At 33.3% G+C, this 1,107,255-nt stretch overlaps 32 protein-coding genes, 7 long non-coding RNA genes, 2 other non-coding genes and 2 pseudogenes across 118 annotated transcripts in view; 24 read left to right on the forward strand and 19 right to left on the reverse strand.

Annotated features, from left to right (window-relative positions):
- The window catches only part of LOC148609148 (uncharacterized), a 9,403-nt gene extending 6,674 nt beyond the window's left edge, over positions 1-2,729 (reverse strand). Inside the window, exons 1-2 of the long non-coding RNA XR_015914726.1 lie at positions 2,566-2,729; positions 915-1,003 (exon numbers count right to left, since the gene is read on the reverse strand). This is a non-coding gene — a long non-coding RNA (uncharacterized LOC148609148). The remainder of the gene's footprint in view (positions 1-914; positions 1,004-2,565) is intronic.
- A 15,049-nt stretch (positions 2,730-17,778) lies between these two features.
- LOC148609149 (uncharacterized) lies at positions 17,779-96,789 on the reverse strand. 6 transcript variants are annotated; one of them, XM_088542924.1, is made up of 29 exons: positions 96,434-96,789; positions 92,827-92,910; positions 87,910-88,066; positions 86,953-87,027; positions 85,023-85,244; positions 84,498-84,573; positions 83,091-83,198; positions 80,589-80,832; positions 79,850-80,133; positions 79,575-79,604; positions 78,000-78,049; positions 76,699-77,647; positions 76,207-76,370; positions 75,663-75,954; positions 73,989-74,018; positions 50,563-50,828; positions 48,000-48,099; positions 46,171-46,283; positions 45,546-45,657; positions 44,824-44,960; positions 44,391-44,480; positions 43,385-43,564; positions 42,909-43,037; positions 41,882-41,953; positions 39,239-39,256; positions 33,878-33,964; positions 31,225-31,362; positions 26,814-27,010; positions 17,779-21,482 (listed from the first exon to the last, which is right to left on the reverse strand). In XM_088542924.1, the coding sequence occupies exons 1-28, from the start codon at positions 96,586-96,588 to the stop codon at positions 26,831-26,833; spliced, it is 4,542 nt and encodes a 1,513-aa protein (XP_088399050.1). In that variant the 5' UTR covers positions 96,589-96,789; the 3' UTR covers positions 17,779-21,482; positions 26,814-26,830. The 6 variants fall into 6 exon arrangements, with proteins under 6 accessions (XP_088399050.1, XP_088399052.1, XP_088399054.1 ...); XM_088542926.1 differs by lacking the exon at positions 48,000-48,099 and adding an exon at positions 50,031-50,115; XM_088542928.1 differs by lacking the exon at positions 79,575-79,604.
- Positions 86,408-91,000, forward strand: LOC148609150 (uncharacterized). 2 transcript variants are annotated; one of them, XR_015914819.1, is made up of 2 exons: positions 86,408-86,492; positions 89,951-91,000. It is a non-coding gene; the product is annotated as an uncharacterized LOC148609150 (long non-coding RNA). The 2 variants fall into 2 exon arrangements; XR_015914820.1 differs by lacking the exon at positions 86,408-86,492 and adding an exon at positions 87,587-87,625.
- A 49-nt stretch (positions 96,790-96,838) lies between the features above and the next one.
- LOC148609151 (lysoplasmalogenase TMEM86A-like) lies at positions 96,839-101,766 on the forward strand. The gene is made up of 2 exons (XM_088542931.1): positions 96,839-96,941; positions 98,507-101,766. The coding sequence occupies exons 1-2, from the start codon at positions 96,921-96,923 to the stop codon at positions 99,230-99,232; spliced, it is 747 nt and encodes a 248-aa protein (XP_088399057.1). The 5' UTR covers positions 96,839-96,920; the 3' UTR covers positions 99,233-101,766.
- Positions 101,767-109,164: 7,398 nt separating this feature from the next.
- Positions 109,165-127,522, forward strand: LOC148609152 (protein XRP2-like). 2 transcript variants are annotated; one of them, XM_088542933.1, is made up of 9 exons: positions 109,165-109,303; positions 116,119-116,239; positions 117,445-117,536; positions 118,931-119,103; positions 120,062-120,165; positions 121,414-121,542; positions 123,452-123,532; positions 123,826-123,925; positions 124,302-127,522. In XM_088542933.1, exons 1-9 carry the CDS (start codon positions 109,206-109,208, stop codon positions 124,475-124,477), a joined length of 1,074 nt encoding a protein of 357 aa, XP_088399059.1. In that variant the 5' UTR covers positions 109,165-109,205; the 3' UTR covers positions 124,478-127,522. The 2 variants fall into 2 exon arrangements, with proteins under 2 accessions (XP_088399059.1, XP_088399060.1); XM_088542934.1 differs by lacking the exon at positions 109,165-109,303 and adding an exon at positions 113,640-114,440.
- An 85-nt stretch (positions 127,523-127,607) lies between these two features.
- On the forward strand, positions 127,608-130,718 carry LOC148609153 (uncharacterized). The gene has a single exon (XM_088542932.1). It carries the CDS (start codon positions 128,489-128,491, stop codon positions 130,019-130,021), a length of 1,533 nt encoding a protein of 510 aa, XP_088399058.1. The 5' UTR covers positions 127,608-128,488; the 3' UTR covers positions 130,022-130,718.
- A 2,414-nt stretch (positions 130,719-133,132) lies between these two features.
- LOC148609154 (hydroxylysine kinase-like) lies at positions 133,133-148,615 on the forward strand. The gene is made up of 5 exons (XM_088596292.1): positions 133,133-133,501; positions 144,611-144,715; positions 144,925-145,052; positions 145,139-145,313; positions 146,640-148,615. The coding sequence occupies exons 1-5, from the start codon at positions 133,249-133,251 to the stop codon at positions 147,092-147,094; spliced, it is 1,116 nt and encodes a 371-aa protein (XP_088452418.1). The 5' UTR covers positions 133,133-133,248; the 3' UTR covers positions 147,095-148,615.
- Positions 148,616-149,484: 869 nt separating this feature from the next.
- LOC148609155 (potassium voltage-gated channel subfamily A member 1-like) lies at positions 149,485-219,887 on the reverse strand. 4 transcript variants are annotated; one of them, XR_015924804.1, is made up of 6 exons: positions 219,613-219,887; positions 189,427-189,851; positions 184,766-186,164; positions 184,154-184,267; positions 172,314-172,460; positions 149,485-158,768 (listed from the first exon to the last, which is right to left on the reverse strand). XR_015924804.1 is itself a non-coding variant. In XM_088596289.1 (5 exons), the coding sequence occupies exons 1-4, from the start codon at positions 219,661-219,663 to the stop codon at positions 184,187-184,189; spliced, it is 1,956 nt and encodes a 651-aa protein (XP_088452415.1). In that variant the 5' UTR covers positions 219,664-219,885; the 3' UTR covers positions 149,485-158,768; positions 184,154-184,186. The 4 variants fall into 4 exon arrangements, 3 of the variants coding, with proteins under 3 accessions (XP_088452415.1, XP_088452416.1, XP_088452417.1); XM_088596289.1 differs by lacking the exon at positions 172,314-172,460 and having other exon boundaries at positions 219,613-219,885; XM_088596290.1 differs by lacking the exons at positions 172,314-172,460; positions 219,613-219,887 and adding an exon at positions 213,777-215,644.
- LOC148609156 (U1 small nuclear ribonucleoprotein 70 kDa-like) lies at positions 187,129-242,373 on the forward strand. The gene is made up of 10 exons (XM_088596293.1): positions 187,129-187,485; positions 191,841-191,903; positions 192,788-192,842; positions 198,126-198,190; positions 217,296-217,358; positions 228,400-228,481; positions 230,664-230,765; positions 239,926-239,998; positions 240,309-240,502; positions 240,858-242,373. The coding sequence occupies exons 1-10, from the start codon at positions 187,342-187,344 to the stop codon at positions 241,127-241,129; spliced, it is 1,113 nt and encodes a 370-aa protein (XP_088452419.1). The 5' UTR covers positions 187,129-187,341; the 3' UTR covers positions 241,130-242,373.
- A 17,669-nt stretch (positions 242,374-260,042) lies between these two features.
- Positions 260,043-261,743, forward strand: LOC148609157 (uncharacterized). The gene has a single exon (XM_088541227.1). The coding sequence runs from the start codon at positions 260,043-260,045 to the stop codon at positions 261,741-261,743; it is 1,701 nt and encodes a 566-aa protein (XP_088397353.1).
- Positions 261,744-288,942: 27,199 nt separating this feature from the next.
- LOC148609158 (homeobox protein vent1-like) lies at positions 288,943-289,788 on the forward strand. Its single transcript, XM_088541228.1, has one exon. It carries the CDS (start codon positions 288,943-288,945, stop codon positions 289,786-289,788), a length of 846 nt encoding a protein of 281 aa, XP_088397354.1.
- Positions 289,789-292,872: 3,084 nt separating this feature from the next.
- On the reverse strand, positions 292,873-309,288 carry LOC148609159 (ropporin-1-like protein). 3 transcript variants are annotated; one of them, XM_088595667.1, is made up of 7 exons: positions 308,860-308,931; positions 307,556-307,619; positions 303,297-303,445; positions 302,979-303,102; positions 301,546-301,707; positions 297,075-297,250; positions 292,873-293,419 (listed from the first exon to the last, which is right to left on the reverse strand). In XM_088595667.1, the coding sequence occupies exons 2-7, from the start codon at positions 307,556-307,558 to the stop codon at positions 293,350-293,352; spliced, it is 684 nt and encodes a 227-aa protein (XP_088451793.1). In that variant the 5' UTR covers positions 307,559-307,619; positions 308,860-308,931; the 3' UTR covers positions 292,873-293,349. The 3 variants fall into 3 exon arrangements, with proteins under 3 accessions (XP_088451793.1, XP_088451795.1, XP_088451794.1); XM_088595669.1 differs by lacking the exons at positions 307,556-307,619; positions 308,860-308,931 and adding an exon at positions 309,179-309,288; XM_088595668.1 differs by lacking the exon at positions 307,556-307,619 and having other exon boundaries at positions 308,860-309,011.
- On the forward strand, positions 309,181-356,842 carry LOC148609160 (uncharacterized). The gene is made up of 21 exons (XM_088595670.1): positions 309,181-309,320; positions 314,874-314,918; positions 316,775-316,919; positions 318,621-318,721; positions 320,563-320,583; positions 323,421-323,447; positions 324,743-324,810; positions 325,979-326,130; positions 327,432-327,535; positions 327,918-327,928; positions 333,054-333,186; positions 335,252-335,363; positions 343,652-343,749; positions 345,291-345,407; positions 347,321-347,386; positions 348,614-348,777; positions 351,403-351,514; positions 351,839-351,898; positions 352,169-352,267; positions 352,826-352,906; positions 356,195-356,842. The coding sequence occupies exons 2-21, from the start codon at positions 314,874-314,876 to the stop codon at positions 356,303-356,305; spliced, it is 1,827 nt and encodes a 608-aa protein (XP_088451796.1). The 5' UTR covers positions 309,181-309,320; the 3' UTR covers positions 356,306-356,842.
- Positions 340,047-341,488, forward strand: LOC148609161 (uncharacterized). Its single transcript, XM_088541132.1, has 2 exons — positions 340,047-340,607; positions 341,226-341,488. Exons 1-2 carry the CDS (start codon positions 340,142-340,144, stop codon positions 341,486-341,488), a joined length of 729 nt encoding a protein of 242 aa, XP_088397258.1. The 5' UTR covers positions 340,047-340,141.
- Positions 353,705-814,830, forward strand: LOC148609162 (uncharacterized). Of its 3 annotated transcripts, none has more exons than XM_088595665.1 (3): positions 353,705-353,724; positions 813,017-813,192; positions 813,791-814,830. In XM_088595665.1, the coding sequence occupies exons 2-3, from the start codon at positions 813,032-813,034 to the stop codon at positions 814,797-814,799; spliced, it is 1,170 nt and encodes a 389-aa protein (XP_088451791.1). In that variant the 5' UTR covers positions 353,705-353,724; positions 813,017-813,031; the 3' UTR covers positions 814,800-814,830. The 3 variants fall into 3 exon arrangements, with proteins under 3 accessions (XP_088451791.1, XP_088451789.1, XP_088451790.1); XM_088595663.1 differs by lacking the exon at positions 353,705-353,724 and adding an exon at positions 808,844-808,950; XM_088595664.1 differs by lacking the exon at positions 353,705-353,724 and adding an exon at positions 809,078-809,282.
- LOC148609163 (lactadherin-like) lies at positions 403,077-425,936 on the reverse strand. Of its 2 annotated transcripts, XM_088596287.1 has the most exons (11): positions 425,524-425,732; positions 416,719-416,924; positions 412,790-412,912; positions 411,922-412,060; positions 410,712-410,852; positions 409,030-409,202; positions 407,277-407,360; positions 406,170-406,314; positions 404,998-405,045; positions 404,093-404,341; positions 403,220-403,639 (listed from the first exon to the last, which is right to left on the reverse strand). In XM_088596287.1, exons 1-11 carry the CDS (start codon positions 425,585-425,587, stop codon positions 403,368-403,370), a joined length of 1,644 nt encoding a protein of 547 aa, XP_088452413.1. In that variant the 5' UTR covers positions 425,588-425,732; the 3' UTR covers positions 403,220-403,367. The 2 variants fall into 2 exon arrangements, with proteins under 2 accessions (XP_088452414.1, XP_088452413.1); XM_088596288.1 differs by lacking the exon at positions 407,277-407,360 and having other exon boundaries at positions 403,077-403,639; positions 425,524-425,936.
- LOC148609164 (uncharacterized) lies at positions 526,972-565,600 on the reverse strand. Its single transcript, XM_088540779.1, has 12 exons — positions 565,238-565,600; positions 542,631-542,873; positions 540,527-540,649; positions 539,044-539,163; positions 538,166-538,213; positions 537,751-537,810; positions 536,654-536,869; positions 536,118-536,168; positions 535,178-535,417; positions 533,817-533,846; positions 533,067-533,552; positions 526,972-529,488 (listed from the first exon to the last, which is right to left on the reverse strand). Exons 1-12 carry the CDS (start codon positions 565,314-565,316, stop codon positions 528,800-528,802), a joined length of 2,385 nt encoding a protein of 794 aa, XP_088396905.1. The 5' UTR covers positions 565,317-565,600; the 3' UTR covers positions 526,972-528,799.
- Positions 571,585-571,723, forward strand: LOC148609165 (U4 spliceosomal RNA). Its single transcript, XR_015914849.1, has one exon. It is a non-coding gene; the product is annotated as a U4 spliceosomal RNA (small nuclear RNA).
- Positions 573,285-574,939, forward strand: LOC148609166 (uncharacterized). Of its 2 annotated transcripts, XM_088541329.1 has the most exons (3): positions 573,285-573,420; positions 573,698-573,793; positions 574,083-574,939. In XM_088541329.1, exon 3 carries the CDS (start codon positions 574,106-574,108, stop codon positions 574,808-574,810), a length of 705 nt encoding a protein of 234 aa, XP_088397455.1. In that variant the 5' UTR covers positions 573,285-573,420; positions 573,698-573,793; positions 574,083-574,105; the 3' UTR covers positions 574,811-574,939. The 2 variants fall into 2 exon arrangements, with proteins under 2 accessions (XP_088397455.1, XP_088397456.1); XM_088541330.1 differs by lacking the exon at positions 573,698-573,793 and having other exon boundaries at positions 573,310-573,420.
- LOC148609167 (uncharacterized) lies at positions 584,116-588,486 on the forward strand. Of its 2 annotated transcripts, none has more exons than XM_088541447.1 (2): positions 584,116-584,361; positions 587,116-588,486. In XM_088541447.1, exon 2 carries the CDS (start codon positions 587,127-587,129, stop codon positions 588,120-588,122), a length of 996 nt encoding a protein of 331 aa, XP_088397573.1. In that variant the 5' UTR covers positions 584,116-584,361; positions 587,116-587,126; the 3' UTR covers positions 588,123-588,486. The 2 variants fall into 2 exon arrangements, with proteins under 2 accessions (XP_088397573.1, XP_088397572.1); XM_088541446.1 differs by having other exon boundaries at positions 584,120-584,407.
- LOC148609168 (protein CFDP2-like) lies at positions 592,471-594,525 on the forward strand. The gene is made up of 3 exons (XM_088541230.1): positions 592,471-593,361; positions 593,701-593,832; positions 594,262-594,525. Exons 1-3 carry the CDS (start codon positions 592,471-592,473, stop codon positions 594,523-594,525), a joined length of 1,287 nt encoding a protein of 428 aa, XP_088397356.1.
- LOC148609169 (uncharacterized) lies at positions 605,633-672,809 on the reverse strand. Of its 9 annotated transcripts, XM_088595756.1 has the most exons (10): positions 672,724-672,809; positions 671,009-671,088; positions 623,200-623,725; positions 619,883-619,919; positions 609,944-610,416; positions 609,453-609,654; positions 609,039-609,209; positions 608,721-608,826; positions 608,356-608,504; positions 605,633-608,113 (listed from the first exon to the last, which is right to left on the reverse strand). In XM_088595756.1, the coding sequence occupies exons 3-10, from the start codon at positions 623,719-623,721 to the stop codon at positions 607,857-607,859; spliced, it is 1,917 nt and encodes a 638-aa protein (XP_088451882.1). In that variant the 5' UTR covers positions 623,722-623,725; positions 671,009-671,088; positions 672,724-672,809; the 3' UTR covers positions 605,633-607,856. The 9 variants fall into 9 exon arrangements, with proteins under 9 accessions (XP_088451882.1, XP_088451881.1, XP_088451884.1 ...); XM_088595755.1 differs by lacking the exon at positions 671,009-671,088; XM_088595758.1 differs by lacking the exons at positions 671,009-671,088; positions 672,724-672,809 and adding an exon at positions 669,596-669,786.
- LOC148609170 (uncharacterized) lies at positions 714,531-719,175 on the reverse strand. The gene is made up of 2 exons (XR_015924704.1): positions 719,112-719,175; positions 714,531-718,055 (listed from the first exon to the last, which is right to left on the reverse strand). It is a non-coding gene; the product is annotated as an uncharacterized LOC148609170 (long non-coding RNA).
- On the reverse strand, positions 729,018-733,219 carry LOC148609171 (uncharacterized). Its single transcript, XR_015924772.1, has 3 exons — positions 733,178-733,219; positions 730,893-731,152; positions 729,018-729,076 (listed from the first exon to the last, which is right to left on the reverse strand). It is a non-coding gene; the product is annotated as an uncharacterized LOC148609171 (long non-coding RNA).
- Positions 740,283-770,391, forward strand: LOC148609172 (branched-chain-amino-acid aminotransferase, cytosolic-like). Its single transcript, XM_088595662.1, has 11 exons — positions 740,283-740,415; positions 747,220-747,303; positions 748,031-748,231; positions 750,046-750,156; positions 751,358-751,477; positions 752,205-752,365; positions 754,140-754,282; positions 755,687-755,772; positions 764,313-764,381; positions 764,744-764,890; positions 766,290-770,391. The coding sequence occupies exons 1-11, from the start codon at positions 740,398-740,400 to the stop codon at positions 766,329-766,331; spliced, it is 1,182 nt and encodes a 393-aa protein (XP_088451788.1). The 5' UTR covers positions 740,283-740,397; the 3' UTR covers positions 766,332-770,391.
- Positions 774,440-808,796, reverse strand: LOC148609173 (uncharacterized). Its single transcript, XM_088541251.1, has 9 exons — positions 808,553-808,796; positions 805,288-805,382; positions 804,389-804,570; positions 799,811-801,088; positions 798,655-798,805; positions 794,510-794,651; positions 790,584-791,402; positions 777,078-777,755; positions 774,440-776,933 (listed from the first exon to the last, which is right to left on the reverse strand). Exons 3-9 carry the CDS (start codon positions 804,532-804,534, stop codon positions 776,833-776,835), a joined length of 3,315 nt encoding a protein of 1,104 aa, XP_088397377.1. The 5' UTR covers positions 804,535-804,570; positions 805,288-805,382; positions 808,553-808,796; the 3' UTR covers positions 774,440-776,832.
- Positions 814,831-825,018: 10,188 nt separating the features above from the next.
- LOC148609174 (uncharacterized) lies at positions 825,019-831,258 on the forward strand. Its single transcript, XM_088540490.1, has 6 exons — positions 825,019-825,168; positions 827,666-827,738; positions 828,051-828,132; positions 829,856-829,952; positions 830,394-830,541; positions 831,131-831,258. Exons 1-6 carry the CDS (start codon positions 825,094-825,096, stop codon positions 831,136-831,138), a joined length of 483 nt encoding a protein of 160 aa, XP_088396616.1. The 5' UTR covers positions 825,019-825,093; the 3' UTR covers positions 831,139-831,258.
- A 3,023-nt stretch (positions 831,259-834,281) lies between these two features.
- Positions 834,282-857,318, reverse strand: LOC148609175 (E3 ubiquitin-protein ligase rfwd3.S-like). The gene is made up of 14 exons (XM_088540489.1): positions 857,223-857,318; positions 854,577-854,718; positions 854,090-854,170; positions 849,633-850,091; positions 849,335-849,420; positions 848,818-848,920; positions 846,342-846,514; positions 844,934-845,048; positions 844,442-844,543; positions 843,579-843,742; positions 838,322-838,525; positions 837,710-837,801; positions 836,454-836,734; positions 834,282-835,752 (listed from the first exon to the last, which is right to left on the reverse strand). Exons 2-14 carry the CDS (start codon positions 854,691-854,693, stop codon positions 835,600-835,602), a joined length of 2,130 nt encoding a protein of 709 aa, XP_088396615.1. The 5' UTR covers positions 854,694-854,718; positions 857,223-857,318; the 3' UTR covers positions 834,282-835,599.
- LOC148609176 (uncharacterized) lies at positions 840,594-841,178 on the forward strand. Its single transcript, XM_088541133.1, has one exon. It carries the CDS (start codon positions 840,594-840,596, stop codon positions 841,176-841,178), a length of 585 nt encoding a protein of 194 aa, XP_088397259.1.
- Positions 853,629-853,715, forward strand: Trnastop-uca (transfer RNA opal suppressor (anticodon UCA)). The gene has a single exon. It is a non-coding gene; the product is annotated as a tRNA-Sec (tRNA).
- A 1,704-nt stretch (positions 857,319-859,022) lies between the features above and the next one.
- LOC148609178 (uncharacterized) lies at positions 859,023-860,739 on the forward strand. Its single transcript, XR_015914563.1, has 3 exons — positions 859,023-859,826; positions 860,291-860,442; positions 860,556-860,739. It is a non-coding gene; the product is annotated as an uncharacterized LOC148609178 (long non-coding RNA).
- A 357-nt stretch (positions 860,740-861,096) lies between these two features.
- On the forward strand, positions 861,097-873,381 carry LOC148609179 (TBC1 domain family member 7-like). Of its 2 annotated transcripts, none has more exons than XM_088541074.1 (7): positions 861,097-861,232; positions 865,489-865,745; positions 866,704-866,888; positions 868,726-868,863; positions 869,654-869,799; positions 872,384-872,513; positions 873,065-873,381. In XM_088541074.1, the coding sequence occupies exons 2-7, from the start codon at positions 865,559-865,561 to the stop codon at positions 873,185-873,187; spliced, it is 909 nt and encodes a 302-aa protein (XP_088397200.1). In that variant the 5' UTR covers positions 861,097-861,232; positions 865,489-865,558; the 3' UTR covers positions 873,188-873,381. The 2 variants fall into 2 exon arrangements, with proteins under 2 accessions (XP_088397200.1, XP_088397201.1); XM_088541075.1 differs by having other exon boundaries at positions 861,144-861,228.
- Positions 873,382-876,307: 2,926 nt separating this feature from the next.
- LOC148609180 (uncharacterized) lies at positions 876,308-964,942 on the reverse strand. 49 transcript variants are annotated; one of them, XM_088540391.1, is made up of 45 exons: positions 964,840-964,942; positions 964,310-964,399; positions 962,138-962,192; positions 941,187-941,318; positions 930,869-930,939; positions 930,081-930,154; positions 929,622-929,704; positions 923,915-923,997; positions 923,341-923,474; positions 922,974-923,106; positions 921,640-921,761; positions 921,154-921,274; positions 920,772-920,909; positions 920,114-920,224; positions 919,569-919,738; positions 918,450-918,609; positions 917,174-917,275; positions 916,380-916,505; positions 915,687-915,737; positions 914,790-914,926; positions 914,103-914,166; positions 911,986-912,030; positions 911,622-911,666; positions 910,961-911,059; positions 909,209-909,262; positions 908,853-908,882; positions 908,177-908,272; positions 906,072-906,176; positions 904,300-904,344; positions 903,686-903,755; positions 901,638-901,787; positions 900,882-900,923; positions 899,420-899,527; positions 897,167-897,226; positions 895,581-895,732; positions 894,934-894,987; positions 893,146-893,224; positions 891,170-891,385; positions 888,298-888,366; positions 887,387-887,455; positions 884,892-885,090; positions 883,647-883,725; positions 882,133-882,795; positions 880,870-880,942; positions 876,308-877,597 (listed from the first exon to the last, which is right to left on the reverse strand). In XM_088540391.1, the coding sequence occupies exons 2-45, from the start codon at positions 964,367-964,369 to the stop codon at positions 877,464-877,466; spliced, it is 4,863 nt and encodes a 1,620-aa protein (XP_088396517.1). In that variant the 5' UTR covers positions 964,370-964,399; positions 964,840-964,942; the 3' UTR covers positions 876,308-877,463. The 49 variants fall into 49 exon arrangements, with proteins under 49 accessions (XP_088396517.1, XP_088396516.1, XP_088396518.1 ...); XM_088540406.1 differs by lacking the exons at positions 941,187-941,318; positions 962,138-962,192; positions 964,310-964,399; positions 964,840-964,942 and adding exons at positions 878,797-878,817; positions 879,492-879,517; positions 931,674-931,718; positions 934,785-935,837 and having other exon boundaries at positions 877,422-877,597; XM_088540390.1 differs by lacking the exon at positions 964,840-964,942 and having other exon boundaries at positions 964,310-964,634.
- On the forward strand, positions 964,921-982,031 carry LOC148609181 (uncharacterized). 2 transcript variants are annotated; one of them, XR_015914428.1, is made up of 4 exons: positions 964,921-965,055; positions 968,806-968,909; positions 971,851-972,762; positions 982,017-982,031. It is a non-coding gene; the product is annotated as an uncharacterized LOC148609181 (long non-coding RNA). The 2 variants fall into 2 exon arrangements; XR_015914429.1 differs by lacking the exon at positions 964,921-965,055 and adding an exon at positions 965,826-965,850.
- On the forward strand, positions 976,673-978,789 carry LOC148609182 (uncharacterized; annotated as a pseudogene).
- Positions 980,481-1,010,222, reverse strand: LOC148609183 (WD repeat-containing protein 76-like). Its single transcript, XM_088540441.1, has 14 exons — positions 1,009,985-1,010,222; positions 1,007,846-1,008,037; positions 1,006,533-1,006,613; positions 1,005,010-1,005,083; positions 1,004,350-1,004,467; positions 997,115-997,263; positions 996,555-996,708; positions 993,705-993,869; positions 990,055-990,176; positions 989,086-989,187; positions 986,729-986,881; positions 985,008-985,058; positions 982,905-983,007; positions 980,481-982,255 (listed from the first exon to the last, which is right to left on the reverse strand). The coding sequence occupies exons 1-14, from the start codon at positions 1,010,066-1,010,068 to the stop codon at positions 982,103-982,105; spliced, it is 1,701 nt and encodes a 566-aa protein (XP_088396567.1). The 5' UTR covers positions 1,010,069-1,010,222; the 3' UTR covers positions 980,481-982,102.
- Positions 1,010,223-1,018,259: 8,037 nt separating this feature from the next.
- On the reverse strand, positions 1,018,260-1,028,430 carry LOC148609184 (uncharacterized). Its single transcript, XR_015914567.1, has 2 exons — positions 1,028,021-1,028,430; positions 1,018,260-1,021,977 (listed from the first exon to the last, which is right to left on the reverse strand). It is a non-coding gene; the product is annotated as an uncharacterized LOC148609184 (long non-coding RNA).
- Positions 1,026,377-1,028,027, reverse strand: LOC148609185 (uncharacterized). The gene has a single exon (XM_088541272.1). It carries the CDS (start codon positions 1,027,750-1,027,752, stop codon positions 1,026,781-1,026,783), a length of 972 nt encoding a protein of 323 aa, XP_088397398.1. The 5' UTR covers positions 1,027,753-1,028,027; the 3' UTR covers positions 1,026,377-1,026,780.
- Positions 1,028,431-1,031,496: 3,066 nt separating the features above from the next.
- On the forward strand, positions 1,031,497-1,034,605 carry LOC148609186 (uncharacterized; annotated as a pseudogene).
- A 4,807-nt stretch (positions 1,034,606-1,039,412) lies between these two features.
- LOC148609187 (uncharacterized) lies at positions 1,039,413-1,041,029 on the reverse strand. Of its 2 annotated transcripts, XM_088540775.1 has the most exons (3): positions 1,040,457-1,041,029; positions 1,039,991-1,040,160; positions 1,039,413-1,039,703 (listed from the first exon to the last, which is right to left on the reverse strand). In XM_088540775.1, exons 1-3 carry the CDS (start codon positions 1,040,506-1,040,508, stop codon positions 1,039,557-1,039,559), a joined length of 369 nt encoding a protein of 122 aa, XP_088396901.1. In that variant the 5' UTR covers positions 1,040,509-1,041,029; the 3' UTR covers positions 1,039,413-1,039,556. The 2 variants fall into 2 exon arrangements, with proteins under 2 accessions (XP_088396901.1, XP_088396900.1); XM_088540774.1 differs by having other exon boundaries at positions 1,039,991-1,040,539.
- Positions 1,041,030-1,045,337: 4,308 nt separating this feature from the next.
- On the reverse strand, positions 1,045,338-1,059,453 carry LOC148609188 (uncharacterized). 2 transcript variants are annotated; one of them, XM_088541362.1, is made up of 3 exons: positions 1,059,304-1,059,453; positions 1,048,547-1,048,714; positions 1,045,338-1,046,476 (listed from the first exon to the last, which is right to left on the reverse strand). In XM_088541362.1, exon 3 carries the CDS (start codon positions 1,046,426-1,046,428, stop codon positions 1,045,364-1,045,366), a length of 1,065 nt encoding a protein of 354 aa, XP_088397488.1. In that variant the 5' UTR covers positions 1,046,429-1,046,476; positions 1,048,547-1,048,714; positions 1,059,304-1,059,453; the 3' UTR covers positions 1,045,338-1,045,363. The 2 variants fall into 2 exon arrangements, with proteins under 2 accessions (XP_088397488.1, XP_088397487.1); XM_088541361.1 differs by lacking the exon at positions 1,048,547-1,048,714 and having other exon boundaries at positions 1,059,304-1,059,450.
- LOC148609189 (uncharacterized) lies at positions 1,052,695-1,057,195 on the reverse strand. The gene is made up of 3 exons (XM_088541680.1): positions 1,057,070-1,057,195; positions 1,056,569-1,056,639; positions 1,052,695-1,056,146 (listed from the first exon to the last, which is right to left on the reverse strand). The coding sequence occupies exon 3, from the start codon at positions 1,055,753-1,055,755 to the stop codon at positions 1,055,081-1,055,083; it is 675 nt and encodes a 224-aa protein (XP_088397806.1). The 5' UTR covers positions 1,055,756-1,056,146; positions 1,056,569-1,056,639; positions 1,057,070-1,057,195; the 3' UTR covers positions 1,052,695-1,055,080.
- A 23,846-nt stretch (positions 1,059,454-1,083,299) lies between the features above and the next one.
- On the reverse strand, positions 1,083,300-1,084,157 carry LOC148609190 (uncharacterized). The gene has a single exon (XM_088541255.1). The coding sequence runs from the start codon at positions 1,084,155-1,084,157 to the stop codon at positions 1,083,300-1,083,302; it is 858 nt and encodes a 285-aa protein (XP_088397381.1).
- Positions 1,084,158-1,107,255: the final 23,098 nt, after the last annotated feature.

Consider the following 1,107,255-nt stretch of genomic DNA (forward strand, 5'->3'; position numbering starts at 1 on the left):
AGTCTTAGCTACCATTTTATTTGTGTTCTTGATTTTCCATGCATGGCACAATCATATTGGTTCAATTTAGATTTTATACAATTTCAAACACCCTTAGTTAATCCCGATTTTGATAAAACTGTGTGTTAGAGGGCAAAAACCACAACGGCCATATGGCCACGAGAGCAAGTCAATCGTATGATGAAATCCTTGGACGTTCATGACAATAAAAATTTCTTTCATACAACCAGCTAAGAGATGGTGAGCCACTTCAAACATGCTAATTAAATGATATAAAATATAATGTAAAACAGTTTTAAAAGATGAAGAAATAATATTTGACTAGCAATAAATGAATCGTTTAAAATATATCAGTGGGTTCCATGATTTTATTTATCTCTAACCTGTAAAAATATATCTCCTGCAGTGGATTGTTTAAGTGTCAATACGAGTATTAAAGTTTTCTGTCCTTGCCATCTTTCCTCTTATGCAAAACACGCAAAACCCATGACATTTTTCTAACAACTATTTAATCATTTATACTTAGACAACTTTGAAGAACTCCTTAAAAATGAGGTCTTAAAAAATCTCACAATTATGATAAAAAAAATATCTCCAGGAAGGTTTTTTTTGCGGGACGCACTAAGACAAGATTATATAGATTATACCTAAACAATGATAAGATGTTTTGTTTGTTTCTTAGGGTTTAACGTCCGAGCAGCAATATTTCAGCTATATTCAGACGATGAACATGAAATGGATGATAAAATGAGCATGAAATGATGATGAAATGAAAAAAGGGATGGGACACAAGGATAATGGGGTCGACAAATTTTGATTACCACTGGAAATAGGGAGAGGTGGGTAGGGTCGGGCAATTTAGGCTCCACATGAAATTACTATTTGTTACAACGAGTGATGACACTTGTACTTACCCTACCGGTGCATTTGACCCATGATTTATAAATCTGTCTACGCGCTTCCATTTTTAATGTGTTTGATGTTTCTGCCTCTAGTTTTTTTCCTACAATATAATGTTAACTGGAATCCATGGTTGCCATTGATTTTACTTTTAGTAAAAAAGCTAAATGAAACACATACTAAATATATTATTAAAAACTTCGAAAAAAAAGTTCCACATTCAAAACAAAATAGTCAACTCAAAACAAATACTTCCAGATTCATTTATGAACAGCGTTAATTAAACAAAAAATGATCTTTAGTAAGGAAGCTCATTAATTCATTAAGGTTTACAATGTATTTGAGTTTCTGTACATGCCATCATTTCCAATACATATTCTGATTTTCTAACATCATTAGATGTATGAACTAGTTTACTGCTTGGTAAACATTAATGCTGTGGACCTCACAAAACGCATGATAACATAATTTGTCACTAAATTTTAAGAAAGGGCAAATGAAGGGACATCGGTCTATCATGATGCCCTCCTGGGCAAGTATAATCATTAACACCAACAAAGTACCATATGGTTGGTGTAAAATGATGACCCCCGTCCCGACCTTAGCACCTGACGTTAAAATTATGGCAAAATAGTTTTTTATGTCTTATTTTCATAATTTATTATATGGCCATAATGTGTGGTATACAACATGTCACTTTATATATCTCGATTGTCGGATAAGGAAAATGTCAGAATAACAAATTGACCGAGAACATGTACATTATTCTTCTTTAAGGTGTTGCTTTGTACACCTGGTAACATAAACAAAAATATCACTTTGTGACAATAATGTCTTTTTTGTTATATTATATTTACAAGTTATAAATGCAAAATGTAGACAATTGCAAACTTATTTCGCTCATGATATGAACAAGCCTTTAATACTATTTGGCAAATTAAGAAAAAAGTTATGGCATTTATATTTGACATGGGACATATGAGGGTAGATTTACGACCACACATAATAAAAGTTTGATTTATTACACTGTAATGTAATATACAGTGGAAGTATGACTTCAAGAGTGAAACCTACAATCAGTACGAAAAACTCTCTCAATTTGATTTACAATTAAACATAATAAAGAAAATAAAGAAAAGTACTTTTAATCCAGAACTCAGTAGTTTATTTGCCAAGTTCAAGATCAATGTTAATGTAATTTAGGTAGATCAAACCTATTACACAAAGCATTTTTTATGTCATCTTGCACAATCATACAGAAGTGTGTATTTTAAATGAGCAAATATTGTTTAATTTGATGTAAAAGTGCCCTTCAATTGTTTGGCATAAAACTATATATTTAAAAATTACAAACATATACTCTAAAAAGCCTCTTTTAAGGAGGAGAAAGTTGGCGGGAAAATGATCTATAGAGTTTGATGACCTATGGTTTTTGTATTAAAATTTTACAGTACTTTTGAATTCGTTAATAGTCAACTTTGGGAAAAATATATTTACTAAAGATATTAGGTATAATGTACCCTAACTGACATTATACACTTCTCTAGAACTTGATATTGACGATTAGACTGCTAAGACAAGATTAGCTGCCGATAGTTTAAATTCGGACAAATATAAATGCCATTTTGGTAATGATTAGCCACTTTCAAATGTAATTGATCTGACCTTCAGAAAATAGCACGGCCGATGTCTTGGTACCAGTACCGCATTGCATATCCCTCAGCGGGTGTACTTCAAAACAAGGAAGGTATAAAAATGAAGTGTGTTTTCTTTTTGCGTCTTTACAAACTAGTGTTTTGTCAAAAGATATGAATAATGACTTGTAAAAAAGGGCACGCATAACACTCAAGATGACAAACTTTTTATTAAGAAAATTATAAAACAAAAAAGTTCCACAGAAAATGTTATGTTTGATGTGTGCAAAACGAAAGTGAAAGTAGAAGAAATGGCTATTTATAGCTTATATTTAAGACTACTTTTACTGTCTAATCTTCGTGCACTCAACCTACTTTTTTGCGGGAAATGAATTTTTCACTTGTCCTTAGAAATGCTACATAAGTGAAAGTTTTATTGAATCAATTTACATTTTTCTTAAATCCTAAAGAAGTTTATGGGGATATCAATGAGATACTGAGACCAAGTTAACTCTCACACTCCCGTAGTACCAGAATTCCCTCCTGGATTTAGGATCGTAAATGTGTGCGTTTTGTTTTTTATATTGGTTGTTTTTGTTGTTTTATGGTCTACGATTTATGTTGATATATTCCCGGCGATGCCTTGTCAAAGGATTTCCCTTCGTCTACCACTTGACATTTTCTGAGGAACTCGTTTCTAGAAAAGCAGAGGATATTTACCATACCGATGCACCGGTTCCATGCTCCCAGGTTTTTAGTGGATTACGAGTTGCTCATTTGTTTTTGTTGCTTTGTAAGTATTATTTTGGTTGTTTTATGTTGTTTGGTGTTGTGTGTCTGTTTATCCATGTCTGATCTTTGTCCCTGGATTACATTCTTTTGATTTCCGCTAGAATCTTGATTCCTTTGAATTTCCTTTGATTATTTCCTTTGATTATCCTTTGTACGTTTTGGTAGTATTACTTCTTCTGTTCAACGGAGTTAGATTGAAGTGTTTGTCACTGTAGAAGTTGACAGTATTTAATTTTAAACATGATTATTAACATGAAAAAAAAACTGTAGATTATACTTGAAAAGACGCAAGGCGACCTTTGTCAAATCTAAATTTTGGTTTTCACTATGTATAATTGGAGCACAAACGTTAAGACATATGTTTCTTTTTTCATCAGGAAAAGACTCTCACTCAATTCATAAATTCTATGCACTCCAAACATTTTTTTCAAATTTTTATATCCTCATAAGAACAATCGTCCAATTAATTAGTTAGAAGCTGAATTTATTTCATCAGTCGATGCTGTTTTGTTGATATGATAAAAGTTTAAAGGTTTCTTATAATTGCGATACAGAGTTTGTCTCAGCCAACTTACTGCATTATCGTCTTTTGTCTCTGTTCTGATTTTTGTTTAAAACAAAGTATGCATATCCTACTGATGCTCCTGATCCAGTCTATTCAGGTTTTGATGTCGTTGTTTCGTATGTTGTCCATCGTAACTTAATTATCGTATTTCGCCTTTTATGGCATTTGTACAAAATAATTTCATGCACACACTACCGGTGCATGTAGTCCATTTTACAAGTCTTTGGTCGTTGTTTGATGATTTACATTTTTTTGTGTGTGTTTTGATATCTTTATTTTGTATGCTGTCTGTGCCAACTTAAGTAAAAGGTTTCTGTTTCATTACGTCTTCGTTTTCTCTTTATGGTACTTCACCTTACTTTTTCAAGTTGATGTATCCTTTGTTTTCCATAATTTTGTTTAGAATTGAACTTTGTGTATGTGTATTCTAAGCAATATATTAAAAATTAAGTTGATTTCAATTCGACATGAGTTCTTAAGATATGTATATCCACAGTAATATAGTAGACTGAAATACTCCTGAAAAGTTTAATAGATGATAAATGATTGCAAGCCGTTTATTCTTATTTTAATCAACCTAATTCTTGATGAGAATAGGACGATATTTATGGTTGATTCTCCTACTCGGACTATGATGACATATTATAACTTTTGTGAATAGCATTCGTTATGTAACAAAGCACCTGTATTCCTGTTTTGTTTTCTTGAAAGAGTGTAAATTTTCAATCCAAAGACATTTTGTCAGATGGAATCAAATGCTTATGTGAAAAATGAAATACCCAGGCCACAACCCACCAAAAGAGAAAACCAGTGCTTTAATATAAATAAATCTTGTATAGCGGGTGTCGCAAAAACTTGAAATCATGACAATAGAGAGACAACTCGGAGGCATCAAACTTCCAGTTCATAGCCAAATTGTGAAAATTGTAATGTACATACACAACATGTTTAACTAACAGAGTAAAATACCATACATAAAACTACATATAAAAACAAGGACTGAACATACCCATGAGTTGGAAGTTTATTTGACAGTACCATTGTTCTACAAAGATAGTCCGTGTTCATAACGGCAGTTTTGTGAAATTATACTCCAAGAAGATAATATGGGTATACTGTCATAAAGAAAGGAAATATTTATAATTTGAAAGTAAAAATCATCACGTTTGTCATACAAACTTCGGTTTTAAACGTCAAGCCATCATGAGTTTATAAATAAAAATTTAGGTATGAAGCAGAGGTAATATCAGTTGTCTCTTCAAATCATCAAATGCAAGTATTGTTTTTAAAGTAGTAGTATTAAAAGATGATACTAGTAAACATCATATATATAACGGAAACTGAAATTGTAGGATTGGACCACTCGATTATATTCCCTGTAGTAGCCCACAAACTAAGAAAATTAGCCTCATGTAATTGAAAAACAGACCGAGCAAGAATGATGCACAATCTATTCCTCTAAACATTCCAATGATGTCCTCCAAATTCCACAAAAAATGATTTAAAATTTATGTATTGTCCAAATGTGATAGATAATAATATAAAGTAACATTTAATATATTTTGTATGTTGCCTCTCTGTTCCTCTACATTTGTGTTTAAAGTCTTTAAACATAAGTATATGCAAAAAAAAACATTTAACTTGAAACTGATTTTTTAGGTGATAGTGTATTATTGGCGACCCATTTGTTACTTATCTAAGAATGGTAATCCATGTAGGAATCATCACGAACTGAGTAAAGAAGAATGTACTGCATAGGACATTTATTGACTTTGTTGTACATTGCCGCGCAGATTTAACTCGTATCGATAAATATTAAATATAGGAAATAATCACCTTTAATGACAAATAAGACCTTTAGAAGGTTTATAAGTAAGGCGTAGAACAGTTCTTATAAAACGCTTTATCTAAACATTACTCAAAGCGCTGTACATAAAATACATTTTGATAACATTCATTACAATAGAAAAAAAACAGAAGAAATATACAAATATAAAAATTCAATAAAAGAGAAAAGTATAATCAAGTCAAAAATTAAGTCACATATATCAATATTGAAAGTGAAAGCATTAACATAAGGAAGAACAATATAAATAAGATGAATAGAATTATAAATACATTACCAAAAAATCACGATTTAAAGAAAATTAAATAAAAATTGAAAAAAAAATCCCGGTCTTCATATCATCATTATATTTTTGTCGAGCATTACCATTTAAGTAGAATTTTCCAAATCTACAAATGACATTTTGATTAAACTTGGGTTAGTCAATGTTTTTGACTTTAGAGAAGATGGTGCGAGTGCGCTTTGCTTCCCACGTGTTGAATTATCTTACATGACCATACAGTGCACACTGAAGATGTTTGCATCCATACATAAACAACGCTTTACCAACTTAACGTCTATGTTCTCGGAATGTACTTTATAAACAAAATGAGAAATTGTGTTTGTTTACATGGTTCTCTTTTCAGCTGTTAAAGTGTTTTTAAATGTGTCTTTCTTGGTGCCAGAATTGTGGTATATCCCCAAAACATACCCACTTTCTTACATGGATGCATATATATTTAGTTTTCAACAATTCCCAACCAGCTCCTGTGAGAATTTTACGAAATTATTTTTACGTTACTTAAGGATTGTTTTTAATTTTGGACCAGGTTATGAGAAATAACCAACTTTAGGACTGCTTACGTTTCATGAACTAGGAAACGATTTATGACCAAGCGTAAACTTCCCTAAAGTATATTTTAATTTCTAATCGATTAAAGTAAAAATAACTGTCCCTTTTTCAACGCCTTATTATGTTTAGAATTATTTGAATTACGGACTGCGGACCGATTGACGTTAATGACGCCACATTACCAAATTAGTTGATAAAAAACTGATCTTGCCCTGATGTGAAATAAACATTCACATTAAATTATATACTGTCAAATGACTTTATCATGTCTACCAACAATGCAGCTAAACTGTGCATATAACAAATAATTGCTAGAAAAAAAACAATGTCTAGGTTTTTTGGAAAAATTATTTTTTGATGAAGACAGCGCGAATGTCTATTACGCAATAAGCAGTTTGTTTCTAGGAAATATAACGAGAATAGGTATGGTGTATATGTCAAAGAGACAACAACCCCAACTCGATGAAAATGACAGCCCAAAGCCAAGCAATGATCGTTAATGGAGCTGGCACAAAAACATCATTATAGACAGGTGCAGCCAGTGAGTTGACCATACATACTCAAATAACATAAAATAAATTATAGGTGAAAACGAAATAAGACATACAGATCCAAGAGTTAGGACAGGCGCAAAAATGCGACGGGGTTACAGTACTTTTGCGTGATCACAACCATCCACCTTTAAAATCAATCTAGCCATTGTGGAAAATATTACAACGGAAATAAAGAAACTGAATATAACTTACACAAATGTACTAACTAAGAACTAACTCCAGACCAGTTTAACCCTACAAAAAGTTATGTCCCCATCATATGTAAGTATATTGAGCTTATTTGTTCAAATCCCTGGTGACTTTTAAAACAATACCACTGTTTTCTTTTACATTATTATGGTACCATCTATTGAAAGATACCTTGTCATACATTTTTTGATTGCATGTTTGACTTATAAATATCTTATTTTGGTGGAAGTGATGCAGTAGTATATTGATGAGTTATTTCTATCTTAAAATACTACAAAAGAACGATTGAAGAGGCCTGGTTAAGCATCTCTTATCTTGGGAATCTGTTTTTTTCTATTTTTTTTCTAAAATGTGCTTTTTCTTTTTAAAAGATTTCATATCAATAGGGGTGATATAATTGTTACAAAAATTTCTAGATGTAGACACTCTGTAGACATGATGGGTTAGGATGGCGGACATTTTCACATGTTCATAGTGCTTACATTTACTATTTGTTTCTTTTTGGAAAGGCATTAGGATCAGAAGAGATTGTTTCGTAAAGAGATGATATTGCGTTTTATGGTGAATGTATCTTTGAAGAGTTTTTTATTTGAAAGGCGGTCTCACTTTTGATCAGAGGAACTGCTTTTGTGATTGCTAACACTTCGTTCTACAGAGTTTTGGAAATGTGATCTAATCGTGGAATTGTAAGGGGCGAGTTTTGTGCATGGTGATGGTATAATTAAACAAAAGGTACTCATGTTCTTACTGTCAACTGGATTACACTGTTTATCGGCAGTGCTATGTTGTATTAATAACTATCGGGTAAACAGTTTGTTCAGACAACACACCTTCTAATTAGAACTTTAAACTCCTGAATGGCCTGTTACGTTTCTATTACTATTACATAACAGAAAACACCTATTGACCAAAATACATTACTCTACAACAGTGACTAAGTACCCTTATCAACTGAAGTTATGCTAAAATTTGTCTCTCTTAGATAGAGTATAAAGGAGAACTGTTTTTTGACCAAAAATCTTTTAATTTTCTTTATTTTTTAAGTATGAAAACTTGAAAACCATTCCAGAATCAATTTTATAAGCCGACTCTATATACAACATTGGAAAACTAATTTCCAATGTTTAGGATGTCGTAAATCGTGAAAGGAATACATGACCATTTTACAGCTCCATATCTGCATTCAGGTCAGCCATTACTTGACAATAATGCCTATGTATACATCATATCTAACCAAATGAACTTGGAATCCAATCTGTTGCAGAGCAATGCGTGTGATCTGCGCACAGATTTTGTAAATCTCATTGTAATAACATAATTTTTTGATATTATTCATATTAAGATTTCAATATACATTTTTCTACATTGACGGCGTGTGTGGTTAATCTAGGTATAATAACGAATTTTACTCCATATTGGGTATGATGATGTTATATTAATGTATTCGTCCTTAGTTTGAAGCACCATGGGAATGGTATCCTTGTTCCAAACACTATTATAATTAAATCAAGATTACAAACAAGACTAAGAATAAGCGATTGTGGTTTTTGGTAGGAAATTATTCCTGGTTTTGAAGTCATATAAGCTGAAAATTGTTGCCAAATCGTTTTGTCCTTGTTGTCGGGTTCAATTAAAACTTTGCATAGTTCTGAGTCACCGAGTAAGTCTAAATTGTCCAGTAAGATTGTATAGCATACTGTGTAAAATATTTGTTTAAGTTTCGTCCCTGTCAATGATGATCAGACATCTGTTTGATTAAAACCTGCTACTTCTGTATTTCTTGAGGGGGGTGTTGTGATCAAAAAGAAAATAGTACATAAACTTACACTCTAATATTAATCAGGCTGTTTGGGAATTTAAGGGTGGGGAACTTTTTTAAAAACTTTTCATTATCTTATACCACTGGTACGAATGAAAATTTTTTGAATAATCCCCGTGTTATTTATTTTGTTATTTTATTAATGTTAAAGACAGAAAGTGTCTGAAATATTCAAACCTTCCATATATTTTTAGAATGGCGAAGTAAATAACTTACGCAAATTTTTTTCTCCGCCATTGTCGTGCAAAAAGTGAAGGAAAGAATAATTACATTGTGGGTGGTAAAATAGTATTGACGTTAGCAATTTTACATTTTTTAAAGAAACATCTTTAATTCATTCTTAACACACTGATTATCTCGCAAAATCATTTCTAAACACGACTAAAATATGCAAATAACAAACTCTATCACTTCTCATTCTATAAAGATCGAATTAAAACGCGCTTCCAAATGATAGAACTGTAATAAAAAACGAGTACCAGATTTCGTAAATATGGCCCTGGCTAAATAAAGACTTTTCATATGTGGTTTTTGGTGCATATTTCTTTTATGAAGTGTAGCAGAAAATCAAGGCGGCATATTTGTAGCTTTTCCTAATCTTGTACAAAATACTTAATAGAAAGGTTGTAACTTGTATGGATGTTTTTCTTTCTTTCTCTCAGGTACGACCTTTCGCTTTTTTTCTGTTTTCCTATTTAATTCCTGAAGAAATAAAACAATTAAATTGTTCAAAGTGATGTGTGTTCTTCACTTGCAGAATAAATTACCTTTCATATTATTAAGTGGAATGTCGTCTTAAAAATATGTTGTTTTAAATTGTTCTTAATATTAGATTGAATTGGTACAAAAATAGAATTCGTTTAATTATTTTCAATCGAATAATTCGTATCTAACTATTTTATTCTCTTTTATATACATTTATTTTTTATATTACCCTTTTACAGAAAACTTATTTGTTGTTGAAGGTGAATTTCCATGGATTGCTCTTTAACCGAATTTTCTTGTTTTCTTTTGTTTTTTCCTGCAGTTTTGTTGGTAGTTTTATTTGTATTATTTGTTCTCACTTTTCATGTGTTCTATTTGTTTCATAAATTTCAAAGTTGCACTTATTTTTTTTCATTGTGATATAAGGTTATGATAATATTCAAGTATACATTAGTCCTATAACAAGATTTCTATCCTCAAATTGAAAGAAAATTAATTCAAATTTGAAATCTTCTTAATTTGACTTGCTTCAACTAAATAGCATCTTTCCTGCGTATAATATAGCACCGAATGAGATATGCAAATGACACCATGTAATTGACTGGTACAGAGTAAAGAAGATTAGTTAGACAATTATTGAATTATGCAATTTAATACATAGTAATTATAGCATAGAATAAATGCAAAATCATTCTTTCAAATTTATACAAAAATAAATAGATTAAAATTTCAACGTCGCTTGCTCTTATTTTATACAAGATTACTTTCGGATTATTATTATTTTCCAGAAAATAAATAGTAAATATGGCAATGTTGAAGATTCAATTCGGAAGAAAAAAATTATTGAAGCGACAAAAGCATTGAAATCATGATGATCTTAATTCCTGAGAAAAATGAAAAATTATCTGATTAACAATAAGAATTAATTTTATTTATCACCTTGTTTTTGAAAATCTTTAATGTGAAATTCACAAGAACTTGAAACTTGCCGACAATTTTAATCTGTTTATTATCCTGAGGCATGTTACTTCAGAACAACTTTACATTATCCATAGAGTCTGGAGTAAGAAAACATACAAAAAAGAAGACACGCGTGTCGAGGATTTTAAGTCTTTTAAGAGCGACAAGGAAGACCTCGGTGACAAACAGGAAATCCCTTGGCATTTCCTGCCACAATTTCTGGTAACAGATTTGTTAAACAGACAGAACTTCAAAAATGTTGTTGTAAGGAGTTATGTTTGTGATCACAATGACTTTCTGCTGGTTATAAAATGTATTTTAATGACGACTCATGAATTGTTTTAGTTATAACGAGAATTAACAACTCTTAAACTGTACACCAAGCAGCACAAAATATACAAGACTGGCGGATGGTGTATATCTATAAAATAAAAAATTTCAAAATAACTCTTTTACCAAGGCTAAACAAGTTTTATGGCTCGTTTGCCATCTGCAAGTGGTGCCAGAACATGTCCAATGATTTTTGTCCTTTAAATCGTTACAGAATCCTGTTTCTTTATGTATAAGCTCGTGTCTCTTCTTGGCGATGTCTTTATCCGAAAATTTGGCATACTATTCTTGTTTTCATTTGTGATGATCATTAATTATGTGAGGACAGGGAAGTAAATCTGACCAGATTAAAAGGTCTTACTGCCGTTAGTGTTGTTTTTATCATATGAGCCAATTACATTGAAATATTTCTAGTGATACTAATATGATTAAAATAGATATTCTGTGTAAAGCAAAATGAAAAATAATTTTTAAAACTATTTCAACCGAAATATCATGATTAGATTTTGTCACTTTTTGAGCTGGATGGTTTCACGAAATAAAAGATTTTTTTTAGAGCCATGAAATTACTATTACTGGTTTTCATTTCAAAAACACCAAGTCGAAGGTCCAACGATTAAAGACAGAGTGATATCGCTACAACCTTACATGAATTCTTTTATTATTACAATCATAAACGTCTTAGCATATATAGTGTATCTCTATCACGAAACCGTTTAAATATGATTTACAAGACAGAAGCAACCAGTTGGGTGTATCAAAAAGAGGGAATTAATGCTTATTCTTCTAGTCCATGGAGTCAAAAGTTAAACAAAAAAAATTATTTTAATTTTAAGTGGTTATTTTCAGAAACAAATATGTGTGTTCTGTGTTAGTCTGTTCGTTATTTATTTATTTATTTTTATTTTTATTTTTATTTTCATTCATTTATTTATTTATTTTTGCTTTTTTTATTTTTCATCTACATTCTTTCACATTCGTTGTTAACTATTATAGGTGCACTGAACAATGCCACTTTCCTCGCACAATATGTATAAACTACATTTTGGCTCTTGGTTTTGTTTTTGTCTAGCTTGTATGTAATAAAATGTATCGATAATCCAAATATTATTTTGAATCGTTATCTAGGGTAAAATCTTGACTATGAACCATTGTTGAACAATTTTCAATTGAACTGTTGAATGGTTTATGCTTAACATCAAAGTTACCAAAACAGTCCACATGACCATGACCATGAAATGTGAGGTCAGCTAAATGATATTTTTTAACTTTCAAAATAAAGAACAATTTCATAATAGAGGTTTCTGTGACTTTTGAGAACCTACAAAGCTTTGTTAGCTTTGGACCAGGTGGGTTGATTCTTGTAAATTCACAAAAGAATGAAAAAAACAGCCATACTAGTTTCTGAAAGAAAAAACCAATCCTTATCAGGAAGGATTAAGGCTTGAGGCTATCTGGATATTTTTGTGTGTATATTTTCGATTTTCCAGCTTTGAATCATCTTTATATATATAACTCGTACCGCTGTGATATCTATGGAAACACCGGCTGCTCAAAGTCCAGTGCCCTAGACCACTCGGCCAGCTAGACTATATAAAATACAGCTTTCGCTGGCCGGGGCATTCCTCCTCGTAGGATTAATCTAGGGCTGTAACTTAGTACACGATGTATGGTAGTACGGAACAGTTCTAGGGCGGTGGACTGTGCTGGCGATGTTGCCATAGATGTCACAGCGGTACGAGTTCGAGTACCGTGGAGAGAACGACCAGAAATTTGCTTCGCAAAATTAATAGTGTAGTCACTGTCAATTTTCAACCGCAAAAGACAAAAATGGGTACGACACTGAAAAGCAAATTGTCAATTCTTCATTTCTAATTATGCTTTTATTAACATGTTTCTTTAAAAAAACATGAAAACACCTCTCAACAGGAAATTAAATTCTTAAATATTATCATGAAGTGTGTGTCACTGAGAATGACATTCGTGTATTGGCCACCCCGATTCCTTCTAGTGCGTAAGCGATGTAACAGCCCACAGTCCCTTACAAATATTCGTTACTGTGACCTCAGCTAGAGTCCAAAATGCTGTTGCCATGTGTTTACAAACAGGCAAAAATAAAAAGGATATAATATTTTTCTACAAATGTTACTGCATTTGTGGGTAATTTACTGATCTAAGTAATGATCTATAAATTCAGATGGACGGAGTATCTTTTAATTTCCCTAGAATAGTACTTTGCCAAAGTAACTTAAATAAATATGTTCAAAAGCAACCATGTTTGCAAGGATGAGGATTTGACAGTGGCGATCTTAGCCCTCGATGATATATTTAGGAAAACTACACTTTTTATATGTTTTGTGGTTTAGCTTAGAATTGTTGCAAACGCTGACTCCTGTTCACTTCTTGATATCATCCACTGATCAGTTAATATATTTTTTTAATCATTGAATTGATGCATAGGCAAGAACGTTGTTTTTCGGGGCACAATTAAGAATAAAAGATTTAGATAACCTTAATCATGTAAGAACTTGGAAAAGGAAAACACATTAGACTTTTATGATGTAAGAGTAATCAAGGGAACCAAGGTTATAGCGGTAATCAAAAGACTGTAATCCAGGGACAAAGACCAGACATGGAAACAGACGTACACAAAGAATATAAAGTAACTAAAATCATACATACAAAGTAATAAAAGCAAATGAGCAACTTGGAACTTTACAATCGAATAAGAACAATCCCACAGGCTACTTTGAATAAAAGAACAATTATAACAACTGTAAAAAAAATGTCAAAAATTTATTTTACAAATTTATACTGTTGAAATTGGAAATATGTCTTTTTAATATCTTGTGGTAAATTATGCTTGTTTCAACGGACTCCTGTTTAGTGTAAAATAGTAAAAGAAAATTACTTGAAGCTACCTTTACTGTATTCAAAAGTAATCAAGGGAACCAAGATTCGAGCATGAATCAAAAGAATAAATTCCACGCATAGAGACAAGACAGGGAAACAAAAATAACCAAAATAATACGTACAAGAAAGTAAGCAAATGAGCAGTCCTGACTCTACTTAAAACTGGGAGCATGGACCAAGTACACCAGTAGGATAAGCTTCATTTGCTTTACTAGAAACACCATCCGAGTTGCTCATAAAATTTCACGTCTAGGGTAGATGAATTAGAAAAGGAAAACTATGACACGGTGAACGAATCGGTTTTCAGATGGATACACAATAACGATGAGTTCATGACTTCTGTAGTGGTGACTTTATTTTGTAGCAACATTACCAGAATCATTAATTGGGATTTTTTCAGTATCGAAAATTGGAAGTACATCGGTAACTCAAATCCACATTATTAAACGCAATTTCCAAGTTGCCACCATATTGTTAAAGGCAATCTCCAAGTTGCCAAATTTCATTATCCAGCCTGGACCCCATGGGGGTCCTGTTACTTCTGCATTGACAGGTATTGTTTATATCAATAATAAAATAATGTGAAAAATAGCCATATTTAAAAGGTAAATAAGAGCTAATAGTATGAATTGGTTATATCATCACGTCGTGTTTATGCGACTCACAATATCTTCTAAAAAACTCAAAGGAAAATAGTTACATCAGAAGCATAAATTTCTTTGAAAGTTTCGGTATTGATTTCTGAAATATGATTTGCAAAACAATTTTCTTTGCTTTGGACACGTAGTAAAGATTTGGGATTGATGTATTAATAAATCTAATACTACATGTATTTTATCTCCCTCTCTACTGTTTTACACAATATTGATTATGACAAAACACCACAAAGAAGGAACCGTTTTTGGATTTATTTTTTTATTTTTATCTTTTAATTCATTTTGGGGAAATTGGATTCAATATCATATACAAGTGAGTAAACTGAAATCCACATGATAAATTCTCTGTCGATGTCTGGATAGTAGATAAATTCTCTGTCGATGTCTGGATAGTAGATAAACAATCCATTCAAAGTCTAAATCAAAACCTTTATTTGTTTTCATGAGCGAATTATCCATGAAAAATAATTTTATGTCATTTGTAATGTTTCAATAAAAGATAATATACAACATACACAAACATTTCGAACAGATCAAAACGTATATTTCCATTTTCTAAAACCATACCTTATAAAAAAATTATTGATGAATCGGTCGAAATAAGGAAATTACGATCATGGTGTGATGTTTTTTCTGAGGTAAAATGAGCAGTTTGTTTAAGTCTTCATAAATGTGTATTTTTAAATTAGTTAGTTTTAAATAAGGGATATGCCAAGTAGGAACCTCGCTAATGTTGGTAAAAGATAATTAGGTTTGTCCAATATCCCCAGGAGTTGTTTAATGGAAGTAGTTTTTCCTAATTGTTTGTGTGTGTGTGTGTGTGTGTTTATTTGCCTATAATCAGTATAACTATTGTTTCGACGGTACGCTGGTTCTTATTTCAATATATTTATCATATGCAAAAAATGAACATGGGGTATCCATATAAGATTTTTCTGAAAGCAAAAATTTAGTATCCAAAAGAGTCCTTTCAAAGCAAATATTTGGTAATTATAATAGTTCTTTTATAGCAAGACCAGTTCTATCGAGGCACTTTTATTATTTAGAAGAGCTCTTTCCAAACAAGGTAAGTTCTCTCATAAAGCACAAGTAAGATGTTCAGAAAAAAATCCACTGAAGCAAACATTCAGTATTTAAAATAAATCTCTTAAACCAAAAATATGATTTGAAATCGTTTTAATGTAACTATCGTCAGAAACTACAATCTTTCAATTCCAACCTTAAAATTATTTCTCTTTTAAAATCTCTTGGTTTTGACAATGACCGATTAAGAGATTAAGGAAGATAACGGCCACAAGACATGCTGACTTTTGGTCATTTCCTGTTCCAGTTCTTAATTTCTACCAATTGAATAACTATAATTTAAATAATTTGAATAAATGTTTATTATTAACCGTATCAGATTGCTTTGGCGTTGTTTTCTGATGGTTAAACCACAGCACGCGCGTGTCCGATCGTGTCCCGTGTGCAATTCCAAATTTTTTAATCAAAATCAGACTTGTTTTTCGATGGTTGTTATCTGCCACACGTGCGAAGCAGACGACTTTATTTATTCGTTGATTAAATCTCGCGAGGAGTAATGAATAAGAATAAAGAAGTTCCATAAGTTACAAGTTTAATGATATTAAATTGAGAAATTTGTTAATATTGCACGGGGCACGTATCATCTCTGTAAATATTTTGGATGAATAAAAGGGGGTATGTTAAAGCAGATTAAGACTTGTTCACTTCACATCTGTCCTCTCTTTTTCTTTTAATTGAGGCAAAACAGCTGTTTTTGTTTCATACAATGAACTATTCAATTGGCCTTGTATTCAATTTTAAGCAGTATTTTTTCTTGTATGAAGATACTTTTTAAAGAAAATCCAACGCAGTATACAGCCGAGTCTTGTTCATACGGATCAACAGTTTACAATTGAAAATTTTAACAAAAACAAAATATTAAATTATCAATCAAAGTGGTTAATTTTTTTTACAAAGGATTCTCATCCCGGTCGTTAATTGAAAACGGCTATAGAAAGTATACGGGCTTTCTTTAATCATTTCTCAGTGTAAAATCTTCTCCCAAAATATCGCATTGAACAGAGATCTTTGTATAAACAAACCTCTACTTCGACATGTAAATATATGTATCTTAATTCGTGTGTGTGAATTCTGCTGCCTATTGCTAATCTCTCGATTTTTTTCTTTCACTATTGCACTTTCATTGTTCTCAATTCGTTGATCATTTACTATGAAGACGATTTTAGGGAGAAAGTAAAGCAATCCAAGATTTTGATGGGAGTGAAATGTGGTCTAAATTTTAAACAAAAGCAAACATTAGTGATACACTAAAGCGAACAATAGGCCAGCGAATGCGTCAAAATTATCAGGAAGTCAACGTCCTTTACATTTTATGAGTATTATCATGAAAGCAATTCAGTAACAAATTATCTGTATTTACTTAAGCAATATTATGCGATATTTTATTATAGAAAATACTATTTCAATTATTATACTATTCTTTTATAAGATCGTAGGATAATTTCGAAATTCCCACCTTCTCAATTTTTCAGTAACTTTTATTCCCACTATATACTCGCAGATATGTATTACCATGCCGTCCGTGCGAGACCCGAAAGGGTAGTTAAGGACGTTAAAAACCCTTCCAGTACTTACTTAAAGGTGTGTTTACACTTGTTGAAGACCTTTTGGTGATCTCTGAAAGTATTTACTATTTTGTTTGTATTTACTAAAAGCAGAGGACGCTTACCCTACCGTGCACCTGGTCCATGCTCCCAGTTTTTAGTGGAGTCCGAGTTGCTCATTTGCTTTTGTTACTTTGTATGTATGAGTTTAGTTACTTTCTGTTCTTTGTTGTGTATGTCTGCTTTCCATGTCTGGTCTTTGTCCCTGCATTACATTCTTTTGACTACCGCTATAACCTTGGTTCCCTTGACTACTCTTTATTTTAGGTTATAGGCATTTATTACGTTTCACAATATCTGTTCTTTTATTATTAGCTACTAGCAAGAATATATATCTATAAAGTGTATTTCTAAAGGGGTACAAATCTAGACAGTGTATGAACACATACAAACTCATGATTATTCTATAATTTATTTTTCATTAATCAGCAATGCATTGCACACAATTTATTTTCAATAAAATGATTAATGGCAAATAAAATTGAGTACGCTATAGGGTTTTGGATGGAAACAAAAATAAAACTACTTCCGAAGTATTTAAAAAAGCTGCAAGTGAGACACATTTAAGCTGGGAAATTTTTCTAAGTCAATTAAATAATTATTTGTACTTTTTACAAGAGTGTCTATAAAAAAATAGCCATTTATGAAGTAAGCATACTAAATCATACTGCTTCTGATAGTATTAATATGAAACGGGATATAAACCATGTGACCATGTTCATTAGTATGGGGTGGGGGGGGGGGGGGGACTTGAGTAACTACTACCTTTCAGGATACACAGAGTGAAAGAACAAATTACTGAGTAACTATTGCATCAGGATGAAAAAAGTCTGGAAATTATAGAGGATCTAAATTAAAACAAGAACAAAGAAGAAAAAAAACACTCAATAATACAAAAAAGTGTAGTAGTGAAAAATGCAAAAAATTAATTTGATTTGACCTGGTTGTTATTTAGGGATTTGTTATAAATGAACAGGAATATATATCAGAATCAGAAATGATAATTCCAAAAGTTTTGTGGCAAAAAATAAATGTCATCTTATGATTAGTCGTGGTAATTTAAAGTACCAGTAATGACTAATATTATTCCTTTGATACTAAGAACAACACCACCAGCACATAAAAAATAAACCTTTAGTTTTCAGTATGTATATATTTCTGAGAAGAGAACTCTTAAGGTCATTTGTAGAATGCACACTAAAATATAAAACACAAAGTTAAAGAACATTATACATAGCACAGTTCCTATAAATGCACAATTTGTAGGTTTTGCCTTTAAAGCAACTATTTTGATGAAATACAAATACAGAAGCTGTATAAGCTTCACAGATGTGAACTGATCCCTCTTAAAATAATGATGACATCTGACTCTCAAACAAGTCCATAAAGTCAAGACTGCACCACATTAAAAAAAACTAAGTCCAATAATGATATTGCTCAACCCCTATGCTGTAAAAAGCAAAATAAATACATAGCAACATATAATATTGTAGAATTTCTGGTTTAAGTATGAGCAATGATTTATGTTAAGTGTTCTACTGGTAACATTCTGACTCCAGATGGAAACATTAATACCAATACTATAGGAAGGTCATTAATCTATACACCACTAAGTCTCCTGAGTAATGGAAGAAACAAGTCATGAAAGCCACAAATTCTGTAGAAATAATTCTGATGTCCTGCTCATTAACTTCAGAACCATAATTATAATCATTAAAATGGCAGATATTTATAAGTTCAAATAATGTTAGTCATACATTACAAAAAAATATAAGTTTCCACAAAAACCTAAATCTGATGTGATGAACAAACAAACACTAAATCTTATATTAAGGGTAGAAAGCTTGATAATTTCACTTGAATAGGACACAATTCTAATGGCAGCCAAAAAAAGTTTTCTCTTTCTATATAAAAATCAGAATTCTACACCTTACCATACTGCTATATATTGTGACTGGTTATTGCACTAGCTATAGACTGGTAAGCCATAGGTAGATTTTGGTAAGGAGATCATGATGAATAATGACTATTTATAGATCCCAGTCTTCTCCTATGAACTTTGATGTGATAAGAATGGAGATAAAATATAGCATACAAAAATAATAATATCTATTATTAAAATCAGTCACATGGAAACTATGACAATTTTAAGTAAACAAAAATAAAAATTAAGTATCACTAGAAGCCTAATTTGCATACAGCCTTTATAGTTTTCAATACAGAAGTGACTTTGATTGGTTTTATGCAAAAAAATGTGAATGTAGTTAATACTGAAATCTGGGAAACTTTACAATTTTCTCCTATAAAGTTATAATATCAACACATAACTAACAATAATTTGATCTTTTTTTATGAAAATGTGTTGACATCTAAGAAAAAGTTTACATCCATTTATGTGGTTATATTGCTGCAGTTTTTTTTAACAAAAATGCATGAAAATTGCCCCAGGTTTCAGTCTTAAACAAAGGAATTGTTTTCTGGATAGGAATGTTAACTATAATGACATTATAAATAAACAGTTCTATATAATACAGAAGCACCATCAAATATACACAAAATAACAGGGTGGTCAAACAACAAATCATCAAAAAGTAACAGAATATAACAGAAAAGGATTCAAAAGAGAGTCTACAGATTTACTGTTCAGATCATTGATTTCTTGGTTATACTTTGGTAACCAACTGGTAAGGTTTTGTTAAAACATAAGCATTGTTCTTGGTGAACAATTAACAAGTATATCAGTTTAACTGCTGAATTCTTCAATTAAGTACTCAGTCCCATCATAAAACACACTAATATATTAACAAGACTATGTACACAGTTAACTGTACATTAACAATTAACAGTTCTAACATATAACAATCAGTTTCACATCACAGTCTAGTTTGACATGGGCATAACAGAATATTCTGAAAAACAATTTACCTAATAAGAAGTTTTCCATGACATAACAATAGCCTCATTCAAATTAGACTAGCCTCGGACCAATAACTCAAACAATATGGAAAACCTTAATCATACCTTTGTTGACTAACTACCCATAATCCATAGGCCAATATGATGTATTGGACGGCTAAATCCCCTATTGGCCCACTTTTGTATTTTGTATTGTATTGGCAGTTTTGATCATATTTGGGCTAATATTATAAATTAGGTCAAAAATATTTCACCATTACCACTTTACTTGTCATCTTGAGAGGTTTAATAAAACTTTGGTTGAAGGTGAGTAAATAACGTTGAAAAAGGAGAGAATCTTCACTGTATGTATCTATAGAATACAAATATGATCAGACAGACAGATGTAAAAAAAAAAAAAAACACTGTGATGTAAAACTGAGCTAATCTCTGATTAACAATATAACATTGTGATCTATTGCACAAATTGTAATTCTAATCAATCTAATAACAAAATTTACATGACTATTTATAGACATGACACAATCAATCCCATACTGAATATCTATATAGTCTGTAACCTAAAGCCTAATTTGACACACCAAAAAAGAGTCCAATATTTTAAGTACTAGTACTTTCAAATAGAAATGGTATGATTTATCTCAAGTCTAGTTTCTATTAGAATGTATTACCAACCAATGCCTAACCAGGGATTCTTATCAAAATCTGCAGAAGACTAAAATAAAATGAATTGTTTTTTTCTTCTCTATCTTAAACAAAAGCAATGTTGCCACACTTATGACAACAGACAAAATAAAAAATCAGACCAGTTATTTTCTACATTGAGATCAAAAAAGGGGAACCTGAATGACAACAAATTTTATTCAGATCAAAGGGAAAGTTTAAGAATAACTGCGGCTGAAATGTCATATATAGTATGCACAAACCTGTCTACTCATTTAAATATTACATTGATTCATTTTACTAGTTACTTAAATACAGTAAGAAATCCAACCATTGTTTTGACCATATGCAGCACTTTACACTTGCATTAAAGTTGATAAGTCTCACACAGCACTTTGCATTTATAAATTTCAGCATTGCTATAATCTATTTTCTTATAATTTGGTTGTGTTGATCTTGGTCCTAAGCAACATATCACAGACTCTTAGAACTGAACATCAGTGGCATCCATCAAATTCTCTCTGAAAAATACATCTTGTATGACTACTTATGAAATGTACTACAAAGATAAAAATAAAATGATCATTAGAAGCAAATCTGGACACTAAATAAAATTTAATGCCATCAGCCAATGCTATACCCCTCCCCTCTTAGTTCATCTTAAAACTATTTGTCACAGGAGCCCCCCACGTCATTTGTTAGTAGTGATTTTTTTAGTAAATCAAATGTGTCTAAGACACTAATGATGCCCCCCGCTGGCAATTTACCAACATGTTTATTTTTGTATGAAGACATGTTTTGCAGATTCAGAAAGGTTATGTACTGTTGGTTGATGCAATAAATATTTGGTATGTAAGGCTAAGCACTGCAAAAATACTTGGAATGAGAAAAAGAGGGCTGATGGACAGACTGGCGGACACATAAAAAATGTTAATACCCCACATAACAAATCCCTAACTTTGTTGCTTGGGGTATATTAATGACAAAAATTATGAAGTCCAACTACCACCTAGTTCCGTAATATTAAAAAATCAGGATCCGACGACCTTGCACACAACCATTATGTGCAGAAACATCCTGCAAAAAATATTTTAGATGAAGTTCAAAAACTACAGGAGGAGATAGCCGGACAAGCCATATAGCCCTACTTCTGATGAAATGACTAAGTCTAATTATCAGCAATTTCCATAATATTTCACGAAAATTAAAATCCTTTGGCGCTGCACAACTTAATCATGTGTAGAAATATTCTGAAAAATATTTTAGATGTAGTTCAAAAACTGTGCAAGGAGATACCCAGACAAGCTATGATCATGTGTAATCCGGACAGATGAACGGATGGACAGGAGCAAATTAATATGCCCTCCATCTGTTTGTCGCTGAGGCATAAAAAATTAAAGAGTGCTGTCAGATAGACCAAAGGGGAAATCATCTCAGCTTTTATGACCAAAGTACCATAACTTGGAAAAGTAAAATGTCAAATTTATAAAAGTTGAAAAGGTGCTTACAAAAACTAACTAAAAACTTCACTTAAAATTAAGCTAAGTTTCTTGAATATTGCTGAAAACATTATTTGAAGTACAGTAAAAAAAACAGGAAATTCCATCATTTCAGAATGAGTTAAGTCAAATATGTAAAGTTGAAATTTATAAAAAAATTTAAGGGAATTTGCATCAATTGATATGCAATTAACCAGTTTAATGAAAGTTATTGGAAGTATTTTTGACTTATTATGCCTAAGAATTGTGTTAACAACAGATGAACTGACTGCCAGAGTTATACCAAAACATGAACATATAAAAATAATCAGGTACCAGAACCAACAGTCAAAGCAAAATGTACTAAAACCTTCAGACTCCTATCCCAATGGTTGGTCTTAAGTGTCTGGATAGCATAATATGTTCATACATCTGCACAATGAAAACTGATTTGTTCAACGTGTCATACTTTTCCTTTCCTCTTGCATCTACCCCGGACTTGACTTTTATTAGCAACTCTGTAGGTGTTTCTAGAAAAGCAGAGGACACTTACCCTACCAGTGCATCTGGTCCATGCTCCCAGTTTTCAGTGAAGTCTGAGTTGCTCATCTACTTCTGTTACTCTGTATGTATTATTTTAGTTACTTTATGTTCTTTGATGTGATTGTCTGTTTTCCATGCCTGGTCTTTGTCCCTGGATTACATTCTTTTGATTTCCGCTAGAATCTTGGTTCCCTTGATTACTCTTTCATTTTTTAGTTTATATAATTAAAATATGATCAATGACCATTTTGACTTTAAGTACTAGCAGCCTCATCACAAAACTAATCTAATACCAGTAACATCATGTAATTTCTCTTTTATTTAGAACTAACATGTTAAAGATATTGATTCCATTAAGAAATAATCTGGTTTCTGATGAAAATGAAGTAAAAAGTGACAACAGTCTGTCACTGTTAAAAAAAGAATACAACTGACTTAAGTTACCAGTAGAAAACAAGAAAATTTAGATGGATTTTATATCATCTTATCTTTGACCAACTAAACATAACCCAGACTGATATTACAATGTGTATGACCAATAAAAACATCCTTTACATATTCAATAACCCTTATAATTAACTGTCTCATCCTTGTTTACTGATCTGGTTTGTTTAATCTCATCAGTGACTGTTACTCTTTATGTTTCACCAACAGACCATGTGTAAAACAACTGACCATCAGATTGGTGTACCGATTTACTCGATTAAATGTCAGAGTAAAACTGATTGATCAGTAGATAACAGACCCAACACAGATGCTCAATTTTTCTGTAGAGGATGGTTAACAAACACTGAAGTAGAAACAAATTACCTATTGTGGCATCATTCAAACCCCAAACTCAAACATCTAAACCTTTGGCACCATATTTGTAAATCAGCAATTTTATAAAAAAAAAAAATTTTAAAGCCTTAACATATTTTTTTTAAAAAGAGCAACAGAGCCAACTTGATAAAAACTACCGATGTCAAACCCTGAAGAGTTAGGACAATTATGGAAACAACCATCACCAATGATATAGCTCCTTATTTGAATTGAGATTAAATGTTTCACAGATCACAATGAAAGTAGTCAAATAATTTCAAAATTTGCATTTAACGGAAAAAAATGCTTTTTCTGACTCCTTCCTGGTCCTTCATTCCAGAAAGATAAGGGCCATGATCCTTTAAATCCCCCCAACTTTCATTTTGTGGTAAGAATACTTACACTCTAACAGTCGTTCCGATACTATGTAAATGCAGTTTTAACCAAAAATCATTCCACGCCTGGTTTTGTGGCATGGAAACTTATGATACAATTTCATAGTGATCCATACACTAATGTCATCATTAAATTTTTGTTTACATTTGACGCTATTTCTATTCCTAAACAAATAGGATTACTAGTATTACCAAAAACATCAATCAAAATTTCATACTGTGGTATGTAACCTAAAATTTCAATTCCATAGAAATTCATACAAGAAAATACTTCTTTTTTGCCTTTTTCATTCCCTAATTCTTAATCTATTAAAACCAAACAACCCAAAATCCCAGTTTGACCTACATGCTATAGAACATTGTGATGAGATGTCAAAGAAATCCATTATTTACTAAAACAATAATATTAGTTATGCGCCCTACTGGTGCACCTGGTCCATGCTCCCAGTTTATAGTGGAGTCCGAGTTGCTCATTTGCTTTTGTTACTTTGTATGTATGATTTTAGTTACTTTATGTTCTTTGTTGTGTATGTCTGTTTACCATGTCTGGTCTTTGTCCCCGGATTACATTCTTTTGACTACTGCTATAACCTTGGTTCCCTCGATTACTCTTTTACTCTTGAGTTATAGAATCTTTTTTTTTTTCAAGAAAAGCTTGTTGTTGGCCCTTTTTGGTCCCTATTTCAAAACAGTTACCATCAAAATCAAGAACTAAAAAAAATCAGAAAAGCTAGCATATCAGTTTTTGAACTTAAATTGATCTGGAATATTGTTAGTTTTATAGTATATCAAAAAGCTCAGGGCACAACATTGGGTCATTCAGGTTCAAACAATTACACAAAAACATGGTGGCTAAGGTAAATATAGCCAAACAACAATATCCCATTATTCTGAATTGCACATATTTTTACATCAGTATAATAATAACAAATTAAAATTAGACAAATCATCGTCCAGAAACCATTTTAAGACGAATGGTAAAAATAAGGACAGATAGACAATGCTTAAATCATTAAGCACCACGTCAAAAGGCAAAAAAATAAAAATTACAAAACAACACTCATTCATAAATATGATATAGAATACATGGAACACGTGATGTTTTTGAAAAACAACCTTGATCGGTCAAATTTCATTGAAGAAATGTCTGCTTTGTTGCTCTCCCATAGAGATATGACATTTCCAACAAGCCTATGATTAATATTATTGCATTATTATATAAACACTGTGTATTATTATGGACAAGAATGCATTTAGTAACATACAAGATCTTCAACATGATATGTTGCTTGCGTGACTGCACCCTCTGTTCCTTCTCGGGTCAAAAACAATTATTTTAAAAGCGCTGATACCATGCATCATGCACAATGCACATGTAGTGCATTAATCGATCGGTTCTGTTGGGTCAAAATAATTACAAACTTATCACCAATAACCTCTGTATACCATGTGCAGAGTATGAAGAAACAATCAAACACTTTATGTGAAATATGATACCTTGAAGCTCTACAGCTAAAAAGTATTGCTGAATATTATGCAAGATGGGTAATTAATTTGATGGATAATTATAAGTACTGACCTAATCCCCGCCCCAAGGGGTGCAACTTTCCACGCCTACCATGGTTCCACAACAATATAACTTATTTAAGATTGACATGTTTTCAGTAAATGTGTGTTTTGCGCAAATATTGCGTTCAGGGTCAAAACAATTTATTTCATATATGTGAACCGTGCATTGAGAGAATAGTATTAAGTTGCAACTCATAGTTCTATAATGTTGTAAACTATGCCTTTTTGAATTAATTTGATATAATTCATCTGTGTTAAAGTTTGGAGCTTCTGAATGGCGGCTTTGTTTACGAATCAACAAATTTTACATAGCGTCATTGCATATGATGACCTACATAACGCAATTGAATTGTATTCATTGTCTGATTTCTATACATTTTATGCAATCAATTTTCTTTACGAGATAGGTAAAAATAATAGTGAACAATATTATAGGGTCAAAGTTCAACAACATTAGTTTTATAAAATGGCTTCTGACAATCAGTGTATGGGGGTCAAATTAAAATGTTTAATAACTGATTTCAATATTTAACAAGACAACAAAATCATTTTTTAATCATAAAATACATTAATACCTATCAATTTCATCATGTACAACCAATGTCATTATAGGAACTATTTATGTTTTTACTCCTGTTGTTGATTATACTATCTGTAAACAGTAATTAACATTAGAGCTTACTACACTTGGATACGTTTATGTAATTCAAGTAATTATATGCTGTAGTTCTTTGAAGTTGTTTATTTGAGGAAGCAGTCTAAGGGGAACAACTCCAGTGGTCATAAATTTGTCAACAGTGAATGCATGCATAATCCGTTTTATTACAAATAGGTTTGAAATAACAGAAATCTAAATTAGAAAATTGGCTGTCAGAACTAAGCTAACACAATTATCTGACAATAAATATCTAATATATAAAAAAGACTTTACATTACCAGCAACTTTTTAACTTTTTCATTGCAACCCACCAAACAATAATTGTCTTCTTATCTTATACAATAACTCTAATGGCCAGCTAAAAACAAGAAAGTCCTCCATTATTGAAGTACTGCTGAGTAAACCTACCTCCATCTTGAGATTGATCATGCTGTGTTTAGAGAGGTTTTAGATGATGATTTACTCTGTGAGGAGTCATCAACATCACTCTGACTCAATGTCCTTTCAAACTCTCTGGCTTCTTCGGCAGATTTTTCTTTCTGTGCCATTTGGTATGCTACCTCAAAAGCTTCACCAAGAGTCATAATAATTTCTCTTGCTAAATCCTAAAAAAGAAAACAAACAATTTGTGGATCATGGACATTATTGGTGATTTACAGATAATTATTTTATTGTACTGTAAATTTGAGAATTATATAGCAAAACATGAAAACGTAAACCAATATTCTGGAATTGTTTTTAAATTTGTGGGCAGAAAATTTGAAGTGCATTTCACCAAATTTTAAAGGAAACAATGCTGTTTTACCATTCTTCGCTATGAAGTGTATAGTGATGTTTTGAATGCATATCAACAATTAAAAAAAATGCAGCAACATTTGTTGGTCACTATTACTGTTAGATCTGCCAGTTTCTTACATAGATCTGTATTTAACTTATGATACTATATTTTGGAACTAACATTTTGGTCATTGATTCTTCAAGCTACTTATAGCATAACATAAATTCAATGTATATCTTTTGTTATCTTCATAAAAATGTTTTGTTTTCTTGTTTATTCATATTTAATAAAATGACCTTTTTTATTTTAAAGTCCTTAGAAAACATTTATAAGAATAATACACAATTAAAATGTAACCATTTCCCAGCTGTATAATTTCAAACCAGATATTAAGAACCTTAGTGCACCATATGCATTGATTGTTTCTATAACATCTCAATAAATCTGTGACAACAATAGTCGGGTAGGGCCACTAAGCTTAAGTGTGCCCTGTGGGGTGTACATCAAACGAAAAAGATGTTCCTCACAAATAATACAGCAATACAGAAGAATGTTCAGAAGCCATTAAATTGGATTGAACAACGATGACAGGGTGTCATAATGGAATTATTAATGTCTAAGTAATGGCCAGTTAGTCAAGTACAATAATAAGGTGCTGACTCTGTTAGTATCTCAACTTCAAAGGGGAGATCAAAAGTCCCTCGCCACATGGGGTTCTTGGACTGGTCTGCGGTGTTCCGGATCATTTTAATGGAACAGAGTACAAATAAATGTAATCCCTTTGGATTAGTGGTCTTGTAAATAAAAGATGTTAATACCCAATTTTATATCATGGTTTGTAATTATGTAATGGAGAAAATAAATAAAAGAAGAATTTTCTGAAACACCAGGAGAGATTTAATCCTTTATTTCAGATTTGACTGCATTACAGCCAAGCGACTGCATAGCTACTTTAATGCTGCCATATTTAGTAATTAGAGGGAAATCCTATTTTACCATTCAATATACAACATAGAATTAATAAGGAAATGCCAGGAATGAAAATATCAAGGGATTCATTGACAAAAGACTGATAAAAGTTTTTTTTTTACTTTTTGCTTTGCATTGAAATTGAAATATGCTTAATAAATAACTCTTATTTTCATTTATACAGACTTTTAGTAAAGTCTTGGATTCAGAATGTTTATTTTATTTGAAAAATACAACTAACGCACAATTTCCTGAAGAGAAATTATTACAATGTCTTAAATCAATAAAAAGTCGTGGCTAGCCAATATTTTTTAAATTAAGATGTGTACCACAAATACAGTGTCAGCACCAAGTGGCGTACACATTACCCTAGAATTAAACCTATTTACAGTACGTCAGTCAGGACAAATCTATACAATGGTAACATTACTGGACATCTGACACCTGTTATTATCTCCTGTCTACTGAAAACTTGATTACAGGGGGAGATTAAAATGGTCCAGTTATCGTTTAATGTTAGTAGTTAATATTAATAGTCCATCATTACGGTAAATCCATTGAAAATCAATGTGCAGTATTATATTGTCCTTAAAAACACACTTTCTTTTTTATGATGTATCTTATTATTAAGACAAAAGATTTATTATATATTAATTTGTAATGTGTAATTTTTAATTTTTTATTGTTTATATTTTGTTAAAAGAATCTAAGTTTTGAAATGGCTTTATAGCGAAATACAAAACTAAACACAATAAAAAGGGAATTTATAGGAAAATTACACAAAATGTACATTTTTTTCAAATGTAAAAAAAAACATTTTCATATCCTTCAATAAGTTAAAAACATTATTTTCATTAGTCTCAATTTTATTTTTTTTTTACTTCATTTAAAGAAAAAAAAGATTTTTCAGTTCAATCTTGGCAGAATACCATTTTTTGTTTTAAAAACTTCATCCAAACATTAAAACAAGTATACTAAGAAGATAGGTGAGGGGTGTGAAGCAGGATAGGTCAGGACTTAAAGTTATCCAGTACATCAATACTGAGGTCACATAAACATGTTTACATGGTCACATGATCTTGTTTACTCATGTTCATTCATAACTTTATACAAAAGAGTTCCGAAGATTGACAAAGTCATTAAGAGTTCCACACAGTCTATTATTGTTATATGACAAAGCATTAGAAGATAAATCATGATTGTATTATCATTACTGGAGCCTTGTTTGCATTTGATAGCAAAAAAATTTGAAACAACCACCCGCATTTGATTGAATATAATAACCGTCAGACCCCATCAAATTACTTAAACCGTTGTTAAGCTTCCAATAATTTTCAAAATGACTTAACTTTTTAATTAGCTTGTTGTCATTAAACAGGGGAAAAAAGTTCTTTTTGGCTGTATAACAATTTCTGTCATAATTAGTGCCAGTTCAATTGCCTAAAGTTTTTTTTTTTTAAATAAATTTTTTAAAAAATTTTCAATATATTATTCAAAATTCATATTAGATAGTTTTTAGATTGAAAACAACCAATTATAAAGCATACATAAAATCATTAAAGTAAACAACTTCAGAAAGACAAACAATTTAAAAAGCAAAAAAAAACAAAGCAGACATAATTCTCTCTTATTTGTTAAGTTTTTATTCTATGGTTCTAGTTCTAATTTAATTATATGTAGTGATCACAGGAAAAATCCCATACATCAAAACTTTAAACTGATAATATGACTGAACAGATCTACAGGAAAGTTAGCAGATTTTTTAACATGAGAATGGAGACTTCCATTATTTTTTTGACAGGTATCGTAAGCCAGGAAGACAGATGGGGATAAAATCTGCAAATCAACTAGACAGATGTAAGATCGTCACTAAGTTCCACCCTTACCTAATGATCGGTAAAATTAATTGGACAAACTAAAATATTTTGGTAAATCGGGCGAAAGCAGTGAAATCATGCGTTGGTCAAAAGAGGAATGCAAGATAATAAAATTACCGATCTACGAATCATTGAAACATCACTTGATGAAATTCTTGTTATGATGACAATAGCAATAATTAATTTCTTGTTTGTAGAATTGCTAGTACTTCAGAAAACCCTGGTTTTTTGGCCTAATGATGTATAATATAACTGTGTGATTCCTGTCAAGGAGTTCACCCAGGGTTGTTTCTGCTTCACTGAGTTTAGAAATGAATGGACAATCAATTAGCGACATGAATAGTGCTTGTTAGTGATCTAATTATAAAGTGACTTTGTGTCTGAACAGTAACAAACAAATGTTCATACACATACTGTCACAATATTTATTTGTGAATGCTTCTAGAAATTTCCTCTTCAAATGTTTTAAGTAACTTAATCAATTTTATGTTGATAAATTTTGTAGAATGAAATTCATTATTTCTATATTGTCTTTATTTATTTTCTGTCTCTACCCGTTTGTAAAGTCTATGCAGACAAGCAAAATACGTCATTTTTCAACTTTTTGCTAGGTACAAGTACACAAATGAAGCAGAAGGTAAACTATAAGCATCTCTTTATACAAATACATCATGATTTAAAATAATGAAAAATGTGAAACCAATGAAGTGTTTATCCTTTATACATCAGTCATTATACTTTAAACATAGTTACTGAAGTTCCATGTATTGTGTGTGTCCAGTTGTATCTGTTTTCTATATTGAATGTAAGCATGACAATAAATTTTCCCCAACTCTAAATGAATAAATTAATAGTATATTATTTCTGTCTATGAAGATTTACCTCAATTACATTGTGCAGAGTCAATAACCAGTGAAAAGGTTATTTTCAAGTATGCAGCATGGGCATTCAGTTATTTTCAAAAGACAAAAATATAACATAATTATCATTCCTTACAATTTAATATTGGTATCAAAATTTAACGAGCAGATCATTAAAAAAGTGTTAATGAAGTCACGGTCACAAAAAAAAATATTTTGTCCATGAAATGACAGATGGAATACCTTACCCAATCAGATGTATGTTACTTCCAAAACTATCATTGTATGTAGATTTCACTTGAATCGTATAACGAGAATAGGTATTGTATACTTACAGCAGTTCTGACACTAAACACATGACAGTAATGTTTCCCTGTCTCGTTGTCTCTTGTAATGTAGGCAAAAAAGTTCATACTCTCTGCATCCTGACAGGCACAAAAAATATTCACTATCTCATGATCACAGATTTCCTTCTGAAAGTAGAAAAAGAGAGAAAAGTATTATAAAAGAAAGTTTGAAGAATAATGCAATACTGGATGCAGCTTGATAAGACCACAAAAGTTGAGCTCTGAATAGTTGGAACATCTTAATCAGTTTGTGGTTAGACACAGCAGAGATTTCTGGCAGAGTGAATGTGATATCATATAAAACCGGAGACCTATTAGGTCACCTAAAGAACACTGGAGATTAGGTCTGGGGCATGGGAAAATGTGATATCAGATAAAACCAGAGACCTATAAGGTTTGAAGATTAGGTTTCTGGCTGAGTGAATGAGATCATAGACAACAAAAAACACCTTTAGTTATGGAAATGGTTGTGAGCGAAGTCAAACGTATTTATAAACTAAGAATTCCAAAGCATAAAATCTACTTTAAGAAATGTAGTAAGATAAAAAATTAAAAATGGATATAGATTAAACCAATCCTTAGAGTAAGATACTTTTAAAATTAACAATAATAAATGCTTAACAGGGCCCAACTTGATACAACCCCAGAGGTCAAACTTCAAATTTTGATTCTGATTAGATATTTGACAAAGAATAAGAATTTGACCAGAATTAAAGTGGTCACGTTTTGGCCATTTTTTTTCTAAGTGGTTCCAATTAAAACCTCAAAAATCAATTCAACCCTTGCTTTGGGAGCATGACACTTGTGGTACAATTTCAAAGATATCCATTCCCTTTTACTCAAGTTATTATCCAGAAATAAAAAAAATACTTGATTCTGATCCCTTAATCCCCCTTTATTCTTACTAAGCTCAAGTCACAACCCAAAAAATTAATCCCAGTCTTCCTTTTCTGTTATGGCACCTTGAAGTAAAATTTATATGAGATCCTTCCACATAATCCAAATAAAATTAATAGCAGATTCTCACCCCCTTCAGCCCCTAAAAAATTGGCAAGAATTTCAAAATCAGGATTTTTCACGTCAGTTTCTAGTAATGAGATACTATAACACACAAATCTTTCATTTCTTGATGACTTAAACCATGTTTTTTCTCTTAAACTCATGTGGCAATGGATTTAGCACATATCTATACTTCAAATAGCTAAAATTAGGCTAGCAAATATCTGGAAAGATATAAAAAAAAAAAATAATAAAATCCTCCCACCCATCCTATAATTTTTGTGAAGGTTGGATGTTAATCTACCATTTAAGTTTACATAGCCTGATACTCAAGTTAATGTCTAGACATGAAAAAAATGCTGGTTTTAGGCCCTTTTTGGCTCTTAATTCTAAAAAGGTTCATCTTGACTCCAAAAATCACTCTCAACTTATGGCACCTTGTAATGCAATTCAAAGTGATCAATTCATTATTGTTAAATTATTGAAGGGACATCAGAAAAATCCATGTTTCTGGTTCCCCTTTTTGAATGGCCCCTAATTTCTAAAATGTTAAATTCTTAATCCCAAATATCCATACCAATCTGACAATTGTGGTATAAAATATTATTGAACAATATCATAGACATTTCTACATGGGTAACAAAGTTAACATTCTATAGAATATTTGATTCTGGCCCCTAATTCTTAAACAGTTGGGGCCATAGCCCACAAAATCAATACCAACCCTCCTTTTGTGGATTGGAACCTTGTTATGAAATTTTAAAAACATCAACCAGCTCATCTTTCAAGTCATCACAGAAAAACCAACTAAACAGAACAGATATTGATTTAGATGTGCAATTACCTATCAGAACAATGACATAGGCCTCAGATAACTCATCAGGACAGATACTGACATAAGCCTGAGAAAACCCATCAGGACAGATACTGACATAGGTGTGAGATAGCCAATCAAGACAGATACTGACATAAGTGTCAGATAACCCATCAGGACAGACACTAACATAGGTGTGAGATAACCTGACATAAGTGTGTAATAACCCATCAGAACAGATACTGACATAAGTGTGTAATAACCCATCAGGACAGATACTGACAAAGGCCCAAGATAACCCATCAGGACAAATACTAACAAAGGCCTAAAATAATCCATCAGCACAGATACTGAAATAAGTGTGTGATAACCCCTCAGGACAGATACTGACATAAGTGTGTGATAACCCATTAGGACAAACACTGACATAAGCCTGAGATAACCCATCAGGACAGACACTGACATAGATCTGAGATAACCCCTCAGGACAGATACTGACATAAGTGTGTGATAATCCATCAGGACTGACATTGATATAGATGTGTGATAACAAATCATGTCAAATATCAACATATGTGTGTGATAACCAATCAGGTCAAATACTGACATAAATGTGTAGTAACCCATCAGGTTATACAGACATGTGCGTAATAACCCATCATGTCAGATATTGACTTATGTATGTGATAATCCATCAAGTCAAATTGACATATGTGTGAGATAACAATCAGGAGAGATACTACTATAGATGTATGGCCCATCACTGGTCAGACAGTGTGATATTAGTATGGGAAAATCCATTATCTTGTAGTATATTAGTCAGCTAACCTTTGACCTGGCATCAATGAACTTGACCCCTCGATAAGATATTGACAACATTATGGTAGGTATCTTTGCTATGGCATCAGCTGATTTCTAGAAGAAAAAAAAAACAATTTGGTTTTTACTATCATAAATATCACAAACTTATACATTATATCAATGTTTAACTTAGATATTGTAGTTTTTATTTTCCAAGATATCTTAACATGATCAATAATGACAAGTATGTGGACTGTTCAGTAAAACATTATGTAGTGGTTAACATCATTACAACACTAAAAAAACTTCATAAAATAGGGTATAGAGAGCAATATAGCTGGACTGTAACTAAACCACAGAATCTCATTTGGTCTCTGATCGTTTAAGGCAATATAAATGACCTCAGACCACATTAACCTCAAAATAATCCTAAATATATAAATGAAAACAAATGATTGTTAAACTCAGTCTTGGTTACAGTTAAATGTAATAGAATTATTTCTAGGAAAGCATCACTATTATTTAGTGTAATTATTATAAAGTTTTTGTCGTTAGATTTGTGCAGAATCCTATAGAAATGACTTTAAGAATCATTCTTTTCATCAGAATGATTAATGGGAACCATAAAGAATACAATATCATTAGCCCTATCTGAAATCCAATGATCTTTGATTTATATCCTTATATATCTTTATCATAAACGCTCCAATGACTCTTAAAATGAATACAGAAGTCATTACAGTTTCCAAATTAATTTTTCCGTAGAACATGTCGGAAATGAGGTACTTTGAAAAGAAAGAAATCAAAGTTGACGAACAAGGAAGCGTATGCACTATCTTTATCTTTCGTCACTTAACTTGTACAATGCAACTTTCATTAAAGAAGACCCAATATTAATTTCCCATATTAAGCTAAAAATTCAGATATAATGTGTAAGGCGTAATACTTCCACGACTCTGAGCTAACAGTAGTAATCGAAAATACATTCATCACCTTTTGAATTTCCGCCAGAAAACAACAATATCAATATATCAGTTGAACTCTTGCCATTTCTGATCAACGCTACTGATGCAATTTTACTCAAGACATGAACTTCAAAATGGTCAAAAACAAAAATGAAGAAATATAAAATATGAAGATGGATGCCCTGATCTGAATTAATACACTTATGCTTCATTTAACATTTTAACAGGCGATGTGATTATCGATGGTTGCCCATTGACCAGCATGCTTGTGTGTCAATCATAGTTTTAATCCTATTGTTTGGAAAGAAGAGTATCCATCTATCAAAGTAATAACAAATACAATCATTTCATAAATGAAATTCTCTACAGGAGAAACAAGTTAAATAAAAGAAATGTAATACATTGAACAGCCCCATGTCAAAGATTCAAAGAGGCATCTGACATCATGGTTCCATCAATACAACATGAAACTGTTTTTTTTTTTTTAAGAAATATCTTAAAATGCTTTGAAACTTTAAAATGTGCATCAACTGGACTTCCATCATAACTTAGTCCTTAAAATCAACAAATTATCTGCATCCAGAATATTAATAAGTCAACTTGGATGAATTTACAAGTGGAACCCTATTTGATCACCTAGCTGGTACTTGTAAGATTCAGTCCTAGTTTTAATGAAATATGTCTATCTAAACTGTCAGTTTTTCAGTACTGTTCCTGTCCCTAGGACTAAATACTGTGGTCTTTTCTCAGTATTATTCCAGTTCCCATGAGTAAATACTGTTGTCTTTTCTCAGTACTGTTCCAGTCCTCATGAGTAAATACTTCGGTCTTTTCTCAGTACCATTCTAGTCCCCATAAGTAAATACGGTAGTCTTTTCTCGGTACTGTCTTTTATCAGTACTGTTCTAGTCCCCAGGACTAAATACTGTTGTCTTTTCTCAGTACTGTTTCAGTCCCCATGAATAATGTGGTCTTTTCTCAGTACTGTTCCAGTCTCCATGAATACTGTGGTCTTTTCTCTGTACTGTTCCAGTTCCCATGAGAAAATATTGTGGTCTTTTCTCAGTACTGTTCCAGTCCTCATGAGAAAATACTGTGGTCTTTTTTCGGTACCATTCTAGTCCCCAGGATTAAATACTGTGGTCTTTTCTCAGTAATGTTCCAGTCCCCATAAGTAAATACTGTTGTCTTTTCTCAGTACCGTTCCAGTCCCAAGGACTAAATACTGTGGTCCTTTCTCAGTACTGATCCAGACCCAAGATTTAAATACAGTGGTCTAACTCCAGTTGATCTCTAGAAGGTCAAGTCTAGAGGTCAAAGATTATTTTCAGAAACTACACAGTTAACATACTAGCACTCTATGCATCAAATGTTCAAGAAAGTATACAAAAAATATTCCTTCAAAAATCTTAAATGGTTAATTAATGTTTTATAGAGAACTTAGGAGTGTATTGAAGTCTGCCTCTATAGCAAAAAGGAAATATATATCTTTTGTTTACAATTCTACAAAAAGGTCCATGTAAGGTAAGCGTAACACAGATACCAAATTTGAAGTGTGTAAAAAGCAATAAAGAAATTGAACCCATAACATGATGTATTACTCAAATAATTTAGAAGAAGAAAATTTAATTTTCATTGTGCGGGTCATCTATAACAGTAGTCGAAAAGTAATGACACTGATTTCTGTAAACTCGTAGGTATGCTCAATTGAGTTAAGTAAGGTTGAGCGAATCTTGCCGAGAAAAACTAGGATTCATTAATTCTATACAATATGATTCTCTGTGCTTCTTCTAATAATGTCAGTTTCCCCCGATTCAACATCAATCAATGTGGTCGAAATCGACATCTTTTGATTTCACATTTCTAAACAACTACTGCAAACACTTTGTAAAGGTCATTTAATGGTGACTTGTATACGGCAAGGCAGACTTATTCAAAAACAGGAAAAATTAATGATGAACTTTTCAGTAGATATTAATTCAAGCCATTCATATAAACTTCAAAGTGCCTAACATTTATTTTGGATGGCGAACATCAAATATGATGAGAATTATAGAAACGCTGGCAAGAATAGGAAATAATTAAGGCGATTAATTGAATCATCTCGCCACAATTTGATGCCTCTGTAATATAGATGGCGCTTACTTCCAGTCCAATAGACATTAGATTTGCCATATGAAATGATGTTAGGTATTGGTTTGTCAGTTGGGGAACAAATCCGGAAAAATTGTCCATGACAGCATGAGATGAGAGTAATCATGAATTGCCCAAGAAGATATACGTTTGTTTAATGTAGACAACCAATGTGACTTGGTTCACGTCTGAGAAGCTTATCAATTGTAAACTATTACTGACTAAAGCAAGGATCAGGGAAGCTGAATGATCAACTACGCCTCATATACTTTACAAGATGGTCAATTCAGTATTCAATTGATCAAAGTAATATAGGCTAATTGACGCTGCATCATAGAATTTAATTTCAAATTGTAATGAGTTTAATCATTTGAAATTAGCATCAGATTTTAAGTATGTACTAAAAGAACTAATCAATTTACACCAAATAAGTTTAAGAAAATTTAGCATGAATGAATAAATTTGAAAGATTAATTTGTTTAGCTGACATATGAATAGTTTTGGATAATTGACGCTTAAAACACACACCAAAAACATCATCTAAAATAAATCAATATAAAAAATTAATCCAATCCTAGTTATAAGTACTTTATCCTATCAAACCAAATTACCAACATAACTATCAATACAATACCATCTTGTCCCAATTAAATATCTTTTTACCCCCTATGAACTTACTGGGTCTCTATAATATATGATCACAATAAACCCATTTTTAAGAGAGCAATTATAGACTATTTTGGCAATAATGGTGCAATATAAAACACTAATAAAAGTTCATCTGGCAAATTACAAAAACCTTACAAAAATTTTAAAGCTTGAAAATTTGACTAAATTTTCTTTGTAAATTGGATTGTTATCTTCCTGATAATGCAGCACATGAACAGATTCCTTAGATCAACTTAAAATGAACTGACATCTTCTAAATATACTGAACATCAATCTGACTCTATAACCTTGACCTTCAAATGTAAATTTCAAATCATTTAATAAACATGTTAATCAATTCCTGATGGAATCCCATTTTTCCTGCTGGATTCCTGTTTTAATAAGAAAAATAACTCATAGAGTATGTATGCCTAAGTTTTAATCTCAATCTCATAAATTAAAACTCTCACAGGAAATTTTAACTAGCTGAAAAAAATTAAATGAAGTCAGTTTTGATACAAGCAAGCTTGTTTGTTAAATGTCAAATACAAGATCTGTAAGTAACATTTTTATATAAATCCTATACATTTTATCTTGTAGAATATAAAATATCATGAAGTACAGACAATTTCAACATTAAAACCATAGTAACTTAAGAAAGAGGAATATTTTTTCCTATTATTACTAGTACCTAAAATTCAAGTATTACTTCCTACTCATGATATGAAATTTTACTAAAAGATCAATGGAACCAATAAATATTAAGTGAAGGGCATATCTTTATTCAATTAATAAAAAACCTGCTTTTAATAGCATTTAAAGAAGTCTATGCAATGAAAGAAACAACTTTAATTCACTGTCAAAAGAGAGATAACTCTTATCAATAAATATTTCAGGGTACAATACAAGCAAATACAAAAATACTTTAATCAGAACTATTGTACTGAAACTTCTAATGCACCATCATTGACTAATCTATTTTCTATCAATGGATTGCTGTATGATTACTTATATTGACAAATTCCAGTACCTAAGTTCCAGAGTACTGGTAATGTATTCTCTGATAAGACAACTGTCATTCATAACCACAGTTCAGGATTAGATTTGACCTAAATGTGCTGACTTTTTTCACATAAATGATACATCTTGAATAATAAATACAAAACTCCTTCATGACTGAAATTCTTATCTCCTAACATTTGAAGTAACCAATAATGTGGCAATTAAAATATATTACAGTTCTGACCATTCTATCAGTTTTACACTGTACTTTTTCATGCAATGTTAACAATAGAACGTTTGGTCTGAAATGAACAGAAAAGCATTGAGGCGAGGATATATAAGAATTTGTCAAAAGCTTAATAAGATAAAAGAGATGTTAGTAGAAACATCAAAAGAGAAGGCTTCAATTTATATAAAATAAATTCAGTGTACGCTTTGTATAATGCTTTCAGGAGTTTCCATCATGCACCTGCAAGAAAAGCACTACACAGAAAGACCATTCTGGAGGACACAGACACGATCTGAAAAATTTATCATATCATTTTACATTCTAAGTAATTAATTACTGGGTATGCAAAGAAAAATTATCAGCTAATTAAAGCAATTATGTAATGAATGTACAGTAGCAGAGAATATTTACCAATCGTGGACTGTGTGCCTAAATACCCAACAAAGAGAATCATATATTTATCTAATTCTATCATACAAAAAACAATTGCCAAATAGCAGTATTATTGAGCACTAACATAAGAGCTTTCCTGGGTTTCCTGGCTCCAAGTCTGAAACTTGTACTTTTTCTTGATAAGTCAGTGAGTCAAAGATCTTAAAGCAATATAAATATATCATAAAAACCAATACTATCATACACCCAATCTCCTTTTATTGTAGGTTGGATTGATTTAAGGTTGGAGACTTTCATTAATTGTTGAGGCAAAAAAAAAGGAATTGTCTCCCTTTGACGACATGACTGATGGAAGCGGTAAATGATTTTCATATAGTCCATACCAGGTAACTAAGTTCAAAGGAACATAATTTAATTGTAATAAAATTTAAAGGGATCAATATTTCCTGATGATATCACAACTACATACTGTTTCCTCACTACATAATAAAGTTTTGGGAAATTCTGTTCAGTAGTTCGAGAGCAGTTGTGATGACAAAAAGAAGACATCAGTCCGACAGACTGAGACATGTCAAAAACATTAAACCCTGTGAAAACTTGGTTGTGTGGTGTTATATATCTCAACAGGACATTGTGTACTATGAACTACTTTCCTGTAGAGATAGATAGCATTCTTATTTAATACCACATAACCAAGTTTGTACTCTTAACACTAACAGATAAAACATAATAATAATTATATAAACACGTCCTTTTAACATTGGAAACTTACAATATAAATTTGAACCTAGAATTAGATCAACAGAGTTTATACTGTTTATTACATACAATGAATTATTCATCTTTTCAAAAAATTTTAAAACTAAACAGTGTTCTAAGGGAAATTATTCACTTTTTACACTGAAGAAAAAAATTGTGGGATAAATTGACTAATACTTAATACAGTATAATAACTTGACTTACACTGCATACAATGATATACAGTTATTACCTAATTTATCTATGAGATATAATAAAGAATGGAAATGGGGAATATGTCAAAGAGACAACCAGTTGACTAGGAATAGGAAATTGACCGCTCCATGTTTACGAATTGGCAGACAAGAGTCACATCTACGTTTTTACACATGAGTTTTTTGTGTGTAAATTCCAATTCAATGAAGCGCTTAAAAAAAGTTCAAACAATCAAAAGGCTTAGATAAAGGTCATTATGGGGTCAGTGCAATAGACTCCTCAAGGAGACTATTGCACCGTGTAATAGTTCATCGACAGTGCAATAGATCGTCCTGTCCTGAATAAATTTTGAAAATAGAGAGAAATGTGTGTATATTAAATAAACAATATAAAACCTTATAATTAGGTAATAAAATAAATTGACTAATACTTAACACAATGTAAGTTAATACCAGTTATATAGTAAAATATTGAATTATGAATTTTACAAGTCTTTAACCTTCTACTTCTTTTAAGATTTGTTTTACATTGAAGTATAGTCAAGATCTAACTGTGTTTAATTCCATCCACTGCCCACTTTAAATAAATTCATAAGCAATAGCTCATGACCTGTTAATAGACCTTTTTTCATATTCCTGACTTTGACATAATTTTTTTTTTAATTTTGAGCAAAGGGAAGTAACTCTCCAACCTGACAGACAGGTTTACTGTCCAATTGGAGAAATGGACAGTAGTAGACTTCAAATTCCAATATGTGACTTATTGAAGCTTCAGTAAGTACTTGGATACTTTTAAATAATTTATTTCAAAGCACTTACCTACTTACAGAAGTGAAAATAGTCTAAGTTTCAAAGAAAAAAACAGTTCTTCCTTTCCCCAATGAGACCGCCAATCAGAATGTTGTGTGTTGGTGGATTACGTGAAAAACTTGCTAGAATGGCTTACATTACGAAAGTATAAAAGACAACTGTTGATTCTTACATGTTTAAAAAAGGAATAATTGGAATTGCTCAACTCCATGTAACAAGATTAAAAATTACTTAACTTCCACCTGAAATTATTTCCTTCTAAACTGAATATTGACTGCAATTCTATTGAAATGAATGTTCAATACATCAAGTTTATTATATCTATTGAGTTCAGCCAACAAGATGTATAAAAAAGACAATGTTTTCCCACAAATAAACAAATCTAACACTGTCAAATGCTTGTTTTAAACAAAAGACTGATTTACACCAAATGAGCTTTTCTTACAAAGTAAATACAACATTTTAGGAGGGGTGGACAATAAAAAGAATTATAAGACTACAGAGTTGTTGACATCTTATACCAAATGATGGGGAAGTAAACAACTGCATGCAGATAACAGATAAACATTGTGTGATTTGACAAACCTCATTTTTCCTCACAAATTTATTCTGTTAGTAAACAAACAAAAACATATGAATTGTTAAAAACTATTAACAACTGCTGTCATTAAGTAACTTACCTTAATTTTTCTATTTAGATTGTTTCTGATATTGGCAGTGGCAAGTATCAATTAAGTTAATAATTATTTATCCATTTTCTTGCTGAAAATTCCAACAAATAAGCAGATTCTGATTGTACCAAGTTCACTTTACAATGAAAACTAAATGTGTTTTTTTCCAATTGGATAAAACACTCTGCATTCCTTTGTGACATGCTCATACATGTAGGTGAACTGACCTTTAGTTTAGCAATGCCCTCTATAGTAGATTCTGTACCTGTCAGCTGTCTAACTAAAGTGGACCCCAGATACTACAATAATAGACAATAATACTTCAGTTCTATTTCATTTCAGGTTGTCATAAAATTAGAAATCACTGTGTGCATTTATTTCTGAAGTTTAAGAGTATGCCATATTTTTGTTTTTGATTTTTGCCATTATAGAAAAACATTTCTAAATCTTAATGGTACAAGTTCAGATTTATTCACAATATTCACATTAACAACTTCTGCTTTCACAGTATACAACCTCTTTTTCATGAATTTTTACTGTAAAATAACACTCAAAAACTGAGCTTGACAAAATTTACTTAAATTAACTGATACAATAAAAAAGAACTGCCAAAGTAGAAATGAACTGTACATCTGTGATACAGAATATCTAATGTAAATAAAATGCTCTGCAGGGTGCAGGTTGACACAACTACACAGATCAAACTTGAAGCAGTTGGGGCAAGTATGGACACACTATTTTAACTTAATACAGACCTGAATTTTTATTCAAATTTAATACTTGATACAGGACAAGAATTTGACCAAAACTAATATGGCCTGTTTTGGCCCCTTATCTTTAAATGTTACCTAAAAATCAATTAGTTTTCCTTTTGGTGGTATGGCATCATGAAGTACACTTTATAAGACAAGTCATTGTCTGGACATAAAGAAAATGCTTGTCTCTGGCCCTTAATTCTTAAACATTCAAGTCACAACTCCAAAAATCAACCACAGCCATTCTCCGATGGTATAACACCTTGTACTATACAAAGCTCTAAACATGTATACTCAAGTTATTGTCTAAACACCAAATGTCTATAAAACAGACAGCATATACAACTGCAATTTTTTTTGTGTGTGTGGGGGGGAGGGTTATAAAAATTGGTTAAATTGTGCAACATTCTAAACAACTCATTTCAGAGACTAATTAGAAGTCACCATCCCTTTAATTTATAAATTTATACACTGATCTGACTATGTCTATATAATATACCTGTGCAGTGTAGTTACAGCATCCTTTAATCAACATCTCAGGACGGTGTCGCCACTGTCTGACTTGTGTCATAGTATTAGCCTGGTGTGGAGGTCGTATGTGTATTGATGTGTCCTTTATACTTTTTCCCTACAACAATTATACAGAATAACATTAAATTGTTCTATAAGGATTGGTAATTATGCTTCATATTTCTTGGAACAGCTTTGTGCCAAATATACAACTTATAAGCTTAAGCTGCTTTTCAAAAGTTATCATGAAAAAGCAGATATAAAAGATGAAAACAAAAATAGTACTCCCCTATCAGAGATGGAGTGTGTTACTAGTACTTGAAAATCATTTCTTGGAAATGCTTATTAGCATGGAGCTTAATTTCCATTCTACATCAAATCAGCTTGATTTAAGGAGAATTAAACAAAAAAAGAAATGCATCCTTTAAAATTCTAAAGTCAATAATGATTGTGCTATAACCATACCTGTACATTATTATGGAAGACATCATCATCACTATTCTCAACTGAAGGAGTCTCTGGCTTGGAAGAGGATTTAACATCCTCCTCCGAGTTTGAAGGTAATGGCTTGACCTTGGTGTAGTCTTTAAACAAGTTTATATCAGTCAATGGAGATTTGTGGTCTTCAACTTTACTTTTCTTTTTCTACAACACACAACAATTCTAATAATTACCTGAACAACTGATATGAATTATAGCATGGTTAAAAGAAAACTGAAGGGTTGGGTACCTAGCTTAAGCAAATTGACTTAGGTTATCTCCCTTCCTACAATAAAAATCTAATTCCAGATAAGAATTAAGGTGCCAATTGTACAACTGGAACAAATACTTGCAAGTGTATACATGTACTTGAATTCTCTGATTTTTTTGCCATTTAAGACTATTGTATTTTTTGTGAAATTCTGAATAATTTATCGTTATTGAGCAACATTGTCCATTTTGTATATTCTGGTATTTTAGCCACACACCTAACTACTTCAATGGGGTACCCCAATACACTAAAAGCATGCATGTAAATTACAAATGGCACAATCTATTGTCAGTTGACAGTATTGATCCGCCTTAAATGTTGATTTCATATCATAAAAATAATTTTTTTTTTTTATTTCACTTATAACTGTTTATGCTGCAACATTAACTGCTTCACAGTTTATTCACCGTAAACCGACTCAAAAGTCATTCATATCTTATACACTAACCAGCAATTATAACAATCCTTAAACAATAATTTTTATTGTACAATATACTAAATAAGTTATTGGATATAATGAAAAGTGTAATCTACAGATTTGGAAGTTTTACACAAGAATTACTGCCAAATTAGCGGCCTATTGGATCCTGTATAAAAACTCATCTTCCAACCAAAAACAAACAATTTCATATTGTTTCTATCAGGATCTATAACGTCAATATCTCAGAGACAATTTCTGATGACAATCCAGTGACATAACTAGTGACTAATTATTCCTACCAGGGAAGAAAACTGTCTGTCTGGTGGAGATCTGTCTCCTAATGAGGCCAATATTCTTTTTCTGTGTCCTAAAGAGGATATGTCTAATACCTGGAAAATATCATATACATATACATGTACAAATGTAGTATAATTATTACCTTAGTGGCAACAGAGCATATCTTTTATGTACCAGTCATTTAGAATTTTATCTTCTCAATATTGTGAAAATTAAGTGTCAACATGCAAGGTTTTAAAATTATCTAATATCAAACCCTTTCATATCACATTTTAAGCATACTTAACCATTATAATACAATACAACCAAGTTATTGGTTAGGTTTGGTTATTTGGAAACTAACCTGTTTTTTTTTCATTACATATCTTTGATTTAATGAAACAAATAGGAAATAACGAATCCTGAATCAGCGATTTTGATCTATCCAATACTTACTGTACTAAGTTCTAATTCCCAGAGTTGAAGGACTCTCTCCATTGTATTGTATTTGTGTGAGATGAATTTATCAAGGTAATGAGGTAAATGTATGCTTTCTAACCAGACTCGAACAGACTCTGGTGGGCTGTTGGCACCTGTAACGAGATAACGTCAGGTAAATGTTTACTTTTGTACCAGACTCTGGACTGTTGGCACCTCTAATGCGATAATGTCAGGTAAATGCATTTTACATCATAAAGAGAATATACCCCTTTCAAGTAGATTTACATCATGTTAAACCTTTAAATTGGATAATTTCCCCTTGCAATGACCTGCTGTTAATCAAATCTTCTTTCATTAACATGTATATATGATGCCTTACATTTATAAAAGGTTTGATTGAAACCTGTTTGGTGTGGGAGAAATTGTGCTTAGAAGATTTAGTATTTAAAATCCTACAGTTACGTTATTTCTCTTTCCAGGTTTTGGCCAATGATGAACTCCCTTCATGCATGTCTAATGTCTACTCTTTCTATAAAATAGCTGTGCTTAGAAACTATCTATTTCTACAGGCTGACAGACAAAAAGACATGATGATTCCTATATTCATTCCTTCCTGGCTTGGTTTTCAGGAGGTGTAAAAAAAACTGTTGAGTGTTTTCAGGCCATTGTTAGCTTCAACTCTACCAAACTGTGTCACAAAATCGTCCTCCTAAAAATAAATTTAGTTGGTGACTTACTTATGGGTATGATCTGTGTTAGTGTCTTGGCATGGTCTAGAATCTTCTTCCTATGTTCAGCTGTTGTGATACCTATGGACTGTAGGTCCTGATCTTCCATTATTTTTTCACCCTTTGAAAACAAAAATACATTTGTTTACTTATTTATTTATTTCAGCAAAAATTACCTAATGAGATGAATACTAATCTTCAGCAATCACAGACCTGATTAAAATTAAATTAAAAAACAAGATGTGTTGGCAGGACACTAATGCCCCTGCCTACAGTACAGGTTCTCAAATTTCAATGAAAAATATTCCACCAAAATTTTACAAAATAGAAGAGAACTTAACTGCAATCTGTAACTCATCAAAATTTACCTGCATAAAAATCTCAAAAGTTTGTGATCAGTAAACAAGAGGAAGCTCTTCATGAAAAATCATTATGTTTAGTGGGAGCTGAAAATTGGTCATTCTTAACCAATTTAAGGCTTGTTATACATGTGACAGCAAACTGCTGAGTATTACAGTGTCCAGAAAAATATTAATGTTGTTGATACTGTCATATCAAGTTTATCTATGATAGTGCACACATGCTGTCTATGGCTATAAATTTATTTTAATACTATCTATGAATGAAAACCTACCAAAAATTCTGTGTCATCAAATCCATTGGCATACAAGGTACTTTCATACTGCCCTAACCCAAGGGACTCTAACCATTCGCCAACACTATGAACACTAATGCTGTTCTTTGTACCTGTAATGTATACAAACCTATTTATCTATTCTGTAAAGTTATGGTAATACCTGTACATTCTATATTATTTAAGTTTGAATAACAGAGGCCAGTATATATCGTATTGTTTCAGAGATAAAAAAAAAAAACCAAAATCCAGCCTTTTTTAACTTATGCAGCATCTTATTGAGTAAAATTACTTATTGACAGAGCTACCCTGGGTATAATTTCCCCAATCTAATGTTCCACAACACAGTTGACATTAAAATATAAGGACATTTCTGTCTTTACTTTGCCACATCAGAGATAAAATTTAATGTCAATTAAGGTGCAATGAAGAATTCAGAGGCCTTATAAAAAAAATATATCACAAAGATAACTTTTGATATTTTTCACACATCTGTGTAACTCTGATTGAGTATATAATCCGATGTGAAATCTTTAAAGTTTTCATTTCTCTCCCATTCTGAGAGACTTTGCCTACACCCTTCTAGTTACGTAATAACCAGACTAGAATATCTAATGTGTTTTATCAACATCACCACATCATACAAACTGCTTATGCAATTTAATTATTTCAAAATATGATCTATGATTTCATAAATTTCTTTGACAAATGCTTGTCTCTAATTTAATAATACTTTGCCAATAGAACATCTGTTGAATAAATTCCAGTTACACAATGTCTGGCATTCAAAAGTATCCATAATAGGATTTCAATCAAGAAAACAAATCCTTGCTTATTAATTCTATGGAGGTCATTATAACTACCGGTAATCTATTACATGTTTGACCACTTTATCAATTAAGACAAATTAGTCTAATATTTATATCCCAAGTCTGACAGCAAAAGACAATGGTGTTTATAGAAGATTATTTCATACTATTACATGGTACACTTCATCCCTGAGTATCTACACAATGATACTTCTTATCATTAAACACTTGTATGGCATTAGTTCTTCCTTAACAATACATTATTAACAAATTGTATTCTGTAGGTTACTTCATAAAGATACCATTATCATGTCTTGTTTCAATTATGATTTCTCTTGACTTGGATATGATCTTAAACAGGATTTGTTCTGAGTGACACAACATACAGATGTAGAACACTGCACTCTCATACATTACAGCATTTTTACAGGGTTTCCCTCTCCACAAGATAAAAATATTTGGTGCAATACTTTTTTTTTTAAATCAGCAATCTGTACATTTTTCATATGATCTAGTTTACAGATATTTCTTTATCATCACATGACAATAAATGTAAAATAATTTGAAACAGAAAATTTTCTTTAAATTACAGACACTATGATAGACAGCCATTAGGTTGTTATTCAATGTTCTTACTCGGATTTACATGTAATTTTTACATTTTAAACATAAAGAAGTCAGCTTAAGCAAAAGCAAAGCTAAAATAAGATTATAAAGATTGATCATGATACTGATAAATCATAAATCACAAAAATATCACAAATAACAAAGAATTAACATAAGAATCACAACAATGAGGCAGTATATTGAGTTTGACTTTAAAATAACGATTGCTGAAGTTTTTATAACAGTCATACCATTAACAAAAGGAAATATAGTCAAAAGATAGAGCGGCGTCTCATAAAGAGAAAAAAACAAAGGTTTCTTATCAAATATAAAACTTCAAAATATGATTAACTAAAACTAACAGATATTTCATACTACATGTACATGCAGAGAGACGATGTGACATTCATTTACCTGTACTTGTAAGATGTTTAGTGAATAAGGCCTCAAACTTTTCAACGAAGACCGACTCTCGGTCAATTCCCGCCCCAAATGATGCCATTATATCCTCAATCTAGAGAAGAAGGTCAAAACATCATTCCAGGTGCATGCATTTGGAGAAAATCTACCAACTCATTCAAAACTACATATTTTTCATACCAAAATTTTCAGAGATTAACATGAATCACAGTGTAGTCACTATAAATAAAACTTTCTTATATTGCTTTTGTTTTCTTCCTTATCAATTAGTTTGACTATCACTTGCATTCTAATCTCTGAAATTTTAAAATCTTCACTTATCAAAAAATCTTGTACTCAAATCATTTTTTACCATGGATTACATTCAACTCATATCTTAAATACAAAGATAACTTTTCTATGATGTTAATCTTTCTAAACATGAGACACTGGTTGGGATATTTTTCTTGAACAGATAAAAGTTAAGACTACTAATCACCAATGCTTGTCACTTTAGGTCTAATTTGGTGAATCTCGAATTTACAAATGAAAGCAATTCTTTTAGCTGACTTACTTTTTGATCTAAAGCTGAGTCTGAATCCATTTTTACGATTTTTTTAACAAGATTTTCTGTGAATTTAAAACATACGGATGATCATGCTATAAATACAAGCAGAAGACAACAGGACATTATACTATATGTGTATAGATACACTTCAGTGAAGTGTTGATTTCCTGATTAAGAACATTATCTTATTTACACATTTTTTCTTAATCAAAATCCTATCGTTTATAACAGAAGAAAATGTAATATAAATCAATGGTGGGTAATTATATCGTAACTTTGTCTTCTACTTATATAGGCATGCTTGTAAAAAATGTCTGTTCTGCTCATTCCTTCCAAAAATAGGGGGGATTAAGCAATGAAAATAATCACTTAAAATCTTTATGGGAAATATAATAAAAGGTAATTACCATTACTATTCATTCGGTACATGTGTTTTAAGTACATGGACAAACTTTGGATGAAAATGAACAGAAACAAACATATTTCTTTTTATTATTTTATCTATTGAGGTGAAGATTAATGATAGTAGTCAGATTTCTACTGCAAGAGAAGCATACATGTATCTGTTATATCTGATATGTAAACAAAATATGGTGATACATGTACAATTTTTACACTATACTGCATAATTATGTTATTGATTTCAATAAGAAATCTTATAAATGTGAAATGCAGTGGCAATCCAGAAGGCACATACATATTATTTTGTCTACAAGCATTGCTTCAGATGTGAAAGTGTTTTCTCTCATGACTTGATTTGAATATGGCACTTTTTCAATTTTGGTAATTTGCAACAGTTAGCTGTACTTTCATGCACAAGTATACCACTGAAAAAAAAGAGAAAATGATTTTCCCACATGCTGGTCCTTCAGAAAAGCCATCATCTGAACTGATAGTTTCCCATCTATTTATATGTCATGACAAACATAGGTTTGTATGCAATCTAAGGTTAACAAATTACAGTTCCTGGATCTATTACTCAATAAAATCACCTAAATATTATAAGAAAGAATATTTCCTTCTCATTAATTTTCTGTCTAGAGACCTACTGCTGGCTTCCACTAAAACATAATTAAGTCTAGACAAGAATGGAATTGCCATACTATACCTAAACAATGATACCTGGTTATAGAGTATGCCAACTAAAGAACATTTTTCTGTAAATTTAGTGCAGCATTTAATTGTGTATGAAATGTTGACATGCAAATCCAATTAGCAAATTTGAAGGAAACAATTTTCTTAGCCTGCAGGTGTATGGATGGCTAATTGTTTCAGGTAGCAGACATCAAAATATATGCTTGTATTAAACATCAGATAGATGGGAACCTTGTTCAAGATGGAAAGTTTTTCTTCAAGCAGAAATTCAAGCAAGCAGATTGAAAGACAGGCAACATCACTCCACAATTAACAGAAGGCACCATGCCAACTTTAGGGGTCAAGGTCATTTCATGGTCATTTCTGGCAGGCAATGCTAGTACCTTCTAAAAGGTTGCCTAACTCTGCATCTGAAATACTTTCATCATGTGAAAGTTTGCCACCAAAACTGGATACAATATCTGCTATCTGTAAGAACATTGGTAATAATATATCAATGCTGTTGATACTAGTGGGAGTCTGATAAACAACAGCTGTCAAATTGTATTCTTTAACTGACGTCTTATTCAAATGGTAAAGAACTACTCCTTTAGATTTTATTCACCTCTTATCAGATAGAGTGTTTCTGATATTATCCTAATAAAAAAGCCTTTGTACTTATGCTGTTTTACTTTTCAAAATGTTGGCATTTTTTTTTTCTCTCAAGTCTTCAACAATGCTCATATACATACATTGAGCAGCTCCTTTTTACCTGAAATCATTTATTTTAGGCTTTTTTGCTTAACTCTTAAAAATAAATTTATTAATTTTGTTTATATAATTATTCACTTTTGATATTTCATACGAAGAAAGAATTTTATAAAAATCTAATTGACCAAAGATTAAAATATTGTACAACTAATTGTAATGCTATACCTGGTTCCATTCACATTCGTCATCAAATGACCCATCTTCTTTCATCCCAGATTTCATTTCCTTATAGGCCAAACGATCTATCATTAGTTCTTTGTCATGGTTACCACCTTCTTCTCTCTCCATTACAGGTTCAAAGGTCATGCTGCCTGTAACTAATGGCAATGACGTCCTTTTACCCTGTGGTCTGCCATGAGGCACAGCCACATTCTCATAAATTTGTGAGACGACTCTTCTTGGTCCACCAATTACTGATCCTCGCAAAAGGCCTGGAAAGAAAAAAAAATATGCAGAATGAATAACATACAATTAACGTCCAGAAAACATGGAGTTAATGAGATAAAGTTTGATGTCAAGATTACAAACATTGAAAACAGAATAATAAATTTGATCAAAGTTAATGAGTATAATCATTAATCATAGGTGGAGTATTTTCCTGATTTAACTAAATATTAATCATTCTAAGGTACTGGGATACAAAATTATTCAAAGAGAAATTGTGGACTTAACAGCTACAGCTGAAAACACTTAATAATTTCTGGTTTTGCTAGCTAGCATTCAAATTAAAATCCCTGCCATTTCAAATCACTCCATATAGAGAATGATTCGTAAATGACAACATATAGCAACACAATGTAATTGTCACATATATGTACTCCATCAATTGTATTATTATTTTACTTGAAATGTAAGAAAAAAAAGTTGGAATTGAGTTGGACTAATATCATACACTGATAGGATATTACATCAAGGTATGAGGACTATCAACACCAACCATATATAACACAGTGTTAATGGACTTACTTCTTGTAGACACTTTTCTTTTTATCATAATATTGAGGTTTTATGTTGTAAATTACAGATATCTCATAGAAAACATTTAAGGGAAAAGTATTCATGACCATAAATTGATTTACAGCATTTATAGGACCAATTATTATCTAACTTATATAAAATCTACTACATGTTCTGACAATGTTTACCTTTAACATCAAACAACATAAAGTATTTTAATTCTAGGATTTAGGTATTAATGAGGAACAACATGTAAGAACACTTCACATCCACAATTTAATTTTTAAAAGAAAGTAGACAGAAAGAGCTATTTGTTTCATCTAAGTGTAGACTAAATAAACCTGCATTAATTAATTCCTATTTCCACTTTGGCAGATTCTCCCACCTCCAGATTCCAGAAAAAAGATCATAACCCATTAACACTGGGGGAAAAGTTCTTTACTCTGTCAGAATCTGTTTATTTTAGTTTCTACTTATGTAAAGCACATTTCCCCTGTAGTTTTAGCACTGATACAGAAATCATGTCTGAGTGAGTTTTTTTCTCAAGCTTTTTTTCTGCAAAAGACATTATTTATATAATAGTTTTCTGATAGAATTCTGACACATATTGATTCCCTGGGTATTGGATCAGAACAGGATCATTGGTATTCTTTACATTTTTCTTGAAATCATGTTGACAGATATTTTTCTATCTCTCTTTAATACATGACAAGATATTCAGAAATATCTATCAATACATTGAGAGTGTTTGTGAAGTCATAAGAGTCTTCTTTAGAGTTTTGTATGAAAATGACATCATGCGACAACAGTGTGTAGTTGCACTATTAGCTTTTTTGCAAACTATAGTTGTTCAATAAGGAAATGTATATAAAATGATTAAAAAACCAATAATTGGATAACTGATAAAAAGAATAATTGGATAACTGATAAATATTTACTTTCAGATTAGATACGTACATTATAATACAAAATATACAGACACATGCTCAGGCTTGTTGAGATATTCCATATATATTTTTCCTAAAGAGCAGATTGAGCATTTACTAGAGATATAGATAGGCAGCAATTTCTGTTCTGAGCAAAATAATCCCCTAATGATACCTAAGTACAAAATGATCAAACATTTTACTCTTACTATGAGAAAGGTACCATCTTTAAAGTAAGACAAGAAGTCTTATTGAAGTCAGTACTGTTGTACTAAATAAAATTTGTGCCCTGTTGTCCTGTGTCCTGTAGTTGTATGTTTGCTAACTTTGATTGAATAAAACTTATTTGTTTAAATAGCTGAGGCAATGTGACCAAATACATAATTGTATTGGATTCAGTTACCAGTAAAAGACTGGTAAATGGAGCTATAACTAAACAGATGAACAGAAATATATATATATGGATGGGAAGCAGGCCATTAAACTCTGCTGTGGGAAATAAAAAATGTAACATTTCAAATCTATGAGGATATAGCCATTCTACATTATTACCTCTACAAATGACAAGTTAATAGCTTTCCAAGACTCTCAGAAGAACTTGAAGTTATTCTAATACACTTAAATAAATGCCCTGAATCCATACTGATTCTTTTACTTCCATTTTATTAGTAAGGTGCTGATTCTGACTGAAGCAGATGGGCAATAAAATAACAAGATGTAAATTGAAATTCTCTTCTTAAAATTAAATAATGGATTCTAAAAGATATGTTTTAAGCTAATGATTATGACCTATTGCACTATAACTGAGAATACCAGACTTACACAAGGTAATGACAAAATCACCAACTGATAGGCAAACTCTAGTCATTGGTCAAAAGGTATAGCCAAAGGAACAAACCAACTGATAGGCAAACTCTAGTCATTGGTCAAAAGGTATAGCCAAAGGAACAAACCAACTGATGGGCAAACTCTAGTCATTGGTCAAAAGATATAGCCAAAGGAACAAACCAACTGATAGGCAAACTCTAGGCAATGGTCAAAAGGTACAGCCAAGAGAACAAACCAACTGATAGGCAAACTCTAGGCATTGTAAAAAGGTATAGCCAAAAGAACAAACCAACTGATAGGCAAACTCCGGGCAATGGTCAAAAGGTATAGCCAAAGGAACAAACCAACTGATAGGCAAACTCTAGGCAATAGTCAAAAGGTATAACCAAAAGAACTGAAGTTCATATAACAAATGACAAGTCAAAAACCTGTAAGTTAGAAACAACCACTATGGTCCTGGACTTTGTACAGGCATTTCTGATCAAAATGAGTGGGTTTCCATCTGAGAATACTTTGAAGTCAGGAAGATATGACTAGTGAGAGGAATATTCTGATGTTACAAATATAAATGGAGCAACTTTAAAAATTAATATTTGTCAAAAAGCTTGGGATTAAATGCTGTTTCATTTAAATTACATCATATTTTGTTGTATTTTAAATGATCAAAATGGAACTGAATTGGTTCCAGTTTCAAATTCTTGTCTTCTCATTTACAAATTCAGACAAATTGTGACTGCAAGAATTTCAGTTGGACTGACATCTTGACAAAAAGCTCAGTCAAAATAATAGTACAGTTTTTTTTTTTATAGATCATGTTATCACTGTTGGTTTTGCAGATCTTTCATGTCTGTTAGTCTGAACAATGGAGGTCAATGCAGGTCTTAAATGGGTCATTCCAAACTGGGACCTATTTTTTATTATGTTTTCCAGTTAATTGTAGTTTTATTCTTCAATTTCAAGGTCAATGCAGGTCTTTACAGAATCATGGAAAGTTATGTTTTCCAGTTTTAAATATCTCTTTTCTTACATCAAAAAAGATTCCTTTTTAAAATCAAATTTCTTTTAAATCAATTAGAGTTCAAATGTCAAATTTTAGAATCTTCCATGTTCATATCCAAAACATTTGGTACTTCTTGTCCTAATAAGGCTTGCTGTAGACAATATAAAGAAAGATATGGAAAGACATTGATTAACATGAGTTAGAGATTTCTTAAGTTGTACCCATCACAATATTCTGTTGACACCAAAGCCAAAGAGCAATTACATCACTACAAATCAAAATACTACCCTGGAACATCAATCAACAGAAACCAATGATCAATGTGCTGAGATAGCATCTACCTAGTTTTATCTAGGATGAATGATGATGAACATGAAAAGTGATTAGTGCTGGGAAAAAATAGCTTGTAGGACAAAACTTATTTCTGTTACAGAAGTATGAGAAGCATCTTCAGTCTATGTACAGTATGCTTATCTACTTACAACAACTTGTCTTCTGTTTATAGAGCTGATGTACAACTGAACATATTGTTTATAGAAACACCATGCACATGTTCAATAAATCAATCTTTACCATAAGTATATCCAATTTAAATTTTCTTCCAATTTGAAAAGAATATATTCCAGAGAACTGCTTCAGTAAACACCTGGTAAAGCTGAAGAGTATATATGGAGAATTTCTTCTTCACAGAATGTCCACCCACACAATTTGGCACTCAATAAGGGTAAACACTGGTGAAATACAACTATTGCAATAAGACAATGCTATTAAATCTACTTATTGACTGATTGATTGATTGATTGATTGATAGTTTGAATGATTGATAGATAGATGACCTTGATCATTACTTGTATTTCAGATAAAAGTTTATCATTATCTGGAAGCTTTGAAAGAGCTGACCTCCTAAAATAGGTAAATCAAAAACAATCAATTTTTTTATTATCATATCTTAATTGCAAAATTGAAAACCTCTGTACTCAGCAGAAATTCACAAAATTAGAAACTGTTCAGTCTTTTATGAGTTCAAAAACCACTTCAAACAGTCAAATATGCTTGTTTGCTAATCAAAAACAACACTGCGATAAATATAGTCAGTCACAATTTTTGACACCACTCAATAAATATATATATATAACTACCATACAAATAAAACATGGTCAAGTACACCTTTCTGCAACCACAACAATACAGGTAAAATACAGTTAATCACAGCACTTTGCTAATTCTAAATTTAGGGGAGAATTGGTCAAGAGCAGCATTAGGGATCTTCACAGTATGGGCTAATTACTATCAAGCACATCAGTTTTACTACAAAATAGGTTAAATTCAGCAATGTACAGCTCTTTGCCACTTTATAGTACAATTCTGTCAAGTACATCTATGCTACTCCCCAATTAAGGTAAAATAGGAACAAAATTATTACATCTAACAGATTTTACAATGACATTTTCTTACACTTACTGCATTCAATGCTTTTTTGTCATTCTAGTTAACTTCCAATCACTTGCTGATGGAGAAAATAACTATTAACTAATATATTTCCTCTCGTCAGGCAAACAAATGTTTACTGTAACATTTACTCTTGTCAGGCAAAACAAATGTTAACTAATACATTTCCTCTCATCAGCCAAAACAAATATTATCTAATACATTTCCTCTTGTCAGGCAAAACAAATATTTACTGATAATTTCCTCTTGTCAGGCAAAACAAATGTTAACTGACACATTTACTTTTGTCAAGCAAAACAAATGTTATCTGTAACATTTACTTTTGACAGGCAAAACAAATGTTGTCTGATACATTTGCTCTCGTCAGGCAAAACAAATGTTATCTGATACATTTCCTCCTGTAAGGCAAAACAAATGTTAACTACTACATTTCCTCTTGTCAGGCAAAACAAATATTTACTGATAATTTCCTCATCAGGCAAAACAAATGTTAACTGATGCATTTACTTTTTTCAGGCAAAACAAATATTATCTGTAACATTTACTCTTGTCAAACAAAACAAATATTAACTGATGATTTCCTCTCGTCAGGCAAAACAAGTATTTACTGATAATTTCCTATTGTCAGGCAAAATAAATGTTAACTGATACATTTCCTCTCGTCAGGCAAAACAAATATTTACTGATAATTTCCTCTTGTCAAGCAAAACAAATATTTACTGATAATTTCCACTTGTCAGGCAAAACAAATGTTAACCGATATATTACTGTAACATTTACTTTGGTCAAGCAAAACGAATTTACTATTGACATTTGCCCTTCTTATTTTAAATATTTCAAGGCTTTATTACAGATTATTAACCCTTTTCTAGTCTAATTTACTTAAGCTCTTAATCTTCAATTTGTTTTTAAGACCTTGTTTCTAAAAATGGCCCTACTTTTAAACATATTCAGACATCACTCAAACCTGAGTTTGATACTGATAGTAAAACCAGTTTCAGTCAGGGACCAAAACATGATACTTTTTATGATTACATTTAAATAATTAAGTCCATCCATCTTTCTGGGGTAAACTACTGGAGCTTATCAAAGTCAGAAACATTTATTTTTGATGTAGTATTTATACAATGATGATGAACAACTGTAATAAATACATTATCTGTTTTATGAATAAGATCCCAGAAGAATTGCTATCTAAATTACTTTTTTTTCTGCTTTTAGATGCTGGGCTAATAGGCTGCATTATAGAATGAATTTCCCATTATAACAGGCATTTTCTATTTAAATTTAAAATCCTATAAGTCTGATAGGGAGCAATCAATGATGCCTGATCAATGCATACCTAGTGGTAAAATTATTTTGTTCATGTGAGATGTAATACAATTGAAGATTTATTATTCACAGGATACAATCTTTTGTCCTTTTCCTGGTTCAATAAACCACAAATTAAAAACTAGATGTCACATGTTGGTGAAAACAGTATCAGACTGTAAAAGATGGAGATGGAACTATATACATGTACAACACTGCATGGGTCAAGGACTACATCAATCCCAGAAAACCAGGAACAAGAATAACTATGTAGATGTCAGTATGATATATATCTGGTTATCAATTATCTACCTATTGACATGGTCATTATGACAGGTAATTATCACAGGTTATTTAATTAATCAATAATTAATAATATCCTGATTATCGGACAGATTATCTAAACATCTACAGGGCAACATGTTAGCGAGGTGTGACAAAAAAATCAATGCATCAGAACAAAATTCAAAACCTGAACTATAACTTGCCATGGTAAAGTGATGTACCAAACATCAAATGAATATCTGCATAGAGTGAAAAAATGACTTATTAACAACAATACAAAACAGTACATGTTTCAGTACTTTATGACATACACATGAGGCAAATTCTTCCAACAATGGTCTGTCAACTTTATACCACTTAGCATGAGATAAGCTCTTCCAAAAATGGTCTCTCTCCTTCACATACATGTACTTAACATTTGATAAATTCTCCAGACAAGGCCCCTTTTCATATACCATTTTGCAAGACAAACTGCTGTCTACTTGAACACCACCTTACATGCACAGACTCACTTTAAGTCAATATAGCTATTTTCACTAAAAATATGAAATAATAAGATAACGATTGATATGAAAATGTATGTATATTTACCATGTAAATACATAGTAATCCACTTACAAACTTATACCTCTAAACTTTTTACATTTTTAAATCTTTAAAATCAACACAATGTTAGTTTTCTATTAACACGTTTATTTATCTGATGTTATTTTGTAGTTAATTCTTCAGCTTTGTAGAGAATGTGGTTTAATTGAAAAGCACATTAGTTCTTCAGCTTTGTAGAGAGTGTGGTTTAATTGAAAAGCACATTAGTTCTTTAGCTTGGTAGAGAGTGTGGTTTAATTGAAGTTCTTCAGCTTTGTAGGAAGTGTGGTTTAATCGAAGTCCTTTAGCTTGGTAGAGAGTGTGATTTAATTGAAGTTCTTCAGCTTTGTAGGGAGTGTGGTTTAATCGAAGTCCTTTAGCTTGGTAGAGAGTGTGGTTTAATTGAAGTTCTTCAGCTTAGTAGAGAGTGTGGTTTAATTGAAGTTCTTCAGCTTTGTAGGAGAGTGGTTTAATTGAAAAGCACATTATTGAGTAGCACTAGCAATTTTAGGGTTAAAACTAATATGTTGTACACGTAGATTAAACTTACGGGAAAGTAAGGTTATAACTCAAAAATAATGTGTCGCATATAGTTGACCTAGTTCATAGGAAGAAACGAAAAGAGTCTTCTTCACGGTACTCGCTGAAACTGCACAGATTTCAATTTAATCCTATGAAGTTTTTTCAAGTTTCTGCACTGACAAAAAATTACATAACACTAAACAACAGATGTTTGGTGAACAGGAAGTTTTTTTTCCCGTGATGTTGATGGCATTACCACATAAAGTACAACACTTCACACTTAAGATGCACACAAATATCAAATTATTCCAATGGAAGATACAAAATTTTAGTTGACAAACTAATTTTGGTACAGAATATGCTTTACCAAAACTTAAAAGCCAAATGTCTGAAGCTTGAGGCATCAATATACCTAAAAATGCCTAATGCTAAACACCTAAAGATGGAGGCATAATAAAACTTGTGAAATCTTTTAAGGTTTGGACATGATTATGGCTGCAGCCGTAATGAAAAAAAGTTTAAGAAATAGCTGATCCAAGTAGTCTTATCAGTTTTGGGTGACATGAAGACAAAATTAAGAAGAGATTTTATTCACCTTTATGACTATGCTCTATAGTTCAGACTACAGTGTAATTCAATTATGAATAAATAAGAGGTCTGTCTCAATGCACAAATTTTTCTTTCATGCTAATTTTGTTTAACATATTAAGCCTACGTAAATCATTTTTCTTTACCATGTTATTTTACTATCATCAGTTCCAATCTATCATAAACACCCTTTATTATTTACAAATTGGAATTTCAATTTAGTAGTTATACAAGTTGATGATTACCAAAATAAAATTCAATTCCAGAATCCATTAAGACATTTTTCCATTTATATTTTGAGCAGCATATAACAATATACAAAGATTACTAATCCCTGGTATGAATAGGAGAAAAATCCTACTACCATCTTTAATTTGCAGTCTTGCTATGTCCTGTATCATGCTAAAGAATCTATACAAGTTTAGTAAAAGTGATGTAGGCAAAGTTAACTCCCCTCATCTCATTTCACTGTGACAGCCTAAAACCTTCACTATTTGTACCATTATTAAAGTAATCCAAGACAAAAGCTTAAATTATTCACTGTTTGCAAAAGTAAGATAAACAGAATAAACAAACCTACCTGTATCAATGAATACTTAGTTGTTCTTACCCTTCCTTCATAGAGTGTACAACTAAAACAATAAAGATAACAGACCAAAACAAGTTAAACAGTTACTAAACAGAAGATATTTAGCCAGCTAAAACAAACCTGGTCAAAATAACACTCAGCTGTATCCTGACTATGACAGGAAGGAACAATTTAATGTTTTTTATTTTCCTTAATTGTTTCATTTTATATGATTTCTATGAAAATCTCTTGTATCATCAATAAATTGTTTTTTTTTTTTTTATTACAAGGCAAATAAAATCTGTGCTTACGAATTTCAGAAACTTTCTACTTTCCATGGGAAAGTTATTCAACCTGACAAATACAACATTCCTAAGGCCAGATCTAACTTGTCACTGGTAATTAATAAGGTAGTTCTACAATCCTATAAAAAAAAATTAACTAGAAAATTGTGAGCAATGCTCACTAACATGATACCCCCACTTCCCCATTTGATAACATGCACCTTTTTCACTACAGAAGTTTTATACCCCTGCTTGCAAAATGGGGGTATAATGATAAGGGTGCCTGTCTGTCCATCCTTCAGTCCTTCCTACCTTCCTTCCATTTCACTGGGGAGAGACATCCTTTTTCTGATTCTCCTCCAATACCATTGAATGGAATTGAATGAAACGTTTATCTTTATAACATGTTCCCATTGTGAACCTGTAATTTCTTGTTTTTTGTTTGTTGGGGTTTAACGTCCGAGATACCTGTAATTTCAGATTTTGAACAAAATCAATATGGAGATCAAAGAGTAATCAAGGGGACCAAGGTTATAGCGGTAATCAAAAGAATGTATTCCAGGGACAAAGACCAGACATGGAAAACAGACATACACAACAAAGAACATAAAGTAACTAAAATCATACATACAAAGTAACAAAAGTAAATGAGCAACTCGGACTCCACTAAAAACTGGGAGCATGGACCAGGTGCACCGGTAGGGTAAGCTTCCTCTGCTTTTCTAGAAACACCCGCCGAGTTGCTCATAAAAAGTCAAGTCTGGGGTAGACAAACGAGGAAAGGAAAACTATGACCCATTGAATAAATCAGTTTTCAAGGAGCTGATGGATATACCCTAACAATCCTTGAGTTCATGATGACGACCATAAAACTTCTAAAAGAAACCCTTTGTCATTGATAACAGTTATTATACACCTTACTTTAGATTTGTAACAATAAATTTAATTATTACAGTTAAAGTTAGAAGATTTTATGCAAAATAAATTTAATCCCCATTCAAACTTATAACAACAGCTAGAGTCCTTCAATTCATGACTTTGTAAAACTTCCAAAAAACCCTTTACACTAAGGAATATAACTAGCCAGCTTACTGGAAGTTATACAGCTTCCGTTACACTTTAATAGGTTATTTATATCTACTGTTTCATCTGAATCCTTTTAACTAGATTCTCTTCACTAACAATAGCAGATTTTAATTGTGCATGTTAAAAGATTTACTGCTCACAGGAAACCTTTGAAGTATATGTATTTGTTCATCACTCTAACTTCATAACATTAAAACATATCATAGTACTTAATCCTATTTACCTGTCTGAGGTAAGAAAATACAGGTATGGTACAATAATATAAACCCACCGTTAGTCCATGTGGTGAACCACATAGTATGAATCAAAACATGATGAATATACGTCCACAAACTGGACCTTTAACCACTAGCTTAAATCCTCAAATTGAATAGTAGACACAGGCTAATTTCAATTCATTGGCATTTCACTATGGGCAGTTATGGATTTACGGTAATTTCACTCTAGGACTTTCTTCCGCCAAAACTTCACGATAAGAATATGAATCTGCTATCAACAAGTTACACACACTCATTTAATCTCGACAATCTTCAGCACTAGTGATCAAATTTTGGTTACCATATTCAATTGTTCCAATTATTTATCCTTTTATTTATCTTAATTCTAAAAAGACTATAAAAAGTTTCAATATACTCAGACTTCCATCATTACCCTTTTACAACATGATCTGGATTTCATGCATACTATAAGAAAACGGTGTAACTAGGATTGGCTATTTTAAAATATTCAACATAAACATTTAGGTCATTTTATGCATGTTTCATGTTTAACAAAAATAAATTACAAAATTTTAGGAACAGTATCACTGTAATGCAAAGTGCAAATTCTAATTTGCATCAAACAGGCTGTTTGCATGTATTATGCAAATTATAGTTTTGAAAAATATAACACATTTCATGATATAACACAAGTCTCTACATTGGACCAATTCAAAAACCACAACTGTTCACAAAAATTCAATGCACAGTCCTTTAGCAATATAGTCAGAAGATTATAGGCTTCAATTTGTTCAAGGCATTCAACCATAAGACAAAGAATGGTTACACAAATACAAAAGATTCATTTCAATTAGTTCTATAGAGCTTCTACTGAAAAATAAAAACTTCCTACCATTAGGAACAGTCAAAACATTAAGATGAATTTTGCCAATTATTTAAATGTACCTAATCTGCACTTAAATTGTCGCTTTAACAAACTCAAGGCAATAAACAGACAATCAAGCAAGAATTACACTACCATTAAAATCCAACTACCTTTAAAGTCAACTAATAATGTAAATATTACTACTGACAAAGTGACAAAAAAATTTAATCCATCAAAATTAATAATCAGCTAGAATAATATTAAAATCAATCTATTATGGAGAGTGGCTTGAAGTGGGGTATTGTATTACTGTGTTATTGCCATCCACAGAGGAATACTAAAACCAATTATTTTCATTTACTTGCAGCTTTGTAGACTTATTTTTACTCACTTCATTAAATTAGTTCAATTGGCTCTTTCCAATGCATACTAATGAATGTTAAGGTAGAGTTTCCTGTCCATATCAAGTTAAGAACTAACACTCTAAACATGTATGAAATATAAGGAAGTTACTAGTACTACACAACGTTTTTTTTAATATCATGTTTCCAAAAACAATCTTTCCACAAAAATACATGTACAATCAACAAATACATGTAAGTCTCAGTGCCACAAACTTCCTTATACAGAATAATATAAAAAGTGTGCTGTATTTCAGAACAAGAATATCTCATCAATTGAACAAATCCTGCTTTGAATTAGTCTCCAAAAGACTGAGCAGGATTTCTAGTGAAGCAACAAGCATGTAAGTAGAGGTGTGACCCTACTTAGTGAAATTATTCTGACCCGTAACCAACCAGTCATCATGTTATCTCCTGTCTTATGCTTTTAGCATTTATGGTTTCCTCTACACACATGCTTACACATCTTCTCTGGACCCTTAGAGGCCTTTCGACATCCCTCCCCACCTCAGTCTTTCACTTGCCACTTACTCAGCCCTCTGCCATGTGTCCAATCCATTTACATTTCTTTCTTTCTCTACCACTCCTCTCCAAGAATTTCTGGGTTTTCCAGTCTTACTCTCAGGCTTCTTCCCCTGAGATGTCTGCCATGTCATTACTACCTTGATGATACTACAAATTCTCTACAAAGCATCTCAATCTCCACACTCTGATTGTAGTGGGTGGTGGAGGGGTCTTAGTGAAGTTATACAGGCATTTTCAATGGCCAATGAACATGTTGAATTTAAGAATCCTGCATAAGCAATTGGGATGGAATACATCAAGTTACTTTTCATCCTTCTTGGTTGCTCTCCATAGTTCTGCAATATGACATAAATGCAACCAAAAAATTTCCAATTTATATAATGAAGAAGAATGAGTCGAGTTGAGTTGCCAATGAGTCGAGCTGTCCCAGAATTGCCAATGAGTCGAGTTGTCCCAGAATTGCCAATGAGTCGAGTTGTCCCACTCCAATCAATTAAGAAATGACAATTCTCTTCATACATTAAATCACATTACTGACAAGTTTTCTTTCTACAGCACCCTGTTTACACTTGACATCTGTACATAACAATGAAGGAACATTGTCAATGAACTGACAAGAGACATACTAAAACTACCATTACTTTTTAGACTGGAGACAGATATTTTTTTTTCAAACAAATTGCCAGTCTCAATTTTTGCTTCAAGAATGTGCATTGAAAATACATTTCTTTAGATCTGAGTGTCTTTTTCAGGGTGACAGATACATGTACTTAGTGCTGAAGTGGGTATAATCTAAAGCAGTGAGTTAGAATATCATGTTGAAGTGGAGGAACTAAGGTTATCATTAGTAGTACAGGAACATCAGTGGTGGTTTGGGATTCCATAAAATGAACCCATGTAGTTCATTTTTTTTTTTTAAATTACTAGAAAGTGCATTATGTGATAAAAAGGCCCAACTTTCCAATCAACTCCATTTATATGTCTCATTTTCAGTCACCAAACAATCTTACTGACAGACAGAAGGACAAAACATGACAAAGATCACCTAAAAGACAACTTCTATAAATGACAAGGTTTACCGCATGAGACTACTTTCTAACTGCTTACATTGAATCTGTCAGTCATGTCATGATTCTCCTACACTTACTGACAGATAGACAGATCATGTTAGACATAGCTCCTCTTAATAGCTCTTATAGCAGCCTCAAAACTACACAAATCCAGCTAATTTGACACATAATAACTCAGGAATGTCAATATTTCACCACATAGAATTCTCTAGCAATTAACTGAAAGACAGGAGTACTGGTAGTGTCAATGACATAACTTAATGTAGTTGTAATTATAGTAGTGCCAATTGCAGAATTTTTGCTACATGTATCTATAAATTCTGTACTTATAGGACAAACTATGAAATAAAATAAATATCAAATTAATCATATAGAATACTTGTATGGAATTATAAAAAGCATGGTATAAACAGAATTACAGCAGTTTTGAAATAGAGAAAGAAAAAATATCAGTGAGCCTGATAGGAAGATTAGTAATGTTCTGTCAAGATGTTCAAAACTTGCTTTATTCTGTTTATCAGGAACATCATGGTCGATCTGACAAAGTGTTGTCATCAAATTGCAGATATTTTTTTTATATCACAACAGTTGCCCGAGATATCAGGCAGTAAGAACAATTGAAAAAGATAAAAGTTGCATCAAAGCAATAGTATGATGTAAAGTTATATTTCATAGAAGATACAGCTAAATACCACCAAACTAAAGGGAAAAACTTTCAAGTATCATTTACTGAAATGTAGTTTGCTGAGGATGTCCCCACTTTGATCGTAAAGACTGATGGTACACAGTAATTAACTCCAGAACTTAACATTTAAAAGGAATGTTTTATAAGCTAAAAGGGTTAAACATGCTTTTATCTCGCAGATCAACAAAGGAAATGATCATTTTATTGATAATATATAGCATTACAGAAAAAGTTACTGTTACCAAAATAAATCATCATAATAAGAAACTTTAGATTTGCATGGTACCTTCTCAGAATTATAGTTTGGTGTAAAGTTTCAAATGTTCATATTCTACATACATCTGCAACAAGGTCCATCATAATGATAACCAAAAAATCCAAACTGCTACACAAGACCAATTGAAATTAATAAGTTCATATCCTGTTGACAAAAAAAAAATACAAAAGGTGATATTTTTATCATATCACAAGAGGAGAATAATGAAAAACAGGGTCAGATTAGATGTGCACAATGATTGTTTGGTGTTTAACATCTGCTGCTTAATATGGCTTATTTTGGAACAATCTAATTAGAATTAGACCTATCAATTGTTGCATGCAGTTACTGAATAGAATAAATGTTAGGTCTAATTTTAATTTAAATTAATTTTGGAACAACTGAACAAGAATTGTGGTGAAAGTTCCATAAGACCATATCTTAGTGAACATTGAATGAGAGACCATATCTTAGTGAACGTTGGATGAGAATCTTACCATCAAGACCATATCTTAGTGAACGTTGGATGAGAATCTTACCATCAAGACCATATCTTAGTGAACGTTGGATGAGAATCCATCAAGACCATATCTTAGTGAACGTTGGATGAGAGACCATATCTTAGTGAATGATGGATGAGAATATTCCCATCAAGACCATGTTTTAGTGAATGATGGATGAGGATATTTCCATCAAGACCATATCTTAGTGAACGTTGGATGAGAATCTTTCCATCAAGACCATATCTTAGTGAACGTTGGATGAGAGACCATATCTTAGTGAATGATGGATGAGAATATTCCCATCAAGACCATGTTTTAGTGAATGATGGATGAGGATATTCCCATCAAGACCATGTTTTAGTGAACGTTGGATGAGAATCTTTCCATCAAGACCATATCTTAGTGAACGTTGGATGAGAGACCATATCTTAGTGAATGATGGATGAGAATACTCCCATCAAGACCATGTTTTAGTGAATGATGGATGAGGATATTTCCATCAAGACCATATCTTAGTGAACGTTGGATGAGAGACCATATCTTAGTGAATGATGGATGAGAATATTCCCATCAAGACCATGTTTTAGTGAACGTTGGATGCGAATCTTTCCATCAAGACCATATCTTAGTGAACGTTGGATGAGAGACCATATCTTAGTGAATGATGGATGAGAATATTCCCATCAAGACCATGTTTTAGTGAATGATGGATGAGGATATTTCCATCAAGACCATACCTTAGTGAACGTTGGATGAGAATCTTTCCATCAAGACCATATCTTAGTGAACGTTGGATGAGAGACCATATCTTAGTGAACGTTAGATGAGAATGTTTCCATCAAGGCCATGTCATAGTGAACAATGGATGAGAATATTTCCATCAAGACCTTGTCATAGTGAACGATGGATGAGAATATTTCCATCAAGACCACATCTCAGTGAACGTTGGATGAAAGTCTACTGGGCATCAACCCAAGGCATATATGCATCATGGATGAACAGTTGAACTTTTGGACAGACAAAAAAAACATTATCATATACCCGCACATTACATTGGAAGGGAATCTGAATTCCAGTCCTCATACCTCAATTTACATATACTGTTCTAAATTAAAGCAATAAGAGTTCCAAGTTCACAAGATATTCTGTGTACTGCACATACATGTATATGCTTTAAAAGAAGTGGTTTTATCTTAGGATGAAATGCATTACACTAGGCTATGAATATTTCGGACACAAAGATTAAATGTTAATCCACTTCTTACAGAAATTGTACTCAGGTATAGTGCACAAAAATACTTGTTAAGTGAATTAAAAATGATTTAGCTCCTTCTTTTAACACACACACAGTGGGTTGAAGATAGCCATGCACCTTTATGCTTCAAAGAAAGTGCTCTAAATGGCATTAACAGGTGCTCAATCATTGATTAAATGGCAATCAAAATTAAATGAAGGGTATCCTATAACTTATTACACTTACCAAAACAGATGTATTACAATCCCAAGACAGAATTTTACACAAAATGTACAAATTACACTCAGGTGTTTGTAAGAAGTTTTAAGTCAACTTTTTAAATTGGAAGCGATTTAAATAGTACTAAAATAGTATTTCCAAGTAAGAAACAAATTAAATTCAATTCATCAATGTTCCTGACATAATCCAATAAAATTTCCCCTCCAATTCACATTTGATGACAGAAGCTAAAAATCTATGAAAATTATGAAACAATTTTCCTCTATTACAAACAGATTGGGAGATCAATATTTATATCTTAATACATCCAGGTGATTTCCATAAATACACAGGTGAGATAAATCTGAATGTACAACCCAGTTGTAAAGTTTCAACTAACTCCCTGCTCTCTTGTGGTAACATTCAATATCAGCTATTACAACCTTCTTTAAAACAGAAATTACATCACATTTATGAATGGATTTCATAGGCTATTAGTAGTAGAAATACTGTTACACATTTATTTCATGTCTTGGTGATGCCAGGCATTAAGATTCAAGTGGTGCGATAAATCCATACATGCTTTCACCACCATATTTTCTCCATCACATTTTTTTTCTAGGCTACCATTTTTGCACTGGCCAAGTCCAACTATCAAAGAATAAAATTAACTAGATTCAATGCACTCTATTTCTCAAATATTCCCTTTCAAATAAAGCTGGATGCCGAAGATGAGATATTGACTTTTCCTTCTGTAATAAGCTTAATCACCGAGTCTTTTGATCTCCGCAGGTGTTATAAAAATTTCACAGGTAACAGACAAGTAATACTACCAGTCTTCCTAGAGGTCACACTGTCACCTCTCATGTCAAAGATAAAAGACTGAAAAAAATCTTCACAACCAACAAGTTATCTGCAGATTTATCTATCACCCTTTTACTGTATCACCAACTATCATCCTTCAGCCATATAGTATCACTTATAATCAAATCCATAAAGTTTTCCTCTTTATAATTTTATCACTCTTTTTATCTCTGAATTTTTTGCCCTCAAATTTAACTGCAGGTACTTAATTATTATATATAATATTCCTAACGTCGAAAGTGTGTTCTGCAGTACTTAGTAAACACTTGATAATGATTCACAAATGCCATTTAATTATCTTCCTAGTTCTATGTCTTGAGGTAAAACTGCATTACTACAGGATGGGTGAACACTGTAAAACCACAAAGGTTTGCTAAAATATCTGAATAGAAAACTCATAGACTAACTTTGAAACTTCCATTGAGTAACACATGAAAAACACAAGTTCTTTGGAAATAAAATACTATCAATATCAAAAGGTCACATGCCAAAGGTCAAAACTAAGGTTATTGAGATTAGCTTTGCTAAGAGTTACTGATGAAAGCTTCACAACTTTAATGAAGTAAATCAATGTAAAAATCGGACTAATTAAGATTATTTTATCAGTAATTTGATAACAAGTGTGACTTTAAAGTCCATTATCTAATTTCTTATCAATTTAATACTAGCTCTGAAATCTCACACAATTAAAAGGGACATGCATTATCACTGTGGGGAGAACCTGTTTTACCATGGTTTTTACTTTCCCATAGGCAAATTTTGTTTTCATTCATAATACAAAGATCAAACATCTGATTTACACCAGATTGTTCAGCTTTAAAAAAAAAATAGGAAATTCTCAGGCTTTTAATTCAAATTTTGAAGAAATTAATAATTCTCTTGATCAATTAATAGTCAATAAAACTATGTTCAATTTCACTGTTGATTCAAACTAGCACAATTTGGCATTTTTTAACACAAACTGAAATTCGTTTTAAAACATAACGAAGTAGAATATGGTCTACTTAAGAAGAATATTAGAACTAAAGGCTGCCTTTCTATAAAATAGGTACCAATTCAAACATTATATATAAATAGATTAAAAGTGAAAACAAAATATTTTGCTTAAACTGTCAAAACTAAAGAAAAACATGACTTACGATTCTATCTTACACTGTAACTTGTCAGATCAATGGTCCATTATAACACTACAACCTTGGCCTTGTGTAGGTAATTTGTCTTTTTAAACACCCCCATTCACAAACCAAAAAGTTAACATAAGAAATAATCATTTTTAAATAGAAAGACCACAAGTCCTTATTAGCTCCAGGGGATGTATATTTCTGGGTCAAAGGTCAAACCATTTCTTGTTCGACATGATCAGACATACTGAACTAGGAAGATGTAGATCTAAGATGATGTCTTGAGTGAGTTTCTACATAAAATTAAGTATTTTTAATAAATAAATGCCTGTTAACATTTTAAATTTGTAACTTGACAATCTTTAACTATTTTTAAAAGTAGTCTTAATAATTTTTTTCATTGAAGGCCCAATCACAGTTCAGGTTGTTGTTTTTTCACTGCTCGATGCATGTAGGACAATTTTTGTCTCTAGGACAAATTTCCCAATTTCCTATTTCTTTTCTATAAAAAAAAACTACAAATTTTGATAGGTCAAGGGTATAAAAAGAAATGACTGATTCCATCATACCATCAACTCATTGAGTGGGTTATAAAATTCAAGCTAAAATGACCCTTCTTTGATCAAAATGATCAAATCAGACTAACTTGTTACGTATCTATACACACCTAAACAATAACCTGAATATCCAGAACTAGAGGATTCAAAACTTACAATATACTTACATCTGATAGAATAATCAAGAGAACCAAGGTTATAGTGGAAATCAATAGAATGTAATCCAGGGACAAAGACCAGACATGGAAAACAGACATACACAACAAAGAACACAAAGTAACTGAAGTCATACATAACTGAAGTCATACATAAAATGTAACAAAAGCAAATGAGCAACTTGGACTCCACCAAAAACTGGGAGCATGGACCAGGTACAACGGTAGGGTAAGCGTCCTCTGCTTTTCTAGAAACATCCGCCGAGTTGCTCATAAAAAGTCAAGTTCGGGGTAGACAAAAGAGGAACGGAAAACAATGGCACATTGAATAAATCAGTTTTCATGGCCCAGATGGGTCACCATAACAATCCTTGAGTTCATGATGACAACCATTAAACTTCTGTAGTATCATTCACTTCCATGGTAACTCCAATCAAAGTATGGAATTGTTTTACAATGAAAGTAGTTTTAAAAAGAAAAGTTAAAAGATTTTTGAAGTTCTGAGGCACCAGGTGATAACACCTGATACTGATATAGAACTTGTATTGTTTGCTCTGAAAGTTTTTCAGTTGGCACAATGGTTGTCTGACACTAACTTATCCATGAAATACCTTGGGTTTTTTTCATTACACCAAACATGTACTTTTTAAAGCTAATTATGAATAATATAGCATTCATTTGTAAAGGTGAAATAAAAATGGTGAAATGTTAAAACCTGAAATAATTATTCATATACAATAACATCACATATAATAGTTGTTTTTTTTATTTCAACCAAATTTTTGTAACTAACATTAGAATTCATTTTTGAAATAAGAATTTCATACAAGCTTTACATGAAGAAATTTCATTTCACTACAGGTATTATTTCCTTCAATTAAATATCCATTTCAACAAAACTTCAATCATTTCTTCAGAATAAGTAGTTAAACTTCAATATCTTCACACAGAAAATCAATTTATAATCACATCAATACCTACTGCAATCATTCTGATAAAATCAGCACCCATATGAAAATATACTGCACTTTCAATCACAATCTTGATTCTGTTTTTGATAAAGCATTTGTGATTCCAATCAAACTATTGAAATAGACAGGATGCATGCCATGGTGAGAGTGTATGACAAATGCTATTATTATGCACTGACTGACTTTGACAATTAAAAACAAACCTCTCACCATCAATAGTTGAATACCTCTAAGGAAGTAGTAAGAATATCAAAGCTTCAAATAAGAGAAAATCCATGGACACGACAAAACCAGGAAGACTAAATCAGACAAAGATAAAGTCACATAACACAAAGGAATTAAAACACAGAGAAACAAGCAGTACAAAAACACCAAAAGGATTGGAAATGGAGAGTATCAGGTCATTGTGACAACCATAGTATTTCTACAGGTATGACTCCAATCTAAGGACAATTAATCATGTCCTGGAACATTATATTTCAGCTACTGAACCTTATGTTGTATTGGTAGCAGTATTTAGTCATGTGTTTGAGTTGTAAAAACTAGAAAAACTGTGAGCAATGCTCCCTAAATTGATACCTCCTACTCCCTCATTATATAACATTCACTTTTTAAACTTCATTTTGTTTTGGATCAAAATCTAAAATAGGAGGTGTACAATGTGATAACGATTCTGTGAAAATTTTATTTCATTCAGTGGTAAAGGAGGAGTAATGGATAAGAGATAGGCTCCCTTGTTCCATATTATCAAATGACAAAGTCCATGTTTTGATGTGTGAAACCCCCAAATTGATTCAGATCAAAATCTAAAATAGAAGGTGCACAATTGGCACATGTAATAAAGATTCTGTAAAGGTTTCATTCAATTCCATTCAGTGGTGTAGGAGAAGTAACTGATAAGAGATGGAGGCCCCTTGTTTCTCATATTAACAAATGACCAAATCCATGTTTTGCTATGTGAAACCCCAAAAGTGATTTGGATCAAGATCTGAAATATAAGGTGCACAATAAGAATATGTGATAAAGATTCTGTGAAAGTTTCATTCAATTCCATTCAGTGGTGTGGGAGGAGTAACGTATAAGTGATAGGTCCCCTTTGTGTAATGGATAGACAGACAGACAACCCTATCATTATATACATTGTAAGTGGGGATAATAAAACTTCACAAGCTGGAGCAGCTGAAATGTTACTTTATAGGAAAGAAAAGTTGACAATGTTTTGCACCTGTCATAGAACTCAATTAAAACCCTGCCTCTTTATGAATCAATCTGTTCATATTTCAAGCTTTTTCGGACAGTTGTGATGAAAATAGGCACCTAACTTATGATTATTATTTGGCACAGCATAATTACAAAACATTATACCATAATAATCAGACCTCTTTGTAGTAGCCAAGTTCATATTCATATATTATAGACAGATACTGCAATTAACTCTTTATTTAAAAGACAATGGATGCAGACGGCTTCCTACAAAAACATCTTCTAATAAATTACATATTTACAGAAAAAATCATTTATCAATTTTAATTTGACACTAACTTTATTTAGATCCAATATATGAAATTATTACAATTCATCTTTTTCATTGCAGTTTACATTATCAGTACACATTTGGCCAAATCAATTAATAATGTTATCAGACATGCCAATAAATAATAATATCAAACCCAACCAATAAATGCTGATACCAGACATAAGACAGGTGTATCCTTTGGCATTTACAAGCAATTCAGACTAATAATTTCCATTTCACTTGAATTCAAATGTACTATCATTATTCGAACATCCATTTCAAGACCAAACTCATATCCAAAGAATTTTCTCAATCTTCTCCTAAAAATAAAAAGCCTGATAAATAATGGGAAAGGAAATCACAGGAAAAGCATGATTACATCACAATTTTTTGGTCAGAATCGTCAAGTGTTACGTTAATGTAACTCCATCAGCTTGGTAATGAACAGAACTTCTTGTTTTCAGTGCTTAAAGACCGATAACTCTAAAAACAACTAGAAACTAAAAAAAACTATGAGCAATGATCACTAACTTGATACGCACCCCAACTCCCCCACTTAATAATTAAAAGTTTCATTCAATTCAGTGATATAGGAGGTCTGTAACAGATAAGTGATGCCCCCCCCCCCACACCGTGTAACAGAAGGCATGAATATGCACGGAAGAATAGACACCCCCATCACTATATACCCTCCACTTAGCAAAACAGGGTACAATAGTAAGAGAAGCTCAAAAGGAGTTTCACCCACTTCAAAATGGAGTTAAATGTTAAATGTAATTCCCTGAAGTTTAATTATATTCCATTGTAGTCCCAAAAATAGCAATTATATTCTTTCATGCACATCTGCATGTCATGTCAAACATTCCTATAAAATTTCATCAAATCTGACGGAGGGTTAAGTAGTTTTATTATGTAAAACCTTCAAGGTGGATCATCTCCCTTTGTCACATTCCATTATCAAATCATAATTTAAGTTTGGTTTCTCATCAAATACCTCGGTTTCAAACACCTACCATTGCCCACTATTACCTGAAGTAGCCTGAAATCATGATTTTTGAGAACCTTCATTGTATCTTGAACACCTATACTTGTACTAAACAACAGTGTGTGGTGTGATTTCAGTCCAATCAATGGGAGATAAAAAACACAATCTTAGGGGTGGTCGAATGCACAGACCACAGAACCAAAGCAATATGTATTCCCTGAGACATTGAGTTATACACCTGTATTCCATGAGACATTGAGTTACATATCTGTATTCCTATTTTTGAATCTTTAATATTAATTCATCATTTGGAATATTAATATACAAAGACTTACCACATAAGTAACAGTTTTATCAAATAAAAACCTCTTAAACAATAACAAACCAAAACAATCATTATAAATACAACAACATTAAGAAAAAAACACAAAAATCTAAACATTTATATTATATACCATCAACCTTTTTAAAAAAAAATACCACTGTTAATCAAAAGTTAATAACACTGTCAACCAGAATGGGTATTAGACAGGGAACCATGCTTTACAACATCAAAATAACGTATTAAAATTGTCAACCAAAACAAAACCTGGCCAACAGAAAAATAACAATGATAAAAACTGGAATTATCATTAAATGGTCACGGACTATAACACTAAATACTCAAGAGGTCAATAAAATTGGAATATTATCAAGTTAAAATATTCATTTTAAACTTAGAGAAGATAAGTAAAAAACTTTTTTACTTTTAAAAGTCCTATCCCCCCCAAAAAAATTAACTATTATATATCTATCTTTATCAAATCTGATAATAACCTTATAACCTAATTTAATAAATATCTCCTGAAATAGATATGAATACATTTCAAAAAGATTTTATGGGTATAAAACTCCTTCATATCTTTTGTAAAATATCAATTTTACAAATGACTTCATGTGAACCTTTAATTGGATCAAATCTATGATTTTTTTTAATACCTTTTTTTCAAAAATTTGGAAGTGACCATTCCAATGAGAATTATTGACACAGAGACAAAACCAAATAGATATCACTTACAGCCAGAAGTTTCTCCATTACTCAAAGCAGCTTAAAGCAGGGATAAAACATCTGATTAAAAATAAGTAAAATTAAAGCAGTTATCTCCCTTTGTGTAGTTCAATGCTTACATTCCTTAAAATACACCAGGTAGTAGATCATTTGAGCAAAAGATGAAAAAGAAACTATATTTAAAGAAATATGTTTGTAAGGACCTAATATATTACCCCAAATGAAAATAACTAGTCAAAGATTACAAATTTAAGCAAAGATTCACAATTTTTTCCCATGTTTCATGTTTCGCAAACAAAATATAAATAAAATAATAACACCTGCCAAGCTGCTACGGTTTATAATGTACAAAAGAGAGCAATATAATGAAGAAATGTGCATTAGAAGTTATATCAGTGCTGTTGTATGAAAGCCACTCTTACACTACACAGAACAACTATTCTTGGAAATAGGAATGTAAACTTCAATATCAATTTAAAAACTTTAAGCTTTTGACAACACTATCTATAAAATATCATTACAATTTTTATAATGGTGTCTGGTTCATATGTCCCATGTCCAATTTTTCCCAACCAATTTGTCCCATATTTTTTCCAATTCATCCCAATTTTTGACAATTTGTCCCCTCTTACTTAACCTTGAATTTGAATCATTTTATTTTTTAAACATATGAAATAAAATGATTGATAAACTTGTATATGACACCTTGATAAGTTTCATAAAAGCATTAGCAATTAATTATTACAAGTGATCTTTACAAATACGTATAGAAAAGAAATACATTGGAGAGCTAGATGGTCTTTCATTAACTGAAGGCAGATAACTCACTTGTTTAACAAATGTATATTAATTTAAAAAAAAAATACTTACAGTACTTCTTTTATGCTTGGTTTTGTTTTATTTTTTGTTTTTATTACTAGCATGATGATCTTTTTATCAACTACTTTCTTTTCAGGATTGAATGTTGAATTACTCAGAATGAGAGGTCTATTATATGGATGCTATGAGTGTTTATATTGAACATGTGTTGAGTTGGTGTTACATTGATGTTGAATGCAATTTTCGTTTTACTCAGTACACAGTAGCACAGGTTTTTTTTTAAATGAGTGATTACAAGTGAGGGAGAAAGACAAGTAATATTACATGAGCATGCAAGTTACACTCACATAATTAAATGGGGTAGAAGTTGTTGCTTGTTTTAAAAAATGCAGTGTACAAAATGTGAACTTTCCTTTGTAAGAATAAAAAATCAAAATTTCTCATCTAGTTTATCTACTTTTGTACAAAACAAAAATCCAAAATATTTCCCATTTTTAAATTATAAATTGAAAAAGAACAAAAGCAAAACAAAAAAAAACAAAAATGTAGTCAAGACTTCAGGTCTGGTAAAGTAATACCCTTTAAAAATTAATCCAAAACAAAAGGTAAAATATAACCAAGAATAACACATGACAAACATCATATCCTGAAACAAAAACCATTTCTAAAAATATTGGACAAATTGACCTAGGACAAAATGGAATTCGGACAAATTGACCAAAATTGGGACCAATTGACCTGTATACTTTATAACCCATTGTACATATTTGTTCATGTTTTTTTTCATTATTTCTTTGTCCTGGTGTCACAACCCATAAAAACAAATTTGTACCAGAAAAGCAGCATAACATATCAAAAACCTACCTGCAAAAGGTTCTAGATCATCTCCAAGGAGGACTTCCTGACTACCACTAGTGCTAGCACGAGACTTTCTTCTGTAAATCACTTCCGTCTCTTCTTTTTGGTCCTTGTTCTCCATAGTATTTTCCTTTTCTACTGCTACCTTAGTTCCTCCGGCTTCAGGAGCACCAACCATTGGTGTTTTACTACAACATTGATTAGAATCATCTGATGATGGCTCAGATTCCTCAATAATTTTATCATCAGTTGCCAAATCCTCAGTGAATGTCTCTACTTCTCGAGAACTACGTTTGCACTGCAAGTAAACATTTTTTAGTTCAAGAACAAGTGAATTGTGCACCAATAATAAAGACATGTACAACAAATGATTAAGATAAATCTGTGAGCCCACTAGCCCCTGCATCCTGATGTCAATGTGATAAACCCAACATTAGAATTCAAAAACAATGCATCTTTCTTCATTAAGGAGAATAATGGGTTACAAAAAGTTCACAGCCATAAATTAAAGTTGAAGGATGGAATAAATAATAATTTATGATTGACTTACTGAGGAAACTAAGGCAATTTTCTGTTCTATTCCTTTCATTGCTGTTTGGGGTGATGGTGGTGGGAAGTCAGGTGTCGGTGGCTGGGGATAACCTGTAGGGGTGGTAGGAAACTCTTGGTCATTTAATCTCTTCTTGGCAAATTCTAGAGAATCTGGCTTTGATGCTGTAAAATATTCATTGGTGAAAATCTTAATAGAGTTTACTACTTCATATTCTTTGTGTCAAATTTTCAACAGCATATTATTGCAACAGAAACAAAGTTTATTACAACATCAAATCCATCAAAAAGAAATTAAAGGAAGGATGAATTATATGTATGAAAGATGTAAAACTACAGTTTTAGTTTATTAAACATCGAATAAAAAAGTGAAACATCTCGCTATAACTTCAACTATATATACAAACAATCAAAATACAGGGAGCTATGTGTGATAATATAATACTGGTAAAAAAAAAAAACAGTAAATGAAAAACTTTTGAGCAAGTCCTACTTCTGATATCTCCATCAGACTGTTTTCTCTCTGAGGTACCATTGGATAATCTCTTCTCATCAACAACCAGATCTTTAGATAGATCTCCTCTATCAGATTTAGGGGGCAGCTCTGGTACCTGGGGGTCAGAACGCCGACTTGATTTTACACGAGCTGGTGCCTTTGGAGTCTCACAATCAACTTGATCACTACTTTCAGATTCTGTGCGAGATTTTCTACTCCCAGTGGAGCTTTTTCTACTTATTTGACCACTATCACTAGACTTAGAATCTCTTTGACTACAATGGACTGGAATGTCATTTTCATTGTCCTTTTCACAAGGAATGCCTTTGTTTTGAGATTTTTCAGGAATGTTACTTTCACTTTGTAAAGAAGCTGGAATGCTACTGACACTTTTATCACATGATTTTGGAATGTTACAATTTGTAGAGCTATTAGGAATGCTTCTTCTTTTATCACAGTTAAGGGAACCACAATCTGTTGCAGACAAGTTTTCAGTTACTTTTGAATTCTGCATTACAGAGGCTACATTTGTATATGTATTATCAGCTTCCTCTGTACTGGTTCTAGAATGGGAGAAACCAGATGAAGTCCTACTTGAGATACTACTTTCAGATTTGGCAAGGTTTTGGTTTGAAGACTTTGAATCTCTGTAATCAGAAAATGGCACAGATGGACTAGCAGAATGTCTTTCAGCAGGCTCTCCAATGTTTGAATACATAGGGTCAGAAACTGGGTCACAAGACCCTGCATCAGAACTAGAGTCAAACTTTAAACCTGGGAATAAGTTTCCATATAAATCCTCTTCATCATTTTTCTTTGGCATATTAGACATGGTTTCATAATCCTCTTTATCTAAATCAACACTAGCTGTCTGACGAACCTGTAAAGGACTATGCTTCCTCATTGGAGCTGGGCTTTTCTTTCTTGGTGGCTTGGCTGGAGTTTTCTGAAAAAACATCAAATGTTAAAATAGTTCACATATTACATTTAAAAAAAATTACAATGACACAGTTGGTACATTAAAAAAATCACTGTCATGACAACATCACACTTTAATACTAAAACCATATTAAGTTGTGTATGATCCACCCCTTTTCCTAGATAATGAGTTAAGCAAGATAGGTAAGTGAATTATACACCAAAGTAGTATATATTTTGTTCCAGAGAAAAAACTTTTCCAAGTCCAGCCCCAAAACCCCAACCCCCAATGATCTATACTATGTAAAGCTATATCTTTTTAGCTGGACTGAGGTTAGATCCTCCCATCCCTCAATGATCAACACTATGTTGAGGTATACCTTTTTAGTTGCTGGACTGAGGTTAGATCCATTCTTCATCACTAGATATCCTTAAATATGGCAATAAAAAGATAAGTTACCTACATATATAAAAAAAAATCTGAAAGAAAGCATGTCTGTAAAACAGTTATAATGGAAAACTAAAAACTAAAAAACTTTAAGTACATTTTCATAAAAAAAAATAATAAAACATAAGTGATTATGGGCTATTGTACCAAGAATAAAGATAACAAGAAAAAATTCCCAACTGCTGATGTTTTTTTTTGGTCAATTTACAATTTAAATGATACCGCATATAAAGACAATGCAAAAATTCCAAGCAGAATAAAACTTACTCATTTGTGAATTAAAATAATTTGTCATAAATTTAATTCATGTAAGAACAAAGTGTATTGGAACATATTAATATTCAGTGCTGCTGGTATTTACATATCTTAACAGAATGGTATAATTTTGCAAACTTTCACAATTTAACAAGATTCACAAAGAATATTAATAAGATGGCTGTAAATAATGACCTACATTTGCTAAATGTGGGCCTACGTTATAAGTCCTAAGAACAAAAACAAGAGCCTAAACCAAACCTACTGTGTTAGCTTTTGATGGACTGTAAACATTATTAATTATTGTGCGAAAAACTGGAAACCCCCTTTTTTAATGAATAATAATTTCAATAACTCAAGATTAAAAAACTTGAATTTTTTAAACCGTTAACGAGAGCTTATCACTATACATTTTCTAAAAGTTTAATTGAATTTGTGCAAGCATTTTTTGAGTGACCGTGTGAAAATTTGTGAAACAGACTGACAAGGGTAAAACAATATGCCCCCCCCCCCCACAACTTTCAATTTCGGAAGAATAAACAGAAATGTCAAAGAACAGAAACAAATTATACATTTATTTCTCATCTTTCTAATTTAACACCAAACACCCTCAACAGAAACCAGATAGGCTGTGTTGTTCTCATTGTATATTTAAACATCAGATATTAATTGATGATTTTATCAATATATCAAAAACAAAGGCTAAGCAGGGAATAATACTATATCATTCCCTCAACTGGTAACTATAGCTTTTAATTAAGTTCCTTAGTTTTAGATATTACAATTACTGTATTTTATATTTTATTGAAAAATCAAACCTGTTTCTCTACTGGATATCACACATTTAAGGGATGTTATGTTACTTACCATTCGAACATGATGTACATAGCTACGTATACAAATGTTAGCCTTATAATTCTACATATATAATTGCCTTAGACTTAAAATACATCCAAATACCAGTTTTTGGTCATTTCTTCCAAGATATAATCTCAATATTGCTATTTGAAAAAGGTTTAAGTTAAAATTATTTTTATGAGGTCAAAAAGTTGTTTTATTTGTTATTTACCTTAACCAAAATCAAGACAAAACTGAATGGAACAAAACATGGACAGATAGTTTTAAAAATTTACTTTAGTTTAAAATAGTACTGATGTGGAAGTAATCAGAGGGTGAGGAAACAACAGGAAGAGATGACCATATTGTTTATATTTTGCAGATATATATAAAGCAAAGATTGCTGTTTAATCACCTATGTCATGAATGTTGGCATATAGATCCTCTGAAAGTTGTTTTTATAGTCAATTACAATAATGTTTAACAGAACCCATGAAACATTTTTTTTTACAAAAGATGAATAACATATTTAAAATAGAAATATTGACTTATATGATAAGAAAAATCAAACAAAATATGATATCATAACCAACACTAAATTCACTACAGTCCAGCACTTTTCAGATATTTAAGAGACATTTAACATAATTCTATAAAAATTAAAACTAATTTCATTTCACAAAATTTTACCATGTAAAGGTTCTGTAGATCCTCCATGACAAGGTGAAGGACTATCTAGTATCTCCTGGCTTTTAGCTCGAACTGGAGGCATATCTTCTACAACCATATCAGAACTTGATGATGTACTTTTTGGTGGGAGGAGGGGTATGTCATCAGTCTTTGGTGGGAGCGGTGGGATTGAATCAGTTTCTTTCTTTGGTAAACCTGGTGGAAATTCTCTATTTGGACTCTTTGGTGAATAGACAGACTTCCTAGGTGCAGGTTCGGGTGGTGATTGAGGAGCCTTCTCTACCCTAAATATGCATCCAATAAAAATACCTTGTATATCAGATAATTATGAAATAAAGGTTTAGTTGGCACTTTTTCTCTCTATTATGTACTGTAAACTGAAATAGTAGCTGATCTTCATAACTATCAAACAAAAATTATGATCATGCAAAGGAATATTTACAAGATTTTATGATTGAATAACAAAAATACAAATAAAATTAACCATAAATCAATATGCTACTTTGTGAAGATGTCAATAGTGAATTTCTAGTTTACAAGCAAAGAAAAATGTCATCAAAAAAAATTTAAGCCATTCTTTTGCATAAGAAATCTACATAAGGTCATAACTACTTCTTTCATGTAATATATACAATTATGTCATACATTTCTTTTTCTTAATTCAAAGTATTCAATTGTATTGATATCTTTTTGTTGTTTGATTTTATTTTACGACAAAAACATTGTGCATAAACTTTACCTATTTTTTATTTTACTTTTATCAGGTTTTGTGTATAATGCAGATTTTCTCTCTTCTTCCTGACCAGAGTCACCTACGGAAGGTCTTGGTTTTGGTTTCGGTTTAGATGGACTGCTTGCCTCATCAGAGTTATCTCCCTTGGCATCTTTACCCTCATTATCAACAGATGGAGCAGGTGGTGGGGCACTTTCCCGTACATTGAAGGATGTGTCATACACGTTGTCTTCTGACACCATACTATGATCTGTAAAATACATATGTCTGGTTTCACTTATGTGAATTCTGATCTTATTAATGAATAAATATGTTATTATATGTTCCAAAGTGTATCATTTTTTTTTTATTTCTAGTAATAAATTAAGTTGTTTAACTCTACTTTGTGCAACTATAAAGACAAACAACAAAAACTGTGAGTAAGTTAACTTGTTGATACCCACCAGAAAGAAAAAATACGAGAAACCCCATAAGTGATTTAAAGCATTCAGATGGAAAAACAAAATAAAAGGTGCACAATGGCATAAATTAATAAAATCCTACAAGTTAATGAACTGTTATTCCTTTTTATAGCTGATCAATGAACAAAAAGTGGATAGTTTGTTGAGAATATTGAGGGTATCCACTTTATCAGTTTTCGAAACATAATCATATGCTATGTTAAAACTGGTTAAGGGGGCTTCATGTGGTTGAGCAAAACATGAAAAGTTTAAGGATAATGGATGCCAAGTGATGGCATAAAGTGATTTAAATATGAACCAAAAGTTCATAAACCACTGAGACTTACTTTATACTTATAAAATCAACATTATACATTTGTTATAAGGGATGATTTTATGATAGGTATTAACAGTATCTATAACATCATATATACACTACTGTGGTCAATTCGGTAACATTTGACTAATAAATCTCATCTTCTTAGGCCAATTCAATGAAGACATATATTATACATTGAATGCAGAGTAATTGACTTTTCACTTAATAGACTTAAACTACATACAACAAGAATGGGTATGGTGCATATGTTAAAGAGACAACAACCATACATGAATGAAAATGTCAACTCAAGACCAACCATTCATCTTCAATGAATGACGAGGAAATCTTAACACCACATCATTATACACAGCCAAAGAGTTGCTCCATTGTACTCAAGTAACATAAAAATAAACTACAGGTGAAAACAAAACAAGTTATACAGAGGCCAGAAATTCCTGACTTGGGACAGGAGCAAAAAATGTGGCGAGGTTAAAGAACTTTGGCGTGATCACAACCCTCACCCTTTAAAATCTGGTCACTGTGAATTTAAACACACCTAATAAACTGTTATCACAGAGATATGTCTCGCCTGTTCAATATTGTCAATATAATGGTGCTTGTTAAATATTATTTTTTGTGTTGCTTTTATATTTTGCATAAAAATATGAAATCACAAAAGTATCATTTTTGTGTTACCATTACAAAATGGCTAGGCGACAGATGGATGAACACTCAACTAAAATTTTATGGAGGCCATCAGAAAATACCTCGCCACTTTGTGAGGCAAGGTATAAAAACTGGTCACATAATTACAACATGTTTGATGACTAAATGTATATAATATTATGAAATAGGAAAGGACTGAGGAATTGGAATATCTAACTTAATTTAATTTAAAGATGTGAAATATTTCAAGTGGAAAATTATTTTTAAAATAACATCATTATGAATGGCAAAAAAAATTTTTTTGCAGCTAGGGATTAATTTCGTTTTATTACATCACACTGAGAAAGTAAGGCTTTAAGTAAAGATGGAATTTCAAATAAAATGTCTACATGAACTATAAGAAACCTTAATGTTAAACTTTAACATTTAATTAAGTCAACAGACCATGACTGCGAGGGTATATATGTAAAATTGGCATGAATTTGTGATGCAATGATGGTAATGCATCTGTACACCAAATATCATTGACCTAGCATAAGGGTTCATGTTTAAATGAACTTGTCAGAAAACTCAGCATAAAGTTTGTGGATGCTGCCACCGCTGGAAAAGCAAAACGTAAGTCTCGCCTTTCATGATTTTCATCGCAGGCAAGACAAAAATCAGTTCAGAAAGATCAGAGTCCCTTGTTACAATGGAAATAAAGAAACTGAATAAAAATTACATAAATGTAAAAACTAAGGACTACTAGCAGTTAAGTGACATGCCAGCTCCAGACCAGTTTAAACCTACAAAAAGCTATGTCCCCTCACATTTACAAAAAAAGTTGTTCAAATATTTTTCTGAAGACATAAGTACAAAAACATATATCTGGTGTGCTCTTCTTCTTGCATTACTTCAAATTAAATTGAAATTAAAAATTTTGGCAAGATCTATCTTTGGATGTTTGATTTTGTCACATCTATCACAGGTGTCAAATAAATCCAAAATACAGGCCTGCTGAACAAACATATGTTTTTGCTGCTGCTCTGATTACAAAACAAATAAGATTTTATACCAGTTTCATGATATGGTTACTCTAACCTCTGATAAACTTAGCTATCTCAGCATATTTAGGTTGTGACTGGTCATTCTTTAGTATTATCTCCAGTGCTTTTCTACCACGGCTATCTAATGCATGGATGTCGATACCTGAAAAAATCAAACATCAATATTCAAGTCCTTCAATGATTTCCAATACGACTTAGCCTATAAGGAGTAATGCTATTTGTACTTGACTACTGCCTTTGCTGATGATGCTATTCAGATTGATGTCTCCACATATGGGATTATGCAAGATTTCCTAGAACATCTGCTCTACAATTTGTTAAGTATCCAAACAATCAATACCGAATTCCATATATCATTTCCAACAAAACAAATCTGTACAATTTATCTTTCAGACCATTAACACATGTAGGATGTCTCTGACACCCTGTCCGTGCCATACCTTTCCAAAAATGTTTACCTAAATAGGTAACTAGTTGATATATAAACTGAAAATACACCATAACAAAAACATAAGAGGCTAGCATCAGAGACATCATCTTTTTCTATGGTTTTACATGAAGGAAGCCTAATACTTATAGATATGGATCAATACCCAAAAATGCTCTGTTCAGTGATGTCTAGTTTATGGTAAACACATGTGTCCATTGAAACTTGAAATGAAAAATGTAACAGACCTTGAAAAAAATGTAATGGAATGAAAAGATTGTTATTCAATGTACATTAATTGGACAAGTCATATTAAACAAAAACTAGAAAAACTGTAAGCAATGCTCACTAACTTGATACCATTGGATTACATGCACCTTTTGACCTCCATTTTGATTTGAATCAAAATCTAAAACAGAGGTACATAATGGGAACATGTAATAAAGATTCTGTGAGTTTGAATAAATTCAATTCAGAAGTGTAGGAGGAGAAACAGATGAGAGATGGATCCCCAATGTCCCCATATTTATAATTGAAAAGTCAATGTTACAAATGCATGTGAAACCTCGAAGTTGATTCAGATTAAAATCTAAAACAGGTGGTTCACAATGAGAACATGTAATAAAGATTTTGTAAAAGTTTTTGGTAAATTTCCCATGTCCTCAAATTCATAAATGACAAAGTTCATGTTATGCTATATTTAACACCTAAATTATTTCATTTCAAAATCTAAAAAAGGAGAAGCACAATGGAAACATGGAATTAAGATTCAGTGAAAGTTTCATTAAATTCCATTAAGACGGGCCCCTCCTTCCATTACGTAAAAGAAGGACGGACGGAAGGAAAGGCACCCATATCACTATACATCCTCCCTTTGCAAGTTGGAGGGGAGTTAATTTTAGAGTATGGTAATAATATAAACAAAAACATAATTTCTGAACCAATTCATGAGTGCTCTACTGAATTTTGATGAAACAAAGTTAGAATATTGACATGTTTGATAGCTACTAATACCTTTCTCTACAAGAAGTTTGACAACATCTGTCTTGCAATACATGGCAGCAGTGTGTAGAGCAGTTCCAGCTACAGTCTAAAATCATAGAACCACATAATAACTATCATTTTATGGAAATAACTTTCTATTGAGGTGTTACTTAACAAAATTAAACTCAGAGTTTCTGTAAATTGAAGAGGAGGGAAAAGATATTTTCAACTTGTCTTGTGAATTGAACATGTCTGTTATTTTGGATTTGACAAATTAACAAAATGGGGCATAATATTTCATGCGTATACAAAGATTCAATAATTAAGTGCTCATCCTGATAAAACTATGTGCACTGAGTGTGTCAACTTAACTGGTAGGTTTGAATCAAACACTTAAGATAATCTCACAGCATTGCACATACATGCATTATATATAATATTTACAATGTCTACTATCCAAATACTAATAAATGGTTAGTCTGATAAATGCAATACTCAAATTCAACCTTAATTTTAAGACGAGAAATGAATGAATGATATTCAATTAATACAAACTTTTGTGTTAATGTCAAATCCTGCATCCAGTAGAATACTTATGATCTGTACGTGTCCACAGGCTGCAGCAAGATGTAAAGGTGAATGTGATGTCACTGTGTGCCTAACTAGGTCAGGTTGCTTAGTAACCAGCAATTGGACCACCTCATGTCGGCCATACTGTGCTGCTAGGTCAAGGGCAGATTCATCTTTTAAATTGCGAATTTTGGAGTCTGCATGGTTCTAAAAACAGAAATTGAGATAACAAAGATTCATGAGAGATTATTCTTCCTTATATTAATTTAATGCTGAAATACAATGCATATTTTCTATATATATATTTATATATACGTCTCAGAATGTGACGACTCTTTTCGTTACACAGTTCCATCAATTCAAATTGATACTGGGAAGACAATGTAAGCAAAGAAGGGTCTGAAAAAAATGTTAGAACTGTCCAATTTGCGAAGCAAATTTTTGGTCATTCAATACGCAGGACTTGAACCCATACCGCTGTGACAAATAATGATGCAATACTATTAAACAAGATATCGGTGAGCCACGGCTCACTAGTGATACTCCTGCTTTCAATCACAATATCAGTAACATGAACAAAGTCCTCGGTAAACAAGAAATTATTGTTGAATTTTTCGGAAAATGAATTCCACCATATGGCATAACTACAGAAAGAACCTTAAAATATCAAGCCACTGTGATCAATAGTTACTGAGAAAAATGCATCGAAAATTTAAACTCTCAAAAAAAAGTCCTCAGTAAACTGGAAATTGTTGCCCAATTTTTCCTAAAATCATAACCACCATATGGCATACCTACAGAAATGATGTGTTAAAATTTCAAACCACTGAGATGAGTAGTTGCTGAGAAAACTGTAACGGAAAAAAGTGTTACGGTAACAGGGACAAGAGTAAAAGAGTATACCCCCTATCCTTCAGAGCAGGGGTATACTAAATATAGAAGTCTAAGAAGATTTGTAAAACAGTATCAATGAAAAGACGTTTCAAGGTAATTGACAAATATTACGACCAAGATATGGCCTTCTTCAGTGTCAAATAACAAGTGAGTGTAGGATCCTAGGGATTAGTAATTATCAGTTTTTTTCAAAAGAATCGTAATAAAATTCTAGCAACCAAAATATTTTTCTAATCTATAGAAACCAATTCTGTAACACTATCATAGCACTAGATACAGACATGAAAGACAATCTGTAGCAATATTCTTGGTAATAGCTGTTTTTCCACCATGTTTTAGGGTCAACGACCTTACTATTAAGTTTTTAAAAGATATGCACATGTTTTTAAAAAAAAAAAATCATAATTGACTCTTTTATTAAAATACATTGATTTTTATCTTAAATGTTGACACATAATGAAAAGTATGTCCACAAAAGCAAATGTCAATATGTTCCATTGATTAATGTTGATAATATTGATAATGAAAACTCTACTTCACAACATTTACAAAAAATTACAGGTAAGGAAAAATTTATACAACATAAGGTTAAGTATATCAATAGTCCTGTTATATCAGTCTTACTTATTTTCCTTAATTTTGTTACAATCAAATACTGATACGGTTCCCACTGTACATGTACAATCATAATACCAATATGGTCTTGACTGTACACATAATTTCAAATATCTACTTGGACCCATCTGTACATGTAAAGCCAAAATATCAATATGATCTCCAATATACATGTACATTCAAAATATCAATATGGTCTTGAGTGTACACATAATGCTAAAATATCTACATGGTTTGATCTGTACATGTAATGCCAAAATATCAATATGATCTCCAATGTACATTTTCATTCAAAATACCCCTTTGCTATGGACTGTACACATAGTCAAAATAAATGTCTGGTCTAGGCTGTATAAGATTAGTCATGATATCTATATGGTCTGGAACACCTGTATTAAATGAATACCTTCAACAGAAGATCAACTACAACATTATATCCATACTGAGCAGCCATATGAAGTGCTGTGTCTCCTGAACTGTTCTGTAAAATAAAAGATAATACAATGTAACATTCCCGTTTCATGTTATCATGTGACCAGTAACAACATACTAATTGTGCTACAAAGTCTTTATAACATTCTTAAATCATGCTATTTTCTGTATCCAAAACTACAGCAATGATGGAACATTAACTGATACCCCACCAAGTACCGGGTAATGATGAAAAAAAAGGGATGGTAAAATGCTCAAATTGACCAAACTCAAAAACTATATTTTGGATTTTGCTGAAAATTACACCTAACATGTATTTCATATTACTAAACAACTGTGCAGAGTGACTGGGTATAAAAACTACAGTAGAAATCATTTTTTTTCCTTCTCAAAAAGGCACTTGAAAATTCAAAAGGCACCATATTTGTAATTAACAATACATATATTTGTAATATCAATAATTATTTACTGCGTTCTCATCAATGAAACATTCTGCATCATTAATTAGTCAACAAGTTTATCATTCTTTTAAGGACAACAAACTTTAAGTGTTATTAATCAACATGTATCTCTTATCAATGTAAAGATAACCAATATCAATGCCTTATCAAATAAATACAGGATTGTTTGGTATCAATGACGTACATGTAAATCAACATGTATCACCATCTTCTATTTACATATCCTCTGGTTAAGATCAGACAAACAGAAGTACAATAAACAAAGCATTACGATTGCACATTGATCTCATTAACTATACTTTCTCCATGGACTTCTCAAATTTCAAAAATATAAACACTTAAGCAATTAAAAGACAAAACTGACTGATTTGTTTAAACATAATGTTTCATAGTTAAGTATTATGTGGACCTCCTATATGTTAATTCTTTTCCCAATCAGAGTTATATCATACATATAAAAATCGCCATACCTGAATGTCAACTGTATTACTGGAAGACCCAAACAACAGAAATAACTGAGAGATTTCTGTAAATCCCTTCCATGCTGCCAGATGTAATGGTGTACATCCACTATTGTCTTTGGCATTTAATGTTACATCTAAATTCAGCAAGAATTCCACAGCTGCCCTGAAAATATGACAATTCCACTATAACTACTAATTTATCTTAGTTACAAGTATTAAAGATCAGCATTTAAACAAATCGGTCTGGTGGTGATTCAAGCATGTTATAACCCCTTCAAACTCACTTGTATTTCTCCTTCAGAAATTGTTAAAGACTTTATCAGGAGTTGCACTTTTGAGACAAAAAATTATAGAGATTGTGTATGCAGGTGGCACTTAGCAGGAGTAACCAGGTTTTTTTTTCAGTGATTTAAGTAGGAGATAACGTTATGGTTTTCTGAAAAATACAGAATGAGATCTTTATACAGAAAGGGCTTGACATGTAATTACTTAAAAAATACAGTGTATAATGACCAAAAAAAATGTTTGCTTGGTGGTTTTTTCTACACCATGAATCAAATCTACTACAGGCAGTGTCTAAATTTTAAATCGATTGTTACTATATATAATTAACAACAGATTTGTGTTCTTCCTGACGCCTGAATTTCATTTTTTTTTTCCTGAATGTGTCTCACTACTCAAACTAGAACTGCAGTCATTTAAAAGTTGTGAGTAAAGCTCAATTCGTGATACTCTCCGCTTCCCTCCCAAGAAACCAAATCGAATTTTAAGCATTCAGGTGGAAAAAGAAAACAGGAGATGCACAACAGTGTTACAAATTTACATTTTCACCAATTTTGTTGTTTTATGCAGATTTCCGTAAAACTAAAATTTGATATAGTCGTGAAAACATTATTTTTTAAAAAATCATCATCCAATTTACAATGCATATCACATTTTTGTCATTAACTTTAAAGTTATTTTTTTCAAGGGACTAACTATGACCCTTATTGTACATAGTCCTTTCTACCACTGAAACTTGAAATAAAATTTAACAGGCCAAGCAGCTACCTTCATAGGATTGTGTGCATGGTAGGGAATAATGTCCTTCTCCTCAAAATTCAAATTACATGTACATGTATTCATAAAACTTTTTATCTTTAGTGCAGGAAGTACATAAACCATATTATTGTTTTCAATACAGTATAGAAAACCCTACAAAATAGAGTGTAATAACCTAAACAAGGAAGAGCAGTATTTTATATCTACAGAAATTCTTAATATGATGGTAACTTGTGTTATTAATGATAAAACATATCAGATGCGGACTTAAATGGAAATACATGAAATCTTAATTTTTCACTTATTCTACCCCCAAAAATATTCTTGTCTTCTTTCGCTCCATCTTTAATTCTATATATGACTCTAAACCTAAATTCATGGTTCTTCCCCTACATATAGTCAAATGTACATGTAGTAGATAAAGGACTACAACAAATGAAAATTTGTACTATGGTTGACATTTAATGGTATTAAGCTCATAATAATACCTTCATACATTTCTACCCTGTTAATTTATTATAAATATGTTGTTAGTTATATAGAAATCTGTGTTTAGACACACATGAAAAATGATGATAATGAAAAACTCACACGTAAAGATTCCCAATTAATTACATTAGGTGTCATAATTTTGTCAGATAAAAACTTTTACAGAGATAAAACATCTCAAATTTGGTCATGCATCTACTTAAGGCAACGGTTATGCTAAAACCAATAATAACAAAAAGTTTCATATACTGGTAGATCGAAGTTCAAGTTGTTTTCGTAAAACTGCTTGATATCAACGGCTTTTAGGAAGTACATACTCAGTGTACATACTTAACCTAATTAGAACACAGAAATACACTGATTTCTCAGTATATCATGAACAGAATCATAGAATGTACACAACAATATACTGATCTTGATACATGTATGGTTATATCAATATCCATATTTAATTAATGTCAAGTCTTTTCTAGCTTGGAAGTTAATGTAATACATGTACATTGTACCTCCATTTTAGGGGCTTTCAATCAAATTACAAATGCTTCAGATGGTGCAGCATGACACTACTGCAGATATTAAGACCTGAACAGCAGAGACAAGTTTGGACACAACATTCAAGTCTGGGATGGGGATTAATCCAGCATTAGATTTTCACCTGAATGAAAGTGGACAGATATATTTGCCATTAGATGATTACCTATCATAGTAACAAGGATGTTGACATTCATACATAGTACTTTCTTACCATAGTAACAAGGAGTATATTGGATGTTGACACTTCATACATAGTACTTTCTTAGCATAGCAACAAGGAGTATATTGGATGTTGACATTTCATACATAGTACTTTCTTACCATAGTAACAAGGAGTATATTGGATGTTGACACTTCATACATAGTATTTTCTTACCATAGTAACAAGGAGTATATTGGATGTTGACACTTCATACATAGTACTTTCTTACAAATTTACTTATATTAATGTAAGTCTATCCTGACTTTCTTTCAAAATGCTTGTGATACAATTTTATTGAGATCTACACCTTTTTCCTTTAGTAACAGTATTTAAGCTGGAAAAATGAAAATTATGTGTTTAGTTTTGATCCCTGTTAAAGTCTTAGTACCTAAACCATTAGAATCATAATATTTGATTTCATGGAATGTTGTGATATAATTTCATGGCATGAAACATTGAGATATAATTTTATGGTATGGAACATTGTGATATAATTTTATGGTATGGAACACTGAGATATAATTTCATGGTATGGAACATTGAGATATAATTTTATGGTATGGAACATTGTGATATAATTTTATGGTATGGAACACTGTGATATAATTTAAAAGAGAACAAATATATATATATAGGACTACACAAATAGTTGTCCCGAAAGCAGAATAATGATTGCTCTTATTCTTATGTTATCATGTCATTATAAATTGAAACAATCTTCAATACAATGATACCTTTGCAATAAAATCTGCTAATAAGAAACTTTCAATTACAAATGTACATGTATGTACTGAACATTTGTTCCTATGAAATTTCTATTATTTGTGGACCCAACCTTTTTTCTGGTCCACAATGTATTGAAGTTTAACATTCCTAACATATACTAGTAGTACTTTTACTGGAAATAACCAAAACAGCCAGATAAGCTTCACGTCAACTGAAATGTCAGTACCCTTTTACAGTAGATAACATACATGTGCATACTGATATGACAATTAATCTAATCAAAGACAAAGTTTCTATGTCACTCCCCTAAAGTTTGTTCAACATCCCATGGAAGGCCATGTCAAGTGTCTTATAATAAAGATATTACAGCTTCATGTAATAACCAACCAATCTAACTACCAATGGAAATTGAAATTTAATAAGATTGATATCACAATATAACATGATTTTTATACAAATTTCGCACAAAATGCATCAGACAATTACATTTCCCAAAAGATTATTATGACTTAAAAAGTAAGCCAACGAAGATTAAATGAACTTGAAACAGAAATGTATCATGTGGCTGACAATATCTAATTTGTCTGGTCTAATTTTGTACACATTCATGATCTATATTGTCTGGTAATAGATGGTTTTACAGAAAACTGAGGTTAATTAACTATCAACAAATCTCTGCCATGAAGAATTGATTCCTCAAAACTCTACATCTGAGAGTTTTTATCCCTACATTTTGTATTTGTAAAACAAGGTATTGTTTGAATTTGGAATTATTTTGGAATTAAGGAAATGACTAAAAATAAATCTGTAATCCTAATCCTTACTAAGGGGGTAAGTCATGCCGGCAATGGGTAACGGGTAGGGTTAGTAGAAGAACATAAGTCAAGGAAACTTACTAACCCCCCTCAGTCATGACGGCAAGTTTTATACATGTAGATAATCTTTTTCACTTATTTTTTTCAGTCCAAAATAATTCCAAATTCAAATACTACCTTGCATGTAATGATTTTTAACCACTAATCAATTCCTATTCACCAGATATACAGCTTATACAAGGTACATGTAGAACAACTTTAAATCTATTCAAACTGTCAGTAACATCAGTGTTATAGTTAACATCCTATTACATGTACATGTATTTAGGATCCTATTCCAACAATACCAGTACTTATTCCTTTAAAGATTATATTTTCTTTTTAATTGGTTAGTTTGTTTCTGGTTTTTTTTATGAACATTTTTTACTTTTTATTTTCATTCACCATAAATCTGAACAATTTAATTTTATTTAAACCTAATGGTAAAAAAAGAAATTTTTTTCTTAGGTCACATTAATATCGAACAGGTCATTTTGTTTTTGTCAGTTTGATGTTGCTCTTGTTGTAATAAGCACTTATGAGTTTGCTTCATAGGTCCAATTCATTCATAAATGAAAGCATTTATACACAATGAAGTAACAGTACAATATGCTTTAGACAGTTGCTTGGTTTACCAAGGTTTAAATTCACAGATATGATGGGACTTTTAAACAGTGTCTGGTTTCTAGACAATTTGTTTGTATTATTCAGTTTTGAACTGGTTTCAATGTATTCTAATATAATAGTTACTTCAGCGTACTTATCAAAGTTTCTTTTCCCAAAAATACATTTTTTTTTGTTTTGACTGTGATATATGTGTATGTCACAATCTGTATGTGAGTTGGTTGACGTTTTCTTTTTCTATATATTATTAGGTTGATTTTCATCTTTCATGAATAGTTCACTTCATTCATTTTGGGGCCTTTGACAGACTGCTTTATGGTATGGGTTTTGCCCATCATTGAAGACCGTGTTGTGACCTGTAGAAGTTTTATAGTTCATTGCTTGGCTTTTGGTAGATGACTATCTCATTGGCAATCATACCACATCTCCTATCATATATATATAAAAGCTTACTTGTGTCCATTTAGTGTAGCTAAGTGAAGTGGAGTGTAGCCTTCTCTGTCCACACAGTTTATGTTAATAGAACCTTTCAGAAAACTGAAATAAAAATCAAATTACTACATAAGATTTTCATCTTTCTGTGTCATAGAACATAAGTACTATATTTGTATCATGGCTCTTCAAAACAAATATCTTTACTATCATTTTAGACTTAAAATTTTATTTACAAATATATACTTTCTCTACTTTTTGGTCAGTTATCATTCTAATCCATTTGCCTTTTCTTGGCTTTTTTTTAATGGTAAAATGTACATGTAAACTTTTTTTTGTAAAGTATTTGTTTTGGTTTCTGGTTGTGATGTACATGTACATTGTACATTTATGTGCAGTTTAAAAAAAAACTTCGCCAACGCCTTCTTTAAATTATTGCTTACAATGATTGCAATATAAATAGTAAATCTGAAGTTATCTAAACTATATGTATCAAACACTATAACCATATTTTGTTATATGTATAACCCATGTAAATTACCAACAAAATACATGTATACATGTGTAATATTGTGTGTGTTTCTGTAATAATTGAACCAATTTCTGCAAGTAATGGACAGATAAATAAATGGTCCCAAGTATCAACTAGATACAAAGTGACAATGATATATGAAATGCTTCACACCATTCAAACTCAACACAGCTTTGATTTTTTATCACAATTAGATAATTGACAGAGTAAAAAACTGACCAGAACCAAAGTGGTCACTTTGTGGCCCTTACTCCTAATTGGGTCCAGTCAAAACCTGCAAAATCAATCCCAAACTTTCTGTGGGGTTATGGCACCTTGTGATACAATTTCAAAGTGATCCATTCTCTTTTACTCAAGTTACCTTCAAGAAACCAGAACCAAAGTGCTAATAACACTGGCAGTTTTTTATTCTTGTGAAAACTGTAGCATGAACAATATTTCAAAGATTATATGATGCTGGTTATAAAAGAGGTATCAAATAATATAAGAGGCATTACATTTGGACTTTATTTTTGTGTAGTGTTCAGAAATAGCAGGAAAGATTCAGTGATGGACCACTGACATAAGGTACATTGTATTTTGATCCTAACAGATCAAAAACCCCCAAAAAGGTCTTGTTTCTGGCCCTTTTGTGGTCCTTAATATTACATGTACTTGGATTAAGTCACAAAACCAAAAATTAATACCAGTCTTCCTTTAGTGGTATGGCACCTTGAAGTAGAATTGATATGAGATCCATTCACATTTACTCATGTTATTATTCGGACATAAGGAAAATGCTTGTTTAAAGCCAATTTTTGGGTAGCTAATTCCTTAAAGTTCAACTTATACTCCAAAATAAATAACAGTCTTCCTTTGATGGTATTGCACCTTGTCATACAATATCAAAGAGATTCATTAATTAAAAGTCAGGTTAATGGCTGGACATCAGGAAAATACAAGTTTCTACCCCCTTTTTAGCCCACAATTTAAGAAAAGTTTAAGTCCTTATCCCCAAAATCAATACAAGTCTTACCATTGTGGTAGAATACCATAGACATTCCTATGCTTTTTGTTAGAATTACATTGTTTACTTCAATGAAATGCCTATTTAAGCCTATTGTGGCACCTAATTCTAGAATGGTTGGGGCCATAACCCCAAAGTCAATACCAACCTTCCTTTTGTGGTTTGGAACATTGTTATAAAATTTTATAAAGATCAACCAACTAATACTCAAATTAAATGTATGGCATCAAAAACCAAGTGTCTACAGACAATGACACAGACGACAGCAAAGACAGCACCATAATGGCGCCAATATATGACCACAAATTTTTGCAGCTGTATAAAAAGTAACCAATAATTAAATAAATAATAATGAAAAAAATGCTTAGCAGCATGCAGTTTGATATAACCACAAAGGTTGAACCCAGTTGGGCATGTATGGACATACATGTACCATTAAAGCTAGATACAGCTCATGATCTTGATTGCAATTAAATATTTCACATAGGAAAAAAATTTGATCAGATTCAAAGTGGTCACTTTTTGGCACCTTGTTCGTAAACATTTCAAGTCAAAACTCACAAAAGCAATCACCACAATCCTTTTGTGGTATGGCACCTTGTACTGGTTGTAGTAAAGTTAATGTCCAAATATCAGGAACAGTCTTGTTTTCGGCTTCTAATTCCTAAACAGTTCAAGTCACAACTCTCAAAATCTTTCCCATACTTCATTTTGTGATATGACACCTTATGCTACAAATTCAATGAGATCCATTCACATTTACCTGCTATTGTTCAGACTATATGAACTCTGGGTGTCAAAAGAATAAACTAGCAGCAGTGCTAAGCTTGTCGTAAAAGGCGACTAAAAGTGCTCAAAACCCTGGCCTGAGGGTTAGGGCACACCGCCCACAGAGCAACTGTGTTGTGTACCCCAGGTATGTTACATGCTGGGGCCGTCAGGCTTAAATACAGAAAACCTGAGCACAAACCATAGTGGTGCAAAGTGTTGGGAAAGACGCCACATTCCTTGCATGTTAAAGAACCCTTCTATTTTATTCTTTCAGAGTAGGAACTATTGGGCTCCGCCAAAGGAGGCTAAATTGCCCATCCCTACCCATCTCTCCCTTTTTCCAGTGACAATCAAAATTTGCTGACCCTATCATCCTTGTGTCCCATTACATTTTTCATTTCATCATCATTTCATGTTCAATTTATCATCCATTTCATGATTGCTGCTCAGGTGTTAAACCCCACCAATCAATCAATCAGACTACATGAAAATGCTTGTTTCTGGCATTTTTCAGCCCTCAATTCCTAATAGATTCAAGTCCCACCCTATAATCATTCCAAGTCTTCCTTTTATGGTATGACACCCTGTCGTATAATTCCATGCTCCAAGTTTTTAGTTGAGCCCGAGTTGCTCATTTGCTTTTGTTACTTTGTATGTATGATTTTAGTTACTTTATTTCTTTCTTGTGTATGTCTGTTTTCAATTTCTGGTCTTTGTCCCTGGATTTCGTTCTTTTGATTACTCTTTCACAGAGATCTTTACACTTACATTATAGTTATTGTTTGATATATCCATGGGCTACAATGATGACAACAGCATAACACAAAACTGCAAATTATTAACGGTCCTTTAATAAGTTAAAATATCATAAAGATTAAGGCATTAAATAATACATGGACACCAACAGCTGCAACTGGATTCAATCCAAAAGAAACATTAGACTATCAGTGTATGATACAGGAGTTTTCTAGAAAGTGGGGATTGAAATTAAGAAACATTAACCAAGCGTTATAGTGAAAATATTTTAATCAAACTGTTATTATTTGATCAATACACCAAAAGCTAATTTATTTGAAAAACAATTAACCAACTCGGCAACTGAACTGGTGAATGATCAGATGAAAATTCAGAGAATGTTTTTGATCACATAACACATGGTCCAAACAGATAGGGAAGCAAAATACGACTAACAACTTTAAGCTAAATGAAAACATCTTAGGGCCATGTATGATTTCAGACTCAGAGATTGAAAGATCTGTAACAGTAAACACAGAGCGTATATATACAGTAATATAGGTATATAGGATCCTGATCATCACCTGGGTATCAACTGGGCTGCAGTACTCTGTCTCCTTTTCGCAGTTAACTTTTCAATGGCTTCAACATTTCCAGTTTTAGCAGCTTCCAGCAAATCTTGATCCTTGTTTGTGATTACACCCTTCAATTTTCCTCCTATGTTGATGGGAAATGACATTTTGCTACATCTTTTTCCTCCACTTCCTGAATGTTACAGCAGCTCCATCTAGTTTCATTTTATTTTGTACATTTTCATTGGCTAGCATGAAAAAAAATAACGAATCACAATGCGTTTGTTTAAGAATATTACGGTCCGCAAGTCCATGACATAATATCAATTTCCATTAGACAGTTCTGATTTCGGTAACCAATCAAAATTGATATAACTGTACATTTTGACGTAAACATTAAATCTATTTTTAGTAATCAAATGTAAACAGGGAGAACGACAAAAACGCCTGGACTTGGTGAAGGACTTACATTTTTCGTTAGATACTGGAAATTTACGGGATGACAAAGCCCTTCGACGTTGTAAGTATTCTTTTCATATCAAAGATTAATATTTCCAACTACACTATTACAAAGTTTATGTATATGTTTCACTTGCTGGGAAAAAATGTATGTACTGTATTTTCACATTTTATACAGGTCATCCCAAAGAGAATAAAAAGAATTTGACGTCAGTGAAAATTAGTAGTGATTTAACTGCTTTGCAGTTCCTTCGATGGAAGAAAAAACATACAAAGGTTGACATTCCCAAATAAGCTATGACCTCTACATGAACGGATTCGGTTGAAATTAGTAAACAAAGGACGTACATTTTGTCCTGTTGATACTTTGCCAAGAAATGACGCAAAAAGACTGTTACTTAATATTTCAACATCTGTCTTACTTGGTTTGATTCAGCTTTCGTTGTAGGAATTCTTTGTTTTATATCAGAATTTAGGTGGGGTACGAATAGATCTATACGATGTTTATAAATTAACATGTGGCATAATTTTTCATAAGCATGTGACATACTTAAAAGTGATCACGTGACATGAAGTGTTTACCCCAAATATGATTACATGTACCACGTTTTTTGCAGTGACATCACCAAATATTCTTTGATAGTTGTTAGAGTTCATGAACCAGCTCAGTTTAAAGAAATGATACAGTAACTACATGCACAGTTATGTATATGCATACACGTATAAGTTCTGGACATCCGACACAATGAAAGTATACGTCTATATTGTATATACATGTACTTACAAGCTGTTTAAAAATAAACAAAATTCCTTCAATGTCAGTGAATAATATGTATGAGGATGACAAATCCACGCTCCATTGGCGTTCGCCACCAGAGTACTGCTGTATACTATATCAAACTTTGTAAAAGAGTAATCAAGAGAACCAAGATTCTAGCGGGAATCGAAAGAATGTCATTCAGGAAATGTATTACATAATGAAAAAATATAATAACGTACATGTATGCTAATGTCCCTTGATTATGGACTTAAATATTCATAAAGGTGAAATCCAGTAGCCATGATAAACAACATTATTAAGGCATATTTATAAAAATCAATATATACATTTGTATAAAGTGCAGATATAAAATTTTGAAAAATCGACTCATATATTTCTGTAACTCAAGCACACATAAGGTCAAACTTTTTTTCAACTACACTCCTAATCTGCAGCCTTTGTACATACAATGTATGTACATGCAGCTGTAAGCGATAATATAAAAGTAGTTGGAAGACACTATCGGTAATTAAGAACCTCCCTAACCGTCTTAAGACGTATTGTTTTTTTTCCTTGGTATTGAAGCATTTAGCATATCCCAAATAGATTGATTTGAAATTCAGGTTTTTTGGGGGGTTTCTTACAACTGATTGGATGCTTCAAACTCGAGTTGAGATTACGATTTCTCTCTCCCCTATGTGTGTGTGTGAATATATAGTGTGTAATTTCAATATAATCAGTGACTGTTATAGTCATGGTCGCAGATTTGTGTGACACGGAAGCTAAAACATGCTTATTTAGGCCTTCTGACCAATTTTAAAACTCACATTATAAACTAACTCTAAATTTCTGTTCTCTTTTTCCAGTTGAAGAGCATCGGGCCAAAATTGGTACCTTTCTTCAAGACGTGTGCCATTTTCTTCGTGTTGTATGGAGATGAGTCGAAGGCATATGGTATCATTTATTGTATTATCAAATGTTTGCCAGTGATTTCATTGATTCTGTTTGTTTTCCTGGATGGAATGAGTCTCTCGGAGTACTACAGATATTCCAGAAGAGTTTTGATTGGCCTTATCTTTTCCTGTGTTGGTGATATATTTCTCGTGTGGAAGGGAACGGGCATGAATTTCGAGATGGGACTTTTGATGTTTGCAGTCGCACACACGGAGTATGCGCGTGCTTTTGGTTGGAGACCATTGAATCCGTACGCTGGTGGGACTTTTGCGGTCCTGGGGTTATTCGTCTATTATTTCCTCAGTACAAACATCGAGGGGATAATGTCTTATCTAGTAGCCCTGTACATAACATTAATCTGCACCATGGCCTGGCGGGCCGTGGCTAGGGTACAATTCTTCGACGATTTGTGGACATGGAGTAAGCTCTGTGGGTGTTTTGGGTCCATTTTCTTCCTAATTTCCGATTTAACGATAGCTGTGGACAAGTTTTGTTTCCCAGTACCTTTTGCTCACCAAATTATTATGTTAACCTACTACGCAGCTCAGGTTGGTATCGCATTATCTGTCGTTGATAGCCAAGTGGACGAACTATTGAAGAAAACCAATCACCAAAACGGACAACTCCATCTAGAGTGAGAAATTGAAACACTTTCGTTTTTCAGGGCGTATATCAAATGTGAGTGTCGACACAGTTTGACCGTGGCTAATGTGTATTTTTGGTTCAAATAATTTATAGCAACCGTAAATGCAAAAACTTGCCAAAATAGCTGCATTAATAATCGATGTTGCACTTTCGTTATTAATCGTTTTAATCATGCACGTTATCAATGTTTTCTTCTCATATACTGGACGATGGATGAAGTGGTGATCGACGACGATCGAGTGACATGTACATGTATAGTTTTAAGGCAAGTGGAAGGATTATAAACTGTTAGACAAGATCGAAATTTGGTGTTAATTGTGCCACCGTGATTGTGTACTTGGATAATTAGCTAAATTGTAGGGTAGTAAACTTGTGCATTTTTAGATCACATTCTGTATAACTATAGGTACTTACTTGCTCTTGGTAGTTAATGTAAAATTACTGTTTTATCAGCTGTCTCAAAATTAGGAAAATTACTTCTTAATGTTACGTAATGTGGTTAACATCAGTTATGTGATGTGTCAGTGGGAGATATGTTGACATCATACCCTTGACAGAATAACATAATGTCTATATGTGGTTCGGTTTTGAAAGGGTTTGCTAACATTGAAAGTTTTTAAAAGCTATAAATCACGTGCCTGCCGTAAGTGTTTTCATGAGTGGAGAGAGTACAATTGATCTTGTTGTTTTAGTTAATTACATGGTTAGTGATTAAACAACAAGATACAAAAGCCAAAAATGCTTTATATTTTTTTTTTAATTTTTATCTATATTTTCGTATCAGTGTTGTGGGACTTAAACAACAACAAAAATGGGGGTGGGGTGGGTGTATCTTGTGCTTCAAATGCAGCTGTTTATTTTTAGTGTCTCTTATGGGGAATCTTAAATGTTTTTTTTCTTTTCTTGGACCTAGAACTATGAACTTAAAGGTTCACGTGACCCTAAAATCAACACATGATGGAATAATGTTATTTCTACAAATATCTGGATCTACAACACGTATTTCACCCTATAATTTACAGATCCACACGGGACTCTTTCATCACTTTTCATCCATGTACACATTGTAGTAGTATATTATGTTTGTCAATGCAATATCAATGCAATTTTTACTGTGATTAATACACAAACTGTACTTAGATATACTCCATTGAGCTTTGTGCATGTGCAACCATGTACAGAACTACTGAAAACTGTGAAAGTACTTTTAAAATGTTAGTTCGAAATTTTTTACATGCATTGATTTTTGTTATTTTTATATTTTTTTTATTTTTTGGTTTTTTTTTTGTTTTTTTTTTTTTTTTGTTTTTTTAAATATAAAAGGAAGTTGATTGTTAAAGAAGCCAGTTTTATTCCCTGATAATTTTGAAATTTAGCAAGCAATTACATGTTCATTATCAGTAAGAATTCTATAACAGAAAACAGACAATTTAAAAAAAAATGAATTATAGTATTGAAATATTTCATCTTTTGTGCTTATGAACTTAAAATTTGGTATGTATTTCTATTAAATCTTTGTAAGGATTCGAATCTTACAAATTCGTAAAAAAAAATGTTTGTAGATTCATAAGTGTTATCATGTACATATGATCATGGTCATCAGTCAGGTAGATATCATATGAATGGTGAAATAATTTTGTACCAACTTGTCCAGAAGTAATGTTTGCTAAACCTTTACTAGAGGAATGATTTGTAGTATCAGCATGGGCATTCATGTATAAAGTCATATGTTTTATTTTTTTGTGTTTTCATTATCAATTTCGTGGTTAATTATAGCTTCATTATTACCAATTTATCGACTTTACTCAGTTTGAAAACTCATTTGGTAAACCAAGAGTGTTTTATTTTAATTTTGTTCTTAAAAGCTTGTAAGCAAATGAATGTGACATTCCGTGTTTTAACCAGCTACCGCGGTATTGTTCCATTTCTGTATATATTTTCCGATATTGTTTTTTTTACGCATCTGCCTTACTAGACGGGACGTATTATGGTATACCGTTGTCCTGTTCGATCTTTCGTCTTTCCCATTGCCCAATAACTAAATTCTTTCATCAAGAATATGTATATAAACTTTGATGAATGGTTTCTTTTTCTTGTTATGAGCCCCCTTTTGATTTTTATAAATTCCGTTTTCGAGTTAAGGGAGGCGATTCCAGTTGTTTACATTAATATTGGTGTATTGTATATTTCTACTGTTGAAAGTCCCTTTAGATTTTGTAAATTTTACGCCTTCTTTGTATTAATGTGGTTATTTCCCTTTAGTCAATCCGTACCCTCCATATCGTGTATTTGGATCGTTGTAAATTGTGTGGCATGCATTTTGAGAGACAGTCTAATTGAATGGTGCTTTTGTTCATAAATATGCATTACAGTGTAAAGACGAACTGAAAGTGGACGGACGTATCATTCGCTGGTGAAGCTCTTTAGTTATTTTTTTTTTTGACAAAATTGTTAACGTTAGGATAGTATTCAGGGCCACATCGACTTCTCATTGTTAATGTTGATCAAATAAATCGTATCATTACCAGTTCTTATCAGTCAATTTTTCAATGCCTCGTGTTTTTATCAATTTAAATCGGAGATCAGAATTGATATCCTATAGATCTGTAAAGCCTGTCAGCATCTGCAATTATCTTACAAAACCGCAAAAAAATATTCCATTGGCATACACCGTGAAGGTTCGAATATAGATGGTTATGTCACCTTTATAGGTATTTAATATATCAAGTTTATTTCTAGTATGTTATTTGCACAAATAAACATAACCAATAAACAATTAATATTCTGATTAATTTAGTTTGAACGAACAACGCTCCAATTAAAAAATAGTTGACCTCAAACCTCTTATCAGTATTCCAGGCAGTTACCCGAATAAACCAGTTGTTCACTATCGATACCAGTATTCAAGTTGCCTACAATATACCTGTAGACGCATGATAAACCATCTGATGTTAAGCTGGGAATGAAAACCATTCGAGATTATAAATAGTCATCATAGAAAGTTAATAATAAAAAGGAATGGAAGAGCTTTCTTCAGATACTCCGTGCGGGTCCAAATCTTTACCAAAACGGCAGTGGTTCATATGAAGAAATATATACATGCATAAATAAAGGGGGTTTCGGGCTACATGTATATTATTTGCCGCCCTTTTTTTGTCAAATTTTGAATAAAAGGACAGCTCAACCCCCGAAACCACACTGATGTATCACCCACTGTATCAGATAGTTTATAAAAATGGAGCCTTTCTTTGCCCTAAACAAACGTTCTGTCATTTACGATTACAAAATCTCTCTGAACGAAAACAAAACCCGCCGGAGTTAAAAAAAAAAAAAACGGCCGCTAAGTTGAAAACAAATTGTTAACTCATCTTAAACCACAAGGGCTTGTTCCCACTATCAAATATGCAACCCCATTAGTATAAAACGTAGAGGATTGATTTTTTGGGGTAAATACTTGAATTTTTCAGAAATTAGTGTCAAAAAGGGGGGAGAAACATGCATTTTCCTGATGTCCAGACAGTAACTTGAGTATTAGTGAATTATCCCTTTTGAAATTGCATTGCAAGGTGCCACACCATAAAAGGATTTCTGGAATTGATTTTCAGGGTTGTGACTTGAGCCAAGTAAGAAAAATGGACCAGAAACAAGTTTTTTTCTGATTTCCTGACGATAGATTGTTTATTTCTGGTCTGATTTTGAAATTTTTGGGGTTTTTGATCCTTCAGGATAAAAAACCAAATGTCACCAGTTCGTGTCTGGAACTCCCCTACTATTTCTGAACTCCACACGAAAGATATAGTCAATATGTAATTCCTTTTAAGTCATCACTACAGAAGTTTTATGATCGTCACTATGAACTGGTGGATCGTTACGGTGTATCCATTTTGCACCATGAAAACTGTTTTGTTCAACGTGTCATTGTTTTCCTTTCCTCTTTTCTCTATCCGAATTTGACTTTTTATGAGCAACTCGGCGGGTGTTTCTAGAAAACAGAGGACGCTTACCCTACCGGTGCACCTGGTCCATGCTCCCGCCCCGTGCAAGTCTGGGTGTAAGAATAGGCCTGCCTGCAGCAGCGCTTAGCTTGTAAAAGGCGACTAAATAGTGTTCAGAAACCTAGCCGGGGGGTAGGCGCTTTGCCCACGGAGCAACTGGAACGTGTGCCTCAGGTGGTGGAATGGGGTACTGGCGTGTTATATGCTGGGGTTGTCAGGCTATAATACGGAAAACCTGACCGCAAACCATAGTGGTGCACCGTGTATATGTTCATTTTATCATCCATTTCATGTTTATCGTCTAAATATAGCTAAAATATTGCTTCTCGGACGTTAAACTCCAACAATCAATCAATCCATGCTCCCAGTTTTTAGTGGAGTCTGAGTTTTACTTTTACTTTTGTTACTTTGCATGTATTATTTTAGTTACATTCTTTTGACTTCCGCTAGAATCTTGTTTCCCTTCATTACTCTTTCAATATCTTTTATAACCAGTAAATATGTTTCTGATAATTGTTCAGCTCAGTAATATTCTATTAATTATTTCTGCAAAGTAAAATTGCGACGCAGTCTTCAATTTTTTGGTCTTGAAAAAAAAGTAATAAATTTACATATAGGGAATTTAGCTCTAGCAGTGATGTGTCGAGAAACATTAAATGTGTGAAGCATGTTTCATGTAACACACTTATCATTTAACATTAATATTTTATGAATTATAAGGAGTAAACCGAGAAAAATTTGCCGGAAAATTCAATTTGATAAAAGTGGCTAGTTTTGGAAAATCTTTAGTTCACGAAGGAAATTATTTACTCCAACTGATATTGGTTTTATTTAAGTATAATTACAGTGTAGGATAAATGCAGTTAAAATAGTTTTTGAAAGTAAATGCAAATTAACTTTTGAGTAGGTTTACAAATCTGGGAAAAAGAGTGATATTCAGGAAATAACACATGGCACCCAATTTCGATACAGTTATTTCAAACGCCACTAAGTTACCAGTTTTTGGCCAATCAGGAAACAGAATTGCGATCAGTTGACTTGCGTTTCCATGGAAGAGCGTCTTGAAGGCTAAAAACCACTAATTCCACTTCCCATAGGCTTCTGTGCTAATTTCACAATATTCAATGGCTTCTCTGGACTTAACTTTAACCTGCAAAGGACTATATATCAGCATGATTCTACATATGTAAGCTCACAATCCTCAGAATGGCATGTGGGGTTAGCAGACTTGCAGTGCAGTACTGGTCACCAGAAGTGAAGTGTCTATAAATAGCATGGGAAATCCCAGTGTTTTCACAAGATAGGGGTATATTTAGAAATCATTATGGAGATTAGGCTTCACATCACAAGAAGCAAAATGCACCTATAAAAAGGCATGAAAAGTGACCACTGCCAAATGTCCTAAATTTTGACCTTCTTTGATAGGACCAAATCACAACTTCCACATAAAATTACAGGATGAAAGAAAAACTTTGTAAATGTTATCAATGCCCTACATTTCTGCAGTTAATACTAAGCAATAAAGTTTATGACAGCGAAGAAAAAAAATCAGGAAGAAACACACTAAGAAAAAAAAGAACTATATTCGCATACAACGAAAAGTCAAGGGGAATTAATTGTGATCTCGTACCTGTATGATCACAGTTTTATTTCACTTCATGTAATCTCGGAAAGTCTGTTCATGCTTCTATTTTACTGGGATAGAACTCCAATGCTAACAGCACTTTGGTTTTTATTAGATTCATCATAAAAAATTTCAATATTTTGGATATCCCTCACGGTTTTCGGGTAATCAGGAACCGAAAGGTAACTTTCGTTTATTAATGATAACTTAAGTAAAACTTATTTTATCTTTCTAAAATTTTAACGCATTGTTCCTATGAAAATGTCAGAGCTAATAACAACACTTAGAGAACTGATTCTCATTTCAAAGAAAGCCAACCGAAGGATTTCAGCGACTTCTTGCGCTCGTTATTTCAGTACTTGACATTCGTATATTATTTGCATAATTGTAAATATTACTGCACCACCATATAATGCAGATAGGTGCTATAGAACTATTATCTCAAGCTTAATAGTCAAAATGTACCTCTTAAATAACATACACATGTGCTCTACGTGTGTTTCTTTTAGTTGTATGAGAACGGGAAGTTTACATTAAAAGATGAAATGGTCGGTTTAGCATTAAACTTTCTGTAATACGAAGGAATGTCTAGTCCTCTGATTCAGAGGTTACCAGTTGCTTAATCTGGCTCCTAATCTAGTTCCTAATCTGGTTTCCTGGACGATATAATAAGCGACCCCAAGATCGCTAAAAATATGATAGAAACTTGTGGAACGAATACATCACCCGCACTTGTTTAGATTGAAAAACATTCGGGTCATCACGGTTACGAAAGTTTGTTTGTTGGGGTTTAACGTCCGAGCAGCAATATTTCAGCCATATTCAGACAATGAAAATGAAATGGATGATAAAATGAACATGAAATGAATAAAAAAAAGGATGGGTCACAAGGATAATAGGGTCGACAAATTTTGATTGCCACTGGAAAAAGGGTGATGGGTAAGGTCGGGCAATTTAGCCTCCTGTGGCGGAGCGCAAAGGTATCTACTCCTATCGAATACCACAGCAGGGTTCTTTAACGTGCGAGGAACGTGGCATCTTTCCCAACACGGTGCACCACTATGGTTTGCGGTCAGGTTTTCCGTATTATAGCCTGACAACCCGAGCATGTTACACGCCAGGGGTACCCCATTCCACCACCTGGGGCACACATCCAAGTTGCTCTGTGGGCAGAGCGCCTAGCCCCCGGCTAGGTTTCTGAGCACTATTTAGTCGCCTTTTACGACAAGCTTAGCGCTGCTGCAGGCCTATTCTTTTAACACCCGGACCTGCACGGGGCCGGTTACGAAAGAGTAATTAAGGGAACCAAGATTCTAGCAGAAGTCATATGATTTTAGAGCATATCGCAGCTTCGCTTGTGTTCGTGAATTTCGGATGTTGAAAGCAAACCAAAGTCAGTGGCACAGAATATTTGACGACTAAGGACTTCGAAGACTTCAGTCTTTGATTTAAGAAGATATCTAGTGTCTATAGTGCTTGTGATTCATGCATTTCTTAATACCAAATATTTTTTATTGCAAATCCTTCTGTAGGCTCCCTAGGAACTGTATTAGGAAATATATGTGTCCACTGGAGATATTAAAACTCAAATACATTTTTGTCTTCAGTGGGCCTCATAGAAACTGTTTTCAAAAATAAAAGTGCAAATGAAAGTTATCCACTGGGGATATTAACACTTATATTTTGGTTATATTCTACTACAGAAAAACTTCCCGCCAGAATTTTTACACTATAACCAGTCAAAAATATTTCACGATAAGTAGCAGATCTAAGGACATAAACATAGGAAGAGTTGTTTTTAGGACCTAACAAATGTATTTATACAGTTCAGGCGCGTATCCAACAACTGGCGTACCGGGCATACCCCCCCCCCTTTAATCGGTAAGAAAAAAAAATTCACAATTTTCACACCATAATACTTTTTGCCTTGCTTTGCACGGCATTTAATTCAATTAACGCCCCCCCCCCCCCATAAACTCAAATCCTGGATCCGCCCCTGCAGTTTCATCAATTATCTGAAGATATGATGAATCGCCACCTGTCTGGCTTTTAGGCAGAACCTTAACACATTATAATTGTGGCGATAAGTCTTTGGCATAAACCTATTGCAGTACAAGTCTAGTGTATTTGACCATCATTCAGGATCAGGTAGATTCCGTATAAATGTAAATATTGTTACTGGTATATTTTTTCAGTGAGAGCGGAACACTTGATAAATGTAGTCGAAAGTAAGTCTTAGCTGATAAGATGTGCTAGTTGAAGATAAGATTCCTGGTTATCCCCTCAACGTGCGGGACTAGTTATTCGCCTAGAATGTTAGTTATGGATGGGTTCGAGCAGGCAATTTAAGTACTTCTCTGTCTGAGAATCAGGCAAAACATATATAAAGTGTGCACATGAAGGAAAAAATCGAGACGATTTTATTGAATTATCCGAGTATTTATACCTTATGACCTCCAGAAATAGTCACCAAAGTGTTTTTAATTTTTGCCTTTTTCAGATATTAATCGGTCAAATTTAGTTGAAATGCACTACGGAAAATGGCGGGACTATTGAATATTTTCACTATCATATATAAGCTGTAAAAAATATCTACGTCACTGATGCTTCTGGATAAATTTTAATAGTTTTTTGGTTCTTTTCTTGATGTATTGAATACATCTGAGGCAAAAACGACAAAATTGAGAAAAATGATGTGCCAACCATTGGCTGATTCTTAAAGAGAATGGTACTTAACACTGTATGAGTATGTTATCTTCACTGAACGCTGTGTTCGCAACGTTACCACTTTACCTGCCGATGATGCTGCAAGCTTTTTAGTAGAATTCGTAACATCTCGAGTTTTTTTCTTTTTTTTTTTTTTTTTGTTGTTGTTGTGTGGTTTCAACTGTGAGGATGAGCGTTTTTAATTTGAGATACTTCAAAGAGCTCTTTTTCGTTTTTCTTTGATTACCATTTCCTTTCCCAGTGTTCATCAACTGGTAATTTAACATTGTTATCTAAGAACTTTTATGGCAAGCCAAAGTGGACAAAAATAAGCATTTTCTAATATTAAAAAATGATTTTTTAATATTACAAATTCATTTTCTAATATTACAAATTGGATTTATTATTTTACAAAACACTTTTTTAATATTAAAAATTCAATTGAATTTCAAATATTAAAAAAAATATTTTTCTGTATCAGAAATTGATTTTCTAATATTAGAAAATGGCATTGTCGTATTCATGACGATTTTTTAATATAAGAAAAACATTTTGTAATATAAAAAATGTGACTGATTTTGTAATATTACAAATTCATTTTCTAATATTACAAATTCAATTTGTAATATTACAAAATGTATGATATTTATAACATTACTAAATCAGGAATTTGTAATATTAGAAAATGAATTTTTAATATTACAAATTGAACTCTAATATTAAAAAAAAATGATTTTGTAATATTAGAAAATCATTTTCTGATATTACAAAATATTGATTTTTTTCCACTTGTCTTGCCATAAACTTTGCTTGGTGGATATTCCATCAATTCGTATGCCATTTGCAGCTGTTCTGTAGCAGGAATCTAACTTGGATGACCAGACTGGGACTTAATAATACTAAGCGTTATTAATATAGTAACTGGTGATAGCTAGTGACGAAACTGTTCGACAAATTATGGTTGTCTGTAGTTGAATGAGTGTATTGATTTATGCAATGATGAGAGCGTATACGTGTACTGCTACAGTTGCGCATCTGTCAATTAATCCTACACGTAATGCTAGGTCCGCTGAAGGTGGCCAAACCTTGTTGGTGACAACTGGATAAATCAATCCCAACAATAAATAAAATATTGTTTTTTTGTTTTTGTTTTTTTTTTTGTTTTTGTTTTTTTTTTTTTTTATAAAATTCTCAAATTTCTTTTAAACAGGAAATGCATTAGTAATTATAAGCCCCTGCTTTCTTAATTCTGTCGTTTACTATCTCAAATCACAGCGGATTAAATTATTACATCATGATGATCTTAATTTGAGACGGGCGTTTACAGATATTATAAACGAGAAAATTGCGATTAGAAGTTCGTCTTTTTCACCAAAAGTGAGATAAACCAGGTGCATCTGAAAGGGTGCTTTTGCACTAACGAAGCTTCGTTCACGAACCCTTGATAAATAAACTTTCTGCCAGCTCGGTCTGGCAGAAAGTTTATTTATCAAGGGTTCGTGAACGAAGAAAAGCTGCTAAAAGGTGATAATAGTTATTTAATATAACTAAGAATAAATTGATTTACAGGTGTCGCTTTCATTTGCTGCGCACCTGTCATGCGTCGTTTAGCCCACTTCCTGTAAACCGGCAAGATATTTCATGTTGCAGAAAATGGGTTGTTTATTTTCAAAGCTTATGTTTTGGAGAAGACCAAGACATGAAGAACTACAAGAGGAACAACCTAAACAATATTCTTGGCAAGTTTCTCGCAATATCTTCAACTTGCTTTGAAGGAAAGAGAACATGACCTATAAAATCTCTTCATTGACATGGGTCTTCCCTTAAAAAAATTTCATACACTTACCGCATGCCCTTATGATCATTTAAAACTTAAAAGTTGTATATATCTTCATTTACTGTTAGGCATCTGCAGAGAGTTTTCTTCTTCCAAATACAAGAGAAGAAGGGTAAAAACCTTCAATAACCATGTTCATGTGCTCACGAGCTCTTGTGTTTAGAGATAATGTCAATGAACAGCTATTGTTCACGATGTTTCAGATTGGTCATGACTTACTTTATGAGTACACTTCAGGGTTTGAAATTTCTATTTGTCCTCTAGCCTGTGTCTAGTAAAATCACTTACGGTCCAGAATCCAGTTTCGGTATTTTATATTGATAATGTCTTATATATCTTTGCATATAATGGGCCTTAACTATTTCTTATATCTGAGTTTGAGCCAATAAAATATTTGTATTTGTATTATTTTTTCCTGTTCCCAGTTGGTCATGACATAGGACAAAATATGATCGATTATGGAGTATAATAAGTTTCACCTGCAACAAAGTTTTTTGAAAATATTCGATCTAGTGAAAATCATTCTCTCAGATGGATTTCTCTTGTCCACAGGACCAAATGTCCTATAAAAATGTTAGTTTAGACTTTCACATTCATTGAATTATGTATTTTTGTACTAACCAGCAGCATTGCAAATTCTTAGGGTTTGTAACATGTTTTTTGAGTCTATCTAATATGGTACCAAATACATTTTCATGAATATTGCTTATATTGTGTACATGTAAGTGATATGTAACACATATAATTTTAAAAAGCATTAGTAAATGATGCGCATACACATTCACTTCTCACTGTTCATCCCCACTTCTCCCTAGTGTCTCTCTGAAAGAGAAGTCACTTCTTCCTGAAGTAGCTTGAGCCCTGAACATTTTAAAATCAATTAGTGTTAAATAACAACCTCTGAAGTTGAAATCCATGTTTTTCATGGCATGGGTTGAAGAAACTTTTTTTAACATGTTCCAACGATAGTTCATTAACTAGCGTACATGCATGTAATTCATATGAATCCTGTGTTGGGAGCCAAAATTACACTGTCCCAGTTTGTGATAAAAAAAATTGAACTCCAAATTTTTGGTTTCTTTACATAGAAATGATGGCAGTTTTTGTTTTTTTAATTTATGAATGTCACTAATGCTTGAATTTCTTGTATATATGCATTATATAGTCTATATATTGTCTAAATATATACATGTATACATCCTCCAGTATATTTAGCAACATTCATATATGTTAGAGACATTTCAGCAGGTTCTTGGCCACAACATGGTAATAATTGACCACTACATTGGAAAGTGATTTTTAAAACACAATAAAAGGTGGAATCGATAACAGGAAATTACAAATTGGGGATTTTAAAAATCTAATTTTCACTTACAAAATATAAAGGTTAGGATAGGGGGTTAAAAATTATGCTAAGCAGGTTTCCAGAAACCCATTATTTTTGTTTAGGCCTCACTGAATACTTCAGAACTATCAGATTCATAATCATCAAGATGGCTTAATTGCAAACCTGAATACCTGTTCAGTGTAGGAAACAATTTTTTCCCCAACTTGCCAATCTGGCTAGTGGAATATTGATCTTGCTAGCCAAATAGAAAGTCAGCTTGTAAAATTTTTGTTTTTTGTTTTTGTCTGTACTATCATCTGTTTTCTCTTGGATTTGACGATCTTCTGCTTTTCTTTTTCTTTCTTCAACATCTTTTCATTTGTTTCTAAATTTATTAAAAACTTTTCCATTTTTTAATATTCCCTCCCATTGAAGTTTTTCGTGTACTTTACAGTAACAAAATAAGTACTCCATTTCTGAACTCAAAAATAAAATTTTATTTCAGCAGATTAATCATTATGAAACAAGAAAATGTTTATCATTTGCTTCTTGTTCATTTTTATTATGACAATAAACAGCTAATTTGCAAGGTGACAAATCTTAAATTACCAAGATAATTTCGTTGAATACTAATACGAGATTGGGACTGTCGCACAGGTTTTGGCACATCCCGTTTACCAGAAATTAAAATGGCAGATCGTAAACAATGCTTTACAAGTAAATAAATTGTGCATATCATGCCAAAATTCACTTGACATATTCAAGCTAAACTTCTTAAAATGTAGGGAACATATTTTTAATGTATGATGTTAAGGGATGTTTTACTAAATAACCTGTTGGCTGGTTAACTTTCCTTGGAAGTTACCAGTGACGGTCGCCAAATTGACGAGTGAAAGCTAATGAAAACTTGCCAAATCACATCTACTCGTATTTGGCAAACTGGCCAGTGGTGGTTTCCCACACTGCTGTTACAGGATAATTATTGCTAGGCTTTTTCCTTTTACTATATGTAGATGATTTTTCTCTTCGTCGAAATTTTACCTGGTGAGCTTCTTTGAACTAGAAGTTGAGATGATTTTTTTAATTTGAAGCAGAAATGATCTTTAAATTGTCTTGGAAGTGGAGGTTTGATTAGCAATGTGAAATGCAAATATTCTGTTGTACAGTATGCCATTTTCAGTTATTGCTTTCCCACTTACTTTTTTGTACAGTTGCTTAAACTATTTATTGGTTTAACTTTTAAAAAATGGAGGCTAAAATTTTAAGTGATTTTTTAACAAAAGAAAATGTTCGGTCTGGTTGAAGGCTGATTCAGATTTGTTTCAACAAGGTTTATCTTTTTTTTTCTCTGATGATCAAACTTCATTTGAAAAATCTTGTGTCTCAACTTTCATATTTTATTGCATATCTCCTGGTACATGCAAATTTTCAAAACTTTTTTTCTCAATTTGGGATTCTAATTCATTATTATTGTCTGCATGAATACAACAGGTAGGTTCATATACTTTTTAGGGTTTGAAATGGACCTAGGAAGTACATATGCAATCTCAAGCAATCTCACATATGTTGTTACAACAGATCCTGGATTGTTTATTGTATACTAGTGAACTTCAGTATTATAAATTCTCTGCAGAGGGTCAAAGCAGCCAACATGTGTAATGTATGTGGTGGTAGTACAAATAGTTTAATGTTGTTTCTTTTTCACCATTTAAAGCTGCATTAGCTGTCATTTTCGTAAATTTTTGTTTCTGTTGAAATATGCCTTAACTATTTCTACTAAATTGTACTTTTCCTGTAAAATTTCATTTGATATCCACACGTAAAATGCATTAAAGACATGAAAACAGTGTCTATCTATTTTCTTGCAAGACAAAAAATTGACCTAGATAAATTTGTATGCATGTGACTATTGGTGACCTTAATCCAAGCATGTGCTGTAAGGGTCACTTCTTTAATAACAGATCTGATTGCAAACAGGAATAGAAACATGTGACTTATGACCATCATGTAGTAACAATACTGGCTGGTTTGGCTTTCTTCATTGCTTCTAATGAACTATCCTCTTTAACTCTGAATACATTCTCTGGCAAGACAAGGTATGGTGGAATATGAGATAACTGAAATGGATTTTCTTAATATAATTGAATTTATAACTTTTTCTTTTTCTGCATGCTTAACGAATGAAGGTTTTTGGCTAGTTATGTTCTCTTTTTCACTACATTATCAATACAGGGTGTTTAATTAGGTAATTTTTCTTGGTTCATCAAAGTGCATTTTACATGCCATAACATCTTTTAAAATCATCCTTTGGGACAGAGGCCTTGCCCCTCAGGATAATTCAACTTTGATGTAGATTCTGCCTTTCATTATTCTTTATGTATTGCACTATAATATTTCTATGATATATCAATAAAATCTTATGGTGCTAGAGCTCTTGATTTTAATTCTCAAAGTTATGTAATGGAATAAAAAGGAAATAATGAAGTCTTCTCTACCAATTTATTTTGAGCCATTTATGACATTTTATTTGTGTGTCTCAATATGCCTTTATTGATTAACCCTATAAATAGAAATCATTTTATTTCCACTGTCAACAATGAAAACAAATTCCTAGTGAAAATAAGTGCTTTTGTAGATTGTGACTTAAGATAACACATTGATTCTACAAACTTTAATTCTAGACAATCCCTGCATGTGATATGGAAACAATATTTTGAACATTTTATAATTCAAGTTTTCCTATTAGTGAGAAAATTGCTAATGTTAATTGTCAAAAACAAGTGATTAGGAAGACATTGGTAATTAGGCAGTTTTCTATTCCAATCAATAATGATAGTTTATCATCAAATAGACATGGAAAAATGACGTAAATTTTAGTCAATAAGTTATCCATAATTAATCTACCAAGGTGTTACAAAGGGGAATTAATTCTTGTTGAAGTGTGCTGTGTTATCACTCAATCTTTCATCTCTAGAGGTTGATTCTATTTCTAATGTTGTTCTATAACTCAAAAATAGTTTTGTTTGGTGACATAAAGTTATATCAATATTCTTTTAATAGAAAGGACTTTGTAAATTTATCGATGTGTTTAAAATATTTCATAAATTGAAGAGCGGCTTTCAAATATTTGTCTCAGAGTTGAGCACAAATGTAGTTTTGCTGAGAGACAAGATTAACTTTAACTGCATGTGATTTAAGCTTTTACATGTACATTCATATAGATCTGTAAATTATGACGTATCATATTAAATTGTTATAAGAAATTAATAGAAAATGAGTTTCACATTTTAAACATTATCCTGACAGGTGTTTTGTGAGGGAATTGTAAAGAAATGGATTTGATTCAGAAACTGATAACATGAAACTAGAAGGGACTCTTACATTGGAAATGTGACAATCCAAACTGACAGCAGTAATTGGACTGTATTATTTGTGTTTTAGATTAGAAATTAACAAAAATGTATGAAAAAATCTGTTTGTGATACAAAGAGATTGTGTTATGGTATTTACTTCCCATAACTGTGCCTACATAGGAATAATTGTGTTCTTAAGGCTTTGGGTTTTCACAGTTTTGACCTCATGGTTTGTGACTTGTTGGTACTAGTTAGGTTATATATGTAGTTGTGAAAATTCAAATGGCAGACAATATGGTAACAGAGTGTCTTACTATTTATTCAAGGAAATGGAAATTTTATCATGCCAGAAAGAAAAGGTATAGTTGGTTAGCAATAATGATATGTGTGCCTATTTTTTTTTATATGTAAGTAAATCTATATTTCATTGCAACTTAATTATGGCTTAACCAGTCATTCATGATTTTGGAAATTTTGGTTTGGAAAACAATTTAGATGTTAATTTGAATTTGATATTTCATAAATTTTAGCAAGTAATAAATTGTTTCTGTAGAATTTAAATGAGTTTTGGGAATGAAGATATCCATGGCCAGTTTCAGCTGTTATAATCCACTTATTACCCTTAACATAAAGATACTTCTCCTATTGTGCTCGACATATTGTTTACAGGAAACACATCATGAAATTGAGTTTCAGTAATGGATGTAATCAAGTATCATCCATTAAATATTTTTTCTGCAACATCATCAATAAAGTCTTTGTTGTGTAACTGGTACTTTGTGTTCCAAGTCACAGAATATAAACATTGTCGTATAGCTTTAAATGAGGATATTTGATTTCAAATAGTAATTGGTTTCTGGGTTATGGAATGTTCTGAAAATTTGAAACTTAAAAGACTCAGTTACACATCAAGTAAAAGAGTAGGGTACTGACAAAGGTTTTATTTACATTTACAAAAGATTTGTTATAGAAAAGATTGTTAATCAGAATTGGGGAAAAGTGGAAAGATCTGGTGAATACTGCATGAAACTAAAAAAATGTTTTGCAAAAAAATATTAAAAGATAATACATGTACATTTATCTTGATTATTAAATGCAAGCAATCAAAGGCTATCAAATACAATATTGTACTGACAGTCTCCAAAATCAACTCCAGCTCGACATCCATAGCTGGTAAAATGCTTGGTGGGCTTGCAGAATATGGCTAACATGCCAATGATTGCTGTATAAGTTCATGGACATTATTTAGCTCAGGCTTGTTGTCAGAAATTTATATGGCAAAGACTGCTGACAGTTTCCAGAAATTAGGTGCTGTTCTGAGTGAATACATTCCAGCTGCAGCTGGACAAGCCACCATTAACAGTATCCTTGCATAACAATTTTTTTTTTTCAATCTTTTTCTGCTATTTTATTCATCCATATTCTTAACCAGAAGACTCCAGAACTAAAACATCAATGAAAACGGATAATGTTTAAGGAATTAGGAAGAATATTGAAAAGGAATATTTTTGTCTTATATTTTAACTGACAGAAGGGGCATTAAAGGCTCTTATTGGTCCAAAAATATTACTGAAAATTAATTGTGTTTATTGGGAATTTGGTGACTTGAAATTCATAACGACTGAGAAAATATAAGGACTTCAGCTGTGTGCATTAAAAGAAGAAAAGAATTGCTTAGGTTAAACAAAATTCAGAAATTCTGTTTGTTTTGTTCTTTATGGTAACTTTCCAGTATATTTTTGTCATTACAGCTAAGTTGATATTTTTTGCCCACAATCATAACCTGATGCCCATACCACCATTAAATAAAACTGTGATGTGGAATTACAGTGTACAAACATCAACTGTGACCCAATTATCCTGTTACCAATTGTTAGACAGTTATAATCTCCTTAATGCACATATTTTGGCATGTTGATTTTCTGTGATTCTATTGTGAAGACTTTATGGGACTATTAAATATTGTAAACATATTACACGTAAATGAAAGATTTAACTAAAAGCCTTTTACTGTTAATTGTTTTTTTTTATAAACAGGGATAAGAGAAGAGAAACACTACGTAAGGAAGACTTTATTATCCAAGACCAGAAAGATACCACACTTGGCAGAGTGCCAGGAACAGTCAACGGACAACAGTTCATTGTACAAAACTGTCAGGTTTGTAAGGATTTTCACAATATATAAAATGGATATGAATTGACTGTAATGTACAGATAATTGTTCCGTTAATCCATGTCTTAGCCTGATACATACATTGATTAGTGGAAACATTTGTCATTCTATGGTTCTGTCAAGAAGAGCAGGGCATTATTGTTGTATTTATAATACATTTTCTCCCTCTTATCAAATGGCAGAGCAAAATTAAGTTTGCATACATGATAATGACAGAGTGAACTAATCATTTTCATACACATGTCTTCAGATGGATGTATTGTGATATACTGTTTTCCATCCATCCAACCATCCCTCTTTCTGTCCACACATTGCATGATATCTCAAAAGTACTTTTTGTACAAAATTTGATGACATGGAAGGAAGCTTCCTTTTGTTTTCTTGGTTTCCTGACTTTTTACATCAGAGTTATAGGACTTGAATTAATAACAAAAAGGGGAAAGTTATATCATGTGCTTTAGGCCACACTCTCAAAACTTAAGACATGTTTTGTATATTATTGCTTGAATCATGGCTACTAATGAGTTCACATTTTAGAATGGCTTTAAATGACAGACCTCCATTTTACTTTTGTAACAAAGATGTTATCAATGCAAATAATTTTCCTAGAATAGGTCTGGAACCATTGATAGATGTTTATCTTTCATAGTACAGAGTTAGAAATAGTAGCATGCCTGCCAGCCTGACACTGGCTATTTTTTGGCTGGGCTGGCTAATTTTAGCAAAAATTTATATAGCCATATAATAAATATATTGAAAAATTGTATTCAGGACTGGCTAGAATTTAAATGAGTTTCCTAGTACAAAATTTTGGTTTTGAGATCTACATGGTCATGTAGGAATTAATCTGTTTGTGAGTCTCTCTATTGTGTCATGTTCAGTAGTTTTCATTGAAATTTGTGAATAGAAGTGCATGAATCGAGGTTCTTATTTGATCATTGCTAAGGGGGATAATCCATCATATTGGTTTTATACGGTGAAATTTAACGATTTATAGACATGTATATTTCTCACTTGCAATGATAATTCTTGTTGTTTTCAACATACATGGACCAGTTTGTTATACTGTCTAGAGTTATTACTTAGAGTGATTACATGAAATTTCTTTTGGGAGCAATATAGAATGAAGTATTTAATTATTAAGGCACTTTCTGTATATTTGTTTACATTATATGTTATATTTATTGTAGAACTGTAATATTTACATATTTGACCACTGTGCAGCAGTTAGCATTGATGATTGTTATGATTGTAACTTCTTCTTGGGGCCAATAAAATCCAGGTATAGTGTTATATTAAATGTAAATATTTTATCACTTTCAAAGGTCATTGTTTGTAACATTATATGTGTTATATAATACTGTATAATAAATAGAAGGTAATGACATACAGTAAGATCAATTTACAATGATCATACAATAATGCTATCATTGGATAAGACTTTTTTTTGTCTGAGATACTTTTTACTGACATTTTTCGACCTTAAAAATTTATCATACAAAATTTTGGTGTAATAAGTTGTTATGGTCATACATAACTTTGGATTGGTAGTAATGATGTAGAGAAGACAGTCAGATTTTATCATGCTTACCTGAAAACTGCTTCATGAGGAAGTCTTGGAATATGTACAATTGTCAGTGTTTAGAATTCTTGATTTTCTGTCTAATCCTTGTCTCCTAGTAGGATTGCTCGGGTTTTTTTTTCTTATTGGAAAAAATGTTCTCTCATACCCTGTTTTCTTGTGTTTCTCATTGACAAATAGTACCAAGTAAGCATGTTATTTACTGTTCCAATCCTTGTTCCTTTGTTTCCCTCCCACTTTAGATAACACATATAAAGTTACATACAATTAGTTCTTAGAATTAATCTGATTTCACTGTTCAGATTGGTATTTTTATTGTAAGTTATCTTCCAGCATTTTTATCATGTTTGTGAATTGCATATTTGTCGGCATTGTATTTTGTCTTATTTTTTTCAGTTTTTTTTGTGCATAACATCTTAAGTCTTTTAGTATGTTTATTTTATAATATGAGAACTGGAAGTTTTTTCTATCTTTCAGTGTGATTATCCGTGACTGTCAGAACTGTAAATTTGCTTTTTTCTTTCAGTCTCTTTATACATGACTGTGAGAACTGTAAATTTGTTTTATCTTTCAGTGTGTGTATCCGTGACTGTAAGTTTGTTTTATCTTTCAGTGTATTTATCCGTGACTGTAAGAACTATAAATTTGTTTCATCTTTCAGTGTGTTTATCCATGACTGTAAGAACTGTAAGTTTGTTTTGTCTTTCAGTGTATTTATCTGTGACTGTAAGAACTGTAAATTTGTTTCATCTTTCAGTGTATTTATTCGTGACTGTCAGAACTGTAAATTTGTTTCATCTTTCAGTGTGTTTATCCCTGACTGTCAGAACTGTAAAATTTGTTTCATCTTTCAGTGTGTTTATCCATGACTGTCAGAACTGTAAATTTGTTTTATCTTTCAGTGTGTTTACCCGTGACTGTAAAAACTGTAAATTTGTTTTATCTTTCAGTGTGTTTATCCCTGACTGTCAGAACTGTAAATTTGTTTCATCTTTCAGTGTGTTTATCCATGACTGTCAGAACTGTAAATTTGTTTTATCTTTCAGTGTGTTTACCCGTGACTGTAAAAACTGTAAATTTGTTTTATCTTTCAGTGTGTTTATTCGTGACTGTAAGAACTGTAAATTTGTTTTATCATGCCAACAGTTCAGGACTAGGGACTGTAGTAAGATAGATACATTCCTATGTTGTAACACACAGCCTATTATAGAAGCATCATCAGGCATGAGATTTGGTTGTTATCAATACCACTATCCTGAACTAGCAGGTATTATTATATCTTAAAGGTCAAATATTATCATTTAAATAGCAGATTTTATTATATACTTTAATGTCATACCATATCTACAGCAAGCAGGTATACTTTTCTTCTGAAGACAGGAAAAGTTCTTTATATGTCCGTCGAAATTTTTGAAGGATACTGTGAAAGTACTTTTATTCGTGGATACCAATTTTCGTGGATCAGTGAAGAAACACAAGTTCAAGGATTTTTGAATTCATGGTTTTGAAGTTTTCTGTATACACATCAGTGGGAATCTACTATTCATTGGGAGCCAAATTTCATGGTTTGACCTACCCACACCCCACGAACAATAGTACTTTCACAGTACATTGTATAGGTTTTTCCCCATGGTATATTGGAATCATTTTATCTGTGTTTGTCTGTCCAAATTTTATAGCAATTGATTTCAAATTTGATATGTAGCTTTATATAGATAGGGTATACATTGCAAGGTTACTGTCCTGTATCAATTTCCTGTTTCATGGTATTGCCATATAAGTGGGGGTTTACCTAGCACAATAAAATGTGTAACCTTATGGTGTCTATAAGATCTTTTATCTGATCATAGTTTTAGGTATGCATGGAACCTAAATACTTGATTGTACTAAAAAATGTATCACCTTACTGATTACTTACAGCCATGTACATCTTGATGATCTAATATAGGTTGTTCTGATAATTAATTCATAAAATGTCTACTTTGTATTTTTATATAGACAGGTATTGATGAAGAAGTTAGATTGTACTTTAGACAGTCCAGGCCCTTGATACTGATTGTGCTAGGTGCTAATATAATTAGCTATTTAAATGGTCTGGGGCGCAAAAAACTAAACTGGTATTTTGCTGAATATTTCACTCATGTGTCATGAGAAAAGGACTTGTTATCTATAATTAGATTCAGTCATTTGTCTTACATTTGATTTACAGTGTGTCTTCTTTTTAGAGCATTTTAAGGCTGCTGGTGTGACAGTATTTAACAACAACTGGGGTAACATCCATGATTTTACACAAGACCCTACAGAACAACACTACAGCAACTTACCTGAGGTATATCAACAATGGGAGACAACTCAAGGAATTAAATGTCACATAAGGGAAAATTGGAATAAATAAGTTATTTTATATAGCTTTTCAGGGATGATTTTTCCCACTTTTTAGTGGAATTCCGCTTATTGATATCCAGATTTTACCGTTATGATTCTTTTTTTTTACTGTTTATTTATTTCTGATTTTACCAACTTCTGCTTTGTTTGATGTCCTTGTAAAATCATCCCTGGTTTTGTTTAAAAAACATTCATTTTTAACAGGTAAATATTTTATATAAATGAAAGAGAGGTATCTTTAAACACTATTTTGTCATACTAACCGTGAACCTTGAAAAAAATTGCAAAGCTTTTATAACAGAAGTACAATTTTCTAACAGTTGGTATTTATATATTTTAACTATCAGGGATGATTTTTTTTTTTTCGCTTAATAGTAGAATTGTGCTATTTCAAATCCAAATTCAGATTCAAATTTCGCCCCGTGCAGGTCTGGGTGTCAAAAGAATAGGCCTGCAGCAGCGCTAAGCTTGCCGTAAAAGACAACTAAATAGTGCTCAGAAACCTAGCTAGGGGCTAGGTGCTCTGCCCACAGAGCAACTGGGATGTGTGCCCCAGGTGGTGGAATGGGGTACCCCTGGCGTATTACATGCTGGGGTTGTCAGGCTATAATACGGAAAACCTGACTGCAAACCATGGTGGTGCACCGTGTTGGGAAAGATGCCACATTCCTCGCACGTTAAAGAACCCTGCTGTGATGTTCGATAGGAGTAGGGACCTTTGCCCGACCCTACCCATCCCTTCCCTTTTATCTTGTGGCAATAAAAATTTTTCAACCCTATCATCCTTGTGTCCCATCCCTCTTTTCATTTCATCATCATCATCATTTCATGTTCATTTTATCACCCATTTCATGTTCATTGCCTGAGTATAGCTGAAATATTGCTGCTCGGGCGTTAAACCACAACAATCAATCAATCAAATTCAAATTTCAAATTTTACTGATATGTTAATTTTTTTTTTGCTGTATATTTACTTCCAATTTTACCAATTTCTGCTTTGTTTGTTGACCTCATAAAATCATCCCTGAACCACACTTCAATTATATTCCAAGTAGGGATGTGGTTTAGGAAAAGTGATATAATGCGTGTACAAAAATGTATATTTTAATCTGAATATATATATATATATATATATATATATATATATATATATATATATATATATATGTGTGTGTGTGTGTTTGTGTTGTAGGATGCAAAAGTTGAAGACTTTTTACCGATTCCCTTGGCAGAGGAATTCTCCAAGATAAATATATCAGTTGATGTAGATAAAAGTGTAGTCCCAAAAACACATGGAACTCGACGGAAACCTTCTGATGAGGTTTGTCTAGTGGAGATATTAGTGTTGTTGTGTCTTCATTTTGATGTTTTATGTCCATTTTACCTATTTAAGGGCATCTATTAATATTGTATATGAAAAACTGACAGTATGCTAATCTGTATTTTAAAATAGGTATTATCAATTTAGGGGTGTAACAATTTCTCTTCACCATGATCTGATACATGATTTTTGGCTGATGATCTGATTTGTATTGTTGTGATTTTTACAGATATGTTTTATTTGCATTATCTTAGTTACATTTCAACAAATTACAAACAAAATGACATAGTCAGTCTGTAGGTAACGACTAACCTTCATCACTAACATGCTCAATACAGCAGATAAATCGCTGTCATTACTCTATTGTTTACTTCCGGTTTAGTGAAATGAGGAATTGGATCGGAATTTTAAAAAAAGGCCAGGGTATTGATTCCTTTAAAAATTGTGATGCACTGGTGGATTGTTGCCCCTTATCATTGTAGGTGAATTTATATGTGTGTTTCACTCTACCACAATGTATTGATATGTTTACAATATTTGCTCAGTTTTTATGTTGTTGGTGTTTTTAGTAGCTTTCCACCTGAAAATTCAGCATGAATCATTCAGGTCACATATATTTTTTATGGAACATAGCTTGAGGCATTTTATTCATGGAATAGACAATGATTTTTTCATATGTAGCCTACAAATAAAAGTTAATTGATATAAAAATTATATTTAAACATGTTTGCAAACTCAGGCTATCTCCCTGAAAAAGAAGCTGATAGTGCATTCCATTGATTTTTTTCCCATCATTAGAAGAAAGATTACATAAAACGATTACAATACTCTCAAGCATTCTTAACTTGTTAATAATAAAATATATGTGATCTTTCAACCTACTTGGGCGGCTACTGAATACCATGAAAGTATTGAAATGTTAATTTGCTCTGCATTTATCTGTAAAAAACCTTAGGACTGTGTCCATAAGTGCATTTAATCTTCAAAAAAATTTCAACATTACAAATAGTAATTTAATCTTATAGTCTCTTTAATGTAAAAAAAAAATAAATTTGACTAGCATGTTGTACATACACAAGCATTTAATTTTTCAAGATTTTTCACACAAATTTCACATAAAATTTGGCTGTATCAAGTTTTCATGTAGAATTCTTGTGAACTTTTCAGATGTTCATGTTAAGTGAATTTCGCATGAAAATCACATTGATTTTATGTTAATTATGTGTGAAGCTTGATACACATATTTCACATGAACAAAATTTGCCTAGATATCAGCAGATTACTTGAAGACTGTTTCTAATTTTATATGAAATAACCTGGTTTGTATTTATAAAAACTGGCCCAAACTAGGTTATTGAATATAACCTTTTCAAAAATTAGAAACATTCCTTATAATTTAATTTCAAATGTCCAAACATTTAAAATTGATTTCTAATCGAAACGTTATTTTGTTTTGGATTGTTTGAATCGTTGAGTGTGGACCAATGAATGTTAATGCTGTCCTAGTACCAAGCCAGATTATACCAAATAACCTGGTTTGCTTGAAGTGAACTAACCAATCGAAAAGCTTGTTACAAATCAAATAACATTATTATCAAACAAAGCATGATACTCATTGTAGATATATTTCTGCTTTATTTGCATTGAAAGATACACAAGACAATTATTAATTAAACACTGAAGCTGTTCAATCTTCCCAAAACCAAACTAGCGAATATATACATATATGTGTGCATTTGACAGAACATGTTAAAAAAAAGAATCAACCAACAAAAATAATGAGTTAATGATACTACAAATGAATGTGACTATATATAATAATATCATTGTTTTATGTATTAACTGTATGTTTATGTTGACAATATTATAATTGCATTAAAGTTAAATGACTGATATTTTCATTTTTCAGTCAACTTTAGTTGTTTTCTTCAATGATGGTAGTTCAGAAGAAAGAGCTTTATCATTTGTCAATACCATGAGATCTAGCCATGTAAGTTAATCTCAGACACCTTAAGCTTCTTGAATTTTGCTTGAAGAAATCCTTTAAATCATTTCTTTTTTTACATAACAGCTCAAGAAAGAATGTAATTTATTACATGTAATTAACCAATGATAAATCCTTTTGTATATGCATAATTTATAGTGGTACAGATTCTTATATGTTTATTGACCCACTGGATCACTAATAGTCTGCATTTGATGATGCTTCATAAACTTCCTTTGTCCATTTTGCATTTGTGTAAATTGCATATTCATTCCTTAAACTTTTGATATATTTTCCAGCCTGAGTGTATATTAATTCAGACCAAAGAAGTGAAGTTAGAAGCTGATGAAGCTTCAAGGTTGTTCAATACACAGTCCTTTAATATTGTTGTCAACCAAGGTTTGTAATTATCTACTAAATATAAAGGGAACTAATTCAAGGACATATAATTGTTTTCACCTAGGCATAGATAACCCATGCTACACATTCTGGAGTCATATAATTATTTCTGTTTGAATACTGAAACTGAAATGAAAGGAATACATAACAAAGTTTCAATCATTGATACCCTAAAATTTAAGAAATTATCCATTGAAATTCAATTTGTAAATGAATGTTGTATTGAGAATGGGTTCTATTTTTCAGTCCATTAACATTTTCTTACACATACTTGCATAAAAAATTAAACAGTTAAGTATTATTTTAGCATTATTTAATTAACTGTCTTTTCCTTACATTGCCAAAAAAAATAACAAATCCTGTCATTATTTTACAGGACCAGTTATAGGTATGGAGTTTAATGGAGATGATTCTGTAGAAATATGCAAGGCAGCAGTAATGAACTTCATGCAGGGTTCAGCTGGACTTGTATTTGTCAGTCAGAGTCGAGCAGAGGCAGATAAACAGATAGAAGACTTCTATAACTTTGCAGATATGCAAATGGCTGTATGATAAACGTGACATAGTCTCTGTAATTCACTGGGCATATCAGTTTATTACTGTCTCAAATAGATTGTTGTAAATTCAGAAATTGTACTGATTCTTTAGGATTGCAATATTTTAATTTTAAAGCAAGTTGAAATTTTTTTATTTGATTTCCATTGCTTTTATAATGGACGTGGTACAAGTATTGTTATTATAATTCAGCCTCGGAATAACATCCTTATGAAACATTGTCATCATTTCTGAGTCTACGGTAATTTTATGCTTTTGTAATTTTATTTTTGTACTTGTCAGATATTTCTTGCAATTTTTTATGACACATGGAATTAATTTATGTCTAAGAATGAACCCTTAAACCAGTTTAGTCTACAGAAGGTTTTTCTGTAATCTTTTTCTCCTGAAATCTATTGATATTTTATATACAAACAATAGTACAATATGAGTTTTAATGGTATTGAAACAAATTGTACAAATATTCAAAGTTTCATAACTAGTGCTCATTGTAACAATCAGAAGCTGGTCCAATTTTTCATTGTAATGAACATGTCACAACAACTCCTTGAATATCAATTGTAAATCCATAAATCATACTACATAGGTAGGACATAATGAAAACTAATTCTAGATTGTCTACCTTTTAAAAGAAAAAAAAATAAATACTACGAACTAATTCTAGATTGTCCACCTTTTAAATGGAAAAAAATACTATTGGGGAAATACTTTGCTTTTTTTTCCAGGAGAATTTGGTTCATCAGTTTATATTTCTCCTTCCAACAGATTTGGATGAATAACTTTTAAAATCCTGCATTTGTTGTTGTGTTATATATGTAATTATTAGAGAAACCTATTTACATGAAAAACTTAAAAATATAAAATGAAATCTTTAAATCTCAAAGGTGTGAGGAACACAGACACACATAAATATCTATATCTATATATGTAGACAGATATAGGGTCTGAAAAATTCCCAACGATGTTAGAATTGTCAAATTTGCGATTTACATCTATGGCTACACCACCTGCACTATGTCCAGGGCCCTAGACCACTCGGCCAGCTAGGCTATATAAAAAATATAGCTTTCACTGGCTGGGTCATTCCTTGCCATAGATGTCACAGCGGTACGAGTTCGAGTCTCACGGAGGGAACAACTAAAAATTTGCATTGCAAATTTGACAGTTCTAACATCGTTGGGAATTTTTCAGACCTTTATACATATTTTATTGTGGACTTCAGAACTAGAAATCTCATGTATAGCTGTGCAAGCTTAAAACCCATGGGAGGGAATAGCTCAGGGGTGTTGTTTTTTTTCAGCATTGAAGATTGAATGAAGTTAGCATTTTGATTGTATGCCAGATTGATATTTGTTTTTTTGCAGCAAGAAATATGATAACGATATGTTTTATTAAAGCATCACATAGAATAGAATACATTATGTAAAATACTCAGCCATACGTGGCTTATGAGGTACTATAAACTTCTTAAAAATAAAACTTTGTAATATATAGATATTAAATCTAAATAAAATTCATCTAATTATAAAAAAAGATAAAAAGTTACTGTTAACCAGGCTTAAATATTATTGATTTTTTTTCAAAGAACAATTAAGTATGACACATTAAGAAAGAGAAAAAAGGAAACAAAAGATTAGTACAAGTAAAAAATAGTAATCTTATATCTAAAAATAAACATTTCGAGCAAGTTAGCATTATAAAAAAAAAAAATTAAAATTAAAAAAAATTTTAAGTGAAAAATAAATGAAGTTTTTCATGTTTCTTAACAATGCACATATGAAGAAGTTAATATAATTCTAATACTTGTACTGAATATGCAAATGACATGTCAAAGAAACTAAATTGAAGTACGTCAGAGATTATGAAAATTGAAAATAAATGTATACTTCTTGAAACGTACTAAATTTTGTACTACAGTTATCTTAATTCCAATCACTATGTCCATACTTTCTCATTTCATGTACTGTCAGATGTATTTATAGTGATATGAAATATTGATTTTGTTGTATTTATCTGTTACACAAATACTATTTCATCAATGTAAGTATGCTATATATAGAAAAGCAAATGTCAGTTTGGAAGTTCACATGTTCGCATAGTGTGAGTGTGTTTTTGTATGAACTCGGTTTACAATTCAGTGATTTTTTTCCAGTTTTCATTATCAAATTATGACATTCCTATAGAATTAAGTCATAGAAATTAGTTTAATTTTTTCTAAATTATCATCAGTTTGTTACTGAGGATTTTATTTCTGTTATTGTCAGGGCAATTAAGAGCTGACTTAAAGTTGTGTTTATACTTGTTGAAGATCTATTGGTGATTTCTGAAACTTTTTACTATTTTGTTTTAGGTTATACAGTGGTGCATTTGTTATGATTCACCTTATCTATTCTTTTTGTGTTTGGCAAAATTTAGTTTAGATTTAACTACATTTTTTACTGAAGAAAGTGATATATGTGTGTGCACAAATTTTTGTTCAGTATTGCAACATTAAACTTACTTGCATTCTGGTATAAAAAGTTTTAATTGACTCCATTCTAAATTAAAATACTTGGCTGATTATTTGCACAGTGTAATAGGTTGTATGTTAAATCATGTGACTTTTTTTGTAGTGAATGATATTTAATTATAGGAGATAGTTTCCATGGTGATGCAATGCTATAAACCATCTTTATATTTCTCCGTCCAGTCTCATTGTCAATCTGTTATTTGTAGATCTGAATTGTTGTGATACTGTGAAATTATCCTTGTTCTTTGGGAATCTATTTTTATGGTTTGGATGGGAATTTAAACAATAAATTAACATTCCCAACAGTATTATTTTATAAAGCTTACAAGGTCGTATGAAATCCATGAATTATACATTTCAATGAGGTAGTAAAACTTGATGAAACCATGAAAGTTGATAACCACTGGCTTGATACTTTCACAGATTTTTTTTATTGATAAATTTATTTTATTTATTTGTTGTAAGAAATAGTGTCTACAATTTAAAATTGTCAAACAAAGGAGCTATAATGAAATAAAATGTATTTCTCCAAACTCCTCTCTACTTAATTCAATGGCCATTTACCTTTTAAAGTCATACGAAAAAAAGGGAGGGTGGTAAAAAAAGAATTCTGTTTATAATACAATAATAATAATGAGTCATTTATGGCAGACATTGGAGTACAAAATTCAGTCATATTGGTTGACATAGTTTTGGGTCATTGACATTTTTCTAATCCACAACCAAAAACAAAGAGGAATAATGAATTCTTAAAATAGATGCATACCCTGACATTTTATCACTTCTTACAATATATATAGTTGGTATACAATATTACATATAAAAAAAAATCAGGATTAATGCAGTTGCATGATTTATGTCAAAACCTCAAGATAATTGAAATTAAAATCATTAAGCAGAGTTATGACCCTCATTAATGACTTATTAAAGCAGCATAGCAATGGAAGCACATTTATGTATATAGTCAATTACTTGTTCTTACTGATTAAGTCTGATATCCAAAAGTAAAATACATTTTTTTCTATTTCTACGAAAGATCAACATAAAAAATAATTTTATTTTGATATTAACTTGATGATCTAGTTACAAAAAATAGAATCGACAGGCAGGTAAACAAATAAAAATGTACTACAACAATTTATATTTCAGTTAGTGTGTGTTAAAACATCATTATTTAAATTCTTGATTAAACATTGCTTGATACAAAGGGTCATGATTAAATAAATAAGCACCTGGACAATTTGGTAATTAATTGATATTAATCTAAATTACTAAACATGTATTTGATCACCTTCTCAATTAAAAATAAGTCTTAATATGAGTCGATTGTTACAATAGGATTAAAATTAATGTCCTCAAACTGAGGAAGAGGCGTGTCAACATCACACTCAGGAGGCGTATAAATAACACACGATTCAATTTTAGGCATCAAACAAAGTTGCCTACTCAAATACAAAATATCTACTTAGTGCATTCAATACAGCTAATATAGTTTCACCATGGAAACGCTTGGTGGTCTAATAGACTTTCCCACCGTCAGCTTCCTTAGAGAAGAAACGTTGTCACCAGTGACGGGGGTATCAATCTTCAACTCAAGACTTCCAAATACGTATGGTACGTCTTGCATGCCAGTGTTGACTACAGAGAAAAAAACAACAAAGCAGATTGCATTTGACTCACAAAGAACATCCAACGCCACCATACCGAAAGAGTCCAAATTTGACATCGAGAGACTCAAGCAGAACCCAATGTTTGAAGATCTGACAAAGGTACTGGCTGAGGAATGTCTTCACATTCAAGTTCCCACTAATTTGATGAACATCAAGTGGGAGGCACAAGATCGAGCAACCGATGTCCATTCTGCACATTTGAACTTACAGAAAAGATTTCTGAAGTTTAGGGCAGACGTGAAGGCGATAACAGACGCACGTGCAATAGAGTGTAGATACAGCAAAGAAGTCAGCTCCTTGGAGGTCGCAAGATACCTAGAGACAAGTTCATGTCAGACACAGGGGCGGTCAAGGGTTGTTCATGAGAGGTTCGACCGCTGCAGATTACGACTTATCAACGATATCAACAAAGACCTAGACAAACTGGCAAACCAGGAGATTGAGAATGATTTAGAGCGGTCATCATCCAGTTCAAATGAGTCATACACATCAGCAGACGACACTGATATTCTAGAAAAGGCTATGGCAGCAGCAGAGGTTTTACCCCTAGACTTACACCTTCATCATCAAGTTATGCCTTCAGGGCACATCAGTGGTCTCCTGGAAAGCTTCGACCTACCAAGACATGGAGTTCCCACACAGATTTCTATAACACAGTCTACGGAAGACAGCAAGTTACAGAAACAGCCAAGATCATCTATGAAACGCAAATTTGAAGACCATCAACGACTGGAAGACGTGCAGCAACATAAGAAACAAAGATTGTGTCCTTCATCCAAAGGTCGGTTGATTTCAATAGAAGCCACTCAAATACTAACGAACTGGTATGAGAGTCATGTACAATATCCTTACCCAAACGACGAAGAAGTGGATGACCTGTGTTTAATGACTAGCTTGACAGTACAACAGGTGAAGAAATGGATGGCTAACAAACGAGTCCGCTGCTTCAACACATTGTCCATCACCGGTAACAAACATCCCATCAAACACAAACTCGGAGGAAAGAAGAAACAGACAGAAAACAACTATAAACAGCTCGGTAACAAACCAAGAGAGATTCTGAACACATGGTTCCAAGAACACACAGACAATCCCTATCCATCTGAAACAGAGAAGATGGTTCTAGCTAATGCTACAGGACTGACAGTGTCTCAGATCAAGTCGTGGTTTGCCAACAGACGGAGTAGGGCTAACAACAGAAGACGCCAGATTCCGAACTATTTCTTGGAAAAGTTTCCGGAGTACGCAACACATGTCCAGCTTATCCAAGCACACCGAGACAATTCAAGGAAAATTCGACCAACAATGAACATGAACAGTTTGCAGAGCTTCAGTGTGAACTGTAATAATTGCTTCTACTAATATCTGAGTGTAATTATTTCATGACTACGTAATAAATAGTGCTATTCTATAGAACACAAGTTTGTTTTATTATATTAATGCCTGCAACCAAGCAAAAAAACCAATGGCAGCTAGTCAGTCTCAGCCATCCCCTAAGTATAAACAGTGGGATTTTTAAAAAAAAAAAGAAAGACACTTTTTAAAGGGTCTATATCAAAAAGCAAAAAAGTTAATTCTCTGAATACATAAAAAACAAACTATACTAAACTGTTCATGTTGAATAGACTTTGAAAAGAAACACATACGAAAAAGACTAACTAACACTAGTTGGTATAGCAATATTTGTCTGTTAAAAAATAGGCAGGGGTGATTCATCATATCCTAAGATGATCGAAGAAACTGTTCAAATACATTTGTTACATCCTAAAAACAACTCTTACTGTGTTCATTTCCTTGGATCTGCAATGTATAGTGACATTTTTTAGAAGGATTCATGCGGGAAATTTTACGTGCTTTAAGAGGTTTTATAGACTTTTAAAATATAACACAATATTGGTCACAGAGCAAGGCAACAAAAACAATATAATCAATCCGACGATAACAATATACATGCACAAATTCAATGGAAAATATTTTCAGTTTGTCTAAGAAACATTATGACTTTGTCAATACTGTACTGTTACACAAAGATGAAAGTCCTTTCATTTTATCAACTGTAGGGCATCCTATATAAAATTAATTATGTCTTTTTCTAAACGATTTTTTTTTATCATTATCACATAAAAATAAATAATGATCCTCACCCCCTGTAATATTCACGTGACAGACATTACGAATTGTATCATTTATTGGAACATTTGCCTACCTCCCGGTTTATACTGGCATTTTCACACTGGTACATTTAAATCTGCAAAAGTATGCATTTTCACATTGGTACATTTAAATCTGCAAAAGTATTTCTATCAGGTATGTTCAGATTTAAAATATATTTTCTAGACATAAGCCGTTCTTAAAAGATGCATAAAATATCCCTCTAGTAGAGTCTTGTTTCATTTGAGATTTTATGTCATTATAACTGATTGAGAGTTTCCGATCCCACAAATAAGGGAAGCCTAAGTCCTCCAGTATCTTTTTTAGAAAATCTAACCATTCAAATGAATTTCTCTCGGACTTATGTAACCTCGATATTAACTGAAATTATAATCTAGACAGCTATTTGTGCCACTTTGAAGGATTCTAGACCAATACCACAGTATTTTTGTTTTTATCATTATTCCTAAAGGAAATATACCTGTTTCCCCATACACCATATAGTTTGGCATGCATTGTTGATCTGCTATTTAGAAATTTAATTTTTTCAGAAATTTTATATGCAGTTTTTCAACCAAATCCAATTTTTCATACCAAAGATCTCAGAACCATATAGCAGAGGTGAAACAATCACACAATCAAACAGCCGAAATTGTAAATTAATAGGAGTGTGTACATTTCGTACCTTATAATGCCCTTTGCGATTGTTCCACTAAATTCTTGATCGACATATTAAAGCTACATTAAATCGAATAGCCCTCATGTCCACATCTTGGTCGGTGAGTTGCACGTGCGACATGATAAAGGAGTAAACTAGAGGCTCAAGAGAGCCTGAATCGCTCACCTGGTTAACCATTTGCTTATTTGAAAAAAAAATTGAAGAATGAGACAAGTTAAGTTAAAATCAACCAAACTGTCAAATACAGGAAATGCTTTTAATAGAATTTTCATGACCTCAACCAGAATTTTACAAAAGGCAACAATTTTTGAATTATTTTCAAAAACCTGTCTTCCGACCCCATTTTTAGTATAGGCAGCCATATCTATTCATGGATTAAAAATCACAACAGTCATTTTCGGCACAACACACTAAAGAACTATTACGCTTATTTTCATTAAATGAACTTAAATGGTTAGATATAAGAAGATTTTCAAAGTCGTACAGGTGAACAAAAATCAACAAAAAATGTTTCAGGGACCGGAACTCCTACATCAGTCAATGAATGGTTTGGAAAATTTCTGCATAGGTCCTTGACATGATGCTGAAAAATATTACCCGTGCCAGAAATTTGCTAAAGGCAATGGTTTTTGAGTTATTTGCAAGAAACTGCATTCTCATCCCTATGTTCTATTTTTAGAAACGGCGGACATATTTTTTTCACAAATCAAAAATCCCAACGGTCATTTTGTTTATGAATCCTAAGAAACAAATATGCCAACTTTCATTGAATTCTGTGCGATGGTTTTTGAGGAGATGGTTTTCAGTTACACATGCAAAAAAATTTAAAAAAAAAACTGTTTCAGGGGCCGCAACTCCTCCATCAGTTGACGAATATTTTTTTTTTAATTTCAGCATAGGTACGTCACATGATGCTGAACAATATTACTCACCGCCAGAAATGTGCTAAAGGCAATGGTTTTGAGCTATTTGCAAAAAAACCAACTTCTGATCCCTATGTTATATTTTTAGTAATGGCAGCCATGTTTGTGCATGGATCAAAAATTCCAACTGTCATATTGTGCATAACACCCTAAGGAATAATCATGCCAAGTTTAAAACCTGTAGGTCTAGTAGTTTCAGAGGAGATCAGGCGCGGATCCAAGGACTGGCGTGCCGGGCGTACCCCCCCCCCCCCCCCCCAAAAAAAAAAAAAAAAAAATCGGTAAAAAAAAATGTTCACCACTAAAATTCTGGATCTGCTCCTGGAGATTTTGAAAATTGTCCACGACGACGGACGCCAAGTGATGGCATAAGCTCACTTGGCCTTTGGTAAGGTGAGCTAAAAATGATTTACAATGACATGCATCTTCCTCATCAATTTATAACATGAATTTTGCTGTTAGGTGGATAACTTTTTTTAGATCATTTTTATTAGTTTATACCACACATGGATTGTAAAAAAGGACAAGGTCTTATTGACAGGTTTTCACTATTGTTTCAGAATATTGACAATCCACATATATAAATTAGTATCAAACTGCATCTCTGTTACAAAGAACAAGAACGGTTATACTCAACAAGTTGAGATGGTAATATATAATTACTTGACTTAGTCATGTCAGGATATATAAAAACTTACCTACGATAGAAAAACAACTAGTATGTAGTATGTGTGGCACATGACGCACACGTGGTCGTTTAAAACACTTACAAACGAATGTAATCTGAGCTTTACTAATGTATGTAGAAAAGTGTTTTTGACTTGAAAACACGCCCTATGTCAGAGGCCGTGTTGACTCCTGGACAAGTCGTCCGTCCAGATATAGACGATGCTCAAGTTCGTGCCCTTGTGAGAGATCTATACGGACTCCACGTGCTAAGTTCCACAGAACTGAACAGCTATGACGATAGGAATTTTCACATCTATGCACAACAAATTAGTGAAAATCCTAATCTCAAGAGTGTTTCATCTTCAGGCTACGTGCTGAAAGTTCTCAACTCGTTGGATTCAAAGTTTGAAGCAGCAATAGGTATGTAAATCGTGTTTCGATTAACTTCATGTGAAAATATGACATGGCATTACAAGTATTTTTGTTTATATAATATATTATTAACTGATGACTTAAAATACAATGTAAATTGCCCCTTTAATACAACAGGAGGTTGTAGCAACCATAATTTATACAGGGCAATTGCCCTGTATTAATTCTGGCCCTGTATAAAAGTTAAACTTCTCCGCCATTATACTGAGCTGTATTTAAAGGTTTGTACAGATAACTCCTGTTATTTTAAGTCATCAGTTAATAAAGGGATCATAAAATGGTTATTTTCATATTTCGTATTGGGTTTCGACCACTTGTATTGGCCCTCGGCTTCGCCTCGGGCCATTACAAGTGATCTCAACCCAATACGACTGTACTTGGACATAATACAGGATTAATATGAAAATAACCATTTAATAACCCTATATTATTATATATATGGCAAGTCAAAGTGGACAAAAATGAGTATTTTCTGATATTAAACATTATTTTTAATATCACAAATTCATTTTCTAATATTACAAACTAGACTTCTTATATCACAAAACACTTCAATTGAATTTCTAATATTAAAAAACGATTTTTTAATATTAGAAATTGATTTTCTAATATTAGAAAATGCATTTGTTGTATTCAATTACGATTTTTTAATATTAGAAAATCATGTTGTAATATTAAAAAATGTGACTGATTTTGCAATATTGCAAAGTGATTTTCTAATATTACAAATTCATTTTCTAATATTACAAAATATTAATTTTTGTCCACTTTGGCTTGCCGTATATATACTAGTATAAGGAGAATGGATATGGTGAATCTGTCAACCCAACCTGGATGAAAAAAAATGACAGCTCAAGGCCATCAATGGGTCTTCAATGAACATCGAGGTAACCCTCTCACCACTGGACAGGCTGCAGATAGCCCCTTACCAATATTTTACAAAGGTACAGCGAAATAGTTGCGTCTATTATACTCCAGGAACATAAATTAAACTGAAAGTGAAAATATCCTGTCTTGGTACAGACGCAAAAAAAAATGCGGCAAGATTAAAGTACAAGTACTTTGGCATGATCACAACCCCCTTTTCAAAACTGGCCACCGTAGAAAGGAATTATTACACAGTAAGCAAATATCTAAAAATCAGTGCAAAAAGGTCTGATTCTTTTGTTCACACATAAATAAAGAAACTAATTATACGTTACACACATGCACAAACAAAGGACTACTAGCAGTTAACTGACATACCAGCTCCAAACCACTTTATACCTACATATATCCTCATCGCATGTAATTTCAATCCCAATGCTTCTCAAGTATATGAGTGGCGGATCATGTCATAACAGAGATATTTCTATCGGCTTGCTTTCAACAAGTATCGGCTTACTTTTCAAAAGTATCGGCTTACTTTCAACAAGTATCGGCTTACTTTTTAAAAAAAATATCGGCTTACTTTTGAAAAGTAAGCCGATAGAAATAACTTTATGCATAAAGTGAAAAGTATCGGCTTACTTTTGAAAAGTAAGCCGATACTTTTTTAAGTTTTGCAAATCTGTCAGCCAATCAAATCACCGTTTATATAGCATTTAAACCGTTCAAAAAAAGTAATGGATAAGAGCTTACTAAAATGTAATAATTTGTAATTCTGATTCGAGTCTGGTGCATACTTCGTTGACAACAGTAAATTTTGATTTCATTACATTCTTTTCGAAAGATGCTATTTGACTATGTTTTAACATCGATTTAAAACTTGTTAATCAATATAATTATACATACTAAGTATTGTACAAGCAGATTTGATATAAGCCAGTGGATCTCTTTTCACGACACACATGTGCGATTTGTGTACTACAACAGAATTTTTTTTCAAGTCAAATTGGGACACACACATACAAAAGTGACGGATTTAGAAACCTATTAAGACAGGGTTATAGTGATTGCTTAGTGCCCCCATTGGGTCCCAGGGGCGAAGCCACCAGAAGCATCTTTCAGATATAGAAGGGGTTTTCGTAGAAGAGACGAGGGATATATGCTTAAAATAGTCTTCATAACCTTTCTGCTGTCACTTTCTCGTTGTTTTAATCCAGAGAATGTACTAGTATATTAATGCAATATAAAGTTCCTGATTAATCAGATAGACCTTATGTCTGAGAATCCTCTCATGGTTAAACTTTAATAATAGACGGTGTATAAAATCGAGAAAAAAATGTACTAGCATTACCTTTATCTACGATGAGGCCGATCGCACCATTCTTAGAACTGATATCATAGTCAGTACAGCTTCCTTCGTTGGGGGAAGAATCAAAAGGTAACGACATGAAAATAACTATTCTAGAGTATAGGCAGGAAAAAACACACAAAAAAAAACACAAAAACAACAATAAAATACTACTAAATTTACTGAAATCTCGGTAAATACAGTTTAATAGGAGTGTACATATACATGGTACATATCAACAGGAATAGAAGTCTTCGGTCTTTCATTGAGCGGAAAATGGTTTCGTCAGTATATCAATGTCATTTCTTTGTACGAATGTTGAAGCAGGAAATATATATATACGCCGCATACATTGCCATGAACATAACTAATTGCGTTTTGCACGACAAAATATTGTTGATAACAGACTGTCAAGAGAATTTTCTAAATGAAATAAGAATTACATCATTCTTTCAAATTTTGGGAGCGTTTAGACTTTAATTTTTATAACGATTAGTGTTGTTTTTGTTTTGGTTTCTTCTTCATTTTATTTTTCGTTTGTCTTTGAGTCCTTTGTTGATCGGAATATACCTACGTCAATCGAATAAAGGAATGATAAACAGAGAAAAGATTTCTTAATCGTCCCTCATTTTTTGACGCACCTTTTCTTTTCTATATATATATTTGCAATGGTGAGGGAGAGCTTAGTTTCTACTTACACGTCCCGGTCCCGTCAGTACATTGTAAAATCTTAATCTTTTGAGTTTGGATCAGTTCGATAATTTAATGAATAAAAAATGTAGTCCATTTAGTTCAACTAATAGAAAGAAAGGGTTTTGTTATACCTTGGGATTTCATTTATCTCCTTAAGTTTATTCTCTTTTAAATATTCGGAATTTCTGATTTTCAAGTACATTTGCATTTAACATCTTATTGGATAGACGAATTACAGGAGGTCCCAAGTTTATTTTAACAGTTTCATATAAAACTGATCTTTGTTTTATTACATCTGTTGACACTTGAGCAGGGACTAAAATAAGATGCAGCTTTTATAAAAGGCGAGACTATAATTCGCCACGTTCGGAAACAAAACGAAAACTAGAATTAATTGTGTTGGACACCAACACAGATTCATATTGTCACAGGAGATCCTAAAATCAGTTTTTTACGGCTCCAGGAATTTGATTATTTGTTTTTTTTTTATATTTTCTTTAAAAAAAATTCTCGACCTGCTGCCGTCTTCAAAATTTTTAATTTTGCTGATCGGAAGCTCTTTAAAACCAAATATCAAGTCTCTACAATTTTCTCTCTCCATTTTTATGATTTTTAAAACGGCGGGCAGGTTTGAAATTTCAAAATGTTTTGGAAAATTTATATATGGTCCCTATTTCTGTGCCAAGTTTGGTTTTAATTCATTTAGCCGTTTCAGAGGAGTTCCGCGGACAAATGTAACAGATTATGCCAAGTAAAGTTAGAACAAAAACAACGTATTTCCCCGCTACGATGGTGTCATCCTGGTTTGCCCACTTTTAACTACTTGTATAAATAAACATAAGGGGTTATGTTGTTTTAACAATTAAAGTCTGTTTCTGAATTGTAGTATATATTTGCCTGTATTTTACCTGTAAAATCTTGTAAAAAATCCTATAATTTACTATTGAATGAAGTGAAATATAAACATTTTAATAATAAATCTTTTGCAGACTCTTTAGAAATATGCTCAATTTTAATTTGTAAAACTTATACAATTTTGATGAAATACCTTAAAAATCCTAAAGTAAGTATGATTTTGATGAAATATTTTTGAATATGTTCTTGTTTTTTTATGATCTATATAGTAGTGCTTCATATATTTTGTTTTTAACATATGTATCTTTAATTTTGTTTCCATAATATAAATATGCATTATATGTGCTATTATATGTCTGATATGCAATATATTAGTTAAGATTACTTTCAATGTTGTTTCAGTCAAAATCAATTGTTAAAATTATTTGTAATTGACTTCAAATGAATTAAATATTAAAGTATATAAAGATATGTTATTCATCTTTTTTTTAATATATATATTTATACATTAATAATAAACTATACAGTTAAACAAAAAATCCTCTATATACATGTGCAAAGAAACATACATATATAACACCTTTCTATTTAGAACAGACTATAATATTTTATGGTCAGTAAACCCTTTGTCTTTTTTGTTTATTTAACTAATTGGTAATTGGTATAATTAAATGTGGGCAAACCAGGATTCTCCCGCTACGATTAGGGAGATAATTAACCGTGTAGACCTATTGGTGTATTCAAAAAATATGTACCAAAATGCAGACATTTTAAAAAAATCATGCTTGAAACTTCTGAGACTCGTAAGTTACAAAAATGATGTACTATAAGACATTGAAAATATTAATAGAAAACAATAAGAACCTTTTACTGAAAGATATTTAAAATATTTAAAGAGAGCGATAATGAAACACATTGGAACTTATTCCAATACATAATCAAAAATGCATTTTGGTCTTTTGTAGTCTATAGCTAAATTAAGAAGTTACAAGAAATTCTTACAGAAATATAAAATGAAATGCAGCTAGATACACCGGCAGAGGTAGAATACTGCATGACAGACGGGGCAAATATGGACACACAATTCAAGCTGAATACATGCAGTTTGAATTTTTAAATAGTGTGAAGATATCACTCAATATTGTCCAGCATTGGAGCTATCTTGTAGGAAATCAATCTCTCAATTTTCATTAGATGGAGGTGCGTTCAACCAACCCGACTAGCCAAAAAATATGCTGAAGCATTTTTTGTATTTTGTGGGCACTTTTTGTATCTCGTAGAGGCAAAACTCCATTGTTTTTGTTTTTTTTTTATTCTTCTAACTTTTACTTTCTTCAAAACGGAGTACATTTGATCAGACAGCCAAATATATTAACTTTCAATTGCTTTCAATTGGTACCAAAAAGTTGCAGTTAAAATATGTACCCCTACCCCATCGAAAAATCGCCTTAATTGACATTTTTTTTCATTGATAAAACCCCAAGAGTATTTATGCTTCAGTAAATAATGGCTTATTTAGTATTTTCTGTTTAGTATTATCATAACTAATACTGCTGGGGTTCTTTTTATAACTTGTGTCGATTTTCAAAGTCAAAATTGATCAAAAATTGCAAAAATGGGATTTTCGATTTTTTAGACTATATGTAATCTTCTAGGTATTTCTTACACCAGAGACAATTATTATCATAAACACAAAATACGTATGTTGATTGCTTTACACGGCCTTTTAATTGACACGTCACAGCTTGTGTCTTTCCATAAGATTTTCTTGCTGCATGTAGATATCAATTGCGGGAGTTTTAATTGATACTTTGGCTTTAATTTCTTACAATAATATTATCGTTACAACTGTACTATATTAGACACTTACATACATGTATGCCATGGCGGCCGAGTACATGCAAAGTTCTTGGCTGGTATGTTTTAACCACTGATGCCAAGTTGCTCACAATTCCAGGCGGGTTCAACATAAAGAGAATTGTCACTAATCTACAGTTTATTACGATTATACATAAAATACATGTTACAGGATGAAAAGTCATTTTGACGTCAGAAAATTATGAAAAACTCACATATACGGGGCGCTCAATCAAATTATCATCTAAAAGTTCTCGAATTCCTTAATACGGATGGGATCCATATGGTACAGGGGAACAACACAACAGACATCAACAATCGAGTAATTCTCCATATAGCGATAACTTCCTGTTACACTATCGTCAACACATACAATCTACGACCTCGGACCACCGTCCGGCACCTCGGACCATTGTCCGGAACACGATAAATTCCTGTTAAGGCAAGTTATATTAACATCAATAATTCACAACAACCTCGGACCATTGTCCGGAACCTCGGAACATATTGTCCGGAGTACAAATACTTCCTGTTATGGCAAGTATACGTCAAAACGTCAAACAAACATCATCAACAACAACGAGTTAACTTCCAGTTACGGCAAGTTACAACTCTCAAAAATAATATTCCTCTTGCATCACTTGTCTCGAAAAACACATCCCTAAACCACATAAAAATAAATTCCAATCTTACATTCAGTCTGCAACCGTATATTCCTAAACATAAAATCTACAATCCTCCTCCTCTCTTTCTCCTTCTTATCTCCTTTTTGGCCACCCATCCCATTTTATTCCACTACTAAATTTCAATCTCCAATCTTTTTTTAAAACTGAAAATCAAAGCCCTTATATACTTTTCAACACCAATTTTACACCAACTATGCACCAACTATTTTAATTGTCCCCTCTCTCTCTCCTTCTTATCTCCTTTTTGGCCACCTATCCCATTTTATTCCACTACTAAATTTCAATCTCCAATCTTTTTTTTTAAAACTGAAAATCAAAGCCCTTATATACTTTTCAACACCAATTTTACACCAACTATGCACCAACTATTTTAATTATCATATCTTACATAACTGACCTAAATTAAGCACCAATTCAACACCAACTTAGCACCAATTTCCAATAAATCAAAACCTTTGACAACTACTTAAAACAACATCCTAAATGGGTAACATGATATTGTACTTCATCACCTTTCCTATAGTAAACCACTTAAAATCATAATAAAGATAAACTTCTGGATATAAGACACTAACGGTACAATGACTAAATCAAAATATGCTTACCTAGACATGCAACTAATTATCATGAAAATATACACCTCTACATGTACATCAGTGTTCAGTAGTATGTAATTACTTTTTCTTTCTCGAGTTCCGATATATCTTGATTCTCCAACATTAACATGTTCATATACTAAGTAGTTCGATATATTTTAATTTTATGCATTGTTTTCCTTCATATATTTGAAAAATTAAAGGCAAATCAAAGGGAATTGGCCATACTAACCAAACTTTAATTTGAAGTCAATTTATCATGAAGTTCGATAGTCTATTGCCGCTTTCAGTCTCACGGAAGTGGTAAAGCGGTAAGTTTCCTTGTTTTCTTTTTTAGTTCTGTTGAATTTTAAAATTCATGATCTCTAATAATATCATGAGAGATCTGCAGATAACCATAGTCAAAATCAGCTTTTATTGAAATTCTGTGGTTGGTTTCGATTATATTCTAATAAAAGAAAATAATATATGTATCTACTTCTAACGAGATTTGTAAAAAGCTTACCTTGAACGAAAAAAGTCCCTTCTAGTTGTAAAATGTTTTATATCAAAATAGATACTGAAACTAACCCATATATTTCTAAAGTGAATTGTAAAGATTGAAACGAATGTTAACCGTACAGAATGCGCTCTGATAAAAAAACAGTTTGATAATTGCAAATCGGGCACTGAACGTTCTTTGGCGTTCGTTGCAAACGTTCTCAAACGAAAAACAGCGAATAAGAGCGAATGCAAAATGAATCGAATGATAGACGAGCGTTTAACAAAATTGCAGTTCGTTCCCAGTTCGTTAACCAATTTAAGCACCTTAACGAACTTACATGAATGTTTATCGAACTTTACTACTTTTTAAGACTGTTTCAATATATGAATAAAAGAACACAACAATAAATCAAAATACTCATGTACTGAATAAATTTACATCCATTGTTTGAAATTTTACGCCCCAAATAATCGTCAAATTGTATAAATATGGGATAATAGGGAAGTACAGGGGTCGAATTCAAACGCATCTAAACACAAGATTATTGTTTTATATGTTTAATATTAAACTCTGATTTATTTTTAAATACATAATTCTGATTACAAAGGACATTACAAAAAAAAGCACACACACACACACACACACACACACACACACAAATTTATGATGCATGGTAACGGTGCGCCAATTTGTATGATATTCAGGTTCGATTTCGGTAAAACAGGAAACAGTTAATTGAGTGGTGATATGACCCTCCTCCCCCCCCCCATACACCCGGAACCTTTGGGTGCATAGACGCAAAAACCTGCTTTCTTTGCTGACACTTAAATCTACATGAATACAAAGTTCTTTTTGGTGGAAAATATGGAAATTTATAACAAAATGTTCAGGGTTGATATATTTCCTTAAGGTTTAGTAGAGTTTGGAATTTGTCTCACCACAAAAGAAATGACTGAGAATCAGCTGTTAGTCGATATCTATTCTATAACTTTCACAACCTTGTTATGAACTACGTTGGTGTCTAGTTAGTAACAATATTGCAGGTGATATCGATTCTAGATGGTGAGCATAAGGATATCTCACTACAGCCCAGTAAGAACTGGTTAAAAGTTCAGTTTTATCCTCGCAACAAAACGGAACTACAAGACCATCAGTTCTAATAAACATTTTAAACAAAGCGCCAAGTTTACCGCATATAAAAGGGAAATCAAGGAAGCCAGGATACGAACGGCGACGAAGAAACATCAACGAGGGGCAAAAAATGAAAGAAAAAAAATATCCGCTTCCGAAAGTTTTACAGGATTCTTTATTTTTTTCTTTTTTCTGATTTCCAAATAAATGTTGATATGGTTTTCCCTTTCCAAGAAAGCGTGTCACCACACTCCTTTTCAGGTGACTTTATCGCATCACAAAGTGTGTGGGAAAGTAAGGTTGTTTCATGCATGAACGTTAACCTCGAGTCTGATGCAAAATGTTTTTCCCCTTTACATTCTGACAGGATTCCAAGTGTATTTTCATGCTAAACACTGAAAGGACATTTATAAACATTTGTATTACAAATGTACTGATGAAAAAAGCACATGAATAAAGAAGTTTTTTTTCTCAAATTTTAATTCAATTTACTTATTTTGTTAACAATAATACTGTACTGATTTCATTCTTTCAACCATGTTTGAGAGTAATTTCTAAATATATAAGATAGGGTACACACTTTTTATTGCACATATAAAGGACATTAATTTTTTTTGTAATTTTAAAAGATAGGAAAAAGTTTTTTTAATGAGAATATGCATCGGACCCATCCCCACAGCCAATAAATATTGACAGTTCCTTTTTTTTTCTCTCTCTCTCAGTCAGATTCTCATTTCTTTATTTTTATTTGTGTTTGTTTTTTGTTTTGTTTTGTTTTGTTTTTGTTTTGTTTTTTTTTATATGTAATTTTCCCACCCAAACGAAGTATTTACTCATTTGTTATTTATATAAATCGATTGAATATCAACATGCGAATGAATATATTGAATTAAAATAAAGATAATTTTACTTCTTATCGGATGTAAGGAAAAACGGTGTTTATCCTGGACGAAGTACCACCATTTTGGATGGGAAAGCGTTTAGAGTCATTTGCAGTCGATGAAATGCACATAACACAACAGTCCGAATTTCCTCTGACCCTGCAACGCTCCTCTTTTTTATTTGGATATTGATATGTCGGGTTCAAAAAAGAGGAGGGTTGCAGTGTCAGAGGAAATTCGGACTAATAACATAAGTGTTCTCTCGAAGTGGGCAGGGTGCTGTAAATCTCACAAGAATCGCCCAACCTGGAAATTTGTATATGAAGTACATCTATTTACTTGCAATCGACTGATACCAAGTTTGAAAAAAAAAATCCTCTTACACAATGAACCGGTATATTTAAAAGGGGTCAGTCCCCTAACCGTCTTGATTGTTCCACCTGGCAATTGATATGCATTGTATCTACTTGCGTAACAGTATCTTCGTATTGCATGTATCAAATGAATTGCGTCCAAATAAAATTCACTTGACGGAAATGTTGACTAGGAATAATTCTCTGGATCAAGGGCACGTTATCAGGAAATATGTCGTTCAGTTATTGTATGATCATGTAAATCTTGCAAATTCTAGTGTTTTCCATTTTCATCACCCTCATGCACCACTTATTAAACCTTATCCAATAAATATGGTCACTAGATGGTTTTATTAGCCTTCAGTTAATCAACACACAATTATTTATAGATACACGTAGACAGTAATGTATATTGTAACAAGAGGCAAACATACATATTTTTATCCGAATATACAATACTAATTTATAAAACATGTAGATATATCATGACTGACTCACTACAATAATTAAATTGTAGAATTTACAAAACAAAATGTTTTGTCGAAGTTTTCTAAAAAAATAATTGAGTCTCCTTGAGGCTTAGCAACTAATAAAGTCTGCAGACTCAGAACTATACAAATATCGAAACTGGTAGATAACAAGGTATAGAAAGAAAAAACAGCAAAATAATCATTATGTAAGAATAAATAGACGATGAATCGAAAGTTCTTCGGTTCTCTCTCGAGGAAAACCATCCCTAAAATCACTGCAATACATTCAAAATTTTGAATTTCAGATGTCAACGAAAAAGCCATTTGTTCTTCATAACCTTTTTGATTTGATAATATTGAGAACTTTCCTCTTTAATCATATTATCTACTTAATTTGTCGGTTTGATACAGTAAAATAAGGTCATAGGGATGTTTCCTGGTTGCGGAACCAACTACTGAATTTAGACTTATGCAGAATCACTTTCCTATTAACTAATAACGACCTTTTTCATTGGTCAGTTTAATTATGACAGGAATGAAAAAAAGTATCGGCTTACTTTTCAAAAGTAAGCCGATACTTTTTTCTTTGTGCATAAAATTTTTCGATCGGCTTACTTTTCAAAACTAAGCCGGTACTTTTGAAAAGTAAGCCGATAGAAATATCCCTATGATGACACGAACCGCCACTGATACAAGTACCACGGTACATCATCAGGACATAACTAGTGTCATGCCGAATACTGCTTTTAAATATAGTGTGTTAGTTTCTATGTACAGACCTTATGACCCTATATAGTAGTATATGAAGCCTAACAATGTTGTGGTATATGTGTATATCTCCATTTCATTATTACAAGAAACAATATTATATTTCAGATGCCCAAACTGCCTTGATATGTCATTTGAACGATGTCGGGTTGCGTACACCAAAAGTCCTCAAAACAATAGACAACAGGATGAAATCATTAGAAACATTGAGAGGTAAAGCAAAATACATGTTCGCCTCACAGTTGTCAACAAAAGAAATGCTCATGGACAGATAGATAAATTGGGTTACTTTTCCAGCTAAAACCAATGACGCATAATTGTTTGTAAATGTTGAGTTTTGCTGAAGTTGTCGTAAATCTTTGCACGCTTCTTGTGTAAATTTTAAACTCAAATTTTTTTTTTTTCTCGTTTTTTTTCTATAGGCGGAGGAAGTTACTTACTGCGACTGTTAGAGTACCTTCCAGGTAGAATTTTAAAAGAACTTGCGTGTGATAAAGACATAGCATTTGAAACTGGGAGATTATCAGGACAGCTAAACAGATCTTGCCAGGTATGTTCATGTAGATGACATTTTTCTCTATCATTTGAATGCACATTTAAGAACACCAAAATATTGTATCTTTATATCCTTTGCAGAACTTCTACCACCCAGGGTTTGACAATTATAAACGCATCTGGAGTTTGACTGAAGTAACCAAATTAACAGATTTCCTGCCCTACATTGATGACCTTGAACAAAAGACTTTGATTCAGGATGTGATAGAATCGTTCTATACAAACGTCATGGAAAAGTATGACCAATTTAGCAAAGGTATAAAAGTCAAAGGGTTATTAAAGACAAATATGAAGAGTTCTTGATAGGTAAAATTTCCAACTTCGATAACACTACTAAATTATATATCTTTATAGCGAACTAAAAGCAGATGTTCAACCATCAATACTTAAAAATTCAGAATTTCAATAGCAGAAAAAATACCTCAAAGTTAAGCATCATAGCGACCATAATCTAGAAGTGGAACTTGGTAGATATAAAAATATACTCCGTGAGCAGAGACATTGCAACGTCTTGGACAACGAGGAATATTTCTTTTTCAATCGCCAAACTAATGATAGTTTAAGAGCTAACTCTCTAAATCAAATGTCTGATAAATGCCCAGACATTAACCAGTTTGACTCTTCCAATAAACATACCTTAAATGCAGATATGGATGTATTGTCCATTATTGTTGCTTTTATAAAGCTATCTTTGGAGTTGCGAAAATAAGATCCATATTGGTCAAAGAGTAATCAAGGGAACCAAGGTTCTAGCGATAATCAAAAGAATGTAATCCAGGGACAAAGACCAGACACGGAAAACAGACATACACAACAAAGAACATACAGTAACTAAAATCATACATACAAAGTAACAAAAGCAAATGAGCAACTCGGATTCCACTAAAAATTGGGAGCATGGACCAGGTGCATCGGTAGGGTAAGTGTCCTCTGCTTTTCTAGAAACACCCGCCGAGTTATTCATAAAAAGTCAAGTCCGGGGTAGACGAAAGAGGAAAGGAAAACTATGACACGTTGAACTGATTACTGTTCATGGCGGAGATGAATACACCGTAACGATCCATGAGTTCATGATGACGACCATAAAACTTCTGAAGTGATGACTTCAATCTTGTAGCAACATAACCCTGTTCCAGAAGCTTACTTGTTAGAAGTCTAGCGCGATATAAAAAATCTGCGTAGTTTCGGCAAGCTCTATGATTTAAGTGATATGAACACTACATACGCAGGTGCTGAAGGAATGTTACCACAGATGAAAGGAAAGTTGACTATTCCGAATGAAAAGGCATACGTGTTAATACTCTCCTTTATATGGCACATGTTGCGTTTTATATCCTGTAAACGGTATACTTTGCAATACATACATTTATATTTAAATTAACTGTTTCCATACTAATGAATTAATTCAATATATTGATTTTGTCGAATTGACTCACTGAAATCGGAAAAGCCAAACAGTTTTGATACTTTTGTCTAAGACGTAATAGATTTAAAATTAACATATTGAAGAGTCTTGAAAGAACCGTCATGATGCTTTTCGCAAGTTCCTCCAAGATTTAAATTTAGATAATATATTTTGTAGGCATTATCCATGGAGATTTAAACGAAGGAAACATCCTTCTTCAACAAAAGGATGATGGGAGGTATCACGTGACAACTGTTTTAGACTTTGGAGACTCGGCATACTCATGCCACGTGTTTGATATCGCAATATGTATGTCATATTTGATGCAACTGAGCAGTCAGCTAGACCCTATTCGTGTAAGTGGCTATACGCTAGCTGGATATCTGTCTGAATTCCACCTTCCACAGACGGATTTACGCGTTTTGATAGATTGCATTTGCGCAAGGTTTGCTCAAAGTTTGATAATTTGTGCTTACTCTGCAAAAATGAATCCCGAAAAAAGTGACAACTATTTAGCATCCTCTCCTGTAAAATGGAGACTTTTAAAAATGATCAGAAATATGTCCGACGAGGAGGTGACTGCAATTTGGAGAAAATGTCGTGAAGAATTCAATATTCAGATTTCCAAATAAATATTCCCAAACAACAACGCCAAGGAACGAAATACACCATCATTTGTTTGTATGCATGTTGCAATTTATTTAGATCTTGATCTTCGGTGACATCTTCTGCAAAAAAAAACCACATATTAAACACATGTAGTAATATTATTTCAGGGCCCCCTTTGATAGTATTAACAATATAAAAATACCAAATCATATATATTGCAAACAATTATTCTTTAATTTAAGATAAAACACAATCATCAAATCATCCTTATCGACGTTAACTTGTTACACCCCAGATTCAAGGTGGACAGAATATGGAGGACAGGATGTCCGTATGTCTGGGAATTATTATTATATAATGCAGTTGTGCATCTTTTAATCTATTTTTTGACATAAATGCTTTTCACGAAAAAAATATATGCTAATATAGACTTTTACCATTAACTTAACTAGTTAGTATAGAGTAGCCATTTTGTGTCTACAGCTCCTAAACCACATGATGGATTTCTATGAAACATTCAATAGTGTGCTTCTGCTTTTTGAATGATCGGAATGAGTTTGGTATTTCCAGGGGTATTCACATTATCGTAACACGGACTTTGCCATTGACTCAAAGATGATATTGGGGTATCCATTTTGAAGCCCAGACCCCTAAACTTGAACGTTCAGGGAATAATTCTTATTCTATGACATTGTGGTCCTGTTACGTTAATTGCATATTCAAATGAAAATTGCAGTTCCCATTAACGTGATGTGGACTTAATCATTGACATTGAGATCCCTTTCTACCCATAACACCTACTATAAACCACTGGAATGTTTTTTTTTTTTTGTTTTTTGTTTTTATGAAACTCGCAGGGAGTGATTATTCTGGGTTATTCCGTCATGTAACTGCTATTATGACTTTTGTTCCGAATGAATTTTGTGTTTCTATACGCGTATCACATGAACTATGCATTAACTCAGATGGTATGATGTATATTATGTATTTATGACACCTATTAAACCAGGGAATTAATCTTGCATGAACTTCCTGGGAATTGCTCCGCCTTCTGTTAAGATTTTTTATTTGAATGAATCATAATGAACTGTACTTTACCATAATCTCAAGTAGTTTTACTAGTTATTTTGCACATCTTCGATTGGAATATAAAATGTAGTTTGTCTATATATTTTCCTAAATAGGTTTATATTATATTTATATTAACAAGTTTAGAAAGGCGAGGGTATATTCTCTTGTGAGCTATACAATAATCTAATTAAGCCACTGTAACGCAGATGCTTAACTTTACCCTGTACGATTTTGAATGAGTTTAGTTCTTACTCCTTTTTTGCAAGATTGCAGCACAGGTTCCCCTATTTGTTTTGTAGATTCTGTCTTTTATTTTGAATTTGTTAAATGTAGTAATGGCTTGAAAGTCTAAATCATAACACTGGCTGTATATTCTCCTGTATGTACACAGCATATCTGTAATCTGAATATAACTATAATAATGTGAATAATATCTATATACTCTTAATGCAACCATAAAAGTGACTGAGTGACTTCGTATCTTATTACTATTAATGAATCATAACAGTGGGTACGTTTTGTCCTGAATGTAACCAGTATCTTTTCAATAATCTTGGCAGAGGTTGTCTTAATACTATCACAGTCGTGGCTAAATGACATGTATCTTTGTATGATGAAAATAAGACATTGGCTAAGATTTATCCTAAATATTTCGTCTTAAAACAGTCGTGGCTAAATGACATGTATCTTTGTATAATGATAATAAAACATCGGCTAAGATTTATCCTAAATATTTCGTCTTAAAAGAATCATTACAGTGTCAAGAATATAAACAGCATCCAAACCACAACAATGGCTGGGTGTGGTACTGGATGGTCATGGCATTCAGTCTTGAAGCTTTAGAATTTTGGATTTTTTTTAAATGTATTAATAGTATTTAACCCTAATAATCCAGTCGTTATATTACGTTCCCTACGATCACTCCATCTCGAGAGTGAAGTGAAACGGATACGGAGAGGGACTGGATTATTCGGCTTATAGTATATTAAATTAACCAAAATATGAATTGGAAACAGTTTTTTACAGTTACTTTTTAAAATCTGTTGTGTGTACAATATTGTATTGTTATAGATTTAACTGTGCCCCCTAATTTCTTCCTTATTGCGCCACCCCTTAATTTCTTCCTTAGTGTGCCATCCCTAATTTCTTCCTTAGAATGTTTGTTCTGTTTCTATACATTCTAGCTGTACATGTCTCCAAATGCATTTATAAAACAACTGTTCTGTATATGCAGTTCTCCTTTGCTTATATATTTCTCTATATTTATATTGATTTTCTAGAATTTGGTTTTCATATTTTGTCTGCTCTAGAGACCCACCTAAGGCCATAGACATGAGATAAGTGAAATAGTGATGTTTATTACAAGTCTTGGTTTTGTGCTTGCATTTCAAACAGTTAATTTAATGCAATAACAAATGAAAAAAAGGTCTCTCTACAACTTGATAATAATATAACAATACTATGTACAAAGAATGAGAGGCGATATCCCTGAATGTACTATGACAAGTAAAGAAAAGGATTAAAAACAGTGTCACACAACATTCCCATCAGATTTTGGTAAACAGTATAATGGTTGATACAAGGTGAAGGTCACCCTGACCTGGTAATTGGTAAAATATCGTGACAGTGTGCTTGCTTAATGCTGACTGTATAAAATATCAGTCAAAAGTACTCTTATAATCATGCCAGTAATCAATTAACATACTGCAAATATTAATTGGTTGATGAATATATAGAGAATCCAAGACAACAGAAATTTTGTTTTTTTTTTTTTAAATCAATTTTACATTCAGCCACAGTCATGGTTCATATTGAGACCTAACAGATACATTATCAGTTTTCAGTGATCTAAAATAATAATAGAATTGTTTTGTTTGAAATAACTGTAAAATTGCTGAACTTGAATCAAAGAAACTAATATTATGGCTGGTGTGTTTGATACACTAGTGCATACATTTTAAAATCAAATTGGCAATAGAGATGGTTTAGTCATGGATTATATGAATGATATAGCCATAGTTACATCACTGGGATGTACTACAAACATTGAGTTGTCATGTGACCTAAACAGTAATTACTAGTGTTCGTATTAGATTATATTGCGTGTTGTTCATACCTAGCTGCTAATGCCAATTACTACAAACTATTCAGTAAGAAATCCTTCTTAAACAAAATTTTACAATGAAAATATAGATGTATGGGCAAGTACTGGTACTTCTCAAAGGTCATTTTCTTTTTTTCATTACACTATGCAGGAGCATTTGCAAAAACAATTAGTTTAATGCTAAATTTACCTTAAATGTAAAAATGTATACAGAATACTTGCTGAAGTTATCGGTAAGCTGATGTTACTCTTCTGCTACTGTAGTATTTAGAGTAAAAAAAAGTTATATATTCAAATAATATTTACACTGCACTGTAATTTTCTAGATACAAAGTAAACAATTATGACTTCCATTCTATAACTGTAAATATTTACATATACCAGAAGTTCCCATAACATAGTGTACATAGTAAGTAAACATTTGCAAGTTGTACATGATGACATACAAAAGTGGAAATAATTGAACAGGATTGGACTGATTAAAACATAGAACTATACATGAAAAACAACAGAAACATTAAAAACAATAAAATCATAAATCATTGATTTACATCTATTACTGTATATCACATGAATATTCATAACATACCACATGAATAATCATAATTAGGTAAAATTGATTATAATATTCACATGAATTCTAAAATTCAAATCATTTATAACTACATGTAATCCTACAAAACCATTTATGCTCATGTATCGCACAAATATACCATACTGACTATAATGAAAATTTATATCATAGTTAATGTGTTCTACAAAGAAGGTTTGAAAAGCAATATCTTACGAGGTGAACTTTCTTCTACAATTGTAGGTACATCCTTGAAATAATTTGATTAGTATCCATGCCATGTTTCAATAGCCCTAAACAAGATACCAGGTAATAAACCAAAGTTATTTTCAGCGACGATGTAATATGTAAAGCTTACACAGTGAAGGCATAAAATTTGAGCTCAATATCACTTTGGTAAATAAACTCACATTGGGCTCGCACCATTAACTTCGAAAAAATACTTTAAAACAAGTAAGTATAATTTTGATTCCAGAGTAACCTCCCTTGCATTGCATGTTCAAGTGATTTATGAAGCTAAAAATGCTGATATTTTCAATGAAACCACTGAAAGATAAATACATAAGATTTGAATTGTCTCATTAATGATACAGGTAGTAGTTTTTATCACATGACAGCTTGCATCATCTCTATATAGCAGTATTAATTTAATTCAATGGGATGAACAGAAAAAAAATTATACCACAATATCTTTCTTATAAGTGTGTAATGAAATAAATAATACATGAATTACTTTACAAGATGATGGAATGATGGAAATAGGGACATTGGTTCTACAGTCAACCACTCCATGGAATTAGTATTCAGATGATGCCTGACATAATATTCTTTAGATTTTATTTAACAAAATGATACCTATTTTTGCATTCTTCATTGTTACTATTTCTAAGTTTTTATACATAATACACATACATGTATTAGATTGTTCCATTCAAGTTACAATGATAAACATCAATCTATTTTCAAATTTCAAACTTGGTATTTCCATTAATACTATTCAAACCAATTACTCAATATAATGCTCACATACAAAAGGAATTTCCTCTTTAATTATGAACCATTATGAAATGATGCCCATCTGTGCATAATTCTGATGAACAAAATGGTGATAAATGTTAAATGCCTCCTAATTTAATCATAAATGCCATAGTAAAATGATATTTCTGTTAAATATTATACCATTAGAATAGCAGATAAAGGCTACATAGGAAGATCATTGTGAACAATTACATTGTGTTTAAATGTCAAAAGTTGTCAAATTATGCACTATATTGTATAGCCTGAAACAAAGTCTGAGCAAGATGAGTAGGCTGCCCCAAGGGATGCTGGTTTGTTCACATAGAAAGTTCAGATAGTGTCTACCTTGCAGTGTTCTCTCATCTACAATACCCTGAAAGTTATATTGAATGGATTATGCTTTATAAGAACAAATGGTGTATATTGCCATTGGGAAATAAGTTTATCAACAACTGTAGAATATAAACCATACTATCCAGACAGATAACCCCATATTTCTTTCAAAACTCTGGTACAATCAATCATTTTATTTACAACATGTTATACATGTGCAAATAAAGTTAAGAGATAGACATGAGGCATTATTCCTTTGAAGGCAATGTTTAATTTACAATTATAGAAAGAAGGATGTTCCAAAGCAGATTGTTCAACAGAAACTGCCTTCACACATAATTCATGGCTTTGCCACCGACAAGAAATTTTGCACTTTGTGAGAAAACATAAACAAATGCACAATATGCAGTGAAATCTGTCATAACTTGTATTCAGCAATAACCTGTCTTAAAAGACTATGATAAAAATATCTTCTATATCAAATAAACCTTGTTTTAAAGACCACAATTTTGCACTCCCTTGGAACGTCACATAAAACAGAGTAATGAGTTGTCAAACAGTTATTGTTTTACTAAATCTGAAGGACCAAAATGAAACAAAATTCCATGACAGATCAGTTTGAATACAGTCAAGTAGTTAAAAGTAGATTAAAAATCTCATCAGAAATAATAAAAAAAAAAATAAAAATGTATAAATATGGTAGATTGTTAAAATCTCTTGAACACTAACATACATATATACACAAAAGGCCACACAATATTTTTTGATGTTCTGTGTTAATTGCTAAGACTGTCCTAATAGAATCAAACATCAACAGATTTCATTACAATATTATGAATCACTAGTCTTTTGACAATGTCAAGACATTATTAATTCTTTACTGCAATGAAATAAAATATTTATTTCCAAAAATCCCACAGAACAATGAAAAGACATTGGTTGGCCTTTCTGGATAACATTCATTAAAATTGAGTGATGATTATACAAAATAAAAAAAAAAAACAACAATGTAAACAGTAACAATAAAACAACTATAGATTTGAGATTCAATAGAAACACACCTCCTTAAATCACTCTGTTTGATAAAATTTTATATACAGTTAACAATTTAAGAAACAGTCAATAATTTCTGTTTTGATTATCTCCCCTTTCCATAAAGCCAATATAATTTTAACATCAAATTCTTGTAAAGAATAAAGCCTGACAATTTAATACCTTAATAGTTTATAGTATTATTTAATCACGAAGCTTCTGTGTCATTAGGGGAGAGATCTGAGTATTAAGCTAACCAAAAAAGTGGGTTTGTATGGACACATTATTTCGAGATTACAAATAGTAAAAACAAAACTAAATCTATATCTACAATACTGCATATTATGATTGAAAATAATAATAATAACAAAGAAAAAATGGGGGTAGAATGTAAAAGGAAAGCATAATATATTTGTAAAATAAAAACACACATGGATTTGTAATATCAGTCAGTTATGAGATTTTAAGTATGATATTTCTAGGTAGCTACATAAGCCTCCTCAGTTAGAAAAAAAAAAAAAAAAATTGCAATAAGATATTTTAAAACAAATGATAATAGTCCTTTTTCATGTTCCCAACTTTGACTTCATTTTAAAAAAAATGTAAGCAAAGGGAAGTAATTCTCCAACAGACTGGTAAACTGTACGATTGGAGCAATGGATTTCCAATATTTGACTTGTTGGGGCTGCAGAAAGTACTTAAATACTTTATAATAACTTATTTCAAACCATATGGGTACTTTCGGAAGTGAAAATAGGTTTAGTTTCAAAGAAAAGTGTCTACTGTTCTTCCTTTCCCCAGTGAGATCGTTAACAAGGATGTTGTGTGATGGTGGGTTACGTCCCTTTGAAAAACTTGCTAAAATTTGTAAATATGAAAAAGGACTATTCTGACATTCTGTAGAAAGCACAGGTTGTTATGTAACTGAGATTCTATACCTTAATACACCTTTATTGAGTAATAGTGTGCTTATTACAACTGTTCAAACATAGAAGTTAAAGGTATTGGCCTTACTATAATGCTGTTTGTGCTTAAAAAATCTAGTAATATCAAATACTGAAGCTACCTTAAAATTGCATGGACAATAACATGTTATCTCCCATGTAAAAATAAATCAAAAGTCATAAATAAAAAATAAAAGTAGAACACGAAAGAACAAAATCAACTGTTCATGAGTATGTAATGACTTCATTTTAAATTTACTACTTCAAAAAAGAAAAAAAAAAGAGAAAGATAGCAGTAATCTACAGGTCACTGGTTTGCCTATTTTATCAAGTCTAATTATAGTTCTCCTCATTATAGGAAATTTTAATGCCCATCAGCAGATTTAATAGGACCATTATTCTAAGTTTATAAATAAACAAATATAAAACTAAGCTTGATCAAATTTGCTTTTGTATATTCACAGATGATTTGGCTCATATGACTTCTGACCAAGTTAAAAACTCTGTCAATAGAAAGGATAGTTTCTTTCTAATCAATAAATATAATCAAAAGATGAACAAAAAAAACCATGTGTAATTCCCAACCAATCAATGGCAAGCCAAATGAGAAAAACTGCACCCAAATTACATGATGGTAGATCTATCTGCTGGGACATAAAACAGCATCCCATTATTGTCTTGTAAGTTTATATTTCATGGTCCTGACAGTTTAAATTTGTTGTTACACAGATTTTTGATTTCCTCATTTGAAGAACACAGATACAGTTGTATTTGTTTATAACTGGGGTGATCTAAGTTTAGATTCATTAATTCTAGAAACAGAAGTTTAGTTTACAGAAGTTTGACAAGTAAACAATTGATATATTAGTGTTAGAAATTTCCTTTGATTAGAGAAAATTATAAAATAGAAAGGGAGATCTGTTGTTTTCCCCAACCGTTCTACGATACTAAGTCAGCATTGTTCTCTGTACATCAAAATAATTCCATTTTCCAAACAAGGTCATTAAATGTAAAAAAAAAAGCAAAACAAAACAAAACAAAAACAAAAATCCTCCAAAACCAGCAGACCTTAGACTTTCATGAGTCTCAGACCTACAGTCTAACCTTGTGTGTGGTACAGAATTGCTTTCTTTCAACATTTTTTCTTTAACTGTGTATAAACAAATGAACATTCTTTTAATTCTGATTTTTTTTCTCAATGTAACTCATCAATGACTATTATAGTTTATTTAGATTGGCTTCATGTCTTACATTTATTCTTAACTTTGGAAAGTATTACAAATTTTCTTACATATTCTCCTTATAAAACATCAAAATTATGTAACATTTGCAATATTTATCAACTTCCTGTTAACAAATTCTGTTATTTAGAAAAATGAAATTTATTGATGTATGATATTTATCAATAAAAAAAAAATGAAATTAAAAATTCTGACACACTTCCAATGTGGAGTTCCCGCCCAACTTTCCTCACAGATGACGTCAAGCCTGAACTGAACAAAGGAAAGAAGACACACAATCATTTGATTTACCCTTCAAAGCAGCAGGGATTTATTACAATATTCTACTGTTTGATGCTAAATTAAGCAAATGTTATCTTCAATTCTAAAACAGAGATAAAAATCAGGATAAAAATAGATTAAACTTGAATTTTTTACGCACTTTAAAAGTTGATTTTACGCCTAGTAGTAAACGGTAAATCTCTAATGATATGTCTGCTACTTTTTGTATACTTTTCATTGTAACTGAACTTTCTAATTACTTAACAGGGAATTTCTGGCAAGAAAAAGGGTGGTTGACATGAACCTAAATGTCAGCAAGGCAGAATTTAGTGATAAAACCCTTATCATGCTTATTTCAATCAAATTTTATGAAGCTCAGGTGAAAAATTATCTATCTGCACAAATTTTATTAGTTGTATTCTGGCTGTGATCCACTGATATTCTGCTTTGATGCCATGAACATTTCAAAACAATCAGGAAATTCATAGTAATGCAAGCAGTCCACATGTTTAGTATGGTAAGTTCAAGGAATCAAACATACCAAAGGCAATTTGTTTACTTTAATGTTCATTTTTATCAGAGAAAATGTTAAAAATTATCTTCCTCTTTAGACTTTATGGTCAAGTATCAGTTTGGGATTCAAAAGACATATAATCTGAACATGCTCAACTTGTTCAAGACTTATACTGAATAATGGATTCCCTAAACGTTTGCCCAAAAAGACTTATAGACCCTGTTGTGCTTATTGTGAGATAGTTGATGAGCATGCATAGAGCATGTACAAAATACACTTCTGCAGGGAAAATTCTTTTGTTCTACTTAAGCCCTACATCATGGAAGTGTAAATTGAGCATGCTCATCAACTTACAACAAAAGGGTCTATATGTAAATTTTAAACAGAAAATAATTATTCCAAGTCAAAAATTTCAAAACTTAAAAAATATGTGCAGCATGAGAATGCCAAGAAAATGAAAAATTATAAAAAGTAAATATCTGAAATAAAAGAGTTATGTATCAAAGAAGCCTGGAATTTTTTATATGCAATTTAATGAATTATAAGTATTCATTTTTAACATTAGTTGAAGAAAAGATTATATTGTAATGAAAGAAAATATATAATGTTATCACTTGTTCCTTATCAACAAACAATAATTTTTGGACCTAAATTTTTGATATGATGTAAGTAAAGTAGACTTAACCTAAGCTGTCTCACAACCTGAGAAAATCTCATTTAAATCTGGTAATTATAGAAGATTAATAAAATGTACAAGAAAACAAAGCTAGACTTTTAAATAATACGTTAACTAACACATGAAACTAAATAAATAAACCTGATTAGGTCTTTTTGACCTAATTCTTTGGCACAAAATAAACAGAAAAAAAAGGAACTTAAATGATTGTCATTAATCACATCTATTAGTCTTCTAAAACTTTCTCAATCTATAATGAGGCTACTTCAGATGTAAATACAGAAACAAAAGAGATAATGTATGGAGTTATCTACCCTAATCCTAATTAGATATTTGGACAGGTGCAAAACATTACCACTTACAAAACTTAGGATTATAAATCTCCTTAATGGAAAATGACATTTATGTCTAAGAAAAGAAAAGTTATATTTAACAAACAGAAAGGCTTAATGAAAATCATTATACCTTACATAATAAAGGATTAATTCTATAGGATGAAATGTAACCATGTGACATAGATTAATTTGGTTATTTTTTGTTTTTAAAAATCACAAGAAAAGTTGGATAACCCCTAAATTCATGCCATCATTGAATATCCCTATTATTCACCTGTGAATAACCCATCAAAAATACAAGAGCAGGTTTTTAACCTATCTTTGCAAAATACCATGCATTTTTTGTGAGTCCCTTATTTGTTCAGTATAATAACACAATTACAGCACTCTAATTTGGTGAATATCCAAAATTGTCAACCTCACTAAGGTTATTTCCCTCGGGCTAAAGCCCTCATGGAAATAACCCTAGTTTGGGTTCACAATTTCGGATATTCACCTCCTCAGAGGGCCGTAATTGTATATTGTAGAATTGGGTAGTAAATAGTGATTCGTGCTTACACCACAATTATGTTAATATTTGTCTTCTGTAAAAACTTATTTCTTTTTGGGAAGCTACTTCAAAATTGTCCTGTGCAAAACACAAAGCAGGTGGTATAAATGTATTGACCATTTAGCTGGAAGGTGGTAGAAATGTAAAGACAAAGCATTTAGCTGGAATCAATTCAAAAAAAAATATTTAATTAAATGTTAAGATTTAGAATCTCGTGAATCAGTTAACTAGAGAATTAGTGTAAAAATGTAGATAGGTAATTGTTAGGCTCAAACATTAGGAACATGATATATTAAATCTACAAAAAGAACATTGTAGAATAGTAGTGTTTCTAAAACAAAAATATTAAAGTGAAAGACAAAGGTATATAAACTCACATGCATATAATTATTAAATCAAAAATGTGTATGATACACCACTTGAGATACTAGTTCATGAATGTTAAAATACCACAGGGATTTTTTGTATTACATGTATCAGCAAAAATTTAAAGAAAAAGAAAACAAATGCAGGCTTTTTCAGACAATAATGAGTATTTTATATTTAACAAAGAATGTTTTGTTGAAAAGGTTCTGTATATATAAATACAATCTTCTTGAGAGTCATTCTTTTAAGAAGTAGTAAATTTCAATTATTTTTCAGTATTTGCTTTTCACTGTTGAGAGGAACATGCATATACAGATTACTCCTTACTACAAAAATATTTTGAATGTCCTCTTCAACAACAATAGGTACATTTACATAGTACATTCATTCAATTTAGATCCATTTTGATCACAAATCATACTTTCAAAGGAAAGAAACTACAAACAAATATCACTAGCAGGGTAAACCAAACATGAACTACATATAAACTGGAAAATGGTTTGAGCAGTTTACATCACATCTAAATTTTGAAATTCTTGAATTTATTGTTCTTGTAACATTCTGTAGACTTTCTCTTCAATGAATCTGTGTCAACAATTCCTGTCTCTCTTCTTTGGGCTCATTGCATCGATAACCGTTTCTGTACTTCAATCATGTGAATTTTCTTGGAAGGCATGGATTTCTGTAGCAAAAAAAGTAACCATAAATTTCATAAATTATATGGGAAAAAAGCTATTCTCTAAAAAAGTAAATAGTTTACTTAAAATTTGTGGAAATAGAGCTTCACATGAAATTGAAAAGACTTAAAATAAAATGAAAGTGAGATTTAATCATGTGATTTACATGGAGCTTGATTCAGTTGAGTTTCATTACAAAATTTGTTTGCACAATCCAGTTTTGTGAAAATACTTTGCCTGTGTAATACCTGAACTTTAAAATCTAACTTTAGCTGGATTGTGTATGTGACTTATTTTTAACCTTTTTTGGTACTGTTACATGTATGTGTACTAGTACATGTACTTGCATCATCCAAGATCTAAATCTATGAATAATAAGGCCAGTTATTATGTTTATTTCACTGCCTGCCCAGCAATTGGTCAAACATGGATTTACATGTCAACTAGTCAGACTTATTCATCAGAGTGACGTCTTTGTAGAAGATCCATTTCTGACATTAAGACATTTACTTCTACCATTTTTAATGGATCAGTCTGACAAGAAAATCCACATTAGACAGATTGTTATGCAGGGAAGGGACACAATCTACTTCAATTCTGAAATTGTTGTAATTACCATTACAAGCAGTGAAGATATAGTAATTAAGACTACTTCAAAGTTACATTCTAGGAACAGTTCATCTAATTACTTCATTTTTCTAGGCAATTATATTTTCAGTAATGATTTAATTTGTTAAAATGTTTAATTTAGAGTCTACAAAGTTTGAATTGGTTTTTAAATATTGCATTACAGCTGTAATTGTGTTTAATTTGATGACAGATGGAAAATGAGCAGAGAGATATGTTTTATTTTTCTTGTACTGTTGTAAAACTTGTGGAATAATGAATTACACAATGCAGATTAGATGACATGAAGGTTCAACGATCTACAAAGTTCAAAAATACATAGAGATAGTAGATGTTACATTTCTAAAACAAAGTTATCAAGATAATGCCAACGTCTTAAAGTACTAAAAGTGCAGACAAACATCTCCTTTTCTGATGTCCTTTACTTTAATCTTTATTTTCAACTTTAAGATACACCTTGGGAAAGAAGCACCACTGGTGATACAAAACCCTACTGATTAAGCTAATACTTCTTAGTTCTATGAAATTATTATTTTTTATTACTAAATTACAACAAAAGGGTGAACATTGACCTACCAGTACTGAGAACAACAAAAATGTCAGCTTGCCAACTTATTTTTTTACCTAAACTTTCACAAAAGCTACCAACCTACCATATTGTCTGATTTATATCAATGCCATAGAAGAGGTTAAAATATTAATGCTAATGAGTTATTGAACATGCATCTGAAGTTAGAGTACATATTACTCTATAATTTCTGGTAAAACTTGACTTGTATTAGTACAATCACTTGTAGAAACAAAACAGTTCATCCATTCAATGAAGAAATCCCTTGACAAACTCATTTTCCTCTATAATAATGCCCTCTCTCCCCCCGACTAAGAGAATTCCACAATCCATATAAACTCATTTATCTCTAGATACAATTTGCGACTGTATATTTGACTCCTTTGACATTACAAAACCAGAAGCTCTATCTATATACTATATATACTGTATCAGCCTCATCAGTTCTATTTACTCTGCTAGATGATGGAAATTCAATGTGAAAGTAATGATTTATCGATTCTAGCATTGATGTTCAATATAGTGATAATAATTCTACACTCATAATATCAACTGATTGAAGACTTGTGTATGTTATCAAATATTATAGAATAATGTCTATTTAAATTTCATATCAGGCAAATAACCAGCCTTTTATTTTCAGTTACAATCCATTTTATGACAATAGCTATCAAAGGCCCAATAGTATTTTTTATATTTAATTTGTAAATTGGCTAAATAGTGTTTCAGAAAGGTTGGGTCATTCATTTAAGTCTATGTAATAATGTAAGTCAAGTTATTAATACAATCAATAATTAGTCAATCATAGTATTCCATGGTAAGTTTACAGTTCAAGAGGCAGTTTCTAGGTTATCCTCTTGCGAAGTTTTCCACTACCAAACAATCAAAATAATTATTCAACAATAGTTCACTCTCTCCATTCCAAGGCCCTTGTTGAGAAATCAAGGATTTAACAGAACTCACACTGATTTCAATGAAAATTATTCAATAGAAATGTACCAAACTGTAGTTCATCTAATATAAATTTTCAAAAAATATATGTTGTGCAATTTTAGAGCTAAAATTCAAGTTGAGCTGTGATGATAAGAAACACATTAGTTATACATAATTTGTCATATTATCTGCAAACTTAAAGACATCAGAATAATTTCTGTGTCTACATTGATGTTTCTAAGTACACAAAGTAATCTGTATCCTCTTGAGTTTGGAATTAAAGTGAACTCAGTAACAGAATTCTGCACTACAGAACAACATAGCACCTTATGAACTGTAGATGCACACCTTTTCTACATTCACTCAAAGCATTAAATAAAGATCATATAACAATAAACTTCATCCTACACCATTACATTTAGATTTAAATATTTGTTTACAATGTGAACTCTATCACTGACACCAGAAAATGAGAAATAATAAACTCCTATGAAGGCATACTTTCAAAACTACTGTGACATATCTTAGTAAAGTGAGAAGATCAAGGGATACATTGATTGTTGCAGCTTTTCAATGGCTATGTTCCAACTTCTTTGTAAATGATAACCTTTGACTTTTTTTTAAAAAATGAAACTGCATTTTTACAGCTTTATTCGATTTCATGGAAACTACATATACATGTTCAAAACAGTAACCTTGCTAAACCCAAACCTATGTACATTGTATGTCTAAAAAAAATAAGGGTTCTCCCAACTGACCATAATAGGGGGTTCATTCTGGTTATGATTCGATTTGAGCTCATTTTTCTACCTAATTAATAATACATAAAAAAGGGTAAAAAAAATTAAATGTAAGTTAAGAACTGATAATGACAGGAATTAGTTATATATGTAATTCTATAAGCTATTGTATTATGAATCTCTATTTAACATCAGCTTAAGACATAAATCAATAAAAAAATCTGTTTAAAACCTACTGAAGAATCAATACAAGATGTATATCAGATTAAGGACAATATAGTATCTTGTCACAGTATTACTACAATGTCATTATTCTGCCATGGTAAATTTAAAGAAATTATAATTTTGAAAGGGTTTTCTGTTTATTACTTTTTTCATGTTCCATTCTTGTCAATCAATTCTGTCTAAGATTTTTGGTGCCTTCTTACTATAATAGTCAGAAAAGATGTCTGGTGAGCTTTTCTGTATTATGTAAACACTGGCTTTCAATGAGAAAAGAAAACAATCTCAGTTCCTACAAGCCACAAATATAGCACATGACATAAATGTTAAGTATATCGTCTAAGCCATCATTTCTAGTAGATTGCTATTAACACATGAGATGTCTATGATTATAGAACCGAAAAAAAAAAACAAACAAACAAAAAACTGAAAATAACTAACAAGAAAACTAACTACAAAAATGATTACTGTAAACATACTAATTTTGGCGCTTTTCTAATTTCTGCTACTTTTTGTAGTGGACAAAAACCGCAAAAAATAATACCCACGAAACTGATTTTACCACTTTATAATGCTAAGCATTTGTTTTTTTTTAAATCATGAAAATTAATACCGGCAAATTTGTTCAACTGATCGACTTTGACAATGCTAGGAAAAAAAAAAAATTCAAGGCAGTAATTTTAATCTGTTGCATCTAAATTTTTGTTTCTCATTTCACCAAATCATGCATTGAAATAAATGGAGAGGGAACTGCTTATTTTGAGATTAACAGCTGGCTACATCTGGAACTTTTGAAAACCCAAAATGGATGGAACATATTGAAGAGCATAACTGATATACCCCACCCCTGTTAAGAAAATATGCAGATAACATAAACTAATATGTTGTCACAAAAAAAGACAAACAAAACCAACAAACAAAAAAAACAGGAACCTGCAAGGACAACAGAATAAATAAACTAAAGTAAACTGATCATACTGAATATAATAGTTTTCTGTATTCTGCGGATAAAAAAAAAGTTTCCAGTAAAAACATACAGCACAGTTAATTATACCTGACAAGAATAGAATTGACTACTGATTGATTGACAGCCATGTATATAATGAAGCTAATTAAGTTACGGAAATGACTGTCTCCCTGATTCTGTCAATTGTTTGTTGGGTCAGAGAATTAAGATTCTAAATACTTGCATCTAAATGATGGCATTTTGTCTTTGGTTCTGTAAATGAAGATACATGTACATGTAGTTCCATCCATTATTTGCTGAATAATGGCAGTGGACAAATGAAACTTTTTCACTTTTCAAACATTATGTTTTGATTATTGAGATGTTAAATTCTCCTTAATTTAGAAGTTTTCAAAATTTCTGTAAGTTCTCATGGACACTTTACAATCAAGTGAGAATTTGATAACTGACATCTCTACATTATGTATACAACAAGGACACTGTCAATATGTTGCATATGGAAAGATGTTATACAAACAATTCAGTTTCAGTTCATCAATATATGTATTAAGAAATTGTATTTTCCCTACAAAATGACTCATGTTTGTTTATTGCTGTTTTTTTTATGATAAACTTAGAACAAGGATAAGTGTTAAAACTTAATATAAACATATAGGCCTTGAAATAATGCCTTCTTTTTGACTATTTACATGAAGGCCATGTAAAACTGGTAATCGAAATTTGAGTCATTCTGAAAGATAACCATATTTCATGATTTTTTTTCAATTCAGCTATAATTCTATGTTTGAGTATGTAAAATTTAGACCGGCATGAATCTGGTCAATAGAGTCATACCAAGTGGTCTTTTAGTAAAAAATAAAGGAAATGAAAGTGAATTTCTTCTGCACCTATTCCTTCCTATGTCTTTCTAGCTATTGGTAATTTTTAATAAGTTGTTAGGTCTACAGTCTTAGACCAGTCCTTAGGGAACACTTCACACTAAAGGAGATAAATTTGGAAACACCATTTACTGCTTTGAGATTTCCAAACAATTTACTTGGCAGTCATGTTAATTGTCTGTTGCATCTGGCACCCATCTTCAAGATAATGAATACTTTCATATTTGTCTTTCCTTTAATAACTCTATACTAGTCTTCAAGGAGTCTGAATCATATATTAGAAATATCTTCATCTTTATGTGGATAATCTAAAATATGGTGGGTAGTGTTGGAAATAACAGGTAAAACAAATACAATTTTAATTATGAATAAGTTATCATGAAGCTATTGGGTCAGTCAATCACCTTTCAGTGACCCAGCTAAAGTTACAGCTGATTTTTATTCAATCAAATACCCCTAATGATACCCCCATACCCTGGTATATGATATATAAATGGAGTCTTCAATCTCAGTGTGGGAAACCACTGCTTGCCTGCTTGCCAAATATGAGTAGATGTGTAATTTGACAAGTTCTCATTAGCTTACACTTGTCAATTTGGCAATCGTCATTTGATTGGCGAGTTCCAATGTCTGTTTTCCATGTCTGGTCTTTGTCCCTGGATTACATTCTTTTGATTACCGCTATAACCTTGGTTCCCTTCAATACTCTTCCAAGGAATGTTAACCAGCCAACAGCTTATTTAGTTAAACACCCCTTAACATCATACATTAAAAATATGTTCCCTACATATTAAGAAGTTCAGCTTGAATATGTCAAGTGAATTTTGCACAATTTTATTGACTTGTAAAGCATTGTTTACGACCTGCCATTTTAATTTCCAGTAAACGGGATATGCCAAAACCTAAGCGACGGTCCCAATCTCGTATTGAACAAGAATGAACAAATGAACAAGAAGCAAATAATAAACGTTTCCTTGTTTCATAATAATGAATCTGTTGAAATATAATTTTATTTATAAATATGAGTTCAGAAATGGAGTACTTCAAGTACGTGAAAACTTCAACGGGAGGGAATATTCGAAAATGGAAAAGTTTTTGATAAATTTAGAAACAAATGAAAAGATAGTTGAAGAAAGAAAAAGAAAGGCAGAAGATAGTCAAATCCAAGAAAAAACAAAAATTGACTATAGTTGATTTCTATTTGGCTAGCAAGATCAATATTCCACTAGCCAGTATGGCAAGTTGGGAAAAAAAATGGTTTCCCACACTGCAATCTGGCAATTGTTGTGCCCTACAAAGTATGATGGTTAAGGCCTTGTAAAGGTAGTTTAACTGTAGATTTCAGGAAATGTTGGTCATTAATGTGTCTGAGTGTCATTATATTACTAAATACTAGTAGTTTGATTTTGAAGAATTATCACCATTAAGTTTCCATGGAATTTATTACTTTGTTGTCAGCCGTTCAGAGCTTACTTAAATGTGTGTTTACACTTAAAACCTTTTGTGATCTCTGAACATATTTACTATTTTGTATTTAGGTTATATGCTGGTGCATATTTTTTCAAAACCCGAAAATCAAAGGAAACAATAATATAAAGCTTAAGTCAAATTGTCAAGTGGGTGTTAAAAGTAGTTGCAGAGAAAACTTTTACAGAGAAAAGTGTGACAGACAGACAGACAGACAAGGGAAAAACAGAATATCCTCTCCATTGGAGATATATCTTCATAATATTCAAAATCAAACATAGTAAGTAGAGTAAATTTCAAAATTTTGCATAAATGCAACATAAATTTGAACTTGTTGGGTCCTTCACAAATTACTTCATGTCAGTAGGAAGTTGCTTCAAGTATAAAGACAAGCCAAAGAGAACCACTAAGACACATTCAATCCAAGTTTGACTATTAAATTGTGATAGTCAGCCCTTTACAACTAGTTTGGAAATTTTATGAAGTCTATATTTCACTTGATATTTTGAAGTTTTATTGAATTATAAACCAATAAAGTAAGGTAAAGGTGAAGGACAAAAATTCCAATTACTAACATGGATCTGGATGCCTAGAGATTAAAGAAGTTTCATGAAGATAGCTTAAGCCTATATGTCTATCAACCTAACCTAGATCTCAATTAATCGGTTGAATATTGAACATTTTATATCATTAGGTTTGAATCAACTTCTGTAACAATACCAGCTATTGTTAATTTGATTTTTGTAGTCAATTTCCATGAAACAAAGCTAAGTACTCTTTTAACCGATTTTCACAAATTGAAGCTTAACAAAATTTACATCTTAAAACAATTATCATGCCAGAAAGCTATCAAGCCACAATTAATCACAAACCTCTAAATCTTATAAATCGTCATGGCAACCAAGAAAGTAGTGTTGACAAATATGGATATGTTTTTGACAGGTTACTTAAAGCTGATCAATAGCCTTAAAGAGAGAAACAAATAACATTATGTTAAGCCTACTGTGTCATTACAAAGATTACAGAACATGATGTAAAAAGAGAAAAATTACTGCAAACATTAAGTCTGAATTGTACATGAAAACTTTCATTAAAAGATGTCTTACAGAGAAAAACTCTTTATCTGATAAAAGCAGTCAAATCCACCATAGAAAATCTGCATTTTTATATAAGTCAATGAGTACCATTTGTGCAGATAAAGTTAAGCAGCTTATGCAAAAGTTGCTTGGACAACACATAAATGTTGTTGCTCCTAAAATGTTTTATGTTTGTTATCATGACCTGATTGACCATTATAGAGTGTTTCCAGACCAGCTCTGTATGTAAGGACCTAAGATCTCCATCTACAATTGGTATTCTTCCTCCTTCACAGTTATTGACCTCAAAGAGCAGTAAGACAGGTGTCTAGCCAGAGGAACAATGTAAAACAGCTCACCTTTCCAGAACACCTGAGTCCCCCTTCCCCAGGTATTTAGTAGATAAAGTTGGGTAGTTTTTCAAATTTTGTGTTACATGTATCTTTAATAATTTTTAATAAATTTTTATAACATTTTAGACAACATATCACCCAAACCTGGATTAAAAAACTATATAGAAATCATCACACTAATATATCATTGCATACATTTGATAACTTAGAGTAAAATGAAACCTAAATTTTGCATGATGCCTATGAAACCTAAATTTTGCATGATGCCTTCATTGCAAATTTTAATTCTTGCAAATGACAGTCAAATCAAAGTTTAGACATAATGAACAAAACCAACTGAGTCGATATGAAGCCTCTACAACTGAGAGGACACACTGCTTTATTGGTATGTTTATACATGAACATCTCTATATCAAAAATTTTGTCTATAAAACAGATCAATAAGATGAACTAAACAAATAGATCTCCTTATGTTACGAGATCTTACAGAGGACTTTCATATTAAACCTCTTATCCCAAGGTATGTTTCTAGAATGATAATAGTATAGCTGATTCAACTTCTAGGACAATCACGATATTACAATAGCTTGTCGAACTGTCAGGAGAATATCAGATCATAGATAGAAAAATAATCTAAAATCAAGCAGCTAATGTCCCATCATTGATATCCTTGTCTGGAGATGTTTAAAGAATTTATGTAAAGTCTGGCCACAAGCAACAATAATTACAATAGGTTTACTTCCATGACTTTAAGCATGTACACAATCTATCAAAACAAAAACAGCTAGGTGACTTTGTATCCAATATACATGTATTTCCAATAAAAGATGTTTTTTTTTTTTTTTTTTATTTCTTTAAAAATCAAGTTCATCCAATTGAAATTTTATCAAAACTTCCTATTCATAAACATCAGCTTACAACAGGCTACCTTGCCATGTGAATTCCAGATCATTCCTTTCATCAAATAAAATGCTGAATTGCAGTTTGTGGTCAACCATTGAAATACATCATTAGTAATGTCAAAACTTTTTATTGGAAACAATTAGATTGGAAGTTTGCCAAATATGTCACACAGAATACACAAGTAGTAAGCAACATGTAATTCTGTAATCAGTAATAGTAACCTAACCCAGACAACAATTGATGGAGACCTGGGCATTTCAATTATCCTATTGTGGCATTAACACTTCTAATTTCAAATCATGTATCGATACTACTAATTATCAATTCCAATGTATAACACTGATACTGAAGTTCTTTACAACAAACTATGAAGCCAAAAACCTTCACAGAAGGTCATGGAAGGTCATGTAAAGCTCTCAAATCCTGACCCTTTGGAACACAATAGGATTCTTTTCCTTCTGTAGTTTTTTTTATATATCTACATGTAATTCATATCAATCAAGATGACAGTATTGTACATTTTGTATTTCAAATGAAGTTTATTTTCAGAATCTAAATAGCAGATACCAACTCCAATCATCTATTTACAACATATCAGACTCTTAAATGAGTTTTCTAAATGACTTAATTCTACATAACAGCAGGGCAAAACTTCTTTTCAAAAACGCCAGTTTCTCCTCCTAATCCATCTCCCCAAACAATTAAAAAACTCTCCCTCTCGAAAACATCTTCATCTTACTCCAAACTATCAATACAATTCATTATGAATGACTGTAATGTATAAAGCTACGTTTTTCGCCCAGAAAAAAAACCATAGAAAACAAGATTTCTAATTTACTCTGTTTTCAGTGCAGATTATGCACTTGATAAAAAGAAAGTATTGATTTAGATTGTAAGCAATGTTCCCCTGAGATTATACTGCCAAGACTTGGCTAAATGATGCTGAAGATGTTGAAAACATTTGCTGGAGCAATAAATAACTTAGTGATACTAAAGATCTGACTATATTCAAGGCAGCCTTAAGTAGCATTCATAGTAAAATGTCACAAGAAAACCTGGGCAAGAAATATTGAGGACAGGTAGCATGGAAAAATAAATCTGAAGTAGAGTAAGAATTTAAACCCAGAAAATACCAAAAAATTGGAAATCAAAATTATTGAATATATAATAAATATTGAATAGAAAGTGAAACTGGATACCAAAAATCAGATGAAAACAAAACATGCCAAGAGGAAAGCATTTACGAAGATCTGTGTGCAAAATCTAGAAAACTGGCCTTTAACAGTTAGTTTTCTTCTATTTACTGGTTGTCCCAATGTTAGATTAAGACAACCAACTTCTTATGTCCTTTTGTAACAGACTGCATGCAAGATTTAAAATGTTGCCAACATCAAACACAGATTTCTTCCTTGCTTGAATTATATAGCACACTGGCAAGAACTTACAATAATATTTTTATATAATTCAAAGTTCAATTACTTTCTACCAAGTGACTTGAAGGTAATTCCTTCAACTTTTATGTTTACTTGTACAGGTTAGATTGGTTAAATTTAAATTTTCATAATACTTAAGTTAGTATAAGATGTTTGGTTATCCAGGGAGAAATTATTTCATTAGAAGAATTAAATATAGGACAATCTAAGAATTATATTCAATCTCACTGATGGAATCTTCCTTTACGTCATCCCAAATCAGACTACCTTTGTCCAGGAAAATAAATTGATTTGTTTGAATTCATCAGATATAAGTCTGTTATAATATTTCAAAAATGTCTTTCTATAATCTTATGTCTAGTAGATCTGTGATTTTCTAGAACTACTGCTGCACCTCAAATTATGCATCACCTAAAAAGTTACTTAGTCTTACCATTAACAGGAAGAAGATAAGCGAGGAACCTTGAAAGGGGAGACATTGTACAATTTATTATGCAAAAATGATACATCAACTACATAAGCATTTTCTCAAATTGAAACTGAGAAATCTGCTAAAAAAATGTGTAATGGATGGACAGACTGACAAGTCCACATGGTGATTGCAATATGAGTGGGGGTTATAATAATGTATATCTGTTAGTTTGCTGGTCTTAATTAAACAAGAAAAGATTAAAAGAAATTTCCAATAACAATATTTCCAGGACTAAATAGGCTGAAAACCAAGTAAAAATACACTCTAAGACCTGAGAGACTAAGAACTTCCTATAAATCAAAGATATTTCAACTGTCACAAGCTGAAATTGAACAACTTAATGTGACAACAGATTTCAACTTAATACTGAATTAAAATTCTCATGTGTATTCATGTTATCTTTCTGCCTAGAAAGTAAGATTGATTTGGCTTGTTGAATTTGTTTACTAGCTTTTTTTCAATATCAAGATCTCCAAATGAAGGAGAAAAGATCAATACAATCCCTTTTCTTCCCCAGTAGCTTCATAGAAATGGGTATAAAATGTGAATTTCTGTCAGATTTCATATTGCAGGAGCTGATTTATCCCAAGGAACGTTAATATCCATAGCAGTTTAGTTAGTTGATTTAGGGTCTTGTACAAACTAATCAAGGATTTTAGTATTCAGGCAGTGTGATTCTCAAATAAATCATAGCCTTTCATTTCTGGCCACAATTACATTACTGAAACAGCTTATAATGCTACAAAACTGTGTCATCCAGAAACCATAGACTTCATTGTCATATTGGAAATCTTTCTCATTCCACTTTGAAGGTTGGTACTACATGTATTTATATCCAAGAATGTTAATGGTGATACAAGTAATTAATTTTCTTGAGTTAATTGGAACATGAGAAATCAATTCACCAGCTGTCTGTATATATCTGGTCAGTGAAGGTAACTCACTGTGCCAATAGAAATAGTTAGTATCAAAATTTTCAGGAGTTGAAGAGCAGAAACAGTCACTTGACATTATTATAAAACCAGTTTCAAAACATTTTTCAGCTGACCTGATATAGTTTGATTCCAGCTTAAATATTAATTTTTCTGGTTTTTGCTAGTCAGTACATGTAACTTACATGAACAAATGTACATGTACACTCCTTGAGACGTTCACGTTTCCCATTTTACCAATCATGCATCGTTTATCATGCGTTTACACATCGTTTTGCGTTCGTTTAAGCGCACGATAGAAGCGTTCGTTTATTTTTGTACTTTGATTATTTCCTTGATTTAACTGTTATTTTTATATTTTTTGCTGTTATTAATTCATATAATTTCATTAATTTTATTTTCTATTTTGTCTGTCTTCATTATATGTTAATATTTTTATTTTTCATCGTTTGTCTATCATGCATTTGAACGCTTGATATGAGTGTTCGTCTATCGTGCGTTTGAAGGCACGCTAGGAGCGTTCGTTCATTGTGCGTTTGTTTAAACCCACGATAGAAGCGTTCATTAATCGTGCGTTTGGTGAGCATTTAGTATGTGTTTGGGTCTCAAGGAGTGTAGTTGAGAATTAAAAATCTTTTATTTCCAAGAATTTTTTTTTATGCAAATAAAAATATGCCTGTTTATGATTGCATCATTATCAGAAGGTCTATCAGTCAGCTTTCCATTTTATATTTTAATATTTTCATTTTACTTATAGTGTATTATATCATCAAATTTTGAAAAGAAATGGTTTTCTAAATCAAACACTGAAATTTCTCATTTCTAAGCTTACTTTTTTACCATCTTAACAAAGTCTGGACATTTTTTAACAGTTTTTCTTTTTTTTTTTTTTTACATTTTACAGATATTTCATTTCAAGTTTTTACCATTACTCAATAAAATGGATTATATTTGCAGCTGAAAGTTGTGTTGGAATGGTGACAAACTTAACAGACATATACTTTTTGATTGGCCCAAAGAAAACATTTTTGACATTGCTTTCTTTCAGTTTATCCTTTTCTTATTATATTCAATTTAACTTCAACAAATATAAATAAATTATTAGTTTGTGGCTGGTAAAATTGAGTACAACCAAGGTAGCAATAAAGCAAGAGAATCAATGATCAAACAAATAGACTTTATACACTAAGGGATGTATCATTTCAAATTTGATCTGATTTTTGGGTAATCAAAATTAGAACTAAAAATAATACACTCAATAAATTTTGAATTTACAATAAGTACATAGATATTTGATGGTCTTCACAATAGATTTGAGCTCATTCTGAACGTCATACTGACAAAGAAATACAGTGTACCATGTATATAATAATAGTATTGTTGAACAAAAAATGAACCAAGAAAGTCATGGTGAAAATGGTTGGACCTTCTTACTGCAAAAATGGGACTTGAATCCAATTGGACAGGAAGCATTTTTAAAAATAAAAATATATCCTATAGGCAAGTATGTCAAAATTACTGCCATACAGTTTGAAAGGCAAATATGAACTGTTCATCATTGAAACTGCCTTTAAAATACAAAGAGCTACAAATATATTAAACAAGACACCTTAAATGTCTATGAGAATTAAGTAGTATAGATCTTTATTAAAAACAGTTGAGATATTGTTGAATTATTTATACTCTATGGATTCATTCATTGTTCATGCTAAAACAAGCATCCCTACTGCCTATTATCAAAGACAATTTACAGAGTTTATATCTCTCCAAGGATTATTCATTATCACTTATCCATCTATCATATACTTCAGGACCAGCCAAGTTAGGCAATAAATAGTGATAGCCTGGCCCAAAAGAACTCTATCAGGAAAAAACATATAAACTATAGTTCATTAATGATCAATAAATCTATAGTGTTCATGTTTCTATACTTAACAGCTTCCATGTATGCCAAAAAGAATTCTGTCAATGACACTTACCAGTGAAATTTAACATCAAGACATTTAGATACAGATCAGCTTAGAGAGTATCTCTAATAAGACAAGGCCTAGAGTGTTTTAGTAACACGGAAGTTACAGCACTTTTCATCTGTCTCTAGACATTAAACTGGCCATAACTGTTGTCATCTAAATGGAAAATCAAACTAATAGAAAAATCAGAACACTTTATGCAGAAAATTTTCACTAATGATTAAAGCACAACAACCCAACAATGGCTTATTAGGTAACACCAACTTTAAAATATGCACCCAAATCAACCTTTAATGAAATTTTTAACCAACCTAGTAAAATTAGATTGGTTAAAAATATCATTTTTAAATATACCAGTAATGTATGATTCTGAATGAAAAATTTATTTAAATTAACAATATTTAAAATAATCTTATTAAAACAAAATTGTGAACAAAAGTTTAAAATAAAAATGTGGATTTGGTTGGATGTGGGAAATTTTAAATTATTTATTAATATCCATTTGTCAAGATTGCACTATCTATTTCTAAAACAGCTGTACAATTTTTCTTCTTGAATTTGGAGAGTGCGAGTTGTACATATAAATAACAACAATTTAAGAGACATCTGTAAACATAGTATTTTGTGGCATTTTTGACAATTAAATGAAATATATAATTGGTGAGTTTATAAAATGATGAGTTCCAATATTACAGGAGCATAATAATGTGTACTTCTTGGTCTACTAATCTATATTGAAATACAGATAAAATTATGTACATAAAAACATGAAATTAATCCTTGTAAGCCATAAAATAATAAAAAAAAAAATTTATTAATTCTTGCTGAAACGAATTAATATTTGACAAGTATTTTGTACATACAAATGTAGAGTTTGTCTATATAGTTGTAAAGCATAAGAATCTACATAACAGTGGGGGAGGCAGCTTGCCAGTGACATGCAGATTTAATATCTTTAAAATAGAACTGACCATAGTAAAACAACATTCTTCTTAAGATCTTACCAAAAAATGACTGATGATAGAGAAGATTGGGATTATAACCAGTACATGATAGAAGTCTAACAGTATGTTACCCTTGTCTGTTTATCTTCATCCAAAGTTAATATTTCTATAGATATATTTATTATTTACACAGAGCACTTACTACTAATCATCACTGGATGATGCATAGAAAAAATGTTTTATAGAGAGATGTGTGTACGTAGGCATACTATAGTCTACCGCTGTATTCTGACAGCTTCATGACATGGCAATGATTAGTCAAGAGAAACTATTATGGCTATTTTTTTCCCTGCATTTTTGAAAGGCTTAGATTTTTTATACCTCTAGTATGATTGGTTGATCTCCTTTAATTAGACATAGTTGTACTGCCAGTTTCTTATAATGTGTTTGATTTTCTTGCTTGTATTGTAAGTTAAAACCAATGGCATGTGAATCAAAACATAGTTACCATATGAATTGATCATTCACATAAATTCATTTGGATGTACAACGTATATACGGTCAAAAACTTTTTACAGCTCTCCCAAGCTATAAACATGTAAATTCTGTCCTTAAGGTATATGTATTGCATTTCCATGCATATGCAAGTCTTAATAGTGCTTTATTTCAGTATTTGGGACCATGGCCACCCTATTTAGCAAATGTTTTACATATATCGTATAATGATGCATGAAAATAAGTTTCTGTCCGTGGAATGCTGAACAGCTGAATCAGATAATGAGACTTGATCAAATACATGTGATAATGCACTACATCTGCATCAGGAATATGGACAGCGTGTTGCAGTGGGCAGAAGGAATACATTAACTCTTGTCTTGGATGGAATGTTAAAGACCTCTGGTGATTTGTGACCTTGGTAACAAAACATTGAGTATTATAATAAAATGTTAAAACATGGGGTGTTATGTCATCTAATTTTTTTTCAAGATCAAGCTAGAATTTTTGTGTTAAAACCTGAGTATTCATTTTGCATCAGTAATTCTATCCTTTTTAATTAAGATGCAATATGAGTTTACATATACATGTACAAGCAGTACATCCCAGTTCCTGTGATCAATACAACACATGTTTGTGATGGTTTTTCTCCCAATTTGCTTTTACAGTCCTACAGGTACATTTTTTGTACAACAGAAATTGTATTTTACCATTTGTCATTAATTTTATTGATCGTAGTCTTATATTCAGTGCATGTAAGGACTGCAGTGGACAAAAGACAAATTACACCAACCATTTCAAACTACTTAAAACCAGTAAGTATACAACTTTATCAGACATTTGCTATCACATCAGCCTAACAGACATTCAGAACACTGCAAAATTCTTTCAAGACAACCACCCTGAATTTCAAAACATTTATACAGTGAAAACACTTAACTTCTGAAACAAACATTTGATAGGTAAGGTGTACGTTTAATTTGGCATGACAGCCAAAAAAGAAGCAAGATTCTACTGTACAGTATAAACAGACTTCTATACTTGTTTCACAGACACATATACACCATTAATTAACATAAGCAACATCTGTAATCAATTGTATAAAATAAGTCCTACTATACAAAATGCCTATTCTTCTATAATCGCATGCAGGAAACTTCTTATAGAGCTACTGCAAGTACCAAATGACCATGATGGTTACTATATAAAGACATTGAAGAAGATTCTGCCAAACATTCATGAGTTTCTCTCCACACTTAGATGGCATTCTACTCAGAATGGAGGTTATACTACACAATGATTGAAAACAGTTGAAATTTGTACTCTGAGAAAGAAAAGATCAGTAATAGTAAATAATAACTCCTGTCATGACTGTGGACAATAAATTTCTTGTTGACCTACACATAGAGATCAATGGTAAGGGAAAACTATTGACCAAACTTTACGACAAACATGATGACTTTTCATTCAAAATTGTCAACTTTCCTTTCATCTGTGGCAACATCCCTTCGGCTCCTGCACATGGAGTGTTCATATCACAACTCATACGTTATGCCAGAGCTTGCCGAAACTACACAGACTTTTTGTATCGCGCTAGAACTCTAACAAATAGGCTTCTGGAACAGGGTTATGTTGCTACAAGATTGAAGTCATCACTACAGAATTTTTATGGTCGTCATCATGAACTCGTGGATCGTTATGATGTATCCATCAGCATCTTGAAAACTGATTTATTCAACGGGTCATAGTTTACCTTTCCTCGTTTGTCTACCCCGGACTTGACTTTTTATGAGCAACTCGGCAGGTGTTTCTAGAAAAGTAGAGGACGCTTACCCTACCGGTGCACCTGGTCCATGCTCCTAGTTTTTAGTGGAGTCCGAGTTGCTCATTTACTTTTGTTACTTTGTATGTATGATTTTAGTTACTTTATGTTCTTTGTTGTGTGTGTGTTTTCCATGTCTGGTCTTTGTCGCTGGATTATATTCTTTTGATTACCGCTATAACCTTATAACCTTGGTTCCCTTGATTACTCTTTCAATTTCTTCAGGAGAAATGTAAATGGCAAATAACACGGACTTGTAATATGAAGTAGGTTTTCCGTTTATAAGCAAGCACAAATAGGTTCAATATATTCTTGAATTGTCATTTGTACCCTTACAAACAACTCCAGCAAATCTACATACCAAACTTCCCATAAAATTTCATGAATTCCCTGGAGCAATTAAAGAGTTGTGCTTAGGAGGGTTCAACATGTAAAAGTTAAATTATCTCCCTTTGGAGACCCTAAAAATGAACTACATTGCTTCATACTCATCTACATATAATGCCCAACCTTCCTATAAAATTTCATCAAAATCCCTGTAACACTTTAGGAGGAATTGTGCTCATAAAAAATGTGGACGAATGGACAGACAGACAGGGTGATTCCTGTATACCTCCCCCAACTTAATATGCTGGCGGTATAATGATGCAAACAACAGCCATGGATGAATTCTCAAAAGATTGCCTTTCTTATCTTAAGAGGCTCTAGAGAGCCTGAATTGCTCACCTGGTCCAAATTGCTCTTTTTAGCCTTCTAAAGTTGACTCTTGACCTTCCTGTACTACTGTCATTTACAATCATTTAATCAAGTTATCGACCTGGTTTTCATATCATAAAATAAATCTCTCCTTGTCATCTTTTTTACTCTGAACTGGTCAACAGATCTTTATGGAAATTTTGGCAAAGGTGGGTCTCACAATGCTGATCGATTTTACCCTCTCAGAATTTGTTTACAAGTCATTTCCAAAAAATCTTAACTTTGACCCCCTATGGTTTATTTTAGTAACATTGGCCATGTTTTTTACCAGATCAACAATTTCCAAATAGAGTTTGTTCAGAATATTGTAAGGTACATTTATCCCAAGTTTGGTTACAATCCATCCATTAGTTTAGGAGGAAAAGATTTTCAAAGTTGGATATACAAAAATTCTTGAAAAAATCCATTTAAGGAACAGGACCCATAAATCATTGATCCATGAAAGGATTTTTCGGAAAATTTTGGCGCATGTCCAATTCATCATGTTGAACAATTTTACTCCCTGCCAGATTTCAGCTAAACCTAACTGTTTTTGAGTTCTGTGCAAAATTCTGCAATTTGACCCCTATGGTCTATTTTTAGTAATGGTGGCCATGTTTTACACAAGATCAAAAATCCCCATAGATTGTTAAAGATGTACTACGAAACATTTATGCTGAGTTTTGTTTCAATCAATCCATTCATCCGTCAACAAGACTTTCTGAAAATTTTGGCATGGGTTCATCCCATCATGCTGAACAGTTTTATTCCCTTTTGAGTTACGTGCAAAATTCTACACTTTGACCCTGATGGTCTATTTTTAGCACTATTAGCCATGTTTTTCACAAGATCAAAAATTCCCACATGCAGGTTGTTAAAAATGTTCTACATAACATTCATACAAAGTTTTGTTTCAATCCATCACGTAGTTTCAGAGGAAAAGATTTTCAAAGTTTTTTGCTTGTATGAGAACAGTAAGTTTACATTAAAAGATAAAATGATTGGTTAGCACTGAACATTATCCAGTTTCCTAATCAGACATAGGGGCTCATTACAATTGACTATATAGGTTATATACATGATAGATATATATATATCATTGCCAGTTGCTTAGTCACCCTGTGCGGGTCAGGATGTCAAAAGAATAGGCCCACAGCAGTGCTAAGCTTGTTGTAGAAGGCAACAAAATAGTGCTCAGAACCCTGGCCAGGGACTAGGGCTCTCTGCCCACTGAGCAACTGGATTGTACCCAAGGTGGTGAAATGTGGTAGCCCTGGCTTGCTACATACTGGGGTTATTAGGCCATAATACAGAAAACCTGACCACAAACCATAGTGGTGCACCATGTTGGGAAAGATGCCATGTTCCTAACATGTTAAAGACTCCTGCTGTGGTATTCATTAGGAGTGGGAACCTTTAGGCTCCGGCCACAGGAGGCTAAATTGCCCAACCTTTGAACAACTTGACTTACCATGGGTAAGTGGCCTCCAAAAAATGACTTACCCAGACTTTAAATAAACTTACCCACATTGAAAGTAACATTTCAAAGACAAAATATGTGTCATATGATTTGGTAACAAGTGCAATCATTTCTAAGAAGCAGAGAATGTGATGTATTTTTACTGTCTGATTCTTATAAATACACTTACATAACAAGACAATAACAATTTTGATTCTTCATTAGACAGGGGCTCTACCTCTTTTGAAGATGTGAACCCAAAACTTTCATTTTGAATTTCCCACCATTCAAACATTTAGTATTGTATTTAAAAAACATTGCTGAGCATAACTATGATAAAAACTTGTAAGGGAACTTTTACATTTTTATGGCTTTTTACCCTTTAGTCACCTTTCTCGGACTCAGGTGCTTCCTCTCCCCTCAATACATTTCATATTTATTTGCAAACAAATATATAATGATGAAAGAAACTATCCATCTGTTCAAAATTACAAATTTTGAAATCCGTATTTTTCTTATTTTACTGTTTTCGGATCGAAAATTATTGTTTTCGCATCACGATTGCATTTGACTTCAATGGAAAAAATGATATATGTAATTACAAGGGCCGATAGGATCATGATAAATAAAAAAGCAAAACAAAACAATCATGTTTTCTAAAGAATAAAACTTAAATTCCGCTGAAATAAATTCCCACTGGTCAAGAAAGTAAGGACTTGTTTTCAACATACTGTACCCAAACTTTAAAATGACTTCCCCATGGGTCACCAAAGGCTCCCAAAGGACTTTTCCCCGACATGAAAACTCACTTACCCCAGGTAATGAGAATCCTAGAACACTGCTGTCCCATCCCATTTTTTATTTCATCATCATTTCATGTTCATTTTATCACCCATTTCATATTTATCGCCTGGATATAGTTGAAATATTGCTGCTCAGGCATTAAACCCCAACAATCAATCAAACAATCAACCACTTGTTTAATCTGATTCCTAATCTGGTTTCCTGGTCAATTTCATAAGTGACCCAAAGATCACCTAATATTTGAGAGAAAATTTGTGGAACAAAACATTATCCGTACTTCCTGGTAACCAGTTGTTTTGATTGAAAAACATTCGGGTCATCATGGTTATGGAAGAGTAATCATATCAAGGGAACTAAGATTCTAGCAGAAGTCAACCAATTTTAGAGCATACTGCATTCGTGCCATTTCGGATGTTGAAAGCAAGCCAAAATTAGTGGCATAGAATATTTGACGATTCACGACTTTTAGGTTTTTGTTTTAGCCAGCTAATGAAGTTAAAAAGAGTGAAACATAATTTTTCTGAATGAATATCATAACCATTTTAGGCAATTCAAATCTGGGAATCTGTGTCCATTTGGAATCATTCTTAAGTTAACTAATTTAAGAGGGCATCAGTGGCAATTTTTCAAAATCAGTTTCAGAGACAATTCTAGTCTGGTTGGAAACTTTAATATCCCTGCAATCCTGATTCCATATGCCAATACAATGAATCAATGAGAAGACCAGTATCACTTTCAAGCATATAATGACACCTTTACTAGTAACCTGATTATTGGAACATTTTAATGATATCTAGATACAAACTTCTAAAAATAGCTCTACCTTATTAATACTTGATGTCAAAATTGAAAATCTCATTTGCAGGTTTTGAAAAGATCATAAAATATTGACCAAACTGTGATTTTCAAAGGGAAGGGTAGTTTACATATCCTAACTGCTGTTACCATGGAGAAACAGGGACAGAATTCTTTATTTACTTACTTTCACTCAATTAATAAGTATGCAGGATTTATTAAAAAAAAATCACGAATCATCAATCTTGCTTCAGGGCAATAATACACGATTTGCGATCTGTACATTGTTCCCAAAATTTACTTCTGAATAAAGTTTGTTCATGTGTAAAATTTCCCAGAATAACAACTTCATCCGAGACCACAATTCTAAAAAGGTCTTATTGTCAAAACAGGGAAAAAGAGATAACAAACTCACTGATGAAAATCACATCAAGAAATGCAAATGTATTTATTACCATTATTAAATACCCTACCAACCAAAATTGGTCATATTATCTCTCATATAGTGGTTTCACAATGTGGTATATTATAACAATTATAATGTCATTGTTAAGCAGTTCTCATAAATACATAATATGGATTAGAAAAATACTTGTAGTGACTAGTTCTACATAATTTGCATTTTCCAGTTTTATTAAGCCCCAAAATATATCCAACAATTAGAACAGCTAAATCTGCAGATTACATAGTTCTCCAATGGTTTTGGCTAGTTTATCTGTTATAATCTCTATATGAGACCATTTAAACCTACATGGACATGATTCCATAGTTAAAGAATTGACCAGTAGCCAAATATATTACTGAACAAATACATAATCAATCCCTGGCATGAAGTAAGGGTCATAATACTACAATTCTAAGCCTCACAAAGCAATAACATACCATTTAATAATTCATTGCAAACACAATTACCTTTAGGTCAAGTAATTTACCAAATTGTGTACAGGCATGTATATTCAGGATATCTGGATTATTATCTTACAGATTTTTTTTTTTACTTCTTAACTCTTAAATTTAATTTTTAGCTACAATTTACATAGAACCAAATGGACTTTTAAAAAAGAACCTAATGGAATTTTACAATCTAAATAAGGAAAGTATATTTAAAACAATGTGATCAGATTACAGCCATTCTTTGGAGCTAAAAATTACATAACTCATAGTCCAAAAAGTCATTTCCTTTATACATACAAGTACAAGTATCACTCAATTTACTATAAGAAGGCAGTTGGGGTTTGTATATACATCATGTACCTAGAGTTTCCTTCCCTCATGATTTCAATGTACTCTAAACTAAATAAAAAGTCTTAAAACACTATATTTTCTGTATGCTTAAGATTTGGTACAGATCAATTCATAAACTTGGACAATGACGGATGTGGTCAGAATGGCATTTTTTTCCCTTAAAAACAAGAACTTGTAGCCATATGTCCTCCACCACTGCCAAAGGGGACAAAATCTTCTTTCCCACCAATACTTCATTTGCTGCAGGTGACAAGTAATGACAATCCAATAGTGTTTCCTACAGACGGTTTTAGGAATTTACCCAGGCACTCTGGCCCTTTTTAATGGTTTTATAAGTGTCCTGCCCTTTTCTGTCAATTTTCTATACAAAGATATCAATGCTCATGTGATATACACATGTACCTTCAAATTGACTCTAATGCTGGAGTGCTTTTATTTTTATCTGGATACTTTCAAAAGCAGCAAGGAACAATATCCAAGGATATGGTCTTCTTAAATTATTTTTAAAGTAGCACTCCAGCTAAGAATCATGCAAAATGTGATACATATTATTATTTTTGATATCTTGTTTAAAACGATTTAGTAAACAGAAATTAACATTTGGTTTTTCATATAACCCGTGCTCATAGGAGATAAAAATTGTATAAAATGCACTGTAGAATTCAAAAGTAAGGGAGATAACTCTGTAAACAACACTGAAATAAAATAGAATGTATTGGACTTTTAATGTTGATTATCACCTAAGAGCAGGCAGATTTGAATGAATAATTACACATTTCATAATATAGACCCATAAAACAACTTAATTACAAAAATAAAAATATGTAGCCTTTTTTGAGGTATGTAACATTTTTCAGATTTTGCATCATTCTTACAAAGACAGCTACTTAAGTTTTCATCAAGTTACATAATTTGTAGTAATAATACTAACACAATAATTTATGGATTTCTGTATTAAAAATAAATTTTAGCAGGAAAATGTTCTAATTTTCAGCATTTTGTGGACATATATATATGCTGACATAATTCAGAGTATCAGAATTACATATCCACACTTGTCACCTTCAGTGCTATAATCATGACAATGTATCTGTTCTGATGACACTATTTGATTTGATTGGTTGTATTGTCAACCATGTATGTAAGTCCGTTTGCATGCAACGATAATTATCAATAATATCTTGTTACCCATGAGTGCACTTTAGTAAATCATGGTTTATGGGAGACAATGTTGCAGGCAGGGGGTATAACAATTATTCTTTTAAACATTCACAATAATGGTTACTGGTAAATGGAATCTTAAATTGGTTTTTTGTTCCACAATCTACATAGACATTATTACCTTGAATTTAAAACTGCTGGAACACACTGAATATGTTTCATGGAAAAATGAATGAGATACATTATATATAAAAACATGAAAACTATATTTACTTTGCTTTCAAACTGTCACAGCATTGTTGTTTTCATATTTTTAATGAGGCAGGTCAAACCATGAATTAAATTATTCAAACAAATTTTTTTTTCACTGACATGATGCTTCCACAAACTAACTGAAACTGAAACTAAGGGAATTAAGTGCCTGTGAGATAACTATTCAAGATTTTATCAAATTACAAAAATTGAAGCCACAGTTTTAATGGAAGTAAGACAAAAAAGACTTTCAATACAGATTTCACCTGAAACTACACATACAAATGTACATGTAGACAATATACAACAGTCAAATTTTTAAGCGTTTGTTTGTTTGTTTTTGTTTTTGTTTTTCATTTCAAGGATCAAGAGTTAACAAGTCAAGAAATTTAAAATCTCATATATAAAGAAAATGAACATGATCAAAAGTTTGCCAATCCTACATGTACTGGTTTATATGAACATACATGTTAAAATGATGATCAGAGGTAGGCAATGGATGAAATGAATGCTTTTACATGTAAATTGTACATGTGTAGTAGAAAATGTCTGTTCAAACTGCAATGACAGATAAGGTCAAGTAGATCTACTTAATTTCTGTCTCATTTTATAACTGAGGTTAAACAAGTAAAACCCTGCATTTCAAAGTGGATTGTATTTACAAGAAATGATCCAAACTATTTCTCACAATTATTTAACTCATTCAATTCCACTAAACAAAGCTCATGAAAAATATTTAAATAAGGAGTTTAAAATCTGTTTGAAAATATATTTTGAACAGTACACAGAAGAAATGGAATACCTTGTATACACCAATACCCAAGTCTATTGTTCATCTTGAATAATTATATAGTTGGCTTTTAAAAATATTTAGACCAAATTTTCAAATTACACAACAAAACAAGTAATGTGTGGTACAAAATAATACTTAATACACTTTAGGTAGTCCAGTGGCATACATTATAAATTATTTCTTTTCCTTGCAATGGAAAGAAAAAATCATTAAAAATAAAAGGTTCCTTTGTTTCATTTCCATAATGCTTAGGGTAGTCATTAATCTTACACATATACATGTATTAGACTGAAACTAGAAGAATGTGTCTATAAGACACCTATTTCCCACAACCAAGGGTTGGAAATTCACTGAAAAATGTATATTGCTAGCCTTGAACACAAGTTTAGCATACACTAGTGTATTTTTTTCTATTAGAAATTTCAATTATATGGACAGCAGAAAAACTTACTTCTAATGTATAGTTCATTTGTTAAGTTTTGTATAGAGATGTATGATTACATGTAAATGTACATATAGTTACAAAATAAAATGCAGATTTAGTGTTCAAAATTTTTGGTTGTAAGATACAAGCAATTGTATTGCTTTATTTGATACGAATACAATAAATGTACAGTATACTTACACATGTTCATGTACATGTCAATGTGTGGATGCTCAGTCAGTATTCACTCAATGTTACACATGCACATGTGCCTTTGTAGGACTTAAGAAAGCCTAGCACTATTTTAGTAAAAAAGCTTTGGATATAAATTTGTATAAAAACATTAGTAATTTGTCTTCCATTTTGAAGTACAGAATAGTGTAGTTATTTGGACAAAAGAATATTTAAAAACAACCTTAAATCTTGTTCATTTCAAGTAAGGAAAAGACTATACCAGTAAATGTAAATAACTCTTAACAAGAGGCATAAAATAAAATTCTGTATATATATTCTGAGGCCATGTGAAAATGTTAACATGTAATAATAACTTCACACCAAAGATGCTAACATTCACTGAACATCAACAATGGTGCATTACAAATCATTACAGAGTGGTAGATTAGCATAACCAAAGGCAGGTGAAATTTAGCTGGAAAGAAGATGCACTTGTAATGTAAGCTCTGAGAACAGAAGTCAGAAAATTTCCAAAAATTTAGAGAACTGCAGTGCTGTATGTGTACATTTGTTGTATCAAACATGTTAGTGGTAAATTTCTCAAATAATAGTCATATGAAATTTTTACTAGAATTTTTGATAATGACTTCATTCAAGTTCCTGAAATAACAATGTAAAATTGATGCAATAAAAAAATGATGAATTTCTTATTATAATATCAATAGAGACAAAAAAGAGAAACATACCTTTTCATAGTACTAGGAACACTGCCTGGAACATCAATCATGTCTTTCTGAGGTTCTCTCTTTATTCTGTTCTTTTTGGTCACTTGGCTTGTTTTGATTCCCCTCCAGTAACCACTTAATAGAATGAAAGTTAATTTGGAACTGCATTAGTTACACAGAAGTAAATCCAGAATTATATAATTTAGCACAATATTTTTTTTTTCGAAACACATACTTCACCAAAATTAATATCCATTATTGAATAATTTTATATCCTGCATTTTTTATGTGTAACATTAATGTGTTTTCTGATGATTAGAGAACAAAGATTAAAGATGATCAGCTATCAGTTGTTATATCCATTTAGTATAGGTGTTCATCCCGAATGTCTAAAACAGGTGCTTTCATGAAAAGGTGCAAAAATGAAAGACGTCTTGGAGTTGAGAAATGACTTAAGTATCAAATTAATTAAATGCATCGAAGGAAAGTCTATCTGTCAAAAACATGGTAATAGTCCTCAATAACAAACAACTTAATATAAGAAGTAAAGTCATGAAAATTCTAACTTTATCTAAGTTTTTGTCAAACATCAGTTTCTATGCTAAGGTTGTCCATACTAGAAGGGTTGTTTACCTTGCTTGTGTGGTTCTCTTTTAATCTGTCATTATTAACTTTGATAAAACTACTTCCCTCCTCCATCTCCATAATGTTTTCAGAGCCGCTTGAAGCAATGGAACTTTTCTTACTATTTGAGTAATTAGGACAGCTTTGAACATGATGATAATTAGTTTTATCATCACTTTCAGCCTCTCTATGATAAAAGTAGTTGAAATTTGACACAATCACAGGCACAGGTAAAGCAATTGTCAATACACCAGCAATGGCACATAAGGAACCGACGAGTTTTCCCCAAACTCCAATCGGTCGCATGTCCCCATATCCAACGGTAGTCATGGTAACCACTGCCCACCAAAAGGCATCAGGTATACTGTGGAAATGTGTATGTTCTGCATCGGCTTCAGCAAAGTACACTGCACTAGAAAACAATATAACTCCAATAAATAGGAAGAATATGAGCAATCCAAGTTCTCGCATACTGGCCCTTAAAGTCTGTCCCAATATTTGTAGTCCCTTTGAATGTCTTGATAATTTAAATATCCTAAACACTCTCACTAACCTAATAACTCTTAGGATAGCGAGTGACATAGCCTGGTTGTTCGTTTTTCCTTCATCGGCTATGACAGTACCAAGAGTAATAAAATATGGAATGATCGCCACAATATCTATAAGATTCATCACATTTTTGAAGAATCCTAATTTTTCTGGACACGAGGCATATCTAACTAAAAGCTCGAAAGTAAACCATATAATACAGCAAGTCTCTATAATAAAGAATGGTTCATTAAACTGGGGAATATCATCTTCCTCAATTGCATGTGAGGAATTTTTTCCACTATCACTAGTATTGTTCAGATATCTATACTTTTTAAATTCTGGTAATGTTTCTAAGCAAAAGATCACAATTGACATTAATATAACAACCACTGAAAAAATTGCAATGAGTCTAGCTGATGTTGAACTTTCTGGATATTCAAACAACAACCAGACTCTTCTTTGGAATACATTTGTGGGTAATGGTTTTTCCTCCTCCTTGATAAATCCTTCATCTTCTCTATATTTTTGAATTGCCTCTTCCCCAAGTTCATAAAACTTGATTTCCTCTGAGAACACATCCAAAGGAACATTTACTGGCCTTCTAAGACGGCCACCACTTTGGTAATAGTACAAGACTGCATCAAAACTTGGTCGATTCCGGTCAAAGAAATATTCATTTCGGAGTGGGTCATAATATCTATTTCGTTTTTGAGGATTTCCCAGTAAAGTGTCTGGAAATTGATTTAAAGTTCTAAGTTGTGTTTCAAATCGCAGTCCACTGACATTGATAACAACTCTTTCGCTGCATTCATAGTCGCTTCCATTCATGTCACTGGGACCCATTCCATCGACATCCTCAGTTGGCTTAGGATATGACCTGGAATTTGTAAGACAGTCTTGAGTTGTACGTGTTACTGATATATGATTTGGACGTTGATAATTGTTACAATTAGGCCCACCATTACCCTGTTCTAAGCTCATCATTGCCACCTCCATCTTTGAAGGTATTTTACCCTTTACTTACACAACTCACCACCTGTGTTCATGAATCATGTCATGTTGTAGATGAATTAAATTTAAAATCCAGTAATTCAAATCACAAATTAATTTTCCGAATTAGTTGCTGTTTTATAATTTCCATTGTGTTCTCAAACAGTTGTTAAAGTAATTTTAATTTCTTGACCAAATGCCAAAGCCTTACTGTGCATAAACTTCAATGTGCAGTTCTAAGCGAAGTTGTCAAAAGAAAAAAAAACTGTGCATAGAATGCGATCGCGTATGCAAACGTCAGAATCATAAAACTCCCTTTGAAAGCAAATAATTGGCACCAATGTCAAAGCCTAATTTGTTTAACACACTTTTCAGAAAAGTACTAGTTTCTTTCCCAAGAACAATATCATCGTCTGCACAAAACATTCTCTGTCACAGTAATTTCCGGAATAATCACAATTTTACATGCATTTTTAGCTTGGTTGTTTTTACAAACATACTGCGCTGGGATCAATAAGTTAACAAACCATTTCTCATGCAAATTTTTCACCCTCTACTGCATAAAAGTTTCTGATCTTTACGAGTTGTTCTTACGTTGACATGAACCCATTGAATACAATAGAGTTGAGCTATAATCGATAAGCCAATCAAATATCCTGTTACAAACAGCTTTAGCTGCTAATGACAGGTGCTCGATGCAGCAAATGCTTAATTCACATATTTATTTATTCATAAGTTATTATTACTTAGTTTTCAATATTTCTTAACTTAACCTATGTTGCAGCACATTTTTAAATTTTGATTATAGAGAAAGAAAAGTTTTAAAAGTAAATATCGATTTACTGCGTGGATTGATTTTTACCTTATTCCTAACAGTACGTCATTACATGTTATAGTGAAGATCAACGTACCAAGAACGACTAACTTCACTAAAATTGGGGACGTGGTAAATACATGTGCTATGCGAAGCGGTGTGAGTGGTCATCCCAGAAAAGTGGAGATTTGTGACATATTTTATGGCATTTAGAACTGTCAACTAGTAATATTTGAAGAGAACAAACAAAATGACTGCATTCTTACCACCAAATTTATTGGCATTGTTCGCTGCAAGAGATCCTATTCAATACTTACCACCGGCAGACAAGCTTGGTTTTGAGAAGAAAAGATTAAGTTATGGTGGAGTTGCACAGTTTTTGAATGAATTTGAGGTAATTTTATTTGTTTCGTCCGATTGAGCATTCAGTGTAACATAGTATCAACCTACAGCATGGGAATATGGTATATCAAGATAGATAAAACTTACAAGGTTTCCAAAATGGCTGACACTAAAGTTGCCATTGTTTATGTTTTGAATTAAGAAAACACTGTTAATGTACATCCACTGTCTTGCTAAAGTCACATTCCATCACTATTGAAACAAATTCATTTCATTATAATGTCTTTGTAGTTCGTCACATTGTTGATTTAACTATACACTAGAATTTCGGAGAAGCTAATTTTTACAGTTGTAAAAATATTATTTAACAAAATAAGGAATATTGGATTTGCAAGTCCTTCAGATGGTTGTAGTGAGTATTCAGTCATGTGTATCGCTGATCCTTTCTCTTTCTCTGAATCAATTGGTTGAGCTTAGCCAGTTCATTATGAATAATTCACACATCAATGTGTTAACATAATTTAATCCATGACACACATTCATAGTGCTTTAGACTTTGTTTAGTAAATCTAGCTAAGTATCTGAAACCAGGATCTCGGATACAATTAAATCATTTGTGTCACCAATAGCAACAGAAATTTCTTACAATACCAAAAATAGATAAATTATCCAAACTGATTATCAGAGTTCATTTTCATTGCACAGACTGAGGGAAAATTCTTTCAATCAATGAATAGTCCTCCATGACTTAAATCAAGAGTAAAGCCACACGGATGATACAAAATAGTTAGTAATTGATTTCTCAAAAGCAGAATGATTTCATTCGTGTAATCCAATGCTAAAAATTTTACCTGTAGTTGACTGGTTTAAGCAAGATACTGGAAGCTTATTATGAAAATTCATTAAAATGGTTTGGTTATGTCCAATCTGTTATTGATATAGAAGAGAAACAGTAAACAAAGACGAAGGGATGAAACGAGGTATTGATTTGGAGAGTGTAGAGGGTGAAGAGCAAACATCAGCTAGTAATTATCTTGATACACAAAAACGTTCATCAGAATGGTAGAAGTAAACAATTTAATGGCATTGGTAGGCGCTAATCACTTTTGCTAAGAGGTATATACATTGTACACCGATGTATTAATACAGGTATTTTCCTTGCTAGGACAAATTGGATATTGATTTAAGGTTATTTTTAGTTCTTTTTTAAAGCAAACAAACATTAAAAGGGAGTGAATTCTGTCAACAGATTTTTTTAATACATGTACATGTATAAACAGACTAGAGAAATTCTGGTAAATTTTCTGGTTCCTCATAACATTTGGGCAGCTTGATCACTTAATGCTTTTATGTGAAGTAATTAATTTCTTTTTTCAAAATCGTAAATGATATACTACCACTGACTAACTAAGTAGTATGATACAAATAATTCACCACAGATTGAAATGCAAGAGTGGCACAAATAAAAAAATCAACCAATTTTCCATGTACTACCGTTATTGTCACTTTCTTTGTTAAAATTGCCAGTAAACTTCATTTTATTAGCATGATATTTAAAATTTCAGGATGGAGGTCCTTTGCCCTTAAACAGTCAGTGGTGATCCCTGACATGTCTTTACTAAGATTATCAAAACTGCAAAATAAATCCTAAATTGGTAATTAGAGCAATCACTTGCATGTTTGCACATGTACAAATACATGTATATTTTACAGATTCAGAATTGGCTAGTAAGTGTACATTTACATCTTCTAGGATTTTATATTAAAGTTTGCTTTTATTTCTTATTTAGCATGATGGTTGGTAGTTTGAAACTTCAGTTCTTGATAGCAAAAAAACCTTGCTTGGCAGGTACACTGTACAATGTACAGGTTCTTTGAATTTTTTCAGTCTTAAACTCCTTTTTGTTTGAAAGTAAATAGAAATAGACTATTTAGGTCTAAACAATTGGGTAAACATTTTCCTATTTCTGATTGTAGTTGTGATTAGACTTACTTGGTAATTTGTATTTTGTCGAGTAAAGGAACTGTGGTCTCATCTCTGTTATCCTGCCAGTCATCTTTATGACATGTATTTACTGGAACATTTACAATTTTTTTACTGGAAGGATCACATGTATTGATGTATTGGATGGTATCTTGGTATGGTGGTGGATTCGAATCGGGAGATGATATTGGTGGTGTTGTTATTTGGTCTTGCTGGTAGTTTTGCTCTTTGTGTTTGTCAGTATTTTTTTGCTGCATCTTGAAGATATTTGGAAGACATGTTGACTTTGTTTCTTCGACTGCACATGGACTTTTCGTTGAATCTGACACTGAGCTGGACCTTCCACTATTTGGGGCTGATTTACTACGTCGTATTCTCTTGGCAGCTTGTATTCGTTCTAGTCGTTGTGACTCTACAGCATCTAAGTCCTTAGGCTAAAATTTAAAAAAGAATAAACAATAAGAAGTCCACATAAGCCATGTAACATTTGTCATTTGATAGAAATCTTCAAAAAGCAATACTGTTACCTTCCCACCTTCTATACAAAATGTATGTGTGGGTCAAGAATAAAAAACAAATTATTGATTACTTGGAATTCGATTACTTGGAATTCAATAGCTTGGAAATTTATGAAGATGTCTGAGAGATACTTGTTTGTCTAATCAATTACATGATGAGACCTAGGTCTTTGTTGTTTTTCCTATAAACATCTTCTATCTAAGTATTAATATCTTTGAAGTGTCTGTATAAGGTCTTGTCTTTGTCAGCAACTTTAGCATTGCATATTTTTGTTCATGTTTCTTCTCTTTATCACTTGGGTTCATTGTTTTTATATCTAAAGAGATACTTTTGCATACGTGTGTCATGCAGAGAACTTAAAAAAAACTATAACATATGCACATGTACATGTAGATGAAATACAGCTGTGCATCAAGTTAATGTAATCAATGCCATAAAGTAATGAGTTAAATGATACTGTACATGTACATGTATGCAAACAATTCAGTAACATCTACTATTACATACATGTATTTTATTAGTTTTTTTGCTATAGGCCATACATGTATGTTTATATGCAATACCAATAATTTATTATGCATCATCTCTTGTAAATTATAGAGTCTATTATGCACCTACAGTGAGTACATGAATGTGTAATTTTTTTGTCCATGTTTCTTCTCTTGATCACTTGGGTTCATTGTTTTTATGTCTAAAGAGACACTTTTTGCATACGTGTGTCATGCAGAGAGCATAAAAAAAACTATAACATATGTGCTTGCCTTTATAGGTTTTTGAAATACGGATCCATGCTCCCAGTTTTTAGTGGAGTCCGAGTTGCTCATTTACTTTTGCTACTTTGTATGTATAATTTTAGTTACTTTATGTTCTTTTTTGTGTGTGTCTGTTTTCCATGTGTGGTCTTTGTCCCTGGATTACATTCATTTGATTACCGCTATGACCTTGGTTCCCTTGATTACTCTTTTATAATGTACATTGAAATTGTAAACATAGTTGATAGCTACAATGTAAGTACTTGCATACAGAAATGTGCATATAAAGAAAAAGGTGTTTGTTTATGTGAACTACAGTTCACACGTACAGGTTAATCCTTAAAACATCCTACCTTATAAACAGGTACTTTGTGCATGTCAAGTGTTTATGTGGCTATTTTATTGTCGTCTCATCATTGAAATATTAAATTATTACCATGTGACGTATATGAAAATTACACAAATAACCAAATATCTGGCCAATTTAGTCATACTAGCTATCAGAGGAGTACTTTTCTAGTGTCAAAAAACATTTGTGCATGAGTAATGAAATATAAAAGCTTTCTTACACAGTTTTCTATTGAAAAGATGTCTATTAAGTTATAACTACTTGAATTATATGGGTTTGTTAACAACAATGTACATGCACATTATAAGTTACCTTACGTTTTTAATTCTGAACTGAGGCCCTATTCAGTCACTATTGATCAAGATATTGGTTTACAGAAAAGAAGGGTATGATGATTTGGGTTTCACTCTATTAATTGGTTGTTTCATAAACTTCTTGGAATAGTAATATCATACAGTTGATGATGTGATAAGAACAAGTGATATGAAAAAAAGACTGATGTGGTTGGTTGTTGTGTGATAGTTTTGCACTGTCTATTAAATCTGATTGGTTGAAAACAAAGTTGTGATGTTTCTAACATTGTTCTCCTGTAACTGCTTGTGATATCACGAATGTGCTACATATGTATTGCCAGATTGTCTGCCATGGTTGATGTTAAATTGTCCAAAGGAATCATATGGAAAGGATTCTGTCAACGTCATAATAAACTCACCAAGTTTATCGTGTTAATATTTGCCAATGTTTAGCTTTCATTGTCAAATCTATAAAATTTTCTATCTTACTGAATATTTTGTATTTTACAGGATCCTAAAGACACCCCACCACCAACCAGAGTAGAAACCAAGGATGAAAGGAAAGAGAGAAAAGTAATTATTGAAGACCATCTTCATTTTTACATTAATACATGTAGACTTAGATGTATGTTTTGATTGAAAAATAATGAATGTCCCTATTGGTTTTATTCAAGTGGGCGTGCATTTAATTTTGACTTTTTTATATACAGATTCATATAACCCTTTTGAAACATGTACATTTTCTGTTATACATTGTACATGTACTTGTAAGAGAAATTATAGCATTAACCTACCAAATATGATCTTACAGATGTAGGTTAACTGAAATCAAAGTTATATTTTCCAAAGTTTTATTTTTCATTTCATCATTGTTTGGATGTAAACCTAATCTGAACCAAAGATTGACAGTCAGTATTTTAGGTATTTGTCAATGATATTAGTCTACATAGAGACTGGATCCTTTGGTTAGGATTCCAGGGAATAGCTATTAGATTAGTACACAACCTTATCTGAGTGAATTATTATGCTGAACTAGTAGATATATATTGATTTGTCGGGAAAAGGAAAAGAGAGATAGAAATTTTTAGGAGATAATTCTCTCTAAGTTAGACATGGGACCAAATGTATTGAGATTTAGAATAAACATATCTGCTCTAGCTTGAATCTGGATTGATTTTCAAGTTTGCCTATCAAATAAGTTAATTTATCGTTTGAACCTAACTGATTTTGATGATTGATGCTGTATTATATAATTTCATTAATCCTAAACAAACTGCTCATAGTTACTGGAAATTGAGAAATTTTGAGTGAATATATGCATGACAAATGTCCCAATATACATGGTATGAAAAATACAATTTTAAAAAAGATGATGTAATCACAGACTTACTGATTCCAAGGCAGAATAGACATAATACTTGTCATAATGCATGTACATGTATTCATTGTCTTTTCAGAGAAAAGAAAGAGCAGAACAGATAGCCTACAAATTAGAACAAGATTTGGCTCTGTGTAAGTAATGGTACACTTTGGTCAGCCAGTCAAATTGACACTCAAGTATTTTATGTATGTGTTGGGCTGCTTTCATACTGCAAAAAATGTCTGCCACATAGATGCAGATTCTTGAAGGGATACCAAGGGAGAGGGTTTTAGCAAATACTAGTTTACACTAATACTATAGTAGGTTTTTAGTTTTTATTCTTTATGAATTGTATTTCTAAATTTGCTAGTTCTAACTAATATGAGTTAGGCACAGCTTACAACTGAGCATCACACTTATAACATTTTTCTCATTGAAAAAAGGACTGGCTGTAATGGCGAGATAGGATAGGTAAAAGTTGTCCTATTTTTTTTATTTTATTTTTGTCCAATTGCATATTTTAATTTTAAACCAATTTAAAGGACCTGTCTGATACATATTCTGGTTTGACTGAAAGACTATCATTAGCCTCACATGTGAAGAATCTGCTTATTCTAGCTATAAAGAGAATCCTATTAGCCCCACCCTAGTCTATATATAAATGATCAGTTCTTACTGAATGTGTTAAAATGCCAAACACAGAACACTTACTTTTAATGTAATTGGGTGTTCAAATTTAAAAAAAAAAGTATTTATTTGAAACAGAATCAGATTAATTATGGATTACAAAAAAAATATTTTTTTACTGTGTACAGTTCTTTAACGGAAAATCAATTGATCATGTAATTGGCATAAAGCCCCAAAACAATACTATACACAACAGGTATCTTACCTGTGGCTCCACCTGAGCATTAGAAATGCCTCTCATCTTGTTATCAACTGTGTCCCTTACCCCTTGTCATCATACCATGTCAAAGATTGTTTCTACTCCATCATAATGTGAGGGAATTCATTAATTCCCATGTTTTCCCACCTAGCTTTTAATGAAACATTTATCTCGAAAAAGATGCTATAAACTGCAAACTTATTGATTAGGGGAGAAGCATTGGTCTGCAACTTCATTTTGCGTGATAGCGTCTTTATGCTTTTTAATAAGATTCCAACTGATCAAAGAATTATATAAATTCGCTAGTTTTATCCCTGCTTTGTTCATTTATAATTGCTAACCTGTTGTTAGAAATTCATTTAGAAGTCAGTAATTAAGCTTAAGGTTTTATTTGCTGGCAGTAATAGAAATTAACTTTTGGTTCAAAGCTCAGTTTGAATAGATGTATTGGTTCAAATGTTTCATTTAAATCTATGATATATAGATGATTCCAGTCCAATCTTTATATGTAATTTGCACTGTTTGCTTAAATTTTAAGTTTAAAGTAAACTGACTCTTTGAAATAAGGTTTCTGAATGTACTTACTCAAACCCAAAAGTGATTAAATTTTTAAGACAACTGTACAGATTAGGAAGCATTGAACAGAAATTTTAATTTTTTGTTTGATCAATATAAACAACCAAACTACTATGTATCTTAGTCAGACTTGTCCGGTTCACAGTAGTTAGCATACAAAGAAAAGTATAGCACACCAACACTTAATACACAGATTTTAGAAGTTATTTTTTCACCAAAGTGTTTTAGTAACAGTGTGGGGAAACCATTTTTTCCCCAACTTGCCATTCTGGCTAGTGGAAATTTGATCTTGCTAGCCAAATAGAAATTCAACTAGCCAAATTTTTTTGGTTTTTTTCTGTACTATCATCTGTTTGCTCTTGGATTTGACTGTCTTCTGCCTTTCTTTTTCTTTCTTTAACTATCTGATCATTTGTTTTTAAATTTATCAAAACTTTTCAATTTTCGAATATTCCCTCCAATTGAAGTTTTTCATGTACTTTACAGTAACAAAATGAGTACTCTATTTCTGAACTCGTATTTAGAAAAATAAAATTATATTTCTACAGATTCATCATCATGAAACTAGAAAATGTTTATCATTTGCTTCTTGTTCATTTTTATTTTGACAGTAAACAACTAATTTGCAAGGTAACAAATCTTAAATTACCAAGATAATTTTGTTTGAATACTAATACGAGATCGGGACCGTCGCATAGGTTTTGGCACATCCTGTTTACTGGAGATTAAAGTGGCAGATCGTAAACAATGCTTTACAAGTCAATAAAATTGTGCATATCATGCCAAAATTCACTTGACTTATTCAAGTTAAACTTCTTAAAATGTAGGGAACATATTTTTAATATGTGATGTAAAGGCATGTATTCCTAAATAACTTGTTGGCTTGTTAACTTTATTTGGAATTTGCCAATCAAATGATGGTCGCCAAATTGACGAGTGTAAGCTAATAAGAACTTGCGAAAATACACATCTACTCATATTTGGCGAGCTGGCAAGTGATGGTTTCCCACACTGTAGTAGGATGGTTGAAAATTAAGTTTATATAAAACTTGATAATGGATAAAAAGTTTATATTACTTGATAAAAAATATAACTTTATATAACTTGATAATGAATATATGTTTATATAATTTGATAATGAATTTAAGTTTATATAACTGGACAATGAATAATATGTACTGTAATTTGCTAGTTCCAAATTTTGACTGACAGTTTTTTGCACACTCTTCATACTTTCCAACATGAATATCCTAAAACCTGCATTGAATTATAGACAAGGGTCACCTACCATTTCCATGTTGAGCTATCCAAATGTGCATACAATGCATACCAGGATTTGAGGATTAAAGTATTTAAGTAGGAAACTACTTATATTAAGTTTGATACTTCTTATATAACTACATGTATGTAAATTATCATTCACTGAAAGATACTTTAAAACAGTGTGGAGATATAGGAAATTATTACTTAATACAAAGATGCATTCAAATGGCCTTTTTGTATATTGAAACCATTATTCCTTACAAGTAAAGCAATACATACCAAATGCATTTATAAAGTTTTTCTCGTACTTTTTGAAAGTTCAGAACAAAATGCTTTTTCACTAAAAGTGTTGAGTTATGAATTATGATTGTTCTTGTGTGAGTCAGATGAACTACAATTTAGTAAAGGCTTCATTTAATTGATTTCAAAAGGAAATGATATTAAAAATTCCTTAGTTAAAGGTTCATTTTGCTCATGTTTTAATTTCACAGTCTTTAATTAAAATCAGATCTAAGTAGACTTAATCAATCATTGTCAGACAAAACTCTTTAATTGAAGCCATTGTTGTTATATTATCTAATAGTTCATAGTTGTCTTATGTAATACTTCAAAGTCTGCATTAAATTTTGTAAATATCATGTTTTAATCTTGATTAGGAGTAATAATTAAATGTCCTCTTTTCATTGTATAGTATACATGTAGATAAGGATTGCACAATAATTTGGTAATGTTCACGCATTGTCTATAGAATTTCAAATGCATACTATTTTTAGTTTTGACCGATTTTCATCAATTTTATGTTACCTGTATGAGTTGACCAATTTATGCTGGAGATTGCTTCATCCAATTTTATTTTTTTGCATTTTTAATCAATGACATGGTAATGTGTGTTACATTCTTTAACCATTTAACTAATAACCAGTTCCAACTATACCCAGTAGTAATTTTAGGTTCTTAAAAAATCTTTATCGAAGATAATTTCTAGAAGTCATTAGAATCTGTGTTGCATCACTTAAAACTGATTGCTCACAAAAGTTAAAAGCATAAACAACATGATATGGACTAAACACCTAATATAGCATACAACAACCAAAGTCAGTTTTAGATACATGTATGAATGATAAAGTTTGTTATACTTCTAGCACATCACTAATTACCCCTCTTCTGATCTAACCATAGACTTATTGTCAAAATAATCGTAAAGTAAAAATAAAATTCCGTACCTACCCTATTTTTTCAATTGTGTGATAGGAAAGGCATATTTTTTTTTGCCTTAATAGAAAAAAAAACATGACATATTTTTTAAGTTTTCAACCATTGTCTAAGGAAGTTTTGTGAAATTCTTGCATGCAAAAATAAAAAGAAATATTGGAAGGCTATTGAATTGTACATCACAATAATACCTAGATATTTAACTGATATAGTTTTATTTCTTGGCTGTTATTTTTGTAGGCCAAGGAAAGAAGTTTTTTTCTTATTTATGTCGACAAAATCTGTTAATCATTAGACTTGGGTAGAAATTCATTTGCAAAGTTTATATGATAGGAAACTAATGGTTTGAAACTAAATTATAAGCTCCACAGTGGTACAGTATGTACATGTATTAGGCTATACTTACTTTCATTGTGTGAACCATTGCATATTATTTCTACACAGGCTTATATTTTTCACGTGTAAGTCATGTTAATCAAGCTTTACATGAAATGCACGCGAACTTCACATGAAATTTATTTAACATGAATTGCATATGAACTATTCATGTGAATTTCATGTGAAGGCTCGATTCACCTGAATTTTACATGTAAGTCTGTCACAAAGTTTATGTGCTCAAATCGGGTGAAAATCATGTGAAAAAATTCTGCCTGTTTAGTTGAAACCAAAATTAGTCTCCACATGATTAAAATAAGAGAATTTTTCATTCATCTGAAAACGGAACACTGAAAATTAGGATAATTTATTTTTATGTCTTTTCCTGTGCTTATTTCAAAACACGGCCCCAAACTTAGATTCAGAATTCAGTTTTTTGACTTTACAAAATCAAAGAAATGAAAACTCTTTCACATTTAATAATTGGAATCTTTCTTTCTTTGTTTTTTTTTCTGTTTTCTCTCATGAATATTTTGTTAATATATTATACACATTTCATACTACTCAAACAGTTTACTCTTAAAGAATTCCAAAAGCAAAACACAGATTCTTCCTGAAAATCAAAAAAATCTCTCAATCATTAACTGTTTTTGAAATTGAAGATAGTAGCTTTTAGCTCTATATTTTACGGAAGTATAGGGTCTTCTGCCCAGCTGTAGACCATCAAATTTACCCTTTGTATGAATTACATGCCAAACCTATTTTTAACCTTTGTTCTATAATGAGGACACTGAACTGATAATTACCTCTTAACCTGTGTTAAATCTAGAACATTTACAGTCCATGTAAAGAAGGATAACTGAGGTGAATTACAAAATTTTGCCAGAAAGGTATGCTGTCACCAGTATTAAATGACATACATCATACTTGTATACCATTCTTTGGTAACAGTAGGGGCAATATCCATACCATAGTAATACAGTCTATCCTGTATATTAAAGGATTCATTTTTGTAACAAATTCAAGATCAAATGTTTTACATGAATTTACTGCATCAAAAGATGTCTATACCTGTATTTAGATTTTATGACTTACAATGCTTAAGATTTTTGTTCTATTTTAGGGGATCCAAACACAAACCCAAGTGCAACCAGAGATCCATACAAGACTCTTTTTGTAGCCAGAGTTGTAAGTTATCACTATAGATACATTATACTACAGACTTTCTAGAAATGGCTGCATCAGGACATCAATATTTGCTATTAAAATTTTACTTTGATTCCTCCTTGGAATCACATATTTCTCATAGTTGAGGCATTTAAAAAATAAATTTACTTAACTTTTCTGTATGTACCCATTGTTTGGTTGTTTATGCAAAAATGGCATCCCTAATTTTAGGTCTTACATAGACCAATTTTAAAAACTAAGAAATAGGATAAATGTTGTTAAAAAATAGTATTCCTTCTAAATAAGTGAGAGTAATGGTATAGTTAATGACTGTTTAGCCATTGTAAAACAACATAGATTTTCATCACTATTTCTTGTCTGATAAAAGAGCTCTCAGAGTTACTGTTAAGATTTAATTCCACTTCTGTTTAAATAGTGGAGGTTAATTTCACTTGTAACCTTTGAGAACTCAGCATATTTGTTGTAAATATGTTATTTGCAATGTGCAAAGAGCAGGAAGTATTTGCAAAATTCATAGTACCAACTAAAGAATTTTCAAATAAGATAATCCAAAAAAGATTAGTTTTAATTTAAAAAAAAATGAAAATAACATCTGTACTGATTAAGAAAAAAAAATTACAATATCGTTGAAATCTGTAAGACCTGATTTACACAAGTTCTGATTGGGTTATTATTATTCTTTTTTTTGCTTTGTAGAATACTTACCATTCTGACAATTGAACCATCTGATAAATAAATGGTCTGAAACATTTTCTAGACTATTCATTCAAAACACTTGTTTTTATAGAACTAGACATACAGTATGTCAGAATTTTGGCCTTAGGGAAATAGCAAGATCAGGCATAATGTATACAATGAATAGCAGTCAGGGTTTTCTAGTAATATTGGCCTGAAATGACTAATAATTAAGGATTGTTTTTTATTCCAGTCAAAATTTAGATTTGTTCTTTCATTAAAGATTCATTTACCTTAGAATTCTTTGAATTATTGATTGCAGACCAATTGAAGTTGAGGAAGTAAAAGTAAAATAACATATCAAAAAGATTACTACAAATCACATTAAATTATTACGGGTATATTCAGTAATTGTACCCAATTAACTGGAATGTTTACAAATAAACCGAAACTGTTGAGTGCTGATGTACAAGTAAAGTTGTCTGCCCTTTGATCATATGGAAGTTAAATAGAAAGTAGTAATTTTGTAGTTATAGGTATAATAGTAATGATTTTTATTTTTTTTGAGGGATAGGTTAGTTTTTCAAGCAAAGTTACCAGCTCTGATCATTTTGAATTTAAAGAAGGACATTTTTTCTACTTTTTAATGGCCTTATTTTGACTAAAAGCCATGGCAACTAAATGGCACTCCTTCTAAACATCATGCAAAATGTCTTGTATTTCCACGTTTTGTTTAAAATAGAAATTAACATGTATCTTTTCATGTACCCTTGGTCTTGGGAGATATGATTCATATAGAATGTAATGTAGAATTATAAATTAAGGGTGACAACTCTGGACAAGGTTATGTTGCTACAAGATTGAAGTCAACACTACGGAAGTTTTATGGTCGTTATCATGAACTCGTGGATCGTTATGGTGTATCCATCAGCACCATGAGAACTGATTTATTCAACGGGTCATAGTTTTCCTTCCCTCGTTTGTCTACCCCGGACTTGACTTTTTTTTAGCAACTCGGCGGGTGTTTCTAGAAAAGCAGAGGACCGGTGCACCTGGTCCATGCTCCAAGTTTTTGGTGGAGTCCGAGTTCCTCATTTACTTTTGTTACTTTTTATGTATGATTTTAGTTACTTTGTGTTCTTTGTTGTGTGTGTCTGTTTTCCATGTCGGGTCTTTGTCCCTGGATTACATTCTTTTGATTACCGCTATAACCTTGGTTCCCTTGATTACTCTCTGAAAATGGCACTAAAATATAATATAAACTATTAGATTTTCTATGTGACTGGATTATGTCCTGAAGTCAGATTGGAATTAATAATTATACATTTCACCATATAGTCACGGGATGCAACTTAATAACAATGATCAAAAACTTTGTAGGGTTTTTTGGGGTGTATCACATATTACAGAATGATTCTTACAAAGCTTGCTACTTAATAATGTAATTAATATGTTCATACAGAAAACACAGTTCTTCATTAATGATTGAAATTTCATGGAAAGGTGTAGTTTATAAATATATAGAATCTCTGTAAGTCACATTTAGAGCATACATGTTCATATGGAGTTAAATTTTGTAGTGGTAGATTCTCAAACACATTAGGTTAATTCTTTTGTCTACCTGTTGGCAGCTTAGGCTTTTTTTTTTTTTTTTTTTGGAAAAGTCTGAAAACAACTGACATGAAACATTTATTTAAATTGTAAATGTTGATATGGTTCATGATGACAGACTTAGATTTTAAATTAGACTTGTTAAATGCTATCTTATGAAGCTTGTTCAACCACAGGAGAGTTGGACTTTTGTTCATAAAAAATTAAATTGATTTCTCATGTGAAAAAAAAAAACTTGTTTTGATTGTTTAAGCAGTATTTTGATATAGTTGGTAAATAATTGTTGATAAATACATTGGCAAACTCTGGGCAATAGTCAAAAAAGGGAAAGTTCATAAAACAAATGACAATATCAAGGCAAAAATAAGAATAATGGTCCTGACTTTGTAAGGTATTTCTGTTGTTACAGTATTTTCTAAATGAACTGAACAAGTATTGGATAACTCTACTTAGTTGAATTATTGTAATACTTCCTCATTTTCATTAACCATAAATAGTCAGTGGTCTAATTTTATAGGATATGTTAAATCAAAGAGCTGTCATTCCATTCTTGCCATGCTCAATTATTATAAACAAAAATCCACCCACAAAAAATAAGCACTGCGTGTGGCAATTCAAACTTGATAAATCCACTTGACAATATCTCTACTGACATTTTAGCAACCAGCGTCAAAAATGGCTTTTATCATTAGGGATGACACCAATGTCAATAGTAATAAGACTACAGATTTATTTTAATACCCAGAATTGAATTGCTTCTATGATAATTTGATTTTAACTGGGAACATTGGGGCAAAGTAAACATATTGAAAACTAAAGCCAATAGTAATCCCACTGTAACAATTAAAGACAATTCAATAGTATTGACTAACTACCAAGCTGTTCATTGGACCAGAGAAATGGAAATTTTGTGACTTAGTTGTCCTGTTAGTTGTATTTTATGTGATATATGCCATCTATTCTGTCTATGAGTTGTTGAAACACAATATTTTCAAATTATCATCAAGGCAGTATGTCACACTGCTTATCAGTTAGACTGGTTGGTTTGGTTTGATTTGGAATGGTTATTTTACTCTTGGTTGTAAAATGTTTCCAACTTTTTCTTTTATTGATTTTAGATAATTCACAGTCAGTTGTTCAATATATGAAAATTAATGCTGAAAAACTGACTATAGGCTCGTATTTTTTTTCAAATTCATATTATAACATTTAAATGTGTTTAACAGATGTTGTTATCTACCAATTAAAGTATCAATTTGTTTGTACATGAACTGACCAATTTTAAGCAAAACACAAAAAAAAAACAATAAAAAAAACAAATGAACATTTGAATGCCATTTTTGTCAATTATTTTGAAGGTGTTTGTGAAAATACATGTACTTGTATAATCTTGCACATGACAAATTTGAGCATCAGTTTGGAAGACTTAATTTTGCAAGCATTATATTATTTTTTCATTTTATTGCCCTAATCATAATTAAAATAGATTAGGATGCCAATATTCATTCAGAATATGTAAAAAGGACAAAACAGCTAACAAAAAGAAGCTGCCTTCAGACAAAAAATCTGTTCTACAAACACAGAATGGATATTTTTAGACCACAACAACAAAATTGAGAATTTGATAAAATTATAATGACTCTCAGACATGATTTTTTTCTGCTTTTGAGGAGAATTTCACTTTTCACAGATTACACGGTTTCTTTATTTACTGTATGGTTTTCATTTTTTTTTACTGTATGTTAACTTCTGATTTCACTCATTTCTGCTTTTATATTGGCTTCTTAAAATTTTGTCTGAATTTTACAATGTCAACAATTTTAATATGAGGTTTCTATCCACAGAACCAACACCTGACTGTTGTAGGGCAATATGGGAATGGATACCTTGAAGTATTCAATAGTTGTGTTTCAATGAATAAAGCTAAAGACATCACAACTCTCAGTAGCCACCTTGTAATAGGATTCAGGTCCTGAGCATACCACTCTTAATGTGGCGAAACTGGAAGACACATAAACCTATTACAAGGTGGCTACTGAGAGTGTTGTTAGTCTCTAAGTTTTATTCAATTCTTACTTGAATGAAATATTATAACGAGATGTCCATGGTACCATTCATCAGTCCATGCTTCTGAGTTTTCAATAATTAAGTAATAATGAGGAAGTAAGAACTAATACAAGGCAAATAATACATTCATGTTTGGTATCTAAAACTATCAGTCTATTAAAAACATTAAAACAGAACCCACATTATTCGATTTGAAGCACTATTAATTTGATAGTTTGATGATAAAAATCTGCTGGTTATACCCCTGGTGTGTCATGTAGACCTTTGAAATATATTCTAAATTTGTCTTGGGAGAAAGAATGATTTGTACACACTTAAAAGTGTAAATGTATTTATTTTGTATTTATTAATGTCTTTTCTGAAAGTGACTAATCAAATTTGACTCCTCAGCATTGTCTAACAAAGCACTTGTGAGACCTAAGTACATGTAAATTCTTAGCAAACCAATGGGACTTACATCCATGTAAATCTTATGCAGGCTTTGTGGAATGATGCCCAGATGAAACATTGTGCCTCATTTGTATTGATTCCATAGTAGAGCAAAGTCTACACTTTGTAATTCTACTGAAATGATCGATTCCAGTTCATGATGCTCTTCTTAAAAAGGGGCTTAAATTGGGTTCTCCATGTGTATTGATGTACATTTATTAGATGTATTTATTGTCCTGGAAAATTTTGGTTTTAATGCAAGACAAGACATACCATTGACAAAGCTTACCCTTACTGTAATTTGGGACAACACAGCATTGACAAAACTTTTCTTAACTTGGGACAACACTGCTTTAACACAGCTATCCTTAACTTGGCACAGCACTGCTTTGACAAAGCTGTCCTTGACTAGGGACAACACAGCACTGACAAAGCTATCCTTGACTTGGGAAAACACAGCATTAATGTAGCTATCCTAGCTTGGGACTACATGGCATTAACAAAGCTATCCTGACTTGGGACAACACAGCATTGACAAAGCTATCCTTGACTTGGGAAAACACAGCATTAATGTAGCTATCCTAGCTTGGGACTACATGGCATTAAGAAAGCTATCCTAACTTGGGACAACACAGCATTGACAAAGCTATCCTTGGCTAGGGACAACACAGCACTGACAAAGCTGTCCTTGACTAGGGACAACACAGCACTGACAAAGCTATCCTTGACTTGGGAAAACACAGCATTAATGTAGCTATCCTAGCTTGGAATTATACAGCATTAACAAAGCTATCCTAACTTGGGACAACACAACATTGACAGAACTGTCCTAACTTGGGACAACACAGCATTGACAAAGCTATCCTAACTTGGCATAACACGGCATTGACAAAACTGTCCTTGACTAGGGACAACACAGCACTGACAAAGCTGTCCTTGACTAGGGACAACACAGCACTGACAAAGCTATCCTTGACTTGGGAAAACACAGCATTAATGTAGCTATCCTAGCTTGGGACTACATGGCATTAACAAAACTATCCTAACTTGGGACAACACAGCAGTAACAAAGCTATCCTTGACTTGGGAAAACACAGCATTAATGTAGCTATCCTAGCTTGGGACTACATGGCATTAACAAAACTATCCTAACTTGGGATAACACAGCATTGACAAAGCTATTCTTGACTTGGGAAAACACAGCATTAATGTAGCTATCCTAGCTTGGGACTACACAGCATTAACAAAGCTATCCTAACTTGGGACAACACAGCATTGACGAAGCTATCCTAACTTGGCACAACACTGCATTGACAAAGCTATCCTTGACTTGGGACAACACAGCATTAATGTAGCTATCCTAGCTTGGGACTACATGGCATTAACAAAGCTATCCTAACTTGGGACAACACAGCATTGACAAAGCTATCCTTGACTTGAGACAACACAGCATTAATGTAGCTTTCCTGACTTAAGACAACACAGCATTAATGTAGCTATCCTAACTTGGGACAACACAACATTAACAAAGCTATCCTTGAGTTAGAATGAGGTAAATATTTGTTTTCATCACACTTTCAGTAAAATTTTTGCTTTATATTATCTAAAAAAAAACATGTTTCCCTTGATGGATGTTTCCCAACAAAAAATGGTAGTGGAAGGGTAGGATATGGTGTGAATATTTATGACTTGACATGGTCTATGAAATATTTGAACTCTTTGTATGGTTATTCCAAATCTCCTAAGCAAAGAGAATGAGGTAGTTTTGAAAAAGGTCAACATTTTCATTTTAATATGTGACAGTATTTTCACCTTACTGAATAATCCAGCTAAAATGAGTCTGAGCCTAGGCATTCCTTTCTAGTATTATAAAATCTTAATATGTTTTTCAGTTTAGTCATGCTTTCTTCTAATTCTTTGATCAATTAAATAATTCAACTGTTTTCATGTCAAAACAAGCTGTTTCAGTTTTATTCAGGACTGAACAGATTCAACAAGTTCATTTAAAGCCATCCATCTAAAATCAGACAAGTTACTCAATTCCTAATTCTATCATAATTTCTCTGTTCACAAAATTGGCCATGCATTGTTGAAGTGTTTAGTCCTTTAATGATAGATGAACTTGTCATAAATATCATACATTGCTGATTTTAATTATTTTTGCAGTGCAGTAGAGCGATTTTTAATAGGTAGATTGGTGTCCCAAATGCAGATTGCTATCGATTGATTCCTAGACAGTTTATGTATTGTTGCAGTCAGTTTATTGTCACTGAAGACTTCTCTTTACCTGTTGTATTAAAAAAATTGACGCCATGTGACAAATGTAATCCTTCTGTAATATATACTCATTGATTTCTTGATTTAGTACCAAAAAGGGTTTCAAATTTCAGTTATCAGTTATGAGCTATATAATTTCTGACAATTTTCCCTGACGAATCAATTGGCGCTAAATATAGTAGACGTTGTTTGTATAATCGATGCTGAAGGTTAATGCTCAATTGACTTAATATATTTGTCAACCTCTCTGTCTGCTTTGTCCAATGGTACAGTAAATTGTACATCCCAGATCACTCTGTTCCCTTTGTCTAATGGTACAGTAAATTGTTCATCCCAGATCACTCTGTCTACTGTTCTCTTGTTATCATGCTAACTACCTGTTAACCTTAGCCCTTTCTCAGGATAGTAGAATTTGGAATCAATTTTCCAGGATCTCTTGGTCAGCCTAACCTGAAGATAATTGCTTATTCTTTTTTTGTGTTGTTTGTGGCCATCGAAAATGAAGATTATCCTTAGTTAATGCTATTCTTGTCATTATGGCACACCTTAAGACCAATACACTAGAAAAGGGAACATATATGGTGAAATGCAACAAAGGCATCATATGACCCCTATAAAAATAGAAAATACTCATCAAGAGGTCTTCAATAAACATACCTTTGAGTAAGCTCTGAAAGGCCCTAACAACTAATCTAATAAAATCCACAGTAACAGAATACTTAATGGTGAAGCATAACTTTCAGAAATGGTTTGTTCTTCATATAAGCTGAAGTGGACCTTTTTGATACAATATCTAATCATTGTTCATTCTCCTAGTTTCAACTCCCCATAGCTACGTGTACTTCAGTATTTATAAATACATAATTTGAAAAGATGAAGTTTCATTGAAAGAACATATTTATTTGGTAGGAAGACTGAATTATTTTTGGAGTAGGCCTTGGGATATAAACTATTTTTTGCATCTTTTTTTTGCTATTGATAGTCCTAGTGAAGGAGAAAGGCTGTTATGTTAAAACCTGTCCATATGATAGTGTTACAAGTCTTATTTGTGATTTAATACAAATTCATGGACCTTTACTCTTTCACACCAAAGATTTCCCTGTACCACAGATTTTAAATTCAAACTTTATCTACAAAGTCGCCATAATTTTTCCAGATTGAAAAGTAGTGGGCTTTCAAAGATGGAAACAAAATTACTGAAAACTTGTGCCCCTATATGATACATTAAGAACCTTTATCAATTGTTGTTGTAGAGAAACTTAAAGTATACAATTGACTACATGTTACTTGTATATTGTTCATTAATTTTTGTCATTATTTTTAGCTCACCTGGCCATAGGCCAGGTGAGCTATTGCCATCACTCGGCTTCCAGCCTCATCATCAACATTAACAATATTTCAAACATCTTCTCCACTGAAAGTAATGATTTATTTTGATGAAACTTCGCATGATTGTTTCTTATGGTAACTTGCACAAAATGATAGTTTGGATATTAGTTACGCTAAAAACGTGGCTGCTGTTACAAAAAATAGAACACAGGGGTCAGACAGCAGTTTTTTCTCATATCTCCAAACCATTAGATATAGCCAAATTCTGACTGGGTAAAAGTGTTTAACATGATGAGATATATCTATGGTCAAATTTTTGTTTTAATGCGTTAAGCCATGTTGGAGTTATTGCCCTTTTTATACTTTTTTTTGGCCTTTTTTTTTTTTTTTTTTTTTTTTTTTTTTTTTTTTTTTTTTTTTTTTTTGTGTTTCTTTCAAAAATCTTCTCTGAAAACTACCTGACCAATTACAACCAAACTGAGTATGAATATTCCCTAAGGTATTCTTCATAGATCTGTTTTGGGGATCTTTTATCCTTGAAAAAACATGGCTGCTTTTACTAATAATGTAACAAAGATGTCAGTCAGAAGTTTTTCTTATACATCTCCAAAACTGTTTAGTTTAGCCAAATTTCTTCAATTTCTGGAATGATCCTTATTATTAGGCCTACAAAAGTCTGCAAGGGATCAAAGTTGTCGAATGACTCATTGTTAGAGTTACTGTCCTTGAAAGGTGAAAAATGATGTTTTTAGCAGTTTTCAGTCAATATTTTTAGTTGATGAAACAATCTTAATGATAAGTCCTATCAAAGTCTTCACCGAGTCAAAATTGTCAGACAACTCTTGTAGAGTTATTGCCCTTGAAAGGTGAACAATTAATAAGGTGAGCAATTCAGGCTCCAGGGAGCCTCTTGTTTGATAACAGATTAAATATTACTGTATTAAATTATCTAGAGTACATTTGCATTTAATATGAATTGTGTTTGGATTAAATCAGAAATGGAAAACAATAATTCTATCAAAATATTTACTTTTCATTTCAGTACAATGAATGTATTATTTTTTGCTGTTTCTTATTAAAAATATTGCTAAAACCATATTACTCTGGAAAAGACAGTGAAGTAGAAAGTAATTTTGAGGAAATATTTTCATGTCCACTCTAAGTTAATGCACAAAATTGAAGTCATCATAAAAACAATGCAGCAATCATCCACATAGACAATCTTAATAGTTATAATTCCTTGATCAAACTGGTTCCCTTTTCAAATACTCACCCGACATCCACCACTGGTACTAGAACCATAGCGGAACATATTGATGGTGGTATATTCCAAGTCAATAATAGTAAGATTGGATATGTATCCAAGAACAAGATATATAACTGAAGTAAGTAGTTTGAACTAAATCATGGTACAATATACATGTTAGTTAGTTCTACATCTCCTTTAGACTATAGCCAAATGATATACATATCTGTCACATTGAGTAAACTAGACTAGTTATCCTTCATGATGTATTCATAAAACATGTAACTTCATTTTACTACAAATTATCGTCCTGTCATTTCAAGCTTAGCTGGTAAAATCCAACAGTTTTTGATGGTTCAGTTTAAATGGTAGTGTTTTGACTTTAAAGAGTGATATGTTTTCACTTGCTTTGCCACGACTAGTTGTCTCAGCCCCTTGAGACCCATCTTTTCTATCCTTGCTTGCACTTTGTTTCTATCCAAGCATTATTTATAAATTATTTCCAATAGCTGTTACAGAATCTGTCTAAGGAAAACCATGTTTGTAGATTGCACACTGGGATTTGCCTTTGTCGATGTAACAATGTTAGATAGATAAATTTCAATTTCGAAAGAGACTCCATCAAGCCTGACCAACATGTTATTGAATTGACAAATCAGTTAGAATAACTAATAGATAACAACTTCACATGTTGGAAATTGTTATAATATTGTGAAAATGAGGTGATAAGCTGTTGAAATGCTACTAATTTCCTCTCTTTCCCTTGGACTATTTACACAATCTCTGTACCTATCTCCCTTTTTATGTCAACAATAGAAAATCTATATGTATAAACTTGTGTTGTGTATACTTTCTGGTAGTGTCCTTTTCATTAAGGAAATTGTATATGACAATGTCAGTCCACAAAAAGACTGGGAAATCAATCTGGCAGTATGTAGTAAATGGTTCATGTAAATAGACTGATGGATATCCTTATTCATATGTTGTCATTAGAGTATACCTTTAGATTTTAAATACAATTTATTGTTACTATGAAGTAGACATCTAATTCTATAAGCCATTTCAAAATGAATTAAACGCTGTCAGTTCTTGGTTCCTGAACCTTTCAAAACCTTTTACAATTACTCAATAATTTTTATGTCATTTTCATTTATATTTTGGTTTTGAAAATGAAATTTGCACTTCTGAATTCAAGTCATGTTTAAACAAGAGTTTAAAAGTGGATACATTTAATTTCAAAATTATTAATCTTATGTATTTAGTTTGTTTTTTTTTTAAAATAGAAATAGGTTAACATGGTTAAGAAGTAAAAGGTCAATTAAAATGGTTATAATGACTTATTACGGAATGGGGCAGGAACTTCTACAGTATTCCCAATGAGTTCTTTGGTAAACGCCAATTGAAATTTTAAATTCCTTGAGATAAAGATCACTGAAAAACTGCTCCGTCAGCAAATTTTCTTTCAAACAACTGACCGTGGTAATATTCTTTAAGACTGCATATACTTAATTTTGCAGATACTTAAATATTTTCACATTAAAATGTAATGTTTTAGTAGATACAGTGATTGGGATTCTACCAGTTGTTAGAATTCTTGATAGGGTTATGGTATCACCTGGCCATATTTTTATGGAACCTGGGGTTATGGTGTCACTTGGCCATATCTTTATGGAACCTGGGGTTATGGTATCACCTGGCCATATCTTTATGGAACCTGGGGTTATGGTATCACCTGGCCATATTTTTAATGAAGTTGGGGTTATGGTATCATCTGGCTATATCTTCATGGAACATTGAATAAGTGGTCATATAAAATGATCCCCAAACGGCAAGCATAAACTTAATAACTATATGAATAATTCATCTGTTCTTATTCAAATGACGTAGAATACTTTTTCCCGATGGAATCATGGGATAGCAGTGTTCCAGATCAGTTCAGGGAGTAATAAGTGTTTCATCTGGAATGACTTCACAGTTGTTTAATAATTCAAAGTTATAATTTATTTGGAACTTTACAGAGTCTTAATGACTTATTGATGGAAAGGTTTCAATTACGAACAGTGTGGCTTCTGATATAGAATAATATTCAGTTCTACATGTATTTAGCACTTATATAAATGGTTTTCAGTGGTGTATTGCTCTCATTGTTATAATTTTGACTTACAAGATTTTGGATCTCCTAAAGGTTTTCTTTCATTGTGATAATGTTTTATTTTATAATTTTTTTTACCCTTAACTAGGTTGAAATGACTGAGACAGAGAAACTACTTTTCATTAATATAGCTGATGAGTAACCAAATACTTCACTTAGAGACTAGAAATGGTTGGCAGAACACAAGTTAATTATATATGGTTTGATTCATCATGAATTTTAAGCCCATTGTCATATTGGAATTACTACCACCAATTATAAACAAAGATTTGACCAAAAGTGCACTATGCTCTTTTTCAACATTTATCGTTGAATATATAGAGAACTTTATAGAGAGTAAAGAGTTGCCTTGCTAAGACATATCTACTAAATAAGGCCAATAAGTTAATTTCTAAGGTGTCCTAAAGACATAACATATATTAAACTTTAGTGGAATAATGGGAAAAAAAATATATGGCATTTCGTGTTGAGCTTACTTTTGCCTATGGCAACCTTGTGGTATTTTTACATTGCTTTGACGTAGATAAATATAAAATTGGAATTTCTTATGGAAAAATAATTGTAAAGCAGAAGACCTAAGAGAATATTCAACATTATTTTCTTGCTTGAAAATGACAATTTTTATCGAAACATCTGCCACAATGTCTAAGGAGAAGTAACATTTTGTGGTATATCTATTTTTAGGATTTCTAATTTCTAATTTTGCACTTCTTTATAGTAGTACAAAAATATATACTTGTGATGATCTTTAATTATACTATTTAAACTTACAATCTATGAATTGTGGAATCATGAAACAATAATTAACTTTTTAGGTTAACAACAACCATTTAACACTTTTGAGAACTTTTTGATGGCATTTTTCTCTCAGTTTCTCTGAACAGTACATTAACATTTCAGATTGTTGTATGTAGTATTACCATTATCTTAATTTTCTTGTCCAGTTGCTTTCATTTTTGTAGACTCATTTGTATACTTAATGAATAATTTGAAAAATGCACCCTTCTAATTATTTGAGAAGTATTTGTTGTTGTTGACTGCAAGGCAATGAAATCCATTCAAATTTAGTATGTTAAGAATGGGCTGTGTAAATGTCACTGGATGTATTTTCATGCAAAAATAGTGTATCTTTTGGCTTATGTCTATAGATATTATTGGTGATTTCACTGGATACATTTGGTGACAAGAATATTCATGTTATGACAGTATTTCCTTATTTTATTCCTACTGTGTCATGATGTGAAGATCATCTCCATTTGACATCATAGTGTTCAAAGTATAGAAGAAAATTGAGGACTTTATAATGTAACTGAACTTTACTCCAATGGGAAATGTTTTCTTGATTGCTAGAATTGAATAGAACCACTTTTTGTCTGGCTTCATCAATATTAATTTGTTATTACATTCCATTACATATATCTAGACTGAATACAAATGTCCCATTTAGCTTCATCATTGATGTGTAGTCAATGTTACATACCATTGCATTCCATCTTTACATGATTTTAGAATGGGGTTATTTCCCCTGTATGTAATTTAAATAATAATTTTATAATTAAAAAGGTTTAAAACATTTGTTGAATTTTAAAGTGGAGATGTGACATATATAAGTAAGGCTGACTCCACCTTTATAAGGGATTCTGACAAACAAAACAGTTAGGAGACAGCAGGATAGTTACAGAGGGGCTAAATGAAGGATATGTAGTTTAGACAAACAGGTTTGTCCTAGTCTATTGTCAAATGCAAAATCTACAGTAAAACCAGTTTCTGAGAGACCTTCTCAGGGATAGCAAAATCAATTCATAGTTAATTGGTTATTTAAATACAGGTGGTCTTTGTGTACAGGCAAATTTTTCATATAATGAATTACATATGGATATGATATTCAGGCTTTTATTGCTGAAGACAGGTGGTGGCAAATACAGGTATGACAATATGCTACCCCTCTGAGTAGAGGAAAGAACACTGATGGGAAGTAAACCATCTTAGTTACAGTCATTCTTCATCCACATGTATTTGAGAAAGGATTCATTAAAACTCTGGCCAAAAATACAAGGCAATTGATTTAATCAATTATCTTGGGTTGCACAGTTTAAAGTGCTTATATGCAGCTCTTAATGTCTGTTCTTGCAAGCTGTTGTTTATAAGTAAAGAACAAAACAAAAGAAATACTACATCTCTGCTGATAATCCTACTGGCACTTCAGTACTTGAAAGTTATGATATTGGGATGTTTACATGGGGCATTCTGCTGAGGGTTAGAATGTTTATGTAGATGTCCAGACCAGCTGTTAACTGTAGGTGATGTATATAACAATGTAAATATCTCCAATATGTTTTAAGTTGCAATGATCAGGTGAAGATGTTTCTAGTAGGAAGAAATATGCAGGATTATTGTTTCCAAGTCTTGTCTTAAAGTTCTTCACCAGCAAGTTTTCTAGGATTTAGCACGAGTTAAAAAAAGGGCAGAATTTTGAAATACAAGTAGATCTCTTTACCTTCAGAGTCAAAACTATGTTTAATTGTTCGTTGCTTGGCATTTGGTCAATGATTATCTCATTGACAATCATACCCCATCTATTTTTATATTGAACCCTGTAGTTTTGTTTGATTGTATGCTGGGCTATACAAATATGTGAAATAAATATTGCTGAAGTTTTCAGTTGTAGTTTCCTATACTTTTGAAGTATGGTTCCACTTCATCTGGCAAACAACTCTATGGAACCAAACTATTGATGGCATCATTCAAAATTTCGAAGTGTTGCTTCAACTCTACATTGAAGCATTTCCTTTCCAAGATCTAAGTTGTGGTGGTTGTAGACAGTGTTCAGAGAGGTACATCCCCACCATCCTCTAAGTTGTGGTGGTTGTAAACAATGTTCATAGAGGTACATCCCCTCCAACCTCTAGTTTTTGGTTGTTGTAGACATTGTTCATTGAGGTACATCCCCTGTCACCTCTAAGTTGTGGTGGTTGTAAACAATGTTCATAGAGGTACATCCCCTCCACCTCTAGTTTTTGGTTGTTGTAGACATTGTTTATTGAGGTACATCCCCTGTCACCTCTAAGTTGCAGTGGTTGTAGACAATGTTCATAGAGGTACATCCCCTCCCACCTCTAAGTTGTAGTGGTTGTAGACAATGTTCATAGAGGTACTTCCCCTCCCACCTCTAAGTTGTAGTGGTTGTAGACAATGTTCATAGAGGTACATCCCCTCCCACCTCTAAGTTGTAGTGGTTGTAGAAAATGTTCATAGAGGTACATCCCCTCCCACCTCTAAGTTGTGGTGGTTGTAGACAATACTTACAGGTAGTAAATCAGTGTTCTCATTGGAAATTGAGTTAAGTTATTTGGTGGTAAATGCAAGTAGTCAGTTGTAGTTAAAGACTAGTGGAAATGCTTGATATTTTGCTGTGTGTTGATATTTGAAAAATAGTTGTTTAAAAAACTGTTGGCACCAATGGTCATGGTCTCCTTTAGTACCTTAGAACAAATTAGTGTTTTCTTGTGTTTTATATAAAAGTTTAGGCTTCTTTTGAAGTATTATACCAGTATTTGTGGTTCCAAAGTTAAAACTTCAAAATCAAGGAAACTCTGGAATCCAGTATCTCTTTCCTTTGTCTTCGACAATCAAAATGTCAAGCAATTAATTTCATATGGTCAGTTCAAAAATACTGCTACCTTATTTCATTATCAGTACTAAAGATATGTGCCCCAAACAAGATAACCAAGAAATTGATGCTGTGATTATAAAACAAGTAACAGAATATTGTGATTTACTACTAAGAAATTTAAACATACCCCTGATCCTGTTGAAAAAGAAAACATCTCGACAACCATGTATTAATGGTACAGCCTATATTAGTTGTGTATATCCCATGAAATACATGTGTTTCACTATTCACTTAAGAGGAAATTCTAAAATCAATTTGAAGTCTGTAACCTGTCGCTACTACCGATCACGTATTCAAATTTCTTCAAATTATATCGTTTGTAACATATTGTCCTCGTCTACTGCAAAATGACACCATATACCATGTAAATATTACAAACAGCTCATATTCAAATTGTCATTCTTTCCTATTAAGGATTAACATTATTTCAGTCTGTTTTCCATCATTATAAAATTTTTCGATTGATTGAAGCCATAAATTTCTCAGCTCAATATGTCCTATGTGATTTTGCTGTGTTGGTGAAGTAGCAATTAGAAGTCGTAGACTGTTATGTCTTTACACACATTATAAAGGCTTTTCAGCACATATAGTGTGTCTCCATAACAAGGTATATGACAAATGATGATGATATCCGTATTTAATTATAGCATTATTAAATCCAATGTTACAATCACGATACAGAGGATTTCCGTATGTTTTCACTGGAGACCTCAGTCAATAATCAATGGTTTGAAAATGTTTACAAAAAGGTAGCAAACCGCTTGTCAAGGTGCATAATAACACATCACAATCAAGAACTCTATTCTCATGGTATAATGAGATTTTTTTTTAATTGTATGACTTTGGATTAACACACTCCTAAACTCCTCAGAGACAGAGATACTTTTTAAAAGATCTTAATAGATAGCTGATTGTGAAGAGCCAGTCAATTAAGTACCCCTTATTTTGTGAAAGTTCTTATTCTGATGAAGTTATTTGATGAGTAAAGTGGTACAAGATTTATTGCCTTCAAGGAGGCCATCCAATAATCCTTATAAATGCATCAGTTTTCAGCTTGATTTAAGCTTTTTTGGCATCAATATTGTTCTGACTATATAGTGACGATGGTCCCAGCTTGTTGTATTTAGGGTGACAGATCGAAGCATTCATCCATAGTATGTCTGTTACCTGATTAATGTTGTCATAGGTTTTGGAGAGGCTTTTATTTTTTCTGTTCACTCATGAAAATCAGCTGAAAAAGACACTCTATCAATCCATATTTCAAGTCATTAGGGAACTTTACTGGGTTGAATCTTGATTTCAATAGTTTTATCATTCCATCAGATTAATATGAAATATAGCATTCCAGGTATGTTTTTAGAATCCAATTATAATTGCTGTCAGTCAGTCTCTGTCTGTGACAATTCAGCATATTCTCAGAGAAAAAGAATTGTGGCTTTAAAGTTTACCTCTTTCTCCATGAATTACATTTATGTTAGAAATTGAATACTATTTCATTCAAATCAGTGTCTTTTCTGAATGTGGCCTGGTCACTATAGTTCATTCCACATACAACACATTAAGACTATCAGTTTTGAATAGTCTGTCTTTTCTATTCTAATTATTGTCTTGAAATAATATGATCACGTAATAAAGCATGTGTACTGGTAAACTCTCCAGGTGCAAATTAAAATTCAGTTAAAAACTGTTGCAGGGTATCTCAACATTGAAGTCTTATCTTGTTCCAGCGGTGAAATGTTACATAGTGATCTGGTGCAGAACCAACCCTACTGTTTTCCTTAGATCACGATAATCTTGTTAACTATGAACAGAATCAGGGGATTAGATAATTACCTTCCTGGTCATCCATCTTATTTTTAGAACACAATGCTATTTATTTCTCTGGACAATTGGCCATTGTTTACCAACAGAGATTATTGACAATTCAAGTAATTAATTGGACTAGAAGTAAGTGATTCCTCAGATTACAAAGCAATGCAAATTACAGTTCTATTAGTAATATTGACCACTTGTTTGTCAATTCACTTACAGTACATCAAAGCTTTGATCTGGGTGTGAGTATGCTCCGACAAGCTGCTAGATGGCCATTAGGGAAATTGTAATGAAAACACGGCTGAAATATTAATGACCATTGACACAATAGTTTGTATAACTCTGTAGTATTGGTCTATACTAACTTGTATGTGTAGCCTCAGGAGTACAGAGTGACTAACTTGTTTGGAGTGTCAGTAAACATCCTCAAAGGATGTCATTCTCTCTATAATACAGATCTCTTAGGCATATTTTGTTGCTTAACTTTAACCACCGAGGAGATCAATTTTTGTTTTTCCTTTTTACCTATAACATGTTGTGGCATGAAAAAAAAAACCAATTTGTTACTCTTTCAGTCACACTTTATCTTCTACAAAATAACTATTTTCTGAAGATATTGTGAATGGGCTTGGAAAAGTTTGATTGTTTAGAAAGAAAAGGGTCGGTTAGTCGGTTCAAAAGCTCACAAGAGCTTATGTTTACCTGTTATAATGTCTTGCCGACTTAAAATAAAGCTTATTTGAATTTGGGATGTTAATTATTAAAATGGTTTTGTTTGGATTGGAAGTAGAATGAAGACTGATTATTGCTTTCTAATATCCTTACCAAAAAAGTGAGTCAGAGATGTAAATTGACCATTACTTAGAAAAGGAGATGACATTTAAACATTTCGTGAGTACACCCATTGCAGCTTCTGCACAAGTCCTAAGACACAAAATAATAAATACCAAACCAATACTGGCATCATTTAGATCACGAGATAATCGACTTAGAGCTTAATGGTAAAATTAAACCCTATAGACTTGTATAATGCAGTTAATGTGAAATTTATCCTGACTTTCTGATTTCAAATTGTTTTCTATGACAAGAACTGGTAATGTCAACTATAGGTTCGATATCTATATGAGGAAAACAACCAATGATTGTATCCATTTGATGCAAATCTTTGGTTGGTTTATGGCATGAAGCTGGGAAAGTGTCCATTAGGGACAGCTGATTTGTTCATTTTGTTTGCCTATTTGGTTAATTTTCCCACAATGGAAAATAGTAGGGGGCAGTTAATACAGATGTTGTGGCAAAGGGTTTCTGTATCCATGGTAAAAAAAATTATTTCCTGTTTAGAAAAAGTTATTCAATTTCAAAATTTTAAGTGTCTGGAAAAGGGCCATGGTATGAATAACCACATGAAAGGCCTAGGTCTCTTAAGTTGGAGAATTTTCCACTTGGACTTTGTACCATTCACACCTTTTCTAGTCAGAGTGTTCGTCTAAAGTGGGAGCAGGTTGGCAAATTCTCTGAAAATGTTACCAGCCTTTAAAATTTTCCTATTTTTTGTTCAATAGATTATTGAATTTTCCTCAATTTTTAAATTTGCCAAAAAATTACCAGACTAGCAGTCAGGTTAGTATTTTCAAATGGGACAAGTTTTTCAGTAACTTCTTTTATTAGAATAGATTTTGTGAATTTTAGTGCATGTACCAAGGAAGATAATTAAACATGTCAGCTGTTGACCATAAGATTTAGTCCCCAGTAGAAATGACCTAGTGTGTACTAATGTTTTGGGTCTTATGTCTTTAGCATTGTCCAGTATAAATATTTATATTTCTCTTTTCAGAACTTTGACAGCAGTGAATCCAAACTCAGGAGAGAATTTGAAGTATATGGACCTATCAGAAAAGTAAGTCAAAGTTTGTTTCCATAAATGAGATATGGAGTTAATTTATGGAGCCAAATGCTGCAACTAAAATTACTGAAGAATGCACTGTTGACAAAGCAAAAATTGAATTGTACTAATGTCACTTTCTCATATCAATAGATATGGAGATTTGAGGTACAAAATACGCTCTGAGACCAGAGTACTATAACTACATATACGATTGTAATGAATTCATCCGTGAAATTAGGGGGTCCAAAATGAAGCTACATTAAAATACCTTTTCTTTGGCATTATTTTGATATTGTCAAAAATTTGAGAGAGTAGACTCAATTTTTTTTTCAGTTGTTTGCATCTATCTTGATAATCCCCAATATGTACTGAAAATACCTGATTTCTTTGGAATTTGACAACTCAAATGTTGGCGCCACATTTGGCTGTTAATACCATCATGATTTAGTTAATTTGCATTTATTATTATATATATATACACACACACACACACACATACATACATACATACAATTTGCAGTTGTGGACAAAAGCAAAACAACCAGTCTTACTGTGATAGCTACCTCAAGAGAGGGTTTTTTTGGGATAGCAGAATCAAGAGAAGGCTTTTTGGGATAGCAGATTCAAGAGAGGGTTTTTTCGGATATCAAATTCAAGAGAGAGTTTTTGTGGAATTTTTTTTCTATTTTAAGTAGAAAATATTAAATATTTCAAGTGTATTTCTCAGTAGTATTGTAAAGTCATCTGCTCAGTATCTTTTATGGAAATTATGTTAGTGTTGTTCTACAAGTGCCAAGTTATACCCAGGTATATATAGCCTAACAACACAAAGTTATATGGGATTTGTTCCTAGCCAACCAACATCCAAGAACTGTACTAGTACTATAATAAACACTTGATACATTGGCAAAAAAACCTTATAGTTTGAGTTCAGTGAAAGATGGGGCCTAGGTGGGATATGACCCTGATAAAAACAGAAAGATTCTAAGTGGAGCTACAACAACAAAATGAATGATAATTTGAATCAGCAGAATCCCATAGTAAACAACATCTACTAATTTCTCCTTCTTCATTTTAGGTGTATACCTCTCACCCAAAAATGAACCTTCAGCTAACTTGTTTGTTTGTTGAATCTCTCCTGTCATCTAAAGTGATCACCTATCATACTGCTGTGTTGGCCCCCTTTTATTTAAAAATGATCCCGTTTTACTCTCAAGGGGGCCACTGGCAACCTTTTGCAATTTTCTGGAATGAACACTGATGTTTTACCCATTATTAGGTCTTGAAATATTAAGAACTTTCTTAACTAGAAATGATTTCTATATCCTGTGATCATTCTTATCAAGTCCAAGTATTTATATTGCCAGGACTGTTACTTGACCTAATAGCTGGAATTAACCTAGGACTTGTAATAACAAGATCTGCTTAAAAACTGACATGGAATGTACACTGTATATGTAGTTAGTGCCATCTGCATTAGATTTACAACTGAGGGGTCCCTTGTGGTGGATATAGTCTACAAATGTTATATATTATGGAGTATAAATGGTCAATTATTTAATTGCTTTATAGTGGTATAATTTACAGTCTAGTCTCAACATTGATAGAATGGACTAGCAATTAATATTTCCTATTCTGTTTCCAAGCAGCATGCTTGTAGCTTGTGCTTGTGCCAATAATCCCCAATTGATACCTCTACATGTAGATTAGCTGATTAGTGCATATACATGTATTTATTATTTACAGACACAATATAGAACATCTTAGTGTGCACGTAATTAGTTTAGTCTTACAGAACAGGTCATGCCAAAAAAAATGATTTTCATTTACATCAGGTTTCCTATTGTTGTGATAATTCTGAATATATCTCTATACTTAAATTCCACTGCTGTCTTCAATGAAACCCTATCATTGCAAACAGCTGACTTGGGGGATTACAGGTGGAAGTCTTGCATGTCCATGGACTGACTGGTTTCTTTTCTTTTCTTTTTTTATTTGGGGGGTTGGGTAGTCTTCTTAAGAATATTTTAGCTTTGTTGCAAACATTTGTAGTAGTAAAATTTGTATATATTGATAAAGGAAAATTATTCAGATTACTTGTGGAAGTTATAAGCATGCCTATTATCTGGTTGGCAGGTAGTTACTGGTATCTTAACGTAGTTGCATTCATATGAAAATGCCTCATTTTCAACATTTGGGTCAATCTAGCAGGATGTAGTGGGTAGTTTTTGGAGTGAGTTAGTGACAAAAATATAGATGTGCTTACCTCATCTCCTCCTGATCCCCAGAATAAAAATCCACCTAATCTATTGTACATAACTGTCACCAGACAGGCAACCAGAATACCTTCTCTAATTCATAACATGTTTGACAAGTAGAGATTCCTGTTTAATGCATCACACATTTTTGACTATTCCTCACCTAGTCAGTTAATTACTGAAGACTCTTTGACATTTAGAGAACAAAAAGAATCGCTTGTCATCTACTTTCTCCTATTCATTCTATCCAATTGAATACTTCAATAACTGTTGTAGTCAGTGTACTTTAACCAAATATCATTGTTACATGTATTAGTAGAGTGGGGTCAAGGTCATTGATAGATTTTACCTGTCAGGACTATGAAGCCATTTGCTAACTTGTTAGGAACACAGCACTGAAACTTTCACAGTGAAAAGAAAGCTTTTATAACTAATGATATTGACTGTCTCTGAAGCTAGTTTGTATCATATTACAGATTTCTGTTAGTACATAATTGGAGTTTTATTTGGTTTCCTTTAACTTTTTCTTCTTGTAATATGAGGCGGGCGTTATACTATTTTTCTCTTGTTGGTGGGTCTCGTGCATCTGTGACATTTTTTTTTTCATCACTGTTCTTTCAGCAACTTCTAACCACAGTGGCTTGAATGTTTAACACATTCTTCCTGTAGGTATGCCATATGGTAGAATTCAATTTGTTTTTAAATCAACAACAAATTCCTGTTAACAGAGGACTTTGTTTATTTTCCTTATATCGTGAGATCTTATGACTAGTTAGACATCCCTTACAGATATCTCGTTATAGCATTGTTATGAAAAATGTTTCAGTTTTTGGTAAATAAAACAGCTTCAAAGTATCCCGAATACTGCAGTAGTTACATGTACTTTTAGTATCAGTAAATTTACATGGCTGCACGAAGTATCTAGACAGACATAAAAGTTAACTGTATTAGACTAGGCTGACACTTAAAGGGTATCTTTAACAGTATCTTAGTTATCATTCTGCTGTCATTGTTCCAAGAGTTCGTTTGAAAATAAACAAATACATGTACTGGTGAGTGTTGACTATTTTGGCATCTTCATCAAGTTTAAAGTTCTGTTTTCTCCTAAAACCTGAAGTACATGTAATCACAAGTCTTTCATTATGAGTTTTTAAACAACATCATTGCTTTAGAAAACCACATACTTTAACAAAAAGCATTAACATCTGAGGCTGTAGCGTTCTTAGTCAGTCATTTGATGTTATTGTTGTCTTAGATTAGTGAATTATCCTTTGAAGTTCATTGATTTATGAGAAATCTTATACATTATACATTCTAATTTCTGACAGATATATTTTGAATTCTAGTGAAAACATATTCCTATCAAGATGCTTTCACACATTCATGTTTGCCATACTATGTTCCTTGAAATAAGATTAGCTATTTAAATTGGCATAAAACAGAAAAAAAATTGTCAGAGGATGTAACCCAGTTCTTCATAGTAGCATAGATGGTTTTTTGTTGGGCTGTCTAAAGGATATTCTGTTTACCTCTCCTTTAAAGTTCCCATCAGAGCTACATCTTTCCAACCATTTAGTGAAGAGATAAAATAGTGTATGATCCTTCTGTTGTTTGTGAGCACTTTAAACTCCTATATGCATAGTTGTTATTTGAATATCTGGTTTTTCAGGTTTTTAATGTTGTAGATCATAGGTCAAGTTTAGAGAACAAAATTCTTCACATACTACTACTCTTCTTTTGCTCTTGTTACTTTTAGGAAATTGTCAACCCTGTTTCTTTGTGTTTTTTTTTTTTATGGTATTTCGAAAGGTCTTGGACTGCATATAAGCTGTACGACTAAGTGATAAAAAGATCTGGCAATGAATTTTCAAAGAGGGCCTGCTAATGTATATGACCTATATAGTAATATTGTCTTGTAACCAGCCCCTGTGCATGGATCGGAAACTGGATTATGTTCAATGCTAACTGATCATTTCATGTAAACTTCCTGTTCTCAAGAAACACACGTAGAACACACATGTATGATACTAAAGAGGAACATTTTTATCTCGTATGTAGCTAGAACTATGACGTTATGGCGGTAAACACAGCGCAGATCTGCAGCATTATGTGGAGTATGAATATATAATAATGCAAATAATATGCAAGTATAAAGTACTGAAATTAGAGGTGCAAGAAAAAAGTCCAATATGACATAAATTCTAATAACAAACCAATGAAAAAAAAAAACAGTCAGCAAGGTCTGGTTTCCAAAAATGAAAGAAAGCTTGTTTTAGTTTAGAATAGCTGTACCATTGTCACAGATACGTATAGCAGCTACATCAAACTTTACCATGTTATGAATGGCAGCAACACCTGACTATACCATGTCACAAATGTCAGTTTTATCTTAATGTACCATGTCACAAATGGGAGCTATATCTGATTGTACCATGTCATGAATGGCAGCTTCATCTGACTGTACCATGTTATGAATGGCAGCAACATCTGACTATACCATGTCACAAATGTCAGTTTTATCTTAATGTACCATGTCACAAATGGCAGCTATATCTGATTGTACCATGTCATGAATGGCAGCTTCATCTGACTGTACCATGTTATGAATGGCAGCTTCATCTGACTGTACCATGTTATGAATGGCAGCTTCGTCTGACTGTACCATGTTATGAATGTCAGCAACATCTGACTATACCTTGTCACAAATGTCAGTTTTATCTTAATGTACCATGTCACAAATGGCAGCTATATCTGATTGTACCATGTCATGAATGGCAGCTTCATCTGACTGTACTATGTCATGAATGGCAGCTTCATCTGACTGTACCATGTTATGAATGGCAGCTTCATCTGACTGTACCCTGTTATGAATGGCAGCTTCATCTGACTGTACCATGTTATGAATGTCAGCAACATCTGACTATACCATGTCACAAATGTCAGTTTTATCTTAATGTACCATGTCACAAATGGCAGCTATATCTGATTGTACCATGTCATGAATGGCAGCTTCATCTGACTGTACTATGTCATGAATGGCAGCTTCATCTGACTGTACCATGTTATGAATGCCAGCTACATGTGACTGTACCACATCATGAATGACAGCTACATCTAACTGTACCATGTCATGAGTGGCAGCTACACAAAAATTCTATCTGACTACCATGTCACATTGGCAGCTATATCTGGCTGTATAATATCATGAATGGCAGCTACATCATACTGGAGATTTATTTGACTGTTCCATGTCACGAATGGAAGTTTGTTTAACTATATCATGTCACAAATGGCAGCTACCTTGCACTATACCATGACAGGAAAAACAAATTGGTTTTATGGTTCAATGTCACAAAGGCAGATATTTTTTTTACTGTTGAACACACAAACAGCAGCTACATGAATATGATATTACTAGTGTTGAATTAGTTCTGTGTTGTGAGAGCATTGTACTGGAATGTTTGATTTTAATACAAATATTATTTTAGTTTAGATCATTTGACATTGGTATCTAGCTGATTACCAACTTCTCAGCTATTGCAATGATAATATTTATATTCAAACAAGATAAGATAGAGAAATAGTTACTCTGTTTTATGATTTTCTTGACAGAATGGCCTTTATCAAGTTCTCTCTCTACCTTTTATAAACCTTACATCTTAGTCCATTGGTTTCCCATAAGTTATCTCAAGATTTTACCATTAAGCTTATAGCTTTGTCTTGTTTTTTGAAGCCAGTTTCAACAAAGTTTATTTTTGTGTTTGTTCAGCATGCTGTTTGACATAACTGGCAGTGTAGATTACTCACAAAACAATTAATTGTATGATATCTGTCTGTTTTTTTCCTGCGATGAAGACAGTCTCTGCTTACTTCATTGTGGAGGGGGATGAGGCCCTTTAAGGATAGCCGTAGATAATGGTAATCATTTCCATATTTCTGTATTGTAAGAAGAGATAATACTGAGTGATCTGTTTATTGAATCACCAAGACATGTCTTGGATCGTGGCCATACTTGTGCAGTCTGTTCTAAAATAATGTCTCATCTTTTCATACTTATCTGGTTTAGACATATCACTGTCAAAACAAGAATTATTATAAATCTATTATGATAAATACTTTCATAAGTCTAAATTCGCATCCTAATTTCTAATTAGTTTAAAGCTTTTATGGAAATATGTGCTACAATAGTACCTTCCCCAAAGTTCTTCGGAAAAAAAATGAAAATTTGTATTTTCATAGTACAGTGGTAAAATCAGTAGGAAAAAGTGATATGCTTATGGATGGAAATGGTATATGGCTCTTATAAAATGAATTGAAATGATATATGGCTATTAAAAGAAATGGAAATTCCATACTTTACCAGACTGGTAAGACCAATCCATATTTTAGGATATACTTGATGAGTGGATCAGAGGTGTTAAATTGTTCCCCTCCCTAACGATTATTCAGCAGTGATCCTTTGCCAAAATCTGTCATTAGTAAATATCATGGGTGAAATGGTCTGCAATGTGACCGATTTTGCTAAATTATACATGTACAAGTATATAAGTTTATCTTTCCTCTGTTATATGATTAAATACATTAAATCATTGAAGTAAATGCTAAAGCCATCTTAATATTCCCTAAACACAATATAACAACAATAATTTAAGTAACATGTGTTCTGTCTCATTCTAGTTGTTAACATTCAAGCTTCATTTAATTTTCATCATTATTTGCTACATGTAAAAATGCATTAAGAAACAAACAATAAATAACTGCTACTTCAATTGCAATTGGTGTGACTCCACACAGGTAGAACCTCACTGTCAGACTCCACACACATAGGTAGAACCTCACTGTCAGACTCCACACACATACGTAGAACCTCACTGTCACTCCACACACATAGGTAGAACTTCACTGTCAGACTCCACACAGGTAGAACCTCACTGTCAGACTCCACACACACAGGTAGAACCTCACTGTCAGACTCCACACACACTGGTAGAACTCACCGTCAGACTCCACACAGGTAGAACCTCACTGTCAGACTCCACATAGGTAGAACCTCATTCTCAGACTCCACACAGGTAGAACCTCACTCTCAGACTCCACACAGGTAGAACCTCACTGTCAGACTCCACACAGGTAGAACCTCACTGTCAGTCTGCATACAGGTAGAACCTTACTGTCAAGACTCCACACAGGTAGAACCTCACTGTCAGACTCCACACACACAGGTAGAACCTCTTAAGGCTACTATTGTTTTATGATTGGGTGAAGTATGAACTCTCAGACTCCACACACACACACACACAGGTTGAAACCTCTCGAGGCTACTATTGTTTTATGATTGGGTGAAGTTATGAACTGTTAGACTCCACACACACACACACACACAGGTAGAACCTCACGAGGCTACTATTGTTTTATGATTGGGTGAAGGTATGAACTGTCAGACTGCACACACACAGGTAGAACCTCTTGAGGCTACTATTGTTTTTGATTCTACTTAGCCACATGGCTGCAAGGTCATTTCCCATCATTGATACCTTAGTTGTTCTTAAAACATAGTAACATATTTGGAAAGTATAAACTAGATTCGTTTTATCATCAACACTAGTCTTTCAAGAATTTATTCTTGGGACCCTTAGCCATTTACTGACTTTATATTCCTTTGGCTCCAATGGTCATTGCCATCTACTGTTTATTCTCAATGAAGTCATGTGACAGAAATTTCAGGACACTTTTTTTTATTATTTTAATACTACAGATTTGCATATGAGAGAGACATCACACTCATTGCTCTTGTAGTACCTAATGTTTCCAGTGAATGGCATCTTTGTTGTGGTCTTATATTGTGTATTATCTGCACTGAGACAATTATACTGTAATTCCATAAGGGTAGGAATTGCCTTGTACTCAGTACTACATAATTTTCTGACATATTATTGTTCTGAACGAGATGAACTGTGTAATGGTAGATTAACTGTTTTTGTTCTCCACCACTGTGTATTGATTGTATTGTACATTTAATATGGAACCTGAGCTTTGAGTCAGTATACAAAATATCACTGCTAGAAAAAAAAAAGCAACATTTTAAATTAAAACAGATTAGCAAATATATAATTTTCCAGCAAGTAATTAGTGGAGATCGTTAACTACTGTAGATAGTAAAACAGATATTGTCATATGGGTTGTGGCTGTCTAGAAATTGTTTTGTTATAGTTTTAGAATTTTGAAATTGATTCCAGTAATTAATGTTTATCTAAACTTTATGAATAGTTTGACTATAATTACTGTTCAGGAAAGCATAACAGTTTGGTATAGTCCTTGTTACAGTTTATTTGATGTATATAACTGGCAAAAAACACTTGGCTTAGAAAGAGAAAATTTAGACACATATTGATACATATGAACCATGATATAGAAGTATTATGTCAACTTAATAATTAACTTTCATCAGAGGCAGTAGTTAGAACTCACATTAAATGTTGGTACTAACTTCAAGTTTTAACAGATGAATTATATTAATAGTCAGTACTGACTACAATCAAGGTTAATATTCATTAGTTTTGATGACCATGTAAACTATAGTTATGTTTCATCATGGAGTTCCATAAAAGATACAGGTTTTGATGCCCCTTGTGAAAGGCAATATATTACCAGTAATAATTCTTTTGAATACTCTAGAATCAATTCAATCCCCAAACACACCTGATGGACATGCAATTGATACAGATTGTTTATATAAAGAGAAAGACCACCTTTGCATTAAGTTTGGCTTTATGATAAATCATACCCACATAAACAAAAATAATTAATCTTTAATGCAAAATGTGCTTTTATAAAATGCTCAAGGCTATGCAAAGTTCGAAATCCTTGAAATATAAGTGGATAGCCATCAAGCAGAACTCTCCTATCTGAAGGAAGATCATAGCCAGATTTTATTGATTTTTACAGATAGCTTCCGATTGGCTCATGACATCACTAAGTCGGTTTGGTACTGATACAAGTACTGCAAGTAATATGTAAACAAAGAATATTCCGTAAATATTTCTACGATCATGTTTATTTAATCACCAAAACACAATGACCTGTCAAGCTTACGATTGCACGAATGATAAAAGAGAAATGTTCTAAAAGTTTTTTTATCAGCAACACAAACATTCTTCGGAAGTAGCCATAAGATTTTCCTTACAAATCCTAGTCATCTGGCTGCAAATCCCATTGTTCGTTGATGATGTCTGTCATTTGCTTATACATGTTGTGCCTCAATCTCTTCTATTTATTTTGGGTTGAAATTATAGGGAAAAGTTCCAAATTTTCGATTTTTTCGGACATCGTAATCAATTACATATACTTTCACTTTACAAACCGACTTCTTGATGTCACAGTTCAACCGATCATTGTGGCGCCCATATGCACGGGTAATTCAAATTTCCTAATTATAAATCTCGATTTATTAATTAAGAAAAGGAAATTAATTCGTTTCAATTTAATTTTCATGAATATTTGACTGATTAGTTTCGATATTTATGACTTGCATAATAACATGGTCTTCTCCTTTAAGAAATAATAAAAGTAGGGCTTGTGTAAGACAGACTCATCGAAATTTTTTTAAGCACATCTGACATTCGGTCAGACACAAGGTGATGACTTGTCTGACCGAACGACAATTTGTCTGACCGAAAAAACTCTGAACAATTTATCGACATGCTAACATTTTTGATGGGGGGTGGGAATCTCCAAGTACATTTTATTATCAAGCTGATTTTAAAACTACTGGGTATGGGCTCTTGAATTTGTTAATTTGTCACTATTATTCATTTTGGCTAGAGTGTATCTGATGAGTCTTCATAAACGAAACATGTGTACTTTGTTTTGAGTTCTTTGTATTATATATTGTTGATTTTTTAAATTTGAAATAAAGTATTGTTATTAAATTATAAAATCTATTCTCAATCTCTGGCATAAAACATAATCATTTCAAAATTCAACATTTCATCTTGATAGTCAAAACATTCACTGTCTTCATAATCATCATCATTGTCTTTGTCACAAAGGCTCTCCACAATGTTAAGTGTTGAGTTAACTTCAACTTGTACATTATCAATATCATTCTTTTCCTCATCAAGTATTTCAACATCTGCATCATTAGTCATTATAACATCAACAGTATTTTGTGTTTCATTTTCAGTTTCCAAATTGGTATTAGTAACAGGCTCTTTGGATTGATTTTGGGTTTCATTTACAGTTTCAAAATTGACAGTTTCCAAATTGGTATTATTCACAGGCCCTTTCAAATGAAAATTTGTTTTATCAGATGTTCAGTTATTAATCTTTATCAATTTCGATGTAAAAGAAATATACTTTATTATTTTTTTCATTATTATTTTGACAATATAATGACCGCATGTTTCACATGTAAACGAGTAGCAAGACAACGGAAGGGACGATATATCAAAGGACGAAATGACGTGTAGCGAATGAACCGGAAGTTACATATTATTGTTTACAATCAAATTGATTGACTATCTCGCTAGACTGTAGACTAATTCACGTAATTATTAAAATGTTCTAGTTTTATTATTCACAAAAACCACTTCAGTTTTGAGAAAATATTCTTTAACGTAAGAAAAAAACATCGGACACCTGGGCCGACAAGCAACGTGTATTTACCGGACAGGTCCGACGGTCCGGCAGGTTTCGATGGGTCTGGTAAGATAATAGAAATACATCTTAATTGTAAGTATAATGTTAAAAGATAACATAGAATGTATTGCAATGTAAGAATGTGCTTTTATTTGCAGATCTCAATGATCCATGACAATGTAAATATGAAACCAAGAGGATATGCCTTTATTGAATATGAACATGAACGTGACATGCATGGTGAGTCAGATAACTGTATGTAGTTAGTTCAGACTCAGACTCGAGTCCTTGCTCAGTAGGACTATGAGTCTGGGTATCTGACCAAGTTATGTCATGCAGAAATATAAATTGTTGGAGATAAGGACTCTCCTTCTTTATGTACCTTTTTATGGTGGTTCATACTGTTTTTGATTTATTGTTTTCAGTGAGTTTCCAGTTACAATTTCTTTATTCCTAAGATTTGAATATTATGTCATTTTTCAAGTGTTCTGAATAACTTCTTATATTGCAGCAAGATGTATTCTTATATGTTAAAATAGTGTATTGTTCTCTTCAAAGGGGGAAGATAACTCCTTTTTGACACACATAAATACTATTAAACTGGCATTAGTGAATTATTTTTTCTTGGTTTGTAGAAAAAGACTTTATTTGTTTTGTATCTTTATAATAAATGATGATTCTTTTCTTTCATTCATAATGGCTTTTTGTTTTCATCACATTGTATATTTTGAGCTAATTGTGGTGAATATTTTCAGCAATCCTTCTATGATCATTTGCAGTTTTTACACATTTATGTTTTCAAACACTATATGAACTTCTAGTATTGTTTTCCATCAATAAAAAGGATCTCATCAGTATTTCCCTTCTATAAGAAAATGTCCATTTTTGTTTACCTTTTTGTAACAAATTCCCAAAAATGAGTACTTAAGTTATTTGGTAAGTAAAAAATTTGGTATCGGTAAGTAAATTATGTATTTTTTAAAAGGGGGGAGGAAAATTGTTTTTGGCATTCTAACATTCTGTTCTTATTTCTTCCTTCAGATCAATGAGAACAAAATGGCCGCTGAGCCATCTTTGTTCAGAGTCGTGTGAATGTTTGAAATAATACCTGGCCAATATAGGTTTGTATGGAAGTGGTAAGACAATGATTTGTCCCCATACCATGCAAAAAGAAAAGAAAAATTAAACTAGAATTATTTTGTTCAGAGTGGCCTGCAGTCAATAAATTGAAGACTTTTTACACCTAAAGTCCAAATAACATAAAAAAAAATTGAATTAAAAAAAGAAAAGAAAAAGAGTTAGCTGGTTTCTAATTTAGTCCCAGTGCCCATGCTATTAGACACATTTTAATTTTGTCATCATATTTTTTTTTTCTTTTAATCAGAAGTTGATTTTTTGCTGAGATTTTCTCAACTATCTTTAAAATTTGGAGTGTCCTGTTAATTTTTTGTTTATTTTTGTTGTAAAATTTCATATTAAAAGTCAGGTAAGAAAATTGGGTTTAAATTTAAAAAAGTTCAGGTAAGAAATTGGGTTCAAATTGAAAAATTCAGGTAAGAAAAAAGGGTTTTCCCGGGTAAGTTAATAAATAGACATCGGAGAATGTCCGAGACTTAATGGCTCCAGTTCATGGATCCCCGGTCCAACATCGTCCATGCTGACTTTGTAAGTTTATTGTCAGTGATTTTGTGATTCAATTTTGTAGACATAAAAAAATGGAAATTAAATCTTTAGGAGAACTTGGTTTTGTCAAATTTAATTTTTGAAAAAATTCCCCGTTGGTAGGTATGGTTATTAGTCCCCAGTTAAATTTTAGGCCAGAAAAAAATTAAATTATCTTACAGTTAATTAAAATAATGAATAATTTGTTTTGCAGGTAAGTTTCAGGTGCTGATGATATGTATAACATTTTAGACATATGCACAATTAATTTTGTTTCATTTCCTCTTTTCTGTTATATAAGTATGTTATTATAATTTCATTTGGGCTTTTCCTGCGTAGACAAGCTTAACTATCTGAATCATTAGCATTTAACCTGGCATCCATTATGAAAATTTGGCATCTTGATGTTATTTTTACTGATGAAGTAATAGCAATAATAGAATTAATTGTGCGAAAATGTCCTGATTTTTTTCAGCATGCATCAAACTATGACCATTCTGTAGATACTTATGTCTGCACTAACTTATTTTATTACAAGTTTTGTCTGTAAGGGAACAAAAATCAATCCTTTATTGGACAGGAATATCTAACTATGTTTTGATATTAACTGACTGGATTGTATATTAAGCTGATCATATGGTTCGGCCAGCTTTATGACAAATATAGCTACGCAATGGTCAAAGTTTGCCCTTGGATATGACCAACATTACAATCTGACACCTAAATAATTCTTTTTTTCTTTCTTTTGTTTTGTATTTAGCTGCCTACAAGCATGCAGATGGTAAGAAAATAGATGGGAGACGTGTTTTGGTAGATGTTGAAAGAGGCCGGACTGTTAAAGGATGGCGACCCAGGCGTCTTGGTAAGAAATTTGTTCACAAAAAAATTTAACATTAGGACAAAGTGGATCAGTCTATAGTTGCATGCATATGAGAACCAGATGTTACCATAATTTAAAGAAAAAAATATCTTATTGAAAATATTAGTGATGCCCAGAAGTTGAGCTTAACCTACTATATGTTTGTAGATACAACCAGCTGATTTCAGTCTTTCTAGAATGTTAGGTAAATATTCCTACTGTAAAATGAATTGACAAGTGATTGTATACCAATTAAATTGTTTTCAAATAAAGTGGAACCAATAACTCTTGTTGCTTTCACCAGGAAAGTACACATAGACTCTTTGTATAAAATATTACAGAATTAGTAACAGCATTTCCTTGTCTTGTCAAAAATGTACTTTTCATGAATATATTGCTTTCTTCATTGCAACCATGTTGATCAATAGGACTCACGGAAGGAGGCGTCCTTTCTATGGATTTATTAACTCCCTTTGGAGACAGATTGTTGATGAAGTAATGATTCAGAAGAAAACACTTCTGAAGTTTTCTCCTGAAAGAATTGAGAGTTGACAGACAAATATTTCAAGTAGTTACCATTGACCTGATAACATGATAAGAATATTAAGGAATTGAAGTTATTGCAATATTGGGAAATAGTCTTCATTAAGAATGCATTAAGACTTTGCATTTTAGAGTCACATTAGATACATAAGCATTGAATTGCCCTATGTATGAAGTGGTTTTGATTTTTTATCAAACTAAGAGTTTAACTTCTTGAATTTTCTTGGTTAGTGTGATGTGAGTTCTGTTTGTGTTGTTTTCCTGTTTTTGTTGGAATTTTAATTCTCCAATCATTGTATATTCTGTCTTTAGTCCATTAACATCAAATGTACAGAATTTATTGGTTACCCTGTCACTAAACAACTACACAAATACCTGTAATTCAATAGTATAAAAGGGGGTGGGGGCAATGAAAGGATGTTAACAAGCAAGAATTTCAATCAACTGAAACTTGTCAAAACTGAGCCCCATATGGACTTGAAAATCTGATTGCCTCAGACTGGTGTTTTGGTTAAATACATTAAAACTCATATAAAGGCATTACAAAAACTGTTTAGTTTAGACAGGTTTTTGTTTTATTCAAAGATCAGTTTAGACAGGTATTTTGTATTATTCAAAGATCAGTTTAGACAAGTATTTTATATTATTTAAAGGTCAGTTTAGACAGGTATTTTGCATTATTCAAAGATCAGTTTAAACAGGTGTTTTGTATTATTCAAAGATCAATTTTGACAGGTATTTTGTATTATTCAAAGATCAGTTTAGACAAGTGTTTTGTATTATTCAAAGGTCAGTTTAGACAGGTATTTTGCATTATTCAAAGATCAGTTTCGACAAGTGTTTTGTATTATTCAATGGTCAGTTTAGACAGGTATTTTGCATTATTCAAAGATCAGTTTAAACAGGTATTTTGTATTATTCAAAGGTCAGTTTAGACTGGTATATTGTATTATTCAAAGTTCAGTTTAGACAGGTTTTTGTGTTATTCAAAGTTCAATTTAGACAGGTTTTTGTATTATTCAACATTCAGTTTAGACATTTTTTTTTATGTTATTCAACATTCAGTTTAGACTGGTATGATTGTAGATTCTGTTTAGTCTGTAAGTTCTATTTAATCTGCAGTGCAGTGTACAAAATTAGAACATCAAGGTATCTGCTGTAACATTGCAGTGTCTGCTGCATTCATATTAGCAATATAAGTTCTTTCTGTGTGCTATTTCTATGTGCAGGGGTATAACAACTTGATCTGAATCTAACAGCTATCTTGGTTTGTGTTCTCAACGGAATTGTCTTTGGTAAATGTCTACCAAAGTTGTCTTGACAGTAACAAACCTCTGTGATTAAGGAAGAATAGTAAAACAGAGAATTTATTGCTTCCAGCAGTTCATCAATTAACCCAATGAACTGAATTGTAATTTGTGTCTTGTTCAGTCAAATCGCTATAGCTTCTAAAGCTGACATCAATTTTCTATTCTGTAATTTTGAATTGCCGTACTATTAGGGGGACAGTGTGGGTGTCATTTGAAATGAGACAGTGGGGGAGTTATCTGTTCATTTAGCTGATTGCATTTGTTGTTTTAGTAGAATTACTTAATTGTTTGGGCTTATTTTGTTTTTATTGTATGGAATATTGATGTAGATGGATTGCTTCTATTTTTGTAAATAGACTTGTCACACATCTTACACCTACTTCCTTGCCCAACCTTAGTTGGTAATTCTATTTCCAATGAAAGTGTTTTATATATATATATATATATATATATATAAATCTATTAGTTTCTTCATTTATTTCCTTTTGACTAAGGTAATGAATTGTGTCTTAGAACACTTAAACACACAACATGTCAGAATGAGATGATGTAACAAGTTTATATATATATATATAGAGTACTCGCAGGCAGATTGATTCTGTTTAGTCTGGATACAAAAGTGGTTAAAGTGGCTACATGTATCACCTTAAAGATTTGATCAAATCTTTAAATTATCACTATTTCATGTTCAGTATAGTTTTTGAATTTGGAAAGTTTCAAATGGAAGGGTTGTTACATTCTTGTTTACATTTCTATTACAATTTTCTGTCTTCTCTTCAAGTCATTGTATCTACAACCTCTGAAACAATATGGTTCAGTGCTCAAGGTAACTAATTCTTCATCTTCTATGATATTTAAAAGGCAAATGTTAAATGTTATTGTTTCAATCTCCAAAATAAGCCATAAGACATGACATATACATGTAGCAACACACATATACCTTCCTTTGCCATACCAAAGATTTACCAAGAAAATTTTGTTTGAAATCAATGTACATGTATTAGAAGGAGGTTGCACAAAAGATATAAGATATACAGTAAAAAAAAGTACAACTGGACATTGTTTCTGTTACTAGGCCAACCACAACAAATACTTGTTTGATAGATTTCCAAAAGAGTAACATTAAAAAACATAATAGCTTACCACACGACACACTAGCATGGTGTTCCCACCACTTTATGTCCAGAAATTTGTCTCCAGATTTCTGAATTGTGAGACACAATACAAGTAATTCCGGCATGTTCCAGGGATATCAGACCTCTCCATCATAGAATGGGAAATTCCCAGGACTTCCTACTTGAGAGCTACAGTTTGATGAATTCCATTTTTCATGTGGGACATTTTGTCCATCATCAGAAGAATTAATTTAGCATCCTTACATCAGCCTTTTGATTTGTATTCATGAAAAGATGTAATATATATGATATTAGTCAATTTGCCATCGAATGTCCTTGCTTATTGCATTAAGATTTTTTGTACTGATATCTCCAGCAACAATTCTGTAGTTTTATTCCCTCTTTTGATCAGTGTCATAAAAAACTAGTGTTCAATCATGATACAAGTAAAAATGATGGAAAAATTGTGTTTGATATGTTGTGTTTGTCCCCTCATTATAAGGGGAGATTATTGTTCTGATAGACTAAGTCACAATTCACCAATTTTATTAATGCTTTCATCAGTGTTATTGAAACTCATGTTCAATCTTGATACATGTAGAAGATTTGGTACAGTATAAAGCCTTTCATTTAATGTAAGATTGATAACACTGCTGCACCAGAACACAACTTCCTGGCATCAGATATAGTCTGGTTGGTAAACGGATGAGCAGGTATTCTTTCAGCTTCAGTATGTTTTTTACACATTCACAATGGTACTATTGACAATTCTAAGAAATTATAGCTTTAAAATGTTCAGATATTACTTTTTGCTACTCTAGAATTGTCATCTTTCAAAAATTAATCCAAACAGTGAATGAATTTTTGAAATCATTTTCCTTATTGAACTAAAATCCTCAGCCGTAGTCCTTACTAGAATGTCATAGCAAGAGGGGAACAAACTAGAACCATTCTGTGATGACTCAACCTAAAATTTCTTTACTTTGTACTGTTATAGATACCAGTAAATTTAGAATTGAATCAGTTGCTGTGAAGCTTGCCAAAGTATCTAATTAGAAAGGAATTATTTAATTAAAAATATGATGAATTATTACAACAATAATTGTTGAAGTTGTAAAAGAACTTGTATCATCTTAGATATAGTTGGTATGGTGTTGGCACATCATTCTAATGTACAACATGTTAAACAGCAGTCTGTGTAGAATTAGACACTTATCATGTTCCCCAAAAGCAGAAAGTAGAAGGTTCTCAATTAAAAAAGCTGTTTTATATAGAAATCCTTAAAAGTTGTGCCCTTCCCAAAGCTAGGAGTTAGTATGGATGGGCTGTTCCATTATGGAGTTTGAATGGATTATCTAAGTCTGCTGTCAAAAATAAGCATAACCATAGGAAAATAAGCTGTAACCACTGATCTTGGCTGACTGAGTTTACTTCATTTCCTTGTGATATTGTAAACATATATGGCTTGCGCCTTGGAAAATGTGAAAACAAATATTTCACTATGTTTGTAAACGGTGCAGTGATAATTACAACTTTGTGTTAGTGGTTAAAGTTATTTCCTCTTATAAACATGATTTTTTTCTGCTTTTTAGGGGAATTGCGCTTTTCAAATCCGGATTTTAGTTACGATTCCTTTTTTCTGTATATTTACTTCCGGTTTTGCCAATTTCCACTTTGTTTGTAGACTTCGTAAAATCTTGTCTGCCCCTAATGATAAACCTATGTCTATGTTATGTCCAGTGTTATTGCCCTGTTAAAGATGAAACCTGTGTCTAACGTACATATTATCCTAAATTTTTTTTGCCCCTGTCATTTCCTACTTTGATGGAGGAGTGAAAAGCACTTTTTCAAACAGTTAAGTTTTCAAACTTCCACCTGCTGTGGTATTAGTATGGCTGGTAGATTACTAAGTTTCTTGCTTAAATGAAACCTAAGATGAAATATAATAACTCATTGATGAGTTAGGATGTCTGTTGTAATCTATAAATTTCACTTCACAACCAAACAAAATATTTCTGATTTTCAAATTCATTGGAATCAATTCTGTTGAAATACAAGTACTCCTTGAGTATTGTGTTGTGAGTTGACCTTTTACTAGAAGAACATATTGTAGATACATGTGAGTGTCTAAATATGGTATCTTGACGTAAATTACATGAGGAAATTGTAATCAGGGAACTACACTCTTGTTCTAATTCAGAGGGTGTTGATTATTCTGTACAAAACATAAGAAACAATAGTTTATCAATATTATATAATAATACCAAGCTTTATCTTCTGTGGGAAATTCATAACTTCTTCTTAAGCATCAAAGTTCCTTCATAAAGAGAACCCTAGGTCAACTTTTCAGTGAGCTATGACGTAAAAACAAAGGTATTCTTTGTAGTCTATGAATTTTTAATATGGTTGAAGTGCCTTCTGAAATTCTCTCAAGAATTGTATGTTATTGTGATGTTAGCCACTTCAATAGTGAATTTGTTTTTTTAACACAATGAATTCTATTCTTTGGTTATGTCTCATCAATGAAAGTCCTATTTCTTAAACTCTCCTGTCTGTGAAGAGATTTTCTAAAAGTTTTTAAAAATGCAGAATTTCAATTTTTATCATTTGAGATACTATAATAGTAACATAATCCTACATAAAAATGTATGTTTAAATTATTGTTTTTTTGAGGATAAATTAAAAAAAACTTTACTCCATGTTTTTTTTTTTTCATAATAGAAATCTTAGAAACCTGATTTAAAATATATAAACCTGTCTAAACCAAACTCTAGAGACAATTGTCTGCTTTATTCAGATTCAAAATACATTTAAACTGATAAGAAGGGAATTCATAAGTCTAAACAGGATTCAGTGAAGGTCTGAATACTGCTAGACACTGCAAGTTCTGATGCTTGAAATACCAAGTAATAGAAAAACAAATAAGAAATAACATCATAACTGATGAAGGATACCCTTATATCATTGTCATAGGAGACATACATCGTATGAAAGTTCTGATAATCCATTTATTGACAAGAGGAGATCTGATTTGATTATAGAAAATTGATAGAATGGGATATTGACTAACTAGATAAACCTACTAACAGGAATCTTTTGTTATCTCAGATAGGTTGCTTATTGAATTAGTTCTGACATAACCATGTTATCTTTAGGATTGGGTTAATTTGGTTCAGTATACTATGGATAGGGAAGTTTGCTAGGAAATGCTGAATACATGTAGGAAGTGCTCCACCCATCCTTCGCAGAGGTGGTGGTTTGTTTTTCTCTGGTCACAAAAAAAAAATGGGTTGATAATTCATGAGCAGAGAAAAGTATTCCTACAGACCATTTTGATTCAGGCAAGATTAACAAAGCCTAATGGAAGAGTATTTCCCTACAGACTTGAAGAATAACAAAGCCTAAGGAGTTAAACTAATTTATGAGGGTTGTACCTTTGAGGACACAATAGCCTCTACAATACATGTACATTCTTTCTTGTGTAGCAAACATAGAGTAAAGGTGGAGATATTATGAGGTAGAAATGAAGATGGAGTCCAAAGAGACTATTAAATTTTCATGGGTTTCTGTAGTTACAATATTTGGTACCTTTTGGCTCCTTACAATCTGCAAGTTCAACTCGCTTTTGACACTCTAGCTAAAAAATCAACTAGCCCTGTGTAGCAACTATTTTATCAGAGTTCAAAGCTAGCCCTCTCACAAGCCACTAGTTAAAACTTGAATTCTAAGATTCTCTTTGAAGATATACTTCTTTTTTTTTATTAGTACTTGTCCTTACATGTATATATATGATCAACATGTATTGTTTGTGTGTTGTTCACCAACCAATCTCCTTTCAGCTTCAGACATTGATTTCTTCCTACAACCAAAACAATTATTCTGTGTCAGGAGTAATGAATTCAGTTATTATATAATAACAAAAATCATGGTTGCCTATCTAGTACCATGAATTTTTCCTATACTTGTAGGAATTAGAGGGCTACATCCAATATGATTATTATATTAAATTGGTTTCTATGTCTCCTAACTAATATAAGTAATAGGTATTTGCTGGTTCACAGCCAAGGTGAAGGTTTATTATCCACATTCCTGGTGACATGTAGCTCTGTAGGTCTGTCAAGTTTCTTTGAATTTGTGTGAGGTTTGCACTTTTTTAAGTTGATCTGGTGACATTTTTCTTTGATCTTTCAAAATTTTACTAAATCTTACACATTTGGGTCCAAAAAGGTGGACAACCCAGATGTAGTTGGGACAGAAACTTCAGCAAAGGAAACCTTTGATGTAATGTCATTGCACTGTTTGAATACATAATAACAATAATTAATGGGTACTATAAACCAGCTTTTATAATGAAGCTACTCTTGTCAGTTATTTTTTTTCTCTCTCTCTAAATGCATTCTTCTTAGAGTATTTCCACAAGCCCAAATTCACAGGGGACAAACATTTGTCATCTCCTAAAACTGGAACAGATATATATTGCAGGTAATTTTGATTTTTTACAAATTATAATCCAACCCAATACTCCACTTACCAAATAATTATGTTTACTCTCCCCCATCCTGAAATTTTTTAACCAAATCAGTTTGTTGACTATGAAACTTAGTGCCCATAGCTGACTATTTGTCAATACTTGTGTGTGTGTTCATTTTCCAGTTATAATGTATCCATTATACTTTCTTATTTCTTTGATCAGATTTTGCCAGTCATCTTTTGTTTGTCTTAACATAATGTGTTTTAGGTGGGTAGCAGTTGGGCAGTACCACATGCTGACTCAGCCTGTTGGTTGTACTTGTACCAAGTTAATTTGAATCACATTGTTGTGGTCAATATTATACCCTGACTTAGCCTGTTGGTTGTTATTGTTCAGGGTATATTGGAATAACCATGTCTTGGGCAATGCCATACCCTGACTTAACCTATTGGTGGCACTTGCACCAGGTTTATTGGAATCACCATGTCTTGGGCAATACCATACCCTGACTTAGCCTGTTTGTGGTACTTGTACCAGGTGTATTGGAATCACCTTTTCTTTCCATGATTTCATCACATTATTCCATCTATTTGTCTGTCAGAATTTCATCTTTATCCTGGTTATGGCTTATCAAATTGATTTTTAATTTTGTATGTAGTTTCATGGTGATAGAGGCTTACATGGTAAGCAATGTTTATTGCTGTTTATCACTGAAATTTTTCAGTTGCGAAAGTCTGAGATTCCCCAGGATGGAAATTATATAAAATTTTGTTTCCAGCTTCGTCTGTGATTTGCTCATTGTAACCAATATTGCTTGCTATATCAGCTTATTATTTAGTGGTTTAGTGTATAGCACCTTAATGTGTACAGCTCAATTGTGGTTCACATGTTCAAAGTTAATGCAGCTTACTTCCCCCTTAAAGAAGACTTTAATGTAGAGAATTTCATGTTATATGATGAGTTGTGACGAAGGGTTTCTAAAGCTGTCATACTATTTATGTTTATAATGACATCTTATGTTGTTTTGTACCACTTGTCTCCATCCTATTGATTGGAACTGTTTGTGACAAATGTTTAAGTTTGTAAATATTATCGATTTTCTGTAAAATTCCAGTAATTTTGTCAAATCAGGAGTAATACTCCCACATGTTTTACTGTAAATAGCTAGACTTCATGGAAAGGTATTTGATGGCTTCCCAGACTGTCAGAGGGACATGTAATTTGCTAATATTTTTCAATAGAATGAGTTTCCCGTGGTGAAATGTCATTCATTTATTAAATAGAATAGTTTAATACAATAAAGAAAATTGATTATTGGAATAAACTGAAGAAGTTTTATTTGTATACGTGGCCTAGCTATACTTTATTTGTATGAATTGTCTCCCTTCATGTAATCATATCAAAATGACATTTGTCTTGAAATAATGATTTCACTGATTAGCCTCCTCTTCATGCCAATAGAATACTACCCTAACCTTACTGTTTCAAACTAAGTGACTACCTAGGGTTAAGAATATTGAAATCAGATTTATTTTCGACAGTTTTTGTTATTATATTCACATTGTTGGTTCTATGTTAGTTGTCAATACCAAGTTCAGCTTTTCAAATAATCCTATATACTGTTAATTCACTTGAAAAATTCTGAAATTTTATTTCTTTAACCAGCAAAATATGACAATGACACTCTTTTAAAAGGTAACAAAAATTTTTTCTTGTTATTTTAGGAGGAGGATTGGGTGGAACCAGGAAAGGGGGACCAGATGAAAATACACGATTCTCTGGGAGAGATGACTTCAGGTATGATAATCATAGACAGTACATTAAACCTAAGTTTTTTTTCTGTTTTAGAATAGGATGAAAAAGTACTACATGTAGCTTATGAGTTCAAATCCAGCAAAAAAGAATAATGGGGTAGTGCATATGAAGTTTATACTTACCTATTTTATTTTGATTGGTGAAAATCTTGATTTTTTTCCACAATGGCTAGTTTATGCTGAAACCCCTTCAAAACTAGTGTACAAAAACATTAGAGATGAAAAACTACCGATACACTTTCTTCATTAAAGATAACAGAAGTCTGTTAAACATTTTTAATTAAATTTTATAGGGAAAGAGGAGAACGTGATCGAAGGGATGAATCTCCTGCAAGGGGAGAAAGAGGAGAAAGGGACAGAGAACGTGACAGAGGGGGAGAAAGGGAGAGAGAAAGGGGAGATAGAGATAGAAGAAGGAGAAGTAGAAGTAGGGACAGGAAACGCAGTAGGAGTAGAGAAAGACCAAGGAGCAGAAGTAAAGATCGAGGTAGGACACTGAGATATGGTTCATTGTTTTATCTGAGCTACATTTACATAGATGCAATTAAATATGTATACAAAATGAGACTAACAATTATCTAGAGGTAGAAAATGTGGAAAGAAACAAAATCACTTTCAGAAAGATATTTAAATACATTTCAGCTGAAACCAAATATCACTTACTTAAAATGCTAATTATAGACAAACAAAAAATTATGATAACCAGAATGAATTTTAAATCAATATAAGGAAAATAATGAACATTTTGGGGGAGTGTAAGAGATGCAATCTGACCAGGGATATTTTGTATATCATGATATCAAAGGTAATTTTTTATCCAAATTATCCAAATATTATTTTAGATGAAGACAGGAAAAGAAGCAGGAGAAGCAGATCCAGAGATCGTGAGCGTAAGAGGAGTAGATCTAGAGATCGTAAAAGGAGTCGACGCAGTAGATCACGTGACCGCAGTAGGCGTAGTCGTTCACGTGATAGGAAGAATGAGGAAGGCGAGGAAGGACAGGAAGACTACGAGGATGTACAGGTCAAACAGGAGAAATTTGATCCTGGATATGAACAATTTGCAGAACAAAATGGTGATGGTGGTTACCAAGGCAACCCAGAAGATTATTGAGTTTAGTTGTATCATGATCATTGATTGTAGCATTTCCAATTCATGCTTGTGCTTCAGTATATAAGGATGAACATTACCCTAACTCAAGCATCTGATTAGTTTCCCTGTTCAAAAGATGTTATTGCTGAAAATATGTGTAATGAATCCTAAGTGAATCTTCAACTCTTCTCTGAATTCTTAAGAACTTCTTTTTTATCATTTTGTTAACATAGGTGCATTTTTTAGATGGAAATATTTATTAGAATTGAGATCAATTAGGTTTGTCACTATGTATTGTGAATCATGTGGTAGAATTGAAGCTTGTTATTCAACTTGTCATCAGTGAAGTTTTATAACAATTTGATGCTAGCCATGTAAATTGTGACAACAGAGACATCAATTCTGCAGCAGCTAATGCTGATTTATAGCTGACTTTTTCTTATTATGTTGTCAACTTTGGTATTTTTATCATGTTCAACATTGTCATAAATTTGATGATAAAGTGCTATAATTGTCACATTTGTATGATGCACCATAATTTAGATCCTGGATTCAGTTTTATTGATGTACTTTTACAAGTTATATAATTTGTCTTCATGTCATTGTGTCATTATTTTTGTCCCTAGATGGACTTGATTCCATTTGTTTCATTAGAAAGTATAAAACATTACTATTTGTAATGTCAGTGTTCTAATCTTAAGTGTAAAAACTTCCCAAAATTAATATCTGTATTTAGTACTATTGTTATATTTTTGTGTTTATATCTTCAAAAACAATTGGGTAGTTCAAATAACTTCTGTATAAATATCCTGTGTTTTTAATATAATCAAATTATGGCAGGTAATTCATTTTTGAAAATTAAAAGACAGAAGAACAAAAGTCTTGTAAAAAATAATGATTTTGTATGATGCATCAGATTAACTTCAAATATTTGTTATTGCAAAAAACATTAACCACTTTTGATGTCATTATGTATGCATATTGATTGATCTGCACTGCATTATAAAAGTGAATTATTTTCTACATTAAGTTGTAATTGGTGGATAATTGTGGAAAGAATGTCTGCTATGTGTGACAGATGAGAACATTGGTGACTTGTATCTATTTCATCGATTGTTTCCAAGTAACCAGAATACAGCAAGTTAGTTCCCTTGGTTTCAGTTATGGCATTGTTTACATCAACATCATTATTTTTAATTGTATTTAAAGTTGTGCTTAGGTTTATCCTCTTGTCAACTTGTTGTCAAATAAAATAATAATAGTTTTGTGTTTGTTGAACTTTGACCCTACTAGATACATTTGCACGAGGTATAGTTAAGGTGGATTGTTTTAAGGTATGCCTGTTTGTATTGCATTATACCAGAAACACTTCACTGTAATGGAAGCATGAGGTTTTTCCATAGTTAGTGACTGTTCATCCACACTTTCAAGGACAATGAGCCTCTACATGTGAATGTCCACAAATTTGGTGTGAGTCAATAACACCCAGAATCGTGACGGAAACGCTTTATTTACGCTAATAATGTGGATGTTGGAAGAAATGATACAAATATATACAAGGTAATACAATACAGTGAAAGTATCTGATGTAACAAATATCGAGGTCCATCAGAATTTAGACAAAATACCCATTAAACAAAGATGAAAGAATATTTTTATCAAATGTAACGAGAATAGGTATAGTGTTGATGTCAAAAAGACAACAACCCCCACCGGGATGAAAATGTCAGCACAAGCTTTTGGTCTGGCAATTTCTCCTTACATGTGAAACAGGTCCATTCACACTGGTCATTCTTTGTAGAAACTACAAATTTTTAGAAACATCCCATGGGTTAACACTGAAGTACTTTTTAACAAATGGGATATTTACATTTTCGTCCCAGATTTTATTACAAATTTTCGAAACATCTGACATCGTCTTTGGCACAAGTCATCATAACTTCTGTGACTTGTTCTGGGTCTGACCTACATATAATCCATCCATTTTTAAGCACGGGGGCTTGCTCTCACTGTCAAATATGCAGCCCGACAGTATATAACACGATTAGAAAACTCCTGTTTATTAAATGTGATCACCGTTCGCAGACATGAACAGTCGTACATTTGTGGATAAATTCGACAATATATCCGTTAAGAATCGGGCGTTTCCATGTTATTGACGCAAACCAGATGTGTGGACGATTACCCTGAAGAGGCTCCCCGTCCACGAATGCATGGACGAAGAGCCACTGCGTTTTCCATACAATTTCCATGAGGAACACCTGTACCAAGTCATGACCATGCCTTGATATTGCCATTTGGTATATGGACTTTTCCTTCATTTGGCTATTACCTAAATTTGACTGTCTGTTTGGTAATTTTTGTTAATTCCCTTAGTGTTAACCATGTGTATTGTATTCAAGGTCCCTTTTGTCAATTTATATTGTAAGGTATACATCTAAGCCCAGCTCTTGCAAAGGGGGACTTATCAATTTGTTTTTATCAATTTAGATCGAAGATCAGAATTGATATAGCAGTCACCAGAGCCTTTAAATTTGTAAAGCCTGTTAGCATCTGAAATTATCTTACACTACCGCAGAAAAATAATCCTACTGGCATACCCCACTGAGGTTCAAATGCAGATAATTAGGTACACTTTATAGGTATTTCTAATACATTATATTTAATTCTACGCTATTTACACCAATGAACAAAACCAATAAACAACTTTTACTGCGAACTTAATATTTAATTTGGTTTGTATTAACAACGATCCAGTTAAAAAAGTTACCTCTAACCTCAGCAGTACCTTTTTATACCTATGCACTTACCCGAAAAAAACAATCGTTGATTATATCATATTCAATATGTCGATATATTTGAGTAAGTTGCCTACAAATGCAATATTCTTAGACGCATAATAAACCATTTGATGTTTAGCCAGAAGTGAAAACCCATCGAGATTATAAATAGTCCTCGTTCGACCATGGAAATGAAAAAGTGCAATGCTGAGTGCCAAATTTTAGAACTGTCTCGATATATTTCATGCAGGGCCTGGCGGATCCATATATTTACAAAAAACTTTTAACAAAAGGGTAACGTAATCCCTGAAATCATCCTGATCTATCACCCACTGTATCGTGTACTTTAATAACGGTTATCGCCTAGTGACATTGGAAAGCCAAAAATGAAACTGCTAATAGACGATGGCATTGGAAAGTCGACAATGGATTTCTAAGGAAGGGTGTCAAGTCTGTGGTCTGGTGATATTGCTTTTTGTAATAATAATTCTATTTGGCTATTTGGCTATTTGGCCATGTGTTATAATGATAGAGTCGTCGGTGCTGCAGGGCCTTAAAAGTGCATTGCAGTGTTTCCTGCATAAGACATACTTGCTGAAATTTTATTCTAAGACTTTAACGTTTACGATAATGTACGTGTCTCTGGAATTAGGTGCCCAGAAACTGAGCTCTTTTACACAATACACAGATGTCTATGCGATAGCTTGTAGGATTTGAGCTATATAGCTTATCAACTAAGAAATGTAGCTAGTTGAGAGGGACATGTATCTAAGGACATGCTTTATTTAAATGATTGTGGCTTAAGTTTGAATGATTCGATAGACAGTCTTTTAAATTGAACTTTGACTTGAAAATTTAGAAATTAGGAAAGGCCAACTAGTAGTTTGTAGTTCAATTATGCAGTATGTTTGGTGTTTTGTGTTGTTAGTAACTCATATCTAGGTGTTCCATATAAACCAACATCGAACCTGAATATTTCGCAAACTGGCGCACTCTACGATGTATCGCAAACTTTGTTGTGTGTTTATTAAATGTCCTTCATAATCAGAATGGTGAATTTAAAAATTATTCATAGAGTTCATTATTGACTAACGGTCGAAAAAAAAAAACGAAAGTGCGCCAATACAGGCTTTAGCCGTCCAATGCGTCGTTTACCCGTCCAATACGGGATTTAGTCGTCCAATATGGCTTTTACCCGTCCAGTATATCATATTGATCTGGTAAAGACCAAAATTAGCCCAGGCCAATATGACGTATTGGACTATTTAGTCAATAAAGATACAACTGCGTAAGGTTTTCTATATTAGCTGAGTTATTGGTCCTCGGCTAGTCGTATTGGACGTTGTCTACACCTCAGTCCAATATGGCTAGCCTCGGACTATAACTAAGCCAATATGGAAAACCTTACATACACAATAATATTGTAATATCAACCATTTACAACAAGAAGCTTGTGTTTAGATAAATACCGTACTTTCCTTTTACCGCTGCTTTTATCCCATATTTTTGCAATTTGACGAACATTTTAGGCGTGAAAATTCAAACAATCGATATAAATTGATTAAGTACATGAGTACTTTGATTACCTTTTAGTTGGTTTTATTATGGAATTATCAGGAAAAAAGTTTCACAACTTGAGTGGAGTCCTCTCTGTAAGACGCAGACATAAATATACACATGCATAAATTGTTATAAAATAAAACACACACGATTTACACATGATATGAAGAAGCGAATAACAACAAAACAAAATAGGTGCAGTTCTTCCGAAACTATTTTTGATGAGATTTTGGAGGATGTACATTGGTGATGATGGTCATAGGATTTGATTATTTCTGAGAAATTTCATTTGTAAACAGACTTTTTCAAATTGTTCAAATAAAGTTTGTTGGTCAAAAAGGTAGCAGGTTGATTCCTCCCCTCTAATAATTATATTGCATAAATTTATGTATATAAAATTTAGTGTCATACACCGAAATTTGTTCTTTACTGACAATTTTATTTATTTCCTGAAACGAAAATGATATATTTGAAGAGTAACTGTACTCATAATTCATAACTTAGAAATATTCTTCAGTTTATTTAGCATGAATTTTAGCTGTTGATATTCGCAATATTTAAATTTTGACCACAATATAATGTGAGATTGAAGGAAACCAGCAATATCATCAGAATTATAATTGTTATAACATACAATCGGTACAAAAAAACAATCCCTTGTAAATACACTATATCTCATAAAACTGTCGTATCGTGTCATCGCCCACAGACTCTTTGGTTTACGTGTAACAACTTGAATATTAGTTGATCGGCCTTACTAAAAGTCCCATTCCATGAAAGAGGAATTCGGGGCAAAAAAAAAGGACAAATTTTTTTTTTATCATTTCTTCAAAATGGTGACAATATTTTTTTCCTGGAACTTGTTAACCAGGGTGAAGTTCTTATATGGCTTAAAGGGTTTTATTTTAATGAATATAGATTCTACATTTCGGTTTAAGTGTTTTACGAAGGTCTTAATTTTAAATGTTTTGCTGATAACCGATGTGTTAAACGTCTTGAAGTAATGTACAAAAAAGAAATTAATGTCTTTCTATATCATAGACTTTACTTTTTTCTCATCTATTTATAGACTATTAAAAATCAATGTGGTTTCTCGTAAAGTCAGTGAATTGACTACTGTTTCTTCAAATTTGACTTTAGTGTTCACAACACGAAACTATACTAGAACTCTTTTGGTCACAATGGAAGTGGGGGTTGGCTAACCATAAAACCTGGTTTAACCCAGCATTTCACTTTGAAATGCCTGTACATCGCCATGAACATAGTTTGTTCGACTTATTCTTGACTTCGACAGTTCATGTACTATTTGATATTTCCCTCTGATTCGGTAATGTTGTTACTACACTCAACAAATTGTAGGAATGCTGGATAAGAAAAATCTGTTTAAATGTATACTTAGTCTAGTTTAATTTACTATTTGGCTAAATTACTGGTTGAACTTTCTGTTTTTCATCCTTAGTTTTTTTTTTTTTTTTGTTTTGTTCTGACTTTCATTAAGGATTAAGGTAAAAGTAAAATCGGTGCTTGGATTCCAGCAATGCTAGATGCGGATGGAAAACTATTTTCTGACTTGCAATCCATGTAAGACTAGGTGTACACAAGTCCTTGTTTTAGTTTCTATAGTGTGGTCGCTATAGACCCTAAGTCTACTTAAGGAAAGTAGGAATTGATTTTGGATGAAGACAAAGTCAGATTTGAGTTGTGCCTCTTAGAACAAAATAACATCTTAGAGTTATTGGATCTTACTACGAGTAGGAAACAAGTACCGGAAATGAGATAATTCCACGTCTAATTCTCCCCAATACTTATTGATATATATTTCTTTGCAGAATGTGCTTTCTAAAAAAATGAAATCTGGGTAAACACTAAAACTCTAAATCCATATTATTCGTACACTTTAAGTTACTTATTTTGGTGTGAATTTTGAGCATTTATTATACGAATATCTAACTCCTTATGATATTTTGTTCATTGTAAACAGTTAGAAAAATTGAATGAGTCAATTCAAGATGGTAGGTTATAGGACCAAGCAGGCTCTCATCGACCTGCACTGAAATTTGCACTGGTGTGCGACTTAGCTCCTATCTGTGACTTAATGAACATTTTGTAATTTACTTCGAAAACAATATCTATGGATGCCTCGACTGAGCAGGATTGAACAATTGCCGACTTATCACGCTACTCCAATGGAGCATAAATCCTGGTCTTTGGAATTAAAAGTTTTCGACCAGCAGCTGTCTAGATGATGACTATTGGATCGAGAAACTATTTCCAAAACTAGGTAACAAATGGTTTCTATCACAGTTTTTATACGCAAAAATGACAATGCAAAGTGAAAACAGGAGGTTACATATGGGGCCGAAACAAGTTTTTCTCTTTATTTCTGGATGACAATTTGAGTAAAAGGAAATGGGTTGCTTTAAAATTGCATCACAGCATTTTTACAGGCAGATTTGGGATTGGTTTTGGAAGTTTTTACTGGAACTATTTAGGAATTGGAAGCCAAAAAGTAACCACTTCTATAAAGATAAAATTCTTATCCTGTTGCAAATTTCTGATTGTAATCACTTGCCTAAACTGTTCAATGTCGTATTAAGCTGCGCCCTGTGAAGTATTTTATTTATTTCTGCTAGAGTATATATACTTATTAGCTGACGTGACTCTTCCATTGATAGTGATGGTTGTTTTTAAAAACGATTTTCGAATTATCTCATAAAAATGCTTTACTCATAATGCATAACGTTGTTAATTTTTTTTTTTTGGCTTAGAAATTTGAGTTATTTTTGAGTGTTGCTTAATACATTAAAATCAACACTACTGTCGTGACTAGGACTAAACAACCGTGATATCAAGGACGGCTTTAGTTTGTACTTTTCATGTAATATAAAGTACAAATTGAAAATAAATTCATTAAATGGAGTATAATTTGATTTCTGAATGTTATAGATCTCATTTAACAACGAGATGCTGTGAGAATTACTTGTCAATATCTTAACGAAAGCATCATTTTTGTCGCAAATCGAATTGAATATCCACACGATATTGTTCGAGAACTTCTAAATAGATTTAGTAATTGAATGTTCTGCACTTTTGACACGGCTGTTGCTCAAAATTTACTTGTTTATTTCAGAAATATATTTTATATTTTACATATCAGAAATAAAAATATGCCTATTTTGCGATTAAAATGACTGCAACGTTGCCATGACAACATAACTCGAAAAGTGTGTCACGGGGTCAAAGTCAATACATTCGTGAAAAATGTATATAGGCTACAGCTTACTAAAGGCACGGATCCCAGGCTATAGCCTAGCTGGCCGACTGGTCTAGGGCGCTGGACTTTGTGCAGGTGGTGTTGCCATAGATGTCACAGCGGTACGAGTTCGAGTCCCACGGAGGGAACGACCAAAAATTTGCATCGCAAATTTGACAGTTCTAACATCGTTGGGAATTTTTCAGACCTTTCTATACGTTTATATATCTTCCTTGTATCAATTTGATCCGATGGAGCAGTGTAGCAAATAGAGTTGTCACATTCTGAGACGTTGTATAATATTGATTTGTTGTGACATGCATCATTAATTTGATCCTCTATCCTACATATTAACATCTAAATGAACTGTCCCGTACCACCATACATCGTGTACTAAGTTACAGCCCTAGATTAATCCTACGAGGAGGAATGACTCGGCCAGCGAAAGCTATATTTTTATATAGCCTAGCTGGCCGACTGGTCTATGGCGCTGGACTTTGTGCAGACGGTGTTGCCATAGATGTCACAGCAGTACGAGTTCGAGTCCCGCGGAGGGAACGACCAAAAATTTGCATCGCAAATTTGACAGTTCTAACATCGTTGGGAATTCTTCAGACCTTTTTATACGTTTATATATCTTCCCTTTATCAATTTGATCCGATGGAGCAGTGTAGCAAATAGAGTCGTCACATTCTGAGACGTTGTATATATATATATTACAATGAACCAAAGTTACATAATATAATTTTTTATTTTGTTTTGCTTTGTGTATCTTACAACAAAGCATTGATAGAACTCATGGTTTTCAAATTGTTTGAATTACTTATTCGTTAACATAATTTACACGGAGCTCCTTTAGATAAACCAATTACTTGTGCTTGCAGAAACATACAACCAATGAATACAATCAAACATGATTTTGTGGGGTTTTGAGTATTCACATTTATTTTTGATTCGACATTTTGTTCCAATGCTTTGTAACAAATACTGACGTTTTAAAGTCTGTTTCTGAGATATCGCAATTAGTTCTCTCCAAACAAACTAACTTGTAAGAGCCAAATACTTTAAGAAAAATTTCCAGTATTCAGGTTTATCCTGAACAATCAGATTTTGCATTTTGGGATTTTTTTTTTGTTATAACTTTAAAAAAAGATTTCATCAATTTCTCCATTGGTTAAATTATTTGAACAATATTGATTCAGTGTATTTTTATCTACTGTTTCTTCTACAAATACTATTTCCCGATTTTTTTCGGTCTATACACTTGAATTCGTTATTTTCTGGTAAAGATTTGGTTTTGTAACGAAACCATGACCTCGTCTATAAATTGATTGTATGTATGAAATAAATTTTATTTTGTGTGATTTACAACAAAAATGTCAAACACTTTCATGAAATACGTACTGTCACAAACATAACCTACGGGAGGGGTTCATTGATTCGTCACTGCCTGAAAGTCCATATCAGGCTTTAAATACCTGCCATTGTAGAGGTGATCATACCAGACTTTAAATACCTGCTATTGTGGATTTGACCATACCAGGCTTTAAATACCCGCCATTGTGGATGTGATCATATCATGCTTTAAATACCTGTCTTTGTGGAGGTAATCATATCAGGTTTTACATACCTGCCATTATGGAGAGGATCGATCATATCAGGTTTAAATACCTGTCATTGTGACCTATACCGGTACATGATCTCCTGGAATTGTCCAGACATTTCAATCAATTTTTAAGGGAGAATCCTTTATCCAGCATGCCTAAACTTAACTATTCTACAATATCAAGCATATAGTTCTACTTTTTACAGATCAAAACCGAAGTTTTCGGTATTTGACTGCTAATTGTCTGTACTATTCATGTCATACTTAACTATACTTATAATTTGGCAAACAAGCAGAATGCATCAAAGATTTGGTACTTTTCGTGGTTTTAGCTTAGTTTTGTTTAAAAAAAAAGCTTCAACTAATACCCGAATTGACTGCTCTGTTTAATTTTAGAACCACATAATTAAACCGGAGTCTGTCAAACTTTTACTGAAAAGCGATTGCCTTCTTCTGAATAGAAAAGGACACTTCCTTGTCATTTCAAACATTTTATCGATAGTAAATCAACAGGCTTATAATACTTGTCCTCTCGTAAAACATTTAAGATCGAATAAATTACATAATTTACCAAATTGTATCATAATCAAACTTGACACAAAATAAGATATCTTTAAGTCATTCAGAAAGATTTCATTGTTGTGGTCCATCAACGATTTATTCATTGTGTACAAAAGTTTATTTAATAAATGAAACTATGTACATGTATAAACATAAAACACTGGAGAAAATGGAAAATATAGAAAGTAAAATGATATTTAAAATCACTTATTTTAAAATAAAAAATGAAAATAAGAGAAAACTGTTATTGGTTTATACACAATGCATTATCAAATTAACATGAACAAAAAGACGTCAGAGGTCAAAGGGTGAACACACCATCAATGAAAAAACAATATTACAATATTTAATTACTTTAGCATTATCAATATAGGCCAGTATTGCTAGTGTAGTTTCTTAGTTATCTCCTGGAGAAAGGTCCATGTTTTCACTAAGTATAGTGCCTAATACCAAAATGCTCCCAAAATTTTGTAAGATTAAGAGATAGTTGTCATCGTTTTTAGATAAAATTGGGACAGACTCAGAAATAATACCACTTTCAGAGCTCTCAAACAGACGTGACATAAATAAATGGTGTTTTGAACCATTGACAATAAATAATGTTTAGTTTTCCTGGCCCGATGGGAAAATGCATTGGAGGCTTCTCCAGAATCTATTTGATGAATACGGACATGTAGTCGGACCCAGCTTTTAGTAATAAAAGTAGTGTAGTGCAATTTCAATGGACTTAAGAACCAGACCATATAAAATTTAGGCACTGCCTAATGTAGTGGTGATTCATCGTGTACAAAAACCGACCAAAACAAATGATGCTTTTTTGTTCTACATATGCTATACTTTTGAGTAACAATAGTCCTTTCTGTATATATATCTATACTTTTGAGAAAACTAAACCTGTATATTGATCTCCCACTAAAATCAACCAAATTAAACGGAATCAAGATCCATTGTTCTTGTAAAATACCAATTCATACATAATCTATATAAGTTTATCTCATAAGTGCAAGAACCAAATGACAAAGTCTGAGTTTGTAACCGTCACTAAGTTAGAAATAAAAGTGAACTTGGTGGGTTTTTACACGCACGAATCACCTCTTGTCTGATTTTTATAAAGACTGCTACTTAAAAGTGCTGGCCACTATTTATATCACCGTTTGAAGATTTATCAGTATTCTATTCTATATTTATTGATTGGCATATATGTTCTTTGTAATTAGCTTTTGTCACCCAATACTTCTATAATCTCTAATTAATCTGTTAATATTCTCCGTAAGTTATTCTTCAGTGTAGTCCAGGTGTTGATTTTATTGAATTTAAGCTCGAAGCGTTTTGAAATTGGATGATAAAAGCTGTGTTTTAGAAGAACTAGAATAGAAACGTAATGCAGGTCTAGCACCATATAAAACGTCGTTTTCACGGCTATGTAGATTCTGTATCACTGGAACATGACACACTATTTCGCACTTAATTATTACTTTCTTCTAATAACCAGTTTAAGAATGGTTACTTCAAGCACAAATATGAAGATTTTCAATTTTTAGAATGATGATATCTTTGTAATCCATATCCTTCCCCCCATGGAATCTTGCTTGACAAATTATCAGCATATGGAGTTTCCAAGCTTTCAGTATCCCTCCTTCATTCCTACTAAACTAATTGAACACAACAACTCAAAATTAACAGTATTCTCAGTAGCTGACATCCATAAGGGCTGCCACAAGGATCTATCCTTGACCCTCTTCTTTTCTATGTTTTTATCAACGATAATTGTTTACTTCATCAAACACGGCACACTTTATAATTACACAGATTACAACACTTTATCTTGCTGTTCATTTAATTATGATGCCTTAGTTTCCACTCTAGAAACTGAATCATTGGATTTGATTGAATGCCTTTGAATACTAGTAAATTAAATGCAGGCTAATTATAAAAAAAGTCCTAGTAGTTGGTAAATAGCATCAATGTATCAATATTCACTGCAAATTAATCCTGTGAAAATACTGTGAAACTACTGATTATAAATATAATTTTGATATTCATATTGGTATCTTCTGCAGGAAAGCATACATCTCAGAAGCTAAATATACCAAAACGTTTTGGTCCATTTTATAATAGACTTACAAGACTCACCATTTTTCATATTTCTATTCTTAGTAATTTTTATTTTTTGACCTTTGGCATGGCATTTCTGTACTTGTAAAATAAAAAAAAAAACTTGAAAAATTGCTGGAAAGAGTACTACATCCAAATAGCTTTTGTCTCCATATCTGTTTTTTGTTTGTTTTGTTTTGTTTTGTTTCGTTTTTTGTTTTTGTTTTTTTTTTTGTTTTTACTTCCAATTGGTGCTAACTTTGCACGAATTTTGATATTTTACTCTGTTTTATTATTTGTCATTTATGCTTGTGTATGATAATGTGTTTTATAAAGTAAAGTGCTCTAATTATTGTCCTATCTATTTTATTTTAATTTATTGTATTGTCTAGTACATGTACGTACGTGTGTTGTATGTTATATTACACTCTCTATGTTTTGCATGTCGTGTGTATTTGATATTTATGTTCATTCGGTTGAAAGCTCACTATAGCTTATATTGTTGTATCGAATCTTAATATTTTCTTTGTATTCGTAATCGATATTTGTGGGTTTATTCGAACAATTATATAAAAAAATACACCCCACTTTTAATTATAACGACTTATTTAATGTTAAAAAATGTATCACTACAAAAAATTGTTCTTCATATATTTTTACATTTGTTTTTATTAATTTCAGACATGTTTCGTTAATACAGCGAGCTGTGCTGACAGTAATTATTTGAAAGGATGTATGTATACTTGTTATTGCAAAGGAAAAGTTGTGCAAATAATGAAATCTTTAACCAAGAGGGTTTAATGTCAATTTGATAACCTCCTACATAGAGAGAAAATCGTTATTGAGATAATGGCAATGACCTGGCTTTCTCTCGGTTTATGATCGTTTTTGGGATAATGGCAATGACCTGGCTTTCTCTCGGTTTATAATCGTTATAGAGATAATGGCAATGACCTGGCTTTCTCTCGGTTTATAATCGCTATTGAGATAATGGCAATGACCTGGCTTTCTCTCGGTTTATAATCGCTATTGAGATAATGGCAATGACCTGGCTTTCTCTCGGTTTATAATCGCTATTGAGATAATGGCAATGACCTGGCTTTCTCTTGGTTTATGATCGCTATTGAGATAATGGCAATGACCTGGCTTTCTCTCGGTTTATAATCGCTATTGAGATAATGGCAATGACCTGGCTTTCTCTCGGTTTATAATCGTTATTGAGATAATGGCAATGACCTGGCTTTCTCTTGGTTTATTCATGTTTCTCCAACATTTTAATTTTTTCGCACCTCAGACTAAAAGACAGAGGATTAAAGGACCCATTAAAGGTGTGGTTCAAGATATTCAAACATAATCATTTTTACATTAGGTTGTTTAAATTGTTTATAACAAAGTTTTCCAAACTGTTTTAAGGAGTACCTTCATCTTTTTTTTTCATTTTTTTTTTCGTTAAAAGTGTCTAATCTTCTAGTTATATTTTTTTACAGAGGAAATATATAAAAAAAAATGATCGCTGTTGTGCTGTTATTCTTATTAGTATGTTTTTTTTTAACTTTATGAAATATTTTCTTACTTTACGTTTTACATTTCATTACAAAAACATCGCAGTAATTGCATATAACATTAGATAAAAAGAAACAATACAATATTAACAAAAAATAGGAAGCATTTTTAGAATTAAGCACAGCACGAAGTCAATTCAATTTCAAACAAATTATCACTGCCTAAGTTCCATATACGAGTACAAAATGATGCTTGTTCTACATAATCATGGATTGTCATTTGTAGATTTCGGTATTCCTCGTTGCTGGCATCGAATTTTTAATAGGTTGAAGAGTCGACCGTATGTCCATTCGCTCTTTCAAGAAAGAAGGGAGACAAGTGGGTACAATACGTCGTACAGCATATTAAACTGGTTTGGTGAAGTGTAGAAGGTTCTATCTCCATAAATAATGCCTACAGAAAAAAAATTCGGCGAGATTCCGTGTGGTAGAAAGTATAAGTATTTCCTATGTGTTGCCAACGTCATTTGCAAGTGTCTGTGTTTATTTGCTGTATTTCTTGATCTGACATATAGGATTTGTAGAATGAAAGCTGTTCGGCTATTATGTACTCGTGGCCGGGGTTAAAGTCTATGTCCTCTGTTGACCGTTGTTTGGCTCTAAAGTTCTTCTTTGTATTTGGTAGGTATTGGTATGGTTCCTTGGTTTTATTGAATTGGTTACTGCCTCGGCCTTTACTCTAGCCATGTTTGGTGCATATGGGCGTAGAGTCCCAAGTTAGATGAGTAAATTTGATGTTGCTGTTCAAAATGGAAAAATACATTTCTAATATCTTCTGTCGCCCTTTCTGGTCATATATCATCCTCCCAGGGTTTTAGTTCGCTCCATTTGAGGAGACCATACTTGTTTGTCTGAGGATAGAAGAACTAGCATTTGCTTATTTTTCCAGGAGAAGAAATGGTTACAGAAAACTGCATTACTTTTGTACATAACAATCATCATCATTTTCATTAAGTTAATTCTGTGCTAGAATATTTCTTTTGTCAAGAGAAAAAATATGATTGAGCCTTATCATAATTGGTGGTGTTTAAATCGTCGTTAATAACAAAATCTTTTTTTCGTTAAAAAATTGAGGATCTGTTGCAAAAGAGAACTGTCCGGGATCCCTGTCCATTGTACCAAAAACGTGAGATGAAATTTACAATGGATATTTATCACGGTAAATTGTTACGAAACAGTGTGTTTTTCGCACTCAGTTGTCGAACTATTTATAAAACTCAAATTCACGTGTTTCATTAATCAACTGTAGAAATTCGAAGCAGTATGGGTGTATCCGATATCGCTAAACTAAAGGATTACAGCAGTGTTACAGTCTTGAATAGAAGAACTCCTTGTACCAAACGAAGACATTCTATTGAAAGTGGAGAAATTGATAGATGTTTTCAAAATATGAGAAATTCGTTAAATACTCAAGACGGGCATCGAACGTCGAGGAAAGACGACTGTTACGAGGATTTGACGTTGTGGAAAAACTACTATGTCAGAGACCGATCGACAGGAGATGACTCACATAACAATGACCAAACATCGTGGAATAACTTCCATGACATAGGTCGAACGCCGAGGATAGACCTTCGCCACGAGAATCAGACATCGACGAAAGTTCACTTCTTCCACAGAAGAATTTCACTTGGTACACAGAAACACATACAGGTACCACTTCATCTTAAACATACATCTGCGTCATCCAAAAGACTGTTTATCGCTAAAGAATTGTACCCTCATCTCAAATTTCCAAATATTTGTGACCAAAAAAACCTACATACATGTACAAATGCTGATATAGAAGAAATAAAATCGGAAATACGCCGAGTCGAACACTTCATAAAAGCTAGAAGCAAACAATTTAAACTGAAGAACCATCTCAATCAATTATCGTTTCCAGAAAAGTCATATAAGGATGATAGAAGTGCCTTCGAACAACAGAGAAAATTGACTGTTGAAAGTTATCTTAAGCGTCGACGACGATCAGTACCCCTCGTGTAATGTGACATATCATTAAAACTGTCCTTATACTGACAATTTGTGCAGATATAAAATATGCTTGATTGAAGATCTCAAATTTAACAAATGTGGAAATGCTGCACAGGCAACACGAAAGGTTACGTATGTCCAAGTTAAAAATCAGTATACCTTCAATCATTGCTCACAAACCGAAAGAGCATGCTCAATTATTTATGTACCTATACATGGAAATGTGAAATCAATAAATGATACAATAACATGATTTTAGTATGCGTCACATTGTATCTAAGTATCATTACACATCAAAATTTTATACCACTACCTTCAAATAGTGGTAGTGACAAATAGATATCATACAAGACGTGCACTTAGCGATAAAACCTTGCTGTGTCCCGCAAGTCGTGTAAATAGCCATAAAAACTTGCTATATACATTTTCAAAGCTAACGGCAATATAGTTTTAATTTCTACCATTGGGTGTAAAAGGAAACTACGCAAAAAATAATTTTAATATGCATTTATAATCTATTACATAAAAGTGATATTAGAAACCTATGTTTTACTTATATTTCATGTCTAAGTCAACAGTCGTGATAAAAAGCGAACGTGGGGTAGATATTATTGCGAAAGTAACGTGGCTTTGAGGTGGGTCTGATGACATTAATTTAAAGTAACTCACAATATACAATATCAAGTTCACCATCTGACTTGTCAAACGACGGGTTCTAGTATTGTCGAAAAATTCCGTGTCCGTCCTTGTGAAAGCAAAGTTTGTGTTGGCCAATATGTTTAAAACAATAAATCTATACATCCACGATCCTTACATAGTGCAAATTACATGATATCTGTCCCCCAAAACTTTAGGAAGCACAAACAGACGTTCTATCTGATACTATCTTAGATTATATATTTCAAAAAGTACAGTTATATTGGCGTTTACGGTGACACTACATCCACTGTGACAACTAATGAAAACAAACCTAGGAACAAAGCTTAGAACCAACGAACAGCAATGTAGAGGACGTTGTCGTGATAAATGTACTCGACTCCAGGCATGATAGACCACTGTCCTTTAGCAGTAAATTTATCGATAATGGCCTCTACATACTCAACTATTGTGTTTATTGCAGAATGGAAAGCAGGCATTACCGTGTGGTCCCGGAGATGAAATTTTAAAAAAATCAAAAGAAATACATCTATAAGTATATTTATGAGCAATGACCTTATGTACTTGAACATGTACGGTTTACGAGGCGCCGAATGGGACTTGATCTTTTTGTAATCAAAATTATTTTTGTCACAAAAATCAATTTTGCGAAACACAATTCAATTTTGTGTCACAAAAGTCAATTCTGTGTTACAAAATTCAATACTGTGTCACAAAAATTCAATTTTGTGAAATAGAATTTAATTTTGTGAGACAAAATTCAATACTGTTTCACAAAATTCAATACTGTTTCACAAAATTCATTTCTGTGAGACAAAATTTAATTCTGTGAGACACTATTCAATTTTATGTTACAAAAGTCAATTTTGTATGCAAATTAGTTTACAGAATCCTTTGGATATGCAAAAGAATTAAAATTTTCAGCATCATGTACACGTGCATTACAAACTTAAAGCATTCACTGCAATACTGTGGATAAGGTACGATTGTGCACGGTTATAATAAAGCACTTAAGTGAAAGAAACATCGGATATCGTAATCGTATAACCCACTGTGTCACTTAATCTTGAATCTAAAGAAAAACATTTGAACATTTGTAAAAAAAGGGAAACGAAAGTTAGACACGTACTATGTCGGTTTTTTCATCTCACCCGACATGTTCCACTCAACCTAACTTCCTGTGTCATACATCAATAGAAGGAATGAAATAAGGAATCTATTTATATCTGGAAAAAAATCGTGAGGTATAGCGGAACAAAATAATCTTTAGCCGACATTGACAGATGAACAAATTTCACCGCACAACATATTTCTAATATGATTTTCTTGGTTAATCTGACGATTCATTTCTTTTACCAACAAAATTTGGGAAAAAATACATTAATACAAATTACCTTGCACAATTTTAACTAGTTTGGTTGCGATTAACAGGTCGGGCAAAAGCACTTTATAGTCGAGTTGAAAGATGTCAGGAAATGATCGCGTGATTCCCTGGGAAACTCCCAGAAAATCAAGAGTAGAAAAATCGTGTATTTTAAAACCTGTTTTATCAGACAAATCTCATAAAAAAACGTATCATAGCAATTTTACTAATTTCAAAACAGTTTTACTGCAAAATGTAAATTAAAAAATTTTTAATTTCACTTAAATCGACCTTAACCGTCCTGCGTTGCTCGAAGTAATCGGAAACCTGTACTATATCCACTTACAAACCTTCTTACAAAATCGTGATGAGAGAATTCATTTGCATTTCCAAATGATTGTGTAAACTAATTTGCATACAAAATAGACTTTTGTGAAAAATTCAATTTTGTCACACAAAATAGACTTTTGTCTCACAAAATTGAATTTTGTGACAAAGAATTGACTTTTGTGACACAAAATTGAAAATTTGTAGTATGTTATAAATTTTGTTAATTAGAATCCATTTTTGTTGAACAAAATTCACTTTCGTCAGTACAAAATTGAATTTTGAATATAAAACCACAAGAGTCCCATTCGGCGTCTTGTACTATTTTGGGGAATATCCGCTTAGTTGTGAATGCAGTATATGTTATGGATAGTAAATCCCAGCCCAAGATATGAAAGACGGTCGCAACTAACAGCCCTTTACTTAGTTTGCAGGCTACAAAGCGTTATGTACACAAGACTGAATTGGTTTTGTTTGTTTGTCTGTTTGTCTGTTTGTTTATACATATATATATATATATTTATTTATTTATTTATTTATTTATTTATTTATTTATTTTTTGGTTGTTGGTTTGGCTGTTTTTAAAAAAAAATGTTTTGTTTGTTTTTGTTTTTTTTTTTCATTCTTTTTTTTGGCACAGCCCTTTGAATTATGAATAATATGTACGCAATATTTTTATCGTTTCAATGGGTCAAAATTTTATCTTTTTATAGAACAATGTTGTAAACTATTACATTGTCTTTCTTATCAATTAATGTTCTTTCCTTTCATTTAACAAGCATGCATAAATGTAAATAAGGCCATTAATTGTACAATGATTGAGTTATTTGAAGAACGACTGTAGAATACTAACTATGTTGTCGTTAATTAAATGACTCTGTGATTGAGTCTGTTCTCTGTTGTTTAGTAATTATGTATTTGTTTAGCAGAAAATTCTTTGTCAACACAAGCTTCTATTATAATCTAATTTTGTATACTTAACAGGTATACCTTCTTCTATTGTACAATCGTATATTTGGCTCGAGATGTTATTTTAATAGAGAATCTATTGTTTCCTACTCATTTTAGAGTCAAGACATTTAAAGAAGAATAGTATAAAAGGAACAAAAACATAGTCAAAATCAAAAAGTTATTGTATGATAACAAATGTAAAAAGTAAAACATTAGAAATTATAAAGTAACATTGAAAAATTTACAATGGAGACTCCTTACAAAGGAAATTCGTCGCTCGATTTCGGATCACCTTCTGGAAGTTATGACAAGTGCGCACCTGATACCCCAGATATTCTGCAACTCATACCCCCTTCGTTGGTTATCCTTTCCGGCAACGGCAAAAAGGATGTGATTTCACCCATTGTGGCAGCTTCTGTATTTTCAACCAAATCAGAAAAAACAGAGGTTGCTCAAAGTGGCGTTAGTTCAAAGAGTTTTAAGAAAAAGAACACCAGACGGCGTCTCCTGAGTGATCCAATGACACGTCAAACTGATGAAATTGACATGTATTTACAGAGACTGCAGAATAATCCTATGTTTGGTGAACTATCCAAGATTCTTGCTGAAGAATGCCTTCACATGCAGACACCAACAAACTTGATCAATGTATCATGGGAACCTGCAACAAGGGAAATAACACGACAGTGCAATATCCATGTTGCTCACCTGAACCTCCAAAAGAGATTTCTTCAATTTCGGTCTCAGGATAATTTCCAAGCAGCAGCATTAGAAATCGAATCCAGGTACAGCAAAGAAGTCAGTAAACTTGAAATCAACAGATACATCGAATTAAGTCAGACACCTATAGATCAAGCAAATGTCGTTCATGAAAACTTCGACAAAAGCAGAATGTGGTTGATCAATGACGTCACAAAAAACCTGAAGAAACTTTCAGAAGTTGGTCCACAGAATCAAAGTTTAAGCAGTAGACACAGCTCACCAGAATCTGTATCATTCACCGTGGACAACCAATCAGACTCGGGTCTTTCTTCAGGTGACACATCTTTCGATTTCCAAGTGAAAATAGAACAACCAGAAGTAGATGTACTTGGTATGGCAATGGCGGCAGCTGATGTACTACCTGAAAACAACGATAGCAGCTTGAGTTTGCAGACTTCAAACACGCATATTGATGTACAGTGTCTCATCGATACATTTCCAATTCCTAGACAAGATGTTCACTACCAGCAACAAACAGAAAACACAATGACAGTGTCTGCACCAGAGCATAGATCAAGCATGAAGCGGAAATTTGAGATAAACGTGGATATTCCAGCACAAGCACATACAGAACCATCATCAAAAAAGCCCAGGACAGAGGTCAATCCGAGTAAACCAAGACAGATTACACCCGAAGCAACTAGGGTACTCACAGAATGGTACGACAACCACGTGCAGTACCCGTACCCAGCAGGAGATGATGTTGCCTACCTGGTAAACATGACTAAATTGTCGTCTGCTCAGGTAAAGAAATGGATGGCCAATAAGAGAGTACGGTGCTTCAATACATTATCAATCACAGGAAACAAACATCCGATAAAGAACAAACTTGGTGGTAAACGGAAAGCAATAGACAACAATGCAACGTATAAACAGCTGAGTGAGCTATCCAGAAAAGTTCTTAGTGATTGGTATGATTCCCATAGCAGCCATCCATACCCTACTGAAGCGGAGAAAGAAGAATTAGCAACAGACGCAGGGATTACTGTTACTCAAGTCAAGTCGTGGTTCGCCAACAGAAGAAGCCGAGAAGCTAATCGCCGCCGCCAGGTTCCGAACTACTTCCTGGAAAAATTTCCGGAATACAGTTCTCATGTCCGCATGGTACAAGTACACAGAGATCAGACAAGACGACGCCTAAGACCAGAACAAGCTCAGGGAAACTTCGAGAACATGTATTACTAACAGAACTAGTAACTACAGATTTATAAATATATAAATATAGTGCCAAAAATTATTGACATTCTCCATTGAATTACAATATAATTGAACTCGTTATTTATTGTACATAGTATTTATTATACAAATTAAACTAGTATTAAAAGCAATTGGATTTTTGTTTCACTTTTAATATAAAATAGGAGGTCATTCCATTATATTATATGTACAATTTAATAACTTGTACTACATAAAATTGTTGGTCTTACGGAATGTACGAATTAAGGGAATGGTCACGTGATACATCATATGCGATACATTTGGTCGTTTTGTTAGATATTTGTTGTATTGCCATAAGGGCCTTTAAATAACTGCTGTACTCAAAATTAATATGGAAGTTTTGCTCCGTATCCGCGACTCTTCGGTGTATTTTTAAGCAGTCGGTCATCTTTAAAAGTAACTTTAATTTCACATGCTGTTTAGTAAAACTGTCTGAATATTGAGTTGTAGTCACAAATCATTCTAGACATGGTTACGGAATCAACATATAAATATATATATATATAATAATTAACATTACTTATCCTTCCAATTAAGGAACCATCACATTACAATCAAGAAGATTTGTTCAAAATTGAAACCCAAATTAAAGGTCGTGTAGTCTTAAAACAATATGAGAAATCCATACATTCAAACAAACAATACACTCCAACGAAATGAAAGTTGTACGTCAGTGAGCTTAATGGTTTCGTAATTATAGCACCAATAACAATTCTTATGGTAATATTCTGATAAAAATGCATACTTTGTAAATTGGATCGCGCTGACTTTCTCGTGACAAACTAGGTAAAGACAATTTGACAGATCAGAAACCAGTAAATATATACAAAATAAGTAAATAAACGTACAGCTTTTAAGCTGTGCCCAGTCTGACCAATTTTGTCATATCTTCCTTAAATGAGTTTGTCTATAACGTTCAAATGGCACCTGAAACTCTATAGGTTGATATCTAGACATCTGTGTACCAATTATACTTCTTCAGTAAGTACTAGTTGTCATTCAGTCTTCCATTACCAATTAAGATTTTTTTTCGAACGACTAGTGTGGCCTTCGATACAGAAGTACAATATTTTTATTGAAAATTTTAATATGTTGTACACGTGTTTCAAGGAGCACAAGCAGCATTAAGATCGAAGATCTAAATAAACAAACAAATTGTATACCAGAAGTACTCAAATGAAAACTGTCCAATTAGGAGTCTATCACCAAGACCAATGTCCAATGTAAGTACTAAAGTCTCAGTATTTTAGAGATTTTAAAATTTGTAATATTACGAATTTTTATATATGATATAATTCGGGGTCAGACAAGTCTGATAATTGGGTTGGTAAATATCTCCAGCACTGACATCGACCCAGCAATTGTAAAACGCAAAAGTACCAGCTGTATTAATATTACAAACTTCGATATAACAGCGTAAATAATTTCATTTTACGGCACGTGAAGTTTGTAGTTACACTTTTAGAAGATATTTTAAACATTTTAATATTCAAATTTGTATACGGCAGATTCTAAACTCTACCAGATATGTGATAGAGAACATTGTTGAAGGGAAGTAAAATGGGGTATATGAAAGGATTTGATTTGACAACGATCTGAATGTCAGCTATGCAGAATAAAATTGTGTCACAAAAAAAACATGTAAAAGTGATATAGTCAAATGGAAAATGCACTTTTATCTAAACAAAATTAACAACATGGCTTAAATATTGTCTTGTGACGAGAAATTGTATAATCCTAAAGAAATATGACTTTTGTGTATTGTTCGTGAATAGTTTTTGACTCAGAAGAATTGTGGTTATGAACTGACAGAAGTATTTCAACTACACCACATTACAATCAGGTGCATTCTTATGGAATCAAGGAAACAACTAATATTCAATGATGTGATTTCTTTCTTACTTTATGTTTGTAATAAGAAAAAATATCAGTTCTCAATGTCACTGACTGATTAGTTATATATTGGTTTAGCGTCATATTTCACACAACCCTAAGAAGTCTCTTTAAATTAATACAGGAATTATCCCTGTTTACTAAATCAGTCTAAGAAATGTGAATTGTCATGTGGTTGTTGTCAATGATCTATCCGGTATAAACATATTGTATATCAACTATCTGATGGTCAAGATATATCTATGTCTCTGTGATCAATAGAATAAGGCATATAGAACAAATTTATGAGGATGAGCTTAGAGAGTTGGCTGCTATAAGTGCTGTCAAAACCTCGTCTGAAGGGGGGGGGGTAGATAGCTTTCTGTTATAGGTACTGTCGTAAACCTTCTGTCTGAAAGGGGACGTTAGATATCCTGCCGTTATGGGTACTGCTCTAACCCTATGTTTGAGAAGGGAGGGTAGATATCCTGCTGTTATAGGCACTGTTCTAACCATATGCATGAAAGGGAAGGTTAGATAGCTTTTTGTTATAAGCATTGTCCTAAACCTTCAGTCTGAGAGGGGAGGTTAGATAGCCTGCCGTTATAGGTACTGCTCTCTCTATGTCTGAGAAGGGAGGTTAGATAGCCTGCTGTTAGAGGTACTGTTCTAACCCTGTGTCTGAGAGGGGAGGTTAGATAGGTACTGTTCTAACCCTATGCCTGAGAAGAGAGGTTAGATAGCCTACTGTTATAGGTACAGTTCTAACCCTGTGTCTGAGAGGAGAGGATAGATAGCTTTATGTTATAGGCACAGTTCTAACCCTATGTCTAAAAGGGGAGGTTAGATAGGTGATGTTCTAACCCTATGTCTGAGAGGGGAGGTTGGATATCCTTCTGTTATAGGTACTGTTCTAACCCTATGTCTGAGAAGGGAGGTTAGATAGCTTTATGTTATAGGTACTGTTCTAACCCTATGTCTGAGCAGGGAGGTAAGATAGCCTGCTGGTATAGATGCTGTCATAATCTTTTTTTCTGATGATGAGGTCATATAGCCTGCTGTTATAAGTCACGAATCGTTCCAACCTTTTGTCTTATGGTGAGGTTAGGTAGTCGGCTGTTATAGGTACTGTCCGAACTTCATTTCTTATGGGGCAGAGGTTACAAAGTCCGCTGTTATAGGTACCGTCCATACCTCATGTCTGAGGGGGTAGACAACTTACTGTTTTGGGTACTGTTCTAACCCTATGTCTGAGAGGGGAGGTTAGGTATCCTTCTGTTATAGGTACTGTTCTAACCCTATGTCTGAGAGGGGAGGTTAGGTAGCCTGATGTTATATGTACTGTTCTAACCCTATGTCTCAGAGGGGGGGGGTTAGATAGTTTTATGTTATAGGTACTGTTCTAACCTGATGTCTAGGGGTGAGGTTAGATAGCCTGCTGTTATAGGTACTGTTCTAACCTGATGTCTAGGGATGAGGTTAGATAGCCACCTGCTGTTGTAGGTACTGTTCTAACCTGATGTCTAGCGGTGATGTTAGATAGCCTGCTGTTATAGGTACTGACCCATGTCTAGCGGTGAGGTTAGATAGCCTGCTGTTATATGTACTGTTCTAACCCTATGTCTGAGAAGGGAGGTTAGGTAGCCTGATGTTATAGGTACTGATCTAACCTATGTCTCAGAGGGGAGGTTAGATAGCTTAATGTTATAGGTACTGTTCTAACCTGATGTCTAGGGGTGAGGTTAGATAGTCGCCTGCTGTTATAGGTACTGTTCTAACCCTTTGTCTGAGCAGGGAGGTAAGATAGCCTGCTGGTATAGATGCTGTCATAATCTTTTTTTCTGATGATGAGGTCATATAGCCTGCTGTTATAAGTCACGAATCGTTCCAACCTTTTGTCTTATGGTGAGGTTAGGTAGTCGGCTGTTATAGGTACTGTCCGAACTTCATTTCTTATGGGGCAGAGGTTACAAAGTCCGCTGTTATAGGTACCGTCCATACCTCATGTCTGAGGAGGTAGACAACTTACTGTTTTGGGTACTGTTCTAACCCTATGTCTGAGAGGGGAGGTTAGGTATCCTGATGTTATATGTACTGTTCTAACCCTATGTCTCAGAGGGGGGGTTAGATAGCTTTATGTTATAGGTACTGTTCTAACCTGATGTCTAGGGGTGAGGTTAGATAGCCTGCTGTTATAGGTACTGTTCTAACCTGATGTCTAGGGATGAGGTTAGATAGCCACCTGCTGTTGTAGGTACTGTTCTAACCTGATGTCTAGCGGTGAGGTTAGATAGCCTGCTGTTATAGGTACTGACCCATGTCTAGCGGTGAGGTTAGATAGCCTGCTGTTATATGTACTGTTCTAACCCTATGTCTGAGAAGGGAGGTTAGGTAGCCTGATGTTATAGGTACTGATCTAACCCTATGTCTCAGAGGGGAGGTTAGATAGCTTTATGTTATAGGTACTGTTCTAACCTGATGTCTAGGGGTGAGGTTAGATAGTCGCCTGCTGTTATAGGCACCGTTCTAAAATGATGTCTAGCGGTGAGGTTAGATAGCCTGCTGTTACAGGTACTGACCCATGTCTAGGGGTGAGGTTAGATAGCCTGCAATATCAAACAGGAAGAGAAATGTCATTATGTTGTTGCTATTGGTAACCTGAAACTTCTAATAAAAATAACATACTATTTAATTGCATTTCAATTGAGGCCTGTTTTCTTTTTTACAACTGAAAATCAATTCGAACTCAAAATTCTCTTTTGTTCTGAAAAATATCAAAGTACTAATTTAAAGTACATTATCACGCCTTAAAGCAACTATTAAATCGGCTCAGTGCCCTGCAGACCAAGAGACCTGTAATTTCCTTCTTCTATATAATACAGAGCAATCACAAGCCATCCAATACTTCTTACTAGATAGACAAATCACCATCCTGTGTTCTCAGACAAAACCCAGACCATGCAGATTGTAAAGTTTACTAGACAGATGATAAAAACTAATTTCAGGAAATACGTAGAAGTGAGAAGTGAAACGGTTCAGATTCAGTAGAGATACAACATCGTTTAAAGAAAGTTTTGATAAACATCCATTAGTGACGTATTTAAAGGAACTTGCTTTTAGTACTTACATGCTGTAAACAATTACACTGATTTTAAATTGTTATTTCAATGTTAAAGGTCTTAAAATCAAGGCTTTAACAGGAACACGTCTGGCTTTTAATAATTTTCTTCGGCTTGAAATACAAAGAAGGGTAGCATCTATAATTTTTATTTGAACTAAAAATCCGTTAATAAATCAGGGAAATTAATAAGTTTTTTCATTAGGTCAATCGCCAGTAAGTGGCATTTATATTTTGCTTCAGTGTTTCAAATTATAACCCTGTAAAAATTAGACCTCGGTGAAAATTAGATCTCTGAGAAAATTATACTGCTGAGAAAATTATACCTCCGTGCCACCACATCTAAGAATAAATATTGTCTAAAACGACAACCAAAGAACGTGCCCCCTTAACCTCAAAATCCAAATAATTCGCTTGTTATTTTTTGGTGTGTTTAACTTTACCCAAACTTAAATTAAGATAGAGAAATATAATGTCAATCTCCGTTTTTTTATGTTTTACTATTCAATAGTATCATGAATATCAAAATGTAATGTAGTTTAATTATATCATCACTTGTGTGTGTGTTTTCCCTTATCTGGTGTAAGTCAGATACATAATTCGAATGATGTCCGTTGTGTATAATGCAATTAGGTGTCTGGAATAGGGTTATGTTGCTACAAGATTGAAGTCATCACTACAGAAGTTTTATGGTCGTCATGAACTCGTGGATCGTTACGATGTACCCATCTGCGTCATGAAAACTGATTTGTTGAAAGTGTCATAGTTTATCTTTCCTCTTTCGTCTACCATGGACTTGACTTTTTATGAGCAGCTCGGTGGGTGTTTCTTGAAAAGCAGAGGACGCTTACCCTACCGATGCACCAGGTCCATGCTCCCAGTTTTTAGTGGAGTCCGAATTGCTCATTTACTTTTGTTACTATATATTTATGCTTTTGGTTATTTTATGTTCTTTGTTGTTTATGTCACTTTTCATGTCTCGTCTTTGTCCCTGGATTACATCCTTTTGATTTCCGCTAGAATTTTGGGACTCTTGATAACCCTCCAAAAGAGTTTTGAGCATCGCCCTGCCAAGTTTGTTAGGTATACGCCTCATCCCCTTACCTGAATTGTATACCTGTGAGACCTGTAGATGGTTATAACAGAGACTCGGAAGACATGTTTCGTTCTTAAACAAGAAGCCCCTAGGAGCCTGAATCGCTCACCTGGTTATTTTTTGCCTTTCAAGGGCAATAATTCTAACAAGAAGTTGTCCGACTTTTGACTCCAAGAAGACTTTGGTAGGACTTATCATGAAGATCATTTCATCAATCGAAAGTTTCATTCTATCTACTATAGAATTCAAGATACTGATTGAAAACTGCAAAAACGTAATATTTTGCCTTTCAAGGGCAATAACTCTTATATGGAGTCGTCTGACAACTTTGATCCCTGGAGACTTTTGTAGGTCTCATAATAAGGATATTTCAGCAATTGAAAGATATTGGCCAAACCTAATGGTTTTGGAGATATATGCAAAAAAAAAACTACTGTACAACAATCTTCTATTTTTAAGTAAAGCGATCAAAAATCCAAACGGTCATTTTGTTAAGGATACCAAAAAAACAAACAAACAAACAAAAACAAAAATACCAACTTTTATTGAATTCCATATGGTAGTTTCTCATGAGAAGATTTTTGAAAGTAACATCAAAAACAGCAAAAATGTCCTAAAAGGGCAATAACTCCAACATGGGTCAACAGATTTTCACCAAAATTTGACCACAGATTAATCTCATCATGTTTAATACTTTTACTCCTGTCAGAATTTGGCTAAACCTAACAGTCGTGGAGATATATGCAAAAATCTGCTGTCTGACCTCTGTTCTATTTTTAGTAACGGCGGCCGTGTTTTTTAAACGATCAAAAATCCAAACGGTCATTTTGTTAAGGATACCCCGAAAAACAAAAATTACAACTTTCATTGAAAATTCTGTATAGTAGTTTCTGAGAAGAAGATTTTTTAAAAAATAATAAGTAAATAATAAAATAATAAGTAATAATAAGTAATAAAATCAAAAACAGCAAAAAACGTCCAAAAAGGGCAATAACTGCAACATGGGTCAACAGATTTTCACCAAAATTTGACCACAGATAGATCTCATCATGACGAATACTCTTATCTGAAGTCAGAATTTGGCTAAACCTAACGGTTTTGGAGATATATGCAAAAATCTGCTGTCTGACCCATATGTTCTATTTTTAGTAACAGTGGCCATTGTTTTTAACCGATCAAAAATCCAAACGGTCATTTTGTGCAGGATACTCCAAGGAACTCTAAGGATAAGTTTCATGCAAATTTATGCAGTAGTTTCAGAGGAGAAGATGTTTGAAGAAATTGTTAACGACGACGACGACGACGTACGCCAATCGATGGCAATAGGCCAGGTGAGCTAAAAACGAAGCCTTTTGTCTATTTTTCTAGCGACTGCTGATCTTGTCAATGGTGTACATTATAAAAAAATACATACATTGTGAGTTAAAATGATTGGAAAGATGATGCAGTTGGATATTTAACGCAATAATCCTAGTGTATCGGGTACAGAATATCTTTGACTATCTCTCTGTGAAGTATGTACTCCGAGAGAGTTTCCGATACCTTACAATGATGCAGGCGTCTGACGCGATTAGTTGTATTGAATATATAACTAACATAGTTGCATTAAATACGCTTCATTCATTCGTACAATGGAACTTGAATGAGAAAGCTATGTTCCTACTATGATGGTGCTATTGATTCCGGCGATGTAGGTTTTTTATGACATGCACAACATGTAGTTATTGAATAAGTTGAATTGCTGATGATTTTAATATCGAATTGTAACAGATACTGAACCAGCACTTGTCTTGTTCTTAAAACATCAAAAGTAATGATGGATAAAGTTAATTTGGTCTAATGTTAAATTGATCCTTTGATATTGGGATTTTATCAGAAAACATGGGCTTATAGTAATTTTTAATTCCCCCACAGGAAAATACTCTGGATTGCTATAAACCTTATTTCTTGGATGTCTTTAAAATCATGTTTAGTCATCTCATTACAGTCTTAACCCCATCGTTTTCGTCTAATCATAAGACATAAGAGAAAATATATAGGACTGTGGCAAAACTAATGAGGAAGAAAAAAATATTAACCGACTTACACAAACGTTAACGACGACTCCAGGAAACGACAGTTTAACCACAAGTCTATTTGATATACGTACTCAGAGCCTCGCGTTTTTTTTTCACATCATGGTATTTTTGTATTTTTTATTTTTATTTACAAGTTCTTCTTTTTTCAGTACAGTAAATTAATCGCAATACCATAAAGGTTTAGACACTCCTCTCCTACTTCTAAATGCAGATGGTCGAATAAACCCAAGAGGAAATTAGTCAATTCAGTGCTTAAAACAGAAGCAAGTTTCTTTATATTATCTGTAAGATAATCGCGTTGTCTGAATAGCTCTCATTGCTGACATTTTTGAAGTTAAGAATTGTAGGTAGTAAATCTTGTTCGTTTTTTGTAGATTGGTAAAATTTACGACATATCGTTGAAATGCACAAAGTACCACAAAGAAAATGACTATTAAATAAATTATTTTTCAAGTAGTAAGACAATGTTTTTTCTTTCTTTTTGTTTTTTTTTCCAATTTGGTCTTTTTATTTATCTGTTTTATATATCTACAGCGGGTAAAAATACATGGTATTGTTTGTATAAACCGCGATGATAAGTACGACAACAGACAGCGCATTTAAAAAAGAACCCATTCTATGGCCCAAACCATTTCATTTTTTGTATAGGGCTGGGATATTCATGATGATCAGATACTTTTTCGTCCAATATGAAGGAAAGATAACTCTTCCCGTGTAATTAATGCAAGAAATAATGTACGGGAAGTCTGTGTTTTACCATGTGTAATGTGTGGGCCATATTTTTTTCAACTCCAGTTATAAATTAATAATTTTGATAAAACGATTTTAATCGTTAAATCAATATAAAGTCTTATCAAGATATACGATATAGTCTATTTTACGGGTGTCTTCTAGCTATTCCAACATTTTAAAAATACATATTCTGGATATTCCTACATTACCAAGATGTTTATTTCTTTTAAATTTTGAACTGACAACAATTGTACAAGTATAAGAGTAGAAGATCTTCTATTCAATAATATGATTTTAAGTATTTCTTACTGGTATTGACATATTTTGTACATACTATAATGAAATGGTACTCAGCTTCAATAACATTTTCTTTTTGTCACATATATCACAAACGTAATCCGTAATATAATTCAGTCAAATTTTATTCACTATCAAGTGAGTTTTTCATGTATCAAGTACATTAAAATGGCAAAAAAGAAATAGACATTACTTGGAACTATAAAAACCAGACCAGGATTTTATTATACCCCAACTCAGTGGATAGTATACGGAAATCACCTTGTCTGTCCGTCCGTCTGTCCGAATTTTATTGCAATTATCTCGGCTACCAATAAATGGATTGATTTGAAGTTTGGTATGTGACTTACTGTAGATAGAACGTTAGGTGTAAGCGCTTTTGGTTCTATCCGATAACAACTTCCTGTACGAAAGGGTATGAAATAAGTAACTTCCGGTTTTTTTTTTTATAATTGCTTCAGATTGCTTATACAGGATAGTCTAGTCTGGTAAACCACAAATGCAAAACTGACGTGAACAGTGTTTTAAGCTAATTTTTAAACGCAGGGGATAGTTTACGTTCGTGTTGAAAAATCGATGAAGCCTCTCCTTGTAAACCTCTACACTTGCCGGTCGAATGAGATTAAAGCAACCGTACCCAAAACGGAAAATGTCCCCAAATACACATGAATACGTTGTTTTTTTTTTCTGAATAAGTCGGTTTCCGGTGGCCTACAAGATGATTATGATCGTCCATCTATGTACTGGATTCCTAAACTCCGCAAGAATCCATACAAACAACTCGAAACTTTTAACTTCTTTACTTACAGCAGTCAAAGAGGGTCCCCAGTCCTACCATAACACTTCTCATTCCCGTAGTGGTATTAATTCAATGTGGATCCTGTAAAATTCGAAAGATCTTCTGGAGACCCTCAATCCAAGATTATTATCAGAATATAATAGCATTAAAACCTATGATTTTTCAACACTTTATACTTCTATTCCCCATACTCAGTTAAAATTCAGACTCAAAAACACTATACATCGTTGTTTCTCCAAAAAAGATGGTACACCTAGATATAATCATATAGTTCTCGGAAGAGATTCCTCATACGTTGTAAAAATAATTCCAAATCATCTTCCAAATATACAGAAGATGTTTTCAAAATGGTGGAATTTTTTATCGACAACATATTTGTCCAGTGTGGTGGACGCGTTTTTCAACAAACGGTCGGCATTCCGATGGGAACAAATTGTGCTCTTCTACTTGCTGACCTATTCCTTCACCCTTATGAGGCCAACTTTGTAGCTAGTCTGATCCGAAAGAAAGAACATCGTTTCACTAGATCCTCTAATCTCAGTTTCCGTTATATATCACACTAGACGTCTTAAAATTTGGCTTCTTGAACGCGGTTATGTTGTTACAAGATTTAAGTCATCACTACAGAAGTTCATGTAGTCTGTTCCTTAGTGTATCATGCAGTACAAGCTAGCATTAATTTTCATGAAAAAAGCCATTTCTCTAAATTTAGATTACTGGAGATTTTTATGCCATGATCCAGCGAAATACCAACATCAATAAACATAAAATATTAAAACTTTCATTCAGATCTGACAATTTGTGACAAATTATTGCTAGCTTGCATTGCACTAGATATTTAGGCTACAGCATATTTGCATTTCCGAACAAACATCTGTTTCAGTAATTCTGTACATTTATTTTAAAATTAAATGTTTGCACTTCTGTTGTTAGCGCAAAATATGGCCGTAGTAACATGTTTTGTGAAGGAAGGAAACATGCATATATGTAGAATACTGTGTAAAGAATGCTGTGTAAAGAAGCATTAAGCAAACTTTCCATGAACATAATAATTGCATTCTTAACATCTTGACTAAAATTATCTTGACAAATAATGTCCTAGGTTTTGAATTTGGCAGCACTTAATAAATTATTCTGTCCAGAGTTGGACTTGAAAATAATCTGAAATAAAATTATACAATTGCTTTAAATTCATGTTTCCATGACAGCTTTGTCTTAACTTGAAAGCGACCTCTACATTATCTGCGTAGAGTATATTATATAATATACTTGTAAGTGTACTTTGAGTAGGATGGTTTGTCACGATAAAGAAAGTACATCTACTTCTATATAGCATCACAGATGTCTATTACCATTCTCCACATTACCAGAAAATGACCATAAAGTTTCTATTGTTACACTTACAAGTAGCCATGATTACTCAAAACAACGTTTGTCAATTATGAATCAGCACCAAAGTCTTTTAATATTGGTAAATAACAATCAACTTTTACAAACGTTTCTTAATTTGCATTATTTTTCTATTTTTGTCGACATGTAAAGACCGGTCTTCTCCCTAAACAATTCAGAAGTTTATATGTCAGACGAACAAGTTGAACAAGACCGATTTCTCTACCATATATAATGATCAGTTGTTCCATTTGAGTGAAGTGAAATTGCACTGCTGAAGAATTTGGCTATACGTACATAGACATGGCATATTTCTTGATCACAAATACTCTATTCGTTCTATTTTAGAGTACTTTTGTGTACAGAGCGAATCGCCAGCTATAGTAAATAAAAGTAAAAGAAGTACACAACCTAAATCTGAGGAAAATAAAGCTACACAATGTAAGTCCGGTGACAATCGATGTTAGAAGTAGAGCTACACAATGTAAGTCTGGTGACAATCGACCGTTAGAAGTAGAGCCACACAATGTAAGTCTGGTGACAATCGATCGTTAGAAGTAGAGCTACACAATGTAAGTCTGGTGACAATCGATCGTTAGGAATAGAGCTACACAATGTAAGTCTGGCGACAATCGATCGTTAGGAATAGAGCTACACAATGTAAGCTTGATGACAATCGATCGTTAGGAATAGAGCTACACAATGTAAGCCCGGTGACAATCGATCTTAGAAGTAGAGCTACACAATGTAAGTCTGTTGACAATCGATCGTTAGAAGTAGAGCTGCACAATGTAAGTCTGGTGACAATCGATCATTAGGAATAGAGCTACACAATGTAAGTCTGGTGACAATCGATCGTTAGAAGTAGAGCTACACATTGTAAGCCTGTTGACAATCGATCATTAGGAATAGAGCTACACAATGTAAGTCTGATGACAATCGATCATGAAGAATAGAATCTGGTGACAATCAGTTGTAAGGAAATAAGGTAAACAGTGCTGCTCTAATGACAATCGATCCTAAAGAACAGAGGAATACAATGCCAATCTAGTGACAAGCGATCTAAAAATTACATAAGTACTCGATGCCAATCTAGTGACAAGCGATCTAAAATAACAAAAGTACACAAGACCAATCTGGTGACAATCAACCTTTGAATATCACTTGAGTTTGTTTCGTAATAAAATTGACAACGCGCTAAGAATAATTCCCTTAACATGACAATAGTCCCATTTGTCTACAAAAAATATAAAAGTTGTCATGTGTAATTCACAATTTCCTCCAAGTCTTTCAAGGCTGAAATCTGAAATCTGGTGCCACTAATATCTTCAGCACTACTTCGACTATACATTTATTTAATCAGGATGGTAGACACGATTATCTACAGAATATTTTGAAATTCACATTCTGATGTGAAGCCTGATTGGTTTGAAGAATGTGGCACTATATGTGGGGAAATCAGCTCTATTTGTCACAAAATTTTGAGAAAGGATAGCAAACAGAAATGAAATGCTTCTCGTGTGGCAACTCGATACGACCACAGATGTCGAACCCTGAACATTTGGGTCATATATGGATACACCATTCAAGCTTGATATAGATCTGAAGTCTGATCGCAATTAAATATTTGACATATGAAAATGATTTGACCAGAATCAAAGTCGTCTCTTTACGGTCTCCATAAATGGTTCAAGTCACACCAATACCCACCAACCTCCAAACGCCGTCCCTTGATTGTATGGCACCTTCATGGAATAATTTTGAATTTAAAAAATCCATTCATTTATAGTCAAGCAAATGTACGGACTTAATGAAAATGCTTGTTTCCGGTCACATTTTAACTCCTGATTCTTAAACAGTTCAAGCCACAACCACTTAAACCAATCCCAGCCTTACTTTTGTGTTATTACATCTCATGGTACAGTTTCAAAAAGATCCATACACTTACACTCAAGCTATTGTTTTGGTCGGTCGAATAAAAAGTCTTTACAATGGCATTCCAATCTTTCATATGACATGTTTAAGAACTGTTCCACTCAGGGTTTTTTATTTACCTTATTGTGTATAAATTCATTCAAAAGTAATGTGTTTAAAAAGCATAGTTTTGTGTAATATAAAGTCCTCATGATTAAAATAAGGCTTCCAACAATTTTTTTCCAGAATTTATTTTCAACTTCACATGCAGACCCTTCAAACAATCTTCACTATTTGTCCATTTTCGCTACTATGAGATACTAACTATAAGAACTATTTTCAAAATGTTTGTCTCACATTCACACATAAATGTTTACGGTAGATAATACCAATTACATGGTGTATTCTTTTCAGTCGTCTCGCAAAATCATACAGACATTTGCCAATACAGATGTTTGTTCAGTCATTTTTTTACAGCAAATATACAATTAGCTGTTCCAGCATTCAAACAACAACAACAAAATAAATAAATAAATAAATAAATAAAAAATAAAGACATACATCCTGAATATTCAGGAATAAACTATACCATTCAAAATAAAAAAAACCCCTTTATATCAATTGTAATGTATTTCGAACCTTGGTATACCAAAACATGTATAAACCAAGCCATTGCTTTAAAGAGAGATTTGGTTTAGAAATGTTCACTGAACAAAATTATACTCATGTTTAATGTATATCGAGATAAAATTAAGAAGAAAAAAGCCAGTTCGAATGCACTAAAGAAAAGCAACTGCATTTGAAAAGGGTTTTATTTCGAAAAAAAATATTGTTTTCAAGACTTTTTTTCTCGAAGATTTATAAAATTCAATCGGACTCTTGTTTTAGGAACGTCTAGGGTGCGCTGGGATTAACAAGAACAGTCATGGAAATATAGTTGACAAACAGTGGACAGACAGAAGTGGAAATGTTCGTCCTATTCACACTGAGAGGGGTTAATGAATCGTTTCTACAAATTCATTACAGAGAAATGTTTTCAAGCAAATATTTTTTGAATTCCATTTTTCAAATAATTGCGCAAGGCCTTTCAATTATACATTTTAAGTCTTGGACTCGAAAAGAAGTCTGCAAACAGTTGTAATTTATCAATCATTCTAACGGGAAATCCGATACAGCTAAATACCAACACGCAATAAAATATCAACTATGGAATCAAACAAAATTAATTAATGTATTGAATAGAGGATTATGTTTTATAAGATCATTTCTGCTTTCTGTGCGAGCGCTCGTGGCAATTTTGCAGTTAGACTCGAAAATTTTTTATTTGATTTCTATTCACTTCAAATATCACGTTTTTACATCATCACATATAACACAGACTTATTACAAAGAGGCTGACATAAAACTTCATGGTTCTATTCTATTAAAAAAGTCATATCTATTGGAATAAGAATTTAGCATACTCGAGTTTGTTTACCTACATACCCCTGCTATTACCATATGCTCATCAGTGTCGTCGCTACAGGTGTTCCAACAATGCTAGAGATTTTCTGACAGTGTGGAGAAAGAGGTATTAAGAGGACAGCATTTCTAACTATTGCAGAGAAGGCCGACAATAAAAATACTCCATTATGTTTCTTTCAAATTTGAAAGTAAGTTACTTCAGAATTGTTTTGATTATCCCCATAAAATAAATATTTAAAAGTCGTAAGAGGAGATTCGAATTCCAACAATGAAGTGAGTAAAATTTACATCGCAAAACTTCAACTAAGAAATGATTTCAGGAGTTTAAGTGGATTCTAAAACTTTTTGTGTGGTGATCTGTCTAAAATGATAAATATGGACAATCCGAAGAATCGCAGATCATGTATATATAACTTGGACATTTGCTGTAAGTGAGCGAAGTTTCAAGGTTCGATGCTGTAACAGACTGCAATTCTAATGACGTGTATTTTTATTGTTAAAGAAAGAGTTAAGTAGTTTTCAATCTTCCAAAAAACTATCCAAGCTGAGGAAAAAAATCTTTAATATACTGCAATGAATTCAGAATAGGCCATATGATAGACGGTAGCAGTAAAAATTTTCCATTTTGTCTAGAAAAAGTATCCAAAATGATGGGAGTGTCTATTTTGCACGTATTCAGAAGAACTGAGCACAGTTACTAAATTTCTAACTGGGTTGTATGTGTTTTAATTCCAAGCTCTGTTATATGATTCACTGTTTCTCTAATCTGAAACACTAAACATTATAGCCTTGACATTGAATTTTATTGAATTTTGCCAACTTCTTATAAACTCATTAAAAAAATGCCTTCCTATTTAGGTGATTTGGGTCGTTTGAAATTTTAAGACAATAACATGGTTATAATTTAGTTCTGCTAGAGATGTGCAAACCAATGAAACTCTTCGATTAGCTTAATTCGGCTTATTAAGTAAAGTGTATAATGTTAATTATGACACAAGGTGCGCTTCGTAAAATCTTTCGTTTCTGAGTGCAAATTAGAAAACAAGACCGATAACGTATCCAAAAATCTTTATGATCATTTTGTATTTCATAGCATTATCAAACGTTTAAATGTATCATTTGATATTGAAAGAATTCAGTTGTTTGCCAACTACTCTAATATCTTAAGAAGTACATGTATGTGTGATCATAGTATCACATGTATTACTTGTGAAGGAATGGTGGTCTCTATAAATATTACTTGTGAAAGAATGGCGGTCTCTATAAAGATCTGTCGAATATAAACATATTAGGGCTCCGCGACAACGTGAAGCTTCCGTGATCCAATACATGAAGTATTTCGGGAACGCTTCTTGAGCCACCACTGTAGCTGTCGCACTTGTAAGGAATCTGTGGAATGTTTTTGTTCTACGAGTTCTTGACATATTTTTGCTTTAATTCTAAAATTTATGTAGTCGTCTTATAGAAAGTCGGAGTGGCGATGTACAACCTCTTGAGATGAAAGGCAATGACAGTTGTGTTAAATATGGTTCTTACTCAAGTGCATAGATATCCCATGACAATGGGTTTCAGCATAAAAGGAATGTTTAACAGGGTGCAGTTTGATACGATCGCAGGTTCTAACCCTGAACAGTTTGGGCAAGTATGGACCCACCATTCAAGCTACATGTATATACAGTGGTGAATCTGGGTTCCGCTGAAATATTTGTCTACAAGCTCAGAATTTTGCCTGAATCAAAGTGTTTTTTTCATTATCCATAAATGGTTCCAGTTACAACCCCCCGAAACCAATCCCAGCTTTCCTTGTGTGGTATGGCACCAGTACAATATTATAGAGAGTCGAGATAATTTTCGGATATCATGGAAATGCTTGTTTCTGGTCCTTTTTGGGTCTGTAAGTGACAACATTATAAACAATTCCAACCTTCCTTTTGTGGAATGGCACCTTGTTGCATAATTTCATGTACAAGTATAGCCAAGTTATTGTCCTGGTATCATGAACATACTTGCATTGGTCCTATTTGGTCCTTTAATCATTAAAGTTTCGCCTGACAACCCCAAAATCAATTCAAGCTTTCTTTTTTTCGTGTTATGGTACCTTGTGATATAATTTTATAAAGAAGAAACGATCTGTGCCTACGAACCAGAAATTGCTGATAGTATTGGTAAGATTAGTAGCGGATCAAGGGTCTCCTTTTGATGGAAATTTCGTGCCAAAAATAAATGAGCAAGAATGAACAGATAATAGCCTAGAACCAATGCACTTCTTTCCGAAATCCCTGAACCCGCCCCAAGAAGACTATTTATGACACAATGTGTTAAAGTTTTCCTTTGGTTTGTGACCATGAATGAATCACTAACAACTACGGGATGGTACGGTAATTTACAGACAACGGACTCACATCTCCATTACGGTTTATCGCTGTTGGTCCTTCCCTGTGCATGTGTATAATAGAAAAAATGCAAGAGTTTAATATAAGCCAACCCACTTTTTATTTCGTTTAAAGCAAAATACAAACTCAAGCCTGTGTTATTCCAATCTTGATTAGATTTATCAAGATAACGTAGCCACATTAAAACAACCATATCAATTCGTTCAGATTATGAATATTTCATAAGTAAGTTCAATATAAACTGTTTTACGTTTTACGTTGCATTTTCAGCAATATATGGTTACAGTGACAGTTTAGATAATAACCTCATGAGCTTTGTAAATGATATCTGTAAAATACTCCTACAATTTATACAACGTCAAAAATCATAGAACAATGTCTATTATATAACAGCTTACATTCTAGTAAGATACGACTATCTCTTGTGAAAGCAATAAATATTTTAAATCGCACAAAAATGATTTGTATGCGTTGGTGACTGACTAATTTTCATGCCCCATTTTTTCAGCTATGCAGGGCTATTTAGAAGCTAGCGTTCACATTAACAATCTAGTCGTGTTTACACTAAAATCTACAAAAAACTCTGTTTACATTATACCTTTAAAATGATTATTTTCTCAAGAATAGATGGAATTATAGCTTTGTATGACACCTTCAGGCTAAAGAATGAACATACTGTTCTCTCTATGTCAATTATAGTATGTTATTTTTAAGAGTGACATAAAGGGATTACAGATAGGCCCTTCTAATATTGCTCTATAGGAACAGGTATTGATATTTCGGAAACGCAGTAAATACCATTGCCATGGGAAAGATAGGCCGAAGAACACTTAGTCTTTATTTCTATTTTAGTTAAGCATTCATTGATGTTGGAATAAGTTTTGATTGACGGTACAAAGCACATCATGTAAACAGAACTGTTTAATTAAAGCAGACTTTCGAATTCCAATGAGTGTGATTTAATAAAAAGGAATAAGAGTTTCAAAGAGCAGTTATCTAAAGAAATCAGCTGTTTTAGATAATACGGAATACGGTATCAGTACAAATGCTTGAATTTCAAAACATGGAATCACTGTTTAGTCAGGTGTAGCTGAAAATCATAGAAACACAACCATCCAAAACCATTATATATGTGGACTCAAAATTGAATGAGATAATAAACACCATCGTCTGGAAGTTCGAAATATCTTAGAACAATTGGGTACGTCATAAAATATCAACGAGATAGCAATGAAAAGAAATATCAAGTTCCAGTTTGTAAAGGCAAAGACTATATGAAACAGTTTATTATAATTGATGTTCCAACCAGTTTTACTTACGCCATCGAATAAACTGCCACGGTGTGCATCCACTGATATATCTGCGCACGTGTATCTTCGGATATCTCCGTATGTACAACGCCGCCCTCGACTCGCTCCGGCAATCATCGTAACAATAAATTTTCCAAAATTTTCCAAGAATTTCACATTTGTATTCGAAAAAGTTTCACACATCAGAAAATCTAAGAAAACTTAATTCCATTGAAAGAAATTATGTTCCCTATTATATGTTAACACATCCAATTACATTTCTAGAATTAGAACAATTCCAATCACCTAAGAATTTACTTTTTAGCACTTATGGCAATTCATCATTCTCAATTAGTATTGACGGACGATGTTTTCAGCGATTAATTAACAATGCCTATAAACAAAGTAGAAAAAGATGTCAATTCTAAATATAACCCGTATTTAAAACTACACAGACAATGCTAGCAGTTTCTTCAATATTCAGAATGAACATTCCTGTAGCATTGTAAATTTATTCTGGGAATAAAATGACACCGTTTAGATTGACGTTGTATAATAAGAGCCATTACCGAGTGGTATACATGCTTGATAAAGTCACAGACAACATAACGGATTGATTTTTTTTCGGAATTGTCGTTTTTTGTAGAATGACTTGTTGAAAAGCAAAGGCCATTGAACCACAACAAACCCATTTCAAATCGGATGTCGATACATTGTATACATACTATTTTAAGTATCTGATTTACACTTGAATTGAAAACAAAAATTCCAATAATTTAATAAAAAGTCAATTAATTTGAATGATGAATCAACACGCAGCCCATTTCACTCAATAACAAGATGTTTAAATTTGACTTATGATTTTCTAAACCAATAAAACAAATAGTGCTGAGGTTTAAAGTTGTAGGATTACACCAACACCAATAAGCATGCATGAACAGAACGACCGTTATGGTACTAGTATCGTATTGCATATCCCTGAGCGGGTGTACGTCAAAACATGGATGCCATAAAAATATAGTGCATTTTCTTTTTGCCTCTCTACAAACTAATGTTTTGTCAAAAGACATGAACAATGACTTAAAAAATAGAGCAAACATCACACTGTAAGATGAAGAACTTTTTTAAAAGAAAATCTAACATAATATCATAAAAATGTTCCACTGAAAAGGTTGGTTTGGTGAGTGCAAAACGAAAGTGAAAGTAGGGAAAATGGCTATTTATAGTTCAAGACTACTTTTCTGTCCAATCTTCGTGGACTCACCCTATTTTCTTTGCGGGAAATTATTTTTTCACATGTCCTTAGAAATGCTACATAAGTGAAAGTTTTATTGAATCAATTTACATATTTTTTAAAAAATCCTAAAAATATGCACTTCACTATAGAAGTCTATGGGAAAATTAATACGATACTGAGACCTTATACCCATGAACTTATCTCAGTTATAACGATTGTGATAGTTATCGTTGCTATATCTTATTATCTTAAGATGAACAGTATTGTAGTAACAATATCAGTCTATATTTGTAGAACTATAGATGGCTAAAAAGTATTCTGACGAAAGTGACGAAATTTGTCGACGCGGAAGAAGACTATCGCGCAAGTGCAGAGACGCTGTTTTGTCTCTTCGTCCACCATAGGTATAGCCTAAAATCATATAACCAGTCTAATTAGCATATGTCTTTTTTGTCTTGCGTTATAATTGATTGGCCGGTGTCAACAGCCTTCGCGATCACACTTTTTACAACAGGGTGAATCCCATGTACATGTAACTATTGTAAACCAACAGGGCTACCATCGCTTCAAGAAAAGATAAAGAGCTAATTTAAGGCGTGAGAAGGTACGGTTTTGCCTTACTTAATTTTCGAGAAAAAAAAATGGTAGTCCCTATGTACTCATAAGTATTAATTGACAAGGTTCCATCAGTATCAGGTTGTCGGTTGGATGCCACCACTCTCCAAGATTTTCACATATTTTTGTGATTCGAATTATAAGAACTACTCTCTGTTATGAAAAAAAAAAAAACAACAAAAAAAACAAACAAAATAAAAAAAAAAAAACGTGTTTGATCTTAATACAGCAATGTTTGTTATATGCACTACTGAAATACTGTTATGATTGTTTTCCATCGAAACCTATTGTGTGGCTGATTCCGACGTTATCAAGTTCATGATTAAAACGGTTGATCTGTATTTATATGGTGAAAGCATTGTGAAGCATATTGGTTTTTATCAGGCAAGTTTATGTCAAAGTTAGTTCAATTGAAGATTGACATTTACTTCAAATACTCAGATTTTACACGATGCTCACCAGCTCAAATCCTTTCACGCATCAATACATTCTCTGAAATTTACAGCGATATTGTCAGTACACATAGCGGGAGCTAAGTTAAAAAACGAAAAAAAAAATGGAAAAAATGAAATGAAATGAAACAAAGTGTACATTCGTCAACAATAAAAAAAATATATGTATATATACTAAAAGATGAGTGTCATCATTTAAATAGGGATGTAAAAACTAGTGGATCTTTTAGATATCTGGCTTACGAAAGAGGCACTACTGCAGCTACGAATATACGTATAAAATGATCACTAAAATATGCGTAATCCTAGTGTAAATATGCTGTTACTCTAAAGCTACTAATGCTAAGTCGGTATACATTTATCCATTAAAGCCTGTGTTAAATATATTACAGGAGCAGGTGCATAATATATTATAGGGAGGTGTGCTGGCTGATCAAAGTGGGGGAGCGCCGAGCCTGGTTTCGCATTTACATTTCACAACAGAAATCGTTTGCGCAACATTGTTTAAACAAATATTTTACAGAAGTTCAAGATGTAAGTAGGAAATTCATGGTGTATGTCGGGATTCAACCATTTCTAGAGGCACTTTGAAAAATCTGGTTATTAATTAATTCCTGTCCATTAGTTCGTTTTATCTGGGTTTTTACGCTTAAACAGACGAGAATGAAGCTCTGTGGCCTAAATATTTAAGTAAATAACCCTTGTTTCTTTGAATTGCACGATATGTTGTACCAAGCACAGGGAAAATCAGTCACTCGAACTTAGAAAAAAAAAACACTAACTAACAAACAAACGGTCACTCTTTATACAAGCAACAATACTTTGTTTTGTAATACAGTGCAGTGTTTATCGTTGGGTAAATGTATCGTCCAAAACATTACAGATCTACACACCATCATTATTCATTAACATAATGCCCGATATTTGAAAGGAGTGTTCTTTATGTTGTCTCCATAGTATTATGAACTACACCGTTCATTAATTGACAGGCACTCTAAAAGGTTTAGCTGCTGTAAAAACCAGGTTCACGTGGCGTGGCATGGATATCCTCACTTTCATTGCTGATATAAATGTTCTCCCACGCGAAAGAACTTGACATATTCTCAGATGATAAAGCAAGAGGGCAATTTAGAAAGACAGAACATATCTATGAAACGCGAGATAGCATATCTGTGTGATTAGATACTTAAGTTTCGTTTTGACATTGTAATGAATGAACGTGCTAAAAGTACACACTAATAATATCTGCTAATATTGGCATCTAGTATCCATTTACCTTATTGCAACTGACTTTTAGTTACTGTCGAGACCTGCACATGTATCCTGTTATAAGTTACCTTCACGGTATATGTTATTATACGTATACATGTTCTTTAGTCGCTGTTATAAGACATCAACAATGTACCCTGTCGTAGTCGATTTCTAAAGTTACGGCACAGCGACATGTTCCCACTATCGAATATGCATCCAACGAGTATATTATTACGAACTAGTGGGCGGCATATTCGATAGTCAGAGCAAGCCCCTGTGGTTACGGTGCACCATTTCACAGAGCTTAATATGTAAGTCCCATTAGTTTCTTAAGGATTTACGTTTATATGTAAGTCTTACGAATGCTTTATAGCAATGCAGCAATATGCTACATAATGAATATCTGAAGCAAATCTGTCTATCAACTTGACAATTCTATACTGGAATAAGTTAAAAAAAAACATACCTTGGTCTCATATGAACTAGCCAATAACAAACCAGCTCAATACTTTCTTAATTTCAATATGGCGCTGTTTTATTGGACGTATACACCAAAGAGGAAATTGACAAGATTGGTACCTAGCATATAAGAACAGTCAAATTCATCAAACATATAGCCACAGTTTACATGAAGCAGGATGTGTTACTGGTATGGTTACAATTTTTTAGATTTATTTTAGAAACTATGCCCATTACATGATCACGGGAAACATCATTGACTAGTAATATTCTGCATCGTGGTTGAGAGGCTGGTACCACATTCGCACCACTTGACTGTTAACCCTTTAGAAAAAACAAGCAAGACAGACGCAAACAATATGGAAACTATGTCACAGCAACATGATAAAGAATCAGAGGAAAGGAACATGTAATCATTATTACAGACACACAAAATCATTACTGTTTTCTAAACAACTAATTCGAACAATCTGGAAGTACGGATGTGCGCACCATGACATTAAAAGCTGTCATAAGTGCGTTACTGTCGCTTATGCCTATGATGATTTACACCAAATCTCACTTGAATCACGCGATTTTTAAAATGTTTTAAAGTATTTCATTTGTTGCATGTAGGTTATAAATTTACAATGGAGTGAATTTACCTCAGGTTAAGACCTAATAAAACTAGTTTAACCCCACCGCAGATTTCATGCGCCTGTCCACAGCCAGAATATGTTGGTCACTAATATGTCTTTGTGTTACTTTTTAGTTTTATTTTGAAGAATTGTCATCGTTCTGTAACTGGATTTTTATCACTGTGTTGTTGTCAAGGCCTTTATGAGCTTACTTTAAAGTATTTTTAACACTTGTTAAAATCGTTTTGATGATCTCTGAAAGTATTTACTTTTTTGTATTAAGGCTATATGCTGGTAGATTCGTTACGTTTCACCATATCCGTTCTGTGTTTTCTTTCAATCATGTTAGCGATACTGAGACCGTTTTTTGTACTGATTCTTCTGTTACGCTGTACAGCTGCATCAACTTTACAGACTGATGTAAGATACCCACAAACGATGCAATTTTGCGTCCGTTGAATCAAAGTTAACTGCTTCTTTCTTTTTGTATGTCCTTTTGTATCAGAATTTGTCCAGGAACGTTAACTATTCCATTCACCGTCCGAGAAAGCGACGAGCAAACATTTTCCTGATGTCATTCAATAGGCTTACATAAAGAAGATTCCTTTTTAAATTAAGTTTTATCAAAAGTATAAGTTAACTAATCTCTAATCATGTTATATATTAGGTTTGTTTTGTTTGTTTGTTGGGGTTTAACGCCCGAGCGGCAATATTTCAGCTATATTCAGGCGATGAACATGAAGTGGATGATAAAATGAACATGAAATGATGATGAAATGAAAAATGGGATGGGACACAAGGACAATGGGTCGAGAAATTTTGATTGCCACTGGAAATTGGAAGAGGTGGGTAGGGTCGGGCAATTTAGCCTCCTATGGTTCCTACTCCAGGAGAATACCACAGTAGGGTTTTTTAACGTGTGAGGAACGTGGCATCTTTCCCAACACGGTGCACCACTATGCTTTGCGGTCAGGTTTTCTGGATTATAGCCTGACAACCCCAGCATGTAATACGCCAGGGGTACCCCATTCCACCACCTGGGGCACACAACCCAATTGCTCTGTGGACAAAGCGCCTTAGCCCCGGGCTAGGGTTCTGAGCACTATTTAGTCGCCTTTTACGACAAGCTTAGCGCTGTTGCAGGCATATTCTTCTGACACCCGGACCTGCACGGGTCTATATGTTAAGTAGTTGTGTTACCTATTGAGCAACCCGCACTCTACTAAAAACTGGGAGCATGGACCAAGGGCACCGTTAGGGTAACGTCCTATTCCAGAAACCTATTTGTAAAATGTTTAGCACGACAGTAGAAGAAGTTCGAGTTTCGACAAATTCTAATACAACGCATGAGTTTTGATATGAAACCTCCACACTCTGAAGGGACGAAACGAGAAGTCATCGCGTTTGCCGTATATTTGAATCACGAGTTTTCCTTTTCCATTGATCCCTTAGAGTAGGTAAAGAAGATTCATAGTGTCTGTTGAAAGTTCTGACGTCGAGAAGGTGTTGGTACCACTCAACGTAACGGCAAAATTAACGTTTTGGAAGGCTAGTTTAACATACTTATAGCACAGGGGTTTGCTCCCACTATCAAATATGTTGCCGTAGTATAGTTTGGCAGCATATTTGATAGTGGGAACAAGCCCCTGTGCTTTTAGCACGTATTTGTATCTTTCTTAGAGTATACTAATGCTTCAGGCTTTTGAGTCAGGATTTCAACAGAGCATGGGAAAATCATTGCCTTTCCTCGGTCTGCTTTGAATTCCGTTCAATTCGGAGAAATTTAAAGGTTATGGTAAGATTTCTTCTCTGTTCATCATTATAGGATGGTTGCAATCATTGGCCCCAAAGGTCTGTCTCGGCATAAGCTTGCATTACTAACACAGATATATATATATTGCGTGTAGAAACTCATTTTCGTTTCAGGAGGAGGAGAAATACAGAAAAAAAAATCTATCGCCTACTACTTCAATCTTAACATTGAATTGAGTTTTATATCTTCGTATTTTCAAATAGTGTGTGATTTGGTATGACGCCAGAAATGTTTAATATGGTTAAATATAGAATTCTAAAGATTATTAACTATCAATTTAATGGAAAAATTACCACAAAACTATCAGACGTTGAAATAATTGGTGATTCTCTGTTATTATTTCTAAAAGTAACCATCTCACACGAAGCTTGCGTCATGGAAGTATAGCAATTGCATTAAAAGGTTGAGAAACGTGTGTCCACCATTTAGAAACTTAACAACAGCAGAGATCGGTGATTGTAGTTTTATTTGGCCCCTAATGCCTTCTTTATTTCTATGGGGGAGGCACGTGGTTAAGGATCTTGATATCCATCACTCTCACTGGGTAGCCAGTGTGTGGTCTGACGAACCACGGGGACATGAAGTCATGAGTTAGGTCCATTAAATGGGCAAAATTGTACTAAAATGCTGTTTAAACTATTTTTTTTTTACATTTTACTATCCATAGCTATACACTAAAAAACCATGGATAGTAAAATGTAAAAAAAAATAATTTAAACAGCATTTTAGTATAATCTTTGTCCATTTAAGGGATCTAACTTATGACCTCAAGTCTCTGTGTATTTTCAGTGCGTAAAATCAGACAATTCACTTACAAAAGAAATAAAAGTCCGAAGGTAAAAACTGTGTTCAATCTTACAATAATTGAATCCAACGTCCCTTTTGTTTAGTTTACCTAATATAGTTACTAGTCGGACTGCATATATCTGGTAGTATATAAGAGCAAGCTTCGGCTGTGTCACGTTTCAACGATCTATTAAAATTAATTTCATTCTTAATAAGTACATGTTAAGTCATCTAATATATACACTTTTTTATGGATTTATAGTCTGAAATTCAGTTTTACTGTTTTTATCATGTATTATTCCATAAAAAAATAACATTAATTCTTGACAATAACAATTTTCAATATTAAACGAGAAATTTCAACGAGTTTCAAAACGCTAAATTAATAGCGATAAGATCATTTAAAACAAATTACTGGGAGTTAGTATTCCGTCTCATGCTGGTCAAAAATAGAACTTGGTGGAAAAAAACAAGATCCGATCATTTGGCACAGCTGGAGCTCCATAACATCACAGAAAGATAAATGTGTTTTATATTGATTTGAATAAAATTATTTTTTTAATTCATAGGCAACAAAATTAAATAGACTGAGGGTAATATCTGCTTAATTCCATCGCTCAACTACAGTGTAAGTTCAGATCTGTAATTTCGAAAATATCACATTTTGTGGATATCCATTTCATTGCAATTGACGATCACTTGCGAAGCCGCGATTTAGTTACTTTATTTGTAATAATGACAATTTATAGACTATTAAAGTAAAAATGCTCAAGTAGAAACTTCTATAAAAAGTAATTTATATGCCTTGAATTTTAACTGAGATATATAAGGCGAATGGATATGGTGATATGGTTTTAATTAGTAGCGATCCCAGTCAAATCCTGTTATCTGATATCTTAGTCTATAAAGTATCTACCAACAACTTAAGAAAAGAGGTTCGAATTAATAATTTTCTCATTTTGCCAACAGTTTGCATGAAATTAATATTCTTTCAACAAATAGGGGGTACATGTAATTCCAACCCGACTATTACCTCCCTGAACCGCCACTGAAATTTCTGAACAAACAGTAACACACACTAAAAAGGTTAACAAGATGTATGTTGTAGCGAAGCAACAGAAATTGACAACCTTAACTTTAATTAATAATACTAAGCTTGGGAGATCAATTTTAATGATAGTAGCTTAATGATGTGAACATTAATCGTCAAAAGGTAATCAGATCCGATTATATCCGACAATAAAACATAGTGGGCTAAACATAACTGATTGGTAATCAAAAGTGTTCAATTAGTGTCGCTCAATTTGTTAATGAGCCATTAAACGTGAGTTGATTATTTAATTCAATCAATCAAAATTGTTCAACACCGAAGCCAACGAGTGTATTTAGCACTTTTTGACTCGTGGTGAGTGTTTTTGGTCGTTGCTTTATAAATGGTAAATGATAGTGTCAGCTCATACTCAAAACTGTCACGAATCGAGCAAGAACCTTCAATATGACACTTGGAATTGTCCAGAAACCAGTGAAGTTGTCATTCAGCATTGCTAATCTGGCACAGAGTAGTTGCGTTGATGCTAATAAGAACGCCGACGCAGTAATTGTAAGCAGATATCGCATTACTGAAACTCAACAGCCTTGTGCGCCTATAAGGAAACAAGAACAACTCGCCAGAGTCTATCCACAAACAGAGGAAAATACTGTTACTCCAATTAAACTTCAAGCAAGGGTTCAGCCATTAACAAGCACACCGATACCATTCGGACAATCCAAAAGAAAACGTGCAGTGGACTCTATCTACTCTGAAGACAGCTCACAAGAATGTCCGTTTAATTCTCCTGGCAGCAGCATCGATGAAAATGACGAAAGACCAAGTAAAAAGTCCAGACCAATGTTTGAAAACCGACAGATAATTGAACTTGAGAGGTATTTCTTGAAACACAAGTATTTGCTAATCGAAGACCGTCCTGTGCTCGCCAAACGTCTCGGTCTCTCACAACAACAAATCAAGACATGGTTCCAGAACCGTCGTATGAAAGAGAAACGCCAAAACAAGACAGGACCCTCACGCTACTTGCAAAAGAAGAATGAGTTGTGTAATAGTGCACAATCAGCTCCCATTGACATATCGACAACAGCTTTAACAACAGTAGGCTTCCAGGCACCGGAGGAACCTCCAGTAAATGACTCTCACCAACAGTTCTTCATTAGTTCTAAGGCAGTGTTCGACCAGTTATCATACATGTATAACTACGGTGCTATGTCCCCAGTGTTGTTTCCTGGCCCGAGTAGTCAACCTTATAATGGACTATCACCACAGCCATCTGATTCCAACAGGATGTAAAGTGACTCTTAACCATTTTGTAAAGTGCATTGTTATTATTTATTAGTGTTGCTTTTTAATTTTTTTATGATATAAATGAAAAGTATAATATAATATTATTCTTGTTTTGTGAAAACATTGGCAAATTAAAGCACTGAGGCATTGATGAATCAGTTTGAAGGACCAAATACAAAAGACAAACAAAATCAGAAACCAACAAGAAAACAAGAAAATATCAAAACAACTAAAACAAAACAATGGACTCCACGTAACAAGGAAGAATAAAACTCGAAATGAAATTAGAGAAAAGGCACCGAGACCCGAAATGAAATCAAGGGAAATACCAGTATCAGTTTTAACGTTTACCATAAGAAAGTTGACTATGTACCGTCTCAAATTGAAATATGCAAATAACATCGAAAGAAATGATAATTCAAATTAAACACAGAAACCTTTCAGAATTCCGTTTCTACCATTTTTAAACTGTAAATTTTTGTTAATTAAAATTTAAAACAAAATTTATATCAAAATCGCTTGATAATTTAATTTTTATTACATTTAAGGCCCGTATTCAAGCAGATAAAGAACATTTCTCCAGAAAATGTCTAATACAATTACATTTCTCGATATTCTCAGAGATTCATACGAATATGCATTGTTAAACTAATATCACCCCATCCAATCCCTGTCTAAAACAAAGTCACTCTCAAAGGGCTGAAGACTCACCCAAGCACTTAGAATTCCAATAAACCCAACATAGCTATCTTTATCAAATTATTTATCTTGTTTATAGTTTCTTGTGTTCTCTCCTTGAACAACAAATAGAAGGTTATTCCGTTGTCAAATTGGATATTCGTTTTAAATGTCAAACATAATAAATGGCGGTCATCCGATTATCGTCTGCTGAAGCAGATTGGAGGGTAAATTGCCACCTTAATAAAATTCCAATCGCAAGTCAATCAAGAAAGCCAAAGTAGTTGTGATTTATACAGTATCACGCGAACCACCGAACGGCTGTCGATTTCTCTGGAAGTTTCTTTTGTTTCCATCACAGAAACTAAACTTGCTGTACAAGAATCTTGTGAATAGTTCATGGAATAGACAATTTGGCGACAGTCGATACCATAATAAGACAAAAGCTCCAAGTAATACAACAAAAGCATAAGAGCAGTTTGATATGACGTAATTTTTGTACTCAATCAGAAAGGAAGAAGAAAAAAAATTCATAGCGACACTAATTATTACACGAGAAACGGATACGTGTACTAGTCTACAAAAAACTAGAACAATGCTCAAACTTTAAATGTAGGAAAATTTCCTATCATTTCAAGACCAATAAGACAAATTATATAAATAATGACAAACATACTAAAAACTAAACAAAAACATTGCCCATTTAAAATTAACTCTTAAAAATCCAAAACAAACCAAAAAAAAAAAAAAAAAAACCCATCCCACTGAAACCTGACATCAGTTTTTTTTTCTCTCAAAATGTAATGCATCTAAATTTGCTCTCTTTGAAGTTCCACTATAAAAAAATGACATAACACAAGTTGGTGCCTTGAAGACCTAAAATGATTATTGACACTATGAAACCCAAAAAACATTGTAGAATAAAACTTAGCAGTATCTTTACATGGGATATTTCATTATACACCAGCCACCCACAGGGATATCTTATTATACACCACCCATCCACAGGGATATCTTATTATACACCACCCACCAACAATGGATACAGTATGGTCCTCTACCGAGTCATGCTTGCCAGTTTATGTTGACCGGTTCAGAAGATTTCTCCAATATGTCACACAATTTCTACATAAAAGTATCAAATATAGCTATGCTATTAGAATATAATGCCCTTAATGTCATTTTTAAGTGCCACTGTTCACTCTTGTCCAATACAACCAAAAAACCAGAGACTGGTATTTGTGATGATAAAATGGTCAATTAAAGTATAACAAGGATGTTTATGGGTCTGTAGGGTGATAGAATGAACAGTTGTAATTGGAAGCTTCATGACAAATGCTTTGTAATGACATCATTTTTCTCTTTAACTAGTCCAATAAGGAGGAACATTCTATCTAGAAGGATATGTTTTATTGTTAAATGACTGAGGTTGTTCTGATCAGTCATTCTTTGCTCTACACAAATAAGAAAGTACTCATCTGATGGGGAACGCTGCTAACTGAGTCTCATTATGTTATAATAAATATGTTTCTAGACAGTCAAACAGCATATCCAAGAATTTCCCAAAGACAAAGTATATACTGATGAAGATTCTCAAAATAAAGAGGTTATTCAAACTTATCATTGCATTAAGTTATCACAATTTATAAACAGAAAAAAAAAAGAAAATTACTGAGTTTTTAGTACGATTTGGGATTCCTTAATTATTTTAAACAAAGGGAAATTTTTTAGTTTTAAAATAGGAATCAAATATGCATGGATGAGATCAAAACAAGACTTAAATTAATGACACCTATTTTCCCAAAATTGCCTGTACATGCAGATCTTTAAGTTTTGAAAAAAAAGAAAAAAAAGAAGATAAAACTTGAATAAAGAGCTATGCAGAGTGCAGCATGTTGAATCCTGCTGTGGTCACACTATTAGTTTTTCACACACTTAAGCATAGGGATTTACAGTTTATTATAGTCACCACAACTAGTTTGGTATGAATATTGCACAAAATTTGAATTCAATTAAAGGTGAATGAAATTATGCTTTAAGGGTGTTATTAAAAAACCCCTTAACTAAAAAAGAGTAAATATTTTTTTAGGGTCTTATAGAAATGACTTAAGTCTGAGATTTTCTCAACCTTTATGTGACAATAGAATTCATAGACTTTAATCAAGCTACCATGCATTGAAGTTAAGAATATTCTCATAGTGCCAGGACCGTAGAGTTAAAAGAGATAACATTTGCCTGTTGGCAATATTGCTACAATTTGTATGTCTGAGTATCTTTTGTGTTTTCTGAGTCCTCATAGATCCAAAATTCAGCATTATAGCAAAAGAATGAATTGTGAGACAACTTAAATGGGTTAGAAGAAAATAGTTCAAGGAGATTTTTGATAAACAAATAAAATGAAAAAAAAAAAACCTCTGTAATATAATTTAATAGTAATCAGTCAATGCAGGAATAAAGTATTTACAAAGTTCATCAACATATAAAATAACAAATTTTCAAATTACAATGGCTTCACATTGCCACTGCTTACAGACATTGAAAACTAGCAATATTCTGAGGTTAACAAGTGATTAACTCTGCAAGTTTGAGTGGGAGAAAATGAAAAACAGGAAATTCTTTAACGTCTACCTTTAACAACTCCTGTGAAATTTCAACCAACAATGATATATATTTTTTTTTAAAAGAGAAGATCCAAACAAAAGTTTCAGCAGGAATTAAATCAAATGAAGCTCAAAATAACTGCTTATCTGTGCAGTATCAAGTCTTAACAATGTGTTTCATAAAAAGTCAGAAACTCTTTATCTTACAGGCAATCAGCACCAACATTCTGAGTTGGTAGTTGGTAAAAAAAGATTCATAACAAATTGTCAATAACATCCTTTACTATCATTATGCTGATAACTTCGGACACTCAGGACTGAGGAAATTTCTGGGCTGAACATATCCATCCTGTTTGTCTCTGAAATAGAAAAAAAAAAATAGTTTAACTATTTAAAAAATACAATAAAACAAAAACAAAAAAAGGTTTGCTACACATACCAATACTGGTGGCCTCAAAACTTAGGAAGTGTACCACAACTTTCATAAAGCTAGAGAGGTTTTGAATAAATAAAAATTCTCCCAATTTAATCCTATTTAATTTCATTAAAACAAAAGCAGCAAAGGCTTTAAGTCATCAAAAAACATCAAGATCCAAAATAAAAGGTGTGGTATTGGAATATGTAATATGAAGATTCTATGAAAGTTTCATCAAATTCCATTCAGTGGTGTAGGAGGAGTAAGAGATGGGTCCCCCTCTGTGAAACAGAAGAAAGGACAGACTCCTCTATTACCATATAGCCCCACTGGGTATAAACAAGAGGTTCCCAGAAGCCTGTATTGCTCACCTGATTAAATATTTGCTTTTCAATGGCAATAACTCTAGCAAGAAATTGTCCAACAATTTTGACTCCATGAAGACTTTGGTAGGACTTATCATGAGGATCATTTCATCAATCGAAAGTTTCGTTCTATCTATTATGATTTTCAAGATATTGACTGAAAACTGCAAAAAACGTAATTTTTTGCCTTTCAAGGGCAACTTTGATCCCTGGAGACATTTGTAGGCCTTATAATAAGAATCATTTCAGCAATTGAAAGTCTCATTCTATCTATCATAGTTTTCAAGATATAGGCTGAAAACTGTGAAAAAAAAAGTTATTTTTCACCTCTCAAGGGCAATAACCCTTAAATGGAGTCGTCTGACAACTTTGATCCCTGGAGACTTTTGTAGGCCTTATAATAAGGATATTTTAGCAATTGAAAGATATTGGTGAAACCTAACGATTTTGGAGATATATGCAAAAAACTACTGTACTAGATTCTTTACTATGTCCTATTTTTAGAAAGACGGCCATGTTTTTTAACCAATCATAAATCCAAAAACTCATTTTGTTAAGGATACCCTACAAAACAAAAATACCAACTTTCATTGAATTCTGTATTGTATCATGCTGAATACTTTTACCCTTTTGTCAGAATTTGGCTAAACCTAAAGGTTTTGGATATATATGCAAAAATCTGCTCTCTGACCCCTATGTTCTATTTTTAGTAACGGTGTCCATTTTTTTTTAACCGATCAAAAATCCAAAAGGTAATTATGTTAAGGATATCCTACAGAACAAAATTATCAACTTTCATTGAATTCTGTAAAGCAGTTTTTGAGAAGAAGATTTTTGAAAGTAATAACATCAAAAACAGAAAAAAACATCCAAAAAGGGCAATAACTCCAACATGGGTCAACAGATTTTCACCAAAATTTGACCACAGATAGATCTCATCATTTTGCGCAGGATACTCTACAAAACAGTCATTATAAGTTTCATGCAAATCTATGCAGTAGTTTCAGAGGAGAAGAAGTTTGAAGAAATGGTTAACGACGACGATGACAATGATGGACACCAAGTGATGGCACACTTGTATCACATTTATACCCCCACTTACATCAAAACAAAAAAGCAAAAGATGTGTGGAGAAAAGGTGTGTATAGTGAAACCTGGCAATGGAATGAATAAGGAGCCTTAGACACTACTATTACAGTTGTATAAATTTAGTCATTAGTAACTTATTGATAGTAGGAGTGTTACAATCAGATCAACATGTCCTAGATTCTTTACCAAATAAACTAGAAACTTCATATGGTTTATACTTCAAGAAATGTTCAAATTTATTGGACAGGTTCCATTCTGGTCAAAAAGATACACTGATGGACATGACAAAAAGCAAATATCCATCCTGATTTAAAGACCAATATTGCAGAAAATATGAAGAACATTTACAACAACTGCTGTAAGAGTTAAATCTATATCATAAGGCTTATCACGTTGCCATCACTTTAATAGCTGTATTCTAATATTAGGCAGTCAAACAAATTGAAGACATTTTATTTATGTGTTTTGGGTAACCAGGCCTGATAGAGAATATAAAATTGCAGGGCTTTGTCAATGGTATGTCAGGATCCCTCTCTTTCAATGCAATGGATTGATAGCTATAATTAAGAAACTTGTCATAAAAATAATTAAAAAATTGATTAAGGGAACAGAATGAAATAAAGATGGATCACATGTAAACACCATACTGCATGTTCAAAATATGTAGACTTCTCTGACAGCATGTTATTCTATTTGATTCATATTTTCACACATGTTGCTATTTTTGGTAAAAACAATTTTGAAAAATGAGTTCATCCCCAGATGAAATTCTAAATTAAAGTTAAGAGCAACAATAGAAACAATAAAAACTTGGAAGATATTAACCACTGAATGTCAAACATTTTGATAGTTCCCCTGTTCATCCCATATAAACTTTGTGTGTGTGTAGGCAGGGGGAGACATAACATATAGTAAAATTGAAAAATCCCACATTTCACTTATGATTTTGATTACAAAAGCATTTCTAAAGGTTTGGCACCTTCATACAAGTAAATCATCACTGCCTAACAACTTCTTGTCAAAATTAAGAAACAATAATTCATTTCATATACATAAATATACCCCTCCCATTCTCAAAACAAATACTCCTCCCAACTTCCTCTAAACAAATACCTCTTCCAACTTCCGAACTTTCTCTAAACAAATACTCCTCCCAACTTTCTCTAAACAAATACCCCTCCCAACTAAATACTTTAAAAAGAGTTGAAAATAGAAGACATATAACTACCAGTAGTCCTAGGTACAGTGTACTATTAAAGAGACCTTCATTACAGCATACATCTTTTGGCATACAAAATGTAACTTAGCAGTATTTTGTGATCCAAACAATATCTGAGTAATGACTCCTAATCAGACAATGACAAGGAATGGAAATGTATTCCTCAAATAAATCAGTACAATAAATTAATAAATCAATAAATTACTGGTACATATTTGAGTGAATGATAAGCTCAAGGAATTCTTGGTTATGGAAACAAAATTATGAACGTTCAGTTAAGAGCAATGTTCAATAAAAAGAACAGTTGGTTCTCAGAATTCAAGATATGAACAATATTCCAATTGAAACATTGAAATTTATTGAAATCTTAACATCAAAGCCAGGAGTAAATACCTTTATGACCTCAGGATTAAAAACCTTTGAACAATGATGACACCTTCATAACATAATATGTTTCATTAAAATTAAAGAAGTTTTGAATATCCCATACGGTAGCTGTTTTATGGTATGTGATAACACATCTCATACCCAAGGCCTTTAAGAAGAAGGGATATTAAAGGCACTTATAGGCTCAAATACAATTGAAAATTAATGATCAAGTATTGAAAGTGTTAAATGTGAATTTGGAGATTTGAATCCATAGCAATAAAGCAAACATAAGACGTTCATTAAAAGGACACATGAATTGCTTGAAGTTGACTAAAATTCAGATATTTGGTCCATTTTTACATTTTTTGTCATTTTCCCATCATATTTCTGGCAAGGAAATGCCACAAAACATTCATTTTCTTAATATTTATATATTTTACCATGTTTTGAACAATTTTTATGTAATTACAATAAAGTTGATATTTTAGGGCCACAGTCATAGCTTCATGCCCCTACACCTTTGCAAAAAAAGAAAACCTAAGAAGGTTAAAACTTACACATCATATTTAAGGTAGCTGAATACTTCATTAATCTGATGTTGAGATATTTCTCCATCTATTTGGGCGAGGTATGTGTAAATATCTTTGAATAATGGGAAAGGTATTCTGGCTGGTCCTCCATCAGGATCTGCTGTTAATATCTCACATACAGTTTTCATTGAATCTGTTATAGTCTGAAAATATAATACAACATTTCAAAATACTGAACTCATTTAAGAGTGATCAAGGGAACCAAGGTTATAGTGGTAATCAAAAGAATGTAATCCAGGGACAAAGACCAGACATGGAAAACAGACATACACAAAAAAGAACACTAAGTAACTAAAATCATACATACAAACCAACAAAAGCGAATGAGCAACTCAGACTCTACTAAAAACTGGGAGCATGGACCAGGCGCACTGGTAGGGTAAGCGTCCTCTGCTTTTCTAGAAACACTCACCAAGTTGCTCATAAAAAGTCAAGTCCAGGGTAGATGAAAGAGGAAAGGAAAACTACGACACACTGAATAAATCAGTTTTCATGGTGCAGATGGATACACCGTAACGATCCACGACCACATTCATGATGACGACCATAAAATTTCTGTAGTGATGACTTCAATCTTGTAGCAACATAACCGTGTTCCAGAAGCCTATTTGTTAGAATTCTAGCGCGATACAAAGTCTGTGTAGTTTCGGCAAGCTCTTGTATAACATATGAGTTGTGATATGAACATTCCATATGCAGTTCCTGAAGGGATGTTGCCACAGATGAAAGGAAAGTTTACAATTCTGAATGAAAAGTCATCATGTTGTCCTAAAGTTTGGTCAATAGTTTTCCTTTGCCATCCATTTCTAAGTGTAGGTCAAAATATGAGGCTGACTTCACAGTGTCTATAGTATTCTTTATCTCGAGTTCTTTGGGGTAGATGCGATGTATGAAATCCCCAAAATTAGGATTGTTTAAAAATAATATGTCATTTATATAGCGGAAACTGAGATTAAAGGATCTAGCTAAACGATATTCTCTCTTTCGGATCAGATCAGCTATAAAGTCAGCCTCATAAGAGTGAAGGAATAAGTCAGCAAGTAGAGATTAATAATTGATTTAGGTGTGAACTCCTATATAGTACATCCTAACTTCATGCAAATATATGTGCCATAAGGAAAGAATATAATATGATTTTTCTTCATGACTTGCAAAAGTATATAGTCTTCTAAAATTTTACTTTTAGTGGAAGATTATTCTTTTTTTAATATTCTTATAAAGGATTAAATTTCATTCATTCATTTCCTTAATCCTAGAGTTCATTGTAAACAGGGTGTTTTAGAGGAAGTACTACTTCTAGCAATCAACAAGTCAACTTAGAGAGGTTAGCTAAAATTGTCCCAAAAACTGATTACGGATACGCAAATTTACAGATACATCAGCCCAAAGTTCAACAAAGTTAAAGCACTTGGTCTACTTCCTCTGGCACACAGACTCTAGTTAGCATGTAATAACATCATCTAAATTCCAATATCTGACAAATAGCCTGTCACAATCATATAAAGATCATAATAGGAATTATTGTATGCCAAGGAGAGTCAGGAGAGTTCACAAGGTCATTACTATTGGGTGAAAACTGTCTCTTGTTAATAAGTACATCTCAAATGGCCAGAATGAAAAGTTTGTTTTCTTGTGTGATACATGTACAATTCAAACATTTTTTATCATTTAGACTAAATATGTATAGTTTTCTAATTATTAGTAACAAAACAACCGGTTCATCAACTTGAAATAGATTTTTGTCACCAGTAATTACATGATTTAAGTTTCTTCCAGTCTGCATTTAAAGATGGAATATTTCTGAGGTGGTATATTTGGCACCTTCTCTAAAAGTATGAAAATGTTAAAAAATGAAAATATTTATATGATAAAATAAATCTTATTATTATATAAATAGCATGAGTTAAATATAATTACTCATACAAAGAACGCATTAAGATTTAACTCGTGCTTGGAACAAGTTCCACACACTTGTTAAATCTAAGTCTCCTTTGGCACTCATGATAATATTTTGGTTACCACTCTTTCCAATTTATTATCCTATTAAGATCTAACAATACTGAGAGTGCAAGACAGAGGAATCTAAGACTTCTGTGATAGATACACTAATTCAAAATGTCCTGTTTGCAACTGAAATTATTTTTTAAATAAAAGTCTCATTGTGACAAATGTTGTAGTTTTATCTAGCCCATGGCTGCATTAAGACATTTTTATTGGCAAAAAAAGGAATATCCTGTCTAAAAGTGTGAGAAATTCACATACATCCTCAAACTTTACAATAAAGGAAATACTTCAGCAACCATTGAAATTTACTCAACACATGCAAACAGCGAAATCCTCAACACTTTGTTTTCTGAAGTTTCTATTTGTCATGAAAGAAAACTATAGCAAGGTGAAAAAAAAAACTTTTAGTACTGGTACGGCCCAGGTAACTTTCTTCACCTAACTTATTTACAAGTTTGTGTAATGTGATGTGTCAATAAAACAGAGTTAGTGATGACAGAATTCGATTTTATGTTACATAACACTGATCAGCATAATTCATTAAATACAGTGTCTAATCCAAAATACTAGTGATTCCTAAATTGTATTCCAACACCAGAACAACCCAAGATGTAATAATGTTTGATTGGAAAAGATTCGTGCACTGAAAAATCCTGTTGTACTTTTATGTCTTTCAATTTGTTACATTACTAATTCTTAATTATCTAGAACAATGTCACTGGAATCTTTTATTTGATAACTTTTTTGATGTGTCAACTGTTTTGATGTTATTTGAACATTTTTATAATTCTAATAGGAGTTTAATTTGAAACAAAACTGCAGTCATCTTATTCCAGGGTCATTTAAAATGACTCACAGAGACTTATTTCAGAATTGTTTTACGATGAGCTGGCCAATTATGTCACCTTATTTTAGTCTGTGAATTATTTTAATTCTAAAATGTCTAGTTTCTCCATGTTTATGAAAATATGCAGCCTTAATACATGGCATGAAATGGTAAGCACTGCAGAACAAAATTCTACTGTCACACTGGTAATATGTGATGAATTGGAAATAATAGTAAGACTGTCATATGTCCATGACATTGCCAATGGTCATATGTTTATTGCTCTTTTACCATGGCTCTGGTCTAAAGACCTTTAAAGCAGGACATATTAGAATTTGCAAATTAAAACCACATTACATAGTAAAATGGGTCTGAAAAGGGTTCATTATAACTCCAAAGTTTCTACTATAATTAAGAAATAGATCCATGCTAACATGCCTGAGCCCTGCAACTAAATCTGTCATGCTATCATCACATCAATTACCATCACAAACCATGGAAGGTGTAAAAACAACATTGTTTTGAGAACTCGTCAAGCCTTCTATAATTATTGATTTCCATGTATAGAAATAATATGTCAACTCTTGAGATTTTTAAAAAAGCATACGATGATAAATCATATAATGATTAATGTCCTTGCACAATAATATGATTGGAATTGCACAATGAGAAACAGTAATGGAGAGACTCTGTAATCATGGCAAGATAATTACACCATACATACTTAGCATACTGTCCAGTGCCAGGAACATGCAGTGGCATTTCTTTTTTATTCTATATCTAGATCAGAATTCAATGAGGTTTTGGTCTACATCAGCCATACTATCGGTATTTCTGTTATCGATGGGACATATGAGATATATACCCATTACATAAATTATGTGTATGTTTATATATCCGGTATACAACTACATGAATCATATTGCCACAGTTGGGAACACTTTTGTCACTATGTGATGGCTTAAGTAGTAACACGGGTGTATGCAACTGCTGAGATATGAAACATAGTTCTTTCTAAAAGAAGATGTAAAGTATAGCATACTTATTTCATATTACAAATAATTGAGGGAAGAGCTATTAAATATTGAAATAAAGTAGCCTATGGCATATGGGTTCCCCTTTTTTCTAACCCTGTGTCACTATAACATTACTTATATTACCCTACAGTCAGACATTTTGAGTTGTTTAATGTTCTGACAACATAAAGTTCTTTTTAAAATAAAACAAGACTTTCTTTAATAGTTATGATGGGGAAAATGTATGAAGCTAAGAAAGAATGAATGAAATGGTAAACAGATAAAATGTGTCATTTTAAGTGACACATTAAAGTATACCCAAAGACTTGTTTTTAAAATGCTTTGGACTCAATTAAAAGCATTCATGATAGACCCTTTTGTGGTAAGCTGATGAGCATGCTCAGTAAACACATCCTTGAGGTAGGACATAGGTAGAACAAAACAATTTTCCTCGCAGAAGTGCATATTGGTGAAGCTCTACGAATGCTCACTGACTATCCCACAGTTAAAACAAAAGGGTCTTTTCTAAGACCAGTTTATTTCTACAGATAGTTAAGTTTCAATGTCAAGGGGGATAAGCCAAATACATTACCTCTCCTAAAGCTGAAGCACACAATGCAAAAAATTTATTCCATTCAACATCTCCACCAAAACTACCAATTCTAACTAAATCATCAAACTGTTCTTTGGGTAATGCTAAATCTGTCCATTTTTCTTCAACCATATTAAGTGGAACGTGTTTCTTTGGACCAAGCTGAAATGTTTTAATACAACAAATGGTAGAGGTTTCCCTTATAAGTAATTAATTCATTTATTTCCCAATAAAATCAACCAAATCAAACTAAATCAAGAAAGATAACTCTTTCAAATTTCATGTACAATCTATATAAAGCTCAATAACCAAATGAAAAACTAAGACTGATAATGTGATCAGTTACAGTTTCTAAACAAGAAATAAAATTGAATTTGATGGGTTTTTGACATGCATGAATGGGTCATTCTCAAAAAATGTGCAATGCTGTTGTCCCTGTGTAGGCTGGTTGATGGAAATTATTTAAATTACAAAAATATTCTTCAACAATATATCAACATTTACATTTCTTAATGAGTATATGTATTCTTTGTATACTAAATCATGTTGTGATAGTTGTGAAAAATATAAGTTATGTGCTTTATGTAATGATGATTGTATATATTTGTTGGAAAATTTAGAAAAAATAAAAATTAAAAAAAAAAAAACAAATAAACTTTTGACGGATTTGTACTCTACTTATTGTGGAGATATTTTGGATGATAAATATTTGGAAACCGAAGCCAAAAAAACAAAATATAGAACCATTCGTTTCTGCAAATCATTTTTTTTAAACACCAACCCAGGAATTGCACATATTTTGAGAATGACCCGAATAACCATTTGTATGATTACTGCTACTTAAAAATCTTTCATATACAAAACATATAGAAGAGTGTATCAAGAGCTGACTGAGAAAAAGACAGAAGAACCAGTATAAAATGCAGTATAATTAAATTAGATAAAAAAGATGAGTAAATACTATTATAAAGAAGACTGAATTAAACCTGTAAATGGAGCACTCTCTTGTTTGTTGGGGTTTAAGGTCCGAGCAGCAATATTTCAGCTATATTCAGACGATGAACATGAAATGGATGATAAAATGAAAAAAGGGATGGGACACAAGGATAATGGGGTCAACAAATTTTGATTACCACTGGAAATAGGGAGAGGTGGGTAGGGTCGGGCAATTTAGCCTCCTATGGCGGAGCCCTATGGTTCCTACTCCAGGAGAATACCACAGTAGGGTTTTTTAACGTGCGAGGAACGTGGCATCTTTCCCAACACGGTGCACCACTATGGTTTGTGGTCAGGTTTTCTGTATTATAGCCTGACAACCCCAGCATGTAACACACCAGGGGTACCCCATTCCACCACCTGGGGCACACAACCCAGTTGCTCTGTTGGCAGAGCGCCCTAGCCCCCGGCTAAGGTTCTGAGCACTATTTAGTTACCTGTCTATTGAGTACTCTCAGTAAACCTGGAGTCAGTCCAGTATCTGTTTTCTGTGTTGCAACAGGCATTTCTAATCTTTCTTTAACTGGTGGAGTCTCTCCTTTTGACATAGCTCTGAAATATCTGTATACAAATACATAAATATTACTTGATATCATGGAGTAAATACAGGGTAAACACATTATTATCTTAAAACTCATGTTTGGAAGGAAACACAGATGGTCTACATACTTTTGTTGACAGTAGAATATATAATAAATCAAATATCAAATTTAAATCAAAGTTAGGGACACAATAACATCAAGCAGCCAACTTACGCTGCCGACCAAGCAAGGACATCTTTTGGTTGTGTTCTAATAGCAGCTTTGGTAAACTGTTTAAGGATGTCAGGTAGCTGTGGTGGAATGTTAATCTGCTGAGAGCAGTAGTAAGGTTCATCTGGGTTGGTAGGCATCTTTTGTGTGTTCTACAATGGAAAACAATGTCATATTAGAAAATGGAAATAGAAAGAACTTATATTTTGGCAATGTTACAAATGTGATTTAGGTACAGATTTTTAAAAATTGTCTGACAACACAGACCTAGAGTCTCAGAAATCAGGAGATTTTATTTGGTATTATAATACAATACAAAAAAAAGCAAGGTATTATACATGTAATATAATTTCAAATCATGTTTTAAAAGGAATTTCAATATGATAATATGTTTGAACAAACTTTGTATATGATGAACAACAAGCTTGAAAATGAAGGAAGATAAGAATAGCAGATCTGTTTATAATTTTTGATGTCAATACATAGTTTTCACAGTATTCTATGGATATGATCCGTAAAATCCTGAACTTACTGAAATTTTAATGAAGGTACTATAGAGATATTCACAGTCCGTATAGCGTAATTTGTAGTCAAAATCCGTAGAAAATATGGAAAATTTGTATCAGTAAACACTTCTGGAATAGGGAAACAGATCATTTAAGAAAAAGAAATCTAGTAATTTTAGTTGGTTTGTCATGTTATCACAATTCATTTGTATTCGACTGATTTTAAATGAAACAGTTATTGAAAATATTACATGTAAGTTGTTTCAGTAATTCCAGTGAAATCTGTTTTTGAAAAATCATAACCCTATTACGGTACTAATTCTCCAGTGCCAGACTTCCTGAAACAGCTGATAAGTGGTCAGTTATAGAGACTGATAGACTTGAAAGTTCTGCCTGGCTGAAAATATTTTGTAGGTGAACACTTCGCTTTCAGGACATTGTACACAATTTGTACTGGACATTGTACATCGAGTGTGATATCTGTCCAAACTTTTCATAACAAGGTTATTAATAAACGGATTCAAATATGCTTCATAGAAAACACTATAAATAACAACCAAACATCTAAATTTAAGTTTCAGGGAATGTTTCCAGGTCATTAAGTTTAACTCAGTGAATAAGCAGATATGTGAGGGTTAAGAAACTGTTAACAGAGAAAGGAAAATGGATGAGAAGTCCAAAATGATAAAAAGAAAAATAAAGATTTCATTAAAATACAGTGTACATTCCCCTCAATTAAATTTTTCAAGATGGAGAAAAAAGGGTTTCCAACAAGTGAATATTTTCACCATTATCAAGAGGATGAAATGAATCATGTGAAGAATGTTGAGAAATACAATGTTGAGTCAGCATGATTACCATTATAATCAGATTTATTGGTAATCTTCAAACAAGGTGATTCCTTTTTATCAAAAAGAAAATAGGAAGCATTTGTTATAAGCGAGCAGAGCTAGCTTGCTCTTAAATGTATAGAAATTTGAGAAACTTTTGTCAAAACAAAACACTACATTTCTACATATTGAAGATTTGATATGTAGTCAAAACAGCTGTTTAACAAAACATTTCAAAGACCCACAAGTTATTTGATCAGAACTCCTCGGTTGTGGTAAAACAATATATTCTTTGCCCGACCCAGAACTGTTTTACAGATAAATTTACAAATATTTGGAATATATTTTGCCCGCTCCCACAAGTGAAATTAATTTAATCAAGTTTTGCATAAATGGTAAATGACATGTTCTAGTTTTTAGTTAAAATGGAACCTACAAGTACTCAATGCCTTGCCTGTGCTTAAGGCAAATGCCTTCCTCATATTACAAATGGTTACATGTATATTATCAACTGGGTCCACTATACTTACGGCTAAAAAGTATCAATATCTGGTTAACAACTTCATTCAGTGGTTTAAAAAAACATCATGAATAACAGACAATTCAGACCAAAGATATTTTGGAATATAAACATAAGGACAATTCAAAACATACATGTATGTCAAGGAGATTTACATCATATTGTAAGGTTACTCACTTTTAAAATGTATAGAAATTCATAAAAAAATTCATCATTCTGACACTTGAGAAACTTTTGTCAAAGCAACACTACATCATGATCTACCGAAGCTTAAGAAATAGTAAACAAGAGGCTCCTAGGAGCCTGAATCCCTCACCTGGTTGAATTTTGCCTTTCAAAGGCAGTAAATTTAACAAGAAGTTGTCCAACAATTATGACTCAAGAAGACTTTGTAAGGATTTATCATAAGAATCATTTAAGTTTATCACAGTTTTCAAGATATTGGCTGAAAACTGTAAAAAAAAAAAACACGTCATTTTCCCCTTACAAGGAAAATTACTCTTACAAAGAGTTGTCTGACAACTTTTATACCCAAAGACTTTTGTAGTCCTGATAATAAGGATCATTTCAGCTATGAAAAAATTTGGCTAAACCAAACGGTTTTGGAAATATATGCAAAAAACTACTTCTGACCCCGATGTTCTATTTTTAGTAACAGTGGTCATATTTTTCATCAATTCTATGAAGGATACCTGAAGGAACATTCATACTAAGTTTGGTTCAAATTGGTCAAATAGTGTCAGAGGAGAAGATTTTTGAAAGAAATAACAATAAAAATAGCCAAAAAAAACATCAAAAAGGGCAATACAACATGCAACTCCAACATGGCTCAATGGATTGAAACTAAAATTTGATCAAAGGTAGATCTCATCATGCTAAACACTTTTACCCATGTCAGAATTAGGCTAAACCTAACAGTTTTGGAGATATCAGTGTTCTAGGATTTTTGGTCAACTTGACTTACCACAGGTAAGTGGCCTCCAAAAAATGACTTACCCAAACTTCAAATGAACTTACCCACATTGAAAGTTACATTTCAATGACAAAATATGTGTCATATGATTTGGTCACAAGTAATCATTTCTAAGAAGCAGAGAATGTGATGTATTTTTAATGTCTGATTCTTATAAATGAATACACTTAGATAACAAGGCAATAACAATTTTGATTCTTCATTAGAGGGGGTGGTGGTGGCTCTACCTCTTCTTGAGGATGTGACCCAAACTATGGGGATCCATTTTTATTTTGAATTTCCCACCATTTAAACATTGCTTGGCATAACTACAGTCAAACCTCGGTAGCTCAAACTCCAAGGGACCATTGTAATGTGTTTGAGTTATCGGGAGTTCAAGAAATTGAAGTTTGTATCTTTCCAGATTTTTTCCTAGCCTGTCCGAGTTCGACTTTATCGTCAGAAATTGCTTACTTCCCTATGAAGTTTTGTTAGTTTGTGGATCTTTTTCATTCTATTAGGAAGATTTTGTTGATTTGTGGACATTAAAAATGCTGTGTTCGCTATTAAAAACGTTCAGATTTAGAATTATTTGGTCAATAAATTGTTTTCATCCTATTTTCTTTGATGTTTTCATTATACATGTACCGATTTTGGAACACTCTCAAACTTCAATCAATACTATATTAACATCAAAACTGATTAGTGATGACTTAAATTCACCTGTAATTGACTAAAATGACACTGATTAATGATAGGGTTTCAGTTTTTCACACCTTTTATTACCCAAGCTGACGAAATGGCTGACTAGTTTGAGTTATTGAGGGTAATTCTCTAAGATTTATTACTGAATGGACCGACTAGTCAGTTCAAGTGTTCGAGAAATCCCAGTTTATTTATATTGATTATATAGGAGAAATTTTGGTTCTTTGAATTGTGTTTGAGAAATCCCAGGTATTCAAGCCATCTGAGTTTGAGCAAGGAAGTTCGACTATATGATAAAAACTTGCAATGGAACTTATACATTTTTAGGGCTTATTACCCTTTAGTCACACTCCTCAGACTCAGGTGCCCCCTCTCCCTTCTATACATTTCATATTTATATAATGATGAAAGAAACTATTCACCTGTTCAAAATTACAATTTTTGAAATCTGAATTTTACAGTTTTTGGATGGAAAATTATTGTTTTCGCATCTTGATTGTGTTTGACTTCAATGGAAGTAAAGAGATCTAATTACAAGCGCCAAGTGGATCATGATGAATAAAAATGCAAAAAACCAATCACATTTTCTAAACAATAAAACTTAAATTCTGCTGAAATAAATTCAGAAATAATAGCCACAGGCCAGGAAAGTAAGGGCTCGTTTTCAACATACCCAAACTTCAAAACTGACTTCCCCATGGGTAACCAAAGGCTCCCAAAGGACTTTCCCGACCTGAAAGCTCACTTACCATGGGTAACAGGAATCCTAGAACACTGGATATATGTGTAAAACTTCTGTCTGACCCCTAAGTTCTGTTTTTAGTAATGGCCACCATGTTTTTTCAAAAGATAAAAAAATACTCACATCAGTTCTATGAAGGATACCCCAAAGAACATTCATACCAAGTTTGGTTCCAATAGGTCAAGTTATGTCAGAGGAGAAGTGTAATGTAAAAACATAGGTCACTCAACTTTATTTTGAGATAATTGAGCCTTAATTAATGAACTATTTTGTAACATTTCATGTGGATTCTAAAGGGAATTTTCAATATTTCACTAACTTCAGAAAAATGGTAGATAAAATTTCTTATAACTTTATCTAAAGAACACTTGACTGACATTCTTTCATACTTTAAAGGAAAGTTGGGGATTCACCTAACTCTTTTTCTTGCATTAGAACATTTTCCCACCAATTAATTGAGTTATTGAAAAAAGCTTTTTTAAAAAGTAATGTTTTCAATTTTACCATTCAAACTTTCATGAAATAAAATCATTTGAAATAATTTAAAAATAAATCATTTTTACATCATTTCATACACTATTAGAAAATATATATGTCTATATGAATTTGCATGATAACAGTAAAGAATACTCCATGTAATAGGTTTAGAAATGATAAAAAAAATGCCTCCTACACAAAACATTTCAAAGACTTCAATAGCATTTGATCGAAATTACTCAGGATTTTCAAATAGAGACCAGGTTGAAGAAATCAATATAAAACCCTGCTTTTTATATGGAACCCAGAACTGTGTTACTGATAATTTTACAAATATCTGGAATGTCTGTAGTCTGCTCTAACTGATGAAATAATCCTATTCAAATACAACAAAAATAATGAAAGGCAAGAAGTCTTCTTCTAGAAAAGGGGAATTAGTACTTTTTGATTTGCTTGCACTTAAAGCTAATACCTTCCTAAGTTCCTTACATGATACATGTATATCACAACAGGGCTTAAAAAGGTGGTAATGGTATGAATTTATGTTTCTTCCGCCGTCAAGGAGCGTTCTCTCAGATTAAACCAACGTGACTTGAAACAGAAGAGAGAATAAAGTTGAGGGTCTTATTATATTTGTCATGAATATAGTCAGATCTAGTGATTTATTATACTCTCATACTCGTACTCCGTCCAGTCAGGCAGTATCAATTATCATGCGACATGACTGACACAGTAACAGACAAACATCATAATAATCAAATCTACTATGAATCATTAAACGAGGAGCTTTCTTTCCTTAAATGAACAAATAAAGAACATGCGTTATATACATACGTGACTTTAAACGAAAGAGAATATAAGGTGAGGGCCTAGTACTGCCGTTTACTTTCTACCGGATGTATTCAAATGTTGTTGATAGCAACGATTGCGCGAAAATTATATTTCCGGTCAAAAATCGTTATCGCATCTGCTCTTTTAAATTACAGTATTTAAGCTGGTTAATGGGACAAACTATTTGATAAAAAAAAAACCGCGATGGTTCCATGGTTCTGGATGGTTAAATTGCAATTATGTTATTCTCTTACTGTTTACACAACAACTAGTATAAAAAGGGACAGAAAATGCTAGTTTTCAAAAAAAACATCGCGCTTACATTGTAGCATGACTTTTCCGTCGTCTGCTGAGCATGTGCAGTCTGCAGATCTTCGTCGTCTGCTCACGAACATCCGTTACTTAGCTGTCACTTGGCGACTTGCAGATTTTGAAACCCTGAACATCAACAACAGATAAGAAAGGTAAACTATTTCTATGATACATAGTCAAGTCAAGTCAAGTAAACTTTATTTAAAGTCGATATATATCAAACAATAAACATAAGCTCTGTACTGACTGTAGAGCTTTTAAAATCGACATAAATCAGCACCATGAAAACTGATTTATTCAACGGGTCATAGTTTTCCTTTCCTCGTTTGTCTACCCCGGACTTGACTTTTTATGAGCAACTCGGCGGGTGTTTCTAGAAAATAAGAGGACACTTACCTTACCGGTGCACCTGGTCCATGCTCCCAGTTTTTAGTGGAGTAAGAGTTGCTCATTTACTTTTGTTACTCTGTATGTATGATTTTAGTTACTTTATATTCTTTGTTGTGTGTGTCTGTTTTCCATGTCTGGTCTTTGTCTCTGGAATACATTCTTTTGATTACCACTATAACCTTGGTTCCCTTGATTACTCTCTCATACATATTAACTGAAATCAACATGACATACAAATTACAAATTATAAATCGTCTGAATATAGCTGAAATATTGCTGCTCGGGCATTAAACCCCAACAAACAAACAAAACAAATTATAAATAACATTGAAGTAATCAAGCACATAAAAAGCACTATAATAAAAGCAATGCAGGCTAAAATTAAAAGCAGATTTTACTAGCAGCTGAAAGCATTAAAATTATCATGCCAGTAAGATTAAAATAATAAATTGAAAGATTTTAAGGAGATGATGTTGCATCTGTCAGTTGGGTAAGCCAAACTATTGGCAAAAGGAACAAGAATATCCCTTCCCCTCCCACTTATTTATCAAACTTTTAAATTGAGCAAGGCCCATGCCCCCTCTTAATTCATTTGGAAGTTGGTTCCACAGTTTAACTGCCCCATAGCTGACAGAGTGCAGGCCATACCTGGTTGTGTTTACTCTTGGTATGTTCACCAAGTTTGTATACCTAAAAGAGTAAGAACTTTCTTAAACAGTTATCATATCGTGTAAGTATACAGGAGTAAGTTTATTTTATATACATGTATAGCTAAAAATCTCAGTCGTCTAACTCTTAAAGATGGCATCATAGATTTTATGAACAACTCTTCATATGTACTTTAATCATCATTATAAATAAAGCGTAAAGCCCTTTCTTGAATCTTTTCTAACTTTTTTGTACAGCTTTCATTACAAAAATGTCATACTAATGGACAATAGTTGAAATTTGCCAGTATAAAATAATAATATATTGCAAGTTTACCAAATTTACTTAGATGATTTTCAATTCTTTTTAATACATTTAATTGTTGTGATGCCTTTTTACATATAATAGAGATATGGCTATTAAATTTTTTTTTGTTGGCTACCAAGTAATGCCAGTTCCGTTCACCAAATACTGGAAGTTTTATACACGTCAGTTTAACCCTTTGAGTGCCAAGGCTTTTCCTCGATTTTGCCAAGGAAAAATTTGAAGATTCAAATTCAACTGTCCTGCTGATGACGTTGACAATAACCTAACGTCTCCAGAAAGGGCACAACATCGGGGTGATTGAAGGTGGAAACTTGAACAAAAAGGGCATTGCAGATGGAATTAATCTCTGTAATGTTTTACGTATGCAGTTATGTTTTCCTGGTCAGAAAATACCTTCCGCTGTTACAAAATGTGCATGTGACAAAATTAATTTTCATAATCATATTTTCAGCTAACTTTTGAAATATTTGCGGTTTTATCAAAATATATACATTTATATTATGCATCGTTGATACTGTAAGTTTAGATAATAGTAAATTATTTTTTTGTTTGTTTGTTGCTTTAATTGTTATGAGTTTTGTTTTTACAAGTATTTCTTTTTTTTCCTCCATACGAAATACACGTGAAGCAGGCTTATTTAAATGGATTGCACAGAAGATAAAAAAAGAGAGAAGTTAATGAAATGTGAAAATTTGTTCAATACAAAACGACAAGTCGACAAAAGATCAAAACTTGCAAGAAATTAATTTTTTTTTTTTTTAATTTACCCTGTAAAGCATCCCACACATCATCACATTCAGACTTGTGACGTCAATTACATTATTGCAGAACAGTTGACTTGTTGAATGTGTAAACAACTGTTGCTTAGCCTATATATTGGCTCTTGGCAAAATACGGGAGTAGGAAAAGCCTATACAGTGAAACTGACCAGTCTAATTTTGTAAAACAAATAAATTGTGAAACTTGGTGGAAATATTGATTGTGGTTAGTAGAGCATTCGTACATGAATAGATGCAATACTTGTGAAGGTAAAGAGGTGTAAAAATGCATGCTTTAAGCTATACCAAAAGATTCAGGTCCTCACCGGATTGGGTTCTCTTCCCTGCACCAACTGGCTGTTTTTCAAAAATGCTAATTTTGCATGAACTTTAAGAATTAAAATCATGAACAAATGAGCTGAAAAAGATACATTTTTTGTTTTTTTTTTACAAAAATACCATGCCAACTTACTTTTTGTGGCAGTTTTTAAGTGCCTGATATTGTAGAAAAACTGTTTTTTGACAATTAATTTTGGGAAGGCACCTAGAATTTGTTATGAAAACCGATGTATATTTTTATAATGTTACATGTACCATGGATTCAGATTTTCATAACAAAATAGGAGATAATATCTATATTTTTTTTTATGGATCTCCATAATGTAGTTTTAAAAAATATATACTTTTTACAGGAAAAAATATTGAATTTGCTTGTTTTAGTGTCTCAATATAGCTTTATTTCCACAAATTGTCATGAAGTTATGCACAGTGACTTATCTATAGAGTGGAACCTTACACTAGTCAAAGAAACAATGTTGGATACAAAGGCTACGAGAACAGTAATAGTTATGAGGAAATACATCTCCGATCATTACAATATGGGAACTGCTTCTAAAATATATGTATCATTTAAAAATTCCTGACAATAATTGAATAAAGTCTCTGTTCCCTTGGATCCCATTACGATGTCACCTGATCTTATGCCTGCTGTCTCCAATTTTCCTTAATTGATATAATTGAAGAACTTATCTGGAATGGAAGTGAATGTGAAAGTCATCTTTTTGAACATCCCTCATATAATGAGAGTAGACCACGGCTCAATTCATAGAAAATGTGTTAAAATGCTGAAAAAACATGAAAAGAAATCAACCAACGATGAGGTTTTCCTATTATATATCTTTAATGATAAAATTTGTTTATAAATATACATTGATCTTCAGTAAAAAAAAATAAACAATGGAAAATATTTCTTTATTCACCCAATTCACCCGAAAATTAATTAAACCTCCCTGTGCCTTATGCAAACTAACAATTATGCTTTGATAGGTTTCTGTTGCAAAAGTCACCAGGGTTAGATACTAAAAGGTTTATGAGTAATAAAAAATATTAATCAAATGTGAATGGTTTAGTTACCAATATCAAGCCTGTAGCACACATCTGCAACAAACTTTTGACAAATGTTGAAAACAGTTTATATTTTTCACATGCAGATTATAGTTGACACACAACAATGATCTTTTGATATCTTACAATACACATTTACATAAAATCACTCACAGAGGCATGCTAGGTTGAAAAAATATTAATGTGAAAATTGTGTGTTAAAGTACTTAGGTGTGATCACAAAGCTCCTGCTTTTAAATCTTGCCACTAAAAAAAATATGACACTATTAAACACACCTAAAAATTAGCTCAAAAGGTCTGAATCCTTTGTTAAAACAGAAATAAAGGTACTGATTATATGTTACTGAAATACACAAATAGAGGACTACTAGCAGTTAACTGACATACCAGCTCTAGATCAGAAAAAACCTTGTCCTACAAAAATTTGTCCTTACCATATGTTAAATCAATCCCAATTTTTCCACGCGGGGATTAAAACCACAGTGCATCATAAGACTTACAATAAGGACACAACCCGTGTCATGCTGAAAATTGCTTTAAATATAGTGGGTTAGTTCCTACATGTATGTTAACACTAGGGGTGTAACAATACATTTTTTTCTCGAACACTACATATCGCGATATTGGATATGATTGACAATACATATTACAATACATTTTAAGGGATGTATGTCCTTCATGGGTGTTGCCATATTTTACAAAACAAAGCCACTTATGCATGACAGGAAATGGATTTTATTTGAAATAAAACATTTAGCCAAAATATTATTTTTTTTCCTCTTAGTCATGAAAAAAATTTTAGCAGTGACACTTGCAATAACAAATTGTTTAAAAATAACATCATATCGTTAGTATTGTATATGACCATGACTTACCGTGAACTGAAACTTGTCAAAAAACACTATGATTTCTGTACATACGGTGAATTGTTACCCCCTTTGTAAAGACTCAATGAGAGAAACATTGTTAATACCAAAAAATGCTATCTTTAACGATTTGACAACATGATAAAAACGATACCCCTTACAAATTAGCCCATTTAATGGTTGGTCTACTTATTGAGCAAGTAGAGCTGTATGTGCTTTGTGTAGAATATTACCATAAAATACAAGGTGGGAGATACCCACATGTTTTAATTTTTATAAATACATCTGTATTTGAGAATGAGTTCCTTGTATCAAAAAGAATTTTTGACCAAAAAAAAAATTGCTAATTTACTTTCAGTGGGAGATAATTGGTGGAAAAATTCTTTCAAAGGGGAAATAATTGGTGGGAAAATGTTCTGTAAAAATGTAATAGGAATTTTAGCGTTTTTAATATAACTAGAAAAAGAGTATGTTGACCGCCTATTTTCTTTTTTGAAAATGAAAGAATGTCAGTTAATGTTCTTTACATATATTTATACGATATTGTGTTAACCAATTTTTTTAAAGCTTGTGAAGTAGTGAAAATTTCCAACAGAATCCATTTAAAATGTGAAAAAATGCTTTTATTAAGGCTCTAATATTGAAATCAAGCTGGTGTCCTATGTTTTTTTAAATAAAAATTCAGAAGTACATGTATGTTCATTCAAGATAATTTTTGAGAAAAACTAGAATAATCTATCTACTAGAAATATTAGATATGATCTACCTTAAATTCCCAATTGTCTTTGTGAAAAAAAACCAACTAAATTTGCAGAATAGACAGTCACATAAACTTAACAGAACGAGGGTAACACTCAAGAGTGACACAGATTCTAATTCAGACACCAAAAGGAATCTGTTGAACTCTCATCAAAGGAGATTAGAAAAGTCTTCAAAAATGAAACTGAAATTTTATTGTGATTGTCGGGATGACGTCCTCGCAAAACAATAAATAGTGTAATTAACTTTTACTTGCCCCAGTTGTACATGTAGTTTGACTTGTCATAGGAAACCTTTAGTGTCAGACCCTGTTTTTGTTTTCTGTTTCTGGTACACTAATCTTTTGCACTTTCAGTGAATAACTCTTAAAATCTGCGTCAAGTATGGAACAGTGCTGCTTAATTCCAGCACTGATTCAGTTGTTGCAACTTCTCATTTTCATATGGGTAACATTTCCATTTTTTCAGTGTATCACTGTTACTATAAGACATATATGAAGCTACTTGAATGTGATTTTTACATGGATTTGTAATAAAATATTCTTATTTGGTAGATGAGTACTGCTCAGATGCAAAGAACACAGGAAAAGACTAGTACAGTATGTATGAAGAACAAGAACATATCCAACTAGTGATGGATAAACTACATGTAGTATTCCACTAGCTGGAGGTGGTACAAGTATGTTATATGGGAAATCTGCACAAAAATTCAGATCATGTACTTATGAGATAATGAAATATAATTCAACCAAAACAAAGTGTAGTAGTTAAAAAACTCATGCTTAAAAACTAACTAAGTACTTTCCATCTCTGTTTCCTTTTGCTTAGTGAGAAAGATCCTGGAGTGTTCTATAATTCCCATCTCTAGCTACATGTATCTGGGTTGAGTTTGAAGATCCTGGAGTGTGTTATTATTATCTTCTCTGGTCACTTTGGCAGAGTTAAATCTGCCAAAAGAGAAAACCCTAATCATAACTTTCCCCTGGATAGTTGTTTTGTATAAATTACACAATGCAAACCTTTTGTTTGGTAACCTGGAATCAGCTGTTGGAAAGCTGAACTCTACTTTTCACTTTCCCATGTGAACTGAAAGAAAAAGGAGCAGATATGGTGAAGAAATGTCACAATCAAATAATCTTAATAAAAATGGGAAATACAGAAATAATCAAAAAGTCTTCATTAAGTGTAAAGACACCATTAAGTAAGCTCTGAAAGGCCTTGTCAATAAAAATAATAAAATCCACGGAAACAGAATTATGACACTTCTATAAAATTAAGTAAAAAGTCAAATTACAACACAAAAACACATTATTCACCAACATCTTCTGATTGGACTGGCATATGTCTGTAGTGAGGTTCAACTAGTTATAAGGGATAAACTTTTTGAACATAATAGCTAGGTGCAAAATTAAAGAAACTTTGAAATGGCAAAAAAATGCCATACAACTCTACTGTAACATATCAAAGTTAAACTAATAGTGTGAGAGATGGTTGGACTTTATCTTGCATGCAACACATGAATTTTTGTCTTAGTTTATGCAGGGTTGTCTCAAAGTTTTTGGTCAGGGTGTTGAAAAGCATAAGTAGCAGGGGATTTTGAGGCTTAATACAATACAATCAATTGCAAAATTACCAAAGTAGTCGGGCTTTAGTATAAAAAGCTGGGTAAAATCCCCAGCTACCTGCCCTTAAATACAACCCTGCTATGTCATAGATTAAATTTTATAAATAAGACAATGTCTTTAGTTTCCATGCCATAACATAACACCAATGGCAATAAGATATTACACCATGTTTTGAAATTTTAATTTTAGTTACTTTATGTTCTTTGTTACGTTCGTCTGTTTTCGATGTCTGGTCTTTGTCCCTTGATTACATTCTTTTGATTTCTGCTGGAATCTTGGTTTACTTGATTACTCTTTAAAAAATAACTTTGCTTATGAACCTGAAAGAGGCTGTCCATGTACAAATCAGTCAGATCCTATGATATGGGTGGCAGAGGGTAAATTTTATCCCACATTTTTTTTTGTTTCGATGTAATGGATATGCCATTTATATGTCAAATAGTATAAAGTTTGTTTTAAATAGATAATGGATGGCTTAGAAAATGATATTAAAGTTCCCAAACAAAGCAACCAAATTTTGCTCAAATTAAAGTTATCGCCCTTTCTTCAATTAAATTCAATGCTTTTTATATAATTTATCTCTCTTTAATCATTGCAGTTAATCAAAGATCAACATTTAACTTTGAAGAAGGATTCATTTGTGATGTAAAATGAATGAAAAAAAAATTTTAAACAAAATTTGACATGTGCCACCCACTGCCTGGTTTTTGCATTGACTCTCTCTTAAAACTTGAATTCTACAGGTTTACTCTTATTGAGTTTCCATTGATAGCAATAGGAAATTTTTTTTAATGAATTTCTTTCTATAATGTTGCTTTTTTATATTACAGTGGTCTGCAATATTTCCAAATGAGACATTGACGGAGCAACAGTCAACACTGTTTGTTAAAAAGTTGGTAGCTGTAGCAGTATCAAATATTGCTTATTTGAGAGCAATTTTTCCAGAACATTCATTTGGAGACAGATGTCTTGAAGGTGCAATAGTGATGACTGGTTAATTGATACAACATTATGATATACCCCCACTTACCTTGTGTGTCCATCATTACATCTGTTAAAATTTCATTGTAATTATTCCAACTCACAACGGATAGATAGATTTTAAATTTAGAGGGTGGCTTTATATAGATGTGGCATACATTTTAGGTGATTCTGGATGCTCTCGGATATCAACTTCCTGTTTCCTTGGACTTTGCCATTTTTTTTTACGATCTGGAATGATATAGAAAATTCAATTGACTGATCTTAAAGTTTGTGGCTTTATAGATATATCATGCATTATAAATGATATTGGGGGCTCTATGGTATCAACTTCCTGTATGAATGGGGGTTATAGCCACAACAACACTTGCCACTTTATGTTATGCTTGATAAAGATATATTGGCACACCCACTCAATAATAAAAAAAAATTGTTATTAGTGCATTTAATGCTATATTTAAGGTTAATAATATCTATTACATTGCAGGCGTGGATCCATGGAAAGGCATGTACCCCTTTTAAAATGGGGAAATTTTTTTTGCATGTATCTAGATTTTTTTCTTTTTTTCAAATTGTACCACCAAAACTTCTGTTGCCTCACTTTACTTGGGCTTTAGATCTATTTACATCACTTTAACCTGAAATCCTGGATCAGCCCCTGCAATGAATATCTTCTTTTTGAACATCTTGCAAAATTTTTGTACTCCAAGAACAAAAATATTGAATATCATGTAGATATTTATTTTCAATTAATTTGAAAAAAAAACCTTGCCCTAAAATTTCCTGGAAAATCTTTTTAAGAAATAAAATTAGGGCTCTAGATTTCCAAAATTTAGTCTAGGAAAAGAAATATTTTTGTGAGTTTTTAGTGCCATCACTTGGCGTCCCTTGTCACTGTCATCGTTGTGCGTAACCGTCTTCAACAATTTTTTCTAAACTCTTCTCCTCTGACACTACTTGACCAATTGGAACCAAACTTGGTATGAATGTTCCTTGTGGTTCCCAGTATAGAACTGATATGGGAATTTTTAATCAGTCTAAAAACTTGGTCACCATTACTGAAAATAGCACATGGGTCAGACAATAGTTTTTTGTATATTTCTTTCAATTGCTGAAATAATCCTTATGATAAGTCCTACCAAAGTCTTCTTGAGTCAAAATTGTTGGACAACTCCTTGTTTATATTTATTGCCCTTGGATAACAAATTAAACCAGATGAGTGATTTAGGCTCCTGGGAGCCTTTTGTTTATATATTTTTTAATTTTTGTTTTGGAAAATGATTTTCACAGTCAATTTTCCTTTAATAGTATGAACTTGCTGCTGGTTTTGTAAGTTTTAGAGCACTGACCACTATGTATAAATGTGAATTTTTAAGAGTTTTTTTTTTAAATAGTAAGAAAAAATAGATACATGTAACCCTAAATTTTCTTTTTGGAATGCCAGATAAGTGATCTTTAACAAATTCATGAAAAGGACAGTTTTTCAATTGTTTAAAAAATATGGAAAGTTCCTTACCAAATAAATACTTGTGTAAAATCTTATAAAACTGCCAAAATTGGGGATCAATTATCTCAAAATAAAGTTCAGCTATATTTCACTGAATATTTGTTCCTGATTTTGCCAGTATCCACTTTGTTGATCTCATCAAATTAAGTCCAAATTTAAACATTTTCATGTATTTTTCTATTTGTCAGATCTGAATTTAAAGATTCTACGTGATGATAGCTCATGTCCAGGAGCTTGCCAAGTTATTAAATGGGTCAAAGGATGTTTTGATGCCATTGAAAAGAAATATGTAAGCTTCTCATTTTTTTTTTTTTTTATGCCCCCAATTAACAGTTGGGGGTATTTGGTAACCCTTGTCAGTCCACCCTGCATGTTTTTGCAGGAAAACTGAAAAATGTCTTCAACTAGGAGAAGGTTTTGTAATAGGTTATGTAGACAAAAATGTCAAAATTGTTATTTTTCAGACAGATTTAACAAAAATTTCTCCTTGTCATCAATATATAGGTTAGGCCCTGTGAGGACTACATTATATATATATCAAAAAGTCCATTGGGCTTATTAGCAAGAAAAAGTAAGTGCCAAATCCTGAATTATCTTCTTAGCAGCTCACTGAAAAGTTTTTCATTTACTGAGTTGCCAAAGTGTCAGTATAGTTAAGAGTTATATTTCTTGAAATATGAATAGTTAAAAATATGTTTTTTCTCGTTTAATTGGAGTTATCGTTCTTGGAATAGTAAAAAAGATTAGAAATTTAAATAAAGTTTGAGTTTCAGTTTTATCTGTGTGATGATTTGTAATTTAGCATGTGTCTAAGGATATGAAATACAACACAATGTGGTAGTGTATCATTTCATCAGATTCATATCCATTAGCTGCCCTATTTTTTGAAAGAGTAATCAAAGGAACCAAGGTCCTAGCGGAAATCAAAAGAAAGCAATCCAGAGACAAAGACCAAACATGAAAACAGACATACAAAACAAAGAACATTAAGTAACTAAAATTATACATACAAAGTAACAAAAACAAATGAGCAACTTGGACTCTGCTAAAAACTGGGAATATGGACCAGCATGAAACTATGATATTTCTTATTTTGTTGGCCATTATGACTTTTGTACTTAATTTTTGTTGCATTCATTCACTTCCCTGTTACTGTTAACATTTTGTAGAAATTATAATTCTAATCATGAGATTATTCATGCTTATAGCCATTTCTGATTGGTCGAGAACGTCATTGCCAGAAAGTTTATACATGTATGAACTTCACCAGATCGTTCATACATACATGACCGCAGTGAACTTGAAACCAATATAGCGGCCGTGTAGTTCGAAAGAGTGTGGCAACGAACTAAACGGCATAATACAGCCGTAAGAATAGTTTATTACATGCACTTTTTTAACATGATTTTTACTGGTCAAGTTTGTTTACAGAGAGTAATTTTCAGCTTGGGGGGGAAAAAAACTTAAAACTGAGTCTGACTGAACCCTTGAAAATACCTTCTTGTAATTTTCCTTCTTTCTTGTTGTATTTCCTTAATAATTATATTCCTGTTGAATTGAATTGTTTACATCTCATATATTTCAATGCTAACTAGCCGCCTTCACTTTTATTGTGCAGCGGATTATGTATAAATATTCATCCGCACTCCCATATGTGTGCAAAGGATTGTGTGTATTGAAGTGTAAACATAAACACAGTGTATCAATATAACCGACATAGGCTCCCAGAGGGTAACTTTGACTGTCGGATAGAATTATAAGGATTGAACATCTATTTTCTGTCGTTCATGCATGAATGGATCTCTCCACTCCCAAACATTACATGAACGGCCTTTGGCCATTGAGTTCAGGAGCTCCCAGATCTGTTCATACATGAATGAAGACTGAAAATAGCTGTTCAGTCCTATAATAAATGTTGCAGCTACTTTAAATGAAGTAAAAGATCAGAAAAAAACAGCAATGAGTGTACAGTATTAGGTCTGTATATTGAAAATCCAGCCATTGAACTAAGCATAATTTATATGGTAACACTCTGGTTACAGAATAATGTTACACATCTTTTTAATAGTACATGATGGCCTTATACATTATGCATGCAGCTTTCTAATATTTCCTTAAATATATTTTCAGTTGAGAATGTTGATTATTGGGGTAAGTATTATGAAGATAGTATCATACTGAGACTGAAGATCTTGTTAAGGAAAGCTATTGTCGTTTGTTAATACATATAACTACATATGAAAAATTATTTTACTTCCCATGTGTGTAAATTGAATATGTTGTGAAATCATTAATATTGATTTAAAAAAAAATTATTAAAAGCAGGATTCTCATTAGATCATACAGTGGGTAGAAGGAAAAAAAAAAAACAGGTGGCACTCCTGAGGGTTAAGAGCCAGAACCAAGCACTTCTGAACAATGCGGGTAAGACCAGGACAGTGTTCCTCCCCTGAAAAATTTTGATAATCTAGATTGCAGGAGGTGGCATCTGCTGTTCTGGGCATATTTTGACCTCTGATTCTTGTAAATTTACATGTACATATATTTAGAACCATAATTTAAAAAAATATATATATACTTTTTTCCGAGTTTTTCATATTAGAAAAGATTCAGCATGATTTTTCCAAATTAATTAGAGCCCCACTGTATGTGGCAAACACCCTATAGTAATCTGTCCATCTGCATTACATTCATCCATAATAAATTGTGTCTGGGTGTAACTTTATTGTCATTTTGGTGTTGGATTTTAATATTTTGCATGAGGGTAGATCAGCTCAAGTGTCACATACCTTGTTTGTTGACCTTTGACCTTGAACTTTGATCTCAAGTCAAATTAATGACTTCGCAGTACATATTTGTGTCCCTGCTGTAACTTGGTTGTCTTTGGTGTAGGCATTTGATATTTGGCATAAGGTAGATCACTTCAAGACAATGTGTTGATGAACTTTTACCTTAAGGTCAATTAAATGATTTTTTTGCATTCAACTTTTTTCGGGTTGCAATCGTTTTTGTCTTAGTGTATGCTTTTAGCATGAGGCACGAGGGAAGATCAGCTCATGATGATGTGTTGTGTACCATGGTCAGTGACCATGACCTTTAACTTTGATCTCAAATGTGTGATACATTGAATGTGTTGTGCATGGCTGATGAACAGAATTTTTACCACAGTGGGGACAACAAAGATGGATTCAGACTCAGTGATGGTATAGAGCGTAGGAAGGCACAAATGATATTTTCTGAACTACTGAAAATAGGGATAAAAATCAGTACACCCTTCCCCTACTCTGTATTGTTTCTTTGTATGCACCTTTTAGTTTAATCTCCCTCTTGCTTATTTCTGCTAACTGGCTTGTATTGCTTATTTACTCTCTTTTTAAATGCCATTTTGTAATACTTACAGTTGCTGATAAAATTCTGATTGCGACTATATTAAAAAAATTCTTTTCATAATCCTTGTTTTGAAATATTTTTTAACTTCATTCTTCAAATCATGTATGTATGTTGAAACATTTATAATGGAAATGGGGAATATGTCAAAGACACAACAGCTAGAGTATGACATTTACATTTTATGACCCTTGTCTTACTGTGAAAGTACTTAAATTCGTGGATACCAATTTTCGTGGATGAGGGAAGAAACACAAGTTTGTCAATTATTGAATTCATGGTTTTGAGGTTTTTCTGTATACACCTCAATGGAAATCTCCTTTTCATTCGGAACCTAAATTTTGTAGTTTTGCCTACCCACAAAAATCACAAAAACTGGTACCCCATGAACTATAGTAATTTAACGGTAATAAGTTGATGAAAATTCTACTTGGCCAAATTGAAATCTAGGAACGAACCTTGAAATATGAATAAAGTTTGGGTGTCCTATGTGCAAGTATAATTTAACTTGTACTTGTCCGAATGGTAGTGTCACTTGTCTTGGGCAATAGGACAACCTTTAATATCACATCCTAGGTTAAAAGAATGATGTAATAGCAATGTTGTCTAGTGGTTCTGAGCTACCATCATTTAATTCATAAGTTTTATCCCTAAAACACTTTGAATATAATCATTTTTAAGAACAATTAAATGTCTAGTAGAAAATAACAACAGAAGATAGTGATTTAGTTTAATTACACATACACAAGGCTGATCTGCATAACAATAAATGTCAGGATGACAGACTTCTGTCACAATGTTAAAGCAAAACTAGCCTCTGTTAAATGTGTAAATAGGCAGCAAAATTGCTAGTTGCCAGCACCTTATGAGAACCTTAGGTAGTACAATATGCTTAGGTCATTTCTGCAAATTTGGTCTCATTTTGTTGAAATAAAGCAGCTGTTTTGAAGCAGTTCACACAGAAATTTCTAGTGTTTTGTCATAAAAAGTTCATATTTTTGAAATCCTTGGTGTGTGGAGGTTCAAGTCATTTATAAGTAATTTAGTGATTATTGTTATAAAATCCAGTAGCCATGGTAACATATTGAAAAAATATTACTGAGTTTTAGTACAAATCATGGGTGCCTTTCCAAAACTAACAGCCAAATACTATTTTATAAAATATCTGGCACTTAGACACTACAACAGGATGAAAGCATGTGTGAAGTAGTTGGAAAAAGGGTTAAAATAATAAGACCCTTTTCAGTTGATTCTCTTGCAAATTTAGTTTCAAAAGTTAAGTGTGAAATAAGGTATTTTGAAAATCAGCCATCAGATGCTGAGGAGAGAACCTAATACGGCAGGGGATCAAAACGTTCCGGATACCCTTCTTCATTTAAATTACACCTGTTTACCATTACATATATTATATCTGTCTATGTATAAATGCTTAACTACATTTAAACAATATATCTACCAAATTTCAACTTTTTTTTTTAAGTTTTACAAAATTTGACAGGAGTAACTGTGTGCGAAACAGTGAGCCTTAATGTAACTCTATAGTGCACCCTTTGTTAAAGACATATGGGAATATATGTAAATTTACTATATATTGTTTTCAGATTTATGTTGATCCTGATGACCCTGATGTAAGTATTTATATGAATTATAGAAGTAATGATACATGTACTTAAAACATTAACTTGAACTAGAATGTATATAATTGAAAAGAAATGAAATCATCTAAATAAGGAAAAAGGATAAATTATGTCTTCTTAGTTTTCAACTTCATACACAATCAAATTCTTATCAAAATTATCGTGCAACTTATACTTAAAAAAACTAATATTGAACAAATCCAAGGCCTCAATCAATTGAACAATTAAAAAAAAAGTGTAGGAAAAAAACAAGATATTGTGCTAAGAATACCCCACTCAACCATTTAGGGTAAACTAGAAGTAAATAAAGAACCTCGAAAGGGGAGATCATGCAAAGACATACCAAAATATCTAAGCATTTGCTCTAGGAGAAGACCAACTACCATAGGTGATTATAGTATAAGTTGGGATAATAATAACAGAGAGAAATTAAATATAAAAAGAAAAATTAGAAAAGTGTTGCATATGTATTAACCACAGAAAAGTGGGACATTCCCTCTCAGAATTTTCTCAAAGGGGAGATTTGTGGAGGTTCTGTTATCCCAACACTTTTTATGTTTAGCAACAGCCAACAAACCTTATTTATACTTCAATCCAATTTCACTGCGACTTATGATGTCCCTCCCTCCCCTGAAAATTGACACACAATGTTTCCCAATATTACATTGATATATAAGTAGTTTTTTTATATAGGTTTGTTTTTGGTATGTGGCCTTGTTATGAAGAGTTGCAGATTAAGTTAGACTTTGGTTAGGGTTGAATGATGTTTTACAGGAATTATGGCCCTTGGACTAAGAAAATTTCAGTGAATATACAGTTTTCCGCACTTTTTATTGTAATGCTTTTACCAATTGATTTTTTAATGTAGTCTCACTATGAGAAGTTACAGATTAAGTTTGGTTACAGTTGAAGTTGTGGCCCTTGGACTTAGAAAATTTCACTGAATATAATAAAGTTTTCTGCACTTTTTTTGGGGGGTGGGAGGGGGGGACATTGGAACGCTGTTCTTTTATATTATGTTTAAAGGGTTTTTTACATGTCTTTAACCATTTTGAAGTAAATTTGGTCAACATTTTTTTAATTTTTGGTCCCAATATTTTTTGTGTTTTTTGGTTGGATTCCTTATGAAAATCCCTGCATTCAGCTTTCTCTGCATTTACTTGTTACAGCCTCTTTATATTTGTGTCATATTATTGGGTTTGGTATTAGACTTGGATAACAACAACACCTCTTTTAAAGCTGGATTATCAATAATGTACATCAACTTGCATATTTCCTCCTTTCAGACTGTCATTGAGTCCTATACATTTAAGTTCAACTATGCAAACAAGGAAGGAGGAATAGATATTTACAGGTAACAGTTGATCAAATACAGTAACTGCATTATCTTCTTAACAAGTTTCTGTTTCAAATCTGGATTTTACATTTACAATTTCTATTTACTGTATATTTACTACGAATTCTGCCAACTTGCTCTTCCAAATTTTAACATTATATCTGATTAAAAGGTAGCTTTAATTCCCTGTCGTACAAAGCGGCATTGTAATATGTGATACCCGCCAAAAAGTTTTGTGTCTGTCTGTCCATCCATCCTCTAATGGTTTCCAGATGATATCTTGAGAACAGGTCTTTGAATTTATTTGATACTTAAATATAAAAATAGGAGTTATGTTATGATTGCCAGTGAGACAGCCATCCACCAAATACCAAGCAACAAACAATCTTCTACAGGTCACCCTACGGTCTTCAATGATGGGTAAGACCCATACCTTAAAGAAAGCTGTAAAAAGCCCCACAAATGAAGTGAAACTATTCTTAAAGGACGAAAATTGACCAAGTCTATATAGAAAAAACTCAAAACAAATAACAATGAACATAATTAACAACCCAAACCACTAGATTACAGGTTTCTAGCTTGATCAGGCACATAAAGTTTATGGCAGGGTTGAACATGTTTGTGAGTGCTCAACCCTCCCACTAACCATGGACAGTGGTAGGAAAACACAATAAAATGAACATTAAAAATCTGTTGGATTTAGATTTAACTCTTTGCACAGTTTTTACCAGTAAATACTACATAAAATATAAGTTAAGTTCAGTTTTCAGCTAACTCAAAATTGAAGGTTCTGAGTCAAACCATTTTAAACATTTTACCTTCCCCATTAGTTCACCCATATATAGCTGTGTACTATTTATTGTGCCATTAATGCCTGATATTTTTTCCAAATATTTTGCCTTCTGGTTAAGAAGATCTGAAACTTAAGTAAGTAAAATTCTACAATTCTTAATTATATTGAACTTTTGGAAGTTAGATTAAGAGGTTTATTCCGAACTTTTAACCTTGTTATATTTGGATAGCAAGATAAGGGACAATTTATGCTTGTACATAAACTGCTTCATTTGTACAAAGTTGATTTTGTTAGAAGCTGAGAATAATCTTTTAAAAAAACACTACTTAATCATCTGTTTAGATAAAATTAAAATTTTTATTTGAATGATATTAAAGTTGTTGTTATTGACAGAAATGACAAGAAAATATCGAGTGCCTACTCGGCTGCTGAGACCAAAAAAGCTACTATCAGATTACTGAGAACTATTGTTGTCTTGACACAGACCCTTAAGTCATTACCTGATGATGTTATGATGACAATGAAGCTTCTCTATTATGATGACAGTAAGCTAGATAATTATTATAAAACATTTGATGAAAGGAAACAAAAGGCTCCCAAGGGCCTGAATCGCTCACCTTGTTCATTTTTCACCTTTTGAAGGCAATAACTCTAACAAGAAGTTGTCTAACATCTTTGATCTGATGCAGACTTTTGTAGGCCTTATTAAAAGAACCATTTTAGCAATTGGAAGAATTTGGCTAAGCCAAACGGTTTATGAGACACATGAGAAAAACTTCTGTGTAACCCCTATGTTCTTTTTTAGTAACAGCAGTCATGTTTTTCAACTAATCAAAAATCAACACATCAGATCTACATATATGCAGAATGCCCTAATAAACATTCATATCAAGTTTGGTTCCATTTGGTCTTGTAGTGTCAGAGGAGAAGTCTTTTGAAAGAAATAATATCATAAATAGGGGAAAAAAATGTCGAAAAGGGCAATAACTCCAACATGGCTTAACAGAATAACATAAAAATTTTACCGCTGATAGATCTCATCATGTTGAGAACTTTTACCTGATATTAAAATTGAGCTTAACCTAATAGCTTTGGAGATATATGCAAAAAAACTTCTGTCTGACCCGTATGTTGTATTTTAAGTAACAGATGCCTTATTTATTTACCTGTCAAAAATTTCCTCTTCAGTTATGTGTAGAATACATTCTTTCCAAGTTTAGTTTAGATTTGTTAAGTGGTTGCAGAGGAGAAGATTTTTTAAAGTAATAATGTTAGAAATAGTAAAAAAACATCAAAAAAGGGCAGTAAATCAACTATGGCTTAATAAATTTCCATGAAAATTTGACCACAAATAGATCTCGTCATTATGAACACTTTTACCTATGGGAAAAACTGACCCATATTTTCAATTTTTAGTATCATGTTATTTGACAGATCAAAAATTCCTCACATCAGTTTTATGCAGAATACCCTAAAGAATGTTCATAATAAGTTTGGTTCTAATTGGTCAAGCTATTCAGAGAAGAGTTTTGAAAAATTGTTAACGATGGCGGACACCAAGTGATTGCAATAGCTCAAATGGCCTTTGGTCAGGTGGGCTAAAAAGTGATGATTTATATTCTTTTATAGCCTTACAATGAATCCTATGTACATTTGCATTTAATTATGAATAATGATCAATTGAAGTTTTATTTTGTTTAATGAATCATTCAAGAAGCTGATATATTTTTGAAGTTTGAATGATAAAGGTTTTATAAATAGATAAATGCATATATACCTTTGAAGAGCAAAAACTTTTTTTACAGTGTTTAAGTTGTAACATGTATGTCAAATGTTTTTATTACAGTAACGCCAAGTGATTATGAACCTCCAGGATTTAAAGCAGCACAGACAGACAACTTCCATTTTGAAGAGGAACCAATGAACATTAAAGTTGGAGATGTTGCAACAGTAAGAAAATTGTATTAGCCAATTAGTAAAATGAAATTTTTGTTATTTAAAATTAACTTTTCTTTGTAGCAATTCTAATAACAATATTTGGACAAATATAGGAGTGTTGGTCCAGCATCAATAACACCTCAGGTTAAAATTTGCTATAAAGATAAGATTTCCTCCTGCTGAGTTCAGTAAATGTACTTCTTTTATTATGTCCTTATTTAACAATAAACTTTTATTGATCTTTTCAACTCCAGATTAAAACAATTATTTTTTTTCTTTGTGGTTATTAACAACTCAACCAGAGCAATTACAAATTTTATTATTGTATTTTCTTGTGTTGCTTTATCTGTAAAATTTATGGATAATTGATTCTTGTTTGCATATTCCTCCTTAGCAATTTCACACGTAAGTGACGAAAATTTCTTTTTTCTTTTTTTTTTTTAATTGTTTTAGCTGTTGATGTTAATATGTTTATGTTATCTGAACTTGAATCAATTGAGATGGGAAAAATTAGTATGTAAAAGAAAATAATGTTTTTGAGTGATAAAGCACAGCCAAACCTCACTTCCTGTCAAGCAGACTGATGTTTTAAACGGATAATTTCATTCTGATGACAGATTTATCATCCTTTAAATACTTTGAAAATATTCATTCTCATTTCCTTAAGAGGACATGGTGTAATGTTTCAAAGATGTATCATGAAGTGTTTCACTCCGGGGTCAATATTTCACGGGGGTCAAAATATCATGACACCGGTTCTTAACTGTGGCCCAAGTTAGGTAGAAAAAAATACTTGTGCTTCTGCTAACAGGCTTTAAAAGAGTTTTTGATTAGTTTGTTTTGAAGATACATTCATACTTTTCAAAAAAATCTTAGTGTTAGGCACAAAAAAATTATGGTTGGAAGGGTAAGTGGAAACACAGGTATTTTTTGTCCATGGCCCCAACATGGAAGGGTACATAGAAATATAAGTATCTGTGCATCTGGCTGTCACACTTGGCTCAATAGATTTTGTTATAATTTTGTAGGATTGTTAGTTACCATTTGTAGTCATTCATATGCTGTCATTTTGATTCAAAAAGTTTTACAGGAGTTATGGGACTTACTAAAATTAGTACATGTTACACTATAGGTATTCATTGAGAATGCAACTCCTCAGACACTGCTGCTCAAATTTAGTTCAAATTTTACAAGACTTAGTCATAATATATAGTTGATCAGATTGCACTGCAATTTCGATTTTACAAATTTTGTAGGAGTTACAGGGCTTTTGCACATTTTTGTTGCGGGGGACTAATATTGTTATGCATAAGAATTGTGTTTATGTCTATCAATTGTTGAATTGTTTTACAGTTAAACCTTGAAAGGTTACTATAGGCAGGGGTCTTTTATGCTGTTTTTATGGCATTTTTGAACAATTCTAAACAAAGTTTATTGATAACTTCTTCCACATTGCTTGCCTCTGTCTTTTCTGAGATCCTGGGGTATTGTTCTCATAGTCATATAACACCTCGAGTTTTCGTTTTCATAAATTTTGAATCTGTGTTTTCATGACACCAGTAATTCTGCAACTAGATTTGCCCTGTCTTAAAGTTTAATAGGTTCCACTTTTCAGTGAAGATCCAACAGTTTTTTTCTTCAGAGAAGTCATTTTTCGAAATAGATTTTCCTTATCAATTGTGTAAACTGTATTCACTCATGAATTAAGAATGGTTTTAACTCAATTTTTCAATTGGTTAATCTGAATATCATTCACTCCTTCAATAACTGTAAAAAAAAACGTCATAGTTGAGAATTGTATCATTAGCTGCTGTTAATCCTGTTTCATACAAAATCATCTCCTTTTGAACAAGATAGAAAAATGTCAACTTTCGATTTCGTCTTAGGACAGAGAAAGTCAATCTGTACAGGGATTTGTGTTTGGGGGTAACAAGTTTTACAGGTTGTCACTGTTGGTAAAATGCATGTGCAATTTCCTGGGAGGAATAAAAAAAGATCACTATAGGTAGGAAGTTGTTATAGGGAGGGCCGGGAGGGAGTCACTAGTACAGGTTTTTCTGTAGTCTTTAAAGCATCAATTCATTGTTTGAGAATTTTGAAGTTTTGGCAACACCCCCTGCTTGCTATTGATATTTCCTAGCCAGGTCACATATGTTTCAAACCAGTTTTGTGAGATAATTAAAATGGCGGTAGATTGGTAAATGTACTTTCACTTTCAGAAGAAAAAGGAAAAACTTTGTTTTCTGTACCAAATAAACAGCAAAGATCATAAAGAAATTATAGAGACATTTTTCTATGAATTTTTTTAGACAGAAAATGCCAATTAACCAAAGAATTTGCAGGCAAACTTTTGAAAGGGTAGAAAAAAATATTTACTTATTTACAAGGAGTCAGGAGCAGGAAAATTATATGTGGCTAGCCTCACTAGTGGGTGAAATTTTTAGCCTCTGAAAATTCATGAAAGAGAAGTGGTAATACACAAAATTGTTTCACATTTTTCTTGGCTACTATTAATAAAAGGTTGCTGATATTTTTTTTACAAAGCTTCATATGGGTACACTGTATTGTTTAATTTTTTTTACTCATATGACATTTACTTCCTTTTTTCTAGAGAAGAAAACTTTAAAAAGAGGATGATTTTCTTTATACACTCGGAATATACAAAATGTTTGTTTCATTTTTCTCAGCTACTAATATCACAGGTTACTGATATATTGTAGTAATCTTTCTATCAGGATGATATATCATTTGATACCTTTTTGTACTTTTTTTTTATGTCATTCATTTTGCCAAAAACATTAATCATACCCCATGCTACGAAGTTGCGAAGGATAGAATGTTTTTGACCCATCCGTCAGTCGGTTCGTCAAACCTTCTTCAGTTTTCCGGACTTTTTTCCTAAACACTTGCAGATATTGACATGACTTTAGTTATATAAATTCACCATAAGTTACAGGTCAAGTTTAGCTTTCGTTTCACTCTGATGATTTTTACAGAAATTACGGGCCTTGAACTTAAAAAATTCACAGAGATAACCGTTTTTCTGACTTTTTATGTTCTAAATGCTTGCAGATTATGACATGATTTCTGGCATTTAAGTTCACCATGATAAGTTACAGGTCAAGTGTACGTTTTGTTCCGCTATGATGATATTTACTTTGGATTAACAAAAACTCAAAGAAATCACAGTCTGGAGTTTGAAACTACCATTCTGAGTAATAGAAATTAGCTAGAAGATAAAGGTCTAAAACCTAAAAAAAAAATTCTTATTCCTCTTTTAATTGGGGTCCTTCTACATGTACTTCTCTTACAAACAAATTTACTTGAGTATCCAACATGGGGACTTGTGGGGTATGAGGGGGTATCACCAGTGAGCCATTGCTCACAGTTTACTTGTTCAACCATGCTAAAACAGCTCAAGGAGAACCATGATATTTTAAGAACCTACCTGAATGCCCCTGGCTAGTTATACAGTAATAATTAATAAATTAAATGTTGTATTAAGTAAACATTCTCTAATTTTACTGGTCACCAAAAAGGCAGACCTATAAAGGCTTAAAATGGCTCCAATATAAAGTTTCTTTCTACTGTCCTGATTGTGTGTGCATTTGAACTTCTGATCAACCAGCTTAGTTTATTTACAACTTAATTTTAAAATAACAAAGCTAAAATTGTGCTTTAACATCATAAAAATAAATAGGTTTTTTCAATTTATTGAAAAATTGATAAAAAAGCTATGGAAGGATGTTGAGGTTACTATTTTTTTCTAAAAACCAACATAAATCAAAGGATTTTCTAAGAATTTCAAATATTTCATAAGAAGTTAGTATGACATCATAATTATGAATTACAGGCATCTCGGCTCTCGGACCACTCGGCCCCTTGTTTCAGGGCTAATCAGACGGTGTTATAGGACCACTCGGACCATGTTACAGGACCATTAGGATCATGTTACAGGACAACCTCGGACCATGTTACAGGACCACTTGGACTGTGTTACTTTACCACTAAGTGAACTGGGTCGTATTTTGATGTGTGTGCATGTATAAATCATCTTTGACTGTAAAACCAGTTTACCTGGATGGAACTGGTTATTTTCTGATTGAAAAATTTACCTGTGTAACCCTTTGTCCGTATAGGTTTTTTTCATGTTTGTGGGGATTTATTTTTCTTGGTATTGTCTCACTCAGTGTGGATTTTCTCTTCTATTATATTGAGATCTTTTTTCATGCAATTTAGATATATAAAGTGGCAAATTATTTATATGGTTATTAAGATCAACAAATACTGCATAACATTCACATTATCAATAACATGTAAACAAAGTAACTAAAGCACTGAGTTCATTTGGAGCACATTAACATTCACATTTCAAAATATCTGCGTTTAAAACATTTTTATTTATATGTCATTAAAAAAATACAATAAACACATATCAAATATATTATTTTTTTTTATGAGTTCATGTAAAAAAAAAGTGAACTTTTTAACATTTTCTATATTACATAATTCAAAAATACGCTTTTATGCAAATATTACAAATAAATTTAATAAAAAAATGAAAATTAAAGACTTTGTAATGCAGATTTTTTGTTTAATGTTTTTTAAAATCTTGTATTTAAACAACGGTTAATTCATAGACAAGGATATCTATAGCATGGGCCTAGTTGTCTTTGTTTCATGGACTGGATCCCAAATACAATTTCCTTGCCTTGGCTGAATTGTAGTATCCAAACCATCCTTCAATATGGCCAAAGCACTCATTTAACATGGGCTGAGTTGTCTTATATGACAGTCGGAGTTGTCTTACATGAAGGTCCGAGTTGTCTTATATGATGGTCTGAGTCCCTGAATATACAGTTGGAGTGGTCCGGAGACATGGGCCGAATTGTCTGGTTTCCATAATTGTGTCAGCATCAAGTTTAGGAAAACTTTTTTTTTTCAGAAATGCAATTTAAATACTATTTGATCATGATAATCCTACATTTGAGGTGAAACACAATTCAGTTATTTTATGGAATTTTTGGCCTGATTTTGGCTGTTATGGCCTTTACCTCTTTGCACATTTTTTCATGCATAATATATCTTTGAATATCTGAATTTGGTTTAAACACTCACTTGGTATATGAAGCGAACCCTACAATGATAAAAGATGCTTTTGTTGCAGTTTACCTTCAGTATTTTAATTGTGAATCCTGTCTATTTGGAAAAAATAACATCACTTACTAGTATTACATTTCTGTTGAAAACTTGATGTACAATATAAGACCTAATATGCATTAAATACAAATGAATGATGTTCCCAGTGACATCTTGTAAGGTTATGAACTGACCCTCCATTGTGTTTATTTGTTTGTTTATTGAAATCACTAAGCAATGCAAACTGAAAATGAATGCAGCTACACAACTTTTAGCTTTGTGCCGCATTGCGCCGCTATCGCTTATGCTGTATTGTTTGACCCATCACTGCTGCTGCCGAAGTATAAACCCACCTTTATACTAATGCAACAAATTTTCTTGTCTTACACAGAATTAAAATGAGAATAAAGACAGATAAATCACAGTTTGAGATGAAGGATGATCAGGAAGAGATTGGAAAAGAAGATGTTCTTGAAACTACAACAGTTAACATTGAAGACAGTCATATGGCAGGAGAGAGTCAGGTAGTTACAAAGTAATTTTAACTATTAGAAGAAATGTTATCTAAAACAAGGTATATATGGCTTAACCCTTAAGCTGCTGTGCTATTTTCTATTGTTTTATTGTGTAATGCTGAATAAAATATTGAAAAATGACTAATTGTGCTCACTATGTTTGAATGGGCATATCTTTGTTATTATTGATCTGAGACCAATAAAAGTTCTATGTAAAAGTATTGTTGGATTCTTGAGTGTCATATTTTCACATTAGTTTGTTTCCTTCTGTAATTTTTACCTGTCCAGGTGCAAATAAATGTGAGATCATATAAGTTTTGATGATTTAATATTTGGAACAATTCCATAATCATAAAACTGCATTATAATTAAATACTTATAAACATAAAACTTCTGAAAACATGTTTCACACATTAAAAAGTTAAAAATCCCAGGTAAATATCAAGGTATGACACAGGTAGTCAAAAATTTGTTTACTATGAAAACATCAAAGAAATGCTGAAAAAAATTATCATCGACCCTCTTTTCCACGTATCAGTTTGTTTCTTGAGGAATGTTAGTTATAAGTCATCATCAGTAAACAAGTTTTAGAGAATCCAAAGGAGTTCCGTGTAGCACAAAGTCTTGGTTTGATTTTGTTTTTCCGGTAAACGTTACTGTCATTTTGCACTCATCCATTGCGGAGATTGTTGGGGAAATCCGTATCAGAATTCAGAGAAAAATCACGTAGGGATAAGTTGCAAAGTATATTTCGATTAAGATTCATCTTTTCTGGTCCCAAATTTTCGAATTTGGCATCATCAACTTTGCTATCATTGAAAAAGTGGGGACTTCATAATTGTTACTCAAATCGGCGGCTGCCATTTTGAGACATTTTTTATCAAATGTATTTACATTCGATTTTATTCTTGTAATTCATCAAAATATCCGAGAATCTCGAAAATACGCCAGATTTAGACCAATCACAGACTTGCCAACCTTTATGAATTTGGCGTAATTTTTAAGATTTTTTACCCCGAATTACGCTGGTACGCTTTTGGTATCCAAATTACGATTTGCACCAAAATTCCAGATTTTTTTCATTTCCGGTCCGACTTTGAACGGATAATTAGTTTTTAAAAATCTGAGTCATTTGAGAGCTCCTAAAATCAATGTCTTAAAACGTTTTAAAGATAGTGACTTTTCAAAAGTATGGCAGAAAAATGTGTTGTTGAAACTTTGAAATAAGTAAAGTGAATTAGACAAGAGAAATGTACATATGTACATTTATGAAAATGAATATAGTTTAAGTGTCAGAAAGACTACACGCCATCCTTGAGAAATATATAGTTAAATTAAAAATCTAGAGGTCTAGAAGTCATAAGGCTTTTATATACAAATAAGTAAATAACAATTCTTTAATTGCCACAGTTTTGCATCTTGAGTAGGTCTTGCTTATCTTACGGAATATATAGAGATGGAATTTTACCATAAATGATTTTTCTTTGGTCCAATGTTGAATTTTTTAGGCAAAAAAGGCATCCAGTGGGAAAGTATAGTTACGGTCCAAATCATCCTTAAATAGCCTAGCGTTCACCTCCATCGATATGGTTTTTTCAGCGGACCCCGACTGATTACTCTTTTTTATCAAATCGGGTTGGCAATCAAAACGTCTAATATAATTTATTTCCTTTATTACCGCTTCCAGAATTCCCTCCTTGTATAGGAACGAACATAAACAACTGATTTCTGAAAACGACAATTGTGGCACATAGCAGCTTAAGGTTAATTGCCTTGGCAGGGCCAAATGAGATGGATTCTTTCTCAATGATATCTAGTTAATCTTATGATATATCGCCAGGAGGACAAATTAAAAAAAGAAATTTTATGTATTATGTAACATAACAAAACATTTTGGGGCTTTATCTACAGTGTTGTACCGCTTAATTTCTGATTCTTGAATTTCTTCTGATGTGATCACAATATTGTTGATATTGTCCATTTGATTGACAGACTTGATGAAGACTGAATGTAATATGACATGTAACTATAAATGCTTTATTGGTATTATTGGAGTTTTCATTTCTATATATAGATTGTGAATGCGGAAGATGAAATGTACTGCAAAGATGATGAAATTATAGTCAACATGGATAAAAGGAAATCCCCTGAAGCCATTGTACCATCAGAAAGTCCAGAAATTCCAGGTTCCTTAAATAGTTTCTGTATATTCATTTAAAAGAAAAACAAGACTAGAAAGTCAGAATTATTGGTAAATAGAAATTCTGGCAATTTTACTATGTTAACCTGTGCTAGCATTATTTTCATGTAGAAAATGGCTTATTCTTGAGTCTTGAAAACTAGAACATAGAAGTCAGACAGTAGTTTTTCACATATATCTCCAAAACTGTAAGGTTTAGCTAAATTCTGACATGGGTTAAAGTGTTTACCATGATGAGATCTATCTTTGGTCAAATTTTCGTTTTAATCTGTTTGACCATGTTGTAGTTATTGCCCTTTTTCAATGTTTTTGGACTACTTTTAATGTTATTTTTTCAAAAATCTTCTCCAACACTACTTGACCAATTGGAACGAAACCTGGTATGAATGTTCCTTTTGGTATCCTGCATAGAACTGATGTGGGGATTTTTTATCTTTCAAAAAACATAGCTGCTTTATTAAAAATAAAACATATGGGTCAGACAAAAGTTTTTTATTCATATATCTCCAAAACTGTAAGGTTTAGTTAAAGTTTGACTGGGTTAAAGTGTTCACATGATGAGATCAATCTGCATTAAAATTTTTGTTTTAATGTGTTAAGCCATGTCAGAATTATTGTCCTTTATGGATGTTTTTCATTATTTTTAATGTCATTTCTTTCAAACATCTTCTCTGCAACAACCAGACCAATTAGAACTTGATATGAATGTTACTTAGAGTTTTGACTAGATCTGTTATGGGGATAATCGATCCATTGAAACCATGGCCACTGTTGCTAAAATAGAACAAAGGGGTCAGCCAGAAGATTTCTCGTATATTTCCAAAACAGTTTGTTTAGACAAATTCTTTCAATTACTGAAATGATCCTTATTGAAAGGCCTACAAAAGTTTACATGGATCAAAGTTGTCACACGACTCCTTGTAAGAGTCATTGTTCTTGAAAGGTGAAAAATTGATTTTTTTTTCACCGTTTTTAGCCAGTATCTTGTAAAATAGGTTAGAAAGAAAGAAACTTTCAATTGCTGAAATGATCCTTATGATATGTCCTTCCAAAGTGTTCTTGAGTCAAAATTGTTGGACAACTCCTGGTTAAACTTGTTGCTCCTGAAAGACAAAATTTAAACCAGATGAGTGATTCAGGCTCTTGAGAGCCTATTGTTTTTAGTGTATTTCTTTCTGATTTTTTGTTCCCCGACAAAAATGGAAATGTGGGGCATCCGTCTGTCTGCGTTTCCCGCACTTTTTTGTAATGCTCCACCAAATAAGTTTGTTTTTGGTATGTAGCCTTATTATACAGAGTTACAGGTTAAGTTCAACTTTGGTCAAGGTTGAATGATTTTTATGGAAGATATGGCCCTCGGACTCAGAACATTTCAGTGAATTTTCAGTTTTCCTCACTTTTTTATGCCCCCACGACAAACTGTCGGGGGACATATTAATTTACCCCTGTCCGTTCGTCTGTCGGTCTGTCGTGCCATCCAGATTACACATGATTATGGCTTGTCCAGCTATCTCCTCGTACAGTTTTTGAACTACATCTAAAATATTTTACAGGATATTTCTGTACATGATGAAGGTTTGCAGGGCCAAAGGATTTTGATTTTGATGAAATATTACGGAAATTGGTAATAGTTACACTTAATCATTTTACTCAGAAATAGGGCTATATGGCTTGTCTGGCTATCTCCTCGTACATTTTTTGAACTACATCTAAAATATTTTACAGGATATTTCTGTACATGATGAAGGTTTGCAGTGCCAAAGGGTTTTGATTTATGTGAAGTATTGAGGAAATTGGTGAAAGTTAGCAGGCCTTTCATTAAGAGTTGGTACCAGGTACTTTTACTCTTCTAAACTACTGAAGGTACCTCCAGAATTTTAAAATTTCATACATTTTTATTAAACACAATGATGAAAAGTACCTCCTACTAAACCAAAGGTACCTGCATTGCAAAAAAATAATGAAACCCCTGAGTTAGACTTGATTATTTTCGTCAAAAATAGGGCTACATGGCTTGTATGGCTACCTCTTTCTGTAATTTTTTAACTACATCTAAAATATTTTTTTTGCAGGATGTTTCTACACATAATGATGGTGTGCAAGGTCATAGGATCTTGATTTTCATGAAATATTACGGAACTGCATGATAGTTAGACTTTGTTATTTTTGTCTGAAATATATCTCAAGCAACAAAGTTAAGGATTTGTTATGGGGGGTATTAACATTTTTTAATATGTACATCGGTTCCATTTTTAGCTCACCTGCCAAAGGCCATGTGAGCTATTGCCATCACTTGGCATCTGGCGTTAACAGTTTTTCAAAACTCTTCTCTGACACCACTTGACCAATTGGAACCAAACTTGTTATGAATGTTCCTTGGGGTATCTGCATAGAACTGACGTGGGGATTTTTGATCCGTCGAAAAACATGGCCACCGTTATTAAAAATAGAACATAGGGGTCAGACAGTAGTATCTCCAAAACCGTTAGGTTTAGCTAAATTATTTCTGAGGCTGAAATGACCCTTATTATAAGGCCTTCAAAAGTTGTCAGGGATCAAAGTTGTCAGGTGACTCCTGTAAGAGTTATTGCCCTTGAAAGATGGAAAATGACAGTTTTTTTTTTTTGTTGTTTTTTTTTTTTACAGTTTTCAGCCAATATCTTTAAAACTATAAAAGAAAGAAACTTTCTATCACTGAAATGATCCTTATGATAGTCCTACCAAAGTCTTTTTGAGTCAAAATTGTTGGACAACTCCTTGTTAAATTTATTGCCCTTGAAAGTCAAACTTTAACAAGGTGAGCGATTTAGGCTCCTGGGGCCTCCTGTTCTAATCGCAACTAGTCTGACACTACCAAACAGAATTTCATGACACTATGTGGCCAGGATACAATATGTGGATATGTAAGGAATTTCTGATCCCCAAATTGATCCCCAGACCCAGGGATCGAATTTTACTGGAAATACTCGCTAAATGCGAGTGGAATTTCAATTTAGCGAGTTGAAGCTACATCATGCCAGCAAAATTTAGCAAGTGATTCTTTATTGCCAAGTTTCACTTTTGAGCATCATGATCATTAGAACGCTTGATGCGAGGATTATTTCTCCTACCTTAAAGCGTTTTACAGACCCAAGAAAATTAAACAACCTTGTAAGGTCAATATTTATTTATATATGCTGGCATGAGTCGACCAATTACGACTTTTTTTAGTAACGTAAACAAACGTAAACTGTCAGAAGTAGATTACACAAGCCAGTTGGACAATAATAACAACATTTGCATTAATCAAGCTGTCACTGCTTCTTTGAAGACTGTTAAAAAATGGGAGAAGGAATTTCAAATCCCAATCACCTACAAATGAACTGGAGACGTTGTCACTAAAATATGGTGCGAGATTTATACTAAATACTTGACAGACAGGTCATCATCGGTAGGTACAAAAAATTTATTTGACATAAAATGTACGATAAATACACTTTATGACAATATCTTTTACACCGACGTCTATTTTAAAATAGTAACAATATACTAGGAAGTAAATTTAATTCCAAAAATAGAATATTTTATTAAAAGCCACTATTTTTATTAAATTGCTTGCTAACAGTCGAGAATTTAGATAATGTTGGGATCATATGGAAATGATTTATGATATAATATAAGGCATTACACTCAAATTGGGGGATAATACATGTATGGAATTTTTCTGTACATACATGTACTAGGCTAGGGCTATTTTTCAGGGGGGGGGGGGGCTGGCTTGTTCAAATTTCTTTTATAAACACATAAAGTTACATGTAGATTGTAATGTAAGTGCATGTAAAATTTTTTTTGTAGCTGGTGACTAGACTGTCAAGAGAAAAGAAAGAATCCCTCGGATATCACGTGAAATCTTCTCCCCATGAACGTGCTGTTGCTGCTAAATTAGCCAAAGAATTAAAGGACCAAAATGAAAGTACACCACTAGAAAAAGGTTTTGAAAAGGCAGATGAAAAAACTTAGATCAAAATGGATAAACTATTTCGTACTGCTTATTACCTGGTAAAAAATGAGAGACCCTTTACAGACTTTAAAGATTTACTTCAGCTACAAAAATCTAATGGTTTAGAAATAGGTGAAACGTACATCACTGACAAAGCTGCAAATGACTATGCATGCATTATAGCAGATGTATACTTAATGATCTTAAAGAGCTATTGCACGGTTCAGATTACTTTAGCGTGTTCTGTGATGGGTCCAATTATAAAACTGAGACAGACAAAGAATTATGATAAAAATTCTTAAAAAACACTGTCCAAATATGTTATTTCTTAGTCTTGAGGAGCCACCCACAACAAAAGCTCCAGGTATACTAGCTGTCTTGGATAATGCTTTTACAAAATTCGACTGTCCAAATTGGAAAAATAAATTGATAGGCTTCTGTTCTAAAGGAGCATGTGTAAACATGGGTCATGTCCGAGGAGTTTCTACATTACTTATGCAACAGTCACCATGGATTATTAGTGTTTGGTGTCTTGCCAATCGTCTAGAACTAGCAGTCAAAGACACATTTAAATCAACTTATATGGACACTGTAATTGAAATTCTTACACTGTTTACTATTTATATAAATGCTCAGCAAAACAAAACAGAGAAGCACAAGAACTTACTGAGATCATGGATGACCATTTCCTGAAGCCTGCTAAGTGCAATGGAACACGATGGGTTGAACACAAATAACTAGCTGTTAGCAAGTTGTTACGTAATTGGTTCATAATTGTGTCACACATGAGCAATTATGCTGAAGATAATACAAATAGGGTAGAGGACAGAGCAAAAGCAAAAGGCATTATTCAAAAGTTTTGCCAATACAAGTTTGTATTTTACCTATGCTTTCTGAAGGTTATCTTGTCTGAAGTTAGCAGAATTAGTCTGACATTTCAACGTGATGATATAAACATATCAAGTGCACTTACCGTTTTGCAAGCCGCTAATGCTACTTTAAATGACATGATTAACAATCCAGGAGCTCAACTCCTACAATTTGACAATGATGTAAATGATAACAAGTTTCATGATTTCACACTGAAGAATCCAGTAGAAAGAGCATTCTTAAATGAACAATTGAGAAGGATCGTTTTTAGTATCATTGACTGTATTCAAACACGATTTGAAAACCTGCATACTGATGATTTATTCAGAGCATGCCATGTCTTTGACCATAAAAACTGGCCAGATCTTAATGCAGGTGATGGTAAGTCAGCAATGTTTTTCCCCTAATAGTAATTTTTGCTTTAATAATGTTCTCACCTCTCTTTGTATTTATTACCTGTCAGCATACATTTGTACATGTGTCAGTCTGACTCTGGATATTTTATGCCGTCCTCACTACTTGACATTATTTAAATCAATTTCAACATGAGAATCAGTGCATAGACTAGGTCCATAATTAAAGAAATTTAGAAAATATAAATGTGGTAATCCTTGGCAAGTTGCTGTTCATTAAAGACCCAACGGGACCATTGGCCACCTTGGACACCCCGGCTGCTGGTTTTTTTTTTTATCCTATGGGTACATGTGTAGTTGTATCTTGAACATTTCTAATACTTTTGCCACTCTTAATGACATTATTTTTAGGCAAGAAAAACAAATATAATTGCAGCTAATGGGCCCAAGATTGCTAGTATGCATGTTATGCAAAAATGTTGATAACTTAGTATACACATAATACATTGTAGGGAAGTTGTTTCTTTGGCCTTAACTGTCACTTCTCCCCAAATTTAAATTTGAAATTGTGCTACATGTATGTTTATATTTATAATTTTATTTTACTAATAAAAATGTGTATAAAGACTTTTGACCTCTTTTTCAGCACTTGCTCAGTATGGATTGGCTGAGATCCAGCAGGTTGTGGAACACTTTCGTCCATTGCTCCAAGGCTGTGACACAGTGGCTGCATTGAGGGAATGGGTAGACTTGAAGGCATACATATGTAGAAATAGACATTTTATGGATGTTCATCCTTTAGCTTTGTTTCAAAGGATTAGTGTTGAAGACTCAGATGAACAATTTTCAAAACATCCTAAAAATCATCCATTTGACATCTTGCTACCCTTTGTCAAATGCTGCATGTGAAAGGGGCTTTTCGACTATGAAAAGGATAAAAAATGATTGGAGGTGTAGACTGAACAATGAAACAATGAACATTTTAATGAGAATTGACATGAGTGGGAAGGCACTGGACAGTTTTAGCCAAGGCCATTTGTTACATGCTGGTGGTATAATGGACAGAAAACAAAGAGGCCAACTTCTGTACATTATGGCCCTAACCAATAGTAGTTTGTTGTATTCTAGCAGTTTAAATTGTTTAATAACATATTAAAAAATTTGGCAAGTGAAAATTTATTTTAGCAAGTAGAAAAAATCAGCACTTGCTTTTTTTAGCAAGTGATAAAAAATGGGAAAATCGATCCCTGAGACCGTGAGTAACACAAGTCTTGGAAGGATTTCTGAATCTGCTAACCATGTCTTCATACAAAAATAAACATGTTCCTAATTTGGCTAATCTAGCAAGCGGGGGGCATTCTTAGTGTCATACAGACACATTTGAAGATCACTATTAACAAATGAGGCGGGGCTCCTGTGATAAACAGGGCATCTAGTTTTTTGTAATGCTTTTACCAAATAGATTTTATCTTTTGTATGTAGTCTTACTATGAGAAGATTAAGTTCAACTATAGTTATTGTTGGATTACTTTCACAGAAGTTACAGCTCTTGGACTTAAAAAAATTTCAGTGAATTTTAAGTTTTCCACACTTTTTTTTGGTGATGCTTTTATCAATTGATTTTATCTTTTGTATGTAGTCTTACTATGAGAATTACAGATTAAGTTGACTTTGGTTATGGTTGAATGGTTTTTACAGAAGTTACGGCCCTTGGACTTAAAAAAATTTCAGTGAATTTTAAGTTTTCCACACTTTTTTTACACAGGGAGCATAGGAACACTGCTCTTTTATTTTCTTTGCTGTCCTAAATATTTCTTAGTATTTGCTGCAGACATGTAGGACAAGGATTAAAATTACAAGAGATATTTATTCATTCTGTAATTTTATGTGTAATTTGTAATTTGGTGCTATTGAGAAAGGTCAAAATTTAGGCCTTTTGGCAGTGGTCACTCTTCATGTCTACAGGGTCTCCAAAGCAAAGGTGTTAAAAATAAAAAATGATGATGAATTTTTATGAAACTTTCATAGGAATGCTAGGAATTCTATGCTAGAGAAGTTTTATTAAGTTTGAATAGGTGGAATTTTTTTTTTTATGTCAAAATGGGTTTGTTGAAGATGAAGTGTTCATGTACAGTGTATTACTTTGTGAACACTACTTAAAACCTGATCAAAAGACAATGATTTCCAATATTTTTTTTTGGCAAAACAAATGAGTTTCTTCAAAATATCTCTATTACTTATACTTTTTGTTATAGTTGTAGTAATCAACACTGAGTGAATGTGTTTTTTTTTAATTACGCTGTGAGCAAAGCAAAAACTGGCTAGCCGTCCAAGCTCTTCTGAAATGATAACCCAAGCTAAGACTACTCCAAATTCTTTTGATGTTATTCGGTGGCAATCAAAGGCCTTTAAATAGAAGCCAGACCCCCTTAAAACTTAGAAGACATTTTTGTATAATTTATTTCATGACAATAGAATGTAAATGAACATTGTTTCTTACACCTGAATTTTGGTGATCCTTCACAAATGACATTTTTTGACTGATTTACACAAATAAAAAATGAAAATTGTTACGCAAATGTATTTTTATTGAATATATATCAATATTTGAGGTATGATAAACTAAGTGTGGTGCCTAACAATCCTACAAAAGCTGTTCACCAGTTTCAGAAGAGTTGTGTGATGGGCATAATGATGGATGGAATAACATCTAAACTATGTATGTCACTCCATCATGTTGCAGCAGTTGACATCTAAGCACTGTTATTTTATGTGAGGAAAAGATAGTTTTACTAGTTATGTAAAAGTTATGTCATTAATTATAAGTTAATATGGAATAAGGTTTCCAACCATTGAACAAAGATTTCTACAATTTCATGGAAGAAACATTATCTTCTTCAGTAAAGTCTTTGTTTGATTTCTTTCCTCACTTTCAAAATTAAAATTTTATCATACTTGAATGCTGGCATGTTGAAAATCATATTTTACCATCTTGGTGGAAAAGTAATAAAGAAATCTTACCATGTGTAGGAGCATCTATATGTTATCACAGACCAGTGCTGTTTTTTACAGGGTCTGATGAAATGGCAGTAGACACAACTGGTTCACAAAGAAGTCAGGATACTGTCATTGGAGATTTGGGGGTTAGATGTCCTTGTGGTGTGAATGAGGTATTGAATTAATTATGGTAGTCAGACTCTCATGTTGATTTGACTAAGGAATTGACATTAACTTAAGAACATGAATAACAAACTAATTTGAGTACCCATAGAACCAAGATTTAAGGAGTAATTGTAACTTGTTCTGTGCACAAATTGATTCTCCAATCATTCTGAGCATGAGCAATTTTATTTGGTCATTTACAATAATTATCCTTTTTATTATATAAATTTTATCAATGAATAATTTCTATTTTCAAATAACTTACAAATTTTGTGATCTGCTGAATGACATTCCAAATCATTAGCCATTGTCAAATGAAGTTAATATCATAAGAGAAAAGTGTTGTGACGTTCTGAGACGGAAGTCTGAGAGTGATATTAAAGAATATATTTCATACATGAATTATGAAGATATATACAACCAGTTTAGGTAGTGTAAACATATTTTAAAAAACAATATCAAAACTACCAAAACATTCAAAAATTTTATTTCTCAGGAAAAAAATCATAACATGATATGCACAAAAAGTTTTGTAAAATAATTCTGATATGATGTTTTCCTCCTTGCCCATGTTGACAAAAAGACTACAGTGAATACATGAAAACTATTTTTCATTAGATTATGTTAAATTCTTTTATAAAAGCATTGTTGAAAAAAAAATGAATCAGATGGCACGTTTGCTTTGTAAACAAAGGAGGTCTCTAATAGCGTGAAACCCTGTTTGCACTTGTGCAATCATTGTAATAACAGTTCAATTTTCATGTATTCATTGATTGTAATAATTTACTAAAAATGAAAGCAACAAAGTAATACTTCTCAAGAAAAGCTCTATTCTATTACGACCTTAGAGTACTACATAAGAAAAGAAATGTCAGTGTTTTCAAAATATCAGTTTGCTGTATGATGCATGTTAAATGACTGTTTTGGCCACATTGATTTCAACCAAGCATTGAAGGACATGATCATGCTAGCAAATCAACATTGAAATGTCATTCACAAAGAATGAAATATGTTTCAGAGGACCATGATTTGTTAAAATTTTGTTAGATTAACATCAGTGATATAGAGCAGCATTTCCACCTTGATTAAATAACCTATATCTACGTCACATGATGTGACCGTCATGACACGATTCTGTTAGTTTGTTTATTTGTAAATTCTTTTCAATTTTTCTTTTCTAATTATAACTCTTACTTCCTTTTATAATTATATGCATGTCTATAAATATTGTTGAAAAGTTGAAAATTGTGCTTTTTTGTAAAAAATGATATGGAGAGGTAATTGGAAGGACCAAATATTTCCTTTTCCTAAGGAGCACCTCACTGACAAAATGACCATTTTGACATGTTAGAAAAGAAATAATTCCAGGATGCCAGGCTTGATGCTTATTTTAACATGGTAAGCACTATATCTGTCATTCGTTTTCTTTGAGTGTCAGCAAGGTGTAAAATCTGGCAAATTATAGTGCTTACCCATGTTAAATAAAATAAGTATCAAGCCCGGCATCCAGGAATTATTTCTTAAATAGAGTTTTATGTTATTATTACAGGATGATGGTTTGATGATTCTTTGTGCTGTATGTAAATATTGGCAGCATGGTATTTGTTTTCTTATCAAAGATGAAACTGAGGCTCCCGAAGCTCATTTCTGTGATATTTGTGCTGATGTAAGTTTACAAAAAATATGTCACAGCTGTTTGCTGTAGTAGTCATATAGTAACAACTGTCTGCAAAGCATTAGCATTTAAATTTCAGATAGTGCAGGGAGCAGAAAACACTTTCTGGTGTATATTTAAGTGAAGTTTTAAATAGTCATATATTAATTACAAAATGTATTTTGCGATGGACATATTCATTTAAAGCAAATTAAGAATATTGATTTAACTTGTTCCAATGTGATAATTGTAAGTTTTATTAATACAGAACCACCCGATAGTGATTTGCCTTAAGAGAGGTCATGGGTTCCATTTCTGGCTGAGTCACATTGAAGACTTTAAAACTTGGTAGTCACTGCTTCTCTGAAAACATTGCATAAAAGTAATAAAGTGACTACTGGTAGATAGCATGCCCACCTGCAGGAAATTGCTTTTGTGTGTTAGCACAATACAGTGCCTGAAATGGCCAGTAGCTTGCTTGCCAAATGCGACCAGTTTTGCAAAAGTGCGACTAAAAGTTCCCAAAAGACATGAAGTTGCTGGCCCAAAAAAAAGTGTTTGGGTGACCGCTCCCTCGTGCTAGAAAAAATTTTAAAAATCAACATCATTTCTTGTTTTTACTTTTTTACCACTTCCGTTGACAAAGGTAGATAACTTAGCCAAGTGATTAATTCGTTCCAGCGTGACTCAGACCATGTACAATACAATTCAACCAACAATGCTGTCCGACAAAGCGTAGATATATAACAGCCTTCATGATTGGTTAATAGAAGTACATTTGAGCAATACAAAGAGTAACAAATCGAATCAAAGGATGGCAGAGACAGCCCTGAAAGAGGGCTTGAACTTTTTAAAAAGGCAAGGAGGTGGAGATATCAACAAACCCTTAAAACTCTGAAGTTGGGGTGTATAGGGCTATGTGCAGGGAAGGGCTCATACAGTCATAGAAGAATAAAAAATTTGTCCTTCTTTGTGGTGTTCTTACTTCTAGGTTGTGTTTAGTGAGAATATTAAGTTGGTTCAAGTTCTTATTTGTTCCCTGTATTAATGCAATTTCCTTTGCGTGAATTGTCTTTGTAATTTGAATGATTATTTCTTAGTTCATTTTCCCAACTTTCAACCCCTACATACTACATTTTTTAGGGGGCAAGCACCATGCAATTTGGGTCAGTGGCTCAGAATTTTTACTGGGCCAAAAAAAATTTTGGAGCAACCTTTGGCTGGCCTTCATTTCAGGCACTGCAATAGAAGTCCATTTCACCATTTAGGGTATGGCATGCGACAGTAACAAATATTCGCTACACTTACTACAATTTACTATTGGAAACTAGAGTTTATGATTGCTAAACTCTATTTATCGACGAAAAACTGTGTTTTCAATGAAATTGATTATTGTCAGGCCGACTTAGTTATGATGAAGATGATTGGTTCATTATGATCTTGCTATAAAAAGAGAGGTATAGAATAGAACAGAATATTTTATTTTCCAAATTTAAACCATAGGGATGATATAAATCAAGTACAATGATTGATATAATTAAGATACACTTGTTTATACTTCAAAACTATCATTAGTGGAATTAAAGTTCTCAGAATCTTGCTTAACGATTGGATAAAACTTTCAGTTTTAATTGTGATTTATCAAACTAAAATTAATGAACGCTAATGAAAATACATAAAAAAAAGAGTAAAATTATCATTATCGATCATAAACTATAATTTGTGTGTGATAAACTAAGTTTAGCGGCCACTAACTATAGTTTACATGTGATAAACCCAGATTATTGAATTTTTGTTACTGTATATTCACTTCTTATTTCTATTGATTTATTGACCTTGTCCTGAAATGCATGAAATACCTGCCATACTACAGTCAAGCAATCAATCAATCAATCACATATTTAATTAGAGTGATTTAACTTTAGGTTAATGACCCAGAAAAACTGCCTACAGATCCTTACTTGACTGGGTTGTCGTCAGTTGCAGTGCAAGTACGTAATATTTGATTGTGGATTTAAGTTTTTTTTTAGAAAGAAAATGTGCTGAATGTACATGAATTTCTTATGGAGTGTATTTCCACACTCAGAGCTTTGTGGTTCACAAAATTTTTTATTATTCTTTTATTAGGGATCAATATCTATTCAATTTAAAAACTTGATTTTCAGATGGTAGTAGCAATCGCATGATCATTTTAATCTCTTTTCCATATTGTTTAGAATTGAACTCAGATTTGAATTAAATTTATTTCCCCTTTTTTTACATTTAAACAGGTGTTTGTTCTGTTCCTGGATGTGGTCATTGTTAAGTACATCATATTAGTCTCCTACACTGCTGAATGGAATTTTATTGACATTTTTACAAAATCTTTATTACATATTCCCATTGTGAGCCCCGTGCAGGTCCGGGTGTTAAAAGAATAGGCCTGCAGCAGCGCTAAGCTTGTCGTAAAAGGCGACTAAATAGTGCTCAGAAACCTAGCCGGGGGCTAGGCGCTCTGCCCACAGAGCAACTGGGATGTGTGCCCCAGGTGGTGGAATGGGGTACCCCTGGCGTGCTACATGCTGGGGTTGTGAGGCTATAATACGGAAAACCTGACCGCAAACCATAGTGGTGCACCGTGTTGGGAAAGTTGCCACGTTCCTCGCACGTTAAAGAACCCTGCTGTGGTATTCGATAGGAGTAGGAACCTTTGCGCTCTGCCACAGGAGGCTAAATTGCCCGACCTTACCCATCCCCCTTTTTCCAGTGGCAATCAAAATTTGTCGACCCTATTATCCTTGTGACCCATCCTTTTTTTTCATTTCATGTTCATTTTATCATCCATTTCATGTTCATTGTCTGAATATAGCTGAAATATTGCTGCTCGGACGTTAAACCCCAACAAACAAACATATTCCCATTGTGCGCATCCTGTTTAGATTGGAATCGGAAGATTTTTGAGGTTTCACATCAGTAAACATGGATTTTAACATTCCCTGACTTAGGGTTCCTATCTTTATCTGTAACTCATTCTACACAATTGATTGATGAAACCCTCACAGAATCTAATTTCAGTTTTATGATTGTGGACCCTCTTTTTTAAATTTTGATTCGAATCAATTTGGTGGTCAAAAGGTGTCTGGTATCAAATGAGGGAGTGGAGGTATCTATTAAGTGAGCATTAATCATTTTTTTAGTTTTAAATTATTTTTGTTAAACAAATGTATTGTAATTGGTAGGCTACCTGCCTCTGGAGAAGAGCTTTAGTTGCAGTTCCTGAAATGAACAGAGTTTTGGCACCAAACCTAGCAAAAAGACTTGGGGTAGAGGTTAATGTTGCACAAGGGCTCACTAACAGACTTGAAAAGGAAGGATTTATTAAGAGCAGTGGAAAGAACAAAAAGTAAGTTTAAGAAGATGTATGGAATGAATTCATTGATTGATAGAAAGAAATTATTATTTTCATCTCTCTTTCTCCATTCACATACTTCAGAAATGAACGTCAAACTGTCTGTAAACAAGTACTATCTTTAAAAAATGATAGCCGACATATATGCTCGCTTTGTTAATACCCAAATCTGATTAAGATTTTTTTGGTGAACTGTGTGTACTATTTTTCGTATTTCAATTATTGTATTGGTTCGAGTAAACCATTTCCAATTATTCAATATTGATCGAAAATATTCTGGGATACCAATGCCCCAACTGGAGCCTTAAATTTGACGGTTACTGTTACATTTGACCAATTAAATTCGAGGTTGTAGGCTCCATAGGTTAGGTTGCCATGGTTAAGTATCATGGATGTCACATGATGTCAAAGAGAACCCAATACAAACTGCGTCAGAAAAAGGATATGTATATGTACATATGGATTTGGACTGCAATGTTCAAGTTTTTGAGGGATTACTTGTGTATGCTTCTGTGTGGGCTTCTAGTTGCATACATGTAGATGAATCCTGGTCGTTTTGCCATGAAACCAGTTTGCCAACAGAGTCGTTTCGCCTACTTTCCTGTTCGCCTCAGGTCATTTAAAATTATAATACAGTAAGTCAATATAACAATTACCCATATAAATATCACATTACGTTAAGTGGACTTCAGTCATGTAAGTTTAGCCTCCAGTAGCACCTAATATGTGTAAAAAAATTTAACCTTTTTTTATTCTGTGGATATTTATGTGTTATTTAACATGTGGCACACGCCGGTCGTAGATCAATAATGATAAATAAATTAATTGCAGGTAGGAATGTTCTTATTGTTCATAAAATTACCTTGTTAAATAATCAACATGTGTTGTAGGTAAGGAATATGAATTTCTACACATTCCTTTCTTTTTTTTTTTTTTAGTAACTTTAACTCATATTATAACCAATAACAATGCATTTTTTTCATATTTAATTATTTAATTTTATTTTAGCAACAATTTATTCAAGAACACATTCGTATATTCATACATACATTCAAATTCTAAAATGAAAATAACAATTGCCTGTTGTTTAATCTATTTGCTTTATATCAATAAAATATTTGAAATGAAAATAATAAGAAATGCTATACAAATGAACTGAAAATTATAGGTAATTTAAGACATTTAAGACTTTTGGGAAGTAAGGAGTCAGATGTGCAAGCTTTTTTTTAGCAATACAGACGTGGGTGACGGTTACATTTGATTGGCAGTTATTTTTAGATCAGTCAAAATAGATGGTATAGTGGCATATGAAATTTGCTTTCTTGGAAAATTTTTGACCCACCCACCATCCCCTTCATCACCTTTGGGGCTACTCATACTTATGCAGGGGCTGGCATAATTTCAGGGAATTATTTTCCCCTCAATTCATTATACATCATAGTGTAGGTTTCCTTATGTTTTACAAATTTTAATGTTAGCGGATAAGGATAAGATGTTGGGCTCTACCACATCACTCAGAGTCGGAATCTTCCACTCTTCTAAGCTTGTTGGGCTCTACCACAAGTTTTCCCCTCTGTCGGATCTACCACAGAGCTATTCATCTATTTAAGCAAATCATTGGTTAATGTTGTCGGTTGTCATTATGTACATAGTATCACAGTCCTCTGTCAGATTTACCACAGAGTTAGGTTTAAGTCTCTCAGATTAATATATGTATTTGTAGTTCCAAGTTAAGTTTTAAGCACATGTAGGTTGGTATGCGTAGCCCCCATGAACATCACAAGACACTGCAAGCTGTGGAGGACGAACCTCTGTTGCATGAAATACATAAGTACACCGGCATATTTTTGGGGAATAATGAGAACTCTCCATATTATATTGTATTTATATACTGAAAGGACAACTTCATAGCACCAACCTGTGAAATGTGAATTTCTTTGATATTTCTAATTGCTTTTTCGGTCACATTTCCCGAAACTTTCAAGTAAGTTATTTTTTTTAATTTAATTTCTCAATATGTTTAATTACCGTTTAATTAGTATAACAAATGTTAATTTGATTAAATTTTTTAATCATGACAAATTAAAAACTATAACCTTCTTGATCTTAAAAAAAAACATCATTTTTATATTAAACAAACAACCAACCCATGCTTGTTTATTCAATTAATTTAATTGTGAAACTAATTAATTGCATGCAGAAACTTAATTATTTGGCATTTCGTTTTTTGGAAATACTGTCCTTTCCTCATTTTTACTTCTTGTTAAATAATCATTTTCTTTATGCATATGCATGTATAAGAGACAAAAATGGTATTGAAATGCATATGTTTTAATGAAAACCATAATAAACCCACTTGTTTTCTTTTTTTTTATATAATAAATCCACATGTATTATTTATTTATTTTCCTTTATTATATATTTTATATAAACCCCCATACACAGAAATCTTCATTGTTCAACACATTTTATATTGAGGCGAACAGGAATTTAGGCAGAACGACTCAGTAGAAGTCAACAAAAAGTAAAACTTATTTCTTTAAGATTTTACAGTGAAGGAGTGAATTCAAATTTACAAATTTTATAATTACATAAATATACATGTACTACAATTTTCAGATTAGGAAAGGTTGTAGACAAAGAAAGAGTTAAGATTGATGGCTTCAAGAAATACCTAGTTAGAAAGAAGATTGATAATTTTCATACTCCCTCTTCAGAAGATGTTGCTGTGGTAAATAATTGAACTGTACCCCGTTGCAATGATTAATGGTTTCTGCTGTGTGTGTCTTCCTTTTAACATTTTGAACATAATTTTTTCTAAGACCACTTATAATCTTATAATCAATCAAAAAGTTGTTTTTAGAATTTAGGCTTTTGGTAGTGGTATTAATTTTGTTATTGTTTAAGATGTGAAATTAGTAGAGTACTGATTAACTGGATCAAAGGGTTTTCTTTGTCTATTATAAATAATATATTTAAGCACATGTAGAAGCTTTTTACTTTCTATTGTGCAAATTTACATTTGAGTAACTGAAACATAATTGTATTTTTGTAGGAAAGCAAAAATGGTGACTTCAAGAAACCACATCCAAAAATTGAAGATGTTGACCAATCTGTATGTACCAACTGTTTCAAATTATTAATGAGCTCAAGTATTTCTAGTTGTTGTCTACCAGTGTTATCAACATTTTAAAAAGTGAAAAAAGATTAGATAAAACTGTTTGTTTCTCGCGCAAACTAAGTAAAGATATTTCTTCTTTTAAAAGTATAATTCTGGATAAAATACTAGGAAAATGTTTGTTGCGAAATATTTGAAAAGAATCTTCAGCAAAATTTCAATTGGTAACAAAAATGAACACTGATGGGATAGTTCTTGTCATTGTAGATTGAGAAGCTGGCTGCCTTGACAGAAGATATTGAGCTTTCTAGACCAAAGAAAAAAGGAAAACGAGGCAAGAAACAGAGGAGCAATAAAGACCGAGAAGTAATGCACTAATTAGAAGATTTTTTAATACGTTTAAGATGTATGAAAATACTCTGCTTTGTTTGAAGTTGGTGTAGGGTAGTAGACCTTATTATAACTTCTGTTTAAGTGTTATGGACCAATTCAGAAACTATGGAATTCTGCTGAGATTGTTTTTATTATTGATGTTCCTGATTTATCAAGACATATTTTAGGAGTATGCTGCTACTCCACATCTTTGTTTACAGGGACAGAATTTAAATTTCTGAATTGTTTTATATGAAGAGCTGACCCCTACCCCTTTTGGTGTGATGATTACATCTTTAAAAAAGTATATAAGTTTCTAGCCAAAAGACAAGAATTTGTAAATGGCAGAAAGCAGTGATTTCACTTTGCTATGAAATTATATAGCATGCTTATAAGCTTATCAAAATATCATGTGGTTATCATTTGTTGTTGCGAAGGAAAAAACTTTAATAAATTTTAAAAAAGTGGATGTGATGAATTTAACAGATAAAAAAAATCATTTAGGGAAAATCATTCTAACAAGTCTTAAAGAGTATGTGGTTATTTTTACAGATTGAAACAGAGACCCAGCCTGTGATAACAGAAAAAGAAGAAAAGAAAAGTAGAAAGAGAGCAATATCTAAGGTTGATGAGGTAAAGACATTTTCAAGTGCACTGGGATTTAGAAAAAATACTTTACTCAGATCAAGATATTGTTCTTAAAATTTTTTTCAGTCATTAAAATATTTGACAACATCATCTTTTAAAGATTTAACATTTGCAGACCAACCAAAGAAATAATGGTGCTGTTTTCAATTATTTTGTTGTAGCTAAAAAAAACTAAACAAAAAATTTGATGTGTGTTCCCAAAAAATGTGAAAATTGTGAAAATGCTATAACTATAGTACACTATACTCGGCGTCACATAAATAACATACTGTTAAAATTTGAATAAAAATATTTTCTACGACTTTATTGACACCTACCGTCGTTTAAATTGTCTTAAATGACTTGCTCATTCCTTTAGCGAAACGGCTTCTCCCTAAACAAGTCGCTTATTAGCTTAAATCATGCGTAACAAATCCTTACGGGAAAATCCCATATTAATATCCGCCATGTTGGTTTCTACGGGACGATTTGTTTACAAACAAAGTTCGTAAGTTCCCGTCGAACTCCGGTGACAATCGTCTGCTTGATCAACTTCTCGGTGTTGTACGTTGTTCGCGTAAAATAAATCCGAGATATCCGAAATAACGCTGAAATGCATTCTGGGTTCTTCAGTTTTTGGACAAACCATTTAAACGTAAACAACATCTCCTAGCAACCCGATCACTGTAAACATGGCCGACTTTTTACAATGTAAATATTGGCACCGAGAATTAAAATCTGACCGGAATTTAACGATTCAATGTGTAGGGAGAAGCTGAATGGCTAAACGAATGAGCAAGTCATTTAAGACAATTTAAACGACGGTAGGTGTCAATAAAGTCGTAGAAAATATTTTTATTCAAATTTTAACAGTATGTTATTTATGTGGCGCCGAGTATAGTGCTCTTTGAGCAAGTTTCTGTCTAGGTTTGTTTTTTTAGCCCGGTTGCATTTGTGCAGTGAATGTTGGGTGGGCGGGGAAACTTTTTGTAACATTTCTCTCAGCCACTAGATATTTGATATGCAATTCAGTATGGGGTTGCACTTGTGGGATGTGATTTCAGGTCTATTACATTTCTACTTCCTGTTCAACTTAAGGCTAACCAGACATTTCTGTCTTTGACCCATTTTTTGTTTGTACATTCCCTAAACCTTTCCATGCAACTTTTTTGACAGATCGATGATCACTGATGGATCGATAACTGATAACCGGTGATCAATCTAGTCAGAGATTTGTTATGAAAAATGACACATGACCCATGTATTTAAATTTGAGAATTTCCATTGGAATGAATCCAGTATAATACCATATTAAATTTGCCTTAGATTTAAGATATTAAATCAACATATTGTAATATTGTTGAAAATAAAATAAAAGTGAAATGCATGTAACTATTTGATGTTTAAATCTATTGCATTAAGTAAATATGTGTTAAAATTATCAGATGAAACAATCGAATCCATAAAATAAATTTACCCCTCATTGGTCATGTGATGCAATCACCGGTTTAACAGATCGATGACTGATCAGAAATTGATTGGTGATCGATGACTAATTACAAGTATAGTTGCACTGATCAGTTCAGATACTGTAGTTGTAATTTTTTTTTTAATATGACTGCAAAAAAGTTTGTGGAAGTTTTTTGGTATCATGCTGTTGTAGTCATTGTTGGCATCTGTTAACTCTTGTTAAAACTAATCCAATCTTTACAAAAGTTTTATACATTGTTTCTAGGGAAATGGAAGAGGACCATATAGTTTTTTATTAGGTTTTTGTCCCACTCCCTTTGAAAATAAATGGCTAAGAAGTGGAAAATGGCTGTTGCAGTTATAATTAATGGAAATAGTTTATTGTTAAATCCAATTTTGATGATTTTGTTGTCAATTTGTTCCTTCTGAAATTCTGTTTTATACTATACACTTATCTTTTATGTACATGGAGCTTTATAGTGGTATGAAATTGGGCCAGACCTCTAAAATCAACTTTTTAGTTTTTGGTCTGATTTTGAATTTTTTTTTAAAAGGTTCCTCATGAAAATCCCTGTATACATTTTTCAATCAGATTTTAGACATCTCTTATGGTTTTCAAGTCATAAGGAGCCAGAGTTGGCCACATACTTAAAAAAAATTTGGGGGATGAGTTCAAATTTGAATTTTTTTAAATTTGTTTCTTCATAAAAATCCCTGCCTGTGTCTTTCAATCAGATTTCAGATTTCCTTTATAGTTTTGGAGGTTTAAGGGCCAAAGTGGGCTACACCTTCAAAAAATCTGTGTTTTTTTTTTAATTTTTTTATTAATAGATTCCTTATGAAAATCCTTGCTTGTCTTATTTCAATCTGGTTTCAAATATCTCTTTGGGTTTTCAAGTTATGGGGTTTGAAGGCAAAAATTTTTGATGAGCACCCTTAAGGCAGAAGAACTTTTTATTTAGCTTTATTTTCATTTTGAATGTGCAATATTGTGTCCAAACAAGTTGTTTTATCCATAATGAACTGGAAGTCCCTATGTTAAAGTGTCAAAACTATCATTGTGTCCACATTTGTGAACAGCTTAACATGCTGCAGTCCTATTATGCTGTGCTACGAGAAGCTCTTTATTTTTATATTTCTTTTTTGTTGTATGGTTTATTCTGTGTGTGCTGTCATTTGGAGTTTCTAATAATCTTTTGTCCACAGATTTCTCCTCATTCTACCTTCGAATATTGCTAGTTCTCCTTCTAGACATAAAAAAATTGACCCACCAAACCACCCTAGTTAAAACACTGGTTAGTACACAATTGTATTATTTATGGCACAACCTATTAGAAATGGCATTAATGAATATGAGTAATGTTAGGTAATTATACAATTTACAATCACCTAGTCTGTCTATCAGTCTTTACCTTAGACTGTTCCATTAAAACATACGAGTTACCCATGGTAGGTGCTTTAATTCACCTCTATGGTAAGTTATTTTTCAGCATTTCGAGTAAGAATTCAAAGTATTTAAAGAATCTTAATTTGCTCCTATGGGTGGTTATCCAAATTTTAATGTGCCTTCCTGGGGTACCTCATATGTTTAAATGGAACAGCCTTTACACTTTTGTAGCAGAAACTGACAGGTAATTTTAACACTTCATTTTGTAAGCGTAAAAGACAGAGACAGTTCAGTGTAATCATAGATTTTTTTATGTCAGCCTGATAATGTCTTATTAAATGCATCAATTTCTTGCGTTTTAGTGCAGTCCATTTTAGGAGCATAATACAAATAGAAGTATGCTGTGAATGTTAATGCTTTTAATTGAAACATTTCAGTATGAGTTTGATTTGGCTGATAGTCAGATGGACAGCCAAGATTTCATGGAGGATAGAAGTTCATCAAAGAAAAAAAAAGCAAGTGTTGTGTCAAAGGCAATCATGGTTTAAATTCAGAACTTTGAAGTGGAATCTTCAACTATGACCATCCCAACTCTACAATTTTGAGTTGATATGCTTGATATAAATCAATTTTCCATGACAGATAAGATTGTGTCAAATTCTAATTTTCTTGATAAATGTTGGACATTCAAGATTAGTGGTCAGGAGCTATGTTTATGAATTAGAAATGTTCACAAATAGATTGCAGATTTTAGCATTGTACTAGTTACAATTGGACATATAGGTTGGGGTCTTAAATTATATCATGCTGTATGAAACTTGCTTCAGAAATCCAATCCATTATAAATCTTTGAATAAGTAATTTTTCGTCAAGAGAATTAAATTTAGGATATTTAGTTAGGTGTTCATGTAACAATCATTGTTGACAAGACTTGACTGTAGATTGGGTATTGAATACCTGAAAAAGGATTGTGATAGAATATTTTGTGAAGTATTTTCAAGTTGGTCATTTATTTAACCTGTGACTTTTTTATTTACTTCTGTTATTTCTGTTGAATACTTGTTAAAATAAAATGTTACCTTGCACATTGTAAATTTCTTTTGAATATCAACTCTGATGTAAATTTCCACCGTTTCATGTCTGGATTTTACTGCTTCCAACTCTTTTTTTTTACTGTATATACTTTGAAAATCCTTTTTCATGCAGTTAAATTGAAAAAAAAATTGGCTGTTTTATATAAAGGTTGATATAAACAGTAGTGTCTCCTATCATTGTATTTTTTCCCACTCTACAAACATTTCTATATTGTTCTCACATTGAGGCAGAACTCTCATATATTTTGGCCAAAATTCTTGGCTGTTGCTTCAGTAAATCACAATATGATTTAAAATATATTAACAAAGCTGTATTAACATAATATTTTTTACTCTGTGTAAGACCAATCTGTGTAATTGCAATCTATTTTAAATTAGTTTCTTAATTTACTTCTCTGTACTCTCCTATTACCTGTAATGTGTGTGTCTTGATGAAAGGATGCTACCTTGCATTTTCCTTTTTTGTCACAAAGAATGGAAGATACTTTAAAAAAACTCAAAAAAAGGAGGTACGTGTATTTTGCACTTATGCACAGCTGTTGAGGAATCATTCCAACTCTATCAGTCTGCTTATTGTTCCACTGTCCACCTATTTTCTAAGCACAATTAATTCTTTCTAAACTGCTTTACAGATTTTTTTTTTTATTAAATTTCATAGGAATATATTCATATACGAATACTTTGCCTAGGACAAAGAGAGTAAACTTGCTGTGTCAGTTGGGAGAAGCTGTAATCAATTTTGGTATAATACTGAATTTTTTTCTCTCCTTAAACATGTCAAATCTACCTGAATGTTGAAGAATACCTGCCACTTTGTGGCTTAAATTTATACGAGTAAATTCAACCCCATTGAAAAAATCATTATCATTCATAAAGCACTTGTAACTAAACTGCAAATATTTGTAAATCATTGGTTTATGTGTAAAAGCTTGGACCAAATTGTAACAATTCTCTTTGTACTCACAATTATTCTTAACAATATTGTAAACATTCGTGAATTGCTCCTATTCAATCACACTGAACTATTGTGGTAAATGCTAATGCATTAAAATGTGCTAGGCATCACATTCACTCTTAGTAAATCTTGCAGTGATTGTTCATTTTTAAGATTTGGTCATGCCTGATGGATTGACACTTTTGACACTGATGAACTAGTCACAATATTGTATAGCGATTTTTTTTGTAAATTTCTCAATTGATATGTTCCAGGTTTTTAGTTTAATAAGGGAATCTCATACTATTTTGATATGAAGATCCATTTACTTTGCTAAGATACCCTACAAAAAGTACCATCAGTGCCTAATTCTAATGCACAAGTTATTGCCGCTTTAGCTTTGAATTGATACATGTATTTCGTCCCAACACATGCCTCTTAGTTTAATACATGCACATGTAAACATGTACTATTTGGATGATATTTGCAGAAAAAAAATGTCATAATTTATCAATTTATTAAATCATTTATAGATGGAATGAGTAAGTTCTGAATGAACACTGGGGAGTCAATAGGACTCCAAACATTACTTAAGTCATGACGTTCACGTGTAAGCTTTTACATATGCAACTATACGACCTACAAAGAGGAATCCACGCTGGTAGACACTGTGACTACCTCGTGTGTGATAAGTACATCTTACTGAATTCATTGTGTAACTGTTAGATTTCATAGTATATCTACCCAATCTGAACCACGCGGAGTATTTTTTTTGTTCTAATATTTGATAAGTATCCAACATCTCTTTTTCTGAAGTAACAATTGAAGTTACTCCGGTTTCAACCTTTTCAACGGATAAGGATGTTGTGAATCATTTAAGACAGCATGACGCGTGCCGACGGAACATATGAAGACTTAATTAAAACCTTGCTTGATTTTTAACCATACTATTAGATATGTTTATGGGCTATAACATGCACTTCGTTCATTTGGATCTTTATGCAGAGCTTTCCTTATGTCATATTTATTGAGATCTTATCGCGTGGAAAATGCATAAATTTTGGCAGTTTTAGTCAAAAGATATCAAGCATGATTGGTCAGGATATTTTGACCTCGTAAGAGCAATCTCTCGTTACATTCACCCTGAAATACAAAAATTTGGGATCTGTATTTAATCACACTGTATTCATGTACTTATGTAAAAGTAGGTCTATACATTTTGTTTGACAAGTCCGTTTTCTTCCTACTCGTCCCTGCTTACTAAGCTATGTAGTCGAGTTATGAACAACTTCATATGATGTTAACGACCTTTGCATTGGATTGTATATATTAAACAATTTTCGCGAGATTTTGTAACTTTGATAGTTTTTATTTGACTGAAAGGAGTCGTAAATGAATGTAGGTTTTGGATGTATGACCACGAAAAGTAGAAATACTCGGTCTGTCCGGTGACGCATTGAGTGGTCAGAATGCTCGACCTTCCAAGTCCTCTTTGATTAGCTTTCCTTTTGTTGACGATGCATTGCTATCACAATGTTCCCTTTTAGGGAGCCATTCTGGTATGTACAAGGGTGCCTACTATATTTTTTTTCATTTTAAGTTGTGACCGTGATATTTAAAAAAAAAAGCTTCAACCTCTTGAAAACGCTACAAGTAAGACATCGAACATAGTCAACGACTACAAAAAGATTGTCCATCATAGTTTACTAAAGTTAATTAGTTTGAACCTGAAGTATTCAATAAATGCCAAAAATTTTAGATGCAAGATATTTCCTCACGACATTGGTCTAAGATCGCCGGAGATAATTTTGTGCTATTTACGGAGAGGTGAACTGATGATACTCAGATAATTAAAATGACATGACGGATTTATACAATTAGTTAAGTAGTATTGAAAAAGAGTGTTTACACGGTTTGAACAAGTTATTATGTCTTTTTAAGGAATATATTTTTTTAGACACAACGTTGAAATGGTCTGAAATACTCGAGATATTTTTCTCGGCTACTTCTGAAGTAAACAAGTAAAGATGGGTGTTTGCGTGAGAATAAATTCATTTGATGGATCACATATAACCTTGGCTTACTATTCTCAAAGTAACCAACCTACCCCTTGCGGCCTGTTAGGAACTATAAGCTTATTCATTCTGCACAGGGGCTTCCAAAAGTCTGTCGCCAAACAAATTGCCAGCTGCCATATTGCAGAAAATGGAGCCAACATTCAGGTCAGAAAAAAATTATTCCTTACTATGACAGGAGTCCACTGATGAGTTAGCTTTATCAATTCATCACTATAAACTTGTGACATACACCACATTTACTAAGGATATCCAAAATAATAATAATAAAAAAAAACATTCTCGAAGTGCCGAATTAACCCCATTGCAAAACTCCTTACTATTCACTCACGGCAGTGAAAGGTGTACTTAATAGTTTTAAAAAATCAGATGTTGGTTCTAAAAATTCCAAAAAGAACTAAAAAGTGTCTTTCTTCTAGCAGTCTTACCTTTTGTAATAGTATGCAAACGATTCTTAACATTATAAACCACACTTCCACAGGACAAGCTTAAGTCAGTCCTGTGTGATCTTGTTCACCAATGTCTCTATGCAAAACATTGGACCAGAAATTATGCTTATCTAGTTTTAGGTTGAGGAAAACTAGATGGAAAAACTACATTAATTCTAGCAAAACGTACGCTGAATCTGATGTTAGAATATCTGGTCGACAATATTTTTGTCGAATTCTGAGACCACTGAAATACCTATAGGAACAAATTGTGCATCATTTTGGTCAATCTGTTTCTGTATTCATATGAAGCCATATATTTTTATAAGGGTTACTGAAGAAAAATGAGTAGCCCAATCCTTCATTTTTAGTTTCCGTTTTATCTCTGTATATTAATATTTTCTAAGATTACTTACATTTGGTCTACCCAAATGAATTTGAAATTAAAGAGACAACAGATACGACTTCTGTATCGTTACTAATAATCCGTTCCTGTTGTGCCTGTGGTTTGTTTCTTGGGTGTTCTTTGGTTACTAATAATCCGTTCCTGTTGTGCCTGTGGTTTGTTTCTTGGGTGTTCTTTGGTGGACGAAAATGTCAAATTAGTTTCCAACTTTGAGGTATTTTCAGTCTTTGTTAATATTACCACTCCAGGAGTTGAACTTTTGGTGTCTCGAATTTATCTTCTATTTTGATGCCTCGGTATTTTCTGGCCAAGATTTGGTTAGTTAAAGTCTCTTGTTCAGTTCATATATCATATATTTCCGAATCGACTCAGAACAGGAGAAAGACTTCATAGATTTAGTTCGTGTGGTAGAGAAACGCTGCAAAGGGAGAATGGTTGAGTATAAACGGGTGCCTTGTATACAGAGAATGAGTTTGAAAGCCTTGTATTATTTCTCTACATACGGTATGTACAGTATTTTTTTTAAAGATTGATATCTTAATTGATATACAGGAAATATTAATTTCAGACATAGATTTTGAAAAATTATACGGAGCGTAGGGAGTCTTAAATCTAAATATATCTTCTATGTAGCAGCACGAAAACTTGCGTATTTTCCACTCTGCACCAACAATCTATACTGTAAAAGAAAGACTGACATTTTCAATTAATTCACCCTAACGACTTTGATTTCCTAGTTGTCAACTATCTTTTAAGTGATATTCCAGTAAACCCAGCGTATGAAGTTCTTGATTCTCAACTCATATGATTTGCTAAAATTGCGACCATTATATCGACTTACCAGACAGAGCTCAGCGAATGTCGCAAACACTACTTGGGCAATTAGGGGATGACCATTTGATTCTTAGTGGGATGGCTGGCAGTTTTTGGAAATAAATATTCTGGTCCTGAATAAATTTTTAGGCCTACACATCCCAGAAATTAATCAAATTTTCTTACCCTTGTTCAGATACACCATACAGTGAAATGAAAAAAATAACCCGGTGTAGAAGAAAGTAAATTTTCTGACCCGCAAAATTTCAAAAATAAAATACTCTGACCTCACAGAATCAAAAGATTGTCCCCAGAGCTAACTCAAATTTTCATTAAAATCAGCTGTATATTAAGTGAAACTCGCCTTCTACGCTTTTCCAGAAATTGCGACCATCACGTCGATTTCCTAGAAAGTTTATATGTTGCAATGTTTTCAATCTGAACATTGAGTTGGGTAATGTAGTATAACGTAGTATATAAGATTGATTCTTTGGGGGTTTGTTATAGCGTTAAACAACTTTTACTTGGTTACATATGATTAACATAGTGTAATTAGAAATCTGGACCACTGTAGTCCTCATACGTAGGTAAAGACAAGGTATTGAAACAATTTAATTTTAGTGACAAGTGTACTCTATATTGACATATCATAATTGACGTGAAACATTTAGAATAATGTTACAATACGTTTTGAAGCTCTTACGAAATACCAGACCACGGGACTTTGTTGTCAAGGTACCGGGTACTGCAAAGGCCCAAAATTCCTTAGTCTTTATTGTAGCTGATATCATTTAACTTGTCAAGTAAGGGCGTACCCCAGGAAAATATTCTACAATCCTAACTGATTTAAAAATTCGTAATGTAGAAATGTCTTCAGTAGTTACTAAAGGGGGTACAGTTTCATTTTGTTTCAGTTTATTAAGCGTTAGATTATTTATTGTCTATGTGGCACCTGAGGGTGCTAAATTTGACAACAGTTCGGGTCATTTTGATCAATTTTAAGATAGAAGTATCGGCATATGCTGATCTCACTGAGGTATGTAATGGGAATTCGTGCGATATCATCTAACAAGAATGATATATTATTTTGTGTATTTCTCGGACCAAAGTCTTTTAAATGTTGTCACAATGCCACTCAGTCTTGTAGACGGTTGAACAATGAATTTAGTACCCCTGACGATTTAATAGGTCAAGCTATCTTTGTCTTGTGACAGATTTATTAGTTTACAGCTAATTAATATTATTATCAATTAACCGTAATTAATTGGTTTTAATAAATTATTATCTTTTTTTTTTATTTTTACGAATTGGCCACTGTCAACAATATCTTATAAAAGTACAATAACTGTGCAGAACATGGTTGCTGTATGAACTCGAAAATTTTATGTCCAGCTCTAACTTTCTCTTCAAGTCCGGCCTTCGGATCGGGTTGGATTTATCTGATAAATTAATACCTGTCCAATATTCTTCCTAGAGTTGCCCTTCCTTTACTTGGAGTAGATAAAATGGCCCCAATCCAGTATCTCGACCAGTACATTTTACCTTCCTTACTTGAAAGCCATTTTTGGAACTCTATAAAATTGTGTCAAGCAAAAACATTTTTTAGATGTTACTTTTTTCTCCGTCGTATATTTTGACCAAAATTAGAGTCTTATCTAGTTGTATTTTTAACGTTTTTAAAAACCTTTCCCTTTGTTCTCAAACCTTTTGAGGCGTACACTTGAACGTGTTTACAAATATCTATTCTGTCAAAAATTATCATATCATCAGAACTGTCAGTTTTAGCTTTATTTCTGGCTATTTCCACCATAACGGTTTCTTAACATGCTGATCTCGTAGTAAAATCCTTAGTACAGTCACTTTGACACTCGTAAGAAGTGCGACTTCGAGATAATATAAGATAAATAACCATAGGTCACCAACCTTTATAACATTATGATAAAAGTAGATTACAATTCCATAAGTCTATCAGTTTTTATTTTTAGGGGAGTATAGAATGTAAGCACCATCTTAAAGCAGTACTACTCGATTAGCCTGTGTCAACTTGAGAGACACAATATAATTAGAGTTACCTATCAACCTTACAAACAAGATCTACCACACACCAAGAAGTTTATTTAATAATCCTTCTTTTTATCCGGATGATGAAATACAAGAGCAAAAGTATTCTCTCCATATACATGATAACTGTCCAAATTCCGACTTCACGCGATATTTTGAGTGATAAGCAGGAGTTATTTTGTAAAGTAATACCCTCACAAAAGGAATGGATACGAAATTTATGTACGAGAGGTTATCCTTTTGACAAAAATTTGCACCTATCTGATCTATTCTGAATAGTTTCATATGCCAAATGTAATCTTTTCATCTCTTTTTCAGACCCAAGGTAAACCTGCTTTAAATGAATACATACCTCTTTCGTCATGCAAAATTAAAAAAAAAATGATCATACGGGACAATTCGTTATGCTTGTTACGTATGTTAAATACATACACGAAAATCGTAAAGGCTATGAATGGTTATGTCAGTTGATGAGTGGACTTGTGCAATCTCAACTCAGACAGGAATAAATCCTGCAGATAAAACCGTGTAAACAATGTCGTAAATGTAGAAAATAGTACGTTTTGCAATGTAAATTTCAGCATCAAGCTTACAGTTAATATTAGATTTGAGTCAAATTAATTAAATAAACTAATGGAATGAACTTAGTATGATTTTTAAACTACAGTTACACATGCACTTTAAAAATCTCCATCTTATGTAAAATATTTGTGATTATTTCAATCCATGTGTCTGTGGTCTGTACCCAGTGGATAGTATGGGCCGGCTTTAGTCAGACTGAATTCGCCGCTAACAACCCTTTAAATCGTTTCAGTCACAACCTTTGATACTACAGACACTGTGAAGTAGCCTCATATCTTGACCTACACTTAGAAATCGATGGTAAAGGAAAACTATTGACCAAACTTTACGACAAACGTGATGACTTTTCATTCAGAATTGTCAATTTTCCTTACATCTGTGGCAACATCTATTCAGCACCTGCGTACGGAGTGTTCATATCACAACTCACACGTTATGCCAGAGCTTGCCGAAACTACGCAGACTTTTTGTATCACGCTAGAACTCCAACAAATAAGCTTCTGGAACAAATTTATGTTGCTACAAGATTGCTGTCATCACTACAGAGGTTTTATGGTCGTCATCATGAACTCGTGGATCGTTATGGTGTATCCATCTGCACCATGAAAACTGATCTATTCAACGGGTCATTGTTTTCCTTTCCTCGTTTGTCTACCCCGGAGTTGACTTTTTATGAGCAACTCGGCGGGTGTTCCTAGAAAAACAGAGGACGCTTACCCTACCGGTGCACCTGGTCCATGCTCCCAGTTTTTAGTGGAGTCCGAGTTTCTCATTTACTTTTGTTACTTTGTATGTATGATTTTAGTTACTTTATGTTCTTTGTTGTGTATGTTTGTTTCCCATGTGTGGTCTTTGTCCCTGGATTACATTCTTTTGTTTACCGCTATAACGTTGGTTCCTTTGATTACTCTTAAAAATATCCCAACCTTTCTTTGTGGTTATGGTACCTTATGGTTCAATTTCTAAGAGATCCATTCCTTTTTATCCATGCTTGTTTTGGCCTCTTTGTTGCACTTACCGTTACATGTACATGTTATGTATGTAGGTATTGTCCAGACATCATGAAAATGTTTGGGTTTTTTTGGCCCACAATCACAGTTTTGAATCACAATCCTAAAACTTGACCCAAGCCTTCCTTCTGTGGTATAATAAACTTTTGGTACAATTTTAAGTTATTGTCCCGACGTCATGAAAATGCTAGTTTCTGACCCCTATAATTCATTAGCGGTTCAAGTGAAAACCTCCCAAATTGATTCAATCCTTGCTTTGATGGTATGACACTTAATGGTTCAATTCAAAGAGATACATTTACAATTCAAGTCATGTTATTGTCTGGACATCAGGAAAATGCATGCATGTTTCCGGCCTTCTTTGGCTCCTCATTCCTAAATGGTTCAATTCTTAATCCTTTATATTAATCCCACGATAGAATATTGTGGAACAATATCATAGACGTTCGTATGCTTTTATTGAAGTTATATAGTTCAATTCTATGAAATGATTGTTTTTTTGTCCCCTTTTTGCCCCAATTCCACAATGTTCGGACCATAAGGCAGCAACCATTTAATTTTCATGCATGGGAGTATTTTTTTCTGAGACAACATCTTTCCCCCTTATGCGATTTTTTTTTTGGTGACAAGTATGTATGTTGACATTGCTGAAGACCAATATTTTTCACTCTCATATATCGTCAATATGTAGAAAGGTTATGTTTCACCTTCAGTATCTCTTGCCAAGATAGCAAACATTATATGTATTCCAAATTCAATGCAGAATGGAAGTCAGAGATTTAGTGGTTCCAGGCCAGTAATGACTATTTGAAATTAAATCATTTTGATGTGCATATATGTACATGTAATAGTATATTTTAATGACTTATTGTGATGAAAATTTATGAATTTTGAGGCTATTTTATGGACGTTTTTAAATCGCTAATATTGTTAGCGACTTCTTGCACTAGTAATTTCAGTACTTTATATTGGCAAATGCTTTGCATAAATATTTATTACCCCTCCACCTTATGCTGCAGATCTGTGCCGTGTTTACCGCCATAGCGTCATAGTTCTTACTTCATACGAGACAAAAATATACGTCTTAAAATATCATACACATGTGTTCTGTATGTGTTTCTTGCTTGTATGAGAACTTGCAGTTTACATGAAATGATCGGTTAGCATTGAACATTACAGTTTCTGATTCAGGCTCAGGGGCTTGTTATAAGACTATATAGGTCATATACATTGAAGGGCCCCTATTTCTATAAATGTTCATTGCCAGTTGTTTAATCTGGTTCCCTGGTCAACATCATAAGCGACCCAAATGTAGCTAAAATGTACCTCTTTTAAAAAAAAATATCATACACATGTCTTTGTATAAGAATGTGAACTTTACATTAAAGAGTAATCAAGGGTACCAAGGTTATAGCGGTAATCAAAAGAATGCAATCCAGGGACAAAGATCGAACATGGAAAACAAACACACACAACAAAGAACATAGAATAACTAAAATCATACATACAAAGTAACAAATCAAAATGAGCAACTCGGAATCCACTAAAAACTGGGAGCATGGACCAGATGCACCAGTAGGATAAGCGTCCTTTGCTTTTCTAGAAACACCCTTCGAGTTGCTCATTAAAAAAGTCAAGTCCGGGGTAGACGAAAGAGGAAAGGAAAACTATGACACGTTGAACAAATAAGTTTTCATGGCGCAGATGGATACACCGTAATGATCCACGAGTTCGTGATGACGGCCATAAAACTTTTGTAGTGATGACTTCAATCTTGTAGCAACATAACCCTGTTCCAGAAGCCTATTTGTTAGAATTCTAGCGCGATACAAAAAGTCTGGTCAATAGTTTTCCTTTACCATCGATTTCTAAGTGTAGGTCAAGATACAAGGCAGACTCTACAGTGTTTGTAGTATCCTTTATCTCAAGTTCTTTGGGGTAGATGCGATGTATCAAATCCCCAAAATTAGGATTGTTTAAAGATAATACGTCATCTATATAGCGGAAATTGAGATTAAAGGATCTAGCTAAACGATTTTCTTTCCTTCGGATCAGATCAGCTATAAAGTCAGCCTTATAAGAGTGAAGGAATAGGTCAGCAAGTAGAGGGGCACAATTTGTTCCCATTGGAATGCCGACCGTTTGTTGAAAAACGCGTTCACCACACTGGACAAATATGTTGTCAATTATGAATTCCAGCATTTTGTAAACATCTTCTGTATATTGGAAGATGATTTGTAATTATTTCTTACAAAGTATGAGGAATCTCTACCAAGAACTATACATTTGTATCTAGGTGTACCATCTTTTTTGGAAAAACAACGATGTATAATGTTTTTAAGTCGAGATTTTAACTGAATATGCGGAATAGAAGTATACAGTGTTGAAAAATCATAGGTTTTAATGCTATTATATTCTGATAATAGTCTTGAACTGATTGTCTCCAAAAGATCCTTCGAATTTTTCAGGATCCATATTGAATACCACTACGGGAGTAACAAGTGTTGTGGTAGAACTGCAAAACCTCTTTGACAGCTGTGAGTATAGAAGTTAAAAGTTTTGGAAGAGGTTTGGTGGTACATTTTGCAGGTCCAGCTATGTAACGTTGTTTGTATGGATTCTTGTGGAGTTTAGGAATTAAGTTCATAGACGGTAAATCACAGTCATCGTCTTTGGTAGAGAGATCAAAAGAGGATAGCACAGATTTATGGTTTTCCACAATTTCTTCTTTAGAGAGTGTGGTAGCAGTGTAGTTTTATCACTGCTATTATTTTCTACGTCTACCTCTGATAATAAACATTGGATGTAAAACGTTTTGCAGACAAAAACAATGTAGTTTTGGGATTTGTCATATATAGTAGACAATGTTTTGCTACATCAGGGTCATCCGTTTCAAAATTAAGGGCCTAACGGCCATTAAAAGATAGAATGATCGGTAAGTATTTAACATAAATTATGTAATATTACCCAGTTTTCGATATATATACATTTATCGTATGTCACAGCGGTACGAGTTCGAGTCCCGCGGAAGGGACGACCAAAAATTTGCTACATATATATATTTAGCCATTGCCAGTTGTCAAACCTGGTCCTAAGTAACCAGTTGCTTTGATTGAAATCATTGGGGTCATCACGGTTACAATAGAGTAATCATATCAAGGGAACCAAGATCGGAAGTTATCCGATTTGAGAGCATATCGCATTCGTACCATTTCGGATGTTGAAAGTAATCCAAAATCAGCAGCAGAGAATATTTGCCGATTAGCGACTTTGGAGACTTCAGTCTTTTATTTCAAATGCAATCATTTTGATGCGTATTTATGTTATAGCCACTATTACGTAAATATACATCAACTTGATTACATTGTGGTGTCATTTCTGTAGTAAACGTAGCGATAATAATGATGGCAATTTTAAATGAACGTTATTTTGATAAAGATATCTATGTTAATGCTATTATAAAATCATTAAATACTGCCAAGTGTTAGTCTATCAAAAGGGTCCACCACACTGGACAAATATGTTGTCGATAAAAAAAATTTCAGCATTTTGAAAACATCTTCTGTTGACTTGGAAGATGATTTCGAATTACTTTTTACAAAGTATGAGGAATCTCTACCAAGAACTACATATGAAGGACATCCTCATTTCGAGGATATGGATAAGCATTATTTACCGACCGGTACATCATTGAGTTATGTATGCCAATACTCAAGGTACTCGATAACGCATTTACTGATTGTTATATCTACACACGAAGTCAAAAATACCAAAGGATCAGGTACTCTATACTTCTAAGGTCTTTTGTGGACGTATAATCGTATTGCGCTGTAGCCCTCGTTGTTCTTGTTGTCTTGTTTTATTGTTCTTTTGTCAATTAATGAAAGATCAATATTTAGTGTTTAATTTAATAAAATTTACTTACTTATTCGTTGACATTCGTTCATTTTCGATAACTTGAATAAAACTTGTTAGATCTTTTTGAAATCATAACACAATGTCCTAGGGACATGTCGCAGAGCCCTATACACTGTAGTTTTTGGAGATTTTGACCTCACCCTTTTCATAAGGGTCTGAAAGGGGGATATGTGTTTTGGTAATTATACATGTAATTGTATTGAACTTAAATATTTAAAACGGTTGTTTTCATTATAAATGTAGCCGTAACTTGACCAAATTATATCATATTCAAGGATAGTTTATCAGAACATAGTTGGCAAAGGTCCGGGTGAAAGTGTTTAATTTTGCATTGTCACTATTGAGGATGTTAAACGTGATGTCAGGTAACAAGATAAAACACTATATATATTAAGTCGTATGCTTTATGGAAATGCTGAAAACATAAGGACCGTACCTCAAAGTCATGATAATCCTCGTCAGAACATGTATGAGTATGCAAAGCAGATTTGTTCGCGGTATGCTGATTCATTCTATGTGCTAAAGATATAGATGTTACACGATGCAAGAAGCAAAGAGATATATCTGATAAGTATCTGCTTTATAAGCATTATTTGTGTATGCTTTTGGCTTCTTCGATTATATTCGTGGTTTATAGAGCAGGCCATTTTTCTATGATATGTAATACCCCTTTTCCTATTTCAGAGCTATTTTCGGATATTTCTGTATAAAGAATTTGAAACAAACGTTCTCAAAATTTAAGGGTACGATTTTGTTCAGAGAAAATCTCATCTTGTACATAGTAATCAAGGGAACCAAGGTTATAGCGGTAATTAAAAGAATGTAATCAAGGGACAAAGACCAGACATGGAAAACAGACATACACAACAAAGAACATAAAGTAACTAAAATTTTACATACTAAGTAACAAAGCAAATGAGCAATTCGAAATGAAATAATAAGACTATGAAATAACATTTTTGTTGGTGTATTTTTTTTCGGTTTTCAATTTTGCATTGTCATTGTTAAAAACGAGTTATCAATGTGTCGGGGAAGAAGTTCAGCTTCATGGGTATAAGTGTCTTCATTGGGTAATTATATATATATTATAAACTTTGTGTAGAGACATGATACCTATGTCTGCATATGATTTCTACATATCTAGGATAGACACAGCAGAGTCTTCTTGTTTAGCTGACATCTTGTCAAGAAAAAAATATAATATGTCAGATTTTAAAAGTACAAAAACGGTGTTGACTATTTTAATAGTACGAAAACGGAGTTGGCTACTTAGTTCGACCGTCAGCATGTCATTTGGCTGTTCGGTGAGCATCAGTTGAGTCGTGTTTTTTTTTCATACAACCGTTTTCAAAGTAATCACGAGTAATCGTGCGTCCACCAATTTGTCGTGACCAGTTTTTTCCTGCAAATAAATATCCCGAACATTTGATATTTTGACAAAAGCTTTAATTCGGAATACTTTATTGCGGAATTTGATTTTAGACACGAGTGACATTAATTTCCAGTTTGTATTTTGACCATATGGTTTTAGGGAGGGGAGCGAGGTTATTCTTTATCATACATGATTGTTTAAAGTTTTTTCTAGTTGTTTTTGTTTTTACTTTTTTCCGGGCACGCACATAGAAATAAAAGTATATACAGAATATTAGGCAATTGGTTTTTGATACTTGCTTTTTATGGGTATCTTAGGTCGAGCCCGTTAGGGCGAGCCTAAGGATACTGTGAGAAAACCAGTATCAAAAAAAACAATTGCCTAATATTCTGTGTATCGGTAATTTATAGGTAACATTTTATTTTCGTTTTTTTATGTTAAAAATTACAAATATCAAAATTTTGATCTTTCAAGTGACCTATTTTGCCAGGATGAGCCAACATCATTCAAGTCTACTGCGACGTTGCGATTTTTCACGCATGCCCGGTTTTAAACTGACCTGTTATTTATTTATCGATATTTTGTTTAAAATCCCGTTGATCTTGCTATACTATAATTTTCAATCTCGCGCCAGTCTAGTGAGAATGAAAATTATCGTATAGCTGCACAACATACATGACGTCATCCGTCGAAAAATAGTCCCGAAAGGAAACTTGGAAGCGCTTATAAAACTTACATATTTAGGTTAGGAAAACTGAAAATAAAAGAGAATTTATACCTTACAATTTAGCAAAACAGCGATAAACAGATTATTTAATATTTTTTTAACTCGACGCCGCTTGAGAAACTCCCTCTCGTCGAAAAAAAATATTAAATAATCTAATATTATCAGGGCCAGTACGCTGTGATAAGCATTATCGATCTGTGTCCATCAAGGGAACTATTACAAATTACTGTTTAACGAACAATCCATACTCCAATCAGAACTGGGAGGGTAAGCGTCCTCTGTTTTTCTAAATCATTATATAGACACATTGAAATGTTAAATATCATGCCAATACAACGATACATTTCCTGGTTGTACTTCGTATTTTTTTCTTCTTGTAAAATGATACTTAATAAAACCCCCAGCCTTTTTAACAAATGTTTAAGTATGAATGTGCTTAAAATTAAAAATGTTTTTTATTAAAAATCATATTAAGAGTTGTCAGTACATGCAGTCTGACATGCAAGTCATATATAGCAAAACTAAAAATCGTTGGAGCTCACTTTTACGTGTACACAATGTCTATATATATATCAAAATAATGTAAAGTCCTTGAGATTTCATGTTACAGTAATGAGCAGGTAACTGGACTACCCCAACTCAACAGTCCTCAATGTCACCTGTTTTGCAACAAAATAGCTTGCCAGACAACCTCTAGCACTGCTGGAGTAATAAACAGACCATCCAATTAGGCCTAAAAATATGTTACGTTTCCGGTCACCCTACCGACCCTCTTTCGGACCCGCTACCCAAATGTTCTTATTTGTTATTTTGAAAAAAAAAAATAAAGTCTGCCGATTGTCTTTCAGAAGAAGTAGAAAATAAAGCCATATATAGATGTTTTTTTCTATCCAAGGTGGAAAAACAAAGAGAAATATTGGTTGTTTATATAAATTTAAATTCGATTGTAAACAGACATGCCGCAAGTGTGCTTTTGGTCGTGGATAATACCTTTTTGGGATTCGGCACTTGAATTCAATATCTCAAGCTCCGAATCCCAAAAGGACTAAGTCTATTAGTTTTTGCATATTTGGTTCATTGTATTCTAAGTCACTATGATTTATTCCATTTTAAAATTTTAAATAAAAATAAATCATTTTCTACCGACCCGACAACATTTTAGAATGATGGTCGGAAACATAATATTATTTTTTCGGCCCTGGAGATTTCTCATCAATTGACTGGCGTGGACCATTAAGTTGACTTACCTTTCTATGTTGCATGCATTTGGAAGGTTTTTTTTAATTAATTTAATGAACATGGTCACATGACAAATAATTTCCCCGAATACACCATGACCAACATTCACGGGTATGAGAATGCCCGGGGACTGTATACACCCTTCAATGCTTTACACCGTCCGTGAGAGACCCCAAATGTACCAAGGGCGTTAAGAAACCCCTCTGGCCGTTATGTATTACAAATATCACATATGACTGCAAAGCGGGTCTAACAGTATTGAGTATATGTTAGCACAAAAACGAAAATTAAACCAAGTATAGGAACAGTCAGCTGATGGTCGGCGTCATTCATATCGTGCAAATGATTGGCTAACAATGTTATACGAAAGATTTTTTAGGGATTTTAGTGGTTTATTTCCACAAAGACAGTTGAATTATCTGCTCAAAGCAACGATGTTCTAGCTTTATAATGCACAAAATGAAGGATGTAACGGATATACGGAAAGTGCTATCATTTTCAACTTTATTGTTATAGTGTTATATAATAAAAAAATTCATTTTATAATTTTGTTTCCTTCACCTTTTCGTCGTTGCTGTCTATATAACACTACCCTAATAAAACAAAATCTCATTTTTTAATGGAGATATCTTTCCATAAAAAAAGCACCTAGTACGTTTTGTCAAAAAAATACTTCTAAATGTTTTTGGCAACAGTCCTCTCGACTGACTTCCTTCAGTATTTCAAGTTTTGCATTGTCACTATTAAAAACTTTATGTCAAGGAACAAGTTATTTTAGTTGTCTTCATCGGTAAATAATTACATGTAAACCAATGACATTTCCATGATGGTATACATTATACATGACTTGTCATTTTAACAAGATTTCTTTCCGGGTTCTACAAGGTATTGTTTAACTTATTAACCCCGAAAAGAGAAGCTTACTGAGGCCATAGACAAAGAGCAGCTTACTGAGGCCATAGACAGAGAGCAGCTTACAGATGCCATAGACAAAGAGCACTGGTAATGTTTAATATTAATATCAATTTATAATATTCTTACACATCAATTTATACAAGAACAAAATAAGGGAATGAATGATCTTCATATTGCAACATATGGATATAAATAAAGTGACAGAAAATAAACCGAGAACAATATTATCTGAACCTACCTGATAACGATACATTTGTTGATACCTTGTATACATTTGAGAATCTTGAGTCTACTACTGATTTTCATATTTGAATCGAAATTTAGTTAAAAGCTGTGAATTTTTCATTTGTGACCTTTCTTTGTACAACAGTTGCAATTATCAAACTGAAAATAATCCTGTCTAAAGGGCCATCTACACAATAACACGGGTCACAAATGGAATTTTGAAACATTTTTACAATGGGCCTGCTGTTTATTTTATTATTGTTTTCAGTTCTGCATTGTCATCATTGCTCTGCAGGATACTGGGATGATTTACAGGAATAAACAATGTGGGCGAAACTAAGACATAGGTTATTTGCTACAATAAGAATAAATAACTATATATAACCCGCCTCTTTCTATTGTTTGGGAAGAATGTTCCTTTACTTGATACCGTTTTTCACTTTATTAGGTTAGGAATTCAAAGTGTTTTATATGAATGGGTTTGTCTTGTGACATGATTTAATGCTTAGTTACACCAGTAAAATAGAAGGAAATATTTCAGTTTTATGTTGTTCAGTAAACTTTTATTTTCAATTAATGGTCATCTGTGTCATGAGCTGTCACAGTCCTTTCTGGTTGTGACCTTTCAAAACTTTAATGCAATTACCAAAAGCAAAATATAAGTAGCACCAACTGGGTAGTAAAATACGGAATTCTATAGCGCTAAACAAATCTATACATTTGTGACATTTCATACATTGGTAACAAAACAGATATAGAAATGTTACTTAATAAAGGTAAGGTAGAACAAAATACTAATCCGAATCATTTCTTGTACAGAAATGCAAATATCCAAAAGTCAAAATATATGCAAAATGTTTTCAATAGAATAATAAAAGTTGTGAACAACCTACCATTTGAAAATGACACTATATATTATTCGATTTGTCGTTAAATTTGTACTGAATTTATTTTTTTACTCTTGTTTCCTATTATTCATAATTTACTTTGGAAGTTAGTTTCAAACATTTACCACCCATGTCAACGACTTAAAAATAAATGACCGCATATTCTCTTTGTAAACAAATTGTTAACACGAGCGCTCAAACCGTATTGGTTACTCCCAAATTACGCTTTGTCTTATTTAATACGATTTTTGTCGTGTCGTCTGCAATATTCTGATAAGATGTGCCAATATTCTTTTTTTTAAACAGAAGACCTAAAACGTTTTAAATATACCATAAAATGTTACGAATTAGAAAAATCTCAGTAGATGTATATCACCTCTACCTTTTTTTATATGATTGTAAGAAGCCGGGAAGACTGATCCTGAGTTTATGAAGTTTTAATCGATAGAAGTAATATTCTACAGAGGTCTGATAGGTTACATGCAAAGGAAAAAAATGGAGCACACATCATTTATTAACAATATTTTGTGGGTTCATTAAATTGTTTTTAATCACAATTGCAATGATGATGATGCGCTCAAAATAATCACGATATTCGCAGTGTATCACTGAACCAATTCTTATCAATGGCTGTTCAGTATGATGTTATTAATAATTGTTCTTTTACTCATTGTGTGCGTGTTTTCCCCCGTTTCGTTTCAGCTGGCGTAAGGATGTTGAATGCATTGTATTTTGAACAACTGCACTTTTTAAATGTTCCTTGTTAGATGTCATTTTGGTTTCAGCAGAATGATTATCAACCGTTTGTTTGAATTAGACACATTTGATAGTTAAGTTTTATATAGAGTATGTTTGATATAGAGAGCTTCAGAAGGTACCAATTTAATTGTCACACGATTTCCAACTGAGGCAATTTTTCTCACATTCCTATTGTGTAAAAATTACAGACTCCAGATTAGACGAACATAACATTTGGTCGTAAAATTCTTAAGGTTACTGACTAAATCAATCTGCTCGGGATATAAGACCTTTACAAACGATATTTATAACACAAAGGTCATAATTTTTATGCTTTATGCAAAATTTTACGAGCTATACGCTTTGACCGAGTGCAATGTTTGGTAATAGAAACGCATGAAGCCGATTATTTTAATAAATCATGACATAAAATTCCGCACAAAGCCGGATTATGAGCGCTTTTGAAATTTGAATTTTGAAATGATCTTAACTCACAATGATAGAGGATAAATTATAAGTTTAAAGGATATATGACAAATGTAATGTATTGTTGGGTAATAGATGATCCTGGGTTTACTGTAACCATATATTTTCTTCCCTGTAAAACAGCATGAATTACATCAACAGTCGCTGTTGGAATAACGTTTGATCTAAGCACTTTATTGTGAATTGTCCAAAACAGTTATCTCTATCATGTACTTTTCGGGTACACATTTGTAAACTAAGCCTATATGACGTATAGAAATGGAATCTAGGAAATTTGACAAAGCAAAATACTCAGCGGCGTTGTTAAATAGTCCTCGATTTAGAATTGAAAAGAAGATAAATTATTGCAACATAAAATCCACAAATTATATTCCTATTCAGTTGGTTTTACTGAAGAAGCTCGAAAAGCATAATGAATGGAAATAAATTACATACGGAACATAAATGACATTTCAGCTGAGTTTTTGAAGCGTTGGAGATCATGAACAGTCACCATCTATTTTGTTAAGCCGCTTAGAACATTGTTTGATAACTTAACTGAAGCTTTTAAGTGCTATTTCCGTTGTAGTAAAAGTGCCTTTGTATGACAGTGTTTTATTATTGACAACTATGATACATCCATATCTATAACTTGAAAGTCACAGAATATATGGCCAGAGTGATGTCCACTACATCACAGTTAACATATCATAAGTAACCAATATGTTCTGAGCTAGCTTTCAAGCGCGTTCTTTTAGTGGATATCTCATTTTGCCTATATAGTGAATGTTGAGGTAATCCATTTAAAGAAATGACTGTAGTATTGTGTATTTGAAATTGTCTGTTTCAGTTAATTTCTGACCTTACATTAAATGGGGATCGTTATAAACCTAGGTTAACCCGCCGTAGATTACACGCGCATATCCAGGGTCAGGAGATTTTGATCATTAATGTGTCTTTGTGTCATTATATTAATTTTTTTTTTGTTTGATTTGAAGAAATTTCATCATTCTTATTACTTTAGTTGTCTGGACCTTTCAGAGCTTACTTTAAGATGTGTTTACACCTTTTGTATTTACTATTTTGTATTTATGTTATATGGTGGTGCATTGTCTTCATCATATCCGTTCTTTTTTTATGATATCAACGATATCAATTACTTTAGAGTAAAGAGTTACCATGGTTACACCATATCCATAAATCTAAAATCAAAAGTAACCATGATTATATCCATATCGACAACTTACAATTCAGGATTGTCGGTTTCAAATATTCTGTCGAGCATATGTTTTATAGTAATTTATATGCACCGACTCTAAATAAAAAAAATACCTGACTATTTGACCGGAGGAGTAACCATTGTCGCATTGATGCCCATAACTTAAAAGTAACCATGGTTACATCGATTGTCATAATTTGAAAATCAAAAAAAAAAGGAGATATCAAATAAAGCCATACACTTATATCAAAGTAAAATAAGTATAAATAATCATGAATTATTTTTGTTTTTTCCTTAACGTTATTGTACATTAAAGTGACTTATGGTAAAAACATCAGCAACATCTAATACATAAGCATTGTTTGACAGCCATTGGAGTGCTTAAGATGTTTTGTGTTATATATTTGAATTTTAATATGATTTTGACTTAGTTGATGATTCACTGCTATGTTGTTATATTGTTGTTGTCTCGACCAACGGACTTCCTGTACTACGTGATCTGGTACGTAGTAATTCACCTTGGTTGTTCGTTGTAGGTTGTTATGTCTACCCCATCTTGGGTCATGTGCATTGAATTCATAAAATGATGGTGAATATTTCTGCAATTTATATTTAAAACCCCATTTGTAGGTATCTTTGGGCCAGAGAAGTTTTATTCAGTTTGTGCTGGTGAAATGTTTTTTTTTTAATCTGTTCAACTGTGTATATTGAAATACACTTGCAAATACAATTACTTCTTGGCGGCATACGTCATTTCCGGAATGCGTCACTTCCGACTGAACGATTTTGAGCCAATGATCGAATGGGTGTTTTAGAGCTTTTACATTCGATTAACAAATTTTTAATTGCAATTGCTATATTAATTACTTTCCTTTCGAAAACTTTAGAGTATGATATATGTTGTCCTTTAATTCTTAGTTGCTACTTATAACAAATAAATTAATAATTTTTTTTTTTGCGTCAGCATGCTGTATAAAACAATATTTCGTCTTTACTGACAGTCTTCTAATTCGACTATCGATAGTTGACTGTGATACACGCTTCAGAGCTGGTATTCATAATCTTGTAAAAGAAAGTCACCATACATAAGGAGAAGCATAAGTAATAAAAATAAACTAGTAATAAATTCCACATAAAGCTAGATTAAATCTGCTTTAAAAGTGATTTATGAAACTGAACGATTGTCGATAAATCTCATGTATATAAAGGATACAAAATTGTAAACTACAGTAGAGTAATGGATGGGTATAACAGTAACCATCTATTTTTTTTTTCACTTATAACACAGCATGATATGCTCTGGAAGTCACAGTCGGAACTTTGTCTGATCCAGTGACTCTTTGTAAAGGCTAGACCCTAATAATCCTTTTGTAACAGTTTTGATTGACATATAAACACACCCATTCGAAATGCTTGCTAAAAAAACAAAATCTATTCAAAGCTTCCCTTATTTGACATGAAACTAAAGACAACAACAACAACAACGACAAGTCGTATAAGTTTTGCTTTAAACGTATACTACTTCATCAACCTCTGAGGAAATAAAGTATCGGGACATATAAAGTTTAACTACTCGTAGCATTGTGTATAAATATGCTCCAGAACAAATCAATTCGTACATAACAGTTATACGTTGCCTTTTTCTGTAAATACCATTTCCCCCCTCAGACCGAGTCCTTAGGCCGTGTCCTCAGACTACGTACAAAAGTACTTATGGCCTTTTTTTGATTTGTTCAAAAAGGTAACAAACAAACTGCAAATTTGCTGATTTAATGGTTATAGATAAGGACTCTATAAAATGCATATTTTGCTTTTATTCTCCCGTAAATTCATTTCATCACAACAGCTGAATGTGCTACAAGATGACATACTATAATAAAACTCCTGCGCCAACATCGTGACCTAAAGAACTATATAGTCAGCGAACAGTTCACACCTACAGTGTGAAATCCCATACTCTAACATTCTTATTCAATTTATGGTGACCCCGTTGTCTTGAAAATCCACCCCAGCCAATAAAACAGTTGTATATATCATTCAAGGGCTTTTGTTGTGAGAGTAATTGATTTTTTTTCATTACACATATATTTACGAATTAGAATATAATCCTGACTGATGTATTTAAGGGAACATGATCCTAATATTGTAATTGACTCTTGCTTTGTACTGATGATGTATTTGAAATTTAAGTCAAAGACGAGTCAAATGAAGATAGAGTTGCGTGGAAGATGCCGTCATATTTTCTTGTTTTACTACAAATGTCTCCTGTCGATGCCAGATTTGGTTTGTTTTTAACAAAATCACGCATGAGAAATGGTCTTTCATGCACTTAACAATTCTCACTAGAATACTTATATTCCTTGTCGTATCCACTTTTCAAAACTGAAACGAGTCGGAAATATGAAACGGGACGTCACACATAACTAAGATGAGTAAAGTGGTTGTGAGTACATGCTCACAAATAATGCGAGAAAATGTGGTCTTGGTTATAATGCTTTGTATGGTTTTAACACAATTCAATCTGTATCTAAGCGTCTTTCGGTTTTATACAACTTTTACATACTTCATTGAACGCTGACCTTTGCAGTTTCTATTTCCTCTTTATATAAACGTATCAATTGCCTTAGAACAATATTTCGTATTGATGTACGAAATCTTTTCCACATATACAAAATATATTAACTACTTTCATATGTACTGATGTAAACTTGTGCTTTCAAGACCATATGTATATCACATTAGATATTCTGACCAAACCCAGAGGTCTTGTCTACAACGAAAAGTCAAAAGAGATGTAATAAAAAAACAGCCGGTTAATTAATGTCTGGCTTCTTGCACTAAAAATGGCTTGTGACACTGCAAATTTTACATGAAGTGTATTTACAAACCATAATTCTAACAAGACTGTGAGAATATGCAGTTGTTTACAAATTACTAGTATAATTTATGTTATCGTGTAATACTATATCATATCATACAAGACATATTCATGTTTATTTCATAACAAATACTGCAGTAAAAGAAAATAACGTTTAGAATTTCACGAGAAACACCACCCTACTGGCATCACAGTGTCAGCCGTAAAGGAGACAACATTCCAACACAAACACAGATACCTACAGCTTTGTTTCTCTATGCATGTCCTTGTCATCATGTATAACCATTTATCAATGAGCTTTTTGTCTCTCTTTTTTCACCATCTAGGTTATTTAGGTTTATATTTTACAGAAATCCTATCCATTACTTTGCAGCAATAAATTTTAAGACAATACCTGTATTACATTAAATGTTATGCATAGTTACGCAAGTAAAAAACTTAAAACAAAATGGTCAAACATAAAATAACAAGCAGTCAAATCAAGAACTTGTACAATCAAACATATACAATGATACAATCACATATAATACACTAAATTTGAGTATCCATGATTCTTGAAGGTATTGTCCATCTTCTATTTAGCCAGTTAAAGGAGGTACTGGATAGTGTAACCTTTTGGAAAAAGCAAAGCAAACACTTTTTTAATTCACCAATTTGGAATTTTAACTACTATCCGTTCAGTAATTGCTTACTATTTTCAACTTAGTTAATATCAATGAACCACCACGAACAATATGTATCTGTAGTGTTTAGCTGGTGTCGTAGATATTCTATGGAAAATACTTTATTCCCACACCTATCATTTCAGCTTTGATCATTTTCTTTTGTATTTCTTTCATTTGTTTACATATTTATAGTAAGCACAAATCGTCAGTAAACAATTTCTTCGTTTTGATCAGGGATTATTCCGGTGATTATCAGTATAGTTGACACTTTGATCAACAGAATTGTTTTTAAAATTACTCAGGGTTTAACCTTGAAAGAATTTAAAAGAAATCAAATTGATTTTGGCCCTATAATTCATGTTTCAATTTGACTATTGATGCTAAAAATTCAATTACACAAAACATTTATTTTTCGAGTTTGTTTACACATAAAATCATGCATTCCTTTGTACAGAGGTACATTTTTTACGCGAAAATTGAAAACAAGACAATTTTGTGTCAAATCAACCAATTGACATTCTTCTTTTAAGTATGATACATGATCCAAATTATAGGGTACAGACTTCAACTTCATATTAGGTGACGGTTTAAATCCGAGGATAAAAGGGTGCGAACCCAGTTTTATTTAATTTAGCTTAAAATGACCCCTTTGTCATTTGTCATCCCGAAATTGATATCATTACCGATCGAGTCAAACTTTAACGTTAGCCTTTCAGTAAATAGATGTGAAGAAATTTCACAATGCAGGACACTATATGTATTCTTTGTCAGCATAATGTCCATGCACCCTGGGGTAAACTTTTTTTGTGTTGAGGTTATGAAAGTCATGGAACTCTTTTGTTTAAAGGTTAAGCATTTAGATCAGATTTGCAATCTTAAAAGATGACAAAGTAAAATAGGAAAGATAATTATTTTCTCGAGTTTAAGCATTTGAATACCAAATTGTCTTCTACAGTTAAGAAACTTTTTTCAGATGACCAAAAACAAAAAAGCCCAAAATTCCCCGTCTAGTTTTTATCCCTGAATTATGTTCTTTTGATTTCCGCTAGAATCTTGACTTCTTTGATTACTCTCCCGAGCTATATATCGAAATTCGTGACCATGATTTTTCGAATGACATGACAAAACACATTTTACTTATAACTGTCTCATTCTTTATTTCTGGAATATGAATACTTTCAGATAGTCTACTAAATTTCTCTTAACATAAACGATATTAATTGAAGTGGCTTTATGATGAACATGCTGACACAGGAATACAAGCTATCACACGCTCTGTCTGTTCCAAATTATCATCTATAATATACATGGAAATTAAGATGTACGAAATATTTCAGGTAGAATTAAATTCCTGTCAAGATCACAATGTTTATTCAAATTGACGCAAGAACTTCCAATTAATATGTGGGATGCATTTTTTTTTATAGTTGGGGGTCATGTTACACAATTGTTACTGTGAAAGACGTTATGGTAGGTCATATAAAGAAAAGAGTTGTAATAACACACGGCAAAAGATAACAACTAATAAGTGAATAATCATTGATGGCAGAAAATATATGTACATTACCAACTCCACCCAGATATTACATAATCAAATTATTAGTGCAAATCGCAGACCTATTGTGATTTGAATTTAATCAGATACCTCTATCGTTCTTTAGGCATAAATAGCAAATACTCGATTGTGAAATTTAAAAAAAAGGTCTAGATATAGTTTTTAACCATGAACAATTCAGGTTTAGTTTCCTATTAAGTGTTCATTAAATGCAAAAGCATACTATGTAAAAATAAGATCGTTAACGCCTTAGATAATACAATACTCTTTAAGGTGTTGTTTATTTTCCTGTTATGTTGCCCTGACCCTCTCTGTTTAACATGCATGTAATAACTCCGAACGAATTCTAAATACCTAAAAACTTTTCCTTTTTGGCAAATCATTAGATTAGGGAGGTTAGATGTGAGCGTATTAGGTTAAATGTTTTATTGTTTTGGCTTAGATCTATTACGAAGTGATATCATGCAACATGCCGTCGTTCTACCTTTGTTTATGAAAAGCCCAGTTCACTGAATTTCGCTTTAAACTCTTCGAAACTTCAGTATATCTAAATAATCCACAGAGAAGCCTTCATTCTATACACGAGTCTCTCAGTACGTGCGAATAAGAATCAAAAGAAGGACTTTAAATAGTTATAAATACCTTAAAATGTAATGCTGTTTATATGCATTTATTCCAAATATGTACTTTAGTTTAATTTTAAAACCTTGTTTATAGGAATTTTAGCGATTTTCAAACGGATTTTATTATCTGTAGTACTACAACCGCGCATATCTTGGTTGCACGTTTGAGAAGCCATGGTAGTGGAGCCACATTGTTGGTATTATAAAGTTTAGATTTATGAGATCCGGAGCGTCACGTCCCGTTAAAGCCATAGACATAAAAATTCCCTTCGCAGTTTTGGGATTTTTTATTTCTTGTCGTTAAACTGCTCAGTAAATTTAGTCGAAACTTAAAATTCAAATTCGCATTTGTATTTAAAAGAAACGTTACAAGTCGGTGGGTGTGTCATCTAGGTGTTGGAAGTTTATCGAATTTCACATGATAAACACGGTGTGAACACGAAGATGTATCGAAGTGACACGTTGGCTCAGGATTTTTGAAAAACTTTTGTTTTTTATTTAATTGTCTCCAAAGTTATTAATTGCAATTATCTGACATTAATTTATTTTTAGCTGTTTTATAGTTTAACGAGTGGAAATGCCAGCATTCAACTAAATTTTTAAGCGAAAAACAAGTGATTTTAAAAGATGTTTGGTATTCTTCGTGAACAAGGATACGAAGAAAACAGAAAGTAAAGTTTTTCCTTCTCCGCCTTTTTTAATCATCTCTGGTATTAACACGTCTTCTCTTACTCTTGTTAGTACCTTTATTGATATATAAACGTAATAAATACCATTACAAGATTGATTAGATATTCAACTTAATAATGTAAGATCCTTGTCTTTTGATGGTATTGTAAGTGCCCTGGCTCCGTTCTACACTCGATTTACTCTTTATGTTAGTTTAAGCCAAACTTCATGTGATTCCCATCATGTCAATAAGCCTACGTGCATGATATTAACCATAAATTAAAAATTAAAAATAAGTTACCTTACAGTTATATTAATACCCTCAAACTAATAAAAAGAACAAAACATGTACTTTATTTGACTCTCGAACTCTGTAAATAGTCATTCATTGGTCTATGCATATACCCAATAAAAGGAATAATTAATTTAATGAAGATTTTATCTGAGGGAGTGGTTTCCTGCACTCGCTGCTTCATTTGTTTACGATTTAGAACAACAAAAACGGATTTTAATTACCTTGCATGTTCAATGCATTGCTCATTATGATAGCCTTTTAACACACGTGATAAGACAGAGCAGTAGATAATTTCTAGTGTTGGTATGCCCAGTTGCATCCTGATGTGAACTTCCTATTCAAGGTTAATGATGCACCAGTAAAGAACACCAACACGTCGCTGAAGTCTATCTTTTTATCAATGAATCAAGAAAATTGGTTTCTAAATGGTTTCTACTTTTTTTATCTGATCAGTAAGATCGGAGTCAAATCACGTGAAACACTGACATTCATTTTTGTTGTTGTTGATGTTTTTTTTTTTTTTTTTGGGGGGGGGAGGGGGGGTGGACGTGATGTTCACAGGTCCATGTTCTATTTATTAGCGATCACAATATCTTAGGAATGGCAATACGGCTTGCAGTATATGTGTAAAGATTTAAAATGACAAGGTATTCAGCCAGCCAAAATGATTTGTAAATTGCTTACCAATTAAGCAAATGAGTAATTAAATACAATGTTCAATGCAAAATGTCAACAAAAATGTGCATATTTGACATAGTTTGACATATGGACACGAACGTTGGTTTGGTATTGATGACAATGTCATTCTATATGGGTTAATCTGGTATTGATTGTCTTGTAACGGTATTATGAATGAATTAGGTAATCAATTTATGGCTTGAATTTATTTTTACAGACATAAAGCCTCCTATTTCATTTTTACACAAATGAAATTAATAAGACAAGTTAAATTAACTGTGTAACTTTTGTCTTATCGAATATTTAGTGTCAAAGAAAACCATTTTCATGGTTTACGATGACCAATTTCATGCATGCTTTCGTTTTTATCGTAAACCTTTGAGAAATCGACATTCACATACAGGGTATAGAATTTCACTCGGTAGAATGGAACTGATACTAACTATTTAGTAGAGATCTTACGTTTCAATGGCATGTACATTGAAACATAATACTTAACAGTTTTCTGTCTTAATCAATACATAAAATATCGACCAATCAATTCATATATTTCTTTTGTTACTTGTTCTTGATTATATTTTTATATGAAGCGCTATATTAAAAAAATTGCAATGTATTTAAGTGTGCCACATAACTTCAAGAATCTGTACAACAAATTAGAATAACATGCCTCCCAGCAAGCTCTTTACCGTATGAGGTCCGGCATTCTTGATTAAATAATGTTAGTCTTTGAGAAAGGGAGGAATATGACCGTACACTTTCCTCTTGTATATGAACTTGTACCACTACAATTTTCCTCATGTAACCTTGTCATCTTAATGGTTGTATTCTTGTTTATGCATACAGGTATCTCACATGTACATGTAACACCTTTTTGAATTTGTACAAGTTCGTGGTTATAATTTGTTTTATTATCTGTTGTCCACATTGCAATTTCATTATGTAGTTATTTTGTACCAGTTCTCATGTTTTTGTATAGTTATTTTACCCCATATACATATTAATTTAATCAAAAATGCATACAATAAAATATCATTTATAGAATCTCAAAATGTTCATACACTTTCCTTCCTTACTCAAAGACTGACATTAATTGATCAAGAATGTCTAACCACTGTCTTATCACAAGTGCTAATTATTGCACGAACACTTTTATTGATGTACATTACTTATAAGTATTGCACCGATCACAATTCCTATGTGTTCTTTCAAGTTCAAGAATTGAACTGAATTGTTTAATGCTAGCTGTTATAGTTAATGTACTTATATCCGTTTATTATAACAGGTATAAAAAATATTCTTATCTGCTGTTATAAGTTTATTGATACAGTCTGTCAGTGATTATGCCTTCACGACTCTAGTAACAGACTTATTAAAAATCAGACAAGGGGGTGATTCATACATGTCAAAAGCCCACCAAAGTTCCCTTTTTTATTCCTTGTTCAGAAGCAGCCACAGACCACATTGCTACTCTTAGTTTTTCATTTGATTGTTGCACTTTTGAGATAAATTTTTTATAGATTGTGTGCGAAATAAGCACTTTGCAAGAGTTTTTGTTCTTGATTTGGTTTGATTTGGTTGATGTTACTAGGATATGAATGTATGGTTTTCTCAAAAGTGCAGATCAAAATACAAAAAGGACTATCGTTAAATTAAAATACAGCATATGTAGAAAAAAAACATCATTTTCATGGTGGGTTTATATACACCACGAGTTACTTCTACTATAGTTTTTGGAATGGTACTTAAATTTATACACATGATTGTTCTACATACACCTCTCTTTACATTACCTATATATCCGCATTAAGTAAATTTTACCACTATTACGGGGGTTGTTTGTACAAATCCAGTTTGGTTATTTTTCACAGCTATCTTATCACAAACTCTGATAATACCGTCGCTTGTGTTTACTTTCACTTAAGGCATGAAGTGGACACTACTGATAACACTCAGTTTGGGTTAACAGGTGACGGCCGTGCGGCAAGGGTGTATCTTATCAACCCTTGTGTTCATAATTTACCATTAATTCCAATTATCTTTCTCGGGTTACTTTAACTTGAGGTAAACACAGATCAACTTTAGTGTCGAATAATTGAAGATTAATATCGCCTATCTATGTATAATTTCCATTTAATTATACGACTGGTCACTTAAGTAGCATTTCAAATTTATGATCACTAATGTCACCTACACGTATGTATTACTACACGTAAGAGTAAAAACAGGGAGTAGATAGGGCAAAAATGGAGATATAAGTCCTGTTATTATTTCATTCAAAATTCTCTAAGTAAAAACTTAAGATTAATGTGTTTAAATTGTAAAGCGAAAAGAGTTTTGTAACTTTGTAGCATTTAAACTAGAAAGGAAGAACTATCCTGTAAATGTAAGGATGTAAGGAAATATGACATGAATCCAACAGTTTAGAGAGTCCAAAATGTCTACAAAGATGATCATGAAGGAACTTATCAAGCTATTTGACGTAGCTATATCATTGAATGAGTTGTGTCAGCATGTGTGAGTTATGTGGTGACTTGTAGATGTATAATTGTTTGTTGCCTGGCATTTGGTGATGAGTGTATCATTGGCAATCATACCACATCTCCTATTCTTATATATAAAGATTTCCGAGAATGAACCTACAAAGCTATTAGTTGAATCATAGAATGAGTTATATCAGTAGACTATGTAAAGTTTTATGAATACACAAAATAACAATCTTTGAATGTATCTTTATTTTTTTAGCTTATGTTGTGTTTTAATTATCATATCATAGATACAAAAGCTTTAAAATGCTTAAAACATTTATTCATTGCTTACAAAAATAAAAGCTTTTAAGTACTCTGTATAGCTAAATGAAAGATACATACACAGTAAAAAGGCAACATATGTCTTTTATATGTTTTGAAAAAAACACCTGAAAAAAATGTTTCTCATGTGTTTTTCATATTTCAGAACAACCATGAAAAACATGTGAAAAAAACATATGTTTACGACTAACTAATTGATTCATGAAAAGTCATGTGGTGATTATATGTATTCCATAAATATGGTTTTCATATTATATTGGAAAACATTTGTTTCTACATTTCATAGACACAAAAATATTTACTTTTACTGTTATTTTGTATTTCCATATTAATTGGTCCTAAACATGTTTTAAAACACATGTATATCAATTATATTTCTAAGGAAACCTAGCTGTAACATGTTTTTTTTGTACTCATTTATTTTTTGTTTGCTTGTTTTGTTTCATATACGCCGGATATCAGTGTTACTGTTCTTAAATAAACCAATTTTAACCGGATATCAGTGTTACTGTTCCTAAATAAACCAGTTTTAGCCGGATATCAGTGTTACTGTTCTTAAATAAGCCAGTTTAACTAAGACAGTGTATGAAAAACGATGAAATTAATACTAAACATATACACATAGAATAATAACCTATATCAGACTGTAATCAGACTGACTTGAAGAAACAAACACCTTTCATAAAAAATATAGCACTGATAATAGGCATTTGACCTTTCTAATGTCTAAGTGGCCTTGTTTGGTCAAAATCCAATTTATGGAGTAGCATTCAAAACTTGACATCGCTGGTACATCATGACATTAACTAATATAATTGATATTATAACGTTTATGAATATATTAACAATGTCCCATATATTTCAGACCACTTTTGTATCTGAAGATTGTTTACCCACAAACTGTCAATTTCATGTTCTGATTCATCAATCAAGGATAAATTAAAATCAGATACCAACAAGATAACCAGGACAATATTACTTTTAAGAGACAAGAGGTAAATAGCCTCAATCTATTTCTCTCACTTCCAAAGTAAGACTGACATCAGATATCCCTTCCATAACGAATTTTAAATAGTGTTAGTGACTTCTGATAAAGAATAATTGATTGATTTTAAACAACACCTTATAGTTACTGGCGGTACATCCATACGAATATAGGAGAAATAAACAAGTCACGACGTTAAAGTATATGGGCTTTGGCCTTAAAAATCCCAGAGAATAAATATGGCGACGCCTCAAAGCCAGAATAATACGTTGGTGAAAAGGGAACAAACAGAAAACTGTTTCATACACAAACTATCGTATTATTTTGTATAGCTTGGAATTTATATATAACTGTATCGTGTACGAAGTTACAGCCCTAGATTAATCCTACGAGGAGGAATGACCCGGCCAGCGAAAGCTATATTTTTATAGCCTAGCTGGACGAGTGGTCTAGGGTGCTGGACTTTGTGCAGGCGGTGTTGCCATAGATGTTACAGCGGTACGAGTTCGAGTCCCGCGGAGGGAACGACCAAAAATTTGCATCGCAAATTTGACAGTTCTAACATCGTAACATCGTTGGGAATTTTCCAGACCTTGCTGAATGTGACCACTCTATTCGCTACACTGCTCCATCGGATCAAATTGATACAGGGAAGAAAATGTGAACTTATAGAAGGGTCTGAAACTTTCCAAACGATGTTAGAACTGTCAAATTTGCGTTGCAAATTTCTGGTCGTTCCCTCCGCGGGACTCGAACTCGTACCGTTGTGACATCTATGGCAACACCGCCTGCACAAAGTCCAGCGAACCTTGACCACTATAGTTTATATAGCCTAACTGGCCGATTGATATAGGACTCTTGACTTTGTGCAGGCGGTGTTGCTATATAGCCAAGCTGACCAAGTGATCTACGGCGATATAGCCTAGCTGGCCGAGTGGTCTATGGCGCTGGACGTTGACATATATATCTCTCTCTATATATATATAAAACAGATATATATATATATATAAAACAGAAAAATAAGAAATGATGTTCGTCATTTGGCCTAGCTAATTCATGTGGTCAACGAATAGTTCTTTGGTGACATATAATTCATGACTAATAATTTTTGATATTTGTTTTGTCCGTAAAAATGTTTTTATACTTGTCCCCTAAAAATCGGAAGGCACTTTTTTTTCACCCATAAATTATAAATTCTAACAATATGTCATTTAATGAGGGCCAGAAATATGTATTGCCGACCTAATGTTTTACACGTATAGCTATTGTTGTCATTGACAAATGTGTTAAAACACATGTTCTGGTTAATTTTGATGTTTTAAGGTGTGAGGTCGTCTCTTAAAGCTGACTGCTAAGACATAATTTATGACAAGAAGCTGTTCTCTGTGCCACAAATATGAAGGATGAGAAATCCAATTAGTATAGGAGGAAATAAGTCACTGGTATTAACAATGGGAAACAACATATTAAACACCTAAATTAACTCTTAATAAGATGTTTGTTTAGCTTTTTCTTAGTTTAATAAATTACAATGCTTTTCTGAAACTATGTTTTTTGTTTTCAGTGAACTAGAAAGGTTAATTCCAATGAGAGATTTAATTTATAATATATATCCTCATCAAAATCTGAGTACCTCTTTCAATTATGGTTGGGAACGTGAAATCAGTGCTGACCATGAAGTCCGAATACACAAATCTTAAAGATAATACAGTATTTTGGAAGTGAGTGTTCTTCACATAAATAAAAGATTTTTTGTCGGCATTTCGGCAATAATGACATAAAAAAATACGACAAACACGCCCAAACGTTCACTAACAACGGAAGGGAAAATGATAAAAGAGCCCACCACAACCATAAATCAACTTTGCCAGCAAGGTAGGTAACCTTTACTTGTTTTTTTTAGTGAGGTAAATATTTGAAAGAGTATCGTTATTAAAAATATGTGCCAAAATTATAGCACTAAGAATGAATAAAAACACGTTTCTTTAAATTATCTCTCCTCAATCTTATATTCGAATTCTGTATTATGTTAAAAGAAATAACCCAATCCACCATCATTTGGTAAAAATGTTTTTTTCCGTATGGTTTATATAGAAGGCATGTTTTGATACTAAATTTATTTAAATGTGTTTTATATGCAATATATTAGCAAACAATACCGAAGCGTCCGCAGTGGATAATTAAAAAACGTCAAAGATCCCAAAACATAGCCTAAACGTGAACACATGGAAAAAGACGGTCTATATAAACAATGTAGCGAACCGAATGAAATATATAGGCGTCACACAAAGAAACCGAAGATAAGGAAAACAAGGCGTCACACAAAGAAACCAAAGATAAGGAACATACATGAACATATATTGTAAGTTTTCCTTTGTACTAAAGGTCCAGAATTTTTTTTTGGTATGTAATCTGTTAAACTTGGTACTTTCTTTGTACTCTGTGTTAACAAATAAAATCATATACCAGCCTATGATTAGGATATGACCGATAAAGTCAACAAAACCAGAAATATTACTTTGACCATTGTTAACCTACCTTTGTGTACAACAAGATAAAGTTGATGAGCAACTTTCTAAAACATCATATCGAAAATTTAAATTGCAAGTTTATAGACGGAGAGGAAATGTCGAAATATCCCGCGTTTCCTCTGCCAAAATACTTAGAGTGTCACATGATCTGATAAGGTCATCCCGCCCAGTCATACATCACTCAGATTAACATTTACCTAGTACAGTAAGAATGGCTATCACATTCTGGAGAATATTTTCTATGTGGAAGATGATAGGGTTAACTTTGATATTCATAAACCTAATTGAAAGTTTTCTGAAGGGATTCCAACAGTGTCTATTTTCGATCATAATCTTGATTTGTTGGTGTATAATTAGGTCCATACAGAATCGAAGATTCAATGTTCTAGAATATATGAGCCATCTAGGTCTACTTGTATTGAATAAGAAATTGAGTATCTTGTATTCAATCAAAATGGTACACTGCCAAGTTTGAGTAAAAATTCGAAAAATTTTAATTGAGGTCAAAGGACCTGTTTTAAATTGACGGAGTTATCTTGTCAATACACATCAGATAGAGTAAATTGAAGGTTCCCTCATATTCTGAAGATGTAAGATTATATGCATAATTTGTACGTCATTTAACCGATTGTGCTGAAATCACCTAAATTACCTGTCGCTAACAACCTCGTCATTATGTACGTTTTCCATCAGTTACTGTTACGTCTTTACTCTGGTACTATGGATTGAGTCATTATAAAAATGTTTTAAAAGGAGAGAAATATTGCACATATTTTCATATGTTCACAAAATTGTATTAAAAGAGCTTAAAAAATCTTCGATTTGAACTTTGAAACACTTAGTATAGGAAGTTTCATTTGACTAAATGATGGTTGTCATTACTGTTACGACGAAACACAAAAAAGAAGGCTAGATATTCTTCCTCAGTTAATATATACAGCCTCCGATCAGAAACGGTTTTCAGACTCTTGTTTACAACGATATACAGCCTGTGATCAAAAACTATCAGTCTCTGATCCACAAGGAGTTACAATAGTATTTTTTATCATGAAAACCCACTGAAAGTCGTACGTCCAATCTAGTTGTAGCTTAAATCATGTGACATTCAAAAGAACCCAATAGGAAAGACAGGAAGTTAAATCAAGGGACATTACAAAGAAACTGTGTGAAATATCGAAAGTCACATTAAAAAGAAACCCGCAGAAAGATTGAAAGTCAAAACAGAATTTAAAAAGAAAACTCAAAAACGATCGGCCTTCAAATTAAAAAACATTAAAAAGAAACATAGGAAAGATCGCATGTCAAATAGGAGATTTAACCTATGAAAAATCGAAAGTCAATTCAGTAGACATGAAAAGGAAACTCAAGGAAGGATCGAAAGCCTAATCAGGAATTTAAAAAAACAGGAAAGATGGGAGATAAAAATCAAGAGACATTAAAATGGAATCCTCTGGCAAAACGCGGCAGTCAGATCAAGAGACCTTAGAACTGATTTTTTTATGGCAAAGTTCGGTAGTCAGATTAAGAGACATTGAGAGAAAAAAACGTCAAAAAGTCTGGTACAAAGTCGAGAGATTATTTTTAAAATCGAAAGCCAATTGTAAAGGCAGAGAAAAAGAAATAAATACACTCAAAAATAGAAAACGCAAGTAAAGTTGATTACTGAAATAACCAAGGATATCATCAAATAAGCGGTAATTAATGCCTTTTGTAAACGCCCTGCTATACGTGACAATTCCTTGAAACCTTTAACTGTTCATCTTTTCAGAAAATGATCCAGCAAAATCGAAAGACATTGATACCGGTTGTAATCCAGTGTCATGACGAAAATCGCCCTGTTTCGGTAAGAAAAGCCTGCTATGACAGATAGATGGTATATATTTCAATGCACTATGGTCTGACTTTTACTTTGATATACCCTACCATCTTGTCGAGTCTGATTTATTTACTCTTTTGACCACGTTGGTGTATATTACCAGTGATACAAGGGGCCTTAACTTGGTCGTTTAGTGCATTAGAGTAATTTCATATCTATACACGAGAACATTTAAACTACGTGTTATGTTTGTTGTTGTTAGTTACTGGAGAGAAATTGAACAGATGAGAAGAAAATGCTGGCTTACAAAATAAAAGGTCAAATTTCAACAATAGTATTGAAAGAAAGAAATTATTGCGAAGTAAAACAATAATTAAAAAACCAACATAACCATGTTCAATATAATGGTATTGACTTATAACAACTACAAAGTTTCAAAGATATCAGTCAAAAGTATATATCGATAAAAACTAGAAAAAAAACTGAAATCAAAGCTCAATTATCACCCCCCACCCCGCTCCACACCCCAGTTTTCTAATGGTATAAATATATATAAAAAAATTAGTCAAAAAGAAATTTATGTCACTTCAGTCTGAAATCGAATTCCACGATACAGCTTACATACATACAGCTTCTGTATAAGTAGATGCAGCAAAACTGTAAAAAAAAAAAAGGTTGCGCATGGACGAACAGGTAAACGAAACCATGATCAAAATGTAGCTCTTGCAAAGTGAGGCGCATAATAAAGATTTCGATACAAAGAAATTAAGCAAGAATGAGTCAAATTTTTCACTTATGTGCTTATCAAAATAACGATAAATTGTCTCTTAAGAACTATCACATGACTAAATGTAGTGTGCCATTCCTAAGAACAAAATATTTATGTTAATAAAAATAAGAATAATAGTATTATTTCCAATCAAAACTAACTTCAAGGACGTTTATTCTAAAAAGTTTGTTGAACTTTTTTAAAAGAATTATTTTGGTTCACATTGACAAATAAATGTACTTGTATTTTTAAGATAATTTACATATTTTAGTCGTGGGTATGTTTACCAACTATCATAAATTATACAAAGTACTTCAACAATTTACATAAATATTTTAGTCGAAATCTTCCTTTGCGCCTTTCTTGTATGTTAACTTGGTAAAGCCTCAGTGAACATGTTAATAAATCCCCGGAAGAAACAATTAGCCCGTATTTAGCAAGAAAAACAAAATGATTTTTAATTAAAAAAATATATTTATGAAGTAGTCTCTACAATTAACAGTAGTATTTATCATTCTATACATGCGGTATTTAGTTATATTAGGAATATAGTTATAGTATTGTTTCTTTTAAAACTGAATTTTAAAGGAATTAGTAATTGCTTGATATGATGATGGACTACCGCTGCAATTTCACACTAACTTTAAGTACCAGCGTAAGATTAAGATTTGCTAATTTTCTTTGACAATATTCTACTTGGTTGCATAATACCGGTACAAATATGTTCTCGTGTATCGATGAATTTGTATGTGTTGTTCTTAAACTTTGTTGCTCTGACCTTCGTATAACCTCTGCTGTTTTCATTGTCCGATGATCATGGCTATATTATGAATGATGAATACATGGATATTATATGGAATGGTATTGTCGTCTGAGATTCTATCTTTCACACATTACAATTTGATTGTAATGGTATTTTCTTATACACGACACTTTAATTCAAATTTAAAAAATACTAGTACTGAAATTTACCTAATATTTCATCACTTCTTAAGTGTACTTTTACTTCAGTTTGTAAAAATAAGAAATAATGTTTTGAAATGCCGATATTATGATTGAAAATACTGACCAAAATTAAATTTAAATACTCATTGCATGCGTTATAATGTAAGGATGTCTACGATTTTTTGTTATGCTAATAAAACAGGTATAGCCAAAGAAAGATACAACTGAAACAATGATATAACGAGGAAAGAGAAAATGTACACCTAGCTATTGTACCTTTGTAGTAGTTTGTTATTTGCCCGAAAGATAAATGTTTTATGTAATGTTTATAAAAAAGATCCTTTGTTGAAATGGGTCTTGAATGTGTTCATTCATAATTCATGCATGAATATAATTTGTCCCTTCTGCCTTCGGCCAATACTTTGAACCGGAATGCAAAAACAAATGTAACTTTGATAAAATCAATATAAGCAGCCATTTGGACGCTAGATATTCAATTATTTCATATAATTTCTCTCAACATAAATATATATGTAAGGAAACATTTCAGTTTCCTTTTGTTTTATTTTTAATTCCATAAAAAGTAACATCCTGCAGATACATTTGTATTTTCTATTAAATAATTTTGCCAACGTCTATATACATACTGAAAAGATTTTTCTCAACATATATAGTCTAAAGGAAAGTACTTCCCTGTAAACTTAATAGGTATCGAATCATAGAGTCGTGATGATAAAGCTAGAGTACTAACTGAAAATATACAAGAGTAATCAAGGTAACCAATGTTAAAGCGGTAACCAAAGAATGTAATCCAGGGACAAAGACCAGACATGGAAAACAGACATACACAACAAAGAACATAAAGCAACTAAAATCATACATACAAAGTAACAAAAGTAAATGAGCAACTCGGATTCCACTAAAAACTGGGAGCATGGACAGGTGCACCTGAGAAGAATTTAATACAGGGACAAAGACCAGACATGGATAACAGACATGCACAACAAAGAACATAAAGTAACTAAAATCATACAAAGTAACAAAAGCAAATGAGCAACTCGGACTCCACTAAAAACTGGGAGCATGGACCTGGTGTACCGGTAGGATAAGCGTCCTCTGCTTTTTTAGAAACACCCGCCAAGTTGCTAATAAAAAGTCAAGTCCAGGGTAGACGAAAGAGGAAAGGAAAACTATGACACGTTGAACAAATCAGTTTTCATGGCGCAGATGGATACACCGTAGCGATCCACGAGTTTATGATGACGACCATAAAACTTCTGTAGTGATGACTTCAATCTTGTAGCAACATAACCCTGTTCCAGAAGCCTATTTGTTAGAATTCTAGCGCGATACAAATACGTTTCTAACTTAAATCTATCCATAAGAGAAGAAATGTATTAATGAACAGAAAACATGTCTTGAACAGCAATTAAATATTCAGAAACAAGGGAAAGTTATGGTACCAGATATGGATACCACCAAAATCATGTACTCAGAGCAAGAAAAATTAGGACGGTACAAATATGTAGAGCAGCACGTCAGCCACTAAACGGCTTAGTTTGTTTTGGGTAATGAGGCTAACTCTACTAGACGCCATAACAAAATTTAATCATGAAAGCTATCAGATAATATATTCTAAAATGTCTCCGTGAACGTCAACCAAAATATACAAAAACTATAAGTAACGTCTAAAGGTCCAGTTTTAGCCGTGAGTATTTATACAGTAACCACATTTAAAACCTCCCATTGTCAATCAGACACGGTATCCAACTTGCATTTGCGTGGTAGTGCCAAAGTTATTTTCTATCAAATTCATTGTCATCTTATTGTTTGTACCTGGTGACTTATTGCATTATACATGTTGTGATGAAAGTTTTTATTCTTTCAATTTGACCTTGGTGTGTCAGTACCCATGTTATGTAAAACATATTTCATTGGATACTCATTAAGTTAATTGAAGTGTTATATCATACTGAAAGCAAATGTATCAAAATTGATACAACGTTCAGGTCAGCTTTTTCGTTTGTGAAGTAATATTTCAAATATTATTTTTAATTTGCATCGATATTAATTTCCAATCCCATTAGATTAGTGCATGATAATGTTGCTTTCTTTTTTAATTTAATTGGTAACATTAAGACCAAAAGTCTTAAAATGACTTTCTAAGTACATGTACATTGTTATCAACAAAATAACACTTTTTTTATTTTAAAAGGAATCTCTTGATTATGGATTAAGCCTTAGGAGACTGCAGTGAAAGAAAAATCATCAGAAGTTGAAGTCAAAGACTTTCTAAGAGACGATAGTACACATTCTAAATAATATCGATACAAATAAATAAATTCAAATCTATATGGAAGAACAGAAACTCTGCATCCTCCAACAGAGTCTACTGACTGTCTAAATAACTCCAGAAAATTTCTTTTATCACATATGAACAGCTGTATATAGTGTTGAAAAGTACCTAGAAAGACCACTTTTGAAAACTGTGAGTATTGGTTCATAAGATAATTAGTGATGTGAATACATAAATATATCGTGAAAATCTGATCGTGTTGGATTTTTATTGACAGACATATACCTCTATAATCGTCTAAATAGAAGTCAACAATCACTCTTACGGAGTGATGGATCGTTAAAAACGATGCGAAACTTAGCAATAAATTAAATAAACGTAAAAATATGTTTAACATAACCAGAAGATGGTAAAATTTACATTGAATATTTCGGATAACTGATATCCTTCTTCGGCATAAAACTCATAAAACCTTATGCGCATAAAACTTATAAAACTTAATGAGCATACAAGTCACAAAGTTCAAGATCAAAACAGATTCAGAAGCTGAATCACGTACCCTGTGGGTGATTGTACCCTTATCAAAGGCACACATAAGCAAATGATAAGGAGCCTGAATGAAAATAACAAAGGGGGTCTTTTTATCAGAATTAAAAATAAAAATTAACTGCACATGTGGAAAACAATTAAAAAAGGTGAAGATACAGTAGTACGGCATATTGATGTATAGCATGTAGTGCTGTACCACCCTTAGACCAAGACCTAAAAATGAATTATTTTTTCTTATTTATTCCATCTGGAGAAGTTGTTTGTAATTTCTTCATTGCTTTCCCGACAACACTCTTTTACATTTTGACCAGTTTTTATTTTGTTCTATGATCGTAACAACAATGTTGTGGAGATCCTCCTGGGTGTGTCCGGTGACCTAAGATGGCGACTTAGTGGGAGGTCTGGTTTACAGTTGCAGTCACTGCGATGACCATTCATACGTCTGTTGAAAGGTTGTTCTGTTTCGCGAACGTACTGCATACCACATGGGCACTGGAGAAGGTATATGGTATTTTCGGTTTTGCAAGTCACGTCGCTGAAAATGGCAAATTCCTTTCCAGTGCAGTAGCTTTTAAACGTTTTGGTGTGCAGAATGTGGGTACTCATATTTTATGAGTTTTATGCTGAAGAATGATATCAGTTATCCGAAATATTCAATGTAAATTTTACCATCTCCTGGTGATGTTAAACATATTTAGACGTTTATATAGCCTAGCTGGCCGAGTGGTCTAGGGCGCTGGACTTTGAGCAGGCGGTGTTGCCATAGATGTCACAGCGGTACGAGTTCGAGTCCCGCGGAGGGAACGACTAAAAATTTGCATCGCAAATTTGACACTTCTAACATCGTTGGGAATTTTTCAGACCTTTATATATATATATATATATATATATATATATATATATATATATATATATTACTGATGTAATGCATTTATGTATGCGTCGATGTAAAAAAGAAATTAAAAGAAATGCACATGCAACTATTACAACACATCAAAAATTCCCTCAATGATTCTTGTCTTAAACAATGAAAGTCTGTAGTTGAGGAAACAAATTTATAACTACAATTCAAGAAGAAAGGCCTTTGATTATTGCCAGGTTAGACCAATTTCCAAGGAAACCAAAAAAGACCAAGAAAAAAGACAGAAACTATGACACATAAAAACCGATAGAAAAAAAAACCTATAAAGGTATATGTCCTTTGAACCAACTGGATAATAGGAAGCATAGATATAATGTACAAAACTATTACTTTCCCTCTTGTTATACATTGTTTATGTGTTTTGTTGTTCATCTTTCGTTATTTAATAAATAAAATTTGTTTGGAAACAGTCGTTGTCCTCTTTATTCCACAAATCTCAGAAGCAAGCGGATTGGTTGCTATGGTTACAATGAATAATGTTTGAGGTTCAATAGCTTTACAAGGAGTACAACATAAACATATGATTTCTGACATCATTTTTTTAATTGGGATGAGTTAGCGCTGCAGTCAAGTTTATTAAAGAGTAATCAAGGGAACCAATGTTATAGCGGTAATCAAGAAATTGTAGGAAAAAATATCATTAAATAAATAATTCCTTCTTTATCTTGTTTAAAGCACTTGACTGTTTAATGTGTGTGTGTGGTCTTTCTTGTAGTTAATTTCCCATTCCTAGATGATGATATTCTTGAAACACTCTCCTTTGGTATTTGCATGTTTTGCTCGTATTTGTAATAAAATGTCAGATTTTAATGAACGCAATAATTTTTTCACAGAAAAGCTTTTACATTAGGGGTATCGATATTCCTTGTGTCTTGTTTTCACTAACAGAAATATTCGACCCCTAATTGCATTCCTATATGAAAACTTAGTAATTTTAGTATTACAGAACATCAAATCTTACCCATTCAGACGTTATTACTCCTAATCCAGCCCACTGTAGTCACCGATTATTTCTAACGCTCGTAGTTTTTTTTTTGTTTTTGGTATCGTTATTCTTAGATAAGTTCTGAGCTTCCAGTAACTGCAAGTGGATATCTCATGTTTTGCTGAATGTTGAGATATTCCATAAGAGGATGTATTTTAGCGTGTTTTTTTATTATTTCGGTTTCTGTTTACCTTACATTAAAGGGGATGATTAAGGCCTTATAGTTTAACCCCATTTCAGATTATTTCGTACGCCCGTCCACAGTCAGATGTTTATCATTTCAGATTTCGAACGCCACAGATGTTTATCATTAATTTATCTTTGTGTTATTATATTCCTTTTTATTTCAATTATAAATAATTGTTAATTGCGGATTTTAATAAGTTTGTTGCCGGGTCTTTAAGAGCTTTTACATCTGTTGAAGACCTTTTGAGGATCTTAAGTGTTAACTATTTTGTATGTAGGTTATAGGCTGGTGCGTTTGATACGTTCCACCATATTCGTTCTTTGTGAGTAGCTTATATTGTTAGCGACTTCTTGCACTCGTCATTTGAGTACTTTACATTCGCAGATCATTTGCATAATTATACACATATTACTAATCCACATTATGCTGCTGGTCGGTGCCGTGTTCATAGTTCTAGCTTCATACGAGATCAAACTGTACCTCTTAAAATATTATACACGTGTTCTACGCGTGTTTTTTTTTTCGATTCAGACACAGGGGCTCGTTACAATTAACTAAATAAGTCATATATACTATCAGGCCCCGATATATATATATAGAAAAGTCTGAAAAATTCCCAACGATGTTAGAACTGTCAAATTTGGGAAGCAAATTCCATCAGCGGGACCCGAACTCGTACCGCTGGGACATCTATGGCAAAACCGCAAGCACAAAGTCACTCGGCTAGCTAGGCTATAAAATATAGCTGGTTGGGTCATTCCTCCTCGAAGGATTAATCTAGGGTTGTAACTTAGTACACGATGTATGGTAGTACGGGACAGCTCTAGGTGTTGTTACTAGGTAGGATATAGGGTCAAATTAACGATACATATCACAACAAATCAATATTATACATACGTCTCAGAATGTGACGACTCTATTCATTACACTGCTCCATCGGATCAAATTGATACAGGGAAGATAATGTTTCTTCTCGTTTTGTGTTGTCCTTGCCTTCAATACGTCTTGTACTGTGAAAGTACTATTGTTCGTTGGGTACCAATTTTCGTAGTTTTCGTGGGTAGACTGAACCACGAAATTTGGTTTCCAATGAATAACAGATTCCCATTGATGTGTACACTGAAAACATTCAAACCACGAATTCAAGTATCCACGACTTTGTGTTTCTTCCCTAATCCACGAAAATTGGTATCCACGAATTAAAGTACTTTCACAGCATGTTTTCAATTGTGCATTTCACAAGAGATCGACATGCACATCAAAAGGATGGATTGTTTACTAAAATGTTTTTAAGCAAAGTTTGTACCAAGCCTTCATCAGACGAAATACAAAAACAAAAACAAACAATATAAACAAAAATCTAGAACAGGCAAAATTAAGTTTTGTATTGGAACATATATTTATATACTACATGTAACTCTGACGTCATAATTAACACCGTTGTATAAATAAGTAATCACCTAACAACTGCAAGATCTATTTTTGTACTAACTGGCGATCAATAGGAAAGAATGCTTTTTATGATTTTATAATTTTATTTTTTCAACAATTTAATAACTCTTGTGTAATAACATACAAAACAGAAAATAACATTGTTTTCACTATTTTGTCCGTTTGTTCACACTATAGGCTAATGCTGTTCAAGGACCAGAAACTGAGGGAAAACATTCCCATTTAGAAGGAAGTTGGTAAAATTGTTCAAAATTTCTAGAATGTTTTCTTTCTTGTCCAAAACAACATACCGGACAATTTGGATTTCGTTTTCTAAAACTTCTATTCTACCAAAACAAAATCAAAATTTTTTTTTTATATAGAAAGCAAATTTTAATACACTTTTTAACTTACAATAAACAGTTCTTTGGTCAGTTTGAAAACCAAGTATATGACAGCTTTTCTGTCATTGGATTTCGGAGATCACGAAATACTAATTTTGAAGAAATGCATTTGTTATTTATCATTTAAGTTGAAAGAAGAAAAATAAAAATAAATAAATATTTTGATCTCGTATCAAACATAATATCTTCTAGTTTAGTCAAAAGATGTATACTTGGGTGTGTTTTTTTCTTTTTTTAGAGGAGGTCGTTAGTAAGAAATAACAAAACAGCTACAAGTTACTTGGTATCAAATTGTTTTGACAACAAAATTGTGCTGTGTCTGTGTTGAAGGCGTTCAAACTCTTATTTTCAAGAGAACAGGTCTCATCTCTTTATAGCTGTGAACATTTTAAACCCTTATAAATTCAATATATGTTATTACATGTACATTTACTGACCAGTAATAAAATACACAATTATTGTCTTTGATGGAAATGTACAACTACAACTCTACATAACAGTAAGGCACATGAAAATAAATAGAATAATATCACTGAAAACGATATTACATGAAATATACAACCTGGATGCTATTGAGATTCATAAGTGTTACAATATACAAATCAGGGATGGTTTGTAATTATAGTGGAAAGATTAATATTGGTTTTAAAAATCAGTGCAGTGTCAAAATATAATTCCATTTGTTTGACCACACTCGGACAGCCCGTCACATACACCGATATGCCGCTTTCAGCCAAGGTTATATATGACCATACTGTATAATGTTACAATTTCAACTGATAGATCAGAACTGTAATACATGTATTTGTAATTATTTTAATGGTGGAGTAGCTTAGACATTGACAAATGCACAAAAACAATCAACCCCAATGAAGCAAACTCCATACAATTGTAGGATGTATAACTAGTTCTGGGGAAATATTACGATGATATTAATGGAGAAACATTGAAAACACTTCAACAAAACAATTTCTGTCAGAATTCTTTTCGTTCTCCGTTTTATTTCTAAAAGTTTAAACTACTGACAGAAGAATGTAGGACATAATTGATAGACGAAGAACAGATCAGAAGAAAAAGACACGATTACCAGAAACGAAAAAAAAAAAAAACAGTACATGACCAGGTTTTATAATCTCAAAATAGAGATTTTCCTAAAACCCTTCTTCAACTCAAATTTCGACCGATTAAATCACTTGAAATCGAAGAATTGAGGAAAATCTCAATTTGAGATATTTTTATGAAACACAGGCCAACATATCTATAGCCGGACAATTTGTATCAGACTTAACATTGACATCAATAATTCTACCCTGTATGAAAGACAGGTAAGTCGTTTTAATTCAAAATATTAAATTTTTTTTCGATTTTAAGTTTGAATCGTCTTAAAGAACATAAAATTTGAAACCGTAAACGGTTATTTTACCACATATATTTCTACATTTAGAAATGCAATTTGCATTCGTTTATATCACTCAACAAAGAAAACTATAGAAAGTCCTACTTAAAATTTGTTCAAGGTTGAACTTCGTTTTAATTTTTCACTCTAAAAAGAGGTACGCCAGAATGTATTTTAGTCGAATGTCTTATGAAAATGATTTTATCGACAGAAATTAAACTGCATTTGTATTTCAACAGTGGCTATTTCCCAAAGCATGTCTATAATGTCAATTGCTCCGAATTAAAATTACCCCTTAGTAACACAGTGGTTTACATAATGTAATGCAAGGCAGTGGATGCGGTATACCCTGTTTCACAAACAAATGGTACTTGTGGTAGGATCATTTGTTTTGGGGTTTTCAAATCTTAAATTTACTAATGAAGTGGAAGAAAATACAAACGGGCAAGAAAATGGGGAAAAGTATTTTGTCGACAATCCATTTCCTAGCAAAATCGTCTTTGCCTTTACAGGAAAGTTCTAATAATTGTCCATGTGACTTTATGCGGATATGTATGGTCGTTACACTAACCATACAACAAACAAATGGATAGCTCGACAGTCCTGTGCAATATAGTATTCATATTTAGTACGATATATAAATATTTATATACGTAGATGATGATTTCTATAACTTCCGTTACCCTTCACTTTCACAAAACTTTCAATCCATTATAAATATATATAATGTAGCTATAATGAACACAGTCTCACATGAAAAAATGTCTATTACATTAGTAATACATTATTATATGACCCTTAAGGGTCCATCTATTATGAACGTTTTCTCTTTTTTAGTCTTGAGCTAGAGATCCCTTTTCGTGTCTGTCTTGGAGGGTCCCAGCATCTATGTTCTGTGTTGACTATGTGAGGTAGTATACAAATCAACAAATGATATGGTTTGTATACATAAAGTATTATGATCAACAGTTGCGTCCCTTGATCACTATCGAAAATTGTATACATATCACATGATCCCCTCATTCGGAAGTACCTATTTTTAGAATGTCGTCAGTTCGACAAAAATATCACATATTCGTCATGAACAAAATGAACAAATTTGATGAGTATTGATCATGCGTAGACCATCACTTCACATAATACCGCACTAAACAATCTACTGTAAGTGTTCGAGGAACCCCATGCTTCAATCAACACATATCGACCTTTCTGCGGCCGCACACACTGAATATGTATTTTGTCAGCAAATAAAGCACCATTTATTTTTGTTACGTAACCACACATATTCCCGGTAACACTCGAATCATCCTCCCCTTTAGATTTGTCGTCTACGTATACGACAAGTCTGTCTAAATTGTTCAAGTGCTCTGAAGTTGCTGTATCTTCTGAAAAAAATGAAAAGCGTGCTAATTTATTTGTTATGTCCTTGCATCAACATATCAAAATATCAAAATAATTTTAGGGGTTATTCCTTTTGTTATAAGGAAGACAAAATGTTTTATTTTGGTGTTCCTACTTTGCAAACGTCGTTGAAATTTGTGCCATGTATACATATGCTACGACAGTAAGCCCATTATAAATATAATCTATAATTAAGATTTAAAAAAATCTAATTGAAAATTGAGAGAAAAACAACGATTTTCGAAACGTTAGGAAGAAAAACTCCAAAAAATAACTAATTACAGACTGCAACTAAACTCTACAAACGGCGATAAAAAACATCTTTTACTACATGAACAATTCGGACTCCAGTGTGAACATAACTATTCATTGCAAATTGCTAATGTGGCAAGACAAGGAAGTCCAGTGAATGTCTTTATCTATTTATGTTAACTTACTTTTTTTATCGAAACCTTGCCACGTATAGATGACTACACCCGATACATCCTGATTGTTTTCTAAATCTACAGTCCAGACGGGGTTATCTCCGTAGATATTGTCCAAAATAGTGCAACTGTGAAAATCTCTGTCGATTTGGCCATCAACAGCCTTGGATGCATGGCCTTGCGTTATCTTGTTTCTGATGTGTCGCTTGTAGTGCCGTTTACTGTTGATCCAGGCCTCTTTTTGGAATGCAAGGTTTTCAACTACAAGATTTTAAGTTTTCAGTTATCAATTTAAAAAATGGCAATTATTAAGAGTTCTTTGTTTCTTGTTACGCACTTTGACCTACATTTGTTTACCTCTGTTTTTGTTCAAATGTATTTAGATTTCAAGCAAGTTCATATGGTAAAGTAAAAAAAGTTTGGTCTTATATTATTCCAAAATGACTACTTTAAACTGCATTTCAAAAGACAAATTATCATTTTATGCAAAAAATGAACAGGATCGTAATGTTACATTAAACGTACACCAATATAAAATCGATGATGAAAAATATGTGTGTAATGTACAAGAACACGCTTATTTTCAAACATTTTTTTTAAAATTTAAAATAGAAATAAAAATAAACTGACTCGAAGTAATATGTGACTTTTTAGTGGTATTTAAGCTATTAAGGAGATAACATTTTCCAATTTCACATGCAGCTAAAAAACATCATAACAAAGAAGTCCTCTAAAACATCACAAGAAATTAAAAAAAAACCACATATTACAATAGTTCACATAAAATTTGGCTAATAATGATATCACATATCCGTCAACGAGATGAAGGCAATATTATATAACCCCCCCCCCCCCCAAAAAAAAAAAAGAAATCATTGGGAAGAAACAGATTCCTTAGATATTAGGCAAATACCTACCACAAGGAGTGTCATCGTTTACTCTCATGAAGTGATTCCCACATGAACCTAGAAAAGTAAACATATCGTTATATAGAAAATGATGGGATGGCTTTGGTTTCTATGGTTACAGTCTGTTAATAATTCAGTAATTTTCGTATTTATAATCATGACGGTTATATTTTGAAAAAAACCACGTGACATCCTGAAATCCAATATTCTAGCGAAATATCAGTTTATATCTAATTTGGTTAGTTTCACATTTAGGCCATGTTTAATAAGTGCCTACTAACACTGTGACATAATTCTAGTAATCAGAGGTTTTGTCTGAATATAGCTGAAATATTGCTGCTCGGATGTTAAACCCCAACAAACAAACAAAACAGTAATCAGAGGTTTATTTTTTTATTTCAAATATAAGAAATGTTAAAATTTTGCTAACGAAAAAATGTAATACATCTTCAAAAAATCAAACTAAAGACGAAATGTATTGAATCTTAGCAGATTATTCAACAGTTGTCAGTAATACACCAAAAGTTTTAGCCGCGGCTAATATTACTACTACTCATCTAGGCGTTAAATATTCAAATGTATAAAATGAAAGATGTACCACATTTAAAGGTCTCGTTGACTAACCACATGACAATAAATAGCTTACATGCGTGACAAGATTTAAAAGAAGACGAAATTTTATGTATTGGAACCTCGGCACTAATTGTAAAAATATTCTATACTTTAAATTTTAACTATATGCATCAGTTTAATTGTCCTTTTATCATCATATGGCTTGTCTAAGTTGTATTTTTCTGCAGTAAAAATGAAATAACTTTCTTTGCTTTAGAGAGGACACTGTACAAAAAATGTAAGATTTAGGTTGACAAAAAAGTCCACGTCCTCTTTTGAAAAATGAAATTTTATTTGAAGACACGGTAATAATCATATGCAAATACATGTTCAATATCCATAAAACTAAGTAAACACGGGAGTTAAACAATCGAAAACATGGGTGTATGCCAAATGATATACATGAAATTAAAGATGGTGAACAAAGACAGAAGGATTCCACTTTTGTTCTTAATGTTCACTATCCTCAAATTAAATGACAAGCCAATGCGACAAATAAACACGTGAAATTAAAAAAAAACTGCAAATAGAATTTGCAGGTAAAAAATAGTACACTGAAGATTCCCTACCTGTGTGTGGACATCCCAGTAGACCAACTCTCATAGAAATTTTCCCATGCCATTCCAGTGGATGGAACCGCACATATCTGGCTACGAAAGGTGAGTTAATGTAATGTGTACGGTCTGTATTTTTATCATTATTGCCACCAAAGAGCTGAAAATTGCCAATAATTCTCATGAATTATAAAGGTCGATAATATAAACAAATAGTAGTAATACATTAACAATATGGTGTGACATATTTGTGCATGTGATTTGTGTGCCCCAGTGTGTTTACCATGCAGTGTGTTAATGCCCAGTGCGGCATCATTAACACCATACTGAAAATCCCTGTGAGAGTGCAACATTCCGATGATCATTTGTTAATTTTCCAGTTAACGATAACAGACATGCAAGATAAATATTCATGCAATATATTAGACATTCAATCAATTAATAAGATTACCAACCAGAATTTCCCAATCATTTCTACCATTTCAGAACTTTCAAGCATTATGGGCAAACTCGTATTCGATCAAAATAGTTACATCAGCAATTTAACGTTGAAATTATCGTAATTACAATTACCCACAATGCTTTATTTTCTAAAAAGGTAGGTATTGTTAGTGGTTAGACATGTTAGTAGGTTGTGGTGCGTGTGCAAAGGATGCGTTCGCATGCGACAACATTTTGTAAAACAGAAATATTATCTTGATATTAAAATGAAAAAAAAAATATAATCACAACGCACATTTATCTATAACTTGTATTACTTATGTTCTCATTAGAATTATTCGAAAGCATTATTTATTTTTGCTAGATCCTACTGTTATCTGAATACATACTGATACATTGCGTAATATGGTAATTATATACGTGCAAAATCATTCTACGAATTTGATTCTCAACTTAACAATCATCAAATCACAACTTGATTATGCATCGACTGATTTATGTTACCAAAAAAGTCGTTTCCATATATATTTTAATGTCAGCATCATACCAGTGACTTATGAGTAAATTGAGACATCAAACTCGCAAGCTGCAAAATGGCGATCGGTTTTTCGCTCATAACAGAAAATATTGGAACAAATCTACAGTATAGAAAAGTTTGAACGCCACCGTATTATTCCTTACCAAGCCGTCTTCTGTGTAAATATCAGGAATTAATTGCGCAGAGGACGAGTTATATCGGGATGTCCATAACCATTGATTCAGAGGCTAAAAAACGAAGATTTGTCAGAAAAATCAACTCCAAATTACCATAAGAATCATAATAAGAAAAAGAAAGATAGACATATGCGAATTTATCTCTAGATTGGTCAAGAAAATTCTCTGAAATACGATAGCTAAGTGACAAGTGTTTTTTTTTCTATAAATACACATTACACTTGCATACAAGCGAAATAGGTGAACTCCTTCAGAGATTTTCAAGCCATCTAGTGATAAGTTCTCACAACAAAGATTTATTAACAATAATAAAATATAAAAGTCATTGTTAAAAAGTATGTTATTTTTGTTATTTCGCATGGAACGCTCCAGGACAAAGGAATACGCCTAACTCGAAGCCAAAACGCATAGTCGTTGCATCTTGCTCCACCAACCGGAAGTTGAAACGCTATTTCCTGTCGCCATTCGTCGTCGGAAGCACAAGCACACTTAGTTGATCTGTGGTTAAATATCACGTGATATACATACATATATGTTTGCTTGGTAAACAACGGTGAAATTTATTTAATGAAAAAGCCATGTATTTGACCATGTATGTGTCAACCATCAAGCGCATGTAACGTCGTATGTACAATTAATAAAGCGATTAAGGCCTATTAGTTTTATGTTGGTTATACACAAATGGTGTAAGCAATGTTACTTCGCATGTTACTTATTTGAAGCTGTGACACATTTTATACATCAGTAAGGCACATAGAGATTGGGTTCGGGACGTGTTGCTATGGGACCTATTCCACATTGTCTGGGGTAGAACTATCTAGATGTCTCTTTCTCAAGGCAAGACACGTTATTGACGAAAAGGTTATGCTATAATAGGGAAGAGAGGTGACTATTGGGGTTACACAAAGAAGGTTCCACTTCCAAACAGATGTACAGGTAATACATATTTGGACCGCTCCCATGACAAAATCACTCACAGCCAGGTTACAACAGAAATTAATTAAAATAACTCATTTTCACAACAAAGTTAAACATTCAATTTCAAATCAAACCACACCAAGTTTCTCAGACGTAAATTCCATTCAAGTTAAATGTTTTTGCAATTAGTTTTACACAATCACGGATGAAATACATGTATAACAAATCTATGTGTCATTATCTACCCCCAATTGGTAGATTTTATAGTCTTTCTCGCTTTTCGAGACTTAAAGCTGTATCATAAAGAACCATGGTAATTATGAAAAAACAAACGAACACACAAAAATTATTTCAAAGGTGTCACCGACATCCTGTCAGTAATGGAAGTAATATTTTTAGTTTATGCCGCATTCTTAAACTTGCAAAGTATATATATATTACTTTAAGAAACATTCAAACATTTTCTGGAAAAGGCGCTTGATATTTTTCAATGAAATCGAATGAAACATCGCAGCTTGATAATCTAGAGCAGCCTTGATTTCAATCTACAGCTAAGCTTCAGTCTCGTGATCATCACAAATGGCTATTGTGTTGAGTTACTTGGCTAAACTTAACAATGCACAAAGAAAGACTTTATAAAAATATTAGATACTGCTGAGAAAGATATTGTATAGTGATATGTACAAATGCAGATTTTCGTTTGTTGTAAGTACTCAATCTTTGTGCTTTGGTATGGTACCGTAATATTAGTACAACTAGGCTAGAGCGCGGTTAATATATATATATATATAAAGTTACTTACCCTTGGTTCAGCATGATGGGCATCTTTATACGTGTACCAGAAGTTAGTGTCGTTACTGTAAGATATCTTGAATCTGGTAACCCAGTGTTGTTTTTTACTGTCAGCTCTTCCTTTCGTTATGACCCCAGTTATAAGTGTGGGAGGTCCAACATCTATTTCGATCCATTGTTTATCTGTTAAGTAGCAGTTTACCATACAATTAGGGCAACAGCTGTATATTTCAAATGATAGATATGAAGTATGCATTCTTAAGGTTAAATATTAGAATAAACTGTTTCAAGTTAAGGGTTATCACCGATCATGAGACTTTAACTTGCTAAAAATTTATAAATCTTTCATGGCTTGAATTTGTTAGCATTTAGTATCAAACTTTGTATGATTTTGTCATAATGTTACCCAACATTTGCAGTTCACAGCTACTAATTCTTTCCATTATACCACAAACATTCAGACATATCGAGAACACTTGCATGACAATATCACCATTGCTCCCAAACTTTAGGCTTATTCTGTGCAAACAATCTGACCCTAATTATTTAAACTATGAAGTATTTGTATGAGAATTAAATTCAACCTCTATTTGTTGAAACATTTAGATGCAAATTTACAAATTTCAGTCAATTGAGAAAAAGGTATTTTCAAACGTAGAAAACGAATCTTTCGGAAACCCTCTAAAGCATTCCTACATTGTATCTATTGTAATAGTCTTTATTGCAAATTGTGGTGATTTAATTTACATGTTTGTTCAACTTTATTTGAAAATTAAAGAGTAAACATTGTATATGGGTCGAGGTATATAATTAACATCAAGGTCCATGTCCCAACCTTATAACACAAAGAAACGTCAAGATTAAAACAGACTGAATAACACATGATCATTAATACATGTATAATTCACTCTGTCACACGGTACAAAAGTACATGTATTTTTTGTGACTGGAGACCATGTTGAACATTTATTCCAGATAACTGTACTTGTAAACACGTGTTTCTTTTCTTTTCTTAGTGAAATAGCATTTTTACATGCTGTACATGTGCTAGTATGTTTCTCTTTAAATTGTACTAAACGGTAGTTCTTTCTTTCAAGTTCACAGGTTGTACCCAGTCAGTCTCGAAGCGAACGACTAGAACTTAATTTCACCGTTTCAAAAGATCACACTGGGAGATAACACTTTTATAAATGTCTTGTTTGGCTCATTCAGGTCTAACCTTTACATTTTTGCAAAAATTTGAAAGTCTCAAAAGGATGCATTTTATATAAAAGATGGTATTTAACGCTTCATAAATTATCAAATAAATACTGAATCCCATCAAATTATTATTCAAATATATGCAGATATGTGCAGGATTGGGAAATAAAATTGCAAACATGATCTGATAAAAATGATAAAAATGCATTTAGGAAATATGAGTGCATTACGTCTTATAAAGTAGGTACAAAATTTGCAAGAAAACAAATTTATTTCATTATAGCTACAGAATGACATATTTCCAACATTCGCGGTGTGATCTCTAGATCTAAAGAGATATTCACAGTATTAAACTAAAAGTCGTACAAATGGTCAACAAAACTGCTGATGATGCAAGTATAAGTCACTGCAAAATAAAGAAAATCAAGCCTTTCATCCGGCGTGTGGGATATTCTCTACATTTGATGTAATTGATGCATAATATAAACATACCGTTTTGTTTTTTGGCACACCAAGCCTTGTTGCTGAGGATGTTACCATCTTCAGGTTGGCAAGAACTTTTCCTTCTGTTTTTGGCCCATGTAGAAGCTCGAATCTTTCCGTAAGGTGGTAAGCCTATTTGCTCCTTGCATACTGCAATTTTAAAAGTACATGTACCAATAAGTGGTTGTACTTTAAAGACTTTGAAAAATCAGATCATTTCAGTTCTATATTTTCTTACTACTTATTATTTTTGTTTCGGGAGTTTTACTGTTTTCATTTAAACTATACCTTTTGTATGTCCTTAAAATTCTTATTCAATCAGACACTCAAATATCTAGGCATTTTAATAATGGTATAGAATTTTAACGATAACGCAATTTTATATACTTGTACATACACAATTCAATCTTCTTCAATGCATTTAATGTTAATAAATAAATATGTGTATAGGTAGAAGAGTTTGTGTAACCGAATTTCGGCGCTAAATATCATTTCTGTCAAATGACAGATGAAAAGTTATAAAATTTAATTAAACGGTAACTAAATCAGCTTATTTACACTTAATATGAGTATCTGTGATCATCTTCCAAATATTTTGTTTCAAAAATAAGTTTGTTTTGGGCATCTTAGCCAACAGGTGGTCATGATGTACCAAGATGAAAATTTTGCTTTGTCATATCGTTACCTATTGAAATCGTCCAAATATTCCAAAACATTTTTCTTGTGTACATACTTATGATTTTTATGTTAATGTAAACATTGTGCAAGGAGTGAAACCGTTTAATTAGGTACTAGATTTTTCGTCCTAGGTATTTAGAACGTATTATTGTTCAGACGTTTTGAGACTTAAAAATGTTTCGCGTAGGTGAATGTTCTAAAGAGTCCGGTTTCATGGTTCAGTTTTTGTATCGTTGGTAAAAAGTCAATATCAACAGGTGTTTCCTTAAAGAACAAGACAAAAAATGTAAAACTTCAAATTTTATTCTAAACTGTCTCAGATTTACGTAAAGGATTTGATAGTTTAAGTTCACGTTCTACGTTAGTTGATTACACTAAGTAGTTGAACCAAGCGTAAATCCACTTATATGAGTTTCATATAATGAAAACATTGTTTGTCTGCTTATTGACATATATTAAGGTAAAATACATGTGATATCTGTGTTTTAGAAGTTTTTCAAAGGTCGTTGAAACAACATTTACATTAAAACCTGATACTTACATTGACAACCAAGAACCTCAACTCTCATACTAGGATGTCGATGCCAGTGTACCGTGTGGAACTTAATGTACCGTGCTATAACAGGCCTGTCTAAATAAGTATGCTTGATCGAAAAGGCATCCGTATTGCCTTCAAAAACCTGAAACATGAATGATGGGCATGTTACGATCAAACTTAAATGATAAGAATACAGGAGATACTGTTAAAGGACAACAAAGATAACTGTGTTATAAATACAACTAAAATAACTACACTGTCTTAGATAAGGGAGATAATAATAAACGGTTAAAATGACCACATTCCAAGACTAAACTAATTATACCAAAATGAATAAAGCTCAATTCATTATTTCTTGACTATAACATGAACAAACTAGTATTTGTAGTAACTTAACCTGTTATTAGTTGTACAGACATTTCAAGCCAAGCGTTTTATAACAAGTATAAACGGTGGATATATGTTAACAAGTATAAACGGTCCTAAGTGGATATATGTTAATGATCGTTGGCCATATTATGTTTGTTGGCTTTTCATGTTTTATTACTGAAATTTCAATGTCATAATGACACTCAAACAATAAAACCGTGGGATGGTCAGAACTCTTGATTATAGTATCAAGCATATCATTTTTGTTACCCAGTTATACAAATGGATATTGTACCAGAATATTAATATTGTAATGACACTACACACAAACACAACCATATTTGCAACGGTACTTACTGATACAGAATTCTTGCAAAAAGTATAATGACAAATAATCACAACAGTTTTCAGTAAGCAAACTTCATAAATTGGATATCAACACATTATTATCATGTTAATTTCTGTCTGGAGAAGACTGAGGAAGATACATGTATGTTCTCACCTTGTGATTTTCGTACTGGTCGGTGACATACTGCTCATTGTAATCATCCATACTGTATGAAACTTTAAACGACGTCACCCATTCTTTTCCATCACCTCTCCCTTGTGTAATCACACCGGTAACCTGGAAATAAACGGAAATGTAATGAGCGACAGACAAGGTTAAAACCCAAGACCATTCGGAATCCCACTGCCCCTACCACTTTCTTCGTTTTGCACGACATAAAAGATTAACAAACTTAGTGGTTTAAACAAGTCATGAAAATGCCACATATTTGTTGCATCTTTTTTTTTTAAAATATATTGGCGTTTGCATTAATTAGTTCTGATGCAAGTGATATGGTACACGAAAATAAAAGATTCAGTTCTCGTTTCAGTAAATTAGTACTGATTGTAAGGTGTGATACAATGGTTCTCACAGTTAGTGTCAATATGTTTTGACATATAAGACTGTAATCTACGGTAATGGTTTAATAAACTACATTAGAAGGCCGTTAAAGATAGTTCCAATAGCCATTACAAATTGTAACTTGAGAGAACATTTTTTACCGTATTTTAAATATTTGTATGGTGGGTTTTCTTGTACACATATTATGTCAAATTTTGTACAAGCTTATTCCACTGTCACGACAAGGGATTTAGACGATATGAGTGTTATGAAAACACAGATAAAATCGTGTCACAATTTTTAAATTGCTGAAAAACCTTTGATATTAACTGCAATGTACAAAACATGTTAATCTCATTGAACATGACAACAATGCGTCTATGCTGTCAAACTTATATTTGATCAGTATATCACTTTTTGTGTTCCTTGATCGCGTTTTCCGATCTCTAATTTTCCAGTGTGTTAATCAAGGTATACAGACAATTGCTTAAACTGAACAGAAACCACCAAGTAATTTTCTATATAAGGCCGTTTTGTCAAAATTTCGACTCATTCGTAAAATTTTAAATCACAATCCATTCTGAAATTAAATTAAATTTCATTAGAATTTGTTGAGGCAAAAAAATGTCAATCGTTTAGGGAGCAGTACTTTTAATATTTCACAATCACGGTAACCCTTTTTTTTCCTGATAATTTAACTCCGAAAATCTTTAAAAATTCACTAATCGGTTTTAGTTTTGAGATGTGTTTTCTAAGTACTTGATACTCAAGTCATTTTTGGTTTTTATACCACATGGAATTCTCAAAAGTCTTCTTTAATTGTTACTGTCAATTTACTGAAAGCTTTTAGTCAGACAGTCTCCTGATATTATCACAAATACTCAGATTTTCTTCAATATGCCACACTTTAAATGTAAAAATCGCATAATAAGCCTTTTTGTACAGGTAAATTTATTGAATATTATGTAAGTAAATTCAATCAAGGTGATAGTAAAATAGTTCTGAGGATCTTTTGTGATTTAAAAATTTTCTTCTGACTACTTATCTTGTCTGTTCGGAATCACAAAGATGTTTATCAAGATAAAAAGGGATTAATCTCCCTTGGTTCAAGTCACTCTCCTACGTAGAGTTAAATCATGTCGGTTAGAAGTTACGTGCACAATGGCAAATTTTTAGTCCTGTGCAATTTTTGTTTACTTATGGAATTAAGTAAGGAATGTGTTCACTTCAACATTTATCAAAATCATAAAATGAAGCAAACATTTGAAAATATGTATATATACAGGCGTATTGTTGATCGTCGTGACGTTTAAAAGGACCCAAATGTAATAACGACGTTTACACACACAAAAAAAAGAGAAATTCAATTCTGTAAATTAAAACTATCTTGTCTTAAATAATATCAGGTGATACGTTAAGTTTTAAATGTCAGCAAAACGGCCTAAAAGGTTGATAGACGATTTAAATAACAAAAATCTTTTCTCTCGTTTCTATCTGCCAACAAATAATACCCTGGACCCTTTTGGCAAGGGATGAATTAAAAATATATTTTACTGCCCTAGGTAGTTTATTATAGGAGTAAATGATGAAGCAAAATAGGAAAGCTCAATACAAGAAAAACACGTCGCTTTCACCAGATTAACGTCGCTATTGTTATCTTAAGAACTGAGGTATGTTGAAGAGGGACAAATACGGGTGAGATATGCGGCAGATCCGGATTAAATTCGTACGTATGTATCCATGCTTCTTCATGCGTTCATATGGTGTAAAAAAAAACTGTTGTGTCATTGTAAGAAAAGAAAAAAAATGTATTTCCAAACCTTGCAATGGTGGAATGTAACACGGCCTATATAAGTAAAAAAACATTAAATTCAACAATTCAAAATTTTATTGAAAAGAAATATTTATCACATAATTGCTTATCTATATAGTTGATCAAAAGGAAGATCATGCAATATGCTTTAAGGTGAAAATACTTTCCTATCTAAGGGCTCAGTTAGAATACTTAGGTCACAAATAAATCACTTGCTTGAGGGGGTCTGTATGCATAATGATATAAAATCTCAGATGCTTCTCTTATTCAACTTGTGAAAAGGATGAATCAAATTAAAATCCTTAGCTATTATTACTGTGGTAATTTTAAAGTATATTTAAGGACGGGAAAACAAAATAGAACATTTTAAAAACTGATGTGTCATTGCTTGGGCTTAAAGATTGACTGATATCTTCATTTTACCATAAAAGAGATTAATTCCTCATTATCGTGGCTCTATTATAAACAAATCTAGATTCTTGAAGGAATACCTGATATACATAACCTCGTGTTGATTTTTTGAATATGTAAAATGTCGTACATAACCCCGACTTGCCCTATCTAGTATACGTCTATATACTGAGATGATCGTGTAAAACAACTTTTCACGTTCTTAAAACTCCAGTCATGTACTACATGTGCAACTGATATATTCAGGTCTATACTATAAATTTTAAATCATGTACTTAACATGTAGAGACAGTTTGTGTCGCTTTTGGCATCAAAACAGTGAAGGAGCTCTTGACACTCAGGGGCGCATCCAGGATTTTAGATTAGGGGTGCACAGTTAAAATTTCGCCGAACAGAGCGAGGCGAAAAAATTCTTGAAGTTATTTTTTTTTTTAATATTCTTCTAGAGTGGGTGCAGTGTAGATACACTTTGTAGTAAAATTAGCGAGAAATGAAAGCTTCAACATAAAACCGCCTAAATCTACCCCTGACAACCAATGCTTCGCAAATTTTAGGGGGTGCATGCCCGCCACGCCCTCGCTTGAATCCTCCCCTGACACTTTCTCATATCTTTCAAAACTCTTTTGCTGGCATCCCTGTCTTTCTGTCTTTCTTTGGTGATAAATTTTACATGTTGTCCAATTTGTAATATGTTGCAAATAATAGTTCAAAGATACGTCATTAAGCACTGTGCCACATCTTTCATCCACTACAATGGTCTTATCTCAACAAAGGTGTATAATGCTTTTTTTTTTCAGACTGGCAACAATCTATTGGAATGAAGTAATCATGATAATTTTGGCATTGGTTCGAAAAATATCAAATGCAAAATTTCATTAAAACCGATTGAATGGCTTTTGTTACCACTATAAAGTTTGAACACATAAAACTGTACCAATCATAGAGGTGATAAATTCTATCGAACTTATTCGACCTCTTAGAGGGCGTATATTCTCACCTTAAGATGTTGGTACATCCTAACTGTTACATTTGATGAATTATGTTGCAATTTAAAACTAGAAATTACTTTACTTTGTGTCGACCTTGGGTTCACGAATCTAATATATTCACATGGAAATCATAGGTGATATATAATGTTTGTTCCTAGGGGAGATAGGTTACCCTTTATTTCAATTTTTGGAGTAATTCAGACTTAAGCCCATGTTCGCACCTGCGATTCTCCTAATCTATTTGTCTTCTGTTATCAATTTTTGCTACTCATAACAATTTTTTTAATATAATAAATTAATTTTATGAAATACACAGATGTAGTACATACCCTCGCTGCAACTCCGAGATCGATCTTTAACCATTCTGATGACGATTTGTATTTCGAACACCATCCGTATTTGTTAGGCAGATATACACGGGCATACTTTTCGCTGCATTTCTTATCCCACGCCTTAGGATACGTGGATGATGCCGTTATCTGCCAGTCTTGGATAGCTCCTGTTATCATGCCCAGTGGGCCATTCGTCACACAAACTGAAAAATAATTTAAGAGTGATCACAATTCCGTTGATAGAAAGAAAACAAGCACCATAATTTTTAAGTCGCTAATATTGTTAACGACTTCTTACACTCGTAATTTCAGTACTTTACATTCGCATATGATTTGCATAATTATATATTACTACTCCACAATAAACTGCTGATCGGTGCCGTGTTTACCGCAATAGCTTCACAGTTCCAGCTTCATACGAGATCAAAATGTACCTCTTAAATATCATACTCTTGTGTTCTACGTGTGTTTTTTGCTTGTACATGTATGAGAATGGAAAATTTACATTAAAAGATAAAATGATCGGTCAGCATTCAACATTACCCAGTATCCGATTCAGATACAGGGGCTCGTTACAATTGACTATATAGGTCATATACATCATCAGGGCCCAATATACAAACGTCTCAGAATGTGACGACTCTATTCACTACACTGCTCCATCGGACCAAATTGATACAGGAAAGATATGTAAACGTATAGAAAGGTCTGAAAAATTCCCGACTATGTTAGAACTGTCAAATTTGCGATGCAAATTTTTGGTCGTTCCCTCCGCGGGACTCGACCTCGTACCGCTGTGCCATCTATGGCAACACCGCCTGCACAAAGTCAAGCTCCCTAGACCACACGGCCAGCTAGGCTATATAAAAATATAGCTTTCGCTGGCCGGGTCATTCCTTCTCGTAGGATTAATCTAGGGCTGTAACTTAGTACACGATGTATGGTAGTATAGTACGGGACAGTTCATTTAGATATAGATTTAGACATATATATATTATAGCGGAAGTCACCTGATTTTTGAGCACATCGCATTCATGTCATTTCGGATGTTGAAAGCAAGCCAAAGTCAGTGGCATAGAATATTTGTCGATAAGCGACTTTGATTTTGTTTTATTGCTTTTGATAGTCTTACATAATTAATTACCAAGAATAAATTTAATTTACATTCAAATGCTTAAAATTCAATAATTTTAATAAAATTAAAATCATAAGAATCATATTACATGTAATATCAAACCATAGAATGTCTGTCCATGAGGCAATGAGCTGTTTGTAGGTCAGCCCAAGTACATATCAATGTTTTCATTCTCATAAATCAGTAGAACACTAGAGCATAGTATCAAAGGTTTGTGGGTAGCCGCAAGTATCTTGTTAAAGCAAACGAAAGCTTACAAAAAACTCAAATGTTATGTTATCAACCTTTGATGAGAAATCTTCTTTAAAAGCAGGTTTTTTTAATTAAGTGTGTGTAAATGCCAAATAATTACGATCTTTTTGATACAAGTCTAATACCTCTTTCTTGATTTATCATTTATGTAATTGATTTTGACTGTGAACTTCATTTCATTAAGCTGTGACATTTATTAAGGATGTTGTAAGAGTCAATCTTACATTTAACAAGTTTCTTAATTTTATTTCAATATGAAAGTAGGGCACATCGGATATATAGCCTGACCTGCAAAAACAAAGTGAAATCAGCACATTTCCACTTGTTTTTTGGATAATAATAAATAAATAAATGACATGTTCTCCTTGTCGCGGCATGGGAGACTTTCTGGTCTTTCGTTTCGTACTGAACAAAATTAGGTTCATCCCATCAATGTGTTTTTTTTTTATCTTTAGCTTACACTATGTGACATTTATCTTGTTTGATAGAAACATTTTGTTTATTCCCCGTTTGAACTATATATAAGTGCATATGGTCATTTTGAAATTCTTTGGGCAGTTATTTCATACTTTGACCTTCAGGTAAGTTAGGGGTCAAAACATACTGAGAAAGCGAGACAAACGTGGTTAGTAAACAGTGGACTGTCATTATTGTCATGTGTAGTAATTTGATAACCAGTCTTTATGGTTTTCATATTGACCTACCTTAATTCACCATTTCAATGTAATGTATAACATATTTTTTTATTCAAATTTTGTTTTCTTTCCCTCTCGCTTTCTTTTATCTATGCACCTAATGCATTAAATTTGATTACAATTTGATGTATTTTGTTAGGCTAAATGACATCAAAGAGTTTAAAGGAGTCAGAAGTTTGTTTCGTTTTTTACATTGGCATTCCCTACATTAAAGTTTCGAAATACGTGTTTTGAATTCCTGTCGTTTTGATATCGAGAACTATAGTCCGGGTGCAAAGGTGGTCGATATGCACCCCAATGACAATTTAAACTGAACGATCGTAAACTGAATAAACAAGCTAAGAAAACAAAACACCGACATAAAGTCACAATTATTGAAAAGAAATTCCACTGTAAACCAAACGATTTTTAAAATCATATCAACAACGATTTTTTAACCTCGCCAAACAACCCCAGGTGAAAATGTTTAAAAAAGACTCGGTATAATAACAACTCTGGCCCTTTAATGTTTCTGTTACTTTATGCAGTGACATGAACACATGGTATATGTAAATCTTCAGTGTGAAGTTTAAAAAAGTATTTTGGTTTCATTTTCGAACCACGCCCATGATACTGGTTAGGTTTATAAGTGCAAACTGTGCACATAATTGTCAACTATAGTTTATATGTTAATTTTCACTTACGAAAATGAAATGATAAGGGCAGGGTTAAACAAGAAAGAAGCTTTATGCAGGAGAAGTTTATAATGTATAATTTATAGTCTCCGTTTTATATAAAATACACGTAAAATTTAGATGCAATAAGCAAACATCAGGTTGTTTACCTAGACAGATAGCTGTGGTTTATTACTTTCTATATAGATACATTTGCACTTCTTTTCCTTAATGTTAGCAAATTAAAATATATGTGAAAGAAAATAAAGCGAATAAAACCTCAAAAATGCAGTGCATTTTCCGGTGATTATTGAAAATTCAATGCTTTTCTGGAACATGATATTCCACACCTGACATAAGAAATTCGTTATTATCGTTTTTTCACCCCAGTTCAATGAAAATACTTCAAATTTCGTGGTTATTGAGGTATTTGGTCATAGTATGATATAAGATTGAAAAACACCCGTCTTTCCCGGAAAAAAAGAAATCGGAGCATAGCTGATTTATTTTTTTTAAGTACACTTATGATTTGTATATAACAAGAATTTGGAGATGCTTTGCACTCTGGTGACAACCCTTCAATCATATGGGAAGAGGAAACTGTTAGACTTTCTTCTAGTGTTAATGAACAAGTACTTCCCTCCTGCCTTTAAGGGTAAAAATTTCGACCGAATTAGAAGCCTCGAATTTGAAAACAATGCTAATTGCACGTCGACGAGTTTGAAAATGGTTATCAAAGAGCCGGTGTAAAAAGTTTATAAAAAAGCAGTAACCTCATTAAAGTCGATTTTAAAGACTAAATATGCAATATACTCTATTAAAACATCAGGCGTTATTCAAGAATAAACATTAGTGAGAAAAAAGTAATTGTTATCTACTTTCATTAATTACTGACAAAGTGCACCGATAACATATCCATCTGCTTATAATTTACAGTCCTATCTGTTTTGACTATTTATTTTCTTCAATTAATGAGTTAAAACACATTTTGTGATTCTTTACGACTTAATGTTCTTTGTGGTTTCTTGGCCTCCATCTTGTTCAATGAGATGATACATAGCACAAGAACCACACAAGATCATACTTTTGAAAATAAAAACATATTAAGGTTACGAGTGTCAGAATTCCTAAAACAACATGTTATATTAAGATTAAGCTTCAATCAGAGCGCTTTGTTTTAAGGTTGAGGTGAAGTTAACAACCATTAAAATAACAATGCATTGCCATACAGGCGGGAAGATCCAACAAACTTTCAATTTGTTCAAATAAAAAGATCTCGTAAAACACTTTGATATGATGCAATTCATTTTCTCTAGGAAACTTTTTTAAAACTATATTATCCATTTTTTTTAATTGAATCATCGTTTTATCAATTAATTTTTTTTTTATTTTTCTTGTAATTAAACACTTGTTATTTTTCAAGTGCCAAAACATTGTCTGTGGGTGTCCCGAAGCTTTTAACTGCTTATAAATGACTTTATCTTTTTGAAACAAACTTTTTTTGTCTACCATGGAAATTTGCCGATATCTGCAATTAAAAGCATATTTGTACCTAAGAATTTGCTTGTTTTTAGTAATGTATTTATCATCTATTTAACAATGTAAATCCAGAATTACGTGAACTCAAATTTAAAAATTTCGAATCAACCGAACGCCGATTTGAGCAAATTGTACGTTTATCATCATTTCAATTAAAGAATTTCGAACAAATTACATTATATAAAAAATGGTGTGTATATTTGACTTGCATAAATTCTTAAAAATAAAAATAAAGTTTAAGTAGTTGTAATTAATTCAAAATCCACTCAAAGATTACATCCATTTAAGTCAACGGGAAAGAAGTATTGCGTTGTCTAGCAAACACAAATACGCAAAGATTTCTATTCATGTTTGGCAAATGAATCTCAATTCCGTGCTTTGACTGTAAATATGCATCTTAGCAGCGAAAGGGGACCTATTTTCACTTCATTATATATATGTAAAGGCATATAGTTAAGCCATTTAAAAGTTATGTGGGAACAGTGAAATGCACGCAACTCAAGCATTACTTCATGTACAAAATCATACAATACTACATAGTATCTATGCATTTGTTACCAACGAGAGATATCGTATTTACAATTGAAAGAAATATTTCAAATTCACATGCAATTTTACATTATTTTGATAACCTGTATAACTAATGGATTGTAAAGCAGAAATAATCTGTGGAGCCCTTTTGTCTTAAGAAAGTTGTTATGTCGGTAAACATGTACTCGAAAACCCACGATTGGAAGGCATAATATAAGTTAAACAGCATCGGCAAACAGCTGAATTTGGGCTTATTTTGTTCATACATGTAACTACATTCATACGACATACCCCCTTTCTGTATTTTTCTCCAACAAGGCAAATCGGCTGAATTTTTAGACGAAGGACAAAAATGGGGCTATAAACAAGCAGTCCTGTAGTTAGCAATTAGTTCATTATAAACATAGAAGGTAATTTGAAGAATGAATGAACTAATGGGTACCTTAAATAAACGGACAAAGGTGTTTAATTTGTCCTATCTTATCAACCAGTGATATACCTCAACCTTTTTATTTCCTTTATCTCCAGAACGTCAATGAAAGTGCTAATTACATAGGCATGGGTGTCCCTACACATTTTACCTTTCCTCTCTATAGTCTGCTTGGCGTTGTCGACGTGTTTCAGGACACCTATAAGCTTCGGTCATTTTGTTTAATTAGTTTCTACTGCAAACCTATGACTCATTTTGGGACTTTTGCCATTTTAACCTCTCTAAAATGCGTAAATAATTGCCACTTATAGCAAAGTAAATTCCATAAGAAATGGACTAGATATTGGGTAAAGGTATATGCCAAAGTCACCACGACACAAAGTCAATCGATTTGTCTGAGGTCAGTTTGGCGGACTTTCTCACTGATAACGAAAAGTCCACAACGACCTCATGCGGGTGAATTTTGGCACAAAAAGCTAAAATCGATCTTATGTGATTGAATTTAATAGAGAAGTCGATACCAAAAAGTTTAAGATCCGGAACTATACAGTGAAATGTCATATACGGAAAACTTTGTAAAATTTCTGAATTTATGTATTAATGAATAATGTCATAAAGTTGTGTATTGTAGAATAAAGTTGGACTTAGTGACAATCATCACGTAATCGGAGTAGTTCGAGAGCTCCTTTTAGATTGTGATTAGTGGTCAACACTGCGTTCGCAGTAAAATCCACTTACATGTGTATCTTAACTCTTTAAAACAGATAAAAGAGTGTTTGAAGAACATCAAAAAGGACTAGTAGTATGAGTAGAAAATAAATGCTGTTAATTGTGTATATTACAACTCCAAGTCCACTTAAAAGTGGAAACAAAGACAACTCAAACTTGAGCGGTATTAGAACTATTTCTACCCAGGCAAAGTATCTCAACTTGCATACAAAATGTATTCGAGTCTTATGATTGCTAGTTTAATGAACCACATGTCAAATTCGACCTGCAATTTAAAGGTGAAGAACTTGGTCATATGCCCACCATCGTAGGTTCATACAACAAAAGAAACCCCTTTGAATCGACTTATTACGAGAATCACTTATATTTCTTCCATCAATCTCAATAAATAACAATAGAGAAAACAATAATCCAGCTTTATGTAACCGTAAGCCTTTACTATCATAGATAGGTGATTACACCGGAATGTGCGAAATTGCAAGTTTGATAACGAATGACAGGAAAGTTGCTGTGAGAAATTAGCGTAGAATTTTATGTTCTTGTCTACTGCCAAAAAATTTAGATTTGAGCTCGTAGCATTTGTCAGGACGAAACGAGTCGAGGTAATAACCTACAAGGGGAAATATTAGCTTTCTACTAAGTAACAAATTAGTACAATAATAAGGCCATTGATGTTGTCAGTTGGGCTTGATCCATCATTTTTATGCTTTACTAAACAATGTTTTCTAATTATTTCTCTGTGATAAGTTGATTGATGAATCGGCTTATGTGAGTTAGGTTTAGAAAGTTTTTTTAGGCAAATAGTACCATTACTTGTTTTTGAAGTGAACCATGAAAGTAACTTGGAAAAAACAATCAGGTATGATAGCTCGTCAAGATACACCAGGTAAGATTTTTGTAGGTTCAAATGGGAATTAAACGATGGTTGACTTTCAGATTCTAAAGAATATCTTTTAAAAAAAAATAATTGGTCGCCCTCCTCCAATACCGAGGAATAGAATACAGTGCATGGCTTGTTCAGTTTGAATTATAGAGTGTAGCGTTAACAGGCTTGATTCATTTCTTTTGTAGATATCTCAACTGTTTAAATTGTGCAAATCGTCCCCAACCGGACCGCCACTTTTTCCTGATTCACAGGGAACCTATAACATGTTTTCGTGTATTTAAACAAAAGATGCAGAATTTCAGTCTCTAGGTTGTGTATGTCAGATAGGTGCCTTTAATCAGATTTTTACCGCTTTTACCATGTCACGCGTATATTTCTGTGTGACCTTTTCCTGACTGAAAAAGTTTTCCATCGGAGTTTCCCTTAAATTTAAGAAATTGTGCATATGTGCCAATAACGTGATATGCAAAACGTATGTTACCGTGATAAACCACAGTCACACTTTCCCTTAAATCAAATGCACCGCAATAAAATCTGAAGCGTCTTCTCATTCTTATCCATTTTGTTTGTTTAAAATTTTATGCTGCACTGATTTACAGAATTTTATTACTTAGTTTCGTTTTAAGTAACCGTTCTCCTCTGTTTTTTTTTATACGTTCCTTGTAACACTTGATACTTTAAGTTTGGGAATATACGGAGAACTATTAGAATTTATGACTTGAATTTGAATCTTTGGGTTGATGTCTCATTTACATAAATTCTAATTCTATACGATAGTATGACTCGTAACCTTAAATTAAAATAATTAATTTTGACTGGTCTCTACCCAAGAATTAGGATATCAAACGTTAGTAACCCTATAATTACATTTCAAGTGTCAATAAGAAATCGATTAAAATACTGTGTCGCTATTAAAATCGCCCTAATATAACCAATCACTGGAAATAGCAAAGTAATCGTCCTAAACATTTTGCAAATGTTAAAATTTTAACAGCGTTATCGTGCCTCTATGTTGGAAACATAATAAATGTTGAGTATCTTCTCATCATGAATCCACTTGAGTCACTTCTAAAAGATAAATGTCTTTATTTCATACTTAACTGCAATATATTGCAGCAATTTTATCTTTAAGTCAACGAAAATTATGGAAAAAAGTTGCTAATATACTTTAATCACGACATTTTATAGATCTCTTTCACAACCTCTGCATTTTTACCTGTGTGGTTTCGCAAATTATTTTGACAGCAATTTTTCTCTTTTTCTGACAACATAATTTTCAAGTAAAATCTGTTAGCATTGTGTCACAATTAAATCACTGTCGCCGCTGGTCGAGGATTTAAGTGGGATAAAGTGCCCTTTTCCGTACAAATTCATAAATATGGTAACAACATCTAGGGTAGGAAAAATCTAATTGTTTCGAGAAATCTTTTGGGCCATCTACCTTTTTTAATTTAAAATATGTTCAGCTCAACCTGATTATAATTCAACTCTTTACGAACGAACTTCGTCCACAAATAAACCATTACAGATACTGCCTACTTCTAAAATATGTATCTGTTCCAACAAAAATAGTAAAAAAAAAGTATGGATTGAAAGATAAAAAATTCGAAGATTTTCATCTTAAAATATAGAACTTCAACAACTAGTGCAACCACCAAATTAACAGTTACGAATTTAATTAACCATTTAAATTATAAATAAACGAAATTACATAAATTTAAAATAAGTTACAATGAACAAATGCATAATATTATTTGCGTAAATAAATAACATACGTGTGGGTCTGTAACTCATGCGTTTTCAAATTATTTCTAAAAGTATCGCTGCAAAAACAAAAATCATGTTAAAATGAAAATTTCATTGCTACAAGTCGTGGAAGTATATTATACATTATTACATTTTATTGCATTTTATACATTTTAAAACATTTATTTAACATACTAAATACTCACCATTACAATAAATTAATCCAAAAAGGCAAATAAAAACAACAATTTTTAACCCGCTCCCAGACATTGTCAAATATTTCTCAAATCACAAATATTGTAATTGAATATATTACAAACGAAATCTGTATATCCTTCAGAAAAATTACAAGGTTAAATCGCTTGTCTATATCACATTTTTACGAAACTGACTGTGAATTTCCGTCTAATCCACTTACAACACTTATTTCAATCTTAATTGAATGATAAGTATATCACAAAACCAAAGAACAAAAATGTTATCCAATAAAATGTAATATATATCCTTTTGTTTTACTTGTTTACATCAAGTTTTCACATAATCACAAACATATAACTGTTATATTTTCTTCCGTGCACAATAGCCCGTTCGATACACTCTACAGCTTACTTCGGAATATTGTATTCAAATACCGCCTTAAATGAAACGTTTGTGGTTGGGTGAAAAAATTTGCTATCGGAGAAAAGTCTAAACTGATCCACGCGGTTCGACTAACACAGGTAAACTAAAAACTCCAAACTAGGTATACCGTATCACTAGCGCTTAATTATGCAAGGCTTTGACTAAACTCCATGTATAATTTTACCTGGCCTGTGACGTATTCTGATGGTTGAAATATTTTAAATTATTTATCATCGCATCTTTTAACATCTATACAATAAAAGGCGGGTCTATAGCATATCTGGTGATATATGGTATGTTTTGGTAGGTCTTTATCCTCTATGAGCAGCTGTCAATAATCATACGAAAATATTTAATGGTATTTATATGTACCACAAAAGATGTGAAAACATCGAATTTCAATGGCATACAAATTTCACTTATTTATTGTTTGTTCTGATTTCTGCACAAATATTGAGGGAGAGTAAATGAAGGCACTTCAGACAGTTATTTATATTATCTTATCCGCTCTGCGATTTTATGCAAAAATTACAATCAAAAGCAAAGACAATGTTTATAAAGATTGCATAACTATTGCATTTGTTCAAACTTATCAATGGTGCCAAGAATTAAAGCTTGTATGTAAAAGTTTATTTACAAGGTGATTTTGAATGAGCGCGATGATTTTGCTGAGCGAGCAATTATTTTAGTACCTGTGTATGTGTTTTACTATCATGCACCAGGGTCCGGTTTCATACAAAATTCTCAAACGGAGATTTTCCTCAAATCCTTGAGTTTTCCTCAAATCTTCAATTTCAGGCGATCTGATTGGTTGAAATTTAAGATGAGGAAGGACTTGAGGAAAATTTCAATTTTTTATTTTTTTTTTATGAAACCAGCCCCAACGCCACAAAGTTTTGAACTAACCTAAGTCTACTGTTATGAAAAGACAACAATTTCTGGTAATCTGAACGCAACAGTATAAGATACATGTACTATATCTATTACTTGTTTTACTCAGACTGATATCTATTTTAATAAAATTTCTTCCAAACGCAGAACTACGGATGACCGAAAGAATACATTCAACGACACTTTTTCAGACTGGTTCATATAAGTTTGCTTTGTTGTGAATGAGGCGAATGGCATAATCCTATCTTCAACAATGTGACCAGATTTTTCTTATTGCTGATGGAACACAAGCTTAGCTCTACAAAGACATATTAAGTAATTTAGTATATATTTATATACTTTAAAATGAAATGTTTCAATACTTCACTTTGATAAAGTTTCCATAGTCATTTTACTACAATATGATAGGGCCATTTTTAAGGGACATTTTAAACCCTGACTAAAGTATTCTCTTTCAACTCTACTTTTGTACTGTGAGGTAACATTTTCATTGACTACTAACAGTTTCAACATTTTCTATATCAAAACGATTGCCCAAAACGATTGCTTTTGTCGATTTTTTGACATCGCCTAAATGATCCATATTCTATAATTGAACGATTAGTGTCTTGGTTGCTGTTTATACCTGTAGTATCATCATGTGCACCCGCTAATAAAGTATCTCCCAATTTACACAAGTGCTACCAATGTAGACTTTTTGTCGAAAGTTTTCCATACCAGCTGAATACAAATGTAAAAAAAACAATCATAAAAACTAACATATGTCCAATTTGAAATGTGTTAAATGTCATTTGTTCACAGTTACATGTTTTTTTCTTACAACAAACGACCGAAACCTCTTTATTAACGGTTAAACAAATGATTAAAAGGTGGGAGATAACCACGTGGTTACACTTATCACCTGGATGGTGGTCATTTTTCAAATGAGAGAATACTTGTTTTTTGTAGTGACAGCTAACAAAGTTTGCCTTAGTTTTTGTACACATCAATGTTTAATGAATGACGATGATGTTTAACTGTGTATAGCTTAAAACATTAGTCTTTATTAATAACATGTAGCTGGAGCTGAATAACATTAATTGATCTCTCCAAAAATTTTGGGGTCGCCAACCACTTCAGCGAATACTCATTATGGCGGGTTAATCATCATTTCTCCTACCACCTTTTTATTTATCAGTTAAATCAGTTTTAGCAAAACTGATTTATTCAACAGGTCATAGTTTTCCTTTCCTCGTTTGTCTACCCCGGACTTGACTTTTTATGAGCAACTCGGCGGGTGTTTCTAGAAAAGCAGAGGACGCTTACCCTACCGGTGCACCTGGTCCTTGCTTCCAGTTTTTAGTGGAGTCCGAGTTGCTCATTTACTTTTGTTACTTTGTATGTATAATTTTAATTACTTTATGTTCTTTGTTGTGTATGTCTGTTTTCCATGTCTGGTCTTTGTCCCTGGATTACATTCTTTTGATTACCGCTATAACCTTGGTTCCCTTGATTACTCTTTGTCATCTTTAAGTTTTCTTTGTGTCTTTTTTGGTAGCCACACGTTATTAATTGTTCCAGACTTTATATTTCTATGTCTGTCTCATTCAATTTTATTTAGTGTCCTTTATTTCATTTTGATATGTAATAAAGCTGATTTCTTAAGCTACTAAATATAATTATACAACATGCGCATGAGCAATACGTTAAGTCCATGTCAAATTACGTCTTCAAATTAAATTAAAAGAAAACTACAATACTTAAGGGTTAAACTATTACTATAATATGTATATATTCTCGCAAAGTGTATCGGATGTGATGACAAAAGTTTTAAAGGTCTCCTTCAGTTTCCGCTATATATATAACGTATTATATTTAAGCAATACTAATTTTGGGGATTATACATCGCATCTACCCCAAAGAACTTGAGATAAAGGATACTACAGACACAGTGTCAGCCTCATATCTTGACCTACACTCAGAAATCGATGGTAAAGGAAAACTATTGACCAAACTTTACGACAAACGTGATGACTTTTCATTCAGAATTGTCAACTTTCCTTTCATCTGTGGCAATATCCCTTCAGCACCTGCGTATGGAGTGTTCAAATCACAACTCATACGTTATGCCAGAGCATGCCGAAACTACGCAGCCTTTTTGTATCACGCTAGAATTCAAATAAATAGGCTTCTGAAACAGGGTTATGTTGCTACAAGATTGAAGTCATCACTACAGAAGTTTTATGGGCGTCATCATGAACTCGTGGATCGTTACGGTGTATCCATCTGCGCCATGAAAACTGATTAGTTCAACGCGTCATAGTTTTCCTTCCCTCGTTTCGTCTACCCTGGACTTGACTTTTTTATGAGCAACTCGGCGGGTGTTTCTAGAAAAGCAAAGGACGCTTACCCTACTAGTGCACCTGGTCCATGCTCCCAGTTGTTAGTGGAGTCCGAGTTCCTCATTTGCTTTTGTTACTTTGTATGTATGATTTTAGTTACTTATGTTTTTTTTTTGTGTATGTTTGTTTTCCATGTCTGGTCTTTGTCCCTGGCTTACATTCTTTTGATTACCCTCATATAACCTTGGTTCCCTTGATTACTCTTTCGATATTAACACAATATACTAAACTTTATGTGATAGCATGGCCTAGGTGTTCCGATAGGGTTCTAGTTTTAAAACAGGAGACAGCCAAATCAAAATGGAAACCATATTGTAAAGAAGGACATCGACACACCATAACAACACGGTTTCATAATGAATACTCAGATGTATACACAACTGAAATCAAGAGAAACCACCGTTTGACTGCCAAAGAATATAATTGCCGATTACAGCTAAAGAAAATATCTGTGTCAGATAACAATGTCGTTTGGTGTAACTTCAGTATTTATCACTTGTTAACCCCATGGTTATGACATAATCTGTCGTTTTTGTTCCTACTAAATATCCATAATTATCAAAAAACTTACTCTTATTTTTCTTTTGTTCTTACTTGAAATTCAATAACTTCAAATGAAAGTGAAAATGTTATTCCAAAGTCCTATAGAACAGAGCTTGAAAATGTTTAACATAGTTGGAATTTATAATCTTTAAAAAAGGTTCATTGTCGACTAAATTCCTTTAGTGATATAATTTGTAACTCGTATATATAGTCACAACAAATACTTCAAACGACAAGACAAATACCTGCGACTTAACTAATCTTGAAATATTATTCCATTTAATAGTGCGAATTATGTAATATAAATCAAGTATTTACTGTAAATGACATGCAGTCCAGTTGCAGAGGCTCCCGAGGGAGTCCTTCTATTTTGACGACATTAGATTTCTTGACGACCCGCCATTTCTTAGAATCTTTTATAGAAGTAGTACATTCTAATATGCTCTATAAGACGACTTCTTCCTTCTCCTGCATTGTGAGATGCCGAATGACCTATGATATTGTTAAAACTAAATTGTGTGCTTATCCTTAGAAGAACCCAAACTTCAAATGCATGCCAAAGATTGGAATTTGATCTGTTCAATTAATCAAAGACGAAATTCAAAATCGTTTGCACTCCATCAAGAGGCGCACCCCCTAGTGAATATACAATGTCGCCAAAGTGAAGGACAGAATTGACAAATATGGTTGTAACTGAACTTCCCTCAGATTACATAACTAAGTACTCCTACACTATAACATGATTGTAAGTTGTGCAATATGTCATATGAAATCATGGTCATATGTTAAAAATGATGCTTGCATCGTAGTTCTTTAACTCGGTGACGTTGACAAACACTACTTATTGTTAGTCTTTAAGATGGTTGATGCAGAAGCAATGTGCACTTCATACTAGTGTTTGTTTTTTGTTTTTGTTTTCTCTTTCAGATCAATTTAGTGGAACTGATAAACTAGAAACTGATATACTAGAGCTAGTAATAATTGATTTGTTTGTATCGGTTCAAGCGACTTCACGAACTTGACTTAAGATTGGCCGGTGTGTCAATCATAACCATTCAGATATGACTAGAGCTACTCAGAAATTATTTTTGGAACAATAAAGGACGCTTACTCTACCGATGCACCTGGTCAATGTTCTCTGGTTTATTTGAGTTCGTGCTGTGTATTAGCTTATTTGTTAAACGTGTTTTTGTAGGTAATTTATTGCAAGTCTTCCACTGTTCTATTACCTAGGATTGGATTTTTTTTTTCAGGGCCTTTCAGAGCTTACTTTTGAAGGTTTGTTTTTTGAAAACCTTTTGGTGAAAGTATTTAGTTAGTGTATTTATTGCCTACATGTTCTTTTTCCATTGGTTTCTGAATGACACTTGTGTTTTGTTTACTGCGTGTTTTGATTGTTAATGTTTTATTGTGTTTTATTATTTCTGTTTGTTGTTTTGTCTCGTTTTTCTTCCCTGACTTCCGAGTTCAAGATATTGCATTACTTATGGTTGTCCTTGGATTCACTAAGTCGTCCATGAACAATTTTCCGGCATACAATTGAAATCAGTGTTACCCAGTTAATCGACAATGACTTGGTTAAAACATTGTGACTAATCTGGAATGACTTATTAAGTATGGCTTGCCTGAGGAAACTTGGGGTGAACGGCATAAGGAGACAAACTTATACGGTAAAGCTTATATAGAGTTCGGTTAAGAACCGCCTGTTGCGTGCAAGGACACATTCTTTTAAAATATGTTATTTTTCATGGCGAGACGGACATTTATTTACCAATTCTTTGGGGTCGGCGTATTACTACAGAAACTTGTGACTTAATTTATTTAGGTATGAGACAAATCCTTTTTGAGCAGATTCACACGATGCAGTGGCAAAACTAAATCAAATCTTGTCTCCAATATATATCACACTCCCTTTTTACAAAGGCCTTAGCAACATCGTGAATGTTATAGATATACAATCCACTGAATAGCACACTCTAGTCCCTAGAACTGCATAAGATAAATGACAAATATTATAAATTGTCAATAGTGTACCTGTATTTTATTCAATTTTTTTGTGACGTCACAAATGCGACATCAGTCAATTTTAACAAAATCGGTTCTCGAAACAATTTTCTTGCAGACAGTGTCACATAATCTTTCTATTTCAACCACAACAAGTACTTTTATTTGAAGGCAATATTTTCCCAAATTATATCCACTGTTCAAAGGCTATTTGATACAAAGAATGTTATAAAATTCCCATACAGTTTAAAGTGTGCATGAACTACTGCATTCTTTTGTTGTAAATTATTTTATTTACTTTTCAAACAACACTCCATCACAAGGAGCTATTATGGGAACACAAGTGATACTCCAGAAACTCGGGAGATACTTAGATGCAAACATATTTGATTTATCTTTTATGCCGTATTTACTTCACCTCAAACAGACTGAGTGGAAAGAAAATAGCCAATTCTGTTGGCAATAACACGGTTACTTCAAAATACTGTTCGTAAATAATTTTTTGTGTGTAAAGTATGGGCTTAGACGGTGTATATAGTCCATATTTTAGTTTTTTAAATCCTTTCTACGTGTATTTTGTGCAGTGTTGGTAGGTTGTTACTCATGGTGCGTTGTTGTATAAACTTTTGTCACATGGATGATCTACATGTCAGGGTACATCATTGATGAAGAAAAACCCTAAAAAAAACCAGTCTTCGATACTCCCGTACATTGGAAATGCAATCCACGGGTGTGACTATGGGTTCATTGTAAACATGTCCCCTTCTATTCATTCATCGTGAAGGAGGTTATCATACTGGGGGATGACCGTGAAATGGCACTTATCCGATATTCTTAAATAAGCAACTGAATGTGTCCAGTGTAACCATATCGTCACTTCGGTGACATACATTTGGAGCTTATACTATGTCACCTTGTACCAGTTCTTGTGAGATATGCCCGGGTTAATATGTTCTACCAAAACAGCAACCTGCTTTTTTTTCAATATAGGGACATCTTTCAGCTGTATATTTGAGTAGCATATTGATGAAAGAATGTGCGGTTAATCTTATTGCATATGACTCTCTGCTTGTAGATTGGCACAATTCTGTGACAATCACTATATTGTCTGATTCTGATACTACTCATTGAAAGCACAGTTACCTTGTTCGTACTTTACTGTACAGTAAACCGGAATTTACTCGCTAGTTTCCTGAACAACCTACCCACAAATAAAACTTTCATGTTCCTGTGTGCTATCAACAATTTCATTATACACCAAGTGCCGATTTTCAATAGCCTCCTCAAATGGAATTCGAATCACGTAATTTAGATTTACTTAGTGAGAAGTTCCTCTTCTTCAATTTGTATTTAATTTATGATTTGGAAATGTATACATATATATATAATTAATAATAATAGCATAGATGTATAATGACTGCACAAATGTAAAGATCTGCACGTTATATCATACTGGAGTGATATGTAAATGTTGGATATGCTTAATTAAGCCCAAATACACCTTGTTAATATATTATGTTTGATTGTTCAGCTAAGAATGTACAATGAGCGAAAGAAAACATGTATATTTTAACTGTTGATAATACACTCAGATGAAATCACAAGTATTTGAAATCACATAAAAGCCAATGTAAATTATTCTTACTTTATATGTGTATAACTGATGACTAAGTTCGTTTTATTACGGGTAAATATATATGATTATACGAACAGTTTTTGAACATGCAAATCCGGCTTTTACGGATTTAAATCTGTTGCTATGCCGTTCATAATAATTTGGTCAAAACTTTTAAGACTGAAATGAACATGGTGATTGAAGTTTCAACTACTTCTTCCATTCGAGTTTTTCAGGTCTTAAGTATCACCGGGATTTGTGATATGAGGAAATACCTTATTATTGATGAATCACCCGCGCTAAGGTGGGTCCCAAGCGGGGTCCCAGGAAAAAAAATCATCAGTTGATATAAGCACAAAACAGATACATAATTGACTTGATGAATTGAAGTTTTAGTGTTCCAACTACTTATCCACTGCGCCATCCATTTCACTGGCCTAACCCGTCATTGGTTTTGTAGGAGCTATAAATGCTTCTATTTATCTATTATTCCTGGGCGATAGACGGAGATGTCACTTACAAGCATTTAAAAGTAACTGACAATTGTTAAGACAAATATTTTCTTCTCTATATACCACTTATAAAGTGAAAAGTCAAACAGATTATGTTCGGAATTTTTACATACATTTTCGCTCTCATTTTTCCGGAGTGGAACTATGGCCATACCAGCAATGTTTCCAGTAGTTATTCTCAGCTGTAATTTGTCAAACTTATCTAAATCAGTCATGTCATTGTCAACAGACAAATCCTCTGGACATCACAAAGTTGTATTTAAATTAGATATAACCATCATTTCAGTATCAACGTTTGTTTGATCTATAAAATTTCATAATGAGTAAAGAGACTAAGCGCTTTGAGGCTTCTAGTGTTATCTCAGTGTTACAACACAGTTTATTATCGTGTGTATGTAAATTATTTAACAGTTTTAATAGGTATTATTGAAAATTTTGTAATTAAATATATACATTATTAAATGATTTGCGAACAAAAGCAGGAAATATGGCGTATAGAATTACTGATACAACTTAACATAGCACCTTGAAATCGTTCAATCCTTTAAAACTAAGAATAAATACAACAGCTAAAATGGTCTTACTGACAGAACTCAATCTGAATAAAAGTAGGCATATCCTGTTTTGACAAGGTCTTTGAGTGTTATAGAACTAACGACTAGTACACTAATTTAACTTCCGCCTTTAAACATTCAGCCCTGAATTAGTTTTTTTCCCAATTCACGAATTCGCCATCGCTCGAAATCTCCAGTTCAAACGACGGGGTGATGTATTTAAATGCTTTTTGATAGCTACCGTTGAGTTCTTAAGCTTGCCACATTTTGGTATCATGGCTCTGGCAAAGCCCTAGCAGTGAACATGGTAATAAACATCATTTGTATTAAAGCTGTCAATCTAATAAGAAAAGGTGAGTGTATCATTCACACGTATATAACAATATTCTGCCAAGTTTACCTGAACTATAATACCAGTTTCCGACACTTACAGAATGTCAATAGAGTATAAATTATATAGATAGTTTCACTATTTAGAAATGTTTTTAATGTAAACACGGCGATAGCATCACCTTGTACGAAAGTCCTGAACCTTACCAGTATGTTATTTTATCAACTTTATGCATTTGTTGAACTAACTATAGCTGGGCACAGTATCAAAATAGTTATTATCCTTCACGTTCTTCGGAGTCAGAACAGTCCTACTTTTAGGTCATTTTATTGGTCATTTTACTTTAAACGACACGGGACACAATCTACTTATTAAGCGCAAATGTAGAATGTAGTAAAATTCAGTTTGTCCATTTTGTGCACATTAGCTGGGAGAGGAACTGATTGGTCAGCTATTTCAAGCTCCCATTCATTGATAATAATGGCACTCGTACCATAAACATTCTCAATTGTTATTTTATTTTATGTTTGGTGATGATGGATGTACTTCATTTATGTTTAAAAATGTTATAAAGTTATTTTTTTCGTATTATTTAAATGTATCTGTTTTAATTCATATATGTAATATATTAGGCATAAAATATGTTTCATTTTGTTTTACTCATGGTACATGTATTCCATGTCTGAGTTTAACTAAATAAAATCTTGAAATCTTGTTAAAGCTGCACTAGCTCCTAAATTTGTTCAGTTTTGATTCTACTGAATTTTGCTGATTCAATGAAATATGTTTGTAGTAATGCGATTGAAGTAATATCGATAATACTTACAGAATATTGTGAAAACAACGTATCCTTTAATCAAAGAAGATCAATAGCTCTAATCTAATTATTATGTTTCGCCATTATTTCCGAAGATTGTCGACAGGTCATTCAGCTGGGTTAGAAATACTTTCACCTTTTCAAATAAATAATGACCATTACTGACAACATTTGTGCCATATTATATCACAATAGGCAAATAACAAAAAGATCCTTGCGTTATATTCCAACTTTTTTTTCAGGCTTGAGTCCGTCAAAGGACGGGGCCTTCCTTTCCGTTGATTAACCACTTTCGCTTTGCAATCAGATTTTTTTTAAGAATTAAGAATCAACCCTTACAGTACATGCGGGGATCAAGGTCACCAGAAGTTACATGCATACGAATTTTATCTGGATCGACTTTATGTTCTGCAAGACAATATATGTATCGACACCTATTTTTTGTATTTAATGCATTTTATTTGTGTATATCAAATGAAATTATACAGGAAAAATACAATTTAGTACAAATAATTCAAAGTTTAGGCATATTTCAGTATAAACAAAAATTTACGAAAATGACAGCTAAAGCAGCTTTAATAAGATGCTGAACATTAGAGGTTCTAACTGGAACAAAAAAAAAATTAAAAATTTTTTAATTAGTATTATGAACTGAAACAAGCGTGTTCAAAAGCTAATACACTTACAGAATTTATATAACATTGTCTAAATGTACAGATTTGTGCATTGTTTTAACGGTTTAACGTACAATTATAGTAAAGTAAGAATGATGTATGGGCGTAATTATAGCTGCATCTTTAGACACCTTTAGTGCATCAGAGCTCGTCACTTATATCTGTTATAACATGCAGATGTTGCAGAATCTACTGCTTGTGATATGCTTTTAAGTATTCATTTTAGAACATTAATGTAACACAGTATAGTAATTACAACAACCTAGTTTTTTTTGTCAAGCTTTAAAGAGTTGCTTCGATTTCTATTTATTTTTTTAAGACATGATACAGTGTAATTATATAAAAGTGAAATATTTTATACTGTAGGTAGTATGAATATTTTGATAATATATCTCATGTTTTTCTTTCTACATGTAATTGTACATGCAATGTCAGTATTATTTGACAATGGGTATGCGAAACGTTAAGATATGTCTTGTGTGACCACTCTCTTCACAGGTCAATACTTCCACAAAATGTTAAACTAGAACATATAGATAGGAGCGGATCCAGACACTTTGAAAAAGAGGGATTCCAGTCGGAGTTCTCCGGAAAAAAACGGGGTGCTAGGACATTTTTTGCTTTTTTTGAGTCAACTTTACACATTATTATGAATGATTTTTTTCAATAAAAAGGGGGGCAATCCCTTGCACCCCACACTGGATCCACTGAAGGGCGGACGAATAGACAGAAAATCTTATAGGACTGAGAAAAGTCTATATGTGCACAGCATTATACTGGTTAAAATATTTCAGTCAATATTATTACTTCCGTGTTAGAGTAGACATAGGACATAACGCACCTTTGGTGGCATTTGGTGGGATAGACCACATAAGTTAATTCTTAACAACAACAGCGTCAAAATAGATAAAGATATATAGAGCTACAGGTTCTGCCAGGTGAAAGCCCTGTAGGTATAGAGCCTAACAAGGTGTTGGCATGTATGACATAATACCATAGGCCCGTGTACGATAAAAATGATACAAATTTAAGAAGTAAAACAAACAAACATTCCAACATTGACCCAATACTGGTAGTGAAGCTTATCACAGATTGTAATTATTGTATTGATGACCTGTATAAAATGCCTTCATTGGAATATAGAAACGTAGGATAAGGTATGTTATTTCTAAACATTGCAGAATTCTTTAGAAATGTAACACCCTGGAATCTATGGGACTGATATGACCGTGTTGGTGTTACGCCATTCACTAGTCCATGTTTGGCTTTCGTTTTCTACTGTAGAGCGTGACTATCCTAATTTGAATGCTGATATCTTTACCGTCACGGATAAACACATACCAGATTTGTATTTGGCTCCATTCGATACTTAACTAGTATCGTTTATTTAACTATAAAAAATTAGTTTGGGAATCAACATAATATTGATATATACAGTTCGTAGCTAGCGACCTCCCATTGGGACCCCCTTGTGTATGAGACATGTACCCAAACAAGATGAAGGTCATTTTTATCAATGGCTTATTATTATCTTATAGTATTTATAAAAATCCGTCGCATCTGGATCTACTGAGAGTTTTACATATGTAAATTCTATTTCCTTTGATATATCTAAATTTTAATCTAGGGTTGTTGATAAAATTAATAAAATCAATTAATTTCACATTTGAAAGGATTTTGGAAGGTTCTTATTTAAAAATTCTCTATCACTTGACTAAGCATAAATTACCACCAAGAATGACATTTTAATCTGTATGCGGGGTTTATATCCCATATCTTTTGTGCTTGTGTCGAAGTAGAAGAGATTTCCGAGACCTGAATAAGATACTAGCTTAATTCAAGGGCCTAAAATATGTCATACAAAAACCCGAGGAGGTCTACATGTGTTGTAATGATATGGCAAATTCTATTTTTGGAATCAAGTAAATTTTTCCCACCAAAGAATCGTCTTTCAAAACGTGTTTTGATTCTTGGGCGGGAGTATTTGTTTTTACGTGCTATTTAAGAGATCTACCCCGATACACGTATTCCGTTATTTTCAGTACTATCGTCATCTAAAAGTACTTGTAACCGAAGACATCCTCTTACTCATATATAAACAACTTGTGGTTTCTTACTTTATAGAGTTGATAGGCATGTTATACATTTTAGGGATTTATTCGTCATTGCGATTTTTGAACGTTGAAACAAATTATATTGTTAAACCCAGGACATGTATGTCATAACGACATACTGATGCCCCTAAAAACGAAACAAACAAGCTTGTCTGATTCAGTCTTAACTCTTATGTACTAACTGCTGTATCTCCATAGTTTGATATTTGTTATTCTTAAATTAGTGTGTCAAATAATGTTATGTTCCCCAAAAAAATGAAAGTCATTTTGTTATTTTTAGATATTACCAATAATAAGTACCACCCACACAACCTAAAAATATTAATGATGATTTGAAATAAAGTAAATACCGATTTTAAAATATAATAAAATTAAAAAAAACTTGTTAGATCGTGTAAATATGAGTTTATTATGCTTAATATCGGGGGAGTCCCTAAAAATGAACTACCTATTGGTCAGTCCCTTGGAAAATAGCCGATTTATGTTTAAGTAATTAGCATTCTGGGTTCCGGGATGTGTGCATTGGCTACCCTCATAAAAAGATTATGATTTCGTTGTCAGTTTAAACGTGTTCTAAAAAGTTTATATTAAATGAATTTGTGGTAATTTTATATTTCATTTCTTCATTTTACTATTTTCTTTTACACTAATGTGTTGACACACGCAGTTGGTTCCTTGCGTCGAAGATTGCCCTCATGACCCTTTTCTAGCTCTGTAGTTAAATCATAGAAATAACTGCGAAGATTCCTTGACCTTGCCAAATCAAGGAGGATAAAGAAACTGTTATTCGGGAAGTAAAGTATAAATGTAAATCGAAACAAAAACGAAGAAAGGTACGAATTGACCTTTCAGGTGAAAAACTTGTCTGTAGACTAGGAGCATTTGAAACAACCTCTTTGTAATCATTTCATTTCATTTTCTCTGTGTCATGATTTCAACATGAAACGTCGTGAGTAAAAACTGCATTTATATAATTATAAACCTCCCACTTTTTCCAGCTTGAAAGAATTCAATTTCAGTGAAATCGGAACATAATAAAAGACAGTGATCAATGGTAGACTATGGAACTTCTAAAAAATTAAACGTTTAAGCAGTACCGTTCTGAATTTAGAACATTTCAAGCTAATAAGGATTGAAGGTGTGAATGTGGTCGATGTATGATCGTCAATACGTAAATTGGTACATATTGTTCTCTGTCAACATTGTCAATAATAACTATCAATTAATGACAATCACTTGTAAATTGAAGGGAGCAATTACTCAATTACTGTGAATTGGTTTACAACTGTAATAGCACCGATCGATGACTCGAGTGAACTATCGAAAATTAAAAGTATAGAACTGTATTACTGTAACGATCTCCAACTGAATATGATAGTCTGGAAGGTCTGCGAAATTCGTTTTCCTTGTTGGCATATATTCTTTGCCGTGTCAAGGCATTGTCATCGAAACGAGTTGCATTCAAATAAACGTCGTTTTCTGGTTTAGCTCCACCAATCTGGTGACTACAGGTAAAGATAATTAATCTAATACGCTCTTTTTTACACGTTGTGGTCAAAACCTACCGGGCAACTTGGTGACGATTTTATTAAACATAAAATATATAGATGATGTTTCTTTCACTGATGGTGATTATCTCGATCTACTCTATCCCGAAGAGCTCGTAATTGAAGAAACTACTCAACCTCGTATCTTTATATCGAAATGGACATTGGAGAAATTTTACGATAAGCGTGACGACTTAGATTTTCCTATTGCCAATTATTCATTTGTATGTAATAATTTTCAAACTACTCTAGAGTATGGAATTTTCACTTCACAGCTCATACTTGTTGTATGAAATTGTTGTCAGTATGCAGATTTTCTTGTCATAACTAAAACAGAAAATATTGGAACAAGGATGTGTAATCAAAAGAGTGATACCATCGTTTTGAAAGTTCAACGGTTGTTACCATGACTTAATGGATTGGTGTGGCTTTCTGTTTCAAGAATGGCCAATAAACTACACTATAATATATTGTCTTCCTTTTCACCGGATAAAACCTTCATCGGGCAGCACGACAGGTGTCTCGCAAGAAGAAAGAACTGCAAACCCTTCGAAATCACCAGTGTCCAGCAACGTTTTTGTCTTTTATGTCAGTTTATTGTCGTCGAAAGCTTTCTTTTTTATTTGCCTTTCATATTTATACGTTTGTGTATCAAATTAAACGGCGTGTAAAATTGTGTCAAAATTTGAAAAATAGACAGGTACAGAACAACGGACCATACACATTTTACGGAGTTTCACGATCTTAAAAAAGTGCAAGGATTTGTGTACGATGGGTTTACCAAGTTTGGCTTTTAAAACTCTAAAAGTAAAAGTAACTTTATTTTTACCGACTTGTCCAAGGCACTTTCTTTAATCAATCTCATTTCAATGTACTTAAACAACTTTATCTTTTCCTTTGCCTTAATGATCCTTCTAATTTGAGAGCATTCCGTATGCATTTATATGCTTTATTCTAAATGGTGTTATTTTTCATCTTAATTTCACCGGACGACATGCCTCATTTATATGTGATATATTCTGCAGTACTCTAAACAAAACTGATCATACGTTTAACATTTTATCACAGATAGATGAAGTAAAATATACATAAAACACATACTTCAAAGTAAAGCAATAGACAATATTATTATACAGTCTGTAGCCGATAATTAGGTTCCGTTTCTGTCTTTAAATGTTACAAAACATAAACAGATGTGCGAACAAAAAATATATGTGTATCAAATGTTGTTATTGCAATTTTTCATTAAAATTGATGCACAACTTAAGGAATATTTTTATCTTCAGTCATGCATGTTTATGATCGTATTAATCTTCTAGTGTGAAATTTTCTCATGCTCTTTGCCAATCTGGAGGGAGTGTAATAATGATACCTTTTCCCGCAAAAAAAATGCGGATAGATACATTTGGTTTTCTCTCGTTAATTTGAAATTGATATGAAATCATTTTGATGATATCACTTTCTATTGTACGCTTATATGTTCATGCTTTGACTTTACGAATTATGGAGTATACGTCAGTACTTGTTTTTGCTTGTATTGATAAATCACTTCTTTCAGGCTGTAAGAAATGGTTGAGAAAGAAGCAATTTATTTCTTATTTCAGTTCAATCAAGTAGTCGAAAGGTAGAGAGCTCCCTGATTTATCAGATGATACACCATCCACCTGCATTTTAAAATTATGTAGTAAAAACAAAACAATAAATTGAATTGTCAATACACAATTTAATCTTTTAAAGTATCACATCATGCTGTATAGAAGTTTTAGACTGTGTTCCTTCCTTTTGAACGTACCGCAGGATCAGTGTTTTTACAAGCACGAATTTAAGAAGTACGAATTAATTTTGAATTAAAAACTAGTTCTATCATATGTCCCGTTTTCACTTACGTGATGAAAGATGTGAGTTGTCAGCAATTGTACCAAGGTTTTTTGGTTAAGATGAATTGGAATGTTGTGAAATAGGGATACACAATTTTAATTCGGAAGTTCAATAACCATTTTTGGAAAAAAAGCTACTGCAGTGGTTCTGGCAGTTTATCATGATCACCCCTTCACCACTCATTCTGTATTTTAACCTATATTTCTTTCATTGACCGATAGAACAAATTTACATATTGGGTTAATTAATACACCACAAGATCATGCTTGTGTTGCTATTTTCTATGTCTGCTTTATTAGATGGTCAATATAATTTAAATAACTATTGACAATACAATAAAGATAAAATATTAATAATAATTATCCTGTATCAATTAAAACTGATTATCACGGAAGTTGACGATAATTATACCGAAATTGTGGTCCATCTGTTCCATCATTGTTAAACTGGGTTTTACGAGATAGAATGTGAAATTGGTCCATTTACTACCTCCGAACAGACACTGCGCCGATACAATACAACAGCAACAAAAATGAAGTGATAATACCTTCACGCCAATTCCGGTCACAAGCGTTACTACCTCAATTGCGATTAAAATTTGGTGACAAATTTTCCCCACGCGGGATTTATGTATCAGCACCTGCTTAGTAACACACAGGAGGCAATAACTGACTTATCCGCAAACTTAATTAGGTGACAATAAAGTACAGAGTCTTTAATTACAAGTGTTAGTATCCTCTGCGATTTTTCATCTTTCCGAAAATAATCTAACTTTTGCATACATAATTGATATTAGCGGTCATTAAGTCTCTTAGTTCGACTTATACAATCATCTAGATCTGTTCCAATCTTTTTTCCTTACGAATTGTAATTTTACAAACTTGAATTTTATCATGTTGTCTTTCCGTCTGTTCCTCTTTCTTAACCAGTCCAAATAAATTTAATTATAAATATGACGTTGATGAATTGCTGTTTGCATAGAATGTAAAAAAATAGTTATAGCATATGGTAAATATAAATGGGTTGTTATAGACATAACGGATTTCTTTTACTGAAAAATATCTAAATATATCTGATTTTTGTAGTACTAGTTATCAAAAGCATACCAGAGAGTATGTTTAAAGCATTTTTATTTTAGAACTATTTTGTCAACTCAAGTACTTTTTAAGTTCAATCAGATTAAACGAGTATACTTTGCCATAGTCTGAGGAAAATATGCACCATTTTTAAATCTCCTTTTTGTTTATTTTTGATAAATATTTGCATTGGTAAATACTAGCTAGACGTAAAATATTTTGATATAAATCAAGTCAAAATATTTAAAAGAGATTTAAGTGCGAATTAAACCATTACTGTTTTCACAACGTGCGACCAATTTCGTTTTAGAAAGCACAATGAAGTATATAAATATTTAAAAAATATTGGAAAATACAAAATGTAAACAATTTAGGAACTTCACGATTTTTCCACACCTGACATAAATATAAATAAGCTTGAATAAGTAAAGTTAACACGACTATTGAAACTATCAGGTTGTGTCAACATCGAAAAGCCTTTAACAAACTAGGAACAGAACTTACAACAGTGTGTGGTCATACCATAGAATTCTGTCATTCCGGTCATTACTACATTTGAATTTTAAGTTGATACTTATATCCCTTAAACGATATAATTAACACCACAGTTGCTTATGTAGATGGCACCATCATGACAACTACACAAGGAACAGTAATATTGCTTATAAGGCCTTGAGCCACAGGTAATGGCATTATAAATAATCAATTTCATGACGATATCATTTCGCAAGGGTAGTTAAGATAGTGCCCTATACATTATCATCTTTGTTGTCTATATATATATTGGAGAATCTGACGCGGGTATTATCATGTAATAACGTCCTAACATGATAAAAGCCCTCTTCACATTTTAACGCTCTCTAATGATTACAACGATACCCGAAATGAAGGTCAAAGAAGTTTAAAAAAATAAATAAATACAACGGCCATGTTAAAGATAAGCGTATTCTTCTCCTGTATGTACTAATGATATATAACTTGCAAAATATTATACGTGAGGATGCATCTATTACTCCAGCATACTTATACATGTATAACTGCGGTTAAATTAAGATAAATGGGTTCCTTTTTTGTAGTTCATTTCTATTTAATCAAAGACCACACATGAACCATCAAGACCAAGACTATATATGCAGCTGATTATAAACTTGTCTACAGCTTACTAATACATGTACGTGTACATTATAAATACAATTGTAAATGTTTCATTATATTTCACTGATTTGGCGTGAATAATTATAAATTAATATAATGAAGATTAACTCCATATGGTGGATGTAATGGTCAAAGTTCATATTTTTGTGCAGGCAAGATGAGATAAGGTGCAGGTAACGGACCGCCGTGCATACAGTGGCTTGCTCGCGTTTTACTGGGCGTCAGTAAAGCCCCAAATCCTCTACTTAAAACAAACAATAGAGAGACGTAATAGACCATCGACCCAAATACGTTTAAAAAAATCCTCCAAGAAATCTTTGGTATGCTATACACTTGTTAACAAAAAAAGAACGCATGAGCTTCGAACTGGGAACAATTTAAGAACCCAGTCCACCTGGTACATTCATACGAGACTCCAATGCTCTGTGGGAACAATCACGAAATTACTTTCTATATATTAAAAGCTATATAAACACGTTATTGTTTCTTCGATTAAATCGGTTAATATATTAGGTGCTAAACCAAATTTTCGTTGCCTCGGTGTTACTAACAAACATGGGTAGAGTTGTAGTATGCCATTTTACCTCAGTTTCTGGCTTGCTGTTGGACAATTTGATGCATGATCAAAGTATATCCCAATCAATGCAATGATACATACAAGTTTATCATATACACAACTGGGGACAGATATACATACAATGAAAACAAATAAGAACTTATAACTGGTGACATGGCTGTTACATGTATCCATGCCTGTCAAACCCGAAAATTACTTGCATTTATAATCCAGTCCTCGCTTACATGTATTCTAGTGTAGAGTGCAGCGTGTCATTGGCTTATGGAACTGTGTTAAATATTCATATGATGACGGGTTAACCCGCCCATTTCAAGCTAACCAGGAATACTATCTACATACAACTTTTATCAAGACCTTTACTGTCCCAAATTTCTCTCTGCTGTCACGATATTCAATATTACATAACTTTTCACAACCGAATGCGAAAAAAGCCATACCATGGTACTTAAAATGAAATATAATTAACACAGAAAGAAGAATGTTATATATTGATATATCATTGCTCATTGTTACCCTAACTTAACCACACTGTATTCTGATCATTTTTCGGCAAAACTGTTTTTTTCTGGTTTTGTAGATTATACGGTGATTTAAATATCATCATGGTGATCACATCTGTGTAAAATACAATTTAATGTCATTTCGACTCTGCATGTGTGGTAATTGTGGTAAATATTAACCTGCGCTCGTGCCAAAATGTGCGGAAAGAATCCAGAGGCGGAAAATACATTCCAGCATGCACTGAACAAAAATACAATCACACAATGTTATTATATAATTTTAATACATGGTACGAAAAGAAAAAAATAAAAGTGAAGTCGGTGCATATATTAAATTGTTCTATTTATTACATGATCAAATATTCATTTCTTTCGTTGTCAATATATAAGAAATAATTAAGTTTTATCAGTATTTTTCATTTGAAATTACGTTATACATTGTTATGTCATAGTTGATTGCACATTTGGACTGGCACACTAGAAATGTGGAAAGCAAAATAATATTACTAAGATATATTCATAAAAAGTACTTTATTGCGAAACTGAAAATTACATTTTATTCATTACTGGTGCCAGTTTTTATTGGCGTTCGGGTTTTGCTTGTTTACATTTGTACGCGTTATAGTGTGGTTTATATTGCGTTGTTGTTGTTGTTGTTGTTGTGTGTAACTATTTTCCCTCTCTAGTTTTTATCCTTGGAATATATTCTTTTGATTTCCGCTCCAATCTTGGTTCCTATTCTTTCTAGTACAGTACCTGTTAAACGTACTGTCACTTTTCTCCAACACCAAGTCATGCACTGCTAACTTCATCATTATATATTTGCCTTTTTTATTTCTGAGAATATTCACGTAACCTACATTGGTATTTTGAGGGCAAACTGAAAATGTTATCTAAGTGAAAATTGTTATGTCATTAAAAGGTTATGAATTCAGGTGTTGACTCCATAATCCAAAAAGTTGATTAACTTTCTAACAATGCAGTTGCTCTTCCCACTCAGTAATGTCAATCTGAGAAGATCCATGTTATGTGTGATGACACGTGATTATCCTAGTAACCGCGGGAATGACTATGCTCCAAGAAAAAACGTCTTTGTGATGTAGACCTTTGCACATCGACGTCATTGTGTGCTTTGTCAATTACAATATCAATATTTGTTTGACCTTACTTAATACTATTAAAATAGCTGAAATTCTTTACATTACACAAGGGTTTACATTACTAAAATATATTCTTATGGAACAAAACCCTGCAGTGAAAAAAAGTTCTTCAAATATAGTTAATTCAAAAGGTAGAATTATTACAATTCGAAGAGTACAATGTTCATACCAAATTGATGTGAATATGAGAAGACTTTTGAACTTCACGTTTACAAGTCGATTTTGTAAATTCGTGAGATAAATGAATAACCAAAACTCATCATAGCGGAATTAAAGTAGTATTTTATGTAGGTTTTATGATGTTGAATGGTTTGTCAAATATAAACAAATGAAATAAATTGAAGGTTACTGGGTGTATACATCTGTTTCGTTCTCAAGTCTCATACAAAACAGTCAAATATGGCATTGGTTGGTTGCACCTGAATTATATATCCTGCGGATTGGTAGCCATATTCTCATGGAGTCCAAACCGAGTCATGCTACAGCGAAAAATATCAATGTTATTTACTTGTTCACAAAATCCTTTCACTTCTTAATAACAAATGAACTGAAAGAGATGAGAACCACAGCAAAGTACATGTAAATTATGGTAAAGTTCGCTAATACATTATTTCATTATCACCACTGACAAATCAGTTTCCATTCAATCTCTATGCTGAATTATTTATATGGTGTATATTTAATCATCAAATGTCATAATATGTTTATAATCGCATTATAAACATTTTGAATAGAGCAGTTCTATATTTGTTTAGTGATACACGTATTTCGGTGAGCCGTTTGAAGATTAACAGTTTCCAAGCTTGTCAGGTATCATAGATTTCCAGCTTCTAATGATGGTTTTAGAAAACTCTAAATTATACGTTCTTGGATGCGGTTAAAATAAAGTCAAAACGGACGTTACGTATCAATTACAGGTATTTTTTTAATTCCTAAGACACATAATGTCAGTAAGGTCAATGATTTAGTGGTTAAATTAACACGCGATGCTTGGTTTGGTTGGTTTGTTGTCTTTATGGCGAAGATGTACACATTATTGGATGATATGATTCTACTCTCTCACAAAAATTCATACAGATTATGTGTTGGAAGCAAACTTGTTTGTAAACAACAAGAAACGGAACATACAAGTACAGAACATTACATGACAAAACAAAAACAAAATGTAAAAACAACTTAACCACAGGTACTGACCAGAACATTTTAAGGACATCTGAGGAACACGATTTAACAGACTAGTACATTTTATACATAGAATGAAACAACTTAAGTAATAATTGAAATTAGCAATACAGATGGGGTCACATGATAAACGACTTTCTGACGACATATTTCCTTACATAGATTGACAAACCATGGCTTGGCACACGACACTAATGAAATATACAACCGCATATTTAAAGGGGGTTTCCGCCATTCCTATCCTGACACCATTTCCACCAAAATGATAATGAGTAGGAAAAAACTAAGAGTAATTTGTCAAATTGTTAATTGGTTCACTTTCAGCGTACATTTATAGTCAATAAATATCGAATGTCTCATTGTAATTGTTATTAATGTTGCTCTGTGCTAAAGGTTCCGGAAATAAGGGCGTTATAACATTTACAGATCAACAGATAGGAAACGGCGTATCCTTCTCATAGGAGTTCCGTTGACAAGAAATACATATTTGGTTTCACATTTCATTCAAGTGCATATAGTTGACCAGTATTTCCAGATCGTTTCAATTTAGGAAATGAATAACTCATTGTTTTTGCTCACTTGTACATATGAAAATTAATGATATTGAAACCTAATTATATCAATAATGGTTTTGGCGGGTAAAGACGTTTTAAAACTATTTACTTATCTCCGTCAATATGATGATTTCAGCAGGTTTATGCTAGTAATTAATGTTACAAATGTGCAATAGGTGATATCTGATCATGTATATTAAGTAAAAGGGCGAGGTGATCATAGGAAATAATTATATCAATCGTCAACATGTGATTGTTTTTCAAGTTGAGCTCGTCCATTCATAAAATTGAAGGTTATTTTAGTCAAATACAAATATAAATTACGTGCAGATTCAGTGCAGAGAATCAAGGTTGAAACGCATTTGTATGCCGTAATGAACAAGTGTCTACATCTGTTATGACAGAAACATCAGTTTTTTGAAAGTCCCTTTCACATTACATTACATGCTATCATTAACCTGCTATGTACAAGCAATTCATGTTTTATACTGAAAAATAGCACAGTAGTTAAATATTGTTTGTTTTATTAAATTGATCAATGATTTTAATGCATATTGTTGATTATGCCATTCCTCAAATCAATTGTAGGAAAAATGCCCAGGGGACCTCATATTACATTATAAACGTTCAACAAACAAGATAAAAGCAAGAAACAACACGAAAGGCAGTGGTTTTCTTGATGATAAAATTTAGAGACGATACCAAGGATCAAGTAAGTCATAACATTTGAGTTACATGTAGCTACAAGTAACAAGTACAATGCCTGTTGGCAAAAGTACTACAAGTCTGGAGCACTGTACAACCATCAAACATGTAAAAGCCTTTTGAACCTCGATAGAAACTAAAGACTGTTTGTCCGCTTCTGATTAATATTGTATTTTAAGTCAAAAGAAAACACAAACATGACTAAACCCTAGAAATACACTTTGATATAAACGATAAAATTCAGTTTCATCTCTGAATTAGACAAATTTGTTACTGAATTATCACGCAGTTTTACGCAAATAAGCTGAAAATATGAAATAAGGTTAAGGTACTCGATAGCTCCGGTCCTAAAATTATGAAACATTTCTTTTCACAACAAAACAAATTAAGCAATTACAGAAAGTAAGTATAAGATAGATAAATGTCTTTTTTCGTCTTAGATTGATATAACAGCAATTTTTATTACATTCCAACATAAAATAATTGGCAACTCTTGGAAACAAAATCTGCAATGATGATGCTGGAACGCATTACCCCATTGACATAAACTATCAACTAATGAGGAAACAATTGATATACGAGTTATATGTGTAAGCATGAGTATGAAACTAGAGCAAAACAAAAATAACAGTCTGTCTGTCTCTTTGTCTGTTCGTGTTTTGTGTGTGTTCGATAATGCTCTAGTTATGTGAGCGTGATTAATTAAATTTTGGTTAAATTAACCTTAATCGAGATCAGAATTCTTTTTATCAAGAAAAGGCTCAAGATTAATGTTGTTTTACTCTTTATTTATGAAAATTAAGTGATCTGTTTTTTGTTTTGTTTTTTTGTTTTGTTTTTTTGTTTATTCTTTTCAAATTTCTGAATCGTCAGTTTGATAGTAAAAGAAACTACTTGTATTTGGAGTAGCTACAGTTTAAATCACTTCCGGATCACTTCCGGATCCGAATCCGATTCTTTAAACTTTGAAAGCTTTACAATTAACCTGTTAGGAGAGATTTATGTAAAAGATTAAACGATTTAGACTCACAAGAATTTTCTCTATATTCTAATCCTATATTATTTAACCGGGCCATCATAAGTCAAAATGCACAGAACATGTCTTACATGTAGTAAATATCCCGAGTTTATGTTCTGGGGTACTGTCAACACCGCCTTTGTGAACTTCTAAAATCCTCCCGTTTTGATTTTTATTATGACAAAAACGACCAGAATTATGGAAATATAATCCTCAAAACTATTAAGTAAGCTAACAAAGACACTTTTATGTCGACTTTTATTTAGGTCGTACGTGGTCAAGCATCATGGATTAGCTTAAAGCATTTACATTTAGATGGATATAGCATTTCATTCACTAAGCATTTCGTACTGCTTGTCTGACATGACATAGTCATTTCTTCACTTCGTTACCTTTCAGTATGGACAGTAGTTTCACATTATCAACGTCTTTATGCAAATATGCATAAAAAGTGCACACACGGTATTGTTTTATGCACATACATTATATTTTTGTGCACACCTTTAAATATATTTGCGCACATGATGTAGTTGTACTATATGACTGCAAAAACCTGATTATATCATGCACACAAAACAAACTGTGCGCACATTACGATACAGTGGCGGATTCAGGGGCAGGGATTGGCTATCCTCCTCTTTATTAAAAAAATTGTCATTTTCATGTGTAAGATCGACAAAAAATGGTAAATAATGTCCCCCCTCTTTTGGAACCCAGCTTGCACCCCTCCTTTTTAAGTGTCTGGGTTGGCCACTGCGATATGCTGTGAACACACAAAATACTTATCTATAAAGCGAGTAAGTTAAATGCATCTGATGCTGGTACTTAGTAAAAATAGAACCCGCGAAACAACTGAACAATTTCAAAAGCTGTAATAGAAATCTCTAAAGTGTTTCAAGTAATCGAAACATTACAGGACGATGCTGAATATACGTGTATCTTTAGTATGAACCTAATCATTGTCGAAACTAGGGAAATTGTGTGGACACATTGATATATAACTACGAACTCAAACTACTGTTCAGAGTCGTATCTAACATAAAATATGTCCAAAAAAGCACAGATGTGCATTTGCAAAATTTAGATGGGGTGTTGCTCTTTTAAAAATAGAAACTGGACTTTATGAAAACAAACCTGTATCTGAGCGCATTTGTTTTAATTGTAAAGATATTATCGAAGATGAAAAACATGCTTTAACTTTATGTCCATAATGTGCAGATCTTCGTAATTTATTATTTGAGGAAGCGTGTAAATATTACAAATTGTTATATACATTGTCGGATAACGATAAATTTATTTATATTTTTAATTGTGAAGAATTGGGTCAATTAGCTGCTAAAACCTGCTATAACATTTTATGTAGGAGGACTAGTTTATTATATAAATAGTCAACGTTTATAAATGTTCTGTATATTTCTTCTTGACGTTGCGTACGTTGTTGGTGTCACATTCGATTGAACCGGGGCTGGTTACGAAAACCGAAATATTGCTATTAGAATGTGGAGTTATCAAAGGCAATACAAATATTAAAATTAACGAAAATGGTTGTTGTTTTAGGATTACAATCATAAATCTTTGAAAGATGCCGTTAATTGTGGAGGAAAAGCATTATTCGATCACAAGAACGTCTATTTTCATATGTGGACGGGGAACATTAAGAAATGCTTGCCTCCCATTTCACCAATATATCTAAGTTGTTTCTTGACGTATTTTGATAAAACAAACTTTGTTGGAAAGAGCACTTTGTGCTGCAGACGATGTCGTATTTTTATGACGTAACGATAAGATCAAAGCGTATTAAAATATCACAAATATCTCCCCTTTGATGTGGACATTGTAAAAATGGACAGAATCCGTTTTGAAGACAAAATTAAGTTATGCGAACAGCTTTTTTTAATCGGGACTTTTATTAACTATATCGACAATTTATTACATAACCCCAATGGAAATATACATAAAATGTTCAATCAGTCTTTTTGTTAAAAGCCTTTTTGTCCGTATTTCAAATGTGTCACAAATCTTAATTTTTTTCGACGTTGGCCATTGGCTACTTTCTTGCTTACAGTTGTAAAACATAACAACGAATAGTATTTTTATCCAAGTATATTCACGCTTACAGAACTGTATAAATAATCAGAATATCATGTTTATTCTGAAAAATAATGAGTTTATTGTCTAATAGTAGATAAATACGCACGTATGTTGTGACGTCACGTTGTCTTCTTCCCGACGTTTTCTGCACGTTTCGTGATACCCAGTCTTTATCAAAAGATTTTTTCGTTAGCTTTGAGTGAACTAATGACTATGAAATTTTGAATTTTACATGTATATATGCTGCAGATAGTATATTCTAAAAATATGGTACTTGGTTGGACATGTATCTAAGTGCAGCATTTTGTCTGTGTCTAACCAAAATGTCACAACATCTAAAATTTGTATATTTTATTTATTCACGCGTACACCATGCGAAATTCGAACGAATTGTTCTAAAAGGCAAATGGTGTTGAGTCGATTTCTTTATATACTTAAAAATGTATTCATCCTCCTTTATGGTTTTATCATTTCAATTTTCTTTAGCTAAACAAATGGGTTATATATACATGTAAAACCGTGTCTAACAAAAATGTCTCAAAGCGCATTTTTGACATTTCCAAAGTAACGTTCTGTTTTGCGACGTAAAAACTCTTTTAACGTCAAGTTTAAAACAATAAAAAATATTGAAAAGTTACGTTACTAGATTAAATTATTACGACTGTGAACGTAATAAATAAAAGAAAACTACGATTTTAGTGAATCTGAGAAAATAATGATAAAAAATGTTTAAATGAAAACAGAAAAAAGAAAGCCCCCTTTTGCGCGCACTCCTGTCTGTTCATATGCAATGATGTCCTGGTGAAATCGAGATCAGCGTGCCTGCATCAAAGTATTTTGAAATGTGTAGACACGCGCTTGCACATTCGCTAGTGAAATATTGTAAAATCAACGTATTTTTAGATCGTCTAATTACCTCTTGACAATTATTTTAGCTTTAAGATATGATAAGCTGTACAAATACTGCAAAAATATTTTTGAATGTTTTTTTTTCCAATCGGACCAAAAATAAAACAAAAGAATGATTTATTCTGGTGTGGTCTCTTTGATCCTTTATAACTCGAAAACCGTAAGAGATGTGCAAAATCTGATTGAAAAATGCAGGCAGGGTTATTAATGAGGAATCCATTGAAGAATCCAATGAAATAAAATATTTCGAAATCGGACCAAAAAAAAAAAACAGCAAAGAGCAAAAAAAACTTTGACCCCCTATAACCTGAAAACGGTCCAAAACACATAAAATCTGCTGTGCATTTGTTTAGCCGAATAAAATAAAGAACACATTAAAAATAGAATATTTAAAATCGAAAAAGAAACTAATAAAATACGTATTTTTACCCTTCTTGGTCCCTTTTTCTAAAGCGGCAGGGGCAACAAAGTCCAAATTAAATAGGAATCTTCTTAGTTGTTTGTAAAATCATATCAACAGTTCAGAACAATTCGTCAACCACAACTAAAGTTATCGCACGGAAACGAAGTGTCCCTAAACCAAGACGACGACGACGCGGACGACGACTGCGCCATAACATTATACGACCGCAAGCGTTTTTCGTCGTATAATAAAAACGGGAAATTTCGCTCTCCAATTTTCTCAAAGAGGGAGATTTGCCAAGGTATTGTTTCCTCGAAATGTTAAGCAATGTTTTATGTTTAGCAACACACCTGATAAAATTCCGAAACGAGTACAATCATGTATTCGGAAATATCAACATGCATCTACATAAGAGATATAAAACCAAATAGAAAAGATTCACTTTATACGCTTTCACAATATGATTTCCCGGGGGTGGGGGGTAGGGGTGTGCTACTGACTCATTTGCTTGTAGGTTTGTTGGCTGTCTGTTTTACTGAGGGTGTTTTACTTTTCATTAGTCCATCACAAAATTTGTTTTCATAATTCCTAATATTTTTTCTCACGGGATGAAATTTGCTTCAAATCAATTTTAAATGGTTGATGCCAAACTATGTACCTACCATATCAGGATGTAAACTGATCATTTCAATTGACCAAAACGTACGAAAAATTAATATCGAATGGAATAATTAAATAATAAAATATATCGTGTGTGTTATTTTATGTAAAAAATTAAATAAGCACACTTCTTTTTACATGTAACAATTATAGAACGACGTACGTCGCAATACTAAAAAAGACGTCAAATTTCGCCGATTTCGACGTTACCAAAATGACACCAACACCGTACTTTACGTCCTAAGTATATTTTATTTTGCATGTGTAGACATATGAATATATCTTAATAGCCTCTCACAATTCTTAATAGATTGGCACTTGTATACTGCTTTTCATACTTTTATGTCTTTTATTGTTGACTTTTAAGCATAAGTATGTTCTATACATTATGGTATTTTATATGTTGTACAAGTGGTGAGACTTTAATAAAATATTGAATCTTGAATCTATAAAGTTGCAGATTTGAATGGTACACCAAAAGGAACGCTCATAAACAAAAACAACAGGTATCATTCATCAATTGGAAGCAAACGAAATGGTCATTGCTAAATGGGAACAATATTTTACCTATTGTATAAAGATAAACCGCTGATCCACACCGCTTTATAACATTTCTCCATGGCAAATATTAGGCAGTGTTCGATTATTTCGATTGTTAAACTAATTAGATTCAATTCAACACAGTTTCGTGTCCTTTTTTACATTACAAAACAAATATTTGTAATTAAGATTTTTTTTTCATTCTCATATTTTTGTTAACAGGGATCTTGACTATTCGATGAGAATAAGCTATTTATGGCAACTTCAGAGTTTGTTCTTAAAACTCACATTCTGTAATTGATTCATAATTAGCTCAAGTGTAATCTATACGTGGGAGAAATAGTTAGCATAAATAACTAGTCCCTTTTATATTTATATTTTGAAGAAGAGCAAATAGAAAGAAATGAGTATTTGTTTACTTTGATAATTGCTTTAATTTGCAATGTTTGTATTATGTTTTTTTTTCATTATTGTTTTCGTCTTGTACTTTACGAAAGACTATACTCACTCTGTTTTCTCATTTAAACCGACCTCCATATTAGGCATAACGAAGATTTTAAAAGTATTCTAGAAAATGATTGTTCGTGGTTGACTTATAAAGTTAAGTATTGACTTAAGACTGCATCAATGCTGGTGATTTTCACATTACAGAAGTACTGATAACCGATACGAACACTGCAGTAGTATTGGTGATTGTCACATTACAAAGACTGATAGCCGCCAAAACGCTGCAGCAATACTGATGACCGTCATTAAAACTGCAGCAGTAGTGACTGTCAGAAAGACTGCAGCAGAACTGATAACAGTCACAAAGATTGCAGCAGAACTGATAACCGTCACAAAGACTGCAGCAGTATTGATTACCGTCAGAGAGACATTGTCAAATCGAGGTTTATTCTTTACGACCAGTACAAGTGCTCTTCATTGCAGTATTGGATCATTAAGATGTTGTGTATATCAGTCTCACGATTGTTGAACACTGGTTATGACCAATACTGTTCACAGCTAAGTAAGTAATTTACAGTTCTTCGATCGCCATCACGGAATCGATGATCTAAAGTCTGCACCCATCTCCACCATGAGGACTGGATTATTTATAATATCTTTAGAGCACAGTAATTTACCGCAGAGATATGAAAAGTATAATCGACGGATGTGTTTAGAGAAGTAGAGGACGCTATTAACCATATCGATTTTTTGCTCTAAATGTCCTTAGAAGTCTGCTAATTATTTACTTTATTATGTTCCCTAACAAAGTTGGGGATCATATCGTTTTTACTTCTTTTTCATAATTCTTCTTTTATCTATCCTATCCTTCGTCTTGTCTGCGCAACTCCTCTGACACAAAAGTAGGGCACCACTTGTAATTTTGCAACGTCATATTAAGAAATCAATTTCAAAATGACCGCCTTTGAAACTTTTTAAAAAATCGTCTGAAAATATGAAAAAATCGTAAAAAGTTCATACTTGGTTTAAAAATAGGTCATTATAAGGGCTATCGATAGACTATATTGAAATTTAAAAAATGGCCGCCATTCTAAGATGGGCGCCGGTCAATTTTTTAAATAAAAAAATATGGAGGCGTTCATTGTGATGTCATGTGACAAGGGGGTTGGGGGAACCACCTGTTACGTTGTGCATAACAATTATATTTGGTTTCTTTTGTGTTTGAGATTCTCTGTCATTAAATAATTCATCGTCATTTGTCATTCGAGTTAATTTCTGCATGCACTATGTTGTTCACCAAGCAGGGTCTAGTTTTATTAGCAATTTGATTTGTTCTATTTTCAAACCAACTTAAATAGAAATCTACCGCTGCTGTATTGCCATTGTCATAACACCAAACAGTTGTTTTATCCAATACAACATACCGTTCTGTCGTGAATGGCAAAAACTGTCTTGTATTGGGGATGAAATTTCGCTCTTTCAATGAGATTTATAGAACATCTGCTTCAAGCCATCACCTCAGCTCTAAAATAGAAAGAATGATAATACCAGAAGCAAACGGAACATGCTTTAGTTATTATAAGAATGCATTATTTAATCACTGACATTTTCATACCCTGTTTTTATAAAATCTTGAATAATTATAACGTCTGATTTAAAAGATCACACCATAACACTACAAGCGGCGTGGGAGTGTTACACGAACGTTTGGTGAATGTTCTTTAAAGTGGAAACTGTTGTCATGTCGGATCTGTTACCCATGTAAAGCTAAAAAGCATAAATTATGTCAACTCGTCCCTGAAATCGTACACCTGTGGCGACGTGAAAAAGAAAAGGACCAGAGTACAAATACCTTCCATTGATTTTATCCTGCTAGTATTTTATTCCATTGGGCACGACACAGGCGAAAAGTTATCATTTATCGGACATGATTAGGCGACAATTAAGTAGCTGTCTTTGTAAGAATCATGCAAAATCTGAAAAATGTGATACACCCCCAAAAAGGCTACATATTTTTATTTTTGTAATTAAGTTGTTTTATGGGTCTACACTATGAAATGTGTAATTATTCATTCAAATCTGCCTGCTCTTAGGAGATAATAAACATTGAAAATCCAGTAGATTCTATTGTATTTGAGCGTCATTTACAGAGTTATCTCCCTTAATTTTGAAATCTACAGTGCATTCTATATAATTTTTATCTCCTAAGAGAACAGGTTATATGAAAAACCACATGTTATTTTCTGTTTACTATGACATTTCAAACAAAATATCAAAAATAAAAACATGTAGGCTTTTTACCCATGAATCACATTTTGCATGATTCTTATCTACTTAAGTGTTCAATTTATCGGCCACGACACAGTCTATCATGAATTATAGTTTCATCGGACACGCCACGGGCGATATGTATTTTTTTCATCGGACACGCCACGGGCGATAAGTATTTTTTCCATCGGGCACGACACGTGCGATAAGAAACTATTCCACAACGGTTGTCATTGCATTTGTCTTTTTTTGTGTTTACGTTATCAATGATATGCAGGGGACAATGATATTTTAAACCTAGTGGGTACTCCCGAAAAAAGACCACACGTGTACTTTGTGCTTTCCCGTTGAAGCCAATACAATGCAAAGCATTTCATTGATTGCAAAAAAGAAAGGAGTTCTTTGATCTTGAAGTTTTCTTTTGTGCATGGTAGGTACAAGAAGAAGAGTTAAATTTTATGCCTAATCTTATTTGAAAGTTTTCAAAAGATTGAAGAACATAAGCTGTTCTATTGTCTGTTTAAACATGCTTCGCTCATTTTATAGATTTTTCTGTCAAATTATGTATCAAAAGGAATTAATTTTCGACATTTTTATAAAAACCGATTGAAGTCAAATAGATTTTTAAAGATGTATAATGACCCTGATTGTAAAGGTTAACACGTGATATTACCAAATTATTCAAACAAACGTTTCCACAGCTGCTTCTCCTCAGGAACATTTGCCAGGACATTTGTTTGTTTCACGTGAAAGTTAAAGGTTCCCTTTTATCTTCTGAACGATAACAATAATAGTAGGTTTAATTTTTTTTAAGTAAAAGCGAGAGCACGATATAATTCTGGCTTGAATTTGGTATTTTAGTCGAGTTCGGACCAGCACTCACGTAAATGTTACTATAAAGAGCTACAGAAGTAAGAAAAATCAGAAAATTTTTAAATGATCTATGACCGTGATCCTTTAGATTGAAATAGAATAATACACAATAGAAAAATTTTATGGTATTATTTTATCTGGTATGTCTATAAAGATTGTTCTTGTCTGCATGTCTGGTATGTACTCAGCTACTACATTATTTTGTTCCCAGTAAACTTTGTAACATGTTTTTTAACCAAGATGACAACATGATTGTGATTGTCTTTATCTGTTTCTTTGTAATGGATATTTTTTTGTGATAAAATAAATGCTGATTGTATTGTATTACCGACCATATAAGTTTTATGGTACATGTTAAAAAAGATATTTAGTTATTTTTTCACAAAATAGTTAAAAAAAAAACGCAAGTACATGAAATTAACAAAACAACACACACACGCCCGCGCTCTCCCCCCCCCCCCACACACACACGCGCGCGCGCGCGCACACACACCGAGTCGTATGAATAATGTAACTCCATATTGCATCATTAAGGCTCATGGATTTTCTGGAATTGAATAATTTTGTTAGGCAACAAGTTAATTTTTGTAATAAAGTCGAGTGATATTCCGAAAATCACGATTTCGACGAACAAGACGTTAATTTGGCGTGGCTTAACGATAGGGAAGGTACAAACGAAGAGAAGTCCTTGGACATGACATGAATGACAATATTAGAGGAAATATTCGTGCAGCACAAAAGAAATATGATGATGGACCTATTTTGGATTTAATTACTTTATTGGTTTAGACTTAAGCTGAAACGCGTCTCTAGTTCATCTTTATGTAAGAACAGAATTCATTGAGAATATGCCTTTTCTAACTGATAGTGCAAGTGCTACCAGAAGTTTTCTGTCATATATTTTAGGAGGTAGAATAATGGTTAATTCCCTTCAGAATCAAAACTGAAATATCGAACCGTCCTACGCTTCCTGTATACAATGTATTTACAAGTATGTCGTTGAAAAGCAGAGGGCGTTATGATCAGTGACCAAAAAGGTAAGTTAAAACAACGTAAGACTACAAAGACAAATTGCGTTTTTGACAAAATTCCTGGAGGGGCTGTATGTATGACATTAAAAGACAAATAAACATAGAATTAACTTGATGTTAAACAAGGTATTTTTATTTACGATGCACACAATTAATAATCACGAAAATATGTAAATTTACACAAAAAAATATGTTAAAGAACAAAGGCCTGCAGGAAATGTGGTTTTGAAGCATGCTGAGTTTCTTTTTGAAGATTTATCACAAAAAGGTATCTTTAAAACATTTTTGTTATTTGCATTTTAATTTACTAGATAGAGACATGCTGGCTGTAAATGTGCGTAATCGAACAGTCCTTTAGAGTGACCTTAATTATTTATTCTAAAAACAAAGATGTCATGCCGTACATACTACTGTATATCGTGTGGTGCTGGTTGTTTATCTCTTATACAACCTCCTCTGCAGGTTATTTATTAGGACAATTTCTAACGAGAACTTTTATGAGACTCTCTAATGACGTGGGTCTTCTGTTTCCTTCTTGGTATACACTGGCATTTAAAACTTTGTGGTTTGTTTCTCATATTTGAAATTACAATATCAAAAATGAACATGTAGAGAGAACAGAAACCACGCTGCGTCTTTTATATGACATGGCCTTCCATAAGTGTTGAAGGGCGGTTGTGGTATGAGAAAAACAACATAACGAACACCACTGAATACAAAAAGAATCTTTATTAAGTACTAAATACATGATTAATTGATATAAATTGCACTACACGTACAAATCCATTTTACCCAAAGGGTGAAAATGAAATCAATGCATTGCAACATGTCAAAAAGGACAGCTTAAAATGGTCGATGTACTCTCATATAAATTACAAAAAGCATGGAATAACATGTCAGAAAATTTATAGCTGTTAAATTTATCTTTCTTTTCTTCCCATTAGCAATGTAAAGCGACATGATGAACATAAAACTTGATGGATAAAGCCATGTTTTATCATCTTAACAGTGATTTGTATTTATAGGGGAGGAGTGTGAGAAACATCACTTCACTATACTTACCACTTATGTACATATTTTGATGATAACAGTTAGTTTATTTGTTGTTATACGAATTTAGTTTAAAGTTGTCCTTGTTTAAATATTATTAGAAAATAGTTTGTGTTGATAAAACATGACATGTCAACATAAAATTAAAATGTGAAGATAAATACAAACGAAAACAAACAATAAACAAAAAGAAAATACGTTTTTCCGAGACCGAGCACCTTTATTTGAATTAGTGTTTTACCCCTTTTCTCTAGACATACTAAAGATTTTATATGTTCCATTGTGAGTGTCATCCTAGAAATAGTGTTTACCCAAGGTTTGATAGGTGATTATGTCATCTTTACCCAATGTTTGATAGGTGTTTATGTCATCTTTACCCAGTGTTTGATAGGTGTTTATGTCATCTTTACCCATGGTTTGATAGGTGTTTATGTCATCTTTACCCAGTGTATGATAGGTGTTTATGTCATCTTTACCCAGTGTTTGATAGGTGTGTATGTCATCTTTACCCAAGGTTTGATAGGTGGTTATGTCATCTTTACCCAGTGTTTGATAGGTGGTTATGTCATCTTTACCCAATGTTTGATAGGTGTTTATGTCATCGTTACCCATGTTTGATAGGTGTTTATGTCATCTTAACCCAATGTTTGATAGGTGTTTATGTCATCTTTACCCAATGTTTGATAGGTGTTTATGTCATCGTTACCCAGTGTTTGATAGGTGGTTATGTCATCGTTACCCAATGTTTGATAGGTGTTTATGTCATCTGTACCCAATGTTTGATAGGTGTTTATGTCATCTGTACCCAATGTTTGATAGGTGGTTATGTCATCTTTACCCAGTGTGTGATAGGTGTTTATGTCATCTTTACCCAATGCTTACCCTCCAATGTGATGTTAACACTGCAAGTGTCTTTGTTTTTTTTTCTTTTCTTAACGAATCACAATTTCTGAATTCAGATTCCTTTCGTTTCACCTCGCATTTCAGATTTGCACAAAGTCAGATAAAATGCCAAATCATAGTTGTTAGCCAAAGGAACAGAGACCCTATTCAAATGTAAATTCCCATAATTAACTATTCATACATCTGTAATAAACTGATTTTTATACTACGTTCTTCAGAAATCAAATTTTAAAATTTATACAAACAAGTGACAATTTATTCGCTTCCCGTTCGTGAATCCTTTGTACGTTGATCCACTTCAGGTTATTATTTACTATCTTTAAATAGTCATCGTGACATTGTTATTTTTTATTTACTTATTTCTTAACACACACACACACACACACACACACACACACACACATATATATATAGAAGGGTCTGAAAAATTAATGCAATTAATTGCAATGCAATTTTTTGGTCGTTTCCTCCGCGGGATTCGAATTCTATGGCAACACCGCCTGTACTAAGTCCAGCGCCCTAGACCACTAATATAATTATCCATTTAATTTATTACAAAATATAAAGAATTAATTTGAGGTATGATGATGAGTTTATCACTCAATATAGATTTCGAAGACAATCCTATTCTATACAAACCTTTTTAAGACATGTCCAACATTTTTTGTTCTTCAGTTCAGTTGCTATCTTTAAAGCAAAGTCTTCCCAATATATCAGCAAGTTGTTTCTAAACTAAAACTGTAATTATCAGTCAAAATGTTATTATGAAATGATACTCATCTACCCAGTGACACAACGTAAGGACACGCTTGAATTCACGAGGTTTTTATAGGGCAACCTATGATCATTAAGTGCCCCGCAAGTGAACTATAATTTTTACCTTATCATAGTCATCGTTCTTACTTGTCATTGACAAATGAAAATATTACAACTTTCATGTAACATTGACACTATTCTTGTCATTGACAACACTGATTGCATACTTGACACTGACTATTTCGAATTTATAACTTAACACTGACTACCTACTTGAACTTAACACTAATTGTATACTTGTCATCGACTACTTGAAATTTACAACATAACACTGACGGTATACTTGTCATTGACTACTGGGAATTTACAACTTAAAACTGACTGTATACTTGTCATTGACTACTGGGAATTTACGACTTAACACTGACTGTATAGTTGTCATTGCCTACTGGGTATTTATAGAAACTATAGTATTTATACTAACTACTGCGAACTTATAATACCGCGAATTTACAACTTATCACTATGTTAGTTATCGTTGTCATGACTACTGCGGTTCAGTTCAATTATAATAGTCAATGTTATGACTGTTTGTGAAAGAACATTCCCCTGTGGGAGGTCAAGAATGTTCTCGTTTATAAGACCTTGAAAGTATAGTCAAGAACGTGGCCTGTTGAAGTCACCAGGTGTTCCTTGTATCTACTATTTACTTGAACAACAAGTCTTATATTTCTCAAATAGTAGAAATTACAACATGTAACTTCGGGATATAAGGAGGAGCGATAAAACTCACTAAATTACTTTAATACCCAATTTGACACAAGACATAAATAAATATAGTTTTTTTTTATATTTTGATCTAGTGTCAAGCAATGATCTTTATACACGCCTGTACATTCACCCTTGTAGCATGTTTGTAAATAATTTGTGGTTAATATGATACTAAGAAGCCATACAAATAACAAATCGGTTGAATGGGGGAGGGCTAGGACCACATTTTGTGTGATGGACTTTTTTCAGTAATATTTCTGACCTGACTTTTTATTTTATTTCCTCTATATAGGTTGCCCTAGATTTTTTTTTCAAGTGGGATCTGGATTTTTTCTACCATTTGCATCCTGCCTTTTCTCTACCCAATTCTTCATCCTAGATTATTTTATCTATACATCATCGTCCTACCTTTTTTTATTTCAAATCCAAGCCCCTTATAAAAATCAAATGCTCCCTTAGAATACTTTTGAAGTTCGTCTTTTCTCTAGTGTTGCATCTACGAGAGGGCGACTAAAAGAAATTGATGGGATTGCATTTTTAAACCTATCACTTGAAGTCTGTCTTTGTAATGGAGGAAGAAGGACTGTTTCTTGTGTATATTTTTCATGTAATTTACATTTTATAACAATTGCCTTAACTAGTTATCATAAAACAATAACGTTTAACAAAACAAAACAATACAAAGACCTGAATGATCGGGAAAGAAAAATGGAACATAAATTGGATATTTTTCACTTTCAATTTGTTTTATTCCAGACACAACCGAAGCTGTAATCTGACCTTGACCTGCCTCAAGGAGATTTGTGATTGAAGTCAACATCCTTGGCATTCTATCAGTATCTCGCCGTGATATTACATACATTATTTAAAAGTTCTTAAATATCCATTCATGAAAATCATAAACACCAACCATTGTTTACATCATTTTGGTGATATCCCGGAGTAGAGAAAAATAATGAAATATAGAACTTCGGTATGGGAATCGGCAGAAATCGGGTCCATTTTCCACGTTTGTACGTCTTATGCATAAATCTTTAAAAAAAACGTCTTATGTATCAAAATGGGAGCATGGTGTTGAATTTAGTGAGACCTCTGAATAACTCTAAGCTTTGAATCTTTTGTTCCCAGTTCACATTGCAATTACGTGCCAGCGGCTAAACAATTGTTGCTGACTATCATATTGTTTCAGATTTCATATTAAAATGCATAAAATCAGTGGGTTGAGGGTATATAAAGTTTCAAGTCAGGTGAATTTGTTAAATAAATTTGACAAATGGATGTTTAGGATTACTACTTTGACATTGAGATTGCTCTCCGGTGACATTCTTTTGCAGCGAAATATTTTATTCTTTAGAAATGATATAATGTAGAGGAGTATCGATGAACGTTTTATAGAGTGACAAAATGCAGAGTCAAAATTCAAGGAACATTTCATTTGTTTATACAGGTCATCGTGAAACACACCTTTCTCAATATGATACGTGTGAACACCTACTGTTGAAGCGGTCGTTTTTTGTTTTTAAAGAACAACTTTTAGTTGATGTATAATTCTTTTTCATCTTTCATGTGTTAATGGTTAAGTTGGTTAAGCAACAATTGAAAATTCTCTTTCAGGTGGATCATGTTGGAAATCCACCGTGACCTTCAAGAACATTTCTTAAAAGTACACACATTACAGGAACTGTATTAAATTCTGGTAGTCATAAGTTAAAACCCGATTAAAACTCACCTACGAATGAACGTCAATTTGTAATTTTTGTGGTTTTAACTTTTCTTTGACAAGGGATATATTTAAAAATTGATCTCACTTCTGACAACATTAATACTTTCACTATTGTATTCTAAACGGAGTACAGTTTACTGTTTATGAAATTCGAACCATTAGCGCCGCCACCCATTTTGTCCTTTATTTTCTAAAGTACGAGTTCACGTGATCTTTTTTTTTGAAAGAAATCGTTTTTGTTTGCATTTCACTCTTTTAAAACGTAAGTAGGAAAGTTTAAGATAAAATCGCTGTCAAAATTACAGGCTACTCAAATATATAAACCACATTGCATGTACAACTCGACCTTTTTGTATGTCAATCAAATCAACGAATACATTTCATTTTTAGATCAGTATAAACGGAAGACGCCAAGTCGTGGAATGCGAAATTTGAAAGAAAAGTATGCACTCTTCCTATATAAAGAAAAGGTGGTCTACTTTTCACTATCGAGATCAAAATCAATTTACCATTAATGACAAAAATTAAACAAAGTAAAAAAAAATATAAAAAAGAACTTGCGAACGAAGGTTATTTGGAACTTACATCTTCAGAACTAACAGAAAAAGAAAAAAAACAAAAGCACAACAAAAACAAAATGGATCCAGATCAAGCGTTAATTAAGGTTACATACCACTAACCAATCAGCTAGTTCTACACAAGTGTTAGTGCACTTGTGTTATGTTACTGTGGAAAGAGTGCACATCAAATCTGCACAAGGGAGTTATATATTATTTATTTCTACATAAAATGGTCATTGTAACTTACTGAATTAAATATTTTTTTTGTGAATTCTGCATGAAGACCCCTTTTTGTGAAATGTAGGGAAATTTCCATTATATTTTAGGTCATTGTCTTCTAGGAGCCGATGTCGCACTGCAAGGTTATTTTTTTTTCAGGGCTATTAGTGCACACATGCAGCTTTTAGGTGATGTATAGTCTTCTTTAGCTTAAACTAAAAGGTAGCTCCATAACTCGTTGAAGTTCGTGAAATTAGCATTGGGGCCTAGGGGAAGAGACATTAATGGTTTGTAGCATTAAACAAGGTGATTTTAATTAACAGTTGCAGAATTCCAATTCGACAATGATAAGATAAAGATACATCACGTGCGCATTCAACTTCCGGTACGTCTGGTGTATCACTTCCATAAATCAAAAAAAGTTCTTATTAAATAGAAAGCCTTCACTTTTAAAAAGAGAACATACCGATGAAAACGAATAAACTGTGTACCTACTCTGGTCGGACATAACACAGAAAATAACAGAACGCTTTAGATATTCAAAAAATTACATACTGACCTATATGATCGTTACATGGACCGTGATAATAATAATTCTAGTGTGAATGGTGTGTACAATATTGGTCATAAAAACAAGAATAGTTAATAACGAAAAAACTAAGACATATAACTGGAAAAAAGCCCAATGAAAATTTCAAACAACGATTTCCCTACAAAAATACACACAATTTTATCTAGGAATCAAAAATTCTAGTCGATAGAATGGACCGTTAACACACTGTAGAACACGAGGTCAACACCCGAGGTTAATGTGATTTAAACCGGGTAACATTCTTTGATTCTGAAGGTGAAACATTTAACAAAGACTAAGGACACAATACCTTGCAATTTAAAATTTGTTAAATGAAAGGTAATTGAAAAGAGACCTATTTGTAAAATGTTTGCAAATGCTTCCGACTTTAAAACAAGGCTATCGAATTTCAGACCTCCCCAGCAAAATAAAACTGGGGAAAATATGTTTCCTCCTATTTGATAAAAATAAAAGGCATTAATTACGAAGTAGTAAATACTTTAGTTACAGATGATCTAGTTTTGTAGCATAACCCTCTGAAGTTCTAAATGGTAGTACATCATCTGTAAATACTTATTTATATTTTAAAAAATACTAGCATGAAACAATAAAACAAAAAATGGTCAACACTCTTATCACAAACAAAAATAATGTTGCTTTTCTTTATTTTTAAATTTCACTTTTTGAAAAAAAATACATAAAAATGTACGTATGTCTTAATAGTGAAAAGGCTAAATGGACGGTTCGGATGATGTTTGTAACGAACACACGTTTACAAGCAAGTTTATTTAAATTAGTACCAGTGGTCAAAGTTGACGTCACGTGATTCACATGACATGCAATATAGCGTAGGCGAGAAAGGCATGATTTATACGTCTGGAGAATCCTAATGCAGTAACCTTCAACAAGCAATATCATCTAAAAAAAGATAGAAGATGAGCTTTTCGCTAAAGCTAATAACCATACAATAAGATAACCCTTCATTGAGATGTCCTTAAATGACTTCCCCTATTGCAAAGACAACCTACAAATTTCAATGTTTCATGACAGGAGTTTTCTGGTATAAAAAGAAATCAACGCTTTGGTCGTAATATCACTTCAATAAGAATTCAAAATATTAAGATAAAATAAATTGATAAATTGTACAAGACTTACTTTGGCGCATAACAAAAGATAAAGTTGAGCCAACAATTTGATAATTATTTATTTATAATGCCTTAAAAGTGGAAACTATGTTTAATAACGTCGTCTATCCAAACAAAGTGTTGTGCCTTTTAGATTTAATAGTTTCCATATCACAAGAGACCGTAAACATAAAGCAACAAAAAGGTAGCATGTACCGATAGCTTAGTTCTTGTGATTGTTGCAAGTTGTAGAAAGGCACCGGAAGTAACAATAACTAGGTCATATTAAACCATGTTTAACACAAGGGGCAACAAAGTCGATATTTTTGACAAAAACAAAGGATTAGCTAAATGTAATGTCTTTTTTTGTTTGATTTTCGTTCGAATTTTGTTTTCTTTTTCTTGTGATTCTTTCTATTTCTGTTTTCTGAGTGTTTTTTTTTCTGTTTTCTCCTAGTCTGCTTGATTTTAGCTCTACGTGCATGTGTTTTGTTCTATTTGTTCCTTTATTCTGTTTCTATTTTCTTTGTCTGAAAGTACATTCATATTACAGGAATTAAATCCTGACAACTAGAAGCCAAAAACCAGATTAATTCAACAACCTACATCAACGAAATAGTGTTTTAATTTTCGTTGAGAAGTAACATATTAAAGTTATATCGAACCACATCAATACATTTATTAGTGATTTCTGTATATTTTTCTGTTTTCTTATTCTTTTATTTCTTTTTACTATTTATTTTTCTCCTTGTTTTTATTTCCCTTTTCTTTCTACGTCATTTTGTTTGTTTTTTCTCTGTTTCTGATCATTTTTCATTCTTTCGTGTGGTTTCTTGGTGTTTTCTTTCTGTTTCCATGTGTCTTGAGGCATAATTTTAGAAACCGATAGTAATCTGCGAAGTTGCACTGTCTCCTGAAGATACAGTTCTGTATTTTCAGGAGACGGTTAGTGGGTAGAAAACCGATTAATAAAAAGTATGATATGCATGCACTAAAGATGTCAAATTTAACAGTTCAGATTGATATCTAATGGGTATTTCCCTATATCTCTATGTTATAGTATAATAATGTATGATTATCACATTGCGGAAATCATGGCTTACTTTAACATGTGAATACCAATGAATTGATAGCAGACGGAAAACAGTAAATATACAGACCTAGGTACTATTCTGTGTACATGGCATGACAGACCCCTGACATGGACGTCAGTCGTAAGGGAATTATGAACCAACAAAAAGGAACGTCTTCGGTTAATAAAGATTTGAAGAAATTTTTGAATTAATATTGAGATCACATGTAAATCCCATTAGGTACGGCATAAATAATTCGAGCCATCTTCACTGAGTTCTGACATACATCAGAGGAACCAAAAAGTTGTTTATTGACTTCCGTCTGTAGCATGGGTGTTTCAAAATGAAGTCACAGTGGGTACCCTATTATATTTATTACATCATTTTGAAGGTAGATTTAGTTTTTTCTAAAGTGTATTATATAGGTCTAGCTATCAATGATATGGTCTATTCTTCTTGTAATAACCGAGACGTGATAACCCAGTAGGTTTCAAATCAAGTTTCGATGACGCAAAACGGCTTATGCACCATATTACAAGAATTAAGATAAGGAAACCCAGAAACCGTGGAAATCAGACAAAATATTCTGACATTTGCTCTGTATTTGCAGGACCTGTCTGTTAATGCAAGCTATGCATTAACGGGGTCGAAACATGTGTTTAAAGTATGGGATAATCCCAATCAAAATATGAAAGTTGGCAAAATATCATGTTTGAATGATTCTAAGTGCATCTGCATTTTTCGTGTTTAATTATCCGTATGAAATGGGTAGTTGTGAATATTTGATAGAAAAGGGAACCTTTTATTTGAATCGATATTTATAGAGATGTAAAGTTTGATATTAAGATTTTTTATGAAAGCGTTCTGTGTGTACCCTGAAAAAGGAAGGCTCGGTGTTATTTACAACAATCTACTTCTATTTATAGTATAGGTATTATCAGAAATTAGTATGTCATTTGGTGTAGAGGAAAATAAACACATTTCTGCGGACCATACAAGTCATAAGCTCCCAGGTGACCGTCTATGATTATTTAGGGAGTCAGTAGATTTGTGTAGATTGTTACCGCAGCTTACATTTTTACACGATTTTAGTTATCTACATTACAAATAAATTAATCTTTGTATCGAACCATTTTTCTTCTCAGTTATTTTGAAAATCATTCAGTGGTTACTAGGTAAAGTCTTGGTGTCCTTGTCAAGTGTACATACTGGCCGGTGGCGTGATTGAACTGTTCAGGTCGTGCGCCGTTTCATTGATAGAGATATATCAGTCTCAGCGTCTTTCTGCAACTATTGTATTCATTGGGGGATGGATTTTCCTTTCATGGCCATTTCCCTATTTCATTCAAATATTTACGTCAATGGCGGAATGATCATCTTTAAATTGGCATATTGCTGCTTCGGTTATTTATCCAATCACAAGTGGTCAACACAACACAAAATCGTACAAAATATGGTTCCCTTGATTACTCCTTTGTTAAGCTAATGTGTTCCAGTTTTCTTAATAGTGATACATGTTACCAATGGACTAATCCAAAGTCATTACCTCAGATGATTTTATTACTTGTTAGTGCAGGGTTCACATTTTCTTTTCACTTCAAAGTTTTATTCTTATATGACGCGTTTCCATTTATTATAATAGGTTTTTTTTATCTTCCACATAATTTTATACCAGTTTTAGTAAACAGTTATTACCTGTATTTGCTTACCTTGAACCACCGGGTCTTCCATGAACGTAGTAAACGAGCACACCATTATGATCCATGATATCATCACCATAATGAATATGGCAATTAAATATCTTCTTTTCTAATTATGTTCAGATATAAAACCCCAACAAACAAACAAACTTATTGTGCAACAGGGTCCACTCAAATCCCTGCTCAGACCTTAAAACCACTTACTAGGTACCACAAGAATTACTATACCGATAACCTTTGCAACATATTACGTAGAATTTTGTCGCATGGCAAATACTGATAGAAAACCACCAAGAAATGTGTTACAGTGGTTTATTCTGGTAAGAGAAAATAACTATAAATAAACGGCAAGTTTTTGTTGAGTGCCACAGTGATGTAAAACCACAAAACAAAACAAAAAAAAACAAAAAACAACAAAAAAACAACAAAAAACCAAAAAAAAAAACAACAAAAAACAACAACAAAAATAGCGGTGAAGCGTTAAGGGCTGTTACCAGCAAACACATGTGTAACATACACTGATAGTCGAATTATGCTCTTGTCTTGTTAAACATGCACATTTTAAAAATATATTAATTACCTTAGTAGGTAAACGTTCAGCATCTTCGTCTAGACCCTCCTGTGTGTTTATTTACATAGCAGTAAACACAGTTATAATGATTCACCTGTAGTAACTGCTGACGAAATATACCAAACTTGTATTTTGTCAGTAGCATAACCACGTGTTAATAAATACCTACTGGCAGATTTGGTGTTTTTGCTCTTCCTTTGTGACCGTATTTTAATTATAGATGTACCTTTTGTCATATATACACGCTATGCAGTCAATAAGCAATGAAATTAATGATGAAAGCTCTTCAAAAACCGTCGGCCATTATGCAGCAAAATATATTAAGTTAGATTGTGTCATAAATCTGGGACAGATATATAGTACTTTAATAAAACATTCCGGTCCAAATTCAATCTCAGTTTTACAAACCTTCACAGGCTTGTTTCTTTTCCGTGCAGGACAGGAGGGGGAGGGTGGGTATTGTGAAAAAGGAGGAAGTTTTATATGTCCTACATAGAATATCTGTTGGAATTTCCACAACTAACCCCAGGAGCATACAAAGCTAAGATGCTGATTCGAGAAAAAACTATTACCATATTTATCTGTTCTAGTACTACATTAAATTCTGAGACAAAGACCTGAATATAATCCACCAAATTGTTGTTCTACATGTAAAGTACAAACCACCAAACTTTTGTTCTGCATGTAAAGTACTTAGATGGCAATAGGTTTTTGGCAGTATTGATAAACGATCAAAAAACTTCTATAATTGTTTCAGCATTATGAGAAACTACTGTTTTAAAGAGTTATTTATTAAAACATGATATTTACAGATTAACATTAGTAGGACGCTGGAGTCAGTCGGCACAATGAAGGTTTAAACCAGATTAAATAATTCTACGACTTACTCAGTGTTAAAGGTATTACCCAAAGCTGTAAAGTAGAATATCTTAAATAATTATAGAGGAGACGAAGGTTTACCACGGGATGCCTATTGAAATGTCGAGCAATTATCACGAGATGAAAGGGTCTGCGATGAGAAAAAAATGCGCTTTATAATCCCTATTCTATTTGATGAATGCTGTAAAGATATAAATAGACTAAAGTGAATGGAACAATTCGAAGACATTCATTCAGCTAAATTTATACATTGTAATAAGACAAATTACATAATTTCAAAGTGGGATGTGGGTAGCAACATATCTTCTTCGTATTTATTTAAATGGCGAAAACCAACATACACACCCAAGATAGAAAACTGAAAAACCAGGAGGTTAATATGTAACATAAACAACTCAACAAAGACCAGCTAGTAATGTACGCAAAAAATAGAAAGCCATACATTTAAAAAGAATGCAAAAATTTCCGTAGGATCTCTTGAAAAAATTTTTTAAAAAAGACCATCATAATCAATTTTGTGTTAATATAAATGCGTAGGTTAATATATCTATGGCAAAAAGCCGAAGAAACATAAAAGTTTTGGGAAAGATACCTTACACCTTGTGTATAATCGCCAAACTTGTTAAGATAGACGCCCTTAGAAACCTTATATTTATAGTGCTGAATACTCTAAGAAAGATGGTACACGAAGTTCAGATATAGTTTATGCCATTTCTAGGCTCACAATGGAGAAATAAATTCGTATCATTTATACATGACGGTATTATAACATCATTGTTTACAAAGATAGAAATGTGTAAATCACAAAGATGTTGCCAATATTCTTGAAGCATTTTCTACTTCTACAAGGTATGATATGTGTTAACAATGCAGTTATAAATTACAAAGCACTAGATAACATTTACTTGTGTGTCGGTAAGTATTCTGATGTTAGATTTTTATGCCGATTCAGAGGTGTGCTCGTATAGTTCGGTAAATAGACATCAAAGAGTATAGAATGTAATCGTACGTCACTTATATGCTTTATATTTCTTTGTCCATTTGTTTTCTTACGAATTCATATGAATTTTATGGGACTATGCCCGTTTTATGACCCCCAGTGAATCGACGAAATTTCAATTAGAATGCCACGAGTCCTTGAGAAACAATAAAATAACAAAGAGATTTAAGTGTAGACTGATTGACAATTTTTGTCACTAATGTGCTGTGTTAAAGATAATTTGAGATTATATATGGTCTTGTTTTATAGATATTTGATCGATTGAAGTGGCTTTACCAAGGTCCCACTCTACACGACTTTATCAGAAAGATACTTGCACGCATTTCTCACTGTATAACAAGGGCTAGGTAAACTTTTAGAACGGAATCAAGACTATTACATTATATGTTAAAAGGTCCACTCGTAGTGTTAACAAATCAAAACATAAAAATGGTTCATATTACGAATTAAATGTATATGTATGATTAGAATTGTTTTCGGTAATATTAGTATATAATATAATATCTGAGAGAGAAAATACTGTATTCCATTATGATAGCGCCCTGTTTTCTATTTTTCATGCAGTTTTACGTATCAACATGAACGATAAATGTATATGTATATCGTTGGAGTACGTTAAGAGTTATTCGATTTCAAGTAACGAACGAGCCTCGGCGAAATTGTATATCTCGATATACAATTCTCAATCATTGTGAAATCTGTAGCCATTTGGAACAATCTTTGTACTCATATATTTTAATTCTTTGATAATTATTCATCTACAAATTGTAATTTATATATAACTGAAGATGAGAAACATTTTCTATTGTATTGCACTAAGAATTTAGAAAATAGAAAACACTGGTTCCTACTTACAATAGTCATAAGCACTGAGGACAGGGACCTTTAATCAAATATAGTATTATCACTTGAACCCATATGTGTTTGTTTATGCTTATCATTACTTTTTTGTTGTCGCTTCTGTTTACATGTCATAAATATCTATAATATTTATACTGAAATAAAGTTGATATGATTTGATTTGATTTTTAAATATCTGTCTAAGACACTACAAACACGTGCGAGCCCCACAGGAAATAATGTTATGTGTAAGGTAACGGGTTGCAGAATGACGAGGACAAAAATTCATCACCCGGAAGTGATGTGTTGCGGAGAGAATGTATAACAACAAGTATCGGCGATAATAACCATAAATTATATTAAAACGATTTCTTGGAGCTCTAAAAATCTTAAATAGCTAAAGAAGATTGCCATGGAAGTACGTACAATATTTACATTATAAGAATGCCACATTGCAATTAATGTCGCCCCTTTCTTTTCGTCCCGAAGACAAACAATATCAAAATACAAGAATTAAGAATGGACAGATGCATACATTATACAAATACAGCCACACCAAATATAAAATACATATAAGAAGTCGAATGGGATGTGGCAACTCTACCATATTACTTGCTAGTGCATTACTATGTAGATACATGGATCAACATAGAATGTTAATACAAGAACGCATGGATATATATTTGCAAATTTGACAGTTCAAACATAATTGGGAATTTTCAGACCCTTCTATGCTTACATTATCTTCCCTGTATCAATTTAATCCGATGGAGCTGTGTAGCGTATAGAGTAGTCTAAGATACACCCCGACTCTAGAATCGATGCAAATTTATTCGCTGATCTGCTCTTCTCTGACATCTTTTGCAACACGGTCTGCACAAAGTCCAGTGCTCAAGACCACTTGGCCATATAAAATATAGCTTTCGTTAACCGAGTGATACTTCCGGGTAAATATATATAAAGGTCTGAAAAATTCCCAACGATGTTAGAACTGTCAAATTTGCGATGCAAATGTTTGGTCGTTCCCTCCGCGGGACACGAACTTGTAACGCTGTGACATCTATGGCAACACCGCCTGCACAAAGTCCAGCGCCCTAGACCACTCGACCAGCTAGGCTATATAAAAATATAGCTTTCGCTGGCCGGGTCATTCCTCCTCGTAGGATTAATCTAGGGCTGTAACTTAGTACACGATGTATGGTAGTACGGGACAGTTCATTTAGGTCTAGGGCGCTGGACTTTAATAATGCTAAATAGTTTACGTGTTCTGATGATTAAGTACTCCTCATGCATGTGCTCTCTGCTGTCTACAGGGAAACCAATAGGGATATGCACATTGGTCTGGTTGTCTTGTCAATTTGAATCATTTTCAAAGTTGAAGCTTAATTATTTCCTACATGTATGCCTTCATAACCGGTGTACATCTTATTTATTCAACCCATCGAAGTATAAACTATGTACAAAACATATAGATCTTCTAATCCGTTTTTCATTGTTTGTGATATAATAACCGACAGAGAAAAACCCTTGAATGCTCACATGAAGCAGTAAACACGTCGTAATAAAATGACTCTCAGGTTACAATATTGAAATTGTTTACATTTCATATGAAATCATGCGTATCGTTAGTCCACATACACTGTTGAAGGACGTATTCACAACTCCTTTCGACGGCCTCTTGAAATTCGATACATTGACAGTATGTTTAGAAAGGAACATCGCAGCTGAAATGAACTTTTGAACTTTATCATAACAACTTTAATGTCCACGTCTCCACATGTGCTTTCATATCTTTTATCGTTTTAGGTTTCCAAACCACATATTTGTCTCCTCGTTTCATTTTTTATCCACCAGAGGTCAAATTTTACTTTATGCACTCTTTGCCTTCTAAGGTTATAAGTCATGCTTGAGGACACAGCGAAAATCCAGTTACTCAAAATCCAACATACCAAACTTAACAGTTATCTATTCACTAACAAACCTTACCTTTCATCGTCTTTCCGGACAATTTGAAACGAATTTTTAAATAAAATCTCATTTTTAACAAGAAACGTACATGTATCTGCACTTTTACAACAAGAGGTTAGCTCGACATGTCAATAACAAAATCCAAATGTACAGAACTAAATTCTGGAATTCACTGGTATTTACTGATATATACTGGGAAACTAATAAACTGACTATTATTGAGGTGCCAGCTTAAACTTATCTTACTTGTTAACTGATACACAGCAGAAAATTGAGCCAGATTCTCACACTAACTCATTGACTTATTCTAAACAATTTGGTATATTGATACACTAATTCTGAACCAACTGGTATTCTGATGAACCGAGTAAAGCTGAACCAACTGATACCCTGATGAACTGACTAAAGCTGAACCCAACTCATATATTGTTACACAATGGCATATTGAAGTGATCAATGGAAAATGTCATCAATTGCATTTTTCTATTTCAAAAAATTCAAATATCAAATAAAAAATATCTCAACTTATAAGCAACTCTCTCTTCTCAAGCTGTTTCTTTCATCTGGTTATGAAATACCAACAGTGGTTCGACTTGTTTATATACACCTTAAATTCATCCTTGAATCCAGCACATCGCCTTGTTGGGTTATATTAAAAATACCCATCAATAACGAACGATCAGCGGACTGTCAATCTCTACAATATAAATACAGTAATACAAGTTTAAGTAAACAAGACTTTCGTTTCATTAACCAGCGTTGTTATGGGGTGTAGAAGCGGCTAGTCATTATACACATGGATAATAGGAATTTTATTAGTTTAGGCTAATAAAAACTCCTTTAATGCGAAAATTAAATTTCAATCAATTAAAATAATTATTGGAAACAAGCAATGAACTTTAAGTTATCGTGTTTAATCGTTGGACTTGGAGAGTACTTTAAAGTTGATAGACTATTTAAGACCAGTCTTTATACTGTGATGTTGATTTATAATGTGGTATTTATTCTTAACAACACCCACCGGTCAGAACTGACCAAGCCGTGAAATTTGATATTTATAGCCATAATTGGAAAAGAAGGGTCAATTTACTCCGCGGTATCATTATACATTCCCGTACTGTGGACAATTTGAAACATCACAAATATAAGTCCATCTAACAGATTTTTGATAGATATCCCGCGGGTTTCAAATTACAAGTAGACGTGTTCAAAGAATATGAAGTAGGCTTGAATAACGTTCAAACATTCCCTTTATATTTATTTTTACATTAAAAAGGTAATGTTTGTTTTTCGTTATTACGTTTAAACCTTATATACGTGTAAAACGTCAGAGAAACGGTGTGGCATACAATCATCTTGAAAAGATGACATCAAAGTAAAAGACCGACTGGACCTTTACATTTTTTGAAGTGTGAGGAAACTATTCGGTACTACACAGACTTGTGTTTATTTTCAAAGTAACACGAAAATTAACTGATGTATCATATACAGAAATATGATATACCAGTAAAATAAATATAAAACAAAGACAAACGGCGATACACTGATGCCCTGGCGACACTATAATGACAAGAAAGAACAGAAAAGGACGCATTAATGTCCAATTCATGATGTATTTGTTGCCTGACGTCACGGCGTCATGCAAATCTAAGTGTTAAAACAACTTCCGGTTTTGATCTGGTCCCTGGCCAAACAAAATTCAAGCAAAGGACGTGTAAGAATTTGTAAACCAGTAATCAAAATGGTACTGATCTCATCAAAGTATAGAAAAAAAAAACAGTTCAAAGTTCACAGAATCCTATGACGACATACGCATGAGTAATAAGTAGGCGAACTCTTTTTGTATCAGTCGATCATGTGACCGGACTAAGGGTGAATCGGCACCACCAGCTTACAAGCGAAAAGTACATAAAAACTGCGAACGCCATCTCGCTCTAGCATGTCATATATTTCGTTTCCAAAGGGCGAGTCTGTCAACACCCCACCAAAATAGGTGAAATGACCTACAAATAACACTTCGTTCACAGTCAAGCTTAGGAATAAAATTAAGTACCACATCAACCTTCATTTGAATATTTCCTCTCAAAATAGTATCAAACATACTTGTAGACCAGATGAGAGCAGCAACCAATTATTTTACAGAATTACTAGGCCCCGCCACTAAAGTGGCAGTCGCTCTATAGTAACTGCTCTGTCCGTCCGTCCGTCTCGTCCCAACTGCAACTCTTTTGTCTTTTGAGATAGGGTTTTAATATTTAGCATATGGCTATATCACCTCAAGACGAGAAGTGTTGCGTACCACTGATGATGACCTTCGACCTTGAGGTTAAATTACTGATTTTAAATGGTAATTTCTTGTCCGGCCTGTAACTTTTTTGTCTTACGAGATAGGCTTTTGATATTTTGCATGTGGATGTATTATCTTAGACGATGTGTCGCGTACCATTGATGATGACTTTTGACCTTGAGATAAAATTATTGATTTTTAAATGATAATTTCTTGTCCGGCATGTATCTTCTTTGTCTTATGAGATACGATTTTGATATTTGGTATGTGGAAAGATCACCTCAAAACATAATGTCTCCTACCATTGATGACGACCTGTGACATTGCGGTTTAATGATTGATTTTTACGTGGTAATTTCTTGTCCCGGTTGTAATTTATTTGTCTTGTGTGATAGGCTTTTGATATTTTGCTTGTGGGAAAGACACCTCAAGATGAAGTGCCGCATACTTTAGCTGATTACCTTGAGTTTTGAACTTTGAACTCAAGGTAAAATTATTTTATTTTGCATTTCTTTTTTATTGTCAAAACATTTCCTCTCACAAAGACAAATCCACCATGTTGTGCATGTGACAAAGACAAAGAGAGAGTAGATATCCACCCCTACCCACAGGCGGGCCCACAGAGATGGTTGCCATCTCATCGATGTCTAGTTGTCTATAAGAATTATTGCTAAAAGATTCTGTGCAAGTACCAACCTAAATTTTAGTTCTACCAAATTGGCAAACTTCTAAATATCTTGACCTACACATTATATATGTGAGCTAACATATTTATTAAATGCTAAGCCAGGCAGGCTTATTTGGAAAGGTGATAATTGTTATTACTAGTGTATGGTAGGATGTTCATAGAACACAAATATAACACCCAAGCATGAACTCACGGGCGTGTGTACCAAAATGTATATCTCCAATCCTTAACAACTACGCTTGCGAAGAAAATTATTCAGAAGTCACCCCATAATAGGACAAATCAGGTCTAATGAGTCAGACAACGTCATACAATTACATCAATACACAGTAGATCTGATTAGGACGTACCAAAAACGGTAATTGATCTGGACAGCCGATCCCGTATCACTGTCGCCAAGTCCACTTGGGGCCATACAAAAACTCGTATCTATCCTAATTTCATATTCCATTAGATAGAAAGCAAAGGCATTCCGATCACACCTTTCGTAGAACCTCGGGGAGACAACTTGACACAAAAGACTTGCATAACAAATTGATTGACAATTATGTTCTCACATTTAGGATTTTAAGAGCAAAAGATAGTGCCATTAAATGGATGTTTTGTGTCTTTTTTATGACTTAATTACAGTTAAGAGTCTTACAATTATATTCATCTTTTACATTTACGAAACAACTGGAATGTTTATAGTACTACTTTTGCTTCAAGAAACTGTTTGGTCATAGCTACGAACAAATTTATGTGTGAAGAAGGATACTTTAACATTGTGTATATTGCTTTTTTTATCGTAAATGAAAAAGCGGCATTTCGTCAATATACTACTACTATACAGTAAAGTACCCAATGCCTGCACACTGCAAAGTGTCGAAACAAAAATAAGTTAAGCAGTATATTAACTGAACTAAATACATGTAGGTATCAAGATTGAGACTGGACCACTTTAGCTCATCACTATGTAAAATGAATTGTGTGGACCAATTAACTTAGATATTTTTCAAACCTGTAAAAGTAGTATTTTCTTCGGAAATTTGTCAGTAAGGGACACAACTCCTAGTAAAATTATCAAATCAATATTTATTAGTTCCCGCTAATATGCGTATCCTCATATTATTGTGTCCTATAACAATGTTTATGAAAATGGAACGGTGGTTTCAGAAGAAAAGCGACGAACAACTGTTTAAGATTGCGTACTTTCTAAGTACTAAGGACCCTAACTCCTAGTAAAATTGTCAGATCAATATGCTTAATTTCATATTATATGTTCTAACGTCTACTAAGTTTTCAGAAAGTTTCAGAGAAGGCACGAAGTAAAGAACCTGATCGACAGACGGACGGGTGGGTCATAGACATTATACCCACAGTAACATTTGTTGCTTTGTTAATAAACCAATTTATTTAAAAAAAATCAAAGCTCGTTCAAGAATGGTATATTCTTTTAGTTTTTCTATACTTAAGTCAGCATTCAACTGTCCTATAACTCTTAATATCTTCTAGATTTGAAAGAATATTGTTTAATGTCCACAATACTAGCATGCCTAGTAAATAATGTTTTCTGGGTGATATTATGTTGCAAAATATATAGCGTTTCATTTAATAGTTATAATGAATGTGTTGAGGACACTGTATGATCACAATCCAAGGGTAAACTATCTGATACCTTGTTAACTAGTCAAAAATATTTTCGATCGATTAAAAGCTACATCTTTATTCAGTTTAATTATTGTCTTGCGTCAAGCGTTTGTTAATTTCAATATACTATTTCAAACGAGTAATAAGACTTATTGATAAATAAAGGGCAATTACCGATATTAAATTTCCTATCTAAAATAAACCAGGGCCTTAATATCGTGATTTCCGCAGCGTCACAATACACAAAACAAAATATAAACTGCCAAAAAAGTGACATAATTTACATAAAGTCTATCTGAAAAATTCAACAATGTTAAAATTTAATAAAAATAACATTTTGATAACCTTTTGATTACTTCAATTTAAGAAATCAAGAGGATTTTTAAAAATTAAATACTGGTACAGTGATGTTCTGCAAAACTTTATTCAGGGAATCCTTACATAAGGTAATTCTTGAAAAAAAAAATAGTCAGAGTCCCTGAATGTTCATTAAATGAATAGAAAGGGACCAAGTTTCGTTTAATTGTGACTTGACTTCATCCACTCCGTTCCATGAAGGACATACAGTTTCTTTCCATATTTGGTGTTCTTTTGTTTCTTTCCAGGTTTTATCATTTGTTAGTCCCGAATATAAGGCGTTTTAAAGACTATCCACCTTTATCTGGGTCATTATGAGTTCCAGTATAGAACTTGTTTCGTGATGTGTTTTTTATCCTTTTTTCGTACTGAATGCCCAATCCATTCCCATTTTCCAGACCGTATTTCCTGAGTCATTGGTTATTTTATTTGTTTATTTATTTTTGGCTTATTGATGGATATTTTGTTAGGACATACTCAGGCATTTATTCACAGAAATGTGTATTTATTCGGCAGACACAGGTGTACTACTGTTTCTCTCCGGGTTTCTATTCTATATAAGTAACAGATTGGACATTTTGTGTTAAAACTTTTTTATCTTAGTGCTAGTTCTTAAAGCACGACTCTTCCAAACAGGCTAAAGCATGGAAAATACTTGCTATACTGTCTATTTTTCTGCTGTAATATCTTAATTTGTGTTCCTAAATTGTGCATGACTTCTAGTAAAAGAAAAAGGCGAAGAGGTTAAGACGACCTCGACGTGCACTGGTTGTTACAGTAAATCGTTTAGTTATAGCTCATTTCTTTAATTAGTCTCGCTTCTTCACATTTTTGTTCAATATTTCTTTACATCACGCGCAGTGACATGACGAAACAATGATACTAGTAAATGGTTGAACAATAGAATCTCTAGTTATTTCCCATGCTGTGCTGATATCTAAAGGATTCTAATACACAAATAAAACCTTTTTTTGAAGTAAAAAGTTTTGAGTTAAGCAGCAGCCTGCCCTAAGCCTAGCATGGCGATCATACGAGAAGCTCACGTTAGCCAAGCGGTCGTGAATCTCGCCGTCGGTTGAAAAGCTCGACAGAGCTTATGTTAATTATTGACTTACACAAGCACGCGTAATCTCCGACGTTGATAAAATTGACCTTTTCTTTTTTACCTTTTACTGTGAAGGTTTCCTTGTCATTGGAGACCAATGGGTGGCCTTGATCATCCATTTTCCGTTGGGGTTAAAAAATAGTCTCATTGACAAAATTATCATAATTGAACAACTTTTTACTCTTTTAATATATCAAATTAAATTTCTTCATCCGCGGCTGAAAGTAGTTTTAATGTAGCTTGGTAATGTGTAGGTGGTGATCTTAAAATACACTAGTTCCTCTCTTATTTCGCAGATCTTGATGAGATGACCTCCAGAGATATAGTAATATGGTCTTCACTACAGAGGTTTTATGGTTGTCATCATGAACTTGTGGATCGTTACGGTGTATCCATCTGCACCATGAAAACTGATTTGTTCCACGTGTCTTGGTTTTCCTTTCCTCTTTCATCTACCCCGGACTTGACTTTTTATGAGCAACTCGGCGGTTGTTTCTAGAAAAGCATAGGACACTTACCCTACCGGTGCACCTGGTCCATGCTCCCAGTATTTAGTAGAGTCCGAGTTGCGCATTTACTTTTATTACTTTGTATGTATTATTTTGGTTATTTTATGTTCTTTTTTTTTTTGCTTGTCTGTTTTTCATGTCTGGTCTTTGTCCCTTGATTACATTCTTTTGGTTTCCGCTAGAATCTTGGATCCCTTTATTACTCTTTCTTTAGCAGTCTTCCCGACATTATCTCTGTCTCTTGACAGTAAAGATTCAAGTATCGTTTTAACTGTTGTGTCATTACAAAATAAAGATTAGATCCCACAACTTAAAAAAATTAACCTAAAAGGAAAACATTATATTTTAATTTTTCGTAAAAAAAATAAAATAGTCGCCCATATTAAATGAACACTTTGATGTTATTAATTTGGCGAAATGATACTAAAATTAGTTTTAAACCATCCAACTGCATAACTGACGTTGCACATTCTATAGTTTGTACCAGATCATCACCCTATCCATAACTTGTTAATAGCAACAAGACTCCAAACACATTCTCCAAATAACAACAACGCAGCAAAAGCGGCGTCATTTAATTATCGGACGACGTAACACGTGCTGTGACGTGACATCACCGCACTAAGTGTAATTAAATTAAATGCTACCTCATTCTAATTACTGCCGTATAAAGTTTCACAACTAATGTAAATACAGTATAATGAAAAGAAATCGAACTGCAGTGTAAAACTTGAGAAAGGCGTTAACTCGGTGTGGGCGGTTACCTATAAAAATCATGACAAAGTTCCTGGGAACCACGATCAAGAGAATGTTTTAATAAAATGCTATCGATCATTTTCTAAACATACCACCAAAATTAAATTCTATAACTGACAATACAGTAAAATCCACTGGTTTTATTTCCATGTATCCCTATTGTGTGATTTGACCTCGGTTCACCCATATTCAGTTTTAATTTGAATAACAGATTTACTCTAAGCCAAACTTTATATAGATACGCTTTAAAGGCAGCGTATGGTAACACCAATAAAAAAGTGTTAAATAGTTCTGATAAAAGATTTAGAGACCTTTTGTATAAGAAAACAACTGAGTGTTAAACTTGGTTCAACTGGCGAACAAGACAGTTTGTCCATGTAAGTCTTCTGATAATTTAGTTTCTGGGTTGACGTTCGGAAGTCACATCAATATGGACGTCCTTTGGTCTCTTTTATGAACCCTTAACAAATCCGATGATAATTGGACACGAGTAGGTTAAAGGAAACATAGATTTACAATATAAACAGATCTTGAGTTCATTTAAGGTACACATCAACCTCCTCGTGGAATAAAGCATATGGTCACATTACGTACTTTTTTTGAAAAGATAGTTTTTATAATCAGAATAAATATTTTTATAGACAAGTCAACGAAACATTTGTTTTCTAAAATGTATTATATTCTTATTATAGAACAACAGTTCAGTATACGAGAATACATGTGGTGGATCAAGGAAAGGGACCCCTTTGTGAAATTGTAATACTTTCTTAGATGTTATATTTCCAATACCACAAACTTGAAAGGAAATTATCGGTACCCAAATTTACCGTGTCTAAGCCCTAACGCAGGTTTTACGGTTCCAACACCGGATTCACAGTTTTTCTAGCGCCGGTGTTAGTTAATTTATGGTTAGTTCCTGAACAAATAAATGGGTAGCCTTAGTAAATTACGCTGTTATGAATGACAATTTAGTAAATCTATATATCAACTTACAATATGAGCATTCGGAGCTACAATGATCAAGCTTGCTTGTATTCAGTGTTTCACCCTATAACAAAATCCAGAAGGGCCACAATGTAAGTGAATAGGCCAATTCTACTTATATTTAAAACATTTTTGTCACTTTTTCAATGCAGGATAAAAACAAAATTGTGATATCATCGAAAATGTGTACTCGGCAAAGGACAAGGAAATAGTTCAGCGAAATAATAAATTTTGCCCCGTCCCAGAGTCTCATTCAATAAACAGGCTTTATTTTTGCGACAAAACCCTAGTATCTATACATTGTTAAAAAAAAAAAACGTTATATAGGAATATATGATGATACGAGGTACAGAATGATATAGGAAATTCGGAGTGAATGTAAAACTTTACGGGATATGGGATCTCTGTAACAATCACAGGACGAGAGCTCAGTGTTAGTGAATTTCTTTATTACAGATAAGAATCTACTTAGTATTGGAACAGAAGTACAATATGCATTTGAGGGTGACACAGATCGTTTTGACATAAAAAGTTACAAATGAGAAAAATCGCTTTTTTCACGATTGACTGCGAAAACGGTACACTTTTACCTCTGAATACAAGCAAATGCTTTTAGCTTGATCATTGTAGCCCCGAATGCTCGTATTGCTATATAGATGGACTAAATTGTCATTCATATCAGAGTCATTTACTTAGGCCACCCACACTTATTTTCTCAGGAAATGACCATAGATTTGGACCTCTAAGTAAATCTCTGGTTTCACTGACAGGGATTCTAAGATACTCACACAGTACACGACTATCCGTAACAACACAACTAGCGTTAAAACGGAAATTTGACACACGTTCGCTGTCATATCTTTCCTCACTTCACAATAATAAGGAATTTTTTTTATATTATTACATGTATGTAAACCAATGTTATTTATTTTAAAAGATACAGTTAATCTCTCCTTAGACTTTCAATCACGATACAAAGTCCTCGGTACACAGAAAATTGTCGATTTTTTTCCGAAAATAGATCTCACCATATGGTATACCTACAGGAAGAATGTGTTAAAATTTACAGCCGCTGTGATAAGTAATTGCTGAGAAAACTGTGACTGAAAAAAAATTGTTTGGGACGAAAACACGGACAAGGGTAAAACAGTATACCCTCTCTCCTTCATAGCGGGTGTATAATTAGAAACTTTGTCAAAATAGAAGCATTACGAGCTGCTCTACAAGAAATACCAATCTAGTTGCCAATTAATGTTTAATACAAGACATCAAACTATGAAGGATTAATAAGTCTGTTTTTATTGTGTATATTGACACGTCACATCCGTCGATAAAGTTATGTTGATAAAAATAACCAGTACAAGAAGGTGCAGTTCACTTCACTCCTGAAGACAACAGGCTTCTAGAATATCACTGCGATGATAAACGTTTACATGTTTTGCTTACATTTTACCTTTAAGTCTTAAGGTTTTGTAGCATTTGATGAAAGAGAGCTTAATTTACAAGGAACACCTGGTTTTTAAGTTTCATTCTTAGCTCTACAAAAAGCACATTTAACTCTCATTTTTATCTGTCGTTAGCATTTTCTTGCTAATTGCTAAATGTTTCGAACGGAAAAATAATATACGCTTGTCAATTAACAATAAATGATTTCTTTGTTTCTATATTTATGTGCAGATACAAGCAAAATGCATGAGAAAGTAGCGCCAACATGTTGCATATAGTTCAGATATGCACCAAGACATGAGACAGCTGGTATAAAATAAAACACCCATGTTATTCCGGAAACTCAATACGCTTTATTTTTAGTTGTTTAAAGGGCGTTAAGTTGGTACGAAAGTGGGTATTATGTTCATCAAAAGGTCCATATCTGTAGTGCATTAAAAGAAAGCAGAAAACAAATATAACACTGTAGCACACTCACTGAACGGATCAAGACGGTAGCTTACCCGCTGCGGTCCGCCCAATAACAATTCAGAATTATGCACATAATACCTTTAATTTTCAATTTATTTGAAGTATGGCTACCTTTTAGTTCGACTTTTTCAGGCAAAAACGTGTGCCTTTCACTTGACTTTACCTACGGATAGACAGACAACTATATACATAACAGTGTAAGTATGTGATTTCATGCAGAAATATCAGTTTAGATTCCGTCAAGGTTGCAATAATTGAAAACGTACCGTTTTCTGAACTAGTTTTCGGGGATGAAAAACAATTGTATAGTACTTTATTAAAATGCAAAATAAAAGAGATACTTAAGTGAAGGATATCAAGTACTGATTAACATGATTTGCTATTCTGGTTTGGATATATTAACAAAAGATTGTAGCCTGTAGAATTTCTTGAAACATTTAGCTTACTTGAAAGACTTTGTTCAAGAGTGTTAAGTTTGTTGTTAAATTTAACTTCACTAATAGAATTGTAATGGTGGTTTGAGTAGAACTAGTATCGAGGCGCCATTCCTACTTAGTAATTAGGGATATTGACATGCTACTGTTTAAGTTGATAACATCTAATAACAATACTGAGAGATGTCTGTAAAAACATTACAAGTGAAAGATGGATGCACTGTACGTGTTGGGTGTTTGACTTATATAGTTTCTTCGTAGTGTAGATTTATAGGGCGTTAATCAAAGCTTACTGAAGGATTACGTACGAGTTTAAAGCATACCCTGTTAGTCATAGAATAAAATCACCGAGATCTGTCAGAGAGTTACAAATAAACTCTCGATACTTTTTCTATTATTAGGAGGAAAGCATAATAGATTGCTTCGTAAATATTTACCTGATCACCTTTTTGATAATATTTATTCGTAATTGGTTAAATTAAAACTGTGGTGAAATTGACAAGAATTAAAACTATGCCAAAAAGTCTTATTTTCCTATCTTCGATTAGAATTTTCTGATTGAAATATTTTCTTAAATATATTCGATATAACTAAATTTTTAGTGTGATAGCATACTCAACGAAAGCTTTCGGTGGAAACAAAACGTTACTAATCTAAGCAGTTAATAAGGAACACTTTATTCATTTCTTCATGTAATTTTTTTTTCATAATTACCATTGAACCATCCGCACCTTACAGAATTAACCAAAACTGAAAGATCAAACGGCTACCATATGTAATCAAGGACCCCGTTTATTACAAAAAATATACATATGATATTTATTGTAGTCTTATTAATACATGTAGTTGTAGATAAGCGATTACATGTACCTTCAAAGTTATCAAGGTTATTGTTAGGTATTGTGACAACGGGTGATTGTGAAATACTAAAAATTGGAAATATTTGGCTTTACTAAAATATTTCATGTTTTATAAATGATATATTTCCGGGATTTAATCTGCCTAAGGAAAGTTCGAATACATATTTCTGTTGGAAATAACGACGGGGTTCTTCCTGTTTATAAGAGTTCTTCCTGTTTGTTTGGGTATTTCCTGTTTATAAGGATTCTTCTTGTTTATAGGGGTTCTATCTGTTTGTAGGGGTTCTCTCTGTTTATAGGGGTTCTTCTTGTTTATAGGGGTTCTATCTGTTTATAGGGGTTCTCTCAATTTATAGGAGTTCTCTCTGTTTATAGAGGTTCTTCTTGTTTATAGGGGTTCTTTCTGTTTATAGAAGTTCTCTCTGTTTATAGGGGTTCTATCTGTTTATAGGGGTTCTTTCTAACTTACTAATCTATTGAGAAAATGACGTGCAAGTTACAATTTGAGAGCAGTACCTGTTAGCATGGGCTAAAGTGAAGCTCCATTTAGTCAAGTGACTTCAGCGACGGAACTGTTCTGAATACAAAGAAATATATACATCTTTAAAGGGACCAGTTGCGTTAGTAATATAAAGTCCATGCAGTTAGCGTCCGTAGAAGTTACAGTTGTTTAGTTATATGGCTAGTTTTTGCTGCCCCGTGCGGGTCCGGATGTCAAAAGAATAGGCCCGTAGCAGCGCCAAGCTTGTCGTAAAAGGCGACTAAATAGTGCTCAGAACCCTGGCCGGGGCCAGGGCGCTCAATCCACAGAGCAACTGGGTTGTGTGCCTCAATTGGTTGAATGGGGTAACCCTGGCATGCTACATTCTGGGGCCGTCAGGCCATAATACGGAGAAACTGACTGCAAACCATTGTGGTGCAACGTGTTGGGAAAGATGCCATGTTCCTCGCACGTTAAAGGACCCTGCTGTGGTATTCATTAGGAGTAGGAGCCTTTGCGCTCCGCCGCAGGAGGCTAAATTGCCCGACCCTACCCACCTCTCCCTATTTCCTGTGTCAATCAAAATTTGTCGACCCTGTAATCCTTGTGTCTCATCCCATTTTTCATTTCATAATTATTTCATGTTCATTGCCTGGATATAACTGAGATATTGCGGCTTGGGCGCTAAACACCAACAATCAATTAATCAAACATAGATAGTTTTTTACTTGTTTACTAATGTCTTAATGTACATTTTGTACTCTGAAAACTAAAACGAGCTAGGAAAGCTGTGTGTAGACTTTTGATTGTATAAGGTCACATTTTCTGTCCTTATAATGTAGATGGTATCTGTCTATATAAAGAGATATTGAAGTGCAATAATGCCCTCTAAGCATGCACTAAATATATTATGTGCAGTTACTCTTGTCAAAAGTACACCGCACCTTCTGTAGGTGCGTATGGCAGACGTAAAAGAATTCGACATATTTGGTCTTGTAAGAAGAAACAGATCAGAATAACCATATTCTACACGTTTAATCAAATCTAAAATCTAATGAATATGAATCCTGCAATGCAGTAACTTTACTGATCTATTATGTACTCTTCTTGGATCTTGCTTCATATTCATGTAAACGTCGATGTATTTATATTGATACTGGGAAGATATGTAAACGTATAGAAAGGTCTGAAAACGATGTTAGAACTGTCAAATTGCACTAAAAGTCGTCAGTATGCTTCGATTGGTCTTTCAATAGTGTTTGTAACATTTGCAAACAAAGAGTTGTTACTGGACTAAAAGTTTGATTTTGTTAAATGTTGTTGATTGTTTTTTTAAAGGAATTGTGGCTAAGACTATTGTTGGTTACCTTGCCATTTGCTACATATATCTCTAAACTCTCTAAACTTTAAATGATACCGAAAAATAAATATCACGCGTTCCTTCATTCCTTCGATTTGGAGAGCTCTACTAAACTAAATGGGAAATTTTGTCAAAGTTGTTTGCTTCATGATACAAGCTCTGTATCAGCGACTGTAAGTGAAGCCTTCTAAACTTTTGTCTTATTAGTTCAGATACATGTGTATATTACAAAACAAAATAAACAGAAAACAAACAAGCAAACAAACAAACAAGACAAAACAAAACAAAAAAAAACCCTGCTCATTGAGTGTAGAAAAAGATAACTGGTTTATTCCATATCTAAGTACATTGCACATTTCATCACCATAGATATGCCACTCAAAGAAACAGAAACATTGTTTTAGCAGTATCAGTCATGTTTTGTGACATTCTGTAATTAAAGTGAAGGTAAGTAACGACTGATAATTTCCTACAATGCTGCAATGGTATGTCACTGATCATGATAACCTACTATAGATCAAGGAACATTGCTTGTAAGAACTCATTATATTATTACTTTACTAGTATCAAAATAAAAAAAATATTAAGACCCTCCCCCGCCCTAAAAAATAGCCTCAAAACACACACACACACAAATACAAAACAATAGAAAAAGATTTAAACAATTGAAAAGGCTGTTTAATTCTTCGAATGGAGCCTTCTGGGGAAACGAGCGTTTTTTCTCATTGGTAAGCAGTTGAGAGCTTTAGAAAGTGTTTAGCTCTCACTTTTCTATCCATCTTCTATATACTAGTGCTAGAACTTCCGACTCACACGAAGATAAAATTGCAACAGTAGGGCCTCTTAGACTTTGTTTTTGTTTTTCTATTTTGTTTAAGACACAGACGTCATTTCTTGTTTTAAGGTTGTTGTTTACCAGAACTGGCTACCAAATTTGTTCTGCATGCTACAAACCCACCATCACCTTCCCAGAATGCATCGTACAGCAAGTCATTGAAACTAATTGTATCATCTGGGGAATCGATACAATGAACTTGTTTGAAAAACTAAGTCTGCAGAAATGATCAAACACAATTAACAGATGACACATAATTTAGTTAATAGTAATGATGTTCAAATTAGCCTGGTTAATGTTGTGGATAAAATAATCACCAGGGGAAAAATACCGCTGATAGAGCATGTTGATGAAAATCTGTAAAATACAATAGCAGGAAGTATCTTTGAAGACTTTGGAAGTTTAAATTCAAACGAGGCATTTCACAACCCTAACCATTTCTGCAGACTTTAAATTTATGTCAGCGTTCTTTCAACAATGCCGTTGTTAAATGTGGGTATAGATATACTTTATTGTTTTGTTGTAATTATCGTTTAAATTTCATAAACACAGAAAGGCGAAATCAACTACTAGACTGTAGAAACATACTAAGAATAGCAGCAAAACAAAAGTTTTAAGCTTCGACCATTACTATATTTTCAAGCATATTTTTTTTTATATTTTTATGTTGAACTTCCACATTCCGTCCCAATATGGTTGTTTTGGTAGCACAACGCTGTCTTTTTTTCTTTGAGCGTTTGAATCAAATGATCCTGCTCTCGGAATGTGCTCCCAAATTTAATAAATGAAACTAAATAGGTGGTATTTAGTTTAACTCTTTTTGTTATTGTGTTATTTAATAGGGTGACTTATAGATAAACATGCCTGGTGTAAATAGTGATCATCTACATAAAACGGGGCCAGGTGTATACAGTGTCCGTCTACTGGGATAAATCAGGGCCGGGTGTATACAGTGTCCGTCTGCTCGGATAACAGCAGGCCGGGTGTATATAGTGTCCGTCTACTGGGATAAATCAGGGCCGGGTGTATACAGTGTCCGTCTACTCGGATAACAGCAGGCCGGGTGTATATTGTGTTCGTCTACTGGGATAAATCAGGGCCGGGTGTATACAGTGTCCGTCTGCTCGGATAACAGCAGGCCGGGTGTATATAGTGTCCGTCTACTGGGATAAATCAGGGCCGGGTGTATACAGTGTCCGTCTACTCGGATAACAGCAGGCCGGGTGTATACAGTGTCCATCTACTCTGATAAAACAGGGCTTGGTGTAAATATTGATCGTCTACTCGGATAAAACGGGGATGGGTGTATACAGTGTCCATCTACTCGGATAACAGCAGGCCGGGTGTATACAGTGTCCGTCTACTCGGATAACAGCAGGCCGGGTGTATACAGTGTTCGTCTTCTCGGATAACAGCAGGCCGGGTGTATACAGTGTCAATCTACTCGGATAAAACAGGGCTAGGTGCATACGGTGTCCGTCTACTCGGATGACAGCAGGCCGGGTGTACACAGTGTCCATCTACTTGGATAAAACAGGGCTAGGTTATACGGTGTCCGTCTACTCGGATGACAGCGGGCTGGGTGTATATAGTGTCCGTCATACTCGGATCACATGTTCGAGAAAATATGAATATGATCAATAAAGCTCATATTACCCGAAGTTAAAGCCATTTCCAAGAATCCGTTACAAAGTTTTTTTTATAAGTGTATAACGCAAGTGAAAGATTTATTAGCTATTTTCTAAGTGTTTGCTGAAAATTAAGTTTAAAAATCTTATTAATTTTCGAATTTCAGAAATATGTTCAGAAGCGATAAGTAAACAAATATTCAAAAAATTTAGATCAGAAACAAATGCAGATGGTGAAAGTATGCAACTAATTAATGCCAAACAAACGAACAAAAATATTGACTAAACTTTATTCCTCATTAAAACGTTTATGTATTTTTGGTTAATTAATATGAACATGTTGAGGTATAGAATACTGAAATTATTGACTTTGAAGAGTTTAGTTACAAATGTTGTAACCAGCCAGTTTGCTTAATTCAAGAATTGCTGCCAAAACAGTTGGTTTGAAGTTTACATAGGTTTAAAGTTTATGACGTATATTCTAACTTATATTTACAACCCACTTATTCTGAGTTTATTTATTTTCTAATTATTGTCGATGCTATTGTTACTTCAGAAATTATGGCGAATAAATTGGCATCCAACTGGCTTTTGATAATCATGAATACCTGCACTTGAATACATAAAAAAAATGGCAGTACACTTTGAACTTGGTGCACGAGTAAAACAAATAGTAAATCGGAAAACTCGACGATTCCAGGTTATCAACGACCCGTGCATTATACGGGTTTGTAACGAATCGTGGACAAATATGAATACCGTGATGGTTCCTCATGAACAGGCCCATACAAACGGTCTGTAAATTGGACGTTCCAGATATAGTGACACGCAACAAATGCACCAGCATACAATCAAATCCAAAATAGTAAATACCTTCAGAGGTCACCAAAAGGTCTTCGAAATGTTTAAACACAGGCTCTGAAAAGCCCGACAAAAAATTTCGTGGTAACAGAACGATGACATATCTTCAGAATCAAAACTATAAAGTAACATAAGAAAGATTAAACACACTATTAGATACGCTAATAACCAACATAACAACGAGTGGATACACTATTAACCAACATAACAACGATTGGATACACTAATAACTAATATAACAACGAGTGGATACACTAATAACCAACATAACAACGAGTGGATACACTAATTACCAACGTAACAACTACTGGATACGCTAATAACTAATATAACAACGATTACATACACTAATAACCATAACAACGAGTTGATACGCTAATAACCAACATAACAACGAGTGGATACACTAATAACTAATATAACAACGAGTGGATACACTAATAACCAACATAACAACGAGTGGATACACTAATTACCAACGTAACAACTACTGGATACGCTAATAACTAATATAACAACGATTACATACACTAATAACCATAACAACGAGTTGATACGCTAATAACCAACATAACAACGAGTGGATACACTATTAACCAACATAACAACGATTGGATACACTAATAAATAATATAACAACGAGTGGATACACTAATAACCAACATAACAACGAGTGGATACACTAATTACCAACGTAACAACTACTGGATACGCTAATAACTAACATAACAACGATTAGATACACTAATAACTAATATAACAACGATTGGATTTACTAATAATCAACATAACAACGAGTGGATACACTAATCACCAACGTAACGATTAGATACACTAATAATCAACATAACAACGATTAAATATACTAATAACCAATATCTGAATGTCGCTGTAGGCGCATAAAAGCTGCCATACGGTAAAACTAGCTTTTTTTAACCACCCCCTTAAATGTAAGGTCAAAAATGTACTAAAACAACGAACAAACACAAAATTGGCCATTTAAAACGTCAATCTGTAAATAGAAATCTAGAGTTGGTGACGTGTAATACGCACATACAAGGATCTATGTATCTCTATCAGCGAAAACAAAGTATTAAAAATAGACAATGATTTGAAAATTGCATTTTTTATGAATAAATCTATTAAGGGCAACTTATAAATCCATCGGATTTTGTTTTAAAGAATGTGCTTTATAGATTATATTTCTAAAAAAAAAATGGATGAGCAGTATCAATTTAATTAAAAATCTGCTAGTGCTATTTTTTTTTATATATATATGTATATCAAATTTTCATATCGTCGAGAAAATGTAGGCCAAAATATCATCAAGTTTTATTTAATTCATATAAAAGATCATGTTGGAGGAGTCTAAAATCGACTAAGAGGGACACATTTAGTGCTGATTGGAATACCAACAGTCTGTCTAATAAGGCAAATACGAAAGCGAATATAAATATTTCCAACCAAAAACTCAAAGCATTGATCATTAATACAACCGATCAGTGTACTTGTCCCGTTTTGGATCACTGAAATATGCACTATATTGTCATTACAAGAAATGAATAATGAGCAAGATTTACGAATATTAAAAGAACATTTAATTAAATAAATAACTTTTCTTTACTTAGTTTATGTTCATACGTTACATACAGTGTATAATCTATCAACGGAATCCTACATATCATGACAGTATTACCTCGAATGAATTTTAACATTCCAAATATATAGTTTACAAAGTTTTTTTTTCATTACAAGGACGAATCTTAATATTTCAACCGAAGAAAAACATATTCAGCTTAATCAGTAATGGGATTTGTCTTAAAATATATTTTTTTTTGCTTTTTTTTCACAATATTGTTCATACACCGACCAATATCAAAATATGAAAATAGTAATAAATTAAAGTAGAAACACGTTCTGGTTTATAAGAAAAATGGGGTTGTGTTGACGATTACCGATCATGTATCCAGTTGGCCGAGTCGACACAGTTTGCTTCATTGCTAGGTGGTTTTCCCCAGTGTCTAAGGTTAAATACCCATATGCATGCAAACAAGATCCACCTTCGGATTTTCCAGATTTCATTTTCGATATTTGATTATACAGACACCCCCCCCCGCAATATACTTAATACTTAGATAATAAAATTTCAACCTTATGAAACACCTGCATTACTGACAAATGAATTATGGGACATAACTATTTTATATATAGTAATTATGGCAACGTTTTATTCTAAAAAAAAAAATTATAATCCAAATTTATAAATCCCGGTATTTACCCTTAAAATACCTATGTAAAAATGACATCGCATTTTTTTTAAAGAATATTTTGATGATATGCGAGATAAAGGTCAAATATGGGATTCCAACCCTTAATCGTCCATTACCACTAAAATTAACAACGCCTTATATAATAAGGAGATACAAATTTTATTATGCCTTGAAGATTTATCTTCTCAAATCATGAATACATTAGGATAGATTGTACTTAAATGAAGTATGAAATATATTATTTAGTGACTTTATGGGCAATTTTCTCCACCACGTTTTTGAAGTTTTAGTGTTACAAAGTAGGAGATACACATAAGCTTTTCAAGATAGTATTTCAGATATACACTACGATACTTTTAAACAGATTCCCGTCTGACCAAATTTTGCTTATTTTACTATTTTTGACAGCCATATATTCGAATCATAGTAGAATTGGTGAGACTACATGCATTACGCGTATAATTCTATATGAAATAACAATGAAAGCGCCAGTGCGAACCAATTTACACGGATACTGACAAGTTTTAACCAGATAGAAGAAGCAAAAATACGGATGTTTTCTCTTTCTCTTCTCACTATCAGGCAAGACGGAAGATTATTTTATACATGCATACTCCTGTCCGTACGTTCGTGACATGTTGAAGCACAGCTCTTTATGTATGTGTCATAGTTTGACTGGCCTAGTTATTAACCACCAAAATACTACAGATTAGTATCGCTAATGTCGCACATAAGAAAGTGAATAAATTTGTCGAAAAAAGACGCTTATTTCATTTAAACTTGATAAGACGATGATACAATAACTTGAAATACAAGTGTACTGCTAATTTATCATTCAACAATGATATAAGGGAGATAATCCATACCATGACCTGAAATTCTACATGTAGTCACATCACGAATACAAAAATGATACAGCAAGAAAGTAAAATATGCATACCTTTTTATGACTAAGTCGAATTAAACCTTATACAAACACATAATTCTCCAGAAGGGTATCATAATGCAGCACATTCATGCATACCTAAACGTTGTTTGATCTTTAACAATTTGTTTTAAAGTCAGAATGCCTATGGTGAGATACAGTTCGTAGCAACCAACGTATTTATTTCAAATAATGCATGTGTTAATTTGCACATTTAACATCCTATTTTACAAATATTGATAGTATATCAAAAGAAACTACTTGAATAGTGGCGCAAAATAGTACCCTGTAGCCAGGATTCGAGAATGTTTGTAAAAAGATGAAAGCATGTCACTCAGAAAGCATTCTGTTTGTTCGGGGTGGGACTGGTCTTTATAAGCTAAAGTCAAGACGTGTTTGTGAAAAAGTTAAATAAATATTGCAGTGTGGAATCTGTTTGATTCACATCGGCATGACATTAGAGCTGGTCCAGATTTTAATGCATATATTTATGTCTAGTTGTAGGTTCAAACGTTACTTACATACCAATAGTGCGTAGTCACCATTACTCAGAACAAAATAGGCAATGACTGTTACAATGTGTGTCCATCAGGATCACTTTACATTCTCCTTACCGGCATCATGGATAAGAGAGATCGGAATTCCGTTGATCAAAATAACATAATAAGTTTTCAAAGTTCTCAAGTCATTGACTGTATTAATACATGACCCCTATATTGATACATTAAATACATGTATGTTTTGTTTTAGTTTCATATACAACAAATAAAGATGATGGAATGTATATTTCAGTTGTACATTCTGTTTTTAGCCTCTTTACTTTACTACCTCAATTTTAAAGTAGACCATAGTCATTGCGTCGTGCCAAATGTTATGTTTTCAGAATCGTAAATAGCAATAGAAAGATCTAATATTTAGCAGTGCCAAAATAATTAAAAGTTTTCTATTTATATTGAAATGGCAGATGCATCTAGTCAATTTAATTTGCAATTAATCACAAACAAAAACGCTGTTTGCTAATTTCTACACTTTAGACACGTAAAACGTTTGTTACCTAAGCTCGTATTTATTTTTAGTTGATTTTCTCTTTTGAACTGGTGTTATGATACTTTGCCAAGGCAGTTTTACTTGTAAATAAATTAATATTTATCACGTAAAAACAAAGATTAATGGCGCTGCGTTTAGAAAGTAATTATTCCCGACATTCATGCGTTCAAACGCGGGTGTTTCAACCACGACTTTGAATGGAAAGAAGTTCATAGTCATCATTTATTAAGTGAATCAGTGAGTGAAAGCTGTTGAGTTTTTGTATTACGAATAGATTGTATAACCCTACAGGATGTAACAGGCATTAAGTAGCAGTCTTTATAAAATCAGACAGGAGGTGATTCACGCATGTCAAAAAGCCACCGAATTCAGTTTTATTTCTTAGTTTTTCATTTGAATGGTGCACTATAGAGATAAAATTTATATAGATTATACATAAAATAAGCACTGTGCGAGAGTTATCGTTCTTGATTTGGTTTAACTTGGTTGATATTAGTGGGAGGTTAAAGTGTTTCAAATACAGAAAGGACTATTGCCACATGAAAATATTGCATATGCAGACCAAAAAAGCATGATCTGATACAGGGCTTTTCTACACCATGAATCGCCTTACTACAGCCAGTGTCTGAATTTTATATGGACTGGTACTTATATATACATTCATATAAACCATTTTTCTTTTATATTGCTCTTGATTTCATTACAAAATTTAATAACACATTAAATTTAATAGCAGAAAACTAAAGGAAACCACCAAATATGGAGTGGCAATGGTCTGTGGCTCTGACTTATATCTATACAACGAAGTGTGACGAAAAAAGTTGTAAATTCCACCCAGGAATAAAGACGAAGGCGGGATTTCTATGACAGGAGCCAGAGGACAGAAAGAATCACTACAACATAAACAGAATAAAATCGACAGACAGGATCACTGCTACACAAATATCAGGATTCCAATTGTCAGGCAGGATAATTGCTACAGGAACAACAGTTTTCCACTCGACACCCTGGATTATTGCTACAAGAACATTAAGATTCCAGTCGACAGGACAGGATCATTACTGCAGGAAGACCAGGATTCCAATCGTCAGGCAGAATAATTGATCCAGGAACAACAGTATTCTAGTCGACACCAAGGATCACTGATACAGGAACATCAGGATTCCAATCGACAGACAGGATCACTGCTACAGGAAGATCAGGATTCCAATCGTCAGACAGGATTATTGTTGCAGGAATATCAGATTCCAAATATGCTACAGGAGCATCAGGATTCCAATCGACAGACAGGATCACTGCTGGGAACATCAGAATTCCAATTGACAGACAAGATAACTACGACAGTGAGGAAAGCATTCTAAAAGACAGACAGAAAGGATGGCTGCCACGGGAGTAACATAAGCCAAGGAACATAGTCAGAGATGGAATCACCTTTATAGGACAAATAGATGAGATGTTAAGAAACAAGAGTGACGGGATCACTGCGACATGAATAACCGAGGCTAGGTAGGATCTCTCAGACAGCAACAGCATATTAAAATGGACTGACAAACTCACCATAAAATTCGTTAAATATTACATCCAATTCGCTCCATGGAATACATCAACATACACCATACAGACAAAGTTAGATATCCATTCAAAGAACGCTGGCTGTTACTGAAATCTAGGTCACAACATAATAAATGACAATAGTCATGTATCAATTTCGGGGGAGGGTCAAAATTGCAAAAAAATGCAAAGTTTGCGTCAGAACTTGCTATATGTTGCCGTAATATCATAGAAATCATGCACACAGTTTCGACTTATTCATAACATTTCCTTATCCGAATCAGCCAACTTCTGTAAAGAATTTTGTCCCCCTAAAGTCGATTTAAATTTGATATCTATATTATCAAATGAAGAGAGCTGGATTTTGGGTCGCCTCTTATTTTCATTGTGGTGGATGTCCTTTCACGCAGAAAATAAATTGTCAAAGAAAACCAGAGTATGATCAGGTTGAATGAGACAGATTTAAAACCACAAGCTACAACATAGAAATTAACAATCGACAATGGTAAATCTTTCTTTCTATATCGTCTAATACAATTTAACCAAGACAAAGTTTTCTCTTCCCTAGCCTTGACCATAGGTCCACAGCTCTAGAGAAATTAAAACTACTAGTAGGTGTGGTCATTTTGTTGATACCATCACACAAGTTCTTGATAATTTAACCACAAGAACTTAGACAGTCGAAAGTCGTTTTCGTCCGAATCTGTGTCATTAAACAATCTTTTAAAACTTTTAGGAGTAGACCCATCACCCTTTCAGAAAAAAAATATAAGCAAATTGAATTACTTTTCTGTTTCAGATAAATGCCGAGATTGCTAAGACATTGTTGTTTAATTTTAAGATCGTCTTCCTCCCTCTCCGATCACATCGATCTCTGTCAAAGTGAATTCAACTCTTGATACTTTCTATATTTTATCAAATGAAAGTTATCAAATTTTATTCAATTCAGAAAAAACAGTAGAAATCATTCCACTTAATTGAATCCTATAGATTTTGCCGACTGTCATAATCACGTTTGACGAATCCGAGTTGTTTACACACGCATTTCACTCACTGGCACATTAACCCCCACCCCCAGAAATTATAAATCAAAATATTGTACACAATGTCAATTGGAGAAAGAATATGACATTATTAAAGGAATTATTAGAATAATTGCAGACCATGAAAACAATATTTCCAAAAAGAAAATTATGTTTCAGATGAGAAAAAAGATGAACCATTTTGATACCGTCAAATGTTTTAAAGGGAAATAAGACAGTGCCATTCTACCTACGACGAAACGACACGCAATCTACTGTTATAATATCAAAGAAACAAAAAAGTGCCCAAAAGTACTTTCCAAATAGCATATAATTAAACACGAACGCTAATTAACAAGAAATCATTAAAACATGACAAGTTCAACCACTTCGAAATAATTATGCGGTCAGCTTGAAAAACACGATTGATGCCAGTGAAGTTTTGAATGATATCGCGATATTTAAACAAAAATAAAAGTAATATGTTCAAAGTAACTGAATAGCCTGCACCATCTCCCGATGTGACCCTATAATTATTAAAATAGTATATTACTACTAATACAATCATTATAGGGTCGAATGGGGGAACGTGACAGCCGACTTCATTCGACCCGTTTTGGTACGTAACAAGATGATATTTTACCTCACACTGATATGTGAGGAACTGGAACACACCTCCCTCTCTTCTGAGTTACAACCTTGATGAAATAAGCTGTAGCCTTACTCCCCCGTATTTTAAATACCAATTACTTAACTTAGTGTACAAAGCTTACCAATTTGTACGGTAAATGCATGCTTTGAACAGTTCTATTACTTGCATGCTGTTCATAATTAGACCCACTATGAATGCAGACCAACATACATGTACAAATAAACTATTATGAGCAAGCTCATAAATGGAACGCATCTTGTTCAAATTGAACTCATGCACACATAACTTGAAATCTATTAGTTGGGTTATCATCCTTGTCAAGAAATAATACTGCTTCGTGTAAATTTACATTCCAAGCTGAATATATTCCTGTAAAGTAAAGTTCCAACAAAATTCCGTATTTAATCTATCCCTGTAAAGTTTCAACAAATTCACATTTGAAGCTATATTCCTGTAAGAGTAATCAAGGGAACCAAGGTTAAAAAATATGTAATCCAAAGACAAAGACCAAATATGGAAAACAGACAAACACAACAAAGAACATTAAGTAACTTAAATAATACATACATAGTAACAAAAGTAAATGAGTAGCTCGGACTTCATTAAAAACTGGAAGCATGGACCAGGTGCACCGGTAGGGTAAGCGTCCTCTGCTAATTCTATAAACATCCACAGAGTTGTCAAGTTTCAACAAAATTCTGTATCTTACTCTTACCCTGCAAAGTTTAAAAAATTCTGTATCTTGATCTATCCCTGTAAAGTTTCAATGAAATTCCATATTACGGTTTTTGGAGGAGTGCAGGCTGTAGAAAGAGGATACATGAAACCTGGATTATCCCCTTGAAAGCTTTCAATGTTAAAGCTGCATTAGCTGTAATTTTTGTAACTTTTTGTTTCTGTTTAAATATACCTTTACTTCAATAATTTCTACAAAATTGTACTTTTCCTGTATAATTTTATTTGATATCCACAAAAGAAATGCATTAAATACATGGAATAGGTGTCTATATTTATTCTCTTGCAAGACAAAAAATCGACCTAGAAAATTCGTATGCATGTGACTTCTGGTGTCCTTAATCCGCACGTGTGTTTTAATGTTGCTTCGTTATTAAAAAAAATCTGATTGCAAAGCGGAAGTGGTTATTCAACGGCAAGGAACACAGACGGTTCAAGCCGTAAAAGAAAGAAAGTTTGAATAAAACGCAATGATCCTTTTGAAATTTACGTATTGTGATAAAATGTGGCTCAAATATGGTCATTATTTATTTGAAAACTAATCAAGAATAGATGAAATGAAATGAATACAAGACACAAGCTTACCTGGGCATCTGTTATTGTTATTTTTTTTAACAAGGTTAAAGTATTTTTAACCCAGGTGAATGTCCTGTCGGCAACCTTCGGAAGTAATGGCGAAAAATAATTAGATCAGAGCTACCGATCTTCTCTGATTTCAAAAACGTTGCTTTCACAATATTCTGTAGGTATTATCAACATTTATTGCTTCCATTGTATTTCTACAAACTTGTTTCATTGAATCAGCAAAATTCATTAGAATTAAAACTGAACAAATTTGGCAGCTATAAGTGTGGCACTGTTACATCGCACATCTTAAATCATTTAGAACTGTAAAAACCTGAAATTGAAAGCACAATAATTAGGACAACATACCTTGTGTATAGATGCTTGAAAAGAAAGGTTTAGTATAAAAATGTACATGTATGTTTCAAGTGTTTGCATTTAATCAGGGTTAGGTATTTTTTTTTAGACCTGACTCACAATTAGTGACATGTGGTTGTGTGGTTTTGCAGGTTTTAATATAAAATATTTTCTGTAGATTTCAAATCATGTGAGTCCTATCATGAGTGGGAACTGTATAAAAAAATGCATTTAAATGAAGAACGAAGCATTGTATTACTGTCACAAGATCATAAAAAAACAACAGAGCAATGTATGAAGAATTTCAGGTACAGCCCACTTCAAGCAAAACTTAAGTGGTCATGTTGTGTAACGTAACCCATTTGGTTGCCACAGCTTCATACTTTACCCTGCGAGTTATATACTGATGATGTATACAGTCACAAGACTCAGTCTTGGCATTTGGCGTACACCTTCACACAACATATAACTTCAGTAATTGTACAAGTTCCGCTTAAAATTAGCTATAGCCAAACTTCTCCATACATGAGCATCTATTTATGCATAACATAAAAATGTTTCTAGTTTCTTGTTTCTAAGCAGATTATGACCTACATGATATGAAAATCCCTAAAAACATTTAATAAAATATGTCACATGCACACCCTTCCTATCTTTATTTCTTTGAAATTTGTAAGCAGCTAGAGTGTTAATAGAACAATACACTGAGAGACAGACTCAATGGGTAAAACTTAAAGTTGGTAACTTTGGAAAAATAAGCAAACAACCAAATGTAAACTAATCCATAACTCATCAAGGTAGACTCGCATACCAAAAATCAGCTCAACATCTGTGTGGAAAACTTTCATTTCGGTAAATTCAAGGGTCATAATTTTTAAAAACTCAGCGGAGCAGAATGAAACTTTAACTTGATCTGTTACTCATCAAAGAAGACTCACATACAAAAAAAAATCAGCATATCTGCAATCGTTTAGAAAACAACAGACTCACGAAGAGCCTGAATCGATGACCTGACAAAACATACCCTATTAGCTAAGTAAGTAAAGGTATAATCATGTGTTACCATGATTGACAAAAAATTGCTGAAAAAGAGCATCAACTGATGAATGTTGTAAGTTCAACTGAGTACCTAAGGCACAGTATAATATTGGAAATGCCTTAAAAGTATTTTCAAACCCTCTGGAAAACATTTGGGCAGGAGCCACCATGCCCTGTTATCCCCTAGGTATGAGGGGGCATTAGGTCACCATACATTTACTGAAAAGAACATAAAAGGTAGTTAAATCATGGCCATACAACATTTTCATCATCACTTCAACTCAGAAGACTATGTTTACTACATAAACCAAATAGCATAGAAATTAAAGCAAATGTACAAATTAGTGGGAAAATGAAAAACATTTTGAAAATGGTCACCCAGAACAAATTTGTGTCATCTCCAATTAACTTAGAATACCATATTTCCTCATGAAACCGAAAATCATTGGAATCCGAGCAACTGCTAAAAATGGCCGCAAATTGGCAGCCATTTTGAGAATTCAACTTTTAAAAAAATTTCAATACTGCTAGTCAACTCAGATTATCATGTTTCTCATATGAGTAGATTTCATCTTTCATTCTTCTATAGTTGAGGAAAAAATAAGAAAAAAGCATTTTAACCCCTATGTTCTATTTTTAGTAATGACAGCCATGTTTTTCAACCAATAAAAATGTTTTAAACAATCAGTATGTGCAATATACCCTAAGCAACAATTATGCCAAGTTTCATTCCAACTGGTCATGCAGTTTCAGAGAAGAAGATATTTAAAAAAAAAAACGCCATCAACAACAGACGACGAACACAAAGTGATGGCAATAGCTCACACGGCCTTCGGCCAGGTAAGCTAAAAAGTGTGTAACTTAAATTTCGGTAAATTCAAGGGCCATAACTGAGAAAAAACTGCAAAGCGGAACAAAACCTACACTTGACCTGTAACTTATCAGGGTAAACTCACATACCAAACATCAGCACAATATCTGCAAGTGTCAAGAAAAAAAGTGTGAAAAACTTAAATTTCGGTAAATTTTTCAAAGTTCAAGGGCCACAACTCTGACAAGAATCAGTGAAGTTTAACAAAAGCTAAAGGAATCTTATAAGGGATCTCTAAAGAATTCTGAGGTTCATCATTGTGTTTGATTGGAGTCTTTTACTGACTTATGGTTATCAAAGACCTACAAAATAAGATATGATGAAGTTCTCATGGCCTATTATGTTTAGTTCAGATACCAATGTTACTTTAATACAAAAAATGTATACATGTATAAGCATTCTGGTGTTTGTAGATCATATGTTTTCCTTTAAATTGACATTCTAAAAATAAAACTTTTACTTGGATTCTGTATATGCTTATAACAATAACTTGTTTGTTTACCTACTGTATGCTAAACCATAATGATAACTTGCTGTTTGATTGCCTATTGTTTGCTAAATCATAATGATAACTTACCTGTTTGCTTTCCAATTTAGGTCTGATATTACCAGTAGTATCCAGTGAACTATTAGTATTGTAGCTATTAAGAAATGAGCTCATCCTTTTGTCTGTCTCACTGTACCCACTTTACTGAAACCTCAGCAGCCTTTGATGAATCTTTTGCCTTTTGAATGACGGCATCCACGTTTTTTTCTAGTATGGCCACCTTCAGCATATTTTGTTGAAATTTAAATTCTAGAAGCTTCATATCTCTCCCATGTGTGTAGTCTGGCCTAAAGCATTTATTTCTCTTCCATGTGTGTGTAGTCTGGCCTAAAACATTGAATGAGATTATTTGAGTTATTGCAATCACTTAGCATCTGTCATTAATAACAATTTTTAAAACTTTTCTGCTCTGATACAACTGGACCAATAAGAACCAAAGTTGGTCTCTAATAAATGATCAATGGTAGTATGTCAGTCAAAATTATTTAATTAAAATGTTGCCACAAATGTTGCTGCATACATCATACATGTAGTTGCAGCAACATTGAAGCAAATAAATTTGTTTGCAAAAATTGTTTACCTGAACCTTGCAGATTGTTGCAGGTTCATGTAGCTGCAAACAGTTCTTGTAATTAAATTGCGGCCAAACTGTTGCAGGAAACTACTTAGTGTAGAGTAGAAATACTGTGAGCAAGTTCACAAAGTGAATACACGTACCTGCCACTTAAAGTGGATTAAAATGTAAAATCTTTAATTTGGATTTATCTCCCTTTGCCTTTGGAGTCACCCAACAGCAGTTCTATTCCTTCATGCACATCTACATGTACATATGATATCCAACCTTTTTATAAAATAACATCAGATTTCCTTCAGCAATTTAGGAGGAGTGGTGCTTGAGAAGTTTAAACATGTAAAGCCATTAATATGGATTACCTCTCTTTGGAGTCCACAGACAGTAATTATGCTCCTTCATGCACAACTACATATGACATCACTCCATATAAAGTTTCATCAAAATCCCTTGAGTGATGAAGAAGTAGTTGTTCTTACAAGTTTTTAACATGTAAAACCCTTAGTTTGGATGATATCACTTTGGAGTCTTCTCTCAGTAAATATATTTTTTCATACACATCTACATATGACATCCAATCTTCCTATTAAATTTCATCAAAATCCCTTGAGCAGTTTAGAAGGAATTAAAGAGCTTACAAGGTATTAACTTGTAAACGCATAATTTGGATTATCTCCCTTTGATCTCCTGACTTATATTATGTTTCTTCTATGCACATCTACATATCATACCAAACCTTCGTATAAAATTTCATCACAATCCCTTTAGCAGTGCTTAAAAGGAATGTGGAAGATGGAAGGACGGACAGTAAGACTGGGTGATTCATATATTCCCTCAAAACTTTGGGGGTATAATAAAGAACCAATCCTAGTTTCTGATACAGAAGGTCTTAAACCCTCTTTAATTGGTTGTTTTCGAGTTGTTTACCAATGTAATTAAAATTAGATCTTTATTGCTCCCCCTTTTTTCTATGGTGCATAATTTTAATTAGATTGAGTAGTGTATAATAATTCAAATAGAAGCAACATTGCAGTAAATATTTGCAAGAAAGCTTATTTTTCCATAGAGGTTTATACTCCACTTGTTTTCATACATGTACATATATATTTTAAGTTTAGCGTCAGTACTCTGTCATTTTATTAAATAATAACCCACAGTAAAATTTCATCAAAATGAGTCTGCATATGAAATTTTAAATTATTCTCATGAAAGTTTGCAAAGTTTTTTGCAAACTTAATGAAATAACAAATCATTACTACATGTACATAGAAAAGTTGACACTAGTCAGTTTGTTGTTAGTTTACATAATACACCTACATGTACACGGTAGATGAATGAACAAATGACTGTCCTACATCCTGAAAAGTTGAACTACAAACTACAGCTTTAATACTGTTACTGTATACGGCAAAATTATCGAGACAGTTTTAACTTTGCTATTTTCATGGTAACATCCATACTACAAAAATTGAACTCTTGTAAATACTTCCTTTCAAGAACAAGTCTGGGGAGAGCTCAAGAATTCAAATTGTGCGAAAGCAGAACTTAATCACTGAGACCAAGAAAAATAATCAGTGAAATTTTCCAGTTTACAAATGCTACATGTATTTCCAGTTTCAATACATGTATACTTTTAAGTAGAAAAACTTTGCCTTCAAAAATTAAGTTTGCCCCAGTTCTATGAAATGAGGACAAAATAATGAAAATGAAAAGGACTGAGATACTATTAGAACTTCCAAAAGTAACAAGGGAACACATTTTACTCTGTGAAATACAAAGCGCTAAAGCAAGGCTATACTGTACAAGTACTTACAGTAGAATCTATAGTGTGCTACCTGTGTACCAAGTTTTATGAGATTCAGTTGAGTAATTTCAGAAGAGTAACAATGAAAATCTCCTCAGTTGTATAGTTTGGAAAATGCACAAAGTTCAAAGCAGCATACATTGTACAATATACATGAAGGTAAAAAAAATCAAACGGATAAAATTTTCCAGGTAAAAGCACAACTACAGTGCCAAGCTGAACAAGTCAGTGTTCTAGCATTTATCAAAATTTTAAGTTTCCATAGGAAAACTCTATATGAAGATTAAATTAATCCCACACTTAAAGTTTGCTTTCCACACTCAATAAATTCTTTAAAAAATTCAAGCCTTCTAATCGCCAAAGGTAAGTGGGGTATAAGAATCAACTTTCCAACAAAATTGCACTTGCCACCGGTGACGGGGAAGCGGGATCCTAGAACACTGCCACGGGTGACGGGAAAGTGGAATCCTAGAACACAGCCACCAGGGAAGTGGAATCCTAGAACACAGCCACCAGGGAAGTGGAATCCTAGAACACTGCCACCAGTGATGAGAAAGTGGAATCCTAGAACACTGCCACCGGTGACTGCAAAGTGGAATCCTAGAACACTGCCACCGGTGATGGCAAAGTGGAATCCTAGAACACCGCTATTATTGATGGATCATGACCCATATTGTTGACAGATCCATTACAAATGTCTGATGATCACACTGACACAATTTTATTATACATGTTTTATATTGTTCAATAACGGCTGGATTAATAATCAATTCATGAGAATTTCAGAATTGCAATTGTAAATTTTTAAAATGCAATTGTAAATTTATCTAGAATCTGATTTCTAAATTCACACGTTTCATTTCATTTAAACAAACAAAAATTAAAAAAAAAGTAAATGTATTATTAAAACATTTATAATTGTTTATTATTTGGCTTTTCCTAATGAGACAAAATACTCTAAAGGAAGCCTAAACCAGACTTACACTGTAAATGGGGATTTCCAGTCATTCATTTTAGCATACTCAACAACTTACAATATTATACGGCAGACAATTAATCAATATCGATTGATTCCATGTGTATTTTTTTACATTTCTAAAAGGGATTAAATAATATGGCATTCAGAGGTTTGGGAAAAGTTGGAAATATTCTATGTTGGGCTTAAAACTTGAAAATTACTTGGAATACCGGCAATCTGACCTTGGTTGTTGTTTTCAAGGAACAGACCGGTTTCAGTGTCGGCAACCTCTAACCCAAACACCTGCAATCAGTTCCGTACAAAAAGGGATACGAATAAAACACTGGAATAGTTACACATTGGAAAGAGGGTACAGCAGTAATATGGGGTAGGTATTGCCTAAATCAGCGAGATTCAAGAGCTTTACCATACATGTACCGTCTGTGTGCTACTCGTAAAAATAAAAAAAAGACTACAAAAAGGGGGTCTACCCGGAAGAAAATGTTTGCTTCGCAAATGCAATATTTTCGTTTATATCTTAGTAGCAAGGAAATTAAACCATTTTATTTGAAAATCTGCCTTTTTAATTAATGGGAAAGTTTTTTTTCGTTAAATGAATAACTTGAGAATTTTTTTTGCCCAAATCCCCATACCCCCTTTTCCCTCGCTCTCAAAATGGTCGATAACTTTATAGCACTTCGCAATACTTTACATATATTATCCCTTAAGGGCATCTCTTGCAACATCCTTTTAAGTTTTGGTCCGTTTGATCAATCTGTACAGATACCGGAAAATTACAGTTCTCCACGGATGGTGGGAATATTTTACACATATCATGTGACGTAAACAAAATTCAGACGATAGCTGGAAATTCCAAACAAGAAAATGATTGCCTTTCTTATCTTAGAAAAGCTATGCTTCGAGTTGGATAACATAATCGAAGTTATATTTTTTTCCAAAGCGGGTTAGGTTCTTGACAACAGCGACAGTTGAACAGCGAAGATACACGTATGTACATCCAAACTCCAAAGCAGCTCCAGTTCGGTACCGTTGACGTTCCTCCACTAATTCTGGAATGACAAAAGTAGTGTAGGCATGGAAGAGACCAATGCTCTGGAGTTTGACGTACATCCACGTGTTTCCCGAACTCTTTAAACACATCATATTCACTTCTTTTAATTAGTAAAAAAATAGAGAAAGACTCGAAAACTATCAGAAAAGATAAATTTATTTTTACTGAATCCTAATCTTAACCTATGTACTTTTATTTGTTTTGTTTAAGGAGGCGATGAATTTTCTCCGTAAGGAGAGTTACTTTTCGTTACTTCCGGGACATGACTTTTTTTTCGTTAGTATATTGGGGAACCTTAAGGGAAATACAATACATGTAATAACCGTAGAGCTCACAACGCTTCGCGGCGCTCGCTATAATTGACTTGGCCAAAGGATTAATTCTTTAGCCGAATCGGTGTGTTGGTGGCTTGTCACCGAGCGGTGAAGGGTTCAATCCTAGGATGGCATAGTATAATTTTTCGAGTCAAATCATGCTCTCCCGTTACAAAACAAATGCCTTTGAGGCGTGGCCCGTGGGCGGCTCTGGGCCGGCCCCTTCAGTTGATACTTCCAGTAAAATGTTTGTCACCTGAAATTCGTTAATCATCAAGGGAATTTATCAAAGTTTGTCTAGATTGGAAGAATATGGTGAACCACATGAAGATAAACACCATTGAATGTACCTGGTACCCACCGTGCTGGTATGTCATGATCATATGACATCCATTTTGAAAATATAATAACTGATGCACATGCGCTAATTTTATTCCGAATACAATTTTGCCGATAAATATATTTGGATAATTTTAATTCTTATACCTTTTCCATGGATGCTCCCGTCGATCATCCATAGTTTTTTTTAAATTAAATTGACAGGAGACTTGTTGACATTTAATTTATGAAGATATCGGAAAGTGCTTTCTGCGGACTGTTCGAGTAGTACACACAAAGAAAATGTTGGGTTTTTTTTTATTTTCATTTGTTTTTTTCAAGTCTAAATAAATTTAACTTCTTGGTTATTTAGACGAATTATTTTATACATTGTAGATGATAAAGGAGAGGCTTATATGACACACAATTATTGCTATATTACAGTTTTCACGATTTGCATGTTGGGTGTGTTTCATTTGGGGGTCTGTACAGATTAAACTTTTTTATACAGCATCTCGAAATTGGCAACATATATGATTGGTATTTTTTGTATTTTATTCTACTAAGTACTTTGTATTACTAGTATTATACAGTCCCTGGCTCTACATCGGATGCTAAAACTATCTACACAAAACTTTATAGGGTTACCTGGGGGAAAAGCGCAAATAAAATAATTAGTCTTCGACGAAAATGAAATAAAACCATGTGACGCATATGAAATAGTGAAAATTTCTAAAATTGGCACAAATGTATAACGTCGTAGGACTGGTTTCTATGGGATTTTCCATTGAAATTGCACTTTTGCTAGGGTGCTAGGTATGAAATATCGACCAATGCAGAATATATACCCTTTTGTGGTAAGTTGGTGAGCATGCTCAATATACACTTCCCTGAAGTAGGGCTTGGGTAGAACAAAAGAATTTTCCTTACTGAAGTGTTTATGAAGCATGCTCTACGCATGCTCCTCGACTAGCCCACCGTTAGGACAAAAGGGTCATTTGCACAGCTTTGAGTTTTTCTCCTCTAACTAAACACTAGGAACATCAAATCAACAAAAAAACATACTCTTTGAACAAGATTTCGACAGAAATCTGACAGTTTAGTGAAAAACTTTCTACTTTTTTCTATTTTTTTACCCAGGTAATGCAATATGGGAAAATCAGGGGTTTTCTCAGTCTTGTCTTTCAAATTTGGATCTATAAAATCACATATATGTTTTTATTGCTCTGAATCTTTTGTATTTGCTAGTAAAAAATATTGATAGTGTAAAAAAAATACCTCATATATTCATTCCATTGACATTATACCTAAAATATAACATCTAATTTTAGAGTACCCACTGTAAGGTTTCAGGAAAGACGAGTTTTGTAGAGGAGTGAAAAAATGCATCTGACCGTCTGCAAGCTTAGAACCTAACATTATTTTACATTTGTTTCAGTTTTTTTTATCATTCAAAGCCCAAATAAAGTCTAACTTTGAGTATCAGACACAACCACACTTAAACAAGCTTTGTACAAGCTTAATATTGATAACAGATTTTGTTATTGTTTTTAATGTACATGTTATATGTGTAGACCACTTAGTGTGAACTTTATCAATTTAAGTCACTATCAGCATCATAATTTGAATTTTCATTTGTGTACCCCTATGACTGGTCTCAAAGTGCTTTGACCATGGCCGCACATATAACAATACAATTTTTTGCCTTAAAGCAGCTAGAACTTGAGTAAATTGAACTTCATTGCATCAAATACACATAATATGACGTATTCAATGTAAAAAAAAATCACAAAAATATTGCATTTAAAAATAGAATGGACATTTTAGAAGGGCTTTATTGCACTTGAAAATTAATTGTGGCCTCGTGCCCTCATATACCAAAAATCATTTCAATATCTTCAAGCATTTAGAAAGAAAGTGCGGAAAACTTCATTTTTTTTTCTGGACTGACATGCGGATGGAGTACAAATCTACATTCCACTTCAGTTAAAGCCGGTAGGGAACTAACTAATACTCACAGAAACTAAAAAAATCAAGATCACAATATCCAATAAAATCTAAACCACCGGCACCTCTTCTTTTCTATAGTGCGAGACTTATAGGTTGTCTCAATCATGGGTTAGTACATAGTTAAGGACTTTACATCTTTATAGCTTCTGCACTAAGGCAGCAACATATTGATGAAAATAATATTGACAACTGGTTGACTGGGATTCAGAATAGTGTAGCTGATTGGATGACATAAGCATGCCTTCCAGAGGTTTGTTGATATTAAAAATCCTGTTTAGTCTAGTACATGTACAAAGCAGGGAAATGCTTGAAATCCCTGCCTTAACCAATGCCAGTTTGTTCACATGATGTCAAATACAATGTCATATGATATTTTGCTCCCATCAAACTATTGACCCTGGGGTCAAACTATACATTTTGTGGTTGTATAAAAACTATAAAACCCATGCAAGTCGCGTGTTAGGCTATGGGGGTATAATGACATGAAGGCAACTCTGATGTGAGAAGACAGCAGACGAAAATAATGGGGATTCAATCCATTACAGGCTTGTATGTTTATGTAGTAGATTTCCTTCACCATAAGATGATATGTCCTAACAAGTTCGGAAATTAATAGCTGTTGTACATCTGCATTAAGAAGTTGGGGTTTGCCTTGATTATTCTGTAGTTACTTGAGTCACTGATCACTGGTGTATGTAAGTCTGCTTTTAATTATTATTTCCATTGGAGATCTGCCTGGTTCACCATAGATCATGTAATTTGGGGTGATATTCCTAATCTTCAAAATGTTTTTTTACAAAACCGAAGGTGTAATTTCTCAAGACTATCTGTATTTTCAAAACCCCATATTTCTTAACCATATATCAAAATCGGAGTAACTAATGAGTGAATAGTTTTAACTGTAAAGCAATGAGAATGGCAATATTTTTATAGCATTAGTATAAAGTTGTCATAATTTATCGTGAAAATATTGTATGTCAAAGGCACAAGTTGTCGTCGGTTCCCTTAAAGTCGCGATAATTCATGTAATTATATCGAACGGTCGGCAAAATTATCTGAACTATTGCGAAAAATTATCGCGACTTTTTCAGATAAAATTGTCATTTATGTCGACAAAATACCCAAATTATCACGACTTTTCGAGATAATTTTTCGGGACTTTTATATATCTTGATGACAGAAATAGACTTCCATAGAAATCACCCACTAACGTTACATAAGATTTTACAGAATTTGACAAAGTAATCAACCCGTTTTCGACTTCTAAGGAAGCTTCGGCATTTGAATATTTCGAATTCTCTGGTGGCATATAAACGCAACCAAAAATCAAGTCCGATTTAAGTGAAAGAAGGTTTTTCGATATTTGAAACCAAAGAACAAATTCACTTTCTGTTCTGTGAAATTTTAGATACAAGATTTTTTGAAAATAACAATTATTGAGAAAGAACTTGTTTGTGATTTTTTAAAATTTATAGTTAAAAAGAGTGAAAAAAAATACACAATCACATAATTTTTATTGCTAAGACAAGTAGTTAACATGATAAAGCATGTAAAATATACAGAATGTAATACATGTATAGCAAAATACAATTACCTGATCTGACATATAATTACTATACAATATGTAAATGTACTACACTGTTGTAAATGTACCACACTGTTGTAAATGTACCACACTGTTGTAAATGTACTACACTGTTGTAAAGGAAGATAGGTCTACCAGATCTATATACAATTCACACAGGTGTAAAGTTACACTTAATTTACAAATGTACCTATACATCTTTCTGAATATATTTTAAAGTAAAGGCTTCTAAAAGTATTTTGTGCAGCTATTTCATTATAAAAAAGAACATTCAAATAAATTAACTTTACCAATCACATTAAAATGTTTTTTTTTCTTGAAAACTGACCTAACTCATAAGAATTCATGTGGAAAACAAAACCCTAAAAAATCCAGAAATTCAAGTAAAGGGAATGAATGCTGTTTCCATCTTAATTTGATCTTTTGAGAAAGAAAAGATCAGTACCTAAGACATTAAAAAGACAAATCTAGATGTTATTGGAAAGAGGGGGCACTGTGAATAAATTTAATTGAAACAAAAACAAATGAAATGATCTTAAATATGTCAATGAAAAAGTACAGCCACTAAAAGTGCAGTAAGTCAAAATCTGTTTTATCTGCTTTTATCTGCTTGAAAAAAAGATAACTAGGTACAATAAAGCTGTGTGGTGGAAGACAATTTCTAGATTTTTATGGAAGACTAGTTGTTTTAAAGGAACAGAAGACAATATCAAAATGGCTTATTGAACAGTACAGACAAAATGAATTCACCTTAATTTCTGGTAAAGACTCAATGCATGTCAAAACTATGCCATATAAAACCCTGAGCAGTAATCTAATACCATCACTACCATTCTGTAACCAACATTTTTTCGAACTTTTTACCATATATTAATACAGATTTTGAGCTGATTTTTTGTATTAAACAGCCTACAACTGGAAGAATCATACATTTACACCCGTAATCCACCAGATGGGTCATTTTCGAATTTTTAGAAAAAGTTTCCAGTCCTAACAGAAGCTCTAAGTCCAAATTCAAAAATATTCATTTTGTGAAAATGTCAAAATTATGTAATCCAGGTAATTTAGCACAATTCAAGGCATCTTACACATCTTCATTTTATATGTAGATCATTTTTCTTTTTTGTTTTCATGTTCAAGCATTGTACTTTGATTTGAGGTATTTTAATGATTCAATTGTTGACGCTTTGTTACTTCTTGTTGATACTAATTAAAAATGATATATACACTTTAGAGCAGCGGTGCAGTGAAGTAAAAAAAAAATCAACAAGCATAAATCAATCAGTTATAACCAAGACTTCCTCCAAAAGGAGTGTCCCCCTTTAAGAAGCATTTATCAACTATTTCATATCAAATCCCCCCAAAGAATTTGGTCCCCTTTAGAAAAGGCTTCATCAACTATTTCAAACTAAGTCCCTCTCCCAAAAAATAGGTCCCCCTTGACAAGCCTTATTCAATTATTTCTAACTAAGTCACCCTACAAATCTATTATGACACAACAACAGACGCACTGACACAAAAAAAAAAAAATATTTCAGCAATTTGATGCATTGTTATTGAGATTTTCTGTAATTTAGAATATCTGCAAAAAATATGGAAGTGTCAACAGTGCTATAATTCAAATACCCTAAAATCCAAGGACATGGCCTGAATGTTAAAACAACAAAGATAAACTCATACACAATAAAAACTGACCAACCCTCACTTGTTGATACCTCCACTCCTCTCCCTAGAAATGGCAAGGGAAACCACATATGTAATTCGGATGGGGAAAATAAGATGCCACAAAAGCATTATGAGATAGAGAATAATGTGAAAAATTCATGAAATTCCATACAGTAGTTTTTTAGGGGTTGACATTTTGGGTCCCCGGTACATGCCATACCAACCGAGGTATCCTCTATTCACTATACCTATCGAGTAGCCCCTTCCAAAGGCGACGTTTAAGATGAATATGTTTTCCCTAATTCGGGGATGACACTTGCACAAAGTGTTCAGTTATAATGGTTTACCTCCATATATCCCATTATTGACACTTTGGGTCCCCGTACATGCCATACCAACCGAGGTGCCCTCTATTCACTAGACCTATTGTGTAGCCTCTTCAAAAAGTAATGTTTAAGATGTAATTCGGGGATGATACCATGTGCAAAGTGTTCAAAGTTATAATGGTTTACCCCCCCCCCCGCCCCCACATTATACTTTATCAAGTTCTTGTATGCAGACGATACCGTTACGAAATTTTAAGAGTGCTGTAACAACAATGAATTTTCCACCCTTGTGATATTTTGTTGTTTGTGGAAACCAGTAATTAACATTGTGTACCCCGGAACCTAAATTATAATTCAGGTGCCGCTTTGAATACTCGACCTTAAGAATACACTTTTTTTCGCTTGTGGGAACTTATCTATTGGAAGAATTAGGGCCTTATTGAATATCCCCGGTTTCTGAATTATATAATACTGGTTCCGCTTTGAAGATTTCAACTGAATTTTTCACTTTTATGATACATTTTTGTATTTTGTTTTGTGGGAAATTATTTAATATAAGGATAAGGACTTTATTGAATACCCCGGAACCTGAATTATATAACACAGGTTTTACTTGGTAGATTTTAAATGAATACTCTACCTTAATGATACATTTCTTTGCTTGTGAGAACTATCTTATATAAAATTTAGGACTTTACTAGTAAATTCCCCGGAACCTGAAGTACATAATAGCGCTTTCTAGATTTTATGTAAATTTATGTAAACTCCTGACAGTTACATACTGTAAACAGTTTCAGTATAGCTGCTTATGAAATAGTATGGACAGACCTATTACACACGCCAAACTTCGTTTGCCGGGGTATAAAAACTTGCTTTCAAAACACAGTAAAGGCGATGTGGCTTGAATTTTTGCCTATTTTTGCAGGTGCTTGACTGGGACTGATCCTTCCTTTTTTACACTGGACTCTCTTAATGTACCTACGCAAATAGGTTTCAACCCGTCTGTCAGTCTGTCTGAGCTATTTTATAGCAGCATTGTTATATGAAACTTTGTGGGATGTATTATAACCACATGGAGATGTGCATATTGTGGAAATTTTTGTTTTTGAAAAAATTGTAGAATTGACGGCTGATGGACTTATCCGTTTTTAAAACAAGATTTGGTCTCACGGGTTGTCCGCAACTTCTGCTCAATGACTTGTAGGATTGTTATGAAACTTGATGAAGTTTTAAATTTCCACATTGGGATGAGCATACCGTCAGGAATTTATGTTTGGGCAAAAATGGTAGAAATGACGGCTGTTTGGCTTATGCGTTTTCAGCGAATCTTGATCTGATGCGCAACTCCTTCTCATCGACTTGAAGGATTTCATTGAAACTCAATTTAGATTACCATATGGAGGCGTGCATGATTTTCAGGAATTAATGTTTAAAGTTAACTTGCATTCATATTCTTTTATTGTGTTGTCAATAAAAATTATAGTACTGATTTCTGTTTTGAGCTGGGTCACAGTTTAAGAAATGGCAGCAAAATTGTGTGGTCAAAAGTGCTTAGTCTATCCCATAAAAACTGTCCAATATGAAGTATGTCCACATTGTCCCCCAACATTTATAGGGTTCAACAAGCTCGTGGGTATTAGTCCCGTTAGAGGCAATGTCTAGTTATTTATCATTTTCATTACATGCATTTATGGTATTCACTTACTGGTACAAAATGTATTATATGTCATGTTGTTAAGTTGGATTTCGTAGTTTTTATTTTCTCAACATTATACCTATACTATAAGAGTTTTCATCTTAATATTCAGCATTTAATTTCTTGTTGATTGTATTTTACGAAGTGCTTTCTTTTTTTTTCGTGCGTGTCATGTACCATTGACGTTTTGTCAAACTCGAAAAAAAATAAAACTGAAAAATTTTGCATTGTCAAGATTAAAAATCAAGATGTCTGTATTAGTAGAGATAGAAGTGTAATCAAAAATAATATTTCTAGTAGGTGTGTTATAGGAAGTGTTGAGAGGTCTAGATTTTCAAAATAAGCAGGTATAGCTTCAGTTACAATAGAGTCCCTTAATAAACTAGCAAAATTGATACCTTTATTGATAAATAGCAGTTTAAGAGAATGTCTTTTAGGAGAGTTGCAGACTAGAAGATGGTACCTCTGGTCAACAACAGGTTATACATCTGGAAACCCAATAAGGCATTCAGATGGAAAAACAAAATTACAGACGCACAATGACGTCATCTTTTCCTACTTACATTTGGAAATGACTGCTGTTTTATTTCAATATTGTTTTCGTGTTTTCAACGAGCGTGCCTTGTTCAATTTTATTTACAAATTTATCAACTTACTCTTAAAAGGCTGAACTCAAAATTAGCAATAACATATGGAAATAAAAAATAAATTGCACACAATAAATTTCGTGTGAATATTTTTTGTTGTCATATCTAACATTAGATAATAAACAATATTTGACGATTCTGATAAAACATGAAGAAATAATCCTTTCGGTATTTTTCAAACTTATTTATTAGTCATCGTTCTTCATCATAGTGTGGAAAACAAACTTAATATTTTTGTTTTTCATTTTCAAGGGTCACATTTAAAAAAATTAAGAAAACTTAGATTTTAAGAAAGAAAATGAACAAACATCGACAAAAAGGCCTTCAGAATCATATATGGTAAATCGAGGTTTGTATCTATACTTTAACATTGTAACGTTCACGTACAAGTTACGAAGAACCATTTGTTAAGTATCCTATGTGACGTACTTTTTGTTCTGTCATATTTTTATGAAATCCTAAAGACCAGATTGCACTAGGGGAACTGGTATACAGTAACTGTAAACCGCTTACAGTACCAATATACACTCTGCCAAGAAAGGGACTGAGCAAAGTATCCCCTCTGCTATGCCGGTCAGGTACCAGTATCGTATTGCATATCCCTGAGCAGGTGTACGTCAAAACATGGATGCTATAAAAATATAGTGCATTTTCTTTTTTCCTCTCTACAAACTAATGTTTTGTCAAAAGATATGAACAATGACTTATAAAATAGAGCAAACATCACACTGGAAGATGAAGAACTTTTTTAAGAGAAAATCTAACATAATATCATAAAAATGTTCCACTGAAAAGGTTGGTTCGGTGAGTGTAAAACGAAAGTGAAAGTAAGGAAAATGGCTATTTATAGTTCAAGACTACTTTTCTGTCCGATCTTCGTGGACTCACCCTATTTTCTTTGCGGGAAATTACTTTTCACATGTCCTTAGAAATGCTACATAAGTGAAAGTTTTATTGAATCAATTTACATATTTTTTAAAAAATCCTAAAAATATGCACTTCACTATAGAAGTCTATGGGAAAATTAATACGATACTGAGACCGTCATGGCTTTTCGACGTTAAATATCTAATTAAATGCTATACAAATATATATATCGTAGAATTAATATGTTCTATAAATAGATACGTTATCGATCTACCTTGTTACAAGGCTTGTATAGCATTTAATTATATATATATATAATTAAATGCTATACGAGACGTCAGAATGGTTCAAGAGGAAGAACTAATTTTTACTGATATTTTACTTAAAAGTCTTGTGTTTCAGTTTGAAAAAAAAAAATCAAATAATCTCTTCATGCAAAGAATGAAAAAAACTATAAAAACAAGTTAAAAAACGTAAAAATTTCAAACATATCACGGTAGAGATTTGAACCACAATAAGCTACGACAGAGTCAATTCTAAGCAAGTATAGTGAAATGATGACAAGAAAACAAAATATTCAAGATGTAAAAAATAATGTGCTGGGTTGCGTTAGGAGACAGACGACAAAGTCAACACGTCAGCCAGAGGCAGATGGGTAGACAGTGTACATTCTAACCAAAAGGTCGGAGCGAAGTATCCCCACGACTAAGCCAGCTATATTTAAATGTGTTTAAAAGACAGGTTAAATATATAAGGATCTTTAAATGAATGAATCCGTTGATACATGTAAATGAACTTCTTTTGGTTCAAATCATACACAGGGCCGTGGCCAGGTTTTCTGAATCGGGGTGCGAACTGATCACTGATAAGCGATTTTACTTGGTTATCTGGTATGATTTCTCTTAAATTACAGGCTAAGGTGTAAATTAAAGTCGTTTGTTTTGTCTCAAAAGGGGGGGGGTGCGATCGCACTCGTCATACCCCCTGGCTACATCCTTGATACATTATATTATAACATTATTAATTACGAAATAAAACCTTAATAATCAAACGTTGTGTACTATAGATACTGAACTCATAATCAGCTTAAACAGTGACTAGAAAGAACTTAACTTAATGCATCAATGGAGGGTAATAACAAAAAATTCTGAACCCCAAAATTCTAGCTAACAGTCAAAAGGAAAAATCAAAATGATATGTCATGATAATGAATGGCAATATCAACACAAAATCGGAGAGTTAGAAACCACCGTAATGGTCCTGTCATGGTACAAGCATTTCCGATGAAAATCAGATTTTAAAGCAATATTTCAGCTATATTCAGGCGATGAACATGAAATTGGTGATAAAATGAACATGAAATAATGATGATGAAATGAAAAATGGGGTGGTACAAAGGACAAAGGAGTCGACAATCTTGATTGCCACTGGAAATAGGGAGAGGTGGGTAGGGTCGGGCAATTTAGCCTACTGTGGCGGAACCCAATGGTTCCTACTTCCTACGGGAGAATACCACAGAAGTATTCTTTAACGTGCGAAGAACGTGACATCTTTCCCATCACGTTGTACCACTATGGTTTCCGGTCAGGTTTTCCGTATTATGGCCTGACGACCCCATTCCATCACCTGGGACACACAACCCAGTTGCTCTGTGGGCTAAGCGCCCTGGCCCCCGGCCAGGGTTCTAAGCACTATTTAGTCGCCTTTTACGACAAGCTTAGCGCTGCTGTGGGCCTATTCTTTTGACACCCGAACTCGCACGGAGCCGCCATAAGCATGAACTACATCTAATAATGTCTGAATACCTTTTACCGAAGGACTAAATAGTATTGTCATCAACTTAAATAATTGACAGAATAAGCGAAGTTCCAACTAAAAGTATTTAATTTGTAGATAATAATTCATAAATTAGCTCATTAATGAAAACAGCGTAGCCAGGCTGACAGAACTCGCCATTGTTCTACATCTTGCTCTATACAAAAGACTTCACTCGTTACACCATTATATTATACATGAGCAGTTGCTGTTTTGTATGACGCGATAATAAGATTCCACGACTTTACTCTGATACCTATGTCATCCAGTTTATATAGTAGTCCGTCTTGCTACACTCGATCAAACGCTTTCTCGTTGTCTTAAAATGCTGCGTACACGACAGAGTTCCCTTCAACATAATATATTACTCTGTAAGTGTATAAATTGTAAAAAATAGACCCATAGTCTTTCACAAAGCCAAATATAAAGAGTGTGGAATCACATTGCTACTAGTTTCAAGAAACGTTTAATACGAGCAAGTAGAAATTAATCAAATAGTTTTCTTAGGGCAGATGTTAATGTTACGGCACGATAACTATTCGGATCCGTCTTTACCTTATTGATTCCTGTGTTAACTGGAATTATAAACCCACGGCGATAAGACAGCGATAAATATTCATGTTCTAAGATAACACTGTACAACAAGCACAAAACTTTCAATTTTTTCCCCCGGTTATTATGTGCTCGTCTCTAATTTTATCTTGTCCAGAAGATTGTTCGGTCTGAAGAGTTTGAACTTGATTCTCAATTTCTTCTAGGTTTATAGATTGTTTCAATCCCAAAACACTGTCAGTACCTCGCACTTCGTCAGCAAACACATACATTTCACACTTTGTGTACTATGATTATAAAATTATTATTGAAACTGGGTTCAACCTGATCTGCATTTAGTTCTTCGAAGTAAGTTCCTTATAATTCACAGATACTACCGGGGGTCGAACTTGAAAGTGAGTTTGTTTGACGACTTATTAATTTCTTTGCTTTACGCACTGCTTTGTAACTTTTCTATGTCCGTTTTGGCTGCTTTATGAATATCATCGTATTTTTCATCTAGCCACCTTTTTTCTCAACATGTCGTTTTCTTTTTTTTTAAATTCTCGTTTTTTCTCTTTATAATTTTTGTAAGAGTGATCAGTACTGACTCTCGGTCTTCCGTTTGCCAACCATCTTTGCCGTGATTTCGTTGATCATAAGATACAAATCGAGCTTATTTCATTTCCAATACGGTTTCAAATAAGGTCGAAATTTACCAAAAGGAATATATGAGTTTGCTGATATATGCAAAACATTTGTGATTTAATTGTTATATTTTTCAATATCGGTCAACTTTTGTTTGAAACATTTTAATTTTCAAAGTTGTCTGCCCTTGACCATTTCAGAACATTCCGATAGAGCTTAATTATGATGTGTCACATATCAAATCAAAATCAATATTCATACATATAGAAAAATGATTAGAGTATGAATATAATCATCCTTGATTTCTATGAATGATACACTGCTAAATAAAAATTCGGGGATGCAACAGTAATTCATCATGATTGACCTTTGTGTCTTATGTATATTTCTAAAAGTAAAGTTTGTATCTTTTCTAATTGATAACATCTGTGCTACTTGTAAATTTCTGCTATTCAAAAATTGTTTTAAAGACTTATTTTTTTTTTATTTGAAGCCTGTGATAACTATATTAAAATCACCTCCAACAATTGTAACACACTCTTCATTCATTCCATCATAATAACATGATAATAAATCTAAACATTGAACAAATTCATCATGAGAATGATTGTAGACTGGAGAAGGGCACATAGAATACATGTCTTGACAACTCTTAGATTTGAATACAACATAGCACATTCTCTCACTCAATATATCGACCCGTGTAAAAGGCGACTAAATAGTGCTCAGAACCCTAGCCGGGGGCTAGGGCGCTTTGCCCACAGAGCAACTGGGATGTGTGCCCCAGGTGGTTGAATGGGGTACCCCTGGCGTGTTACATGCTGGGGTTGTCAGGCTATAATACGGAAAACCTGACCGCAAACCATAGTGGTGCACCGTGTTGGGAAAGGTGCCACGTTCCTCGCACGTTAAAGAACCCTACTGTGGTATTCTCCCGGAGTAGGAACCATAAGGCTCCGCCACAGGAGGCTAAATTGCCCGACCCTACCCACCTCTCCCTATTTCCTGTGGCAATCAAAATTTGTCCTTGTGTCCCATTTCTTTTTCATTTCATCATCATTTCATGTTCATTTTATCATCAATTTCATGTTCATCGTCTGAATATAGCTGAAATATTGCTGCTCGGACGTTAAACCCCAACAAACAAACAAAACAAACTCACTCAATTTAACTTTTTTTTTTCAAAACTCTGAACGCTAATGATTTTCTTATCAACAGTGTAGAACCATCTGACCCTTTCTATTGTTAATAAATGCTTTACTTGTACCATGTGGTACATCAAAATCTTCAGCAAAATTTGTCAACAAAAAAACTCATACTTGTATCACATAACTAGTGTGAATATATCAGAATTCTGCAATAAATGGTGCCATACATAGCACCCCTCATACTCCAGCATAATATCCGAAACGTAAAAAAAAATGTTTGAATGAATTCAACTGTTTTTATTTTCATGATAATCATGACCAGTTTGTTTTGCTATAAGGATCATATTGGCGCCAATAGCCGCCGTCAGGCCAGAAATATTCGTCATTTTCTACCTTTTCAAAGTCTTTCCCAGAAATGTTAATACGCATTGCGTAATAAGAATAACCTTCAAATTTTCGTTTTCTCAAAAAGTTTGGTATAAATTACCTTTACCCTTTTGTTTTCTGTATACGATCGTACGGTTTCTCTGCTTTCACATTGTAAAGCACGATTATATGTAAATCCAAGCCAACAGTTTAAAAAGTCTTAAACTTAGTGGATAAGGTGCATCAAGTTAAAATAATAATATACAAGTAAAAAGTTCAGAAAATTTGTTTGTCAGAAACAGAAAGTTAAAAAAAATTAAAAAACAAAAACAAACATGGATATCGGAAATAAAACTTTTTTTCAGACAGCATGTGAGACATAGTTTCTACAACCTTGGTCCAAACGCGTGTCTCAAAGACAACGGTAGCGTCTTAAGAAGTCGGAATAGTCGCTACTAGATCTGACATACTTTAATAACTGAGAAATATAATAAATATAATATAATAAATATGCAATGTTGATGTTCTTGCAATTGTTTTTTTTAGCAGTTTGATATTTGATATTTTGTTCGGCCAAAAGATTTTGCATATCTTCCGTAGGCATCCATAGTAAAAACTCTCAATTTTCTTTAGTTCGCTTGGGATGATTTTGCAGAATTGCAAACTTGAAATTGGAAGATTTTAGGAAAAACCTCAATTTGATTTTTTTTAAAGAAACCCAAGCCAGATAAAATTCAATAGTTTTAACGAAGTACATGCTTAAAGTTCACAATAGTTAGCAAAACTAATAATAAATATTCTGAACCACGGTTCTTATTCGATTTTTTAATGTAACCAAAGTGACAAGGGCAACCTAAAGGAGCGTTTTTTACAAGAAAAACGTATCCAGCCTACCGTTTACCATTTAGAACCAAGATAGTTACGCATAGATATATGTTCCCCGCCGTGGCAGATTAATGGAAAACAACTTTTAAGAAGCTTGTTCCCAAAGTGAAAAGAGTAAAATGATATTATTTTAGTGTTTGCCTATGAGGGATGAAACTTTTTATGGTCGTCATCGTGAACTCGTGGATCGTTATGGTGTATCCACCAGTGCCATGAAAACTGATTTATTCAACGGGTCATAGTATTCCTTTCCTCGTTTGTCTACCCCGGACTTGACTTTTTATGAGCAACTCGGCGGGGGTTTCTAGAAAAGCAGAGGACGCTTACCCTACCGGTGCACCTGGTCCATGCTCCCAGTTTTTAGTGGAGTCCGAGTTGCTCATTTACTTTTGTTACTTTGTATGTATTTTAGTTACTTTATGTACTGGAGTCCATCCAATATCACCCGTTATTGCTGGAATCGGTGAGGTTTTCCCAACACCTAAGAAAGTACGAATAGCCCGATACTGAAGTCTTTCTAATACATCATATCGTTTCAAACCCCAAACGCCTGACGCATAGTCCATTACGGGGATGACAGTATTTTCGTATATCTTTGCGAATGTAGCATAGTCCATGTTACCCATATGAAGATATTTGGAGGTTAACGATCCAAGTGCCCTGCTAGCCGCAACTGAGAGTTCTTTTACAGATATGTTGTAGTCTATATTTTCAGAGACTGTTAAACCAAGATAGCGATATCTATCAACGAAGTCAATTGCTGTATTACCAAGCATAAACGAGAAATCACATCTGTCAGTTGTTGTTTTACGAACATGCATAATCTTTGTTTTATCAATATTCACATGTAAACAGTTTAATTTTGTCCACTCATGTAAGACGTCAAGTTGGCGTTGCAGACCGTATGGACTATAAGAGATAAACACAATATCATCCGCATAAAGTAAGCAGCTTATCATATCCTTTCCAACTTGAACGCCGCATGATAAATTGTTAATTTGTGGTACTAAACAGTCAATGAATAACGCAAAGAGCGTTGGAGCAAGATTATCGCCTTGGCGTACTCCTGTATCAACTGAGAACCAATCGGTGAGTATCCCGGGAGACAAGCGGACAGCAGTTTTCATCTAATAGTATTGAGCATATTTCCATGTATAACTGAACTTAAAAGTTTATTCCATAAAATAGTATGGTTGATCGAGTCGAAGGCTTTGCTAAAGTCTACGAAACACAATTACGCAAAATTGTACATAAGGAATAAATATGATCCGGACATGATCCGTTTTGCTCTTCACTCAATAGATTATTGTTCTCAAGATATCTAACAAGTCTTTCATTCATTATTTGACTAAATACTTTAGCGACAGTTGACATAAGACTAATTCCTCTGTATCCTAATGGATCACGGTAGTCCTTTCCATTCTTTAAAATCGGACAGATGATACTTTGGCACCACATATCAGGTACTATTCCATGTGAAAAACAAACATTATATAGTTCATGAAGAATGTTGGTTAGTTTGTCACTTTTCAAAATTTCATTTGGAACATTGTCGACTGACGCTCCGTCCTTCGTGACTACTACTCAGATTTAGAAGTAATGGATGAATGAAATATGGTTTAGATTTAGACATTTTAGGGTTAGTTTAAAGGATTAGCTTTCAAAATATCTGCATTCCATAACTCCAACAAATTTTACCAAAACCAAAAAGCGGTTTAGTAAGTACACTTATCTACAATAAATAACAATACATCTGAAACAAAATAGGAAAAGAATCAATCAAACGGTTTTTGAGAAGTGCGTCCACAAAGTCTTTTTTGTTTAAAATATAATGAAAATAGTCTGTCCCATAACTCCACGAAATTGTGAAGAGGCAAGAAGGCGGTGTAGCATGCACATTTATACAAATACTCCAATAATCCATCAAGCGGTTTCAGTGAAGTTGAAGGCACAACGGGTCATAGTTTTCCTTTCCTTGTTTGTTTACCCCGGAATTGACTTTTTATGAGCAACTCGGTGGGTGTTTCTAGAAAAGCAGATGACGCTTACCCTACCGGTGCACCTGGTCCATGCTCCCAGTTTTTAGTGGAGTCCGAGTTGCTCATTTGCTTTTGTTACTTTGTATATATGATATTAGTTACTTTGTTTTCTTTGTTGTGTATGTCTGTTTTCCATGTCTGGTCTTTGTCCCTGGATTACATTCTTTTGATTACCGCTATAACCTTGGTTCCCTTGATTACTCCTTGATTTTCTAGAATCTTGGTTTCCTTGATTACACTTTTGAACCATTATATGTAAGATCCAGCAATAAACGGGATACTTTGAAGATTGGTGTCATCTTAAACATAACAATATGACAAGCAAAGTACAAAGATCTGCGACGTCAACATTCAATTCTGGTGGAAATCAATATTGGATAGAAAATATAGATAAGATAACAACATCTGTTTAAAAGTTTAACAAGAGCTTACAAACTGAAGACAGAACACTTGGTATTGATCCGAGATTTACACTTGGTTCGTTCGTGTAATAACAGTTTAAACAAATGCTCGAGAAGTGTTGATCTTTAAGGTTAGAACTATTTTATATATCCACTACAACATATGTGAGCAATTCTATACTTGAAACGTTAAGCCAAAAAGGCGACGCTAAACAAAACCTACTAGGGTTTTTTTTATTGAGGTTCTATTCTTTCGAAAACTTTCATGTATGGCCTAGGCCTACTACCTGATGTTATGCATGTTTATCGAACATCTGTTTCTTTGACATGTTAGGATTCAACTGTACTTTGGTTTGTCACGACCAACAATTTTTGTTTGGTAGATATGGGTTTCTTTTCTGAGTATTTTTGTTTAGTTCTTATTTTTGACACTCTGACATCTTTGTAAATGATACTGTAGAACCCATCAAGCTACAAAGGTTTAATTTCACATTTTTTTCTATAAAGATGAATTCATCAAAATCATTTGAGAAGTATTATTTTAACAAATTTTTGAAAAAAAACTGATTTTACAAAGAAAGTATTAGGAAATTTATGAGGTAACAATTAACGTTTGGAACGTCCCTGTAGCTTATACATAGTTCCGTGTCCTTAACGAACTTGCAAGAAAAGGTTTATAAACCAAATGCCATGTAGGATGGTTTGTTAATAAACTAACGAACAAAACGAAAAGAATGTCATTACACAATAAGTGAGGAAATGTATGAGAGAGTAATCATTTGACGTTTTCTCCAGCTTGTCTGGCAAAAGTCATCAAGGGACCCAAATCAAACGAATGTAATCCTGGGACAAAGACCAGACATGGAAAACAGACATAAAATAACCAAAACAATACGTACAAAGCAACAAAAGTAAACAAGCAACTCGGACGCCACTAAAAACTGTGAGCATGGACCAGGTTGAAAAAATTCTCATGGTGCAGATGGACACACTCTAACGATCCACAAGTTCATGATGACGACCATAATACTTCTGTAGTGATGACTTAAGTCTTGTAGCAACATAACCTTGTTCCTTGAACCTAATTGGAGGAAGTGACGGTACAAAATCAGGCATTAATGAACCTTTTACCTTTGATAAATAAACCTCTGAACTTTATGAAAATCTTATATATCTTGTTCAGCATTTAGAGCATGTGAACCATACGTTGACATTAAAAGGTTCATCAAGTGCGATTGAAAATATAATTATATTTCGCAATTAATCAGGATAAAAAATATAGGAAGTTGACCATAGATGCAATAAGGGGACATTACAAGGTTACGATTCGTTAAGCGAAGAACTGTTCTTTCACACGTATCAAATTAGTAAAGTTTAGACATTTAAGCAGCAGTACAGTGGAATTTCTATTAAACTGCGAAATTTTGCTCATTGTATGTTGCAGAAGATGCACTTATTAGATATAGATTGTTTTATGAAATTTGTAACAGTTGACGTTCTTTATTTGGTTGATTTAATTGGGGGTGTATGCATATTATTACCTGAGTAAACATTTCTCCACAGAAAGGACTACATTTACGTACAAATAAGGTGTATGTAGACAGAAAAAGCAGAATTTATTCTGTTGGTCTTTCTTGTCGGTGCACCTGGTCCATGCTCCCAGATTTTAGTGGAGTCCGAGTTGCTCATTTGCTTTTGTTACTTTGTTTGTATGACTTTAGTTACTTTATGCTCTTTGTTGTGTATGTCTGTTTTCCATGTCTTTGTCTCTTTTAATTACCGCTATAACCTTGGTTCCCCTGATTACTTTTTTTGTATCACCTACCATTAAATGTGTCTGAATTTGATGTAGATTGATACGATGGTTTAAAGCATAGCTTACTAATATTAATATAAATATTACTTTGATTTAAATTCGCAAATAATCAATTCCCTAAAACAGTAACACACAGCTTGCTATATATGACGATATAATCAAAGTAAATCAAACTAATGACACACACATTGGTGTATTTCTTTTTGTGGTTTTGGATTTATATTTATGATTTCGAATTTAATTGATCACGATATACTTTGGTTTAAGATATCATTAGAGGCGACTCGATTCCAGATGACTCGTAAATTTGTGATTCAAATGCGGGTAATCTAATGTCCCTTTTTGATCAGATAGTTAAAGAAATACTTAAAAAATATGAAATAATACGGAAAAAAACAGACAAAGCAAACTATCAGCAACTATCATGGAATGTTCCTGATTTCGAGTTAGATTTCCAATTCAATTATAGTTTTATCGCGAGCAGCAGTTTTTTAACGAGTCGTTTCATGATAAGAATCTTTATACAAAAATTTACTCAGTAAAAGGAAAACTTGCAATTTTTAGCAGATTTTTTTTTTATTAAAAATGATGTAATACACACGTTATTTATAACCACAAACTAAACAAATAAGCAAGGTTATACAACAACTGTATCACAAAATGTAACACAACCTTTGTCTTATAAATTCGAGTAAATATATATGGAAACACCAATATAACAAGAAATACATTTAATATATTGATACCAAACATAACTTAAAGGCAGATCATACGTACCCGATTGCTGATACCGAATGCGATTGTTTCCAGTAGCTATGCATTTTGCGCCTTTAAAATAGCTGGAACGAATCGGATTTCATTGTAATAAAAATAAAAGGCTATTACGCCTATAAACTCTAAAAATATCTATATAGTAAATAATACTTTATCTCTATAAATTTCGCCTAAAATCTTAAATTTAAACTACGACTAGTAATAGGTATGGACAACCTGCCAAAGTAATTATATAAAGACGTTTAACTTCAAGTTTATGTACGAATATGAACACAGCAATCACTAGGAGACATAATATCTTTAATACAGAATCACTTAAACATTTAAAGAGTATGATGGTTATTAATATCAGCATTTCAACGAGGCAGAATTAGTACCTTCTTTGTCAAGGACGATATACAACGTATAGGCCGACATTAATCTTTCACAGCCTACACAGCCTTTCTCGTATGCACACTTATTTTTTTATGTATCGCAAATGGCTGAGTGACTGATCTTTAAAATCTTTTAAGATAAAACATACAAGCACTATATATATTTTGGTACATACCCTCGACAGAAAATTAAGTTGTGGAATCTCTGTGTAATGAAATTTCTTTTCCATGCTAACAAAGTCCAAGTTAAAAAGCTTTCTGATTTCTTACCGAGAGCTTTTAGTCTACATTCTGCTAACGAGACAAATATGCACCACTGATGCCGTAAAAGTCTTACAGACTTTGATACTTTCAGAGTCATTCGCGCACTGAAAAGCCATTATAGATTAAAAGAACAAAATCATGAACAAAGTACTCTTGCAAAACCGTCGCTTTTGGAGATCATTATTGGTTGGAGAGAGGATGTGATGTTTAGAAATCAGAAAAAAATTTTCCCCTCCTTTACCAATCTCTAATTTCAATTCTATATTTCCAATAAACCATGTAGCATGTTCTGCAGTATCTAAGTTCTATTATACTTCCCCATTTCTCTATTCAAATATACATATTCTACTGACGAATAGCACCTGCTACTATTTCAAGTTACAAAAGCGAGTACAACGATATATAACATGATACAATATTCATCAATGAAAAACTTAAACAATAGAAATTATAATAGAATGTAAAAATACACGTATAAATGGAACTACATGTGTTATCAATGGAAAACGCCGTGTTTAATGAGACTAATCCCAAACTTACGTGTCTGCGAATGTCGTAAAAGTTTTATAAGTTTAATAATAAAAATCATCATATTTTTTTTTAGTACAATTCCCTTTTACTTAGCGGATTCTAATGTTTCTCATCTGCATAGTCAATTATTCCAACATACCTAAATATGGAGCACAGAGATCTGAATTTGCGATGGACACTACGAGCATGAAAAAGGCTGCTCTGTTTGAAGATCAAATTAGTTGATTGAAAAAAAATCTCGTATGAACCTTGTTTAATAGAATGAAATATTTGTAATATTACTTAACTTACAGTACTTTCTCAAGTGAATATTCTTCAGTAGGTCTTTTAACATCATCGTTTCTCAAAGTAAGATATTTAATCATGGTTTATTTCATATTGAAAAAGCAATGTCGTGACCTTTTACTGTATTCAATAATCAAAATACATGATTCTATCCCCCTATGTATCATAATCTGATCTGTCCAGATATGTCGCTTTTAATGCTTCCGCAAATATCATCATACGCTGGGAAAATCTTTATTGTGTCATCTGACGTTGAATTGTAAATATCAGATAAGAGAATTTCAAGTTGCGCAACTGGCGCCGAAATAACAATTCCATCCGGTACATTTCTAGCGTACAGAGCGTATGATGCCGTGTCAGCCCCCTTTATGCAGCATCCAGCAAACCAGAACAGATATGGAACGATCACCTCATTTCCTACTATCTTGTCCTTATCAAGGGAAACAACTCCAGATACAACATACATTTCAGGGTGGTCACGTGACACTCTGCTCCTTTGTCGTCTGACCGGATTTAGTAGTACTGGAATGCCACATTTTTCCTGTGCATATTTTCTGACTGATAACAATGCGGTCTCCCATTTGTTATAAAGAGAGGCATGAATTGGCGCCGTGTTTGTCAGGGTGTATGTGGCTATTTTTTCTCTTACATCATTTCCTGTAAGCATATATGGCAGCAACTGCTGGGGTTTGTATTCACGAGTTTCGTAGTCAGAATTTAATGCTTGATATCGACCTCGATCGCATATTTGCGTTTCACCATCGTCAATTGACATACCCCGCCTCTCGGCACCATTCAACCAATCATACACCTTTGACACCACGCCTTTATATCGCTTTGTTTGAATCAAACCTTCAAAAGAAAATGTTGAAAAAATTAAGAATAATCATCACTTTCGATCTGTTTTTATTACTTTAAAAATAACTTTATATCCATAAACATCATTTTGTAACTTGGATTTAAATTGGGAAGTAAAACAATGAGACTAAACAGACAAAACACCGTAAATAAGACAAATAATTCAATGAATAATAATAATAATAATAATAATAATAATGATAATGATAATAATAATAATAAATCAAAGTGCTCATGTACTGAATCAATTTATATCGATCGTTTGAATTTCTACGCCTCAAATAATCGTCAAATTGCATTCTGATTACGAAGGACATTACATAAAACACAAACGCACACGCCAATTTTATAATGCATCATAGCAATGCGCCAGTTTGCGTAATATTAAGGTTCCATGTTGGTTTACATGGAACCCCTAGTTGAATGAACACTGCGTAATTGAACTACAAACCTACTGCTTGACCTTTCCCAGTTTCTAAATATTTTCAAGTCGAAATTTAATTTATCGACCTCTAGGTCGAAACTGTATGTCAAATAATTCAAAACTAAAGCCGCCACAATCACTGCAATAATTCATGTCTTTAGGTAGATATCCCTCTCAACTAGCTACATTCCTCAGTTAAATAGCTTTATAGCTCAAGTGCTAAAAGTGACTGCATAGACACCTACGTGTCATTTAAAGTGCTTAGTTTCTTAGGCATCTAGTTCCAGACACACGTACATTTATATAAACGCCAAAGTCAGAACTTCAAAAATATGTATGGTGCAGACAACACCAGCCATGTACTTTTAAAGCCCTGGAGCACTTTGAGCACCTGCAGCTCTATTATCTTTACACATGGCAAAAATAGCCAAATAGAATGATTATTACTTAAAAACAAGATCACTAGATCACAGACTGACACCCCTCCCGAGAAATGCATTATCGAAATTCCTAGTTTTCAAGCAAAATTTTATTTTCATTTGTCATATCCGGGTTTCCGATGTCACGATGCAGTAACTACCTGCAATACCTGTAATATAAATACATGATACAGTAAGTGACAAATCGGATGGTTTTGATTAAACACTTGGCAAAAAAAATTAGTGGCAATGATAGCATGGAACACTTTCTTTATAAAAGTTTCTTAATCGGATCCACTGCCCCCTTTATCCGCCAGGGCCTGCATGAAATATCAGAAGACAGCTTCAGCATTCCTCACAAGATTTTCATTTATATCTATATTATGCGTCTAAAAATAAATAGACAACTTGAATATATCGATAGTGAATGACTGATTGCATTTTTAGTTGGATCGTTGTTAATACAAATGTACAATCCTAATTAATCAGCATATCAAGTTCGAAGTAACAGTTGTTTATTTGGTTTGTTTATTGGCGTAAATAACATGGAATTAAATTTGACTTATTAGAAATATCAATAAAATGGACCTAACTATCTGCATTTGAATTTAAATTAGGTATGCTAATGGGACTATTTTACTGCGGTAGTGTTAGATAATTGCAAATGCTATCAGTTTTTTTTTTTTTTACAAATCTAAAGGCTCTGGCGACTGATGTATCAATTCTGATCTTCGATCTAAATTGATAAAAACAACTAAAGAATTGAGATTTTACTACAGACCTTTGAAATTGAAATTTAAAAATCCCATTATTTATTATCTTCCAACATCATTACTAGGTCCTTCTTAACCAGCCCTTCATAATGTTTTTTTTTTGTTTTTTGTTTTTGTTTTGTTGTTTTTGACATTTTGTTTACTTGTGTATTTCAGTTATTGCTTTAGCTAGTCTTTAAATTAAGCTCTTTCATCAATAAAAATCAATATGATCTTAAATATTCAAAGTGTAAACCAAAATTTGAGGACATTACGAACACTCTCTTCGAACTAGAAGTTAAAATCTTATTTTCATATAAAATTCCATTTCTATACTTCCTCTCTTTAAAAATTGCTTTTAAATAAACATGTGCTCAATAAATATTGCATTAGGATATCAAATCGTAAAAATATCATTAGTAACCAATTTAAAAAAATACCTTTTCGTTAAAATTGTCTTATCCTAACTGCAGTTAAATATTATTGTGTTTAACCGTTATATCGCCATATAGCCATTGTCCTTGAGATAAGACCATTGTCCTTCAGGTAATACAATTAAAATTTTAGTATTGTTTTTATATGCAGCGCATAAGATATCTGCTCCCATCACCTTATATGTAAAAAGGTTATAAAACGGAACTGATAATTAGTAAAGAGAGTATTATGTTTCCTTTCTTGATCCTCGTGATTTTTGTACCGAACATATCGATTTTTTATATGATCCCTAAATCGACTACATTTGACATTCGGATGCCCACCTACAATCTAAGCTATGGTTAATTGGTACTACGTGTGATGAGACAAGTTAGTTCATACATCATAAGGAATGATTTCGGATTGATTTTGAAAAGTGCATGGAAAGTTGATCACTGATGGGATGTACAATAACTGACATGTAATAAAATTGTTTTGTGAGATAAAATCGTAAAACACATCTGATACAGCGATACTTTAAGAAGCTTTTTGATTAAAGTGCATTGCAATGAAAGCGCTGATCTGAGATTAAAAGAAGCTTAGGTGCTGTACGAACTATTGTGCAGTTTCTTTCACGAAATGATTATAAAACAATACTCTGTCGATATTCATTACCAAAGTTGGAAATCAGTGGTAAAAAAAATACTCGAATACTAAGAAATGAGGATGATTCTAGTAAATTAGCAAGGGAAACTTATTTTACTTTACAAAGAGGATGGTTCTAGTAAATTAGCAAGGGAAACTTATTTTACTTTACAATGAGGATTGTTCTAGTAAATCAGCAAACCTAGCAAGGGACATCTCTTTAAGTGTGATTGATTGATTGATTACGACAAGCTTAGCGCTGCTGCAGGCCTATTCTTTTGACTGATTGATTGTTGGGGTTTAACGTCCGAGCAGCAATATTTCAGCTATATTCAGACGATGAACATGAAATGGATGATAAAATGAACATGAAATGATGATGAAATGAAAAATGGGATGGGACAAGGATAATAAGTTGGGCAAATTTTGATTGCCACTAGAAAAAGGGGAGGGATGGGTAAGGTCGGGCAATTTATCCTCCTGTGTCGGAGCGCAAAGGTTCCTACTCCTATCGAATACCACAGCAGGGTTCTTTAACGTGCGAGGACGTGGCCTCCTTCCCAACACGGTGCACCACTATGGTTTGCGGTCAGGTTTCCGTATAATAGCCTGACAACCCGAGCATGTAACACCTCCAGGGGTACCCCATTCCACCACCTGGGGCATACATCCTAGTTGCTCTGTAGGCAGAGCGCTTAGCCCCCGGCTAAGTTTCTGAGCTCTATTTACTCGCCTTTTACGACAAGCTTAGCGCTGCTGCAGGCCTATTCTTTTGACATCCGGACCTGCACGGGGCCTTTAAGTGTGGATATAAGTGTATTGGGAAACAAGCATACTACTTAGAGGGAACTTAACAAGGTAAACGACTTCTTACGTTAAACTAAAATACTATACGTTAAATAAAGCTAATGTACCTACCTCGCTCTATCATGAAATCCATTATTGGTTTAGATGTATCTGACAAGTTCTTAAATCTTCCAAAGGACATAAACGGAGTTCGATTTCCTGTGTCGTAAACAGTTCCATAGAAAGCTCTCCTTGTGGCTACTATTGAATCAGTTTCATCCCTAGCAAACCTTTGGCACAGAAAATATTTGTCTTCCATGCCAGGAAAACCTCTGGGTAGTTTATTACCAAGGAGAAACTTTTTCCAGCAGTTATGTCTGAAATTGCCTCTTGATTTGAGTTTTTCTTTTTTTTTCTGAGAGCACTTTTCACTCTGTCTACAGAATCTGTCTAATACATAGGAACATTTCTTGGTGGAGTCGTAAAATGATACGAAGCGATCCTGACTATGACACCATATTACTTTGTCTCCTTTTATTTCAAGGTCATCCATTGTCCATTTCCGGTGTACAAATCTACCTATCCCGATGTCATACAGAGAGAATTCACAACTTTCATCTGTAATAGACAGAAGTGCCTACGGCTATTCACATTTTAATCGCCCTGAAATAACTTAATGATTTATTTATATTCTAAAGAAAATGATAATAAAATTCCTGTTATAGACCAGAACAGAATTTGAATTTTCATAATTTATTCAACATTTATACTTTATATCCATTATATAATTTTCGTGTGATCATCTGAATGTTTCCACTCAAATTATACCACAAAGTAATTTTCATCACTTCTGTACAATTTACTAATGTAAAAACAACTTACCTTCATCGTGCAAATGTGGAAATATTTCGTCTGAAACCGAAAGAAATACATTTACAGATGTGAAACTAGAATAAGTTTTAATTTTTAGTTTTCCAATTCAATGCGAATGCATTTTTTCCGTGATTGTCTGTCGGGTTGACCTACCCCTTACCCCAAAATGCAAAGGTATTAACATCCAAGTCTGTATTTTGTCTCTGCTGCCTTTTGTTATTTCAATTGCATTCTTTTGATTGAAATAGAAGAGTAAACCATATTAAAGGACAGGAAAAAAGCAAGAAATCTGACTTTTTTTATGAAGATTTATGATAAAAATATGCAGGTTTCTCAGAATTGCGGAAATTAAATAAAAATATCTTGTAGAAAAAAAAATGTGTGACTTTTGTACCGGAAACGCTCTCTATTTTTGTTTCATATATTGTTTTGAAATTGTTTAATCATGGTTACTACTCATGACTCTCTTTTCAATCACTTTAGTTGGTTTCAACCCATGAGTTAAACAAGTGATTTATTCTTTTTAATAATATTATTTTTGTCCCCTTTCGGCAAATGCCGAAGGGGACTTAGGTTTTCACTCCGTCTGTCTGTCCGTCAGTCTGTCAGTTCGTCAGTCACACTTGGTTTTCCGGACTTTTTTTGTAATGCCTCATCCAATTGATTTCATATTTGGTATATAGTCTTATCATGACAAGTTACAAGTTAAGTTCGAATGACGTTACAGTTGAACGATTTTTACAGAAGTTATGGCCCTTGGACATAAAAAATTTCATAAAATTTTATGTTTTCCAGACTTTTCTTTGTAATGCCTCATCCAATTGATTTCATATTTGGTATATAGTCTTATCATGACAAGTTACAAATTAAATTTAAATATTATTGCGGCAAAATGGTTTATATGGAATATATGGCCCTTTGACATAGAAAATTACATAAAATTTTATGTTTCATCATTTTGATGCAAATTGCTGCTGTCATTCTAGAGTTATTTGCCCTTTAATTCATAATAACGAAGTTTTTTGTTCAACTTTACAGGTGATAGAAAGAGAATGTCTTTATTATGCAGCTTTCTGTAATGCAAAAATGTTATTATCTACTGTAAAATGAAGCTCAGGTTTGATTTCGATGGAATTTGCTTTTGCTGTTCAAGAGTTATTTTCTCTTGATTGTTAAAAAAATAATACCATCCATTGTTAGTTCACATATATAAAAATAAAGACAATGAGTTCAAAGGCCGAAAGGGGACACTGTACTTGCATCAGCAATACTGTCAGAATGCGTGTTACAAAAAGCCCAGACAAGTGCATCCTTTTACTAATTACGTAATATGAAACATGTACAGCTCATGAATCCTGAAGGATACTAACCAATACTGGATATCTCGGCTAGATCGACTCCACCACATGTATATTCATATTCCTGAGATGTTTTTCCATTCAAAGATTTGCACGTACTCGTTTCCTTCCTTGTGCATTCCCGAACTTGTATTTGAGGATCATTGCAGCTATCACCTGCTAGGGAATGGGGTCCTGACCTTTTGCAGTACCTAAACCGGAATTCTTTATCTCCCGACTGTATCCACAGTGACCATGGGGTCCAATAAGGATCTAGATAGGCAACAAAGGGCGTGGGTATATCATTTGCAAATGCAATTAATTACATCTCAATTACATACCAATTTCTTCAATAAAATTCAATTTCAATTACACCAATATTTAAACGTAATTTAATTATTTTTGATAACATAAAATACAGCTGTTTATTTTTACACTTTGGAGCGTTGTTGTTCCTTTAACACGTTTCCATTTCATGCGTATATTTCCCTCTCTACATAAAAGGAATAATAGAACTTTATTTTTGATTTATATTTCGCACTTCATCATTAGGTTTGAAAAGTCTGCTTACTTCCGGGGCGTCAATTGGGTTTTAGGAGTATTCTAGCATTCACCAGTGAATCGGGGCTAATGAAGCTTTTGTGATCAGCAAAATATGTGGCTAACTTAAAAGCCGGGTTGACCTTCCTGGATATAATAAAGGTCACTTTCTCTTGATTTCGCTCTTCTGACGGATTTTTTTTAATCTAAGTAATACCTTAACATAATTAATACTTGAACAAAAACTAAATGAAGCACTAAGTGAAAAATCAAATAGCTGATGTTATGAATGAAAGGGAACAACCTTGTTATAATAGACCGGAGTCCCTACCAGTATAATTAAAGTAATTTTACTTTCAGATACTGTTGTTTCTCGAAAATACATCCTACATTGTACAATCTGACATCATATGCACTGAAAATCTTAACTTACAAGATGTTTTACATTGCTGGAACGGTTGAGCAGAAGTGTCTTCTTCTAGACCTAAAATGTAATATTTTTTTATTATTTAATCTTCTTTTAAAAATTCAAATATTTTTCATTATCTTAACTGAAAGGTATTGATTTAAACTCATGAATGAAAGCAATATGTCCGTTTTCTTTAAAAAATGAAAAAGACCTCTCCCCCCAAAAAGTTGAGAACATCACTTAATGCATTAATGTAGCTACTTATAAACATTCAGGAGCAGGATGTTTTGCTTTTTTAGTTCGACGACTGCTACCGGTTATCATTTGACAATTTTGACCGAGAGAACACCTCTTGTCCTAAAGTTTTCTTATTTCATGTAAAATTCTAAACCTGATATTAATTATGAAATGCTCTTTTGCATTTAATTTTCTGTTTCTAAAATCTGTGTATTGATGTCTTCGTCTTTGTACATTTAAATTATTCCTTTAACTTCTGAGTTATGATTGTTTTAACTAGTAATGCCTTTGATTTTCCATTCGATACGTTAAGCTTAACTCACATTTATTGCTAGCATCTAATGTAATGTTGACTTGTAGGCTACACGACTCGAGTTGAAGATGGCAAATATTTTCATACAGCATTCCATCAGATCCACACACGGGATTGCCCTTAAAATTTTCACATTTCATACCACATACACATCCAGATTTGACGCCATTTTGTACCAAACACGTGGCACCATAGTTACAAGAGATACCACCGCAATTTTTATCACCTTAAAACGAAGGAGAAGGTATATAATTCAAATAAAATAATGAGAAAGTACAATTGATATGTCTGAATTAGTTTTTTACAATGCGAGCAACTATGTCAAAGAACACCGATTCTAAGTGCAAAAACATCTTAAAAAATAGGGAGGGATGGGTAGAGTCGGGCAATTTAGCCTCCTGTGGCACAGCGCAAAGGTTCCTACTCCTATCGAATATGCTCCGTGCACGTCCGGGTGTTAAAAGAATAGGCCTGCAGCAGCGCTAAGCTTGTCGTTAAAGGCGACTAAATAAGTGCTCAGAAACCTAGCCGGGGGCTATGGCGCTCTGCCCACAGAGCAACCGGGATGTGTGCCCCAGGCGGTGGAATGAGGTACCCCTGGCGTGTTACATGCTGGGGTTGTCAGGCTATAATACGGAAAACCTGACCGCAAACCATAGTGGTGCATCGTGTTGGGAAAGATGCCAGTTAACTTTCTCATAACATGTATGTACTTCACCTTTTTTATTCCATCAGTCAATGATCTGACATCCATCTGCGCCATGAAAACTGATTTGTTCAACGCGTCATAGTTTTCCTTTCCTCTTTCGTCTACCCCGGACTTTTATGAGCAACTCGGCGGGTGTTTCTAGAAAAGCAGCGGACGCTTACCCTACCGGTGCACCTAGTCCATGCTCCCAGTTTTTAGTGGAGTACGAGTTGCTCATTCATGCTTTTACTATGTATGATTTTAGTTACTTTATGTTCTTTGTTGTGTATGTCTATTTTCCATGTCTGGTCTTTGTCCCTGGATTACAATCTTTTGATTACCGATATAACCTTGGTTTCCTTGATTATTCTTAAACAACGTCATCATCTAAACATTTAGTTAAATTTAGACGGTTTTACCTTTAGGATCTTTCTCCTTAGTATTTGTAGGTTTAAGCATTTCCTCTTCATCATCTGAAACTAATAAAATACAAAACATGCCTAACACAAAAGATACAAAAAAATATTTTGTAACCGCGATGAATGACAATATTATCATAATTCTCTATAAATTCTAGGAAGTATGACCGAAAAAATATATTCTCCAGTCATATAAGTATTTGAAGGTGAAAGAAGAAAACTGCATTACGATACAAAGCATTGAACTGTTGTTTTTTTTTAATCTTATTTATTTTTTTAATTTATTTATTTAGACATTTCGTCAATTTCACTTCTTCACTAATGTGACATGTTTAAGTGGTATTGTAAAGAGGTTTGAAAAAAGAATGGGAAATAATCCTTTTTCAGAGGATTTATTTAGCTGTACACATATTACCAATATCACTTTCACCAGATCCAGACTCAAATCGTGCCTTTATCAGATCTACAATAAGTTCATAACAAACATTATAAACAATTAAAGAGTAGGTTGCATCGTTTACTGTATTTTATTTCACCAGGAAGATTGCTGTTTGCAATGCATGTAGTTTCAACATGTTTCTGTATTTCGAGATTCCTGAAGGTTTGAGTTATCACAAAATGTTTATTCTTTATGTATGTAAAAAGGTCATGTTAATCAGTCAAAGTGATTAAGTGATTGTGAATATTCAGTATACATAACCTATCAAACGCAAACTGAATCAACATTCATTTGTTCTGTATATACATTAATGATAATGAATGTTTTTTTTTGTCGTTTGAAAAAGTTCAACAGCAGTCACTCAGTGTGAGCAATTATTGATTATTTGCAATACCAAACAAAAGTACGTGTTTAAAACTTACTAGAATTGATTCGCTTATTACTTTCTCCTTTTTGTTAAGTTTTATACTTTGACCATTTTAACCCATCACAATTCGCCAATTTACTATTTTTTTATATCCAGTCTTTTTATATAATGTTATAAAATAATGCTACATTCATTATCTTGAAAAAAATCTTCAAAATCGTATTGCTTTAATTTTATTTAAGGCAGCTAGTACCTTACGTTTAAATTAAGACAATGTAAACAATTAACATTATTTGCAACAAATGGTTTTTGGTCTCGAAATTTAACATATTCAAATTGGTAACAGCCATTGCAGAAGATGTTCTAAATGTCCACCAATTGACATAACTTCTAATCGTATTAAGATCAGCTTTCTCGTAAGTTGACAATGATGTTGTGTTATTATTAATTAAATTATGAATATTCATTATATTTAAAATTACTCTACCATCTCCGTCATCAAAAACGTCATCGTTACGTGTTTCTGGTGACGTGTTATCTTTGCTACTGGCTGTTGGTGGAACGGCTTCGGGTGGTGCTGCTTCTTCGACTTCAAATAACTTCATCTCTGTGTACGAACATTAAAATTCATGGTTTGAAACCGAATATTAGACATACTTTATAATGATAACTTTTCTAAAATACAGTGCCTAAATCGAACCTTTTAACGATCTAGACAGAAGTTATTATTATCAAAGTTCAAAATATATTTAAAGTGAAATAGAAACCTTAATAATGCAGGCTTTAGTGTACCTTTTAAAATTAAAAAAATGTGACAATGTTCAAAAGGGATTTTTTTAACTTATAGCAAGCATGCGTCTGAGACAATCAATGTATAATTTTTGGTTTGCCTGTGCACTTAATTGAAGCTATCAAACTAGTAAACTGGCTGTCTTCGAATACAAATCATTATCCTCATTAAAGCTTTATCCAGAGTATTGATTCCGCCCTGTATCTTTCTCATCTGTCTTGAAATTATACATTTCAATTAAACACGGTTTCATGAATTATTGATACAAGTACATTTATTCTGCACACAAAAACAACAGCGGATACCATAGAGAATCCTTCATTAACAATATCGTTTGACAAAATCAAATAAAGTTAACGATATAGTTGATTTCCGTATTGAAGGTATTGGATTGTATACACTATCGCACCATGCTTTTTCTAGAACACTGAAATAGTTTATTCAAATCAACTGGAATGGCATCCCCTGCTTTTAAAATATTCTGCTAGACGGACCATCGTGATATAATTGTATATTAGAGGTAAAACTTTGGAGAATTTTCTATTTTATTTGAAGAATTAAGAGTATCAAAGTTTGAAACCCCACAAAAGTTCATACTGTACTATACGGTAAGTATGCACTAAAAGATTTTAAACAATTCATAACAAATCTAACTGCAAGAATCAATGACCCAACAAATAGCTTCACGACAGAAGTCGAAGTCGTAGACCTTTTTGTGGTGTAACCTTTTGAGTGTGGTATGGGTTTTACTAAGAGTGATAGTCGTTTCTCATTTGATAAGTACGTATAATTTGGGTCGAAATAGTTCATGTAAATTATGATATTATTATATTATCATGGGTTTATTGTGATCGTTGTATCCACAACGATCAACTTATATCTTGAATAGTGACACCTCTGATGCATTGGTACTGGGAATTCAAATCCAAAATGTTTACATTGCGCAGCATGGTCACATGAATTGTCGCTTAATTATACAAACTAGTCAGCTGCTACAATTATTTTGTGTGTGCTCTTGTAATCACTAAGAAGAAACGTGGTAATTGTATTTAAAAATGTTATTCAAGAACCTCAGTAATTAAACATGTATTCTTTTCCGAGTGTGTGCTTACTCTAAAATGTAAGAAGGGTTATTATATTTTAACTAGGGTATTCCATTTTAATTATAAAAAATGACTACCTGATTTCGGCTCAGGAAGAAGACTGATTTTCTTCTCTTCATGTTGATCTGATGGAGTTGGGCTTAGCGTTTGCTTTTCCAATTTAGTTGTTTCAGGGGTCGATAATCTGCCTGAGGATAAATCTTTAAGAAAATAAAGATCGAATCAGGATATTATGATACATTTCAGTTTATATCAGATTGCTAAATGGTTCGTAATCCAATGTTTATCAAACATATCACAAGAAAATCGATTAATAGATCCAGTGATTTGTTTCAATTTACAGAGGACTTCGATCTATATCGATTTCCAAACTAGGATGTTGTTCAACCATATAGCTTGCATGTCAGGCAATTATATCAAGACAAGAACAACATTGATTTCCTTACTACATTCTATCACATTTCTAGTTATTTCTTCATGTGAACATTGTGCTCCATCATCAAACTTCCATTTCCTAAGTTAATTAAAACAAGCGAGTGATATATAATATTTCCATTGCATGCAAATCTTACGAAAATATACTCCAGAAACCAGTGATTGCTAAAATCTTTCTATTTCCTTTTCGATTTGCGTTACATAATTCTTTTGTCTGAAGATTTTATAAGCGAATAGAGGGAACCTGAAACCAGACATGAAATATCGATACAGAATCTATCACCGAAATAAGATAACTGAAAAATCTCAGACAACGCAATAGCAATATTAAGTTAAGCTTTGGTGCAATCATCTAACTGAAGAGTATTGTATTATGTATTTGTCTAGTTAGCCATTTAAGAATATACACCAATTATCTATACAAATGTTTATATTGTTATCGCCGGATGGCCACATTGTAAGTGTTTTAAATAATGAACGCAATATTAAGAGTCAGTGTTAGTAGAATTTGTATTTGAGTTATACAAAATGTTTCTCTTTAAATCGAAATGTTCATAGCGATTTCTTATTTACAAAATTAATTTTTACACATGGATGTCCTTTCGTCATCACTTTGCATTCATCTTTAACTTTTCTTTACAAAATCTTCTCACTCAGTGGATTATTACCGAACTTGGTCACCAGCATCCTTAGAGTATATACTTAACTGATAATAAAGATGATCTTTATTATCAGTTAAGATCTCAAGCGCAACTCATGATGGTCATCGTTGTTGTTTTTAGAACATAAGAATCAAGTAACCAATTTCAACATTTATCTAAAATATTATTAGAGATATTGGATCGATTCATTACTGATGTTTAACGTCCGAGCTGCAATATTTCATCTACTAGTATATCCAGGAAAATGAAATGGATGATGAAAAGAAAATGGGATGTGACACAAAGATTATAGGGTCGGCGAAGTTTTGATTGCCACTAGAAATAGGAAGAAATGGGTAGGGTCGGGCAATTTAGCCTCCTAAGGCGGAGTGCAAAGGTTTCTAATTCGATAGAATACCACAGCAGGGTTCCTTAACGAGGAACGTGGCATCTTTCCCAACACTTTGTATCACTACGGTTTGCGGTCAGGTTTTCGGTATTATGGCCTGCCGACCCCAGCATGTAGCATGCCAGGGTTACCCAATTTAACCGATTGAGGCACACAACCCAGTTGCTCTGTGGGCATAATGTCCTGAACACTATGCAGTCGCCTTATACGACAAGCTTAACGCTGCTGTGGACCTATTCTTTTGACACCCGGACCTGCACGGGGCAGATATTGGAAAATAAATGTGATATTCTTTCTTTAGCTTGAAGAGCTCTACCAAAGTCTACGTTGGATCAAAATTGTCGGATGACAGGCGAAAAATGGTGATCCCCAATTTTTAGCCAAAAATTTTGATAACTATATTATATTAAAAAGCTTCATTAGATAAAATGGTCATTATAAGACCCACAAAAGTTTAAATTCGGTCAAACTTGTAGGACGACTCCTTGTTAGAGCTAATACTCTTGATCGGCGACAAATGTATGATCCAGGCTCATGGCTCTTGATCTTCCTAACCTTCAAGGAATGCGTTTCCACTAGACAATTTGCGAAACATTTCGAATGACCATCTATGAACGTGTCTGCTTAGTAAGAAGTTGTTTTGACTGATATTTAATTCCACCCAGTGTTAATTTTCTACTTTCCAGTGATAATTACCTCCAGAAATTTTAAATGTCTTATGGTCTTCTTTTTCATCCCCTGAACCCGAGCCTTCGATGTGATCTTCATCATCTGTTATAAGTGGAGGTAACTGAACGTGTTTTGGTTCCTGGTCAATTATTATCTGATTGTACTGCTTGTTGGTCTCATTAATATTAGGTTTTAATACAGTATTCAGCCAGTTATCATCAATGGTTATGTCGTCACCATTCGTACTGCCAAATTTGTAACCTCCAACCTCTGAAAAGGAATTCAAGTATGATTTTAGTTGTACGCATGCAAAAAAAAAAATCAAAATCAATTCGGAAGACAATATAACTCTTATCTTAGCTAACCTGGGGTCAACATTTTCACCATTAGAAAACCGCCGACATGTACAGACCGCTTCATTCGTTTGTTATATTATTTGGATGATATATGGTATTCAAAAGTATTTCTGACTTGATGTATAGCCTTCCATCTGACAATGTCAGCTTAATAGCGGATAAAGCCAATATTTACGGTATGATATTGAATTACAAGCGAGCAGGAAACTATCTATCAGTCATCATGGACTTGGACACTATGGAAATGTCACATACAATCGGAAAAGGTTGACCATGATTTATGGGCGTATTTCTGAGTTGTGCGAAATATTGGTAGGAAACTTGTCGAGAATTTTTCCAGCTAAATTCATGGGGAAGAAAATAGAACTGACTATGTATTATGTGCAGGCCACTGAAAGGATCAAAATGTGAAGTTAACTAGTATCTCTTATTGTTAAATACAGGTATTTCTCCGAAACTTTCTATTGGCTTGTCAAACCCTGTCGGAAGTGTAAGAGCCTACATTATCACAGCTTCTGATTGATAGTAGACATTGATTCGTATTTCTCTAGACATTCTCTATTTGAACTTTGTATGTTTATTAAATGCGTGTATGTATTTCTGTACTTCTCTTGTACATTCTGTTATAGGATATATGGTAGTATATTCCAATAGCAGCATGTTAGCAATATGCGTCTTGAATAAATATTCGAAACAGTACAAGTCGTCAAATGCACTTGACTGTCTGGTTTCATTAACGGAATTAGAAATTTTATGATACTTTGTCACCAAAGAAATCCGTCGAAAAGCTAAAACAAGCATTAATTATATTAAACGAATACAACTGAAAGCTTTATAACTATTAAAGAGAGTTATTGGGATAATAATGCTTCATTTCGCAATATTACATTTAATGGACTCGCGATATTAGTGTCAATTTTCCTATATATTCTAGATTTTATTACATTGCATAGGCAGAATTTGAAGATATTATATTTATAAGAGTAGAACTGAAATGATGATAATACTCTGTGTATCAAAGATACAGTGGAAACATGATATAACCTTAATTAGCTTGTTTGCTTGTTTGTTTGTTTGCTTTTTGGGGTTTAACGTCCGAGCAGCAATATTTCAGCTATATTCAGACGATGAACATGAAATTGATGATAAAATGAACATGCAATGGTGATGAAATGAAAAGGGGATGGGACACAAGGACAATGGGGTCGACAAATATTGATTGCCACTGGAAATAGGGAGAGGTGGGTAGGGTCGGGCAATATAGCCTCATGTGGCGGAGCCTTATGGTTCCTACTCCGGGAGAATACCATAGTAGGGTTCTTTAACGTGCGAGGAACGTGGCATCTTTCCCAACACGATGCACCACTATAGTTTGCGGTCAGGTTTTCCGTATTATAGCCTGACACGCCAGGGGTACCCCATTCCACCACCTGGGGCACACATACCAGTTGCTCTGTGGGCAGAGCGCCCTAAACCCCGACTAGGGTTCTGAGCACTATTTAGTCGCATTTTACGACAAGCTGAGCGCTGCTGCAGGCCTATTCTTTTATTACCCTTCCTAATCAGCTTTCAAGTTTTAGCTAATATACCCTGAAGTTTTTGGTAATTTTTAAAGAATATTTCATCAAAATACTATAAATAATCTTTGTCTGTGTGTATACGTTTATTGGAAATGTATAGAAGTACAAAACTTCCAATCGTACAAATATTGCTAATTTTGGTATGCTTTAAATGTGTTTCATTGAGTAATCTTCACCGGCTGCATTAGAACCAAATTCAAAGAAAGAACAAAATCTAAGATTGATTGATTGATTGTTGGGGTTTAATTCCCGAGCAGCAATATTTCAGCTATATTCAGGCGATGAACATGAAGTGGATGATAAAATAAATATGAAATGATGATGAAATGAAAAATGGGATGGGACACAAGAAAAATGGGTAGACAAATTTTTATTGCCACTGGAAATAGGGAGAGGTGGGTAGGGTCGGGCAATTTAGCCTCCTGTGGCGGAGCCTTATGGTTCCTACTCCGGGAGAATACCACAGTAGGGTTCTTTAACGTGCGAGGAACTTGGCATCTTTCCCAGTTGCTCTGTGGGCAGAGCGCCCTAGCCCCCGGCTAGGGTTCTTAGCACTATTTAGTCGCCTTATACGACAAGCTTAGCGCTGCTGTAGTCCTATTCTTTTAACACCCGGACCTGCACGGAGCTGAAACTGAAGTGGATGATAAAATGAACATGAAATGAAAAATGGGATGGGACACAAGGAATGGGGTCGATCAAGCATCCTGTGGCGGAGCCCTATGGTTAAAAGAATAGGCCTGCAGCAGCGCTAAGCTTGTCGTAAAAGGCGACTAAAAAGTGCTCAGAACCCTAGTCGAGGGCTAGGGCGCTCTGCCCACAGAGCTACTGGGATGTGTGCCCCAGGTGGTGGAATGGGGTACCCCTGGCGTGTTACATGCTGGGGTTGTCAGGCTATAATACGGAAAACCTGACCGCAAACCATAGTGGTGCACCGTGTTGGGAAAGATGCCACGTTCCTCGCACGTTAAAGAACCCTACTGTGGTATTTTCCCGGAGTAGGAACCATAGGGCTCCGCCACTAGGAGGCTAAATTGCCCGACCCTACTCACCTCTTCCTATTTCCAGTGGCAATCAAAATTTGTCGACCCCATTGTCCTTGTATCCCATTTCTTTTTCATTTCATGTTCATCGTCTGAATATAGCTGAAATATTGCTGCTCGGACGTTAAACCCCAACAAACAAACTTTAATAAAAGTTCTATGCAGATCAGTAAATCACTGTGAAAAGTAAGTAAACATACTCCAATTAAAGCAACACGACTTGTTATGTTTTCTCACCATCAACGCAGATATGTTTAACGAACCAAGGCCTGTAATTTAAAAAAACAACCGTTATTAAAATGTGCTTTTGACAGCTAGTTTATCAAAAAGATGTGCTGTGGAACATAATCAGTACCAGTTCTGAAAAGCCTTGTCATTTTATAATAGATTCAGTGTATGAAAAATGTTTTATGCGGAATTATTCTTTGTCATGCATTACAATTGACAACAAAAATATATCGAAAGGGCAACATTAAACTATGAGTCAGTAAATGACATTCTAAAAAGGATATAATCCAGTAATGTTCATAGAATGAATCCAATAAGTACCAAGGGCCAACATCGCTATCCATCACTCGATTTTACATCGTTTATATGTCTTGAACCTATTTATTCGACAAAAAGTTAAAAAACTAAAGCAATCGATAGTAAAAATCATATATAATGCGAAAGTCAATTTACAAACCAGTGATTTTGCAGTAATAAAGGAAACAACAAAAACAAACTAGCGAAAAAAAAAAAAAAACAAACAAACAAAAACAATCGAACAAACACGAGAAAGCTCGATATAAACGAGACGAAAAAGGAATCGATCAGCTTGAAAAAATTTGAGGCTTTTTTTTTTATTATAAAAAGAAACAACAAATTATAAAAAAGATACCCTCCTATATGTATTCATGATAAATTCTACACAATACATGTGTGTGTGTGTGCGTGTGACAAAATGATAATTTGTATACAGAGGTATATATCTATATATCTGTCAATAAAAATCCAACACGATCAGATTTTCACGTGAAAATCTGATCGTTTTGGATTTTTATTGACATATATATATATATATATCAAAAATTTGCATTGCAAATTGACAGTTCTAACATCGTTGGGAATCTTTCAGACCTTTATTTGCGACGCAAATTTTTTGTCGTTCCCTCCGCGGGACTCGAACTCCGCTGTGGCATCTAGGGCAACACCGCCTGCACAAAGTCCAGCGCCCTAGACCACTCGGCCAGCTATGCTATATAAAAATATAGCTTTCGCTCGCCGGGTCATTCCTCCTCGTAGGATTAATCTAGGGCTGTAACTTAGTACTGTCCCGTACTGAGTTACAGCCCTAGATTAATCCTACGTGATAATAATCTCGCCGGGGCCGGGAGAATACCACAGTAGGGTTCTTTAACGTGCGAGGAACGTGACATCTTTCCCAACACGGTGCACCACTATGGTTTGCGGTCAGGTTTTCCGTATTATAGCCTGACAACCCCAGCATGTAACACGCCAGGTTTGTTTGTTTGTTGGGGTTTAACGTCCGAGCAGCAATATTTCAGCTATATTCAGACGATGAACATGAAATTGATGATAAAATGAACATGCAATGGTGATGAAATGAAAAGGGGATGGGACACAAGGACAATGGGGTCGACAAATATTGATTGCCACTGGAAATAGGGAGAGGTGGGTAGGGTCAGGCAATTTAGCCTCATGTGGCGGAGCCTTATGGTTCCTACTCCGGGAGAATACCATAGTAGGGTTCTTTAACGTGCGAGGAACGTGGCATCTTTCCCAACACGATGCACCACTATAGTTTGCGGTCAGGTTTTCCGTATTATAGCCTGACAACCCCAGCATGTAACACGCCAGGGGTACCCCATTCCACCACCTGGGGCACACATACCAGTTGCTCTGTGGGCAGAGCGCCCTAAACCCCGACTAGGGTTCTGAGCACTATTTAGTCGCATTTTACGACAAGCTTAGCGTTGCTGCAGGCCTATTCTTTTAACACCCGGACCTGCACGGGCCCAGTATGCTAGAATCAAACTAATTCTCTTAGAGATAAAGTCTGGAATGAAGAATATACTTTGCCTGGTTTGATCATAGGTAAAGACGTGTACAATAATTTACTGTGGAGTTATGTAATATATAATTTCATATTAATTTTATAAGCGTTTAAAACCTAAATAACAATATCTAACAAAACTGAAACTATGTTTGTTGGGGTTTTACGTCTGAGCAGCAATATTTCAGCTATATTCTGATGATGTCATTCTCGTTGAATATAGGGTTTAGTGAATGAGAAGGAATATGTATGACTATTGATGGTCGTTGGTCATTCAGGAAACAGACACTACATCGGTCAATCAGTTCATGGTGTCAAACGTATCTATGGGTTGATTGTTGGGGTTTAACGCCCATGCAGCAATATTTCAGCATATCTATGGGAAAATACAATTATCAAAGTAGTAAGTTTATTGTCTTTATTTACAACAATAATGTACAGAAAACCTGAATATTATGTGAATTGTGTTAACCAAAAAACGCATACCATTCATTAACGGCATTTAACTGAGAAAAATGTTTTTGTTAGATCAAGCTAAAATTCAAACAGTTCTCCATGTTAGAAAGAAGAACTTTACAGAATATTCTAATCATATTTCAACATCCATGATAGAAAATCGAATCTGAAGAAGCTATTTGTTTGTCTGATGCATCAATCATGGTGCAAAAGATCAAGTCGATCGACGCATTTCAATATTATTCCCTATATTGGAACTCAATGATAAAGCAATTATAGTTACTTGACTGGTTTGAAATATGGTTTCTCCAATTCGACGGCTTTATCTTAGTTTTAGAAACATGAAAACCGACCAACAAACTGCACCAAGCAAAACCTCATATCAATGTGTATATATTTATTCATAGATATTCGTGATCGGGTCAGTTTGTTGGGGTTTGACGTCCGAGCAGCAATATTTAAGCTATATTCAGACGATGAATATGAAATGGATGATAAAATGAACATGAAATGAAAAATAAGGATGGGTCACAAGGATAATAGGGTCGACAAATTTTGATTGCCACTGGAAAAAGGGGGGATGGGTAAGGTCGGGCAATTTAGCCCCCTGTGGCGGAGCGCAAAGGTTCCTACTCCTGTCGAATACCACAGCAGGGTTCTTTAACGTGCGAGGAACGTGGCATCTTTCCCGAACACGGTGCACCACTATGGTTTGCGGTCAGGTTTTCCGTATTATAGCCTGACAACCCCAGCATGTAACACGCCAGGGGTACCCCATTCCACCACCTGGGGCACACATCCCAGTTGCTCTGTGGGCAGAGCGCCCTAGCCCCCGGCTAGGGTTCTGAGCACTATTGAGTCGCCTTTACCGCTGCTGCAGGCCTATTCTTTTGACACCCGAACCTGCACGGGTCGTGATCGGGTCAGAAAACTTGCAATTATTCTATGCAAGAATTCTACGCAATTATTATAAGTACCATTAATAAGTGGATGGCTGCACTAAATCATGCAGTGTATATATGGTCGAAAGAGTAATCAAAAGAACTCAACCCCAGAACAAAGACTAGACAATCAAAATAGACACACACAACAAAGAACATGAAATGATTACAATAACACATACAAAAGAAACAAAAGCAAACTGTTGAGCACAATACAAAGTCCACGTAGTTACGACAAACTCTAGCATAACGTGCGAGATGTGATAGAAATGTTGCCACAGATGGACGGAAATGTGAAGTCATCGTGTATGCTGAACAGTTCTATCTTGATTCTTTTCTTTGCCATCGATCTCTAAGTGTAGGTCAAGATATGGTGTCTGTTCAAGATAAAACAATAGAGACATTTTGAAAACCTCTATCAGGTTTTGTTTCTAATCGCACAAGAATCGAAGGTGGTAAATTCGTAAGAAATTCACATTAATTACTCGGTTGCTCATAAAATGTACAAGGGGTAGAGGTAAGAGGAAAGAAAATCTATAATCTAGCTAATCAAGAGTTCAAATCAAATTTTGTAGTAAATTATTGTTAAATAAAGTAATACACATATTTCCTTCTGGAAATTAGACAGAAATTGGTTAATCACCTATGCAGGAAATACTTAATTTTCAATTTAAGTTTAATTATGATTAGGTTTTTATCATGACCCTGTGTGATTTTGCTTTAATTCTTGGTGTTTCCAGGACCCCATCATTGTATGCAATGCTTTACTGTGTACAATCGAAGAATCTAGAATGTCTAGACAAGAAATTCAATAAATATTCCTAAGAGTATTTCAGTATCTAAACGTTTGTCAATAAGATGTCGAGTTAGCCTAAAGAAGATTATTTTAAAGCATATTGCACTTACTGATATATTAAAAAGGTCATTTCTAGAAATGTATGCTCCACATTTTTTCATTGATTCTCTGAATTCTTTAGAGTAAAAATATTGCCAAAAAGTTTATCAGAAAAAGGGGTTATATTTGATTGTCAGCTACGTATCTGTTGAAATTAAATGAAGAAAACTGTTGTGGAAAATTTGTTCAACTCTAGTATCTAATGAACTTAATTTGTAAAAATAATCAAACAGACACAATGCTTAAAACTGACATTGACTACTAAAAAAAACTTGACATCACAGAAATACTTCATTTGAAAGAACCGTTTCAGATTATCTGAAAAATTAATACTCCCATTTCCTTTTTAGAACAACATCATTAAGTGAGACTGGCTCCTAAATCTAATTAGTTGGACGTATATAAGTTTGTAAGTACTCAATCAACATTGATTTTTCAGTAATTACCCTCAAAATGGCATTGTAGTATTAACGATAGTATCAGACCGTTTACAGGGGACGATTTAATCAGAACAGTCAGTAATCATTGATGATACTGTACCTTGTCAATTAGTCAAATGATGATTCTGCTGCTACAAGGCACATTGTTAATGATATATACTTACCAAGGTTACAGATTAGCATAATACTTTTTACTAGTTTTAGACGGGTATCGTGACTACTGAGACTAGTATAATCCCTTCATTCACTTTTGGTGCCATAGTTTTTGTTCGGTTTCCTGATTCATTTAAAAATCTAATATTCTGTAAAATGAAACCTTCAAAAACAAATTCAGTCTAGACAACATTTTATTTATTTCTATTAATCGGTAAAATTATCAATAAGGTTAGGAGTTGTGACATTTACAACCATATTAGTAATAACGCATCATATGTTATTCACCCGACCTTATCGTTTATAATAAAGATGCAGTTATAATTGATGATCAAAAGTTGTTTCGTATGATCGAATCATGGGTGCTTCCAATAAAGTCTATACGTTCCACAAAGCCTACATAGATGCATATGTATAGATATGATAGAGTTTTAAAAAGCAAGCAAAATTCCAGAACAAGGACTGAGTTGAGATAAATAACTTGAGACAAACGTTATACAGACACTAGAATGCAACATAATCTATAAAGGAGCACGGGACAGGTAATTAACCTGTTCTCTTTAACTATGCCGAAGTGGTCGTGCCATATCAACTTTAATATGAGGTAGGTGAAACCTGAAATGATTCGGAAGGAAAATACATACAAAACACCTTTTTTTCATATTCAAATATTGCTTCTCGGACGTTCAACCCCAATCATATTTTTTGTCAGCCAAGATATATTATGTTTGTTTGTTGGGGTTTAACGTCCGAGCAGCAATATTTCAGCTATATTCAGACAATGAACATGAAATGGATGATAAAATGAACATGAAATGAAAAAAAGGATGGGTCACAAGGATAATAGGGTCGACAAATTTTGATTGCCACTGGAAAAAGGGAGGATGGGTAAGGTCGGGCAATTTAGCCTCCTGTGGCGGAGCGCAAAGGTTCCTACTCCTATCGAATACCACAGCAGGGTTCTTTAACGTGCGAGGAACGTAGCATCATTCCAAACACGGTGCACCATTATGGTTTGCGGTCAGGTTTTCCGTATTATAGCCTGATAACCCCAGCATGTAACACGCCAGGGGTACCCCATTCCACCACCTGGGGCACACATCCCAGTTGCTCTGTGGGCAGAGCGCCTAGCCCCCGGCTAGGTTTCTGAGCACTATTTAGTCGCCGCCAAGATATATTATACTATTACATCTCGATATGGAATAAAATGTCTCGATATACGGTTTTTATTATCCAAATACATTCTCCGAAATGACCTGCATTCGTAAGGAATTGTGGGTTGTCATGCTTCAAATAGGCTAATTACGTCATTTTCGTACACATTCGGACGCCATGTTTTGACCATCCCTATCTTGCAAAAGGCTACGATTCGATTTATATTGAATCACTGAAGCAAGAATGTTTCGAGAATGGGGTGGGTCTGAACTTCATTTACAAATTATCTGAAAATGGTGCTATCGTGATGCAATTATTAAGATGGTTTTTCTTGCCTTAAGTATGTGATCAACCTCAAGTCCGAGACAATGGCTTTGGCGGGAAACTAAATTTGTGCTCGTCTGCTAAAGTAGTTTGCGCATGCTCTATTACAAGTTGATTTTAAACTTCAGTTTACACCAGAAGTCAGCCAAAGTTGCCCCAATTGATAATACAACCATTAAGGCCCCACAAAAAGCCTGGTTGATGGATTGATTGTTGGGGTTTAACGTCCGAGCAGCAATATTTCAGCTTTATTCAGACGATAAACATGAAATGGATGATAAAATGAAAAAAGGGATGGGACACAAGGATAATAGGGCCAACAAATTTTGATTGCCACTATAAAAAGGGGAGAGATGGGTAGGATCTGGCAATTTAGCCTCATGTGGCGGAGCGCAAAGGTTCCTACTCCTATCGAATACCACAGCAGGGTTCTTTAACGCGCGAGGAACGTGACATATTACCTTACACGGTGCACCACTATGGTTTGCGGTCAGGTTTTCCGTGTTATAGCCTGACAACCCCAGCATGCAACACGCCAGGGGTACCCCATTCCACCACCTGGGGCACACATCTCAGTTGCTCTGTGGGCAGAGCGACTAGCCCCCGGCTAGGTTTCAGTGCACTATTTAGTCGCCTTTTACGACAAGCTTAGCGCTGCTGCAGGCCTATTCTTTTGACACCCGGACCTGCACGGGGCCGGAAAAGTAAATCAAATGATCTAATATCCTTGCATTAATTAGTAAGTAGACAAAGGGTAATTGCTTTAAATCGTCAATGTGCATACACTGACATATGGACATGTATATCGTTTGTTTGTTGGGGTTTAACGTCCGAGCAGCAATATTTCAGCTATATTCAGACAATGAACATGAAATGGATGATAAAATGAACATGAAATGATAAAAAAAGGATGGGTCACAAGGACAATAGGATCGACAAATTTTGATTGCCACTAGAAAAAGGGGGGATGGGTAACGTCGGGCAATTTAGCCTCCTGTGGCGGAGCGCAAAGGTTCCTACTCCTATCGAATACCACAGCAGGGTTCTTTAACGTGCGAGGAACATGACATCTTTCCCAACACGGTGCACCACTATGGTTTGCGGTCAGGTTTTCCGTATTATAGCCTGACAACCCCAGCATGCAACACGCCAGGGGTACCCCATTCCACCACCCGGGGCACACATCCCAGCCGCTCTGTGGGCAGAGCACCTAGCCCCCGGCTAGGTTTCTGAGCACTATTTAGTCGCCTTATACGACAAGCTTAGCGCTGCTACAGGCCTATTCTTTTAACACCCGGACCTGCACGGGGCGACATGTATATCACTTTATAGTCCAACCCGTCAGGTTTTGTTTTTTATCCATAACGAATTCGATTTGACAACATAAATGAATATTAAGTGCACAATAGCATTCATCTAAAATATTTCGCTGTGAAAAATAATTTACAAATGCTTAACCATATTAAATCTTTTTAACAGTTGCCCATTCGACATTTTTATTACCGATGAAATCACTACATTTTTACAAAACGATCACCGATTTATTAAATCTCATATATCGCAGAGAACTTAATAAAAACTACATAAAGCTAAGCTTGTCTAGTATCTTGGCATTCATTTAGCTACAAACAGACAGCAGAACCTTACGTAAGGAGTTTTCATTTCACACATCATACATTGTTCATATGTCGATTTAAGGCTAAGGCTGTAGACAATGATGTTGTCTAATGATTGAAGGAATCGCTTCGAATGTTATATGGTCGTCGTCATGACTTTTCGATCAATATTCCTTTTTACCGGTCATGACCTTCATTTGGGTAGCACGATGGGTATCTTAAAAGAATAAAGAACTGTCCAACCTTCCAGATTATCTAAATTCATGCAAGTTTTTAATGAGGTTTGTGTGGGTTCTCTTAGTATTTTGATTTTTTGTCTGTGTGATTGTATTCCCTTACCAGTTTATGTATTCTTGAACGTATTATTGTCCGTGGTATTCCTGCCTTTGACCTTTCGCTACCCCAGCATATTCACATTTATTCATCGATTGATTGATTGTTAGGGTTTAACGTCCGAGCAGCAATATTTCAGCTATATTCAGACGACGAACATGAAATGGACGACAAAATAAACATGAAAAAAAAGGATGGGGCACAAGGATAATAGGGTCGATGTTTGTTTGTTTGTTGGGGTTTAACGTCCGAGCAGCAATATTTCAGCTATATTCAAACGATGAACATGAAATTGATGATAAAATGAACATGAAATGATGATGAAATGAAAAAGGGATGGGACACAAGGACAATGGGGTCGACAAATTTTGATTGCCACTGGAAAAAGGGAGAGGTGGATAGGGTCGGGCAATTTTGCCTCCTGTGGCGGAGCCCTATGGTTCCTACTCCGGGAGAATACCACAGTACGGTTCTTTAACGTGCGAGTAAGGTGGCATCTTTCCCAACACGGTGCACCACTATGGTTTGCAGTCAGGTTTTCCGTATTATAGCCTGACAATCCCAGCATGTAACACGCCAGGGGTACCGCATTCCACCACCTGGGGCACACATCCCAGTTGCTCTGTGGGCAGAGCGCCCTAGCCCCCAGCTAGGGTTCTGAGCACTAATTAGTCGCCTTTTACGACAAGCTTAGCGCTGCTGCAGGCCTATTCTTTTATCCCCCGGACCTGCCCGGGGCGTCTGGAAAATGAGTTCGGGGGACCATATTGTAAAAAACGGCAATAAAAGGGAGATAACTTATACAATGGGTAATGGAATTTTTCACCGGGTCATCATCTCGTAAAAATCCTTCATGCGCTCCATCGATGGTCCAGCCCCGTGCAGGTCCGGGTGTTAAAAGAATAGGCCTGCAGCAGCGCTAAGCTTGTCGTAAAAGGCGACTAAATAGTGCTCAGAAACCTAGCCGGGGGCTAGGCGCTCTGCCCACAGAGCAACTGGGATGTGTGCCCCAGGTGGTGGAATGGGGTACCCCTGGCGTGATACATGCTGGTTGTCAGGCTATAATACGGAAAACCTGACCGCAAACCATAGTGGTGCACCATGTTGGGAAAGATGCCACGTTCCTCGCACGTTAAAGAACCCTGCTGTGGTATTCGATAGGAGTAGGAACCTTTGCGCTCCGCCACAGGAGGCTAAATTGCCCGACCTTACCCATCCCCCTTTTTCCAGTGGCAATCAAAATTTGTCGACCCTATTATCCTTGTGACCCATCCTTTTTTTTTATTTCATGTTCATTTTATCATCCATTTCATGTTCATTGTCTGAATATAGCTGAAATATTGCTGCTCGGACGTTAAACCCCAACAAACAAACAAACAATCGATGGTCCAAATTTGGTAATGATATCTTGAAAGATGAAAAGGGGAGGCCATGTCAAAGAAATTTTGCAAATAACGAAAGAAAAAAAAACATTTGAAAAACGATAAGGTCTTTCCCATGTAGGGAAAGTCCTAAATTAGAACTTATCAGAACCCGACAACCGATTATTAACTGGACACATTGTTATCTATTAAAAATAACTAAATATAGTTTAACTAAATTTATTATAGGTAAAATCACATCGTTATGTGATCACCATCTTCCAAACATTCACTAAAGGTAACTGTGTTTTTCAAACTCGACTTCCTTGCACCCATGGGACTGATAGACGAAACCCTATTAATTGGACTAATAACAAGAATGTGCGTATAAACGAAAGATGCTTACTAATAGCAATCATTTGGGAAAATGTTAGTATACTCATTATCTGTTTAATCGAACTATTACATTTAGATTCAGCCGGTATTAGTATCCAGTCCTGTGATATTATAAATAAATAAGTATAATAACTCACTGGATGAAGTCGATACTGTCATCAATATACAGTGAAATCATTTTTATTGTTAGCCGTCCCGAGATCAGTTATGTGGTACAATAAAAACATTCATATGAAATACTGGCAAGTAAATAAATTTACAACACTAACACGGAAACCCAGGAGGAAGGATAATGTTCCACAGAAAAGAGAGATAAGTGGATATTTTGTGTAGGCTCGCGTTGAATAACTCATGGGATTCATAGATATAGTCATAAATGTACTTTTTTAATTATGTTACATTAACAGTGTGTGTGTATCATACCACCTATCAATAAATAGCATGTTGATATATGGTAGCTAAATACCTATGCACACCTCTAATTAGTTTTTTTTAACTCCCAATTTTAACTATTGTCTTATTCGACGCAGTCGGAAGTTTCGCTTTTTACCCTTTGACCCTAAAGACGCTCTTCCATTGAAACGAAAGTCACCTGACCGCAATTGTTACTGATAAATTAGTGGCGTTCGAAAAAACCATCAAAAATTGAAATTGTGTGCTGTGTTATTTCCTGAATGAAATGTAGAAACTATAAGTAAAATGATTTTGTTTGTTGGGGTTTAACGCCCGAACAGCAATATTTCAGCTATATTCAGGCGATGAACATGAAGTGGATGATAAAATGAACATGAAATGATGATGAAATGAAAAAGGGATGGGACACAAGGACAATGGGGTCGAGAAATTTTGATTGCCACTGGAAATAGGGAGAGGTGGATAGGGTCGGGCAATTTAGCCTCCTGTGGCGGAGCCCTATGGTTCCTTCTCCGGGAGAATACCACAGTAGGGTTCTTCAACGTGCGAGGAAGGTGGCATCTTTCCCAACACGGTGCACCACTATGGTTTGATGTCAGGTTTTCCGTATTATAACCTGACAACCCCAACATTAAACAAATCGGCCATTATTGAATGTATGTATTATAATGTATTTCTTTCATTTTAGCCGTCAATTTATATATTTTAATGTTTTCTTCCCCTGATAAATTCTCTTGCTTAAAATGGCAGATAATTGCAGATCTAGATGAAGTGGCAACGTAGTATATACAGATGTAAACATAACACGTTATAATATACCGGTTCAATACGTAAAATGATAATTTATAATAATAAAATAAAATTTTGAAAACAAAAATGTTAGCAAAAATGATACTGAATGAAAGCGAGTTTGTACTAACACAAGAAAAAACTTATTTAGTTTAGTTGTTGTCAAAGCATTAACATAGACCAGTATTATAGGTGTATGGTATATAATTTCAGTACTACCTTCCATATCTATTAGTAGTCTGAGAGAAAATAAGATAAATGGTCTATCATAACTTCCGAAATGCCAGTATTCAGATCTCTTGATTCGTGATAAGGTAAAGTAAATATTAACTTTGAAATAAAATATAGATAGCAAATTTTCCTAGTTCGTGCTCTTTGTGTCATTTTAGTGTTATCAATTGGAACATTTCGTATTTCCATCACGCATAGCTATATCAGTAACATTATTATAGTAGATGTTTCTGCTAATGTCATTAGAATACGCAATCGATAGTTCAGGCGAATCAAGGGATAAAATTTAAATTGCCTTTTCTCGTTTAAGCCCAAAATAGTGTATAATTTTGAAGCAATGTGCATTTAAGAAGGAAACCAATCCGAAACAGGAACACGAAAAGGTAAAATCGATTGCTATGTAATGATCATTCTAAATACCAAGACCCGTGCAGGTCCGGGTGTTAAAAGAATAGGCCGGCAGTAGCGCTAAGCTTGTCGTAAAAGGCGACTAAATAGTGCTCAGAAACCTAGCCGGGGGCTAGGCGCTCTGCCCACAAAGCAACTGTTTATTTGTTTGTTTGTTTGTTTGTTGAGGTTTAACGTCCGAGCAGCAATATTTCAGCTATATTCAGACGATGAACATGAAATGGATGATAAAATGAACATGAAATGATGAAATCAAAAAGGGAGAGATGGGTAGGGTCGGGCAATTTAGCCTCCTGTGGCGGAGCCCTATGGTTCTTACTCCGGAAGAATACCACAGTAGGGTTCTTTAACGTGCGAGGAACGTTGCATCTTTCCCAACACGGTGCACCACTATGGTTTGCGGTCAGGTTTTCCGTATTATAGCCTGACAACCCCAGCATGTAACACGCCAGGGGTGCCCCATTCAACCACCTGGGGCACACATCCCGTTGGTCTGTGGGTAGAGCGCCCTAACCCCCGGCTAGGGTTCTGAGCACTATTTAGTCGCCTTTTACGACAAGCTTAGCGTTGCTGCAGGCCTATTCTTTTAACACCCGAACCTGCTAAGGTTCTGAGCACTATTTAGTCGCCTTTTACGACAAGCTTAGCGCTGCTGCATGCCTATTCTTTTAACACCCGGACCTGCACGGGGCTATTATCAGAGGTACATTTATATATCGTATGAATCTAGAGCTATGACGCCATGGCGGTAAACACGACATAGATCTGCAGCATAACGTTGAGTATAGATATATAATTATGCAAATCATATGCGAATATAAAGTACTGAAAGTACGAGTGCAAGAAGTCGCTAACAAATTTAGCGACTTAAAAATCGAGTGGTGAATTAAAGCATCAAAGTAATTAAATAGCATTTCTTTCGTTGCAATTCAAAACAGTCTAATCTCAATTTCAAATTAAACATGACAATGTGTGTGTGGTGATCATTGATGACATTGTACTGTATCTCACATTTATAGTACGACAATCGACTACCATTAATATTCATTAAACACCAGTCATGTACCATCAACAAAGGATCGCCACGGAAATCATCATATTGTTGTACTGGCGGTGAAAGGAGAAGAATTTATAAAACCAAAATGAAATTTGATTGGAAAGGAAATGGAATCCAAAAAAAGAAATTGTGTGGTGCTTCGTGCTGAGGTAAATCTGATTAAAGCCATGTCGTTAGCAGCGGCTTTTTGTTATTTCCTATCTGAATTTCTATGGTTCTACGACGGTAATTTAACTTTCAGCTTAAATTAATTGCTCGATTCCGTTCTTGGTTAGTTAATTTAATTTTTCCAGTAGAACAAGACGCAATGTAAACTTCAAACCTCTCGAGTGGAATTAATGTTAAGTTTTGAATGCGCTCCTCAGAATCTCGGTAACATTATTAGAAACAAGCATGTCAGATTATAGTTATTGTTCTCATAGGAAAGCTCTGTTCAGATATCTTGTTAGGATGTTTCTTTGAAAAAAAAAAATAATCCGATGTTTTCGACCATGAATATTATTTATGCACAAGAGGAACAATCACAATAACAAAACCACTTTGATATTAGAAAAATCTAACCCTTGTCAAGTTTGAAAATATTTGTCAAGTCTGATCGATTTAGTCTGAAAAAAGCTGAATAATTCAGACTTTTTTTAAATGCACTGCTACATTTTCACTAACGAATTTACATTAAATGAAGCTAGTAAGGACAGTTTAAATTGTCCTTTTCTGGATTCAAATGTGTACATTTCACAAGGTAAACTCTTAACAGGAAGGACGAGATTTCGTTTCCAGTTGTTAATTTTCCCTGCCTTGACGGGGAGGGTTTTGGCTCTTCATGCAGTTTAAAATACTCCCCAACTTGTTCGATATGGCCGTGTTTGTTACTGTAGCGATGTTTTAGACTTGTATGAACGAAATCTCTGTACTACCGTAAATTGTTCAGTCAAGGTTTTCGTTACCATAAATTAGTCTTTTGTTTGTTGGGGTTTAACGTCCGAGCAGCAATATTCAGAAAATGAACATGAAATGTTGATGAAATGTTTGTTTGTTTGTTTGTTTGTTGGGGTTTAACGTCCGAGCAGCAATATTTCAGCTATATTCAGACAATGAACATGAAATGGATGATAAAATGAACATGAAATGAAAAAAAAGGATGGGTCACAAGGATAATAGGGTCGACAAATTTTGATTGCCACTGGAAAAAGGGGAATGGGTAAGGCCGGGCAATTAGGCCTCCTGTGGCGGAGCGCAAAGGTTCCTACTCCTGTCGAATACCACAGCAGGGTTCTTTAACGTGCGAGGAACGTGGCATCTTTCCCAACACGGTGCACCACTATGGTTTGCGGTCAGGTTTTCCGTATAATAGCCTGACAACCCCAGCATGTAACACGCCAGGGGTACCCCATTCCACCACCTGGGGCACACATCCCAGTTGCTCTGTGGGCAGAGCGCCTAGCCCCCGGCTAGGTTTCTGAGCACTATTTAGTCGCCTTTTACGACAAGCTTAGCGCTGCTGCAGGCCTATTCTTTTAACACCCGGACCTGCACGGGGCTACTCCTATCGAATACTACAGCAGGATTCTTTAACGTGTGAAGAACATGACATCTTTTCCAAGACGGTGCACCACTATGGTTTGCGGTCAGGTTTTCCGTATTATAGCCTGACAACCCCAGCATGTAACATGCCAGGGCTATCCCATTCCACCACATGGGGCGCACATCCCAGTTGCTCTGTGGGGAGAGAGCATAGCCCCCGGCTATGTTCCTGAGCACTATTAAGTCGCCTTTTACGACAAGCTTAGCGCTGCTGCAGGCCTATTCTTTTGACACCCGGACCTGCACGGGGCCCCAGGTGATAGAATGGGGTACCCCTGACGTCAGGCCATAATACAGAAAACCTGACCGCAAACCATCTCATGGTCATTGCCTGAATAGAGCGTTTAACCCCAACAACCAACCAACCTAGCTTACTTGACTGCCAACGGCTGATTAACCAGACCAACTGGGCCGTGGGACGTCAGAGCTCGTTCCATATCAAAAATTAGGAATTCAGCTAATTAGTCAAAATTAAGTAAATTCAAGGGAAGACCGTGATTTGCTGAAGCATGTGTATTTGTACATTAACAACACTAAAGACATTACTTTCAATCTACAAGAGGTTTGCACTTCATACAGTTCAAGATCACGATATTGGCTATTTCTATTTAAATTTTCTATCTCAGTAAACTAATTAATTACTGCCGGAAGTCATATACATAATATTGCTTATACTACGAACTTAATTTAAAAACCTAGTTTGAATTTCTCAATAGCCGAAAAAAAGTTGTAAATTTTAGTATCGAAGTGTGCAACTGGGATGTGTGCCCCAGGTGGTGGAATGGGGTATCCCTGGCGTGTTACATGCTGGGGTTGTCAGGCTATAATACGGAAAACCTGACCGCAAACATAGTGGTGCACCGTGTTGGGAAAGATGCCACGTTCCTCGCACGTTAAAGAACCCTGCTGTGGTATTCGATAGGAGTAGGAACCTTTGCGCTCCGCCACAGAAGGCTAAATTGCCCCACCTTACCCACCCCCCTTTTTCCAGTGGCAATCAAAATTTGTCGACCCTATTGTCCTTGTGTCCCATCCTTTTTTTTTCATTTCATGTTCATTTTATCGTCCATTTCATGTTCATCGTGCCCCGTGCAGGTCCGGGTGTTAAAAGAATAGGCCTGCAGTAGCGCTAAGCTTGTCGTATAAGGCGACTAAATAGTGCTCAGAAACCTAGCCGGGGGCTAGGCGCTCTGCCCACAGAGCAACTGGGATGTGTACCCCAGGTGGTGGAATGGGGTACCCCTGGCGTGTTACATGCTGGGGTTGTCAGGCTATAATACGGAAAACCTGACCGCAAACCATAGTGGTGCACCGTGTTGGGAAAGATGCCACGTTCCTCGCACGTTAAAGAACCCTGCTGTGGTATTCGATAGGAGTAGGAACCTTTGCGCTCCGCCACAGGAGGCTAAATTGCCCGACCTTACCCATCCCCCCCCTTTTTCCAGTGGCAATCAAAATTTGTCGACCCTATTATCCTTGTGACCCATCCTTTCTTTTTTTCATTTCATGTTCATTTTATCATCCATTTCATGTTCATTGTCTGAATATAGCTGAAATATTGCTGTTCGGACGTTAAACCCCAACAAACAAACAAATCATGTTCATCGTCTGAATATAGCTGAAATATTGCTGCTCGGACGTTAAACCCAAACAAACAAACAAACCTAAATTAGTGGGCTAAATTCCTTGTTTTTGACATGGGACGAGCTTTGACGTTGGTCTGGCAAATCATTCGTCTGATTGATTGATTAATTGGTGGGGTTAACCGCCCAAATAGCAATATTTCAGCTATGTCCTGGCGATGAACATGAAATGAAAAATGGGATGGGACACAAGGATAATGGGATCGACAAATTTTTATTGCCACTGGAAATAGGGAGAGGTGGGTAGGGTCGGGCAATTCAGCCTTCTGTGGCGATTGATTGATTATTGGGGCTTAACGCCCGAGCAGCAATATTTCAGCTATATTCAGGCAATGAACATGAAATGGATCATAAAAATGAACATGAAAGCATGATGATGATGACGATGAAATGAAAAAATGATGGGACACAAGGATAATAGGGTCGACAAATTTTGATTGCCACTAGAAAAAGGGAGGGATGGGTAAGGTCGGGCAATTTAGCCTCCTGCCGCGGAGCTCAAAGGTTCCTACTCCTATCAAATACCACAGCAGGGTTCATTAACGTGCGAGGAACGTGACATTTTCCCAACACGGTGCTCCACTATAGTTTGCTGACAATCCCAGCATGTAACGCGCCAGGGGTACCCCATTCCACCATCTGGGAAACATAACCCAGGTGTTCTGTTGGCAGAGCGCCCTAGCCCGCGCCTAGGGTTCTAAACTCTATTTCATCGCCTTTTACGACAAGCTTAGCGCTGCTGCAGGCCTATTTTATTGACATCCTGCACGGGGCCCTTCTGTGGAAAAGCCAACCGGTTCCAACACCAGAACAATATAACAGAAGGATTCTTTCACGTGCGTGGAACGCGGTATCTTTCCCCATTATGTTGCCCCACTATGATTTGCGGTCAGGTTTTTCCCTAAGCCCCGTGCAGGTCCGGGTGTTAAAAGAATAGGCCTGCAGCAGCGCTAAGCTTGTCATATAAGGCGACTAAATAGTGCTCAGAAACTAGCCGGGGGCTAGGCGCTCTGCCCACAGAGCAACTGGGATGTGTGTCCCAGGTGGTGGAATGGGGTACCCCTGGCGTGTTACATGCTGGGGTTGTCAGGCTATAATACGGAAAACCTGACCGCAAACCATTTTGTTTGTTTGTTTGTTGGGGTTTAACGTCCGAGCAGCAATATTTCAGCTATATTCAGACAATGAACATGAACTGGATGATAAAATGACCATGAAATGATAAAAAAAAGGATGGGTCACAAGGACAACAGGGTCGACAAATTTTGATTGCCACTAGAAAAAAGGGGGATGGGTAAGGTCGGGCAATTTAGCCTCCTGTGGCGGAGCGCAAAGGTTCCTACTCCTGTCGAATACCACAGCAGGGTTCTTTAACGTGCGAGGAACATGGCATCTTTCCCAACACGGTGCACCACTATGGTTTGCGGTCAGGTTTTCCGTATTATAGCCTGACAACCCCAGCATGTAACATGCCAGGGGTACCCCATTCCACCACCTGGGACACGCATCCCAGTTGCTCTGTGGGCAGAGCGCCTAACCCCCGGCTAGGTTTCTGAGCACTATTTAGTCGCCTTTTACGACAAGCTTAGCGCTGCCGCAGGCCTATTCTTTTAACACCCGGACCTGCACGGGGCACCGCAAACCATAGTGGTGCACGTGGCATCTTTCACAACACGGTGCACCACTACCGCAAACCATAGTGGTGCACCGTGTTGTGAAAGATGCCACGTTCCTCGCACGTTAAAGAACCCTGCTGTGGTATTCGATAGGAGTAGGAACCTTTGCGCTCCGCCACAGGAGGCTAAATTGCCCGACCTTACCCACGCCCCCTTTTTACAGTGGCAATCAAAATTTGTCGACCCTATTGTCCTTGTGTCCCATCCTTTTTTTTTTTTTGATTTCATGTTCATTTTATCATCCATTTCATGTTCATCGTCTGAATATAGCTGAAATATTGCTGCTCGGACGTTAAACCCCAACAAACAAACAAACAAACAAGTTTTTCCCTAATATAGCTTTAGGACCCTAGAACATAACATGCCAGGAGTACCCCATTCCACCATCTGTGGCACACAACCCAGTTGCTCTGTGGGCATAGCGCTACACCCCCACTAATTAGTCGATGCTGCGGGCCTATTCTTTTTTACCTCCGGACCCGCACAGGGCCAGCCGTTGAAAAACAGAGTAGTCTCGGATTAAAACATGCCCTGCTCCGCCAACGGCGTTCGTCATATTGCAAATTAATGTACTCTGGTAATATTTAATAAGAATCATGCAGCAACCGACACTAGTCACCAGGTGGCTCGTGAAATTCACACGTCACCGATATCATACAATTCTTAAAAGTATCATGATGTAAATAATGCGGAAATAAACAAATTAAATTCAGATAATAAAAAAAAATCACCTTGAAACAGGACAGTACCCGCTGTACAGCCGGAACATTTGATCTTGAACTAACAAAGCATTTGAGAGTAACCAAGGGAACCAAGACCCTAACGGAAATCAAAAGAATGCAACCCAGGGACAAATGCCAGACATGGAAAACAGACAAATACAACAAAGAACCTAAAGTAACTGAAACAATACGTAAAATGTAACAAAAGTAAACGAGCAACTCGGACTCCACTAAAAACTGGGAGCATGGACTTGGTGCACCGGTAGGGTAAGCGTCCTCTGCTTTTCTAGTAGCACCCGCAGAGTTGCCCAGAAAAAGTCGTGCAGAGTAGACGAAAGAGGAAAGGAAAACCATGACTCGTTGAACAAATCAGCTCCTATGGTGCTAATGGAAACACCGTAACGATCCACGAATTCATAATGACGACCACGAAACCTCTGTAGTGATGACCCCAATCCTGACAAGATGTTATTATTTACGTATAATTAAATCACGCGTTAGTAATAACGTCGTGTCAAGAATTTACTTGAAAATTAAAAAGATGTGGAAATGTATCTTTGTAACGTCAACGTCCTCACTGGATAGTAGAGTGATTAATATTTGTAATCGAGCAAATGTAGTGAATCATACGACTTAACTCCTGTGACTTGCTCTGACTACACAGTGTCCAATTCGGAATGTTTTCAATATGTGTGACAGTATTTAACTACTGTATGAATGCAAAAAAGAAGAAAACTAGACTGAAAGCGTGATTAATGTGTACCTGAAGGTGTTACCAACACCCTAACAACCCATGTAACCAAGTATGATTTAAAACGTATTAAAAAAAAATACAGAAAAACTATGGAAATCGTTCGCGTAGCTAAAATAATCCAAGTGAACTCTTTGATATGCAATCTACCGTAATCATCCTATTTTGAAATTATTGTAACCCTAGATTTTGTACAATATAATGTTACTAAATGATTCAGTTTCGTTGTTCTTTTCATTTTAAAACACCAGTCTTACCTTTTGGTTTTTGTTTGATATCAGCTGAAAATACACATCCGCAATAAAAAATCACAAGGAATCCTGGAACTTTTGCCATGTTTAATACAGTGGTATTTGTCACTTTAAATTGTATCGCATCTAATCCAAGTTCTAAGGATTAGTTAGAGAGCAAAACATATGTGAAGTCAAAAACGCACACACTGTTTCTGTTGTTGGATAGACAACTTCTCACAATCGGAACGATGGTCAGACGTCCTGAAAATTGAAGGTCTGGTTAAGGTCGGATTGGCTGTTTTACACCTTTCATTCCGATATGCCGACAGAATTCTTCTGATCGATCATAGAATTTCTGTATCATTCCAGTATTGGTAAAAATATTGAAGAAGCGATGCAGACTAAGTATCGATCTGAACTTAGTCATAGCATTAATAATATAAGTCATCAAGCCTTGCCTTCTATGACACATATCATTGTTGTTATTACGGTTTTTAATTTAAAAAATCTGGACATCCTATTAGTTCGTTGAAATAGTAAACGCTTTACTTTTTTTTTAGTAAATACTTAAGTTTGATGGTTTTTTTCTATAAAGTAAAGCATTACTAATTCAATTGATTTAGTAAAACATATGCATGTGATGAAATGAAGTCTCTAATTTATTAATATTTTACCCAAAAATTCTGAAGAGAAACCAAAGTTACATCTCCAAAAATGGCATTTTTTTCTTCTAGTTTTTTCCGTGTTGCAGACTACTACGCATGGAAGGTTGTTGTTTATATTTACCCCTAAAGCAATTTGTCTTTCTTATATAAATAATGGTATACAGTTCGTACAAAAAAAAATCACTACATACAAGTATACAATACCCGAGTCGATTAAATCGGTTGATTAATTGATTGTTAGCGTATAACGTCGGAGCAGCAATATTCCAGCTATATCCAGGTGATGAAAAATGGGATGGGACACAAGGATAATAGGGACGACAAATTTTGATTGCCATTGGGAAAAGTTGGTAGGGTTGGGCAATAAGCCTCCTGTGGCGGAGCACAAAGGTTCCTACTCGGATAGAATACCACAGCAGGGTTCTTTAATATGCGAGAAAAACAATGTCCCCGTGCAAGTCCGGGTGTTAAAAGAATAGGCCTGCAGCAGCGCTAAGCTTGTAAGACTAAATAGTGCTCAGAACCCTGGCCGGGGGCTAGGGCGCTCTGCCCACAGAGCAACTGGGTTGTGCCCCAGTTGGTGGAATGGGGTACCCTTGGCGTGTTACATGCTGGAGTCGTCAGGCCGCAATACGGAAAATCTGACCGCCAACCACAGTGGGGCAACGTGTCGGGAAAGATGGCACGTTCCTCGCACGTTAAAAAACCCTACTGTGGTATTCGATAGGAGTAGGAACCATAGGGCTCCGCCACAGGCGGCTAAATTGCCCGATCCTACCTACCTCTCCCTATTTCCAATGGCAATTCAAATTTCTCGATCCCATTATCCTTGTGTCCCCTCCCATTTTTTTTTTTTGTTAACAGAAAGCCCCGTGCAGGCCCGGGTGTTAAAAGAATAGGCCTGCAGCAGCGCTAAGCCTGTCGTAAAAGGCGACTAAATAGTGCTCAGAACCCTAGCCGGGGGCTAGGGCGCTCTGCCCACAGACCAACTGGGATGCGTGCCCCAGGTGGTGGAATGGGATACCCCTGGCGTGTTACATGCTGGGGTTGTCAGGCTATAATACGGAAAACCTGACCGCAAACTATAGTGATGCACTGTGTTGGGAAAGATGCCACGTTCCTCGCACGTTAAAGAACCCTACTGTGGTATTCTCCCGGAGTAGAAACCATAGGGCTCCGCCACAGGAGGCTAAATTGCCCAACCCTACCCACCTCTCCCTATTTCCAGTGGCAATCAAAATTTTTCGACCCCATTGTCCTTGTGTCCCATCCCTTTTTCATTTCATCATCATAACATGGTCATTCTATCACCAATTTCATGTTCATCGTCTGAATATAGCTGAAATATTGCTGCTCGGACGTTAAACCCCAACGCCCCGTGCAGGTCCGGGTGTTAAAAGAATAGGCCTGCAGCAGCACTAAGCTTGTCGTATAAGGCGACTAAATAGTGCTCAGAAACCTAGCCGGGGGCTAGGCGCTCTGCTCACAGAGCAACTGGGATGTGTGCCCCAGGTGGTGGAATGGGGTACCCCTGGCGTGTTACATGCTGGGGTTGTCAGGCTATAATACGGAAAACTTGACCGCAAACCATAGTGGTGCACCGTGTTGGGAAAGAAGCCACGTTCCTCGCACGTTAAAGAACCCTGCTGTGGTATTCTATAGGAGTAGGAACCTTTGCACTCCGCCACAGGAGGCTATATTGCCCGACCTTACCCATCCCCACTTTTTCCAGTGGCAATCAAAATTTGTCGACCCTATTATCCTTGTGACCCATCTTTTTTTTCATTTCATGTTCATTTTATCATCCATTTCATGTTCATTGTCTGAATATAGCTGAAATATTGCTGCTCGGACGTTAAACCCCAACAAACAAACATCCCATTTTTCATTTCCGCATCATTTCATGTTCATTTTCCCCGTGCAGGTCCGGATGTGAAAAGAATAGGCCTGCAGCAGCTATAAGCTTGTCGTAAAAGGCGACTAAATAGTGCTCAGAACCCTAGCCGGGGCTAGGGCGCTTTGCCCACGGAGCAACTGGGATGTGTGCCCCAGTTAGTGGAATGGGGTACCCCTGGCGTGTTACATGCTGGGGTTGTCAGGCTATAATACGGAAAACCTGACCGCAAACCATAGTGGTGCACCGTGTTGGGAAAGATGCCACGTTCCTCGCACGTTAAAGATCCCTACTGCGGTATTCTTCCGGAGTAGGAACCATAGGGCTCCGCCACAGGAGGCTAAATTGCCCGACCTTACCCACCTCTCCCTATTTCGTGTGGCAATCAAAATTTGTCGGCCCCATTGTCCTTGTGTCCCATCCCTTTTTCATTTCATCATCATTTCATGTTCATTTTATCATCAATTTCATGTTCATCGTCTGAATATAGCTGAAATATTGCTGCTCGGACGTTAAACCCCAACAAACAATCATGTTCATCGCCTGAATTAGTGGGAATTTTTCTCGCATGCCGATTTTTAGCTCACCTGGCCTAAGGCTATGTGGCCCCGTGCAGGTTTGGGTGTCGAATAGGCCTGCAGCAGCGCTAAGCTTGTGCTCAGAAACCTAGCATAGGCTAGGCGCTCTGCCAACAGAGCAACTAGGATGTGTGCCCCAGGTGGTGGAATTGGGTACCCTTGGCGTGTTACATGCTGGAGTTGTCAGGCTATAATACGGAAAACCTGACCGTAAACCATAATGGTGCACCGTGTTGGAAAAGATCCCACTTTCCTCGCACGTTAAAGAACCCTACTGTGGTAGGGGTAGGAACCATAGGGCTCCGTCACAGAAGGCTAAATTGCCCGACCCTACCCACCTCTCCCTATTTCTAGTGGCAATCAAAATTTCTCGACCCCATTGTCCTTGTGTCCCGCCCCATTTTTCATTTTATCATCCCTTTCATGTTCATCGCCTGAATATAGCTGAAATAATGCTGCTCGGGCGTTAAACCCCAACAAACAAACGAACAAACTGTGAAGTCGGCCTCATATCTTAACCTGCACTTAAATTGATTGAATGATTGTTGAGGCTTAATGTCCGAGCTGCAATATTGTAGATTGTTGTAAGTTGTAGATTTTTTTTATTCAAGATATTTTGGACAACACTTCACCACTTATAAATATGCATGTGTAATCATTTGTTATAACAATGAAATTACAAATGTATTGAAGTCTCGTGTATAAAAATTCAATACTTGTCATAATGTATTTTCTCGTTTGTATACTGTGGTATTCTCCCGGAGTAGGAACCATAGGGCTCCGCCACAGGAGGCTAAATTGCCCGACCCTACCCACCTCTCCCTATTTCCAGTGGCAATCAAAATTTCTCGACCCCATTGTCCTTGTTTCCCATCCCTTTTTCATTTCATCATCATCAAACAAAACAAACAAACCTCGTTTGTAACATGAATATTTAAGAACAAGATAAAACAAAATTAATTTAAGGAAATTATTAGCATCTCCAATTTTAAATTGAAAAGGAGCAGTTGTAATTCGCTCAGTTTCCACATGCTAAGATTTATTACAGATTCATAGTTGTAGTTTCGGTTTTAGAACAGAAATCTGTCAGTTTGTTTTTGTTAATTACACTAGTCCATATTTTAAGTTTCTGACATTGAGACACTTCTTATCATGTATGAATGTTGAATGCTGTTTTTTTTTCAAATACAAATGTACATGTATGCACAAGTCAACCTTAATTAATTGTGCTTTTTTTTACATCTATGTGGTCTTGGTCAATCTGAGGTTACTGGTTTTGATGCTACATGCCAATAGATCAAAATAATTGATGAAGAGTAGCTATCCCTCTCACAAAAGAATTCACTTTCCTGCAAGAAAAAACATACTCTGTCTAAATATAAGTAATGTGTTTTGATAATTTGTATTTATTACAAATATGGACCTACACTGGAATGAACATATATCCAAAAAAGTCCTTTACAGAAAATTATTTCCCGTTCTTATACACTACCTTTAGAAAATTTATGTCTAACATTGTGTATCTTTAAATCCCATACATTAGTAGAAAAAGTATCTATTGACTAATAAAATGTAATTATGCAGTAGTTTTATATGCATAATCATGAAAATTATAAAAGAATGACAAATGTCTACAGTACAGTTGGATGTCAACAAGTGCTCATATTCTTTGTTTTTGTGTTGGAATTTGGAGAATATTTAGTTCATGCTTTTAAAGCTCTGATTTGGCCATGCAGATGGACAGGAATTAAAAAGCATCATGATTTATTTAAACTGAGGATGGGAAAACTCTGACATCTCAATGTATAATGAAGAAATACTTTGAAGGAAGAAAAAAGGCCCTCTTTAATTTTGTAAATCATCTACAGTACAACCTACTTCCCACATTTTCTTGTAAAGAGTGCATTTTGATTTACATTTATTTGTAATGCAGACCTAGCTTCCCCAAATATAAGACGGTTGTTTAGTAATTTAACTGAACAAAACAACCAGCGTTTTAAGGGATTCACAGAGATCACTGCAAACGACCCCCCAACAATTTATAAAAAGAAATAAATGTTCACGTCAACATGTCCTTCAAGAGTAAAGAAAAAAAATGATTCAATCGAGAATGAATTACGAGAAAGGAAGATGATTATGATAGCGAAAAATATCATGAAACACATGATGAGCTATTGGTGTTTGGGCTAGGTACCCTTTGTACATCACACCGTGACGTACAACACGGTGCACTACTACGGTTTGCAGTTATGTAACATGCCAGGGGTACCCCATTCCAGCCCCGTGCAGGTCCTCAGCAGCGCCAAGTTTGTCGTAAAAGGCGGCTAAATAGTGCTCAGAACCCTAGCCGGGGGGGGGGCTAGGCCGCTCTGTCCACAGAGCAACTGGGTTGTGTACCCCTGGCGTGTTACGTGCACCGTGTTCGGAAAGATGCCACGTTCCTCGCACGTTAAAGAACCCTGCTGTGGTATTCGATACAAGGAACCTTTGCGCTCCGCCACAGGAGGCTAAATCGACCGACCCTACCCATCCCTCCTGTTTTCTAGTGGCAATCTAAATTTGTCGACCTTGTTGCCCTTGTCGGCTTGTGTTCCATCCCTTTTTTATTTCATCATCATTTCATGTTCATCGTCTGAATATAGCTGAAATATTGCTGCTCGGACGTTAAACCCCAACAATCAATCAATCAATCCAGTCATGGACTAATACGAAGCCTCGACAGCATTCCATTCACAGAAACTTGCTCCCATTATTAAGTGTGCATTCGGCTAACATTCGTGTTTATATTCTAATTTCCAGTCGGGCTGCATATTTGATAATGGGAGCAAGCCCCTGTGTTCCATTGGAATAGTTGGAAACATTTTTTTCCCGAATTATATGCATTGAAAGAAGTCGAATTGGCTTTAATTTGTCTTTCTTTATAAATTAGTATTAGGCTGTTTTTTTGTATTAATATCATTTTCCGCTATTATTGGATTTGTACATTAAAATTGGGAAAAAAATGTTATCTCCCTTTGATAATTCTTTTATTTGCTAATTTAACAATATTGAATTATCTATGTTTTAATCTAATGTAACGACTTCATTTTAAATTTAGTTTCATATTTTAAAAATAAATTTAATAGCTAAGTTTTGCTTAAGTAATGATATATTTGTAGGTAGTCCACAATTGCTAAACCCTTTGTAATGCATGTTGAAATAAGTATTTATAGTTCGAGATATCTATTAGGAATTAGCTTTGCGCAGTGGCGGTACCATAGCCGATGAGGTTTATCCGAGGCGTGGTTATTGCTAGTTGAAAACTATACCCAATACCCCGCGCAGATGCCTGAAATATGGCAGCTGTCGCAATTTCTGAACGCCTCCACGGAGGCAAGATTAACGAAAACATTGAGATTTTATAGAGTTGGACTTTAGCTATATATATACGCTCACTTGAGATAGCCTACTTAATACGTAATTATAATCAAGTTTTAAAGCAGCGCTAAGCTTGTCGTAAAAGGCGACTAAATAGTGCTCAAAAGCTTAGCCAGTGGCTAGGGCGCTCTGCCCACAGAGCAACTGGGTTGTGTGCCCCAGGTGGTGGAATGGAGTATCCCAGGCGTGTTACATGCTAGGGTCGTCAGGCCATAAGACGGAAAACCTGGCCGCAAACCATAGTGGTGCACCTTGTTGGGAAATATACCACGTTCCTCGCACGTCAAAGAACCCTGCTGTGGTATTCGGTAGGAGTAGGAACCTTTACGCTCCGCCATAGGAGGCTAAATTGCCCGACCCTACCCATCCCTCCCTATTTCTAGTGGCAATCAAAATTTGTCGACCGTATTATCCGTGTGTCCCATCCCAATTTTCATATTATTATTATCATACATGTATCATGTTCATCGCCTGATAATAGCAGAAATATTGCTACTCGGGCGTTAAATCCCAACAATCAATCAATCATTGAAGTAAATAACATTTTCAAAAATTTTCGCGTTTTTTTTTTGTTTTTTGTTTGTTTGTTTGTTTGTTTGTTTTTTTTTTTGGGGGGGGGTATTTATTTTTGCATGTTAAAAATTTGGAATATAGGATGAATGTACATGTCCAATTTAAAATATCTTTTATCTAATTTAAATTAACCCCTTTAATACTTCATCAACTGTCGGATTCTTTACATATTATATATGTTATTTTGTAAAAATACATTATTGTTCCTTTTGCAACTTAATCATAATTCTTTTGTTTTGTGACTATGCTCTTCATGGGCCCTTTGAACATATTTCTTCTTAAGTCAATACCCGACTTTATAAGTATTCCAAAATGCTTTTGTGTTTTATTATTATTCATCTTTGTCTTTGTATTTATAGTGTTATGCTCAATCTAATATAAGGCTTCATCGCCTTTTTTACTCTGATACTTTACATTCTGTGATTTTTCATTAACAAAACTACAAATTATAATTGTTTTGTCATCTCTCCATTTGTGTATATTGTTGAAAAAGCAATAAAAACGATTAAAGGGACAGTCTACAATCCCCGACAACCTCTGTCACGATCAAGCTACAATATTTTAACTTGGCAGTGCGATGGGATGATCATTTCCCAGGGAATGAGGCACGACTCCACAAAATCAGGCATTGTGTGAAATAACAATTCTACGTTCAATATCTGAGATAGTTTAAGTGATCCTTTGCTTTCAAGAAAGTCTTATGTCTCTAAGATAGTTTTGCGTATCCTTCGTAAGTCTTTCGAACGTCTAGAAATGTATCCGAAATGAAGACAGGGTTGATGTACAATATCGTCTTCTTTTAAGAATTCACTCATTATTTATGTTCTAATGAATGACCTCATGAAATATAATGATGTCCAGGATAACATTTTCATTTTGTCAACACAAGGATTTCTATACTAGACGAACTCCTTGGTCAACATGTGCGGTCACATTTTCCGTAATAATCAATCGATTTATCTAATTTTAACCCATTTGTTTGTTTATGGTTCTGATAGAAACACGGAAGTTTTTCATAAAAATCAAGATCTGTTTGTTCTGAAAAGAGATTGAGTTGTCTCTCATTGTTTTGGACTACGGGTAGGTTGTATGATGTTAAAACGGTTTTTGAAGTACGTTTTAGAGACAGCTTGTGAATCGTTCGACTTATCACTACCTAAATTGAAAGTTGTCACGTGTTTGATGAATTTTAAATATATTTAGCTTATATATGTTGCTAGCATTCAAGGGTTAACCGAATTGATGTGCTTTCCTTTTTTCACTTATTGAACTAGTATGATATATTTCATGTGAAACATATATTGTGAATGCCATCACTGGCCAGCATTATACCTTGATAGATGTATATTTATTTCAGCGGTGTCTATATTTGGAACGAACTGTAATTTTCTCTTGTTGTGAAATATTTCGAAGTTGCTCGGCCGGATTGTTAATCCTTTCTTGACGCCGTCAGGTATGGTTTAAACATATTAAATTCTTTTGAAAAAAAATTACTTGCATACATGTAAAATAAGACATGTTTCTATGTAAGTTCGAATCAAGTAATATAGTCTGTTACAGTGTGAATGATGTAAGGGGCTTGTATATATTGATAACTTTATTTAACTTACATGACCAAAAAAACTCCGGAAAGGAGCTGACGATCGTACCTCTCAGATTAGAAACGGAAGACTGTCGCTTTTAAGTACTTTCAAAGGAGAATTTTTTTCCTATCTGAGTATATGTTTACGTTTTCTTTCTAGAATTTTGTTGTGTTTTACACGACATGGACGCTAACACTAAGTCTCAGCTAATACTTTGTTTGGGAGGTGCCTTTAATCCAATTCATACTCGGCATGTCATGGCTATGGTCATAACTAAACAATGGATAGAGGCAAATACAGACCATAAGGTTATAACTGGAAAACTAGCTGTGTCAACTGACGGCTACGTCCAGACCAAAACACGTAAATCTGGTGACAGGTGTATAAAATCACACCACAGGATTAAGTTGTGTGAACTTGCTTGTCAAGAATATAGTGATTGGCTGTCGCCATACTACCGGTCCTGTGGATCAGCTGCTGAATGTGGTGAAAGGACGAAAAGAGACCTGATAAAATCCACTGGCGATACAAATATTGATATTGCCGTGATAGTGGGAGCAGACAGAGCCGTGAATAAGTCAGGATTTGCTAAATGGCACAAAGTATCAAAACATATCACTATATGTATAGGAAGGAAAGGAGAAACAGCGGAAGTTAGAGACAAGTTTTCAATAGACAAAGAGTTGGGTGAAGTTAAAAACGATTTTTACTTCATACCCGAAGAACTAGATAATGTTAGCTCAACTTTTGTAAGACAACAATTGAAGGAACTAGATGGATCTGACAAAACAAAAGTTATCGATAAATTAGTTTTTGATGGATTTATTACTGAAAAACAAGGGCAATACATCTTGGAAAATGAAGAAGACCTCTATTTTAATATGTAAACACCAATCAGTTACAAGAAATTTGTACATGTACGTAGCTAATAACTGATGTTACATTGTATGATAATCTGTACCACGAAAGAAATGGCTGAATCTAACGCTGAATAAAGTGGTAAAATATGGTTCAAACAGTCGAGCTGATCTGTAGCGAGGAAAAAAACCTTTCGAGTAAATTTGGGAGGAAATCACGATTTCAACCAAAAAAATGTTTGTTCACATTTTAGGTTTCTGGCCAAATACTTGCCCTGTGTCAATCCACATATCCAGAACTATATCAAGCTTGAATGTTGTGTCCATAACTTTCCCGTGTGTTCGGTCTAAGGTGGCCAAGCTGTGTTTTGCAAAGCAACGCAACTGGACTAATTTCATATACCAGTTCCTTATAACTTAGAAGGAACAGGTGATATAAAATGAGAAAACGATACGAAATGATTGATTGATTGATTGATTGATTGTTGGGGTTTAACGCCCGAGCAGCAATAGTTCAGCTATATTCAGACGATGAACATGAAATGGATGATAAGATGATGAAATGAAAAATGGGATGGGACACAAGGATAATAGGGTCGACAAATTTTGATTGCCACAAGAAAAAGGGGAGGGATGGGTAAGGTCGGGCAATTTAGCCTCCTGCGGTGGAGCCCTATGGTTCCTACTCCTATCGAATACCACAACAGGGTTCTTTAACGTGCGATGAACGTAGCATCTTTCCCAACACGGTGCACCACTATGGTTTGCGTTCAGGTTTTCCGTATTATAGCCTGACAACCCCAGTATGTAACACGTCAGGCGTACCTCATTCCACCACCTGGGGCACACATCCCGGACACCTGGACCTGCACGGTGATCGATACGAAATGAAAAATCTCAAGATACAAAAATACATAGTATATTTTTTTTCAAATTTCTGTATGCTGTACAAATGTACACGCCCCGTGCAGGACCCGGTGTCAAATGAATATGCCTGCAGCAGCGCTAGCCCCGTGCAGGTCCGGGTGTAAAATGCTTTTTTTTTGTTGCTATTTTTAATGTTATTTTTTCCAAAATCTCCTTTGACACTACTTGACCAATTGGAACCAAACTTGGTGTGAATATTCCTCGGGGTATCATGCATAGAAATGATGTTGGGATTTTTGATCCGTCGAAAAACATGGCCGCCGTTACTAAAAATAGAAGAAAGGGGTCAGACAGTAGTTGTTCACATGTCTCCAAAACTGTTAGATTTAGCAAAACTATTTTATAGCTGAAATGACCCTTATTATAAGGCCTTCAAAAGTCTTCAGGGATCAAAGTTGTCATGTGACTCCTTGTAAGAGTTATTGCCCTTGAAAGATGAATTTTTACAGTTTTCAGCCAATATCTTGAAAACTGTAATAGAAAGAAACTTTCGATTTCTGAAATGATTCTTATATGTCTTCGTAAGTCAAATTGTTGGACAACTCCTTGTTTATTGCCATTGAAAGACCAACTTTAACATGGTGAGCGATTCAGGCTCAAGGGAGCCTTTTGTTTGACGTTTTTTGTTTTTTTTTTTTTTTTAATGTTATTTTTTTCAGCAATCTTTGACATCATTTGACTAATTGGAACCAAACTTGGTATGAATGTTCCTTGGGGTATCCTGCATAGAACTGATGTTGGAATTTATTATCCCTTGAAAAACATGGCTGCTGTTGCATACAAAAAAAAAGCCCCCGTGTAGGTCCGGGTGATAAAAGAATAGGCCTGCAGCAGCGCTAAGCTTGTCGTATAAGGCGACTAAATAGTGCTCAGAAACCTAGCCGGAGGCTAGGCGCTCTGCCTACAGAGCAACTGGGATGTGTGCCCCAGGTGGTGGAATGGGGTACCCCTGGCGTGTTACATGCTGGGGTTGTCAGGCTATAATACGGAAAACCTGACCGCAAACCATAGTGGTGCACCGTGTTGGGAAAGATGCCACATTCCTCGCACGTTAAAGAACCCTGCTGTGGTATTCGATAGGAGTAGGAACCTTTGCGCTCCGCCACTGGAGGCTAAATTGCCCGACCTTACCCAACCCCCTTTTTACAGTGGCAATCAAAATTTGTCGACCCTATTATCCTTGTGACCCATCCTTTTTTTTTATTTCATGTTCATTTTATCATCCATTTCATGTTCATCGTCTGAATATAGCTGAAATATTGCTGCTCGGACGTTAAACCCCAACAAACAAACAAACAAAAAGAACATAAGGGGTCAGACAGTAGTTTTTGTAATATATCTCCAAAACTGTTAGGTTTAGCCAAGTTCTGACTGGGTAAACGTGTTCAGTATGATAAGATCTATCTGTGGTCAAATTTTCATTTTAATCTGATAAGCTATGTTGGAGTTACTGCCATCTGTTTCGACAACTTTTTGCTATTTTGATGTTATTTCATTTAGAAATCTTCTTCTCTGACACTACCTGACCAATTGGCATCCAACTTGGTATGAATATTCCTTTGGGTATCATGCAGATAACTGATCTGGGGATATTTGATCCGTTGAAAAACATGGCCACCGTTACTTTGTTTGTTTGTTGGGGTTTAACGTCCGAGCAGCAATATTTCAGCTATATTCAGACGATGAACACGAAATTGATGATAAAATGAACATGAAATGATGATGAAATGAAAAAGGGATGGAATACAAGGACAATGGGGTCGACAAATTTTGATTGCCACTGGAAATGGGGAGAGGTGGGTAGGGTCGGGCAATTTATCCTACTGTGGCGGAGCCCTACGGTTCCTACTCCGGGGGAATACCACAGTAGGGTTATTTAACGTGCGAGGAACGTGGCATCTTTACCAACACGGTGCACCACTATGGTTTGCGGTCAGGTTTTCCGTATTATAGCCTGACAACCCCAGCATCTAACACACCAGGGGTACCCCATTCCACCACCTGAGGCACGCAACCCAGTTGCTCTGTGGGCAGAGCGCCCTAGCCCCCGGCTAAGGTTCTGAGCACTATTTAGTCGCCACCGTTACTAAAAATAGAACATAGGGATCAGACAGTAGTTTTTCGTATATATACATCTCCAAAACCGTTAGGTTTTGACAAACGCTTTCAATTGCTAAAGCCCCGTGCAGGTCCGGGTGTCAAAAGAATAGGCCTGCAGCAGCGCTAAGCTTGTCTTAAAAGGCGACTAAATACTGCTCAGAAACCTAGCCGGGGCTAGGCGCTCTGCCCACAGAGCAACTGTAATGTGTGCCCCAGGTGCTGGAATGGGGTAACCCTGGCGTGTTACATGCTTGGGTTTTCTGGCTATAATACGGAAAATCTGACCGCAAACCATAGTGGTTCACCGTGTTGGGAAAGATGCCACGTTCCTCACACGTTAAAGAACCCTGCTGTGGTATTCGATAGGAGTAACCTTAGCGCTCCGCCACAGGAGGCTAAATTGCCCGACCCTACCCATCCCTCCCTTTTTCGTGTGGCAATCAAAATTTATCGACCCTATTATCCTTGTGTCCCATCCCTTTTTTCATTTCGTCATCATTTCATGTTCATTTTATCATCCCTTTCATGTTCATCGCCTAAATATAGCTGAAATATTGCTGCTCGGGCGTTAAACCCAAACAATCAATCAATCAATTAATTGCTAAAATGATCCTTATTATAAGGCCTTCAAAAGTCTTTCGGGATCAGAGTTTTCAGGCGACTCCTTGTAAGAGTTATTGACCTTGAATGATAAAAAATGACATTTTTTTTAGCTTTCCGCCAATATCTTGAAAACTGTAATAGAAAGAAACTTTCAATTTCTGAAATGATTATATGTCTTCGTAAGTCAAATTGTTGGACAACTTGTTAAATTTTTGAAAGACAAACTTTAATCAGGTGAGCGATTCAGGTTCCTGGGAGCCTCTTGTTTAGGAAGGTATCTTGAGTATATTGATTGAGACAATTTTCTAACGACATATGTAGAATATTCACAAGTTACATTTTGTTCTATTGTCAGGCCCTGTCTTGTATAGTAACTCAATAGCCCCGTTCAATATTTAGATATATGCTTTCTGTATTGATATTTGTAAAGGATCAATATGCATTTCATCAAAGATGAAATAAAAGCTTTCAAATTGCTTACGTACTAACGACACATCTATAAAGATTTTCATGTGGACAAAATGAGAGGTATTCTATTATAAATATTCTCTTAAAGTAATAAACCTTAACAGAAAGTGTACCTTTGGTGTTTCATTTAAGTTTTGGCATTAATATCGTTCCAAAACGTTTTCAGGTCGAAGACTTGACTATTCAAGTAAGTCAATATGACCATCTTTGTTTTTTAATCCATGTGGTTCATGCATGTATTCCTATTCCATATATATGAGTAGTGTTCCTGCGAATATTTCTTGTAAAAACGCTTTTATCTTAAGCTTAACAACGAGAGAAACATTACTTCAAATCCGTTTCGATTTTCTGTAAAAAGAATTGAAAATGACAAAAACCACTTGTTGAGCAAATTTTATGCACCATCGCATGACACGACTACAAACACAGTTGGATTAGAGTGTAGATTACTGCTTCATTAATTTGAAATATGAACATGCAAAAGAAAGAAAAATGTCAAAGGAAAATCACAAAATCGATGGCGGATAAGCTTGCTGCGGAAGAATAATGGTGTTCTTAGATTTTACATGGTCTTTACTTGTTAACTAAGACATGAAGATGTCTTAGTCTCGATTACTCATTTACTACGGTATTATTTTGTCCATTTAGAAAATATAATGCCGAGGTAAACATGACATTACCATTTTATTGATACGTGTAGAAAAGTTACTGTAGATAAATAACCTATCATTTACCCAACCTCACTAAGAAGTTAGTTGAAGTCATAAATTTGTGTCTGTCTTTAAGAAACTTAGAAAAAAAATCTCAAAACTTTAAAACCAAGTCGCTAATTTAGCCAAAACTTGGCAGGATTCGTGTATGAAAAGTCTACCTTTCAACAAGATGTCAACATGCGGAAATCACTTTAGACCATTCTATGTCAAAACATTAGGTTTAAACTTAATTTTTGTACGAAAATGTAACAATGATTTTATATGGCGAACTGTGTGATTACTGACCTATGTTTCATATTTCAATTACTAATTACTGACTGTTTTCTAAGCAACTTGTAGCATTGTTATGAAACTTTGTTGAGTGTAATATAACCACATGGAAATGAGCATACTAGCTGTCAGGGCTTTTAGTTTGAACTAAAATTGTACAAATGACGGCTGTTGGAACTTAGGCATTTTTCAGCAAAATTTGGTCTGATGCGTTGTTCACAACTCCTCCTTAACGACTTGTTGGACTGTTATAAAACTTAATGGGGTGTCAGATTACCATATTGGGATGTGCCTATTGTCATGAATTATGTTTGGACAAAAAATGTATAGATGACAGCTGTTGGAACTTTAAAATCTTCTCTGACACTACCGCCCCTTGCAGGTCCGGGTGTCAAAAGAATAGGCCAACATCACCGCTAAGCTTGTAGGCGCTCTGCCCACAGAGCAACTAGGTTGTGTGCTCCAGGTGGTGGAATGGGGTACCCCTGGCGTGTTACATGCTGGGGTTGTCAGGCTATAATACGGAAAACCTGACCGCATAGTGGTGCACCGTGTTGGGAAAGATGCCACGTTCCTCGCACGTTAAAGAACCCTGCTGTGGTATTCGATAGGAGTAGGAACCTTCGCGTTCGGCCACTGGAGGCTAAATTTCCCGTCCTTACCCATCCCTCCCTTATTCTAGTGGCAATCAAAATTTGTCGACCCTATTATCCTTGTGTCCCATCCAATCGTTCATCATTTCATCATCATTTTGTGTTCATTTTATCATCCATTTCATATTCATCGTCTGAATATAGCTGAAATATTGCTGCTCGGACGTTAAACCCCAACAATCAATCAATCTCTGGCACTACCCGACCAATTGGAACCAAAGTTGATATGAATGTCCTTTATGGTATTTTCCTTAGAACTGATGTAGGGATTTTTGATCCGTGGAAAACATGGCTGCTACTACTTAAAATATAAGAAAGGGGTCAGTCAGAAGTTTTTCTCGTATATTTCCAAAACCATCAGGTTTAGCCAAACTCTTTCGACTGCTGAAATAATCCTTTTTATAAGGCCTACAGAAGTCTGCAATAGATCAAAGTTGTCGGACGACTACTTATAAGAATTATTGCTCTTGAAAGGTAAAAAATCACGTTTTTTTTCAGTTATACTTTTTATTAGCAACTCGGCGGGTGTTTCTAGAAAAAGCAGAGGCCGCAAACCCTACAGGTACACCTGGTCCATGCTCCCAGTATTTAGTAGAGTCCGAGTTTGTTACTTTGTATGTATGATTTTGGTTAATTTATGTTCTTAGTTGTATTTGTCTGTTTTCCACTCCTGGTAATTGTCCCTGGATTACATTCTTTTGATTTCCGCTAGAATCTTGGTTCCCTTGATTACTCCTTCGGCCAATGATAGAGAGAAAGAAACTTTTAATTGCTGAAATGATCCTTATAAGTCCTACCAAAATCGTCTTGAGTCAAATTTGTTGGACAACTCCTTGTTAAATTTATTGCCATTGAAAGGCAAACATTCAACCAGGTGAGCGATTCTGGGAGTCTCTTGTTAATATTTTTGTCTGATTTTGAAAATGTTCAATTGAATTTCAAGTTTTGTGCTGGAGGATGGGAGATTTTTGCTCTTGGGAGTCTTTGATATTTCGTTGATGAGAATTGCGTTTGTTTTGTCTCATAGCATTCGTCCCTTAATTCGACGATTTACCGGTTTTAATATAATAAAAAAAACATTCCCGTATCATTTATGACAGACTTTAAAATTTATTGCTCTGAGACAGTAGATACAGCAAATAATTTCTTTGGAGATGGAATACATATTACATGATCTATCGATTATAGCATATATACGATGTTTGGATCATTACCAAGGATAAATAATTGATAGTTCTGGCTTTTGTTTGATCTTTCAAATTTGTCGCCTATAATATTTCCCTAGTTCCTCTTAGATGTTATATATTATAATCTACTGAGATTATCCACAGGAGGTTTATCCGTATATATTTCATTGGACGGAACGTTAGAAACATGTTAAAAATAATGATATTGCTGTAAGTTTTGACAGTATGATTTTCATACTATGTGGACCCGTGCAGGTCCGGCTGTCAAAAGAATAGGTCTGCAGCAGCGCTAAGCCTGTAAAGGGCGACTAAATAGTGCTCAGAACCCTAGCCGGGGGTCAGGGGGCTCTGCCCACAGAGCAACTGGGTTGTATGCTCCAGGTGGTGGAATGGGGTACCCCTGGCGTGTTACATGCTGGGGTTGTCAGGCTATTATACGGAAAACCTGACCGCAAACCATAGTGGGGTAACGTGTTGAGAAAGATTCCACGTTCCTCGCACGTTAAAAAAAACACTACTGTGGTGTTCTTCCGGAGTAGGAAACCATAGGGCTCCGCCACAGGAGACTAAATTGCCCGACCCTACCTACCTCTCCCTATTTCCAGTGGCAATCAAAATTTCTCGACCCCATTATCCTTGTGTCCCATCTCATTTTTCATTTCATCATCATTTCATGTTCATTTTATCATCCACTTCATGTTCATCGCCTGAATATAGCTGAAATATTGCTGCCTTAGCGTTAAACCCCAGAAAACAAAAACAAAAAAACATAGTACTTTTGGTAATCCATACCACAATTAGAACAATATTTAAAAATCCCCTTTGAACAATAAGTCTAAAAAAAGCAACTACCACAAAGAAGATGAAAGAAAAAAACAGAAAAAAACAATGCCAAAACTATGCTTGTATCTCCTCGCAGTGATAAAAAATTACTGTGATCTTAACCTTTGACTTAAAAAAAACATACGATTTCAGATTAGGTGCCCCGTTAATATCAAAATCAATTGAAGGGGATTATTAAGGTCGGACGTTACCTTGACCTTTAACTTGAAACGCGAACGGTTCTTAAGCCAATACAAGCATTATTAAAATACATTAAGGCTTACAGCTATTGTAGCATTCCCATGACAGGAAGCATAATGATTTCGATGTAAAGTTAGCCATTTTTAAAGTTTTCATATCATGCAAAAATTCACCTTTTTGTATACAACTGTACGTGTATCACATTGAGACCAACTAGACCACAGACTGGTCAATTAAGCGTATGATTAAACCATTGGCAAAACGTGAGCTGGTTGTGTCTCACAGAATGACGTAGCTCAGTGGTTTGTAAGCACTGCAAAGCGGCTGTGTACTGGTATAGTGCTGTCGTCGTCGGCATCCGTAGACACTTGGTTCTCGAGCCACAATTTGAATATTAGTTGGTTGATCAAAACTACAAAAGGAAGGTTGGTATTGATGGGGATATGACCGCAACCGTTTTAAAATTAGGGGCCAATATGGAGTCTTGGACAAACATTTCATAGACTTTAATTACATAACTCCTGTAAAAGGATAGGAATGTCTATGTTATTGTTCCACAATATTCTACACCACATTGGTCGGACTTGCATCTGTTTTTTTTTTTTTTTTTTTTTTTTTTTTGGGGGGGGGGTTAAGACTTGAACCTTGTAGGAGTTACGGACCAAAAAGGGGTCTGAAACAAGCATTTTCTTTGTCTCGGTACAATAACTTGAGTAAAAATGAATCGATCTCATATAAATTTTACAACAAGGTGCCATGCCACAAAAGAGAGACTGACTGACTTTTGGGTTCTGATCTAAGCCTAGTAAGAATAAGGGGCTATAAAGAGGCCATAAACAAGTACTTTTCCTGATTTCCGGAAAATAATTTGAGTGAAAGGGAATGGATCGCTTTGAAATTGTACCATAAGGTGGCATAGCCCCACAGGGAATTTGGGATTGACTTGGCAGGTTATGACTTGAACTATTTAGGAATAAGGGTGAAAAAGGAACCACTTCAGTATTATCCTGTTACAAATATCTAATCGTAATCCAAGTTCAAAGTAACAAGTTATTAAAAATAGTGTGTCCCCAACTGTTCAGGGCTCGACCTTTGTGGTTGTATTAAGCTGCACTCTGCGATTCATTTTATTTAAACCCGAAGTTCTCTGTACAACGCTAGCTTAACACCCTCGGGAAATATCGTTCATCAAAGACTGTAATTTGCAAATGAATTAATCATTATGGCTTCTAGACATTTTATACAGCTTTGATAAGTTGATTTCAATATATCATTCAAAGTTTTGAAGGATGAATTACATCACTTCTGTTCCAATTTGGATTTTAATATTTGAAAACAAAGCATTTCTCACATCATAATTCCAATTTACCGTAGAGAGTTTAAAAGCTGTTTTGCAATTGTCATTTTAATCTGCCTACAAGAATTAGGGTCATTTTACATGCGTTAAGTTTGCCATTGAGGGATTATGAACACAGGATTATAATCACGGATCAATTATTTCACAAAGGCATTCAGTGGAAATTGACAACTAGCGAAAACAACAAAGGCAGCCTATTGTAGCGGTCATGTCATAATGTCACACGCATGTGTAAAAGTAAAGAAGGTTTAACGACATTGGGATATACCGTTATTATAAGGTACGTCGGAAATATGAACAGGTGTGGTATGTAAAGTTCTCTACAGGTAAGAGATCTTCGTTTTGTTTTAGAGTAGGAAATTTATTGGTCTGAATATCTTTTGAATTGTAATATTATATATATGGTATGTGTTAAAAAGAAATATTTAAGGACACTTTTTTAATCGTGTGATACATTTTAAGTTCTAACATAGGATGGTACATGCATCGTACTGCATAGTACTGCATATCTATATTCAGCTGAATTAACAAGAAGAGTAAAGCGAGTGTATACAGGTCTTAATTATGTAAAAAATCAACTGCGACTTTCTCAACCATATATATATGTATTCACACTATTACCATGTAGGGGTGGAATGCATACTGTTGTATATGTGTTCTATTAACGTGCGGACGAATTCTGTATTCAGACGAAAACCTTATTACTTGGTACTGCAGCAACACACATAATATTTGATACATATATACATACACATATTTATATACATAATAACACCCAGCTGAACTGTCCCGTACTACCATACATCGTGTACTAAGTTACACCCCTAGATTAATCCTACGAGGAGGAATGACCCGGTAAGGGAAAGCGATATTTTTATAGCCTAGCTGCCCGAGTGGTCCAGGGCGCTGGACAAGGCGGTGTTGCCATAGATGTCACAGCGGTACGAGTTCGAGTTCGCATCGCAAATTTGACAGTTCTAACATCGTTGGGAATTTTTCAGACCCTTCTATAAGTTTACATTATCTTCCCTGTTTCTATCTGATCCGATGGAGCTGTGTAGCGAATAGAGTCGTCTCATTATGAGCTCATGTTGCTTGTTTTTTTAGTCTTGATGTCTTGTTATGTGTATTATGTTATTCGGTTCGCTACATTGTGTATGTAGATAGTCTCTGTTTCATGTGATTTTTTATTATTATTTTGACATATTCGAATCGTCCCACTGCTGACGCTTCGGTATTTTTTTGCCGATATTTTATAATTTAAAGAACTTCATTTGATTTTCGATCCTAAATGATAATCTTCGAAAGATTAAGTCTCGAGCATCGTCTAATTTGATATTATGCAGGAATGCCTCAGTTCGTTGATTTTGGTCTGGTTTACATTCCCCTGTCTTTAACAGTTTCAAACGTGACACCTGAGTGTTCTATTCGGTTTTGTATGTTCACAGTTAAATCTCTTATTGAATGCATGACTTTCTGGTTTGTAATAACGTTTTAAAGATGGTTTCCCTGACTAATTGTCACTATAGGGTACTAGGGTCAGCGTTGTCAACTTGTATTTAATTTTATTAGGTGTGATAATATTTACTCGTTGAATGTATTTAACAAACGTTTAAAAGAAGAGCCCCGAACAACTCATTCCATGTACTATAAATATTTGTTTAATTGTCCAGTAGTCACACGGACCGCAGAAGTATAGATGTAAATTATCAAACACTACTTGCTGTTGAAGAAGTTACTACCAAACATTCGAGTTTAACAATAAAATGCTAACAAATGTAAACATAGCTGTTGACATTATTCATGACGATACGTTGAAAAATTTAAAGGAGATCAGGGGATTTATGACACTTTATTAAAGTAAATGTAATTGTATGAATCCATTGACATATACAATAAGCTTTTGAAGTTGATTGATGGGTTACCTATACACATAATTGCATTTTATTCAAAAGTCCTCGACTAAGTCTCACTTGTATGTTTAGAGATGACGTCCTCAAATTTCAACCAACAAAAGAAACAGATTTAATTATTTTTAAGATGAAATTAAATGCAGAGCGTAGTCCGGGAGCTTGAATACAAATAAAAGAATATTTTTATTTTACATCACAGTATAAAAAGTTAAATATTCTTATCGACACTCAGTAATTCTATTTTGAACCTATAAAAATCGAAATAAAATTTATTTTTTTGCTTGAAGAATCATGTTCTGAGGCGACCGAGTTATTTCACATTGACATTTTTGATATTTCTGCCTCGTAACATTCAGTTGATTAATTCTTTGCTAAGCCGGGTAAATAATGTGAATATAATGTTCGTGTTGTTAATTGTGATTCAATGCAATTTACAGCATTCTGATAAAACTTGAAGTTAATTATAACAGTACTGGTCTTGAACTTGTCGTAAATTCTTAAATTTGACAAATAGCAACTCCAAATAAGCTTCTTCGAACTGATTAAAAGTTCAATGGGGGACAACGAAAAATAAAAAAAATAAAGACTCCCATTAAAATAATAGAAATAGAGACTTCCATTAACACAAACTTGTATAATTAGGATGGAAGTGTTAGAATACACCTGCATGTAGATGTGACATATATTGTGGATAAATGGAGACGAAGTTCTATGAAGTACATAAATTTCTTGTCATGTACTTCGGTATAAATATCGTCGAACTTTCTCCAAACTTCTTATCAGACCTTTGTTTAAATAACAAAGTGCAAAGCCAATAAAATAGGATTTAAAACTTGTAGGAGATATTTAGGCAGATAAAATCTCCGATCTATTGATACCCCTGTTTCATCGGAATTTTATTCTAATTCTGAACCTTGACTAAACGTTATATGTAACCTTATTGTATTCTTGTAGTGCATATATTCATGTAATTTGTTTACATTTAATTTTAAAGCGCGTAATTAAAACAAATAAATCTGCAAAAATGTAATTTGAACTAAAGACTGTCTGTCTACCTTCGTTATGTTAGTCTTGTTGAACTATTTAAATAGTATCGTAACAGCTACGAATCCTTATTTCAGAAACTGTAAACATGACATCGACAGAAGGGGAGTATATTTCAACATCAAATTCTGAGGTTATGAAAAATCCTGAAGGAGATTTGGACAATAAAAGCAGCTCATCTTTACAAAATAGCGTGAGCAGTGGCCAACAGCAAAAAAAGCGTTCTGAAACAGAACGAACAAACAATAAACAACAAAATTCAGAAAGCATGAATGATGTGCTGAATAATACTCAGGAACAGGCAGGACGTTTTCAAAACAGCCCGGAAAATAATCAAACTGGGGGCAATGAAAGAGAGCATTCTGATGTTACATCTATTACTGTCCCAAAACCAGAAATGGGCTCAGAGACTTGGAAAGAACATGTAACGAAAAATCTTACAAGTGAGGATGAAGAAACCGAGCAATCACGAGAAAATAATCAAAACTGTGATGAGGACGAGTATGACCCTGATTTACACATATCAGATGAGGAAAGAAAAGCATTTGCTTTCATGTTGGAGAAGCGAAAGGAAGATTTAATAAAGCAAAAGGAAAAATTTCAAAACTGGGTAGATTCTATTACTCGTAGACGTATGTTTGCATTAAGCCGTATCCGTAAAATTAATAAATCTCATGCGCAGCGGATGGAATTTTATGACAAGATTGACAACTATCTTACCTCGGCTGAAACTGTGATAAGTTCAAATGCTCAAAGTATTGATTCGTCATCACAATCTAATATACCACATAAGTTTGAGGACATAGTGCGTGAAAACACTGGTTTTGTGCTCAATACAAGTACCCCTAAGGAAGACGAGTCTGTGAACACGGGTCGTGATGATTCATCGAAGAACGGCCAAGTTGATGTGAATTCTAATACTCAAAGTCCGATACTAAATGAATCTGCTCAAAACGTAACTAATTCTGTTTCAACTGATGGAAATTTAAACATTAATCATGATGTAGAAGTTGATTCTAATCTGAGTAGCAAAAATTCAAATAACAACGAAAATACTCCGAAAATTGTTCCTGTTAACTCGTGACACTTGTTATATATACACGCATGTAAATCATTAATGGTGCTGCCAATTCAGGCATAGACCGGAATCATTTTCAGTACGGTATTTAATTTTGCAAACATTATTTGAAAAATATTTGTATTATATGACATTAAAATGAAGCTTCATTTTCTTGTCTGGTTTAAAGAAAAAAAAAGAAAAGGCATTGGAGTGTTTTTCATAGATAGTAAATTTCGACTACAAAATTTCTCAATTCTGAATTCTCACAAACCAAATAGCAATGATACACTACAGTGACAAATATCATTTAACTGATTCTTTTTGGTTCCCACAAGAAAATCATCTGGCTGTCCATAATTGAATATACATCTCTTTGTAACGTCTTTGTTTGTATAAAATATGCCCGCTCAAGTACCGGTTGTACAGAAGAAATATACAATTCACAAAACTACACGGAAATCCATGTGGTTTTTGTAACAATTAGCAACTATGGTTTCTTCATTTTATCTTTAGTATCTTTAGATTATTTAACGTATTTATCCATGAAATTCTCGCCCTTTTCATTCTCTTAACCTAAACGTCTCAGAAGTTGACGACTTTAATGTTACACTGCGCCATCGGATCAAAATGATACAGGGAAGATAACGTAAGCATAAAAGGGTCAGAAAAATTCCAAACGATGTTAAAACTGTCAATTAGCGAAGCAAACCAGTTGTTTTGATTGAGAAACATTCGGATCATCACAGTTACGAGGGAGTAATCAAGGCACAATAATTTTAGCGGAAGTCAACCGATTTTAAAGCATATCGCATTCGTGCCATTCGGATGTTGAAGGCAAGCTAAAATCAGTGGTATAGAATATTTGACGATTAGAAACTTTGAAGACTTCAGTCTTTGATTTAATTGGTTGTTAAACATTTTAGCAATTAAACAGATGATTTTTGTAGACCACTAACTTGAGTACAGAACCATGCAACGCAACAAAGCAAATATCACCCAACCAAAAAACACTATTTTAAATCTGAATCTGTATCATTCACAAGTTTGGGTCTCGCATGCGTATTGTATATGAATATAAAACGCACGCGCAAGGCAGAGAAACACGACGATACTGACTTCGAAGTGTGGTACGAGCAACTAGATCCTGAACACAGTGGTCATAGGACTAAAAGAATGTCTCCATCATCACAATTTTACCTGAAATAATCATAAATTCATCTTTAATCATTGACGATGTGCGTCAGCAAACATCAATACCTACTTGCAGCATTTATATCTATTACTGTATCAATTTAATCGAGACAGACACGGGGAACATATCAAAATATGATAATCTTTTCAACTTTGATTCAAAACTAACTAGAGCAGATTTTGTTTCAGTTGTATCAAAGATAATATCTTTGGAAATAATTAGTCCCTGTGACATTATTATTGATTTAAGTAACTTGACCTGAACGCAGATTCAATTAGGATCGGATGTAGTTGTCTTCAAATGACAATATTATTACAAATATCCGATGCTTCAATCAGTCATTAGCGAGGTTTATGTAATGATTTTCGATAGTCTTTGATAGTTTTTGAAGGTACATCATTGAACATAACACTAACGTAGTAATGATGTTTTTTTCAACATTAACAGTAACTCTAATCACAAATTTGAAAGGTTAAGATAATTGGCTTGTAATCACACTGCATATTCTGAATTCTAGGGGAGAAAGTCTGAATTCATGTCTTTAAGAGATGTTATTCAAGAACATTAACCGTTAAATGTTATTATGCTAAAAGATTAAAAAATATATAAAATATATTAAATACTCGATTTCTAACAAAAGCGCATATAGATAATGAAAGCTAGGAAACCGTGATTAGAACGAGGAGTAGAACGAGGAGAATGTGCAATCATAATTATTTCTATAATTTGGAAATATTGTAGTAAAAAATCTCTAGTTATTTTGCGAATTATTGCCAAATTTGGACTATTATATTATAAGTATTATATTTACAAGAAAAATGTTACTGAAACAAGGGTCAGTGCTTTAACTGCATAATTAAACCTCCAATATGTATTCCATTTAAGTACTTAAGAGCAATACAGTGAGTATGATTGTGAGGTTCAACTCGTTGGTAGAAACAAGCATAGATTGTATAGTACTATGACGGTTGATTCATAGACTAGTTGGTTGGTTGATTTACATTCTACATCGACTAGTTTGTTGGTTGATTTACACTCTACATTGACTAGCTTGTTGGTTGATTTACACTCTACATTGACTAGTTTGTTGAAAGAAAGAAATAACCTCCTTTAGCTAGATCCTTTAATCTCAGTTTCCGCTATATAGATGACGTATTAAATTATCGTTAAACAATCTTAGTTTCGGGGATTTGATACATCGCATCTATACCCCAAAGAACTTAAGATTAAGGATACTACAGACCCTGTGAAGTCAGCCTCATATCTTGACCTACACTTAAAGATCGATGATAAAAAAATCTATTGACCAAGCTTTAAGACAAACGGAATGACGGTTCATTCAGAATTGTCAACTTTCCTTTCATCTGTAGCAACACCCATTCAGCACCTACGTATGGAGTTTTCATATGACAACTCAAACATTAAGCCAGGGCTTGCTGTAACTACTTTTTGTATCGCGCTAGTCTTCTTCCAAGTAGGCGTCTGGAACAGGGTATGTTTCTACAAGGTTGAAGTCATTACTACAGAAGTTTTGTGGTCGTCATCATGAACTCGTGGATCGTTACGGTGTATCTATCTGCACCATGAAAACTGCTTTGTTCAATGTGTCATAGTTTTACTTTCCTTTTTTCGTTTATCCCGGACTTGATTTCTTATGAGCAACTCGGTGGGTGTTTATAGAAAAGCAGAGAACGCTTATCATACCGGTGCACCTGGTCCATGCTCCCAATTTTTAGTGGAGTCCGAGTTGCTTATTTACTTTTGTTACTTTGTATGTATTATTTTAGTTACTCTATGTTCTTTGTTGTGTTTGTCTGTTTTACATGTCTGGTCTTTGTCCCTGGATTACATTCTTTTGATTTCCGCTTGAATCTTATTTCCCTTGGTTACTCCTTGTTATTACCCTGAATTTTCCACACAATATCTTGACTATTTCACATAGATTCTCTTGTTTTACATTTTTTTGCCGCTTCGTCTGCTAAACCAGCCAAAGTATTGGTACTTTTTTGTATCTCTTCCCACCAGTTTGTTCACACCAAAAAGGATATCACAATTAATCAGTATACTAGTTCCATTCCGGTATTTGTTATTTATTCTGTTGAGAAATTATCTGGCAGAAAATACAGCGCTAGTTTTTCAAGAATGCTATACCCCACAATAGTAACATATTAGTTATATAGTTGGAGAATCAATACCTTATCCTAGAAGCATAGGTCTGGTGTGATAGATGTCAACAAAGTTGGAAATGAAAGAGTTTTATGTTCTGAAAATGCTGCTGAGTCATATAGAAGAAAAAAACTGTTATCAGCCTTATGAATGGGCCCATGATGGCATGGTACATTACATATATTAAAATTATAACATCGCATTACATCGAACTTACATTATAAGTATATAACAAAGATCTACAATGATAAGACTTGTTTACAATGTGTTACTTGTAAACAGTACAAAAACCTAGTTTCAATTGATGTATTCATATCATAGTTTGTCATCTTGATACATATTCACATATTTACAATTAACAACACATGTTGAAAACTGTGTAACGTATTTGTTTTTGTCTAAGTTTAGAAAAGATAGTAATAATGTTATTTACCAAAAGTTTTCAGTTTCTGTTTATTTAGAATATTTTGACAGCATTGCATTTAATAGGGATAGGACTTGCTAGTTATCTGATTTAGCCATTAAACAAATATATGGGGTCCATTAGTACTGAAAGATACATGTTTGAATGACATGAAAATACAGATTATTTATATCACAGTCTTAAATACCCTTTTTGCGTCTCTCAGGACTGCTCCATTTTATGACTCTGTTAGTAACTCTATTTAGTAGAGGTGAAAGAACATTGGTTTTGGGTGAACTACAATGTTGATGCTTTGGTCTGATTGTATGGTCAAAATTCATTTTGAAAGTAATTAGACGCCATAAATGGCAAATTTAGCTAGAGGGCCAACCCCCCACTAGTGGATACAAATGGTTACAGAAACGATTACAGTAAAAGTCATTCCTCGGACTCGTCAACGACTAGAGAAAGAGGACCAAACCAAACATCGAGGACAGCAAATGACGCGAAAGCTGATGAAGTTGTTCTCACCAAAACAACAAACAACCATAGGCACTTGGAATGTTAGAACAATGTATCAAAGTGGCAAAAGCTTGCAAATTGCGAACGAAATGGATAGATACAATATCGAAATTCTAGGACTCAGCGAAGTAAGATGGAATACAGCTGGAATGACAACACTATCTTCAGGTCATACGGTCATATTCTCAGGAAATCCAAATGAAGACGACATACATGACAAAGGCGTGGGATTCATGCTTACAAAGAAAGCCAAGAAATCGCTTTTGGAGTGGAATCCAATATCTGCAAGAGTGATATCAGCTAGATTTGACACTCGATTCCAGAAAACAACATTTATACAGGTGTATGCACCAACAAACACCGCAGACGAAGATGATAAAAATGACTTCTACAACTTATTACAATCAGTTGTTGATGCCGTTCCTAAAAGAGACATCCTTATCATCTTAGGAGATCTGAATGCCAAAGTAGGTGATGACAGAGGAGGTAGAGAAAGGGAGATAGGACCACATGGAATAGGGCAAATGAATGAGAACGGAGAGATGTTTGCTGACTTTTGCGCTATAAACAGTCTAGTAATTGGCGGTACTTGGTTTCCACATAAATCTTGTCATAAAACCACCTGGATTTCACCATCTGGAGACACTGAAAACCAAATAGACCACATAACAATAAGCCGTCGATGGAGATCTTCATTACAAGATGTACGAACAAAACGTGGAGCAGACGCAGCATCAGATCACCATCTTGTAACTGGAAAAATTAAACTCAAGCTTTTAACAACAAAGAAAAGAGAGACTACAAAAAGGAAGTTTAATGTTGAGAAGTTTAAAGATCAGAAAGTGAAAGAAAACTTCCAAATTACACTCAGGAACAGATTTAGTACTTTACTAGATCTTGACAACGAAGAAATGAACAATGATATTGATGACATCTGGAACTCAACAAAGACAGCCATTCTGGAAGCATGCGAAGAAACAGTTGGTTTCATTCAAGTGAAAAGAAAGAAATGGATGTCAGATCAAACATGGGATACAATATCTGAAAGAAGGGAAATAAAAGAAAAGTTGATGAGTGCCAAAACCAGACAGCAAAAGAAAAACCTGCAAGACCTTTACAGCGCAAAAGACAGAGAAGTGAAGAAAAGCTGTAAAAGAGATAAAAGAAACCATGCTGAAAAGTTAGCAGTAGAAGCTGAAAAAGCCTGCTTAAAAGGAGACATCAAAACATTGTATAACATCACAAGACAACTCAGTGGAAAGATCTCTCAAAATGAAAATTTACCAGTCAAAGATAAAAACAACAATACCCTCACAAAGCTAGAAGACCAGCTTGACAGATGGAAAGAACACTTTAGTGAGGTATTGAACAGACCACCACCAACAAATCCACCAATACTTGAAGAAGGTCCAACACTTAACATAGAGACTGACAAAATTACCGAAAATGAAGTAAGAAAAGCCCTAAAACATCTTAAGAATGGGAAAGCAGCGGGAATCGATGGCATACCACCAGAAGCCCTCAAGTCCATGAATGACACTACCATTCAATATCTTCTTGGGCTATTAAACCAGATATGGGAAAAAGAAAAAATTCCAAAAGACTGGCAAAAGGGACTCTTGGTAAAACTACTTAAAAAGGGGGACAAATCCAATTGCAACAACTGGAGAGGAATAACTCTTTTGTCCATTCCTACTAAAATCCTATGCAGTATAATCTTACAAAGAATGAAAGAAGAGATTGATAGCAAGCCGAGAGATGAACAAGCTGGATTTAGACAAGAACGATCATGTGTCGACCAGATTGCAACACTCAGAATAATTATTGAGCAAACGATCGAATGGCAGTCATCCCTATATCTAAACTTTATTGACTTCCAGAAAGCATTTGACAGCATAGATCATCAGGTCTTGTGGAACATTCTAGGACACTATGGGATTCCTCCAAAGATTATTTCCATGATTAAGTTACTGTATGAAGAATTCTCTTGTCAGGTCCTACATGCTGGTACATTGACGGATCCTTTCCCTGTAACAACTGGCGTAAGGCAAGGATGCATTCTCTCTCCCCTTCTCTTTCTCATAGTCATCGACTGGATAGCAACAACAGCTTACAACGACCCTCATGGTATAAATGGACACTAACATCTCGTCTAGAAGACCTCGAATTTGCAGACGACATATGCACACTATCGCATCGTCTTCAAGATTCCCAACACCAGGTCAACCATCTCGAAGAAACAGCTAAAAGAACAGGATTGTATATCAACACAGCCAAAACCAAAGCCATGAGAATCCAACAAAACCAGATGGATCCAATATTGGTAAATAACCAACAGATAGAGAATGTAGATAAATTTACGTACCTTGGAAGTGTCATGAGTACAACTGGAGGCACTGACGAAGATGTACAAGCCAGAAAGATGAAAGCATTACAGGCTTTTTCCATTCTAAAGCCAGTATGGAAAAGTAGAACACTGAGAACGACTACTAAGATCAAAATTTTCAACAGCAATGTTAAGTCTGTCCTGTTATATGGTTGCGAGACCTGGAGAGAAACAGAAAACACCATGAAATCTATACAAGTCTTTGTTAACAAGTGCCTAAGAAATATAATGAATATCAGATGGCCAGAAAAAATAACAAACAAGAAACTCTGGCAAAGAACAAAACAACAACCAATAGAAAACACCATTCGAACCCGAAAATGGAAATGGATTGGTCATACTTTAAGGAAGAACAATAAAAACACTACAAAGCAAGCTTTAGATTGGAATCCCCAAGGGCAAAGAAAAAGAGGAAGACCAAAGAACACCTGGAGGAGGGGTTTGAACTCTGAACTGAAGAGAGTAGGACTAACGTGGAAGAATTGTAACACCATCGCCCAAAACCGAAGCGAATGGAGAGAAACTGTAGTCGCCCTATGTCCACCCATGGACGAAATGGAATAAATCAATAAATCATAAATGGCAAATTTACATGCTTTGACACAGGGACACAGGATTCAACAGTGGTTTAACTAAAGACTCTCTGTCCATGTATGACTAAGAGAGAACTTGGAGCTGTATAAATATTTACCTCAATTCTATGATAAGTAAAAGCAAAAGATATGTAGTGAGTGATATAAAAAAGCAAAAAAAAAAAAAAAAAAAGAAGAAAAGAAAAAATCATGGAAGGGTGAATTAACATGTATATTTTTAAATGTGTATCGTTAAATCTGTGTGTGTGAAAAGTAAGAAAAGGTTGAGTCATTTTCCTCCATTCGTCTTGTCAACTCAAGAAGCCATGGCTGCTCAGCTAATAAACGGTCTTGAAAAAAATTGTTCAAAAAGAAAGAATGGTAAAAATAATTCTTTCCCTAGTTTAAAATATAACAATCCTTTTTTATGATTAGAAATGTGATTGTGCAGTAAGAAACAGAGCAAAATATGAAGGCTTCATTGACTCAGTACTTTAGTACTTTGATTCACCACGTGATCAACAGTCCGAAGAAATAAGTCATTAAATAGTGCGTAAATATTACTCGGATTTCTAAATAAAATGGAAGATGCGAAATTTCCCTTGCATGCTGTTTGATTAACTATCAATTTCATGGTTATTTTTACTCCTTTCCATTTCACGTTTCACTCTTTTCCATTCACAATGGTATTGATCGTGGATGCATGTGAGTGCTACCGCAAATTATGATAGTTAGCAAGATTTTCATATGATGCGTAGGTCAATTTCAGCCACTGTCGTGTCTTCGTTGACAAAAAGATTAAAAGTGTGAGTTAAATAGATGACCACCTCTGTGTAATTTCTACTTAAGGGCTCCACGACCAGGAATGCCATCCGATGTTTCCAGTGCAAATAAGTTAGCTACAAAGGACACCAGAGGACGATGCTCAATGTCAACTCCCGGACTTTGCCTACCAAAAAGACATTTTTTTATTTATAACATCACAGGGTAGTACAGATAATATGAAGTAATTTTACAGTTTGATTTAAGATGCAGGATTATATCTTGCACATTTAGTTTTATGGAGTTGCAAATATAGTCAATATCGAATAGTAACCAGATTACTTTTTCATTAGGATTTAGCGAGTTGAAAGTTGTACATTTAAGATTGATTGACTTGTACATATTTTTTGTGGTGTCCTTGAGTGATTTGCACGACAATAGAAAGTGTCTTTCGTCATCTACCATATCAGAATTACACCTGAGGCATATCCTGCTGTGACGAGGAGAACCCTGATAACAACCTTGTTCAATTCTAAGTCGTTGTGCAGATATACGTAATAGATATTTTTAACCCCAAAATTACTTTTGAAGGTTTCATAGGTGCATGAATCCTATTTGTCCATCATTTATAATTCTTTTTTTTTCAAGAAGTTATCTAGAATGTTGTTAAAAAGTTTACCGAATGCAGCTGCAATCATAGTGATACCACAGTAGTTGTTGGGACCAGAGGCGTCGTTTGGTACAATATATCCTGAAGAACTGGTCTTTGGTTTTACTTGAATTGAATAATTTGAACGCATTGCAATAATACCTGTTTTCCAAACTTGAACATATTAGTTGTATTCTCGAGCACTGTAGCTTTATTTACTATAGTGGATGCAATAGCAATAGAGATCTCCACTTCTGAGATTTTCATATCAAGTTCATGGAAGCATTTATCCTTTTCCAATAAACTGACCCTTTCTCCCTCAGGATTCTAATTTTGGTTTATTGAAATTTTGGAAATGTTTTTGCCAAGAACCAGAAGGCTGTAACATGGAGCTATTACTAGCAGTAGTCTTTTATTGTAATTCGTTTATGAGCTCCAATACTTTATTGGAACTTTGGAAGATTTTGAATTTGTTGAGGTATTTTGTATATTCGTAGTAATTTGTCATAATGACCTTTAACTGATGCTTGGCATATATCTTACTATAGTTTAACAAGTCATGTCTCATTCTAAATAGATCTCCAGCATACGACTTCTTGGTCTTGTTTTGTTTTCTATGATTTTGAGGTTTGCGTCTTTTTAACGACTTTTTTGTCAGTAGAAAGAATAATCAAGGGAACCATGGTTATAGCGGTAGTTTGTAATCCAGGGACAAAAACCAGGCATGGAAAACAGACATACACAATGAACATGAAGTAACTAAAGTTATACATACAAAGTAACAAAAGCAAATGAGCAACTCGGTCTCCACTAAAAACTGGGAGCATGGACCAGGTGCAGCGGTAGGGTAAATCTTGCTACAACGACCAATTTTAAATAAAAAATTATAAACTTGCTATGTTCCAAAGTAATTAAGTTGTTGAAAAAAAAAACCAGTTTGTTTGAAAAAGAAAGTGCTGAATAGGTATCAGTCTTGTATGACATATTCCTGAGCGGGTGTACGCAAAACATGGAGGCTAAAAAATATAGTGCACTTTCTTTTTGCCTTTCTCTGTTTTTATTTCTTGGCAAAGGAACCATCATTTTTCATCAAAAGTACAAAAAAATCTTTCATGAAAAATAATGCTTCAGAGAAGGGGTCTATTTTATGAACTCAAAATAAAAGTGAAAGTAGAAAAGTCTATTTTTAGTTCGACCTGGCCTGGTGTATTAAAGATCGTGCCTTTTTTCTAAAATGGATCTAAAAATTATTTTTGACATTTCCTTAATGGAAAAACATGGTCAAAAGTTAGATTGAAACTCCTTGTCTATTTTTTAAAAAATCATGAAAATTTAAGGTATACTATAGAAGCCTATGGGGCGAAGAATACAAGACTGAGACCTAATAGGTAGGAGCTTCAAACTGATGATTCATTTGAATTAGAGTTATCGCTCTTTGTACGCGGACGTAACGTAAGCCCTTGATAAGCTAAGGGAGTTCGTAAGTAGTCGTTGTTGTTTGTTTATTTGTTTTGTTTTTTCAAGTAAAGAGTGTAAGATGGGTTTTAATTGTTTATTCATCTGAGCTACTAAAAATAAGGGATAATAACTACATTTATGAACAAGTCATTTTTTTAAAGAAAGCTTTTTGGAGCGCAGCATGATACGACTGCAAAGGTTAAACTCTACACAGATGGGGCAAGTGTGGACACTTAAGCATGGGAGCTTATAGTTCATTACGGTAACAAAAATTGAAAAGTCAATGTTTTGATGGCGTGGTCCCTTTAACCCCCATAACTAAAAAAAAACGTAAGAGATATCTGAAATCTGATTAAAAACGCAGGCAGGGATTATCATAAGGAATCCAATAAGAATTTTTTTTTTTTAAATTTCAAAATCGGAGCAAAATTTTAAGTTTATTTTTTTGGGTGGTCCTTTTTTACTCCGATAACGATAAGAGATATCTTAAATCTGGTTGTAAAGCACAGGAGGCGATTTTAAGAGGAATCCAATTAAAAAAAAAATCAAAATCGGACCAAATATTTAAAAAAAAAATATGATTTACTTTTTGGGCGAGGCCACATTTGGTACCGCTCGAACTCCAAAACCGATATAGATGAGCCCACCCTGTAAAAATTTTCAAAACAGACTTTCAAAAGGAACAGATTGACATCTAAATCATAAAAAAATAATTCTAATGATAACAGCTATTTTCCCCTTTTATACCCTTATTTCCAATGGGACGGGGCAAAAAAAAAAAAAAAAAAAAAAAAAAAAAAAGCTATAGGGCCCTCCGCTATGTTCCTAGGAACAATGTCTTAAAATTTCAAAACAGATTGGTTAAGTTTTACTCAAGTTTTCGTAAATTAACTTAAATTAACAGACACCAACGACGACGATGCCAACGCCGACAGGGTGATACAATTGTACGACCGATAAATTGCGGTCGTACAAGAAACGAATTTAAGGATGTAACCCCTTAAGGAAGAAAGGGGGAGAAAAAGGAAGGAAGAATTCAATTAATTTGAAAGATTGATCCCGTTTAGTAAAGCCAAAAGTAAATCTCAAAAATCGTTCTTTTTTTTTTTGGCTTCATCCTAGTGAATTGCTTCCATTTAAGAAATGGGAATTCATATTTTCAAAAGATGTTCTAAAAAGACTTCATTTGTTGAAGGAAAAAAAGAGGTCAGTAAAAGAGCAGTTGTTACATACAATACTGGTTATTGTAATCAAATTAATATTGGAAAATGATACAATTTCTATCATCCTCCTTTTTCTGCTGCTATATATATATTAGACTTCGGAAGTGTGCTGACTGCCTTGTGTTAAACGTCATTGCAGATTCTCTAAAAAGTTTTTTTTCGGTAAGATTTTGAGTTTCCCACCAATATTTTATCAAACTACTGTCAGATATCTTTGTAATTCATGAATTAGAATATTTTTTATACGAATGTTGAAGTGTTTTATTTGGACAGACAGTTTTCGTTTGTTAGCTAGTTTGACAGTTAGGAGTTAATTAAATGAAAACAATTGCTATAAATTATATATAGTTAACCACTAAGGTCTCATCTTTAGTGTTGTTGTTAGCCTTTTAGTGTACGTACGAATCTGATAATGATAAACACTCATGTTATTTCTATTCATACATGTATTGATATTTAAAAATAATTAGTCAATAATAAATAAAAACCTTCGTGTGTGAATAGATTTTGTGTAGCATTGGGATAACCGCCCTTCTCAAATAACTAGAGAATGTCTGTTTGTTTGACATATATAATATGTATTAACACATATAACTACATATAGTTGTAGTCTACTGGTTCATATTATTTTATTTCTTGTCAATGGCATCTTTAATTGGCAAATAATTTACTTTAATTATTATTGGATACCCTCTATTGGTGTTATCTGAGGACAACAAAAAGCGCGTGGAATTTTCTTTAGCGTCTAATTAAGTTATCTTTTTTTTAAATTTAACAGAAAAGTTTGAACAGACCATGCAGATATTTCAAGTCAAGCTATCAACTAGTAAAATTATAACCCCAGCGGTATTTTAATCAGATTATGGTATTAATTTTTTTTAACTGAATCTTATTTGATCATGTACGTGTAAATTTGTATGTTTATTCAAACGCCCTGATTGTTTTAAAGTAGTTGCCTTTTTAATATTTTAAGTAGAAGAAACACTTTTATACATGTATATTCATAATTTTAATGAACATTCATTTCACAGTACATTAATTTTATGTTTTATATGTTAGTTGTACATTTAATAGTCTCTGACAATCCTCAATAGAATGGCACTTGTATTTAAATTATATTCATGTCTTGTATATATAATTGTATTGTATATGTTTTACAAGTGGTGAGACTTAAATAAAATATTGAATCTGTATATATATAGTTGTGCTAGCTTCTATAAGCATTTGTTTGATGCAACCATCAACAAAGCGGCATAGAACTGGAGAAGTGCTACAGGGAGAAACTTTGGTACAACGGCCAACCATTTGAAAAAGACAGACTGACATATTGAACTGTTGATGGTTCAAAGCTTGTTGCTTTGAAATTAGTTGATTCAAACATTGTTATCTTTGTTGAAAAAAAAATGGAAACTGTCAATTTCACCCAATAATTTGTTAAAATAAGTTAGAGTTATCTCTCTTTGTACCAAACTGCAGATTCATCGTGATAGTCGCCAGGGCCTTTAGATTTGTGAAGCCTGATAGCATCTGCAATTATCTTACACTACCGCAGTAAAATAGTCCAATCAAATGGCATACCCACTTAGGTGCAAATGCAGATAGTCGGGTGGATTTTACAGGTCTTTCTAATATATCAAATTTAATTATGTGTCATTTACCCCTATAAACACACTCAACGAACAACTTCTACTGCGAACTAAATATGCTGATTAATCAGGATTGTATTAACAACGATCTAATTAAAAATAATTTGCTTAGACGATGGCGTAAGAATTTCGATAATCCATCTTGGGGAATGGTGCCAGTCTGTGGTCTGGTGATATTGCTTTTTTGTAATTATCATTCGTTTTGGCTTTTTTGGCCATATGTAAAAATAGTAGAGCTGCATGTGCCCGGGGGCCTTAAAAGTGCATGGCTAGTGTTTTCTACACCAAATATAATAGTTTAATATATATTTTAAGCCTTTGGCGTTTATGTTACTATGTAGATGTGTCTGGAACTAGGTGCCGAAGAAACTAGGTATTTTGAATGTCACATAGGTGTCTATGCGATAATATAGCACTTGAGCTATAAACCTAATCAACAGAGGAATGTAGCTAGTTGAGAGGGACATGTATCTAAGAACATGATTCATTTCAATAATTGTGGCTGAAGTTTGAAAGATTTGACAGACCGTTTCGAGATGGAGGTCGATAAATTGAATTTTGACTTGAAAATTTAGAAACTAGGAAAGGTCAACTGGTAGTTTGTAGTTCAATTATGCAGTAGAGAGTTTTGTGTTCATTCATCTAGATGTAGCATGTAAACCGACACTGAACCTAAATATAACGCAAACTGGCGCACTGGTACAATGCATCATGAATTTGACGTGTTATGTAATGTTTTTTTGTAATCAGAATGGTAAATTAAAAAAATTAAAATCGAAGAGTTCAATATTCACCAATTACATCAGCAAGTTGTGTTTAGATACGTTTGGTTCAATCCCCGTACCCCCTTTCATCCTCTATTTTTGAAATTTGACGATTATTATAGGCATAAAAATTAAAACGATCGATATAAATTGATTCAGTACATGAGTACTTTGATTAACGATACGGTGCGTTCGTGTTGCATTTATATAACAGTCAGTTAAAATGATTTTTGTAATAATTCTGCCCCCATTGTGTCCATAATTGGCCAAAATATTATTGTAATGTATAAGTTTTCTTCAGAATTAGAAATAACGTCCAAGGACATTAAAAACTGAAATGACTCTGACGAAGAGATCCCATTTTGTGGGCGTCAATATAATAGCGACTAAAAGCCTATTTTCGCTACAGAAGTTTTATGGTCGTCATCATAATATCGTGGATCGTTACGGTGTATCCATCTGCACCATGAAAACTGATTATTCGATGCGTGTGTCATAGATTTCCTTTCTTCTTTCGTCTACCCGGATTTTACTATTTATGAGCCAACAGCTGACGGGTGGTTCTAGAAAACCAGAGGACGCTTAGCCTCCGGTCCATGCTCCCAGTTTTAGTGGAGTCCGATTTGCTCATTTACTTCTGTTACTTTGTATTATATTGGTTATTTTGTGTTCTTTGTTGATATGTAGGCTAAAAACCACTAATTCCACTTCCCATAGGCTTCTATGCTAATTTCACCATATTCAATGGCTTCTCTGGACTTTACCTTAACTTTAACCTGCAGAGGACTATATATCAGCATGATTCTACATATGTGAGCTCACAATCCTCAGAATGGCATGTGGGGTTAGCAGACTTGCAGTGCAGTACTGGTCACCGGAAGGGAAGTGTCTATAAATAGCATGGGAAATCCCAGTGTTTTCACAAGATAGGGGTATATTTAGAAATCATTATGGAGATTAGGCTTCACATCACAAGAAGCAAAATGCACCTATAAAATGTACAGAAATGTTTTTCCTTTCAGAAACTGTTAAAATTTTTTAAATGAGATGAGAACTTTTTTCACAGCACTATGAGGAACAGGGGTAATTTCTGCGTAGGACTATTTTTGCGTATGTTCCAAATGCTCATTGGTTGAATTGGTGGTCTGTAACCTTAAGAGTCACTTTCTGTCTTAGAAAAAATAAATAACTATACAAGTATATTCCTATACACATACTGAATGCATTTGCAAAGTTTCAGTGAAATGTGACAAGCACTTTTTTAAATATTTGATTTTTAAATATAGGGTAACCAAGTTGCGCGAGCAAAAAAGTGACAATATTCTACCATACTTAAATGCATTAAATATTTGCAAAGAACTTTTTCTGACTTTTCAAATAAAAAAAATCAATCACAACTTGTTTTTTAACAATATTAATAAAGAGATAGCCTTTAAAAGTAGTCATTTTCTGAAAAATTGGTCTATTTTTTAACATTTATGTCTGACATGTCTCCCCCTTTTTCTTGATCACATGTCAAAAACCCTAAATCTTGAAATTTTTGCAAAAGGTTATATCTTTGGCTTTAAATTTGTAAATGCAGTGTTTTCACAATAAAACATGACAAGTAAAGGGCACCTAAAGCAAAAAAGTACTCAAAAATGCATTTTCCATGTTGCCATAGGGAAATGCTTATATGTCCTTAACCACAGTAATGAAAGTGAGTTTTTCCTCTTTCTAATCAAATTTTTGCTCAAATTTACACAAAACTTGATTTCAAGTGCTGATTACCACCATATTTAAGTAAATATAGCCCTCAAAATTAAATATTTGATATTTTTACAAAATTTTCTACACTTTTCACAAGATAGGACATAAAATTCAGCCAAAAAGACCAATTTTCCATAATTTGGACCTATAACTTAAAAAAATGCATATTTTGAAGGATTTTTGTAGTGTATTCCTCTCATAGCAAAGTTTACAAGATCTTCAAGTAGTTTAAAGCTATTCCAAGAAACTTATCATTTTGCCATGGCCTCAGCTTAAGGCTAAAAACCACTAATTCCACTTCCCATAGGCTTCTATGCTAATTTCACAATATTCAATGGCTTCTCTGGACTTTACCTTAACTTTAACCTGCAGAGGACTATATATCAGCATGATTCTACATATGTCAGCTCACAATCCTCAGAATGGCATGTGGGGTTAGCAGACTTGCAGTGCAGTACTGGTCATCGGAAGTGAAGTGTCTATAAATAGTATGGGAAATCCCAGTGTTTTCACAAGATAGGGGTATATTTAGAAATCATTATGGAGATTAGGCTTCACATCACAAGAAGCAAAATGCACCTACAAAATGTACAGAAATGTTTTTCCTTTCAGAAACTGTTAAAATTTTTTAAATGAGATGAGAACTTTTTTCACAGCACTATGAGGAACAGGGGTAATTTCTGCGTAGGACTATTTTTGCGTACGTTCCAAATGCTCATTGGTTGAATTGGTGGTCTGTAACCTGTATATCTGTTTTGTATGTCCGTCTTTGTCCCTGGATTACATTCTTTTGATTTCCGCTAGAATCTTGGTTCCCTTGATTACTCTTGTCAGCACTGCCAATATCTTATGATATGAGAAATAAACATAGCTGATAATTTGTTCACATGTTAAACCATACAAACAAAATAATGACAAGTCAATAATAATTGATTTTTATAATTTTTTTAAAAGATTATGTAATACACATGTACTGGATTGTGGTATTCATTGGCTTTTCCTAGAACTGCAACCCCCAAGCCTGGCTGTTTTTCTTGATTTCTGCTCAACATTTCATTTCAAATAATATACTGGTTTGTATATATAGGTATCACCCTGTCTGTGTGATTTTAGTTCATGTTGTCTACTTTTCTTTTTTTTTTTTTTGAATTATGAAAATTCTTATTACCATATTCTTGGTGATATGAATTTGTTGTTCGTTATTGAGAAATTATGCAAGTATCAACAGATGAATGCCACAGTCTGTATCAGTGGCCCCAATTTGACAATTTGGTATCAAATGTAGCATGAAATGTACCTATTGCCCAATGCTTGAAAAGGGAAATAATCCAACTTCCAAGCGGAAGCTGGTATACCCCAGGTATACTTCCTGATATATATATTTTTTTTTAGAATTTTGATCCAATAATACTATAATTTTTAGAGTATGATACACTCCTTGAGACGTTCATGTTTCCCATTTTAGCATTCGTGCATCATTTAACATCCATTTACAGATTGTTTTGCATTCGTTTAATCACGATAAACGGATGATAGAAGTGTTCGTTTAAATGCACGCTGGGAGCATTCATTTAAACACAAGATAGGAGCGTTCATTTAAACGCACGATACGAGTGTTCGTTTATTTTTGTACTTTGATTATATTCTTGATTTAACTTATTTTTTATATTTATTGCTATTATTAATTTACATAATTTCATAAATTTTATTTTCTATTTTTTCTGTCTTCATTATATGTCAATATCATTATTTTTCGTTTTGTGTTTAATAGCACGATATGAGCGTTTGTCTATCGTGCGTACTAAGAGCGTTCGTTTATTGTGCGTTTAAACGCACAGTGGGAGCGTTCGTTTATCATGTGTTTAAACGCATGATAGGAGTGTTTGTTTAAACGCACAATAGAAGCATTCATTTATCGTGCGTTTGGTGAGAATTTAGCGTGTGTTGTATTTATCGTGCATGTGGAAAACCTGAACGTCTCAAGAAGTGTATATATGCAATGCTATTATAGATGGTGTTATGAAAGGAATGATTATACAAAGTAGTTTTAAAATGTTTATTATTTAATTAATATTCTGATGTCACAAAAATCAAAATAAGTGTAAACAATGTACTAGTCATAAACAAAAAAATTAGTATTAGCTACTGGTTCATCAAGGTATTCAGCATTGTTCAGTGGCTAAAAAGGGGGATAATTCTTGTTCATCAACATAAAGAGAATTGTTCAGTGGCAAAATAATATTCAAGGGAGACAACTTTATAGAACCTTACATAATTTGTAATAATTCAAACCCTTATTACATAAATACATAGTTTCTCTGCTAAATCAACAGTTATTTTCTTCATTTTCCCCAAACTACACATCTTGTAAAAATATAACTCTGACCATTATAAGAAATATTTCTACTGGTTAAGAATGAATCAAAGTTTCAGAAATTGTAATGAAAATGGTTTCTTAGTACATTGTAATAAAAATTTCTATCCTTAAATATAACTTTTTTTTCAAAACTGAAATACCATGATTGGTAGCTGGCTAATATTTTTTATGCATAAAATTGTTAACATTGTGAATGTAAAATAAATAACAAAACAAATTGGTTGTCATGGATACTAAAACATTGTTAGATGGATACAAAATGGTTGCTTAGATACAAACTTGGTATCTGGGTAGGAATTTTGTCATATTGTTCATGGAATATCAAATATACACACACATAAAGGAACCTGGTGGTATCTAAATGTAGTAACAAGCACCTATCTAATTTTTTTAACAAATTTGTAGATTATTATTAATTGTCATAATGACAACTTTCATGGATATTTCAAATGCGTAGTTGTAGAACTTGACATCATTTACTAGCTAAAATAAGTATGGCAGCTCTGAGCAACATTGTTCATAACATAAAATTCATTATTCTAAACTTTAATATAATTAATATAAGTAACAAATTCAACAAAAAAATAATAAACTAACAGTCTACCTGTACAATGTATATTATCTGTATATCTTGCAAGCATAGCCATAATTGTTTGAAAAGTACTCCAATATTGGGAAACCCCATTCAGTGAATAGAGTTTTATCCCTTTTCCTTATTCTATAAAGATCTTTTAAAAAAAAATGGATATTCAAAATTGTGAAGTATAACGTAAAAGAAAACACACATTCCCCTAAATCTTAGCTGGCCTGCCTACAAGATATACAGAGTTTATTGCGTAACTACAGAAGTCTTGCATAATCACTAAATGTACCTTAGAATGAGACATATAGTTCCCTACATACAAATACACTGGGACAAAATTTTAGCAGATTCCCCTGCCGCAGTTATAAACGCAAAACAAATACGTAACATCACAAAGTCATGCTTAATTATTCAAATATATATAAAAAATTGGACCCAAGAAATGACTGGAAGATTTCATCCAATCAATGGACTGCACCGTACAAATAGTTTTGTCCCTTCTGCGGACATCGTCATGGCAACGAAATAAATGGTAGCAACATACAAATAATAAGCATCTAAATAAAATAATGTCATGAAGAAAGTATTTGTTCATTTTAGTACAAATTGTTCTAGTCAATTAAATTGATGAAGTTTGTGATAAAATTGTTAACAAATTATACAATGTCAATAAAAAGAAAAAAAAAACTGATGTTGTAACTTCTCCAAATAATTTCAATAATTACTTTTCAAATGTTCAAAAACAAAACAATTCTCACTTGAGTTTGTATCTCTTGTCAACAAAATAGAGAAATAAAGACCATTTTAATTAATGGCTTAACCAAAGGATGTCACCAGACGTATCAGTCAAATAAATGAATACAAAACAAATTAAGATGGAGAACAAAATTTGACAAATCTGAACTGGGTGGAACAATGTCAATTACACATGAAGCACTATCACAAACAGACATACAAACACTTATATTGCTAGCACCAAGAAAAAAAAACAACTACTTAAAAGTGTTTGTCAAATCTAACAAGTGTTTCTATCAAAGTCAGGGTCACATGACATGAGTCTGATACCACAAGGGAATATGGCTTTCTGGAATTTCTTGCATCCAAATCCACACTTTACATTATTTCCTGAGGTCAGAGCTTAGGATAATTCTAAATGCAAAAGCAAATTTATATACTACTTGAAAGAACTTAAAAAATGCATTTATAAACAGCTAGTGTCCTTGACATTCAAAACAGTTTTTCTCTCACACATACACAGTAAAGACCCTGCTGCCATTTTTCTATTTATAGCAAATTGAAATGGCTACTATGATGGCACTGTATGTTGCAGATTACTGTTTCCATGGGAACTATTCATGTTTTGAGAATATGAATTTTCCCCACTTATGTCTGATGAAGCGTCAATATTGTCACTAAATTCTGCATCACTGTCGTCCATTGGTTCGTCACCATTAGCGAGACTGTCCTCATTGTGGTGCATGTTATTGTGGAAGGATGATGATGAACCATTTAATGATGGATTATTCGGATCAAAAGGTGACCTTGAAGAATTTCCTCCCTCACCTAAAACATTAAAGAAAATCATTTGAACCATGATTATTATTCAAATCCTTTTCTATATTTCTGAATTGTATAAACTCTTCACAAAAGTTAAAAGGACAATAAGCATTATACAAAGTGTGTTTTTTTTTTAATATCGCATTAAGTCATGTAGCCCATGTCTGTAAATTTTTACCTTGTTATTGTATTTTTACAAACTTTAATTTAGATTACACTTAGCATCCGATACAACTACATATACCTACCATTGTTAAGTAGTCCCTCCACATAAGTAGTACCAGAGTCTCCATACCACACCCGTCTAATATCCTGGCGCCGTGACCTCATTAATTGTTTGTACTCTGATATGCGTAGTTTTTTTCCATCTACAATACACGTCCTCTTGGGTCGGGGCCTATGAAAATATTTAAAAGTTATAATAAACTTTTCAATCACTCTTTGTAAAGCAGAGTTATTCCCCTTTTCCCATTTAAAGATTTCTTTATGTAAGCATGGTAAATTATTTAAAAAAATAAAGTAATTATTTTCATTTTTATATAAAGTATGCTACTGTGAATACAACATAACAAGCCATCAGGAGTAAAAACAGAAAGCAAGTGAGTAAACAGACCTATATCTATAGTCTGGGTGAGCCTCCATGTGTAGTTTACTTAGTCTAGATTGCTCTTCATAGTATGGCTGTTTCTCTGCATTTGTCATGGCTTTCCACTTGGCCCCTGAAAAGTCATTAAGAATGCATTAAACTATGGTAAATATTTCCTAGATATCTATGAAGAATTATATAGCATGAAATGTTACTTAATTGCTTATTTTTACTTTAAAGATTAACATAAAAATTGTCAATCTGATATAATTCAAGCACAGTACAAATCAACTCTAATGGATGAGATGACAACACCACCCCCTATTTACATTAAGTTATGCCTACCTAGTATTTTGCTGATGTTAGAATTATGCATATCTGGACAGGCTTTGAGAATTTTCCTCCTTTCCTCTCTGGCCCACACCATGAATGCATTCATTGGACGTTTTATATGTGGCTTGGCAGGTTCAGGTCTGTCCTTAGGTGAACGGATGATTTTGGCACCAAACATTTTACCTGTAATATACAACACCAATGTTAAAAGAAATATTATAACCACAAAGTTTAATATCTACATGTTTCTGGCATAGAAAATATTAGTATCATGAACTTTATTGTGTAATATTTTTTTAACTCTACCTACATATTTGAATTGTGAATATGCTTGCGGTTTATTACATATGTTGTACTAAAACTGTACAACTACCAAATGAAATTCAAGGTAAAGGAATAAGGTGGAAAGACAAACAGAAAACTTACTCTGCAAATGTTGGACATAATTACTGCCATTTTGGCTGTCATCATCCTCTTGTGGTTCAGCTCTTGGTTTAACCCCTGGCATTTGTGGCATCTGTGGTAGATGACCCCCATGGAACATGGGTAGTCCAGCAAACCCTGGAAATACAGGGGTACTGGCTGACTGGGCCAACTGCTTGGCTAATGCATCCTGTACTAAAGATTCCTGTAAAATACAATGCTTTAGAAATTAAAATCCCCTCTTACATTATATCAAATTTTATTTACTTAATCATATACCTTCAAATATTCAGAGATGTTATGTTTTTATCTTTGGAAATGAAAGAGAAAGCTGGAAATTACAATACCTGGAATGAACAACAGACAACAATGAATGTTTACAAAAAATCAAATGTCCAAAAGTTTTTTGACATCAACAATTATTATAAGAGAAGAATATCTAAAACAAATTAATTTACTAAAATCTCCAAATGTTTTAAAATTACTGTAAATACCTTGTCAAAGTGCTTTCCATTAAAGAGAGGTGGTCTTGCAGTAAAGTTGCTGAAAACACTGGATGTCATAGGATTCATCATGAAAGGGTACTGAGGGATTCCAAATGGTCCACCCAATCCCATGAAGGAAGGAGGGGTTTCAGGAGGTGGAGAGACAGAGGATGAGGTTGGTCTCCTGTGATGGTTATTGTGTGCAGGTGGAGGGGTCATGACCTTGTCTGATTTCCCATGGTACAATTCATAGTCATCCTTTGGCTCTGATTTTGGCTTTGAGAGGTTGAGTGGGATTTCCTGACGACTAGGGTCAGTCCAGAGAGGTGAACCTTGTGGGCTTGGCTGTCTCATTCTCGGTGATGTCTGTGGTGACAACTTGTATGGAGGTGTAGCAGGGGATTCTGAATGTCTCTTGGTTTCTATGGTAACTGGTGATGAACTTTTGGAAGACACTTGAGACTGTGTTATTGAGGAAGGTACTGAAAATAAAGAAAAATACATTTAATTACTAATAATTTTGCTGACTGAAAAAATTTAGATTTTGTACAATCAACAGTTTTTATCAGTTAACAAATGATACATGCCAATCTATTTCATTATTCACTGATTCACTTTAAAAACATTCGAACCACACTATATAGCAGCTGATATAGAACTGTCCAATGTAGGACATCTGTTGTAAAATCAAGGAGCCATTACAGAAGTTATCTTCTTGATAAACTTAAACAAAAACACATTCCAAAAGGAAACTGTACTTAGTATCTACCTTTCAACAATAAAAAAAATAAACAATGTACAGCCAATCTGTACAGCATCCTAACTATCTAACTCCATTACACTCAACATGAAACAGCAGTAACATAAAAAACCATCAAAATCCAGTTTTATTCTGAACAAAATCTGAATGAAATCAACCAAATGGATGAAGAAAGGGTGATGACAGATATTTCAGAACAAACAGCATTAAAATTCTCTAATAAAACCACAAGGAGTTGATGTCTGACATGAGGCTGATTATCTCCCTTATCACCACATCATCTGTGTGGTCTGGGTCTTATATTAATGTATAATTGATGCTTGTTTTAGTTCACACTGAAAGTTTTTATTAGTTTTGACAATGACCAATTCTTCTATAATTAGACAGTGCTTCTGTTTTTGTTTTGGTTATGAGGGGTAAATAACTCTTTGACCATAGGTATATAAATGACTTACACTGAAAATCATAGAAATGGTACGAGGTAGTGGCCCCAAAATTAATTTTGGTAGATAAAGAAGAGATATTGTATCTATTTACAATGTAGTCATAATTGGGGCAGGTTCTTCCTGTACCAAGCACCCTTGGGCAACACCCCTTCTAACATAACAAATAAAGGCTTACACCATCATTCATTGCCAGGAAACATTTATATCTATTGAACATTTTTTTGTTTATATAAAATGACTCAATAATAGCAGAAATGTCTTTAAGTCAATTTATCATGGAGACTACACTTGTATATCTACAATAATAAATTAGATCAATTTTGCCAAAAAACTAAAAAATTAAGGATAAGAGTTACAATATTATTCAAGTAGCAGTCAAACTTTTGCCCATTTCTTATGGTTTATGATGGCCGTTTCACTTTATGGAAGATAAATATACATTTTTATGAGGCAGTGTAAAACAAAGTGTAACAAAACAGTTCTAATCTGTGAAACTTTTTGTCCCCTAAATCAAAGCAAAAATAAAAGACTGAATGAACATATTTCATTTTTATCTTTTCCCAATGAATGAGTTATAAGAAAACGATATTCATAAGGCGTCATGATAAGATTTAAGAAGCTGAAATTTCTTGTTTGCTTTACGATACAGGCCAAGATAGCGAGACCCATTCTTCCTTTTTTTCTTGGCGTAAATTGAATAATATTGAAAGATAGAATAATATCCCGAGAAACAACCTAAATACTCTATCAATATTTGGCACATCATTATTCAGCAGCAAAACACAATTTCTTGAGGTTAAGACAAGACAGAGATTCAAAATGAATCGGTATGACCCAGCATTCATGATTCAAATTTTTCTTTGTCTCTCCAATTTTTCATTGTCAGCCAACTGACTAGGATTTGTAGTATAATCATTTAATGAGTGATTGGAATGATTCAATCATTTACCATTGTGATTTAGCCCCAATCAACACCTTCATCTTCAGTTACCATTTGTCACGTCTATTTCACTTTCATTAAGGACATTAATTAGAGATTCTAAATTGTAAATCAATCTGACTTCACAATTAATTTTGATAAAATAGCAAATCATTTTTCATTTAAACATTTCAAATGCTTGTTGTTTTTTTGTATTATAACCTATTTAATTGTATTCGCTAATTGGATATTGCTGCATACCAAGAAAGACAACTCATTCATGACAAAAGTTAAGGAATTTGTCAACAAACAAGAAGTTATATCAAGATGAGTGTAGCTTTGACAAATCGACTGTCAAAAAAGACGCATGTACATCGTCAACTTTTGTTAGTTTTCAAATCAATTGCCATCAAAAGATATGACTGGGTCGTCATAATCAATTTCTGGTTTGTCAAGCAATATGATTGATCAGACTATAAAGCTGGTTCCCTGTTCAAGGGTGTAAAATATAACAAATATACTTAATGGTAGTCTATAAAAAAATCAATTCAATGACACAAAAAATAACGAATATATTTCATATTTGTCTATAGTAAAAACCCTAATGTGTCTTCAGTAAATATCAATCATCAGATTTGTTTGGTTGATAAATTGATTAATTATGGTGCAGTAATTGTTATTTTGTTGACAATTAACGTCAACTGTCGCACGTATTACCACATCAATACTCCGCCTCAGAGACAAGGCCTCAATTTTTTAATAGCAATAATAGAGTTATTATTAAATAAAGAATAAAAACTAATGCAATTCTGAGTTGAATAATTAGACTTTGTATTGTGAGATAATTTTTCAATTAAATCCTATCCCTATTTTTTGTGCATAGAAATTCAGTATTGAGCTTTAAATTGAGAAGTGATTTGCTTTTGTCACTGAAATATTGTACTTTATATTCAAAAGTCACTGATAAAAATAAGTTTTTTTCCTTTTCTAATCTATAGAATGTATGAAGATTAAAATGGTCTCTATGTGGGTGTGTTTAAGATGGAACTTTTGCCTGGTGCTTACTATCCTCATATTATATCACATCTCACAAATCATTACGTCACAACAAAAAAAATATATATTATAGAACAGAAAATATGAGCACCACATTTCAACTCATCTTGAATAAAATATGTAAAACACAAAAATTTCTATAAAATAATTATACATTTTTGCAGAAAATTATTAAATATTTACAGCTTATCACAGGAAAAATCATATACAAGACACAAACTGTGAAAATTTTCTCTCTGTTTCTATTGCTCACTGTGTAAACAAACATGCATGGATTATTTATACAAGAAAGAATGTACATTATCAGACTCCCAGTCTGGTGACAGAAAAGGGGCACCTGCTATCCCTGGGGTCAGATGATAGTGACCCTAGGGGCTGTCTGTTACCAAGATTTGTTTATCTAGTAACAAACAAAGAGATTGGTTTTCTAACAGTGCATCAATCACTCTGACTGTTAAGTCTGACCACAGGTCAATTAAACAACTACTGGGAAAAAATTGATGCACAGCCTGATACACCAACAATAACTGACCAACTCTCCTAATACATCAGAAAACTATAGAGCTCCATGTCAATTCTATTTTACAGAGAGGTTCAATGCCTTTAAGGCACAGTTTTGTTGCTTCCTTGTTCAAAGAACCAAAAGCAGAAATTATTATTTTGAACAATATTGTCTGAAACCTAGCAAATATCAAAGCTTATGAACTTTACGAGCATGAGAAAAAAGATCTGCCAGTGCTAATGATGGAACATAAAAATTTTCTCATATTTTTCTCTGAAATTTTTGTGTCTGTTATAAGAAGACTTAAAACTATTAGAACTGACCATTTCTTAATGAGGCAAACATTTAGCAGCAATAAAAAGCTTCATTTTACATCATTATGTCAAATCTGATTGGCCATGTCAGATCATTTAACAACAGCACATTGTTTCTGACAAGGTTCAACTCAAAGATAATACCTCAATGCCACTCAACTGACAGAGGAAAAATTTCAAAGGCATAAATCAGGGCAGAATTAAAAAAACAGACTGGTGAAATAGAGTGGAATTGAGCTGTTGGTTAATATTTCCTAGTATAATGAGTGCGTTTAAATTAACTGAAAAAAAACATACAGTAAATAATCAAAGATCAATTAAAAAAATATATAAAGTTATTCATAAGGGGAGATGAAAATTAAAATAGTTGACTTGTTCTATTCCATTTTTTCAGGTTAACCACTCAAGCAGCAGATAGTTTGCACATGCTGTAGGATAAAAAAAACTGCCCTAACCAGTTTAATATGAAATTAGAGCTAAGAATGACAGAATTAATACTAATTGTAGTAACAAGAGAAATTTGAGTTTTTGCTTTAAACATGTGCTTACCACCTGTGTAAGAAAAATAAATAGAACAAAGAAATTCTGTAAGAGTGCATAGTATAAAAAAAACAAAGAAATCTTATTCTTCATCTTAAATCTAAAAACATTTTTTTTTAAATTATAAAAATTAAAAAAAAATTAAAGTTCATGTCACCTGAGGCAGAATGACTTATCAATCAATAATAAAAAAAGAATAAAACCTTCAGATTTATGAAAGAAACTTTAAATAGACTACTTACATATCTTCACTACAATTTCTTTCTAATAGAACCAATTACAAGAGTGTAAGATTTAAAAAAAGATCTGATGTTTTCATGAAAAAAAGGAGTAGCCAATTATCCAAGTGGTGTCCGCCTCCACAAAAACTCCTTTTGTTAAATTGGTATGCAATTAACAAGCAGAGAAAGAAAGGTGGTACAATATAATCAGAATAAAAAACCATAACAGGCATCCCAAGGGTTGAATCTGACCTGTCAAATTGGTAGAAAAAACATTATCCAAGTTAATAATGAGTGCAGATTAAATTGAATCTTACTAATTAAATATCCAAAACTACAGGCTTTTTGTAAATTGGAGAACAAAAAGCTGTTGATAAGAATTGAATGGCAGAAAATGTGTCGCGAATGATGAGAGAAACAAATGTTTGCACCGCTGGCAGCGAGGGTAAACAGGTACGGAGCCAGTTCATTGGCTAATTTCAGCAATAATTATAGATTAGTAGAGATTGGTTGTGTTTTACTCATGTTTTGACAAACATAAACACAAGGTGAAAGATAAAATAATAATTAGAAAACGTAACAGTGTGAAAGAAATTATTGTTTATCGGTAAAATGATAGCACATTAAAGATGTTTTGTTCCAACAGTTTGTTCTGATAATACAGTGATAATTAACTTTATGTTCTTTACATTTAATACACTTGTGAAATATAACAAAATCATTCTTACTTCAAAAAAGATTTTATTAATACACTTCTATTCTAATTTCTTCAACATCTGTCACAATACATACAATTAAATAATAAGATATCTATGATTTGTAGAAATATATTTTATTTGAAACATCAGCTTTTATCAAAACTTTAATCAATTAATAGAATCTGGTGTAAAAACAATTTAAATTCAATTCTTCAGAGATGAAATTGATTTGATAACTAGAATTTGATCTGATTTCACAAGGGTGATGTAATTTGTAATAAATTGGTAATTTATAGTAATAAATGTTTTGTTATAGAACTGATGTAGACTCAATAATAATTATTTGAAAAGTTCATTATATACATAAAAGCAATGTTTACAATATAATGTAACAAGAAGTGAAAAATATAGAATAATCTCACAAACTTCTGAAACATCAAAGAAATAATGTCTAAATCTGAAAAATTTATATTCTAACACTTAAACATTTTTTTCTAGACAGAATATTAATCAATACATTGTATACCATGTATTCAAATATAAAAACAAATAGGAAAACACAAATTCTAATTTAAGCACATTGAACTTTCATTCAAGTTATACAAGAAAACAATTAGACTTTACCATAACAGGTTAAAGTAATATCCTATATGTCTGCACCTTATGATGTCAGTGGAAATAATATCCCATGAAAAAAAGTTAACAGAAAAAAACTGGTATTTAAATCAGTGAATTTACAATAAACCAATCAAAATGGACAATTTAATGGGACAATAGAGTCAATTTTATAGCATTAAGTCTATCTTTTTCACTCCAGTGCAGGAAACAGATATCAGGCTATTTGGTCTGTGTAAATAGAATATGGTCCACTGTCCCTTGATTATACACACTTACATACAAATATAATTAGTTCTGTCCAATAGTGACACATGGGGCAGGGGGAAACAAACATATTTAATGATATTTTAAGATGAATATTGAATAAAGGGGATCAATTTATTTGTGGAGGGAAGGAGGTACCTAATGAGGTGTCAGTATAACACACAGCCAAGCCATCAGTAAGGCCATCAGACAGGTAAAAGGTGTAAAGTTCCCTTTGTACTTTACTGGATGTCTTATTTACTTTAGTTGGGCATATTCTTTTATTTGTACCCATTATTGACTTTAACAAGGAGTGTATACATGGTAAATATCCTGTCTACCTCATGTCATATAGAAATTAGCATTAGAATTAAAAGAACAAATAACACTTTTGTGCAATAAATAGAAGCATCTCTTTAAAATATGAATCACTGATATATAAATCTTCAATAAGTATGGATTTACGTCTTCAATGATGTCATTTTATTACCTAATTGTACTTTCAGTTCTTTCATTTACTAGTTTTGATTTATAAGTCATAATAACTTGTAATTTTTACTTTTTTATGAATAAAAATGTTGTGGGAGTCAAGAAGAAGAAAAGTCCTCGTGTGATATTTCTGTTCAAGATAGGGTATAAATTTCCTTCTAGACTTCCGCTGTAACCATAGGTTAACTAAAGAGACTGCTACCATTGCACTCTTTAAGAAAAATCTCATTAGCTCAGTACAATAGAAACAGCAACAAATGTTCTGCTCATGACAAATCGTTAATGCACTTAAATATGAACAATTAACAATAGGGGTGTTATTGTACAACAATAGTCATGGTCACAAATAAAATTGGCCAGGTATTGTTTGACACACACCCTGTGTCACCGCGAAATTAACCTCCAAATGAAGGATACCCCATTGTTATCTATGTCTATCAGAGGCACAGATCTGTCAAGTGTACTGAGTGACCTTAGATGGATCGAGGTACGTTAATGTGCATGTTATTGTATTTATTTGCTGATATTGTTACCCGTCACGATAATAAATAAAGATAAGTAGCCATTCAAAATCGTAGTTTTCACTGTCGTAAGCGGAAAGGCCAAGCCCAATGATATCATTTAGAATTTTAATTTGACTATCTCTGCATAGACTTGCTATATCCTTTTCTCTCCCACAAAAGGAGACTCAAATTATACAAACATAATTAGATTTTAAATGGACTTTTTCATACAATTTTAAGAATCAAACCATTAGAAATATAGAAATCTTCCCAAATATGGAAATAATTTTAACAGAAAGACATAATTAACAGCTATAAACAGTGTGTATATAAATGAGATCATTTGTTGTTTTCTTGATGAAAAAACAAAGCACAATGAATGAAATAGTAATAAACTCAGTAATGGGAATATCTAACTCCCAAAAAAACAAATATTACTTCACCTGAATGTGTCAAGGCTCTATCTATGTTCATAAATGGAATTAATAATTTATTGAAATTGAGATATTAATACATTTCCTTTTTTCTTGTAATTCTGCATTATTGTTCAATAAGGAACAATACAAATGAAGGAAATCAGATTGATCAAAATAATTTTTATGGCAACAAACAAGGAAGAGGCCTCTATTGTCGTGATTTTGGACTTAAATGAATAATTACGGAAGATTATAATTAACACTGTAGTTATATAATATCAATCGTCAACCCATACCAACACTTACGGCCACTTTTAATTTAAAGTGTTGTCTCTCTAACAAGAGAATAAAAGATTAACTCCGGAAAAAATCTTTGTCCAGTACTCAATTTACAATTCAAATAAAAAGTCCCTTTATATTCGTCTACTTGTTATGGAGTTAAGGTGATTTTATTTTGTATGGTGTGATTTTTGTTTCAGTATCATTTCATCAACTTTCTCATTAATAGGTCTCCTAATACTTGAATTACCAAGTCATTATTTTAATTGACTGAAGCATTTGATCTTGTCAAACTTATTTATACATGTGATATTCTTGGTAATGACCAGGAAATATTTGAATTGGTTGGTCAAAATATAAAATCTTATTCTTGTCTCCTTGCAACATAAAGAAAAACTGACATATGGTTTGAGTTCATGACAAACCAAAGTAACTGTTTACTTAATCATTGAGGAGGATGTTCCTGGAGCCACATTCTCACAAGGATAAGAAGTATATGGCAGAAACCACTGAAATTAATTACCTACTCCCAAACAATTGATGGCTTTTCAATAAACTCATTTAGCCTCTTACAATGCAATAATCAGTAATTGTGCTTTTGAATTTTTTTTTTTTAAATCTTTAAGCTTGCAGAGATTTAAATTCTCATAAGTTAAGCTTTGGTTCAAATGAAGAAAGGGAGTGATTCTTCATGTGAGCCATGGGACTTATGGTATTACACTGGAATCAGTAGATACACAGAAAATGATGGGTATGATGAAACCACTGAAAACTGGGTGTGTTTTATGTACTGGTAACCATGCATGAAACAGAGCTTTTTTTCAACCAGGAGATCATGCAATATAGTAAGACTGCTTCCTATACACAAGAAAGACTAAATGAACACTACTGACCACTGGCTAACATACAACCTAATACCATGCCAAAATGTTTAAAGAAAGGTGACTTAAAGCCATGCACCTTTAAAGACATACTTGAGAGCTCCCTACTAGGAGCTTGATCACTTCTCATAGTCTGTAATGATGTGGGAAAATTCTTATCCCATCAGAAATAAATCTTAATCTTCTAAAAAACTTGTTATATCACAAAAACAAGTGGGAATCCTCATTTATATAAACATTCTTTTGACTTTGGTGTTTCTCTCTGACTGTGTAACAGAGCTCTAACAAATGAGTTTGAGTTTGTATAGAAGAAGAGGATACGACAGAGCACCAGACTTGTATATCAAACATTTTCTCAAGTTAATTGTATCATTTTGGATCGAATGAATGTGAATTCTAACAACTACACAAGAATCTGAAAAATGTCATAAAGAGAAGAATAAATCCTCAACCAAACAGAACAATTACAAGTTTTTTTAGTAAATAACACTTAAAATAACCACAATCAACAAGCTCTGTACCGGTACTTTCATTGAGAAATATTACTGCAAATATTAATGTAGAAAAATCTTTTGTTTCTATACATTACTTCCTTTGTTTTCCGACATGAAACAGGAACAATAAGAGAAAAAAACGAGACACATTCAGTTTTTTGTCTTAAGTATTATTACATATCTTACATATTCATTGCGATTAACAAAGGGGCAATTACCATAAAAGTTTTAAATCAAAAGAATTTTTTGACAGAAATTATGAATTATATCCTTATACTACTTTCTGGAGTATCAACTGTTGTTATATTTTACTTTGTTTTCACTGAAATGACTCAGAAGAACTTTTTGATCCCTGATCTGACACTATACATGTACAGATTGACAAGGGTCCTTTTTCCAACTGCAATAATTCATAATGCCTAAATATTGAAAAGAATGAAATTTTGATGTTTTAATCTTCAAAAATATTTGTCATGTTGAATTTGAAAAACCTTGAGTATCCAAACTATAAGACAAATTTCAACTGGCCTTAAAAATTTATTGTAAGTGAAACTTTAATAAAGTCTTACCATTTCTGTGTTCTGTGCCATTAACTGTATAAGGATCCTGAAATAGAAAAGTACTTAGTAAAAACCACCATCAAAATACTGTGGCTCTACTGGACTGTGATCAGGACATGGATTGTATTTGTTCATTTGAGGACATTTCCAATTTTTAAGCACTTTTTCTATGTCTAAGACAAAACAAAATTCTATATACTCTTTATAATTCCAATGTAGCATAGTTCTTCCTCATGTTAGGAGCACTGTGCTATATGCAAGCCTAGGACTTGTAGCATGTTTTTCTCCCATGTTAGGAGCACTGTGCTATATGCAAGTCTAGGACTTGTAGCATGATTTTCTCCCATGTTAGGAGCACTGTGCTATATGCAAGCCTAGGACTTGTAGCATGGTTTTCTCCCATGTTAGGAGCACTGTGCTATATGCAAGCCTAGGACTTGTAGCATGGTTTTCTCCCATGTTAAAGAGTACTGTGCTATATGCAACCCTAGGACATGTAGCACGGTTCTTCCTCATGTTAGAAGCACTGTGCTATAGTGATAAGTAAATTCAAAGTGAAATGTGCTTTATCAGTGATAATTATTCTTATCTAAATGTATTTAATTAAGCAACAGAATCTTTGGTTTAATAAGGTTTAATTTCATCAATCCACTCTAACAGTATGTATGTCATTGTAAGATTAGTGATTATCAAGTGATTAACATAATTTTATTCACAGACGATGGAAGTAAAATCTGGTATCAACATACATGTCATGTATAAATTTTAAGATGGAAAACAATATCAAGGAATTACATATTTTTTTTTTATCTAAGTGGTCTTTTCCTGAACAAAATTCTACTTTTATGGTTTTTGTCGCCATGGAACAGATTTATCAAAGTGAACACAATAAATACTTTTATCCTTTTAAGTAAATGAGCAAAATAATTGCAATTGGATGGAAAATTAATCCTGATTTTTTTCAATTTATTGTGATGCTGTCCTTATAGGCATTTAATAGAAAAAAGTCAAGCCCATATTTACGACGCATAAAAACCAAAGAGATTCCCCTATGCCATTAAAAAGACAATAAACTCCTGAATGTTTTGAGTAAAACTAGTCCATTTTGAAACCATTTGTGACCACTTAAGAACAATATACAACTTAATATAAATTGCTTTTGGATAAAGATTGGCAATTTTTGAAAGTGAGTTGAATTAAGACATCACAATATTAGCTAATTCTCTCCATTATAACATTCAATATTTTATCTTTTGTATAAGTGACAGGAAGTTTAGAAGTCGAAAAGCATTTTCAAGTTTACAAAAACAGGAAACGGAGTCATTCTAAAGTATTTTAAACTTTTTCTCCCAAAACAATTAAATATATTAGGATGATTTTTTACGAGATAACGATCTGAAGCTTGTTGAATGCCAGCCACCATTGTATTTAACATTAGACAGCAATGTAATATAATTGTTACTAATGCCCCTGTGCATGACTGGGGAATTAATGTCAAACTTCTATCTGTCAGGAGATATTGGTATCAATTTGATTTGATTTAGCATGTCCATATCAGTCATGTGAGGGCACTTCCATAGAATGCAGGAATGTGAAGGCATTTCCATGGAATGCAGGAATGTGAAGGCATTTCCATGGAATAAAGGAATGTATGGAGTGCAGGAATATGAGAGCATTTCAATAGAATGCAGGAATCTGAGAGCATTTCCATGGAGTGCAGGAATATGAGAGCATTTCCACTGATTGCAGAAAATTGTGAGAGCATTTCCATGGAGTGCAGGATTGCGAGAACATTTTCATTGAATGCAGGAATGTGAGAACATTTCCATTGAATGCAGGAATGTAACAGCATTTCAATGGAGTGCAAGAATGTGAAGGCATTTCCACTGAATGCAGGAATGTGAGAGCATTTCCATTGACTTTTACAAAAAATATCAGCACTTCTTTTAAATTACAGCTCATAGGACAGCTATGAAATAAAGTTATTACCATATTTTATTAAAAGAATCTTTTGAAGAAAACTATAACTATTTCAATCAGTCAGTAAAACAAGAAAATGTGGAAATCATTGGGTATCATCTTAAATGAAGAGAAAAGTACATTGTATCAAGAAAAGATATCTGTCAATGCATTGCACTTTTACAAAATATATCATCTTTCATTCTGCTAATTAACTGCCATTTGTTTATGGGAAATTAAATGTTGTAAGCCAGGCATTGAACTAAAGATTTGCACCAATTTTCAATGCACCAGAACTCAACAATAGAAAAATACAATTATCGCAGCAGAGAGGTAAATAATTAAACATTTACATCTTTCAAAGCCCCTATTCTCCAACTCATTATCTTTGCCTATATCTATCTAAACAAACGTCTATTTAAATGATAACAACATCACAGTACAATTTTCCTTGTTTTGCTTGCATGCTTCCACAAAGTCTTAGGAAAATATATCTGACAGCATTCAGCCTGTTTGAAGTTGTGTTCCTCTTGATTTTTCAAGTATAGAGATGAAACAAGAGAGTATATAAACACTGAGTCTTTCTGCTATCTTATTTTGGTGATTTGTTATGCTTTATTGTTCTGAATGGACAAATCTTACAACAATAGGCATTTTTTGTACTCCTCAGATGAAAAGCCTCCATTCTCTATAGTATTATTGTTATGATCCCACTGGGATTTGTTTTTCTTCTTTGCTTTTTAAGAATGAGAACATTTCTGCTTGAAACAATAACACTATATTGTGTTTATTATCATGATAATTGTTAAGCTTTATCTGGAGAGCATTTGAAGCTGATAAAAGGAGCCCCCTTCTCTTGAACTTTTAACATTAAACATCTTAACCTGATAGGAAAGGTTGAAGCAGTTTTTTTATATTGTTTCTGATTCGTGCATTTGAAATAATAGTAAATATTAATGTTATAATATTATACCCCCTCAAAAAATCTACTTTAAAAGTAAGTTAAAATTATTTTTTCTGCAAGGCATTTCAGCAAATCATACATCAATAAAAGCCTGGAACTGCCTGTTTAAAAAACTATGGATAATAAAAGCCTGGAACCCCCTGTTTAAAAACTATGGATAATAAAAACCTGGAACCCCTGCTTTAAAAACTATGGATAATAAAAGCCTGGAACCCCCCTGTTTTAAAAACAAAGGATAATAAAAGCCTGGAACCCCTGCTTTAAAAACTATGGATAATAGCCTGGAACCCCCTACTTTAAAAATTCTGGTTTCTGATTAAACTGGACAACAACATATGAAATAATTTTTTTTCATGAACAAATGTGACCACATTATTTTTGGATCAATAGTAAAACAGCTTACCTGCTTCTGTTTATTGATGGTTTCCTTCAGATTCTGAAGTTGAGCAATCATTTCACTGAGTCTTTTCTCCTTGTCATTAAGGCTGTCTCCTCCACTGAGCAGCACTTTCAAACTTTCTTCAACCTTTTGGTCATGTTGTGAGTTATTGTTTTCTACGTCACAATCAGCCATTTCTGTCCGTGAAGTTAGACGTCGTAAGACACTGTCCATAGATTTACGATGCAATCCTGAGGAGGACTTTGTTGTAATGGGAACACCGTTGGACAACTGTGATGTCTCTTTTTCTGATTCAGAGTCTGAGTCACGTTTGACGCTTTGTAGAATTCTCTGTTTTTTACTCCTTGGTTTTCCGTCAGAGCAAGAGTCAGATTCACTGTCTGATTTTGTTACAATTTGGAATCTAGATTCTATGTCGTCGTCGCTATCAACACTGCAGTCACTGTTCAGGCTGTTGTTGATTGGTTCATTTATAATGTTGTCCTGAGACAGTTTGGTTGGGGTATTTTTTCTCTTTGATGACATGCTCCTGAAATTAGAAAAAATAACATTTTGAAACAATTTTATCTGATGAACCTTGAAAGCCGGATTGCTCTTTTCTTATTTAAATAATATGTGAACAAAAGTTTGAAATATCAGTTTTTCAATGTTGGAAAAATATGCCAAAATTGCATGCTACAAATTTCTTTTTAAAAAATCAAACCTGGAAATTCATGTTGACAAAGCAAAAAAAAAGCTATAAACTAAAATTAAATACATAAATTTTCATTTAAAACACTTTTTTAATTCTTATAAAAAAAATTCATCTTCCACTTTGTCAACCGTCAGTGCTTTTCAACACAGCATCAAGCAATTCTTTTATCTGTAACATCACAAAAGTGTGAGAAACTTGCAAATTTTCTTCTACAACAAAATGCAGCGATTGTTAACAGAAATATCTGCAAAACTTGATAACCTGACCTCCAATACAACAACTAACTTATCATTTTTGTTTCTTGAAATAAGTCTGTCATTTTAAAGCTTGAAGTGCAAGGGAACACAAGAAAAATACACTTCTGAAGGCTGTGTCAGGGCATCTAGGCCCCATACACATCATCTTGGCCAACCCAAATGCCCTCTGCACCAGAATCTAGCTATTTTTTTTAATAGTTTTTTTCAATTACATCGTTGAAAGAAATTTCAATATAATTTGAATGTTACGAGTGCATATTAAATGTAGTATTTTTGGAAGTTACATATTTCACACAAGTTCTTTTAGTAAAAATATGTCCCCCATAATAAGTGATGTAATGTGTTAAAACTTTTTTGTACCAAAGAGTGAATTATGAAAATTAAAAGCAATCAGAAATAAATGAATTTAAAATTGATCAGAAATATTTTTCTAACTTGTCAATTTTTTCCACTTCACTGAACTATTAAATTACTTCTACACAAAGAATATTTCTAATAATGCATTCAAAGTATTGTAAATTTTAAATGAAGAAAATTATTGAATAATCCTTTAATAAGCTTTGTTAATCTCAAATTAAATCTTTGAAAATAAGCAAAATAATAATAATAATGGTAAAAATAAATTTAATAAAAACTTTACCTTCTAGTATTATAGATAGACACTCCGGTGGAACAATGTATTAAACTATATTCTCAGCCAAAGTAGGAAGTGACTTGAACAAAAGGAAGGGTAACAGTACACTACCCTGTCTGATTCCTACACATTTATATTGCTTCCTATTAATTTTGGACTGAAAGCCTTGGGCAATACCAGAACATAAGGATCACTAATCTGTCATAATGTTTAACAGTAACCTCTACCCTGTACAGATAATAACAAGGTGCCGAGAGTTTTGTCAAAAATCTATTTACAAGATATCAATAATCAGTTTTTGATGGATGGGGTTGAAAAGTCTTGGGAAAATATTTTGTTAAAAAACAATTAAAAAATAAACAAATCTGTGAAAATTGTCAAGTGTCATTACAAGGCATATATGGATCACTAACAAGTTTTTGTCTAATTATATAAGAAAGCCTTGTCTTTTCTGTTGTTAATTTTGATTATTTTTTTCATTATACTTTTCACCAGTTTTAAGGGACTTTGGATTCTGTAAAAATTAAATATATACAATCATATGTAGAAATAAATATGTAGTTTTTGGGATTCTAATCAGTTGGATGATAAATTTCTAGTTAACAACTACTTTATCAATAAAAGTGTGAAATAACTGTTAGAATATGTTTAAAAATGGAAGTATACACATAAAGTTAAGTCTTTAAATCATATTACACAGAATAAAAAAATATATCATGTTATGTAGAGTCATGTTTTGAACTGGTGTATTACCTTTTACTATGACAATATTTATTTGACCTGAAGTGATAATTTAACAGTAAAGGAAATCATTACCACAATAATCATCAGATTATATCTGTTGGGTAGATGTAATTTTATGATAGATTGACAACTATGACAACAAATCATGATGACAACTGCTTCATAGGTAATGGACAAATAAAACTTTTGTCATGTTGTATCATGCAAGTAATGTAAGAATATAAAATAAACAAAATTTCTCTAAAAAATCACAGTTTAAAGCATATAAATTTAGTCTGTTCCTTCTAAACTGATATAAAGAAAGTATAGGAACTCATCATTATATAGTCAGATTAATTGTGTCAGACAAAGTCTAGGAAACCATAAGTATAGAGTATACTTCATAAAATAATGGGCAATGATTCTGGTATTAAGATATGTATACAAAGTTTATTCATACTACCTGTTATGGTAAATGTTAAATGGTATTTTCAAAATAAAAAGAAGATTAGAAGATAAGAGACTCAAAATCACATACTGACATTATTTCATAATAAAACTAGAGGCTCAAAACAGCATACAAAATATCAAAATGGCAAAGGACAATATTTTGCCACATAACTGAACACCTGTCCTTTAATAAGATTTCTTAATTTCTAAAAATTGAAGAAAAATATCCAGGTCATCAGGTCAAATAAAACAAAGGTGAAATGTTTATCATTAGATATTTGTCCTCAGGGTTCTTCAGTAACCTCCCCTAATCCAACCTGAAGAAGTTACAGTCAAACATTACTTAATCAAGTTCTTTAGTCTTTTGTTATAAGAGGTATACACTAAAATGTAGCTTGGACGTTTAAACTGGTAAAGTCTAATGAATATTCAGTACATGGTACTAATAAAACTTGTTATAAAATTCCAAAAAAAAAAAAAATATCCCAATGAACAACAACAACCAGGAAAATATTTTTTGCAGATTTCATTTTTTCACAACCTTTGAATGTGTTGATTGCGCCATTTTCAATTGTTTTTCTTTTCATTGCATTCTTCCCATGAAATTGAAGAAGTCATCTGGGGCACAGGAGAATAACAAATGACTTTAGCAAGACATTGGCTTAAATGACTTCAACTTTGATTAAAATACCATGCCTAAATATTTAAACAGATGAAAGATGTTAATGTCTTCTATTGGTTTGTATTGTTCTAAACCAGGTGGTTATTTTATTCTAATGAGATAAGCAGTATTATCAGAATTCTGAAAATAAACAAAATTTTTACCACACATGAAATAAATTTGGAAACTACTTTGGTCATTATGAAACTATTGAGTAAGAGATCTAATGAGAGACCACCAGAGAGTTTATAATTATCTAATTTGAACTCTTCACTCTTTTACAAATAACCCAAGTCCAGTGTTTTATTCAGGAACACTGAAGGAGCATAATATTTACATTGTCATAAAAGTTTCAAATTGACTGACTGAAATCTTTCTTTTTCTAGTCTGTTTCCATATTACAAGTAGACTATAGCATGAAGGGTTTTACACTTGATCTCTATCCAGTACAGAAATACAATGCATATAAAAACTTAAATGTACTCTGAAACTGAAACAATAGGGTATTCAATTCTCTTCTATGAACAGGTGTGAAGAAAACAAAGGACAGAACACCCATGGAAAAACATTTTATCTCCTGATTTCTTAATGGGTTGTAGGGGTGTTATGGGTCAGATTTCATATCAATTTTCAGCTTTCAAACAACAGGAGTAAACATAAAATCAAAAGGATACAGGAATGTAACAATCCATTGTTGTCCACATTCACAAAAAACGCTTTTGTTACATTTTTCATATCTGATTTTTACCCTTCAACAAACCCAATCAATGTGCGAAACGAGGGAGAAAATTAGCAATTATTCTTTCAAAGTGCAAAATCTACTGGTCCTGTCTTCATCAGAATAGAAACAATCACTTGTTAATAACAATGGTTTAAGAAGAAAAATGTCCAATTAGAGAAAATAAGTGCCACATGGTTGATCAAACATATAACTAAGGCCCTGTATCTCCTAGGCTTACATCTGATGACAAACAAATGGAAGAATAGAAGTATCATAGGCACTACTGCAATCTTAATTTGAAAAATTCATTTTTAAAGCTGATGATGGCATGAAGACTTTTGAAATGGAGTTACATGCTTGACCTATGTAGGAGTTAATTTGAATCCTTTGTGTTTTTAGTATTGCTGATGACCTGATGATAACAGCCAATAGCATTAAGTTAGACAGTAAAACCAACAGCAAATAAATAGATCTAATTGTACAACTTCTTCTTAACCAATTTTATTGTGATGTATGCTGTTTTTTTGTTAAATAACAGAGAATTATGTTATTTTGTATTTATCTCATTGCCTCCTCAGTCTGATGTGCTTTATCATTTAATGGTCTCTACTTCTGTTAATTACCAATATTTATCAGTACATGGTAATAAAAGCATTAATTATCTTTACATAAAATAGAAAATAACATATACAAAATTGAAGCCTTTTTGCCTACTTAAGTACATTAGATATATAAATAGCCTAAAAAAGAAAGTAGACATTCTTACAGATGACAACTTGAGGGCAGAAAATCATCAGTAAATTAATCTTTTGTAACAATACATGTATCCAGTACAGGTATCTGCCTCCCCCACTTCTATTATTGTGGTAGTCATTTGTCAACAGGTGTGATGAGAAACACCAGGTAGTAATCAACATCAAAGGAACAGGTACGACAGGTACCCCCTACAGGTAACGACTGTGATGATGACCTCTCGTTAAACTGTCACAATATAGAGCTCATATATTACACCCTCCCACCAACAAACAAATGGCTTACGCGTTAAATTTGTCGAAAATCAACAAACAATTAAAAATGAAATTGCTAGAAGCCTACAAGTTCAAAGTTTGCTCACTTCCTGCGTACCATGGCAGTGCAAACAGTCCAAACAATGGCTTAAATCAGGGTTGTATTTGAACAGCGATAAAAGTAAAATCAGTGAAATGTCGTTGAAAGTTTTGTCTTAAGCCCCAAAGCAGACATTGAACCTCTTTAAAATAAAAACAAGCCTATATTAAACTTTAAATTTCAATTATTTTCTGTCTAGTATAGAAGTCATTGTCTTTTGAAATGCTCACGCCTCAATCCTTCAAATTCCAAAAAAATTTTTTTTTATAGAAACATGATATGTTTGCTTGAAAGTTTTACCTCTTTTAGTGTTATTAACAAACAATAAGATTATACATTAAATATTTGCAAAGATGATATTAGAAAAAGTCAGAGATACTTAACACAAGGAAGAAAATTTATAAAAAGACTTACCATCTGCAATGAAAAAAGATGAGCATCTTCAGGCATTTTTGCCTCGTCAAGGAACATCTTCAATTTTAACAATAAAATTTTCCCAAAATTTAAAATTGATAAAAACAAGTACAATCCTTTGTTTCTGAGCACCTGATGTTGTCGTTAAAAAGTTGTAATCCTTTGTTTTTGAAACACCATACTTCTTCAGAGACGTTGTAATGAAATGATGTTTGCTTAACCTGAGGAAGTTGCCTACACTGACCCTAGCATTAAAACATTCACCTATTGTTTTGTAAAACAAAGGAAATACAAGGGGCAACGATTTTGTTATCAGTAACTAGTTTAATCGTATTCTGTCGAACATTTTGTCTTTTCTTTGATGGGACAGAGATAACATGACAATTACTATTGTCGTAAAAACTTAGACCCACTTTGAAGGGCCGTTTAACAAAGGCTTGTGTACCTCTCCCGCCTGAAGCAAGGTGAAATAACTCAATACACAGATAAAAAATTTAATCAGAAGAAAATCGTCATTTCAGTATCGCACCTTTGTATGGATGTCAACAAGAAGTATATGACACTTTTTCAGTTATAACATTCATTCTTATACCCAATTCTCTTCCAGTGCAACTCAATTGACAGAATTGAGAATTTATTTCTTTACAACTGTATTTTCATAAAACAATAGAATTGCTATATCATTTAAATAGGAATCATATTATTTTATGATACAGCAAAGTTTAAAGTACATGGGACTTGTACATATTTTATCTACTGACTATTTAAAGGGACACAACCCACTCAAATATTTTAGGGTGGTTCTAAGGAGGTCTTTGATGTATAATTAATAAAAGAGGTACAAAGTATTGATACAAAGAAGTCTTTTGATCTTGCTAAGAACTACAACATAAAATAAGAGAAATTTAAGCAAAGTTTACCATGTAAGTTCAATGCTAAAGAAACCAGAATTATGAAAAGAGTAGCAATTTAATGCTGTGATTGTTGTAATTTAATGTTTCCAAGCTTCCAATCTTTATCTCTTGATTGCAATCAACAAAGCCCCAAGTGAACTAACAAACTTAGTCAATACAAAGAAGATTATAAATTTCAATTCTTCTGAACTTTTTTCCTTCCAATAATTCCATAACTCTGCACTAAAATCTCCCACTCAAACTGTATCATTATCCAGAAAATGCCAACATTAGCCATGAAGATCAACAGAAACCATTTTAAATTTTCAATGATTTGTCTCTGAGAGCCTTTTTTGTTTGTAACTTATAATTAAAAGACATCTAAGCTGGCTATTTACTTCATTATTCAGTTGTAACAATTCTATAGTCAATTCTCATTACAACAGCTTTGTTGTGATGCCTTTACAATAGGCCCTGTCACCTGCAAGTCTTAATTGATTTTGGATTCTCCATCTTCCTGAAGTGTTTGTGGATATTGGCATTGCAATTGCCACAGAGAGCAGTATTTAAGGATATCATCAACTACAAACAATGACATAGAACAACCTTAGATTAGTGATAACCAGCTTAATCTAATTTTGTTAACAGTAAAAATGAAATATTGACCTGTCACAGAAAGGGGAGACAAATCTCTGATGCTGAATGCAAGTACATTATTAGAACAAAACATTCAACAATTGATTGGGATGTAGCGGAAAAAAAACATCAAATGGGAATTAAAAAACAGTTCCGTTTAAATTGCTGTACATAGATATATTAAAAAGGTGGTGTAAGTTATTACAGTAGTCTGTACCTTATGCTCAGAATTTGTAAATTATAAGATACTGATAAATACTAGTTATTTTACAAAGCAAATTCATGTAACTTCCTTGTATGATATAAATATTTACTATGCTCAGGGTTAACCCTAATTCTAACTGAAGCTGCAGTGTGGAAGCAGATTCTTTTAAAGTGTGATTTTTCCATGATCCAGTTCCTTTTAATGGTCTTCTGTTCAAATAAAGAGGTCCTACATAGAAGATACTTCAGAGGAACATATTCTAGAGTTTCTCATCTGGTTTTTCAGAATACAAAACACAGCATTGAAGAACCAGCATCAGCACTGAGTGAACTTTTTAGATTTTCCATATCATTAATAAAAAACCACAATGATAGAGTTTAGTGGTTTAGATATAAGGTGATGCAGCACTGTAGAGTACAACAATGATATGACCCCTTGATTATTCTAACTGTTTCTATAATGCTCAATTAGTCAACACTCCTGGGCATGTTGATAACAGTCACGATTTTACTTCCATTCATCCTTTTTTTAAACCTTCAAATTCCAAGTATTCTATTCTTCCCAGCACACATGCTTAGCACCTGTCAGAATTCGGTTTACAAGGCAGAATTTCTCTGATTTCAAAATCAGAGGGTTTCAGGTTGTGTAATGGACTTTGTTAACAGTGATAATTTGTAGGAAGGAGAGTCAGTCATATGTCAGAAATACAGTAAATAACATTCTATACCCAGCTGTGAACATTCAAAATACTGTACAGATAAATATGAATTATTGTTTCTCCATTAAAAAATAGGAAAAAATGAACCTCATCAGCAAGAAAAATTATATTGTATTTCATATCTGCCAAAAATTTATGATTCAATGCTTAGTTCTGCTTAATTTCAAATATGATGAATTCAGAAATTTTCTCTGCTAGAGTTCCGGCCATTCCAAAGGTATGCCTTTTCAGTTACCCTAAACAATTGCATGGACTGCTGACAAACAGTAGCTAATTGAGGATCTTACAAGCTAGAAAGCTTCTCTCTGCCAATTAAATGATATCTTATCTAACACCTAAAGATTATTCAAAATGCATAGTGAGGAAAAGTAGATATCCCACCTCCAGTCTTTTCAAATAATATTTTAATATTCAAAGTCTGCTGGAGTTATGAATATTTTGCAAAACTACTTCAAAAATCACATTTACAATGGGGAAAAAAATAAAAGAAACATTTATGATTTTATAAAAAGACAAGGAAAAAATGCTGTTGAAATTTCAGACAACTTTTTTTATGAAGATTTAGAAAAGTTATTATCAGCCAATGAAAATTTTTTATCTTTAAAATTTCCATCTGCAGCATTTCAGCACATTTATCTCTTATCATGGAAATCTGTGTGGAGTGACTTTTATATAATTGAACTGAAGAAGTCTTTTGCTGTGATTTTTTCTACTTAAACTAACTTTGATATACTTTAAAAAATTTTGATGACAAATTTTTATCTTTATGATTTTACTTTTGAACTCCAGATCTTAGATGTGGGAAAATATTTATAATTAAATAAAAAGTACAGATATCCCTGGATGTCAAGAACTTCAGTAAAACAACAAGCTATTGACAAGCATATAGAGTGACAGTATATACATGTACTACATTGTTATATTAATATAAGGACTTACCATTGTACATTTTTTATTCAGCCCTCTTGTTGTAATTATTTAATGTTAATGGATATTGTACCTCTTTGTGACCATATTTATATATCAATTAATTAGTATAACAGGTTTTAAACTACAAGTAAATTTTAAAATTTTAAAATTAAGAGGATTCAACTCTTCAACATACCAACAGTGCAGACTAAGTATATTTCTACAAGACTCCTTAGAAATAACTTGTTGATGAAGCTAATTGAGCTAAGCCTATACTAAATAGTGCTGAAAATCAGCTATTTAGCACCTCACAAGTAAGAAAAGTTGGTCCTTTAATCAATGAATTGGCGTAACTTCAGATTTCTTTCCACTTGTATCATAATAAAGTATAAAGAGAGAGAAAGATAATTTTTAGTTTACTCTATTCATAAAGTACTTAGATTTTATTCGTACTTTATTTCTCTGTGAAGAAGTCTATGGGTTTTGAAGTGATAACCGGGTAAGAGGGATCGTAATTAACGACATAAAGAAGAAAATAGTATAAGAACACATTAACATCCTCTAATAATGCAAAACAGTATATAACAACTTCATCACAAAGGCCATAATTACGGTGGTAATTTTTATTATAATCAAATTTTCAGAACAAAACAAGACAAAAAGGGTTAGCACATGTTTGTTATGGAGAATAAAGATTTTCTACAGCTTTCAACTTAGTCAGTAATTTCTTTGATATTTATATGCACCAAGTTCTATTTTGTATTAATTATTACATCATGTGAATCGCTATATGATGATGTCATAAATTATGTTCAATGAAAAGCAATGTACTCTAAATGTTCATCTCTATAATATAAAAGGTCCTTATTATACAAGAACATATATATAATGTAATAATACAGAACACACTCTTAAGAAAATCAGCACATGTACCGGTAGTGTAAATTGCTTCAATTATGTCCATTAGGTAAAATTTCTTAAATACATCTCTAAATAAAATTAAATTCTATTATTTTTAATTTATAAAGAAAATAAAATATAACGACACAAATTAAATATAATGCATGTGACACCAAATTAGATTTAATTGAAGAATGCTTTTGAGAAAAAAAAATATTTATAAAAAAATCCTTCCCAATCAGATTACCAACTGTTGCACTATAGTTATTTAAAGTTACAAAATGCTTGTTTTCCAATTGATATATCTTGAATAAAAAACCAATACAGATAAAATATTCTATATAAAAAGAATACAATCTTAATTTTTTTTAAAGTTCCTACCTGATGTTTCCATGGTAAATATCAAGCATTTTGTCCCTTAACTTAAACTTCGAAAAACTATAGAAATTTTGCTTCTCCCTCTGATATTAGCATAAAGACAAAAGTGTAGATGAGAATGTGTATTGTGTTTTAAGACAAAGCCCCCTCCCAAGATGTCAGCCAATCAGAGCCTTCGACAGGTTGAGTGATGGAGAAGACTGCTCTCAGCTTCTTTTGTTTACATACAGTTAAAAATCTGAAGAGGCCCCTTGAGGGGCAATTAAACTGATGTAATCAGTAACAACACAGACAAACATATCAGAAAAAAGATATCTTCGTATCTTGTATGTGTTCCTGTTATAACTCTACAAAAACAAAATAGAAATTATATTTCCTATAGTAAAATAGATTTAAAGAAGATTCAAATGACCCTTCTTACCCTTCTAGAAGTTTTACTTTGTCAAAAGAAACCACAAAGAAATTATAGAACCACTTAGAATTTTATGGGCTACAATTTTCTGCTAAATTCAATCATTAAGCATAGCAAGGCAGATGTAACAGGGTTAAATAGCTCAAAATGATTTATATAAGAGCAGCAGAACATTCTTCTTTAAAACAAGATGAGTAGGAAATAATGTTAGTGTATGGGAAAGTATTGTGTCTACTTCATATCTATAATTAGTTATGAAAATTTAATTTTATAAGTATAAAGTGACAAGTGTCATTGCTAACTATCACTTTACAATCTTAACTGCTTAAAACTTTTTTAATCTGTGAGAAAAAAAACAAACATAAAGTAACCAAAAATAGCAGTAAATCTAACGGTACAACTTTCCCTGAAGTGTTAACAGTATCAAAGTGAACATTTTTTTACAAGAAGTTTATGTACTACAAGTAAATATTACAACACCTATAACAACTAGAATACCCGCTAAATGAACAATCACGAAACACACCTCAGGGCATGGAACAAATCTATGATGTCAGAAGAAGATTGATTGTAGCTCCAAACTAATTATTTATTTGTCCTTTTTTTCCAACTATGATTACAGATCCATTCCTCTACACTGAATCAGGAACAAATATGACATGACTCCTCAATGATTTCATATACATCAATTATTGGTGATCAATTGGTGTCAAAACTTTACTGAATTGTATGAAAGTAGAAATATAAGAAATCGGGCAGGGGGGGATTGTTTCATGCTACCCTAAAAAACAATGCAATGTTTCAAGGAAAATATTTCTGTCATTGCCTTTGTCTTAGTTGTCTCCCTTTAATGGAGTTTGAGTATTCCTCATCAGAATAATTAACAATTACTGTACTGAAACATACACGTTTTATCTTGTTTTATAAAATACTTATATGTGGAGAGTACTGAGTGAATAAATAATGAAACAATATAAAATAAAATATAAAAAAGGGAGACAACTGGAAAAAAATTCCCATTCTAAGGTTTTCTTCCATTACTTGATCAGTGTTCTCCAAAACAGAACTGTAAAGCCTACACATCACAAAAAGTTACAAATAGATTGTAATCCTTTTTATACATCATCTCATAATCAGGCATTTGTGGCATTTCTACCTTTGCACTGAATCAATCACAGTGTACAATATTACTGATGTTTCGTTCCGAATATATTGTCAGTTCTCTACACTACACTAAGACATTAGATTTATGGGGAGGGTCCCCTAAAGTAAACTTGGGAAATCTTGAGCCCCTAAAGTAAATGAAGGCCAAGAAGAGTACTACAAGAGTACAAATACTGGAACATTATGTTTTGGGAAGAGAGGGAGGATTAGACTGTTTAAGCTGCTACATGTCATAAAATTAAACTACAAAGGAAAATATTAAAGCAGGCAAGCTAATGACTATAGAACTATAGAGAGGGTGCAACTCAACCCCTCATAATAATTAACACCATTCTAGAGTAGAAACAATATCATAACTGTTAATGAGTTACCATCAAAATTCTATAGCGAAAACAAAACTTTGATTATTAAAACCAGAATCATTCTATATTATCTCACAATTAAGAGAATATGTGAACTGGAAGTTATATTTCAACTTAATGATGAGAACAAAGAAAAGGGGGGTATAAATTGTAAGTAATGACAGATGGTGAGGATTAAACTAGAGAAAGAATGTATTCTGACCATCTTATTTTGATTGTAACTTTGTTTGTTTTCCGTTTTTCTTCCCACACCAGTATCCTATTTGTGCAACAAATGTTCATAAACTGCAAAAACTTGCAGCTTACTTTCAAAATAATGATATCAACTAACACCTCAATGAAAACCATGCTGCAAGTCTTATTTTGTTATTTTAAATAGATGCTGTGGCCCCTTCTGAAATGGTCTCATCACAGTTGCAGATAATGGTAGCTTGGACCCCCTTTTTCTGAAAAACCCTCTGTAAATACCCCCCCCACACACACACACACACTTCAAAATCTTTGCCCTTGCACTACAGGTATCCCAAGTCACGTTACCAGCAACTGTGCAAATAAACCATTTCAAAACTGCTCCATGTAAAATAAGACATGAGATCAACAGCATTGCCTTAAATGTTATAGGTTAATAGAAAACTTTAAATGTTTGTATTTATGACACAACAGAAAGTTCATTAGTGCAACACTCATACAGACTGTTTATCTATAAAGTGTCACTTAAACAAGTACATGTACTATTGACAATGCATGATAGGCTCCATGTCCACCCTTTATAACAATTGTTTTTCTAGGACTAATTAATTTGACCATGCTTACGATACTTGGATATCCATTGTCAAATTTCAGCAATTGAAAGCATATTAAGGTGCGCTTCTTATCCTTATATAGTCACTACAATAGTAATAGTAAAAAGTGGTGTAGAAGATAATGATAAAAATTTTATTCTCTATTATAATTTACAACTACATTTAAGTGAAATTTACAGATAGAAAATAGCTGTAAAAACATCATTTTTCAATAAATAATTACAACAAAATGTCTATATATAAATATATTTCTTCATAAAAAAAGGTTATAGTAAGAAAGCAATTTGAAGAAATGAATAACTTACTCCTTTATTTGTTTGTGCATTCCCATAGTAAAACTGGTCAGAACATGATGAGTAAGAAAATAATATCAAAAAGATAAGATGAAGTGTCCACTCAGGGGAAATTACTCTTGAAAGAATGCAACAATGTGATCTTATGTTATTAACAATGATATAAGTGGCATTTAAAATTAAAGCACTTAATTCTGAGTGAAGTGAAGTCATTTATCTACTTTAGTCTACAATTGTTTATATTTAAACCTAATGCTTAATCTTTTGTTTTTCTGAGAAGAGCTGTTTGGACAATTGCTGTTTGGGCGACTGAAAGATTATTGGCAAGTAGCAAACTGGAGGAAAGGGTGGCGCCCTCTCAAGACAACTGTTGAAGTGGTGAGATTAAATAATTGGTAAATGTTCACACTGTGATTGTGGTAGAATAGAAATGTCTATCGTCAGACTTTAATGATGTGGGCATGTCCAACATAATTCGATGCTAATTCTCAGTAATACAAACTTTGTCATATGGTGCATTAGCATGCTCTTGACTACAAAGATAGAGTAGATGTTAACATAATGATAGAATTTTAGTAGAATAGAAGTACAATGTATCATTTAATTGAGTATATCTTAAAACACACTTAGTGCTTTTAGCACCGTAATGATCCTGGTGCCATCTCATGTTGTTTCCCCAATTTGACAATCAGTGAGTCAAAAATTTACATACATCTAAAATGATTTGAGGATTAGAATTTACAAACATTAGTGAATTTACCAATAATACATAGAAACTATTCAATTTCATAATTGAATTAAAAGATCTGATTAGTGATTAAAAGTCATGCTTGTTAATTTAGTAATAAATTCCTTGGAAAATAGAAAAATTCAAAACTTCCTGTATGTTTTTGATTAAAATATTTGTCATGGTGATATTTAAGACTTTAAGCTCAAAATTTTGGTATTTTCATAAAGTTATACTTATTCTATGTTGTCTTTAAGTCTGGTCGAAGCTACGTCACTGGTAGATAAACTAATAACTAATCTATATAATGAGTGCATGTATAATTGAGAAGCATGCATCTTGACTTTCATTAAATCTTTCTTTTTTTTCCTTGTTAGTTTTTGAACAATATTATCAAAAATCATAATAAGACAGATCCATGTGTATCAGCTTATTTTATGGTTTTTATCTCAAAACTGCCTGAGTCATCAACATTCCTCAAGCACAGTGGCTTCAATGTATTCTCATAACATCTATTTGCAGTGGTCAAGCAAAATGACACCTTCCACTTTTTTAACTCCAAAACCAAATTTTCTCAACAAGAACAAAAATATAAAAATAACAAACAAAGACAAAAAATGATGAGATTATGCAAGTTTTTCTCAAGGTACAAAAATCAAATCAATTTCCCAGTGTTTAAAACAGATGTCTCATGTCTTCAGAAATCAGACAGTTGCAAGTTTATCTTTTGTATTACTCTAGTTTACACTGTCAAAAAAGTCACAGAGAAACAAATCTGTTCATTTGTCTAAATCTGAGTAAAAATAAATAAATTTGAGCTAGAAGAACAGAGAAACAAGTGTTCCATGGGAGAAAGTATTAAAATTCTTCAGGTTTTCACAGACAGTAAAATTTTAAAATTTTCTCAACAGTAAAATTCTATGTTTTCTTTATAATACTCTACCGCAAAGTGATGAAAATTTGAAACAAATATGAATTCCATTTATTATATTAAATTCTGACATACTTTGCTTTTTCTCTGACCACATTTAATGCTTAAGTTTATTAAACATCTTTCATTTACATCAACGATAGCTAAGCACAGGATTTCTACCCAGTAAAAAAGTATTTTAATGCATCTATTCATCAAGTTAAAGAAGGGCAATTTTTTTCTCAATTTCGTTTGAATTTTATGCTTTGTGATGATTTAAGGGTATTCAACAATTATCATTAACATTAGGAGAATAGCAACAATAAGTGAAGTAAAACAAGTTACATTAACCTTTAACCTTCCTCAATTTTTCTCCAACAATTTTATGTCTTCATGTAATTGTTGGTTAATAAAGGGTGAATTACAGTCACCAGATGTGATGCCAGTTTTTTGCACTTAACTTGAAATATTGCATTTTTTCATACCTTCAATGCATATAATAATGCAACCATTCCATAAATTTTGATATTGGATAGGAGAAATCTCCGCCATAAAATCTGATTGTGCATATTTCACCTGTTGAAGCTATTTACCCATTGCAGATAAGAGAACAAAAGTGCCATGAAAAATCAGACTTGTTTGATATTGAAAATTAGCCTAATTTCATCTAAATTTATCCTAACAGGTGACGTTATTCAAATATAATGTTCAGGATCAAATTTGCTCTCAAGTTAAGACTTAATATTTATCACAAAAGAAGTATAAGAAGGTCATCAAAAGAGTTGAGGTATTTTGTTAAAACGAGCTCCTGTCTTTGAAGTTCTGTGAAATAAACACAAGGTCTGAATCACTGACAATTTTTATAAACAACCTAACTGATTGCCGAGTAGATTGTTCTGTATCAAAAATCTTCTCTCATCTGTCCACAATGTCATTAGCTTAAAATGTTAGAGTTTCTGGGGCAATAGCATCATCCTGATCATCCTACAGTAGTGACAAGAAAAGTCATGCTAATTATATCTTTATCTAAACATTTTAGTTGAAAAATAAACTTTGCTAACAGAAATATTGACCTTTAAATCAAATACTAACTTTAATTCAGAAAAAAAACTATATTAAAGATGCTATCATTTCTGAAAAGCTGTGAAAATTTTGGATAACTTAACTTAGTGCAATACTTTCAATACAGTTAAGTATAATATTGATGTATGGCTTCAGACCTCTCTTGCAGTTTTCAGTGTTCATTCATTCCAGTTTGTTAACAACAATACTTTAATATAGATACCAAGGGAGGTGTTGGGGTGGGGATTTAAAGTTACAAGGGGTACAGGATGCCAAGCAAAGCATGGGGAAAATATTTTGAGTGCAATAATTGACTTACTATAATTATCTTTTGCTAAATAAATAACTGCCAAATAAGTACCTCTTTTCTTTTTAATCCTTTTTCAGTCTATTCTTAAGGAGGACAAATGTCCATGAGAGAGTAATCAAGGGAACCAAGATTCTAGTGGAAATCAAAAGAATGTAATCCAGGGACAAAGACCAGACATGGAAAACAGACAAACGTAACAAAGAACATAAAACAACCAAAACAATACATACAAAGCAACGAAAGTAAATGAGCAACTCGGACTCCACTAAAAATTGGGAGCATGGACCAGATGCACTGGTAGGGTAAGTGTCCTCTGCTTTTCTAAAAACACCTGCCAAGTTGCTCCTAAAAAGTCAAGTTGGGGACAAACGAGGAAAGGCAAACTATGACATACTAAACATATAAGTTCTCATGGTGCAGATGGATACACCATTCCCATGCCTTACTCTACCTGAGATGGTTAATGTAATGGGAAAAAAACCCACTTTGAGGCAAGAAGTAGTGAAATTTTACTCAAAGAAATAAGACAGACTTATCTTTTCTGCAGTTTTTTTCATCAATTAACTTTACTTTTACTTTTTTTCTAAATTTTTCACTTAACCATACTGTTTCAATATTCTATAGCATGCATTCTGACATTACCAACCTACAGCAGTATTAAATCTTTATTTACATCTGAAATTGACCTGGCAAAAAATGATGATGTCACAAATACCCAACAGTGATGATGTCAGCACCATTCCACATGGGGCTATATTGACATATGATTTTATCTTGTGAAATTGTCTAGAAGAAAGCAGCAATATGATTGAAAGACATGTTTTATGTTTCAACTAGGTTCACTGCTAATTTGAGTGATTTTTAACACATTTTGGGGTTCCTTGCCACTTAGCCAGTAATGTTGTCTTTAGCCTTTGCTCCAGTCATGTTTTTGACCTATTTTTTTACATCTACTAAAACAAGAAAAACAATTGTTGAAACAGTTGTAATGCTACTTTAACCTTTACAATTGACCCCTTTCATGTCATCTTGGCTGTACAAGAACTACTTTAATCACATCTCTGAAGACATTTCTTAGCCTAGGAAAAATAAACTTAGCGCTTAGGTCTATGAACATATAAAGCATATCAAAATTAGAATATCCTGGCTTATGAAACAATTATAGGATTCTGGAATAACTGTCATAAAGCAACCTTCTTGTTAAATCTTTTAAAAATCCTAGGTATCATTTAGAAACCATAAAGAGCAAACTGAAACCATGCACAAAAACATTTGTTTACAATGGAGCTTATCTATGATTCTAACAGTCAGAGAATGTTGCCGTATGTCAGATGTGACATTCTGGAATGACTACATCACTGACAATGATGATATGCTACATTTGTACTACCATATCATAGTATTACAGAATGACATTCCCATGAAAGTTTCCCATTGTTCAAAATTAGTCTGGCATTCCATATTGTCATTTTGTGGTATGCATTCATTTTAACCACAAAAAAGACAAAACTACTCATTATAATTTTGTATTTAACCATGAAATTGCTAAAAATTAAAGAAAAAAAATTTTGTAAGACTATGACATTTACCATTGTTTTTGAGTTATATGGGTGGGTCCTACTTGTCACTGTTAAATACAGGAGACTGTAAACATTGTGAACTAGGAAAATGTAAATGAAGCCAAATTGTAATTGTTAGCATTTTTTTATTAGGATGTTTAATACACCTAGCAATCAAGTAACTCAGGGAGAAATCAATGTTAATCCAGTGAAGACACAGCTGCCATTTATTAAAATGTTTTTTCAAAGTGTAAGAAAATATCCCATATCATATAAAATGCATGGTTAACTATGTATGAATATTATTATTGCAATGCTTTAAAATGGCAAAATGAGTTTGTAATCATAATGATAATAATATTACATTATGGAAAGTGTAACATACTCATTTTTATATCTACAAGTTAATATTTTAGTCTAAAAATCAAAATTTTGAGTTACAATAATTGACAATAGTTGAGTTAAATCTGGAACCCTCCACTCCAGAATCCTTTACCTCTCCACTAATGACAGAGACAATATCCATGGACTATTATCAACCTTCACAATGATTAAACATCCATCCATCTACAGTAGACATCAACATAAACTTACAAACACAAGATTCCTAATTAATTTGACATCAAAATTCACTCAGAACCCAGGCAATTAATAATCAGCATGTAGATGAGGGCTGATAAGGTGGGTGATAACCCATATTCTGTCTGTTGTATTGTCATGGTACAGTGAGAAACAATGGAAGTACCTTGTCTTTGACATGGCTACTATTCATATCACACGCACTGAGTTAGAACCAATGTCAGAATGTAGTAAGAGAGCTGACAGATGCAGTCATATTGCTGTTCTACAATATACAGAAAACATTGAAACCAATGTCAAAATGTTGTAAGAGAGCTAACAGAAGTAGTCCTATTGTAGTTCTACAATATACTGAAAACATTGAAACCAATGTCAGAATGTTGTAAGAGAGCTAACAGAAGTAGTCCTATTGTAGTTCTACAATATACAGAAAACATTGAAACCAATGTCAAAATGTTGTAAGAGAGCTAACAGAAGTAGTCCTATTGTAGTTCTACAATATACTGAAAACATTGAAACCAATGTCAGAATGTTGTAAAAGAGCTGACTGAAGTAGTCCTATTGTAGTTCTACAATATACTGAAAACATTGAAACCAATGTCAGAATGTGATTATAAGGATAAAGGGCAACCTCTGAGAAGCACAATAATATCAGTGTGTGGTATATGGGCAAGTCTAGAGAACTGGTTCCTGCCTGCAAAGCTGAATGGATTCAATAAAAAAAAAAAACATTGCAACTAAAAGACCAAAAATCTAGACCAGGTTTCACATCTAAAGTTGATATTTTACTGAAAATTTAAAAGCTTCTTATACCACAGTCAAAATGACGCCAACTTTAGTTTCAAGTCAATACATCTGTTCAACTTATACAGTACAGACTACTGCAAACAGAGGTGACTAAAATCTTAGTAATCCTTAGACACATGTAGTAACAACCTCCCAAACAAGATTAGCTACAGATCAACTGAGATCATGACCAAGAGGTGTTGATAGCTGGAAAGATGGTGATAAAACTTCACACAATAATGATGTTTATTTGTATTTCTTTCACTGAAGGATTATTATCTGATTACAACTAGATTGTCAGAATTCTCAGGAGTGTTACGTCCATTACAGATCAAAGAATATATGTTATGAAATTTATTAATTATCCATGTCTTAGGTCTCAACACCTTTTAAATGATGTGCTTAAAATGTTGATGAGAAGATTTTGTCTTTATGGTTCTCAAGGTTTTTTAAAGTAAACTTTGTTACATAAATAATGTTTTTGTTTCTAAGAAAAAATGTGGTTAATTGTTTTACACAAACAGATTAACAATTAGACATTAAACTTTAACTGAATGTTATAAAAGCATAAAGCGCAAAGAAAGTGAGAAAAAAGGTGTAAAATAATCTGGATATGTTCATTCATGTCAAAGATCTTGATTTTTTTCCCATATTCTTCCTACAATGTTTTAATGATGTTTGGAAAAAAGAAAAGTTATCACTTATCACACATTTCTGAACAAGTATTCTTAAAAATAAAATACATTCTTTGTGGCCAAGTCCTTCACAGCTTGAAAAAAAACTTCATCAACATTCTTAAAAGGTGACTTCATGGTGTACCATTATAAATAATTGTTATTTATTTGATAAAATGATCATCAGAACCCAGTACAATGGAAGCAGGAGCTTGATAAGAAGAAACAAGAGAAGGAGGGGCACACTTCAAAATTATCAAGAAAAGGATAGAATTAATCTTCGCTGGTATACATTTAGTCTAATGATTTCACAAAGAATACAGACAACAAGACAACATCACAGCTGGAAACCTATTATAATTAACCCCTTTTTATGCATGGTACGCTGCAGTAGTGCATTATGGGAGAAACCTTGTGATTTGGGAAAGTATGTATGCTAGATAAAGAGAATAAAATCTGATTATAAGAATGGTGTGTTGGATAATGCTTTATAACACATACATCAATTAAGAACAATGTTGATAAATGAGGGTAAAAAGATGGAATTCATGGTCAGAGGTCACAGAAGGTCACCTTTATTCTACCTTGACCTTTGGATTAAAAAAATAGCATACCAGAATATATAACAACAAAAATATAAAAAAATAAAGAAGTTATGTTATATATGAATGCAGTTTTTCTTCCAATTAAAAAAAAATTGTGTAATATTGCTTTTCTACCTTGTTAATGTAGGATATAGTGAGGGGATAACTATTCAGTGATGTAATACTGAAACTATCTGGGAACTCATCTGAAGTCATTGACAGCTATTAAATAACACTAACTCTAAACAAGAAACTTCATTGTTTTAACACAAGTCTGATAAACAGTAACATAGACAAGAACAGAGCATTTAGTCAGCCAACAAATGCTTAATCACTTGATAGTCCATGAGAACATTCTTCCCTGTTATCAAAGACAAATATCCATCATTAAAAAGTATTACAGTCACCAATGTAAACAAAATTCCCTGCATGGAGCCTCTTACTTGTCATTAAAGGGACATTACCTTAACATCAAACAAAGTGACTCTCTGTGGTACTCTTAGGATGAGGAACAATTGGTTGGGGAAAGTTCAGACCTCCATTCCTGCTACTGGCACAATAATGGGAGGGGTAGGGAAAAAGTAACTACATCAACAAACACATTAATAAAGAATAAAACATACTGCAAGAATCCACTAAGACAAAAATATGCACCTCTTTGGAAAACATATGTTAATGTTTTACAAATTTTAGTAAACTGAATGTATCCACAGACTGTGTAATGTCATTGTTCTGTAGTCTATAGGCAGTTACATAACAATAGCTGAGCTGAAACAATCAAATATAAAATATAAAACCCCTGCAGTTATTTCAGAAAACAAAATGCTCATTACAGAAGCACTGACATAATCATTGTTAAATTGGGGTTAATAGATTGAAACTTTCACTAGCCACATCTGTAACAGTTTAACTTGACAATGGCATGTAAGTTATGTCAGAAAAGACAGAGTTATCTCCCCTGGTTATCTGTTTTATTGCTCAGTCAAGTAGCTGTTGATGGGAAGAAGAGATCTGCATTATAATATACCATACAATTAAACAGATGCATGGCAGAGGTAATTATTTAACCTATTTATAATGTCACTAGAGTTAATTTTCTGTGTTTATGCTTTATTGTTTTCACATGTCATGACCATCACCTCCTTCAATGGGGCTTGGCAAGAGGATAGTTCTTAAGGACACGAGGCAGATAGTCTGAATAAAAAAGAGAAATCTGAAATCAAGCAATGGGGTATTAAAAATCTAGAATTGAAATAACATAAGGATATGACTGAATTCAAACTTTCTGTCTTCTCTTTTTCTGTATCATACACTGGATTCTCCTTAGCTTCCTATGATACTGTAGTTATGTATATTCACAATTCCCAAGCTGGCACCAGTGAAAAAACTTTGAATGACAGCAAGAACAACAGTATCCACTAATGAGGCAATTAACAGTTACAGAAAAACGAGAAAAAACATAAACAAATTAAAAATCCCAATAAAACATATTGAAGAAAACAGACAATAAAATAAACAAAGAATACATGTGGACAATATACTTAATAGAAACTTTTCTTTTCATCAGAATCTTAGACTTAACAAACAGACAATTATGTTTAATCAAATTATATCCTTGCTACTAAAACTAACACAATTCTGTTATTAAAGCTATCCTGGCTGTGTATTCTACAAGGGCACCCTGCAGAGACCTAAAATTACTTATAAACAGCCTATAAACCTAAACAGGGCCCTAATAACAATCCTCGGCTCCACAAAGGGATCATTAATTATACTGCCATTAGCACTAATTGTATTATCCCCAGACAAAAGGCATTCCTCTCCTGGCGACACACTGGGATGTACTTACAACATAAACTTATGAACAGGTTGAATACAAATAAACTTCAGGCTTTAAGCTTACATTGCCCTCTTCTCCCAAAACTCTTGGCAGCTGTTTGGTTCCATAATTCCCACAGTCACCAAAGAGGTAACAATAAAGGGTAAATGTCATTTCAGGTCATTATAATACTCTGTAGCTTACTTCTCATTCCTATTTCTACCTAGTGACCCAAGTTTTCTATAGTTACATGATCGTTAACATTTTCAGCTTTTAATTACATTTCAATCCTGTGGGAGCAAAAGTTTTTTCTCCTCTTGTGATAAAAATACTTCAATTAGCAGCATTTAAAAACTACATATTCTTTCAGTATAAATGTAATAAAATAAATTCATTACTAATGTACAAAGAGAGATAACTCAATAAAATGGATAAAAATGATGACATAGAAAACTGGTTCACATACAATAAAACTATAGGGAAAAAAATCACCACAAAACAAATTGTAATAAATGCATGGTTAATGCATATTAAGTGCAAACACAAATTAATTCAATTCTCAAACTATGGTATAATTCAAATGGCCCCAATTTCTCTCCCAACAATACAAATATAACAAAGCATAGCATTATATTGCAAAATTCTCCCATATGTTTTTGGAAAAGTATTCTAAAGTTCTATTGTGACATCCTATATTCATATTAACAATAACATTTTGATATCTTTTGTTATTTTCTATAATGGTATTCTTATCATGACATTATGAAGCAGAAAGAGAGAGAGGGGGGTATTTTTAGCCATATTTAATGTGCAATAGTCATATTTCAACAACAACACAATTACATTTATTTTGAAAAGGAACTATTTCTATAAATGTATAACCATCTATAAAAACAAAAACAAAAAAAAATGGTTTATTCCAATACATCCCATTCTTTTTTTGAATATTTCCAAATTTCATTTAAGTCACGTTTCTCAATAATCTCCAATGAACCAACACATTGAATATAGAAGACTTGACACCTGCATTGCATTTTATTTTCATTACACATAAATGTTAGTAACTTGTACTTCGCCAGTGTGGTTATATGTACCAGTAGAGATATAGTTAAAAGATGTCCATCATCCAAGTGTTTCCATAGAGGTAGACATAAATATTGATAAATTGTAAAACTTTGTGATAATAGTTACTGTTTTTGTCCTTATTAGGCCTAAAATTTGTTGTGATGTACTTAAATGTAATGAAATACCTAATTTCTCCACTGGAAGAAAAATGGTTGGCTGCATTTACTTGCAGAGAAATAATGCAGTTTGAATTTCCATTTTAAAGTTGTTAGGTTTACTATAATGCATGGATCATGCATTATCCAATAATATCTCAAACCATTATCTTTTAATTTGGTTAAAACCTTCCTTCAGTAAACAAAATAATCAGCTCGTTTGAATTTTAAAGGGCAATAACTTTCCATAAACACAATTGTAGTTAAGTAATAATAGTGTAAAAACAGGAGAAAAAAAAAACAAGTCTCAATTTTCCCTGATGCATCTCAGGAATTCTTAAGTAGCCAAATCCATTCGTAACGATCACAATCAAATAAGAATAATTATTTAAAAGCAAGTAATTAATACATAAAAAGCATAAAAGAAGGAGACTTTGAACAATTACGCCTGTTAGTTTCTCTGTAATAAGTTTCTATTAGGCTAAATTGCTACAAAGGACCATACAGAATTGTTTAGAAAATGAGTGAATAGTAAAAGGCTTTGGCAATCAAAGCTTGCCATAAACCCATTCCTGAGTACTGCAATGTCTCTACAATGGAGTAAAATGCAATGAAATATCCCACTTTATTGCTCATTGTCTGTTAGCAAGCAGTCTCATTGTTGTCTCTTTATTGTTTCAACATGCCATTACCCGACCATCACCCTTTTTCTGTAATACTGGAACATTTAAAGTAATGTCATCAATTTGTGTTTTGTGCAAATTATTTTGAAACTATAAACAAATTCAATTTTCAATTTGTTCTGCAATTCAAAAGTGGAAACTACAATTTAATTAAATATTATACATTGATTCTAAAGTACAAATAATTCACATTTAAGAACAGTTATCAGACTGGTTTTAGAAAGCTTCTAACATAAATAAAATTCAAACAGAATTCCCAGCACTACAAAGGCTTTGAACAATAAATATTTTAATTCAAACAAAGCAATAAAGCACAATATTAGAAACACTTGACTTTTTAACTCTTGCTTTTCCTTTGATACATTTTCATTTTCCATTTTCTGTTATATTGTTACTTTTAAATGTCTACAATAAGAGGTAAATAACCCAATGGAAGCATTTCAAACAAGCTTATACAAGATATAATCAGATTTTATACTTCTACTCCATGGCCTTTAATCAAGTGTAAGTCAAAAATTCAGCCTCATGCAGGGTTCAGATTCAGTCCGACTTAAAAACAATATCAGTTATCTCCCCTTGATAATGTATTGGATTTTTTTAAGTGTCTAATTGTAACAGCTCTTTAATCCATAACTAGCCACTGCATAAGGCAATATTGTGACTGATGAAAAATAATAATTGAATAAATAAAAATGACTTTCTTTGCTTTAATTTTTTTTTAAATAATGATAAACCTAGCAAATAATTTAATGAATTTTATCATCTTATCTTATAATACATCAGCACAAACAGTAGATGTATTACTTTTTAATTTAAAGGAAATCATAAAAATGTGTACACCACATAACAGTATGTTTAAAGTACACACTTTCTCATATTGACATTCAATACATTACAATTGTCAACTTAAGAAACTTGATAACTCTACTTGCATTTTCCTTTTTATCTTGTATTTCCTTATACATAATTGAACAGGATCTGCCATATTGAAATAGTACCATGTTTAAATAATGTCTAAAACTGTTCATTTTCTAAAATTTTTCCCTGATCATAAACTATTTCAATGCCTATAGTATTAAATTCTTTAATATACAAATCAAAATGTTTTAACCTCCCTCCTTTTTTCTCATAATAAAATACCCATATAAATTTAATTTTCACAACAAAATTTTACAAAAACAGCAAAGACTTTTCCATTTTCTATCTACATTTGTGTTATCTATTATGGGATTTAAAAAGTTTAACAATCTAATTATTAAATGTTATATTAAGCTCATCACAAAAAAATCAATTTCTCATTGATTAATACAAGTACCAGTTACCAATGGAGTAACTCAAATAGCTATTTTTTCATTTTCAATCATTCCCCAGCAAAAGAAATTACATTAACTTAAACTGTCAAACTATGAAACTTTTTCTCTTGAAAAGTCTAGAAGTTCTAACCCAAAAGAAAAACAAAATCATCATTTCAGCTCATTCCAATGTTAACCCCACCTTAACTTTACTCTACTTACTCAATATGTAATAGTCTGTCGCCTAATGCAATCTGACGCTTCAACTGTTGTGGGAATAATATTTATTGAAAACTAAAAAATAACAAATAACTAACAACAAAAGTTTTTTTGAATTATCATAAAAATTGAAAATACAATACGTATGACATCTATATCAAGTCAATGATGCGAGAATTCAAGTTGCGGTTGGTTGGATTGAGCTTTATTATTATGAATTAGAAAGCTTTCATTTCTAACTGTGGCTTTTGTACCATGTCGTTAGTTTTATGACTTAAATTATCTTTTATTTGCACGTACATGTTTGAAAGGGTACTTTTTTGTGTCACAGAGGATTATAAAGATTTCTCATTACCCAATTACACCTCCCAAATGATTAGAAGTGATCATAATTGGAGTATAATTTCAATAATAAGAGGTATCTATCCCATTGAAGCCTAATTATTGTTCTTCAGTCTCCTAAACTTTAACTATTACAATTTCCAATAGTCCTTGTATTCCAAGTTAAAGAATAGTGGTGAAATGTTTCAAACTAAACTTCACAGTGTCTTGTTACAGATCTTGGGAGAACATCTGTATTAGTTTAGATAGGAATCAAATAAATACTGGTTTTAATAGTACACAAGGACAGGGCACCAGTCTACAGTTCGTTAAGATAGCACTAGTATTCCAATTTTAAGTTGGTTTGGGTTCTAGTCTCTAGTTTGTTAAGACAGCAATAGTATTCTAATCTTAAGTTGGTTTTGGTTCTAATCTCTAGTTTGTTTAGTTTGGGTTCCAGTCTCTAGTTTGTTTTTACAGGGTTTCAACTCAGAGTTGGTTATGACAACTTAGATTGTATTTCTTCAACAGAATTTGTCCACTTTTTCTATTATTAAGGCCTCAATTTCAAAATATAAAAATGCTTATTTTTCAAAATGGTACATTTAGTATTTATCTAAGCCCTTAAGAGAAGATAACCCCAAAGTACACTACTAATTAGTAACTGCACTAAAAGGAACAGAAATGGAAAGTTCTGCCTTTTTTTCACCTAACAATACAGTAAAATCCATTGTATCAATTTTCTTCTACCTAAATCCATCCTTAGACATAATGCTAATATTGTATTTAAATATTCCCACAGAAAAGAAGAATAGTTTAAGCATTAAACACTAAATACCTAAACAAAACAGCCAAAGGTGGAAAATTAATTGTTTAAATAGGTCTTTTCTCAACTACAATCACATTAAAATGCTTTATTGAATAACAGTTACCGCCTGCTATCTGGAAACAATCAGTTTGACAATGGTCTCAATTTAACGCACCACAAAAATTACTTATCCTAATATTGAAACACTTAAAAATAAACTTTCACTATAAGAACTATTGTAAGTTCAACAGATTTTTCTTGTAGCTTCAATTTGATCCCTTCAATATTGAAATATTTTTACTTCTATTTAAACCACTATTGTCACATTGAGTTATGTTATAGTACATTTAACTGCAAGCTATGATCAAATCTCATAGGTTCCTAGGCCCAGTTTGTAACTTTTATGGTAAAAAACCACGAATTTTACAGAAATTTTAAATATCTTTAATTACTGATAAATGCATTGTGACTGATGCAGTTAACTGCTACACCACTATCATTTAGTATGGAAATACATTTTGTCAAGATCCACTGTTAAATAACATCTTCATTTATCATTTTATTTCAAAACACATAAAACTTAGCTACAATTTAAAATTCTCCTTTTGTGTTGGGACATTAGGAAAGAATATATTTCAACAGCTCCAGAATATATTTCACAAAAGTGTATCAAACTCTAGTAAAAGTTGATTTAATGACAAAACAATTTGTTTTTAATGGGGTACTATGACAAATCAATATTCACAAACGTCTTTTGTAATCTTGTTGAAATTTTATTTTTCCTTCTTTTCACAATTTAAAGAGACTTCTGCCAACAATATCTGTATACACATACTTTATACTTTTACATAATTGTCGCACTATTCTTAAGAATGGAATTTTTATTTCTTGCATTTTTTTATTTCTGAAGCATTTGGATCTTCAAAGGTTTCTTGAACTACAAACAAAACTATTTTTACTATGGAGTCAACTAGCCATGTATAGGCTGACTGATTAATATGTTTTCTTATAAAACTGGTGCAGGTTTCACATTAAAAATAGTATATTTCAAAAAGAAAACTGCCATTATAAATACATTTTTCATCTTCCATGTTATGTGAGAAAATGTTTTTAAACAATATTTTCTTTACACCCACAAACATACATCAAATCAACCAGATGGGCTTCAAAGACTTTGAAAATAATAAAAGAACATATTGTTACCAAAAAATAATTCATGGACTACTAATGAAGTCTGTGGACCTATAGCAATAAAGATAGAAAAGGCATGAGTTGTTTTTCATGAAAACACAACCAAAATTTGGATTTTTAAACATTTATGAGACATAATTTAACGTTTTCCTAAACTACTCCTGATTACTTCAATTCAATACATTATTGTAACAAATTCTTGAATATTATTTTCTTTATGAAAGTCAACGGTCTATTATTTTGAAACAAAGCATATATTGGAACATATCAATTGCATTCAGGGACATGTGATACATGTACTGGTATGTATTAGCTTTATTTTACTGTATTAGGGTAGTCAAGGACATTTAATAAAGAACATATCTTTTCTGGTCAAATTTGTATTATATTGCAATACTTTTATATTGTCTCTCTCTCAGTAAACAAACAATTCCCAAAATAAACTACCAGATTTTTGACAAAGACTTCAACATTTGAGAAATTCAAGAAATATGCCAATCTAAAGTGTCATCTTCAGATTCAAGGATCACATTTTTCACTTGATGAAAAGTGTCAGGAAATCTTGATAAAATTATATTAAGTCAACAAAAAGTCAAAAAAGAACAACAAAATATACTAATGCTATAGATAAAAGAATCATTTTCATTTTAAATCATGATACTTAGATAGAGTTAGAAAGGAACCCCGGTGGGTTGTAAATGGCCCAGAAATTTACCACAGACAAAACTGGGGTGTGAGATATTGTTCTGATAACCAGATAAAGAGATAGTAAACAGGGACCCAGTTGGAGAGCAGCAGAATAACTTTAGAAGCATGCTGTCTGCAATGGGTGATTTGCTACTCTGAGTGGACAAGGCCAAAAGATAGGATCTTATTTAGTAACATAAAAGAAGTGAATTTTTATTTGTAGGAGATCTAACAGAACCAATACCCCTTTATGTGAGATTCAAATCTATATATTTATGTATTTCTTTGAAGAGTACAGATGCAAAAATAATAAATTTTCTTTTATTGTTTTGTTCTAAGTTTTTACAATAACAGTTATAAATTCATTCTGAATTCACCCAAAAATCTCATGAAACGACAGTCTTGGGAATTTGAATAATTTATTTAAAAGAAACCAGTCTTGCATCTGTGAAATAAGAACATACCAAGTTAACCCAGAAAATCTACCTAATTCCTCTTATAATTAATGTTACATGTACTGATGAAAACTTGAGGTTGAAGAGGATAGTAAGAGCAACCAAACACTTATATGACCAAGAATATTTGACATGTACCATAGTCTGCATGCAATACTTTTTTATTATACAGTATTAATAATTCATAATTTGTTCAATCCTATAACCAAAAAATATTCTTAAAATAGATAACAAAAATAATTTAAGCCAATTTTAATTGCAATTTGCATAAAAAAATTTTGGAGACAATAGAATTAAAGTGAAAAATCAATCTTGATTATAGAAAAAACCAATACTTATAGTACACAAAGTAAATTTAAAACATCAAAAATTGGAAAGTTGGTTTGTGAACAGCTATTATATAATGATATGGATTGAAAATAATACTTTATCTATTTAATATCTTTACACCCAACAAATATATTTTTCAAAACCAAAAATAAATCTCCCACAATACAAGTCATATTATGAAAAAAATTATAGTTTTTAAAATGAAGAAAATGATTGCATGGAAATTTTAATGTAAATTTCTTTTATCAGCCCATATTTATCATTATTTATAAAACCTTTTAACTTAGTATCAGTTGTAGGCCCATTTAAATGTAATTCAAAATTATTATAATATATGAAGTCAAATTGAAGTAAAAGTGCAATTCAAAACATATTAAAATTTCACTAACAATCAGACGGTACAAGTTTAACTACATGTATTTAAGTAGAAGGTGATTGTTTACGAGGAAATATAACAACAATTAGGTTAATGGCCAGAAATAAAAAGTAAGTATAAATTTGTAGAAGAAAATAATCATTATACTAAAGTTCCTACCATAAATTCCATTGGAGAAGGTACCATGATCCTCAAACCCTTAGCTGCATGGCATCAAAATTGGTTTCAGCAAACAAACATCAAATATGCCATGAATTTTGATCAATTTTGAACTGCCTGCTCCGTTAAGAAGAACAGATCTTGATCATTTACCTAAAATTACCTTTATCACTTTATTCAATAAAATAAATTTGTAAGGAATGGTTTGATAACAATACAGCTATTCTCTCGGGATATATTGACAAAAGTTAAACATCTGAATGGGTTTTAGACGATACACAAGGATTTAGTGATAACAACAAGAATTGAAATCGATAAATCTGAACTGACAATATAAGATAGGAAGTCATAATTTTAATCCAAAAATTACTGATTACACAATTTGAGTTAGGACTTTCAATCCAACTCATACAATATGATTAAAAAAAATTGTGGTTGAAATGAAATAAAAATTTGTCTTACCCATGATTGTGTTTAAAATCCACTTCATCTTTCTATCAACTAAACCTCGGTTCTTCAGCTGAACAGGGATGTTCACCAATAAATGCTCCCTAATTACAGACTATTGCTAAGTGTCATTTACAAGTTTTCTTCACTTCTCCGCCCCAATATCCGATACCCGACACAGCAAATGTGGCTCGATATTGTATGGATATTTCACAGTCACCCTCAAGTCAAAAATAGAAAGGAGACCCTTTAAGTAAACTTCAAACAAAATGTTAGCCTATATGGTATATAATAGTGTCGTAATACCTATTGTTCTCCTAAACCAGTGGACTTAAGTTAGACACTTTACTTGCGTTACTTGATATGATTTTAATTGACCAAAATTTTTCAGTTAACCACTTAGAAAAACATGTAAATAAATTAGCTAAGTGAAAATGATTGGCTTTAAAAGGCAAAGGATTGATTCGGGACAGAATGAGTGGCCAATTTATTACATTTAAATTTGGGAGTATTAACGATAAGATTCTACCTTTTGTAAGAACAAGCGATACTTATTCCAAAGTTCATCGCTATAGATAACAATACACACAAAACAATTCCAATTTAAAAAAAAAAATCCAACAAATAATACAAAAAAGAATTAATTACACCTAGGTCAAGGGTTAAGGTGGTCGTTACCATTAATTTTCTAATTCAAAGAATAAGTTGTCAATTCATTAGAGTAAATTATAGTTTGTCGAAACTTTGGGACTTTCATAGCACAATACAGCTGTTATAATATTCATTTGTCAATTGGTACTGAATAAAACAGTCAACACAGAGATCCATTGTCGCATTTAGACCATCACAAATTATAATATTTAATGTGTCCTTGGTCGGCATAGGATCTATACACTGCACCCACGTCATTATTGTAGTCCAACATCAAAGTGTGCTGACAACACACCCATGTATGAAACAGCATAGCTATTATATATCACAAGGTATAACAATGTCAGAATTACGTCTTACTGAAATTGTCACAGAAGACAGTGTAATGTGAATGAAGACAAAATTTGATTGGGCCATGATTTACAGGATGGTCTAAATTATAACTACATGTAAAACATGTATAGATAAAAATATTGTAGGCCTAAAGAATAAACATCTTTCCAATCAAAAAACCGCCACAGAACCAGGATGTCAGAGGGAAACATGACATGCAATTACTGTTTTTTTATGTAAATATCTATAAGTTTCCTAATTTTCCAGAATTATGTATTTACAAAAAACAAGGGTAAATACAAGAAAAAAGATAAATAACTGTAATTAACACATAAAACATTTCAATAATTTTATTTTCCTTTGTAAAGAATTAGAATCAAATTGTGCTGTTTTAAAGACATCTACAAAAGATCAACGGTTCAATTAACATCCTCTGAGATATTTTACTGACCTACATACAGACAGACAGACAAAAAGATGAACCTTGCCAAAATTTAAATTGAAGGAGTACAATAATAGTTATTACCAATTTAAATTAAGAGAACAAAAATACCAAAATTAACAAGTTCCTCATTCAGCAATACAAAAAAGTTAGAATAAGATAGGCAAAAATGATCTTGACTTTTGACCTTTCTGTTTAATTTCTGTCATATTAACAAGAGACAGAGTCACAATACCAGCTAACATGATGATGCAATTCAGTCTAGCATGCACATAAAAGGGAGAGCAGTTAAATGGTAGCGTGTGAAAGACCAGCGACAAATCTTTTACAATAAATGTAAATGGAATTAGTCAATTGTATAAATACAATACAAACTGATTAATACTTCAAACCAACAAAAATCCCTCAAATTACTAGCACTGAAATTCCGATACAGAACTCATTCATGCGAGAGTTTTGCATCATTATCCATTGTTTAGTGCCTTGATATGTTTTGTGATTTATTCCCATTGTACTATATGCCAAATCTGGACACAATATCATCCGTTAGATTTTTACAGCGGAATGAATTTATTGTTAACTGAGTCAGGCTACATTATACAATGTTGAAATAAACTAAATTACGAGACATCTTTATGACGATTCTTCATTGCTGGTTTTTATACACTGATGTATGTCAGAGAAGAGATTACTATATTACTGATAATAATACATCAAACTCTCTGGGTTTTTCTTGCCTTTCTCAATATAATGCTTACTTACTTAATCTATTACATAAGAATAGACAGATGTGAGGAAAATGGTTCATTTTACATCGTTTTTCTGAAATTTATAAACAAGAATCAAAATAGTAAGGTGAAAAAAACAAACTGCTGTTTTTACTTTAGGAACATACAAAACAAAAACATTAATCACATGCACCATAAAAATGGTTGTTTTGGTTGGAGTAAAATTTCATGGTTTTGTTGATAAATTGTAGCCCAAAATTCTACATGGTTTTTACCTTCTTGAATGCATGCATGTATATGTACATATTTTTTACCCAATTATAAGCATAGTGCATAATTATGAAGAATTTTTTAGAATTCAATTTCATGGGCAGGAACTAAGACAACACAAACCAGCAATGATAGCAGATACCACAAATAACATACAGTTACTGGAGAGGAAAATAAACACTGTAGAATCCACCAAAAACTCAGCATGAACTAGAAGCAGTAATAAGGAAGTAGTTTCACGGTTTATGGGGTAGTAAAGCTCCCAAGCTAAAGAAGATCTTTTGGAAACCTTAGCACTTTCTGGTCTCAACCTACAATGGTTTCTCTAGCCTCTACCTAAGCACTTTAATTACAGTAGTATTGGGCCAAGTGATTTATGCAGCTCTTAACCAGTCACAATGTCCCTGGTATAACCAAGCTTAGTAGTGGAGAGATACAGAAAATGTCAGTGAGTCGGTGAACATGACAGAAAATTAAACATTGCACTGTAAAGTCTAACAAACCAAATCTGAGATAAACAAAAATAGGTCCGACTTTATCCATACCCTGTAATGTATAGTGCTGTATTTATTTTCTTACCAAATCAAGCATAATATTTGGGCAAATCACTCAAAAATGATTTGTTTGCAATGTTTACCCGGTCATTTTTTGTTGATGACCAAAGGAACAGTGCCATACTCAAATTCAAGTTTTTTTCCTATGATTCTCATTGGCTAATCAAAGTTCAGGTGTTCCCTGGCTTTATCTTGGAACAATGAAAAAGTTTAATGTAGCATGATCAGACCACAATCAACAATCCTGCAATTCACTTCTCTTGAAGAAGGGTTATGCGGACATTTTAATGGTTCATATTGACAAAACATTTGTCTGCTGTTCATTTGAGGAACAGTTAAATCATTACCCCTTGATACATACTATTATATTCGGCATTGCCTCTGTCAATAGTACATACCTGGGTTAATAAGTTTACTGATCCACTTACTGTAAATGTACTAATTTTCACTAATTTTGCGATGGGCAGAAAACTGCCAAATATAATACCAGCAAAATTGATTTTAACACTATATAATGCTCAACTTTTTTTGAAACCTCGAAAATTGATACCCGCAAATATGTTCACTTGACAGAATCTGTGATAATTAGTAACCGCGGAAATTAATATATTTACAGTATAACCACCATAAATGTCCTCACAGTAAATGGTGAGCCCTTAGATCTTTCTAACCAGATACTGACTACAGGCTCTAACCCTACAGATCTATCTAAGGTTTGTGTAGAAGCATCTACTGCATTGTTCATATATGTTGAACTTTAGTGCATGATATAAGACAACTAAAAAGATAGAGATCAGACCTGCGATCATCATAGATAACTGTAGACTTTTAAAAGCATTGATTCTTCCAATATCAGAGCAGGATATTTCCTGTGTTACTGCACGTTTTTCACTCACAATCTATGATCTAACTGCAAGAACATTTTACCAAAGTACAAAACTTTATTCCAATACATAGTTAAGAACAAAACACCATTATCCGATAAGTATAACAAAAAACTGAATTTGCCTTTATCATTATATTAAAAGTCATTATTCACTGGAGGTTAGAGGGAGATGACAATCACGTCAACACCAAACCCCACATACTTTCCTTATCTTTAAAATAAAAACTTCCATAATGAATAGACTGATTACGCAATGCTTCTTCATCTTATGTCATAAAGTCATTATAACTTTGTCAAGGGACACAATCCACCCACAATGGCACTTGGCTCCTGGCACCTGCAGAAATGTGCGAGCACAAGTTATTTTCAAGTATCTGAAAGAATCACTGTTTCAATTTCATGCACCTGTAAATTTCATTTGTCTCTAATTCTTTGGTAATTGATTGTTGACTTTTTTCTTATAGCATAACAGATGTTCATTGTGTGAGAGAACTCTAAAAACTTTGACAGCAAGATAAAAGAACCGATATCAGAATTATTTCACATCCAGAAGGATTTAAATTACCATTGGATTGATGGTTCCTTCTGCAAGTAATTTTAAGGAAGGAGGATCAAAAGATTTATTAGAGCAAGAATTATGAATTTTTTGTAGCAAATCATATCAAGAAAGTAAGAAGTCTTGCAGGTTGTTTTCACATATGGCCTTGGAACTATAATGTGAGAGAAATTCTTTAGTACATATATAACCTATAACAATAAGGTTGTCATTACATCATGCAGTCAAAATCAAAACCAGTATCAATGTACACTCAAATCACATTCAAAACCAGTATCAATGTACACTCAAATCACATTCAAAACCAGTATCAATGAACACTCAAATCACATTCAAAACCAGTATCAATGTACACTCAAATCACTTTCAAAACCAGTATCAATGTACACTCAAATCACTTTCAAAACCAGTATCAATGTACACTCAAATCACTTTCAAAACCAGTATCAATGTACACTCAAATCACATTCAAAACCAGTATCAATGTACACTCAAATCACATTCAAAACCAGTATCAATGTACACTCAAATCACATTCAAAACCAGTATCAATGAACACTCAAATCACTTTCAAAACCAGTATCAATGTACACTCAAATCACATTCAAAACCAGTATCAATGTACACTCAAATCACATTCAAAACCAGTATCAATGCACACTCAAATTACTTTACAGTATCAATGTACATGCAAATCACTTTCAAAATCAGTATCAATGTACAGTCAAATCAAATTAAAAAACCAGTATCAATGTACACTCAAATCACTTTACAGTATCAATGTACACTCAAATCACTTTCAAAACCAGTATCAATGTACAGTCAAATCAAATTAAAAAACCAGTATCAATGTACACTCAAATCACTTTCAAAACCAGTATCAATGTACACTCAAATAAAATTAAAAAAACAGTATCAATGTACATTCAAATCACATAAAAAACCAGTAACAATGAACACTCAAATCACAGTGAAAACTAGTATAAATGTACACTCCAATTACAGTCAAAGCTAGTATCAATGTACATTCAAATCACAGTCAATGCCAATATCAATGGTCACTGAAATTAGTCAAAGACCAGTATCAATGACCACTAAAATCACAGCCAAAACCAGTGTTAATGGACACTCAAGTCTCATTCTGCAAAAAACTAGTATCATTTGAGACTCAAATCATAGTCTGTAAAGACCAATATCATTTTAGTCTGAAATTACAGTCTGTCACACAGTCTGTCAAAACCATTATATTCAAATCACAATGTTATTCCACACAATTATCATCATATTCTTAAGATGCTTTTTTCAAGAGCTTGATCAGTTTATATATGTAGAACTTGGTAATCTCAGGTCAACTCCAGAGAAATCTGTGACCACTGCATGTTTATATTGATCTTAGGCCAACTCCAGAGAAATCTGTGACCACTGCAAGTTTATATTGATCTTAGGTCAACTCAAGGGAAATCTGTGACCACTGCAAGTTTATATTGATCTTAGGTCAACTCAAGGGAAATCTGTGACCACTGCATGTTTATATTGATCTATGGTCAACTCAAGGGAAATCTGTGACCACTGCAAGTTTATATTGATCTTAGGTCAACTCAATAGAAATCTGTGACCACTGCATGTTTATATTGATCTATGGTCAACTCAAGGGAAATCTGTGACCACTGCAAGTTTATATTGATCTTAGGTCAACTCAAGGGAAATCTGTGACCACTGCAAGTTTATATTGATCTTAGGTCAACTCAAGAGAAATCTGTGACCACTGCATGTTTATATTGATCTATGGTCAACTCAAGGGAAATCTGTGACCACTGCAAGTTTATATTGATCTTAGGTCAACTCAAGGGAAATCTGTGACCACTGCATGTTTATATTGATCTTAGGTCAACTCAAGGGAAATCTGTGACCACTGCATGTTTATATTGATCTATGGTCAACTCAAGGGAAATCTGTGACCACTGCAAGTTTATATTGATCTTAGGTCAACTCAAGGGAAATCTGTGACCACTGCATGTTTATATTGATCTTAGGCCAACTCCAGGGAAATCTGTGACCACTCATGTTTATATTGATCTTTGGTCAACTCCAGGGAAATCTGTGACCACTTCATGTTTATATTGATCAAAATGGAAATATCAACAAACTGACATGATACATGTAGACTTATTAGAAAATCATATCATGCCTGTACCATAAATACCAGCATTTCTAAACCAATTTTCATGTGAAAAATCCACTGATACAGCAGGAGCATCTATATGTCTTATAATTCTAGGTGGGGCATAAAAGAATTTATCAACAGTAAAATGAACAGTCATAAAAAGGGGTCACAACAGGTATACATAAGCTTTCTAGGACAGACAAAAAGCAAAACCTAAAGAAGAAAAAAGAATGTTTAAAGTAGATTGACAGAATCCTTGATTTGAAGATCAAATCAATGGTATTAAACTGTCACTACTGTAAAAATTAAAGTCAGTTCTTGAAGAATTTGTGGTTAGTTTTTCATATTTAACATGTCAAAATTTTATGTCAGTAATAATAGAACTGTAATAAAAATCATTTCAAAAGTGTTAAAAAGTCAACACACATAACATTAACATGCTAATTTATATTCTTAGCTGTTAAAATTATCACTGCAGAAAAACATTAATTTCACACCAAATTTTAAAATTTTACTAAAAAAGAAACTTACATCATAATAAAAATGTTGCATTTTATCACGACTACTTGCAATCCTTAATAAACATCTAAATAATGGTACACCATCAGAGGCCTTGAGTTAGCTAGTAGTATTATAAGAAAGACAAAACTGCTCTGTTACAGTATACAATACACAAGTTATTGTCTACTGAAGAAACAAATGGATTTGTTCTTGTCGACAACACATCCAGATTTACAAAATAGTTTTCAAACAATTTCATCTTTTGTTGAGCTAAGAACCTCTTTTTCAATACAACCAGAGCTAAAGGGTTTATTGTTGGCAAAGCTGGCATTGTTAAATGGATTTATGTTTAGCCTTTTATACTTTTCTACCTAAAACAGTCTCCTGTTGTGTAAAAATTAAAAAGAAATTACAATACATAATTTATGGTATTGTTTCAAGGGTTTATGTACAATCAGGTAGAATGGGTTGTATATTACAATGTACATTGATCACTCGTACTGGTACATCAACATCATATGAAATTGTAATGTGTCTTGAAATAAAAAGGCCATGATTTAAACGGAGTAATTTTCAATTAGGAAGCAAATGCTAATGAAACAAAGAAGCAACACAGCCTCCACAGGTTTTTGGGGGTTAAATTTTGGCTAGTGTAGCATTGTTCATTTTCATTAAAGTATTTTGACACTGTAAAATTAAAGATTCCATGGCATGGCAGCTGTATATTTGTATTACTTGGCAACAAATCAAATACACTTGGTGTGGTGGAAAGCCATGGAAAGTACTGCTTACCACAAAATAAAAAAAACCATTGTAAATCAAAACTAAAATCCCAGCATATAACTAACTCCCCCATTCTGAAAACAAACCTCAAAAACATAATTATAAAAACTCACTAAATGAAAATATAACCATTCTTGAATTTTTTTTGGATTTATTATTATAATCAAAACTGCATTGTGATGTCAAATTACATAAAAGTAACAGTACAAGTAATGATTATATATTACATCAAACCCACCAAAACAGTAAAAAAAGTAGCATCCTATTTAAGAGTTACATGTATTATCATACCCACTCATTTAGACCCTTGTTGATGATAGTTTAAGTAGAGTTTACATAAGAACAGAATTAAATATGAATCAAAAGTTTATTGTCTTTCACTATAACTACTTCACACAATGAGGCTTTAAGTGATTTTCTCTATAGAACCTGTTCCTTAATTATATATATAAACCTACAGTAAGTTACATCATCACTCACACCTAAATTGTAAACTTTTGGTTTCATTCTCACATGTTGTGTGTTTGGCTGTATAATGTCATATGTGTCTAGAGGCCACAAAACTTCAACATCAAAATTGAAAAAATTACATCTACTCAAACATTAACAATGAGAAAATGCAATTAGAGGTCCAGCCTTGTCTAAACATTTACCTGACCCCAAAATTATAGAGGTCAACCTACAACCTTGTCCAAATATTAATATCCACTGGTGCCTTGATGGTGAAAATATCTGAATCTAGCTGTTACCAATCTATTGTGCTATGAGCCAATGATAAATAAAGATTGTATAAAGGATACTACTTATTTTCCCTAACAATAAAAGGAAGACCATAAACAATATCATTGGTTTGTCAGTAGGTTAATTGACATCCTATTGACTTTATCATCAGTTATAGAACCCCAAGTTTTTCAAAAATTTTCAGCATCCCTGTCGGTGTTTACAAGTTACAGCCTTATAATATGTTTTTCCTATTAGACCTTTACAAATAAAAGGGGCCAGTAGATACAGATTCTTTTTTAGTAGAGACCCATTTTTACTTCAACAGTGCTTATTGAAAAATGACAAAAATCTTAAGGGTACACTATTTGGGTTGTTAGGGTAAAAGGAAACACACATTTTCCTTAATTCGGCCTTACAGACAATAAAAAGAGCTATGTATAATGTAGGTTTTGTGTTTGCCCATTGGAAGACAGAACAACAAAAATGACAGGTTCTAAATTTAGAAGACAGCTGGTATAAGGATGAGAAACTTTGTCCTCTGATTATAAATTAAAAAAGTAAAGGAAAAAAAAATTGTTTATGTTGTTGACTTATTTGGATTGTTGATGTTCTCACAGCCTGATACCATTTATTGCTGTAGGCATTGTAAGTTGGCTTATTTTAAATGAACTGTGATTGCAGTTAAGTTTATAGCTACCCCTGTACTTTGTAGTGAAAATATTTCTCATAATTAAAGTAAAACATCCTTGTGTAAAATTAGCAACAGACCATTTGTTGAGCTAGTGACAAGTCAAGCGAGGCTCTTGTTTTTTTTTCACTAAATTTTAGAAATAGTCAACAAATTATCAATGATAGAAAATATGTAATTCAAATTAGTACTAGGGAGTTGTCTATCATACAGCAAGGCTATCTAAAGCATGACTAAACAATGTAAGTCCAACTGATGTAACAAAAATACTTCAACCAAAATACAGAAAAAATGATTTTTTTTATATATATGAAGCACTAAATGACACTGTGACCATGTCTAAACCCAGCCTTAAGTATCCATAATGTCTCATTGTGTCTGTTAGATTCGATTAAAATGCCAATATTGATGGGTAACGCTGGCTGTACTAGACATACAATAACTTTGTATAGGGATTAGCATATCCCTCAATTGTTTCTCAGAGCAACAATACCCGTTTATAAATACTAATAATAGAATCAAATTACATTGGGTTTACATTAATTCACGCTATCTGGTGCACAACAATGTTTGCCTATGTCTGAACAAACAAAGGCATCGAGGAACAATACTAAGATAAAACAGAAAACTTGTACTATTTAGAACCATCCTAATCAACAAATTAATTTCTATTCCTTATTGGATCGATAAATATTTTAATTTATCTCTGCGAGGCTTACAGCCTGATTACAAAAAATATACATCCCTTGGCACAAGAAAACAATGCAATCGTTGGCCATTAGATGAATCCGTTGAAACCAAATTGTTTAACGGTGTTTACTGGAATTTAATTAATATATGGACATTGAGCTTATGTGTTGATCTAAATGATACCCATATTGTCTGGTAAAAGCTTTTTCTTTTATTGTCAAGTTAAGCTGAAGATGACGGGTGACAAAGAGCTGGGTGGAATAGGTTCGGTCTTTGTTTGGAGAATGTGCCAAACACTATATACCAGTATTGTTCATTAGCTCTAATAGAAAACTATAAATGCATAAAGAGAATAAATAAACCACTTTACAAAAAAAATTCAATTAAGTCTGTTTTATTTCTCACCAAATATTGCGTACGAACATGGATATTTTTTGTGGAAAAGTAACTTCTCAGCAGGACTAACACAATAGCATATCAAATAAAAGGAGTATTAATCTAACAATGTTTAAGCTAAATTTAATTTGTCTGTATAAATGAGCATCGGTTTTTCTGTTAACAAAGTATGGCTTTTAGAAAAGCATGTTCCTGAAGAGCTCAAGCAAATTATAGTCAGGTTTATTGTAGTATACTGTAGAATAGTTGGACATCACACTTTGAATATCAATATGGGCTTTAACACAGGAGATCCATTCAGCAGAAGAAATTGAAAAATAATCAAGTTTATAAAATACCCAAGTTTAATATGTGTAATAGACTCTGTATGCATTATATTTACAAAAATAAACAAATAGTTCTCATGTCAACTTGCGAAAATTTGCACAACAAAAGGTAATTGTGCTGAGGATTAGGTGTACAAATGCATCGGTAGGAACTCCGAATCTCATTATAAGCTTGTATACACACAGATATAGCATTCTTACACATGGAAAAACTAATTCAAATGTAAATGGCTGACAATGGGCTTCCCAAACCCCAATCTTTTCACATTTTGTTATGAATTTTTACATATCATTCAATATTTTTTTCACTTCAAAAGGACAAATGACTGATAATACATTTAGTTGGAGGTTTTGGGTTTTTTTAACTAACACCATGCTTTTGATACCATCTGTAGAGACTGAACAAAGCCTTGGCACTTCATCAAACATGTCATATTCTGAACAATATCAGTTCTACCTGTACTTCATCCTGCCACCTGTAGTCGGGAGGAAACTGAATGCATCAAATCACAGGTGAAATAAAGGGAAACAATTTGTAAAACACCTTGTCAAATAATCAGGGTAGTTAATTAAATCATTGTCAATATTATGTAAAGAATGGTAATTATTTCATTATGAGTGTTGGTGCATTATCATCAATATTTTCTACTACATGTGGTCTGAGAAGTAATCAAAGATTGGTAGTCAAAAGACTCAAGAGCCATCATGAATTGATGACACTTATGATATAAACATAGTAGTGATTTTTTCAGCCACACTCTTTCAGATACATCAAATTAATACAACTCTTCACTAAATAAGCTAAAGCTAGTTCCACAATCATATTCAATAAATACTTCCAGGTTTTTTGGGTGGTCCACTTTACAGGTAAATAGCCTGATGTCAGTAACAATTGAATTATTATCAATAATGTGGAGTGTTACTTCCTTAAAGCTAGATAAAAAGGAGTGAATAAACCATTGGTAACTACTAAATGATGGGATAATAATGCAGGAATGGAGAGATAGAAATAGAATACTTCTTCCTTATATGTTACATGCAAGTTCCCCTATGCAACTCCAGTAGTTCATTTATAATGGTTCTTCATTTATGGAGGACCAATTTTTCTAAAAAGCATGGTCAGATGGTCCTACATGGATAGTGGATCAGTTTTTCTACGAAGGATGGTCAGATGGTTCTACATGCATATTGAACCAGTTTTTCTAAAAAGCATGCTCAGATGGTCATACATGCATAGTGGACCAGTTTTTCTAAAAAGCATGGTCAGATGGTTCTACATGTATAGTGGATAAGTTACTCTACCAAGCATGGTCAACTGGTCGAACATGTATAGAGATCCAGTTTATCAACCAAGCACCGTCAGATGATTCTACGTGTATGGTGGGCCAATTTTTCTACCACGCATGGTAAGATGATTCTACATGTATGGTGGGCCAGTTTTTCTACCATGCATGGTCAGATGGTCCTACATGGAATAGTTGACCAGTTTTTCTACAAAGCATGGTCATATGGTCAAACATGTATAGAGGACCAGTTTCTCTACCAAGCACTTGTCTGAATATAGCTGAAATATTGCTGCTCGGACGTTAAACCCCAACAAACAAACAAACATCTACCAAGCACAGTCAGATGGTTCTACATGAATAGTTGATCAATTTCCCTACCAAGCATGGTCAGATGGTCAGAAATGTATAGAGATCCAGTTTATCAACCAAGCACAGTCAGATGGTTCTACATTTATAGTAGTATAGTTTAACAAGCAAGCATGGTCAGACGGTCCTACATGTATAAAGGACCAGTTTCTATACCAAGCATGGTCATATTGTGGATCATTTTCTATTCCAAGCATAGTCAGATTGTCCTACAAGTATAGTGGATCAGTTTATCTACCAAGCATGGTCTGATGGGGGATCAGTTTCTATACCAAGCTAACATTGACAAAAGATTACTGATTATGTAATAGCATACCATTAGTTTTATTGTATATCTGTTAACCAATACACACTGCATTAGACAGATCAAAATCTCAATTGTTTTCAGATAAACATTTATTGTTATCTGGCCACTGTAGGAAACAAGCATGTTAAATTGTATCAGCTTTGAGTTTGTATAAACGACTTAATGATTACTGATACAAACTTCTCTTCCTTCCTTCTAAAAGATGAGCACTTATTCAACTTGTAAAACATTCTCAAGAAAAAAGCTCACAGTTGTACTCTATGGTATGTATTTGGTATGATTTATCATCTTTTCAGTTCTGTAGATGATGGAAGTTTACTACATGTATCTGGAAAGCCTCGCCATTTCAAACAACTAATGACAACAGTACCACATTTTTGCTGGAATATGTAATGATTAATGTAACTATTGACAAAACAAGTGATGGGTCTATTCAGCATTACTTACTTAATTTACTGCTCCCAGTTTTTAGTGGAGTTGCTCATTTACTTTTGTTACTTTGTATATATTATTTTAGTGACTTTGTGTTGTTTGTTATGTTTATCTGTTTTCCATGTCTGGTCTTTGTCTTTTGATAACATTCCTTTGATTTTTGCTAGAATCTTGGTTCCCTTGATTACTCCTTAGCAGTACTATTAACCAACTTCTAATTCATGAGTGATTTATTTTCGCAAGCAAGGAAAAATCAAGAAAATAAATCGCTGCGATTATGTCCCTTCATATTGATATATAACTTTTATTGATTGATTGATTGGTGTTCAACACCCAACAGCACTATTTCAGCTGGCTATTTTCAGGTGATGAACATGAATGGATGATAAAATAATCATGAAATGACAATGAAATGAAAAATGGGGTGGGACACTGGGATAAAAGGATGGACAAATTTTGATTGCCACTGGAAATAGGAAGAGGGAGGTAGGGTCAGGCAATTTCGCCTCCTGCAGTGGAGCGCAAAGGTTCCTACTCTTATCGAAAATCACAAGAGGGTTTTTTAATGTTCTAGAAATAAGGCACCTTCCCTAACAAGCTGCACCACTATGGTTTGTGATCAGGTTTTCAGTATTATGGCCTGATGACCCAAGCATGTAGCATGACAGGGGTACCCCATTCAACCACCTGAGACACACAACCCAGCTTCTCTGTAGGCAGAGAGCCCTAGCCCCTGGCCTGGGTTCTGAGCACTATTTAGTTACCTTTTACAACAAGCTAAACGCTGCTGTGGACCTATTCTTCTGACCCAAGGACCCATACAGGGCAATATATATATCTTAAGCAGAGTATTAGCTGTGATCATAAATAGTTTAAAATTTGAATTGATATCCTGAAATGTGAAATTAGTTGATTGACAGTAATACAATTATGATCTGACATCCTATGGTATCTATTTTAGATCTCCAACTTGAGATGATAAACTTGACCAAGTACAAGAGCACCAGACATAGTTTTCAGTAAACACCAAGGGTATATGTATAGTATGTGATTATATACTGTGATAAATACTGTTAAAGTTTAAAACTTGCAAAAAAAAAGATGTTTACTAAGACTTTTATTTTTACATGCCCATCAAATGAGTATTTGAAAAACTTAACATTGTTGAGTGGTTGATATGGGAAACATTAGGAAGCCTCTTACTAACAAGTAAAAACACAATTATCCAAACAAGTATTCAAGACGACCTGTTGAAAGGTTTTATCTATAACATTGGTAAAAAACTCCTGATAAAGGCCATATAACTGATATCTATAATCTGTTTAAACAATAGTGGTACAGTTACACTTCAATTTTACTTTTCAGTAGGAAAGGTTACATATTAAACAGGTTTCTTACAATAGCAGACTGACAATACCCCAACTTTCTAATTATACATATACTGTTTGTGAATAAACAATTACAACAGTGAATTAGCACAATAACTGTTATAAAATAGTGTGTATAATCATTAACTAATCACTCAGAATCTTGCAGGAATTCAGAGTGGACGTTGAGGATTTTGGCCTCCCCTTAAATAGGAAGAATTAATGTATATTTTTTTGGCAAGAAATCTTCAATTAACATAAACAAGATCCCCAGTATTGAAAAAAATTGTATATTTTTGCTTGAAATTATAAATTTCCCCAAAAATTTTAAGCCTCAACCATTACTAATGTTCAAGCCCACCCGCCTCCCAATCTGAAATCATGGATCCACCCATGTTCCTATTATTAAATTCTAATTAAGGAAGTAAAATTTACTTTATCATCAATTTTGTTCTGATGATTTGACCAAAATGCAACTGATAAGAAAAATTCACTTCTAAAAAAAAATAAAATTTAGTTGATAGTGCAATAATGTACTGGTCAGAATTCAAAGAGTCAAAACACCAAATTGAAGCAGTTCTACAGATACAGACCTGCCCACCAGCCAATACTGGTCGCTACAGATGCAGACCTGCCCACCAGCCAATACTGGTCACTACAGATACAGATCTGCCCACCAGCCAATACTGGTCGCTACAGATACAGATCTGTCCACCAGCAATTCTAGTTAAAACAGTGATGGGCTTGCAGAAATTGTGATTCCAAGCCAGTGTATCCTATATAAAATTCTTTTCAGATTTAGGGTAAGGGCTTGTTATCTGAAATTTAGACGTCAAAGACTGCAGACACACAGACTGAGAATCTATATGGCCCAAAATTCTGTTGGTAGGGCTTAAATATTGGGTTCAAAATAAAAATAGCAAGTATTGTAAATAACTGTAAATATTTTAGACACAATATGCTTAATTCACCGGTAGGGTAAGCCTTGAGTTGTGCGTCTAAAGATTTAAGAGGGGGAAGGGGGTCTAAATCCTTCCTCAAGAAATTTCCCCAAAAAATAGAAGTTATTATTACTTTTGATATGCTAGCTAACTAATCAGCATGATTATTTATTGAACTAAATTCCTTTCTGAGCATATTTTATATTTTAACATAAAATTATAAAAAAAATCATAAGGGGGGGATGCCACCTGCACCCCACCCTCCTTTAAATCTGGATATGCATGCCACTGACTTTTTTTAGATCAGCATCAACCATAGGTTGACTCTGCAGATTGTACAGAGACCTATGGGATTCATTAAAGTTCACTCCAGTGATAATGGTTTAGTGAGTAGGATTCTTGTCTTCTATGACCATCTAACAACATCTGAAACAATAAAGTAACTTCCTCCTATCTATAAAATTTTAAGTTACCTACTCTGGTCCTTCTGCCTCTGTCAAAAGCACAAGTGTCAATTCCTTACAAGATCCTGCATAAGCTAAATTGGACTATAATATCCCAATAAGTTTCTAACTGTGTCAGAGACAAAAGTCATTTTCTAATTATACATCTCAGAACACCGTTATCTAACCCTTTGTTACGACTGATAACGCTACCCAGCCTAATCCCTATTATTATCCTAGGTCCACAATACATCAACGATGGCTCGTTATCTTGGCCCATTCTTCTAGCAATCGTGTTTGTTAATGGTAAACACTTTCATTTGTTATCCATTGTCGAGATCTCACCCATGCTTGTACAATGGTCGGTAAGATTAGGGACTTAGAAACACTGCTATGTCTCGTTGTTTTGTGTGGGCATTATTTGCCGAACAAGAAAGACTAAGGGGTAAACAAGAACCTAGGGCTGTTTGGATTTCGTGCTATTCACCTTCAGCTAACAAAGGTTTATCATAATACTTATGTTTGCCGTTGGCAGATAACAATGGAGTTTAAAACATTTACTTAATCATAGAAGACCGATCAAAACGTGATCGCGACTTAACTCTTGACAGATTCAACAAAAAATGTTGTTATCTGTTCTCATTGATTATGTAGGTAAATCTTTGGGGATCACAAATATAATTGGCTACAATCTTTGACAGTCAGAAGCAAAGTTTTGTCCCTTCTACAACTGATTTTCCTAAGGTGTAATTCACATGAACTTTGTTTGGTTACTACAGATACTTAACTTTTTCATACATGGAATTTATCGTTTAATATCTTATTTTAAACTGTCCTATGTCTTGTCCACATCTTTCTATTACTTTTTCATCAAGATTTTTATTATTCAAGTTAGCAGCATTGTTATTTGTAATTACCTTGTGGTTTCTATGTATTTTTCTATAACTCCCATATCAATACATTAATTGTTCAGATTGTCACATTGTAGTGTCACCGAAGTAAAAGACAAACATAAAAATCCCAAACGTTTTAACAGAAATCATTATTCCCTATTTTTAATGTCTTAGAACAACTAGCCAAAAGTTCATGGCATCTTCACAGGCACTGAAATGAGTCAGAGACAAGACGAAAAAGCAAAATAGCGGAAAAAGCAAACTGTCTATCAAAGTGATTTTAAATGAAACATTTCAAAGAAGATCTGTCACAATACAATTGTATAAAATGAATTGTGTGTGATGATAATTTACATATAAATGAAATAATCGTTTTTTGTTTTTATTTTGGAGCACTTAAAATCACAACAATAATGAATGCACAAATCCCAACATTTCTGTGAATATTAGCTGCTTAATTTTACAGATTACTTTGAATTCAAATTTGAAATACTATGAGCAAGCTCATAAAGACAATAACCATCGCATCTATTTTGAAGTTATATATATATCACCTGTGAGTTCAATTATATCCCTTTGGAATCCTCCAACAGGAGCTATTTTCCACCATGTAAAACTATACATACCATCATTCCTATAAAATTAAATGAAATTCCCTGGAGCAGTTAAGGAGGAGTTGTGCTTACAATGTTTCAACATGCAATACCCTTAAGTTGGATCATCTCCTTTAAAGTCCTCTGACAGTAACTATAATGCCTTTATGCATATCTACATAGAATGCCCAACCTTCCTATAAAATTTCATTAAAATCACTGCAGCAGTAAAGGATGAATTGTACTGAAAAGAAATGAAGACAAGCAGAAAAATGGATAAACAGGAAGACAGACAGACAGATGGGGTTATTCATACAGTATATATGCACCCTCATACTTTATCTGCTGGGGGGGAGGGGTCACGATAATGCAAGCTGTTCCACTGTAATAACAAAATGCCGACCTGACACAACATTGCTTCACAATAGGCTCCATCCCCATCAATATGACTTGCATATAAACACAAATACTAAAGCAGGCTACATATGATACTTTCAATAAAGGGTAATAACAATACTACCAAAAATATAGACAGAATCAAACCAATATTTATAGAAAAGTCCTTCAAATAAAAGGCAATAGCAAGGCAAAAATATAGACAAAATCAAACCAATATTCATAGAAAAGTCCTTCAAAAAAAAGGCAAAAGCAAGGCAAAAATATAGACAGAATCAAACCAACAGTCATAGAAAAGTCCTTAAAATAAAAGGCAATAGCAAGGCAAAAATATAGACAGAATCAAACCAACAGTCATAGAAAAGTCCTTAAAATAAAAGGCAATAGCAAGGCAAAAATATAGACAGAATCAAACCAATAGTCATAGAAAAGTCCTTCAAATAAAAGGCAATAGCAAGGCAAAAACATGCAAGTTATAAACAATCACAATGCTAACATATTAATAGCCTGTACATACAAACAATATAGAACAAACACAAAAAAATGAACATACAGACTGACAGACATTTAAATAACAAGTACTGCTAGATTAAACACATGGTTATTAAAAAGTTTGTTTTTCTTTTTAATTAAAATGAGAAGTGACAAGACAAAGGGAAAAAACATTTCAAAGGATTAATGACCTCCAAACTCTTCGAAGTCAATATATACATGCACTTCCTCAATTTTTTGGTACATCTTGACACAGGTTTAAAATAATCAAATAAGGAAGAAATTTTGAACATGTAAAATTGAGATACTACATGCTCTTTAAAAACTAGATACCATCCTGTCATTTTTCTTGGAATGTTCCTCAGTTTTTTTGGTACATTGTTTCTTTTTTTCCACAACATAAAAAAAAACAACAGATTAGTCAGAAAAAAATTAAAGATTTTTCACATTTATTGAATAAATTTCCTTTCATAATAAAAATTTTACCAACAAAAACAGAGGATCTCATTACTTTGATCATACCAAATACTGTATGTGAATTTTACATCTAATAAATAATAAGTCAATGTGATGTGACATTTTTACTTAGAATGTAAAGAGAAATTCTAATAATAGTAACCAACCCTATTCCTCACCATGAAAATAAAAAAATCAGTACCGTTTCTTTCAGCAAGTGTGTAATTGACCAGTAAAACAGCCAGTGCAGAAATGGTTTTAAACCACTGTTGTTATTGGTGTTCAGCTGAATATGACAATTAACAGTAGCTAAACACAGTAATAAAACTTACCTTTAACTCATTAGCTGCTCCCTGTCTGTAAAAAAAACCTTGCCTATCTTCACCCACAGCTAGTCTTCACAAATCTGCATCAGTATCTATTGACAAAAACATCATCAATTACATAATTAAATTTCTTCATCTTTCACTTTAAAGCACTCATAAACTATGTACATATCTGCTTAACACTTGTCAATCAACAATCATCAATAACAATCAATAAAATGAAACTATGATATCAAACAATTAACAAAAAGTCATCTTTTACCATTAAAAAAAACAACTTATCATTCATAATACAGTAGTTTCATATCTTACAATGGCTTAGTCACATCTCAATTAATATCAAGCATTACTAAACCACAAATGAACATTTCTTAAGCTTTCTCGTTAGTCATCAAATAAATTCAACAATGGCATTTGATGCAAAGGAATTTCATCAACTCATTGATCGATAATTTGGGGGGAGAACAGAAAAAAATGCATTGATTTTCAAAACTTTTCCTCGGCAACTGGTCTTTATGCCAACAAATAGTTTGATGCCATTATATTACAAAGATATTAATTTCGTGATTATAATAAGGAACTGACTTGACGAACAGTTCTGTGTTCATTGTTATCGTAATGAAACTGTGATGTTCTCCTTTAAGGCAATGATGAATCTGCAAACGCATTCAAGAATAGCAAATGAAGGCTAAATATCATTACCAATAACAAAAGGAAGGCCTATTGATCTCACAAATTCACATAATACACAATACCGAGTCTTTTCGAAATTGTATACAATATCTCAGAATTGTCCTGCCTAGCGTAACAAAAGACAACATAGCAAACAAAATTTTACAACAATAGCTAGCTGATTATTAAAGACTGAAATCCATTACATTTCTTTTTAAGAAAAATACTTTTCATTAGACTAAATCGCCTTGGCATTCCATTTATGCTGCAATGAAATGAAACTGAGATCTAACAATAGATGATGAAATAACAAGATCATAATTTTATTTTCCTTCCAATTTCCTAATTTGTTTGCCACTAATTCTGTTGCTGATAGGCACTGCATCCAATCTTTTTAGTTTGCAAACTTATTACTGACATTTGCCATTACAACAAAAGACTTTAATTTCAATTTAAACTCCTACAACAGTTAGTAGAAAGACACAAATTTTGTAATGAAAATATTATTCCTACTAACTGGATGTAGTCTTCCATTTGTGTCAACTATACAATGACAAACCTAGTACAGAAGTGATTTAAATATAAGGATCTCATAATTCTGTGGATTTGTGATAATTTTCAGATCACCATATTGTACAGAGCAATACCAAGAATACTGGGTTACTGAGGCAGACCTTGATCCTCCACAAGGATCAATGGATTATTAAGGAAGACTCCTACCATCCACACAGACCATTATACTATAAAGGCAGGTCCTGACCTTCCACATAGACCACTGGACTATTAAGACATACCCTAACCTTCCATGCAGACCACTTGACTAAACGACAGAACCTAGTCCTCCAAACAGATTACTGAGCTATAAAGACATTTGAAATAGAGTGGACAATTAACAATAAAATGCTAAATGTTTTCACTTTCCACCTGAAATTCACCATTCTATGTCACATCCTTAAGTATACATTGTATATTGGAATGGGTAACGAGTAAACATGACATAACTCAAATATTAAGTGATGAAATGGTTCCTATAGGTTTATTACACAACATATGCTGTTGTGTTTAACAAAAAACAGACCTTGTACATTTTAAACCCTGATATATCAAAAGGAAGTTGGTGTTACAATTTTTTTTTAAAAGAAATGGGTGCCAAGGACATGACCTTGGGGTTAAGGAAGTCCATATCAGTATAACTATGTCCACTCATACTAACCAATTAGGGAAACAATTAATCAAAAAATATCAATTCAATCGTCACTTGAAACAATCAGTAAGAAACTGTCTGTAGATTTTATCATTTGGTGGGCTTCTCGATTTGAGGATATAATCATTTATGACCATAAAGCTATATAGACCATTAGACAATTAATTAGTATCATAGTTTGTTTACTGTATACAACTTCAATCATTCTCGTGGCAATAACTAATCCAACGATAGAGCTGATATCGTAGAAACAAGGGTTTCCCGCCCTTAACCACAAGTGCCTGAAGTGACAAAATGGCGAAAGGTAGCCGTCAAGTCATCTAAAAACAGAGGAAAATGTCTCGCCTTTTGTGACGTTATGGATCTATTTGATTTTGACAGCCTTATTAAAAGAATTATGGGAATAAAATTCATAAGTTTATCGAGTAGCGTACGATAAGAGCTCCTTAACAAAGGCACTTACAATCTCCTTATATTGACCATATTATAATGTTCAATAATTTCCGTTATTGCTACAAACTAGGTTTTTCAATGTGTACAAATAACTTCACTCTACAAGTACCTATAATTTATTAATTCAATTATTATACTATTTTGGTATCAAGGTATGGTTCTTTAGATAAAGTAATAGGCTATTGTTTCTAATTTTGTTGTATTCTCATGAAAAAACGGAAAACAATTAGGTTGATTTTCAAGATAATAATATTTAAAATAGACATTAAGTGTGTCACGTATGACAATACAGTATTTGACCCTTCTGTAGTTCCCAAGATTCTAATCTATAAAATGCTCCATTAAATTTTTTAATACCTCAATTATACTGCATATCACTTTTTAATTTTTTAGCTACCGTTATTATTTTTTTATTTAGGAATGAGATTAAAGATTAAAAAGGAGATTATTTTTTTTTTTTGGGGGGGGGGGGGGGGGTGTTAATTACAATATCATAAATCTTGTTATATCACTTTAAAGGTATTTTGAAATATTACTTTCTGCAGTTTCCAAGAGATTTGCCATTTCCAAAATTAAGAAATTGACAATTTTCATGTAATTAGGAATTATTTTATATTTTTTTTCTTTAAACTACATGTATAAATTGCAAAATCATCAAAGCAGATCCAAAAGGAGAAGAAGCCTAAAATCAAAATATAAATTGTAAAATATTTGCTCATGTTAATATTGTACCAATTGAGAAGGTAATACATTACATAGATTTAACCATCATTTTGACAACCAGAACAAGGGCAATAACCCATTATCATGTGTTCTAGAACAAAACCATTTTACAGTCATAAATGTCAAAATGCAGCAAAAAGCTTTAATTACAGAACAAACTACTGGTACCTTTCATAAAGTTAATTTACAGAACAACTAATGCTTCCTTTTCAATGGTTATAAAACAAACTGATCATAACAAGACAAGTCTTTAATCTTGGTAAAAAATGGCTTTCAAGATAAATTTCTAGTGCACCTTTTGAACTCAATGAAATCCTCTAGTATTTTCACATAATCTTAGACTATTTAATCAAATTTCAGAATAACTGCATCAGTTGTTCCTTAACTACAGATTTCTAACTGGGAAGGTGACTGCATCTTAATTTTTTTTAATACAGGTTTTAATATTTTAATAATGATACACTAACACATGGATCTGATAAGCTCTTGACACTGACTCGTCTACAGATTCAGAAAAAATTAGAAAAAAATTATTTAAAGGTAGGAGACAAGTTGTCTGCCCCTTGCTTATTTTTTTAAGTATACAACTTTACCTTAAAATCATGCAAAAATTGGATTTTTATAGTTAAAAAAACTTGTATTGATGGTAATCATGGGATACTCAGTTCCAACAGACCTGAAATTTTCCACTATTTTCAAAATTATATTTTAGAGTGTTATGTTTATGGCATATGACCACCTCCATACCAATTATCAAGCATGAAGTCTACTGTGTAATGTTCAACTTTACTAAAGCTTGGATGCGGAATGAGGCACTGGGACTGGTAAAACTTATGTAATTTTTAAATTTTAGGGTTTTGATAATAGCTGACAGCCTGCTTGACTTCAAATGCCTGAGTTTATAAACATGCTGCCCACTCTAATGTTAATTGTCTGTAGATGTTAAGTGACTGTAAATAAGTTTTAAAAGCTTTACAGCACTAAGTTGACAAGAAACAAGTCAAGAATCTTTCATGAGTTGATTCTCGTAAAATGGTTTGAGGTACAAATTACAAAACATAATAACTAACTGAACAAACAAATTCTGGAAGTAAGTCTACATCTACTTTTTTTCATTTAAATAAAATTGTTTAACTTTAAAAAAAATCATTGTACAAGTCTTCAGCATGGGGCTAGTGACTAAAATAAATTTTGTTAACAAATATTTCAGTTTTGAATTTTAGAATAATTGCATGTGATTTTACTTTCTACCTGTTGTTTATGTGAAACAGTACTGAAATAATGACAGAATCAGTTAGTTTGGCATTTATTTAACTTGAATCCATTAAGCTTATCAATTAATGCTAGAGGATATTAAGAAAAGCATGAATTTTGTTTCATTGTTTTTTACTAATACAAGACAAGTGCACATCAACAAAGCTTAATTGTTCAGGCCTTTCATGAAACAAATCCTGTATTAATACCATACCGCATGGCCCCGGTTTTATTAAGTCAAAATACCATGGTTTTATTAAAATGTATATTGAATCTACAGCAGTTATATCTTGATTAAAAGTTTTATCATACGCATCGCTGGGACAAATCTAATTGTGATGTAATGGGGTTTTCGGCTGACACGACGGGTACACGGACAGATGCTGAGACCTGCTGGGGTGCTCCCTTTGTTGTTTCATAGATATATGGTTGTACAACTTATATATTGAATCTTGTATGGTGGGAAAGTTTTGTGGCGTTGTTCACTCTAAATGTTCTAAATGAACACAAAACAGTCATTTAGTTAGCTTTTATTGCTTAATATTAACTTTTAGCCATTCTTGATATGTCAAGCTGTGAGGTTGTGTCTTTGCAGTCAATTTCTACCATTGAACAATATTTTTAATGCTAAAATCAAGATGAATGACCAATAAGAGTGAAATTAACTGTAAAAATGTTCAATTAAAACAGAACATACAATTGGCATTAAAGCAGTTCATATGGAAAGTTCTCCTGTATAGAGGTGTAATTAACCTATAGTTGAACAATCTGTTTAAGACTTCTCATTAAATTGCACATATTTTTAACTGAAAAAATTCTATTACATGAATTTTCATCTTGCTATGTCAAAGAAAAGAGTTGGATTTACCTAAATATACCTTTTAAAGAAATAAAAACAAAGAGATTTAAAATTTTTCAGTCACAATTACAGATTACTAAAACAGAAACATTACAAAGAATGATTTATTATTTTTTCAAACTTTCTGCAAATTACTTGATATTATTCAATTTAACTGGTTTTTTTTCTGTATGTCACAGAGATGATGACAATAGGCAATCATTTTGCCCAGAGCCCAGTTTCATGAAGCAATTCCTTCTTACATTGTTTCAAATCCAAGAGCTTTTTCTTAATTCTTTAATTTCAAGTCAAATATTTAAGATGAGGATGAAAATGAGGATAAACTCAATTGGTAATATTTTATAAAAAATACTCTGAGTCCCCTTGGAGTCTTTTAATTTTTGACAAATTAAAAATTTTATGACATACAATCAGTTATACTATTTTTCATGCAGTGCGTGGACAAACAGACAGACAGACTGAAAACAAATATAAACTTAATGTTCCTTTTTAACACAAAATAAACTTTCAATCCAGCTTGAACATTATCTAACAATAGATGTCTGAACAGCTGAATTTATCCAATTTTACAATATTACATCACTTAAGCAGCACAAAAGATGAACAAAATAAGAACCTTATCTTTCATTTAATTTTTTTGTACTTTTAAAATAGCCAAACTCATTCAGAAACAAGTTGTGATTAGATGTAAGATTTTAAATTAAATACAAGTGTATTAATATGTACTTACTAAGTGCTCTGTAATAGAGTCGTCAAGAAATATGAATATGAAGGTAATGTATACAATATTGTTTGGTGATATGACAATAAAATCTTTTCATGTTCCGCAGTAACGAACCACAACAGTGGAAAGGTTTTTTTTTCTTTTCTATTGAAATAGAAAGTGATGTGAAAACCCAGGTTCTATAGGGGTAGACAGTGATCCTCTCAACCATGGAAATAAGCTACCATGAAAATCTAAGTGGAAATATCCCGCAGCGATGCCTTTTAAGGTCCTAACAATAGTATTACATTTGTGATTTTCTTGATTAATATCCATCATAAATATGTTATCAATTATTTAAAAATGTTCATAGAGTCAATTAAAAGTTATTAGAAATGTATTTCCTATTGGTGATATTAAAATTGACTTTTATTAAAATTCATTGTAAAGTGACAGAAAACGTGACTTCATTTAAGGTAAATAGCCTACCAAACAATGCCATTAAGTTTTCAAAATCAAGAAAGAGTAGTGCAGGAAATTTTTAGTTTAAAAACTTTATCATTTATCATGATCCACCAAACATTAAAAGATCCACCTAAGTACCTGACTGTTTGCAAAGTAAATATAAATTACCAAGGACAAGAATTAGAGAATGTTTTCCCTCCCTTTCTAAGTAGAACTGTACATTGTTTGCAAATTAAACAAGTGGCCAAAAATAATTGCTGCAAATGTTTGACAAAGGTATTGTCCATTTTTTCACAAAAACTGTTCAAAAACATTTGGTGTACTTGTACCACTTGAGAGTTGGTATAAAAGAGGACCACACACCCGTAAAGGAAAAAGAATATTTGAAATACCCTTAAGCTGAAAATAAAACGACGAAAACTTGCAAATTCTCTTCCATTTTATTTTATCTATCTTATCCCCTTGAGTTTATATTTGGACAAATTACAATTACTTGAATAAAACCAAACAATACTGATAAATTTAAGCCATTTGATAAAATAAATACTTTTGATTATTGCAAATAAATCTTTGTGATTTGGTTGTTTTATAAAAGTAAACGAAGATTTGGCTGAAAAACTGGACCTAAAAATTTTGTCACAATATATAGCTTATCTGTTTTTGACAATTCTATAGGCTAATCTAATTGTGAATAAATTGCCTTATTTATCATGTAGCCATTTATTCAAGAGGGCTTGTACATGAGGTATGACAAGTTCCTGGTTTGTCTAGGATTTAAAATGTTGCAATCATAACTAATTCAGTAAGTCTCAAAAAAACTTTTTTTTTTTAAAATAAAGGAAACTTTTCTGGTGTGTTTGATTGTCTTTAGAAGTAATACAACATTAGTGTGTGTAACTGACCTACAATAGTTCAAGGGAGATAACTTTTCAACACATAAATACAATGATGATGATAAAGACATTTAAACAATTTGTAAATTCAGAAAAAAATAATGGGAAAAAATAAACACCAGATAATTATTTTTTTCTCTCTTAAAGAGTTTCAATTGTAAGTACAGATGAACCTGATATTTGATAAGGGGTTAAAAAAGTACAACAATCAACATATTGAATTCTATCAGTAAATCTGGCATTTTACCACACAGGTATCAAAAATGTCTAATGCCATTTTTTTCTCAAAGAAGAATACCTTTTTATCACAAAATGATAAATTTTATTTTAATATTAATGGGAAAACAAATTAATAAAACATTAACATAAATATTTGTCTAGCAGCTCCTTTTTCATTCTAATTTACTGCTAAAACAATTTTCATGAATTTAGATAAGAGATTGAGATAAGACAAAAAACTCCATTCCTTTGTAACGACAGCTCTCTTTGATAATAGAAAGATCTGTTAAAGTACTAAATCTTAAAGCTCAAAAAATAAAAATTAATTGTTTGTATCAAAAACATGATGACTACCAAGAGGTTTGGAACAGTTGTTTTTCTCTACAGCTTCCCTGATCTAAGATGTGAGATTGTTATGATAATACTATCTGAAAATTGAGCACAAAAGACTGATAGAATTTTGATTGAGAAATACCCACTGTTCATTGAAATTAACAACAACTTCAAAGATTGTGACAGGTGCACCCTTTGATGTAGATTTCATTGCATGTTCTCTTGTAGGCTCAAAAATAAAGGGGAACAATTTACACCAAAAATTCCCAGTGCAAAACAATAAAGATCTGATCACTTAGGATGAATTATAGAAAGGGATGCCCTGTCCTGATATTGCTTCCCCTGAGATTGAGTCAAAAACAAATGGGAAAAAGAAGTAGACAACATCTTGGGACTGAATAATTAGCAACATTTTTTTATAAAAAATTATGTTAGAATAAAATACTGCCATCCTTAGAACATCTGTTTTTGATCAGATGAAAGAAAAGTAATTTTTGTTTGTTACTTAGTTAATTACTATTCACACATAAATCCAAAAAGAAATATTTTGTTCATAACTTTGTGGTTTTTTTGTGATTATCAAAATAAGTAGCATTTGATGTGACTTTTATCTGCCACTAATGAGTAAGAATAGAATCATCTGGAGGTGTCAAGCGGTACTTCATCTTGAGGTGAAAGAAAATGTTTGTGTGGTTGTGTGTGTGTGTGTGTGTGGGGGGGGGTGATTCTAGACTATTTGATATGGATGTTGATACATTTATATTCATCATTATTTCAATACAAGATACAAATGCTTTAAAGTTCACATAATTAACACATTGCAAAGATGCCTAACTCCTGGTAATACAGGACCTCTGTAAATTATTCCCCATAAAACAACCACTTCTGGTAACTATTCCCCCTGATACAAGGACTTCTGGTAACTATTCCCCATAAAACAAGGACTTCTGGTAACTATTCCCCCTGATACAAGGACTTCCGGTAAATATTCCCCATAAAACAAGGACTTCTGGTAACTATTCCCCCTAATACAAGGACTTCTGGAAACTATTCCCCATAAAACAAAGACTTCTGGTAACTATTCCCCCTGATACAAGGACTTCCGGTAACTATTCCCCATAATACAAGGACTTCTTGTAACTATTCCTAAAAAATACAAGGACGTCTGCTACTATTCCTAAAAATGCAAGGACCTCTGGTAACTCTTTTTGATAATACAAGGATTTCTAGTAACTAATCTCCCTGATATAAGGAGTTCTGGTAACTATTCCTAAAAATACATGGACCTCAGGTAACTATTTTCCATAATACAAAGACTTCTAGTAACTATTTTCCATGATACAGGAACTTCTAGTAACTATCTCCCATGATACAGGGACTTCTGGTAACTATTCCCCACAACACAAGGACTTCTGGTAACTATCTCCCATGATACAGGGACTCTAGTAACTATTCCCCATAACACAAGGACTTCTAGTAACTATTCCTAAAAATGCAAGGCCCTCTGATAACTATTTTCCATAATACAAGGACTTCTAGTAACTATTTTCCATGATATAGGGACTTCTTGTAACTATTCCCCAAAATAAAGGACTTCTAGTAACTATCTCCCATGATACAGGGACTTCTGGTAACTATTCCCCATAATACAAGGACTTCTGGTAACTATTCCTAAAAAATATAAGGACTTTTGGTAACTATTCTTAAAAATGCAATTACCTTTGGTAACTATTCCCCATAATACAAGGACTTCTGGTAACTTTCCCTAAAAAATACAAGGACTTCTGGTAACTTTCCCTAAAAAATACAAGGACTTCTGGTAACTATTCCCCATAATACAAGAACTTCTGGTAACTATTCCTAAAAATACAAGGACATCTGGTAACTATTCCTTAAAAATACAAGAATGTCTGGTAACTATTTTACATAATACAAGGACTTCTGGTAACTGTTTTCCATGATACAGGGACTTCTAGTAACTATCTCCCATGATACAGGGACTTATAGTAACTATTCCCCATAACACTAGGACTTCTGGTAACTATCTCCCTGAAACAGGGACTTCTAGTAACTATTCCCCATAACACAAGGACTTCTAGTAACTATTTCTAAAAATACAAGGACTTCTTGTAACTATTCCTAAAAAATGCAAGGACCTCTGGTAACTATTTTCCATAATACAAGGACTTCTAGTAACTATTTTCCATGATATAGGGACTTCTGATAACTATTCCCCAAAATAAAGGACTTTAGTAACTATCTCCCATGATACAGGGACTTCTAGTAACTATCTCTGATGATACAGGGACTTCTGGTAACTATCTCCCATGATACAGGGACTTGTAGTAACTATCTCCCATGATACAGGGACTTGTGGTAACTATTCCCCAAAATACTGGGACACAAAATTTTAAAATCAATTAAAAATGTTAAAAATTTAGCCAATGATAAAAAGTCAATCGGCGGTCATGCCTTTGAGACAAAAACTGTAAGAGATAACTGAAATCTGATTGAAAAACTCAGGCAGGGATTTTCATAAGGTATTCAATGAATAACATTTTCAAAATCGGACCAGAAATAAAAAGAAGTTGATTTTTTTTTGGCATGGCTCAATTTTGCACCCCTTTGACTCCAAAACATTTTTAAAAAGATAAACCTTCCTTATAAAAACAGAATTTCAAAACATCTGAATCATAAAAATTGGATCAACCTCCCTTTAGCCCATTATTTTCAAAAGGAGTGGGGCTAAAATCTCAAAAACTATAGGGCCCTGTGCCATGTCTCTATGAACTATATGAGCAAATTTCAAAAAGATCAGGTAAGTTTTACTTGAGTTATTGTAAATAAACTAAAGTTAATGGATGCCAAGAATGACAGGGTGACACAATCATACAACTGAAAAACAAATGTTGCAGTCTAAGGGAAATTTTGGGATATCTATTCCCCATAATGTAAGGATAGTACAGTAAAACTGATACCCATTCCTTGTAATACAGAAACTGTATTGTATTGGGAATGGGGTACCTATTCCATGTTGCAATGGGTCTGTATAGTATTGGGGATGGGGTATTCCCTGTAATACAGAAGCTATATAGTTATTGGGCATGGGGTACCTATTCCTTGTTATACTGGGTCTGCATTGTTATTGGGCATGGGGTACAACTTCCCTGTTATACTGGGTCTGTATTGTATTGGGGATGGGGTATTCCCTATAATACAGAAACTATATAGTTATTGGGCATGGGGTACCTATTCCTTGTTATACTGCGTCTGTATTGTATTGGGGATGGGGTATTTCCTGTAATACAGAAGCTATATAGTTATTGGGCATGGGGTACCTATTTCTTGTTATACTGGGTCTGTATTGTTATTGGGCATGGGGTACAAATTCCCTGTTATACTGGGTCTGTATTGTATTGGGGATGGGGTACATATTCCCTGTTATACTGGGTCTGTATTGATATTGGGCATGAGGTACCTATTCCCTGTTATACTGGGTCTGTATTGTATTGGGGATGGGGTACATATTCCCTGTTATACTGGGTCTGTATTGTATTGGGCATGGGGTACCTATTCCCTGTTATACTGGTTCTGTATTGTATTGGGCATGGGGTACCTATTCCCTGTTATACTGGGTCTGTATTGTATTGGGCATGGGGTACCTACTACCGGTTACATTGGGTCTGTATTGTATTGGGCATGGGGTACCTGCTACTTATTATACCGGGTCTGTATTGTATTAGGCATGGGGTACCTATTCCCTGTTATACTGGGTTTGTATTGAATTGGGCATGGAGTACCTATTCCCTGTTATATTGGGTCTGTATTGTATTGAGCATGGGGTACCTATTCCCTGTAATACAGAAGCTATATAGTTATCGGGCATGGGGTACCTATTCTCTGTTATATTGGGTGTGTATTGTATTGGGCATGGGGTACCTGCTACCTGTTATTCTGGGTCTGTATTGTATTAGGCATGGAGTACCTATTCCCTGTTATACTGGGTCTGTATTGAATTGGGCATGGAGTACCTATTCCCTGTTATATTGGGTCTGTATTGTATTGGGCATGGGAAACCTATTCCATGTTATACTGGGTCTGTATTGAATTGGGCATGAAGTACCTATTCCCTGTCATACTGGGTCTGTATTGTATTGGGCATGGGGTGTTCCTCGTAGTACAGAAGCAGTCTTGTTATTGGGCATGGAGTACCTATTTCAACTGTATCATTATTTGGCATTGAGTACCCATTTCTGGTATCATAGGTACTGTATCATTATTGGGCATAGAGTACTATATTTGGAACATAGTCAAAATAATTACTTGTAGTATCTTTACATACTAATAAATTTGCCTAAATACAAGAAATTGATACACAAGTGTTGTCAAAAAATGTTTGATAAGAAATTTGGAACAATTACCTCTGTCTATGGCTTACCACATTGGCCACATGCATATAGAAGTATTCTGTTTATGATTGGCAGGTCTCCCAGCATCAGTGGTCCCTGGATAATGTTTATGATAATCCATAGGAAGAAGGACTCCATTATATGGCCTGTAATTGGTCTGTTGTCATTATTTTCATTTCTCATTCTGTAAATTTCAATTAAAAATTTGAATAAGTTAAAATCATTATTAAACCCTTGACTTCAGAAGCAGTAGTCTGTTTCTAAACACAATACAAAGAAGTCACAAATAAAACTGTGGAATAGACCCTTTTACGCTAACAGTTGAGTTATTTATGAGAGTACTAATAATAAACATTTCCATTCAGAAATTTCTTATGTACTACCTCAGGCCCTGCCTTATGGAAGTATATGTCACACTTGTTCATCGACTAACCATCATCTATTACCATTGTAAAGTTAATCTGGATGGACATCAATAGATCTGGCTGAAAATGACCATTAACTGCAAAATAAAGCAAATACTATGGAGTAAGATCACAAGTCCAAGATCACAAGCTATAAGATCACAAGCTGCAAGATCACAAGCTATAAGATCACAAGCTGCAAGATCACAAGCTATAAGATCACAAGCTATGAAATAAAATAAGAAATACTTTTTCAGATTTTTCTAACAAGTATAAACAAACCCTGAAAATTTTCTGTGTATTGAAATAAGTGGGCAACAATGCTGTACTTAAACTGTGCAAGAGTTTCAAATAATAAAGTTTCTAAGATCAAGGGTCCTATTCTATTAAGGACAGAAGTCATATCATTCCAAACAGTTCACGATCAAATATAACAATTTCAGATGAACAGAAGTTCAGACACATCTTATCTTTGAATGGAACAGTCCTTTTTCACTTCAGTGAGTAGAACAAATTTGTCTCTCCCAAAATAAAAAATGCATGAAATTGCAACAGGGTTCAAGATATGTTACAATACTGAGGGACTAAAGAGAATTTCTTATAATAACTTGAACATGAATACTTTTTATGATTAACTTCAAGATTTTTACACTTAAATTATGCAATATCACAAAAGTAGATAGACATAAATGTTTAATAAAGACAGTGGTATCATAGAGATAACATTGTAAAGAAATATCCCACAATGATACAAGTAGCTTTTCTGTACCTTTACTAGTAGAAAATGGTGGGTGTTTCTTCCTAATAGGACAATACTGCAAACAAAACTTGTATCAGTCTCATGATTAATTTCTCTAGACAAGAAATTGTCCATTTACTACGAAAGACTCAAAAATGACGAACAAAAGTCTCTTTAAATATGATACTTTTGTCGATCTGGGGGCTTTACACATATACCTTCAAGAACTTTTATGATTTAATGAATACCAGAAAACATTGTTACAGTGATATACATGTATCTCTCACCATGACAATACTGTTCAATCTCAAGATCAATTAAATCGTAGGAGGTGCCATCTTCTGATTGTCCAAATAATAAAATTTATCTTAATTAAAGGAAAAAAATAAAAGACTAATCTAATATCGAATTACAAGATATAAAACATATTGGAGGACATATCCATCTTAAGATTCCTTTGTGTAGATTATTTATCTAAGAGTGTTATAGGTATGATCGGTTACCCCATATTTACTTGGCCTGTTTTCTCAATAGGAAGATCAACAATCCAATACAATATTCATTGTGTTATAAGATAACCTTTGATGTATGGATTACTTTAAGGTATAATTCTGAGCTCTTTTTTAACATGACATTTTTTTAACACCTACTAAATCCTATGCGTGGTCATGAAGCGACTCCAAGGCTGGAGTTGATACAACAACACATAGTGATATCATCTGTGCCTCGGCATTTACAAAATAATGAGATTAGTCCTTTGTAGTGTCAGTTTTCGCCTTTTACGGAAATTTTGGTCCTGATTTTTACTTTGCGTTACTCGATTAAATTAAAGCTAATAGGACAATACTTACATTAATGTGTAATTGAACAAGCAAACAAGCAAGACTTGAATTAAACAAGGGGTAATTTTAAAATTGACATTGAACCTTGATTTGAACAAGATCCTTTGAACAGATTGCAGGGAAACAAGGTGAAGTTGTTACTATTTGGATCATTATTTTATAGTCTTTGGATCTTTGTTGAAGGCCTTTACTAGGCATAAGAGCCTTTTGTTGATTGATCAATTGTAGTTGCTTGACACACAATGTCATTATTTGCCACAAACAGACATTTTAAATCTGATAAGTTTGTTTAAAAAAATTGGCAATTTAATCATTTGCTGTAATTTTTTAAATTTTTAATTATATATATTCTTTTCTTCAATCATTGTCTATTAACAAGATAAAGATCCAATTTTCTTATCTATATTTTATTTTCTTAAATTGTTTGTCCTTTACAATTATCATAATCACAATTGAAATTTTTGCATTAATTATCATCAAACACGAAACTTTTACGTTGGTTATCAACTAATTCACACTTTGACAAAAATTTACAATTGACAACAATACTAAACAAAACTAATGTTGTGTACAGAAAACAGATATTTTAAATAAGATAGTCTAATTTCACAAAAACTAATTTTTCCCTTTCGTCTCAAAATTTAAATTTTCAAATTGTGTAGATTTTTATTGCAGATTAAAAGACGTTTCTATTGTCAAAGAAACTATTACAAACAGTTAGAGACAGGATTCTGACATAAAACTTGCATGTCATTTTGTTCCCTATCATAAAAGTAATTCTTCTGAGATAAAAGAGATTTTAACAATATCCAAAACTAATTTATAATATTGTTGCTCTTAAAAATAGTAATAACTATTCATAACATGTTGAGTTTGAACTGTATAATTATGAACTGATGGAAAATTGAAAGAGTCCTGTTTGTATCCTTGAAGTACTCTTAGCCAAATAAAAGCCTTTGGGGAATTTTTATCTACTTTGCCTTGTTAAGACATTACTTAGCAAAGTAAAACAGCTATTACAATGACAACCTCTGGCCCTTATATTAGAGTCCCATGCAGCTCTTCACATGTTTTGTAAGCACACAAATTGAAGAAGAGTTACACAAGTATGTTTAAATATTAAGGCATCTGTATCCCTTTCTGTACAGTCTGTCTTCATACAATTCATAAACATACATCATAACATCTAGGTATTGTGTTGTATCTTTTCAATGGTATTAGATTTGGTATACTGGGAGCACCAACTTTATGACAGACAGACTGAATACTGGTACACAAATAATAAATCAATCATGGTACATTTGATAAGGAATTGAAAATAATTCTAACATTTTTGCAGATATAGTGGTTAACAAAATTCTTAGTGATCAATCATTATTATTTGATATAAGCAAAATAAAGAAACATTGGATATGTAATTGTGTTTTAGGCAACCAAGACCCTGATCTATTCAAATGATGTATTGTATAAAGGGTAATTTTTTAGGAGTGCTGATTTTGGCCTATTACAGTGGTCTAAATTATTTCGGAAAAATATTTATTCTGGGCTTCAGTTCTAATAACCATCTACCAAAATTAAAAACACCAAAATTTTTTGTAAAATTTTGTCTAAAAATTTTTAATTTTACAACCACTAAAATAACCTCCCATTACCTGTTATTTCTCAGAAGTGGGACTCTCTCTGACTGTCACATTGGTTACAGTATAGAGTTCCAATGGTTTTATCATGTAATATTCCATAATATGAAATTACATTTTGTGGATTTTATATGGTATTTTCTATGAGACAGTTCCAGAGACCATTTGATATGATTTTGTTGCTTGTTTGAGACGTAGATCACAGAACTTACTGTAGAGGAGAATTGATCAGGTAACACAATACAGATCACAGCAGGCTATCATCTATAAAAGAATGAAAGAACAGTTGTGGGCATGCTCACAAATGCCTTAAGAGACCGTCAGCAGCAGAAAAAAAAATTTCTGTGAAAATCAACCTCATGTGGATACTAACAATAAAGCCTGAAAGACCTTCAACAACAAAATGAAGGCACTAACCAGACAAACAACATAAATCCTCTTCCAAAAATAGTGAGTCCTTTAACAGGTTTTAAAAAAAATCTCATCATTTTTAAAAACCATCATATCATCCAAGTTTGAAGGAAATATGACCAAAAATGATAGCCACTGCATAAGTCTATTCTTTTACCAAAGTCTCCCTTCTGAAAAAGATATTCTTCAACAGATTTTTGTGAAATTCAGTCCCATCCAGGTTTTCATGAATACCATTTCAATCAAGTACAAAAGAAAACTGAACAAAAATGACGGCAGCTTGACAGACAAAGGGGCAAATAAGTGGATGGATGAACAGACAAAAAAAAATGATGACCTTCTGCAATTTCCTTGCAAAGGTACAGATAAAGGGATTTGCAAGCTGACAGATAGACAGACTGAAAGCTAAAAACCCTCTCCCCTATCAAAACTATGATGGCAGGGCAAACAAAATATTACTAAAACATATTTTACACAAAATTTTCCGATCAGTGTCAGCAGCAAATATAAAAGTGCATATGCCAAATCAAAGAATTTGAAATGCTGACAATACATAAGCAGGAAGTGTGGCACAAAAAAGCAATCCATTCATTAATTTTCAAAACAAGCAAATTTATCATTCTCTTATCTTAATTATCTCCCTTGATTAGGTGCTCTACTGACAAGGGAAGATAATATTTTGACAGGACAAGAGATTTCAGGCCAAGAAAAGCTAATAATTTTGTAATATTGTAAATAAGAGATAATTCTAAAACAGTTTTGTTTTGATTGTGTCAAATGCCAATCTTTATTGTTGGAAAACAATGGAATGGAATAACAGGAATTTAATGGTTTTTGTGAGATTTTGTAAGTTAAAATATAATTTGTGTTTAATAGCTAATCATTTGTTACATGTTTCTACCACACACACAGATATTTTGAGATTTATACAATGAAGAAACAAAAAGCTGCATGTGACTACAAAATAAAAGGGACTCTAATGCTACATAGCAAAATATTTGTAAACAATTTGATCAATTGTACATTCAAACTTGATCTATATTTTATGATACTCTATAACTATAAAAAGCTTATAAAGATCCTTCATATCTTCTAAAGTTATCATCTGGAATCTGTCGGGATGGACAGTCAGATATGCAACTTTTCAGAGGGTACCAACTAATACCTTGCCATCTGTGTGATGGGGTTTTAAAAAAATACCCAGCTCAAACCCTTAACTTAGAATAATCCAGCTCAACCTATAATTTAAAACCTGAAAAACTGGAGCAATGCTCACTAACTTTATACACCCACTCCCTCATTTTGCACCTTTTGACCTCCATATTGATTTGGATCAAAATCTAAAACAGGAGGTGCACAATGAGAAAATATTAAAACAATTCTGTAAAAGTTTCATTCAATTCCATTCAGTTGTATAGGAAGAGTAGTGAATAAGAGATGGCTTCCTCCATGTCCCGAAATTCACAAAGTCCATGTTTTGCTATGTGAAAATGCCAAATTGATTTTGATCAAAACCTAAAAAAGGAGGTGTACAATGGGAACATGTAATAAAGATTCTGTTAGGTTTCATTCAATTCCATTCAGTGGTGTAGGAGGAATAACAGATAAGATGTTCCCATATGCACAAATGACAAAGTCAATATTTTGCTTTGTGAAACCCATAAATTGATACTAATCAAAATCTTAAATAGGAGGTGCGCAATAGGAACATGTAATAAAGATTCTGTGAAAGTTTCATTCAACCATTCAGTGGCATGGAAGGAGTCATGGATAAGAGATGGAACCTCATGTCCCCATATGCACAAATGAGAAAGTCAATGTTTTGCTTTGTGAAACCCTCAAATTGATACAGAACAAAATCTAAAATAAAAGATGAACAATAGGATTATGTAATAAAGATTCTGTGACAGTCTCATTGGATTTCATTCAGTGGTATAGCAACAGTCATGGATAAGACATCCATCCACCTGTGTAACAACAGGAAGTAGAGAGGGAAGGGTGGACACCCCATCACTTTGCAAGTAGGGGGTATAATAACAAAGCTCAAACCCTATACTTAAGATTTTCTACTCCTTGCTAACATCAGAAACTATTTATTTTCCTATATGATACCTAGCATGCAATTGCAATTTCATAAAATACCTAATCTGGTTTAGAAGGAATTTCACTCAAAAGCTCTTAATAAAAAAATGCCCTTTTAATTGAATTATCCCTTTTTGCTAGCATCTGGTAGAAAATATTTTATTCCATGTAAATTTTCATGTGTTGTCCAGTCTTCATAAAATGATTCTTCAAAAACCATGGAGAGGTTACAGAGGAACTGCACTTACAAGGACAGACAGACACAAGGACAGGCAAATGAAAAAAAAACACAGTGAATTGTTAATGCTATCCCAAACTTTGTGACTGAGCTATCAAAGAAACCACCAAGACTTGAGTGAAAATCAAAAGATGGTATAGATGAAGGCCTCATAATTTCAGTTTGGTAAAGTGGCTGAAAAGAACTTTATTTTTTGAATTAAGAACAATTTTGACATCCTCATGCCTCTACAGAAATATGCTAACAAATTAAATAATAATGGCATTATAGCAACAGCTTATAAAGAAATTCAACTACAGTGCAATAAAATTGTGTATGCCTCTCTTTGGTACACTGTCTTTAAATAACCTTAAACTAACGTATGACCTTGCCACAGGGCTAAAGGGATAGAATGTTCTACCTGATAGTAGTTTTCTACACTGAAACATGAATAAACAGAAAGGATTTGGTATGTTTTGGCAGTTGTTCAGTTTCCACAAGTACAAAATGTAACGAAATATTGATTTAAAGGGACTTCAGAAGACATTTTGTTAGAACAGGTTTTTGGTTTGTTATGAAAGGTTAATTGTTTATTCATTGTTTCGTTTAGGCAGGAACCTGGTTTACTCAAGATTTGGTTTAAACAGGTCTCCAGAAAAGCAGAGGAGGCTTACCCTACCAGAGCACCTGGTCCATGCTCCCAGTTGTTAGTGGAGTCTGAGTTGCTCATATCCTTTTGTTACTTTGTATGTATTATTTTATTAACTTTATGTTCTTTGTTGTGTATGTCTGTTTTCCATGTCTGGTCTTTGTCCCTAGATTACATTCTTTTGATTATCGCTTGAATTTTGGTTCCCTTGATTACTCTTTATTTAAGGTAATGTTAAGACAGTTTAATTGTTTTTCAGGGTTTGATTTAGACAGGTATCTGGTTTATTCAGGGATAGGTTCAAACTAGTTCCTGGTATTTTGAGGTTTTAGTTCAGACAAATTTATAGATATTCTAGATTGGTTTAGACAGGGTTTATGGTTTAGTCAGGGTTTGGTTTTGACAGACTACTCTGTATAATAGAATAATTTTCTACTGTTACATCACAACAGTAACTGACTACTTGTTGCCTAAAGTCAGGTATGCACCAGTATCCACTCAAGTAAAGTGAAAATGAAAGGAGTTCAAAGACCTCAACACTATCAGATGAAATGTTGACTGGTTTAAAAGGATACCAGTTTAAAGTCCTACTGATGAATGTGGCACTGTAAAGAACATTGAGTGCAGGAACGTTCTAACACACCTGAGAATATCAATTTATACAATAAATCATGAGACAAAACCAATGATGTAAGCAGACCTCAAAAATAAATTTTAATGCACATTAAACCAACCAAACATTTAAAACATCAAAAAAAACAGTATCTTAGTCCGCACCTATTAACTTTCAAAACTCCCTTTCGTAAAATGAACAAAGTATTTTAACAAAACCCAACCCTGACAAAACGTTTTTGGATGGTTGGACAATGGATCACAAAAGAATCAAAGAAATTGGATTATCATAACCAAAGTATAATTATTTAATGATTCTGCTAGTTCTCATTGTCATGTAGAAGGAGGGTTCAGAGATGGTTCTAAACACTTGTCACACACAATAGAAAAATGACAATGCATTTTTAATAATAGTAAAAGTATAACATAAACAAATTTCATTAAAGATTGTTTAAGATTAATAGATTCAAACTTCAAAGGTGTTGACAAAAATAAAATTTAATCAAAATAAAATTACTAAAAAACTATGTGATATCCATTTGTATTCTCCCCGTGTATTATATTTGGCAGGCTTTTACATGTTACAGAAAACAACAGTGCTCATCTTAGTAGTCCACAAAAGATTCAAAATCAGTGGAAAAAGAAACTTAATAAATATAGTTAATAAAATATGAATTTATTACACCACCCCATGGGCACTCATTCAATGTGATTTGGACCGTGAGTGAATACATAGCGGGATAACAGTAAAATTGAAAATCCAAAAGTCTTAAAAATCCTAATGGATGTATGAGAGATATGAATAGATGATATAAAACATCTTTATAAATTCTGGCTATTTATACAAGGTCTGATTCCTTCATTATATTACTAAATGTCACTTATGAAGCACAACCATTTAAAGTGCAGTTAACTTCCAAAGCCCTTCTCTCACATTATTAACTGAACAATTGTCCACGGCAAAAAATTAGTGTAAATATAAGAAAAGTTCTCAATTCAGCATTGAAGTTATGAGACTGAGAGATACACATTAGATATGGCTGCAAGTTAGAATTGTATATCTTGTAAAGGTATATTTTGATCAGGTGTACCCAATTAAATATCACACAAGTTCATTCATGAGTCCAGTTCTAATTCAGTATTGGTTAATTGTTTTAGTTCCAGTGAACATTATAAGTATTACAGCACCATTTCCACCAGCAAACATATTTTTAAAAATTAATTAGTCACAAGTAAAACCTTATCAAATATTCATAACATTGTTTTTTTGTAGAGGTGATTTAGAAACTCTGCATATGAATGTATAGTGTGTATTTTGCAGCATCAGTTTCATCTGATTGTAGCAAACCATAACCTGAATACACCAATTTCTGCAACACTACACAACACATAAAATCTAAAACATTCACAACAATCACAACATCCATAACATACATAAAATCTTTAATATTCACAGCATTCACAACATCAACAACAAATTAGCAAAATCCACTGTATTAACAACATTCACAGTATTCACAACCTTCACAGCATTCACAACATCAACAACAAATTAGCAAAATCCACTGTATTAACAACATTCACAGTATTCACAACCTTCACAGCATTCACAACATCAACAACAAATTTACAACATCCAAAACATACACAATATCCATAACATTCAAAACATTTACAACATCTACAGTATTCATAACATACATAGCATTCACAACATCCACTGTATCAAAAAATTCACATTTACAGCATTAAAAAATGTTAATCAATCACAATACCTTATTGATTTCTTCATGTTTTAATGCTTTATTTACCCAAGAGGTCCCAGCCTGAACATTAGGGACAAGTATGGACACTATATTTGATCTTGGTACACACCCAACAAGACATGTATGATACAAAACAAATGGAGTCATAGAACATAAAAAAAGAAAGTTTAAACCTATATGGTCCAAAATTAAAAAGATAAATTCAGCATATCAAAGAACCACAAGCACTCAAATTATGTTGAAATCACACAACGTTAATTTTCAACCCATCGGACCTCAATATGGGCAAGTTTAAAACAGGGTCCAACATCCAAAATCTTAATATAAACTAAAATCACTCAGAGCATAGAAACAAACAGATACCCCCAGCACCCCTATGATATATATACACACATATACTTTTTAGAAATTCCATATAATTTAATTCTTCCAGTAAAACTACACATTAAACTTACTCAAATCAGAAGTTTCGTATCAGATGCACAAAAGTGTCATATAAGTGTTTGCCAGTAACAGAGTCATTACTGCAAAGTGAAATATTAATTACAAGAAAAGTCATTCAGACAGACAAAGTAGAAGATCTAATAATCATTTCTAAACATTTTCAAAACAATAGAAGTAGGGTCAAAATGGGAATACCTACCAACTATCTGATTGTAAAGTTCATGTTATGTCAATTGTTCCATGAAATTTATTCAGATAAAATAGCGAAGTATCAAGTATACAATAGCATTATATAATTATTATTCACTTAGGGATTCATAAAAATCCTTCTAAAAAGTGTAACGGAGGAAGCAACAGACTGACGTCTTGATCACTATATACTGCCCCATTTTAAGCGAGGGGTATGTAAATCTAAACACCTACTCAGCTAACAGATCATTCTTTTAAAAAAGCAACACTTCCAATTTAACGTCATTGAAACTGGTAAGGAAACAAGGAATTCATTCAAAATTTTATAAAATGCCTACATTTATAACTGACCTAATTATGATCCCTTATTCTTAAATGGAATGGACCATAACTCAAATCAAATTCCATATCTTTCTTCTGCGGTGTGAAACCTTATGGCAAAATGCTATAATTTATGTTATGAAAACAAAATGCCAACACGCATCAATGATGACAGCACCATCAAGTTTTTTTTTCAAAACTCAAAAATAAATGTAGATAGGACAAATGCCATTGTCATGACATGCATCATTAGCAAGTATCTGGCTAAGAGCAGTGCAGTTAGAATAAATGTCCTAGTCATGCCATGAGTTATCGCCAAGTACCTGACTAAAAGCAGAGCAGTTAGAATAAATGTCCTACTCATGCCATGATTTATTGCCAAGTATCTAACTGAAAGCAGAGCAGTTAGAATAAATGTCTGAGTAATGCCATGCGTTATCGCCAAGTATCTGACTAAAAGCAGAGCAGTTAGAATAAATGTCCTAGTCATGCCATGAGTTATCGCCAAGTACCTGACTAAAAGCAGAGCAGTTAGAATAAATGTCCTACTCATGCCATGATTTATTGCCAAGTATCTAACTGAAAGCAGAGCAGTTAGAATAAATGTCTGAGTAATGCCATGCGTTATCGCCAAGTATCTGACTAAAAGCAGAGCAGTTAGAATAAACGTCCTAGTCATGCCATGCGTTATCGCCAAGTATCTGACTAAAAGCAGAGCAGTTAGAATAAATGTCCTAGTAATGCCATGAGTTATTGCCAAGTATCTGACTAAAAGCAGAGCAGTTAGAATAAATGTCCTAGTTATAGCATGCATGATCAGCAAGTATATGTGAATTGACTTAAATCAATGATTTTATCCTAAATTCTACATTCAGGCTACTGATATGTGACTTAAGCCTGTTATCATGTAATTTTTTGAGTGGAAGGTTAGTAATTTAAGGGCAACTTTTATCACAAAGCTATCATTTGTGTTTTTCCAGGGAATTTTTTTTATCACAAAACATTACAAAAAACCTATTTGGCATGAGGAAGAATAGACCTATAAAGATTATATATTTATACATACATGCATATGAAACATTAATTTAACTTAAGGACAAGTTTTTTCTATTGTCACCAAGTTTAAAGAGCTAATAAGTACCTATAGAATCTTGATATCTCCATAGAAGTCATGCTTTTAAAATTCTATGACAATAAAACACACCATAAATAAAGTTTTAATTTCTACTTTACAATTCATATTGTTCATTTCTTTCTACAAGAGAAAGGGTAATCTGATTAACAATTTTATAGCCTGTCATAAAATGCATCTCAATCAACTGGCTGATAGACATGGCAAACAATGCAAAATATACCAAGGGTAAACACAGGACACAATGTACCTAGGATAGACACAGGCACACAATATACCCAGGGATGATCAGGGCAAAATTAAACCCTCGGGTAAATCCTGGGCACAATGTATATAGGGTAGACACAGGGCACACAATATACCCAGGGAGGATCAGGGCAAAGTTAAACCCTCGGTAAATCCAGGGCCCAATGTATATAGGGTAGACACAGGGCACACAATATACACAGGGAGGATCAGGGCAAAGTTAAACCCTTGGGTAAATCCAGGGCACAATGTATATAGGGTAGACACAGGGCACACAATATACACAGGGAGGATCAGGGCAAAGTTAAACCCTCGGGTAAATCCAGGGCACAATGTACATAGCGTAGACACAGGGCACACAATATAACCAGGGAGGATCAGGGCAAAGTTAAACCCTCGGGTAAATCCAGGGCACAATGTATATAGGGTAGACACAGGGCACACAATATACCCAGGGAGGATCAGGGCAAAGTTAAACCCTCGGGTAAATCCTGGGCACAATGTATATAGGGTAGACACAGGGCACACAATATACTCAGGGAGAATCAGGGTACAAGTTAAACCCTCGGTTAAATCCAGGGCACAATGTATATAGGGTAGACACACTATATAACACAACATACCAGGGGTAAACACAGGAGAACAATGTATATAGGAAAGACACAGCAGAAAATACCAAGGGTAAACACAAAACACAATGTACATAGGGTAGACACAGGACACAATATACCAAGGCTAGACACAGGGCACCATATACTGAGGATACACACAGAGGCACAATATACCACAGGTAAACACAGAATAAAATGTAAAAAGGGTAGACACAGGACACAGTATAGGCTAAAAACCACTAATTCAGTTTCCCATTGCTCCCTATGTTAAATTGACCATTTTCAAAGGCTTCTCAAATATTTACCTTAACTTTAACCTGCTCATAACCATATATCACCTGAAACCTACATGTATCAGGGTATCTCAGTCAAGAGGAAACAAGGGGTTAGCAGACTTGCAGTGAAGCACTGTCATTCGGAACTCACCCACCCCTAAAAATAGTAACTGGAATTCTCAATTTTCTTTATTTAGCCACTCTTTGTTTACATTTCAAAAAAATAACTTATATCTATCAAAAGTAGGCAAATTTGGGCTCAAAATGATCAAAATGAATTTATCTTTCAGCAGAAGTTCCATTTATGTAAAAATGATTCCTAGATTTTGTATAATAGCATGACAAAGGGACTATTTTTTTGTTTGCGTAGGACTTTTTTTGCGTACGTTCCAAAGTTGATGATGCAATTGGTGGTCTGTAACCTAAAGAACACCTTTTCTGCTTTCAAACTTGTTTTTATTGCATCTACCACATAGTACGGAACTTGCGATATGAAATTTCAAGTTTTAAAAATTTTCGTTAAGGATTTTTCGAAAAATGGCTCAAAATATGAAGGTACCTTATATTGGCCTGAACAGTAATTTTACAGTGAAAATAGTCATATGTGGTAGGGTTCATTACATCCCATTTTTGAACTGAAAATGGCTTTTTACTCATTTTTTTTGCAATTTAGACTGTTCAGTATATATTAAAGTTGTAATTAACATCTTGTTTTTGACCATAGCAAAATTTAAATTCTGTAAAATTTAATTAAAATTTGAAAATTAACTAATTTTTTTCCAAAATTTTATGTTTTTGGCATAAATTAAATGCTTTTTGGATAAAAAATATTGAAAATAAGGATAAAATATGAAATTTCATTATCTTTTAAATAATTTAAAACCCAGGTAGATAATATATTCCTTATAACATGCCCCCAAGAGATTTCTAATCAGATACCCATATAAATGGCATTTTATGGCTTTCACAGGGGGGGATGCCAGGTGTGGTCTGCAATTTGAAATAATTATAAATTTCCTGTTTAATTAGCAGTTATTTAATACACAGAGTAGTTGTTCTTGTATTTCATGCCAAAAAATTTCATTTAAAAGCAGTTTTAGTAAGAGTGAAGGCAGGAAATGAGCCGCAAGCGGAAACTTATTGGTAAAAAATTTGGATATCAGGAAGGAAATACTCCTATTCATAAGGGTAAGAAACTTAAATATGAGCCCAAAAATGACCCTGAGCCTCTTATGAGATTACCTCATACTGTTTATGAATCTAGAGTAAGTCAAGGTAGTGACAATGTTCTGGAAATCCATGACACTGACCAGTCCCTTTGCACTCCCATGCTGCTGCGGCCACGGCCAAAAAGTCCTGAGTTACTTGATGAATATCTTGAGCCAAATGTCTCTGATCCAGACAACCACACATATAAACATTACATTCCCTCTCTTGTAAGCATACTGTGGAATACTACAATAAAAGAGCATATAGTTGAAAGTAATGGTTGTGACGGTGACTTAGATTTTGACTCTAATGCAGCCAAAAAGTGGGGTTATGCATGGAAAGAGAGATTAAAATGTAACAAATGTGGTTTTAGAGGCCAGTTCTACAAACTGTATTATGAAGTAAATACTACTAAGCCAGGTAGAAAGGCAGCAACTCTAAATATGGCTTTACAGGCAGGGTTACAAACAACTCCCATATCAAGCAAGAGCTATAGGGATATAAGCATAACTTGTAACATTATCCCTCCTAATCTATCTGGCATGCAAAAACTTGCAAATAGGGTTGGAACTGTAATTGTTAGGTACAATGAAGGTGATATGAAAGAAATAAGGGAAGATATTGTAGCTGAAAATGAGATGGTTGGTCACTCAAACCCTACTTATGTGAATGTTGAATCAGATGGTCGCTTCAATAATCGCATTTATAATAGTGACGTGACTGCATTTCAAGGTGGTACGCAAGTTGTCCAAACTATAGTTGAAAATAATTCCTCGCTTAAGAGAATTATTAGCGTGTTCACTGGTAATAAGCTATGCAGAGTTGCATCTCGGTTACGAAACAAGGGTATTGAAGTATCATGTCCTGACCATGCTGGGTACTGTTCAGCTAACTTGGCTGAAGATGATGCAATAGGTAATGAGGCTGTATATGTTAGAAAATGCACTATTCAGTTGAATGATGCATTGCAAGTTAGGCATATTACTACTGATGGTGATAGCAAATCTGCTACTGGTGTAGAAAAAGCTCAAAGAACAAGTGTACATGTACTTAAAGATGTTAGACATCTATCAATTGGTATCAAAAGAGCTGTGCAAAAGTATACATTCAGCCCATCCATGTTTACTGGTCCTAATAAGAGAAACCTTAAGCACCGTTTTAGTATGGATTTAAAAACTCGCTGCGTTGCAGAACTAAACAAAGCTTTTGAAACACACAAGGGTGAACTTTTTGAAATAAAACACCATATGCCAACCGCTATCAAAGCAATTATAAAATGTTATAATGGAGAATGCGGTACGGCATGCCAAATTCATTCTTATGTGTGTGCTGGTCTATCCTCTAATAAGTGGAAAAAGGGTTTTCTGCCTGACAATGAGGTTATAAATATGAATGATGAGGATGAAGTCATGGTAGAGAATTGTATTAATGTACTTTTAGGGCCTAAAAGTCTTGACTTAGTACGTTTTCTTACCTCGACCCAAAAATGTGAAGCGTTTAATCGCAGTCTGCAGAGGTGTAATCCTAAAACAGTCACTCATAGTAGAAACTTCCCAGGTCGTGTACATACTGCGGTACACTTAAGTAATCACAAGTTTGGTAATTCAACCTTACTTCGTACAAAGATACTTGGTGTTGAGCTTACACATGGGTCATCTGTTATCAAACATCTGAAACAAAATCAGAAAGCTGAAGTATATGGTAGACAATATAAAAAGCTAAAGAGCACAAAATGTCTAAGGTCTAGAACACGTCAAAGGAAATATAACTTACATGCGACAAAAAACTACCAGGTTCATTATAGAAAGGGTATTTCTGACCCAAAAGTGCCAAAGGCAAAGCCCAGTACTTAGTGTACAATGCCTGTGTGGTTAACTGGTGTAGTTACCTCCCTTACTGTGATGTAAATAGTGTAAATAATTAGTACATGTTTAGACTTGTTGTACAGAAATAATGTGTGATATGTTACCTTTACCCTATAAAATGCAATCATAATATGGAGAATGTTTTGCACAGTGAGTGGGTACAAGGCCGCGACAGTGTTCACGGTCCTTGTTGACCTGCTCCGGCTCAAGGGACAAATTTTCCACATTAATGCACCTCCTATTATGACATCTATGTGATACTTGCATGCTTTTAGGTAGTTCAAAATTCTTGGTAAACAACATAAATGCAAATCTATGAGTATATATTGTCTTTTTATCTCTTTTCCAGGGAAAAGTTACAGTTAGTGTGGAATATCTTCTGCCCCCTCCCCCTAATTTACACAAAATGCATCCTTTAGCCCCTTGAGCCTCAGAATTGGCCAAAAGTCTTTCTTTTTGAGCTTCAATCCACTTGTCTTGATCCATTTTCATAAGATATTTCAAGAAAAATCTAATTCAGAAGGTACAAGTTATTTTTAATGTCAAGGCTGCACGTGCAATTTCCCAGTTAAGGCTAAAAACCACTAATTCAGTTTCCCATTGCTCCCTATGTTAAATTGACCATTTTCAAAGGCTTCTCAAATATTTACCTTAACTTTAACCTGCTCATAACCATATATCACCTGAAACCTACATGTATCAGGGTATCTCAGTCAAGAGGAAACAAGGGGTTAGCAGACTTGCAGTGAAGCACTGTCATTCGGAACTCACCCACCCCTAAAAATAGTAACTGGAATTCTCAATTTTCTTTATTTAGCCACTCTTTGTTTACATTTCAAAAAAATAACTTATATCTATCAAAAGTAGGCAAATTTGGGCTCAAAATGATCAAAATGAATTTATCTTTCAGCAGAAGTTCCATTTATGTGAAAATGATTCCTAGATTTTGTATAATAGCATGACAAAGGGACTATTTTTTTGTTTGCGTAGGACTTTTTTTGCGTACGTTCCAAAGTTGATGATGCAATTGGTGGTCTGTAACCTAAACCAATGAAGGATCAGGGAACACATTAACTGGTTAACACAAGGCATAATGTACATTGGGTAAACACAGAACACACTATACCAAGGGTAAACAAAGGGCACAATATACCAAGGGAAAATAAAGTACACAATGTCCATATGGTAGACACAGGGCACAAGTACATAGGGTAGACACTGAGCACACAATATACCACAGGTAAACACTGGACAAAATATACACAGGGTAAATACAATAAAATATACCAAGGGTAGACACAGGACACAATGTACATAGGTTAGACACAGAGCACAAAATTCACAGGATAGACACAGGGCACACAATATACCACAGGTTAAACACAGGACACAATGTACATAGGGAAGACACAGGACACAATGTTCATAGGGTAGACACTGGCACAATATATCAAGGGTAAACACAGAACACATAATATATCAATGGTTAACAGAGGGCACAATGTACATAGGGAAGAAGCAGAGCACAATATACGAAGGGTAAACACAGGGCACAATGTACATAGGATAGAAACATAACACAATATACCAGGGGTAAATGTTGGGCACTACATGCATTGGGTAGACACAGAATACAATTTATGGAGGTACAGGTCACAGATTAAATCCTTGGGTCAACAAGGTCACAATGTATATAGGATATACATAGAACACACTATACCAAGGGAAGAACAGGGCACACATTAAAAACCTAAGGGTAAACACAGAGCAATGTAAACAGGGTAGACACAGAACACAATATTTCCTAGAGTAAACACAGGGTACAATGTACATAGGGTAGAGATAATGATAGACAGGGTGCAATGTATACAGGGTAGAGATAATGATAAACAGAGCATATTTTAAACACAATATAAATGATACGCAGGGTACAGTGTACACAGGGAGAAGATAATGAAAGATAGGACCCAGTGTTCACAATCTTGACAAGGTAGAGATAACGATGGGCATTGTACTGATAATGAAAGACAGGGCACAGTGTATACAGGGTAAAGATGATGATAGACAGTGTACAGTGTACACAGGGTAGAGATAATGATAGACAGGACAGTGTACACCAGTTAGAGATAATGATAGACAGGATACAGTGAACACAGGGTAGAGATAATGATAGACAGGATACAGTGAACACAGGGTAGAGATAATTATAGACAGGGCACAGTGTACACAGGGTAGAGATAATGATATTCAGGTTACATTGTATACATGTTAGAGATAATGATAAATAGGGTACCATGTACACAGCAAAAATATGGTGATAGGCAGGGCACAGTGTAAAAAGGGTATAATATATAATAATATAAATTCCTTATTTAAAAGAAGGTAACACAGTTAGCAATAAAATATATCAATCTCCCTTGTGGCCTTCACAAATACGAACAAAATAATAATAGTAAACAAGATGCTCCCAGGAGTCTGAATCGCTCACCTGGTTAAAATTTGTCTTTCAGGGGCAATAAATTTAAAAAGGAGTCGTCCAACAATTTTGACTCAAGAAGACTTTGGCAGGACTGTCATAAGGATGATTTCAGCGACCAAAAGTTACTTTCTATCTATTTCAGTTTTCTAGATTCTTGCTAAAAACTGTAAAAAAGTCATTTTTCATCTTTCAAGGGCAATAACTCTTACAAGGAGTGGCCTCACAACTTTGATCCCTGAAGACTTTTGAAGGCCTTATAATAAGGGTCGTTTCAGCAATTGAAATAATTTTGCTATATTTTGGAGATATATGCGAAAAACTACTGTCTGACCCCTATGTTCTATTTTTAGTAATGGCTGCCACGTTTTTCAACAGATCAAAAATCCCCATATCCGTATTATGCAGGATACCCCAAGGAACATTCATACCAAGTTTGGTTCCAATTGGTTGACTAATGTCAGAGGTGAAGAGTTTTGAAAAATTGTTAACAACGACAACGACGATGACGATTGACACCAAGTAATGGGAATAGCTCACATGGCCTTCGCCTAAAATTAATAATAAAAACAATACATAAGTATTTATGCATACATATGATTATTATTCTGAAGTATATATATAAATAAGATATTATACAATACAATTTGTAACTAAGTACCTTCATTTTCTTGCTGATTTAGTAGAGATCATGATCGACAGAGTACAGTGTACACAAGGTAGAGATCATGATCGACAGGATACAGTGTACACAAGGTAGAGATCATGATCGACAGGATACAGTGTACACAAGGTAGAGATAATTATAGACAGAGTACAGTGTACACAAGGTAGAGATCATGATTGACAGGATACAGTGTACACAAGGTAGAGATCATGATCGACAGGATACAGTGTACACAAGGTAGAGATCATGATCGACAGGATACAGTGTACACAAGATAGAGATCATGATCGACAGGATACAGTGTACACCAGGTAGAGATCATGATCGACATGATACAGTGTACACAAGATAGAGATCATGATCGACAGGATACAGTGTACACAAGGTAGAGATCATGATCGACAGGATACAGTGTACACAAGATAGAGATAATTATAGACAGAGTACAGTGTACACAAGGTAGAGATCATGATTGACAGGATGCAGTGTACACAAGATAGAGATAATTATTGACATAGTACAGTGTACACAAGGTACATATCATGATCAACAGGATACAGTGTACACAAGGTAGAGATAATTATAGACAGAGTACAGTGTACACAAGGTAGAGATCATGATTGACAGGATACAGTGTACACAAGGTAGAGTAGGGGTAAAACAAATCAAAAATAGAAATATTGTGAGCACATCTGTGGACACCCCTGTTCCAATTAAACATGTTTAACTCTTATCATATTTGATAATCCATCTAAGTACAACTATCTTCCTTTAAGCATATCTACATATAATGTACCTTCCTTACAAGATTTTAAATTCTAATGTAGAATGAGTTGTGCTTAGTAGTACAGATAGACAGACAGATAGGCAGGGTGAATCCTTTCCCCTCCCAAATGGAAAAAAGAGGGTATGATATATCATAATCTGATGATATCATAGAAAGACTTCTTTTTATTATACTCCAAATCTATGGAATCATGAAACTGTCAACAAAATCCTTGATTTAATAACCTAAAAACTTTTTTCTTCACAACAATAAAATCAATCACTATTTTACAAATCAATCCATCTAAATCTAGAATTTCTGCCAATTGTTAGAGAAGAAAAATTAGAATTTCTAAAATCACTTGTTAACAAAGCTCAGTGAAACAATCTGACGTTGATAGCCGATTTAATTCTCCTCAAATCCACGCTTCACGACAAACAATACATAGGAGAATGTGCTTTTTAAGATAAATTACTATAGTTATTGCATGCACTTTCGTTAACAATAGTAATACAATTACTCAATCAACTGGCGCTGATCTGGATTTTAATTACGGGACGGAGTTCCGACGTGACATGCAAAGTCAATTAATTGTTGAAATCACGAGGAAATAGCACCTTCTAACAATCACAATTCATTTGAAATTTACAAAAAAACTTAAGCTTTGAATTCAATTAATCGAAAAAGACGAGCTATTGACATTTTTGTTCATTACTCGTATCAACTGAAACAACACAGGAATAATTAAAACATACAAAACAGAAAAATATCAATAGTATATATGGAGAAAAACGTTTACCCAACATCACAACTCACTATCAATACAGCACATAATAGGCAAACTTCATTAAACAAAATTAAATTCTATCACAAACAAAGAGATGTAGCTATGAACTTTCAAGGATCAAGAAAGCAAATTCATGTGCAGAATAAAAAAATTTAAACTTTGTCCTAATTGTTGATGAGCACAATCTTTCAGTTACATTTGCATGCACTAGTTTTTTTGTTATATTTAATTTAAAGATAAACTAAATTTACATTTTCAAATGGCAAAGGACCAACAAGTACAATACATGGCATCATTCTGTACAGTTTACTAAAAATGCAGAGCCAGCCTGTACAAAATAGCTTATATGTTAACAACTAATTAAAGTGCAGTGTTCTTACAGTTCCCTATAAATCACCAAGTTTAGAAGGGAAAGAAGAATAGATCCAATTACAATATATTACTTGATCACAAGGATGGAAAGCAGATATATAAAAATTAGGGCATTAATGGAACATAAAGTGACAGCCCAACACATAATGCTGAATAAAGAGCTGTGTCATGAGCACCTAATACGCCTGTTGGCTGAGCATGAAAACAGAAAACTAGAGGCTCTAGAGCCTGAATTGCTCACCTGGCTCAATAATCAACTTTCTATTTTTGTAAAAGAGGCAATATTTATTTTCTTGGATAAAAATTGCTAATGCTCATACCTAAGGAACAATCATATCAATGTTAATTAAATTCTGTCTTTGTCAAGTAGTTTCTGAAGAGAAATGGTTTTTTTTTAAGTAATAACATTAAAAATAGCAAAAGTGTTGAAAAAAGGCAATAACTCCAGCATAGCTTTATAGATTAACATGTAAATTAGGCAACAGGTAGATCTCATCATGCTGAACATTTTTCCTTTTATGTCAGAATTGGGCTATACTTAACAGTTTTGAGATATATGCAAAAAAATTCTATCTGACCCTTATGTTCTATTTTTAATAAGGGCAGACATGTTTTTTGATGGATCAAAAATCCACACATCAGTTCTATGCAGAACACTTTATGGAACATTCATACCAAGTTTGATTTAAATTGGTCAAGTAGTGTCAGAGAAGAAGAGTTTGGATAAAAATTAACAACAAAGGACGATGACGACTACAATGACAACAACGTACGCCCCAAGATGGCTAGAGATCACATGGCCCTTGAGCCAGGCAAGGTAAAAAACTTCTCCCTATTTTATGAAAAAGTGCCATAAAAAGAAAACATAAAATTGAAATTTTATAGGAAACAAAAGGGAGCTTATGACCATGAATACAAAAAATATCTTACAGTTTCATGACATTTGCTGAAACCATTTTCCAGTTAGAGTATGTATGTATAAAAATGTGCCAAAAATTAAATAACGTGAAATTGAAATTTTATTAAAAAAAAAAAAAATGGTGCCTCTGACCATGGATACAACGAATAGCTCAAAGTTTCATGGCCTTGGCTGAAATTGTTTTTTAGTAAAAGTGCAAAAACAGTAAAAAAACAACTTTTTTATGAAAGAGTAATCAAGGGAACCAAGATTCTTGCAGAAATCAAAAGAATGTAATCCAGGGACAAACACCAGCCATGGTAAACAGACATACACAACAAAGGACATAAAGTAACTAAAATAATACATTCAAAGTAAAAAAAGTAAATGAGCAACTCAGACTCCACTAAAAACTGGGAGTGTGGACCAGGTGCACCAGTAGGGTAAGTGTCCTCTGCTCAAAAAGTGCAAAAATTAATATGAAATTGAAACTTTATAGAAAACAAAAGGGAGCCTATGACAATAGATACAAAGAATATCTCAAAGTTTCCTGGCATTTGCTGAAAACTCTTTTCAGTCAGAGTGGAAAAACAGAAAAACCATGCTTTTTCATAAAAAAAAAGGGGGCCAAAAATCGAAAACGTGTAATTTAAACTTTGTAGAAAACGAAAAGTAGCCTAACAATCGATATGAAAAATATCTAAAAGTTTCATAGCATTTGCTAAAAACAATTTTCAGTGAGAGCAGAAAAACAAAAAAACATCCCCCTTTTTTTAATGCAAAAAGTCCTATAATTCAAAAATGTTTATAATTTATATAAAATTCATATTAACCTGTATTTTATGGTACTGATCAAGTGTGCAAAATTCTGAGACTAACAGACAGACATGCAACTTTTTGAAGGGAATCACACATCTTGACACTTCGTGTGGTGGGGTTTAAAAACGAATTTTACTAATCATATATCAAGGGCAATAACTCTCCAAAAATGATGGAAAAGCAATCAAAATTCACTGTTTCAGACCATAAAACATACCACTTTTGATTAATAAACATCAGAAACTAAGGTAATTTAGCTATTTTTTTAAGGAAACAAAAACAAACCAAGAATTTCATGCTGTTCTTCATTTAAGACAACATTCAACATTCAACCCAGAGAAAACTTGGGTAAAGGTCCTCTGCTTTTTGAGAAACACAATAAAATGTCATGTCATGAAGAAAGGTAAACTATGGCATGGTTAACAAATTGGTCACCATATCCTTTCTTTTTCCCATTATCATATCAAGTTGAACTTTATCTAAAATTGTGACAGCTAAGTCACAATCAATGGTGAAGAAGCTCATTTTCTTTAGTTTCCCATTAGTAGGTAGTAAATATCCATTTAATACCAAAATTAAGCTATTTTGCACAATATATAACTAATTTACAAAATTCTTACTAAATCAAGTTCTAAACAAATAAGCAGATAGGTATCATTCTATTTTAAACATGCTTAGAATTTCAAATTAGAGGGGAGGCGAAAACACCCTTAAGTGAACCCCGTCCATTACTTAGTCAAATGCTGACAAATGTCAGAGAAAAACAACAAATTATTCAAAATTTATGATGTTGTCTTTTTCACAAATGATTAGAAAAAAAGCTTCTCCGAGAGCAGCATGATACCACCACAGTGGTCAAACCCTGAACGGTTGGGGTAAGTGTGGATACAATATTAATTTTTGACACACTTAAGCATAGGGGACATATAATGCATTATGGAAACAACAGCTGGTTTGCAAAAAATAGCACAAAACTTCAATAAAATTCAATAAAAAATTTTCATAATCAGACCAAAACATAAGAAGTCTATTTTTTTGGGATGTAGCCCCTTTGACTCCTTATAACTCAAAAACCTTAAAGATATCTGAAATCTCATTTAAAAATGCAGACAGGGACTATCATAAAGAATCCAATAAAAACATTTCAAAATTGGATCATAAGAAAAAAGATTTTATGGAGTGTGGCCCTTTTGACTCCTTAAAACTCCAAAACCATAAGAGGTATCTGAAATACGATTGAAAAAGACAGACACAGATTTTCATAAGGTATCCAATAAATGAAATTGGAAACAGGACCAAAAATAAATATTAGTCAAGTTATTATCTGGAAATTTTTCGCCCCCTTTTTTGGCCCCTAATTTCTAAAAGTTGTTACCCGAAAATCAATCTAAGTCTGACCATTGTGGAATGATATCATAGACATTTATAATTTTTTACTGAAGTTACATATGTGAAATTTTATGAAATACTTGTTTTATGTCACTTTTTGGTCTTTAATTCTAAAAGGTTGAGGCTATAACACCTAAAACCAATACCAACCATCCCTTTGTGGTTTGTAACCTTGTTATAAAAATAAGATCAACCAACTTACAAATGTACATGTATACTCAAATTATCACACAAAAAACCAAGTGTCTACCGATCACAACAACAACACAGACGATGACAGTGCCATATCAATGTACTACCACAATTTTTTTGCTGTGTATTGAAAAGGAAAAGATATGGTGAAATGCAACAAATGCACCATCGTATACCCTTTATAAAAATAGTTAATACTTACAGAAATCACCAAAAGGTCAATTTTAAATAAACCAACTTACTTATACATTAACTTTACATTACTTTAAAACAGTCAGATGTTACAATGTGTAACAGAATAATTGTTGTAGTTCACCATGAATGTAAAGTGCCAGCATCTACATATCAAGTTCTGTTCCTAGTGTAATGTTTACAAACAAATGAATTACGGAAGAATGCAAAAAAATAAGTTCCCCATTTCATTCTATGAATGACACAAACACAATCATTTCAAGTGTTCATCTCATAATACACCCAAGTACTCCTTGAAATAATACAAATTGTCTAAATACGACATCTGAAATATGACATCCACTGTCAAGGTCACATGGAAAGTTCAAACTACTACAACTCCTCTTCCATAAATATGATATACAAGGCAAAAACTCATGGAACAATGATCCAGACAATATTAGATATGGGAGGGAAAAATCCATGGAACAATGATCCAGACAATATTAGATAAGGGAGGGAAAAATCCATGAAACAATGGCCCAGACAATATTAAATAAGGGAGGGAAAAATCCATGGACAATGATCTGGCAAATACATATATTAGAGATGAGAGGGAAAGTCAATGGAACAATGATCCAGACAAATATTAGATATGGGACAAAAAAGTCCATGGAACAAAGATCCTGACAAATATTAGAGATGAGAGGGAAAAGCTAATGGTATAAAGATCCAATCAAATATAAGTGATTGGAGGGAAATGCCCATGGAATAATGATCTAGACAAATATGAGATATGGGAAGAAAGAATCCATGAAACAATGATCTAAACAAATATGAGATATGGGAAGAAAAAGTCCATGGAACAATGATCTAGACAAATATTACAGATGGGATGGAAAAGTAAATGGAACATTGATCCAGACAAATATAAAATATGGGATGGAAAAGTCCATGGAACAATGATCTAGACAAATGTTAAAGATGGGAGGAAAAAATTCATGGACAATGATCAGCACAAGTATTAAAGGTGGGAGGGAAAACCCCATGGAACAATCATTGTAGATATGAGAGAAAAGCTCATAAATCAATGATTTAGACAAATATTATATATTGAAGGGAAAAGCCCATGGATTAATGATCCGAACATAAGTTAGAGATCAGACGTAAAAGCCCATGGAGCAATGATCTGAACATAAATAAGAGATATGTTGGAAAAAGCCAATGGAACTACAATCAAGACAAGCATCTATGAGGTATGAGGGGAAAGCCATGAACAATTATCTATACATAGATGTGTCTTAAAGACAATTATCAAGAAATCTTGACCTTAGAGACTGGCAGACTGATAGCTAACACTATCTTGTCCCTCTGTGACTTCATGGAGGGGACAATACAGTTTTAACATAAAGCTGAGGATTCCACCATAAATTCCATTTTTACATTATGTTTACACGAAAGATCTTTTAAAATATAAATGGTAAAAACAAGCTGTTTCAATGTCCCATAGGACTTAATTCTCCAAAGTTCTATTTTATAAATATAATCCTTAGATTACCGATACCAGAATACCTTTTTGTCATTCTAGCAGTTACTATGAATAAGGAAAGTACTTAATTGGAAAAACAAGTATGTAGCAAGCGGATTCTGAATCACACTATTTTAGAGTAGAAAGTCTTGACCTATCTTGTAAGGGCTGGTACTTCATAAGGATAGTTTTAGATGACATTGCAGGGAATTTCTCTTTGATTCAATCTGATAGCAACAATAGTATAACTTCCTTCAATAAACCCAACAGTGAAATCTGTACAAAACAAACTGTATAAAATACAAACATTGGGAAACATAATAAGTACTCAAGTCATTTTAAATTTTCTCTGTATTTTAAACCTGTGTAATTAGGACACCTGTCTAAATGAATGATAATATGAGTGTTTGGAGGGATTCTGTTAATGTGGCTTGCACTGCAAAACCAATAAGACACAGCTGAAAGGAAGCACCAAAGGAGGGTGTGCACCATAATCTTTAGTACGCTACCAAACAGGGGAAGTCCACAGAAAAACTTAATTTAAGAATATTCAGCTGCTTACAGACTTGGCTTTTTTTCAATCAGACAATCTTTGAATTATAAGGAGTTACTTCCTTCCTTTTTAAAGAGTAGGTCCTTTTGACAAGAACACCTTGAAAGCTGACTCTTCTTATGAGACTTTTATAAAGTGCTTCAAATTACATCGGTCATAATTTTGTCAATTGCAATACAACTGTTTGTTCCTTGTTGTTAATTGATATGTAGAAATGAGTCACCTCAAATACTAAAGGGACAAATGAATCAGAGTCAATCTTAATTTGTTTTCTAGAAAAAAAAATGGAAAAATTTAGCTATTTATACAGTAGTGTCATAAAATTGTCATTTATATTTTCTTTAATAATTTCTCCCAGGTGTGATAGTATTATCAAGAATATCTGTAATTTCTAATTACTGTAAACTAATTAATTTTTGCAGATGCTATTTTTCGCAGATTCTGTCTAGTGAACATATTTGTGGGTATCAATTTTCATGGATTCAAAAAATGATGAGCATTATATAGTGCTAAAAATCAATTTCAAGGGTTCTATTTATCACACTTTTATGTTCACTGCGAAAAATTGCAAAAATTAGTATACAGCGAAAAATTAATACTTTTACAGTACTAAATTTCTATGAAATTTTTATCTTCCATCAAATCTGCCATATAAAAAATCCAAATTAATTGAGAAAAATGGTTTTGTAACAATGGAACCCAAATTTGTATGTTTAAGATGGATGCTACATCCCCTCCCAGAAGTAACAGTAGTTAATAGTTTAACTTACCAATCATCTTCATTTTGAAACTAACTTCAGCTTTCTTTAATGCCATCAGTAAACTGGTCGCTCACCTGAAAAACAAATCTAAATAAGGGTAACAACAAAATTACCAAACAGTAATCCAATTCATAATCAAGTCAAGTCCAAAATAAATCTTACAAAATAGATATTACACCACCGGAGCAGCTGGTACCCCTATGGTCCTGAATTGGTATAGGCACTTTAAACGAAATGTTGAGTTAAATCTAGGTTTTACAAACTTTTTTTCACACCTTTGACAAAGTACAACAACATTCAAGTTGAAGTTAAGATTTATTACTGAAAAACAGAAAAGCAACAAGTACTGCATTCCTGGGTATATAGAAGGAAAAAATAGTCAGATCAAACTAACATTGTTCAATGTGTCATAGTTTTCTTTTTCTCTTTCGTTTACATGATATTTTACAAGGAACTCAGCAGGTGTTTCTTGAAATGCAGAGGACACTAACCCTACTGGTGCACTTGGTCCATGTTCCTAGTTTTTTCTATGGTCCAGATTTCTCATTTACTTTTGTTTCTTTCTCTGTGTTATTTTGGCTATTTCATGTTCTTTGTTTTGTGTGTCTGTTTTCCCTGTCTAGTCTTTAATAGAAATAGTCTTTATAGAAATAGTTTCTAAATAAAAAAATATCAATAGAATTCTTCAATTTCCACCTTATCTCTTTCCTCCTTTGCTGCCAAGAATGAATTGTTAAACCCCGTTAACCCACAAACATCACATTCAAACCATGTGACAGTCACTGTGTAGGTGATCTATTTACATAAATCAGAATGAGCATCCAAATGGAACCACGACAAAAACCTCAAATAATAATAGAATTAAAATTAAATATGATTCATATCAGAAAAAAACAATTTTTTGAAAGTGAATTTAAATCAACCACATTCATCCTTTCAAGTTTACAGAAAATCTTTCCAACAAAAGCATTCAATAGAGGGTGAATCCTGGTAAAAATTAAACTTCAGTGTACTTTTATGTTGCATAGCAATATTTCAAACAATGATGCAACACAATACAAAAATTTGACATGTAATTTTTATGTTTAACATTTTGAAATCCCATTTAAGAATTTTTATTTTATTTCTGAGATTAAAATTAAAACTTGAAGTTCAAAATTGTGCTTGCTAGGTATACTCCAAAATGTATGAACACGGAAATACCTTATAGACAAGAAGTTGTTATCAGACAGCAACAAAAAACACTCAAAACAAATGTCCTGTCCAAATACTAAAATCAATCAAATTATAGGAATCAGGATTTTGACAGAAAGACTGAATGGAAAAATGACAAAGGGGATTCTAATATACCACAAAGTTTTTGAGGTGGGGGTATAAAAGACAAAGGGGATTCCAATATACTACCCAGTTGTTGGGGGTATAAAGAACAGAGGGGATTCCAATATACCACACAGTTGTTGGGGTATAAAGGAAAGAGGGGATCCCAATATACCACACAAATGTTGGGGGTATAAAGGACTAAGGGGATTCCAATATACCACACAGTTGTTGGGGTATAAAGAACAAAGGGGATTCCAATATACCACTAAGTGGTTGGGGGTATAAAGCACAAAGAGGATTCCAATATATCACACAGTTGTTGGAGGCAGAAAGGGCAGAGGGGATTCCAATATACCACACAGTTGTGGGGGTATAAAGGACAAAGGGGATTCCAATATACCACACAGTTGTTGGGGTATAAAGGACAAAGGGGATTCCAATATACCACACAGTGGTTGGGGGTACAAAGGGCAGAGGGGATTCCAATATACCACACAGTTGTGGGGGTATAAAGGACAAAGGGGATTCCAATATACCACACAGTTGTTGGGGGTATAAAGGACAAAAGGATTCCTATATACCACACAGTTGTTGGGGGTATAAAGGAAAGAGGGGATCCCAATATACCACACAAATGTTGGGGGTATAAAGGACAAAGAGGATTCCAATATACCACACAGTTGTTGGGGTATAAAGGACAAAGGGGATTCCAATATACCACACAGTTGTTGGGGGTATAAAGGACAAAGAGGATTCCAATATATCACACAGTTGTTGGGGGTAGAAAGGGCAGAGGGGATTCCAATATACCACACAGTTGTTGGGGGTATAAAGGACAAAGGGGATTCCAATATACCACACAGTTGTTGGGGGGTATAAAGGACAAAGGGGATTCCAATATACCACACAGTTGTTGGGGTATAAAGGACAAAGAGGATTCCAATATACCACACAGTTGTTGGGGGTATAAAGGACAAAGAGGATTCCAATATACCACACAGTTGTTGGGGGTATAAAGGGCAGAGGGGATTCCAATATACCACACAGTTGTTGGGGGTATAAAGGACAAAGGGGATTCCAATATACCACACAGTTGTTGGGGGTATAAAGGACAAAGGGGATTCCAATATACCACACAGTTGTTGGTTGGGGGTATAAGAAGTATTTTTTTGTAAATTTCCATAGGAGAAAAGCTGGCTCTAGTACCAACTTTTTGTGCTAGTTTGTCTAAATATTTAGGAATTTAGGTTGAGTGAACAGATTAAGAACAACAATATTACATATCATTTTATTTGAAATCCATCATGAAAATTAGAATATTGATTGACAATTACTTTATTACATTTCCATATTAAGGTTTTCTTTTGTTGAGGACTGAGACACCTATTTGGTGTGTTAAGTATTACAAAAGTCCAAATTTCTATACAAGACAATATAAATGAGTTTACAAGGACTTATGGAACAATGTGAAACAAATGCATTAAACTTAAACATTAACTCAGATTGGTATTGTCATAAAGAAACCATTATTCTCTCTATAAAATGGGCACTATTTATGCAAGTCCTTTCAAATATTTCCTTTGACAAATCCGTTAAAATACAGGACTAAATATGGAGTTTAGAGTTGGAGATAATAAATTGGGAATAATGCGTTCTTAATGTGACATAAATAAACTGCAATTAAACTCTACTAAAGAATGTAAAATGTTTGTGGGCCTATTTTGAACAATTGGTATAGAAACCACCACTTAGGGCATTAATAATAATGTTTAAGCGACAACAAAGTGACAAAAACAAACTGACAATGTTAAAAAGAAGATGAAAGAAATCCTCTTGAACTCGATTGACTTCTCGATTTATCATATTTTCTCCACGAACAACTTCACATAAGGCAGAGACAACCCCCTAATACACTTATCCAAATTTCTATCTCAAATTGTGTCAAATTCGATAAAAATTATTAAGTTAATGCTATAATTACATGATATTATCAGCAATTTAATTTTCAAGTTTAATATAAAGTGTTACAACTTGATTGGGAGGCTTTAAAAAATTCAATATATAAACCGTCTACTCAACACTTTCGTCCCCTACACATTGGCATATCATTTGAGTACCTTAACTATAGTATATTTCAATGTTGGCTATAAATACATACTTCAGTTATCAACAACAGGCCTATGATTAAAAGTAAAGTTCTATTTGTTAAAGAATTATTTTTAAAAATTGTCGTATATACACATGAGAAAGTTTTAAATTTTTACTTTGAAGTGTTCATTGCATTAATAATGTTAAAGGAAACATTCTAGAGCTTCCATGATAATCTAAAACTAGAGGCTGTAGAGAGCCTGAATCAATCACCTGGAGAACTTGAAATCATTTGACCATTTTCAAAAAACTTAAATGGCCACTGGCAGCCATCTTGTTAAATCAAGAGGAACCAACATTTCATCAGACGTTAAAGTTCTCCCGGTTATTATTTTTGCTAATTTTGGTCACCATTGGCTCAGATAAAGCAAAGACAAAGGCCAAAATGTGTTTCCCCATAGGGTTTCAAAGGCAACTTTGAGTTGCCACATCCACCTACTGAGCCACACAGAAAGTGAATCATTTGTGGAAGGCATTGAGGTTATTAACCCCATCAAGTTTCAAAACTTTGGCACATGTTGTTTTAGTGGAGTTGATCTTGGAAGACTGGCCAATCAGAAGCCTAAATGGTGGCCATCTTGTTTAATCAAGCAAAACCAAAACTTTATCAGATGTTAAAGTTTCCATATTATTACTTCTACCAATTTTGGTCACAATTGGCTGAGATTAAGCAATGATATAGGCCAAAATGTGTTTCCCCACAGGGTTTTGAGTGGTCACAGTCCCCTGTTGAGCCACCTGAGCCACATAAAAGGTAGATTGTTTGTAGAGGGCATTGAGGTGATTATCCCTATCAAGTTTTAAAACATTGGCACCAGTGTTTTCAGAGAAGTTTATTTTTGAATAATGGCCAATCAGAAGCTTAAATGGCCTTTGGCAGCTACTTTATTCAATCAAGCTAAACCAAAAGTGGATCTGTTGTAAATGCTCTTGCATACATCATTTCTGCCAAGTTCAGTTTCAATTGGTAAAGGGTTTACATGTAGATGAGCAAAATGTGAAAATTCAGGAACGGCAGACAATGGACAATGATGATTGACTCAAAGTGATGGCATAAGCTCACCTGAACTTTCGATCCAGGTGAGCTAATAAACTGACAATTGTTAGGTTAGTAACAGAAAGACATGTACTCAGTTTGTGGAACAATCACTGTAATGTTGAGATTGGTTTATGCAGCAATCATAACCTTAGTTTTTACTTCTAAATTGGATCAGGACCCCACTCCAGAATCAAACACAAACAAGGACAATACCAATTACCACTCATCAAATATATTTCCACATATGAGCAGCGTCCAATAGAAGAAGAATCAATAAAAGTACTTTAACAAGAGCCTACAAGATTGTTCACCATTGTCTAATCAAGTTCTAAAACAGTCAAACAAGTAGAAGGCAAGTAATATGAGGTTCTTGTATTCAACCAAAGAAGTCATAACAAGGTGCAGATATAGACCAACAACACATGATGTAGTTGATATGTCCATTGCTAAGGCAACACAGTATAGCAATCATAACATTCTTCTCTCTCTCAGTTCTACAATATCAAATATTTTAAACACCAAAACAAGCAATCTCATTTACAATTGATTTATAAATGTGAGCATTTTGAAAAGTCTTCTCATAAATCACAATGCAGTGCTGAACAATAGATTTTGACAATTAAAAGCACTTAGAGGCATAGTTAATTTTAAAATACAATGAAATTTTTATGTGATATGCACTGGAATAATATCACAAGGTCTTTTCTATAAAGTTAAGAATATTCATTTATCCTTCAAATTCAATGTTCTTGTCATTTTGGCATTTTCAAAATGGGTATGCACCAAAATTAATGTATATTTTTGAGCAGAAGACAATTTTTATTGTCTTCTCAAAAGAGCTCTTCAATATGAAGTCATTTTTGTTGAGCAGTGCTATGGAGTGCATTGCTGTCAAGCCTGCCCATGTATAGATATCAACTGAAACATGTACTTATTCATGAATTTAGCATGTTTCTTTGATGTGTGCAATACAACAAAAACTGACCTAACTTTTCACTGAGAGGAGCTGATAATCTGAAAGTTTAGAGAAAAAATGTACTCAAAAAGTCACTTCAATAAAACATTAAAATACTCATGAAAAAGAAAAAAGAAAATGCACTGTGTATGCAAAAGAAATGAGTAGTAAATTGTCATAAGTTGTCATATGACTTTGTTTAATACAGACACTTTGATATAAAATATAAATGCAAATGTAATATAAATTTCAGAGACTTTAAAAAAAAAACTGAAGGTTATCAAGTATTTCTGTGTAATAACATAATGCCTGAGCATCAAGGTAATCAGTAACAGTTGTACCAAGCAGTCAGCATCTAGGTAATCAGTAACAGTTGTACCAAGCAGTCAGCATCTAGGTAATCAGTAACAGTTGTACCAAGCAGTCAGCATCAAAGTAATCAGTAACAGTTGTACCAAGCAGTCAGCATCAAAGTAATCAGTAACAGTTGTACCAAGCAGTCAGCATCTATGTAATCAGTAACAGTTGTACCAAGCAGTCAGCATCTAGGTAATCAGTAACAGTTGTACCAAGCAGTCAGCATCTATGTAATCAGTAACAGTTGTACCAAGCAGTCAGCATCTATGTAATCAGTAACAGTTGTACCAAGCAGTCAGCATCTAGGTAATCAATTACGGAGGTATCTATCAGTTAGCATCAAGGTAATCAGCTACAAAGGTATCTATGTAATCAGTTACTGAGGTATCTATCAGTTAGAATCAAGGTTATTAGCTACAGAAGTATGTAACTGTTACCATCAAGGTAATCAATCAGTTGAAGAGGTATTCATTAGTTACAATCAAGGTAATCAGCTACAGAGGTGTCTATGTAATGAGTGACAGAGGTATCTGTCAGTTAGCATCAAGATTATCATTTACAGGGGTATCTATCAGTTAGCACCAAGGTAATCAATAACAGAGGTATCTACCAGTTAGCATTTAGGTAATCAGTTACAATGGTGTCTATCAGTTAGCATTTTGGTAATCAGTTACAATGTTGTCTATCATTTAGCAACAAGATAAACAGAAATAAATAAAATTTAGAAGTTGTAGTTTTGTCCTAAATATACAGCATTGAATGATAATTTCAGATTTTTCACTTTTAGCAAAGATGTGAGTAGATGTTTAAATCAAACTGAATACAGTGTAGCAGTTGAAACATTGCAGGACTACAGACATAGAAAAGACGCCCAATTGTCATTCTTATTACTGACAAGGCAAGCCTACATCAAATGTTCTATATGTAACACCCACTATTTTGGTTTCATAGTAGACTGTTTAGAGTGTGCTAACTAGAATTCCTTCCTAATACAACTTTACCCAGACCTGACTTTGGTCATTCAACTACTTCATAGAACATGAGTGCTGTAATATCTGCCATCAAAGGTGTAAATTAGTCCATTAACTTACGAAAAGACTTCATAAAATCAGAGCAAACATAAAAAACAGATATTCAATAATTTAGTACAAAACATTTAACAATCAAAACATTTTAATTTATTAGATAAATTCGACAATTCCCACCTTTTCATAAAAACTTTGACTTTATTTCAACAAACGCCCTATAAACATTATTAGATTTTTATTTGATTTCAAACAAATATCTTGAACGAAATAATATTTCTTTATATTTCCATCAGCTTTAAGTCCTGCGTAATAAAGTGAAATAAATCAAACCTTGACAAAGAGATCCATTTTAGGTATAATCGACACCTGTTTATCTACCTGTTAACGAATTTTGGGCAGGTAACAATAGTTGCTTGTAATTGTTCACTATGTCATCAGCTGACAGCAAGATACAGACTATACAATATTAAAGCTGTATCAGGTACCTTAATAGTGTAACCCATAGCTCTATTGTTAAGTATCAAATACCTCAAAAGTGAAATCTATCTATCTATTGTTCAGTTTGTCTCAAGGTAAGGACAAAAAGATTGAGCATTTTATGAGATATGAAAATTGAAGAGCTAAAACCTTCAACTATCAAATTTACCATAAATATCATGCAAATTAGCTAACACCTATTATTATGCAATAACAGTAATGATACAGCACAATCTCTGTGGTACATGTGGTATAAGAAAGTGAAGCAAAGATGTAGTGCACATGGTATGATAAAGTAAAGCAAGGATGTTGTATGAGAATTAAAACCTCAACCACCTTTATACATTAACACAAGGGGCAACAGGATTTTCCACAAAAATGTTGGATATTCCCCGAATCGAATATCTGCCCAAGTAAATTCATTACTCTTTACATATAAATAATTCTGTTATAATACAATCTCAATAATAAACAGGAATAAGGACCCCATGAGGATCCAGTGACAACTATACACCAAGTTTCCTCCTGACAATTTTACAACAGAATTTTTTTGGCTTTGTAAACAAATCAAAATATAATACAATCATTGAATAAAATCCTTTTCTGTTTATCAGGTGTTTTTGAGGGTAGGTACATAGGCATGATATATCTAGCTATTGTGTAATACTGGCATCTGAGGAATTATAATAGAAGATTGTCACTTCTTCACCAACTCTCACAAAAGGAGGGAATTAAACATAACTTACAACTGTCTCACTATCTTAATAACAAAACACACATCACATTGGCGTTAGGTAAACTTGACAGGTATTTGTAAAATGGGGTGTATAAAAGTAACAACACCCACTGAAAATCTTTTGTTGGAGATGTCTTAGTACGTAACAATACTATCTGACTTTCTGCATGACGTGGGTGGCGGGAGGTTAATGTTCCATTACAATGCATTTATGTGCAGTTTTTATGCATTTAGGGTGTTAGCCATTCTATTCGTGACTTAGTAAAAGTATTTAAAATACTCCTATAGGGACAATAATGGCAGTTGCTGTGGTTAACCTTTAAAAACTCATAACAGTTTCATACATAGAAAAATACTTCAGGTATTGATATAAAGGATTCTTATTCGTTGGAGGTACTTTTGATTTATGGTCTAAAAAAATATTAAAATCATGGGATTTAATATACATTTCATTGTAATTCAAATTTTCATGGATTGAAAGACCCCACCAAATGTGTATTCTTTTTTACTTTAACAGTATACAGTTAGAATAGCACTTTTCTTCATCACTGACATCAGTGACCAACTAGGACATAGACTACCTAGATATTTACCTTCTAATTAAAGCACACAATCATCAAAGTCCAATAACTCTTAATAAAAATAATTATTTCAAAATGGCAGTGTGATTTATGGTGTCAAGCAACCCTATAAAATTTCAACAAAATCAGATAGCTGGTCTCAAAGAAAATTTGTCCACTAAGTACCAGTGATGAACAGCTACATGCTAGATTATCAAGAATGGTTATTAACCAGAACTTTTTTTTATTCCAATCAGCCAATTTAACATCCTTTCAAAGGTCATTCTTAGGATGTCTATATTCATTTTATCATCTTGTTTCCTCATCAAATTATCTAGCATATTTTTACTGTTAGTACTTTTCATGTTATGTTCATATACATGTGTAAAAACATGAACCCAACAGCCTTTGGAAGTGAAATACCAATATCTCAATCATGTCTAGTAATTGTCACGTCATGCCAACGACAACTACAATAGCTGATGATTGAATTATCTGATACAAATCGCTGTATAATTCTAATTAAGGGTAGTCCTTGATCACTACGCTGGAATAATTTTTCTTGTCCAACAAGCAACCAACCAATAATGAACAATGTAAGGTCAATCACATCCCTTTAAATTTTCATTTCTTTTTTCTGCTCTATGAAACCGGGTATTGTTACCAATAAATAAATGAAGACCTTCATTTTTCCAACTGAAGGATTTATAAAAAATTAAGATGTTTTGGCAGCTTTGATATAATGTGTTGATTGAAGTCTGTCAGTACAGTTTTCGTTCACAAAGGATCACAATTTTAATCATTTTACATATAAATGTATAAATGGATTCTTTAATATGAGGACAAAGTTTTATTGTAGAATACAGGTGTCATGCATACCTACAGACAGCCCACAAGTTAGAAATCCCAAACTTTACATTCAAAGCACTTAAATGCTAATCATAATGGTTTTGAAGAAAAAATATTCTGAATTAAAGTTTTTAAATCACAGTATATTTCACAAAACTTTTTATTGTTTAAAGTCTGCATGAGACAAAGAGTTTCATACGAACAAACAATACTTGGGTAGCTATAATTGAAGATTTTATGTAAAAATGGAAAAAATAATTGATTTCCTTGTACTAATGTAGTGACATAGTCATACCGAGGCAGATCCTGGGGGTGTCAGCTGCAGATTCTGGGGGGTGTCAGCTGCAGATCCTGGGGGGTGTCAGCTAGTGTCTGTGACCCAGAGTTTGACAAGTATAAGTTTATGTTATACAAACAAAGTTCCCATGTAGTTACCCAACCAGTTCAGTATCAATACAATAATGTTTCCTTTTAGTTACCCAACAAGTTCAGTATCAATACAATAAAGTTCCCTTGTAGTTACCCAACAAGTTCAGTATCAATAAAATAAAGTTCCCTTGTAGTTACCCAACAAGTTCAGTATCAATACAATAATGTATGTTTGTATGATGAGTTATTTATTACTTGTGTTCAATTAGATACATGTAAGGGGTTCAACTGTTGTTTTGTAGGTACATGTAAGGGGGTTCAACTGTTTTGTAGGTACATGTAAGGGGTTCAACTGTTGTTTTGTAGGTACATGTAAGGGGGTTCAACTGTTGTTTTGTAGGTACATGTAAGGGGTTCAACTGTTGTTTTGTAGGTACATGTAAGGGGGGTTCAACTGTTGTTTTGTAGATACATGTAAGGGGGTCAACTGTTGTTTTGTAGGTACATGTAAGGGGGTTCAACTGTTGTTTTGTAGATACATGTAAGGGGGTCAACTGTTGTTTTGTAGGTACATGTAAAGGGGTTCAACTGCTGTTTTGATTTAACCGTGAGAAAGACAGTCTTGACTTCGGACCTTTATAGTTGATTTAAAATTATGATCAATTATAATTTCATATGAATTTCTGTTTTAATATAACACAGCAAAACTAAATGTCACATAAAAATCTAAATGTGTTAAGTTAGACAACTAAATACATTGTATGCTGATAACCCTCTTTCTTCACTAATCTTCTGTGTGAAAAGTTAAAAGTAGATTACATTTTAAATCCATATTCTGACATTTTTTTCGTAATACCAATATTTTAAGAAATCAGACCCCATCTCTGCAAGACAAAGACAATATCTATTTCATGTGAACTGGAAACAAACCAGCACACACACAAATAGATAAAATGAATACCAATAAAACTCTCCTATGAATTACGGCAGGAATTGTTGTTGTGTTCTCTAATTGTCACCAAAAAAGATTAAAAAAAAAAAAACAAAGTGAATTTTCCCTTTAAAGTTAGGACTTTTTTTTGGCAATAAACATGAAATGGATGTAAAATTTCTTAATGCAAATATATTACATATTACCAGTGATTTTAAAATTCCAAAAAAAAAATTTTTCAAACCTCAAAACATATTATGCAATATTCAACCATGACTACAACAATAATAGTCAGCTAACAACTACATCTTTTTGAATAGACATCCCTTAATGAACAAGTCTTCACAACAATCATTATTGTTAAACTTCAGTACTGCACTTTTTTTTTAGCATAAATATTTCTCCTTTTATGGTTGCCACTCCTTAACACTGTTTTCAAAGTTTGTATTTTAGCCTGCACTGTTAAGTATAGTAATACTGAGGTGCTGTGAAGAGGAAGTATTCAGACAATACAATGCTGGGAAAGTACAATCATAAAGAACAAACTATACAACACAGAATAACAAAATAAGTACACAGCAAAACAGAAGCAACAAGAGTCCATCTAAAAAACTGTACTCAGATACTCTGAAAGTAAGCAGTTCCTGCTTTTTGCAAGACACCAGTAATACTTTGCATTGAAGGTCAAGTCCTGTATGAAGGAAGAACATTCCATAACAGTTGATCAGGACATGATGAGAAAATATCTATGAATTTGTTAACTCATATTTGACTACCATGTATCACACATGATATGCCCTTAGGACACACAGTCACACCCCAATCACTAATAACACAATATGTCCTTAGGACACAGAGTAACACCTCAATCACTATTAACACTAACTCTGAAAAATTAGTCTGAACCAAGAACTATTGTGGAAAGTTTTATGATGGCATCCTTCTTTTAAAGTTTAACTGTAGACAAATGGACAAAGCGATATAAAACTACACCTCCATAAAAAAATTCTTGGTAGAGCATGAAAAAAGACAGCATATCTTTAAATCTAAACATTTCTTCTTAATCATAATAGCTACTTACACCTTTGGACCCATGGCTAAGAAAGACAGAATGACAAAACATTAGACTCTTAGTAAAAATTGGGTGACAGGAAGCAGGACTCTCAAATAGAGAGTGACAAAACTTTGGACTCCTAAGTTACAAACAGTGGGTGACAAGACTTTAAACAACTAAGTTTAACAAGCATTCTGACAGTATTGCTGATGCAATACAGTGTCCCCCTTTGGCCTTTGAACTCATTGCCTTTAAGAGACATTTTTTATATATCTGAACTAAAAATGGATGGTGTTATTTTTCAACAATCAAGAGAAAATAACTCTTGAACAGCAAAAGCAAATTCCATCAAAATCAAACCTGAGCTTCATTTTAAAGTAGATAATAACATTTTTGCATTACAGAAAGCTGCATAAAGACATTCTCTTTCTATCACCTGGAAAGTTGAAAAAAACTTTGTTGTTATGAATAATAGGACAAATAACTCTAGAATGACAGCAGCAATTTGCATCAAAATGACGAAACATAAAATTTTATGTAATTTTCTATGTCAAAGGGCCATAAATTCCATATAAACCATTTTGCCGCAATAATATTTAAATTTAATTTGTAACTTGTCATGATAAGACTAGCTAACAAATATGAAATCAATTGGATGAGGCATTACAAAGAAAAGTCTGGAAAACAAAATTTTATGAAATTTTCTATGTCCAAGGGACACAACTTCTGTAAAAATCATTCAACCTTAACATCATTCGTTCTTAACTTGTAACTTGTCATGATAAGACTATATACCAAATATGAAATCAATTGGATGAGGCATTACAAAAAAAAGTCCAGAAAACATAAAATTTCATGAAATTTTCTATGTCCAAGGGCCAAAACTTCCGTAAAAATCATTCAACCGTAAGGTCATTCAAACTGAATTTGTAATTTGTCATGAAAAGACTATATCCCAAATATGAAATCAATTGGATGAAGCATTACAAAAAAAACTCCGAAAAACAAAATTTCATGAAATTTTCTATGTCCAAGGGCCATAACTACTGTAAAAATCGTTCAACCATAATGCCATTTGAACTTAACTTGTAACTTGTCATGATAAGACTATATACAAAATATGAAATCAATTGGATGAGGCATTACAAAAAAAGTGCGGAAAACCAAGTGTGACTGACGGACTGACAGACTGACGGACAGACGGACGGGCGGAGTGCAAACCTAAGTCCCCTTCGGCATTTGCTGAAAGGGGACAAAAACAGGGCTTAAGGACCCAGCTTACAGCACTCACATCCTACACACCAAACTACTTTTGCCAACAATATAAACATACATTGGTATCGTGTATCATTATAGGACCTAATCCACTGTTGAATATAAAAATAAATTATATGCCATACTACCGTCATCAAGAAGTTATAAGGTCAAGGTCTCAGGGACAAACTTTAAACTATAAGTCAGCCTATTTGGGTTCTAAACTTACAAAGTGATGGAATCAAGGACTTCCTCATCATTTCCAAAGTCTCTCAAATTTTAGTCATTAAAAGCTCATAATGTTTATGCACAAAGCCAGCAATGCAGCTTCTGTCTTTCTATACTATTATCATCAATCACATCATTTCTAGCACAGGTACTCCCATAATGCTGTCTTGCTTATGTTCAGTTGTTTTCACTTAAATTTGTGGATATCAGTTTTTGTGGATATATGTCTTAATGGTTGGTGAATATCTGTTTTTTGTTGTTTGTGGATATCCATTTTTATGGAATTGTTATTTGTGGATATGCTTTTGTGGTTTGTGAGTATGTTTTAGTGATTTGTGAATATGTTTTTGTGGTTCGTGGATATCTGTTTTTGTTGTTTGTTGAAATCTGTTTATGGTGGTTTGTGGATATCAATTTTTGTGGAATTGTTATTTGTGAATATGCTTTTGTGGTTTGTGAATATCTGTTTTGTGTTTTGTGGATATCAGTTTTTGATGTGTGTGGATATCTGTTTATGTTGGTTTGTGGATATCTGTTTATGGTGGTTTGTGGATATCTGTTTATGGTGGTTTGTGGATATCTGTTTATGGTGGTTTGTGGTAATCCATTTTTGTGGAATTGTTTTTTTTGTGGATATACTTTTGTGGTTTGTGAGTATCTGTTTTAGTGGTTTGTGGATATCTAATTTGTTGTTTGTGGATATCTGTTTTTGTTGTAAGTGGATATCTGTTCATGGTGGTTTGTGGATATCCATTTTTGTGGAATTGTTATTTGTGGATATCCTTTTATGTGGATTTGTTATTTGTGGATATGTTTTTGTGGTATGTGAGTATCTTTTTTTAGGTATTTTTGAATATGTTCTTTTGGTTTGTTGATATCTGTTTTATAGGTTTTGAAAAAAAAATATACTAATTGATACCCTTTCAACAACATTTCATCAATACTAAAACATATATGATTGGTTGAATGTTCAGTGATGAATGTGAAAAAATACATCATTAATACATTTCAAAATGCTGCAATATTGTTTAAGACCTGGAAGATATGTATGTTAAAATATTTATAACAAAGAAATTAGTGAAACTATATCCTATTTACAATAATATTTTGTAATACAAAAAAAATTCCCCATATAAGAATTTCTGCATGATGAACCATAAAATGTAAGAAGTGCAGAAGAACCAAATACAACACATACTTAATATAAAAAAGTGTTAATTAAATTGGAAATCTGACAGATGACTTCATTATAATGAATTAATAAAAAATGAGAAATGGAAAAGAGACCAAACATTTATGATAACTCTTTATTACCTATTTTTTTATTCTATCACATTTAAAAATCAGACGTGGAAGCGTTACGTGTGTCTTTTGTTAATTTGACGTTTATTAACTACTGTACTTATTATAAATAATCAAATAATCGTTCAATTCTATATGGTGTCCTTCTGCATAATCAAGTTAATGTATATAGCTTTGAATTAAGTCGAACTCCATTGGCAAGGTTAAATATATGAGATAAGATTTTTTATATGGCTATTAGTTTTCATTATTGTTCAACATGTCACTAGACTCTTTTGTCTGATCAACTGTCGATTGATTATTCTGGCTTTGACAACAAAAATAATTTTCTATTTATCAACGAAAAATTTAACAGAGGTCTATGTGATTATCGTCACTATGGATCAAATTTGATTAACGAATTGGGCCCACCTTGCACTGACGACAAGGCAAGACAATAGTCCTCTATTTTAGCATCACAAAGAGTATCACATATCCCGAATCAACGAGCTCATGTTACACAATTGTAAATACAATACATCTTTTGCTATTGTCGCACAGACAAAACCGTAATTCTATTCTCGTTTGCACCTATGTATTGCCCGAGACAAGGTTAAGGTTTATAATTAATCTTAGTTTTAAATTATTATAATTTCTTCTATAAAGGGTTATGTCATATTAATGTGGTGTGTCGCATTACCCACCAAAAGTTTTTTAGCGTCCATCATTTTGACAACGCAAAGAAAAAAAGATCAGGACCAAATTTCAAATTTCCATTATCATGCTATTTATAGTAGTCTAAAAACTATAAAACTTTGAAATCAAAATTCTAATGTAACAATTCATATATGAATGATTTATGTTAGTAACAATATGTCTCACTTTAAATACCCCCTGCTTTAAATAATGTTTTAAACTTTATGGGCTGGAAAATTTTGGCTTTTAGGAAAACTTCTCAAATCTACAAGACTGTTCTTTTAATTGGATCATCAAAGTTAATATTTTGAAATAAAGAAAAGAAATAAAGATATACACTGAGATAATTCTAATGATGTTTGTATTATTCTTAAACTCAACTGAAAATGTATGTCAAAAGTATGTCACCAGTATTCTGCCTAATTCTCACTAAAAGTAGAGCTGGGGTTGATCCTGCTATGCTTTCCAGTTAGACTGGACAGAATGGTAAACTGTTTCTTACAAAGCTGGGGTTGATCCTCATATGATTTCCAGTGAGACTAGGACAGAATGGTAAAATGTTTCCTACAGTGCTTGGGTGGATCCTGGTATGATTTCCGGTTAGACTGGGACAGAATGGTAAAATGTTTCTTACAGTGCTGGGGTCGATCAATGTATGATTTCCAGATCAACTGGGACAGAACGATAAAATGTTTCTTACAGTGCTGGGGTTGATACTGGTATGATTTCCAGTTCAACTGGGACAAAATGGTAAAATGTTTCTTACAGTGCTGGGGTCGATACTGGTATGATTTCCAGTTAAACTGCGTCAGAATGGTAAAATGTCTCGTACAGATCTGAGTGGGTCCCAGCATTATTACCAATTAGACTGTGGCAGAATGGTAAAATGTCTCGTACAGATCTGGGTGGGTCCCAGCATCATTACCAATTAGACTGCTGCAGAATCGTAAAATGTCTTGTACAAATCTGGGTGGGTCCCAGCATCATTACCAATTAGACTGCAGCAGAATCGTAAAATGTCTCGTACAGATCTGGGTGGGTCCCAGCATCATTACCAATTAGACTGGGTCAGAATCGTAAAATGTTTCTGCAACTTACAGTTATGTACATAAAACACATTTAAAGGAAAAAAGACTTCTGAATAAGATCAACACGCTGGCAAAATCTTTTCCTTTAGTCAGGTATAAAAACAAATACCATAATATTTTTTTTTCATAAAACTTCTTGCCTAATTGGTACACAAATAAAACAACTGTCTCTATAGAGTATAGGAGAGATATCACACTTACCACCATGAATTTTAGGGAATATTTAGCACCTAAAAATATTTCTGGCAGATTAGGGGAAAATGACCCTTTGACTGATGAACTGATTATGAACAAAAAATACAAGAGAAAATTTTAGGCAGCAAATTCTGTTGAATCTGAAAGTCATGGAATTTTTTTTTCCATATCTAAAGAACCTAAGTTTTTTTTTTCATTTTGAAATACAACTAATATGATTGTAAAGTGAACCTATGCCTCCTTCCTTTAAGTTTACTAGAGAAAGATAGGTAAGATGTTGTGGTCCACTTTGATGGTTCATAATGATTGCATTACAATATATGATTTGCTACATTTAAAAAAAAATGGTCAGATGCAGATAAGAGCTTGTACTGTAGTCTTGCCTTATGTTGAAGATTTCACATTGTCCTGTTGATCTACCCTATCAAAAACTTTAATGCTGAAATTGTATACTCTAAACACATTTCTCTGCCTTATTTGGAAAAAAAAATAGAATAAGTACCTTCATCAAACTTTCTCTGTAGAATTTGACTGTGATGAATAAAACAGCAGCTTGAGCCCAGTTTATATTCACTTCCTGAAAATAACAGGTGTAATTTAAATGAAGAATGGTATCATAAGCATTTCTGTCCCCTGCCGTATCAGGTTCTGGTACCAGTATTGTATTGCATATCCCTGAGCGGGTGTACGTCAAAACATGGATGCTATAAAAATATAGTGCATTTTTTTTTTGCCTCTCTACAAACTAATGTTTTGTCAAAAGATATGAACAATGACTTATAAAATACATCAAACATCACACTGTAAGATGAAGAATTTTTTTAAAAGAAAATCTAATATAATATCATAAAAATGTTCCACTGAAAAGGTTGGTTTGGTGAGTGCAAAATGAAAGTGAAAGTAGGGAAAATGGCTATTTATAGTTCAAGACTACTTTTCTGTCCGATCTTCGTGGACTCACCCTATTTTCTTTGCGGGAAATTATTTTTTCACATGTCCTTAGAAATGCTATATAAGTGAAAGTTTTATTGAATCAATTTACATATTTTTTAAAAAATCCTAAAAATATGCACTTCATTATAGGGAAAATTATGGGAAAATTAATACAATACTGAGACCTTCTCTCTTCAGCATCAGATGGCTGATTTTCAAAATAACTTATTTCGAACGAACTTTTGGAACTAAAATTGTGAGAGATTGAAACAAAAAGGGTCTTATTATTTTTACCCTTTTTCCACCTACTCCATGCCTGCTTTCATCCTGTGGTAGTGTCTAAGTGCCTGATATTTTATAGTATTTGGCTGTCAGTTTTGGAAAGGCACCCCTGATTTGTACTAAAACTCAGTAATATTTTGTTCAGTATGTTACCGTGGTTACTGGATTTATAACAATATTCACTAAATTACTTATAAATGACTTGAACATCCACACACCAAGGATTTCTAAAATATGCACTTTTTTATGACAAAACACTTCAAATTTCTGTGCGGACTGCCTCAAAACTGCTTTATTTCAACAAAATGAGACCAAATTTTCAGAAATGACCTAAGTGTATTGTACTACCAAATACATGTAAAGGTTTAGTTTGATTTGTCTAATGAATGAACAAATCATTGTGATTCAGTGGCCAATCCAGAAATTCCAAAAGGTGGGGTGTAGGTGGACACTGATTAGCCAAAGGTGTTGCTTAGTGAATTCCAGTTTTTACTATATAATCAACCAAACATGTTTAGCACAAGGGACAGCATCCCCCCCACAGGATTAATGTACGAGATTCAGTATTTTACAGTATTATGAATAATTGGTTATATTTACATAATCAACAATCACTGTTCATTAATTTCGGTTAATATTTTCTTAATAAATATGGTCGAAGATGGGGGTGTATTATGGCTGTTGGAAAATTCGGTGATTCTGAGACAAAAAGATATATAAAACATTTTGGTGGATTTAAGTATTTAAGTGCAGATTAAATATTTTGGTGTTATTAGACAGCCGCTAAAATAGGCCAAAATTAGCACCCCATAAATATTACCTACAATACAGTATCATAATATTTCAACAGAATTATTACATTTGGCTTTAAAATAAAGCACTGTTTTTAATATTACAGTGTCAAAGGCATCATGAGCTTCATTACACCAAAACCACACAAAAACGACTGAATCATTAACTTTGTCGGTTAAAAAGACATTAATTGTTCCAACAGTGGTCCATAGTACTGAATTAAGTGGTCCATCAAAATTTGATAAAGGACCCATTATTGACGTGCTTTACTTCCCTTTCTTTTGTCTTCTATAATTTGAATTACATTGATGGATCTTTAATAGCTTTACCACATGTATTCAGGTCTTTTAACTCCAAGGTACCAAGTATCTTCATATTTCATGTACCTGTAACAACGATTGTCTTCAGATTGGTCTGTCATCAGATTGGCCTTCTATCAGATTGGCCTTCCATCAGATTGGCCATCAATCAGATCCCATCCATCTGATTAGCCTTCCATCAGATTGGTCAACCATCATATTGGCTCTCCATTAGATCGACCCTCCATCAGATTGGCCTTATATCAGCTTGGGCCAGAAGGGCTACTTACTTAACAAAAATCTATAATGATTGCTTTCACTCATAATCTATGAAGTTACCAAGCATTCTGAAAATATAAAATGCCAATGTAAGTAACTCCTTAACAGGCTCCAAAATCAGCTCCAATCCCACAATTCTAATTGCTGAAATCAAGTCTACCATAATCTGGAGGCAGAATACAAGTATGTAAAAAAATTCAGAAACAAAGAATGAAAATTAAATTCTTTAACAACAAGAATGGTTAATTTGATCAAAACATGGACGTTTGAAGATGTATGAGACAATTAAAGGTATACACACAAATAAAACTTATACAATTTACACAATAAAATGAGTCTAAAATATTCATGAACACTAATATTTAAAATCTCTTTTTTTCCTTCAACACAATAAGATTTATTGCAGTATCACTAATAAAATTTTTCAAAGGATGGGTGATCACATGCTTTACAATTTTCATGTTTTTTGTGGAGAGTTAAATTTGTTCCTCAATGACCTTATTTCAACCAACCCCTTCCATACCACTTAACCACAAGAGACCTTATAAACCTTGGCACATGGAGAGTAACAATACAGATATCTGATACTGCTATTTAACCCTATTAAATAGATCAGAATTCAAAGGGCACCTGTGGAAAGGGGAGTAACTCAACACCCTTGTAGTCACATTAAATGATAATTTTGTTAAAATCCACCTCCTATTTAATATGATCTAAAGTAACTGAAGGAGAAGTAAGGAACATGTGACGGAATTTAATCAAGTGTATCACCTATTTCATACCTTTCGCGACAATTTTGATGCATGATATCCCAACCTACATTCAAAGTTAAATAATGTGAAAAAATAATTAACTGAGTAAAAATCCTTTATTGAAAGTCTTTATTAGGTCCAAAATATGCAAGTCTATTATGCACGGAACAAAAGAATCAAATGAACAAATATAATAGGATTCTGAAAATAACTCATAAGGTTATAAGATGATATACTAATGTAATATTCATGAGACGTACGAAGTGTTGTTAGCTTAATCTATTGTTGTGTTGTTCAGTCCTACAATGGAGAAAAAGGTTGAACCATCTAAGAAAACAAATTGATTTCTTCATGAGCACCTTGTTATAAAACTTTAAAATAGACAAGAATAAAAAGATCTCTATTATGTCTTTAAAATATACTTTACAAGTGACTGCATAGACTTGAGGGTTTAGTTTAATACATTGTCACAGTCACACAGAGTTCCCAAATTTTCCATTTTCAATTCAATATAATTTCATTTTGTGTCGTTGATTCTATTGAGAAGAGAATTAAAACCAGAACAATAGAATAACAAAAGAAAACTCCTCTCTTTTTGTTAGATGATGTCAAATAACGCAAATAGAAGCAAACTTAAAATCGTGGGAAATTATTAGAATTTGATGTGGATGGTTTGTGTATTTTTTTACATGCAGCAATTTCCCCTGGTACTACACTCACAATTACTGAATGAACAATACAAATAGTATGATTAGAAAGGAAGCATCATGTAATGAGAATTATACAGTATGGATATCTACCAAGGGAAAAAATTTAAATATGATCTTGTAAACATCTTGCATCAGCATTTGAACACCAAAAAATCTTTACATGTTTTATGTTTGTCATTGACTCATCTTTAAAATTAATTTTTTCAAAGTTTTGAAGTAAGAAATTTAGAAAATATCTAACATTACCTGTAAAGATTGGGGACAAAGATATTTAAAACAATATGCAGTTAGTACAAGAAATTTAGTCTTGGGGGGGAAAATGTCCTGAAGAATGTATAAAAATCTAAATATATAGAATTGAAGTACCAGTTAGTATTCCATAATACCATACATCCTTTATAGCATGTGTTCACTTTCTCTATATACCAGTAACAATATTTTGAGAAATGGTCGATCATGTTGGTCCTGACTGACAAAATTTCTGTAGTCTTTATTTGGGACTAGAAATATTAGTGAATTTTGCATTGGAGATGCTACCATAGATGAGACCAACAAGATTTCTAGAAGGACCACCTAGAGAATAGCAGTTGTCACCAACTCTTTGAGGCCCATTTTACATACAATTTCTTACCTAAACAGACTGCACTAATTAAAATCTCTACACACATTCTGAAATAGAAGAACACCTATGTATAAATAAGACAAAAACAAGCAAAAAATTACAGTCTTGTTACTAACAATAATGTCTTTACTAACAAGAGGCCTCCAGGAACCTGAATTGATCCTGGGTCAGTTATGTTTATAGTAAGCAATAAAAAATTCTGAGCAATGGTTCCATATTGATTTAAATGAAACACCTGTAGCTATTTTAACATAACTATCTTTCCTTTCAAAATTAAAATTTAAATGCCAATAGCTCCTCCAACATGCTGTGAAATTACTAATGACACTACTGAAGAAAATGAAGCACAAATTACAATCTTGCAGTTTCTCTCTACATAAATTTCATTCTGAGTCAAAAGCAAAAATTTGAAAAAAAAATATTCTTTTTACAGAAAGACGGCAAATTTGTACATTGAGTCTTTATTAAACTTAGATCCTGTGGAACAAGATGTAAACCAAAATGATTTAGCATCTTTACTTAGACACAATGTCTCTCGAAATTGGTTTGTTTTGTGGTTATCTTGATAACTAAAAAATTTGAAAATTGTCAGTTCAAACAGAAAAAGGGCAATAACTCCTATAATATACCTGTTCATAGTTTTTGACTCCAAGATATCATCCAAAAAGGGTGAAAATCAGCAGTTCTGACATGAACTAGAGGCCTTAGAGAGCCTAAATTTCCCACTTACAACTAATTTCTTTGCCATTTGTATATATATATAATGTCAATAATAAAAAAAAAACCAGCAAAGTTCATATCAAGTTTGGCCTTCTTAGTACCTGTATAATAATAACTCAAACAAGGGGCTCTCAAGAGCCTGAATCGTTCACCTGGTTTAATAGCTATAAAAAGTTGAATACATGTAAAACCTAAAAATGGTCACACACTTTTGACCAAATTTGCTCAGATTATATTTGTCATGATACTGTACATTTAAACATTAATCATCCTTCTACTTATGTTAACTGAACAACATGCTAAAAGTGCAAAAAATCATTAAAAATGCAGAGGAAATTTTTAAGGAAAAGTAGATAACTGACAACGGATGCCAAGTGATGACAAAAGCTCACATGGACAGGTGAGCTAAAAAGGAGTTATTCTACAACTTTGAAGCACTTAAATCTTCAGCAGGATCTGTTCATTTAATGATACTCTTTTTTTGTTTCTGTTTTTTTTTTTCATTTATTATGCTTTTCTAAGTATTGGCTAGAAACAGCAAAAAACACCATTTTTGAATTTAAAGGGCAATAACTTTATATGAAGGGGTCAATCTACAATTTGTACTTATTGAGACTTTTGTAAGCCTTTCATACAAATCTTTCAATCCTGTGAAACTTTCGTTCTTCTATCACTGTTTACAAAAATTTGGATACAAACTGCAAAAAAAGTTATTTTTTTGTAATTCAAGGGAATAATTTTTAGTAAGGAGACACTGATTTCAACATCTACCAAATTAAGAAAAATAAAAAAACTGTAGATGATGCATCTGAACTATGGATTCAGACTCTACATCTCTACTGGTGAGCTAATAATGCTAACTTCCATCAAGCAGACCAATTGAAATATGCTGGACCACCTGACCTGTCAAGTGAAAATTCTTTGGGTCTGGTAAAAAAATTGATTTTTATAGTTACCCATTCAGGAAAAAAGAGGACAAAATTGCAAAATTAGGGTTTCAGTAGAGTGACCCCAGAATGATTTTCAATGGGTCTAATCTAATAATACATGTACCTAACTTTTTCCCAACATACTAACAATCCCCGGGTATCATTCAATTTCAATACAAGAGGAACTAGTCCAGAACCCTCTATCAAGTGCTTTGTCAATATCATGTGCATAGGGTATATTTGCTATTTCAGAGAACAATCCTTGCTTAACCCCACCACTTTATGCAAATCAGTATAGTACACCTGGAACAGCTTTGTCATGAGTAATGATCGTACATTGTGAATTTTTTTCACATCCAGTACAGCAGAGTTTATAAGGTTGTGTAGTGACATATAATCAGGAAACAGTGTTAGGTTGCAGAGGAGAGTGGTGCATTGTAAGTTTAAATGTTTTCTAGTTTGTCAATTCTGATATTCAATCTAAACATTGATAAAAGGGTTTAGTGTTTTAACCCTATTTTTAAAGCTTTTATAAGGGTCATTCCTAGATTGGTATTAATATCAAACATTCATTTTGAAAAGAAATGATCTTAAATGCTAAGAGAGATAACTCAAATTTTAAATCTAAACTGACAATTTCCTGTAATAGAAGTCCAAAATTAGTAGAGATACAATCTATTTAAGGTAACATTCTGTTCATTATAACATACATGGAGTAAAATTTATTTCTAGCTACATGTAATGCACTATCAACTCACACATTTATCAATTCAAATTGAAAATTCTTCATATACATAACTATAAATAAATCTTTCAAGAATAAGAGATATACTTATACATGTACATTTAGCATGGCTAAAATCTTCAGTCTAATAAATGAATGATTTGTTAAATGAATGTATGTTCAGGAGTTCCTACTTACTTCCAAGAGTTGAAGGTCCTGGATGTTTTGAAGTAGAACTCCACATAAGAATCATGCAAAATATGATTCATGGTTGGAAAGCCTACATATTTTTATTTTTGATACTTTGCTTAAAATGTTACAGTAAACAGAAATTAACATGTGGTTTTTTGATATAACCCTCGTTCACAGGATGTAGAATGTACTGTAGAATTCAAATATAAGGGAAATAACTCTGTAAATGACACCAAAATACAAAAGAAACTATTGGAATTTCCATGTGGATTATCTCCTAAGAGCAGGCAGATTTGAATGAATAATTATACATTTCATCATACAGTGAAGTGAAGGCAAACTTAATGTATATGCTAAAATTAAAAACAATTTTGGGCTAGAGAAATACTTATCTCAAGTAAATTTTGAGCAAAGGAGAAAAATTACAAAGCTGCGCATCTCATCTCATAGACTAGAGATAGAAACAGGGCGTTATCATGGTATTCCTAGACAAAATAGATTATGTTGCAGGTGCACCTCAGGAGAAGTAGATGATGAAGTACATTTTCTTTTTTCATGCTCATCAAATAAAAAAGAGAGAGATATACTATACGAGTTAATAATATCTACATGTCCACATTTTATTAACCTCAGTGATGAAAACAAATTGATATGGATCTTAAATTGTGATATTATTTTATCTGGTTTAAGTGATCTTGTTATATCAAGTGGTGTTTAAATTATAATTTTTCTTTTTTCTTTTTGTATATGTTATTTATTATTATTATAATTTTTTTATCTATCATTAATATCTTCCCATATCTTTTTCTGCTTATATTGTAATATGTAATGTAAGAATTTTGGGTAATTAAAAGCCCAGTATATGCAAATTTGACCCTTAATTTTCATAATTGAAGCCTAGAGCACCCTCCCTTGGTGTCGTTTGTCTTGAAGCAACTCAAAAAACTTGCTTCTCTGCACTGGGCACAAGGAGGCTTCTAGTGAGTTTTATGTCCACTGCAATTATTTATTTATTTTTTCTTCTCTTTCTTTCTTTCTTTTTTTAATGCATTATTATCACTATAGCAAATAGATATGCCCTGAAGTGATTATACATTTACATTCTTTATTCATATAATAATTAGATGATCATAATTATGATCTCCATTATCATAATCCAATTTTGTAAATGAAACTGAGGTGTGCCAGTATGATAACTAAACACTATGTGTTGATTACTATGATGTATTACTCATAATGCAAGTAAAAGCTAAAAAAAATGTGACAATTATTTACTTTGTAAATTAACTGTTGATATTATATGTCATTATATATGTTCAATCAAAACTGTTGTATGTAAAAAAAATTGTATTGTAATCATGCCCTTTATGGGCCCTTAATTGGTGAATAAATAGTTCTTCTTCTTCTTCTATAGGTCTATAAAGCAACATAATAACAAAAATAAAAATATGTAGCCTTTTTTTAGGACTATAACATTTTACAGAATTTGCATGATTCTTAAAAAGACTGCTGTTTAAGTTTCAAATATATGGAAAACCAAAAGTCCTCAATAAAATGTCAATTAAAAGGTTGAAGGTCCATGGCCTAGGTAAGGAATTAAGGGTCTCAGACACAGATCCCTATTAATTTGACCCCCCCCCCCAACTTGATGTTACTCCATGACATAATTCTAACTTCAGTTACTTTGATTTCCATATAAAATTGAAATTCCAAAGCCAAGCTGTCAATGACTCTAAAAAGTCAGTATATGGCAGTAGTAGTTAATCCATTCAGTCTGTAGTTATTAATAAAATTTACAAGAGCTTATTATTTTATAAAAAATTGAAACAAAAAGAATTAATTTACCTTATTTATGTTATCTAATATTTTTGCTGTTATCAATGATTTGATAGTAGCAGGGAGTGTATATTAGATGGAGAAGTCACTTGTAATAATCTATATAGAACACTGTCGTTGCATTTTGGCTGTTGATTGGCCAATTTTCTCAAATTTCTCTGTTGAAAATAGGGTAACTGTGGTAAGGGTGTTTGTAAAAAACATTGGATGGATTTTGATGATTGATGTCCCAATTGAAAATAAAAGATTTGAAAATGGCAACAAAATTTTTTTTATTCATTTAAAATAATTGGAATATAAATATTTTCCATTTCAATATTAGGTCTTTTCAGACAAATAAGCAAAAAATTCACTTTTTTAAAGTTTCATAAAGTATGATTTTCATAGAAAGTTTGTGAAAACTGTTGCATTTATTAAAAAGAAATTAATATCAAATGAAAGAGAACAATCAGCAGAATGGTAATGGGTATTTTAAATAAGTGTACTTTAAATCTTTAAATAACAATAAAGTTATGACTAAATGAATATACCTATATCTTGAGAAAGTGATATCAATTTTTTTTCATTAACTACAGCCAAATTATCATGTTCTCTATATAATTTTGCATATGTGCTCTTTTCTAAAAATGATGTAAATATAGCCTGGCTTTTGAGTATGAAATTATTATTTGATAATCTAGACCTTAGTTATGTGTGGGAATCACAAACAGTTTTAAGTAAATGTGATGTTAAATAGACAATAAAACAGACATTGATTGACCAACTTTGTCAGAAAATGAACAGTAATGTGAATGTTTCTCCTAGGGGCAATTTTGATTCAAACTTTGATTTTGAAACTAAAAAGTAAATCAAATGCCCTATTTTCTGTGGCTACATCCCTTCAGCACCTGCTTATGGAGCGTTCACATCACAACTCATACTTTATGCCAGAGCTTGCTGAAACTATGCAGACTTTTTGCATCACGCTAGAATTCTAACAAATAGGCTTCTGGAACAGGGTTATGTTGCTACAAGATTGAAGTCATCACTACAGAAGTTTTATGGTCGTCATCATGAACTCATGGATCGTTACAGTGTATCCATCTGCGCCATGAAAACTGATTTGTTCAGATGCCATAGTTTTCCTTTCCTCTTTCGTCTACCCAGGCTTGACCTTTTATGAGCAACTCGGCGGGTGTTTCTAAAAAAAGCAAAGGACACTTACCCTACCAGTGCACCTGGTCCATGCTCCCAGTTTTTAGTGGAGTCCGACTTGCTCATTTACTTTCGTTACTTTGTATGTATGATTTTAGTTACTTTATGTTCTTTGTTGTGTATGTTTTCCATGTCTGGTCTTTGTCCCTGGGTTACATTCTTCTGATTACCACTATAACCATAATTCCCTTGATTACTCCTTCTAGTTAATGAAGTTCAAGAATTCCAATTGTGATGAAAATGATGAAGCAAATATTTTATGGTTAAAAGATTCTTTTAAAGAAGGCAAAACTGTTGATAGATAGTCTGCAGATGTAAACAATACCAATTTCATAAAAAAAATTGAAAATCAAGTGCAAAAAAAAAAAGAATTTTCTGTAATTAAAACTTCCCCCCAAAGTTCAGTTACCCATCATAACCAAATGTCATGGGCAGCATATTATGTGTGATAGTCATTCAGAAATAAAAAAATCCCAGGAAGTATCATAAACCACATGAAATCAATAAAAATAGAACAAAATCTGACAAAAAACATGTCAATTATACAAAGTTATGTCCCCTTTCCAATGTAAATTTCTATAGGGAATTTGAAATTCTTATTTTTGGGGGTTTCTGCAACAGATTTTTTTTACTTTTTTCTGTGTATATACAGTGAATAATGCTATGTATCTGAATCCAAATATATTCTGTCACATTTTGTTTAAGTTTAAAATCTATTTTGATTGGACTATAAGTATTATTGATTTTTATAAGTTAATTAATTTTGACATTCTTATTATATTTCAGTATTTTAAGGACACCCTCTTTTCGTATTTTCATCATAACTTAGTCTTTATCAATTTGTCAATTTTATAACACCTATATAACAAAAATCCTGAATAATTTCCCCTCCCCTCCCCAGTATGCATACATCAAATGTAAATCTTACAGGCTTTAAGTTTAACCAGTATAAACCCCAGGGAGGCAGTTATTTTTACAAATTATATAGACTTGTTAGGAGTGACCAATCCCTGTAATATAAAGTCCCTGATAGTAGTGACTACTAGTATACAATAGTAGTAAAATAAAGCAGCTGATAGGCTGTGTAAAGTATAAAAATCCCATTTTACTAAGCAAATTTACATAAAATTGATTTTGTAATATTTGAGTGCTGATTCAGAATTATATGATGAAATTTTTTTTTCTTGAATCTGACTTTTATTTATATACAGTTACACAGGAACATAATTATAATATTATATATCCTAGACTTACTCTCATGACATAGTTTTTTATACTTGAAAAGCTGTCATGCATATAAAACCCGTAGAACGAATTATTCTGTAGTTAAATATATCATTTATATATTCATCTTTTAAAAATTGGATGGATTTTTATGTTCCTAATTTATGATGCTGAAAAAAAACTTCATAGCTGAAATTTAAAAAATAAATATCTTTTCTCCACTGCACAATTATTTTTAGCCTTAAGGACCTGATGTAATGGATCCGCCCCATTCGTTGCGAATACCACATGCGCTTCTTAGAAACACGGATTTATACATCCGTTTTCCCTCAAAATTTAGATACTTGAATTTAATTCCGGTGGAACAACAACAAACGTCGAAAAGTGTTAGACTGTCGATTGGCATTTTAATGGGTCTAATGAAAAAGGTACAGTCAGAATTTGATATGTTGAATATGTTTTATATCACTCTTGTCATATTTCTTGATCAGTCTGTTATATTTTATAATTTATTAGAACACTGTTTCATTGACATTTTGTCCTTGACCTAGCCAAGAAAGACGTAATTTAAACCGTTGTACACACCCCCAGCTTCAACCTATCACATGCGTTAAAACCTTCTTCATACTCCTAATAACAGCAGATATCACAACTGATAGTGTAGACTTAATCAAAAAGTCTGTGAGTTATTTTCCCTGGTTTAGAAGAATTTACATTTGCCTACTAGTACTACTACTAGGACATTTTTAGACCCAAATATGGACAAACCAACCCTCCTTTCTTGTTAAAATAGTATTTTTTTTTATTTTCAAAGTATATTCTATAAGTTGGCTTGAAGTACAGGTACTTCCAAACTGTAAACTTACTGTATGACTTAGTCTTGGAGGATTTTTTGATATGTATTGTACATTTACATGTAACATTTTGTACCTTGATATCACAACATAATAGACCAATCTATATATGCCGGACTGCCTGACCTGTCAGGTGGAAATACTTAGGGTCTGGTAGAAAATTTTGACTTTTTTATATTAGGAGAAGAGGACAGAATTGCAAGATTACATTTGATCCAGTGACCCCAGAATGATTTTAGATAGGTCTGCTATAATAATCACAAATATTATTCATGCAGATGTAGGAATACATAAAAGTAGTTCACAAGCAGTAAGGTAGGAAACTCCTACTAGTTGTAGGGCTTTACGGCCATGTACAAGTGTACATGTATGTATAAAATTTGTTAACAATGTGTTTTGTGTATGGTTTGCATTGTACATATACAATATACATGTATGTGCAATTGCTTTTCTTATCTTGTTATTGTATAATCAGTTCATTCATTGAAAGGATGATTACACACTTTCCATTTTTTTGTAACTCACATTTTTTTATTATTTTATTTTTCAATATATATAACATAAGATTATAGTAAAATAGACAAGGGAAGGGATATGGTGGAACCAAAGGCTAACACTATTGAGCAATTTTAGAAAAGAAGTTGCAAGAAATTTCTTGAACTGTCAATTGCAGTCAAGCTGCCTTATCTACATGTATTTCCCTAAAAAACTACAGAATGTATTTCTTCATATTTTTTAACTAAAATACAAGCTGATAATTACTAGATGAAAGAACTTTTTTTTGGAATGAGACTGAGAAGTGTTCAAAGCTACATGTAATAATCTTTTATTTTCGTGTCAGTATCAATATGAAATAATCAAGTATTTCAAATAAAAGTCAGTGTCACACCTCATTTTTGACACCCCCATTTGCAAAGTGGGAGTATATGTAGGAGTAGGGATGTCCATCCTTTACAGAAGGGGGACCAATCTCTCATTCCTTACTATTCTTATACCACTGAATGGAATTAAATGATTCTTTATCATAATCTTTATTACATGTTCCCATTGTGCATCTCCTTCATTTTCTCTTCTAATTTCCATATTTACAATTTTTTTTAAATGTAAGGTTGCACTATACAGATGGGATTCCGATTGACATGCACTGTTTCCTACTCAAAGTTTTGGCAAACTTTGGCTGTTTTAAAATGCCTGACATTTTAGAAAACCTGTTTTTTGACAATTAATTTTGAGAAACTGATATATTATTTTATTATGTTACCATGGCTACAGATTTTCATGACAAAATAGAAAAGAATATCTTTTGTCACAGATTTCCATAATATAAGGTTTTGAAAAATATATACTTTTTACAGGAAAAAATTGTTGGATTTGCTTGTTTATGTGTCTCAATATAGCTTTATTTCCACAAATTATCGTAAAGTTATCTGCAGTGACCTGTCTTTATAGTGGTACCTAAAACATGACATTTTTTGAAAATGTGATTCTTGGTGTAATACTATCAAATTTTGCAATTAAGTAAATACTATTTTTCCTGTTTTAAAAAAAAAGCCAATTTTGATTATACAATCACAATGTGTATTGGGCTCCATAACATTATACTGTCTTCTTTCCTGCATATTTTGGTAACACTTTTAAGGTTATTAAGTTTATTAATAAAAAAAATCTAGTTAAAAATGGTTTTTCATTATTTTCTTTTAATTTATTTTTTAATATTTACATGTACAACTGTAGCACTATAATTACAGACCATAGAAATACCCAAGAAGACCTCAAAATAAAGATTTGAACCTCCAAGTTGATTAAAATATGTTTTATATGATGAAAGATAATGGTTTTATTCAGTTTTTTCTGGATTTTTTTTTTCCACTAACACCCAGAATTTATCAATGTGACCAGTTATGCAATGCTAATTATGCGTGATAATCGATTATTTTTTCTTTGATGTATGTTGACTTAGATCACGGTTCTGTATCAATAAATCAAAGTATTCAAGAAAATGTTGGCATTATCCTTTGATGTCATGGTCAGGCCTAAAATGTTTGGTCAAGCGAATCCGGACATGTGGCGATAATTTCGGTGATAGGTTTTATTGTTAATTATAATTATTTTCTATTCAGAACTTATTGTTCGAAAATATTTGTTAATACAATGATTTGTGACTAGCTTTTTTTAGATGTTGATGATTTACTCACAAGTAAGATATTCTCAATGTAGAATAAATGGAATACAGGAGATCAAACATATATCAAGTATTCGGTAAAATTTACTCAAACATTAAAAAATATGAAAAATGTATAAATGATTTTTCATATCATTTGTAAAACAAGTTTTGTTGTTCATATATTGACATGGCTTTGCATCCTTGGGGTCAACCAAAGACTTTTTACTATTTCGAGTCAATGCAAAAACTTTATGAGGTACATAACATTAATTTTTTGCAAAGTTTTAAACTTTGAAACTTCTGCCTCACCGAAATTAAGTTTGAATGGCATAATTGTTGTAAATTGTACATTTTTTTATTTTTCAATATATATATAACATTTGCATGTATAGATATTACATTACATTTTCAATCATGATCCTTGGATCTGTTTGTGTGGATCAAAATCTAGAATATACGTATGTGTACAAAATATGTAATTGGCAGAAAGGGATGCTTCAGTACTTTCTCACCTATAGATGTGTACCAATTTGTGTTTTCAAAAACTTTTATTGCATCCTGTCATCCTTGCCATAAGGCTAAATCAGTTCACTGTGCTGCTCACAGGAGTGTACATGTACTTACATGAACATGTACATCACAAGCTGCTTAATTTAGCTTATTCTTCAAGATTGTATCAAATGTCTTCAAGTACTTATTGTGAAGGCTGAGGTACAGGGTAGTCATATGTTTGTAAAACTTTCAAGGAATGCCATGGCACTGATATAGACTGTTGTCTGTCTGAGTGTTGTCACTACAAGAGGTTAATGTGTTTGAACTTTTTCAATGTTAGCTTTTATTCATGTGTGGGAATAAATGTGAGATCTTTCAAAAGTTAATCAAAGTACTTGAACTGGATACATTGATACCAGTGTCAGGTGTGCCACATGAGGGGACTTCTATGTCAAAAAAGGTTTTGATTGATCTCATGATGATTTCTAAGAATTGAATGCACAATCAGAATTTTGATGAAGCTATTAAAATCTGAATAATGTAGGCAATATGTTCTTTTTGTATACATGTATGTACATGTACACGTATATATGTGACTGTATTTCCAATGGAATTGTTGTTGTATACAAAAATATATTTTATTGTATAGCAATATAATTTCCCCATAAAACTCAACATCATGGTGCAATAAATATCCATATTGCACTGTTGTGAAGATAGTTAAAATTTTTGATGTTATTCATGACTTAAGTTCATATCAAATTAGTTAACTCGTGCAATATAAAATTCTACTTGGGATAATATTTCCCAGTATTCACACAATTACCCTATATTATGCATCATGTGTTTTCACTATAGTTTATAGTATACATTCCTAATAGAGAGCTATTTATACAGTACTGCATAAATATCCTTTTATATTCAGTCATGTGATACAGCAAATATAGAATATATATCAAAACTAAGTAAATTCAAATTAGTGTTTTAAAGAGAACTCAAAGACATAAATATTGAGAAAGAATATAGCTGACACAAAAACTCGTAAAAAAATGTAATACTGCGGTTTTTTTATGTTTTATACAATTTTATGATGAATAAATTGATACATTATACTCCTTAATTTCTGTATTACACACATATCACGTAGTACACTACTTAAAAAAAATGATGTGATCTTTTGATTTAATATTTGCAGTTGATACTATAACATATGACATCACATGATGTTTTAACTAATGTTTTTCTTTCTTGGGTTTTTGATTTATAAAAATACCTTATGTCGCCAGTTCATGACTGGAACTTCCTTACTGATTCTGAACAATACACAAAAATATTGTCCTAGCAGAGGATGCTTACCCTACCTGTGCACCTGGTCCATGCTCCCAGTTTTTAGTGGAGTCTGAGTTGCTCATTTACTTTTATTACTTTGTATGTATGATTTTAGTTACTTTATGTTATTTGTTGTGTATGTCTGTTTTCCATGTCTGGTCTTTGCCCCTGGATTACATTCTTTTGATTACCGCTATAACCTTGGTTCCCTTGATTACTCTTTTAAATCATTCAATAATCTTTTATAACCTGTAAATATATCTCCTGCAATTATTTATTTCAATACTATTCTACTATTTCTGCAAATAAAATTAAGATCTAATCTTGAAATGTTTTGAAGATTTGAAGGACTCCATTTTGGATGTTTAGTAATAAATTAGCATTTAGGAAATATGGCATTAAATGTGGTAATTATGTTCCATTTAATACAATATCAGTCAAAAGCTCCAATCTATCATCAATATTTTATGATTAATAAACAGGTAGTGAAGAGCAGTGACTTTAACCATTGGCAAGTAAAATTGGTGGAAAAATTCAAATTGAAAAAAGAATCTTAATATTTTCATGTAATCTTTTAAATTTTGTTCATGCTACGATTTTCACAAGAATCAAAACCCCAAGTGCTAACAGCACTTTGATTAAATTCAGCTGTAAATTTTGATTAAGACAACCTAGATGTTTAGTTCTGAGTGTGTGGTTCTATTAAGTGCTGTAGTCCATTACATTTTTACAGACTGAATCAATATTTATTTTAAAAGTATCTGACATTGAAACTTAATTATTGTGGACAATACTGTGCTCTATTGATCCTTGTGGACAGATCAAGATGTACCAACTACATCTGTATATAGTTCTCCTTCGGGAACTACTACATGTATATGATTTTAATTTGGGGGGGAGGGCTAGGATGAAATTTGAGATAAAAAGGCAGCATTGAAATTTGCCGGCGATAAAAAGTCATGACAGTCCATAAGAAAAATCTAATATTGTCCAAATTTGTTTGCCTTACCTGAGATGAATGTTGTGGGAAGCATGACTAACAGATTACTTTTCCAGTCTTGTTGTAAGATTTTCATGTTAAATTTTCATATTAACAATAAATCAGTTCAGTATGAACCACTTACACTAAGCCAATCATATTTGGTATATAGTGGCATTAGCATCACTATATCATAATTCTGTGTCCATTTTATGCATATGCACTCAAAGTCATGGTCTATCGACTTCGAAATTTCAAGTTTATTATTAAGATTTTATTTTTAGTTAAGTTAGTTTGATATGACCCACTTGTGCTTGGTCAATCGCATTTGGTATGCAATGGCATTAGCATCACTTCATCACAGTTCCATATCTCTTTCATACATACACAAGTACCGCTCAGTCACAGTCTTTTGATTTAGAAATTAACATTACTAAAAACATCACTTTGTCATTGCTCTGTATAAATAAACAATAAACTTTACCAGAGAAATCTGTCTAATTGTATGAAATTAGTAATGATCACATCATAAATTGACTTTTGAGTAACAGCGTCTGTGTGCAACAGGCGAGTTGTATCTCTGTGATAATAGTTTATGTGTATGTATTCAAAGCAACTTTTGATATAGAAAAAATGGCAGGAACTACATGTATGTTTTCTCTAAATAAAGTGGTAGAATAGAAAAATATTACTGTAAACGTACTAATTTTCGTGGACAGAAAATTGCGAAAAATAGTACCAGTGAAATTGATTTTAAACATTATATAATGCTAATAATTTTTTTTAAATCGCAAAAATTGATACCCCTTAAATATGTTCACTTGATAGAATATGTGCAAATTAATAAGTTTACGGTATATTGTGGTTTTTAACAGCAGACAGTTTTACAGCAGTACTTAAAAATTGTTGGTTTCATTCAAGGAATGACAAACGTCTTGCGAATCTTGTCCTATTTGGCAAGTTAATGAAAATTCCACTTACCTCAATTAAAAAGTAGGTTGTCATTAAGGCGATGTAAGTTGAAAAATACTACTTTAAATTTGGTTGTCTTTTGGGCAAGTATGATGGAATGTACATGTACTTTGGGCGAGTATGATGAAACTTTTACTGGCTCAAATGTCAATTTTACTTGTCTTGGGATATACCCTGTCATAATGAGTGAAAGCTGAATATCGCAAAATATCAACTCAAGTAACTTAATACCAACATCATAAAAAACGAGCCTAAGCAAGTTTTTTATGATGTAGAAATTAAATTGGACTATTTGATATTTTTGTATATATTCAAGTGAAATCACTAATATCAAAAAGTAAATTAAACAACAAAATTATAAAGAGGATAGTTTATTTTCCATTTTCCAATTTTTTGGCCTTTTGTATTTGTATTTGTGTTTTTTTTTTTTTTTTCATTTTAGGGGTTAGTTAACGTTGTACTTGCTAGTATTGGTAAAAGATGTATACAGTCCCAGCTTAGATGCTTGTCGGCTAATTCATTTAAGGTATGTATCTTTCTTAATTGAGTATTAGCATATAATTGTAAATAAGAAATAATGAATGTAATAAAATTGAAACACTGCCTTGTACTTCTCCATGGAAAGGACTACCAAAACTAGTAAAAGGTAAAATTGTTCACATTCTGTGGCTTTTTCTATATGTTCACCATGTCATAGTTTTCTTTTCCTTTTTCCTCTACCCCGATGCAACTCGGTGGGTGTTTCTAGAAAAGCAGAGGACCTTTACCCCACTGGTCCATGCTTCCAGTCTTTTGTGGAATCCTGGTTGCTCATTTACTTTTGTTTCTTTGTGTTATTTTGTTTATTTCATGTTTTTTTTATTGTGTGTCCCTGTCTAGTCTTTATCCTTTAAATATATTTTTCTATTTCTGCTTGAATCTTGGTTCCCGTGATCACTATCTTACATCTATTCAATGATAAAGAGATTTAATCATGTGATTTTTTACTGTCATTTTTTTTCTTGCTACGAAAATTAGTGAAACTTAATCGGTTTAAACATAAAATAATACTAATTGTCATTAATATGCCTTTAAAAAATTGTAAGTTAATGAATATTATTTGAGAGACCTTAATTGGAATAAGAACATCAGAAGTTTAATGTAATAATGGTTCTGAAATATGAAAATATGAATAAACAAACAAAATTTTATGTGGTCTTCCGATCATCTTGTTTACTGAGATGTACATGTTTTTTCACCTTTGCTACTTACAGTTTGATGATTTACAAATCACAGTTGGTAACAAGAAGGCAGAAAAGCCAGACCCAAACAAGTTATTGTTTGGACATCACTTTAGTGATCATTGGTTGAAGGTAGAATGGACAAAGGAAGATGGATGGGGAAAACCTGTTATCTGCCCTTTAGAGAACATGTCCATCCATCCTGCTGCCAAATGCTTACATTATGCAACAGAGGTACTAATGTTTTCCCTGATCCTGTTGTAATTACTGTCATGGTACTGGGGTTTCATTTTTATTTGTTGGGTATTTATTTTCATGGATTTTGTAGGTAGAGTTGAAACACAAAATTAAGATTCCAACAAACAAAAATATGATTTTGACCATACAAGAAAGGTACAGAAACTTATGTATTTAATGCAGTATCAAAATTTAAAAGATGAATTACGATACTCTAGGTAATTAAAGAAACATAAACTGTAGCTACTGATAACAAAAGCTAGCGGATACCGAAAGTCGTATTGCATAATGATAAAAAGTTTTACCAGGACCACTTTGTTATCGTTGTATTAAAAATCTGGAAAAAAAATGTTGCTTTTTGATAAATTTGATATCATGGATTTTTACTTTTTGAAAAAATAAAATATGCTTTCACAATGAATCATGGAGCGTATTCTATAGTTGAAATAGAAACTGCAATATACGAGTTCAAAGATTGTATTAGAATGTCGATGACACAAATTAATTTCCGGTGGACCAGACTGGCACGTTTCTCTTCATATTAAGTACAGTCCCTTAATCCATCAAATCTAGACCTCTATAGCATCAATCATTCTTTGATAACCTTAGCAACAGTGTATAGGATGACACATACGCAGAGAAAAAAGCACCGTCTTATACTACATTACATTTATATTTGCAAATTCAATAGGTGCTATCGATCAGATGTGTTTTATGTAGTACATGTAGTTTATACACCAATACATTAGTCTTAGAGCTGTCCATAAACATTCTAGAGCTTAGATTGTCAAAAAATATGTTCATGTTAAAGAGTACTTGTCCTTCTAAAAGAGACTGCCAGCTTTTTTTTTTAATTTCCACTGGGTGTAAGAAAAAAAATGAATTAAAATTATTAATTTTGTTTTTATAATTTCCTTAATAGTTGTAAGTGTGAACAAAATGAAAGCAAAGTTTTTTTCTGATTGCCTGTTTACTAATATTATATTTGTCGAATTTTAAGATAATCGTATGTTTACGGTTTCGACGGAAAAAATCTACATGAAAGTCAAAACATTTCAGCGTCAGGCACAAAAAAAAAACGCACCTTCTGGTAGTGGCCAACACTTTTCTGCGTTGCTATTGGCAGTCAATAATCATTTTCTAACTGTCACATTTCAGCGTGATCATAAACGCACTTCGGTGTACTACCATCACACTTCCGCGCCACCATCGTATCTCCGCGTCCAATCGCGGTACTGAGTCTTACATACAAGTTATATGCTAAAGCATACACATGTAGCTATAATCCAAGTTGAAGTATTCATAAATACCTGGGAAAGAATTTCAAAATTAGTGCAAATGAGAGAGTAACATCAGCAAAAACAAGAATGAAAAAGTTTATAACTTACAAAGTATCTAAAAACTAACTGTTTACAACCCAAGGATTGGCATTTGAGGGTACCATGCCCCATGTATCTTATTCCAACTTAAGATGTCTCATTGAAATAAGAAAATTTTACAAGAATATTGAATGGCCAATTGGACATTTTGAAGATCATGAAAAATTTCCAATTTTGAAATTTTAATCCAAATCACAGCAGAACCTTTCATATATTACTAGGTTTTGAGAATGAATTGCTTAAGGAATGTATTTTGTCCCTTCTTGACTACTTTTTGAATCATTTTGAGTTTGTAAAATATGTCTTATGATTTGCTTACGATTCTTGAAATGATATATAAAGGCATAAAAAAATATTCCTATTACTTGTATTGATATTAATTTGAATGTCTGAAGTATGGTAATGAAATTTATTAGTTTTCTCTTGTTTTAGTTATTTGAAGGCATGAAAGCCTACCGAGGTGTTGATGATAAAATCAGAATGTTCCGTCCAGAGGAAAACATGAAGAGAATGAAGTTGACAGCAGAGAGAGCTTACTTACCTGTATGTAAAAATAACTACATGTATCAAGGAATGTCACAAATTAAATCAGATTATCAAGACATGTCACAAACCTAGTCCCTACCTATGTCTGAATAGCTTTCAACTTTTGTCAATTTTAAAATGTCCTACATGTCCTATTTACTAACTACTGAAAGAACAAATGACACAAACAGAATGCAATATTAAGTTTTGACTTTGTCTAGTAATTTCTTGAAAGCTTACTTTCTTATCAGTTAAATGACATCAAATTTATCAAAATTGGACAACTAGTAACAATTATAGGGGCATTCTAATATTAGGCCATCTCCCCTACATTGGTGGAGAAATTTTCTTAAGCCTAAGTGCAGAAATACATTTCATTTGTTTTGCTATAATCATCTTTCAAATGAATATGTCCACTTATAACATGCAAAAAAGATATAACTTAAGCACTAGTTTGTAAGATGTAAAGCAATTTTTAAATTACACTAATAATGTAATGTGCTAGCTGTTCTGAAAAATCAAACTTCTATTTTTATCTTGGTTGTTTACCACTATTATAACCCAATAAATGGTATACATTTGTTTTCTCATGTGAAACCTTGCACACATTTATGACATAAAGTAGGCGAACAAAAATGATACGGACTAAAAATACTTTTGACACAGACTGGGCTGAATGTTAACTTATTCACATGGTCTAATGAATTCACTACTTTTTTTTGTTTGTCCATGCTGTAACCCTAAATATGGTTTTCATCAAAGGAGAAGACTATGCTATGGTGCAAGTCTTAAATATTAAAACTAATCCAAAATTTGACATTGTAAATATACAAAATGATGAATATAAGAAGTGGAATTATTAGTTTTCCAATCGATACTTCAATATCAATGATTTAAGTTCTGTAGGTTTTAGGTTCTTGTTGATAAATTCAGATTTTGTTTAAGGTATTTGTAAACTCAAGCCATATTGTCTACAAGGATGTTTGCCAATCAAATCATTTATATTACAAATAAAAATGTAAAAGTCCACCATTTAAAGTTTTTTATTAGCAGTTATAGGAACTAAAACAAATAGTGATTATATTTAATATGAAATAAGTGTAGATGATTTAAAGTTGATACCCAAAGCCACTGTCATGTAATTGATGACACTACATAGCAGTACAGTGTATAATGTTCTGTTTGCTTGTTATGATTAATGTACATTTCATTTTAACAGGACTTTGATGGAGATGAACTGGTTGAATGCATGAAGAAGCTAATACAGATAGACAATGATTGGGTACCACACTCCACTAAAAGTTCCCTCTATATCAGACCTACATTTATTGGCACTGAGGTAATTATATGAGGAAGATGACAAACACAGAGGAAAATCATTTTTCATTTGTTAGGACAACCTAAGACATTAGTATACGTATTGTAAAATCAGTTAAACAATATTCTACTAATCTTGTAAATTCATTGACTTTATTCGTCATTGATTGAGTTTGAGGAGGATGTGAGGGAAAACTCATCTTTTGACGTGTTTGTCATTGATTGAGGTAGAGGAGGATGTGAGGGATATTAAACTCATCTTGTGATGTGCTTGTCTTTAAATAAATTTGAGAAGGATGTGAGGAATAACTTATTTTGTGATGTATTTATCATTGATTGAGTGTAGTATAAAAAATTATTTGTTCTAAAGATGGGGATTAGACACAAGTATGAAAATCTTTTCCACAATACAATGTATATACAATATGTTATTAGTGCATGCTATTTTGTTGAACTCAAAGGCCTCTTTTTTATTTTGATGTGTAGCAATCCCATTACATGTCAAATTACCTTATCATTTTTTGTTTTGTTATTTCATTCGTGATGTTTCTTACTGGTTTTATCAAACCAAGTCTGAAGACACCATACATTTTTATGAGTATTATTCATAACAGTACATCAAGTCACCAGGAGAATATCACTAATTATTTTATTTGTACATGTATTTTGATAAATATGATCACACAATCAACCAAAACATTGCATGTCGTCATCACAAAATAACTGGACAAGTTCAAATCTACTTGCAGCCAACTTTGGGGGTGACACAGTCAGGCTCCGCCTTACTTTATGTTCTTACAGGGCCTGTTGGACCCTACTACCCTACAGGCATGAACCCGGTGACACTGATGGCTGACCCAAAATTTGTCAGGGCATGGCCAGGAGGCTGTGGACACTTTAAAATGGGCTCGTAAGTTGATGTGTAATGTGTTGTATTGGTTATACCATGACCTATCAATTCATTCTGGATGTTGAAATCAGTTTCTAATCCTTACTAAAAATACACTTAAGCTTTCACCATAAATTGATATACCCTTCAAATAAAAATGTAAAGCAAAAACCATTGTATAAATCTTTATACTGTATGTACATTTATTGTTGTGGGTATAATCTTTCATAGTTGAAGGGGAAAAAGGCAATTTTATTGGGTACTTGAATTCATGGTTTGTGGGTAAATAAATTTAATAAAAATACATGTTAATAACATTTCTGTCCTCTAGCCTATCTTTAAGCAGGAGTTTAAACAAAGTATTTATCTTTTTTTGTGATAGGTGTAACATGACACTGAAATCTAATCAGCATTTTTTGGAACATAGAAATTTGATATGCAGTAGCAGTAGCATCACTACACCACAATTCTATGTCTGTTCATGCATATACCCCAAAAAGCTGAGTCTTTTTTTAGGTATTAATTTTAAGTTTTCTGATTAGTTCAACATAAAGGACTTTTGTTGGGTCAATGGTATTATGGATATTCACAAGTCTGTTTAAAAATAACAAGGATTTCAAAGACTTGTAAAATCTTTTAGTATCTTTCATGTTAGAATAATGTAAGTAGAAAAATTGATGGGTCAGTGTTCTCGTTTTTTTAGATACAAGCATTTAAAATTTTTGCTTGAAACGGATTTCTGTGGATTTTCCATAGGCTTTGTCTTAGTAGAATTTATTTATAAAAAAAAAAAAATGATTAAATAACAAGAATTTCATAAACACATCTAAAATAGCACTTTTAGTTGTGTTTAATGAAATTATGAAAAGAAAAATTGGGGGTCACTGGGCAAAAAATAAGTATGCTTTGAAAGAGATAAAACCATATGAGTCAATAAATCGAACAATAATGACAGAACATAAGCAGGGAATATCCTTAAGTGTGTAGTTGCATTAGCTTCACTGCATTACATTTCCATGTCTGTTTCATGCATATAACCCTGCATTCTCCTAAGTCAGGGTCCCTCAAACCCCTGACATCACTCATTCATATTTAGCGGGTATCGTCCAGTGCCATCTAGTGAGTTACATAAATTTAACCCGGATCCAAATCCAATCAAATCACTTGTTATATAAACTCTTCGATATAACGTACAAAATTGCTACACATAACGTCATTTTTTTTCGGTAAAGACTCTAAACAGAATCTACAGTTATCATTTTTGCTTATATTGCATCATTTGTGACATCATACAACTTTCAGTTACTGTATTGGATCGTCCATTACCTCATATTATTGTTTACCTTTCCACAGACATTTTATGTTAAATCGATTTTCATTGGTGCTTCACTTGCAGAGAAGCAACCATTCGGAATTGGCTGGACAATACCTTCTTAATATGAATGAGTGATGTCAGGGGTTTGAGGGAGCGAGGGTGGACTCAAAACCCTGGTCTTGGGAGGATGATAACCCTGCAATCACTATCAAATTTTGAATAGATTCGTGTGGTTCCAGTCACCTGAGGGAGTCTAGTTTTTACCGCTGACCCTAGATTCTTTTGCCAAAAAAAATATAAAGAAGAAAAAAATTTTCTGATCTACTAAAATTATTTTGTTCCCAGAGGTGTACAGAACCACTCATTTTTTTATTTTAGGTAATAGGGACAATGTTGGACTGCAAGACATCTCTGTTAAAACAGTTTATTATATTTTTGGACTAATTGTTTTTATTTTTATTTTTTTTTTTTTTTTTGTAGAAACTATGGTCCAACAATAGCTGTATCATCTGAGGCAGAGAAACGAGGTTGTCAGCAAGTGTTATGGTTATTTGGTGATAACCATTATCTCACAGAGGTTGGGGCCATGAACTTGTTTGCTTTCTGGGTTAATGAACAAGGAGGTACACTATACACGTATATAATATTGAATATAATGATAATGGTGTTTGTCTTTCTATCCATTCATCTGCCCTCAACTGTTTTGTAATCTTTTTCTCTGCAATCATGTACAAATGTATCACAGCAAGTTGATATTTTAGTGTAAGTTTTATATGGGTATTCCATTTCATGAGAATCATTGTAAAACTCAAGTGACTTCAACTTCCTGTTTGACAATACTTTTAAATGCAAAATTTTCCTAACAATTTTCTCTGCAACTACTTATCATATCTAGTGAATCTTTCACAGAAGCTTTAAGTTGGTATGCCATATGTTCTGAATTTGATTTTAGATGGAAGTGGCATCACTTCCTGTTTGACAACTTTTTAATATGACTTTATTTATATTTTGACCAAATTGTTTCTTGTGTGGGGAGTGGGGGCATACTTTTGTGATCTTTGCTTACATTTTTTTGTAGTTTATACATTTTTGTTCAATCTTTGTTTGCATAATATTGACGCAAAACACAATAGGACACTATCATGCCCTTTTCAAATAATTCAGCAATAAATTTCAGTATAAGGCATATGTTACAATATTCCCTCTGTGTACTGTAAGATGTTTACACACTAAATTTTCATTTCTTGTTTCTTTAAACTATAATGATTTGAGGAATACAAAATAATTAGTAAATTACTATTATTTTGGTATTCAGACTTTGAATTTCTGAAGGTTTTTTTGTTTGTTGGTTTTGTTTACACTTCATGAATAGCAATTCAGTTTAAGAACAAGTGTGAATTGTACCAAAAGTTTTTGCATAAATTGCTCAAAAGTTAAAAACAATTCCTATGATTTAATTTCTAATCATTCTTAATTCAAATGAAGATTTTGTCCTGAATCCAAAAGTTGTTTAGTTTGGAATTATTTGATTTACAGACTGAGGACCAATTGACGTTAATGACACTTTTTTACTTTTAAAAATAGGGAAAAGCTTCAGTAACCTATATAATTAGATCCTCTGTCAAAACATGAAATGACATATACGGTTTGCAGTTAGGATGTCATTGTTTGATGTTTTAATGCAAATGCACATTATGTGCTATAGGAAATCTTGCATATTCCCTTTGGTTGAGACATCAGCGATATAACAAAGTAATAATGCATTATCAGTAAATTTAAATGTACAAAAAGCTCCGTCCCTCATAGTGAAAGCTTAAATTCAAATTACATAAAAATGACCCTATGTTGCCCAATGATTACCAAACAATCAGAAGGTTTATTTCAAATCTAATTGAATTTCTTTCATAACAGTTATCATGTAATAAATTATTACAGTGTCATGAGTGGCTACAAGACATAGTTCGTTTAATCTAAATGGTTCATGCTGGCTGTTGTAAGTTTGCTTCAATATATATTTTGTTTCTCAGATAAAGAGTTGATAACACACCCCCTGGATGGTCTAGTTTTACCAGGTATCACTAGGAAGTCTTTAATTGAACTAGCCAGAAAATGGGTAAGTCTTTTATACATACTCCAGGGGAGATTATATAATGGGCAACTCTTTTATGCATACTTCAGCGGAGATTATATAATGGGCAAGTCTTTTATGCATACTTCAGGGGAGTTTATATAATGGGCAAGTCTTTTACGCATACTCCAGGGGAGATTATATAATGGGGAAGTCTTTTATGCAAACTCCAGGGGAGATTATACAATGGGCAAGTCTTTTATACATACTCCAGGGAAGTTTATGTAATGGGCAAGTCTTTAATGCATACTCCAAGGGTTTTATATTATGGGCAAGTCTTTCATGTATACTCCAGGGGAGTTCATAGAATGTATTCTTACTCCAGGAGAGTTTATATAATGGTATTGTGATATTTTTTAGTAAATTGTACTTGTGATATGAATATTGACTGAATGTATGTCATAGTTACAGTAATCTTTTTTTTTAAGCATATGACACCTTATAAGGTTATTTTTTTACCATTGATAGTTGAGTTATTTGGCCTTTTCATTAGACATGTGTCTGAATGACAATAATTAAAGATCAAAGAAATTCAACAATCATCTGATTATCAGTGACATTCAGGCCAAAAATTGGGGAAAGAAGAATGTTTCATGATAACTCATTAAAACTCATTCATTAGTTACATGTACATATAGAGGAAAGTATATTTTAATTAGCAATCTCTTGGTTACTGCGACATTACACTAAATTTAGATTGATGCAAACAACTCTGGCTATTGTGTATAAGGGTTGTAATTTCCGTTGTATTTTTTTTATAATTAAAGTGAAGCATTTATATCTTGTATCTCTTCGAAACTGATTAGCTTTTCTACACATATTTATTTTACAATACAGAATGGTGCATTGTATATATGGAATATACAGTTACTGTTGTGTAAGTTGTACCTAAAATGCCTTTAGAATACATTAGGTTAACTCGGCTTTCTCCAAACATTATCCTTCCAGAATTGCCTAAAACAATGAAAACTATCTACACCATAGTTATAATGGCACATCAATATACATTGGAAAAATTGCAACATATGTTTTTCTTTTTTTTTTTTTTAAATCACCTGAAAAAACATGTTTGTCCTATGTTTTCATATGTTTAGGACTGTCATGAAAAAAACATTTTTAAATCATATGTTTGGGACTAATGGATTATTAATTCAAGAAAATCATATGGTAATAATGTGCTTTTCATAGGGCTTCATATAAGAAAAAAGTTTTGTATTTGTATGGTTTTCAAAAACATGGGCAGTGGTGGATTTATGGGGAGCCCACCCCGTAGAAAATTGTGATCTTCGAAAATTGTTGAAAAATAGTTCAAGATACCCTCAGAATGCAGGATTTGAGGTTTAATATTTCAAAATTTTCTTGGGAGGGAGGGCATGCCCCCTATCTGGAATTGGGTTGGTTAGTAATTCACTTTTAGTATAGCGAGACGTTCGCTTGATTCACCTTTTATTCAGTTTCAACGTATGTATACAATCTGACGTTGCAATAGTTAGACGTTTTACAATGATGTTATGTAGTAACATCGGTAACAATTGTCCATTGTGATATATTCTTGACACTAGGGCCTTCAAAAAGTGGAAAACCATCAAATGATTGAACTTTTGAAAAGAAAATAATTGAAGTGAAATTACTGTATAATAATGATATTGTCAATTAACATTAACTTTAAAATCTTTGGAAGGAAATAAAAACGAAATCACTGTGAACTTAAAGTTACTTAATATTCAAATTTTCACTATGATCACTAATTGGTTGTCAATTATGAAGTCCATTCTTTGATTCTTTGCTTGGCTATCATCTTGGCACATCTGTTGGTATGTGTCATCTCTGTTTGGTTTGAACAAACTTCTAACGGGTACAATTTTGTTATTAGGCGGTTCCTAGTTCCAGTCTTCATAACGAGTTTTGCGAAGTGGACCATCCCATCTTTACCAATCACTAGTTCTTGTATTTTAGCCAGTTTCCATCGTGTTCTTGGTGAGTCGTCTGCTATTTGAACAATGTCCCCGACTTTGACACATTGATCATTTTTCCCTTTAGTCGTGTGGAATTCGCACAAGGATGTGACATATTCATTTTTCCAACGTTTCCAGAGTGGCGAATAATGTCTGTAATATGATTTACTTCAGCATTTAGTTCAGAATGTGAACGATTAGTATTGTCACTATTTGTAGACTCTCTGTATGGTAAACATGAAATTCTTCCGCCGCACAAAAGGTGACTCGTAGTTCACGGTTCTTGATCTTTGATGTCGGTTGAAATATATGTAATTGGTCTGTTGTAAGTACGACTTCAACTTCTGTGATAATTGTCTGTAAACTTTCCATTAACATGCAAGAATGGCCCAACACTTTCTGTTTTTAGCAAGACCAACCATATGTTCCCAAAATCCCCGTACCATGAGGCACGTTTTGGTATAAACCTCCAGTTACTTCCAAGTTTACACAGTCAGTCCTGGATGGTGACGGAACGAGTTATGTTCATTATTTCCTCTAATGCTGATGCGAAAGTGGTAGCATTTTCTGATATCATCGTCACTGGTATGGATCGCTGCCTTGAGAATCGTCTAAATGCTAGAACGAAACTTTCCTCTGAAATGTTGGGAACAATTTCTAGATGCACGGCTCGGGATGACGCACATGTAAATAAACATGTATGCTTTTGACTTCAAACAATCAGGGTTTTTAACATACAGTGGACCGGCAAAATCAACTCCTGTTACTTTGAATGGTGCATTGTCTTGTAAGCGGACATCTGGTTGAGGAGGATTCGGTTTAGAATACAGTCGCCCAGTTACTTTTCGACAAATAACACAAGTTCACAAAATGTTCTTCATACATTGTCGAATTCTGGGTATCTAGTATATTTGACGTAATTGAGTAATTTACTCCTCTGTGAAGCTGTCGGTCATGAGCATCCTTTACAATTAAAGTTGTAAAACAATGTTTCGTCGGCAGAATATAGGGATGTTTTGCATCATCACGTACAGTTGAGTTATCAATTCTTCCTCCACTGTGCATCGTACATCTGTCTAAATACAATGAAACTTCTCCAAACTGGACCCTCAGAAAACCGGTCTTCCCTTCAAACCGGCCGTTTTCAAAAGTTCCAGCCAATATACCGTAAAACCTGTGTGTTTTGTCTTCAATAGACCGGCCACCTCCTAAAACCGTACATCGGCCGGTTTTTCACAGTTTTAGTTACATTTTTCAAATAAAAACAACCTCTCAATTCCGGCTGGCCGGTTATTGTTCACCTGTAATAAATGTGTCAACTAAACTGTAAATGATTACATAATATTACATAATTAATAATTCATTCACTGACCAGTTAGCTTTTCGTCAGTGGACAGAAAATCAAATCTTTACAAATGATGCAAGCTTTGAAATGTAATAAAAGGCCAAAAATTTTGAATTGGCATTAAACATGTCTCATCCAACAAACTGACAAGATGTAGGGTTATAGAACACATTAATGGAAACAGCTCTTAGAATGCACTGCTATTTTTCACAAAACCGGCCACCCCTATAAACCGGCTATTTTTTCTTGTCCCAGTGGTGGCCGGTTTTGAGAAGTTTCACTGTACAACCCTAACTGGCAGATAATCGATGGTTTCTTACCATTTGAAGTTTGGTTCATGTATTGGATTTCTTCCTGAGAACTTGAACTTTGTAGGTCTTGTATCCACATGGTTGTCACACTATTTATTTCATCTACGGTGATTGCTCGAATATTGCGGTTTGATCTTGATCTGCAGTTCTCTGTGAATTTCAGTACATATGTGGTCACTCTCAGTAATTTTCTCATGTTGTTGAATTGGTTGAGTTCTATAATGTTTTGCAATCCCTTGACATCTGTCTGAGTTTCGGATATCATTGTACATGTATCTACCCCTGCATAATCACAATATTCCTCTTCAATTATTCCTAGCATTGCTGTTGTTACATTACCATCTCATACAGGCCAATTCCATTCATCAGTTAGCCATTTTGGTCCATATTTCCACATCTGATTTGTCATGAAGTTTTTAGAAGAGATGCCCCTCGTAAAAAGGTCTGCTGGATCTGGTTAGTGGGACAATATCTCCAATTCTGTTGATCAACTGATTCCTTGATTTCAGTAACATGGTTTGCTAGAAATTTCTTAATAGTTTTGTAGAGCTTATCCACTTCAAGGCAATTTGGCTGTCACTCCAAAATGTGATATGCATAGGTCCTATATTGTCTATCAAATGTTTAGCAAGCTTGGCTCCTACAACTGCTCCCATTAGTTCCAATCTCGGTAAAGTTACAACCTTAACTGGGGCTACACGATTTTTTTGCCATTACAAGTGCTGAATGATATCCTTGAACTATGTATGCACAAGCACTATATGCTTGCTGGCTGACATCTGTGAAAATGTGTAATTTATTTACTCCATTAAAGTTGTCTGAATCAGGAAAATAGTATCTCAGCATCTCAAGTTTAATACATTCAGTTAAATCAGTAAGTACAGATTTCCACTCTACTATACATGTTGTCAGGTAGAGACGTATTCCAATTTAATTTGTGTTTCCACAGCTTTTGAGTCAGAACCATAATTGGGCTAAGTATTCCCAGCAGATCAAATATCTTTGAAGATTCTTTTAAGACACCATGCTTTGTAACCACTTCTTGGGGCTCTGACAATGAATTTTGGAATAAGATTTTATCTGATTTTACTTCCCAACGTAGTCCTAATATTTTCACCAGGCCATCTTTGTCGATGGTGTTTTCAGATTCTGCGGTGGTGCGTAGCAAGGTGCTGTTAGATGACCAAGAGTGTAAATTGAATCCACCATTCGCAAGTATGGAACATGATTCCTTGTAAAATGTCATCATCTGAGTTTCATTTTCAAAGCTTAAAAGTATGTTGTTAACGTATATATCTTTCTTCAATGTGTCTGTAGTTTCACATGGTTTTCAGGTGCTTCAGCATTGTTGCATTGAGAATGTAAGGAGAACAAGTAGTCCCGAATAATATGGCCTTAAAACAGTATGTCAGTAACGGGCTTGTTACATCTTCTGGGTTGCTTAACCAGAAAAACCTAATTACATCACGGTCATCTTTGTGTAATTCGATTTGTAGGAAAGCCTTTTCTATATCTGTAGAAACTGCATATTTATGTAGACGAAAACATGCAAGAATTCCAGTCAGATCATTGAGTACTGGGGTAACAGACTTTAGACAATCATTCAAACTGGCACTAGTTAGTGATTTCTTACAGCTGCAGTCATATACTATGCGGATGGGCATAGATAATGAATCTTTCTTTACAGCGTGGTGGGGTATGTAAAGAACTTTTTCTGGGGTTGGTTCATCTTCTGATACTTGCTCTATAAATCCACGCTTTTTTTGGTCACTTGTTTTTTCACCATACATTTTGAGCATATTTGGATCTTTGCTTAGTCTATTGATAACGTTTTCTGTCCATTTCAGTTCAATATTTTTGTTTATTTTAAGCTCAGGGCAATCATCAGTCCATGGCAGTTTTGCACAATATTTCTTGTCTTTTAGTGTAATTCCAGACTTTTCGTAAGACTCGTAAAAGTTGACAGCATTCTTTGGAGTATCGTGTTGAGATATGCCCATCGATTCTAAGTTCCAAAATCGTTCTAAATCGTGTTCCTCCAATTTATGGTCTAGCAGTACATTCAGCATCATTATTGCCATTGTAACTGCCGTTCTGATCATTAACGGACTGGAAATAAGGTAACCCAGTTTGGATTTGACGGCTGTAGGGCACTGTCCTCGAATAAACTCATCTTGTACTACTTGCCAGTAGTGTTCAGCACCAATCAACAGATTGATTTCAAATTTGTTGTATCTTGTGATCGGATGTGCTAGTCTATGTCCTCTTAAGTATGGCAGCTTGGCAGTCTCAAAATGAGCTACATTGCTGAGTGGAACAGCTATTCCTGGAACAATGAGTACTTCTATTGGTAATACTTCACTATTTTCAGTTTCAAAGCAAATAGTTGCTTTGTTCATGTTTCTGAGGTTACAATTGGTTGCTCCAAAAGTTGCTAAGTTTAGTGTTGTAGTTCCATGGGGTTTTATCTGCAACTTTATGGCAAGATCTTCAGAAATGAGGGACTTTTGCAATCCCTCATCAAGTAAAATGTTAGCCATAGTTGAACCACACTGGAGAAATGGCAGTTTTTAACAAAACCTCTGTAGAAACTGGTACAGCTTCAGCTCTGATAGATTTTACTGCATTGACGGTAACAGGTTAAGCTTGGTCTACTGGTTTATTTCTTTGGTTACATAAACTAGTATGGTGTTTCTTTTCACAAGTTCTACATGTATTGACGAGAGCGACATTCAGATGCCTTGTGTGTACTCAAGCAATTGTAACATAACTTTTTCCTCTTAACTATCCCATATCATGCTTCAGTCTCTTGTACTTTTGTGCAATCATTTGATGGGTGTGGCAAGTTGCAGTATGCACATAACTTTGTGGTATTTGTTTTTGGTGTATTACCTTGCCTCCTAGACTGTGATTTATAACTATGTTTGTGAGACACTCTTGTGACAAAAGATGCGGTAAGAGTTGTATTATCATTATTAACTAATAAGTCATAGCCTCCTTCTTCTGATTGTATTAATGTCCCAATTATTACCGTTGACTCTAGTAAGATTTTTTCTCATTTCGGACGGTAACTTTCTTAATATGATAGGAGTTAAAAGTGCGCCATACATTTTATGACTCTGTCTGAGGGATTCCAAACCTCTGATACTTGTCTCTATTTTAATATAGAAAATACTTAACTTCTCAAGACATTGTTGGACTGGGAATATAAACTAACTTTTGCATATGAGCATCAATTATTTTCTTCTGTTGGCCAAATCGTTTCTTGAGTAATGCAACTGCTTTGTCATAATTTGCATGCGTATGGGCTAATCCAGATATGCATCTCTGAGCTGCATGATGAAGTTGAGCTTTCAGGTATGTGAATTTCTGAATATTTGACAGTAAGGGATTATTGTGTACAGATACTTCAAATGATTCCCAAAACGTTTGCCATAACATAACATCTCCGGAGAAGATCGGAAGTTCTAAAGTTGGAAGTTTGTGATGAAATCTTGTGGCATTATTACTGTACTATGATTTCTCGTATTTCCTGCGGAATGATTCAAGGGGTCTGCGGGTGGGTTAGATACATATACTGATATTTGCTGTGGTATGTGAATAGAGGAATTGGTATTTTGATTCATGTCACAGGGTGGGTATGAAAGCTGTGCATGAGAAAAAGAGCGAATTTGAGGATTTGAGGGTAAACTCACCATTCCTGATGACTGTGTTGTTTCCTTGAATTTCTGCATTGTCACTTCCACAAAAAGATTATAATCGTCAGTTTCTGAGATTTCCTGTTCCATGTTTTCTCCTTCTGTTTCTTCTAGTATCTGGCCATCATAAGTCTGTAAAACTTTCTGCTTCTTGGTAAGAGTATCAATGATTGCCAACAGTTCTGCTGTGCTAATATCATTGTTCCGAATTTTCTGTTCTGTTTTGTTGATAAGTTTAGTAACAGCACTTCTGTGGCCTCGTCTCACATTTTTGAATTTCTCCTTTGGTCACGGCACCAATATCTGGGATTGGGTTGGTTAGTACTTTGCTTTTAGTATAACGAGACTTTCGCTTGATTCAACTTGTATTTAGTTTCAACGTATGTATACAATCTGACGTTACAGTAGTGAGATGTTTTACAATAATCACGTCACATAGTAATGTCAGTAACAATTGTCTATTGTGATATATTCTTGACACCCCCATACCCCCTAGCAAATTAGGATCACTTCATGATCCTCACCGGTGATCCTGTCAGAAATTTTTTTTTTGCACCCCCTCCCCCCCCTTACCTAAAACTCTGGATCCACCAGTGATGTACAAAAACATACATTTTCATATCAGTCCTGAACATATGTTTCCATAAAACAATACAGTTATATTTGCTTCAACTGTGAATTTCACTTTAGAAGAACGGTTTCCTCAGACATCAAAAGTGTCATTTGGAGTCAATTCTAGGGTCATTTTGAGCAAAATGACAAGGGTGGATTCATGTACTGCAGGAGATAAATGATGATAATCTAGGGCACATCCTCAAATTGCACTACTACATTAGTACTTGCTTATCTATTCCCAAATCAAACTAAGAAAAATTGTCTCTGTATAGTAATGTCTTGTTAGTATAACCCTTCCTAGGCCAATTCAATAGTCCAGAACTTCTGCTTATCAGCTTAAACTTAAATGAACCATTACCATTAAGCTAAAAAAAAACCTGAAATAATGTAATGATAGGGTCATGATAATACCATTCAGCTAATGTCCATTACAAATTAATAATGCCACTAACAAGGTCATTGTATATTGGGGTCAAGGTCATATGAAAATCATCTTGAAAATCAGAAGGAATGAAATGTCATTATTAACATGATTAAAGTCACAGAGAATTGCTGGTTATTCTGTTTTAGCTTGCTTTCAATATTTCTTGTTTCATTTCAGGGTGAATTCAAAGTTACAGAGAGACCTTACACTATGGCAGAAGTGAAAAAGGCATTGAAGGAAAAGAGGGTAAGTTTTGTCAACCCTTAAGCTATTGAGAATAAAGAACTAAGTAGTCACAGCTTTCACAGTAATAAATTCTGAACTTGGACCTAGTTTTATTAGTATGTTCATCATTATTGATGTACATGGAGTACCATACTGATAATGCCATACTTTGAGTGAGTTTTAGAATTTGGTGAGCTATCTTAATGGAAGGAAGCTCCTATTTTACTTTCTTATTTGGTATGGGTCTTTTTAATGCCTAATTTAGGCAAGAGCTCAAGTGTATTGTTGTTTTAAAATATAACAACTTTTTTCTATGTGACAGATTTGAAACATTATTGATGTTATGAATATTTTTATTTGTCTGTTGACTTGTTTCATTGTAGCTGATGGAAATGTTTGGTGCTGGTACTGCCTGCGTAGTTTGTCCTGTGAAGGAGATACTATACATGGATGAAATGTTGAACATTCCTACCATGTCTAATGGAGCTCCTATCACCATGAGGTTTTACAATGAACTCACAGATATACAGGTATGTTATAAACAATGCCTGTCTCTCTGTATGTATTTAGGAATGTATGTTAATATTGCATGCAGTGATGATGTTCAGAAAATTAGAGTTGGCTTCCCATTATTAAATGACAATCACCTGATGATCTTTCTTTGTTAGAGAACTGGACAATTGACAAGAAGATTTAAACACCTGTGGAAATATTCTAATATGACATGTTTCAAAGTCCTTATATCCACCCATGGTTTTAAAAGCAGCATTAAATGCATGAATAGCATCATAGACATAACTTGCATATGATGGTAATATATTGGATGACATAGATCAACTTTTCTCAATTTTACCAACTTGACATTAGAATTTTGCTTCACAGTGGTTAATTTGTGCAGCCCATCCATGTAGTTTTTATATGTGCAAAAATTGTTTGTATGTATAATGGTATTACCCTGTTGTTGGCATCTGTTCTGAAATCACTGACAGTTTTCAAGTTATAACAGGTCAAATAGGCCACAACCTTAAGGCAACATAAATAGGCCACAACCATAAGGCAACTTAAATAGGCCACAACCATAAGGCAACATAAATAGGCCACAACCATAAGGCAACATAAATTGACTTTTAGATTTTGTAATACATTGTTTCTAAACCAGTTGTACCTTAAAATGATACGATTAAGTGTGTCAAAAACTAATATCGTGTCCACATTTGCCTCAAGTGAACATTTTTCAAAATGCTGTGGTTGTTTCATGCTGGACTCTCCACTTATTTTTACTATAGACTGGCCATGTTAAATTATTTTACCCTGGACTTAATATCGCTTTTGGTTAAATAAGATGACATGTGTGGCCTGGTGCAGACAAAACAATGATACATTGGAATCTTTATAAATTATTTCCTAATTTTATCTTCTTTACTAATGTACAGTCAAAACTATCTACGACAAATCACCAGGTAATCAGTCATAGTAAGACCAATTGTAGCATCAGAGAGATTTTCTCAAGAATTAAATGGAAATGATGTTTTGACACTTCTCTATTCACTACTCCACATGGTTAACAGGGAGAACTGGAATTTTACCTATAAGACAGTAGTTAAACTATGTTTTGTGAATATTAGAATCACTGTGGCTTGTATAAAAAGATGGAAGATTATTTGTTAATTTTTTTGAGACAGGCTACATATATATTACTTAGCCAATGTTCCAGATTCACTTGGTTATACCTCCTATAAAGAATCAGACATTAATACACCCTGTGGTAAGATATTACCGTTTGATTTTTAGAGGGGACTAGGATGAAATATGAAATAAAAAGGCAGGATCCAAATTTTCCTCAGATAAAAAGGTAGGACAGGCCTTTGGTATGGTACATTGCTGATATATGTTTTTAATTAAATACTATTTTTTAATTTTTGTTTTTAGTATGGCAGAACCAAAAGTGATTGGATGGAATCTATAGAATGATGTCCTCTCTAGTGAGCAAAATATCAATCATGTGACCTGCTAATCCTTATAATGTCTGGTTTGTGGATCAAAGGAATCATGTGATGTATATCTTAAATCATGTGACTAGAATCTCATATCATGTTACCAGAATCTCTGATCATGTGATAGCACTAAAAATTCATGTGACAAGAACATCTGAATCTCAAAAGTATCCATGGATGTGGTTATAGAGATTTGTGAATTCTTATTTATTTTTTTTTGTCGTAGTAGTAATACTTAAAGAATCTTCATTTTACATAATAGGGTTGAATCGTGGCATGGCTTTTATAATCTAAATTATATTTTGTATTTTTTTGTTTTTGATTATTAATACTTTGAAACATAAATTAAAATCAAGTTATTATATTTTCAATGGCATTATTTGACAGCTCTTGTGGTATGGTTTCTTTGTTTTGAATATTGTGGTGTACAACATTTTAGATAGAACAAAGTTACATACACTCTGAAGTACTCATATCCTTCATTATTTGGATCAATTTTGTATCTTTTTTTTCACAGTATTGGAATATGAATCTCTGTACAGTATTGAAATATGAAATCTCTTATAATTTTTATTTTAGCTCCATTTTTGTATTTATTTTTTTTTCTTTTCTTTTTCTATTTTTGCATTTAATTAAAGATCTGTTCTTGAAAGTTTTTAATTGATTATATTTTGAATGACATTTACACTGTCTGTATCTAATGCACACAAACTTTATTTCTTCTTTGTTTTTGAGGTCTCCATGTAATATTTGCTGTATTATTATAAAATTAATTAAATTCAACAATTGTCATAAGTCTGTGATAAAACTGTATTAACATACCTAACAATTAAGTCAAGTTTATTATGAATATACAGCTTTGTAGTAGTAAATATGTCCTAGTTTTTTATTATCACTTAAAGCTATTTTCCTTACATTTTTTAAAGATACATAAGAAATATATGACATGGAAGTTGATTTTTATCATGTTATATATATTTTTTCCTTTGATGAATCTCATCTGAACAAAACCCGATTTTTCTATTTTATGTTAATCGAGTAAAAAGTGTAATCTAGAACTTTACTTTTTGTAGATGGTAATACATATAGTGATCTATGAACTGAAGGAATAAGAGCTTTAAAATGCCTTTATTTTCTTCTGCTTATTTTATTTTCTTGACTATGAAGTTATGTCTTAATAATAGTATGTTTTTTTATAAAGTTAAGCTATGCAATGTATTTTACTAACTTAGAATGCTGTAATATTTTTGTATATAAGTGTTAGGATTGATGGAAACACTCATCAATCAAACTCCTAATAGCATTTTGATTAGAAATTTCTGCTTGAAATGCTTGACTGATACATAATTGATGTCTCAATATGTCTCTGTTTTAATTGTGCTTTTTTAATAATAAAAAAACATAAAAGTGTATAAAATTAGTTTTTAGGTAATACAAAAAGCAGTGGGTAATAGGTATGGATCACTACTACTAATAATAACAACTGCAGGTAGAATTTTTTCATGTTTAACATAATTTTCTTTGTAATTTATAACCCATGGTTGAGTACAACTTAGTGAAATTTGATATCTTTTATGTGTGAATTGATCAAAAAATGTTTTTTTACCTGACTAACAGTAGTTTATGTTCTTCTATATATTGCTGTTGTGTTGCACCATTTTTCTGCTTTCAGAAGGTTTTTAGCTTGTGAATGGTTTGCAGTTGTATCATAGTTATTTTGTTCCTTAAATGCCTGTAACTGTTTATAGGAATTGTCACAAACTGGTTTGTTAATGGTATTTGTATAGTTCAAAATGGGTTAACATAGGTAGTTTTGTTTGAGTTAATTCTCTAATTTGAGCAGGCAAGTCGAAAACGAGGTAATTGGTTTGAGTGATAGTGATCATCAATTGCATGTTCTTATGTAATGAGTGTTCTTAGTTCTCCATAATAATTTCCACTCACACACGCTAAATGAGAGGAATAAATGGGGGGGAGTACAAAAAACTGTAATATCTTATACTTATTAGCTCAAAATATAAATACTGTATCAGGAAGACTTTGTATTCAGGTACGGTTATAGGACTTCACTGCTTTGAAATGTGATTTATTTCAAAATTAAAACATTAATTGGGGTCGTATAAATAATAAAATTATTATTGATCCAAAAAAAATAAGATTGAAAATAGTACTTAATTTATCATTGCACGAAATTTGTATTAGTTAGTAGCTCAACATGCATGCAACTCTATTTCAATTTTTTAAAATTCAGAATTTTTACCATATATATTTGTCAATTATTCTTTTGTATTTGTTACTTAATAGTGTGCCAAACCTCTTACTTTTAAATGCTCAATACTGATGTACACCGGTGTATTTTTAGACATCGTCTCTTTCCAAATTCATAATCTACCTTTTTTCCTTGTGATACAGACCATGAATAGGGCAGCCATTTGCTTCAATCTATTTTTTGTCCTTCACCACAACACAGAAAGGGAAATAGATATACCAGTATTCATGCATTCATGCATGTGTCTTTCAGTCTGTACTTTTGGTGGGCCCAACTCCTCTGAAACTACTCAACAGATTTGGTTCAAAATTTGTAGGATTGTTAGTCATTATTTGTAATGATCATATTGTGCAGCCTTTTGACTTGACAAATTTTATATGAGTCATGGTACTTTCGCACTTCAACTTTTTATGCTCAGTGGGGGGACATGTGGCTTGCTGCTATTTTTTTTCATGCTGATTAAATGATGTTTAATTGCCATAATGCTTGTCAATCTTATACAAATGGTTCTTACAACACAGGCCATTTGTACAGTCAAAAACTTTGTTTTCTTCTGATGATGATTAATGCAGAAATACGATACTCTTTATCCATATCACTTGACTGCTTAGACAGGTGTCATGTTTCAGACAGATGTTCTGTTCTCACATCTAGTTTAGATTTGTGATTTATGCTAGTAATGAAACCAATTTTTGGAAGGCATACCTGAAATTTTTACGTCTACTTGAATGTATCTAGTCCTATACCTTTAAACTTAATATTTTTCATCATCTATTACTATTGTTCTTTATTATTATGGTATAAATATAAACTGTAGAAGAATGGAATATTTGAATGTATTTTTTAACATTTAGTAGTAATAGTATTTTCACGTGGCTCATTTTAGTTGTTTTTTTATACCATATATAACATAGCTACCAAGTAGACATATGTAGAATGGTTTTCTTTGTATCTTGTACTGAAGATAAAAACAGATCTTTAGTTCTGGTATTGTTTGGTGTGGACAGAAAATTTGAGAAAACTTTTAACTTTCAATTTGAAAGAAAAAAGAATTGTAAGACCAAAAATTATTTCAGTGAACATGACACTAATGGCTGTTAAGACACTGCTCAGATTGAAGTCATTAGTGTTTTTATTGATTTCAGTTGTTGTTACAATTTCACTACTCATGCCATAGTGCTGACAGTATTAACAGTCTGAAACTAGATGAAATTTCCACAAATTACACACATGTAGCAATAATCCCTGAATTCTTCTTACAAGTTTCATATTGTCTGAAAATTATACTATTTTTTCTTAATAAAAAATACTTCTGTACAATAACTTGTATCTTGTGAAAAATTTTAAATATTCCTATATTATTTACTGGAAGTAAGTACAGTAGATTAAAAGGAGCTTTCAATTATAACTTTTTTAGAGTAATCAAGGTAACCAAGGTAATGAACTGCAAGATTAGAAATACGAGTGGTGTTTAAATGTAGCATTTGTGGTGTGATGTTTTTAACGCACACTGTATGAAACTTCTGACTTTTTGTTTAAGTTAGATAAATGCTTTATGAAGGATTATTTTCAGTGAAATCATAACTTCAGCGAATATTGCCATTACAATTTTTCAGAAATGCTGTCATTTAAACAAAATGCAAATAATGGAAATTATACACAATTAATATGAAAAAGTTTGTGTGGTGTATTATAAATAGCCATATTTGTTTAATTTTTTTTGTTGTATTTGCAGCTAATTTTTGTTACATTAAAGAGTGTGCAGTTATTTTATTGTTTATCTATACAACTTTATAGCCTTCTTCACGTGCTTGTGGCACATTATTGGGGTTCAGAGCTACATAGCTGGTTATTTATATGTTCATTTGGAGTTTGCCAGAAAGTTGTACCAAGCCACAATTGTTATAGATTGTACACAGTTCATCAGCCCTCACTAAAATTTAGAGTATTAATGATAGATTCATGCATTGATTGCTATCACAGGCAGGTATTTCATGCATTCAATACAATGTTTAATTAAACAAAAGCAGATCAAACGGCCCTCTTATGACATTGCTATTTTTTTTAAAACACTTTTAAAAAATTTTAGCTCATCTTGAGCTATTTCCATCATATGTAATTGTTGTCTGTACACTTTTCTTCAATCTTCTCTGAAACTACTAGTAAGAATTTATTGGAAGTTGGTATAAATGTTCCTTATGGTATCCTGAAAGGAGTGGTACCACAACTTCAGTCCTAGGAGACGTAATTTTGTAGACTTATTTAAGCTAAAGAAGTAACACATCTTTTTTTCTCTATCTCTCACAGTTTATAAGATATACCTTGAAATAACTGGCTTTACTCTAATGTTAAATAGACTTGGTGGCCTTGTTTTTTTACAGATCAAAAATCCGAATGCCCCTTTTGTCTTCCTTTTTGTATAAACAAATACAAACAAAGGAATTTTAGAATAATGGCAAGTATTGTAATCTTTCACAAGTTTAATTCAATGTATTGTCGTTACAAACTTGAATGGGTGGGGCAAAGTAATAAAATAAGTATATCCTTTTTTTAGCAAGTAGTGTAAATGTATTGTGTCTGTCACACACACATACACACACAGAGCATGAACTTAAAAAGAGACCACTACTGACTGAAGGAGAGCTCTACTTAATAAAATGCTACTGGAAAGACGGTAATCGGTTTTAACCACCATAACCTAACTGATCGGAAGATAAATTTAAGTAGCAATACAGAAGGTACAAACGACAGAATTTTTTGGACACACTGGGAACGCCAAAAGGACAACATACTGATAGAACAACAAATCGAACACAAAAGAAGCAAAAAAGTACACATAGAAAACCAGACAGCAAAATTGGGGTGAACTGAAGATGCACCAGAAGGGTAAGCAGTTCCTGCTTCTAGCCAGACACCCATCGCTAAGTGTAGAAATCTACATTAGTATCATTGTTAAGATGAGCGTAATTCTGTCAAAGTCAGAAGATGGTACACCTTAATGAAAGAAAACAGTCATCTACAAATTTATACTGCCGGTCATTTATTTAACTCTCTAAGGTTAACTATGTTATAAGAGAAATCAAATCACGGACAACTTGATAGTTACTATGCATGACAGAAAAGTTTTGCTTAAAAATACAGAGCTTACTACAATAGGAAAAGTCATTGTAGTCATGTTAGGCACAAGTGAAATAAAAACCTGTGACAAAAGAAATAGCAAAGACAAGAATGTCATATAATTATAGAAGATATGGTATGGTTGCCAAGGAGACTGTGATCCACCAAAAACTAAGCAACATACAATTAACCTTCTACAGGTCACTACACCGTCTTCAATGATGGGCAAAACCCATACCATAAAGCAAACTGTAATATCCTCAAAATATATAAAGTGAAACTATTCATAAAAGACATAAATCAACATAATCTATACAAAAAAACGTATAAAGATGAATAAAGAATATAAAAAGCAACGACAACCATTGGACTACAAGTTCACGGCTTGTGACAGGCATATAAAGTATGTGGCGGTGTTAAAACATGTTTGTGAGAGTTGACCCTACTAATCTGGGACAGTGGTAGGGAAATACAACAATAGAACTAACTATAAAAATCTTAAATTCAGATTTAACTCCTGGAATTGACACAGAATATGAACACTTTAACAAATAGGACGAACGACAACAAGCTGCATCTTCGCTGTTTCTGAAAGCTAGTTCCAAATCCAAAAACAACTGATAAACACACCTTATCTACTCAAACAAAAATATCAATAAAAACACAACTAACAGGATTTAGTGAAAATGTATCTTAGAATGATTAAGTGAAACAAAGTCTTTGTGCAAAAGCCAAGATAAAGAGTAATGGCAGGAAGTAGGAAAATGTAATAGAATTAATTAATACTGTATTTAATTTATTAACAAGGGAATCAAAGTTAGAACCAATAAAACAGAATTCAAATATTTAACAATGATACAGCGAAGATAACCCTTACAGATAAGTTCAAATATTTTTGAATATAAAAGGATTCTGTTTAAACTTTCGAGCTTTACCATATAAACTAGGATGTAAAATCCCATTTTTGGTTACGTTACGATGAGTACAGCTAAACTTCAGCATCAAATCTTTATATTTATGGAAGAATTTAGTAAAATTGTTAATTAATTTATGGTAACAAAAACCTTGACTCAACAATTTACCAGTAATACAGAGATTTCATTCATTAAATCTGTAACTCTGCTATAAACACAGACATATCAAACAAGTTGAGAAATATATACACCATATGAAGGAGCCAATGGAATGTCCCTGTCAAAGAAGGAAAAATTAACAATTGGAAACGAAAAATCATCCCTCTTGTCGTAAATTTTTGTTTTGTGTTTACCTTGTGAAATGGAAACATCCAGATCCAGAAAAGGACAATTAAAGCTGTCATTATCAGCTTTATTCAAAGTTAATTCCTTGGGGTAAATTTCAGCAGTGTATTTGAAAAAGCTAGAATTATTCATCACAAAAATATGCTTATTTCGAAGAACCATACTATCAAAATTTACTAACAAAATATGTTTAACCATTTCAGATAAAGATTTACATGATTTTGTGCACAGTTGGTGCCTAGGTTGTTATCCCTTCAGTTTTTGGTCTTGGATTGAGTAGCATTGCCCATGTAAGTCATTTCATTTCTGGAAAACTCCAAATGACAACTTTCCACTATTTCAAGTTTTGGCATTTTCGGACAAGAATTTGCAGCCTGTAAATACGTTAAATAGAAAACTATATGATTTTTCTAAAATTCAATCAGTGGAATGAAATAATCCTTCTATACAGAATCTTTCTGTTGTTAACACAACAAACTCTGAATAATAGAATTACTAATTGGAAAGGGTGAATAACCAAAATATCACGAGTGCCGAAGAATGCCTAAATTCAACAAGTGTGCAAAACTTGAAACATTTGGAACAGGATTATGTTGCTACAAGATTGAAGTCATCACTAAAAAAGTTATATGGTCGTCATCATGAACTTGGAGGATTGTTACAGTGTATCCATCATGCAGCATGAAAACTGAATTGTTCAACGTGTCATAGTTTTCCTTTCCTCTATCGTCTACCCGGACGATTTTTTATGAGCAACTCGACCGGTTTTCCTAGAAAAGCAGAGGACGCTTACCCTATATGTGCACCTGGTCCATGCTCCCAGTTCTCTGTGGAGTTGCTCATTAACTTTTGTTACTTTGTATGTATTATTATAGTTACTTTATTTTCTTTGTTGTGTTTATCTGTTTTCCATGTCTGGTCTTTGTTCCTGAATTACATTCTTTTGATTTCCGCTAGAGTTTTGGTTACCTTGATTACTCTTTTCCTATGCTTCAATGTGTCAAAAACTAATGTTGTATCCACACTTGCCCCAATTTAACAGAGTACAACATGCTGTGGTCATATCATGCTGTGGAATGCCAAGATCTATATTTTTAAGTTGTTTTCTGTTTTTTTTTCTTCTTCAGCAAACATTTATTTTAAAGCGGAAGTAAATGGAAGCTTATTTCATCCTGTATACTGTTGTTGGATGTTTACTGATCTTTACCTATGGGTAGGTAAATTGGAATGTAAGGTTTACATCTAAGGCAGATATATTATGATCAATGCTGTTTTACCCTGACACTCAAAGTACATTAAGAGATTAAAAATTAAACTGACAATGTAGTGTTCATAGAAGAGATTGAAATATGATATTACTAGATGTATATTGTGAACAGATGCTGACAATCTGATTGACATAACCAAAATATGACATGGCACTGTAAGCAACAACAAATGTTAGACTACATTATATATTTTGATTACCAGTATCTCCAGTATTATCACAGAAATTCAAATACAAACAGCTAAATAAGAAAAAAAATTATTGCATAAAAGTAATAGAATATAAAGATATAAGAAATATATTTTCAAGATAAAAACATTAAGGCATAAAATTAGTATTTCTACCACTATTTCTTACAACACAAAGTAATATATAATACTTCAAGCCATTTTTAACTTAATTAGGAATTTTAGAAACTTATTTTTATTAAATGCCATTAGCTCTATGGAATTATGTAAATATTTTGAACGTGTTCTAAACTTACAGAAAAGGTTTTCATTAAAAGTCAAATTATGAAGAGAAACATAATATACATATATATTATGTATATAAACCATTACTCACTGCCAAATACAATTTTGGAAATATGGAATAATGGTGGGCTGGTTACAGCAATTTTTAGACTGAAAATAATTTCTAAATGTGAAATAAAATTCTGAAAAGTACAATCTAAAGTTATGTTTTGATGAGTTGCAGTACGTTTTTTTTTCCCATTTTAAGTATTTTTTTTTTATCTTATCAACTTTCACATTAAAATGCAAGAGCTGCAATGTATAAAAGGCACTAGTGAGACCATCTATATTTTTTTTCAGTTAAGGTGAAGCCTCATGGCCAAAGAAAAATACTTTTTATTTAAGTAGCAATTCACATAAAATTCAGACACTACCAAAGGTAAAGTGATTCATGGCAAAGAAAAACCCACCAAACAAATGATGCTTTTCCAGTTTACATATGCTACATTGTATATACTTTCACATAACTATAATCATTTCTGCAATCAGATCTGCACTTTTTAGAAAATCATACATTCATTTCCACCTAAAATCAACTAAATGAAACAAAATCAAGAACAATAAATCTTGCAAAGTGCCAATTTCATGTAAAATCTTTACAATTTTATCTCAAGAGTGCAACAACCAAATGAAAAACCAAGATAAGTTATATAATCAGAAACTGTTTCTGAAACAAGAAATAAAACTAATTCAGTGGGGTTTTGAATCACCTATCTGATTTTTAGAAAGGCTGCTACTTAGATAAAGATAGAAACTGATATATACCAACTTCTCAGATTAAACATGTAAGGCTAATTACAACTTTTACTGAGAGCATCTTTTTGGGTACCTTGTGAATACAACAAACAATATATATTCAATGCAATGCAAATATTTTTATAACATATGTTTAAACATTTATTTTAACAAATACATGAAGTTGTACACTATACCCCACTAATATAAGAAGTTAATGTTGTAGAGTAATTAAAATAGCTTATGCCCCATCTATATAAAGCCTCACACAAAATAGCTGAAATATTGCTGCTCGGACATTAAACCCCAACAAACAAACAAACAAACCAAATGTGAAATCAATCCATCCAATGGGAGCCAAGATTTCTGTGACGAAAAATTTCTCTATCATTCCATTTTGTAAAAAGTCCTTAATATCCAACAGCAACCAGAACCACTTATAACATATGCCCCATCTATATAAAGCTACACACCAAATTTGAAATCAACCCATTCATTGGGAGCTGAGACAACTGAAAAAAATTTGATGGACTGAATGACAGATGGAATGATGGACAGACAGACAAGATGAATCCAATATACCAACCACGCGTTTGTGTGGGGGTATAATATCAAATATTCAAAATTACAAAAAATCTAAAAAGTACTTTTCAAAGGGAAAAACTTTGTTCAAATTTATTTTAAGATTTTTTTTTTTTTTTTTTTTTTTTTGCATTTAACATATAAAATTGGTGACCCACTACTTTATTTCAAAGAACTAGATAACTTGTCTGACTAGTTTCATAATTTTTTTCTACAGATTACTTTTTTCTTGCACAAGAAAATCTTTAATTTTCCTATTAAAGCTTAAGAATAATATGTCATTATCTTAGAGTCAAACCTAAAACATTAGCTACCTTATCTGTGCAATATACTGAACCCAATATAGTAATAGAAAATAGATGATAATTATTTCTACCCTGGTTTTCTGATTAATGCAGATTCCTGTCAAAATAGTATTATATGTGCATGTATGTAAAAAAAAAGTTGATGGTCTTCATACCAAAACTTGAACTTTAACTACACAGTAAATGGAGAAAATCTGGCCTTTAATTATAGCTCTAATAATAGAAATTGTCAACAATATGGTAAATATCTATGTCCATTTGAATTTAATAATGGAATAATTAACACTTTATTCAAATAAGTTAATGGAGTAAAAAAACATGCTTTTGCAATTGATTTATAAAATTGAATAAAACTGAATAAAATTATCAGCATTTGAATTGAAAATTCTTACCCATGTTGTTCTTGATTCTTAAGAACACTTGCTATGACATCTAGCCCCCACAACCACCACAACCACCACCCCCACAGCCACCTCCTCCACAGCTAGCTCCACCCCCATCACCCCCTCCACCAGAATCCCCACCCCATCCACCTCCACCAGAATCCCCACCCCATCCTCCACCAGAATCGCCGCCCAAGCCTCCTCCCCCAGTATCTCCACCCCAACCTCCTCCGCCTGAATCTCCACCCCAGCCTCCACCTGAATCCCCACCCCATCCACCTCCCAAGTCCCCACTCAATCCTCCCCCTCCTCCACAGCCCCCACAACCACCACATCCTCCACAGCCACCCCCATCTCCATCAGCTCCTATATCACCACCAACATCAACACTGACACCCTCTATACCAAGACCCTCACATCCAGCATCGACTCCCTCGACTTCACCCTTGGTATCAAATCCATACCCACATCCATTTCCTACCCCATCAAAGTCAGCACCCCAGTCTACATTACAGTCGTTATTTAGAAACAACACTGTCTCAGCACCTAAGTAGCATGGGTAATGTCGTTTACCATACTTCTTCCTGATATGGTGATTAGAGGGTGTGGCAAGAGCTAATCCAGCAGCAGTAAACATGGCAACCTTACCCACATCTAAGACCTGTACTTTTTTATTTCCTCTGACCATGGTTGTACTTTCATCTTGACCTGGTTCCCAACTCATGGGATGAGGCTGACAAAGCACATGCAGGAGTGATATACAAAAAGCAACTGCAATGTGTTCTGCCAATGCTCCATCATCTGGTTTGATTAACATCAGGCCCCTCCTTAGGTTGACCTCTGTGTCATTAAAAGTAAACGAATAATCACCATAGGAATAGGATCGTCCAAGGTCAATTGATGTCCATTTCTTTGTCGACATAACATAAATTTTAACCTCTAGGTGACCAGGGTTGCCAACTAAACCAGGGGCTGAAACAATAAAAAATATACACCATCTTCACAAGTCATCAGTGAACAGTTTAACTGCATAATTATGAATTTTGAAAATTATGGTATTTAAAATGTTTTCCATGTATGTATTTGTTTCAATTGTCACATAAATTTACCCAATTATTCTTGTAATATGCCATGAAAAGAAAAAAAATAGTTTATTTTTATAATGTACAAAAATTAAACTCATAGTCATTTGTGTAGTTTATCCTATACTGAGATTTAATTCTTTAAATAGTCACCTGTATATTATAACTTCAATGCATTAAAAAAATACAGTCTAGATCTAGTTACATGCTACTCTGCTTAAGTAGAATGAACTACATACAACAGACAGACAGACACCATATCAGTTAAGTTCCCCCTGAAATTACACATCTCCTGCAATGCTAGTTTCCCAGTGAATACTGTGAGTGTATGTTTGTTTGAGGGTACAGTAATGTATCATATAATTTTTTTTTCTCAAAATTTCATAGATCATATTGTAAGCAAGAGCAATGGACCTATCTTAGTATTATGAGAAAAACTCCAACTGATAAAAATGGTGAAAGCAATCTTTGCTACACCTGTTCATATGAAAAACCGCCCCGTGCAGGTCCAGGTGTTAAAAGAATAGGCCTGCAGCAGCGCTAAGCTTGTCGTATAAGGCGACTAAATAGTGCTCAGAAACCTAGCCGGGGGCTAGGCGCTCTGCCCACAGAGCAACTGGGATATGTGCCCCAGGTGGTGGAATGGGGTACCCCTGGCATGTTACATGCTGGGGTTGTCAGGCTATAATACGGAAAACCTGACCGCAAACCATAGTGGTGCACCGTGTTGGGAAAGATGCCACATTCCTCGCATGTTAAAGAACCCTGCTGTGGTATTCGATAGGAGTAGGAACCTTTGCGCTCCGCCACAGGAGGCTAAATTGCCCGACCTTACTCATCCCTCCCTTTTTCTAGTGGCAATCAAAATTTGTCGACCCTACTGTCCTTGTGTCCCATCCCATTTTTCATTTCATCATCATTTCATGTTCATTTTATCATCCGTTTCATGTTCATCGTCTGAATATAGCTGAAATATTGCTGCTCAGACGTTAAACCCCAACAATCAATCAATCATATGAAAAACCTAACCAAATTTTGTTAATGTATAATATGTATCACTTTTTTTTATTAGCTACCGGATTCTTAGCTGGAACAAAATTACTACTGACTGAAATCCATGCATAAATTTTAACTGAGATAAACAAATTATGTCTTCTTTAACACTTTCTGTTTCCTCAGTCATATTTTGACTATCACAATATTTAAAATGTTCATTAAAAACATATTTTGTTGAACTCACTAATACAGATACTCTCAAAACATCCAAGCAATTCCAATATACTTAGACATTGAATGTAAATGCAAACATTTTGGGTATTGAGTGCGACAATATAAAGTTATATTATTAAATATATATTTTTATTATGTTTATGTTGAAAAAAATGAGTTACGAAATACTTTTTAGGGTTGTAGTAGACAAAATGCATTTCAGTATGTACTCCATTTGACTTTCTGTGTTTGTAAAAATTATGAAGCAACTGTGAATGGTCATACAAGGCATTATTTTGAGTGCAAGCAAGGTGCTGTTACAATACACAAAGATTAAACATATTAAAACTGATGAACCTAAGTTCAAACTTTTTTTATAAGAAACGGAAAACATGGATAACACACAGCATTCAGTTGCAGGATTCATTATTAACTCTTTATCTTATTTATCAGAGAATACTGAAATGGAGGATACAGGATAACACAGACATAGACATTGGTGGCAAATTCTCTGGGGATTGAACCCCCAACCTCCTGTAGTAGGAGTAATAACTTACTTGATAAGAGATATTCTACTAAAACATTACATGTGCTTATTGGATAAGATGTCCAAACAATCGTGAACAAAATTAATCATTGGTTTCTCATAATGACTTTAAATTTCATCTGATAACATTTATGGAATGGACAGGCGGTTGCAGTCAAACTAAATGCCTCAGACACCTAAAAGTTGGACATAAGAAAAATATTCCTGTGATTTTGAACAACCTGAAAAAATCTACCAGGTAAAGATTCTCTTATTTGACAATTAACAGTACATAATGATGTGATAAAAGATGTAGGCATGGTTCAATAATGGACCAAGTAAATGGAAGTTAATAAAGCAGTGTAAATCTAACTAAAACTCATAAAAAGAAAAAGAAAAGAATAGACATAAAGCAGTGACAAAAGATTCTAAACGGCAAAACAAAACTACTATGTAACAACTTACCAGCTTAAACAGTTGTTAATAATGAAAATGGTAATAAGTGTTGTTAATGATGAAATAATATTCAATTGAAAACTAAAAAACAAATCATAAATAGATGGACTAGAATTTCAAAAACTTCATTCTTAGCATCAATTGGAAATTTTGAAAAAAAAAGATTTAGGGGATTTTGTCACCTTCAAGTCTGAATTCCAAATACATTGCAACAGAATGATATTGATCTGTAAATGTGTTAATGACTTCAAGTACAACAACACTATATTAGATTTACACTCTGAAAAAAAATCAGCTACTGGTTTCACAGCTATTATAGAAACAGCTGCTTCAAAAGCAAAAATAACACACATACTAAGAGTAATACTCAATAAAAAACTTTTGAAAATTTCCCTTAGACCCCATCATAAGAGGAACTTATTCTAAGTGTTATCGTGAATATTCTAAGTGTTATCGTGAATATTCTATGTGTTATCGTGAATATTCTAAGTGTTATCGTGAATATTCTAAGTTGTGTACATTTAAAATGAAACACTTAAAAACTCCTTGGTGAATTAGATCAAATGAGAGATTCTGATCCAGAAAAATATCAGAAATTTATAAATTTGGTAAAAAAGTTCCATAGTAATAATACTCTATATTCAGTTGAGCCTGTTGAATGGCATAATTATTTTGAAATTTAAATAATACTTCAGATTTATATTAAAATAGACTATATGAAATTACGCTTGATGTAGAAAATATGGCAAAAAAAAAACGAAAAAGGCTCACATTTAGATGGCAAACATGCAGAAATGTTTAAAGCACAGACTTCTGTATTGGTTCTATTATTACAGATTTTTATCCTATGCAGTGGTCATAAGCATAATATAATACCAATCTTCAAAACTGGAGACTCTAATAAACCAGTAAATTATAGAGGTATTGCTATTAACTCCTGCATTGGTAAATTGTTTAATACCATTTTAAATAATAGATTGGATAATTTTTTTAAAGAGAATGAAATAATAAGTGAATATCAAATTTGCTTTACAAAAAAGTAAAAAAGGAATCAAATTTTTGTGTTAAATACATTAATGATAAATTAAGATTAATTATTTCCCTGTTTTGTAGATCTAAGAAAGGCTTTTGACACTGTTGTTCATGTCGGTATTAGATACAAGTTTTTACAACACAATACAGGGGGAAAATTTTACAATATAGTTAAAGATATGTATAACAAAAGTAAACTGTGTCAAATTAGACAACCAATTAACTCAATTATTTAAATCTTCCATTGGTGTAAGGCAGGGAGATGTTCTTAGCCCTTACATCTTTAAACTGTTTATCAATGATCTACCCAACATTTTATCCTCTTGTGACAATCATGTAAATGTTAATAATCACTGAATAGATTGATATATTTATGTGCTATACACGTAGTAATTTTCATAGTTCAGGCTATTGTTAGATTTGATATGAACCGGTTTGCCATGCAAGGGCAGTATATAAAGAAATTTAGCACGTTTTTAAATTATCGAGGTTTGGGCGGTGACCACGTCGGATAGAAATATTGTAGACAAGATGTCAAATAGCGAAAAAGATGCCAATACAGATATAGACCAAGCTTTAGATAAAGATTCAACAGGTATCGTACGAGAAGAATTGTCAAATTCCGATTTATTCTCGCTCATAAAGACTTACACTAACAATAAGATAAACGATCTTGAAAAGAATTTAAACGAGTCCACCCATTCCTTAGCAAAAAAGGTCAAGAAGGCGGAAACCAATATCTAATTCAAAGGGAACAGAGTCCAGTTTGAACTGAACGTGGATATTCTAGATAATCTGGATTCTGCTGTTTCTTGTATTGAACAAGGACGTACAAGAAAAGCCGTCAGATATATCAAGGATTTGCAGGATTTGTTAACGAAAAGGAACAAACACATTAGGATAGCAGACAAGTCGGAGGGTGGTTGGCAAACAGTAAATGAATACATATCTGATGAGCTTGCTAGCGATTCAGAAGATGAAAAGCGTATTCGTGCAGCTGATAACAGAGCCGTTAAGAAAATCAAGTTGGCAAGGGCAGAGAAGAAATCAATGCCACGAAAGAGACCAGCCGAGGCGGCAGGTTCGTCATCCCAACAAGCACATAATGTGGGTAATTCTGGCACTAATAGCTTTCAACTGCAGCCCTTTCGTACAGGGGCTTCTGCCGGCGGAGCCCAAGGCCAGCAAAGCCAAGCAAAACCTTCAGACATCTGCTACAACTGCGGATTTTATGGACATTGGGCACGGGAATGTCGCAGACAAAGCAAGAGCAGAGTACCCAGAGGATCAACTTCATAAGGAGCAATATCAACAGACGTTTCAGGTAGACAATGTTGACACTTATTTTGAATACGAAAAAGGTGTTTCTGATATAGATGTTAAAGGTAGATTAAAACAATCTGTTAATTTTTTAAATAATATCTGTACTTCAAATTTCATTTTAGATATAATAGAAGAAGGTTACAAGATTCCTTTTTTACAAGAACCAAAGTCGGTATTTTTGAAAAATAACAAATCTGCTTTTAAAAATTCTGAATTTGTAAATGAAGCTATTTTAGATTTAGTTAAAGAATGTTTGGTAAAAGAAGTGTCAAACAGACTGCACGTAGTAAACCCACTGATCGTATCGGTAAATGCTAAAGGTAAACATAGACTTGTTCTGGATTTAAGGCATGTCAATAAACAGGTGTTAGTAAACAAAATTAAGTTTGAAGATTGGAAGGTCGCAAAACAGTATGTAAAACCTAATTCTGTTGGTTTTTTGTTTGATTTAAAGTCAGGGTACCATCATATAGATATATTTAAACCTTGTCAAAAATACTTAGGTTTTTCGTGGAAGTTTCAAAATATTAGAAAATATTTTGTTTTCACTGTTTTACCTTTTGGATTAAAATCGAGCGGATATGTGTTTACTAAGGTTGTCAGACAATTGGTAATGCACTGGTGAAATAAGGGCATAAAAATAGTCGTTTATTTGGATGATGGATTTGCTATTGCAGAAAACTGTGCAATAGGTAAATTACATTCAAATATTGTTAAGTCTGATTTAATTGCAACTGGATTTGTGCCTAATAAAGAAAAGAGTATCTGGTTTCCTTCTTCTACAGTTCAGTGGTTAGGATTTATATGGGATTTACAAGAATGCGTTTTGCATATTCCTGAGGCGAAAGTTTTAGATGTACAAGAACTGATAAGCATTTTATTAACTAATTCTAACAACGTTAGAATAAGAACTCTCGCAAAAAATTGCGGGAAGGTTATTTCCCTTACACCAGCTATTGGAAATGTTACACAAATTATGACTAGAGCTTTATTTTCAGTGATCGATGAACGTGATGATTGGGATCAATTTATTAACATTAATTTTTTTAGTGATGTAGCTTTTGAACTTGTTTTTTGGAAAAATAATCTTCAATTGTTGATTCCGGTCCCTCTGTTAGCCAAAGAAAGTGAGTATAGTATTTTTTTCTGATGCAAGTGATACAGGTGCAGCAGGTTTCATTCAAAACTCTTCACATGTCATGTACAAATCTTGGACATTTTCAGAAAAGGTAAAAAGTTCTACATGGAGAGAGATTAAAGCAATGGAAATTTGCTTAAGCTCTTTTTGTGATCTTATTTATGGCAGCACTGTAACTTTTTATACAGACAGTCAGAATGCCGTCAGTGTTATAGAGAAGGGTAGTAAAATGTTAGAACTACAAAGTCTGACACTTTTTATTTACAATTTTTGCATAGCTAATTGTGTTTCGCTATATGTGAAGTGGGTTCTACGAGATCAAAATAATCAAAAAATATTGATGTTGATGATTGGGGTATCTCAACTGAAGTCTTTGATTTTATGAATAATTTATGGGGTCCTCATACAATTGATAGGTTCGCAAATATGGACAATAAAAAGTTAGACAGATATAATTCTTTATATTGGAATCCCGGTTCAGAAAATATTGATTCATTTACAAGTAACTGGCATAGACACAATAACTGGCTTGTGCCTCCTGTTTCTATGGTATCTAAAGTGATAAATCATTTAGTTAAATGCAAAGCTGTGGGTACACTGGTAGTGCCTAGGTGGCCTTCTTCACCGTTTTGGCCTCTATTATTCGATGAAAATTTTATATAGAAACCTTATGTTCAAGATGTTTTGGAGTTCCATGAGACAAATATAATTTTTGTACCAGGTCAAAACAAGAATTCTATTTTTGCTAGAGGAGATTTTAAGGGTACTGTGTTAGCTGTGAAATTAAATGCTATTAATGTCTAATTATGTGGTTCTATTTACAGATTAGTTACTGTGACGGGACAACAGTTTTTATTTTTGTCACTGGATTAATGAGATTCATTGGACTGATGGTCACTGGACTGAAATATTTTATGGCCACTGGATTTTTTAACTGACAGTGGACATTTGAGAGTCACTGGACATATGCTTTGGATGGTCACTGGACTTGTAATTTTTATGGTCACTGGACTATGCAGTAGAGGTCACTGGGACATTATTAGATTTTTGCCAATTAGAAGTAATTTTTATAAATTATATCATTATTTACTAGCAAAAAAAAAAAATAAAGTTCTGTTTTGCAGAAAATTTTTTCATCATCTGGTTTTTAGACACAGAAAGAAGTCATTACACATCCCCAGTTGAAAATTCTTTTTCAAAAACTCCCAGCTACAGTATTAGATGCAAGAGCCAAAACAACAGTTTCTAAATACATTGGTTCTTTTAAACGATTTTTGATATGGACAAAGAGCTATCCAGAAATATGGTCAGTGCTTCCATGCAGTGAATTGTATGCGAGTTTATATTTGCAACATCTAATAGATACTAGTAATCACTAAAGTGTAGTAGAAGCAGCATTTTATGGCATAAAATGGACACATCAAACAGCAGGTCTCAATAATTCATGCAACTCTGATATTGTTAGAAGCATACTTGATGCATCCAAGCGTATACGTGCTAGACCTATTAAGAAAAAGACACCAGCAGGCCATGATATTGTCAAAAGACTTTTTATTGTATACAACAAAGCTTCAAGAACACTTAAAGATTTACGTTTGTTATCTATGTGTGCTTTAGCTTATACAGGTTTTCTCAGATATAACAAACTTTGCGATATTAAGGCTAAAAATATTTCATTCACAGAGAAGTATTTAGACATTTTTATAGAAAAAAAGTAAAACTGACTGTTATAGAAAAGGCAAAAATGTTTACATTTCAAGTTTAAGTAGTTCATTTTGTCCTGTCAAAATATTACAGTCTTATTTGACAGAGGCAGATATTGATAGGGATTCAGATATGTTTATTTTTAGATCCTTATCTTTTTTGAAAAAAATCGAATAGTTATATATTACGTTCGAAAAATAAAAAGTTATCTTATACTCGGGCTAGAGAGCTAATTGAAGAAGCTCTAAGTAAAACTGGATGTACCGAAAAAGATACAGCATTTATTAGATATGTGTTATATATGTGAAAATAAATTAGCATGGTCACCGTGCCTGACAAAATCAAATATGATTTTTTTAATTATTTATGCCTATATAAAAGATAATGGTTACTAGTATGTGAGAGGTCTTTGCCTTGAAAATTGGGCAGTTATGCACATAAATATTTTATGTTCGGTTGAACAGGGTGAATTTATAATATAATTTATTGTATCCTGATGATATTGTATTATTCTCAGCCACCTCAAAGGAATTACAGCAATGATTACATAAATAAGCTTTTATGAACTCCAAATATTCTTTAAATGTAAATCTTAAAAAAAAATTACGAATTATGATTTTTAATAGATCAGGAAGGCATTTAGATTATCACTTTTTGCCTTTCCTGTTTTTGTTTCTTGGCAAATGACTATAATTTTTCTTCAAAAGTACTGGGTAAATATCAAGCTATGACACAAAAAAACTTGTTATTGAGGAAAAACAGTATTTTCATGAAAAATAATGCTTCAGAAAAGGGGTCTATTTTATGAACCCAAAATAAAAGTGAAAGTAGAAAAAGTCTATTTTTAGTTTGACCTGTCCTGGTGTACCAAAGTTTGTGCCCTTTTTTTCTAAAATGGACCTAAAAACTATTTTTGACATTTCCTTAATTGAAAAACATGGTCAAAAGTTAGATTGAAACTCTTTGTCTATTTTTTAAAAAAAATCATGAAAATTTACAGTATACTATAGAAGCCTATGGGGCAAAGAAAACAAGACTGAGACCATGTGTATAAGTTGTCATTTCTATTATTTCTGCCATTTATGTTTGGTCACCTTTGCCTAGATGAATGGTTATAACAAAATTACTGAACTGATAAAATCTAGGCAGTAGTCAAACGGTCCATAGTACAAAGGGGACTTTCGTATAACAAATGGCAATTTTGAAAAAATACCAGAAAGTTGGAAAAGCACCACAATGTTAAAAGCTGAGATACTGGCCAAAATGTGTTTTTCTAAAGATTTCAATGGCAACTTTCAGTGGCCCCAGCCACCAAAGTCACACAACAAGAAGCCTGAAGGCCTGAATTACTCACCCGGCTTGATAAGCTACATTCTATTTTTTGTAAGTGTTTTTTTCACAGATAAAAAATCCCAACAGTCATTGTGTACACTTAGGAACAATTATACCAACTTCCATTAAAATCAATCACAGAAGAAGATTTTTGTGAGTATTTGCATCAAAAATAGCAAAAATTGTCCGTAACTCCATCATGGGTCAAGAAAATACAGATAGATCTCATCATGCTGGACATTTTAACCCTGTCAGAATTTGACTAAATAAACAGTTTTGGAGATATATGAAAAAAAAAAACAGATAAAAAATCCCAACAGTTATTTCGTACCGATACAATATGAAAAAATCTACCAACTTCAATTGAAGACTATCCTGCACTTTCACATGAGAATATTTTTCGAAAGTAATATTTTAAAAAATAGCAACAAAAAAAAAACTACCAAAAAGGAAAATAACTCAAACATGGGTCAACAGATTTTCAAAAAAAATTGACCATGCTGAACACTTTTAACCCTGTGCTAGAATTGAGCTAAACCTAACAGTTCTAAAGATTTATGCTTTTGGACCGATCAAAAAGTGAAGCATAAACTTTGTGCAAGATATACTAAGGTAAAATCATACAAAGTTTCATTAAATTCCAACCAGTAGTTCCAGAGAAGATGTTTGAAAAAAATGTTAATGTCGATAAAAATGGATGCCAAATGATAGCTAAAAAGTTGAACATTTGAAAATGGAATTGAGGTCATCAACCCCCACCAGTTTCAAAACATTGGCACCTATGGTTTCAGAGGAGTTGATCTATGTATTGACTGATAAGAAGAGGCCTCTGGTGGCAATATCTTGAATGATCAAATGAAACCAAATGAAGATCTTAGAAGTGGCTTCCATACATTATTTCTGCCAAGATTGGTTAAAATTGTTCAAAGGGTTTTCATGTAGTTGAGCGAAAGGTGAAAACTTATGAACAACAGATGACAGACAATGAAGGCAAATCTTATTTTAGTTTCTTCGGATAATTTATTTCTTAGTATTATTGACAGCTCTTATATTGTTTTATTCGTTACATATTTGACTATACACACATTCCAAATATCTAATATACAATACATGAGCTACAGCAGATAAAAAGTTTTTTTGTAAGTACTAATGAACAACATTCTACTAAGATGTAAGGGGTATGATGGCGTAAGGCAGCATGGGCAGGTACCAGTATTGCATTGCATATCCCTGAGCAGGTGTACCTCAAAACATGTAAGATATAAAAATATAGTGTGTTTTCTTTCTGCCTTTTTACAAACTAATGTTTTGTCAAAAGATATGAACAGTGACTTATAAAATAGAGCAAACATAATACTGTAAGATGACAAACTTTTTGTTAGAAAATTTAACATTATAACATAAAAATTCCACTGAAAGGATTGGTTTGATAAGCACGAACGGAAATGAAAGTAGAGAAAATTGCCATTTATAGATCAGACTACTTTTCTGTCCAATCTTCATGGTTTTTTGCAGGAAATAAATTTTTCACTTGTTCTTAAATGCTACATAAAAGTTTTATTAAATCAATTTACATATTTTTTTTTAAATCCTAAAAATATGCACTTCACTATAGAAGTTATGAGAATACTAATGCAATACTGAGAATGGCAATGCTTACTGCAAACTCTTAAATGAATGTATGCTGAGATACAACAAATGTTATTTGACGTTTTAGTTATTTTTAGTAGAAAGAAACTTTCTATTTTCATACATATCTATTTACCTTTGAAAAGAAACAAAGAATCAACATTTTTCAATCACTAAAACATAATGATTTCCAGATACAAATACAGAGAGTCAATTAAAAAACAAATACTACAAATTATAACATACATCCATACATGTCACGTAAGCATATCAAAAACATAAATACATCCATACATGTCACGTAAGCATATCAAAAACATAAATACATCCATACATGTCACATAAGCATATCAAAATATAAATACACATATGTTTATAACTATATAGAATCATTCTTTACCTTCAAAAATACAAAAACAGGCAACTTGAACAAAATTCTTTGTAAGAGGTATACAATACAATACAAATACTAATAGTTTATATTTCAATGATCATCACGGTCCCACAAGGAGCAGAGTTATCACAATATATTTGAATGTCAATTGTAATAAAAACAGTGTAAAGCAGACTCATAGTTGCATCAATAAGACTAGTTACAAGGTCTTTCTGGTGCTTTACGTACATGTGAACAGTAGTAAAGAGTTACTCAAGAATAGAAAACACTCAGGGACGGAGCAACAGGACCTTGTGGAAAAGTATTTAAAGCATTACAATAGAAAGGAGTGTCCTTCTTACCAACGGAGGATTGAGTATTAAAAAAAAAAGTAAAAAATATAAGACCATGCATGTGTATATAAGGAGTGCTTGTACCCAAAAGTGCAAGACAATAAGAAGGCTCAGTCCATACCTGTTTACCTTCTGAATGCTCATAGAGTGAAATCTCCCTCTTTTCAGCTTTTCAAACAGGGGTATACAGCGTGACAACCTTTTTCATAGAAAAAAGGATAATTTTGCTAGAAATCCAAGCACAAAGATAAAACAATAATATAAAATCTATGATAATCTTGTTAATCAACAAAGGATTTCTAATCAAAATTTTAGTAAAGAGGGGAAGTTAACAGGTATGGCTCAGTCAATTAATTAAACAGATATTATTCAATAATACACAAGATGAAAAAAATCAATCTGAAAGATGTTTTTTCATTCCCTTGTATAAAGAAGCACAATTCCGAAAATAAAAGTTTTTGTTATATAGTGATAATGACTATGTCCCTTGATCTACTGATTTCACAATCATTAGGTGTTTATCCCAGTTTTTTTTTCTGTCTGTACAAATTAGATTCATATTAAAACTAAATATAAACATAAAAAGGTTATAATGTACTTTTAGTTATACACTTTGACCAGCGCGTGTCATCTTTGGTAACTCCATAAAGATAAAAATAGGTTTTACCACAGTAGTTGACTTTAAAATTTGATCCTGGATAATTAAAATTAAAATTCTCCTATAAATTATAATTTATCCTTTAACAATAATTATTGACCCTTATTTTTTGGTGGAAACTGGGTGGATATGTTATTAACCCTTATTTTTTGGTGGGAACTGGGTGGGTATGTTACTGACCCTTATTTTTAGGTTGGAACTGGGTGGGTATATCATCAAACAATAAACAGATACCGTATAGCGGGTTATTTTCAGGGGGGCTAAATTTTCACGCTTTTGAAGGCCAAACGTCTGAAAGATATTTTCGTGGTTTTTTTTTTTTTTCATAGTCTGAAGAGGTGTGACAAAATATTTTTGCAGGTGAAGTCTTATGTATGCGTAATTTTTACCATTGTTTCAAAAATATTTGAGTCAAAACATGACAATTTTTCCCTTACAATAAAACTTTTTATAGGACACCCTGAATGGATTGTAATGTTGAAACTAAAGTTGTAAGAAGTACAATATTTTATTAATTAGAAGATAAAACCATACATTGAAATAAAACACATAAAATATATCATTTGATCCAGTTAAAATTTCATGTTTGCTCATTTCGTCTGTTATGTCAGCATAAAATTTTGCAGGTTTTATTTTCACAGTTGTTGCTGATTCGCGAAAATAAGCGAAAATTAAACCCCAGCGAAAATAATCCGCTTTACGGTATTGTGGACACTCAATTCTCACCAAAAACTGGCTCCACAGTTAATTTAAAAGACTCCATTGCTTAAAATTACTGCTCTTCTGATGAGTCAACAACAAAACTTCCCAGGATCAAAAACCAAACAAAATCAATAGGTGTCAATTAATTGTCCAACTTTCCATTACATTTATCTTAAATCAATCTAAAAAACTTAAGTTATGTGATAAAACCAAATTATGCATTAAGACACTGTTAAAAGCAGAATAATATAAAGTCTTGCAGAAAAATAAAACATAATTCAACATCCACCCCCACCACCACATCCTGCACCACCACCACCACATCCCGCACCACCCCCACCACCACATCCTGCACCACCACCACCACATCCTGCACCACCCCCACAACCACATCCCGCACCACCCCCACCACCACATCCTGCACCACCCCCACCACATCCAGCTCCCCCACCACCACCACATCCTGCACCACCCCCACCACATCCACACCCACCTCCGCCTTCCCCTCCCCCCTCTCCTGAGCTTCCTCCAATACCACCACCACCACCACAACCACCACATCCACCACAACCAGAACTACCCTCCCCAGGACCACCTCCAATGGCAGGACAGCCAGTGTTCCCACCTCCACCCTTATCATACCCATACCCACAACCATTTCCTAATCCATCAGAATCCTTCCCCATATCTATAGAGCAGCTATAATCATCTAAGTTAACAATAGCATCTCTGTTTGAATAACAAGGATAGAGTCTTCTTCCATATCTTTTTCTGATGTACCAATTTGTAGGGACATTGTCATTATCAATTCCAAATACTGTAAATTGGGCACCTTTGACAAACTTCCTATCATCTACATATCTGGAATTCTGCTGAACTGGACACGGAGTGCACATCACATCCAGGAGTGAAACACACAATGCGACTGCAATAGTCTCAGCAACATCCTCTAGTTGAAGATCCATGTATGCTTGGCAAAGGTTTAAACTTATGACAGTCTTTCGTAATTGTACAGCAAAGTTGCTTGAATAGCTAACGTCCTCCCAAGATTTTGTGGCAAATCGATACAATCTGACTGATAAATACCCATTAACACCATTTGCTGAAATTTTTCAAAGACACGGTTCAGTAATAGACCCATGGACTACCTTTTGGCCAGATGTGGTACAGTAATAGACCTATGGACTACCTTATGGACAGGTGTGGTTCTATAATAGACCCATGGACTACCTTTTGGCCATGTGTGCTACAGTAATAGACCTATGGACTACATTATGGATAGGTGTGATTCAGTAATAGCCCCATGGACTACCTTATGGACAGGTGTGGTTCTATAATAGACCCATGGACTACCTTTTGGCCATGTGTGCTACAGTAATAGACCTATGGACTACATTATGTACAGGTGTGATTCAGTAATAGATCCATGGACTACCTTTTGGCCAGGTGCTATTCAGTAATTGAATAATCACTTATTCTATGATAAGGTGATGCTTAGAATCCTTACTATCAAACTTTAAACATTTTTAATTTAATTATATTCAACTGTTTTTTCACAGGTATGTTTGATGGTTGCATTTGAATGAAGATTACTTAATTGTTTGTATTTGCAGAATTGTTTTTAACAATCGAGATTGGATGGTTGTTAATACAATATGGTTTTATTGAGGTATTGCTTGTAAACAAATACATATATACCAGTAACAGAAATTAAATATAAAAATCATTTTTCAATTCTTCAAAACCAGGATAAAAAAAGTGTACAGTAAAGTCTATAAGAGTTAAAAGTACATGTGTAATAATAAATAATGGGCAAACCCTTAAAGCAGATCAATATATGGAAGAAATAAGCACTGAAAACTTGTAAACATCATGTACATGTATTAATATTAAAAAAAGGCAAAAAAATTAACAATCCTAATGAGGAAGCTTTTTCAGTTATAGGGATTAAGATAGGTAGAATAGTCCCTACCAATAAAAGCATGCCTTACACCTGGTTTGTAGAATTCTCCCTACAAATAAAAGCATGCCACTTGGGTTTGTAGACTACTCCCTAATAATTAAAGCATGCCTTATACTTTCATACAATAATACAACAAATTTTCTATGTACATCATGCAAAGATGCTAGAATGAAGCATACCAGTAAACGTTGCAGATTTAATTAAATAATCTTTTTATAAACAGATATATCCATTTTTTTTACAGCATGCAAAGTATGAAAACATTGGTATAAGGTTCTAATACTTTACTCAATTTATAGAAACAAAATAAAAATCTTTCATTTTGTCTGATTCATTATAATTTGTATGCCTTGTATGTGTACATAATTTGGGAATAACAAAGTCTCTTGATTGATGCTTTAAATATAGCAAATAAATGCTTGCCATTGAGTTAATGCCCCACTAAGACAAAACAGTGTCCCGTATCTGGACTATTGATACGCATAAACAGTAGCCACACTACATGTAAGTTCCTTATTTAATGTTACATACAATGTACATATATTTTTCATCCTTGTATAAACTTAAAAAAATTATTAGCAAAGTTCTCTTGAACTGCCCTCCCCAGAAACCATATAGGAACCCCAAAAAAGTCATTCAGATGAAAAAACATTGCAGATTTGAAGATGTCCAACCCCCCCCCCCCTCAAACACTGAAACAAAGTTCGTTTTATGCATCAGGAAACACCATAAGTCATTCAGATGAAAATAAAAATAAAAAGCTTAGACAAGCACAGCATGATACGACCACGACCAGTTGAACTCTGTTCACTTGGGGCAAGTGTGAAAGCAATTTTGAACACCTCATTTTGATAAAATATTGCACATTATTTTGAAAATCACTTTAAGAACGAATTTCTGCTTCAGGGTGCTTTCATGAATCACTTTGCATCTCATTACCTTAAAAAAACAGTACTATTAAATGATAGAGTAAATTTGCTATGCATGTAAAGACAGGGATTTTCAAAGGAATGCAATAAAAATATTTCAAAATTACAAAAAAAATACACAAAATTCAGTATATGGGGTATTGCCCCTTTTGGCTTCTTAAAACTCTAAGAGATATCTGAAATCTGATTGAAAATATAGGAAAGGATTTTCATAAGGAATCTAATCAAAAAAGTTCAAAGTTATCCCAAAAATAGAAAAAAAGTTGTGATTTCATGAATTTCAAATCACTAGATAAACATATGATCTATGATTCCACTAGAAAGCACAGGAAGATTTGATTTCCTAGTGGTTTCCTAAGCAACATGATAAGAAAACCAAGTTTGTCTAGAAATGTCAAGGTTGCAATAGTTTTACTTTCAGTCCAAGTGATTGCAGAAATATGGAGTTTGAATCTTGTTCTGATTCAAATAGAAGGGTGGTGATACCTGTGTTTATTAGATTTATCTTTTGTTAAGTGGTTGCAGAGAATTTAAAAGTAATATGTTTGATTTTATTGGGAATAAGATGAGTTGAAGTGACTTACCCCAAAATATGGGATCACCCTTTTTGTGTTATATACTAGACAGGCTGCATATTTGATAGTGGGAACATGCTCCTGTGCATAGACTGACAATACTAAATATTCTTAAAATAAAAAGCATTCTTTAAGAAACAATTTAAATCAAATAGTGTCAAAATTGAATGAGAAATAAACCTTCCAAATTAATTTAAAAAAAAACACCTATTCAATCTTTTTTCTTGCAGAACGGTAGGGGCCAGTGACTCCATTTTGAATAGCAAGCTTCCTCAAGCAGCAAGTAACATTATATCAACATTTCATGACATTTCATCTACTACAACTTATCGCAGGGAAATGAAAGATTTAACAACACAGATGACAACAATCACAATGACACAGACAATGCGACAACATCATACATAATATGACCTCAACTTTTAACGATTTAGTAAAAAATGAAATAGAAGGTGTACAATGACATCATGTGATTAAGAATTTGTGATTATTTCATCAAAGTTCTATTCTGAAGTTTTAGAAACAGACAGACGAACAGGGAATTTTAGAACACTGTGAAAATTTGTTTTTAACATTTTTAAATTTTGCAGATGGACAGGGCATTTTAGAACATTGTGATAATATTCTATGACATTTTCAAATTTTGCAGATGGACAGAGTATTTAAGATTATAGTGAAAAATATTCTTTGACATTTTCCAAATTTTGTATGTGTCAGACACCTATAAATTAACTTCACTTACTTCTGTGCTTCTGAACAACACCTCTTCTGAATCCTGTCCAATGCCCTAGTACAATACCCCAATCACCATGAGTATTCTTTATTAAAATGGCTCTTTCAAACTTTACAGGGTCAAAGGTCACACTACTGGAATTACTTGAAACCTATTTCAAAATGAAAAGAAAAAAACAGCATTATAGGTCTAACCTAAACACAAATATGTTCACTTGCTTCAGTATGAATACACCATATACTAGTCTGAATGATACACCACACTTTATACTAGTCTGAATGATACACCACACTTTCTACTAGTCTGAATGATACACCATACTTTATACTAGTCTGAATGATACACTATACTTTATACTAGTCTGAATGATACACCACACTTTATACCAGTCTAAATGATACACCACACTTTATACTAGTCTGAATGATACACCACACTTTATACTAGTCTGAATGATACACTATACTTTATACTAGTCTGAATGATACACCACACTTTATACTAGTCTGAATGATACATCATACTCTATACTAGTCTGAATTCGGATGAACCATACATTATACTAGTCTGAATTTGGGTGAATCATACTTTATACTAGTCTGAATTTGGGTGAATCATACTTTTTTGCTTATCTGAAATTAGATGAAGTATACTTTATACTAGTCTGAATTTGGATGAACCATACTGTGTACTACATGTAGTATGAATTTGGAAGAGCCCTACTTTATACTAGTCTGATTTTGGATGAGTCATACATTATGCTAGTCTTAATTTTGATCAACCATACTTTATACTAGTCTGATTTTGGATGAGTCATACATTATGCTAGTCTTAGTTGTCTCTATATACTCCAGCAAGGAAAAGTAAACTGAGAGTGAAAACAAAATAAGACATACAAAGACCAGAAATTCCTCACTTGGAACAGGCACAAAAAATGTGACAGGGTTGAAATACTTTTGTGCAATGCAATCACAACCAACCCTATTTTAAAACTGGCAACTGTGTAAAAATAATTACACGATCAAACATACATAAAATCAGTTTAAAGAATATGAAAATGAGCTACACAAATGCACAAACAAAGGACTACTAGCATTTAAATGACATGCCAGCTCCAGACCAGTTTAAACATACAACAAAAGGCTTCCAGGAGGCTGAATCCCTCCCCTGCCTAAAGTTTTGCCTTTCAAGGGTAAAAACTCTTTCAAGGAGTTTCTGACAATTTTGACTCACAGAAAACTTAGGTAAGACTTATCAGAAGGATCATTCCATCAACTGAAAGTTTTTTTCTTTCTATTATAGTTTCAAGACATTGTCTGAAAATTGCAAGAAAAATGACTCTAACAAGGAGTTGTCTGACAACTTTGATCCCCTGCAAACTTTTTAGGCCTTCTCATAAGGATCAGCAACTGAAAGTTTCTATCTATCTGTCACAGTTTCAAGACACTGGTTAAGAACTGTGAAAAAAGAGGCTCTCCCTGATTGGCTCACCTGGCAAACCATGCCATATTAACTAAGTAAGTAAAGTTATCATGCCTTGTTACCATGATTGACAAAAAACTGCAAAAAAGAGGATAAATGCTAAAAGCTCAACTAAGTATCTAAAGTACTGTAAAATGTTAGAAATGCCTTCAGTGTTTAAGAACCTCTGTAAAAAATTTGGGCAGGGGTCTCCCTATGTCCTGTTATTCCACTGAGTCTGAGGGGGCATTAGCCAAGTATACATTTGCTGAAAAAGAATATGAAATGAAGTTAAACTATGGCTATACAACATTTTCATCCTCACCATTCAACTCAAGAGACAATATAAACTGTATAAACCAAATATCATTGAAATCAAAGCAAGTATAAAAATTAGTGGTATTGGCCACCCAGAACAAACTTCTGTCATCACCATTAAACTTAGAACACAATATTTCCATAGGAAACCAAAAATCATTGGAATCAGAACAACTGGTGAAAATGGTCACTAAAAATAATAATTTCAATACTGCCAGTCAGCTCAAGATATTATGTTTATCTTCTGAGTAGCTTTCATCTTCATTATTCTGATATAGTTGAGGGAAAATTAGTAAAAAAAACATTTTGACCCCTATGTTCTATTTTTAGTAATGATGGCCATGTTTTTTGACCGATGAAAAAAATTTAAATGATCAGTTTGTGCAAGATACCTAGAAAAAAAAAAGGTATGCAAATTTTCATTTAATTTTGCCACATGGTTTCAAAGAAGATTTTCAAAGTTGTACATTTGAAAAATGTCAAAAAATCTGTTTGAGGGGCTACAAATCAAACATCGGGTTAAGAATCATTTTGAAAATTTCAGCATAGGTCCCTCTTTTGATGGTGAACATTATTTATTACCCTATGCCAGAATATTGCATAATTTAACAGATTCTGAGTTTAAAAAAAAAACAACTGTATTCTGACACCTATGTTCTATTTTTAGTAACAGGGGCAATGTTTTTTTAAAGGATCAAAAATCCCAAAAGGCCATTTTGTGAAGGACACCCTAAGAAACAATCATACCAATTTTCATTGAATTCTGCACAGTACTTTCTGAGAAGGTTTTTGAATGTTATAACACCACAAATAGCGAAAATATTCTCAATATCAGAATTTGGTTAAACCTAATGGTTTTGGGGATATATGAGAAAAACTGCTGTCAGACCCAATGTTGACGAGAACAACAACAGATGCAAAGTGATGGCAATAGCTCACATGGGCTGCGACCAGGTGAACTAAAAAAGTCAATTTTCACCTTTCAAGGGCAATAACTCTAACAAAAAGTCTTCTGACAACTTTTGTAAACCTTATAATGAGGATCATCTTGGCAATTGAAAAAACTTGGCTAAATCTAATGGTTTTGGAGATATGTATATGAGAAAAGCTTCTGACTGACCCCTTTGTACTATTTTTAGTAACAGTGGCCAAGTTTTACAATGGATCAAAAAACCCCACAGCAGATCTATGCAAAATACCCTAAGAAATATTCATACGAAATATGTTTCTAATTGGTCTCGTAGTTTCAAAAGGAGAAGATTTCTGAAAGAAATAACATTGAAAATAGGGAAATAATGTTGAAAAAAACTCAGTAATTCAATGTGGCTTAACTAATTAATTAATTTACCAGAGATAGAGCTCATCATGTTGAGCACTTTTCGTCCAAGTCAGAATCTTGCTAAACTTATGGGCTAGGAGATAAATGTATATGCAAAAAACGTCTGTCTGACCCCTTTGTTCTATTTTTAGTACAGGGGCCATGTTTGTTAATGGATAAAAAATCCCCACATCAGTTCTATGTGGAATGTCCCAAGGAACATTCATACCAAATATGGTTCCTATGGTAATGTCAGAAGAGAAGATTTTTGAAAGAAAAAACTTCAAAGAGAGCAAAAAAGCATGTCAGAATTTGGCTAAATCTAACAATTTTGGAGATATATGCAAAAAACTTCTGTCTGACCCCTATGTTCTATTTTAAGTAACAGCAGCCATGTTTTTCAATAGATCACAAATCCCTATATCAGTTCTATGCAGAATACCCTAAGGAACATTCAAACCAAGTTTGGTTATAATTGGTCAAGTAGTTATAGAGAAGAAGAGTTTTGAAAATTTCAAGACATCAGGGTTAATTAACCTCGAAGTCATATCGAGGGGACTGACTGATTACCTCAACTTATCCGAGGTTTTGATTCATCCGAGTTCAAGTCATTTGAGGTAAAATTGTATTGGAGTAAGGGGAGTTTTTTTGGGACTTTGTAAGTAGTTCGAGTTTTCAACTAATCTGAGTTCGACACATTGAGGTTCGACTGTAGCCCAAATGGGCTTCAGCAAGACGAACTAAAAAGTTATACCCTGATCATATGTACATGTAATATCAATCCAAATTCTTCCCATTTGGGGTTGAGAACCACAGTACACGAAATAACTCATGTCTTGCCAACAACTGCCTTCAAATATAGTGTGGTAGTTTCTATTTAAAGACCCAATGAGTGAATCAATGTTTATACCAAAAAATGCTATCCTTAATGATTTGACAATCTGAATTTGAATGCAGCATACTTTATTCAAGTATGAAATTGACCAACCACACTTTTTTAGTCTGAATTAGAATGATACAGCAACACTCATGCAGTTTTTCATACTTGTACATGTACCTGTGAAGCAACTGGAAGCTGATCTGATCCAATGAGCTGACAGACAACACTAAGCTTATCATGATGAAATACATGTATAGCAGACATCAGTAGGGGGAGGCTATGTATTATACGACATGTAAACTCTACTTTCCTTTTCATATTGAGGATCCTACAATAGGAAAAAATTATAAGTAGTCATACATTGATTACAAGAATCTACTTTATTTTAATTTCATAAATGATCAATTCATTCTGAGCAACAAAGTCATAAATTTTGTAAAAAAGGGATTGCAATTCTAAACATTAGATCTTCTGTGAAATAGTCACCAATCAAAGAAACAAAAAGAAAATGACAAGAAAGAGAATACTAGTAATGATCTATAGGGAAAAACTAGAAGCCCTGTTTATCACAGGAGCCCCACGTCATTAGTTAGAAGTGATTTTTTTTTAGTAAAACAAATGTGTCTGTAAGACACAAATGATGCCCTTGCTCACTAAATTTGCCAAATAAAAACATGTTTATTTTTGTATGAAGACATGGTTTGCAGATTCAGAAATCCTTTCAAGGCTTGTGATACTCATGGTCCAAAGTCCAACTATCACCCCGTTCCTTAATATTTCATGAAAATCAAGATCCATGACCTTGTACACCATCATTATGTATAGAAATATCCTGCAAAAAATATTTTAGATGTAGTTCAAAAACTACAAGATGAGATAGCCATACAAGCCATATAGCCCTATTTCTGAGTAAAATGACCAAGTGTAACTATCACCAATTTCCGTAACATTTCACGAAAATCAAAATCCTTTGGCCCTCCACACCTTCATCATGTGTAGAAATATCCTGTAAAATATTTTAGATGCAGTTAAAAAACTGTACGAGGAGATAGCTAGACAAGCCATGATCATGTGTAATACGGACGGACGGATGGACGGACGGACCGACGTACGAACGGACGGACAGGGGTAAATTAATATGCCCCTGACAGTTTGTCGCAGGGGCATAAAAAACGTTTTTTTCCTAACAATGATTCCTTATCATGGAATGTAAACTCTACTGAAAGATGTATGTGCATTTTCATATATATTTATAGATGAAGACTATTTTACCAAAGAATGTTATGAAAGAAGTACAATTAACTATGTGCACATGTATATTAAACCATCTTACTTGTGAGAAGCTACAGAGCACACATTATCAGTTCCTTGTGGGAGGCGTGGTAGGTGTACTGGGCCCCATAGCTGCTCAACGTATTCAGGCATAACACAAGACTCAAAATTGCCCATCAATAAATCTAGCTTACAAGTTGTTAGTGATGTCACAGTGATTCCTAACTTCAACTCAAGGATAGACCCATCAGACAATTTGACATCAGAGTTTACATAGACTTTCTCATTCAGTGTAACACAGCTCTCCAACAGAGGCATCATACTTAAAGTTCCACTGATGGAATGCTTAAAAAGAGTACAACTGCCAGACTGTTTCACTTTTACCATTAAAAAGTCACAAAATCTTGAATCAATTTCAAAGCTATTTACACCATGAGTTTCTGTTGTCCATTGGTAGTTTGAATCCGGCTTTTTCAATTTGATCAAATCAACAGTAATTCCACTTGTAAACTCGGTACAAAATTTCAAACTGTGGACTTTCTTCCTTGCACTTGCCAATGGTGACTCCCTAGCAACCATGATGTTTTGTAATTCTATGACTGCCATTTTGTGACAGTTAGTAAACAAAGCCTCCTTAGGAATATCATTTAACCGACCATTGGGTGGTAGACCACGGTACATGGAGCCAATGTTGGTAAACTTCTCATGAAACAGTTCTTCCCATAATGTTTGAGTGTCAGTCATAGAACGGCAAAGTTTAGATCCATTTGACCGATCATTAACAGAGTCATCATGGTTAAAATGCTCTCCCAAAATCCTTAGAGTATCCTCTTTGTAAAAGATGGGATGTAATTGGTGAGAATGCCATATCAAATCAATATCATAACAAGGCACAACAAAGCTGTCTGGAGAACATTTCTTCAAGTACAGAAATTTCTGGTACCTTGTAACACTACTTAGCAAGAACTTTGAGTCTCCATAGTGAGGTAAAGAAACTTGGTAAAAGAAGACTTTCTGGCGTGAAATAGCAGCCTCCAAGTCATATGACATCTGAGAATGGAAATCGGAGGGAACAGAGACAAAATCAGATTCACTTACATTGAATGGTATGTTTCTATATTTCTCTTCCCATAGGTTTTGAGCTCTTTTTAGGCTATAAGTTCTGTCTTTGCTGCCCATTAACTTATGGTCTATTATTCTCCCATATAGTTTTTGACAGTCTCTGGCATAAGCCAAAGGGGCAAGCATGTGGCAATGCCATACCCAAGCAACATCTGATGGTGCAGCAATACATGGAAATCCTTTTTCGGCTAATAAGGGGAGCCACAATCTTTCATACCTGTAATGAATATTTAAGAAATGTTTTATACATGTAATTCAAATTTAGGGAGCAACCATGTGATTTTTATGGGGAGGCTAAGATCAAATTTTCAATCCCCCCTTTTTATTTTCACAAAATTTAAGTCCTGCCTTTTTTGTGCTTTGGCTCAAAGTACCAAAAAATTTTTTTATAGAAAAAAAAATACAAGAACAATACTAAATCCTGCTTTTTTATTTATTTTTTTCTGATGGCTTGTCCTGGCGTCGATTTCACAAAAAGTTGTGAAATTGACATCTGGCTTTTTATTTCTTAAAAAAATTCAATCCTGCCATTTTATTTCAAATTTGATCATGGCTCCCTTCCTCTACCCCATAAAAATCAAATGGTAGTTCCCTTAAAAACGAAATATACATCAGTTTTCATGGCACAGATCAAACAATGAAAAATTGATATTTTTTCACAGCAGTGTACCATAAAATTTCAAAGACCTTACAAGTGGTGCATCCCATGCGGTCCTTAGTATAGCTTTTTTTGAAAAGTTGTACATCCAGTAATTAAGTTTTTCAGTACACTTTTGATTTATAAACAAATGGTTATATCACTGACAATACAATATTTTTTCTCATATATCAATATATGATGTCAAACCTTCCTATGACACTAGTGACAAGCAGATTATAATTAACATAATGTGAGTTTCCATAATCACAACTTGAAGACCAGAATAAAATAAAAATAAAAGAACTGATAAATGGAATGAAATATAAACAACTGCTCTGAAGTGGGGAGAAGTATAAATGTTCCCCTCCTTAAAGATTGGTTAGGAAGTGGAGAAGTATAAATATACCCCCTTCTTAAAGATTGGTTAGAATTTGGGAAGAAGAGTAATGTCCCCCTTAATGAAGATTGGTTAGGAAGTTGGGAGAAGTATGAATGTCCCCTTCTTAAAGATTAGTTAGGAAGTGGGGAGAAGTATAATGTTCCCCTCCGTAAAGATTGGTTGGGAAATGGGGAGAAGTATCAATGTTCCTCTCCTTAAAAATTGGTTAGGAAGTGAAGAAGTATCAATGGTCCCCTCGTTAAAGATTAGTTAGGAAGTGTGGAAGTATCAATGTCCCCCTTCATTAAGATTGGTTAGGAATTGGGGAGAATTATCAATGGTCCCCTCCTTAAAGATTGATTAGGAAGTGGGGAGAGTATCAATAGTCCCCTCCTTAAAGATTGGTTAGGAAGTGGAAAGAAGTATCAATGTTCACATCATTTAAGATCGTTTAGAAAGTGTGGAAGTATCAATGTCCTCCTTAATAAAGATTGTTTAGGAAGTGGGAAGAAGTATGATGTCCCCTTCTTAAAGATTGGTTAGAAAGTGGGGGGAAGTATCAATGGTCCACTTAAAAATTGGTTGGAAAGTGGGGAAGTATTGATGTCCCCTCCTTAAATATTGGTTAGGAAGTGGGAAGTATCAATGGTCACTCCTTAACAATTGGTTAGGAAGCTAAGAAGTATTAATGTTCCCCCCTTAAGATTAGTTAGGAAGTGGGGAGAAGTACATGTATTATTGTTCCATTCCTTAAAGACTGGTTAGGAAGTGGGAAGTATCAATGGTCACTCCTTAAAGATTGGTTAGGAAGCAAAAAAGTATTAATGTTCCCCCCTTAAGATTAGTTAGGAAGTGGAGAGAAGTACATGTATTACTGTTCCATTCCTTAAAGATTGGTTAAGAGGATCGCACCTTAAATATGGGAAGTGGGGAGAAAAATCCACATTCCTCTCCGTAAAGATCAGATGGGAGACATTAATTTGATCTTTATTTCAATTTGAATTTTGATTTTTAATTATGCTATTTCCTTTCTAGTTTCTTGTGACATAATTGATCAATACATGCAATATTCTTTGACAAATGAAACATCCAATCATGAACAGTTGGGGCAAGTATGGACACACTATTCAAACCATTGAATTTTGATTATGATTAGACATTTGACACAGAAAAAGTTTGAACAGAACTGCAGGTGTTACTTTTTGGACCTTATTCCTAAATGGTTCCAGTCAAAACCTGTAAAATCAATCCCGAGCTGGCACCTTGTGGCACAACTTCAAAGCTCAGAAATCAGGAAAAAAATACTTGTTTCTGGTCCCTTTGTGATCCCTTATTCTTACTTGGCTCAACTTACCCCTTAAATTAATCAGTCTTCCTTTTATGGTGTGGTACCTTGTAGTAAAATTTATATAAGATCCATTCACTTTCACTCATGTAATTACATGTATAATGCCATAAGCAAAATGTTTGTTTCCCTAGGGACCCCACTTATTACAAGGTTCAATCTTAACCCCCAAAATCAATCCAAATATTTCTTTGGTGGTATGATACCTTGTAATACAATTTCAAAGAGATTCGTTCGCTAAAAACTTATTGTTTGGACATTTAAGGAAAACGCATGTTTCGGTTATTCCCCTTTCTGAAAAATTCAAGTCTTTACTCCCTAAATCAATCCAAGTCTGACCATTGTGATATAGAATATTGTGGAACAATACAATAGACATTTCTATGTTTTTACTTTAAAGAGTTATCAAGAAAACCAAGATTCTAGCAGAAATCACAAGAATGCAATCCAGGGACAAAGACCAGACAGGGAAAACAGGTATACAACAAAGTACATAAAATACGCACAATAATACAAAGAAAGAAAAGTAAATGAGCAACTCAGAGGGAGACGCCACTAAATACTGGGAGCTTGGACTAGGTGCACCGGTAAGGTAAGCGCCCTCTGCTTTTCTAAATACATCTCGAGTTCATGATGACGACCATAAAACTTATGTAGTGATGACTTCAATCTTGTAACTACTTAACCCTGTTCCAGAAGCCTAATTGTAAGAAGTCTAGCATGGTATAAAGTGTCTGGATATTTACGGCAAGCTCTGGAATAATGTATGAATTGTGATATGAAAACTCCATACACAGGGGCTGAAGGGATGTTGCAACAGCTGAATAGGAATAAAAAGTCATCAAGTTAGTAAAATTCTATGCTTGTTTGAATTCTAAAAGGATTGGGACCATAACCTCCAAAATCAATATCTATCTTCCTTTTGTGGTTTGGAACGTTTTTAAATTTTTTTATAAAGATCAACCAATAGTATACTCAAATTAAGGCATAAAAACCAAGTGTCTACCAACAACACCGACAACAACAGTTTCATACTGATATACGAGCACAAATTTTTTTCATATAAAAAATAAGCAATAGACCCTTTTGTGTTAACTGCAGGGTGGTTGATGATCAAACCACCCCAATACCAATTAATAGTTGGCTCTGTTACCTGTATATGGCTTGTTTGACCATAGATCCCTCATACAGATAGCCTTTCCTGTCCACTTCATTTAGAAACTGTAGTTGGTTCTGTGCTGCAGTAATCAGATCAACACTAAAACTAATCTCCTGGTACATATCTGGTGAAGAGGACATATTCTGTACACTTCACATTACAACCAATAGCAATACCTGTATACGGGAAAAGATGGGTTAGTTAGAAGAAGAAAAACAAAAAATGATTTGTTAGATTAAATAAAAACGGAACACCCTGCACAGTTTTAATCATATACATGATATAAGTTCAATATTTTTTTAGTTGCATATTACATAGTACATAAAGTGGGTATCCCCTAAGCATCACTGATGGACAGATTGATGGATAGACAGATGGATAGACCGATGGATGGACAGATTGATGGATAGACAGATGGATAGACAGATTGATGGACAGACAGATGGATAGTCAGATTGATGGATAGACAGATGGATAGACAGATTGATGGATAGACAAATGGATAGACAAAATTTGTATGGATAGATTTTGTTGTTGGAACATTAAATTTGGCTTGCAAATATGCATTAAAAACAAACAATTGCAGATGGCCGTACAAAATGCTAAGGTACAGTAATCCACAGCAAACATTCACTAATCTGCTATACATATATGTACTCACAAAATTGGTTGGATATAAACTGATTCCCTATTCCATACAATTGGAAACAGGGAATCAAATCACATCACTAGGTGTGGATTCATAGTGGGTAGTCCCACCATGTGGTCCCACCACATGACCCCAAAAATTGGGGAAATATTTTTATGGCATGATATCTTGATTTTTGAGAAACTAGGCTCTAATTTTCTAGCTGAATTTTGTTCTACCTTTCATTCTATCTAAGTCCACTTACCTGAAATCCTGTTAATTCCCAGCTGATCACTACCAGCTAAGGGATCTATACTTGGTGATCACAATACTAGTATACCAATGTAAAAATGTACAACACTGAAATAAAAATTTGATCCAGTATAGTATACCAGCATTGTACCACAGTATAGTATAACAGCATTGTACCACAGTATGGCATACCAGCATTGTACCACAGTATAGCATACCTGCATTGTACCACAGTATAGTATACCAGCATTGTACCACAGTATTGTATACCTACATTGTACCAGTAGTTTGATTCTTAGAAAAAATATGTCAAGTATTGTAACAATGTTATTACTAGTATTCTCAATGTATATCACACAGCTTAACATTTTTTTGCACCTGCCCCAAGTCAGAAATTTCTGACCTCTGTACATATAGGTCTTTTCCATTTTCTCTTACAGTTTACTTTTATTTTGCTGGAGTACAGAAACAACTATTTCATTGTACCTGAGTATAATGTTATTTTGAGGCCAGCTGCAGCCTGTCCAGTGGTGTCAGGGTTTTCTCATCATTGAAGACTCCTGGGTGGACTTAAGCTAACATTTTTCATCTCGGTTGGGTTGTTGTCTCCTTAACATACTCACCATATCCATTCTCCTTTTATAGGATTATATTGTTTTTGCGTTCATGCAGCAATATTGATTTTGATTAATGAAAGACCAAAAACAAATGCACTTGGCAGAGACATAGACCTGTATATCATTTTTTTATATACAATGTATTCAATTACAGGTCTGTTGCAGAGATTAAAGCAAAGATCATAGCAGCTTACTTTATTGCTGTTTTGCTTATCAACAGTTGATGACATTAAATTCATATTCAAATTCAAATTCTTTATTGGCGCAAACACAATTATAATAATTGGCAAGGGCCCAAGTTTCATAATGATAGACAAAGTATAACATAATAATGCATAGTATCATGAATGATGATTATGACAATGCAGAACTTCTGATGGATATACAATAGCTAATATAATTACTTATTAGTCTTAATACCACAAGAGAGTTACTACTTAAACACTTTATGAGAAAATCATTAGTACTTAGATTGATATTATATTTAGTACATTTGACAATTTTATTTTAAACTGGGATCTAACAGAAAAAGAAGTTTTACATTTGGATAAAAAATGTTGTTCGTCTTCAATTTCCTCAGTGTTACATGTTAGACAGTCTTTCATTTATTGGTATTGAAAAATGTCTACCCTTTTCAATTTCAAGGCTATGAGCACCAAGTCAAATTTTACTTAATGCAGACCTCTCTGATTTTTTATGTAAAATGTCCATGTAATTACTACACTTATTATTAAAGTAAATACTTTTGAAAAATGTAAGTTTACTGTAATTAGATATCAGTGATACTTGTTCCTGGATTGATCCAAAATTCTTTGTTTATTGTAATGTTTAATGTGGCTATAATTTTTCTTGTAATATGACTATGACTGTCAATCATTTTGTATTCTTAGCTTAAAATGTAGAAGTAAATATATATCATGTTTATTTGTATTATACATATTTAAACAACTTTTACAAGTATTGTCATTTTACAGCATTGAACTGATGTTTCAGTTAATTGGTGCAAACAAAATTCACATTGTATAAATCACCTATATATATGGGGTCCTCTCTTCCTATTAAACATACCCCAAAAAAATGTATAGCTATAGGCTACATGTAGTGAAAAGTAAACAAAATGTAATAAGTGAAAATACCCATGTACATGTAAATGAGTAATCAAGGGAACCAATGTTATAGAGGCTAAAATGTAATACTACCTTTACAAATGTAATGATACCAATGAAAAAGTACATGTAATATTTGTAAGGACTATGTTACATTGTATGAACATTACAATGGTACTTGACATTATCTATTCAGATATTTTGAACATTGAGTTGTTGGTGTGTAACATTACTCCATGGTGGGGGGATCGACGGCTGAACATTAAGTTGTTGGTGTGTAACATTATTCCATGGTGGGGGATCGACGGCCTAAGCGGTGGTCTATTCCAAGCATTTAATCAATCCAGTCACTCTAAAAAATCTATGCAATATCATATTTTATTGGAAAAAAAGTGTTTCCAATATTTTGTGAATAAAATATTTTTTAGCCAGCAATTTGCAGATTAGTTTGTCTAGGGAAAACCTATAACCCCTTCTTCCCAAGAAAATCAAATGGTTGCTGCCTTAGCTGAGAATCTCCTGCATTTGGTGAGTAAATTAAACACAGTACTGGCTGGTATAAAAAATTGTTCCAGTATATTGATTTTTTTTCTCAAAATTTTGTACAATACCATTATTGTGATTTAATTTTAAAAATCCATAGCTCTCTCCTGAAGTATTTACATATTTAGACATGCTAGTAGACTTTATTTGCAGTTATTTTTGTACATTAATTATAAAGACTTTACAAGGAGTGTATATTAGAGGGAGAAGTCATTTGTAACAATCAGTATAGAACAGCTACACTGCCTTTGCTATTTGGCTGTATATAAGCCAATTTTTTTAAAGGTTCATAAAGTATGATTTATCATTGAATGTCTGTTAAAAAAATTTCATTTATTAAAAAAAAAAAAATCAAATGCAAGAGAAAAATCTGCTGAATGGCACTAGCTATTTTTAATAAGTGAGCTTTGAATAACAATAAAATGAAGACTAAATGAATGTACCTGCATGTGTGTTTTTGAGAAAGAAATATCAAAATTTTCATTTTCCTTTACTATACCCCAGTAAGCTGTAAATAATAGTGTATTTACATAATAATGAGTCTGAAATAAGGTACATAATGAACAGCTAGTTATTGATCAATTTCATTAATATTCCATGTGACAATTACTGATAAATAGAAAGTATTTCTTGATTTTTTATTTTTACAGGTAAATTTTGCTATTTATATTATATTTCTGGGATTCAAGAACACACCCTTTCCCAGTATTTTCATCATAACTTTGCAAATATCAATTTGTCAATTTTATAACATGTAACTAAAATCCTGAATAATTTCTCTTCCCATAGTATGCATACGTCAAATGTAAATCTTATAGGCTATAACCAGTATAAAGACAAGGGAGGCATGGTTATTTTCACATATGACGTAGACTTTGTTAGGAGTGACCAGTCCCTGTAATCTGAAGTCCCTGGACATTGTAACATTAATCCCTTTTGGGATTATATGAAATAAAGGAGTGACCGTTAGGCTCCTACATTTACTTAACGGTTAAATGTACAAAATACTCACGTCGGTATATACTGTAAGATTGTATTCCCTAACAACAAACAGTAAATAACTATTCACTTCGCCAGAGGCAGAGACATAAAATAATTATAATATAATATAACACTACATGCATTTGTGTCTCTGACTTAACAGACAAGCCACTATTTATATCCAGGATTTCAGGTTTTTTCCTCTCTTGCAAAATAACCAAATGCAAGAAGTACATTTCCCAACAACAACTTTTCGTTTGTTTACATATATATGTACATACGCAGAGATGCATTACAAAATCTCCGTTCTTTTCCAATCCGATACGACTCGGTAATTTATGAAAACTGCAGTTATTTCCCTTGTTTAAGAAATAGCTCATTAAAGAAAATCAGTATCGGCAGAATAACCATAAATTACGCTGATATTTGGTAAATATAAGCATATTATATGTTTTTTTTTATCATATTGCCGTTCAAACAATATCATTTAGTGAAGCCCCTACCGTGTATAAATATTGTAGTGCCGTGAATTGAATTCAGAAGTTCTCCATGACAAACTGGATTTTCCATTTTCTATACAGTACATGGCAAATCTTCAGAGATGTGCCAAAATTATTCGTAAATTTTCCGTTGGTTTCCAAAAAAAATGAAATTATTATCTCATTAACTTCATGGTTTCTCAAAAATAAGTAGGAAAATTTTTGAAAAAAATTGAAATTATTATCTCATTAACTTCATGCCAATCATGGTTTCTAAAAAAGGTAAGAAAATATCTGAAAATACAAATACTTTATTGGCACTATGCCATTAACTCATAAAAGAAGTATATATGGTTATGACCAAGTTACAACATGATATAACACATTACAAATATTATAGATGTTAACATAATGATGTACTGCATAAAATCAAATCAATTTGTTACTTATTTTGAAACATTCTAATATAAGTAAAGTAGTCAGTTTTAGGCAATGTATTGACTTACATGTGTATTATTTAAAGCAGTGGCTATTCGACCGGATGCGGTCGAATAGCATATCTATTATGGACAGTCTATTCAACTGGACTTTAATATAATAATGTTAAATGCATTTTATCAAACAATCAAGTAACATGATAAATTTGATATTTTACAGTCACAACAATACATCATTGATTTTATCTGGTAATATTATTAAGTATATGTGTCGTATTTCAAGTTATAAGTCATTAGTTTACTTGAAGCTGCTGAAAATTCTTCCAAAATTTCTACTTCTTACATAAACAAATTCAGTACTTTTACTTCATTGTATTGTATTTATCTGCATCTTTTTTGTAAACATAACACAAGAGGTACTTTTTTTTCCTGTTTAATATTTCCATTAGAAATGCGCTTGATACATCTTCATGATTTGTTTCAACTATGTCCACTGGAATAAGTAGTGTTATTTATTGCAGCTGATTTTATCTGAAAGTCACTGACAGATATGTTCAACTTCATTGGATGATATCAGGTCGAACTGTTTGAGCATGCATGTTGTCATTGCCATGCTTACACTTTTGTTTATTGAGCAATTTAACAGCATTCAGCATAGCCCCTTCTGGTCACACTCTTTTTTAGCTCACCTGGCCATAGCCCATGTGAGCTATTGCCATCACTTGGTGTCTGTCTTCGTCGTTGTTAAAAAATTTTCAAAACTTTTCTCCTCTGAGACTACTTGACCAATTCGAACCAAACTTGGTATGAATGTTTTTTTGGGGCGTATCCTTCATAGAACTGATGTGGGGATTTTTTATATGTCAAAAAACGTGGCCCATGTACTAAAAATAGAACATTGGGATCACACAGTAGTTTTTTGCATATACATTGTATCTCCAAAACCGTTAGGTTAATCAAATATTGACAGGGTAAAAGTGTTCAGCATAATGAGATCTATATGTATCTGTGATCAAATTTTCATTTTAATCTGTTAAGCCATGTTGGAGTTATTGCCCTTTTTCAACATTTTTTTTTGCTATTTTTAATGTTATTTCTTTCAAAAATCTGACTTTACATGACAAATTGGAATCAAACTTGGTATGATTGTTCCTTTGAATATCCTGCATAGAATTGATATGGGGATTTCTGATCTGTAAAAAAAAACATGACTGCCGTTACTTAAAATAAAACATAGGGGTCAGACAGTAGTTTTTCACATATATCTCCAAAACTGTTAGGTTTAGCCAAATTCTTTCAATTGCTGAAATGATCCTTCAAGGATCAAAGTTGTCTGACGACTCCATGTAAGACGATTTTTTTTTTTACAGTTTTCAGTCAATATCTTGAAAATTATAATAGATACATGCAGACAGAAACTTTCAATTGATGAAATGATCCTTATGATAAGTCCTACCAAAGTCTTCTTGAATCAAAATTGTTGGACAACTCCTTGTTAAATTTATTGCTCTTGAAAAACAAACTTTAACCAGATGAGTGATTCAGGCTCCTTGGAGTCTCTTGTTTCTTTTCTTGTACACTGTATGTTTGTATTCTTATTGCATACCTGCCAACTTTGAACTACATCTAAAATATTTACAGGATATTTCTACACATGATGAAGGTGTGCAAGATCAAAGGATTTTGATTTTCATGAAATATTATGGAAATTAGTGATAGCTAGACTTAGTCATTTTCATCAGAAATAGGGCTATATGGCTTGTCTGGTTATCTCCTCCTGTAGTTTTTGAACTACATGTATATCTAAAATATTTTTTACAGGGTGTTTCTACACATAATGATGGTGTGCAAGGTTATGGGTTTTTGATTTTCATGAAATACTACAGAACTGGGTGATAGATATATATACCCCAAGCTGCAAAGTTAGGGATTTGTTTTTGAGGGTATTAACATTTTTATGTGTCCGTCTGTTGCCATTAGTCCTCTTTTTCCCATCGCAACTAGTATGACATTACTAACAGAATTTCATGACACTATATGGCCAGGATACAATATGTAGATATGCATATATTTAGGAAATTCTGATCCTCAAGTTGATCCCCAAATTTTTCGAGTTACAGTACTGGTATATTTTGTCATTGCAAGTCTTGGAAGGACTGAGCTGAACCAACAGACCATGAGTATCACAAGTCTTGGAAGGATTTGTGAATCTGCAAACTATGTCTCCATACCAAATTAACATGTCCTTAATTTGGCAAATCTAGAGAGTGGGGGCATCGTAAGTGTCTGACAGACACATTTGATTTACTAAAAAAAAATCACTACTAACAAATGACGTGGGAGGCTGCTGTGACAAATAGGGCTTCTAGTTTTAAGATAGTACTTGTTAATTAATAATATTTACAAAGTGTGATCATTATTATAGGTACTTTTACTTAAATAATTTTCATTTAAAAATGTAATAACTTTGATGCATATTTATGTAATACAGTGGATTCCACTTAAACACATACCTGTTAATTACATGTATATAAAAGCTCAAAGAACAAAAATATTTCCCATCTTATCCATGTACAAAAAATGCTCTAATTTGCATTACATGGGTCAAAAATGAGAAAATTCCCCATACTTGCATAATTTTTTTTCAAAATTTACTTAAAAATGTACCTAAATGGGTAAAGCAACAATATATCATTAGTAAAGTACCTCAGTTTTCTTAAGAAATTTGTTTTTACAACAATATTTTCTCTTTCTTTTGACTAGACACTAAAGCAGAAATCTAGTTAGGTATGAGGAAAGAATATACCCCCACTTAAACATTGAAAATATCAGTTATTTTTCCTTGAAATGACACTTTCTGTTAATTGCATTTTTTTTTTTTTTTTTCAGACAAATAAGTTATGCAATTAACAGGAATCCACTGTAATAGCTATTACCCTGGTACATAAATATGCATTAAAATTATTACATTTAAAAAATGTTTGTAAAATGGAACCAATTAAACTCCGACTTCCATCGTGCAATGAATTTGGAATAGTACTTTGCTCTCTTGCCAGGAGATAGTCTGGTCACCATTTTGTCAACTCCTTGTCATGATACACAATTACATCCGTGAGGTAAAATATTATAGCCTATGAGTTATACCCTACATAAACGTTCATGGGAAAGAGCATTTGATTGGCCTTAAATTCAGTGATAAAGGGAACACTGGTATTGTATGAACAACTCTCTAATATATGACTTCCATTTTATTTAAGAAACTAATTACTAAATCTTGCAAAATTTTTCAAAGATTAAAAATGTCCACACCAAATAATCCATTGAATAAATTACCATGATACATAATGTATACATAGAAACTATTTTATTGTTACTTAGCATTATTGTGTCAAGTAATACATGTACCTTTTTTTTCCGAAAATCTGAGGCAAACTGTTTGACAGGCCTGCAATAATTACAAGAGTGTCTGCACAGTGAAAGAAGACAGTGAGTTGCATCAGAAAACTAACATTATTATGATTGTGTAGTAAACACTAAGAGTACAATATTAACATTGATCATTATTTGTGTTTTTTGTAGGTCCGAGGGGTCAGTATGACTACATCTTTGCAGTTTGACTCAATGGCAGTAGATGAGGCTAGACCATTTGCCTGTCAAGTCTGTAACAAGAGGTTCACACAGAAAGGGCATCTGATGACCCATAAGAGAACACATACTGGTGAAAAGCCTTACTCCTGTCATATATGTAACAAAAGGTGCCATTATTTTCAGTGTTTTAACCATTATCATGAAGCACATGTATTTCAAAGATTATTTTATTACCATTTAAAGGGTCCCATATGAAATATATTCAGCACTACAATGCATGCTGTAAAATTTGTAGTGTACGAGTCCCATTTCATACAGACTGCTCTTATTTGTTTTATTTTAACTTTGTTTTCATTTCCTTATAACAGCATTATTAGTCCCCTAATGGTGAATTTTGCTGAAGGGGAATATAGGTTTGCACTCAGTCTGCCAGTTGGGGAAATCAGTCTTCCAAATTTATTTTTGTTATACATGCAGATATACATTTGATATTTAGTACATTGCTTATAACTCAAGTATTCTGCACTTTACAAATTATGCATGAAGTTTCCTTCCTGTTCTCTTCAATGGATTTTTCTTCTGGTAGGGGACATTGTATTGCCATGCAATACTCTAAGAATGCTGGTGTTTTTTTTTTTTTTTTTTTTTATAAATATGCAAAAATATGGGAAAGAAACTTTGCTTGCATATTATTTTTATCCTACTGTAGGCCAGCAATAACAAAGTTAGTGCCCTTGATATTTGATTCAATCTTTTTTCTTGTAGGTTTTCCCAGTCTTCACACCTTAATACACATAAGAGAATACATACTGGTGAGAAACCATTTTACTGTACTGAATGTGGCATGGGATTCTGTCGCAAAAGGAGACTTGAAAAACACATCCTTTTACATAATCAGTATTCCAACATCAATTCCAAACTTGAAAATTTACAAGGCTTATTACTACCATCCGGTGAGGCATCAGAGACATCACAAGCTGTATTTCCTGGATTGTTAGAGCCACAAAATTCCACTCAGGATTCAGAAAGTTCAAATTTTCATTGTCACAGAAGGAAACCATCTCAAGTTCAACACATTGATAATGATCAAAAAGGGAATGACACATCTGTAGTTAGCAATGACATGGACAGAGTAGTTATTAAACTGGAAGATGGAATCAACAACACACCTCAAAGTATGGATCCCGTGCCAATGACTGAAAGTCCAACAGAGGCTGATACAACGCATGCCACGTCTCTGTTTACTGGTGACAATAGTGAAATAGTAGCAGACACAAGCAATGTTGGAAATGTGTCAGGGGATGATATAGACTTCGATCAGATTAGCATCACAAGTGAGAGTAACATGTCAGGTTCAGAAGTAAACCAGCCAATGTTTCCAATGAGACATCGATTTAGTGGCTTCCGTGGCTTTAGTCGAGGTAGGCCCATGTGGCATAGATTTAAAATGAAAAAGTTGCACCAGTTAGAAAACTCCATAGACAGATGTATAATGAATGCTCCAAAACAGACTACACCTGTGGAGGCTCAGATTGGGTCAAATAACCGCATCAGTCTAGTTAATTTTACAAGCAATGACTTACTCACTCACATGATGTCTCGTGATGATGTTTACAAATGTGATTTTTGTTGTATGATTTTTCAGGATGCTGCTATGTACCATTTACACAAGAGTATGCATGATAAGATGGATGTAAGATGTTGTAATCTGTGTGGTAAAATGGCTCAAGATAAATATGACTTTATTGCTCACTTCCTTAGTGAACACAAGTAACCATGTTTATAAATTAAATAATAGTACTGTTGGTATTGCATTTTACTACATATTTCACAAAACTATGATTGTTCAACAGGTCGAGAGTCTTGACTCAAGACCACTAGTATTGCTCCAACAAACTACCTTTTTCTAGACAGAACTAAATATGGTATACTGGTAAAACTTCATACTAAAATTTATAATGAAAGGGATGATTTTCCCTATTGTTAACTATCCATTTATAGCTCACCTGGATGAAGGCCACATGAGCTATTACTATTACTTGGCATCTATTGTCTGTTATAGTTAATAATTTTTCACAACTCTTCTCCTCTATAACTACAAGACCTTGGTTTGCATGTTTCTTAGGGTATTCTGCACATGGATTTTTGATCCCTTGGAAAACATGGTGGCTGTTACTAAAAATAGAACATGGGGGTCAGATGAAGTTTTTTGCAAATCAGTATATCTCCTAAACTGTTAGGTTTAGCCAAATTCTGACTTTTTTGAAAGTTTTTTTCCAGCCAATATCATGAAAACTATAATAGATAGAAAAAACATTTGATCAATGAAATGACCCTTATGTTAAGTCCTACCAAAGTCTTCTCGAGTCAAAAATGTCGGACAACTCCTTGTTAGAGTTATTGCCCTTAAGAGGCAAAAATTTTACCAGGTGAGCAATTCAGACACATAGGATCCTCTTGTTAATGTTATTTCTTTTAAATATTTTCTCCTCTAAAACTGCTTGACCAATAATAACAAAACTTGGTATGAATGTTCCTAGGAGTATTCTGCATAGATCTTATGTGGAGATTTTTGATCCGTTGACAAACATGGCCGCTGTCACAAAAAAATAGAACAAAGGGGTCAGTCAGAAGTTTTTTTCATATATCTCCAAAACGATTAGGTTTAGCCAAATTATTTCAATTGCCAAAATGATCCTTATTATAAAGCCTACAAAGTCAGCAGGGAACGAATTTGTCTGAGGATTTCTTGTTACAGTTATTGCCCTTGAAAGTTGAAAAATGATTGGGTTTTTTTTTACAGTTTTCAGCCAACATCTTGAAAACCATGGTAGACAGAACGAAACTTTCATTGCTCAAATGAACCTTATAATAAGGCCAATAAAATTCTGCAGGGAACAAAGTCGGTAGATGACTCCTTGGTAGAGTTATTGCCCTTGAAAATGGGAAAATTATGTTTTAGCAGTTTTCAGCCAATATCTTGAAAACTATAATAGGTGGAAAGAAACTTTCAATTGATGAAATGATTCTTATGATAAGTCCTACCAAAGTCGTCTTGAGTCAAAATTGTCAGAAAACTCCTTGTTAGAGTAACTGCCCTTGAAAGTCAAAAATTAAAACAGGTGAGCGATTGAGGCTCCTGGGAGTTTCTTGTTAGATGGTGACGTCCACTTGTCAACATCACGTGGTGTTTACATATTACAACTGGTTCTATTGGCTCGTATTTGTAACAATGTTTTAGGTTTTAACAAAAGAAATCTTAATATAACCAAGAAATTTTCAGTACATCAAGTTTCCGATATCACAAGCTCACAAAACATTCACAAAACATTTCACCCGATACAACTCGTTCTCAAATACAGATGTACATGTAATTGATAATACTTGCGGTACAAAAGGTTTCTCCCACCCTATATTTTGTGGTAATATTCTTCACAACGCACGGAAAGCTCAATACTGGCCTAAAAAGTTCATAAAACTGTTGAATAGACGTATTTGTAATGGTTATAGTCAAATACTTGGAAAGCATTTTTATACGACTGCTAAAAATTGCGGTCGTAACTATGGTGTTATTGCGCAGTCGTTGTTGTCGTCGTCTGGGGACACCTCGTTTCCGTGCGATACCTTTAATTGTGGTTGACCAATTGTCTTGATATTTTTTTATTTTACTAACCAATAAAGGAAGGTACCTATTTAAATTGGACTTTGTGGGCCCTGGGCGTAGTTGCCGTTAGGCATAGTAGGCACGTGCCTACACATAATTTTAACAATTTTTAATGTGGACGATGGAGATAAATAATCAGGGCTATTATAACAGGGAGTTTATATTGCAATTATATACACTCCTTGCATTTAAGTCATATCTGTCTCGTGTTTGTAACAATCGATAAAAATGTTCCAATTTGAATAAATGCATGAAAATCAAGATCTATGATTTTTTCAATCCTTTATACTATATACATTATTCACCATACTCATTTGAAATCCCGACTCATAAATATTATACATCGTTCTTACTCCAAAAAAAAGATGGAAAACCTAGATACAATACATAGTACTTGGTACAGTCTCCATACTTATTAAAAATGTAAACGATTCCAAATCATCTTCGTAATATACCGGAGAAAAAGTTGTTGAAAATGCAGGAATTTCTGATCGACAGCATATTTGTCCAGTATGGTGAACGCGCTTTTCAACAGATGGTCGGTGTTCCAACGGGGAAAAAAATTGTGCTCCGCTACTCGCAAACCTATTCTTTCACCCTTACGTAGCTGACTTCATGACTGATCGTTTAGCCAGATCCTTTGATCCCAGTTTTCGCTAAATACATATGACCTATGGTTATTAAACAATGATCATAGTTTCGGGCGAGGATTACTAGTACATACATCTCATTTACCCCTAAAGAACTTGATATAAAGGCTACTACAGACACTGTGTCTTGACCAATACTTAGAGATCGATAAAAAAGGGAAATCATTGACCAAACAATACAACAAATCGAATGAATGCTGTGACTTTCCATATTGTCAACATACTTTCAGCACCTGCGTGATTTTCGTATCACAATTCATACATTATGCCAGAGCTTGCCGAAAATACACTGACATTTGACATTTTTTGACATTTTACGTACAACTCGGCGGGTGTTTCTTGAAAAGCAGAGGACGCTTACCCCATCGGTACCCCTAGTCCATGCTCCCGCGGTTAATATTAATGGAGTCCGGGTTGCTCATATCCTCTGTGTCTTTGTACGTGTTATTTTGGATATTCATGTTCTTTGTTGTGTGTATCTGTTAATTCCCCATGTAGTCTTTATCGCTGGAACAAGTTCTTTGGATTTTAGCTCGGTTCTTGTCTCCTTTGATTCTATCTTCCGGTACGTTATCACGTGATATAAAATAGCAGACAAATGAAGTACCGCTGTGCCGTCTGTGCGAGACCTGACAGGGTAGTCAAGGACATTAAAAAAAAACTCTTAGTTAGTTAGTATCGCTGTCATTTCGACCAGATAGAAGTCATAACTGAATCAAAGCGGAAAGTGATGACACCGGGCCAGATGTTCAAATGGACGAGGGAGACGTCCCCAAACTGACAATATAACTGAAAGTGCAACTGTTCAGTCTGAAAATGACTTTTAAGACATAAATAATAAAGCGTCGAAAATCCAATAGAAACTATAGATCTCTGAAATATCACTTTCCCCGCAAAATGTAAACTGCGAACTTTCCTATGTTGTCGGGTATTGGACATTAATTGGGGCAATAGCCATCATTTCAAGTTGCCAGCAGGTAGATTACAGGTAGAACGGTACTATTTCTTTCTCATAGGCGACAATGGTGAAACTTGAAAAATCACACCTTTAAAACAATGACGGAGCTATAAACTGACTTTTTCCATTAATATCTTCATTTCTCTAACTAAAATTGCGATCAAAGTCATAGCAAAACCGTCTCGATTTTTTGGTATTTAAGCAGATGATATTTGGGGACAAAGTTCCACCCTTTTTTTACCTACACTTAGAAATCGATGGTAAAGGAAAACTATTGACCGAACTTTACGACAAACGTGATGACTTTTCATTCAGAATTGTCAACTTTCCTTTCATTTGTGGCAACATCCTATCAGCACCTGCGTATGGAGTATTCATATCACAACTCGTACGTTATGCCAGAGCTTGCCGAAACTACGCATACTTTTTGTATCGCACTAGAACTCTAACAAATAGGCTTCTGGAACAGGGTTATGTTGCTACAAGATTGAAGTCATCACTACAGAAGTTCCATGGTCGTCATCATGAACTCGTGGATCGTTATGGTGTATCCATCTGCACCATGAAAACTGATTTATTCAACCGGCCATAGTATTTCTTTCCTCGTTTGTCTACCCCGGACTTGACTTTTTATGAGCAACTCGGCGGGGATTTCTAGAAAAGCAGAGGACGCTTACCCTACCTGTGCACCTGGTCCATGCTCCCAGTTTTCAGTGGAGTCCAAGTTGCTCATTTGCTTTTGTTACTTTGTATGTATGATTTTAGTTACTGTATGTTCTTTGTTGTGTATGTCTGTTTTCCATGTCGGGTCTTTGTCCCTGGATTACATTACATTCTTTTGATTACCGCTATAACCTTGGTTCCCTTGATTACTCTTTGCGAATGGCACATAAATTTTAAAAATTCATAATATTTATATAAAATGTTTTCAAAAAATGTAATGCATTTTTTTTAAAGTATAATAATGTTAGAGCCTGGAATTAATAAAACATTTTGGGTATCAGCACAATTTGTCCAATCACAATGTCCGGAAGTATTTACTTAAGTAGTGAGTAGGGTACACAAAAGGCCAGCCTAAAATAATGATAAATACTACCGTTCTACCTACAAGTTTTTCAATCTTGAAATAAAATTTGAACCATATGGAGAATGGCGTATCAAGAGGGGATTTCCGGAGGAGTACCAGAAGAAAGGGGGTTCAAGTCTAATATTTGCTCACTTTTGTCCTGAACTAAGCCCACGAACTATCTCCCTAGACCCCCACTGATCAGGACATGAGCAATACCGTTGCGGTGGTATATTCATCAACAAGTTTAATTGCAACCAGAATTAACTTGATTTTATTTTTGATAATTGATATCACATGCCAGACCTGCATGAATATTCGACTTTATGTTTGTTAATCAATCATGTCTATAGAGTCAATATTTCAGTTTTTAACAGGTAAAAATCGTCTTCCATCTGTGGGCTTCGCCCCCTGGACCCGCTTGGGGCCGTAAGCGCCCCGTAGCTGTGCCTACCCTTTGTTTCATGCCTAGCTACGCCCATGTCGGCATTGGAAAAATTGCGAGTTATTTTCGCTCAAGCCAAAAAAGTTTGCCTCAGAAAGAAAGTCCATAGCCTCCCCCCTCCCCGAGAATCAGATGGTTGCTGCTAGTGCGGTGTAAAAATAAACTTTAAAATACAGTGATATAGGGAAAATAGTGAATAATAATGAAACATAAAGTACAAACTTTTTTTTTTTTCAAGTAAGAGAATAATAAATTTACAGACAAAATATGAATTATTTCATCTAAACAAAGAATTTTACAGAACCAAATTGGACTATCCTCCCAAGTCAGGGTTTGAGTCCACTTTCGCTCCCTCAAGGAAGGATGAAATTGGACGTAAAATAAGTTTTTAAGTTTTAAAAATTGGGATGATTATCCTAACATTGTTAACTGTTTACCATGTTGTTTATTTACCAACCAAATAAATATGACATAACTAATGAGATTGGCGAACTCTTCTATGAACATTGAAGTCAACGTCAACAAAACAGAGGTGGAATAAGTTTGTTTATTTATCGACACATTTCCACTTTTCAAAAAATCAGGGGCCAAAACTTCGATGCTAGTGATTTGATTTTAATGAAATGTTACAGATCTGAATAGTATTCAAATATTTTAAATCTGTATCTTATAGAGAAGAGGAAAAAAACTGATAAAAAATGATTTTATTATTATTTTGTCTTAATCATTGTAACAACACTTCATTTTGTTTTTACTACAGAAAAATATTTTTAAGAATTCCCATTTCGCCTTAGTACTTTTTTTTTTACCTTTTTTCACATGTAATTCACAGCTATGGCGAAATGGAAACACACCATAAAATAATATAAAAGAAAATTGGAGTCTTGCCTCGAGCATCGTCCCTTGGTATCACCTGTACTTCAGTAAATTGGATTATAATAATTGTGTTCCCCGGAGTTTAAGACAAGTGTAGGGGTTTTAGTCTGTGCATGAGGTTCCAAAGTTTATCAGGATGTATAGTCCACTCCTCCAAATCTATTCTTGTTATCATTACAAACTTGTATTTCCTGTGATTTTGTATGAATCAGGATTGTTTGTACATCCTCATATAGAGCCCCTTGATTTTGAAATATTTTTTTTTCTTCATCATCTTCTTCTTCTCTGTTAAAATCCCCAATTTTTAAACATTCTAATGAAGAATTACCAAACATATCATTTGATGTAGAGATTTAATTCTTATCATTTCAAGTATTGACAACGTCCTTTAGAAAGAGTATATTTTCAGAATTATGGTTTTCCGTTCCTTTCATGCATGTTGGAGATTTTTTTTATTTGTCTGATTCTCACAAGACTTGCCCCTAATCCATGGTGTAAGCTTGTTAAGATCTGTGTAAGTTAATTGTTTACATAAAAGTCAGCGATAAAATATTCAGCATAAGTTTCTTAGTTGACATTAATTTAAGAAGTATCCCAGAAATTTATTACCAGAAATAAACAAAATAAAAACTATTATTCAAACATTGCATGCTTATAAATTTATTCAAGATAATAACTTGAATATTCAAGATAATAACTTACATATTCAAGATTATAAGTTGAAAATTCATTATTAAGGAGATAACAACTTGAATATTCAAGATAATGAGTTGAAAAATCAAGATATTTAGTTAAAAATTCCAGATAGTAGGTTGAAAATTTAAGATAGTAAGTTAAGATGAGAGCTATGCCGAGAGCAGCCTGATATGACAACAGCAAGTTGAACCCTGTACGTTCGGGACCATTGTGGTTAAATTTCAATTGCCTTGGACACATGCAGAAAGTCACATGCAGAGAATGGTGATAACAGCTTTCATTGTCACCTACATTTGTACCATTGTCATTTTGTTTTGTGTGTGTGTTTTTGTGGGTTTCTATTCTTTGCATTTCACCTCTCGTTTTGTCAGGCGGAGTCTGTGTTATATGGATACTTGATGTAATCTTGTTCCATTAAGTTTCCTTCCTCTATTGTAGACCTTCTGGGATCTTTATGTACTGTCTCCACGTTGAAAGAGGAAAATTTGCATAAATCAAAATAAATGCTTTCTTGCTATCTCTTTACTTATATTTTCAAGCTTGAGGCCCTCAAGAGTCTGAGTGAAACATCTTGGAAAATGATAAAAATCAAAACTCCAGCTTTACCCTGATAAAAAAGGACCAATCACTTTAATTGCAGCCAAGGCCTTGTTTTTTTTTTTTTTGTTTTTATTTCTGTTTTTGTTTTTGTTTCTTGTTTTTGTTTTGTTTTGTTTTGTATTTTTTCCCCACAAAAATACTTTGATCCTGTATTTGTATAAATATGCAGAGGGTCAGGCTAGATCGAAACATAAACCAGAGGCTCTCAAAGTCTACGAAGCTCACCTGGTTGCGAATATTACAAGGGTCAAGTGTCGGTGAAACCATACAAATCAAAGGCCAAAACTTCAATACTAGTGATTTGGTTTTAATGAAATGTTACAGGCATGTAGAACTGACCATGCTAACTATCGATTATTTATGTCGTATAGTTTTCAAGATACAAAGCTTCATAACGCTTGAAATGATATAAATTCATGTGAAAATAGGCATTCCATGGAAATTTTCTTCGCTATCACAGATTTGATTATAATGAAAATAAACCTAGTCATCGAATTTTTAGCTGATTATCTTAAATTTTGAAGTAATTATCTTGAATTTTCTATTTATTATCTTGAAATTTCAACATAGTGTTTTCTGAAAAATAAAAAAGGAGAGACCGATATTGGCTTCCGTATATTAGCGCCACCTTGACATTTTTTTTTCATTTTCTGCATTATAACGCAAAGTTTTTCTAGAAAATCCTTTATGACTAAAGAAAGCTTAAAATTCCAATTTCATTTGGGGTTTGTGATCTCTATCCTTTCAGAAAAAGTCACAAAATGAGAAAAAAATATATGTTGCATTAAAATTATTGTATAATATTTATCACCATATGATTTTGGTGATCCCCTTTTCATTGTACAAGTTGCCTTTAAAATTATGTTGAAATAGTGTATCAACAGATATTTTATTTATCTATGACAATATCAAAGCTTTATGAGAGAACACTAAAAACAACAAACTTTTTTTTATTTGTGGTCCAATTGCGACCTTTTTTTCTTCATAAATTGCTCATGAACAATGATCATCCCTACCTGTGTTTGACAATTGAATTTTTGACAGGGATTTAAGGGATCGAAAACATCCATTTCAGTGGTTATTATTATTATTATTTTATTTGAAAAGGGGGGTAGGTTATAAGATTTTTTTTTCACCAGAACGTATTATAGATCTAATCTAGGGCTTTGGATAGCTTTCATTCGATACCTTTTGAAATCCTTAGTTTTAGGGGATTCAGCAAATGCATTGAAAGACAAGTTCCGCACAAAACAACTAGTCAGGGGTAAGTAACTTTAAATGTTTGTCAAAAGATGTTTAGACAAATCATCATTCTTTGCATTATTTAAACTGCTTGTCTGTCCACTATTCTCTGTATGTGTCAAATACATGTACAATAGAGTATCCATATTGGTTCCCAACATACAGTATTCACCATGCTGCAGTCGCACCATGCCGCGCTCGGTGTAGCTTTTTATTCAAGTCATGGGATGCGTTTCAGGTTCTTCGTCTATTTAAGAGTAATCAAGGGAACCAAGATTCTAGCAGAAATAAAAAGAATGTAATCCAAGGACAAAGACAAGACATGGGAAACAGACATACACATTAAATAATATAAAATAACTAAAATATTATATACAAAGTAACAAAAGTAAATGAGCAACTCGGACTCCACTAAAAACTAGAAGCATGGAACAGGTGCACTGGTAGGATAAGCGTCCTCCGATTTTCTAGAAACACCCGCAGAGTTGCTCATAAAAAGTCAAGTCCAGGATAGATGAAAGAGGAAAAGGAATACTGTGACACGTTGAACAAATCAATTTTCATAGTACAGATGGATACGCCGTAAGGATCCACGAACTCATGATGACGACCATAAAACTTTTGCAGTGATGACTTCAATCTTGTAGCAGCCTGGTCCAGAAGCCTAATTCAGAGAAGCCTAGCGCGATACAAAAAGTTTGTGTATTTACGACAAGCGCTGGTATAATGTACGAGTTTTGATACGAAGACTCCATATGCAGGTGCTGAAGGGACGTTGCCACAAATGAAAGAATATGGAATGATAAGTCATCGCGTTTGTCGTATTGTTTGGTCAATATCTTTCTTTTACCATCGATTTCTAAGTGTGGGTCAAGACATGACGCTGACTTCACAGTGTCTGTATTATCGTTTATCTCAAGTTCTTTATGGTAGGTGCTAAGGATGAAATCCCCGGAACTAGGATCATTTAACGATAACACGTAATCTGTGTAGCAGAAACCGAAATTAAAGGGTCTAGCTAAACGATGTTCCTTCATTTGGATCAGATCAGCAATAAAGTAAGGAATTTAAGTACCGTCTGCATGGGCATTTTATGAGCATTTTCAGTTGAAATAAATGCCAAAATAACAGATCAATATTCGCCTTCCTCTAACTGCTTTTGTACTCAGAATTTTTTAAAGAGACTAATCATACAAGCAACACAATATTTCGGTGTTTTATTGTTGTTTTGTTTGTTTGTTTGTTTGTTTGTTTTTTGTTTGTTTGTATGTTTGTTTGTTTCTTGTTTTTTTTATTATTTTTTTTTCTTTTGTGTTTTTTTTTCTTTTGTTTTCTTATTTTGTTGGTTTGGTTTGTTTTTTTTATCTGAATGGCTTTGGGGGTTGCCTAATGCAAAACATGGACTTCGTCACTGGTCGATCAAGGACCATTCTTCTAATCCGAGATTCGTCTAAAACCGCCGAATGGAATTACATGAAACTTTCATACCTTCTTTGTCACATGATGCCATTAAACACTTCCCAATTTTTTTTTCCGCCCGACTGCCGTTAATTGGGGTTTCCTATATGGTTTCTAGGGAGGGAGCGGGGTATCAACAAGTGAGCTCTGCTCCCAGTTTTTTTTTGTCTACTTTTATATTTTGTTATTATTTTTATAATGAAATGGTCATTGTCTTCCCAGCCATTAAACCACATGAAACAAGGAGAATGGTACGATTAAACAGTAGATTTGGACATATAAAAATAGAATCGCTGATAGATAAAGGACAAAGCTAAGTGTATTATATTTAATAGAATTCGAGTTTGTTATTTCCTGTGTTAGATAAGATAGTGACCGTCTGAACGTCATTCCCTTCGAGAGATAAAAGGAGCATGTGTCTAAAGAGTCTGACGTATGAATGTTGTCAGATGTTGTTTATTTTTCAGTCACTTCACAGGATATTGGAGGTAAATTCTCTTATGTTTTATTAAGTTTTTTTTTTATTTCTCGAGACAGGAATTGAATTATAACTAAAGATTAATATACCGATAGTGCACTACTGCAAAAATTTGGAGTTTATTATCCGGTATATTAATAGTTGATCGGAAATACATCTATCAATACTATACTGAGGCAGCATTCTCATGTTAGCAATAATTAACGTAATTCCTAACATTAGATTATTTTAATAAGCTTTTGTTAAATCAAAATCGTTGTGCCTCATATATTTTTTAAACTGGTATAATACAATCTTCAACGTATTGCATATTCATTGCACTAGTTGGCAGAAACTATGTTAAATCAAAAAGTGCAACGCAAGTGGTTGAGTTGAGTGAATTTTACTCTAGTTAGTTTATAATTCAAATACATTTTATTTGCATGAACAGGTTACACAAAATGGATAAGATACAGGTCTTATGCTCTGTTTACAAATAATTACACGATTGATATTGCATGCTTATATAGCATCAGATTAGAATGTATTTATACGTAAGTTGGCAATAAAAAAAGAAAAAAATAAGTTACAATAGACGGTTGGGTAAGGGTACACATTGAACAAGGGTGTCTTTATACAAAGCTAATGCTACGGAACCATACGAAAGAAAATATCACCGTTCTTCCAATGAAGTTGTTCAATACAGTTCTACACTGTTCTTCAAAAGTTATATACCGATTTAAACATAGGACAAAGGTCGAAATTCTCAATCCCAATTAAGTTGCATTTGACTAGCCTCCGCATAAAGACAGTTGGAAAAGCGTATCGTGAAAGTTTCAGCAAAAGACATAGGGGACTTCTTGTAGAGTTTACTTTGTAAAATGAAGCTGAACATTTAATTTAGGGAAATGTATTTTGTTTCCTGTGACCAATAGTGAATCGTTCGGGGATAAAACTGATTTGTTGAACGTGTCATAGTTTTCCTTTCCTCTTTCGTCTACCCATGACTTGACTTTTTTATGAGCAACTCGGTGGGTGTTTCTAGAAAAGCAGAGGACGCTTACCCTACCGGTGCACCTGGTCCATGCTCCCAGTTTTTAGTGGCGTTCGAGTTGCTCATTTACTTTCGATACATTGTATGTATTATTTTGGTCATTTTATGTTATTTGTTGTGTGTGTGTTTTTTTCCATGTCTGGTCTTTGTCCCTGGATTACAATCTTTTTATTTCCGCTAGAATCCTCGTTCCCTTGATTACTCTTCCAATTTTCGTAGCTCTGATATGAACTTTCAATACGCTAAGTCTAGAGGAACACAAATGTAGTTAATTCCAAATGTCTATGGGTACAGTTAAGTGTAATTCACAACTACGAAAAATAATGGGGCGTACCCTCTCCCCACTGAGTCCAGCGTACGCTCTAAAAATGATGGCAAGTCCAGCGTACGGTCTAAATATTGGACCAAGTCCATTTTTTTCACAACTCTGCGTCCGTGTCCGATTAACGAAATCTCTTGCGTCCGTAAGCTGGTTATGGACAGACTACTGCATTACACTACATAGAGAACCAGTTTATTGCGCCCAGTACTCGTATGAGGGAGTATTGCGTACGCTTTAATTTTTTTTTAACTGTGCGCCTGTTTATCAAACATTCGGTACGTTTTTGAGCATCTCAGTCAGATTTTGTATTCCATACTCTTCCATCTGTTCTGTGTTCTACACTGCAGCACCCTCATCCTCTCGCTTTTGTAATATATACCTTCTCCTCTTATTACATTAGAAAACATCGTATACAATTTTATATGTGTGATATATGTGTATCGTTTGTAAGGAAAAGACTTGTGGATAACTTATGTCTAATTCCAATAAATATGTTGAATCTAGTCTGAAGAAACAAGGAAAGAACTTATATAATGTTTCCTTAACTTGCTGAAATACATGGAAAGCCTGAGTCATCATTAAAAGTAGTCTTAAAAATACTAATGTTATACTATTGTAAAATAAAATAGTTTTTCCAACAATTTTGTTTAAGACAACAAAGGTGTACGATAACTACTCACTGTATATTGGCGGTAATTTTCACAGAAAGCGGGATCTTACAACAAATTAATCCATATCTTCAGATTATAGAAGTTCACAAAAATTTGTTTCTGTGATAACACCGTCAATTGAACAAGTTGAAATTCGGTTATTACATGTTCATATGTTCCAGACCACACGGAAACTTGAGCCGTACTTTTGTGTGCCCGTCTGTCTGTCTTCTGGGCAATAACCCGCGGCTTAAGGAAATCATCTCATTCAAATTAACAAAAATATCATAACTAACCGAAACCCATGATGTTGTGTTCAGTAGTATAAAAAACAAGAGTACAGATATAATTATGCATTTTAAAATTTTGTAAAAACAAAACAATCCCTTTGAAATTATTTTACATATTGTGTTAAAATCTACGCATATTGTTTATCACATGATATACCTATAAAGTGATGTGTAACATAAACTTGTGTTATTGGCGGATTTTTTTTTTTCAGAACAAAATGGCAGCATTTCTTGCAATCCTGTTTTTCATCGCTGTGGCAACCTCATCTCCTGTCAACAATAAAGGTAAGGCGGTTTTCCTTTTTTTAAACAGACTTTAAATAATGATCGAAAAAAGGTCTCATTGGGATAAGTACTATAGCTTATATAATAAACTTTTGCATATCCTTTGCATACTCTTTTAACAGATTGAATAGCGTCGTCCTACCCAAGGGAATATTTCTTTTGTATTTCCTTGGCAATTTATTACTACTTGAAATTTTTCTTGTAAAAAAAAACAAACAAATACATAACCTGCCTGGTGTTTGTAAATAACATTCGTTAATCACGCTTGTTATAAATAAGGCTGAGGTAAATGAAATTTCTGTTTTTCTTTAGTTGAGGACCAAATAACAAAGACATATAATAACGTGTTGAATTCAGAGATTGAGAAGGGAGTAGGATCTATAAAAATCTCAGAGTATGTATATCAATTATTGTTTAAAAATTCTCAGAGTATACTGTGAGTATAATCTCTTGGGCATTACAGTGGGTGTAATCTCTGTGGTATTACAGTAGTTGCACTCTGGGATTATTTCTCTGGTGTATTACAGTGGTTACACTCTGGGGAAATCACAGTGGGTGTAATCTCTGGGGTATTATAATGGTTGCATTCTGGAATAATTTCCTTGGTGTATTACAGTGGTTGCACTCTGGTATTATTTTCTTGGTGTATTACAATGGTTGTACTCTGGGATTATTTCTCTGGTGTATTACAATGGTTGTACTCTGGGGTATTACAGTGGTTTCTACTTGTGGTAATTACAGTGGGTGTAATCTCTGGTGTATTACAATGGTTGCACTCTGGAATCATTTCCCTGGTGTATTACAGTGGTTACACTCTGGGAAAATCACAGTGGGTGTAATCTCTGGGTTATTACAATGGTTGCATTCTGGAATTATTTTCTTTGGTGTATTACAGTGGGTGCACTCTGGAATTATTTCCTTGGTGTATTACAATGGTTGCACTCTGGGATTATTTCTCTGGTGTATTACAATGGTTACACTCTGAGGAAATCACAGTGGGTGTAATCTCTTGTGTATTAAAATGGTTGCATTCTGGAATTATTTCCCAGGTGTATAACAGTGGTTTTTACTCGCGGTAATTACTGTGGTGTAATCTCTCAGACTGGGTTATTACAGTGCTTGCACTCTGGGGTTATTTCCCTGGTGTATTACAGTGGTTTTTATTCGCGTTAATTACAGTGGGTGTAGTCTCTGGGGTATTACAATGGTTGCGTTCTGGAATAATTCCCCTGGTGTATTACAGTGGTTGCACTCTTGGGTAATTGCAGTGGGTGTAATCTCTGGGGTATTACAATGGTTGCACTGTGGGGTTTTCTCTTGTGTATTACAGTGGTTGCACTCTTGGATTATTTCTCTCAGGTATTACAGTAGTTGCACTCTGGGATTATTTTTCTTGGATATTACAGTGGTTTTACTGTAGGTAATTAGAGTGGTTGTAATCTCTGGGGTATTACAGTGGTTGCATTCTGGATTATTTTCTTGGAGTATTACAATGGTTGCACTCTGGGACTATTTCTCCGGTGTATTACAGTAGTTGCACTCTGGGATTATTTCTCTGGGGTATTACTTTGTTTTTACCCGTGGTAATTACAGTGGGTGTAATCTCTGGGGATTACAGTGGTTGCACTCTGGAATTATTTTTCTGGTGTATTACAGTGATTTTTATTCGCGGTAATTACAGTTGGTGTAATCTCTGGGGTATTACAGCGGTTGCACTGTGGAATTATTTCCCTGGTGTATTACAGTGGTATTTTACTCGCGGTAATCACAGTAGGTGTAATCACTTGGGTATTACAGTATCTGCACTCTGGAATTATTTCTTTGGTGTATTACAGTGGTTGCAACTCTGGGATTATTTCTCTGGGGTATTACATTGGTTTTACTCTGGGATTATTTCTCTGAGTCACTTGGCGGATTCAGAAAAGGGGGAATTACATGCCATTATTGCTCATTTTCTGCCAAATAAGACGAAAAATGACATAAATTTTCGAGCAAAAATGGGGTTCCGAACCCCGAAACTCTGTCGATTCGCTACTGCTGTGTGTACGTAAACGCATATTACCGTGCATATGGTCGTTTTATATACACTATATTCAGTATTCAAATTCTTTTCATAGATTGCCCCGAAAGATGAAAGACTTCATACAAAAGATAGGAGAGCACCAACTTCCGTTGATACACAGCCAGATCAAAGAGGAGGTCAAAGGTTACAAGGTTGCTAACAGGCTCGTACTTAGGGTTACTTTAAAAGGGGGTTATAATTAGCTTAGGGATGTATTTGAGCTAGAATGCAATGGTACAATAACTTTAGGATATATAGGATTTTTAATTTATTGAATGTTTTGCTATGGACCACGTCACCAAACCCCCACTTTTAAAGACCCGGATCATTTTAATTCACTCATTTTACTTTCAAAGCTTTAAGTGATGGGGACAGATGCTTTAAAATTTACGATTTTATATACTAGTACTCCAGAAATGGACAGATTCATGCTTTTTCTACGTAAATTTATTATTATTTTATTGTAGTTCTACATACTGTACGTGATGTAGGCATACACGTATATTTTTTCAATTGTACGTTCAAGGTTAGAAGAAAAAGTTTCGTCAATTTTGATTTTGGAAAATTTGCATGTTTTATACTACATTAAACAGAATGACGTGACACAATTCATAGACAACGAGGTGAGAAATTACATCGAACCACTAAGAATTAAAGAATTTGTTCATAGTCATCTCAGACTTCACAGACGTGATGATGAAGAGATGCCCAACTATCTGGATCATTTCTACGGGGGACTGGGTAGGTTTATGATGAAAAAGAACGTAAACTATACAATCACGATGTTTCCCATGATGCTATTGTATTTTGGTTATTTCATGTTCTTTGTTGTGTCTATTTTCCCTGTCTAGGCGTTATCCCTGGATTATATTCTTTTGATTATCGTTCGAATCCTGATTACCGTGAAATTTTTAGTTTCCCGCGATGCTTAGTCGCGCATATATATATACAATTCCAAAGGAAGCTATTCAGTACCGTCCGTGCGTGATCCGACAGTAGTAGCTATTCAGTTATTACACAATGATCTCCGTGAAGGGTGAAATGTAAATATGTATACCACCATTTTTTAAAGTTTTAAATTATACCATGAAAACCAAGTACCTACGGACGACGACGATGACAGTTACATACCAATATATAACAGCATTTTTGTTTGCGTTGGAATAAAAAGGTGGTACTGTCTGTTATGTTGGTAAACTTTTCAAGATGGAAATGTGCAGTTAAAAAGAATAAGAAAGTTTGTGCAGTTAAAAAGAATAAGAAAGTTTAACTAAGAAAACGAATAGTTAGATATTTTATATGATAATTTTCCTTATATTTACTCTTTCAGGGAAGTAAACATGAAGAAGGTAACATGGAACAGAGTGTAATTCGGGGAAGTTTCAGATCTGATTAAAAACTGTTTCAATTAAAAATATAGAATAAACATTTTTACAATAAAATAGCACATTCATTTTACATTACATCTTTTATAGATAATTATATTGTTAACTACAGTATATATAAATGTATTGAAAATTCAAGAATTCAAAATGTAAATTTGACTTCTTTTTTTCAAATCTGTGAACTATAGTTTATCATTTTATATTTTGTTTGAATCTTCCAAGAGTGGGCCTGAAAGTTTTGTGTCAGTAATTTTTTGGGGGGGTTTCGCTCATTTTATTTTCATATTTTCTTCGAACTTTCATCATTCACGGTTTACCAGTTTCATGTCCTAAGAGAACTGTTTTTGATAAAGGCTATTATAGCAAAGCTTCTATTTGATTTGTTGGCTAGTTATCCTTGCTGTGTTTGTCTACAGTTCTTTCGTTGTTGAAGACAGTAATCAAGAGAACCAAGGTTCTAGCGGAAATCAGAAGAATGCAATCCAGGGACAAAGACCAGACAGGGAAAACAGACAATCACAACAAAGAACAAAATAACCAAAATAATACATACGAAGTAACAAAAGTGAATGAGCAACTTGGACTCCACTAAAAACTGGGAGCATGGACAAGCTGTACCGGTAGGGTAAGCGTCCTGTGCTTTTCTAAAAACACCTGCCAAGTTCCTCATAAAAGTCAAGTCCAGGGTAGACGAAGGAGGAAAGAAAACTATGACATGTTGAAAAGTAGATTGTAAGTGGTATTAATAACAAAAGTTAGCCTATCTTTCTAACCCCACACATTGACAGGTGCAAGTGATATGAAATCAGTTCATGACTATTGATATGATAACAAGTTAAGCACATGTCCATCACCTGTAGAATATGTGTATCACAACGAACGCATGGAAGATTAGTATATATATAAAATGCCCATCTTTGTGGAGTCACATGATGAACTGGTGAATTGAATATGTGTGTGTGTGTGCATACCCATGGAAATGGAAATGAAGCCTAAGTTTGTGTGGTGCAACTCATCATATTGAATAAATATCATCTGTAAGTTAACATCGAGTCTTGCCTTTCCAATGTTAAGAATTTCCACTGCATTCCACCAGAAATTCACTTTTGCCTTGTACAACAATATACAGTTCTATAAAAACTTATTGAGCATTATATCAGTCACAGCAAACTTGACACTATACACAACAACAAAAAACCACACAACTCAAGTATCAAGACACATCACATCTTTTTTCAAAATACAAAATAAGGCTGAACAAGAGGTGGGGATAGGAGATACAGGGGTTAAGGGGAAGGAAACTGGTTGAAGGGGTCGGGAAAGGGGAGTGAATAATGGTTGGAAAAAATAACCAGAGGTAAAATAAAAGTGGTCTGGAAGCGGTGGACTAAGTGGAAGGATGAAGTATCACTATTCCTGTTCAGCCCCTCATGAGTTGGTAAAGACAAACTAATGATAGCATCATAATCAAGTAGTTAAAGTTGTCTTTTAAATGCACATCAGTAAAACCTGAAAGAAGAATTTACTGACATACAGACCAAAAATCTAAAACAGTACTATAGCAGTTTTTAAGTTCCTATATTAAAAATTATATAAGCCACCAATTTCAGAATGAAGAGCTTTGCCTAGCACAGCACTATATAACCACAGCATGTTGAATTCTGATCACTATAGGGAAGTTTGGACATGATATTAGTTTTTGACACACTTAAACATAAGGACATAATTACAATTCATCACGGAGACAACAACAAAAAATCAAAACTGGATCAAAAACAAGAGGCTCCCAGAAGCCTGAATCGCTCACCTGGTAAAAGTTTGTCTTTCAAGGGCAATAAATTTAACAAGGAGTTGCCCAACAATTTTGACTCAAGAAGACTTTGGTACGACTATCATAAGGATCCTTTCAGCGATAGAAAGTTTCTGTCTTTTAGTTTTAAAGACATTGGCTGAAAACTGTAAAAAAAACCTGTCATTTTTCATCTTTCAAGGGCAAGAACTCTTACAGGAGTCACCTGACAACTTTGATCCCTGGCGACTTTTGAAGGCCTAATAATAAGGGTCATTTCAGCAATAGAAATAGTTTTTCTAAACTAAACGGTTTTGGAGATACTTGTGAAAAACTATTGTCTACTCTTAGTAACAGCAGCCATGTTTTCCGACAGATCAAAAATCCCCACATCAGTTCTATGCATGATACCCCATTCATACCAAGTATGGTTCCAATTGGTCAGGTGGTGTCAGAGGAGAAAATTTTTGAAAGAAACAACATTCAAAATTGCAAAAAAAAAAAACGTTGAAAAAGGGCAATAACTCCAACATGGCTTAATACATCAATATGAAAATTTGACCACATATAGATCTCATCATGCTGAACACTTTTATCCAGTCAGAATTTGGCTAAACCTAATGGTTTTGGAGATATATGCGAAAGACTACTGTCTGACCCCTATGTTCTATTTTTAGTGAAGGCGGCCATGTTTTTGAAGAATCAAAAACCCATACATTAGTTCTATGCACGATACCCCAAAAAACATTCATACCAAGTTTGGTACCAATTGGTCAAGTGGTGTCAGAGGAGGAGAATTTTGAAAAAAAAAAACCATTAAAATAGCAAAGACGTGTCAAAAAAGGGCAATAACTCCAACATGGCTTAACATAATGAAATGAAAATTTGACCACACATAGATCTCATTATGCTGAACACTTTTACCCAGTCAGAATTTGGCTAAACCTAATGATTTGGAGATATATGCGAAAAACTACTGTCTGACCCTATGTTCTATTTTTAATAACAGCAGCCATGTTTTTTCGACAAATAAAAAATCCCCACATCAGTGCTATGCATGATACCCCAAGAAACATTCATACCAAGTTTGGTTCCAATTGGTCAAGTGGTGTCAAAGGAGAAGAATTTTGAAAAATTGTTAACGACAACGACGGATGCCAAGTGATGGCAATAGCTCAAATGGCCTACGGCCAGGTGAGCTAATAAACTAGAGGCCCATTTGTAAAGGGCATTGAGGTCATCAACCCTATTAAGTTAATACAATGATATTTCTACAATTTTTTTCACGGTTGTATAAAAAGTAACTGTTCATAATTTGGTGATTTATTTTTTAACAAGGAAGTAAAAACAGACTCGTTACTTCACCAGAAATGCATCACAATGACTATAATTAATAGAAATAAACATTGCTTGCTCTGTATGATTCTATAAATATCCAAATCAACACAGAAATGAACACATTCTTCTTAACAAAAGTCATGTATCTGTAAACCATTTTACTTCTCTAGTATACTAAGAAAAAAAATCTTAAAACATCAGAGCTTTATCAGATTAATTTTTTTTTATACATTTCCAACATCAAATGAACTCTAAAACCATTTGTTGAAAATAATTATCACTGAATAGAATAATTCCTATTACCCCTTACTGCTACTGCAAATTTTCACTTTGTATTATCTTAACTCTATTGTAGGAGTGTTCAGGTTGAAGGAGTTACCCAGGTAAATGTAAACAAAAAATAAAACCATGTACTTTCAATTTTTTTTTCCACATATGTTAAATTCAAGGTGGGGCGTGTTATTTAAAACTAAATCAAGAACAATAACTCTTGCAAAGTGCTAATTTTATGTGCACACTATACACATTTTATCTCAAAAGAACAACCCCCAAATGAGAAACTAAGACTGGTTATGTGATCTATAACAGTTTCTGAACAAGAAATAAAACTCAATTCAGTGGGTTTTTGGGTAAATCACCTCCTGTCTGATTTTTACGAAGACTGCTACTTAATGATACCAAACTAGTGTAGATCCTTGCTAGGTAACTTCCTGTCAGAATGAAATTGGGCGCTTAGTGCTTCTAAGGTCAAAGGTTAAACTCTTATTGCTTACCTTTATGAGAACTTTGTTCTCTATTACAAAAGAGTTGACAGTTAAAATAAGTCGTGAAAATGATGTTACATCAAATCTCCCCCTTTCTGAAAATGTTTAGGGGAAGACCTTCCTCTTTTGAGTTTCCAAAGATTAACACTTATGGATAAGGAAACTTTAATTTCAAGATAATTTTTTTTTGGAAAATGCTTTTTGAGTTCATTTGAAATTGAAAATATGTTAGCCAAATTAAAAAAAAAATAATGGACAGAAATATGATTTAAATTTGTTTTTCCTATTTCACTATAGAACTGAACTACTCAAAGCAATAATACAATATTCAGACAATGGAAAAATACTGATCCATTCACACATGGAAAAATAATGAACCATTCACACATCATAAAAAAAAAAAAATAAATAAAATAAAAAAAAAAAAAAAAAAAAATTACACATAAAAAAAAATACTAAACCATTTACAACTGGCAAAATTTATACAACAGTCACACCTGAACACAAAGTAATAGATGAAAGACTATTGGGACCATTTGAACACTTTTAGAATTTTGTCTGTTAATGCAGCTATATACGTGAACTGATTTGTCTTTATTGAACAAATGTCCAACACAGCACCCTCTGTCCTCAGCCTCTGTTTCAACTGGCTGGTTCCACAGTCCCATACATGAAGCTGAAAAAATATTTCAGTAAATTATTAGTTATACACACAATAGAATTCTTTTCCAAGAATATCTGTAGAAAAAAAGCCATTCTTCCTTATTTCATTACAAGCCTGCATGAAGTTGATTACCTACATGACTACATGACTTGGAAGGATATTGATATTACCGGTAACTATAAACATATCAATTTTTGTGTATGCTTATTTTTGTAGATTCTGTAAAGTGAAGATTTTACCAGGTATAATTTTTCAGTATAAAAAAATGACCAGTGTTTCATATCAGAAAAAAAAAAACAATTTCACAGGTACTATGTATCACAGTTATCTCTTAACTACCAAAATAGCAAAAATCAGTACACCTGTGAAAATTAATACCTTTACATTATTTATTTGGGCTATGGAACTCTGTTAATGGAGACAAACAAAAATATGACTTGCAGTATCATTTGTATAAAAAGCAGTTGTCGTGTTGACCATATGATACTTTTCTGTATAATGCAGAACACTTCAGAACTTTAGTAGCCATTAGCTACTGGGCATTCCATGAAACAATAATTCACTGGTTAAATCTAAAACAGGCTTAATCTTTAAACATTCAATTAAGTAAATACTACAGGTATTAGATTGTCTTTAACAAAAGTTCTTCCAATATTATATAAGCGATTAAAGCCAAAACATTGTAGACCTTGATATTTCATTAGTAGACTTACTGACTGTGTTGATTCATCACCAGCAAACACCATCATATTATTATCCATACTTGGATGAGGTAGTAGTAAGGATTTACTAAGTAATGTTTGTGTCCGTCCAGCATGGAATGTCTGTACTATATCACATGAACATGTCATATCTAAAGCTGTTGGATCAGCACTAATATTTACACAGTTCAGTTCACACAGTTGGTGACGTACTGAGGGATGCTTTTGAGATGGTTTGAAACTACACAATAAATGTCTTGTTGTTGGTTCAAAGCTCTGACAAGAGAGACTTCCTGTAGAATATAAAGTACAATTAAAGCTGGTTTCCATACTTATCCATCCATTCCTACATCATCGCAAATCCACGGTTGACTACACTTGGTACACAGCATAGTCAACCATGGGTTTCCAACGATGCCATTCCTACAGAGTGAAAGTATAGAAAGACCAAAATGTTTTCTCACACCTCAAGGTATTGTTATGAATAATGGTATGTGTGGTGAAATCTAATTCAACTGATAAAATACATAGATGTAAGGACAACAAACTATGACTGGACAAATATTATATACATGTACCTCTTCTAAAAAGGGAGTGACTATATCAAAAGTTTTTAAAAATCATTTCAATAATAAATAAAAAATACAGCAAACTTCTTTTTCACCTAATACAGAATAGCATGCATAGTTTTGCACTTATTTCTAGTCTTTCAACAGGTAGATATCAAAATAGCACCTTTCAACAGGTAGATATCACACATCAGATATTCTAATCTGAAGATTTTCATATATTTTTAGCCTCCTGTTAATTATTTTTTGAACTTTGACCTTGTAACAGTCTAGAGCTTTTAAAACTTCAAAAACAATTGTTTGAAACAAAGGATGATAACAAAATTGCTGATATGATAAAATCTAGGCAGTGGTCAAAAGGAACAGACAAAAGGTAAGTCTGTACAACAGATGGCAATATCAGAGTAAAACCACACAAGTTAGAAACCACAGCAATAGTCCTGACTTGGTACAGACATTTAAAAATGAAAGGTGGGTTAAACCAGGTTTTATATTGCCCTAAACCTCTTACCTCCATTACAGTTCATTACATCAAATCTAATTAAAATATAAATTTCTATGTGACTCCCGTAAATTCCATTGATAGTTATTGTTTCAGCTTTTAATGTAAAATCTTAAAGTAACCATTTTGAGATGTTGAATAAACTAGAAGATTTCAGTTTGACAGAGTCCTATCCCAACCAAAGATGTATTAATTACCCTCCACTGGTAGAATATGAAGTCTGTATTGGCCTTGTTTCTTCTCATAGAAACTAACTTTATCCAGCTGTCCTACCAGTAAACCACCACATCTAGCAAGAAGAAACATAGTTATGGTGAAACAAGATTGCTGCCATTCAGTAAATATTGCTTAATCCTTTTCATACAAATTTAGTCATACATTTTGTACAATAATACCCCTGAAATCCATCCATTTTTGTTTTTCCCTTGAAGTTCATATCTCACAGCTCCGTAATCATTTGATGCCCCATTGTGAATGGTTGCCCTAAATTATTAGGCAGTATTAACTGAAAGTATCAGGCTCAGTGTAGCAGTTTTACTGTTTTTTACCAGAATTGATACCTTTGTTTTTGTCATGTCTGTAGACTACTATTCCTTTTCTTAAGACAACACCAAACTTTGAATAAATATGTTATGGTAGAACGGAGATCTGACGTAAAGCAAACTACATCCTGGCAACTTACCATAATTCAGTCCCTGAGCCTGTGACTTAGAGCTGGTGTATAAATTCACAGTGTATTTTGACTGCTCAAACCAAATGATAGAGTATTCCAATTCCTGTTCCTGGGTTCTATTATTAGTTACACTTACCTAAACATAGCATTCATATCTGTGGGAACATACTGAAGTGATGCTACTGGTGACCTACTTCCCTCTGTGTTCAATTCCTGCACATGCTCAGCTGTGTTACGAACATCAAACTCCAAAACACGACCATTTTGCATACCAGCATAGAATATATTCCTGTCATCAGCATTCCAAACACAACTCCAGGAGGGCAATTGAGTCTCATATCTAGAAAGAATTCATTGAAAAATGAGAAAATTTCCTATGTAGATTCTGTGTTTACTGGACAGAATTAATAACATGTATTGTATTGCACATGAATATAGAGATAAAATATGAACTTGGATTTGAAATTAAGTTTAGAGTGATTGCTTATTTAGTTACATGAGTCACAAATTATTTGTGTTGCATCAAAACAATAAACAGTCGCACAATGTTTCATAACCTTTCTATATCATACATGTGCACCAATGAAAATTATTTTTTGCATCTTTTTTTTCAGAAAAAATTCAAATTTCTCAACAGATTATATACAATAAGCTGTATAAAAATATGAAACATAAAATTAATTACTAATGGGTTTCAGTTGAAAAATTCAAAATTTATTATTACTTTATCAATGATATTGCTTTAAATCTCAGACTATACATTTTACAATATCACAGCACTTAACCAGATTATACAATATAACCTGGATCGCTCACAGAATTAGAAAACTAGTTTTTTGTTGTTGTTGTTTTCATAACATATATTTCAAACAGAGAAAACTAGAAAACTTGTTTGATATCAAATTTATTTCTATTCCTGTAGTGTTAACTGTTATTTATCACTACAGTACAGTAAGCAATACAAACAATTTTCATACAAATAAATTTAACATAATTACTTATAATAATAAATTAGTTTTAAACACAATTCACTAAAACCAACAATAAATAATTTAATTAAATAGCAAGGTTAATTTCTTATCATTTCAATTATCACCAATAATCAGACCAAAGCTAATTAAGCACAGTGATCACTGATCAGCCTTTATTTTGTTGAACATGTTAATGGGTACAAGCTAAAAATAATAAATGTCAATTTTTTTTCTTTAAAAATTAAATGAATGGAGTCTTAAAGTTTCCAGTGTATTTCAATGTATGTACATTAAATATTTATACACAATAAAAGGGAGATTCATATATTCTTCTTCAGCAATGAGTGCTCTAAATTTTTTCTCCGAGATGACAAAATAAAAACTTTCATCATACAATCTAAAAAAGGTTAATTTACCATAAAGAGTGGAGAAGTAATCACCATCTGGAGTTTAAAATGTCATGTGAAGTTTTAATCACCAACTGAACATGGGAGAAAAACATTTCCTGTACATATACATGATGTTTGTTTACAAGTATTTAGTGAATGAAATTATCATCTTTTTTTATGTCCGAAAACTATTTGAATCTAAAACATGTTCTTAGCACATATAATCATTGTATAAGCTCTAGAGGAAAACATCATGTGATAATGTGTTTTCAGGCAAATGACATTTAAGATCAGAGATTTCATTTTTAAGATAATAGTGTCATGTTTATTAAACACAGAAATGTTAAGGAAATGTGCAATTTATATAAATTCCTTTCCGAAGGCATTTAAACTCAGAACATAATTTGTCATTACATGTAGTAATATAGTACTAATGACTGCTGCTTAAAGTAGTAAAGATATTGAATTTAATGTATATTACTTTTAAATATATCAATACATCATATCCATAGGTTGCATGGTAAAAAAAATTATGTAAAAAATATTAATATGTATATTTCCTTGTTATAATAATTGTGATACATATTCCTGTAAATCTGTAATTATTGTGATGTTTTTTTTCCAAGTTTTTGTTATGGGAAGTTTTTTTTTATGATATCAGCTTTAATTTAACATTGCAATTAGTCAGAATTAAACATGGACTTTTTGTGCAAGTTTAAATTATCACTACCTTTCTATATCTATTAACTAATTGTTTTTTTTAGAAATGTTAATCACAAAAGTCAAAGTTAATGATCCAAGCTAACAGATGAATATATAATCACTTAATCATTAACATGATAATTGATTAATGAATTACCATTCAAAGCTAATGACACAATCAAAGGACAATTATTGAATAATAAAAAAATTCTGAACAGCTAATGATGACCACTACATATACCCAACCAATGAGACAAGAGAGTTTGGAGAACCCCAAGCTCACACTGAACTGTATAAATACAACAGTAGTCCCACACTAAGCAGTTCAGTCAGAACAGACCAAATAATGGCTACAACAACTTACTTTCCAGACCAGTCAGCACCTAACATGCCAACAGAGACCAATTTTGAAACTCAACTCAAGAATGATCCAGATGCTTACCTGGACCACCTACTGAATGACCTACTCAGCAACCCACCGACCCCAAGCAGGCCACTCAGTCCCTGTATGGATAGTAGACCAGACCATTCAATCTCTAGTATACTAGGTTCACCGACCCATAACCAAGACTATGCAACAGGACTTCAGTCACTACTCAAACCAAACATCATAGGAATGTCTGATCAAACTATAAAACAACCAGTTGCCACGTCTCCAAAAGTTCAACTATGCGGTATTGAAACCAGAGAGTCAGATCTACATAAAAGTCTACAACTACTTCAATTAAGCTTCCCTATAGAAGTTCAATACATGTCCAGTTACTATAGATACCAATCGGCACTCATTGAAAACAATCGCTACCAGGCATTCTACTACCACCACCCTAGTTCTTATGGTTATCTAAACAGTTACTATGACAGCCAACTACACCATCTTATTGAAACAGTACAGGTCAGTATTAAAAGGAACATAAGATTGTATAATCAATGAAGAATAAAGCTAAATTGTACATTTTGTAATTTTATGTGCTGTCTAAAATAATACACTGTTTATTTGTCATTCAAATTGCCATCAATTTTGCAAGATATTTCTTCATGTTTTTACTGTATACTTTCTATCAATATACTAATATATCATTTCTTATTTTCCAGGGAAACATCAAAGCCTTACAGAACACAGAAACCATCAGTTACCAACAGCAACCAGAAGTAAAAACATCACCACCAGTCATGGGAAGCTCTCGACCAATCATCTCTAAGAAAGCCATTGCTACCATGGATACCTGGTACCAAGACAACCTTCACCACCCTTATCCTACATTTACAGTCATTGCCAACCTTGCCACCCAGACAGGTCTCAAAGAAGAACAGGTCAAGAAATGGTTCGCCAACAAGCGCAACAGACGACGAAATGTTAGACCATACATCAAAAAACAGAAGACCCTGACCAAAACCCTGGTTACCCAAAGTTTACAGTGATTATTGACTATTGTATTTAACTTCGATGTAAAGTGCTATCCCTCATTATTGTTAAATATTTGTTATTTGTTACTGTTAGAAATGTAGAATAAAAGATAAAAGATAAATGACTGTATTTTCATTACTGAAAGGCGTCATATGTATTAAGATAGAAAAGCATTGAACATAAAAGAACCAAAAAAAAAAAAAAAATAAATAAATATCACAAAAATAACATATTTCAATAAATCATGTAAACAAAAATAATGAACTAGGTAGTCATTCTTGCAAATTCTTAACTACTGAAAATACATGGTTGCTGCATCAACTCACATTTTGGAATATGTCTTTTAATGTGAATAACATATTAACCTTTACTTCAATAATGCAACTTCAAAATCATAAGGAGCCCCACCCCCTAAAACCATATTGTCAAAATAAGAATAGAGTGGTAAAACAGGAAGTACCTCTAAATCAATTGGATCTAATTTTAAAAATAGGAGGTGCACAATGCAAACATGTAGTAAACAAAATGTGATTTTTATTTGATTTGATTCATATGTGTAGGAGTTATGAATAAGAGATTGGATCCCTTTTTTCAGAAATGAAAAATTACCAAAAGAACATCCATATCAAAATCTAAAATTGAAGGTGCAGTGTGGGAATATATAATAAATATTAAGTGAAAGTTACATCAAATTATATTCAGTGGTGTTGGAGGAGCTGCAGATAAATATGGATATCTTCATAAGAGACAAAGTTAAAATTTTGCTATTGAAAATCACACAAAAAAAAACATTCAGGACTATCCTAAATAGCATTTGCATAAAATATCTTCAATATTGATAGTAGATCCTTCCTATTACACAGAGCATTCTCTTCTGTAATACAAACATATGTGTTTTCAATGAGCATTTTCTTCTGTAATACAGAAATATGTGTTTTCAATGAGCATTCTCTTCTCTCATACACACATATGTGTTTTCAGTGAGCATTCTCTTCTCTCATACAGATATATGTGTTTTCAATGAGCAAATAGTGTTAAAAATTCTTTCGATTTTGGACATAAAACTATGCATGGTAAATTAAAAACATTTATTTTGAAAAGCCTCTTTAAAGGAGTAGATATTAGTAGAGAAACATAATGGAAATTCTTTTTCTTGAATACGTGTATTACAAGAAGAAAGGTTTAGTGATCCCCATCTTTCTTTTTGAAATATGAAAATGTCAGATAAGTATTATTAATACCAAAAAAAATGAAATTCTATATACCTCTTTCTTAACAGATTGCATGATGATTGAAAATACATTTAGAATCTATACCAAAGGATGTAATAATCACCTTCATTAAGACTCAATTAACTCAAGTTGGTGACCTATTATTTTTTTCATTCAAGGTCATCTTTGAGAAGAATCTAGACTAAATTATTATGAATGATCTACTTTAATAACTATTCTGTGAAAGTATCATTACCAGCAGCTAAGGGAGAGTATTGAATACAAGAAGAGTACCTGCATAATTACAGACAGAAGGAAGGTCAACCCTATCATTTAAAACAGAAAAAGAGATGCCCAATGCACTCCACTTGAAGAATGCAGTTTAAGTCTGTATCAAGAACTTGTTTGTGTGTGGGATACAAGAATGATGCCCTGACACATTGATGTATAATACAATGTCCTTTAATTGAAAACAGGGGGATATATAGCAAATGAATCTAATTTCCATGATCTCTAATTTTGACAATATTTTATGTAAATCTAACTCCTTTTACTCCTATACATCTCCATTATTTGATAAACATCCTTAAACATTTCAATGCTGTAGCCCTTTCCGGACAGATTAAAGCAGGCATGGATTCAAAGGGGTGGATCTAGTGTACAAACTCTAAAATTGGAAAGAATATTTGTTTTTTATGTTAATCTAAATACATACGTTTGTACAACAGCATTGCTGATCACACTGGTCATTTTAACAGTTTTATCCAATGCACAACTCAATAGAATTCCATCATCAACATTAGGATGGAAGCTAACATCTCGTATTGTCTTACTATGTATGGTCAGATACTGGGAGGTCTTAAAATCCAATGTACTTATCTATAATAAAACAAAAAGAACTTACAATAAATTATGAGAATCAATGTCAAAATCATGGTCATCCCTTTAACTTTTGTCCTGAACATGGTTCAGTATGTCTGAAGTTTAATGGGTTATATAGTTAATAAATAATTGTATTTGCAGTTAAGAAAATTACTGTATTTTTTATTTTATTGCAAAGATATTAGATTACTAAACATTCTCTGCTGATTACTAAACATTCTCCGCTGATTACAGTTCATGTGCCTAAAACTACTGGTCACTTTATATCTAAATAGATATACACAGTGTGGTCAAAATAACGAGCTGTGCAGGTTTACAGGCAATGCATACTCCATATAATTTAAGCACATTGAAACATAAACCATTGATTGACTCCGAACAGAACCCATATTTCTGTCACACCAATATGACATTTCAGAGATTTACATAAGAATTGTACACAAAAAATTGTTTCATTGCCATTAATTTTAATTTTTTCTGCTTTAAAATTTCTTTTAACTGAAATTTTATTATGTTGTTTATAAAAAAATAACAGTACAGTGAGTACAGTGAGTACAGTAACTTGACAAAAATCTATTTGGCTTCGACCTGCTCACATTTTCCTCATGGTTCTAAGCATCATTAAATCAATCAAATGTCCAGTCAGTACAGTATAGTCTCTAGTAAACAGATTGTAAACCATATTGTGAAACTTACTTTCTTGATTCCAAACCCTGGAAACAAAGGACTGGCAGATGGTTGAGACACAACTAAGGTGGCCACAGATGGACAATATGCCATTACTCTACAGTTACCTCCCTTGAAAAATATTGAAATGAATAGATTCATTATAGCAATACTACAACTATTGAACAACCATTCAGTGAAAAGGTTACAAGAAGACTTATAGAAATTTCAACTGAAGATAATTTAACAAGAATTTCTTCATTTGTCAAACTATTTTCCTTATTCTTTCCAAGCTTTGTTAAGTGATGGAGTATTTAAAAAATCATTGTTGTGCATGTAAAAGTATAAAGTTTAAGGTAGAGATTTGACTAAGGATTGAACAAAACGGAAACATTTATTTGCAAAACACAGAAAGGAAAATATTTCTGAACTTTAAAATGATTTTAAAACTACAGAATCTAGAATTTTTCTAAGAAGATTATAAAGTTATTGACCTAACTTGGACCATCTTCAGATACCTACGTCCCATATCTTAATTGTCTTATCCAAGACAAACTGTCCATCTCCTGATCCAGTTGCTATTTTGTCTGAGGCAGAAGACAGAGACAAATTTCCTATGGCTTGGGAAGGTTGTATCCTAAAAAAAAAAAGAATACTTCAGTTAAAAAAAAATTCCATATGAAGGTTACACACACATGATTATGTTACCATATAAGAACATTTCAAATTTTTTAGATATTGCTTAGTAAAACCACTGAGTAGATTGTACTAAATAAATGAATTCCACAAAATATTGACTTCGAGCTCAAGTACTTACTGTACCAATAAGCATCTGCCAAAATCAGAATCTGCAAAACATTGTGCATACCTTTGTGCCTTAAAATCTCCAAATCTAACATCTGCCACAATGTTCAACCAAACGGTAATTTAATTTAAACATCCTTTTATCTGTCTAAACATTTCACCACAGAGATAATTGTTCCACACTACAAAAATCACAAAAATTGGAAGCACAGGACTAAAAGCTATCATTTGAGTTGAACTATGCAGATCTAACTTAGTGTTAAATACTTTTTAAAGTACACTGTACATACAGTGCAAAGGTCTCACCAATTAGTTACTTCTTTGAGAGTACACTGTAGATACAGTGTAAAGATTGCGATATTTGGTAACTACCTTGAGAGTACACTGTACATAAAGTGGAAAGATTGCAATATTTGGTTACTACTTTAAGAGTACACAGTACATACAATGTAAAGATTGCATTATTTGGTAGCTACTTTGAGAGTACACTGTACATACAATGGAAAGATCTCACCATTTAGTTATTTCTTTCAGAGAACACTGTACATTCAGTGTAAAGATCATAATATTTGGTTACTACTTTGAGTGTACACTGTACATACAGTGTAAAGATTGCAATATTTGGTAACTACATTGAGAGTACACTGTACATACAGTGGAAAGATCTCATCATTTAGTTACTTCTTTGAGAAAACACTGTACAAACAGTGGAAAGATCTCACCATTTAGTTACTTCTTTGAGAGAACACTGTACATTAAGTGTAAATATTGCAATATTGGGTTACTACTTTAAGAGTACACTGTACATACAGTGTAAAGATTGTATTATTTGGTAGCTACTTTGAGAGTACACTGTACATACAGTGGAAAGACCTCACCATTTATTTACTTCTTTGGGAGTATACTGTACATACAGTGCAAAGATCTCACCCTTTGATTACTATTTTGAGAGTTCAGGGTACATACAATGCAAAGATCTCACCGTTTGGTTAATACTTTGGGAGTACACTGTACATATAGTGTAAAGATTGCAATATATGTTTACTGCTTTGGGAGTACACTGTACATAGTGTAAAGATTGCAATATATGGTTACTACTTTGGGAGTACAGTGTATATAATATTACCTAACATTTTGTTCTCTTAGTTTGGCTATCTCCGCTCTAAGTTTATTATTATCTGACACAGTCAACTGATACTGCATTCTAATCTGGGCAGCATCCATCTCACATCTTCTCCGAGCTTCTTTCTCTTTCTCTAACTCCTTTAATGCTCTGTCACGTTCTGTTGTATCCACTACCTTGACAGTAGAATAAATTACATATACTGTAAACCTATTAATTTTCACGGATTCTGTCAAGTTAAAGGGAAAGACCACCTTTGCATTAAGTAAGGCATCTAATGAAAAATCATACATATGTAAACAAAAATAAATAACCTTAAATGCAAAATGTGCTTTAGTTCAATGCACAAACCTATGCAAAAATCAAAATCTTTGACTTATATGTGAATAGCCATCTTGCAAAACTCTTCTATGTAAAGAATCAATAGGGTTAATCATATGCAGACTATATTGATTTTTACCAATACTTTCCGATTAGCTCTGGATGTCATTAAGTCCGTTTTACTGATACAAGTACTGCATATAAATTTGTTAACAAAGAAAGAGTTTTTTTACCAGCAACACAAAAAACGCTTCGGAAGTAGCCATTTAATTTTTCTCAGAAATGCTAGTCTTCTAGCTGCAAATATCATTGTTCATAAATGTTTTCTGACATTTGTTTACATTTTGTAACACAGTTTCTTCTTCTGAGTATTTCAGATTGAAATTATAGGGGTACCAAATTTGCATTTTCTTCAGACATTGTAATCAACCACCTATTTGCTTTCACTTTACAAACCAACTGCATGTCGTCACAGCTCAACAGATCATGGTAGCGCCCTTAGGCATGGGAAATTCAAACCCCCTAATTATGAATCATGATTAATTAGTTAAGAAAAGGAAATTATTTTTTCTAAATTAAATTGTTCCATGAACATTTAACAGATTAGTTTCGATATTTGGGATTTGCATAATAGCATAGTCTTCTCCTTCAACATATTCGCTGGGATCAATTTTCGCAGGTTTGTAAAAATGATTAGCGTTATATATTGTTTAAAAATAAATCTTGCGGGTACTAATTTTCCCAGTTTAACCAGGCATGAACCATTTTAATATGCTAGATATGCACACTGAAGTTAAACCCAGAACAGAGGGGCAACTATGTACACACAATTCAAGCTCTGAATTTTTAATGATATTAAACGCTTGACACAGGATAAGATTTTGACCAGAATGAAAATGGTAAAATAACTCAAAATTCTACCAATAAGACTTATAAAACATTACATTGACATACACACAGAAGGATGGATAACATGATTTCTATTTTGTTTCTAGAGAGTATGATAAATAGAAATAAATAAATAATTAAAAAATGAAAGCTTTCATCAAAGGAAATAAACACCAATTCAAAATTCATGGCATTCAATTGAAGCTTTTTGAATTAGTCAACAAAAAAAAAAAGAAAAAAGAAATTGCCTCATTTTTGTATGGATACTGTCCCATATCTGCAAAATGTACCATATTATCCAAAATATACAAAAATCAAAGAGAGTTTACATTAATAGAAATAAAAAATTCAACCAAGTTTCACAAAAATTGGTGATGGTATTTTTGATTTATTGTGCAATGTGTGAATGATTGATATACCTTGAAAGATGGGCCTATCAAATCTATTTATGATTTGACTTACTAAAACCTGATGTGATGTCCCAAGGCCTTGAAAGTAAAGTTGAACATTGTTAAGTCGAAGTTGAAGGGATCAGGCAATAATATTTGATTTATCCCAGGTTTGAGTCATCCAAGGTCAAATATAAATCGAAAATAATTTGGTCAATGATTGTTTTTGTATTTAAATCTATATATACACACACATAACATGCTGGTTTGAAAGACTCACAGTGAAGAGTATCATCAAACCATGTGCTCAACATTACTAAGATCAAATTTCAGATTCACTAGTGAAATGAATGCAGTTGTTAAAATGCACTTACTATCATCTGTTTGATGTTTAATTAAATGTTCAGATACCATTAAAATTCATTTGTTAATTTTTTTTGTATTACATCCGACATGTGATCAATAAAATTTGTTTTAATTTCACTACACATGCTGTTCTGCATTTATTAAATACACAAATCAAGCCATAAAGAGTGTCAACAAATAATTTCAAAATCCATCTTAATTGTAAAAAAAATCTGATCATGGTTTGGAATTAAGCAATCAGTTTTCTGACTAATTAGTTGGCTTCGAGACATCAGGGTAAATTAACCTCGAAGTCTAATCAAGGGGACTGATTGAAAACCTTGCGTTATCCGAGATTACAATTCATCGAAGTCCAAGTCATTCAAGGTAAAATTGTATTGGAGTAAGGGGAGTTTTGCTGGGACTTCGAAATTAGTTCGAGTTACATGAGATTTCGACTCTTCCAAGTTCAACACATCAAGGTTAGACTGTACCTTTAAACATTTGGCTAAAAGAACTATAATTACTAATTTTACCTTTAAACATTTGGCATATAAAACTCTGATGTCTTGTCTCTTAGCCTTAGAATTACACTGCGGACATTTTCCTCCCTGCCCTTTTAACCATTTATCTATACAGCTTAATTGAAAAAGAAATAAAATTTCTCATAGAGTATTAGTTAATATCACGAGGTGCATATAATATATTAAGCTTTCAATAAAAAAAAAAACACAATAGAAAGAAAACTTGTTTTAAGGAAGTCTGTTGTAGCTGTCTATTGACCAACAATATCTGCTTAAAAAATTGACAATTTAAAATGAAAATATATTCTAAGATTTCTTACATCACAAATTATAATATGCTTTATCTGGAATGAAATTCAATATACTTGTTAAATTTGAGACAGGGAACAACGTACCTCTTTGAAAGCTTTCATCCAAATTTATCGTCTTAAATTATATATGCTGTAAATGTCTCAAATCATTCACCAGGAAATAAAGTACAGTATTTGAGAATTCCAAGAGAATTGAAGGAAATAATGCTCAATCTTACCCATAACCAAACAGATGTCCACATTTCAGTGATGCGAGCCTGTGATTTCCAGAACTGGTCCATTCCTCGAAGCATATAGAGCAACACTGAAATAACAAGATAAATCTTAGTTACAGAAACTAAACATGGACTGGTCAGTTTCTAAAGGCTACATTCCATGTGCATGAATTTTCTATGAATACAAACTTAACAATTTGGTAAATAGATAACTTAATAATTAAAAATTTAGCATTATAAAAAACTAATATCATACATTGCCTTCATCAAAAATTTAGCATTATAAAAACTAATATCATACATTGCCTTCATCTTCACAATCATCACCTCCTGTTTTCTCTGGTGTCATAATTCTCCTTCTTTTTGGGGATCTAAAGTCTCCAGGAGATTCACTTTGGATTGATCTAACAGCTGGTCCTGCAGCTTGTGGTGTTCCTGGTGGTGCACCTGTAGTGGATGATGGTACAATACTGTCTGATGTTTCCGTGGTAACAGCTGATGTAAGCATAGAAGTAGAAGCTACTGGCTGCATTGTAATGTTGTGAACTGAGTTAATAGATGTTACAGCATCTGATTGAATGGTAATGTTAGTAATGGACTCTACTGAAGTCTCAGCACCATCTGTTTGCACATTGAGACTAGGTAAGGGAGGTAATGTAATTACACCAGTCTGTGAATTGTTTGAGGTATTACTATTAGTCTCTCTATTTTCATCTTCAAGCACCTCTCCAGATGGCAGCACTCTTGGTGCTCCAACACCCTATAACAAACACCAATCCATATGAGAAATATAGACTATCCCTAATAATACAAGTTATCCAAACATCAAATGCATGTTTGTGGGTCAAAGTTGAATGACATATTTTTGTATTTAACCAGTCAATCATTAAGTTTTTAAACAATAAAATATCAAATGCAATTATGAACAATTACTTCAAGCTTCAAAATACTGCCCTAATTATTATTATGTAGTGTAATATTTTGAAATGTGATTGTTGATGATTGAAACAAGAGGTTCTAGAAGGCCTGAATCGCTCACCTGTCAAAAATAGTATTCTAGCCTTCTAAAGCAATAACTCAAAATTAGACTCTTGATCCTACTGTATTATTGTCATAAAAAATTAATCAATCAATAGAGAACATCTTAGTTTTCTACCCCATTATCAAATTATAAAATAAATCTCTTGTAGTATTTTTTTTGCTCTTCAAGGACAGTATTATAATATTTACATCATCAATTAATAGATCTTGGCATATGTCTGTCTCATCATGCTCAATTTTTACCCAGTCAGAACATAGCTAAACCACTGGTTTTTGACTTATTTCCAAACATCTTCAGTCTGACCCCTTTGATCTATTTTAGTAACAGTGGCCATGTTTTTGCTAAATCAAAAATATCCAAAAACAGACTGTTAAGAATATTCCTAGGAATATTAATGTCGTCTGGTTACAACCAATCCAGTAGTTTCAGATGAGGACTTTCAAAGTTGGAAATGTAAATTTCTGAAGAAAAAAAAATCAATTTCTGGGCCCATTACTCAAACATACGTCAAATTCTGCATTTTGACCACCATAGTCAATTTTTAGTAATGACATCCATGTTTTTTTGCCAGATCAAAAATCCCCATTCATGGACAGTTAAAGACATCCTACAGAGCATTCAAGCAAAATTTTGTTACAATCTGGCTAGTAGTTTCAGAGGAGATGATTCTCAAAACAGTTTGCAGATGACAAACACACAGTGATAGCAATAGCTATGGGCAATGTGAGCTAAAAAAATACTTTTTTATAATTTTATACTTAAAATACATTTATCAAAGATTTCTATTTTCGAAGCTGTTAACTGACTATATATGCAAAAAAAATTCAAGGTCAAAGGACACCAGCATCGTACTTGACACCTTCTGATCTACCTTAATACTAAATATCAAAAAGTCTATGTAAAACAGAAGAAAAGGTTACATGCAAAAATCATTAATTTGACCTTGATGCTCAAAAGTCACCAAACATGGTGCACAGTTATCCTCCTGAGCTGATCTACTTTCATGCAAAATATCAAAAGCATACACCAAAAGACAAAACAAGAGGCTCCCAGGAGCCTGAATCGCTCACCTGGTTAAATTTTTGCCTTTCAAGAGCAATAACTCTAACAAGAAGTTGTCCGACAATTTTGACTCCATAAAGGCTCTGGTAGAACTTATCATAAGGATCATTTTCAGCAATTGAAAGTTTTATTCTATCTTTCATAGTTTTAAAGATACAGGCTGAAAACTGTATAAAAAAAGTGATTTTCCACCTCTTAAGGGCAATAACCCTAATATGGAGTCGTCTGACAACCGGGAGACTTTTGTAGTCCTTATAATAAGGATGTTTCAGCATATTGAAAGATATTGGCCAAACCTTACGGTTTTGGAGATATATGCAAAAATCTGCTGTACGACCCCTATGTTCTATTTTTACTAACAGCGGCCATGTTTTTTAACCGATCAAAAATCAAAACAGTCATTTTGTTAAGGATACCCTAAAAATAAAAAAAAAACTTTCATTAAATTCTGTAAAGTAGTTTTTGAGTGGAAGATTTTTGAAAGTAATAACTTTATGTTCTATTTTTAGGAACAGCGGCCCTGTTTTTTTAACCGATCAAAAATCCAAATGACTATTTTGTGCAGGATACTCTAAGGAACAGTCATTATAAGTTTCATGCAAATCTATTCAGTAGTTTCAGAGGAGAAGATGTTTGAAGAAATTGTCAACGGTGACGACTGATGCCTAAAAAGTACAGCCTGGACATAAATTAGTATACAGAATTCATTAACTTGACCTTCAGGTCAAAGTTCAAAGGAAAACATCCCCAACCATTGCAGAGCCCTTATTAATTTCCTTACTTCCAATCTAACCTAAAAAGAAATAAAAAAATTGAATCCCTTTGAAAAATTGATTTGATTTTGTAGTTTTTTCAGAAGCTAATCTTGCAACAAAAAAGCAAAATGGAATTTTACATCCAGACCAATAAAACCATAATCTCGATTAAACTCAACGTCAGTTCAAGCCCATTTTTACGATTTCATCATAATTTTCTTCAGCCATTCTTTTATCAAAGCAGAGTTGTCTTTCTTTTTTATTTGTTATGCGTTTCTCAGTTAATATAAACCAAACATCAGTACTTACGACTGATATGTACAATCAAAAAGAATTTTATAATTCCTTACAAGAAATTCCATTGTAATTCAGGCATTTTTGTTGCTAAGTGCTGATTGTTGACAAAATACTTATAATTGTATTTTTTAATTTCTATGTTGACAAAAATGTAACTTCTCACTAATTTGAAAATAAACAATAATTTAGTAGGAATGATAACCTTCAAAAGAATTTTTGACACAAAATAAGGTGCTAAATTTCTGTTTTCTTCAAACAACTGAAAATCATTTTGGTAACAAAATCACAACTGATTTGACAATGTAAACATTGTGTTCTGGGATTTGACAATATAAATATTGTTTTCTGGATTTGAAAATATAAACATTGTGTTCTGGATTTGACAATAAACATTGTGTTCTGGATTTAAAATGTCATCAGATTTGAACAATTCAAACTTTACAGAGAAGCTGTTTTGTAATAGGAATGAGCAAGTTATTTAACATACTTTAAATATCAGTGTCAATAAAACTTTAGACAAATTTTTATTTCAAATTTGAACAATATGTTCTGTATGTGACGCCAAGTATAGTTAAGTAATAACAAAATTGAAAAGAGAACTGGACCTAAAAACACTATTTCTGAATTTTGAATGCACACAATAATAGAACCTAAAGGAAAGAAATATCTATAAAATTTAAAACAAGCAATTAATTCAAATGGTGAAGACATTCTTACTTAATCAAAATTTTTGTTATGAACCATAGAACTAAATATTTTTCAACTTATTCAGGAAAATGTGAAAAAAAAAAAAAATTGTAATTTAATCATTACAACTTACAACAAAAGTAGTAATCAATTTTTATTTTATTTTCTGAAGTCAACAAGGTCATACAGGGGAGACTATCCAACAATATTGTTTTATACAATATACATAATACAATGAAAGTTTTGAGCATTTCAGACAAAAAACAGCTAAAGGAATGTGCAGTAGAACTTAAAATTTAGTTTTTTATTCACTGTTTAATATCTATAAGTCAACCTGACAAGATGCATAATATTTTGCAATTTTGGAAATAAAAAATTTAAATATAATGAAACTTAAATAATAAGTATTGAATACTTGTTGAGTATAAAACCCATTCAATCATCTACAGTAAATGCCGGGATGAACCTCAGTGGTCTGGGGTGCAGGCTTCAAACCTGTAGCTGATTAGCGTCAGAGTGGTTCAATTCCACCTTTCCGGCGGAACGATTAACATACACAAGGCATTTTTGCAAACATCAGATATGACAAAAAGTCAAGATCATTTGTTTCAATACTGCCAGTCAGTTGTTCAGTGCAATTACTTTTGATAAAAAAAGAGTTGGCTGCATTTCTGTTGGTGAACTAGATAGCTATATGCCTGTAGTTGAATTTACCTCTCTACTTAAGTCTACTTTTTCTAATTTCTAAAGATCACTTTTGACAGGCAGTGGTTACTTGAAAATGTTTTAGAAAGGGTAATTTACATTTTATTTCTGTAAGCTTGAAAACTTGAGAAAAGTCTGAAAGAATTATTTGTTTGGTCTTTAGATCCTCATAAATGTCAGATTTGTTCCTTTATTATATAGTACACTTACATGATCAGAAACTGATTCCACATCTACATCATTATCATCATCATCTGTCTCTTCAACATTTATCTCAGATTCAGTATCATCCTTATTAAAAAAAAAAGCCCCCAAAAACTGTCAATAATTCATGAATATAAAGGCAAATGTAAAAACATTGTATTTTAGATGTTCAGTAAATATAACTCAAATACATATAACAAAAAATAAATATTTTTTTCCTTGGACTTTTGTACATATTATCCCAGCTACTGTACTACATTTTGTTTTTCCCATTTTGTTGTTATAGAAACTGGTTAGCATCTTTTTACTGGAAAATCATGGCTTTAAAAACTGGAACAACCTCAATATATATTTTGCAATGACAAATTCACATGACATACACAATGTACCGGTACTTGTTATAGAGAGACTTATAAGGCTAGATTTAAATCTTAGCTACATGTAACAATTTTATCATGATATTCATACAAATGTTCATTTAACTCATTCAAACCTCTGAATCTGCAATAATTTCTTCATCTGTGACAGCTTCAACATCAACATCAGTTAGTCGTTCTGGAGATTCTCTTATTAATATAATATCATTATCTTCAACATCAACATCAGACATTCTATATATGAACTTTCCCACACATCTACAAATAGAGCAGGCATTAAATGTACATGTACATGTATGAGACCTACATTTAAAACATTATGGTCCATTTTGAAAATCAAGACCAAGACTTATTTTTACATGTTGTACATGTACAATGTACAATGTACAAACAGCTGATCTATGATTATTTGTATATTTTATTCAATTCTCATCAAATTAAAAATGTCTCGACCAAAATGAAATAAAGATAACCTTGCTCTATTCTATTTGGAAAAAAAATTCAGTAGTGCTTACATAATGGCTCATAGATAATCTCTCATCTTTAAAGTAAACTTCACTTTAAAAAAAAAAGTTATGTATACTTATCTTGATCATTAATTAATAGATAAATGTACATGTACATATAAGTTAAATATTATCATCACTTTTCCATAGTGAATGGACATTGATGTACATGTACTAGTCAATTATAACCATAGTGTATATCAAGACAGCCAACCAATGGCTAACAAAATAGTTCACAATGAGACGCTTAAAATGACTGCAGAGGTAAATCTCTCTAAAGTTGGTATATGTACATGCATGGTATGAACACAACATCAAACTTTAAGTTGAATTGTCATTTGATGCTTTAAATAATTAAACAACCTTGACTGCTAAAAACTAGGAGCATGAACCAGGTGCAGGGATAGGGTAAGCATCCTCTACATTTTCTTTTCCAGAAACAGATGCCAAATTGCTAATAAAATATCGTGTTCATCTGGTTTAGCTCAGGGTGGACGAAAGAGGAAAGGAAAAATGATAGTTAATGAGCTACATTTTGTAGTTGTGTAAAAATATTCTTGAAGAGGGGAAGAATGATATGACTGCCTTAATGTCAGCATTGTAACAGAGTAATCAACGTAACTAAGAATCAAGGGGAAATCAAAACAATGTATTCCAGGAATAAAGGCCAGACATGGAAAAGACACATACAACAAAGGACATAAAAAATAACCAAAATAAGGTATACAAAGTACCAAAAGTAAATGACCAACTCAGACTCCACTAAAAACTGGGAGCATGAACCAGGTACACCATTTGGGTAGTGAGATTTTAATAGCTACTGGACAAAGAGTACATGTAAATCTCAGCATTTTCAAGACAGAAGCATTCTCACCAGTTTGTTCACCAAAATTTTATACCTTATTGAAAATCGATGAATGAAAGCTCATTTCTGAAGGCAAAATATGTAAGTTTTAGTCAACTGGGCTAATAATACTCCTACAACATAAGAGGTTGGAATTCCATTCCTCCATACTCCTTGATTAAAGGTAGTGGCTCCTCGTCCATGCATTCGTGGTGGGGGAGCCTCTTCAGGCTACTTGTCCACACATCCAGTTTGCGTCAAAAACATACAAATGTACGGAATCGTGACGGAAACTCCTGATTTGTTATAGAAATACTGTTGAATGTACGACTTTTAATGGCTTCATGAACTGCCTTTGCATTTAATAAACATAAGTTTTCTATTCATGTTTTATACTAAAGTTGGACTGCACAACTGATAGTGGGAGCAAGCCCCTCTACTTGAAAATGGACAGATTTTATGTTGGTCAGACACAGAACAAGTCACAGAAGTTATGATGACTGGTGCCGAAGTCGATGCATCGTCTTTACCAGATGTTTTAAAAATTTGTAATAAAATCTTGGATTGAAATGTAAATATCCCACATGTTAAAAAGTACTTCAGTGCTAACCCATGGGATGTTCTTCAAATTTAGTTTCTACAAAGAAGGGTTGACTAGTGTAAATGGACGTATTTCACATGTAAGGAGAAATTGTCTGACCAAGACTTGCTAGCTTGTGATTACTGTCTGGAATGGCAGCATTTCAAATGTATGATTCAAAATGTGCTGTACTGAATCCTGTGCCAAAACTATTTCTCTGGATGTGCAAACTTTAAGTCTTTCAAGATTGTTAAAAGTGAATTTAGTCTTAATACTGACTGATTTTTATTTAATATTTGTTACATCACATACAATCAATAATTTTTATAGTATATGTATCACTTTGTGTGTATTTTATAAAACAATTTCTCACAATTTCTACATAACTAAAGTTAATGAATGTTTCCATTAAGATTCTGTGTTATTGACTCAAACCAGATGTGTGGACAATGAGCCTAAGAGGCTCCCTGTACACGAATGCATGCACAAGCAGCGAGTGTCTTGATTAAAATACTGCCATACTACCTGGTCTAGGAGCAGATAGGATGGCATCAAGTCAGAAAATAGCTTGCCAGACAACCTCTAGAATTGCTGGATAAGGCTATTAAATGAATTAACTCATTACCTGTCTGAATCATGCTAACATATACATACAAATTAACTCCAAACACTTTTCTCCATAGGGCTAAATTGTAACAGAAAAAAAATATTTCAGTAAGGTTCGTTCAGAAATACTGTTTTGAAATGAATTCAAATTTTTTTTGGGGGGTTAACGTTAGCAACTTAGAATGAATTTGATGGAGAAATTAAATAATACAGTCTGCTTACTTACTGTCTGATTTGCTTAAGTTGTTCTAAAAAATACACCAAAAATGCCGCTAACTCCTTTTTATTTAACTTAGGAAAAGTTCCAGTGCGTTCTGAAGTAACAAATCATTCGACGTTGGTAAAACGCTTTAATGGGTCTCACTAATTGACAACAAGAGGAGATACGAACTGACAAGAAACGACAAAAGGTGTCAAGAAGTCTAGAAAAAAAGCGACAAGAAGCAGTGAAATAGTGTCAAGTGTCAAACAAAAATGAATGCAAAGATATTTTGATAAAGTTGCAAGAAAAACTTAAGCTCAAGATATTGAAGAAGGAGTAATCAAGGGAACTAAGGTTACAGCGGTAATCAAAAGAATGTAATCCAGGGACAAAGACCAGACATGGAAAACAGACATACACAACAAAGAACATAAAGTAACTAATATCTTACATACAAAGTAACGAAAGCAAATGAGCAACTCGGACTCCACTCAAAACGGGGAGCATGGACCAGGCGCACCGGTAGATGAGTATATCTTTAAACAAGGAAAATATTTTTTGTTGTTGAAACGTTATAATGAAAAGAAAAAAAGATTAAATAAAACGATTTTCATAGTTTCTAGATAGTTTTCTTTAATCAAAGAAAAAGAAAGATCGAAATGAAATTTACTTAGTTGCAAGATATAGAGTTCCAGATTTGTTAATGATCAATTGTAAAATAGTTATAATCTAGAAAAAATGATAAGAAAGTATTTGTTTCGAATTAACAAATGAAAGTTAAAAAATATAAACATTTCACTACTTGGAATTGATAGATTAAGTTTAGAGCATGTGTTTCGACTATTGAAGTCTCACCAGGTTTACGTTCAATTTGATGTTTTCTGCGTTATACGCGTTCTTCATTATTTATTTTCCCTCTTTACTAATAAAATATTTGTTTTAAATTCATACCTAACCCGAATAATCCTGTTCCGCTCCGTATCCGTTAATGGAGTGATCGTAGGGAACGTAAAATAATGACTGGATTATTCTGGTTATTTCATACCCAATTAAGAATCCTGCACAATCCCAAGGCATGCCACAAAGATATAGATTGCATTTTTTTCTTTTCTTTTCTTCTTTTTATTATTTTTTTTCTATATATTTTATTCAATATAGTAGTATTTACATAAACAAAACATGATTATTTAGGTATCCTGCACAAAGCACGGGCATGCTGAAAATTTCTCATATTTTTGTTCTTTTGGTCATATATTTTTACAATCATATCCACTACCGTCATATTTACAAAAAAAAACCAAAAAACAAAAAACAAAACAAAACAAAACGAAACAAAGAACGTTATAGGCACCCTTCACGAGATACGAGCATGCCGCAAAGTAGTTCGCCATATTTTTTTTTATTATTCACTTAAAATATTTCATTTCTTTTTATTTATATCAAAATATGAGAATTGAAGCAACAAATTTTGTAGTACTTTCAACAGAACTTAACATCCGTGTTTAATACCGTACAAAGCCAATTATGTTTGTTTGGCCTTTTAAGCCACTTACTTGAGAGCTCAACTCCTAATCCCATTGTGTGTAAAGTGCACCTACGATTAAACTTTCTTGTACATTGATTTATTTGTAGATTTTTTTATAATCAATTCTAGCAGTTTTTGTGGTTTTCCGTCCTGATCAAGTTTCAAGATATGATTTATTCACTCATAGTTGTTATTTTTCCATTACAAAGGAATTCTTGAGTCGCTCTTGCGTGCTTTGTACACATATTTAATTACTTGATAGTAGGGATAACTTTGTACGTAAGATCGAGTAATTGGTAGTGCTATTTAGAGGAGGAAAATCTCCCATCTATTTGTTGCACTAGTATTTATCAATGGTACAAAATTGTCAAGTATCCAAGTTTTGTTGAACCCAATGGCAAGATCCTCTCCATAATATTACTTTTGGAGCTATTCCTTTCAATTGGTTCAAACATAATATTTAGGATACCGACTGACTTATCCATGAAACCATTTCTAGGAGGATAATGTGATTGAATCGGACAACCAAAAAACGTTAATGTCGCTAATACTGTCCAGGCAGATGACCAGCTCAGTTTGTTTCTTGCTGCACTTATGCATGCCTCATCATATGATACAGAGTAGCTTTAATAGTCGATCATTTGTGTGCTTTGCCTTGGTAATATTTTTTCAACTTGCACCGCCTCGGTCAGCAAATATTTCTCTAATCTAGTTAGTCCGAATTTTCTCTGACCCTGCAACCCTCCTCTTTTTTATTTGGATATTGATATGTCGGTTGGGGTCAGAAAGATGTGCCATACAAAGAGTTGGAGATTTAGCGGTACCGCGGAGTATCGTCTTTCAACCGCTTGTAACGACTTTCAAGTTTAAATTGTGCACGTCACACCTACCTAGTTCGATTCCGGAATCATTTTCCTGTATGCTGATAGCAAATTTGATACAAAAATTACATTTATTATTGAAGTTTCGATAATTTTCCACGAGAGACCCTGTTTTGTTGACATTTTGAACCGTAATAGAGAGTAGGCGGAGCTTGTTACCTTTGCAAAGATGCTGAACCTGAATTAGCAGAGGAAGCCACAGAAGATTCATTTAACATTGAGGTATTTTTAATTTTATTTCTTTAAATTGTCAATATTCAGTAGAAGACGTGATATAAGATTCAAGTGATGGAATTTAAGGGACTCGCGGTTATGCCACTGAGCATTTGACTTTTCATTGTTTTAGGAAATAATTCTTTGTCTTTTTATTCTTAAAACTTAAAAAATGGCTTTATCTATCATTATTTTATCAATTAACCACAACTTAGGTATAAATAAAACAATTTTAAATTTCCCCGTACTTTTTTCAAGGAAGATAATTTGTATAGAATGTATAGGAAAATTTCAATTTTCCTAAAGGGTAAAAGTTGTAAAAAATAATTAAAGAGAATACATGTACATGTAAGGTATAGAGAGAAAATGAACTTGTGAATGTTGCCGTGCAATTCGTGTGTATTGTATACTTTTGAGTCATTGTAATGCATCATTTTTCATAAAAACTCAACAATTTCTGTTATTTTTTCCAGGATGATGACCATGTTCCGGAGCGTAATCCTGACTTACTAGAAGCCATGGAAGTCACCTTCAACATGGATGCCACCTTCATCGTTGATAGACCAGACCAGAACTCCTTTGACGTTTCACTTCCAGTTGACGAAGTAAATGCAGTGGTTGAGAGGTTTTTTTTTTTACATACATGTATATTTTTCTCTTCCGTGGTTCTACAATTACTCATATACTTGTTTTTATTTCCGATGATATCAATTTTCATTATATTTATTTATTTTTTAGTGACATCGAAGATGCAGTTCCTTCAGACCGGGATGTACCAGAACAGCAAGTTATGTACGAGATGGTAGAGACGGGTACCAAACGCCAGGCCAAGAAGCTAATAAGCAGCGACAGGTTTGGGGCCGGAACGACTTGCATCCGTCGTTACAAGCGGTTGAAAGGCAATACTTCGCGGTACCGCTAAATCTCCAACTTTTTGTATGGCACATCGTTCTGACCCCAACCCGACATATCAATATCCAAATAAAAAAGAGGAGGGTTGCACGGTCAGAGGAAATTTGGACTATAATCTAGTCAGAGAAAGATCATAATGCAAATGTGCAGTCTTTAGTTTGACAACATTTTGAGCATACTGTAGTTTTATGTTTTTGCCACAATGGTAATTCGGCATACTCGTACTTCGTTGCCCAAGCTGTACAAATCATAATGGTTTAGATTTAACTTTAACACCGATGGTATCAAAAAAAAAAAAAAGAAAAAAACTTCTTGAGGCTATTTCACTGCTTCTTGTCGCCTCTTCTCGATAATTAGCGAGACCGTATTTTGAGCGCACATAAGATACCGATTGTGTTCTAACTGGAACGTTTCGAGGTTTATCTTTGTTTCGAGATGATACAATTTCTTTTCATACATTCGCCTTGTCATATATTAGAGCACGCACACGGATTTTATTGTAGGTATGTTGCAAATTTTACATAGTTACTCTCAGTCTATATACACAGCACACCCGTAGCCAGGGGAAGGGGGGTTTCTTGGGGTTCTTGACTTAAGTACCCCCACTTAAAATCGAATAAGCACGATTAAAGTCGAAGTTTTGTTTGATTTGAGACTTTTGAAGTTGATAGCCCCTCGAGGTGTGAGGTGCAGTACTTGCTCTGTGAGTCTGAAGAACCCCCCTATACAAATTTCTGCCTAAGGGCCTGTACAGTTTTTGTAATTTGCTTACTCCTAAAATGATACAGAGTGGTAGATCGATCTACAAATATGTCCAACAATCTCGGTAGCATTCCAATTAGTAGGTATAAAAGTTCATTAGAGCTTATGTTATTTGTCATATGTATCTCTTTAACCTGACTTCAAGTAAAGAGTAAAAATTACTTAACTACTTCTTCAAAATTGGCCTTGATAAACATTGGGAAAATTGACCTGTAAAATATGACCCAAGCCAGAAATTAATTCTGTTTCACAGTAACCAAGGAAGTTACAACAGTGTCAATGAGGAAGTTGTGGATATAGGGGGGCTACAAACCTACATCCACTATAGCTCCTATGGTACCCTATGGTATAAAAATCATGTATATACAAGTTCTCAGGTCTACACATTCTCATGCATTAACATTATTCTATTTTTATTTCTGGTCTTCTGTTAATTCTGTTTTCTGGAAAGTTTATTGTCAAATTGCATCAACATTTGAGAACAGTACTTGATTACATGTACATTATAAGTAAAAGTATTTGTCGGAGTTCATGAATATTGGGTAAATTGTACTCTTAAAAAAAAACAATTTACCCCCAAATTCAAAGATCAGTAGGTGCAAGGACTCATTGATGCAAAAACTAGTAGGCATGCTGTTATACATGACATTGCTCCAGCTAGAAATTGAAAAGGGCAGGGGACCAGTGGAGGAAAAGCACTTTGTCAAGTTTGAGAAGGGCACTATATTGCAATGTAGTATTTCCTGTCGTTAGCCTCTTTTCCACATTTGTATTTTAGGATTTTTTTCCGTAAATTCTGTAACTGATTTTATATTTTGTGATCAATACAATTCTCATTGCTTGTAGACATTCAATATAACCATTAAAAAGCTGTTAGACATAAATTGATGATCTGGACCTAGGCTTGCTACTGTGTTTTTTTATGGTCTTGACTACCCTTAAGGATCTTGCATGACTGCCTCTTACAGGGGTTCTGTTAGCATGTCATTTAGTAGGTGGAGGTATGACTGAAGGAATCAGAGTATGTCCTACTAGCAGCTGGGCTGCTCTGTTGAAGCTCAGGGCATCGTTTCACAAAGCACTTGTACATGTAAGACTTATGTACACATAAATCCTTAACAAACCCATGGGATTTACATGCTCGTAAGTCTTACATTAGCTTTGTGAAATCATGCCATGTTCTACTCCCAGACCCCTCGTTAGTCCGAGAGGGTTTTCCTTTCCTCTTTTGTTTACTTCAGACTTGACTTTTTATGAGCAACTCAGCGGGTGTTTCTAGAAAAGCAGAGGAGGATGCTTACCCTACAGGTGCACCTGGTCCATGCTCCCAGTTTTAGTGGAGTCAGAGTTGCTCATTTGCTTTTGTATATATGATTTTAGTTACTTTATGTTCTTTGTTGTGTATGTCTGTTTTCCATGTCTGGTCTTTGTCCCTGGATTACATTCTTTTGATTACAGCTATAACCTTGGTTCTCTTTATTACTCTTTCCCACTCTAACTGTTTTGGAGTATGTCAATGTGTAGAATGCCTGGACCTAGGCTTGAACTTGGACATATGTTTCATTACATTTAAATACTGGATACCATGATGTACATGTACATGTGTAGTGTTTTAGGAAAAGTAACAAATGTTGAAGATGACTGCTACCAAATTTCCAAAGTAGTCACTAATTAAAGGAGTAGCATTTTCCTGAACTATTATAAACACAACTTTTTGCAAATATACTACTGGTATACTGTTGAAAATACAGAAAATTTAAAAATTGTAAGGGAGGTTACTGACAATTTGATAACTTTATAATTCTTTACACACATGGTTCAACACCTGTTTAGACCTGTTTACACTCTTTTTGGTAACATCAAAATTACAAGTTTTCGTAAAAATAACTCCAAGATAATTGAATTCTTTCACTATTTCAATTACACTGTCTTTAAAAGTGAATGTTAGGTCACGAGGATGACTGCCCATGCCAAATACCAACACTTTTGTTTTATCTACAATAAATGTCAGTTTTCAGATATCACAGTAGTTTGAGAAGGCAATCATTTGTTTTTGTAAATCTTCTGCAGATTCAGCCATTAATACGGTAAAAACTCCCTTACCTGTTTAGACAGTAATTAATACCTTTTGTCAGGTTTATGGTTCTTCTAATTAACAAAATGATATTGAAACATGAAAAGGCGCTTGAGCATTTTGGGTCAAGTTAAAAGGGCAGTAGGATGCAGCCAGTGATTTTTTTAATAATAGAAATTCATTTTCTAATATTACAAATTCATTTTCTAATAAAACAAATTTATTTTCTAATATTACGAATTCAGTTTGTAATATTACCAAATGTGTGATATTTTATAATATTACTAAATCAGGAATTTGTAATACTGTATCAGAAAATGAATTTTTTACTTAAACTATTGGAACCAAACTTGGTATGAATGTTTCTTGGGGTTCCTGCATAGCAGTGATGTGGGGATTTTTGATCCACCAACAAAAACATGGCCACTGTTACTAAAATTAGAACATAGGGGTCAGATGGTAGTTCTTCACATATATCTCCAAAACCATTTGGTTCAGCCAAATCCTGATATGAGATTAATGTGTTCAGCATAATGAGATCCATCGGTGTTGAAATTTTCATTTTAATCTTTGAGGCCATGTTGGAGTTACTGCCCTTTTTCAACGTTTTTTTGCTATTTTTAATGTTATTTATTTAAAAAATCTCCTCTGACACTACTTGACCAATTTGAACCAAATTTGGTATGAATATTCCCTAGGGTACTTTTTCATAGAACTTTTGTAGGGATTTTTGATCTTTTGAAAAACATGGCTGTTGTTACTAAAACTAGAATGAAGGAGTCAGTCAGAAGTTTTTCTCATATATCTCCAAAACCGATAGGTTTAGCAAATTCTTTCAGTTGCTGTAATGATCCTTATTGTATGGCTCACAGAAGTCTCCAGGGATTAAAGTTGTCTGATGACTCTATATAAGAGTTATAACCCTTGAAAGGTGAAAACAGTTTTTTTTTTACAGTTTTCAGCCAATATCTTGCAAACTATGATAGATAGATAGAATGAAACTCTGTTGCTGAAATAATCCTAATGATAAGGCCTACAAAAGTTTGTAGGGATCAAAGTTTTTGGACGACTTCTTGTAAGAGTTATTGCCCTTGAAAGGCAAAAAATAATGTTTTTAGCAGCTTGAGAAAACTATAATAGATAGAATGATCAAAATTGTCATACAACTCCTTGTTAGAGGTATTATCCTTGAAAGGCAAAAATTAACAAGATTAGCGATTCAGGCTCCTGGGAGCCTTTTGTTTTGACAAACTTTCACTGAACAAGGGTACACAGCCTTATTTGGAGGTAGCTTACGGCAAAACATTTTATTTTTTTGATAAAGAATAAATATCATGTTTGTTTTTTAGCACTTTCATCAGTGACTATTTGTACATTGCAAGTGGCAGTTATATATTGATAGGAGTGTCTGTCCTTTCATCTGTATTTCCTTCGTTCCATCATTTACACAGTGGGGGGATCTCTTATCCACTACTCCTCCTTTAACACTGAATGGAATTAATGAAAATTTCACAAATCTTTATTATATATTTTCATTTTGCACCTCCTAATTTAGATTTTGATTCAGATTTTGGAGGTTACATATTAGCAAAACATGGACTTAGTCATTTATGTAAATGGGGAGATTGGGTTACCTGTCTGTTTAGCTTTACTCCTCATACACCACTGAATGGAATTAATGAAACTTTTGCAGAATCTTTTTATATATTCTCATTGTGCATCTCCTGTTTAGATTTTAATGCACTCAAAGTGCATGATATCAAATGGGGGAGTGGGAGGGTATTACTGTTTTTCTAGTTTATTTCGTTTACTCTGAATGCTATTTGTTTGGCCTTAATAAGTTTTTTGACATGACATGAGGGTCAGAAAAAAATTCTTGTAAATTTAATAATAGTATATAATTCAAATTATTTATTTTTCCAGGAAGAATAATCTTAAACAATATGTGTCACCAAGTTCGATTTTTGACTGATTTATTGTGACCATTACAATAATGACGGAGGAGAGGAACTTCAGAACTTACTATTACAAGAAGTTTGGTATTGGTGGAGTGGAGGAAAAGAAATATATTGAGATCCTGTTAAATGAACAGCCATTAAATGTTGACAAGTTACGGCAGTTCTGCTTAATGTTCCCTGTTCCTGCAAAGTACAGAATTTATCTGTGGAAAGTAATCTTGGGTATGTAAGAGGGATGATCAGTGCACACATCATTTCATTTGCAGTATGGTGTACAATTGTACATGTATAGCACTATGATATTATTTACAGAAAGAAGACAAAAGTTAGTGTGCAATAAATTTCCATTTTGCACCAGGGCAAATTTAGCATTAAATTGATATAGTAATTTGGAATATTATTCATCATAGTATACATACATCAATGTACATGTACAATGTATATTGCACAAGTCTGCTGCTTCAGGACAATATCCCCCTCCAGTGTACAATGTATATTACACAAGTCTACTGCTTCAGGACAATATCCCCATACAGTGTATATTGCACAAGTCTTCTGCTTCAAGACAATATCCCCCTACAATGTATATTGCACAAGTCTTCTGCTTCAAGACAATATCCCCCTACACTGTATATTGCACAAGTCTACTGATTCAGGACAATATCCCCCTACAGTATATATTGCACAAGTCTTCTGCTTCAGTAAAATATTTCCCAGCTTTCATGCACATACTTTTTATTTATTAAAATTTATAAAGGTATTTCATAAGTTTTATTTTTTATGGGCAATACAATATCATGCAACCCTACCTTAAAATTGCAAAAAAATATGAAAAATAGTGTAAGAAATATAGAAAACTATATGACATGAAATAAAACAATCTAACCAAACTGAAAATAAGGCAAAACTAATTCAGAAAGAGTATTCCAGAATGGAACAAGTCATTTTGACTGCAAATTCTGAAAATCATGATAATTACTTCCAGTAAGATTCAAAACTATTGGTGCACTTTTAAAGGCTATATAAAATTGAAAACTTAGGTCTAATTAGGGCAAAACAAAAAATCCTATTTAAAACATATGTACATGTAACAGTATTAAAAATAGAAAATATGAATCCTACATATGTATGTTGTTCTATCTTCTGAAAAATGTTAAGCATTAACTGCGATCTGCTGCAGGTATCATTCCATGTAATCAGGGATCACATGACTTTGTGATGGAACAAAGGAGACAACAACACAATGATCTTGTTCATGCTCTCAAGCTGATGAGAAGGATAGAGAACTCTACCAGTACAGGACAACTTGTTATGAAGATGTACAAGTTAGAGTCTGGAATGCTGACATTTGAGGACCAAGAAATGGTAAATTTCTACATGTAATTTCATATTGTGTTTCGAGAACAAAAAAAAGTATTGTGTAAAAATTATACAAAATTCAGATTTTCCCTTGCCTCCACACTGAAAAATGGGAGGTTTATAGGGATCATGCTGTCTGTTCTGTCCCCAGTTTCTTATTCACAACTCATTCTTTATCACATGATACCAATGTGTACCTCCTTTTTTGCTATTTTATCATATCATAACAACATTTGGGGTTCGATGAAACAAATCAAGGTGTAGTCGTTGATAGACAGGGGTTTGTGTGCATATTCCTATCTGCAACTCCTCTGACAATGGCTGAATAGATTTCAATGAAGCTTGCACACTTACTTAGTATTATGCCATTGTGCACCTTCTATTCATCTGAATGTCTTTTGTGTTTCCTTTATACAAAACGTAGACTTTTACTTTGGTCATTTACTTACCAAGGAAGTACAGTTTACTCAGCAGCCCTTCAATATTTTGGTAAAAAAATTTGAATAGGGTGCCATATTGTATGATTTTATTTTATACATGAGAGACTTCAACTTCTTGTTGGAAGACTGTTTTTACAATATGGTTCCTTTATTGGGGAGCAAGGAGTATCCCTAAGTGAGGTTTTCTAGTTTTCTTCTGAACTTCTGAAATTAGAAAACATTTATGTATTTTAAGGGGTTCAGGACAAAAGCCCCCAATAAGAAATTATTTTTCAATTATGAATAATATTTCTATTAATACTGAATGTGTAAAATTTGAAATTTAATTTCTTTGCAACGTATACAACGTGGACTGATACAAAAATGTATAAATACTGGAATTGTAAAATTTAAACATTTATTTTGTTTTTAAATTTCATTTTAGTCTAAGTTTTAAAGTTTAGATGAATGGTATAATCAATTAGTTATAATGTATTTTGATCTTTGACCTTTGACCTTTTCATGATGTTCATAACTGCTCATTTAGCTATGATAAAAACTTTCAAATGATTTGAAATTAAAGTCAAGCAGGAAGTATTTAATTCAAACCATTTAATTCTTTTTTTTAAAATACACAGAAATTGAACCATTTTATTACATGACAGAAACTTCCTAAATATACTAGATAGAATTGAATAAAATACACAAACAAAAATGAAAAAAGAAAACATGCACAGAAGTCCAACCATTTTAATATAAACAAGAACTTCCTAAATACACTAAACAGAATTAAAAAAAAAGAAGACAAACAAAAGAAAAAAGAAAAAAATAGACAAACAAGAACCAATCAAACATATAAATTTTTACATTAACATTCTTATTATAAGATGGGGGGAGGGGGGGGGGCTTATGTCCTAGACCCGTATTTTCAGAAGTTTTTGGCATTTGAAAACTATATTTTACTTTAAAGTAAGGATTGAAGATTTACAGTATTTCGATTTTTACTGTTCAGTACTAGAAGGGGTTTTTTTGGATAATTTTTATAAAAAAAAAATCATTTCTGAATCACCTACTTTTAGTTACTTGTTTCCTTAAAATACTCATCTAACCGATATATGAAATTACTACCAGCAAACACATTGTTTTATAACTTTACACATGTGGGCATTGGTGAGATAGAACCCCATCCCCACCTTTTGTTTGAAATTTTTGTAAAATTTGTGAAAAAAATGGGTATAATAAGTAAATATTATCCTGAAAACTCTAGAAATATCTGGATTTGTCCCTGCATATTTTGTAAGCAAGATAAAAAATCTGGACAAGATTGTTCAATGATTTTTAATTTATGATGTATGCAAATGTACATAGATAAAACCCAAAACATGTTGAACAATACTGAATTGTACTTTGTAATTCTGTAACAGGTTGATCCTGATGACTTATCCTTGGTTGCTATGGCAGAGGCCATGGCTAACTTAGAAGAAGATGATGTTAATGTTTACTGGCTTACCAAGAAGTTCTTCCAGTATTTCATCAGGTGGAAAACTAATGTCCTTCAATTGGTTTGTGTATATAGTTCAGTGTATTATTTTACATTGAAAACCTATAATTGTAGAAGTATATTCTTCCATATCATTCTGCTGACATATTAAAGATATCTTCCACATTCACTTCCATTGCTACTACTAAGGGGGTTTTTAACGCCCTTGACTACCCTGCTGGGTCTCACACGGACAGAGGTTCACTTCCATTGTGGAAAAGTTCTTTATTTATATCAAGGTCAACTGGGGTCAACATGCATAAGATTGGAGACATTGCAATTGGATCTAAGGGAACAGATATTTGTATTGATTAGTACAAGAGTTTAAATGATACAGTATTATAGAAACATTTCAGATATTTTTTTTTTTATAAGGAGATGTATTTCTACATAGCTAATACTGGTCTTGATTTCTAAAAAAATCTTTTCTTTGTACAGATTCCAACAAATATGATATACCTGGTAAATGGCCACGGTGAAAGTCATCTATTGAGAACTTTCTTTAAAAAAATGTGGTTAAATAAAGTTAGAGTGTTGTCATTGTTGTTGTTATTTATAGACATTTTATCTCTTTGAAATTGTACCTCAAGGTAGAGTTTTGATTTGAACAAAAAATAGTCATATTGATTCTAGACTACCTTTTATTAAATTACATTTTGCAAAGCATTTTATTAATACTCAGCAGTATTTAATATCACAACCAAAATCATTAAGATTGCACCTTAAGTCTATGACATATAATTTATTTCACTAATATTTAGCTTATGGTAGCAGTGATACTAAAGAATCACTTTTTAAAAAATATTTTTCAGGTAGAAAAATCACTGAACAGTTTGAAAAAAGAGGACCCTAAGATTTGGCAACACTTAAACCAACAAGGGGTGTTTTCTGATCTACCCATGCAGACTTGGTTTCTATGTGGATTTGCTGATATACTGCCCAATACTTCAGTAGAGAGGTTAGTTAATAAATTGATTAAATTAATTTATATTATTATATAGATAGAAGTGTTTTATCGAATGTTTCCAGTGAATAAATTGTGATAATTCACATTGTGAAATAAATTTTGTATTTTCACTCTCAGACTTTCTCCTGCCAAAACTGAAATCAATCTGCTGTTCACAAAATTTGAAATTTATGTTGAAAATAGCAACAGAAAATCGAGGAAATCTATGTAATAAATAGGATAATCAATTGGATATTGTGAATTACCAAAATATGATCACTCATGCCAAGAATGAGGAAGATTTAACTCTGTGTGGAACAAGTTCTGCACACTTGTTAAATCTATGCGTTCTTCGGCACTCATGGTCATATTTTGGTTATTCACTCCTTCCATTTAATTATCTTATTATTATTTTGTAATGTGATAGCTAGATAAGGGCAGCATGTGCTGGTGTGGATGTTGGGTAGACTTTGCATCTATTGCTTTGAAGAATGAGTTCAATTGCATACTCCATTTTTAAAAACTTCCAATAAATTCATTAAGTACTGTAAAAGTACTTTTGTTTGTGGGTACCAATTTTCGTGGTTATAGGGAAAAGGAAAAGTTCGTAGATTCTTGAATTTTGTGGATTTGGCAACTCTATCATACAAATGAATGGGAAATTTCCTTTTCGTTGGGAATCAAATGGTTTACCAGTCCCTTGAAAACAATGAAAATTGGTGCCCCATGACCAATATTACTTTCACTGAATTTTACATAGAAAACAAGTTAATATCATTTTTCAAAAAGAAATCAATCTAGTTATTTTAATGTAATATTGTTGTATTTATTTTCATTTATTTAATGATCAGTAATTATTCTCGAAAGTAACTACCCCTGGAATATGAGTATTAAATGCTGAGTATATGATGACTTTTAAGTTAGAGTGAACTTAATTATTAACAGCGTTTGAAAACTACAAATCACGAAAATAAGTACATTGTACTTGCAAAAATAAGTCTATTACAGAATTTCACAGTAATTGAATAATCTATACAAAGAGATTCATTGCATATTATAAATACAAAATCAAAGATGTGGAGAAAATGCATGTGTGATAACAATAACAAAATAACTAAGTTTGAAATTGTTAGAGGTCACAATCTAACGACTTATGTTAAGACTTCTTTTGAACAGCAAGCGTTTATCACCAAAAATTGAAGAGACCACAATCATGGAAAGAAAAGAACATTTCAGGTTAAAATGGGCTTTTGAATTAATTTAAAACCTTTCCAAAATGGTATCTTGTTATTCTCCTTTCAAAATATGGTTGACAACTCCGGCTTTTTTTTTATCTACCTGATATTACATATTATTGTATAGCAATATAATTTCCCCTTAGAAAGCAATGCAACTTCATCGTGCAATAACCAGTGCAAATATAGTTAAAATTTGTGATGTTATCCATGACAAAAGTTCATTTTAAAGAAGACTAAATTTAATTGGGAGACAATAAGAGTTATTGCTTGAATACTGGAGAATATTATCCCTCATAGAATGTATATTGCACTTGTAAACTTGTGCAATATAAAATTCTACTCAGGATAATTTACCCAGTATTCATGCAATAACCCTATATTATTGTTGACAGCGTATACTGAATCGGAATATAATGTAAAGTGAACTTATTTTATTTAATGATTTTGTTGTATGGTATATTAAATTTTACAAACTTTCATTGTGTTTGGAACTTGTTGTCACTCAAACCAAAGCATTTCTCTTTAAAAAATGTTCATACTTAAAGTATGCATCCACACACAAATTAATGCACATTTTGTGTCCTTTGCAATTAAGTATATTTTTAAGTATACCTTGCTCTTATGAGAGTTTGTGTACCAGTTCATGAAGTTCCTGGCTTTCTTCCTGAAATCAACATAATCTCTTATATTCTCTGGGAAAATGACCTTGGATGTTATACCCCATGCAATAGTCCAAAACTAATAATTTGTCACTTAATAATGTCATACCACATTACAATACACAGATAAAATCAAATTCCTCTGTAAGGACAATTTTTCACTAGTTATACAACCATTTATGGGATTTCTATAGTTTCCCTAGTATTCACACAAATAAGGGATCTTTACCCTATTCCTAGTAACACACTGTAAGGGATCTCTACCCTATTCCTACTAACACACAGCAAGGGATCTCTATCCTATTCCTAGTAACACACAGTAAGGCATCTCTACCCTATTCTAAGTAATACACCAATAAGAAATCTCTGCCTTCCCTAGTAACACAGTAAGGGATCTCTTTCCTGTCTTTTGTAACATGCCCTGAAGGGATGCTACTTTTCTTAGCAACACATGTGAAAGGGACTGCTACCTTCCTGACTGACACACCAGTAAGGGATCTCTACCTTCTTTAGTAACAGACCAGTAAGTGGTATGGCATTTTACATCTCAAATGTGTCCATGTAAGACATATGCTGGTATGAAACTGTTTTAAAAAAAAATGTAAAGACAACAAAACATTTAACATTTTTACTGTTCAAAGAGTATAATTTTTATAAGAAAAGGTATTCATGTGAATAAGAAAGTATACATTTTTACAGGATCTGGGACAAAGTTGTTGGTGGATCCTTTGCTATTTTAGTACATGTAGCTGTGGCAATCTTTCTGACCTTTAAACGGCCTCTTCTGAGTATGAACAATAAGACTGCTATGTTAAAGTATTTGTCAAGAGTAAGTTTTTCATTGATAGTTTTAAATAAATATATATATCATATAAATGTAGCATGTAAGTGTACAGTCTATTTAAAGGCATGTAATTTCCTAATTCAATACTGAAATGTAGTTTAACTTCAATTCCTGTTCAGGACCTATTTAGTTAATGTAACGTTAAATTTTATTTCTATCAGTGCTTTCTGCATTTAAAAAATTTGATGTCAGAGTTATAAGGTTGGAAGATATGGTTGTTGAACCTTCAGTAATTGTAGTCTTATTGTTTTCTTTTTGTTCATTATGATTTTCTGACTCCTTATCCCCTTGTCAACAAAGTTTGGAAATAATATAGTTATGCTACTATCCCATACTATTTTGTAAATTCATTTAACAGATTTACTAAATTTAATGCATAACTATCCCTTTAGAAATCAAGAATCATATTGATTTTCAAGGTCATAGATAACAATATCAATTGTTAACACTGCAAAGAGATGATACTCTATACTTAGTCTTTGTTCTCCTGTTTATTTGTACATCCACACATTCAGTATTTGTATTTCTGTTTAAAGTTACCAGAAGACAGTGGTGATGTTGTGGTTGTCAAGGCCTTGGATTTATGGCAGCAACATGGAGGACATCAGATGGTTGCTCGGTCAGACTCACCTTTATTTACTGATAGATCACCCAGTTGAAAGATGTTTCTGGATCATCAGAGGATATACTTACCAATAATGGTGACTTCAGATTGGTAGTAGGTCACAATGTCCCTTGTAGTTTTAAATCAGAAGAATGCTTAACACCAATATTCCAAGTCTATGAATGTGTTAAAAACTGTGATGATGATTTATGTGAATTCTAGTCTTTATGAATAAATTTGATAAATTTATATCTTTAAGTTTATAAGTGCCTTTTGAACTTCTAGTTATTGTTAAGTTGCTGTTGTCATGAACACAATGTTTGTTCAACATAACTTTAGGCCTAAAAATAATTCTGTATCAACAGTAAGTGGCATTGTTAAGTATCTTTTTCGTTTTGTAATAAACGTTTAATTAAATTATTACATCACTTCTTCAAATCGAAGAATGAGATCTAAAATTCTATATCTAAATACATATCAACAGTTTAATTCAGCATATTTGAAAAAGCTCAAGATTTCAAACCTAATAAAGGCATAAGTATGAATTTTCTTTAAAAAAGTAAACATACCTTGTGATTAATATAACTTATATTATAAATTCTGTATAATTTGAAGCATTGTAAAAGAAGTTTTCTCACGATAATGATGCAACACCTTTTGATTAGTGCAGCTCTGCCTTAAAATCAGGCAGAATCGTATGATTAATGATTCATGCATTCCTTAATCCCAATTTTTTTTAATCGGAAATCTTTCAGTATGTTTCATAACAACTATTTTAGATGATAAAAGTTCAAATGAAAATTGGTCATTGGAGATATCAACACTCAAATTGGTCATTGGAGATATTAACACTTAAATTTTAATAAAATTTTCATGATATATAACAGATCCAATGAAAACAAGAGTTTTTTTTTTTTTTTATTAAGTATAGGTCTTGTTCAGGTGGTTTATCATATCTCAAGGTAATCAATGAAACTGTTCAAATACATTACAACTCTTCCTGCATTCATTTCCTTGTTTTACCACAAAAGGAAGTACCAGGTACTACTAGTATATAGGAATTAGGGGCCAAATGGTACCTGAAACAAGCATTTTCCTAATACTCAGATGTAACTTGGGTAAAAGTATATTGATCTCTTTGAAATTAAAACCAAAAAGGTGCTATATCATCATAAGAAGGCAGTAATAGATTTGGGAGTTGTGACAGGTTGTTTAGAACTAAAGGGGCTGTTTGTCAGCATCTTCCTGAAATTGCTATTTGGTGTTGTGAATTAATTGGTTTACATATTAGGAGCTTAAATGGTTCACCTGGTTTATGTTGTGTGAGATGCTGAATCACAATCCAAAGTCACAGCTATCAAACTTGAATGTGTCCATACTAGCCCCAACTGTTCAGGGTTCTACCCCTGTACAGTCTTCACTATAAAGCAGTAGTCCGATGCCTGAGGCTGGTCAAAATGGAGGTGGGCCTGTAAAACTAACTATTACAGGCCAACAGTCACTGTATAAAAAATTCATAAAAAATGTATTTCAGGCTTGTGAACTGGAAAGTTAGTTGTGAAGACTGCCTGTGGTGGTATAAAGTTCAACTGGCAAATCATTTAATTTCTATAAATTCTTATTACTTTAAATCCAAAATTCCAATTTTCTTTATAAAAAATTGTACATAGACCATTATAACAAACAGTTGAGTATGGTTTGAACTATATTGAATAAAGTGTTCTGGATGGACATCTTCCTTGAACAGACAACACAATAACAATAATGAATACACATTAAACTAGAAGTATATGAGGCAAACCAACCCAATCAAAGATGGTACTTACTGCAACAACAGTCTACATAGATGACATCAATTTAAACTTTGAAATTGGCAGATTATGAAGCTTTACCTGTAAGTTCAGACACTGATACTGAAGTTTTCTGAACACATTGATTTGTTTGTATTGAGGAATATTATTTTCTCTCAGTCAAAAATTTTAAACCCAATTTCACGACTTTAGGTATTGTACATGTTGCAACAGGGTAGGGTGTTAGTCTGGGTCATTAGATTATGTACATTAGTTATTTTTGCTTTAAGTTAGTGATTATTCATGTAAATGGTATTTATCTTGAGAATGATAAGTTGTTTTAGACTTCCAGTAGTTCACATAATGAATTTTAATGTACTTTTGTTTTGCAATTTTGTACCTCCACTAAATTAGTAGGTGGGATATTGAAATCACCTTTTCTGTCCGCGATTCCAAGTTTTGTTGCAATTATCTCAGCTCCCAATGGATTGATTTTAAATTTGGTGTGAAATCAAATCATATAGACGGGCACATGCAGTAAGTAATTTTTGTTGCTCTTCAATATCAACTTCCTGTGTGACTGGGGGTATGCCTAGTATGACAATGCATGCAACTTCCTGTGTGACTGGGGGTATGCCTAGTATGGCAATGCATGCAACTTCCTGTGTGACTGGGGGTATGCCTAGTATGACAATGCATGCAACTTCCTGTGTGACTTGGGGTATGCCTAGTATGGCAATGCATGCAACTTCCTGTGTGACTGGGGGTATGCCTAGTATGACAATGCATGCAACTTCATGTATCATCTGGTAAAACTCAAGAACTCATTGAGGCAAAGAATTCAAATTCTATATGCAGCCTTAATATGTTAAAATTTGCTACTCATCTGGTCACCTATTAACCTCCTGTTCAATAATTGTGTGAGTATTTTGGGAAAACGAGGACATTGGTTACCTATGGAATCATTTTTCGTTTCTAACAATACATTTGGTATATTATTACACAATGTTTTGTGATGAGTAATGTAATACAAATTTACACAACCTGTATTTAGTTAGCAATTTTCGGGTACAACAATGTGACAAAACCTACAATACCTATACACTGCCTTAAATCTATGGTTATAAAACAACAACAGACAAGTTCATGTCATGAAAAAATTACAGTAATAGCTGATTTTTTTTATATTTTTTTTTATGTTACTATAAACCAATGATAATGTTGTTTTCTTTTTTGGGAACAATTGTGCTGTGCTTTGCGGAAAAAATTAAGGAGATGAGAAAGATAAACCCAGTTCTAATAACTTGGAAACTTTTACATCCATGTCAAAAATGTTTCATAAAAGTCAATGTAGGTAAAGGAAAGAAACACATGAAAAAAAAACATTTGTAATAATTTTTTAATGCTTTTTTTAACTTAAACATTTTGTTCCACATTGAGAAAATCAATTACGGATGGAACAAATAGCATGTAGGTTAAAATATGTCCTACAAATTCTATTTCATTTCAATAAAACTTATACATAGTGATGCACTTAAAAAATAAACAATTATAATGAAAAATATGGCATGAAACAACCAAAAAATATATCAGTTTGCCACTAGCTCAACAAACAATTTGGGATTGTAATTTATTGTTCTGTTCTTAAACCATATCAGATGTAATCATATAAAATACAAATTAAACAATTTCAACATGGCCACCGATTTTAGGAAATTAAAAATGCAAAAATAATTACTATTTTCATTACCCTGTAAAAGTCGTATGTTTTGTGCTTGAGCTAATACATTATAAAATGACATAATTCTTTTTAAACTACTATAACGTGAAATACTTGTAAAAAAAAACAACAACAAAAAAAAAAACATGTACTAATTTTTTCATGCATTTTAAACAGGATTGAAATCATAAATGTAAATATTTGGCACAAATCAATAAAACAAGAGACCTGGTGACTTCTGATCCTGTGCACTGTAGAAACAGATACATACTATATTACATGTAGTAAAGGTCAGACTAACATTAATACATAAAATAGGGAGACAGAATTTCATTAAATTAAATTAATATTAAGAAAGAAGTCTTTTTTCAATGGATTGACAGCATTTTCAAACTTACAAACTGACTATTGTAAAAACATGGGGACAGAAAGTTTCAACAGATATTCAGCAAGCTGCATGATCAAAATACTGTAATGTTTACTGAAAAGTGAAGTTAAATGGAATATACATAAAAATTAATCTGATGTAACTAAATATGATATCACAGTCATGCAAAAAAAAACTTAGTTTGGAAAAAATAATCAACATTCATAAACAAACATTAACATATATTTCATTGCAGGCATTCACTTTATACATGTTCAAATATTCTTCAACAAAGTTTATCTTGAGTACATAAAGTTTTATTAAATATTAGTATATACATATTTATGACCCCATAAAAAACAAAACAATCATATAAAGAGGGCACCAACAACTACTTCAAATGCAATAATTGATGGCAGCAATTAATGGCAGGAAAAAACAGCACTTAAAACAATCACTTTTTCTTTGTACCAGTCCGATAAAACGGCACTCTTATTGTTCTTGATAAAGGCAGGAATTGTCCTCCAAAACATTTTTCCTCTTGGTGATCTTGACTTATCATCAACTGTATCTTTGTCGGCATAGCCTCTGTAAAGAGAAAGATTAGTGTCACCATAGGGTTTTGCCCATCATTGAAGACTATATGGTGACCTGTACAAGTTTAACTGTTTGTTGCTTGGCATTTGGTGGATGATTATCTCAATGGCAATCATACCACATCTCCTATTTTTTTTGTATATGCTGTATTACGGTTCATGTAAACTGAACTATTAGAACCCAAAGTTCTATATAATTAGTTACAATTCCAACAATCACCTCTACTATCAGAGTTGTCTTATCTAGAATCTAAACAATAATGAACAAGGATAGATGACAGGCCTGACAATCCTCAGTTAATAATGAAAGTAAGCTGTTATATAATGTGCACACCATCACCAAAATAACGCACTAAAAACAAAAACATAAGTCTCATTATAACTATATCATCTAAACTTTAAACTTCACATCAAAGGAAGTCATATTTTAAAATCTTTGCAATTATTTTTTTAATTGTGAAAATGCTTTAAAAAAAATATGTCACATAAACTGACAGACAGCATAAAAGATAAATGCCTTAGAGGGGACAAGTTTTCAAAATTATTGAAAGGAGCAAGTTTCTGGTTATAGAATCATACCAACCATGCCTATACTGAGATTTACATGCAATAACAAACGATAGGAGTAGGAAATCAGGAAGTTGCTTCAAAATGATAGAAAATAAAAAGTTACAGAAAGCATAACAGTGACAATCTCACACAATAAATAAGTGCTGTGGATATTTCTTGCCTAATCATGGCTTCACTTTTACAGTGCATACAATGATGGTGTTCAAGGGATTGTGTTGGTCTTCTCTTGATTAAAAAATATGATGAACTGCTTTTATCAATATTTATGATTAGATTTAAAGATTCTATCAGACAAAGTTTCTAATACTATTGAAATGATAGAAAATTAAAATCTTCTTCTCAGTTGACTGTTAACAACCTAAAGAACTTCATCATTGGACCATCTCTATCCCCATAACATAATCATTGTATGCAGTGTAAAGGAAGAAATAAAAATAATTATACCAGTTTTACAAATGTAATGTAAGCTGACATTAAATTATAGTAAAGAACATGTAAATGTGAATTACTTTGTCACTGTAATAAAGAACATATAAATGTGAATTACTTTGTCACTGTATAGAACATGTAAATGTGAATTACTTTGTCACTGTAATGCTTCATTTGTTTATTAGATTTTACCTTCTTATTTCTTTTTCTTTCCTAAAATTCATCATGACATATAAATGCAACCAGAATTTGACAATTAACCTGATTTGACATTGACATTTAATCTGAGCATAATTTATAAGTTTTCATCTGGTTTATGGGAGGTATTGTAACACACACATTGAATAATTCCATTTCCTAAAAGAAAGAAACCTATTCATTCTAAAAGCTATGAACAATGATATTTACAATAAAGCAAAGTTTCTTATCCACTGTAATCTCAAATGCCTGAAAGACATCCGTCAAAAAAGTTTGAAATGCCTGAAAGACATCCGTAAATAAGTTTGCCTAGTTTGCCCCAAAATAATGAAACTTGCCATACCACTAAATTAAATGCTCTTTCTTCTAACTAAAACATCTACAAACTATGTCTTGGAATCTTTTTATCAGCTAATTCATACACCAAACATAACTCAAAAACATATTAATTGGTAATACCATGAAATAATAAATTTAATCTTGGTCCACAAGCTATCAATTCATGCAAGTGAATATCTTAACAGATCTGTTTGTTATTGCTAACTGGAGAGTTTTTATGCATTTTAGAAACTGGCCTTTTTGTGGCTGTGGAATAAACAAAATTAATAATAGCCCTTGAGAATTCTTTATGTTTGATGTTCATTAACTACACCTGATCTAGAAGCCAAATTATCTCTCTGTATACTCACTCTATAATATTCCCTATATTTGTCACCTGAATCATCCCAGAAATAGTGATCAACAATGCAGAACAAACTCTACACTTCTTCACTATAGCTTTAATCTACTTGCAACTATACATTTTTTTACCTAGAAATCCCTTTGTTTTACTAAAACTTAAAACATTTGTAAAACCCTTAAGTTAGATTATCTCCCCTTGCTGGACTGTTATCCCACATATTTTCATATGATGCATTACATTCTGGTACCTGTAGAGATTCATCAAAATTCAGTGGATTTGAAGGTTCTGGGTCTAGCTACAGTCTGCCCTGTGGTGTGAGGTTTTTCCTCATCATTTATTGAGGACCCATGGGTGTTTTTTTTTCATCCCAGTGGGGTTGTCTTCCCCCTTCTTTCCCAGGTATCAGACTTCATGTTCATAAACTTTTCATGTCAGACCTTCCTATCAAGTTTCATCAAAGTTTATATATTATTGGTTTCAGAGGTGTTCATCTTACAAGAGGTGTGGAAAGACAGACAGGTAGATTCTTTTTACCCCATATGTTGGATTGAAAAAAATAAATAGAAAATAGAACGAGAAGTCTATCTTTAGATAACCTCTTTATATTTCCTATTGTGTTTTGGTAGATTTCCTAATAAGGACATTTTATTCTTATCTTTTAATAAACAACTTAACCACTAAAATCATAATTCAGATGTGCCTTACTTTTTAATGAGTCTTTTGCCTACAAAACTTATTATTTAATAATTTCTGGTTATACAGTATGCATTGGGCAAAATATAAACATTTAAAATTTTTTTTCTCCTCATAATATTCAAATTGGCTAAAATTTAAACAAAGCTTAATTAAATGAAATTATTTATATAGGTCCTTTAATGCATAATTAATACAAAAATTATTCAGTTGCTTTCACAGAATTTGGCTAATAATGCTCTACATTACAGAAATAATTCTGTTTACTGTAGTTTATAACAACTCAAATCTAGACTTCTAAATATCATGCTGTTATAAATACATGCTAACCACATTTAAATGATATTGAATCTGCCTTTCAAAGATAAGATACATTTAGAAAACTATAACGAAAATAAAAAAAAACAAACAAAAAACAAAAAAACAAAATCAAATTATATTTCACACTGACAATGCATCTTTGAAGGCATAAAGTTAGGTAGGTAAGAAAAAAAAAAAAAAAGCCAAAACACCAAAGTCACATGTGGTATCATGTTATGTAGTTAAAAACCACACCTTAAATACCTTCAACTTGGAAAATAAATAAAACAGAGCAATCTTTGCATAAACAATATCATTTCAAGGTGTTTTAACCTGGTGATGTGAAGGGTTAATACATGAAAATAAGCAGATATTCATTGCATTATAATTACCTGCAGCTGACGAGGGCTGTGCCAGCTGTTTAGACTGTGACGAACCTTTTGCTGAACGAACTCGGTTGGGTTGCTACAACATTGCATATTATAGTGTGGTTAGAACAGGCACTTTAATGTCTAAAACTGACCTTAAATCTCTTGACTAAAACTTTTAACTACAAAAAAAATGTTTAGAAGAATTAATACAGATTTTGTTTAATGATAGTCTAAAAAGTAAGAAAGGTAACTGAAACAATTAAAGTATTTTAAGATAACCTTAATCAATAAAGAAATGGACTAAAAAGAGCACTCAGAAGGCAATGTAAATGCCTGTGTCAACAGAACACTACATCAGTCAATTCTTTTAAGGTCAGTTTTAGACTTAACAAGAAGTTGCAATGCAACCTCCACCATATATAGCATCAAACGATTATATTGCTTAGCATGATAACCTTTGCCCATGAATGCCACAACCTGATAACCTGAACTGCAACACAGATAAAACTCAAAGAAAAATTGTAACATGTACATTTGAATGATAAAAAATAATAATACACTATATAACATATAGTAAAAAGAAGTCTTCAAGGTGGAGTTGCTTTGCAACTTTTCTAATATTGCTTCACAAATTTCAGTTAAAATCGTATCACTAAGGTTTTGGGTGTCTATTTAAGTATCTCTTTATATATACATAACTGTTCATAGGAGATGTAAAACATTATACCTACAGGTAAAATGTAATAAAAACACAAGCAAGTACATAAAAGTATGTATCTGGACAATGTGAAGATAATTTATAGTGCTATTAACACTGTACAAACTCTAGGAGATTAAATTTTCTCCCTGAATTTTGTTCAGTGCTATCAACACAGTTGTATTATGGGTTTAAGACAAACCTGTATTAACAGACCACTCAAACAATCATCCCAACAGTGTTTATTACTCTGTTACTCATCCTTGAAAGGTCTTTTTTTTTTTATTTTTGAGTGACCTTTTAATACTGGTCAACAACACTTAGGATGCTAAATCTAATCTAATTTCCCTATTAGAAAAAACTAACAATCACTTGTCTATTTTTCTCTAATCAATTACCCATCATATTCAATTAATCCTTCAAATTCTTCAAGATAGGAGATTGAGAAAAACACTGAAAAACTCCTAATAATAAAACTAAAATATGAACAGAAGGCGACAGTACAAAGAAGAATTGAGTGATCTCTTAAGACAGGTTTACCAATACAGGGTGTCAAAAAGGAACATTTATGTTAATACTAGTCTCACCTCAAAATATCTATCAGATACAGATGGCGCTGTTGTACCACTACTACTTGTCCTGTTATTAGCAGGAGCAGATATATTTGTTTCCTTTAACTCTGCCTTCTTAGACTTTTTAATGTATTGTTCCTGAAAGTTTCTATCAGTCACTGGGCGTAAATCATATGTAGAACCTGATTGTTTACTACCAGCACTATTATTGTTTATGTTTTCACGGTAATTCGTTCTATCCAGTGTACTTATCTGATATGAGTCAACAACAGAACCGTCGGGAATTCTACGATTGTTACTGTTATTAGTATTACTCTGAGAAATTACCTCCCCTTTCCCATTTCTTTCATAAGTCCGATCACTCATTGGATAATTTGACGCAATATTCTTCTTCCCACGACCATGTGACCGTTTTGGAGCATCTGTCATGGTGGAATTATCCTGAGTTGATAAATTTTTCCATTGTTCAGGATAACCTTTTCCCATTAATGCCTCATTGCCTGACAATTCATCTAGCTGAACAAAGTTATTTTTATCAAACACAGGATATGGATGAATGGACTGGGAAGGGTTAAACTGTTCTGGTGGTGCACTGTCTGGTATGTGACGTACTTGATCTATTGTAACTTCATCAGTTGGGGCTTCCTCCGTGTGATCCTCGGCCATTTTCTTTTTCATCTAAAATGCAAACAAAGATTATGCTTTGGACAAAAAACAATTGTGGAAAGGACTTTGTGTATTAATCCTATTTTTTTTTCTTCAGAAACATTCATTCAAAAGAAAGTAGTATTTGAGTGGATATTTTGTAAGTATATCCATCATAACAAATTTGTCACAATATCCATTATGACTTTATTGTCATAACACTAATTAGTGTTGTTCATGCAATCCATTAAAGTTATCAACCAAGTATCAATAACTATTTAAAGTGGTAACTGACCAATTATCTATTGAAAAATCTCAACTAATTCATTAGATCTAGAAAGTAAACCAACAGATTTTAGACTTTATAGGTCATCAGAACACAATTAATTCTAACAATGTAATTTTCTGCCAACTAAATTGTAATATTGCAAGTTGTTTCTTTTATATAGATTCATTAAATTGCCAGGACTATGGATATAACAGTAGATGTTAACAAATATTTTGTAATTATTTTAATATATATATATATTTAAGGCACTGAAGAAGGTCATTTGTTGACTGAAAATTTTGCCCATTATATACTTTATTATAGTGTGTTAACATCTTTATCGGTATCGTTGTACAATCCTTTAGACTTGTATAATTATTTTTGTTTGTGCTGCATCGTCATGACTGGACGATCCGATACCCATTAAGTTTGCTGGTTGGCAGATTCCTTTAGACTTTTTATATATATATATATATTTTTTTTTTTATTTTTTGACATATGTTATTTATCATAATGAAGTCAAATCCAGTGTGCTATGTCATTTTCACCTGCTCTGCATGGCTCAGCTTTTACCCCTCCTTTAGAATAGTCAAAATAACTGTCAACAGAACATTACCTCTATATCATGTTTAATTTCATTTGTTAGATTCTGTATATCCCTTCCTGTTTCCTGCATCAATCTCTTTATGTAACCTCTGTCAACATAAAGATTTGAATTATATCTATTGGTAATCAAAATAGATTTTAGTGGAACCTTATTTCATGGAAACAGGCACATGTTTAATTGAATTTTCCCAGTGTTATAAGTGTTTTGTATGTATTATTTTGGTAATTTTATGTTCTTTGTTATATATATCTGTTTTCCCTGCCTGGTCTTTGTCCCTGTATTATATTCTTTTGATTTTCACTAGAATCTTGGTTCCCTTAAATACTCCTTAACTCATAAAATTCTCTTTCATAAGAGATATGTCCAGTCTGCACAGTACCGTGAATTAAGTTTTTGTGTTGATGTAAATTTTTTAGTGTAATAGGACATAAACTCCCATTATTAGTACCTTATTTATGATATTGGAAATGATTGGTTAAGCTCAAAATTATTATTAGTGGATTCCTTCACATTAACTTATATTAGAAATTTCTGCCACTTACTTCATGCATGATGACTGGGTATAACATTAAATACAATTAGCAAAAAATATTAAAAAGATATCACTAATGAAAAGACAATAATTACATTTATCATATTCTATTTTTGCAATGTTTTTAATTTTGGGTTTATTTACAGAACCAAGAACTTCAGAAAAATGGAATTATCACGATACAGAAGTCATGTAAACCAACTTTTTCCTGGATACTTATTTTAACAAATCAGAACATCAATTTATTTTTGCATTTTAAACTCTGCTTAACTACTTAATGAAGGGAATTATTTAGAGCAATTCATTTCACCGATTTTTGTCTAGTTTGCAAAATAAACAAAATATATTGCATCGTTATGTAAATTTGTTCATAGAAAGATCCACTTCTTATTACTTTTTACATGTAAAACCCTTAAGTTTGGTGAATTCCCTTGTATGTTGAAATTATTAGATATCATGCATGTAATTATATGTTCTAAGTAAGATTTAAGTCAATACAAAATAAGATGAATCCACAGGACAGGGGTCGATCTAAACTTTTTGAAAAGGGATTCAGGTTATTATTTGCTAATTTGGTTCCCCAAAATTTTGCATGATATTAACAAAACTTTCCTATAAAGGTGGAGAGGGAGTCTGTCCCCTGGATCTGCCGTTGATATTCATACAAGAAAATAAGTTAAACCTGCACATTTATCAATATGCACATATTTTATTAAGTTTACCCGGTAGTAGGACTGAGATTCTGTTGTGTGGCATTAGAGACTAGGGACTGTCTCAGCTCTTTAATGCTTTCTATAGCGTTGTCGACCTCCTTCTGACCTTTGGCCGACTGAACCCTGCTTTGACCTTTGATATGAGGGTTAACAAGGTAGTTTGGTTGGCTGGCACTCATTGGATTATATTCTTCTCTTGATCTTATACCTGTAAACAACAATCATGTATACTATATATCAGTTAAAGCAAGATTTTTATCATAAGTTGGTAGCTTTTTTGCATCTACTTTTGTTACAAAAAAAAAAAAATTGATATAACAATGAATGTATTGCAAAGTTGAATTTCAAAGATCAAATGCACAACCTACAAGAGAAATTATCAAACTTAACAAGAGTTTCACTTGCATGGAACTCATTTTTCACATTTAAAACCATATATAAATGTCATAGTGATTCATTTGACTTTGTTCAGCTGTAGCTATAATAGTCCTGCACAACCAAGCAGTTTCCATTTCTTGAGTTAAAAAAAATATCAAATTTGACATAACAGTGGCAATTACTAAGGCAATCAACTGTAAAATGACTTTGACATTACTGAATAAAATGAAGCTTTAAGTTAAATGATTTTTCACAAATAATATGTATTTCTCAAAAGAAAAAGGCCCTCCATGGTGTAGGATGTGTAACTTTACTCAAGTAATTGTAACTAAATGAAAGTTAACAAACGGCAACTTGGTTATACCATTATATGACCGCAATGTTTTGCATTTATACACGAAATTAGGGTTTTATCACTATGATCTATTTATAGCTTATGCAGTCAGTTTTGAAACTATGTGTCAAAAATGATTGTCAAAGTAATTGAGCTTAGCAGTCCTATGGTTTCAGAAGATTTTTATAATTATGAATGGACAACAATAGATGACAATAAACGTCATGGGATGACATCAGCTTCCGTCCTGGTGAGCAATGCCATAAAAACATCCTTTGCTGACATTAAATTCAAGCATTAAGGTTTTTCTAACCAAAATTGATATAAAGCAGTGTCCTAGCTAGATTAAAATGGAGGAGCGCTGCGCCCAGCCCTTATCATGCCCATGCTCCTCTGCCCCTATTGAGTGCACCCTCAGTGCCCATTTACAATTATCTGAATAGCCCTTTAAGATTTCCACTCTTGTTAATAAATAACCCCAAGCCAATTAAGAAGTGTCACCTTTGTTAACTACATCCTGTCATAAGTAACCCTCAGGTAATTATGGGTGATCAGTCAGCTGACCAGGGTTATAGGGTAATGATTGACAAGTAGAAAATGAATCCCAATTAGATCTATAACAATTTTATGGACAGCCAATCATTGGTTAACAATTAATTTCTACTGCAAAATTAATTTTACAAATATTTTCAAGCTGAAAGGTCTAAATTTTGAAGAACTACCTGTTGCACATGTTTGTTTATTCAAAATGTCAGTAACGTCCCTTATAATTTTCAATATTTTAAAAATTTTCTATATCTTCAACAGTAAAGGATATCTTTTGCAAGTTGTAATTGCAACAGTTATAGGAAATGATATTCCTTCTACTTACGTAAGATTTTGATATTTAATTGGAGCAATATTGAATATTTGTAACATTTCATGCAATGTTTCACCTCATAGTATGTCATTAATGTAAAGAATCACTTGCCATTATCGCTAACAGATGTTAACATGCTGTTTCACTGCAAGAACAATGACAATTTTAGTCCACACAACAACCTGATCATATTGAAACTGAATTCTAAACTCTTTCACAGGGGAACATAAGGCTTCAGTAATACAGTTCCAGCTCATTCCCTTCTACATTTGTGTGATATATAAGATGTATCTGTTTTCTAAAAGCACTTGGTCATCTGAGAGAGGTCTTTCAATACAATAAGAGTGCCATGCATATATTAATCATGCAGTAAAATTTACTCAGTTTGCAAATTATGATTTTATCTTCATTTTCAAAAGTTGGCAGGTAAGCAATAAGAATACAAATTACTGACTTAACACAAACAGACAAAATCAATGTCCCTTTTTTTGTTGAAAGAAAAAACATGCTACGCATTAAAGTGCCCTCTTCCCTGCGCCCCTCTATTTTCAAATCCTAGCTAGAACACTGTAGTTATTTAATGTTGTGGTAACATAATTATATAAAACAAACAAAGTATACATCAACATGAATTGAGTAAAAAAAATAGTGCCACAAAATGAACAATTGCTTAAACAACCTTTATAAACTTTAAACTTTAAAATCCAGTGCCATACATGGGTACAAGCTTGTATCAATATGATATATAGATGGATAGATAGAATGACAATACAGTGACAATTGCTTTGTGGCATGATAACATATCCTACCAATTGCATTTTTTTCAATTGACGAAAAAATTTAACAAGGCTAAATGATGAAAGATGTTAGAATGCTGTGTGTTGCAACATCAATGCCAAGTGGATATTAAAATGAATTCTTCCACAGATTTACCAAAGAATATATTGGGAAATAGCTGTAATGATTTCTTTCTTATGACATCCATTTGTGGAAGGGTAAGGTCTACAAAAAGTATGAAAAGTAATGGGTAACATATATTGGCACTCAAATTAAAAAATTAGTTCATAAACTTAAAAAATGTACACCATCTGATGATGTAAAATGTATTTATTACATGCATATGTAATTTGATATCTATATAGAATCTACAATGATAATGAGTTGATTACAGAATTTCCCACTTCAAGTGAAACAAATTTCATAGTTTTGATTGCGAGGCTTGCTGAGCTATTCAAACTATAAAATTTATTTCACCAGATGTAACAAATTCATAATCAACAAGCTTTGAGTGTAGATTCTGTTTCTCTAATGCCCTAAAAACATCAAAAATACCCAAAAATGAAAAGCGCGCGAAATGTTATGATTCTGATTCGTAGGAAACATGCTGACATCACACAAATGCAAGCATTCCAAACAAAAGAAACCAGATAACTTCAAAAGTTTTTTCACTTCAAATCTTCCTGAGTCCCTTCATAATTCTTATTTAAGGTAAGAAAACACCAAAATTATCTCATTTAACTAAAATATAACTACAATGGCAATCAAGGTGATTCAAGATGGAGTCCAAGACAATCGATTTCTAAGCCAATTGAACTCTGAGAACAAAAAAGTCATTAGTGATGAGAACATTTTTTTCCACACCCATCAAGCGGTATGAAAATTGAAGCAAAATTAGAGAAGATACATTAACTGTCAAAATTATCTAATGCCCTTTCTGATATTACTAATAAACATCATTTAATGGACCAGTATGTAGCATTTTTAAAAAAGAAAAAAACAATAGTTCCTACAATTTTTACACTGAAGACAGAATTTCATCCTCCCCTTTTCTTATTTGTACCTACCCATTCTACTTCTCCTTCCAGAAGACACCCTCTCCTTTCCTTTTGTTTTCTCTACTTCCTTTGGGTTATCTACAAACAAGATGTTCATTACTCTGAGTTGACTATAATTGACAAGAAACACTTTAACTGCCAATTACTGTTAATATACAACTGTAGATTCAGAATTATTGCACTTTTTATAATTGCAGAAGTTGCAAACAGATTTTTACTGCAATAATAAAATTTTACATCATCTCAAACTTTATGGTAGCTCGATGTATCAAAATGACAACTGTACTGAGTACTTCAATGAAAGTGTAAAAATAAAATCTGGCAAGAACTTCTGAATTGACAGCATTGATTTCTTTTAGGTTAGTTATACGGCAAGACATACAATAACACTGTTATTATAAAGACTAAATAAGTAGAACTAAAAGCACAAAACTCATAACAAAATCATTGAAATGCCTGAGCTTAATTCATTACAAGGGGACATTTCACTCAAAAAATAAATTAAGGAATTAAGTGTGTTCTTTTTAAAAGAGAATATTACAACTGAAAAGTAGCCACAATAATCTCATTTGCAAACAGTCTCTGCTTCACTATAAATAACCTGCAGAGAAAAGAAATTCTTCCCTACTAACAATAATGAGATATAAAGTATTTACTTCCTCTCAGTGGCACTAAAGTAAAAAATTTACTTAGATGCAAAGAAACACTGTAAACTGCCACTGTGAAAACTTTAACTGCAGTATTCCATGTGAACAAAAATAGGGCATTCATGAAACATTAAGTGATACCTTGCCAGGTAATGGTGAAGAAAGGAGGATGGCACATTGTTTAAAATAGATTTACTAAAATACTGCCTTTTGGGTTTTCCTGAAAATTAAACTTAACCAGTATTTTATGGTACTTGACAACAATAAAAGGTCTAAAAATACAGTATTGATCCACTCTCAAGGAGGGGAAGAGAGGGAACTTTTCAAAGGATTTCACACTCTCAAGGAAGGGGAAGAGAGGGAACTTTTCATAGGGTTTCACATAATACCTCACCTCAAAGGGGGGGGGGGATACAAGGAACTTTTCAAAGGGTTTCACATAATATCTCACCACTTTGTAGATCAGACAATAATGTGGATAGATTAGTCCATCCACTACATAAAATGATTGATTGATTGTTGGGGTTTAACGCCCAAGCAGCAATATTTCAGCTATATTCAGGAGATGAATATGAAATTGGTGATAAAATGAACATGAAATGATATTGATGGGGTCAGCAAATTTAGATTGCCACTAGAAAAAGAGAGGGATGGGTAGGGTCAGTACAATAAAGGTTCTTCCAAGTAAAACAAGAAAGGCTATGAAGTTCTTATTGATTAAAGTGCAGATTCTCATAAATATTATAGTGCTGGCTAGGATGTGGTGAGGAAATAATGTGAACGTTAATGTATATTCTGATAATTTATTTTAATATCCAGTAAATAACTAATACAATGAGCCTAGAGAACCCAGAGAAATGATGACATTGTAACAATGTAGAAACTTTGAAATTTAGATTGAAATGCATCTTAAACATTGATATGTCTGGAACTGGATTATACAAATTAGAAGTATTTCCATGTATTCAAACACAGAAGGACCAGCATTGATATAATGTCTGGAACTGGATTATACAAATTAGAAGTATTTCCATGTATTCAAACACAGAGGGACCAGCAGTGTAACAAGCAAAACTCAAAAAGGAAAGTACCTGGTGCATGTTAATACACTATGTGAGCCATGAGAAGTGAAGAATTGTTTTTTTGCAAAGTATCAATATATCGAACATCAAATTATGCTTCAGAACAAGTTGCATGCATAGTTGTGCAAGGTATACCCCAATTCATACGGCAACCCCTTGAAACAGGAAGTTGATATCAGGCAGCGACCAAAATCTCTTACAATGGATGCCCCTTTTATATAAATCCATATAACAAATTTTAAACTGCTCAGAGCCTTAGCCGGGGGCTAGGGCGCTCTGCCCATAGAGCAACTGGGTTGTGTGCCCCAGGTGGTGGAATGGGGTACCCCTGGCATGTTACATGCTGGGGTTGTCAGACTATAATATGGAAAACCTGACCGCAAACCATAGTGGTGCACCGTGTTGGGAAAGATGCCACATTCCTCGCACGTTAAAGAACCCTACTGTGGTATTCTCCTGGAGTAGGAACCATAGGGCTCCGCCACAGGAAGCTAAATTGCCCGACCCTACCCACCTCTCCCTATTTCCAGTGGCAATCAAAATTTGTCGACCCCATCGTCCTTGTGTCCCATCCCTTTTCTCATTTCATCATCATTTCATGTTAATTTTATCATCAATTTCATGTTCATCTTCTAAATATAGCTGTAATATTGCTGCTCGGACGTAAAACCCCAACAAACAAACAAACAAACCAAATTTTAAACTAATTCATCCATTGTGAGTACAAAAAACTGAGACTAACAAGCAGATGGATAAGATGATTCAGTATACCACCTTCTGATTAAGTGAGGGGATAATAAGCAGACATTGGTATTAGATTTAGTAAAAAAAAAATATAAAATAAAATATAAAATTGTAAAAATAAATTATAATAAAATAATTGTGCAATAAAAAAGTTAAAATTATTCATTTGGAATTAAAAACAAAGTTAAAAGCATCAAGAAGCAAAAGATGAATGTACTGATGACCTACACTATGTTTTTTTATTTTAAATAATATGTTGATCATGTTTATAAAGCTCTTGGAATACATGTAATCATGTTGTCTACTTCTTGTATAAGAAAGTTGTCTTTAATATAGATCTGAAATAATTTATGATTTACTCCCAAGTTTCTAGGGTGTTTTACGATTCTGAGTATATACTTGTATTACCATCATTATTGATATTGCCATTCTGTTCATTGCAACTTTCATTCTTGTCTTGTTTGTCATTGGATTTTATACGCTCAGGTTGGCTACTTTCTCTTTCTAATAACTCTAATCTACTTTCACTTTTGGCTTTGTCAACCAAATGAGGTTTGGTAGGTTGGGTATCATAATGAACAAATGTAGCTGAGGGAACGGCAGCACGCTGGCGGCCTGACTTGGCTGAAAAAGCATAATACATCAAAACATGCTTAAAAAGAGCATTAAATATCATAATTATTTAACCATGTTTGGTCTCTAATTTAGTAATAAAAGAGAACTATACAGTTTAGTGTACAATATACACTAGTATTGTATAAGTCTATACTGTACTGGAAACCAATGTTAGTGAGCTGTGCATGAGCCTTTTTTGATATGGGTTTTTAGTACAAAACGGACAAGTACAATATTTTCTGTATTGTACGTTGAACTGTATCATAACCTATTTATGATACAGCTACCATAGAAAATATAAGTGATATTAATAATCAGATATATATTTGTGAATTGTAACTTCAACTCACCATTTTGTATGCCCCACTTTTCAAGCATAATTCCATCAAATACAAAATTCTTAACATTGTTTTGAATGGTAAAAACTTTGGTCAATAAATAAAGTTGTATAATAATTGTCTTGATTCATAGAGTTCTAAATTGGCATGTGTAAGTAATCTTTTTTTGGCACAGTTTGTACTCATTCTAAAATGTCAGACCAGACATGGTAACTTGTTAGTAAAATCTACTTTTAAATATTTTCATGCATTCAAAGCACTAAAAGTGAAGCACTGCATGACTCTAAAATTGAATTGTAAGCTTTAAAGGCGATGCAAAGGGTAATTAATACCAAGGCAATATTATACCTACTTCTAGAACCTTTAAATGCAATAACAGCATTGATTTATACTTTTTATCAAAATTATGTTGTTTAAAAAATCATCTGTGGAATAAGTATAAACATTTCCAGTATTGCTAAACTTTGAATAAACTGCTGTGGTCTGTTACATTTTCCTGTATTAAATAGATTCACTGCACTTGAAACTTTTTTGCTACCTATTTCCGTAAACTATCACAGCAATGGAAGACACACTATATATATATCATGCTACATATAACAGCATAAAATGTCAACATGCTGTGACAAATACTGATGGCCTACACTAAATGGGTACACTAAACACACACTTACATGTTGTGTATCAAAAAGCATACTTTTGCAAGTTTTTTGAGTAGACCCCTTTTTTATTCAATAAAAATGAAATTTTGATACACAAGTTAGCTACAATTTAGTACTTATTTCAAATAAAATAATACGTTTTTGAGTTTTCTAAGATGAAGATGAATGAAATCAATGCTAAAAGCTTTGAAAAAAAAATCATATCAACTTTGATTAATTAAGTCCTGTAATGATTTGTAAAAAAAGTAAAAATAAGTACTAATTTCAGGAGAACACTAATAACTATCCAAATTAACATACATATCTCAGCACTCATGTGTATTATTTACCTTGAAAATTTCAAAAACGAGCTTTTATCAATGTTATAATTTTTTAAAGATATCTCATGCTATCTATACATAAATCTCCTCTCTATTACCTCCCTTATAATACCTGCCTTTTTAAAAATATTTTGTTGAATAAATTCTATAAAAATTGAAGTAAAAATGAAAAATTAGAAACTGCAATAGCCAAAATGTAAACTGGTACTAAAAATGTGAATGATACATTTTGTAGTGAATTTAAGATACTAAGCATAAATATAAAAATACAAACACAAAATAAATTGATTATAATTGAGGTATAATTAGTATTGATGATGTGTTAATATCTAAGAGAGGAGATTGTCTACAACACTGGACAATAATCAATGCACTAGCATCTGGACCCTGATGTCATCCCATCCCCATAGAACTAGCATCTGGACCCTGATATTGCCCTCGACCCTTACCCTCATCAGGTGACACTCTGTTAGTGCATTCATCAAAGGGACATGGATGTTGACGAATCGCATTACCTGATTTATTTTCCTGAAAATAGACAGAAAACAAAATTAAAATTTTTTACACAAGCAACAACGTAAAAGGTTACAGAGACAGCAAATAAAAGAATTATTGTTGTTTTTTCACATTAAGGTTTTAATACATCTTAAAGTCATTGCAAAAATAGGTTTAACATTGAAACTTTACAACATAAATATCTCAATTAGGGCAAAAAGTACAACCTATAGTAAATTTCAAACACTAAATGCTGATAATGAAAAGATTCTGATTTTATAATGAACTCACATGTATGTAGAATTTATAACAAACATTTTAAGATACAGTAATAGTGACTAGCATTTAAGTGTTCTGGAGTACTTATATAAACCCTCAATTAAAATCAAGAATTACCAAAAATACAAAGCTGAAATAACAAAATACCTCATAATTAACTTGTAGTATTCTACATTCAAGATTTCTCCATACCTCTCACAAAATCAATGAACAATTTAGAATCTCCCACATAAAAATCTAAGAATTGTCAGTGCTTTTGGCTAAAATAACTATATTTTCTGTGAAAAATACTAACTGATTGAATATTTACATCAAAAAATTGCTTTTACTTACAAATTTCACAAAAAAAACCCAGTGTCAATGGGGGAAAATCTCCCACATGAACTGTTCCAAAGTTTAACAGGAATGTTTCTAATGCTGATTCTTATCTCCAAAAGGCACTCATATTTACTTTAACAATGAATTGCTCCATGGGCTAGATACAACAACAAACATTGAACCTTGAATAGTTTGAACAAATATTAGCACATTAATTTCAATCCTGATACAGTTCCGAGTTTTGGTTGTAATTAATTTTTATGATGAAAGATGAAATTCAAGTTGTCTAATTAGCTGTACATTGAGAAAGTATGCATTTGAAAAAAAAACTAAGGCTTGGCAAGGAGTTGGTTGGGTTACCACGGGACCATCCCTTGGATCTGCAATTGTATTAGAGTGTCAAGACTGCAATTGAATTAAACCCCAATTGAAACTAGAAAATATATATAGTTAAATACTAATGCAATTTACAATGATTGCCATCTTTTGCTACACAGTTAGGGTCAGGATGCCATAATAAATTCTGTAACTAAAGTTATCACCTGGAAATCAGAAAATGCATTTTGTTCCAAAAGTGTTGTATGAAAAACCCTTGAGTCAATTTGAACCTTTTGTTTATATAAAGCCTTGTGGCACAATTCAACAGAAATCCATAAGCTTGAGTTATCAAATGTTATTGTACCAGGACATTGTGTCATACATAACACAATGTTTATATGATGTTAGGTTGACTACATTATTAATCTTAATTTGAGGAAATGTGAGAAAATATTGTCATGAATATGATATTAAGACAAATCAGGAAAAAAAGATACAAATGATTTCAAATGAAATGCCCATGCATTTTAAATGCTTAATTTCAGTGATAAGAGCAGCCATTAAGAAAAACAATCACTCAATCAATCTATCTGAACAATTTGCTGAAAAATCAATATAGCATTCAAATTTCCGAGTTTAATTTTTATAAAATCAACATTTAAAAAAAAAAGAAGCAATATTCCACACATCAAAAACAGCTGCAGGAGAAAGGAGATTAATTATCTGAAAGAGGATAATGAATGCATGCAGAAGTGTAATGGATTGATAGGAATTCTCTCTTTTTTTTAAAGCATGCATGAGCTATTTACAGAGTTGTCACCCCTTACCTCATACTTCTCAGCATAGGCAATTTTTCTAGCATGACGAGTGCAAAGACCATGCTATAGAAATAATGATATTGTAAACACTTTATACCTAATGCTTGCATATAGAAAGAAAAATCTGGTAGCATATTTGTAGGTACAGACTTCCACCACAATGAAATTCCCCAACATTGAGCTAGTAAGAACTTTTACCATACAAGTTTGTAACAGTCTGTTGATCTTAGCATATTTACAAGAATACCAAAATCAAATAGGCTAACACACAGATAAAAATTCCAATAGCCCTGAATAAATATTCAAAGTCTAATACTATAAATCTAAATACAAAATCACATTGCAGAGTCAAATTTTCTAAAACATAAGATTTAATTATATCACTTTAAATCAATTAATCAAGATTTTGTAATGAAACATAATCCAAAAAACATCAATACATTTGTATAATTAACAAAGAAAATAATATCTCTTGTTTAATATTTTTTAAAATTATTTTAAATATTATAAACTTTATAATTCTAGCTTTCAGTGAATCTTAAAAAAAAACCAAATGAATATATATATATATGTAGCATCAATATAAACATGGCAGGTGATGATCTAGCCCTAACATACATGCATGCATTGAGATAATCTTTTATATGGATACATACACAGTGCCGGTGTTGTAGAAGATCCTGCTGTCGTTGTTGGGAAGCTGAAACCTCTACGATGTGCCGCTGTATGGGAGTACGACTGCTGGGTGGGGACACACTGGTAGCTGATTGGTTCAATTGTGAACGGACGTAATCTTCAATATTCCCATCTAAAGTATACAAAGTGTAAATAGTTAACATTGAAGGTAGTTAAAGTGTAGTCGTGGAAACACAACTTTCATCAAAAACAACAATATAATTTGATTTGTAGACACTTTGGTATGTTTAAAGGACAAGAAGTTTCAAAATATTTGCAATCACATTTATTCCTAACTGTTAAAAGAGAGAAAACTTGGCTCAAAAGAATTTGCAACTATAAATCAAATACACATACTTCATACTGTACTGGATACAGCTATTTATACAAAAAATCAAAATATCAAACATGTGTACAGTGTGTTGTTTATTTGTAAAAATTGATACTTGAATAAAAGTTCACATATATCAGAGCCATTTTTTTTAGGAATTAAAACAAACATTACTGAATCTAACTTGTTTTCTCTACCACAATTTATATATCACTCTACACATGGAAAATCTAACAACTAATATTTGTTATCACTAACCAGCAGGTCCTAGCTATAATGGCTAATACTTGTATACACATGAATGATGTTATGCATAATGACAACAAAAAATGACTTTTGAAGATCAAAAATGCAAAATAAAAAAAAAATAAAATAAAATAAAACCTGGATTCGGAATGGTATAAACATACCAATGCCCATATCTTGTTCCATTCAAATCTAATCAACAAGAAGATTCTTCAATCTAAATCAGTGACCTCTTAGTTACCACTATCAGTATCAAATAACAATTATGGACAAAAACATTTGAAATTACAACAAAAAGGCAACTGAAAGATTTTAACCACCACCAAAGTAAAGAAATAATACAATAAGGAGCAACAGTATACAATGTTAGTGCACCTATAATCCTATCCTTGTTAATTCTACAAAGATCTGATCAGCTTATTAAACCTGCCAAAAGATTCCTCCAACATATGTTTCAGATTTTATTCAAACAAAAGATTATTTCATGTTTTATCTAAAATTATCCATATTCCAAAAGACCCTTTAAAGATTTTACCAAAAAAAAAATTTAATTCCAAAAGACTCTTTAATATATTTCAATTGACCTTGACATCTTAAATTCTAAAGTTAACAAACTTAAACTGGAGAGACATTATAAGAAAACTGTACTAGATAAAGATAGGGTTTTGCATTTATAATTATACAATTGTATTATCAATTATTCAGATAATTTAATTATTTAATTAAAGAAAGAAGACTACCAGTAAGTCACGGGAATAAAGCTTAACATATTTTTGGCCAAGCAGTGTTTTCTTTTTGTATTATATCCATTCATTTGCACAAATTCAGTTGTTTTCTGTACATTTTTTGCTGTTTAAGACTAGAGTTGTCTCCCTTGAAAGATCAAAGGTCAATAAAAGTGTTTCTGTCTAGCTAACAAAGATAAATAAATATAGCAGGTGCACTAAATACAAACGGTGCTTATTACGAATAGACCTTGGCAAGTCTTACTTGGATATTTAGACCTCTGAAGTCGTTCTTTCCATATACGTACTAAATTAGTCCCTACAACTGAACAGATGATGCAAAAATGATTTTTATGAATGAACCATGTCATGTATTTCTGAGGTACATAATAGTGTGGAAACACCATCATACCTGATATAATGTAACATGGCATATCAATAAAAAAACGGTGTGGATCTACTATACTCAAGTGTTCACACGAAGTAGATACTTTGATCATTATTGATAAGGAAGAACTATTTAATTTCACATACTTTTCTAGATTTTATGCCATAATGAGCATCTTTCACAAGTTTAATGATGATAATACTCCAATACCATACAAAGAAAGTAAAAAAAAGAAAAAGAAAAAAAAAACAAAACTGTAATTCCAATCAAAAGCTTCAGATTTTATCAATAAGCCAGAAATACTTCTCAGAATTAAGTAAATTTTAAAGTTTTTGGTGCAAGGGGCAGAGCATCTGGAACAGATTTGAACATATATAAAATAAATACTTTGTATGTAGGAATAAAAAATGTGCTATCAAGTTATAATAAAAAAATCAACACCATATGAACTCTAAAACTAATCAATACCAACTATATATGATCTTTAGTGACACAATACAATATGTTATGTAACTATTAAAAAATACAATGTTAAATAGAATTAATATTAAAACACAACAAAAATTAAAACATAATCAAAATCATTCATGAAGTGTCAAAAGAAATTATAGACATATACATGTACATGTAATTGCATACTCTTTTTTCAAAAGACTAATTTGTAACAACCACAGGTACCATTTTTCATTTCAACAAATCAACAAATTTTGTAAACATTCCACAGAATTCAAACTAATGTAAACATGATAAAACACACTTTGTTAAAGGAAATCTAAATCTATAATTAGTTAAACAAAATCAGTGAATTAGACAAAAAATGATAAAAATGTATAGTGAGTGAATCTGTAACCACCATCCCAATACACTAAGTAATGGCCATGCAATAATTGTACAGAATGAGAAGTCTTGATTGTACAACTGTTGTATAGTATGAGAATCCTCAATTGAACAATAATTGTACAGTATGAGAAATCTAGACTGTACAATGGTTGTATAGTATGAGAAGTCTTGATTGAACAACTGTTGTATAGTATTAGAAGTCTCGATTGTACAATGGTAGTACAGTATGAGAAGTCTAGATTCTACAATATGAGAAATCTAAATTAAACAATTATTGTACAGTTTAGATGTCTTGAACTCTTGATTGTACAGTCCTTGTAAAGTATGAAAAGTCTCAACAGAACAATCTTTGCACAGTATGAGAAGTCTTGATTGAACAGTAGTGTTCAGTAAGAACAGTTTTGATTGTCTTGATTGAACAATAATTGTACAGTATGAGAATTCTCGGATGTAAAACCATGTTCAGTATGAGAAGATTTGATTGTAGTTTGATAATTCTCAGATGTAAAACCATGTTCAGTATGAGAAAATTTGATTGTACAGTTTGAGAAGTCTCATTTGTTCAACTGCTCAGTCTGATAAGTCTCAATTGTATAATCATTGTTCAGTATGAGAATTCTCCATTGCACAATGTAAATATGATTTACAACAAGGGCTTTTTGACAAAACGTGATTTTCAATTTTTTAATAAAATAAATACAAAAATATTTTGGACCCATTTTCTATGGTAAAAATATCTTTAAATTATGAATTTAATTAGTAACATCTTGTTAATAAATCAAACACAAAAACTCTGGACACCACAGTCAAGGGACATAACTACACACAGTGATGATGTGACAAATGAGGCAGTGCTTTCCCTTTATAGGTATGTGAGGGGAATTTTCTTATACAAGAATGTATACTGGATGATTTGCATGCATGCAAAATGAACCTATTCTAACTTCATCTGCATGAAACTGACAGTTTGCTACAGTCTTTTTAATACAAAAAAAGTACCAAGGGAATTTGTAGCAATTTAAAAAGTGAATAAGTAGGGCAGACAGAAAGTCAAGAAAATAAAAATCTAGGGAAAGTAGTACAAAGGTATTAAATATGCATACACAGAATTAAAGTTTCATAGAAAAAGTATATATTTTTAATTTAATAGATAATCATTATTACCAACAAAAAAAAAAAAAAAAAAAACTAAATGGAAAGTGCCAATAAAATCTGTGAGTTTCAGTGCAGAAAAACACAGGCCTAAACCAGTGAAGCAGAACAAACTCCCACCATGCATTGCGGAGCTACCTGTTGGCATCGTACAAAGTTTAGCAATTATCTCATCCTGACTTTTTTGATGGAATGGTTTTATGGTCTTTGGATAACCCCTTATACCGTGGTGTAACCAATCGGGATCTGACAAAAATAACGTCACATATATACAGCTCATTGTCAATAGAAAAAACTTTTGAATAGAAATTTTGGAAGGTAGACATACACTCTCTGAAGACTTGTACTTCATTGACCAAAGAGAAATAACAATGGAAATATAAGAACTAAATCCAAAATTCCTTTTCTCAACCCTGCCCTTATTCTTGTAAATCATATTTCAGAATCATATTGCAATCATACTGCTATGAAGAAAAGAATATGTATCATTGTGAGTGACTTCCTTTAATTGAGAAAAAAACAAATCACTACTACCAGAAACTTTGAAATGATAAAGAAATCAGTATTATTTTACACTTCATGGTAGAACTGTGTAGACACACCGTGATTACCTACAGTTCAGTTATACATGTATTTGACAATAAGCTGTATACAGAAAAGCAAATTAAAATTAAATTAACATCAAATTTATTTCAGACAATGGCAAGATAAAGTCATGGCCTAAGCAAATAAAAAAAAAAAGGTAAAAAAAAACAAAAAGCAAAAAAAGCTAAAAAACTGAACTGATTTTAGAGAGAAGTTTGTCAGACCAAACAAACATGAACTGAAGATAGTCTAAATGCTCTCCATGTTGGGTTCAGATATTGAAAGTCTGTTGAAGTGAAATATTAAATTGTTAGACAGATGCTGCCTTTCCCAAGCTTAAAGCAGAGTACAAATATTTTTACTGTGATTCAATTTCCTTTATGAACTTTTTAGTAATATCTTTCAGGGTTTTTTTTTAACATAAGCATTGTTTAACCTATATTTTATGACATCTATATAATGATAAGTAATTTTGGTATAGGAATGCTGTTGTACAGGTATTGCAAAACAAAATCTTAAATTTATCTATTAGTAAGACCCATATAAATTCAATAATCTGTAACTTCAGAAAATAAAAAGGAGTACAAGTTTGTATTCCAGTGTAACAGGAGATGAAGTGAAAATAGAAAACTGGATAAATACCCCATTCTCCAGTAACCATTTGGTAAAAAAAATGAAGTCAAACAGGAAGTTAACAATACTTCAGTCTGAAATCAAATCTTATAATATGGCATACCTATATAAAGCTTCCATCAAAAATATAAATTAGCTGTGATAAAAAGTTGCAGAGAATACTATCACAAAAAAGATGTGGACAGACATACAAATACCATAATAGTTATTATATTTACCCCCCTGCAAAACAAGAATATGAAAATCTTCCAGGAAATTCACACAAAATTTTGTAAATCTTCAGTTCATGCTGAATATTGTCAAACTTCTAACATCAGATTAACTTGTCATAAGAAAAAATGATGTGAATTCAGTGAAACAAACATGTTAGAATCACATTTACCATCATCAGTGTGGCAAAGCTCGCTCAATTGTTGCTCAATGTCTAGAAATACAGCAGATTTCACTCACCACAGAAGCAGCAGCACTTGTTATTTACAAAGGTTTTGATGAAGTTTGGGTGTGTGATGACAATTAAGTCAGAAAAATCAATTGTCAAAATTAATTACAATAGCAATGTGAAAAGAAATGAAAAGTTACAGAAAGTCGTACAGAGGAAATAAAGTAAACAAAATTAAGACAAAAATAAAAACATAATTTAACTTGAATAAATTTTTTGTCAGCTATATCTTATTTACTTGGCTTAGCATTATTTTAATCCTGAACTAAATCAATTTAGCATTACTTACCAAACCTGAAACTTCATGCTAGTTAGTAATTCAACTTATGTAAACATTCTATCTACAATCAATGCTTATTTAGGCATCAAAACTAATCTATGCAATTTATCAAATAAAAACCTTTCAAAGTGAGGTGAATCATTCCAAAACTGAAATGGAAGATTTTGTATGCAAAAGGTTGAAAAAATATCTTGAATTGATGATATAAAACTAACTTTGAAGGAATTATAAGTATGTTTCGAAGTTATCATTAATCAGTTAAACTTGTTATCTTACAATCAAATAAAATGTTTACATATAAATACAAACTAGCGAAGATTAAATATAAAGCAAGCTAGCACAGTGTGTTTGCCTGGTCATAATAAATAGTGAACATTAAAGCTACTGAAATACAACCAAATGAATTATACAAGAGTTACCTCCACTTTGCACAGAATCTGTTAGTTGTGCAGCCATAATGCTGGCTGCTACCTTTTGCTCGTGATGCGGACACAATCCTTCCCATTGGAATGGCATAGCATTAGAAAGTTTTCCCGATCCCGAGTAGCGGAAATGTGGCTGTGTTGGAGCTGTGGGAAGTATATAGTGTACATGCATCACGAGGGTGCTACATATAAAGCAGTGAGTGGCAACAAATGATGCTAGAATCTACTCTCCAGAAATAAACTAATAAGAGCCTCCCCTTCTTATTTCTTAAAAATAGTTTTCTATTATCAGCTGTTTCACTTACCATAGGTTTAAGGATAAGTATTCATTAATAGTATTTTAGTACAAGTTGGTTTGTTGCCTGAAGCATTTGTTAATCTTATTTTGTTAGAATTAATAATTTCTATATTAATAATAATTTTTCAACTGGATTATTCTTTAAAATACTGGTAATATTAAAATATTCAAGAGATTTTTACAGACCAATATAAAAGATAATTTCTTCTCCAGCCAAATTGGCATCACTGATACTCAATATGAAGAGAAGCTTTAATGAGCCAGACCCATTAAGGTGCAAATTATGTAAGTGAATCCTCATGATGCTTTTGATTAAAGTGTGCTTTGTTGGACATTTTCAGTTTTTAAATACAATCCCATCGTAGATTTTCATCTATTTTTTTTTCTGTTCAATATTTTTTTTTATAATAAATGTTGTCCATCTATCCACACTTCTTCCCAAAGAACCAATATTGTGCTATAAATGAAGTCTGTTGAAGCCTTGACAACAGTTTAGAAGAGTGATATATCTTACCCCCAGTACTAAGAGAATTCCCAGGTGATTGTTTATATTTGTCTTTTCTATGGGGACATCCTTTAAGACAGAATTATAATGATAAAGTTAACAACTACACCCATGCAAAAATCGTCATAAAAGGAATTTTTTTTATAAATCTAGACTTTGGCTTGTTGATAAAATATCCCCTGTTCATAGGTGTTTCTGAACAATTTTAATGTCAAACCATAAGATTAATCACCATTTGAATGTGGCTTAATGGAAATCTACTAAGAAGCTATGCGTTAAAGCAGTAATAAACATACAGATAACCTAACTAAAACTTCAATCTCTGGATGACTAGAGGAAAACTACTGACTATCTACTGGACCTCTCCATAATGTAGATTTCTATTAGAAACACCTTTCCATAGAACAGATTTAGGGAGAATCATTTCTATCAGTAAGCTAAAAACCCATTCAGGAGAAAATCGACAAGTTCTGTCTTTAAAAATGACAATTTTTACCTCTATGCCTTGGATAAATCTTATAAATTGTACTGCCTATAACATATATTGTAAAATGTAAACTGAAGAAATGTTATAAATTTTCTAAGAACTATTTGTTTATATTTTCAACATCATTCCTTTTCTAAAGAAGGTGTAGACATGAGATTCATCATCTCCATAAGGATCTACTAAATACAATATAACAAGAATACAAGTTTGTAATGAAATCCCAAAAGGGTAATTAAATACTTTGTACAGTGGTTAAATTCCAGCAGATGTTTCCTTCTTATTAAATCTAAGGAGTCATGGGAGTGACTGGAGTGACTGATTTTCCTTCAGTCAAGATTTAATTTAAAATATTTCTCCACTCTCAATAGTAAATATTAGATTTACACAAACTTAATAAAGTTGTCTTGAAAACTGAAAGTTACCTTTCCTTTAGAAATCATATAAACCAGTTGTAACTGAAGGGATTAACTTCATATATAATTTATCACCCAGGAATAAAAGAAATATATTAATAAGAAAAAATTTCAGAGTTGAAGATGATGACAGTCAAAAATATATTAAGAACTTAATTTCGAAAACTGCAACTATAATTAACTGATATATTTTTTATGTACATTTAATATCTTCCAAATACATATGTCCTAACATATATTAATACAAATATCCATGCCAGAATTCTATTGTCATGCTTATTTTTTTGTACATGCATAGACACATTTCTAACATGCTAGTTCTATAAGATGGATACCTACTTTCTGATGGCTGCATACTGTTCAACCCATTCCTGCTATATTCTTTGGTCAGAAGTTCTAAATATTCATTCTGCCAATAACAAAAAGTTAGTGTTATCAATGTCAATCCAACACCATGCTTTACATCTCAAAACTAATGCTAATGGCATTTTGAATATCTATTGCATGCTACTGAGCAAAACATGCTATGAAAAGAACCATACATATTAACATAGAGTTACCTCCCATAAAAATGAAAAATGGAAATTTAAAATAAAAAAAGTGTGGGGCTACCTAAAATTAGTATATAATGATGGAACTATAAGAAATGTGAAACTAATTAATTTAAACAAGGGTCAACTGACAAGATAAATGAAAGATAAGATTTACGGAAAATCAGTTGGTTATATTTGACATCTTTTTATAGAAAATATAAGAAGAAAGCATAAAAGAATCAACTTATGGTCAGGATATAAATCACACTTATAAATCCCATCACCTTTGCAATACATGATAGAAAATATCAACCCTTAAACCAACACAATTATTTTTTATAAATGAGGAAATGTGAAACATCTCCAAATCAAATATATTGAGATGCATATTGAAGAAATAGAAACAGACTCATATGTTACCGAACATTGAGGAGCTACTGCAGATTTCAAAAGGATTGGAGGGCCCTGAAATTTTGTATATGTATATATAGAGTTCAGTTAATGCCTTCTCTTTCAATCGTTCCATAAAGAAATGCAGACTACCAAGTGCTATTTTTGCAGCATAGTGACAATATATATAATTTGGTAATTGTATAAATATGTAGGGGAAAAAGAGCTATAACTCTTGATATATTCCTCATCCTAGTTTAAAGTATAATAAGTTGAAAACAGAACTTTAAAAAGAAAAGTAAGGAGACCTTACTTCAAGGAACAACAAACATTTAAACATTTTCAGTGCAGTTTATGAGGTTGAACAGACAGATAGACAGTGTACCATAATGTGACTGTCAAAAAGATGGGCATATACAAATAGACAGCAATTTATAAAACTAAATATTTATATATACAAGTATTGTATAGAAAAAAAAAAGGTCGATTTCCAAGGTACAAGAATCCAGTATTAGATTTTTTAAGGAAGGGTAAACATGAAATTAGCTATATCACCCTTCCCACTTTATCCACTACCTTCTTTGACAACTTCAATCCAGGTTTGGAGTACAAACGAAGGATCTTTGATATGGATGGCAACTGTCCAAAGCAAGAACAAAATTTGAACACCAAAACCATTACTATGTTCTAGTCATTTTTAATATCACTAGTAACTTTGGGTTGTCTGATTTTTTTTTCAAATATCCAATATCTATACAAGTAACTGATTGAGCATTTCAAGTTTAAAAAAAAAAATTCCATATTTTTGTGTTCTTTCATTTGCAAACTGCCCAAACTGATAATTAGCTAAGATTGATGCATATAGTTGTCTCTAAACTAAGTTCATCATACAAATGAAAGCAACATTACTCCTAATTTTGCATGGATTTTTCTATATGTGTGTTTATATATATAATTAAAAAAATCACACTTAAAAAAATCAGGACAACTTACAGGGACAACTTATAAAAAAAATAAAATATAATTAGTATTTAAAAAAAGGAAAAACCCTTAGCCCTAACTTGAAGTATTACCGCATATGACACAACTGCCCTAGATCTGAGAACCTGTAACATTTCGATACCATAAAAGTGTATAATTTTGTAAATATCTAGCAACTAATTAGAAATAATAATACTAGCAACTACTAAGACTAATGCTTAGCTGGTGTTTAAATCATGTGATCAAATTTGAATTTTGATACCTACATAACTCTTAAATAATGCAATGCATGAACAGAATGATTTCTCCCCACTCTATGACTAATGAATTCTCCCCATTCTATGACAAATGATAAAAGCACTAACAAGTCCCCACACCTAGACATTCATCTACAATAACTACAGACAAAAACACGACTAAAATAATAGACTTCATAATTCTAAGCTTGTGTGAATTTATGGATGGCATCTACTTGGACAATCTATGAATAAGATATGAGACAAGATTATTGAAACTACCAAAAAAAAAAATCTATGTTTCCACTTAAAAACAGAAACAGAAAAGTAGAACTTTTTAACGGTATTCTAGTTGGCTATTTATGAAGGTCTAAAAACATTTTAACAATTCAGTAAGGATTGTAATATACCTTTTAAGACTTCTAAATTCAGACAGAATTATGAATAATTAATTTTGATCAACAATTTCGTTCTTAAAGAAAAGTTGATTCCAACTCAACTCCAAATAGAACTGTATGAATGAAATGATAGAGAGATAGTGCAATAAAGCACCTCTACAGAAACATCTGATTATATGTAAATTACCCTTCTGTCCTTTTTGTCTTCAGTTCTGTCTGTACCATTCATCCCTTCATAAGATTTAGGCCGGTTTTTATTGGCAGAGTTTGACATATACCGCATCGACTGAGTCTGTTAATAAGATACACACACTAGCAATATGAATTGGTTGCTATGACAATATGGTTCTAAATAGCAAAACTTTAAAATTCCAGACTAACTTCTTCATACTTGATTCCTGCAGAAATGTTTCATGTAATATAATGTTCATTTCAATTAAGTATTAATGATCATTGGATTTTGTCATGTTACATCTGTGAGCACTGAACTGAACATGAAATTTTGACAGCCTACCCAGTATGAGCATGTGTACAGAAAGTTTGTCAGAAAAAAAAACCTTTCAATACATCAATATCAAGTTATAAGGGCACACCCTGAATAGGTTGACCATGTTTTGTACCTAAAATCTACAGGAAACAAAATACTTAGAAATCAGCCTGAATGATGTGATCTAAAAAGCAATTGTAAAGTCAAAATCTAGCACAAAATCAAAAGCAGATAGCTTTTACCTATACTATTTCCAAGGGGGACCCTTCCTCAATGCACTGGGCTCACTCGGGCTCTTCTGAAAAAATTACTTTGTTATCAATTTTCTTGTTAACTTATCAACCTTGCAATTATTTTTTTGCCATCGAAAAATAACTTTCAGAAACTTAAAGAAAAATTAGCAAAGCCTGGTTATTTTATATCAAGCCAAATTTAATTAACTTTGAACTGTCAAAATAAATTTTACAACAATAGTCAGTTGTGTAGAAAACTGAATTCTATTAAAATCAAATGACTTTCTCATCATGTTAAAATGTTTCCATAACCACTAGCTAGCATAGCAAATTCATTGAAGTGAAAATTATTTTTATCTGGCATAAAACTAAATATAGCAGCAACTTTTACTACTGGATTCCCCACAGGAGGTTTATAGTCCCCCTTGGAAAGCCCCATCACAAACATCTTCCAATACACAACCACAAAAACAATGTTGCAAATAAATAACAATTTAACTATCATTCTAGCATATATATCATTCAATGTAAAAACATGTAAAATATTCATACAAGTTAACTGTATGTAAGTTGAAACAAATCATGCATGCCTTTAAATGTTTGCCCATTGTATGTCCTTGTTTTGTTTCATACTCAGTTTTGGGCTTGATTTTAGGTCAAAAATAAATTATTCGATTTTACTAATCTAGAAATCCTTCAATTCCACTTTACATTTGATAAAAAATTAGCAAACAAAAATACAACAATAAACAGGACTATACTTAACATTTACTAAAGTTCTATCATAAATAGTGGTAAAAATGTTCTTTTTTTTTTTTTTAAAAAATCAGTGTAAGTAGTATTAGTAAATGCTACTAATTTTTATTTAATTACTTAAGAAAAATATACAAGAACTTCTATTTAAAGTTGTGCTAGGGAAAAAATAATATTTCAGAAATGTGAATTATATACAGACTTGGAAAATAATTGGTTAGTAATATTAATGTTCATCTAAGCGTTACGCAAATACCCTTGAAAAAATGCTTCATGAACGGCTTAATATGTTAAAAATCCTTTAAAATTTTTAGAAACTGGTATTAAAGGAGCAAAATGACTGCAAATCCTATCTGATATTTGAATCATCCAATTCTACCATAATTACTATGCATTAAATGATGATGCTCAGGAGATGGAGTAGTGTCTTCCCTTGATGAAATGACAATCATCTGATGAACTACCTTTGGTAGTTAACTGGACATTTGACAAGAGGATTTAAACTTTATATTAAAGACACAGATTTCAATACCTATGGAATGAAAGAAAGTTTAAATCTCTGTCTAAATTGTCCAGTTGACTATCTTTACAGGAAATTCATCATGGTCATATCATTAATCAAGGGAAGGTCAACTCTATCCCCTGAAGATCATCATTGTATGCACTGTAATATTTCCATGTTACAAAATTTTTACAGAGCAAGATAGAAAAAAATTGGATCGCCTTCTTTCAAAAATTATTTTATTATTCTTGTTATAGGGACAAACAGTAAAGCCACAGAGTTAAGACATGATCTACAATAGCATGCTTTCAATTTACCTTCACCTTTTGTTGGAAGAAGTGAACGAGGGATTGAGGAGCGTGCTGAGTGTTAGTCGAGGAATTTCCTGTTGTCATTTCTATCTTAGGCTCAGTCTTTAACGAAGGAAAGTTTATTGTTAAATATAGTGATTTACATGGGACATAAGGAAAATTTGTAGAGATATCAGGAGAGAGAAATATATAGGTCCTTATAGCAAACTGATAATTCAACATCCAAAGTTATGATGAAAGAATTTGTACATTTTGCTTGTATTTTTGGTCACCAAAACCACTGAATAAATAAGATCTGAATTTTCGTAAGGTCCACTTTTTTCTAACTATCTGTAATCTGGTGAGAGAATTTCACAGCTTGTATTTTGATTTGAAACTTGGAAAAATTTAGAGTTCAATGTAATTATAAAGTTCAAGTCTATTTTCTGCTGTTATTAATCTTAAAATCAAATGATACTTATAGAACTAAGTGAAGTTTCTTAACTGTAACTATAAATAAACCTTAAAAGCAAGCAAATGTTCTATCTACTGACATGTAATCTGATATTTATGAAATAAAAAAAAGGCAATGGGGAATTTGAACTTCACATGCAATAATAAATATATGTATTACAAAGGCTACTACCAATATTCATTCAAATATACTGTAATTGTCCTATATTGTGACCTTTTACCAACTTACTGGAACATTCATTGGAATCTTTCCATTGGACTGGTAGAAGATAAACAATAGAATGTACTTCAGGAAATGTTCTTACCTAACAAGTATTATTTTATAAACTTAGTATTATGAGTGAAGACAGAGAATTAGTAGAAACATGATTAAATAATCATGAAGTTACCATAAATTCAATAGGGAGAATATTACCAGTAATTTGTTAATCACTGAAGCCTAGAGAAGAATATCTAAAAATGTGAATCAATTTCAACCATTTATCTTATCTGAAAATACTATTAGACCTAAAAACATTCATTAAAAACCAACCTCATTGTCACACAGATTTGAACAAACACAAATTAATAGTAAACTTAGGATACCTTATCAGTCTTGGCATGGGATGTCAGATGTGGGTTCTTCTTTTCACACTGGTCCTACAAAAATGTACAAAATACATTTTAGTTATACATAAAACTGCACATTTTGCACAGAAGGAGATTTTTTTTACACCTTCACTACCCTGTCTATCCATTGGCATCTATGCTTCAGAGAATACTATGGTACTTCAGGAGTAAAAAATCTCCATACCTACAGTGATGAACATAAGTAACATAATATACTCCCAAAGTTTTATATACACATTTTACACGTCCTATCAAAACAGGTCTCAGACTCATCCAGACCCATGTATAACAGTTATGCAAAACTTGTCAAGATACATGTACTTAACGGCTAAAGATAAGTTATTTATATCTTGCTATAGATCTACAGGATGGAAGAAATTGCATTTCTGTATGAAAGTATCATAACACTAGTTGGTTGAGACACACATTCATCCAGTTGTGATCTGGTGTAGACAAAAATCATCCAATTAGTAGCTTTTTATGACTTTTGCAATATGTACAGAGATATAGCCTTACCACAAGAACCTGATACATGAACTATAAATTCTCAGAATGACACAAAGTCACTACCTCCTAAACTATAGCTAGTCAGAAAACTGTTTACAAAGGACTACTTCCTTTTATATGTCATCTGAACCCACCTAAATATTGTAATCTGGTACATCATCAAACAATTCATGGTCCTGGTCTTATCATTTATAAAACAAGGCTTCTACCACACCTTCTATCAAATAAGACCTTTCAAAACCAATGATTTCTGAACAAAACTGTAAAACCACTATTAAAAGTTGGTTGTCTGTAATTTTTCTTATAAACATCTTTAAATGTGCAACACACTGATGCTCTTTTAGAAAAAAGTAAATTTCTCAGGACTAACATGGGGAGTACTGAGGAGGCATAAAGGATTTCTAAGTACAACAAGAAGAACTTCTCAGAACAACTTGGAGAAGTTCTCAGGAAGACATGATTAATAATCTTTAAGTGAACAGTGAAAGTGCATTCAATATTCAAGTGCTCGAAACTATCACAATAAGATTAAAGTTCTATGAGTACAAAACATAAGTAAGTGTTTACTACAATTAACTTTAACAGACAGTTAATGTGTGCCAAATACTTGGTGAAGACACAGATACTACCTCATCATTTGAGTTCTCTTCTAATTCCTTTTCATACTAAAATTTACAATTTAACCATAAACAAAATTATCACTTACTAAGAAACAAAAAAAGTCAAATTTTGAAAGGTAATAAATTTCCTTCCTTCCTTTCTTTTTCCTTTTTTTTCTTTTTTTTTTAAAAATCAAATCGTCTTCCTTTTTACACAAAAAAATAGATTTGGAGCAATATATTTATTTTGCCCTGGTTTAGACATATGAAAGTAATTTATCCCAAAACTTTACAGACTCCAATTCAGGGTGAGGCACCTCTACTAAACCCTTCAAGATAAAGATCCATCAAAATTCAGGAAGAACTTATACCAAACCCTTACAAATGAAGGTCTATCCTAATTTGGGGAGAACTTATACCAAACCATTACAGATGAAGGTCTATCCTAGTTCAGGGAGAACTTATACCAAACCATTACAGATGAAGGTCTATCCTAATTTGGGGAGAACTTATACCAAACCATTACAGATGAAGGTCTATCCTAGTTCAGGGAGAACTTATACCAAACCATTACAGATGAAGGTCTATCCTAATTTGGGGAGAACTTATACCAAACCCTTACAGATGAAGGTCTATCTTTGACTTTGACATCATCTTTGGCACTTCTCAATTTATCTCTATCCTTTTTGGATTTCAGTTTCTTCTTCTTTTTGTTGTAAGGCTACAATAGAAGGATTTCCTCTTTAATACATTTTTTCCACATGCACTCTCATTTAAAAGAGAAAGAAAATCAAGAGTATACATTTTAAGCTCTTCTCTTAATATACAGTTTGTAGAAGGTAGTTTTAACTAACAAATTAACCACATATAAACTGGAAATAAAATGGACAGCCCTAACTATATACAAAATATCTATGTTCATATTAAATTTATAGTTTTCTTTTTTCTAGCTGCAATAATAATACAGTTTAACATAAACTCTTCTTAAAATAGAAAAGTAGTAGATTATGTATGTATTAAGCATTAGTAAGCAATAACACGTATGTGAAATCAATTTTTATCAAACCCCAAAAATATAGGTTGCCTCCCTTTATAACCAATTTTAGCATGGAATAGCCATATGAAATTTATAGTGACAATACAAATGATACAAACATGATTACAGTTAAATATATCATGGAGTTAAAATGATAGCTTTGCTTCCTTTTACATGTTAAAGCAGTAAAATTTAAATTATCAATAAAATTAGACACCCATCATGGCCATGGCCGCATTAATACTACCTCAAAAACTGACAGTCGGTTATAGGGTCTATGCTTCGAAAAATTCTGTTGGAACAATAAATTATTCTGAATCATTGCAGTTAGAGAAAATGCATACATGAGTAAATAATCTGATGAGTAACATTATGAAACATCTTGCTTAGCTTGTGAAGGGAAAATTTGAAAAAAAATGATATACTGAAAAAAAATATATCTAAATTAATTAAAGCTTAACAAGTAATTGCACAATAACAATGAACATTTATTAATAAACAAATCACTGCAATATGAAAACACGTTCTTCAAAATGACTTTAACAATCATTGATGATTTCAAGCATTGGAAACAAAAGCATGTGTTACAGCTATTTTAGGTACACCCATACCTGGTAATAAGACATTTGAGAGAATGAGCGACCTCCTCGGAAATTCTGTTGATTATAATATTAATTACATCAAGCTAAGTTTTCCTGTTGGATTCAGTATTCAAGTTAAGATTTGAAAAATTGTGACCAATGCTTGCTTACTCCATAATCATAAGTTGAACACATCTTATCATAAAACACATGCAGTCATTATCTGTCCTCAGTGCTATTTCCCTAATTCATCCTTGTATTTCAATGAACTATGAAGATCCAATGAGTCAAAATAAACGCATTATCAATTCAGTGGCATATTTCACAATAATTTTTTTTTTTATAAGTTTATTGTAAAATATTAGATAATGAGTAATAATGACACTTTATGAAGGTATCAATAATAGACAAAAATGCAAAGACTTAAATGACATAGAACCAATATATGACTAAGGTTTAGAACAGTGGGGAAAGGCCCAGCTAAGCAAAACATAAAGTCAAGTCAGAACACTGTTATTTTGGTCATAATGCAACAGCCAGAAATAAATGTTTTGATTTGAAGCAGATGACATCCTGCTAACTTTAAAACAATGCAACATTTTTAAAGTCACATTTATATGTATATATATTCCACTAGAATTCTGCCAGGAGATCCTGTTATTTAATTGGACAGTTTTTTAGTACCTATCAACCCAGGGATATGGTAGTTGGTGTGTGACTAAGACACTGATAATGTGAACTAGTTTTTAGGGCAATACAAAATGTTACTAAAACAAATAAAGTTAATTGAATATTCCAGTAAAATATCATTGTTATTAAAGATATTCAAGAGGAATACAGACACATCTTATATAATACACATGATATATTCCTTTCTAATGGATCACAGGACACAGAATGCTTGACAGCCCATCCCATGAAGATACTGAACAACATGTAGTATTCAGTCAGTGACAGAATTTCATGAGTAAATATACAGTTGGGGAATTTTTTCACTCAAATAGAAGAGTTGCAGTATAAAATACATTTAAGTTATCTGGATTGCACTAATATAGATAGCTAATGAAAACATCTTCATTTCTATTCTAATCATATTTAGAACTTAAACATCTATTTATAAACTTACCATGGTGTGTAATAAGCAGCAGAAAAATTAGAAAAAAAAATATTGAAATGAAGATAAACTGCTCTTAAATTTTTTTAACACAAATGATTTATCTAAAAGTATCTGTGAAAACTTTGTGCTTAATACATGAAAAACGGGTGTGTCATTAACAACATTGATGCCCCACACACACAGTTATACTAAACAACTTGTTTTAGCATGTGGATTTACATGTTATGGTTATTAAGTTCCATAATCATGGAATAAACCCTTCATTGCAACGTTTCACTGATTAATAGATTTACAGAATGATGGAGAGAAAGACTCACACAAACAAAAAGTTTATATACCAATAACTTTGTTTGTTGGACATCAATACTAAACATATATCATTAACTGCTATGAAATAAAACTATCAATTTAATATAAAATATAAATCTAGATAAAAAGGTATGTTAGGGGGAATTAACACAACTTCTGAGGGTGAAAATTAACAAAAAAAGTGATTTCAAGTAATGTTAAATAAATAAATAAATATTATAAAAGAAAATAAATCTTGGTATAAATTAAGGAATCAAAGAATTATAGATTAAGTTATCAAAGAAGTACATACTTGAGCAGGTTCCTACAGAAACAGTTCAAATATAGAAAAAAATCACAACTCATGATTAACTAATATTGGGATTCTGGAAAAAAACTAAACAAACTTTCTAGAATAAATTTCTACCATAAAGCGGGACTTGTCTACTAGAACTCATTAAGAAAGACTTTAAAACCCATCACAAAGTATGAATACTTTGAAACTTTGTTCAAAACCAAAAATAAACCATTACTTTTATTGGAGTTATAGGTTACTACAGAATTTACTCTATTACATGGTAGAGAATAAACCTTAATCATTTAATATTCATGTGGGTATAATTTGAATATATCTTTGGTAAACTGTATCTGAACAAAAGTTAAGTCAAGCTAATCTATCCGTGTTTAAAAACTAACCACCTTTGTCACCCATCACTAACAATAACTGTAAAGAGTTACCTACCCTGGCAGCAAACTGTAGATGAACAGGTGGGCCATCAGATACTGAACTGTCTGAACCACCATCACTGAAATATAGAAATACACCTTATAAAATAATCTTATCAATGTTGTCACCATATATATAAATATAAATACTGTGAAAGAAGTTTTCAATAAAGTATTTACTTCATAAAATTATAGGAAATATCTGCTTTTTTTCACAATTTTGACTGAAAGGTGTACACAAACACACCATGTAAGTCAAACATAATCAGGAAAAATCTAGAGAATTCCTGTCTTGAAAAAGCAGATAAGCAGAGGATGCTTACCCTACTGGTGCAACTGGCCCATGCTCAAAGTTTTTAGTGGAGTCTGAGTTGCTCATTTGCTTTTGTTACTTTGTATGTATTATTTTAGTTACATTATGCTCTCTGCTGTGCATGTCTGTTTTCTATGTCTGGTCTTTGTCCCTGGATTACATTCTTTTGATTACTGCTATAACCTTGGTTCCCTTGATTACTCTTGTATAAGCAAGATAACCTAGATTGGACAAAAAGCAATAGACAATGTGAGATACATGAATTGCTTTTCTCAATCAAAGATGATTTCACTTGATTTATCTCATGAGAATTATAAACAGATACCCCCTGTCTCAGTTACTTTGTAAGGTACTCACTCTTCCCCCTTTTTTTTGTCACAGAGGATTTACCTTGATTCAAGACTGGAGTCATATTCATCACTGAGATCTATTTCACTAGGATTATCAACAGATACCCCCTGTCTCTGTAACCTGGTTAAGATTTCTTTCCTCATTTTCTCTTCCAGTTCTAACATCACATTATTCATCTACACAAGAACCAAAAGCAATAATGAATAAATAACATGTATTATGTACATGTATCAATCAGCACAATTCACAGAGATGTCTAATACAAAATGTTACTTCAAATTACCAGTTAATCATCTCAGATTGAAATTTGTTACATTCAAACCAATTCAAGTAAATAGCTATTTTTTCATTAAATCAGATACAAATTTAGATCATTTTTTACAATCTACAAGATGTAATGAGTTACAATGTAAATATTGAATTATAAGCATTTTATTTCTAAGTAATAATAGTCTATTCCATGTACAAAGTTATAACTACAAAGACAGATATAAGAAAGAGTTTCAAGTTCGGATAATTCTATTTCAAAAGACATCCTTTAAAGAACAAAAACATGGCAAGAACAACCATAAACTAGACTAGAATTAAGCACATTTTGTGAGGCTAACTTATTAGAACATCGGTTGAAAATAAAAAAAAAGTTTAATGATGTCATAATCAAGTAAATGTAGAAAATACATGTAAAAAAAATTCATAAATTTATAACACAGACAAAAATTGTATTTTAAAATAAATATGTCTTGGTGAAAAAAGCATCAACTTTCTAAAATATTGATAAATACAAATGAATTATAAATTAAACATTGAAGCAAAACATCTTTGATTGTAAATACTAATGGCAAAGTAGAAGAACATTAAAGCATCCAAATGGTTTGTAGTGCATAAAATTATTCCATGTATATTTTGTGGCCAGGTGTCCAGAAGAAGCAATCTTACTGGGGTTTTCCTGTTTACAGAATTTTGTGAACTGATGAGGTCATACGCATGCTGAAGTGGGAACATAGTTACCAGTATTTAATAAATAGCCAGCATCAAGGCAAAACAAAAAAATAGACAAGAACATGTTAGTGTCATTTATGTCAGGTCAAACATAATAATATATTTGTTTGATGTCCCCAAACACAGAGCTCAGAACATGAGTAGGTAGGTATGAATTAAAATCTATTTTATATAGACATCCAAAACCGATCATAATTACTAAAACGCAATAATTTATGACTGCTAAAGATTTAAATGAAAGGGAGAAAGTAAAATAAAACCAATATTTTTTTTTTGAGTAAGGGTCACAAAGATTATGTAGGGGAACAGCAAACAAATATATTTTTAACTTAAGCCTGAAGGGAGTATATACATTCCTATGGCTCCCTTACACCTCATTATCTAAAAAAGTGCCTATCTATATAAAAAATTTTTATCAATTTTCCTAGGAATATGGACATAAAGTTATATATACTATGAATGATGTAGAAGCAAATTCTGAACAGTTTATTCTAATGCCTTTGTACTCAAATAATAAAGTATTATGTTTAAAATTGTTAGCACCTTGCAGTCAACTGATGATAATGCACACTATAGATAAAGAATATATTACAGATGACACACAATATGCATCACTAACTGTATCCATACCTTTGTTTTATCTGGATCACAGTAATCTAACAGAGTATCACAGAAATGAAAGCCCAGCGATTCATAATCAGACATACTAAAGTGGTATCCCTTCATCTTCCCAATTGTAGAACCACAAAATGTTGCCTGAAATAAATATAAGTCATTAGTGCCAGTTTAACATTACAAGATGAAGAAGCAAACAAAAAATCTAAGGCACCTAAGGATCAGATTTCAAGTTCTCTACAGAGTATTTGCCAAGTTAAAGAACATTGAAATCTAATCTACAATTGAAACTATGAGATACTTTGTTTCATAAATGTGCTTCATATATCTCAAATATTTTTTTTCTAGGGGTGAACAAAATTACTGCTGATTCAATACTTTCATATACATATTCAATTGGTATTTTCATTAATAAAAATTTGTTTGATATATTCATTTTTTTGTCCCACAATTTTCATTTGGTTTGATGTTAATCAAGTATTAAGTTTAGTTTTAGATTGACGTAGGGAAAACAAATTCAATATACTATACTTTGTTTATATAAAATTTCTACATTATTATTTCTATGTACTATTTTGCTTTTGAAAATCTGCTAAAGCAATACATTTTACTTATTACTTGGTTTTGTGTATGTCTAATGATATTGTTTGAGAATTAAAGTACACAAAAATCATACAATTAGCTGACATACCTTCAATGTGTCTAATCACATGTATAACAAATTTGATGATTTTATTATGTAACTTAATCATTTCTTGTTTTAACTATGTTATAATTGTTCATAATGCCTATATTATCTTATAACTTACCTCCATAGTATAACTGTTCATAATGCCCATATTCCACATAACAATTCTACCAGTGCCCTCCTTGCTCTTCTGTACCTTAAACTTACATGAAGCAAAGTTGAACTGAAAAACAGAAGGCCAAATATGTTATACTATACCAAAGGGCAAGTATGTTATACTATACCAAGGGCAAGTTTGTTATACTATACCAAAGGGCAAGTGTGTTATACTATACCAAGGGCAAGTTTGTTATACTACACCAAAGGGCAAGTATGTTATACTATACCAAGGGCAAGTTTGTTATACTACACCAAGGGCAAGTATGTTATACTATACCAAGGGCAAGTTTGTTATACTATACCAAAGGGCAAGTGTGTTATACTATACCAAGGGCAAGTTTGTTATACTATACCAAGGGCAAGTATGTTATACTACACCAAGGGCAAGTATGTTATACTATACCAAAGGGCAAGTTTGTTATACTATACCAAAGGGCAAGTATGTTATACTATACCAAGGTCAAATATGTTATACTATACCAAAGGGCAAGTGTGTTATACTATACCAAGGGCAAGTTTGTTATACTACACCAAAGGGCAAGTATGTTATACTATACCAAGGGCAAGTTTGTTATACTACACCAAGGTCAAATATGTTATACTATACCAAAGGGCAAGTGTGTTATACTATACCAAAGGGCAAGTATGTTATACTACACCAAGGGCAAGTATGTTATACTATACCAAGGGCAAGTTTGTTATACTACACCAAAGGGCAAGTATGTTATACTATACCAAGGGCAAGTATGTTATACTATACCAAGGGCAAGTTTGTTATACTACACCAAAGGGCAAGTATGTTATACTACACCCAAGGGCAAGTATGTTATACTATACCAAGGGCAAGTTTGTTATACTACACCAAAGGGCAAGTATGTTATACTATACCAAGGGCAAGTTTGTTATACTACACCAAGGGCAAGTATGTTATACTATACTAAGTAACTTGTTCAACAAAATAAGTACCTTTCTTGAATTTAAAAAAACAACAATCAATCTGAGTTATTCTGAACAACAATTTAAATAACCTTATCAGAGTATAATAATATCCTTTACTGTAAATTTAGAGTTATCTTGATGATTTTTTTTCACCCTCAAATGCCCAATTCAGGTTTTGTAAAAAGAAAAAATCTGTTTACCAATCTCAGGAACCAAGACTCCTGTGGTACCTAACATTTTTTTTTGAAAAACTAATTTATTAAGATTGAGTTTTCCACATAAAATTAAGCACTCTATACCTTTTCTGGAGCATTTTTATTCAGCATACAGGGAAACACTCTCTCTTTCAATCTCTTGTCTGGAGAATATCTATTTTCACATCCATATATGAACACATTTTGTTTTCTACTATGTCCATGTAAATCACAATACACAATTATCTCCCTTTCTTGAAGTAACCTTGTGAAAAAAAAATCACATTGGAATAATAATTGCACTTATGAACTACAATCATCTAAAACAATGTCTTTACTATTCCCAAGATGGTAGACATGTAGTTTATGAAATCACTTCCTCTAAAATAACAAATTCTACTTGGTAAATGAATTTTATGGTAAATTAAGTTAGACAGATATGAATCTGCAACCACACAAACATGCAAAATTGCTCTTCCTTACTCATTTCTAACTTTAAATCCAAGAAATCTGTGTTATAAATATGAGGATATACAATTCTTTTGAATTGAGCTTTATGTTATGCTGTTGTGTATTTGGTTGTCTGCATTTGATACATACACAGGCAAAATTATTTCACATGATTTTCACCTGAATTGAGCAAATAAACTAAGTGACAGAGTTCACATGAAATTCGGGTAAATGGATCCTTCACATGACATTCACACGAAATATCCACATGAAATTCGTGTTTAGTGAATTTCATATGAAAATCATGTTAATTTCATGTTAATTTCACATGAATTTCATCTGAAGCTCAATTAACATGAATTTCACATGAAAAATATTTGCCTGTGTACAGGGGGACTGTTGAGGCCTTATCAAACTAGCTAAATCTAACTTCTTTGTTTGTGCCTGACCAAAATCTCTAGCCTTTGTTAATTTGTCTGATTTGAATTTGGATTGTTTAATATGTGAGGGTAATCGGTGATTCCAATTTTGCTGAAACAGTGCATTTGTCACTTCAAGGGTCAGTTGAAGGTAGACAAATGTGTCGGAAAATTCTTACCGTACAATGAAGACCCAAAGATTGACTTTATATGTTTTTATTTTCGCAGTTTGGTAGAGTCATTTTATCATTGTTCCACATTCTTCTTCTCTATTTGATTGCAAAAAATACACTATACATAAAATTCATCTTTATCCCAATTATCATTTCTTTTGATCTATAAATGGATGACCTACCTTCTTATCATATTTTTGGTATGCCATACTGACGGATAAGAATCCTTTAAGACAGTTTTATAATTTCTGTTGAGATCTCTCCCTGCTAAGGAGCACCGGTAATTACCCACTATTACACCATCTGGGTTCAACATTGGCACAATTTTGAAAATGAAAGTATCTCTCAGCAGCTGAAAAGGTACTATTTTAACTAAAAATAAAGCTATCATTATTTTAGCACACTTTTTATTTATATCTATGGCTTTATAATACATACATTAGTTTTTTTTAATTTTGAATCAACACTGAATCAATAATTACTTACTACATGCATTAAACTAGGCTATGGCAGTTAAAGATGACACGATTTTGTTTTGTGGCTTTGTTTTGTAATAACTAACATGTATTTCTAGGATTTATTTTCATTTTGACATTTACTTCAACTATCCCGTCATATCTCTTCTGCTAGTATATTGATATCATGAAGTTACAAAGGTTGTTGTGCTAAGTACACATCCATGTGTGTGGAGGTACAAACAAGTAACAAAGATATAAGCGTTGTATACCTTAGCATCAGCAGAATTTCCTGTGAGATAATCAAGGAAACCTTTCATCATCCAGCTAGAATTACACTCTCCTGGATGTACTCTGGCAGTTATTACTACAGCTTTCTTATGCTAAAACATGAAAAAATGTATGTGTAATGAAATAAAGAAAAATCAAATCAGGATTCATTGTAAAGTGACTAATTTTTCTTAAGATATGCTGCAAATCTTATGCCAGCATAAAACTTTTTGTCATGAAGTATATTTCCATTATCTTTCAATAAGAATTTGTATGACAGACAGAAAACACATCAACACATCAACACGGAACCAGCAGCATTCACCAAGTCATACAGTTAAGACGTACTAGTACTCATAAATAACTTGATTAAGACCAAAACCTCTTTCATTCTTAGTTTCCTTTATGGTATGGTTACATAATGATCAGTACATAGAATATTGTCAGGTGTGTGGGATGAAAGCTTTGATGAAAATAGACAAAATCTCCTCCAAAAGTTTGTACTAAATTCAATGTTGTTTGATGACTGTGATAGTGATGTTATAGTGAGTATATAAATGAAATTTCCTCTTATAGCTTGTACTCACCTTTATGTCTTTAAGTAACTGTGATGTTATAGTCAGTATATAAACTAGGTTTCCTTCATTAGTTTGTACTCACCTTTATGTCTTCAGGTGACTGTGATGGTGATGTTATAGTGAGTACATAGACTAGATTCCCTGCTAAAGTTCTACATAGAACTCTCTGTTTACATATCTTTGACTTTATGGGATCATTAGATAGGTCTAACAGATAATCCTACAAATAGGAGTTTATTTGATATAAATAACATGGAAAAAAACATTCAAATCAGGAACTATTTCAGTGTATATAAAGTAAGCAGTAAATTGTTCTATATTGAAATATGCTCGTTCTGAATAACTTTTATAGCCATTCCTATTCTCAAAAAAAACTTTTACTGGCTTAATCTTGTAATAGTATAATATCTTTCTACCTTCTTCTCAAATCAAAGTCCATTAAAAGAAAAACAAAAATTAAATACCTGTAAGTCTGTATAAGTGTATGGAAAACAATGTGCAAAATATACAGTGTCATGACTATGTTGGAACTGTACAGTCCATGTTAATGAATAGAATGGCTTCTCTCCCCTTCCTGACTGATATCTGAAATAAAAATAAAATGCCATTTTGGAAAATTCATTTTATTTTGTTTTACAATTTTTAATAAATATTTCTTTTGTTGTTTTGCAAAGTAAGTTTTATATTCACCTAATTCTTACTTTTAAGTATGTCTGACATCATACAACACCAACCTCACAAGTTTCTTTCATCTTTTACATTGAGAGCTAATTGAAGTGAACTTAAGTATGCAAAAGAAATACCAGTTTTACTTTTGATACATATGAAAAGACCCTCATATCTTCAATGTAAAACTTTGCTGAGAATTTCCACACATACAAAATTTCACTGATTGGGGGTATAATTAAGGTACATAAAAATGGATAAATCTGCTTTGAATTCTAGCTTACTTGAGGTTGTTTTTGTAGTATTTTATCTCAGAACCACATCTAATCCAACCAATCTTCTTAGTATCAGCATTCTTCTGACTGTACATCAATGGCCTCATACCATAGTTATACAAACTATCAGGCTAAAAATATAAACAATTCACATACATAGTTAATACAAACTGTCAGAATGACCTTAGATAATGAATATCTCAATACAAATTATTTATACATTTGCATATGTAGAGGGCACCATTATGATAAATTGACTACCCAAGGGACAGTGATGTTTCCTGATATATTAACTAAGCCTTGTACTGCAGGTGAGGGCATTATCAAAGTTGAAGGCAGTATCACTACCCATGGGCAGCCAATATACCAATAATACATTCTACATATGCAACTATTGTGTTTATTTCATTAAAGAATCTGAAGAGGGCATTACCCTGTGATGGGATATCCTATAATTATTTTAGCATCACAAATAATTCCAACAAATTTACACCTGAAACCATAAAAACATGAAGATGCCGTACTGTATAGTGGGTAATTTCCATGGGTTGATAATTTTGGCATATTTTAGCAGTCAGTCAAAAACATTTTTTTTCTGCATATTCCATGGTATACATTAACAGAGTAAAGTTGTCAACAAATGACAAAATCTGGCTATTATGTATTACTAAGAAGAGTTTTATCTGAAACAACAACAAAAAATTTCACTGTTCTATAAAAGTTATTGGTTTTGTCAATCAATGCAATATTCTTACATTTCATAGTAGAAGAAAAACCATGATTGGGTTCTATTTTTTTTCTCTCAACACACACTGTATATAATTCATTTATGGTGAGCAGTTTACATGGATGCAATAAATACAGGGAAATATGTCATACTTAGTGCACCATTCAGCATCCACCAAATTAAGAAACACCAATTTTTTTTGTGTACCTCTAAGCTTAAAAAAATTGCCAAATTTCACACCTGCCAAAATAACCCATCATACAGTAATACCAACATTATCAAATTTATGAATACCATTTATTTCATACAGGTTCATACTTTAGTTGATTTGTAAAGGAACTTTGAACATATACACTGAGTCATCCACATTTGATACAGCAAAGTCTCTGTTCTCTCTGACATCATAATGGCTTGAATAAAACAGTTGGTGGGATAAAGTTTACCCTAGGACTCCCATATCATTTCTACATGGACAGTCTCTTAAAAATCAGATTAAATGAAAAATCTAGCAAACACCATAACATATTCTATGGTCATCTTTGATTTTTGATAGGACATCATTGTCAAATTCAATATATTCAAATACATAAAAAAAACTGTCATCTATATCTCTTACCTTCATAAAGTTAACAATAGTGAATCTGTAAGTGACATTAGGTCTGGTATTAGAAACACGAAAGTAAAACCACTGAGTATTTCTTGTTGTGTATAAATCATATCTCAGCCAACATTCATAGTCTGTCTCATTTCTGGAAAAAAATAACCCAAAACTTAAAATTTAACTAATAACAATAAAAGTTACTCAACATCTCTTTACCTACCTCTATTTTTCATGTGTGGGTGATATTATTAAATTTTACACTGATCGAAATCTTATCATTGTAGACATACATAATTTTCATGAGGAAACTGACTGTAATTTGTGTCTTCCAATTTCTTTGAAAAAATACTTTAAAAATATTTTAATGTTCCACAATCCTTACGTTTGCACTGCCCTAGCAAGATTGCCACTCTCAAATCTGGAATCAAACAGTAAAGTTTTGTCCTCAGGTGATTTCAGGTTACACGTCACTTTCTCTGGCCCTGTCCGACAACCATTTACTCGGGATCTCATAAACTAGATTTAAATGATAATTGGTTTTGTTAATACAAATTACTTATATTTGAAGAAACAGAAAATAACAAAAAATTCATTATAGTTTTTCTGTAGGAATTTACTATTTTTGAGAGTCATAAAGAGGCATTTTTTCCTCTTCTACAACCTATTTATACATGATAAATTTGGTTATGAATTTTTGTGTTTTTTAAGACATGCATTGTATATAGTAATCAAGCCATTGGACTTTGGGTAATAACTAAGGTCACTTATCTCCAGGACTGAGATACAAGAAAATCTACAAATAAAATAAATACTAATGGAGAGGAAGTGGAAATAGGGAATGTTTCAAAGAAAAAAATACCATATAAACATTTTAAAAAATAAGAACAGCCAAAATACTTGAAGCCATTATTTTCACTTCCAAATACAATGTAGCAGATGAAATATAAGGTACTTACAAAACATGATTTTGGTTCATACATATATACAAGTCTTCCTCCGTTTTCTTCTCCTCTCACCATGGGAGTCTTCTCTAAACCCGCTGTAAAAGGAATGATAGGAATTCATAATGATAGCAAAAAACATAGTGTCTCCTAAAACATTGAAACTGAAAGGAAAAACATAAAGAACTGAAAAAAATATCTTACATTGGAATTAAATGCAAGATATATGCCATATAAAATTGCCTGAAATGGCAATTTCCTAAATGGCTTTACAAAAATCAGAAGCCTACGAAAATCTTCAATGACTCCTTCACAAATCTCATATTTTGAACATTAAAATTACTACAAATTCAGAAATTTCTGTGTACATTTATTCTTTTGATTTTGTCTTTTTCATCATTGCGATGTAATCCACTCTTGCAATAACAATATGATACATCACAAGCTGCAGGTCACAGTCCCATTCCAAAGTGAGCAAGTTTGTGGTAAGAAACACTGTAGATCAATTTCATAAAGATCAGTCCACTTCTAAAGTTGTTGTTCAGTCAATGACCACACATCACTTGTAAATACACAGTCAATGCATATTGACTGCTCATAAAGAACAGCTGCAGTATAAAATGTAACAGCATATTCTGAATTTACAGAACCTTAAGTAGAACCAAAGCCACATAAGGAAAGAGCATCGATTTAATGTAAGTAATCAGACTAAGTGGTTTGGAATGTTGACAGATTTGTGTGACATTTGAAAGTACCAGTATAATTCAGTATATTCTTTTACTAGTATCTTAAAATTGAAACATAACTGGTAAAAGATCTTAAAATTCACTAACATAAAGTTCATACTTTCAACAAAAATATCTGAAAATTCCTTTAAGTTTCATGCAAGTTAATACCATTTAATCAAGAATATAGAGTTGCAATAAAATAAATAAAAAAAGGGAAAAAATATATTCTACATGGAGGAGAGATTATTAAGTTCTATTTATCACAACTTGATAACCTTTAAATCTTTGTTCATTGATAATTCTCCATTAAATTAAAGCTTTCAGTAAGTTTTTACTGTAGTATATAGTATATGGAATGTAATTGATAGTAAAGTGAGGGTTTATAGTGAAATAAATAAGCATATAAGGATTAAGTAGCAATCTTGGCAAAATGTCAAGAACATTTAAAACAGATTTTCAGCTAAAAGAATGAAAACTTAGAGGTCTTTCAGTTTAGTACTTAATTAAAATATCATACATAAAGTATATAAGGGGATGTGATCCTTGAACTACAGGGCCATGTTTGAATTGATTTACAGGGTTGTGGACATCAATACATGTATATAACAATTAAGTCATAGGCTAATGATTTCATTTCACAATCAGTGAATATTTATGTACGATTTACTTGTATTGAATGTATACCTATATTATGTTATAAATGTAAAAGTAAAAAATATGAATGCATACAAATTAGATAAAAAATAATTAAGGAAATCTGAGGTCCACATAATAGCACCATAGAAACATTTAGAAAACTAACTTATCTATCTTCACTCAGCTACATCTAGAACCCCAACAATTCAATTGTCGTAAAATTAAACCAAGTACTATTTTGGACCCTATATGAGCAATTTTAAAACATTGCAAGAGGCCCCCAGGAGCCTGATTCGCTTACCTGGTTAAATTTTCACCTTTTAAGGGCAATAACTCTAACAAAGAGTTATCAGACAATTTTGACTCCATTTGATTCATTGGACACATTTGTAAGCCTTATAATAAGGATCATTTTAGCATTTGAAAGCTATTGGCTAAACCTAACAGATTTGAAGATGTATGCATAAATCTGCTGTCTAATCCCATTGTTCTATTTTTAGCAGCCATGTTTTTTCAGCTATCAAAAGTTGATTATTTCGTTAAGGATACCCTATAAAACAAAAATGTCAACTTTCATTGAATTCTGTAGAGCAGTTTCTGAAGAGAAGAATTTTTAAAGTAAAAACATCATAAACAGAAAAAAAACTCCAAAAAGGGCAATAACTCCAACATAGGTAAACAAATTTTCACCAAAATTTGACCACAGATAAATCTCTTCATGCTGAATAATTTTACCCCCATGTCAGATAATGGTTAAATCTAACCGTTTTGAAGATATATGCATAAATCTGCTGTCTGACCCCAATTTTCAATTTTTAATAACAGTGGCCATGCTTTATAACAGATCAAAAATCCAAATGGTCATTTTGTTAAGGATGCCCTTCAAAACAAAAATACCAACTTTCATTGAATTCTGTAGAGCAGTTTCTAAGGAGAAGATTTTTTGAAGTAATAACATCATAGAGAGGAAAAAAGACCAAAAGGGCAATAACTCCAACATGAGTCAATAAATTTTCACCAAAATTTGACCAAAGAGAGATCTCTTCATGCTGAATAATTTTACCCCTGTCAGATTTGGTTAAACCTAACCGTTTTGGAGATATACGCAAAAATCTGCTGTCTGACCCCAATGTTCAATTTTTAGTAACAGCGGCCATGCTTTATAACAGATCAAAAATATAAACGGTCATTTTGTTAAGGATGCCCTTTAAAACAAAAATACCAACTTTCATTGAATTCTGTAAAGCAGTTTCTGAGGAGAAGATTTTTTAAAATAATAACATTAAAAACAGCAAAAAAACATCCAAAAAGGGCAATAACTCAAACATGGGTCACCGCAGATAGATCTCATCATGCTGAACACTTTAACCCCATGTCAGAATTTGGCTAAACCTAACGGGTTTTGGAGATATATGCAAAAAACTACTGTCTGACCCCTACGTTCTATTTTTAGTAACGGCGGCCATGTTTTTCAACGTAACAAAAATCCCCACGACAGTTCTATGCACAATGTCCCAAGGAACATTCAAAGTAAGTTTGGTTCCAATTATTCATGTGGTGTCAGAGGAAAAGAGTTTTGAAAGAAATAACAATAAAAATAGCAAAAAACGTTGAAAAGGGGCAATAACTCCAACATGGCCCAATAGATTAAAATGAAAATTTGACTGCAGATAGATCTCATCATCACACTTTTATTCCTATCAAAATTTGGCTAAACCTAACGCTTTTGAAGATATAAGCAAAAAACTACTGTCTGACCCCTATGTTCTATTTTTAGTAACAGCAGCCATGTTTTTCAACGATCAAAAATCCCCACATCAGTTCTATGCAGAATACCAAAAGGAACATTCAAAGTAAGTTTGGTTCCAATTAGTGAGATGGTGTCAGAGGAGAAGAGTTTTGAAAGAAACAACATTCAAAATAGCAAATAAATGTCGAAAAAGGGCAATAACTCCAACATGCCTTAACATATCAAAATGAAAATTTAACCACAGATAGATCTCATCATGATGAACACTTTTACCTGTATCAGAATTTGGCTAAACCTAACAGTTTAGGAGATATATGCGAAAAACTACTGTCTGACCCCTATGTTCTATTTTCAGTAATGGCAGTCATTTTTTTCGATGAATCAAAAATCCCCACACCAGTTTTATGCAGGAAACATTCATACCAAGTTTGGTTCAAAATGGTCAAGTAGTTTCAGAGGAGAAAAGTTTTGAAAAATTGTTAATGACAGCGACAACGATGGACGACGACGGATGCCAACTGATGGCCTTTGGCCAGGTGAGCTAAAAATGGGATGCAAAAATGCACAGCATACCAGAGATCTATTAAGAATTCAAGTTTTCAATGAAGGATTTATAAATTGGAACAAAAACAGTGGACTAGCATAATGTTGCACAAATCTTGCCAGCTATCTCACAATTAACTTCATTACATGTAAAAAACATACATAACTTAAGGCAAAATTTAATTTACATAAAAAATGAAAAAAAACTACTGACACTTCAATTAAACTACTGTTGAATCTTAATTAATATAACATTTATTTATCAGCTGTCTGTTAAGACATTTCAATATTCACTATTCCTATGACCAGATATGAGGGTGGCTAATCATGTAACATTAAATGGTTCTTATCTTTAAATTGAGCATTACCAAAATATATTACAGAACGGAATTCAATGATCAATAGTTTAAAATACTGATGTCCATAGACAAAATAATTGGACCTTTCAGGTTATAATAACATCTAAAATGACACCACCTTGAATGTTTCAATTTAACTCCTTGACATTTGGATCATAGTATACGATACAGTAAACTTATTTATATAGTGAATAGATAGTTCAACAATTTTAATAAATAGATGAATAAATATTTGATTTGGATCAATTAACCTTTTAATGCTTTGAATGAAAGAATTTTTTCCTGTTGATGACTTAAGGTATCAAAGATCAGGACAAGTCAACATAAGTACAAATAAATGCTACAAAACATACAGGAAATAAAGATTGTAATTTATACTGCAACTGATCTATTTGAGCAGTTAAAATAAAATGACTATATTTTCAAGTGATATATGGTCACTGATCATCTAAAAAGTCACAAACGGTTTTGAAGTTGTCAGGATGTCACCCATTTCAATTAAAGAATGTTGTTTTCTGTGCTTAAAACGTCATTTTTCTTTTAAAAATTTGTTGCAGTGTAAAGACAATAACATTGTTCAGACTTTACAAAAGTTAGATATACGCATTGGGCTCAAACCAGTGAAAAAGGTCAAATGATAGCCTCTCATTTTCCTGTGACTCTAAGCCTCATCCATACATCAGTTTTATGTTAAGTCAGTGCACTGTAATAGTCTTTATAGATGTACACTCCTAACATGGTTTAGATAATTTGAACTCTATGAACATGTTATTTTGTCAAGTTATAGAATTCAAAATCAAAAATCAAAATTTTCAATATACACTTTAATAAAAGCAAGATGTCCATATCTGAGTAGGAAATGATTTGACTGTTTCTATTCTTGATATTATCAAAATACTAGAAAAATTCTTGCAAGCAAATTGTTAATTATAGGTTTCATAATGAGTGAAAGTTGAATGTAGCAAAATATCAACTCAATTTATCTAATTTCAATGTCATAACAAATGAGCCTCGGTGAGTTTATGATATTTAAATGATATAAATCAAGATATCATTTTGCGATATTCAACTTTTACAAGTTATAAATCCTTTTACTAAATGAATCTTTTGGAATGTTTGTCCGCTTTATTTTGCATCTGTCATTGCAGAAATTCTAGCGGTCCTCCATCTATGACATCTCTAACGCTTTTCTTAGAAAATGATAACACCACTACACAATTACCAACTGAAATGGCAAACAGTCTAAAACATCATTGACTACAACCATATGTCTCACACAGTTTATAAATTAATAACATTGAACCATCATCTCTAAATACAGTTTCACATTTTAAATGTGGCAAATCTGAGTTTTTATGAAGAACCAAGACCTTATAAAGAGGGAGAAGTTCCTGAAAATAAGGGGTACAAGGCAATTATTGGTCATCTTCCATCCAAATTATCCACAAAATTAACAAGATTTAAAATGCTACACCCCCTCACCTGGATAAGCCAATCTATATTTTAGACTTGTATTGTGACACCACAGTAATATTGTTTGTGCTCAGAAGTTCTAAGTGTTTTTTCACTAATAACCAAAATTTACAAGAATGGCCTACTTAACTACTCCTTAAAGGACTATATGAAAAGTTCTTTCTAATTATATCCTTTATAACAATATGAAATGGAAGTTTCTAATTATACCTTTGTGGACTATATTTACTTACTGGGCTTATAAAAAGGCTCTGGTTCTGGAGGAATATAATACAAATGTTTTATCGTCTCATTCAACACTTGTATTTCAGAGGGCCTGTAACAAAGAGCAAAATTAAAATACAGTTTTATGTTTACTGTGTCAACAATAAAAGTAAAACTTTCAATATTTGATTATATTACAATACATGATTGACAAGTATATATCTGGCTATATTGAGTTTGATAGACACAGTTCACTTCTAATAAAATCCAATATTTTAGGGAAAAGGCTAATTCACACATTAACTAAAGTTGCTTTTAAAAAAGTAAATAAACAGCATATAATACGTGTTTCAAACATGATTCTTTAAAATTTCATACTGCATGATTCTGGTACTTGATATTTTAACACAGTATTTTGTCTTGCAACATTTCCCCTTTGATTTTTAAATAAAGAAAGTCTGTCATGTGACAATATACACTGGTATTACCATCTAGCAGCCTGCTGTGGACCCAGTTCTTTTGACAAGGCAAACAAACTTCTAGGTTCCCTGAGTTTTGGCACCTAAAACATACAATTGGTAGTTTTACTTACATGCATGATGTTATGGAAAAAAAAACAAAATTTGTATTCTAATTACATATGTGTGTGATTAAAACAGGAATACAGCCTCATATTTGGTTCTTGTTAAAAAAAAAAGTTCTACTGCCATTGTTGTTTATGTATAAGCAGACATGTAGTTATCATTCACACATGTAAAGACATTGGTATATGTATCAAACTTGATCTGAGGATTGTAAAAAAACTTTCACTGACTGCTCACATTTTACCAGTATACTGTATTTGCAACCATCAAATTCACAAATGTTACATCAATATCTACTAATAATTAAAACAACTAAAAATACAATGAGAAATCTCTAAAAAATATATTTTCAAGCATCTAAAAAATACAATAGTTTCCTGATTTTCTCTAGATTTTTTTCATTCTGTATTGATACTTCTGTCTCAATTTGATACTTTTCACATTTTAACATTTTTTTATAAATACTAAGAATACAGATGATTGGAACCACTTAACATCTATACCAGTGAATTTGTTGATTACAAGGTTGCCCACTGCCTGTGGGTATTTGGAAGAAAACTGAGCACTTGAGAACATAAGACTAGGGCAAACCCTTTTTGAGTGCATGTAGCAGTATTATCCTGTATTCAGTGGTAAATTATACTATATTTCAACCATTGACAGTGTTTGATAATACAACATATAATACCAACCATTCCTTTGCCATCCTGGTAACTGTACACCAGCTGTGTTGTCCGTAATAACTCTTCTTGTAATTTGTTGTCTATAAATAGAAAAAAACAAAATCTTAGCTAAAGTGCTCAACAAAAAAGGACTTTGAACACTACATATGTGACAAGATAGTCAAATAAACCTTGAAGAAACAGCCATGCAAATGTTATTTAATATCACGTTATAACAATATTCAATGTTTAATCAAATGAGAAAGGATAATATCAAAGGTTCATAATTAAAAAAAAAAGTGACAAATTTTGAAAAAAAAACAATGTTACAAGATTTAAACAAAAATATCAATTCTTTTATGCCTACCTAACATTTTTATGTCATGTCACAAAATGATTAATATTTTAGAAGTTTCAGCAAGTGTTAATGAAAAAAATCTACCAAAACGGAAAAAAATATCCATATCCAAAATTGAAACCTTTAACTGAAATAAAAACTTTAACCTAGTTGATAAGGCCAATTTAATCAAACATGCTGGTATTCTTACTACATTTCTACATTGAGCAGATACATGTTATGCAATTGAAATATTTTACATTAACAGATTTATGAAGACACTTAAGAACTTGAACCATAACTTCATATATACTTTCTCCTTACAAAAAAAGGACAAAAACTATTCTTCCTATTTATATTGATTTAAAACAAACACACACCATATTTCTACAGATTGATCCCATTAGCCCACTACTAATTGGCTAGCCTTTACCATTATATGTACATAAAATTTAAAATTTTGAATGTGTAATATTCTAGCAGTAAAGTTGTTGATACCTTTAAATCTAGGACCTGGTGAATATGTTTCCTCAGGAGTAGAGTCTGTAGAGAAAACTCAACTTATTTAATGTTAACTTTGTATTCTATAAAACCTACAAGTTTCTAGCTGGTGGAAGAGACACATAATAGGTTCAGTAAATTATCTCATGCAAAAGATTGTCAAGATTTTAACATCGCTTCTTTCATATTTACTACAAATAGCCATATTTTAAAATTTTTGGATATAATAAAAAAAATACATATATACTGTCAACAAATATTCTCTTTTTTTTTTATTAATGAATGGACCAGAAATTATAGGGCACAATCATTCTCTATATATGTATATGGCAACACTGCCAATGTATAAAAATCCAGTTCTCTGAAGAGGCAAACAATAGATCCCAATGAGTACAGTTTACAGCCACTGTATCATAACACCAGGGGTTTCATTATTTTTTTTGCAATGCAGTTATCATTGGTTTGGTAGGAGGTACTTTTATCATTTTCTTTTATAAACATATGAAATTTAGAAATTCTGGAGGTACCTCTCAGTATCTTAGAAGTTTAAAAGTACAAGGTACTGCCTTTTCATGAAAGGCCTGTAACACACTTTGCTCAACCTACAGTTAGTTGACTGACTGTTTGATTGTGATTCTAACACAGATATTTCATGCTATCAAAACAAATCCTGCTTTGACCTAGTAAAACACTAAGCCAGATTGAGCAACAGCCAGCAGGTAGGCAAGTAATCCCACTCTAAATCCAAGACATACAGTTTGTTTGTTTGTTGGGGTTTAACGTCCGAGCAGCAATATTTCAGCTATATCCAGACGATGAACATGAAATTGATGATAAAATGAACATGAAATGATAATGAAATGAAAAAGGGATGGGACACAAGGACAATGAGGTGACAAACTTTGATTGCCACTGGAAATAGGGAGAGGTGGGTAGGGTCGGGTAATTTAGCCTCCTGTGGCGGAGCCCTATGGTTCCTACTCCGGGAGAATACCACAGTAGGGTTCTTTAACGTGCGAGGAACGTGGCATCTTTCCCAACACGGTGCACCACTATGGTTTGCGGTCAGGTTTTCCGTATTATAGCCTGACAATCCCAGCATGAAACACGCCAGGGGTACCCCATTCCACCACCTGGGGCACACATCCCAGTTGCTCTGTGGGCAGAGTGCCCTAGCCCCCGGCTAGCGCTCTGAGCACTATTTAGTCGCCTTTTACGACAAGCTTAGCACTGCTGCAGGCCTATTCTTTTAACACCCGGAGCAAGACATACAGTCATCCCTCTATCTAGTATATGTGGCTTGCTTATCAGAAAAGCATTAAGTAGTCGTGTGAGTAGAGTAAACTACTACCAGACAACCCAGGCAGTGTAAATAGTCAATAGATGGCTTAATGTAAAACAAAAAAAACCTAAATCAGTAAATAAAGAATTCAACCTTAATGACCTTTCAAACCTGTTAAGCCTATTACAAAACTTAACACTAACTATAAATCTCTGAGAATGTACACAATAATCATATTCACTATTTAAAAGCAAGTGGGCATATTACATTAAAATAACCACCTTTTAATCAGAAAATATAATCCTATTTTGACAGGTGAAAAGGCAAATCCAGCAATTTTATGGACATATACCCGCCAATAACCCTCTCTTTTATTCTTGATACAGAAGTAAAGCTACATTGTAGATAAAGTATGCAAAATCCTTTTTCAAAAAATAAATGATTAAAAGTGATGAGGATTCTAAGAGTGTTGTGTGGCAAACTGGCATAATAAAGTGTCCTAGTGGCAGAAGAGTCTATTAAAGAGAATAGAATGCAAGTTTCTTGGCCGGACATTTTCGTCCTGGTGGGGTTGCTGTCTGTTTGACAAATACACCATACCTATTCTCGATTTATTCATTCATTATTTGTTATAAACTTTATCTTAATCAATTGACACAAAACATCATTATGTGCAAATAAGTAAGACAAACTAAAATTCATCATGAATAAAGAGAATTTTATCTTAATCTGTGTCATCTTGGTAAAGCAAAGAAATCTGAAAACAAGAACAAAAGAAAAGGTTGGAAACTGAGTATTTTTCAAGTCAAAGGGTTGTAAATCAATGGACAAGAATATTTCCAAACTTGGTCTATCAAGTAAAACAATGTACCTGTACACTGAATGTCATTACCTGAATTCCTCTTACCTCCAGATGACATTCAAACTCATGACTAACCAAAAATTTTGGAAGCACCTGGTATTAAACAAAAACCAGTAAATCTGAAACCAGATGAGAACCTTATCGAAATTGCACAAAAAAATTTGAATTCCAAAATCTTGAATTTGATATTAAACTTCATCCCCAACTTAGAACATGTAACCCAATACTTATACACTGAGTGAACAATAACAACATTATGAGCAATCAAACTCTCATCTTTCTTCCTATTGGGGATATTTTGATAGTTTAAATAGAAGGTATTGTCAGAACCGTAATCCATAAACCAAAGCATTATATATTCCTCACTATCAGTGATTGGGAATAAAATTGTAAGAATAGACCATTTTTAATGATATTCAGAATTACAATGCCTGGCTTTCTTGAACATTGTTTGTATAAAAAGCCTGAGTTTTAATGGAATATTTTCTGATGGAATGTGATAAATTGTACATGGTACCCTCCAATCCTAATCACTAAACTGTTATCTGGATAGAACAGCATCAGTCATTCTTATACAGTCCATGTTACTACTGTAATCAGAGACACAATATATAATATCTCTGTGATAGAATTCTGTAATGTGGACTATTAAGAATACCTCCTCTACTTAACAATGGACCTTCAATTATATTCTATATAGTAATACTAATGAAGGCTCCTGTGTCAAAATACTCATGGAATTAATGTTTAGAGTCTAAAAATATTGTGAGCAAACTTATAGCTCAACAAAGCTTTCTGATCTCTATAATATACACCATCGTATTTCTCAAATTTCTCAATATTTGTATCAAAAATTTTACCTTAAAAAATGGTTAAGTTAAAGAAATTATGGTTTGCTTAATATCATGTAATGCAAATATGTTATAGAAACTGCACTTTTTATCAAAATATCAGAAATATTTACCTGCATTTTTAAAAAAGTCCAATTCTGATAAAAGACCATAGTTAACAAGAGAACCCCAGGGAAACATGAGTAGTCTATCGTCTTCATCATCAGATGAGTTTTCCCCATCACTTAACTGCATATCTATCCCAGGCAACCTGGACAGTTGATCAGTCCTCTCTGCCATTTGAAATATGTGATCTAAATTGTGATTCCTATTACTCATCTTTTCCTTTTATGTTTTGATCAGTAGGTCAACTTTGTATATAATGATCACCAGGTCAAAGATTGTATCTGACTGATTGCTTCCTTCACTGCTATCCAATCAAATTCAGCTTGGCTATACTTTCCATACTAAGTTTATATGGTAATGAATGTATTTTTGAAAGTGAGCCCTTGCAATGTTTGTACAATCCTCACAATGGCAAAAGAAAACATTTCAATCATATACCTATTTTGTGCACCAATTCTAATCTAATTTATACTTAAGATCAGACTGTAGTATAATCCATAGAGCTTAATGTAAATTTAATGTTTTGACTGATCAATATAAAATATCACTATTAAATTTGAATTCAGATCAATTTATTTAATGAATGCCTATACAAATTGTGACAAGTCCAATACTAGGTTTTAATGAGTTGAATGCTACAAAGTCCCACTGATATCCTTTCACATTTATTCCAGCTTCAAAGATGTCAAAGTTGTTCCAACAGGTCCAAAATCATTAAAATCCTAAATGTTTAGTCCAGTTTTAATCTCTCTAATACTTGATCTTGAAAGAACATCCGTGGAAATACAGTATAATTTCCCTAACATCTCCATCATACAATACTCAGTATCATACATCAACAAATGAAAGATTTTAACATGAAATTACAAATACATTATAGTCAAATCCAAATTTTGTTTCCAACCATTGCACACTATTTTACTCAGCACCTTCTTCACTAATTCAATAAAAATGTTACATACTTCCTTTTTCAAGACATTTTGGTTCAAAGTAAAATTCATTTCAGCTCCATCATAAGAAAATAAGAATACCACATGACAGATATTTAACGGATATCTGGTTACTGATACGTGTGTACAACCTATGGAAAGATTAACAAGCTTAAATGTAGAACCCTTTAAACTTCTTATTAAGTAATATACAAGGTATATTTAAAGTCTTCTTATGAAACTTTTTTAAATTAAAATACTTTTACTGTCTTTCAATGGCATATAAACAAAGGAGAGACCTTAATTACAATTGTTAAAAGGCTAGGAAACACTTAACACAACAAATACAAAGTTTGTACTTTCACTGCTCCAAATCTAATATCTACCTTGAACAATATCTTACATTTTATACTGACTACAGAGATAATTTTCTGGACATTAGAACATAGAAGGTGGATTCCGTTAGGAGTTCTGACATGTAAAGCATGAACCATTTTTGGAGTTCAGATACATAAAACATGGACCACTTTTGGAGTTCTGACATTTAAAGCATGGATCATTTTTTAGTTTTGACACATTAAACATAGATCATTTTTGGAGTTCTGACATATAAAGCATGGACCATTTTTGGAGTTCTGACATATAAAGCATGGACCATTTTTGGAGTTCTGACATTTAAAGCATGGATCATTTTTTAGTTTTGACACATTAAACATAGATCATTTTTGGAGTTCTGACATATAAAGCATGGACCATTTTTGGAGTTCTGACATATAAAGCATGGACCATTTTTGGAGTTCTGACATATAAAGCATGGACCATTTTTGGAGTTCTGATACATAAAACATGGATCATTTTTGGAGTTCTGACATATAAAACATGGATCATTTTTGGAGTTCTGACATATAAAACATGGATCATTTTTAAAGTTCTGACATATAATACATAGATCACTTTTGGAGTTCTGACATATAAAACATGGAGCATTTTTAAACTCTGACATATAAAACATGGACCATTTTTAAAATTTTGACATATTCAACATGGACCATTTTTTGGAGTTCTGCTCACTGCTAAAGTAGGCCAATAATTTATTTGCAAAATCAAAATCATTTACCTAGACTTCCTAAATTGGTCTATTCATAACATGCATGGGAACATTTAATTCCTTTGCATTATTAATATGTGTAATTATTGAAAATAATTTTATTTTATATGTATTCCATTCATTCAAATTAATCAATATTTTTGTACAATAAACATCTTTAAAAACTCTAATTGTAATTTATGGTTGTTAAGTTGTTATAAATTACATTCCCTCCATTTTGTAAGCAATAATTTATATTTCTATATATTTCTGTTTTCAACTTCAACTCTATACAAGTTTCTCTTTCATTTATTAGAGAATATTAAATGTCCAGTTAATTCAAACCTGCAAACATAAACCACTACTAAAAATAAAAAGTAATGAATAAAACCCTATAATCAGGTAGTAGGTTCAAAACTTGTCTGAAAATTTTTCTTAAAATTTGCAAGTGGATAGAACATGATATATACTTCCTTCTTCATTACACATACATTGTTAAGTGTTGTAATAATTTGATTTAGGTTCAGTTTTTTTTAATATTCAAATTTGTTGAACTAAGTTTTCCAATACTAATTAGTATTTGTCAAAACCCTTATATGTACAGAAACTTTTGGGGATAAGGGAGATAATTCCCAAGAAAATGAATGTAGTTTTTCCTGTTTACCTTTAGGTGCTCTGATTTACATACATCTCACTTTAAGGTACTCCTCAGTGGAATGATATATATATGACCATTTGTTCTGTTGACCTTTTACAGGTGCTGCTTTACATACATCTCAACTTAAGACATTGCTCACTAGTGATATGACCATGTTGACAGATAGACAGCAGTAAACCAAAGAACCTTGGTTAACAGGAAATCAGTGAGCCAATGCCAACTAGTAATACCCAGCAACACAAACTTCTAAAGATGGTCAAAATATAAACAAAGTTGTCAAACCAGAAATCAGATCCCATCATATGACACACCTATTTTGAAACTAGTGCAAAAATGGAACAGCTGTGACAAGTAAATACAGGGAAAAGAGTTACATGTTTAACAAATCAATATACCCCATTGCAAGAAAGGGCTATAAAAACTGCTGGGCAGGCATATAAGAATCAGTTCTATTAGTATGAACTAAAGTGTCTTGATATTTCCATTCAAACAAAACTGGTGACTTGTTAGTACTGAGCACTACATGTTATTTACTCTATATTAGCAAATCATAGAGAGAAAAAATTCCCTTCACAATCCAAACATGCTGAACAAACCATTTTATAGTCATAAGACTCAGTTACTATTCAATAATTACAACAGTAAAGAACAAAACCATAGATCTACATCCAATAGAGCATCAAGATCAACAGACATTATTGACACAGTACACATAATCTGTGGACTAATACCTCCATAAAACCTACATAAAACCCTATAGGTCTTATACCTGTCACCACTCATGTTAATAATATGTTCTGTACAAATCTGGAATGTTTATCACCCTTTATAAAATATACTGTCTGTATAGCTGTGTCAATTTAACCCTGTTCACCCATTGATGTATTTCAATTGTCCAATGTTTATATCATAGAAACAGTGAAGAGGACCATACTTCATGACCATAAGGTATTTGATAGCATAGCCTTTCTTCTTGTATGTAAACTTATACTTCTAGGAACAACCAGCTACTGACCAACTCTATATAAAACCTTTCTACTTTTCTAGAAAACTACAAAACAATACCATACTACCCTACCATGTTCAAGCTCTCCAGGCATGGGACTTAATTGTTTGTATCTTTCTATGATTTCATCATCTGAAACTTCAAGATTTAGTATTATTATGTATTAGAATGTTTACCTAGCCACTCAAAACACTTATTTTAACTTAAAAAACATTTTACAAAGATCCAGATTTTTTTTCCTTAGAATCTTAGATACCAGTAAACTATCCGCAGTTAATTTTGAAAGCTTAATAATTGATCTCTTTAGGATAGACACTTTTTAGAAAACTATTGTTTGATATGTAACAACACTTCTAACTCAAACAAGGAGATTCTGTCATCAAAAAAAGTTTCCTTTCAAGAAAACACAAACAAAGAAAAAAAGAAATAAAACATGCCAAATTAACTTCAACTGAATGTATTCCATAATTTCTTCTGTTGAAACCATTCATAACCTAAGACCTATTTGTATTTAGTTACTATTTCTGTGTACATCAATATGATGCATAGTACTGGTAAAATTTTTTTCTATTTGATGTCATAACCAAACTTATTAAAGAGTAGAAATAGTTAAGCATTATATTTATATCACCGTATTTACATGTGAGGTTTTCATTGATAATATTGTAATCTCAAGAACAACCACTTCCTTAGCATTTGAATGGGAAATAGGACCCAAAATTTACAAGCCTTATTTGCCAAGAAATGGTAAAAAGTCATAGTAAATGAGAGATGGGTATGAGTATGGTTAGGTGCATAACAGCTCCTTGGAAGAAAAATTTGAGAAGGGACTATTTTCAGGATTTTTCAGATATTTACAATTTGAAGGGCCATTCGGTAAAAAACCTTTTTTTTTCTTCAGATAATAGGCTCATTTCCAGCCAGAGAAGGTAAATGGCCCATGGTCCCTTGCCTTCCAAACCCCTGGGGTTATAATGTGGATATACTTTTTTATTTTTTCTAAAGAGTCACGAAACTATGGCAATACTGAAATGTCTCTGTCACTGGATAAACATATGACAATTTCTGATTCATTAAAAACAATAGTTACTCCTACACTACTAAAGCTCAGTTTAAATAAGCTGTGTTTGCAGCTGAAGGTAGCCACATTGCCAAATGATTGTTAAGCTTGGATGTGGATAATAAATTTTGAAGATTGGCTTTTTCAAAATACATTGCACATTAGCCACAATATTGTCACCTAACAGTATTGCTAATGAAAATTTTCTACTACCACTAACACAGAATAAGCTTTGTATTTAAATGTCTTCAGTGATAATTCTCTATATCAGTTGAAGGTGTAGGTATCAGCATGGCAACAATCCTCTACCATAATAAAGGCACATAACAACAATTAGTCCTTTAAAACAATCATTTACAACAGGATATTACAATTTCTTTTAAAGAAAGCAAATTTAAACTTCTTTCTATTGTTTAAATTTGTTACTTCTTGTGAAGTGCAATCAATAAACTTGTTAAAAACTTGTCAGACAATACTGATTAAAATGGTGATATAAACCTGACTGAAACTCAATATCTGTCAGAATTAATATTACCCCCATGGTGCACAATATTCTACTTTAAACATTGGAAATTATAAGTGAAATGACTACCAGAGCAGAAAATATATGGGCCGTCTACCATCTAATCATACTAAAGTCTGCACAAATTACTACTCTGCATAATGTATATTGTTTAAGATTATATGACCAACTACCAGAGTGGGGAAACTGGTAATAAACTCAATAGCTAAAACAGGGCCTTAGATCTTCCAGTATATGAATTCATCATAGTCACAATTTATTACATTTTCTTATTTTTAAGAATTCCAATTTAGAACTATTGGTTAGTTTATTTTTGAATATTTAAACCTACTGTGGCAAGTCTCTTCAATATTTCATTTAAACTTTGAAAACATAGACTGTAGCTGGTTAATGGAAAATGATGAATCAGCATTTTTGAAACACAAGACCTTTTTAACCAAAAATTATTCACAAATACAATTCACTATGTCAGAACTTTTATAACTTGAAATGCACATACAGGTCCTTACAGAAAAACAATATGTACTATAAATATTGAGAAATTATTATGGTTTTGTTCAGTCATTAGTTTTTGTGGCATTTGTTTCTCTCTCTAATCATGAATAAAAATATCCCACAAAATTATTTTCTCCCTTGCACACATACATGATAAAAACATTCATGAATTGAATAACTTCATCCCTGAAAATACTACCACATAAAAAAGATATATATTTTAAGGAAACAGTACAAAGGGAGATAATCAACTTTAATTTTAGATTTACAGGTAGTTTACTTCAAATTGTTGGTTAACAACAGGGTTTAACAGTTTTGTATATAGGTTAAAAATGTTATTTTTTTACATTTCTCCCCATATACATGTATGTATATTAAAATTCTTACTATTTTCTTGGCTGTTTTTTACACTCAAGAAGTTCCCCAATACTACATTTCTGATAAAAAATAAGAAAATGGTATGCTACAAACAGATACAAATAGCTCTGCCCGCCGAGTCAGTAATGGAGACATGTTTTATTCATGTTAAAATCATTTGTAACTGCACACTTTCCCCCTTTTTTTGAGTAATGCATTAACATAAATGCTTCATATTTACCTGGTTACACCAATTTTATAACTTCTTAAATTCCATGAAGATGAACACACTTACCTCCATTTTTCTTGCTTTCATCAGAATCATCATTATCACTTTCACTACCACTATCACTGCTTAGGTTATATCCATATGTCTTCTCCCACTCAGCATAGGATGAAAAGTTACTTCGGAATCCCTGGTTCCGACCTTAAAAAAAATTATTATTGACTACTTGGATGACTATATACTTTCACGGGTAATTGAAACTGTTCACCCCCTTTTTAGGATATCTCCAAAAGACTGAATACACATTATTTTCTATATGAACTGTAGACAACATATAACTTCTAAAGTGTTTTAATTAAAAGGTAACAAAATAGTTTCACATTCATTCAGTACCATTAAACTGATCCATCAAATATCCTAGAAAAAAGCACTTAGGTTCTACACTGTTGTTGAATCTCAGTTCAAATTTGAGAATTAACTTCCAGAGTTCACTTCGGTGGAAAATTATGACAAAATATAAATCACGTTCTACAAACACAGTAAATTAGTTTATTGAAATTTTATTGCAGATAAAGCAATCAATGAAAACTTTACAAGTATGTTATTGTTGCTTTTGAAAATACATGCTTTGTACACACATATAAATATTATTTCAATTCAAAAGTAATTATATTGATGGAAATGATAAAATATACAAAATGAGTTATTTCTCTTTGATTAAAAAGCCTGTGGGTATCATGAAGTAAATCAGCCCACAATTAAATGAACAGTTCTATAAAGACTAGCATAACAATATAAAAACACAAAACTGTCTAGCAGTTGATTACTCTATATCTATGATGATAGCAACCAGCATTGTCAGCCTAAAATAAAATCTTCATTTTTAATTGAACTACAGATCTGTTATAACATATATACTGGTTCAAACAAATTCTAAAAGGCATTATCTGGCCTATCCACACAAAAGTCCATGGATACCTGATTCTAGATCTGTGGGTACCTCAGGGGGATCGATCAATGGAGTTAGTCTCTTATTTCTGCCTGAAAGTTCATATAATCTAATATCTTAAGACAACAAACAAAATATGGTGTGCTTTCAAAAATAATAACTAGACAATGGAAAGATATTTATGCCTTTCAAAAGATGCAAGTTTGGTTTATATCAAAATATATTGATCATTGTTATTTAAAGTCAGTCACACTTTTTGAAATAATTTATAAAATTAAAATACTAAAGTTCTTTCAGATTCATTACTAAGTGTATGTACTTTGAACTTCTAAAATATTTTAATGTTATGTTGGACCCATAATGTTTAAGATTTTTTAAATGGTATTGATACGCTCCTTTTTATCAAAGCTGTCTGATGAAAGTGAGTCTACTTCAAATGATCAAGCACCTGTTGAGAATCATACCAAGAAACATTAAAGAGGTACACTAGCACTGAAGTGGCAAATGCAGAATAACAAAACTATGGACTTACAAAAAACTATTTACATTCAAGAATATTAAATTAAAAGGCAGACATTTACAAATGGCAAAGTTTTAATACAATATAGTATGTTGTATGACAAAACTACTAAATAATTGGGTTGTCAGTACTCTTTTATTGAATTAATTTGATAAATATCATTTATAAAGACAAATAGTTTGACAGTATTTAAATAGTTCCATGATCAATTCAAAAAATCTTATCGTTACAGAAGCTCCCCTACATGGGTGATTGCTAAGCAATTTCACAATGCATAACCTGCAATGTGCTGATTAGCACTTTACTAAGAGAAAGTTCACACATGTATGTTAAAAAAAAACAAGATCAAAAACACCCACTAAGGGGAATTCAACTTATATGGGGTTGCCAAACAATGTCCTATTGATAAAAGTCACTTGGCTCACACATAAAGCAGACATTGCCTAACACTGTACCGCTTGAGTAATGATCAAAATCAGTTTTTGTATTTGATGAAGACACAAGATTTAAATATCACTAAAGTAAAATAATGCATTAAAGTATACTTTTCTGTCAACTGAATTATTTTGGATGTTTTCAATTCATCACATTATTTAAAAACATATGCATTTAATAGCACTGATCTGTTATGTAATGCAATTAATAAGGATACATTTGTATAATTATGTTTTGAAGCCAATAATGCAAGTTTACAAGTAGTTGAGCAAAAAGTGAACAGTTTAAGGGCAATAGATGCAAAGTGATAACTGACTGGGAACCTTGGTTCAGGTGAGCTTACAAAATGGGTTGTCTACCAACCAAACCACACTTCTTTTGTAGGGTCAGGTTTGGGGAAACAAAATATAAGATAAGGAAACTTGACAGGACAGCTCAATGAAATATATTACACAATATGCAATAGATATTAGGATTTAGCTAAAGCCTCACATCCACTGGGACCTTATATACAAACTAATACGTTGTATTATGTGGACCCCAAATAAATCTGCTGATACATGTATTTCTTTTATTCATATCCATCAAGAATATATTCCTCATTATCAAGATTACTTATCAAGAAGCCTTATAAAGCTGTTGTAGCATGGAAGCTTTACACTAGTTTGCTTCTGAATAGACACACTGTATGGGGTTACTTTTTTTTATTGTGAAAAATGCAGGTACTTAGATCTAAGATGTCTGTTAGAAAATATCAGATTATTATTTTTGATAGTAAGTCTAAATATGTCAATTTACTAAACTTCCTTTTGAGTTTTGTTAAAACATTAAATTTGGAAACAAAGATCAGAAAACAGTACAAATCTGAGGAGTTCAGATCCTTGCTCCTGAGTAAGTGCGACAAGATCATCACAGAGGGAATCTGTGATATACACATACAGATACAGACAGCAAAAGCAAGAAGAAAATTTCTAGAAGAATTAAAGAAAAACATTGCATTAAAAAATCCCTTCTGGCATTTTTCAATTTATTGTACGGCATACTAGCAGATAACTATACTTTTTTCACATTCTGAAAATAAAAAAAACAACAGGTGTATGAAAATGCAAAAAAAAGTAATAATAAACAAGAGGCTCCTAGGAGCCTGAATCACTCACCTTGTTGAATTTTGCCTTTCAAAGGCAATAAATTAAACAAGAAATCTTTGGTAGGACTTATCACATGATCTTTTCAACAATTGAAAGTTTCTTATTGACTGAAAACTATTTAAAAAAAAACTCTTTCAAGGGCAATAACTCTTACAAGGAGCCTGACGACTTTTGTAGTCCTAACAATATGGATCATTTTAACTACTGAAAGAATTTGGATATACCTAACAAATTAGGAGATATATGTGAAAAACTACTGTCTGACCCATATGTTCTATTTTTAGTAACAGTGGCCATGTTTTTCAATGAATCAAAAATCCCAATGTCAGTTCTATGGAGGATACCCAAAGGAACATTCATACCAAGTTTGGTTTCAATTGGTCAAGTAGTGTCAGAGGAGAAGATTTTTGAAAGAAATAACTTTTAAAATAGCAAAAATCGTTGAAAAAATGCAATAACTCCAACATGGCTTAATGGATTAAAACCAAAATTTGACCAGTAATAGATCTCATCATGCTGAACACTTTTAACCCTGTCAGAATTCAGCTAAACTTAATGGTTTAGGAGATGTATGTGAAAAACTACTGTCCGAGTAACGGCGGCCATGTTTTTTGACAAATTAAAAATCCCCACATCAATTCTATGCTGTATACCCTAAGGAACATTCATACCAAGTTTATATCCAATTAGTCAAGTAGTTTCAGAGCAGAAGAATTTTGTATAATTGTTAATGACGACGGATGTTGACGACGGACGATGACAACGGACGCCAAGTGATGGCAATAGCTCACATGGCCTTTGCTAGGTGAGCTAAAAAGGGATTAATAAACAGTAATACCCCATACTCCTATCTAGTATTAACAATAAAATTGTTCTTTCATATTCAAATAAATAACTTATAAAATAAACTACTTCTTTTTGGGTTTATAGACTTTTTGGGTTTATAGACTTTTTGAGCTCTTAATGTATGTTTACATTGCAATAAATACTTATTTTGTATGATTTATATTACAATGGAATGAGTTGGAGGTAAAAGATAAATCTATTTTGGTCATATTCATGAAATTTAAGGTTCTACCTAAGTGTTGTCTAAAGCGTAAAATAAGCATTAAGGTTTAAAGCAAGATGTTCAAGTATATATTTTTTTGTTTTGTTTCCTCCACACAAATTAGTCCATGTTGTATACTAGTTCTCTAAATATGGCCTTATGGGTAAAGCCATTTCTATTTATTTGATGTCTTGAAGTCCTACCTAACACAGCATAAGTAGATCATATAGAATTATACAGTATCGAGATCTGCATTTGAATTTTTTTTCATCAAATTTAGGTAACCAACCAAATCTGTCCTATCCATATATTTTTGTTGTTATGGTATGTTTCATATATAATAGACACAACAGATGCTCCTTATTATAATCTATCTTAATATCAGGATAAAGCCTGTGAGAGTTCAATTTTCAACAATTTCTAGCTTTTTATGCTTATATAATCAATTCACCAACTGCTTGCCACAATATGTTCTTTAGAAAGAGAAAGGATATCATATGATGCAATAAATACAAATCAAATCGTACATCATGAATTCTTAATAACATTGCATGCTGGTCTTTAAAGAAAATGCTTTTATTTATTTCAAGTCTATTGAAACATATCAATCTAAAACATCTCTTTCTTAAATGTTGTAATGTCACAATATGGAAGACAAGAGATTAAATCTGTCAGATGATGGTAGTGTACAAGTTGTCTTTGTCCCCCTTCCTTTATGCTATAAAAAACACAGTAAATACCAGTTGCCCCCTTCCATACAAATTAGAATACTTTTAAGTAATAACAATTAATATAGCAAAAAGTTGTCGAAAAAGGACAATGACATGGTTAAACAGATTTACATGAAAATTTGACCAGATAGACCTCATCATGCTGAACATTTTACCCTATGTTAGAATTTGGCTAACCTAACAGTTTTTGAGATATATACAAAAAAACTTCTGTCCGACCCCTGTGTTCTATTTATAGTAACAGTGGCCATGTTTTTATAACAGATCACAAATTCCAAAATCAGTAGTACGCAGTTCTATACCCTAAGGAACATTCATACCAAGTTTGGTTCTAATTGTATGGTTGTGTCATAGGAGAAGATTTTTGAACGAAATAACATTAAAATAGCGAGAAAAAAAAATTTTTGAAAAAGGGCAATAACTCCACCATGGCTAAACAGATTTACACCAAAATTTGACCACTGATAGATCTCATCATACAAAACACTTTTGTCCCAGTCAGAATTTGGCTAAACCTAATGGTTTTGAAAATAAAAAAAAAATCCCTACCCAAATCAGTTCTATGCAGAATATCCTAAGGAATATTCATACCAAGTTTGGTTCAAGTTTTGAAAAAAATTTAATGACAAGGATGATGGATGATGGTTGACAACGTCAGACGCCAAGTGATGGCAACAGTTCATATGATCCTTTAGGCTAGGTGAGCTAAAATTTGCTTTTATGCTGAAATTCACAGAGATTATTTAAGTCAAACAATAGCCATGGTATTAATTGTGCTAACTTCCTAAGAAAACTGTCTACCTTTATAATTGGCCATTGAACAGAGGGTGGAATTAGTATCATATAATACATAGCAACACAGAGACTGTTTCAAGCACTGGATTAGTTAAATTTCACTGTGCAAAACTCGTACATTCATTGGTCGCATGAACTTAAGACAACTTTTCAATTTTTGACCCTCACATTAAAAATGCTTCAAACTGCCAATTGATGCTAGGTAAACATCAAGTATAATAGTTTCACATGCTGTAACCTTGAAGTTTATGTAAATTTTAACTGAACATTTGAATTAACTCAGTTTCATTCCCCAATATTTTGTAAGGAATTTACATCATTTTCATGAGAAACTTCATATCAGTTTTGTGTCAATGTACCCATAATTGGTGAATCTAACTATTGCTTATAATATTGTTATGACATACATGTTTACAAAACCTCCTACCAAGAAGTAACATGTACTGTAATGTATCAATCTATCTCAGGTCTTTTACAACTAATTAGGATTTTTTAATGAAGTTTTCACTCAACGAACAGACTATGCCATTAAACCGTGTTTGTTCTATACATTGTAGTTTCAAATCACCATTGATCTAGAGGCTTGTATTTATTGTTTGAATTCAGTTAATGAAGGTTTTGGACTTCAAAGTACTTCAGTGCATGTCTAATACACTTTTAATAAATATGATGAATTTGAAAGAGATTTCAATCATTCTTGGCATTTGAAGAGTATGGTGAAGGTGAAAAATGAAAATAATTTCAAACTAGAAAAACAGTCTGTGAGCATCCAATGCTCACTAACTTGATACCACCCACTCCCTCATTTGATAACTATGATGAACATTTTAACCTCTATTTTGATTAGAATTAAAATCTAAAATTAGAGGTACACAATGGGAACAATGAAAGTTTCATTCAATCCCATTCAGTGGTATAGAAGGCGTAAGGGATATGAGATGGGTACAACCATGTCCCCATATTCACAAATGATAAAGTCACTCAGTGTTCCACTATGTGAAACCCCAAAACTGATTAAGATCAAAATCTAAAATAGAAGGTGCACAATGGGAACATGTCAAAAAGATTTGAAAGTTTCATTCAATTCCATTCAGTGGTGGGGGAGAAGTAACGGATAAGAGAATTCCTCCTGTGCATTGGAAGGAACAAAGGAAGGACAGAAGGATGAACAGACCCCCTGATCCCTATATACCTCAACATTGTAAGTGGTGGGTATAACAAGCAGATAGACTTTTTTTTATTGTAGCAGCTTAAAAAGCTTTTGCACTATCATCACATCACAAAAAAACTTTACAATCACCTTAACCTTTGACCTTAAACACTCAGAAAATGTATCAATTTTGTTCTCAGGTATTTGATCCGTAAGATAAATATATTAAAATTTAGCTATCCAGTGCCCAATGCTGTGACTTAGGATATGCCTGTATTATTAAGGATTATTGCTGTTGTTACCAAATTTCCTATAAATGTAATGATAATGCCATTTGTTATATGACCTTTACTTCTTTTGAAAATTCCTTTTGACTATTGCCTTAAGTTTGCCAATCAATTTGGTCATTTTTGTCATACCCTTTATATAGTACACATTTTGTATACCAACCTGATCAACATACTATACTAATGACCTTTTCAATGATTATAAATACCATGAAAGTGGCTTCAAGTTTTTACCATAGGTTTACATTGATATAATTTGACACACAAATATCATGGCACCTGTATAACCAATAACTAACATTTAAATGTGGTTCAATCCAAACCATTTAAAGTGGTAAATAAGAAATGAAAACATAATTTTCCCCTAAATTAGTTTTAACCTTACCATTATATGGAGCTATGCTAACAGATCTAAATGATAAGTTAACTTCCCAAGGATTCTCATGTTCTACGCTAATCAGTGGTGTTTCAGGAACTCTTGAGCGTCCCATCGAATGCATTAGAATTCCTGTTTTTGAAAAACTTCCAATTCAACTTCTATTATACTTGCACTAATTTTATTGTAAATATTCAGCAGTGTTCCACATATTATATTTAACACTCATTCAAATATTTTCAATGATGCCTGTTTTACCCATACCTATAACTAGTTTAGCTATACGATCTGTTCATATAACGATATTTCTAATACAGTAGAAAATCTCCACCCAGAACTTAGTATATCCTCTGAGAAGAATATATGACAAACAAACCCCTGATCTATACAGTTATCCATCAAATGAAGATTATTTGAAGGACCTTTTAGCTAACAGTTGTCAAGTAACTTCAGTCAACAACTTTAAATATCCATATAAAATACTCCTAATATCTATAAACTACAAGTAACATCAAGTAGAAGCTGTCATTTAAAACTCTGATCAGTCAAAAATCAAGCATTAAAAAGTCCCTTTTTAAATCAAGATCTAATTTCTCAAAACCAAAAGTAGGAAATCATTGTTAACTTTCAGTCCTGTATTCTCCACACATCAGCTATTTATCACAGTAATAGATTTAACATTCCAAAATAACATGCAACTTCCACAATATCGAGAAAAAAATCAATCGCAAATAATCAATGAATCTTGATGCTTTGTAGAAATAAATAAGTGGTATTCAATCAATGCCATATTTGTCCATATCACCTTTGTAATTATTGATACTCCAAAAAGACAGTAACAAACTTATAAAAGTTGATCCTGACAATTCAATTTAGTTATGAAGTTTGTGACCCATGTGAAAACATTCCTAGTTCAACATATTTCCTTGCGATCTGTAAGATGAGAAGTACTATTCAAACCAACTAATTCCTTTTTCTACAGTATATTCTATTCAGGTAGATATGACAAAGTCTTTTAAATGCCAACATCAACAAGCTTTATTTAAGAGGACTAAAAAATTCTATGGATCATAAAATTTTTGTTAATTATCAATAGAACTAATTAAAGTTTATACAAATAGAGACACGGGACGATAAAAACCCATATTTGTGTATGGAATATTGTACAAACTGCGCTATTCATTGCTGTTTATTGAATTAAATCATATTTCAATTGACTAATGCAATGTATAATTCTAAGCGGTAAAAACATTGCAGACTTTATTCATATATGAAGAAGGTTATCTTTCCTAAATCTCCCCCTATATGGTTAATTGATCATAAGCCTCTTTCAAATATATATCTTACACTTCAGAAATCAGGTGTTTAAATGAAAACCATTATTTTTGAACAGCTTAATCTCTTAGTAACATTTAATAAATAGGATTACTGCTTCAAACATAGCTGCTATCAGTTTTATTAGGGATACAAATAATTCTGAATAGTGACATTATTTTTAATAGTTCAGGTGTAAAATGTAATATTGAATGTAACATGAATCGGTTATCTTGTAGAATCTATTGATTACCTCTATTAGATTATGAGCAGTTATATGGCAATTTATTAACATGTCAGCATCATTATTATACCAGGAAAATTAGCTTACTCATATGAAGGAAAACTATAGTGAGTACTCGTTTATGGCTGGTTGGTAAATATCATGACTTTCCTGAATCTAAACTGAACCAACACATAATTTGAATTATGTAATATAGTAAGTTAACAGAACTGCAAATATGTATATGAAATATTAAATGCAACAATTTATAATAAGGTTACTTTGCAATATATTGGAAGCTTTCTGGTCTTCATGAAATTGTGGGACATACTGAAAATAACATAAAACTAGAGGCTCAAGAGAGCCTGAATCGCTCACCTGGTTAACCATTTGCTTATTTAAAAAAAAAACTTGAGGAATGAGACAGGCAAAGTTAAAATCAACTAAATTGTCAAATGCAAGAAATGCTTTTCATAGCATTTTCATGACCTGAACCAGAATTTTGCTTAAGGCAACAATTTTTGAATTTTTTTCCAAAAACCTGTCTTATGACCCCTAAGTTCCATTTTTAGTAATTTTTAGTATAGGCAGCCATATCTATTCACAGATTAAAAATCACAACAGTCATTTTGAGCACAATACACTTAAGAACTATTATGCTTATTTTCATTCAATGATCTTAAATGGTTTCAGAGATGATTTTCAAAGTTGTACATGTGAAAAAAAAACAACAAAAAACTGTTTCAGGGGTCGTAACTCCTACATTAGTCAATTTAGGCATAGGTCCTTCTTATGATGCTTAACAATTTTAGCCAGAAATTTGCTAAAGGCAACGGTTTTTGAGTTATTTGCAAATAATTGCCATCTGACCCCTATGTTCTATTTTTAGTAATGGCAGCCATGTTTTTTTCACGAATCAACAATCCCAACAATTATTTTGTGTGGGATATCCTAAGGAACATAAATGCCAACTTTCATTGAATTCTGTGCAATGGATTTTGAGAAGAAGATTTTCAAAGTTGCACATGCGAAAAATGCAAAAAAAAACTGTTTCAGGGGTCGTAACTCCTACATCAGTTGACCAAACTTTTTGAAAATTTCGGCATAGGTCCGTCTCATGATGCTGAACAATATTATTCATGCCAGTGATAGGGATAATTTGGTTAGTATACTTCTTAAACCTCCTGAATTAAGGCTGGGAATTTACATGTGGAATCCAATAAAAATGACTTCAAAATTGGACTAAAAATTTAAAAAAGTTTTAAAAAATTTTGGGGGACCATAAGAAATATCTTAAATCTGACTGAAAAATGCAGGCAGGAATTTTGAAAATCATACCACAATACAAAACATGATTTCTGGCCCCTTTTAATTTGGCCCCTCATAATTTGAAAACTGTAAGAGATTCTGAAATATGATTGAAAAATGCAGGCAAGGACTTTCATGAGGAATTTAATAATAAAAATTATTCATAGTCATTTTGTTTCTCTTCAAGGGCAACAATTCCAACATTTGCAGACCAAAGATAAAAAAGTTACCGGTATAAACCGGACAAAAAATTGGCTTAAAAAGCAATAGTTTGATCATGAGTCAATGGTCAAGATCAAAGGTACCCAACTTCGGAAGGTAATACATTATCTTTAAATGATCTGTAAACATACAAAATATGAAAAGACTATGTCAAAAGATGAACAAGCAACTTGTAGCCAAATGTCCCCCACCACCGCAAAACAAGTTAAAAGTGCAAAAGTCCCATAACTCCTGTAAAATTTGTAGAATCAAAATTCTTGCATAATATGTTCAACAAATGGTGTCTAATAATCCCACAATATTGGAACAAAATCTATCACATGGTTTCCGAGGAAATGTGTCCACAAGAGTGACTGGACAGACAGACACTGGTATTTCTAAGTCTAATTTCCCATAGCAGTGGTAATCAAGTAATCAAGGGAACCAAGATTATGGCATCAATCAAAAAAATGTAATTCAGGGACAAAGACCAGACATGGAAAACAGACACACACCAAGAAGAACACAAAGCAACTAAACTCATACATACAAAGTAACAAAAGCAAACGAGAAACTTGGACTCCACTAAAAACTGGGAGCATGGACCAGGTGCACTGGTAGGGTAAGCGTCCTCTACTTTTCTAGAAACACCCGCCGAGTTGCTCATAAAAAGTCAAGTCCGGGGTAGACAAAATACAAAATAGGAAAGGAAAACTATGACATGTAGAATAAATCAGTTTCCATGGTGCAAAGTACTGACCAGACAAGAAATTGGCTTTAAAAAATCAATTATTTGACCTTGAGATCAACACGTCCCCTTCTGTGAGACATAAACAAAGTTTAATTTACACTTTAAAGCATAATTTAGAGCTTCTTAGGGCACAATATGATACAATCAGACAGACAAGTCAAAAATTTGATCAGCATTGAAGTGGCCCCTTTTTGGCCCTATTTCCAACGTTTGTTTATGGTTCCAGTCACAACCTCTAAAACAAAAAATAGATACCCTGTTTATCATAGGAGCCCCCTGCGTCATTTGTTAGCAGTGACTTTTTTTTTAGTAAAACAAATGTGTCTGTAAGACAATAATGATGCCCCTACTCGCTAAATTTGCCAAATAAGAACATGTTTTTGTATGAAGACATGGTTTGCAGATTCAGAAATCCTTCCAAGACTTGTGATACTCATGGTCCAAAGTCCAACTACCCCCAGTTCCTTAATATTTCATGAAAATCAAGAACCTATGATCTTGCACACCATCATTATGTGAAGAAACATCCTGCAAAAATTATTTTAGATATAGTTCAAAAACTACAAGAGGAGATAGCCATACAAGCCATATAGCCCTATTTCTGAGTAAAATGACTAAGTGTAACTATCACCAATTTCAGTAATATTTCACAAAAGTCAAAATCCTTTGGCCCTGCACACCTTCATCATGTGTACAAATATCCTGAGAATATTTTAGATGTAGTTCAAAAACTCCATGAGGAGATAGCCGGACAAGCCATGATCCATATATTTCTGAGTAAAATGACTAAGTGTAACTATCACCAATTTCCGTAACATTTTACAAAAATCAAAATCCTTTGGCCCTGCACACCTTCATCATGTGTAGAAATATCCTATAAAATATTTTATATGTAGATAAAAAAACTGTACGAAGAGATAGCCGGACAAGCCATGATCATGTGTAATCCTGACGGACAGACGTACAGAGGTAAATTAATATGTCCCTGACAGTTTGTTGCAGGGGGTATAAAATCCTGTACTTCCTTCGAGGCTGTGGCATCTTGTGCCACAGTTTCAAAGATTCTCAAATTATCATCCAGACATTAGAAAAATGCTTACTTCTAGCCCATATTTGGACCCTAATTCCTAACTTTTTAAATTTTTATCCCCACCTTCCATTATTGGTAAGGCACCTTGAGGTTAAAATTTAAAAGAGATCTTTTTATATATAATCAAGTTATTATACAGACATCAGGAAAATGCAAGTTTCTGGTCACTTTTTTTGTCTCATACTCATACTCCTAAATGGTTCAAGTCTCAACCACAAAAATCAATCCCAGTCTGACCTTTGGGTATAGAAAAATGTGGAACGATATTATTAACATCAAGGCTTTAACTTGGTGTTCAACAGTGAAATTCTATGAAATACTTATACTTGGACTCTTTTTAGGCCCTTAATACCAAAACAGTAGGGACTATAATGTCCAAAATCAAAACCAACCCTCCTTTTGCTTTTTTGATTTAGAATCTTCAACTTAATTCAAGAAAACCCAGTGTCTACAAAAGACCACACAGACAATGGTACAGCCAAAAAGGGCAAATTGGCTCATTTCTTCTACCAATTAAAAAAAAAATTATGTAAATGTTATTTTTATAATTACTCATGCAGATTTAATTGCCTGATTTCATCAAATATACATTTCATTTTCAAACCTACTAGATCTATAAACCCTGCAAAAAACAAGTTTTAAAACAGGATTGCTTATTGAGAATCAAGATAGCATTCATTGCATACAACCAAATAAAAATAGATTATACAAATCAATTTATTGTTTTAGGATCACCAGAGTTGTATCCCTTTCCTGACAGGGTTCACACTCAAACTTACCTGCAGTAGAGATTTATTTGCCAGTCTATCACATCTCAAGCATGTGATCTCTGGATAAAATAGTGCAACAATTGAAATATTCATTTTTTATAACTTATACACATGAGTCAATGACAAAAAAATCTTGTTCCACTTACTTGCAGTGTCTTGCCTAGCATCGTCAAAATCTATAGACATTCTAGAGCCTATTACTATCATTATACTTAAAGCATCTCTTGAAGGAAATAACAAAGAAATGTTGGTAAAGTCATGGAAATAATATCAAATCAAAGACTGTCAAGTGTCTTTCATGGTACCAGACTATCTGTTATCCTATGTCAAGTTTAGATCAATAGTAATATAGGAAATTACATGACATAACTTTGTATTTTGCAGGAAACATCAAGACCTAATCCTGTGATTTAATCAATATATCATTTTGGTTCTGATAAATATGGAAAATAATTACTGTATTAGCCGATCAAATAATGATTGTCAACTTGTTGCATTTTCCTGAAAGTACAAAAGAATCCTTATTTACAAAGCTTTCATCCTTAAATCTACTGTAGCATAAAGAAGTGACTTTAAAACAGAAGAACAGACACACAGTCATTCATTATAGTTACATCTTAAATTATATTCTAATAATACAAGTTTGGAATCCATCTCTGTGGGCCCCACCATAGCAATTAAGTCATATCTACCAGTCGATCTACCCACATGCCAAATATTAAAGTCCACATTGAAAGACAAAAAAGTTACAGCACTGACACTAGTTTGTTACTGAAAAACAGGAATTTGACCTTGAGGTCAAAGTTTGAAGTCATAGGCCACCACAATGGTACACAATACATTGTCTTTAGGTGATCTATCCACATGCTAAATACCAAAAGCCCTAGACACAAGTGTGTCACCTATAAAATATAAATATGACCTTGTGGTCAAAGTTCAAGGTCATAGGCCACTATCCATGGAACCAGACATGTCATCTTTATGTGATCTACCCACATGCAAAATATCAAAAGCTCACATCTATAGACAAAAAAAAGTTACAGTTCAGAGACAAGTTTGTCACTGAAAAACAGGAATTTGACCTTAAGGTCAAAGTTCAATGTCAAAGACCACTATTCATGGTAAGAGACACTTCATCTTTAAGTGATCTACCTACACACAAAATATAAAAAGCCTACATCGAAAAACAAAAAAGTTGCAGCCTGGACACAAGTTTGTAATGGACAGACAGATGCACAGACGGATGGATGGACAGAGTGATCACCATATGGTGACCTCCACTTTTCGTGGCAGGCCTTAAAAAAAGAGCTGCCCCATGAGTGCATGATACATCAAAAATGAAAGGAAGCCTATGACCATGGATACAAGAAAATATCTCAGTTTCATACATTTTAATGAAAAAGTCCCAAAAATGGAAAACGTGAAATGAAACTTTATAGAAAACAAAATGGAGCCTATAACCATGGATACAAAGAATATCTCAAAAGTGGCACTTGCTGAAAGCGTTTTTTAGCTAGAGCCCTGAAACCGAAAAACCAACCACGCTCTTTTAAATGCAAAAGTCCTATAACTCAAAAATTAAATGTTCAAAATTAATTTAAAATCAAAGGGAGCTTTCTTCCAAATTTTATTTAAATGACTTAAAGCTATTTGGAGTCATTGTAAGAAGTGTTGACAAATGATGGACAGATTGATGAATAGAGAGACAGACAGCAGTATGCCATAACACATCCTATCTATATAATCTCCATGTTTTAAAAATAGCAAAGGGAGCCATATTTTACACTTGACACTTTTTTTCAACAGATACCAATAGAATTCTTGTGACCAAATTTGCAAAGAATCTGCAAGGTATTTTCAGATTAGAAGATTTTTAAAGAAAAGTCGAAAATGACAAAATTCACAAAGTAATTACACAGCCTGACCAAGGACATATTAAATGGTTTATGTTTGTTCATGCGAACTTCCAATTAATTTTTTTTAACATTTTCTCAATATTTCTGACCTGCATGGGTCAAATGACGGACAAGTCTGCAATACTTATATAAAGCTACAAGGACCAAATGTTATACCCTACACATCACCCCTCTGAAAATATTGAAAATATTGTTCACATATAAAAGTTCACTCTTTGCCATATAAATTTCTGACAACAAGCCTGAACCCAAAAATTTTAAAGAACTTATATAGTGATCACTGGCATGTTAGCCAAATTCTACAAGCCCACCAGCATTTTTACCAACCATGGCTGTCAGACTGGTAGTCAATTTTGAAAACGGTTTGATAAATTGCTTAAAAAGAACTGCAATTATATGTATCAAAAGATTGTCACAATTAAAATGACTTAACAAATTTTGAAAATACTTACTATAAGGAAAAAAAAAGAATTTATAAATTAAACTCTTTTTTTCCACTTACATGATAATGAGCACAGTTTTTTCAAAGAAAAGATGAATTTATAACTCATTTGTATACTAACATGAGCTTGAGCAAAGTTTTACAAAAAAAAAGTTGAATAGATAATTCATTTTTCTACTTACATGAGCTTGAGCGGAGTTTTACTACCGTACACATGGTACAGATATTGGGCACTATGAAAGGACAATTTTCAGGTCATACATAAACATGATTTAATGAAGTCAAAGCTAATCACTTTAAGAAAAAGCTGATATTACAAATTTCAATATCAATGTTAAAAGGTACAGGGTACAACTATCCATGGTTTTTATCTACCTATTCTGAGCTTAAATTTTCCATCCAAACTAGTGTCAAACAAAGAGAGATAAGCACGATTTAAACTACTGAAAGTATTGACATGCCAATTATATGTACAAAACTGAAGTATAATGATTGGTTTGATAGCTTTGTTTCGGAATGGGGTACTAAACTGTACCCTTCTGATATTCTATTTTTATATCCTAGATGTTTAATGTATTATTTAGTCAAGATTCCTTGTGTTATTTGGCATTAATATAGCTAAAACTTTACACTATGTACCACTGGACTTATCAATCTTATCAGTAACATTCCCAGACCAAATGTAACACTAAACTACTAAAAAAAACTGCTGACTCAGAGGAAATTATGCAAAGATGCTGATTAAGGCCCTTTAAGGCTACATATAAGGTTTTGACTAGATTCAAAGTGGCCCTTTATGCCTCAATGTTTCAATTCAAAAACCCCGAAAATCAATAACAGCCTTCAAACTGTCATATGGCATCTTGAGGTATAATTTCAGTGATTGTCCAGATGACATGAAAATGCTTGTTTGTAACCATTTTTTGTTGCCTCCAATTCCTAAACATAAAAATCATGAAATATTGGTACTTTTTTGGCCCCACATTCCTTCGTTGTTCAAGTTTTAACCTCAAAATCAATCCCAGTCCGACCTATTTGGTATCAAATATTATGAAACAATATCATAGACAGTCATTTGCTTTAACCAATATTATACAGTTAAAATTCTATAAAAGAATTGGTTTTTGCCCCTTTTAAATCCCTAATTCCAAAAATGCTGAGGCCAGAACCCCTTAAGACAATACAAACCCTTTCTTTTGTTGTGTTAAACCATGTTGTAAAATTTTATAAAGATCAACTGACTGAAACTCAAATTATTACACATATCAAGTGTCTACAGACAATACGGACGACAGCACCATACCATTATATAAACACAATTTTTTTTGTGGTCACTTAAAAGGTGTATTAGAACAGGTTTATGAAAAACATTTTTCTTCCATTTGATACAATGAATTCACTTGAGACAGACAATTCCATTTTGACAATGGTGGAGACAAGAACAATGAAAAACTTATCATATCAATGTATGTAATATAGATAACCTTTAAATTTAATTGAAATAGTTTCAAAAATATCAAATCACCAAGACAAAATTCCATACGTTAGTAAACTTTCCAAATGCAAACAAAATAACTCAAATAAACAAATGTTATCTTGCATAAAACTAAGGATTGAATTTAAATTCAATATCTCAGACTGAAATTGATTTCAAAATTTCATGCCTTTGTCATAAACCAGTGTCAATTTTTTTTTCAGAATTCAATAGTTGACTTATTCCTAGGAGCAGGGTTCATGGATCTCATCCGTTCAGAAAATCTAATCAGGTTGAACTTATGAATGCATATTTCTATTTCATTGTGACATCATAAACCAAAAACCTAGTTAAAAGTCAAAGTATTAAATTCTATTGATTTAAACACTCCTTTTATACTTGTTCAGTAGGGGATATCAAAATGTTAAAAGTACTGTTCTAAATCGCAAATACATGTATAGGAAGAAGATCAATGAACATACCTAAAGTAAAATTAAAGTAATAAAACTCAATAAAGGAATGTTTCCAGGAGATATAAATCTTGCTTCATCTAGCACTGGTTATAAATGGTTGTTAACTTGAACAGGTTGAAATGGTGACAAAAAGATTCAGGAATTTTAGAACCAATAATGTGCACTGTAAAATTTACAATAGGAAGTTGCTCCATTGTTGTGGGGGTCATGAAAATGGATGAGTGTGCTTATGATAAAATATGAAAATGTCCAATTCCATATGTTCATCATCCCTCACAGTCATCGTTGGTATCTATCTGTTCAAAATTCACTTGGTCATTTAAAGTATTCATTTTTTGTTAACGTGAAAAGACAGAAAGACAGAGAGACGAGGATAACACTATGCTTTACAAAAAAAAAATTTGAGTCATTGCAGAGACCCGTCATATTTTAAGAGTAAAAATTTGAAGAACATTTTGATTCATAGTTCATTTCCCTTGTGATTTACAATATATATTGCCTTTACTCCTTTATGTGAGGAAGACTTTCATATAAAATTAATAGTTTTCTTGTCTACATTATGGTTTGTACACACATCAATATATGAAATTAACACCTTAATACATTCATAGATTTCAGAAACATTTCCCTACATCAACATACATGCAAAGTGTGCCAAACCAGTAGAGTAAAATATCCTCACTCACTTCAATGTAAACATTACATTCTATTAAGAGATTGACTGCTCATTGAAATATCTCCAGACCCTACCAACCCTTTGGACATTCACGGACTCTCATGAGATGATGCCTACAGAAGCAAGTATTTAACTTTCTTTGGAAGGCTGCATATGGTTTTTTAAGAAAAAGTTTGTCTCCATATTTTCAATAATTTGTCTTCAGCAATGTGAAAATAAAAGTGCTGTTTTAGTCTCAACTCTTACTTGTTTTAACAGTATATTATTTGAAGAAAAAATATTGTTTTCAATTTCAATGTCATGAAAAAAAAGAAAATCAAATGGTTGCTGCCTTATACAAACGTTAAAATATACTCCACAAAAAATGTTAAGGGTCACTTACTTTTTTTCCTATAATACAAAATTTGGATTTCTACCATTACGACAGTGATTTTAAACGTTATTAAACTGTTATCTGTTTTTAAGAGGATTGTTTTTATTGTTATAGAATTTTTTACATATATGCTGATAATAATAAAACTAAATTTATTGAATTTTCTACAGTGGCCCTTAACATTTTTTGCATAGTATAAGTAACTTCAAGACAATCACAAACTTTATAATAGACTATGCCATGCTACTCTTTTATAAAATAATGAAAATCTCTCAAAATAACCTAATTTGAAATATTGAAATTTTTTAGGGTGGCTGTAATTTCAAGTCTAAACCTGAATCTAACTATGTAACATATACAGGTTGCACTATAATAAATTATTCATTCATTCATTCATCCATTACCCACAGTTTCATTACAATTCCATGTTATGGAAGGATAGATGCTTAAATGTTAGAGAAAGAAATGAATCCATTTAGAATATATTCAATATAAACTTTAAACCATTAAAGACAAATTCATTCCTTACAGTCATACAGTTAAAGAGTATAAAGTGTTTTAACTTGCATGATGATGAACATGAAGTTGCATAATCTTGTTTAAGGCATACCACTCTCATACAGGAAGTTCATATTGGACAGCACCCAAATCAATTACATTTATGCAAGCCCCATTTTGATAAAGCTACACAACAAATTTGAAATCAATTCATCCAAATTCTGATCTCTACAAGGCAAAACATAATGTTCCTACAATCAAGTTTGACAATCTCTCTACAAACTTAAACATAGCAGTCTACTATCTACGCATGCTGTCAAAGATTAGAAGTTCCTCTATAACAAAAATTCTAAAAGAAATATTACAGAATAAAAGTTCTCCTGGAAATTTGATTGTAATATTTGTTCCTAACAGAATAATCCTTATATAATACATGTAAATGTTCTTAAAGGAATTTTCATTATAAAATAATCTATCAGGAATGTTCCATTGGCACTTCTGTTATGAAGAACAAATATGTGTTCAAAATGTGTACTAGTAGGACAAATGTGCTACAACAATCTGCAGGAGGGCATCTCTTAGCCAGTCCTCACTTTGTGGATTCAGTGTTCTAGGATTCTCCTTTCCCATCATCCAAGGCGAGTGAAATTTAGGTCAGGGAAAGTCATTTTTCAACTGCTGCTTTCCCTTAGAAATTCAAGATTTTTAAATGAAATTTTAATCTTGGAAAGCAGCTTTTAGTAAATGGAAAGCTGATTTCCGTGTGGAACTTTCCTGTGGAAAGTTAAAATTTTCAAAATTCCTAGAACACAGGTCCAACAGTTAATATAACAAAAATATATCTATCTATCTATCTATATATTATATATCAAGTTTGAAGGTCTAACGGCAATTGGCATGACTTATTAAAAGGAATAAAATGTTACACAATTGATTGATCGACCAACATCTAACTTGGCAAGCACAAAAATATGACACAAAGAAAACTGAAAATATATTCTGTCTGTTTTCCAAAACATTAAAATAAAAGTTATGGTAATCAAGTACCGTAAATTGATGAAAAAAGCAAAGCTGGTAAGATATTTTGAAAAGTGTGATATCATATATTTTACCATTGAAAAATGAACAGCCTCTTCTATGCTGTTAAAACCAAAAAAGTTCGGACTGATTTACATAATAGAATACTTCAAAATTTATCATAAATTTACTAGTATAGCTTTAAGTTGATAAATCTTTTGATTTCAAATAGACAACATCTCTAAATGGAAGGCAGTCCTTAGAAATCTGCTTAGACGATGCACACACAAAGCATTAAGTATGTGTTCACACTGTGATTTGTATATTTTATTTAGCATTTTTAACAAAACAAAATTTTCCTCAATTGCTGTTACTTTTAATTAAAACCATGCATATTCCCTAATTTCTATAAGATAAATTATACCCTGTTTTTGTCAAGTTTTTTCTTCATTAAACATAAAAACACTGTGACCTGCATGTATTTGTCTGTCTTACTGTATCTCTCTTCTAATGTAATTTACTTGAAATAACAACTTAGACTTGCCCGTTTTTGCTTTCTTTTATGTTTTTTGTCAGTAATATAATTCTTCATATCACTTTTCACTTTCAGACGGCAGTATCTATTGGTATATGTTATTATAAGGTTAGATGATAATAACATGTGTCTCAAAAACTCTATGAGCAGGAAAAACAGGAGAAAATACAGTAAACCCATGCAGTGTTCTAGAATTCCACTTTAATTTCATCCCCCGGTTTTGGTGTGAGGAACTAGTTCATTATGTTCCTCTTTCCTATTGGAAATGAAAAGTAGTAAACTTGAATTTCTCACAGTGAATAAAGGACTTGATAAGTTTGGAAAGCTGAATTTCATTTTGGGAAAGCTTATTTTCTTTTACCGTGGAAACCTTAAATCATTAATTCAAATTTGCTGCTATTTACTTTCAAAATATACACTCTGTCTAATATCTTTTCCACAATAAAGGGACTTACCAATATGCACTACAATTTATTTTCACAATTGTTTTTCTTTTTTTTAACTAGCTCAGACAACCTACCTGTATAATAACCATAATGTTCAAGGTGCTTTCTCATAAAACTGTCATAAGGATTCTGAAAATGAAACCATAAATGAGCAGATTCATTGAATAAAAAAAAACAATAAATCAATACTGTGACATTACTAAAACACGGGTAAAACAGTATACTCCTATTCTCCGGAGTGGGGGTACAATTAACACCCCCTAATCAATGCAGTACACTAATTTTATTCAGAAAAGGAGAAACATAATAAACAAAAGATTTTTAGTGAGTTACTATTGAATGATCAAATGAAATAAAAATTGATTTTTTTTCCCAATAGCACAAATACATTTCATGCAAAAAAATATATATATATACATTGTAACATTATATAATTACATTTACTGTGCATATTATTAAAATATGCTAATATCATTTGATAATCTAATTACATGGGCAATGTCCACAATTAAGTGGACTACCAGTACTTTTATCAATTACTGCCTATTTTCTAACTGCAGAAATAAAATGAGAGAAAGATATGAAATGTAATTTTAAGAATTTTAATGTTTCATTTTTTATGTTTCATAGGTGTGTAAAAGTGTTGACCATAGAACATTTTCAAGAATTTTGCTATTCAATCCTTAAACATGAATCAGTACAAATCAAGTTTTCACTTCGGAACATCAAATTAATCTGTTTGGAATCTAAATCAATTATGTTAATTATCTCTTATGTAAATCACATTTGACTATCAAGTATTCTACATGCAAGTAATTCAATATTTAACAAAGATTACATATTTTATTATTATGAAACACACATTGAAAGGTACATGTCCTTATATCCTATTAAAATTAGGAGCTATTGATGGTCAAAATATGTTACAATGTTCAGTACAGATTAAACATTTTTATCCCTTTTCTATCTTTTATAAATTGGTGGTAGAAGAAATGGAGAGACAAAATTTTCAGCTTAACATATCTTAGGAGTAAATTTGTTTTTCTAACTATAACCCAGGATCTTTTTCCAAATAGTTATTAATATCAATACTGTGAAGTTGCACTGTTTTGTACACAAGATAGACACAGTCCCACTAAGTAAAATTAAAAATGTTAAAACATAGCTGAAATTCGGTGGAAACTATGAAACAATAACCTACTAAAAACTACAATACAATTTAAAATAAACTTACCGTAGTAAACTTTGTAATGTGAGAATTTTACAACTGAGTGTCGCCAAGTTACAAAAATTTATTTGTCATATAACCCAGAACCTTGAACTTACGAATATTTTCACATGTATAATTCAAAATTTGTTTTATACCGGTATTTCTGTTTTTAACAAGGTAGTATTTGAATTTGGAATTATTTTGAATTTAAGAAAAGAGAAAAAAAAATATAAAACTTACCCCTACTAAGAGGGTTAGTCATGCCGTCATGACTCAGGGGGGTCAGTAAGTTTCCTTGACTAATGTTATCCTACTAACCCTACCCATTACCCATCCTGCCACAATCAACCCCCTTAGTAAGAATTAGTTTCACAAATTTATTTTTGGTCATTTTCTTAATTCCAAAATAATTCCAATTTGAAATAATACCATGTTTTTTATTTTCTGATTTAATACTAAAAATTCCACAGACCTTAGGAATTTAAATGTATTGTATTTATTAGTAGATAAATTATTGACCTATAATTAAATGTTAATTCATTTATTTAAATTATGATACTATATGTTAAAAATCTCGTTCCAATTACATGAACCAGATTAATTTGAAAATTTGACATATCAAATTATTCCTGCTTCTATACCTTGTTATCTTATTTTACAAATTTTGACTTAAATTTTTTTGGATTAACTGATAAGCACAAAGTTCATTGGACTCAAGTCTGAATTTATGTTCATTAATTAGCCTTGGTGACCAAAAGAAAAAATATGTCTGTTAAAAGGATTTAATGGGGTATCCTGGTAGGCAAGGATCTCTTAAATTTTTTACTAATGGGTAAAAAAAGTTTAAACAGTGCTTCTGCCAAAATGTCCATGAAAATGCTAGGGCAGGTAGAGAAAGCTTATACATGTACATATTTTTTTTTATTTGGCCTTTTTATGTTAGAATTATATGCAGTACAAATGCACAGATTTTAAACTAACTTTTATTAATCCCAGATTCTGCAACTGAGAACAGAAAAGCAATTTTTCAACTTACCAAATCCAGTTGATAATCTGCTGACGGACCTTCATCCCAAGTCTTCACTGATCTATCCATGTCTTCGTATAGTCATAGATACTAACAAGGCTAAAATTGTTAGGGAAAATCTATTCTGTAAAGCAGTCTCTTAAATTATAACAACAACTCTCACAGGGAACAAAAATACATATACATATCTGTTGTCATTTGAAAGTTTTAAGTAGATTCCATCTTTTCATCTTTTTAACTTTTTTTGTTGACACATTTTTGACTTATAAAATAGTCTGCTTTTAAATCCAAATAGTTACAAGCATTCTGAACATGTTTCCCATTTAGTGTACATTGTTAATTAATGAAAGTGACAAATAGCTTATTACTTATCGATGGTCATTTAAATTTCTATGTTTAGACTTGTTTCATTCATTCTGTCATGAACGTGTGTACTACTATTGTGTACGATGCAGACGACGCTAGCCTACTGCCAGTACTGCAGAAGAAAATCATTGGCTATATGTATATACATCTACTTTGGGTGTAGTTTGTAATACCGTATTTGCAATGCTTGGAAGAGAAGTTCTATGATATTGGTATCTTTCTTTCATAATTGTCAAATAATTTAAGTGAGAGATTTAATTATTTCAAGCGGAGAGCACCCGCTGAAAAGTAACCGGCAAATGGTTTACGAACAAGCGGGATCCAGTACACAGGGGAACTAACCATATTTCCACTTCCTTTTAGATTTTGTGCTTCCAACAATAAACATGGTAGGAAAATAAATGTTAAAAATTGCACGAGTAGTTGGTATAAAATTTACAAAAAAAATATAGTATTGCATTTCTTAAGATATTTAGAAACGAGATTGTCATCGATTTCTTCTCGATGGACGTCATTTTTTACGCAGTTTTATCTAATTTCACAAGTCTCCGAATACCGAAACACTCATGTTCTTTTAAACTTAGCAAGTTGTAAAGGTCGTATAAAATACACTTGCGGAATTGGAATTGTGTAGTGACTCGAATATTTACGCCAAACCCGACAAGTAATTGTTCATAGCCCTGTTTTAATGTCAAGCAGTGACCCTGTTAGCTCAGTTGTGTGTATGTCAATTTTTACATGTATCGCTGACATTGACGTTTTTTATTGATAGCTTGGTAGCATTTGAAATATGTTGGTGTTGAATACAGATCTGTGGAAGGGTTGTTAAAACATACTGTACACAGACAATTTTTATTCCAGTGGAGTTGTTGTCTCTGTCATATTCATCATTTCCAATCTTGTTATTTATAAGTACATGTATAATGGTGGCAGGGATTTTTTTTCTTGATCATGAAGTTTCTGTGATATTGAAGTCCATTTGTGAAGTCCAAGTAACGACATTGTACATGATCAGACATATGTAAAATTAATAATGAAAAAAAACGAAAATCCTGAGATGATGGGAGCGTTGGACCATATAAACTTGTTTGATCAAATATTAACAATACTAATATGAGGATGGCATTGGTGTGAAGTGCAAGCGAAGCATGAAGATTTTCCTACTCATGGAGTAGACATTCAGGGTAGGAAACTTACTGAAAATATCTGCCAGACCACAGGGCTGGCTACATCATAAAGTTACCTGTCCTGATTAAAGTTTACCAGCCCTGAAAATTTATGCAATAAAATGCCTATCAATTTCCCTTTTCAGAATCTAATGCAGGGACTGCTTTGGCTTCCAAAATTCTGGCACCAGAAAAATTGCCAGCTGCCATTTTATATCGCCAATTTTCAGCAATTAGAGCCAGGGAGGGGCCAAAAAAAAAATCGATACTTTTTTTTAAAAAATATAACAGTATTAAGTCCACTAATGAATTATCTTCGTCAATTCATCAAAATAACCTCTCCATTCATGATATACATGTACACAAGATTCACTCTTGATGCATGAATGAAGCAGTTTTTTAGCTCTAGTCTGTCACTTTCATATGCATAAAATAATAAAGTACTACTCCAGAAACGGGTATTTTATTTCTATCATGGACTTTTTTACTATTCTCACATAGTCCCAGATATTAAAGAGTAATCAATGGAATCAAGGTTATAGCGGTAATCAAAAGAATGTAATCCAGGGACAAAGACCAGACATGGAAAACAGACATACCCAACAAAGAACATAAAGTAATTAGAATCATACATACAAAGTAACAAAAGTAAATGAGCAACTCAAGACTCCACTAAAAACTGGGAGCATGGACCATGGTAGGGTAAGCATCCTCTGCTTTTCTAGAAACACCTGCTAAGTTGCTCTTAAAAAGTCAAGTCCAAGGTAGACAAACGAGGAAAGGAAAACTATGACCCGTTGAATAAATTAGTTTTCATGGTGCTGATGGATACACCATTACGTTCCACGAGTTCATGATGATGACCATAAAACTTCTGTAGTGATGACTTCAATCTTGTAGCAACATAACCCTGTCCCAGAAGCCTATATGTTAAGAGTTCTAATGCGATACAAAAAGTGCATAGTTTCGGCAAGCTCTGGCATAACGTACGAGTTGTGATATGAACACTCCGTACGCAGGAGCCGAAGGGATGTTGCCACAGATGAAAGGAAAGTTGACAATTCTGAATGAAAAGTCATCACATTTGTCGTAAAGTTTGGTCAATAGTTTTCCTTTACCATCGATTTCTAAGTATAGGTCAAGATATGAGGCTGACTTCACAATGTCTGTAGTATCCTTTATCTCAAGTTCTTTTGGGTTGATGCAATGTATCAAATCCCCGAAATTAGGATTGTTTAAAGATGATACGTCATCTATATAGCAGAAACTAAGATTGAAGGATCTAGCCAAATGATATTCTTTCTTTCTGATCAGATCAGCTATAAAGTCAGCCTCATAACAGTGAAGGAATAGGTCAGCAAGTAAAGGAGCACAATTTGTTCCCATTGGAATGCCAACTATTTGTTGAAAAACACGTCTACCACACTGGACAAATATGTTGTCAATTAAAAATTCCAGCATTTTGTAAACATCTTCCTCGGTATATTTGGAAGATGATTTGAAATTATTTCTTACAAAGTATGAGGAATCTCTACCAAGAACTATATATTTGTATCTAGGTGTACCATCTTTTTTGGAAAGCTGACATCTTGTTATGTTAAGCTTGGCTGCATTTTTGGATTCATATTGTGGAATGGATTTTTATCATTTAAAGGTTAAAATTTTTTTTTTTCATTCCAAAAGCAATGATCACAAACATTTATAAAAACCTTCATTTTTTTTTATTTTATTTTACTACTTTCATACTCACTGTGTGATTTTCAAAGATATTTTATCTTTGACAAAATGATGTGTGAATAAATTTCGTTGCGCCATTAAAAATCCTTAATATTTTCTGATCGTTATACGGAAATGTGCTTCTCAGGACTTATTTGGTGTTAGTAGAATCTTGCATGTGCTGATTTAAAAGCAAATTTTGATGTTTTTAATGGGATTTCTTCATCTGGTAAGAAATTTATTTTACAGCCATGTCTTTTAACTTTGTACTTCAATCATTCTTAAATATTTTTATTTGATATTACGTTACATATAGACGAAAACATCCTGCAGGTCAACTCACAGGAACGTTACTTGCACAAAATGGTGTCCAATGATAAAACCTCGCATTTTGACTATAAACTAAAAATGAAAATATCTGATGAAAACATGAAAGATAAACGTAAAATGCATGGTTTTATGTTATAAAACAAGTCTACAATGTAATTCAGCATGCTGTTTATACCTGTTATTTGAAACTGCTTTAAGTAAACAAAAATAAAATTTTGATTTCATTTCAACAAATTGACAAATTGAAAAATTCAGTCACTGTCAATAGCCTCAGACTCATCTCCAGACAGCTCCTCCAATGGTTCCATATCAGAAAAACAAGAATTATTGTCGGATTCATATTCTGCAACTTTATCAGTGCTTGCAGCCACAGTTTCGAAATCTGCCCCATTTCACGCATTTGTGAGCATGGTTGACTATTTAATTTTACATGAGTCGTCCCAAATTAACTTGGAACAATTGATCGTTTTCGATTAGATTGATTATACAATTAATTTGTTTCCATGGAATCTAGAGCAGGTCCCTTTTTCGGGGAGGGAAGCCAAAAATATTGTCGTAGACATAACTTTTACAAATATAACAAAAACCAATTCATTCTCTTCTTTTCCATCAATATTTTTGTTTAATAAGTGTGATTGCTATTGGCTAATTCAGTAAAAGTCTGCCAATGGGATTTGATTTGATACACACAAGGACTTACCACGCATCCTGTGAAAATCGAGTCGAAACACGTGGCAATCTAACATTACTTGATTAGTTTCATTCTTAAGTTCCATTATGATTGAGATACATGTAATTCTGAGAACTCATTACAGAAATAAAAAAGGTTAACCCTAATCACCTGTATAATAGCCCAACCTATTTTTTTTTTAACGTGAAATTTGAATTTTCATTTTACTTCAAGGAATGATTTTTGTCCTGTTGCAGGGGGCACACAAGTCATTCAGAATAAAGATGAAGCTGGCCAAAAAGCAGAAACAGAATAGGCCTGTTCCTCAGTGGGTCAGAATGACTACAGGAAATACCATAAGGTAGGTTTTTCTGTGACACTTTTATTGTCAATGGCTTCGATGCATCTTACAAACCCACTTAAGTCTTTCAGACATGATTTTTTTCTGCTTTTTCAAATCATATAACCACGTCTGGTCTGCCACAGAAATATTTGACAAGCCTGAGCTAAAAAGCTTTAAAAGTATTGGCATATTACCCAAGTAGACCCTTTTGTGCTAACTTTTGGATAGTTAATGAGCATGCACAGAGCATGCCCAATTTACACTTCCATGAGAAAAATTTTGTTGTTCTACCCAAACCCCTTCCTCACAGAATTGTATATTGAGCAACCAACTTACCACAAAAGGGTATACTCTGCAAACCAGCCAGCATTTACAAAGTTTACTAACCATGGCTGTTGGGCTGGTCAATTTTCAAGACTGGTACAATCCTTTTAATATGCACCCTATGTGTCATCTTTTTCAAAACCACTTACACATGAAAAATATTCATTCTATGAACTTGTACTATATTGTTGAATGGAAAATTGGAAACCCATTTAACAAATTCTAAATTGTTAATTGCAGTCTCTCCAAAGATTCAGGTTTTTTCAGGACATTCGGTCCTGTTTTGACATACTATTTTCTGGACCGAACCAAGTTTTACCATCCATTTTGACCTGAATCAAGAATGACTAATATCGGAAATTTTCCTGAATTGGTCTGGCGTTACAGTTTTTTTACCAGTCCTGTCACATTTTTACTGGTGTTGTCACCTTCGGAAAGACTGTAAATGGGTTTTCGTTAAGAAATACAGTGGCTTCCACTTAATTGCATTATGCATATTCAAACTAATTGTATAGATACGATACTCGAAAGAACAAAAACTTGTTTAGCCATGATAAAAGAATATGTCCAACTTGAACTTTCAAAATATCAGAGATGTTCAAATTTATTTAATTTTTTTTTTTTTTGGTAAGACATTAGGTCCAGCAATAAAGCCATCTTTGCCAGACCTATCAACTTTTTGCCATACCTGCATTTTTTCACCAAATTTGAATCATTCCCATAAAAATATTAAGTTACATCAATGTTGACTGACAGAATAAAACTGATAGAAAGGGTAGCCACTTGCCTACCTCTGTTTTTTAACCTTCTTCCTGAATAACTCTAATATTCAACTTTAAATTATCAACACCATCACCTTGTTAATACTTAAATTGAATACTGACTGACATTTTTTGTCAAAAAATTCATCATGTAAAATTCAAACATCTTCATCACTCCTCTGTAGAGTATTTTGAGAAGAAAGGCATTAATAATTTGTTGCTATTTACGTGTATTTGGCATTTGCTTTGCATATTCTGTGCACACACAACAGTTCATTACGTTGTTTTAAAAAAAGTAACCACAGATGACTGTCGTTGAATGTCCTGTCTGGGTGCCTTTCCTTTTTGTACTGGCTTCTTTTTGCTTTGTCATAGGCATTGTGGGTTTTTGGTAGAGGCCTTTTTACCTGGTTTAGCATCAGATATAAATTTTATTGGCCGCAAAGCCATGTTGTTTTTCATAAACAATACAATAATTACAAATAATGCTGGTGAGGACATGAAATCTGGAAACCGTCTGGTTTACAAATTTCAAGATAGGAGTGAAGTAAATTAAAATTAGAACAGTATGCAACAGAATGTTGTTTACTGATTTTATATATCCAGAAAATTTTTAAGTTTTAAAGTTATGATAAGTGTTTGTTGATAAATTGAAGCAAGAAAGGATTCAGGACTGACACAAATTTGATTTTGATGGCCCCAAATGCCTCAACACTTAGTTAAGCATTCGGTCTGGCACAAAACCAGTTCTTGTCGGCCCCTTTAAATTTCTTGCCCGAAGGTCTGATGGTTTTCAACAACTCTGAAATTTAAAAATAAAATTTTCCTTGAAAATGATAGTTTCTGTTAATTGCCTATTTTTTTTTCTGACAAATATACTATAGGCTGTGCAGTTAAGAGAAATCCACTGTTTTGTATTACATTTTGTCAAAATCCACCTTGTACATTTTTGTTTAATTCAGAAATGAAATTATACTAAGTGGATTTCTGTTACTTGCAAATCCTATTTGACAACATAAATTATGCAATTTTAAAATTTTTTAATTGTCTTTTAGTGAGAGTGATTATTTTCTCATATTATTGTAATAGATGCCTCTCATAGTCTGAAGAAAAAACAAACTGGAAAATTTGAAATTAAATTTCCTACAGTAACTTATAGATTGTCAAAAGAATGTTTTGTTTTACCCATTTAGTTACATTTTAATACAACAGCAAAAAAAATATTGTAGTTAAAAAATAGTATCATTTCATTTTCATCATCTCCTGGCATTGTAAACAATTTGGTTTCCAGTGACTTGATTATCAGTAAATAGTTCCTTATGAAATTATACCACAAGAAGAAGCTAAAGATGATTTTTTGGGGTGCCCACTTAAACTGATAAGAAATTAGGGGCAGTGAACATGCATTTTTATGCTGTCCAGATGATAAATTGAGTGAAAGTGAATGGATCTTTATGAAATTATACCACAAGGTGCAGTACCACCATAGAAGGATGGGATTGATATGGGGGTTGTGACTGACTGTGTAGGAAGTAGGGACTTGAAACAAGCATTATGATAACTTCACTATAATTGAATTGATCTCAGTGAAATAGTAACATGAAGTGCCATACCTTAAAAGGAAGACTGGGAATTATTTTGGGGGGTTGTAAATGGAACCATTTATTTAAAAAAAGGGACCACTTGTATTTTTGCCAAATTCAGAGCTGTATCAAGCTGTGCCCAGCAACACATTTTATTGAAAATAAGTCTTTGGGGTGTCCTGGCTTGCCTTGGCAAAGAATTTTTTTTTTCTTCATTGTTAAAAGAAATTTTTATAATTACTGTATTGAATTAGTAAGTTGATAAAAAAAAAAAATCATTACTGTTTTTAGATACAATGCAAAGAGGAGACATTGGAGAAGAACTAAGCTCAAGATGTAAAGAGAATGGATGGATGATGTTGTTTGGATTTTAAGTTCAGGTTATATACTTGACAAGACATCTGAAGAAAAAAAAACATTTATTTTCTGCTTGAGTCCAGCAATAAAAATCTGTCTGAAAAGAATTTTGTTGTTAAATTTTACAAGCATTTACAAGTCAGATGTGCTCAGCAGCTGTGTGTCTTTTTATGACCTGAATTAAATAATTATTGGGCAATTTTCATAAAATTGCTCGATATTGGAAGGTTATACTGTTTCTTGACAATATAAAAAATAGAAAAAGAACTGACATTGTAAATTGTAACAAATACACCAGCGTATAACATATATACAAGAATTGTAAATACTATGAGAGATCCCCAAAAGGTTTACAATAAGTGTAAACACACCTTTAAGTAAAAATGAGTAACTCTAACTCACTAAAAACTGGGAGCCTGGACCAGGTGCACCAGAAGGGTAAGCATCTTCCGCTTTTCTATAATTAAAGAATGAAAACACCATAAAAACTACCAGCATTATAAATAATTGGTCAAGTAATAAAAGGTTTGATGTAGTGCAATACTTTAAAAATATTTAGTTTTTACGCAGGGATGCTGCTATAGGAGTCGAATATCTCCGTGAAAACAGTTTAAGGAATAAACAATAATTTGAAAATCGTATCCAATTGAGGTCAGTCGATAAAACTATGGGATTTTGTTTGAAAGATTGTGCTTACAGACTATAATCTTTGAAAAACTGGATGGGCGATGGCATTTTTATTGAGAACTTGCAAGTGCTATTTTCACTGTCCTGAGCGAGCCCCGTTTGGATTTTTTCTACCTGGTTGCGATAATGCAAGACGGTGGACGGGCACTTAGACGACAGGTATAAATCATACAGTTAATTGATGTCAATAGTTATTAACATATTAATAAATATTTATTAACGTGTGAATAAATATGTTATATTTATTGATGTCAATAAATGACAATTAAATTGATGTTCATAAACAGGCAATAAATTCACAATGGCTAGCCATACTGCTTATAATTGTAATGCACAAACAGCAATGGTATTCCATTGTATTGACAATACTCGTATATAGACGAAATTGCCTTTAATCTCAACAGACCATCGATTGAAATCTTGTTTATTGTAAAATAACGAAATCAAGCGGAGGGTCGAGCATTCTTTCATCTTGCAAGCGCTCATATTTTTTTTCTTGAAACCGTTGTCTATAATAATTTTATTTGGGCAAAAAATCATTCCCGTATGAAATAACAGTTAACTGAATATAACTGCTGATTAATGGTGTTGAAAAAATAGTCAAAGACCCGGTTTAGATTAATCATTCAGTGACTGAGAACTTTTCATTCGAAAAGTTTCCGATTTAGATTAAAAAAAAACGAAGGACCCGGTTTCGACCATACAAGTTCCGAGGACTCTATTGATATGTCGATTAAAATCATTGAAAACTTTCATAGAACTGAAATGTACTGAATATGATTGATAGCGGAGAAGCTGATAATTATAAAGATTCCAGCTTTATATTAACACAAGCGATCGGAACTGTTACTCTAGACACTGAGCGATGACAATAGATTTTTGTTGATTTAATTCTGTTCTGTGTTGTAAGGTTTTAAGTGTGGCGACTTGTTTTCTGAATCAGCACGACGACAAAAATTAAAATGGCGGAAATAAGACTAAGAATCACAACAGAAATTTCCAACTGATCGATTGTCGCATCGAGTCTCGCGTAATAGACTCGCACTATTGGCCAGGGACAGTTGTTACATTTATGTGATAATCGATTGATTTTTCGGAAGCACATTGCAAATATATAGTGTGGAACCAAGCTTAACTCAGTTAAGTATTAATCACAATGAAAAGAGTAACAATTCTATGAAACAACTTATTATACGTCCGTCATTTTGTGTACGGATATAACATCCTACAGAAAATCATTTTGGTCAATATCACGCAAATTTTGCCAAGATGACAAGAAGAAAATACAAACGAATTATTATGAAACGTTTAACATTTTCAATAATATTTAAGTCAAATATATTTCTCCACCGTTTCCCACACTGTGTTTGGGGCAGCAGCTCTGTAATTATATGTAACAGGGGAAATTGTCCATTATAGATACACTTAATGTTGAATTAACTATTAGTTATTTTACTTTGGCTGCATCGCTCATTACAATAAATATTTTTTTTACATAAATTTGCTTACTTCTTGACTAGCTTTAGGCAATAAGTTGCAAAAAGGCACACGACTAATCATTGTACTAAGGTGGGCCCGCGGACACTTGTGCCAGGTCCAAATTAATTATCATACATTTCAAAATTGGCTATCAACAACTTGTAGTGACTCTAAATGATTGTCGTATAAGGTAAGCTTTCTTACAATAATAAATAAATCCGCCCTTAACATTATCGCGTTAAAATAAATGGCATTGGGAACAGAAACCCAGTAAGTAAAATAGAAAATAGTCCATTATATTTATCTATGGATGTTGAGTCACTAACATCTTTGGATTTCGTAATTCTCTTGTGTAAATGTTGGTTATTTATCCAGCAGACGTGTCCTGATTTTCACCGTTATTCTGCTTATATATACAAGTATAAGGGAAAAACACGAGGTTCTTTTATCAAAATGATAACCTTTTTCTTTTAAGAAATAAAACAAAATATATTGCTCTCAAGAAAGAGTACGTTCACATTCTCGGGGAACGGGTCAGCTTACATGTACAATGAAAAATATCCAAATTAATTTACCGCTAGGCATTTTTGCTGTACCAGTGCATCTGCTATTTTGCAAGTTCTTCTGGAAATACTATTATTCAACCCTGTGTTGAAAAACACAAATTCAATGTTCTAAAATAGAAACGTCAGTACTTCAGGAACATTCATGAAGGAAGAATGGGCTATTTGACCAAAGGTTTGGGCATAATGTCCAATAATATTCTTCAAGGAAATGAAACTTTCGAGCTTATACTCTGCCAGATAAAAGGAACATTCACGTGATGAAAATAAACAAAGTAACAATTGACCCAGTTGAAAGCGATGAAAACGTTATAAGATCATATCCTAGTAAATTGAAGCAAAATAATGACAATGCAGAAACTAGTTTTACTGATTACTCATAAGACGATTTAGCAAAAGAAGCAGAAACATGAGGACCATCAGTACTAGAAAGACTCCACGAGGCATGATTTAGACAATTGGTTACCACTCAACAGGATAGTCAGCAGTGGCTCATTTCCTTTTCAAAATATAGAATGTTTGCTATTTATGGACGTGTGCAAATTTTTGGATGCTCAAAACTCATCTTCCATGAAATACGATACAGTTAAAAGATTCTTGAGGATAGGATACAGACTAATTCGTTGTAAATGGTTGAAAGAATAATCAAGGGAACCAAGGTTATCGCATCAATCAGAAGAATGTAATTCAGGGACAAAGAGCAGATATGGAAAACAGACACACACCACGAAGAACACAAAACAACTAAACTCATACAAAATAACAAAAGCAAACGAGCAACTTGGACTCCACTAAAAACTGGGGGCATGGACCAGGTGCACCGGTAGGGTAGGCGTCCTCTGCTTTTCTAGAAACACCCGCCGAGTTGCTGATAAAAAGTCAAGTCCGGGGTAGACGAAGGAGGAAAAGAAAATTAAGACACGTTGAACAAATAAGTTTTAATGGGCGGCGAAAAGCACTCTGGAATGATAATAAATCATGAATGTGAGGGGGGCATTGTATGCTCGGGAAAGGAATCATCAATTTTGCAGTGCCTTGGAGGACGGTTATTGATGGAAAGCTCGCACCAGTACAGACTTATCACTTTGAGGCAGGTATATTGTCACATCTGCTGGACAAGATATTGACACAGGCTTCGTGTGATTAAACCTTTCAAGATATGCTTAGATGGTAAAAAGATCAATGTATCGACAGATTGAGAGAACGGCGATGTGGATCTATGGGGGTTCGAGTCTACGCCTACCTTGGAGGAACGAAGACAAAACAGAGTGAAATCGAAGCAGTTGAGCGAGCAACCGAAATTGTTAAGAACGCATCTCTAAAATGTAAAACTTATGTTGGAGACATGGATATTGACGAGCAGCAACTATTAAGGAGTCATTTACTCGAAATTGTTAACGAATAAGAGACCTCCGTGAAACGGTTGTCCGCAAAGAAATGATGAAGGGAAGACTGTAAAAGACAAGAGATGACGATTGGAGAAAGTCAAAATGTTTTTCCATCACTGCATTACTTCCAACACCGTTCGATGTAAAAACATGCATAAAACATTTGATTTCCAGAGTAGACAATATATGTTAAGTGATAGCAAAATTGAACAAATCGACGTATGCAGATGTTGGTATATTGCAAATGAAGCATCAAACTAACGACATCCACATCACTGGAATCATTCGGAGTGAAAGTTCTAAGGATGATAGATTGGTAAAGCAACTGAGTGATATGTGGCATGTTTTGAGATGACAGGCCATGGCTACTAGAAGCATACTGAACACCACAATCGGATTGGCAACGTTGAAAAAACAATTGCTTCGTTTTGACCAGAAAGTATTTAACAAGGTAAAACTAGAACCATCAGTACAGGAGAGGACAGAATGAAATAAACGCAGTAGCAACACTAATTGGCAAAGTTTTGCCAGTTTTCTGCCGTGAATTACAGTATGTTGAGGAGGATCGTTATCAAGTATGTGGAACGGGGCCATTTCTAATTATTAGTCCAAACGGTAGTTTCAGATTCTCTTCTGATAGCCATTAGCGATTCCATTTGGGGGGTAGTGATCAAATGCCCATATCCAAGTAAAAACCTTTACAACTCCTGTGCGATTTATCTAAATATTATGTACCACAGGTGTATGCTTGTAGAAATGAAAGCTTTAAACACTAACGAATTGCCGTTTTTATCATATAGCACAGAAACAACCATTGTGTTCAAAGTATTTTTTATGAACATTTTTGGGGTTCAATTCAGAGTGAATTCAGCCCGATGAATGGCGGTACCAAGCCATTACGTCCCACAAAAAAGTCACAAGGATTGCTTGAAATTCAATCCAAAAATGAAGAGTTTGTGAAAAACAATGTGTAATTCATACTTGAATTGCCCACTTACCGGTATTCAGGACGAAAATCAAATATTTTGTGAACACTCTTTACAGCAAGAGACTGGAAAAGGGAAACAGAGAACACATTCGGCAAGAATCCCTATACAGTTTATCTAAACATCGCATACGAGTTAACAAGGACAAAGGCATCCGTGTTACAATACGTGCTACAAAAATGTAAGAATCGCGGAATTTATGTACAAGTATGTAGTTTTCAATGGTCAATGGTACCAACTAGTTGTGCGTGATGGACAGGACAGACCACTCACTATTCTGCGGTTTCAAAAGGATGCTTATTCCAAAGTAAAGAAAATGTCAATAGCTCAACAATTATTATTGTTTGATAAACCAATGTCACCAGTGAAAGTATTATCTCATTCTTTCAATTTAACCAAAATGAACAATGAACACGAAAGTGACAGAAGAAGTAGAAAATGATAATCATAAACATACTGATCTTTTATCAGAACTTCAAATAAGTGTAACAGATGAGCTATCGGAAGATATGCACAAATGATAGAGGATAGATTGTACCCACTGAACCAGGAGAAATTGTAGGCAGAGAGGAACAGCAATTTTAAGTCTGTGACCTCAGCTTGTTATCCGAAAACGAGAAGGATGCAGAGACAAGTGGATATTGGTAATACGGAAAAACGCGAACATAATTCACCAAATTACAGTTAAGCAAGATGATTAACATCAAATGTTTCATACACTAAAAACAGATGAGAAAGCCAATAAAAGTGGTAACTAGAACATTGGACCAAAAGAATTTCATAAGATATTCTCAAATGCAAACCAAATAGACATATGAATTAAAGTTATTTCTGAAACCAATTATTGGAAAATTCAAAGCAAATGGACTAAAAGTGAACATTTCAGATACAAAAAATTCACATGCAAACTTACTATCAAACATCTGTTGGGACGAAAGTGTAATGAGTCAACAAAAGAAAAAGAATAAAACATTCATAGTGTCATCTCTTGTAATTTATCTAAAAACGCTGCCCAAAGAACATCTGAATATAATTGTTGCCGAAAAAATGTTCCCCAAAGCATTAAACGTTTGGTACAATAGTTCCCCATTCGGAAAAAAATAATAAAAATTCTTAGGACCGAAACAAGAAAAATATTGGTATAGTAAACTAGAATGTAACAATACACTCGAATACTATGTTTCTATTATTCTAGACGCATACCATGAGTTATGTGGAGCAAGATTTTTTTGCTCGACAGGTATCCCATCTGTATCCGTTTCGCACAAGGCATTTCATAAAGTTGCAGAGGAAAGTGAAGATAATCATAGTGAATTAAGCACAGCTTTAGCCAAGGACTTGATTGACAGACGGTGTGTTGCATATGCAGTTCAATTTTTTGCTTGTTCTGTTGAGGAAGCCTTTATCGAAACCGATGCCATAAATGAAGCCATGTTTTGCAAGTTAATTCAAAATTGAGACGAGCCGGTATTTCGACTTTACAAAGATGCAAATGTAGATTAGAATCAAGAAAATGGCTTTTGGATGGTGTGAACTTTTTGATATTCCCACCTAATGGCAGTCATGTGAAAGACATCCCTGTCGTTTTGTACGAAGCATAATTAATAACTGGCATAGAAAGGCGTCTTCAGTTATATCCATTGACTAAATCAGGAAATTACAACGCAAGATCCCTTGGTAGTTTCGACTTTTGAGAACTTCTTTGTAGATTTTCAGGAAATTGATCCTCGAACAACCGGTGTTAATCGGCCTGATGATATTAAGCCTTGAGTGTTGCCGTGGAATTGACAGAATGCATCCAAACAGGTTTACTATTCAATATACTTCTAGTTCGATTGCTGATAGCATTCTAATTACTATTCCTTTATGGTCTACTATCTATTGAAATCCATAAATTGTCATTTTTTATAAGTGTTAAAACATAGCACTAGTTATGACAGGAAACATTCAAACAATGTGAGCGTTTCATTTCTACTGTTTTTTTTATGGTCGTCGCCATGAACTTCTAGATCGTTACGGTGTATCCATCTGTGCCATGAAAAACGGATTTGTTCAACGTGTCAGTTTTCCTTTCCTCTTTCGTCTACCCTAGACTTGACCTCTTATGAGCAACTCGGCGAGTGTTTCTAGAAAAGCAGAGAACGCTTAGCCTAACGGTGCACCTGGTCCATGCTCCCAGTTTTTAGCGGAGTCCGAGTTGCTCATTTGCTTTTGTTACATTGTATGTATTATTTTAGTTTCTTTATGTTCTTTGTTGTGTATGTCTGGTCTTGTCCCTGGCTTTCATTCTTTTGATTAACGCAATAACTTTGGTTCCCTTGATTACTATTTTATACACAGACCACATGGTCAATAAGACATATTGGATGCTAAATTCCGTATTGGTGCACTTTTATATTTTGTATTGTATTGGCAGTTTTATAAAATCATATTTAGGCTAATATTCGAACGTTAGTCAATAATAACGAGAATTAGACAGGAATCCCCATTTTTCCAAATCTTTGAATCCATGACAGGTGGTGAACAAGCATTCTGAGAGTATTGCATGGCAAAACAGTCCCCTTCTGGAAGAAGTGCTTTGACCCCTACTTTCTATTTTAGTAACAACTGTCATGTTTTTTGACTTCTGAAAAATTCTAAATGATCAGTTTGCACAGGATACCCTAAAAACTATTATGCCAACTTTCATTAAATTTTGTCACATGGTTTCGGAGATTTTCAAAGTTGTACAATCGCCTGAATATAGCCGAAATATTGCTACTCCGGTGTTAAACCCCAACAATCAATCAAAATAAGAGTGAAAAACGATAAAAATTAATCTGTTAGGGGCCTTAACTCCTACATTGGGCAACAAATAATTTTGAAAATTTTGGCACAAGTCCATTTTCTGATGGTGAACAATGTAACCCTCAATCAGAATTTTGCTAAATTAACGGTTTTAGAGTTATCTGCAAAAAACTGTTTTTTGACCCCATGTTCCATTTTTAGTGGCCATGTTTTTCAACAGATCAAACATTTTATGCAGGATACCTTAAGAAACAATCATACCAACTTTCACGGAATTCTGTTCAATAGTATCTAAAGAGAAGATTTTTGAAAGTAAAAACATCAAAAACAGCAAAAAATATCCAAAAAGGGCAATAACTCCAACAAACCTAAGGGTTTTTGAGGTTTATGAGAGGGACAGACCAAAATCGAAATGGTTATTTTGTGAGGATACTCAAGGAACAATCATGCCGTTTCATCCAAATCCATTCAGTAGTTTCAGAGGAGATGTTTAAAAAATTGTGAACAACGACAACGGACATTAAGAGATGGTAATAGCTCATACGGCATACAGCCCAGTGAGCTAAAAAGTGCAGAAAAATGACAGAATACCCTTTGATGAAACATAAAGACACCAGTATTTGACTAATAAAAGTCACTCCTATTGGTGGCATAATAATGATCAAACAACAAAATTTTGATTGAACTGTTTCTCTAGTAATGTACATATTAGCTAAAGAACAACCAACACATGTAAAGACCAAAATCAATGTCAAACACATTTGATTTTTATCTACTGAATATCAAACAGTCTTATATGTACCTAAATGGTTCTTATCATCTGTTTGGCGACTGATCAAGAAATCATTACAATAACCTATTTGTAACTGACCAGAAATGACATTCCAAGTTTTTAGGAATACTATAAATCCTTTCTAATGACACAACATACATTTTTCGAAGGATTTTCTTCTCTAGTCCACACTGTTCTTTTTTCGTTCATAATACAAGTGATCATATCAGTAATATAAAATAGATAAAAATATTACACAAAAATTAATTAACATTAAAAATAACAATGTTAAAAAAAAAACATGAAACCCTTCATTTTCCTGAGCATTTATATAACTAGTAAACATTTACATAAAAACATGAAACTCTTTATATTCCTGAGCATTTACATAACTTGTGTACACTTACAAAAAAAATGTAATAGATAAAACTAGATAATAATATGCTGTTAAAGATACCTACATTGTATTCATCTTTTGAAGCAAAAATATTAATTGTTACACATACTTTTTCTTCAAAAATACACACACCACACTTGAAATCAATCCTACCAGTGACAGCCAAGATTTTTGTGATGATAATTTTATCAATGAGAAAAAAGGCTAAGACCCACAAAAAAGGAAGTTGATATTTGACAATCCTATCTATATTAAGTACACACAAATTTGAAATAAATATATCCATCGAGAGTTGAGATAATTGTGACAAAATTTGGACTGACAGATAAGGTGATTCTATTATACCATCCAATAGTTGAGTGGGGTACAGTTACTATGGAGTGTGCATAAAAGTAATGGTAAAGCTTAAAACACAACAGATCATGCTATGATACTTAAAATTGTATCCTAGCAATTCTTTTAAACATGAATTTAAGTAAAAAATATGGAGATTCTTTGGATAAAATGAACACATAAAAGAGTGGTATATAACAAGCACCAAATCATTCCTCCTTTCTTGCATTTTGAAAAAATAATCCCCTACTCAAATTTCCGGAAACATTTTGTGACTTGTTTGGATCAGATTTATGATAATTGTTATTTAGTAACTATTTTTAATGCTAAGTTTTGTGCTGCTATTTCTTTTGAAAAATTGTTCCAAATTGTCGAACACTGGTACGGTTGTAGCAGCAGACACATTAACTTTGACAGAGTGGTTTCAATACATTTGTGCTGGTAAAATCGATCATCAAGCAGACATAGATGATGATAACAACAATGATAGTTATTCGGCAAGAGTGACAGTATCTTAGGAAAAATAAAATATAAATACAAAACATTTGTGAGTAATTATTTTCAAGGTTTTGAAAAATAATTAGTTTTTCAAAATGTAAAAAAATTCTAGGATACTATTTTTACCTTATTTGATAATTGTGAAAATGCAAAAATCAGTACACCACACCACAATAGTAATCTTTTAACAGTATTGTTTATGAAAAACAGATTAAGATGACCACTGAGTTATCCTATGCCTGGAACAGATAAAGATATCCATTCCTTGAACAGATAAAGACATCCACTCCATGGAACTAAGCCTGGAACAGATGAAGACGTCCACTAGAATTAGCACCAACAAGGACATTGTGTGACCTACTAAACATTGACAATGAACAGACAGATCCAAGAAATTCTTCACTTTTCATAGTGTATAGCTTTTTCCCATTACTGCCAAAAATGTCAATCTGCAAAAGAAAGGTACAACGTTAATGCACACTTGTCTTCTGGTATAATGAAAAGTATATATAATGTATATATATATATATATATGATAGCTAACATGGACTATTTTATAACAATACCAATATTTGCTATTTGTTTATTACACTGCATCAGTTTTAAATATATCTGCTGTGAAAAAAAAATGTCATTTTGAAAGGCAAAGATTGTATATATCTTTTATGTACGGTCTTATATTATTCCTTACCACACTACCTAGTAAAGGAAAAAAATTATGGTATTTTTTATACCAAACAAAACTTCATAATAACTCATGAAATTTAAGTTGGTATTTGCCTTAAAAAACAAAGTTTTCTGAAGTTCAAAGGGGTATAGCTCCCACAAAATTTAGTGGATCATAAATTCCTGGTAATATGCACACAAAACTTCATACTGTTTCTTAACCACCTACAAAGTTTCATGAAATTTGGTGCAGTAGTTTTAGGAGTTGCACTTACAGAAGTGTGACAGATAGACAGACAGGAAAAAAAATATGTCCTCTCACCAAAGTTGGGAATGACATAAATATATGGCCCAAGTTCCTTCTTTAAGAGGCAAAGATACATTATGTACCTGCATGGTCTTACTATTTATATATATAGAGACAAGAATCACCTGTCTTGGTTTAGACATACTGCCTACAGTAAACACATCTTCTCGTGTTGGGTGCCAGGATGCACGAAAACCAGTAAGCCATCTCCCAACATGGTTGTCATGACTACAACATATTTTAGACATTCATATTATTTATTTCGTTAACATTCCTAGACATAACAAATATCATATACAAATACATATACTGTTTACACAACATCTGCTTTAGAGATACTGTAATGTTTCTAATGTTTCCAAAAAAAAAAAAAAACTACTTACAGGTCCCAAGTTTTCTAGATAATTTCAAAAAAGTCCTTAATTTGGACTGCGGACAGCATCAGTAATAAGTTATAATGTGTTGTCCAAACGAAGAGACAGTGACCTTGTTCAGTCATTATTGACCGCTAAAAATACTTCCGGTATACTCTAAGACATTTCCAATTTGAAGTACTGTGAAAGAACTATTGTTCCTTCAGCACCAATTTTCATGATTTCGTGGGTAGGTCAAATTATGAAATTTGGTTCCCAAATGAATACAGATTTCCATTGATGTGTTTACTTTAAATTTCAAAACCATGAATTCAAGAATCCACAAACTTGTGTTTCTTTCCTTATTAATGAAAATTAGTATTCACGAAATAAAATACCTTCACATTATGTTTCAAATACAACCTATATATCTTTATTTTCATGATGAGTTTTGTTAAACAATTTTGAACTTTAATTGATGCTGATCAATGCTTACTCCTGTTTAAAAACAATCCCTTGACAAACCTCACACATAGTTGTCTATTTTTAGAAATTTTAATGAACACATTGTATACATATGAATATCTGGTCATCAAATGGACTTCATCCAATTATAATATAAAACTCAATTTGTTACAGTTATGAAGTTTTAATCAATGATACATATCTATTTTATTATTATCTTTTCCCATTATATTTGTCAATTGTTAATACCACATAAGCTTATCATCTCTACTGCTATTTTATTGTGCTGATGGCTTGGATTAGACAACTGACTTGTATTACTAGTGTAGATCTTGGCAATTGGATTGAAATATCTGCAAGTCCCCTGGACTCCCATTGTGATTTTTCAGGGGTCCCCAATTAATTTTGGAGGTCAGGGACAGAGTTCAGGTCCTCGAGAACAATACCAACATCCATATTGTCAGCAGAGATCAATGAGATTAACTTCACCCAGGTCAGTGGTTCTCCGTATACAATTTACAACCGGAATATACGATGTCCAAGCTTAGTGGGTGTAACACTCATATTTCACCAAGAAAAATTCTTACTGACACATTGTTTCACTGACTAACACAGAATTATAATTCCAACTTCAGTGTTAAAGAAACAAATATCCCTGAGTGTACAGTAACCCCCCCATTTTATACCACTTTTTGACCTCCAAATTGAATCAAAATCTAAAAACAGGAAATGCACAATGCGAATATGTAATTTAGATTTTGTGAAAGCTTTAATAAATTCCAAGAAATAACAGATAAGATATGGGTACCCCTTGTCCCCATATTCATAAATGAATAAGTGCAATGTAAAACCTCCAAATTGATTTAGGTCAAAATCTAAAATAGGTGCACAATGGGAATATGTTATAAAGATTCTGAGAAAGTTTCATTAAATTCCATTGAATATTGTCAGAGAAATTATACTGAAGGCAACTTCACAAAGAGAATACCACGCTTCAAATGAAGTTTCATTAAATTCCATTAATTAGCATAGGAGTAACGGATAAAAGATGAGCGAGATGGGTATCCCTATGCATAACAGAAGGAAGGATGGACACCCCTACCAGTGTCAATATATACCCCAACTCGAAGTATGAAAGGTTGCGATTACAGATAGATGGGGTGATTTCTATATACCAATCTCTGAGGGTATAGTACTAAAATATTTCGATGGACAAATGTCTGATTATGGCAAAAATTATACAAGTGGAGTTCAATTGTATTTAGTTAAGAAAAAAAAACTGTTTTGGTGCAATGACACAAAAATGAGAAAACTTGGCAAGCAAAGGCTTATGTGTATGAAAATCATTTTATGAAGATTTCAAAAATGTAAATTACACTTCTGATCTCTCCAGTGTACATGTAAACTTACACAATACTGTGTTCTCTGTTTAACTTGGACAAGTTTTCACAGTTGTAGATGCTGAAAAATAAAATGTATCTTAGTCTTAATTACAGTACAGAAATTAATGTTAAATGTAATTACCCTTTAGTTAGATTATTTCCCTATGGAATCTGATTTTTCAGTATAATTTTTTGTCATTATCAGACAATTTTTTGTTCTTTCATGCAAATCTACAGATAAAGCCTAGTTTCTTCATACTTTTGAATAGACACAGCCTATGTGTAACACAAGATGTTGGTCATGTGTTAATCACTTTTATATCATGGCTGCAGTCTAGAGAGCTTTGAAGCATGTCATTTTAGAAAACTACCTATAAAACTTAATCAAATCCTCAAGTGGTTTAAGGGGAGCTCAGCTAAAAATAAATGTGGACAGACAAGCAGACATGCAGGGTGGTTCCAAACTAAAATTAATAAAGTCCTTAAAATGTATTCTCATTACAAACATAAATAACTAATCAGATTTCTGGATATTTACATTTTATGAAAACATGTTTTTTTTTTCAATTTTTGTTGTAATAAGTTCTATCAGTTGTACAAGTAGTAATTGGAGACTATGTTATAAGTGAAATGTGATTAATTGAACATCTTGAGCAACTCACTAAGACAACAACCACCCTCTATTTCCTGCTTCAAATGAACTGTCAATATTTTAAACCTTTAAGGTTGGATAATCATTTTTTACTTCATACACATCTATATATGATGCCTTACCTAACTGCTGGGGATTCATTTTATTTGTTGGGTACTAATTTTTATGATTTCATGGGTAATGTTGAACCACAAAATTAAGTTTCCAACAAAGAATCATTTCAATTGATAGTGTTTAGTTTAATCATGGTATCATTTATGTAACATGAGGAAAGAAGCCATATTGAAAGGCCAATGTAATGTCACCCATAGTTGTTTAACTAAAAAGAATATTGATAGTTTTCTAGCCCAATAGAGCCCTGTACCTACATGAGTTATATAAGGTCAGTAAATCATAAGAGTAACTTCTTGGTATTCTCAGTTTATTTCTAATCTTCCAACTGATAACTGTTGTCATAAAAGTGATGTTCGGTAAACTCTGTGTTTAATCACTTTCAGTTTAACATAGAACTTACAAAGGTGACTCAAGTTTTCATTCGCAAACTTTTTGGCTTACAATACCGGAACTTTTAGTCTGACAAATGAAAACAGGAGCCTTTATTCCCTGCACTCCTTACATTGCATTTGTATATAAAATAACTTATATATGCTGTTTAAATGACAATGTCATAAAACAACTTCGACCACAGAAAAAACTAATGCTTACAAAATTTTCATTTCAAATCTACACCAGAACAGCTTTGTTTCAGTGATAATTTACCAGAAATGCAGATAAATATGTCAACTTTTCTTTTATTTTATTGATCCATGAACCAAAAATTAAAATACCAAAGAAATATAGTTTTAATTCCAACCACAAATATTGATATCCATGACAAGATATATAATAATTTTTGTAAAATTTCTGTGAAAATGTAAAATCTTTTAGTTGCATAATATCCATTTGCAGGCATCAGACTTTTATTATATTTTATGTCATGTAGCACCACTTTATATATGCCTGACCTTCTGACAAAATTTTGTCAAAATTCATTGAATAAGGTTCCTACCTGCTGTCCAACTGATCCATTGTTAATTTGATTGTAATAGAAATCTTACCATATCCGGTCATCCACTCCAGTTGACAGAATGTAATTCCCAGTGACAGGGGAGAAGTAAGCACTGTTTACTGTGCGACCATGTGAGTAATCAGCCACTGGTTTGTTATTCCCACTTGTCTTCAACTTTCTGAGGTCCCAGATACACACTGTGCTGTAATGTAAAATATTAAATATCTAGTGTTGCACTTTTACTCATTCATTGCTTATACCATGTGCAACAGTACCTGCACCCTGTTCAGTTGGCAGTGGACAAAAAAAAAATGTTGTAGGCATACCCCTATTCACACAGAAAGTTGATACCTTTGTTTTGTTTGTTTGTTTGTTGGGGTTTAACGTCCGAGCAGCAATATTTCAGCTATATACAGACGATGAACATGAAATGGATGATAAAATGAACATGAAATGATAATGAAATGAAAAAAGGGATGGGACACAAGGACAATGGGGTCGACAAATTTTGATTGCCACTGGAAATAGGGAGAGGTAAGTAGGATCGGGCAATTTAGCCTCCTGTGGCAGAGCCCTATGGTTCCAGGAGAATACCATAGTAGGGTTCTTTAACGTGCGAGGAACATGGCATCTTTCCCAACACGGTGCACCACTATGGTTAACGGTCAGGTTTTCCGTATTGTAGCCTGACAACCCCAGTATGCAACACACCAGGGGTACCCAATTCCACCACCTGGGGCACACATCCCAGATGCTCTGTGGGCAAAGCACCCTAGCCCCCGACTAGGGTTCTGAGCACTATCTAGTCGCCTTTTATGACAAGCTTAGCGCTGCTGCAGGCCTATTCTTTTAACACCCGGACCTGCACGGGTGCAGAAAGTTGATACCAGACGGCACCCAAAATCCTTTACAACATATGCCTCGTATGTATGAAGTCACAAACCAAATTTGAAACCAATCCATGGATTTGGAGATGAGATAATTGCAATGAAATTTGGACGAATGGATGACAGATAGACAAGGAGATTTCAATAAATTACACACTTATTGAGACAATAATTTTTGTACCTTTTGCCACACTATTTATGAATATGGAGTACCTGTCAAAAATTGTTCTTCCATTTTCAATCATGTATACACGGTACAATGCAAATTTCCATGTTGCATTAATTGCACTCATTTTTGACCCCTCATGTTTTCCTTTAAACACCAACCATGATATCAGAATAAAAGGACCTATTTTGGCAAAGCATGCATTCAGTTAAATCCATATTTAACCTCCATCCTTCACACAAGTACAGTAAACATACTCATTTTTCGTTATTTTCACATTGGGCAGAAAATCGTGAAAAAAAGAACACACAAAATTGATTTGAAACACTTAATAGCGCTAACCTTTTTTAGAAACAGCAAAAATTAATACCTGCCAACATGTTCACTTCAAAGAATCCCCCAAAACTAATACATTTTTATTCCTATTTTTAGGTGATTTTCCCATTAAAAAGTAACAACTACAAAACACCACCATTTGCTTTTTATCAATTTTCAGCCACTTTTTAAACTCTACCTAATGTACTAACCATTGTTTTGGGGAATTCTATGTTTTTTTCTATAAGATATGTTTATACAGGCCTGTATAAAGTTACTTAGCTACATAAATATGGCACAGGTTGAGCACCTTAAACCAGTCAAAAAAGATTGGCTCAGTGGATATTAGCATCATTATGAGAATCCAAAAGAAATTTGAAGTAAAAATGAGAAATTCTGTCAGCAAAGCTCAGTTATTGACACAACACCTCCCATTTTGCACCCGAACACTGATATTAATCATGAAATTCAGACAGTTATGCAAACAAATACTATCTTTGACAAAAAGGACACATGACACAGTAAAATTTGTTCTATTTACTTAAAATTTTCTACATTTCATTCAGGAAATAATGTTGCACAGAATTTCAATTTTCAATACAGTTTTTTCTAACGAAAATTGGGAAACAGAATTGTGATCAGGTGACTTATGTTTCCATGGAAAAGTGTCTTAAGTCAAAAGGTAAAAAGTGAAACTATACGGACTGTGCCAGAAAAAAGGATATGGTTGGGAAGACTGTCCCCTGATCTACAAATGAATAAGTCCATAATTTTCATTTGAAGCTCTAAAAACCATTTAGATGAATATCATAAATCATGAATGTGTGAAAGTTTCACTGAATTCCATTCAGCAGTAAATTAGGAGTTGCAGATGAAAAATAGGGGACAGACAGAGGGATAAAATAATTCTTTCATATTTCAAGCTTTTTAAAGCAGTGTCATAAAAAGCAATCAGTGATATCATCTTAAACTAAACAGGAAAGAACAATCAGTAGTAATATTAAATAGGTTAAGTTATCAGATTGGTCAACAACATACCTGTCAGTACTGCTTGTACAAAATATATCCTTCTTGACTGGGTGGACACTAACAGTTCTCAGGGATTTCTGGTGTACTGGATATTCATGTTCTGACGTATAACTGAAATAAGAAAACCCATTTATTATTTAAGTTAGCTATTTAATCATTTAAACACACATTGAAATACAGTTTTGCTTTCAAATACATATATGTCCTACATTCCACAAAATGTAGAAAGGGTAATCCATGAAACATTAGGTGTAGTAGAAAGGTGGAAGGTACCATTTCATACTGGGCAATCTACAAAGTTGAATGAGATTCAGTTGACTAGTTTCAAACAAGAGGCTCCAAAGAGCCTGAATTGCTCACCTTGTTAATTTTTTTCTTTCAAAAAGAAGATTTTCGAAAGAAATAACATTCAACTTTGAAAAAGGGCAATAACTCCAACATGGTTTATTGTATTAAAACAAAAATTCGACCACATTAATTACTCGCTCCAACTGACTTTCGAGTTTAGATGATACCCCATCTGGTTTTGTTGTATTTAATAGCCATTACAACAGGATACATTATTAAATATCACATAAGAATAACAGATCAAATTCAAATTTAAAGTTGGTAGAGATACCAGTACACCTAAGAAGTAACTTTCATCCTGTTTTTTGGATACAAAGAAAAATAACTCTAATTATCACAATTTTTTAAATATTCAAAGAAATTCTGTAATATTTTCTGATCTCTATGGTAACTAATCTGAAGTAGCATCCAAAAAAGTACCAAACCTTATTAGGTACCGTGGGACTCAAATTAATACTGTGAGCATACTTATATTTCTTATTCATTCATCATTATTTATATGTTCAAAGTATTTGAGAATGTGGATTTTGAAATTGACATACTAATCACTTAGTGACTGAATCACAAAATACCAGGAACATTGAAACCCTTACAAATTCTTATTTTTCAATATTACAATATTTGTAATACCTATTAGTTCTCTTGTCTACCAAAGCAACACATCCATCTTGTTGTGACACCAACATAGTATCAGCTGACAGCAAGTCAAAATTCTTCAATAGTAAACCTTCTTCATCTGGAGCTGAATATACCTGAAAATGAACTACCAAATGTGAAATTGGGACTGCAGCTGAATAAACCTGAAAATGAACTATCAAAAGTGAAATTATGACTGAAGCTGAATATACCTGAAAATGGACTATGAAATGTGAAATCGGGACTGTATTATTACAGGTGACTCTGGTAATTTTATGTTGGAAGCACAAAGCCGTTTTACATGGCTGATGTAGTAAAAACATCTGGCGTCAATTTCACAAAAAATCATAAGTGTGAAATTGATAGTAAATTATGATGTCACAATGCTAATTTAGGTTGTGACATCATTAGTTTGGATCAAATTTACACTTCCGACTTTTTGTGAAATCGATGCCTGGTCTTTAGGAATGGTCAGTGCTCTATCTAAGAATAACAAGAATTTCAAAGAGCTGTGAATTCTTGTCAGATCGGTCATGCAAGAACAATATTAGAAGAAAAGATACACACCGTGCAACCACTTTGTATCATTTCGATCAACAGCAGCATGATACGTTCAACATTGTTTGTTTACCTGTGACATGTGCATTATCGTTGGTAAGTAAATCTTTATTATTTGCTTTTAATATGAAAGTTATGAATTGGGTTTTGAGTTAGAATGATGATTTTATGTTGTTTTAGTAATGTATCGTTTAATTTTATTCATCATTGACCTTTTCATAGTCTTTTGGTCTGTTTTCTTCCAAAAAATTCGTACAAAATTCTACTTGGTGACATCAATCGACCATATTACAATATTACTACATGTATATTGGTAGTTTTTTACTAGTCAATCAAGTTTAATTTTAAAGTGTTATATATAAGCTTTAATTTGATGTATGAAACATCACTCCATATCCAACTGTTTTTGTGCAATTCACTCTTATTCTACAGCTCGTGTGAAATACATGATACGATAAACTGCCGTTGAGGAAAGATAATAAATACAAATTTTGATAGTGAACAGACAAATGTTCAGATGTCCAACTGTTTTTATTATTCACTCTCATTGCATGCAGAACAATGTTTACACCTGGTGATCCAAAATAACTAAAATATAACGATATTAGCAATTATAAATTAGTATTATAATCTTTCAAGAGAATTTATTACTCAAATTTATCGAACAAGTTCGGTGTGGCTTAATTTTCACTGTCTTTTTTGTAAGTTTACGACGAATGATCCAGATTTAATTGCTCCTGACCAACTTGGTTAATAAATTTGAGTAATAGATGTAATAAATTAACTTTTACAAATACTTATTATGAATTGTCTTATTCGTTCCTTTCAGAACAAGGATGAGTCATGGTAATTAAGTATAGTGAATAGGAATTGAATAGTTTGAAATGAATCTTGGGACCTGGAACAGAGTTGTCACTAATCGAGCTGTCTGAAAATTTACTACCTTTTATAACAACTTGAATTGGAGGGGATGCAATCACATCCTAAGCCAATGATATCAAGAGTCGGTGTCCAACAGAAATTAGTTTCTTATCTATCCGAGGGACATATACGTGTTGTAAACAAGAGATGACAGTAATTTCTCACCATGACCAAACACACCAAGTAAAACATCATATACACACACACATGTATATATAGGAACTCGGCATAGCCAGACTTGGTACCGGCACTAGAAAAAGCCAGTGGTAGGGTTGAACCGGTTTATGCAGCCTTCCTGAGAAGTGTCAGTCCGAAGGTTTTTGCTAACAAAAATCATGCCTGACTGACACCATTTGCCACCATGTTAGTCCGAAGTCCAACACAAAATTTGGGATTTTGTTGTATAAGTTATAGAAGGAACTGACAAAAAGTCATAAAAAGACATAAAATTATTCTTTTCCCAAACTCTATTTATGGGTACCGAAACCTCACATTTTCTCTGGTTATCCGGTTTCCCTATAATGTAGAAACAAACAAATAAAACCGAAACAAATAGACATCTAAATGGTTGGCCAATTTTTCAACATACCAAGAAGAATTTGGAAAGAAAGGTCAAAAAGTATTTGTTGCTTATCATCACTATCACTGATTATGGGGAATTGATGATTAACACCCTTCACATTTATCATTATTGACCTTCATCGCATTATCTGCTGATGTATTGCACTTTATAATTTTTATTGTACTCGAAAAATGTCCTGCAGTACATGAATGGGCATGCCGCGTAACATGTGAGAGATGACTTATTCTTTCAAGTCTACCTAACTAAATTCCTAAAATAAAATGTTTTAGTCTTCTTTGAACAAGTAAGATAGAATATAACAGAACAAGATAGACTTACTACATATTTTTTTATATACTACCATTATAATAAATAAATACAACTATGAGCTACGCTGTAATGGATACCCTCTTGCTCCACGCTACAGAAAACCTAAGGACAAAACTTAAACACAATTGCCAAACAGGAAGTTGATGTGGCTTCAGTCTTTCATTGATGGCATGCATGTATAAAGCTCCTGTTAAAATACCAAAATGGCTTTGATAGATGGTTGCAGAGAATACTGTAACAAAACAAGAGGCTCCCAGAAGACTGAATTGCCCACCTGGTTGAATTTTGCCTTTCAAACGCAATAAATTTAACAAGAAGTTGTCCAACAATTTTGACTCAAGTAGTCTTTGGTAGGGCTTATCATAAAGATCATTTCAACAATTGAAAGTTTTTTTTAATTTATCATAGTTTTCATGATATTGACTGAAAACTGTAAAAAAAAAGTCTTTTTCCCATTTCAAGGGCAATAACTCTTACAAGGAGTCATCTGACAACTTTTATCCCTGAAGACTTTTGTAGTCCAAATAATAAGGATCATTTCAGCTATTGAAAAAATTTGGCTAAACCATACGGTTTTGGAGATATATGCGAAAAACTATTGTCTGACCGCTATGTTATATTTTTAGTAACGACTGCCATGTGTTTTGACAGATCAAAAATCCCCACATCAGTTCTATGCAGGATACCCCAAGGAACATTCACACAAAGTTTGGTTTTAATTGGTTAAGTGGTATCAGAGGAGAAGATTTTTGAAAGAAATAACATTAAAAATAGCAAAAATCATTGAAAACATGAATGAACGGAATAAAACCAAAATTTGACAAGAAATAGATCTCACCATGCTAAACATTTTTACCTGTGTAAGAATTTAGCTAAACCTAATGGTTTTGGAGATATCTGCAAAAAACTATTGTCTGACCCCTATGTTCTATTTTTAGTAACGACGGCCATGTTTTTTTCGAAGAATCAAAAATCAGTTCTATGCAGGATACCCCAAGAAACATTTATACCAAGTTTGGTTCTAATCAGACAAGTAGTTTCAGAGGAGAAGAGTATAATTGTTAACGACGACAAGTGATGGCAAGAGCTCACATGGCCTTAGGCCAGGTGAGCTAAAAAGGGGTAAAAATAACTAAGAGATAAAATCTACGTGGAAAATATAGACACTATCAACTGTAAGTGGGGCATAAAAAGAAACCAAACATGTTTTTTTTTATTCAATGTCTTCCCTTAAATGATTTTTATGTTGAAAGGCTGTTTTGAATAGTTATACTTCATCAAAGACTCCTTTCTGTAAATCACAGCATCGAAAAGTTCCATCGTAGCTGCAGGAGAACAACTGATGGTTCCTGTAGAGGGAAAACTGTACACAGTTAACTGGTCTGGAATGTGGAGTATAAACAACAACTCCATCGGACTGGTGCTGTCTGTTTGGTCTCTGTAAAAAATGGAGCTTTAAATTAACATTGAGACATTTCACTGGCTAGAAAGGGGGTAAATAACACTATTCAAATAAATGGAGACATTTTATTGGCTACAAATGGGATCAATAATACTTTTCAAATAAATAGACATTTCTTTGACCAGGAATGGGATAAATAATACATTTCAATACATGTTGCCGCTCTTGTCACATCAATAGATAAATTGCTAAAACACTGTAACTGATCATCAGCATTAGAGACTGAAGTGCTCAGTTAAAAAACCTAATATCAAACCATATAAAATTAATCATTTTCAATATTTCAGACATATGACAAACTTATTTGGAAGAGTGTAAAACTGTCAACGATAAATTATCCATACATTATGAAATACTGTCAGACATAAATTCAGTTGGTCAGACATAAAATTTTGAAGTTTTTGATTGCTTAAATAGGAAAAAGATGAAATTGGCATTTTGGTCAGATAAATTTGAAACATATTGTAACAGCTATGGCAAGTGGTCCATTGGATAAGATGACTCATGGTTTTAAATATTACGTTTCTGTGTATACTGTAGGCATATGGATGTAGAACAAACCAATTAAAAATAAACGATTAATTTATTACAATAAATGCATGTTCTATTCAGCAGGATATATAACAGAATGATGTTGACTCCTAGTGATAGCAGTTTCTGTGTCTTTAATAAAATGTATGCCTTGTGTGTTATGTTGCCGTCATCCTAGTCCAAATGTAATACTAATGGTATTCACTAACTGAAGTTAATAGTTCCTAGTTCCTTTTCCACATCACACGATCCTTAAAAATGTTAACCATGTGGCCTTAAGTCCCTTTGTATTTCTTATCCACCATAAATAATGCTTGTATTTCACTCATATCAAAGTCAGGTTCCCATTAAATTCCTCCAGTGGTGCTCCTACATTGGTGGAAAATATCGTATGATATTGTAAAATGCAATAAACGTCCAACGACACTATCGGTATGGTGATAGATTGCATTAATGATGGTTTCTTGCAGCATTAAGTCCTCCCCATGGCTGTTTCCTTACATTTAAAATGATGTTGACAGTACTGCAGCCAAATGCAATCCGCCATGTTCGACAAACTTGTTCCGTATTTATACCTTTGAAGTTATTCATACGCTGACTCATGATAATGATTACATGTAAGCAAACAAAGGAATCTTGGCTCATGATATGTCCCTAATGTTATTTCATAGTTGTGTAAAGATCCCTGTGGTTCTCTTCCAAGAACTCATTCTTTTTCTATAAAACTCAAATTAATCGGCTAGCATTTCCATTGATGCTGTTGCCATGTGAAGTGGTGAAATATGTCATTACAAATAGTCCATGGTCCCAAATATCTATAGGTTTGAAATATCGGAATAAATATCGAAACTGCTGTCATTCTAGGAGTCAACATTTACATTAAACAGTATCAAGATCAACATATAACTCAAACCTAGCTTGAAAACTTGTGAAATGCCATCACCAAAACCCAGAAGCAAAAGTAAATGTAAATGACGTCATTCATAAATATTGAAGATGGTGTCATGCTGCTTGATTAAAAATATACTATAATAATCAATATTTGACATTTGGATAATAAAACAAACTTGTCAATACTCTTCAAAGGTAATGTTTTTTTTTACATGCATTATGACTCTTCTTAACATGGAACAAAAAAAAAACATAGTTACAAATAGTGTTTTGTGGACATGTGCTTGAAGCATGTTGAATGAACTTGAGCATGGTTAGAAATTAAGATGAAACAACTAAAAACCAAAAAGTAACTAATCCCTTTTTTGTCAAACCCTTCTTATATGCTTTTACAGCTGAAAATAATTATTTTGATACTCACTTTGATTGTTTCTCACAATTTTCTGTCTTAAAAATATGTTTTTAAATGAAAAATCGTGAAATTTGAGTTACAACCAAAACTTTCGATTTTGTTTTATAAGCCATTTCATACATCCTGTGTCAATTTTATCATGCTTCAAAATTAAAATTATTCAATTTATGTAGCTACTGATGTTTACATGATGTTTTAGTCTGCATAGAAGTTTCTTTCCTTTGCATTTTCATAGGAAATACCGCATCAAGGTAAATAAATTGACCGATCATGAGCAAAATTTCAATTTTTGTGTCTTTACTGCAACATAAGTCTAAAAAGCTTTTTTCTCATGTTTAGACATTCAAAAATTGCACTGCACACAATACATCAATATATACAATATATACACACCAAAATATGGTACCCAAAATCCTCACCAGATCCACATACCCAGTATCCCCACTTATTACCTGTTACAGTTTACTCACCAGATCCCATATACCAAGGAATCCCCACTTATTACCTGCTACTACTAACCAGATCCCAAATACCCAGAATTCCTCTAAACCACCTGTTACAGTTTACTTACTAGATCCCAAATACCAAGAATCCCCACTTATCACCTGTTACAATTAACTCACCAGATCCAAATACCCCAAATCCCCACTTATTACCTGTAACAGTTTACTCACCAGATCCCACATATAAAGGAATCCCCACTTATTACCTGCTACAATTTACTCAACAGATTCCAAATACCCAGATTCCCTCTTTGTCACCTGTTACAATTTACTCACCAGATTCACATACCCAAAATCCCCAATTACCTGTTACAGTTTACTCACCAGATCCCAAATACCCAGGAATCCCCACTTGTCTCCAGCAGCAGTAAGAACTTGAGAATTTGTTGGATGAATATCTATGGAAAAAATTCTGTTTGGTACAACTTTTGCTACTTGGTTGGAATTTATTTTCAATTTACTCAAATCTTTAACAAAACTGAAAAAAAAAATAGTTACAATAATCTCGTTTCATAGGCAATTTATATGCTATAACAATTAACTTTGCTTAAAAAAGTAAAATAAACACTAAGAATACAATCATTCAAGATTAGCAGTTAAAAACAAATAAGTTTTGATGTTCCATTGTAATAACAAGATCATTCATTGACTCACTGAAATATCAAATTTTTTCTTTTCCATAGAAATTTGAGTATAATTGGAGTATGATCTTTGTGTGATTATGAAAAAAAAGAATATTTTCATGATTATTTATATCCACAAAAACAGATATATCCATACTGGTCCTAAACATATGTTTTAAAACATATTTAGCATTTTATTGTGTGTATCCCTTTGAAACTTTGTTGGTGAGAAAATAACAAACCAATTTACTGAGCAAGTACCTGTCAAGGGAATCAGATCTGGAATATGCATCAGACTTTTTACATTTGAAGCAAGTTCGGACTTTCTCCAAAAGGTCATCATGTTCCTTTTCTTCACAATTAAATCCAAGGTATTCCTTCATCATCAGGGTACCAGATGGTTTCCGTGGCTGCAAAGAAAACTTTAAATAAAATAACAACATTCTAATGTCTCCTGTTTTGTTTGTTAATCTAGTATTAAAATTTACAAATATCTATTACTATGTTGCTTCAGAAGAACAAACTATTACAAACAAGAGGCTCCCAGGAACCTGAATCGCTCATCTGGTTAATTTTTTGAATTTCAAGGACAATAATTACAACAAAGAGTTGTCCAACAATATTGACTCCATGAAGACTTTGGTAGTCTTATCATAAAGATCATTTCATCAATTGAAAGTTTCATTCTATCTACTATAGTTTTCAAGATATTGGCTGAAAACTGCAAAAAACATTATTTTTTGCCTTTCAAGGCCAATAACCATACATGTGAACCTACCAGCGGTAGTTCAATTATACCGGAAATGGAATCTTCCTACCGTTCTACTGTTGAAACAGAAATACTACCGCTTTCTGAAAATTATACCATAAACAAATTTTTTTAATTTACTGAAGGAAAAAACCTGAGAGGATCAAATAACGACATTTCCGGTTGATCTCGGGTAGACAGGTGAACATGTTAATTAGGGTCATAAACAGTAATTAAGAGCCTTCATGGTTATCAATGAGACGTAATTTAAAAGGTGTGATGATTATAAAACAACAGGAGATGATTCACAATTATCCCAAGTTTAGTGACACATGCTAAAAAGATGAAACAACTTTATTAACAACCATTGGGACTCATTGTGTAAACATTTCTGCAGGACATTTAATCTTTCATCCACTGAAAATGAAATTGATTCAAAGTATGGACTGTTTTTTTATCCAAGTCAATGGAGTAACTATGTGAATTTTTCAATTCGGAGCACTCTCATCAACCGTCAAAATGCTGCAACGTAATATTTCATCTTCTGCACCTCCAGCCAAGAAAGCAAATTCAATACTGCATGGAAGTCAAAGTTGAAGTGGAGCTAGGCAAGTACTGACTATTTGAAATGAAATCATTTTGACACATATTTATGTAATAGTAGCTACTGTAGTGACAATTTTTAAATGTAAATTATTTAATTAATAGTAGCTATATAGTAATTATGACACTTTTAAATTGAAAGTTATTTAAGTTCACACTGTTCTTGTTATGCAAATATTGTGACTAATAAATAAAATCATTTAAAATGTTTAAGTATTACTCCATCAAAACTTTTAAATAGAGTATTCTGCATTTTTTCTCATGGAAACAGACTTAATGCAAGGTTTTCCTTAAGTTCACACATATTTGACTTGTTACATCGTAAAAAAAAAAAAAAAACGCCAATAAAAAACCTCCAGTTTTCAAACCAAATCTTCAGCTGAACAAAACCTCCCATGAGCCTGAATTGCTCACCTGGTTGAATTATGTCTTTCAAGGGTAGTAAATTTAAGAAGAATTTCTATCAGTTTTCAAGATATTTGCTGAAAACTGTAAAAAAAAAACCTGTCGTTTTTCCCTTTTCAAGGGCAACAACTCTTACAAAGAATCATCTGACAACTTTGATCCCTTAAGACTTTTGCAACCCTAATAATATAGATCATTTCAGCTAAAGAAAGAACTTGGCTAAACCTAACAGTTTTGGAGATATATGCGAAAAACTACTGTCTAACCCCTATGTTCCATTTTTAGTAAAGGCAGCCATATTTTCAACGGATCAAAAATCCTTACATCAGTTCTATGCAAGATATCCCAAGGAACATTCATTCATACCAAGTTTGGTTCAAATTGGTCAAGTAGTGTCAAAGGAGAAGATTTTTGAAAGAAATAACATCAAAAATGTTGAAAAAGGGCAATAACTCCAACATGGCTTAACAGATTAAATTGAAAATTTGACCACAGATAGATCTCATCATGCTAAATACTTTTACGCAGTAAGAATTTAGCTAACTACTAACCTAACAGTTTTGGAGATATATATATGCGAAAAACTACCGTCTAACCGCTATGTTCTATTTTTTAGTAACGGGGCCATGTTTTTCAACGGATCAAAAATCCCTACATCAGTTCTATGCAAGATATCCCAAGGAACATTCATACCAAGCTTGGTTCAAATTGGTCAAGTAGTGTCGGAGGAGAAGAGTTCGAAAAATTGTTAACGACAACTGACGCCAAGTGATGGCAATAGCTCACATGGCCTTCAAATGTTCTATTTTAAGTAATGGCGGCCATGTTTTTAGATGGATCAAATATCCCAACATCAGTTCTATGCAGAATACCACAAGGAACATTCATACCAAGATTGGTTACAATTGGTCCAGTTGTGTCAGAGAAGATTTTTGAAATAAACAATATTAAAAACAGCAAAAATCATTTAAAAAGGGCAATAACTCAAACATGGTTTAATAGATTAAAATGAAAATTTGACCACAGATAGATCTTATCATGCTGAACACTTACCTTTGTCAGAATTTATCTTAACATAACGGTTTTGGAGATAAATGCTAAAAACTACTGTCTGACCCCTATGTTCTATTTTTAGTAACAGTGGCCATGTTTTTTGATTGTTTGTTTGTTTGTTGGGGTTGAACATCCGAGCAGCAACATTTCAGCTATATTCAGACGATGAACATGAAATTGATGATAAAATGAACATGAAATGATGATGAAATGAAAAAGGGATGGGACACAAGGACAATGGGGGGTCGACAAATTTTGATTGCCACTGGAAATAGGGAGTGGGTAGGGTCAGACAATTTAGCCTCCTGTTGCGGAGCCCAATGGTTCCTACTCCAAAAGAATACCACAGTAGGGTTCTTTAACGTGTGAGGAACATGGCATCTTTCCCAACACGGTGCACCACTATGGTTTGAGGTCAGGTTTTCCGTATTATAGCCTGACAACCCCAGCATGTAACACGCCAGGGGGTACCCCATTCCACCACTTGGGGCACACATCCCAGTTACTCTGTGGGCAGAGGGTTCTGAGCACTATTTAGTCGCCTTTTACGACAAGCTTAGCGCTGCTGCAGGCTTATTCTTTTAACACCCGGACCTGCACGGGGCGCCATGTTTTTTGAGGGATCAAAAATCATCATATCAGTTCTATGCAGGATACCCCAAGAAACATTCATCCAAGTTTGGTCTCAACTGGTCAAGTAGTGTCAGGGGAGATTTTTGAAAGAAAAACATGCCCGTATCCAAAAATGTTCAAAAGGGGGTGGGGGGTTACATTGACTCAAGGCACGACCTTCAAGGGGGGGGGGGGGTCTGGGGTATTTGGTGCAAAATCCTGCAATCTAGCCATTTCCTGGCACTGTTTTTGTATTTGAGAAAGTCCAGTTTTTTAACCAAAGATAGACATAATTTTCAATTTCATTTACATCTGTACACTTTTACTTCAAAGTTTTAAGCAAATCAACATAGCAAAAAAAGTCAAAATTTTCATATATGTAAGGCATTAATGATATACTATTAAACATGGATTAAAAAAAACAATTAATACAACAATATATATTTTTGTAACATTATTTATTGTTCATAATGTAATGCAAATGAGTAAATACAGTATATTTGATTCCAACACCATCTTCTAAGCTTATGAATTAGGGATTACTTGAGATTTCCTTTAATGTGTATAAAATTTGTTTGAATTAGAGAATTTTCTGTTCACCATAATCCAATATGATTTAAAAATCTGGTGAGGAGAGTTTAAATCATTTTACTTCAATACTTGAAGGCGTGAGGGGTTAAAACTCCATACACTTGCTTTTTTTACAAGCTTAAAAGTGACCCTCAACAAATCCATAATCATGTTAAACTAAAATTTTACTGTTTAAAAATATAAGCAATCTATACAACAAAAAGGGTTTGGGAACATTGAGCTACAAGAACAGTTTCCCATTATCATTGAAAATGGTCAATTCTCATTTTAAAGTTTAAACAGTATTCTATAATGACCCCTAATATAGTTGTTTAATGCAAAAGTTACACAATTACCCTTTTTTAACATATACAGACAAATGAGAGTAATACTAATGAAAGCTATGAAAAAAAAAAACTAATCACTGACATATGTACCTTCAAATGTACCATGTAATGCTTGTGTGTTTCAGTATGCTATGTACTTCATAGCTTACATATTTAACTTTATTTATGATTAAGCTTTAAAGAACCTTTAAAATATTTATTATAATAATTCTACACTTGACTTAGTGATATTGTTTGCCTTAAATTACTGCCGAATAAGGTTCTTTCCACTGGAGGTAGTTCCCAATTTGAATTCAAAGTACTCATGTACTGAATCAGTTTATATTGATCGTTTGAATTTTTACGCCGCAAATAACAGTCAAATTGCAAAAATTGGGTGTGATGAAAGGAAATACAGACCGAATTCAAATGTATCTAAACATAAGCTTATTGTTGTAAATGGTTAATACAAAACTCTTTGATTAATTCTTAAATTCACCAAACTCTTTGATTAATTCTTAAATTCACCATTCAGATTACGAAGGTCATTACCAGAAACACACACCAAATCTATAATGCATCGTAGCAGTGCGCCAGTTTGCGTAGTATGTTAAGGTTTGATGTCGGTTTACATGGAACACTTAAATGAATGAACATAATGCTCTCCGACATACTGGGTAATTGAACAACAAACTACTGTTTTGGCTTTTCCCAGTTTCTAAATTTTCAAAATCAAAATTCAATTTATCGACCTCCAGGTCGAAACTGTCTCACAAATTATTTAAACTTCAGCCGCCACAATCATTGAAATAATTAATCTCCTTTCATACATGCCCCTCTCAACTAGCTACATTCCTCAAGTGAAAAGCTTTATAGCTCAGGTGCAACAAGTCACTGCATAGACACCTATGTGTCATTTAAAGTGCTTAGTGTCTTAGGGGCCTACTCCCAGACACACGTACCTAAACATTAATGCCAAAGTCTTGAAATATACTTCCGACAACTATGTCTGGTGCAGTTACTAGCTATGCACTTTTAATGCCCTGGAGCACCCGCACCGCTATTATCTTCACACATATGATCAAAAAGCCCAACAGAATGATTATTACAAAAAGCAATATCACTAGACAACAGACCGACACCATCCCGGGAAATGCATTATCAAAATTCCTGTGCTATCATCTAAGCAATGATTCATTTTTAATTGTCACCTCCGGGCTTCTGACGTCACATGGCGGTAATCATAATAAAAATACAAGATACAGTGAGTGATACGTTGGGATAGTTACAGGATTTATGCTACCCTTTTGAACAACACTTGGCCCAAAGATGAGTGGCAAATGATAGCATGGAACCCCTTTCTCTATTTTCCCCCTTTTTGTAAATATTTGGATCTGCTAGGATCTGCATGAATATATCTGATGACAACATTCCTGTTTTTATTTCATTTCTATGATCAATGAATATTTAAAGCCTCACAGGGTTTTCATTTCCAGATAAACATTAAAGTTTATTATGCGTCTAGTAAATTAATAGACACCTTGAATATATTGACAGTGAAAGACTGGTTGCTTAGAAATAAACAGGTACTGATAAGAGGTTAGAGGTCAACTATTTTTAATTGGATCACTAAACAGCATATTAAGTTCACAGTAAAAATTGTTTATTAGGTTTGTTTATTGGGGTGAATAACGTAGAATTGAATTTGATATATTACAATACCTGTAAAATGGACCTAACTATCTGCATTGAACCTAAATGGGGTTTGCCAATGGGATTATTTAACTGTGGTAGTATAAGATAATTTGCAGATGCTATCAGGCTTTATAAATATAAAGGCTCTGGTGACTACTATATCAATTCCAATCTTCAATCTAAATTGTTAAAAAGCATGGCTTAATTTTTTCCCCAAACAATGATGGTTTGTGATAAACATGGGCCAATGCTAGTAATATGTTGTATGAAGGAGTAGACTAGCAGCTGCTTATTACAGCATATCTTAAGTAATGGTAGAATAAGGGTCTTGGTACGTTTAACAATGTGTATTAATTTGAGGTGTCAAATCTTGTTGAACGTCTTATATTTTTTTTTGCAACTGTAATTAAAACTTCTCCGCTGAACTTGCAACAGAGGTGATAAGATCTTAGATATGACTGTATTCCCTTCACGCCTTTATGATTTAATGTAAGTAAGATTTTCAAAATACGTCCTTAAAATTGATGAATGAAATGTTTTCCCAAAATAAGGTTTTGCGCTTCAGCAATCTACCGGAAATCGTAATGTGATATAGAAAAGAAAATCAATGCCAGACAAAATCTGCATCAGGAATAATCAACATTACTAAATCATTTCACCAATATGACCGAGCTTAGTTTACAAACCATTTGACATAAACTCAAATAAAAACGTGGAATGAGTAACAGTTCAACTCAACCAAAATCTTGACATTAATAGTCAGACTTCAATCTGAATTGCGAGTTTAATAGTGCTTATTGGTTTTCAAGGGGGGGGGGTTCGTTTGAACCCCTCGAACCCCCTGGCTACAGGTATGAAAAAACATTAAAAATAGCAAAAAACATTGAAAAAGGGCAATAACTCCAACATAGCTTAACAGATTTAAACAAAAATTTGAATGCAGATAGATCTCATCATGCTGAACACTTTTATTTGCATCAGAATTCAGCTAAACATAATGGTTTTGGAGATATATGAGAAAAACTACTCTCTAACCCCTATATTCTATTAACAGCTGCCATGTTTTTCAACGGATCACAATCCCAACATCAGTACTATGCAGGATACCCCAAGGAACATTTATACCAAGTTTGATTCTTATAGGTCCAGTAGTTTCACAGGAAAAGAGTATAGTAAAATTGTTAACGACGACGACAGACGCCAAGTGTTGGCAATACCTCACATGGCCTTTGGCCAGGTGAGCTTAAAATGTCATCGAAATCTTTGGTGTCTTTTATAAAAATCACCATGACTAACAAGGTCAAACTGAAGTATATACCAAACTTAGGGACCACTTAGTACATAATATAACACATTTCTGTCAATTCCTACATAGAACTGATTGATTTTACATCAACTGTAAGGCTACTGCTATTACTTTGTACAGCATACTCAGAAAATTCCTATATAACATTTAATCATTACATAATTTATAGCACGCTTACATGCTCCTCTACAGGTGGTTGAATTTTTTTCAGGTATTCCTCTGGTAATGGGGACCCATCAGGATCCAACTTAGCTAAACGTAAACTTGCTCTTTTAGGTTCTGCCGGCAACTTTATCCTAAAATTCAAAGAAGGATTTATTCTAAATCCTGAATTAATTAGGCAAGTGGTCCATGTACTGTGTAATAATAAAGGTAAGTCAATTCTACTGCTGTACAAATTTAAAATTTGAATAGAAAAATTATTCAATTAGCCATTCTGACCTAACTGACTAAGTGGGCCAATAGCAATTATTATGTGGGAGTGTGAACATTTATGTCACTGACAATATCATTCCAGCAGTTGTTTGCTGAGAGATGTACATGTATGGCTTGCTGTCAAATGGTACTGTTTTTTTTTTTAAATATATCATTTGTATTTTTAATTTTTTATAGCCTACCAAAATAATATTTTGTAAAGGTGAAAAAAAAATTTAAAAAATAATGAATAATGAAAAATATTATCATCTTGTAAAGATGTAAATCTAACTGGAAAAAAAACACATACAATTATACAATTTTGGAAATTTTTCTTTTAGATCTTAATATAAATGTAATATACATGTATTTGAAATGCATGTATATGGAATAATTCAATAAGTGTGCTGAGATTTGACCTTACCTTTCCTTTTTGACTGGTCTTGGTTTCAACTGAGTAGTACTTGTCTTTGAACTGATACGAATTTCTTCTCTTGCCTGGAATTCAAATCACATGTATATGTAGTAATTCATAAGTAATTATTTAAAATGTGTCACATGTTGCAGCTTGATATAACCACCGAGGTCAAACCCAGAACAGCTGGGGCAAGTATGGACACACAATCCAGCTGATGTTTGATACAGAGTAAGAATTTGATCAGAAACAAAGCTGTAACATTTTGGCCCTTTATTCCTAGATGGTTCCAGTCAAACCTCCAAAATCAATCCCAACCTTTCATTAAAAGTAAGGCACCTTATTTCTGGCCCATTTGTGGCCTCTTATTCTTACTCAATTCAAGTCATAACCCTAAAAATCAATCCTAGTCTTCTTTTGTGGTAAGGCACCTGGTAGTAAAATTTGTACAAGATCCATTCACTTTTATTCAAGTAATTGTCTGTACATAAAGAAAGTTTTTGTTTCAGGCCCCTTTTTGGCCCTTAATTTCTAAACTGTTGAATTCTGACTTTTGTGGTACAGAATATTGTGGAAAAATATCAAAGACATTCCTATGATTTTACTGCATAGATATATACATGTAAATTCTATGAAATGCTGTTTCGGTACCTTAATTCTAAAATGGTAGGGTCACAACCCCCAAATTCAATACCAAACTTTCTTTTGTGGTTTGGAACCTTGCTATAAAATTTCATATAGATCTACCAACAAATATTCTAGTTATCACACAAAAACCAAGTGTATACAAACTAAATGGACACAGATGACATCACATACCATTATACAACCACAAATAAAGATGTGATATAATATTTAACACAGAACAAAATTTTGACCACAAAAAAGCCCTATTTTAGACCCATATTTGAAATGATCCATAAACTTTTAATGTATAAACATTATAAGAAAGATGCTTGTTTCTGATTCATTTTTTGCTCATAATTCCTCAATAGTACAAGAAACAATCAACAAAAATCATTCAGAACCTTCACTTCGTGGTGACACCTAGAAATACAATTAATCTGAACAATGAGAACGTATTTATTCACCAATTCATAGTTTGCCTTTCCTCTATCATCTACGTTTTATATGACATTTTATTAGCAACTCGGTAGGTGTCCCTAGGAAAGTAGTGAATGCTTTCCCTCCCTGTGCACCTGATCCTTGCTTCTAATTTTAAATGGATACATGTATTTCAAACACATTGAACATATATGTAGTCTACCTTGAGAACAATAGGTCATAAAACAATGCTTACAAATGCAGTAAAAACATGCTAGGTGATAGTGGCTTGGCCATGTAGCATAACAATAACAACTGCAGGAAACTGATTTTTTTCCCTAGAAGAAAAAGGTACAAAAACTTCTTTTACACATTGGAATTTCTTCTATTAAGAGAAGCATTTGTTGTTTTCATTCAAGACTTTTGAGACCAATAAAATGGTGTAGTTTCATACATGAAAGCTGTTCAAAGTTACATGTAGTACCAACCTCATTGATTCCAAGTTTAGCAAAGAAATCAGCATTGTCTTGTAGATTCTTCAACCTCATCTTTTCATAGTCTGTCATATCCTAGAATTTATTTATGTCATGTATGTGATATATAGAAAGCAATATACATAGAACATAAAATACATGTATGTAAATATGGTAATAGAACATAAAAATGTAAACAGGCTGTATTTTTCTACAATATTCTTAGCTGTAATATTAAATAACAGTGAAGGATATTGTAGAAAAATACAGCCTATATGTGTTTGAAGCTTAGGAACAGTACAAAATATGAGGCTTTGCCAAGCAAAGAACACATACAATTACATGTACAGTCTACAGTCTAAGTCTACCAAATTTTTTGGTACTGTCAACATATTATTTTTTGCGGTTGCTAATGTTGGCTGATTGTGTCAAGCAAATATATTGGCAGGAATTAATGGTTAGCATTATTTAGTGCTTAAAATTAATTTTTCTGGTACTATTTTTTGCACTTTTCTGTCCACTGTGAAAATAGTAAAAATTGGTACAGTGTGAAAATTAATATGTTAACATTTCAAAACTTAATTTCATTATAAATGATCCCCATTGTGCCTCTCAGAATAGATTTCATATTGTTACTAAATGCATGGGAAATCCCTGGTCAATCTTGTGCACAGAGGGTATATTTGCTATTTTAAAGCTTTGCACTTCTGCCACACTCAGTCTAAACCCAGCCTCTACGATGTACAAATGTATATGCCAATTAGTACAGTACAATAGCAACTACTTGGTGGATTTGTTATGTGTATGCTCATGCCTTGTGAATTTTTTCACACCCTGTATGGTAGAGTTCATAAGCTAGTGGAGTGATACATGTATGATATAAATCAGGAAACTGCTATACATGTAGGTCTGCATAGGAGATTGATCCCATGCTTTATAGAATTCAAAGATAATGGGTGTGGCCTACAAATACAGCACAGTGGTATATATATATTTGTATATTATGACAATAAAAGCAGGGGAAAAAATGTCTTTGCCAACAAAATTTCAGACAGCAAGAACCTACCCTTAAACTGAAAAGAATTCTATGTAGGATACACTGGCTATGAAGCAAAATTTCTGCAAGCCTGCCACACTTTTTACCAGCATTGGCTGGTGGGCTGGTCCCAATTTCAAAAACTGAGAAAATATGAACTAAATAGTCTCTTATGCAGCGTCCAGTACTTTATAAAAGTAGACAATTCTTTCAGGAAGACATTTTTTTATATAATTAAGACATTTTCATAAAACAACAAACTAATATTTAGACCTCTCAATCCATATCTTACTGAATTCTCATCACTCTTGTTATCTGAAACCTTGTTAATTTTGTCTGAGACTTGTTCTATATTTTGGATATTTTCTTTTTTCTTCAATGGTACTGGATCTACTTTGATGACATGATTTATGGTAGGTCCCCCAGTCAGGCTTCTACGTGGTCTATCATATCTTGCTGGGGCAGGCTGCTGTGTAGCATTAATCTTCAAATAAATAGTACAATTAGTAGAAACAGTTACATGTACATGTATAGACGACAGTAAATTAATCTTTAATTTCAATTTTTTTTATTTTTTTACTTATTAAAAGAAGTGGTATGATGTGTTTTTTAAAGTTCAGAATTAGCAGCTGTCAGTTGCGTCTGAATTCTGTTTACATTACATAATATGTGTAAAATATTTCCACCATCCACTGTAATGTACCCGAATGGAGTTTAAATGGTTTTATCAACTGGGTTCAGTATACTTCCACTCCTTGAAATGTTCATGCATCCCATTTTAGCGTTCGTGCATTGTTTAACCTGCTTTTACACATCATTTTGTGTTTGTTTGAATTTGTTTATTTTTTTACCTTGATTATTTCCTTGATTCAACTGTTTTTTTTATGTTATTTGCTATTATTAATTTATATATTTTCATTAATTCAATTTTTTATTTTCCCTTTCATCAATATTTGTGAATATTATTTTTCACCTATCGTCTATCGTGTGTTTAAACACACACTGGGAGCATAATTTATTGTGTATTTAATCACACAATAGAAATTTTCATTTATCATGCATTTGGTGAGCATTTAGCGTGCATTTAGGTATCGTGGGTAGGGGAAATCTATATGTCTCAAAGAGTGTATGACCAGAAAAATCATTAATATCTGGTTGGTGCATGTAAAATCAGGAGCTTAAAATCAGCATCATGGCAGGTTCATTCTTGTATACTTGATGAATGCAATTGAGAACTGCACCAGTCTCCGAATCATTAACTACATTGTACATGTTGCTTCGGTGATTTAATACAAATTGAATCTTAGCCTTTTCCATGATACATCTAGGGATGGTCAAAACATTGCACCCAACGGTTTACAAAAATGATGTAATCAGCTTACTCAGAGAACTTTCAGACAAACTTTCTGACAACCCATGGTTCCTTACCAAATCAGCCATTTCGGCCGATACATATTTCAGACCATGACATTAGGAGAATATGTAAGGACAATTAAATGTATATCAATGTATATCACAACAGAGTTACCATTTAGGAAGTTAATAATTACAAGACTGACAAAAATAATTTCTTCTTCATGGGGTGTTTAAGGTTTCACCTTCCTCATATTATTTCTAGTATCTGTACAAATTAATCTGACCCGATAAAACTGAAAAGGATGTTGCTAGAGATGCCCTTAAGGGTTAAAAATTTAAAGTACGGCAAAGTGCTACAAAGTTATCGACCATTTTGAAAGCTAGGGGATAAAAGGGGATGGAACTAGGATTTTGGAAACAAACTTTTTTAACTCATGCATAGAGAAAAAAAAAAAAACATTTCCCCCATTATTTAACAAGGCAGACTTTTAAATAAAATTACTGATTTTGTTTGCAGTTGAAAAATAAATAAAAATATAGCATATACTTGCAATTCAAATATCATCTGACCCCACCCCTTTATGCCAAGGGGGTTTTTCATGTTCTTGACTATTTTTACTAGTCTCATAAAGAGGGTAAATGTATGCTACAGCTCATGGTGCTCACTGAGAGAGGCAATGCACACTGATTTTCAACAGAGACAAGCTTTCTAGTGTGAACAGCCAGAAAAATTGTGAATATGATTATATTCATCCAAGTTATCAAAGTTCTGTCAAATGCTAGAAATATACTGAAAGAGTTCATCACTCAAATTATTATAGAGTGTGCATTTGATAAAGAAATGGCGCTCATCCTCGATTTTATTGGTTGTACTCTTTGGGCTGTAAAGCTCCGATCTATCCATTGATCAATACGAGTTTGTGAATATCTGAAAGTTTCAATTCTTAAAGAGTGAGCACTGACCCTTAATTTACATTACGACTGACAATGGTATCGAAGTAGTTTCTTTATGAAAACAATCTTTCATTTTCAATAATGAAAAAGTTCTTGGAAGCTAGTAAATAAGTCAGCTTACCTTAAGTCGTTTAGAGGCAGGATTATCAGATTCTGTGCTAGGGGTTCTCCTCTTTTTCACTGTAAAATTATTAGACGCTGGCATGGTGTTTGACCGCCTCCTTTGTATAAAGTTTATGTAACCACAGGTACAGTTTGTACATGTTATGAAACAAATTATTCCCGCCGTTCTTCCTATTCGGAATCATCAAGAGTTTATCCTATCGTCATCGTAGCATTATCCGGTCAAGGTAAAATTCCGAGCAGTAACGACTGGAAATACATTGTCAACTCGTACCTTGAGCACATACGTACTATCGCCACCAAAAGTAAAACCAAGTCAAAACACTAAAAAATGATCCGGACGATGGATAATAAAGGCAAATTGTCCCGTTGTCTGGTCCGCTATAATCCTGGACCGGATATGTAGAATGTTAACAATTCGGATTCGCCTCTGCCTATAATTTTGGGCCGCCCAGACAGAGGTCTATGGCCCAGTTATACGTTATTTGTCATTAAATTAATTAATTAATTCATTACTTCATTTATTTATTCGAACAAATTATTATTATACCCAAAATAATATATAAAATTACTTCATAAATGAATCTTTATTCTCATACACTAAATACATAGTTACAGAGATTTTGATGTTTACAACATGACAAATACATTACAGGTAAGGCGCGTAGCTAGGCGGAAGCTCGGAAGCCTTATATCCACATCATTTTGCAAAAGAAATGAAATGAATTAAAATAAAGAGATGTAAAGAAGAAAGAAGACGATGTGGTTTTATAAGTGGAAGCGATCACGTAAGGGGGGTTCTATGCTGTTGATTGATTTACTATGTCCCCATTGAGTAAAGACACAGGTTTAAATGTGAAACTCTGGATCCCATTTTCATGAAGATAACATATAGACTTCTTTTAAATGATTTGAATTTGTCAAAGCTCGATCAAAACTGATCGAGTTTGTCTGAAAAAAAAGTGACATACAATGTATACTGTGTGTGGACCAGTTGTCGTTTCAAAAAAGACTTTCACAATAATAATGATGAATAGAAGTGACGGTTTTCAGGGTAATAAGTCAGCTAATGTAAAGATTTTGGACACCGAAGAGGTCAAATGTCAACGTTTACTATTTGCTTGTACTTTGTATCATGCATAAAATACAGATCCAAGATCATTATAAGAGCTTGAAAATAAAACAGATAAAAACAATCCTCATAGAAGGAACACATACAGACTCAGGCGTACTATCCCAGAATGGGGAGCATTTACCTATTCAAAGGTTGATTAATCTCAGGATACGAATGGGGTTTCCATAACGATTTGCCAAATTGATGATGATTGCAATAATGACTTCAAAACTTGATTAACTGATTCTTTATTTAAAATGTATCAGATAGTTGAAGGAATATGTTGCATAAATAGGTTTTTTTTTCAAAAGCTTAAAAATCAGGTTAACTATGGAACCCGAGTCGAGAATATGTTGCATAAATAGGTTTTTTTTCAAAAGCTTAAAAATCAGGTTAACTATGGAACCCGAGTCTAGATACAATTATTTCCGAGACCACTGTAAGGAACAAATAGCAACCAAGGGAACCAAGATTCTAGCGGGAATCAAAAGAATGTAATCCAGGAACAAAGACCAGACATGGAAATCGACACACAACAAAGAACATAAATAACCAAAATAATACGTACAAAGCAACAAAATTAAATAAGCAACTCGGACTCCACTAAAAACTGCGAGCAGGGATCAGGTGCACTGGTAGGGTACGCGTCCTCTGCTTTTCTAGACAGCCGTCGAGGTGCTCACAAAAAGTCAAGCCCAGGGTAGACGAAAGAGGAAAAGAAAACTATAACACGCTGAACAAATCGGTGCTTATGGTGCAGATGGATACACCGTAACGATCCACGAGTTCACTATGACGACCATAAAACTTCTGTAGTGATGACCTCAATCTTGTAGCAACATAACCCTGTCCCAGAAGCCTAATTATAAGAAGTCAAGCGCGGAATAAAAAGTCTGCGTAGTTACGGCAAGATCTGGCAATAGCGTATGAGTTGTGATATGAAAACTCCATACGCATATGCAGGTGCTAAAGGGATTGGTATTTTAAATTGGTATTTGTATGTTTGTTTTCCATGTCTGGTCTTTTTCCCTGGATTACACTCTTTTGATTACCGCTATAACCTTGGTTCCCTTGATTACTCTTAAAACGATACAAAATATCAAATTGGGGAGGACAATTTCTTCATTTGAAGTTTATCCTGATCACGGTCACTGCTGGTACTATAGAATTAAAAAAAAAACATTTCCCCCAAAATATCTCACACTAAAGCCATTTCAGCATAAATTGACTAACTTTCATGGGTCTAAAACCCTCAAACATCTGGAGCTACCTGGGTCTCGAACGGTCCCCTAGATCACTTGCCGAAATTTGGGCTTCCACTTCAAATAAAGTCTGGCTACTCCCCTGTATGTGTAAAAGTACAAAATAAAGTTAAAATATATAAACAGTTATCACTATCAACCCGGATGATTGACTTTCAGAGACATGATTTTCATGAATTTGCACAGTTTTTCCAATTCAAGATATTTATATTTTCACACAATTTCAAGCTCTTCATCTTCAATATAAACTTTAATTTCTTTAAAATTTGTACTCCTGAAAATAAAAGGATTTTATGTTTTGTTAATACTTCCATATGTGACGATACTCAGAAATTTATTTAATAGATCTGGTAAATCTTTGGCAGATTCATCTGCATATAATAATAGAAATATTTTTAGGAATACAAACAATTCATGATCAATCTCAAGATCATGAGAAATTTATTTAAGACACTTTGTGCCATTTGTTTTGAGATCATTTAGTATAATGGATACAAATTTTCCCCTTGTCTGATCCCAATATCACAAGCAAAAAGATTTGAAACATCATTGTTGTAAATAATTCGTGACTTTACATCATCATACATATTTTGAATGACTCTAAGGAATTTGCCATTAATATTGATTAAGACAAATTTATGTTAAAGTGAATTTCTATGTACAAAGTCAAACGCTTTTTAAAAATCAATAAAAGCGCAATGTAACTTGTTCTTTTTAACGCTAAGTAATTAAAAAAGAGCATATAATGAAAAAAATATGATCAGTTGTCGAGTATCCTTGCCTAAACCCGGCTTGATTCTCATGTAAAATTTCTAAATGTTTGGTAAATTCTCCTAATCTATCATTAAGGATAGATGTAAATAACTTTCCAAGACATGATATTAATGTGATATGTCTGTAATTTTTAGCCTCGGCACTACTTCCTAAAATGTTCTTAAAAATAGGTATGATATTTCCAATAAGTCTGGAATAATCATGGGAACAAAGTTTATAGCGGTAATCAAAAGAATGTAATCCAGGGACAAAGACCAGACATGGAAAACCGACATACATAGCAAAGAACTAAAAGTAATTAAAATCATATATACAAAGTAACAAAATCAAATGAGCAACTCGACTCCATAAAAAACTGGGAGCATGGACCAGGTGCACCGGTAGGGTAAGCGTTCTTTGCTTTTCTAGAAGATCCACCGAGTTGCTCATAGAAATTCAAGTCCGGGGTAGACGAAAGAGGAAAGGAAAACTATGACACATTGAACAAATCAGTTTTCATGGCGCAGATGAATACACCGTAACGATCCACGAGTTCATGATGACGACCATAACACTTTTGTAGTGTTGACTTCAATCTTGTAGCAACATAACCCTGCTACAGAAGCCTATTTGTTAGAATTCTAGCGCGATACAAAAAGTCTGCGTAGTCTCGGCAAGCTCTGGCATAACGTATGAGTTGTGATATGAACACTCCATACGCAGGTGCTAAAGGGATGTTGCTACAGATAAAAGGAAAGGTGAAAATTTTGAATGAAAAGTCATCACCTTTGTCGTAAAGTTTGGTCAATAGTTGAAAAACGCGTCCACCACACTGGACAAATATGTTGCCGATTAAAAATTCATGCATTTTGTAGACATCTTCTGTATATTTGGAAGATGATTTGAAATTATTTTTTACAAAGTATGAATAATCTCCACAAAAGAACTATAAATTTTTATCTAGGTGTACCATCTTTTTTGGAAAAAACAACGATGTATAATGTTTTTAAGTCGGGATTTTAACTGAGTATGTGGAACAGAAGTATACAGAGTTTTGAAAAATCATAGGTTTTAATGCTTTTATATTCTGATAATAGTCTTGAACTGATTGCCGCCAAAAGATTTTTGGAATTTTTCAGGATCCACATTGAATTAATACCACTACAGGAGTAACAAGTGTTGTGGTAGGACTGCAAATCCTCTTTGGCAGCTGTGAGTATAGAAATTAGTTTTGAAAGAGGTTTGGTGGTACATTTCGCAGATCCAGCTATGTAACGTTGTTTGTATGGATTTTTAGGAGTTTAGGAATCCAGTACATAGACGGTAAATGACAGTCATCGTCCTTGGTAGAGAGACCAAAAGAGGATAGCACAGATTTATGGTTTTCCACAATTTCCTCTTTGGAGAGTGTGGTAGCAGTATAGGTCTTATCACTGCTATTATTTTCTACGTCTACCTCTGATAATGAACATTGGATGAAAAAACGTTTTGCAGACAAATCAATTTTGTTTTGGGCTTTGTCTGCTGGTACGACAACATATTTGTCATGTATAGTAGACAATGTTTTTGCTACATCGGGATCTTTGAAAAATAATGTAGCATTGGCACTCATTGACCTACTTAAAACTTTCAATCGTTTCAAAATTAAAGACCTCACGACCTTTAACCTCTCTGACAGAATCAATGTCTTCTTGTCCTCGTTTTTTCCATTTTCTTGCGTAGTCCTCCACGGCATCCATAAGAACTTTAAAGTTATAATTCCAATTTATGGAGCGCGGTTCATGGTACTTGGGACCCTTAAAAAGGATATTGTACGCAGAGATTCGTTATCGATGATGGACAAGTCTCCCGTAATGACGTGACCGGAAGGACCATATTTGAATGGAGAGTTTTTGCAAGAACAGTCAGGTGGTTTAGCCTTGAAGTCCTCAATCTCGACGTTCTGCAATAGCCTTTTATAATTGAAAATTTTGGATGCAATGGCCATACGAGTATAATTAGCCATGTGGTCACGTGACCGTGTTGTGGGGCTTCAGCATTTTTTACATAATTTCTACAACTGAGAGTGAAAATATTGAAAGTTTTGGTTTGCCAGCGAATATATACTAACGGTTGTATCAATTTTTACCACTTCGAGAAGAAAATGATAAACAATGTCAAAATATTAAACTTTTACATGCATGAGGACTAGACTATCCACAGTGAGACGACACCACTTCATAGAAATACTTCATTATGTTCTGTCATGTAAGATGGAACTTTTTGCACAATGTAAATTAAAGTCATATTCTAAGATTTAAACTGTTCCGATCCCGCTCTTCAATGAAAATATTAAAATCACTCCAGTGTACCAATACTAGGGAGTGTAATATAGTCCCCGCAAGTACAGATAGAAGATAATACGAACACATTTATTTTTATTGATTTTTGATAATTTTATTTGACAATTCATAAGGGTCTCGTGCTGTCGCTTCCCCGTGTACTGAATCTTTTTTTGCTAAAATTGAATATTTTAACTGACCTATAAAAATATTGTCCGTACCATAAAAACTCCCTTTAACTCACCTAAGGTCACCTTTTATATGCTGTGTTATGTGCCAAAGTCTCCATGTAAATTGTTTTATTTCAAAATTGGTAAGACAAAAGAAATTCAATTATATTTCAATTACATCGAAGTCATACACCTGCATCGACACCTGTGTCACAAATCGCCGAACCCTGTAAAGATAAAATAAAGTCACACTCGCTTTCTCTTGGCCATTACTAAATTTATCGGGCTTGTTTATTGATGAAAACCGGCGGCAAAGAAAGAATGATACACAGTGTCACTATTTAAGTTGCACTTTCATGTTCAAGTCCTAAATATAGAATGCAAGAGTAATCAAGGGAACCACGGTTATAGCGGTAATCAAAATAATGTAATCCAGGGACAAAGACCAGACATGGAAAACAGACATACACAACAAAGAACATAAAGTAACTAAAATCATATATACAAAGTAACAAAAGTAAATGAGCAACTCAGACTCCACTAAAAACTGGGAGCATGGACCAAGTGCACCGGTAGGGTAAGCGTCCTCTGCTTTTCTAGAAACACCCGCCGAGTTGCTCATAAAAAGTCAAGTCCGGGGTAGACAAACGAGGAAAGGAAAACTATGACCCGTTGAATAAATCAGTTTTCATGGTGCTGATGGATACATCATAACGATCCACGAGTTCATGATGACGACCATAAAACTTCTATAGTGATGACTTCAATCATGTAGCAACAAAAGTCTATGTAGTTTCGGCAAGCTCTGGCATAACGTATGAGTTGTGATATGAACACTCCATACGCAGGAGCCGAAGGGATGTTGCCACAGTCGTTGTGTATTCGCCACACAAGGATGTATGTCTAACGAAAATGAAATGCTGACAGAAAACGAATAGAACTTTAGTCTTCTTACTTTCTAAACACGATTATCGCACTCATACATAGATCAGTGGACTACTCTGCGTCACATATACAAGCTATTGTCGAAGATATATAGTATTTAAATATATAAATATATAAATATATAAATATAAACGTTTAAATAATAACATGATATTTTTAGTGTCATGTCTCCTTTAAGAACAATATTCAAAATTTGTACATAAATATCAATCATTAAGTCAGCAGTCGATGCAATATATTCATTTATGATTTTGTCTTCACCTGGTGATTTGTTACTATTACAGTATGGACTTCACCAGGAGATATAATACCATTTAAAATGATATCATGCTCAGAATCAGCATCATATATGATATTTATATCAAAATCATCATTATGTTTATTCTGATTCAATTCACTAAAAAAATCAAACAAAGAATCTATTGAAATATTGCGTTTCGGCTTTGACCTATGACCATGAAATAATTTCCAAAATTCTTTTGGATTTTTTGTCCTTTAAGATTTTATCTTCTTTTGTGCCTCAATATTGTAATTCCTAATGCTTTCGTCCATGACCTTTTTATAATGCTTTTCAATTAGTCGTAATCTCTGTTTGAAAATGTTTGAGTCGTAATGGCGATGCAATCTACGACTTTTTCTATTCTATATCCTTTTTGCTTTTCTACGATCATTTTTTGTACAACTCTTTCGTTTGTTTGTTTTCTGCATCATATGTTTTTTTGGGTCATATGAATAAGTCCCAAAAGTAGATTTAAAGACTTTTGAGGGTTTTAACACATTCATTTATATCGTTTTTGCAGACAGTGTCAATGTTTTGTTCAAGGACAGAAATTATATTCTTTATTCATTTAGTTTTTCTACATCAATATATTCAGCTTATTTTTTTAGTTATTCCATTTCTTAGTTTTTTTGTTCACAAGTCTCATTTACACTGTGTGTGACGTTTATTGTGTTACATTTGTATCACTTATACATAAACACAAAAGTGAATGCACATCAAGAAAAGTTTGGTAAGTTTGTCAACATAAAAACCATTTATATAATTCAAGAAAAAAAAAACAACTACAAATTGCATAATTAATTACACTTCTATTTCTACTGGTAGGCTTACCTATTTTATCATTTCCCATTTTTTTCATTTAAAATAACCATTTTATTCAGTTTACAAGAAATGATTAATTTTATGCCGTAACCATTTACGACAGTATCATTAATATTACTAACCTTCAATACTCCAACAGTATCTAAAATATTTGAAACATTTGGTTCAGAAAGTTCATTTTCTGAGAAAGAAAAAATTCTTAAAAGAAAGAATTTTCTTCTTCAATCTCAAATTCAAATAAGTTTCCTGTTCGACTGTTAAAGTCACCAACCAGGACAATATAATTTGTGTTTTGACTGAATGTTTTTAACTCTAATTCAATTTCAGTAAAAGCATCATCCGATGCATAGGTAGTATTAACTGGTGGTATATAAATTATTCCAAAAATCCCATTTTTTGTCAGATTGAAAACTTTTCCATCGACACTGAATCAAATTTAGAATAAGTCTGTAAAGGCTTAATGTAATTACTTAAATAATGTTTATGTCCCAAGGCTCCATCATGTTCTATTTTTGAAATGAAAAATAAAATCTTCATTTTCAATAATACCAGCGTCATCTAATTTTGTTTTAATTTTGTTTCCTTTTCAAACCACAAACATTTAACGACAGTAAAAAAATATTGTTTTATTTACAAAATCATTGTTGCTTTGAAACGAACGAGTCGCGTATTCACTGGTGTGAAAGTCATCACAGTCATTTCACTGGTAATTTCTAACGGTAGTATTTCATCCAAGGTCTACCTATCTTCGCGGGAAATGTTAACGTCTGCCGCCTGAGGTTTTGGGACGCACACCTTGCTGTTGGTATAGTGGCGGGAGTGGTGGACACACAAGGATATTAATACTAATCCTAGGTAAAGTCTTACCAAATACCTAACGCGTTGTTGTAGCTTTGGAATCAGGAATAATCGTGTCCAATTAATTCAACAGGTATCTTCCGTATCCGTCGTTGGTAGTGAAAGTAGTAATATTATCGGATAAGCGAGCGTCGTAAGAACAGCTGATCAACTTCGTGTGCTTTCGTAAACAAAAGGCACTTTAAGGTGAATTATCATACAAAGAGATCTAATGACTACGACACTCCTCCCTTTCTTATAGAACTGTTGATAATCCTAATTCTGGTTAAATGACAATCCAATTATGGTATTTTTAAGCAGGTCTGAATTGAAAAGTTGAGTTTAGAGTAACGTTTAATTACATATAAAATTAATATTACTCAATTTTCCCACACAATATCAATGTTCTCTTGATGTCCAGCACTCCGTTCTATCCAATTTAGTGGAACATGACATTCCAATCATATCCAATAGTATTAAGTCAATATTCAAGTCCCACAACTAGAAGCTTGACTAGCAACTAGTTCTAATCCATTAATAAATCTAATACATGTATATCCATAGGTCATTCCTATAGATCACAGTGAGTCCAATAAATCATTGGGCTCTAAAAATTCTGTGATAAAATCAACTTTTTCTAGAAGCAGTAAAAAATAATAAATTGAAAAAATTTCCTCCAAAAATAATTGCAGGACAAAAATACTACTTTCAAAAAGATTTTAATAAAATATGTGAAGTCATTTATCTAATGTGATAGTGAAATGTAAGAATGTGAAAAACTGGAAACAATTATCCAATTTTAAAAATGAATGTTTGTTTGTTGGGGTTTAACGTCCGAGCAGCAATTTTTCAGCTATATTCAGACGATGAACATGAAATTGATGATAAAATGAACATGAAATGATGATGAAATGAAAAAGGCATGGGACACAAGGACAATAGGGGTCGACAAATTTTGATTGCCACTGGAAATGGGGAGAGTTGGGTAGGGTCGGGCAATTTAGCCTCCTGTGGCGGAGCCCTATGGTTCCTACTCCGGGAGAATACCACAGTAGGGTTCTTTAACGTGCGAAGAACGTGGCATTTTTCCCAACACGGTTCACCACTATGGTTGGCGGTCAGGTTTCCGTATTATAGCCTGACAACCCCAGCATGTAACACGCCAGGGGTACCCCATTCCACCACCTGGGGCACACATCCCAGTTGCTCTGTGGGCAGAGCGCCCTAGCCCCCGGCTAGGGTTCTGAGCACTATTTAGTCGCCTTTTACGACGAGCTTAGCGCTGCTGCAGGCCTATTCTTTTGACACCCGGACCTGCACGGGGTGTAAAGGGAAAAAAATGAAATATATAAAATGAGAAATGAAAAATGGAGCACAAAAATTATAAAGACACTTAAAATGAAGAAAAAAAAACAGAGAACTAAAAATAGTTCTTGAAACAGATTAATGTCAAAATAATCTAACAGCTTATTATTTTCAAAACTTTATGGAAGGCGTGAAGCTTTTTAATTTGTAACTAAATAGTTCAGGTTAGGGCATTCAGATATTATTCACAGCTTCATAAAAATTATAAAAACGGCGGATGTTGCAGTTGGATTTGTCCAAGATGATGCAACTTGTACATTTCTGATCTTTGGAACGTGTTCAGCAGTGTAATAAAGATTCCAGGGATGATTTATCTTATATTCTTTGTGGATTGGAAGATATGGAGCATCAGTTTCTATTATCCGGGATTTTGGCGATGATCTGTTGCAAGTCATTTCTGTTTGGGTTCTGAATAGCTGCAGCTCTGAAACAAACAATAATATTCCTGGAAGCTTTGTTCCCTTCTTCATATTCTTTAAATGATCATGAGAAATTATGTATGTGTATGGAAAGGTTGGTGAATCAATTGTAATGCTCTAACAGCAGCAGATCCATCTCCTGGTCTCGACAATGAATTATGATGGGTTTACCATATTGTGCAGCTATTTGCATGTGTATAACAAAAGCCTCTTCCTGGTTTGCCCTAACATGTTCCCTGCCAGCTTCTTGGGTGTCAAATTTGGACCATGATGAAAAGCCTTGACACTTGGAGGTCATATCAATGCCTGTTTCTCCAAAGGCAACAGATTTTGGTGTCGTAATGAGTTTATTTAACTCTCTCCACATCCGGTTGCTCACTCCATTTACTAACATGTGAGGATGGATGCCAAAAGTTGTAAAAATATTTGAACTGCCTTCAAGATGTTGCTCCCAATAACTCCAATAATGTGGATAAACATAATTGGCTACTGCAAAAAGTAGAGTGTGTTCACTTGTCATCATTTTTACAACATTCTCAAAATTCTGACGGGAATATGTTGATGAAGAAGTCTCTTAACGAACACATCTAAGTGAAAGAGTAATCAAGGGAACCAAGGTTATAGCGGTAACCAAAAGAATGTAATCTAGGGACAAAGACCAGTCATGGAAAACAGACACAACAACAAAGAACATAAAGTAACTAAAATCATAGTCTATTAGTTGATGTCTTTCTGTGACTTTTATTTCGTCTGAAATGATTTCATGGCCGTCTGTTGTAAGTCTCTGGTATATGGAAATAAATTCTTGATGTCTTTCATCAGTATGGCAACATTTCAGTAAACGATATATTATTTCAAAATGGTACAGACAGATAACATGATTTGGTAGATTTAGTTGAAATTCTGTTTGCGGGTTGTTACTGTAATGTTGAGAACAGAAGCTTAAACATTTTTTCTCATCTGACGTAAATACACCTTTGGCATACATTTGGTGGTTTAGACATATGGTCAAAGATCATCCATAGAATTCAAGTTGAGCCATTTAACTAAAAGATGGAATGCTTCACTGATTAACTGACACCATTGGTGTAGGTTTTCCCCAGTAAATCTTTGGTGTTCCTGCTCAACTAAATGTGACATAGTATGTTGATAATGCAAAGACCCGTTCTGGCAAGCTTCCTCTCTTCATGACCAGCAAGAAGTAGTCCCCGACCAAAATCACGGAAGATGAGTCCTTAAAATGTGTCTTTTGATAAGTGATTTCTTTGGCCTTCAACAAAGTAGACAGAACTTTATTTTTGACGGTAGCATCTCCCTTGGCAAATTCTGATAGCGTGATATTCTTCTTGGAAGATTTCCCTTCGTTGGAATCAGAATTTTAAAATGGATATTAGTACTCTCTGTGCTACGAAACTCCTCGCCGCCACCTCCAATTTTCTTTGGTTTCGTCTTAGATTACAACCTAAGATCTTCCGTAAGGCGTGTAGCCTTAACTGTTCTACACCACTGACTTTCTTCTACAATAATCTCAATGAAGCGTGAAGCATCATCACCTTCATTCCAATCATCTATAACCTCCCAGTCATCAATATCTTCTAATGCGTCAATGGTATCAAATCCACCGTCTGATCTATGAGCATCTGTAAAGGAACATTACGACACATACAACGAAAGCTCATCCTCTTCTATATTAGACATAATTCCTGCAATAAAATATTTTGTGTCAATGATTTATGCAATGAAATATGAATAACGTCTATGTTTTTAATCATTTCTCAGTGATATTATATACAATCATATACAAATTTTAATGGTAAATGCTTATCATTACCCATACTCAGTTAAAATATCGACTTAAAAACATTTTACATCGTTGTTTTTTCCAAAAAAGATGGTACACCTAGATACAAATATATAGTTCATGGTAGATAGTCCTACTACTTTGTAAAATAATTCCAAATCATCTTCCAAATATATAGAAGATGTTTACAAAATGCTGGTTGATTGATTGTTGATGTTTAACGCCCGAGCAGCAATATTTCAGCTATATTCAGGCGATGAACATGAAGTGGATGATAAAATGAACATGAAATGATGATGAAATGAAAAATGGGATGGGACACAAGGATAATTGGGTCGACAAATTTTGATTGCCACTAGAAAAAGGGGAGGGATGGGTTAGGTCGGGCAATTTAGCCTCCTGTAGAGGAGTGCAAAGGTTCCTACTCCTATCGAATACCACAGCAGGGTTCTTTAACGTGCGAGGAACGTGGCATCTTTACCAACACGATGCACCACTATGGTTTGCGGTCAGAATTTCCGTATTATAGCCTGACAACCCCAGCATGTAACACGCCAGGGGCACACATCCCAGTTGCTCTGTGGGCAGAGTGCCTAGTCCCCGGCTAGGTTTCTGAGTACTATTTAGTCGCCTTTTACGGCAAGCTGAGCGCTGCTGCAGGCCTATTCTTTTGACACCCAGACCTGCACGGGGCGTAACATGCTAGGGGTACCCCATTCCGAGCAGCAATATTTCAGCTATATTCAGGCGATGAACATAAAATGGATGATAAAATGAACATGAAATGATAATGAAATGAATATGGCATGTAAATTGATTATACAATATATAGAAGAGATTGTTTTTCCTTATTCCTCTGTAATTTAGCCAATTTTCTATCTCAAAACATCTGTGGCAACATCCCTTCAGCAACTGCGTATGGAGTGTTCATATCACAACTCATACGTTATGCCAGAGCTTGCCGAAACTACGCAGACTTTGTATCGCGCTAGAATTCTATCAAATAGGCTTCTGGAACAAGGTTATGTTGCTTCAAGTTTTATGGTCGTCATCATGAACTCATGGATCGTTACGGTGTATCCATCTGCGCTATGAAAACTGATTCGTTCAATGTGTCAGTTTACCTTTCCTCTTTCGACTACCCTGGACTTGACTTTTTATAAGCAACTCGGCGGCTCTTCTAGAAAAGCAAAGAACGCTTACCCTACCGGTGCACCTGGTCCATGCTCCCAGTTTTTGGTCCGAGCTGCTTATTTGCTTTTGTTACTTTGTATGTATGATTGTAGTTACTTTATGTTCTTTGTTGTGTACGTCTGTTTTCCATGTCTAGTCTTTGTCCCTGGATTACATTCTTTCGATTAACACTATAACATTGGTTCCTTTGATTACTCTTTATTAAAGAAAAAAACAGTAATTAAAAATATAATTTATATATTTATTTACAAGTTCGACCGTTTATATAAATATACGAAATATTTCTTAATTCAATAGTGAATTTGTTTCGAACCATCTTTCGCTATTTATGATATTTGCTTACCAACTTCGAAGCGACATAGCAGCGGTAAGATGAACATTTACTGGGAGGTGTATTCCTAAATACTCTACACCAGCTCAGGTTTCAAATTAGTTGTCGAACAAGTGGTTGTTGTGTTGTCATTTTTTGATTTTCTATTTTATGAGTTTTGACACGTTTTCATTTATCTCCATTTATAGTTACTGTCAGAGTTATTCTCTAAAGACGATTATCGTATTGGGTTTTTATACAGGTTTCCATTCCTTTTAATTTGGTGTTTTTGGACCGGCAATATCTTTGTTAAGGTTCTGCAGAAGTCGAACTCTAAGACATTAATTGTCAAGATTATTTTAGTCAAAATGTAAAAAATGCAATTATTATGTTCCTGAAAAGTTAATCCTTCTTCATACAATATTCTACATATATGTGCGTTTCCATCCTTCACAAAACATTTTGCTACTAAGTCTTTGTTTGCAGAATAGGCCCGCTGCAGCGCTAAGCCTGTCGTAAAAGGCGAATAGTGCTCAGAATTCTGGCCGGGAGCTAGGGCGCTCTGCCCACAGAGGAACTGGGTTGTGTGCCTTAGGTGGTAGATTGATTGATTGTTGGGGTTTAACGCTCGAGCAGCAGTATTTCAGCTATATTCAGGCGATCAACATGAAATGGATAATAAAATGAACATGAAATGATGATAAGATGAAAAAAAGGGATGAGACACAAGGACAACAGGGTCGACAAATTTTGATTGCTACTAGAAAAAGGGAGGGATGGGTAAGGTCGGGTAATTCAGCGGTGCAACACTGTCGTTTGCGGTCAGGTTTTCTGTATTATAGCCTGACAACCCCAGGCGTGTTACATGCTGGGGTTTTCAGGCTATAATACGGAAAACCTGACCGCAAACCATAGTGGTGCACCGTGTTGGGAAAGATGCCACGTTCCTCGCACGTTAAAGAACCCTACTGTGGTATTCTCCCGGAGTAGGAACCATATGGCTCCGCCACAGGAGGCTAAATTGCCCGACCCTACCCACCTCTCCCTATTTCCAGTGGCAATCAAAATTTGTCGACCCCTTTGTCCTTGTGTTTTCCGTATTATAGCCTGACAACCCCAGTATGTAACACACCAGGGGTACCCCATTCCACCACCTGGGGCACACAACCCAGTTGCTCTGTGGGCAGTGCGCCCTAGCCCCCGGCTAAGGTTCTGAACGCTATTTAGTCGCCTTTTATGACAAGCTTAGGGTTGCTGCAGGCCTATTTTTTGACACCTGGACCTGCATGGATTACCAGTTTGGTCAGTATTTTAAGTTAGTACATTACTGAATACTTTAGTATTATTGGCTCTTCATTTTTTGGTTTTTTTTTTATTTCATACCTTTAATTCAGATGTTGTGAACTTTTACTACTTTTTGGTAGATTTTCCGTTTATTACATTTGCTTATTGTTGTTTGAAATTTGGAATTCTAGTTGTTTAAATTCATGTTTGATATATTATTATTAAAGTTTATTCATTTTTTTACAATTGTCAGTAAAGGAGTTGTAAACTGTTGTGTTACCATTTTGTGAGCTTTTCATTTTTATTATTTTCACACAAAAACACTATTTATTCATTTAAAAAGCAATAATATTTTTGTTGCGTTTTTCTATGTGCACATACACTTCATGCAATTGAAAAAGAACATATATGGTATAATGCAACAAATGCAAACCATCATTATAACCAATGGTAAATTTAATGCCTTCAGCGGTCACATCAAGACCTAGTAGTGAGCTCTGAAAGGCCACAAGTAAAAATTTAAGCAATGTCATTTTCTATGCATTGATAAAAAATGAACCAGACAATTAGTGACAATTTATTACACAGGACATTATGTATAAAATTCTAGATATTGCACTAGTACATGCGTAAATGATTTTTCTTTAAAAAAAAACATGACCCCCTCTAATCAATTTGTCAAAAAATACAAACCCCCCTCTCTTCATTTTCTTTATGTTAAAGGACTACTTTCATATATACACCCAGATCAAAAACGTCGCGCAACTACGAAGACTTATGTTAAAGGACTACTTTCCCATAGTAGTTGCGCGACGTTTTTGATCTGGATGTATATATGCGCAACACGAACTCTTATGACGGATTTAATGATTGTCGGGGTTTAACCCCATGATATGGTGGAATGGGGTAACATGCCAGGGTTACCCCATTCCACCACCTGGGGCACATATCCAAGTTGCTCTGTGGGTAGAGCGCCCTAGCCCCCGGCCAGGGTTCTGAGCACTATTTAGTCGCCTTTTACGACGAGCTTAGTGCTGCTGCAGGCCTATTCTTTTGACACCAGGACCCGCACGGGGCCATATAGAGTAAAAACATGTGAAATTTAGAGTTATCTGTTGTACCTTTAACTACAAATTAATACCTGTCTTTGACTTGACTTCAAATTAAATTCCGTGTTTTCTGTATGGGTCGCCCCGTGCAGGTCCGGGTGTTAAACGTATAGGCCTGCAGCAGCGCTAAGCTTGATTCAGCAGGTTTGACAACCGTTTCTGAGCAAAGACGGACTTGATCGTCCAAACACAAACACATACTTTAAAATTTTAACACTCCAGTATTGTTACTTTTTTTTGTACAGCCCCGTGCGGGTTCTGGTGTCAAAAGAATAGGCCTGCAGCAGTGCTAAGCTTGTCGAAAAAGGCGATTAAATAGTGTTCAGAACCGACCGGGGGCTAGGGCGCTCTGCTCACAGAGCAACTGGGTTGTGTGTCCCAGGTGGTGAAATGGAGTACCCCTGGCGTGTTACATGCTACTTCTGGAGATTTGAATCATTGTCGTAATATGATGGCCATGCCTGTCTTCTGGGGATTTGAATCATTGTCGTATTTTGATGGCGACGCCTGTCATATTTAGATTCTATCTATCGTCAATAAACTTAACAATGTTTATGGTTTTGAAAAAGAATTGTCTACTTTTTTGACAATCTCCTCTGCAGACTGTATAATCGCTTACTGATTTACTATGTTTCACTTCGGTAGCTTACAGGCTCTGCTATACACGATGTGAAAAAAATGCATATGGTATGAGTACTGCTCATTACAGAGGGATTATGTTTAACATTTAGTGTGGCAGTGGTGTAAATTTTGAACTCGGCAGGAGATTGCTTATTCTAATGACACAATTATATACGTTTAATACAAATTATTCTACTGGGAAACAACGGTTACCAATTTTTCTTGGTAGAATTTGTATATAGTTAGCCGTGTGATTTAAAGCTGTGTAAAAAGACGCACAGGGTGCAATACCAGCGCGCCAGTTCATTTGTTTTATACTACTATACTTTTTCAACAAATCCTTGTTAAAATTGGCATGCGGATGCTCACTTCCTTCGTAGTTCCCCGCTCTTGTTGTCTGGTGTACAGCTAGAAGAGTTCGTGTAACATCAATAGTCGTATGGTTTTCTTTTCTTGCATTAAGCACGATAAAGTTATCGTAAGCAACTCTGCCTATGACCACCTCGGGGTAATCTTTCCAAGGATATTTTGAATCAGTAATGAAAAAATCTATCCCCAAAGGAGTAAAAAGCTGTCCTTTCTTCGCAAGGTGAATAATATTTTCGTATGTGGAGGCTTGCTTCTCTGTAACATCACGTACATTTGTCCTTTGTCCAATAATTAACATCGGACGTTCACTATAAAGTTTTGTTTTCATTATAGTTTGTAAAGTTTTTACTAAACTATTAGTGAATAACAAGTCTCCATTACTGTATCCATAAGAGTGTACATTATACGCTTTCATTGTATTTAAATACACGAATTTGAGTATTGGGACTCCGATGTGGGATGTTTTTGGGCGCATTACATCCCACCCAGACTTTCTCACTTTGTTTGAAAGAGCTTCGTCGTTTGAGAAAAACACAGGTTGAACAAATGGCGCCAGAGATGCCCAGTTTTTAACTGTGTTGTTTCTGCATACAAATTTTTCTTGATTGGTCATAAAAGTTGTGAACAGAACTAATAAAGTTTTTTCACCAGATGCATTTCTTTTAAGGTCTCCATCATCATATATTGAATCATTGCTTATGTTTAGTGGTATTTTGTCTGTTAAAGACTCTATAATAAAGAAATGACCAATGTTGTTTTTGGCTCCATTCATGTAATCCAATGAATCCATTTAGGATTTGATAGTTGTTGTTAAGCTGATATTTTTACATAGATACACGTAGATCGCCGTAACAAACAGACATAAGAGGACAAATGTTTTATGTTGGTAAAATATTTTTCTTCTCATCGCTTAGAATTGTCATTAATTAATACATTATGCCAGCAAAGGATCTCTTTATAAAAGAAAAGAAAAAGTGTAATATTGAAACATTTAACCTATGTATTTACATGGGCCTTGTGTTGGTAGACCAATCTTTATCAACGAAACTAATACTTACTTAAAGACTGAGATTATTGCTCCACGATTACGATCGGTGAGCAGTATTAGATTTTCTATAAAAATCATGCACTGTTTCCCTTTCACATATCTATATAGTTGTTTATACCACATTTCACTACACAAGTACCAATTTATACAACAGACATTTCTGATTGGTAATTTCGCGCGTTTATGCCGAACCACTGAACTAGAATTGTACACAATAATCCCGATATTTGTTGATTACATTAGTTTGACCAGTTCATTCATGCATATAGTAGGGTAATGAGCAATTTCAAGTCTGTACCATGTCATCCTACATGTGTATGAATCCGCATGCATATTGCTCATCCATACAAAGCATAAATGTATCGAACAAAATACAAGAGCAGTATGATATCATGTACCAGGAGAACCCTGTATCAAACACTTTAGTATCTGATTTTTATCAACATTGACATAGATATACAATGTACATGATATCATTTATCAATGAAATAATTTATATATTTCAAATTCTAAATAATCTGCCCTGGATATGTATATGTATGTGTTTATTAGATATACCGACGAACCGTACTATGATGCAGAAGCAGGTGTCATATTCGATTAAATTTTATCATCTCATTCAACTTTTCAAGACTTAGTTTCATTTTAGCTCATCTGGCCTAAAAGGCTATGTGAGCTTTTCTCATTAATCGTTGTCAGTCGTTAACTTTTCTTTGAATATCTTCCCCTCTGAAACCACTGTACAGAATTTAATAAAACTTGGTAAGAGTCATGCTGGGGTTGTCAGGCTATAATACGGAAAACCTGATCGCAAATCATAGTGGTTCACCGTGTTGGGAAAGATGCCATGTTCCTTGCCCTGCTGTGGGTATTCGATGGGAGTAGGAACCTTTGCGGTCCGCCACAGTAGGCTAAATTGCCCAACCCTAACCATCCCTCCCTTTTTCTTGCGGCAATCAAAATTTGTTGACCCTATTATCCTTGTGTCCCAAGGTCCGCTGTGGTTTGGTAATCTGAAGTGTTGACTCCCAGGAAGTGAAGGCTTTTTTGTTAGGTCGCCCTTGTGTTCGTTTAAGCGCTTGTGAGAAAGCTGTTTAGATTAACCAACATATTGAAGGCCACAGATGGGACAGTGAAGCAAATACGTCACATTAGCGTTCTTTCAGTGCACGTTACAAAATATTTTGTAGCGTTTTCCTGGGACCGTGCTACCCCGTGCAGGTCCGGGTGTCAAAAGAATAGGCCTGCAGCAGCGCTACGCTAATAAGAAAAGTCCAAGAAATGAAAAAGAGCTGGTCAAATTTTTAATGAGTAAAAAACCAGTTGCGGTGAGATTCCACCACAGTAACTGTGTATATGGTATTTGTGAAAAGTGTAGTTCGCACGGGAAACACTTGTGCAACATTATCATGTCTTAAGTCAAGGTCATTTAAGAAATCTGTCCTGGAACAACTGGGAGAGAAAAATGGGAATTGATGGTAAGATAAGAAAGTGTTTGGTAAAAAAAGAAGGAAATGTACAACAATGTCTAGAGGAATTGCAGGAAGATGTCGACAAACCAACACAAGGTACATCCCTTGTTAAACATGTTTTTTTTTATTGCTGATTGGCAACAGTTCCAGTTCAACAAAATAAAAGAAAACCTTCCTAAAGATAATGTTTTGATGGTAATGGACTTCGGAAAAAATAGGCTGGTGAGATATCAAGATGAAATCAAATCAGCATATTTTGCTGCCGCTCAGATAGCACTACATCATATAGTTTTATTTTATCATTCAAGAGATGTACCAGAACTGATTGTAAGACATTCATTAGTGATATTACACACAACTCAAATGCAGTGGAGTATTTTGAAACCAAATCTCTAGAATTTTTTGGAAAAAAGTCTGTTCCCTACAAGGAAATTATCATTTTTTCTGATGGGTGTGCCGGACAATATGAAAGTAGGCACACCTTTGCAGAATTAGCACAATCAAATGTTGTAATACAGCGTCATTTCTTTGGAAGTGAACATGGAAAAAGGGAATGCGATGGAGAGGTTGCCGCTGTAAATAAATCTGTGGACTCACCTGTAATAGGAAGACGAGCAATAATAACAAATGCTACAGACGTGTATCGTTGATGCTGTGATCATATTGTTTTAGATGAACCAGGATCGAAGAGAGATTTTTTTCTTACTGAAAAAAAACATTATTGACCATTCTAAAAAAGCAGAAACTGTTGATCCAGTTAAAGGAATAAGACAAATTTATCAGGTTAATAATGATTCCCAGACATTAGGTGAACTATATAAATAAATTTGTTGGGGTTTAACGCCCGAGCAGCAATATATCAAATCTATTCAGGCGATGAACATGAAGTTGAAGATAAAATGAAAAAGAAATGATGATGAAATGAAAAATGGGATGGGACTCGAGGGTAATGGGGTCGACAAATTTTGAATGTCATTAGAAATAGGGAGAGGTGGGTAGGGTCGGGCAATTTAGCCTCCTGTGGCGGAGCCTTATGGTTCCTACTCCGGAAGAATACCACAGTAGGGTTATTTAACGTGCGAGGAACTTGGCATCATTCCCAACACGGTGCAACACTATGGTTTGCGGTCAGGTGTTCCGTTTGTTTGTTGGGGTTTAACGTCCGAGCAGCAATATTTCAGCTATATTCAGATGATGAACATGAAATTGATAATAAAATGAACATGAAATGGTGATGAAATGAAAAAGGGATGGGACACAAGGACAATGGGGTCGACAAATTTAGATTGCCACTGGAGATAGGGAGAGGTGGATAGGGTCGGGCAATTTAGCCTCCTGTTGCGGAGCCCTATGGTTCCTACTCTGGGAGAATAGCACAGTAGGGTTCTTTAACGTGTGAGGAACGTGGCATCTTTCCCAACACGATGCACCACTATGGTTTGCGGTCAGGTTTTCCGTATTATGGCCTGACAACCCCAGCATGCAACACGCCAGGGGTACCCCATTCCACCACCTGGGCCACACATCCCAGTTGCTCTGTGGATAGAGCGCCCTAGCACCCGGCTAGGGTTCTGAGCACTATTTAATCGCCTTTACGACAAGACTAGGCTGCTGCAAACCTATTCTTTTAACACCCGGACCTGCACGGGGCGTCAGGTATTCCGTATTATAGCCTGACAACCTCAGCATGTAACACGCCAGAGATACCCCATTCCACCACCTGGGGCACATAACCCAGTTGCTCTGCGGGCTGAGGGCCCTAGCCCCCGGCTAGAGTTCTGAGCACTATTTAGTCGCCGTTTACGACAAGCTTAGCGCTGCTGCAGGCTTATTCTTTTGACACCCGGACCTGCACGGGGCATATAAATAAAAATAAAATATTAAAAAAACAGTGTCCTGTTTCTGTGAACACTGTATAGACAGAGACTATACAAGATGTCTAAATTCTGGTTATTCTGATATTCAATCAATAAAGATCCGAAATGAAGTCAGAGAATCAAAGAGGAAGACAATTATGCAGGGAATTAAGAACAATAAAAAAAATGATTGAGAATCTTCATAAGAAAGTTGGTCCACAACATGCACAAGAAAAGAAAACTGCAATTAGAAAAAAAACAGTATCCTCAAAGCCAAAGGAACCTGTAGTAGAACGGTGCAAAAAGGAGAAAATGAAGCCGATGACAGCAGAACAACAATTACATGAAACACCAACAACTGAGCAGACAGTATTATACAGAGAACAATACTTTAGGTTAAAGCTTCATGAGCTGTAGACTATGAAAGCTTACAAGCATTGTGTACACATTTCAATGAGAATTCAAACAAATAAAAATTATTGATAAATGAAGATATCAACATTGTGTCAAATAATTTAGTAGTTGACAAGGATGCATAGAATTTGTCCCCCCCCTAAAAAAAGACTACAGCTAACAAAGTTTGTGAACTTTTTGCCAGTGGTGGTTTATGGGGATGGCAATTTTGTCGCCCTCGTAGTCTCAACACACTAGTCTTCGGAAATTAAGACCATTATATGGAAGTGAGAACTAGAATAACTGTTGAGATGTGCATTAATGCATAATTATATTTGAAAAATGAAACTCTGCTTCAGGGAAATAGTTTCCCCCACAAGGATGCTTCTTGTCAACTGAATACATATATCATGTTTTTTTTTAGCAATATACACCTGGAGATAGACTCACTCGAAATGTAATCAGAAAACTTTATGAAGAAGTGATGAACTCCTGCAAAAATGGTTCATGGATGGGAATTTGGGAACTCCTTGCAGTGCCATCGGTTTTAAATTGTGAATTACTATCAGTTTATCCAGACGTACAAACTGATGTTTTCCTTAAACTGTACTCCATAGGCGGATTCTTCCACTGAAAGACCATCATGGTATATGTTCTGCCTTAGCTGCTGTTATGTGGTCATCAACAAGACATGATGGATTCATCCACCAATTTGTGGCACTTTTACCTCTACATAGACGAGAACCCGAATCACTCAGTCCAGAACTCGTAATGAGCTTTGAGGATTCTGATACAAGTTTTAATGAAGATGACAGCTTTATAAAAACTTTTCTTGAAAATGAAATAATTATGAACATTAATAAGAGTGGCATTGATGTCATGTCTGAAGTTTTGTGACCAAGCAGACATAGCTGATGGAAAGTATGATGTAAACCCTATTGTAACAGAAGTCATCTCTGATGAGATTAATGTAGAGATCCATTATGACCCAGAGCAGTCAGAAATGCAGTCTGTTGCAGAACCATCAGAAGTCCCTTATTATGAAGAGCACGCTGTATTGGAGTTTGAAGTGGTAAACACAGGGGTTATGGAACAATCACAAGTCAGGTCACATGTTATGGAGCAGTCAGAAGTCAAGTCTAATGGTATAGGGCAGTCAGATGTCAAGTCTCACGAGTTGGAACAGTCAGCAGTCAAGTCAAATATTATGCAGCAGTCAGACGTCGAGTCTTATAGAACGTTCAAAAGTCAAGACTGATGGGATGGAGCAGTCAGCAGTCAAGTCTGATAGTATTGAGCAGTCAGAAGTTAAGTCTGATGGTATGGGGCAGTCAAGAAGTAAAGTCTAATGGTATTGAGCAATCAGAAGTCATGTTCATTTTATCATCCATTTCATGTTCATCATCTGAATACAGCTGAAATATTGCTGCTCGGACGTTCAACTCCAACAATCAATCAATCAATCAGAAGTCCGGTCTGATGGTATGGAGCAGTCAGAAGTCAAGTTAGATGGTATGAGGCAGTTAGAAGTGAAGTCCGATGTAATGGGGCAGTCAGAAGTCAAGTCTTATGGTATGGAACAGCCACCATTCGAGTTCATTGTAACAGGGAAATCAAGGTACTTGAATTGTAAATGTTCCAGTCGAAGTGTTTTGTTATAACTACTAGGCGAAATAACAATGATAAATTAATGGATACTTTTGTAACCTTAAAGATTATGATCTACAAGAGATGTGTTTCAAAATAAAATGTGTACATTTATTATTTGTGTTTCAAAGAGTTACGTTAATAACTTGTAGTTCGAAGTTTTAACTTTAAATCTAAAAAAATATAGCCAAATCCAGACAAGGTAACAGAGCTTTGGATAAGGGAAAATTTATAACAGCTTATTTTTATATATTACATAATTTCAGTAATTTATTTCTCATCTAAAAAGGGTAAGACTATAGAGTTTTATGATTTATGATTTATTAATGCTATTTAAAACAGACCTTTTAAAACTGGTGATTATCTGGTTGTCAGTTTTGGAAATAATGTACATCCAGCAGTTGTAACTTACCAAGTTCATCAAATTGTTTATATTGATGTTATTTTGTTTTTCCAGATTTTTCAAACTTTAATTAACCAGACTTAGATTTCTCAGAAAAAAATATGAACTTTTGGCAAACAAATATTAAGTTATTTTACTTTTTCGGTTGTTTTCCTGTTAGAATCTATAAATTGGGTTACCGGTATGGTATTAACTTAAGAAATTTAGTTCTTACCCTCATTAAAAAAATAAGATACTTGAAAAATCTTTAATGCTTTTCAATTTTCAGAGTCTTAACGTGGTCTTAATTTGGAAAGACTTAGTATTTCAAAATTTTTTAAAGATTTTCCAGTCATCATTTTTATCTAAAAAAACAGACTATTATTTTGAAGTCTAGGTCAGGTTATGTTTGGTTTTGTGTTCATGTCAGAGTCAGCATTGACAGTTGTTAAGTTTTGTGGTTAGGAGAATGTTTGGTCTATTAGGTGCTTGACCATCTTTATTCCTAGAAGGTTATTTTTAAACTTTACTGCTCGGTCAAGATATCTATATATATATGCATACATTTGTGGTCAGGCATTTTAAAGTTAAGATAATTATGTAATTGTTTTATGCACTGAAACTTAGTTAATTATACCTCATGACACAATTTATTCTGTTATCTAATTTATCATGGTACAATTTAAAATTATTTAAAACCAAACTTTTTAAACAGCGTTTAGTTTTGATTTTATCTATTGAGAAGTCACTTGTCATAATTTTCAAAATTTTGTTTCAGGTGTCTGAATGGCCATGGATTATTTAATATAGAAGTTACAACAGAGGATGGAAGGAGGGCATATTGAAGTATACCTTAGCAGCCAGTGATGTTATAATAAAATTAAAACCACCTAATATAGTAATGAAGGGACGCTCATTACTAAAATCATTGCCAAAATTAGTCCAGTTCTTAAAATTGTCATAACTCGCATAACAGTTATTGCTCACAAACAAAATTACCAAATGGTAAACATACATTTTAGCATAATCTCAGGTAATCATTTAAAGAAGATGGTAACTTGAACTGTTCTAGCTACAACGAATGATAACAACATATCTTTAATTACCATATATACTAAAAGCATTCGGCAAAAAATATGTCTTGATTGAAGTAAATTTGAAGGCAGTACTTCAATACATTTTAAAACGTTTAATAATCGTTCTTTTTTTTTAAATTGTATTAATATACCAGTAATATTTTTAATTCATTTTCTTTCAGATGAAGTCCTCCAGAACTAACAGAGACGATAATTTTTTCAAATATTTAAATTATGTTAATCTTCTAGGCAGTATTTTAGACTTTTGAATGCATCATGAATTAAATGGGCAAAGCAATGGAGGTGTTCTGAAGACTAAAAAAGACTTTCTTTACCACAATCCATGATGAAGGCCTTTGAGGCATTGATCACTATGGTATTTCCATCTTCACTGCCAATTGATTTGAAATTCCTGTTGTTTGATGTTTCTTGCCAGACATTACATGGGTATTTTGGCTTGTGCTTCATAAATAAAACATATCCCCCTTTCTGTTTTGAGTGCCAGAGGTTGCAGGTTCAATCCCCAGCCATATAAAATAAGACATTAAAATTGGTCATTGCTGCTTCTCATCCAAGCCAAAAAAAAAACTATATCCGTTTTAATCATCCAGTTTTATTCTGTTTTCAAGCATTAACTAGTAGTATTATGTAATATTGGACTTATATTATGTATCGGTGCGTGAATTTCGATAGTGCATCTATATAATCGTGAGGGATTCAAACTTCAAACTTGTTCCAAAAAAGTCATCTTTGAACGACGAATCTTAATCGAACAAAAGTTTGTATGGAGTATAAACATTATGACATTTGCTAAAATTGAAAAAGAATACAGGAAAATGGCATGGGATTGACAAGTAGAATGTTTTGATAATTTCACGTTGCTAGTTAATGACAGAAAAGGAGCCTATGTTCGCCTCGTGACTCCATCCATTGGTCAGTATGAAATTATGAAATAATCAGTAAACCTGGAACTACGTACTCTGAAAAAGGCCTACTGAGTCAAGTCATCTCATAAAGTATAATTTGATTAAGAATCCACAATACCTCCAAGATAAGTCTGTGGAAGTAGGAAGCCTTGTTTCTAGACCCACAGCTGTTAATGACAAAACCCATGTGAGAAAACAAAGGAATCTTTTTCAGATTACAAAAAAACAAATAATAATGAAACGAATCCAAGAGAGATACGGGTGAAAACTGAAGACGAAAACAACAATACAACATCAAACAAAAACCATTGTCTGCATGTAACAGTTCATAACTCAGAACAAACTATAGAACCACAAAGAAAATCGCTATCCGTCACTATAAATAGTCAATCAAGCCAAAACAGGAATGTCACATCTAGTAGTTGCCGTGCAGGTCCGGGTGTCAAAAGAGTAGGGCTGCAGCAGCGCTAACCTTGTCATAAAAGGCGACTAAATAGTGCTCAGAACCCTAGCCGGGGCCTATACGCTCTGCCCACAGAGGAAATGCGTTGTGTGCCCCAGGTCGTGGAATGGGGTACCCCTGGCGTGTTATATGCTGGGATCGTCAGGCTATAATACGAAAAACCTGACCGCAAACCGTGTTGCGAAAGATGCCACGTTCCTCGCACGTTAAAGAACCCTTCTGTGGTATTCACTCGAGTAGGAACTATTGGGCTCCGCCACAGGAAGCTAAATTGCCCGACCCTATCCATCACTCCCTTTTTCTAGGGTCACCCCGTGCAGGTCCGGGTGTTAAAAGAATAGGCCTGTAGCAGCGCTAAGCTTGTCGTAAAAGGCGACTAAATAGTGCTCAGAACCTTAGCCGGGAGCTAGGGCGCTCTGCCCACAAAGCAACTGGGATGTGTGCCCCAGGTGGTGGACTGGGGTACCCCTGGCGTGTTACATGCTGGGGTTGTCAGGCTATAATACGGAAAACCTGATCGCAAACCATAGTGGTGCACCGTGTTGGGAAAGATGCCACGTTGTTCTTTTCTAGGGACAATCAGAATTGGTCAACCCTACTATCCTTGTGTCCCATCCCTATTTCATTTCATCATCATCATCATCATTAGTTCATGTTCATTTTATTATCCATTTAATGTTCATCGCTTGAATATAGCTGAAATATTGCTGCTCGGGCGTTAAACCCCAATAATCAATCAGTAGTTGCCATGACTTGAGTAACAGGCCAATTATATTACTCCAAAACAGCTGCCCTAAAAAACTAACCCTTTATACGAGGACAAGGAACTCAGTAAGGCGGTAGAGTACTACAAGAAAGAAATAATAAACCTAAACAACATATTAACCCCAAGGCTTTCCAAAGACGTAATAGCATCCCACAATCCTCGTCATTGGAAAAAAGTAAAATATAGTAAAAACTATCACTTATACCACGAAGACTTTCACCCGTCCAGACCACTTTCAAAACTCTGGGCTTACAAACTTATCAAAGAGTAATCAAGGGAACCAAGGTTATAGCAGTAATCAAAAGTATGTAATCCAGGGAGAAAGACCAGACATGGAAAACAGACATAAACAACAAAGAACATAAAGTAACTAAAATCATAGATACAAAGTAACAAAAGCAAATGAGCAACTCGGACTCCACTAAAACTGGGAGGATGGGCCAGGTGCACCGGTAGGGTAAGCGCTCTCTGCTTTTCTAGAAACGCCCGCCGAGTTGCTCGAAGCTCTGTTTCATGTGCAGGGAAAGAACTTACTAAAACTAGACTTGAACAAAGACATGAAAAGAATTGTTGAAGAAAAGACGCTATGTCTCCATATAATTAGAGATGTACTAAAAACAATATGGGCAGCCTTGTTCTGTTATATGTAAATGTGAAGCAAAGAAGGTTTGTTTCCATTTGAACAAAACTATATCTAGTTACTGACCAATGATACCATTATTTGATACAAATAACTAGAGGTGATAAGTACATGCTAGTTTTTATGTAGATATATTTGTGTACCGTACATGCGTTATTGAAGTTTAAAATTCTTGTTTGTTGAATCTTAAAATTGCCTTCTGTGCGTATATGCAAGACTGCTTGGGGAATTATCAGTTAAAACAGACTGTTTCAAGAGAGCGAAGAAACCAAGTAAGGGGTAGTCATAAACTGTGAAAGCGGGAAAACAATTAATTAAAATTAGATACTGAAGAAGGGCAGACTTGTTGACATTATAATTAAAAAGTGAAACAAAGAAGCTTTGTCTCCATATAAGAAAAAAATATAGCAAAAAAAAAAAACAAAAACAAAAACAAAACAAAATAATTAATTAAAATTAGATATTGTAGAAGGGCAGACTTTTTGACATTATAATTAAAAAGTGAAACAAAGAAGTTTTGTCTCCATATAATAAAAAATATAGCAAAAAAACCCACAAGGACAGCCTTGTTCATTACATGTAAATTGAATCAAGGAAGCTTTGTTTCCAACTAACAATAACTACAGCCAGTCATTGATCAGAGATGGCATTTAATATAATACAAAAATGAAAACAAGAACAGCCTTGTTAGCAAAACAAACAAAAAGGAGACTAGAGGAAGAACAAAGACGTTTTGTCTCTTAACCAACAAAGTACAATTTATTGAAAATTAAACAAGGACAGCCTTGTAATTAATGTTGAAAAGACTCAGCGGGGCATAATCTAGGCAGCGAAATGGAGATTTAAGTCGCCAAGAATTTTTTAAAATAGTTAAAAGTCGCCAGCTGGTGTTCTTTTAAGAGAATTGAAGTCGCTGTGAAATTTGACCAAATAGAGATAACTCTAGCCTTTCCAGATAATAAACAACCAAAAATGGCGGCAGAGAAATCTTGAATTGGAAAAAGTTCACTTGCTTTTTATCAGTTCCATGCAATCCAGGCAATATTTCTCCCCTTCTAGCGACTTAGGTAATGGATAAAACCAACAGAACTTATTTGAGTGAAACATATTCAACTTATTGAGTTCAAAATCAGGTAACAAGTCAAGTCGCCCCCAAGACAACTCGCCCCGAGACAAGTCGCCCACTATCTAACTTCAAGTTATGTTATCTTGTTGGTTTAAGAAGTTTACTCAAAATATGAAATGAAAGAATATTTATGCATCTGAAAACGTAATTTCAAGTCTATAGATCTCTTATTTTTCACATCATTTTGTGGTTATTTTATGAAATTGTCCTAGATTGTATCGTGTTATAATGTCATATGTGTAATCATGTTTATATGCTTCATTGTAATTCTTATCTACAGTGGTTGATGGCAATTTTGTTCGTGCCGATCTGTTCGTGATAAGGCAAAACGAAGAGAAATTCGTATTCAAGTTTAAATACATTTTATTCAGGAGATATATTATTTAATGGCAAATAATTAACAAATACTTTACAACAACAAAGACATACAAAACATATATATAAACAATTAAAATCTAAGTCTTCACTGGCCGCCGTAGATTTTTCCACACTTCTTCAAGAGCTGGTTGGGGCTGATCTGGTCGTCACGGTATTGGTCCCACAAAATAAAGATTCTGTGCTGTAGAATTGTCGTCGTCTTCCTCTGGTAGCGTCGGAGTTTCCCCTCGGTCGCAATCTTCAGTTGGGTTGGTAGTAGGCTGGCTTCCTTGTAGAGTAGGTTGACTAACACGTAAAATGGTAGATTCGCTTTCTTTGTCTTTCTGTTGATGCGGTGGTGCCAGCCCTCAACGTTGTCGTTGGTCCTCACTGACAGGCGGTACACGGTCCACGATGCTGGTGTCCGTAGGTCATTGGTAGTCTAGGTGTTGTTAATGTAAGTCACAAGGCTGGTGATCTTCTTGGTGTCGACGCTGTCTTGAAGAGCAGTAAATGTCGTTGGTATCTGTTCAGCGGGTATGAATAGGAGAGCAAGAACCTTCCTGATAAAACGATGGGTACTGTCTTTCTGTGAGTATTCAACAAAAAGAATAGGATTAATTAAAATACGTTATTAAATACAGCATTTCTTTTTGAAAAAAAAAATATCCAAAGAATTAATTCAGTTTAAGAATAATTTGAATATTTGAAAAATCATGCGTATGAATTTTTCTTACCATGACATTATTCATTAAAATGTATATATTTATAAACAAACTAATGATTATAAAAGCTTCATTGATATGCAAATACACATTTTGAAATAATTTTGAAATAATACTTCATTTTAATTTGTCCAGTTTATATTTAACATACCTGTAACCCAACTTCCTGAACGTGACGCCATACGGCCTGTCCCCAGTGGAAAGCACATCCATGTACGTCGATGTCTGGAAAAACGGCACGCCATAACCCGTCTTCAAAGTCGGCAACTACTCTCTCGGCAACTGGTGGGATGGCAGCAAATCCAAGATCTGTTGAAGTACCTGACAAAATAAAACAAACATAGAGATAAGTCTTACAACGCCAAAATTGAATGCACAGACATATGTATATCGTTTTTATATATTCATCACAAAGCATATGTAAATGTAATATACCTAACATAATATCTTTTGATATGAAAAAATATTTAGATCAAAATGCTCATTATTTTACTCATTCGTTGATGAAGTGTTCTCTCATTGACACTAACGCAGAATCTTTTCATTCCCGTGTATAATATTTAAAGATTAAAAATATGTATAAATCAGAACCAACTTGTCACATTTATCATATATACCTTCTTGTAGTCTTTCTTTTTCAAGTACAAATACGCCGAGTAGTTGCTTCATGTTGTCGTCCTGTTTGGCGAAGAAGTGGATGGATAGTAGTTGAGTGAATGGTCTGCTGATGATCTTGAATGTTCCATCAAAAAAAATTAATGAGGGGGCGACTTGTCTTTATGAAGTGGGCGACTTGACTAGCATTCCAAAATCAAAGGAAAACGATTACAAAAGGTAAGGTACATGTACATTTTGTGTCCCTTGATCAAATATTTAATTTGATGACAACAATTAATTTATTTACTCAATGAGAGACTCTTACAGTGATTTTAATGGTTTTAAAAGACAGTCAATAATTAGTAGGTTCAGCTTGGATCACACTTACGTGAACGAGACTATACGTGGGTCTGAAGTGACACTGTTTTGATAAGGCCAAAATAAAGATAATTAAGCTAACAATTATGACTTAAAAAGTCAGGGAATTTTTTTTTGATAATTGACTACCATATCAAGATGCAGTCATTCATTTATCAATTTAAATTATAACTATCAATTGTTTGAAAAAAAATCCCGCTAAACAACATACATGTACATGCATGCCTGTGCAGGTTAATTTGTGTTTCGCATAAATTACAATACAAGTGTACTCATCACAATGTCAAAGCAGAGATGATTTACATATTTTTTTTTTCTTTTTCAGGAAGAGACCATATGAAGGTGCAGACCATTCCTAGACTTTAATAATATGTTACTATAAGAAACTAGTTCTCAATGACACTCTGAGCGCTTGCTATATTCAATTAAAGTTACTTATTATACATCTAATTATTCATTTGCAAGTATAGAAAATGTAATTACAGTATTGAACCTATCTTACTTGTTTATTATTTATTATAGTACATCCTATCTTATTTGTTTATTATTTATTAGAGTACATGTCCTTAACCCTTACCATGTGAGACCCGTATATATACGGTCATGGGCTGTTTTCCGATTTTTGTCTTCTGGCAATTTTATTTTTGCTGTCGAAACCACAATTTGAGTTCATATGCAAGCAGAGTGATTATGCTTTCAAATAAGGCTATATTACACACAGTTTTAGCAAACATAGGGCTTGAACAAGAGGTCATGAGTTAAGAAAGCCACGAAAATTTGTGATTTTTTAGGGGTAGAGCTCAATTTTCGGGCCCCGTGCAGGTCCGGCTGTTAAAAGAATAGGCTTGCAGCAGCGCTAAGCTTGTCGGAAAAGGCGACTAAATAGTGCTCAGAACCCTAACCGGGGGCTAGGGCGCTCTGCCCACAGAGCAACTGGGATGTGTGCCCCAGGTGGTGGAATGGGGTACCCCTGGCGTGTTACGTGCTGGGGTTGTCAAGCTATAATACGGAAAACCTGACCGCAAACCATAGTAGTGCACCGTGTTGGGAAAGATGCCACGTTCCTCGCACGTGAAAGAACCCTACTGTGGTATTCTCCCGGAGTAGGAACCATAGGGCTCCGCCACAGGAGGCTAAATTACCCGACCCTACCCACCTCTCCCTATTTCCAGTGGCAATCAAAATTTGTCGACCCCATTGTCCTCGTGTCCCATCCCTTTTTCATTTCATCATTATTTCATGTTCATCGTCTGAATATAGCTGAAATATTGCTGCTCGGACGTTAAACCCCAACAAACAAACAAACAAATCAATTCTCGGCCTCTAACAGCAGAATGGATCCATAGTGCTTCATTGTACCTGGTTTCTATAGATTAATGATGTCTCTCACAACTCACACGATGTCAACCACATATACTTACCTCTTACGTTTCTAGGCCATTCTGAAGCCAAAAATTGCAAAAAATCCTCATTTGTTCTCTTGAGTGACTCCTCTGGGGAACCCTGACCTTCATTTGACGACTATAATAAACAATTTTTGGCTTTAATTACCATCAAAGGGAACAAGCTTTGGAAAATTGCACTTTGCACACTGTCTTACCCCTGGTGAGCACCACATCCCGTCAAAAATCACCAAAAATGACCATTTTCAGGTAACAGACCCATTTTCCGCCCATGCCCACCCATCCTACCATTAGATTATACACTGAAAGAGGTGAAACAAAGACGCATTTATGTCATAAACCTGACTGAATTAAACATAAAGAATGTACCTTATAACTGTTCCACAACAATAATAACTTCTCGTAGAGATAAAAGGGCTAGACTGGGAAGTAACTCCTGTCCAAGATGTGACAAAAGCTTAGATAGGACAGAAGACTAACTTACATGTAGTATATGCGAGCTTTGCTACTGTATAGAATGCACAAATGTATCCAGAGTATTGTTTATGGCCCTTAAAGAGGATCAAACACAAAATTTTATGTGGATTTGTAATGGCTGCAAACAAAGTTTCCCTAGTTTAACAGCTATGAAACAGCAAGTTAGGTTGATAGAAGAAACAAATAACACCAAACTCGTCACAATAGAATATAGAATGGGTACATTTGGTAGCGTTATTAAAGAAAAGGTAGAAGAAATAACTTGTATAAAACCTTTTCTCATAGAAATTATAAAAGGGGAAGTAAAAAATACATTGCAAGACGATGTAAGAAAAGAAATAAGAGAAATTGAGGACCAGAAAATACGTACTATGAACCTTATTCTTTTCAATGTTCCAGAAAGCCGTGACGAACAAAGCCAAATGCGTAGACCATGGCGTTAAAGTGGTAACAGACCTTTGTACTTTCCTCAACGTCGAGTTTCCTGATATTAAGACAAACTTCAGACTGGGTAATAAAACAAGCAACAGCTCGAGACCATTCAAACTGATTTTCAACAACAAAAAACAAAGGAAAGATATATTAGACAATGCTAATAAACTCAATAATATTCCTGAAACCAATCATTTGGCAAGATGTGTCATTGCCAAGGACCTGAAAGGACATCCTCGCACCCCTCAACAATATTAGTCTCCTATCGGAATCCAGTTTAGGAGATAACACTATTATTGGTGGATTTGATGTGGGACAAACAAGAGAATTAACAAGTCCCATACCAGGCACAAGCCAATCATAAGCAAACTGTTTTAATATTTTAACAAGCACTGTAAATATCGAGCACTTAAAGATTATGTACAGTAATGTTTATGGTTTTAATTATAAAATGGATGAACTAATTGCACTAAAGATTCGATGTGTTATGTATCACAGAGACGTTGTTAAAAAACAATTGACTTAAATGTTGATGCAAATGAGTGAAAAATAAACGGATATGACATGTTCATGTCACCAAAAAACATATTTACAGGAAGAGGTTGCCATATTTACACCAAAGAGGAGTTGCAAGTCTACCAAATAGAAACTTAATCTAGATTAAACAAATTTGGAGAATACGTACAGGTTGGAATAATTGGAACATTGGGAATCAGGCTATTAATTACATGCATATATCGAAGCCCCAGCGCAGTAAATCCAGATTATACTGAAGAACTCTCGACAATTCTGGAGACGACGAAAATAATGAATACTAACTATAAATATGAGCTGCATTTAGGGGATTTCAATTTCAAAGAAATTGACTGGAAAAATAACAACCAGTGTGGGACTAGAACATAGCTACTAAAATTCTGGAAACTGTAATGGACACATATTTGTATCAGTATGTAAGAGAACCAATACTCCATGGATGAACGAGGAAGCAAAAGTGGCATTAATAACAAAACGTAGACTACGGAAAAAAAATAAATATTACAGAAACTCTTAAAACAAAGATAGATATGAATCCGCTAAAAGAATATCAAACAACTTAGTGAGAAGTGCAAAATATGATTATGAGCACTCCATCGCAACTAAAATGATGGGCAATGGTAAGATTTTTTTTTGAAATATATCGTATCTAAAACAAAAACAACAAAAAAAACATTCCAGGCATTGTTGATGATAATGGAGAACTACATACCAATGACCAACAAAAGGCAGAACTTCTTAACAGCTACTTCAAAAGTGTATTTACAAATAAATATCCGGATATCGTGATTCCACCATTCCCCAATAGAACAGACCCGAAAATCGATAGCATAATATTCAATAAGGATAAAATCCAAGATCATCTAAAAAGAATAAAAGAATCCAGATCTTCAGGACCTGATGAATTACATCCAAATTATCTAAAAGAGACAGCTAGGAGTCCAGCAGAGCCCCACACCTAATATTTGCCAAGTCAATAGAAACTATGAAAATGCCCACTACTTGGAGAATGGCTAATGTGTCTCCTATCCACAAAAAGGGCTCCAAAACTACAATATCAAACTACCGTCCAATACGTTTGACCTCTGAAATCTGCAAAACCATGGAAAGTCTATGAGAGACGAACTAATGGAACACATGGAGAGTAACATTCTCTGTACTGACCATCAAAATGGCTTTAGGAAAGGCAGGTCTTGCATTACCCAATTAATAGAGGTACTTCATGAATGAACAGAAAAACTAGACAGCTCACATGCAATGGATACAATATATTTGGATTTTCAAAGAGCATTTGACACAGTGCCACATAAACGGCTCATAAAAAACGTTAAAAAGTTATTGTATCACTGGGGATCTATTTGGGTGGACAAACCATTTTTATCAAACAGAAGACAAAAAAGTAGTTCTAAATGAAAGCCACTCAGAATGGTCACAAGTAACTAGCGGTATACCTCAAGGAAGTGTTCTGGGGCCTATTCTGTTTTCCATCTATATAAATGAACTACCAGATGTAGTCAAAAATATTCAATTTGCAAAACTTCGTAGACGACACCAAATCGTATGCAGTAGTTAACAAAGCTGAAGAAGGTCAAACCCTACAAAGAGATATTGATAGACTGGTGCAATGGCCCAATGACTGGCCTTTAAAATTTAACCCAACAAAATGTAAACACGTACTAGTACAAAAATCGTTTTACTACAAATTACAATGGGAAACAGTGTTTATTAACTTTTCTTTGGATCATTTGTATATGACTACCATTTAAAGCAGTATAATATGATGTACATGATGTAAGACCAGCTGCGTAGTTAATACGCTTGTATAATCGCCCCAACAAACGGTTGTTAAAATTACCGTTAGGGTGCTTATGTCCTTCGCTATCACCCGCTTTTGTTGTTTGATGTAATGCTAGCAACGTTCTCGTAGCGTCAACAGTTGTGTGTTTATGTTTTCTTGCATTCAATACTAAAAAGTTATCATACGCAACTCTGCCTATGACAACCTCGGGACAATCTTTCCAAGGATATTTTGAATCGGTGATGAAATAATCTTCTCCCCATGGTGTAAAAAGTTTTCCTTTTTTCGCGAGTAGAGTAATGTTTTCATGGGAAGAGGCTTGTGATTCAGTTACATCACGAACATTTGTTCTTTGTCCAACAATTAACATCGGGTGTTCACTATAAGGTTTTAATTTCAGTAAAGTTTTAACTAAAGTATGAGTAAACAACAAGTCTCCATTGCTGTAACCATAAAAATGTGCGTTGTATTTTTTCATTACATCTAAATACATGAATTTGAGTATCGGTACTCCGATTGATGACGTCTTTGGAAGCATTACATCCCATCCAGCCTTTCTCACTCTATTTGAAAGATCCTCGTCGTCTGAGAAAAATATAGATTTAACAAATGGCGCAAGCGATGCCCAATTGTTAACTGTATTATTTCTGCAAACATATTTCTCTGGTTTCGATGTAAAAGTTGTAAACAGAACTAATAAAATTTTCTCTCCAGGGATAGTATTATTCAGAACATCATCGCTTATTGAATCATTAATATCTTTATTATTTTTGTTTGTTTGGAAATCTATATTCATCATTTGTTCTACGTTGTGTTTGAACACATCGAGATCATCTAAAGCGGTCTTCATCATATGTGAAATAGTGGCCGTTCTGAAAGTAATACTCCCATATAGAAATACATAGATAACAGTAAACACCAGACATAACAATAGAATCTTTGTATGTTTGTCACCTGGAATATAGCCCATCCCTTTTTGTTGCTTTTTGTTGAAAACTTCAAACTAACTTCAAACAACCTAAAACGAAAGAGAAAAAATAAATGTAAATTCCAGTTATGAGATTTTAATAATATTTTCATTGACGATCTTTTCATCAATACATCATGTGCGTGTTTCATGTGTTTTAATTTAAATTACTGGCATTGCATTCCGGTGGGCAATCTGTGTAATATAATTTGGACATGCTACAAACTTTTTTTTGTAATTTTCAAAACAGCAATATATCAAAACAGAGAAGATAAACATATAAAAATAGTCAACTGTTGATAAAATACAAAATACAGTTGCATTAATAAAATAGTAAATTCGATAGAGTTGCATCCTCTTTAGTCATGCAACTTTTTGTGTTGTACCTCCTCACGAACACGGAGGGGAATAGGATTTCGAGCAGAGTTGTGGTGTCACGAAGTCTATTTTTCCAAATATTGTCTCGCTCCTCTATTTGTTATTCTTTTCCCCCAGTAGCCTACCACAAAGGATTAGCGGTGATACGTATTTTCAGATAGTTGAAGGTTTGGCTTATATTCGATTTTATTATGAAATCATGTTCGGGCTGTGGTAAAATATTTTGTTAAGTCGTTGATATAACGCTTCTCAACTATTGTTAGTTCTTGTTAGTTTGACCAAACTATACGACAAACACAACTTTTCATCCGCTTATTTTCAACCTTCCTTTCATCTGTGGCAACATCATTTCGTCACCTGCGTTTGGAGTTTTCATATCACAACTCATACATTATGCCAGAGCATGCCGTAAATATGCTGACTTTTTGTACCGCGCTAGACTTCTTACAATCAGGCTTCTAGACAGGGACATGTTGCTACAAGATTGAAGTCATATTTACAGAAGTTTCATGGTCGTCATCATGAACTCTGGGATCGTTACGGTGTATCTACTTCACTACAAGAACCAATTTGTTCACCGTGTTATAGTTTTCCTTTCCTCTTTTGTCTACCCTGGAGTTGACTTTTTTATTCAAGAAGTAATGGAAATCACTCATCACTCTCCGACTATCATAATAGGAATCTGGAGAGAATGATTGATTGATTGTTGGGGTTTTAACGCCCGAGCAGCAATATTTCAGCTATATTCAGACGATGAACATGAAATTGATGATAAAATGAACATAAAATGATGATGAAATGAAAAAGGGATGGGACACAAGGACAATGGGGTCGACAAATTTTGATTGCCACTGGAAATAGGGAGAGGTGGGTAGGGTCGGGCAATTTAGCCTCCTGTGGCGGAGCCCTATGGTTCCTACTCCGGGAGAATACCACAGTAGGGTTCTTTAACGTGCGAGGAACGTGGCATCTTTCCCAACACGGTGCTCCGCTATGGTTTGCGGTCAGGTTTTCCGTATTATAGCCTGACAACCCCAGCATGTAATACGCCAGGGGTACCCCATTCCACCACCTGGGGCACACATCCCAGTTGCTCTGTGGGCAAAGCGCCCTAGCCCCCGGCTAAGGTTCTGAGCCTTTTACGACAAGCTTAGCGCTGCTGCAGGCGTATTCTTTAAACACCAGGACCTGCACGGGGCAAACAACTGATTATAAGTAACAACAATGTACAAACTAAGGACTACTAGCAGTTAACTACCTAATGGACGGAGTGTTGTAGATTATATTGTAGCTTCACAGTCATTGTTACCACAAATATTTTGCATGAATGTTAATGAGTTTATTCCCTGCTTATAGACTGTCGTTGTAAAATTTCACTGAAAATACTAGCAAATTTTGAAATTGAAAAGAGAGAAAAAGGGTTGTTTATTTTCCAAACCAGTTATGTTTGGTATAATAAAAGTACTATAGAATTTTAAAAAAGTTCAGTCATCCAGCCATTCAAAGTGAAATTAAGAACTTTATGGATGATTCTATAGACCTTACTCCAGAAAAAAAAATAATTCTGTCACTGAAAAGATTCATAGAATTTTTTACAAAGTGAGTAAAGCTTCCTAAAAAAAATCAAACAACAAAGGGAAAATCATAAACGCTGAAAAAAAAATGAAAAAAAGCTGTTTTAGATGTCAAAATTTCCTAAAAGATCCTATCATTAGAGGTACAAATTTAATTTTATTAGCTCACCTGGCCGAGGCCAAGTGAGTTTATGCCATCACTTGGCGTCCGTCTCGTCGTCGTCGTGGACAAATTTTCGAAAATTTTCTTCTGTAAAACTACTAGACTGACAGGATTTAAACTTGGCATGATTGTTCCCTAGGGTGTTTGATCCATGGAAAAACATGGCCGCCGCTACTAAAAATAGAACACAGGAGTCAGATGGCAGTTTTTTTTAATAACTCAAAAACCGTTGCATTTAGCAAATTTCTGACATGTGTAATATTGTTCAGCATCATGAGACGGACCTATGCCAATATTTTCAAAACGATTCGTCAACTGATGTAGGAGTTACGGCCCCTGAAACAGTTTTTTTTGCATTTTTCGCATGTGCAACTTTGAAAATCTTCTCAAAATCCATCGCACCGAATTCAATGAAAGTAGGCATATGTGTTTCTTAGGGTATTCCACACAAAATGAATGTTGGGAGTTTTGATCCATGAAAAAACATGGCCGTCGTTACTAAAAATAGAACATAGGGGTCAGATGGCAGTTTTTTGCAAATAACTCAAAAAACCGTTGCCTTTAGCAAATTTCTGGCATCGGTAATATTGTTCAGCATCATAAGACGGACCTATGCCGAAATTTTCAAAACGATTCGTCAACTGATGTAGGAGTTTCGGCCCTTGAAACAGTTTTTTTTGCATTTTTCGCATGTGCAACTTTGAAAATCTTTTCAAAATCCATTGCACAGAATTCAATGAAAGTTGGCATATACGTTCATTAGGGTTTCCCACACAAAATGACCGTTGGGATTTTTTATTTGTGAAAAGACATGACTGCTGTTACTTAAAATAGAACATAGGAGTCAGATGGCAGTTGTTTTTTGTTTTTTGTTTTTTGTTTTGCATAGATGAAATTGTTAAGCATCATGAGAAGGACCTATGCCGAAATTTTCAAAACCATTTATTGACTGATGTAGGAGTTACGGTCCCTGAAACGGTTTTTTGTTTTTTGTTTGTTTTTTTTTCACTCGTACGACTTTGAAAATCTTCTCTAAAACCATTTAAGATCATTGAATGAAAATTAGCATCATAGTTCTTTAGTGTAGTGTGCTCAAAATGACTTGTGATTTTTAATCCGTGAATAGATATGGCTGCCCATAATTAAAATAGAAGACATTTTTTTGAAAATGATTAAAAAATTGTTATCTTCAGCAAAATTCTAGTTCAGGTCATGAAAATGCTATTAAAAGCATTTCCTGCATTTGACAATTTAGTTGATTTTAACTTAACCAGTCTCATTCCTCAAGATTTTTTTTTTTTAAATAAGCAAATGGTTAACCAGGTGAGCGATTCAGGCTCACTTGAGCCTATAGTTTTAATTAATAAGCCTGAAAATTACCGAGGCATTACAACTGCATAAAAATCATACAATCATAGTAATATCATGTGATTTGATCAAATAAAACAAATATTATATATTTCCTTAGTTCTGCGTGAAAAGATATGATATAATCTCTTGATATACACCAAAACATAAAGCCAATGACTGTATATGAGTATTGAATTTAATGACGTTACGCGCGCTGTTAGTACTCCATTGAATAATCCGCATGTATGGCTAGAATAATGCCCAAAAATCTCCATTTTCGTGCGAAAGAACCGCCTTTCAATTTTTTTTTTAATAAAAGTACATTTGATAAAAATAACAAAATATTAGGCACAAAAATTTCATGTTTAAATGACGCGTTTAACAGTCATATTTTTTTTAATTCGACTTTTTCAGCTTGTCCAGGGTAACATTTTTCATGAGCATATATACTAAACTACTATTTGCAAGTAAAGACCAAATAAATGTAAAAAAAAATATCATTGTCTTAATTATCAAACAAGGAGGTTCTGGTAGTCATATTGATAATATTTTATGATGTTCTTGTGATGTCTGGGAAAAATAATTCGTCCAATATTGAGAAATATTTCCCGTATGAAAAATGAAAACGGCAAGCTGATTGTAAAGGCAAAGAACGAAGAGCTAAAATGAAGAAAGGGTTATAATTCTATTACTAAATAAATGTTATTTTTCTAAAATCAATAATTGCGTAGCAAAATTACCCTCAAGATGTAAATTTTTGAAATATGAGCTACTTTACTGAGGCTTACAGAATTGTTGCCTCCACTTTTGGTCCAAAATACATTTGTACAAGACTGCCTGAAGTTAGCAGCTATGGTTTGTTTAGTAATGCTCCTTTGTGTGTTTAATTTCATGAATTTTCAGAATGTTATTTTTGTCAATTTTAATAACACCCATGTCTTATTCTTTTCCGTTGTATAAGATTACAGCATCGTTACTTTTTCGGAGTCTTACAAGATTGTCCCACTAGCTAAAAGCGACGTTTTCCCCTAATAGTTCGCATTGCAGATAATCCAGACGTTGTGTTACACTTTCACGTGAAAACATCGCGCGTAACGTTAATAGATTCAATCATACATTGTATATAGGGTTTGTAAGTCTCGTTCTAGTTTCATTTTCTTTACCGGAATTTCCGGCGTAGAACATAATAAAAACCGAAGACCGATCAGCATTTTATTGTATACCTCCTGGTACTCGAAACGATGTATAACAAGGCAAAATCTTCTATTTTATGTTTGTTCTTAATACCTTTATCATGTAGAAATAGATATTTGTCATTTTTATCGGTATTTTTTTTTACATAAAAAGATGTTTTTAACACTGAACTCAACGCTCTCTAAATGACAAATCTCCATGCTTTTGAAAGGTAGACTAGGACCCATTCTCGTGAAATCACGGGGTCACATGACGAGAATTACATACCCTATTGCGCCCCGAGCAGGTCCGGGTGTCAAAAGAATAGGCCTGCAGCAGCGCTAAGCTCGTCGTATAAGGCGACTAAACAGTGCTCAGCAACCTAGCCGGGGGCTAGGCGCTCTGCCCACAGAGCAACTGGGATGTGTGCCCCAGGTGGTGGAATGGGGTACCCCTGGCGTGTTACATGCTGGGGTTGTCAGGCTATAATACGGAAAACCTGACCGCAAACCATAGTGGTGCACCGTGTTGGGAAAGATGCCACGTTCCTCTCACGTTAAAGAATCCTGCTGTGGTATTCGATAGGAGTAGGAACCTTTGCGCTCCGCCACAGGAGGCTAAATTGCCCGAACTTACCCATCCCCCCTTTTTCCAGTGGCAATCAAAAATTTGTCGACCCTATTATCCTTGTGACCCATCCTTTTTGTTTCATTTCATGTTCATTTTGTCATCCATTTCATGTTCATTGTCTGAATATAGCTGAAATATTGCTGCTCGGACGTTAAACCCCAACAAACAAACAAACAAACATACCCTATTGCCAAATACCGTTTCTAGACACCAGAAATAAGCTTTTTTAGGTATGAAGGGTAATATAATACTAGGTTTTCATTCTCTTCGTTGCTTTCTAGTTAATTCATAATAAACAGAAATTTTCCTTATAAAATCTTACAAGAGATTGATAATTTGGTGACAATGATATATATATATATATATAATTTGATTTCAGAAGTAAAACGCTTTCTGATTGGATAAACAATTTTGTCCATCAACTCAAAGATACATTTTGTTATATGTCTGTGACGTCATCAACCCTTGTCAATGATTTACACGTTGTAAAGACTATCATATTTTTTTAGCAAATCTGGAAGTTTTAAAAAATGTAAACAACATCTGAAGGACAAAGCAACATGTGCAATGTACGACGTTTTAAGGAATGGTCGACTACACAACTTATCAATAAAATTCCACATAGACTTATTCAATATACTTGTCAAACCTATTCTGTTGTATGGATGCAAAATTGGGTTATGAAAACAGTGAAACAGAGAGAGTACAAACAAAATTTTATAAACTTTCTTTACATCTTAAGCGGTCGACTCAAAAGGACTTTATTTATGGAGAACTTCGCTGTTCTCCAATTGAAATTGAACTATTTCATTTTGGACAAAGATAATAACAGGAAAAGAAAACAAAATGGCTTTGTAATGTTTAAATTTCTATTTATGCTGACACACAAAAAAAAACCAAAAAAAAACATTTCAGCCCGTTCTCTCGGCAAGATGAAAAGTATCTTAGACAGATGTGGATTTTCGTATCCATGGACATTCCAAAACACATCACCTAGAGTTGGTCAATAAACATCAATGATACGCCAAAAGCCCTGAACTATCGCTTATACAAGACATCACACATTTTGTGCACTATTTTCACGCACTCCATGATAGAGATATTATAACACTGTCGAGATTCAGAACAATGAACCATAAGCTTCCAATCGAATAAGGCAGGTGGCAAAATATTTCCCGAGAACAGAGGATATACCCGTTATGTAGAGAAATTGTTAATGACGAATACCACTATGTAATGGAGTGTAACCATGTACAAGTAGAAAGAAAGTTATTCATTGACCGAAAGTACATAGCTCATCCTAATATTCTAAAATTCATTGCTGTCATGAACCGAAAGCAGCAATCTGAGTAAATTATTCAAGTTATCGGTAACAAACTGGATTCTATCTAATTTTCATCTAATTGGATGGTATGAGATTTTTCCATTCCTGTCAAAGTGCAGAGTTCCCTGATGACTTTTGATTCGAAGTTGGCACCTTGGTCGCTGTGTATTCTCTTTGGTAATCCATAATGAAGAACAAAGTTGTTGGAGAAAGCATCTCCGGTGGTTTTAGCAGTTTCATTCTTAGTAGGCACAGCAACAGCATATCTAGTAAAATGATCTGTTATTACTAAAACATATTCATATCCTCATTTTGATCTTTCCAATTTCAAGAAATCCATACATACTAGTTCCAATGGTTGAAAGGTCTCAATGGAAACTAAAGGTGCTCTTCCTGATGTTGTAGTTTTATGCCTGATACACCGGTCGCATTGTGTAATCCATTGTTCTACATCTCTTGCCATACCATACCAAACAAAACTGTCGCTGATCAACGAAAGTGTCTTGTCTCTCCCTTGATGACCCTTATCACCATGAAGTGTAGTCATCACAGTTGGTATGCAAGCTTCAGGTAGTACAAGCTACTTGATTGGTTCAGTGTCCATGTTAACTTCTCTGTATAATATGCCATCAATCAGTCGAAATTTATCAAAGTTGTTGACAAACCATGTGTTCTGTGGTAATCTTTCTAGTTGTTCCATCCTGGGTTTACGATGTTCAGCTATCCAGTAGATCCATTCTTGATTGTCCTATCACTTTTCTGTTCCCTCTTTACATCAATAAGTTTCTGAGTTGGTAAATGCACATCATCTCTCACTACATTAGCACTCATGGCTAGATTGGACGTATGGCTGGATATGTTGTAAGTTACAGATGGCCTTGACTGTATCAATGGCTATGTTGGTACGACCCAATAGTTCTGGTAGCCGGGATAAAGAATCTGCATCGGTATTACTGGAGCAAGGTCTGTATACGATGTTAGAATCATGTGAAGCAAGTGCAGCAATGCAACGATGTCCGGTGGCATCAAACTTCGCTGATGACAGTACATAGGTCAGTGGGTTATTATCTGTCATCACGGTGAACTTGTTTCCATACAGGTAGTCAAGGTACTTTTCTGTTACAGCCCACTTAAGTGCCAAAAGTTCCAGCTTATGAACAGGGTAGTTACGCTCGGTTTTGCTGAGTCCTCTACTTGCGTAGGCAATAACCCGCTTCTTCTCGTTCTGTGTCTGGTACAAAACTGTTCCCAATCCTACCATTGAAGCATCCGTGTGGAGTTCAAAAGGAAGATCGTAAATGGGAAAGGCGAGGATGGATGTTGATGATAATGCTGCTTTCAAATTCTGGAACGCTTTTTCCTGTATATACCCCATACCCAAGATGTTATTGACTGGCTTTTACCTTTGCCGCGTTTTGATGACTTCATAAGTGCTGGCATCAAGTCGGTAAGTGGTCTGGCTACTTTGGCAAAGTCTTTGACAAACTTCCGGTAATAACCAGCGAATCCTAAAAATCTTCTGACTTCTTCTGGTGATGATGGTCTCGGCCAGTTGGTTACTTTTTCTACCTTTGCTGGGTCAGGAAGTATACCACCTACAATATGACCAATGTACTTAACTCTTTCCTCGAAGAAAAATTACACTTATTGGGTGATAGCTAAAGTCCACTCTCTCTCTCTTTGTCTTTCAATACTCTCTCTAGTCGGTGAAGATGTTCTTCAAAAGTATCAGCATAAATGATCAAGTCGTCCAGGTAAATAAAATAGATGTTGAGATACAAGTCTCCTAAGATCTCTTCCATGAGTCGTTGGTATGTAGCTGGACTGTTGACTAAACCAAATGGCAGGCGGTTAAATTCGTAAAATCCTAGTGGGCCGACGGTAAATGCTGTTCTTTCCTTGTGTGTTTCTTCTAACTCTACGTGGTGGTAACCACTCTTCATATATCCAACACTGTAAAATGACTGTTACCGCCTAGTGCTTCTAGCATTTCTTCACTTTAGATAAGGCATACGAATCTCCAATGGTCTTACTGTTGAGTTCTCGATAGTCGATGCACATCCTTAATTTCCATCTTTTTTCCGGCACAATACCACATTTGAAGACCATGGCGAGTGGGATCGTCGTATTATACCAGCAGCTAACAGTTGCTGTAGGTGGTTGCGTACCTCTTCAAACATCGATGGCGGAATACGGCGATGCCTTTGCTTGAATGGAGTTTCATCAAACAAATCTATGCGATGATGGACTGCATCTGTATGGCCAATGTCTGTGTCTGATGTGCTGAAGACGTCCCTGAATTGACGTAGTAGATCTTTACCTTGTTGAAGTTGTTCATCGTTGAGAAGGTCTGATGGAAAACTAACTTCAGCTAACACATCATGGACAGCTTCTTCTGTCATGTCTATATCAGCAACAGATACAGGCTGAATCTCACACAAGATGGCATTGAGAGACACTGTGATGGTACTGGTCGTTATGTTGCGAATGTGGACAGGAACTAAACGGTTCTTCTTGTACTCGTATGACACTAATGATGGCGCAATGTCAAGATCTGTTGATTGTAGTATGCCACAAACAGGATTGTATAGAAGCTCTCGATCAAGATAACCTTGAAGTACTATTTCTCTATTTGGTGGAATCCTTATAGCCTTGCAATCAGCACACTTAACAATAGCTGACCTGCTGTTTCTCCTGTGTAACTCTTTTTCTCGGATAGGCAAATATCTGAAGGCCATGTACCAGGGTTTGTGTATCCCTCCTTTTTTCTAGTGGCAATCAAAACTTGTCAACCCTATTATCCTTGTGTCCCATCCCTTTTTTCATTTCATCATCATTTCATGTTCATGTTAATAACGATAACCGGTAAGGTTCTTGTTTTTATATATAAACGTCTCAGAATGTGACGACTCTATTCGCTACATTGCTCCATCGGATCAAATTGATACAGTGAAGATATATAAACGTATAGAAAGGTCTGAAAAATTCCCAACGATGTTAGAACTGTCAAATTTGCGAAGCAAATTTTTGGTCGTTCCCTCCGCGGGACTCGAACTCGTACCGCTGTGACATCTATGGCAACACCGCCTGCATTAAGTCCAGCACCCTAGACCACTATATAACATAGTTCTGAAACAATAAATATGAAGTAATTAAATTTAAAGACAATCATTAAGGTGATTCACATAGTATTCAATCACTTGATCACAATCACAATAAGTAATATAATAAAGAACCCAGTACACACCACAATAGAATGTTCATAAGTTCAAAAGGTTACATGTACTTTTAACTTAACAAACAGTTATCAAAAATATGCAAAACTACTTGTAATCTAACATTCACTATAGTTCAGTATTTGATTGATGTGTATATGTATATCATGTTGGTAAAAATGATAAAAGACAAATGAAATATCTTCCTTTAAAATAATACAATAATCAATATAGCAGCAATAAAGACACATGACGTCAGAATTGGAGTACACACCCAAGGGAAGTTATCTTAGATATTTCCTGAACAGTTAAAGAAAATAAATACAAATAGCTTACCATTTGTGGAATGAGCTATATTATGCTCGAGTGAACCAGACACTCAGTTTAGTTAAAACATCTCGGCAAATCTGAAACCAATACACAATAGATCAATACTTGTTCCCGTGAAATCAATAATCAACTATACAAGTATTATAATCAATATCTGTGTCGATTCGATTCGACGATATATTTATCATTCACATCGATAACTCAAGCAAATACAGTATGTAAAATGAAAAAGATTTATTGTACATCTACCTTGTACATTATTTGCACCGCAAATATGCACATTTCGTACTTCACAATTACAGGATCAAAAGGATCGGAAAATACTAGAATGCGTTCTAAAAATATAGCGATATGTAAATATAAAATGATCTTACATGTATTACTCATACGCCGCTGTTGTTAACATTCGAGGATCGTGCAAATAGAATTCTGCGTAGAAAGAAATAAAATGTCCCTTATTCCGTTAATCATACAATTAGAGTGTTAAAAGAAGTGAAAATAACTTACAGAGTCTTTATGTCTGTAATGGTATTAACTGTCCATCAGTTCATGAAAATGACAACTGGCAAGAGTTGTAGAATACAACTTGTATCAGTCACATCGACCCCGAGCACTACTCTCAACCAAAAACTGCGCCAAATCATGACGAAATTTCCAATAACCAATCAAAACCAAAGATCAATAATTACGTGTACTTTTCAATATAGTCTATTTCAGATAAGGATTTACTAATGCTTTATTTTATTAATTTATCAAATATAGGAATTTTACAATACAAAGTAAATACACATATAACATAATATATGGGTAAAATTCCACACTACTACAGCAATACATACGCAAATGTTATAGGAGGATAAATAGTGGAAATCTACTGAGAAGGTTAAATGAAATAATAAAATGGTCTATTTTTCTTTCTCTAAGAGACAAGATACGTCAGTGAAACTTCAATCTAAAGTTGAAGTTTCCCCATACCTACATGTATTTACTTGTGGGAGATTGTCCTCATTTACACTGTTTCACATGTGAGACTTTTAAGTTATACAAAGTCTTACGTAAAAAAATTATCTTTTAGTATTTTTTACAGAAAATTTTAACCAAAACCTCCCACAAATCATACATTTTATCTGGGAGATTCATAGTTTTTCATTGATTTTGTGGGAGCCTCCCCCTACCCCTTATTGTGGTTATTGTGGGAGAATTAACGGGTATGGTTTCCCTTTCACTAATATTTCAACATATAAAAGAATTGAGTATACTATTTTTAGGTGCTTGACTGTTCTTTAAGAATTGTAAGTTTTTGTAAGAACTTATAAGAATATTATACTTTATCAAAAAAGTAATATATCAAATAGTGATAGGTAACTTTTTACTAAACTTGTATCATTAAGTGCATTTATTTGTAATTTGAATGCAATTCCGCTGATATCCACTTGCTCTTTATCATTAAAGTCCGCAAATTGCCCTAAAGAAAGCAATAATATAATATAAGACGGACTATTTTTAATCCGTGTAACGACCATCATGGCGTCGTAACTACAATTGATGACGTACTCGCGATATTGTATTATTAACTTTTTGAATTAAAAAGCCTTATACCCTTCAAGTTGTTATACTCGGAAAGTGCTTTTTCTTTTCCCACCTGTGACACTGTAAGTTGGAATATCATTGTCAAAAGAAAACTGATAGAAACAATGCAATGGGTATTTAGGTATAACTGGGCATGATAGGAATGGTTTGTTTGTTTTTGTTTGTTGGGGTTTAACGTCCGAGCAGCAATATTTCAGCTATATTCAGATGAACATGAAATTGATGATAAAATGAACATGAAATGATGATGAAAGGAAAAAAGGATGGGACACAAGGATAATGGGGTCGACAAATTTTGATTGCCACTGGAAATAGGGAGTGATGGGTAGGGTCGGGCAATTTAGCCTCCTGTGGCGGAGCCCTATGGTTCCTACTCCGGGAGAATACCACAGTAGGGTTCTTTAACGTGTGAGGAACGTGGCATCTTTCCCAACACGGTGCACCACTATGGTTTGCGGTCAGGTTTTCCGTATTATGGCCTGACAACCCCAGCATGTAACACACCAGGGGTACCCCATTCCACCACCTGGGGCACACATCCCAGTTGCTCTGTGGGCAGAGCGCCCTTGCCCTCGGCTAGGGTTCTGAGCACTATTTAGTCGCCTTTTACGACAAGCTTAGCACTGTTGCAGGCCTATTCTTTTAACACCCGGACCTGCACGGGGGGATAGGAATGGTAGCTTAATACTATCGAAGTCCTTGGATTGCCGCACTTCAGTCATTTGTTTTCAGTATGACCTTACTCTAACCTAGGTATGCCCAATATACAACAATTACGGCTCAAAAACCTTTATTTTATCCAGTTACACACCTGATAGACTGACTTCTATTTTTATGATAGAATAAATAATATCCCAGTGTCTACCGAAATACGTTTATAGATTTTAAGACGATGTACAATCAATAGACACATGCTTGCTCATCCACCCGGAAATCGTTCATGTTGGTTTTGTTTTATATCAAAGTAGCTTTACACACTGACTTTACAACATGACTTGATCGTGTTTCTTTGTCTTTAAATTTTTGCAGTTTACTGGAGAATGATCAAACACATTACTACCGGTTATCAAATTCACCCACCCTTATCGTATGTCTGTTATTTTGATGATTTTCAGGTTCTTGTAGAAAAATTGAAATGTAATATTACTTACTTCGTTTTCACATGATTGGTTAGTTTAAGGATCCACTTTTTGAAAAATCTGTAGATCCGGCATAAACTTGGAGTCGTGTACTTGCGCTCTATCGATCTGGTAAACGTAAAATCACTGGTGCAAAACGGGTTCAATTAACAAGTTTATAGTTAGGTGTGTGGTTTAAAACGATATAATGGGCTGTGTAATGCTTCAGATATTTTAGAAACGACTTTATAAACATATCAAAAGAATTAACTTATTTTGAGAAAAAAAAATTAACGCAGTCACTGCCAGCCTAAACAAATACATACCCCCGTTAAGCACAATGATCAATGATAGATGTACAACACGTCTATGAATGAATACATCATAAGGTCCAATACAAAAAGTAATGAATATCCATCTAAACCTAAGCACTTTCATATATACATTATTCTAATTTTTTTGGCTACCGCAACTGATGATATATCAAAATTGGCGTTGTAGCTATCGACAATATTCATCTACACATTTAATAATATGAATTTTACTTAGTTTTATGAATTATGTCCTGGTCCTCGGCTAAGTAGAATTCGGTTAAGGTTTCATTATCGTAGCGGGATAACTCACAAAACAAAATTGCAATTCAAAATTTTAATCACTAAATCACTAAATTCCATAGTATCTTTCTAGGATTGAATGTGCAAGAACAACGAGAACATGTATGCACGCACACACATGTATATACCGGTATATGCATCGCAAATTTGCAACCTCGCATCGATTCTAGAGTTAGGGTGTAGTTAAGACTTGATTACATGTATGTATGCATCCTTGTATTAATATACTATGTTGATCCTCGCCGTGCATGCTATGTATCTACATAGTAATGTACTGGCAAATAAGATGGTAGAGTTGCTTTACCCCATTTGACTTCTTATATGTATTATATACTTAGTGTGGCTGTATTTCTATACTGTTACATATCCTCTATTGTCTTACTCGATACCATCAGAGGTTGTCCTGTTTAGTTGCATCATGTGCTAATGTTCGCGCTCTAGATTTACTTACGAGGAAGTATCACTCGGTTAATGAAAGCTATATTTTTAATATGGCCGAGTGGTCTACAGCGTTGGACTTAGTGCAGGCGGTGTTCCAATAGATGTCAGAGAAGAGAAGAGGTTCGAATCCCGCTGAAGGAGTGACCAAATTTGCATCGCAACCTCGCATCGATTCTAGAGTTGGGGTGTAGTTTAGACTTGATTATTGATCTCTCTCTCTCTCTCTCTCTCTCTCTCTCTCTATATATATATATATATATCATCAAAAATTTCATTTTTTGCACAAACAGCAGTTTCTAGTGGACTTTGGTATAATGATCGGAAACTTGGTGATAAGGTAAGAATGTTTTATTCCCATGCAGGACAAGAGTTTGTATGTCTCCAAAAGGTTATTATTGAGATTGTTTTATGAACACTAGTATTCCTGAAACGCACAAATACATAGTAAGCATTTATTCGTTTTATCCGATTGGTGGATTAAACAATATTGTTCACAATTGATTTCCGTTTACACTAAAATGGAAACCAGAGTTAATATATATTCTGTAAGATAAGAATAATAAATAAGGGAACGAAATACAAATGAAATACAAATAAAACGCATAAAAGTATAGAAAATGAGGCACAAATTTCCGGCTTTACGGCTTTTGTCAAGGGCAAAAAGTTCTAATAGTGAAGATTGTTCACCCAGACGGTAGAGACAAGTAACCTTCAAAATTGATCTGGTGACCTTCAAAATTGATCTTGATCATTGTGAAGACGCACCAATATTTTTATTTCGTAAGAATTTCGCACAATGAGTATGCACTTATAATTTTAGTAACATCTTGAATCAAACCCTACTGTTCTCCCTCTTTACACTTTCTGTAGCTGTTGAATAAATACGGTAGACGTCATTATGGAAATATTAGTTTTGTTTAAGTTCTAACATTAAGGCAACGCAGTTTTTGTAAAATAACAATTTTCTTTTATCGATGCAGCTCATGATAGGCTGATTCCTACTAAACTCTCACAATGTTTGTCCTGGTTGTGGATTTTAAATCAAGAATGTACCTTACAATACATTACACTTTGGACACTATAAAAATATGTATTAAAGATTAAATATATTTGTTTACTATTTTGTCATTTGCGCATGCTTTATCGTTTTTCACTTTTTAGAATCTTCCAGTTGTTATTGGGCCATATAGAAGCTCATTTTGACTAAAAACCTTGTTTTTCCATACATGATAGTTTTTATGGAATATCTGATTGTTCCCTCACTATGACTATATTGTCTAGAACTAATAAGGAAAAGGCTGTTAAGAATTGGGAGAGTCATAAGACTTTGTATTCACAACCGTTAAACAGACAGAGAAACTTGGCTATCAAGGTAGGATGTCCAATAGGAAGAACATTATTTCTATCATGTAATGCAACAAGTTTAAGCCTTTTTGCTTAAGGGCTTGGAAGAGGATGAAGTTGGTAAATAGGGGGCGTGTCAGACCGTTATAGATTTGTTTGTCATGTCAACCAAGTCTCAGGATTTAGCTGATCGAAATGGTGCTGTTATGCTTATTATTCGTCGCAGAACTGCTGCTTAAGGCTCTGGTTTGTCATCTTTAAAGGACATAAGATCCAAGTGGCAGAACTTACCTTTCTTTGGAGATGGTATATTTGGTTCAAATTTAGACAGTTTACTTAAAAGAGTAATCAATAGAACCAAGATTCGGAAAGAACATAAAGCAACTAAAGCAATACATACAAAGTAACAAAAGTAAATGAGCAACTCGAACTCTACTTAAAACTGGGAGCATGGACCAGGTGCACCGGTAGGGTAAGCGTCCTCTGCTTTTCTAGAAACACCCGCCGAGTTGCTCATAAAAAGTCAAGTCCGGGGTAGACGAAAGAGGAAAGGAAAACTATGACACGTTGAACAAATCAGTTTTCATGAGGCAGATGGATACATCGTAACGTTCCACGACTTCATGATGACGACCATAAAACTTTTGTAGTGATGACTTGTAGCATCATAACTCTGTTCCAGAAGCCTAATTGTAAGAAGTCTAGTGCGATACAAAAAGTCACGGCAAGCTCTGTCATAACGTATGAGTTGTGATATGAAAACTCCATACGCAGGTGCTGAAGGGATGTTGCCACAGATGAAAGGAAAGTTGACAATTCTAAATGAAAAGTCATCACGTTTGTCGTAAAGTTTAGTCAATAGTTTTCCTTTACCATCGATCTCTAAGGGTCAAGCCTCACAGTGTATCTCACATTCTTTGGGGTAGATGCGATGTATCAAATTCCCGAACTAGGATTGTTTAACGATAATACGTCACCTATATAGCGGAAACTGAGATTAAATGATCTAGCAAAGGATGTTCTTTCTTTCGGAGCTAATCAGCTTTAAAGTCAACCTCATAAGAGTGAAGGAATAGGTCTTCAAGTAGAGGAGCACAATTTGTACCCATTGGAAAGCGTAAGATTCAGAAGAAAGTTTCTGATTTATTGCAAGAGTATTCCTGTAAAAGAACCTGACTTTGAACCAAAAGTTTCTTCTGTCAGTAAAGTGGCAGAAGTTGGTATTGCTAGTGGTAATAGTACTGTTCACGAGAAAAGAAGCAACAGTAGGCTCCAGAAAGGTGAGACTGATTTTAAAGCAGGTAGCAATTCGATTGTCAAATTTTCTTCAGAGTTCGGAGAAAAAAAAGCAGAGGACAAATGGGTACTGTCAGTTGGAGTCTCTAGAAAAACAAGGACAGACTAAACCTCAATGTTCGCAATAAAGACCCCATCTCAGAGGGACCCGCATGTTCCCTCTGAATGAAAGAAAAGATCTTAATCTTATAAGATTTCTGCTTCGTGGCATCGGAATGAAACCACAAATCAAAATAATATTTTACTAAAGCAGTGGCATTGTTATTTTGATAATGCAATTTTCTAATGAATGGTGTTCTTTGGACTGGCGTTATGGCTTTTCCTAATAATCGTCTTTTGGGCTATTTGTCAATATGTTAAGAAACCGTACATATATGTTATTTCAAAACAAGGTGTATACAGGCTTTTAAGTGAGCTATCGGTGCTCCAGGACTTAAAAGGCTGGTGTTTCCTTCATCAGATGTTATTGTTTAAATTTGTATTCTTAGACTTCAGCGATGATGTTAATGCACATCCAGATCTATGGAACTAGGTGTCCAGAAACTCAGCGCTTTTACAGGACACATAAATGTCTATGCGATCATTTTTAGCACAAGATCTATGGTTGATCAACAGAAAAATAGTTGTAGCTAGTTGAGAAATACATGTATATATCTTATAGCAACATTAATTTCAATAATTGTTGCATAAGTTTGAATGATTTGATTGACTATTTTACCTAAAGGTCGGTATATTGAATTTTAACTTGAAAACTTATACACTGGAAAAGACCAACTAGGAGTTTGTAGTTCAAATAACAATTATGATGCAGGTTGTCGGACAGTTTTCTATTTATTCATCTTGGCGTACCGTGTTCACCAACAATGCACCTGGACACTAGTATTACACAAACTTGCGCACTGGTACGATGTCCCGTGTATTTTAATAAGATTTATTGAATGGTAATTAAATGTAGTTCGTGATCAGAATGATGAATTTAAAACAAGACTTCAATATTAGCAACTGATAACAAGCTTATGTTTAGATACTTTCGAAGTAGATCCCCGTTTTTTTCCTTTTTTCCTGATCTTTATTGTTTTAATTTGACGCTTAGTCATTTCTTGTTATGACTTAAATGCATAAAAACATTAATAGGGCATATTTATATATTATAAAGGCTTTGAATATTTCAATTGACAATATTTATATTCGAGTTAGCAATACACTTGACATACATGTTGTTGATACTCCAATGGGGACCACCACATGTGCTCCAGCTCGTAGCCGATTAATTACCCACCGTTCATGGCTAAACAATTAAAAGATCTTTCTAAACATGATCTGTTGTATGAATTTAATGATCCTATTAGAGATCGTGGTGATATTTTGGAAATAAATAATCCTAGCTTCGAAAACTGTTCATGATATCTACCAAAAAGAACTTAAGGTGACAAAGTCTAACAATAACAGTACTTGTACACCCTTTCTTGATTTAGACATTACACTACAAAATGGCAGCCTTCATACAAAATTACCGAAAAAACAGCTGATTTTGATTTTCTTATTGTTAATTATTCATTTCTAGTTGGTAATATTCATGAATGATCTCCTACAGTATGTAAAATTCATAACTGGTCCGTTTTGCTCGCATTTGTAATAAAGTGTCTGATTTTAATGACCGCAACAGATTCCTAACATAAAACCTTTTTCACATTGAAGATCGATATCACAAACTTCTAGAAAATTAAGTTTTCATTCACTGTTACAAAACTTTGATACCAAATTATAAAAGCATTTGCAGGTTCTGAATTAAATTGCGTTGTTCCCCAGTTTTTTAAAGGAAAACATAGTATACAAAGCACAATCTTTTTAAACAAAATCCGATATATTTTTCAACTGCCCTAAAAAGATTTATTCGTAAAGGATACTATTTTGAAATTATTGTCTATCCTTCGAACATGTTTTTTTACAAATAGAAATAATCGACCCCTAATTGCATCGCTATATAAAAATTAAGTCCTTTTTGAGTATTGCATTACATCAAATCTTGCCTATTTGGTACTCGACGTTACTACCCCAAATCAGGTCCACTGGCATTGAAGTGACCGATTATTTCTAATGCTATTTATATATCTTTCAAATAACTGCAAATGTTCTATAAGTGGATGTCTCATTTTGTCTACATGGTGTATGTTTAGGTATATGGATTTTGAAAGATTACTGAGGTAATTAAGTGGTGTCTTATTAGCTGTCTCAGTTCAATTTTGCCCTTTCACCAAAGGGGTGGTTAAAGCTTAATAAAACTAGGTACTTTTCCGTAAGAAGCTGGGTAAGCAACACCATTTCGTATTAACCTGTAAGTGCTTTTGTTTTCGTTTCAGCTAGTTACAACACACCTGTCTATGTTGTCTTTGAAAGTATTTACTACTTTGTATTTAGGAAATACGCTGGTGCTTGTTTTGCGTTTGCCATATCCGTTTTTACACTTTGTTAAATAACACTTATTCAACTTGTTGTTGGTTACAAGTTTTTTTTTAATATTAGATACAAGTTTTCTTAGCAATTCTGGCTTATTTACTTTATAAGACAAGTTGTAGTTCAGAACAGAAAAAGAAATTTTGAAATTCAATGAGAAAGTTTATTTTGAAAACACATTCAAACACCATTTTTCTACAATTGCTTGGACCGGAAGTGTAACTACTGTGACCTTAACATCTAAACCATTTCATAATAAGTCATTTTACCTAGCATGATTAAAAAAAACTTTTAAACTTATTTTTTGACAGCAAATTTAGCTTCATAACACAAGGATTATTTTGCATGCTCACATTTCACAAGAATTAATGAAGACAAAATAAATGCAGTATAATAAATGCATCAATTTATACAGCCCATTGTTACAATTGAATCTTAGGATACCTTTACTGATTCTTAGAAACCCAACACATTACACGTGTAAAACAATCAAACAATACTTACATTTGAAGTAAGGAAAAAAAACAGGACGATGTTACAAACTTGTCAAGGCTCTTCCAGTCCTCCAATAGAACAATTGTCGGTATCAAACATAAAAAAAAACATGTCTCCGTGTATAACATATTGCATATCCACATGGTAACCATCTTGATGTCTTAATTTGATGTATATATAAAGTAGAAAAAAACATGATCAATTTCATTGCTTCTGGGTGTTTTGATTAAAGTGTTTACATAGTTTGTGTTTTATATCTGATATCTCATTGAATTTCGATATGGATTATATTTAAAATTAATAATAAAATGGAAACTTTTGTCTGATCCATTTGTTTCTTTAAAACAATTAAAAACGCTTTAACTACCCAAGCTGTCATTGAAGATTTCATATCTAATAAAAATAACTATATAAAACCAATAACCCTTAATTTCATTCACTTTTAATATATTTGAAATATGCTCCTTAATAGAAAAGAAATGTCTTGTTTCAGATAAGTTAGTATTTTAAACTCTTACTACGAGTTAATGTATCATCTATTCGGAAAATTCACGTTTGAATCGCAGAAATATTCTCCTTCTCTAATTCATTTTCATTGCAATGGAAGGGAAAGGTTGCTCTGGTATTGTACGCAAAAGATATACATGGACGGATTGATATTAGTTACGGTTCATAATTACCTTTCGACAAATCTAGCCCCAATTTCACCACTTGTTTTCCTCAGACTACGGACAAACCTGTGCATCTAGAAAATGTTTAAGGCATATCATCTCCTAGATATGAAAAACTTACATCAAGTTTATGTAAAATTAAATCGAAAACTGGCCTGGTTTTTGCAGGGTTGTTTTTTTAATTCTGCAGAGAATGCAAACAAGTACTATATTTAAAAGAAGATAGCCGACGCAGTAAAATTTTATTCTTTTTACTTACAAGTTCCTACATTTCAAGGAAGAAAATAACACATGGCACGCATTTCAATTTTCGATACAGCTTTTTTCGAACGCCACTAATTTATCAGTATTTGACCAATCGGGAAACAGAATTGGGATCATGTGACTTGCGTTTCCAAAGAAGAGGAGCGTCCTCAAGGTCAAAGGATAGAGCGAAACTATAACGACTGTGTCGAAAGAATAAACAAGCACCTGAAATTCACTTGATATGGTCAACTTATTTACACAGTTTAAATCATCTATTGTGTATAGGTAGCTATTGTCCTTCTATTAACCAATATGTCAATATGAATAGAATTGACCACATAGGGAGCATCTCAAAACTTTATCCAGACAGTATATTTTCGCCCTCTCTGCAGAATTGATAAAATTAAAAATCATTCCAGTTGTGTTATAAAACCAGATAACTGGACTGAAGTTGGAGTACAGTTCACTATTCATTATTCACTATTGAAAGTGAAGAGTAAAGTTTGATAAAATTTTTGATGATGGTAACGATGGTACCGACGATGGTAAGAAAATTTTATGATGGGTGGATGGAAGTGGAAACCAAATCAACTTTAAACCGTAAGTTTTGTTCACTTAAGACATATGTTTGGGCCCCGTACAGGTCCGGGTGTTAAAAGAATAGGCCTGCAGCAGCGCTAAGCTTGTCGTAAAAGGCGACTAAATAGTGCTCAGAAACCTAGCCGGGGGTTAGGCGCTCTGCCCACAGAGCAACTGGGATGTGTGCCCCAGGTGGTGGAATGGGGTACCCCTGGCGTGTTACATGCTGGGGTCGTCGGGCTATAATACGGAAAAACTGACCGCAAACCATAGTGGTGCACCGTGTTGGGAAAGATGCCACGTTCCTTGCACGTTAAAGAACCCTGCTGTGGTATTCGATAGGAGTAGGAACCTTTGCGCTCCGCCACAGGCTAAATTGCCCGACCCTACCCATATCTCCCTTTTTCTAGTGGCAATCAAAATTCGTTGACCCTATTATCCTTGTGTCCCATCCCTTTTTTTTTTCATTTCATCTTCATTTCATGGTAATTTTATCATCCATTTCATGTTCATCGTCTGAATATAGCTGAAATATTGCTGCTCGGACGTTAAACCACAACAATCAACCAATCAATCATATGTTTGGTTTATACGGGAGATAAATGATTCAAGAAGAAGATTGTCTTTTTTTTCTGTATTCGCTGTAGGCAGATTACGTATTTATCCATGATTTTTTACGTATTTTTAATGAATGTTAAATGGCAACTGAATTTAATTATTTAATTTTATGACTACATAGACAATGACACATTTACATTTGACAAATAAATTTACGATAGAGAACGATTGTGCTGACCGTTGATATTGTAGCTATGTGAACGTTATCTATCCACATGGCACATGTCTGTATAATATAACTTTTGACGTTTAACGTAGCGTTTGATATTATTCGTTTACCGATCATTCCTGCTAAAAATAGCCTATTGAATATTCTAAGGCACTGCATCTTATTTTGAAGTTGTATCTCTAGAGTTGACGTTGTTTACATTGAAAATAAAAAAGAGAGTTTACGTAAAATGGAGTACATGCACATTATTCGTACTACGTAGCATTTATTTCCACTGAGCAAAAATAGGTTTCTGGTAAATAAAAAAAATATCAGTAAAATTGGAAAAGAATTACACGTATTTATCAAAAAAGCAAACAAACAAACAAGCAAGTAAACAAACAACAAAAACAAACAAACAAAAATAAACAAAAAACAAGAAAGATTTTCATTCCAATGGACTGACTCACAATCCATGTTTACTAGAATATGTGATCATTTTCATCAGTGCAACTGCTTAAAAATACTTTTGCTACTAAGTCGGTTTATATTATTGTTTATTATACTAAATATCGTTGTAATTTAATCTTAATCAATACGGGTATTACTTGTCCTCAATATAAGCGCATAAACATTAACGAAGCAACTAAAAGACAAAATAAAACAAGTGATACTGCGTTTGCATGCATGCAAAACACAAAAGTTGCCAAAACCGGCAAAATCGGAATCAACCAAACTATGAAGCCAACATTGAATTTAGAAGGCCGTGTTCACGTTAACCCTGGAAATTAAATTTAATCTAAATCAAACAATGTTGAAATTTTGCCGATTTGATGGCCATTTTGAATAAAATGCGGTTTTTATTAAAGAAAGTGTTGATGCCTGTGATGACAGCAAGGCAATAATTGCATTTTATATTTACTTTCACACTTGTAACTAAATAGTTCCAGTAATTTTATGAATTTTTTCACATTTTTCGGGTTTTGCTTTGGTGGCTATTTTAAAGCTCATTAATTGCATGCATAACACTAAGTATGCTTGAATTTTGAGTTTGGTAAGAATCAAATAAACGGTCGCCGAGTAATCGCTCGGACATCTTTACGTTCACAAGAAGAAAAATCAAAAACACGCAAGTCGCAAAACTTCGTTGGCGACTTAACTATAATATTAATGTAGGTTACAAATTATTGAAAGTACGTTCTTGTGCTTATATATACTACTGCTGAATAACTGGCTATGTTCAACATGTGTGTCCATATTGGATATGTGTCAACTTTGTTCATTAAAAGAATATGAAGTGGCCGAGGGCGCTAGAGTGCAGGTGGTATTTTTATACATGTCGAATCCTAACAGATAACAACAAAAAATGCTTTGCGTTTTTCACAGTTCTTACATCGTTGTGAAGTTTTCACACTATGTTTACTCTTCATCAATAAAAAAAAACAAAAAAAACGAAAATCGTCACAGAAAAAAAATCACTTTTTTCTTTATGAATTATACATTTTGTACCAAGAATATACTCTGCATAGGTCGAATAATATATTTCACAGAGTAATTACCCCTAAGCGTGATGGGCGGCGTTTTGGAGTTGTGAATATTAGGGTGGGGTAGACCTACAGTCACAGTCGGTATCCCAGGTAATATGAATATTGATATTTTTTTTATCCACGATTGCACTTTATCAGGTCAGATTAATTCAATGATTTGCCCTGACCAAGGCTAACCTATGATACCAAGCCGTGATTGCACGGTGTCATCTTGAAAAAAAAATGTCTTCCTATTATATATTGTAGTTGTTCACATGTATACTACATTAGGTTGAGATTCAGACCGGGTGCACATAAAGTTTCCGGACTTTTACGTAATGATCACCCACCAATTGCAAGGATTATGAATATCACAAGAAGTTCTTTCCATACTAAGAAATGTGTTTAAAGGTGATGGCAGTAATCTGTCATGATAACAAAATAAAGAGTTTGCTGAAATACTGACGTGTGAAATATATGTGCCCATTCTTATCTCTTTATCATGTCCGATTAAATTAGAACAAGTAAAAATGTCAAAGCCCACCTCGACGGAGTATCGCAGTACTAATCCTTTATAAAGCTACAGGCAATCCTTGGTGCCGATGCGCTAGACTGAAGCTAGCGAACAATTGCTAGCGAACAATTATATCTTCATATCTGATAACCAAAAACCAAAGTAAACCATAACGTACTATCAAATTGTAATTCTTTTAAAACCTATGATAATTCAATATGGAAAGGTTATCTATCTAAAAAATCAACGATTTTACGCAGACTTTAATGAAAAGCCAGTCGATCGAAAGTTTTCCAACTATAAAACGGGGGGGGGGGGCTCACTTGGATCCAATTTTAAGGGCCTTATTTAAAAAGTGCCAGGGGGTCGTGGGATATAGCGTTGTAGAGGAGACCCGTACCCACCATTCCGCGTCGGAAAAAGTAGGAGTCAAGTTCAATTTAGTGAAGTGCCAGTCGACGGAACATTTTCCAACTATAAAACAGGGCGGACCTCACTTGGACCCAATTTTAAGGGCCTTATTTGAAATAGTGCCAGGGGGTCATGGGGTATAGCTTTGTAGAGGAGACCCGTACCCACCATTCTACGTCGGAAAAAGTAGGGGTCAAGTTCGATTTAGTGAAGTGCCAGTCGACGGAACATTTTCAAACTATGAAAGAGGGGGGACCTCACTTGGACCCAATTTTAATCTTATTTGAAATAGTGCCAGGGGGTCATGGGGTATAGCGTTGTAGAGAGACTAGTACCCACCATTCCGCGTCGGAAAAAGTAGGGGTCAAATTCAATTTAGTGAAGTGCCAGTCGACGGAACATTTTCCAACTATAAAAACAGGAGAACCTCACTTGGACCCAATTTTAAGGGCCTTATCAATGTTTAATGTTTAGCTAAGCTGCCCTGCCATTATCTGTTAAAAAAATGGTAATTGGAAACAAGTGCGTGGTATTCATTCCACCCTCCTGACGCCTTTTATCGGAGACAGCATTGTAACGTCATACAATCGTTGCACGATGAAACGTCATAGCACAACAGCTCGGAAAACATTTGTGAAAATACGTCTGACACTCTCTTAGAGAAAGCTCTGGCACTCGAAGGGTTAAACTTGATGAAAACCCTACACCCCGTTCAAACGTCACCCAATCTTTCATTGAAATTTTGAATGTTGAGACTCCACAGTTTTTCCCTTCTACACACCCGACGAGTGAAGGTATAACCCACCAGAACATATAAGTCAATCATCCAACGAGTGAAGGTACAACCCATCAGAACATGTACGCTTGTGATCCCAATGACCCACAATCGTCATCTCAGAGATACATGTATACCGCATCGGAAACCAGTAGAAATATGCCACATAGTACAACAAGTAATCATAGACTACCGAAGTTATCATTGCCTACTTTTAATGGAAGCATCTTAGACTGGCCGACGTTTTGAGACTCGTATGAGTCAGCAGTTCATTTCAACCCTACCCTGAACGTTGAAAAGTTCAATTACTTGAAATCTCAATTGCAAGGCGAAGCGATTACAGGATTTTCACTTACAAATGGCAATTACATGGAAGCCATCATTGTATTAAAGGAACGGTACAGGCAACTACACAAAATTACAGACGAGTATTAACAAGCACTGCTAGAAATACAATCACCAAGGAACACAGTTACAAGTCTACGATAATTTTATGATAAGTGCGAGGCATACATCAGAGGGTTACAATCTCTAGGTCAAGCCAAAGATTCTTATGTAATACTGTTAGTGCCAATAATCATAAAAAAAGTTTCAGTTTGAAATTCGTGAAAATCTTCAATCTTGCCACGGAACATGGTTCTAGTTGGAAGCTGGGTGAGTTATGAAGAAGTGTATTGAAAGAAATACACATTATGGAATTTGGGCGAGGATCAGAATTGAATTTGATCGACAGTAAATACACAACCACGTCTACATTTCACACAGGAGCTGTCACAACGAAACAACGCGAAATACCAAAGAAGACACATTAAATTGAAACCGTGTGTATACTGTAAAGAAATGCATGCACCATCCCCCATTGTAATAGAAGGCACTATTCCAGTAAAAGTAATGATCCAAGAAACTCCTCGACAGCTGAGTCAAACAAAAATGAAAACATGAAAGAAAAAAAAAGGTCACACTACTGACACCTTACCAGCATCAATTAACGTAGTAAATGACAAAGAGATCGTAGTGAAAGAAAATGACAATACAATACTTCATTCCGCAACAAGAAAAACTTGTGGATACGTGATACTAAAGCCATAGACTTTTTACATGAATATCAAACGCCTGTTTGGTGTGGAACAAAATGCATAGATTCAAACCTACTTTGACGAAGGTGCCCAAAGATAATTCGTTACGGAAAGCCTAGCGAACGAACTGAACTTGAAAGGTTTATCGACAACTTAAAACAGACAAACAAGCACAAAATAAAAGGCCAGTTGAAACCGCATGAGATACAAAATTCAGCTGAAATATGGATACGTGATACTAAAGCCATAGACTTTTTACATGAATATCAAACACTGAGGAATAAAGGAAGACCGCGCAATTCATTACCGAGAATTCGGCAACTACGGCTATATCTCGACGACAGAAATCTTATTAGATATGGTGGACGAATACATAATGCATCGTTGCCAGACACAACTAAATATCCGTACATTCTTCCCAACTACCACACATTGACAAAACTTAATGTTATAGACGCCCATGAAACAACCTGCCATTCAGGAACAAACGCAACAGTTACTCAAGTCCGACAATCATTTTGGATACCAGCACTTAGACAGTTTGTAAAGAAAACACTTCACAAGTGTGTAACTTGTCGGAAGGTCATCGGACGATCATTTCCAGCTCCCGACCCGCCACCTTTACAAAAACTAAGATTACAAGAAGCACTACCGTTTACAACTGGTATTGACTTTACTGGAGCCTTTTTTGTAAGAAATAATGAGAACGTTCTAAGCAAATGTTATATTTGTCTCTTCACGTGTGCGTCGACAAGGGCAATACATTTAGAAGTTGTTCAAAATCTATCTAAAGAGGCATTTCTGCAAGCTTTCCGACAATTTTGTAGCAGAAAATCAACACCAAAAATCATTGTCTGATAATGCAACTACATTCAATGCAGCTTCAGAAGAAATGCGAAGAATCTACGAATCAGAAACAATACAAAAATCATTTACCGAAAAAGGAAATTTATTCCCAAACGCACGCCGTAGTTTGAAGGATGGTTGGAAAGACTCATAGAATTAACGAAGACAAATTTGAATAAAGTATAAGGAAAATCACTAATTGATTTAGACAGTCTACATAGTACTATTGTTACAGAGATCAGTCCTAAACCACCGACCTTTAACTACCGTTTCATTAGATCCGGAGGACCTCGAGCCCTTAACTCCAGCACATTCGCTATATGGATGTAAAATATGCGTACTTCCATACCCGAGTATAAATGCTGTAGATGTACAATACATGAAAACTGATGCAAACTATGTGAGGAAACAGTCACAAAGAAAATGTATGTTGTTAGAACACTTTTGGAGTTGGTGGAAATCAGAATATTTGACTGGCCTCAGAGAATATCACAAAACTACTGGAGATAACACAGTGATGATTACAATCGGAGACATGTTCAAATTCATGGAAAAAATCGCCGAGTTATGTGGAAAACGGATATCGTGGAAAAACTCAACTTTGGAGATGATGGCTTAGTTCGATCAGCCATCGTGCGTACTAATACCGGAATAACATCACGCCGGATAACCAAATTATATCCCTTGGAGGTAAATCAGAAAGACAAATTTCCGATCAAAGCGCTTACAGTAGAAACAACAAAGAATCAAGACGATGACGAAAATCTAAGATTCCCACCAGTCCGTCAGTCTGCGATCAAGGCCAAGAGAAAATCAAACTTTGGACACAAAGGAAGTAGAGGACTCATTGTCATTTGCTTAAGGTTCAAAGTGCTAATAGTAAAGTTTTATTTAGTTTAGAGAAACAATTTTCTTAATTTGAATTTTTGTAATTTCATTCAAAGCTTAAGGTTTTATTCTCGCGGCCCGGAAAATGTCGTGAATATTGCGGGACATTAATGTAATTATAAACATGGTCGACATCTGTGACGGCGATGTCATCATAACATAAAAATGGAGATCGAAAAGTAAACGTAAAAACAGTACACGCTGTTTTTCTTGTCTTAACACGATCAACGCCAAATCTCCAAACACATGTTGCAATGACCATAAGATATCCATAGTTTCCCTTGTTTTGGTAACTCGCCGTAATACAAATTAAGTGTATTAGCATTGTTCCGTTTATAAACAAATATCCAAGTATGTGTTCAAATTGATCAGAATTAATTTTTAGTATTTTTTTTATTAATCAATCCTTCCATGCTTTCGGATAGTACACTAAATTTGCCAAATTAGAAATTCATATTGATATTCATAGAAGTATGTACAGTGTACATGTAAACTGCATTAGTGCTTTATACAAAAATGTATTGTCCTTGTGACGGAATGCAAATGATATTTTAATCACTGGTATGGTAGTTAAGAAATCGCAAAGAAATTTCCGTTATTTCTTAATTTTTCCGAGGTTTTTGCACAATGTACGTGAAGAACCAAACTAGATCAGACCACAGCGAGAAATTGTTTTGAGGGTGCACTATACAGTTACATTAAGGCGCACTGTTTCGCACACCAAGTTACACCAAGTTGTAAAACTTAAAATTAAAAGTTGAAATTTGGTGGATATATTGTTAAAATGTAGTTAAGCATTTATACATGGATAGATGTAATAAATATAATGGTAAACAGATGTAATTTAAATGAAGAATGGTATCCGGAACGTTTCAGTCCCCTACCGTATTAGGTCCTCTCCTCAGCATCAGATGGCTGATTTTCAAAATACCTTATTTCGCACGAACTTTTGGAACTAAAATTGTGAGAGAATGAATCTAAAAAGGTATTATTTTTACCCTTTTTCCACCTACTCCATGCATGCTTTCAGCCTGTGGTAATGTCTAAGTGCCTGATATTTTATAAAACATAGTAATTAGGTGTTAGTTTTGGAAAGGCACCCCTGAGTTGTACTACAACTGAGTAATATTTTTTTCAGTATGTTACCATGGCTACTAGATAATCTCTAAATTACTTATAAATGACTTGAGCCTCCACACACCAAGGATTTCAAAAATATGCACTTTTTTTATGACAAAACACTAGAAATTTCTGTGCGGACTGCCTCAAAACAGCTTTATTTCAACAAAATGAGACCAAATTTTCAGAAATGACATACCTGTATTGTACTACCTGAAGCACACAATTAAATTAGATATCCGTATAGAAAGCGGTAACCTGAATATTAATTTATTTGATGGTCCATTTAAGATAAAAAAAAAAAGCATGTCTATCTGCAACGAAGATATTTAGATAATGTATTGTGGATATTTGGAACTTCATGAGTGATTTACGCTTGTGTTCTTATCTTAGAGTTTTTTTTAAATAATTAGTTACCATTTCAATGATATTGAGTTTTTTTTTTGTTTTTCAATGAAAAGTTCGTTCATTCATTCAACTACATGTATAGTCTTTGTCTTTATATAGTTAAATAAAATACTGTTTTGAATTCAAGTTGTTCATCAATGTTAAACAAAGTCAAACTAACAATCTACTACACAATTTATCTATAACTGCATTGTCCTAATTAAATACATATTCGAAAATTGAGGTTTGATATTATCTTTACCCGTGCAGTAAGTTTCGTGTACCTCGAATAAAATCCATATTTGAAACTACAATTTAAAAATAAAGTTGACCTTTTCTTATTGGTGGTATGGCTTTATCATAAATATTTCAGAAATCTAAACAGAAGTATGAATAGAAAACAGTTCAGAACAAAAGAAAAATAATATATCAAATATTACTATGATTTTAGTCACTTTCGAAAAACCTAAAAAAAAGTAATTTTTATAAGTCCGACTAAAACAAAAAAAAATATTTCAAAAACCTGTCAATTCTGTTCCAACTTCGAAATCGATGGCTTGGACCAAGGCTCATTAGTCCATTTTGGGAGTGGAATGAGATTTTAGGCCTACTTGATGACTATCAATTCCCAAAATACTGGGATTTCCATATCTTCCTCTGCCGTTAGGAAAATTTTAAACAGGCCTCCACCGTACCATTTATATAAGAACATCGATGTCAGTGGCTTGAGCCAATGTCCTTAAGCCAATATTGGAACTGAGATTTTAGACCTACATTAAGACCATCAATTCCCAAAATATTGGGGATTTTTAACACATGACCCCCTGGCACTATTTCAAATAAGGCCCTTAAAATTGGGTCCAAGTGAGGTTCCCCCTGTTATATAGTTGGAAAATGTTCCGTCGACTGGCACTTCACTAAATTGAACTTGACCCCTACCTTGTCCGACGCTGATTGGTGGGTACGGGTCTCCCCTACGACGCTATACCCCACGACCCCCTGGCACCATTTCAAATAAGATTAAAATTGGGTCCAAGTGAGGTCCCCCCTCTTTTATAGTTTGAAAATGTTCCGTCGACTGGCACTTCACTAAATTGAACTTGACCCCTATTTTTTCGGACGCGGAGTGGTGGGTACGGGTCTCCTCTACAACGCTATACCCCACGACTCCCTGGCACTATTTCAAATAAGGCCCTTAAAATTGGGTCCAAGTGAGGTCCCTCCTGTTTTATAGTTGGAAAATGTTCTGTCGACTGGCACTTCACTAAATTGAACTTGACCCCTACTTTTTCCGACGCGGAATGGTGTTATGGATAGATTGATTGATTGATTGATTGATTGATTGATTGTTGGGGTTTAACGTCCGAGCTGCAATATTTCAGCTATATTCAGACGATGAACATGAAACGGATGATAAAATGAACATGAAATGATGATGAAATGAAAAACGGGATGGGACACAAGGACAGTAGGGTCGACAAATTTTGATTGCCACTAGAAAAAGGAGGGATGGGTAAGGTCGGGCAATTTAGCCTCCTGTGGCGGAGCGCAAAGGTTCCTACTCCTATCGAATACTACAGCAGGGTTCTTTAACGTGCGAGGAACGTGGCATCTTTCCCAACACAGTGCACCACTATGGTTTGCTGTCAGGTTTTCCGTATTATAGCCTGACAACCCCAGCATGTAACGTGCCAGGGGTACCCCATTCCACCACCTGGGGCACACATCCCAGTTGCTCTGTGGGCAGAGCGCCTAGCCCCCGGCTAGGTTTCTGAGCACTATTTAGTCGCCTTTTACGACAAGCTTAGCGCTGCTGCAGGCCTATTCTTTTGACACCCGGACCTGCACTGGGCTGTTATGGATAGAGGATAATACACAATAACACCTAGATGAACTGTCCCGTACTACCATACATCGTGTACTAAGTTACAGCCCTAGATTAATCCCACGAGGAATGACCCGGCCAGCGAAAGCTATATTTTAATATAGCCTAGCTGGTCGAGTGGTCTAGGGCGCTGGACTTTGTGCAGGCGGTGTTGCCATAGATGTCACAGCGGTACAAGTTCGTGTCCTGCGGAGGGAACGACCAAAAATTTGCTTCGCAAATTTGACAGTTCTAACATCGTTGGTGAATTTTTCAGACCTTTCTATATATATATAAACCAATTTTTTTTTGTTTTGTTTTAATTTGTTCTTTTTTTAATAATTTTACGATTTCAGTAGTAGTGATTTTAGCCTGCCCATTCGTGTACCTCGAATATAGTGCACAATAAAATCTACGTTACATCTTATTCATTCTTAAAGCTACTAAACGCATCAATTACTCATGCACAAAAATGATATTATGTCAGTTATACAGAAATCCATAACCATTTTTGTTTCCTGTTTGGAGTTTTATCGTCAAACAAGTATTTCTACGCACTTTCCTAAAAGGAGAAAAAGAATACCTACTGTGTAGCCCCTTAGAAAAGCAACATCTAAGAGGAATATGGTTGCCCTAATTCGGGGATGACACTATGCGCAAAGTGTTCAAAGTTATAATGGTTTACGTCCATAGATCCCATAATGGACAATTTCGGTCCCCCTTACATGCTATACCAACCGAGATGCCCTCTATTCACTATACCAATTGTGTAGCCTCTTAGAAAAGCAACATCTAAGAGGAATATGGTTGTCCTAATTCGGGGATGACACTACGCGCAAAGTGTTTAAAAGTTATATTGGTTTACGTCCATAGATCTCATAATTGACACTTTGGGCCCCCCGTACATGCTATATCAAGAATTGGACAGATTTTATATGGAAGACTGCGAATGAATTGTAGTTCTTTAAGTGATCTTTTTTCCCGCAACCTAGTGGATTCACCGAATTGCGTTTGCGGTAGGAGTGAATTAATATCTCATTTCTTATTACATTGTGATAAATATCGAGAACTTCGCAATGAGGCTCTATTTTCCATAAATTTACCAGTTATGTTAAAGTAGTTTCAAAAGGCCGATTCTGCCGCACTTGCCATTTTCAAGGGGAAATCCTGCATAGGACCCCCGACCCCGACCCCGACCCCGACCCCGACGGCCAAATGCAAACGGACGGCATTCCTATTGAGCATAGGGTAAATACAAGAATTACGTCTTTCGTACACAATGGATTCGTTGACATTCCCACAGATTGGGATGACTTCATCAGCGAAGACGCCGTCCAGGAGAAGCTGCAGGATCAGAATCAGGAAGCACTCAAATGGAAGGACTTACCCATCGGTGTGATCTGTAAGATCTTGGAGGTGGTAGAAGTGGATGGAAAATTCGGCAAAAGTAGAATCCTCACCCTGAAGGATCGAGACGGAGAGACCACCAGGATATGGGCCTGCCCCTTGCTCAACAAAGAGAAAGGTCCTTTGCAAGGATCTTTCGTTCGGAGCACTGGATTCAAGGTGAGTAAGAAATCTCAGCAGCAGTACCTCTCCTATGATCTGGTGAGGAAGTAATAAAAAAATAATCGAGGGCTATGGGTAAGGGGTTCGAAATTTCCCAATCCAAATTACTGGATTGGGAAATTTTTTTTTTTGGTCACTTGGAACTTTGATCTGGAGGATTCTGGAATAAGCGTGGGAAGCGAGGCGTAGCCGAGCGAGGCGCGCGTTGGAAGAATCCTCCCAATGGCGCAAGCGCAGTAAAGTCTTCGCTAAAAGTGGTGGCCGTGGAAGGTTTTCGCAGCTGCTGCTTTTCGTCGTAGTAGAAGCTAAGACATTTCACAACCCCTGCAAATTCAGATTCATCGATATCATCATCCTCCAGGCCTTTGCTCACTGCATCTTCGATCTTGGATTGGTAGGATCTGACGATGTGCACGGTATCTTCATGCTTTTTACGCTTTTTGGCGGATGCGCTTGGCTAGCACCGCCAACCCTGCCATCGTGATGGAATTCACGACGGCTAGTGAGCTCAACGGAATGAATGCCACGGCGCCTATCCCCGTTGCGGCGGTGCTGAGTGTGCCAGTGGTGCAAACTACGTTGAGTACTGCACAGGTACCCAGAGCAAAAGACACCGCTTTTCCCACTCGTTTATAGTTCCTCGACAGTCGAGCATACTTATGCTTTTCGGATTCAAGCTCTTTCTCGATCGACTCGATTCTAGCTTCTCGGTAGGAGTGCTTCCCCAAGTCTATGTCGTCCATTTATCTATATCTAGAGGAGCATGCCCAAGATGGGGATGCTTTTGAAGGGGCTATTGGGACCAAGGATCAGTCCACTTCCATCGTAGATCTGTCGTCCGCTCTTCAAGTATAGCCCATCACCGTATGTATTCGGCAAAGTGCCTGGACTCAAATACAGACCACGACCATGAGGTTGCACGCAGCATACTTTCCCAGCCTTCTTGAGATATAATCCGGATCCCACAGCCTTCTGGATAGCTGCACTACCCAAACCGCTCAATGCACCCACGCCCAAAGCAGGTAGCACGGTTTTGGCCAGCATGGGTAGCGCAGCAGAGGCAAGACCTGCTAGCATGGGGAGGAATCCACCTTCTTTCTGCATATTATGCCTCACTTGCTTCGGACTCATCTCCAAGACCATACCACCCTTCCCACTCTGCAAGAGCTTGGTGATGCGCTGGATCTGGCGGTGAGTGAGGAGCATCTTATGCTCACCGGAAAGGTTTGCATGCAGCAATCGGACGCTCACGGGGCAATCCTTCTTTGCCGCACGCTGGATCTTCTCCGCCTGACCTTTCGTCAAATTGAGACCGTACTCTTGATAATCCATTTATTTATACCTCGCGCATATGGAAGCGGATGTTGAGATTCTCTCCTCGCAGATCGATGGGGCGGCCGTCTTGATCGGTCAGATACGTCTGCATGCTGTCGATGGTCCTCAGGGTCACGGGTAAGTAGACGAGATTCTTAGGGGTCTGGATGATCTTCATACCCGGATCGACAGCGGGAAAGAAGCTATAGATGGTGGACTGCTGCGTGCCGTTGACGTAGCTTCCGTGGATGATATCACTATTCACCAGGATGCTATTGATGCTGATGATATCGACGATATTCTCACCCTCCGCGTAGCCGTTGGTGCTTCGGTCGTAGGTATACGTCTGGCGCTCGAATCCAAGTACCGTACTGATGCTATTGGACACGTCGAAATCCACTCGATAATTTCTGGCGAGGGTGAGGGTTGCTCTCAGCGTCGCACGATTGGCATCGAGAAGGACCTTAGCCTTGTGCCTATGCAGCCGCAGTTGCCGCTGGATCTCATCGTTGATATCGTCAATGCCGTAAGAGTCGGTGCTCAGCTCGACGGAAAACCAGTTAGACCCGTCATCGGGAGAGTAGCGGAAGGAATTATTACCTGCATGAATATTGGGGATGGAGTAGTAGGTCTCCAGATTCACTAGGGCCATCTCGTAAGATTTCTCCTCGCGCAATTGGAGGGGTGGATTGAAGCGGGTCAAGATCTGGCTATCGTTCCCAGAGACGATGAAGGAGAACCAATGCTTGGGTTCGGTATTGGTGGCGTCCATTTATCTATCCCTCCTCAGAAGACGACGCTCATCTTCTGACCGTCGGATTCGAATTGGAGGATTCGATAGGAGATGACCAGGGCGAAGGCTTGGGTATTGGCAGGGCCGTTGCGCTCGAAATTGGCTCGGATCTGGATATCCACCGTCGACTCTTTCAGCCGCTCAGACTGATGGCTCACGTCGATGACGAATAGGGGAAAGAGATCGATGAAGTCGGAGGGATTGATACCACCACTGCTCAGCAGACTTTCCATGCTGTAGAACTTCTTGCGGAATTCGGCGGCCTCCTTATAGACCCTGGCGACCCTGCACTGGGTGAAGCCGGCATTGAAATCCACGGCGGGATATCGCTCCGCATTGAGGGTCGCATGGATATTTCGCAATCGACAGTGGTCGAAGACGGCGGCATTATTCAGCTGGTTATTACCCCTATCGGTCTGGAATGCGACGATGATCCATCGCGGTTTATCACGTCCGCTTTTAGCGGCCAGACGCCAGTGGAATTGTGAGGTTTGGGGCACGGCGATGGAGTCGCACTGCCTCATGCGAAATCCGCAATCGATCTTGGTCTTGCTCTGGATGGTCTTATAGAGCCGCATCTTCTTTTCGTCAGAGGGGATGACGTGGGGGACGAACCAGGAGACCTTGCTCAGGATTACCTTGGCCACGTCGTTGACGGCGGCAGCTCGAAGGATGGCATTTGCATTCGAATCGCGCACCAGGGAGAGCTCGTGCTTGAATCCGTACACGATCTTATCGTAGTCCTCGGCAAAGCCAAAGACGTGCTTGAGCGGGATGGCGAAAGAAAAGGATCCCTTATTGGCTGGCTTGGTGATGATATATCCGTGGCGTGCTGCGAATCCTACGTTTTCTGCCTCGGCATTGGTAGTGAAATCTTTGAACCATAGCTGGTTGAGGCCTTGGGATTTGGAGAAGTCGTCGGGGTACTTCAGCATACCCAGCATGGTGGTGGCAACGCCGGGATCGTTGAGGTGCTCGATCTGCTGCCCGGAAAGTCGGTAGCTGATGCTACGAAATAGATACATGGCACCATTATGGGCGAGCGATACCAGATCACCGTCGGCCTTCAATCAAGAGATAGCTTTCGGCGGGGTGGAGGAAGAGATCTTGAGTCTCGATATTGATGCGTATCTCTGCACCGGCATTATTCAGCTGCACCCCGGCTTGGGTCTCACTAACCACTTCCGGGTCAAATGGCCACCCCTCTATGTAGTACCAAAAACACACTGAACCTAGACATATGCATTGTAAGTGCATTATTTGTGTGTATTATGATTAAAAGTAGTCAAAATAAAGCTGAGAATGTGTACTTTAAAATCATATATGTAATTAACTACAAAAGTGTTTGAATATTGTTTACATGTGTGTGAGTAATGTGCCTCCATGCTGTCAGTTAGCAGACATGTAAAAATGTGGATTTTCAGTTTTATTTATTCAAGTAATTTTGTGAAGAAGTTCTACTATGATCGTACCATTAGCATAATGATTTTGGAAGCCTTATTTTCCAAGCTTCGCAACGGTATGCAGCTTTAAGATGTCATTTGTCCTGGGAATTCACAGTGAGACTTTGAAAATTACTTTTTTAACATGTAAAGTAATGGAAACGTTAGAAGTGGTTAGTGAGACCTTGAGGTTCGTATTCGTGAACCTGATACTCCTGGAGACTTTCGTCGAAAGTCAGTCCTTCGGTGATAGTGAGCATATCGGCCATCATATATTTATCTATAGCGCTGGACGAAGTCATGAATGGTGGCAATACCCCCAACCGAGATGAGATTATTGAGACAGACCTGCTGCTGTGAGGTCCTCTTGACCTTGGAGGATGGTGCTTGGGGAGCATTTTTCTTGCGAGCACCTTTCTCCACACCTTTCAGGGCTGCATTGGAAGCGGCACTCAATGCCTTGCTACCCAACGTCTTGGCGGTGGAGGAGGTAAGCACCCGTCCGGCAAGATTGGCGATGGTATCGAAAAGGCCTCGTCCGCCGACTGCATACTTCTGATGATAACCGTGATTCACTACTAAAAGCATCGTAAATTTATCTAGAGGAGCCCCCGATGCAGCTTCTCGTACTCCTCCCTGCTGATATGACCGGACTTCCTCATGGCGTCGAGGATGGCCACGATTTCGTTGCGCACCCCATTATTTCCAGCCTGGTAGGCGGCGGCCCAAAGATCGAGACGATTCAGCAGCTGGTCGAAGCATGTGGGGAGGAAGACGGTCGACACCCCGCTGCCATACTTATCTTGCTTATAAAGGTAGGATACGATCTCCTTCCATTTGCGGCTTCTGTTGGCCTTTGGGGTCCTCGATAGGACGGAGTTTCCTTGATACATGGCACTCGACACTCGAAGGATATCACCATAGGTATTCAGGTCTTCCACGTCGAAATCTTTGGGGTGCTTCAGGACCATAAGCTCCCACAGGCCAGGGGTACCCTTATAGCGCTCGCCATCGACGAAGATATCGTCTCCGTCGAAGGTGACGGGCAGACTTCCGATCATGATAGAGCCGTCTTCCACTCGCAATCCATAGGTATGGTCGGCCTTGGGAGTCATACTGAGCTGGAGATAGTGCGTCGCTCGCGGACCGAGGCTGGTACTCAATGCTTGCTCGATAGCTAGTGGGTCGTCGTCCTCAGCGGTAGAGGTAGGAGGGGGAAGGGCAGGCATCGGGGTGGGCAGAGCAAATGGGATATCTTCGATCTTTTTGGTGATCTGGGAGGCAGTCTCCTTTTGCGTCTCGACCACGGGCTTGAATATCTTTGAGAGGTCGCGGCTGAGTCCGATCTTATCCAGGCGACGCTGCATATCGCTAGTCTGGATGCTACGCTTGGTCTCCTGCAAGTCCCTAGCAAGCGCCTCACGCTGCTTGGGATCGGTGATCTTGATAAACGTCATTTAGTTATAGCTTCACCATCGTCTCATCGCCCCTTAGCGTTCAGCCAAACGCCCCATAGCGTTGGATTAATCATTCTCCCATGCTTTTTGCCTCCTGCCTCAGTGGGATGCAAAAACCGTGGATTCCCGAAGTGATGGCGGATCCTACGCACTTTCCATGCATTTGGAGGAGCAGAAAGGCTCGTGGTCGATCCTCCTCTGGACTTTGTGGAGATCGTACTCTCCCACAATCCTCACTTTTACGCCTGACCAGAGGGTGGTAAATTTGGGTACGTATATAGTCCCCTCGTGGATACGGTGCAAGACCATACCGCGGGCGATCTTAGCGCCACACCGATAGCATACCTCGGGGAAAAGCTTCAAATGTCTCTTGCACTGATCACCGCCCAATATGGAGGGATACGTGCACTGATGGCCGCGGACGGTCTTGATGCAGCACGGGGGTCCGGGCGGCTGCTTAGGTTTGCGGCGGGAGTGAGAATTATAGGTCCTTCCTTCGAAATCCTGATCATCAATGCGGCGAGCGTACCTTTCAGCTCCACATCTACTGCAGCAATACCCCGGGATATCGCCATGAATAAGCACGCGCTCCCACCGGTGCTTGCATTCAGGGGGTGGTCGTGGGGGCTTGGGGGGCATTCTCCCGATCCAAGTCCCGTTGATTCTCCAGGAAAAATTCCTGCAAGTGATTCATTCTTTATCTTAGACTCGATAGAAATCGTCTAGATTGCATCGATATTTCCCAGCCGTCTTGGGGCTTGTGAGATCGATGGTCATAAATCCGTGAGGCTTGGCCCAGCAGTGATCGCATAAGGCATCGAATTGAGCCGGAGTGAGATCGCCGCAATGGTCCCGGCGGATATGATCGCAATTTTTAGCATCCTTCTCAAAGAGGCAGATGAAGTTGGCATTCTCCCGGATCGATTGCCGCGGGAGCTTGAAGTAATTTTGGCAGAGGTAGAAGCAGTCCACGTTATTATGGCGACCGCGCACGTAGTAGTCTTCGCACTTGCTCTGCTTGCTCAGCATCTAGTCGTCGAAGACGGTCTCATCACCTCTGCACCACAATTTTGACACTGCGTGGTGTGTTCATCCATCTGCGTCAGGTTGGGGGCATTGCAGCACTGCTGCTGCCTTTTGGGGGTTGGGGCTGGGGTGTTATCTTCCAAATCTTGCTTATTCTCCAGGAAGAACTCCTGATAGCGATCTATCTTATCACTATTGGATTCCATCCTTTTATTTATTTCAATCTGTGACATCCTTCCCTTTAAGGTGTCCTTATCCACATCCCTACTATCCTCTTGGGCGATCTGACTTATGCTCTGTACGAAAGACATAGTTCTTGTATTTACCCTATGCTCAATAGGAATGCCGTCTGTTTGCGTTTGGCCGTCGGGGTTGGGGATCCTATGCAGGATTTCCCCTTGAAAATGGCAAGTGCGGCAGAATCGGGCTTTTGAAACTACTTGTTAAATACCGATATTTTACTATTTGGTTCTGATCAGATGACCGATGATCAAAATAAGCAAGTTTTTATCAATTTTAAAGAATAAGAGATTTATTAACTGACTTGCAACTTGATTAATTTCATTTTTTCCGAATTGAACTCTTCACCATTTCCTTTTCCACAATTTGTTAACGGTTTAAATTATGTTACATATGTTAAGAGCATGCAATCTTTGTATTATATTGTTGTCAATTTCGCAGGAGATGGACTTATAAAAGTGGGAGTTGGGAGCACTTCCTTAATATTCCATTTTCCAGCTTGCAAATATGCGAATAGGTGGGGAAAACAAAATATGATACATGTATGTCAATAAAGTTTACATGTGTCCTAGTAGTGTATCATAATCAAGGGAACACTCCTTATATAAGAGGTCAAAGAAATATTGGAGTTCCCCCGAGTGTATTTTATCTGTAGCATGTGTGCCTAGTATCATAAATAATACTGTTGAGATATTAACGACTTGTTCATTTCATAATCTTGAAAAGTAAGATATTCGTCTCGCTAGTCTTGAAGTAGATATATACATGTACTTAATGACCTGTCTGATGTTTCATGCAATTTCGAATAATGAATAGTAAACTAGCTTACTATTCACTTTTCAATAGTGAATTGTACTCCAACTTCAGTCCGGTAACAAATAAAACATTATTCATGAAATATACAACAGTTGTATTTATTTCTCAAACACTGTCTGTGAATTATAAGTAAGATCAAATGTTCAATCGGTGTGGTATCGATGGTGTGATTCTTTTCTTACTCAGAGGTACGGCAAAGTAAAGCAAATCTAAATGTATAAGCCAAAGTTCTAATTATAACTTTCTATCTAACTATACGTGCACCCATCACCAAGTAAAATACATTTCTTCCTTAAAAATACATTTTTAAAGACAAAAATATTGCATTTATTCACTTATATTGAAGATTGAAATTTTTCAATTTGAAATATAGAAAACGTCTGGAAAGCAATATTTGACCTTCAATACAAATTCAAATCAATTTTAGTACGTTTGACCAACAGCACCCCTTCTAACGATCGAAGATTGAGGGGTCTACCTTGGACTCGCGGTGTAATAAAATTCAACATTTACGAACAAAACATTTAATATATTTCTTGTAAATATTCCAACGTTTTGTCCTCTAATCATAGACAGAAGGATTTTACACACAAGAAAATCTAATCGACAAAATAATTTATTTATTTCTGGTATATCCAAATGATGAATGGCCAAGGTTGTCTACCTTGGATTTCAACCAGAAATCTCACTGACAACATACTTTCAATAATCAATAATAAAAATAAACTACCGAGTACCCTAATGAGTAATTCCTCTTTCATTATGGATTATCCAACAGCAACCCTCCTAATAATCGATGACCAAGGTTGTTTACCTTACATTTGTTTTCGAAGAAGAATATAACTTTTACAAATTTTCGTTAAAGAATTCAAAACTTAATTTTATTTTCTCACTTTGCTGAAATTAATAAATTCAGTTTCTTTAAAAATAATCTATTAAGAAAAAGATAATCCTTGTCTTGATTAGTATTTCAAAAGGTCTATATCTTTGCCATTATGCTATCCTCGAATGAAAACGTAAGCGTAGTCCTCTGACTTTTATATGACCAGCGAACCTATCGGGATCCTCCGGATTTATCGACCCAAAGCGACTCCTAAAGTGAAAATATCCATCTTGGCGGACAATTTCGTCAGGTACGACGTATGCCGGTGTGTGCATACCAACCATATTTCAAGCAAGGAAATGCAGAAAATGTGAAAGGAAGTGTAAATATAATAGAGACGTTTTTTCTTGACGCCATAGCCTTTCTTTATCAGAATTCAGCAGGTTTCCATGCAACAGCGTCTATGACGTAATTTTTCTCCTGACAAAAATATATCAATATTAGGTGCTCGTACATCATTAACATTTTGATAAACATGCGTTTTTTGCTTCGAAAAAACGTAACAAACAATCAAACAACTGAATTTTTACAAAACAGAACAACTTTTATGTTTAACCTGTCTTGGTATGATATTTTTTTTTATGTGTAAACAACAAATTGTTAATTGTTGACAAGCAATGTGTGTCGAATCATGTAACTCATTTATGTTTTAAGCCCAGGCAAAGATGTGACATCTTGTTACAATATTTACATTTTTGTTTAATGCAAACGCTTTAAACCTCAATATTCGTGAACCTGTCTGACTCTCAGTGGGACCAATCCATTCCGTCTGAACAAAAAAATGTTATAATCTTATCAGATTTATTTAGTACGGTTTTGGCCTCGTAACATCGGAAAGAAATCAAAATATTTGTTGCTTAGTAGCATAGTAATTTTGACAATGCAATTTACTCAGGAATAGTGTTATTCTCTTGTTTGGTTTCTAATAATCATTTTTTTTCGCTATTTGTGGATGTGTTGTGGAACTGTTCGTATATGTTATTTATAAAATGAGGTATAGCAGCGATTGTATGTAATAATAGAGCTATAGGTGCTCAAAGGACAAAAGGAAATTTCCGTCATCTAGAAATGTGTATTCAAAGACATTGGCGTTAAATTTATTGTTCATGTCATTGCAACTAGGTGTCCAATAGTCCAATAACTAAGCTCTTTTACATGACACACAGGTGTCTATGAGACAATTTATAGCACAAGAATTATAGTTTATCAACAGATATAATTATGGCTTGTTGAGAGGTACAGGTTTCTTCCAGCAGCATTGATTTTAACGATTGTGGCTGAAGTTTTGATGATTTGACTAGCAGTTTCGACCTAAAGGTCGATAAATTAAATTTCAAGTTGAAAAGGACCTGCATGGACCATTTCCCATGATTGTGACCGCAAGTGGGGCCGATTTAAAAAAAATCATTTGTCCGAAATTTTCATTAGAATCTGTGTGCTTCAATTATAAGTCTAACTTTGTCATATAATGTTAAAATGTCATTCGTAATCAGTATGGTAATTTTAAATTAATGAGTTTAATTAGAGATTAACAAAATGTAACAGCTCAATATGTTTAGATACGTTCTAAGTCAAGCCCGTCCCGTTCTTTCCATTTATAAAATCCCAGTTATTGCAATTTGGAGCATATATTGGTACAAGAGTAATCAAGGGAACCAATGTTATAGCGGTAATCAAAAGAATGTAATCCAGGGACAACGACCAGACATGGAAAACAGACATACACAACAAAGAACATAAAGTAACTAAAATCATACATACAAAGTAACAAAAGCAAATGAGCAACTCGGACTCCACCGAAAACTGGGAGCATGGACCAGGTGCACCGTTAGTGTAAGCGTCATCTGCTTTTCTGGAAACATCCGCCGAGTTGATCATAAGAAGTCAAGTCCAGGGTAGACGAAAGAGAAAATGACACTATGACACATTGAACAAATCAGTTTTCATGGTGCAGATGGATACACCGTAGATAAATCTATATTAATTGAACAAAAAGGCTTGTTTTAACTTCCTTTTCTGCATAACTTCACTTATCTGCACACAAAGTTGATTCGGCTAAACTGTTTATATATATTATAAGCAAAAATAAAACTGGTCAGGATACCTGTATTTTAGGGACAAATTTCAAGACATCGATTTTGAAAGATCAAATTCGGCATAATTGGTTGCTTAAGACTTTTTCTACATTCAACAAATAAAAGTCTTACCACAAGTTATTTTTTTTACTCGTTGCACCATATCCTATACGAAAACTTCTGGTTTCCATGGTGAAAATACTTTTTTTTTTTTGCAAATTTTGAGGTTGCTGACAACTTTTGTTAATGAGTAAGGGAATTTTAAAGTTTGTTATGTTTTTTTTTAATCTCTATTTATATATGAAATTAAAAAAATACCCAATTTATTAAATTTGGACATGAAATATTAATTGTAAAGCCAATCGAATATTTGGTCTTCTCGGCCAGATTGTGGGTAATTCTGGTTCATGTACAGCTACATACATTTATACAATGAAAAGGCTGAAGAGAGAAAACAAAAATACAGATTTGTTTCACACTCCAGTCATTGAAAAACAATATCAATTTAATTTTTTATAACTTCACTAGTTTAACACCTCATAAATAGCATATAAATGAGGCTGACAGTATGGAAAATCAGTTTTCCCCAAACTTATGTCCGAGTACAAAAAGTCTTGTTTTTACTTTTTTTTTCCTGCATTACTTTACTAACTTTTATAGTTGTTCGGCTAACCTGTTTAGATATTATAGGCAAAAGACTTGCCATTTAAAAATGGACAGAATACCACTTATTACAAGTAAAACTTACATGCCGTCGCATTTAAATGACTTTTTTTTACACTAAACAAATAATTTTCTTAACACATTTTCATTAGTTACTCCTATCACCATAACCTGCGTTTCTTAGGTGAAAATATTATTTTTTGCTATTGTCAACTTGACATTAGGTAGTAATATGCATTTTGGTCAAATCTGAAAATGTTGCCCCAATAGCTGAGTTTTAGTACAAATCAGGAGTGTTTTTCCAAAAGTAACAGCCAAATACTATATTTACAAAATATACTGCACTTAGAAACTACCACTGGAGGAAAGCATGCATAAAGGAGGTGGAAAGAACGTAAAAAATAACAACGCCTTTTTCGATTCTTTTTCTCGCAAATTTTAGTTCCTAAAACTCATGCGAAATTAGGTATTTTGAACATCATACAACTGATACTGAGGAGAAAACATTAGTTTTAATGGGTATGGCAATTATTTTTTAGTTTTTCCACATTTATTTTTATTCCGAATTCACTTACCCCGTAAAACTGCTTTTTCGGGTTTAAAGTTTTTTAACTGTAAAAAGCGCTCTGAAATATTAAAAAAATAGAAACCTTTTTGTTTTAATATAGTCTTTCAATCACAGTGCATTCTATTTTTGCATGGCAGTTCGTATAGATGGCATTGAAATCTCAGAGCGTTTTCGATCCTCGGTATGACATGCAGAAAGCTTACCATAACAGTTTAAAAAGTAATCAAGGGAGCTAAGATTCTAGTGGAAATTAAAGGGACATGGAAAACAGACAAACACAAAAAAGAACATAAAGCAACTAAATAATACATACAAAGTAATAAAAGTAAATGAGCAACTCGGACTTCACTAAAAACTGGGAGCATGGACCAGGAGCAAAGGTGGGGTAAGTGTCCTCTGCTTTTCTAGAAACATCCGCCGAGTTGCTCATAAAAATTTAAGTCCAGGGTAGACGAAAGAGGAAAGGAAAACTATGACACGTTGAACAAATCAGTTTTCATGGTGCAGATGGATACATCGTAACGATCCACGACTTCATGATGATGACCATAGAACTTGTGTAGTGATGATTTCAATCTTGTAGCAACATAACCCTGTTCCAGAAGCATAATTGCAAGAAGTCTAGCGTGATACAAAAAGTCTGCGTATTGCGTAATTACTGCATACTCTGGCATACGTATGAGTTGTAATATGAAAACTCCATGAGCCGCTGCTGAAGGAATATTGCCACAGATGAAAGGAAAGTTGACAATTCTGAATGAAAAGTCATCACGTTTGTCGTAAAGTTTGGTCAATAGTTTTCCTTTACCAATATCTTTAGTGTTAGTTTTCCATGGCTATTAAAGTTGAATTTTGAACATTATTTAGGACATGAAGTGTACATATCGTTAACTGTTTCTATCGCTCCTTGTACATGACAATTCTTGTGGCCCATACCTTTATTAGATTTTTTTTAATTTGGTTTATTTGTCGGACAGGAATCTTGCTTATTCAACAATGTCCAGTTATTTATATATCAGGTACAGAAGTTTTCTGTAAAGTAAATGACATGGCAGACATTACACAAAAAGTATTCAGTGAAATGTGTAAGAATGTATAAAGTGTTTTGGGCCTAACAGAAAAGATATCCGCTGACCAATCACAAGACAAAAATAAAGTCATTAGTTATATCAGTTTCTGTAGTGTGCTCGTCTAGATATGGGACAATGTCATTTCCTTAATGGTTTATGTCGGTGGGAAATTGTGTTAATGTGACATCCAATTTTTATCCTGAGTGAAATACTGTCCACTGAAAAAAAAACTGAATCAAATTTTATCCGTAGATATTTTATCATAGCTAAATGATTTCCATGACTATTAAATTGTTTCGATTCACAATTTTATCATGATTAAACTCTCTATGGTCTGAAAGGGTTATCCTAGAAAATATTCACTTGCACGTAAATGTATATTTGAAAAAGGTTATTAATAAATAATTTCTATGCTATTTTTAATAATAAAATTTTATCAGCGATGACAAAACATAACACAAAAGATGCTGTTAAAACATTTATCCATGTTTGTTTAAGGTGCTGCTTGAATTTCAACAAAATTACCTTTTTACACTTGACAGGGAAAGTTTTTGAAATATTGACAACAATACACAAGGAAATCCAACTGAATTTACGATAGTACCGATAAATACTGCCATTTTAAAATTTTCTTAACACGTTTTTCTTTGGGTGTCGAAAACATTTTTTTTTTACTTAATGTTTTTTGGGGTTTTTTTATTTTTGGTCTACTGCTGATTGATCTATAAGGTAAACAGAAAAGCATTTGGTTGATATTTGCATCACAACAAAATCTTAATTGAGCTCAATGGATTGGAATATTTTCATTCAGTTCTGTAATACTTCCACCGTTTTTGGCATTTTTTTCTGGCTTTTCACTACTCTGGTCTGAATTATCCATAGGTGCATAATTTTGCAGCGTTATTTAATTATATACACCACGTACCTTTTTCCGTTTGAACGTCTCTAAGTTGAATTCCATTTACCACAATGGAAATTATTTTTATATGGTTCTTTTTGCTTAGGTTGTTCAACTGTTCCAACTCCATGTTTTTTTCCGAAAATGTTTGAGTAGAACCTTCTCGCTAACATCATATTCTTTTTTCGTTACATTTTGACGTCTGACATTTATTTTTGCCTACAACCTTTTCGAGCAACCTTCATGTTGGCATTCATTTCTTTATCTGTTTCTCTTAATCCACTCACTTTCATAACTTAAGATGCGATATCATCATCTGAAATATATTCAACATCGGCATTCTTTCACAATTTCGTGAGGTAATACTGGTTTTCTAGCATACAAAGCTTCAAAATGGTGTTATCTTTGTTGTAGGATGAACAGATGTGCGATATGAAAAAAGACATTTCTGATAAGCATATGCAAATTGCCTCCATTTCGTTCTACAGCTTTGGTAATCATATTTTCAAAGTGGAACTTAACTCAACAAGTCCATTGGACTGTGGATTATATGGTGCTGTTGTAACATGCTTGACACTATTACTCACAGGAAGCTCAAAAACGGTAAGACGAGCCTTGTATTTTGGATAAATGTATATTTGAAAAAGGTTATTAGTAAATAATTTCTATGCTATTTTTAATTATATAAGCAGTCTTTCTATATATATTTCGTATGCCTCTGACAACTTTGAAATGTAGTATACCATGGTTAACTTATTTCTGAAAATTGTTGTATAGTCTTCTTTCAGCGTTTAAGAGAAGAAATGTTAATTCAAATATATTTATCTACTTACTTGTATCACTCTGAAGATAATGGCTCCTATTTTTTGGTCAGGAAAGGTCATATGAGACCTATCACAAATTTTATATCAAACTCTTTATTATTTATGGCTAGAATAAATAAAAACCCTTCCAAATAACATTTCTTTGAAAAAAATTAATAACACCTTCAGATATTTGGACGACATTTTGGCTCTGAACAACGACGACTTCAATATTTATAATAAAGATATATATATATCCTGGAAACCTGTCTTTGAATAAAGCAAATATTGATAATAAAGAATGTCCGTTTCTTGATTTAAGTATTCATATCGATAATGTAAACTTAATACTAAAAGTTACGATAAAAAGTATGATTTTACATTCCCTATTGTCAACTATTCGTTTTTAAATGGTGACGTTCCCTTGTCACCATCAAACAGTTTTTACATATCACTATTGGTTCGATTTGCTGGTATTTATAACAATATTTCGGATTTTAACGAAAGGAATCTTTATATAAGGGAGAAATTATTACATCAATGTTTTTGATATCACAACCTTGTAAAGGCATTCACAATTTTCTTCAACTGATACAAGGAACTCACTCTCAAATACAGATGTACTTGTAAAGGATTAATACTTGTGGGTATTTCTCACCCTTTGTTTTACAGTAATATTCTACAGAAAGTACGGGAAGTTCGATACTTACCCAATAAGTTAACTAAAGAGTAATCAAGGGAACCAAGGTTCTAGCAGTAATCAAAAGAATGTAATCCAGGGGGGGAGCAAAGACCAGACATAGAAAACAGACATACAAAGTAACATATTAAAAGCAACTCGGACTCCACTAAAAAACTTGGAGCATGGACCAGGTGCACCGGTAGGTTAAGCATCCTCTGCTTTTCTAGAAACACCCACCGAGTTGCTCATAAAAAGTCAAGTCCGGGGTAGACGAATGAGGAAGGAAAAACTATGACACATTGAACAAATCAGTTTTCATGGCACAGATGGATACACCATAACAATCCACGAGTTTATGATGACGACCATAAAACTTCCGTAGTGATGACTTCAATCTTGTAGACCCCATGCAGGTCCGGGTGTTAAAAGAATAGGCCTGCAGCAGCGCTAAGCTTGTCGTAAAAAGCGACTAAATAGTGCTCAGAACCCTAGCCGGGGGTTAGGACGCTCTGCCCACAGAGCAACTGGGTTGTGTTCCCCAGGAGGTGAAATGGGGTACCCCTGGCGTGTTACATGCTGGAGTTGTCAGGCTATAATACGGAAAACCTGACCACAAACCATAGTGAAAAGATGCCACGTTCCTTGCACGTTAAAGAACCCTGCTGTGATATTCGATAGAAGTAGAAACCCTTGCGCTCCGCCACAGGAGGTTAAATTGCCCGACCTTACCCATTCCTCCCTTTGTCTAGTGGCAATCAAAATTTGACGACCCTATTATCCTTGTGTCCCATCCCTTTTTTCATTTCATCATCATTTCATGTTCATTTTACCATCCCTTTCATGTTCATCGTCTGAATATAGCTGAAATATTGCTGCTAGGACGTTAAACCCCAACAATCAATCAATCAATCTTGTAGCAACATAACCCTGTTCCAGCAACCTACTTGTTAGAAGTCTAGCCCGATACAAAAAGTCTGCGTAGTTACGGCAAGCTCAGGCATAACGTATGGGTTTGTAATATGAACACTCCATACGCAGGTGCTGAAGGGATATTGCCACAGATGAAATGAAAGTTGACAATTCTGAATATTAGTGGTCATCACTAATCCATTGAATAGGCTAATTCATAAAGGATATAGTTATGATATTGTTGTCAATTTTTAGATTCGCTTATAAGGTCTTAACATAAAAATTAAAACACTATATTTAACAGCAGTTTTTGGCAGGACGTCGGTTATATCCTTAATGCGCGTCTTCTGATATACCGTGGTTCTCAACCCCGTATGGGAAAATTTAGGATTGATTTTACATACGATGGGGACATTACTTTTTGTAGGTTTAAAATGGACTGGAGCTGGCATGTCAGTTAACTGCTTGTAGTCCTTGGTTTTAATATTTGTGTAATTCATATTCAGTTTCTTTATTTCCGTTCTAACAAGGGACTCAGACCATTTTTGAATTGGTTTTTAGGTGTGTTTAATTGTGTAATATTTTTCCACGGTGGCCAGATTTTAAAGGGGGGTTGTGATCACGCTGTACCTGTGTATAATGATGTTTAGGAGCCAGTTGCAGCCTTCCCTGTAGTGTGAGGGTTTCCTCGTCGTTCATTGAAGAAATGTGGGTTGCCTTGGGCCGATATTTTCATCCCAGTGGGTTGTTATCTCTTTGACATATTCACCACACCTATTTTCGTTGTATCTTTTACAAAGTGGCACAGGAATCATCTCATAAAATGAGTGGACAGTTTTTATTGTGTGTTTTATATTGCGGGTATTGTTTCATACCATCCAGTAGAATCGAACCTTGATCTTTACTACTTTTTGTTAATTATTAGTAGTATACATGATGGGTTCAGGTCGTATTTTTCGGGTGGATTGGCCCAATGCGCATGCGCATGAAGTCACATCCGGTGGCCGGATGAGTTTCTGATAAGGTCCAGTGTCAAGAAATTTGTAAAGCGTTAGATCTAGGTTCGGGTTAGGATTAGCGGTATGGTTAAGTAAAGGGTTAGGCTTAGGTTTATGTTTAGGGTTGGGGTCAAGCCATGTTATTTGTCTATGGTTAGGTTTAGTGCTATGGTCAATAAATGTGAGAAATAGTTTATCAATTAAGTTACGGTTTGAGAAGGAGATACATAGGTCGAATAAAGTTAGTTGAAAGCAAATTGTTTAAGAATAGAATCTTCAGAATTGCGCAAGGTTACTTGTGTCTATCGCAGGTTTTGTATTGGTTAAGGCTTGGTGTTAGACCTTTATGTTATGAATGTTATTGTTAAAGCATTTACCATCTAGTGTTAAACCTCATGTCAGGTTAAAGGTTAAGAGTTAAAGATAGAAATAGTTAAGGTTAGGAGGAGTGAAGGGAAAATTGTAGGTGATTAGAATCAGTAGAGTAGAGACAAGAGTAGTTATAGTCGGGGTAAGAGTCAAAGAATCGTTAGAATCGGGATTAAAAGTCAAGAGTCGTTAGAGTCGGGGGTACGAGTCAAAAGCCGGAGTAAAGAGTTGTTAGAGTCAAGAGTCGGAGTCAAGTCGGATTCAAGAGTCGTTAGAGTCGGGATAGGAGTCAAGAGTCGTTACAGTAAAGAGTTGGAGTCAAGTCGGATTCAAGAGTCGTTAGAGTCGGGATAGGAGTCAAGAGCCGGAGTAAAGAGTCGTTAGAGTCAAGAGTCGGAGTAAATAGTCAGTATTAAGGGTCAAAAGAAAGAAAGGGGAGAGTAAAGAGCCAAAATAGCCTCAAAAGGGGGGTTAGAGTATGGAAGGAATATCAGCGAGAAAACTTGTAAAAAAATAGTTTTAAAAGTAAAAGTAAAATAGAATTGTTATCATTTTCTTCTCAGTTGTCGAAGAAGAAGGTCTTCGTTTACAAGATGCCCACGACCTGCCCAGAGTGCAAGATGATTTTTACAAGAAGGTATAATATGAAACGTCGTTTTAGGAAAACTCATGGATACCAAGCTTCAATTGATCTACCCCATCGGAGTGAAACCAGGTGTTCTCTTTATTCTAGACCATCGCAAGGATCACTGCGTCTATCACGCTACGAGAACCATGCAAACAAACCAATACAGTCCACATACACATCCTGTCCAGCAAAAGACAACCTTGGAAAGATAGAACCGATGCAAACTGGTTTATCGGACTGCAATACTTTGATGACAGAACTACACTAATATGTTTTGAGAAAAGAAAAAACCAAGATACTTTGATGAATGGACTACGCCAAGATCCTGATACTTCGATGAAAGGGCTACGCCAATCGATCCAGGATGATGTTTTTTGTTTGTTGGGGTTTAACCTCCGAGCAGCAATATTTCAGCCATATTCAGACGATGAACATGAAATTGATGATAAAATGAACATGAAATGATGATGAAATGAAAAAGGGATGGGACACAAGGACAATGGGGTCGACAAATTTTGATTGCCACTAGAAATAGGGAGATGTGGGTAGGGTTGGGCAATTTAGCCTCTTGTGGCGGAGCCCTATGTTTCCTACTCCGGGAGAATACCACAGTAGGGTTCTTTAACGTGCGCGGAACGTGGCATCTTTCCCAACACGGTGCACCACTATGGTTTGCGGTCAGGTTTTCCGTATTATAGCCTGACAACCCAGCATGTAACATGCCAGGGGTACCCCATTACACCACCTTGGGCACACATCCCAGTTGCTCTGTGGGCAGAGCGCCCTAGGCCCCGGCTAGGGTTCTGAGCACTATTTAGTCGCCTTTTAGGACAAGCTGAGCGCTGTTGCAGGTCTTTTCTATCAACACCCGGACCTGCACGGGGCGATCCAGGATGAAACCCAAGAAAGCTTGCCCAAGGACCCAGCTGACGAAAACTTTTTTCATACACCCGACAGACGATCCCCTTGCTTTCAACGTACCCAAAGGATACTTGGACGACCATTTCATGCCGTGAGCCCATCCCTTTACCAGTGTCATAGCAGGACCCACCGGAAGTAGAAAAACGATGTTTGTACGCGGATTCGTACAAAAGGTGAAACACATGATGATGCCTAGACCCGATTGAATAACGTAGTGCTACGATGTGTGCCAGACCATTTATTGAACCATGGAAGATGTCGACTTTGTACAAGGACTCCCCGACCTCGACACCTTGGATCCCAGAGAGAAACACTTGCTTATTCTAGACGATATGATGAATTCGGTCACTGAATCTATCTCGCATCTCTTCGCGAAATATTCTCATCATAAAAATAAAAGTGTCATGTTGCTGGTTCAGACTCTGTTCAACAAAAACAAGTATCACAGAACCATCAGTCTGAATGTTCATTACCTGGTTCTGTTTAAAAATCCCAGAGACGTATCACAGGTCATGACCATGGCCCAACAAATGTTTCCCAAAAATACAAACTACTTTATGAAATCGTACGAGTACGCCACTGCCAAACCCCACGGATATTTATTGATCGACATGAAACAGGGTACTCCCGACAACTTGCGATTGAGAAGCAACATTTTCCCATGGGAAATTCAGGATGTATTCTTGGACGAAAAAAGTATAAATAGAGATAAAAAGGATATATGGTCACTTCTTGGCCGACTCGCAAAGGAGATGGACGCATCCGGAGCAGTAAAGATTTACAAGATAGTTCCCTGTCGAGGGATTCATTTGGAAGAGGTCATCAGACGTGATGCCATACACGTGCAATGAACGACAGAAAGTGCATAATGCAAACCAAGGAATGAACTGACAAAAGAAAGTGAGGTTCTAAAAAGACATCGTGGTAGACCAGCTGGAGGAAAGAAAAAAGCCAACCAGAAAACAGATGTGACACCTATAAATGGAATTGTATAGAGAAGAGTTTGGAACAATGATCGTGTAGCTGTATTAAGAACGTAAAACGTACAACGTCAGAATATCAAATACTAGTGGAAAACAGAGCGGAATATCGTGCATCCTTGCATAAGAAACAACGACCTTAAGAAATCAAGAGTTACAAAAGTTCAACTATAGATGAATCATATTGATCTACGATGCCAGAACCTGAGAGGATAGTTCATAAAAAAAAGGAGGAGCTATATAGGAAATCAAACGAACACCACCAGTAGTCATGTTACCGAGGAACGAAAGGGAGAGAATGTTAAATAGTGGAAAAACAGCCTTGACGTCAACGATACTCAGACGGCAAGAAGACTCATAGTAAAGCGGAATCTTAAGAACATCGGATCGTGAAATTACTTAATGGGGAAGAATAACACTTGATGGAACAGACCATTTAGCAGGACCCGGATCTGAAATACAGACGACACCCCGACGAATGAATATGAATTGTAAATAAAATCTAAAAGAAAAGAAAATTGTTGTGTAGTAAAACTATACTAAAGAAAGACCGTACAAAACAGGATAACTCGAAAACGATAACACCTATTAACAACAGCATAACAAACACGTTTACTATCAGAGCCTCAGAACACGGGTCAAAGTATAAGTAACTTGAAAACATACTATAGCAGTAAAAAGTTCAATCTCCTTATAAAAAAAAACACATCATACAATACTTAAACAAAATAAGGGGGCGAAGGAAACAAACCACGAATTAAGTTATGGAGAGAAAAAAATCCGTAGTTCAATGGTTTACCCCCATAACGGGTCAAGTCTAGTACACGCGACATGTAAACATTGAGAGTATGAAAAAGAAATCGGTTTACCCGATAAAGCCTCATAACACGTTCAAAGGGTTGTACGCGACATGCAAATATCGAAAATACTATAGCAGTAAAAAGTTCAATCTCCTTATAATATCAAAAGAAAAGCATTAAACGAACACACAAGTCTCAAACTTTCACCAAAATAAATCAACAAATCAATGGTTTACCCAAGAATCCCATGACGGGTCAAATCAAGTACACGCGACATGTAAACATTGAAAATATGAAAAAAGGAATTTACCCACTAGAGCCCCATAACACGGATAAAATCGATGAAAAGGTTGAGCGTGTTTGTAATAGGTGATGAATTAGTCGAGTTTAAAACCTGAAATGAAAGGCAATACACCATTCAAAAGCTATTAAGTTCCAAATGTAAACATCAATTGTAAACCTTACAATTGTCAGGATAATCATTAATGGTTATTCAAAATTTCAAATTGAATACAAAAAATATCCCCCCGTGCAGGTCCGGGTGATAAAAGAATAGGCCTGCAGCAGCGCTAAGCTTGTCGTATAAGGCGACTAAATAGTGCTCAGAAACCTAGCCGGGGGCTAGGCGCTCTGCCCACAGAGCAACTGGGATGTGTGCCCCAGGTGGTGGAATGGGGTACCCCTGGCGTGTTACATGCTGGGGTTGTCAGGCTATAATACGGAAAACCTGACCGCAAACCATAGTGGTGCACCGTGTTGGGAAAGATGCCACGTTCCTCGCACGTTAAAGAACCCTGCTGTGGTATTCGATAGGAGTAGGAACCTTTGCGCTCCGCCACAGGAGGCTAAACTGCCCGATCTTACCTATCCCCCCTTTTTCCAGTGGCAATCAAAATTTGTCGACCCTATTATCCTTGTGACCCATCCTTTTTTTTTCATTTCATGTTCATTATATCCATTTCATGTTCATTGTCTGAATATAGCTGAAATATTGCTGCTCGGACGTTAAACCCCAACAAACAAACAAACAAACAAAAAATATCAAACATAATTAAACAAAAATAATTAAAACGATGAAAATTAATATCCGAGAGGTAAGCATTGCACAACACGTCCTTACACCTGTAATGCATTCACAAAGCACAATAAAAACGTTTAAATATCAATACATGGGCTGTTGAAATCGCCAGTAAAATGGGAAGTTTCCAACGTCTGTCAAATCCGTGAGACATCTATTCAAATTACACAATCCATTGAACACAAAGAAATTCAAATCAAAATTTAAAATCTATTCAAAGTGCCCATTCAATTATTACACAAGGACAATGAAATAACAAACAAATACTTAGCAAAAATAATTAAAAAACAATGAACGTCAATAAAAAAATGAAAATAAAAGAAAAATATAAACAAAGATAACTCTAGTCATAATATTCCCCCTTTTTATACTTACCTATTTACACCATACTATATAAAGACACTAATTAGGACACTTAATGAGGATACCTATGGAGGTCGTTTCCTCCCTCTCACCCCCCTTTCCTACATCAAAAGGCCCCCCTGTTCCCTTTATTGGTCCCCTATATAAGTCCACTTCCGGTCCATGGCCACTGGATGTGACGTCATGCGCATGTGAATTGGGGCTAATCTACTTTAATCCACCCGAAAAATACGATCTGGACCCATCATGTATACTACTATTGTTAGATACATAAAAAATTGTTTACTTCAACTTTAAAATACAAAATTATTATATGAATATGATAAATAAGGCACATAAAGGGCTTTCTTCGTGTATCGCTATAATATTTTTTCCGTCGACACATTTTAAAAATAATAACATGGAAAGTTGTAGAATGCTTTAAAATGTATAGGAATTTATGAATAGATTTAATAATCATTGATGAAAAAAAATCTTGTTATATGTTTAATTGAATAATTTGAAGTGACATTGTCTTCTATGATTAACTCCTGCCTAAATTCCAGAATTTTTATGAAATAGTTTTAGAAAGGATTTTTTTTTTATTTTCTCTAGCTATGACCAGTTTTTTTTCAAACGTAATCATACTTGCAGAGTTGGGGTACATAGTGATAATTTTGATATGTAATAAATGTGAAATCTTTGACTTTGTTCTTTGGTGTTCTTTTCGCATTATCATTAACTAAAATCTTGAAGTGAAATAAAATATATTATCGAAATGATTGTATTTATATACAACATTCGAAAATATCCATTGTCCACAGTCAGGAGATATTGGTCATGAATACGTCTTTGTGGCGTTATTTGACTTTTGATTTATTTAGAAGACTGTTACCGTGGATTTTATTACTTTTGTAGTCGGAGCCTTTCAGAGCTTACGTTGCGATCACTTCTAACCTCTCTTCGATCCTGTCAGGATTCGCTGTCATAGAACAGTTCTAAACTGTCAGAAACTGTTCTGACCCGCGACACAACTTGTCAGGGTCTGTCAGGACTTCGGACAAGATCTGTCATAATTTGTCATGGGTCCTGACACCCTCCTGTCAGGACCTGTTCTAAGTAGACCAGATATGTGGATTAGAAGAGTTCCTAACAGATTCTGACCATCATTAGATCGAGAATAGTTCTCTGACTGAATTACATACAGTAAATGTACTTGAATACGATAAAAAAAAAGGCGTAGCACCCGAATCCCGATTCGTACGATGGAAAGAAAAGCATTGCTATGTTTAAACTAGATTTTTTTTTCATTTTTTACCCGACTTTTATGTATGGCATGCAGTGACAACAAAAATTATTGCCTGCTGTACATGCTACGCCCCTGACTTTAAAGAATTTGGACTGAAATCTTTTTGGTTGCAGATCTAGACACCGGTATGATACAGATTACCTATATATATTGACATTTCTAAACAGTTTATACAGAAATTTTAGACCTTTTTGACCGAAATATATTAGTCTCATTCACCCAAATGGTAGTTATATTACAAAAAAAAATAGCATTTTAGTCAATAATTTTAGGCTCTCATGGAAATCAAAAGTGCTCGCACTCGTACATTTTGCAATAAGATTTTTTAAAAGAATTTTGACTCAAACAAATGTGTCCCAGCCACCCACATGATAATTATATTGATAAATTTAGCATTTCAGTCATTATTTTTAGACACTCAAGCAAATTAAAAGTGTGCTCACTCATACATTTTGCAAGAATATGACATTTTTAAAGAATTTTGACTCAAGATAACATGTCGCAGCCCCTATATGATAGTTATGTTGAAATAATAAGCATTTTAGTCAATAATTTTATACCCTCAATCAAATTGAAAGTGTGCACACTCATACATTTTGCAAGAATATGACATTTTTTTAAGAATTTTGACTCAAATTAATTTGTCACAGCCACTATATGATAGTTATATTAAAAAATACCATTTTAATAATTCATTTTAGACCCTCATGGAAATTAAAAGTGCTGGCACTCATACATTTTGCAAAAAAATTACATTTTTGAAGAATTTTTACTCAAACTAATGTGTTGCAGCCACCACATGGTATTTATATTCAAATAATTAGCATTTTATTCAATAATTTTATACCCCCAAGCAAGTTAAAAGTGTGGCATTCAATATATTCTGCAAGAATATGACATTTTTGAAGAATTTTGACTCAAATTTATGTCACAGCCACTATATAATAGCTATATTGAAAAATTTAGCATTTTAGTCAATAATTTTATACCCTCAATCAAATTGAAAGTGTATGCACTGATATATTTTGCAAGAATATGACATTTTCAAAGAACTTTTACTCAAAAAAATATGTCGGACCCACTACATGATTACTACAAAATTAAGCATTTTAGTCATTAAGTTTAGACCCTCATAGAAATTAAAACTGTGGGCACTCATACTTATGCTGGAATATGACATTTTTGTAGAATTTTGACAATCACTAATATAAAACTAACATTTTTAGTTTCTACATACAAGACTGTGTAGCTAGGGAAATTGGAAGTGTTATCACTCATATTCGATGCTAAAAGTGGCATTTTGAAGAATTTTGACCGAAATATTTAAGTATTAGTCACCCATTTCATGCAAAATTGTCAATTTTAACATTTTTTAGAATGATTTGTGATCCCAATGTTATTAAAAGTAGCTTTCACTAAAAAAGTACTTTGTCAATCTTGAACTTCGTGAGAATTACCAAACATCTGAAAGTTATCTGTTACGACTTTTACACTTAGAACAGAAACATAGACCCTTAATTTTGTTATTTAATAATTTGATTTAATTAATATCACAGATGTATGACAGAATGTAAAAGAAATTATACATGTAAACAATGATAATTTTTGAAAGATGAGCTACTGGACCGTAATCGACGAAAATTGGAACATGAACGATTGAGTAATTGTGGGATGATGATCACGACGAGCTCTCTATATATGATTGGAAGTTCAATGTAAATTTTGAAATAGAAAGATTTAGTGTCAGGAACTGTCCAGGGGTATGACAGTTTAGAACAGCTTTTCGTATTTTCTTTGTCAAGACCCAGGACAGTTTCTGTCAGGGAATAGGGCAAAATGTGTCCTGACCCAGGACAGGCTATGTCAGACCTTGTCAGGATCTGTTAGGATTTCAGTTCTATCTGCTGTCGTAGAACAGAAATCCTGACAGAATTTAAGACAGGTTAGAAGTAATCGCAACAGTACCTGAAGGTGTGTTTACACTTGAAGAATCTTTTTGTGATCTCTTAAAGAATTTGATATTTGATTTAGTTTATCGCTGGTGCATTTGTTAAAATTATTTTTCTATATAAATATCTTGATAGTTGGTTAATTAATGAATTGTATGTGTTTCCCCAAATTAAGATTATACGCTGGTACATTTGTTGCCTTTCACCACCACCGTTTCTTTTTCTATCTGTAAAACTGAATCGCATGTTATCCATCATGCATGTCTATAGGTGGTTGGTTGAAATGAATTCAAATTAAATATGCCGGATCTTATTTCATAGTATGAAATAATATCACGAGTACAATTAGACGTAGCCCTAGCTTTATAATAATATTTTAACGTAATATAATAAAATGTCGGGATTCCCATTGGAACAAATTATGCTCCGCTATTCTTTGACTTGTTCCTTTACTTTTTTTAGGCTGCGTATGTTACTGATTTGATAAAAAAAAAGAGACAAGCCGGTTAGATAGACCCATTGCTTTCAGTTTCTGCTATCTAGATGACGTCTTGTCTTTTTAACAATCCTTGTTTCGGTGATTTTATACACAACATCTTCCACAAAGAACTTATTATAAAGGATGCTACTACGGGGCGCCGATCGAATGGGACTTGATCTTTTTGTAATCAAAATCAATTTTGTGTACACAAAATTGAATTCCGTCAAAACAAAATCATTTTTGTCGTACAAAACTATGTTACACAGACTTATTTTATGATCACTTCATTTTGTAATGACGAAATTCATTTTTTTGGACAAAATTCAATTTTGTGTCACAAAAGTCAATTCTATGTCACAAAATTCAATCAGTTTTGTGAGACAAAAGTCTATTTCGTGTCACAAAATTCAATTTTGTGAGAAAATTAAATTTTGTGTCACAAAAGTCAATTTTGTATGCAAATTAGTTTACAGAATCCTTTGGATATGCAAATGAGTTCTCTCTTTACGATTTGTTTTAGAAGCCGTCTCTGTGGGTCTCGCAGGTTTCCAAATACTTCGAGCAAGGGAATATCATATGGTTGCTGTGCTATTCTGCAAAAGTAATACTTTATTATACATTACTTACTTTTGCAGAATAGCTCAGGGGCGGATTCAGGCGGGGCGTGGTGGGAGGCGCCCCGCTAAAATCTGCAAAGCATGGGTTGTTAGGGGTAGACCTAATTGGAGACCTGCGTCTGCGAAACCCGCGGTTACTATATCCAATGAGAAACCTTCTTACAAATGATGAGAGATTTTATTTGCGCATTCAAAGGATTCTGTAAACTAATTTGCATACAAAATTGACCTTTGTGACACAAAATACTTTTGTCTTACAAAATTAATTTTTGTGACACAAAATTGAATTTTGTCTCACAAAATTGAATTTTGTGACACAGAATTGAAAATTTGTAGTATGATATAAATTTTGTTAATCTGAACTCATTTTTGTTGAACAAAATTCACAACAAATTTGTCTGTACAAACTTGAATTTTGAGAACAAAACCACAAGTAGCTACAGACACACTGAAGTCGGCTGCATATATTGACCTATTCTTAGAGATTGATAGAAAAGGAAAACTCATGACAACTATACGACAAACGCGATGACCTCTCATTCCGTTTTGTCAGCACATCTTTCATCTATGGCAACATCCCTACATCACATGCGCATGAGTTCACACGTTATGCCAGAGCTTGCCGTTATTACGCAGATTTTGTTACCGTCCATGCTCGACTTCTTACAATTAGGCTTCTGGAACAGGTTTATGTTGCTACAAGACCGAAGTCATTACTACGGAAGTTTTTTGGTCGTCATCATTAACTCGTTGACAGCTACGGTTTATCCATCTGCACGATGAAAACCGATTTGTTCATCGTGTCATAGTTTTCTTTTCCTCATTCGCCTGCCTTGCACTTGACAGTTCACTCCGTGTGCGTTTCTTAAAAAGCAGAGGGCGCTGACTTTACCGGTGCACCTAGTCCATATTTCTTGTTGTTTGTATCTGTTTTCCTGTCTGTTAACGTATTTATCATTCGTCTTTATCATTGAATTATATTTTGCTCGAATTTATTGATTATTTTTTCTAAATAAAAAACGAACCCAAACCTATAACCGATAAGTTCTACAGAAGTAGGTCAAAGGGGCTACATCATTGTAGATACATGCCAAATACAAGGAAGGGAGTTTCAAGGTTTTAGGGGTTTCGAATTATGTTCTACTGAAAATATGATATAGTTTAAGTCTGACAAGTCCGGCTACTAGTCTGGTAAACACTCCCGAAGACCTATGGTGCGACAGCACCCTTTTGAAACCAGTATTTTTTTTTATAAAAAAAAAATACCAATATAAGTATTGTGAATTTCTGTCTGTGTGTTCATTAGCAGTATATGACAATAATTATATTCCTTCATGCACATCTACATATGATTTCCAACCTTCCAACAAAATTTTATCAAAATCTCTTGAGCGGTTTAGGAGGTGTTGCACGTACAAGAAACGAGGATATACTGACGGACAGACAGACGGTAAGGGTGATTTTTATATACTCCAAACTTTGTTTACAGGGATGTAAATGAAAGAGGAGAATTCATGGTTGCTTATTGTTCATGTGTATAGCAGTTGTAGTTTGATGTGTGTTATACAGAGTCAACCCTGTTCAAAAGACCGTCCAAGGAAGAGCAAATTCATGGTCACATCAGACAGGTGGTCCTGATGTACAGGTTAACTTTACATAAAATACACTTCATATTTTACTTACAGTCTTTTAACACAGGTTAAAAAAAACACAGGCGGTCGCTAATAAGTTCAGCTGTAGAAGGACTATACCTTTTCTTGATTTAGATACTACACTGGGAAATGGCAACTTTCATACTAATATTAATGACAAGAGATGATTTTAATTTTCCTATTGTTAATTTCCCCTCCTTAAGCAATCCCCTGTAGTATTTACATTTCACAGCTGGTCCGTTTTACTCGTATATGAAATAAGGTGTTAGATTTTTGCACTCGGGCTATCGATATCAAAAGCTTCTGAAAACATTTATTAACTTTAGTTTTTTACTGTTAAA

Source organism: Perna viridis, chromosome 8, assembly GCF_037379345.1.
Source record: "Perna viridis isolate PV_CMFRI_1.1 ecotype Kerala chromosome 8, ASM3737934v1, whole genome shotgun sequence".
In the NCBI taxonomy this organism is placed as follows: domain Eukaryota; kingdom Metazoa; phylum Mollusca; class Bivalvia; order Mytilida; family Mytilidae; genus Perna; species Perna viridis.

Coding starts and splice junctions, on each gene's coding strand:
- LOC148609183 (XM_088540441.1), bottom strand. CDS start 1,010,068: ATGCCAGCGTCTAATAATTTTACAGTGAAAAAGAGGAGAACCCCTAGC. Junction 1,004,468..1,005,009: donor AGACCAGTCAAAAAGGAAAG/GTAAGGTCAAAT, acceptor TTTGAATTTTAG/GATAAAGTTGCCGGCAGAAC. Junction 989,188..990,054: donor GTAGACAAGAGAACTAATAG/GTATTACAAATA, acceptor TTCTTATTTCAG/TTATACGTCAGAACATGAAT.
- LOC148609153 (XM_088542932.1), top strand. CDS start 128,489: ATGGAAACGCTTGGTGGTCTAATAGACTTTCCCACCGTCAGCTTCCTT.
- LOC148609168 (XM_088541230.1), top strand. CDS start 592,471: ATGGATAGATACAATATCGAAATTCTAGGACTCAGCGAAGTAAGATGG. Junction 593,362..593,700: donor TGGAAGCATGCGAAGAAACA/GTTGGTTTCATT, acceptor ACCCTCACAAAG/CTAGAAGACCAGCTTGACAG. Junction 593,833..594,261: donor ACAAAATTACCGAAAATGAA/GTAAGAAAAGCC, acceptor ATTGACTTCCAG/AAAGCATTTGACAGCATAGA.
- LOC148609174 (XM_088540490.1), top strand. CDS start 825,094: ATGTGTCTAAAGAGTCTGACGTATGAATGTTGTCAGATGTTGTTTATT. Junction 825,169..827,665: donor CACTTCACAGGATATTGGAG/GTAAATTCTCTT, acceptor TTTTTTTTTCAG/AACAAAATGGCAGCATTTCT. Junction 829,953..830,393: donor AGGAGGTCAAAGGTTACAAG/GTTGCTAACAGG, acceptor TACATTAAACAG/AATGACGTGACACAATTCAT.
- LOC148609185 (XM_088541272.1), bottom strand. CDS start 1,027,752: ATGGATTCATTGGATTACATGAATGGAGCCAAAAACAACATTGGTCAT.
- LOC148609187 (XM_088540774.1), bottom strand. CDS start 1,040,281: ATGTTAGGTATATTACATTTACATATGCTTTGTGATGAATATATAAAA. Junction 1,039,704..1,039,990: donor TTCAGGAAGTTGGGTTACAG/GTATGTTAAATA, acceptor GAATACTCACAG/AAAGACAGTACCCATCGTTT.
- LOC148609163 (XM_088596287.1), bottom strand. CDS start 425,587: ATGTCTGGGAGCGGGTTAAAAATTGTTGTTTTTATTTGCCTTTTTGGA. Junction 412,913..416,718: donor ATCTCGGAGTTGCAGCGAGG/GTATGTACTACA, acceptor GTTTATTTCCAG/GTTACCGGTGTGATTACACA. Junction 403,640..404,092: donor GCAAGGTTTCGATAAAAAAA/GTAAGTTAACAT, acceptor CATTTTTTTCAG/AAGATACAGCAACTTCAGAG.
- LOC148609188 (XM_088541362.1), bottom strand. CDS start 1,046,428: ATGGGCTATATTCCAGGTGACAAACATACAAAGATTCTATTGTTATGT.
- LOC148609189 (XM_088541680.1), bottom strand. CDS start 1,055,755: ATGGCCTTCAGATATTTGCCTATCCGAGAAAAAGAGTTACACAGGAGA.
- LOC148609164 (XM_088540779.1), bottom strand. CDS start 565,316: ATGGCAAAAGTTCCAGGATTCCTTGTGATTTTTTATTGCGGATGTGTA. Junction 536,870..537,750: donor TAAGGAGAAAGATCCTAAAG/GTAAAACCGTCT, acceptor CTTCGTTTTAAG/GTGATAAAAATTGCGGTGGT. Junction 533,553..533,816: donor TCCACATTTGCACGATGAAG/GTAAGTTGTTTT, acceptor TGTCTATTACAG/ATGAAAGTTGTGAATTCTCT.
- LOC148609176 (XM_088541133.1), top strand. CDS start 840,594: ATGGCTACAACAACTTACTTTCCAGACCAGTCAGCACCTAACATGCCA.
- LOC148609180 (XM_088540389.1), bottom strand. CDS start 934,989: ATGAGTAATAGGAATCACAATTTAGATCACATATTTCAAATGGCAGAG. Junction 901,788..903,685: donor CAGTATGCAGCCATCAGAAA/GTAGGTATCCAT, acceptor TACTTCCCACAG/CTCCAACACAGCCACATTTC. Junction 877,598..880,869: donor ACAGCCCTCGTCAGCTGCAG/GTAATTATAATG, acceptor TTCTCTTTACAG/AGGCTATGCCGACAAAGATA.
- LOC148609179 (XM_088541074.1), top strand. CDS start 865,559: ATGACGGAGGAGAGGAACTTCAGAACTTACTATTACAAGAAGTTTGGT. Junction 865,746..866,703: donor TCTGTGGAAAGTAATCTTGG/GTATGTAAGAGG, acceptor GATCTGCTGCAG/GTATCATTCCATGTAATCAG. Junction 872,514..873,064: donor TGTTAAAGTATTTGTCAAGA/GTAAGTTTTTCA, acceptor TTCTGTTTAAAG/TTACCAGAAGACAGTGGTGA.
- LOC148609156 (XM_088596293.1), top strand. CDS start 187,342: ATGACTGCATTCTTACCACCAAATTTATTGGCATTGTTCGCTGCAAGA. Junction 191,904..192,787: donor ATGAAAGGAAAGAGAGAAAA/GTAATTATTGAA, acceptor TTGTCTTTTCAG/AGAAAAGAAAGAGCAGAACA. Junction 192,843..198,125: donor AGAACAAGATTTGGCTCTGT/GTAAGTAATGGT, acceptor GTTCTATTTTAG/GGGATCCAAACACAAACCCA.
- LOC148609167 (XM_088541447.1), top strand. CDS start 587,127: ATGACATCGACAGAAGGGGAGTATATTTCAACATCAAATTCTGAGGTT.
- LOC148609152 (XM_088542933.1), top strand. CDS start 109,206: ATGTTGCAGAAAATGGGTTGTTTATTTTCAAAGCTTATGTTTTGGAGA. Junction 116,240..117,444: donor TCATTGTACAAAACTGTCAG/GTTTGTAAGGAT, acceptor TATTTATTGTAG/AACTGTAATATTTACATATT. Junction 120,166..121,413: donor ACTACAGCAACTTACCTGAG/GTATATCAACAA, acceptor TTTGTGTTGTAG/GATGCAAAAGTTGAAGACTT.
- LOC148609151 (XM_088542931.1), top strand. CDS start 96,921: ATGACAAAGCCCTTCGACGTT. Junction 96,942..98,506: donor TGACAAAGCCCTTCGACGTT/GTAAGTATTCTT, acceptor CTCTTTTTCCAG/TTGAAGAGCATCGGGCCAAA.
- LOC148609149 (XM_088542924.1), bottom strand. CDS start 96,588: ATGTCATTTCCCATCAACATAGGAGGAAAATTGAAGGGTGTAATCACA. Junction 76,371..76,698: donor GTCTGATGGAGATATCAGAA/GTAGGACTTGCT, acceptor AATATTTTACAG/CATCAAAGCCAGATTCTCTA. Junction 46,284..47,999: donor TAAACATCTTACAAGTACAG/GTAAATGAATGT, acceptor TATACATTACAG/GTACAAAGAACAGCATTAGT.
- LOC148609159 (XM_088595667.1), bottom strand. Junction 303,103..303,296: donor GTCCTTGCTTGGTCGGCAGC/GTAAGTTGGCTG, acceptor ATTTGTATACAG/ATATTTCAGAGCTATGTCAA. Junction 297,251..301,545: donor GTGCTTCAGCTTTAGGAGAG/GTAATGTATTTG, acceptor TTATATTTTCAG/ACTATAACAGATTCAATGAA.
- LOC148609154 (XM_088596292.1), top strand. CDS start 133,249: ATGTCAGAGGCCGTGTTGACTCCTGGACAAGTCGTCCGTCCAGATATA. Junction 133,502..144,610: donor AAAGTTTGAAGCAGCAATAG/GTATGTAAATCG, acceptor ATTATATTTCAG/ATGCCCAAACTGCCTTGATA. Junction 145,053..145,138: donor AGCTAAACAGATCTTGCCAG/GTATGTTCATGT, acceptor TATCCTTTGCAG/AACTTCTACCACCCAGGGTT.
- LOC148609157 (XM_088541227.1), top strand. CDS start 260,043: ATGGAGACTCCTTACAAAGGAAATTCGTCGCTCGATTTCGGATCACCT.
- LOC148609160 (XM_088595670.1), top strand. CDS start 314,874: ATGAGTACTGCTCAGATGCAAAGAACACAGGAAAAGACTAGTACA. Junction 326,131..327,431: donor GCTTCTCTATTATGATGACA/GTAAGCTAGATA, acceptor TTTTTATTACAG/TAACGCCAAGTGATTATGAA. Junction 333,187..335,251: donor ATATGGCAGGAGAGAGTCAG/GTAGTTACAAAG, acceptor TTCTATATATAG/ATTGTGAATGCGGAAGATGA.
- LOC148609161 (XM_088541132.1), top strand. CDS start 340,142: ATGAGCAATTATGCTGAAGATAATACAAATAGGGTAGAGGACAGAGCA. Junction 340,608..341,225: donor AGATCTTAATGCAGGTGATG/GTAAGTCAGCAA, acceptor CCTCTTTTTCAG/CACTTGCTCAGTATGGATTG.
- LOC148609175 (XM_088540489.1), bottom strand. CDS start 854,693: ATGTCTGATGTTGATGTTGAAGATAATGATATTATATTAATAAGAGAA. Junction 844,544..844,933: donor AGACAATTAAGATATGGGAC/GTAGGTATCTGA, acceptor ATATTTTTCAAG/GGAGGTAACTGTAGAGTAAT. Junction 837,802..838,321: donor GATATGAATGCTATGTTTAG/GTAAGTGTAACT, acceptor TCTTCTTGCTAG/ATGTGGTGGTTTACTGGTAG.
- LOC148609166 (XM_088541329.1), top strand. CDS start 574,106: ATGGACGCTAACACTAAGTCTCAGCTAATACTTTGTTTGGGAGGTGCC.
- LOC148609169 (XM_088595750.1), bottom strand. CDS start 633,528: ATGCTTGATATTTACCATGGAAACATCAG. Junction 610,417..619,882: donor TGGCACAGAACACAGAAATG/GTAAGACTTTAT, acceptor CTTTATTTTCAG/TACCTTCCTCAATAACACAG. Junction 608,505..608,720: donor CACCCAGACTATAGATATAG/GTCTGTTTACTC, acceptor ATATTTTCATAG/GCCCCGACCCAAGAGGACGT.
- LOC148609173 (XM_088541251.1), bottom strand. CDS start 804,534: ATGTCCTCTTCACCAGATATGTACCAGGAGATTAGTTTTAGTGTTGAT. Junction 801,089..804,388: donor GTCAAACAAGCCATATACAG/GTAACAGAGCCA, acceptor TATTCATTACAG/GTATGAAAGATTGTGGCTCC. Junction 794,652..798,654: donor AGCTTCCAGTTGCTTCACAG/GTACATGTACAA, acceptor ATTTTGAAATAG/GTTTCAAGTAATTCCAGTAG.
- LOC148609155 (XM_088596289.1), bottom strand. CDS start 219,663: ATGTACAATAGATTAGGTGGATTTTTATTCTGGGGATCAGGAGGAGAT. Junction 189,852..219,612: donor GGGGATCAGGAGGAGATGAG/GTAAGCACATCT, acceptor TTTAAATTTTAG/CCTAAGGACTTAGATGCTGT. Junction 186,165..189,426: donor GACAAAATACAAATTACCAA/GTAAGTCTAATC, acceptor TACAAATTCCAG/GTCATATCCTAAGCCAACTG.
- LOC148609190 (XM_088541255.1), bottom strand. CDS start 1,084,157: ATGACGTTTATCAAGATCACCGATCCCAAGCAGCGTGAGGCGCTTGCT.
- LOC148609162 (XM_088595665.1), top strand. CDS start 813,032: ATGACTACATCTTTGCAGTTTGACTCAATGGCAGTAGATGAGGCTAGA. Junction 813,193..813,790: donor TGTCATATATGTAACAAAAG/GTGCCATTATTT, acceptor TTTTTCTTGTAG/GTTTTCCCAGTCTTCACACC.
- LOC148609172 (XM_088595662.1), top strand. Junction 755,773..764,312: donor TTGAACTAGCCAGAAAATGG/GTAAGTCTTTTA, acceptor GTTTCATTTCAG/GGTGAATTCAAAGTTACAGA. Junction 764,891..766,289: donor ATGAACTCACAGATATACAG/GTATGTTATAAA, acceptor TTTTGTTTTTAG/TATGGCAGAACCAAAAGTGA.
- LOC148609158 (XM_088541228.1), top strand. CDS start 288,943: ATGACACTTGGAATTGTCCAGAAACCAGTGAAGTTGTCATTCAGCATT.